Below are 851,649 nucleotides of genomic sequence, written 5' to 3' on the forward strand. Positions count from 1 at the left end.
TCTCGGCTCACAGATATTTCGGATTCTTAGACGCAATCACGAGGACTTGTCGCTTATCCTCACCGAACTTAAATATTTTCCAGGTTTTTACATCGCGTTTTTCATGATATATATTTATTTTAATCGTATATTTACACGATATTTACAAAATATGTGCGGCTTTGACAATCTTATACTGAATACTAAGATTACGCAGAAAACTAGTTTTATTTTGATATAATACAACTTCCATTTGAATAACAATTATATTAATTTACGGGTAATAAATTAATTAAAAGGTTGCAAACAAATGCTGTGTATTTTTTTTATGCGTTTCATTTATTAGATCTTTCCAAGCAAGCGTTTGGCTCATCCGATATACTTTACTCATTTTTATCGGAAGAAATTTATTCGTTTTATTAAAACATAAAAGGAATCACAATAAAATAACATCCATTAGCAAACGAAAGTATGTGAAATAATCACACACACATATTCGTATGATGATGATTTAAGAACCTTGCGAGTCGAGGTGTGATGCCGAAAGGATTATTGTCTGATGCATCTCTATGCAAGCAAGCAGGAAAGAATTCAGGCCGCGCGATGACTAACAATACATACATACCTCATACCTCACGCGAGAGAGAGCACAAGGAGGAACGGAGCACGGTGAATCGGGCATACTTCTAGTTTCTTGGAACGGCAATTATCGGAGATAGTTTCCTAGAGGATTTTTCGGATCGAGAGGGAGATATACAATTCGCACGTGGGTGTCTTTGTCTTCGGCTGGCAACGTCTGGCGCGGCGCCCGGTTCCCAAAGGCGTGGCCATTGATTTGTCTACGCTCGGTCACACACATGCACATAGACACAAGAGAGAAAAAGCCCCGGATTGATCTCACTTAGAAATATTCGAATAGCGACACCCACATATCGCGGACAGCGGCCATTCATCGGCAGATTCTCCGTTCCGCGGATCAAAGATCCTCTCTTCGTTCGATCTTGCGTTTGTAACCGTCCTTATATAAGCCATATCACACACATCACATAAATAGATCTGATTAACATTGAATAACGTGAATCATAATTAATAGATCATCTCTCTCTCTCTTTTCCTCTTTATATTACAGCCGGAAACAGAGACTCGGTTAAATTGCGGCTCAAGTTAATTTTTCCGCTCACCATTGCAGTTATACGCCTTTTTTACAATTATACGATATGAAAACACGTAGCTTTATAGATTATTCGCTTCAATTCTGATGTAGGGAATTATGTTATGTGATTTGAATGAAAAAGAAGGCGTCACGTCATGAACACATAGTCACGCTATTGCATCGTTCAGCTTCTGTAAATCGTTAACGAAAGGGGCTCAGCGATTCAAACAACCAGAACGATTGCAATTGAAAAGTTCAGACTTCCTACAAGTCGATAAATTCGCGATCATTGCGAAAACTTTTATAGAACGGACGTCAGGATAACTAAAGTCGTAAAAGTTTCTCGTAAAGATGCCGCAATGCGTCTAATCCTTGCTGAGCGAATATAGCACTTGCGCTTTTCGTAAGATATTTTGTTAGATAACAGGTCAAAGATATTTAAAGATCGATTTGAATGATCTGTCTCGTTCACGATCGCGTTTATGGTAACAGAATATCGCGAAAAATTTGCGCTTTCTATTTTTCTTGTTTCCTAAAAAAAAAAGTCTAAAATATTTTCAATATTTCTTTGCTATATGCATATTCTTTTATATTACTGACAATAATTTTATTCTCAGAACGGTAATTTCTATTTTGGATGAACGCTATTATTCACTGTATTTTATAGAATTTATTGTATTCGAAACGAGGCATTATGAAAGCTTTCAATAACTTGGTGTAAGATCTGAAAGCTTAAATCGAATTAAATTATGTGAAGCGATAAGTTCAAGAGAAAGTACATCAATAATGATACGAATGACGCGAGAGAAAAGATGCTCTTTCATTTTATTGCTCTAAGGAGAGACAGATGATATTCGATTTACTCATCGATATATATTTCAATGTTCTTTGAAAAATTATATATTTATTCTATATTTTTTCAGCTCCAGTTTTATTCGCGTTTTGCGCTAATCTTTATTCCAAATTTTACTAGATTAATAATAATGACGATTGGTACTTAATACTTTTCTAGCCTTAAATCATACTACGCAATAAATGCTAATTATTATTATTATCGTTGATTACAGATATTCAAATTTAATTGTGTGCATTTATATATACATATATATTATTATTATCGAATTAGTAAAGATATCCGTTATGGATTGTAAGGAGGTTCAAGTTTGAACCTTGACTGGAGTGATATCTTTCGCAATAAATTCTTCATAATGATTGCTTTACAAAGGTTGCTTATTAGCATCAAAAGTTAGATCGATTATCGATTTAAGTAAGTGGATTTACTGTTCTAACAAAAATCTGTGTTTTAAGAGTTGGAAAAAGCATACAAAACACCGAAATATTATTATTAGTTTATTAAGATCTAGACTGACCAAAAATGGCATCTTCTCTAATTAATCGTATTGTATATTATTATTTTACATTATCCAAAAAAATAAAGCTAAAACAAGCTATCAATCTTTGTATATCAGGTAGGAAAGCAAAACGCTAAGTTGACCCAGGTTAGTGCTGATCGAGACGTCAGGTACAACCGGCACCGACGAAAAGATCAAGAGTTGCTCGATCCTTTCCCGTGTTCCCGAAAAGTACCTTGATTCGAATCGATATATCCTAATTGATTGCGTTATCCTTCTCTACCGCGCGCGGTGCCCCATCAAGCACCATCGCCGGGCCATCGCCGTCGTCGCGGCGCACGCGATACGGGCGAGCGGCGACTCCGGTCGCGCGCGATCGAGCGAGCGAGCGAGCGAACGAGCGAGCCAGCCAGCCAGCCAGCCAGCCGGAGCCGGAGTCGAGGATGGAGAGCCAACCGACGACTCGGAAAGGCAGTGCACGCCCGGCTGCCGACACGAGCGGATGGCGTACGTTGTCGCTCGCGCCATCACCACGCTCGCCTCGTGATTTTCCTTCAGCTGTCACGCTCGGCCATCGCTCGCCGTTCAAAGCCGTGTGACGAGTCGGTGCTTAGGTGCTTAGGTCGGTCTACGAAGACACTCTTTCTTTCTTTTCTCTCTCATTTCTCTGTGTCGTTCTCCCTGTTTCTCTCTCTTTCTCTCTCCCCCCCCTTCTCTTTCAGTCTGCTCTCGTGCCTTCTTCCGTCTCGCTCTTTTCTCGCACGTGTCTCCTGCCGCGCGAATCGACGTTTTAAAGGAACAAAGAGAAAAAGAAAGAAATCGAAGCCACGTGAAAGAGAGAGAGAGAGAGAGAGAGAGAGAGAGAGGAGAGAGAGAGAGAGAGAGAGAGAGAGAGAGAGAGAGAGAGAATACCCCCGATATTTGCGCGCGCCGTCATTGACGCGCGCGTGCCCACGTGCGTGCGCACCGCGCGCAAGCAAGCACGCGAGACGGCCGCGCTCGCGCTCGGCGGTGTCGCACGTGCGCGATAATATACACACACACACACACACACACACACATCGGAGGAAGGCGGCGGTGCGTGCGTGCATCGTACGCACATTGCAGAGATAACGCGGCGAGGAAGCGAGCGAATCTCTCCGAGATGAGTCGCCGCGGGTGCAATCCGTGCAACCCCACCGGTGGAGGAGCCAGGGCCAGTCGCTGACGTCGAGTCGCCGAGTCGGCGAGTAGCAGCAGCGCGCGCGTGGCGATCAGCTGATCGTTCAGAGCGCTCAGCGCACCCTGTCCGCCCACCCGGCACCCGCTCGTCCACCAGTCTCATCCGTCCGTCCGTCCGTCCGCTCGTTCATCCGTCGGCGGCAGTCGGCCACCAGCGGCTCCGTTCGCGCGTCATCGTCGCACGTCGTCGCGCATCGTCGCCCGTCGCCCACCAAGTCGCCCGTCCCCCCTTCCCGTTCGCGCCGCGCGGTTTCCGTCGTTACCGGGTTGTACGGCGGCAGTACGGGTGCGCCGACGACGGTCAGAGGACGTTTCCCCGGTGCACGGTGGTGTGGTGCGGTTCTATCGTCGGCTCGGAAACGCACGCGCGCGTTTACCCGCGCCATGCCGTCGTGCCGGCAGCTCGCGACGAGCGACCACGTACTACCACGCGCGAGCGAACGCCGGCGCGCCGAGTCGCCCGCGACGAGATGATCCGGCCAGTGGTGATGCTGCTGCTGCTGCTGCTGCTGCCTCTCCTGCCGACCGCATCGACGTGAACGTTGCCGCCGTTGACGACGCGATCCCCCGCGCGGCGAGGAGACATCGAGCGAGGCTACCGGAGCACCGGAGCACGGAGCGGCCGACACCCTCGACGCGCATCGTGGGCCAAGAAACGAGACGAGGAGGGAAACGGCGCCCGGCGACGTCGTTCGAACGTCGTGCGTTATTGGATTATGCCCGTCGCGGGATCTCGAGTGATCGCACGGCCGCGCGCGATCCGTCGGCTCGCGGATCAGCGGCAACGTCGTCGTCGCACGGGAGTAATGTGACCCGTCGACCGAAAACAGTGCGCCGAACGTGTAGATAGTTTTTTTTGGGGGGGCGGATAAATATCTCCCTCGTCGCGCCGCGTTCAAAACAACGCGCGAGCCGGGGTTCGTCACGCGCCATCTCTCGGCCGTGCAATCGGTGCGAAGTTGGCTGTCAGTTTGAAAATTTTCAAACGGCTCCGACGGCTCGGGAGAGAAGTCGCGCAGGTCGCGCGTGAATCTTCGACAGTCTTCGAGGCGTCCAAGTTTCGTGAGTCTCCCTCGGCAACCCTCCCCTCAACGAGAAGGGGCGAGGAAATTCGGATCGGACGCTAAACACGTGTTCGCCGGCGCGAGCGGAATCACGCACTGTTTTGTGACAATCGTGTTCATTGTGCCTCGCCGCGAATCTTCGGGAAGGAGCGCGAGTGGAGAAGGCCAGAAGGACTCGGACTCGCCGTTGACCGTCGCGTCGGGAGTGCGAGTGCGTGCTGAACGAATCGCGGAAAGGTGGGAAAGTCTGTGATAGGCGCCTGGATTAAGCGAGGAGGCGCGAGGTGCAAAAAAACGGTTTCCGGGAGCGTCCACGGAGCTCAGGAGGATTTGGTGAGTGACACGCGAAACTATTCGCCCGACACCAGTCGCGAAATAGACGCAATTAAGATGGCGGACGCCTCTCGATCGTACCGATTACGCCGTCGCTCGACGCGAATGTGTACGACACATGCTCTGACACGTATACGGTGTGTGTTAAACTGGCGCTAGGCGAGCGCGGTGCTGCTCGCAATTTTCTCTTGACGTTATCTTGTGAAATTCAGTCGAGTTTAGTTTAACCCTTGTGCGCAGCTTTGCATGCATGCAAAGCGAATGCTCGCGATGCTCCGGGGGTATTCTCCCTTGAGAGGTTCGAACTGAAAACGCGCAGCTTCACACTTTTCTCCCTTCTGGGTGGGAAGGGACCAGGAGGTCATTATTTATTTAAAAAAATACTCGGAATGCTACGAAAACTTATACATTTAAGAGCTGCAATAAGCTATAAGTTATATAAAAATAACAAAATGATTTTTTGCGATTTATATATTAGAAGAACATATATAAACAGTGGAGCACGAATTGTTGGTCAATTTGAGGGATTTTAGGGGAATTTTTATTCAAACTGAAATATTCATGATAACATAAAATTCTGACAGAAAGAGCACATAAATCGTGAGACACTATTTGTTGGTTAATTTAAGGATTTTAAATCCTTTAAATTTAGAGGAATTTTAGATCGAACTGAAATATTCGTTCAGGATAACGTCAAGTTCTGACAAAACTCTCCTTTTCTCTGTCGATTCACTTAATGAAGAATCCAAATAAGAAGCACTACGCGTATTTAGGTAGCCGCCAATGTTTCGAGACGCTCCTTCGGAAAAGAAATTAAGCACCGTTTTATCTCACATCTCACATTTCAGATTTATTGACGTCCGACTGTTTACGATTATGCAAATCCCGGTTTCTTGACGCTACCGCGGGTAAGCTGCTTCCGTAACTCTCCAGGAAAGTTATGAACTAAACCCATCGGCATCAAGCCACGGAGTCGTCGGCCAGTCGCGGAGTCGACGAACCTCTATCGATCTTTGCCTTCTATCTACCTTCGTCCTCCCCCGTCCTCGGCCGTCGCGTATGGAATGCAACTTAGGAACGACTCCGTCGTCTTCGTCGCCGTCGTCGCGTCGTCGCAGATTTCGCGCTTCGTATGACCTCCTACGGGGACGAGCGTCCGTTTCTTACGTACTCGTGATTACGTCGTCCTCGTCCGTTACGAGTTATGAATATTAAACGCGAGGCAGGTGAATCCGCTTGCCTCTAACCGGACACGAGCGCTGTAAATCCAAGTGTGTTATTTCTACACGCATAAACGTCTTAAAATGACAAATTTGACTGAAGCTCGTGTTGCATGTTTCGTTGCGTGTTAAATTAACACGTTTAATCGTATTAAATTAAAAGTTAATATGTTCAACCATGTTAAACGTGATTTATTTCCGTTTCTACCGATGCAGATTAACTTTGATCTTGGTTTAACTTACCTTTTATCTTTCTCTAATTTTAAAAACACGAAAAAGATGAAAAGTAAGTTAAACCGCGATTAGAAATTAATCTACATTGGTATATAGAAATGGATATTAAAACGGCAAGAAATGTTGTGTAAGAAGAGATTCAATTAAAATAACACTTGAATTTGCAGTGAGAATTCGTAGCTATCGACACGACAAGGAAACTTACCGCGATGTACAGATTTGATAATGGGTAATTAGCGAGATCTTTAATATGTATGTTACTGTGAATATATTCGGTTACTCGAAGAAAAGAACTCGAGGAAAAGAAAGAGAAAGAGACGAAGCAGTGAGAGAAAACGCGTGGAAGTTACGTTAAACGCGCGCAGTAAAAATCGACGTTTAAAGTGAATATTGATAACTAACGTAGTACGTCGCTAATAGTGTGATCGATACTAAGCGAAATGTTACCCGCATAGCGCAAGCACACTCGCACGCGATAAACGGTTGACGATGAGCGCCGATGCGCGAATGCAGTGCTATCTTTCGCCATGAAGAGCGGGTGTCGTATAACGTGTCATAATCGATCTTTCTTCTCTTTTTGGTCGAAAGCTGCGTGCGCGCTTAAGATTCTGCCGGCAAACTCCGGATATCGCAAATTTCCGCGATTGAAGGTCGGTCCTAATCCTTAAAATGCACAGTTTTTCGTAGCATTCAGATTTTTTAAATAAATAATGACCTTCTGGACCTTCCCATTCAGAAAGGAAAGAAGGGTCAGAGAAGGCCCTTTACAGATGAGCAGTCGCGTTTTCAGTTTAAACCATAGAGGAGAGTACTCGGAGCATCGAAAATTCGCTTTGTACATATGCAAAGCCGCGCACTTGAAGGCTAATCTCGCGTGCATCGGGGTAATGCGAACCTGTTATCTCTTCACTACGATAGAATAGAAATTCTTTCTGAAGTGGGCACTCGATCGCACGTGTCCGTATTTAGTACGCGTATTCATTTGTCGGAACGAGCCACGAGTGATAACAGCACGATGATCATGCAGGCGTAGTTTTCAACGCGAGTTTTATCGCGATAGAAGCGAATGTATTAAAACCTCGTAAAGAATGTATTTAAAAGCTTCAGAATCAGAAGTAGCCATAAAATATTTTACGGGAGGGTGTAACTGCCACTTTTTTATGCTCGTTGCTTTACATTTGCTTGAGCAGACGATACGAAATGAATAATGTTATGATAAAAATAATAATACTGCATTTTTTATCATTTGTTATATCTCTGTATACCAACATGAAACGTTGCATTAAAATATCATTTTGTTTATAGAACAGCTACGGTAAAAAAGTAATGTTTTATAATTGTTGAAAATGAAAATAATAGTAATAGAATTATAGTAAATAATAAATAATAGTAAATAATAGTTATAGAATGATCATTATGCAATTGAAGGGTACAGGAGAAAAACGATCTACTTTTTATCGAAATTGATCTGATCATGCTACCTTAATGCATTTTTAAAGAACTTTCATAATTCTTATCTGTTTTGATCAAGAACAGTTACAATTCATTGGAAATAAGGCCAAAAGATGTACTGTGCTGGGGAAAAAAATGATCATAATCCACGCGCTTGTGGGAAAAAACCGTCAGATTCCATACAATGTAAACACTAAGTAAACACTAAGGCTGCACTCCGCTATTCACTAAATTTTGTATTAATTCAAATACAAATTTTTTCTAACTTCTTAAGATATATCTTATGTCTTGAAACTTAAATTTCTTGAAATTACTCTGGATGGACATTGATCGTTTTTCACCTGTACCTTTCAATTATTACCATGCTTTATCTTTCATCTGTTTGTCATTAACGTTTGGGGAAGCAACGCCAAAATTTACAATGCAATTAAGCAGATACGGTCGAAATGATGGAAACAGCATTTTCACATAAGTACCCAATAATTCTGGCCTTGTCACTGACGAAGATAAATGTTTGGTTGTCACAGGGGTGGTCCGTGCAACGATGCGATACCTCGTATATCCCATGTATATCCTATGTATATGCGTGTGCACGCGTGGAGCGCGTCTTAATTTGCGGTCGCACGTTCTTAATTCAGTTTACTCGCGGCGATGCAATCCGGCGAGTAACATTTCCTCGTAGCCGGCGGGAAACGGGGAGGAGGAGGAGGAGGCGCGGCGTTATTAGTCGCTCGTAGTTATTTCATTTGCGACTCTCGGCGGTTGGGTACGCGCAGGCTTCGGATGTAATTGTCAGGTTTATGAGGGGGTTCGCCACCGGGGCACCGGCGACAAAGCCTCGTGTCGAAGCGTGTCCGGAAAGTTATAGCCTACGTGAAGTACTGTTAATCGCGCCTAACGTGAGAGTCCCGTGGCACCAAAGAATAGTTCAGTCTCTTCCCTCTTTCTCTCTCTCTCTCTCTCTCTCTCTCTCTCTCTCTCTCTCTCTCTCTCTCTCTCTCTCTCTCTCTCTCTCTCTCTCTCTCTCTCTCTCTCTCTCTCTCTCTCTCTCTCTCTCTCTCTCTCTCTCTCTCTCTCTCTCTCTCTCTCTCTCTCTCTCTCTCTCTCTCTCTCTCTCTCTCTTTCTCTCTCCATCTCTCTCTCTCTCTTCCCCTCTCCGTTTTCCTCTCTTTTTCTATCTCATTGGAGATAGGCGCGACGTTGGCACGTATCACTCTCATATCTTATCGAGATAGCGCATCTCCTCGGTTCTCTCTGGTGCATACGATTATCTGTTTTTTATCCTGCCGTCAACTTCGCAAACTGGCCGTCTTAAATTCATTCCTCAAGTTGTGATCTTAATTAAAACAGTGACCGACATCGCCGATCTTAACGCGATCCAAGTTTCTCGTGTGAGAAACTTGACCCGTTAGATGCGAACCTTTATAGACCCTTGCTCTTTTCTAAATTTGGCTAGGTTACGAGACGATAAATTGGATTTTAAGAACACACACACACACACACACACACACACACACACACACATACACACACATACGTTATTTTCGCGTCGCATTGAATAGACACTACCTATATTTTAACTTGAGATTTAAGATTTGACGAAGCTATTATTTTTACATGAATATTACATATTTTACATTTATTATGTTCCGTATCTTTTTTGTAAAACAATGTTATATTGAGATTATTTCCAACACGACTAAACATTGCATTGTCAAGAGAGATTTCGGAATATTCAAAAATTTAATCAACCAGAAATTGGATTCCATAAATATCGAAATAAAAATGGTAAATTTTGTCAGAATTGCGTAAATGTGCTTATCTAGTTAAATCAGCCGCGTTATTTATGTAAGTAAGGAAAAACTGTTTCCTAATTCGTTAACGGTTTTGGCTATCAAGCAGCACGAGCGTAATCTTTGGCCTAATTGCCGCGACTGGCTGGAGTTTTATGTGGATGTACATTTTTTCCTCGGATTAGAAACGCGCGAGAAATTGTTCGTGAGCCGTTTGCGTAGCTCCCAATTAGGCAATGGTCTAACATTTAATAGCGACGTACCACTTTAGAGAAGTCTCTTTATCAATCTCTTTATCATGCCGACTCTTCGACGGTCAACATTTTCACCGCGCATTTAACGCGAAAATATTAAAATGAAAATATTAAATATGCCTAATAGTTATAGTTTAGATCTATATGCAAGCTTCGGAAACAAAGAAATAAAGTTTGGACTCAGATTAACATATTTCGTTTTAAACAAAAGTGAGAATATATCGAGCAGTGTCTTTTAAGACAAGCCTTTAATAATCTTTTTGCATTATCAACAACGTGGAAAATTATTTTTGCCTGTAAATTTTTAGTGCCGAATATTTGAATAGTCATGTCTCGAATTAAAATTTTACGAAGATGAAGTCCCGCTTGTGAAAGTTGAACGACGACGACATTTCGTCATTCATCTGCGGGATTTAATTTACAAGCCGTAAAAGCTGTACATTTTTATTTACCGATAACTCGAAGGATATCGATTCCGCGACGTTCCCGTTGAGAAAACGTTGACTGCAAATAATACAAATAGTCTCTAGACGAAATTAAAAATCACTCTGCGACACCTTGCACACGTAATCCGGGGCCCTCCTCGACGACACTCGAGTCGCGCGCGCCGTGTTTCATATCGCGTACTCCTTATTTACCCGCGCATCGAGTCGGCAATGCCGTGGAGTGGCTTGCGGAACAGCCGAACGGGCAAACAGGTGGCGAGCCGCGCGACGCGTTGCTCTTAACTGTAAACGGACGGTTCTTCAATTCCTAGCGAGAGATCGACCGCGCCGCCACTCGAAATGCCATCGGTCCCCGATCGGATCTCTCTCTCACTCTTTCTCTTTCTCTTTCTCTTTCTCTATATCTCCGTGTACCTCACGTGTGAACTTTACCGCGGCTTTTTACGAGCGAATTAATACGCGCGCGCGCGCCCACCCGAGCGAGCAGAATAATGAACATTGCATAATGCCCCGCGCGCACCCGTCGCGCTCCCGTCGCCGATGAGATCACTTCCGTGACTTCCTGACATTGACTTGTACCGGCCGACCCACGTGTTAAACGCGCGTATCTGCGTGCACATAACCGGCGCGCGTTCCTACGACCGGCAGCAGCACGGCGACCGAGATAGGCTGCCGCCTGTCAGATTGTTGACACAACCAATGACACGTTTAATAGGATTATTTATGCTCTCGGAGGCGCTTAAACGGCCTCCGCGTCCGTATCAGCTTCATCTACCTGACGGCGCGTAGCATAATTATGTCGACGCGCCGCGCCGCGCCGTATCTCGGCCGCCGGCTACGTCGACGACGCCTAGACCCTGATCCCTGATCCCGTCCACGAGATGGGATTTCTCGATGTACATGTTACGATACCGTCACTGCGCGATCTCTCTGTTTCTGTGTCGGACATAATTTAGCTACCGATGCGAGAAATACATTATACTAATAAATTCGGCACACCAGCGCATGGAGTGTTGACACTGTCTCGTTTAATATCCTGTACAAACGTCATTTCAGTAAAGCACGTTCCGTTCGGCTTATATTTATCTGACCTTAAAATTTCTTTAACTTGAGTAGGTATCTCTACAGTCGCCGACAGAATATTATCGCGGAATGATGGATTAAATGAAAATGTAATTGAATGTTATACGTATAAAAATAGCTTATATACGTGTCAAGAATAAGACATTGAATAATGTAATTTAGGAGACCAACTGGGGAAGGGGGGAAAGTAATAATGAGCTTGCAGAACATGTCGAGGATGAAACGGAAAGAGGATACGTCTCGCGTAAACATACACCTTTCATTTTGAGCAATCGTACGAGAGACGCAAACGAGAAATCCCGCGAGCAGGTTTGCATGAAGTTGACATAATGAGATTGTACCTTGAATTACGAGAATGCTGAGCGTTACGGACGGTAATTACTCGCCCTTCCCCGATATGGATTGAACGTTCCAGATATATATCTAATGTTGGTTTACGTTACTGTACTTTCACTCGGTTAATTGTTGATATCTAATTCAGTCTTTGCATAGAGCGTATCGCACGAGCGTCATGGTGCGCGCTTATGTAAGCCGGTGGTGTGTGTGCGTGTGTAAATTGCGCGTGTGTGTACACGCACACACGCGCGCACTCGAGTCGAGTGGCCAGTCGACGGTTCTGAGATGAGCCCCGGCTCACAGTTGGATAACCACCAACAACAGTCATAACGTTAATTACACTCGTTTCAGTCGTCCGCAGAAATATTCATTGCACCAAAGCTTTACTCCGCGTTTCTTAAGAAGCTCTCTCTCTCTCTCTTTCTCTCTCTCTCTCTCGCTCTCTTGCGCCGTCCTCCGTGAAAAACACGCGTGTATGCGTGCGTGTACGTGTGCGGTCATTTTCATGATCATTTTAATGGCGCATAAAAAAATTTACGTGCCCATTAAAGCACAGTTTGCCCTCATCGGTCGTATATAATGTTCTAACTATGCTTTAGGGCTGCTTAAAATTGCACACATCACACATTGTATACGTAACAATAGCGAAAACTAGACTGCCGGATTATTGCAATGGTGGAGAGACCGTCACGTTGCTCCTTGATCGGTGAATAACGATTTCTAAACTCTGTAAATAACTTTTAATTTCTTGCCCTCTCTTGTAAGTTGTGAGGAATCGTTACCCCCTCTTGTCTGTAACGTTCACCATTATAACAGAAAAGTTTTAATATCACGAAAGATAGCGATTATTTACATCGTTACTTTAAACTCAAATCGCGTGCAGCAAAGGGTCGTCGCAAGAGAGATTAGACTAGGCCGTAAATTGTTTATCAACCGATGATGAGAGGGACCCTTTTTCATCGTTTTCTCGCGTCCCTTTGCTCTTCGCGTTTGCCGACTGAACTTTTCAGTAAAGCCGCGAGAGAGAGAAGGAGAGTAATTTTATGTAACCCTTTGAACGCGGGTTTCTCCTACCGGAACTTTTTTTTTTACCCGTCGACGAAACGTATTAGGGCGTTAAATCGGCCGTAATCCGACCGTAATCGCCTAGCAACAGTCTCTCATTCCCCGTCTGCTTTGAGAATAAGTAATTTCGTGCGAAGCGCGACGTAACTGCGCGCTTTAATTGGCTCCGATTAATTGCGTCGTCGTACTAGAACGTCAACAAAGGCGTCGCGCTTGAATTTCGGATCGTCTCGACAATTCGGTGTCGAAGAAATGACGGGCACACGACGAAATCGCGATAAGGCGATAAATTATCGCCGCGCGACGGAAAAGCGCGATTCACTGAGAACCGCTGTCGACGATATAACGCGATATAAGCACGGATCACAGGCGACAAGCGCTCATTAGCATACAATGCGGGCTAATAGGATCGCACGCTGACGGCTACCGTTCAATATCGTGTCCCCGTGTCGTCCTAGTCACCCTCCAAGTATCAGGCCTACGGGTACACCTATGTTAAAAATTGCATTCGCTTTCTTTCGATATTAGCTGCGCGTTCACTTAATGACAATGCATTTCCTCGTATAACTGCTCTAGATAAACGGTCGGCCGATCTTCACTATAATTTCCATGTTTTATGTAACTGTTGTTTTATTTTAATAACGTGAAAGGGTATATTTATTAAACGTATATCCATATATAACAAATAAGTACATTTGTTGTCTTACTAAAAAGTAAATGTCACTATAGTACTGTATATATATTTCAATAAGATACCTATTTTATTAATTTGTTTTGCATACAATTATCTATCAATGAATATAAATTTAAAAATTTGAATTTTATTAAATATTTTGTTTTATTAATATTTGTTGTCCAGAACAGATTAGTCATATTTTTTATGAAATGTATCGCCATTTATCTCGCATCTATATGCAAATATTTTATTACAAATAATCGCTGTAATTTATTTTTGCGAGAATTATCTTTCATTGGTGTGCTTACTCAATACATTATGCATTAATTTTTAGCATGTTTATACAAATATACTTCATTATACCAAAATAATAGAAAGACATCAATTCGCAATATCTTAAGATCGACGAACAAGCTTTTATAAATGCTACGACAATGCTGGGATTAAGACATTTCTCTTATTTGCAAATAATATCGCGATAAAGATTGCATGTATAAGCAGAAGAGCAGAGACTGTCGCCGCTATTTACGCCCGTGCAACGAGACAAAGGACGATGGCAGGCCGTGAAAAAAATGTCGCCACAGGTCGCTATAAGTCCCGATGATTAATTCCACTGACTAATAAGACGTATCAAGCCTTCGTCGGCTGTTATCGCGCGCCGATACCGTCGCGCCCGCTCCTTTGTCCCCACGATTTTTCCCTCGCCGGACGGACGTTGCGCGCTCGCTTACGCCGGATCCTTTGTCAACGCGATTTTTCATCAGCGATTTATATCGCTCGCCGCGATACAATAGCTTGTACGCGTAACTGCGCGTTAGTACGTACAACTCGCCGCGAATTGCGCCTGCCCTTCTACGTAACTGGTCTCGCCGTGCGTCGCCGCTGTTGTCGCGATACTTCGCGATATATACGTGTCCCTCCCTCGACGAAAGGGATAAAACCGACACGAGCCTCTCTCTCCGGCGGGCGTTGTACACCGCCCGCTATTTACACGTCATCGCGTAATAGCTCCGACTGCGTCTCTCATTACCGCGCGCGGTGCAACGAATGTATGCGAATGTTAGTTTTAGTGCGGGCAGTAAAAGACGCGAGAGGTTCGCGTGTGTTACATCTAATATGTGTGTGTTACGATTGCCGTTCTAGGCAGGCAACACCGTGGGCACCGCTTACACCGCCGCTCTTTTCATTATCGTCTTTCTCTCTCTCTCTCTCTCTCGCTCTCTCTCTCTCTCTCGCCGGGCTTTCGAAGGAGAGGATTAGACGGCGCGATAAGCCGGCGCGCGATCCCGGGGCGAACGGTAGCGTATTCGAGAGCGCGGGAATGATCGCCGTGATACACTACCGTCTATAAGTTCCTGAATGCGGGCAAATTAATCCTCGAGTGTAAGCACTTTCCTCGGATTACTTCAAAAGTTTGTTTCTTTAATATTTTGATTTCGAGAATCGATTTTTAACGTCATATCAATAAAATAAAAAATAAGAAAAAAAATTAAAAGACGAATATTACATATTTTTTGCTTTATTATTGAAAACGAGAATGACGTACGATAATATTTCAAATTAGATGTGTATATTATGTAACACGAATTCGAAGAATATTTCAAAAAAGTTTAGAATTTAATAATGTATCATGCACTTAAAAATAAATCTGTAAATATATGCATGATTTTTTAAATAAATTACATATGTAAAGCTTGTTCAATATCTACTTTCGAATTTTTGAAAAAGAATATGAGATATCTATTCTTTTTCAAAAATTTGAATAGAATAGTAGTGTATTCTCGAGGATTAAGATTTAGAAAGTTACATCTTTATTTTTCTTCTAATCTGCTGTACTCGCAAACTTATGCACAATACTTATGACACAGCACGTAACAAAAAATGGAAATGCATTCATCGTTCGTGGCGTCGGGAAACGATATCTAATCGTAACGCTATATGGAAGACGTATTCGTGTAAAACGCCGTATATCTCACTCGTTATTATCCTGTTCTTAAATAAGGAATCTAGAATTATCCCCTACAATTACGTGGTCGATCTTGAACGAGATCGCAAGGCATGCAATGTACTTCGCTGCCTACAATCGTAACAACCGCGCTCGAGTGGAAATTGTATTAAATTTTAGCGAACGAGTTGGAAACGTTAAAATCGTTATAAAGATATTGTTCCTTCTCCAGGCATGGAGATTATTTAGATAGAGTAACGCGCATCGTTATGTGGTAATATTATCAGATAGTTGTGGCGTTTACTCTTCTCGTTTGCGAGGCGCTCTTCAGATTCTGAAGAGATTTACGATATTCAGGAAGAAACTATAGATTCTTTTCAGAACTGCATCTCTCATATTTTAGCTTCAGATAATTTTTCTGAACGTTTATCACAGAACGAGCTATTGGCTTTTTAAGTTTTAACATCTTTTTTTTCTTTTTCTTGTAAAAAAATCTTTCGACAATATTTCTCAGTTCTACGAATACTTTTTCTCACGGAACAAAAAAACGACCACTTAAGAAGGATTAATGGAATCGCAACAGACGTCACGAGCGTGACTGTTGACTTTTGCGTAACGGCCACGTCTGATTTAACAGATTCCCGTTGATTATCGAAAGTTGTGTCTCGCCGTGTAACGGTCGATAAAAGGCTCGATTTATGAGGTGCGGAATCTCGTTATCCCGCGTTTCATTATCTAAGCGCACAAGGGTGTCAATGTACAATTTTACAAGCTCTACAAGGACCCCGGGGATCGGGAGTTGCCGCAGGAATTCGCCTAGTCCGAGAGTCTAGCCCGTAGATCCTGTGCGGCGGTGCGGCGCAGTAAAAACGTCAATGGCTGGGGCGATAAAATTAAACGAACACTCGCTGGCGTTTGCCGCCAGCGACCGCAGTGGCAGCAGGTAGCAGTCGATGATCGAAAACCCGATAAAAACGTTATGAATGTTGCGTCCGTCGCAGTCGCGCGAATTCATCTGCCGTCGTAATAAGTGATGCCGTTTGCCACAAAAAAACTTCTGGATTAGATCTAGTGAGCCGTTTCTTTATACTTAACAGAAGACTGTCGAGAATCTGTATTTTTTTCCATAAGAAATCAAGAAGCTTTCTTTCGATCTAATTCACTCGATAGAGATTAGGCTTGATTTGTCTCGGAAATGTTTGACGAAGACTCCTACTTAGGGAAAGGTATATTTTCTGAGGCAACTAAAATAGTAAACATGTTATTTAGAATTGACTGAAGCAGGTGTCGCTTGATTGCCAATAACCTGTTTCATGGATTCAGCTGGATTTAAATTTTAACACGCATAATGGATACATGAATAGCTTCAATTCTTACCTTATCGAAAGCGAACAAAAATATGAAAATATTCTGTAATTGTGAATAATATTGATCAATCAGTCTGCAAAAGCTACGATTGCACGAAGATAGTTTCTTATTCGCAAAATATAAAATTATCTTAATTTTTCTTAATCAGAATTAGGATACTGCGAAATCGCAGATACGCAGACTAACGCAGATACATCATTTTTTTTTATCTGATCGCGATCTCGAACTGTCATGTTGCGGGACAAATACAAACGCGCGAGGTACGCACGGCGCACGCAGCACGTGTCTCGAGAGAGCAAAGCGTGTTCGTGTTCGCGTTCGCATTCGCGGACGTTTTCTCAGCGCGACGTGTCGCAATCCGGGACCTAAATCGGCTCGTTAATTTTCATTCTTTCACGTGGGACGATAAAATCTGATATCGCGGAGTCCAGGTATGAGGTACACGTACACCCGTCGCGGTCTACATTAACGCAACCTAGAACAAGAGTTTCTTCTGCACCAACGACGTGCATATATGCACGTGCGGTGCGGTGCGCCGCGCTTAATACGCCCGTATTAGCGCGTGTCGTTATGTGACACGCATTTCAGAGATCGCACTCGGCTCGTGTCTCTAGAAACACGCATTTCGGTAACGAGAATCCTCCGCTAGACAACGTTACTTTCTCTCAGTCTTAAAATATTTTTTGTCTTTAATCCTTTTGTCGTCGATATTTGTTCGTAGTTCGTTACGATCGCGTGTGTCTGCAAAATGTCGACGATGTAACGGTGCATTAAATAACACGATATTATTAAAACCTCAATTTGTCAATTTTCAATTAGTATCTTTGATATTATATTTTTGATAATATTAATTATTATTTTATCACAACACAACAGATCTGGAGCGCAAGTAGATGGCGACATCATTTGATCGTTTATATAAACGCTTATATGCATATGCATGTCGACATATGCATACGCCCGCGTTCGTCCATATGCACGGACACGATTCGCTTTCGAAATAGACCGATAAGATCTTGGCCAGACGAGTTTCAAATTAATGTCAATGCCTCCCGCGAGAAGGAGGACTTTATTAAATGCTTAGGCGTACGTCGCGCGTCGGTGTAATATTTGCGCTCGTTCCGGTGTTATCACAGTGTCTCACGCATAACTAGAATTTCACAATTCATGAGGTAATCCGAGAGAAAATTCGAAATAGCCAGTCGTTGCCTCTGTTGATTTTTCACTATTATTGTGACACTGTCTAACGATTATATCTCTCAGAGTAGCCTCTAAGCCACATGGTTTTTGAATGAGCATGTTAATTAATATTAATGAACAAGTTTTTACTGCGGAGGCACATTGTGATATATTTTGAATTGTGTGTCAAAATAAAAGTTGAATTAACTGCAAGGTAATAAAATCAATTTTATTCTTTAATTTATTGGAAAAAGATCGGAGACGGCATTCTTTTCGGGGAGAAAATAATTGGCTTTATGAAAAATTAAGCAAGATTATGCTAATTATGATTGCCAAAATAATTGGCAATCGCGATCGGTTCCGCCGCTTTCTAGACGCAGTGATGAGATGAAAGTTGGGTTAGCTTATAGAGGGTGATTAGATTAATTAATCGAGACGGGGCCCGATAGGTTAGCGAGATAGTTGGTGGTTTCGCAATCATAGGTAAGGTTAATTGCAAAAAGCCGCGGTATGCGCTAATGGTATTTGCGGTGTTGATGGATCCATCGTCACGAACCGAAGAAACTAATAGCGCCATCGCGGATCGGAGATCGATCAATCGGATTAGAGGATCGGCGAACAAAATGAGCGATCGGACTTTACCCGCGAAGAAATGAACGCCGAAGAAAAAGCGGCAGTGATCGATGGTGCAATGAACTCGCAAAGCTCTTACCTCCTCGAGCTTCATTATTCACTCGACTCTCCGAGTTTCGCTTCTAATTTTAAGTGACTTTGATTTAGCAATCGTGGACTTTATAATTCCAACGTTTCGCCAATCTTATCTTCGTTGAGGAGATTAAGAATTTCTCGCAAATTATGATCGCGGTTGTCTATAATGGATTGACTACGATAATTGATGAAAAATTTATTTCGCATCGCTTTCGAGAAACGACGTAATTAAATATGACGCGTCACCGCGAAAGAATAAAACGCTGCGCCAACTTTTTCACTGCGAGTGCATTATCTACTTTTGTACAGAATATAGCGAGAAGGTGCTCCGGAGAAATTGGTTCTGAGAAAAAATAAAAACCGAGTTGTATAACGTTGAGTATCTTCCGATGCACAACTTTATGCTTCGTTTATTAACTTTATCGACATCTGTTCGGGGGAGAATAGAGTTGGAGAAATTTCAGGAGTTTACAAATTGAATGAGATAATCGGCGATATTTCGCAAGATGTATTATCGGATCACGCGCGCAAGTATGCGCGAGTTTATGCCTGGCATTTGGTGCAGGAATCTATGCTGCCAACTGCGGTGATTTTCAAGGCGACCGGCCAGAAGGCTAGATAAGGTAATGCCTCGGCAATGGTAAACCCGTCCGAGTTCACGCGGGATCCGACCCGATACGCGCCGATCATTATCTAACGCGCCGCCGCGCCGTATAATGCAATTATTTGCGCCGGTCGTATAACCGGTCTTCGGTCCACATGCAGATAACTGGGCGACGTGACAGCGGTGCATCGAGCGACACACAAGGAAATGCATCTATGTCTCTCACTCTCTCTATTTCTGGTTAGCATGCCGTGCAACAAAATTCTCTGTTGCCGTGATAATTGCATCGTGTGAGAGCATATATCGCGTATATGTATAACGGAGCATAATATGGAGTATAAATTATTGCGCGCAGAAAAAATGTTCTAAGAATTTTTTCTAGGGGCATATCTATGTTATGAAATTCCTCACTTCATCGTAAAATTTAATATTACAATTGATAGCAGAAATGTGCAGCTCGATAAATTGTTTTAGAATAGTAAGTTTTAGCTCTTTGTTTGAAGAATTTATCTACAATATTGTTTAATGCACAATCCGGTCAATTATTTTAAAATGGACGACGATCGAGAAACTTGATGCTTTTACACTTAACGTCAGATTAAACCCGTGTGAAATATTGTATGTTGCTTTGTGAGGATGGTTATTATCGTGGACTTGCATGAAAGTTTCAAGTTCAACCTGATTACCGTTGCACCTTGGCATATGCGGCCATCTCATTTAACTCGAATGAGCTCATCCTGTTTTATAGTTTAATCTAGGTAGGTAGTCGCGCGGGAAAGTCGCTTATCTGATTCTCGCTGGATATGCCGATGTCTGATTATTTTTACACCTCACAACTTTCTACTGATCGTGACAAATGACGATAATAAAGTGCTACGACTGGCGATGATAACTAATGGTTCAGATACGATACCATCTGCATTTTAATGAACATCATGTTATGTTAAACCTTTATTATTACGCTATTAGGTAGTACTCATGTCCAATATATATAAGAATAATTGAATACTTCTCTCTCTAGTGTTATTTAAACTATCTAACATTTAATTAATATCTCTTAATTAGTTATTTAGCTAATAACTCAATTATATAGACGAAATTATTTATTTTCCGAGAAAGCGCAAGTTGATTCCATTTATTAAACTAAATTGCTAATAAGATCTAGCATATATTTATCTTAATTTTCATTATTTTAAACCTTATTTAAAAGAAAAAGTAAAACTGAACTATTTCTGATTTTCTCACTGTTGTAATTTTATCTTTCGCATATTTTATTTCGCTCGAACGTTCTCACTCTTTAAGTATGTTTTCTTTGACTTCAGCCTTTCCGTATATTCCGTATTTTATATTTCCATCGTATATCGCAGGGGGAAACTCTTCCCACGATACAATAAATGTCTCTCCCTTTCAAATTCTCGTCTCGATGTCGCCGGAGAAAACGTCGAAGCCGCCCTTCGTGGCGCCCAGCAGCGTCGGCGCCGCGCCGCATTTCGCGCCCGCAGCGACACGCGTCCGTCCGTCGCGCCGTGCGGTTTGCCACTCGGTGCAATTATCCAGGGCGGTTCTTTACCTGCCTGCTCTGAGCTGCCGACCTGCCAGCTTGACTGCCCGTCCGTATGCGTATATGTACGGTGTAGGTATACGTGTGCGTGCGTGCACGTGCGCGCGTACGCGCCATGGTGTGCCTTCGAGCAGGTACAAGCTAGAGCAGGTTACTTTCGCCGCCGCTGCCGCCTCTTACACACAGTGATCTAGTCGTCGCTTACGCGTGCTGCTCCATTCATAAACCTATAGAAACGTGCGGCGCGGCACCGGCGCGACTCTGCACGTAGGTGTAGAGGATCGACGGCGAGCTTGCAAAACGATGCGAACGCGTATAGGAGCCACGTCGTCCTGTCTCCTTCGTTGGATCTTTACGTACGAGTTGGATCGGAAAGGTTTCATTTTGACGGAATGTCGATACTTTCAGTCATACCTGGTATATCGCTTGTTACTTGTACATATTTCTATTCTATATCGATTGTTATCTGTTTCTACTAGACATTCTTCGCGCTTTTCTGTTGCCGCAATTTATGCGAAAGGAGTTACATATTGGAATTATGATTATGAGATCGTAATAAGTAAGAGATTATGTTCTTCTATGAAACTTCCAAATTTCCGCCACGATATCGCTTATGTAACCGCACGATATTTATTCCGACTGATATTTGTGTAGAAGAGATATACATATGTAATAGACATATTCTATATACGTATAGAGATATTCTCGTTTAAACTAGGCAGTCGAGCGCGTATATTTATTAAGCGCGACGTTTCGTAATCTTTCAATTATCATCCAAGCATCATACCGCTCTCTCATTGTCAGTGGAAATCGCATTATATAAGGCGATTCAAAATTTGGTTAGTAAACTTTGAGAACATGTAGAGATATTATCGCTTTATGTGGAAAATATTTTACGAAGAGGAATAAAATCGTATTTAATTGCAAGATATACCACAGACTTTTGCAAAATATGACATTATTGTAAATTTCAGTCTAGTCTACATCTCAATAAAGAAATAACATATATACTTTTGTATAGCGTGTTTTATTCGATACGGATTCTCTTACGTTTCCTCGAAGATCGCTTATTCAAGCGTAAATCAGCCTGCATAAAGGGACAGCGTGCAAGTTCGTGGCATCTTTAAACGATCACCGATCGGATCGCCGATGATTTAGGATCACGATCGATAAGGCAATCGCCGTAGACGCCTCTGGCGAGCTTTATTGGTACGTCGTCGGTCGTCGAGGACTCCGTCCCGCGATGAAACGGTCTGACAGCGATAGATCGATCGATCCGTAGATCAATAGCCGCGCTGCTCCGAACCCGACGTCCATCGGCTGTGCTACGTGCAAACGCGCGGCGGCCAATAAGACGAAAAACCGTAAATACACCGGCCATTTGCGCGCGCTGTATCCTATTAATGTCGATCATACGTCCGAGAATATGAGGAAAAACTATTCTCCCGCAATTCGATTCGTAATTTGATACAATTTCTTATTAGCCATATCCTACAAAACAATCATTTTAAATATATTTTAATATACACATATATTTGCAGATTGATAATAGATTTTTATATACAATCGTGTTTATAAATTTATAAACGAGATTAAAAATGTTATGCCCCTATGATTTAGGTTACTTTGACAATACACGTTTCGTTCTTAGTTTTCATTTTACTTAATTAAAGTGCGTTGCCTTTACGGTTCGTTGTACCGATGTATAGTTTGAGGTCGAGTGGTCATAGAACTGTCTCGTTCGATAATTATGTTCAAAGTTTAAAGCATAGTTGAAACCATATATACTATAAAGTTTCAATAAAACTTCGTGACGACTTGTCACGGTACGAAGTATATTTTATTGGTCGCAATCGCTATATACTTTGTTGATGAGACGAATTCGCTGCGAAAGCATGCTAACAAAGATACAAATAGCAACGTGCTCTTTATTTGCGTCGTCTGCAACACGTATGCATATTTATTATCCGAGCCATATAATTATTTTTTAACTTTGGAAAAAACATTTGGTAAACACAATAGTAATCATTTCCTGTTTATCATTGAAGATATTTTAAGAAATCAGTTTCGAATTTCTATTAATATTTACGAAGTAATATGTTGATTCAAAGAAAAATATAGGGAAATTATAATACGTAATTTGGAGAATTTCGTTATATTTTATTATTTCTTAAATGTTAATGATAGCTCAAATTGTTAAGTAACAGATATCGAAAACAAACGTTTTAATAAATCAAATTTCAATGGTGCAACAAGTTTCGCTTCTAAATTAAGTTAGAAATAACTAATTTTTAATGGAAATTAAATTTTTGAAAGTAGGTAAATTTTAAAATAGTTAATATCAAAAGTTTAAATACTATTATTGTTACAGGCTTTCCTTTAAAATTTTTGAGGAAAATGAATGTAACATTTCTTCAGAATTACCCCCTTCAGGCTTTTGTTTCTATTCACCAAGACATCTCGAGATCTAGATGCTGTTATAATCATTTGTCGATCGATCGATCAATCGGGAGATGATCGTGATGGGAATGGTGCGAGTATCTTCGAGAGCCTACGGTGTACTCTATTTCCTCGGCTATTAGCGCTAATCGATTATACCGTGACGGATCGAATGATTTAAATAAAGACCGGGTGCGTCACGGGTCTGGCCTAGTACACTCGACCGCGCCCCACAAAATGATGCCGTTGCATTTGCCCACTCTATTATCCGATCCGCTACGTTTTTCCTGGTGACACGATCACTCATACTAGATCCTCGAAACAAAATAATGGAGGTCGACACTTCCGCCTTGGTAAAGCAGCGCGCTGATTTGAGCACTTTCTCTTGGAGAGGTCTTTTGTTCAGTTGCACGAAGCGTAGCTTACGAATTCTGAAAATAATATCGTATCGTTATCTTTTATAGTTAAGTTTCAACGAGACAAAATTCGTACAGATTGCATATTATAAGAGTAATAACAAGTGAATTTTCAAATGTACTCCAATAGTAATAATTAGTTACATTAGTAACGATATTAGAAATTATTATGATTATATTTGATTAATTTTTAAATGCGAGTATCAATTGCTTGCTAACTGTTGAAACCAATACAGTTAAAGTAGAAATCACTGTATTCATATATCGAGTTTGTTCCTGTAAAGTAGATATTCTTCGGAACGTCAAATGCGTACAATTAGAAGCAGCGACGTTTGTGAAATTCGATGCCGATTCGGAACGAGAGTAATCTCTATTTCGGGTCTCCGCGGGTTCTCGTCCTAAATCTGCGTCGTTCCGCTACAAAGGCGACCAGAATTATGATTTCCGCGACGCGTATAGTTACGTTTTCCAGTTTCGTCAAGCGGCAATTTCTAATGCGGACGACGACGCATTTGTATGTTGCAGGTGACCGGAGCCGAACGGGCCAGTATTCATGCCAGTATGCCAATCGAATGCCGGTAGACCAATATATTCGCCGTCACCGATAGCCAATTAATAAGTTACTTAGATAGATCAATTAGTAGTCAATAATATTGTACCGGCGAAGAGAGGTCACGCCGGTTAATCGCGACTGTATAACGAATTGGAAATGCGAACGCGCATTTTTTCCCGTACGCTCGCGTAAGCAATAAGGATCGCGTTTCGCGGGTAAACACGCACGCTTTATCGCACTTCTATCAACGACAATAATTTCTAACGCGCTGTTCCTCTGTCCGCGTCGTCGTCGAATTCGACAGAGGCTGGTAAAAGAGAGAGAGAGAGAGAGAGAAAAAAAAGGGGAAATCTCCGGTGTGCGTGATCGCGTTAATCGTGAAGTGATATTCGACTGTTTTTCGCGCGACTGTGGAGTGCGACGAAGGACAGTCTGCGACGCAGAAGTGGATGCGGACACCACCCCGGCGATCATCACGGTGGCTGGAAACGCTGACTTACATCGGGAGCGCCAACGTGCAATCAAGGTTCATGGTTTTCATGGTGAGTCACGGCATCTATTTCTAGCCTTTTGCCTTAACGTTCTTTTTTCGTTGTAATCCTCTTCCCTGCTTTGCGCCGCATGGTCCTCTCCCCGCCCGGCTTCTTTCCATTCCGAATACTGAATCGGTCGGAGCCGCGTCCGTCTCCGGTCAATGCCACGTGGAATCAATTGGCCTCGTCTCTCCCTTCGCAATTAAGCTCTCACGTTGGAGGGATAACTCCGTGAACGAGCTATCGCGTTTTCTATTAACCAAGTTGTCAAGTTTTTCGCGAATTTCTGTATTTCTTTTGCGAATTATCATTGTAAGTTGTAACATTGAACATTTGTATGATATCGATTTGGAATTGGTTGTACAATTATATCTATTTATATTCCTTTTTACAAAATTCAATATTTTTTTATTATTTAATATTGAATAATAGTGAAATTTTTTCTCGGGAAAGAAATTCTCAGAAAATAATTTTTAGAAAAAATGTAGTAGGGAAATTGCAATTATAAATTCAATTATCTCTTTTTGATGATTTCTCCGCACGGTAGCACGGTCGATAATCGTTTGACATTCACATGCGAACGGACTTGCCAATCAAGCGGAACGAATGCGAGCCCATGAAACTACCGTGAATTCGTGCCTCGAGCCACAGAGTTTATTTCTGCCCTCATTGAATGCCTACTTTACGCGTTCGTAACGTTCCATTTTGTACGGACGCCACCCAGAATCGATCGCGCGGTTTCATCGCGACAAATGAGCGCGTATACTCGCGCGCATTTTAAATCCCGCCTTTATCGAGTATCGACGACGCGCTTGCAAATACGATGCGCGCCGAGCGCGATTTGCATAATTCTCGCGCCGCGCCGGTCCGCCTCCGCGCGCCGTCTCGTTATCTTTACGCGCGCATCGTATCGTGTCGCATCTCCGGCGACGCGACGAGAAACGGTTGGATATTAAAATTATACGCACCGTCGCGATATCGGTGAGCGGTGAGATCGAACCGTAAATACGTACGTAACAGGACTACCGACGTTACCCTTCGTCCGCCTCTTCCCGTTGTCTCTCTCATCGGTTTTATATTCCTCCGGACTGCCTCGGGGCCCCTCTATTTTAAGCACCGCAACGCACACTCATTGGGTCAGTGCCTCTGTACGGCCGATTCCGTACGTTTCTTCCCGCGCTGTATTTCATCGTAAGACCATTCGATAATGAGCACCGCCGTCGTCGCGCGTAGCACGTGTCACGCGCGATTTGCATAATTGCTCGTCGACTTCTCTTAGTGCTGTGCGCCGCCTCATTATCTTTATACTCGTCATATTGCGCCTGAACGCGGCGAATCGTCGAGACGTCGAACTTAACGCTTCGAGCCGAGGCTCCGGATGTTTTGAAACGACGCGACTCGGAAAGCCAGAAATCGCGTTAACGCGCAAATATTTTCGCGCGGAAAGAGCCTCAGTGTCGTCGCTCACTACCGTCTGCTTTTCGCGGCTCGTTTATTTCCGTTTTATTAATTATCGTAACGTTCGCGTTTCCCTCGAGCCACTCGAACGGCTCTCCTAATGAACGGATATCATGCGAACTCGAACTCGGATCGAGCAATTTTATTAGCGCGTGTACAAAGGTCGCGAGTTTTTGCGGAATGTAATTCACATCGTGCGCGACACCGCGTTATCTTTATGTTTGCGTTATCGTGTTTACATCGAGCTGGCGCGAACGCGCCATCGCATTTCCGCATTCGTCTCCAAGTATTTGGAAGATTTTGCCTCGTGAAATGAGATATACATAACAATTTGCATTCTAATTAGGAATCTTTTTCGGCAATTTATTTTATTTAAAGAATTCCCGCGTAATCTTGCGACGCAAACGCAATGAAATATGGACTAAAAGTGTAAAACGCTGTAAGTACCAAAAATATGTTTAAGCTGACGCTTATTTCCTTCTTGTATTAAAATTGCCCGATTATTTTTTTGCTGCTTATACCTCACTCTTATATTTCACTGTACCTCGCCTTCATTTCCCATCCAGATAATTCATCTCGCTCGCAACAGCCGGATGATTTGCTGGCGCGAAGATTTCGATGCGAGAGTCTGCGGCGTGTTACGCAAATTAGTTAACGTGACCGGACGTAACCCCGATGTTATTTATCCCTTACAGTGAGAGAGAGCCCTGGTGGGCTAATTAAGAAAAAAAGCCGGATAAGGATCGATTCCGTCGAGAGGCGATCCGCGTGCGCGATCTTGCCTGGGTATTTCAGTCGAGATTATTTCGAGGGAGAAAGAAGGAGGGTTCGCGAAAGGGACAGGATTGGGGCGAGAAGGACGAGGAGAGACGTTGCGAGAGAAGACCCACCGCCAGGTTACGGGTCAGCCGCAGTGGAGCATTAATAATCGTTTACAATCTTTAAGGCAGGGTGTGGCGAGTGCGTTCACCCTCGTCTTCCTCTTCTTCATCCTCCTCTTCCGCCTCTTTTTCCTGCGCCTCTTCTCTTCCTTCGCACAGTGCGAACGAAGCGGGAAGAAAAGATCTGATTTACCTTTGTAAATGATTACGTTCTAGAAAAATTTAATATATTTTTTCGTTAATATGAGATATTCTCCCATCGAAAACAGGGTATTATATATATGAATATTATTATTTCCATAAACTTGTATAAATTTAAAATATGAACAAATCTCTCTATAAAAAATTAAATAAAATATTAAAATTTTAATTATAATAAGAATAAAAACACAATAAGTAAGAAAAGGATAGACAAAAAAATGGAAGTTATATCTTGAAATAGAGATGATATCATTGTATCTTCTATAAATTTTTCCTTGCAACCATATCTTAACGATTTAAAACCAAGTTAAAATTGATAAAAATAAAATTGAAATAAATATACATTTTAACGGAATAATCGAAATAACTGCGAACTTCGCACTTGACAAGTTCTTTCGATTTAATGATCCTAGATTGCACGAAGTGGTGATGTTTACTGTTACGAAGCTGCAATTTCGTGCCTTTTGCATTTCATTCGCGTTTCCTCGCTTAGTAGTTTACGTCCGTAATTGCGAGGTGTGTCGATACTTAGGAAACATTGTAAGGTTCGCAGCATCAGCATGCCAGTGGGTATCAATTTACGATCAGCTCGGTGCATTTAGGTGTATCAGCTGTTTAGTTTCGGAACTGCGAAATGCTAGAAACTAGGAATTAACATTATCGTCGGAAAAACTCGATAAACCGATATACATATACCGGGAGTCATGGATTTTGCGAGTCTTGTTTCGATCTCCGTCGAATAAAACACACGTTCTTGCTTATATTTCTACGTTGTGCCAATTATTTTAGGAATATAATTTATGTAGAAATATTAAGTGTGTCGATTATGTTCCTTGGTCCTCTCGATTAACAATTTTTTTTATCCAATTAACTATGTAAAGTAATCATTCGAAGCAATAGAAAAATTTATCGTTTTCCTGTCGACACTTTATAAAAAAGTACCTTTCTTAAAATATTACACCCGATTTGGGCAGGTCGTAAAGTGATTTTACTCGTGATTGCTTTTATGCCCTGTGCAACAAAGTTAATTCTCATCGAATCATTGAACGGGCAACCATCGAAAAATTCGTTGCGGTAGGCGATAAGGTATTTTTTCGTGCGTTATTAACGACGGTGATAAATATGCGCGAGTGGCAACTCCGTTCTTTTCAAGAGTGCGACGAATCGGCGATCGGGTTCTCGATACGCCAGGCACGAAAAAAAGCATCTCCGAGGAACCTGTTTTATTATATCGGCCGCGCGAATCCACGTTATTTCGTGAAAATTGTTGGTTATCTCGAAAATGTATAATATATTGTGTGGTTTCGTGGTCTTTCACCAAAAATACTCTGTATTTAATAACTTATTAAACTTTAACTTATTTTGTGAATATAAAATCTGTACTTTCTATACAGATATTATCGCAGTCAGATAGTGAATAATTTCTTATCGTACCTTGACTTCAAACTCAGATTAGAAATCTCTCATTGTACGATCGAATTTATTTATTATGTCTCAAAGAGATAGAAGTTTAGAGACGAATACAGCTTTATTGCAATATTAGACAAATAATTTCAAACTTTTTTTTACATTAAATAATTAATTTTTAAAGAGGAAGAGAGAGAGAGCACGAGAGTTCAAAAATTTTTCATGAAATCATAACTTCCGATGTTCCGGCTGTGCGGCGCAGCGTTATTAACGGCGGTGATAAATACACGCGTTTTGATTCTTGGGATGTGGATCCCTTTTCTTCCCGGCTTTCTTTTTCCTTCCTCGCGAGAGCGACGAATCGACAAGATGCAGCCCTCCCGGGAACCCGTTCTTCCAAGACACGCGTGCAATTCGGTTGTCCCGGTTGAAAATCGGTCGTCGGCCTTCCTCCCCTCTGAATGACCTACCATCACCGTGGCGGTCATCTCTCGCCATCGTCGCCACCTGCAGCGTGGAATCAGCATATTTAGCATCCGGTCCAATTTAATAGACACGCGGTGCATCGCGCGCTTGTGTTCGCGAGACGCATTAATAACGTCGCGGTGCATAATACACGTGCCATGGCGACGTCTGGAAACGCCGCTATCGAAACTCGATACGAGACACGTCGTTTACATATTATAGTGAGAGCTGTCGAGATGTCGAGACGATGCTGTAACAATTATGATATGTATCACAATGGTGGAGATCGAAATTTAGTCACAGTTAGTTTAGTTAGTCCAGTTACAAATTAAAAGAAATTTATATTATATACATATATAATTAAAATGTTTTTTTCATTATTTCAGTTTAATTATACTTAAAAATAGCTAATTTAATCAATTTTTACAAGCGTACGTTGTTTTACATTGCTTAACAAGATTGTCTTCGTTTTTTGGCCGTAAATTATTGAAATTTGCAATATATTCTGGTTTCTAGTCTTATAGAATTTTCGTCATGATTTATATCGCACGTGGAAAATCTTATTCGATTGATTGCGAACGAGTGAACGGCAGTGAGATCGTAAATATCGAGATTATATGAATAATTGGCGGAGAATATTCTAAAATTGCATGTGAATATTCTACGATTGAATTCTGGTATGAATTGAATTTCGATATCACTGATTTTATAGAACGCTCGTTCAATAGGTGTGCTGCAAATACACGTGATTTTGTACGAATTTCTACTGGCTCGAGAGGAATCTTACCACATTAACGCGCGTTTCATTAATATACCGAAATATTTCATCGAGGCTATGCTGCAGGGAATAAGAAAAATCGCGCGTTTATCGACTCGAATATATTGCCGCGCCTAGGTACATGGCGCGCCGTGAACATATTTTTCACATAAAGCGCATTAAAGGCAATACCCCGGGTATAAGGCTTCTTTCGAGGGAAGTGAAAAATGAAACGATTCCGTGGCACGATTCATCATCCGTGCCGGTTGCAGTCTTCGAGAAAGTGATGCATGTCTGTTGTCGGGGACGATATGCCGAATATCATTTATCCCATAGCATGAATGCGCTCGCGATATATTCAAGCACCATGCATACTTGACACGAAAGGATCGTGTCGATATAACTCGTGTATCTCACGAGGATTACAGAGATAGAGAATAATAGAATTTATACGAGGTAAGAAATCTGTGATACGATTTCAAGCGACAAAAAAGCTTTTGCTCCGTGAAATCTAAGTTGCTCTCTTTTTTTTATGAAAAGTTTCAATGTTAAAAACATTTTGACTTGGTAAACGAGGGAATTGAAACGTGTTTTATGCAACTGTTAAGTCACACGAGACGATTTTACAGAAGTATGATTAAATCGAGATAATATGATGAGGAAACTCGAAGCGTTGCGAAGTTGAAGAAGTTCTATCGCGTACGAAATATCACATTTGCTAGAAAATGTGTTTCCTGTGAGGTGTTCAGTCACATGCGTTTATCGAAGAAATATAAGCTATTTTTTAACGATACATTGCCGATTGGAAGTAACCTCGTCCGTTAACGACCACTAAAATTGGGTAATCTTTCTCGTTAAAAATTAATGCGGACTTTTCGGGGTCCGGTTAATGTTTCAACGTGGGATCGCGGGATTCTCTCAGCGCAGGTGCCATTCCGATTTCAACCGTGGCGGGTTTATATGGAGATCCTTTATCATTCTTTTTATTGGCCATGTAATTCTGTAATGTACAATGTTTAGTGCACGGCCGCGGGCGAGTCAACAAGGCTCCACACTTCATCAGACAAACTATTCTCGTTACGCTGGAAAACTGCCGGGAGTGGAACGGTGGAAGAACGGAAAATTTATAATCGCGCTCGATTACACGGTTCATTTTTAGCTGGCTTAAGATCGAGAATGAACCGATGAAAGAAAAGGAGCATCAGCCATACTTTCTGCGTTTTGAAAAATGTGTTTCTGAGTATATGAACAAATTAATTTTTTTGTGGTTCTAAGGGAATTAATACTTCGAATTTTACATCCTAATGATAATAGTTAAATGTTATAAACATTTATGGTTTATTTTAATATTAATTTATATTACTAATGGTGTTCAACGCAATGCAAATACGATGATGCGACTAAAATATGATCGATTAAAATATAATGAAAATACATCGTGATACGATGTTATTTATGTAATTCCGGATCGCACTCGCCTCGGAAAGTTGACTTACGCATTCTTATCATACCTCGTAACAGGGGAGAGAAAAAAAATGCGTGACACGTTAAAGCCTTTCTCATTGATTACGTCGTAAGATTGTAACATTCGAAGCGCGACGCCCACGCGGCGAGCATATAAGCCGTCGGTTAATTGTTCAAACGGATTTAAAGACTGTGCCCGAAATAAATAAACACCGTCCGCGAAAGTGTGTCCGAGTTATATAGGCGTTGCGGATTGTATTTTTTGATTTTGTTACGTACACGCCGTTAAGCATCACGAAATATGTAGAGGACATTTATTTATATACTCAGCGTTTTCGAGTGTTCCGCGTGGGCTTTAATTATGCGAGCCTTCGTCTCGCATGCGAAACTTTATTTTCTTTCCGCGGATATCAAGCTGTATGAAATGGAAAAAAAGAGTATTACAAAACAATGTCACAGAACTTGTTAATTTAAAAGTTATTCGTCTTTAGAAAAATCTGGGACAAATTGCGATAAGCTGATTCCACGATTGCATCGTGTGTGCGACAGCAAGTTGCCTCGTGTACAATAGTAATTAATAAAGATTAGTCCGTGTAATCAGCGAATAAAGTCTCAGCATGTATCACGACGAATAAAATCGCAAAATCGTCAATGCATTGATAATCGTTCCCTCGCAAGTGACGTAATGAGATCTTATCGTCGGACAATTTGTGGCCGGGGGGGCTGCTCTGCTCGGCACCGATGCATAGTGTGCTTACGCCGGCCGGCGAGACGTTAAAACGAGCTCAATTACGCAGGTGGAGCCGCAACGCTCTCTTTCTTATCGATTGCTAATGATTATGTACCGCGATCATTAAACTAACGTCTTGCTTAAGATACGAGCATGTCAGTTTGTCACGCGAGATATATCTGTCACATCGTCTTCCTAATTTTCTTAATATAGTAATTTCACGATAATTAATCGATAAATATTATTAAATCCGTGTATCTAGATCAAAGATTCATGTAATGAGATTTTCACTTCCATTACTTTATAATTAAAGTCGATAGATCTTATTTGAAAAAGTATCTTTTTAATAATTAGAATCTAAAAGATAAAGGTTGTGTTCCCATATTCACTGCCAGTACTAAAAATTTATATAGTATACGATGTAAACTATACACGGAGTAGATTTTCAGTACATGGCAGTGAATATGGGAACACAACCTTTATCTTTTAGATCCTAATTGTTAAAAAGATACTTTTTCAAATAAGATATATCGACTTTAATTATGAAGTAATGGAAGTGAAAATCTCATTACATGAATCTTTGATCTAGATACACGGATTTAATAATATTTATCGATTAATTATCGTGAAATTACTATATTAAGAAAATTAGGAAGACGATGTGACAGATATCTCGCGTGACAAACTGAACACAGCTAGAGACTAGTGAGCACCTATTTGAAGAAAATGATTACACTTATAGCTTGAATAAGAAGTAATAAAAAATGTATAAAAAATAAATCGTATGTTTAAAGAAAACTATGAAGTTGTGTTACGTTATGTTTTAACGTTACTATATAACAATAACGATCGGAAACAGTTTCACAACAATGACGTCGGCATACTGACGATTCGCATTTTCTATAGCCGAGCGGAACAACTCTCTTTCCGCAAGTGCTATAAAACATTGATCACTGAGAAATATTCCACGTGCTGCAGAAATATTCCACAGGCGGAGAGACCGCGAACTATTGCGTTAACTGTAGCGGAACTTCGCAGAATATCGTAACGCGTTTCCGGCGTCTTCACGATCGCAAAGGAAAACGCGAGAAACTAACTTCCAAATTTCATTTTAAACGCAATTCAATCCGCTTTTAACGCGTACAAATTTCATTCAGATTACTCGAAGATCGCTTTCGCTGAACATCGGTGTTCTTTTTTTATATCCTTTTGCGATATCTCTAACGCAAGTTATTTGGTTCTGTTTCTTTCCTCAGAACGGAATAAAAAGTCTCCTTCTTTTTACATTTCAACTCACGTGTATTACTCTCATGTTTCTAACATATCAGATAAATCAATAAATTATTTGCGCAATATGATGGTTTTAAACTAGAAAGTTTGCTACAACGATGTACACGATTTATAATACATTAATTTACAGCGTGGCATGTGGTACGTCATTCGTTCGATGCATCCCGATATGTCGGTGGTTCAACACGTCGACGGCGAATTCGTGTGCGGCCCAACTCTCACGCTACATATGGCAGACTCGATTATCGATATCGCGTAAGCGCGATCGATTTTTCGATGGTCTCATTTAACGGGCGTGAACACGCGCGCTTTCTGATTTACGACTCTCTCGGATAATAAGCGACCGTGTTCACTGAAATCATTACTTCTCATGTAGTGAAATCGCGCAAAAATGGCTAATTTTGAAATTATTTAATTGAGAAAATTTCTCTTTTTAAGAATGATCGATTTAAAGATGAAGGAATTACTGTATGTAGCATGCTTGATTACGATTTATATATTAACGATTCTCTTTGAGTAATGAATATTAAAATGAAAATACAAACTTATAATTAATTTCTGAATAATATGGCAGCGAAAATAATTAAGTTATAAATTAATGAAAGAAATTAATTATATAGGGACGTAAATTATTGCGCCCTAAGCTCACAAATCTAGAATTTTATTGTAATCTGAAAAAAATTAAAATTTCACTTTTCCGTAGACATAATTGTCTCATTCCCCCATGCCTGGGGGAATAATGTTAAATTTGCATGTGGCTCGTCAACGATTGGTTTCGTCGGTACTGAAACTCAAGCGGAAATAACTCGCGATTAACTCAATAACAACCTTCCGCACGTAAAACGCATCGCATTCGCTAACAGTGTACCAGAGAGCGAAACGACAAAGAATTCGTCCGAATTTTATGGCGCGGTCCAGAACCGCGCGAACAACTTCTTCTCTCCTTCTGCCCACGCTGCCGGAACAAAATGGCGCACTTTTAATTTACGAATCGTTAACGTCATCCGAGCCAGCACTAAAGTCGACGAAAGGCCGCGACCGCGAGCGAGACGGAAGGTTTAAGGCCGATGTAAATTTCGCCGGTGTTAAAGAGGTGCCAAATTTTTTAAATCATCTGGTCGAGCGATCCGCTTTCACGGTAATGCAAGGGGTACCTGTGTGTAGTACGTATCTTTCAGTAGTTTTGCTTCGGCGTCGATTTGCATCGTGCAGAACCCACGGGCAACGTGCACTCGGGCTACGAGAATATGCCTCGGCAATTATTATTACAGCGCCCGGAGAACGGAACCACTTTTTTAAATTATTGCGCAGCACAGATGAGAAAATCGGGCGGATTATACGCGTCTCAGAGAACAGCAGATTCATTATGTAGAGTGTTCTAGATCTTGAGCATTTCTTTTTTTTTTTTGGATTCCTTGATGAATTCGAGATGGATGTTCTCTAACACAGATTAGATTTTTTTAACATTTGTTAATGTTTATAATAAAAATGTCGTATTTTTATAAATTTTTGAATTAAATTTTGTTTCTACAGTTTTTAGATTGTAAAATCCGAATTCTGCAGATGTTAATCTGTAGTATTAAAAATACAAAATGTTGGGATACTAATACGAGAAAGAAACGTAGGATGCAAGAGTTGAAATCGATTCATTAATTTAGAAATTTGTAAATATAAAAACCTCAAAAATTTATTAACGTACATGCCTATTGATTATAATGGCTATTATTGTTAAACGATAAAATACAAACGACTTATGCTAATAAGATTTAAATAAATGTTGAAGTCTATCGACTAAATATACTAATTGCTTTATTATTGTATTGATTTTAAATCTAACAAATTTTAATTATAACAGATTACATTTGTTGCAAAGAGGATTTTAATATTTTTCGTTAGCATGATTCCGTGCTGGTTTTAAGACCGTGAAGACAGGAGTTATTATCGAGCACTCGTGTCCGAGCGGAGAATAAGGTGGAAAACAAATAATAATTATGACACGAATTGTTATGCCGCGCGTTTCACCGCGCTCTCGCAAAGTGGAAGAGCAACGAGAGAGACGTTCGACCAACATTGTTTTCAGTTACTTTACGTGTGAATTTTGAGTGAAGATATTCACGAGCCTTTTACGACTCGCCCGCTGTGCGGACTGAGTCACTTCGGGACGCATGTTCTGGTGGCCGTTTCAGAGGCCGTAAGTACCCACATTACCAACGAATATTGCCGATAAATAATGCGTCCCACTTCCTCGTAAAATTGGACGTATGCACCGTGCGAGCTCTCCTCGGCCGAGCTCCGGACGTCTATTTCCACATTGTAACCTACCCGAGCGGTCCTGCGATAAAATTATCTGTCGCTGTTTCTGAACCGCCTTGATCTGTTTACTACACTCACTATAATTGTCCGCCGCTGATCTCGCATTGCCGCAAAATGCCCGCGATCGTTATTGATTTTATCATAGAGGTGTTGCGAATAAACCTCGACTTGTACTAATCGGATTTTTAGCGTATTATATATGTTTTATATTAAGATTCTTAATGATAATTGTATCGATGCATTCTTAATTTCGTTTAAATTGGGCTACTATTTCGCATCAGTATCTTAAAATAAAAACAATCGGTCAACACAGATATTTTATCTTCAGTACACTCGTAAGGATATCTACAAAATGTATTTGTCTTTAGATAATATTTCCAGAAATCTTCCATTCTCAAAGAAAATCCTATTATCTTACATCATGGTACATTATTCAAATGCACTCTCAAACATTTTGAAGTCACGAAATGACATAGCTTCTCATTCCAAAGTATTGATACGGCAATCGAGTGTGAATCATAACGAATGACCACACCTAGGTAGCAACGTCCATTGGAAACCGCGTAAAATCGAGATGGGAAACTTATTCAGTCGTCTAAATTGCGTTGTTTGAATCCTCGAAGACGTTACCGCCACACGAGGCTGTATCGATTGTGAGTCACAATGCCGTCGAGTTAATAGAAACACTTTTCGCGCCGGCGAGTCAGTATAAGTGGCCATATCGCCAACGAATATTGACGATAAACGACACGCCTACGGATCACTTCCTCGTAAAATCGAACTGTCGGGCCTACATCTATTTTCACAGATTGCCAACGTGCCTCCGTGTCCACCGGGTAAAACCTGTTCGACATCGTGTTTCGTTTCACGCGTCATTCGATTCTGCCAGCTTATCGGCAATATGTCTCGCCTGCTGTTTCTGATAACGGTTTGGTGAAGAAATTGTGAAGAAAAACGCTCTATATATTTGTTTTTTTTTTGTGAAATTTACGCTATTATTATTTATTCGAACATTTTCTCACATTTTTTTTTACCGAAAAGATCTCATCTATTTTCGAAATAGAGAGAGTTTGTGAATCATTTTTCCTATCACATTTCTTTTCATGCACTATGTAGGAAACTTCAATCTTCGGTTTAGTATACAGTTGCAGAAATGGCTCGTCGATTGTATTGAATGGTTGAAATAATTCAACCATTGATACATGACGCTCGTTTGTTGCTCCGCGCACAAAGTATACTTCCCGTTATACATACTTACTCGATCGAGCATTTTAGATTATGCTGGAACTATTAGTTCAACGTTTTATTAGTTCACTCGCCTGTCACATGTACCCTCTTTCGCGCGGTATCTACGGTATTTAAAACGATTCGAGATAGCAAATACGATGGCTTTCTCAACGGCTGCACCCGCATTTATTATACGCTTAATAGCTTCGTTCTTATTATCGTTGCGTTTCTACGCAAATTTATTTCACTATGACATAAAACACTTTGTACATTATTTGAATTTCGACCCTTAGTTTCCTTTAGTTCCTTTAATTGAAAGAAATATATTTTCTGATTCTGTTTACAAATTGTTATAGACATTATTCATTTTTAAAACTACTTCTTCAATAAAATGTAAACGCACAAGAAGTTACGTAAGTAAGCGATTAGCATGGTCAATAATTTATTGCCGTATTATACTTTTTAGCAGCAATCGCAACGGTCGAATACCTCTAGCATTTAATTTGATATATTCCGGTGGAGAAGCCCATTGATCTTCCATCGGCACAAGTTTCGCATCGCGGACCATCGATCCTCGGCACGCTCGAATATATGGTCGCGCAGATCAATCGTGTGTGCGTCTTAAAAATGCAGAATCCCGTCTTAAACACGCGCCGTATGCTTCCGTTACCGTTATAGGAATCTCGATAAGTAACCGTCGTGTCGACGTCAATTTACGCGGTCGGCCGCGATCGGCGCAGCGGCCGGTCGAGCTACAGTATAAGAAACGATTTTATCGGCTCCGTCGTCATTCGTCACTGCACGTCCATCCTGCGGACGACGTATATATCGAGAAACGTTAACTTCAATGTTAACAGAACATCAATCGTATGTCTGATAATTATATTGCGCACCGTTAAGGACGTTATTAATCCCGCGATGCGGGTCGTGTAACGTTTCCGCGCTTACGTTATTGGCAAATGCTAATCGTGGTAGAACGGGGTGGACTAAAGAACTCGAGCAATTCGTGCCATTTACGTTACATGCAATTTGGACGCGTCTAGGTTCTAAAAAATGCGACTTCAAAATATTGCGTTTATGACTTGGCAATTGGATTGTGGCAATTTTCACCGTCAGTCAGTCAGTTTCCCTATTGCTTCGCGTCTTTAACTTTCGTCGAATTCATTTCAGCATTTAAGTGTTACGTGTATTCAATGGAAAAACAAGATGGCTGCAGTGAGAAACATTAAATTACTTTGTGCGGGACAATAATGACTCTCTTTCTCTCTCCTTCTCCGAAGCGCGTAATGTCTCGTCGTCCCTTGTGTTCTTAATTCGCGTTTCTCTCTTTCGTTCGACGTATACGCTAATGATGGGTTGCGAGCATAAGCGCCGATCTATTTAAAGGGGAAATTAACTCGCGCTGAACTCTCCAACGGTGCTAATGAAAAACATCGGTGTTCGTGTCAGTTGCGAAAATTACCGCGCGCTTTTGTGCGTGACATGTTGCGCTCGCCAAGTACCTGCCGATCTGTATAATTAGCGCCGCTGATATCATAATCTAAAAAATTTCCGTACACGAGAACATTAATGCAATCAGTTATTCAGTAAATCACGCATTGCATACATAAAACATTGCCTGCGCATTTTTCCAGTTTTTAACATTATCGAAGTCTCGTTTAGTGATGGATTAGCTATATACGATTTACTTAACTACAGGAAACATGCAACTTAACTGACACGCAATGCTTAGAGCTATAAATTACAATGATTATACACTGATGATTATACCGTATAATCTAGAAAATAAGGAAGATTCTCGCACTCATATGTTTATACACGATTTATCATAAAATTTTTTTTATAGCTTTAATTTTTAAAGCTTTTACTTTTTTCTTTTACCCAATTGTGTCCGTAATGAACAAAATGATAATAAACGCGATTTGAGTATCGATTAATTGAACGGGGTCCCTCTTAACAAATGAAGAGTCAATATTGAAAAGATTAAACGCGCGAATCGTATACGCCCGCATATAAAGGCATGTGGAAAAATAAAAATAAAAAAGCTTCCCGGGAGGCTCCCTGGTGAAACGAAAAAAGAAGGCAAAACCGGTTTTATCGTCAAAACCGGAAAGATTTCTTCCGTACACTGTCGCCCAAAACGGACAAATGGGACGAGGTAGTTCGGCCACTGGTACAGGAATAAAAGAAAAATTTGCGAAAATTGTTGCGCATCTAGGGGCAACAACGTTCACGGGCAATTTGTCCCGAAGCATAATTTTTGTGAAGGTACTGTAACAGCATTCTTTATTTGTATTGTATAATGTTAATAAAAATTGCGTGCGAAAGATTTTTATTAACATTAACAACGAGAATACCAAGAAAATTGAAGAAAACATGTAGATTTTTAATTCACTAATATTCATTATATCTTCGAGAAACATTCTTTTCAATCAAGAAACGTTGCATTGAAGTAGTATCGTATCGCATTCGCGTGAAAGGTCGTCTTGTATGACTTTTAAGCAGCGTCACGCTATCGAATGTGTTACATCGATAACCGAGCAATTAAGTCGCTAATAATATAATTTACAACTTACACGAAGGATGAGTTATCGATCTCACAACGCGTTTTTATTTATTAAGGCTAATTATTGTCCGAATATAATTATCCAGCGCCGATGAGCGAGCTTCTTCCCGTGATTATCGGATAGAGAGAAAGCCCCTATTACTTCTTACGCCGCCCAAATTGTCCAATTTAAATGTGCTTATTAATGATTACGTTTATTCGATATGCATAATTTCTTGCTATAATTGAAGGGCTGAAAACAGCACGCAGTTTTAGCTTCTGTTCAAGAAATTTAAATACGAATGTGTGATACAAAAGAATAATTGTTTTGGTGTCAACTGATGAACTGATTATATTATAATACGTTTTATTTATTCTAATGTAAGGCAAAGCAAAATGAACACATTTTGTCGTATCTGATTAATATTGGATTATATATAGGACTTAAATATCTCATTAGCGGTGCATATATTTTTCATTAATAGTTTTTGCATTATCTGTATGCACGCGTTAATTAATTTAGTGCGAAGAGATGTCGAGTGCGAGATTACAACGGTAATTATAAGAAAGCCGTATCACGCCGACCATTGATGCAGGATCTTTCACTTATATTCATCGTTATTTACGTTTATCGGCTTGTCCGGTTAATTATAATTAATGTGCGTGAATATTTCTGACAAAACGATAATTACGTTACGTCGTCATTACTATTCGGAATATTAATCGATCGAATGCCTTCATATAAGTTATTACTCCTGGTTTGTCGCGTGTAATTTCTTCCCTTTACATGCATTTACATGTGTTTTACATGACACGTCGAATAATCAGGGCAATCAAATTTAAATGATACTTTTAATGCGCTCTCTTAATAATTATTTAATATTTTTTGAATATTAGTATAATTTAATTCTAGAGGAATTAAAATTTTAAATATAAAAATACGTAATGTAAATATATATTAATCTGTTATCTATTGCTACTTAATTTTCACAGCTCAGATAATATCAGTTTTTTACTGCTGAATGATTCTGTCTTTTGGTTTTTTATGCAGATATAATAATATCAGTCGATATCGACAAATTGATTAATAACAGTATATTTTATCTGTCATAGCAAGTTATTTAATCTTTTTCCTTAATGAGAATTGAAATTGACAAATAAAGCTTATCTTCGTGTTAATTAGAAAAATGGAGATTAATTTGTTATTAATAGTTTCTTTCTAAACGTTCATATCTCGTAAGGAGTAAAATCGTATAATTTAAATAAGTCAAAAAAATAATTTGTCAAAAACATTTTTGTAGCGATTTTATTTTACTCTATTGATTTATTAAAATTACATCTAACACATTTATTGATTTACGAAAATCACACAGTTTCGTTTTTGTAAAAAATTACTAAAATACAATATTAATTAGTTATTTAAATTTAAGACATAAATATCTTCGATTAAAACGTGAGTTTTATTCTTCAAATAGTTGCCGGATTTGACATACGATAATAAGATATTAATCTAAAATAATATGAAATACTAGGAACAGGATATTCACTGTTATCTATTTCACAATACTTAAAATATTTTGAATTGACTGGCACGCGATGCCTCGATGTTAGGGTTCTATTGTGCGCAGCGACGCTACTGTGTACGCAAGGTCGTCCGCGCCGCGAGACTCGAGATAGATAAATAGTGAGGCTAACCGCCCCGTACGTCGTCTTATCTTCCGAGACACGGTCGCGTCAAGTGCTGGAACGGCGCGTTAATTTCTCACGAATAATTCTCTATTGTATTAAATATTTCGCGGCGGCAACGAACGATACGGTATACCGCGTATTATCTTCTAATTGTAAGATGCGATTGCGACAGGTGCTGAAAGAGAACGTAATCGTCTCTCACGAAATAACTTCCAATCGTTAGCTCGCACGATAAAAGAAAAAAAAAGAACTCGGCGAGTTTTACATTACATTATGTTAAATATTTCATAACAGCAAACGAATTGTATACACGGCATTCGAGATCTGTTCTTGCCACGTATAGCGTAGTACTTATTGTTTTCAGTCGCCTTGTTTTTATTCGCGCGGTGAGACTCGAGTAATTGGCCACCGGCACGAGCGACGTGCACATCCTCGCGTTATTTTTCTTCGAGACACGGTCGCGACAAGTACTTAGGAGAAAACACGATCGTTCCCTGCAAATAATTAATGATCATTGGCTTGAACAATAATGCACTAATTTCAGCGATGCGATCATGTTGAATATTTCGTAACGAATAGTACGGTATGTGGCGCACGAGAATTGTTGTCTTGCGTACATAGAGCTGTTTACATGCGATCGTTTTGTTTTCACTCGCGCGATGAGACTCACAGACAGACAGTTGCTCCGTGCGTCTTCACGTTATTATCTTTCGAAACGCGATCGCGCAATCATTCTCTTCGAACGTTTAGCCGTTACGCTTATTCACTATGAATGTTATCGATTATTTTATATTAACGTCGGAAGTGCCGAGAAAAGCGCTGCGCGAATCGTATTCCCGGTGATTAATACGAGCGCGATCGTAACTGTCTTTTCGCGAGTGATTGGTGTGTGAGTGCCATGGGAGAACAAGAAGAAATCACGAGAGGAGGAGAAGGAGGAGGAGGCTCGGGGTGGCATCAGGCGACGTCGCCTGCGGCAGCTGCGCGCTGCGCACCGATGCTCGGATAATTGATAATTTAATTCCTCAGGATCGAGATCGCGGATCGTTCAATTGCGGATTTCGTTCTGCATAGAGTGCATAGACCACGGGACCCACACTGCGTCCTGAGGACCGGTCCTCACCGGAACGTAGCGAACCAGCCCAGCGTGATGTCTTGACGAGTGACTTCCCCCTCGCGGACAACTCTCCGTTCCTTTTATGGTACATTTACTTAGAAGCGGCTACTAGAGCTGTATTTGGTATTAAGAATTTAAATTTGTGAGAAACATGGCGAACGCGCGATTAACACTCGAATTGATCTGAGAATTCTTTTGTGGAAAATGCATCCTGCGAAACAACCTTTGTGAACAAACTAATCATTCAATTTTCTTCTTAAAAACAATTATTCATTATTTAAATTAACGATAACTCTAAACTCATTTTTAATGTATTAATTTTATTTTTTCTCTGCGAAATAATTCGTGAGTCATGGCGCGGAAGAAATTTATATTAGGAAAATTTTTAATACAAGTCTTGTAGATTGAAATATTCTTCTTCTCTTCTGGCAACTGTATATCTCGGCTTAGAGTTTTGCTTTGTAAATCAATTGCAAACTCTTTAATGCATACATTCTAAACGTTGATGCAAGCCTTACGAAACAGTTCCGTGGAACCGCTCGAACAGCCAGGCGTGTGTTTGTTTAGAGATTGACACGATGACACTTCACTGCCGTTAAATTTTTCGACTAAGCGCCGTGGTTGACACCTCGATAAAAGCTACGCAAGCATCCTTACGCGCCGCAGGTGTTCCATCCGCGGTTAGGTTTATGAAGTCACTTCGGGTGCCTGAGCGCGCGCGTAGTAACCAAGCATGACAAATGGTTAGTGTACATTGGCTTGCGAGCAGGCTCTGCTCTAACGCTCGGCTGACTTATGCGTCTTGGAAATGTCTAACCTGCCGCTCCATTGTCAGGCCGGTAGCGCGCGCGGCCGCGTGTAATTTTCATTAGTTAATAACGTGTGTACACATCAATTCACGCCGACGATTTCATTCGGCCGCGTGCTGCAGCGACGAGTCCGGGTAGCGATTCAAGTTTGCAAGCCTCTGATTTCTGTCTTGGTATCTTGGTAACACTTATGTAATTTGCATAATTTGCATTTCGCGTCTCTATAACGATTAATGCTCGTATCGATAAAATATTAAATGGAAGGAGTTACGCGGACCACAGAGAAAAAAGTATTGTTTTTATGCTTTGATTTATTCTATACTATATAGGTATATGTATACTAACAATAAGTATTTATCAAGTTTAGATTATTCGCAGGTTAATTGTAAGATAATTTATTAAAGCGAGATTTATGAGAGTCTAAAACTAGATATTTTATCTGTATTAATCAATACTTCTAATAGATCTGCATTGCGATCGTAAATTAGGATCAATCGTTATCCGTTTTATCCTTTTGCCCGATCGCGAGTTTATTATCGGAGCTTCCTCGCCACTGGAGATGGCATCTCGCGTGCCTTCGCGTGAGTTTATTTTGTTTGCGTCATGCGATAACATCGCAAGATGCCGTTTATACCATTGCGGTGATTAATTACGAGACGGACTTAACGCTCCCGCCGGCGTTGCCGTCCGTGCGTCCCAGCTGCATATGGCGTTTTTAATTGCGAGGTCAGCATACGCGGTGCAAAAGATCATTTATTGTTTACCTCGTTCATCGGTCCGCCGATACTTTCTTCGTTGCGTCACGCATCGCGGCTTCTTCGCTTTACGCGTGAACACCCACGTGCTGGACAGGATCGTCGTGTGCGAGCGCGCCGTATCGCGCCTCTCTCGCGTTAATTACGATAACGGGACGCGGCCGTGATGAATATTGAAGTCGATTTGTCTCTACGACAATCGACGCACGACGGATCCTGTTAGCCGTAACACACGGCGCGCGGCGGTGGGTCAGCCTCTTCCAATTTTTTAGTAGGTAGCTCTGACTTAAGCTGTCGCTACCGAAAATTTATGAGCGCCCGTGATTTCTCGCAACATTTTAATTTCACTTAAGATCTTGTCCCTGCATAAATGAGATATCCTATGGTCGTTTATATCAGCTTACACAGATTTTTTTTACCTGCAGTATCTTACTTTTACTTTGCCGCACTTGCGGTTTCTGGCAAAAGCCACATTGATGAACCCTCGTTCAGAACTTGCGCGAAGGAAGTCGTTCCTCGGAGAATCGCGAACCGAGGAGTAAACTCTGAGTTTTTGTGCGCGATATATGCAGCGAGCTACAAGCTGCAGCACATACGCGGCTTTTTTCTCTATTTCACGATGTCGTTGGGTCTTCATCGTGCATCTTGTTATGGACCTGTTTACGATCGCGGATGTAGATTAACGTGGAAATGAGCAAATGGTATGTTTGTCCGTAAAAAAACAAATTCGTATTACTGACATTTTTACGATTTATCATATAAGTGAGCTGTCAACGATAAGAAAACAAATTGTAACTATTCCCAGGAAATAATATTGTAGAGATTGAATCGATTTACGCTTATAGCATTGCATTGTTGTCATACGTTTCTTTTTTATTTTTATCAAACATAGTAGGTATTCTAATATCATTGATGAGAATCTCAAAAGAAATTGTATTATTAGCAAAAAATAAGAATAAGAATAAGTCTCTCTAGAATGAAATCAAATAACTTCAATAAACTTGACAATCAGAGCAAGACGGTAATTCGTGCGCTGTACAATTTATTACAGTTTAGAACAATTAAGACTCGTACGTTTGTGTATTATTAAACCAGACACTATGAGCGTGAATAAATTATTTGACCTACTTTGCCTGCATGAATCTCAATCTAAAGTTTCGGCAAACACTGTTTGGATACAAGGAAAAACATCTTCAAATTTTGATCACGAATGCAAATTTCTTGAAACGAAATTATGGTATGGAAATTTTACTTAATGGGACATCGATACCTGATATTTGTGATTTGATTTAAATATATCATTATTGTTTCATAATTTATTTACTATTATTCTATTCTAATTAGCAATTCTAATACATTGAGGTAAAGTAACATTGAATTGAATATTATCTCAGGCATATAAAGATAACATCGATATATGCGTTTATCGTCGAAAAAAATATATTGCATTAAGCGTAACTTTGATCAACACGAAAATTGAATGGCACGTCGAAGGGTTAGGGCCGTTCACGATTTCGTCCGGTTGGATCGCAATAGAACGATAGATTACGGACACATCAGGGAGTATGCACGGTCTGGCGGACCGAGATATAGGTGGGCGTTCTGCCGGATATGGTTCGCCGGAAGTAGGGGGACCCTCGCCACCGACACGCTCCACGCTCCTCGACTCCGTCGTGGACGTCATTCACGATATGATTCGTAGTTACGTCGAATCGTTTCACGGTCGTATCGAAACCCAGAATCTCCGGAAAATTGCCGTCACCTTGTCGTCCATTACCTGTTCGCGCCGTCGCGATGACTCGCCTGCACGAGCTAGCCTCTGGTTATTTCGCATCGTGTTACGTTATTTCTGAGAATATCGACATATTTTCCATTGAATTCTCTTAACAGAGACGTAAGAGCCGTGTAACACGAGCAGAGTATTTTTTAAAGGCATGGCATGAGTCTATTTTTAAAAATTTTAATTCGTATTTGGTTGCATTTTACAATATTTAAAAATTACATTGGTATTGTTCTCAAAATAAATGCCCCAATCGCTATTCTGTATTAAAAATACATTTACATACAACTTACCGATTAAACATTTTTTGTGTCTTACATATTTTATTGTATTTTATAATAGTTAAAAACTATATTGATATTGTTCTTAACACGAATGTTCCAATCGCTATTTTGTATTAAAAATGCCTTTACATACAGTTTATTAATTAAAATTTTTTATTTTATCCATATTTTTAATCATCGAAAAATTACTAGAAAGCAGAAACAATAACGGATGGGATAATATAGTGTAGAGTGTAATGTCAAGTATAACCCAGTTATGAGCGCGGTGAGCAAGGCCGTGTCTCTTTTCATGTAACCAATGATTAAGATTCATTTATTTGGACCAAGGGGAGAAGCCACTTAGCCGAAATGCCCCGCGAACCGAAATGATTTATTCGCTGCCCGTGTTTCTTAATGTCTTCAAGCCCTGGTGTTAAGGGAATTTCTTAAACAACATTATCCGCGCTCTTAAATCGGAGTCACCCGTCCCGATCGCTTCTTGATGAAGATTTATTGAAACTTTCGTTCCCGTTTCTCCCTTCTCTTTCCTATATACGTAATCTATAAAAATATGAAATCTCACGCGTATTTTTAAAATAATCCCGCACACTCGTGTTCCGTCACGCAATGAAATTTCTTGAAAATTTCATCTATCGCCAAAATCGACGCGGTATTTTGCAATTTGGTTGCATTCCGATTCTGCATGGGTCGTGTATATGCGACGCGCGCGTGTTGCATACGCGGCTCGTGCACGTTGCAAGCTTACAGAACTACAGACGCACACACATGCAGGAAGATCGTAACGCGTGCATAAACTGCGCAGTGTGCAGCGACTGCAGAGGCACGCCCTTCTCCCATCTGGTAGAGGCACGATACGTCGCGTGGTTCGCCTACGTACCGAGCGTCGCCAATTCCGCGGACGGTCCTCGGCGATACGATATCCGATAACGGGTCGTTCGCCGCATGCGATAATTTGATTGGGAGAACTTTGTACGGCGAACGTTAATTTTCGGAGCTGATATAACGAAATTCTTGGCGCTTCTACAAGCGCTAAGCGTTTTTCTATTACGTAAAAATAAAACGTTTCTTACAACGATTTTTAAATCGCATTTAAGCTTGGGAAATTCAATTTTATTTATGACGTTATTGAAGGATCGTGTTTTGATAATCTGTACGATTTCGGAAGCAATAGAACTCTGTGTCATTCATTTCACATTTAAATATCTGAATGTTCTGTTCATAAATACATATGTAAAAGTATACACGAAATTTTCAGATTATTATATGCAAATTATAGATTATACCACTGTTGTTTTCCGTAAAAATAAGTTATCTTGTACACCTTTTAATCGGCAAATACATAACGTCGCTGAGATTTCGATAAGCTAAGTGTTATTCGATAAATCTTATGAGAGATCGTAAATCATGTCGCGCCCCGAAGATATCGTGAATTTTTTTTTGCAACAGGCGACGTCGCAATATCAAAGCTTGGGTCGCGTCGCGACGCGCAACGATCGATTTCGGTGACATGGACAATAGAGCGAGGTGCACGCGCTTACGCGATATCGCGGTGCATGTGGAAGGGGCGTACCTAGCGTTATCGCTTTGAGGTCAACGCAATCGCTGATAGGCAACCGGCGGCGAATTGTCGTTGCGCTAGCTGCTGCATTCGGAGAGACCTTAAAGACGATGCGTTTCTATATAACGTACGTCCGACGAACGTAAATGTGTCGTGCTTGCGTTAGTCTTTTCATATAAATTCGATTTTAAATGGATTAAAAATTAAATAAATCACATGAAATAAATAGATCAAACCATGGTGGAACTGACAAAATAAAAGTAAAAATTAAGAAGACGAATAAAAGAATTATTTGATGCTGATTTTTTATTTTGAAAGGATCTTTACGAATATTATTTTGCAAATTTTACACGGAGAGAATTTTATATTAAATTTTACTATGCTGCCGCACCAATGCTATAGTTATAGCATTGAATGCTATAGTTATAGCATTGAATGCTATAGTTATAGCATTGAATGCTATAGTTATAGCATTGAATGCTATGTTCATAGCATTTAAACTTGTGGCGTCTTGATGGTCCGCAGTTGGTGCGGCAGCATAGTAAAATTTAATATAAAATTCTCTCCGTGTATTATTTAACTCTATCTTTGGTATGCTACGATTTCCAGTTGCCTTGCATTACTTTTGTTAGCACACGGAGAACAAATTTGTGCGAATATTAAGGCAGCGCGTAATCGCGATTGTGCAATTTATTCGTTATTTAATTGTTCACGCCTTGTTAAGCATCGGCGTAATTTATCTAAGAGAACCTAACGCTGACTCTGTCTTCTCGCTTATATGCATGCCGATACAATCTGCTAGATGCGCTACACGTGTGCCTGCATGCGATAGCCTCCACCTCATTTTAACAGGCGATTTCCGCGGCTGTAATTACCAGTTTCGATGAGCTTAAATGCCGATTCAAGTCTTGTCATCTTATAATCGTGAGATTGGATTTTGGAATTCCTTTATCAGGGATAATTATGAAGCACCTATTTAATAGTAGCGCCATTATTGCACAGATCATGTTGCAAATAATTAGTTTTTATTCATGAAACTGACTATAGAATTATATAAGGAAATGTGGTATATTTATGGAAAGAATACTTATTGAGAAAGGAAAGGATTGAACTTTATTCAAATATATACATGGGACTGCCTTTTCATATCGTTCGCATTTCGCATCGAGCAACTTGCCCTGCGCGAACTCTGTGTTTCCTGTGGGATCGTTTTATGTCACTCGCGAATACAGAGTCGAAACTTTGGTTCGAACTTCACGCATTTCGCACGCAGAGAATAACCGAGCCGAAATATCAGGTACAATGTAGATTGCAGCGGTTATATATGATTGCGGTTTCGTTGTATCGCCGCCGAAATTGGAATTATACGCGATCGTTTCGCGACCAGCGAAAATACTCGATATTCCAAAACTATCGATTCTTTATTAATCGCGCATAATTACGACGGTTTTAGTGAAAGTAACCATGAACTATTTTTCTTGCCTTTCTCTTTAAAAATCACACTAAGATGCTATTTAATGAGATTCAAACTTTATGAATTGATGGATATAAATTCTTCTTTCAGCATTTCTTTAGAAATTTTGTATTAACTTTGTAAAAGCTTGTGTTGAAAAGCTTTATAGGAAATCATTATAAATTTCTTTAAATCTTATAAAAATATTTTTTGAATGGTCATCGAAATTGTCAAGTATAGTCTTTCAAGAAGAGTTAAAAGTGAAAAGCGTATGACAGAAATGCCATGATTAAGATAATCGAAAATTACGGTAATTTAAACGTGCCTCTTAAATTACAATAATTTGTAGCCGAAACGAAATTAACAAGACAGCCGCGAATCGTCGCATCTTTTTCAATACATAATATGTTGGAACGCACGATCGTCCAGCCGTTTTTTTTTTTTAGCACACATGTCCGGAAGCTCCACCCTGCTCGCTACATGCGGTTTATAACACGCGCAACCGACCGTCTGGATTCAATCTCGATCGTCGTGCGGTTGCAGGGGCGGTCGAATAATTACGATAATCGCCGGCTTTGCGCTCTTTCCACGGCGCTCTTTCTCACGGAGAGCGAAGGCTCCCGCGAAATGAAGCACGGGAGAACATCGAACGAAAATTGAGGAAGGAAGGAAACGACAATCCCGAGACACTCGGTGTCTCAGAGAGATGCACGGAAAATGTGTCGTTCCTTCCTTCCGTCGATCCTTCCTATCCCTCTTCTTAGCTCGCCTCCTCCTTCTCTCCTATTACCATCGAATCGACGATTACGCGCGGTCGCATAATTACAGCAATTACGAATCGCGGAGTTACGGACTGTCGGAATAAACACAAGCCGGCGCCATTAAGCGGACCCGCGCCGCGGCGGTTCTCCACTCCGTTCGCCGTGCCGGGGCACCGGACACGGTAGTAGTACCGGACCGGTAGCAGCCAGACGATCGAGGTGCGGTGTGTGTAAGTTAGGTGTATCAGTAGACGAGCTCTCTTTGTTCTTCGGCGAGACCGTGGTAACGATTATATCGAGTCGTTTCCATCCAAGGTCGCGAGCACATGTAGGCATGGGCGCCGGCCGCCGCCCGGAATCTCTCATAAGGGATAGTGTTTTCGTTAGCAAGTTCTGATGCTGGAATCATTCAACGCGTTATCGATATCACGTTTACTGTAGGACTGATTTTTATTTGATATTTTTAATACCGCGTTTTCGGCGGGGAATAGTATGAATAAACTACATTATTTCTTGTAATTTAAGCGTTTTTAATAATTGAAAGTTGTGAAGGAAATGATAATGAAAGGATTTAAATATGAGGAAAAATCTTTACGAGCATCTAAAATTTACTTAGGCATTTTTTCACTCTCTTTATTACTTATTTTATATATGACTTATTATATTTAATTATTCATTTCTTTTGAACAATGAATTGGGCATCGATATATTGCATGAAAATTTTTAAGTAACCTATGTGTAACCTGCAGAACGCGCGCGCGCAATAACAGCGACGCACGTTTGTTCTGCTAAAGAAAGGTCTAAGAGAAGGAAAGGGAAAAAGAGCGGGAAAGAGAGAGAGGAACCAAGTTGAAGGTGAATGGCGGGCGTGGCGGGTAGCCAAGGTAGGGTGAGTGCATCCTGCTGCAACGATGCCTTGATCGCCGTCTTCCTTTCTTTCAAGCTATTCCACTTCGAAGGACGTTTCTTCGAGATATCGGGGGTTTCCAGTTGAATATTTCTCCACGTAAAGACGTAAAGTCTCCCTCGTTTTTCAGCCAATTACTTGTATTACGATTATTATTACAGTAATAAAGTTTAACGTAAAGAACTAAATACATATCATAGAAGAGTTCTTAAAAATTCTAATTTATTGTACAGAAATTATGGGATCGAGTTCGTCATAAAAAAAAAACTATTCCATTTGTCACAAAAAATATTGCGTAATTATTATCTGTATGTTGGTTCATTGTATTTGTCACTGTGCAACATATACTGCCGTGTATAAATGTTAAACTTTACATCGTTAAAAACTGTAGACCTCATACGCAGTCGTCTCATGTACGACGCGTGTTTTTCGCAAAGAGATACATTTCGTTCGCATCGGTTCGACGCGCCAGGATTTAATCTCGCTATTTGTCCACGTCCGACGCGCGACACTCTTCTCTTTTCTCTCCACCTCCGAATGGGAGCGTTATTCTACTTTTTGTAAACGGGAGATTTCTCCGCGTCTCTTTCGCCCGCAGCTACACGGAACGCGCCTTCCACTCCTGATTATTTGTCCACGTCTATTTTTCGTGTTCCCCACTGCTCTCGCGTCGCTTTCACGTAATGCCCTTTCCCACCTGCACCGTCGGCTGAGTCATGGGCTCTCGTCGTCTCGCGTCTCTCTCTTTCTCTCTCTCTCTCTCTCTCTCTCTGATCGATTATGCCGCATCATTTCTATTTCTAAAATCGAAAAATCAAGGTCAACGTACCGGCAGCGAGACGCTGTCCACGTGTCGCCGTTCGTGCCCCGCCCTTTTAACGCGACTAACGAGCCGAGACTCGCCATGAGCCATCATCTTTCCTCTATCGCCGGTAACGAGCATGAATATGCATATCATCCGGCCTCTACGATTTTCCAACGCGCCCGTAATGCGAACAATTAACTCCAGCTGTAGTTACAAATTGTACGAATCATGTTTGCCATCGTGTTTGTTGGAATTTTAACTTTCCCGCGGTAACTTCCGCAGTTCTTTGAAATGTAAAGATAAATTCTACGACTGGCAATGAGAGGAATAAAATGAATTATGAATGTTGTATAAAATTCTTTGAGAAACAAGTGATGAGAAAATACTATTTTAACAATTAAAACGTCGCAGGTAATCCATAACAAAAATATATTTTTAGCCAGTTGTCATAAATTAACAGTAAGTAAATTATAGCACTAATCAGGTCTTGTTTATTTTTTTGTGCACTAATATAATTTCCAAATATCTACCACGCAAGAACAATTTTGGAATGTTTTACGATTTGTCACGAAAGTGAGGATCACCTTCGCGCTCGAACATTTCCAAACATTTCGATTATCATTTAATCGGCCGCGTTCCAATCTTTTTGTCTCTTCCACGTATGCGGTCGAGCTCCATTTTTCAGGCTCCGCCGCCTTATAAAGATTCGCGAGGCGAGCGCGAGAGGTGATGCCGCTCTGAACGTTAACGAACCAGCCGGTTGCCCTGCGAGATTCACGGTTCGAAGGTTTCGCCGGTCCCTTCGGAAAAATTGCTCGTGAGAGAGGTACTAATTTAATAATCTTCATTAACCGGCGTTCAGTCAGTGGTTGAAGGAAGGGGAAAAAACGTAGAGGAGAAGAGGGAGGAGAAGGTGGAGGCATCGGAGGTGAAGGTTGGGGCTGGAAGGGGAGACTGGGAGAGGGAAGTACGACCGTGGAAGGTTACCGTAGTGGCCGCGTCAAGTATCCAAGTGATGGGCAGTTCAGCGGCAAAGCACGGAGGAAAGAAGGAAGATCGCGAGAGCGAGGAGAGAGGAAAAATAGGGTGTAGTACGAGAGAGAAAGAGAGAGAGACAGCGAACTGTTTGCTCATTAGACCGGATAATTGCAGATGGGTCTGGGCTCACCTCGTCTCGAATCACCTCGACCTCACCTTACCTCGAACTTTGCTCATCGTCCTGTTCGTCGTTCTTTGCTTCGTTGTCCTGGATTTTTATCTTGTTCTTCGTTTATTGCTGCTTTTTATGCGTTGCGATGTATAGCGAATGATTATGCATAAATATATTACTTTCAATTAAATCAGTCAGACAAAATTCACCAAGCATCTTCTTATATCTTACATTTTTTTTAACACTCCTATTTTATACACGAGTGTAATTATTTAGAAAAAGTCGCATGTACAATTATCTTAAATTGCATTTGGATTTATATCTAATAAATGATAGCAGTCAGATATTTAGTATTTAAATTGAAACTGTATATTTGTGTTATTCAAAAGTATTATATCAACCTTTTCAAAGAAAGAAAAAAATGCTATAGAGATCGAAACATATTCTGCTTCATCATTCTGTTTTTTTTTTTTTAACTTTTACCTCACATTTAGATTACACAAAAAGCATTTTTGTTCTCAAGTGTGCCAGTCAGTGCTGCACGATCAGAAAGACAGCCGTAATGCGCTTCGAGACTTTTTCTCACGGTGTGGTGCGGTTCGCGAAGCGAATTGTAGTTACACGACAATGGCCCACTACACGGGATTGCGAGCGCGACAGTTGCGAGGGAGTAGTTTCCGACTATTGTGGTCGAACATCGACAGTTCTCGATTCGCGATATAACAGCTCTTTCTTAGCAGCTGAGCGGAGAAAGAGAGAAAGAGAGGCGTCTTTGTGCGCTCGTAAATAGGAACGCGACGGGGACGAGCGAGGATAAGAGTTGCTGCCGTTTGCTCATAAGTAATATAGCGTACGGGTGAAAAGTTAATTAATTCTAATAAGTTCCCAATAATATATAGACGAGCTCTCCGGATCGGCCCCACTGCTGAGACATTCATTGCTTGTCGTAAAAGGCTTTCTATAGCTCCTCGACTCTTCTATCCGCGAGAGAATGTAACGAGGATGTAATATTTCGATACGATAATGTACATGTTACCGTTAAAGCTTACTCTGATTAATGATGACGCGCAATGACGTTCGTAAAGGTAAACAGCAGGGTTTTGAGGACGAAGAAACGCAAAAATTTATAAAGAGAGATTTATTATTACATACACAATTACGTAAAATTTATTGTGACTTGTTAATTATATCATAAAATAAATATATGTATATATGTTAGTAACGCTAATTTATTAGGTTATTTATTTATTTAGAGAGAATTTTTTATATAAGTTTTTAGGTTAGTTACTAAACAAAAAGTTAGAATTGTGTTATATACTTTTTACGGAACGATAAACTCGTTTAAGAATCAATTGCATCGATAAACTTCATTATAACTCCGTTTAGCGTAGATAGGATAATTTAGTTCGCAGTAATTATCGCCGTAGATATAATCAGTTTTATATTTTACATTATAAAACATCATAGAGATCAATATACGGAATCGAATAAATAATAAGATATAAAAAGGAAAAATTTGATAAAAGTCAAAGAACACAGTCTCTTTAATATTTTAATAATACAATATATATAATTTTATATACTTAAGAAATATTATAATAGGTATTATACATATTTGCTAAATTTAGAAAAATTTTATAACAAGATATATCACATATTAGGTGCCATGGTCAAAAAATATATCTACGTCTATGTATATGTTTTTTACATATTTTAATATATGTATATAGTTAATAACTTAATAAGCGCGCCTGTAGAGAATATTGCGGAAAAACGAATTTATTTCATTAGTCTACGATGGACAGATGTCCCAGGTAATCGTTATGCGGCTGATACATGGGATATGCATATTCAGATAACACCGAGTACATCGCGATGGACATATGACTCAGTTTTTGACTCGCCAATAATAAGTTATCCTTATCTCGTGGAACTGTGCATTAAACGGTCTCATTGACATTCGCTTCGGCCGCATCGGCGAAACCGTTTAAATTCCGCATCGCGGAGGCCACCGCGCCGTAATCGATTACAGCCGCATTGCGGGGATGCACGCAATTGTTGCGTGCCCGTTTACGCATATACGTTTCGCATACTCAAGCGCATGCTGCATAACCGTTGGAATTTCTTTTTTCGCGTTGGACGTTTACTTGTTTAAAACGCGATGTGATATTTGCATTTCGATTACCTCACTGCCGCGCGTTTTATAACGTCCGTTTGGCGATTCGTGACATTAATATCATGCCCGACGAGCCGCATCTTTAAACGATAATCAAACTTTCGTGCGCGCACAATTAATTTGTTTTTATGACGACAAATTGATTTATAGTTATGTAAGAAAGCTATACTTTTCCTAATAAACTGGAAACGAATTCTCTCCTGTAGTCAATTTGGAAGTCTCTTGACTTCTTTATTTCGAATAACTTGAAAGATTTATTCGTTGCGACTTATCAAAATATTAAAAATTGCCAATTGTTAAGAAAATGTAGATAATTGTGTCAGATTAAAAATGGCAGATAAAAAATAAACTATATAAACCATTTACGGCACAAATATGGATTATCCGTTTCTATGTAATGTTGTTGCCGCGCATTTATATTCGCGCATAAACGCAGGAGAGAGAGAGAGAGAGAGTTCTGCTTTCGGGATGAGGGTTATATCGATTAATAACCGGGGCGCGCACCGAGTACAGATGGTCTTTAATTTACAATGGTTATCGAACTACCTTACATACCCGAGTAAATTATCGCTATGTACTTTCTCGTCGTCTAGAAAACGGAACGGCCGTGAATACGAGCGCAGTAAGGATAAGCGTTCGGGCCGCAAAAGGTTGTAAAAGATACCGCCCGCATTAACTTGCAGAACCATATTCTCGAGAATAATTAATATTAAAGCGAGTACTATCGCACCGACGGCTAAACCTCGAAACCATGTTTCTAACGGGTGCGTTACATTTCGGATTCTTTGTTCCTCCTTGAGTTGGCACGAATACGTACATGAAACGTATTGCAGAATTTAAGATTATCAATTGAAACATCTCTCTCAATGCCGTCAGGAATAAATCTTTTTACTTAAAGCTTATCGTAAAAATAAAACCTCGATCTAATTATATAGTAATTAATTTGAAACTGATGAAATCTTATAATAACCGATTTATGGTTTTATTTTATACGTATCCTATTCTAATTTATAAATTATTATAATATTTCAACTTTATTGAACGCATTCATTCTTTAATGCTTTTGCAGTCAAATTGTTCTTATGCATTATAATAAAAACTAGAGGTGATTATTTATAGTAACTTTTTATTTTTTATAATATATCTTAATGATACTATTTTGATAATTAAATCAAAAATCCATCAAAACAAAAATTTTTTGAAATTATAAGTGACCATGTTTTACAATCTCTTTATAATCTCAAAATTAAACTCACAGAAAATCTTCAGTTTTGTTTATAATCGAAGAACTGTGGATTATTTCAAAATTCATATAACAGTAAATTGCTTCGCTTTGACGTCTATTGTGAACGAAAGTTTGTGTAGCCAGTCCGAGACACCCGGTAGAGATATCCTCGATGCGTACGCCAGTCATGAGATCCGGAAGCGTTCGAAAATTAATGCGGGGTCCGAAAGAGCGAGTTCGCGGAGCCGTGCGTGGCTGCCGTGCTCAGGCTCTCGCCGCAGGTATTAGCATAGGAGATTAATTTATCGGTCTCCGGCGGGAATGTGGGTTTAAACAAACGTACGTACGTACGTACATATGTACGTACGAGGGTTTCGAAATAGGCCCCATGGCCCGGTTTGTCTGAGTCATATACACTGTAAACTAGGCGCGCTCCGGCTCTCCGTCGATTAAATTATATACGGCGAGCGTGCTTAGATCGACGAGCGTCCGTGCATACGTAGCCGCTGCTTGAATTGTTGGCCGTTCTGTAAAGTGACATATGTCAACCCGTGAGTATTCGCGTTACAAACACACGTTGAGCCAAGGTTTACTTATTTTTGATGCAGTAATCGTACAAAAGAGGATTTATATATCTTCGCAATCTCTTATTTATTCTTAGTCACTCTTATTCGTTTAACGAGTAAAATTCTATTAATGGATGGAATAGAATGAATATTACCGTTTTCTAGTAAAACGATACTGATAATAATTTACGCTACAGTTTGCATATATATTTAATGTTTAAGCAATTTAGTAGTTAAAACGGAATGGGAATAAGTTGCTTTTGCACAGAGAAAAGTGCCGCCAAGTGAAAAATAGCATACATTATTAATAGACTATAAGGGAGGTTAGGTAATTATACCAATTATCGATGTTATACGTCCGTATCGCGAATTGATCGTAACTTATAAATATGAAATCGCTTCGTTTAAAAAAAAGAAAAGAAGAGAGAAATAATAGGCGCCGTTCATTACTTGCATAAAAAAATGTACTGCCTCTATAAATGATAAGTAGAAGATCCTTCTTGAAATACAATTTAAAATTCCTTGCAACGACATCGAGGCAGCAACTTTGAAAGACGAATTAACATCAATCGAACATAATTTAGCCTTTTGATTAAATAATTGGAATGACTAATAGTAATTTTTTTCTGCGCGGTATAGAAAAAAATTACTGTTTTCCTTGCGACTTCCTTCGTAATAACGTTAAAGCGTTTGCTTTGCAAACGACTTATTAACATTATTTGAAGGTAATTTAATCACATTTTCATGCATAGGGAAATATGTTATATGATCTGGAATTATTTCTGATGATATCGAAATTTGGACTTATAATTAGTATAGTTAGTGGTAAACTTGTTTTTATACAAAGAAAATTAACGAGCACAATAAAGAGACATCTTAGGGCATATTTAGGGACACATATAGACAGATAATTTGAAACATCTGGAAAATAGAATTGGAAAATAAATTGCAGAGTCGAAGTTTCATTTTCTTTATTTCTTTCAAAATTATTTGAAATTGATAAGTTACGCGTATTGCAATAAAATAAACAGAAAAACAATCTTTGTTATCTCTCTTTCTTTTTTCTTATTTAATTATTTCTACATAATATAAATCACAGACATTATAATATATTTTGTACGCGCGTACAGTACGTTGTCTATAAGACATTTTTTCAAATATGAAATTTATCAAGACTGATTATAGCTCTCTGTGAAATGTTTACATATATAAATCGTGATCTAATCTAATATAATTGATAAATTGACCGTTGCTGTAAAATATTCCAGCGACATTCATCAATTCCGCAAGACGCGTCAATTAGTCTAGCGATAATTAGGGACAACCTTGTGTATAACAATTTCCACGCAAACTACAGTAAAATGGTTTTTGCCACGCGTCGCTCCCTCAAACAATTTTGTACTGTTTATGCTCGTTCATGCTGAACGTCGCACACGCCGCTAACTTTATTGCATCGCGGGTGCATCTACCATGTCTACGCGTGCTTTCCGCTCGATGCGGTTTCTTCTTCCGATTGATTGATCGTCGAGGATGGTCAATCGGTTTTTCTTCGTCCTTCTCTTGATCCGTCCTGGATCATGGCAACCGATGATTGTTTCGCGGAAAAAGTTGCACCGCTTAGTTTCCATAATGATCGTCTCGGCTCGAACACGATCGGTCGATTAATATCGCGTTTCTTACCATGTTGAAAGAGTACGTCGCAAGATGATTTTCCTTGCGGTCTCCTTGGTAACAGATGATTTTGTGTCGCGTGGAAACAAGGAGGGACGTTTCAATCGTAAATAATAAATAATTACGCTTGTTAATTTTATTTAGTAAGTTTCCATTACCATATTCTCAATCCTATTGTCATACTTTCATCTTTTTATTGCTTTAAAAGGAGAACGTTCTAATGATAATATCTAAGAAGTTAAACAAATTTAATGTACATTTAAAGTTGTTACTTTCTTACTCAGAAAAGTATTCGTTTATATACTCTATATATCGTAGTATTAATTTTGGCAATGATAGCCACTGTGAATCCGGGCTTTAGCTCTGAGATTGGCGCCGTATGCACCGTATGCAACCGCACCCATGCACAACGAACCGTCGCAAGTCGCGTACGCGCATAATACAATATCGCATGATGCGTAATCGTGCATGAAACGCATAATACCGTGGCGCGGCACGTGACGGCGTTACGGTTAAGCGACATCGCAGTCATAATTAATCGGATACGCTAAAGTGATCGCAACCGGTGTCTTACTACCCTCTGGTTTAGTTCGTCGCGCGAAAAGTCCCATCACTGTCGATCGCATCTGAGCGTCACTCAGATGCGATACGATATACATTTTCAAACGTCTTATTATAAATTGCTTATTAATCTGACTGTGAGTTTTGATTATCAAGATATTTAATACTAGTAGTTTGAAAAAAATTTACAATGAAAGATAATAGCATTTAAAAAAGCTTTGAGAAAAGAAACCCTCTTTCAAGGCATAATGACTTTTGTTCGTCAAACGGCGTTCGTTATTTTAAATTCACCGGATACAATAGTCGTCGAAATAAAGATGTCTAAAGGTATACAGGATAGTGCATTAGCGATGCGTAATAGCTACATTAAGAGGAATACAATCCTCCGAGCGCGCGGCACATTTGCAGCGCTGCACTTACGAGTTAACGGGCCATCGTATCACACCCGGAGTCAGCTGCAATTTCGACCCGCCAAGAGCGCCGTTGGTCCGTTGGTCAGCCAACGCGTAACGGCCAATAACAATCAATTTGCATGGATATAAGGCCCGGCAGGGACAGTCCTCTCGCGCGACACGCAAATAAAAACCGTCGTCGAGAGAGTCACGTCTCCTGCCCACGTGAAGCTAACGAGCTTCTCGTATTAATTTTCGCGCGCAGTTGACCCACATGCACGACGACGACGATGACGACTATGACAACGATGAATGCGCGCCTCGGTTGACTTTCCGGGTTTTACGGATGACCGTGATGACGATCCCTTCAAGACGGCGACGACGACGACGACGACCTTGAAATATTTGCCGGCTTAAAACGCCTTTAAAACCGGTATCTAAACATCGCCGTTGTAAACGTGTCGGCTTCTATTTGAATAGCTTCAAGTGTTAGCACTGTCAGAATGTGCTCTCGGAGTGCGGTCAGGACTACGAATGTCCTTATGAGAGAGAAATTTTCTTCGCTTGCGCTCGAGGGTTTTAAGCTAGGTTAGCGGTAATTTTATTGATTTGAAAGTTGTTTAGCCACATAGGTTTTAATTTTTTAGAAGTAATTGTAAGCATTTAATTAAATAATATAAATTGTATCGATTATCCGAATTAATAGAATTAATAGAATTAATAACTCTGTAAACTCTTAAGTATTGCACCGTGTAATTTTAAAGATATATTAAAAGATACATCAAAAGTAGTTAATAAACGATAATTGTAACTTTATATTGCTATAGATATAGATAGTTTAAAAGAGAAATAATATCTTTCCATTACTTGGCTTATTCATTATTTGCTTATTTGCTTATTTGCTTATTTACTTATTTCATTATTTGCTCATAAAAATACAGGAAGTTTCAACAAAATTTTATAAAACTTTAAATTTTGCAAATTTTATATGCATCATTTATTGTAAGAAATAACTTGTTATGATAATGTGTGAATGTAAAATATTTAAGTCCACTTTTCCTTGTTATCCATTAAAATATTTATCTTCTGACTAGTTTTGTAGAAACATAATTTTTCTATGTTAATCTTTCTATTTAAAAGAGAGAAACTGCATTTTTCATGTTGCTTATTTATGCTTGGAGTACTTTACTTTGCATATATAACCAAGAAAAGAGGTCATCCTTTTAAAAAGATGCGTTATTCCATTTGTCGTCATATGAGCTGATTTAGAAAAAAAATATTTTCTTACCTTTTTTTGTAGCATTTCACTTATCCTTGAGATAATTACCGCGCAGTCGTTTATCAACTTCGAGTTATTCAGCGTCCTTAGCCATTAAAGAAGTTTCGATCTTCGTAAGTGATATTTTATTTCTCTGGCTATTGATATATATCGTAAATTTTGTGGTCGGCTTGCACCGACTGCGGATGCTGTTGCATCCGGATAATAAATTGACCATTGAGGAGGAGTAAGAAAATTGCACCTGTCATCATTGTAACGTGTGACGATGCGATATCATCTCTCTTCGTATGCAATCAACTCTGAATAAATGAAATGCACACTAATTTTGACATTGATCTTAATTTTCGCATTGTCACGCTTTCGGAAATCTATCAGTCTTCCGCCAAGAAATTGCGAAATTCAGGCTCTACTACCGCGCGATGATTAAAAGATGAATTTGATCAAATTGCAAGGTAGCAAAATCGAGATATGAACGAGAAGCTGCAATGCGATTTATAATCTTTTTATTCAAATTTATTTTTATTCTTTTAAAATCTAGTTTTTTTTTACTGAAAAAGACATCTTTTACGAAGCATTTCTTTACATAAAATCATGAAAAAAATTTGTTTTGCTATTTTTATATCACATTTTAAATATCCATATTTTTACGATATGCATATTTTTCAAAATGTTAATGCAGAGTTGCAAAGAAATGGGCGATTTTTGTGGGACGAGGAAGTGTGTATGGGCCTTGAACTCACTAATCAGTGATCTTTTCGTATTAACGATAAGAGATCCGCGCGTGCAAAATACGCTCTGCATTTATTTCCACCCATATCATTCAATCGTGTACAGCGCTCGTCGTTCGCTTCTTAAATCTTTAATCAATGAAATTACGTTCTTGTTGCATATACGATTTGTTCAAACTGCTTTAAAAAATACTGAATTTTGTTTAGTAGATATTTGTTCGATTTAACTTTTTAACATTAGAATCGCAATTTTATAAATTATGTAAATATGATCTTTAACATAATTAATTAATTGTTATTAAAAGACAAAATGCGATTAAGGAATGTTGCCTAAACTATTATTACTTAACAAAATATTATACTTGCAGTCTTAAAGCTTTATATGTCAAATTCTTTTAATTTTTAACATCAGATAAGTCTGCGAATATTGAGATAGCTAATGAAACTTTTGTCCATTTTTTTTAATAGACTGACTGAAAAAATATCCCTCGTACTATACTTTATTACACTAAAAAAATCGTGCCAATAAAAAAGAAGCAAATCGTCTGTTTCCACCGATTTATCCGGGCGCACTTTTGTAGTCGATTTACATGGCCTCGTTCTGTATTCCTACCGTATCCGTTACGTGTAAACGTAATAAATTCTTCCAAACTTAATTCTCGACCGCCTGAAATACTCATGATAAATATCCAAGAGACATAAAGTTATTATAAAACTTGTTATCATTTCGGTGGTATTTAGGATAAAATAATTCCTCTTCAGTTATTATTATTCTCTTCGATAAAAGTAGATTTCCTAATATAATATAATAGCAAATCAATTTTATACCAAGTTTTATTATAGGCACCTACTTGATATAAAGCACTTTGTTATTTTTTTTAAGCCTGCTTAGACTAGCATTTATATGGCGCAGGTCAAAGAGGACCTGTACATAAAAAATACTAGTACACTGAGAAGAAAAATTGGTTGTACGGACTAAATTTCTATAGTTGTTTGATTCAATGATTGATTCAATAATTATTAAGCTGCAGTAAAAAAGATATAATTCATTCATGTCAACCATCAAATTTTTTAAATCAAGAAGTAACTAAACCAACTAATGTTTAGTTGACCGTATCGGACTAAATATTTTAGTTAGATGAGACACATTTTGCATTTTTCAACAAATTTTTTTTCTCAGGGTAGCAGACGAAGCCTTAAAAAGTTTAATACCGTTTGAACATTCTTGCTTCGACCGTCAAGTCGCTCGTAAAACTATAGCGGATAAACGTTGCAATGTTCAGCGCAGGTTGATCCAGAAATTCGCCTCTCATAATTTCGTCCGAACCTCAAGAGCAATTATTTGATCGGCGAACATGCGCTCTCCGGCTCGCGAAACTCGCTCGTGATAGGCTAATTAAGCGTGTCGAAGAGCGGTTAACGATCGCGCAAATTCATACGAGGTCGATTCGTATGCAAGGCGATATTTATCGTACGGCCGGATAGGAGGCGGCAACTGCGGCTGCCGGGTATTCCGAGTCGCACGTAAATCTCACGACTGGTATCTTTCTTCGTCGAGGAGGACTTAACCCGGCCGTGCCGATACCGAAGCCCGCCCTTCACCGAACAACTGCAAAATTCCTCTCGTGTACAACCTTCGTCACGCTTCAGGGACGAGCATCTCGTCGAAATTATTTTTGCCTGACGCTGTCCCACTTCGTAAAAATCTCGAGCTCATACGCGAGTGCGGCGAGGAAAGTGTATGTGCAATTTACATTCTGACATATTTGCCACAAATATTTAAATTTTTGATGGTATAAAGAGGAGTATTTAAAATTGTTTATCAATTTTTCCTTAATATTAAATTTATTATGAAATGCGTTTTAAATAAAATGACTGGGTTTTTAGAGTCAATAACAATCTGAGAGACAAGCTATTTTTATATACATATATATCTCTGAAGTTTAATTCGCAAAAATGTTGTTATTCTCTGGATACAATATATTTATATATCTGTATGTAATATTTTTTTATAATTAATTTTTGCTAAAAATAGGTTAGCAAAACTGATTCATAATTAGTTGTTTTTAAAATGTTTTGTGCCTGCTGGTATTTATCTTGTTTTCTTCATTGAATTTATTATTTTGTCGTCAACCAAACACGTACTTTATGCGGCGATGTTGAGTAACATTAATGCAACATTGTCTTAATCCTTCTTGCTTTCTTCGGGTGGTCATAAATTAAGGTGCGCAGGCTGCTTTAAAACTTGTACTTGAACGTCCAGCCAGTGGCGACTTTCGTTGTTTGTCCGGTACGAATTCATGTCCGGTATGCGTTGTCGAGGGAAAAATCGTGCAACCCACAGCTCAAAGATTTTATCTTATCTTTATGAATTTAAATTTTGTTGTACTTTATTTTGAAACGCAGCATGTTTTTTATGCAATAAAAGTATTCGAAAGTAGAAAGGGAAGGGAAAGGTGAGAAGTTATCGCTTATTTTCTTACAAAATCTTTAAAAAGCAACATTTCTTACGATATTGTCTTCATTTCTCTTTATTCTCTCTCTTTCTCTTTCATTTATCTTGAATGAGCATAAATTAATGCGTGAGTTGATTAAAAATTCGCAATATACAGTGGCGATTCTCGTTATTTGTCTGGTGCTCGCTAGTGAACGTCCATCGTCTGGCGGAATGACGGATCAAGGCTACGCCACGCCGTTATTACGCCTAAATGCGAGGGATTATTGGTAATCATTATGATCGAGCGGCGTAACGTAATATATGGGAGGGGATTATGCTGTATAGCGTTTTGTCGTTTATGATATTAAGTGCAATGTACATAATACCGTCGTGTCTCTTCTTCTAAATATTTTATATACATTTTGTACTTATTATTTGAGAAATTATTTGATTTCAAAGAAAAATAACGAAATTTAAATATATTAGAATACTTAATTTTAACATTATATTTGCACACTTTCTCTTAGTTACAAAAATAAATGGTTTATTAATTTGTTTCTCTGAATAATACTAAAAATAAATTAAAATAATCTACTTTTTATAACTGAGATATAAATATATGTGTTGTGAAATTTTACTATATATAAAGCAAATTTTAATTGTAAATTTTATTTGATTATCGTAAATCTATAAAGTTAAATCTAAAAGTATTTTTTATTAAATATTTTCTGTTAAAAAGAGAGATAGTGAGTTAAATTTAAAATTTACTGATAAAATTTAGATTTAATTAAAGTTAAATTTGAATTAAAAATGCCACGTTTCGTAATGAATGTAATAATCCTGTTATATTATTTCGCAGAATTATCAGTAATTTACACCATGTTTTTGCGAGACTTCAATTAATTAACATGTTGCACTAATTGCATGAGCGCTTTCGTCGAGTGCCTCGCGTTTTCGGGATACCTGAAATTGTGTGTTGCCCGTACACGCGCGAATTTCGGGGCAGCGCCGTTTAATCGTGCGGCGTTATCGAGTTATGCGGCGATTGCGATCTACATTCCGGGTTTATTTGGTGGTTTAAGAGCGCACGTTGTAATTAACAACGTCCCCCGAGCTTGTCCCCGGGAAATTTTATGGGCACGATCGGTGTAATTGATATAAACCCGACGCGAACCGCGCACGGTAAACCCACCGACGTACGCGGCGAATATCCGCGTTTATTCTGCCCGGCGTTGCATATATGCAGGGGAGGAGGACACGGGAGAGAAAGAAAGAAGAGGGAACGAGAGTCACGCTTTTTATCGCGCCGAACGTCAGGTCGATTAATTTTTGTAATCTTGCGCTTTGAAATCTGGGCGCAGCCTTGATTTATTTCGGTCGAGATCGTATGCCATGCCCGCGTATATCGTGTAAGCGTCCCCTCCGTCTCTTTTCTCCGTTTTCGTTTGCGTCTTCCTTTCTTCTCCCCTCCCTCTCCTCTTCCTCTCCACCATCATCTTCCCTCGCCCCATCCGCCGTCCTCCACCTTGCCGTGCCACACGGGCGCGTATAAATATAAATCGTACATAATTGATTCAAAGACCGATGTGGGCGAATCTCCTCCGATCAGTAGAAAGCCGTTATTCATACGGTGACGGCTCGCAGGCTGCGAGCGACGCGACGACTAGTCGCGCGAGCAATGAAAGCATAAATACAGGGCTATTTGCGGAGCGGCGTGTGTGCGTACGTGTGTCGATACGCGTCGCCCGGTAAGTGGCTTATAAATGTATATCGCCTATCAGTTTTAGAAATCGGCTGTGAATCTGTCAACGCCGTAATTTGTACGTGCCCTTGGCTGCGCGCGGCTGGCTCGAAGATCGAGGATCGTCGCGAGAGAAAGGTCTTCATCGATCAAATCGGTAACATAACGCGAGTCATTTCGAGTAGCGCGAGAATAGCGCTCTCAATTTTATAATTTTACATCACTTCCGAGAGAGAGAGAGTCATATCTCTTACACGTATATTTTATCTATTCCGACAAAGTTTGCTCCGACAGAACAAGCTATAGTTTCTTTTCTTTTAATTTCTTTTTCGTGTAAAATGACAATATTTCGTTGTTCATTACGTAATACGACTGCATTGCTTATAACCATTTGTAATTTTAGATATTTAAATTATTTATCTCTCTGATGGGAATCAGAGGATGGCTCGCGAGTATTAATAAACCGCGCGTCCTTCTTTTTCTTCGTCTCGCTTCTCCACCATCCCTTTCACCCTTCTCTGGGTGGGTACCTGAAGATATCGCGCGGTTCAATCGTGCCGTTTCCTTCGCTTTTATCCAGTGAGAAAGGCGAAGAGTCAACTCGGTAGGCCGAGACTATCGCTCACTTCGGCCACGCTGCGGTAGCTGGCAGTTCTGGCAGTAAGTAATTAAGTGCCAGGTACTTACGCACAGTTCCGCTGCGTATCCGTACATGAATAATGCAAATTATGTATGTATATATACATATAAGTTTACGTTATATATGTGAATAACATAATTAAATAATAATATAAAAATATTATAATGTATAGGTACACACCAGGCGTTAATGGATGTTGATAAGAAAGCGTACAAATAGCCGTTATTCTTACGTTTGTAGCTATGTGTATAAACTGATGTTTATAAAATTCTTTAAACGGGGTAGTCTAGACTAGAGACCCTATAATAAGAGTCTGGCCATAAGGCGATTTTGTCAAAAAACTGCGAGAGAAAAGGATATACATTCATTATCGCTTTCTCTTTCTCTTTATCTGTTTCTTTGTCTCTTGTCTATCTGTTTCTCTTGCTTTTGACAAAACTGGCGGACTGATTAAAACGGGCTGTCTTATGGCCGGACTCTAATTCGAGGGTCTCTAGTCTAGACTAATAGATCTTACGAGCGAATTTATTATATGCTAGCCGAATGTACAGGAGTAGGAGCCCTAAGTTCTGCGATAATTTGCATTCACCTTTGTGGAAAGTGTCCATCCACGAGCTTAAATAAATTTGACTCTTCTCTGTTGTGGTTTGTACTATATGTAATTTATAGAAACTAGTGACTCTCTCTCTCTCTCTCTCTCTCTCTCTCTCTCTCTCTCTCTCTCTCTCTCTCTCTCTCTCTCTCTCTCTCTCTCTCTCTCTCTCTCTCTCTCTCTCTCTCTCTCTCTCTCTGCGTGCGACGTGTTTTGTATTACGCTACAACGATAGTCACTGGCGTAACGAATCGCAACACGTCAAGGAAGAGGAGCGAAAGTTGTGAATTTCCGAAAAGTAATAGTTTATAATAAAAAATCTAAATACATAGATTGTGTTAAGAAAACACAACAGACATTTAAGACAATTATACATCTATTTATAATTTATACATCGAAAAGTCTAAAACATACAATCAGAAAAACTAATCGTTAATTTTTTTAATATCACGATATCGAAATTTAATATTTACTCGAGTAGTAGAGGACGATTGTATGTAATGCTAGTACTTTCTTTCTCTCTCTAATAATACATATTCGAAGCAGTATTAAATTTTATTAATTTCAAGATTAAAATTTTTCAGGACCGGGTAGATTTCTTTATTACTTTAACGAGACGATATTTCGGGTGGTAAAATATTTCACGCCGCGTATCCTTCGAGTCGTCCGATTCAAGATAACAAGGTTCTTTTAATCTCGGATTTTTTGCCGGGCCGTGCGCCAAATTCCTTGGTAGCCGGACTCCGCGAGTGCGAATCTCACCTCGATGCGATCCATCATTTTGCTTTAATGCGGTAAGCGAGCGCCTTGTAATGCCGACGGGCAGATTCAGCGAGTCCGGTGCACGCGTGCAGCAAACTTCGCGAGCGGTTCACACGATTGCGGGTTGTGCGAAAATCGTGTTTATTCATTACGATACATGTTGCTGTTAAATGATAAATGTCATGCGGAACCGAATCTTTTCGAGAAATTCTTAAGAGAAAGATCAACAATCTTTTATACTTTAACGAAACTTGAAATTTAAAGACACTTTAGCATATTTTCGGTGTATCACCCATTGTTTTCTATCTATGAAAAAAAGGAATGAATTAATAGTGAACTATATATTATTTTACAATTAAGTTGAGATTGCCACAAATATATAACCTGTGTAAAATATATTCGTACGATCGTAAGATAGCAAGAAGAATATTTCAAATAAGGAAGATAAGTCTCTTAAGCGCAATCCAACTGCTATTAATCTTTCATACCAATTGTCAAGCTCGAATTTATCTTTCTAACAATACGCGATGCTTTTCATAATATTACGACTTACGAGTCATATCTCATCGCGGAAATTTCACCGCGAAGGCTGGCGCGCAGGCAGGTAGACGCGCACCTGCCCCGACAGTTAGCACCGGCGGCCGTGCACACGCCGTCGCTCCATACAACCGACTCTCTAATTGCGTTCCCGAGTACTCCCGCGGCACGACTTCCCGAAGACGTAGCGTGTTGCTAACGCGTGTTTACCCGAGGCAGGCTGGAGGGATAGGAGGCCGCGCGTTATACCGCGCCGACAATAAGTGTAGCGCGTGCTCTGCTCCCGGCCGCTTCCGCGTCGCGCGCGCGGCCGACTCGTTTCGTTTTTCGATCGTCGCTAGGCAAATATTTGACTCGTCAAACTTTGCGACTCGCTGACGCGACGGAAAAATATGGGAACGCACGCGCGCGTGTTACCGTTACCTCTCACGGTTTGGTTAAGAAAAAAACTTTGGTTAAGAAACTTAACGTTGGTTAAGGAAAAGAAAGAAGTCCGCGATGTGTTAGCTCTTTCGAGAACAGTTTATCTGAATTTTGTTCAGAGTTACAACATGATTTTTCATTTTTTTAGACAAAAGAAATTTCTCTTTAAAAATTTATAATATTATAGGTTAATTAAAGATAGTTAATTGTAACTAGACAAATTAAAAAAAATACATTTTTAGAAAATGTAGAATAATGTATGTTATTTAAGTATTTTTTTCTAGCATTATCTACGTCGACCGCTTTAAAAAAAGACATAAGAAACTTTGTTAATCTAAGACTTATGCCTAGATATTGAAAGAAATGAAATTATTACGCAGATCTCTCTCTCTCTCTCTCTCTCTCTCTCTCTCTTTCTTTTTCTCTTGGAACTTCTTTATGAATAAATTACCGCGTTGCGTTTTCGTCGGCCGCACAATTCTGCTCGTGGGAGACATTGTTACCTGAGTGAGTAACGAGTGACATGTTTCATAACTGTACGTTATGCTAGTCGCCTAACTGCTTGTCCACCCGAGAGACCCTACCCCTACCTAATGTCTGTAGATCTAATGTACCGACAATGTGAATACATTCAGAAGAGATATCCACTTTGCCGCTTCGTCTTCTCTGCGGTCCGCCGAGGAATGAGCTTGGTACTCATGGGATAATAAGACCGTGCGAGTTTCATCTTGGACCACGATTTCCATGGCGGGCTATTACAAAACGTCGTCCTTCGTGCGACAGCGCGATGTCACCAGAACTCTTCGTTCGCTTAATGACTGTTACTTAATGATTGCCGAAACTTACGGATTGTCGAAATAATAATCGAAAAAAATAAAAAATAAAATAATTGATTCTTATCTTCTCTCATGCATTATCTAAATCTATAGCATTACGACTTACATGTCATACATTTTTAAAATGTTGAGAACACCATTATAGAAATTTGACAATTTATCGATGATTATATTAACGTGACAGAAAATTATGTAAAATGGTGAGTTTGCTTTCCTATTAGGTAAAGCCAAGCTTGTAGTTTCTAAACTTATGCATCGTTTGTTCAAATACGTTCTTCAAAATCTGCAAAGTCCTTAAACAAAAAGACCAAATAGAACCAACCGGCACATACTACCTGGATACTTCGCGTTAATGCGCGATCCGGCCTCCGGAGCCGACAGTCACGCTTTAACGTTCCCGATACCAACTGCGGTAGGAAGTCAAGCCTAAAAACTGGTCGATAAAATTCCACGGTGGATCCGCGATTTATAATTAATTTAATTTTGCCGCAAGAGCGCCGGCATTTAACCTTTTTGCCGTGATTTCGTTAGGAACGGACGTATCGACTCCGGGCTCCCAGACTTCGCGGGCCCGACCGGCCAGCCGATTTGCTCGGCTTTCATGACCCTCGCTTTCCGCTCTCGGCAGGGCAGGAGAGGGCGGCGTGGATCCTTATAAAACGATCCGACGGCCACGCCCGCTCATCAAGACTTCTTCTCGTCTTCCGAGCCTTTGTTTCCCCGTACGCCGTTAGTTACTCAAATTAGCCGCAGAAACGAGCTCGTTCCGGATCTGAGCAGCCTTCTCGTGGCGATCGCGTGTCTCGCATCTCGGCTCCCTCGACAACCTAATAACACTCGTAAAACACCGCGCTAGTGTGACGAACGAGTCGATACTTGGCTCTACGGAAATCTTACTTAGTTGCTCTACGAGTCTGGGAAACGTCTTGAATGTATTATGTTATAAAGAAGTGGTGCACGTTCGAGACATTTTATCATAAATAATTTATAAAATAATATATAAATAATTTAGAGAATAACGTAATACTCTTTGACTTTCGATAACTCTATTCGATTCGACTATCAAACTCATGGTAAAAATATTCTACTTAATATCCACTATTAAAATACCGATATTATTAACATCGATATAATGTTATAACTTTATCCGCCTTAATTACTTGAGGTAACATAGTACATGAAGAAAGATCCTTTCTTCTTGTGCTGTACTAGGCAATACGCGAATCTATCTGTATCTGTCGCTGTAATCTCAGTGGCTACGTGCAACAAAGCAGCTCGCTCGTTAAATCGGTCGTTAAGACGTATTAAACGCTCTGTGATAAGATATATACTATCTCGCGCAACGTGTAATTAATCGCGGCGCATTATCTCCCAATAAATATTATTTATAGTCGCCGAAAGAGAGCGTCGATCCGCGCGCGCGCATGATCATATTATAGAACTCGCATTCTCCGGGCGCGTCTCGTCCAGAGCCTGTCGATGTGCGCATTGTGACGAGCGGCTATCCTAACTGTATAGTTAGCCGTCGCCTCTATTCCCGTCGTGGCTGCGGCGGTTTAGCCACGGTCGTTAGCCAGTCGATACAGCGTAATTCACTGCCGGGGTAACGCCCAGCTCGCCGGACATTCGTCAAGAACGGACGTAGCGCGCAATCCGATAATACGTCCCTTAATGATCGGTGAATGAATCGGTAATTATTCCCCCCTCTTTCTCCCCCCTGCCTCCCATCTGTCCCCATCTCGCAAGAGAGAGAGCCTTCTAGACGGACAGTCTGCATAATCACTCCGGGCTCCGGGGCCACGGCCGACACCTGGCGATATTTTTTACGATTATCGCTGCAGCTCATTGTCCACCGTGATTATCGGTCGGCTCGGTCCGGCTCGGCGCGTCCGCCGCTAGCGATTTCTATACTACTAATTAACGGCGCACCGGTGAAAAATTCAATTCTCCCGTGCCCGATCGCGAGAGAGATTGAGAGCCTGTCGATACGTTTACGTGAGGCGCGTGGAAAGCTAATACGCATGCGAACGCGTACCGATCGTTCGTGTTTACGCTCGATATGCACGGTACTATCGTTACTGCTCCTTCCACGTAATATCGTGGTTTTATCAAATGGTTGAATAAGTAACGAAAATGATTGCCGAGGTATACAATTAATTTATTGCCGAGGTCACGAAATAATCGTAATCATTACAATATTTCCCGGAACGCTTCTCAAACATTTATAGAGAAGTCGAAAGGTTTTAATGCCTTTTTTTTATGCTGATGAGATCACGGCGATTACATTGTTGAATTCTGTAGATTAGCGCACAAAAAACCAAATCTCTGTGCCAAGGGGGCAGACTGGTTTTTGTGTGCGCGTATTCGTGGTTGTTAGCCAGCAGGAAATCACTGGAATTATACACGCGGCGGCGTGCCCTTTTCTTTTCTCTCGGCGAGGGAGATCTGCCGCGGCGAGATCTGGTGCTTTCGTCTGGCGCGATCAACGAGGCGCTCCGAAGTCCGCCTTATTAAATTGGTCCATTAAATCGCGAATATCCGACTCTTTCTCTGTCTCTCTCTCTCTTCTCTCTCTCTCTCTCTCTCACACACACACACACACACACACACACAGCATGTAAACCTCGTATTTATTTTCAAAAATATACATATATATTCTCTTCTATTTTGTTAGACTCCATCAACGCATAAATTAATGTTATTATAACATTCATGTAATATCATTGTTAAAAATTATACTAAACTATATTTATATGTATTAATATTGATGTGAAAAGAAATTCTATAAACAGGTAGTTTTATCGTTTAATTGAATTCATTCTCATGCATGAAGAGTTAGTTTTTAAATAAATTCGAAGCTCGGTTCGCATTGTATCGAGCGAAAGTGTACCCAGGCGATGTTTCTCACACAATATATCTCACATTCTTGTACGGCCGATGTTTATGAAGGCGCCTAGAGCGAGGATTGTTAGTGGCTGAAGGGAAATTGGTGAAATTATGTACGCGGGGCCGAAGCTAACTTCTCTATCTCCTCTCGCGCAACGAGAGAGAGAGACTTCCTTGTACCCGGCTCTCTCGGTGCATCCCACGAGAAATACGTGACAGTATGACAAGAGGCACGACACGGTGCTTATTAAACCTTCCCCCGATCTCACACGAAGTGGTTGACCAGCCCGCGGAATTTCCCTCCGTGACCTTCCTTGACCGGCAAACGTTGTCGGGGGGCCGGGTGTTGCGTGTCGGACAGAAATACGGACGGTGCCGCGTCAGACAAAGGTCGTAAAATGCATCGGCGATCGATCGAGGACATCGCTCCCTCGTGCATCACGTATATACGATGTATATATGTGGGCTTCGATCGTAGACGAACGATTTCACCTGTCCGATTATGGATATGTCGTCGCATCGCTGCGCGGCGCGTCCCTTTTTTTCGTTGCATTTAACGTGACGTTGCACTTTACATGTGCCAGTCCAGCTTTATATATGCGTCAGGATAATTGAAAATCCAATTGGACGTAAGCTCAACACCTGCGCTTGAGATGTCTGTGTGTGACGGTCCGCATAAAATATCAAATACACATAGTACGTGAAATTATTAAAATGTCGATACTTTTGAAAAACTCGGAAATCGACGCGCGAACGTAGAAACATATTTGAAAATATTTCGCTGCGGGAGAGAGTTAATTTACGTGTATTTTTCTCTCGAGAGCGCAGAGGGAGAATAATTCCTACCTTGTTAAACTTCAGTATCTCAGGTGGACACCTCCGCACGTAGCTTAGAAGCCTACGGCTCCTCATATATCTCGCGATACTTGCTTCTGGTACTTGTACTCGGCAGCGGTACCAGCGGGAGCTCGGTTTGCAGGTAACGTGTCGTACGTTTCTCGAAGTCGTTTCGCGGAAACTCCAGCTAAACTCCCTTCGTGCCGCTACGTTTCTCGCTCGCGTTGCTCACTTCGAGAGATTGTACGTCGGCATGGATAGTATTCTAATCCACAACCGTAGGAACTCTGTATCCTTGTCCCCGGTACTCAATAGCGCGATGTCCATCCGCATTATATCACGAGAGCCGGCTAACACAGTCGTCTCTCTGATGATCTCGGATTCGGGACGTTCTCTCGCCTTTCACGTGCAATTAGCAATAGCTTGAGATAACAAGACCAAATTGCGTCGTATCCAACCAACGGAGTGTGTCACTGGCTCGTGCAATGCATATGTAACCTAAGCCAAATCCTTTCTAAAAAAAGGCATGTTAAGTCGATACTCGCATATCTCGAAGTTTATTGTTGCCGCTTTCCGCGATGCCAATTGGTTCTCTCGCTGCGCTTACTTCATTTGCAGCTGTCATCGTATATTTTGACAGTTGTGTGTATCAAGAAGTTAATAGTGTAATAGTAATAGCATAATGTTAAAGCTAAATAGCGCGCGCGAAGCGCGCGTCTGTGGTGTCTAGTAATTTAAATTATCTAACACAATAGATTTAATAATTTAATTAATTTATCTCTAGTTACTATTTATCTATTATTATATAATCTAGGACTAATGCGTTTTAGAGATCTTATATATCTCACTTTTATGGAGTTAGAAATGTGTTTGTGTGCATAATTTTAAACTTAAAGTTAAGATAATCGTTTTTGTGTGTTCTCGGTTTCTATCAAGGTTGTACTCCTCTTTGATAATAAGGTAGACATGAAGGAAACTTGACGCGCATTTTTTTTGTAGTTATCTACATATGAGTGTTAATTTTCTTTTAGTAACGCTCGCAATACCCGCATTGCAAACGGCCGGCCACGTGCATCGCCACGTACGCTTATCGGACAGGTGTCGTATATTCTCCGCGGTGGCAGAATCCAGGGTCCCTTATTATCGTGGGACTCGCCGTGCGGAAAGGGCCTGTTCGCTACGGTATTACTCGCCGTAGATCCTCGTACGTCCACTGCACCGCGGCTCGTAGCTGCTTTATTAGTATCTGCCGAGCGATCGCTCGCGTTAATCGTGCTCGCATTATGTTCCTCGTACACATCGAACACGCTGGAACACGTCTTTAAAGTGCGATACGTCGAATTTATGCAATTGTTCTGTCACTTTTACAGATAACGTGCTTATGAAAATATGCGTTTAAGATTCGTCGAGTTCAGCTTTATCTTTATTTCATCTAAATGTGATGTGAATAAATATGCGAGAAATATGAATGCGAATACGAGTCGTGTAATTAAGCTGTAAAAAAGTTGGCTGTACATAAATATCTTAATTTCTATAAATAATTTTTGGAATTTTTGAACTTCTAATTAAATAAGCAGCTTTGCTTATAAATGTTCTCTTTAACTCGTTTTCTATTGAAATATGCATTGAAGTGATTCTTATATCGAGGTTACTCGCATTGCCCGTTAACTTTGATCCGATTTAGTAGACATTACTAAAGCATTTTGAATCAGAAATTAACAATGGGACAAGGACACACACAATTAGCCTTTCATCCAACTAATTGTAAGAGTCGGACTATGGTTACTACATCTTTGATGAATTTGAATTTTAAATCGAATGTCATATAGCATACAATACATATAACTTATCCTCGTAACTAATTTCTTTCGATTCGCCCGTTGTTTGTTAAACAGTATACTCGTTGCGTTATTTATGAGAAAAATGATAAACGTACCTATATTGATTACAGCTTGCGCAGAAATCAACCGTGGCGCGCTGCGTAAACACATTAATTTTAATAAGCGTGAAACTTAAGGGCTGAGAATGTCTAACGCCTGATGCGTTATATTGATCATCACGTAGAATTGCGCGCGTGGCATCGCATACGCAACACACGTTATTCACGGGGCAGACATTCGATGTAACATACACGTTGATTGGGTACCGCGCTACGATAAAAATTGACGAGAAGCATGACGTTGCGAAAAAATAATTTTCGCGACCACACGCGAGGCACGTCCGTCGGTCGGTCGAAATCGATCTCGCCGAGAGAGCTTCGGAATGATTATAATTTCTCTCGCATATTAAAGCCCGTACTTACGCGTACCGTTAGTTAGTAATGCCTCACGCGCGGCGCTAGGGTTTTGAGAATTTTTCCGACGGAACATTGACGCTTAGATTACTGCAATCAGCTGTAACCTATCAGTGGCTTGCGCGCAAGAGAGTGACGCGACTGCGGTATTAAGTCGCGTGAACAATGTCTTTCTTTCGTGCAAAAATGCGGTGATATTTTGAGAAGTCGATGAGTAAGTCATTTAAGAAAAGCTTTTAATGTAATTTTAGTGTTAGTTTTGATAACAAGCATGTTATAAGAAAAATACTTGTAAAATTTATTATTTTTTGAAACAATTGAGAACTTGAAGCTTTATTAGATTTTAATAATCATTAAAGAGATCTGTAAAAATTATTGATTTCCATGCAGATTTATTTTTGGAAAGAATCGCACGCATTCTTCGACGTCATAATCGTGACGTCTATCCGTGACCGTTGAATTATCGGCAAATTGTTGTTTTCAACGCCACCGAGGCTGAGCGCGAGACGCGCTATTCAGATCCGAATAAATGCATAAGCAATCATCGGTCGGGTAAGCATAGGCGCGGTCGAAGCGTAGTATCGAACCAGTTTGCGGCGGTTTGGCTAATTTCCCTGTGACACAGCCACGCGAAAATCAATCTCCGTCCCGATTGACCGTTCCCAAATAGCGTTTCCTTTCCGCATACGATTACGTGACACCGTGCAGTATTCATTCATTGCAACGGTCATGTCTTCGTTCGACTTAGCGTTTAAATCGCGTTCTCTTTCGCTATGCGCGATAACGTACGCCTGGAATTATTCAAAATTGCGAGCACGAAAGTTTTGCGATTTAATTCTGTGTTAAATGATTTAATTTTGCCCGCACGTGTATAAATTATATTTCGTGACGAAATAATGATTATAGATTAGATAAAACAGTGTAGAAATGCAAATAGAAAATTCTTTATATATTCTTTCATATTTGATTATTAAAACAAATACAAAATTATTTATGGCGCGCAAAATATCTGATTTGTACTAACTCGTCGTTTGGCTCAATAATTATTTAGGTCCGAATATAAAATGATCAAGTACGAAATATCGGATAGCGAGTTGCAATTCAATGCAGCGATTTAAGAAATAATAGATATAATCATGGAGAGGGAAAAGAAAATAATTGATTAGACATGTAGATGCGCGCGTAGTATTCTTTTGGTAAAATCGATAAACGTGTTCGGTGACTCGTAGGGTATATGTTATTATAGATAGAAGTGACGACTTGTGCCACTTTCACGCGGCGATAGAAACTATCGATTCTTCGTCGCTAAATTAGTTGACCCGTCTGAGTTTGTAGTATCGGTTTCAAGTAAATCTAGTACCTAATAAATCTAGGCACGATTATTAATTCCAGTACGAAGCTAAAGCCTCGCGATGCAATAATGTGTCTCGCACTATTTCGAAATTGCTCTCGTTATCGATAGCTCCGTTTTATCGAAACTGAATGTATACCTATCTGAAACCGTGTGTACGTATCAAAACGATTCTTTCATAAAATCATATTGATAAACGGAAATATAATGATCAAATATACAAAAGAATATTAAGAATATCTAGAACTAGTGAAATAATTAAAGTGTATAATAAGTTTCAAGGAATAGTGGCTAGCATGAAACTTTTCGTGTCCGTAATACTCGATCTTGAGACGGTATCATATAGAATCGAAATCGCAGCAATTGAATCTGATCGTTTAGAGATCTATTGGTATACATCAATCAGATGCAATTACTGCTCCACCGTTATGCAATCGTTGGATTTGCTCAACGCAGTTTGCGTTAGTTACAGTCACATATTTCATCATAGAGCGCACATTTTGTAGTGTAATTGAAGAAAGGCAAGGTTCACTGTAACAGCAATCTTACCCGCTATTTTAAGAAGTTGAGAGAATCAATTTTAAAATTGGGACAATCAATTCCAGGATTAATTGTTTAGAACGCTCCGTTTTAGATTAATGTTTTTAAATTAAAGTACCGTTGCGCTCGAATAGGTACCTTTAAGTTGATATCGGTGTGTCACGTAAGTCGGCACGTCACGTAAAATCGTGCGCGGGCCATAACATCGTAAACAGGCCCTTGTGCATAATTATTCGAAAACGAAAGTACCGCGAGCGATCCCGTCACCGGACGGAGTGGACCGCAATCGTTACACGTCGGGGCTACACCTTAAAGAAGTCGGAGAAACGACCCGGTCGTGGTTTATGTCGGCGAAACGCGCCCGATCCCCGTCGCCGATTTAAGTAAATTGCATGCAAATGTACGAACTGCCGGTCGCCGCGCGCCCGGGAATAAGGTCGGTCATTAGGTGTGGCCTTTCTCATCGAGATAAATAACAATAATTGAGTTGCTAGTGGATTAACCCGAATAGACACGTATCAGCGCCGGAATGTTTGAAGTACGAGCCGCCGCCGCGTTCGCTACGCGGAAACTCACTTGCGGAAACGTCTGCCCCGCAGTACTTTGATCAACGTTGTACGTTGAAGGTCGCGTGCCTCCTTCGTAAGAGAGGCCGACTGTAGAATCGTGATTGACAACGTTAGAATGTGGGGCGTAGTTATCTTACAGCGAGAGCAAACAAAGTGTTGGAGTTAGGTCCATGAGCGTAAGCGTCTCACGATGGCGTTGCCTTTTTCTCAGCATCCAAACAAATCAGAAACGCGAAATTATGATCTTTAGAGGACGAATTGTTACTATTGGAATTTATTTTTTAAGATTTATTAAAGGATTTTCTTATTTTGTTCTTTCATAAAGAAAAGTAAATGATTATCATTGAGTTATTTTGAGCGCATATTTTTTTTATATGATATGAAATCCTCTTCTAAATATATTGAAATACTCGCTGTAGGGGTTTAATATTTCTTTTTGATAAAGGTCTATATTGCTTATAGCGTTTCTTATTACATATCTAATACTGCTATAAGTGTTTAGTATCGCCTAGAATAGAGGAAATCATAACTAATCATAATGTGTGGCAGCGAATATGCCGATTGATTAAGATTCTTTAGCTATCTTATCGTTTAATTAAGTGAGGAATTTCTCTCATCATTACTAAGAGAATATCCGATATCCAATGATTTTTATGTAGTAATAATTTTATTTGTTATTCTTTAATAGTACAATATATGAATATATTAGTGATATTGAACAAAAATTCCGAAAAAACAAATATTTCAGAGATCTTGATGAGATAGTTATAAATTTCAATTTTATCTAATATAATATGGGAGAATATTTTTAACTTATTAAATGCTAAGTTTACAGCTTTATTCAAGTCGTAATGTATCGAACCGCGATTATGAATTTTTAATAAACCCACCGGTAATAGGATCCTCCACGATCCTTGCGAGCATTCTCGTTGTACGTGGCGGATGAAGCGTAAGATTATCGCGTAGCTCGCACCGTGAGATTAAAAACCGTATATTAATTTGTTAATCTATTTACGATTATATGTAGTGCATAATAAGCAAATTCAATATTAATATTAGCTGAAGCAATAGACGGAGATAATCGCTAATATATGAGCAATATGATATGTGAGTTTTTTTGCACCAACGATTGACAACTAATACGGTACTTCCATCCGACTATCTTTCTTTCTCTTCAATCTTTCCATTTTCCTATCGTACTCTTTGCGATTGTTCTCTATTATTTCCCAAAGTGCGTTGATTTTTTCCATAGAAGATACTTTTCCAGTTAAGACCCATAAAGTGTTTTCATCTTTTCTTTCAAAGAGTTCTCCGATGAATTTGGATTTGCTCGATTCTTTCCAATGAGAGATTTAATAAACAAGATTACTATGAGCATCAGAAAGTAATACCTACTCTAATTATAAGTGGTGCAAACGATGAAATGTCTGATTAAATGTTCAATTAAACTTTAATTTAATTAGGATTATTGCAATCTTGTGAAGATGTGATATCTTGTATAGAGAAGTGAGTCTCTAAAAGATATGAAAAGCGATTAAATTCTAACGATTTATATTAAACGTATCTCTCATTCAAAGGAATTGTACGAATCGTTATTTAGAGAATCTGATTATCGGATTCTTATTAGCCAGAATCGAGTTAGGGTACACGGTATTAACGACACGGGCGTTAATTTAACTTAATCCCTACTTTATCGCGCGTTTCTCCGATGGTTTACGCGCCGCTGCGGAGTTTCGCTATTTCGTATACACGACGTTCCATTCTCTAAGAATCGCGCAACCGGTAGAGAACGGACATACACGCGCTAAGGTATACGAAGGCGACAGGCAGGCGTGTCCTTGAACATCCGCGGAGCCGCGAGTTGCGGCAGTCGCGGTTGTGCCAATTGCAGCCGGGATGCACCACGGATGTGGTGCCGAGAGAGAAAAAATGCGAGATGGAGAGGGAAATTATGATTATGTCCGCGCGCCAATCCTGTTCCGACGAACACTGTCTCGTCGTCGACGACTACGAGTCTCCACATCTCCTCGGCAATCGAGCAATCGTTATTTTTAATTAAGGGAGACGCCGTGTGTCGGCGTGTCGTCGTGATATAGCGCGCGCGGAAACTTGTCCCCGAGGATACCTCGAGAATAGCTCGCCGAATACTCGAGGAGAGGACACCCGAGAGCGATGTGTGTCGGGCGCGCATTAATCGCGAACGGTATTAACAGCGTTGTCCCTGGCAATCGATGATTGCTCTTATATGATCGACTGTGTCGATAAAATGTACTTTGACGCGACGATTTTTCTGTTCGCGACATTCCTTCAAAGCTCATTCCGCGGATTTCATGACCACTTTTGCGCTGCGTTAAATATTGCTTTACGAGAGAAAAGACATTTCGCGCTATCATCGTTTTTCTGTTGCATCTCCAATCGATTTCATTCCATCGATTATCATTGTTTATCGGCATTGATTCGAGAGCGGTTTGCTCATTTATCGTAGTTTCCCGATTCGAGTAAAAAAAGCGTGATTTACGAAGCGGTGAACCAGCTAATTCCATTGCTGCACTTTGGGGATTACTTGTAACATTCGATTGAACATTATTGTACAATAATAGGGTGCTAAAAATAGGATTACGACATTTATTACATTAAAATTGAAATAATATTTTGGTAAATGCTATTTCGTAGTAAAGCTAAATACGTTAACAGTTTGTATCAAATAATTTATTTATTGGTAATGATAAGTGAAAGGCATGAAGTTAAATGCAGTTGATGAAAGTATCAAAATTGAATATAATCCCTAGTGCTTTCAGGCAATCGAGCAAATTAGTATGCAGCGAGCCTCGAATCGATGTAGGATATTTCTAATTTAAAATCCGATTCAATTTCCAATTTCAATCACGCATACGTTGCTGATATTATCATCTCCGTATTCCGATTCTTGATTACCGTTAGCTAATTATTGCGAAATTTTTAATGGCTTTAGTTGATTTACAGCATAGATCTTTGCGACTGTAGCAAAATGGTACTTGGTCACTTCTCGAGAAGTTTGAAGCGGGAGAAGGACGATGACGAAGTAATAAAGCAATCCAGGCAAGGCGATGCCGCTCCTCCTGCCTGATTAGACCTTGTATCATCTCATGAAAACCGGCGTCTACCTTTACGTCCACCTGCCGCCGTGTCTTTTGCCTATAATCCGACTATTGTCAAATAATATCGTGCGGCTGGGTTCTACGAAGCCAATTAAGAAATAAACGACGAAGAAGCTGTCGGATCGTTTTGATTTCTCTTATATTCTATCATCTGCATTTCCTCATTTCTCTTCATGCAGTGTAAAAAAAATAAACATAAGAAGTGTAATATAAGTCGTATTCGGTATTTTTAGAGCAATGCATTGCCGTATCTCCTGCCCATAGAGAGAGAATTGAGGAAGTTGAAGTGTAATTCTTGTACTTTCGCTCGTTATTTGTCTGAATCTCGAATTCCCACTTTCAACTTATTCGTCTCGCAGCATTCTCAATTCGCGTCCTGTGAGTGTTTTTGCAAACATTAGTCGATTTACAAACGATTTCTGTGGACTATAATTATCGGTTTATTAAAGTCCGCGGGGAACGTCGCGTTTTTACCGCACGGTAATTATCGCGACACGCGGTATTCCCCGTAGGTTGCCAGAGTAAGAGTTTCCATAATATAACCATGAGATTCGAAATATATCGAGAGTAGCCGACATATAATAACAGGCATTCAATTTGTTTTCGCATATTGTTTATGAAATAACACAACGGCGATCACAATTATCTTAATTTTTGAACCAGTAGAGGTTGATGAAAGAATTGGGATAATTAAAATGTAGTTTTGTATTTTTATTAATTCTTAATCAAATTTATAGAAATTAGACTTACTGAAACTTAATATTTATAATTATAAATATCTTATAAATATCTTCACAAAAGATAGATAATATATAGGAAAGGTTTATTATACATGCCTATATGTAATGATTTATTCGAAATAGTTTTTCACAGCATGATTATTAGCGCGAAAAGTAGATAAAGTCATTAAGGCAGGTGGTACATAAAGGCATAGTTGAATGAGCCGAAACAACATAATCGCCCGTATGCGTGAAGTGCACGCTTCCTGGATGCGTTTTAATAATTACGCAGCGTGGCGCGCACGGTAGGTGGATGAAAAATATGGAGTTAACTAGGCGAGCGCGCGGCGCGGCATCATTTAAGATCATCGTCGTGATTTACGGTGGGAAGAGGAGATCCTGCCTTAAACGAGAGCGCGTTTTTTTTTTTAAGATGCGCGAGACAATGGCTGTCTAGCGCTCGTGGGCGTACGCGGGTAAGCCGCGACCTCGATCGCGCAGGCCCAGTTTTTTTGCCGGTCTACCGTTCCCATGCCGCAATGTCCAATGTTGTAAAAATACCGTTACTACATCCTATAAATTACTTAAGGTTCCCACAGCTCGCGCCCCGCCGCGGCCGCCCTCGCCTCCTCTGCCTTCGAGATAGCCGGCGAAATTATCGGACCCCCTCGCGCAGAAAATCGATAATCTCGAATCCGTTCGCGATTTCTGCGCCTCTATTACTTATATGAAGAATAATTGGGAAATTCGGTGGAGAAGAAATGCAAATCCGAAATATTACAAACACGTTAAGATCAATTGAGCATTTTATCGTCGTCGAGAAATATTTATATATTATGGAAAGTATTTTCGCACCTATTATGAATTTATAAATTGTAATTTTATCATTAAATCATATTACGATATCATAACCTTTAGAATGCTATAAATTTTTGGAAAAGAAACCCGACTATTATATATGCATTTTTTAGAAAAAATCTTTTATGAATATTTGAAAAAAATAAAATATTCTTTTCATGTTTCTTCGAACAAACAGGAATTGACGGAAACACATTTGCGAATTTCTCAATTATCTTGATTGCAGTAACTGCGTTTATGCTTATCTCGCCGGCGTAAATTTTCCGGTTACCTTGCATGTACAAGTAAAGATACACCTTGTAACATTCGGTAAATACGTCGAAATTTTTACATTCTGTAATAAAAACGTAAGAAAGTATCGCTCGTGTATATCGACATTCTTTAAAGCCGAACTGGCCGTAACATCGTGTACTTACGTGCCGATAAGTATCGCGAATGAAACGAGTGTCTCCGTACGAGAGCTTTTAAGGCGCGTGTGTCGCTTTAAGGCGCAGGAGTAATTTAAGTCTACCTCGCGAGAGAGACCGGCTACCGAGAAGCACGCAGCATTCACGATCGATTCGTTCACGTGATACGCGTCTTATGCAAATACACGCGCAGATTCGGCGCGTTTATCTTACGGTTTATGTTCGATAAAAAAAATAATGAGCGCATACGACTTGTACGTCAAATCGCGATTAATAATTTGCAATTTGAAAACAGACAAATGGAGATTATTCGAGAGTTAATTCTGGTTATACTGCGAACGTGTACGTTGCGGTGCATACATGAAAACTTATATAAGATAAGTTGTTTTTGAAATGGAGACCCCCGGAATACATTCATATTCTGTTTAGTAAATTATGGACGTATTTTATTTGAAAAGAATCTACTCCGAATTGAGTTAAGAATACTTGTATATTTTAATATTATACGTAAAAAAATACATATTAATAAATAATTGCGACATCAAAAGCTGATAAAATCAGTTTCGCGCATTATTTAGCTTATCTTCTAGAATACATCTTGTAATAATTCCTGTTTCAATACGAGTCAGTGTAGTAACTAAATGTCATAATCTCGTAACATTGAAACATAATGGCACAGCCACCGTCTAACATTGATGTGGTATTTAAAATCTCATTAAAGATCCGTTTTTCCGGGATGACTGATTTGCACAATCATTTAGACTTATTGTTAGTGAACCCGCGGACACTTATATATATTTATATCATTCTACATCGATATACACACATTTTTGCGAGTAATAGTGCAATAAACATCTGAAGAAAAGTACAATTAAATTTAAAAATAATTGGAAGATCAGGACTAACTTTAGAAGCAGGATAGCGAAAGCTCATTTCTTATTTATATCTTAATTAAAGAGAACAATTTAGTAAATCTTAAGAATCACATCAACACTCGTCACCATAATATACATCGTACAATGAATCTTGTATTTTATTCTACCAACAACTCTCGCGGCTTGTATCTAATTTAACGAGACGAGAACATTTCATCTTCTTCTGATGGTAATTTCGAGAGCAAGTTGAATTAGAGACGATGTAAAAGATGTTGGAAACGCGACGGTGATGCACGCGTCTCTTTAACCGGCTTATGGATCCGCGGAACATCGCGCGGGACGAAATTGCCGCGGCGGTCGTCGTTGCGGAGAAAAAAAAAGAGCGAAGAAGCGCAGGGGGGAGGGAAGACGGGCTGGCGCATCAGCCGGAGCGAGTAATCTGATCGGGTGGAACATTTGTATGGAATGTCGAGCAAGTGAGCGTCGCGCACGGCGCGTTCCACGACTCGGCTCGTCGGTTAGGTGTACACCGAGCAACGATCCGCTTCATTAACGCTGCGACGATCCGAAGATAAAGCGGAGTACAGGTCGGGGTGGAGTCGGTCGAACATCGTCGACGAGAGACGCACTTCGTGCTTACGGAATTCTGAGGAAAGAATGGGAGAATATTCATGAACAAGCGGAAGATACATTAGCTTGAGATAGCAATCTTTCGGCTCACCAATAATTATTATTATTATCTTAAAAAATCACGAAATTACATTTCTAAATTGAACTTATAAGAAATAATTGTAGTATATTGCGAATATGCTGCAAAATTAAAAATAGTTTGTGATGTGTATAATGTCCAAATCTTATAGTAGCCAATTTTGTAATTAAAATTATCAATTGATAATAACTGTAGTAAAAAAATTTGTGTTGAATGCACTTATAGCACTGATTTCCTTTTTCTATTTTTGAAATATTTTTATACAATAGATAAAAATTTGAAAAAAAGGACATAATTATTGTAGGATTTATAGAATAAGCTTGAAGATAATTTATTACTATATGAAATCTTGTTATCAATGATAACATTTTCCTGCTGCTGTTTGGCATTCTCTTGAGATCTTTTATCTCCTCGCTTGACAGTTTCTCTGAAATAAATCAGTATACTCCTTCGACTATATAGTCAACTAGTCGATGATTATTGATGGGGTATTACGCTCGGCGAGGCGGCGACAGTTTTAAATGCGCGAAAGCTCATGTAACTCCTCCCATCAAGGACGTAAGGAAGGTAGAACAAGCGACAACCTGTGCTTTGCTTATAAGCAAGAGAGCCGAACTTGTCGTCGTAATTTAACCGTCTCGGCCGTCTTCAACGCTCTGAGTACCGCAGAAGGTAGGCACGCCTACGTGTAACGCAGGTTTTATCGCGCTTCTCGCATTCGGCCATCGCCGAACGATCCGCTTTCGTTTCGGAAACGAGCCGAATATCTACGTTGGCGATTATTAATACTCCGTTCGCTCCGATTTTACATATCGTGGCAGGGTTTCACACGTTTTTATGGCTTGCGATCCACGTGGTCCTCGTGGCCCTCGAAAATATCGTGTTTGCAGCGAGCATTTCTTGTTGAGAAACATGTATAAATATTTTATGCCTGTAATAAGATATGTGCGAATAAATATTCTATGTTAGTAACAGCTTTCGCTGATGTAGGGTAACGATATACATTTATTATACAGCTCATTGCATATTTCCGAAAGATCACATGTGAAGGATATTGAAATAACTATGTATATTTCTGAGTAGATTATGCAAACCGAATTTTTCAAAGCTGAAGAAAAATGGGAAGGTCACAAAGACAAATGCAACTTAAAAAGAGGAAATGAACAAAAAAAAAAAATTGAGAAATGACGCAGGGAACTAGTAGGTAATCTACATACGTTGTCACACGATACGATATATATCTTCATGCATGATTCATAACAAATCTGTCTCGAACTTTTTTAGTCATATAATTAAATAGTACATCTCGCTCATTTGCTACAATAATGACATAACTCAAAAATTGTCTTTTTTGAACTGTTTGCAAAAGAAAGGTGGAAATTCAATACACCGAATGAAGAGCTAATATATAGCTAGATATTTTTGTTTCTCTACAATTAATTATTGCACTAAAATCGCATTTAAAAGTATAATATCTATTAAAAATTTTAATGATTCAAAACATTCAAACTTATTTTTTGGAAAATTTTGTTTTCTGAGTTATGTCATTGTTGTAGCAAATGAGCGATGTACTACTGCGTTTTTGTCATCCTTGCGGCTAAATAAAATATCGAAAAGAAAACGCGCGATACGTTAACCCTTCTAGATATTTAATTCACGTATTTTCTGCAGACAGCAGCGGGCGATTATCGAGAGGTATCTCCGCTGTAAGAAACGTCGCGTGGGTATTTCAAGCAAATTTCGCGGGGCGACGAGTGCGCAGGAGTGACGCGTATCCTTAAACGGTCCGCGGCCATATATCCTGCGTTTACGCGACATCGGAATCCCTCGCTTTTATCGAATTACCTACGACACATTACGGCTAATGAGAGCAATCGCGCGCGAGTCGCGCCTTTGCCGTCGTCACCGCCGCCGCTATCATCGCGTATTTACGTACAGGTATAAAGATATATACGTCCGTGTATATAACAGCGCGCCCGTACATGTCGAGCTTGCATCGCGCCGCCCAGCACCTCGTCACAAATTGCTTGGCACGCTTTTTCCCCGCCTGCGAACGAACGTCCCCGAAGGATCGCAGCTCCAGCAGCTCCTAAACACACCGCGCGAATAAGAAGGCGAAACCGCGATTATACAGAAGCAGCCGCCTGGGATTTCGTGTATCGCGGGAGAACGCGGTCTTTCGACAATCCCGCATCCATCGGCGCGTCTGAATTATTTCTCCGCTTCTCTCGTATTTATTTCGTGGAATTTATTTCAGGCGCAACCTGACGTCGTAAAGATGCGATTATAAAACCGTGTGATATATGGGAAAAATTTATTTCCGAGAAACGACGTTTTGAATTTTTAATTCATAGTGTTTAGCATATATAGATTTTTCAATATTCGATCGTACAGCTCCGACACATCTCAATAAATAACGCGGGCGTTTTCAAGGATATCTTGTCCGCTGAAAAAACGTGAAGAGCTATCAGTTAATCGTTTGTGTCAAGACTGTCAAGCCTTTTTATCTGTAGACTTTTTATCGATTCAAAACAAATTTTTCTTTAAAAGAGCATGGCGGAATTTTTCTTTAAAAGTGTAGTAAAGAGGACTAACATGTATGAGTTCGCGATAACACCTTCGTTTTCTGTGTGTTCGTATGGATTCTTTTGTACCTGCATGTCATTCAGTCCGTGTCGGCAACTTCGGCTCTTTTTGCGACGATTGATTTATGACTGTAATGGGATCATTTATTTCCTTGCGTGGCACGGCCTTTGGTAGCCATCGTACGGTGTATCCCTTTAGCATACTTGAGCGTGTTTTATTCTAGTCGTGCGAAAGAACGAGTGGCATTCTAAATTGCAACGAAATCCTACTAATTCTTCACAAGGTGACGTAAATTTTTTGAACGTTCTTCGTTAACGAAAACTGAACTTAATACTAAAATTCGAGCTAATGGTCATCCAGTTCTAAATGTTTCAAACTATATCTTTATCACTGTTATCATGTTATTTATTTAATAATCTTGAATTTATTATAATAATATAAATATTTATAATGAATGAATTGAATAGTAAGTTGTCCGCGATATTTTTCTTTGTGTGTAAAATTTTGTACGAGAAAATTGTCGATAAATCAAGGCCTAAAAAAATTCGTACCTTGGCAAAACTTCTAAAGTATAAACTTCTAGTCGCTTACTGATTGTTGATACGCTTCTTTCTTGGTCTGTAGTTCTTCGTGTGAGAGCAAAAAGATGTGAAAGGGGGTTAATCATCCTATTCGCGATTTCTCCCGCGCTTATAAAATGAATCAGCTGATATCGCCGTCGTTTACAAAATTATATATAATAATCTACATAAAGCATTAATTCGTTTAACTGCATGATTTGTCAGCAGTGTACAATTACATCGTTTGCAAATTAATAATATATGGTTTATGACATCCGGGGCGTATAATAAAGTCTCTTATTATAGCTTTCGAATTTTCTTACATCATGTACATCGTTTTCTCCATTCTATACTCTTCATTTATTGATTGAAAGAGACTCAAAGAAGATTGAAAACCAATTTGATTTAAAGAAATTTAACGAATTTTGGAAAATTTAACTCCTCTGCATTCATGACTTAATAGTCTCAGATTATGCAGGTGACGTACATGCATTTATTTATTTGTTGATCACATAATGCATCGGATATTGATCTATTACTAATCTTACGTAAGCTCAGCTAAATTAAAAGGTATTACATACTCTTCTTGCATACATTTGCGACTAAATTGTATTTACTTTCGATCTATATAATATTGATGTTAACTTTTTGTGTGAATCTTATGTAAGACTCGACGCGAGTGCGAAATGGACTTGTAAGAAATTTATTAAATTAGAAAAGATATGATAGACATTTGTTTATCTTCACCGTCTTACTCGAGCGAGTTTTGTCGCGCACAATTGTGCACGGATTTTTAAGGCATACAAGATTGACGTTAATTGATCGCACTTTACGTAAGGTACATACACGTTCGGCTTTAGCGCAAACATTTGTAAAAGCCTAAAAAACCGAAAAGCTTGCCGCATTAGAGAGTATATTACAGATCATTATTTGCATGTTTTCACAGCTTTATTTGGATAATCGCGCGCAATTACGCATACGAGTACAAAACTATTTTTTCAGCCACGCTTCAGAATCGACGTTAATTTATCGCGCGGCTTATGTAAGATGCACTCGCGTTGCACACAGCGAACGCGGCGCAGAATCGCAATTTGCGTATGAAGAAGGAAAGTATACGAGAGCGTGCCCGCCTTATTATTCCTTATCTCGAGCCGGGCCCTGTCTCTTTTTCTCTTTTCTATAGTCACACACGTTACGCGCTCTGACACGCGTGTATTAAAGCGTGCGCGCAGCACCCGAGGCGGATACCCTTCGCGCCGACAATTACGCAATCCATCGCAATTAACAGCATTAGCCGGCTGCCTTAGATCTAATCGGAGCCGCGTCGCTCCCATTGCGGTAATTACCGTGGCCGGTGCTTAATATTTCACATGGTAATGGCGACCGATGGCAACCCCAAGCCAGTCGGTCGAACCACATTCAACCCTCCAGTCACTATTCCCCGTGTCTTTTTTTTATCGTTTTGCACGTGCGTTACGCTCGTCATTACAGGTACTGTGCTGCTCTAAGGAAAAACCTTACGACGGTACGATGCTTCTACAGTCTGAATAATTTCGCGGACGATGGGAAATTTTCGCTTCGCGGAGGGGCTGTTGTGCGTCGCGTCGCGTATACCGTGCACGCGAACCTGCGATCTGATTCGAAAAGATAGTTCTTATCGATTAGGAATTAATTTTTCTTTATCAGTGAAATACAAATAAAAAACTTGTTCATTTTTTAGATTTTATTTTACATTTTGTGTTGTATCTTCTAGAAAGATATATGCATACATTTATTCATTATGCTTATTACATTTTTGATAATTTATTGAATATATATATCGATTTTTAATATTTACACTCCATTTTGTAATGGTTTATTTTCTAAAAACAGCACGCAACGTGCGCTCCGATAGATGAAGCGCGTGTTTTTGCTCGCTTCACGAACCACCGTCGTTCTACGCTTTTCTGACTTTTCATTTGCTTTCCGAGACGGAGAAAAGAATCCAATATGTAAGACTTGTCACGATGAGGATTCGAACGTCACGGATCATTTCGACAACAGGCGGCTCTCGAAACGATCCGTGACGTCTAATTTTTTCCCCGGCGAGCCGTCACTTCTCTTCCCCTCTCTGGGTCGGCCACGCGTGACGACACTCACCACCGCGACCGGGCGTCATTACCGGCTTAGGCTCTCTCTTCTTACGACATTTATTGCCGAGCTCGGATACGTATACCTCAAGACCTATTCGACCCGTTCGCGTCGCGGCGCGATAGCGACTACGGGGCCGTAACTCCGGCCGCAGTTTCCGCGGTGGCACGTCGTCGGTGCTCAACGAGCCTTCACGAGGCTTCTTCGGAAGACTCGGATGGACCCTCTCAGGACGGTCATTGTCAACAGTCGCGGTGCGGAGGCTCACTTAACGTCTACGGACAAACGTTTTTGCCACCTTCGCTGGCGGGTAGGCCACCACACACGCACCACGGTCACGGTGGGGATTTATGCTAACGCGTTAATAATGATTGGCTTTTTGTGTTCGAGCGGCGCGTTTTCTCGCTCGCGGCTCGTCGCCGCTCACCATCGCGTCGCCGTTCGCGTTCGTTCGTTCGCTTGTCGCTCCGGCCGGCCGGAGCTGTAATTCCGGCCGCTTTATTGGCGCGATCTTCGGGGCCAAACGGCGCTTTATCGCCGATTAATGGTACGCAACGGGCATACCGTGTATGCACGGCGCGCATTATGGCGATAAACGGGACGCCTCGGCGCGGCCGTTAAGACGCCTCGCTCTCTCGCGCGGTGCCGTTAACGTCCGTTATTTATTCCGCCGCCCTGAGTATGTTATCTCACACCGTTGGACCGATTTATTTACTGACACGCGTTTGCTACGGTTCATCCAGTATGCATTTTGTGCACTTTCGCCGGGGCGATACGTTGTCAACGTTGTTTTTGTGTGGAGGTACGTAAAGAGTCTCGTGGCTTCTTTATAACGTTTTACTGCCTGTCGGCGATAAAATATTTCTCTTCAGGCTTTATAACGCGCGCGTTCCTTTATAATCGCGGTACCAGATTTTTCGACGAGTTTATTCGTCTTTCTCGTAAGTATTTTGTATTACGCACGGTATCTCTATCACCGTATATATACGCATTGTTTTTAAATTAAAATAAAGGCAAGATGCGAGCGATGCAAGTGCGAGCACATGTTGTCACCAAATCGATCATGACGATGTCAACGAAACTTGGCGAACTTGGGGAACTCGGTGCAAACGACACGGATGCGCATCCGTTAACTGGTCTTAAGTTGAAGGTGCACGGTGTTACCGTTAACGAGTATCAGCATGAAGTTGTTATGTCCTCGATATCTTGCGCGCTCCTTTTCCACGACTGGTCGCCCGTCTCTGTCTTACCGCCGCGTTTTCTATGCCTTCGGCTCTTCTCTCGCTCTCTCAATATCTGCCTACGCTCGCGCGTTTGAGCGTGTGCTCTTTCCTCCATAGGAAGGACGACCTTCCGTGCGTGTGGACGGACATTGAATCGCCACCTGAAGTCCAACCCCGTCTGTCGACGCATCGAGTGCATTTATATCCGCGTGGTATGTGCGTCGGCGCGCACGACAGACGAGTAACGACGGCTGTGCTGTCTCGTTCGCTCGTCCGGTCCCCGAGAACGAACAGATCTGCATTCCTCATCCTCGCGTATCGGAAATCCCACAGTGTTTGCGATGCTGAAGCGCATGGGATCGTGCAGATTTAACGAGGTCTCTGTATGTTGAAAAATGTCGATGCTCTGGTAGTATAAGTTAGTTGTAAAAAATTGCATCGCAGCCCAGAGCGATTTTAGAAAAGTATTAAGACGATGAATAAATATTAATTTAAACTATACATATTGAAGATGTAAGAGTACACGAAAAATTTCATGTTAATTATTATATGTTTTATTTCTTTATTTTATATTCAAGTTTTCGCAAAAGGTACATTTATTTACATTTATATATGAGTATTAAATAAATAATAAATGAAGATATTTAAAAGATGTAAGAAATGTAAAAACAACGAGTATTCGAAATAGTTCGTCATTCAAGGTGCACACCCGCCTTTACATGAAAATGTCATGCTAATCCCTCTTTTCTTCATCTACGACACTTTTTCCGTCCGTTCATTCATCAAGCGGAAAGACGGTCGAAACTCGGACTTCGACTCCGAATTCAACGGTTGCGGTTGAAAAAGTACTTCGGCCTTAATGCGGAAGCGAGAGCGGCTAGAGAAATTACTCTCCCGTTGGGCTTGGACTGGCATTGAATTTTTTACATTGACGAAAAAGCGAGGGAAATCTATCCTCGAACGATGAACTTCTGTGTAATCTGTGTAATTTACTTCTATATTATATCTTCTACGAACCTTTGAATCCTTTAATTATTGCTTAATGATTATTATCGAGTGTGTCGTAAGTGTTTAGGATAATATTGTATTTGTATAGGGGTATGTAAGTTGCAGGAAAAATAAGAAGCAAGACGGAAATAATATTAACAGTTAACGGTATTATTTAAAATAAATGGACGTGTCATCTCTTATGTAATGCGATAACTACATGTCTTTACTCTTATTTCCTTCGACCATTTATGCATCGTCTCTCAGTTACGAGGTTAGAGATCGCTGTAACAACGAGAGTACCTATCAACCGAAGTATTCCAAATCGTTCTCAAGGGCGATTAGTCGTGACACGGTCCGCGAGAGACACTCAAGATAAGTCAAGCCGCGACAAGTTCCCTGCGACAAGCTCCGGTCGGTACCGGAAGCGGGATGCCGAGCGAGTACAAGCGGTCGGAGTGGTCGGAGGGTGCGTTGTCCACAGCCATGGGACAGGCAACAACGGTGGTTGGCCATTGTGACGCTGCCGTGCCTAGAGCCCGACTTTTACGACGCGTAACAAATGCGACGCGCACGCATACATTAGCCCGTATTAATACCCCCGCTTGGATTTATTAATGCCCATATTATATTCATGCGTCGCTACGAGCCGCTTAGCGGCATGGCGTGCTCTTCGCCCCGAATGATATATCCAGCGCCTCGGTCGCTCTATTGTTCGGAGAAACCGACCAACGGGAATTCGCTCCGCCGCTCTTTCGGCTCAATCTGTTAAAAGCCTCGGTAATAATCGCACGTTCAGTAATCTATATATGGCATAAATATAGAAATGTAACTTTTGACGTGTATATATTTCTGCCTTGTTAATTAATTCGGTATTTATTGATGGAACACGTAATTCACTTGGTTGCATTTTACGTGAAATCAGCCAATTACCGCCAATACCGGTTACTCCAGAGCATTACAGCATTGAAGTATACCTATATGTGAACCTATATGGGCCGATAATGCCTCACGAAAACGCAGCGACACCACCCGGTAATCTCCTCCCGGCGTTCTTCGATAAATCGATTTAGAATCGCCGGCAGTCACGCGGTCGGGTATTATAGATACTACAACGTCGACGTTACCACCGGCTCGTCGCGCTACGTGTGCGGTTGTAATTGCGGCGAGTAACGCTGCAAATGCATACATAATGCGCTACCGAGCTGTCGCGGAGTATCATTACCGCCGCGAATCGGATGATTTATGCCGCCGCGCTACGGGTACTCGCGGCATATACTCGCGCTTCGCATCATCTTCGCTCCCGGCTCGCTCGCTCGCTCACAGGTGACTTAATTGTTTCATCGGGACGTTCACACGGCGCGACGATAAGTTCTTTGGAAGCGATGGAGCGAGAGAAGCGAGGGTCGGATGCGCCGATGTCAGGGTTAACTAACTTTAGATGAGCGATGCGCTGTCTCTTCTTAGATTATACGCTTTTAACTCTCTCAGGAGAATCTGTCTTCGTGAGGAAGATTAAGGAAATTAGGACAATCTATGTCTATTTTTATTATTTATACACGCAAAGTATCAGTTAGGAAATGTTAGATTCTTTCGAATTATCGCACGAATGTCTGTACATCTATTATACGATGCAATTTTTTCTTTAAGGGAAGCAGTCAAGATCGAATCGCAATAGCGAGCAATAGCGATAAAATCGTGAAATAGAAGCATTGATAGCGGATGATATATATCGGGCCGCTGAACATGCGTTGCATTACCATTACAATGGTTTACAATGCTATATCGGTGAAGATCTCAGACGGGGTACGCAGGTATATCGGTGGGTTAATCTTAGAAGCCGCTGTTGGCCTTGTCTCTTCTGAAAATGTTGCTACTTGTTGATAACGTACATTCACTGGCTATACGTAATTGCTCGCTAGCGTTATATTTTAGCATTTGAAATTCTTACTACGACTATTGCTTCCATCTCATTTAATAGGAACCTCCTATTTCGCGTGCATAAACATGTCAGAAAATTGTCATTAAGCGAAAGTCGTGAAAACCTGCACTTCCAATTCATTATGGATGCATTGTCCCATCTCAATTTCCGCACCACGGCTGCTATTTACTTTATCGGTTTTAACATACGTTAAGATCAAATCGGGTCTGACGTTCTCGATAGTCCGCTTGATACCTTCTGTTGGTCCTTACAACCACACGACGACTGCGGTCGCCTCCGCATGCGGCGGGGCGTTGCGGGTTGCAGAGCGTTGTGTCGTGACGACACCTAACACGGCCACCTATCCATGCATTATGCATCTAATGTTAGTTACATGAGGTATACGGAGGCGCTAGACTCATCTTCCCAGGGCCCCGAGAGTTTATAAGGTCGGACGCCGACGTGTCTACCTGTCGTCAAAGCTTAGGTCGTCCTTTTGCCACCTCACCTGCGGGGCGGTTTTAATGCCGAGGCCGAAGGACTGCCGGCGACATAACGCGCGACACTTTGACGCGACCGTTTCCGTTTCGCCGTCGTGGGCAACTTTGAATTTCATTCTCGCTCGTTTAGAACCGACGTTTTAGTACCTTGAAAGTGGCGTTTCTTATTAGCAGTGAAAGCTGGAAGCGAGTATAAGCAGGATTTTTTCCTTTCTTTACTTTTTTCTTTACTTGTAATCTTTATAGCTTGTTAGATTTAAATTTGGTAGATAATTTGGGATTAAATCGTAAAACAGTAATAGTCACGATCGTATTTATGTTTCGTTAATTCTTTCTTTGTATTCATGTTGATGTAATTACAACTCATTAATTATTTTTATAATTTAATGAAGAAAATGAGTTTGTACCTGACTTACATAATTTTATATGAAAGTATATGTAATATTGCAAAGGAGTAAATTTTTGAACGGTTCAACAGCGATGCACACAAAATCTGGTTTTTATGTACTACGAAATCAGAGCGTGGGTATAGTTTTTGTTTGGCGGCGGGTCTTTGAAGTCGATCTGTATTTTTCGCAATAGCGTGATTCTGTCTAGTTACGAATTGACGAGCTTTAATTGGTTTTCATTAGTGATAATTAACCGAGTTAACGCGGCAGCTAATGCAATCGTTACGGCAAGTACACGTGGGATTGGTACATCACGATACATACTTTTCATTTCTAATTTACATAAGGTAACACTTTATCGTGAACTGGTTTATCGTGGAAAAAAAGTCTAATTGGGATCTTTTGTAGAAACGATGTTATACGATTATTTTGTGGATAAATGTTTTACGTCTCTTAAGCGAGAGTATAAAACTATTTTAGCACTGCAAGATACCTCGCAATTATTGCCTAACTCGACATAATATCCTCGCTTTGCAATAAGAGTGAAAGAATTCTGAAGTCATCCGGGTGTGTCTTCGCGGCAATGCAGCGCGGCCTGAATGCGCGCTGAATGTGCGTTGCTATAGGTTCTGTTTTTGTCGAACTCATACGAGTCGAAGTTGTTCAAGTATTACGTGGAATTCCGCTATCACACAGCACGAGCGAATAGACAGGTAATTCTCGCCAAGCGCTGAACGCTCGCTCTGATAGAGTTGCGTTACTCGCAACTCTTTTGCGATCCGCTGACAATAATTACGCGACAAATAAATAAATTCGTTAGTGTCGCTTCTTATGGTGCTCAACCTACCTGCTTTTTGATTTAATCTCTTCAATTTTCGCATACCTTTAAAGTTTTAGTACGATATAATGTCACATTTGTGCAGATATATGGAACAAAATATCTGATCGTTATTTAGCGTAAGCGTACTTTTCTGACTATCGATACCAGCTTTAATTAAAGGGTGTTTGTTTAATGTTCGCTCAAATTTATATTGCACTCGCAGCTCTTTGGCGGACAGCCAATTCAAACTGGATTCTTATCGAAACCGTCATTATCACCAAAGTGATAATGCGTGGCAAAGTGCCGGCACATGCTAAATTTAGTACGCATAGCGGTATCCGAGAATGGAAATCTCTTTAACTGGCGTTCTCGCTTTAATCACCGCTGACGGAGTCCGCGAGATTAATTACCGGTATCTCTTATTCGAACGCAGGTTGATTAGATTCGACCCAAAAGACCACGTGGCGAAACGCGCCGCGCCGCGTCCCGCCGCGACTTCTCGCTCGAAGACCCGCGGAAAAGAGTGGGGAAAAGTCATTTGCATATTAATCCGTATAATTAACTGGCGCTAACTAATCGCGCGCGTTTAATTAGTGTTCTACGCGCTAGCTTGTACGATAAAGTGCAATAATGATGTCTGACGGGAATACCTTCATCGCGCTTTCGAATTTTCTTCTCCCGAGTCGGTCTTTCGACGATATCGCCGTATCTGCATCGGGGAAACTTCAGAAGAAGAGAGCACAAGAATAAATATTGATTAGTTAACGAAAGTTCAACTAAATCTCTTTTTAGATCGCTCATTAAATGAAGTTAACTTTACGTTAATTAATGGGCTTTATGCAGATCGGCCGATAGCCCGATACTTCCGAGAGTAGCTTACATAGCCGCGAATGTTATCGATCGCTTTGTGGAGCTTTCTACACCGGCGTCGTTAGAATTGAAGGCGCATATCGCCTCTTTTGTTGTCTCGCATTTACTTTACTTTCACCGCTATTATGTACCGAATATGAGCCAAACTGCTGGTCGACTCGTGCAAAGTGACGGCGCGGCGTTCCCGCCGTTGCATAAAGGTGCCGTTGATGTTGTACCACGCGCGGATCTCCCGACGTCTGTACCCATCGGCGGGACAGCCGGCTACGCGAAGCCAGAAATATTGTTACTAGCTGGTTACGCAAATCGCGCGAGAGTTTCGCTGCGAGAGAAGAACATACAGCGAGTGGAAAATACATTTATACGACAGGAACGGCGAGGAGCGCGCGAGAGAATGGACTAATAAAGATTGAACGGAGGCGATGTTAATAAAGGCCCCCGTCGGTTCCGGATGTTACCGATGGTATTTCAACGACGCGACGTATCGTATCATTATCGTTGAGGTACCACGGCGCTACCGCCGTCGTATCCAATCGTAGATCAGGCAGTATGCGAATAATATGGTGGGTTTACGAGATACATTCGCGTGCTCTTTATTACACGATCGGTAACAGCATGTTAAAAATTTCTTTTATAGCTGACGATTCATATCGAATGAAATATGAAATGCTTTTCAGAATAAATAGCTTGCAATTAACTGCCAGGTTTAGTTAAGTTGCCAAGCACGAACTAAATTTCCCAGTTTGCTTGAAACTTTACGAATGTTTTGAGAGAAGCTGACTCCGGTGAAAGTAAATTCAAATATATCTTTTTAGGAAAAGCTTAAAATAATTTTGGTAAAATATATTATCGCAAAGCAAAACGATACAAGAGAATATTTAAATATTTTTCTCAATGCGCTTGAAAAATTTTATTACTTCGGGAATGTAAATTTGATTGTTACGGATGAAATCATTTTTAATACGCGCGTAAAACGAGTCTTCGGCGATTTCTTACAATTAGTTGGATCGTAAGATCGACGTTGCGTCGATAGATCGTAGATTGTGCAACGTAACTTAACTGGGGAAATGGGCACGTGTATCGCTGTATCGCGCGAAGGTGCAAGAAAATTTTAAAGGTCGCATCCACGTCTCCTCGACACCTCGCTCGTTCCTCGGCGCCGACCTCTGCGAGGATCATAACTAACCAACCTGTCGGTGCGCTGTCGTTGTATATGAAACTCGAAGTCGCGCCTCGCCGATAGACGCCGATCGGTGCATCGCGACGGTATGCACCGGTGGCGGCAACCTCGTGAATATTTATCGCGCGCGCTGCTCCGACAGGGCACTGTCGGCCCACGTCGAAAGCCCCCGGCGAACCAGCAAAAGTATATTTTCCGACCAGAATTTACGTTACGGGGATTGTTGTGCGTCCCGCATGAAATGCATTGGAATTCAGAGAGAGAGAGAAAGAGAAATACGTTTTATGGCATAAAACGCGGCTCTCGATATAACCTTTAACGCTGAACGAGAACGATGCTGCTGTTGCTCCTCCTTCATGGAACATCACCGGTCGAGACTCGGTAAGGAACTTGGCGTTATCGCGAACGTTCGCGCGAAATTTCGGCACTTCGGCGAGAAAGGATCCACCCGAGCCGCGAGGTCTCTCCTTGTTCGGCACGATGCTGTCCCTGATATCGGCCGGTGGTTCGGAGAAACTGCACGAATACGTGGACAAAAGGCACCGAGAACAGTCGTGGCATCGTAGCGAAGAGACGTTTTACGCTTGAAGTTGCACCCGTGCTCACGTATCAATTATCACGACCAAAGCCAACGCATAATTATTACAATCGAAATATAAATTGTGTTAAAATTCTCGATGAAGAATTGGTCACATTGTATATGCGATATAGGGCCTCGAATAGACGACGGTCTTTCTTCTTCTTCGTCTTATTTTGGCTCGAATAGACGGTTTTTTGCCTTGTTTACGTTCTCGGCTCGCCGCGCGCCGCCCGCGCCCCCCGCCTTTCGCGCGGCGCGCGCCTGAGTCACGTAGTCACATCGCGGCCATTGCCTCGACGGCAAGTCACAAGTTTCGGGAATCGCGCGCGGTCGCGTTCGAGTTTTCCGCACGTTTTTTCCGCCGAGAGTGAGTCCCGCGGGTGAACAAAGCTCGCGAGTGCCGAGCCGAGCGACGGCGAGCATTGTGGAATATCCGGTACTGTGAACAATCGCGATTGACCCTTAATCGGCTTTTGGCCAAGCAAGCCGGAGGGTGCCGCTCCCCCTCTCCGGGTGAGTCTGCTCGATCATTGAACATTCTGTTTAATTACGGCGCGTCATCCCGCGCCACTCGATCGCCCGACTCGTGAAAAAGTGTCTGAAAGCATGAAAGAGATCCTCAGATCGATCGAGGTGTCTGATGGCGACGCTCCGCTTTTCGGAATGCCTTTGGCCTACATCGTGATGACGTCACGCGTCGCGCGAGCCCTGCGAGCCGCGTGAAGTTGGCGGCGCGTGATTGGAACTTGGCGAGATTGAAACTCTCGCGAATTCCGGGAAACGGGCGAGTCGCCATGTTTCGCCGTTACTTATTCGGAAGTGCATTGCGTGCATTACGTCCGGATTTTGGACACTTTGAACAATTCGTCGATCCGTCGATCGCGCGCGCGCGATGAAACGTCGGGAGTGCCGTAGAAAGTGTCGGGCGATTATTCGCGTCGCGTCGCGTCGCGTTGTGCAATGAACTGAGCACGAACGTTTGAGAGCTTCGTTGTGTGAAATATTGCCAACGCGAAGAGCACCGCAGTTGCGGCGGTGTCCGGATCTTCCCTTCGGACCTTGAAAATCCAGGAGAGGGCCACGTGGAGGTGTCGCGCCGGTTCGTTACCCATATCCGCAGCAGGTCTCCAAGGTAAAGAGCCTCTAGTCGATAGACTAATGTAGATAAGGGAAGTCTCGGCAAATTGGATCCGTAACTTCGGAATAAGGAGCATCAATCCTATAATTGATGCGGAAATTTTATACTGTGAAGAAAGCTTTTATTTGTCGAGGATTTTTAATAAGCAGATTTATTAAATCAGCAATGTACAAGCTTATTACTCGTGTAATATGTATGTCGCATATATTATATGTGTGCTTTTATTTCTCTGGATATTTGTAATATAACAACAATTTAATTTTTGATTAACTAATCTCACAATTGTACCTTCAATCAGAAATTATCGGATTAGAATTCGATAGGGAATAACCTGATGAGCCGTTTAAAATCTTAGCAGAGGTATTAAGGGAGAACGTGATGTGAGAACAAATAAACTCGGCGACTCGCGCTGCATATCGATGAAATCGAGAGCATTTTCTCGATATCAGTATCTCAGAGCTTAGAATAACGGAAATAATTACTTGAAACGGTCACAAGATAATTACTCCGTTGCGTGTCGAAATTAGTCGAAATTTTTCTGATTTACTTACTTGATCTATATTTAAATTACGGTCTAAATTTCGACTCGCAATACCCTCGAAATAACCTTATCGGGCATCTCGAGAGTCTTTTTTTGTTTCACGCGTTTCTGAATTTTCTCATCAAATTTCTCGCGTATCTCGCATACCGTTAATGGCGGTCTCGTGAGAAATTCCTTAACGTGCCTAAAGATATCCGGCACGTCTGACGCCCATCAAGTTGCCCGTACGCAGCCGTCATACGATTAAATCGCGCCGTAACTGCATTCTTTGTCGCGCGTTATTGTGCATTATGGTCGCGCCAGACGCGCGCATTAAACCGGGACGTGTATTTAAAAGCGCACGAAATGGCACGGCTATCATTGTACGTAATTACATACGGAGACGTCAGCGTACCGGCGGATTCCGGCGATTCCGGTATCTGGCTTCTTCGCATACCGCGCGAAATGTTAATCATAATGTGTCAAGGTGTGGCCGGTTTCGAACGAACGAAAATTAATATCTCTGTCTACGATGCAGTTATATATATATAATGGTGACCAAAAAGACAATCTTACGCAATGCACATACGATGTGGAGATGCGTCGTGCGAATCGAGAGATCCGTTAGATCGACCGGAACAATGCCGGTCAATTGACTTCTAATAAGCTTGCTTACCATAAGCACCGCTCGCTATCGTGCGTAAGCGTACTCGAGTCTACAGCCTCTTTGAATCTCTAAATTTTCATATATTAAGTGTATGTGGAAATGTAGATATTAATCATAGAGGTATATTTTCTGAATGAATACGAAGTTTTTTATCTTGAATAAAAATTTAAAGAGAAAACCTCGCAATATTATTGAAGGCTTTGCGTCGCGGAGAAGTATTCGCGATGAAAATACTAATTTATTCCCGCGGAGAGTAAGTATTCCGCTACGTTGTTCTCGTACGATCGTAAAAATGGCAGGATCGTCTGCCTATGGGTTTTGTTCGCCGGCTCATTGATAATGTTAATACAACGCATTATCTATGATGAGAGAAATGCCGTCCGCGTAATCGAACGCAAGGATAATGACGTGGAAAATTCGAGATAAATGACTACGAGCTATACGGCCTCTTGTCTGCATTATAGGTCCCGCGCGTCGTAGAAGATTGAAGATTGGCGATCACGCGACGTGCGGCGTGGAAATTTACATGACACGGGAATTTGCATGAGGCGTAAACATTGTCAAGTCATTTTTGCAATCTTATATAGATAATCGCAAAGACACGGCCAGCGCGAAGGTGTAGAGAGGAAAATTCAATATATTCCGTATATGACAAAGTAAATCTTTATTTCACCGGATTGCTATTTGCCCAGTTCAAAAATATGATTGTTTCGTTTTGCGCGAAGACGTTCGAAATAGTTAACAATTATTCCGTTCGATGTTTTTTCGCGCAAAATCGGTTCAATTATGGAACGGATTACGGGTACGATGTTCAATATCAAAGGCTAATCGAGGCTGTGGGAACGGTACGGGCGGGGCGATTACGGACCCCTGCACGTCTGTACGATTTTTCTTCGCGTATCATTGCGCAAGAGCCATAAAGTCATACGGAAGACGGCGCTAGCTCGCACCGATTTCATCGGTCGTCGTATTTCAGTCAGCTTTAAAACAGTCGTAAAACAGCGTCGCACCGCCGCGGAGCGGCCGCGCCGCCGCGCTCGAATACGCCGCACGCCTATGCGGCACGGTGTGATGCGTGCCCTTTCGCAATTAACATACCCGTTTGTCATCTTTCGGCCATCGCGCGATCCCGGCGAGAGTGCACGTCATCAGTCTCCCCGATTGTATCAATTTGTCATGCGTCGGCAAGAATAATTAGAGTCCGCTCTCTTTGATACTTCCCACCGCTTGATCTAATGATCCGTATTAATGGCGCCCGCACGCGCACGACATTTTTCACGGCGTAAATTTGTCCGTCGAGATCGGCGAGATTGCGTAATGCCTCTTCTTGTGTAATGCCTTTTCAGGCATTTACCTTGCCAGATATTTGAAATCATCTGTAACCAATATCGGTAATTTCATGTCTTTTTTTTGACGACTATTACAAACGAGGTAAAAGACGATAAAAATACGAGAAACAACTTCCTTTCAATTATAAAGTATTATGCAAATGAATCTAGTCTATCGGTGCTTTTTTTGCCCATTAAATTGATATATTTCTACTATCAATGATTTACAACTTTAAAACACAGGGGCTCTTTTAATTAAAAGATCATCTTTGTAGTTCGAACAATTAAGATTATCGTTAGAAAAGTGATTATTTTTACATGGATTACATATAAATTATAAAACATTCGGTGCATGCAATTAACGATGCACTTGAATATTTAACAAAATTAGCAAAACAAATCCTTCCAGTCAGATATACAACTGTAGAAATTCACATTAATGTAACGTACGTTACGTAACATTTCGTGCGCGAGATTTATACCGAGGCAGATACAGATCTTTATCTTCGATCTTCCAATCGTCGTCCATTCGAGGGAGATTTAACGTCGCTACGAGAGACAAGTCACTCGAGCAATAGTCTTGTTTCTCGCCGTTGCGTACGCTGCATCTCGACGTACGCGATCCCTCTTTGGCATACGCGGTCCCAGCGAGTAATTAAATTGATTGAACGCTCGCGGGCTCTTCTCTCTCTCTCTCTCTCATTCGCCGCAGAACCACGTAGGACCTCGTGCACCGAGTATATGCGGGCAGGCGACACAAAAGGCCGGTCGGCGTAGCGCCGCCATCGCCGATGCTGATGAGCCCTCTTCGTTATCCGGTGACCCGTAAATCTCCGGAACCGCGTCTCTGACTACGCGGTTTTCCGCCTTTTCAGACTTCACCGCTGTCCCATTCCTGCGCTCTCGATCACTCCGTTCCATCCCCCTTCTCGTCTCCTTTTCCAGCCCGTCGACGCCGGTGGACGCGCGGTCGGGCTAGCTCACAATAGAGAATATCGTTTTATTGCCCGATCCTGGAATTGCGCTCCTCTCTCACCACGCGCTCGTAAAATCAGGGAAGGACGATTGCGCTCGCTCGTAACAGAGAGAACTGATTACGAGCCGAGGTTTAACGTATTGGAGGCGCAGACGCAAAGTCGGCAACTGCCGCCCGTAAGAGACATCACCGGCCGACTTCACCGAGAGTTGTTTCCTCTGACGGCAGAAATCTGAAAGCATTTTCGTAGAATCTATTACTGAATTGATTTCTAAATAAGTGTCACTTTGGTGGAGTTTTATAAAGATGTTTGACACAATTCTCTCTCTATATAATGATATTTAATTTATGATATTCAAAATAAAGACTTACTGATTTAATCTATGTAGTATACTAATTTTAAAAACTAATTTTTATTATTACTCAATAACATGATGTGTAGATAATAGAGTTTCTTGCAATACAATTTATGTAAAACACTTATAAAGTATTTTAAATGTAAATCCTACAATAAATGAAATACAATATACGTAAATGTTTTTAAAATACTTACAAGTTTTCTCTTTATTAAAAGATTTGATTTTTATTAATAAAAAATGTAATGTTGAAATGCAACTTTTTCTGAAAATTTTGTAATGTGTAAAATTTTAATATGTAGAATTTAAAAAAGTATGGCATTTTCTGTGATCTTTGAAAAAGGCGTCACAGTTGAACCAATTTTAATTCATGACTATATTATATGGATTTTCACATAAATATTGAAAGTTCTAATCGTTAGTATCAGTTTTGCACGACTCTTCTAAGTTCTCAATAATTTAACCCGTCAAATTTCTGCAATTCTTTTCGACCTTAATCAGATTCATGATAATTTCATGGGTACACGAAACACGGAAAATTCAATGCGGCCTCTTAATAATGACCCATCATTTTACGGCTAATGAACTATATCGAATCGTGACGCGAGAATGCACATTTTCGGACGCAACTTCGGTGTTAATGTAATACCGAATTTCGGCAATAACGCCCGCGCTTTCTCTTTCGCGCATTTTTGGGAGGTAAGCTTTGTCGGAAGGTTTAAGAAGGTTCAAAGGTCGAGACGGTTAAATTATTGAAAAACGAAAAGAGAAACCATCCCTTTCTTCCTCCTCTTCCTTTTCGGGAAAGCGAGATCTTAGGTCATTCTCGATATTTCCAAACGAGGTAATCACAATTATTTTTACGAAGGCAGCATATGGTGATTTTCAATAAGTTTATGTTGGAAACGCGGAAACTTTAAGTAAATTTTGCTTTCTCTTTTTTTCTTTTTCTTTTTCTTTCTCTTCTGTCTCTTCGTGAACTTCCCCCGGAAGCACGAGAGGACGGGGCCATGCTAATTAACCCCTTCCGGACGAGTCACGAGTCGTAACGCACAGTACTCGTCGTGACGCTTGCAATTACAGCGAGGCTGCATACGATAGAATACGTATTATCAGTCTGATTTATTGAATGATGAAACGAAATTCTAATATATGGATATTAACGCACGAGGTATGCATATATTCGCATAGTCGCATATACGAGACTTACGCCGCTCATAATGTCCAGAGATATATCATTTCACAGAGAGAATTCATGCCCGCAGAATCTGTTATTCATCGAAGCATCTAAAGAATGAATTATGCTTCTGAAAATGTGAAGGCTTCGAATAATATCATTAAATAGCCGTTTTTTTTTACGACAGCTCGAAGGCGTTATAGCTTAAAAATTGCGGTGTCAGAATTCTTAACCTTCATTTTTATTATTATATATTTTATGAATTTCAAGTAAAAAACAAGCACGGATTACCGGATAATCCTAGATTTGTGAAACAGTAATTATTCATCAAAAAGTTATTAATTACAATATAAAAATCTTGTAATTTGATCAGTATATTTAGTAATATAATATACAAACGCAAATAAAGACACAAATATAGACTCTCTGTTAATAGTGATCTCTGTAGGGTTCATAATTCCGATCTTTAAAACTCATTGCCAGAATAAAAAATTATGGATCGCCGCGGAAATGGATCTACGATTTCTTAACAAGATACCGATCTCGGCTTCGTTAGAATTACTTGAAGAAGAACGGGAACGGTGCTGAAAAAGAAGCGGGCCTTATTTTCGCCGGCGCGACATGGTGGACACGGGTGGAAACGCGGCGCGAGCATGCACGCGCGGCAGCGTCGTCGCAATATATTTGCCATGAGTCCCATCGGTCGGCGACGGTTAAGGCCAGGGTAATTGCATTGTCGCGCTTGTCCTTTCAGACGCCAATCACCAGCGACAAAACGTTCGTCGTGCCGTCGCGCCGCGGCGAATCGCGCTCGTAGCCGGACGGCGCCGGTCGTCGCCGGCCGTCGCTTTTAAGCTCTCGATCTCGCCGACGGCGCGCGATTCCTCGCGTTACCTTTTCGATTCATGTCCGTCTTCTTGAGAAAGCCTCTAGTCCCGTTGCCGAGTGCGTTGCCGCCACGTAGCGCAATTATTATTGATCGAAACGCGATGCCAACGTTGAGAATTTAGGGATGTAAACTGTGAGAAAAATATAAGGATTTATAAAATTCAATTTATAAAACGTCCAAGGAATGATATTACCGTTCTTGGTAAATACTAATAGCAGGAAATCCAATTCATTTATTTCATGCAATTCTATTGTCGCAGAAGGCGATCTATTGCACGCGAAAAATCAAGGTGAATCAAGGCAAATTGGAAACACATCATTTTTAAGAATTTATGCTGAAGATTCTAAGAAAAAAAAAAAATTTATGTGAAACGGGTGATATTTTAATTTCTGCTGATTTTTCTATGGAAAACTTTCGCACTCTATAATATTTAAATGAGTAATAGTCGTCGAAAGAAGCGTCGATAAAATTTTCAGCGCGTTTTTTCTCGGATCGTTTATTCGAGTAATAGTTTCCCTCGATGTGTAATCATCTTTGCAATCGATACTCGGCTACGACAGGCAGGGAGAAAGAGACGGCGCATAACGGCCATAAGAAGTTCACGTGGGCGGCGAGTAAGTCGCATGCAGGTTATTTAAGTACTTAGATCGACGCTGTTATTGTCCAAGGTGCTAATAGATCTAATAGATAGACCGGCTTCCTCTTCCTAGCGTTAATAAATCATTCAGAGACTTCCACCTGCCTGCCTGCTGTCTTCTCCGAGATGAGGCACCGACGCATTCAAATTGCATCTCACGCAATTCGCGGAGATGGTTCAAGATCTCGATACTGAATTATATTTTATACAGCTGATTGATAATCTTGAAATAATTTTTAATTGTGATATATATTTCTAAGCAATTATATTTGCATCATCAGCAATAAAACATAGCTCACGTTTGTATTTTTTCTGTAATTATAACGTTATCGAAACTTGTTATATATTATGGAAGTAACAATTCATTTTTTAGTGGCTAAAGCTTGATCTTTACGTTTTTTCAGAGCAAATCTATTGATCAACGTCTCGCAGAAATGTTCGAACTGGTCCGCGGCGCTTTCACCCATTGGTTGATGTGCCACATCGGCCAGTTCCGTGTGAAATAAATAATTCATTTTTCAGAGAGACGCGCCGGGGCATCGCTAGCGATGAATAGTTGTAGGTTCGTTTAACTTCCTCCTTTCGACGCGCGGAGAAAGTCATTGTTGTTTGTGGATTCAAGTCGAAGTCGAAGTAAACGTCTCGCGGTTCGCAGACAGTATATACCGTGGCGCCTTTGTCAGGCTAAGAGACATTGTTGCACCCAAAGCGGTGGGTGTGCATCGCTTTATGCGGCCATATAATGGCGAAAACTCCATCGTGTGCTGCTTGGCACTAAAAGATGTAAGGTACCCGTCCAGGGCCCATAATTACGCCGAGCAAAAATTAAGTTCAAGATCAGTAGAGAATGGTCATAAAGTCTAAATGTGGGCGACGGACTCGCGAATTTTTTAGCAAATATATTGCGAATCTTTCTTTTCAACCTTTGCCATAAATATTCTTAATCATAGAGCTTAACCCTTTATTCAAGGTAGCATGGGTATTATAATAATCAGTCTCTTTAACTTTCGTTCTCGGAAATAATTTTAGTTGAAGTTTTAGGTGGCATATTGCATATTTCTAACTATTTATCGTCAAACTAATAATACAAACTATGTACGAACTATGAAATAATTATATTTCCGTTACTCTTATAATTTATAAAAGCATCGAGCGCATAAAAGCATCGGGTTTACGCGAATAAATACTCGTACACAAATATTTAAAAAAATATACATAGATTTGCCATAAATCGCGGGCGCTGTATACATCGAGTTCACCTTTAGACCGGCTGGGGGTTAACATTTATTACGCGACGCATCGCAAACGTCGTAATTATCGCGCACGCTCGCGATCCCGGCGATATACCATCCCGGTTGTTTGCCATAATCGCGAGAGTGTGCGCCTATTAACGCTTCCAACAGCCGGCTATTTAAATTCTACGCGGACGGAGCGCGCAAATGCGCTTTATACCCCTCGGTGCAATCACGCGCGCGACTCCGAAGCCGTTAAAATAAACGTAACGAGCATTTCGACCTTTACTAGCCGACTAACGCGCGCATCTCGGTACTCGGGTATAAAAGCCGGGCCGCCCAATGATCCGGTATATCATAGCGCTTAAACGTCGCTGGAGCCTCGTCGAACTCATCCGCGTGCATGTCCTCGTAAACGGGGTGTCACAATTCGCCTGTGGCCGCGCGCAGCGCGGCGTCTCTCGCTCGCGCGAGAGTACACGCTCATTCCGCGCATTACGCCGCCGCCGCCGCTCGCCTGAGATCACGTCCGTGCGATCTCGTCCGTCGCTCTCCGACCGCCCGCCCTCCCTTGTAATTATTCGTCTCTCGCGCGGCCGCAACAGGCGGAAAACGCGGCGAGATCGTAAAGATTTTATCCACGTACGCGATTCTCTCCGCCTCCTTCCACCGCGCCGATCGCTCCACACCCCGCAGAGCGGAGAAAATTATCCCGCCAGCTGGGAAATGCCGACGGGCGATTTTACGGCCGATTGAGCGCACACGCGCAGTTAATTTCGGGACTTTTAACGCGCCACTTTTGATTTCCTGCAGATTGGGATGCATCGCAAGTAGACCACCCGCTTGGACGGGGAATGCATTTCCGTATCATAATATTCATAATATACAATTGTCGAGTTTAACCAGAGAAAGTGATCAACGCTCGCGCACAATAAAAGACAGTTATTATCTTCAGAGAATTATAAAAATTGATATTTGATTATTTCATTTTTTTAAACGTTGATATTTAAACATTGTTTTTATTTAAAATTTTAAGGTGAAGTGAATCGTGTTGATATGTGCCATCTTGTTTTAAAGCCTTCTGCTTTCGGCCGTCACGCATTTATCTGATAATCGAGTTTCTTCACGCCTTATCACTACTTATCGTTAATTCGATCGCACCGGGGGGGAATCGATCGATATTTCCGGAGAAATCAAAAGGAGAAAGCCCCATCGTTGACTTGAGCGAAGAGTGCATCACCGATGGCGAGGGCGACGCGACGAGATCGATCTGTTATCCGTTCGTATTTAACGCGTGATCGATCGATTGGCATCGCAATTTGCTCCGACGTTATTTCGAACACGGTTCGTTCAGCGCGATCAAAGGAAATTGGTGCCTAACGACGCTCACATGTACTTACATCGACTCTGACACCATAGATCGTGTTTTACTTGCACGATTCGTTCAACTACATTCTTGAGACATAGCGCGATAAAAATATATTTGTGCTAATCAAAAAATATATTCAATCTTTATTAGCTTCAGCTTATGCCAAGAAGTAAACTTGTTTTACGATAAATAGTTTAATGTCCATTTCTACCAATGTAGATTAACTTTAAATCTCGATTTAACTTATCTTTTATCTTTTTCTAATTCTTAGAACTAGAAAAAGATGAAAAGTAAGTTAAACCGAGATTAAAGTTAATCTACATTGGTAGAAATTGACATAACTCACTCATACCATTTTATACCATCCATGCACCCATACTTAATCCTATTTACTCTTCCTACTCTAGTTTTTTTTCTCTTTCTATAAATGTTTCAACATCTTTCCTTTAACTCTATCTAATTTATATTCCATATATTTCTCTATTATTTCTTTCTTATTTCTTTCTTATTTCTTTCTAATTCTATAAACCAATGTCTCGAGGAAAACTCCGACGTGCGCGAGTTGTTCTAACAATTCCGCGAACACGTGCCGTTGCTCTCGCCTGTTTTGCGCAACTGTACTCTCCTGCCTAATTCTACGTACGTAACAGCATGTGCATTTGCTCGCGCGCGTACGTGCGGCCTAGGCGTCGTTTTCGACGTCTAGTTTCGAACGTGTGTGGCTCTTTCTCCCTCCGCGCCGCGCCGTCTTCGCTGTCCGGAAGACAGCCGGCGTGAAACTTTCACCGTTGCATTGGTAAGAAAAGCGAGGCGCGTCACGGGGAAAATTGCGGTCTCTCTCGTATTCGACAGGTTTATGCGTTCGCCTTTTATAATGCACGGCGATCCACGTTTCCGCGCCTCCTCCCGCGAAAGAACGGACTGTCCCTCTTTGTCTGTCCGCCCGGCCGCGTTTTTTCCCGTCGTTAAACAGAAGCGCATTTTCGCTCTGTAACGAGGAGGACATAATCGTTCGGCGAGGCTCCAATTAGCGTCGCAGTCGGTACGCGGACGGTCCGCGGTCCGCGTGGTTATCTTCGTACGAGAGGAGCCGGGCTATCTCTCAATTTCCTGGTTCCATTCGTGACCCGGGTACCGAGTGCCGCGAATGATACAGCGCCCGTTCGCGCCAGACGAAGACCGTCGCCATCCTACCGACTCTCCCATCGTGAAAATTAACGAGCCCATCAAATGCTCGTCGTTTGATTCTTGGCCGGAATATAAATCGCAGACGGTGGAAAAGAAACCGTTCCCGAAGTGAGAGCTCGTGTGTGTGCTTCGGCATTAACTTCGCGGCATTAACTTCACGGTCACTCTTGTAACTTCACGCGTTCGTAAATTGTTTGAAGAGAAATTGCACGAATTATTCTTTAAATCGATTTCATGAATCATCTTTATTATCTGGATTTCGTTGGCATTTTCGAAACGTACCAGCGTCCTCGATGTCGTCGTTTATTGAATTCGTATCGGGCAGAAAAAGTTGGCGCGTTACGAGAGAGGAGCAAGGAGAGCGCAACGTGAATCCACAGGCCACAGTTATTTTAACGAATGTAATTATCCGATTTCGGGGCCGATCCTCCGGCCGATTATAACTATACGAAACGATCGGCCGCGCCCGCACAGTCGGAGGCAGCGCGCTGGCGGTTTCTCGGCCTCCGCCTCCTCTCCCAGCGTGATCATGTCGCGGGCCTACTATTAGTCCGATGATATATGTCATCATTATGTGCGCCTTATTGCGTTAACCGTATCCTCATGATTTATACGGTAGGTCCTGGGGGCTCACTTCCGTCCCTCTCTCGATTCTTTTTTCCCCTTCACCTGCGAATCGCCTCGCAGTCGTTCCGTTTTGATATAACGCGCCATTGCGATATCACAATATTTGCAACATCGTTTTGGAGAACCCATAATTGGGCTCTTTTTAATCCTCGCGATATGCCGAACGCCTATGGGCGATCGGTATACATAATCAGAAATTAATGGAGTATTATCTTGCGTCATATGGTCTCATCTTCGATGACTATATTTCCAAGCATTATGTGTATATGTTAAAAGCTCATATTTATGATACAAAAAATATTTCTACTATTCATCTATATTAGTTTCTACAATTCTTTTTCTGAAACATAACAATTTATTATTACGAAGATTGGATGGCTTTACATCAAGTTTTTATTAAAATAAAGAATTTATATTTAGTTAAAAAATGTTTAAAAACTTAATAGTGAACTTATAGCAAATTTTTAGAATAAACTGTACCTTTTGATGCTTTTGCAAGGCAATAGGTAGTAACTATATAGAAAGATGTCAACTTTCGACTATTAGTCTTATTTCATCGACACGTGAGACATTTCGAGGATGAAAATTGGGAAACAAGGATCCGCGCGACCAGTCACGCGACTTACCAACATGGAGACCGAACTTGTGCGCCGTGCGGAGAACGTGCAGACGGATAGCGGTAGCGTTCGTTTAGTAACACATCGAAGATATTGGTATAATATGTAGATCTGAAACGTGTACGTGGGTCGCTAGTAATGCCCTCGTAAATCACCGGAGGCTCCATTGTTTCTCTTTATTGAATGACTCGGCGCACGGTAGCCCCCTTCGCATTCCACATTTCTGTTTTGATATTACCCGGATATAAATCTCTTCGTTGCCCCAACCGCCCCGCTGGGAAACTTCTTGTATCGATACTTATAAATCGCGGCCCGACACCGTGCCGCCGTTTGGAAGGTGCAGGTGCGAGGTGCGCCTAACGTTTAGGTGGCTCGCACATACATTTTCACGTTTCGCATAATTTACACGGTGCGGTTTAATTCTTATACATCGCCTCTTTTTCGCTCGCTTTCTTTTTCTCATTGTGCCCCTCTTTGTAACGAATCGTATTTTTACCGCGATTTTATTGTCTCCTTTGTTCGAGCAAATATCGCAGAACCAACGTCATCCTTTATCAATTTATACGGCTAATTTTAGTCACTTTTTTAATTATACATTGAAACGAAAAGGAAATAATTAACTGAAAGCAAGATCAATCGATCAAGTTTGATATTATATTTTACGTAGAAAGTATGAAAGTAAAAATGTCTACAATTTGCTTTTATCATTTAACATTTATTGTCTATGTTTATTTATTAGAGAAGAAATTGTTTTCTCGGGGAAGTTGAATGACGATCATACCGTACATTTATTGTCCATGGCGTAGGAATCTTTAGGAAAAAATATGGGAGGAGGTAACATCGCCGCGTAAAATACCGTCTTATGTACAAGGGGCAATTAAACGAAGACTATTAGCGTCCAGTATCCGACTTTATATACTCGAGCGCGAAGAAACGGTGTCCGCCTTAAGACACGCCGCTTATGAGTCATAACTGTTAATTTTGCAACACCCGAGACGTATTTTAATGTGATTTTAATGTAATTACGTGTTTACACTCGGCGAGGCGAATAGTAATTTGGTGCACAATCGGACCTCGCGACCGACTTTCTAGCCGCGTTGCAATATAATTGCAGTATAGCGCGCGGTAAGCGCGGTTGTACAATTAATGTTGCCACCAAAATGCACCGGTGCAAAAATCATGATTGTCACACCGGACATATGTGTAACTCCATGATTTCCCAAGCCTTTCATACATAAATAGATAAAGTACACCAAAATTATGTACTCTAATCATGTTACAACATCATATTAAAAAGTCGTACAAAACTAATGAAAAAAAAAAGAGATTAAAGAAGTACATTACGCAATCGGACTGTTACGTGAAGTGTTAAATATTTACTAAATTAATATAATTTATCTCCGTAGCGAAGCATGTAATTAACTTTTTGCGACGATGTGAGATTGATTCGGCTAACTTAATCGCATTCGCCTTTTCAATCGTGAGCAAGTTACAATCGCAAATACAGACGCGGCGCCGTAAACGCGATTAATGATACGAACTTATAAATAATCCACCAATATCTGACGTTACGTAAAAGCCCCTTTAGTCGAGCTATACCGAACGTTAATAGAGAAGGGACGCAAATGGACTCGCTCATAGGTTTCGCATAAGTTTCGCACTCCCCTTGATGATTTCATACATTATTTCTGGAGTTCCCTCCCCTTCGTCCAGCTTGCGCGAAAAACCGTAATCGGGCAGATGGGAGAGGTGGAGAGATATCTCTCTCTTCTTACCGCGTTGCAAATCACTTTCATAGTTCCGCTTTTATGACCGAAAGTTATAATTTACGGTGCGCCCGATTGGCGTAATTCACACACTGCGCGCGAAAGGGATTACGCGGCGACGCGTTGGAAACACGCTTGCCAGAATGCTCGAGCTTTCGAAGCTCTAATCTATTAACGATCGGGAGACGGCGTGGGAACGAGCGGGAACGAGCGCGATGTGCGTGTGCCATATGCGTGTGCAATGCGTGATTCTCGACGCTAATCGGGACATAAGTCAGCTGATAATACAACATAAAGGAAGATTGGCACGCAGTAAATTAAATAAAAAATTCCTCTTTTCCGTCTCTCCGATGACTCTTAAGTGGAGTCTAATTTGCATGTAATTGTCGATTCAGTGTTAATTGTACTTGCGTTTGCATAAACACATGTTTTTTTGTCCTATTAATGTGTTTTAATCGTTTTGCGTTTGAAAGAAGTCTTATTGTCTGCTTAACAATCTTCTATCCATCGCGTCATTAGAACGAGACAGTTGTCGCGATTTGCCTCGGATCTTTCCGTGAGTTAATTAGAACTTTTTTGTCGTTACAAAGTGAAGAACTTTACGAAGAGCGTGACGTGAGTGGCGAATATTTCAGAGCTGTTTTTAGGTGTGGGCGACATGGATTCGTGTCACGAATATCATAAATACATGCAGAAAGGACCATATCTTTTAATGTAAATAAAATCATCATTTATTTCAAGGGTTGGTCGTATAAATCAAACTCTTAAGCGCGATAAATTGAATCCTACGCAATGAAGGTTCGCTGTACGCGAGAGAAATCTTTTTAATATCTTATTAATCAGCATAATAACAGATATAAAATAACAAGCTTTAAATAATGGCAACTTAAGTTTTTATATACATGATAAAAAGTGAAAAATTTTCACGTTCTATGAACCTTTCATTTAAATTCAAATGAGAATGTAGGTAAATCTTATTTAAGCTGAAATCTTTCTCCCATTCAGGTTTATATAAGGTACGAGTATAATTTAGAGTAATGTGTCTTTTCTAATAAGATTTTCAAGATTAGGTTTATATCATCAGCAAGATATACGGCTTAAGCGTGACGTTTCCGTCGTTACCTGTCTTAAATAAAGTACATCATAGAAACGTGTGTGCTGCGTCCACGTGCTGAACGCGCAGACCTCTGAGAATGTATTTAGCTCGTATCCCTTTTTGGGTGCAGAACACTGCGGAACTGGCTTCGCGATGTTTCACGTTTCTATCAACGAGTTTATACGGCGGCGCCCACGCAAATCCAAATAACGACATTGTAATACGAGCGACGTGCCGCGTAAGTGGTATGTCGGATCTCGTATTAAACTATATACACCGGGGGTCGTCGTACCAGGGCCGGGATACGTGAACTGCTTTTACGCGTTCTCGTTAACATCGCGGAAGCGCAAATCCGTCGCCGTTTCCGCGAACTTTCGTTCTCAACGAGACTGGACCAGTGCGCGGTTTTTTCGCACGGTGCTCGTTTCAATAAGTTCGGCGTGTCCAAAGGCGCCGCCGATTTCAATTTCCGCGACGCAATCACGCGGCATTACGGAAAATAGGAGAAATCTAGCGAAAGTAATGCCGAACCGCTCGCGCGCTTGTTGTAATAATGCAATATGTAATAATAAGGAGACGATAATGACGCATCATGCGTTTTGCGGGCGTGTTTGCGGTGCGATATAACGTATGCTATACGCAATCCATTTTTGCCCCTTTAGCTACGCCTCTAAATCACATAGACTTTAACTTTATGACGAAGAAACGAGTTAATTTGTCCTGTGCAGGAACGGGTCTCTCGTAAATCTAGCATGGTTGTGTTTGCGGGATAATAATAATAATAAAATTAATAAGAAAGTAATCTGTATAATGCAATAATGATAATAATGCCTTCATGAAATGAAACAAAGAAAATGGGAGGGAGATTGTTCCTTGAAATAAGGGATCTTTTAAAGTGGAAAATAATAAAAAATGTTAAAAAAATCTTTATATTATAAAAAAACAACGGGTATTCCGATCTTAGCTGAGAAAATATTAAGGCTCTCCGTAGATCGCGCTATGAAAAAGCAGCCAATTAACGTGCCAGCCGTTGCGCAAGCCAAAGTCGAAGACGTAAAACTGCGCGAATAACGCGATCGCGGTGTTCCCACCGTCGATCACCTCGCGCTCGAATCTGTATCTCGTGATTGTTTCATTGTCGCATTGAACGCGGGTGGTCTCGCCTTTCGCGAGAGCGAGCGGTGCGGCCGAGGTGCACCATAATGCATCGTCGCCTTCGCTCGTCGCGGGTGTCGTCGCTGTTTGTCGTACATACGGTTGGGATGGCAAGAAACGATGGCGCAATTATTCCTCGCCGTTGCTTTTAACTCACTCTGTCTCTTTCTCTCTCTTTCTTGAGTCTCTCTCTCTCCCTCCCTTCCCTTTCTTGCTCTTTCCTCGGCTCGTGTATGTCACGAGCCGAGCGGTAATTGTTTTAACGTTTTAATAACCGCGCTCGCGTGTGCGCCGACTCGCCGAAAGACACCCGTCGCCTTCACGTAAATACGGCGAAACACCGTTCCGGATTGTATCAACCGCCATTACGCCAGATACTATCGCAACTCGTATGTACTCGGTATGTACACGACAGACTAACATTCTGCAGTTTGAGTTAGTTTCATCGTTTTATTTCAACCGGTTTATCCCATAGCTATATTCTTTCATGTCGCAACAGCTGTTTGATTAACAGCAATAAACATTTATATCAATATATATTTATTGAAGCGTATTTGTAATAGATCATACATAATTTAACACTTTTAAAACTTGTACCAAAGACATTAAGTCTGCAGTATAATATTTATTGAAATTTAATTAATTAAGCAGCGTTCCAGAACAAACATTGTCAAAGCAGTACAATGAGAATTTGCGTTGATACTATACGGAAATGTGATTTTAATTATTCTAGCGCACACTGTGTGGTAGGCCCGAGGGAAGGAGATAGATAGTTCTCTCTCTCAGAATCTCCGTTTTGTTCCGAATGACTATCCGCATAATTGATCCATTAGCGTTGTCCTGCCATTTCGTGCCGCGAGGATTTAATCGTGTCGCAGAGCACTATTCTAAATTGTATATTGCCGCACTGATTTATCTTGCTGTACGTGGGAGAAGAGATATTGTTCCAGGTATTCTAAAACATTATTCGCCATCTCCATTGTTCTTTTAATAGACATAGAAATTATGTATTTTATTAGAAGAATTTTATTTAGAGGTATATTCTCTTTTTTACTTTTATCTTTACACTTTTATAATTTTTAATTTGGCAACTGATTTACGTCAATTGATTATTCGTCATCTTTATTGTTCTTTTAATAGACATAAGAATTATGTATTTTAAGAATGATTTTACTCATAGGTATATTTTTTCCCCTTTATTTTTACACTTTTATAAAATACAACTAACTATATTATCTTATTATCTTGGTATTTTTTAATTTCATATAAAAAATATTACGACATCAGTCACTTTCTTTATATTAGGTAAATGCTAAATGGCTTACTTCTGCAGAAGCAAGAGGTATTTTATCGCGTACTTATCATGAGAAACGATTGTTAATTTGACAATTGATTTACATCCTGCAATATGTTTACCGTTAATAAGTACCGCGTCGTCGCACCTGGTGTGTACGGACTTCCATTCAAGGAAGTCGAAATTAAAGGCTGGACGGACACGAGAGTATTAACGGGTTTTGATCATCGCGATATTCGGTGGATGTAATTGCAATGTGAGTCGATTTGCGGCTAGTCGATTGACGAGAGAAAGCGCGCGTAAATTTGCGGTTGCTATATACTTCATTCATATGAAGTACGTTGAAACGAAACCTGTGCCCACATTCGCTTGTATCATACTTTATTTGTAGTTACGAATACGGTAATCTTCGGCAGATGATTACGTGATCCGTGATGATTATTACTCGTTGCATCTTAAAAGGAGATCAAAAGTGATTAGATCCTTTCAGTTTTATTAAGATCCTCAGCTTGATCCTTGAGATAACGAATTAAATATAAAAATCCTTAATTTTTATACATTTTTGAAAATAATTTTCTTTTTGGCTTATTATTCTGACAATAGAGATCGATCCAACATTACTTTTCGTGGGATATTAAATAAATTGCAACGTGCCTTTTTCATGATTTGTGCGCGTGTTTAAGGCTACCCACGACCTATGCCGCGACTATTCCGCCCTCACCCCCTTTTGGTCCCTTTCTTTCCCTCTCGCTAATTTTCTGCAAAGAGCAATTTTGTTTCCAAGGCGGCCATTACGATTGCTATAATAGCGCTCATCAGACCCCGCCGCCTATCACCTTTACCTTCATCTTGTCTAATTACAGGTCGCGTTTATTGTTTCAGGAGGAGAGCGAGCTCTCGAGCAAGCGGTGGGCCAGCGCGCCCCGCCGCCCGGACAGCCCCTGCGTTCTGGGGGCACCGACGTCTAGGGAGGTAAGTCAAAGCCGATTTTATCCCGAATCCAGTTCCGACGTTCCTGAAACATCGAAATTAGACACATTCGCCGGCTGATGCAAGAATGCATAATTCGTTTTATATTACATCACGATATTTATTTACGATCCTTTTACGTAATATCGTAATATCGTATCGTAATATCGTAAAACTAGTCGTCGTTATCGTAATCGTTATCGATTAAAATTTCATGTATTTCTTAAGGTGTAGGTAATTAAAAAATTTAATAACCAATAACTAATCTAAAGATTAGTTATAAAATAATTTAATGAAAATAATCTAAAGATTATTTTTGGTGGTCCCTTTTTAAGGATGTTAGTCGGGGTTTCGGGTCAGAAACGAAAGCACACGGATGGTAAAATCGAGATCGAGCACGATTCAGGAGCCAGACATGATCGCAGCGACACGATCATGCTCTTCTGAGAAGCGCGATCGTGTCGCTTAACGAAATACGGCTTTCCTCGGTGGAGGCATGCCTGCGGCACGTTTTCGCCAATGGCATTTTAATCGAAGAGCTCGAAACTCGTGTCTACACCTTTACCGTGTCGTTGTCCCCCTATCCGCCTTCCTAACTTCGCGTGCCTCTTCGTGGTCATCCCGACGAGCGATCCGGCTCTCGCGGCTTTACTCTACGAATTTACATGTCGCGCCGCAAATGCGCATCGCATGACGCGCGAGGTGTGGCTGCAGATGCGCGTGGAATTGCTCTCGCATTAATACACATCGGACCGCAGGCGTTCACGTCTTCTTACATAGTACGAGCGCATCAGTTTAACGGGTGTCGATACCTCTACTCAGCATATAGCGAACACTGCATTAACACTAACAATAATGCTCAATTAAATGTTACTTGTTTAGAAATTCTTTTTTTATCTCGGAAAAATTATTTTATCCGTACCCATATGTCGTTGGCCCGCGTTAGCTTTCTGGTGAGATATCTTGGCTTGAAAATACTTTCAATGTGAATTTGCCAGAATGACTTCTCGCTGAAACACATATTTACTGTAAGCACACCCTAACTCACCGCTTGCGGTATTGTAACCTCGGGAGGTTTCACACGGGAGAGCGATGATTTCAGCTCTTCCTCGCTTCCTTCACGCCAACTGTCGTGTTCTTACCTTCTTTTTCCACTGCGCCGGACTTATCTTTTTGTTCTACTGCCGTATATGTACATCTTTTTCCACTGACGTGTTCTTACAGCTTTTTTCTACCGGTAACCGGCGCGAATCGAGAAGAACTTCTGAAGTCGTTAGAACATGGGTTTTCACGACTTGTAAAGTTCTGCAAAATTCAAGGTATTCCTTAATTACTGCCACATGTTCTGACTGTAATTTTTTACACTAGGCCTACCAAAGCAATTAAATATAAAATAACTGATTTATAAATTTTTATCAAATTGCTAAAAATCGGTGAATTTTCTTAAATTTTCCATTGACTTTCGTTGCAATATGTAAATGATTAAATTTATCAATTTACTTCTCCCTTTAACTCTCCCTTTTTCAAAGATATGCTGCAAAACAACAACTGCAAATTAAAAAGCTTGAGGAATGGAGACACCAGAAGTATGAATAGATAAAAAAAGCCTCAATTAATTTTAAATGGACTTTGCGCTGACATAAGTTCAGTATTTGCAGTTCTTTTGCCAAAACGTTTGTGACGTTGACAGATTAAGTACGTCTAAAATAAACGTGACATACGTGAAATTTCCATTAAGAAGAAACAGTCGATACTGAATTAGTCGAAAAGTTCCGCAAGAAGCGATGACAGTTCTGGGACGCGCCATACATCAGCTCGCGTCTCTCAAAGTCTGTCGGATAACTCGAATTTCTCTAAGCATTCGTAATAGAACGTTACCGAGTATGGATCTTTTCTACGCGCGGAATGAGAGACGGAGAAGGATGCCACAGTGAATTGCTATTTCCACACATGCTCCCAAAATGCATATGCAGATGGGCGTGCGGAATCCGATTCGCATCTCTCTCTCTCTCTCTCTCTCTCTCTCTCTCTCTCTCTCTCTCTCTCTCTCTCTCGGGTGAGGATAACTCGATACGAAGCCCGCATCGGAACGAGGTGCGTCATATACAATTCGATTTCCCTGTCGCGAGGGGAATCGCTTTGTCGAGACCTCGCTCGATGGCTGTCGGTGCGCGCTCGGAGGCATATTATTCCTCTCGACGATTCACACGCGGTCCACAGATTCTCTCGTTCGACAGATAATCTCGCGTATACGCGCACGATCGTTCGCCGGTGTGTTGGCGATCCTAAGCTCACAATCAGCTCGCGCCTACTTTCTTCGACAATCGCCGCCGCGACCGTCGCCGCGGATCTCTATGCAGAAGACGCGCGGCGTCCTTCGAGACACCGCATCAGGTGGACGCGAAGTCGGCCTCTACGCTCACCTCACCTCGGCCGCGGTCTCTTCGTCTCTTTTTTTTTCCTCGGGCGTTTCAGTCGCCTTTTTTGTGTTTACCTTCGCGCCGTTTATGGATCGCGATAAATCGTCGCGACAAGCCGCGCCACGGAGAACGCTTAGATTTTTCCAACACGTAATGCTATGCGCGATGTATACATACTCGCGAAGCGTGCAAAAAATTATTAAGTACATCAAGGCTGGGATTACCGAGGAGAGAAGTCTTCCGCGTGAGCGTCGCGCGCTACCGGCGACTAGCGGAAGATTAGTGGTATTTCACAGCGCGCAGCGGCGCGACGCGTCTCACGGTACGATAAAGTGCCGCTTTTAAGGAGCGACAGCGAAGTTGCTAATAACTCGATATAATTGATAGAACGCCTTGAAAGATAATGCGAAATACCAAAGCTATACGGTAATGTAATCTCGCGTACATGACGCCATAGCTTCTGATGACTATACGAGTTTCTGTGAAAAGGAGTAGCGTGATTTAGATCTGGCGCGTGTAAGGTTGATAGAGAACTCGATGTAGCGAATTCATCAGGCCGAGTCGAGTCGCGTCTCGTCAAGCCTATTCGTAGAAATCCACCACCGCGCGCACCGGCACCGTTGTCTTCAGAGGCACCGCGTTGGAAGCGACGGCGCGACGTTGAGAGCGTGTAACATTTCCGGAAGTCCCGACTCATTCCCGAGTCCCGAGTACCCCAGCACGCTCGTTACCTCTAGGAAGAGGAAGGTACCGCATAATACTCGGTACCTTCTTTTTTATGCGGAGATCTGTCGAGTCAGTCGTTCGGAGCCTGGCTTTAACAGTCGTAACATCTGCCGTCGTCGCCGCCGTTGAGTATCTGCGGTACCGGTAGAATACTCGACGAGAGCGTGTGTGTCATCTTCTCGCGTAGCCGCGAAGCTTTTATTGCGCTTCATTACAAAATCGTGCGGCGGGTCCCCGGGAGGCCTTAAGTGAATTCCTCCGGCTAGTAAATCGCGTATTACAAATATGAACCCGCGCTCCTCGAGGTAAACGTTCCCCGGCGCGGCTGCCGCGTAATAAAATTACGTACGTACGGGGATTACCTCGACACCATCGAAAAGTCGTTTCTTCGCGAAATGTTCTCAAGATCGTTGCGATTTAACTCAGTCGTAAGATTCGTTGCACTCCACGAGACGCTGGGAACGACGGCAATCGTAATATTCCGACTCAATGATTTTTTTTTTTCACGGAAACGATGACGATCTTAGATACTTATCACAATTTATCGCAGCAGATTATATAATATGTATCTTATCATAATATTACTCATTAGATCGTGCGTTATAACAACTACTACCGCTAAAGGATATTTTTCACAAAAGAATAGCTAGAGATTCGTGCCTTTCGGGAGCCGGCCGACCTTCGTTTCAGTGACGACGATGATTCGCCTCTCTGCGAAAGTACGTCTCCCTTCCACGCGCGTCGTCCTGCCATTTTTCCGTTTTCGAAAGTAGACCTCGTCCAACACGCCGCAGAATAGAACGCGTTAGCCTGCCGAGGCCGTGATTTATTATCCGTCGTCTGCCGCCGGGCTGCTCGGCCGGGCTGCCCCCCCCCCCCCCGCCCCGTGTCGTAAACACACGTTGCAACCATCGTGCCGTTCAGTTAAACAGCTGGTAGACTAGGAACACCTTATTCCGCGGCGCATTCTCTCGCTGTCCGGAACTTGCATTCGGATACACCGGCCCTCCTTTGTTTACGCTTGAAATGGACCTACACGGAAATCCAATTAATCATACGTTGCAAAAAGCCGTTTTTTCTTTTCTGAGGTAACATCGGACGCAACTCTTGAAAATTTTCGTTTTGGTTTGTCCTTCGGTTCTTTCTTTATACAGTGTGATTAAAAAGATAACGTATATTGAATCTATATTTATTTTCTCGTTTTATTAAATCTGAATGAAATTGATAAATAATTCTACTTAAAATGTTTGTGTCTTTTGAAAGCCTGTTAAACGTGTTCTTTCTTTAATATTTTCACGCTGATTTATTCCCGTTAAAGAATCTTGAAAATTTATTAACTTGAAGTTTTGGAAAGTCACCATCCACCCCTGACTTCGCCGGTCCCGATACGCTTTTCGACCCCTTGCCCGAACATCCTTCGATCGATCGATTAATTACCAGAAAAAAAGCATGCGGCTTGTAATTAAACACAATCGCCCGATTAAGGCTGCACGCAGGAGACGCGGATGGGTTTCTGTGTTTATTCGTGGAGGCCGGCGAGTCCCGGGAAGCCTGCAATTACTTCGGTCGTCACGGCGGGCCCCTATACGGCCGATCCTCAAATTACGTGATTGACAGCCCGAACGTTCGTCAGATCTGGCCAGGATAAGGTCCCCTTCGAAAAGTCCTGGAGAGAAGAGAAGCGCGATAGAGCTCGCTCGTTCTCACGTCGTCTTAACCTGGCGTTTCTGTCCGAAATCAATCGCGCGGACGGCCTGCTAAATATTTGTTCGCTCCTTCGACGTCCGAAATTAACAGCCGTTGGCTGTTTCTTCCCGTGTCAAATGTCAGTTCGATCAGACATCGATACAGAAATTGTATGCTCCCAGCGAATAACGATTCGGCTATTAGTAATTAATGATAGTCGCGAATTTGAAAGTGTTTCTGACCTTCAGACCTGCAAAATTTTTTGATGCTATATATATAAAACTCGCCGCACAATTCTGCTCCATAATTTATATAAAATATTTTCTTATCGCATATAAATATCATACAATTTAAAAAACGACGTATATATTTTTAAAAAATGTCTTTTCTTATTTAAAAAAAAAATGTATTTTGAGCAGTTGAAATAGCTTCGCGAGAGGAGGATTCTTTCGATAAACAATAACCAGGATGAACCGCGGTGCGAAATTTACATGCGAATGGATGGTACTCCCTCCCCCCACCCCCCCTAGAATTTATTGCCGATACGAATGATCGATCGAGCCGTGTAATCTTCCCGTTCTTTCTGCCTGGCTTCCTCCCGCGCTCGTTTTAATCGTGCAGCCGATCGCACGCTATCATTGGGATCTAAGCGATCGTGGCAATGACCCGCTGACCGTAATGATCACGTAACGATCGACCACCGCGGAGCTGAGAGATGAGGTAACAAAGGGAATATATCTGGTATTCCGGCACTTCGTGCGACCATACGTACGTAACGTACCTACTGACTGATTCCACGGGAATCGTGGATACCGGCGAATAACGGGGCGACGGGTATTTCCGTAGATGCTATCTCTCATGTGAAATAGTTGTGCTTGGCGTTGCGCGCGAGCGCGAGGAAATCCCGCATAAAATTATCATCGTCGGATCCAACCGCCGACGCACGTCATCCAAATAAATGTGATTTGATCGGTTTCGAATGGTCCCCTCCGTTCCCCTCACACGCATCTTCTCTAAACTGTCTTCTCTAAACCGGCAGTATATCTTGAAAGATAAATCTCTATTTCTTCCTTTCTCTTACTGCCTGGATTACAGTGAGAAATAAGTATTCAAATTTTAAAAAATTTGCATAAATTATATTTGCATGCTCTTACCATGAGAAAGTTAAAAACGTAGAATGATCTATACTGTAATAAAAAGGGATAGAATAGAATAAATTAAAATAATAAATATATTGTGGATAAAAAAGGAACTATTTATTCTATCGTTATAAAATACATACATCATTTTAAGAGTAGATATATATTTCTCAGTTTTTTTATTAAGCTTAGAATTAAGGTTTTACTTTTACATATCTCGACGCTAATACATTGAAGAGCGTCTGAGCTAAAATATATTCACCGCACAAGAATTCTACACAATGTATACCATTCGTCAATTTAAAACCAGATACATTGTGCATAATAATTAAACACCTGTTGATTACAATTAATAAGATAAGATCATGGATACGACCTCGCATGCGAAGGAAATTAGCACCATTGTACAGCAGTCGGGAATTTTCACAAGGCTTTCTGTGAAATTTAATAAAACTCGTTCGCAAGTAATGCCATAAATTACAGTACAATGGACGACCCTGTCGATTATTGCGAGTTTGAAATGCCTCGCTACGCCTGCTAACGATCCGTGATGATATTATTATTATTTCCATGCACATTGTGCGTTTTCTAGTGGTGTTCCACGCGGGATTTACGATCGTCGTTTCCGGTATGGCAGCACTCCGAAAAGTATCACTCTTTTACCGGTGTATCGGTAGCCTGCGTGCGCGCGGCCGGTGAACGTCGTTGTTGCACGTTGATAATTCAGACGACCGGTTTAACGTTACTTCGTCATGCTTTTCCGTTATACCCTTCCTAATGGAGAGGATTTTTCCGCCTCGCAATCGCGACGACGACTCGCAGTTACTTGTTTTGACACTCCCGCGAGACCAGGATGTACACGTGAGTTATTACGAGGCCTAGTACGAGGCGAGTTATTAAAGCTCGTCAGTGGAATCAATTATTCCGTTAGATATGGATAATTATAGCGTTTCGTATCTGTATATGGCGTTGGAGATAGCACTACGCGTTAAGTGCGCCTCTCATAAGAATAAATACCCGTCAAGTATAGGATATAATCGTAATACTCTACCAAACATAGATCTTCCTTTAAAACGCTTGCGTGGTTTATCGGTAAGCGTAAAGCGTTTCCTTCTGCTGCTAAAATAATGCATTAATAATACGCTCTGAAAAATTCTGGTATGCAACGAGAAACGCTGAAAACCACTCGTAAAAATTCCAGCTTTCACGATTATGCTTCTTACGCGCTGAAACGCTTTTCAGGGTGTATCATTAGCTTATTAAAGCGTATCGTCTAGATAAATCATAAATTACCAATGTATAAATTTTTTTACTTGTTTGCTTGTAACATATTTTCCTGTCATTAATTTGTGCCTCTTTTTTAATCTTCGTGTGAATCAAGAAAAACGCTTCAATATTGATATTAAGAGGCTTTAAAGAAAAAGAGATTTTACTAATCGAATCTAACATTCCTTTCTGCTTGTAACATGCTTCAAGGCGTGTCTTACCATGAAACAAGATACTTTATACACACGGTGGAGTTCAAACGGTTAATATACTCGATTAATGTATTCCAGAGATAAATTGTGCAAGAGAGAAAATTTGGTCGTTACAAAACTGCGGAGGATATATGGCGCATCCTCAAAATACAATCGCGCCTAGCTTTCTCTACGATGCAAAAAAAGAAAGAAATAAATACGGTCAGAGCGGATCTCAACGATGATTGGGATTTCTCGGGCGGATTTTGTTCGCGTCATGCCACGGGGAGGGAGGGCATCATTATTTCTGCCGGCCGGCGCGGCGTCAGCAACGCCGCGCAACAATTTCTAAATCTCTAAATTACCGGCGCGGACGTTTACTATCGGAAGAAAGGCACTTAATTTGTACGAGGAAGTGCTGTGTTACAAAAGAGGGAGAGAGAAAGAACCGTTCGTTCGTTAAAACGTTTCTCAAGTGGCGTTGCGTGCGTCATAAATAAGGGGGAACGGTGGATGAGCGATACAGGGGCGCGCGGTTCCCCGTTCTCTCGTAATGACGAGAGAAGAAGGTCCCCCCCTCTCTCTCTCTCTCTCCTCGCCTCCCCCGCGTCGCTTGATTTAGTTGACGAATGTTTTTTTTCTTCGCGCGATCTCGTGATGTGGACCATAGCCGTTGGGCATAATTAAATAAAGATTTACGCGTTCAGTCGTGACTAACGAATCGTAACCGGGTCGGCGCACGTCGTGTAACGCGTATCAAGGACAATTTCGAGGCGCTTTATCTCGGCGGAGTGTTGACGTGCCGAGTGAATGTTATAATTACAAAAGAGCTCGTTTGCGACGATCGGACTCGGGGCCCGGAATAGGACGCGAGCCAGCCCTATTATTGTAGGTGTCGATTCGCGTGAGACGCTATAATTTTATTATGTTGCTCCGTCTATACTTAAAATTTGAGAAAGCACTAGCATTACTATGCCATAATAACGGCACGCTAACGGTGCGCAAAGTTTCGCGAATCTTTTTATTGATATAAGGTATTATTAGGTATTATATTGTCTTTTAAATTTACTTTGACCATTATATCATATCCTGTTTTTTTCAATATTGCCTATGAAATTTGCCTATAGAGTTAGAAAAGACGTTTAAATTATGTACGACTGACTAATCTTATTTTTAGAAAGACAAAATTTTTTTTGTCATTGATCAACTTGTTCTTGGGGTATTTAAATGTTATAATTTTTAAGGTGTGCAGTAGAACGCTTAATTTCAAGACCTTGCAAAGTGTCATGGACACGTTACAAATGAACTCCGAGCATGGTCGGAAGATTGAACGACCGATAAAAGAGTCGCATCTTGTAATAACGGCGTCGCGTAAAGGTATCCGTTTATGAAAACCAAACGACTCGGCGTACATGCCACGCATATGCGCACGCGCGTTGCACCGACTAAAGACTCGCTTGGCTCGCCCGCAGCAAGTACGCGGCAATACATTATTAGCTCCTTATGCACCCTACATGCGTAGCATGTTGCAACAGTGTCCCGGCTACCGTGTACATGCGCGAGGAATAATATTAGGAATGAGTTGATATATATATATACGCGCGTGCATACGCGGCGGCGTCGCATTATCCGCGACGGTGATTATTGCCCTCACGACAACTTCCGTGGCGAGCATAAACACCAACGTGCCGACGTCGGCCGTGGCTCATTTGAATAAACAGCCGCGATTATTATTACACGATCCGCAACCTTGTATTATGGGCTTTGCATCGCCAATCGTCGCGATCGGACTTGCTAGACCGCGGGAGAACGCGCGAGCGTGATCGCGAGCGTCTCTCTCGCTCATTTCTCCGCGTTCTGGCTCGTTATCGAATTAGCGGTGGCAACCTTCGATTGTAATTACGATATAATTTCAATCGACTCTCGCGCGAAAGAGAAAGACACACCGAAGTAATTATTCGCGAATATAAATTTGGACGTCCAGTGACGTCTTTCTTTTCTCTACATTTTGATCATTGGTATCTATGTGGTCGAAAGCGCGAGGCGGCCGTTTCGAAGGCAAAACGGCATTCCAATGACGGCAGCTTTTACTCGCGATTTGACCGATTGTGAGATCCGCGGAAGTAGTGCAAGTCATGCATCTAGGAAGCCACGCCGACGCTCGGCGGCTCCCTACCGATGTAGCCGAGTTGCACTACGCGAGTGTAATATCATTATCGTTCGCCGGGCGTACCTTCTTATGCCCGTCCAGGTTAATCAATTATTACAGGCTCTCCCGTGAGTTGCTTGCCGGTAGCGATCGACCGTGGCTACCTAGCTTCGGCTATTATTCAGTCTGATCTCGAGAGCAGGAGTTAGCTGAGGGATGAGGGTAAACCGGTGATTCCCGTCTTCCCCATTTCGTCTGATGCGATTTAAACACGCAAAACGCAATCGATACGTAGGTTGAATTATGTGAAAATGGAGTAAATGGACAAAAAAAAAGACTAAAAATTTAATAAATCACAGTAAAAAGCATAGAGAGCCGCAACTGGGTGTTAACATTGAAAACATGTATTTGTTAACACGTCCAGCTCTGTGCTCCTTACTTTCTTCAATTGATTTATTGATTATCTGAGCCTTTGATAACTAAAATTTCAAATTTGGTCACAAAAAATGTTTAAATAACAAGACACACATAAAAATATGATAGTTTTGATTATTGTTACGCAATTTTACAATTTTATTGTTATAAAATTAAACAAAGAAGAAGTAGATAATTATTTTTCTTTTATAACATAATATTTCTCAAATTCCTAAATAGAAATGGTCTTACGAAATTCGCGTTCCAGCGTTTTTTTAAATTCCTACGTTTGATTTATTTGAAACATGAACTGAATCAGTTAGATCACAATCACAGACGGGAAACGGAAATATTTCGAAACACAATGCTCACTCGTCTGTCGAGCCTAAGAAGCTATTCCGTACAAGTAACGTGACGCGGAAATTTGCAGTCTATGGATACGCCTGGAGAGTTGACGGCCCGCCGTATAAGAGTCGCGCGAGTCTTTAAGCGCGTCGCCACTACGACGTAAGGTAGCAATAACGAGCCGATACTTCTTACGCTAGTCGCGCCGGTCGCGTCGTCCCTCGCATCGTCGTTTTCAGCTCTGTCCCACCTGCCACCACGGCTGCGTCCGCTCCTCCTTTACGAGGTGACTATCTCGCTCCTTCGAGCCGCTCAAATGTCATTTCCAGTGCATCGGCACACGCTCATTGTTCGCTCGGTGTAGCGGGACGCGCTTCCTTATAGAGGGACCCCGGGAACTCTCTCTCTCTCCCTCGTCGACACCGACGCCGACGGTGAAAAACGGCGCCGCGCGGCCGTTTTAATCGGCTCTTCTTAGGAGACGGCTTAGCGTCTGTACACCCGCGGCGCCCGTATCTATATTCCGCTATTAGTAACCGATGCCGCGGTGCACGTCCTCGAAAAAAGCGGCGCTTCCACGTTCGTCGCGAGCCACCACCGGGCTGACTCCTCCGCCGTCTTCTTCTTCTCGCGTCTTTTGGTCTCGGGGGAGACTCGCACCCCCCCCCCCCCTGATCATCGTTATCTCCTCGTCGGCATCGGTTTTCTTTATCCATCCTCCCCCACCTGTCCTCGTGCGGTAAGCGACATTTTTGCTTAATCAAACAGGTTCTGGACGGTGCAGCGCGCTTGTGAACCACCGCACCGCCACGCTCACGACTTCCTGCAAGCGCATGGCACCGGCATGGCACCCGCCGGCCGCGGCCGTACGGTACGTTCGAATGTCAACGTAGAGAAGAGCCTCACGAAGTCGTTCCTCCGTGTAGCCGTACCTGTTTTTCGACCTCCCGCTAGACGCTCGCTCTCTGTGCAAGGTGTTCACGCGATTTTTTTCCCTTTTCATCTTGGAGCTTCAAGCTGAGATGGTGCGCGCGATGTTGCAAGTCGTGGTTACTGCAAGTCATACGTTACTTTGTTTAATATCTGATTATTTTTAGAAGATTTAACCTTTGTAGTTTTCGTAAAGGATTTATCCTAAATTTATTATTTGTATTTCTGAAATTTTATGCGAACATTATGTCGCGACTCTGAGTTATAATAATCACGTTTTAAATGAGAAAACGGTGTGAAGGTTCTCGAGTTATTTTTTTACGCGTCGTTACTTTAGAGAAAATCGCATATTTGCCGGAAAGTCCGCGTTCTTGCACGTCAGACGGACATTCCGATTCCGGCATTTATATTAGATTCGAGATAGCCGATGCAACGGTACGGTACATGACGAGTGTATCATCCTAGTTGCTCGCGCAGCTGCCGGTATTGACGATCGAGCGGATAATCAATAATAACGAGTAGCGAGATGGAGGCAGCCGAGCTGGCTACAAATTGCAAATTCCCCATGAAATTAGGCGGCGTGTCGGCTCTGCTTTCTCCTCTCCGAGGAATCGGGCGCACGTCCAGATACATATTGACGTACGAAATCGTCTTTAAGTATGCCAGTTGTGCTTAATTCGCCGAATATACAGTCTCATCGAACCTTAGAGGGAAAAGTCTTCAATAATAATTTTGTAGAAATTTTTCTGAGACCGTGTCATTTAATATATCTTGCGATAAAAGTCGTTAATTAACATCAGATTTTGAAATAAAGATGATATTATAATAACATTATGTCCGAGGATGATCAATGTATATTAATTTAGCAAGATTTCTATATATAGAGGTTTACAAACCTATTAGTTTATTTGAAATATTATTTAAATAATTGCAATTTAGCAATTACTTTTAGAATTGAGGCTCGATTTAGCTATTACAAATAAGTAACAAAAATCTTAAGTTAATTCTTGTGTGTAAAGTTTTAATTTTATTTTTAAATCTGTTGCACACATAATCATGTAGGTATACTTATATAAGAGACCATAAAGGTTATCGGAAATTTCTTACGTCCTAATATATAACTGAGATGATTAACATATATCGCGTTAATAGAAAATGATGGAAAATGTGTGTAATCATGCGTAAAACAAACGCCAATAGTATCAATCTAAATAAATTAAGTTAAATTATACATCAGCTAATATATTACGTGCATGTTCAACAGGTGTGTACGGGCTGAGCCTTAATAAAATAAAACACCTACGGAACCCCGTAAAACACGTATAATCAGCCGGCGTCAATTTACCCGCCTGATGGTGCGCGCGAGTCTAATATCCTCCGTCGTGTGTAATTTATCGTGGAAGCGCGAAAGAAGAGAGTCGCTAGATATTCATGTATGATGATCACGATGGCCCGAGCGACAGCTGAACCATAAGACCACGCCAATAAATTAAGTCGGAATTGGAAATCCATCAGAGGCATTCTCGCCCGACGGCTTTGGGGGAGCAATTGGGGAAGTCGCTGTTCCCTGTCGCATGTATCGTCGTAATAGCGTGACGTATTACGTCTCCCGGGGAACACGATGATGGAACAGTTACCGCGACACTCGCGAGATAGATTTTTTTTTGTCCGTCCCGAAGTAACGCGCGACAAGAAAAGGATTGAACCTCTGCGTAAGGGAGTGAAAAATTGATTGGATATTACCGTGCTGCCATCGTCCGAGGCTTGATCGATAATCCGCTCATTGTTACTTATTTAATAAAAGGCTCTTAATACATTTGCGAGTTGAGAAACGAGGCTCGTTTCGTAATAAATAGTGGTGGATAACAGATTTACGACGCTATCGCGAATACACCGGCGCTGTTGGATGATTTCGCAAAAAAAGAGACGGAGAGTCGAAATGAAAGCAGCACGTTGCCGAGTCGAAATATAATCGAATCTAATCAAACGCATTCCGCTATTTTTTTTCTTTTTTTTTTTCGTTTTGAGTGATACATCAAACCGCGCCTGCGATGGAGGCCTTCCGAATTCCGAAACTTGTCGCGATCGCTAAAAATTAATTTTGCACAGATTGCGATTGAGGAAAAGGAACGGCCGAGTCACGCAGAAATGTAATTTCTTTCCGCGGTGGATGAAATAGCTGCAATTCACCATTTAATTATGCATAATTGCAGAATTCATGTCGTAATCAATATACAACGTTGATAATTTCCTACAACAATGCTCTTACATCTGGCGAGCATAAGCGTAATTATAATTAATGCGTTTCATTACCGGTGCGTCAACATAATCGAAGTTCATTAAAGCAGGCGAATAATCACGAACGCACGAACAGAAACGAAATAAAACGCCTTGTAACTCGAATTACAAATCGCTTCGGGAGAGTTAATCGTCGATACCCGACGGGAACAATGATCTCGTTAAGCGCCGACAACAACGGCGGTTACGTCCGCCGGCTATATTGATGTTACGATTAATAACAGGACGTATAAGTTCCTGATTAATTGCTCGAATAAAACGCACCGCGGTAGTCGCGGATATATGGGTATTAGGCGTTCCTGAGTTACGATATAATTATCGTCAGCGGGAACCTAACCGCTTCGCTTCATTCGTCGGGAATTGCAGTGCAAAACGCGTCGACACACCGTGTAATCGTTAATTGGGAAAAAAAAAACGTGATGGTCTAAATTCAAAACAAAACTGGAATGTCGAGGTATACAATTTGTTTCGCGCGATGGCACTCACTTACTAAATTAATTATATTATTAAGCGTGAGGGAATTAAGGTATTTCTTTAAAAAATAACATAATTTGATTATTCAGCGTTTATTTTACTATATAATTATTACATTATTTTATTTAAGTAACTTAAACTAAGGGCTATCTAATGAATACTTTCGCAATTTTCTTATCGCTACTGACAGTTAAAAAAAAAATATATTAACACATCAGTTAAATAATGTTACACTATCTGCGGTCAACAATATCATCAAAAAAGCTAGACGTTCTAGAATTAAAGAAGATGGATGATTCCACGGAGAAGAATAAATTCTGATGGTGCCACGTCCAAAACGTGATGAAATCTTAATTGCTTCCGATATATCGTTAAAGTAGCATTATGTAAACCGCTGACGGGAGGATCCGAGGATCACTCAGCATTACCTGAAGTAGTAGACGACGTCTGGACAAGCGGAATAATCGTCGAAAATCGACCGTCGGGTATCGTCTATCGACGCGCCGACGGCTGTTTCGCCGTATCGAAACGGACGCGCTAAGTTTCTGAAACGATAATGACGCGGAACCGGTTTTTTTTTTTCGGTTCACTTGCGAACCGGAGGCGAACGAGAAAAGAAGAGGGCACGGGGGCGAGAAGGCACAGAGGGATAATAAAGGACGACACGCGGCGCTTTACTTCTCTCCGCGCTCCCGACTGAACTGGTCGCGATTAAAGGGCGGCAATATTTTCGCGGCGACGCTCGTTAACATCAATAAACCACCGGTGTACCGTTAATGAACCAATAATTAGTCGGCGAGTAATGAAGTCTGCTGTCTGGGAGCAAATTAACTCGGCAGCTTGTGTGCCATCGCACCGCAGGGAGAAATCTCGCGAACTCCGGTAGCCGCGATCGTTTCGCGAGCGTATCGATGGTACTCTCTTGTGCGCGAGGTGCATTATGCTTATGAAGTATCCCTGTGCGTGACTCATTTCCCTAAAAGCCACCACCTCGGGCGCAGGTACGAGAGCCTCGCGACTATCGCCGTACGATCGATCGCGGTGCGTTTTCCGCTCGTCTGCTTTAAGTAAATATCAATTCTTGCGATTCGTTTTTCTACTTACTATATTCTCATTTTACATCTATATAATAATTGTTATATTTACATAAATTTTATGTGATTATAAATTATATTAGATATATTATATTAGCTTCTAAAACGTAGAAGAAATAATGCTTATTACATTTATTATCATTGCTCCTCGTTATACAACATCAGAAAGTTTGTCATTAAGCATTAAGAATTTAATTGATTAATATTGAAAGAGTTCACATTCCATCGTTTCGCTGCCGTGTTCTTTTTGAGTGCGTGTTATACGCTTTCTCGAGACACGATTCTTCTTTTTGTGCCTCTCTCTCTCTTTCCTCATAGACGTATCTGGTATGCCAAGAGGGCTTTTGGCGTATGAAAGAGCTCGTGTGCACGCCCAAGCGCATCTCTCTCGAGAAAGAGAGTCCAAGAGCCATGCCTATTCATACGTCCGCGCGTCGTAATGCGTTGCCCGCGCGTGTGGGTGAGAACTCGCGTAGAAATATTTCGTTCGGCCGCTTCCTGCTCGTTTAATCAATGACATCTTTGAGCGTCAAGATGCGCGTCGAGCGTGTGCCGTAGTGTGCGCGCGAAGAAACGTCGGCGTGACGTGCCCCGGCGCGAAAAACCACGCGGATCTCGAGATCCAGAGCGATGACCTTCGAAAAAATGTGGAACGCCTCGTTCTTTCGATTATTATTTATCGATTTCGAAACTCCGCAATGCTCTTGTGTTCCGTCCCTCGCGATCATTAGCCGCGATAAATTGCAGCGACTACGTTTCGGGGGGATACGCAATTTTCGAATTATAAATCATTTGGAACATGATCCCGGTTAATTCAACCCGTTGCTGCTGAAGTTTGTTACACCAAGTTCAACATAAATCACAATGAGTTTCAATTTATGACATCCAGAGGCTGTAGACACACGCTGTATTAAAAGTATCTTGTTACGTAACAAGTATTGACATACAATATCCGATCTCGACTCATAAATGATTAAGTATAATCCAATATTATTGCCCATCTTGCTAGTAAATTACGAAGTTAATTTGTTATTAATTAAATAGCATTAATAACTAATAATTTCGTATGTTATTACGTATATTAAACTGCTCATTATTTAATTGCCATATATCGCGCGCCAATCCGTAAAATTTATGGCATCCTCTTTATGGAGAATGACGTTTTCTTGTTCCATTCATTTATATCTCTAGCTATCTGCAATAGAAGCTGTGTGGAAATCTTTCGCGAAAGAATTATTTTCTCCGTACGATGGTATGTCGATGAGTAAAATGGTACAATCCTGATACATGACACACACACACATTGGGGCGATATTGTTAAATTTATCTTATCACTTTAGGGACCTCGATAGCGTCCGTTACAGTTTTTATATCTTCACCAAGCGCAGACGCAATTAATCAGGCATCTAGCTGTAATTTTTTTTCCACACGTTACGACTTTCACCAATATACATGGCGCAATTGCATTGCGGTACATCGCGCGTGCACGAACATCCGAAGGCATCTTTATTGCATGCTATATTCACACTACGCGTAATATCTCAGCGTGCGAACGACGCGTATAATCAATGACATCTTTACGAGGAGCGCGATAAGCCCGCGAATTCCATGAGTGGCGACACGAAAGGAGAAAGGGCAGAAGCAGGAAGGGAAATAACGAAGAGCTGTCGAGGATGAAGATTGTAATCAGTGGCGGATTGAAAGGGAAGGCCACAATCCAATCGCAGCTTGCAGTAAATTTATTAATATTTTAATAGATCGTTGTATGCTCCTAATATTCTAAAAATTTTGTACAACATTTTAACTTGGTGCGTGCATGATACAAAAATTAAATTTGTTTTACCGCGAGATTAAAGTTGCCATGTATCTCAAAAAGCGTGTCTCTTTTCCGAGACATTTTTATAAGCAAGGGGTGCAAACAAAAAACTCAAAGTAAACATTTAATAAATAAGCATAATAATTTTTCACCAATTTGTCGTGAGGCTCCTAATATGACGATATTAATCTAAAGTTTCGAAAGATTTAATTAATTATTGGGTCCAACTTTTATGGTAAAACCTAGTTCCTTTATTTTGTCTATTAATACGGCATGAAACTTTTTCCCTGCAAAAGGTTCTTTCTTTTCACTTTGTATAAGTTTCGTATTATGATTACGGATTTTCTGGAGCTTTTGTTTTTACGGCCCCGTTCCCTGGTAAATCCGGTAGATCCGTCCCTGGCAGGCAGAGGCGCAAAGTCGAAGAGACAACAGGGAGTGTCCGCTGCTGCATGATAAATCCGCCGCGGCTTAATTCGCATCAGCTGTAACATCGTCCGGAATTCTTTCCCGCGACTGATGCGCTCGAGCGCTCTCGGGCTCCCCTTCGTCCGTCTTTCTTTCCTCCTCGTCCGGCCCCACGCCTCCTTCTCGCTGCGCTTCTTCTTACCGCTGCACTTCGCCTTTATGGGACTCGGCATCAACGGACCGCGATGATGTCACGGGGCGTGTCTCGCACCGTGAAACGTGCGCGGAATTCTTTTCGTCGGCCGAGTGCATTCGTAGATGCGAGAAACGCGCGAGCGGCAGATGCGCCCTTGCGAAGAGCGCGCTCGTTACGTTTCGCTTTTCGAGTAATTAGCTGGATTAAATGGTGCGATAATTTGCGCTTTAAACCGTTTATTATCGTTCTTGAGATTTTCGTGAGATATAAGGAATCTTACCTCAGTATTTTTTTTTATTCAGACGAAATGACTTTGAATTTACATTTTCATTACAACTAAAGTATGCCTTAACAAATATATATCTTTAGCAATTTGATAAATACGTAGAGATACTATAAATTATTGTAGATTTTGTCAAATTTATTGCTCGGAAAGTGAATATTTTCAAACGTAGATAGGTAAGCTTTCAGATCAGTTTCCTTCTTTATTTCTTCCTGCTATGTGTGGTCTGTAAATATATTACTTGCTCTACATTTCCTACTAAATTATATCTCTAAATATATTCATAAATAGCAAAACCAGGCAGTGTGTAGACCGAGGAGAACTTATGTGTTCTTCACGAGATAACTTTGGCCACGGGAGATAATACAATACATAATCCACTGTGTGGGTCGATTCGATTGTAGCATATGATGTGCATGTATTCTACCTAAGATGGGTCCACGACCACCGACGAAGTTTCATGATCGTGCTAATTAAATCCAATTAAGTCTGATTGGTGGAAGATTCTTGATTTCCATAAATGTCGTTGCAAAGAGACAAAACAAAAGAAAGAGAGAGAGTAAGAGCAAATTAAAAACGAGACGGAAGATAATGTACAGGTGGCCGAAAAGACACAGGAAGCGATCTGAGAAGAAAAATTGTGAATGATCCGATCGTGATGGAAATGTCAAGTCGCGGCGTCTCAAATTAACGCTTCCCCTGGCAGAGAGTCGGGTGATTTTCTCTTTTTCTACCTATTTAGTCCGTTCGTATTCGTCGCTAACGAGGTCTGCCATTGCCAAATAAAGATTCCCGGTCTCTCCGGGCTTGCTGTCATAAACCGTTTCCCCCTGCCGAATCGAATTAAGCTGTCGAAACGGCGGCGCATCATCTTCCACCTGATTGACAGTTTCGTTAATCGCGGCATCCTTCTCGATGACATGTGAACGCGATAATTCGTCGAAATTAAGGAGTTCGCATTGCGGGCCTCTTTAATTGGAACGGTCATTTGGCGAATCCGCACGCACGTCGCGTTACGCGGAATGTTCCTTTTTTTTCTCTCTCTTTTCATTCGCGCAAAATGTTATTCCGCACTACGCGGAAGCGATGAAACGTTGGAGAGCTCGGACGCGAGCAAAAAATATATGGCGCATGAAAGGGGACGTGTATAAAGCGAAAAATATATGGGCACGTGAAAGGGGACGTTCCACCTTTCGGTGGAGAGGTTGCCCTCGGAGTCACGGATGCGCGACGGGTAAACAAGTATAATGTCGCGCGCTCCCAAAGGTAGATGCACCCAGTGCGCGACCGGTTAATTTGGCCAGCCTCGATTAGCCGCGGGCGTAGTACCGAGCGAGTGGATTTATCCGCGTACAATCGCGAGACGATAATGAACTGGCCGAGAAGACTGTATTCGGCAACCGAGAGAGACATGTGCTCGCCGTGATATATGAACGCGAAAAACACACGTGCGCTGTTAAAAAAACAACCGAGAGGTCCAGCCAGCGAATTCCAGATGACGGATTCTGAGCGGAGATGGCAAAGAAGTGACTTTCTCATAAAAATAAAAGAAAAAAACGATGTCTTATTCGAGCGAAGATGGAACTGATGTTACAGTGGATTATCTTCCGAAGCATTATTGTTTACAAAACTTAACGAATCGCTTGGGAGTTGCATTTGCGGGTTTATGGGCGCAAAACCTCGCGGTTTGTTCACGCTTGGCTCGATACGAGCGTAACGATTTAATTGTCGCTCCCTCGGCGAGTTGCGAAATCTCGTGATGCATAGAGCGCGCAAGAAACGGGGAACGAGCAAAAACGGTGTCGGGAGCGTTGTGGAGCGACACGCTCGATATTGCCACGGCGCGGCGCGGACTAATCTACTAATTCAAAAATCGCCCTCTAAACACCCAATCTCCGGATAATGTCTACATCGGCAACTTCACCTAATCTCACGCGCGCGAGGGGCGCGCCGCGCGCTATTCGCGATAAAAAGAAACCGTGTATAATATGTAATGGGCCTATCTCCGTAATAACTCCGCAGTTACCTCAGTCACGGTAGATCTTGCCGATAATTTCAAAGACACAGCCGCATATATGCCCGGGACCGCCTATGTGTACATATTCCCCGATCCCGCGAGGAAGAGCAAGAGATTCGAGGTGCCGCGCCGCGCCGCGCCGTCGCGCTCGCGAACTCAACACCACCTCGGGCAAAGAAAACGTTAACATTTAGAATAATCCTTTCGTAACGTCATACTTTGATGCATAAGCTTCGCCATTACGCGTTACAGAAACGACGTAATTAACGTCGCTGTCCGCCAAGAATTTATTACTCGATGATCTAATGGGGCGCGAGAGTGTGCGGGCACCGGAAAGAGATTAACGTCGTCGTTGATCTGATTCGTTGAAAGACACGTCCGACAAGTTGTGACAAAATAGAGAATGCAGAAAAATTTGCCAAGGGAACAAGAGTAATAAGAAGTGGAAATGTGGAAAAGCTAATGCGGTGGACGTTCGCTAATCGATTACAGTTGAAAATATATAACGTGATCTTAGAAATCCAAAGAGTAGTAATTCAAGAATGTTTTAAACATGCGTATTAATTTTGTCTGATTCGTTAAATGATGCTATTTACTTTTCTCCAAGCTTATATTTAATCAAATGGATTTTACGATTAAAATATTATCATTTTTATGTTATTATCTAACATTTTCTGCCTCTCTCTTTTTTTTTGCTGTACTATTACTGCCTTCGCCGGAAAATTCCACAAAAGCATCGATTTGAAACTATTTACGTAGACGTTGCGTTACGATGTGGCGTCGCCGACGACGCGGCATCGATCGCGGACCATTTTTATCCCGAAACATTTGTAGTAATTAAATTAATTCTGCCGGGACTCGCCTGGGTCGGGGATTGCTCAACGAATGATTGATGAACGTTACACTCATTACGGGCCGCTACTGTGAGAACATACGTAATACATAGGTACGAATATGCCCGTCTATATTACGCTCATGTACGTATTTAGACGTAAACGTACATGCCCGCGCGTAAACGTACGATATATAAAACATATGTACGTCTCTCTCGCGGTGCGCAGACTGGAATCATTAAGAACAGTTTACCCGGTCTTTCATTAGTCATCGACGATTTAATGCGTCGTTTGATTTCATCCATCGAGGGACTGCAGCCGATCGCGATATTTGTTTCGTCCTTTTTCGCGCGCATCGGGCGTATCTCGCGCGTATCTCGGCTTCGACGGGATCCGGCTCTGCCCTTCCGCGCGACGCGACGCGACGGCCAGGCGCGCATTCCCTCTCGTTAAAGTTTATTAGTTTATAATTATTTATTGCCCGACGGATATCGCGGTTTACGACGGATTATTGCCGCGTGCGTATATTAGATTTAATTAGAATCGTCGTGTGTCGTAAAGGCGACCAGGCCGCCGCGCCGTCGCGCCGCTTCGTGCGTCTTCAACCTGCGTGACACGCATATAACCGTCCTCGTGGCTTTTACTGCCCGCCCGAAAAATACGCTTGTCCCGCTGTAGTTACCGACGTCGCTGCTCATCTCGCGGCTCATGAATAACAAGCGCACGTATCGCGGTTTCCAGAAACCAGAACTCCGCGATGGGACGGGGACCGTGTTTTGCGTGCCGAGTGCCTTCGCCTTCGGAATCGACGGAATCGCGATTTCGGTGTGTCACAAGAAGCGACCGGGGCGGCGTGTTTCGTATTTACTGTCGGGCGTACTTTATTTCGTCATTTGCAACGCGATATATTTTGTTCAACGCTTGCCATCGCCATTTCGAAATATTAAACTATTTAATTGTGCAACTGAGGAGACCACGCTCAGTCAGAATCATTGGAATATTTCACACAAGTTTGATTTTTTAACAAATTACAAACTATGCAATACGAAAAACATACGTATACGCAGCTAAATTTTGAATTAAAATTGTTAAATCAAAATGTTTTATTTAATGTTTTAATTTTTTTCTAATTATAGTTGTACATTATTCTCATATAATATTTTATTATTCCATTTAGATGCCCATGAAAATATAGAAAATAAAAAATGATGAATTATGATAACGAGAAAAGGCGGGACTGTTATTTATATTCTAGTTTTACAATACGTTTCTACGAGGACTGTAAAGCCTTTCATTCTCTAATATTTTCTCATTGGTCGCACAGTTTTACAGTGATTTGAATAGCTCTGCTAAATGCGCCGGTAAACTCCGTTATAAATTATTGCGGGTAGCGCAACGGAGAGTCGTTTTGTGTGTGTGCGCGCGCGCGGATGTGTTACGTGTAATTTGTTAATCGCGCCGTGGTGTTACAGTTACACTCACCGCCAGTGTAACCACCGGCCGGTCGAAGTTGCGCTATTAGCGTCGTATCGTGTTTCACGACACGAATCATTTGTTTGATCGTATGACGGGTATACGGCGCGGACAGAAGAGAGACCGAGCTTTTCATTGTCGATGTGTGCACGAGCATTCCCACGTTTCATCGAGAGGTTGTTGTCGGGGAAACAATCGCGCGCGAAACCGGTCGCCGTGTGCTGTAAATCCGATCTTCTGCACGATTGTTTCGGAAATCCGATATCGAACGCGGAACGCAGCGATCGATCACGGCCGCTACAAAACGATCCTCTTTTGATGCAATTAGGCGTCGTGTCGTATCGCGTTGCGGTACGAATATTTAGTTAGCGTTAGTGACAGACGTAGGGGAATGCATTGTGTGCAATAACTGCGTTATTTTTCGCGACAGAGAAGCGGAACAAATATTATGTTTCATACTAACAGTTTTATACAATCATTTCAATTCGCCATTATATTTTTTTCTTTTCTTTTTTTCTTGATACTATGTCTTCATTATTTTTGTCTCTTTCTTCCTTCTTTATTTATATTTTAATAAGACTTCGAGAGATTAATTTGTACGATTGTTCTTGATTTTTTATTAATTTATTTTATGTAAATGTCATAAATATGCATATTAATTCACACTGAATCTTTAATAAATGCTAAATACAAATTAACATAATTCGTATTGGTAACACTTTCTCTCATGACGCTGCATAGCACATCCGCTCTATAGATATTAATGGTCGAAAGTACCGTTTTTGTCAATCGTCTCGTTTTCGATACCAATGACGTTCGCATCCAATTTGATCGCAATCTATGAGAATTGGTTCCTTCGCGTGATTGACTATTAATTCCGTCGATCATTAGACGATCGGAGGTGTGTCACAGGGAAATTAGATAGCGCGGGGTATACAAGCGACCGACAGGCTTAGGCCGAGTCGAATCTCTCGTGGGAACTGGTCGTGATTAGTCCACGTCACTACCGACGCTAGTTATGCTAATTGCGCTTAAGCACTTTGGCCTGCTATCAGCATCGGCTATTGAAACCGCGGCTGAGTAAGTCACGTACACAGGCTAAGACCCTTTGTCCGTTTGTTCGTTTCGCCTATATCGATATCGCGGCTTTCCAAAAATTATTATTTACGGGGCATCGGGGCATTAACTCGACAATCTCGGGTACGACAATCGGCGATGTTGCGTGGGTGACGAAATTTATACTTGCCGCATCTAAGTCTCGTCAAATCGAGTCCCCCACAGCCGCAGCGGTAACATCCGCAAAATTACCACGTTATGTAAACGGCGTATTATACTAATATTCATTTACGTCAGCGCAACAACGGCCTCGAAATACATGTGAATTAACTCGGAACGGTGTAATGTGAAGTCTCGAGATTGCTTCGCACCTTTTCTCAATAACTGGAAGGAAGAGAGGGACACCTACGCGAACGAGTCGTGGTAGAGATCTTTTAAGATCTCCGTTGACCTTACGCAATCGCGATGAACAACACACCTTTATATTAAATATTATAACAATTTCGCTAGGAATTGAGGAGAACTCCTACGATTTTACATTCGAAAATTATCAGAAAATGCCTTATAGAATAATGCTTTGCATTATTCTATAGTTTTACGAATCAAATATTTATGTTATGTTATCATGATTTATAAAGTTTATTATATATTTCTTTATATTGAATATAATTGAGATAAATAATTTAAATGATATACCACATTTTCATTTCAATTAAATATTTATTAACACTGAAACTACCGAATATTAACCTATACATATTTCTACCAAAGGGTTCAAGATGAAAAAAAGAGAAAAAAAAGAAAACAAATTTTATAAAAGTCAGAGAAAGTTTCAGAAATTGTGATGTTTTAAAAATGAATAATAATTATTTCAAAAAATGTCAAACAGGTCATTTTAATCTCCTGTTTTAGTGTTAGTTTAATAATGCTTTTTTTTACATTTCGAGATCAACAAATTCCTCTTTGCGGCTTGCAAACATTCTTGTACAGCCTGAAAGGCACCTGATAGATCTCAAGTACTACGCCCAATGGGTAGGAACGCTTCTGTTAATGGTATATAGTTGCCAAGCCACTGACGAGCGCGTTTCCTTCTGTTGCAGGCGGCGGGACCGCCGGTGCAGCTGGAACCAGTGGACCTGTCCGTGAAAACTCCCGTGGTGTTGCAGGTGCCACGGTACAGTCCGGCGGCGATAATTAACGCCGTCGCAAGAAGAGTACCGTCGCCCTCGACGACGCCCACGCCGCCGCCGCCGCCGCTCTGCGTATCTACCGGTGAGTAGACTAAATTTACGCACGATCGGAATTTTCCGATAGCCACGACCGGGCGGCGAGTTATGACCGCGGACGCGAGCCAGCCGCTTGGAAGTCGAGGAAAGGGCCGGGCAACCGACCGGACGGTTACCGGCGATCTCCAACATCCGTTGTGACGTATACGCAGTCGTGTAAGGGGATCGGGCGGTCAAGCAATTAAATCTCGTCTCACTTTCTATGTAGCATCAGACTCTGGAGTAGAGTTTTTTCGCCAAGGTTTTATATTACAAGCTTGCCATACACAAGCTTGTTATACGGCTTTTGGGTATTTTGGAAACCTTCTACATCGGCCACAAGATATCTATCGTTACGCAGTCGTTTCACAATAGAATACGGTCCCTTAAAACTAGGAATAAGTTTCTTACAAATACCTGGAGTGTTTTCGAAATTCTTAAGCATAACTAAGTCTCCTTATACGTGATCGAATATCGAAAAAAAAATTCCTTGTATTGCATTAAAATTTTGATGAGAAAATGAACATTTTTGGTATTAGAAAAAATGCTGAATTTAAGGTGAAATTACTCAAGATCTTTACCGAGACGACAAGATATCTTTTGAAACCGCAGTTAAAACTGTAATGGATGACGAATTAGCAATGGCACAAAACACATTCCCGATGCAAATTGAAAAGACGTATGGCTGCTACCGTACATTAAAATCCCGTTTGCACTGCGTATTCTTTACAATCAACGTTTCGCTTAAATAGGTATTCATGTATTCTGATACATTCCAGTGCGCCACGTACCACGTATGTACGATCGTAAGCGCAGCGCGTCAAAAGATTTCTACCCGGTCTTCTTTCTCCGCGCACGCATTTATCATTGCAGTCATCCTTAGGCTGCAAATAATGCAGCTGGTTAAGTGCACTCCCCTTTGATCCGCGAACGATCTAACATCGCGCGGCCACGTTGGATCCTCATAACATCTCTTCCGAGAGCTACATACCGCGTGTAGTATCACGTACAAATCCATCCGCTCGAAAAAGTGACGACGTTAAACTACGTGTAATAAAATTTGTTCGAAACGCCAAAGGAACGAGATTGCGATCTCGCATAATAAATTCTACTTCTAGATTCTCTCTCTTTCGGCCTCGCTCTTGACTTCCATTCATTTCACATTTCTGTGCGAATTGGAAGATTAGAAGCATGAGTCATAGATTTCTTATATAATAAGAATTTAATATTATGTTTAAAAAAAACCACGCTAATTTTGTAAGAATATTAATCTGAAATTATCGCATATGCACGCACGCACAGGAAGATAAAGAAAATATGAAGACATTGTTTCCACATCACGGGCAAAGGATTGGCATCGCCAATCCTATTCGATGGATCGCGCCGGCGCGGGGACTTGGCGTTCATCAGAAACTGTCAAGAGCAGAAAGGCGACGAGTTTAAAGAGTTGCCGAGAGCTGTCTGCCTGCTCGCGCAGAATAGGCAATCGGATCGAACGGGTCGATTTGTGAGGCGCATCGCCGCGCGGGGCAAATTGCGCAATGCAGTTTTGCATAACGTTTTCGCACGCACCGCGCCGTCGTTCCCGTTATGACGGCGCGGCGACGGCGAAGCCGCAAGATCGTCCGCCGCACGAGCGTGCATATGCGCGCACGATGCACACGCCTTCCCCCCTCGAGCGTGGATGCGCGCAAACCGACAATAGATATTCCGTAACGCCCACGTTAGCGGGAGACAAAGGCCTGAATGGCCAGCCCGGCAGATGCACGGGTTACACCGACGGTTATGCACCGACGTAATGCACCGACCAAGTCCGTCGATTTAGAACGCGCCGCGCCGCACCGCGCGCGCGCGCTCTGTCCATCCGTTTATTCGTTCTTCGTGACGAAGGCGCGGTACCCCGCCTGTGCGCGCCACGTAAAAGGCGCGCACACGCACACGCGCTTACTCACACACGCGTGTACGCCGCACTCGGAGTTACGTAATTCGGAGAAGAGCACGCGGAGCCGAAGGAGCGTGGAACCGGCGGTGACGACACCTTTCTACGGATAGACGGAGAGACGGAGAGAAAGAGATCCGGGAGTGTCCACTATACGAAACGCCAGGCTCGTGCCCCAGCCTATCTCTCGTGACAAAACGTCTCTCCTTCATAGGAGAGACACGAATTCCCTCGCGAATTCCTGCCTCGTGTCGATTGCATCTCGACTCACCGGCACAGAATTGACGGATCGATCGGAAAATTGTAAATTTGCAATAGGAGCTTTAATAAATGGCAAATAATAAATTTCTATTTGGAGTTTTCTTATTAAAAATGAATAGAATAATCGAATAAGTTTTATTTTCGTTTGCGTTAAACATTTATCACTTCAACTGTTATTAACTGAATGCAAGAGAACAGAGATGCACGGTTCGTCATAGAAAATTCTTGAAAAATTATTTATACGGACAGCTGTATATTGTTCGACAAACTTTTACATTCGCGACATTCCTCGAATGTAATGCACTTTTTTCTCTCGTTAAAAATTTCGTCTCTCACCGGCTTCGCATTCGTTTCACGTAGTCGAGGATTTTCTAGTTCGAAGCAGCCTAGATGGAAAGCTACCTGGTAGTTTCTGTTGCACCAATATTCAAATGCACCGGCGCGCCTTTACGCGCCTCTCTTTGCGGCACGTCGCTCGAAATATCTCTAATGAATTGGAAACGCGTCGCAATACCAGGGGACATGCCCGTAGGAACGTTCGATGACGACATTCTCTTTTGTCAAGAGGAGAAAGACCCTGGCGACGTCTGAAAGCGTCGTCGTCTCGGCGCGATGTCCACCGAGAGAGTCGGACTTCGGACCTGCCCACGTTCGGCCTCAAACGCGGCTCTTTTCCCGCCGTTTCTTCTCGCCCACGGAGGAATCATCGCGGCTAAACGGAGAGCCGCGGATCACTCATTTCAATTCCACGGAGGAATACGTACACGGCGATGGTATACGATAAACTGAAACGGCGAAGTGATGGCCGATAGATAATCGATAAGCGGCGGCGATGCGTCCCGTGTAGGTCGCTATTTGCCTAGTTACCCACATCGCCGCTGCCCGGCCATGTGAAATTGGAAATTAGAAATCGGACAGATAATGTGGGTGCAGGAGATTCCGGGTTTCTAACAATGAGAAATCGCAGCCGGTCGCCAGCCGGCGCGAGGTGTCATAAATCTCGGACCCGGCACGCGAACCGTCGACGACAACGACAACGACAACGACGACGACGATGAGACGATGACTACGGCTAATCCTACTTCCGAGCGTCCCAGTTTCTTCGTTTCAACGGGCCACGAGATTCATCGATGCAACAACGTTGCAAGTGGGTCAAACGCAACGTAAAGTCCGTAACTTCGATTACCTCGTAACGCGCGCGAAGTAACCGTGCATGTGCCGGCGTCGCGAGAAGCACAGGTGGCGGATTCGAATTTCCATAAAATGCGAAAACTATTACCATAGGTAATGACCCTCGAATAAGCTTGATTCACGACAGATAAAATCATAGCGTTGCTAGCGTACCCAGAAAAAAAAAAACTGACCGAATTTTTAAGATGTCTTTTAACTCTTTAGGATGCAGATTATTTATAAATTCTTATCACCGAGTTTCTCTTGTATAATTAAATCGTACAATATTACGGAGGAAAATTAATTTTTTAGCGAATGCTGATTTCAAATTATCAAGAATCGTTATTACGACGCCGATCGTCCGTAAATAAAGCTCTCCGTGAAACGTGATACTGGACAACTTCTGTTACGGAGAAACAGAGACGCGTCGGAGATCGGACTTGGCCGGAACCGCGAGGCCTTCACCATTAGGGTGCCCGCCGATGCCATTAGCGCCGCTCTGAGTGATAGACGCCAACATTAGCCGTCCGACGACTCGTAACTTTCGCGGCTATCCGCGGCTATTATCCCGCGAGAAGACTCCTCCGGATCAGGTCCGATCTCGGCTGCGCCGTCAGCTCCGGAGCTCTTTGCCGAAGGTTCGCCTTTCAGGTTTGCCTTTAACGGGCACCCCCGCGGTCTCTTCTGCATCGCCGCCGCGCCGCCGTCGACGAGGACGACGACGACAACGAGGAGAAGAAGCGAGGAGAGCCGCGGCGAAACGACAGAAGATTCCACGGCTGCCAAAGGCAGGCGACGAGCACGAGGCTCACGAAGGAATCCACGACTATCGGAAGCGATCGCCGAATGCACGGGCAATAATTTACTCCTCCTCCCTCCCGGGGTCTTCCTCCACCCTCGTCGCGGTCGGTTGGCCGGTCGTCGTGTCTTCTCGCGTCTTCCTTCCAAGTTCTCGCGGAACATCGCGCCGCTGCGACTGCTGTGGGAAGAATATCGGGTCCGTTAGGCCCGTTTCACAGGTCGCGGAATTTTCTCCTCCGGTAAGTGCTGGATGGAGAGAAACGAGGCGAGAGTAACGCCGAGATATACGGCGTGTTTAGTCGCCACAAACATCATGCCTACTTAATTTAATTTTCTCTTTAAATAATCGCGGATTTTAGACTATTCCCGTTCTGTTACTTGGCATAATGTAAGCCCTCTTTCGATTTTTCAGATTTTATCTGTTGCTATTTTTCTACACATTAAAAACCATTGAAAATTTCTCAATTTCCGCTGATTTTTAATGTGTAGAAATAGCAAGTGACAGTTCCTTAAATAAAAAACTTTAAATAAATACTTGACGCTCTATAAATAAAAGATTTATATTAATTAAGCGCAGTTATTTAAAAGTGTCCCTATGATTGAGATATAAGTGATTATAGGAAGCGCCTGAGAGATCTCGATTTAATCGCGAGATCTCGAGGATCTTTAAAACTCTATAGACATATAATTCTATATTCTATTCTGCAGCATAATAAACGCTTATTGCATCTATTACTGTTTAGCCTGAATAAATATAAATACTTTTACTTCGCGCGGCGCGGAGATACAACCGCGCGTGTCAAAGTCTGTGACAAACAATTCGCGATTACTGGCGGCCGCATTAATCAGCCGTATATCGCCCGATCGAAAATAATTTAAGATCTATTGTACCCGTTTCGCATTGCGCTATCTGATAAAAATCTGCTTTGCATGAAGCAGGTCTTAATGCTAGCCCGCGCGCAGAGCTGCAGGAGAGAATAGCAGTAAAGGCATTGTTAGTAGTGCGCGTCCCGTTACTTTGTTGCAGTTGACAGCGAATAGCCAAAGCACAAGCGAGAATGCCCTACGGCGATGACTATCGATTTCACGGAAAAACCACGCGCTTTTATTCACCGATTAAATAGACATTTCATTCACCATTGACGGTTAAACAGCTACGGCGTACGCGCGGCTTTTAAACATTCGCCAACCATCGGACTCTTGGTAGTATAATTTATTTACGATTCATACCATTTCATGCTGTTTAATTTTATAGCCGATCACCGGCAAATATTAGATTTTCTCCCTCTTAGATTTAATACTAAGCACTCGACATTCCCATAAAAATCACATTGGTTTCGAAACGCAGACGAACATCGTCAGTCATTGAAAGAATAAGAATGCTAATATAAATAATATAATATTATAATTAAAAAGTGAAATCTCAGAATATAGTCGCTTGAAATGGTTTCGTTTTCCAGCGACATATAAAAATCGCGATCGGCGTAGTTACGTTAATATGTTAAATACGCGCGACTTGCGTTATTCGTTGCGGTACAAGCTACATTCCGGTAAAGAGCGAAGAGCGGGTTAAAATTTAGACGTCAGAGTGGCGATCGCGTTCCGTACGAGTCGGAAGGGATTCGTGGAATGATCGCATGCGAGCTCGCGCCCGCGACTATAAATATTTTGCAGCGGCGCGACACGACGCGACGCGACGTGGCCGCGCTCTTGCGCGGTTACCGGTTTATCCTCGTCGTAATATCGTATCGCGAACAGCAGCCGGTGGAAGAGAAGGACCGGTATCGAGATTAGTTCCGATTGCACCGCCGCGAGACGGAGAGTTATAGGAAGGGCTCTCTCTCCCCGGCTCTGCGCCCGCCGACTCTCTCGGCCAGGCATCGATCCCGGGCTACCGACTGTTCCCCTGCCCGTTAATGAGTCATGTTTAATTGGCGTGGGAAGCCCGCGGCGGCTTACGTCCGCGTAACGGAATTGAACCGTACCCGATGCAACCGGTGCCGCGCGCGAATGCACCCAGGCACTAATGTCCCGTCCGCCCCCCCCCCCTCCGTCACCCCGCGAGAGATGCATCGGCCAGCAGCCGGTCGCGCGATTCTTTCTGGAGACACACACGAGGATCCGGCCAATTCGCCATCCTCCGACGAGAATAATAAGTATAATAAAGGTAACGTAAAATAACCTTTTTTTTTATTGCACGTCGCGCAAAATTATGTGCTACAAGGTGACGTGTTGTTATTATAGTTAACGAGTAATTGTAAGTCGAGTAAATGCTTTCTAAAGTACGGGATTCCGTGACCAATCGCGACCGGACTTGCAAAAACGCGCCATCAAATTGTGATTTCACGTTGCTCGCGCGTGATTTGACGCGTGCCAGCCGCGAGGCGCATCGACACCGGAAATATTGTCGTAACAGATGGTACGCGTCGCGAGATCGGCTCCGGACATTTGCGCAGCCCCAGGCGGGATTAAAATTCCCCCCCCCTTCCCTCGTGTACTCTTTACGTTGATTTTTCTCAATAACTCTTCATTTTTTGTATTAATGAGATCAACAAAGAGATAATTCATCTAATATTCTAATACACATATTCTAATACACATATGACAACAAATTATTGTATAGCTCTAACTTTCACACCACTTTTTTGTTACCTTTAAATTAACCGTATGAAATTACTGTGACCATCTGCACAATTCTGAGACACCCGTAGCTCCCAATTTGAAATCTATATGCATTGAAGGACTTGATGCGACGAACGACGTTCGTCGACCATGTCCTTCAATGACGTGGTATTGCCATCTCTTAGCGACTATGACAGCTGGATCGCGCGAAACCGCGACTGGAGGATCTTGAATACGTTCCCCAGAGCGTGCCAGCGATTCTCTATTTTCGTTTCGTGAAAGGATCCACGATATTTCATGTCACGGACACGAGCGAGAAAGCGTTTTATTACCACGGCTGGCGTATTGCTTCATAGAACGGTGGCGCGTACGTACTACGTTGCCCTAACGACGAGCTATACGCGAACACTTGCGGTAGTTGAGAATAGAATCGAAACCAGATCGCGGCGGTCGCCTAATATCCGTGTAATTGGAATTATACACAAATTTACGAGCACACGCTATGCGGAGTAAAATACTGTGAAAAAACACCGCCGATCGAAAACTTACACTCGTTTTCAAGTCAGATTATTGATAGCGATTACGATTATTTAAGTAAGTTTGTATTATATTTAAGATACGTGTGAGTTATAAGCAATAAAAAACTTTTAGTTAATAGGAAATATTTTTAGAGCTTTAAATGTACAAAATTGCATTAAAACAAAAAGCGTGATCGTCTCATTTTATAATAGGCATCTAATTTTCTAACGCAACAATCTTATTACGCATCATTGCCATAAATTATACAATTTATAGTAAATATTTGTACAGTCTTTTATTCCTCTCAATTACAGATATAGACATTTCAGATAAGACTTTCGATCAGTAGCCTTTCAGAGACAATTCAAATCGCAGAATCCCCTTTTGTCGCCAGGATTCGCGCATTTGCGAGCCGCCGATTGCGTCGTTAGAGCGTAAAGGGAAATGAGTATCTACAAGCGTACTCGCGAGAGGTGGCGGCAATACACGTTCCTGTTCCCTCGTGCGGCGTAATGTACATCGCGAATGCCAACACGAGTCACACCCATCATAGAGAGCCTGTGGGTGGCGCCATGTATTCGCGAATAAGTCGTACGACCGGCATCCTACGACGGTCCACGAGGTGCTTCGCGAAGCGCTCGGAGCGACGAAACACTCGTTATTATACGTGCACCGTCCGACCGAGGCGAGATTTTATCGGCATGAATAATCGCGCGGAAATTTTAACGTCCGTTAAGAGCAACGACACCTGATCGCGCGAGGATGACGTGTACCTCGCGGATAACTGTACGCGAGTCCCTCTGTTCTCGGATATATTTGCCATACGGCGTGATGTATCGAGAAAAAATGCTCAATCAATCGTCATCAGACTGTTTCGAATCTGGGGATCTTGATCGATCGGACTTAACATCGCATACTAAAAAATCTACATATTTACACTGAGAAAAAAATACTGTTGCTTCAATTAAATGTGGAATCCCGGGGTGCCAGAAACATAAATAGTTGATTCAATTGTATAAATAGTTGATTCAACTATAGTGTAGTCGTTTTAATAATTCAAATATTGAATCAACTATTTAAATATTGAATCAACTATTTATACAATTGAATCAACTATTTATGTTTCTGGCACCCCGGGATTCCACATTTAATTGAAGCAACAGTATTTTTTTTTCAGTGTATGTATGTACATAATTAATTCTTTTATGTAATTTTTGTGAACCTGTATTAACTGATAATCTTTTGGTAAATGCAATATACACTTATACCAAAATACGATATTTGATTGCCAAAGACTTTAGAAATAAAGCCAATAATTTTTAAGAATAACAATACTAGAAGAAAAATGAGAATGTTATATAAATGGAGAGCATCACGCGTAAATAAATATCGTGATGTAATTCGTGATTTCGATCCTTCATGATATTCGAACGCTGGTTTACATTTCTTATCACGGTATTCCTTATTATACTTTTGTGTACGCTCAATCTTTATAGAAGCTTTTTCTCTAACCTTATCTAAATTATCGCGATTGGTTTCATCTAACTCGTCTCTATTATCTTGTAAATACTCTTTAAGATCGTCGATTGACTCTCCACGTTGTTCTACGCCAAAAAGTAATTTGCTCGGAGTTTCACCAGTAGATTTGTTCACAGTATTGTTTACAGAATATTCCGCGTTAGCTAAAAATTTGTACCATTTGTCTACTGTATCATGTGACAATTTACCTAGTAGCGGAGTAAGGATTCTGTTGATCCTCTCAACCTGACCATTCGCTTGCGGTGATCCGGTAGCGATCTTTATGTGCTTGACATGACTTTCCTCAATAAACTCTTGGAATTCGCGCGAGGTAAAGCAAGTTCCACGATCAGATACTATAATCTGCGGCCTACTATAGTTTTCGAAATATCGCATTAAACAATTAATAGCCTCCTTGCTAGACGTTGTTTTCGTCGCATAAAGTTTTACAAATGTTGTGAAAGCATCTATCACCACTAAAATATATCGCTTTGTCGATTGTTGCTTATCCATGGGTTCAAGATGATCCACATGTATAACGGAAAATGGAACATTACCCTTAGGAACTAAATGGAGAAAACCTTCACGTTTCCCAGAAATAGGCGAATAGGAAATACACTTTAGACAATTCTTAACATGCATATTTATCTTTTCTTTTAATTTCGGAAACCAATAGTTTTGAATAATTGCTTGATATGTTTTTTGTGTACTAAAATATCCCATCTCATCATGATACTTAAATATCACGTTTTTCTCCATCTGTTCCGGTACATAGAAGAGTAATCTTTCACCACATTTACGATAAATAAGACCGTTTCGCATTTCGAAAAACTTATCTTCGGTTTGTTCTAACATATCTCGGATCTCTACAATCTTTGGATCTCGACTTTGGCAAATAGTGAGATTCCATTCAAATGGATTATCTTCAATGACACCTACGACGCGGCTAAGTGCATCTACATGTCTCATCCGTGCGGAAGGTCTATGCTCTAACGTATAATCATAACCTAATAGTTCTAACGACCAACGAGCAATTCTAGGATTTACATATTTCTTCTTTAAGGTCATCGCCAACGAATTACAATCAGTGAATATCTTGAATTTGATGCCTTGTAAATAAATACGGAAACGCTTTAACGCATATATAATCGCTAATGTCTCTAACTCAAAACTATGCAACTTGTCAGTCGCCCTTGTTTATCGGATAAACCACGATTCTAAAAGAAAGTGTGTCTCGATCGAGAAATCATTTCACAGATTCGCGTGTTATATCGCTTAGGAGTGCCGAACTCCTGTACAATCCCGTTCCCCGCGTCTGTTATTAATGTTCGAGAGAGTATCGAGCCTCCGAGATATATCCCGCGTATACGAATGCTTTCACGCCGGTTACTTTTTTTAATAAGCCGCAATCGAATTTACGTAATCCGCGCGAGCGTATACGCGCGTGAACGCTTTACAAAACGTTTGTCAGTATATTTTCCTTACAGGCCGCGTAACACCCATTAGGTGCGAAAGGATTAACGCGCGGCCGACCGGCTTTCCAACGGCGTAAATCACGGAATCCGGAAAGGCGATTTCGCGCGCGCACGGAGAGAGATTTTCGCCGCTCGCGCGAGGTATCGGTCACGACGTGGACAAAGCGATACGCGCGAGGAGACCAGATGCGTAAACGCGCGATAAAAACATCTCCTACCGAGCTACACACGCCGGTTAACCACGCGATCACGACCACGACCACGGCGACGCGAGGACCGCAGGCGAGGACTACGGGTTGCGACCCCAATCGTATTCGGATTCTACTTTGCGCAGGTGTGCGTGATCATTAATCCAGAAATGGAAGTGAACGTTGAGGAGTTACGAACACTCTAGCCGTTCGCGCGTCTAGGCGCCGCGTTTCTTTCCCGTTCGCCGCGTCGTTTTCGCCAGCGTCCGTCGATCGCTTCTTTCTTCTTTGTTTTTTTATACGCGATAAAAAAGAGGCGTGGCGCGTACGTTACCTGCGTGAACGATCTCGCGGTTAGAACTATTAAGCGCGCTTGGCCATTGCTCGCGAGCTAAAGCGTGAGCGCCGAAGTGAGTTTTTTTTGCTCGCGGTTCGCCTCTTTATCGAGGCGATTACAGCGTTTTAAGACTATTTCAGCGGACTTCTCTTTTTTTTTCTTTTTGCCTTCACTCGCACTGCAGCTCCATCCGTTGGCAGCCGCCAACAAGACTACATACCGCTCCATGTTGCTTTTTAATTGGGGAATCGCCGGTGAACGCATCGACCTTGAGATCTCAAGGCGAATCGAACATCTGTCTACGCACCTTGGATTATTATTTCGTATCGCGTAATTATGCTGGAGCGCGAATCAGGGTAATTCCTCGAAAAGGTTCACGATCGACCGTTCTTTTCACTTCCCGTGTAGAATATCTCATACACGTGTTACATTTTTTTTCTTTCTACAGATACTTTATTAAGATTAAAATTGAGGATAATTTGACGAAAAAAAATTTCCGATACTTAAATTTTAACATAAGAATTTAGGTAAAAAATAAATAACTTATTACATCTGCTTTTGACTTCACTCGTCAAGATTCTCTTTAATTCTTCTTATTTCGCATCTCTTTTTATAAAATTGTCAATATATTCTAACTTTGTGATTAACATTATTTTTTTGTCTGAACTTTAATACTTATGAGTGAAAGTACGATATTTCTCCACATATATATGGCAATTTCTGTATCCTATACAAGAAATTAATCGATGTATAACAAGTACCAGTCTATTTTACAAAATCGACCAATAAATCGTAAATGTATTATATAATATATAAAATATAAAAATATTCACAACGCCAAATTTTAAATCCGAATTTTTATCCAAGAGAAATTTCGTAACACAAATACATTTAACTCTCATTATATGTATATCAATATTTAATGACGCGCAATGGTGTTTCAAGTCTATGAAGCATAATCCAACGTCGAAAGAAAACAAAACAAGCACCTACACCGCAAGCGATTGTGCAGAACGTTCTAACGCTCGGGACAAATTCGTAATTTATTCGCTGGTATTCGCGACTGCTACCTCACGCAAGTGGTAAGAACGAGGAATTACCTATAGGTCGCTCCTTAAACGTACGCATGCCGATACGTGGTATACGAGGCTGCCTATTGCGCGCGTGGATTTTCCATAGAATGGTCGATCGACGGTGGGCTCGTCCGCGCTATGCGGTATGCGGAAAAAAATTCCACATAATTAACCCATAAAGCAGCGCAATCGCCGGGGATCTCTCTATGGTTTATCCATAAGCGAGCGGCGAGGCCACTCCGCGAATCGCGCGTGCTGCACATGCACCTGTGTGCTGGTGCGCCGCACCTGTACGCGGCCACGTAAAGGCGAAATTATACGGTTCGTTTCTGGCTTCGATGCTTTCTGGCTTCGAGGTAAAAAGCGAGGAAACGCTCATCCAGATCTAGTCAGTTTGGATCTCTCGAATAATATTGATATGCACTAAATTGTACTGCATTACATTGAAAATGAATAATAAAAATTAAACGGAAAAATATATATGCTGAGAAATTTATGGGCTCCATGAAATTGCAGTGGATCGAACTGCATGGCCTAGTTTCTAATGATAAAGAAAAACTCGTTTTGTATTCGTGCTGAGTGAGCGTTGAAAGTGAATCGTATAAACACGGCTTAAGCCAGACAACGTGCGTGTGCGTAAGACACACATAGTCGGGCGAAGCGACAAGCTGGAACCTGTGTGAAGTTAGCACCCCATTTTTGAAATTTTGAAATTCTAAAAGTTGTTTCGGGTTGTTCTAGACTTGTTCTAAATTGTTCCAGAAGATCAAATTTTTAAAATAAAAATGTTCGCGGAAAATTAATAAAAACGATTTTCTGACCTGGCACCCCATTTTTCGAAAATCGAACTTTTCAAGGTTGTTCTAGGTTGTTCTAGTTGTTCTAGACATTGTTCCAAAGTATTAGTTCGATTGGTTAAGAACTTTAAGAGATATTAAAAAAAGAAAAAATTTTAAAAATAACAGTTTTTGGCCATTTATTCGTAAACAAAATGACTTACAAAACTGTCGATCTAGAACATATTTCTAACCGCGTAGAATAACTCAGAACAAAATTTTTAAGACCAGAACAAGAAATTTAAATTCCAGCCGTGCGCACGTTAGGCGTGAACGCCATATACGCACTGCGAACACGAATCCCGGCCGCATGTAGGTACTACCGCCGCCAAATCCGATCGGTATTCGACAGCGTATTTCGCGAGTCCGAACAAAGTCGGACAGCTGGCAGAATTGATCGACGTGATTACGGATATTTTGCCGTGCAAATAAAATTATTTGATATTTTTTATCGAGCCCGGGGTAGATAAAGGCCTTCCTCGCTTTGGTGAGTTGTTTAAACAGCTCACACATGAATCTACCTGAATCTATTAACGCTGTTAACAGTTCTTTCCTGTCGATCTCAGCTTTTTTATCGTTGAGAATCATATTGACTGCTTTTCCCAGTGACGACAGACTAGCGCCACAAAGATCTTGGTCAATTGCTAGATATTTGTCTCGTTTCTTCGCTGTGTCATTCACGATTGCCTCCACCTTTGGATTTAACTTTGGTGTGTCAATGGGACAATTGCCTTTACGTGGGTACATTTTGAAGAATTTGATTTTGCTCTCTTTATTGATGCCTTCGGCGAGGACTTTCTTCCAAGTCTCCTCCAATTTTGGATGAAATACGAATTCCTCCTCGTTGTTAGAGAGCCCTTCGCCAAAAATCTCCAAAGTTTCCTCATCTAACTCGACAAAGTCATCGTCCTTTTCGAGTTCTGTCACTTCCAAACTATTAGAGTTTTGATTTCTACTTTCGTTTTTCTTATCTCCCTCATTGAGTGGAGGATTTAAGTCAATGTATAGAGGAATGTCTGGAAGTGCCAAAGATCTAGGTTATACGCTATCAAATTATTGACGCAAAAGAGAACATTACTCTTTATATAACCTAGTCAGTTCGTACGGAATTTGTCTCACCTCTCGTGTGAGCTCACCGCCGATAAGACTGTCTCAATCTTAATAAAGGAGACATACAACTCATAACTTACCTGAATCTTTTGAGACTAACGAAATGGTATCGTGGTCTCGACTACTTGACGGTGGTACATTTTTACCCTTCTTAATCAATTTCTCTTGAATTCTCCTCAGCTTCTTTCGTAGCCTCTCCACTGAGGGAGAACGCTCTCTCTTTTTCGACTTCTTTCCCATTTCTATAACCAAAATAACAATTTATTATTTTACACTTACTGAAACAACGTGGTTTCTCGTTACGCACAAAAAACGTTATGACAGGAAGATGGCGGACAGAGGATCTCCAGGGGGAACCCTCGTCGCTTGCTTCTTATTGGCTGAACATTGTGGTTCCTAGCGGACTGAAGCGGTACTACCTAGTAATCTTTTAGTGATCTCGAGAACGAGACACGATGCATAATGGCCTCTGTCAGAATCAGAAATATTGGCGTATCTATCAATGCTAATTAATACGCTTGTGCTGTCTGTCATCTAATTATCACTTTTATCGAGTCTTTTATAATTCATCAAAAATTACTGTGCTTAATTAATTTAAAGTTATGTAATTCACAACGTTAATTTATTATTGTGCTATTTCGTCATACACATTGCAATTCTTTGTTGTCTGCATTTTTACGAGCGCTAAGGTTTGATAAATTAAGGTGTTTATGCTTACAAGTTCGTTAAGCAAAGAGTGCCCGCGGTTATACAGTTACGCCAGCCGATGAGAGAGTCGAGTTTTACAACGTTTTAATTGTGTTAACACAAAACTGTCATGCGCCGTCGACGTTGGAGGTCTCCATTTGTCCGCGTCGGTGAATAATTAGACAATCTGTGGGCGAACGAGCCTGGAATTAAGCGCCGTATACAATGTCGTGCGACGACGGTCCCCGCGCACGAATTAACAGGTGGGCGTTAATTCCACTCGTTAAAAAGCGCGTGGATCTCGCTTTCCGGAGAAAGTCGTCGCCGCGGAGAGCTTTTCGTGCAATTCACATCCGGGTGGAGCAACGGCAATTGCAACGCGCGCGCACCAGCCATCACCGTTTCTTTCCCGGTTTTAAACGGAGGAGAGATGACGGATAGCGGGGCCCGTCCCGTTGGGAGTCGGTTTAAGCCGACGCTCCCAGAGTTTGATTGTCTTTGATTAATTACTCATGCTGTTTCTTGGCCGGCGGAAGCCGACGGGTAGCAATCTAGATAATACGTAACTGTATTAACGGTCCGACGTAATCTTTTTGTTTCTTAAAGCGAGAAATGTTCGGCGGCGGTGGAAAGGGGGGGGGGAGAACGCGATCGAATGAGAGAGACCGTTCGATCGGTGTGTCATCCTGTTGCCCCAGAATGGTCCTGTTTTTATGCTCGATCTGCCGTGCAATCGAACATCATTAAGTATAATGTCATCCTTGTGATTTATTATGCATTCGTGTTTCACACGTAGGCACTTAAGAATTATTTTAATCCAGTTTTGTAATATTGATTTAAATCAACGAGACATTTCCATTGCATATTAATTTTTTTATAACTCTTGATTGATAAAATCGTTAATTTAAATAATAGATACGTGTGATAATGCGCGTGAATCAATTTGTGATGAATACTCCAAGTAGAATTTTTTTATGACATGCAGATGCGAAACGCGTAATTTTATTCGAGACTATACGATGTGACTATCCGCTCCTGATTACGATCTGGTTGATATTTGCCGAGGGTGTACTTCTGCGATAAACACTGTAATTAACGACACTCTGAGGTTAAGCGTTATTCGATTACGCGGATTAACTGTCTATTGAATAACGGCGTCGTTAAACGCCCACGTGCGAACGACACCCGCTTATTCGGATAATAATGATGCAGTCTTTCGCGACCGATTGGAAGATAAACGAGAAGACGTATTACGGGCAAACAAATCGCACGCATGCCACAGCCCGTGGAGCGACAAACAGGTCGCATACACACACACACACACACCGACGTTATCGTAATAAATTATTCTTATCAGAAACCGGGTGCAAGTTAGAGGCGTGTTTCGCTGTCCGAGATAAATCCTAGTTGAATGATAAAACGATCGAGCCGCTATTACAGGGAATGGGAACAGCCGTATCATGTCGCTGGACATCATGGGTAATTCATGGTGACGTGCGAATGTTATGGTCCAGTGTGTCGCATTATTTGAAACCGATCGAAACGTTTCACAGAAATTGTAACAAGTTAATAACGATATCGATAACGCATTAATCACACGAATGAAAATGTAGCAATAAGCTTTAAAGAGAAAGGGAGATAACTTTTTTCTTTTTAGACGCTTGAAAATTAGAATGATTTACGTAACGACGTATATATATCTATATATATTATTTCTTTTTATATCACAAATTATATAGAAATTAGCGGTAGCATTGCGGATGTAGAGATTATTATTTTAGCCTCGGTAATCACCTGCGATACGAGACAGGTGCGCGGCTTAGCAATCGACGACGATCGAGATAAATCCCCCCGTTGAATGATAAAACGATGATCGAGAATGGTAGTCGGACTGGTAGTAAGACCAGTAGCGATAGGCGGTGGTCATATCGCGCTCGGAGCATTGGGCGATAGGATCTTAGATGTTCTCGCTCTTGTGTGCGCGCGTTCCATATGAATACTTGCACGCGCAGACACTACGAACCGGCGGTGCATACATTGCACGCGTAAACATGTGCGTACGCATGTGTCTGCGCGAAGAAATATACTTTTCGTTAACTCTGTCCATTTAAAACGTGCATAAAATGTATAACATGTCCGTGAAATATGCTGTGCCATAAAGTAATTATTTTACTGTAGTTAACATTTATTATTTTTATTAAACACACATTTTTATTAAGCTGTAAAATTAGATACGCAGAAAAAGCAATTGATTGAATCGTCTGTTTTCTTTATGATTAATATGAAATTTAAAAATAAGATTTAGGATGAGATAAATCAATTTATATAATATATATTGAATTTTGTTAGTAACTTGGAGAGAAATCAAATATTATCCAAGCTGATATTATATTTATTAGAAAACAAAATGGCGACTTTTTTTTATATACGTTATCCATTTTTCAGCGAGGAGACGTATAAACTATTTTAGTAACATCTGTCAGTTTGTCACAATCTAAAAATAACAATTACGTGCTCCGTTCATTTTCGCTTTATCGCCGACGGCAGAAGCGTAACAGTAATTAAACCAATTACGCGCGTCGCCGACCTCTCATTAGTTGGTCTATTTCAATTAATATTCGTTACGGATCGAACAATGCCATCACCCAGTTTGTCAGCTCCGCCTATAATGTGTAATCGATCGATCTTCAGGGGAAAGAGGGATGAGGTCAGCCCCGGTGAGGACGAGAAGGTTCGAATGAGGCGAGGTGAAATGGACTTATCGAACGATGGCAGAGCAGATTCTCGCGGTTCGACTCGGAGAACCGGCGCGGCGCGAGGGAAATCTTTAAACTCGTTTACGCTTTTATGTAACGCCGGCATTACGTTGCGCCATCTTTTCGTCCTCGTCACGGTGTAAACCGTCGCTCGACGCCGTTGCTTCTTCGTGTCCCAAATGCTCCTCCTCTTGATTCTTTACAAATGCTTATGCCCGACAAGTTGTGTAAGGCTGATAGAGGCACATCTGATTGGAGGAAGAATAGTCTCAATGTTTGAACTCGTTGAAGACAATTTTGTACGAAATGAATTATAAAAGTTTGAGCTTATATCAATTACGCGACATCGTAAATGATTTTTTTTTAGAAATGTTTGTTATTTTTCTACTAATGAATTATAAATTAATAATCGTATAAGCCATAAACATTTTACAACGCCAAATATAAATTCATTATCTCTAAAATCGTAGGCTGGAAGATGAGTAAAGAAAACACACGTTTAACATTTTTTGCCGGATAAGAATCTCCGAGATTAGTTCCAGATTCCCAAGAAGCTTACTGTCCATCATACATCGTTTATTGTCACCGTAATATTTACGTTCAACTTGTTCTTTAAATTAAGCGAACAAAAAATTCAAAATTAAATACGATAAATGTTTGGCGAGAATTTTTCGAGTCATCGAATAGCAGATCCCTCGAATAGAGACGTCGTTAATAAAAAATCACAAATTTACCGATCGGTTGACGTCGAAGACTTTGACTCAGAAAGTAAATATGCAAGCGACCGAGAATGTGCTCTTATCGTGAATACGTAATGACATCACTGTCTGAATATTCCGATACCACGAAAGGTATAGCTCAATATCGACTCTGCGCCTCAGGAACCGCCCGCTGTTTTCGTTGCGTTGTGATTATCTTGGAAGGCGCGGATGAGAGTTTTTATTTTTTTTTCTCCTTGAAGAAATATACAGCTCGTACGTTTTTAACTTTTAACGCGCGTAGAAAAGAACTAATAACTCTATCTGTGACGTGTACGCATCCTTTTTTTGCCGTAGCATTAATTCGCCGAGAACGACGCGCCGGATAAAACACTATTCACTGCGGCGGCATACTTTCGAAAAAAATTATGGATGATCGGACGGTCGAATTTCGGTTAAATTGGACCGTCGGATAGAGAGCTTAATGCCGCTGATGGGATAATGTGGCCCGCGAAGTGTCAGTATCCTTGACGTGCCCCCGGATCTAGAAAGTCTCATCATGGTTGATTAGCAAAATTGAAACGTGCTCATTGCCGTTACGCATCGTCCACATGTCCGACCTGAAAGCAAGAAATAAACGATAAATTGATATAAATCGGCAATGCGAAATTTCTCTCCAAAACCACATTTACCACATCCGGCTCTTTTCTCTAAACGATTTAAACATGTATTGTTCAGTTATTCGCTCTTTTACAATTAAGATTTACTTAGATATTTGCCAAGGTAAAAACTGGGACTACTTGTTTAAAAATAGCAGTCTCTTATCTAGTCTAGACTAGTAACATCAAAGAAATGTCTTTTCTATCGATTTAGCGTTGCAAATGCAAGCGCCATTTTAATGTCTGATTACTCCAAATTAGTCATACTACTTTTTTCTTTTTTTGTTTCAGTATTATAACGTTTAATGTATCATTTGTCTAGAGAAGAGTTCTTTTTTTTGCAGCTCGCGTAAATATTGTTTAACTATTTTAGTAACAAGATGTTTTGCATATTTTTCTTGTGCGACAACTGCGTAAACGTCTAAGTTTCAACTTGATCTATGATCGATCGAGGAGACCGCGTGTCGCGATCATCCTTCTTGACGCGGAACAATTCATCATTTATTTTTTTCTCGCTACTGCGTACAATGACGCGGCACGGCGGCGGTTGCCTTGACATTATGTCTCCTAGCATCTCGATCGACACGACCGGCTCCTATCTCGCTCTGTTAGAGAAGCGATAGTCAGCTGACATTTCATGGATCGAAGCCAATCGCCTCGCATCGTTGAACCTTCCAGATTGAATCAGGTGTATGTTGTATTATCGCGCCGTATTATCTCCGCGGAGTACCGACCGTGTCCTCCTCGCGATAGGAATCTCGCGATTTTCATAATTTCGCGAAATCAGCTGTGAGAGGACAAAGAATCGTCGAGCGTCAAGCGCTCTCGCGCAGATTAGCAACACGATAAACAACTCGGAGCAACGTAACTGAATGCTGGTCAATATCTACGTCTCTCATCGACTCCGAGAAAAATCGTAACTAATCGAGGCCAGGCTGCAATAAATATTCACCGTATTCCGTAGCTGTGCATTTATATAATTAACACGGCCATTAAGCACATAATTCCGCGCGGTCCGGACGCGAAAAATCATAATGGACTTCTTAGGCCTTCTGCGCGTAATAAATTTTTGTTTTTGTACGCGTCACCGATCGCATAATTAACGTTGTAATTAGCCGTGGAACGTCACGCGTTGGGAAACATAACGAATCGAATTTATGTTAGTGATAAATTTCGATCGCGGCGGTCACTTGCGTCATCGCATTATTAAACGTCGTAATCGCTGCGTGTCGACGTTTAGTTGTTCCGAAGTGTTCTTCCACGCGCGAAAAAAGAAGCGCGAACCGTGCGAACTTTTTTTGATAAATTTCTGTGGCAAAGTTCCGCGATTGCGCAACCCGGCGGAATTAACCGTAATTGAATCCTTGATCTCCGCGTCGTTAAGGAATATTCATTGTGAATACGCACATAATAGATCGCTCTGCTCGCCCGAAGTAACCGAGCGCCGCGATACGTCGGTCAGCGTGTAATTACGTAATCGGGACTATATAATCAATTCATAATCCCGTTCCTTTGAAAAATCGCGAAACTCCCAGTCGAAAGGCGCCTACTATAAATTATGAATTTCGCAATTCTACGACTTTATACGTCAACGGAGGAGTCAGCTCGCCCCATTAATCATAGCAGCACGGCAACGAGATATTATGGAATTAGTTAGGTAAAAGGAGGCCATATCGGGATTTGTCTGTACGATGTGTATTATTGTAATTCTTCTTTTCGGTACGTTAAAATTTACTTTAATCCATCTTTAGCAAAAAGTTTCATAACATTTGTGGAAAGATATAATAAGAAACAATTTGAAATTCAGTTTTATTATTTATTAAGATGGTAGCAGGTACATTATCTCATGTACATGGTTGAAAATATAAAATATAGGAATACAGTCGTTTTTAGACTATATCTTCCAAGATTAGATAATGCAATGCGAATGTAAAATTGCCGAACGATTGGCGCATCATCGCTCGAATTCTCCGGTGTATTAATTAAACGTACGCGAATCCACGCCAGATCTGGTTTTGACCCGGTTCCCTCTCGATTCTTTCCCGGTGCCCGCCGCGCCGCCCGGCGGATGATCGATACCCGCCGTCACGCACGCACGTTAGCGGCAATTAAGCGCGTATACTAATCGGCCGCGTTAAGGTATGTACGCCTCGTCTAAGTGGGGTGCTCTCCTCCGACATGGCGGGGGCGTGAGAAGTGCCTTCGCCCTGTGACCCCTGCGGCCTCCGGGGTACCCTGGTACTACTACTCCGTAGAGGTACTCACCGTGGCCGCATCATGCGCTCGCCACGATAGAACGAGTGCCGCGCGGTGCGACGCGGACGGTGAGACGGGCGGCGAGGGGAACTCCTCGGACTTGGCTCTATAGCCCGAGCGAGAGCGGCCTTCCCATCCGTCGAGATGTATACTGTATACGGGGCCCGTTCGAATTTTGACACGTTCGACGTTTCGCTCGATCTTCGACCCCTCGCTCTCAAATCCACCGTAGTCCGATAGCTCGGCTTGTGGGAACGCGCGGCCTTCCCTTCTTTATTCGTGCTCTCTCTCTGTCTCACCTATCGCACGCGTGTCGGGACTTCGATGACGAAGGTGTCTCGAAGTCACGAGATGCGAAGTTGATCGGGGTAATTGTGATATCCGAGCAAACACCGCAATAATTCTCGATGATAGAAACTCATGGTTACTTAAGGTAGTTATGTATGACTCTGAATAATTTTGCATCTCCGTTTCCGAGTTTATCGTTGATAAATATTCCTCACCTTCGCAATTATTTGGAGTCTAGTATTAGGGTCGAGTGCCTTCAATATATATTTAGGCGTTCAATTTACGTAATTCTCACATGGCGTTGATACGATGTCGACCAATAATCCTTAGATAAAACGTAAAAGTGGACATCGCGATTTGGACCATATTTAAGAACGACCAAGTCGACTCTTCTCGCGCCTCATGACATTTATCTTCGACCGCGAAATACCGGTGATATCAGCGAGAAGCGATTTCGGAGCAGCGGGATCTATACGACCGACCCGTCCCAGTAACTTGTGATCCATTCCGCGTGTTTCACAGTCAATTAACCTCCGAGTCCTTCCCTCGAACCACGAAACCCGCGGATACCGGACGTATGCCGACTCTCCGTCTCTTCTCCCGGTGCTTACCCCCCTCCCACACCCTCCCTTCTCTCCTCTTCGACGGTTGCTCCGTCGACCCTCTCGCATCCCATCCGTCTCTCCCGGTCGACCGCGGACTTTCCGGACTTTCAGGCTCGACCTCGGGGCCCCGCGAGATGCGGTAGGAGAGTTAACCTTTCAGGAATGACTATTTCATGGCCACTTCCTGGGTTCAATGCTCCCGCGATTTCTATGCAGGTAGGGTAAGTCGTATATACACACGTAAGCACCACGTACACATGTACACTTGTGCGCTCGCGCCCGTACGTAGGTAGGGAGGACACGCGCGCGCGCGAGCGGTGCGAGAGAAGCGTAAACCCACACACGTACGAAGGCTGAATCCTGACGAGCCAGAACCGTTCTCTCGTACCTGGGGTCTTATGTTCTGCGTGTACGCCGTATAGCGCGCCGCGGAACGGCCCCGCGCGGTGGCGACGATAGTGGGGAGGGCACAGGACCCAAGGGATCTAACGCATTCGAGTAGAGAGCCTGTGTGTGCTTGCATAATATTAGACCTTATGCAACCTGCCCTTCCCACACTTATCACTGCCTTCCTCTTCCCTCCTTTCTTCTTCCTCTTCGTCTTCCACCCGTCTTCGATCTTCTTCCTCTTCTTCTTCTTCTCTTTCTCCTTCCTCCTTCGTCTCTTTGTCGAGAGAGAGAGAGAGAAGTGGAAAGGGTTCTCCTTCGTTGTCGATCCCCACCCTCGTCCAGATGCCCGAACGGTGCCTCGCGGTGCCCTTGGCAGCATGCAGGCCTCAGGGTAGGGTGACTCCAGTTCGTTTCGCAGCCCAGGATGCAGACGGAGACGAAAGGAAGAAGAGATTCTCCGTAGAAGAGTGAGAAGTGGACGAAGTGGGCGCCAGAACGTCGGAGAAAAAGAGAAAGAAATAGAGAGAGGGAGGAAAAGAGAGGATTCTCTCGTGGGACCGTCTCTCGTGGGGTGGATAGGGTGGGTGGTTGGGCGAATGGGTGGGTGGGGGGGGGGGCTGCCGCTCGTGGTGAGCCCCTCTCGGGTAAGTCAGCGGGGGTCAGAACGGAGATGCTCCGCGATCGTGTCGGGCGGGGCTGCCCGCTCACGACTTGAACTATCACACGCCCCCACTAGCACCAGCATCCACCTTCCAGCCTTCTCGGCCTCGGACCGTTTTCTCGTCTGGACGATACGTCCCGGCTGTCTACCTCCTCCGTTGCCAGCGCTTAATCCGATAAATAATGCTGTCGGCTCAAGGTTGCGCGTCACCGCGGCATTACCGACGATTCCGCCGGCGCGGCGCGCGGCGCGGCGTCTCGCGGCTTTTCGTGTTTCGCGTTTCGCAGACTGGACCGACAGATTTCGATCAGGTTTTTGCCGGTGACGCACCATTATTAATAGGCAGGCATGATATTTCGACTGATGCGTAAAAATGCAAACTTTTTAGAAAAATGCTATACAGATGGGTTTGTAGGAAATGATATGAATGTTATTATTAAATTTGTTTTTTATTGATAAAAATATATATACTAGAATATATTTTGTGCTATTTGTGTTAACAAGAAATTAGTTCCGCAATCTCTGTCTAAAAAAGCAAGATTAGCACTAATTTTCCGTAATAAGAAAAAAGACAGATTATTTACAGCGAGAAGATAAACGTCAATTTTCTAATTTATTCCGACCGTGATTACCATGTTTTCTGACGTGAAGATTTCTCCATGTTGCAATCCAAGATATCCTGTATGCTGACTCATTCGATTAAATTCCTACACGATGCATATTAATTCGTTATTCAAGCAGCATCTTAATCGTTCCAATCTAACGCCCCGTTGTACCGGATTAACAGCCTCCGCGATCAGCTATTAAATTTGGAACTTGCGTAGAAACTCGCGTCGTAAAGATATATAAAGAGGCTCGCGCGTAATGAAAAGTTACGTCTTTTCTCTACTTTACATTCGACGGTTCAGAATGACGACCGTTAACCGATTTAACCGGTCGTCATTCTAGTCCAGATCGCCGTCGTGCTTAAAAGATCCCCCTTGGATGCAAACGCCGAGAGGTCGGTCGAGAGGTGCGACTAAAGCGCGGGCGTTAAACTGGCGTGTAATGACGTTGCGTATGGAAACACGTCGATTCCCGACGGGACGGGAAGTGAATCGAATAACGTGCCCGTACGTTATTTGATTCGACGAGCGATACGTTACACCGCGCGTCGTAACGTGCGCGTATGCGTGCTGTGCGTGCGTGCACGCGTGTGCATCGTCGTCGACCGAGGGCCGCGTGGCGCGCTGGCCGGCGGAAGAAAAATATACGTACGCTTACACGGTGTATATCATAAATTAGCTATCGTAATAAACGTATTATCGGGCTGCATTACGGACGTGCGTTTTGAGAAACGTGGCGGACAAGACGGAGCGCCCCTGACCGTTTTGTGCGCTAGCACCTGCCTGCACATATGCATTATGTACGTAAGGTGTACAAGACGCGGAAGATTATCCGATTCCGCAAGGAGCCGGTCCTTCACGACAGTAAAACAGGTAAACCGGACGCGGCGACGAACGAAGAAACGATTCTTTTTTTTTTAAATATAGTCTATGATTCATGTGAGAGTTAACATTTAGCAAAAGTAAATCAATTTACTAATTTTGTAAAGGCAAGTTTTTAAGTTAAGAAATGTTATTTAGTATATTATTTTTCAATGGATACATAATTATTATTTTGCATTTCTAACTTGATATCATCTATTTGCCCGATTGTTACATCTCGTCAACTGTAATGAAGCTTAATTGCTACAGCGAAATTCAACAATGATATTATAGTAACTGTATTTGTTTAGTTAATGTGTAGTCAAGTGGTAAACGCAAAGGAGAAGAATGCTAATATTTTTTTATTTGTTCTTCATGCAAGTGATATCCGTCACACCTGTCGATTCCATCGATTGTTTTGTCGATCTGAAAATCGCCCCGCCACCCTCGCACCGACGCGAGTTTTCATGGCCCCGAAGGCAGCGGCGCCTGACCTACTGGCGGTAGCCGGTCATCGCAACCGATTGCAACAGCTCGCAAGTAGATAACTGCCGCGCGGAGGATCGCTCAAACTTCGAAGTCGACGGCCTATGTTCGACCGTGCTCGGTCCACGGCTTGGAACGTCGGGGCCATCTTCCGTTTCGACCTCTTCCACTTCGGTATCATTACAGATCCGATTCGAACTCGTGTAGGAATGCTTCCTTCCACCGCGTGGTAGCCAAGAGACCCCGTCTCTCTTCCCTCGACTCTTCGTCCCCTCGAGCGTAACGATGCACCTGAACAACGCACCTGTAACAGAGAGAATGCCTCGTCGATTCCCTTCGATCTCGAGCGATTTCTCGGGGTCGCGCACTTCATCTGCGATTCCATCAGCAGCGCCGCGAACAGTATTTGGAATACTTTGCTGTTGCACGCGCGTGAGAATAACAGCGGCGACGATAGATACTTCCCGAATGTGCCGGGGTACTTCGCGGGAGGATTAAGGTGATTCGGAGTGTTTTACGGCGTTTCTGAAAGCAACTTTAAATGATATCCTCAAAACGCTTTCTCAAAATGTCGATAGTTTTATGCAGCTCTCTGTCTTTTACTGACGTCATTAATGAGAGAGTATTAAACGCTTCTTCATTATTTCAAGGTTCGTAAATTGCTACTCGAAAATTAATTTATAACGAAATACGAGAAATGGAAAGTACCAATTTGCGGTGAAGATCCAATCAAGCGTCTGTAACTCTATTCGTGCGCACGATTTCAACAGAATAAATATTTGTAGAGATATGCGTAAACGCAGCTTAACTACTCGTCTTTCTCGGTAACGTAAGGCATAAATCAGGATGAAATGGCGATGCGAAGGGAAAAGGTTAATTATATATTTCAACATCGTAGGTGAGCAAAAGGTAATTATAGGAGAATTCATTACACCGTTTCGGTGAATTTGCCAGAGGTATTCGTACAGCACCCTCATCTACCGTAAAATTTCAAGAAAAAACGAATTAAAAATCACGTTGTTTTATTAAATTATATATTTTGTCGAATAATATGAATTTAATATTGAATATATATTTTATGAATGAGCTCTTCTTTAAAATACGCGAAATAATATGAAAAGTTTTAACGTAGAAAAATACTCAAAGACTCATTTACTTCTATAAAGTCTGTCTGGGTCAATATTCCATAACGTCAAATATTGAATCGAATTGAAATATCCGCGGATATGATATCAAGCATTTTAACGAAGAGCATAATCAATTTTGCTTTTACCACAATCATCCTCTGGTTGGTCATTTTTCCACCGACAAATAGATGAATTATTTCTTCATCATAATGAGAAGCGATGAAAGAAAGAAGGAAATAAGAGAAAAGTTCCGGAGACAAAGAAAAAGGGAGAAAGAGAAAGAGAGAGACAGAGAAAAGCAAAAGATCCGATTCGTGATGCGGCTGTTACTAATAGATTTATGTAATTCCGCACAACATATATTTATAGCTCGATCGATGTTATCAACATAAATCTCAATCAGCCCGGCCGATTCCGCGGGCTTTTGATCGACTCCGCCGTGCAGGATCACCGCGTGCTCCCTTAACGACTTGTCAGAATCTATATTTATCGCGCTTAGAGCGTATGATTGGCGCCGCCGTTGCCGCCGCCGCCGCCGAGTTAACAAAACTGCCCGCACGGCATCGGTCATTAGCGTAAATCAGCGACACAACGTTGCGAAACGCCCGCGCGATTTTTCGATTCGCGAGTCATTACGCTCGTGCTCTCGTTGCGCCCTTAACGAAGCCGCGCGACGGAGAATTAAGTTATTAACGTCGTGGCCGGAAAGGCATCCCGCTTTTGCCTCCCGATGGAACTCTTCGAGATGAATTACGAATGAGGAGGAAGTGACGTAATTTCGGGTGGCGTTGAGGAAACGCCGTACGTGCTATTCGTCATGAAGACGAAATAACTTTTCTAATATCCTCGGAAGAATTTCGCGACAATAACTTTTTCACATTAACTATATAAATTCCGTAATGATAAGTTTGTTTTCTTATTACACACATGACGTACATGCATTTTGTAACAGAAATGTGACACAGTTGGATGAATATTGTAAGATACTCGGATCTTTTATTTACTCTTTATTGTACATATTATTCGATTGAATTAGAGCATTTGTGTGGCTCAATTTTCATGAATTTTTAATCGCTGATACACCGTTCACGTACAATGCAGCTAACTTATAGTCCGCGATCGCAACAGTCTGATACATGGACGCACCGTCATGTATCAGGCTTATTTCGTGCCATCATCATTACCCTTACTTCTGTCGTTCTAACTCTCCTATATAAGTACTATGTTTTGCGCGATGCGGTCCGTGAGGAAGACAACGTTCCTCCCTGCGGAGACGGCTATTATGTCTTCGATCGATCGGTGATGTAATCGCTTCCAAATGCGTCGTTTACGTGCACTCGCGACCGTCGCGATCGATCGTTACAAATGTCTCTCCGGGTGCATGTAGAGGCGGTGTTCGCCGAAGGACGGTATTTCTCCGACGACGCGCACACGCGAAATGTCCCGGAAGTAATCCGGTATTCCCTTTAAGAATACCTTATATCGCGGTAATTGCACGCGAATGAAAAACACAATGCGACGATTAATGTATCAGGAAACTGAAGTATCGTAAACATGACTCTACGCGACTTTAATAAGTTTCCTCGAGATTACTTCACGGTCGGTTTTGGCGCATCTAGCTTCCCTTATTCGACGTCCTTCTAAACGGGCGTCTCGAACGAGATCCCTCCGGTCACGCGAGAGAGTAGACGGGTTTTCTTTTCTCAGGTCCGCACGTTAAAAGGGTTAACGAGTCGCGAGACGCAATATACGAAAGTGAACGCGACACAGGGCAGAGCGGAATGTACGAATATATATGCACGTGCATGATTTACGACTTCCTTCTGTATTGACCGTCTCGTTCCTCCGGTGGGACCTACGGGCGGCCGCGACGAGGGGAACCGGACCGGAGGGGAAGGTCTGACCCCGGGCGGGCATATACCTGGTTTGCATATTCGCCACTGCACAACCCGCGGTGGCGGTTATACATCATGCATCCGCAACGCGGTCCCGGCGAGTCGCGGCGACGCGCAAGTGCAACGGTGCACCCACACTGAGCATCCATCCGTGTCGTGCCGACACGCGTGGTGCTGCGCACACGGACCTGGGCGCGATGTAAGAGTGTGTGTTTGTGTGGAGGGTGAAGGGATGCACCATACCTGCAGCCGATTCCTCGTAGAATCTCTCTTTCTCTCTCTCTCTCTCTCTCTCTCTCTCTCCCTATCGTCCTGTCTCGTCCCGTCGCGTTGTCTCTCATCCCCTTTCCCCCTCCCCGCAGTATCGAAGATCCCCGCAGAAGGGATTCACGATCCGACGATAGTTCAGGCGAATTTGCATCTCTGGAATCCGCGACGTGGGTAGCGGCAACCCCCTGCGACCGCGTGTGGCAACCTTCTCCTCCACCTCCTTCGCTTCCCTCCTCGAGACCATTCCACTGGTGCTTTCGCCGCCACAGGTACGAATTCCACGTGGTCCTCCGTACTCTTACGAGGACTACTGTCTACGTACCGAGAGAGAGATGTGCCTGTCGATTCCGGAGACGTATAATAATCGAGAAGGTAATAACCCTCGCGCGAGTTCCGATTGGGAGAATGTAACCTTTGTTGACCAGCGATGGTTACCAAGTAAACACACCGATGTTCTTTATCGAACGTAATAATCAGTGTTGAATGTCTACGCGAGAAGTAACGTACAAAATAATAGTCCTCGTGTAGAGCAGGTAAATCTTTTATCTATAATCAGTATGGGCGATAGACAGTCTGCGCAGACATTGTATTCGACTCGAAAAGATTAAATCTTAGTAAAATCGCGATTATTATTTTCTGACTTATTTACTTTGTCATTATATTTAATTTCTACATCGCACTGTGTCAACGTGATGCATTTATTTTTAAATAATTTGCAGTGTGTTTAAATCCAAATAGTTATTGTCCATTAATTTGTCCTAATATAAATATGAATAATAATGAACACGTTATTATTCATATTTATATTAGAACAAATTAATGACGATAACTATTTGGATTTAAATAATCTGCAAATTATTTAAAAAACGAGTGTGGACAAACAGTTACATTTAATTTACGAAATCTGTTGGTGCTACGATTTTCACGATTATCGCGGAAAAATCTGAAGGCGCGTCACGTCACTCGGTTTTATTTCCGAGAATTCCCTTGATCAGTCGATCTTACGGCTGGTCGCGATCGCAGGACATATTTATCGTCAACATTAGCATTATTCAGACACAAGGAACCCGCCGGCGAAGTGTATCCTTCGATCTTACGCCGCGAAACGGGCAGCTTCCCTTCTTCGAGACGCGCATTGATCTCGCACACGTTGGACAAGGCATCCACGTTAATGCACGTCGAATATGGCGATATGAGATCGTCAATGCGATCCTCTATAAGGCATATTTGTAGCCGGCCTCGCAAATGAAGCAGATTCTTATACTGTGCGTTATCTCTCCAGGGATCTTGTCGTTGTCGGTGATGCGATTTTGCGTTCTAAAAAAAAAGCTGTGAAATGTCTTTCCGCCGTACGAGAAATTAAATTAACAGTATATGCGCCAGACATTTTCGTTTAATTAATACAATAATAAACGTATACCATTATAAGTTATAATATATGAATTATAATATTAAATTCTTTGGATATTGAAGCATTTCTGTTAAATGCGCACCAATTTTGTCATTTATTATATACATGATTTCTATATAGCATTAAAATATATTAAATTATTTTTTTTATTTGTTGAAGATATTATTATATTTAATAGTTATTTTACTAAGTAATCACTAAATTATATTGTTATTTAATTAAGCACTTCATCATTCAATTAGATAATGTAAATTTATAATGTAATTTCAAGATGTGACTCTGATTTTTTGCATTCATAAGAGAGTGGTTTATCATAAACATAACTTCGCCTGTGAGATGCCTAAAACGAAACGCTTGTATTCGGGTGAGAATCGCGCGGGCTCTCGGTTAACGTCTTGCACGTTATCGGCGCCGATCGCAGATATGGTGCCTTCTTCGCTGTTCCAGGAGGTCACAGAACTAATAGACCACCTTCTTCGTGCGCGATCGCCGTACACTACGGGCCTCTTAGCGCCTCTCTCGCGACCATCTACATACGACCACGATCCCGAGTTTCCCATAGATGCATTCTCCCGCACCTCCGCTGCGGGATCACGGGCCCCTCGTTATCCTCCCTTCTTCCGCCTTATCTTCACAACGATTAACACCCATGTGGGTCCTTGGGATAGACAACCTCGATTCATACACATCGCAAAATCGTCTAATTTTTACTTTGATTTCTATCAATAAGTCTTGATATTCTTTGATATTTTCAAGTGTGTCTACCGTTCGACAAAAATTTACTTTCATGACCGTCTACTCGATTTCCGTTAAACAATATTAATTTGATTTTTTTGTAAATATATGTAGCTGAAAATGCGACAGCTCTGTCTAAAAATTCTGTATCTCACCTAATTTCATTTCAACGGTATCGTAGAATGTGCCGGTATAGGAATGTGCGGCTAGTGCCGCATCGGTCGATTATAAGAGCACGCATTTCACCCGCATCACGGTATACGGCGCATAGAAAGTACGCTGCGTCATCGTTCCTCGGTGTTAAAAGGGTTAATCGGTTCCTGTTCCGACTATCGCGCGACCGCGCCACTGCGCGAAAGGACAAAGCCTGAACGCATCGATAATATCCATGTACCTGCGCGGCTAATAGAAAATCGAGGTAGTGACGCGCGAATAACCTTTAGCGAGGGCGTAACGAATCGCTTTAGATGGTTATTATTACGAGGTCTTCGGAATTATCACTCGTGGTGAGGCAAAATTTACGGGAGTATGGACACTTCCCACGAAGCGTGACGTGTTTTGTGTACAGACATAGTGTAAACATGCATGTTTGAAATAGGTAAGTCTATAGCTAATTTAATCAGGGGGTATTGATAGCGTAAAATTATCCGTACATATGTATGTTGCGCGAGTATCTATTTTGTTATTTTTGTCCTGGACGGGACATAATTTCTATAAGCGCAACGAATACCACAATAGAATATTGATAGAATATTAATAATAAGTATAAATATTAATAATAACTACGAGTATTAATATTGACAGTGAAATAATTTTCTATGAATAGATATATGCGTTTCCTGCAATATCGGTTCGATTTTATACAGATTCATGGATCATCAACTAAAATTATATACGTATTATACACGTATTACCATCAATTGCTTTGACCTCGGGGGGGCTTTTAAGCTGCTCGAATTAACATTAATGCACGCTGCATAATCATGTTTTATTACCTCGAGAATTTGTGTAATCTATAAGTTCGCTACCAAAGCAACACTTTCGCTGCCATAGTTATTGAGCAATTGACGCTAATGAATCAATCAGAGTATCTCGGTCAGGTCGTAAAATGCCATGTCATTAGGACAGTTACATAATACATTATTGTGGACATTAAATGCACAATAAATTTGGTTTATTTTTGATAAACGAATAAATATCTTCTGTTTTTCCTGTCAGTGTTAAAAATTCTTTCGCTAACTTTTAAAAATTACGTTTGCCGATATCGCACGAAAGATGATTTCTCGAGATAAAATTGGAATATTCTAAACTGATCGTACAAATGATTGAAAGCCCATAAGTTTAAGCGTCGGGAATACGCGGGCACGAGTGAATCACCTGTTTAAGTTAAGGGAAAACGCATTTGCCCGCGCGCGCAGTTTCCCGAAGTGTCAGGTTTATCCGCAAGAACCCGGCAGATTTACTGGTCACTCCGCAGCGGCGGACTCTAATTTTACGCGTGCAAAAATAATGGCCGCTTGGCTATACGCGGCGCAAAAACGCTCAGGTGCGGTTACGGCACTCGATAAGCACGCGCTGCGTTTCCCTGGCGCGCGATCTGACCGCGGCCGTGCGGGAAAAAGCACGATAAGTGGAGGCAATAAATCGCCGAAGCGAACAGCCCAGCTCGTTGAGCCGGCGTACCGTTTATTACCATGGAAAGTAGCAAAAATGTTGCTATCGGTTTGGAAAACGTTAAACCCGAACGGTCGACACAGGTGTGTGGATTAGAAAATACGTCGTGAAGTAGGCGATGTGAATAATCCAAATTCAACTTTGTGAGAAAGAGAAGCTACATATTATTAGCAATATTGGTACGCACAACGCACCACAAACACTGAATGTTTTAAATGCTCATTGTTCACCATTCCATTTGATGTGAGGTAAATTTAATACCGCTTTTGATCGCTTTGCTACGCGGCGGGCCATGATGCTACACTAACCCGGTGGAACGTTGTAAAATTAATTTACGCTTGTCGTGCTCAGCCAGTAGTAAAACGCAGTATCGTTTCCTTCCTCTCCATTTCTCTCCGCTCGGTTGACCGTGCCGTGTAATAGGGGCCTGAGAATGAAACGATACAAGAGCGAGGTCTCAGATTCGAGCATCGTGTGTGTGTTGCAATGCAATTTCCATACATCTCTTTTAGTTTACTGTCTAATATGTTATTTGTTGTACTAACTATTTTCCAGATAGCATATCCCAAAAATTTGAAAACGAACAAAATTAAATTTTCAATTTTCTTATTATTTTTCTTATTATGTTTTCTATCAGTTGAGTTTAGCATTTCACGCGGATTACTCATTAATAGACTTGTAAAATTAACGAGCAGATTGCTCGTTAATAAGTTTGTAAAATCGGTTACTGCGGTTTCGCTGTATTTGGAATTAATATGATTTTGCGCGAGATAATCTCATTCGCGCTACTTTATACGCGGGATTAGCTTGCGTCTGATGAGAGAAGATAGATCCTAGGTGAGCATCTACGAGGTGCTTACGCCTCGTGGGAGTCATCGCGCGATCGCGTGTGGAAGAACGGCAATGCGGCTGCTCGGTCGCCGCGCCAGTCGCGTGATAATTCGCGACGACCACCGACGAAGTTTCCACGATCGATCGTCGAAAAATTCGCGGCTTCTTCGGCAGTGACCCTCTTCGAAAGGCCATTGCACCTGGCGTTGCGTACGACGGAAAATCAAAATAAAATCAAAATTAGGGAGTTTTAATATTTACGTATCGATTGGGAATATCGCTGAATTATTACAGTATCAATCCTCTCAATTTCAAATAATTTTTAACCTTGTCGGACAGGAAAAGAACAATATTTATTTAAGCAGTTTTTTGAAATTAAAGTACGAGTTTTGCATTTGTTACATGATTAAATATTAGACATTAAAACAATATTGTCAAGATTAAAAGAAACAATTTTGATAGGTGACATAATAATGAGGAATAATACAAAACTTTTTTTTTATTAATATTCTCTAAAATTATTATTTCTTTTATATAACATTATTTTTCCGATATACATTCATAAAACAGACGCACTTCATAAGCTATATGCAGAGTGAAGGATTCAATGTTATCTTCAGCGCGAAAAATTGTTCGCAACGGCGCAGTGGCTCTCGTAGGTAACCGCGACAGGGGCCATTGGCCTTCTGCACTGTAAAAAACGCAGAACGATAGATAGCAAAACGAACGATAGATAGGGATAAGGACACCGAGAGAAGAGGGATAAATTACCGGTGATAGAATAGAACGTACTCGGCGCGAGGTAAGAAGTCAGCAGAGGGGACGTGGGGAAGGGTCGAACCCGAGAGAAGGTGGGAGAAACCGCGACTGTCGGGATGGGGCACGGGGGGGGAGAGAAGTGGAAGGAGACTCCTTTCGACCTCTGCCAGAGACCCCACGGTGAACCCCGCCCGAGGCGAGGGGTCAGTCACCTATTCCTCTCTCTCCACGCGGCCTTTTACCGCGGCACAACAGGCTAATTACGCCTGATTACGTACCCGTTTTCAGACGTGTACGCGTATATGTTCCTGGCCATGCCAGAATCTCTCTTTCCCTCCCTCCCTCTCTCTCTCTTTCTCATTCTCCCCTTTTCTCCCTCTCTTTCTCTCTTTTTATTTTCCGCGGTTTGTCGCGTCTTCGAAGAAACCTGGTGGGACACTTTGGCCTACCCCAGTCGTACCTTTAGCAGCCTGACGCATCTCGTAACAGGGGAATTGACACTTTTACGAAAGCATCGTGCTACGGCTTGGCCTGTCATTACGCGAACATGGCGCGTGCGTCGTACCTCAGGCCAGAAACGACCTGTCCCCTCTGCAGCACGCCGCGCCGGCGACGAGATCGATAACGAGAGGGAGAGGTAAGAGAAGGCGGCGAGGAGAAGACGGCCGGAGTGCTAAATCGTTTCGTCGATGCACGCCCGGTTGAGGAAGGTTACGTTCTTCGCCGCGTCGTCAATGAAATTCTTTGCGTTAGCCGTTTACAGGGCGAAATATTTCGAGTTCAAGGAAAATCGACTATCAATTTTTTTATCTTTAAATCTTCCGTCCGAAATAGATCGTTTATCTTTGGACTATAGTTTTTTTATTATAATGTATTATACTATAATGAACAAAAGAGAAAGAGATAAAAACAGCTCTATTAGAGATGCAATTAATTGATATATTGAAGAAGCTGCTTGTATATAACATCACAAAAAATCCTCGAGTTTACTTTTGAATTACTTACAAATTCTCGAATGGTTTTAATTCAGTTTATGAGGTGATTGCTACTAACAGGCATAATTTTGTTAAGTATACCTTTTAAAGTTGTTCTCTTTACCGCACAACAAACCATACCTAATAAATGCGTTATACGGAAATTGCGGGAGATTCGAAACCGTTGTTAACGTTACGCGGAGTATCCTCTCAACGACGTAATAACTCGAACGCCGAGTGAGCCTGGCTTCGGGCGCTAATAATTTTCACGCTATCTTTCTGGTCGCGGAACGCATCTTATATAGCACGTCCGTTCGCGTATTTCGTAATATTTATGTCAAATGCGTCCACTCGATTACGACACTTGGATCAGAGGCAACAATAAGTCGAGAGACTCTTTTCAGATCACGGTGATGATTTTCTTGTTCCCCCCCGATACGATCTAAGACGATCTCCACTCTCCTTCTCTCTCTTCCCTCCTTTCTCTCTCTTTCTCTTTGCGAATTGCATCGTGAGAAACGGAGGAGCCCGACGCCTGGCCATCGTGAGCTGCCCACCGAGCGCGATTGCACCGCCGTAGATCACCTTTATTTGCATCTGCACGACGTACCGTTGCATCCGGAGCGGCTACCTGAGTCCGCCGCCTGATAATTATTGTCTACACGGAAGGCGCGGAGTGCCCTCCGACGCGGCCGAACGATGAAGACGTCGTTCCCAGCTTATAGCGCACGGTGGCTCGCGTCCCGTTTTCGCGCGTAACGACATAAATTTCCGCGTTAATCCGCCCGATCAAAACGCTTGTCGTTTCAGTGAAGATCCACTTCAAGATTGCGACAGATTGCCGAATCCTCTCGCCACATAACGAAATAGTTTCGTCGCTGTGATCCGCGACGTTCCGAAACGTGTATTCATTCCTATTCTCTATGAGAGATGTTGGAACGCGATTTCTGAATTCGTATGCTGATCATCTGTAAAATCGTTTATTTTCGACAAGATACAGAAAATTATTTCTACTTATGTTATTTATTTTTCAACTGGAAGAGATCTTTCATCAAATACAATTATGATTGATATTTATCTGTTCTTTCTACTGCCTTAAGGAAGTTTGAAACTGGGTACGAAGTTATATAGCATTACACTATAGTCAATGCTTTAAAGAAATGTGTTAGTCCGTCACGGGAATTGGAACGTCGTGACGCGTATAAGGAACATCTTAATTAAATTATAATTGTAAACAGATTTATATCTGAGAAGATCTCCATTTTTAATCCGCTTATCCTGCCGAGCATCGTAGATGTGATTCAAACGCGGTTCCGCGTTTTTATGCCGGTTGTAAAAAACTTATGCAATTACAAGTTCCGTTACATAATTAATATACAGTGACGCGAGCGTATACCTCGTTGTGCCTCACAATCGAATCGTTACGCATTATTTCGCGCGCGCCTGCTGGGAAATTGCGAAATCCTAGGCTTCGTGCCTCGTTCTTTACGTGGCCGATAACGCGCGCGCTGAGACCGCAAGGTAATAAATTTCCGTAAAGCGCAATAAAACGGGAGGATCAGGCGGTACGCGAGAGGGCAGTCCGTCGAAACGTCGAAACGAGGGAAAAATCGTATACGTTTCTCGCCGAGTGCCATATTCGTATTGTAACGGAGATGTAAAACCGCATTTTGGCACGTAACGTAATCATTACGAAGCCGCGCCGTCGATTCACTTGAAGAGAAATAACGTTATTAATGGATATTCCTGGAACATAGATAGACCCTCATTCCCCAATGATTACCTGTCATTTATTCGTAATCGTCGTGGAAAGCTTTGTCAGTGCCCGATAACGTGCGTTTATTTCTAAGGTATTGCCTTCAGCCATATTCCACATACTTGTTGCGGTTAAGCATTGATGAACTGTCGTCATTTTTATTTCAACTTTTTAGTACAAACAATAATTATGCAGCACGCTTGAAATCGGAATTTCTCCCAGATTAATTTTTTTTTCTTATGATAAAAGCCGATTTGTCGTTTTTATACATATTTATACCGTTATGCGCTTATCGATCGTAAGTTTACAATTATATCTGGTGCTCATTCGTGAATCTGCTTACAATTATGTGACAGTGCGTTTGTAATTATATGTACAATCGCGATAACAGCGCGAGGGAACTGTTCCATGACCCCCGAATGAGTCGGTCAATTTCGAATCTCGCTGAGTCAAGTCAAAAGCCGAGCGTGAATCGCGCGCTGCAAACTCCATTCTTCGTTGCGCCAGAGTTCCGTTTTCAGAAGCCAGCAACGGCCGGCAGGATGCGCGTCGTTGCGCCTTATAAAGAGGCGCGCTAAGCTTATCTACGCTCGTCGGTCGGTCGCGTCGCGCTCTTTTACCCCGAACCCGGACAGGCCGGGTCCGGGGGGGGGGGGCTCTCTTGTGCCGGAGGAAAGCCTTGACGCGCCTGGCCGATTAGCATACGCCCGGGTACTCAGCGTGTCGTCCCCCTCGTTCCCTTGCACTTGCGCCGGGAACGCACCGGCGAGCACACGCTCTGGCTGTATAAGGCCGTATAATTCAATGCGCGCCGGCGTCTCCTTTCGCCGGGCGAAACGCAAAACGCGCACGGCTGTCATCGCTAACCAGATCGTTATCCGGCGCTGCGCGCGGACGTTCCCCGCCGATCCCGCGCGCGCGCGCGCGGGACCGGGACGACTTCGGGCTCGGAATCCCGACCGGCTGAAAAACTGATATCGATCTCGCCTTTGTGTGTGCCACGACGTCACGCATTTGCATGCGTGATCGTGCGCCGCGAGAGTCGTCGTCTCGCGACGAATCTCTTCGAATCTGCCATGCTTATAACATCCGCGGTCGTTGCGGAGAATGCAACGTGGACGCAGCATCATAATAACGAGAATCGCGGTTGAGCGGTTTAGAGATCCGCGGGAGATATATATGCTGTTGTTGGTGATCTCATTAACGAGATTGTGAAAACTGATATTACTATTGCCGGTGTCATAATTAATGCCCCTACTGCATTTGTACGCGATGTGGCAGAATGCAACATAATGCAGTCGATTTATGTCAGTACTTTTATACAGATAAATTTAGTAAGCGGTATCTAATAATTGATTGTAGTTATGTGAATTGATTGATTGAATAGATTTTGATAAATGGTAGCAAAGCTATTGGGAAAAAACGTTGCCTCAAAGTACATACTTTCAGGAATCTCAGAAAAATATTCAGGCTGTATTGAAGCTATATTAAATACACAGGATAATTAAGGATTAAAAAAAAAAGGATTTAAAAAATCAATATTTGACTTCTTTATAATTACTATTAACTAAATGTTACTATGAAAATATCTTGGAAAATTATAGGAATTTTTTGAATGCATTAGTTTCGAAATATCAGCAATTATCGTTACTTTACCGTTATTTTCTATTATCTCTTTCAAATGCTTATTGTTGTCAGATTTTTACTTTCTCCCTTATGTCAATTTATTCATAAACGCAACACAATCGACCAACGTTGCGTCATATTATCACGACGCAGCACCTAGGCAAGTAACATCGATGAAAAAAGTGCTAAGGAGCGAAACCATCCGTCTTCGTACGATAGCCATCGTTTCTGCGACCTGATTTCAGATAGATCGATTTATTATCATCGATCGAACGTAATAGCGCTCGATCGATGTAGAAACACACCACCGTCGTCCAAGCGTGGTAACAACGGTATACACGCGAGTTTTCACGATGCGCGTCACGTGCGTCTGATCGACGCGGGGTTTCTCTACTGGCGGCGTTTCGTATCGGGTACCAAAAAGCTGTGACTAATTTTTTTTGCAATGGTACACCCGTTACTTTCCGTAATTACAAATGTGAGAGTAGGTAAAAGGCAAAATTTTACTTGTAATCGAGTATCGTTTTACATTATCGTTATGATACAATGTGAATTTCATTGCCGGACCCCGCAGGAATGCGATGCGAAATTACTAGCTGCAGTACCAATTTTTGACGGGAAAAACGTTGGAGAGTTGATGACCCCCAGTTGGCGCATGACGTACCACGTTTCACGGCGGATTTATCTAGGATCTGGACACGCGGTCGGATCTGCGGGCACCTCGGCTAGCGCATCGCGCAAGCAACAACCAGCGACGATAAATATTGCGGCGTGAATGCATGTTAATGAGCGCCGCGCCGGGCATAAGGCCACGTACGTATGTACGTATGTACGTACGGGAGAGAGTGTAAGCACGCATGTTCGCGCCACGACGATGTGTTCTCTTCCGGCGTCTCTGATTAGATACGAAGACGACGAAGATTCACCTTGCGTGCCGTTCCGATCTCTCCTTTCTGTTTGCCCATCGCTTTTTCGCCAATAGGAAAAATTTGGAAGGAGTGGGGGAGTGGGGGAAGCTATGCCGCGTCAACCGTCTTCCAGGTTCCAGGAATTTAGCCGAGCCTCGAGCGCAAAAAACGTAAACAACCTCGGCGAGCAAGCGGAGCAAGCGGCCAAGCGGCAGTAATGCGACCAAATGCGACGGCTCGCGAGCGACATTTTTAAGCTCCGCGTTCAATCTCTCCCTACGAAATAACGAGTAAATGGGAATTTTTTCGGCGCGGCGACGAGGGCGACGAGAGGTACGCGAAACGTGTGATTCGCGGCTAATATCAGCGTGCCGATATGCCGCTCTCGCGCGATTGTAACGAGAAATTCATACAAGTGTTTTATTAACGTTTTACAAAAGTGAATTGATCCGTCTTTAGTACATTAAAGCGTTATTTCGATTCAGCTGTATACATATATAACTCATTTCTCGAGTTTATTCGTTTTCGCGTACTTAATATGGCTCGTATTCAATGAAGCCAGCAGCGCGGCCGGCGGCGCGGCGCCGCTCGCGGCGTGACGAACGCATCCCCCCTCCCCTCCTTCCAATTTTTAACGGCTAGATTCATTCCGATCGCGTAGCGGCACGGCTCCGACGGCGAATCGCGGCCGCTACGCACTTGTCGCGTCTTTTTATCCGTCGGATGTGAATCTCACGTGCGAACGTGTGTCGGGAGTGTCGAATTGAGCGACGGGCGATCGTCTCGAGTGCCCTGATGGTCCAGACTCCAGGTGATCGCGATTAATGCGTCTTATTGCGACGTTCGGAGGCGGCGGCAACGAAGTCTACTCCTCTTCGGGCATTGCAAATGGCGTACTTCGAGCCGACTTCTGGCGGAGACTTCTGGTTCAACGATACGTGAATCGCAATTACTTCTTTTTATTTGTCGAAAATAAGCTTGGCGTATATAAATGAACGCCAAGGGCTGTACTTTTTGATGGACGGTCGATCTCATTATTCTTGATCATTTCGCCCGGCCGTTCTTCCCAAATTTTTCGCGTACACCGTAGTCGCGTTATATTGGTGCGACTCCGAAATCGTGTCGCGTCCGCTCCGCGTTTCTCATGCCTTTTCGATCGCCCGTCGGTGGCGTCGGTCGATTCGACATACATCCGTCATTAATTTACGCGCGAGACTTCCTTTCGATCGGCGAAAAGCGTGGGAAACGCGGAGCGGACGGCCGGGCGCGACATGGCTGTATGGCACAGTGAGACACCCAAGACTTTTTCGCCGATAAGAAGAGACAAAAAAATCTGCGGTTTCTCTTTGGACTTGTTTTTTTTTACAAGGTTATCCGTTGACGTGCGAAGCGATTTCTCAACAAACTTTCCAACTTCACAAATATTCTATTGTCATTTTTTATTAACTTTTCGACTCCCAAGCGAGGCGAGCCCGAGGGCGAGCCGTTGGATAAATGATTTTTTTTTTAGAATAACTTCGCCAAAAATTTTAACGCATCCACGAGCTTTCTCAACCGCGAGAATTTTTTGTACGTTGCGCGTCAAGATCAATTGACGAACATGATATGCGAGTTTTATACATTCGTTCAGATTAGGACATCGCAATTATTGATAATTATTGAGAATCATTATTGAGTCATACGAGAAATTTATTTTACTTTAAATGAAGATTAATTTCATTAACTTTAATTATTGGATTTCGCCGGATAATTTTCTCCGTCACGTATACATTAGCTACTTTCTGCGGCACGTGATCGCAAACGTATATACATAATTACAATTCCGGCACGCCGAAAAATCACGACGGCAGTAATGCTAGACTCTTCGGGAAGCTGCGGCGCGCGGCTTATGCAAAACTTATAATGACACGTCTTATTCGAGAATATTTGGTAATGTGTCAAACGTGTGAAATGGACCTGCGTTTCCACGGAAGGCAGGGGCGTGCATCTTAATTTGAAAAAGATTCTCAGTACATCAGGAAAGAGCCCCGTAGGGCAGGGACGCTCACGCAAATTGCGGAGCAAAAGGTGCCTCGGAAGTAACGCGCACGAATCGAGAACGACTCGCGGAGCCGTAACTCTCGCGCTTGGTTGAATAATAAGTCTTATCTCGCCGTTGAAAATTACAAAATCAAATCGCACCTCATCAATCCTGTTCTTAACGCAGCCACGAGGTTTCCTCGTTTGCGATAAATGTATTATTTCCTACGTCAGGCAATTTATAATCGCGTGTCCGATTAAAACTTTTCGAACGATATCGCGCGAGTAAAAAGCGGGACTTAATCTTGGCGGGCGTATCGATCTCTCGGTGTAGATTCGTAATTATCGATACATGAAACATTTGCCGTATACCCCGAATGATTTACGTTGCTGCGCTCGGCACGTTTTTATTCCGTCTCGATTTCGCAAAATGTTAAGGCGTCGTTGTCCGCTCGACTTGAAATGCTAATGCGCTTGTTCTCATGTTTTCATATCGACCGACGTAATCTTTATTGCTGTCACGAGCAATATTTAAATATCTCCGGGCAGATATCACGTATCAAATTGTCTAAGCATGAACGGTTACCCGTACGTGTAATTAAGGCTCGATTAAGCAATTACGACAGGATTGCTTAATTGCCGCGGATACTGTTAACAGCAATTGCCATGCTTAATTAAATCCCGCTTTATATTTGGTGCGTATCGCCGTGCCGCACATTGCAAATCTACGATCTCGTTCTATTGAGGTTGAGGTCTGTCCAGGCATTCCCATTCCCGCATTAGACAAATTTATCGAAACAATGCCGCTTTATCTGGCATTCTCCATCGATTGCAAGCTATCAGTTGTAGCTTGCCATAATAGAGTATTAGTAGGCATTGTTAACTCTTTCACATAGGAATATCTCCGTCGAGAGGAATTTCTCCGTAATTAAAAATAACGAAATTACTAATAATGTACTAAATAAATAGTTAAAAGTGCGTATTTAAATACGGCACAGTTTTCGCAAAAATTTTATTATAATTACGCAATCTCCGCGTTTAGATCAGGCAAACGCGGCGTCTAACTGTGTAAACATTTTGACGTTAGCAAACCCTTTCGCGAATGCACGAGTCACGCTAAGAACTCGACCTCTCTCGTTTCGCCGTTCAACGTATCCATTCGTCCTGTAGAGTCGCTTCGCTGAGGATTTCGCAACATTTCGTCCCGCTACCCGTCGCCAGCGAGAGGACGATGCGGCGATACGATCGCGGGCGAGTGTCAGGTGCAGCGCGATGCAATGATGCATCAGATCGACGCGATGAACAAGACGCGGTCGTCGATCACCTCGCGTAATATATATACATATACGTGACGTACCGCACAACGCTATCTATTGTTCCCTATCGATGCCAAATAGAAATCGCTGATAATTGATCAATTTAGAATTGATAATCCTCTCTTCTCGATAAAATAGGGTAACTTCCTTTTTAAATAAAGCGAATGATCACTCTCGTGAAATTCAACGTCACGAAAATATTGTATGATTATTGTTCACAATATATGCGATGATATAATTGTCTCATGTTGTTAAATGCATTTGCTTCAAATAATATAAAATCAAGTTATAAGCAATGATTAATTCTTTTAGATATTAATTATTCTAAAAATTGCTAATTTACGTATTTCTATTTTATAGTTCAATGTAGCTCCAACGTAATCTCGGTCCTTTTTCGAAACAAATGTAATCATTGCTTACACATAAAACAATTATAAATAGCTACTTCTGCAAGTAATAGAATGAAAAAATAGTAATAAAAAATATTCACTTTATGGTTGCTCCGTCGTAGCCTGATATGCCACTCAGCTTTTCTCCTTTCAGATTCGTTCGTTGTACTCGTATAACACAACATTCGCAAGAACACGACAAGATCTTGAGAGTTAATTTGATATTTGTTACATCATATTTGCAACCGAGTAACTTAGATAACTTAGAAGTTTATCTTGAGATATAGCCTGTTTTGTTTCCTATGATTCAATCGATTGATCTGAGAGAAGATTATATACGTACATTAGTTTTTGAATCTTATAACATTTTTTTCCGGAGATGATTTGAGAAGAGAAAAATGATTACTTCGTGAAAAATTTGACTCAAAGTTCAAGAACAGATTTTTAAAACATTAATAATTAGAATTATAAAATACTATTTTTTATTATGATATATTTATATATTCTGAAACATAAGATGATAATTTTATTGTATTTTATACCTATTAATTTAATAAGGTAAGGGTATGTGCTCATATGTGAAATTACTTTGCTTTCCCAAATTCAATAAGGACATGTCAACAATGTGAACATATTATCGATATTATTATAATTTAATGTTTATTTGAGACATAAAGTTTAATTTTGTCTTAATCAAAGAAGTATTTATATAATTTTATTATCATTTTTCTTCTAATTTTTTATCTCTTGAGAATAATAGAATTAATTTTAATGAATTAAGAAAAAGAGATAATTAAATCCCGATATTTTTTACGGCATTTTAATTTGACTTTTTCAATCTTTACTAAAATTATAATGCTTAATTTAATGAATTATACAATTTCAATTCTTTGGAGGTAATTTAAAAGTAATGAATAATAAATTAATTTACACAAATGGTTTTCTTTAAAACGAAAATAAATTTTATTTCTTAGATAACAATTCTTTTTAAATAGAGTAAAATTGATGTTAACCGTTTAATTGTCAAAGAAAAAAATTATTTGTCTGTAACAGTTAAAATTTGCTATTAGTAAAGTATACATTGGATTGAAATAAATTAATTGGGATTCAAGCAATACGAAATCAGAAGACAAATTGTGTAATACAATAATGGTTCGCTTGTCGAAATCAATATAAAATACAAGGAATCGAATATTTTGTATAGATATTTCGTAGCACATTTACACTCGTTTACGCGAGCTTTACTTCTGTAGTAACTTATGAGATAATTCCTTCGCGTAAACAGGATTTTTCTTCGCGTAAACGAGATTTTGTAGTAACTTACGATAATTTACTTCGCGTAAACGAGTGATTTATCGTAAGTTACTACAGAAGTAACGCTCGCGTAAACGTAGTAATTGTATATTATTTCATAGCGCGAAGTATTTTCGTAGAAGCGGAACGTAGAAGCGGGCTGGTGTGTTCGGCCTTGTATTTGGTAGCCTACATCGCGCGCTGACTTCTACACAAGGTCGCCGCGCGTCTTATCATTCGTGCTTCGACAGTCGAGTCGGCAAGTAACGCTCCCGCGTATCGCCGTATTATTCGTCGAAACGCGACCGCATCGAGTACGAAGAGACGATAAACGCAATCATTTTCTACGAACAATTAGTTTGACCATCAGCCCGTTCAGGTTAATTGACTATCACGATTGACGACTGTAAATCTATCGGCTTTATCGGTTTTGTCGAAGCAAATATCTCGTGCAATTTATTCGCTTGAGAATTGTAGTGACAGGGGGTAGTGGGAATAGCAAAGTATATTATTTATATGCGCGCGAGCAGTAATGATTTGTTTATATAAGATTTAAATTCGATCGAATCTTGGATGTACCTAAGTACCTCGATTTTACGCAATATTATTTTTAATTGTACGTCTTCGGGTGATTGTGTTTTAATTAGTCATTAACTCGACTTTATTAAGCACATTTTATTGTACGGTATTGAACGTCAACGTCATTTTTTGATTTTTCCGGCATGAACGGAACGTTGCGTGTATAAAACGGATCGACTTCGTACTTTTTTATCGCGTTATTTTCGCGATCGTGTTTCGATGGGATTCTGTCATGATGTGAAACACTAAAGAGCGCGTCGCGTGCGATTGATATCGGGAGTGTCGTGCAAAGTGCAGGCAATTATTCTACTGCGACAATTATTCATTAAATCGTATCATGTCTCAAGACTGGTCTGCTGAGAGTTTTTCAACGGAGCAGCGACTATAAATACAGGCCTATATATAACATACATTCCCGTTAATTAGTAATTTATTATTCTAGACACATAACTCTTTTATCGAAGTAGATCCAGATACAAGTACGGAGTGTACTGTGTGCATAGCAGTTCCTGCTGAAATCGATTGATTTGCTTGCGTGTGAGCGATCGTGTTTCAGCCGGCCGATTATGCAAGCGTGTCCGCATCTATTTGCAGCTATTTTCGAACCGATCTACCGAGAAGACGTCGATCGAGTCGATTAGGCGGGTACGTATATACGCGACTAACGAGGAAGTCGCAAATTTGGCAACGGCTTTCACGTACAAATTAGAACGAGAACGAGCCGTGGGGAAAAAGACATTCTTGCGCAACTGCACAAGATCGCGTATCCCCTCGACATTATCCCGAAATGCAAAACGCGGAGTCGCGGAGTGAATGTTACATGTGTGCGCAGGTGCGCCTCGCTGGTTACCTTGTCGGTTACCTTTTGTCGGCGCCTCGCACCGACTCAGGCGAACGCTAACGATTATTTTCCTATCCCGATCCAGATTCGATCCTTTGATTTTTCCCGCACGGCCGACCTTCAACGGCCGCCGCCACCGCCGCCGACGCCGCCGCCGTTGAGTATATCCAACGACGATATTGTGCGCAGATATGCACATGTCGAGCTCACGGTGGGCGCGAATGCAATTACCGGCTTAGAACCTTATGGGATAATGCCCTTGGCAGTGCCGAGAAAGGCGCGGCCGCGATAAATCTCCGGTGACATTTGGGGATCGTGCAAGAACCGCGCGATTTTTACCGATTCTTCTTGTTCGGCTGGCCATAATCTACGCACGGAATAGCTAAAATATCACCTCACTATAAATCCATACCGATTGCATGTAATATTTAATAGCAATAATTATTTTCTGTCAGTTGAGAAAAGCAGAAAAAGTGTATGTGTGAAAGTATCTAATTGAGCTTCTTTTTCACGGTTGCACAAGAATACCTATATCGTTATTTCGTCGATTAGCTCGCGTACAGTTTCATTATTTCTCGCGTTTCATATTAGCATGATCTATCGGCATTCGATATTGTAGAAGCGATCTGACAGGAGACTGGAAGTTGAGTTTCGCTCGCTCTATCGATCGCCCCGCCTATCAAACTGCTTCATTTACTTTCCATGCTCCATCTGTTCAAATAATATCACATTTTATCTCTCACATCCTGCTTTTGTATCGCGCGTCGCGTAAGACAATGCGAGAATTGATTTGCGAAGAAGAGGGCAAGTCGTAATAAAGGGAAGGGGTTGGTGTTCCAACACTTCCCAACCTCGTCTCGTCGCTCCGGGTGCTCGCTCACGCGGCGTTAATTGCAAAGGCACCGGATGGCGACTATACAGGCATCAGTCGCATCGCGTCGCCTCGTCTCGCATCTCGCTCTCGGGCGCAACGACGCGACTAGCTCGCACTAGGCGGATACCTTCGCGCCCTCGCCTCCATATGTGCCCGCACATAGTCGCTGATATTATTTAGCGGCGTGAGCACGCGCTAGGTAGCGGGAACAATTGCTCTCCACGACGGTAGTACGTAATGACGCGACTACCGCAAGACGCCGCGCCGTCGGTCGCGCCGTGAACCCCGTAATTACGCTTCCGTCCTATTACATGCCCGGCGATTGCGGCGCGCGAGATTCACTCGCTCGCTTCTCCTGCTCTTCCTCTTTTCGGTTTCGTCTTCGTTTTCTTGCTCGCATTTTTCTCGCGAAAATAACGCACTTTCCCGCACGCGGCCAGATTTTCACAGCGCGCACAAAATTCGGTCGTCGCATTTGCCCGTGAAAAGTTCGACGAAACTCACGATCAGAACTCGATTATGTGCAAGGTCGATTATTGTCGGAGATCGTTAAGTGATAGTGATTCGACGGCTGTTAATCTTTCATAGCGGAGGCGGACAAAATATGATAATAATAATAATGATTATAATGACTTTATTACCACGATAAAAGCAAAGTGCGGCTCGAGGCTGCTTTACGGTACAGCCCGGTCGTGGATTACGTATTTTACCGTCTGGTATGCGATGGAATAAAACCATGATCAAAAATTGAATTCGATATAGTTAGCACAATCTTGAATACTTATTATATAATATTCCGGTAATATATTTCACGATGATATAATTATAATCATCGACCTTCTTTGTCATATTTCTAGTTCTTTAGAACACGTAAAAATATTTGAAAATGCAAATATTTATAGTTGTTACTTTATATTTAATTTTAATTTATAAGTAGAATTAAATTTTAAATTAAATATAATAAATATTATTAATACCGCGATGGCCCGTTTAATCTTTTAAACATCGTAACGTAAACCACGATATGTAAAACGATGATTACATATCACCGCCGTGCGTGTGTACATATTACATGTATTTTTTCCTTCTTCGACGACGGATAGCGGTACTCGCGCTATAATCGGCGAAGGTACGACGGCGAGATCGAAGCGAGACCGGCTCTATTGTCGAGCGTTTTAAAGCGATCATCGAGGCCTTACGTAATGGCGATCGGCATTGTTGACGGCGAATCGCAATAACTTACGACAGACTTTCGAGCGCACGAGACTTCGCGCGCTTTTCAGCGTCGCTCCAGTTTAATTACGATGCCTTTCTCAATGGAGTACAACGTTGCGTTTTCCGGAACAATCATATCGAGGTCGCATCTCTCGATGAGACTCGCGAAATATCAGGATTCTCGTTTGTCATGGAAAATTATGACGTTGACGAGCGCAAGATCTGTGAATTGTTTTCACTGCCTCGCTACTGTCCGTCAATCGCTGGCTGTTGGCAGAGATTAATAAGTTAATCGAGATCTGATATATGTTTTTCTTCAATCTTTAAACATAATAAAATACTAAAGATTATTTAGTATCCTACTGGATTTTAAAAATTTAATTATCTGTTTTTGCAATTTAAAGGATACTATAATAAATAATAAAATTCAGGATCTTTTAGATTAATAATTTAAAACCTAGCTAATTATCTGTTTCTGCAATTTATAAAGCATATTAAATAATAAAATGCAGATGCTTTTATATTAATAATTGTCATTTAAAGCCTAACTAATTATTTGTTTCTGTAATTTATAAAGCATACTTAATAAAATCCAGGATTTTTTCGATTAATAGTTATTATTTAAAGCCTAGCTAATTTTTGTTGATCGACTAATATCTTTCTCGCTTTAGATTTCAGACATTTTATTTTGAAATTGCAATTATTAATTCGTAGAATTCGGTTTTTTTTACACGTGTACAAAATAATATGTATTATCAAGGCATTAATTTCCGTAACTCATGGCTTTTGTTTCTTACACCTTTACAGGCTCGAACAATTTCTCCCTCGCGAACGCACGTATTTCGTGAAACACGATCGCACCTTTTCGTGAGTGGCGGCGTGCCCCTAAAAAGGCAAATGTGTACGCGAAACTACTAATCGACTGGAGGAATAAAACGGGTTAATGAACCTCGAGCTTCGGTTCGGAGGTGCCGGTCAGCGCGCCATTTCTCCTCGCCATCCGTTTCTCGTGTCCGTGAATTTTGCAATTTTTTTCACCATCTCGTGGATCGGTAATTGTTTCTGTTCTGGCCGACCGCTGCACAATAGCGCTCGCTTGCACTTAATTAGGAACGAGGGGGTTGCGCGGGGGCGCGGCGAGAGGGGTCAATAAATCACGGAGCGTAACCTTTTCTGCATGCGCGAGTCGGCGCGCAATTAGCTGTGCTAATTAAGGACTACCTGCCGATACTTTGTCGAGTTAATTCGAATGCCGACGCTGCCGCTTTCGAGTGTGCGCGGGAAATCGCGCGGCGGCGCGGCGGCAATCCCCATTGTTTCGATCAAACTTCTGCCCGAACCTGGAATTATTTAATTACATCCGACCAGAGTGTAACGCTGCAGATTCGCGTTACACTAGAGTTATAATAGACTCTAGAAAATAATTTTCTTTCAATTTAGACGGCTCTATTCTCCGGATTCGCGCTCGCCCGAATAGAAATCCGTTTTATACAATTACATAAGCACTTTCACGTTGATTTTTATTTTTTATTGTAGCTTGATATTTATTTTGTTTATTATTATTTTATAATTGTTCAGATCTCTCAGATTTTTAAATGACTGTTATTTCGAATATTTAACTCGAGTCTTGTGATGAACTTCGATTACAAATGATTTTGTGTATCAGTTTGCGTGTATTTTATCTTAAGGATTTTAAATTCGGATCTGTAGTTTGCTTTATTTATCTATTTTAGATTGATTTTCGATGTGGGTGAACGTTCTAAATTGTATTACGTACGACACTTACGTAAGTCGGCGGATTGGATAGTGCACCGGGGGATCGACGTCGTAACGTTTCTCCGAACGATATTACACGCGGCTTGGTCCGATCACCCTTTATATTTCTTAATTCCGATTAGCTTGCTCCACTATAATCGTAAATCCGGCGACAGCCGCGAGAATCCGAGAGAGCCGGTCGTCGTAAAGTCGGGCTTCCTACGCGCAAGGGAACACGTAGAACATGCACGGCCACCTATGACAAATTTTATTCCCCGGCACGTTCTAATCATTTGGAATTATGCGGTTTATGTGGCGCGGTTTAGTGTACGACAAGACGGCATAATATGCCTTGATGCGCGTGATCGATGACGCGCGTTCCGCGGCGCGTAATTATCGTCCGCCTCAAAATATGCGTTTTGTTGACGCGCATTAGATCGCACTTAAAGGAACATCAACGGAGAGAGAAAGTTCAGCTGATTTAAGGACCGAGGCACCGAACGACTGGCCGTAACGCAAGTCGTTTGCTAATGTCGTTAGCCGCCGCTCTACGAGTAAATTATTGTCTATCGAAGTAATTAATAGACGCGTTTGCACATTTATCGCAATATGCGTTTAATTACTGTTATCTCCAATCTGTATCAACAGATTCAAAGGAATTTTATTCTCGCTATATAAGTGAAAACATATTTCATCTTTTCTCGACGGTTTACTTATCAAGAGACACAGTAGTGTCTCGCGCCAAGTACATAATTAACACGCTAGCATACTAGAGTTATGAGTTTTAATTGAAAATTATAATATAATCTTCTTATACAATAATTGCGCGAGAAATTGTCTGATAAATAATTTTATTTGCATTCTGTCTAATTTTGGAGAGCTAGAGAACTTTATAAGATTTATTTTCCTTATTTTTGTAGTCAGTCTTTCGTAGAACAATTGTCTATATTTATAAATATGAATACCCGTAATAGTTACTGTTTGAATTCATTCTTTAAACGTGTGAATTTTCTTTGCTGTCGGCAGGATATTTTAAGGGCCCCTTCGACTAAACTCTGATTAACTTAATCGTTGATTAGTCCATTGGAAATGACCAATCGCATTTGCTCATTAAACAGATTGATAAATGCGATTAATCATTTCCAATGGACTAATCAACGACTAAGTTAATCGGAGTTTGGTCGAAGTGGCCCTAATAGTCCAGCAGCCGCCGCCTGTTTTTTAAAGTGATTAATAACAGGCTAAATCTTCGTGAGTAGGTTCGGTTCGTCAAGACGCCCAAGTTCTTCCCTGTGAAAATTCTCGATAGAGGTAGCTAATGAAGTGCGCAGGTGTAAAACATGTCAATTTGGTGGGGTGTCGAAATTGTCTGACTAACAGTAAGTTTTTTATTGAAATGTTAAGATAATTGGATAATAAACTCGGAAAAACAATTGTCCTACAAAATGAATGGTTTGGACTGAAGCGTCCTCCGCTCCGAATATGTCAAAATAACGAGAGCATAAAAATTATTAATAACCAGCTGATTTTTTGTATGTAGCTTAGTAAATATTTGTATAATGAAATGGCCACATAGTCCTACAAATTTGGTGGTACGTTTTCCCAGTCCTACGCTTGGAAGTTGTCGATTCCACGGTAACACTTTTTTCATTAATAACCGTAGGACAAAAAAAACACATGTTAAGTTAGTGCATTCTTTGCATAAATCAAACAGTGTCCTACCAAAAAATGGGTATGTATCGCTAGTCCTACAAGAATATTGAAAATAACATAATTTCGTAGTTGTAGTTTTGGTAATTTGGGACACATGTATTCGTAAGCAGAATTAATACTTTTTTTGAAATAATATAACTGTAGTTGTATGAACTGTAGTAGTATATGACCTGCCAAAATAAAACTAAAAAATACAATTATAAAACTAATTAAATATAATTTTAATCTTCGTCGGATTCCGATGTCGACGCTTCATCAGTTTCGCCTTGAACATCGTCTTCATCTTCGTCGCAATCGTCAGAATAAATGTCATCTGATTCTGTAACAAAATAATTAGGAAAATTAACAAATTGCAGCATAATCATCAATACGTAAGAAAAGTAATAATAGAGTACCTTGACCATCAGAAGACAATTCTCCAAGAGATGGACTGTGGGGGCCATCAAACCAATAATAATAGTACTTGCTATCAATTAATGCCCATCCGCAATTTTCTGGATTCTTTTCGGTGGGGCTGCGCATGTGTGCATTACACCATATACTGCAGATGTATGATGTTCGTTTAATCTGCTGCAATAGCTCTTGTTTGGTTGGTGGTAGCACTGAGGGATCGTATCCAACAATTTTTTTTTTTACAATCTTCTCGTCTTGATTGTTGCATTTGTAGCCTTTTTCAAATAACTCGTACCGTCCTTTGTTGATGTCATTTTTTGTTCTTAATGCATACAATCTGCACACGTACTCTTCAAGAACCCGGAATACCTCACTCGATGTTGCTAATTCGGCACGCCCGGTGTGCAGTTGTATGAAAGCCTCTTGAAATTTCGTATTTTTTTTTTAAATATCAAAAGGCCTCTTCTTTCCTTTCCGGTAGAAAGCAGGGTTGTAGTCGTTCCCCGTAAAAATATGGCATATAGCAAGCGACCGCGATAACTGTTCTCCAAGCTTGGCATGAATTTCGTTGATGTTGAGGTACAATTTTTTCTTTCCCGTGCTTAGATCAAATGTTATGTGAGTGTTTTCTTTCAAGTATTTGAAATTTGCCAACATTATCACAGGTATATCCGAATCCGTACAATGTACCTGCACGCGATAATCACTGTTCAACTGACAAATGTGGAAAATAATTTTGGTGTCAGCTTCTTCGTGATAGCAAGTGAGATTGTTGTCAATGACTTTTTTGATTTTCCCTTCACCGGACACCTCATAGACGTAGCACTTGTCATAATTCAGTTTAACAGTTGTTCCTGTGATTAAAACAACCATTTCATCTCTCGTCCAATCTTCAATCAAAAATTCAACAAATTTTTCTTTGAAATTTCTACTTCTCAATAATTTAGTGAACTCAGCGGGACGTTTATTTTCTTTGCGCACGTCATACTGTACGTTCTCTTCACCTCTCAGGTCATGCTCATAATCTTTGATACTGGGTGTTTTGTATTTGTCGAATATAATATGTACTTCTTTTCGATTATATGTAATTATTCTTAATATATGTTTCGAGATTTTACCATAATTTTCTGGAAGGTTCTTCAACGTATGTAAGAAATAGAATCCATCAACTAAGTGAATGTCTGCTTCCGGAGGATTTACGACTTCAGCCTGATGTTTAACTAATTCGTTAATAATAAGAGATTTTGTGGTCTTGCAAATTGTTCCATCGGTATGACAAAACGAAAACGAAATGTGAGCCAGAGGATAACTCAGTGCTTTTTTATGTCAATTTTATTTTTTAATGACGCGTACAGTAGACGACCATACATACCACTTTTTGTGTAGGACAGTGGTAAAATTGTGTTCTACACTTTATTCCCGATAGGAAAAAATTAAAACTAGGTTGTTATTAATGAAAAAAGTGTTACCGTGGAATCGACAACTTCCAAGCGTAGGACTGGGAAAACGTACCACCAAATTTGTAGGACTATGTGGCCATTTCATTATACAAATATTTACTAAGCTGCATACAAAAAATCAGCTGGTTATTAATAATTTTTATGCTCTCGTTATTTTGACATATTCGGAGCGGAGGACGCTTCAGTCCAAACCATCCATTTTGTAGGACAATTGTTTTTCCGAGTTTATTATCCAATTATCTTAACATTTCAATAAAAAACTTACTGTTAGTCAGACAATTTCGACACCCCACCAAATTGACATGTTTTACACCTGCGCACTTCATTAGCTACCTCTATCGAGAATTTTCACAGGGAAGAACTTGGGCGTCTTGACGAACCGAACCTACTCACGAAGATTTAGCCTGTTATTAATCACTTTAAAAAACAGGCGGCGGCTGCTGGACTATAAGTCTATCAGAGAATATTTTAGAAACAGAGTATTAGATGATTATGACTTGAATATATTTTTGAATTCAGATATGCGTTCAGACACGCGTTGTACATAAAACGAATAGTGTAGATACATACAAACTGATTTCACTTTCTCGATTTATTAAAATCATACAGTTTTATTTCATGCGGAACAGAAAAATTTCGAAAGAGTAATGATAAATTAAAATCTACCGTGTATCATCAATTTCGCGTTACAAAAATCGCGCGAGAGCGGCATATCGGCGCGCGCTGAAATTAACCGCGAGTCGCGCGTTTCGCGTTCCTGCTCGTCGCACTCGTCGCCGCGCCGAAAAACAGTTTCCGCTTACATACTTATTATTTCGTAGGGAGAAATCGGACGGGACTTAAGAAACGTCGCTCGCGAGCCGTCGCTCCACTACCGTTTACGTCGCCGAGGTTGTTTACGTTTTTTGAGCTCCGGCTTTCCTGGAAGACTCGCGCCCCCGCGCCCCGCGCCCCGCGAGACGCTCGACGCGGCGTACATTTCCCCCACTCCCCCACCCTTTCCAAATTTTTCCTATTGCCCTAGTCGCGGTCGTCGCGGACAGTATTAGTGCGAATTCGGAGCTGCGTTCAGCCCTCTCTGCGCGTCTCGCGTTCTCTAACATTCTCTAGCCCGTCGGTCGTGAATCTTGTGGCCATACACACTGTACGCCGAAAAGAGGCAGGAGCCATTATAATTAAAGATGAAAGATCGCGAATCTTGGCCGCGAACGAGTGTCGGGAGTGCCGGAATTGAGCGACGGACGCGATCGTCTTGTCGCGTAAGTAAATCCATGTCGCGTCTCTCGATGTTCCGCAAGTGGTTCCGAATTAATTGACTTGTCGCATCGTAGAATACAGCGGATTTAACAAGTTTTAGTCTCATTTAACGCAAGTATCGCGAATCTTGACCGCGAACGAGTGTCGGGAGTGTGTCGAACTTGAGCGACGGTCGATCGTGAATCTTCTGGCCATATTGCGCCCCGAAAGGAGGCAGGCGCCATTTTGATTAAAGAAGAAGGAAGATCGCGAAACTTGTCCCGCGAACGAGTGTCGGGAGTGCCGGGAATTGAGCGGCGGTCGATTATTTTGTCACGTAAGTAAATCCATATCTCTCATATCGCGTCTCTCGTTCGCAGATTGCGTCGAATTAATTGATTTGTCGCGGAATACAACGGATTTAACAAGTTTTAGTCTTATTTAACGCAAGCTAATCGGCGAATCCGCGCGTCTCTCTGCTCGTCGAGAGTGAATCTCGCGTCAGAGTAACGTATCTACCGTCGTTGCGTACAGTGAAAATTTCACAAATTTCCGTTTCACACGCAGATGAGTTCGTGTCGCGGCGAGTGTTTTCTCGGAAGGGGCGCGCTCGAGAGGTTCGGCACGGTGAGTACTCCCTTTTCTTCCTCGATCCCCTGCAATTTTAGACCACGTATCGTTATTCACCACGTAAACGCGCTGTTCCATTCGCAAGCGCAAGGTATAACGCGCTATCATTCGCACGATGCCGAGACTCGAGCCCGTCAAGCAGTCGCCCGAGTCGCTCCGTCGCGCGTCGTCGCACTATCTTTTGAAATGCGGTTGTTTCCCGCTAATTAGTCGGCTCGGGCCGATTAATCAAGTCCCGTGACATTTATGAGTATAAGCGTATCGCGGCGACAATCATCTATTGAAGTGGATAGTATATTTCGCGCGAATTGTTATTCATTTAAAATAAGAAAGAAGAATTATAAATCCATTCTCGAAGTGTTTGATTTATTTACGAATATGTCATTTTATTCAGTTACATGTCAACGCTTTTACGAGTATCATTTATCGCAACATGTGTTTATTGTTAGTTAGTTCAGTTTACTTAGAATACTTAGACCGATCCACTGACTTCGCTCTCAAAGTGTTTGATTTATTTACGAATATGTCACTTTACTCAGCTACATGTCAACGCTTTTACGAGTATCTTCCTCAATCATCTCCATTTAGTTAATTTCGAGAGATAAGATTCGAGAACAAACCTCTCGCGGTGTTTGCGAGATAAACTGGTCCGAGACACGCAGAATCCATTAGGTACTGTTGCGCGCGGCGGAATGCACTTTGTCCCGGTTAACGCTGTCAACCCCCGGTTGAAAGGATCCCGTCATCTGTCGCGCGTCGAGATCGTCGGCGGTATTCTGCCATTAGATAATAACCGTTGTCCCAGAAGAGTCTAGTTAGCCGTATCGCGGTCGCATCGATCACGCCCCTCGTAAGTCCAGCTACGATCACAGCATAATTCAAAGCCCCCGCGAACGTTTAATCATCGGGAATCACGACCCGGCTGGATCTAACCCTCGCAATCTCTTTCTTCTTCTTTTCCCTCCTCCGTCTTCTCTCTCTTTCTTTCTCTCTCTCTCTCTCTCTCTCTCTCTCTCTCTCTCTCTCTCTCTCTCTCTCTCTCTCTCTCTCTCTCTCTCTTTCTCTCTCTCTTTCCCGCCCCGTCCGTCGTGTCCGCATTGGTACGCGCTCTCTAAAGCTTTAGTGAGTCGGTGCAGTCGCATCGACTGCGGGACGGGGAGAGAGAGAGAGAGAGGACGAGGAGTCTTCTCCTCTAATGTATTCTAATGGTATGCCGCCCCGACAATAAGGCACAACTCATCCGGCATCCTCCTACACCTATGGCATCTTCTCTCCCATGGAGGGCCCCGTAGCCACAATGCTATCTCGTCGCATCCTATATTCCACTTCCATTTCTCTCCTACGGCTCTCTTCCACGACCGACGCCGCGAACGTGACGAGGTTCGTCGCGGTGCATCAACGCGCCGCGGCCGCTTTCGAGAGGCGCGTTAACACGGAGTTCGCGGGGCTTAATGGTACGAAGGTCGTCGACGAGGTCGTGCTCCGGAACGGAAATTCTTCGTGCCGCGAGCCAGGTCTAGACTAAAAATCGCACCTGCGAGCGCGGAACGATTATAGCAGTGAACTCTCTCACCATAGCTTTCGATGATAATAATATAATTAAGAATTATTATAGAATAAATGAAAATATAATGGTTATATTAAATTCATTGTTAGAAAATATTACTAATAATTGGACAAATAACAAAAGAAACTCTCGCTAACGAAATTAACAAGAAAATATTATGTTATCGTATCTATCTTTCTGTCAGAATTAGTCTAATTGTACTCTAAACATCGAGCGAATTACGGAATATCAAGATAAGAAGCGACAATATGAATGATTGATGAGATTCGATTGAATCGAGGTGCGAAGGCTCGAAACAAGCTCGCAGTTTTGCTTACGCGAGTATAAGTATATCGTCAAATATCGAACACTTGCGTCACCGTTGATTCTCGGCCACGGAATTACTTAACTCGTAGAGATTTATGACTCGCGATCGACGCGTGCAGCTTCTCGAAAGGGGAAGGGAAGGAGAAGGAGAGAGGAAAGAGCGCAAAAAAGATCGAAGCAGCCTATGCTTCTGCGTTTCGTAAATGGCTCGACGCCCAACCTTTGAAAGTGATTGGGATATGCACGTGCCGCTCTTCTTCCTAGTCCCTACCTACCTACCTACGTGAATTAAATGCAGCCGCGAGAGATAAAACGATACGTGGCAGTCTTGCGAAACGACAAGCTGTCTCGCGGGGAGGAAAGTGGGGAAGTCCGCGCGGAGGACGGGTGGGGTAGAGATGCATCGCGCGCGAGAGTGCATGCATCTCGGGGTTGGCGGTACGAAGGGAGAAGAACGAGGAGGAGAGGAGGAGGAGGAGGAGGAGGAGGAAAACGTCTGAAGCGGGGAGACCGCACACGTAACACAGGGCGACGACGCGAGGGTCGGAGTTCAACGCGGACTGGAACCAGAAACGTAAAACCTGAGGGCGATCGTCGACGAGTTCCTCGCTGCAACGACGCTGCATTCCGAAGGATGCTAAATGTGCATTTTCTGAATAGCGAGTCCTACCTTTTCGTTAATCAGGCAAATGAACGAAAACAAAATCTACGATAATGATTCATTTTCCGCTTGTAATTTAATATCAATTATCTAATTGCGTCAAATTTGAGAGATTCGCCGTTGTTATTACGAAACACTTGACGCGCGGTAATTAATTTCATTGTTCGATCGTTCAGCGCCGTTTGTTCGCTAAAGTATATTCTAAATGTAACACGTTTGGTAACTGCATAACTACTTTCGTTAGGGTCTCATTGTTCCTCGTCGAAATAGTTCGTGGCGAGTCAGCGGCAATATTGTCCGACAAAGCGTCTGTTCTATGTCCACGAACGGACGTTTAATCATCGTGCTTCGTCATCGGCTTCGACAATACGGGCCGCGATCGTAAATGCCGTGAATAGTACCGCGTAACACGGATTCGAGACCGAACGCGACGCGCAGCGGGTGGGAATCGTTCTCCATTCGGTTGTGCGCCGTTTCCTCTCGACCGCGGCGCGGCGACAAGGTTCCCTCGTCGTTACCCAAGTTTTTCCCTTCACGAAGACGAAGGAGATGTGCCTTCGCGCTTCGACCTTGCGAAGCTCACAACAGCGCGCCATTGACGCGTCATTATTTCGAACGGCCGTTCGAACGCGACCCGCGTGCTCTCGGCGAGAGAGGGAAAAGGATAGTTTTTTCATCCGTGCGCCGCTTCGGGGCTACGATAAACCGTTCATTGTGCCGCTGATTGAACTCTGAACTTATGCTCGGTATACGCATCATCGCGTCTTTGTGACCGGCGCGTCCGGTAACCCTTACAAACGCCCGTAAAAATCATCCGTTCGCTCCGAGCTCTCTCCGCCATGCGAGAGTTTCAATGGTATACGTTAGAGGTTTCTGTTCTTTTTTTTTCTATTCGTCGCCTCTCTCTTTCTCTCTCTGTCCCATTCGAGACGGTCGCATGCAGGACCGCAATGCGGGCGCAAAGATTGGATATATCTATGAGGAGTGAGTTGCGCGAAGGGAGGGATACACCTCTTCCCTTGAACGTGTGGAAAGAAAAATTTCACCTGCAGTCCGGTAGTACCCGCATTGCGGTAAATCGTCGCGATAGTCATCCGCTTTAACTAGCCTTAACGCCGTCGGCAGCGTTAACATTGTCGTTTTTTTCGTTATCGAACGTACTAGCGATTCGTTGTATTTTTGCCTCCATCTCTCGAGAATCGCACGTCCAGTCCAGTTCGATTATTCTGATTATAATATTGATTTTTAAATGATTATGGTGTGTGTTTCACATGCAATGAATAATTAGCATTTTTCTGTTTGTAAGAGAAGTTACGAAATTTTAATTCTATTCAGAGCACAATATACTTTAATGAGATAGATCGTTTCTATATTGTCGTCTTATACATTGAAACGTAATATTTTCGATAATTTGGGTCCCATAAAATCCGCATAGCTTCTCGTCACCTCATTCGAATTTTAATGACGTAAAGACACGCTGCAGACGTAACTGTGCATCGTTGTCGAGATTCTCCGCGATTGTTGATCGTCGTGCCGCCACTAAATTCCACACGCCGCGCGCCGCGTCGAATAATTCGATGTCGAAAGAGCGAATACGGTGGATAAGCTCGGGTTTCTCGGGGTCTCTCTTCGAGAGACGTGAGTTAATCTGCGAGCTGCACCGTGTCTCGAAGAGATGCACGACAGTGTCTCGATCCTCCCGACGAACGAGGCGCGAGCCGCAGCCGTGAAGAAATCGAAATGAATTACGCATCTATCGCGCAAAAGCCGCTTTTCCCGCCGTCGTCCGCGCCGCCGCGCCGCGCCGCGCCGTCGCGGTCGCGGCGAGCGCGCCCGTGCATCTTCTCCTCCATGACCTATACTATGGTAATTCGGCCCGTACGACCTCCCGGCTGACCTTTGATAATAACGCCGCCGCGAGTGAAAAGGCGGCATGTCGTGGAGGTGGTGCCGCGACCGCGGGAGTGGCAACGCGGCCAGGTGAGTCTCTTTCTTTCTCTCTCTCTCTCTCTCAGGTGAGGCACACAGGTGAACCAGGAACTCTACCTGCCTGCCTCCTCCGCTCATGCCCGTACCGCGAGATGTGTGGCCTCCTCCCGCGCGCGATCGGAGAAACCCGTCGAGACTCCTTACAACCGTAAGCTGCTAGAAGCTGCGTCGTATCTTGCGGATAATTATTGATGGATAAAAACCCATCGGGTTAAATTTGACATTTTTGTGGTCACGAGAGACAAATATAGATTGCGCGTGTAATATTAAGGAAGCGAGGATAAGTTAAATCTGGTTCTTTTAAATACTTGAATAAAAGAACAATGAGAGAAGAAAAGAGACGCGGTCATTAAAGTTGTGTCATTTATGCATATTTTACATAGATTGTAAACGTGTATATTTCCAGTATTAAAATATATATCTAGAATATTTTTAAATGCGTTGATTAATTTACTGTGATGGAACAAGATTAGACAGAAACTACAAATTGAGGCAACAAAGCTGCATAAACGATTACAAGACCAGCTTATTTAATGTTTTCCTCCTTTACGTATGTTTTCTCTATCGAATTTTCGCTATACGAGACGTTCTCGGGTCATATTGCCGGCTGGCACGCGTTCGATTCGCTTGGTTGCGAAACAACCGAGAAGACTTGTTTCAATCCACCTCGGTGACCCTACGTCGACACGGTCGTTCGACGAATCGATTGCTGCGAGTATCCGGTATACACGGCCTATCCGGTATGGGGAACTTGCACGGGGAATACCGATTTCTGTACCCCGAGGCATATTTTTTGGAACTTGAATGTAATCGTCTGTCGATCTCCAGAGAGATCTCTGTATCCCGCATATCATTCTTCGGATATTTTATTTTATGATATAATGCAGAGTGCATTAACATAGCAATATACAAAACGTGATCTTTTACTATAATACATTATTTTTCAGAAATATCAGCTCAGATATATTTAGAAAATTCCATGGAGCGTTTATTTTATTATATTTTTAATATTTAACTATATTTTATTATAGAAATATATTAGGGAGGGAATATATTTTATTTAAAAAATATATATATTATTATATATGTATTTATTACTTTGTATTTCCTATTGCAATTCTTATTCATATATCGATTTTAGGAGGTAATCTGTTTCGTTTCCCTTATATCTGTCTCGATTTTACCTCGTAAAGCCAGGTCCGTTCGTTAAAAGAGGTGACTAGATATATCACAGCCGGTGAAGCAATCACGTTGTTTAGGCTGCCGTTAGGGAAGTGACACCGACCGATATCTAAACGCGGTTACATGCCCGCTCACATATCGTAGTTGTACACCCGCCTACTCGTGCATATCCACGTGCACTCACGAACGCATTAAATGCCGCGGATCGAGGAACGTTTATGTAAAGAAAGCGTTTAGGTAAAAGTGAATTTCCATAGATCGCTCTTGATGATTATGAATGAGTAAAGCGAAATGAGCATGCAGAAATAGAGAAAGCTCGGCTTCATTGTTTGACGCGAATGATCAGTTTCGGAAAGACACTATTTATTGGGTCCAGTTTTTTCTTTATCACGCATTTAAAAATTATCACAAATAAGTTAGGCAATATGCAATTCATCGAAATTCTACAATTGTAACTTATTAAAAATAATTGCTTGCGAGATTATTTGTGAAGATCAGTCATTAATCGATAACTAAGTGAAAGTTTTGATCTAATTTGTCTAAAAGTGGATTTTAATATTAATTTTTAACATATATCTACACTTTAATTGGTGCATTAAAAGAACCTGGATTTTTCATCGATGTATCGATGAAAGATTAACGGTCTTTTTTTTTAACTCGCACGATTCTTCCGCGATTAACTATTGAAAGTGTGTCATGCAAATTCGCCTTAGCGCACATTTCCGGATTTCCCTCCGACAGAAGCGGCGGGTAGAATCGACGAGCTGCTCCGATGTGCTCGCTGACGAGAAGGCGGCCGCTCGCGGTAAGCACAGGAGAAAAGACCTCTCCGGGGTCCGCGTGCCGCGCGACACGGGGGTCTCTCTCTCTCCTCTCTCTTTCTATCTTTCTCTCTCGCGTTTATACGATCTGGCACACTTCGTGCCACACTCGGGGCACACGTATGCCGTAGCATCGCGCACGAGCTCGAAATTTACGGCACGCGAGCGCGCCGCTGGCACGGATGCACGGCTGAGGCCGTGCCGCGCCGCGCCGCGCCGCGCCGGGCCGCTCCTCTCTTCTGCATCGTCGTCGCTCGCACATCTTCTAGATTGTGCAACCACCCGTCTCCTATACGTGCAGAAAGAGAGATCGAGAAGGGATGGCGACGTCGACGGGCGAACGTGGGGAGGAGCGACGAAGAGGAAATGATGTGTACCAGCTGCACCCAGCTCATTCCAACTGCCGAGCGCAATACGTGTTCGCCGCCCCGCATATATCTCTTTGTTGCCTATTTTTAGATCCGCGTTGCGCCCGTCGAATCTCGTCGATGCGAGATGGATTTTTTTTGGCGGGAAAGTCGAGCAGGGGATTTGACGAGTGTGACGAGTGTAAGCTTCTCGTATCGTATACGGAGTAAACGTTTCTGTTGCTCCTTTCATCGCTCATTTTCTGACAGAAGTTAGGGGATTTTAATTTACATGAGAAAATATTAAGGAAAGAAAATTGAAAATGAAACAAAAGGAAAGTTGATTGATAATATAGATTCTTTGTTACTTATTTATTTTTATTTAACAGAAATTATTTTTATTTTAACAGTTATTTAAAACTCTTTCGAATGTTGGATATACTTTAAAAGATTTTTTAAATTTTAAATATTAGGATTAGGTATTTGTATAAGTTTAGATAATTTACATAAAAATTGAAAAATTATTGTAAGGAATGTATATTTGAGTAAAATATTTTCTCGCTCAAAAAGAAATTCAGAGTAATTCCTGATGTCTTTTATATGTTAATTGGAAGCATTGTCTCGAAATTGTTTCGAAATCGAAACAATCGGCATCTTCAGTCGTTTAACTCTTTATTATAAAGTGAAATGTACCACATCATTTATGCTGTTTAATTCTTCTCATAAAAATCCGAACAAGTTCTTTTGTTAAGGAATTTTATTTTCGCCCATATCAGCTCTCGATTCGACCGGCACGACTGTACATTACAAGACGTTCCCCCTATGAGATGCATCAATTTTTACATTCCGTTGGCTGAGACTTTCACCGGAATACGTGCGCGCCGATGCCGGTGCCGGTGGTGCGCGGTGTGGAGAGCGTTAAAATGCGCGGCAAATTCTCCTCCTACACCTCGTCGTCCCCAGCCCGTGCCCCGTGCCCACCGCACGCGAGCGAGTGGGTGTACCGCTAACGGCGGCCGCGGCGGCGACGGCGACGGCGGCGGCCCCCGAAGATCGCGTAGCTCGTGCGCGAGACGTTATTCCATAATTGGCCCTCATCTCCGAAGAACACAATCCGATCGTTACCTATTCGTTATCCGCGATCTCGCTTGTACTATCCGTAGTTGGCGGCGTGCCCTCTCGACGACGACGACGAGACACGCGCTCGGTGACATCCTCTCGCATAACGAAGTAAATCAGCTTCGGAGCGGCGGGCGAGGAGCCTCGCCGAACCCTGAAGGGGATGTAGAGAGAGAGAGAGAGAGAAAGAGAGAAAGACAGATAGCGAGACGGGGGAATAGAAGAACGTGCGGATCGAAGACGGTGGGAGAGGCCGATTCTCGCGGTGCGGTGCCTTGTATGCAGAATCTTTAGTATTCCTCCTGCGTCGCAAATGTTAAGCTCATGCTACTAACCCGTGCGCACGGGCTCCTCTGCACGTTCCTACGCCTTCCGGAGGATAATCCTTGTTGCTCGATTTTTCTACCCTCTCGCGTGCCGACCAATATTATGGAAAGTACAGGATGGTATAACGATCGACAAGATGCGTATTTGTACCGAGTTGCGCGCCGTGAATTTCAAATAATCATGCCGGTGCTTGACGATGATATATATCGACATTCGATACGCTTGTCGAGGAGACCGTGTACGTCACATCTATCGGATTCAACGTCGCGGGTATAAAATATCGCTTTTCTGTTAGAGAATTAAAAAAAACGATATGAACGCAATGTTGTTTATCGCAATAATCGCGTTGTACGTTTTGTACACGCTCATATTTAATAATAATATTGTAATAATGCAACTGTTCGAAGGTATAATGTGATTAGAATTTCAATTCAAATTCATTAAATGAATTGAAAACAGACGATACATCGTTTAAAAATTTTGGAATTAATCAAATTTAATCATTGATAGTCCACTTGTGTATAGAAATAAAATGAAACCATCGCAATTTTGTGATTCGAGGAGCACGGAAATCCTCGACTTAAATTCATCCCTCATATCAGTGTTTTACGCCAGTTATCCTTTTCTTATGAAAAATGGAGGTAAAGAGAAAAAATTGTTTGGTCCATCGTGGCCGCGCAAGTTTATTTGCGTGCGTTAATAAATATTATTATTGCCAGGTATAATTGTTTGACGGGTAATTACCACGTGGCATCGTTAGCAGACTCCAGACTCGCCGATACGATTTGCGCGATTTATTGTTTGATCTCGGTATCTCGGTCTTCTATCGGAATCGTTGGACTTACGCTTCCTGCGTAAGCCCCAGTGGAGCAGCAGCGAGAGCAGCCAGGGCCCTTAGGATACACGAATACTAGCAGCAGCCGAAGCGCGCGGTCCGCGGGCATTTATCATCGAGACAGGACAGTGGGGAATCGCTGCAATTGCGAACGTAAAAATCGCTACGCCTAGGGGGTTGCGCGTAGCACACGCGCTATTTGTCACCCCGCGCTCTCTTATCTGCGGCTCGTATCTCTCTCTTATCGTCTCGTGGCCGCGCGACATAGTCGACGGCCACTTTTGCCTCGGATGCCGGTCCGCGATCTTATCGCGCCTCCACTCTCCGGTCGCCTCCTTCCGTTTTATATAACCGCGAACTTATCCTTCCCGGAATAAATTCAATGCTTCAATAGTTATCGCGCGCCGACAAAGTAATGCCGCGCCGCGCCTCGCATTTAGCGTCGACACGCCTCCCACCGCGACGCCACGCCGTGAGTTTTTCTCCCTTGCGGGACACGAGAACGAGATTTAGGAACGCTGTTGCTAGCTTCTTTGCCGCGATTCTAATATGTCCTGTGTCTTCTTGCGCGCCGCTGTGTTTCCGAAGAACGCATCGAGAGACAAGTGAAACACCGCGCACCGTAAAGTGGACTGCGGGATGTGCGATATCGAGCTAACGAGAAAAATTAGCGATATAATAGTGTAATATTTCAAATTAGTCACGAGAGGCAGAACTCTTAAACTACAGACTTCACTCCGCTCTTTAAGAAAAGTCAATACTTGAGTATTGCAGCAACAATTTCTTCGTTATCTGATAAAAACTGGTCAATTTCCTTTATTAATATCATATACATGATTGCAACTTATTATGTTAAAAAGAAACAATGAAATTCGAGTATTGCTTAATGTTAAAAAAAGCATAAGATCGAACCCCTTTGCATAAAACATTCCCTAATTTTAAATGCAACACAAAATACGGAATCTAAGACGTTCTTTATAACGAAAATTGTAATAAGTAAAAAACAGTTGTATATAATTTTTTGAGAAACATTTTATTAGGAATTGGATATGGAATTACATCATTTTATACTTAAAAACAATATTTATAAAGCAGATGTCTGAAGAAAGGGGACACGTAATAAAAATTAACGTCTTGAAGAAGACAATTTAGCTCCAACATCTTTTACAATGATTCAAGAATGTTGTAGATTTTCTTCGGGAGGGTTTCTACCTCGTGCGTCCCTTTTCTAGCAACCTTTACAAATGTCGATTAAGCTTCGTCAATTTGAGATAGAAGGCTGGCATTTCCTGTATGGCGATGCTGTTTAGGCTTAACCCAGATGCAGTTCAGATGCTCAGCTCGCGAGCGCGCTTTCATATTCCGCTCTCGATGGGTTCAGAGAGGGAATAATAGGAAAGGGCGGGAAAATGAGCGAGGTGGGCGGTATTTCGCGGGCGCGTTTGCCTCGCGAGTTTCTCTCCTCCGCCTCTGTCCATCTCTCTCTTTGTTTCGCACACACGTGCGCACGCATAACAGCGTTTACCTTTTTTTTTTTACCTCGACTCACCCGCGAGCGATGCACCGCGTGACACGCAAGACGGATGGTCTCGCGTGTGTATTTGCGTTCGACCGGCCGAGGATGCATGTACTACGCGCGCGGATTTCCCCGCTTCCAGTCCTCCGGAAAACGATCTCTGACCTTCGTCGCTGTTTTTCACACGGAAAATCGTAAGCGATGCGCGTGCGCACCCGAGAAAACGAGCCAGACGGAAATTAATTGATATCGCGAATGCCCACCGGCAGACACGAGAGAGATTGATTTGACGCGCTTGAATAGTCGCCGGAGAGAAGAGGTAACTTGCGTGCTCATTGTTAACCGCCTCTTATTTTAAACATAGCTGTGTCATGGACTTGCGGAAGAATATATGTCAAGGTATTGCCGATGAATCATCTCGCGTCTCATTTTCAATTACGGTATCCCGCTAAATTAACGGTAAGATGATATTTACTCAACGGAGAATTAGATTTTTTTTCTAAACATAGATATTTCGAGATATAAGAGAATAGCTTGAATTAAACTGAGAGTCGTTTTTTCGGAAAGCATGAAGGTAATGACAATTGGAACGTCAATTGGAATGTCAATCGGTATATATTAAAAATAGATTTGCAGTTATCGAATACGAAACAGACAGATTACATCTAAGGTATATATAGTCAGAACTTATTTCAAGACCGTCTTAAGTAATATCTTAAGATGCTAATACGACTCTGTGATTGGTTAATGACATCTTAAGATTGTACTTAAGACGGTCTTAAATATAAGAACCGACTATGAATACCGGCCTAAGTTTCTGAAACTCTTTGGAGTCTTTCGAAAATTCGCGAGAAACTCGCGCAGCCGTGGGCGCTTGCCGTAAATGGCAATACGCGTGTATAAAATTTCGTACTGCTATACCCCGCGGGGCGCCAATTATACATGTGACTGCCGTTTCGCAACGGCGGCAATGAAGCTCTAATGACGATCGTTGTCAACCGTCGCGTCGTTCTTGTCCAAGACCGTAAAATCCGCGAAATCTTTCGGATTCCGAGGTGCATCGGGCGTGTACGCTGCCGGCCCGGTTATTTTCGAGGCGCGCACGTATAAGGCGCGCGCGCGCATCGTAACATAGTTCCGTAATCGGCGCCAGAAATTACGCGACGAGGAGGTACTACGCTCGGATGCAAAAGGCGGGTCGCGCTTGAATACATTACGCAAAGCTGGAATAAAAACCGGTCTGACTGGCAAAAAAAAAACGCGCTTGTGAAGTTGCGATACTGCGATCGCAAACGCGAAGCGGCACGCCGGGCCGGCTGACATGCGACGAGGAACGACTACTGACGGATATGTAACTACTTAACGTGTGTGGCACTTGTACTGATTTCGCAACGATGCATTAGCATGCGCCGAAGTATCTTGATTCTTATCTCAATCATTCTTATTCAATCAGTTCTTATTCAAATCTCACTCTTCGCCTAGATCATTGATTTTATTCCGGACATCCAGCGTGAAAAGAATCTAAACTCTGCACATTGTAAACTGTAAAGTAGAAATTAAAGGATTTAAAGCAGCGCACTTTTTATTATCTTCCGTGGTAAAAATAATAGGACTTGAAGATATTTGAATTGATACTTTTTCATACAATTTTTATTAAAATTAATTTTTTTATATGTAATTATAAGTACGCGAATTTTAATACTTTATCGAATATTTTAATTACTTGCCAATTTAAATTAACTTTTACATACTTTATTTGTGTGGTGCGTGCTGTCCATTTAAAATCGAATGAATTTAATTAAAAATCCTTCCGCGTATACTTTCTCGGTCTTCCGCGAAGCTTCATTCCGGGTGTTCGAAGAGTTACTGTTGTAGCCATCGATTTTTATCGATTCTTCATCGTTGCGAGATCGTATCATCGCCGGGACCTTTCTCTTTAAAATTTTTCAGCGCGAGATCGATCGCGAAGAGGCCCGTCTTCTCGTTTCGCGCGTTTCGTATTTTATTCGAGATGATCAACGATTTCTGGAAAAACATCTAGAACCACGGGAACTACGGAAGACGATAACGGTAGATATGGCTTACGGTGAAAGGTCGTCGTAGGGACGCGCCGCGGCTTTACGTCAATTACATTGATATAGTGTTCTCTGCGCTCGCCGTTCTTATCGATACACCTTCGCTACTGCCTTCCCCACCTCTTTGTCAGTATACGAGATTTTCCTATACCGACGTTTACCATTTGCGACGTTAACTGTTCTGTTACATTTGCGAAAGATTAGGCGCTGTCTAAAAACATCAAATAATTACTTTTCAGTGTTCATATTGCAATAACGCAAGAATGTCTTTAGTCAATTATGAAAAAGAAAATAATTGTTCAATATATCTTCTCGCTTGTCGTGTAGGTTCAAGAAACACTTTGCGAATGTGACAAGTTGATAAGTGGTATTTCGAGTCGTCTGTATGTTCTTGCGGTATCTGGCTCCCATAATTTATAAATCAATCGAATCGATGGTGTGTCCGATACGATGCGTATCGCCCAAGGGTTAACCCCTTATTCAAAATACTGACATTCATCCGTTGATGATTAATTCGTTTCATTATCGAACTTGTAACCTGTCTGCATTATCTATCTTGTTATCGATGGAAGCATTCTACAGTAAAATACTTCCCGACATTGCTGATAAAAGAAATTCTTTTGAAGCTCACTTCGATATTCCTATTGCGTCGTGATCCCGAAAATCAGGTCGCAAGTAGATAAACAATTAATAGTAGATAAACAATTAATTGTTCATATAAAATCAGTTTAATCTTAAGAACTCGGAAATACTTTGTTAAATTTTAATATTAATTATAAGAGATGAGCAATTGTAACTATAATCATATAATTCATATCTTTTTAAGATTTCCTTGGTTTTTCGATTCGTTGAAATCTCAAATTAGTTTGCCGCAAATTGTTTCCGTATGTCACTTCTGTCATATGTCCAGAGGAAAAAAATTTCAATCTTGCGCGTGTGCGGGATGAGGCGTGTACGCACGCACGCACGCACGCACGCATGGCACGTATGGCACAGCGCGTAATCGGGCTCGCGAGCATTAGCCACGGTGTGCGCAAGAAGCGAGGTTGACGCTGCATGGCGCCCCATGCATCATATTCTTGCGTCGATAACTCGCCGCGGTGTTTGCTCTGGGTGCCATGCAAGAAGAGAGCATCTCACGCTACCGGCCGACAGGCCGCGACGCAAGAAAACTTGATTAATAACGGAATAATAATATGTTTCTCCACCCCGCGACACAATGTCGTAAATATGCAACGGCCCCGGCTGCCGCTGCTGGCCGTTCTTGCGCCGGGAGGTCTCCTCCTTCTTCCTCTCCGCCATTCGGCTCGATATATTACGTGTACACGTGTAATATTAGTCGATCGACTTCTTATTAACGCGCAAGAAGGTATCGCACTCGCGTGTAACACGGCTACCGCAGACTCGTTAAATTTATGTGGCATTTGCGCAATACTCGATATTTGAGCACTTAATATCGGAACTGATAATATGATAAATGCACTCGAACTGTCTAAAACAGTAAAATAAAATTTAACATTTAATGTGTCTAGGGTGTAAAGGGTTTAACACCATTTTTTTCATACATACTGTTGTGTGTTGGATTTTTTAGAATTTTTTTCGATGAACGTAAAAAAATATAGATGTGTATATTTTTACACATACATTTATTGAAAAAATTTGATATATTCTATAGATATAGATACCTACATAAAAATTCTATTCCGATACGATTGTTGAAATTGTAATTCAATTTTGATCGACCAACATAACGATATTGTATCGATTGAATGATGAATCTGTGCGCTCGCCGAGAGAAGAAATTCCTGTTGTGACGAGCTACCGTTTCATCGAATCCCTACATTTCTCGCGGGTAATTACGGCGAATACAATGGCCAATAGATTCTCGATCGATTCTCCGAAGCGCGATCCTTACTGACTCCCGTGGCATCCGCAACGCTCTCTAAATACGTCGAAACGCGCGTGCCGATGCGCGAATCCGTAAAGGTCGTCGCCAGGTGTGATTTATCGCCGCCCTTTCGTCCCTTCACGCCCGCGAATTCCCCGCAAACGTATACCGATTAAGCATGCTCGTTAAAGGTGGCGGATTCGCGTCACGCATTCGACCGGCGATTACGCCGTGACGCAATTTCACGCGCGGCTCATTAGCGACGTAATTAATTCGAGACGCGAAACGCCCGGAGCTCCGTGCGTCCACGGTATCCTCCGCGGTTAGTATTCCACGTTCGGGTAGCGAAGCGTAAAACGATGCGATGGCAACAGTAACGTAATGTGATATTATGCAAGCACTATCGGTCCATAATTCAACGTGTTACAGAACACATGCGCATTGTGTTCCACATACACATATGTTATATATACATATGTCGAAAGAAAAAATAATTTATCTACGATTTATATACCATCTTATATCGTATCCGAATTATCCTAAGAATACAAGCTAGCGTTTTTATTTAAATTGATAAAAAAAAATAGCAGGACAGATCTTCCCGTTACTTTCTGCGTTTGACATTGTCTTATTTTTTCTTACGCGCTAGCCATCGAATGGATGAGCGGCTATTTTGAGCGGGATTTTTTCCGGGGGCGGGGGGTGCAACTCTTGCGCCGTCGAGGAATTATGCATCGCATGAGCCGAGGCCGCTCCCCGCGCGATTTCTTGCTCGCGTCGTGGTCTCCTCCGGGTCCGGGCTCTCCCATAAGTCATCCTAGGTGTTCCTTCGGTAATGACCTGCTCGTCTCCCTACCCGCCTCCCACCATTTTCTTCCCGGCTAGTCGCGGCTTCTCGTTTTACTCATCACGAGAGGCGGCTCTCGGCATCACCCCGGTAGCCGGGCCGTACCGTCGCGAATCGGCATCTCGTCGGCGCGCGGTGGGCCTCCTGCATCCGTTCGTTCTTGGTCGCCGCGTCCTTCCCTCCGCTTCGACGGTGGCGTAATTATCGCCGCGAGGTAGTGGCTCTACCATTCGCAGTCGTCGTTTTGGTGTAAGAAGAGCTCCCCTTGGGCGGTGCTTTTATGTACACGCGATGACAGAACGACCGCTGTCACACGGAGCCGGATGTTACCTGCGAGCAAGACGTAATTTCGTTGGAAATCCGTGTTGGAAAGAGTTTATATATGTAAGATTGATTTAGTAACACCGTTGTTGAGTTATATCATTTCACTTCGGCAACGTAAAAAAAGTGTATTTGCGGGCTTGGCTTTACCGTGCAGTAATTACGTACTGCGAAGAGACGATAAAAACGATGTTTAATTAGAAGATGATAAGATTGCTATGTATATCTGAGAGACAATATGTTTAGCGCAAATGCGTTGTATTTATCGACTCATTCGCCGTTGATCGATGTCTGAAGAAATTAACGTTACAATTCGCACGAAGGTCGTACGATAATGCGACGTGTACATCTCTAGACAGGCTGGAATGCCGGTTTAACGGGACGCTGCGACAGTCGCGCAAGATGCAACTTTTATTGGCAGGCTTAAGGAAGATCGGGAAACTCCGTGGAATGTTAGCGACTTGTTCCTATACGATTACGGAGACAAGTCTTTATCCCGATGGGAACGGTGATCACATTTAGAAAGAATTCACGTAAACTTCTTACCATCGAAACAAATTCATTTTAAAACTCACAAAAAATAGTTTTAAACAAATAATTAATTAGATGCGATTCTTTTTAATTGACTTGAAGAAATATTACGCGAAAGGTACAGTCGTGCTGCTCTTAAGATATGAGGCTGTCACTGGATTCTGAGATCATCGTCGGATATCGCGAGGAAGATACACCCTGATCATAGTAAATACACTCCGCTCCTTTAGGAAAGCGGTGACATGATAGCGCGTGAACACGCGATCGATATATATGTACATACAATTTCCTACCCGCGGTTATGAGCATCAAGTGGCGCGGTAATGCGCTTTCTCATTAAGATATTAAGAAATATTGAAACTCGTAACATTAGTGACAACGCGGCTGCTCACGCGATGCTTGGCCACCAGGAATGGTTTTCTTTCCGCGACAAATTACCCGTCTGATTTGGCGCTGCGTAAATCACTGCTCGAGATGAAATCTCATTCGAGTAAGTCACGGGACTTAATTTAAAAATACACAGCGATTAAAAATTTCCTCTTCACGAGAGATTATTAATAATATTAGGGAAACGTTATTTCTCGTCGCTTTTCCTTCGTCCCAAGCAAATCGGCGTGGCTCCTTCACCGTCTCCCCTTCGCTTTTTCTATGAAAACGCCGAAGAATCGCGCCGGGAGAGGCCGAGGTAATAACGGAGTCAGCGGAGGAGGCGAGGAGAGGCCCCTCCACGCCACCCCCACCCGGGCAGAGGAGAGAGGCTATTTTACCGCTAGTCCAAGGCAAGATAGGATGACCTACTTCAGCAGGCTCCTCCTAAGTAGAGGGGCATCCACTGCGGTGTTGATTTCTAATCGGAAAAGTTGTGGCGGCCGACCGGCCAATCCGCGTCTGTCCCGGCCCGGCCGCGCTCGTTTTGCATCGGTCGCGTTGTAAAAAACCAGGGAATACCCGGCCAATCGGCGGAGACGATCCGCGGCTGCAACCCGCGGCATTTGCATACGACGAAACGAACGACCGCCCGTGAGATTACCGTTGACGTTATTGTCGATGCATACACGACGACGACGTGGACACACGGTGCCCATTGTTTTTCGGCGCGAGCGACGGACAGATATTGATCCCTTCCGAGTGATAGTCAGAAATAAATACGCGCAATTTGCCTGTACACCGTCACAGGATAATCGTGAATTCGTGATTAGATGCACGGCGTTTTATTCTGATCCACGCGATAAAGTCTTCTTAGATTGACGCTAGAGATTGGTAGGGATAAAGCTTGCGTCTGTGAGAGAGAATATCCCGATCAACAATGATCGAGATGACGGCATAGCGCGGTTTATTGTATTGATCCTAAGCATGATGGCATCTTTAAGAATGCAACTCGAGTTGCCTCTCTTTTTCTAAAAATTGCTTTTTACAGGTATCTTTACAGACGTGTACCTCTCTTTATAATATTAGGTTATACTTGTGAAACAAACCAATATGTCCGAATAAAAAATTTTTATTTTTTAATTAGAAGTAATTGCATCCATATAAAAATATATCAATACAAACAGAATTAATTATTAATTTTACTAAAGTTTCTTGATAATGACAATTATGAAGAATGCACTGGCGTTAAGGACCCAGGTAGAACAGCAAGTTACAATAAAGTCAAAATGATAGGAAAATGATGGCAAAGTGATGAGATTTTTTGTCATTTTACCATCATTTTATCATTATTTTGACATTATTGTGACTTTATTGTGACTTTCTGTTCTATAGCCTGGGAAAAGATTGCTATTCTGAAACTGCGTTACTTATTAGCATTGTTATATAATTTTAATTTTCCGAAGTTTAAGCGGTGAGCTTCTCGCTGACGCATCGTCAGGCAGCAATATGGTTAATCTCGTTTTCGTGCTGGTGCATCGCCTTCGATCCCCGACGCGGGGAGCGTGTACGATGTCCGCCAAAGTAACAATTAAGAGATCGCGGCCCGCCGCGGAGCGATCCCTTAGACAGGTTCGTGGGAAACGGTGCACCCGATGCCCAAGAGCGTAGAACGGCTCCTCCGGCTTCGGCATCGCACAGCTAAACGTTGTACATCGTTAAAGACGCGTCATTAAGGTTAAACGCTCGTGGAGGCAGACTCCGGCGTCTACGTTCTCGCGTCCGGAGCGGAGGGATCCCGGAGTACCTAGGAGTGAATAACGAATTCACGTTGGATGGGAGCTACGAGGGAGAGATTCGCATCTCTCGTCGCGAGATATACCGGTTGGCGGATCCGACGGACCGGTACCGTTCCCGACTTTGACCTCTGCTTTTCTACGCGAGTCATCATTTCCTCGTTATTGGGTCTGTCCTTTTTTTTTTTTTTTTAAAGCGGCACGTTCGTCGCTGAAGCGTAGCTTATGCGATGTTCGCTAATGCCTAACAAATTGCCGCATTAATGGCTAAGCAAGGACTTGGCATATTTTAGCGAGCAATCGGGTAAGCTTACTCCTTCCATGTTGTTTCTTTATTGAATCGAAATGTTCTAATTTTGCCGTGTTACGCAATCTCCGCTATTCGCGCAAAATTTATTTTAGGCTTTATCCAGCTGTCTTCATAATTTCCTCTTGGTTAAAGCCAAGTCCGTTACTCTCGAAATGATACGTTAATCTTCCCTTCGAGTGTATATACTTGAATAGCATACGGAAAGGAACGTCTCTTCACCGTCACATAAATCTCAATTTTTTAGAACCCGTGGGCCGTGGGTTGTCGCAACCTTTGCAATATTTACATCGTTATCTGCTTATAACATTAAATCCCGATCGAGACGCGATATTCAGCAACAACCCATGTGACAGATTCACGAAGTGGAAATGAAAAGCGCGCGTGTGGAAACAGCTTGCAGTTTATTCATAAAGTCACTCGCAAATCATCCTTCTAACGAGCCTGCTGACATAAAGTGAGAGATTATATTCTCGCAATATTCTAAGAATATTTCTAGGGGGAATATTTTCGTTCTCAATACAATATTCCGAAGACCTACATATTCTCTAACAGATATTGTCATTTTGGAGGATTGAAATCGTATCATACATGCGCGCGAATATCGATTTAATCTTACAAATGAATATAATTCCATTGAATTAAATTTGTAATTTAAGAACCAATGAAAATCCGCGTTCTTTTATACTGAAATATATTCACGCGAGTTTGAATCTTTCGTCATCCATTTCGAGATTATGATGAAGAGGAATAAGTTTCTCATTTAAGCAACCTATATGCGATTTATATTCAGAGCTGATTAATTAGCTCGATGACAAGCCCGACATGCTGATATATTTGTCAAGTTTGATCAACGTCTAATTACGCGAAGCGGATCGAGCCAAATTAACGATCTTCTGATCGCGTAGTCTTAGCGATAATAATTTTGCCGGCAAATCTCTTGCGCAAATCGGAGTATCACTCGCCGAACTATCCGCCGTTCTCAGCGATATTCCCCCGCCTCCACCGCCTCCCTTCTCTCCCGTTCTGGAATATCTCGATCAAGGCGTTTCGGAAGGATAAATAGATAGGGTACCTTCATGACGGGAAATGTCGAGGCCCCTCTCGGGGCTGGGAATGAGTTTGCCGGTTTCCTCCCACAAGCTACGGTCAGCGGTCCCGCTCCCTTCCTTTCCGTCCCTTCGATCGGCCCGCTGTCAGGGTGCTCGCGACCATTGTTTTACCTACGGCGGATCCTGTTGTTGCCGCAAATCCGTTGCCTTCTAGCGTCACGAACTCGGCCGCGGGAGTAGATGCCCACCGCCGCCGACACGAGCGAGAAGCTACCCGCCACCCGCTCAGCATTTCAATTCGCACGGCCAATGCACGTCGGCGGTTATTTCTGGAAACGCTCGCGAAGGTGTTGCGCTCAGAGGCGCATAACGATTTTTCGAGGCACGTTTTTCACTGACAATTTCAAACGAAGCGTTATTTAGGAAACACCAGAACCAAACACCAGATTCGATTGTCTTAGATTTATTATATAACATTTTCTAGGCGTTCTTTTAATTCGTAATATCTATAATTCTATTATAGATATATTTGTGAACTTTTGTTATAAACATTTGTGAACATTACACAAAGATCGAAGAAGCTTCGTGCATCCAACCGAATAAATCAATGGAATAATATTTTTATTTTTCTGTGCTTTATATAAAGTTATAAATATAATATGATATCTATAATAGAATTATAATTTTATATAAAGTATGGAGAAATATTTTTCTATTGATTTATTCCACTCGGTTGAACGCTTCTTCGAACTCTGTATAAGTCCGCAAACGTTTGCACGTGCTTCGATTGTACTTGTATAGGAATTTCAGACATAAAGGTTGCCCAACAACGGTACCTTATCGAAAATTTCACAGACTATCTCAAATTGCTTGTTGTATGACGCGCGATTGTTATTATCTCTCGGAGATGGGATCGCGTCACGCATTCGCGAACTCTCCTTTGAAGACACTTACCGAAATTATCTCAAGTCATCGCCAGGGCGTCTCGCCGCGAAACTCGCCTCGTCACTTTCGCTGCACGTTAACGTGCGGCAGCGCGCGATAAGATCTCGCGTCCCGAATCCATCCGTCCGTTATGCCGTTAGCTCTAATTTTTTTCGGGATCGCCGGAAAGCGTCCGCGGCAATTATCTTTTCGGGCTATAATCCTAATCCCCGCGCGTCGGTAGATCCCGTCGAGCGCGTTACCCCACGTAACACGCTAGGTTACCAAATAGCCGAGAAACGCGTAAAGAGAGAGAGAGAGAGAGAGAAAGAGACTAATGAGCAGTCGCTGTCACTAACCGAGCTACGATAGCGTTCTGACATTTGTTGCGAGCGAGGCGTCTTAATGAGACTGGCGCGCGGACTGGAAACGTTTGATGAGACCAACCGACGGTTGCGGGATGGACGGCGCAATGATAAGCGGCCCAGATAAAGTCGCCGTGCCGTACGGAGAGACCGGTCGGAGGCGAGGCGCGAGTCTCTGCACGACGGGCGTGCAAAAGCACGGGTATCATCGTGAATAGGGAGCAATCAGATATCATTAGCGTTTTTATATAAGGCCGCGGTGTGCCTCGCGGTGGTTCCGCAAGGCCGCCAGCTACGGTTCCCACGCTCGCAGGTGAACCGATTTCTACGACGGGATCGCCGCCGCCTAATCGCTGGATACATTTAATTCCCCCTCGTTAGGGCATTAACGAGCGAGAGGTGAAAGATGATTTTCGCCAATGAATTATTGCTTCCCATCGCCGCGTTCGTTTTTCATCGCGTGTTGCGTTCGAGACACGATTGGCGTTGTGGCACCGGTTTCTTATTTCCTTCGTATTATTTTATCGACCGTAAGGAGTAGCGACTAAAAGTGCAACGGACAGAAAAGATCATTTCGCCTCTTAATTCAGATAAGTAATTCCTCGAAACTTTGGTTTCAATGATCACAACACATTTTGTAAGATGAGGTAGAGCCGTATCAGAAAGTGTGATTTTTCACGTAGGGAAAAAATATTTTAAGACCATTTATGAGCGACAAAAAAGAAAGAAAAAATTATAATATTTATTTATTATTGTTGCAGATTTTCTTATATGTACGATTGTATTATCTTTATTCTGTACTTTTGTAGTTTTCGCTGTGACATGATCTTACTTTAGCTTGCAATAAGAATATCATGTCCCATCATCTCTCTTGTAAAATTACGATGATTTTTTACGGCCTCTCCTACCGGTATACTATCAATTTGCAGTCTTATCATGTATTTTATGCGTAGGCATAAATAGTCCGGGTGTCACTTAGTTATTCTCAAAGTCCTCTGACCGTTTCAGCGGCACGTCCTTTTTATACGCAAATTACATTTTTTTTATCTAACGATCGTGGCGAAAATTGACGTGGCGCGCGACATTACGGCGGGAGAGGCATGAATTATCGACGAAAACGCATAATCGTATATTTACGGCTGCTGAGAGGCGTAAAAGCAATTCGCGCGCGCGCGCCTATTATCTCGTCTTAACAGGCATTTTCTGAAATATTGCTGAATGACGGCGCGTCGGTAATCGACGATAGCGAGCGCGGTTATGGAGATTGGCGTCTGACGCGATTATATCTTGCTTGAAATTATCCTGTCGCCTCAAACACACTCGACATGTTGCCGCGCGTATATCCGCAGCGTCGCCGATCGTCGTTTAGCGTTTCGCGAGAGATCGTTCGACACAAAAAAGAACCCGCTACAACGGACACTTTAGGTATATCACACGTGACGTGCAACCGCTTGGTGACAGACTCGGCCGTGTTTCATTAGCGTTAAATTTAAACGTAGGTCGACTCTGCGTGAAAGTTGCAAGGAAAAACACTTTTCCAAAACTTTTATCTACAAAAAAAGAATGAAAAATGTGAAATATTTTACATTTAATTTAATGGAACGTGTCTCTGTGTTTTTGGTTGCTGACATTATTTATTAGTTGAATACTTAATAACTAAAGATTACAATTTAGAAAATGGCCGATAATTTTATTAGCTGGAATTAGCTCGAATCGTACACACAAGTCTCAGCTTTCGAAATCGTTCGTTCAGGATGAAGCGCGATCATAAAAGTGAAACGGCTGTATGACATTTCATCTCGTTAGGAGTCATTGGATCTAATTGTCGATTAACGCGCGTATTCGGGTTAGTTTATCCTACAGATATCCGAGAGAGGATAATATGAATATATCCGGCACGGCGGGAAAAGAATCCGCGTTAAGATTTTATGACATATCGTCGATTTTACTGCCGCGCCGTTTTAAAGTCGTCGATGAGCGTGCCGGCTTTCAAACTATCTGCGGATACTAATAAACCTGGGAGATATTACACTATTATCGTCTCCCGCTCGTATTCTTATTGCGATCCGTATGTATTATCGTGTTACGACGAGCCGGCGCGAATACCGGTTCGCGACTAGTTAACCGATACGCGCGCTCGCCGTTATTTGCCCATTAGGTCCGATCTTATCGATCGGAATCGTCTGGAACTAGATCCCTACGACTCCGGAATCATTTAACTGCAGCAATGAAAACCTAATTACGCGATTACCGCCGCGATCTCTCCGTCTCTTTATCTTTATCTCTATGTGTCTATACTTGACATTGTTACAACATCTTTGACAGTAAACATTACTTTTGGACTTTATATTAAATGTAATTGTTGATTGAAATGATTGAATTAATAAATACCTTTAAAAAGTGTCTCATATCTTTCAGTAATTGAAAAGGAATTTATATTAAGTTTAATTGTTACGATTAAATCGATAGAAACTTCACAAAGCGTCCCATATTTTTTAGTAATTGAAATCTATTTCAGTTATTTGAAATACTCTTTTTTCTCTCTTTTTCTTAGATTAGATAATTTATTTTCTTTTTATTTTACTCGCATTCGCTGCCATATGATATATTTTTTAATGACATTTAAACTTGGTTTTACTTTGCTTTTATCTTGCCTAATTTTAATGTTTTTCTTTCTTCTTACATTATTTTCTCCCGCAAGAGATCTCCAACAAGAGACACAAGAATACAATATATTTTTTTTTTCTCTCTCTTTTCTTCTCGCAGCTGAACGCGATTGTATTTCGCACCTCGGTCAATGTTTCTGATCGGAGCCTCTCGGCACGTACGGTAATCGTACGGCACAGCTATAACGAGTTTCAAATGAGATTCCGATGTTTTGTCCCGGTCGTAGGGTATCGCGTTTAACGGCGATAAGGGGGAAATCCCCGCGGCGGAGCCGGTCACGACGCTATTCGAGAGGCAGAAAACAGACGCTGCGACGAGAAAAATTACGCGCGCGCGTACGAAAGATTGGAAGAATCTAGGAGAGAAGAGGAGAGAGAGAAAGAGAGAAGGGGAGAGACGGAGAAGAGAGATGAGCATATATGCACGCGGTGCGCGTTACCGCGGAGCCGTTTTCTCTAATTCTCCGTGATTGATGGCGATTGGCGGATTTTTGTCCCGCCCGGCTAGGCGGCAGGTGATTACCGCAGGTAGACAGGCCTGCGGCTTGCAGGTATATCTTATACCTGGGCACATATCTGCGGAATACGTCGCGCGCGAGCGACGATGCGAGCGAACCCGGACGCGATCGTTATAACGAGAAGGAGAGAAGACGGGGCAGGAAGATATTCGATAATAGCCACCGATTGTGTAAAATATCCTCCCCGCGCCGTGGCTCGTGGCTCGGGAACCGCGCGCGATTGAGTCGTTGATGTGGAAACGTGCAACGGGCAAGCGAAGAAAAAGGAGTAAACGAGAGAAGGCGAGGGGAGATAGCGGTGGGTATATAGGCGGTACGCGAGCGAGCGTGTAATCGGCGTTTAATTTCACGCACGAGCCGTGACATGTCATTGCGACGCGATGGCGTACGTGACTCTGGATGCATCAACTTCTTCGGGGGTTGGTATGTCGTCCGTTTCTATGCCGATGGATTTTATCGCGGCGCCTTGTATATTCACGATTACGGAGGATATATAGTCTTCAAGCTGCTGCGTGCAATGTATGATCATCTTCCTTAAAACTATTACCCAATATATCATCGTCGCGTTTTTCACTTTCCAGAACAGTTTTGTTCAAAAACGAGTTTTTGAATTTCTGCATTACTATTCGTACAACAAACGAGAATTAGCGATCTTAATTTTGTAGAAAATTACAGAGAATATAAAGAACAAGGTATACATTAGATAGATATTATGTAATATAGAATTATAGAGGACATTTTTCGACCCAATTGACGCTTTTACCAGGTTAGTACAGATGAGTTCTTCTATTGATTCGATTTGTTGCTACTTAGCGATAATTAAACTACGCTTCTAATCCTGTTCGAGGTCACGATTGAGTCTTGGAAATTTGACCTGAAACGGCATCCAATACGCCATCAACGATTGTCTACGGTGATTCGCTTGCGCGCGTCTCGTTTGCGCTCGCAAAAATCTAACGAGATCACCGATGGCTCTTCAATGGTTCGCTTCGTCGGGCCCGTGTGGTCGTAATTCCATCCGCTTCATCCACCTATCCGTATCCGCGTCGGAAAATAAAAGCGGTAACCGCCGCGCCGCGCGACGGCGAACGCGCGGCTCTCGTTCGCGTAGTTGGCCCCTGCGCTCCTTATTATTTCGCCCGCTCGTGCACGAGAAGTTGCTCTTAATTGCGCTGATATACGATTCACCCGTAGACTTCGGGGCGCTATTTCATTCGGCGCCGTTAACGTTACGCAGCGTTGCGATGCGAGACGAGACGAAGCGTATGGTGGGACGGTACAATGCGATGCGATGCGATGCAATGCGCGATGCCGGGCCGTAAATTACCTCTAATCATTCTCTCTCGCGCGTGCAGGGCCTTTAGTTCGTCTCCGATGCGCGGAGAGAACATTGGGGGAATGAAAGTTGAAATTTCACGCTATCGTCAATATTGGAATCGCGCGTCTATAGGTATTTAATCGGTCATTCGACATCTTTAACGACCGACCGATCGATCGATTGATCGTTAATTTCGAACGGACGAGACGAGTTGTTTTCGTCTCGCGATTTCCCCGCGGACGTACTCGCTGTGAGTCGACGACTGCAAATTGTATCAAATTGCACACAAGTTTCGCAACATTCGACGATACAGCGCCAGCGGAGCAACAACCTCCGAAAAATAATTTATTAATTTTTTTACGAGCTATATTGGTTGCAAATATCATGAAACGCCATCAAAGGACGTGAGCAAATTTAGAAACTGATGCTGGATCACTTAACATCTGTCAATCTATCACAGATTATACATCGCTGTATTCGGGCGGTCTACATGATCCGGGTATGGAATATTCACTGCAGCTGTTTGTAATTCATTGAATGAACGTTATACGTTTTAGCCGTGCATATTTATTCAGCGGATCGATGTTTGTTCATTATCTGTGGTGCAGAGAGAAAATAACGACTATCGTTATCGATCACGTTACTGTATTGATGACTTAATCCCGGGTGGCGCACGATATTTATCTTTAGATGATAGGACTCCACTTAGTAATTAAAATAATTAGTCACGTATTATCAGGTATTTAATTGCATCCCCAAATAAATACAGATAATCGATACCTCACAATTGTATCGGCTTATTCTTGTGAATGTAACAAGGAATGAAGTAAAATAAACAGAACAAATAAAGTTAATAATTTGTTATTATATCGCACGTGATAGTGAGAATTATACAAATATAGATATATTTATATAATTATTCGATTTTAAGAAAGGATAAATGTAAAAGATAGTGAAACTGTGCGCGTATATTTATACAATTTAAATAATTTAGTATTAATTAAATATTAATAGATAAATTAATCCAAATATATTTATTAATATCTGTGCAGTTAGTATGTCTATAGGTAGCTGAACGTAAAGTCCTGGACGTGAGAGAGTTTGAGAAATGAATCTCATGTTCAGTATTAGTGAAACATATAAAAATACGAGAGAGTACGCACACTGTTGGCTCGGTAAATTTACAACTGTCTGCGCTTCGACGATATTTTATTGCCTATAAGAATCGTCAAGAATTGATAGAAAATTCACATTGTAACGACCACGAGAATTGCGTGTTACTCGTATCGCACAAATCACATTTTTTCAAAAATGAAGTTGCTCGGTAATTTCGGTCCTGCCAAAGAAAAATTAAATACTCTGATATTACACAATAGTCCGTTGGTTAAAACTCGCTTTAATTAAGGAAGTCTTTTTTGAAGGCGGGTCGTACATTAAATCAGCCGCGCTTGCGAAGAGACTCGGGGAACGACGCTTATGAACTTCTAAAACGGTCGTTTAAAAAAATGTGCAAAAAGCGAGATGAGACGAGAGAGGCGCAAGGGAGGAACCGACACATTATCAAGATGACGCTGCGAAATATAGTTGCGCGATGCTGACGGTGCTAGCGGGACCTTAACGACAGCTGCGGTAGTCATAATCCGTCTATTTCTCGAGCTAGCTTTTGTGAAGCCGCATATCGAGTGATTTCGATTTCCTGATGCGCTCTCGGTATGTCCTTCGGTGTCGAGAACGAAAGCTCAACGGAAAGATGCCTTGACTGAAGTCTGCAACCGGAATATTTCTATAATAAACACTAAATATAAATTTAATTATAAAATAAATTAATTTTCTATTAAGATAAATTTTCTAAAGTTTCTTCTGCCAGAAAAGTTACATAGAATATCTGAAAAATCGAAGCAAAATAAGAACGTTGATCATCTTCGGAAGTTTAGCCTGTGATACAATAACTCTGAACCATTCTGTATGTTTTAAAAGATCGTAAACGATAATAAATGAAATATTAAAGTTGTTGTCGAACTGCCGCGTAAATAAGTTGAAAATATTTGAGCGCATAATAAATATCTGCGAAAAAATCGCGCTCTTCTTGCACGTAGTACAGTGGCGCGGCGTTAATTGGCATTCTTAGGAAAATGCGCCATCGATGCGAAGGACGCACGCTTCTCTTTCGTTCATTACGCATTCAATGCGAAGTCTCTTAAGCTTTAAAGAGTGCCCGACGGTACGAGAGGCGAGACGCGCCGTAAATGACTTTATATTCTATTTAATTGCGGGTGGAACGCGCTACTTTTTCCATCGGTCTTTCCTACGCAGGCCACCATCTTCCCTGTGAGTGCTTTCTCTCTTTCTCTCGCGTGCCTGTGATCCCGTTGATTTTATGCTGTCCATTCGCGTGCATGTAACGATGTACGCCATGAAAAACAAGCCAGTCTTCGCAAACTTTGTTAGCGCGCGACCTGGCGCAAAAAACTGGCCGCGCCGCGCGTTTTCTCCGCATGAAATATTCGCGACGTACGGTGGACGCGATCCACCTTTTAATATTCTGCTCCGCGAGTATTCTGTTAGAAGTGAAACTGAACTACCTGGGTGAAACTAGAGAAACTTAAGTTTGAAAGGAGAATAAATAATGAAGAGCAAAAGAAAAGATAAGAAGACTGCGAAAAATAAGAATAGTTTTTTCTATAGATATATATTGAGCGATTTTTTTTTTAAATTAGGAGAAAGCTCGATTCGAGAAATGACAAATATATTTTTTTAACGTCTTTTTTTTGTGCGTGAGATATGCTTCTAGCAATCCAAAATATTATTTCTCGGCTAGAAAAAACATCATCCGCCGCTATATCCTGTTTGGATTTATTCGCGAATTAGCTAGAAATTTGCACGGAGTAATGAGACACCTGACGCTTCTCGTTTCCCGTCAGACATCTCGGGGAGAAAGCCGCTAATCGTTAATATATCTTGCAGCAAAAATAATTGATGAATTTGTTGGCGCAAATCGGCGACTCACATATGGCGATAAGTTTTCTCCGCATCCGCGCGTCGTTAATATTACCGGATGATGCGTGCCATAAATTGTCCCGGCTTTTGTGGGTAATTTTTTCAATTTCGGCTCTTTAGCATTTAAAAGAAATGTAATTCTACGACTTCTTGCTGTATGGAATGAAATACTATTTTGGCGTTATACGTGACGTGTGCTGTTAGGAAGAGAAGCTATTAGCGAGGTAGAGAAAGGCTATTAGAAACGATTATTAAATATTCAGGCGCTTAATACCGTAAGAGCTCATTTTTCACACATTTCTAGACGTCGTACATTTTTTAATCAACGCCGTCTCACGTAAATTGCCGTAGCGCCGCTCTCGGGTGATGAAGAATCTTATATATACCGATCCCACGCGGAGAGGAGAGACGCTGACGGCTACCTGTCGTCCGCAATGTACCTTGCGGAGCGAATCCGGACGGTCAATACGGGCTGTACAAGCGAAGACCCGAGGGCGAAGTCGCCGCGCGTCGTGCAGCAGCCGTGTACCGGGGCCGGTCGGTCCGATCGCTGATATCTCAAATAGACACGTTAACGTAGGCTCTCTGCTATGAGCCTAAGGGCGTCCATGAGGATCGGCCGACGTTCTCCGGTACTTTGCAGTACCCTGTAAGCCACGTCCGGGGCCCTCTTTCGACTCTCCTTCTCTTTCTCTCTTTCCCTGCGCCGCCTTTGTTGCACTTGGACCGTCGTCGTGGCGCGCCTCGCCGGTGGTTGTGTGCTTGCAGCGCGGCCGTTGCTGCAAGCCGACCTACCGTTATCCGGTTAACGAGCTACCACCGCTATATACACCGGCCGCTCGACCAGGCATTGCGCATGCACGAAATGTATACGTGGGAACCGGAATTGGTGAGCGGTAGAGTAAGTGAGCCTAGGGACCCTGAGGAGAGCCGCGCATCCTCTCGCCGCTGAGAAAGGACGAAGGTCTCTCTCGCCGATCGCGACGGCGGCTCCACTACCTACTCCTGCAGATTGCGAAAGGTAGCTGATTCACCGCGCGGGTCATTAGACCGCCCCGCGGACCACCCTGCCGTGACTGATCATCGATCAGTTCTTTACCTTACTTTAATGTTCACCCTATGGATGTTAATAAATCCACAAGAGCAATGATTTTTTTTATTATTGTGCAAAAATTTTACGATTGGAATTCGTGATGACCTTCTGTGTGTTTTATTGGTGTAGTCCAGTCATTTTAGACGAAAATATGGCTTCTGTGCAAAAAAATTAGAAACTACTTTTTTTTAATCGCTTTATTTTGTTGTTTTAAATAACATATTAAAAATAGAGAACGATATCGGGTGTGCTAAAAAAGTTATTCAAGATCAAAGGTTACGAAAATCAGTTTTTTGCGAAAATCTCGGTTTGTATGGCTCGGAGGTCAATTAAGGTGGTTACAAAAAAGAAAGATCATGAAATTCTCCACAAAAATGATTCTATTCATTTTTCACGTACGATGAACCGTTTGCGAAATACAAAGTGACGAATGTGTACGTCGAGCATTGTATTATCCATTTCCGCACCACCTTTGAGGTAAGATACAAGGCGCGTTTTTTTTTTTTACATAGTGTCCCCAGTAGGCCTAATCCATGTCAAATGTAAAAAAATTACGTTTCATCATCTTCTGATGAAAAAGATCTTGGTCTCATTGCACACATTATAGCATGATTTATAGCCGAGCATTTGAGCTTCAAATTGTCCTTCTTGTTTTTTTTATTTTTTAAAATTATCTCTTTAATCATTAATTCAAGGCTTTCGGGAATTGTTTCATTAACATTAGAGAACATTTTACTCGGAGGAGGATAAAAATCTGTGTTGACAATGGTACTGCAAATATCTTCTCTTATAATTGCTGCAGCAGTTTCAACTATACGTAAACGTTCTTCTGCTGGTTTTAATTTTTTATTTTCGTACCAAGCATTGGTCAGTATAGCCGTTTGAGTATCGCGAAAACATGTTATTGTCATTTTATTTGGCTTCACAGTAATAATAATATTTTTACCATATTTTTCTATTAATTTTGTTTGGATCGTCATATCCGCAGAGGCATCTTCTCCAAGCAAATCTCGCAGCTCTGCTAACGTGAATTGGCAATCATCGTGATTTTCAATGTAATAAAATATTTTTTCCATTTTCTCGGCGATTTGTATGTCGATTGGTCGGCCTATCTTGCTGCTTGTTGGATGTTTTAAAAATTGTACCTAACAATTTTTCTGATATTTAGCTTTTACAGCTCTTTAATCAAACACGAAGTTAACGCGATCTTTCACTATTCTGCCGAATCGGTCACCACGTGCATCCGCTGTTTTAATAATAGTGTCTTGAAATTGATTTGTACTCACATAACTTCGTATAGTTGAAACTGCTGCAGCAATTATAAGAGAAGATATTTGCAGTACCATTGTCAACACAGATTTTTATCCTCCTCCGAGTGAAATGTTCTTTAATGTTAATGAAACAATTCCCGAAAGCCTTCGATTAATGATTGAAGAAATAATTTTAAAAAATAAAAAAGGCAAGAAGGACAATTTGAAGCTCAAATGCTCGGCTATAAATCATGCTATAATGTCTGCAATGAGACCAAGATCTTTTTCATCAGAAGATGATGAAACGTAATTTTTTTACATTTGACATGGATTAAGCCTACTGGGAACACCATGTAAAAAAAAACGCGTTTTGTATTTTACCTCAAAGGTGTCTGTGAAGTTGGCATATCATTTTCCAGCAGATCAAAAATAAAAGGGAGTTCTTGTCGCATGCAGTCGAGTTCTATAGTTCCTGATACTTTTTAGTAATAGTTCTAGTGATTTTACTCAAAAAACAGTAGATCGAAAAAATGATCTGCTAACTTCCCGTAGCAGATCATTTTCTAGCACATAAAAAATAAAAAAGAGTTCTTGTCGCATGCAGTCGAGTTCTATAGTGCCTGATACTTTTTAGTAATAGTTCTATTGATTTTGACAAAAAAAGTCCATTAAAAAAATTATCTACTAGTTTTCCGAAATCTCGGAATTCCGGTTTATCTAAAATATTTTTCGAATAATTTTTAGCATACTGAAGCATTTTCTACAGAGTTCCCGACACTAGCAATGTTGTATAATTTTTTTATAAATTAATACCGCCCGAAAGCCGAGTATTTAGAGAGAATAGGGTGATATGCCGTACGAAATGTCGCGGGTGTGTGAAGTTGGCACCTCTACTTTAAAATTTGATAGTTCTGATTAGAGTTCCAGCTTCTTTTCGAAGAGTATAGGAGTATTTTTATGTTTATAAAAAAGTTCCGGCGATTAACACTATGAAAAAGGTAATTAAAAAATGGGGTGCTAACTTCATACCCAACTTTAAGACCGAATAGTTCTCAATAGCTCATCTGAAGAATTTTGACGACTAGAGTTTCTGATAAAAGTAAAAATTTTTTGATTTTTTTTCAAAAAACAAAGAAAATGAAAATCTGATTTTAAGCCAGAATAGTTCTAAGTAGCTCATTTGATTTCTTTCGAAAAGTTCTAGAGTTCTTGATAAGTAAAAAATTCCAAAACCTTAGAATTGTTTTAAAAAATCATCATCAAAACTTACGTAAATGACGTTTACGGCAGACCTTTGAAGTCGAATATCTTCTTAACTAAGTGACTGGATCGTTTTCGATCATAGAAATTCTTTTCAGAATTCTTAGAGTTCTACTAAAAAACGGAACTCTTATCAGAACGTCTAGAACTTTCAAAATAATTTTTATGCGGACTTAGTCGAATTTTACGCGTTGCATCCTCGAAGTCGAATATCTTCTTAACTAGCCATTAAGAAGTTAATATAATTATGTCTTGCTCAACATTTAGAAATTAAGTTAAAAGTACCAATACCCGGACATGTACCTATATCTGGACACCGTTATTATTTATAAGTATAACGCGAATTAAAATCAAAGATAAAAATATTTTTTTTGTAGTTTGAAACTTTAGTTGTGGTATTCAAACGTTTATTTCTATAAATTTATATTTTTTTAAAGGTATCCAGACCTAGATACGTGTCCAGGCATTGGTACATTTACCTACTCTTAAGTGTCCGGGTATTAGTACTTTTATACCTTAATTGGATCTGAAAATTAAATAATTTCCCTCCACACGAACCGAAATAATTAATAAGGTATTTTCTTTTTACTATTATATGCAAAATAAAGATAAACTTTATATTCTACAAATTTAGATTTTGTATTAGACATAATGATTAAATGTCTAATACAAAATCTAAATTTGTTCGAATTTTTATTAGAGAATTCGATAATTTGTATATGACAATTAAAATTAAATCCATATAATTAATTGCATCTTTAAGCTTATCGGTTAAATGAGTTTTGATAAATGATAGCATTTATTTTGTGTTTTTACTAAATCTAGAATTTATTGGTACCTACAGTATATGATAATGAATAGTTTACAAAAGGGTACTTTTTAAAAGTAAATTACAGCGGATATACTGAATAGTCCGAGCTTGTGAAAATATCGTTTTGTTAATAATACCACGTAAATGTAATTTTCAAAAAAGGCAAAAAAAAGGCGCCAAGTACACATTTATAATATATACATTAATGATACGCGAGATTCACTTATACGTGTACAAGCTAAACGTCTATTGTTTTCTATTTTGTATACATTGAGTATAATTATGTATTTTTATTTTGATATTTAAAGGCGCACATTATGTCATCGGTTGAAGTTCGGCCGAAACAGTCGTTTATTATAAGTTTCAATACGATATTGTAATACGCGATTTGGCGTGAAAACGTGAGTTTTCGTTATCGCAGAGAGAGAAAAAAAGAGAAAAAATCTCGAAATTCCCCGTGTACATGGATTTTTACGTAAATTTAACATTGTAATGACTTAACGCATTTTTATTTTTTGATATCCTCTTTCTATATTTGTAAAGAGTGTACAGAAGAATGGTGCACGGAAAGAACGGTTTTGCTGAAGTATCAAAAAATTTAGCAAGATACAGATCTGAAAATAATTTTGTTGCATCATCAAAATAATTACGTAAAACAATCAAACTGATTACTAAAATATCAAAATTTTTACAGCATTATCATACTTCAGCGACCTACTATAATTATTTTAATGGTGCAACAAAATTATTTTTAGACAGAAAACCGTTCTTTCCGTATGTGTAGATTAAGGGCGTGCATCTCCATGATGCGTGAATAAGAAACTCTGCAAGTCTCTGGCTTTCGTTTGCGCTTCACAAAACTGAATTTTGTACCCGTACTAACATTATCAACAATTTCTGCGTGGTCGACGTTACTTTGTACATGAGCGTGAATAAATTGCATGTTATCTTTTTTAACCCTAGGTATACACAGTCTTATTTTGTCTATACACTTATACACTGTGGGGTCTCGGAGACCTCATCCCATTGTCATTGTAACTTCAGCAAAAATAAATTTCAGTTTATTTATTTATTTATTTTAATCGATCAAGAATCGATCAAGGAATAGGCCCATAATGCATAATAGTCGATTGAATTAAAGAGTTCCGAGATATACGAGTAAAAAGAAAAGAATATATGAGACAAAAGTTTCTACGAGCGCGAAAAAAGGAAGCTAGGCTGGGGTCTTGGAGACTTCACTGTGCATACCTAGGGTTAATAAGCAGCACTGTGCTGCTGCATTCTCGATGCTGCATAGAAGGAAGAAATCGATATAATTCATATTTTTATTTAAAAAACCGTATATATGCAGTACACGGAAAGAACGGTTTTGCTGAAGTATCTAAAAATTTAGCTAGATACAGATCTGAAAATAATTTTGTTGGTCCATCAAAATAATTATGTAGAACTTGAAATAATTATGTAAACTGATTGCTAAAATGTCAAAATTTTTTACAGAATCATATTTCAGCGACTTACTATAATTATTTTAATGGTGTAACAAAATTATTTTCAGATCTATATATCTGGCTAAATTTTTAGATACTTCAGCAAAACCGTTCTTTCCGTGCACATATTTTTATCAGGGTCTAAATATCGCTAATATATATCACTAATGTAAAATGTACATAAAAGAAGCAAGTTGCCATTTGTACACGCATTAATCTAATAATTTCTTCGTCTGAACGTTGTTGGAATATTATCGAATTATTAGAGAATCTTAATATCTTGAGTTCGACTGATCGAGATTCAGCGGAAAGGCAAATATGTATAATATATGAGAAGCTTGAAGAAGTGCAGGATGTCTCTACTGAGATTACCCGGAAAAGGAACAGACAGTATCTGAACATTTTTAACCCTTTAGGGGCCTGTGTACATAATTATGTACATAAAAAAACAAAAAAAAAACAAAAAACAAAAGAAACAAAAGAAACAAAAAAACAAAAAAAAACAAAAAAAAAACAAAAAACTAAAAAACTTTTATCAGGGACGTCTTTTAAGACTATCTTATAAATTATAACATTTTACTCCAACGGGATTGATGTGTGGCCCCCTAAAGGGTTAAATAAAGAGAAAGTTACGACAAATGGATTAACAACGCGTAATGAGTTAATATTTATTTTAACTGGCTCAGTAGATTAGTGTGATTATGGCATTTAAAATTATCACGTGAACGTTATTTGTTACCTTATATATTACCTTTTGTCAATTGTGGCAGAAAGGACAAAAGGTTCATGGACACATAGTTGTCTCATGTGTTGGCGCTGAACGACCGACGACACATATAGTTCGCCTAGTTTCGGCGGATTGCACTGGTCCCGTTTTGTGGTAGGTCACTGGTAGGCGAGAACCAGTCGTCTTAGTTCCATTCTACAACTGCACGTGATTTCGACGTTTGTTTTGAACATTTCCGTGTTTGCCTTATACCTTACACCGACGGAGTCGGAGAAGAAACGTCGATTATCGGAGATGTTTCTTCAGGATCCAAACAACGCACTGATGCCTCTGGAACTGAATATGCAACTGGCATCGCCACTTTTCGCGCAGTCACCGATCGCTCTACAACGCAAATTAGGTGAGAGGATGAATTCAAGCGAATGGGTATTTCAACCCTTATTGCTGCGCGGAGTCAACGTGGAGCTGCTTAATCGAAACCTCTGGCAGCAATTCTACGAGAATAATACAGAAATGATAATTACCAAAAGCGGTCGGCGCATGTTTCCGTCCGTTCAGATAAACGTAAGCGGTTTGGAGAAACGTGAGAATTATTATGTCCTCATGGAGATAGCACCGGCCTCCGATCGCCGTCACAAGTACTGTGGATACCAGAACGGGGGCAAGAACAGCAATACGGGGTGGCTGGAGTTTTACGGGGCCGGCAGAGACGCAACAGCCCTTCGGCTATAGGATTTATAAGCATCCCGAGAGCCCGGCAACGGGGAGCCACTGGATGGACAATCCGATCACCTTCAATAAATTGAAGTTCACGAACAACATCAACGACTCCAATAATAACGTGGTATTAACATCGATGGACAAATACATTCCTAGGATCTGGATAGTCCGTTGCTTCGATGCGAAGAACTACAACGAGCTCTTTACTCATCCAACCGCGTTGTTTGCTTTCAAAGAGACGGAATTTATCGCGGTGACGGCATACCAAAACGAGAACATCACAAAATTGAAGATCAATAACAATCCATTCGCGAAGAGTTTTCGCGAGACCGGTCAGCCACGGTTCAAGCGAAAGCATCATTCATCAGGCCCAATCGGATTCCAGTCCCGACGAAGGGGTCTCATTGACCTACGACCCCGAATCGAATCAGCCGAACGACCCCCCCTTAAGGGTTCCAAGCCCATTAAAGCATGCGATTATCTTTCACTTTAGCCGGGGAGTCGAAGTTGGCCGGCCTTGCAACGTGGGAGAAGCGGACGCGAATCCCGCCACCGTTGCGAGTCGATCCCCGGCGCCGGGCATGCTTGAAACGCAGTGCCCGTGCACTGCATTTGACACAGATGGATATCCATTCACGAAATAACTTATTACTATTTCTTTTTATTTTAATTTGACACGGCTACTGGGGGCAAGTCTCGTCGAGATCGTGGACATGTTCGGACGTGTTTTGTCCTGAATAATTTTTGAAGATTGCTGATGCAATCAGCGCCGAGTTTGGATTGAATCTTTTGAGTCTGTATTTATTATTTTCGACTTGTTCTTGGCCGTTATGTGATCCTGAGGAGGATTAGGTGCCATAAAATTTACAAAGAAGAAGAAAAAGGCTATTGGGGGCCACGGCTACTCGTGGAATGAGTCTCGTGCGTCAAGAGGTGTAATCGTTTCTATACCTGATAACTAGCGCCTACTCTCGAGAAGACAGCTACGCAGTCACTGGGTGTCTCCGCACTAACCGAGTCATCAATCTTGCATCGTGCGTGCAGTGCCCGAACCATCCGAGAACCCGGGCGTGAAGATTTATTTTTGACTTCTTCATATGTACTGCGTGTTGGGGAGCAAACGGATTGACAGTCGAGAGCTTCCCAGATAACCGTGCCCTTCCTTGGCTCCACAATTCACCAGCGGTACTTGGGCCCATATCACTACAGGCTCTTAGAGGCGCAGTCAGTTTGACGCCACTTGGTTACCGCAGAGCGCGCTGGCCAACCGACATCAGATCTTGCGACCGAGACGTACTGAATCGGAACAGCCCCATTGCAGCGGTCCAGCGAGACTACTGGGAGGTGAGCGCATGACTTGACTGGGAGAGGCTATATATTCGCATCACCAGACCAGTAACTGACTCTGATCCCAGGCTTAAAGAGACTCGTGCAAAGAATCAAGGGCCTAAGACAACCTGACTTCTCCGATACAATACGACAGCTCGCACCAGCGTAGTTTTCAGGCCAATTGAATCCTTGGATTCTAACACGCATTCGCCATTTTTTTCGCGTTTCTTTCTGCCACGATTTACAAAAGGTAGTAGTCTTGCCACTGTTCGCAACGCGGACTCAATATGTCGTTAATTTAACTAAAACAATGTTAATTTAATTATTAATTTGACTAATCTATGGAGTTAAAATAACATTCTTTGTGTTAAAATAATAAATTTTGACACACAATTAAAAAGAACAAAATGTTATTTAACTCAAGGTATTGGTTTAAATTTTATGTTTTAATATTTAATAGCGTAGAGACAACTAAAGTAACTATACCATTTTTGATTTATATAGAGTATATAGACTAATGATTATATGTATTGAATACTTTGTAATTAATTGTAATTGCAAGCCGTTTTATCACACTGTAAATCCAAGTGTGTTATTTCTACACGCATAAACGTTTAAAAATGACACATTTGACTGAAGCTCGTTTTTCATGTTTTGTTGCGTGTTAAATCAACACGTTTAACCGTATTAATATGTTCAACCGTGTTAAATGGCATCATTCAAAACGACAAGAAATGTGTAAGAAGAGCTTTAGTTAAAATAACACACTTGGATTTGCAGTGAATTAGCCGTATAGAAAAAAAATTTCTCATTATTTCATAAAATTATACATTCCTTTTTTAAATGAAAAAAGTTGCACGTAACTTTCTTCAACTTTTTAATACGCCACCATGAATATCTGTACTCGATGCAATAAATTATGCGTTTTACTCGTTGATGTTGTTTACGGTAATCTTATCGTTGCATCTTTAATCGATTATACGCGTATATATCGATGCTGCGAGATTTATATCAATATTACTCGTATAACGAACTCCCTCCGTGAATATATCTCCGATTTAAGGTCGATTTAGACATAACCGTGCCGTGTCCGTACCGTTTACGGACAGAAAGATTTAGGCTCGTTTCACACGTAGGTATCCGGCACCGGACTACCGGTAAATGCTCTTATATTAATCCATACACTTCGCGATCGGATACACGGCGTCAGTAGTCCAGTGTCGGATACGTGTGAAACGGGGCTTAGTCGAATTTTATCCGTTGCATCTTCGAATATCTTCTTAACTAGTGGCCGGATCGCCACTAGTTAATGGTAGAGTTGCAGGCGTTTTGATGGGAGTTTTAAGAAGATATTCGACTTCGAAGGTCTGCCGTGAATGTAATTTGCGTTTTGATGATAATGTTTTTAACAATTCTAAGGTTTTGCAGTTTTTTACTTATCAGGAACACTAGAACTTTTCGAAAGGAATCAAATGAGCTACTTAGAACTATTCTGACTTTAAATCAAACTTTTCTTTTTTTGTTTTTTGAAAAAATAAAAAAAAATTTTTTTATCAGGAACTCTAGTACTCGTCAAAATGCTTCAGATGAGCTATTCAGAACTATTTGGTCTCAAAGTTGGGTGTAAAGTTAGCATTTCATTTTTAAATTGTCTTTTTCAAAGTGTTAATCGCCGGAACTCTTTTTATAAACATAAAAATACTCTTATGCTTTTCGAAAAAAAGCTGGAACTCTAATCAGAACTAAAAAATTTTAAAGTAGGGGTGCGAACTTCACACACCCAAATGTCGCAGTTCCGGTTTATCTAAAATACTTTTCGAATAGTTCTGAACATATTAAAGCATTTTCTAAAGAGTTCCCGACACTGGCAATGTTGTATGATTGTTTAAAAAATTTAACCGCTCAGCTTTCGAGCGGTATTAATTTATAAAAAAATCATACAACATTGCTAGTGTCGGGAACTCTTTAGAAAATGCTTTAGTATGTTTAGAACTATTCGAAAAATATTTTAGATAACTGCGACATTTCGTACAGCATATCACTCTATTCTCTCTAAATACTCGGTTTTCGAGCGGTATTAATTTTTTAAACAATTATACAACATTGCTAGTGTCGAAAACTCTTTAGAAAATGCTTTAATATGTTCAGAACTATTCGAAAAATATTTTAGATAAACCGGAACTGTTACATTTCGTACAGCATATCACTCTTTTCTCTCTAAGTACTCGGTTTTTGGGCGGTATTAATTTTTTAAACAATCATACAACATTGCTAGTGTCGGGAACTCTTTAGAAAGTGCTTCAGTATGCTCAGAACTATTCGAAAAATATTTTAAATAAACCGGAACTCCGATATTTCGGAAAACTAGCAGATAATTTTTTCAATGGACTTTTTTTTGGCAAAATCAACAGAACTATTATTAAAAAGTATCAGGAACTATAGAACTCGACTGCATGCGACAAGAACTTTTTTTTATTTTTGATCTGCTAGGAAATGATCTGCTACGAAGTTAGCAGATCATTTTTTCGATCGACTGTTTTTTGGGTAAAATCACCAGAACTATTACTAAAAAGTATCAGGAACTATAGAACTCGACTGCATGCGACAAGAACTCCCTTTTATTTTTGATCTGCTGGAAAATGATATGCCAACTTCACAGACATACCTCAAAGGTGGTGCGGAAATGAATACAACGCTCGACGTACACATTCGTCACTTTGTATTTTGCAAACTGTTCATCGTACGTGAAAAATGAATAGAACCATTTTTGTAGAGAATTTCATGATCTTTCTTTTTTGTAACCACCTTAATTGACCTCCGAGAATCATACAAAACGAGATTTTCGCAAAAAACTGATTTTCGTGACCTTTGATCTTAAATAACTTTTTTAGCACACCCGATATCGATCTCTATTTTTAATATGTTATTTAAAACAACGAAATAAAGCGATAAAAAAAGTAGTTTCTGATTTTTTTGCACAGAAAATCTAAAATGACTGGACTACGACGCCAAGAGCAGAACAGACAGGAATCGCGAAACATATAATGTTACACCGTCGCTGCTCGCCAATCCACGGGAACAAAGCGAGATGCACAGATTGGCGCACATCCCGCGTGTAAAGTCGGGGTGCAGGAAGAAATAAACAGAAGGAAACGAGATTATCTTGATAGAAGAAATCACAGAAAAATCTTTATTTCAGAAATAAGCGTTTGAAATTCATTTTCCTTTTTTACTATTAACGCAAAAGCGAAATTCAGATTGGCATGACCAGAAATTTCCAGTTTTCTATTTTATATTTCTGAGCTTTGTTCTCGTAAAAAAAATCCTACTTTCAATCTTATGTTTCACTTAACAGTCCGAATTTTTGAATGCTGAATTTATGAATTTGCATTCGGAGTTCAACGATTTATATACGACAAGATTGAGCTTAAGACGAGGTTTCTCTTAGTTATTTTTCTATCAATAATCTACGGATTGCAACGTACACGTTGCTGACGCGAGATGCGTTATCGCGATCTGACAGTACGCGATGTTAAATCTTCTAGGAACGTAGCTCGTTTCCCTACACAGGTTCGACCCTGAATGGTCGACAGATTTTTCCGATATGAAGGAGAGCGTGATGGCTTTCTTCGTGGCGAAAGGATTCGACCTTGCTTGTTTCATCGAAAGCAAAGTAAAATACGCGAGATCGTGTGACTTACCGCGCACGTTGAAACGGTCGAGGTAATAACGTTTCATCATCTGGGGTCTTACCTGAAACAGAAAATAATAATAATGAATAACGCGCGTGAGAAGTAAGGGACAATGAATTGTACGAAATCGCTTTAATTCCGATCGAGACGATTCGCGACAGAATGTAAGTCCGCGCATTAATAGTAACGTCATTGAAACTTAATCTACAACACGAGAGAGAGACGATCGAGAGACGTTCTTTCTCAACCGGCGCGGCGGTCTCGGTGATGTACCTCTCTTCGAGGCACCGTCCATTACCAAGTCCAGTTCCCACGTTTATATCTCATTTGCCACGAAGTCCACGTTATAATCGCACAAACGATGTTGCCATCGTTGATAAGCTTATAAACTTTATGATCTTAGGAGTTCTTGTGTTCTCGCGTGAGATAACAAATCTCAATATGATAATTCGCGTAACGAAACGTGCAAAAATTTGGCCGCATGTTACATTCCCAGACAACGCGACGTGTCTTCGATCATCAACGCCAGATAAATAATTATATAAGAAAATATCGATTTCCATTCTTTCTCCCAGCATTCGAAATTATACGCCTTTTATTTAAAAAGAACTTTATATACGTATTAATGATTAAAAACTTAATGCTAAATGTAATTGGTTCTAAGTTTTATCGTCTAACATAAAATATGCCTGAAATATTACATTAAAAATTGAGAATCGTATTTAATATGTTAAGTATTATGAAAAAAAGAAATATAAATTAGAAAATCCGAATTGGCATCTTATCACTAGTCCAGTCATTTTCGGTTTTCTGTGCAAAAAAATTAGAAACTACTTTTTTTTTAATCGCTTTATTTCGTTGTTTTAAATAACATATTAAAAATAGAGAACGATATCGGGTGTGCTAAAAACGTTATTCAAGATCAAAGGTCACGAAAATCAGTTTTTTGCGAAAATCTCGTTTTGTATGGCTCGGAGGTCAATTAAGGTGGTTACAAAAAAGAAAGATCGTGAAATTCTCTACAAAAATGGTTCTATTCATTTTTCACGTACGATGAACCGTTTGCAAAATACAAAGTGACGAATGTGTACGTCGAGCGTTGTATCCATTTCCGCATCACCTTTGAGGTAAGATACAAGGCGCGTTTTTTTTTTTTTACATGGTGTCCCCAGTAGGCCTAATTCATGTCAAATGTAAAAAAATTACGTTTCATTATCTTCTGATGAAAAAGATCTTGGTCTCATTGCAGATATTATAGCATGATTTATAGCCGAGCATTTGAGCTTCAAATTGTCCTTCTTGCCTTTTTTATTTTTTAAAATTATCTCTTCAATCATTAATTGAAGGCTTTCGGGAATTCTTTTATTAACATTAAAGAACATTTCACTCGGAGGAGGATAAAAATCAGTGTTGACAATGGTACTGCAAATATCTTCTCTTATAATTGCTGCAGCAGTTTCAACTATACGTAAACGTTCTTCTGCTGGTTTTAATTTCTTATTTTCGTACCAAGCATTGGTCAGTATAGCCGTTTGAGTATCGCGAAAACATATTATTGTCATTTTATTTGGCTTTACAGTAATAAAAATATTTTTACCATATTTTTCTATTAATTTTTTTTGGATCGTCATATTCGCAGGGGCATCTTCTCCAAGCAAATCTCGCAGCTCTGCTAACGTGAATTGGCAATCATCGTGATTTTCGATGTAATAAAATATTTTTTCAATTTTCTCGGCGATTTGTATGTCGATTGGTCAATAAAAACAGTATTTATCTAACATAGTAACGTCTAACTCGCTGTGCATCTAATAGTGACCGACTCACGCCCGTAGATTGCAGATTCAGAATGCCGATTTAGTTTTCCCATAGACGGATTGAATCGTCACTACCGCCGCTGATAAGTTATCGTTATATAATATATATTGCATAATAACAATGAGAGATATTACTTTTCTTGCGTTTAATTTTCAAAATTAACGTTTCAAGCTTGTTGCAACACTGCAGACGAATTAAAAGAATGCATTTTCACGTTTCCGCTTCGGAGTTTCGCGAAAGCGCAAAGCGGATACGGAGAATTGAGAAATTAAATAAGAAAAACACCTGATTATTGGATTAATGCTCGCCAAATAATTCGACAAACAAACACGCGCGTCGTGTAATTCGTTGATACATCGCTGAACACAAGGTGTAATCATCCCGATGTTGCCCCTCGGTAATTGCAACGTTTCCGCCCGGTTGTTCAACAATGATTTTCCCCGATCGGCCCCGGCGATTCGACCGGGCAATCGGCGTTCGGCATACGGAGAAGGTCGGAACGTAATGAGTGATAATGGAAATTGCGTCTTCTACGCGGCCACATTTTCAGCGAAAAGTCTTGACATTCTCACGTGAAATTCTTCGCAAACTATGACAGTATTTACTTCCTCAATCGTGAATATTTTCATGCTTGTTACGTGCGGGCTGATCGTCGCAATAGCAATAATCAATATATGTCGCGGAATATAATTATATAAGTAAAAGAAAATATAATCAATTCCCTTTGTAACAGAATCGTTCATTGTTGGCACAATACGTTGAAAATTATTCTCAGATTATCGAATATATGTTACTGATATAAATTTTGTTTATGTTTCAAATAATGTTTCTGTCTCAAATACCTAATGCGAATAATTATTTAAGATGTAAGTATATTTTCGCGTCGATCTCTCTATAATGATTCGATAAAATTTATCTTTTTGTCTTTTTGGGTACATTTCTATAATCTCACTACATTCGTTCAGGTCCATAATTTTACTTGAGGCTAAGGTTTCACTCTCCGTTACTATCACCGCTCGCTAAATCAAAATCTTTGGACGAATTTTCTACTCTCAGTGTTTGATAAAAAGCTTTGTATTTTGGATCGATAAATTGGATAAGCTGCATCAAATCGTTGTACTTTTGTTTCGTAATTGGTCTTCCATTGGGATACAAAAGCGAAAGATCCGCTTCTTTAAATTCCTCTTCTGTACATTTCTTCTTGCCAATGTCAACATCGCGCAGTATCTCGTCATCAAATGTCATAAATATATATGAAACGGCTGCTCTCGGTCGAGTTTGATCGTTCTAATTTTCATCCAATTTATTTTGTTGTGATCTACGTCTTGCTTTCGATTTACAATAAGCTTTTGTAAATCCTGTGATGAAAAGAAATCAGTCGATTGCATTTTTTTAACTTCAAAAAATTCAAGTCGTGTTCTTCTTGCATATTTTCGAATTTTACTCTTTCTTCGTTCGGCAGATCTTTGTTGTTTAAATTCACTTTTATCGTATCGCAGGTTTTACATGTGTCCGTGTGTCGTTTTTTAAAACTCAAATTAAATTCATAGTTGAAAATGTCTCGAAACATATGCTCGGATACAAAGTTTGCGTTCGTGACTTTTTACAGTCGTCTTTGTACATTCTGTACATTATTGCCAAATTTAAATTTGAATTTAAGTATTTCTTCTCGGAATCTGATCTACCATAATGTGATTCATACTTTGGAAATCGGTTGATAAAATTCCGAGCACTCTGTTTAAGTGTCTCGCTAGTCCGATTCGCTGAGGGACCTTTTCCTCTTTTTTCTGATGCGCTGGGATTCGACTGTGCCGATTTTACTGTGCAAAATCGAGTTAATTTTTCTGCGCAGGCAAAAACGACTCGAGTTTTGTACGCAGCCAAAAACGAGTCGAGTTTTCTGTGCGGGCAAAAATGACTTATGTATTTGAGTCGTTTTTGCTCGGAGCTATTCTGTGATTCGTTTTTGCCCGGAACCTCAAGCAATTCGTTTTTGCGCGGAAACATTTCTAACTCACTTTTGCTCGGACCTTGCAGATAGGTCATTTTTACTCTCAGTCAAATATAAGTTATTTCACATAATTATTTCAGAATTATAAAATCACGAAGTGCTTTAACGATATTCAATTTTATTTCCAAAGTTACCGTGCATTGCTTGTAGTTCTCCGAATCGATGAATATCCTTTGCGTAAACGTCATCGGGACGATTCCCCGGGTTTTACGTCAGCGATTAACGATAATGCAACACTCGAGTCAGTCGTCGTCACGAAGGAGCGACGCCGCACGTCACACGATCCCGTTAACGTCATAATAATTCACGTCGACAAAGAGTCGTTCGACGTTTTTACGCGACGTGAAAGAAATCCGAGAGATTCCTCGGTTGTCTCCGCGAGACGCGTCTTGTAAGCGATCATCGACTACGCGAGTCTATCTCTCGTCGATCGGGTACGGCGTGATAGATCGCTTCGTGAATCGCCGGGGCTCGTCCGCTCTCTACCGGTGCAACCTGCTTACGTGAGACGACATGTCCGATATTATTTTCCTATTTATAATGCCGGTCGCGCGCTGTGTCGCGATTAGTATCTTCGTTCCCCGATGTTTCTGCCCCGCGGAGAGCGAGATGATAAGCATCGAATATCTGCGACTAAAGATGTTTCACTTAACGATATTCCCGCATCCAAGTTCTTTTCGGTCAAATCCTGGGGAAGGTACATCTTATTAAAATGGAAATAATATAATTTTGTTTCGTATTTTTTAAATTACATGAAGTCCGCATTTTTTTGAAAAAATTGATTTAAAAAAAACAACCTTTGTTAACTCGAGTAAAATTAATAGGTCGAAAGTTACTTAGCGGTATATTTTGGTTTTCCGATTACTTTTTATCTTTCGGATAAAATGTTTTCGCGAAGGTATACAGGTTTAACTAGTGGTAAAAGCGTTATCGCTTAATTCCTTTTTAGCGTTTACTTTCGTTGGCTGAAAATCGCACAGTAAATTTGCAACAACGTATGACGAAGTCTACAACCTTTGACCTCTCTTCCTCGTGCATAAGCGTTAATACATTGTGCATTTCGCGTGGTCGTGTTGCGCGGTAATTGCGGATGTGTCCTGCGAGCCAGTGCCTCGGGGATGACACCCATACTTATGTCTTTCCTTTTATATATTTCAAGTTTATTTCAAGGAAGCCGTTCTATTTGAAAACTTCTTTCGCGTCCAATCAACGATTGGCTTCTCTGTTAAAATTGCGTGAAGAACTCTGTTCTTTCGCTCGTTATTATAATGGGGATAAAATTATCAATTAACTCTTGCAAGATTACTGAACTTCTATATTTTATTTCATTACATGCTTTGAAAATGCAGTGAAATCCAGAAGTAGAAGAAGCTCTCTAATAAAATGAAAAGAAATCTTTCCAAAAATATAAAACTAAAAAAAGATATTTCTTTTAAGATGGCGATAAATAGACGATTCTATTCTTCTCTTTTTTCAATTGGCGCAGCTTTTTAAAAAGAATAATTAAAAGTGTATTATCCAAATAATTTAAATGACACTTTCTTCCATTTATTTCGATCGCTTTATATTGGAATTCTTGTTAGGATGGATTCTATACGATCGTTAACGTAATCTCCGCTCCGCTACATCCTGACGGCAATGTTTCTTGCCGGAAATCTACGATCAACAAATGAATAACAAGCACAGGAGGAACATGAAAAATCGGCGCGGCGCGGCGAGAAAACGAGGCAGATTCTCGCGTACATAGGTATCGATGAAAGAGAGCGATCCCAGGAGCCGGCGATATAATCCCTCGCTGGTATCACCGGCCGGGACCATGCTTCGCGCCGGCGAAATAACGGTCAAGATCAACTTACTCTCCTTCTCCGGACTGGGATTCGAGGGTTCCGATTCCGCGATACTGACAAACCTATTCCGATTGCCTTATAGCGAGTAAAACAAATGGCAATATATTGCGGCGGTTAGGCGGAGGGATCTCTTCGTCAGGTTCCCATAGAAAACCGTGGGTGGGGGAGCGAGGGAACGGGACGGAGTTGTAGGATGCAGAGGAGGAAGAAGGAGCAGAGCGAGAGCAGAAGCGGAATCTCCGGACCAGGTTACAACACGCTCTCCCACGCGGTGGTGGCTTGTACGATCGCGGGCCCGCTACGGCTTCAACAGCGAATCGACATCTCCGGAGATGCCGATATGCCCGTGGTCGAGCACGGTGCTACAATTATCAGTTATCGGCATTCGAGCGATCTAACACGTCGGCGAACTGGCGATGCCGATGCGAAGCGCACTTAACGAGTCGCCCACGTTTGTCAGCTGAACCTTCCGCGGCCCAATCCGACCCTCAAACCGGAAGATTTACCTCTCGACGCGTTATAATTGATTTTTTCGTATTGTGAACGGAAACCGTCACGTCGCAAGTTTGAGTTCTATTAATCAAATCATTTATTTTGAAAGCGACTGTTAAAAATCTAACTATATTTTTAAAACGGGCAGGTCAGTCCGTCTTCTATTGCTGAAGATATTCATAAAAGGGAACAGGATGATCAGTATTAAATGATTCTATACATGGGGGACAAAGAATAAAAATTTTAATTAATTCAATATAATAAGAAAAGCATAGTCATTTATTTGCATGTCTGTTATTATTATTTTTTGTATACTTAAGATGTTATATTGGAAAAGATTTGTCTTCTATACAATTTAAGTCCATTTTCTTAGCCAAAGCTTCTTACAGACTTTTACGAAGACGCCGCGTAAAATCGAGACAGAGCGAGCCGCCGAATTAACTATTCACTCTATTCAATGGAACTCGCTCCAAATGCTATAATTTGAATCCTTGAAAAATAAACAAGTGCCACTGCGTCCATTAAGTCAGTAACAAAGGAAATCGTTTAGAAATTACTTTTGTCTTGTTATAACAAAAGGAGAGAAGCATAAAATAGCATGATAATTATTTGCGCCGAAATACAAAGTACGAATAAGTTATCAAGCTGTTATTCTAAAAATATACAATGCAGCTGGGCAATTTCACGTTTATAATTAAAACGTATCTTTAAATTCTGAAATTTGCACATATATATCGCTTGCAACCTATCATCGTACCATCTCCGTTTCTATAAGTATAGATTTTAGGAAACTGGCATTAAAAGAGCGAAAATTCGTATCGTTATACGTTTAAAAATATGATTACATATTTTTTTTACATTTTTCGGTATAATATAGTTTCGAATTCGTTTTCTGCCTTTTCTCGCCGCGAGCTTATAAATAAAAGAATACGATAATACATATCGTTCGCTGGTTGAAACGCGCGGAATACATTATCGAATCCGAAATGTAATCTCCTCCGTGAAATCTAAAAACCTGTAGTCAGCCGTTCGCCGAAATCAAAAAGCGCGGTTCCAGTTCGATACGAACGTCGGTTCGTGTCTGCGCGTATCGGCGCAGCATAGACGGCTAACGGGGATTTATGGTGCCCAGATGGTGCGGCTACTGAAGTAGCTGCGCTCGTAGGGAAGCCTCCGGGCGATCGGTCGCGAGCTCTGTGAGCGAAGGGTTGAGGAAGGCGCGCAGCGGCGCGGGCGGCGGAGATGCAGAGAAAGAGAGGAGAGAGAGACGGAGCGAGTGTATGCACGAAGATGTTATCTATTCGCTGGGGCGGAACATCGAGGGTGGTGGCTCGCAGCGCGGTAGTTTATACTTACTCGCACTTACTTTACTAGCTGCTAGCCCGTACGAGATACCGCGATAACATCTGACGTATGGGGGTCGGCCGCGTTATAAAGACGTGACGATGCGCGATAACGAGGCATAAGGAACGACGGATTATTAATTTCGCGTCGCCGGCTGTTCTACGCGTTCTTCGCGTTCGCGCTTGCGACGCGACGCGTCTGCTATCCGCTATTTTCCGTCGAGCGTACTTGTTGTCGTCGTGGCACGTTGCGTTTGTATCGTGACTTGTAAAAGCCGTCAGCCGTCGCCAACAGGAAAATCGCTCCTGTAAAAGAATTTTAGTATTGGAAATTGTGTGCGTGTATGATAACGGATAAGATTTAGTTTCTTACTTAAGTGATATAAAAAATTTTAAGTGATACATAATGTAAGAAATAATATGATAGATTTTTCCAACATGGACGGACATTAATTGAAAAATGCATTTATTATTAACGAGTCATTAAGAACTTCTGTGGTTTTTTCGGAATAAGTTAAATCAGTCAAATGTTTCATGTTCCACACGAAGCTGCGCGAATTGTTACGGCAAAATTTTCATCACCTCGCGTCACTTAATGCGACATTGACATTTACTAAACGTCCATAGCAAAAAGTCTCTATTATCCGTCTCTAAGGTAAATTATGAAACTGAGTATAAGAGCGCGCGCTGACGGCGTTAAAAGTGGAGCACGCGAATGAGAACAAGGTGTTGTCCGTGTGTCCGCGACATAGCGAATAAATCTCGCCCGGTTTCTGTCACCGTTGTGGCGCACAATAGCGAGGGAATAAAGTCGCACAAGCGCGGCTTTCCCATACAATCCCGGCTCATCGAGTGCCGTCACCCGCTAGTTACCCAACCATATTGCCACCATCGGTCCGCTCGCCATAAACATCGATTTCGATCGGTTGTCGTAACGCGCGGCACGTCCGACTCTGTGACAAATCGCAAAGTGCATCTAAACTACTTGCTGCAAATCGGTGCATATCCCCGTGTGTCATATGCCATTGCGGACGACGCGGACAGATTCTCGACCGTGCCGTTGACATACCGTTTGAAAAAACAGGTATTTGTGTCGTTTCGAGGTGTTTTGCATGCAAATGCAATTTAGAGCAGCGGACGCAGTAGATATTATTATCAAAAGAAGCGTTCAATGGCCTAACGTTTAGGAATAAATGAATGTTCCAGCCATCGCGCATTTCTAAAACTGTATACATCCAGAATTGTGAGTAAAAAGAATCAAGCAGAATTTATTACTAATAGTAACTGGTATAAATAGCAGTGGTAATAAATAGTAGATGATAAAAAGAGAGAGAGAGAGAAAGAGGAATAAGAGTCACTTCACGCTTTTACGCTAAATACTCTTCCTTCAAGCGCAAGCCTATAAAAAATACGCTGTAAACATTCGCGCTATGATAATATGAGACGGTAAAAATCGCACACGCGCCGTCCTTTCGATTTCCGCAAGCTCGCGGTGCTACGCGATTCCTGAGCACCGCACTAGAACGCAGTTTAGTCTTTCGGAGACAACAGAATACGCGAGGGTTGACAGCGCAAAAATAATGAATTATGCGCCGTTGGTCCCGCGATACGTTCGCCGGTGCCACACGTTGCACGCGCTGCACCTCGAGATTAATCCGTCGTGGCTTCCATTCTCTTTCTGTCGATTCTCAACCCACGGCGCGGACGCTTGATAGATCTACGTCGTGCCGGGTGACGTTTGAGTTATGCACTGATTCGGTCGCGGATGAAATAAGAACCGTCATGCCAGGCATTGGATAATGGCACGGAATTAGGAAGTATAAAGAATCGACGGAGTTTTGTTTGTATGACCGTTATTAACAAACTTAAATTATAAGTTATTAATGCAGTTATTTTAATTGTTACGATAATAATACAGGCTATTATTATTATTATAGTTGTTTCAAGTTACAGTTTCTTTAATAAATCTAAAACTTACTTAATACTAGATGTGATTTTGGCGCAAATTGACGCTCAAAAATGTTGGAAATGTCGTAAACGTCGTTTCATGTAATGCTGCATCAAAGGACGGACGTCGCATCGGACAAGAATTCTCGTCGAGATTGAAACACAAATCATACGTCATGCCCAGTCCGATTTCCGCGAACGTTCCCGACTTTCTCGGCACGCGGTGGGCTTGTGTGCTAGATAGGGGGAAGGAACGACGGAGGGAAAAAGCACGGAAAATGTAGGCGAGTCAATCACGAGATTGCATACCGGTGCGTCGCGCAGGCGGCGTCTACTTTTTCATCTTCTCGAGATCAGAGAGCGCTCCGGAGCACTCCGGCACTCCTGTTTACGAGAAGACGCGCGCGCGCGCGTCGGTCGTGCAGCGCGCGGTGTGTCGCGTTGCGCGTGTATTAGAAAAAAAAAATTAGAGCAAATTGTGCGCGCGGCGTACGTCGTACAATAACACGCCTCGTGACGATGAAACCCGTGGCGCGCTAAATGTTAATACGACCGCAGACTATCGAGCGCCGAGCCCTTACCAAGCATTCATAAATAAATGTCAATGAATCGCTTTCAATATACCCGATGCTTCGCCGTTATGTATCAAGTATTAATGGTGTTTCTTTTACAAATATGATGTCTGCTCCTCCTTCTAGGGGTAATGAAAGATTAACGTTGAAAATGACAGGTCTTTTCGCGAACTAGATTTCGGTCGATTTTTTTAAATGGACAGCACTTTGAATTTTAAATCTTATTTAATTTTTTAATCTTAAGTCTTTAAACTTTCTGTTTTGATATGAATACAAAATGTGTCGTTGGAATATCCTGATAATAATCTCAGACTAAACTTTCGCTGAAAGGAAACTACTTCCAAGTTAATCAAGAGAGACTATTAATACAACACGGTGAAAACACTCTGCTGCTATTGTAGCGGGATTACTTGCAAAAATCATTCGGGAAATCATGGTTAGATTGTTGCAAGTCAGTAGCGTAAAAACTTTCTTATTGTAGACACGGGAATTGTTAAAGATGATATCATAACAAGTGTAAGTTATAGATAACAATCGAATTGTAAGACATACATTCGGGAAGGAGTTGCATATATTTATGCAGAATACAGTGAAATACTTTATTACTCAACATGAAACTGGATCGAGTAATTTTTGTGTTAAATATAAAATAATTTCTTAACTTTTCGTTCAGCTCTACACAATACAAATACAAAACAATATATCGCGCGAAATTACTTAAAAATATTATTTAACATAATAACTGTCAATGTTCCATACTTTGCTATGTTTTTTGCCTTTTCGTGTCGAGCGTCGAGCTTCCAGTGGGCTCGATCCACCGCCTGTTCGATGACGTCATCGGAGATTCTTGAGCCTTGTATTGCGTTTTGCCTTTATTAAAATGGAGCCGATAACATCGGTGCATCGGCGTTTAATTCTCTTTTCTCCGCGGGGCTGCAGCGCGCGCGTGTTCGAGAATTATTTGAAAGGTACCGTTCGGGTAGGCAGGTATGCGCGGCGTACGCGCGCCCTTTCTTTCCCGCACGCGTGCATTCCGGTCGTGCCGCGATCGATTTATTAATTTATTTATTCTCAGCACGAACTCCGCCGCTGCGCTGGTGAGGCGAGCAACTTTTTTTTCTAGGCTTCCCGCGGATAGGCCGCGCGGATACGTAGGTACGACCGGGTAGAACAATTGCGAAAGAAAGGCGAATTCCTGAAAGGCGCCTTACGGAGCTGCATAATGTTGCGTGTCAATAAACAAGCACGAACGCGTCAGAAAAATATCCGAATAACACGAGACAGAAATGTATCATTTTTTATTTCTGCGTTTTGTGTCCTTACACGAGTGATACGATTTAACCAGAAATTAAGTAAATTTAATCAAATTGCTGGAAAGACACAGGAGACGTGGTTTCCAAATTATATATGTTTGTATTATTTCTAAGTTGGAATAGAATCAAACGTGTATTCTGGCAGAACGTGTTAATTCGTCAGAAACCTTGACTTGATCTTTGTATTTTATTCTGTAGAATGTTACTTAATATATTTAACCACGTGAGCAAAACGTAAAGTTGTAAATAAATTCCTGCAACAGGCAGGACCCGCAACGCATACACGACGTACAAACCCAGGGGACGTCAGGAAAGTCCGGCGAGAGGCGCGAGAAGAGAGCCTCTTTCGAAGTCGTCCCGCCGTCAAACGCGAAACGGGAAGATTAGTTTTCTTTCTGGTACCCGATGGCCCGTGGTGGTACTTAATCCACGCACGTGTGTAACCCGTAAACGAGCGTGACGCATTCACCTTGACCCCCGACGTAAGATATTATACCTACCTACCTATGGTCTCGGTCGCGAGGGGGGGAAATCGCGCGAAACGAAGCTTTGATTTATACGAAAGTCCTGGTGGTGGCTGGCGAGAGGATGCTGAGATTGCGAAGGTCCCGGCGAAGGTATACCGGCCGCGTCGCATCTGGCGAAGTTGGTCCCCCGTAAAAAAACGCTACGTCGACGGTGGTGGCGGCGTCGGTTTATATACGAGCGAGCAAGACTGACACGCGCGTGTGCGTGCGTGTACACGCGTGCACACGTAATCAGGCACCCGACGCGGGGTCTACCTGTTCCCTCGTCCTGAACGCCGCGGGCTCGTTGTTGGCGCGTCCGACGCGCGATGACGCGCCTATGTTTGTTCTATCCGAAGGCGCGCCCCGCGCGCATCTCGTTTCACTTCCGAGGAGGGAACGCGGCTGAAATCGTTCCATCCCGAGGGGTTTTTTTCCCCTCCAAGCGCGATTTTTCTTCCCTTTTTTCTTTTTTTCTCTCTCTCTCTCTCTCTTTCTTTTCCTTTCCTTTCTCCTTTTTTCTTTCGTCGTGCAGGACGTCTCGCGGCTGTGCGGCATTCGCGCTGACATGCAAATACGCCGCGGCGCGCAGCACCTGGAGTGGATAATGACGCGTGCATAGACGCTGTCAGTCCGGCTGCCCATCGTTTTCCGTTCGTTTAGTCACGGCTCGTCGGCGCGAAACTATTTTCAACTGTCGTCGCGCCGCGCCGCCGAGGTAGACGAGTCAGGTTGGTCGGTGTTAGAGGCCGGCACGATGAAAAAGAAAGAAAAAATCCGCGGTAATTTTGTCCTGACGCGCGTGAATCTCTCGGATGGACGCGCGTGTACCTCGCGCGAGAAAAGTACCCGGAATCTGCGATGAATTCGCTCGTACCTGCTTGATTATGCATGCGAAAGTGGGTCCCTAACTCCTTCGAGATGGGACAAGAGGGGAAATGAAGGGCGAAATCGAGAAAAAAAAGGCAGGGTGTGTCAGTAGCGATTGCGTTAAAGATTAATATATAATTGCTCGGGCGCGATTTGATCCCCATGCGTTTTCCGAGCGTTGCCATTTAGCGTCGTACATCAGCGCGCGCAATGTTTCTTCTATCCTCTCCTCAAGATTCATGTTTTATGAATCGTGTGTCGATGGGGCATCTCGTTCGTCGAAGCTATTCAATGTTACAGATACGGACAAGTTGTCAGGGCGACAATGTCGATCTGTCGACGTAGTGAATTCATCGAGGTGTCATTGAATGTCCTGTTAGTGGACGTGTTAGGAACGCGAAACATTTGTAGAATTAAATATTATGACCAATCTCATTTGCAAAAAGTTAACTTTATTTCTTAATTTACATTATGCACTTAACTAAATAGATTTTTACTAAACAACTAATATGCTGTTAGTACAAGAATCCGCAGGCACTTGACAAGTAGTGCAGTAAAAACCTAATTTAGTAAGATATATGTATTACCTATATAAGGATCTAGTAGGATATACCTATATAAGGATCTAAAAGTTCCATTTGATCGTATAAATGTTTAGCGATCGGAAACAAACTGCCGGTTTAATCACCGATTGACTACTTGGTATCCTTCGAAGTGCCCGGCGTGTGAGAGAATGTGAGAATTATACTAACTAGGAAGCTCCATGATTTGACGATAGAAAAATCAAACAACATAGTGTTTCGTAGAGAAAGCTTTAACGGTTATTTCCGTCTTTGAAGGAACGGTTTGATTGTAACTTTCAATCTATTTGCTGAACAATTCTTTGATAAATTAATTCGCTCCTTTAAACTTTAATGTCACTTGTTGCTGTATTAATTAATATAACGCGAGTAATGTAAAATAGCTTGCTGTGCTAACTGAAATTATTTACGAAAACTGCTATTGTCCCTCTTTTTGAATATTGAGAAAGAGAGGAAAAAGTTTTAGATTCTGCAGATCCATGTTTTTAGCACGAGCATGCATGTCCTTCATACGATGTCGGTGAAATATCCTTCTCGCAAGATCGTATCGTAAATCGCTTAGGACCGTGAGGCGATCAAGCAGAAAATTTACGCGGCTATAAAACGTCGGTACGAGGGCAAACATCTGGACTCTACCTTGGCTGTCCAAGATTTGATGCCGAAATTTCTCTCGATTCTGCTTCGAATACGCGTTATAAAAAATGCACAAATGTGCTCCGATCATTACACGTTCATTGAAAACGCTCGTGTGTATTTTTTAAATGGAGAAACTCACATATTTTTCTCTACACACTCATAAGCTCGTTATCTTCAAATTTTATTTAATAATAGCTTCAGGCATTTATTTAGTGACATGAGATTATTTTACAAAATTATTCCCCAAAAGATTTACAATCTTATATATATATATATATATATATATATATATATATATAATTTAGTACATTAAATTGATTTAGATTACGGCAGAAAAATTATATGTAATGTATACGTTTGTACAATCCCTTATTGTTTTGCAGCATCCGGCGGACACACAATCGTTATCGGTCGTTCGTAACAAACGGCCGAGTTTTATTTATCGGTGTTTCATAGACGGTATAACAACGCGACTGGTAGTGGCAGGACGAGCCACGATTCCTGCCTTCGTCCCTTTAGACGAGATACGAGCCTTAATGTGTCCCGAGTGTCCAGCGAGGCCCTTAAACGCGTTCGCGTTTTCTCGGTGTCTTGCCTCTGACCGATCGCGACCATGACTTGCTACGAGAATATAAAAGATACTTGGCTACGCGGTGGGTCGAACGATCTCACTCTCAAAGAAAGATCTCTCACGCTTCGTGTTATGCAACTTTTATTGAATTATATGAATAGTATTCTTTGAAATTATTCGTAAATAGTTGAAATTGTTAAACAATTTCAAATTCGAACATCTTCTTTTTATCTTTAATTTTCAATCCTTAACTGGATGTAGAGTCTCTGGGGCTTCTGCTATTTATTTTATAATTTTGGCCAATTACGTTTTTATTTCTAGAAAAGCAAATAAACTTGATTTTGTGCAAAATTAATAAAAATATAAGAAAATATAGCAGCAAGTACGTAAAGTAAAGAAGAATCATTTTTATTTCATGTCTGAAAGCAGAAGTTCTTTCATCTTTATTAATATATAACGTTCTTAAGGATTAAATGTTTAAGTTTATCGAAAACATACGTAATGATTTCAATTATCATTTCGCAATGTAGTAATATCTATTATACACAGACACGATATAATTTGCGGATGCATATGAAGATATTATGCACGGTGGAGCGCGTTCGATAATCGAACTGCAGCAAGATCGTCTTTGTCCCATCGTATCGCTTTATCCTATCGGGTAAGATTTACGGACGGTCGCGGTATCGCGGCTAATATGCCGGAAGAGATGTGGGGACCGTGCGCGATTGCGAGATTGCTTATCAACACGCATCGCGCGTAACCGGTAGCAGGTAGAATCGCCGATCCAGCCGTACCAATGCACACTCTCTTTTGTTGTTCGGCGATTGTCACGCAGGTAGATCTGTATCTTCGCGCCAACGTGCGGCTGTGCGATCGTGATCTCCAGCCTCCAGCGCGTCTAACGAAGCTCGAGACTCCCGATATGTGTTGTCCAGTTAACTCCAGGCGGTTACATGCTGCACATAGCCGAATAAACGTTCCCGGTTATGATGTTCTTATACAAGATCGTAAAACCTTGTAAAAGATATTGACTTGTTGCGCGAATTGCATAAGAAGTTGAACAGTCGGTCCATAAAATGGATTTTATCTATTTTACGGTAAAATATCGAGATCGTACTTGATCTTTTTGTGTCATTTTGCCTGTGAGATCTCCTAATTAATCGTTTATTTCAGTGCCGTTAAATGTAATGTATGTGACATTTGATACATCGCGATCGGACTGGAAAGTACGAATGTAAGCAATCATGCGTTCGCGCTTCGCTGTAATTGCGTATTGTGCGGCGATTGACACGAACATATACGCGACGTTTTAATATCGCGGCCTACGTCATAGCACAGTAAATACGGGCCTGATCTACCATAGCATTTCCTTATCGGCAAATCGGCGGCTAATCATCATCAATCACCCTATCGGCAGTGTGTGCGTGGTCCATATTGACGGACACGTATGTATAGCGTCGAGTTAAATGGGAGCCAACACCGTTTACGATCTTGCCGTTTACGCGAAATCGTTATTGTGCTCATTTCAATAGAATTAATTGGCCATTATCATGCGAATATTTATTTCGAATAGAATTAATTATCACTCGAAGTCCACGCTCACTCGTATTTATCGAGTGTCAGAAAACTAATAAACATTACTTCACCGTCGTATGAAATAACTAAGAATATTTTGTATGATAAAAATACGCACAGTCTTGCTAAAATTATTATTTGATGTTGATTTCGTTCATAAGTCGATTAAATTACTTTCGAAGGGTTTGACTTTAGTATTCCATAATGCAATCAGAGTGCATCAAGTACTCTATTCCATTAGATATTATGATTCGTAATACGGCTTTGTCTTTACGACGATCTCGACGACGTGAGTTTTCTCCGACACAATGCACTAACGATTTCTCGAGGCGTAGATTCGCTCGGCCGTATGAATATTCCTTTCGGCGACAAGTTTCTTTCGAGCGGGCGCGTCCAGCTGCACCGTTCGTCTTCGTCATCGGACCTCGAAGACCTGCTGCCGTAGTAGTGTATCCTGATGACCGTTGCTGCGCGCCCCGTCATTAGCCGTACGTGCTACCGGCATACCGGTTTTTCCGCGCGACCTTCCATGCCTTCGCCCCTGCCTCCTCCATCACCTGGATCCCCTTAGCGTATCCCTTGTCGAGCTGTCACCGGTAAGAAAGGATTTTGTCCCTCTCTATGCATAGGAGACATACCGTCGTCGACTTGTCCAGCTTCGCCAGACAGATGGACGTTGCTTGTAAATTAGAAACACGGACTTCACGACGACTCGACTGCATAGACGTAGGCTGGAGAATTAGAAGGACGACGCGTGACGATCTCGATTGACATTAGGTATTCAGATTCAGAACGATGAAACACAAGTTGATAATGAGTGGAAAGCGCGTGAAATCTTTATACAGGTTTATAGACATTTTACTTCTTAATATCTGAATTATTTACGACGGACAAAAATGCGAACATGTATGTTAGATTTTATAGCCATGTACATATTCGCCGTCTGTCGGGGAAATCGAGGATTCTTGGACATTTCGTATCGCAAACTAGACAACTTGTGATACTATTTATGGTTAGAGAGTTTTCTTATCCCGGTAAATTTTGATTAATACGCAATTGTATGAGTTATCGCGTCGACAGATAGAGCGATATCAGCTGGCATCGCCGTTGAGAATCGATGGAGCTGCGCAGGTGCGATAAGGATCCTCTCGCACGGCAGCTCCCATCGGTGGCCTCTAATTGCTGCGAGACCCGTGAATTAGCATCGGCAATAAACTCAGCCAGTCATGCTGCGTCGACAGTCGGACGTAAAGGTGACTGTAAAGGTTCATTAGTCACTGAGCACTGTGTAACTCAGGTATATATTGCTGCTCCCCGGGTACTACCAGCTAGCCCATTCGTTCCCGTGTCACGTGAAGGATATACACGCCTCCCCGTTCGGGAGGCGCACTACCGATTCGTTCGTTCTCTTCGCGAGCATCGCGATCCTCCGGGGGATAATCAAGAGCAGACTCTCCTTTATGCCCCTTGCCGATTGCTTCACGCCTTAACTTTTTTCTTGAAGAAATTCAATTCAGCGCAGCAATCACCCCCCCCCCCCCCCTATTTCAATTCGCTGGATATGAACGAATTTTAAGGATTGATTCTATTTTGCTAAAATCTTATTGATTATGGCATTTATTCGACGTAATTACGAGAATTCTTGTTATTTCGATTATTTCTAGATTTTTAAATTTATTTTTAATTGCATTGCTATCTCGGCACGCAATTTTTTCACATAATTTCAGTTATTTTCTTTCTTATCCAATGGCTATGGCATTGCCATCAGGTATAATTCACGGTTGTAATACCGCACATTTATTTTAATACATACAGATTTAACTCGATATCTTGATATAGATCTTGCTTTCTGCAATTTTCAACGCGTAGCATAGGGAGTATGCTCGAGCGAGCGCATAGAAGTGGTTCCGCGCAATCGTCGGATTGTCTACTTTGTCAGACCGCTGCCATCGCCGTCGTCTCGTTCGTTACGGTTACTACCGGGAGATCTATCGCGCTCATCACGGCCTGGACATTATTGCGTCCGGCGTTACTCCTCAGATGCACGCATCTTCAGCGCCTTACAGCTCGACGTACACGCCTTCGCGCAAAAAGATGCTCCGCTTGTCGCCGACGCGATTCGTTAGCGAGCGAATCCTCGTTAAGCTGCTAATTCGATTCCGTTTATTTTTCGTAACGAGATTAAGCCGCGGTAATCTGTATCATCCTCTTTATTCTTCGAAGCCGTCATTAAAATGACAATCATATGTCTTATACAATAAAGAAAATGTACAAAAATGAAAAAAATAATTTACACAATTGCACGTAAATGTGTGTCGTAAAACAACCGAAATTTTAAATAAATCCGAATGTCCGGTGTTTTATAAACTGATCGGTGATTCTAAGAATGACATAGCGAAGCGAGCTGCGCCGGTCGGGCAACGATGGGAAATATTCGAATGGCACTCGGCGGTTTCGCCACGTTGGAAAACTCGATCGCGATTTCTCCCGTTTGACCACGCGTGCTCACAGCGCTCATGCACGGGAACGCACGCACGCACGTACGCACGCATGTACGCGCGCACGCATGATTCCGCGAGAGTCGCGAGGTAACGTGCGCAATCGCAATTTGTCACGTTAAGATATATAAAGGGCCTCATTACGGTCATACTTCATGTGTCACCGCGGTCGTGCTAATAAGACGTTATTAGTAGCGAAAGAGACCTTTTTCGTCGTCGTGGTCGATCGTGGGACGGTTATTATCGATGGCGCACAATTCCTCCTCGACATTCCACGACCTGATGCCGAAGACGACGTTGATGGATGCCGAAGCTCGCGTGAGCCCAAAGCGAGGCGAGCTTCACCGCTTTCCGTGTAATTACGAAAGATTCATTTTGCGAAAATCCTCTGGCTTGTCTACAAAACGCCGATTGCGCGCGATAAGTGCAATAACTCTGTCCAATAAAGAACCATTTAGAAAACGGAACGATACTCGAGCCGTCTATCCGCGTCGTGTAACGCACAGTGCAATACTTTCTTGAAGTATGGATGTTCGCCCGATATATCGACACTGACATCTTAAGAAAATCTTGTTTGGCACAGTTAATTTCCAAAGTTGAAACTTAATAAGACAAGAATTTGATATGCGGTTTATTTCTCATGTTAGCATATATTATTATGTGAAATACTTTTGGCATGGAGAGCTATTAAAATAAAATTTAAAGATAAAATTGATTACATTCACTAATATCATATGAAAGGTAATATTATTTTTTTATAGCAACATTGTAAAAGGAGTGGTAATAACAAGACAATAATTCGCTCGAACAGGCTTTAACGCAACGCGCTTCGGCTAGTCTCAGCCGCGGCGATAAATCCAGGCGCGATAAAAGATTAGCGCCACAATGAAGAGCGCGATAATAAATCCCGGCTTTAATTATCGGCGCGGCGAACTTTTCCGCGTGTTTCAGCGCGACGCCGGTGATAAATATCTGTCCGGTGCACTTTGTCGCAATCGCATCTCGCATCCGCGGCTCGTTAAGATCGTTCGCTCGCGCGCGCAAGCGCGGATAAGATTATCGAAAAAGAGACGTCGCAGCGCGCCTTGTATCTTGATAATCTAATAGTCGATTTACCCTAATGACTTACCACCGCATATTAAGTACCAAGGCCATAAGTCTTTGCGCGCACTGCACACATGGCCGAGCCTCGCGCGTTTCAGCCGAGATTCTGTGTGAAATCTCGTCAAGGAAACTCTTGCCGCCTGCCGATCACTTTAAATTTTCACATGCTTTACCTAGTACTTTATCCTTATAAGTATACACGAGACAATGTTGGCAAGGTAAACATACTAGACAAATGACTCTCACTATATACGTATTTCATTCCTTACGTACTGATTACGACGTTTTTCAAGTAGATGGTAGATTTTATCACATAATAAAGTTATATATACACGCGTATAAATTACGATAGATTTTAAATATTTCTAGCCAGATATGTATTTAATTACTTATAAAAATTTTTAAATTTTATTTTTGTTATTTTATTAAAAGACAACTGTTTATGACAGAATTTTGTGTCGTGCAACACAAGGTGAAAATATAATTATCAAGCTTGTGTGATATATAATTAAGCTAACTTTTTACATACTAAAAGTTCCTAAAAATTCTGCCTTCGCCTCCGAGTCTTAATTAAGACAGTTTGTGACCAAAAAGACGATTACGACAGAATTATTATAAAGTTACACGAAGCGCGGAAATACGACGGGTGACGCGCATACTTCGTTGTAATAACCGTCATTATCGGTCATCACGCCGTAGCCGAATGTATTGGGCACGAAAATTGATATTGCGAGGCGCGCAATTTGCGCTCGGGTGCGATGGAAGCAGAATGTGCAGAGACAGTATACGAGGAAGAAAAAGGATAAAAACGTCCGCGAGGGGAACAGGTGAAAAGCTACGCGCGGCTCATAAATTACATTGTATTTGTTATTCTCGTTGTTTTTGAAATTAGCATTTATAGCATGAATATACATGTGTATACATTTACATGTGAGTTGATTTCTTCGAAAATTTTTAAGAGTTTCAAATCGTGTGCGTAAAAGTTTGAAAACTTTTACAATATATCTGTTTATTTACGATATGTACATATTGAAGTAAATTGATGCAGAGAAAATCTTACAAGTTTCTTTAAGTTTTTATTTAATAATGCTACTATGTTTGCAAAATGCAAAGGAAACTTTTGCGATGGTTTGGCGAGCCTCCTTCATTTTACTTCATCGGTCTATTTTTATTTATTTTAAAAGCACGCTAAATTTAATTATAAACGCGATTATAAACGCAATTTTTCGGTTCGCGGTCCACTGTAACGCGCGTAGTTGCTTTCCATTAAATCGACACGTACAGAATGTGTAGCTCGTTCCGACCAACCCGCGCCGTGGTAAATGGGACGCAATTACCGATTTCTCGCTACCGTTAATACATCATAAAATATGTAATATCGAGGCGAGTCGCGATCGAGTCTTCGGAATATTACATTGCCCCATCACCGGGAATTCTGGTGGATGCCGTGTTTGTGCATAATATAACGCGCATCTCGCGGCTTGCGTAATAGTGCAAACTTGCGTATTCGTACAAGTTGGAATACTAACGTATTATTGCATTATAAAACATCACCTGAATATATATCTTATATAATGCTGAAATGTGTATCAATAAAGATTGCACTGAGATACTTGTTGCGCAAGGTTCTTTCGCAAGGATCACAATATATCTCGCTAGTTACAGTTAATAACGATTCTCATAAATCGGCGGTTGTGTGCACGCGAGCTATCGAATTCCAATAAACTACGATTGATAAACGACGGCGCTACCGAAGCCGCGTGGGTCTACTAATTACTAATCCCGGCACGACAAAATGATTCAAATTACTCGCGGCCGGAGTGGCCGCCATTAGCGACTAATTATCCTTCGATCACGGTGGTGCCTCGCGGCAGGATATACGGGAAAATTTACGTTGCGAGTTACCCCTGTTCTCCCGATAATTGCAGAGCGGCCGCGTCCTGCAGCTGCTCTCATTGTACCGGTGTACGAGCTGCACCGCCGCGGCGCCGCTCGTATAAACGCGAAAGAAAAATATATACCTAAAGGTAAATGTACCAATGTCGAGACACTTAAGATCTATGTCTGGACACCTTTATCATTTTACTTTTTAAATAAGTATAACGCGAATTAAAATCAATGATAAAAATATAATACAAGAAAAATATTTTTATCTTTGATTCTTTGATTTTAATTCGCGTTATAACTTATTTAAGGGCTAAAATGATAAAAATGTCCAAACATAGGTACGTGTCCAGGTACATTTACCTTACTGTATCCTCGTGAGTCTGCGATACATTATCGTTGATATCGCAACGAAACTCTTTAGCTTGTAGATCAATATAACGACGCGCCGATTTACTCTTATTTATCACGTTGAGCTATTATTTAGAAATCACCTCTACCTAAGAATTATTTGAATCTATTCAGTTTATTCAGCGATTGCTGGGGACTTAGGAAAATAGATTACATCACACGTGGATGTCGATTTACAAAAGAAGGTGCGAGCACATTGCCGAAGATTCGTAGATGCGATGGGTGGTCTACATTCGGTCCGTAATGTCCTGACGCAATATCGAACTGCCGTGAGCTAAACGCGCGCAAGAAGCTATATACGATTATATTTTAGCCATTTCAATTGAGAAGCGCGCATTATGCAAGGCATCAAGAAGAAGGATGGCCTTCGCCATAACGCGAGTAAGATTGGCTTGAGCAAGATTCATAGAAGATTAATCCTCTACCGCCGTGCTTCTTTTTATCCCGCGCATCCAGTGAGGCTACAGAGAGAGGTAGCAAAAGAAAACAATACACAGAACCGGTTCGCTTTCTTCGGCATGACTAAAGTATGGGTATACTCGTACGCTACTAAACATCATATGCATCACATGCTACTTGGTTACCCATTTTCTCATTTATGCGAGACGCTTCATCACCTGTTATCATTTCTGTGCTGCTAATATATTCTCCGAGTTTATAAGCCTCGCAGTTTTCCCACGACGGAAATTCGATAAAGAATTTAACTGGCAGAGGACACATTGAAAGTAATTAACAAATTATGCATCGCGAGTGTGAACAACCCGTTATTTTATTAATAATTATAAGAATTTACAAGAATTTAATTTGAGACATAATTGCCAATACGTTGAACGTCAGAAATTAAAACTTGCGATGAACGAGTTACAGTTATTTTTGACAAGTTGGAGGAAGGGAAAGAATTGGGTATCACTTTTGTAAAGCGCTGATGAAAAAAAGAGACAGGATTGAGGAAGAAATGTCATCGCGCGAACAAGTGGATGACCAGCGTATAAGGCGGTGGCGTACGCTGTAAATGTAAATGAACGCGATCGCCGCTCTCTGTAAGACCACGCGGCTGTCATCGAGAGAGCGCTCATTTACTGTCTCTGCGCCCTGCACCCTTCTCTCAGTCTTCCTTACCCAAATCTTTCAAGAGAAAGCCCTAACTGTCACTCATCGCGACCGATCTCTTTCTACTTCGAAGCAAAGTGATTATTTTTCATTGACCTTATGTAACGTCAATCAAAAACGACATTTTTATTCGGACAACATTTTCCGAGATTGTGCAAGTTTTGAACAAGTCCGATTCTTTATTCGAAGCGAACCCGATCGTTCCGGATCCCATTTCGAATAGCGCTCTATATTTTCATAGTAATATCTGTTTATCTTCTTTGTTAGGCTTTCAATTCGTAAAATTTGCTATCGGATCGGTGATCATAAAAAATATATTTTTAAAAGTAATATTTTTTTACGTAAAATTTTCATGAGAGGCCCATCTGTTTTTTCTTGCTGTAAGTATATTCGATTTTATATTCCGTAATTAAATGCAGCTTCACATCTGGAAGGAATTCCTTCGAATTGTTAATGTCATCCAAACATATGTATGTCGTAACTACTCGAGGTTCAAAAGACTCTTGTTGATGGGTCAATTAATTAGGCGTTTATGGGAGTGGCTATTTGAATAAGTTGAACGATTAAGCCTTAATACATCGGAGGAGAAAGTCTACCTGTCTAGAGGATTATTACGATCAAGACGTTGCGCATTCTCGATTAAATAAGGTGGAGCAATCCGCAGGAATCGTTAACAATGAGACGCGAGGGGATCTAAGCTGTCGAGCTCGTAATTAATCCGACGTTCAGCGTACGAGTTTGCGCGTCGTAATTGCGGCGTGGAACACACGAGCTATCGTGCCCGCAAAGTTGCAATTTACTTATCATAATTGGAGAGTATTCGCGAGCGTATAATAAAATGTGCAACCGCGTAGCGTGAGAGATCGTTAGCGTAAGTGCGAGGCGCAAGTGTCTAACGCACGGCTTCGTGAACGTTTATAAACCGTATTGCGTTGCAATCAGACTATCGGTGCATTTTGACGAGTCGCCTTTTTGGACGTAAAAATAGTCGCGAGACAATACCTTAAATGCTTTTTGTAACAAATTTTATCTCATAATCCATGGAAAAAACAAAAGTTCTTCATAAATTTATATATATATATAGTTGAATGATCAAAATTATCAAATGTCCTGTCCATATGCTTTAAATTATAATTATAATAATAAAATGCATTTTATTAGAAGATGTTATGACCTTTTTTTAGTCTCGTGCATTTAATAGAATCGATTGATTCTATAAGAATATCTGCACAGTTTTGACACAATGGTACACGGCAGGTTCCAAATTATTGTACGGGGAATGTGACCGATCGATGCGCGAATCTGTGCGCGTATATATAGCGTCCAAATCGCGCGCGTACACGCGCGCGGCCGAAGGTATCGAAAGATTTCAGCCGAGAAGTTATGAGAGAAAACGCGACGTGAAACGAAACCGCCGATACACACGCGTACCACCATGTCTCCGTTGTACACAACGCCGGTAAGAGGTTCTGAAAACGTCCGATCACGATGCACGATAGCCCGATGCGTGCGGAACATTAAAAGCCGGTTTTACGGTTATTGCCCGACGCCGCGGACATTCTTTTTTTTCCTTTTTCTCTCTCTCTTTCTCCCTCTCTCCCCCTCTTCCCTGTCTCTCCGCACAGCGGAGACGCGACCGCGGGGGTCAGAGTGTCACACGGTAGCGGGGGCTGTACCCCCGCGAAACTATTAATTTATTGATTAAAGCTTCACTTAATGCACCGTGACCTCCCTAAGACCGTATCTTTATAGTTATCTCACCTAGGCACGCATAGGTGCGAGATGTATAATATATAATACGCGCGTCAGGAAACCGTGATCATAACAGTCTCGCAACTTTTCAGAATTAAAATTGTGAAACGTCTCGTCGAGCTTTTAAGTATCTCGATTTCACAGCGCCTCGTCCAGGAGAAGGATCATAATTATCTCCAGTTATTATCGCGCGTGCGCGTGTGTGTGTGTTATTATCCGCTTGGTTTTGGCTTATGTCCGATTCGTCGTGCAAGTATGCGCACTTCGGGATAGTGAGAGATGCACTCTTTATCGCATCTGTCTTTGCCGTCGTCGTTGTCCGACTTATTCACCAGCCCAATTGTCCGCGATACTTCCTCGTGCATTTTCCACCGCGGGAAACTGCATATTTTTCACCGTTCGCTCGCGCGTACCGTTAACGAGGCAGGGGAGTACTCGGGGACTTAATTTTACGATCGTTCTTGAAAGCGCGTTCTTGGTCATTGATTTTATCCGCAATTCGATGCGAAACTCGATACTCTCGGACGCGCCTTCTTAGATTACTCCTAGATTACGTCTTTAAGCGGAGACACGATAATACGGGATAACTCAGGACACCTTTCCTGCGCCTTTCTCGCAAAGATTCAAAGATTCCAGAAAAGAGGACATACTCTTAACGTGATTGTGGAAAAGAGAACAAGCTTATTCAATCATCTCCTCTTTATGATTGTTATACAAATCATAATATACTTCTGCATCATATTTTTACATTAGCGACCGAGATTGCCAATTAGAGCACGTGTCGGTAGTAATTTTAGCGCGATTCAGCGTTATGTAGCGGCAGTAAACGTGTGTGCCCGCGCCGAGAGGGAAGGAACGTGTCGAGGTAGAGAAGGCGCGTTTATAAAACGACGTTTTTCCGCGGCACTCACAGCTCCATATGGCGGGATCTAGTTTTTGCCCGATATACTCGCGAGGTGAGCTCGAATATGGCAGAGACCCACATTTTTGCCCGCTGTTCTGGGCAATTTCATTTGTGTACACGCCGGCGAACATTGTAAAAGGGATCGTGCGCACGGCACGGCGTGGCGTGGCGCGCGATGCCGATCCAAATTGGTACAAGGCTGCGTGAGCATTTTACTCACTCTCGGCCATGGTAAAAGTATCGAAGTCAAGTATCGTTCCGTGCTGTACGTACATGCATGTAGCTTATTATTCGATTATTTTTCAAATCGGAGCGAGAACTTCTCGCCATCGGCCATCGTTTTTTCACTGGGATGATTTTAAGCCAAACTAGTTCTGGTATCGCGTTGAGTGACAAGGAATTGTACGAGCGATTTATTCCTATTTGCGAATCAAATTAAAGACTAATTTTAAGATGAATATGTGAATGAGAGTTTCTATGTTCAATTTTAATTTTTCATTCAGATTACTAATTGTATAAGAATAGATACTTCACCGTGAATCACAAACCGGAATTTCGAGCGCATACGCGAGTCTATTGTCCATTTCTAGCAACGCAGGTTAATTTTAATCTTGGTTTAACTTACCTGTCATCTCTTCCTAGTTCTAAAAGTTAGAAAAAGATAGAACGTAAGTTAAACCGAGATTAAAGGTAATCTACATTGATGGAAATGGACATATGTCTGTTTTCCGTGTTTTTCTGTAAAGCGCATCCGTATTACGCTCGATGTCTATGCGGCCGGTACGCGTATCGCGCAACGTATAATCACGCGTGTTACCGGACGCGTTGCCAGCATTAGCATAATTATGTCGCGGTAGTGCAGCATGATTATGCGTGTCATTGTAACGAGCTGGAAACTGGAGTGGCTTTTTCAAAGAGCGCCGTATAGCCGCGAAATGTTGCGAGACACCGTCATTACAAGTGTCTTTTGCGTCGCGCGCGATTATGCCATTACGCATGGTTTTGGTAATGATGATGTCATCTCGAGTATGACACGCGGGCCGTGTTGAAACATTTTAGCCTTAATAGATTTAAATACGTTGATATTCATTGCGATATTGCTGCGGATTGCGTTTCCGATGTCATTTCTACATCGTCCATTACTTATTTTCGAAGAGGTCGAATACTGACGCAACGCGGCTAAATTAGATTTCAATTAGATTTCGTAAATTTCTTCGACATTCTTAAAAAAAAAAAAAATTGCCTATAAAATTGACAGTCAAATTAATATAATGAATAAATGAGTAGAATTCGTTAAATATTATTGTAACAAAATAAATATTTATATAATAGCGTTACTCACATGTAAAATATAAAAACAATTCTAAATGAAAACTTTTCTTAGAAATACGCGTGTAAATTAAGGATTTTTCGATCCTCGTAAAAAGTGTTAAAAAGCACACGAAAAATTAAGACGAGCTGCAATAAATCTCCGAATCCTTTTTAACGCCCTTATAAAGAGCTTTCTCAACATGACGGCCCGTATCTCGATGATACACGGAGCCGCAATCCCGGCGCGGGATACAAGACGACGGGTTAACGTTAATCTAATTAATCTTTACGAGTGTAATTAGCGCGCGACCATCCTGCTTGTGAGATCGACGTGAAACTTGCGTCGGTGAAGTAAATGACGGTCCCTTTATCTTCACGAGTAGCAAGTACACGAGTATCCCATCGCGCGAGGCAATTTGGCGGCAGTCACTGATCGCCCCTGCCTTATTCATCTTCCCGGATTTTCTACCGTTGAACACATTAGCGGTCGCAATTTTGGGTGCTTCATGACCGAGAGTAAGTACTTAAATAAGTCTTCTCTTCTCTGATACGTAAGTTTTATCCCCCCTTTTTGTGTTTTTAATTTGAAAAAGTTATCTTGCTCGAAAAAAGACAGGGATTAAATACTGTTTAATGACCATTTCAAATTACAAATTAATAATTGCTCTCATTAACTGATAAATATTTCTTACTGAAATCGAAACGATAAATCATGCGATGCGTTTTAACTATTTCTCTTTTTTATTCTTATTATATGCAATATGTAATAATATTATATTATATCGGAAAAAGACAAGGATTAAATTATACTGTTTATCGATCACTTCAACTTACAAATTAATAATTGCTCTTATTAACAGATAAATATTTTTTATTGAAATCGAAACGAGATAAATCATGTGATACGTTTTAACTATTTCTCTTTTATATCCTTATTATATGCAATATATAATAACTATCGTTTATAGAAAAAAATAGCTAAATAGCTAGCATTTTAAGGAAAGATGAAAAACTTAGTATCATATATATTAAATCATGCAAATAAAGAGATAAAATTAAATTTCTCGCGTCAGTGCGATTAGTATAATCCGCGAATGCCATGCGACAGAAATAATGCTTTAAATTACTATAAGTCACTAAGTTTAGTCAAGTGAAATTATCGGGAATTGATGAGTTCTGTCGCAACCGCGGGAAGGTAATTTCCAGGAGCGAGCAAAAACGACTTGATGTCACCGCGGGATTTCTGGTTTTATTGGGTCTTCGATCGTTCGATGTGAGAAAAGACGGCGATAAACTCTCGCCGCGCGCGCACTTTCGTCGCCGTTCGGCGTTAATGCGAGTATCCTTGATTTTTTAATGCATTCCGATTATTCTTCCTTCTTTTTTTTCCAAGGTGTCTCCTTCGTTTCGCGCATCAGCGAACGGAATTGTGTAAAGAAAAAGAGTGACACCGGAATTTGCGTCCATTGAATTACCTTTATTGCCATTCAGCACACGCGAGTTCGGAATGATAATTTGAACGAAAGCAGATTTCAAGAAACGTTCGTTTCTCCATCGGGAAAAAAGGGAGAGACGATTTCGAGAAATGTATACATATGTATGAATTTAACACCTGCGTAAAATATCGTGAAACGATATAATTAATATTAATGTAATTTGAATCATTTAATGGTAATTTAATTTTCGCGAACGTTGCTTTAAAAAAGCAACAAGTTGTACTTGTAAGGGAAATAATCCTCTTACTCATAGTTTACAATTTATGTCTGTAAGAGCTACATCAATGTTAATTAACACTATGAAATATTGATGAGTATTGTTTATACGTTATCTGTTTCTGCTGTCGACCGCAGTATTGACATTTTTGAGAAGGCGCTCATCCGAAGTTTCAACATTAGTAACGCTCGGAGGGAAACTACATCGTCCGAGAATACCTCATGGTTATTGCGACGCCATTGTTTGCACGAAAATAAACGAGCAGCAAATCTCAGGAGCGGGAAGGAACACGCGGTGTATCGGCATTCGCGCCTCGGCATCGGCGAGCGGTAGCGCGGCGGCGCGGGCGCAGCGGCGCGACGACGATCGGTTTTCTCACGGTGTCCGGCGCGCCACCGACGAGGACGAGGACGGAGGACGCGGAGAGGACGTCCGTGGTCGGTAGAGGGTGATTTCACCGAGATGGATTGGATGCCTCTCGCGCGACTCGCGAGATCGCCTTCGCCACGGCACGAGGGTTGACTGATTTGTGTGCGCATGGTTCCCCGTCGCCTTGACTTTACTTAAACGGGAATAAACGACACCGCTCCGCGGTTATTCGCTCGTACGACCGTCTCCCTCGCCTTCCATACTTATCTTTCTATTCCTCCTTCTCTCGTGGATACTGAGAAACGGAAGGCCGAGGGAGATAGAGAGAAGAACCGAGATAGCGCGGCGGTGGTGCAGGTGTAGAAAGGCGTCGTCGCGGCTCGCCGATTGCGGAATAATCGGACGGTGTGGGAGCCGATACGTGCGACGATACGATAGAGCCGCGGCAATGGGAAACCCCGTAGTTGGTAAAGAGAGAGACAAAAAGAGATATCGAATTTTTCGTCGGGGCGTAAATCCAGTTTTAAGGTCGCGCGCATGACTGTGATGTTCGCGATCGTGAAAGGGTTGAAAGGGTCCGAGAGAGAACGGTTTCGACGAACCGGGTGAGATATAACTTATATAACCGGGAACGCGCACGAATGCGAAATAGAAAGAAGAAAAGCACGTTACATAAAAGCTTGACGCTACGTTCTGCGTTACGTACGATACGTTTCAGAATGTGGTTTTGAAATGCACCGACGAGGGTAATTCCGCGCCGCAGTAATGAAAATCGCGGGGAAAAGGGTGATATAATGAAACGAGGTGTAAAATGAAAGAATTGTAAATTTCTCATTTAACGTTGCGCATTGGGTGAGAAACCAGCTTGGAACTTTGGGTGAAAACCATTTGTGATAATATTAATATTGAAAGCAAGAAAGCGATTGCGTAAATAATAATGTTAATAATGTACGAAATTCGAGATGGAAATGACTAATTTCAGATTAGATCGTCGCACGACATACAGTAACGGTGAACGGTTGAGTAGTAGCGAGACCAACTTGCGCGTTCTTTAATTATTGTACGAAGGTGTTTGTTCGGTTAGCTTTGTCCGCTGACTTCATCGTTACGGCGTTATACCTTTATCCGTTTCCCCGCGAATGCCACGCTTCGGAATTAATGACTCAACCCACGCGAGTCAAGGAACAATTATTATAAACGTAAAAGGAAACCGTTCTGCGCAGGTGTAACGATGTCGTGTGACTCATCCCAAAGGGACGTTTCTATTTGATTGAGTTTCATTGTTCCAACGATTACCGCACACAGAGACCTCGCAGTTAATCCTATTGTGTGTAAACTATACTATTGATTATTCCACGGAGAAATATTTCCGCCTAATTTTAATCAGAATTCACACTTAAATAATTTTAACTTGTATGAAAGCTTTTATCGCATTTTCACATTAAGCTTATTTAAAGAAAGAAGAATCTTTTCTCGTGCAGCTAAAGGTAATAGAAAACTATCCCTTTCGATCGAGTTTTAATCCTACCGACACAAACTTAACGATCGCTCGCAGCCAATTAATACTACTTGAATAAAGATGGGTGATTCAATGGTGGTGTCCGGTTTCATTCGGATCTTCCTTGACCGTAAACGGCAATTCCACTGTCGGCCCTTTGCTCTTCCGTCCTCCGTGGGACACGCGAGCCACGGGTGGATCGTAAAAATCGCGGAACGTGGGCGCCCCGGCCTCGAGACCGGGGCTGATCATTCCTCGGCTGATTTTTTCCGGATAGCTAAATGGAAGAACGGTGTTGACCGACCGACCGCGCGGCGCGGTGTAGCCTCGCGTGTGTACGCGGCGGTGCAACGTCGGATGCAACATCGCTGCAACGACAAAGGAACGACGGCTTCCGCCGTGGTTCTTATCGCTCTTACGTATTCCAAGCCGATCCGTTAGATCTCTTTCACGGATGTACTGCTCCTTTGGCCTTTGGCTTCTACGTCCGTCTCCTCCTCCTCTTCCTCCTCCTCCTGCTCCTCCTCTTTACCTGTTCTGCCTTCGTTCTTCCTCTACTCGATCGGGACTGAATACCTCCTTAGGTTTGTCCCACCCACGAGACACCCACCTCGGAATATAACTTTTAAGCCCCCCGGCCGATGACCAGTTATTGTTCGTTGTTCGTTAGAAAGCGAGAGATATGTGTAAGGTGAATTAAAATTTCCTCTGTGAACTCGGGGATATTTTTGGCATAGCAGCGCGGTAAGTTCCTGGGAAAGTAGTTTCAATTACGTCACAAAATCGATAGAACGCGATCTTTACATCTAATTCATCGGAACATTACAATGAAGCTATTATCTGAAAGAAACCTGTAAACATTATTCCTTCTTGTATATTTTTGACGAATATTTGTTTTAATATTTTTGTCACCAAAAATGAATTTGGTAGAAATCAATCTTTGGAAACACAGTAAAATTTCTTAAAACTTTTCCTAAATGACGATTACACACTAGAGACTCGAATGTTGCTATATTTTTTTATTGAAATGCCATATCGTAGTACATTACGATGACTGGAAATCCGTAATTTACATTCAGGTACAAGAAATTGCTTCGCGAGTCATCGAATTGGCTATCTATGCTAAACGGCAGCACGCGCACCAAATAGGAAAACATACGCGAGAGTCGCGCGAACGCACTCGTAAGTACGTGCCTCTATCCATCAGTTCGATTATCTCGGAAAGCGAGACGGCCGCGTTGGAGGTATACGCGCGGAAAACTCGTTCCTAATTGCGTCCGTCCGATCGTGGCTAATAGCTCGCGGTGCGGTTCTCGCGCGAAGGAAGGTAATGCGCGAAGGGGTCCTCGACAATAGGCAATAAGTAACGCACGCGGCGGTTCGATCGCATCTCGCTACGCCTTCCACGGCCACGCGCTAACGAGACCATTTCCAACGTCGCGATGTTTTCTGACCGCAACCGCCGTTGTCATGCCGTCCTCCCCCGTGTTGCATCCCCCTGCCCCCGTGAAATTCACGTTACGTCCCGACGCACGTCGCCGTACGTCATCATCGTGCGTACGCTTCGGTGAGGAGCAAGCAGGATATGCCTTTAAACACACCTGCGTTTCTCAGCGATTTCATCTTTTGTTAACGCGAGCTCGCGGCAGAGCGCACGCGATCGGTATCGCGCCTGGGAAAACGAGATGATGGTTTGACGGTGGTGTTGGTGGTGTAAAGGAAAGACAAAAAAGGGAAAAGGAGATGATCGTTTGTTGACAAGGGAGACGACAGTGATTAATGGTTCTTTCTTCCTGTTATGCCTTTAATACACGATGGCGCAAACACTTGAACTCTTAGGGCCATTCTACAGTACGTCATAAACGATGGCGACTGCTAGTTGAAAAGTGTTATTTCCGATTGCGCTTGTCAGTGGCGGTTGTCAAAAGAGAGTTAGTGAACTTTTAACTTTTTTGGTGACAGCAACTGGCAATCGGCAATCAGAAATAACACTTTTCAACTAGCAGTTGCCATCGTTTGCGACGTATTGTAGAATGGCCCTTATACTTACTCTGGGAGACAGTATGTCTTTGCGTTTTTTAAATAATATGATGAGGTAAACTTAACTTATATATGTGTACATGTAATAATAAAATCATAAAACGCATCCTTGTTTGATAAATTCTTTCTATAACGAATTTTATCATAGAATAAAAATAGAATTAGGTTTTTTAAAGTTCTAGGTTTCATTATAAAGAAAAGTATAAACGCAGCATAAACGAGAAAAAATTTTCTAGATTTGATAGGGAGAATGAAAAACTGTTTCTGACGTGGTGGATATTAATTTGATGTAATTGATCCTCTAAGTTTCGCAAGAAGAGTATGAAATATGGTCGCATTGTAAAATATTTTATGCATAGAGAAATCGTCTTAAAACGCAATTACGAGTGAGGAAACCGGACGCCTACGGAGGTACGAAGCGATACTACAAAGAGATCGGAGGATTTCTTCTTCGGGGTAGGAGGTTTCGTAGGAGAGGGGCTTGAAAATCGTAATTTAATATAGCCATTAATTGCTGCGGCTACGTTACGCTTCGCCGCGCGCAGATGCGGTATCATTTTCCCAGTCGATTCGTCGCCGTCGCCGTCGCCGTCGCCGTCGTTGTCCGGGTCCGCTGCAATGCCTGCAATAGCGATAATGCGCCTTTCTACCACCGCGCAGCACCGATACGGATCTTAAGGAGACCGTAATTATGAAAACAGCTGCCTGACGTACACGTCACAATCCGATTGCAAACGCTGACTCTACTCCCTCGATCTCGTGATTTTCCGTCTCCATCTTTTTTGCGTGCTCTCTCTCTCTCTCTCTCTCTCTCTCTCTCTCTCTTTCTCCATCTATCTATTTATCTCTATTTCTCTGTCTTTTCTTTCTCTTCGTCCCAGCTTGCCTCCTCCCTTTTCCCGCTGCACATACCTTGGACCGACGTACATTTATCCCGTTGTTCTCTCTCTCTTTCTCTTCCTCGCTCCTCCCTGGCTTATGATTAACGGCGCTGATGCACCTGCTTCGCGCTGCGCCTACTGGATTCAATCCTCGCGGCGAATTATTTTCGTTTTGCAAAGTTCTTCTGCGGCTCGTTTAAGAAAGGAACAATTAAATCGGCCCGCGAAATTATTATAAGAGGTGATCTTGCAAAAAATATGCAGTTCTCAAATTTGTTTATGTTCCCATCCGCGCTTTATTGTTATTTTTATTTATATATGTGCCGGAACATTCTCTCTGTCTATTAAAATCAATTCTTTCAAAAGGGCCATACGTTTCTGCAGAATAAAATTGATGCACATAATATCACGTATAGAATTGATAATAATAATAATTGATAATAATTCACTGCAATCTTATTGTTATTTATTTCCTGCTTCAGCCGTTTGCTTTTCCCGTTGAAGATTTATTATTTCACCTGTCATTAATCAGAAGTGCATTAATATCTGAATTTTAAAACATCTCGAGACGTGCTTGATTATTATTCGCGACGGAGGATTAGGATGGCCGTTCATTTCGTGTAATTAAATCTTACCGCGCGCGCATTATACACACGCATGTGGTACCAAGGGTGCGCTTCTGGAATTTAAATGGAAATAACGGAATCTTAGGATTCTTCGTTAACAAGATTTTGCCATTGCGCTTAGCCCCGGCTAAATCGCGGACTCACGGAGACGTATGCGTAAGCATGCATGTAATGAAGATGTTTTCCCGGCGACCGGATAAGATTGTGTGGTATATTAATATTAATGGCGTCGGAGTTAACGAACTGTGTAATCGACATTCCGAGCAATATCCACGCTCATAGAATGTTAATATTCCGCGACCTGGTGACCAATGTTACCGAAGATGATCAGCGTTTATCCACGCCTGCATTCATACCTCGTACCTCGGATGCGTCTACGACAATTTGTTTGCACGTCGCAAATTTAAACTACAACAGTAACGCAAACATATCATTATTCTCAATAATATAATATAATCAATAACATAATCTCGGTAATATAATATAATCATATATTCTCTTAAAATACCATTTTTATTTTAAGATATTCTTTTTTCGTAACATAAAAAGCTCGTTTAAACTTTTGATTGAATTAACAATTATATTGATATACGTAACTGATGTACATTTTCTTCGTCATCGATTAATTTTAATTTTGTAGTTTGTGATACCTTTTTAAACTGAATGATAGATATGTGCCAAGGTTTGATTCACGACTTAGCTAATTTATTCACATACTCTATCAATTCGCAAGTAAAGTGAAGATATCTTACTCACAGGTACATGTTCTCAATATATTTTTCCACGTCCGATACAATTTTGCAGTTAAACTCGAGAAATTCGATATGTGTCCGTACGATCGGATTCTAACGTGAGTAAAGTCCTCGGGGTAAACTTATCGGTTTCAATGATATGTAATCCTTGTACGTATCGTTTTCAATTACAGAGAGATATATATTTTTTTCCTTCCGTCTTCCATTTTTCTTCGGGCGTCACTACATCTTTACTAGGACGAACGATTTAAACGAAAGAGAAAGACAATCACGCGATTAGAAATTGATTTGATTTCTTACAATCTCATCACGTTCCTAAAAGTGAGTTTCTCAATTGATTAAAGCGCCAAACAGGCAGGAACCGTCGCGTCGTCCAGCTGTAATTATTGCTTCCTCGTTTTCCTTTTCGTAACGAGACTCGCGGCTGTCCAGGTAGAGTTTGAACGAGTAAGACGAACCCGCGCGCGCGGAGAGAGAAATCCCCGTGAAATCCCACACGGTGTTTTGCATGCGGCCTATCTCCATCAACGGCGTCTTGCATTTCGTGCTTGGCAGTGCTGGCACGCGCGACGTATAGTGCCCAGGGTGTATAAATACGATCTCGCATGCGACCTCCTTCATTATGCCTGGTCTCGCGCTGCAAATCGTTCCGGTTTACATTTCAAAACTCGCGTGGATACATCCAATCGAGTGTTTAACAAGCGTTAAGCCCTCCCACGACGCGGCTGTTATCGTGGACCATTAAACCGCGTTTTCGCTTATTATTCCTATTGCGCCCTACTCATTGTCAGTACGCGTCGTTCCATGGTGCCAGCTCAAGAATATCGACCGTGAGAAGCAGTTACCATAACGTATCTTAATAAATTAACTATTAATATCTTTTCCGAAATTTAGCCAGCTGCGATTTTATTTAATGATCCATTTTTTTCTTAATACGCACACCTGATCGAATAGAAAATCTCTCGATGACGATAAGCGATACTTTTAGCAAGAATCGATACGAGTTTGTTGTCGCCTATTTGTGCTGCCGTTTATAGGTACTTCACGTTGGTTTATGCAGAAATAAATACGGACGATATATGAGGCAAAATACATCGCAAAAACTATTGTCGATCAAGGGCTCGCAAGTGTTCCGTAGACTGATTAAGTAATCTGCAATTGCAACAAATAACACGCGATGCGCTTGGATGGCCGCGCTAACCGCAACAAGAAGGCTTAAGGAGCGAGTCGCGTGATCCTGACATGAGCCGCGGCACGCGGAGAGGAAGCTCATGCAGCGTTCGGATGTGCCCGGGTGTAAATGGCCTTTACGCCAATCGTCCCGTCGAAAATTATTCTAGATCGCGTATTAAGATTACGCGATGCACGGTATAATTTCGATGAGCTTATAAATCAAGCAATTCCGCCTCGTCCTGGAATTATAGGCCGCCGAATCATCGACTTCGTTCGCCGCAATCATCTCGGAAATGTATGATCCTCCGGTCCGGTAATAGCCGCATTTTTCTTCGCCGCGTGGATAAATGCACGTGACGCGGGCGTGCATTATTTTACGGGCGTGAGCACACGGGAAAACGAGGGAGAGAGAAAAAGAGAGAGAGAGAGAGAGAGAGAGAGAGAAGGAGAGAATTACTTGAGGCACAAACAGACTGATGATGATTGGACAATTTCATACGCGGTGGCTGGCGTGGTACCGTCCTTCGTCGGTAATCACTCTATTTATCATTTGCCACGTTTCTCGCCTTATTTAATGGCAGCGGTAGCCCACCTGGCACGGAATGTGGATCCTGGCAAAATATTGCCGCGCCGCTGCCTCGATAGATCAGCAGCCGCCCTCTCCCTGCCCTTCCCCTCTCTCTCTCTCTCTCTCTCTCTCTCTCTCTCTCTCTCTTTCTCTTTCAAATAATCCGCGCAGATATTCGCGCTCCTATCAATCGCACCACGGAGTTTATGCGCGCGATATGCAACGTACAACTGCGGGAATACCCGCGGGTGGAATGCGAGTTACGAAGGCGCCGGTGCTTTTACGATCGGTCTTCGTAAAGTGAAAGCGTTAAACGGCAATCTCCGTCCGGCGAATTCGGCAACTGATCCGACATGAACAAGGACGACGAAGGAATAAATAATTTGTTTACTCGCTTTTACGTCTCTTAATTCGGTTAATTGTTAGTTCGCAATTTTCATCGAAATTTCTCCTTTACCGATCTCCTTCGAAGCGTTCGAAAAAATCATAAGTGCGCCTGGTGCGCTCCTCCCGTCGAACCCGGCAGTTCCTCGCGCGGGCGGAGATCCCAAGCGAGATTCGCATTCGTTGTTTCGCGCGCAGATGGAATTTTTCCATCTGCTTCTCGCGAGGCCACTATAGCTTCGTGGAAACGTTGGCGAGGGGCGAGCCCGAGAGGCACATCCTCCGAGCGGTAAGCAGCTACGCCCCCCAATAATCATAAAGTACACGAGTACGCATCTACACGGGAGTTATGTAAAAATCGCGCCGAAGGTACGCTTCGCCATTCATAACCAGTTGCGCGGCATTCATTATCGGACGGTTACACTGGAATTAAAATTTCTTGCGATTCCTGCCTGTGTGCCCCCCCCCCCCCCCCCCTCGTAAGTGTAATGCGAGTTTCTTGCTACGCGCACGGTACACATCGTGGGCCTCCGGGTAGCCCCTTCGATTTCAAAGCGCTGCTGGCCGCATCACACCAGCTCAACCCTTTGACCTCGACCGCGGCGGCCGGCTTCCCTCCTGCCCTTAGGGTTCCCTCTCCCGAGAGATATACTCGCGTGGGATTCACGAGCCGAGGCCCCGCCACGCGGCTGATGTAAGCGATTTCTGCAATCTCGAATTTCCTGCCGCGCCGGGGAATATATCGACTGTTCGTTAATTAAATTATCGGCAAGCGGAAGTCTTCTTCGGTAAATACGTATAACGTACAGGCCAGGCGGCAAGGCGTTATCGCGCTGCTCGCGATGTTGAGAATGGACTTCGAGGAATTCAGCGTAAATCATTCGTTCGCGTTTATTCAACGTCTTTTACGTTTTCGCTGTTATTTCTGAGATTTTGGACAAGCAAATGAATGACTAATTGAGCTTTTTATCTGCATCTAAATCTTTCTTCTTCGATGTCTTTGAAAACTCGCGAGACGTTTTTCGTGTGATCCAACGCGGGAAAATCTTACGGTTTGTATAATCACGGGAAACCTCGGATACAACGGATGATGTACGTTACAATGATTCGCAATTTGTTCAGCGAGCGGCTTGCCTCGTGTTCGCTATCAAACCGTTTGCGGATCTCGACGTCGTACATCGGCGACGCACGCGGCTTTTCACGGCGCCGCGCCGGCAAAGAAGAAGCGCGCGCGCGCGCACGGACGCCGATCAGCATCGAGATGGCAAACGATAATTTCTCAGTGTCGTCGCATCTTATTTACGACGTGCCGGTAATGGAAGAAACGTGCGACGACTGGCGAATATCGACGCGATCGAATCAAACGGGAGGGGGGGGGGGGAGAGAAAGAAAGTACACGGGGGACACGCGGGACTGCTGACAGAAAGAAGAGAACCGTTTTCACGCACCTCCTCGACCGATCACGCGAATCGGACGCGGCGAACTTTTCGCTCGGTCGGAGCGTTTTTTCGAAACGTTTCTCTCATTCCGCGGTTAACCCGATGACCGTTGGCTGCTGCTTCCTTTCGTGACGTTACGCTTGACGAGACTTTCGCCGAGCTAAATTGCAATCAATTGATGTCGGTGGCCCAGATTAACGTTAAAGACTAGGTTGCACCGACATGGGTTGACTAATTCTTTTGCTTTTATTACAGTAACATACAGCGTCATCTTTATGAAACGATTAATTAACAGATTAATGGATGCAACTTGATTTGAAACATTTCTTAATTTAAACATTCAAATTTATTTTATGTAAATAAAAAATCAGTACCAAAATTACATTTTTATTAAATAATTTTTCGTAGTTTATCTTTTGATATTTATAAGTAAAATGAGAACAGGTAGTCCTACGACACGTTACGTACATTTTCTCTAACATTTTGTTCATTCAGGCTGCGGAGACATAACATTCGTTGCTCCCATGGCGACTTATATCGTAATGCATCTAGCTATACAAAACTCATCGGTGCCGACGCGTTTTCGCTCGTGGGATCGCTTTAAATCTCGCGTCTCGCCGCCGCGCGGATGTGCGAAAGAAGAGCGCGGCGGCTTTTCTGCGCCTTTATCAAGGAAGGCGAGCACAAATTTACAAGCTCGACGCGCTGTTCAACGAGAGATAGTCAAGGGGCGGCGGCGGCGGTGGCGGCGGCGGCGGATCGGGGGCGGGTCGAGAAGCGCAAGACGGTAGCTTAAGTCCAAGCAGGTCTTACAACGCGGAATAAGAACGTGGCGGCGGATCCGCTATCAGATCGGTTCTGCTCTCTCTCTCTCTCTCTCTCTCTCTCCCCCCATCGCGTCGTGGCCGATCTCGCGGACACGGACAACCCTCGTTCGCTCGCTCCCCGGCTTCTCGGCTTGCGCTCGCCTCGCAACCAGTAGCGGCAGCAGTAAGCGGCAGCCAAGGCGCTTGTTATCAGTGACGCTACATCTTATTTTACGCGCGCTTCACCGCGCTCGACATTTCTATGCGGCAGCTATGACGTCGGCTCGGCAGAAGAGAACGAAGGGCACCCCGTGACTGCTGCTGTTAGACGCAAATTGACCGCGGCCGCCGCAACCCCATATGGATGCGGCAGTTGATGCATACGGGCGGCCCCGGCCGGGGCCCGGGGCCCGGGGCGCTTCGCCGCCTGTGGGAATCTCGCAGGCGGCGCGAGCTTTTAACGATCGATCGTAGGAGAGGATCTGGCCGCGGTTGCCGCGCTTCGCACGGCCGCATCTCGCGCATTTCCGACGCGTTGCCGCGCATGTATACATCGCACGTGAAAATCCCTGGGCGAAGGACACGCGATCGTAGGGAATCGATGTTAACGGCGATGTTAACGATGGTGTCGTTGCACCTATTAAAACTCCCACTGTCACTCTATTTTATGACGCTGATTAACGCTCGAGTTCATATTACGTGGGATCCCACTATTTTTACTTGATTTTTGTAATCCTTTTTTAGAAGTATAATAAGCGGTAAAAGAGAGAGGTGAAACAGAATTCTGTTTAATATGCGTTGTATATTATTATTGTATTATTATAAAATATGTAAATTATTAATTGTACCATTTTTAAGATGAGTATAAGTGGTCCCAGTTCTTGAGATATTAGGGAGTTTTTGCAATACCATCTTTCAGATACCGTACCGTACGATTCACTATGTATCTGAACAATGAGATACGATTACCGTATCTGAAAGACGGTATTGCAAAAACTCCCTATTAAACGAAACGAAAACAACTTGAAACAGTATTCTTTTCAATATGCACTGCAGTATATTACTGTATTATTATAAAATATGTAAATTATTGTACTATTTTTAAGATGAGTATAAGTGGTCCAATTTTCGAGATATTAAACAGAATGAAAACAGCTTGATAATTATTGCGAAAGGTGCAAGATATAATGAGAAAGATATTATAAAATTCACATATGCGCTAATAATAATGCAACAATTAACAAATAATGAATATAATTCTAAAACACTAGGTGTATTTTATCGAATTATATTGTTAATTTTATTATATAAAAATTGTTAACGTTGCATAATAATGAATATTTCCGCGCTCTTTCCGCATCGTCTTCGTTTCTCGGAAAAGCGATAAAATCCATCAAGTCCGACAGCTCTTTTATTAGCGATTTGTTAGCGGCCACCTGCGAATTAATAACGGATGAAGATGTGCTGAGTGTCTAAGCGTGTACCCGTTGACAGCCATTACTCGCATCATTTACCACAGATTACGCGCCGCTCGTTGGACCACCTAGAATGGATCGCCGACATTATCGATTATCTCTATGCGATCGATTAACCGGATTACCACTCTACCGTCGACTTGCCATTTCGTTTTATCGCTAAACGGGATCTCGCGCGTCGTGCAGATCGCGCGTCTCTCGTTGGCTTTTACCGTGCTATCTTTCGAAACGCCTGACTTTTGAAAAATGAGAGATGACGTCTATGAGATAACGCGCTTTGCATGGAAGCGCGAGGTATAATTGCTATTGAAGCTAAAACAAACATTGTGTCTTTACAAATATATATTGATTGATAAAATATTTATTATACATTGAATATGTATAATTAATAATCAATCTAATTTTAATTAGTAAGTTTGTAAGGAAAAAATCTTTTAAGTTTGATTTGTTATAACTCGAAGAAGAGGCTAAAATAATACATTAAATTTTCATTTTTTATTTTGGGTATTTTCAAATATTATAGTCAATATTATTATTCCAATTTTGACATAATGAGATACATGCTAATTAATTCTGTACAAATTTATAACTTATTTTGAAAATAATGTCAACAATATAAATACTTCCATGTTTATATGTATCAATAATCTTTTCTAATAACGTCTGTATCATATATCGCCTTTTCCAAAGACAGTTTTATATGCAGTTTGAGTTCTCAATTAATTTTTAAAACATTGTTAGCATTTCCATTTAACCTATGGATAGAGGACAGGAATCTAAAGAGAAACAGTTTGTAAGTATCTGAAACTATCCCGTGTTCTTATGCAAATGACTACACGGAAAAAGACTTGTCAGGTAGAAGCGAGCGAGGCTCTCATAGGATACTCAGCGCGTTTGAAGCTTACAACGCGAGCAATGCGGCGGTAACGTTTGATCGATTAGGATCAGTTATTCATTTATGTAGTTTTACTCTCAATTAGCGCCTTCGCAACAAATCCGAGATTCGAATCGGAACCCAACGCTCATTCTCGGAAAATACATTCCACCGTCGCTCGTTATGATCCGCCACCGACGTTAATTCATTTCTCGGATATGTATAATTGGACCAACAGGCCGCTTTTTGCCGCGCCGGCGCCGATGCGATGCCGCGAAAAGGAATTGAATTTGCATTATTACGAAGATTCTGCACATATCGCGTATAACGTAACATAATATAAGTATAACGACAATTAACTCATACTAACTCATGTGATTTTTTTTCGCGGAGTTTTTTTGCAAGTTTAATGTTTTGCGAAGGAAATATACAATTTGAAAAAATATATTCCTCCTTTCGGTTGCGTCACTCTTCCGGAACACATCTTTAATTAGATCCTCGATGGATGGATACACTCGTTATTATAGAACGTATACTATTTCCAGCTCTCTCACATCATCGTTTGCGTCATAGCTTTCGCACGATCTCTTATCGCGAATTTTACCCCGTTTCTGACGTGCGCGCTATTTGCGACGCTCGTTAATGAGATAGCAATTTTACGACATTACGTTGTGTGTTTACCGACTATCTCGATCGCCGATGAATATTATTAAATGCGCTTAAATTATTAAGGCAGGCTCGCTCCTTAAAGTGACGCTTGGACTTCATTATGACGCGGAGAGAGTGTATAATTTGAACAACAAAATAATTGCGTCATACTTTCACGTACTACCCGACATTTAATGCATTGAATCGCGGAGTTTATACGTTTCGCAAACGTGACTCGCGCTCCGCAACGTGAACGTTTCTTGTAAAAAAAATTCCTTACGACTCTTTTTCGTTAAATTATAATTATCTGTTTATCTTTCGCGGCGAATTCTCGGATTCTCTCTTCCGGCTCCGATTATTATCGCGATCGTTCGCCTCATACGAACGGAACGTTGCGAGCGGAATTTCTGCTTTAATTGATAATTGCGTGATTACCAAAAATACACAATTTATGAATATGCACTAAGAACTCGCCGAATATCGCGTCGTCAACATATTTACATCGAATATTAGCCGGTAGCACGCCTACCTGATCTTCGCGGATCTCGATCAGTTTTCAGGGTCCGGTTTTCTGGACACTTTGAACGCATTTTGCTCATGACACGAAGGCGAATTTATCGCAAACGGCCGTTCGTGAAATTTGTACGTTCCCATTCCGAGAGCGGTTATGGTAAAATAATTTGTTTGCAGCAAAGTAATACACGTTGAATTTTGCGGCCGAACTCCGCGTAAAGCGTATCCGTGCTGACCGCAAATTACGACGATTTCGGGCGTTTACGCCCATTTATAGCACCCGAAGAGGTCGCTCACGAAATGTCTGAGAATGAGGAACGGTAATTCTTTTTTATATTTTATGCGACACTCACAACCGACGAAAATTATTCTCACAATTCTAATAAAATGAAAGCTGGATTTTAACTGAACATTGTAGCTGAAGGTGTTGAACTTTCATTTTTCGATTTTGTTAAGATTTCAACGCTTAGATAAACATAAAAGAGTATATTTTGTAACATCGCTTTATTAAAATACCTATCCACTTGTTTTTTTGTTTATTAAAGATATTTGACAATGAGATAAGATGAGATAAGACGAGACAAATAATTGAAAAATACACAATTGGTATTTCTTCGATAATTTAAGAAGTGCATCTTAAGATTTATCGGCCCTCGCAATAATACGTCCCAGTACGCGGAATGGTGATTCATCGTCGCGACATCGACGATTTATTCGCGGCACGTTATGCGATCGCCGTCGCCGCGACTTCGCAACAACGTTGGATATCCGAAGGTTTCGTCGCGACACGATTGATAGTTAACATTTCAGACGGATTAGGATTAGAAGGGAGGCGTCCGTGTTTGGTGTTCGGTTCGCTGCTCATTATTTAACGCCAACGGCGCGGCGGCGAGGCGCAATTAATAACGGCGATGCGCGCCGCAGCGTCGTCGCCTCGCCTCGCCTCGCCTCGCCTCGCCTCGCCTCGCCTCGCCACGCCTGATTTACGGAATATCCCTTGCGCATTCCTAGCGACGCCTGGCCTAATAATCGCCGCGTGATTAACGGCCGTACGGTCGTTTCTGATAGCGCCCGGGACCGGGACGCGCCGAGATTCGAGGGGATCGCGCGGATGTTCGCGCTCGCGGCATGTGCGCCGGACAAATTTACAGCGCCACGAGTTATCGGATGCGAGCATTCCTGCGGGCGTTACGCGGTAGAAAGGCGAAATCCCGCGAGGAATTCGTCCTCTCCTCTTTCTCTCTTTCTCATCGAAAAAAATGCAGTCGTCGAATTTCGATGTTATCCGTTTCCCGAGAAAGCGTGCCCGGCAGAGTTGAAATTATTCTCGATATAATAATGATCACTTCGCGCAGCCGTAACGAGCAACGGTGCACGCTGAAATATTATTACGCGCATTTTCTGAAAGTCTTTCTCTCTCTCTCTCTCTCTTTCTCGAAGCGAAAAATAAAATGCGACGACGAGTGGAATGGATCGTTACGCTTGTTATGATCGTTATGATCATTGGTAGCCCTCGGGATATCCTTTTTTACGTCAATTCGATGAATTGCGGGGCATTCTGTTCAATTAACTCGATTCAAGCGACTAATGAATGTGGAATATGAAAAATGTAATAAATGCATATTATGACACATTGAAAGAGTTAGAGCGGTAACGAAGGTGAGCCGAACAACAGGATTCTCCGGTTTCTCGGGAGGCGTGCGTTCCTCGCGAGAAAGTAGCGCGTCGCGTCGAGTTCGCGCCGATAAGCGGGCGTTGTTTATCGCGCTCCGGTATCCTCGCCGCGTCCCCGCACTTCCGCCTCGGCGAGAGAAGTATAACACTCGCGGCTCTCGCGTGCCGCCCCGTTATTAGCATGCATCATCATAACATTAATTGAATCAGCGCCGGAAATCGCGCCGCGCGGTCGATACGAGAGATAAACGTCTGTTTAGCTCTTCTCGGCCAAACCGTGCGCGCGCGATCATCTTTCTCGCATATGGCTCGCGCTAATGCATAATTCGGCGCATAGCGTGCGTGAATTGAAACATCCGCGCGGCGATAATCAACAGCGACGCCTTAATGAGGCGCGTATTTCGCTATAAATTGCCCGGCGCAGCAGCGTCGTGAATCATCAGAATGCATTTCGAGAAACACCTCGCGCGTTTGACGTGATTCGGGATAAAATTGATGCACCTCGCGTGCTTCCGCGCGTATTAAAATTCATATCGCCGCGATTCACGCGCGTATCGCGTTATACATCGTGAGAGTGTGAAACCGCCGTAATGTGCTGATTTTTATCGCTGGCGTTACGTGAATGTATTACGATTCACCGATGGATGCGATTTAGATTGAAGAATCGTAAGCGGGTCGCCGAAAAAAAATAGATTGTTTTAATTATATTTTACTTTTAATTTACTCTTAACTCTTAATCAAAGCCACTCTTCTCCTATCATCGATTCTTGCGTGAACGCGACAATTTTTGTTTGTTATTTATGAAATGCGACCGATTTGGAACCTTCTGATAAATGACAATGAAATAAGAACGTCTTCGAAGCAAAATAGCTTGGAAGAGATGCAAATGTATGGCACAATTATGCATTGAAGGTATATTAGGTCGCATAGTGTACCGAACAATTGCAACGGGATTATGCTATCGTGCAAAATCTGCCAATATTATCGTCTCGCGTTAGCTCGCATTTTGCCGGCAAACGATTAACGCCCACGCTATAACGGAGATCTATCAAGCACAAAATTGATTTGCAACGCCGGCCGTAAAAACTCAATGATGAAGATGATGTATGATCGTTTTGAACAAGTTATCGCATCATCATGGTCCATTTACTATCTTTATATTCGAATAATATTTCGACTTAGCGTATGGTTGACTGATTGTCGAAGTCAAAGAGAGATCAAAATTTTTCGATAAGTGCTCCCACGTGAAATTTACGCCGTATGTGTCTGCTGGTTCTGTGCTCTTGCAAAACCGGCTATTGCGATAAAAATAATTTAGTATACGCATCTAGGAAGGATCTTTTAACGTCTAATATTTTAATTAATTATTAATATTTTAATTTATTATTTTATTATCATTAATTTAATTGATTATTAATCCTGCCTGGCTGAGAATGCAAATGGATGGCCATATATGTATGAGATATCGTTATTTAAAGCTAAAAGCGACTTTTGATATGAAATTTGTGACAAAACAAAAGTAACTGTATTCTCAAACTCGAGAAACTGGCTATGGGACGGAATTACGTGTCTGCGGAAATTCCGCAAACGCTTGCGGCTCGCGTCAGAAAACGACTTACGCCCACGCGAGGATGCAGATCCATTAACCTGAGAGGGAGAACGATCGGGTCTCTATACTATTAAGTACCGTTATATCCGCGGTGTCTTCGAACCCGCGAAAAATCTAGTTGAATTAACCACGCGGAGAGCCGCGGTGAATTTTAAAGGCTATGATTACTACGAGCCGGTTCAAACACGAATGGATTTTTCAATTCGCCTTTCTTGATCCGGGCATAAACATGTACAGCTGAGACGCACGCGACGAAACGCGATATAGAGCTTAGAGTATTATAATTATTGTCGAGAGGTTCGATCGCGCGAGTGTTTATTAAAAAGCAAAGGCCAGATATTACCAATTTCGTTAAGATCGCTTCGTACGGTTGGTAATTAGTTAAATATTTTTGTTATTTATATTTTTATACGCCATAGCTCTATGAAAGCTTATATATTTTTTGGCGACGGTTCGAAGATCGAAGTGCCGCGTGCTTAGATCTGTCACGAGATTATCCGATTTAATTTACCGACGTGATGTCGTTTGCTAATTGCGCGCGGTGCTCGTAACCATTGCCGGCGATTTTACATACGAGCCTTGAAAGCAACTGTAAAAGCGACGATATTCATCCAATCTGACCCCAACCTCGTCCAGCTTGCGTAGATGCGTGCATGCCGACTGGGTTAACTCTCTGACCCTTGCAAACCATCTGCGTCCGGCGACGTTACTCGAAACATTTGCTAACCAGCCTCGTGTACCTCCGATTTCCTCTTTCACCTTATCTCGTCCTGTCTCGTGACTGTTTCGGTCAGCAATTTTCTAGTTAATCATAATGAATCATTTTGGTAATGCCACTCAACTGCTTGCTATGAATCTTTTATATATAAATCTAGTTTTTGATAGGTTAAATTTCCTATTTCTTCTTTCTCTTTCTCTATTTCTGTCTTTCATTTTTTTCTTTCCTTATTAAATATTACCATAAATAATACTATTTTATGTATTAGAAATGTTATACTTTAAATTTTGATTGCTTTTTAATTGCCATGTTTGCTTAGTACAATATTATCCTTGTATGTCTAATAAAAAGTTAATGTATATATCTATTAAAATCCATCTAATTAATTGATGTTGATAATAATAGCATCTAAGCAATTAAAGTCAATCTGTTACGCGCACAATGTTCGATTTTTATTTTATAACCTACGCGAATTCTGTAGTGGCATTTCGCTGCTCGTGGTTTTTTCCCCGAGGTCCATCCGTTTCCTAAGTAATTAAGAAATAATCGGTCTTCTCCCGAAGATATCCGGGCGAGCGTGTACACTCACTAATACGCGCGTGCATTTCGTAATTATATTCCGCGACTTTTCAACGCCGCGGCAAATTGCGATTGGCCGTTCATCAACGTTCCCCTGGACGGGGCCTGGCAGCACGACGGAGCTAACTACGGATACTTTTCCACCTTTATCCTCGATAAGCGTGCTCCGTGCTCGCGCCTTGGCCGCGGAGCGATTATGGTTTTCAACGTTCAGCGCCGCGGCCCGTAACGTTTCTCACGTTTGCGTAAGACGATGAATCTTTCAACGCTCGTCGAAGAAGACGTGAAAAAGGCATCCCGCCGTGCCACGGCGAAGCCGCGTGTGTAATGAAACAAGAGGAGATACGGATTAATTCAAGGATATAAAATTATGCATCGAAGACATGGCTTTCGATTTATAATAACGGCGGCAAACAATAGTAGCGGGATAAAATGAAAAAGAAGACACGTAAGGTTAAAATCCTCTTTTAAAATAAATGCATTAAAAGATTGCGTTTTATTTTACGAGAGACTTTCAGATGTCTACTGTCTCATTAATCACACAATGATTACTCCTGCAGTTGTTAAAGTCGCGATTGGTGAGAGACTTTAGAAAGAGCGTTTGTTCTGAAAGAGATGCACTTAAAGTTTTTATTTCATTCTGATATACTTGGAGCGTAATTACGACTTCATTAACGTTAATAGTCTTTAAATAGGTTTACGCGGCCTTTTTCTAGCGACCGCCTCAATTAATATAAGGAATGCAAGCGGAGAACTGACAGGCGGTAGGAAATTATCATGGATACAATTGTGAAGAAACGTTCCGTTGCGTTAAAGAATGCGAAAGGATGGTAGATGGAAAGGAGATAAAACGGCTGGTAGCCGCAACACAGGCTACACGGTATCGACACCCCGATACTTTATGGGACATAACTTGTTTATCAAACATCACATCGAAAAATGGACAATCAGTACTTGAGCTAAAAATGGTCCGTATTCTTTCGGCATGTTAACGTTAAGAATAATCGTCTGATCTCGAGCCTTTGTTTACATTGCAAAATATTTATATCGACTCGATAGAGATTCCACTCCATATAGAATACTATATTTTAGCTAGATTCAGACATCTGTCGAGAAAATCTAGTTACGATTCAACGTGACACTAAATTAAGAAGCGAATTATAAGAGTCGAAGAAACAATGAAGTCGTCCTTATTTTCGAAAGAAGGTGGCGCGATTATTAGAAGCGACGTCTCGTTTTCATTTCGAGTCTCACGTTCAATTCACGAGCGCAGCTGGATTTTCCTCAAAAAGATCCGAGCGTTTGTATAACCACGATATCGATATCGATATCGATATCGATATCGTCGACGCGCGGCCACCGGGAGTCCCGCTGCTCCCCTGTCGTTGCACTTCGCTCCCTCGGCTTGCGTAATCCACCTCGAGAGACCCACGGTGTACCCAACGTACCGGCTATCTTACGGCATTAGTGCTTCACTTATCTTACGTTACGTATCACGGCGAGAGGAGGCCGGGGCACGAGGTCGCGCGCTAAACAACTCGCGCGTACTCGCGACGATTAATATGCAGTACGGTACGTGATATCTTCCACACGTTCGTCCTAACACGTGTCCCGTCCCGTTGAAAAGAAAAAGCTAGCCGCTTTTTACGTTCGGACGAAATTTATCAGCGTCGCGAGCACGTCCGCAATCGATCATCGCGCTTACATGTTCGGCGCGACGGTGGATATCATCGTGATGCAAATACACTTTCTCTAAGTAGATACAGATGTAATCCTGACAATTACGAAAGTTATAACTAAACGCGAGGGAATTGAATTAATCACGTACTTTATTTTATGTATCGTCTCGCGAGGTGAAACACTCTTGAAATTTTATCATTACAGGAAAAAGATTAACACGGTCAAAATAGGAAAATTTCGGACGTATTTATTCTCGTTAAATTATTAAAGGTATTTTGAAATATGCATGAATGTTCAGATTTCATTATTACTTATTGTTAGAGTACTTGTACAGATAAGTATGTAGATACTTGTAATTTGAAGCGATTTTATAATTTTTAAGTTAAACCGAGTCGATTTTCTTCTATTTTTTTGAATAAGCGGAAATAAATTATTTCTCTTTTCTATATTTAGACTTGAAAATATATATTTCGCGTCAAGATACACCAACTGCGGGTGTTATATAGCATTCCTCTCCACGTATCCTTTCGAACATTGGCAAAATACACGACACCATCCGATATCGTTATCCCCGATCGTCGTGCTGCTCATAGCTTTTTTTTCTCGTATTTTTCGAGGCACGCACGCCTCTTGACTTACGAGCCGACCCGGTTTCTCGGACTTTTCCAAAGTTATGCCCCCGCCTTCAGAAGGACACTCCCATGCGATATTCGGCAGGGTTTCCTTGAATTGTACGTCACTTTGGGCGATCATAAATCATAACACGCGCAGTTCGTATAAATACCGTGTATTAATTCAGCATTAAAGCTTAAATTATTGGACCGCATGGCAGCGGCACGACGCCTACGGTGGTGATGGGCTGATTTAAAAGAAGTCCGAGGAACTTCGCGGCGATAGAAAGCGACGACGTAAACCATCTCTGAAGTTTGGGAGATTTACCTTAAGGGGATGGGAAGTATCGTGAAGATTTTAAGCTTTCATTATTCTTCACAAGTAAAATTTATGCTTATACGTTAGCGATTTTTGTTAGACGCAGAATATATTTATCCATTATCCGCTATAAGGCGGCCGTTTGACTTCCTTGTTCCGATTTGGCGATTGAGAATGGTTCGTTAATTGAGCGAATCACGTTCTCTATCACGGAGGAACGTTAGAAGGGAGATAAATCCGTGGAAATGGACTTTTCGACGAAGAAACGGCCTTAATTGACGCGGCTTTCTACGGAATCCGCGGGATAGACGCTGTCTGCGGGACGCGCTAATTGATTGAAACAATTGCCGAGACGTAATTGATGTCTTATCAGTGACACATTGTCGTTACCGCAGCGGAGAATTATCTCGACCAGCGCGTCGGGAAATAAACGCTTGATAAAATATTTTTGCGAAACGTGGCATTTGAACCTAATGGACTGACAGAAGTCATCTCGTCGCATTGTTTTTGCGACTCTCATTTCGCTCGTAGCATTATTGGAAATATTTCACCGAATGTATCTCTCTCAAGTTCTATTTTTCAAATCATTCTGTTAAAAATGATTCTTTCCTTCTCTCTTTCGTAAGGATAACAAGCTAGACAGCTTTAAATAATATTCGCATTATATGCATTTCAATTGTAATCCACTGCAAATGTCAAATTCTTGAAATTGATATCATATCCAAAGCTGAGAATACGATATCTATGTATATTGCCGACACTTCTCGTTTACATTAAAAAAGTCAAGCTAAATCTAAATTTTATCTTGGCGCCGAGGATTATTTAGATTCCATGCAAATGGACATATAGCGGTGTGACTTCATTAGTACATTTCAGTATGGTAAAAAAATATTTCCATCTCACTTGCGTCAGCCAATGATAAATATTATACCGAAATGTACGTCAAAATGTCACGTTTGCCATCTATTACTGCGGATATTGCCCGTTCCGGAGTGCCGCAAACGTCCAAAACCGAGAAGAGAATGTGTACAATGGTCTGTTTTACTGTGGACTTTTTTTTTTACCGACACACTTTTTAAAAACCTATAATCTGATTTTGCCATTAACTGTAATGCCAGTATTGTCAGTATTGATTATCCTTGGACCCGAGAAATACCTCGAGTCCAAAGATAATCGATACTGACAATACTGGTATTACAGTTAACATCCAGGCAGGTAAAGACGCTCTTACGATACTCACAGCTGGCATGCGCGAATGAAATTTCGCGTTCATTTGCATACGCGTGTAATCGCGATTGAATGTCGCGTCTGGCGTGCGATTCTCTCTTTAATTGGGTGTGTGACGTGTGCCCCGCAGTTACGGGAACGACGAGGGGGCAACGTATATCTTTGTCTGGGCGTGGACCGCGATGGGTCTCTCGCGTGTATTTCATTGTCCACTCGGTGTGGGTGTCAACGCCCCCGTCAAACGTTTCGCCCTCGCATGCGCCCCGCGAGAAGAACGGACAGGAGTTTACTTTCAGTTCGAACGTTATAATTAGATGCGATTCGAGGCTCGTAAATATATATAATCTCGCGTTGCGCCTTATTTACGACTGCGGCGGTGAAGAGACCTGCTTTGGGAATGAAGCGAGAGCGTGACTGAAATTCCTCGCTCGCGCGGTAATTTTGCAAAATTTTGCTTTTGTGGATGTTTTTGGTCAATTTCGGGTGTACGAGATAATTGAAGAGTTCACCGTAATCACATCAGCCTTCAAATGTTATTTTTAAGTATTAGCTTAAAACGATTTAATTTTTTTATTATATGTTGTGTATTTTATATATTTTTTTATATTCTTTTTTAGGCACACTACCGTTCAAAAGTTTAAAAGCACTGTTTTTTTTAAGAAAAACAAAACAGCGGTGCTAAGTTTTTGTTTGAGTAAAATATATATATATGAAATAATAAAATAAATGTAAAAATAACAATTATTATATTTTACTCAAACTATGAAAACTTGTTCTTTCTTCATAACAGAACAGTAGCATAGCATGTTCACTTGATAAAATTCTTTAAATGAAATACTTCCTTGGAAAATGATTTGAAACAAATAATACTATTGAATAGTTAAAATAGACAGTAAAGTTTCTCATATGACATTTTTCTTTGGAAATATTAGCACTACTGTTTGTTTTTCTTAAAAAAAGTAGTGCTTCCTTTATAAAATTCTTTACGTTATGGTACACAATTCTTTTACACCCAAGTTTAATATAGCCGCAAACAAGCCTCTGCGCATTCACATTTCTATTCGAGTTTGTCCTCGCGGCTAACAGATGATCGATCGTGAATTTTACAGCCTCACATATTTACATATGCAAATACGTCTATATCTGTTGTTCTCCACCCGCTCTCTCTCTATACATATACATATATCTCTTTCCGCGTACAAATCCCACGCCGTATCTGCAAAGGCCACTCTCGCGCTGATGAATAATAATGGCTAATAACTTAACGTCCGATCGATCAACGCCTTCCCCTGCGGCGTGACACATGCACCTGCGGCAAACGTTTGCAGCCAGCCGAGTCGGCCGCGGTCGGTGCGATTGCGATCGATTCCTTTTGGAATTCCGCGGTAAAGGATGATCTCTCTTTCTCTCTCCTTCTGCGGTGGCATACTTCTTTATGATCGCCGCGACATCACGATCGATCGACGTAAAAAAGGATGACGAGGTACCGCGATCGTTTGTTATTATTATGGGGTATTGTATTGCCTGCAACTTCACCACCGGCAGTTTTGTCCGCAGTTTCGTCAGCGAAATGTAGTGTTCGTCGTTCGTCACGGAGCGTTTCGCATTATCTTGTAAATCTCGTGAAAGCGATATTGAGCAGTATTATATCTGAAAATGTTAATATAAAGTTTAACAATAGTTATATTTAGTTTAAGAAATATTCAAGAAAATCATACTGAATATTTTTTGCAAATAATATTACTTATCATGTAATCATCTAGAGAACTAAATTATATTTTATTTTATACAAAAGCCGTTAAATAAATAAATATTTCTTTTCTTTTGGAATAAACGGATATACTGCTAACGCTAAAAGGATACACGATGTATTAATGCTAATAGTAGGAACAATGACACAATGGTAAAATGATTACATATTTTTTCCCATAATAATCAGAAGGACGATAGTAATAACGTCAGATGTTGACATTAGGATACGATAATGAGTGTCGATAAGTTTTAATTATCGTGTTAACGTCCGTGTATAATGTATCAAATAATTCTCGGAGCCGGGAGAAACGGAGACTCACGTGGAAATAATTTGCATGATGCCTGCGTGTAATATATCCGTAAGATGCCACGTTAAACTTCATGATTTTTCCGTGAGGTATGCGCGTCGCTGTATCGCACGATAATTAAGTTAATTACCTTCGTACTGACTTAGCGCGTCGTACGAGCTAGTCGGTCGAACGAAGCATAAACTGCACGCATCGACGCGATTCATGTACTTCGCGACTTTCTTGGAGAGTACAGGCTGCGAAACGACAGCCGATGATGGATGCCGTCATGTTCCCTAATCGAAGCTCTTAGCCGTTAAAACGTGCTGCAATTAATGAAGAACCGTTCGGGAACCGTTCAGCCAACTTGGACAACGCGCTACCGCCGTCCACCTCTCTTTCACCGTTTTCCTTTCCGCGTAGACGAGAGGATATAAAGCGTATTTTATGGGCCGTGCTCCCTCGGCTGAACATCGGGTATTAATTATTAATTCGCGATCGCGTTAAATAAACATTAACTTCTAATTCTACAGCTCTCGGCCAACGGCGCAGTAAAAGTGCGATTAAACTCTCTGCGTTACGTTACATCGTAACTGGCGCTTTCGTCATTTTCCTTTTTTTTACAGTTTCCTCCGTAACCAATCATCCGGCAGATCTCTCGCAAAATCGGTCACGATTTTAGCGTTAAGCGACGTAATCCCGTCGGGCGTTCGCGGGGCTCAGCCGAGATTCGCCGGGGAGAAAACATTCTCACGGGAACCCGCCGTTTCCGCGAATATCTCCGAGTTTCGTATCCTGACAGGCCTCATAAAACACGGTATGATAAATAGTAGCGGGTTATCAAACCGCGTGCACGCCGGGGGAATTTGCTAAACACATCACCTGAGAGTTTTTCTCCCGCGACGAACTAAACGATGATAAGCTGCGCGAGTTAGGTGTACTTAAATCATCTTAAACGCGTTATGATGAAACCTCGTGCGGCGATTTCAAGCGTGTTTCGAGTTACCCCTCTCGTTACCCGAAACGAAACGAAAATCACCGTTATTCCGAGATCGTTTATCTTATTAAATAGTTTCGGATATTCGTATATATAATTTATTTTCGGGATTCGAGTGCTTCGCGCAAAATAATTTACAGGTAAGTTTCGATTACGAACCGTTTTTTCCCATAAAATAATCACGTTAAAATGTCCACAAACTAGTTCAGTATATCTTCCCGTAGCTGCCACGCACGTTTGAACACCAAACTTCTACAGATATAATGGCGAACGTCTGGTAATTGCGATCAATCGTGTCAGTGGGTTCAGCAATGCGAAAACAGGAACTCTCGTGCCAGCTAATAACGCCTCCACACGAAAGCTCGCTAAATAAGGCGGCTAGTTCATGGGAGATGGTTCTCGTTCGATGCAATGAATTTCATCGGAAATGGAGATAAATGTAAAGAACTATAATTTAAACTCTCTTCTATGTTATGAGGCTATTAGAACTTCTTGTAGAGCTTAATCTCAGAACTATAAATTGCTTAGAACAATTTTTCATTATTATATGTTATTTATGTGTGATTTTGTGTCTATTATTCCTGCGTTACCTGTCATGCTTATTTTAAGCACGCGCATAATTTATAATTAGCGTTATTTACAACTCCGACAAGTTATGTTCACAGAATTAATTTAAATACGATAATTGCTTGAGATAAACACACATCGGAGCCGAACGCAATATATTGACACCGCACTTCTCTGATCATCGATGTTTTATTAAATCATAGGGTGACTCACCGATACGTATCGCATCCTCGCGTGAGTGATATATTCCGCCTGTGTGAATACACTTACCTGCAACATAAAGAACACATATCTCAATCTATATTCTCTTCATAATTCAGTTAAACATACAAATCTCGAATACATCTACATAATTCATAATTGCCCCGCAATCATTATCGGTAAATAAAGGCCAGATAAAGGAGTTTACAATGCTTCATCCAGCGGGGTTCCACGAACTAATGATTTCGACAATTAATGCCCGCTTTCATTAAGGGAACTAACGACGTGAATCATAATCACTTTCGCGATCGTAATCGCTTTTGGCTCGTTCGTATTGCGGGCCTTAATTGACTGTTAAACTCTGTAAAATGCATTGTCGGATTCATCCGCGATTATTGCCCGGTGGTTATATCTATATCGATGATTGCAATCATATCTGCATCACGCTCCCCTCGGCTCGTTAGGCTCGAGCGTATCGTTTCAACCGGCGAGGTGTTTCCTTACTGCCTACCATCGCAGATAGAGAATCTTCTTGTTCGGTCACTTGTTCTTTGGCGATTACATCGCTATGTAAATTTATCGTTGGTACGTGTACGCGCGCACGGACGTGTACCCTTTTTCTTTCCTCCCTTCGAACGTACGTGTGTGGCGTTGCAACGGCGCGTTATGCAATTATGCGTCGGACAGTGCGGTAAAGTACGGGCAATTATTCACCCGATTCACGAAAGAAAAGAGCACAAGGTAATCGAAGTTAATACGCTACCACCTGACTTGCAAATGCCACTGTACTAATGCTCGGCTAAATTACGATGGCTATGACGTCACCACGTTATCGATGTTCGCATATTGCATAAACAGGTTCTATTTAAAAAGAACCCGAGCAACCGCTATTTCATCCCCTCTTCCCACGCTTTCCTTTCATTTCTCATTTATTTTAATACATTTTGCAAAAAAAAATCTCATATGTATCGACTTTATAAATATTAATTTGTTTAATATCACGCTGCCGAAAAACTTTCGGCGCGCGATTAAAAGAAGCGATATTCTCAAAGGGGAAACGATTTCATTAAACGTTCTCAGAGGATAAAAATGTAAATTCATAATTCAATCTTCTTTTTCATCGGAAAGATTGGCTTAAACGTGACGGTACGACCACTTAAGCCTCATTAAGAAGACTTACTCTACAATCTGCAACGATTTAATCCAATCCATCGGCAGGAGAGAGATTATTCTCTCGAAAATCGCCCATGGAATTCTTCATTATCAGTGCCAGGGCAGAGCGCCGGCATAATTGCACTTTACGGCGCGGCGGCGGCTACGGCAACGTACTCGTACCGATTAATACCGGATCGATTAATTAAGCCAGAGCCAATAGTCCGGCGTCCGGAACGATCAATAGAGATTTGTTATTCGCCAGCCGGAGGATGGTGAACGGCCCCGGTTCTTGTAAGAGCCCCGCGACTGCGCGCCAGCTTTATAATCCGGCTATTAATTATGATAATTGATTCGCGCGCCCCGCCGCATAAATTGCCGACTCGACGAAATATTCCGACCTGCAGACGAACGTGGGCAATACGAGTGTATCGGCAGAGAGAGACTTAATCGCGACATCTTTTTTTTTTACTAGGAGATATTTACGACAGGAGACGCAGCTCCCCGTTGATTTATGGAGTTCTCTGATAACTTCATCATCGTCCGCGGTCGAAGGGGAAGCCCCGACGAGAAACTTGGTCGCGCGCCCGCACGATTTTCGCGCAGCTTTTGTTACGTGCGCATGGGGCGCAATTGAATTCAACGTTCGCAGCTGACCACAAAGAAATGTCTTGCGATATATCACAACGAAACGCGACACGTTGGCCGACGAGCGGTAAATTAAAGTCGGACACGACAACGTAAATGTCACGCACTCGTCCCAGGTGCTAGTGATTTATATTGATTTTGCGTATTATTTAGCCCGCGCTTCACACATTATAGGCAAGAACTGCAGGCAAGAATGGCTGTCGCATTCCTGGAAGCGATTTACGTGTCGTAAAAGCGACGACGGCGCTGTCCGGAAGTTTACTTAGTCTGCATCGTGTTTCTTTTTCGTATAGCTTGTATAATTTTGAGGTACTTATATTATGGAGAAATTGGATCGTTTTTATTAATTCTAAAACAGCATCAGCTTGATACGTTTTATCTCTAAAAATACTTTCACGTTTTAATAAAGCCTCGGCCGCAAAGATAAATGTGTTTACGACGTAGGGTACGGTGAAACTGGCACGTTTATCAAAGCGAGCACGTGGATCTCGCGAGGGGGAACACCGCGTTTCGAACGCAGAGTCGTGGATTCGACCACTCATTAGTGCTAACGCTCGACGAATGACCGTTCCACCTGTCCACTTCGCATGCAATTAGCCTTCCATTTAGGTAGACACGGTCCTCGAAACAACGACCACGGCTATTTCAGTACGGCGGCGTATGTCGAGACAGATGGAAAGGCCTCTCGATCAGGCGGCACTCAATTTGGAGCACTCCATGCGCTCCAACGGCGAACCTTTCCGCGGTTCTCTATAAATGATCATTGCGGCATTTGAATGCGGCCCGCGATCGTTATGCATAGAAAGCGCACGCGATTACGGCCCGTTTAATTGCCGAAGGAGCGGATGACGTTGAACCGCGCGATCGGAGAATGGCGTAATTCAAGAGGGGACCCATGACTAATATAGCAATCGTTAACTTCACGTTGTGTGTGACTGGACACGCTCAATATTTACTTTTATCGCTGATAGGCGATTTAATTACAGTTAATCCTTATTTCGCGACGTTCCCTGTTTTCTCGCACGAATCCTCGGCTTTAAACGTGTTATTCGAATTTTTATCTTAGAATCTTCGATTTTTATGCCAAGTCGTAGCGATGAAGGAATCGATGCGATTATCTCCCGGAGGATTATAGATAACGTTTAACGATACGCGCGATGTATATACAAGCACGAACTTGCTGGTCGCTGGTGAAATCACCTTCCAACATTATTTAAGGTCTCAATGATGTAGCAATTAAAATTACACGATTCAAAGTATCTCTGACGATCGGAGTCTACCGTCGTTATCGAGCAGGTGTAACTAAGATCGGCGCGCGGCGCGGCGGCGAGTAGCGCGGGCTCTCCCGAGTCTTATGAAGCCGTTGTAAGCTCGCCGCGGGGGTTCCATCGGCGAGGCGTGTTACTTGCCAGCGTGAATTACGCGCGGTTTTGCATTTACACTGAAAACCGAAGGAGATCGGGGCCGGGAAACTGATATTTATCGCGCGCGCGCGCGCGCGGGCTCCGCACGCGCAACCGCAAACGGAGATTCGTCGGCGATGCATGCCGCAACGTCGTGCATCCCGAACGACGTCTCAATCGAACACACCCCGACGTACACCGCGCCCGGCATTTGCACGCCTAAAGTTTTTCTTTTCGTTGCCTCCGCGCGCACGCCTTACGACGGGATTGTATAATAAATACGACCACGATGGCGCCATCGCCCCGGCTTATGAAATATGCCCGAGCGCGGCCGCGCGGACTCTGTGTCTGTGCGGGTCTTGAGAAAATCCCACCCGGCGAGATCGCTTTTTTCTTTCGTGGCACACGGTGCAAATAAAATTTAAATGGCGAAGGTAGCGAGAGGAGTAATTACATAGAGTTAATGTAAATGACAGATTTACAAGCATCCGCGATATCGTGTTGGCGTACACCGGGAAATTGCGTGTCTGCTCTCGGCTAAATTGATGGCAAATACGTTCGTAATCCATTTAAGCGAATAACAAACATGCGCTTAATTCTCAGTAATTCTATCGCTAATTATCGTTCTTGTGTGTTTTGCATTAAATCGGAACGTGTAATAAGATGTTAAGTGAATCTTAAAGTGAAAGTGGATTAGAAGTTATTTTCTTTCGCAATCTTTTAGCGTATTATTTTTAATGTTTTCATTAAAGACTTTGTCATATCAGCAATTTTCTCGAAGTTCTGGTAAAATGAACTTTACATCCCGGGGCGACCCCGTCTCTCTATCCGCTTGCTCTTTCTAATAATTATACTACCCCGCGCGCGCGCGCCATATATGTGCTACATATTTCATGCAGTCTGTCCGTGCCTTGAAATAGCGCATTTCCTGGTCTGCATATCGACGCTCGTCCATCAGGCCCGAGCGCGATTTGATCAACAAATTGGTACAAATCTCCGTCAGGGCCGCGCTACGGCTGACCCCGACTCGATCATCGATCGATGCCAGTTTGAGATGCCGGGCCGTGTATAGGCCCGGTATCGCGGCGTAATTAATGCCCGCGCATCAATTCACTCTAAGAGGGTCCATGAATCCGTTGCGATCCTGGAGGCTCATCAGGGTGCGATCGCTAGGTTCAAGACTCCGGTGCTGCACGGTGCGGAAAAAGCTGTCTAAATCACGTAGGGGAGGTGGGGGGAGTCTTTTCCAACCGCGCGCGGGCCTGTTTGCTCGGCCGACTCAACGTTTGTCCGAGGTGGTTCTCGCACGTGCGTTCACGCGCGCACCATATCGGCGACGGTGTGTTTGTGCGGGTGTATGCGCGCGAACCACGGCGCGGCGGCGAGATCGGGATCTCCCGTCCGTAAGCGGGGAGAAATTAATAGCTCGGTATTAATTCTCACTGATTCTACCACGAAATGACTGGTTGCTTGATTCCATCAATCTGCGCGAGTAATAACAGGCGTGCCTCCACCTCGCCTCTCTGTGCGTCCGTGATGGTAACGCGCGCGCGGGACGGAGTACCGGTACGTCCGTCTTACGAGCTACGAGTAATACCTAACTCGGTATCCTTGGTAAATATGGACTGGAAGTACGCGAGTGGAAGGTTCTGTTGCGAAGTCTATAGGAATACTGTAAGTCTGGCGAAAAGAATGCCGCAAATTTTCAATAAATTCTATAGAGTGTGGCGCGAAGACACGCGTAAACGTCTAAAAATGACACATTTGACTGAAGCTTGTTTTACATGTTTTGTTGCGTGTTAAATTAACACGTTTAATCGTTTTAAATTAAAAGTTAATACGCTGAACCGTATAAAATGACGTGATTTAAAACGGCAAGAAATGTGTAAGAAGAGCTTCAGTTAAAATAACACACTTGGATTTGGAGTGATCGCAGGTAACTTTATCGCTTCCGTTTGACAATGGCAAAATTAATATATATAATATAGATTTAAACGTCTCAATGCTTAATACAAAAGGACCGAGACGCGAATCCTAGCTTCTCTAAAATGAGAAAGTCGACATCCAACGTTTCAAGTTTAAATCAACGACGCATGATCGCGTTGACATCACGATTGTTGAAGCGACAGCCCTCAACATCTGCGGGTCGACCGACCTGTCGAAGATTTGACTTATCCGCGCTTCCTCTCGTTCGCGAAACGCGGAGAGAATGTCGGGAGTAATGTTCGAGCAAGCGAGCCGGGAAGATCTATGCCCAGGATGCCTCGGTAGGGTTTCAAGCGAAATCTCCGGCTCGCGATTGTCGTTAAGCCGCCTCTGCAGCGTCTGTCGGCGGCAACCGGTACGATGCGCTCTCGTACAGGTAGGCGCGCCGCTAAGCGCACAAAGCAACGTCGTTGCGAGCGGCCGTGTTACTCCCGGAGCATGCTGCTTTTATAATGGAATAGTTCGTGGCGAGAGCGATTTATCGCGACTATTTCCATGTCGCCCGCTCGCCCGGATACCGCCTCGGTCCCCCGCTCGGTTCACCCACCGCGCGCGGTCAGCGTTGCCGGTATTCTTCTCGGCGAGGTCGCCGCCGTTTTCCCTCCACCGCTGACAAAGAGCAGCGTGCAACCCTAGACTACGTTTTAAAGTTCACCGCTAACAGACTTGCGGGTTGAACGGTTATTGAACGAGCTGTTTATTTTGAGAATGAATAGTACGACGAATTTAGAAAACTTTAATCTACGATATCGATCTGCAAAATTATTGAAAATTCTCTCTTTTTTTATTATGTCATTGTTGAATGTTTTCTTTTTGTCAGCACTTGTTTAGTTTCGAATTAAGAGATACGCTCTTCGATAATATTTCGATCTTGAGATGAGTTCGTCGTGCTGTTTAATTTGCGATTTCAATATTCGACAGGCGATCATTCACGAATCCTTGTCGATTCCTCGTAGCAAAGGTCGAGCTGTATCCTCTCTCTGTCGAGAAGATCGAGAGCGCGGCGTGTATATCGGTGAAGGTGTACTTGAGGAGAGTGGGTCGAGGCATGGATGAGGAGTCGTTGAAGGAAAGGTGAGCCTAAGCGAGCTCACCGAGGTCGCGGCCGTGCATATTCCGATCCTAACGACGACGCCTCCTCCGCTCCGCTCGTCCGCGCGGCAGATCTCTCGGGGAGGCTCGCTTATTGCTCGTAAATTGCGCGCGGCTACCGACCCGCTTTCTCGTTTACTCCCGATGCGGCCCCGCGCGCGATGTGTATGTAGATTGCCGGCCGATTTTTCCGGCCGGGGTCGCGCGATCGCGCGCCGTTAAATCGATAAGCGACTCGGCCGCGCGTGTCGTAAGATCGCGGAAAACGTGTCTCGAGATCCCGACGGACGAGCAGCTCGTCGAGACTCCGCGGCGCCGTGGTATTCCGATAATTATTTGTTCGTTCCACATTTGCGGACTTAACTCGCGATCGTTAGCGGCGAAAATTCTAATGCTCCTAATATGAGATTTATCGAATGCCGCATCGCTAATGAACACACACATCCACATTCGCTCCTCTTACATAATTTTTTAAAGAGGAAATAAAAAAGATACTTATATATTTTAGAAGCATAGCATATCTAATTTTCTATTTTAATATGCTACTAATTATTTTTAGAATCATACATTCAATTTATCACATTACATTTATTACAATAATCGAGTGAGAACAATTAACCCTCCCAGGTCACACTTATTTTTTACATACGCGTAAGCCACACACTGAGGTCTGGAGGACTCCAGTCATTTTTTGCTCATAAGTTTTTAAAAAATCATTATATTTTAATTGCCTCTTTTTTCAGATCATAAATTTTCTGAGAATTACGACGGTAATCTCAGAATTTATAAAAAACAATTATTACTAAAAAATATGCATTAAAAAATATAAATAATAGTTCCAAACGTAGTCCCAAAATATCGTTGGGGTCCCTGAGACCCCAGTGCAATGTGACTTTCGAGGGTTAATAACGGTTAGTAACTTTTTTGTAGATGTAAAAACAGGCAATAGAATATTATTAAATTTTAAAAACTTATTTATGCAATAAATTTTGTTATATACGTGGACGAATAATTTATTTCCACAATTTGCACAAGCATAATCAAGTGACCGCATACAGTACTCAGCCATGTGTGAAGGTATTAATAATACCCGGCTTATTTTCCGCAGCGGATATAACAAATGTAACCGCGATAACGCGATGGCACGAGCATCGGTATTCACGCGCGGTATTAAACGGCCCTTAATTAGTCGAAATTGACCGCCGCGATTACCGGCACGCATTTTAATGATAAAATCGTCTTGTTTGCGGTCTTTATCGGGCAGTGGAGACGGTCCGCAGATAAACGAATGTTTCTCCGATAAATTGGCATTTACATGCGTCGTTGATAAGGTAACTCGACCGGTCGGCGGCGACCACTTTGATAATACTCCTTACGCGATCGCTTACGCGACGTCGAAACTGTTCGCAAATTCTCGTTAAAAACAATTTGACATTATTACCGGCATGATCGTGTTATTTTCACAATCAGTATCGGACAATAACTCGTGAAAAAGCCCGCTAGGATTATTAATATATCTAATATATCCATATACAGATTTATGAAATTACTTATTTATTAACAGATAACGATGTGTTATTTGAAGGTAAAAATATCATGAAATCTTGTTATTCAAAATTATACATTTTTATACCATATTATTATATATTTAAAAAATTGAAGAACTTACACAATTTGCGCTAAATAAGACGATTAGTATGAAAAACAAGACCTGTTTGCCGTTTCCTTCTCACTCATTTCACACAATTTCTATCATGTATTTTGTAGAATCGAAAAATCTGGCGAGCCTAACTGCTGTGCCGTAACCGTAGTACGTACACACACTACGCGCGTGTGTTTCTCTGCGGTGAGCACGCGGGGGATGTCTGTTTGATTTTAATTAACATTAATTTGCATAATAGCTGAGGTTAGAGCCCCGCAGCAAGACGCAGCGAACGGGCCTTCTCCTCGACGCGGCGCGGCGCGGCGCGGCGCGGCGTTGCGTCACCGGCTTCTCCTCTCTCGCGAGTCCTTTTGCCGCTAATACGATACGACCAGACTGCTGCTCACAGATCCGTGATCCCAATCGCGAACACGCACTGCCTTGCCTTGCATCGAGACCTACTGACTCGTATTGCTTTGCGTGGCTTATTATATCAGCTCCAGACGTGCGATCACCTGCCGAATATTGTTCGAATACAATTATTCTAATTTAATAGATATAATGATGTGCTATTCGAGAGAAAAATATTATGAAATCTTGTTATTTATCCAACATATTACAATATTTTTATACAATGTTATTATATAAAATTTATATTTATACTCATTAGAGCACATTGTTATGTTATTAATCTGAAGAATATAGAACAATAATTACATCCCAATTACATTCCTGGTGAGGAAATGTGTCTCGAATGCTGTCGAATTGACACGTTCAAGAAACATATCTTCAATGTCATTGAATTAACAGGTTCTTTCCTTCGCGACGTGGAAGAAGCTGGTTCTGAAGTATTTTTGACTAAACCTCAAGGCTTTAGGTATTTGAATATCGATGCGCTAGAATCCCGTCGACCCGCCGTTTATTTTCTAATTTGCAAACTGACTGCACACGACGCGACGGCCACACGTGCGTGTGCTCCGTCGTGCACCTTGCGTCTGCATCCACCGCTGCTCCTCGATAATCACGGGCGACTCGATTTCGCAAGCGCGAAGACTACTTTTACCATCGATCGTCTCGTTACACGCCGGTACTTTACTTTCAAATCGAACGGCTCTCACGTGAGAATTCGCATAATACATCGCGCCGGACACCTCGCGCGATCGTCGTTCGCGTCGGATTCGGTCGATCGACGCCCGTTCGACCTGACAGACACTCTTCTCTCTGAATATGCATGAGAGGCGGACGCACGCGGGTCGTGCGCGAGTTCGTGTCGTCGTTTCGCAATTTCTAATTGGTCCGCCGGGAGATACGCATTAACCGCTTGTCTTAAAAGTCGGCACGGAATAACGTCTCCGCGAGGTGAAGCTTATCGCCTGCCAACGCACGTGCACACGTTTCGCATATTCCGCAACAGCTTGAAAACACTCGACGCTGAAAGATACATTTTACGTATTCTGGAATAAGATAGAGACGCATGTGACAGGCGATTGTAATTCCAATTTTTATGTTTATTTATTCGTGAAAGATGTAGAAAATAATTTATACGAATTAATTTAACTATTTATATGCGAATCACACAATTCCTTATTCCGAAAACTCAATGTATTTCACTCATCGCGCTGTTAAATATTAAGGGTGAAATTTAAGCCGATACCTTGAGTTAAATAACAATTTGTTATTTTTAATGTGTATCAAAATTTATTATTTTAACTTTATTGGTTTAGCAAATTAACATCGTTTTAAATTAATGACAGGATGATATTGAGCAGGAGAGCAGTGGCGACCTATAGAATTGGTTAAATAAGACTCAAATTGAGTATTATTTGACACTATGAATTTAACAGTGTGTAAATCGCGTAACTGTTACGTATATGTACTTGAATACAGTCCATGCCGATTAAACTCAAAGCAATCGAGCAGTTAAGTTCTTGCCACGTCAAAATCTTCACACAGTCGATAGCATCCGCTCCAGTTTTCGTACAACTTATTCTAATTGGCGTGTCACGTCGCGGTCGCGTCGTATCGGGCGCATCACGTGTGTCCGACTGTAATCGTCCGTATATTCACTGGGCAGCGCTCGTTCGCGCGCGTGGGCTCGCGCGGCTGATTAAAACGCAATTAGTAGCGGGGCTCTGTATAAAGTCGGGCTCCGAGCGCGCAGCGCTTCGTGTTACGCGATGGAGATTTTTTCGCGGCCGTTGCAGTTCGCGCGGCTAATTGCGCCTCTCGCGATTCTCGCTATATGGCGTGACGGGACCTATTATCCGTTTCCCTTATCTGCGATCGTCTAACTCTCTTTATGTATTAGGCCCCCCCTTATCCGCGCGACTTTATCGCTCGCATCATCATCGTGTAGTAATGAGGATAAGTAATCGCTCTCCGACGTAGTCGGCAGGATGTAACGTTGTAACGTATTAATAACGGTAATTGCCTGCCCTTAATAACCGTAATTGCATCTCTTATGCTGATGACACCCAGTTGTGTGATCCTATCTTAATCCGGGGCGATACGGAAAACTTAGTCTTTAAGCATAATGTCGTGATACGCTCTCGCCGCTCGTCCTCGTTTATTAAAGGCTAGATGCGCGTTATACAGAAAGATTGCTTAATTGAAAACAGATTATATCGTAAGAGATTGCACCTATAAGTACGCCTTATTTTATTACAAATAGGAATTGTGATTTGTCAAAGATAAATTGAGATTCAATTAGAATATTCCTTCAAATTTAATTGTATAGTCGAGCATTAAAGCTCGCTTTGTTCTTTCTCGACGTTCACCGTAATAAAAGTCAATCGGCAGCGAAAGGTGCTCGTTCTCGACGATCTCGCGCTTTTATCGCGCCTTTACGCGAATGACCACAATGTGCAATTCAGGAAGGTACGTTTCGTATTTCCATATATCATTCTACGACAGCGGGCGATGCACGTTCGCCCGTTTTGAAACGGCTCTCAGGGCCGCGCGGCGACGGCGGCGATGGCGTTACGATGGGCTTTCTGCATATCAACGAGCTATTGGCAAATCGCAACCGAAGGAACGAGAGAGAGATATATATAGATGGAGTGGGAGAGGGAAGTGGACCGATTCGATCCGATCCAGAGCGTTTGCCGATCGCTGCCGTTGTTTCAGATAAAAATGTAGCCGGCGGCGGCGGAGCCTCTCGCGTTCCCTTTCTTGCGAGATTACCTTTCACGAGGTGTCTGCTCGGAACTCGCAAATATTGAAAAGAGACGTATCGAAGGGAACTCCAGCACGGGCTCGTCATTATATTCCTGCGTTTTACGTAACGCATTAGATATTACGTAAAAATATACTACAAGACGATATTGCGTAAGGTAGAGCGAGATATTGTAATCTGTTGCGTTAAAAGGATTTCCTACGGTTACCGAGTATACTCTTGAAGCGAATCTTTCATCAGGACCGTCTTTCATTGAGATGTATGTTTTATCGACTGTTATAAGGTTTTTAATTTAGATTTTCTTAGCATTTCGTAAAATTGATATCAATCGGTTTCAAGATCATCGCGCGTGAGAGTGTTCCGATTGAGAATCACTACTGAGAATACTCCACTTTCCGTCTCTTTTTAGCAGTCTTCAAGTAGACAGGGTTTGAATATAATCACGCACATACGAGTGTAGGGATGGGATAATACCCAACCATTTTTAACTCTTTCGTACGCCGTTGTAAATCCCGGTATAATGATTTTTTTTTGTACTTACGTCGGACAGGCTAATGTAGGATGAAAAAGAGAAACATGAAAGAAAGATCACGGAAAAATGAAAGGAGTGAGGATTAAGTTATCAGCGTATTCACGAACGATGCTTTCGCTTTGCGTAACGATGTAGCGTCTCGATTTAGCCGCGCCGCGCTAGAAACTCTTTCTTGCGATTCTATACGCGGACTTCTTCCAATCATACTTCTTCGATACAATCGCATTTGTCACGATTGTAAACTGTCTTCTTCGGTTGATGGATTGAAAGCGCGCTTGACTAGAAAATGGAAGGCTACTTTGCCGGTGTAAGTACCGGCATATATAATTGTGAAAGGATTACAACCTATTAAATTTTTATAACAGATTACGTAGATTCCATGTGCAACGTGTATTAACGATATCTCATGTCGTTAATGAGCGTTAAAATAGATTCCGATGTTAGTTGTGTGTAGTAAAAAATAAGACTGCTATATTTCTTCTCTCTACTATTTATTTTAATTCGTTACGAATTCTGTTATCGGGCCGTTTCCGTACGAAATCGTTTTCGTTCGTCACGATCGCGCAAATTGTCTTCTCCGGTAGAGATCTAACGGATGCGGGACTGACGAATCCTATTTGAAGAGCCGCTCGTTCTACATCGAGCGTGCTCGAGCCTCGTCGAGAAGTAATAAAACGACGCGAATGCGAGCGCGCGGAGTGAACGCCCATTTCGGCAAAGCGAATTGTAAATTGCATTATACCATCCACAATCGAGCGATTTTGCTCGTAACGAGGGAAGGAGATAACGCCACTGTTTGACGACCGCTATTCGAAGAGATACTTTTATATAATTTTTCGTTACACTGCGACTGGTATACACCGAGGATATAACGTCATATGCACAGTTAAATGCGTAAGCGGGCTTAATTGCGTGTTACACGCTGTAAATAATATCAGCCGCGAATTTCTTCGATCAATCTTCCTGTCCCGGGCTGGCCCACCGCTCGGCGGGCGCGCAAATTTATCGCCGCGAAAAAGAAGCCGGCCGTCCCCGTCCGTCGTATTGCCGCGGCGATTAAACTGCGAGCGTGGATTAATTCGCCACTTTGCGGCGCGCGGGCATAAAAGTGACGATCGCGATAACGGGGATAATAAACGGCGCGCGATATTATATCCGCGGGAGCATCGCGCGCGCAGCATCGCGCATCGCGCGCGTTCGACGCCTGAAACGTGAAATTTAACGAACGGTTCGCGTCATTTACGCCTGAAGAAACGCGCGCGACGTGATTTATTGCATTTCGTGGCGGGCCCCTTATATATCGCGTGGGCCCCGCGTGCGCGCTCTCCTTAGATATGAGAGTTTTGCTTACAATGAAATATCTGCCGGTAATGACGCGCCGCGCGATTTTTTCCTCCGTGATTATTCCCTCCGCGCGACGCGCGGAGGCGATTTAATAAATTCTCATACGTGCGGTAAGTGCAGGAGCTTTGAAATTACCATTAATTATGATAATTTTATAGCCGCTTACGTGAGGTACATTTTTCTTTCGCTTGTCAGGCAGAAGTCAGGGGAAAGTCTTTCTCATTTACAACGGGAACGAAATTTCTCATTCTGGACGTAAGATAATTACCTAAAGATCACCCACGTTCTAAATTGCTCTATTAGTTTAGTAATGTTATATATTTTTTTAGTCACGTACATAGGTATATAAATCCTTGATGAATACTTGAAGTATCTTCTTTATAAACTTTAGAATCCACTTTCTTTCTTAGCAATAGGAAAATATCAGCTTATTAAAGAGATCGTTGCAATTTATGATCAAAATAATATAATAAGTATCGTTATTCGAGATGATAGTATTACTTATTGTAAAATATATTTAATATTGTGACACGGCAGACTTTTGGATAAATTTTTTCACAGTAATGTCTTATCGTTGAATAAATGAGCACTGTTTTAACGGAATCCTTCGGAGTGCAAGATCTCGGCGCCGTCTAATCTAATTAATTAATTTAATGAGATCGCAGTCGTAGCAGACAGGAGGATTCAGTTGTTACGAAACATGTAGACGTTTATGCATGTTTCGTGGAGCTGTGCAATGATGATCGAACGGCGATATATCTAGAGAGACAAGATAAATTATAAGATTTAGAGAATAAAAACTATTATGCATTCTCTCTCTCTCTCCCTCTCTCTCCCTCTCTCTCTCTCTCTCTCTCTCTCTCCCTCTTTCTCTTTCTCTTCTAAAACATTCAGAATTAAATTCATTAGCATGGTATGGGTTTCTCATCGTAATCGATTTAACTCGATCTTAAGTTTGTCCGCAAAATTCGCCATACGGAAAGTTTGTGACTTTTCTTCCTCGCAATTTCTGTTAGTTCCTAACGCGCGATCTCTCAGACTTTCGGCCGGGGCGATGTAAATCAACGAAGCGAATTACGCAACGCGTGCGTGTACGTGTACGTTAGTATGCACCGGTCTCTCTCTCTCTCTCTCTCTCTCTCTCTCGTTCGCCGGATGGAATAAAAGAAACTGGGCTGATTTGTAGATCGTTCGCGTGCGGTGCGTTGTAAAGCGCGCGCAGATTGAAATCAGAGATGCGACCGAGATTACGTGGCGTAAGCACGGCGCGTAACGTGGAGGATGCAATGAAAGGGATACTGTTGTGGAGCAATGCCGTGAGCCTGGAAAGAATCGCCGGATCTTTTTTTTACCCCTTCGCCGTCGGGCTGGTCGCGGATTTATGCGCGGACTCCTTGTGCCGGACCCCCCCTCGATTTAAAGCCGACTTCATTCGCCACCGCGCTCTCGAGACAGATCGGTTAATTTACGGTATTATTTTGCGGTATCTCGCGCGCGCGGACGTCTTATGAGATAATTAATGATTGGTGACTGTAATTCATGGGAACGAGGAAATGAACGGAGAAACGCGGCGTCAAATGATGTAGTAACTGCGAAAGGTTTTATCAAAGCGAACAAATCTTCCTGTTACATTCTATGAATGGCTTTCTGTTACTGGAAGAAAAAAAACTTTTCTCCAAAATGATAGAATTAGAAAAAATATCTAGCCTTTTTGTATATTGTATTATATTCGTCGAATGTGTGTTTTCCTAAACGATATATTATTTTACAATGATCTGTATCGTACTTATTTAGTTATTTTCAATCTATACAAAAAGCAATTTATTAATACTTCTATTTATCTAACAAGGGAACGTTTGGAACTGTTCCTCACAAAATAACACATATATTTTTTCTATCAGCTTTGAAGCATGTTTAGAGATTGAAATAACCACTCGATAGAAATTCCATATATTTGATTACGAGTGAATAGCTCTGAAACCGTGAGGTAGGTAAATGAAAAAATATTTTAGACAAAAAGGTTACGGTATTAATTAAGTGATATCTGTGATCGTGTACTTAGATTTTTTAAAAATATCATATTTTTTAACGTACCGCTACCCTTCAATGTTATTTTTTCAAAAATATAACATTTAACAAAATCTCGGTTTCAGAGATATTCACTCCGTAATCAAATATATGGAATTTCTTTCGAGTGATTGTTTCAACCCCTAAATATTCGAAATCGATAAAAAAATACGTGTCAGTTATTTTTCGCTACGCTGCAACATATCGAAAGCCCATCAAAATCGGTGAGGGGCAGTTTCAAATGTTCCCTTGTAAGTTAACTCTTTTTCCAGTTATATTTAACCTTTTTCGATGTAAATACAGATTGTTTTAGCTACAAATTAAAATCTGGAGAGTTTACAAAAATATTATTAAGATTCAAATTTGTTCTTTTTATGTAAGCAATACCTACATTTAATGACATTAACATCGACTTTTACTTGTAATTAAATGATAGGTACCGTTCACAAAACCTTTAACATATCCTTTATCAGTTTTCGCTTATTAGACATGAAATGCAAATCAGTTGCTATGCGCCACATGGCGACAAACTCGTTTAGTTTATCACGCGGCACTACGTATCCAGCAACTTTGTATGACCATTAAAACTTCCGTCCGTTAACAGGTTTGTGAGCACAATCTGGTATTCTGGTACCCGCAGAAAAAAGCAGTTAGGAGTAAAAAGTCCTGCTGAAGGCTTCACAAACACATGAATTTTACATAATTATTAAAATCTCTCGAGGATGCGGGAAAAAGTATAGCTTGAGCGAGAACTTTGACAATTTATTAACGGAACCTTATGTAACTCGTTTCGTGAATTACGCGACGTGCGCGGCGCCAAGTACGCGCCTTATGAAACACGCGAGCGGGCACAATTGTAATTTAGGGGTTCGCAGAAAGCGATACCCTTCGCGCGACGCCGTTAACTGGAACATTTTCTCAAAGGCGATACGGCCGTAATTTGCATTATGAAAGCCGGAGCAACCGCGAAAGCGGTTGGTTGCTCGGCCAGCGCTGTCGATTTCGCAATCGGCTCGACCCGTGACAAATTAACACAACGTAACGTCGTTCATCCGGTCGTTTTTTCCCATCCCGCGCAGGGTAGTAAAACGAAGCGAGAGAGAGGAAAGAGAGGGAATCCCCCCCCCCAGTCACGATCAGCGGACGAGAAACACCTGCAAATATCTCGCGGGCGGGTAACACACAAAGTTGCGCGATGCTGTGTTTACGGCCCCGGCCGAATAATAATTATTAGCCGCCGAATCGCTCGAATCTCTCTCCGTGCGCTCGCGCGCGAATTATTGACGGCATTAATCAGATACTCAACGCGGGACACTCCGCCGCGGTTTCCGCGGGCGGAGGCGCGTCTCACGAGCGTGTTTCACCGCGCGCAATTATTATTATGAATAACGTGTCATAAAGTCGCCGCCAGAGCCCGGGTACTTACAATTATCATAAAGTCCCTAGGTGTTAAAAGGCACTGAAAACCGACGAGCATACGGTATCCCGCTGATTTTTATTAGCTTCGAGTGTGTCGTAAAGTTGCTCAAATTAAGGGGACTTGTATTTTTATATTTCTCTTTTGCATTTTTATATTTAACGAAGTCCAAGAAAATTATTTATTCCGGCGGAGCTCCTAAAATTTTGTAATAATAGGTACTCGGTTTCAAAAGAAATCGCATAAACCGGCTCGACCCGTGACAAATTAATACAACGTAACGTCGTTCATCCGGTCGTTTCTTCCCATCCCGCGCAGGATAGTAAAACAAAGCGAGAGAGGGAATTTCCCGCCCCCCCCAGTCACGATCAGTGGACGAGGAACACCTGAAAATATCTCACGGGCCCACTTACCACCGGGATTCCCAAATCCCAATTCCCAAATCCCAATTCCCAAATCCCAATTCTCAATTCCCAAATCCCAAATTTCAATTCCCAAATCCCAAATTCCAAATCCCAATTTCCAAATCCCAATTCTCAATTCCCAAATCCCAATTCTCAATTCCCAAATCCCAATTCCCAATTCCCAATTCCCAAATCCCAAATCCCAATTCTCAAATCCCAATTTCCAAATCCCAATTCTCAATTCTAAATTCTAAATTCTAAATTCTAAATCCTAAATTCTAAATTCTAAATCCTAAATTCTAAATTCTAAATCCTAAATTCTAAATTCTCCCTCGGGGCACGCGCTCCTCCTAACCGAGTAAGTAAGGAAACGATGAAAGTAGTGGTATTTCACCGGCGATGTTGCCATCTCCCACTTATGCTACACCTCTCATGTCTCCTTACAGTGCCAGACTAGAGTCAAGCTCAACAGGGTCTTCTTTCCCCTCTAATTTTTCCAAGCCCGTGAAGCATACCCGCCGTTGGACGCCTTTAATTAATTTTTATTAGAATAGAGTTGTTTTCTAAATAATAAAAATTATATCGACACTTTATCCAAATGATTCTGGAGCGATTGGATTAAACAAAAATATTTTTTAGACACTTTCTGCTAATTATACGCTTAATTGATTTTAATTAATTGTGATTATTGTATGGTTTTCCAAACTCTGAAAAGTTTTTTCCAAATATCTCCAAATGATTTCCAAACGATTGGATAAGATAATTTTCAATAATTTTTAATTTGTTTGCTAACTATACGTCGGTCCGGAGAACCGAGTTCAAATCCGACCAAGACGATTTTGTCAGATTTCGATCGCCACCTCTCGGATGTCAGATGGGGATGGCAACCCACCGAGAGTATATTGTTTTGCCTAGCTCTCTATATTTAGAGAGGATCCCCAGGTTGGGGCAATGAAAAACACGTGCGGTTTTTAATTGTGCTATACTATTGTAAAAATTGTTGCCCCGGACACGCGATATTGTAAGCATGAAGTCAGTCCACCTGCGACTCATGGTAAAAAAAAAACGACGCGGGAACATCGCGTTAACAAATCACAATTACTTTGCTCCGAAACGTATTTAAAAATTAAACTATGATTCTTGCCATAGGCTCTAGCCAAGTCGACTCTTGCCCACTTGCCAAATAGCAAGGATCCTAATTTAATTTTTAAGTATGTTTCTTCCGAGCAAAGTAATTGTAATTTGTTAACGCGATGTTTCCGCGTCGTTTCTTTTTACCAGGAGTCGCAGGTGGACTGACTTCTTACAATATCGCGTGTCCGGGGCACGCAACAATTTATACAAGGCTTGAACGCCTTTTTGCGCCGAACGGAGGAGAATGCCGTTCTCAGAAAGCGCCGTCTTCCTCGGATCCGAGTCGCGCGTTTCGGCAAAGTGCAACAGAGTGTCGCGTGCGGCTCTAATTTATCGTGATTGCTATTGATTCGGATAAGTTTTTGCGGACGCGATATTCCCGGAAACCATCTGGCGCTCTCTCTCGCAATCAGCCGCGGGCTTGACGCCGCGGTGGTGCGCCGTTGAACTTGCACGTTCCACCTGCCACACGTGCAATGGAAACGGCACACATATATACGTCAGGGAATAGAAGCAGCGACGTCTACGACCGTCCGTGTTCCTCGGGCGCCCGCCGTCAATCCCCGGCTCGTTATCGACGTTCGCTCGGCCGTGAATTATGCCCGATCGCGAGCACGCGACCTCGCCTACGAGATGAGGTGGCCTCGAGACATCGCTTCCTCGATTATCTCGCGATTAAATCCATTAACTTCTCGACGCGTCGTGAGCGCGCGGATCTTCATGCGGCTCCTCGTTAAAGTGTCGTGACGTCCGTGATGGAGGGATCGAGCGAGCATCCGTGAACCGTGACGCGGTAAGCTCTAAACGCGAGCAAATTGTGCCAATTAAGACTTCCAGTTAATTAGGAGTCTTTCGTCAAAAGCTGGCAGTTATGCGGCTTGAGGCGAATATTCGTGAAAACGTTTTTCCACTTTTCGTCAACGAGAAGAAATCAAATCTACGATTAAAAGAGCTGATTCAAGTTGAATACTGTTGTGCGCATTTTTTCATTTTATTTTTCTGAGATCGAGTAGCTTTAGATTGGATAATGATAACATTTGACAAAGTTGTATTTGCTACGATGACATATGATAATACAAAGAGACTGACTAATTAAAACAATTATTCAGAGTACGTCGACGGGGAGGGAAAGTTCCCGCTACGGGGACAAAAGGAAGACCGCGAGAAGTTTGTTAATGCTGCCGTCGTGAATATATCTTTCCCGTTCGCGCGTCCGCAAATCACCTCCGCGTTTAGAAATGCGTCAGGTGTTCTCGAAAGAGGATCATCCGCATCGGCGATCCGCTTAACGTACGGCATTATTGTACGGCCGCCAGCGAGGATTTACTGGCGGCGCACCGCGGTGAGGAAGCGCCCCGGGCGCCGCATGCGGCCGTCAGTAACGGCGCTTTGTGTTATTTATGAATAGTTGTTTAACTTGCACTCCAGCAACGTTTGCGCCGCGTCGCGAACGTTGTACGTATTATACGTGGGCACGCACAGCGGTCCACTCCCGCTCGTCGTACTTGAATAAAGCGAGAGGCGCGCTGGGCCTGATCGTCGTCCGTGTACGTACCAGCGAGCGAAAGATGCTCGGCGATGCACCTGTACGCGTAAATCCAACGTCGTACTCCCACGCCAACGTTGAGAATGATGTCGTACTAAACTGTACAGCTGTCACGCGGAAGGGAAGGCAGGGAAGGCAGGACGAGGAGAGAATGCCGAAGCACATTACGATTTCATCCCGCTTTTCGTTCTCTTCATTAGTTCGGAAGTGACTCGCATAACCCGGAAGTACCTGAAACTAATTTGAAGTAAAATTGGAAATGAATTCGCGACTTAAAATTAAATTCTTGGAAACTGCGCGCAGAATAGTCACTTTAAACAGTTTGAAATTTATTTAAATTGGGAATGAATTCGCGATTTCAGATTAATTTCGGGGAATAGTATGCAGAATAGTCACTTTCAGTAAATTAAACTAAATTCACCTGGAACGAGTTAATGAGTGTAATTTAGGTAGTGATGCCTTCGGCTACAATCGTCACACGTTGCTCCAAACGGAACTTCGGAGACCTGACTTCAAGGTAAACTCACCGAGTTCCGCGTGGTGCGCATTTCACCGAGAATTAGAAGCACAAATCTGACGCCTACTCGCGCGTAACCTCGTGTTTTTATCGGGCGGATCGCCGCACTCGTGCCGCGCTCACATGGACCTCCGCTCGCGGCTCGCTGTAACATGCCTTTTCTCGTATCGTTCGCACACTAATCTTCGGGATAATGTATTCCGCGGCTCGAAGATACCGGCGGCCTTACCATACGGCTGCCCGCTCGCGCCGCAACATGCAGCGATGCGCAGGTTGCGGATGAAGGTCGGGTCGGATTATCGGTTAGCGTGATTTGTTGATGCATCATGTGTAATGAGATCTCTTATTCGTAAACGGGATTTACAAGACCGATGAATACGCTTTCGTAAATCAAACGGGACCGTCAATTCTTTTAATGCCAATGTCGAGGAGAGAGAAATAATACTAAAAATATACTTTCTCTCTCTCTCTTTCTTTCTCTCTCCGGCTTATATCAGATTTCAAAAAGCTTCTTTAGTTTAGCTTGTATCATTATTCCTCATCGTTTTATTCGCTCGCTCGATGTTTCTCTGATTGCGGTGATGTGTCAGCCAGACTTTTACTTAACTAAACATTACTTCCACGAGAGCGTCCAGAGAAAGGCGTATCGCGATGGTTCTTAAGAAAGTCCTGTCGACGGAGCGCGTCTGAACGTGGTCGACAGTATTGCCGGCTCCACGTCAAGCCACGTCGAACGTTAATTAATTATCCCTCACCCATATCGCACGCCTCGTTAGCTCGCGACGTGACAGAATATCTCGCGGGTACTTTCTGCACCGTTGCGCAATCTTGCTTCTCCTCCGAAGCCATAAATGGCAACAGGCGGGCGGAAAAGCACCGCGAGATGTATGTTTGTTGACATTGCGTTTAATATCGCCGTCGCCGTGGCTGCGATTATGGAGACAGAAAGGTCGAGACTTCGGATCGGTCACGATAGGCCCATTAAGATAGGCCGCGTGAGTCGCGGAAGTTTTCGCCCCCCTTTATTCTAAACTTGTATATTACACGAGCGAAAATAAGGAAGGCTTGGACGGAAAATTGCGCCAAATGTCAATCGCAAAACAATTTTATAGAAATTAATAATTAATATATCTTCTTATATTTTCTTTTTTTTCTTTTTTTGAATTTAAAATTGATTGCGTTAACTGATAACGTTAACCGAACGCTAACTGCGACATCGATCGATATTTCAAAACGTCTAATGAAACACGGAAACAGAACAGAGTACGATTGCGCTATGTGGGGCTTATATTCTATTTTTGGACATTATGACCGCGGTAAAATCCATTGCGGGACTTATTTCCCAGTCGAATTGCTATTTACGTACATCGATAACGCTCGTTTTCTGCTACACGACTGCAGGGAATTGCATTTATTTCGTTGCATCAACCACAGTCCAATTTCTCGCGCGTAAAAGATCGACCTGATAATTTCGCTGAGTGAAGGAGAATGTTACGATCCGGATTTGTATCTTTCTCAGAATATATTATTTTAGCTATGTATGTGTGTATTTAAAACACAATAATTTTTAATAATTGTTACAGAAATATTTCATTCTATATCTTCTTCATTTTCTCGCTTCGTTGTCTTAATAATTGAAAGATCAAGGAGAGTACATTTACTAGTTAATTTATGTATTTACAAGTATCCGCGCTATACGACGATTTTTTTTCTGAAAATTGTTTTTTTTTGCAGTTACTAATCTTTAATTCGGCATTATTAATTACACAGCACCGTTTGTATCTTTTCAAGTTTCGTTTCTATCGACATTATTTCTAAGCACCCGTCTAGTTTGAAGTTAAGACGTCGTTTCTTGATTGATGGGGTATTACGTGTATCTTCGGACACTCGCCGTTCGTGGCACACGGAAAGATAATAGATTAATAGAAGAAAGCGGTATTAACGTCGCGAGTCAGGGGGTTAATATCATTACAGCGTACTCTTTGTGAAAAGTCATTACCTCTGACAGAAGGGTATACTCGCAAGTAGACCGGGGAAATACATCGTTCCTCTAACGATGCGCGTCTTCGGCCTAACGAGCGTTTACCTTGTCCCGGGCTCAGCCTCCTTCCGTGCTCCGAACTTTCACATCGCCCCGGCCGTACCGTATTACAGGTGCAAGGGGTCGGGTGCCATTAGAGTTTTACGCGCTTAATGTGCAAAACCGCCATATCGGGGGCCCCGGCGCCGGCGGGCGCGCGGCGGCGCAAAATACGAGTACGCCGCGCGCGTTGCGAAGTCAGGTCGCGCGCGCACGTAACCCTCGTGATGAATTATACGCCTCGATAAGGTCGTGCGCGTTAATTTATTATCCGTGTAATCGTGGCCCGCCGTCCCTTTTCCCGGGTCGCGCGGCAGTCTCTCGCGCCGTGCATGCATCTCGCCTAGGAGAGAGAGAGAGAGAGAGAGAGAGAGAGAGAGAGAGAGAGAGAGAGATAGAGAGAGAGAGAGAGAGAGAGAGAGAGAGAGAGAGAGAGAGAGAGAGAGAGAGAGAGAGAAAAAAATTTAACATATTCTTAAAGGTGTGTACTTTCATGTAGAAAAAATACCAATACCATAATTCATATAGGTTTCCTTAAAAAAATTCACAAAAATTGCCTTTTTTTCGCGCTTCTAATTGGGTATTCCCCCTTAATCATGGATTTCTTACAAGACACACATCTAAAACGCAGAATCGTGCTCTGCAAAGAGGACAGGTACATTTGGAGGACAACCACGTTTCTGGTGCGTAAAGGATTATTTAATTTAATTTAATTTATCAATACAGTTTAATTATCAATACAGTGATACACATTTTTCATCTATAAGATACGCGGGCTTAACGCACGCGGACTTCGCGATTTAAGCCTGCCTTGCGTCTAATGGAGACACATTTACTAACATTAAAATTTTTGAATTTTTGCCTCCTAAATATGGCATTAGCAAGTGCGTTAGTTTTGATTCCCGATACGGGATATATGCCTGTTTTTTTGAAATTGCTGAAATAACTCTTCCGAGTGTTGTTAAGGATCCGTTGATAGATTTTGTTTCCAACAGTCTTGGGCTCTTAGATCCTTCGGTTTTCAAACGTTCAGTCAGTGTACCAGTGAAGCATATTCTTGTTATTAAATGAGATCTGGATGATCTGAAATGCAAATTATTATTTATTTTAAATTAAATTCTATGTAAATATTTAATCTTATAATACATTTCAAAATAAAATTACTGTTCATTTGACTGAGTAGCTGTAACTTCTCGTTTGCGTTGTGCAGTTCGTAGGTGTTCGGGAGGCGATCTCGACGAGATCGTCCCGATTGAGTTGCCGGGATTCGCTCAGAGATGAGCGCGAAGACAATCGGTGGCGCGAGCTTAGAGTCTCGCTTAAGGATATGGAGCGGGAAGAAACTTAGACTCGCACTTCACACAGAACAAAAAAAAACGTTTATTCCGTCCACGAAATAGAGCGGAATGACGCTCGACGCACCACGCGTACAAATATCCGTCCGTCTGACACGGCTGTGTCGGAGTAAACCGATTATCGGAGATCTTGTCGTCGGAACTCTTGATCGCGGGTAGATCGAAGGCCCGCGACCGCGGACGATAGGGATGCGGGCGTCTGCGTCCAAGTTACAGCCTACCATGGACACGTTAACACAATTCGTTTAATAGCGGTGTACTAAGTTTCTCGGCTACGAGTGGTTTTGATTCTCGTGGGCTTTGGTACGAACGAGCCGACGATTCGACAGATTCTGGTTGCTTCGCACTCGATTCGGCGGTCGCATCGTGCAAACGGGGATAGGCATTCCGCCCCTCGCGGAGAAAGTGACTTTATTTTCTTACTTTCTTTGTCCTTACGTCTAACAAGGGAACCTCGCGAAGTGGAAAATTCTGATTTTAATATAACTTTCCACACGTATAGGGGGAGTAAAAAGATGAATTTAGATATTTTTTATAGCTGCCCAAAAACGGTTTTAAGGGGTGAAACCATTGCTCATAGTAGAGCGGTTTTTTGCTTTTCTCGATATATCTCGAAAAATATTTGAGATATCAAAAAATGTTTCTTATAAAAGTTTTACAGTAAAATCTCTTCTATTCGACAACATTAATAATATTTTTTAAAAATAATTTTTTAAACAAAATTTTGATTAAAAATTAAAAAAAAATTTTTTTAAAACCGTTTTTGGGCAGCTATAAAAAATATCTAAATTCATCTTTTTACTCCCCCTACATGTGTGGAAAGTTATATTAAAATCAGAATTTTCCACTTCGCGAGGTTCCCTTGTAAGGTAAACTCGTGGAACACGCGATCTTGTCGCTAAGCACGGTGCCTCGACGAATAAGCGTGCGAGCCGCTTTTCGAGGCACGTGATTACGGCTCACGACGTTCGTGGCTGGGCTGCGCATTTCGAGCGCTGAATAACGCGGAATTTCGGTTTGACTTTCAAACAGTAGGCATTCGTGAAATTCTTCTGAAAGCCTAGATAAGTTGAATGAAACGTTTGCGAAAGACGCGCTACATCTAAAATCAGAAGAATATCGCATGAAAATTAAATTGAAGAAAGACTTCATCTTACTGAGTGTGCGGGTAAATCTATCTAGATGAGATTGCTGGCGCACGTCGATTATTCAATGACATTTTGACTTTATTGAACGATGTAATGATGTAATTGTGAGATCAAGCCAGATCCCCGTAAAGTCCTAACTATTTTTTTCTCGTAGAAAAAAAAAGGAACGTGCGATAGTCGAAAGGTTAATCAGCGCTGAAATCAGTTCGTTACCGCGGATGATATTTATGATAACCAATGATATATATATATATGTATATACTTTGTATGTAGATTCCCGTGACGTAACAATTGAATCTTCAGCGTACGTTATTCCGATACGTCGTTGTCCGTGCAACCTTTTCGCATGAATGGTACACCATCTGGGTATCGACGGTGAAGCGCGAGCGCGATCATAAACATTATTTGACGTGCAATGAGAGATGCGGACTTCTTTAGCTAAAGATTAACTATCTCGGAGAAATACTTAATGCTTGTGCAATCGTTATATCTTGTGGCTGAAGTGTACAAAGTGCCTTCGAATAATCATCATTTTCCTGATTTACGGATATCTCGGGCTGTTCGATAGCAACCTCTTTTTTTCTAAATGACTTTAAAATCACGCAAGCTAAGAATCAATAACAAAATAAACATATTTTGTGTATGCGATTTTCTTCCTTCTCTCTTTACCAAGATTTTAATTTTAAGGCTTGTTTATGAAAATATTTAATACGCCGAAAATTTTAAAAATTACGAAAAAATTATGATTAAAAATTATAATTCTATTAAGAAAAATTAATTCCAATATACCTAATCTAAAACACGTGAAGTAATAAAAATTCATCTTTCTTATTATTACATTAATTGATTGCATTTGAGTCAACCGCGCGAAGAATTCTCTCAGACCAACATTCTCCCATTCTTTCCTTTCTAATCAGCTGTCACCTGTCTCACCTGTCTCACCTGACTTCCTAGTTCGGGTGATGGCAGGCAAGGGGTTATCGCGATGCAGTGAACTACGACCGAGACAGACCGAGCCAACGAAGCCGTGAATAAACCGCGCCTAATAGTCATCGATACGCGTAATCGAGCCTCGGGATTGACCTACGGGGTTCCCGCAATCGCCAGTGCCGCGTACAAGGATAGTCAACGTGGCGCGGAAGGAGGAGCGAACCGAGGGGATTTCGCTGTCGTCCGGCGTGTCTCACCTGAAGACGACGATTACGACGGTGAAGGTGCAGGCGTGCGCAGCAGAGGGACGATGCAGCATGCGCTGCTGTAACCTATCGCTAGGATGTGCACACGACTCGCTGGTCACAGGCCGACCCGCGCCGCCTCGGCTCGTCTATCACCTGCCGATAGATTTATCAAGTATCGGCACCTCCACGTCCATAATTTATACGCCTTCCCCACGACTCAAGTCGAACGTTACGACAGATCCACGACGTACGTCCGTAATCGCTGACGTCGGCGGTATTCGCAACAGAGCACTGAGCTTCGTCCCAATGCGGATTTAAAGGCTTTCAAACCGCGCTTTTAGTCCGGGAAACTCGACAGATCTCTCAGAGTTCCTCCGTTTTATCCGGATTGCCCGTGAGAAAACGAGACTCAACTATTTTATTGCTTTAGACTACAACAAAACGTGGAAATAACCCATTGTCTTGGGATTTGTTTCATTTTATATGTCAGAAAGTATCTATTTCTACATCTATAACTGCAGTAGGAAGCACGTTTTTGAAATAGTTCGATGCTGAATTTAATCAATGCGAGGTCATGTTACTGCAGGGTGACCTGGGGTTCATGCCAGATAGTCAAACTAGCTATTCAAGCTGAATTATTGGTGAACTTCGATCGAGTTGAGCACGGCTAACCTGTACGAAAATATTTGCCGTGTTAAAGATTTAAGTATGCTTGTCTGTCTGCCAAACGTTCTGCGATCTCTGTGTGATTGTTTCGAAAGCTTCGATTGCGAGTGCATGCACGACACAATGACATATAAGCAAAATTGCTGTATTAGCTAATTGTAAACGCTTAAGGAAATATATCGCTTCATTCGTCTACAATTGTAATATATCTTAGGAGGGAGAAAATGATTAATATAAATTATTATAAATATAATACTTATTTCATTAAACGTACATGATCTGGCAACCGCCCGGTGAGTTTCACTCCCGGTACTCACCGAGCCTGATCACAAGGGAGAATCGGCGCATTGAGTGAGACGTTATCATAACTCTCGAGCTGCGCCATCACTTGCATAATTCATTTTTAGCCCGGAAGGTATCAGAGCGGTAGGCTCGTCCTCGTAAAGCACGTGTGCACTGATTACGAGCGGGCCGGTTCCCGAAATTCGCAGGCCTTAATTACAGAGGATCCGTTGTTACAGATTACAGAGGATTATTAAAATTACAGAGAATCACGTTTTCCTTTTTTTCGCACTCTCTCTTTACGTCACGACCGCGTTTCTTTTATCCCATTATCGACATTATAATTATATATCCCTGTCTTTCGTGACTTGAGATAAAATAAAACTATATATAGAGAAAGAGGAATCGGAAAAACGCTGCCGTAAGTTAATAGCACTGATACAATATATAAACATCAAACTGGAAATATTATATATAAATAATTATTTTTTATTCTAAATTACTGCGATATACAATAATAATTCGATATTTAAAAAAATATCCAAATAAGTATCTAATAATATAGTCAATTCTCAAACTGTAAAGCGCTGATTAACAACCGTTCTACTCGCAATGATAATGGCCTGCGGATTTATAATGAGCATAAGTTATAGCGTCCAAAGTTCACGAAGTTCGACGTTCGGGATTTCGACCTTTCGTGACCATATCCGTTTTGATACCATTATTCGTGACTGGTTCTGGGTCCGAGTCAAGACCCGCGACCACGTGGCCGCGGTAACATTTTACGTGTGCGGCGGTGCATTCCGATGTGGCGGTTTTCTCGGGGGCTCGATTAATCACGGGCGTCGCGTCGGCCCGAACCGTATTTGTTAATGCTCATAATGTACCTTGATCGCCATTCACCTAATCTTTCCGTCTCGCTAGTTCATGCATCAACCGCGGCGATCCCTCTCCGCGTTATACAGCACACCGCGTATGCCAGATATAAGATATCCATCCATCTTAGCGGATTCCCAATTAACTGGTGTTTGTCTTGTCCCGTTTCTTCGATCTTACGAGTCTTACGAATCGAGCCGGCTCATCCATCTGCCGCATCGTTGCTCCGCGCGATGGAAGCATCTCCCGGCTCGCTTCCTACGGTCCATGCGCGACCGGCGTGGGTGGGACAATTCGAACGGTGCCCGCGAGGGACTTAAAAACGGTTAACTCCCGCGCTTTCACCTAGACCATGTACTTCTTGGTCGTTCATTCAGTTGCCCTTTGCCGTTCTGACGCGCGAGTAACAGCATTGTCCCATGAACTATCTTTGTGTGGCCCTAATTGCATGAATCCTTCTGTACCGCCATCACGCGTTTAATACTAAGTGCGTGTCCTGTCCGATTTTATGAGTTTGTGATTCATCGTATATAAAGATACGTGTAAAAAAAATATATGAGTTATATAAATATGAAATTATGCACTTTTTAAAGATTTTTATTTTTAGAGGCGCACGAAAATATATATGACAAAGTGTTTAATATTTATCGTTCTTCATAAAGAAAGTAAAGTTAAATAAAGTTGAAAATTGACCGCGCGATGATAATATATCGCGTTTGCTGTGATTTTTATTAATGTTACGCGATACTTTTACATCCCGCGAGAGTCGCGCGCGGATAAAAAAGTATTACATTAACGATTGCAAAAACTCATTCGCATGCATATGCATTACTTTTGATGGCGCGATATTTACGACACGTATGAAAAAAAAGGAACGGGACGCATTCGAGGGACATGATAACGAAGTTGCAATTTATCGCGGAGCAGTAGCGGGCACTGTCGTAAAAGTTCTGAGATTAATGCAACGCGCATATAAATCGATTATCTTCCGCATATCTTAATCTGAATACCATCGCACTTTCATATTTTACGAGCGGTCGATTCTCACTGCTCTTTCGATACCTTCTGGGTTATTAATGAATTATGTACTTTTCATGACACGTACATACGTCGTTTGTCCCGCATTAATCGAAATCGGCAATACATTGTTGAGGTCCGAATAATTTTTTACGAAGAATTTTTTCTTTTCATTTGAATGTTGAGATTCTAAACATTATTGTGAATGAATAACGAATCACATTGTCGCTTGCCGCGCGTAATATACGTGCATGTTAGTGAGATTCATAAGAACCGTGAAATTCCACGAAATTGGCATATGTAACTACATTTCCACATTTACTTTCGCCATACTGGCGCAATTACGCCTTTGTCAATTAGCGTGCACGCGGCTGCGCTTAATTATGATAAAGACACGTCAACGTGTTGCTCAAAGAGATAATCCTTCATTCTGCGTTTGCGTCACGCGAGTCGCGCGACACGGTCTGAAGCCGTAAATACGACGAAAGATTAATTTTAATTATTTCTGGAATGGTACTATCTCTGTTGTGCAAGCTGAGCGTATTTTGTCGCGCGTGAAATTGGATTCCGTTTTGTAGAAACATTACATCACACACATTGCGTAGCATAATGTGATCTTCCTTCTCTCTGTACAATTTTTAAATTTAACTAGAATTTTTATCTCCCAAATATTTTAGAAGAGTTTACTGTCTCATTAAGATAATCCTCTGAATCTTTCTATTTCTTTATTCTTACTTATTTTAATGGGCCATGCGGAATAAAAAATTGTTATGTATGTCATTAAAACACACAGTATATAAATACGTTATATAAAATGTTATATGTTTGATATATAATATAAAAATACCAGAAGCTGAATGCTTTTTCCTTAATGTGTTCTTTATAAGACAGCTGTGATAGAATATAACTCACTTTGTTATGCACATTGTATTATAAGTTGTGCATTGCAGTGATTATAATGAATGAGAACATTTTGTGGCCCTTAAGAGAAGCGCTACACGAAGACGCTCGTCTGAACGGACCTGTACAGACAAGACACTTTGTACGGGGACACAGAGAAGCGTTACAGACTCATATAAATACGGGCAGACTGCACCATTACAAAGTGACTCTTCTGTGCGGTCTGTACGCGCTTCTCTGTGTCCCTACGAAGTGTCTTGTCTGCGCCCTAAAAGTTATTGCAAATTAACTTGTACTGCGCTTTCAATTTTGTTCATATTGCAGAAAAAGAAATAAAGAAAGAAAGAAAATATCTGTTTATAATGAATAAATATAGTTTCCTTAACCCACTCGGCCGGTGCTTGTTTCGGCGCAAGTCATTGACGACCACGAGCACAGTTTGTTCTGCCGGCCAAATGGATTAAGATTACATCGCTTTCGCATTTACATTTATGCTTATTTTCTAAGTAAAGATATCTTATCAATTAAACGTTTTTATTCTTATAAAATAATATACGGACGTTTATATATATGACTAAGTTTACACGTCACCATTAATCGGGTTTAGTAACATCTGCAGTTATAACTATCGGCGTAAGATATCGTGTAAACGTTAGTTAAATCCGGCTTTATAACACCAGTTGTTGTGTTACTCTACACCCGTCGACGAAGAGATGTAGACTTATAAAGCGGATTGTAAGGAAACGTGTAAACGCTGGATGAGTTAAACCCGATTAATGGTGGACGTGTAAACTTAGTCTATGTCACAGAGCCATCGGTCATAATTACTTTAATATCTAATATATCTCTTATGATTTTTCTGTTTTTATCATAACTATACAATCTAAATGAAATTTGCATCAACTTTGACTACACCTACCATCTCGCAGGTTTCTTTTTTTTTCTATAAAATGGACAGACATCGGTGTGAAGGTTCAGCGATCGTCCGTGGAATCCCTCTCGAGCTGCAAACGCTCTATGGACGGACTTACGGCACTTTGCGTGAATAACGTTTAGGCGTTATCGCGCGCGTTATCTTCACACCTGATGGATAACCGGTGCTTTATACAACGAGCCGCCATCGATAAATTTTCTAAACGTCGTAGTGGCCCCCGTGACACACGAGGGGAGACGAGAGAGATAATACTCGACGATTAATCGACCCGAGCGCAGCCGCCCGCGCTAATCTGCGCGCCCGCCGCGCGTACGCGGGCCCGGAAACTTAATTGAAAACACATAAAGCCTAACGAGTTCCGCGACGCGGGTGGCATGTCCACCCACCTTCCATCCTGTGCACGCGCACGCGAGCACTCGCGCATATTTCCGCGCGGCTAATGCGCCCACCCGCTGGATTATACGCGATAATAGATGTTGCCGCGCACGGAGCGCGGAGTAAACGGAAATCGTCGATCGTTTACTCCGTAAATGTGACACAGACGCGTTTGTAATCATCTTGCTCATACTTCGACAACGAAAAACGAACTAGCGTCTTATGAATCGCTTGAATCGAATACGTTCAATCTCGTATACCTAAACGGTTTTTTTTTATTCTTAAAGTTTTTTTATTGCTGCTGCTAGTTTTAACATTTCCGTTCCTATTATATATCCTTATATCCATTACGTTAGAGTATTTATCTAAATGCGCACACAAGTTATCGTCGCGGATTAGGTATGACGCGATTCAAAAGTCACGGGATAAAGCTTGCATCGCATCGTTGCGAACGCAGGATCCTACAACGAGTGACTACCTCTGGCTCCGGGTCACGAGGCAAGCGCTTTATCTTCAACGCCCGCGCGCCGCGGCTAACGCGAGATCGATTCTCTCAGCCGATTCAGGCACCCCGCCTCCTCTTTTTCTTGGCGGATTAGCGGGGGCCTCTTTTATTCGCCACCGGACACGCGAGGCGCTATAAACCTCCACGAACTCCCACTTATCTCTCTCGATCAAACCCCCCCTGGCTTCGCGATCTTTAAGCAGCGCGAGGCATTAATGTCGGACGATTATCCCTCAATTTGGCAGATTTTAAAAAATCCACGGTGCACACACTCTGCTCATAAATCGCCGGATTAACCCCGGCGTTTAACATTATCAATTACCCCCTGACGTTCTCTCTCTCGCGCGCGCGCGGCGGCCGCGAAAGCCTCGAATACCTGTGCGCGAAGAAAGAAGTAAAAGAAGGATGAAGAAGATCGAGGGTAAAGGACCGCGCGAGTGGGAGCGAGCAGAGGGAAGACGAAGCGGACAGAAAAGGCGAAACATATGTTAAGACCGCGTATTATTACCGATAATGCTTAGGATTAACCCTGCAGCGTGGGCGAGGCGATGATATAGCGAACGCGAGAGGGATGATCTCACCATTGGCATTGGTATGATAATCGAGCAGCAGCGGAAGAAGATGTTTACAAAACGCGCACCGAGATTTATAATAAATAACAATTTTGGAGACAGTAGCGAAAATCCTGCGGGAGGAGAATTCTCCAAGGATAAAATATCGTAATTTGATATAATTTACATAATTTAGAAATTAAGGAAGGACGATTTCTAAATGTACGCGCAAATGTATGTGGCTAATATCTATTTAATTGTAATATTATTAATATTAAATTGATTTAAACTACAACGTCGTTATGTAGACTTCGAGCCAGCTGAGCTCGAATTTATAGTCATATATTTAATGAAAATTAATCAGATATTTTTAATCGATAAATTAAATTATTTCCTCCCTTGCATATGTTATAATGTGGGAAGAGATAACATATTATTAATCTGGAGTTACTCGAACAAGACTGTCTAATACGCGAATTCTATCTTAATCGTCAACTTCTTACCGGAAACAAACCCCTTTTTAGAAGCATAATTAAGCGACCGCGTCATACGTCAATCACACGCATTATTATATTGTAACGTCACAAATTATATATTATGGTTAGACGGGAAAAAGGAATCGAGAAGGAAAAAGAATTAGGGTGAAACGCGAGACATTGACTGGCGAAGCTCTGTCAGATTTGTTCCTATCCTAGTAGTGACGACTGCGTGCTCCATTAGATAGCGAAGATAGGGTCTCAGCTAGAACCATGAGAAGAGTTAATGGCCATAACGAGACGTCCGGAACGAGACCTCGGAGGAGGGAAAAAGTGTCCGAAGCAGCGGCTAATTAAGCGAAGCCGCCCCGTCCGGCGCACGGAAATTGCGGCTAATAATACCGCCGTTACTGCGCTGTTATATGTCGTGGCCTGACCGACTGAATTCATAATGATGATTCCTCGATATGATTCCTCGAAGACGCTTGGCTTCCTCCAGACCGCTCACGAGATTTCTGCTGCAACAAAAATGGATAATTGATGAAATCGGGCATACGCATATCGGGAACGAATTATATTAGTTATCATTATTGATAAATATCATTTCCTCTATTAATTATTAAACAATACAATTATTCCAATTTTGCGTACATTGAACGAATGAAAAGAACTCTTTGATTATAAGAATAATATAAATAAGAACTTGGATTTGTGTAATCAAAATTACGTGATGTTATATATAACCGCATGTTTACACGAACAAATCATCATTCCGTAATAAAATAAGCTTACAAATTACAATTTTACGTCAATTACGAAGGACGACTTTTATGATCGAACGAAAGGCGCGAGTGGTCAAAATATTATCGGCAGGACGATCGATAGCAGTCTCGTAAAGCCGACCGCATCTTTTCGTTCGATCCCGCGAATGTATTGCCTTGCTAATGCAAGTACTAATTAGTAACAGTAATGTCACGGACATTTAATATGCTTGTCATGCAAATCGCAAAACGTGCTGCAAGATGCCCGATTCAGTGCTGACCGGTCGCGTCGTCGCCGGGTCAAAGGTCGTCAAAACTCTCTAAACAGCGAAGTAAATTGCAATGCTACGCCATGTAACACGGCAATAAACTGCTAATGTTTGAAAGGTGTAGAAATTTACGTGGAAACGATTCGCGATATATACTCACGAAATTTCGCGGAAAATAACCCGCGCGACCGTAGCGATAAGTTGAGTTCAAGCTTCGAGTCAGATCGGTCCGATTTCTCGTACGCGGTTCTATAAAAAGAGATTATAAAGCGATTTGTAGCACATCGCGTCGCGGTGGGATTGGGGCCCTCGGGAGGGGGGACTTGAGCGCAAAGGAACGCTCGCGCTTTCTTCACTCCGTTGATTTATTCGCGAGAGGTTGCATGAGCTGCACCGTGCTCGCCTGACATCGACCTTCGATCCTCGATCGCTGATGGATCGAGGGCACGGTACCGTGACGTGCCACGGCACGTTCGCGCAAACACGGCAAACATGCAGATATCGCGTATGAAGAAAAGAAATTGCACGTCGATCGTTGCTCCCATTATTCCGCTTGTATTCAGCATCATCTCGGGGAACGTCGTGATTTTACTTTTGAATAGCAGTTGTAGCTATTACCCGGAACACGGCACGCTCCCTGCAAGGTGCGAGAGATACCGCGTAATTATGTAAAATACCGTAATCAGTTAGGCGGCAGGTGATACCGGTGTTCTCAGAAATAGGTTTCCAATCTGCGAGGACGGCTTCTCCCCCCCTTCAAATCGGAATATCCCTTCGTGTAATCCGGCCCCCTTAGAAAATGAATATTAACATCGCTATCGCGTATGCAGCGAATTATGTTATAGAATCCCGTTTGAATTGATCACACATGAATTTCCGCAGCTGTGAGTTCTCAAATCGATAATCTTATTATTTATAAATATTAAGATGCGATCTCCGTTCAGCGATTTAAACTCAAGTGATTTATGTCGAAGCAAAGTACAATTATTTAAGTTCTATTTACGTTCCACGTATTTCACGTTTTATCCATCTTGCGCTCTGATCATCGTGTTTTATTACAGATAGGCATCATAGGCAGCAATTGCTGGTGCTTCACCTTTTGCGTGTACATTTTTCTCATTCATGCTCCGTGTAATTATCCAATTTATCATAAAGCAATCTTGTGTGTGCGCGCGCGCAATAAAGTTATTATTGTTATTATTACATTTTTTTTAACAGCAAAGAAGCAAGCAGGGATAAATGGAGGAAATGTGTTTCTTTTGCAGCGTCCCCATCTCTGCCACCGTTGGGCGAAACAGCATGGGACAGAGATCACGGTCGTGATCGAAGCCGGGAGAGGAACCGGGAGCGCGAGCGCGAGAGGGTGCGGGAGAGGAGCGGCGAGAACGAGAGGGAACGAGAGTCCGCGATCAGGGAGAGAGAAAGGGAACGCGATCGCGACAGGGACAGGCAGCGGGACCGGGAGAGGGACGTGTCGGTCTGCATGATGGAGTCGCCCGACTCCGTCTTCATCTCCCCTTCCGCGGCCCTTCTCGCGTTGCAGAGGATAAAGGACGCTTCTCTGTAAGTATTATTATTCACCTGTTGCGTCCCCTCCCCTCCCCCCGCCACTTAAGACAGGCGTGTCTGCGTTGCGTAAAGACGACGAGGGAACGCCGAGGAGAATAGGCGTTAAAGGCTTGGATGTAGCGTGATTAAGACGAGCGCGTGATAAAAGTTAATGATTAATTGATAATTGATATTGCCGCCGGCACAACACGATGCATGCTAAACAAGTCTGCATCGTGTGGATGTGGATAATGCGAGAATAATTTAATGTCCCCGCTAGTGTCTCTAGTATAATTCTGATCGAAGAGATTTTCTCCTGCGAATCGTCAATCATCTAACGTGAAAACCCGAACGAGAAATTCGCACGTGGTAGAATGTAGAATCTGTAGGTAGAAGAAATCAAAATTGTATGATTGCCGCCATCCGGTGTGTAACATTTAAATTCTTCGGAATGAAGACGTGAAGAGACGGAATAAGTGCGCGATAACGCAAGAAACGTTGCGCGCGTACGTGTGCGTTCAAACTTATTAACAATATTACTGCGGAATACAAAGACCGACTTTATTATCGCTTTACAATCGGTTGAGAGCGGCAGGATATCGCGAGTGCACTCATTCACGGTGCCGATGCTTACGTACAGCCGTATATTTCATCGAATGCATAAGCATGTCCAGGGTTAATAGGACGAGATCGTGCACCCGCTGTAAATCTCGTTTAATTTGCTCTCGCCGCGCACCCGCGCGCGACTGTCGTTTCCATTGTGCGCCCGGGCCCCTCTCCCGCGATCCATCTGAACGTTATATAGAAACCGTGTCCCGACATACACACTAGGAAACATAGTAATCTCGTGACACCCGGCGCACGCTAACAAACCTCATTTTACACGTCCCGTCACGATTTCTTTCGAGCACGCGCCTAAGTAATTTCGACTCGCTCCTTTCGCCCAATTAGCGTGACGCCGATCCATTATAAGCTCTTTGTAAATCAGTGTATCTATACGGCCGTGCCGCGCACGAGCTCCATTGGCCCCTATCCTTGGATCTTTCAATCGGCGGTTTCAAGTCCGTTGGAGAAATCGATCGTTATCTAAAAAACGCGCACGAGAATCATTTTACTTCTACATTTATAAATTTTCAAGCATTTAGCAACTATCTGGTATAGGCAATAATTATACGGCTCTTCTTAACTGTATGGAATTTTATATGGTCATTTCTGTCTTAATCCACGCATGACGAAGAAATAATTATAAATCATGTCCGATGTAAATTGCAGCTTGTCTTTTATGTGTACATCTTTTTATCCTTTTGTGTATACCTCGAGCATGTCTCAAGTAGACATGAGTATACGTACAAGCAACACGAGTCCTGATACTCGTATGTCAGTATTCTGTGTAGAGAATGCGCGATGAATTCGCCGCATAGAAAAAATATACATATATTAAGTCGTTCGATAAGCAGTGTCGTATTTATTTTATTTATATCAAATGTGTCCTGACATGTTTGTCGAAATGGAATTGATCTCAAGGTGGCAGACGGTAGTGGAACAAAGTGTTAATTACATTTTACATTAGATTAAATTAATAAATGAAATATAAATTTTGTTCTTCAAAATCTATTTCAAAATGCGACATTACTTATCGAATGATCTAATACATTTAAAAACAAATCTCTCTTGCCTGTCAGATCATCGGATTTATGATGCTCAGTTGATTAATGGTTTTTTTCTATTATGTCGTGTTGACTTTTTAAGCTTTAAATACACAATTTATTGGGTCGTCCTATAAATGATACAGTATAAAAGGGAGCTTGGTTTACTCTTTAGCTCAAAACCGAGAGATTTATCACTAGAGAATTGAAAATTTAAGATTAAGATGGGAAGAAACTGTAAATAATAATGGAAAGTATATTTTGGATTAAGATTAAAATGTCAAATTTTTTGTTTTACTTTAAAAATATCTCTATTAAATCGCGTTACTTAAGGGATGATTTAGTAATTTTTAGGTGAGTGATATCACATTTGATAAAACGAGTTTCATTAACTTCTGCTTGCAGCGAAAACTCTACAGATTACAACTGCACATACCCGTTTTTACTTCGTTTCGTTATAGGTTTTCGTTTAAAACGCACATTGCAATGCGCGTTTCCGCCACACATTTCTGGCTCGCGACGTGCGGTCTTCACGCCGCTAACGCGATGGTTAACGGACTGTGACGTGTACAGCAAGATCGTTAGAAAAGTATGTTAGGAGGCAATATACAGTTGTTAGTTCATATTGAAGTACAGCGAATAATTAATTTTCCATGGCGTTTATGTCTCGACAGAGAGAGAAACACGAATGAACAAAGACACACTGGCTGGTACTTTCCGAGGGGCGGATTGAGGTAGACGCGAGCCGGATTATCGCGACTGGAAACGGATTTATGTCAGTTCGCGCAACACGCCGTTCTAGTTTATAGCGCGAATGGTACGGAGGAGAGCCCTCACATAGCTTCGATGAAATACAGCGCGGTTAAGAACGTGTCAGTGGTACCGACGTCATTTTATCGAGCCAGCGAAACTCCTCGAATTCTCCGGGTTGCAGCCCGGATCGCACGTCGCAGATCGGTATCGCTCTGTAATTTATTGTCTCGATGAATTTATATAAAATATCGCCGTCAAATAAAATAACTTCATGTCAACGAGTCATCGTATCGATAACAAAATTATAATGATAACAAAAGGAGCGAATATAAAGGCATATAGAAAATTTTGATATAAATAACGTTCTAAAATAATATAATCCAAGAGTCGAATTTATTGTGATCGTGGAAAAACTTCGAAATTTCGGACACTTGTGTAATTCTTTCAGATTATCTCTCGTCAGCGTGTTTACCTCCTTTCTTACTTCATAAATAATTTGAGGGTGATATTTTGCGCTGCGCCAAATTGACCGGTACTAATACGGCACGCCGTAAAAAAAGGCAAGCCTATCTATATTGTTGCCACGTACGAGTTTCGTGGAAAAACAAGTCTTACCAGAATTCACTGCGTCAAGTTGAGATTGATCGAGCCGGTCCGATACGCCTTTCTTGTTTTCATCGATCGGTCCAGTGCCGTTCGGCCGATTGCGCGCTTTCGACGAATCGACTCACTTTTTCGAATATTTATTGAGAAAGGTACTCCGCATTACAAATGACCCGTCGGAAATTGGTACACTCATCTGAATGTAAAAGCAGTTATCTGGGAAAGTAATTCACACCGACTTGGATTAAGCAAAGAGAAACGCAAAATTATGTTGATTTAGACCTCCACTGTTGGAGCAAATAATTTTATGTCTTGTGAAATTATCATTTTTAAACAAGTCAATTTTAAGTGTTTCTTCTTTTTTGAGTGTTTCTTAATAAATGTTTATTTTTAATCATTCGGTATGGATACCTAAATCTTTGATATTTCTTTTAAAATCGTTCTTTTATGAATTTATTTTGACGGGGATATCAGACAAGTAAAACTACAAAAAAAGTATCAGATTTTAATATAAAAATTGAATATTAAATTAGAATAAACTTGCAACTGGGAAAATATTAAAAATTAACTACTATAGCCGCCGGCTGTATATACGTATGTACATGATTAGAAAAAGCAGGAGTGAGAGATCATCTGTCGCGCAATCGAGTTTACTCGCGGCGCAAAACGACCGACGATGAAGACGTCTCGTCCATATAGGAATTGATATTGGTAGCGACTGGTGGCTGGAACGGCGAATTTTTTGTCGCTCGTTTCCTCATCGTAATCAACGTCTGGGATGTATGGTGTATAGTTACGAGCGTGCGTCGGGCGGCAATCAGGCGCAAAAAGGCACGCGATCCCAGGATTGATCCTTTCATAATTCGTAGTGCGTTGCGTTACGCCGTTTTATGAATCGCGTTTGATTTCTTCTTGACGGAATATCACTTCTCCTCGGGTCATTTCATTTCGAACGACTTTACCTGCCTTTGATACAGTCAAAAACTAGTCACTGAGTGAGTTCTTCGCTCATGTGAAGAGAAAGGCTAATACAAGATTTACATAAATGTCGTTAAATATTGATAAATTCCCAGGAAGTATATTAAAAATTGTAATTAAAATTTCGCCATGAAGAAATCGCTTAATTTGTTGAAGTTTATTATTCATTATTACACACACAATTTATCTTGTATCTTCTCTCTTCCTCTCTTCAGATCCCATTTTCTAAATTTGTGAATACTGAATTATGCTTTACTTACATCGATTTTACAAGATCCATCTCAATTAATATAAATTTAAAAAATATATATATCGTGTCGAATGTAGTTTTATTATTAGGGCAACTTTTTAACGGCATGAGATATTTTCGTTTGTATTTATTCACGTCATGTTTAATCTTTTGTGGGTTTAACTCTCTGATTACAGCGTATTTCACAAACGTCCAGCGCTAGCGGCGGGTATCGGTTTGGGCGGTAGAGGAAACGCCGGCGTTGGCGGAAACGGCGGCAGTTTAGGTGTCGACGGCGAATGCGGCGACGCGCTGAAGAGACGCAAAGTTCACAGATGCGACGTCGCCGGTTGCGACAAAGTTTACACGAAGAGCTCGCACCTAAAGGCGCACAAGAGGACTCATACCGGTAAGTTGGTGTTAATTGCCCGGGTATACAGCGCTTTCTCGATCTGGAACCGACTGTGTTAAAATGATGACTCGTGTCGGCAGTTTTGCCTATAAATAAATTATATCTATATTTTTTATATTGTATTATCGCGTCAATTTTAATATTCTTCGATAAAGTAATACGGCATCTTTCTCATATTATTTTGCCTTTATTTTTGTTTTTATCGTCTCCGGTGTTAATTACTGAAATATATTTCGGATGATACAATAACAGGAACTCTCTTTTGATCAGGGACTCACAGACGAAAGATGCCACTGAAGTTGCAAGTAAAATAAGCTAGTTAAATTACGTAGCATCGTTGTGTCATAAATCTCTCCGTCCCAGTACACAGTTAAAAAAACTATAGACAACTATTGGAACTACAGTTGGGAAAGCTAATCAAGATGAAATAAATCAATCGATTCGAAGAAACAAACGCGTTACGTTCTCGATGATCGCTATGTGCGATCGTGACTCACGTGTGTGCGTCAGCGATCGTTGGAACGATCGCGTGCCTCGTCACTTTAACATCGGTCCCCTCTCTCCCTTCACATACGCGGCTTACGCTGGTTTGCGCTATTGTTTCTAGTTATTGACACACAAATAACGCGATAGTCTACGCAGAATACTTGAACTCTACGAGTGTAGTATTTGAAAAAAAAAGCGGACAAGAAAGAGTTTAATTACGGGGGACAGGGCCTCGTCATTACCGCGTGCAATTACGTATATAAGCTAGGATCTCGGCGAAGCAGCATGATGCTTTCGAAGTGAGCGGACGTGGAAATCTCTTCTTCTGCTCGCGCACTAGAAGAAACTTCGCTTATGTGTAGATTGGGAATCATTATCCTCCACCTTCCCACGTTAAATCGGCGCGAAGTTCGCAGCTTCACCATCAAATCGTCGTTCTGTGCCGATAATAATGATGTTCGAGTTGAGCGTACGGTAGCTGACGACTTGTCGTCCAGCTGTGTCAAGTACTCGATGGCGAATCATTAGTCATCGGGACATTCCTTTAGTGTCTACGAGAACCGGGAGTGCGCTTCTCTCGAACGAGCTGTGCTCGAATTGGACGCGGTAAACGCCCGGTAGCCGCTCGCCGCGAGATTTACGAGCTCCGAGAAATTGCTGACCGATTACGATAAAAGGGCAATTCTGAAAATCAATTCTTCGCGCGAATTCAACTCGACTGTACAGGAAATTCCCGATTCTTTTATCGAAATCGATTAATGGACGGTCGTCGGTTCGATCGCGCGTTAGTTCGTCGTGTTTCGCGAATTTATACATCAGCAGCACTACGACTCTCTTGCATATTGCACACAGTGCAACAGGATAAGATGCACACATCGGCACGGCCGCGGCGTGGCGCCGTGCTATCCTCCGCCAGGACTTTTCGCGCGCGTGATCCGTGGCCCGGCGGGGTCAGGGGTCGCCGGCATTCGCACGCTAGGATTCACGACCGTGGAGCCTCGCGGAAATTCGATACCGTTCCGCGACGTCGCGTCGCCGAGGAGGTGCCTCTGTCCAGCGCGCGGAAGAAGGGGGAGGGGGGGGGGAGAAGAAAAAGATTCGCACTTTTACCCGCTCTCGTGTACGGGCACCCTCGCGTATACATACAACCCCGGCCATTTATTACCGCGTCACGTGAGAGAACTTTGGAGGAGGTCGCGCCGTTCCGCGCCTTCTGTTCCGTTCCGTTCCTGACCGCGTGTGCATATACACGACATGGCGCGGCGCGGCGCGGCGGTGGTGGTTGGCTTCAGGAATTTCCGGTGGATAGGTACCTTCGTGAAGGCATCGCCGCCGTCTGGCGAGGGGCACAGGCGGCGAGGAGAGAGGGCGTGGTCGTGAGAACCAGGATCTTTTGTCTGGTCCATGGTTCAAGCGAGACGCGGCGCGATCGCGGTGCTCAACCCGGAGACGCTCGCTCATGGAAAGCCCCGGGGCTCTCGTTTCCTATTATCGGGTCGGTCTCCAACTTTGTACACATCTTTGAGAAATTCGGAAACAAATGAAAATGAAATGTTCATTATTTTAAGTCGGAAATATCGTTCGATCCTATTTTATAAGATATATTTTACTTTCACAATTGATCTTTTGACTAAAAATGTTTGTAGAAATGTAGTTTTAAAATTCCATTATTTTTTTAATTAATTTTTATATTATCCATCCCGTTTCATTTTAGTATAAAGTAAAGATTGGTCACGTTTAGCGCTAACTCGCTAAGCGTGCCAGAGGATATACGAATTAAGGACTGCTTTTCACCCTTCCGCACGAAAATTCCGCGTGCCATCTTCCCGCTTCAGTTTCTCGCCGTTGCTCCGATTCCGCGGAGAGAAACTCGCTTCGCAAAGACATCGGAACATGCTTCGCGCATTAGGACGCCATTATGGTGGACGGTTTTACGAAATCCCCGGTGCGCGGTAATCGGCTGGTAAACGAAAGGCCATTACTTGACATACAACCCGGACCCCGTTGTGTATGTCGTATTCACCTAAGCTTCGACTAATAATTGTTTCAACGACTGGCGTGCAACGTACTGACGCCCGTTTGTAGTGGCGAATCGCGCCGTCTATCCGTCATTCTAACACCGCGGCATCGTACGGCACCGTCTCGAGATATCCTTACTTACCGAGGTGGATATAACGCCGGGGTACCGCCTGGATGTGGGAAATGCCAATTCATTGATTACCGTCATTTCTACCATTCCGCGGCATAACTCGTTCGCAAATCGCGCGATCATGATCGTCGTTGCGAAGCCGGCGGGAGTGACCGTAAAATTGTCCCGGCTCGAGGAATATAATGGGCCTAGTTCTCAAAGGCTCGTGATTTCAGAAGACTTTGCGCACCAAATATCGCGGTTTGCGCGATTTCGCGATATTTCACGGGTCTTACGTTATACTATCACGATATAGTTTTTATCGCTACTTTTGTCAATGTGAAATGTTCATTTGACATGATAGTTTAATATAGTCGCACGTGCCATGACATATTATATATTCAGTTAAATTACGAGTTTTAATTATGATGTAGAACCTTTATAATGGCGGATCGAAGGGCAAAGAGTGCTATCAGCCATATTAATTGCTTCAGCGAGAGTCGTAACTGAACGTTGTTCATATTACGCGCCTCATTGACGACATAACGGAATAATAAAGAGCCTAATATTACTTTTAATATCGACGAATAGCAGCGTATATAGGTACCTGACGCACGCTGTTGCGTGTAACGAGAGTTGCATTGCGGGTAGAGAATCATAGTTCATTATGAGCGCACGGTAAATCGCCCTTGCACGATTATATGGTGAGAGATGTTTCCTACGCCCATTAGCGTATACATAAAATTCCTTATCTACTTGTGAGAAATCGCGTAGCAACATATGTATCTACCGGGTATCTCTAATTATCGCATTTCCCTCGGCTGAGGATGACTCCGCCGTGAGTTAAGAAATGCCTCTGCCGCCGCTTCTTTTAAATGCATCGTTATTTTCTACGCCGCGGAGTTTTCCGCGAGCCACGATTTTGATTGACTCGAAGGAATTTTTAACGAGGCGTAATTAAATGGGAGCGACATAAATTTAAGTTTATTTACAATTTACTTTATATATAAGCTGTTACCGCCAAGCGTGGGAAATGCTCGAGCAACACGCTCAAATTTTGCATTCAGGCGGATACTGATAACGCATTCTGTCTAGTTATTTCTAAACCTCAATTAAAAAAAATAAATTATAATAAAAGCATTTTTATTCGGTTCCTTACGATTATTATGTAGGATATATTATTTATCAATTACATATCGACTATCACAGTTAGTCCTACCTAACCAAAATTTAATCAAAATGCCGTTTCGAGGTATATTATTATTATTTATTCCATTGTATTTTACACTATCGAGTTTATTGTTATGTCATAATCGAATTAAGCTTATTCATAACAACGAAAAGGATTTAATTGATCGAAGAGGATAAAGGATCGGAGCTGAGAATCACTGTGCGTAACTATCGGAATATAGGCTCGGTGTCAGCCGACTGGCGTGACCCTTGATAGACAGGAGGAGGTTTGGTGAGACCTCGTGTATTAATTAAGGCGAATTAGCCTTGGCATAAGCCGGACAACGTCGGCCGATCAGTTCCGTGTATATCGAAAGATACGCCGATGATCGCAGGCAGTCCGCTCTGTGGATTTCTCTACAAAGTGGTAGTGCCTCGAGTACCCTGTTATTAACAATGCACGTATGCACTAATGCCGAAGGCTGCGATTACCTTCGCTAGGTTAACGATTTCCTGACGAGCATGCTCCTCCGCGCATTGTTCTCGTTGGTCGTTGCAAATCGTCTCGTTGCTCTCTTTTCTGCAAATAATTTCCCGTAAGCTTAGCCGCGGTATGTTTAACCGGGCCCACTTTCATGCCCGATACTTCGGGTTGATTCGGTGGTGTACGAATTTAGAAGGGATGATTTCACGAATTATGTTGATTATGAAATATCGTATCAATTAACGTGGTTGATTTTAGACTTTCCATTATGATTTAATAATCGAAAAGTTCGAGATATATACAAAGTAAATCTACAATGTAAATACTTCAGAATTTAATACTAATTAGAAAGAAAAAGAGAAAATAAGATTTTATTTAAGATAAATCTAAAAAATCTACTAAATAAACAAACTTATATGCAATATGTAATTGTATCTTCTTTCTTTTGTATTTTCGATTATTCATTATCTACTTTGAAAAAAATATCAATTTTTATGGCATTAAACTTTAAAGAAAAGGATTCGCGTTACATGTCGATGAGACAAATTCAATTGTGTGCCTAAAAGCGGGACGAATTATTCGAGGCGTGTGTAATTTCAAGATGCATAGGAGACGCTCGGCGTCTCATTACAACCTCGAACTGACATCACGTGAACGTTGCATCCATGAACGACACGCTTCACCTTTTTTCTCCTAGCGTCCTAGTCGAGAGAGCTGTTAGTTCGCTCCTCATTACCAGCACGCATCGTGTCGCTCAACCATGCGCCCTAGCACCAACTTTCTCACACGCTGCGATGTGATAATTATTATATGCCTCGTGCTGTGAATGTCTCGAAGTCGTAAAGCTTCGTTAACCGATGGTTAACGGCGAATCTGCAAAACGCATTGTATGTACAAGCTGCTCCTAATTTATGTGTTCAACGATGTCGTAACACGGCAAATATTATACGCAATACGACATAAATAGCTCAGTTTTCTACACGAACAAGATTAACGCGATTCATATAAAACATTGGGCTATGTTCGCATTATTGTGTATGCCGATGTTAATAACATCTTGTTTGTACATCACGTTACAGTATAATACTGATGTGTTAGAAGTTATGCTCTGCGTGACTCTGATAGACTTGTCTCAAGATGAATGAACTCGTCTCTCTATCTATGAAGTATAACAAAGGACGCGGCATGCTGCAAAAATTAAACAATGTCTTTGCTCGTTTTCCTGTAGGCGTGACAAATGAATTGTAATGCATTTGCCGATTTGCATTAAAAAATATATATATTACGACGAGATTGATGGATATATCATATTTCATTAGATACGCTACAAGATGTAAGAATATAATGCAAATAAGTTTGAGGACATAACATGTATCTGAAAGAAATAAGATGAGAAATAAATTATAAGGCAATTTTAGTGCAATCTTAATACAAGTTCGTGTGATTTTCGAGTACGAGAGCCTATTTGTTCCTCATTTCTTAAATTATTCCTTTTTTCGTTTTTTGTTTTATTCGATCTACCCTCCCCTGATCTTCGCCGTGCACGAATGTAGGGGAGATTCTATAGAAACGATTGTAACAAACGCGATTATTAAACATTTATCATTCCTGTACGAATTTGTACATAGCTTATATAACGTTTTAAGACGTCTTAAGCGGACGAATTAGCATTTAATAATCGCGTTTGTTACATTCATCCCGTGTTACTTTTGTCCCTGGTCTCTGGTCTCCCTTACACGCGCCGCCGCGCCCGTGAGAGTGATGCCGCGAACCGTCGCCGGCCAATCTCGCGATTGAGTAACCGCACTGAGAAGAAAGGGAGAACGAACGCGGGGGTAGGTAACGCGACGTTAATCTACGGCGCAATAAACGCGCGGGGCCGCGCGGAAAAATGCGATCGAAATGCATTAATAACGGGAGAACTAATGCGACCCTCGTCCATTGCCCATCGGCCGATATTACGTGCGCGCGGCTCGTAAATGGACTAATTACTCACGATTACGTAACGACCGTGAGTGCGCGGGCACCTTCCTTCACAACGTCATTAGTTGTTTCCCCGCGTATATATCCCCGACGCGTTGCGCAATAATATTCGCCCGATGGGCGTCGAGACGTTTAAGACGGCCGATTTAGATCTACCGCTCAGAAATATATATAGAGAGAGAGAGACCACCTTTCGATCATCCCGCACGGCCCACTAAAGCTCGATCCTTTCCAATCGCGGATCGAGAGATCGGGGAAAACAGCCTGCCGTTCCGCCTGAGTCGCGCGTCTCTAATTACCCTGACTTTCAGGCCTGCCTCGTTAATTACAGTTCGGTAATTAGACTCGCGGTCCCGTCGAAAAGGTGACGTTAATATTCCGGAATGACTGGTTTTCTTTCTGCATCTTAGCCGCGGTACCACGGTTGTCACGGACAATGGGCGAACGCCAGCTGTAAGACGATGACAATCCATTTTCCGCGAGATACGCGAGAGCGCGCGGTTATTCTATTATTCTATAGGGTGTTAGCACAATGGGATAAATCGCGGCGAAAGATAGAACGCGTTTTTTCGTAGAAAAGAAATGGCTCTTCGCCTCGGCGTATCGGGCCGCTTCATCTACGCGCGAAGTCGCCGCCTCGTCGAGGATACCGAAAGCGCGATTCCTCGTTAAAATGATCTCACGGGTGTTCTTCCTCTCTCTTCCCCCCCCCCCCTTCGTGCACCACGGTAATTAAAACGTCCGATTTATAAAGATTAATCGTCCGTAATGCGTAATAATAAATGTGCGTTAACTCGAGCCTCGTCTTGCGGTCCGGTCGGAGCGGAGGGCCGCGACTCGGCGCGGCGGTGGCTCACGCCCCACGACGCGATAATTGTTCCGGCCGTGCCTTAACACCGGCCATTTGCAAGGGCAAATACCAAATTAAGGGTTAAGCATCGATCTCGCTTCCCTCCTCGCCCGGCCGATCCACGCGGTAATAACACTCCTCGTCTTGACCCGCTTGTGACTTACGACCTGCAGCTAGCCGAGGCTCGAATCCGCGCGGCGATTCGCGGACGGACGCGCAGATATATCGATCAAACCGCGACGGTTTCCACGAGATCGGACCTAGAGAGACGGGCACGTCGTCGCCTCCGTCGCTCGGCCGAGCTATTACCCCGAGTCGAACCGGGCCGTAGATTTAATGGGATCGCGAACCGGCGGCCACCTGATCGTAACGTTCGATTCCGCCAGTCCGTCTTCGTCTCGCGCTGCACGAAGCAAGGATGAACTTGATGGCGATTACGTCATCGACTTACGACCGAGCCGTATCCATGATACATCTGGAGCAATTCCTCACTCCGGCTTTCGACCTCGTTCCTTCCTGTTCCGTGGGATCGCGCTGCGTAAAATCGTTGTTTTTTCACAGCACGATATGGTGTAGACGCGATTGAAGTGATTTTAATGGTTAACAAATAATTTTTAAAAATTGACTGTCAAAACTAAGAAAAATTACTCTGTTAAGAGAATGTACATTAAATCGATTCCTGCCTGATAATTGGGTTTTGTCGAAATTCAATTAAGTTACTGTTCGATAAACGTTTATTTACTATGTTTTATTTTCTATCATTCAAATATTTTTTTCATAGCTATAAATTTATGTTAAATTTTCACATTTATATTACATTATACGATCTAATTATTTATAATAAATAAGTGACTGCTAGCAATAAATAAATATTTTAAGATTAATGTTAAATTTATTACGATATCTAGAGTAAAAACTCTAATATTAATATCTAATACATCGGTCTTTCTATCATTGAAACATCGCAATAAACTTAAAGTTCGCACAAATCAATTTTCATGTTTTGTGCGCAAAGAATATTAACATTCTTAGAATATACTTGCATTTTATTCATAGTTAAATGGGGCGAAATCTTTATGTTGTGTTGAAAAATAATACAAATACAATAAATATTTTGCCAAACTTATTTTATCAATTTTGTATTTCAAAAAGTACATACGATCAAACCCCGACGATGCTGACCATTACAAATATCACAAATACTTTAGATGTCATGGCACTCCGTACGACTCGAGCACTTTGTTGCTTTGGGCGTCGACTTCTTTTTGACAAGGCCATGCACGAGGCCTTTATATAGAGTCCCTCATACGTGACCTTGATATTGAACTGTGCTTTCTTTTTCTGGCTCCACCTGTCTTCGTTCTCACATGTATTAAAGATTGGACCTATCGCGCCGAGCGACGAAGGCACGCTTGAACGATTGATGCACGTTTAAACAGTTTAGAAAATAACGACCCAATGCATTCTGTCGTCTTCTTTATCTTTCAAAGAAATGTGTCGGTCATATGGGATTCAAACTCAAGAAGGGTAAAAAAGGGAAGAGTATATTGGTGAGGGGAAAGGGACTTAGAAAGTTGACCGACAATGAGATCGGAACTTTAACAGTTTTTTTTATTCTGATTGTTTGACGAAACGTAGATTGGTTTGAAAAAATGAGCTAATATGTATACTGTAAGAATTCTGTAGCTGCCCATAGAGTTAAAGTTAGTGTAATATTATCCTAATACGTAACGAGGTATATTAAAGAATGATCATTTATATTTTCTTTATTATTTGTATTTACATATTACACTACATCGATGGAGAAATTAAAGCGTAAACTTTTGATGTGCATATAATGCGTTAGTGTGACAATTACATCGCTGCAGAGAAGCAGAAATCCCTTCAAAGTTCCATGTATTATCTTAGGGACACGCCATCTTTGTGCACGCCCATGAGCCCTGGATGCAAATACAAATATTGCATTCGTCGAATTTTCGATCACCGTTTTCACACAATGCAACTGCAGAAAATGTTTTTTATGATTATATGCACTGTATGTACGCATCATTCAGAAACTTTGCAATCGCGATATTGGCACTCGTAATATATAAACAGATAAAGACTTACATGTTTCTTGAATTAAAACGGCTGACGCGATGATGGCGATTGTCAATATCAGAAGAGTGAGTTTGTACGACATTTTAACAATTATTTCTGCACTTCGTTATGCAATGCAAAATTAATCAAGTTTTTTGACCGATGCTGGCAAACGGACAGCTTTTATATCAAACAAGTATTGCGTAATATGATATGATCATTACGATGATTAACGATATGATAATGCTAGATATCATTTTATATCAAGCTATTAAAAAATACTGAAATCAATATATCGATCGGATCAAAGTTTTTGGTATAAACACCTCTGCTTATCGATCCTAAATTAGTTTAAATAAAAATACGTAATATCTCAGGGTCCGAAACAAATATTTTTAGAAATGTATAATACATGTAAATACCATACACGCACATATATGTAAAATTTACAGGATTTCTATGATAGGAAATAAAAAGATATTTATATGTCTCTTTTATTATTATTATTATTATTATTATTATATTAAAAAATTATGTTGCATTGAAACTTATCGGTAGAAGGATTGAAACGTTAGCATATCCTTTAGCGTGACAATTACTTGTAGCGAAAATATCTTCATTTACATAGACATGGTGGTGGTTTAATGCTTATGCCAACACACGCCATTTCTGTGCATGCCCATCCAGGATAAGCTGTATAGCATGAACATGTATTACATCCGTCAAAATAAGTAAAACCGTCTTTACATCTTGGCAGGGCAGCTGTAAAAAACAGATATTTTAACAATATAAATGTATATATATATATATATATATATATATATAATATATATTCGCGCATAGTAATCGGCACATTGGCGAATTCTTAAGGCTTTATTAGTTGCTTAGTTGATTAGTTGACTATCGCTCGAGATTTCTCGCCAAATCCATACTTATTTGTATGGTTAAATGCACCGTAATGTATGCATCATTCAGAAACATACAATCTCGCGATATTGGCATTCGTAATATTTAAACAGATAAAGACTTACATGTTTCTTGAATTAAAACGACTGATGCGATGATGGCGATCGTCAATATCAGAAGAGTGAATTTGCACGACATTTTAATAATTCTTCATGCACTTTGTTATGCAATGCAAAGTTTAATAGAAGGTTTTTGACCGATGCTGGCAAACGGACGGCAGCTTTTATATCAAACTTGTATTACGTAATAATGATAAGTGCATTATGATCATTACGATGATTAACGATATGATAATGCTAGATATCATTTTATATCAAGCTATTAAAAATGCCGAAATCAATAATATCGATCAGATCAAGGTTTTTTTTGTAAACAACTTTACTTACCGATCCAAAATTAGTTTAAATAAAAATAGGTACGTGATATCTCAGGGCGAGAAACAAATATTTTCAAGAGTATATAATACATATAAATGTCATATATACACGCACATGTATGTAAGATTTTACAGGATTTCTATGGTAGGAAATAAAAACAAATTTATATATATTTCTTTTTTTATTATTTTTGTTTGAAATTTTATGTTGCATTGAAGTTTATCTGTGGAAGGATTGAAACGGAAGCATATCCGTTAGCATATCCTTTAGTCTGACAACTACTTGAAGCGAAAATATCTTCATTCACAAAGACACGGAGGTGGTTTAAGGGATATGCCACCACACCATCTTGCTGAGCACATCCATGTAGCTGATACATAGCAAGAACATATATTACATCCGTCAAAATAAGTAAAACCAGGTTCACATCTTAACTGGGCAGCTGTAAAAAAAGATATTTTGACAATATATACATATATGTATGTATATTCGCGCGTAGTAATCGGCACATTGGCGAATTTCTGACGGCTTTATTAGTTAATTAGTTGACTATCGCTTGAGATTTCTCGCGAAATCCATACTTATTTGTATGATTATTTGCATCGTATGTATGCATCATTCAGAAACATACAATCGCGCTATTGGCATTCGTATAAATAGATAAAGACTTACATGTTTCTTGAATTAAAATGACTGACACGATGATAGCGATCGTCAGTATCAGAAGAGTGAATTTGCACGACATTTTAATAATTCTTCATGCACTTTGTTATGCAATGCAAAGTTTAATAGAAGGTTTTTTGACCGATGTGCTGGAAAACGGACGGCAGCTTTTATATCAAACAGGCATTGCATAATATGATATGTGCATTATGATCATTATGATGATTATGATGATTAACGATATGATAATGCTAGATATCATTTTATATCAAGCTATTAAAAATGCCGAAATCAATATATCGATCGGTTCAAGGTTTTTTTGTAAACAACTTTACTTATCGATAAAAAATTAGTTTAAATAAAAACGTGATATCTCAAGGCGAGAAATAAATATTTTCAAGAAAATGTCATATATATTATACACGCACATGTATGTAAAATTTTATAGGATTTCTAAGGAAATAAAAACAAATTTATATATATTTCTTTTTTTTTATTATTTTTGTTTCAAAATTTATGTTGCATTGAAGTTTATCTGTGGAAGGATTGAATAAACGGAAGCATATATCCGTTAGCATATCCTTTAGTCTGACAACTACTTTTGTCAACGGAAGCGAAAATATCTTTATTCACAAAGACACGGAGGTGGTTTAAGGGTTATGCCACCACACCATAATGTTGTGCAGATCCATGTAGCTTCAGTTACATGGCAAGAACACGTGTTACATCCGTCAAAATAACCAAAACCATGTTCACATTTTAACTGGGCAACTGTAAAAAACAGATATTTTGATAATATATATATGCTTTGTTGGATCAAAGACCTATTAGAAACAGAATTTGTAAAAAGGAAATAAAGATTTACTTGATGCTCCTTGAATTAAAACGATCGACGTCATCATGACGATCATCAACATTAAGACGGTGTATTTACGTGACATTTCACTGATTGTCTAATACTCTATGCACTTTGTTACGTAACGAAAAATTCGAATCGGGTGTAATTCTTCTACTGAGGCAAGTCAAATACGACGAGAGATTTTATACTATGTGTTACACACGATGTATGATCTGTGATAAATTGTGATACAAGCGTATTTATTGATAAGAAGATTAAGATTGATATTTAATCAAATTAAAAATTGTATTTTCCATGAATTAAAATGGATCGTAAAATGTTATACACATTTCTATACTTAAAGCAAGTGTAACAATTCAAAGAATAGAATGTTTTAAGATAAGAAAGCAATAAAGTAATAAGTACTATATTACGTATATTTTTTTCATGTGTGATAGCTGAACCGTGTACCTTCGGTAGTACATGACATTTCGATGATTATTTAACATATTTTATAGTTTGATATAAAACTCGACGCTGTTTTTACACGTTAGAAATGTATAAGTTCTAACTTTAATGTCAGATTTTCTTCGCGCGATATGATTAGGATGTAAGTCTTGCAATGCTGTTTGTCTTGTTAACAGTATGCAGCACATAGAAAACTCATATACATGGATGTAAAATTTATGGTATATGTATTTCTGAAATAGGAAACATAAATATGAAATTTACGTCGTCGTAAAGCGTTTAAAGATATGGATTTTCGTTATGCCCCGAGTTTATATGCGGGCAACAAATGTCTTCCTTAATATGCAGGCGTGATTGGGAAATTTTTTTAACGACCTCGGCTTCGAGAAACGTAATTTCTTTTTTCTTCAAGCAACAAGGATATTAACACGTTCTTTAATATTCATCCATATATATCCTATCATCAAGATATTCTCATAGTTTTGTTTATCTGTTGCAGGCGAGAAGCCGTACCAGTGCACGTGGGAAGGCTGTACGTGGAAATTCGCACGATCGGACGAGCTGACGCGGCACTATCGCAAACACACGGGCCAAAAGCCGTTCAAGTGCCATCTCTGTCAGCGATCGTTTTCGCGGAGCGACCACCTGTCGCTCCACATGAAGAGGCACTGATGCTGAGGACCGTCTAGAGAACCGCGCGACGCGAAGGAGAGAAAGCTGCCCGTCGCCGATCGCGACGGGAGGAAATGGAGGAAAGCTTGGAGAACGGTCCTCGGTAATCGGCTGGGTGATCGCCGAGCCGATCCTAGACGAGAAACGACGATGATATTTCTTACATTTGGGACCTGAAGAGCCGCGCCGCGCGCCGGCCCGTTCTGAACCTTACCGGTCAGGAACCGGTCGGCCGGGCGAGGCAGCAACCTAGGAAAAAGAGAAAATTAATCGACGAAGCAAACAAATTGCGTTCATTAGATTTAGCGCTTAAATCGCGAGCTATGTAAGTAATCGCAACACCGATCGGCTTCGATCGGCTGATTTTTTCGGTGCTGTCTCTCGCAAGCCTTTCGACGGGATCTCCCCGGAAAAGAGTGATCGTATAGCTGCGGTAATTGGGCCGCCGGTGTCGGAATTACGAGCGTTGAATAATCGCAAGAGGAGATGATCATGATGTTTTATCAATTGCGTCGGGCTTTAACGAAGGCGTGTGTTTGCCGCTTCACGATGACATTTTGGAGGAAGGAATGATCCGCTCGCGCGATCGAGATCGCCTACAGATTCGGCACGACGAGACGTATCGTTATAATATATCCGTTCTCTTCTGTGTTTCTAGCCAATTTTTACTCGTTCGATTTTCCAGTTTGTTTTCTTTTTTTTTTATATAAATATATACATTTAATTAAGGCCAGCTCAACTAGTCTAGAGCACCATATATCGTATATGTATCGCGAAGAAGAGAGCCAGTAATAATTAATTAATTAATTAATTGATTAAGGTAAGTAAAATGGTTAGCATGTAAGTTAAAGAATATATCGAACTCCGGTGACGGAGCTTGGGACTTAGCATGCTCAGTTAAATAAACTACAATCGTGATTGTTAGACACTACGTAAAGCATTGATAGAGCAATTTTTCGATTATGCACAAAGAATTTCGCGTTTAGAGACGGACAATCATTAACGTTCTATTAACGTAGTAATGAAGCGGGATATACAAACGTCGGCAGTACCAGAAGCCAGTATTACGCAACAAGCAATATCACCGATGGCTTTATATGCTTTCCAAAAATCTCTCTTTTTAGTCAACAAAAAGGAGGAGCCTTCTTCGATCGTAATTCGCAAGTCGTCAAATTTGGAATTCGCGCGTAAAGGTGCCAAAGTAGAAGGTGCAATCACGAAATAATCGTTAATACCGCGTGCTTTACGAACAAAAAGAAGCATAATCGAGTAAATTATTCTTTTCTATCGCGCCTTGAGATTTTCGATCCCGATCGCATTTGGCGTGAATGCATGTACGTTTCACGCAAACGATAGTGACGATGCGTTACTTCGCATCTTACACGTAGGCATCCTGAAAACAGCTCAACAGCTCAATAATATCCGCGGGGCGCCGGAATACTATGCTCAAACACCCTGTGTTGACTGTCGAAAGAACGATTCACATTTCGTATATATTTATATCGTTCTTTATCGACTTTCTGATTATAAATAATGATTATATCAGCATGCCTTGACACATTGAATTGGCGACTTCGGGATCACTAGTTCAAAAGTGCAATTTAGGCCGTATATTTTAAAATTTATTTACTATTGGATTAATTAGTAAATAGAAATTAGATTATATAATCTTTGCAGTTTTGATTTAATGGAGCATAAAAATGCTGATAGAATTAATTGTACATTGTGATGATAGACAGCGTGTATTTATTTAGTCAAGAGGAAAAATTGGCTGTTGGAAATTATAGATACCGGAGTCGCTTATTCAGCGTGTCAAACGATCGGACTCGTAAACGGGCACGAAAATTTCAATGCGCTCGCTTGATATCGTAAATACATCGTGTACATAATCTCTCTAGAAATCTTTGCGGAACGCGAACATACACTGCGTAGGTGGCAGATGTAGCATTAGCCTGTTTCTTTAAACCGGCGTTTTACGCCGCTGCATGAGCGCGGCTGAAGTTAGTTGGGACACCTATCATGAAGCCAGTTTTGAGACAACGGAAACAAGATGCCAGTATATGCTAGAGCCAGTTTATATCATTAAAGTGAAAACCTCTGCGTGTAAGATTAATGCGAGGGTCGATAAATTAACATTTGTTACGTGTTGTACTCTGATAGGGGATAGTGCCTTCTAATGTTAAGGAAGGGGGACGCTGCGTTAGGCCTTAAGTATTACTGTTAGTGCCTTAAGTCACGCGAATCTTCGTGCTTGTACACCTTTCATAATCCGATCCTATACGAATCCTCGCCCGGAGGACCAGTTCGGCGCGCTTTATGGTATCTTCCCCGCAGAAGTTACAAATCGGACGTCACGTCTCGGCACACACGAAGCTCTATTTAACGTGTACGCGAGCTACTGGAGATTGAATCCGGGAATGAAAACTATGTCGGGCGATTGAGGAATGAGAATATCATACTCGTATCGGAGTATAGGATTTTTAACGAAATTTTTAATTGTCTATAGAATATCGAGAAACATGAGAGATTCGGTATATTGGCACGTATCGACATATCTTATATTCCTGGCGGAAAGCGTCGACCTTTCTCTTTTCTTTTTTTTTTTAATTTCGATCGAAATGTTACGATTGGTCCTGATTGCTCGAATAATTTAACATATTACTTTTTCTCGTAAAACTTTTACATTTAGGATGTAATTACTCAGCTTTCAATATGCATCCTCACACGTTTCTGTGTAGATCACATTGCATGCTAAAATTTTGGAATTCTCATTATTTCACGCAATCCTCAACATAATCAATAAGATTGATTATCAGATCGGATAGATAATAGTTCAACGTTCTATTGCTTTTTTGCATAATTTACTATGCTGCAGTAGGGTCTTTATAGGCAGAACTGACAATAGTCACGTTTTCAATATATACAAATTATTTTCATACATTATTATCATCATAAAATTCGCTAATGAGGGAAGTATCCAAGCTACTAGGAACTATCTTGAAAACCGCCGTTTAAGAAAAGCGCTGAGCGCCATATGAACGGTGAAAATGTGTATTGACTTTATAACGTCTTTTATTCATTTTCGCTCATCCGTATATTTGTGCTGGCGTATGTCATCACACTTTGCCCTTTTTTTTTCGTCACCTTTCATCCAAATTTCAAATTGCTGTATGTCTGAATATTCATATTAACGGAATATCTAAATCCCTTTTGCGATATTCAGGAAAATTAATTAAAAATATTGGACGTCTTAATATAAACTATCTAGGACTTGAATAATTGAGGCTCCAATCTTCGTAATCTTTCGTTGAGATTGTCGTTCAATGTTGAAGTTATCTAATTCGATTATTAGTTTTTTGTGATCGATATTGTTGGTTATATGATATGATATTCAATTTAATTCCCTTAGATAAGCTAATTTATGCAATTTCAATCGCTTCTTTATTTTGATTATTAAGTTTTTCTTTTTTAGATTCTTTATATGCATAATAATAAATGTTTTTCAAAATTTAGAGAACGTAGTTAATAATAATTAGTTAGAGATATAGTTACAGATAATAAAAAAATGCCTATATGTTCAACATGAAAAAAAAAGTTTATTCGTTAGGTACGTGTAATGTTTTCGTAGAATATTTGCTCACGCGCTTTCATTCGGCCAGAAAAGCGTTTTTATATTTGCATGCGGCACGTGGCATCGTTCGTTATTGCTATAGGTTTAAGAAATGCTCGAAACGCACGAAATAGGTAGCTATTGCGTGCGTTAAATGCCGTCCTTTTTACGGAAAGATAGAAACGAGTCATTGAACATTCCTGCTGCAATTAGCACGAGGATTCACTGAAGTTTATCGCGCGCGGAATTTTCTAGTGTCGTTAGGGATTTTGATATTCCGGAAAAAAGAAGGGAAGGACTACGGATTTACATTCCCCGAGCACACACGTTCCTATGTCGAAAAGTGCGTGTAAGAAATTTCTTCAAGAAAATTCAATGCTTTACGCGTATTCGAGTGTCCCTCCTTTTCTATTTCTCTCTCTATCTCTATCTCTATCTCTCTCTTTCTCTCTCTATACATATATGTATATCAGCGCTTATTTTTCATGTTAATGCACGACTATTCAATTCTCCGTAGAAGGCGAACCGTGAATGGATAAGGAAGTAGGTAAACGAGCTTCATATCTGAATTTTCTTTGAGGGGGCCCCGTCCAGGAAAATTAGCATTTCAAGTGCCTTAACAGACGTCAACTGACAGCTAACTAATCGGGATTACGCAGTCGTGGGCTCTAAGTCACCGCGAGTCATCGCCAAGTCTCGGACGCGGGTCATTTATATTTGGCACACCTCGGCGAGTCTCTGGCTCGAAAAATGAATAAAACAAATGTGCAGCCGATTTGCATACACGACACGCGCAGAGTAGAATCCCGTCGATTACGATCTTAATGGTAACTCCGGAAGAAGCGCTGCTATACTACGTTTCGATGATATTCCTCACGTTTCTGTAGTTGAGTGATATCTCCGAGCTCGGCCACTCAACCGATAAATCTCAACCGAAATTCAGATTTATTTCGAGGAAGCCGATAGTACGAAGGACTGAGGAATGAAATCGGTATTTCATGAAGAAACTTCGTATTATCTCCACGAGATATTGCATTCCAAGCAGCTTCTCGGAAAGATATGACCGGTCCATGAGAAAGATAAGTATTGCTTTAAGAGTCTAGACGGCATGTTATTTTAGAAGGGAATTACTGTTTGTCAGTTTTGAGGTTTCACGTTTTCCAGTATTATTTTCCCGACATCACGCGTCGTTTGTATTCAACGAGGAACGACTGTGTCGAGTGCTAAACGCGCTAAAAGCATAATGCTTCAGATCACTTTACGGATATTTATGTATATCTTTCCAGTATCATTTTTATCTCTCGAACTTGCGCGTATGGATAAGTCATTGAAAATCACGATTTTCTTTTATATATATATTTTTTGAACGGATATTAACTGCATGTATTTCTTTCCAATTATCATATGATGTGCATAGTTTGGTGCTTTCATATCCACACACACACGCACGAGCATAATAGAATGCGATATATGCATGAAATAAATAGTACAGGACAGATGTTTGATAAATTAAAATAATTCGCGATTCGAAAATATGAGTCGAAAGGAATCGTAAAATGATTAATCGCAACTATTCCTGGCACTTATGTCCGGCATTAATTTACATCAACGAGATCGCATAATTCCCTTAACTAGCGAGCACACTTCATCATATAGGCTATCAGTTTATCTATCCATTTTCCAAGCGGTAACTCTTGCTTTCGCCTTTCTCTCGGCGACTTTCTTTCTCTCGTCCAGATACCAGAATGCCGCGGTACGTGTCTCGATGGGCGCGCGACCAAGAAATATTCTTTATTTTTATAATTACCGAAAGTACTAAGAGCGAAATACGAACGTCATATGACGATAATCTCTACGACAGGTTACAACGCGAAACACGTCGCTGTGTTTGTAGGTTTCGACACGGACTTTCACGCGGAATTTGACGAACGGAACTACTAGGTTTTAAGGTAGCACTTAAAGGAAAAATAATTACTGTGTACATAGTATGTAAAGTTCTTTGCTTGATCGCCAGATCGATGGATCGGCGGATTAGAAATAGCGTGATTCTATCTAAATAATATAATCAATGGGGGCCAGTAATTCTCTCTCGGATCTCGCACGGATTTATTATTGCGATGCGCGCAGCGTAGCCCGAATTGCAAATTTCAGCACGGCTTCGTGTAATAATAAATATATAATATATGCCGATAAACATATATGTATACTGCAATAATTCCTATGATAATCTGCTATAGAATTTTTTTTCTTAATGTAAGAGTAAGCCATGGCAATATGTAAAATTTTCAATATTTTTTTTTTCAAATTTATGGATATATTTGTTCTTCGACAGATAAGATTGCGTTCAGTAAATATTATTTTTTTCGATTTTTTTTCTTATATGGCAAAAAATGCGAGTCGCTAAAATTTGGAAGAAGGGCGAAATACTTGCGCGCCACTAACTATTACCTTTTAAGCATAATTGTATATGTTGCGTAGAAACGTAGAGATATCAATAATAATATATTATGAATCATTGTATAAACGAAGGCATTATATATATGCAAAAACTTGGTATTTTCTATTATACCACGCGGCGCTTGAAGATGGTCTCTATCGTAATTGCGCACAGAAGAGTTCGTTAGTTAAATGAAAAAAGAAGAAATTTATATATACAATATATAAATATATATATAGAGAGAGATAAATATATAGATATATTGTAAATGTGGTTGTAATCATATTACTGTTATCGATATCGATATATGTCCTTGATTTGGATAATTTATTTATTGCAGCGAAAGGAAATGGAGAATGTATAATTATTGTACTCCGCGGAAAGATGAATAGTGAAATATATATTACGCACGAAAAATTATATATATATATATATATATATTATATATTTATATACGACATTATCGTAAATGCCGGTGACGTTTTTGTACGAGAAAGTCCTAAAAGTATATATTCGGCCGAGTACGGCCGTGAGCGCGCATATTGATTATAATTAACTTGCGATTCCTACTATGGGAGTGAATCTTATATCGTAAGATCCGGGTGGTACGGTCGTGGCTGACGTGATTTATTGAAATAAATATATCGCCGTTCGATCGAGTTGCAGCGACGTGCGATGTACATACACACACGGCAGACACACCGTGGTTGGTCCTGTGTGTGGTACAGCCACGCATCTGTCTCGGTATAATCACACTATCGAAACGCGTTGGTTACATATTTTAGATAATACTTATTATCATTATCATTATTACGATTCTTATTATAATTACTACTCTATTGCTATTATTATTATTGTATTTGGCAGGGTTACGACATTAAAACCGAAAAAAAAAACAGGTGTCATACACGTTTATTTATGTTTCCTCTAATCAGATCCCATCCAAACACTATACTTATATTAATACTATTGAATTTCTATATTTATTAATATTATAATTGTATGTTATATTTTGTATATTTTTCTGAGAAATTTTAATTTAATTTATATTAGTTGATTCTTTCGATCTAATATTTTTGGAACCAACATGCCATCACGCGGAAATTGTTTCGCGAGATGTCGTAAATCAGTATAAACGCATCACACATTCACTTCTTTTTTTAAAGCAAATGAATTCTAACGGGCGAAAGACGACAGGTAAATTCACGGACGACTAAGCGCTGGAGATGCTTTGTGACAAGCTGGCAGCCACAATACGATCATTAGGCTATTTTCTTGGGAGTGTGTTGGGCCTCAAGGCGTAATATCTCTGCGGTAACCGCGTATTTGTCCCGCACGGCAACGAGGCCTTTCTGCACGCTGGCATTCTGCTAAGTTGTAGGTAGTTTCCGTACTAGGTAAGTACAAATCCTACTGTATATATATATGTATATATTTCCGTATATGTATATACATATATACGTATATACATCGCTGCGGGAGAATTTGTAGTTCGAACGGCGGCTATAACTGAAGCCATAACTTAAACGGAATACCGCCGCCGTGCTGATCCCGGTCTACGGTGGAATTCTCTTGAGTCGAGGCACACAATCCTGGATATCAGCCATGACGACATGACAAGTCTCCTCGCATAGACTTTTCCCCCCTGAGAAAGAATTGCGAGTGGTTTAGACGCGCCGCGCCGATAATATCGCCGGATGATTTAATTCAATCCACTCCACTGTCCACGCAGATGTTTCTTACAATCTTATCTTCGATGTTTGAAGTTTCAGTCAGATACGTCAACGGGATATCAACGCGAAGCGAGTTATGTAAAGTGAGATAAACGATACTGCGACGAGCCTCTTGAGCAAATCGAACAACATTATCGCAGAAAAGCGATACTTGTTATTCTTATTTTCTTACAATAATGTTTAGATGTGTAAATTTTGAAACGGGATTGCTAGAGATATTATATTGTACAAATGGGAAATAAAGTTAGAAACGATGGCTTCTTCAGCGTTTAAATGTTCCTTGAAATAGAAAGCGATCTCCATTGAAGATCAATCTGAAATCAATTTATAATATTTATCCAGATACAACGTTTCATAAGCGATTTAGAAATGTTTTCTGCGATATCGTTTTCTTCAGCCCATAATTGTAAATTTCAATATGTAGTTATTATATATACGGTTTACTATATGTTCAATATGTAATTATTAAATATAAATTTTTCTGCGCGGTTCAGCCGACGTGTAAAATAAAATATACTGCAGAAATAGAAACACGCGATTAACGTCAAACGCGTTGTTTTATGAATTCCATCTGTTGTTGGACAAACATTACCACTCTCATTCCAAGTTCTCGGACAATGTTAACAAAACAGAAAACAACAGGTACACTTATGGTAGTGACCGCAAGAAACTCGTATACTCGTGGCCATACCGTTGGTATCGCGTCCATGCGTCTTCCGCGTCACTACGCGATTGATGATGGCCATTACTATTAGAAAACGGTGTATCCGCCATAAAGTAGACATTAAATACTTTGCACGTGTACTTTACGCAGGTCTCACAATCCGAAGGATACTTTAGTCTTAAATTGCACGCAATTGCATTTAAACGCAACGCGTAAACAAGGTTTTACGTAAACGTCAACCCTTATTAATTACGCGTTTTTTAAACATTAATCTTAAAAATTGTATAAGCAATATGCGCGCGATTTCTACCTTTTAATCAGTAAAATATAAATGTATCAGATGTTTCTGTTGTTCAGTTTTCTGATAAAATACAGGCAAATTGATTTTGAATAATAATATACAATATCTTTATGATTTATATAAATAAATCAACTGATTAATAAGTGGTGTATCTGAAGAGAACTTAGAATGTTCCTTTATTATATTTTTTACGAATTCGAGCAATTTTTTAGCAAACGTGTGAGAGATGTCCACTATTTTCTTCAACATTATCACATTTCGGTATTTTCTGTTAAACATTTTTTTTTAGCAAGTGTAAAATTTAAAATAAAATACATCTTATATTAAAATTACGTGAGATACTTTATGAGCCATCTGTTTCATTTTCTATAATTATCGTCATGGGTATTATACTAATGTGTGGCACATGCACTAAATCGCGACAGGTTTAAATGAGGCACGGATGTACCCCGCGCGATCGATTCGCGTCGATCTTCGGGGCGCTAATGAGACATCTTCCTGACAGTAATCGCGCAGTGATTTCTTGATGATTATAAATTGACACGTCGCGTTGCATCCTCGCGTAAGAGCGTCAAACAGGAGAAAAGCGTCGTACGCGGGGCCTCGAGACTAGTTTGCCTGCAAATAAGGGTACGCTGCGTAAAGCCGTGCGATTACCACCACGATAAAATATACGTTTGCGTACAACCCAGTGCGCAACATCCACTTGAACGTAACGAATGGCTAATGTTGTCCGCGAACGTTATTAATTGCGAGTAGTACTTCGCGCGGGTATATATTTGTCATCATTAGTGGGTGCGAGGTGTATATATATTTGTATGTGCGGCATATAATCCGAATCGTATACGAAACCACTGCATTAAAGGTGTCAAGTCTACTTATCGTTCCTTAATGTAACCCAGCCATATCGTGCAAGATAAATTTTGATTCGTCGGGGTGAACGTAGTGCATACGGTGTCGCTGTATCTGATTTAATAATTAGTTAAGTTAATTTCCTTACATCTCTCTCTCCGACAAGATTGTTAAAGTCATAGTTATAATTAACAACGAAAGCATCAATGCTTTGTTGTTCAAAAGAAGCAAAACAGTAATTCATCCTCTTCAATTTGATATAATGTAATTTTTTAAAAGATGAATATATCAGATTGAATACATCAGAATATATCAGATGAATATATCTCTTTGTTTTCTGATAAAATATAAGTAAATTATGATCGTTTCATAATATATCTTCTTAATTATATAAATAGGTCAACTAATCAATAAAAGAAGTGTGTTGCACATAAATAAAATAATATTTAATTTCTTTATAAATAAATTCTTTTATATTTATGCTTTGTTCTTTAATTCCAGTTACCAGTCAAATTGAAATAAAGTGGATAAAATAATAAGATAATTATAACGTTTATAATAAGCTGGCCGTACACTTGAGAACATAATTTGTAATTAGCGAGAGGAAGTGTGTACGTAAAATTAGAGGGAGCGATTTTAGGGAAAGATAATAAATCACATAAAGTATCTTACACTTTATAAAATGTCAGGGTCATATTTGAGTATGTCGCGGTTACCGAGGATTAATGTGAGGATTTCGTGCTTTCCGCGGAGAAAAGAACAATGGGTCGCGCGGCGATGCGCGAACAAGAACGAGAATCAAATCATCTTTTTGCGAGCGTCTCTCGCGCGTTGCATTATAAATCATAGCTCGCGGGCGCATACGCGGCGTGCCCGCGCGATCGCACGCGTTGAAAAGGGAACGGGATAGCGGCGCGGTTATACCCGCGGTAAAAGTGACGATATAATTTTAACCGAGCATTAGAAAGTGAATTACGAAAACGTTCGCGAGGCTCGTAAAAGGGTCCGGCGCTTATTACGTTTAGCGGGTTAATTTTACGCGCCTTAACGCCTTAGCATCGAAAAAAAAGAGACGCGTAACGAAAGAGCGACGCGGCGATTGCGATTGCGGCACAAACGGGTTTTCAAACACTGCTCGCGCAGTGGAAAGTCCGATTTTTACAGACGTGAGAACGTAATGAGGCACTAATTTAATTATCGGCGATTGATGACACTAAAGTATCTTTTATTGGTCTCGTAACGTTAAATATCTCGCGCTAACCGTTACGAGTGGCAATTAAAGCAATTACGCCAATTATAGTAATTACGACGAATATCACATATAGTTTCCGGATGGTTGGAAAGCCTTTTAAAAATCAAACTCGCAATTTTTCAAATACTTACGTTATTTCCCATAGGTTCGCGAACTGCCGTTTCGCGATCCTTAACGAATCATAAAGCGATTTGTTTTAAAATATAATTATTTACTCAATATATAATGTCAAGAATTGACTATTTATGTTATCTATATTACATAATTCCGATCATTCAAACGATCGTTCATAACAGCGTTATCTTTAATCGAAGACATTTCGTCGAAAGAACAATCAATATTCTGCTACATCTTTCAGCGTCTTTATAATTTAACTATATATTCCTGCCGCTACCCTGCCATTATCATTTAGTTCAAGCTGCTAGACTCCAGTGAGACAACGGGTCTATTTGCAGAAGGCAGACCACGCATAATAGTATTTGCGTGACGCAGCATTGCGGAAATTGTACATGCCGTTGCTGCAGCAGCTGTCGTATCTCGCGATCTTTACGATACGATTCGATGCAGATTAACAATCTTATAAAATGTTGCAAAGTGGAATTACAAGTGCACATGAATGCGCGCGTAATGAATCGCTGAGCTGCTTGATTAAAGACAGGCGGCGATTTAACCGTAGATAACGTATTGGCTGTAAAGCCTCGCACATTCGTACCCGTACTAATCATGTGGTATTAGAGGGATATAATTATATATATTCCCGGAGAGAAATGTGTGATTTGCAACATGTAGATACTCATTTGATCCTTTAGTAATTTCACGCGGACATCGATATAACTTAAGTTCGTTGCATTTGGGATTAATTGCTTTCTCTAATAGTACGCGTATACAATATTCAATATGACAATTGATTCTTGCACACACCAAGAGATCCTGATGACGTTGATAATGGGGAGGTTGCGACAAAATTATTTGGTTTGATTTTGCTTCTTATCACGCTTAGCTTTCACTTCAGAAGAGACGAGACGAGGACGTGATGAAACTTCTAATCGCATTTTTACTTCTTTTAACGTTTTTTGTATTTTTTTGTTCTTCCCTAGATTTTTTAAGAGCAAAATTTCCAGCAAAACTGATTTTTTTATTTGGAAAGGAGAGGATTTTAACCCCAAACTCCCCTAAAATCCGCTAGTGCTTACACATTATTATCGTTACGTTAATACAACTATTAGGTATAATTTGATAAGCTCGTTTTGTGGCCAAAGGAAACTTATAGATATTTATTTGAGGAAAATTAAGGATTTTGTTTTTGATTTCAAATCCTCATCCTTACGCTCTTTAGCTTTTTAATTAATAATTAGAAATAAATAAGAAGTTTTTTAATTCATAATCCGTTGCACACGATGTGATACTGATTAATGATACAATCAGCGTTAATGGTTTTCGTCTCAACATCGTGGAAAAACATCGTGGAAAGAGTCACTCGACTTCGCCGTTTAATATCTCAGCGCAGCATCGTACGGTTCGATGACGGAAAACGTTGCTTCGACATGCCTCGTGACAAGCAAATAAGTAATTTATTGCGCACAGCTACCGCGACTGTACCTGCGAGTGGATGGTGAATTCCTACCGGCTACCGACCGGCGACCCCTATCTACGGTCTCGAAACGGCTTTTCAGGTTTAGGAGCTAGCTCGTGTCACGTTTCCCACGGCGGCTGGTGATGCAGTGCCAGTTGCAATATATATACATACGCATACGCAAGAAACTCCGCCGTAAAATGCGCCTTACGCATTTCGCGGCTCTCGAACGCTCTGGGGAGTCGGGAATACATCGATATTTTTTACGTCGCGCAGGATCATTATTGCTCGTCCACGATATTAAGTTTGCATAACGCCCCGGCCATTAACGGCTACCGTTCGCAATTAGTGCCGACATATGTTAGACATAACGCACACTTTCATATTTAAAAGTTTGCGAAATATCACACATCTAGAATAATAGAGCTAAAATAGTTGAAGCCAATATTGCGTCAATATTTAAAAAAAAAAACATAATAAAAAATATATATATGTACACATTATACATATATTGTGTAAGAAATTTTTGCATAAAATAAAATTAAAGCTAACTGACTGGCAGTAATTTATTTGACACACGATTTTGTATTAGAGCGTAAAATAAAAGTTAGAAACATGCCGTAATGTATTATTACTTTATAATATGTAGACTAGTTTTTAATTGTTTGATTTTTAATACCTTAATGTTATTAAGTTGATATATTTAATACCTAAATAATTAATAAATTATAAAATCGTTAATTGCGATTGCGCATTTCTTAGCAGAAAGTCATCAAAGCGCGTGACTGGGAGACAAAGTCGAGTTTTTGCGAAGCGAGCCACACGTGTCTTTGGGATCAATCAGAACTATTATTAAGCCATCGTATCGTATCCCATGTGGAAATTTAAGCAGGGATCTGATCATATACGGCATAAGGTATGTTCAGTAAGGTACGGTAAGGTTCGCGGTGAATCGAAAACGGCGATAAATGATAATTAAATCGGCGATGATATCATCGGCGTTGCGGTAGCCAAGGTCGTTCGACAAATTCAATTGCACAATTATCTGGGAAATCAGTTCACCGGCGCGACTACGGTATAGAAAGGCGCCTGTATGCCACCGTGCCCGCGATTATTACCTTTACCTTATCCAATTACTTCGAAGGCCTCAAGGTTACGAGAACGTTGCACCTATTCGACGATTTCCCAGGCGAGTGCGCTCGCGCTCTAAGCGCGGCAGAAAATTCAAGATATAGGTACACGCGCAAGATGATAAATATTGCAAGGCGAAGAAAGCATCGGGCGTGCAACGATCGTCTCGAGAACCATATTTAGAGAGGAGCTAGAGGGAAATCGTAAAAGCGAGCTACTAATTTCTAAGATCACCCAGGAAGCGATCGCGCGCGAAACACTCGGGGTGTTTCGCGAGATATAAATCCAGCGAGTCTCTTCGTTCGATTGCGTAAACGCGTTGCGCATATATGTTCACGTGTGCACTCATAAAAGAGACACTCCTGGAATCGCGTTCCTCGCAATCGCTGGCGCGCTATATTGGAGCGAAATCCGCGCGACGATCGCACGCGCGATTATTGCCTCCGCGTGTCCATCGTCTCTCACGACCGACGTCGCGTCGGGGCACATATTATATTTTATCGGTCGATTACGGCGGGACCACGCCGACCGCGCGCATATACGCATACGCGTTGCAGCAGGAAACGGGATACGCGCGGGCTCTCCTCATCAAGCTCAATAATCAGGCCGCGACGCGAACGTCGCCGATTTACGACGCTTTTTCCCCGGGTATATCCCACGCTCGGGCGACTCCGCGCTCCAACCAACCGGGCCGTGCCCGGCAATTACGCGATATTAATTGTCATTCGCGCGGCTATTAATGAATTAGAGGCGCTTAACGCTGGTCTCACGTTCGTCGCGCATGAATCTTCGAGGAGCTTAGACGTCGGGCGTCAGTATCTATCCGCGAGCGAGCCATATATCCCGCGGATTTTATCACCCTGTCCCGACGACGATCGATGAAAAATGCCCGCCTTTTCCAGGCTTCGCTTTAATAAACATCGCCCGCGGTGGGCACGCTCGCCGCCGCCGCGCCGAGAAATTGTTAATGTTACCGCGCCATCGTGCACGGCAATAATATAATTACCACGTTGTGATATACGAATTTGGAATCGCCTCCACGAGCTTGATTCGAAGCGATCGATACTGCGACGTACGAGATTTTATGCAAACGCGTGAACTTCTATAAAGGATATCTACCAAATTGTTGGAAATGTTTAAAGTTTAAAGAGACAAGAATCTTGATCGATAAAAACAAGAAAAAAATAAGAGTTTGACAAATAATCGTATTTTTTCACGTTTTATGTAACATGTAATTTCTCGGAAGAGATGGGACACGTACTTTATGACAATATGTATATGTAATTGTCGGTTGTAATATCACTGGGTATATGTTTATTAGTACAAAGAACAATTTTATTTTTCCCGACGTCTATGAACGAAGGACATTTCGCAATCAGAGACAGTCGGGAGTTCGGTCGCTCTCGCGTTTCTTCTTGCAGAGCGGAGCTCGTATCCGCGCGGTGCAATATCATTTTATTGTGGCAGTAAACGCTAATCGCGGTACTTATTTACCTATTTGATGATTCTATCCGGCGAAAGTATAATACATTCGCCACCATTATGGGGGACACCGCACTAAACTTATCCGCCGTTAAATGTGGGCGCGCTCTCGCGGCTTTATCTTACCGATCGCCCCCTTAGCGATAATTAGCTCCTTAATGCGCCTCTCACAAAACCAACATGCCCTATCAAATTCCGTACATAACTGCATAATAAACTTATATGTTTCATTGCCGGAAACGTGCTGTGCTCCGAACAGAAAATTTGGACCGCCCAAATTGTCTGTTAAATTCAAGATATTTATAACATTCTTAAAACAACAGTTCTTCTAAAAATTATTTTTTATTTGAAACGACGCGTCATCCCTCAACTCTTCAGAACATCGAAAATGTTTTCTTTGGATACAGAGAATTGGATGACTAATTAATTAGAAAAATAAAATTGCATTGTTTTTGCACAACGGAAGATCGATCGAATCTTCTTTCTGGACGTGAATATTTTCGTTGCTCGATCTTCGATGTTTAAAGTTATCTCGATTTGATTAGCGCCTAATTGAAACGAACGTTTCTTTGCCGCGGTGCAGTTGTTCAATTCGTGCAATGGACGCATTCATGCACGCGCACAATCAAATCGCTTAATCTAGCCTACCCAACCCGTTTTTAACAAGATATTTCCGTATTGTCGCGCGCGCGTGCACACACACACACACGCGCGCGCGCGCGCGAAAGCGCGCCTCGGTATGCTCCCGTCCAGCGCTAAATGGACCATCAGGGTCGCCATAAATCTCGGGGCTATCAGATCAGCGGCTGCAGCAGACTTGACTGTCCCAGATATAACGACGGACCACCGCCCAGCGTAATGGAAGAGCTCTCTGTCGACGCGCGAGAGATACGTTCCAGATGGGATCTGCACGCGCGAACCTGTCCGCGAGGACACGCGGACTTCACCTGACTTCGTCATTAACCTTTTCGCTTTGTTCCCGATGAAATGATATTAAACATCATATATGTAAAAATTACGTTTCATGCTTAGGTTCTGAAATATTGCTATATAAATTTCCAATAGCTATTTCAATTTCAATATTGAGATATTTTCAAACAAATAAGCAATTTAACAATATTTAATTAACCTGTGGTAAGCTTTTTCTTCGCCAGTATTAATTAACAAAGAAGGTGGCTTAATTCGAGTCAACTGGCCATTTATTAATATAGTATTCAAATACGCTGTGTATTTGAATATTATATTAATAAATAGCCAGTTGGGTCAAATTAAACTATCTCCTTTGTTAATATTTAATTAATTTTATACATTATCCTAATTTTATTAATTCTACAAGTAATGAAATATCTGAAGATATATTCTACAAGTAATGTGTGTCTAGAGAAGCATAATATTAATTATTTTTCAAAGCGTATCTTGTTTGCAAAAGACAGATTTTAATTCGCAATTTTTTTTAAACTGATATATTTTTAAGATGAAATTAAATGTATTTTTAAAAATGGGATATATATAATATTAATTTGATTGTTTATGGCATTCTAATTACAGAAATATAGAACTAAGCGATTTTTTTCTAAATGAGACAATTTGGAGATGTGAAAATTAGAACAACAATGCGATGACATATCTACTTGTTAATAGTGCTTAACTTCTCGATACGCATTCATTATCACTATGTAACGGTGGTGTCGAACCGATAAATCACGCATTTTCGTCGCAAAATCTGTCGAGAAGCGTGGCGCGTCTCGCTGGAGCAGGTAAAGAGCCGAGGAACATTGTTAATTACACAGTCGTGCTGATATCGATGCCAGCTACCGGAGGCGAAGTAACTGGGCCGCGCACGGCCGCCAAAGATGGCATCGTGCACACTAACGAGTAACAAGTGGCGTGACGTTTCAGTTAGGCTTTATTTCGCCCGGGGACTGGCAAGGAGGCAGATATCAGTATGCCACGACGAACTACCTATCGCCTCGCCTGGCCGAAGGCTAATTAACGCGGAGATTCATTATCGACACCTAGCCGCTCGTCCGACTACTGTCTTAATTTAAACAAGATCCCTTGGTGCTTTCGTAATTTGTTGCTGCAATTGCAGCGTAAACTAATAATTATAATTAGTATGGAAACTGTTATTCTGTGACTTTCCAGAAGAATGACACGTTCTATTTCTAGCATAAGTGGCAAACGTAGAAAATAATAAATTTTTTTATATTAGAATCTATGACAAACAAATTATTGGTCTAACATTAGTTCGAAACATAGTTCCGAGTTTTAAACAATTCTAAATTAAAAGAATTTTTGATTGTTGAATTAAATATCAGGTTGAATTAACTATCACATAATATGTACAAATGCAATAGGTAATTAAATTTTAAATAGAATTTATTAGAGTTTAAAAATCTAAATTCTGAACCGTATTGCAAATATATATAACATTAAAACTTGAAAGGTTTTCAATCAAAGAACATCTGATTTTGGCGTTGCAAACAATCCATATAGGATTCCTTGGGAAATACTCTACACGTGCGAGATGTTTTTGCTTTCAAGTTGTACTTCTCGTACTTCCCGACTCGGAAGTACGAATTAGAATCATCGCGTGCGTCGAATCAATACACGAATATACGTATCTCCCTTTCACGGTAACTTTCAAGTGCTAATATCACTGGCATCATTACTCCAATGTACACAATGACGCTTTCGCTATGCAAAGTAGAAATTTGTACGAGGCGCAAGTAGCAATTGACTACCTGCGATCGGCTGCGCGTGCTTTGCATACAGCACATACATGAGTGCCCCGCGCGCGTCGAGTTAGTTACGCTTAAATGCAAATTGATGTTTTAATCGATCGTTTGGTGCCTTGCGACTATACGTACAATAGGCTTATCCACTTCTATTTATCGGCGCCGAATATCTTAAGAAATGACGTTTCTTTTTGTAAATCTTCCCACGAGTCATATCTGTAAAATTTGCTCTTTTTATAATCTTTGCTCTCGAGCAGAAAAAAGTATTTTTGATAATCGAAAATGTAAGTTGATGTTAAGCTATATATTGCGCTCTGTGCAAAAATTAAATTTTTTCTATACATATTGTTTTCTATAGCATATATGACGTAAGATATTGTACTAATTGTAAGTTAGCGGAAAGATTAAATTAAGTTTATTTAAAAATGAATAATCTATATCTATATGATTAGATCATGTTATATAATGTTAAAAAATTATTTTTCTATTATTGGAAAGAACTATTTTCGCAATAAATTTTGAAAAATACAAAACGTAAGTTTTATTTCGAAACTCCTCTCAATTGTGCATACATACATAATAATTTTAATATAATTCTCGAGATGATCTTGACAATATCGATGTAGAATGCGTTCGTCATCGTTTTTTGTCCAAATCGAACATAGTTCTTCGTATAACAATGAGGTCATTATGCCACCTATAAAATTATGGGAATTATTCTCAGCGTAGATCTTGAATTGAAGTACAACAGTACTTCAGACGTCCATCTGACATCGGAATTAAACTTATAGCCCGGAGCTGATCATCGAACTCGTCACAGTACATTTGACTCGATCGTGACTGCCATTCAAGCGGTAGTAGCTTTCAACTCTCGTAGTTCTGTTAGCTTAAGACCCGACTGTGTGAACAGCATCAATCCATTTTTGAAGTAGAAAAGAATTTAAATATGATTTGATTTACAACTTAAAATAAAACTTAATATATCAGAAAGTATAATATCACATACATGAATTATATATTTAATACTTTACAATATTAATATTACATAATTTGTTAAAGAGATCTAATAATTTTTTAATATTTTGTTGTATTCTTTTTGCTATCATTTAATAATTATTTTGCGGTGATATTCCCTGCTCTCATTTTCTTGTTATATTCTTTCATTGCTATATATATATTCTTTATAATTAACAATTATCTATTTATTATATATATAACATAACAAAATTATTTGAAAAAGATATTGTTGTAATAATTTATCATACATACATAAATGAATAAATTCTAGATATTTTGACATTTACTTTGATCAGAATATTTTATGACTAATTCTTATTGAAATTATACTCATTTTAGCTTATTATTTTAGCTACTTAATTATAATATTAACGACAGACGGTTAGCGTGGCAAATTTTTCAAATTTTTTCAATTTATAAAACTGATAAATTAGCAATCTTTAGTAATACTTTATATATCTAGCATTGCAAATGATATAAAATAGATTACTCCTCAAAGCATAAGGCCCATCGTGCAAAGATGCATCAATTGTTGCCTACTCAGAGGCTCCGTCCTTAACATATCTTACAAAACCGACGTTTGTTTGTTTTATACGAAGATATCTTGCGAGATAATGGTGTAATGCAATAAATTAAAGTAATTAAACGGATCGTTGATAAATATTTTTGTTTAATGAACGAATGCAGTCTGTCGTTCTGTATCTTTGGGACAACGGTGACCTAGAATTCAAGTGCCTCCGTGGCGCAATCGGCTAGCGCGTTCGGCTGTTAACCGAAAGGTTGGTGGTTCGAGCCCACCCGGGGGCGTTTTTTTGCATTAAGTTTCGTCGTCGTGAGATGCACACGTGATTAAAAAAGGTCAATAAACTTATTCGTAGCGTTAGTTGCCACGTAAGTGGTTAGTTGCCACGTATACACCTTATACGGTTGCAATAATTAACAATTAGCTTGAAGAGCCAACGATAATTCCCCAGATAACACAATGGCCAAAATTGGGACATAAGACGTTTTAAAGACGTCTCAATGACGTCTTTGTCTCAATGACGACATGTCTCAATGACAAGTTTGGATTTAAGACGTCTTCTGTCCCGATTTTGGACATTGTGTTATTTAGGTCAGTCATAAAACATTCTGATAAAAATAACCGTCAAGATTAATGTCAAAAATTCGTTTATTTACGCTGCACAATAAACTGCAAGGCAACGAGATTTATTTCAGTTTTCAGATAATTCCGTTACGCTGTTCCATATAATTTAATTAATTATATTTTTCACATATAGAATTTATATATAAAAAATATTTATTATGTTTTAATATTGTATCTTTGTTTCCTCAAATGCGTCTAATTCATTATATTTATTTCTCTGTCGCCAAAATTATACATATAATACGTATAATACGTATATAATACGCGTATATATAATATTCCCTTTTGTACGCAAGTGAATTTTCCCGCCAGTAAGTATCCGGAGTCGCCATTACGACTCGCCGTATATCGATAATCGATACATCGCTGCGCATATCGTAATCGTCGTAGTCGTCGTACTTCGTGCCCCGTATGTTCCATTCACCATTCCCTGGTGCTTGTTTCCCTCGTTTCGTTCGGTCGGGTGATTTTTCGTCTCTTTCGCGAGCGAATATCCCACGGATATCCTACGCGTCTTGCACGCCGGCCACGGCTGGAAAATAAAATGACGGAAAACAAAACGGAATTCGTAAGTATACCCACGTATCACGGTCACCTGACCCGCCTGAGTCGATCCTAACCTCTATTCTCTGTTTGCAACGACCGCGCGGCGTAAAGTCCACTATTTTATTCGCATTAATCGTTTCAAATCTTATCTAATTAAGTCCTTCTAATTCGGGAGATAATGGACGTAAGATTCTCTCGACTCTGAACTTGTGAGATTGAAAAGAATAAATGTGTATTTATACTACACGTGATTGTGTGTGCTTACATGGCTGCGATTATCGTTATAAACATATTTTATTTAATATTATAAGTATATAATATTATGATATATATAAGTGTATCTTTTTTATATCAAGATGCTGTTAATATACTAATATTTGTAGCTTAAAACGATCAATAGACTGTAGAAAGTCAATAGAATCTATGTCTTCTCTGTGTAGATATTTTATTGTCTTAAGTATCTATTGAAAAGTACCTAGATAGAAGAAGTACTTAATATGAATTAATATTCGAATTGCTGAAGTTGTATCCGTTGAAATTCTTTTCGCAGGACTGGGGGAATGAAAAATTACAACGTGCTCAGAAGACCGTCGACGAATCGCCATATGACTTGGAAGCATGGAGCATACTTATAAGAGAAGCACAGAACAGACCTATCATAGAAGTGAGACCAGTATTTGAGAAACTCGTTTCAGTATTCCCGTCGGCTGGACGTTATTGGAAAATTTACATAGAACAAGAGGTAACTGGTTATATCAATGTTTTTGTAAATCATATAACTATAGAAATTGTTTCAATAAATTATTTAACTTCGTAATATAACAAAAGATCTTTTATGCTCTATTTCAGAAACGCACTTGTAATAAAATTTTAATCTGTACATTCCTGTTTGTTTCTCTAGATAAAAATGCGGAACTTTGAGAAGGTGGAAAAGGTATGTTAATGTTAATTCTATGAATTTGTATGTTTAGTGTAAAGTTTACACACATATATTTATGTATTATTAATTAAATTAGCTCTATTCCCAAAAATATTTAAAATGACACATAGAAAACTCCGTTTATGCAGGTAAATAAATTAAACATTGATATGAAACACAAACTGATTAATAAATTAAAGTATCTTCAAAACGAAATTAGTTTCTTTTGTTATAATTAAAGTCGCTGAAATTTGTGTCCATTTAATATAAAAAAATGATTTTATATAATTTTTTCTCTTGTTATATTAATTGACTTAACTCATTAATCAACTTAATCACAATATAGGCGCGTCTTTTCGTTGTAAAGTTAACTCTTATCATGAACGCTATTTTTACAGAATGGATGTTTCTATTTTGTTTTGCTGTATAACGGGCTAGAATTTTAGGATATTACTAACATGCAACGTCCGAATATTATCATATAATGTGATTCTAAGCACTTTGCATATTATGTGAGGTGAATAAAAAGACTATTTCACCACAAACCAATTATTTCATTGATTAATAATCGATCTTTTTATATATTTGGGAGGTTGTTTTCTTTGGCCATTATATCATTTGTTGTAAAGTTTATTTGAAAGTAGTAATTGCTATTGTAATATCCAGAGAAGACAACTTTCTGAATGTAATAGCCTTATATTCCTTCCTGCAATATATTTTATTTGTGCTTAAGACGTGTTAAATCGATACTAAGTCGATTGTATATGAATATTATTGCAAACTGAATGGCATAATAAATAAGATTCGAGCTATATTTATATAATATCAGATCCTCAATCAAATCACGGTACATTGAGGAATATATTTTATAACATTGTTTTATTCAACCATGAATATGGAAAGTTCCACTCTATACCTTCCCTTTCAGCAATATCTGAGAAAATCTGATGAAAGCTCAAATATTGCGATAACCTTTAGAAGTAGCATAAGGTGATGATATATTTAATCAAGTAATTTTAGATATTTAATTATTTTTCTTCATTTGTTATGCTCTAGTATATTTTTAATATTAGTGCATTCTCTATAATCACTTTATGCTGCTTCACGTTGTCTTAATTTTTTTATAATGTCTTGGGATCACTCATTTCTGGATCCCACATAGGTTCGTTCTTATATAATTGGCCCCACTTGCAGAAAATAAATAAATTTTTCATTTTGTGGGGCTTTTTTATGTTATATAAAACAACATATATATATTTTATATACGAAACATTAATATTTCTCTCATTATTGCTAATATAAATCACATATTTATATAATAAACTATTCTCGATTGATGCATTGGTGCATTATTATTTATCCCAAACTATTGTTATTAGTGACTGTATCATTAAAAATTTTCTCAATAAATTCTGCCTGTTATTTTCTGCGATATATAAATGTACAATTTATCCCGTGGTTTACATTAGAATTGTTTAACTATGTGTATAAATAAAACTTGCCTTTATGGGTAAGTAACTTGGTGGATATATATACGTATATATCTTCCTTTGGGACAGAGCTTGTGTATGAAGTCTTATATTTACGGCGTCTAGTTGCTACGATACATTTCTAAAATGTCTCTTTTGTCTGACAGCTTTTCCAAAGGTGCCTCATGAAAATATTAAATATTGAATTGTGGAAACTATATCTTTCTTATGTCAAAGAAACGAAAGCGAGTCTAGCTACGTATAAGTAAGTACATGGAAATGTTTTATCTTAAAATACATAATCCCGGTGCAAGTGTAAGCATCGTTTATTTTTTTGTACCAATTGATATTACGTTAATTATTTTTTGTACCAATCAATATTACGTTAATTTACGTTGTATGCAGTTTGAGCAAAATGTTTATCTGTTTTTTACTTGTTTTTAAGATAAGAGAAAATAATTGTGATATTTTTTAGGGAGAAAATGGCACAAGCGTACGATTTCGCATTGGATAAAATTGGCATGGACATACATTCCTACAGCATTTGGAATGATTATGTCATGTTTTTGAAGAGCGTTGAAGCGGTCGGTTCATACGCGGAAAATCAGAAAATCAGTGCTGTACGAAAGGTAATACGCTAAAGTACTTTCGACTATTTTATTATAAAAAAAAACAAGTAAATTTAATATTTCATGAATTATTTAAAAATTATTTTCAACGAATATTATATTATAGGTTTATCAACGAGGCGTTATTAATCCCATGATAAACATGGAGCAATTATGGAAGGATTACATGTCGTTCGAGCAGAATATTAATCCAATAATCGCGGAAAAAATGGCTATCGAAAGATCTAGGGACTATATGAATGCAAGACGTGTCGCTAAAGAATTGGAAGCGGTCACGAGAGGTTTGAATCGGAGCGCACCCAGCGTCCCTCCAACTGGTCATCCCGAAGAAGTTAAACAGGTACTCTATGATCTCTCTTGTCATATTATTTTTTTATTATTAAAACCAATTTTCAATATCAATTGCAAATTGCAATATATTCAATATGCATATACATATATATTAATTTAATGCATTGTTATCGAGGTCGAACTATGGAAGAAATATATCGCGTGGGAACGTAGTAATCCTCTAAGAACAGAAGATACATCGCTGGTCGCTCGGAGAGTCATGTTCGCAATCGAACAGTGTCTCTTATGTCTGGGTCATCATCCTGCGGTATGGCACCAAGCGGCGCATTTCTTAGAGTTGAGTTCGAAGATATTGACAGAGAAAGGTGACGTGAATGCGGCTAAGAATCTCAGCGACGAGGCTGCTACCATGTTCGAGAGAGCGACAAACACACTCTTGTCGAAGAATATGTTGCTATATTTTGCGCACGCAGACTTCGAAGAGGGTAGAGTGAAATACGAGAAAGTGCATCAAATATATCAAAAATTTCTCGATATACCTGACATAGATCCTACTTTGGTTGGTATTTATGTATGTACTTGCGTATTGAGTAATTATGTTGATGACATACTAAATTTTTTTCATCATGCAGGCATATGTGCAATATATGAAATTTGCGAGAAGAGCTGAAGGTATAAAATCTGCGAGGACAGTATTCAAACGAGCACGGGAAGATATGAGATGTAAGCATCATGTTTACGTTGCCGCTGCGTTAATGGAATACTATTGCACTAAAGATAAAAACATAGCATTCCGTATATTTGAATTAGGATTAAAGAAATTCGGAGATAATCCGGATTATATTCTATGTTACATAGATTACTTGTCACATTTAAACGGTAAGAAAATTATAGACTTTCTTTCATAAGTGCTGTTCTAAATTGTTTATTATATGTGTTATTATTGCATATTATTGCAGAGGATAATAATACAAGAGTCCTATTTGAGAGAGTATTATCTTCTGGCTCTAGCTTAGAGCCAGAAAAATCAGTGTACGTATATATATCATACTAAAAATTTTACTACGTTATCGTAAACTAAAATTTTTGATCGTTTTGCAAACAATGATTAATTATTTCTTACAGAGATATATGGAATCGTTTCTTGGAGTTTGAATCTAATATTGGCGATCTAGCTAGTATCGTCAAAGTCGAGAAGAGACGAAGTGCAGTATTGGAAAAGGTTATTATTTTTGTCTCAGATATAACTTATTACAATACGAGAAATAATGTGCAACTATCATTTAAATTATTGTTTGTCTATTCTGTTAGATTAAGGAATTCGAAGGGAAAGAGACTGCCCAGTTAGTAGACAGATATAAATTTTTGGACTTATATCCATGTACTGCCATGGAATTGAAATCGATTGGATATATGGATGTTTCTAGCGTTGCTAGAAACTCCATTGGTGTTATACCCCGCGTACCTGATCCAGAAGAAGCGATCGCCGCTTTGCCCAGACCCGATTTGTCGCAAATGATACCATATAAACCAAAAGTCAGTCCTCTACCTGGTGAACATCCGGTACCAGGTAAGTCGTCGAATATATCTCAACTTATATTATATTAAATGTAGCTAGTAAACCATATGTGATCATGTCTGTTGTTATTATGTCATAGGTGGTTCGTTTCCGTTACCACCAGCCGCGGCTCAATTGTGCACCATGTTGCCGCCACCTGGCTGCTTCAGAGGCCCGTTTGTTGCTGTTGATTTATTGATGGATGTCTTCAGTAGAATTCAATTACCCGATCATGGTACTTATTATCGTATTTATAAATTCTTATCTTTGAACATGGTTAACGTGTTGTAAATAAAAATGAAAATTTACAGCCCCATTGCCAGTGGCGGATAACGGATGCGACACCAAGTTGTTCGATCTCGCGAAATCTGTGCATTGGATCGTCGACGAAAGTAACGACGGCGTGAGCATCGGATCGAAACGCAGACGAACGCGTTTGGGTGGCGACGATAGCGAGGAAGAAGATTTACCGCCTCCACCTATAAACGATATTTATCGCCAAAGACAACAGAAACGAGTTAAATGAATGAGAGAAACGAATGACACATAAACGACACAAGACACATAATGACACATAGAAATATGTATGAATGGCCATGTATGATATGTATGGCGATTCATAATATCACAAATGTATTTTTATGATTTCACTTCTTACCACCCACTCGTTGGTGGAAGAAACAGATCTATCATTATCGTGTAACATATATCTATTTGTAAAGTTATTATAAATTCCTTATGTGACACCGTGCACGATATTTTGAGTACTATGTACTCAGAAGCTCTATCTATGCGTCCTTTGGTTCTATCCTCCTTCATTGTATACATTTGTTTATGGTTGAATATATTATTTTTTAAATAGATCGATGTATCGATTTATACACAATATAAAAAGAAGGAAAATGGATACTGCCCGCAACTCATAGATAGGCAAATTTCTGTGATTTGTGTAAGATCAATCAAGACTATTTCAATTCTATCAGATCGAAATCGACATTGTTGAAAAAACTATAATGAGATTACACTAAAATTATCATTGTACAAGACGATGGACGCAGTTTCCGTATCAATTTCGTTGCAAGTATTATCAAGAGATTGCATTTAATATTTTTACTTCGTGGAGAAACTTCTATGCCAATATTCATTTAGGATGTATGTAATTTGTCGTACAGGACCAATAAACGATTAATGTGATACTACATTATCTCGTCGCAATATGATTGTTGTGCATTTATACTCACATCCCATTTAAATTCTGCGTGCAATAAGAATTCTAAAATAACTTTGAAATTGTGGGTATAGAATCTGCGAAATCTATAAATATAGAAATATACATTTATACTATCTTGTTCGCCATTTAGAAATGGAAAATTAAAAAAAAATTTGAAATGTAAACAGAAAATCATAATTGGTTCGGTTAGCAGATTGGGGATATTAACGCCTCAATGAAGTAAATAGTTCGTCATCAGCGCTTCTCGCGGGGATAAGGTAGACTTTGTTAGCAGGTACAACTTTACGATAAGGGTGCAATTAAACTTTGATCACTATTCCTAGTTCGAGTGGCTGGTAATGGCCCCCTTGGGTTAACGGTAAATTGGGCTGCGGGCTTCGAAAATAGTTAGCGTCCGCAGTTAGACCTGCACCGAAAACTTGATAAACGACCGAAATCTGTACGAAACCGCAGCAGTTTGTCAACCGTTTCTACAAATTTTAGATACCATTTTTTAGAGAAAAAAAAATTTATTTGCCAAAGGATAAAAAAATGACACTAATGTTTAACAGGAAGTTAACGTACGAAGTATATATTCGTACGTATATTCGTTTTTTATTTATTTTGTTTTTAAGATGGCATTCCACGATATTTTAATGATTCAGAAACATTTAATGCACACATCTGCGTAACCAAAATGCAAGCGTGAATAAATAGATGTTTTTAAATATATTTATATTTAATTCATAATAATGTAATAATTAATCATTCATAATACTGTATATAATTTTTAAAATAAACATTTATATTAAAAGGGCGCGATAGCTGTTATATATTTTTTTTCGGACAAATATCAATAGGAACTAATTAGCTAGGGACTAATTAGGTAATACTTTAGTTTCGTCATCAACCGCTTAATTGATTATTTGAAGTATTATTAAAGAATTATTTTTTGTTTCATTTCAATCGTAAAATTTGTTGTAAGATGAAAATAATTAGGGTCTACCTTCCTACATCGTTTAACGCTTATTGAGGACAGACTGGGCAAACTTTTGAACGACACGGTAAACTCGCGGTTAACTATGGGGTATATTGGCCACTTTATCGTCTTAATTACTACTGAATGAAGTGCATGCGACGAGCGCGGAGCGGCGAGGGGGTATCCAAACTCTATTACGCGCACATAAATCCTCGAGCGTTTGACGCGTAACTACGGCATACTTGCACGTCCATCTATCTTGGGTTGGGATACCTCGCACTTGTACTCTTCTGGAACCGCTTGCGCCATCGAGATTCGCCCTGATGAGCGTAACGTGTCCGGTGTCCCCTCCTGGGAAATCGATGTTGCAGTCTCGGTATGACTAATTACGCAGGCTCGTTTATCATATTTCGATAAGCGCGATGTGATAACGTGCAAAAGGGAAATTTCGTCCTTCCTTTTTAATACATCGATATAAAAACGCAAGCATTGTCAATTTTGAAGTCAAACTGTTCTGATATTGATTGACTTTAACGTATAAAGGGCAAAATTAATTCTGGATTTATCAAAATAATATGTCATTAACATGAAGATAATTATTCTATGTATCGTTAATAAATTGCTAAATTGTAACACATCCACAACCTACTACGTCGACAGCTATTTTGAGTATTTTTACACACGCTTGAATGTTTCACGTAAATTTCTTACATAGTAATGCTGTATTTTCAAGCGAATAGCAAACACGGAAATTCTGGCAAGCACCTGGAAACAGTGGAAACCGCAAGAGGTTCAGGTGTTTCAATGCGGATTCAATAACGCGCTGGCACAGTAGTTAAATATATATCCTTTCAGTGTATGCATCAGAAAGCTTTTAGTGTAGCTACAGGGAGAGATTATTTCCTGCGCGATAAACGAATTATTAAAGATTAACATACTAAACATGTTAGATTGAATCATTGAAGAATTCTAGAGTGACTATTGTAATACAGAGATTTTTGTGGTAGCTTCAATAATTGCTTCGATGTTATTCCAATAATTTTATTCTAAAATGATAATTACTTATTTAATTTAATTCTGATAATAATTATTTTATTATTACTTCAGTAATTACCAATGTAATTAATCCAATAATAATTACATTACAATATTATAATGCGCAAAAATACTATCATGGTTAAGAATTTTCTAAATTTTTATTTTTAATTAACCCCTTAATGCGTAGTCTTTTGGCAAAATGGGGAAAAAATTATTTTTTTACCCATTAAAATTAATAATTTAATATAATTATGCATAATAAACTTCACTTTTAGGAACAAAAAAGTACAAATATTAGGTAAAAAACAATATTTTGAAAATTAATTTTATAATAATGCACTCATCAAATATTGTACGTCTTTTTACTAAACATTTCTGACGAGCCGTCCGTCTGGCACCTATACTCATCAGATATATGCACAAATAACTTTAGTGTATTTTTCATGCTCTAGTTAACACGGATGCGTGCATCATGGTAACATAAAATAAAGTGCTGCCCGAGTTAACTCGAGCTTGCACAATTCTGCCAGTACCACTTGTCCGAGTTAACTCGGACTTGCGCGTTAAGGGGTTAAGGGATATAAATAAAAAGTGAGTTTTAGCTATCCTGTTTCATCTTCACAAAGCGTATACATATGTGGAGCTTGTTCTTACTGTTATCTATCTCATTTCTAATTAAATTAAATTATATGTACCTTTAACTTTTTCAGAGTTTTTTTTTCAAATGTTTATTGCATTATCGCCCATAAAAATGTATACACATGGATGTATATGATGTGTAAATGTATGTAAATGTCCGCAGTAATAGAGCTCGGGTCCGTGGGCTCGCTAAGCCCAAATGACTGTGCGGATCAGTCATCCCTGCGGGAGTCGATTCGGAAAAAATAAAGGATTCAATTCCTCTCCTTAAATACCAACTGGCTTAGTATCTCTTTTATGAGTTTTATGTTAAGATGCGTGATTCGTTTCAATCTAAATAATTATTTTTACAGGATCTCAAAGCCTATAATAGGAAACAAAATTATTTAGCGTTATATACAGTACATTGATCTAGCGTTTGCAAGTTACTTCAACTTTACTCATTGGCCATACTTATCAGAAAAGTTTCAAAAAGCAATAAATATATCAGAAAATATCGAGAAGAATATTCCCAAAAATTATCCCAAGATTAAATCCAAAAGATATTTTTAATCATGTCTAGAGATTTTGTCCGGAAAATTAGAAAAATGTATCATACGATATCACTGAAATATAATAAGACATGTCCTCCAATTTATGTTCACGGCTGTGTTTGCATGTCAGTTTTCATTAATATTGAAGAATTCTATAAATTACATTACTTTTAATGTCTTTTAATAATGTCATCGCGATGTTTCTCACAATGAAATCGAAGAAGAATGCTTCTTCAGATTTAAAGAAGTGTAATTGTCGCGATGTAAAATCTTCTAGCGTCTAAAATCTTATCAATAAAAATTAGAAAATTGGTTGTCAGTAGGTTGCTTTCTCTCACAACTTTCTCTCAATAATTACGAAGTCGTATGCTGCAATCGAAATTTAATCGGAAGCTATCAGCGATTATATGTGTATGCAAAGTAATTCCTGGTTAATAATATTTATATGATCGCATATTGAATTGATGTCTTACGATATGTAGCATGCAAATCGACGGTCTGTGTTTATTGCGGAAACACGTTATATAATTTGCACAATGTGCGAATATTCGACATGATAATTTACGATTGCTTTACGATTACTTTTTGCGGTATATCTCAACTATGGTTTCCGCGAGCTGGAAACAGCTTCGGGATTACGTGTAATTTAATAATGCAAGCTGAAGCGCAGCGGTAGAGATGGATAAAAGCGCCGAATGGATATTTCGTATTCATATTTCATCCTGAAAGACGAATCAACGTGGACAGAAAGGTTTTAATCATTAAATTTACAGAGATGGAAGGGATTAAAGGTGATTATGAACAAAGGACGATTGTGAAATCACTATTTAATTATTTGGCGGAAAGTTTTTGTCATTTTTGATTCACGTCGGCTACAAAGCCGATCCCCTTCCCCGGGGAAAGTTCGGAAATAAAACCAGTATGGTACCGCTGATTTTTCTCCGTTTTCGCGACAGGGACACGAGAGAATTAGGATCTATCTCGCCATTACGTACGACCGGCTCGATTTACTCGATTCCAACTATCGGAACGTATATCGTCCCTCCGCGACGTTAACGAAGATTTTACAAACTGACGCCGCCATTAATTCTGCAAGCGCGAAAATTTAGGGAGACACGTCGGGCCCCGCTACTCGCCCGGGACGCGACTCGGGGCGGTCTTTGAAACTTTGGTTCTATCTCGGAGGAAGACAAATGACAAGAGCCGAAAGCAGCACCAGCTCCTAGCTGCTGCTCGCGGACCTTTCATAGGACGCTAACGCATAACTCTCGTACTTGGTGGTGTGTGCGCGGGACCACTCCGAGATAGAGCTCGTAAGAGTAATTTCTTCCTCGCATCGGTAACGACAAGACTAACAACGACCGCGATCATCCTCCCTTCGAACTTCTGTTTGAGGTAGACACTCTGCACGTCGATCTTGATTTCAGAATTGCGCGGAAATTTGTCCCATTGGATGAATGAGAAATGCATTTCTTCAGGATAATTTGATCGACGATGAAATTTCTTAATAACAATTGTATATTTTTCATTCCAATGCAATACAATTGTAATTCAGTTTGTATTTTATAACACATTTTCTGCAAATTTATAATCCACGTGCAATCATAAATTATCAACGAAAATTCGTGTTTTCCTACTCACCGCGATTACTACAAGAACGTTAGCTGATTTTAATTTGAATCGGTAATAACTGCTGCAACAATGTGTAACTTTGTGAATTCCGGAGCATTTCTTCGCGCGTCTAACACATCCGAGTGACACACATATCGCGCACAAACTGCACCGGGCGGTGAAATTCTAAGTGCTGCCTAAAATGAATTTTACCTCGGTAAATGGACCGCTTTGGGGGTTTTAATTGAACACGCCGCCGGTTTATCGTCATCCCCCAGGTCGTATCGACGGCAATTTATTGTATTACTCGTATTACCCGCGCATCGCGCGCAGGCGGACAGATCTATGAGTACGATAGCGCGCGCGGCTGTATTGCGCGGAGTGATTCAATAGCACTCGTCATCCGGAGGCGGCATCGTTATCCTCACAATGGCTATCTGAACCCACCTCGCGCGGCCCCGACCCACGATAATGGCATTTTGTAAAATGAACGGATTGTGGCTGTCGCCGTTGGAGGCCGAGCGCATCCCTCTCCGGTTCATCGAACCCCCCATGCCCCATGCGATCGCGCCGTCGCCGAGTGCGAGGTCTAGTTAGAAAAATGCTCGGGCTTGGGGGAAGAATACCGAGATATACATCCGATAGCTCGGGCTCTCGGCAAAGCGAGAAAACTCTCGGGGCTCTCTCTTTCTCCACCCTTCGTACCTTCGCAGTTCCACTTTATTCCCTCTCGGTATGCATTATCGACGTAATAAACTTCCAGCGGATATTTATGCGAGATTGCTACGTTATCCTACGTGAGGGATGCTCATTCGCGCGGGAAAATTGCACCCCGGGACGACGGCTAATGTATTAACATGCGAAAGGCACGAAGGAAATGACCGGCGCGACGGCGGCGGCGGCAGTAGCTCGGCGACTTACTTTATGGAATAATAACGGCGCATTGAAGAGATGATAATATTAGTCGCGGTCGAAGATTTACGGGCGAGCGCAATTGGACGATGTAATGTAATGTAGCTCTGTGCAACGAAGGGATTAATGAAGAAAAACCGTGACTTTTCTCTCTTATTCTCCGCCATCTCTTTTTCCCCGCCGATTCATAATATTAACGCTATATCTCTTTGTTATGCTCGCTGCGTCAGATGAATCGGATAACGGATAATGCTGTACTTGTCTTAATAAACTTTCACTTATTCGCTTTACCACTTAATCCTTTGCGATTTAGCGTTTCAGTTTTATAAGACGCGATCCCCTTCACCAACTTAATTCATATTTCTGCAGTGGAATTTAAATTACTACCGCTAGCGTGAACTTTTTTTTCACCGTCTCATTCGTTGTAAAAGTGAATGTATAATTTAATTTGGTTGCAGTTCATTAGGGACGCACAAACGAGAGATATGGTGAAACTCGTATCCCACACTAACGTACACGGTACAGATATGTTTTTGTCAACTCCACTTGCGTGAAGAGAGAGAGAGAGAGAAAGAGAGACGTCAAGCGATATGCATCGCTGGACACTAACTAGACATTCAGCTCTCAGCGAGGAAGATGTGGAAAAATCCTTTAAAAATACATATTTTTTGCAAGTAGCAAGCTTGATGCGTTTCTAATATACATACGATTCAAATCTTTATCAGGACGAGCGAGAAAATCCTGATAAATGCTCGCGCCTGTACTTATTCGTTTCCTGCATCGACATGATAAATGATAACGCGAAAGCCGCAAGCAGTTAAGCGTATATACCTGGCAAATCGCGTGTGTTTACCACGCGCACGCACACACACACACGCGCGCGCGCGCGCGCGCGGCGCATACGATGATTCGTACAATGCGTCGCGAAACAATAGTGTTAATTACACGGACCTCGTCTAATTCAAATTAGGCCGATATCCGTGCCGTTAATATTAATTACCCCATCCTAATTGCGCATATTCCGTTAAATTACCGACGCAGCCCTGCGAGCGATGACGCGCGTCTCCGCCAGCGGATTCATTTGTAGTAGCGTTGCGCGATATTTATGCACCGAAGTCGCGCAGCGGGTTAATACACAACTTCACATATCCCCGCGCGCGCGCCGACGATGTCGTTGAAATTACGATCGAGGACGCGTGCGTTGCGCAGAGATGCGCGCGTTCTAGGCTTAATTTGTTCAAGGTACCGAAGCGCAGCAGCTCGTTACGAATAGAGACAGATACGAAATGGGAGCGCAATGTGATGTGGCTGCTGGACCAGAGTATACTGCCTGGAGCAAGTTATACTATACGGAATGATAATGGCATGTTCAAGCCGAGTTTCATTACGCGGTTATGTATTGATACGTCTGTGCAGTCAATGCTCAAGAAATTAGACGAAATTAGACGAATTTAGCGCCGCAAAAATTTCCGAGACTTTTTCACAAAAAAATTAAAAGTAAATTGCTATTTTTTAATTTTTTGTTAGCAATACATTTAAGTCAAACGCGAATTTTCTATTTTATATAGGAAAAATCAAGTATCGTCGATTTTGTCGCACCTTCTCGTAGTTGAAGTACCTAGTTGAAGCAAGGTTCTTCGAGCAAAATGAAAAGTTCGGGTAAATTATAAAAAATATTTATATATAAAACAATAAAATACAATAAAAACCAATTAAAAATTAATAATAAACAAATAAAAGATAAATAGAAGTCACAGAATAAAATTTTCATAAAAACTACAATACTTTACGTTTTGTGCCAAAATGTACAAATACGAGGACAATTTCTATAACAAGTAAATCTACCTAAGTGATTTTAAATTTGGCACAAATGTGAAACTATGAAAAGTTTTGAATGACACCAAAGTATCTTTCTCCCCCTTTTTGAGACTCTTGAGACTATGTTATTATTATTTCTACATTTTCTACTAACCTCTTCTACTAACCTCTTTTACAAATGCATAGAAGTCTAGTATGTACGCTCATGAACTCATAAAATGAGCGAAGTTCTTTAGATAAAACAAGATTCGTGAAAACGAACTTTTGTGATTGCAATAAGATTGACAAAAGTTCACTTAACACCACTTTCAAATTTACACGATGATAAAGATAATCTTTGTTCTATTTTGTATCGATTGCAATTAAATCTCTGCTATGGAAATATCGATTTTACATTGGCCAAACAATCTATATGCAAAATGGTCAAGTTTTAATACCCCGTATAACGTGACTGAGAAAATTCGAGCTGTCAATTGTTTCTCGACTGAAGTATCCCCGTTTTTTCAACGAATTTTCAATCCCTTCCGGAGTCGAACGTCTTTCGCTTCAGCGATACAAACTGTGCAACGAAAAATAAGGTCAAGAGCTCCATCTCCGTTGTTTAGGCGTACGATCACGACTGGGAACGTCGAATTGCTATTGAAGACCGAATCAGCAGCGCTGCAATTCCAACCGATGCATCCACTTGACCGGCGTTCGACGTCGACGATCATTGATATCTCGAGTAGCGCCGCGCGCTCTGGCATACGTGCACATTTATGTATATAGATAATCCATATGTAATGCACATATACGTATATTATACGTGCGGCGCGTATATCTGAATGCGCGTTCGACATTATTTCATTGTAGGCTCATATCGACATTTTTCCCTCGCGTTTTTTCCTTGCGATCCGAGTTTTGCAAAGATGTCGATCGCGCCGCATAAAAGAGTCCTTGAGTGAATTTCAATTCGTGCCGCGGCTGTCTTGCACGAACGTTTTCCTCGCGATATGTCAGCTACGTGTGTGTGTGTGTGTGTGTGTGTGTCCGCGGAAATTCTGAATTGTCGGCGATATACAGTGAGCTTGAAATTCGATACGCCACATATAAATTGCAGCTGGACCGTCTCATCGTGGCTTGAGTCTCGTTGATCGATCTCTCGGGCACGCGTTTTATTTCATTTGAATAAAATCAAAAATTCTCTGGCGTCTTTGTTAACTTCTCATTATTCTACGTAGCTGGTAGGTATCTGGAGAGACATTGGAATGTCTCTTGTCACATTAGCCCGAGCGTGGATAATGAAAATGGCACGCCGCATTGTTAATTTAAAGTGGAAATGGCATTGCGCGCACGCGATTGACTTGTTCCGTGCTTGGATTCGAATTTATCGATTTCTTCGTGGCGTCTGTGCGTTACTCGATTGGACGTTTCTCGATTGAAAAGACGTCACGACAAGTTAGTGTGCATATGACAGCTGCATCGACGTAATCTTCGCGATAGAGCCGCGCGCGACCTGACGAATTCCGAAATACGAATTCCCGCATTCGTTCTTGTCCCGGGAGAGAGTTATTCACAGGCTGTTTGAGATATACACGTCAGATTGTATAACAATGTAGCGAATTGCGTGTTGATAGAACAAATAGCAAAAAAAAAAAAGAAAAATAAAGGGATACGTTTCTGCTGCGGGTGCATTAAAATTTAATGGGCGGCTTGATGCATTCGGTTTCTACATTTTAATCTCAAATGAGGCAACATGTCGAATATATATTTTCAAAATCAGAGCGTGACAAAATAATCTTGAATAAATGCGTATATCGAAACGTATAAAAATTATTCTTAACAGATAATATATTTTATAATTTAAACTAATAAAGAAATGAAGGAAATTTAGAAAAATTAGAATACCTACTTTTCTAGATGCTCGTGTTGTCTAAAATGAGATTCATCGTTTCGAAGCACTGGATTAATAGTGCAACTTTAAGATTCGGCGCAACTGTGCTGTATATATCGAACTAAGCTCGGCTGTTGTTATCCACACGGACGGAATCGCGAGAAATTAAGAGAGTCTCGAAATACACAGTAGTTACAGTCGCGGTCAGTGGAATTGATATCATAGCGGAAGTGCGCTATGATAAATAGCTTCGCTAGTCCGATAGCGCGGCGAAGGAAACGAAGTCGCGGAAAGGGGGAAGCGAGCGAGACGGCGCTATTAATCAGCGACGGATGTTTTGTTGTATCTTCCGTAGAAGAAGATACCTCGTTGTAACGCCACCCTCTTCTCGCGAAAGTTCGCAAAAGCGCCCTATTGCCTATCTTCGCCGGGAAGAATTAAAGGCGCCTCGCCTGCAGAATTGGATGAATCTTTAATTAGTCCTGACAGGCACGCTCTTCGTTCCTTCCTGTTACGTGACAGACCGCGTGAATCACGCGAAAACACAACGCTTGCGCTCTTCCGGGCCGCGTTCTCCTTCCGCGAACGAGTGCGGACGAGTGCGGCCCGAAACGGGGGCAAATAAAATTTACAAGGTACACAGGGAGCTCGCTTAACCCCTCCTCGTTATCGCGCGCATTGGTTAGTCAAACATTGATCGAGAAGGGGGGTGCGTTTTAATTTCGCAATATGGAAACGCTATAGTTACGTTCAATGAGAAATTTGCTCCGAGCTCTACTACGTCCCCATCGAGCAACAATACTCGGGTGTATTAACTCAAGAACAGCACGCTCGAGGGTGTAATGGAGTCCTGCAAACATATCTGTATCTGAATATAGAAGGGCATATGTGTGTCCGAAAATTTACATTCTCAGGCAAAGACTATTTTCAATGTTTACTCCTCATGTTTCTGGTATTTTTCCTGTATCTTTCCCTGTTTTCAAAATATGGACAGTTAAGTATGTCTGTATGTACAAGCTGAGCTATTTAAATGAGGTCATCTATGCATTTCAAAATACACTTTGGACTACGAAAAATGGAGAGAGATATATATATATGTATGTGTGTGTGTATATATATAAGTTCTATCTATTTAGAAGTAGGAATGGGATATATTTCTCGAATATGTGCAGTTTACAATTCTGCTAGGAGAGATGCTTCATTTTTAATATGTTGACCACGTTCAGCTTACGTGTGTGTGCGCTATTCTTAAATCACATGATATCCATAAATTACATCGTATGCATATTTTAATATGCGCAAAAGAATATAAACGAGCGCAGCCTGTGAGCGAGCGAATGAACGTAATTACAGAAGGATTATTGCAAACTGGGATGATAAAAAAATATCATCCCAGGGCTTCACTTTCTCTCATCTATGGACACTTTGAGCAATTTACAATCGATTTCTTTTTAGCGGAAACTTCATTATGCATTATCATTTTAACTAACTTTAGCGGTATGTGTGTAATTATATAACAGAGTTTCGTTCATTTATATTCAAATGACTTGAGTTTTTTAGAATTTTAATCCGAGGTTTAATCAGATTTAATGCCCATTATTCGGAACATTCAATAATGAATAGTTAAAACTTGTAAGTTGTAAAAGTAATAGTCTTCGCGTTGCGAGAGAAAGAGATCTTCTTCATAAGAAGAAGAATCTTCAAATTTAGAATCTATCAGTAAAATTAAAGTGTTAAAAATTGTAGAATATTCTGTACATACGACAGCGATATTTCATGACCTTTGCTATGAATAAATATCTATACGGTTTAAAATAAACAATACTTTTGATTTCGAGAGAGAGCCTCGGGACATTTGAAATATTGGATTTGCACGAAAAATGTTTTCCCCACGCATCATGCATATAAATACGTACACACACGTGCGCGCGCGCGCGCGCGCAAAGTCTCGGGAAGATCCTTTGTACATCATGTGAATGCGAGCGAGGCGTAATCACAAGTTAGAAGAGATCGTAACGATCATCTGCGGATCAAAGAGACGCGCTTTCACGTCGTAGCTCGCGAGCTCGCCAAACGAAACCCGCGTTGCCGCGAAGCTGTAAAGGTTCACGGAGCGAATACGTGACACGCGAGGCTCCGTCGCGTCGGTGCCGTTCGGTGGGCGATGCGTCGGCGGTTCTCCATTACGGCCGCACGGCAGACGCGCACTTTGCCACGGGCTCTCCGGCACCGCGCGGGGAGAAGGATGCATTTTCTGGCGCGTTTAAACCTCAAAGGACCTCCGGCCCGTGGATTCCGGCCAAAATGTTTTAATTACTCACGGTACAAAAGCGTAGGAAACGTAAAAAGTGCCGGGCACCGGTTGAAAAATGAAAAGCGACGCGGCTATACGCGTCCCAGCGCCGCGCCGTCGCCGCCTTCGCCGCCTTCGCGCGCGCGTAAAACATAGAATTAAATTAGAAGAAAAACAGAGAAGGGGAGGGACAACGCCGGGACAACGACGTTGCTGCGACGGGCCTTTATCTCGTTTGAACACGTAAAAGATCTATTATTTTAATTTTCCGCTTATACTCCGATTCGCGAGCGCGACAAAAAGAATTGAAGAATTCGCGATAGTCGGATAAATCCAAAAGTTAAATAAATGGCCTTTCTCCTCTTTCTACAGAGAGAAAAATTAAAAATAGTTGTTACCGATAATGGCGATAATATAATAATCTGTGAAAGTGTTTAAAAACGTTTCAATTTTTTTAAGCAGTCCATTTTCTTCTTTGAAAAATTTAACAGTGTATCGCATTGTTATATCATTTTCATTTAAAGTAAAACCATAAAACCATAGAAGAACATTTGAGAAGACAAAAGTTCAAATAAGCAAAGGATCAAAGAGCATGTGAAGACTTGTAGCACATTAGCTTTAACAGGATTCTGCAAATTCGAAGTTGCTTTAATCAGAGATTGGTGAAATCTATATATATTCGTACTTCTCGTGAATGTCTTTTATATCAAATACATGTGAGTCCTTTGTGTCTTCATTCACGATTACGTGGCTCCTTTATGATTTTGTAAAGGACATGATTATTAACATAATTCACATGCAGTCTCGGATCTGTATTATATACATATAACACGATTTAGGATTTCTCAATTAATGTTTCTGATTAATATCTGTTTTATCATGGCTATTTAACAACTGACGTCCGACTGGCCATCCTAATTAATTACAACAAATTGATGCAAGTGTTCATAAAAGCGTTTGCCGGGATGGAAAAGGGGATGGCGCGTTTTCACTTCGGGGCATTCAAACCACATAGAGAAGATAGATGGAGTTTCCGCTTGTGGGAGATGTATTAAATAAACTAAGCGGACTATGTGCGCGGTCTTGAATGAATACCTTCCGGCAAATAGAACGCTAATTAGCGGTAACGAGCAATATAAGTTGTCGAATTATGCAATCGCGGGATTAACATAATTCGTGTTCGCTCAAAATAGTCATAATACCGCGCATATTGTGGCGATACAAACTTCTATGGCCAATTTCGAAATAGGTATATTAACAGGATAAAGTGCACAATGAGAGATGTTTATGAAAACATGTGTATTACTCGATGCTGATGGTATAGTTCAGTCATATTTACCGCTGATCCCGTGTTATTAGCAAATTTATGTAATTGCGATAAAGTACAAACAATATTGATAGTAACACGATATAATGATTCACCAGATTTATAACAATTCATTATTTTATATCGAGCGCACTCAGATCAAGTATAAAAAAAAACGCAAAGAAAGTCGAGGGCGTATGATCAGTAGTTAATATATAAAATCTCTTTTTCTCTTAACCTATGTGGTTATACAATTTAAAATTATAAATGTTTAAAATTATAAATACATATTATGTACTCCCTTTCTCTCTCAGTGCTTACAATCTGTTACTGATTTAAGAAAATAATATCGAGAGAAGACTTTGCTGGGAGACTTTTGCTCATCGATAAAAATCTCTAGGAAAGAAAATTAAAACAGACACGAGAGGAAGAGAAGCATCGTTTCCACCATCCACCACGGGTTTGAGAAATGTCGAAAGGGCTGCTCTTTAGATAGAATTTCCTCTGCTTTTTGTCTATAAAAAAAAAAGTATATGCAACCGCAACATAAAACGCGGGAATTTTACGAGGAAGTCGACAACGGAATAGCTAATTTTCCGCAAAACAGTCGTCGTAGATTTAGAAGTGATTTACACCTGTGTGTGCATATATATATATACTTTCTCGTGCCTTCATGCATCGCTCGATGCACCGCTACTCGACTTATTCCATTACAGCGCCTCTTCGCGCGCGAAGAATTCTCCGAGGACGTCTAATTCCGCGTCCCTTATTTCCCGGACAAACAAACATGAAACATGCGAAAGAAATCCTGCGACTAGTAAACGAGAAACTCGGGTGAGGTTCCCGACTAAATTGGTTGAGCACGACGGACGCGTGACGTTATACACAACCGACGAGAACTTCAATTTGAAGATCGTTCGTTTTAGCACGCGAGTATACAGGTCGCTTCCGATGTCGAGTTTTATAATTTATAAAATAATGCTGCAGAACTTTGATATGCTCTATTTTAAGAGATCTCGGATGTAGGAATAATTGATTTCTTCTATTAAACCGTACGTGGAAATGTCACGATGCTAAGTATTTATTCGAGACAACCTACATTTAATTAATTATTTTTATTTCTATCAAAAATTTTATATTACACCAGAGATTATTTTAATTCATTTACAATTGGTATTTTATATTATGTAAATTTCGCATAATCTTCTTGTAATTAAATGTTCGCACGTTTCTATTATCGATGATGTTATCGGGATTGTTTAACTAGCGTTCAATTAACTCTCGGGAAGTTATTTGTCAAATCGATCCTGCTCACACTCTTTTCTGTCATGGTTCTCACTCAACGTCCGTCATCCCTACGTCTCGGGACTGGATATACGGTATGGCGGAAGATAAAATAGAAACGTGCCGCTTTTCGCGATCGCTATTTCCTCAAACGAGCGCGCGGCGTTGTTACAGACTGAGAAATAGAAACGTCAGAAATTTCCGAAATATAACATCGAGACGAGCATCGAGAAATTTATTAGCTTTTATATTTTCCGCGTATATAGGGAATTTAGTTTATTATAAAGTGAATTAAATTGATCTTTTTTCAAATCAATAGAAAACTTTCCTTATCTCGATGTTTCGATTTACAGTACGTTATCGATACTTTGCTCTCCGATTTCCAATTTTATTTTATATGTTATTATATAAACTGTACTCTCGACCAAGTCCTGTATTTCATGCGAAAACTAAATTTTATTATATATATTATAAAATATCTTAGCAATAAAAAATATTTCCAACTTCATGCGAAACTCAAATCATTAGTAATAAACTCTAAAACAAGTGTTATTTATTCTGTGTTTTTTTTTTGCAGAAGTATCTAATATGAGATGCTTACACTTATATTTGTAGTTATATTTTTTTCATGCAATTTCGTAAGAAATGTAGGAACTTATTGAGAAGGGGAGCTCAGTTTACGAAACAAAACAAAAATTGTTGGAAACGTGTTTCTGAATATTATTTACTTCTCTTAATTAATATGGAAAGCGCACCCGACCGAGGAGGGATGCTGAATCCCCTGAGGTCATCCGCCGTATTTATACGGAGTGAATCTTTTTTCCGGCTATACGGAGTGGCACAATACCGCCCGATGTATACCCTGTAGCTAGGTTCGTAATTAAGCCGATCGCTAGATGTATTATGCAAGCATAAATCGACAGCGGAAAGTTATAATTGAGTATGAATAATTAAAATACACGTCCAGATCGGAGGGAACTCCGTACTTTTCACAACAACATAAAAAGTCTCGTCGGATATTTATGTCGGTTAATTATTCCATACACGCGCACAAAACAGTCTTGAAACAATGGCATTTCCATCATAATACGTGTATAAATGCCAATAATCATATTCTTTAAACAATATTTCGATATCGCATTGCGATCAACGTTTACGTTACGCGAATACGTGAATATAATGCTTGTAACGCGTCTCTTCAGTAATTAACATGTTGTAATCTGCAATTCAATTTTGCAAACGTTAAATTTATATATGGAGGTGGAAAAGTCATAGTGGTGTAAGTCAAATTTTGTATGATATTGTCTCGTGTGCATAGATGCAATTTATATTGTATAGATTACATCTATGCACACGAGTCAATATTTTAAAAAAATTGACTTACATCACTATGGTTTTTACCTCTCCATATATTAGAGGTAAAATGCTCGTGAAGTGGAACAACAAAGATAAAACGACAGTACGTGCTCTTTGTGTTAATTTACATTTTGTCGACAAGAAACGGATATGTCGCGATTTAATCTCGCAGGTAACCGAGACAACAACTGGAAGCAAAGTAACGCGTTTACTAAAACGATATGTTTTTCATACTAATATTTACATTTCGTCGCTCCGACAAGAAGTATGTCGCAATATAAAATGAAGTGTCACGAATATGAATGTTTCTTTAATGTTTCATGTACGCGGGGAAATTTAAAGAAAGCGGTCTGCTTATATTGTGTGTTATTCTTTGGCAGAACTGGTGCGCACTCAGTGCACATTAAAGCCGTCGTACACAAATCAACGTAAAGTGTATGTTTAATATAAACGGGTTAAGTCACGAAATCCTCAATATTCTTTATTGTACTATTTGGTAAAATATGTATTGGGTATTTTATCAGTCGAAATATTTGCATTTTACTTTAAATATTAGAGATTAAATCAGTGTACAATGGCTTTAATGTGCACTGAGTGCGCACTAGTTCTGCCAATGAAAAACGCTATTAGTGAGTAAGATTTTTGGGAAAATTAAATGAACAGCGCATCTTGTAGAAAAAAGTTGGAATCTTGGTAAGAATTTTGAAGGATTTACCAGTAAAAGTATTCATTAATTGATTGCGTTTATCAAAGTAAGAAGACATGCTTGGCTCTTTTGAAAATCCCGAAGATTTAAAAGGAGAAAATGGCAAAAAGAACGATTCCTGCTAGACGCGTCGTTTATCAGACGACATGTAATTATATATTAACATGTTGTCTGCCCAGCAATTTTTGAATGGTTTACCGTCATAATAGAATTTTCATTATCATAAATATATAATAATGATGGAATATTGTGTAGAATAATTAAATAGATCTTATTTTCGTGGATGATATGAATTGTGCACTTTTTACTTTACGTTGTTATCTAGCTAGTCAAAATTTTATATTAAATTTATATTATATTCTTTACAAGCGTTTTAAAAGATTTCGATAACATCGGTCACCAGTGACCACTAGGATATCACTGAAAAGTCAGCCGCTGGTCACGGATGACCATGGCAGTCAACGTGTTAATTGATATTCTGGATAATATGAATTCGATAATATAAATTATATCGGCTTTCAGCAACACGATATCGATTTTCAATATTTCACAAACGAATTCGGATAAGAATAAAACGTATCCTGAAATCGTGTGCGAATGTGCAGGCAAAACTTAGAACTAGATAAACGCTCACGATTCCGCGTCAGTTTTACGTGGTGGAAACATTACAATGATATCCACCATTCGTTTTCGGCGGCGGATAAAGAACGAATCGGAGCGTCCGCGACCGGCAGACGCGTTTCAATTTCATACGTGAACGCGCCCGTCATTTCCTCGTATGTAGAAAGTGTCAGAGAGTAATGAAAAATTTACTATGTATCGAGAAAACCGAAATATGACGGGTCCTGGGTAAATATAAATTACGCTAAGTATATCGAAATATATGACAGAATATATTACAGCACATCGAAATATGTTATAGTATCCTATATACAATAAACTAAGTTAGATATAAATACTCCATATCTTATTCAAATTGTCTGCAATAAGAAACATGAATATAACATATTAATAAAAAGAATTTTGTTAAAAGCGTTAGTTAATAACTGTTAAAACGTATACTTAGAATAAAAATTATACATGCTACAAAATGTTGTAATTTCTATTTTATAATTCTCATAATCGTATAATCACACAATCTATCTTATAATCATATAGGTAATTTACTATGATCTTTTCTGGAAGTTACGTTCTTTAAATAAATGGCTTTCGATGCATGGCAAATACTTTCTGTTTTTTATTATAATCGTCTTTTTTTATTAAGACATTTGCTATATAAGTACGCGCGGAATATAGATATGCATTATTACGTTTGTACAGACGCGTACAAGTCGATGCAAACTTATACATCTCTCAAGTGGCTTGACGAGGACGCAGGACTCGCGAATAGACTAGAAAAACACGAGTTGATGAGCATAGAACGGACTTTTAAACCGGTGAGAATGGGAAGTTGGATGTGATCCAATGCGAAGGTAATCGGCAGTCTCGGATTTCGTGTAAACAGTAAAAAACTCCTCGAGTTGGAACCCGACCAATAGCTTCGGTATTGTGCCGTAACTTCCTCTTACGGCCAAATAACAAGTAGCCTGTAAAATTGAAGCATTCAATTTTACAAGCCGCGAGGCATCGAAGCCGCCGAGTCCAATAGCGAACGGTTTGCGGAAAAACCGGTGCATACCGGTTGCCTTTCGAGCCTGCTTAGAAATTTAGTAACTTCCGCGCGTAAAAGAAGCAGACGTGTATATCTAGAAGTGAAGGAACAATTTACGTTTGTACTTGTTGTTCGTATATCGCAGCGACCAAAAGATATCTCTTGTTTATTTAATTATATACTTTTATTACATTATATACTTATACTTAATGTAATAGATTGAAAAAGTTATGATAAATGATAGTTTCCTCGAATTTCTTCGAAAAATTTATCTACTTTAAATAGTATAAAATACGTTTGTTACATTTCACTTCTTTGAAGTTAAACTTTAAAATTAAAATTTTAAACTCGTTTTATATAAGAGATTTCTTTTTCTTTATTTATAAGAACTTGCACAATCATGTTTAAAAAGGTGTCTCCTTACGGATAATTTTCAATTTTCCAACTAGAATCGATGACATAATGCAAAGGAACAATCCTCTCGACGAGGAGGCGAAGAACCGAGATTAATTTTCAATATTCTCATCCAGAACGTGAAGTACGACGAGAAAATAAATCTCCGAGACGCCGCCGTCGCGGGCGTTACGAAGGGAAGAGTGGTTTGATCTGATTCCATGGCCAGGGGGTAAGATGAGGGAACTGGAGATGGTTTTACTTAAGAAGCTTCCGGCCCACCTTCACTTCACTTAGCCGCTGGATGCGGTTGGAGTTTCAAGTAAACATCCGGCTGGGCCACTTCCTCCGGGAGCGAAACTACAGCATATCTGATTTTCTAACTGATCATGCTCCAATAACTCTCATCTCTCCCCTGCAAGTTGCGGGTCTTTGTGTTCCTGCACGAATCATAATCTAAGTTTGAATGATAGCGATAAACTGCGGCGAATGTGTGTGTTACAAATTTGATTGCTCGTCTCGAAGTTCCATTTCTTGAAATAAAATCTTGAACATTTAGACAGTTAAACATATCAATCTAAATAATCTGTGTTAGCAAAGAAAAATGTCTATAAAGAAAATTAAGAATTGATGTAGATATAAAAATACTTCTTATGTTGATCGTTCATCAACATAGGGAAGATTATATTGATTAATACTGATACATACAGTTTTATCTTTAAAATAACCACTTAAATGTTGAAAAATATTTATTTTGATTTACCAGATTATTTTTTTTTCTAAAAATTATGGTTTTTATTTGCAATAGAAAAGCTTGGAAGAAAGAGAGAGAAAGAGATCACAAAAAAACATTTCAAACATATTGTAACATATCCAGATACGTATACTCTTTAAACATTTATGCTTCTCTTGTTTGACGCGTCTCAAGATATAATTACACACAATTATTACAGAGGCAAATGTTATCAATATTTTAACGTAACCATTGAATCGATTTGAAATTCAGTGGACCATCCCACGAGATTCTAGAGGCGCGTATAAACGCGTGTGTTTCGCGCACAATACCCTCTTCCTCTCTCGTGCCCTCTTTCTCTCTCACGGCAATTTTAATGCGCGCATTCATCACGCGGACCAACAACATGGCACCGCGGAGGCACAGCGTGAGTGCGAGAGTATATAGGAGCAACGGAATAAATTCGGCAAACTCTGATGCGGCATAAACGGCGTTTCGCCCCCGATGACCGGACGCCCACTATTTAAACGGGAGCATTATTCACCCGCAGCGTGACCCTTTCTCCTCCTCCCCCCGTCCTGAGTTAGCCCCAGTGTGCCATTTTTGCGGCATCCAACAAATTTACGCGAATTTACATCGGTAGATGTCCGGTGCTCTCTAACATGAGCTCTCTCTCTCTCTCTCTCTCTCTCTCTCTCTCTCTCTCTCTCTCTCTCTCTCTCTCTCTCTCTCTCTCTCTCTCTCTCTCTCTCTCTCTCTCTCTCTCTCTCGGATGGCGACGTCTATTACGCTTTCCGGATCGGACTGCCACCGTTGTGATAGGCAGACACCGCCGCGCCGTCCAAGAGGATTCGAATCTGTTATTTGAAAAAATGCGCGCAACGGTACGCGCCCGGAATACTGATTTTTCGGCGGGAGCATGCTTTTCCGCGCGACAGTGCCAAGTTTTACTCGCCGCGATACTCGTGGACGGATTCCAAGTGCGTCGCATTTTCCGCGGGGAAGTAAGGAAAAAAAAGAATTTATGGGATATATCCGATGTGGATCAAGTTGGAAGAAAAAAGAATGACGTAACCGCGTCAGTAGTAGCCCGCTTCGCGGAATTATGAGAGGGTTTGAAATATGTTTCCATGCGGCGGGGAATACGCTTGACTTAATACACGCGTACCTACCTACCTATATCGCAAAAGAGTGTCGGAATTAAGTGAAGATAACTGCATCGCGACGCGTTCTGCTTGCGTCATTCGGTCGTACGATTTTTCATGCGGCTGTGATTTTTATGACATTCCCAAACGCTATAATCTTTTAACCATTTGTATTAGAATCAACGCGTATAGGCTGGTGCAATTTCCGCCGCGCGAACAGATCGGCTTGCCTTTCGATTATTGATATCTGAACGGATGAGATTTAACGCCGTGAAACACATTTGGGTCTTGACGTATGCATAGGGAACGAAACCATTAAATCTTCCATCCGGTGCTGAAACGCACCGGAAATCGGACTCGAATTTAGCATTGTAAAGAAGGCGGTCGATAATAATTTAAAGAAAAACGTATGGCCAACATTATTTCTATACATTTTGCATGACCGTCGATATAATGATTAAACTAGAATAATTTTATTAATCATTTGTTACTTCGTTATATTGAATATAATGTATACTGTGTATAAAATAAATTATCTCATAATAGTATAATAGTATTTCATATAATATCTATCGCATAACATGGAATTAATATTAAATACATATAAAATTATGTAAAAATAAAAACGGCCAGTAAATAGCGATTTAGTAGTTGCAAATCCAATTACAGTTAAATTTCTAATCTGCTAGGATTGAAATTCCATTTTCTATTCTGATGCCGCTATTCATTATAGGAAATCAATAAATGATGTAATTGGTTTCAGGATCTCCAAAATGGATGCTCGGCATCTAGCGCCCAGTGATAATTAATATCTAAAATTTCTAATGAAAACAGGAATAAAAATAGTAACGTATTTTAACGAAAATAGTAACGTATTTTAAACCTGCACTGTTTAATAGTAACGTCATTTATCACGCGATACAAGAAGGGCTCGGCATCATATTCATGCATTCGCAAGTTTCACATTTACCTAATTATTTCTAATTAATCATTCTATGTGTGCCCCTCTTTGTGTAACAAAATTTCATTAACGAATATCGACGGAACGAGATTTATACCGTGTGCTGCAACGTACGATTGGATTCGTGGATGCGTCTATCGCGCATCAACGAACGGTGAATTCCATGTAATGAAATGTCAGTGAAACTCGATTTCAAACGCTCGATGCAGTTGTAACGGTATGGTTCCGCGGAACGAGAGACGCTGCGCTGCGCTTCTAATGAACCACGTTTCATACGGTAATCGCGTGTAGCGCATGTAGCGCGCGATTCGATCGAACGACCTGTGCGCGCGATACGATAAACGCCATTTGGCGTTTCGTTTCACGCTACCGGCACAATTTTTCGTTACAACGCGACACCCCGCGTCGGCGCGCATCGCCGCGCCGCCGCGCCGCCGCGCCGCGCCGTTGCAACGCGTTAACGGGCCGTTGCGCGTTTCCGGCGCGCGTTCGCCGGGGCAACGCGTTAACCATTAGCGCGGCCGTCCCGAAACGTTAATCGAATTCCGACAGGTATAGCGTGCCCGGCAACGCGGTCTGACGAAGCTGGCGCACGTAATACATTGATCAGGTTAATCGACGCTTCAGTTGGTCGGAACCGCGCTATTCGGATTTTGATACTCGGTCGTCAACTAGGTACGGAATAGCTATATCACGGTATCTTCAACCGTACGATTTCCGTTCTTCTTCTGTTTAGTCTTTCGTCAGTAGTTTTAAAAATTGATTTATCACACGTAATATATACTATACATGCATTTAAATTTGTATAGCAGAAAGTACTGTAGAGATGAAAAGAATATAAATTTCATATACATGTGCGCTATTATTAGGGATATGTACATACAATCTCTTATTCTTTCTTTAGAATAAAATAGAAAGTAATAAAATTCTCAAATTTGCGAATATGTATTTTTCGAAATATTTTAAGTTAAGTGTGATTTTCTTTAGAAATTTAATAAGTAAAAATTAAGAATGTGCTATTTGAGACTATGTGATGTAGGTATCAGTTGCTTCTCCCTGATGAAGTGAACTGAAATGTTCACGAAACGTTTGAATCAAATAAAAACTTTACGCGGCTGGCTCCAACCCGGAAGCCAAACTCAATTCAGAAATTAAAGATGTTAATTTAATAAACAAATAAGAATGTCTCTCTTTTCGCCTGTAATTTGGAGAACCTGACCCTAAAAGTGATGACATTATTTCATAGTTTTCGAGATATGCAAATTCACTCGTTATTTGGTCAAGCCCTGCGCATATTGATCTTTGTCGTTACTGTGTATAATTGGTCGGTACATACATATATATGTATATATATGCATATACGCATATATAACAATCTCATTGCGTGTGCGATTTCATCGGATGAACGAATGAACGATGACTAGGCGGCAGAGTGTATAACACCATTATGGGAAATCGAAACGTGTTTATGGAATGTGGTTGTCCGTAAATACTAAATAATATGCGTCCACGTAACCTTGCGGAAGGTGCTTTTCAGAGATTAATAATAGCTTTCGCCGGTGCGATATACCGCGATACATGATTGCAACCGAAATATTGATCTCGTCGAAAACATTTATCCGCAAGTAACAGCATCTACGTCCCACGAATGTAATTACAGTATTCCAGTCTAGATAAAAATTTCTTCCAATCATATAATATATTATGAAAAAAAAAAACATTACTTGTCTCCAAGATGCTCAAGATTTCATGAAGACTGACATGAATTTGATTCCTCAAAAAATTTGAAGGCGCATTCTTCTTGAGCACAATTAGTGCGTCAATAATTGAAAAACGATAACTTTTTAAATAATCTCTACGACTTCTGCGATCTTAAAATAAATATTTAATTAAATAAATATTTTTCATCTGCATTCATTTAAAATTGTAAATAACAAAGTTTGTGGCCTATCTCTCTATTCTCTATACCCATCCAGTCGAGTCGATTTCAAGAAATTGTCGACAAGCAAACGCAATCTGTGTTGGAAATGCCAGTAAAGTCTACAGTTACCGCCTCAAATAATACATCCCGTAACAGCTCCACCCGCACAGCTTCTACTAATGGAGGGATAAAACCGCGTGTTTCTCCCTCGAATTAAACCGGGCGAGGAGAAGGGAGAGGAAGGAGAATCCTTTCTTCGTTTCCCGAGGAGTGCGCTATTTCCCGATAGAGAGCCCGGCATTACCGTTACAATGAGATTCCGTTACGGCGCGGCGGAAGTACGTCGGAAGAGAGAGAGAGAGAGAGAGAGTTCCGCGACACGCAAACGGCCGCGGAAACAAAGCGCGCGGCGCGATCTTGGTTATTTCATATCTAAACCTAAATGCTGGCCGCACGGAGGAGACGTCTCAATGCCGGACGGCATTATGGTCGCTTCTGCCTGCCTGCCTGCTTGCCTGCCTGCCTATGCAGCGCTATCGCCGGGCCAGAAACCAGCAATAATTCATTGTCCATTGCGCCGCACGGTGGTGGCGAGTCGGGTGTACTGATGATTTCCTTCCGGCGTTATGGGCCTTGCTTCTGCCCCGGCACCGCTCTGTCGACTCCCGTCGACGTAGGAACGGACGGTTCTTGATGGATATTGTAGGGTGCCTGCCATTGCGATGATGCATCATCGTGGATGATTTAGCGCGGGCTAACGCGTCCGCCCCCGCCATTTGGCACCCCCCGCACGTGCTAATCACCGCGCAATTCTACCGGGATGTCAAGGAATCCGTAATTTCTGAAAGGTTAATGCCTCCCTTCGGAAACGGGAACACTCTCGTCGCTATACGAGGAAGATTCGAAAGAGTCAATCCGAACGCGAGCACAATTGGGGAAATCTCAAAACCCTATCCGGAATAGTAAAACGAAGATTCCTGCGTTTGTTAAAGTTGTTAAAGTTTTTGAATGTTCTTATTTTTCTCTATTTCAAATAGAGAAACTTCTTCCCCTATTTTTTCGTATACAATTATTCTTGTAAATGTGCATATATATATTATGTATCAAATACTTTAACGTCACTTATATATCATTAATGTAACTTATTAAAGATTAATAAGCGACATGGTTAGATCCGAAATGGTCGAAGAGATTATCGTATGGTATCAGGCATGTGCCGACATTACGTCAATGTCTAGACGTTTGTCTAGGTAACTGCAGACGTCAATGGCGAATGCAGTCGCGATAAATTTTCGCTGATCGGACTGGCTTTCTCCTCGACGGATAATCCATCAAAACTCGCCGGACGATTCGCGTCGAGCTATTCGGTCGGCAGTTGCCGGCACGAGAAGTTTTCCCCGTGCTTTCGTCACTTTCGTCATTCTCGTCTCCGTCTTTCTCCGGCGACGCGGCATCGTCCTCTTCAGGATTTCTCGAGTGTCGGGTGATGGAACGCCGTTTTAAAACCTCGAATCACTCGAACGAGCAAGCTAAAAGGATTTCGATAGAGGCATCGAGCATTGACAAAAAAAAAAGGTAAAAAAAGGACGAGGAGAAGATGGGACGCGCGAGAAGAAAATGGAGCCCGGAGAGGCGCGAAACACGAGCGCGATTTCTATCGGCGTTCAACCCGCGATTCTAAAGATGCGGATGATGATTATGTAAGCTCACGTGAAATCCCTCTCGAAAGGTTTCGGTGTTGCTTGATAAAAATATACGAAGAGTTTACATAAATTGAGTGACATAAATCGATATGAACTCTTGGAGTTATTGTGTCATATAAACGGAACATAAAAAGAGACGGTATGCGATAGCAAATTTATAACTGTTATTTATGGAAATAATAGAATAGAAGGATAAAGGAAGATGAGAAAAGGAAAACGATAAGCAAGAGTAAACCTTTTCCTATTTCGATGTAAATGTATTCGAGGTACTCCGCTAGGTTTATCAATTCTTTCCCGTTCTCGAAACCAACGATTCTTGGTCGTCCGTGGTAAAATACACGATGATATACGTTTGTACGTTGAATGGACATGATTAATAAATGTGATTTAATGCGAGCAGGAGTCGAGCAAAATGAAGAAGATCAAATGCAAATAGAACGTCCGAGGGATAGCGAGAGGCATTCGACCGAAACGTAAAATACAATAAATCGAAAGAATCTCAATAAAGTGAAACGCGCAGAAATAATGTCCGCAACACGAGGGATATTTCTTTTACCATAAATCTTGGAAAATAAAGAATCCAGACATTTGTTTCCACATCTCTCAGGCCGGTATTCATAGTCAGATCTTATATTTAAGATCGTCTTAAGTCCGGTCAAAAGCAGTCTTAAAAGACTCCGTTCAGCCAATGAAATGACCGTATTAGCATCTTAAGACATTACTTAAGACGGTCTTGAAATAAGATCCGACTATGAATACCGCCCATAGGGCCAGTTTCACAAATGTCGGTTAACTTTTAACCGTTAACTCACTCTTCATCTCTTTCTAAGGAAGAGGGTTAGAAAGAGACAAAAAGTAAGTTAATCTAAAAGTTAACCGGCATTTGTGGAATTGGGCCTTAATACGGTATCGCGTTTAAATATAACTGAAAGTAACACACGTCGCGTTACGTATACAGAAACAGATGTCAATCCTGATTTTGATACATCATTGTTGCGATATCAATTATTAAGTTGCCACGAAGAAAGGCGGTCAGGGAGCGAAAAAGGGGGGCATGCAGATGAACGGTTCAATGATGCGGCTCGAGCGAGCGGCTACGGAGTGAAATTTGTTTGCCATTCACTCGTGCGAGAGCGACGCACAGATGTTACGTCGTTAACCTGCCGGCAGCCTACCCGGCCAACTTTCGACGGTGCAATCGGTGCGGCGCGGCTCGACAGGGATACGCGCAATAATCTCTGCCAGGCGGTATAACGATGGTGATGGCGCGCCTGTTGAGCATTTATCATACCTGTCGATTTCTACGGCGCATCTATCTAGACACCTTCGCTTCCCGCTCTAAATTATCACGTCTGCTACCGCGTTTCGCGGTACACACAGATGTACGTACGCGCGTATACAGTAGTATACACGTGCGGCAACGGCGGCGGCGGTGGCGGCGGTGGCGGCGGCGACGGGAGGGTGCGGGACGACGGCGATTCAGCCGGGTTGCATCCGTGAGTGCAACCACCGCACCGGTGAAAATATACTACACTGCTCTCTGCCGTATGCCCGATGTATCGGTACGGGGGAGAAACACGGCCGGCGTGCGGCGGCTTTTGTTTCCATTTGCCCGAGAATATTTTACCGCCCCGCGTGCGCCGGTGTATCATCCCCCGTGAGAACGTGCGTACGTCTTTAGGGTCGGTTTCACCCTTATGCCCGTGGGGGCCGCCGGACCGCACATTTATATCCGCTGCTGCCGAGATGATAAAGGAAGATGTACATCGAGCGTTAGGGAACACGAGAGAAACAGCGCGGGAGAGAGAGAAGTAGAGAAAAATCTCTGACTATACTGTTACACGATATTATAACGTGGACGCACGGATTCTCGTTTCTTGATTTTTAAGTGTAAAAAATACGACTCCGAGATATTTATTTATATTATTAAAGTCTTAATTATATTAATATTTCGATTTAAATTAATAAAATTCAAATTTTTTGACATCTCTAGAAATAATGCGGTATTATTATTATTCTTTTATAAAATTCTCTTTAATAAAATTAAGCAGTTTTTTATTTTACTTTTAAAAATTTGTCTAATTCTCGAGTTCGGGTATTAAATTTTGAACAACTATTAGAATATTGTTCCGTTTCGAGACCTGGCAAAGTGCGTGGGCAACGTTTCCGTGACTATCGCCCATTCCTTTCATCTCGATGAATTTCCGAGTTAAATCATAATCCACAACAGCACGATACTTGCAAAAAGGACGATGTAATGTTAATTCCTTCTAATAGCAATTTATCAAGATAGCACCTACTTAAACATTCTACTAAAGCTACAATACTATAAGCGTTATTATGAAATATATCATGTGGTATATAAAAAAAATAACATGCACACAATTGAAGAACGTATCATATCGATATTAAAATTATTAATAAAGATATTAAAGGTAAAAAAATGTCAAATAACGTAAATCCAATAATACTATTTTTGAAATAAAGGCTTCGTCGACAAAAGAAAATTCCCGTATTTTTATTTCTAATGAAATGCTTGAAAGTTATCGAAAATAGATATTTTATATTTTTCATACGCAAATGTATCATTGGAGTTCTCTAGAAAAATATCTTCCAATTATTAGATATTTTTATTCATTTCAGGATGTATCTTTTAAAACCGTCTCATTGAATTAGGAAAAGAATCGAGAAAAAGCAAACGAGAAGTGCGGCCCGTTTTGTCGCGCTTTTCTCAATTACCTAGTTTTATTCTAGAACCATAAAAAATAATTGAATTTTAATTCCAGGTAGAAGGGTACATTTTACGCCAATATTCTTATAATCTGTACGCTCCGTCTAATATTTGACCGTATAATGTTTCACTTTATTAATTTAAATTACTTGGACTACTTTGAGCAATTTGTAGCATTTCAAAAACACAAAATTATTAAATAAACAAGGTTTTATTACTTATTTACAGTTTAATCGTTAAGAACCACTTACTGCTAGTTTAAGAATCAATTTATTATATAATTATTTGTCTATGATTTATTCGTAGATTTATGATATCAAAATAATCACTATCTTTTCTAATGTGCTCCAGTATTTTGAAAACTGAAAAAGTTATGAAACTGAACGTATTATACTTATCTTTCTCGGTTATCTTTTTATAAGTTTCCAGCCTCGTTATAAAAGGTCAATTTAGCTAATAAACACGTCGAGCGGTGGAAAATAAATGCTTGCTGCGCGGAGGGAGTTACAACCGCGTAAATTCATTAGATATCGTTTCTCGGCGTCGCAGTGTGACATATAATATGTATGTTTTATTACTCAATTAAACTCTTTACGCGGCCGTATCTCGGTGCTTGCGTGGCTCGACGACGAGCGGCACGCATGAGTCGCGTGTTGTACAACAGCCCCCCCCCCCCGTCCCCGATAAAGTAGGAACACGGAAACTGCTCCCCGGGCTATTTGTCAATGCTTTTTTTTTTAAACCGCGAATATGATCGAGCTGCCGCCACCGCACGGCTAGCCCGGACGATCGCATTTTTCAACACGCCGCGGTGTAAGATAGAGCCTATCACACGATAGTCGCTGCATGATTATTACTCGTGCGCCTAATTAGCGTTTCACAGCGCGATCGGCGAGCGAAGCCGCTATTTCACCTCGTAATAACGTCTTGGGAATACCAGCGAACGAACTCGTGACACCGATTACCTCCTACGGTTTCACCTGCGACTTTTTATGCGACTCCCGTACGCTCTCGTATGGAAAAAAAGCCCTTCGCGTGCGTTTCTCGCGGTCTTAATCTACGATCGTAAACTATTATCGTCAACGTACACGGAGGAATAGGCTCAACAGCTCGGGGAAAAAACGCGCGCAACGTGGATTAATTACTACTTCCCGATTAGTACGCGTCGCGTCTCTGACGACGATATCTCGACGTGAGCGATACGCGATACAAATTGCTACAAACACCCGTTTATGCCACAACGCTTGGAACGCAGCTCTGCGAGCTTTCCAAGTTTGTACGAGAACTTTGGAAAAAGTTTATTCTGATTTTAAACAGAAGAAAACATTAAAACTAGAATTAATAATTAAGCGTTTGTGAAGCGCACTGTTATGTTAACTAACTGATCAACCGCATCTCATCTCGGCTTTTATGGAATTATAAATATATACAAGCTTGCTTATTTATCACACGAACGTTATCCCAACAAAGAAGAGGGAAAAGTTTGCTAATTTATGTTTCTCAGCGCTACACCTCTAAGTAGTTCGTATCGATCGCCTCAGTAGGGACTTGTTTATCGGTATCGCATAAATCGTCGTACCGCGGATGGTGAATGGTACACTGTTCGGAAACGCGGAATAGCGCGGCCGGAAACGGTGCAGTTCGTATATATAAGACACGTCGGAAGTTCGTCATGCTGCAGGAAGCGTGCGTGTGTGTATTCCTCCCAAGTTGGATTGCTTCTGAGTTGATCTGAAACGTTATTTCCAAGACGGGGAAGGCACACCGAATAAACAGACTCCTCATTGCGGAGATATTCAGTCGGCACATTGCAAGTGCGCGCGTTAAATTCGATGCAGGTGCATCAAATTTCATTAGCCTACTCTGTTATTATTATCGCTCTATTATTAAAGTTACCCTACTATCTCGTGAATTTCAATTGTGCAGCTTTATTGCGAATCTCTTCAAATTCCGCGGATTCCAAATGATTATTCTCTCGAAAACGACTTTCGTGCATTTTATAACATGTCTCGGTCCTGGCGTGTTCCATTTATGAAATTGCGTATCGTACCATTTCGGAATATCACACGGTCTTTAGCGATTTAACGAGCAATATGTTGCTTGTGACAGGCAATTGTAATCAGTCATGGCTGGCTAATTAAGCAATCACTGTATTTGCAATAAAATAATTGCAACAAGAAGCCAGCTCATCATCAATGATTAGAGCTAATACACACACGTATTTCTCTCGTAAAATACTGTAGAATAATATTGCAACGATAGTAGTCGATGTTGGAAAATGTCCACGTTGTATGACCAAAAGCTTAATAACCTCGTATCGCAAATTGCATCGTTTTCTTGATGCACGGTTATCGTTTTCGAAACGGTCGATCGTTAATCTGTTTTCTGCAAAGCTTTTATACCTTATATAGGATGTTCCAAAACCAGTTAATATCTTAACGATATAGGTACTAAAGAGCGAATTAAAAAAAGACGATAATTTATCTTTAATCTGAAATATTACTAGGACAATCTTGTCCCAATAAAAGTTTGATTTAGGACTTAATTGCCTATGTAATTAAGTACTTAATGCACTACTACGAAAGTTCTCAAGTAGAATAGGCAAATTCCGTTGCTGATAATATATTTGAAATAATAAAAAACTGAAAGAAAATTATGACTTCGTATGAAATGTTCATCAAGACAAAATTGGCCCCAAATAGTCTAAAAAAGTGATTATTAAAATATCACTGATAATGATAATCAATAATTTCGTGATTAATTAATTTTCGTCAGAAAATATCTCGATAAGCTTCATCAGATATGTCCAAAATTGAAAGAATTATGACTTCGCATGCTCATTAAGGCAACATTGGTTTCAAATAATTTAAAGAAGCGATTATTAAACTCTCACTGATAATATTAAATTATTTCGTGATCGATTAATTTTCGTCAGATAATATCTTGATAAGCTTCATCAAGCTTCATCAGACACGTCCGCAAAAAGCGACGAATTGCGATCGTTATGCATGAGTGCGACAATAGCGGTACGTTCGATAATATAATGCGCATTTTCCATTCTACATCCCGAGAGCTCGTTTCTATACCCGCCGCGAGATATCTCGTGTGTGGCGAACAATCAAAATATGTAAAACGCTCGAGTGGCGGACTACAATGCGGCGAGTTTCCCCAGCACTGGGGCGCGATTATGTGGAATCGACCGCGTTGATCTTTTCGTTTGACTATACGGCGATTTACTGGCAACAGCCAACGTCGGGACGAGCGGCCGTCCGACCGGCCCAATACAAATTTAACAGCCTAATTTACAGCGGCTTAGCGGAACGAGTCGATCGGTAGTGCGCGATAGATTGTTATTAGCGCAGATTGGCGATGATATACGACTTCATTGACATTCCACGTCGGAATCCTGTACGCGCATTCCTCCACAATGAAATAAATCGGCGCCGATTGATATGTTTTGATATCGGGCTCGACGCGCAACCGCGAAATCATTCATTTTTAGGAGCGGTATTGCAAGCGGACTTGCAATATCGGTCATTAATATTGAAATATATCTGAAAGCGCTTTCGAATTATATGCGTCACGCCGCGGCCGCGCACGCTATAGTAATCGCCGGAAGCACGACGTCACTAATATTCTGTAAATTCACGGGAACATGATACGCAAATGGACGGATATTATTGCGGGTCCATTGACAAAGGTATTGAAATCTGCAAATCTATTATTGCTAAAATTTTCATTAACTCTAAAATGACGTCAAAACAATTCTAAATCAAGTCTGTAATTTTGCGTTAATATAATCATTAAAGTAATATCTATACTTTATATGTGTAAAAGTCAAGTCAGTGACAGTCAATATGTCATTTTTACGACATGGTGGCTGTCATATCGTCATGCTTTACGTGATGTTCAGCATATTTTATATATGTATATGTCCCAAAATCCGACTTAAATCTTCTTTATCAAATACCAGGGATTACGTCGTCAACTACGACAGTCGTACAAATCGTTGCTACATGCGAAGTAATCGCCGGAAACATGCCGTTATTAGAATCCCCCGGATCTACGACGGGAACGATATTGAAATTTAGCGTATTGGAACGCGATATCGCGACGCCACGCGAAGAAAGCGCGAAGTGGTGTAAGATTTTAGGGTGGCAGACACATTGTGTAAAGTTCACGCCACCAGCGACACGCGCGTGCATTCGCGCGCGCGCGGCTAGGAGAGAAAAGGCGACGGGTCGAAAGCCCGAGTGGGACGGGGAAAAGAGGTCGAAAAGGAAAAGGCGGAAGACAGGAAGGCAGAGGGTTAAGGGGGGAAAAACGCGCGAGACTCTGCACCGGCAATAACAGGGTACACGTCATATTAAATCCGGTTGCAGCGCTTTCTTATTGCGTCGGTTGATATGCGGTTTTATGCATCGGGGGTGCCTGACACCAGAGTGTATTACTTGGAACAGGGCGGGCAGGAGAAAGAGAGCGCGGAATAATCTCGACACCCATACACAGGTCTGTGGAGAGACTCGCGCGTCCCCGACTCGCACGTCCCCGACTCGCACCACTATCACTACCGCCCACGATCGTCACCGTAGCCGACTTAAACGTATCCCTCGGTCCCTCGGTCGAGCCCAACGGCGTCGTCTTCGCGCGGCAATTTTCTTGAGGCGGTTACGCCGGGTTAACTACGGTGAAACGCGTAACGAGAGCAGCAAGTCTGAAAGGGTTGCTCGATGCATGCACGGTGATCGATGGCGCCGATAAAACAACGTCCCCCTCCATACAGAGAGCGATCCATTCAAAGCGCACGGGATTGTTTCCCGGCGAAATCAATTTTCCGGGCGATCCCAAACAATCTAGCTAAATGTAATTTCTCGCAGTTAGCGCGATAACATCTTAATACTTTCTGGCAATCTTGATACGAATGTAGGTAAAAATCGATCGAAAAGCGATGAAATAAAACTTGGCAGGAGAAGAGAAACACTGAGTTTACTTAAAAATGTCGTTTAGTCATGCACGCGCGTTATTAAATAATGATGCAGCAATTATTATTAGGAGTAAGATTTTTCACATACTTTAACATTTAATGTTCATGTTTTCAAGAAACTCCTCAGAAAGCAATTTGTGTTTATCTTTTTCTGAAGAAAAATAACTCTTTTATTCAATTTGCTTCAAATAGTCTGCAAATATATGAATCACATAATAAATAAATTTAAAAATTTAATAAAATAAATAATTCTGAAACAAAACAATGCTTCTTAACTTTTTTGAACAAGATAAAACTTTTTCATCCCGACTGTGATGAAAATATTTCATATCCTCTTGAAACATAACCCAGAGTTCGTATTAAATTTGTAGATAATCTTTGTTATTATTGGGTATACGCATTATATATACCATGCTTTGATACTTCTTAGCAAAGCCGTAAACTTTTGCCTGAGCCGTTTTTTGCGGTTTTCGCGAAGGGAATACGGCAGAGAAGAAGAGAACCAAGTATGTATATGATATCGGTGGCAATCGGAGCTATCAAGAACTCGATTTGCTCGTGGCGATCGCTCAAGCAGGCCAATATTGAAGGATTTACCGTGGCAGACGCGTAAATTCTCGCCGTACACCCCCGCAGGTGTATAAATACGACCAAAGTCGATTAATCCGAGAAGATTATAGTGTTTGACGTCGAATAACGGGAAGATAGATCGACCGGCTGCTCGTTACCCCTAAAGTCCCGGGCGATTCATTAGTCCCAGCGTAACGTATATCTATATCATCGCGAGGATGCATACTAGCCAATAGTGATCCTTCTATGATAATAACTACTATGTATGCAACCGTCGAGAGGTAGACGATGATATTGTCCCCGATTGCATAATCTCAACTCGAGTCATCCGATTAAAGACGAGTTTAACACTCGACGACGCGATAGTAAATTTTACCTGCAGGGGGTTTGCAAGAAGGTAATGATTAGAGTTCGTAAATTATGACTGCGTATGTGTCTTTAACTCAGGAATAACATAATTACCTATCTTATTCGATAGTTATATACGGAGGAGAAAAAAATGTTATAATATATAAGCAAAAAATCTAAAGTTTTAAGTATAAATTTACCAAGCTTAAATAAATATTTAATTTTTTCGTATTAATTCGTATGATTTCTAAAGCGAAGTTTACAATAAGAATTTAAGACGTAACATTTAAGAAATTGACCAATCACAGTATTCTTCTCACATTCGACTGATTTGTATCCCCTTTTCTTAAATTTTATGTCTTAAATTCTCATTGTAGACTCCGCTTTACGTACGTTAAACATATTTTCTTACTGATTGTTTTCAATTAATAGCACATTTCTTGACTAATCCGAATACTTAGCAGAAGATCCATATTTCTCGTTTACGCGTAGTACAGAATATACAGGTCAAAAGAGAAAAGAATAACGATCTCGCTATATATTGAGATTCCAATGCGTGAGCTTGCTCACGTGTCAACGAATGACGAGGGTCGTACGCGAGCACCATGTATGTCATATCGCTGGTTATTATCCCTGGTCGCATAATAATACGAAATCGTGATACCACTTTATACAGAGTAGAATGTCGTTACCTTTTAACGACAGATTATTATCTGAGCAATGACGCTATGCTTGTACGAGCGATACGGGCGCGAGGGTATTATTTCATGCGCGATAAATCAATCGCTATTTATTTTCATGGCAAATTGGCGAGCGTAAATGTACGAATTAAAATCGTTTACCCGGAAATGACGGAAGGGTGTATCGCCCGATTTTGCCCGAAAAAGAATTTTGCCGATACAAAAGTGAGGCTGCGGTCGATACGACACGTTTTCACGCGAATAGAACAGAATGATGCGAAAATTATCGAAAAATGAATATGCGCTGCAATTCGGCATGCGAAATCAAAATTAATGCTCGCCCTCGGCCAGGGACAATCGTTAATCACAATGGTGTATTTCGATGTACGTTCGTGAAACTCGACTTGTTCTGCAAGATCACGGCGCTTCGTAGTTTTATATAAATGAAACTAATTTTTATGAACGATTTTCATGAATACCAGGGAACAAATAGAAATATAATCTGGCATGGTCACTCAAAATAATCCATTTCGATGCTATGCCATTTCTGCATAATAAAAATATCAAAAACATTGTTTCCTCTGCACGTAGCTATTATTTTAATTTCGATTACGTGCGCCGCTTGGAAATATTTTTCAGCAAAATCGGTTTATTCAATAAATCTCATGTCATAAAATATGGCATAATAATATTATTCTATTATCTGCTTTTGTTAAAAAAAGCTTTTGTAACAGTTTGCATAATTAAATTTATCACGCATTTTATTTTACCGTATCAATGACTGTTTTAACTATTTGACTAACATTGTTTTAAAAATTCATTCTAAAGTAATAATTATTTAAAGCACCTACATAGTGTTCAATAAATATGGGTTTCTTATGCATTACTTACGCATCTTGCCGCATTGATGTCCTCGGCTATCTGAAACAATAAACAAAATCATTATTATTAGATATTTTTGCAAAATTATTTTTCTTTTATCTTTTAAATTGCTACACGGACTAAACAATAAACTTACATTAATCAAAAGTTCACACAGAGGTATATTTTAATTAACAAACTGTGTAATTTTCTAACGTGACGGAGATACCAACATTCGATGAATTCTAAAGATTATGGTTACTATTACGGAGTGTATAAATGCAACGGGTGGAATTACAAGATTTTCCAATTAAGAACTTTCGTGTCCTGTGTCTCTCGCGTGCTTATTACCTCTTAAGCTGTTTCGAAAGTGCCCGCGTTGCTATGCCTCGCACGAATCTTCCTCGAGATACGCATAAACCATCCATCCCATTAAATACATCCTTACATCAATACATTTATGTTCCAAATTACGTATTTGCAATTAGTTATCCATGCCAAAAAACGAAGTAATATTTTAAGTAAGTATATTTACATTAAATTATACAGCGAGATAGAACACAATAAACACGAAACTATACAGTATATATTTTGCAATATCAAATATGCAACAAAATGTGGTTCAGGTAATAAATTCAGTTAAACTGATTTCGCATTTTCCTATTTGTTCCTGTACTGCCAATATTTATTTTTCTCCAATATATTTATAGTCATTCATAAATGCAATTTTCTACGAAACAATTTACCACCGAAGAAGAAGCCGAACAATTATAATTTACACTCGCCTATATAAAAAAAAAAGCGGTAGTACTAAACGCGGATTCTCCTCGCTAGATACGCGGGAGAATGCCGCGAATGAAAAGGGATTTTTATCGCTCACTGAACTACCGCGACGTTATTACGATCTCGTTTTTCCAGTTTCTTGAAGCACTCTCTCTCCTCGACCTATCTTTCCGCCGCGTCCCGTCGTCGTAAAGCGACTCGCTCTAACGCGAGATCAAAAGCAAATAGCTTTTCCATCTCCCGCGTGTAACATCGACGGGGGCTATCGCTTCTCTCGGTGAGTTCATCGCATTCGAATTTCCATGCCGACAATCGGCCGTCGGTTCGATGCTCCGCTTGGCCGCTTGATAAAGTCGAGTTTCTCGGCGACGTTGCGAAGTAGCCCCATGCATCAAACCCAAGCTCCCTCCTCGAGCGCGCACGTCCGCGGGAAGGTGAGGGATGGGTAGGTGAGAAAGAAATCGAGTCAGGAGGCCGCCGATGGGAAAAGAGGTCGCCGTGAACAGAAGTATTTTGATACGAAGACGTATTGCCGCTACCGAAAAGTTAGATCGATTTATCGTGAGTAATAAGATTTAGCTTGACACGAAGAAGGAAGAGAGTGCAGCATCAAAGTTGAGAAGACATTTTTTACTAACTGTGCATACGGCGAAAAATATCTATATGTATTTAAATGACAGCGGGAAATTATAATTCATCGAAAAAGGAGTGATGCAAATACTTATTGTTGAAGGCTATAATAAGCTTGTGTGTTACACGAAGATAGACGGCACATCGATTTATCTCTAATCACGTGGATCAATCCTCTTGAAAAATATGTGAATTAATTACGCGATATTGTGATTTACTTGATTTCTCACATGCGTTCTCTTTTAAGCAGCATTGTTTTAAAACTCCCCAAAGCTTTAATAATTTGCATTATGAATTGTGTAGTGAATTGCGTACGCACGTCATTCCTCGGAAGACTACGCAGTCTTCTATATATTATCCGTGTTATGCACATGGAACTTCAGGTCGACACGGCTGGCGCAATGAAGTTACAAGCACGAAGTTTGCCTTGCGACGTCGTCTTGCGCATATCCGACAGGAACAGGGAAACAAGGATTCGCGTGTAGCGTGCATGTGTGTGTGTATGTATGCACACAATACTAGCAAGAGATCAAGAAACCACGTAATAGCGTAATACTTCATCAAGACATTCATAGCAAGGATGACAATATAGTTTTGTGGTATGCACCTTTGTGCTTTGATGTGAAAATAAATATGGTGAAGTAATAAATCATTTAGATATAGTTTTTAACTCAATTCCTATGCATTATTTTTAAATAAATTAAATATGGATATGTTCTTTCAAAGGACATTAGTATATAAAATTAATGGAGCTTCAGCATCATAATGAGATAAATTATATTAATATTTCATACAGAAAATAAAAGATTTAAAAACTAATGTCCTAAAAATAATCAGCGAAAAACATCAACGTTGAAGCTGAAGCTTTCGTACGTATTACGTGATCCCTTTTTAAAAAGGTTTTTTTTTATCATGACGCAAAATTAGTTAAAAGAATCTTATACCAACAAACAAGATATTTGGTTTACTTTATGCTATTTGTAGTGGATTGATACCTTCCCTAAAATGATCGATACCTCGCGCCGGGCCATTGGTTCAGACAGCAGTGACTTACCGAAGATTGATATATGTGCTTCAAGTGCGAGAACATCAGTGTTGCCGCAAGGGACCACCGACGTTGCTTAACACATTCGAATCATTATATTTCCATTTGGAGAAATACTTCTATCGACAAGAATCATTTATTTCACAGTCGATAATGTGAAATATTTTCAGATTAGGATATACTGATAAATGTTGCGATATTTTATAGAGGAGGATTATAATTTTTTCTTATACCATAATATAGAGATCAAATTTATCCTATGTAATACTCATTGTCAGTACAATATTATTACGTATTTATGTCATATATTGAAAAATAATATATTTATAATTTATATTGTTATGTGTAAGGTATAAATTGTGTATAAATTTATCATAATATATTATAACATATACACGAATAATCTTTCTGAGCTCATGCAGCGTCAATATTAAATTTTACGAAAATCATTTTCTACTTTCGTTTCGCAGCGTTTCATTGTCAAAGCACGTATTCTAAGATTAATCGTCCGAATCCGCAGCTTAGATTTGAGAATCACTGCGTGTCGGAAGGAACGCGACTCGGAAGGAACAAAGTCAGTGCTGGCACGGGGTTCTGCTCCAGTCGGCGGCGCGCTCGGTTGCCTGACAGTTGTAATTAATACAAGCTTTGACCATCAACCCTACGTTGCGGCTCACCACCCCTAAGACCTGCCGTTTCTCCGGAACTTCTCGCCGCGCTATAAATTCGTATTCACCTGGCATGCCTAGGCTACGAATTAGGGCGCCAAGGTCGTTCTCTCGCGTAACAAACCCTCGGACGAATTTCGCTTACGGTTCAATTAGCTAATTGAGTGTCGGAATTCGACGACAGTGTCACGAAAATTAGCTTAGCATACGAATAATTTATTGAAAGAATTGGATTAAGTATCGGATTAAGAAATACTTTGTTTTATAAGATACTTTTAATTATTCAATGTAACTAATATCTAAAATGCATTTCAGAAATATTTTCAGTTTTATTTATTAACTATTCCTAATTATTTAAAAATCTTGGTTATCTAAGAAACTATAACTTCCTGCACTATTATATACTTCTTCTATAAGTAATTCTGTAAAAATTTGTGTTTATAATTATTTTCTTTTGGAAAAATCTCATAACAGCTACGAGAAGATTTCAAGAATAGATCTCAGTTCAGTATTTTGTAGAAAAATATGGGGGGAGGGTTTCCTGGATATAATATTTATTTAACATTTAAATCCGTATCATTCGCATGCAAATTCGATTCATTATTCACTACAACTTGATTTATGATATTTTTAAGCAGACGTATTATATCTCAATTTATTTGGGACTGCGATAACATATAATATTTAACTCTCGCGCTAACTTCATCGCTCTGATATTTGACTTTTCATATATTTTAATAAAATGAATTCTCCAATTATTTTGAACATATCTTTACGTGACGTGAGATATCTCTACAAACGTAAAAAATATATATGGATCCTAAATGTCGCTCTACGTTATCTATCACATCGATCGATCTGATTACGCTCGTGAAAATTAAAAGGACGAAGATTCCGCGCATCCAATAGACGAAAGCTTTTTGCAGATAGGTACGACATTCGTGGCGCGGTTTTCGAGGTCGTAGATCAGGCGGATCCATTCAGTGGCTATCTGCTCTAGATAGCCGGTCTATTCGTCTTGTTTTTGTACGCGCAATGGCGACGGTCAGTCGAGCGTCACTATTACAATCGCGAGCGGACTGCGGGCCGCAGCATTGTTGCCGAAGTAGCCTGTGTCACCTGCAGGTCATTGAAATTAATTGAGCCATAAGCACGGCATTCACGGAACGTTCTACCGGATGTTGCGAATTTGAAATCGCGGCCTGCTCCCCGGACGAGAAAGGCATTGTCGGCCTACGAACGCAACGTTGTTTCTAATTTCGGCCCCGGGCGTGAGATTTATCGTTTAAACACGCCCGCGGTAGTTTGTCTTTTGAACGATTCGCAAATGCCCCGCGTTGTATTCCATATATTGCCATCCAAGATCGTAAATTGCAGATAAAGATGCGTAATTTATAACAATTATACAGCTGCGAGGCTTACGAACTTGGGACACACGCGGAGTGACCTGCCACTAGCATCGTTCCTGTGTGAATGACAGGTATCGTGACGAATTCGCGATTCTTTCCCTCAAAAAAATATAATGGAACGTCAAACATTATGACAATCTAATATGAAAGAATAGAAATTATAACTTGAAGAATTGAAACTGACATCTTAATAAATAATAATAATTTAGTTAACTTCAGCTTTTTGCCAAGAAGTAGACTTGGTTTACAATTTTACCTTACCACACTCACACTTTCCACACTCTCATTCATCCCCCTAAGACTAAACTTATTCCTATCCCTGTCTTACTCTCCTTCCTTTATTATCTCTTTCTCCTTCAAGAGCTTCCTCAGTATCCTGCTTTTTGTACTATCTGTCTCATCATTCCATGTCTCCTTCTCGTTTAACCAATTATTATTCCTATCCTTCATATTTCTACATTTTATTCTTGAGAAATTTATGATTTAATTGTCGACGATATTTATAATGTTATAAATTTATAAGTTAAGTCATGTGAACTGTAATTTTATAAAGCAATACTTACAGAAAATTTATTCTAAATTCGTCAAAAAATCTGTAGTTGTCAGCAAGTGAGCGACTTTTAATGCGTTCCGTATATGACGTATTGTTATTTTTCATTTTTCTGGCTTTTCTCATCAAAGTCTCATAAAGAAAGCCCAGACGTAACCACATTGCGTTAATAAAATTCGTATTTTCTCCAAGAACTGGCAACAGAAACGTGGAAACATGATTGTCTGGACTTTCTTCATATTTCGCGCATTAGCGTTGTCATAAATCAAACCGCGCGGAATTCGTATACTAGTTTCAACTGCGGCGGAAGAACATTCGTCTCTCCCTAAGATATTTACACCGGTTTTTCTTCGTCTCGCGGGGCCATGCCGTACGAAGCCAATGACAAATCTGCGAACGGAAAAATATGAAGCGGCGCGGCGCTTCCCTTCGCGGCTGTTTCGCTATATTTCCATTCCGACTATCTTCTCTCAAGAAAGGAACGTAGGAATAACATTTATAGTGATCCTTCGACACGGAAAAAAGAAACAGAGTGTTTTACGAGCGACAGGGTGCCCTAAATCCTTCGGACTTTATACAACGCCTTGCAAATTCGGAATAACTATATGCCGGGAATAAAGCAAACGTCCTGTCCTCAAGTCAATCGTGTAATTTAGTCAAGCTGGACATCAGTTAAGTTACACGAGAAAATTCTTCGATAAAATTTGGATATGGTTCGCTTATTCACTCTTCATCTTTCTAGTAGTAAAAAAGTTATTACGCGCGCATGTAAAGTTCCGACGAGAAAATTCGTTGGTATCTACTCAATAACTAATTTCCACAGTTCTCATAACTTTATCCCTTATTTTCTTCCTTCAAAAAAATAGATGTACTCGGATAAGAAAAAGATTATAATGAATTTTTCAAAATCATGGAAAACATTTCTTAACGAGTTTATGCATTAAGAATTAAGAAATTTATTTTATAAATTGTTATGTAATCAATTAATTTTATTTTTCCAGTCTCTATTTTTCCAATATTTATTTTTCCAGTCTTACCAGAAAAATTTTAACATATTTTTGTAAAAAACAAAGTTCTTAATTTTTTCTTTATTTGCATTTTTTAATACGTTCATATTTACCTATCGAATAAATAAGGAAATATCGTCATTGTTAATTTGAAATGTCATAGTGAGAAAAGAGAGAAAAAGAAATAGAGAAAGAAAGAGGAAAGAATAAGATAAAAATACATTAGTTCTTATTATTGCTCAAGTTACATTAAGCAGAGTCAGCATTTCTTTCTCATAGAAAAATAATTTTGTTCGTATATAGGGGGTTAATAAATTTACTTCACCAACTCATCGGCAAATCCGCCAGTGTAATTGACGATAACGATGTAGCTTGTTTGCAACCGAGTTGGCAGCGCTCTTTCCACGCGGCCGCTTGCCAACCGTAAACGCGGGGGCGAATATTTCTCTCTCCACTCGCGCATTCCTGGGCCCCCGACCTTTTTCTTTAACGAGTTTTTATGAAATTGAGGCTGGCTGAAATCTAACGAACTTCCGCCCGGCGAAAAGCGGGTAGCGGGAAAAGCGATCTGGGGGCAAGTTTTATTAAAAAATAACGGACGCCGCTTTATTTTTCTCGTCTCGCTCGATTTCCTTTCTATGATCCTTCTTAACTCCTCCGCCTTTACGATGATGTTCCCGTTATATCGAGAGTAATAAAAACTTTCGCGTTGGTCGATGATAAATGAGATGTATCGGGACCGACGAACGAGATGCTGTTACCGCTCATTCGCGAAAGCAGACAGACGTCGCCACGAATATAAATGTCTATGCGTTGTTAACTATTGAAAATTTGTTTCTTTCACGCATCATTATGCTGATATTTGTTCATCTGATTTCCCAAAGCTGAATATTAATTTGCTCGTTTTAGACATGGCGAATATAATGACAAAAGTTACTAACATGCGATGAGAGCAAATATACGTTCCCTTGTTATCAAGAATTTATTATCGCCTTGCTTCGGGGCAAATCCTTTTAACCAAGCTAGGTCAAAAATTAATCATAATAAACATGCCTGCGTAGAGTGTAGAAAAGAGGGTGTAGATTTGTAACATCACAAGAATTCACAAGGTTCAAATGTGTTAACTACCAGACGATATACACGAGCTGTTATTCATGAGCTGTTATACGCGAGCTAATATACGCGAACTGTTCCTCTCTTTTCGTTCGCTTGTTTCTCCCGCAGTGCTTCGGTCTAACGCATATTAATATAATTAAAAATATAAATAAGACAAATATAAGTTAACTTATATCCTACACAGAAAAAAGTGTCAAATCAACACTGATATAATTGTTAAATAGTATATACGCAAGAAAATATAATCTTTTTATAAGAATTTCAACTTTTTATTTCGCAAGATTTCAACTTCTTTTTCTTGATTGAACTATATAAATCTTCGTTTGACTATATGTATAAATGACTTCATTCAAGCAAGTTTTTTTTGTTTAACGCAATATAATCTCATTTCAAGATTATATAGTCTTGCGTATGTACAAGTATATTGGTTGATTTGACACTTCTTTTTTTTCTATCTACAGTAGCAAATAAGAATAAAACAGGGTGAATCAGTTAAGTTAGTTAAACTAAGATTGCAATTAATTGAGTTTGGTGAAAACGGCCGCAACAATGTTCGCAGTGGCCGCAGTACTGTCGCAACTCGTGGATCATTGCTCCAGAATGCGGCGCCTTGTTAATCGGTTGCATCGATGGCGGTGATATCGGAATCGAGCGGGCTTTAATTCATTGTGAATTCGATGGTGAGAGCAGTCTTGAAGTTGGTCGTGGGGTCGACGAGCCCATGTTTATCCCGGGGTACATGGTTAATCACGGGTTAACCGTGCGACCGCAACCCCTACGTCTAATGGCACCCGAGCGGCGAGCGGCGCATTGTTACTACGTTGCACATCGGAGTGTTTGATTAATCATTGGTTCAGCCCATGTAATCTAGCTGTTAAGGCTGTGCCTGCGGCTACTCGGCTAAACCTGTACAATCGTACAAAGCGTGCCATGCCCTAAACGGTACGAAAGGGAACATAATGAAGTAGGCGAATAATATATAAGGACTAACGGAGAGACAAATGCAATTTTTTAATTTTCTTCGAAAAACAATTTTATTTACGCGTTTTGATATGCCACACGCTTCCAGACTAAGACAATAGAAATTGTACAAAAGAACTAAATCGTAATTAGCAATTTGCATGCATTATACGTATCAATATGTTTCCTGCAGATTATATTATATTTATTTGTTTTATTTTTATTATATTTTATTGTGCCTCGACTCGCTATCCAGAGAAGATATTGCAAAACAGTTGGAAGACGACACAAAGAATTCCGGAATTTAATAAGATCGCGACGTCGCCTTCACGCGCAGCCACTTCGGCCATAGCCGGAGTCGAGAGTTTACGAAAATTCCGACAGCCTCCTCGCTTTTCCAGCTTTTTTCTCCCACTGGGATCGTAAATCCGTCCAACCAATTTGTCACGCGCTACGAGAAAGAACCCGCGACTGCCGTATCGTGATTGTTATTCTACTGTCTCCCCCTCTGGATAATTTGTCGTAATTTGATCTTATTTAATGATCTTATTTAATCTAACGTAGAATAAAAAATTATATTCATGTTACCGTATTTACAAATTTACACCATACTCTTCTTATTTTATATGATCGTAAAAATTGTGATTTTCTATTTCGATTTTTAAATTATACAACGTACGTTTAACATTCATATAAAAACATGAATGTAAAATATTTATGCAAAAATTTATCTGAACCGTGAAATTCAATGGGCTATAATAACGAAAGCTATTCATATTTTTCAAATTTATATAAAATAAATGACCAATTAATGACTCTCGATATTACAATTAACGAATAAAAAAAAGTGGGTTAAATTCCTATTTTTATCACCGAGATATATCGCTGAAGATGATTCAAAGTACATAGAGTGCTCGAAACGAGCGGTTTGTGTTGAATTGTTAATTGAATGTTACACGACATAAGCTCTCGCATTAATAACCGCGTTTGACTCTCATAGCCTACTTTTACTTTTTACTCGTAATTATATAAAATATAATATTTTGGAGATATAATTTTCTGATAACGATGAACAGAAGAAAACGTTCGGCTGATACGATTCTTTCCCCCGTCACTGTCATTATTATCCCCGAATTTCGAGCTGCCCTTGTCCCGAGAGACAAAACTTTCGGTACCTGCCCCTTTAACTGGTCGCATCGTTAGTAAGTGCTGCTGCCGAGCTTACAGTCTAACGGTCTTCTGTCGTCAAGTTGCTATCGTGGCTATTTTTAAACGTCTCCTTCGAAAGACTGACGTTGCACTATATTATGATATCTTAAATATTAAGTCATGAACGATCAATCGAGAAGATGTCTATAATGTCAAACATTCGTGAAGCGAATTCAAATATATGTCCACGTAATGATTTTCTAATTATATTTAGAAAATCATATTAAAAATACATATGTAAATGTTACTATGTATCGCGAGATATAGTTTGTGGAACGTAAAAATTATCTTCATGGTAAAATGCCGCAAAGATATTTTTGTAAAATTTATAGCTTTATTATCAGCAGAAGGAAAATTGCCAATTAAAATCATTGTCATTTTATAGTAAAATATTCCAATATAACCGTATAATTTCATTAAATCAAATTGTCCAATTAGAACGCTTCGTATTCGTAAAATGCAGAATAGCGTGCTTGGTTTCGTTACGCGCAAGGCTGAAAATTGTGTTGCGCGGCCGTATCTCGCATTCTTCAAAGTAATAATGCAATTATATCAAAAGATATGTCACATTGTAACGTATATATTTCTCCTGTCGCTCGAATTTTAGTAGGTTTCCGAAATTTCGCAGAAATGATAAGTCTAACTTTTAAAAATTTCCGACTGAATAATACTTCCCTAATTCTTGTGGAGCTGCTCGAGGCAAATCTTCGCGGCTAGTGTCTTAAGTTTAAAGCAGAAATTGGAACAGAAGTCCGTCACTGGGTACAAACATTTGCAGTTTACTAGTGATAGTATCTAGACGCGTATCTAGTCCTTGACGTTTAATTTACCGTACACGAGCAAACAATTCGACCGGCAACGTAAAGGGTCTTTTTTCCTATCTCCTCCAATATGGAGCAATGGAGCGTGGCGCCGGGAAGTCTTCCACTATAAAACTTTTAAAGAAGGACGTTCGCGCATTGAAGCGATCCCCTCGACGATACGTAAACATCTCCCATATGCCAAAACTTACGTCATCCATGGACCAAATAAGACATCTATTGTGTTGGGGAGCTGAATGAGATAATTTTTCCCGCCAATTAACTACACATAGGTAATAAATATATCGCAGAGGGGAAACGTGCAATACTTATACTGCATTGCTAACTGCATACAAGAATTATATAATATGCAATTTCCATTTATTATTATTCATATTCTTCTTTATAAATCTCTTACAGAAGCAAATATTTTAAGCATATTTTAAGCATAAGCAAAAATGCTATAATTATTTTCTTATTTTTAGCATTTCAGTATCTATTTATATTCGATTTAGGCTGCGTTTCGATATTCACTATCAATACTGAAAATAATGTATGTGACGTAAACTATAGATTTTCAGTACTGGCAGTAAATATCAAAATGCCGCTATAATAAGGATGGTCTCTGTTCTACTCATATAATATGGTATATAGACTACTAAAATGTTTAATATAATCTGTTTAAATAATATATTCTTACGTTTATATTGACATTTATATAAGACAGAGACGATCTAAATATTCTAATATTACATATATGAGATTCAATATTATTAAATAAATAAATTTGTTTAATCATATTATTAGATAATGTTATCTTACTTTTCATAAAATTTACAGTTATCTTTTTATGCTTTTATATTTAACAAAAAAATATAAGCATTTATAAAAGTTATCAATGTGTAATTCTATTAAAATTCGTCTATTAAAATTTAAAAACACATCAGATATGTGTAATTGCATTCAGTCCGCAAAAGTAATCACAAGAACAATAGAAAATGGTTTAAAAGCGTGCTTGAAAAGAAGATCTGCTTGTTTCCCATTTTCCCACCATAAAACTTTTAAGTGACATTCTTGCGAAATTACACGCTACTAGTATTGCGAACGTAAAGCTCGTACGAAATTGACTCATGCAATATAAATGGTGTATCATCTGTTACAATAGCTAGCCTGTCCTCTTGATTTGACATGAGCAGAGTCAGTAGTCAGTTACATTTTGATAAACTTGAAATTGATCTTTTCTTGATACAAAAAAACTAAACAGTTAAAAAGATCATATCTTTTCATATATATATATTTTCATTCAATTTTAAAATTAAGGAGATCCTGTGTAAAGAAAGCCGTCTGTAATACCGATATTTTAAAAATACGCGCATATCTTTTTATTGGCTTTATAGATTTAAAAATCCTTCTTCAAAGTTAAAGTATATGCACTAATGCTTTCCATGCTAGTCGATTTTATACCGAGAACGAAAATAATTTCAGGAATGTAGATAATAAAACGTCAACTCGTGACATTTGCTTCCTATAAAAATTTTACAATTTGTTGTTACAAAATGAGACCAACGTGAAAGGTGGATTACATCAAGAAATACCATACCGTTCTCAGAATTAGGCTTAGACTTAACAAAAAAGTTATGCGTAGAAAGTTATTATCGTGCAATATAACCTTGTCTATCCTTGTCTCTATCCTTGTTTATACAAGAACAGATATAGGTATACATAGAAAACGATTGAAATTATTGACATTTTCGGAGTTCAGCCTTTGGTTTAGGATCCTTTTAAGTTTAAATTAAAAAATGCTATCTAAAAAATTAGATAAATTATAAAACTCTTATTAAATCTTTAAAATATATCTTTATCTTGAGATTGAGGAAATATATAAATATATGACCAAAATAAAAAGTATATATCTTTATAAATAGAAGGCATACTAATTTAACAAGTTTAAAAAAATATGACAACTTACATTTATATTGTTCAAATATATTGTCACGATTATATATTCTTGTTAAGCTATCACATACATAAACGTGCGAGGATTGCATCTCTTGAAAAAAATAAAGTTAATTCACTCGGACAACAATAAATATAAAATCATGCAGTTCTTTCATTTTTAATTATACTTTACATACAGTGCTGTTCTTTATAGCTCGTCTTCGTGTACACGAAATGTAACGACAAAAAGTTTTAACGACTTCTATTTTCTGCTAACAGAATTTTCTATTTTCAATTTTAATTTTAATTTTAAAGGGATCTAAGAATATGAAAGTGATATCACATACAACTTTATAATAAAAGATCTGAATAATTATAACGTTATATATGCAGTTAACAAGTATATCCAACTACAGTCTAAACACAGAAAATAGTTGTTACTTATATTTAGAGCACACATACGTATTTATTTATTATATATTTATTACTTCCTCTATCTCTCTGCAAATTTAAATAAAACTATTTGAGATAAAATTATTATTCATGTTCCAGACGAACATATTATTATATTCGTATATATACAATAAATCTTATACTACAAAATACAAAGATATATCAAGCAAACAATTCATAATTAAAAATATCCGTTTATCTAGATCTGGTTCTAAAGTTTACTCCATAAACGTTCTCAGCTTGAAGAGAAATAGCTGACGGTTAATTTTCGTGGATTTCTTGTGCACGGTCGAGGTCTTCAAGAAAATTAAAATTTCTTATAAAAGCCCGTTATGTCGCGCGAGGTTATTGTTTCGTCGAGATAAGGCCGTAAGTTCAAAGCGATGTAATGAGTTATGCTGTAAGTCGCATTCCTCCATTACCCGACCCGTCGTGTCGCCGATTGGCCGACGGTAAAGACGCATAATTGCGCGACGTGAAATTTTATCGAAATAACGAAATTGTGCGAAACAGTCATTACGCCGGTGCACACGCCAGTTAAACGCTTTTTTAATGCCTATATAATCTCCACGGCTGAAACGTAACGCACGGCTGCCGCGCGCAACCGTAGACACATACTTAGTAATGCTTGTGTAACCTGCCGCATTAGTTCTTGCGCGTCGTGATCGGAATTAATTAAAGGGTTTTTGCAGGAGCGCCGCTTCAACGAGTGAGTGCGACCAACATCGTACCGCTGCCCTAATTGATGTTGTTTTGCATCGGCGCTGCATTTCGAAGACGGTCACACAACTTCGTCACGCAAGTAACCGTGGATCAAACAAATGTACTTTGAACTCGATACATCCGATGAAATTTTCGTAGTGAAATACAATCGGAAAAAAGTCTCATCAAAAATTCGTTATTAGAAATTCGTTATTTATTCGATTAATTTTCGCTATGCTTTACGACACATTGTTAATAATTTGCAACGTTTTTTCGCGGAAATCAATTGTCAATTAGCTAAAAAAGAACGCAATCTTAATATAATAACTTTAAAACTAATTCTGCCTTCTCGGAAAAGGTTTTGGTAAGGTGCCAGCTTATCCAAGCAGCCAACTAGTTCACTGAGCCACTGCACTCTTTAGCCCACTCAACAACAAACTTGTTCAAGCAATTATATCAATAATATAGCACGGACTTTTCTCTTATCATTGTTTTGAACGAGTTTATTAGGTCGTTACAGCTCGTAAAAATCGCGAGATATGAACGCGCTATGGCTGCACGAATGAATAGCCATGCATTGACGCTGGCAACAGCTAACGGCGCGATTAATGTGCGCAAAGTACGAAATGTTTGTACGCGAGTCTTTATATTCACTAAAGTAGCGTTTATCATTTCCTCTCATACTCGTCCCGTGCTTGTCCCGCGGTTACCGAGCGGCAAGGCTGCAGGGTTGAGAATTTCCTCGAGGCGCTATACCGGCGAGCGGCGCGGAAGCCCCGAGAGCGTTTAGTGGCAGATAAAATGTATACACATCGGAGAAACGACTTGCATGCGCGCTTTCACGGTGTACGCGGCGGGCGCGACGTTGGTTGCAGTCTGGCAGATACCATATTTCTGGATTTATGCTGACGTCCTGGGAAATGAATCGCGTAATAAAGGAGGACGTGGCATATCCTTTGGTGGAGTGGAAAACAAGGGCGCCGAGACGGTACTTGCCGATAGCGGCCTCGCGATTTACAGTCCCTTCTTGACGTTTTTACGCGATTTCCTTAAGCTATTTTAATTTCGCGGTTAGTGGAGAACTTTAAACTTTTCTGTTGTAGAAAGGTTATCGAGGCTGAAAATACGTAGCATTGACTTCTCCTATTTCTGTATCAACTACTATAAATTACTAGATGGTGAGAGAATATCCAATTTGTATTCCATAATCAAGAATCGTCTAACGGTACGACAATTTGACAGTACGAGGGATAAATTTAAAATTCATGAGACATTTATTGTTTAATAGCATTTACCAAATTGGCTGATACTTAAATGCATTTAAAATGCGACCGTGGAAATATATATAAGTAAGAGTACATATATATATACTCTTAGTTATTTTAGAATATTAGTTCTCCGATCTGTTCTCCGAGCACATTCTTTCTTTTTATTATTGCCGTGCAAGACATGGCAAGTATTTCTTCTTTCAGGCGTGAAAGCTTAATGACGTTGTCGGTTCGATCCTTTGCCTGTATCACTGAAACTCGCGGCTCGTGCGTCGCGCGCCATGCAACAAACGTCTCAAGAATTCTCTTTCGACGCTTATCGTGGCACACGGCGCACGGCTTGCAATTCGTCCGTATGTTCGGGCATTCTCGAATACTGAGCCGACTACCGGCTATGCCCGCGTTTGTTCCGTATTCCGCAGTTGCTTATATACATTATAGAACCGAGAACACGAGAATTCTCTTTCGGAACATCAGCAATCCGGGTCACTGGGCGGAGAACGTCGCATTTAAATCGCGTGCTTCTAGTTTCGCGTCTACTTACACTTAGCAAGAGCTTTGAGCTGTTATACGGACAAAAAGTAGATCAATTATTACAGAAATTAATTAGAAATAAATTTTTAATTATGTGGCAGAGCCTGTAGAAACATTGAATGATAAAGTAGATAAATTAAATATAATTTTTGTTTGCTTGTTTGTTGATAACTACATTGGATGAAAATAGAAAAATCAATGTCTATTGTTGAAAAAGATTAATAATTCTTCAGTTATTAGGCAAGTAAATTCAGTTATTAGATAAATAAGCAAAATTTCATTAAATAAATAAAGTATTTACGAAATCGAACAGATATTCTAACTTGTTTTTTTAAGATTTTAAAAAGTTTTTGTTTAAAAAGCATTTGCTGAACCTACCTTAAAATACTTAACAAATAGACAATTCTTTGTTCTTTTTATATCAATTTAATTTGAAATTGAATGGCGCTTTGTACACACTTTAGCACACTAAGAATATACTTCTCGAACTTATAAAGTGTATTGAGAACAAATTTGTAACAATGTTAAACAAGAGATCTAACAACGGTTCGAACGAAAATAGGAAGTCTCCTACTTGCTAGGATTAAGGAAATAGAAGCGAAATCGATAAACTACGGTGATGCTGCAGATACTCGTATCTGCGAGAGGCAAATAAATGCGTGCATGTGTGCGCGCGTTCGCGTACGTACATCTGCATATGTGTAAATGTCGGGAAAGTTTGAGGAAGTCCGGAGAGAGCAACGACTCGTGACTACTTTTTGCATAGGAAATGCTCAAAGAGAAGAAACACTACGTGCGTAGAACAAAGTTAAAACTAAAAGACTTACGAAAGATCCGCGTGTCGAAAAATATATAAAAATTCTTCGATTTTCCTCGTTGATTCAACACATTGGAATTTATCTTTAAATCATTAATAATTAATTGGAAGACCGTTACATGCAATTCTTCACATTATTTAATTACCAGTTCAATCATAAATTTAAAGCCTGCTAAAGCAAACTTAATTACGTATTACGCTATCGGTTTATTTCATCCTATAATAAAGAGAGAGAGAGAGAGAGAGAGAGAGAGAGGAGAGAGAGAGAGAGGAGAGAGAGAGAGATAGAGAGAGAGAGAGAGAGAGAGAGAGAGAGAGAGAGTAGATAGAGAGAGGAGAGAGAAGAGAGATAGAGAGAGAGAGAGAGAGAGAAGAGAGAGAAGAGAGAGAGAGAAGAGAGAGAGAGATAGTAGAGAGAGAGAGAGAGAGAGAGAGAGAGAGAGAAGAGAGAGAGATAGAGAGCATTCCCGCGACATATGAGGCAAATGCGAAATAACACGTAGAGAAACGTTCGGCAAGAAATATAGATGGTGGAACCTGCCGCATAATGCAAACGTGTAGGGTGCCGGAAGTTCTTAATCCGGCATCGCGAGCTTCCCTCCTGTGAAACCCTGTCTCCCACGCGCTGGATGTTACTTTACTCCTCCTTCCGCCGGTATCTCCTCCTCTGGAGATTCCTGAAAGGACGACGTCCGGAGCTTGCAGGATTATTAATGGTACCCTGCGACGTTCCGTTAATTGACTCGGATTTTATTACACGCGCGCCGCTTCGACTTCGACTTCGCGAGTGGAAGGTACCGCCGCGAGCAAGCCGAGAGAGAAGCAAGCCGAGGATAGATAGCCTCCGTCCTACCGAGAGTTTCCTCCGCGGCTTTAAGAAGCATTTTTGGAAGCCAGTCACCCGTGCCAGTAGCCATTAAGCGCGGATAATGGAGAAAAAAAATCATAACGCGAAACCATTTATCTGACAACGGAAACTATGAATAGGACATTTGCTGCGGTTAGCTGCGACATAATTAATCGTTGGCCGGAAAGTGGGTCGTCATCGCCGACAGTTTGATGTACATGATGGCAAAAAGGATGAAAATTCGAAGTGAAGCAAATACCTTATTGGAGAACTAATATTATGCCCGCGATGGTTTCTTAAAAAAGAACTTTACTTGTCACAAGTTTCCAATATTCGATATTAAATTATTAAGTTTCGAATTAATTGAAACAGCAGTTAGAGATCATTATTTCAATTATTAACATTGTTAAAATTAAATTTATCAAAGACAGTAGGATCTATAATTTAGATTCTTTGATTTTGCAATCAATTAAAATCGTTGATTGCAATTCAATATTTCCTATTCGAAGAATATTACAAGTAAATATTAGAAAATAGTTCGTGCTATTATAATTCCATTATGGAAATGTATCTTATACATATACATATTTGTTTACTGCGCGCACGTGACAAAAGTTTGATTGCTTCTGTTCAAATGTCTAAAGAACAATTGTATAAATGTATAATTGTAAATGTATACGTATTATACGTATTACATTTACAATATATATATTAAATCTAATATGCTTTCTCTGATGAATTAACTTGATAAAGGTATACCTGTTGCATATAGTCAATTTAATCGAATGTCAAATGTACGTTATCTTCAATAATGCTAATGCTATTTAATTTTCGGTTAATTAATGAAATAATCATTAATATATATAATTTTCCAACAATCTCTATTATTTGCGAATTAAGAGCGATATTTGGAAATGTTCATTGTTCTAATCTCATATACGTTCCAATCCTTTATAAACGTTCACTCTTTAGTGCTTTAATCAATTTAAATTTAAATTTGCGATAATAAATGTACAGAACGCATAAATGAAACACAAATGGACAGGTATTTTCTATTAAAACCATCAAAATGATTAATTATGTGTGAAACTAATGAGTTTTTGTTAACTAATATATATATATATGTATATGTATTTGAATTCTCGCTGTTTATGTGAATCGCAATACAATAAACATTATAAACTCTTTTGATGAAAAAAGAGCTTTTCATACCGCAAATGACTAGATAATGTCGAGTAAAACAATTTTTGCTCGGCAATAAAATTTCAGCGCACGTTAATGCACATTAACCGCAGTCTGTGGTATGTACCGCGCATTTTTTTCTGCATACTAAAGTAAGTAATTTGCTCAAAATAATATAAAATAAACATCAAAAACATATTGTTACAGTTATTATGCAAGGCGTCACGCATTATGTTTTATCTCGATGTGTTTATGATGCTCGAGCATACACATTCACATGCGTACGTGCTTCTGTAATTACACATTTTATATTAAAATGTTACAGACTACTATCTATAATTTGTTAGAATTAACTTGCTAATTATTCAGAAAAATTAATTTTTTTTAAATTTGGGGAATTATCTAAATTATCTGAATAATGGATACAAATATGTGTGTGAATTATTGCTGAGCACATCCAAAATGTTGCGACGATCGAAAATGTCACTTATTTCGTCTTGAACATCATAATTACAGAAGATCGATAATAGTCCATTAAGTGATTATATAACTTTTGGTATTATTAATAATATTTTAAGAACAGACTATTTTAATTATTAATGTGATTATTACAATTAATTAAAATGTGCATTTTCGCTCAATGTATGCAGTAACACAGTAAATTTCTACAATACCAAATATATTTCAAGAAACGTGTTTATGTAATCGTTATTTTCACTTAGAATGCTTATTGAGTAAAGCTGCTTATTGCAACGTTTAAAAGGACTAAAATAATATCTTCCGGGTATAATAATTCGAAAATTTATCCAGATTACGTTATATAATAAAGATTTAACTTATATATGTATTAAGTTTTCACATTTTAGAGATAGTATTAAGTAATATCTCTTTAATAATATCGTTCTCAGTAGAGCCGTCTAATTATACATAACATTGTGTTAATTCAAATTTATGGCACAACCTGCGAGTTAATTAGGAAACGCGAGTGGTACCGGGAACATGCAGTAACCTGCATCATCTATTTCGTGCGTAGAATATCTCATCCCCTCAGAGCGCACTTAATCCTCGTACTCCGGGCTACGCCATAGACGAGCCTACAAAGGGAGGTTGTGCGGAAAAGAATTATCATCGAGACGATGCTCTTACCGCGAGATTAAAAAAGCTCGACTAATATTCGTCAGTGGAATTACAACGGCGGTTCGAACAACACGGACCTCGAAGAGGGAGCTCAGATACTTTTCGTCGGATACTTTTCAGACGGACAAAGTGAAAACTATGATGTGGGAGTGGAAAGAACAACAACGGACTACCACTACCAGCGGGCGCAACGACACCGGCGTGGTATCGTATTGAGAACTTTTCGCAAAGGCACGTCTCATTTTCAAATTACTCTGAGCGTTCGCGCTCGCGATGGAAGGAGGAAGGGGGGAGGCAGCGGAGGGCACATTTTAATCAAGCGCTTATTGAGTTGAAAACTCGAATATTATTGCGAAAGCCGCAGACCAAAGTTTTATGCCGCGGCACCGCCTACGGACGTTATCTTACAAGTGATTCGCGCCTAGATCGCGCTTAAGCGAGATTGGAATTCGCCACGATATGAGAATTGCACCAAATTAATGTAAAATCAGTGTCACTGTGTTTGGGATCTCAACCAGGCAAGCTCGACTTGTTCGATCAATTTTTATTTATTACATTTAGTCACAATTTTTATTTTGTTACTTTTATTCATAATATAATGCACATTGTAATTTCGGTTTCAAATAAACTCAAATTCTCTTTTAATTTAATTTTAGTCATATATATATTTTTATTTTTAATATCTTTTATGGAGAACTGATGGCCAAGTTATAAAAGTTAAAAATGTTAGAATTATAATAAAGAATGTATATTTCAAGAATAAAAATGAATTAAATTGTATACGAACAAAGCACACACTGCAGAGGTAAATTTACAATTTGTAAGAGTTTTTATTGTTAAAAAATTTCCCTTTATAATAATGAAGAAATTTAGCAAGAGGTGTAGCTAGGTTTTGATATGTCGAGCGTTTGATGTGATGTAGGGTAGTGTCCTTTATAACGTGACTACTTAGGCTTTATAGAGGGCTTAAAAGGGCTTTCTGTTTGGCACGTTAAGCCTTTCGTGTTGAATAACAGCTTCGAGCTGAATGGGATATTTCTTGCACCCTAACTATAAATTAAGTGTATACACCGCGACATAATAAACATGTCATAATGAATAAACAAAAGAACATTTTAAATACTCGACAACAGTAAGTAATATTAACCTCAATAATATTATAGCAATAGTATAATGTGAATTTATTTGAGTATTATCGAAAGATCGCGAAATATAGGGTTAATCAATCGGAACTTGTTCCCCTCGTCAAGATTCACGGAGCCTCCGAAAGTCCGAGATTAGATGAATGCGGCTGTCGTTCGAATTGTATTAAGCACCGGGGGCTGACTGCAGCCAGCGGAACAATTTTCATTCCGTCCATCCGTCCATCCGACTGCCGCATCCTCCTTTTTTTTAAACGAAACTCGAGAATGGGGGAAATGGGCAAATCCTGCACTGGGCGTGCACGGAGATATCTCGTCCGTTCATTCGTCCGAGGTCCGACGCGGCGCGGCGCGACGCGACGCGACGCGCGATGTTGATTTTTTACTCGTGTGACTTTTATCTGTTTGAAAAATCGTCGCCCCTTTTGTACAGGTGCGCTTCCCGGCGCGCTACACGTAACGCTGATCCATCCCTGTCCCTCGCCTTTCTCTCCTAGTCGGCCGTATACCCTCTCGCGCTCTCTCCCGCACCGTCTCCTCGATGGTCGTCCCCGTTTTCTTGCACGCTGGCGAATGCAAACTGCCCGGCGATCGATACAAGTTTCATAAATTAGCCGACCGCTACGTCGATGTACTACGTATACGTACGTATACGTCGTCCGGTACACGGCGCCGGTATACGAGCGCAATTACGCTCGCTGCAAGCGTACCGCGCGTCGTTTTTCACAAATGCTTACAACAAAATCTAATGACGCAGTACGACATCCGCGAAAAATACGAGCGCGACGAAAATCATTTTTATTGGCTTGTATGTCTCGTTGCGACATTCTTCATATGCGTCATATCTTTTTGATAATGAATTTTTCGTGCGTTTATTCGCGTTACGAGCAGAGTTGTTTGGGTTTAAACTATATATTTTGCACACGTACATATACAAGCGTCGTGTATCAATCAATGAATGATTTCCCCAAAGATTCGAAACGTAAGCGAATTCCGTAATTGGAAAGTGCAAATGATGGAAACGTCGAGGGAACGTAATCTGCTCTACTTTATCATAAAAGCCGCACAAAGCGAGCGCGGCTTCCATCTGTCTCTCACGATCTTTTTATCTGTTCTCGAGAACGATATTCACCGGGAATTTTCCACAACGCGTTCGTATACTGCATTGTATCTCCCTGATATCGCGATCGTAAAGGACTGCGATGGTTTTATCTATGAGAAAACAAGGTATATTGAACGATAAATGTTCCTCTCCCGAGGGTTGATGTAGAATATAGCATGCGTAATAAATCTGATCGCAATTTGAATCCTATTATGTTTTATTTACGAAAATATATTCCCATAGCTATACTCGATCCAAAAAATTTAGACGTATAGGTGGAAGCTGCAGCTCGTGTGTTTAATATAACTTTTTTATAGACTTCGCTTCAATTTCTGTGCATATAGATTTCTCTATATGCATATAATATTTTAAAATGTGCGAGAATTTTTCACTGCAGGGCACCATTTTTTTTCAATAACTGTAATATTAAATTAAAAACTGGTAATGGCTCTAAATTTTTAATATCTTCAGGATTAATCTTTAAATGAAAATTCTGTGAAGTTAGCCTTAAATTAAATAAAAAATAAGTTTTATTATATTCTTGAGAGAAGGTTAATTAATAGATATCGTAAGAATTTTAATAGCGCCTTTAAAAAATGCTCGAGATAAATGGTAAACGATATTTTTACTATCTGTGATTCAGGAAAGATACATATGACTTTTTATACCTCGACCTTGCTTATCTGTTTCCAGTAATCAACGTCATTTAAAACAATACAGCAAAGTTGAGCAAAGTGTTTCTCATATCTCAAGGCTCACTCATGAAGATTAATTCCCTGACCTTTACCCCCTTTCTCCGTCTTTCTTCTCGTCTAGCCACCGTATCCTTTGCCAATATTTCATTGCTCCCCCATAAGGGTCTGCCAACTCTCATTGATTGAGCGGATACCAGAGCTTCAGCGCGGTAACGAAATAAGCTCTGCGTCAAATCGACACGAGTAAAAACGTTTGCGTAAATGTACGTGCACGCGGGTATGTCAGTATACGGCTCGCGCACACTGACACGTATATGCGACTTGTAACGCATATATCTGGGATGGCGCGGCGTCGTCAGCGGAATTTTAAATTCCCTTAAAACTCGGCGGTGTGTATCGGCGATACTGAAATTTCGTCAAGTCTCGGATAGATGTACGTATATACGCATCTGCTCGTGTGTGCGAGCGATTGCGTATACGTGGACACGCACACACCTGCGAAGACGAGTACGGATGTACGAGCACGACACCACGACATGTTTCTCTCAGACAGAAACGATTGGCAATCGATTCTACGGAATTTTGTGCACGTCTCGCGACATACACCGCGACTGGGGTGGATAAACGTGGATAACATCGATATCCGAATTTCAGTTAAGTTCCGCTCCGGCTTCGCTCCAGCACGGATGGACGTTAGAATGGGAATAAAATTTGTCAGTAATACGAACAATGTCGCAGGGACTTCTCTCAAGGGCTTACTAAAACTTTGTTTTTTTTTCTCTTTCGCTTATTTCGAATAAGCACTGGAAATAATCCGCAGTGACAAAAGCTTTTATGCTAACAAGTACTGTCGTTACGTGAAAAAAAGTCTCGAGATTTCATGTATCTATACGGTTTAACTCTTCTCTTACAAAAAAAAAGATTAGACTTCAACTTCAAACTTTTGTGTATATTGTTTAGTATTTTTTACGTTTATAGTCGGTAAATTGCTTTAGAAAATATTAAACGAAATGTGACAAAACGTTCAGTTATACATATGTGACTGGATATTTTATGGCTTTACTCCAAATAGCGCGATACAGACAACACTTGTTAATAATTATTATAATTATATTATTACTATCGTTTTGATGATATATGAAATGCATTTCCTTCCTAGAATTAAAAGGGTTACACATTTATATTTGGTATTTATCTGCATGATTCATTGTTTCGGTTATTTATTGTATAATTTGTGTGTGTTGTATCTATGATTGTCGAATGTAGAAGCAATAAACGGCTGAATATTTGGAAATAGTCGTTATTATTGATGGAGGAAAGAACATCGTCTACCTTCGTTTCTCATTTCCGGTTCGAGGGGCAGGGCACAAATCACGCCGTAATTGTTAAATGTAGCGTGACCTATCGTCGAACGAGAAAGGGACGGCATGTATGTAAAATTGATAAAAGTTTCTGGCACGTACTCCTACGTACTTCTATATAATCAATTTGTGATGATAGGTACATTTGCATTGTGGTTAGGAACAGCAGAACAACATAACATGCTCTATACTTTTGCTATGTATTTCGTCCGTTGCAATTTAAGATACTTTAAAAGAGAGAGAAAAGAAAAAAAATTTCAACAGCTATATCAGTTATTTATCGTGCTAGTTCATAAGTTTGTGCAAACGTTTTAGAAATTAATTAATTAATAAATATTAAAATAAAATATATAACTATTATTCATATTCAGCGGCATTGACGAGTTTCTATTTCGACTTTATAAACCTATATGTTCATGTTTTCGTTAGCATCTCCTAACTTACTAATCATGCACACGAGAGTTCCTTATTAGAAAGTTTCCCGTGCACAACACCGTCGTGCGAATTAATTCATCGGAATCTCGCGACAACGTAACGCTCGAAAATCCTACAGGCGTCGCGCGACACTCGGTACGATGTCGCGCACATACAGAGAGAGAGAGAGAGAGACGTGTAAGTACAGGAACACGGATACATACCCGATATTTGTACTCTTATCTTACCCGGAGTAAATTCAATGTTTGTACGCAGTGTCAACGCCCGTACATGCAGGGCGGTATCACAGCAGATTTGAAGATGCAAATGCAACGCCGGTGGGCGCGTGCCCGCGACGCTGATGTCGGCGACGACGAATTTGTGTATCTGATGCCGTTTCATAGGTACTTCGTGTAGGTAGGAGCGACGACCACATATTGCAATTTCAGTTTCCTCTACACAATTGTACTGGTTCGCGATAATAAATTTTCATCTAAATGCTCTAACTTTAATCGAGTTCCTTCTGATGAAACATCGAGGAATCGATCACTATTCGCATAATTAACTGCAATTAACAACTTTGAAATTATTCACAAAGTTCGATAGTTAATAAAATTTTCATTAAATATATTAATTTAGGTTAATTTAGAGTAATTTAATATGCGGAACTTAGACAGACAATGAATTACATGAATTTATTAGATCCAAAAATTATGTTTTCAAAATTATTAAATTAAAATTATTTGATTTATGATATGAGCAGATATAGATCATATAGATAATTCAAAAATATCAAATGCTAATACGTGCTTTTATATTTTGTGTATTATAATTTACACAGTGAATTACGTTCGACTCTCGATTTGATCAATTCGGTTTTATTTAATTTACGTAATCCTCATGTATATAAATTAATTTCGACGACCTCTCTATAAAATCCAATTAATCCGTTGTTTAGTAAATACGGACTGCACTCATTTCTTTTTATTTACAATGAATTTGATCAAGCTGTTAATTGCGTTCGAGAGACGTGGCCTGTTGTATTAAGGGTGAAACGATACTTCCCCTTTAAAAGCGCGCGATGCGCAATGCTTGACGTGACGCTAAAGCATACACGAAATAGAGGACAGGGGAATATACTCGACAAAAGTCCCGGGTTAAGTATGTCATTCACACTGTCCGTATATCTAGCAGCTATATTTTTTATTAAGCGCTTTATGCATCGCTCAAGCGCTAATTATGTCACTTGTATAATACGTGAAATATTTCAAAGAAAATACAGCGTCGAAAAATCGCACTCTAATTTGTGATACACATGTCATTCAATTAAGCAAATTTTAATGTAAAGAAAATAAAGTACCTATTTGCCTTGCGCTGTGCATTTACAAATTACTACATTTTAACACACGATACATTGACAACTTTAATCTTCCATTAGCATAAAAGTGTAAAATTACAACGATTGAAATGACTTTCGTCTTTAGATTGAAATTTTTTTCACGTAGCAACATGCAGCATAAAGGGTTATCGCGTCGCGACAGCGGACAAAATGACCATTTTGTGTTAAATAGGTCGGAGGGAAAAACAGACTTTTAAAAAGCGCAATTATATTTTTCGTATCGGTCGCATCCTCGTTGCTTAGTTCATTTTTGACGATTTTTTTGTAAAGGAATATACGAGAACAAAAACTTATATAAAAGTTCATTCAGTTATGAGCGTGGAAACGTTGTATGAAAAGTAAGAAGATAACAGAGTAAAACACTCAGCGTGCGGCATTCAGTGGTGTATATCCGGTAGCGCGGAAGTCGAAAAGCGTAAGCTGCTCAGAGAAATAGGGAGAATGCAGGATTTATTGTTGCGCGCCCAGTTTTTCCCGAGTTTTAAACCGAATTGGCATATTACCTTGAAGTTTTCTATAAGCTTAAGGAACTTTTGTATTAAAGTATCGCGATCGTCTGTCAATCTGCTAAGTCATTCGTGAGACGTTCGTTCGAATGCCGATGTTAGTTATTTGCAAAGTTCTTTCAATGATACACGGAAAAAAATTTGCTTAAATTTAGTCGTAAAATATGGATAACTAATATTTGTTGCAGCAAGAGCTATATATTTTGCAGCGAGAGCTATGATTTAGCAATAGTAGCAAAACCTTTTGTTCTCGCTGCAAAAAATGTTACTCTCGTTGCAAAAAATGTTAGTTATCCATATATTACGACTATTTTAGCTATAGTAGCTAATCTTTTTTTTCCGTGTACGTCAAAATTTATTTAAACATGATATTATTCTAGAATTAATTAAAAAGCATTTATGAATTATGTATCTTGTTTCCTTCTTGGCTTTGGTGTTATGATTTAACAGCGTAATCCTGTTTCGTTGTTATTTAATTCGGTTAATAATTCAGTTTTCGAGTGCAGTGAATACATCGCGTTTCGCAGCAGAGTTTGTGACTGATATGATTGGAATCCAAGATAATAATAAATATATGAACAATATTTGTATAATTAAGTACGCTTCAACAATTCGTAAATAAACTACATATCTTATTTACGGAACACCCTGATTCGATTTTCTCCAACGAAATAATGTAACATCATTGCCTGTCCTATTTGTTAACATTCGGAATATATGTTTTACTGAAACACGTAATAAAATGTGACAAAACTGCGCTTCTCGAAATAAGTTTGTAAAATAGATATTTGCAGCTATAAGATGATCAGTCACAGGAAATGCAAAAAAAGTAAAGATATAATAAAGGATATAGTAGATGGGGTATATTCCAGCGTGACACTATCAAGGCGATGCGTTTGAGGAAACGACGATGAATGTAGCAGCTTGACCGCACACGAAGGCAGTTAAGTTTCGTGAAATAATGTTATATCGCCGGCGGTAGACTGTTATTTCTAATCCGTGAGTAAAGATCGTACGTTTTCATTTGATCCCGTCCACGTCCATTACCGCAATGTTATTCCACGCGCTATTAAACTGTAAACCGTAAGTTTCACGTTCTGTCAAAATGACGTTTACGTCGCTCCCGCGACGATAAGGCCACTCGTGAAATTATCTTTCGTAAGCCAAACAGACCATCTACATGTCAGAAACATATTTTCGAGAAAAAAAAAGAAGATAATGCGATCAATAGTACGAACGCGAGTATACGTATACCTAGTTCGAAACAGATAAGGGATAATACCGACTGCGGCTATCAACGCGTCGCTGAAATATACGTGGAAAAATGAGATGGATTTATTAAAATGAAAGCCCGTTACCTAAAATCCACTGCTTCCGAGCTCTCAGAAAAATTGACATTGGAATTCGTCGCGCCGCATGTGCCGCGCGCACGCGTTCTCTCTTTCTAGCAACGATGCGAGGTAAGTGTGTCCCGGTACTGGTTGCGACGTAAAATGCAAAAATATGTTATCCGTTCTCATACTATCAGCACTTCCCACGTCGACTCTCAGATCGAGTGCACGTCCACGGAAATATGTTTCTCCGTGAAAAATATCGGGGCCGTCTTAACGGCTACGATTTCGGGGCGGGTAACATATTTTGGCCGATCGAATTATTTGTAACTGTACCCACCAGACGTGCGCATATATCTTCCACATGATCTCGTAACACTTTCTTATTCGTTGCTTCCGGCATAAGTTACTTGAATTATGAGAGATATACATCGAAATGTAATCATAAGAATTACACTTTATCGAATAGAATTGATGAAAAAAACAATCATTCGATCTGACAGAAAAATTATATTGTAATTACATTATCAATTTAAAATACATTGTGTGCACAATTTTAATTCAGCCTATTTTGAAATTAGTCAAAATGTTAAAGAACATAATTATCAAATTACCTGCATCTATTTATGCTATCAGTGCTATCTGTTTAAAAACTCGATATTTTTCTAATATAAATTAAAGAAAAGCATCTTTATTTTTCCTCAATATATTTTTTTGATATTGATATATCGGAAAATCGATATTTTCCATTTTAGTCGTGACAAGTTTAATTTTGGTATTATTTATTTATTTAAAATATTGTATATTTAACAGAATTGAAAAATGTGGTTTTATATCCAATTAAAAATATTCAATAGAATATTGAAAATAAAATTAAGTTTTGAATTATTCAAACAATGTCAAACTAGGATTTAGTGCACGAAGATAAATGCATTGTATGTCACAGACTTTTAGAAGAAAACACTAAATTGCTTGAACACATGGACGCAACCATGATATTAGTCTGCCAAAAATTCGAAACTATTGGCCATGCAGTAATAGTACAACTAATATTATGAGCGTCGAGATTACGTCCAGCATCGGATATTCGTAGGAAATATTTGCATGACGAACATCGGGTAGATTGAGACGAGTGCACTTCGATCTACGAAAAATTTTCATCCATTCCCCTCGAGGAAAAGTATTCTGCGTATATGTACAAGAAAAGTTTGTAAATCCGTCACGGAGATTCACGACATCAGTGATTTTCGTCACTCACAAGATTCTTGTGTCTGAGAGAGAATCTTTCTACACAATTCTATTCACGTATTTATTTCCGTAAATTTCTCCACAATTGTTCTCCTCTATTTAATTCAGAAGTACTCGTATATTTGTCAAATAACTATATATATATTTATACGTATAAATGTGTGTAAATGGCTTAGAGTAATAATAAAATAAAATAAAATAATAAATTATTTTAAGAGATAAGAAATTAATAAACTGTTTCATATTTTTTACCGCTTCAAAGCAAGTTTGAAAATTATTACCACTAAGTGCAATATTTTGGATAAACAGTGATTGAATTCAAATAAATATGGATCACGATGACGTTTGGCTTTGCTTTACGTGGCATAACGTATTAACGCTCCGGGGTCCCCCATATAGATTTGAGGTTTACCGTATTACGTAAACTAACATTTCCCTGTGTACGTAACAATTTCCATGATTTCCTTGCAGATTAAGCGTGTGATCAAATCCTCTCACCGCATCAAATATACATTCCCATCGGCGTTCGATTGAAACTTCGATTGAGACCGGCAATGAGCGTGCTTTGATAATTATAACATAATTTGCCGTACCGCGGCGTCGAGTAGCGCTCGAAAATAGTACATGATACGTAATCGTCACAGTTTCCAATGGGGCATTAAGCATATCGGTCAATTTTCGAACAATTTTAATTAAACCACGTAGCACAATGTACGGACGGTTTCCTATTTAGGTTAATGGAGATCGGTTCGGCGTATGTAATAAACCTTGCGTCGCCGTACTGGGAATATTTGGGACAAGGGTCGGAAGAGCGAACGAAGCCGCGTAAAGGGGTTGGGAGCGAGTCAAGCACTCATTTTGCGGAATATAAAAGTTTTACGAGGCGCGCGGGAACTGATGAGGCCGATACGTAATGCTGCTTGATCCATCAATGCCTTTCGGGAGTTCCGCGGATACTCCGCGTTAGAAAATTTATCATTGCCTATAAATCAGTCGCGGCGCGGCGTGGGAATTTTCAGGATACCGGAGAACGTGTCCCAATTAAGAAAGGTGCGTGTAGAATCGAATGTCGACAATTCGAAAAGTTACAAAGTCGACAAAATCGATTTCGATCAATTTTTGCCATCAATATATGTTTATCGAGAGATATCTGATGATATTTTTTAAATAAACATAAATTGTTTAAACAAAGGGAAAAACGCCGAAATCGGTCAGGACTGGATCTTGCTTGTCCGAATAATGTATTAATTCTTGAGTGACTTTTTACGTACAATTCTTTGCCCTGGCAGACCACGCGCCGTTACTTTCGGACATAACGCAGCCTCAAACCTAAGCCAGAACGATACAATCACACAATATCCCGTAATTATCGCATATTATTCCGAATTTCTTGTGTGTATTTTAATATAATTAAATTGATATCAATTTAATTGTGTGATTGTATCGTTCTGGCTTTGGTTGAGGCTGCGTTATGTCCGAAAGTAACGGCGTGTGATCTGCCAGGGCAAAGCGAATTGTACGTAAAAAGTCACTCAAAAATTAATATATTATTCGGACAAGCAAGATCCAGTCCTGACCGATTTCGGCGTTTTTCCCTTTGTTTGATTGTATACCTATCTTACACGGTCGTATAATCTTATACTTATTATAAATTGTTTATTTGTCGTTTATTATTGCATCAATAAGAGAATGCACTTTTATCAAGTTCGCTTTAAATGTTCTATCTCTCTCTTTCTTTCTCTAGTTAAAAATATAAATATATATTGCACATTATACGTAAAGTTGCAAATATTTCTTGTAATAAATAGGATAAAATATCATCTACAATAGCTGGTTTAAAAAATTTACATTTTGATTAACTTTAGAGTGACAGATTTAATTATTTTTTTGGAGTGTAATTTTATGTAAATACAAAGTAAATAATATTCTCTAGGAAAATAATATAGTTAATTTAAATTATGTTATAAATGACAAAGCACATAAAAGTATAAAAATCTAAATTTTCATATTTTTATTCTTTGCTGTTTTATAATTTTAATCATACGCTTCCTAGCTTTTAATGTAAATTTTAAAGAGACAAAATAATTATTAACTCAGAGAATCTTTAAATATGCTATAAAATATTTTATATAAGAAGAAAATATACGTAGTACAGCATTCAAAATTAATAACTTAAAGAAAATCATTGGTAATAGGTATATCTGAAAAAAAAAATTAGTAATTAAGATGATCAGTTGCGTAAAAGAAATTCTTATAAATATAAAATAAACCGAAAAAAGATCCATTATTGTATAACTTTAAAGATTACTATCACAATAGTCCAGATTTGATAAAATTATAACTTTAAATATTTTCAAACAATATCACATTAGTACATTAAAAATAGATTTCTAGATTAAATAACGATTAATATCGCGTTTAATTTAAATCATTAATCATTATTTTCTTACTTTTGTTAAACCGGAACTTGCTTACTGAATATTTCCTTAAAAAGCGATTTGCGTCATATTAAAAAGATCTGACATTTCAACAATTTAATTTCACCATTAATAAAATTTCAACGTTTTTTTTTTAATTTCACTTAATTAATGCAATTTAGATTTTATAATTCGCCGCACGTCGTCAATAAGTGCATTCTCGGAAATTGTTTCTTGGGGGAATTTTTTCCTATCGCGCGCGTTTCAAGAAATCTTCTGCTTCGCGTCCTACTGACGACCGCGACGGCGATGGCGATGGCGACGACTACAGCGGTGACGTCGTCGACGTCGACGACCTCGGACACCTTTTCTACCGCAGGAACTCGTTAAAAATACGTTTGCAAATGGGATTCCGCCTGGCGACGAGCCCTTTTTTTGTTGCACACTCCACCTTCCTAGCCACCCTCTTTAAAGTTTCATGCCTCGTGGGAATGGATCGCAGCTGCGCAACTACAGTTAAGCACCGCAGATCGCACTAAAGCAAAGCTAGAAGCCGCAATCTTCACTCAAAAGGATCTTCCGTCTGCTGTGGATCCTCCAGTTATAAAAGTTTCGACGAATATTGTTCTCACACATCATATTAATACCGCTCTCGTTAGCATCTAAATAGTACCGAGTTTGTTCGCGATTTCAAATATTTTGCCGTCTAAAGCAACGTTGAAATTTCTTGTAAGAATGATAAAACAGAGAAATATACATATGTCACGTATATAATTTTATATGAAGAATATAATTTCCATATAATCATAATTTACACGGTACACAAGAAACGAAGAAAAAAGCAATTTATGCAAATTGGAGTCTAACTGTTTTTATTAACAACAAGGAAATAAATGTTTGCAATGCAAATTATAGTTAATAAATCATTCCCGTTCAAATCAAAAAGCATATTAATTTTATAATTGTAATAAAAAGTTTTTGTATAAAAAATGATAATTACTTTAAAAATTACGTATCATAGATTAATTGGCCAAAAATAAATTGCTTTTGTTAACACTAAATAAATTGCTTTTGTTTCTGATTTTTTAAATATATGTATGAGTAAACTCTATATTTAAAACTTCCATTCATAAAAAAGAAAATGATCCTTGTCATAAAAAGAAAAAAAAAATTGATCTCAAATAAATTTATATGAATGAATAACATTTTTTCTCCCTTTTTTTCATCAAGCGTTGAATCATAGTGCAAACGTGTAACAAGGAAACTAATCGAAAGTTCCGTTTTTGGAATCGCATTTTAGTACGCGCGTGGCAGAGCGATCGCGAGATTGCCTATCGATCGTTGAAGCACCGATTTCGATATACGGGCAATTGGTTGTGCTTGGAATTGTTTTAAAAGCCGCTTGAATTCGAACACATCTATTATTTCGACGTCGGCCTTTCACCGTGCGTAAACACGGTAAGTGTTCATTGTCGTCGCTCCGCTTTTTCCTCCGCGCTTGTTTGCCGTCACGGCGAAAACTGCTTTACCATTATTTATCGGAATCCATTATTCCCACGAGTGGTAATTAAAAAGTTCGTATTTGGAGTTCGAGCAGTCGATCGCTTCGTCGCCGTCGCCGCCGCCGCCGCGCCGCCGCCGCCCGCGCCGCCGCCGACAACGATGATTCGAGTTCGTCGAAGTTGTAAAATTCGAATGGAACAGGCACCCCCAATTAAAAAATTATGACCACGTTGTAAGGCCCTACTCTGTTGATTAACGTTCCCGCCACTAGCAAAAAATAAATTTTTATTATCACTTCTCTTGTAAGTAACGATATCCGGTTTATTAGGCTTTTCGTTGCGTTGATTACTGTCTCGTTTCGCTTTAAAAATGCACTTGCGAGAATGAAATTAATGTTTCGTCCGTTGATTAATATCTTGATTTGTAATCCTATTCTACGTGGTGCTATTTTGTACTAGAATTGCTCGGGATACGCTTGGACTGGACGCGGATGAAAAATGGATCGATCGATCATATCGCTGGACGGACACGTTTCAATTGCTCGTGACAAATGTTTATAAAACTATCTGGCTAAAGATAGGAAACGTGATATATCTGCAAATAAATATTTGCTCATCGGTCGATTCAAATGAAATTTGAATAGTTATACCCTGTTATATAACCGGCTTAATCATCCGGTGCTTGTGATCATGAATTAAAGTGATATGAATAAATGATACTACCCGACTTACATATATCCCAAAGAAATGAGCTTCGCTTAAGTCTGATCTTATAATCATAATAAACGATTTTTAATTATTTTAATAATTTTATTTCTTTTAATAATTCTGCATTATTATAGAACTATAAATAAGATTAATGATATACATATTAAAAATTATGACATCTCAATTTATTTTGGAAACAATAATCAAAAACATGCGTAACTATCAAGTCAGTAATTAGTCGTGTTAATCGTCGATTTATTAAAGTATTAATAATATTTTAATTTTCAGTTATACATTTTTTAACATTATTGTTATTATCGGATAACGTATTGCTTAAGCAAAAAAGGATAAATCTTCTGCTTTATGCTCGTAACGCTTTGTTTTAGTGTATGGCTTCGCGTTGCCATTCCCACAATTAATTATGTTATCTGCTCAGACGGGCTACATAAATTCCTGGTTAACGTCCACTTCAACGTTGGTACGCGTCAGAACTTGACGTGCGCTACGGTATAGCCACGTGGCGCCACGAGTATTTCAATTTGCAGTTGTATTCTGTGCTCAGTGTTTGAAATCCTGCTTCTGCGCCGCGGAATCGTGCGAATACATTTACATTACTTACTACGAAATCCTGATATTTAGCTACCGCCTATTCGGTATATGTTCTCGACTCTCCCTCACGATGGTACCGTTTACACGGCGTGCAGGTTGTACGTTTCGCTTAAATGGTAGAAAGCGCGTTATCCGGCACAGTGCTTAAATATAGATATAACGTACAATGGGATAGGAACATATTTGCGCTGTCGCGCAAGTTTCCGGTACGGTGCATTTATGCATGTAAAAAAAAATGGAAGCTTTTCGCGGATTGCTCCGAGACATTTTATCTCGTACAATCGCAACAGATTGACGTTTTCTACTTTTAATTTCTTATTTTCAATGTATATCAATTTGATCGGTTGACATATAAAGTAAACGATCTTTATGCTTATATTATTATAGTACTAAGAATATCTTGTTTTTAATTTTTACACGATTTAAAAGAGAAAAAAATATAGATTAAATATTCTTTTTCTCAATTATATGCTTGCATCATTAAAAAATCATTTTTTTTCCAAAAAAAAGAATCTCTCTACTATATATAAATGTCGAAACAGATATCCCGAGTACTTTTTAATAATGCAGTAGTTCGGTTGCTAATTGTATCGAGATCGTGCTCGAAGTGGTGTAGCAAGCAGTTACTTAAAATGTAGAAAAGATACAAGATTTCATGGACGGTCACAGCCACGTCTGAAGAAAGTAATAATCATTATGCAAAGCTGTAGTCTGTGCGAGATAACTGGCAAGGGTTACCTGGAGAGGAATTCTCCAGACTGTAGTACGCTGCTGCGCGGCGATTTTCCTCGGTATGCTCTACATTTCATAATTTGAAAAAAGAAAGGGGCAGTAGCAGTGGGGCACGATAAGCCTCTGCATAGAATTAAGCAACATGGTTAGGCGCTATCAAAAGAGATAGTTACTTCATTTCTCCCAAGTACTACAATGAAACAAGCGTTATCGGATGCGAAATTTATAATACTTCTGGCACTATATATGTACGAGTTATATTTGCGACACTATATTTATAATTTAAAAAGACGAATGAGATGGAAATCTTTTCTCAATCATAGAACAAAATTTAAGAACATGTAAAAGCAATTAGTACGCTATATATAATTAGATTCTTATGTATAGAATAAATTATAAATCACGTAAAGTTTATCTTCTATTTTTACTTTTTTACAAGAAAGATAAAATACGCGTAAACTTAAAATTGTATTTTATTCGAAAGCATTAATCTCAAATTTCTGCGATTAAACATTTTTTGATCAGTATTTATAAAATCCACCTCGTTTATATATTTTTTAATATGTACATTTTACTATATTAAATTTTTTACATAACATTTATATAAAACAATGTCAAGTTCTCATTGCAAAATGTAAAATTATTAAGCGTCCTGTTTTAATATTTTTAATTGACATGTAGAGTATGCAACAAATCATAAAATAAAATACAATTTTAAAATGAATTCTATCAATTCAAACGAATTATATATTGAACGATATTTTATCTCAACGTTCTTCCTGCGTGACATACTTTTTTTAACATACACCAACCTTCGTTAGATAATCGGTGTCTCTGCCAGACATTCATCAATCATTACCGTATCAGTTGGATCAGCCGATCGTTTCGTGAGAGACAAATGGATGATCGAACTAAAAAGTATGTCAAATCGGAAATATGCTATTCACGTTATATAATAATCCTTTTGACTTCACGTAATAAGTACTCACGAAAAAATAATATCATAATACATAAAATAATATAAACGCATCTGATTGAAAAATTTAATATTGTTTTACATGCGTTATAAAAAAAATATATAAATGACAAGTTTCATAAGTAAGTGACAAATATTTAATTATAGAAACTTGAGATTAATGCTGAGAATAAAATGCAATTTGATCTTTACGTATATTTTAATTTTTATTATAAAATAATTATCGCATTATATACTCTGTTAAAAATAATACATATGTGTGCAATTGTAATAATCTCTTTTATCATTTGTTTTATGTAAAAAATGTAACATATAATTTGAATTATCCTGCAAGTGGCTAATTAAGTCTATCATAATGATAAGAATCGAAGCATTTAGGTTTCCGTTGTTCCACGAAGTGTTTCTTAGACTGCGTCTTGCAGTTCTTAAATGAGGCTGGTGACTATAACGTACAATTACGACTATACCTTTAACTAGAGACTAACATGTATCGGGCGAAGGTAACGGCAATGCGGTGTGTGAGATAGAAAGGACGTCGACGTCGTCGGTGGCAGGAGCGCAGTAATAGGTGCTGGTTCCGCAGTGAAGCAGAAGGGGTGAGTACTTAAAAGCCTACCTAGCACTCCGCTAATGTTCTCGTTACGTTTTAGCCCCCGTGCTTCCGCTTCGGATTTAATGCATCCGCCAATGCCATCGTCACGGACCGGAATCGAGGCGGATGCTGCACAGTGCGGCCAGCTAACCGGTTGTTGCAGCTGGGCGCATATCGGGGAACAGCGCGTGGAAACGCGTGAAATTTCGTCAGGTACAATTAATGTAATTTTTCGCACGACTCAACGCGTTAGCCGCTGACGACGAGTAAACGTCCGACATAAATGATAATTTGTTGAATTTCTCTCAAGCAGAGAAGCTTGAGAGAAGTTTTCACTATAATCATCATAATTCCTTATTTCGTTATAGAATAAACTTTTCTGTTATTTGAGTGTTAAATAAAAGCTAGAAGAAATTTATATTTCGACACTGATGTATAGATACTAATCGCCCTCGTAAAAAGAATAACGTTTTTATTTTACTATCACGCTCATAGCGTGACTATCCACTTGTTAGAAACCGGAAAAAAGTCTCTGACAGATCGGACTCCTCGATACAAAGAATTCCTAGCTATCCAGGTTGGATACGTCACTTTTCAGGTAGACATCGCACATGCGAGCCAATGCAATGGTGTGCAATCGATGGCGCGGAGGCGGTCAGTAGGATTTATGTATGAAACGCCGGTGGGGTTTGGAGAGATAAATTAGTCGTCTCGGCAATAAAAAGCCGACTTGCGGATAGCCTGGATTACACGGATGCACTGTGCGCCGAATCGATGGTACTTCTTGCCGCCTCCTGCCTGATCATCCACCTTCAGCGACATTATCCATTTTCGTACCCACATACGTACTCATGCTCGGAATCTATTACATGCCTTTATTCAAAGGCATATATGTATATGTATGTTCACATAAAAAACTCTAATTTTCAGATGCGTGCAATTTACGCGTCATAAACATTACTAATGCAATGTAAAAATCGCTATTTTCTATACTTGCATGTGTATAAATAGATACAAAGAAATTACATTTTTCTACCATTATTATGTCACCAATAACCAGTGATAACCAAAGTAACGGTCAAATCAAGTCGCTACCGTAATTTTAAAAAATAAAATAATCAAGAAAGCGATAATGTATCTTTTTCGTATCTAACATGTTTTGAAAAATGATATCAATGTTTAAAAGAACGATGAAATCAAATATAAATAATCGTTTTCACAAATATAAATAATAATGTTTCAATCTAAAGTATAATATGTATTTGCGTGAAAAGTTTTTCTTTCTGACAATGAGTAAATAATTAACATACTTCAAGTTTAGCTTCGTTATAAAGATATTTTCTTTAGCTTCAATTGCGTTGACGCAGAATCACGAAAAAGATATTTTAAACAAGTTTTTTCCGAGTACCTACGATCTAACATCGGCGTAAAAGCACATTGAATTTTAAACGCGTCCACGTCTCATAATCTCGTCTATGTTGCACGCTCGGACGTTTTCGCGTGTTTTAATATAAACAGGGCACCAGTACCAGGGCTTAAGTTCCATCTCGCATGCGCTACGTCGCCTCAACTTTTCAGCATGTAAAATGTAAATGAATGGAGGCGGAAGGGGGGGGGGGGATGTTTCGAACGCTAACCGCATGAGAAATCGCTGTGGCGGTCCTCGTCGACGTGTGAAACGTGGGAACAATGCGGGCGAGCACCGCGATGTCCAGGGACGCGTAGAAAAAACGGTCTGCTATGTCAAAAGTTTCATTTCGCGAAATGAAAATAATATTAAATCAGGCCGCGTATGTGCGCACGCGTTGTCTACCGCGCTTCCAAATTACTGTCCCGACTGCCCAAACATTATTTCACACTTTTATTTTATTCGTTTCCGTATTGTACCTTCTTGGTTGTAAGCCAAATCTTCGAAATTCAGAAGATAATAATTCCCGATTAGTCGTATTTTTCTATAAAATTTTCTAAAAAATAATAATTTAATCAAGTTTTCAGACTCAAATAACCTCTATTCCGTCACGATTAGTTCGAGATTCAGATAAAATTCTTTTTACGTTGTTTACATGTACCGTATGCGCAATCGATACTAATTCTACCAGTAAAATAATGGAATTTTTATACGGTAAATTTTTATAAACGCAAGAGCGAAACAGCGAACTTAATTTAAATTAACAACGAAAAATCTCCATCGCAATCTCGGAGTTTCTTGTGGCGAGATGAATTCTTTCAAGGTACACGGTGGACAGAACAACCACCGGAAGACATCTTGCGTTTTACGTTCGTAAGCCGCTGCCGTTAATAACACCACGCTCGTCTGCATCTTTTTCCGGAATTTTCCGCCACCGTGTCTCTATATTGCCGTTCCGTCACCATTTTCCCTTCTTGCTAGTCTACGCAATTTATCCACGTTCTAGCTATTTAATTAACCGCGATGTGAATGTTTTTTTCTATACAGAGTATCCTACGTAAAACTCCTACTATAGAAATCGTTCATGTTAGAATTTGATGATTTTTTTTATAGTCGATATTATTCTGGCAAGAATTCAATAGTATAATAGTTCAGATACGTTTACTTAAATTTTTAATTAAAAATTCGCACATTTATAATTAAAGAGTTTAGAGAACTAAGTTTTAAAGCAGTAAATTTTTTAAACCGTAAATAATCGCAAAGCGAATTATGTTATTAAAAATTAATTTTATTACTTAAATACATCAGGGTGTTTAAAACAAAAAATTTTAACACTTATATAAAAGTAACTTTTTTAGAAAAACAGAACTGATAACACAAGATATTATAATAACAAACGTATTTTGTCTTCAAAGAGTCTCCACTTGTTCACCATCATGGTCAACATATTCTTGGAATCTTCTCCAGGTGGTCTCCAGAGCCATGAGGCACATTTCTGGATATTGTTGTAATTATATTCGCAATTTTCTGTCGGAGATCTTGCACATTACAATGATGGTCTGTTCTGTTTTTCTAAAAAAGTTACTTCTATGTCTATCAGTTCTGTTTCTCGAAAAAAGTTACTCCCATTTAAGCATTAACATTTTTTTAAGCACTCTGAATTAAATGTCTTTGTATTAAAATTAAGAGACTGCTAATATTTTTATATTTTTTAAGGAATCTGTCATTAATCTGTCAGTTTATGTGGAATAGATACAAACGAGGAATATAGCGAGAGGGAGAAAGAGGAGAGATATATATATCTGTAAATGTTGCAGGTGCTTGTCATTTCACGTTTCAAGAGTAACAAACGGTTCGATGCGAGCAAATTAAAACGTTTAATTCGTCATCCAAAAGTTAACTCGTTACCAGCGCTGATTGCATCGCGAATGAAAATCGAAACACGCCCGGCGCGTAACGGGTCAATAATACTTGATTTTTTAATTTGTTATAGACGCGCGGCATCGATAAATCTCTCACAATCAACGCGGTGCATTCCGAGCCGGAGTAAGTGATGTATGAACAAATTTCAATCAGTGGCCCCGGCAAATTATTGATCCACGAGCACCTAGTATTATCGCCTATATCCTACATAGTTGTCGATTTGCTGATTTCTAAACGGTCCGCTGCGTGGGTCGGATAATAAAACCAAACCGAGAAGAATTTATTCAATGGTACTCTTCGGAAAGTAATAATGCACCTGCGGTTGTACCATCGATAGGACGTCGCATTCGATTTAAAGCCGTTATTAGTACTTTTTTCAACACTGAATAAAATCGAAGGAAGCGTCCCACAATATCGAACCCGCGACTAATAATCACGTCAGCATATCGATCAGCCGTCTGCCGGAAAAAAACATTTTCATTTACCCGAGAACAGTTATTTATTAAATTATATATATACGTCAGTTGCGAAATGGATAAAACATATTTTCTCATTTACGCCAGATAAAGTAAATCACGCAATAAAGTAAAATCGATTATGCGTTATTCACGCAAATAAAATTATCGCAATTTCGTATGTTAATGCGCGCGGCTTAATGAAATTGAGTTTATGTAATTTAATAATATTAAAACACCGGATGAAATACGTATTAGCAATATATAAGTATACGCAAATATGCAGAATATCTCTTCGGATATCATCACGTTTATCCTCGCGTTTTACTCCGCGTACATTAGCAGCACATTATTCAATCTATGCAGAAAGACTCGGACACCTCCATGTACGGAATTTAGGTGGAATCTCGATTCCATCGCGGTTGGTTGAATTACGATTTCGTATAATTAGGCCGCGAGAGAGAAAAAAGTCCCCACCTTTTGCCTGGAATCTCGTTTTGTTCGATTTTCGCAGTGTATTCGATTTTCCTCAGCGAATTCTTGCGCTTATTAACACCTCATTCCGAGAGTTCAGAAAGAATCACCGCGGGTATAATTTCGTGATCGCGTTTTACGCGTTATCCCGTCGATAGCGTGATTTCGACTCGTTTCTGGAGGGATCGCACTTTATCGATTCGCAATTATATTTTAACGAATGTGCGGGATAACGAGGTGCAACGCGCGTAGTTAATATACGCGCATATCCGCTTGCCAATTATGATCGACTATTATAACAACTTTCTCCCGCCCGCGGATCAAACTGACTTTGTTATTGTATATACACGCTATTAAATGTATAATAACTAACGCTACATTGTCAACGTGATAAAATTGCCGCTACATGAATTTTATTGAGTCGGTGGGCGTTTTTGTGCATTACTTACATATCATACTGTTATTACTGTTGCATATCATAACTTATTATCACGTATGGATAGCTTGCAAACTTTGCAAGAAATCCGTATCTTTTGCATTGGTTTTTTTTATATAAATAAAATTCTTTATCATTTTTAATTGTTGATTACCTAGAAGCATACTATATAGTGTTCTGGAGAAGTTTGAATACTATTTGTGAGATACAATGCAGAAATCAGATCGTATAGTAATGCTATATTTACCGTATCGTACGTCTATGAAATATTGTATAGAGAGAGGCAAGTGCTTGTCAAAACCAACTATTGAAAATCGAAGCCAGACGTATTGTTAACGGGACTCTCAATCGCGTCTTCGTATATCCAATTATCGGGTTCTTGTAAGAATGCATTGTATGAATTATATATTGTATCTCTCCCGATTCAAGCATCGTTTTGATACCTTTAGAAGAGAGTCTTTAGACATCCATATTTCTATAACTATTTCCATCTATTGATAAATAGAATTGGTATTTATCAACTTACAATGTGCTATCAAAACGATGATTAATTTGTCTAATAGCATTTTATTAAAAGTATAACAAAAATAAGGTAAAAGATTCTTTTTTTTACTTAAGTTATTACAAAACAATTATTTCAGAACATATATTTAGTTATCTATTGTTATAACAAAAACATTAGAGAAACAACTGTTGCGAGATGGATGCGCAGAAGAAATATGGGCCGCAGTGAAAAAGCGGTGTGAATGTGTTGAAATCAAAATTGCAAGATAGATTGTCGATATTGACATGGTTTATGAGTCATTTCTCTTATCCGTTTCACCGGTGAAATTGCTGTTCAAATATCAATTTTGAAAGAAGCGTTGACGCGCTCGGCAAAAAACTAAAGTACAAGTTTTTGAAAAAAAAAACCAGTAATCATATAAAATGTTTAAAATGATGTTCGTATAATGACATACTCTCTAAATCTGAATAAGTGAATAGTCACTGATATCAGTGCCTATTCACTGTGATTCAACAGTACTATTCACTGATTCAGATTTAGGGAGTATCAAATCTTTGAGAACAATTACTTTGGTCGACATAGAATTCGAGAAACAAATCGCTGCATCCATTGCAATCCAACCAGAGGGTAACCAGAGCAGAAACATAGGAAAAGCATGCTTTAAAGCAGATAATCTGATTATTAGCTCTTCGCTAATCTTTTCTGCGAAATTAGACCAACTCTCCCTAGTTGCGAAACGAAGTTCTCCGGTCGTTCTCTGTGTACGGCAAAGTAGATTTCCTGCCGTCCCGTGGAATTGAATCCTTGCGCAACTTCGGTTTTCAACGAGAGAAATAGCTACTATAACCTTTTGCCATTCACTGTATTGTAATTCCGCCGATAGAGGATTCGGATTTAGTAACGTTCCACTGTGCGCATTATTTCGTATTCGATGGCGCATTCTGAATTCCGTTGCGTACACAAACGGATTAACGCGAAATATAAGCAAAGAGAAACAATTTATTTTCTCTATAGATATTTTCGATAAAAATTATCATAGAGTTTTTGTTCGTAAACGAGATTTTGTATACTAACCATTTATTCGCAAGTTTTATACCATACATAAAGAACAATCAATACGTCCTGGATAGTATTTACATCAAAACTAGAACTTCAGAAAAAGTAATAAATTATACTTATTCTTTCATTTTTTTATGCAACAATTCTTTCATTATTTATGCACATTTGGTGAATTTGTTTGGAAATAAAGCGAAAACCACTTGCCTTTCAAGAAACTCTTCAATTCGAAGAGAAGAGAGTCAAAGGGCTAAATTCACCAGGAATTCACCAGATTTGCTTCTCTGCACATTTCCTTTTGAAAGGCAAACATGCTTTTCACGAGATAAAACTTAATGCGACGAAATAGCTGTATAAATTAAACGTGCGTGGATTACTGGAGTCATTGCGAGCCGAAAAATTTTCGACTCAGATTAACTTCAACAATTTAAAAATGTACCAATTTTTGTAAAATTCCGGTTTTAAGTATTATTCATCATACCTCATATATTTAAAGCAAAATTAATTCATTATACAATTCAGCTGTTGTTAGCCATTCCCATTAAAACTCGAGAGAAATAATAAACGCTTTGTAAAAAAGAAGTGATATAAAATTTGAAAGAATACTTCTGTAATGGACGTCACAGTAAAGCACATTTTTAACAGTAAATTTTATATCAAGTTGCCCCACGCGTTACTGAGAAATAAAGACTCGCCGTCTATAATAAAACATATCCGTTCATAGATAGTGTAAGAATTTAGGTGCGGATTTGCAGCGACAAATTCGAAAATCTTGATGGCACAAAGCATATTTCAGGAATGAGCTCGCGAAGCCGGCCGTAATAGCTTCATTCATCGGACATTCGAAAGAGGATTTTATGGACTCTCTGTACAAAGTACAGCATGCAAATGCGATTATGCCACAACGATATACGAGCGAATCGATCGCCGCGCTTCTATACTCGGATACCCTTTCAAACTGAGAGCAGTTAATTTTCTGCAGATCTAACTCTCCGCGCTTCTACATCTCTCTTTCGACAATTTTGTGATTATCATGCGTACCGTTATTGAGCGTGTAACTTTCTTATTCTTAAATCCTAGTTAAATCAAATTGCACGTACAGTGATTACGGATACGGAAGATACGTAAATATATTTGATAATCTTATAACATCTTGTCATTTTTTAACTTTTTTTATCTAAAAATGCTTTGCACTAAAGTTTTTAAGAATTATTACGAGAAAACGTAATTAAAACTATTAACTTGTCTAAGAGCAAATATAAAATATTTAATGCTAGTCATATATTTATTATTAGAAAAATGGATATAAAAAATGTACATACACATCTAACAAAGAATCAATAAATTAAATTATATCTATCATATATATTTTATATTTTTCACTTATACCGTAAAAATAACTTGAAAGTTTTCATACATTCCAATTTTCAATATGCATATAAATTGGGACGAAACAAGCTTTATTTATTTGTTTTCAAATAAATTGATGTCTGCAAAAAAGTAATAATTTACTATTTATTTTTCTTTCAAGCGCTGTACATATTTTAAGAATAATTTGAAAATATCATGCTTAAATGAAATCGAGTGATATTTGAAATAGATCAATGTTACGAGCTGCTCATTTTTCGCGATTACGACTTCACGTAATCGTTCAAACAAATATTGCGTGTATATATAAGGGTAATGCTGACACTTGCAATTCTCTTCGCGGCAAACGGCTCTCGCGCTTTAACGCGTAAACGTGCACACCGGTTCAATGAATCGGTAATATTTTCGCAGGGCCATTATGCGCAATTATTCCACAATTGCGCCCAATTTCTACTATTGCGCGAAGGCCGGAATGGATATTATGTAACGGTAGAGTAACGGCGCATCGGCCATTAATATTTCGCGCTTGTCATCGAAATTCAATTTCCGCACGGTGGTCGACGCCCGCCAGGAACTCTAATTTAGTGTCTGTGGTCGCGTCAATCAACTATAGGATCGGCCAACTAGCTGGAAATAATTAACGCCTCGCGCACATTGTAGCTCGTAAACATCTCCATCAATACTATTGATTAGACGATTACGATTCCTTTCCCGATCATGGTTCTCCGCGGATTTTCGCGCAATCTTATTCAATCGAAACTTTCTAGTTAAATTCAAATCTGGTGAGTGTAAATAATTCCCACATATTGCATGGTATTTAGTACAATGACATCTTTCTCATTTTAAACGACTGTCGAGACACAATCACATATAAATATATAATGGAAAATATGTTACAAGAAAGACTGTAAATACTATATTTAGAATAATTTAGTATAAACAATATCTTACTATAACAAATTTCTCATTTTGTGAAAACAATTAAAAATAGATTAGGTGGAATTTGGTGGAAATTGCTAATCAATGGATTTTTCTAATTAAAAAAACATTTCTCATACATTTTATGCACGACAGTCATGAATATCTGTCTTGTCTTCTTTCATAAAATAAATAACACATTTAAATTGTATGCAATTAACACATGGTTATCCGATGATAATTACGTACGCGACGTTTTTAATCATTCAGTATAATGCGAGACCGGGGAAATCGATCGTCGCATAGCGAACGGCTTTAATTCAGTGGTTGCACATAATGTCTTTAATTCATGATGATAAAAAAGAGATACGGAAACATTCCGATAATTTTAAATGCTATAACAATTACTCTAACTTTTCGAGAGAAACGAGCGATCGCGGCGTATGCTCTGTCGTAAGAAATACTTTAATACACAAGAACTTCTTTGCAATATACGATACGATTCTAAAAATATAAAACCCGATATGAGAGGCCATTCTTTTGTTCCTGCATCGAGTACCGTGTCTCCTGTACATTTACGTACAAAAACCTCTCGATACCGATATTCGTCGAGGGAAAAGTACCATCGCATTAAAGCGCGATACTTCCCTCCTGTTTATTCGAATTTTATTTGTCGAAAATATTCGATAAAATATTTGCAGAAAAGGAAATAAATATCGTAACGCGAACCGCGTTACTCGTAAATTATGTTGTTTTCTTTCCCACCCGTAGGTATCCAATTTCCCAGCAAATGCCGGAACGTTCAATCCGTAAGAAACTGAATTCGACGTAATATACGTACCAGCGAGATAGGTATGCGGAAAATTTTAATACTACATTCGGTCTTACTAACTCAGAGGCGGCAAAGATCCACGATCTATGCCTACGCCGGAGAAATAGTATAGTGGCTATATTAAATGCCGTATATGCATGATTGCATTCGGCATTCGCAATCGCAAACTGTGTATTCGTTCCATCATTCGATAGAAATATTAATAATATAATTTATATAAAATATTCATCTATATAAAATGTAAAATATTCCTCAGATTTGTTCCTTTGCAGACCTCAGGTCGTTTTATCTAATTGATATAAAAGCAAGTTATCAAAAATTAAATTGATGGGCTAATGATAAGATTAAGATAAAATCGCGTTAAAAGAATTAATAAAATAAATTAATAAAATAAATATTTCTATTAGTAAATAAACTGAATTTGAACACATTATATGACTGACGTGTTTTATTTATCACAAATATGTTACTGTCTTTTTTTCATCTATATTTATGATACATGCATATTTAAAGAGACTCTGAATATTTCTTTTTTTTACGCCACTTACATATAATATTTAATACTGGAAACGGAGAAAAATATATATAGATCATGAATGCAATTAAACTTCCCAGAGATGTACCTATATATAAAATATTTCCTTTTTTTATAAATATCAATTTGTATAAATTAATTAAATTAATAAGAATAAATTAATATAAATATCAATTTATTTTGATTTTACTAATTTATTTTAATAGATTCCGTACATAAATATCTACTTCCGTAATTATCGGCCATGAGATAGAAAAAACATGAGAAAATTGAAATAAAAATTTCGTCATGTAATAAGGCATCATAATGTGTGCCAATAAATAATATAAAACAGTGTAACGAGTTCTGTTTGGATGAATATATATATATAAGCGACGGATAATTGCACGCACTTCGGAATTAAATACTGATCCTAATCTGTCCTCTATTTAGTAGCCCATCTATTTAAAATCAACGGACTTATGAAATATCGTAGTTGTAAATCATATTTTTATATTGTTGCTAAATTAATGTATGTATGTATGCATATACGTATGTCTAATACAATTTTCACGGATCCGTGTTTTTCCTAAATTTAAAATAAAATATAATTTATGACTCACTGGTGCGAAGCACACAGCAGCGGAGTCGTATAATATATTTATACAACTCAACATAGTTACAAGCTATGTTGAGTTGTAAAATAAAAATATATCTAAGTTATTACCATACCCAAAATAATTATTATTATAAATAAAATACTATTTTTTCTCGCACATTAAATTAATTTTCCTTTTTAAGCAAATATCTATTAAAATAATTATATAATTTCCGAAAAAGATCTTTCATCTTAATTATAGAATTGTCTCAAATTCCACAAATAAAAACTTAATTGTTTTATTTAATAATAATTAAAATTTTTAATATGCCATGTTAGTAATATTGTATGTTTCATCGTTACATATATATTTGCAGATTTAATTATAGATATACATATATGTGTATTATATTACACATCAAAAATATTTTTAAATACCTCTTATAAAATACATAATATCAGATGTTTTATGCGCATAATAATACAAAACGAACTATAACATGCATTATTGCAGGGATAATTAATTCCACAAGAAATCGTAAAAATAAATAAAATAAAATATTACTTACCCTATGGTTATTCCGCCCGATGCTCCCCGAGCCTCCTCCTCCTCCTCTCTTGTTCCATTGTTACTGCTTCTTCACGTACACAGTACTAGTAAAAAAAAAATACCGTACTTTACTTCGCACTGTTAAGCAGGATACAATTAATAACGTTAATGGCTCGAGTAATTGACTAATTAAAACGTGATGGATTGTTCCAAAATATGCAATCAAAATACAAAATTTTTGCAATACATCTCGGGTGCATAAATCTCGCGAACAAACATAGTATTAATAAACGGTGGTATGTCACAACTCACAATTGAGTTTATTTGATTAAACGATTTGTGTATTGTTTTCACGTTCTGAACGATTCCAAAATATATAATAGACGAATAAATATGAACAGGTGGAAAATCTAAAGTTCGACGTGACATATATTCAATTTCATGTGATTAAATTAAAAAGAAACGGCAAGCGCCTGAAAAATATAACGAAACAATTATTCTCATCTGTCTTAATTTTTATTTGCTTCGAGTGAATTGGTGAATAGACCGCACGAAACATCTATCTCGGTAACTATTTGTCGTTTCGATATACGCCTGCGAATAGTTAATAGTTAATTAATCACGATTAAGTGATCCGATAATCAATAATTGTTCGTAGGTAGGTATTGATCGCGAGTCTCGAGAGACAATAGCACGAGGAGCGATTTTCGCCGCTGCTATATCTACTCGAATTTCACGGTGCGAATGATAGCTCGGTGACCTCGTGTAAGCTCAACGCGCACCCGTACGGCAATAACCGTTCTCCGTGCGCCACACCAAACGCCAAGGCCGCGCATCACACACAAACACCAAGGTCGAAACAACGCGTCAAACATTCTTTGATAATTCCGAAATATTCAAAGCGTTATAAACTCACGTTAAATATTCTATTCCTTTCTTATTATGTATTTTTGATGAATAAACTACTGTCGCATATCCTGTTTCGTTTTGTGAACTAATTAGCATTACTTTGGCATAATTAATTTCATTTGAGTGTCTCGAAAACTTAATAATAATATTATTACTTAAATTATAATTCAACAAATGTACTGCAGTCTGATTGATACGCGTATATCTTATATTACATACATACTGCTAATAACAACCTTTAATCATTGTACCTATATTATTTAATTCCTTTTTAAATAAAAACATGAATAATAGATTTATCTATTATATTATTTTCAAGGGATTATTAAATTTGATACTTGTTTGAAGAATAAAATCTGTTTTTGTTTTGATTAAAAGTCTTTATGTAAATTAATAAATATTTCTTATAATTACCTTTTTTTAAATTATTACGTCTCGCGAAAAATAAGATTATGTAATAAATTAATAATTATGATTTTAATAAACATAAAAGTGAGATTAACTCGGAAATAGTCACTTAGATTTTTTTGCATAAACAATTATTTTTGTATACCTCTTTTGTATTATAGTTTTATAGATTTACTCAAAAATTACTCCAGATGACTATTCCCGGATTAAAACTTAAATTATTGTATGAAAAAATGTAAGAAAAAATATAATAAAATAATGTAATAATAACCATTTTCTAGATTTATTAAAATCGCACAGTTTTGTTTCTCTTGAAATATAAATTGGAAAAAATAATATAATGATAAATAAATATCCATAAATACTTTTTCAATCAAAACAATAATAAATTTTATTTCTCAAATAATTATATGTTAGATTCATCCTTCTTGCAGTAATGTAGTAATTAATCAATCATTTAAATTTTCATTAAAAGAGAAGATTGTACGACTTGTATGCAATAATTGCAATCTGCTATTATTATTGGTACTGACAAGCTTTAGCAGACACAATAAATGCGAGAAAGAAAAAGAAAAACGGGATTACGATGTCTACGGAATTACGCGAACAATTTCAACAAGTGTCAGTTTTAATAAAAATACGTTTACAAAAGGCTGTAACTTCAATATTTGATTTTACTTAAAGAGTGCGATAGAAGCAGACATTACAAAAGTTTCACGTGGAGTTTGATCTTTGTCCATTCTATTCTTACCATTGTTTAAACATTATCGGAATTACGAGGCGACTTTAAAGTTTATGCTCTCTTGCAATAATATGTTCTTTCTGTACTTCTATTTAATATTTGTCTTGGTTGTGGTACACTTTGGTACCGGTATTACATTATCGCAGAATTTTTATCCTCTCGCGAAGAAAGAGAATTATCGCACAATTTTATCTCGAAAAACTCGTTTGCATACTTTTGCCGATGGCGAAATCCGTTTAGCAACCCTCAGAACCCTCAAACAATACACCCTCGTCTAGGACAAGCAAGTATAAACAGGCAATCAGGTTCGGTCCCAAATTCGAAATAGCAAGATAAATAAGTTGATAGGATGATGCTAATTGCGATACCAAGAGCACCTACTGCGTTAAAGAGATAACAAGGAGCCCATTAGCGTAACGAAGCCGAGTAGCCAAATCCATTTTTGCCCGAAGTTTCGTCGCGCGCAATAATGAATGCTAATACTGTTACGCGATGCACATGTTCCTGTCAATTATGAGACTTTAAATTGTTTCGAGGCGTACTAAGGACTCAAGGTACAGCTGCACTCGTGCTGATGTAATGTGATTCGTACGCTTAGTGTTGCGTAAAAATTGTGAAAAATCCTTGGGTAATTACGAGATTAAAATGCCAATTGAGAAATTAAGAATTATTTTTCTTCTTCAACTGAGAAAAAAATGAGAATTAGAAATGTTACTCGTGAAACAGTGAATTATATCAATAATACAATAGGAGTAAAACAATTAAAATATATTGAAATTATATGCATTGCATGTATTAAATTTATTTGGGTATACCACTAGTCACTTTTTTATGGCTTAATATTCGATGTGACTAACTTAATAATGTGTTCTAAAGATAGAGAGAGAGAATAAAGAGACTATTAGATCTTTATATATTTTTGCACGTACATAAAACGTAAATCAAATTATTCATACAAATATAATTTTAAGATAATAAAACTAGAAATTGTAATTCAGTTCTTAAACGTGACGAAATAAATAAATTTTCATACGGAAATTATATATGTACATGGCATATTTTGATACGTAAACTGATAGCAGCGTGAAAGAACTTCATGATCAAAGTAATAGGTAATAGATAAGTATTACTGCAGCATGAATCTACATTGATTGGACTGCATTCGTTTGATTACGGTAATAACTTGCCCAGGATACGACGTTTGAATCGCGTAAATTGAAGGGTTTTTCGCAAACAAGTCGTGATTTGAAGGTCTTTATTACATTTTGTCGTAAGCCGCAGCGCGTATTTCATGTTATATACATATAAAACGTTTCAGACATTTGTAAGTATAAATTCTCTCGGTGATAAATACATAAAAATTAAAGAATTTTGGCCACAGTTAATTCTATAAATGTGTAAATCGTATAAGTCATTATTTATTTAAATTTAAATCAATCTTCTTTTAATAAAAAAAGATTAATTTAATTAAAAAGTAGAAAGTTATAAGTAAGAAAGGAATAAAAGTCCTATTCTTGTTACAGGTTAATTGATTCTAATCTTGTTAAATATCTCTTGTCAAAGTTAAAGTATAAAACTTTTAATATATTCTATTTTTAGAGAAATAAAAAACTATTATAATTATCAATAACTAATTAATCGATAAAATGTGACTTTCTGACATACGTCGAGTAGTACTAAACTGAAACATGTTAATACCAACGTGTAACTCGACTTGCCGCTAGTTAGGGGATCAACATTTGCCAGCACTAGCTACTGTCGTTGCAGCTCGTTACGCTAGAGTGTGTTGTCGGTATTTAGAATGTTATTCTCGCATCCTCCAAGAGAAAACTTACAATTACTAACAATAACGTCTTTTATATAAAAAAAAAACTGATTGTACGAATATAAAGACTGAAAAATCTTTGATAAAGAAATAAATTCCTGATGTAGAAATATGTAAATTCTTTGTATATAAAGAGAGAGAGAGGGGTCATTTTTGTATATATGTCAATATATAAATGGTTTAATAAAGACATGAAATAGCAAGATAACCGTCAATGAGTAAGCTAAAATCAAACAGCGACGGAACTTCCTGACGTACTGCATCAACGAATGCTACGGTATTTAGGAATAAACCATATTCATACAAGCGTGTAATTCAAATGGCCGCCAGTTAAAGGATCATTATTCACTAGCGTCAGTTGAAAGTTGAAACTTGTTATAATATCCCTACGGTATGCACATAACATTACTCTTATACTATCGAAAGTTTCGTCAATTGCAAGCAATAATAATTTATCGTAAAAAATACAAAGTACGAAAAAAGAGAATTTATATTTTATAAGAGTTATATTTAGGAGAACGAATCACATGATTCCTCTTCGTGTCGAAAAGAAAATTGAAATCTGAAATATTTAATTATCTTACAGATGTCACGTTATTTTTTGCAGACTAAAAGGATTAATTTTATAAATGTGTCGTGGAATGTACCTAAATAAATGGTCGACACAAATGGATGACTTAGAGAAATGATTGTAACTTAGCGAACTTACGAGGGGCAACCGGTAGCCACCGACGACGAATTCGGCTGTCTCGGTCACTAATACGATTACACATACGCGTGCGCGTCCACAACTATCGTCAACTCGATTACTCCGTTCCATAGGCAGCATACCTCCACAATGGAGAAACGGTAGCGCGCTACCGAGACCGTTTGATCACGTACCGAAACTTCACCCCTAGAAGATCCTGAACGCGAGCAACTGCTTTAACGATGCCGGGGGCTCGTAGCGATTCCACGTCACGGCGTAAATGACAAAAGCGATTTTGCAAAAGCTACGGCAATACAGATTTAGAGTGACTGAGCATCTATTTCGGCTTTCGAGAATACATCTTCCTTTTTATTGTATTAGAACTGACTCGGAAAAATAATTTTCTACCTTTTCAAAAAACAAAGACTTGATTCATAAACAATAAAAATTATTAATATCTACTTTTCTTACAGAAAGCAGAAATTTTGTGAACGTTGTGTTATATAGCCTCAAGGAGAGGTTGAAGGCACATATTTTCCCTCATCCGAGGGATAACACCAAAAAAAAAAAAAAGAAAGCAGAAATTTATAAATAGATTCCTATATATAATCTTGCTAGATTCATAACTGGTTAAAGTATACTTGACAGAAAATGATCATATTGGTTTTAGTATCAACGTATGCTTGATTTTTTTCGTAACTATTGTGAAAAATTTTTTTACATTTTATATTCTTTACTGATATTTTAGAAAGAATTTAGGATATTTTATTGTCACTCGATCGTCTCATGTTACTAAAATTTTAGAATTTCGATGTCGAATAACGCTATTAACCAGTGTATGCAATTTCATTGTAATCCAAACAAAGTATTTTTTTCCAAACATTTTATTTTTTTGTTTTTATTTATTGTTATATTTATATATTTTTAATAATAAAAAAATAAAAGAATTTTGTGTACAGAGTTTTTTTTCACTGTTATCCTAGCCATATTCCATTGGTTTCAGGGAATTTTTGCAATTCTGGTTCGCCGCCTTTCATTAAAACATTCTCGTCAAAACGCTTAGTCATATCGACGCGAAATTGCGGAAAGAGTACGAACGAAATCGCACATCTGCAGCTTCGCCCAGGAGATTCTTCATTCCGTTTTGTTGCGTATTTAGAGAGTTTCGGTTTATCGCGATTGAGGTTTATTTTAATCGAGTTGCTTGGAACTCGGAAGATATTTGCGCGACGCTTAAATACCCTCTTTCCTTATTCTACATTATGATTTTATCATGATTGCATCAAAGCAGTTACAATACAGTTGAATGTGTGACTAAATATAATCTTGTTCACGAAAACAATGTATAATATGCAAAAATCCAATCAATCGCGCAATTTCCGTTTTAGATAATAATCAATCTTTATACATATACGAATAATTAAAACATTTACTATTACACACGTATGTGTAAAAGATAACTGTTATCTTCGTTATTAATTGGCCAGAATGTTAATTATTATAATACGCATGGTTGTAAAAAAATGAGACATAGAGAAAGATTTATTCGGTGACGAATTAATTCAACCTATTTATGATATACGAATCACACAATTGCAATCAAAGCTTTCCCTTATTTCCTTATTCCGAAAACAGCAACCCAATGCGTCCCGGCCATCATAAATCGGGATATGGACAGCCCCTAAGCCGACGCAATTTCGGTGGATGTGCTCAAACGACGCACGTGCGTCCGCCCCGTGATCGTATTCACATGCAAATGACACGCGGCGATGCGGTGCAACGACGGTAGTTCCGCGACGACCGACATCAAGAGATCGTGATCAACATTCCTCTTACCTGTTACGCGCGCAGGGGTAAACCTTCCCCGGGGCTTCGCACTGTTGCTGTTGCAGTATCGGTTGCAGCAGCAGCCGCCCGCCGCCGCCGCCGGTGCCTGCCTCGTATCGGTCACGTGCGCCACCGTACCGTAACCGTGGAATCGCTTTCGTGGCGAACCTGCAACGATATCGCGTACATAAACGGGCAAACATCGATCCCGGCTTATTGTTACGTCCCGCGCGGAATACAATCGCGTAACCGCCCCGCGCGTGCCTGCGAAAGCACGCGCGTCCGTTATCGCTCGTTCCTCGTCGCGCCGATATACCTGCGTCCCCTTTTCATCCTCCCCCCACGCCGCGGCGCCGTGCTCCTTGACGTATCTTTGACCTCCTTTCCCGCGATTTTACGCGACGCGATAACAGCGATCGTGTGGTACAGTAGTGGCCAATTCGGCGGGCTCGATTCGCGTTCACGTATAACTTACGCGTCTGGCTCGATAGCGAGATCACGATCGGCGACTATCCCATTTTCGATTACTCTTATCGCGGGGTGCCTCGAATGTCCTCGTTCCCTCTGCCCGAGTTGGTCAGGGGAATAAAGATAGTCTCTTTACGCGGGCATTGCCGGGACACTCAAACGGCGCGGTCGTTTGCGCATAATGTTGGTTTATACACAGGACTCTGCTTAGATTACGAGTTAACTTTCTACAAAGTGCTTTAAAGTAACGCGACTACTTCGCCGCTTTTTACTGCATTTACACAGTTTTACAAAATTTCAAGAAGTTAAAGATAAATTCTGCGATTAAGGTCCCGAGCGAGGCATCTCTCCACTCTTATAAATTATTTAATCCGACGATGCTTCCTCTAATGACGACGCGTGCGGAAAAATACAAAGAAAGAAAAAAAAACAGGACCTTTATTTATTCTCGATTCAATTACGTCAGATTTTTAATCTATGGTAAGCAAACGCCGTTAAATATTATTTACGCTATGGAGAGCTAATAAATTTAATTCTTTGTTCCGTGGCGCTATTGCCGCGAGTTAACAATAGGCATTCTGAACTAACTTTCTTTCCTGTTCTCTCGTTCATAGAATATATAAAAAATAATGATAATAAGCCGTAGGATTACTTGCGCATAATAAAACGGAGCAGAAAGAGATTTATTTAAACTTTTAACGTTACGCCTCATAGAAATTCGATATCGATTTGAGTTAACTCTCGAGTGGGCGCATGGAATGTATTTTACATCCTACAACAGCTTGGAAAAAATGAGTATTCTGGACTAATTTCAATACAGAATCGATTATTATAAAAAAACATTAAAATTAAAGTTTCAACCTATTGATATACTTTAAGATATGAGCAACGGTGAACAATATTAAGGCTGCTGTCTACTCGCTGCTTCTATTCTTATGTGATGACGTCAGAGGCGAGAAATTGCACGCCAAAAATTCTTGCTGTATACTTTGAAATAAAAAGATATATCCATAAAACGCGATTGTAATTGATTGAGCACATTTGTAAAATATACCGAATTGACGTGCGATTTCTCGCTTCTGACGTCATCAAATAAGAATAGAAGCGGCGAGTAGGCAGGATACGATTGAGCACATAACCACCTTAAACAGAAAACAAAAAAATATTAACTGGTTTAATATTTGTAGCATAAAGGTATAATTTATACCCCACGCGCCCTTTTACACTGTTAAATATTAAATAATGAAATTTAAATCACTTGAGTTAAATATATATAGCATTTTCTTATTTTTAACTACCATGTGTGTGTGTGTGTGCGTCGAAACTTATTATTTTAACTTCACTGTTTTAGTTAAATTAATGACATATATTGAGTAAGAGCAATGGCGATTTATAAGAATGGTTAAAAATGATTCAAATTGAGTATAATTTGACATTACAAATTTAACAGTGTATACATACGTTTCAAATTTTTACGCGTTCATGCACTGGAGAGTTAATCATGCCGTCGAATCGATCGCGTCGTCGCTCGGATCAATCACGCCGTGTTTCGTTCGACAACGGTTCCGGTTCGGAACAACGCTGATAACAATTGAGTCGGACTATTTCATACGTCATCGCGATTATCTTTAAGCCTTACGACAGATATAACGCGCGTCACACGGTCATACTCGAACGCGAGACATAACCTGCCGGAGTTACCTACCCGTCCAAGGGGCTGCAGCAGATAAGCGGGCGGATAACGTCGCGTTCACGTGGGCCGACGATTAGAATCAGGCTTCCAAAGTAAGCGACGAGGTTGCCGGCCCGTCCGGGCGATTGCGAGTATCAAGCTGACGCTTTAGCTCCCGCTCGCGATTATGCGCCCGATCCCCCGAGCCGACGCCGACGGCGGCGAAAACGTATAATACCTTGAGATACGCATGAGATGCAGCCAGCGGAATTCACTGATTGTGAGGAACGCGAGACGCGATTGGATTAAGAATCTCGCTTGCGCGCGCGTTCGGAATCTTCTCACGTATACGCATAACTCCGTAATTCCGGTGTCTTTCCTCTCGCGTCGCAAAGACGCGGACGTTGCGGGCCACCGCGCGACACCGTCTTCCTTTTAACTGACAGACAATCAGTTGGCGCTAAGTTCACGGTGCTTCGCGATCGATTCGATCGACGTAATACCGCGATCGCGACGTATTTTTTTCCCATTAATGGCAACAAAGCCCGCGCGGAAATGAACGTCGAGAACGAATTGAACGACGGTCGCCGGGGAGCGTTAATTAACGTTCGCGATCGCGATTAATACCTTTCGCCGTTGTACTCGTGATCGTCCCGCGGTGGAAGTTGCGTCACGCGCTGACTCGAATATCGGATTTCCTAAGACGTCTCGTTTCGCATCGATCGAATCGCCTTTCCGTATTTCCATTTGCGAGCGAGATGTAATCAACGAGAATCACCAAGTAATACGAAACACAACTGAATTAAAGACGTTAAACGCACGCACAATAAGGGCTATGGGCACACAAAATTGCACAGGCTGCAATGCTGCATAAGCATATAGCATTAAGGCCGCTGGACCAATGAACATATATATCTTATCACTTATGTAAATCAATATGGCTGGATGGACTTTATGCTGGATGCTCATTGGTTTAGCGGTCTTATGCTATACGCTTATGCTAAGCTATGCATTTTGTGTGCGATGGCCTTAATTTTGAATTTTCTCTGAACGAAAACCACCTTCGTTTCGATTGGCGTAGTCACCTTGCGCTTGCTTCGTGGTGCTTCCCGTGCTCGACTCGTCATTCGAAGTCTCGCGAAGTAGCCCTGCTCCGTATTTCACTCCGTGTTTTTCCGTTCGAAGCAGAGCCCGCGCAAAAATGACGGTCGGGAGTGTTAAATCAATTAACGGATAATCGGCGGAGAGTGTTAATTAACCCGTATGACAGCGATACCTTTCGTCGTAATCGCCGCCCGCCGCGCCGGCTCGATGGAATTGGTTAGGAACTGCGTCACGACGTCGGTCGGTCGGTTGGCGCATCGAATATTTCGAAGTAGGTTATTTCGATAGTTCGAGTCTCTTCCGAGTCGGGAGTACCATAAAGCGACGATCAAACTATAGAAGCAAGTAAAGCACTCAATGTAGCAATTATTTCGCGGGAGTCGCCGCGATAATTCCACAAGTGTGCCGCGTGAAATTGCCGTCGGGTCGTACATACGAGTTCTTCTCGTAGAGTTTTAACAGCCGACGCCGCGACGCGTAGACAGTCGTCCGTTATCTCTCTCTCTCCCTCTCTCTCGCCGTGTTGTGTGTTTTCGTGTGCGTAACGTAAGATTATGAACGAAAGTAGGTACGCACGTCGCACGGCGCGGCGGCGCGGCACGCAGCGGCACGGCTGTACGGTGTAACGGCAGGTTAGCTTGGAGCAGCGGAGTCGCGGAGCGGAGTGGGGGGTGGGATCGCCGCGCCGCTCGGGCGCGCTCGGCTCGCCGCCGATGTCTCACGAAGCGCTCCGAAAGTAAAGCGCGCGGCAGACGGTCTTCGCGCGTCGAGCTCACCGGTCGCTCTCTCACGGTCACGCTTCTGTCACGTCACTGCTGCGCGAGTCCCGACGATTTCGCGAGACGAGGAAACGAGGACGGCGGAGTAATATTCGCGTCGACGTACGATCGCGTATCGCGCGTTCCCGCGACGTAACCGGCTCTCGCGCGGTGGCCCGCGATTCGAATCGGCCTTTCACGGCGGTATACATCCGCGAGATTCTCTGAGTTTTTATTGTGTTCCACCCAACCGCGGAAACGGTTGCGAGCGACAACGTGAAGTTCACGACTGGAGAATTTGGTTTTGCGACAGTGCTTCTATTTCTTCTGTATGTGCGCCGGAGCTGCGAGCGGCCGCATCAGGATGACGACGATCACCGCCTGGGCCTGTGTCATCGCCGTGCTGTGTTCATCGATTATTGAAGGTGCGCGTGACAAAATAAGTTACATAACCCCGCACGGCACGGTGAAATCCCGTTATGACGAGCGCGTCGTAATTTTCGAAGGCGTCGGCCGTTACCGGCGGCCGGGTATCTATCGGACGGCGCGTGTCCGATACCCCGTGAAATACCTACCGCGATACGATGAACTCGGATTCCAGGACGGGAGTCGTTGTAATGAGATTTTACCGTGGTTTCATGTCCGTCGTCACGGACGTTGCGCGCTTTTCCGGCGCACGTTCGAGGTTCGACGGATTCGTTTCGAATCCGGCGCGCCAATAAAACGCGCAACCTCGACGATCGCGGTAATACGTACGTATCGCGTGAAATACAGTACCGGAGCGAGTACAATATCCGTCAATATTTAGGGAGAGGAGAAGGAAGACCGGAAGGTCGCGACTTTTACCTCGGAGAAAACGCGTTTAGGCAAATGACGGGCGGCTCGCTCGTAACTTTTCCTCTCTCGCGTTTTCGCGTCGCACGCGGGAAAGGGAAATCGTGGGAAAACTCCTGTATATGTGTGTGGGTGTGTGTGCGCGCGCGTGCTTTGAAGTCGGAAGAGGCGAGAAAAGGCTGCTCGGTGCGCGCGGCGCGGGCGGCGGCGATGGCGATGATTCTCCACGCTACGTGCGCTCGGCGCGGAACGGAACGCGTAACGACGTTCGCCGTCGCACGAAACGAACGTAAACGCCGGCGGGAAATGCCCGCTATCTCTCTCTCTCCTCTCTCTCCTCTCTCTCTCTCTCTCTTTCTCTCTCTCTCGACGTCGCCAGGGATTGTCCGGTGTCCGGCAGCGATGCCGGGATTAGATTTGGCGTTCTCCGGGGCTGCGGCGATCTCGCCTCGGGCGCGAGACGAATTCGAAGCTAATGGCGCGATGGTGAACGCGACACCGCACCGGTCAAATATTTCGTGGATAATTAATGAATCGGTTCGCGAGTGCGATACGTCCCGGTGTATGACTCGGTCGATTAATAGGGCGATATTGATATTAAATACATAGAAAATTCTCGGCCGGGGGAGACAATTTGTAGCGCGGTGTTGGAGATGACGAGCGAAATTCGCCGAAAATTACGCGACGTGATTATAATGAATATGAAATTCGGCATAGGTGTGAATATAGCTATTATATATATATATATATATATATATATATATATATATATATATGTATGTATGTACGAGATTCGGCACGGATAATTTATTGCGAGATATAAATATAATGCGTGCGGAATTCGATTAAAATGTGCAGGTAGGGTAAATATAATACGTGCAAATACCGGAAGGATTTTAATAGCGCAAAAAATATAGTACAATAAATATGAAATAAATTGGGAGGTACAGCAGGTATAACTTGCAAAATTTAAAAAGCGATCAACAGCGCGTGTGATCGTAATGTAAAATTAATGTGAAATTCGAAGGCTGATTAATATTTCGTTGTAAATATGGCGTATTTTTGAAAAATATTTGTGAGCGCGATACGGAGATATCGCTGCTATGCACGATATTTGTTCGCTTTCGAAACGAAACGCGTTCCTTGTGACACCATAGTAGGTAGATTAGAGCTAATCGATCATTGAACCAGATAACGAAACATAGTAGGGATGGTGATTGTGTGGGTGTATATGCGGTGGCTTAAAAGTTATATATAGCGCAGACGTGTGCATTTCACATGCTGCATTCGCGTTCAGTGTAACGCGATGATAATAATACGCGTCATAAATAATTAGGACAGTTTTGTATAAAGCAAATTGAAAAGACGCAAATTTTTGGACGTAAGGAAATTAAGGTAAATTTTTCATCGTCTATGCTGATTCAATATGACATATCGGCCTGACGTCTACTGCAATATTTCCAACGCGCTGGGGTATAACTCGATTTTAAAATCCAGCGGAATTATATCGAGAAGTTACTCTATTTCGTTTGTAAATATAATTTTTCTTGGTTGCCGTCCGTAGAATCAATTTTTCCGTGGAAACTTTGTTACGAAACTCGCTCCGGAAAGGGTCGTTGACTTTTTCATCATCATATCAAATAACTTTAACAACCGATAGGTTATCACAAGATTATATTCCTGAGCATATATTATATTTCTAATCGTAAACGGAAATAGGAAATAGGAAACGGAAATAGGAAGATTATTGTTCTTCGAACTTGGTTACAAGTCGGAGATAGATATTGCCGCGTAACCCTTTCACCTTCAAGAAATTTGAAATGCTGATTGTTCGCCCTAATATCATAATAATATGTATTCTACGTCAAAGGCATATTTAATAATTAATGAACATTAAAATATAACTTGGATAATTGTATTATTATTATTAATGCCTTGTTTCTCATTATTGTTACATTTAGAAAAATATATGCCTTTTATATAATTCTTAGTTACAAAGACAAAAATTAAACAAAAGTTTTTAAAACTAGCATTGAAAGAATTAGAAAAAAAAAGATTTATCCGGAATACAGAATTTGATAAGATACGTTTTTTATTCGTTTTAATCCACAAGTCCAACAATCTATAGTTATCAAATCTATGATATAAAAAAATTTGAAGTGATGAAAATGGATGGGTTAATTGATTTGCTTGCTGTATCCGTAAGATTAATATTGGTACGGAAACATAAATGATTATTTTTATTTAATTATGACTCGTGAATCTCCATAAAATACGCGTGCTTCTGATAATTCTACATTTTATGGCCTACGATGTTCAAATTTATGATTTTTTAAAGTTATTACGCATGAAACCGTATAACACGCTAAGTAAATTTGATATACATCATTTATTTATATCAAATATTTAAAATAATAGGCTGAATTTGGAGCAATTATGATATTTGATTTTCTTGCTTATCAATAATAAATTAAATTCTTTCCTAAAAGTTTTACTAAGCTAAATTTATTTAACTATATTAATTTGTCTCTTATTAATTGATGCGGAATTGATGAGCATTAATGAATTTTAAATGTAAATGATAGAAAATTATATTACTTTCTAACAATATAAAGTTTCAGGAAAGAATAATAATAAAATTTAAAGATTTATTTAAATTTAAGAAATAAATTTTGGTAAGATTAGTTTGATTCAAGCAATAATTACGTTTTTGATACAAAAATTTGAAAATTTACCAATAATAGCTTTTCAAATTTGTGTGTTAAAGAGAGGTCAATTTTATACTCGTTAAAGAATTCTATCATTAATTCTTGTCAGACTTATGCTTTTTCTGTATATCGTGATGTTGTACGTGATTTTAGTCGCCCTGCGTTATTTAAATATTTTAATGTTAAATTACTTCCAATTAATTGTCATGAAATTTTAGCGAACGAGGTGACAGTCGATCGCCCGCAGGGAAGCGTCGCTCGGACGAACAATTAATATCGTGATATAATTGAAGAAAATTTCTTGTTACCCCCGCGAGTAACTTGTCGCAACCTATTAAGGCTGTAGACCGGAACGTTGATTATTTTGCAATTATCGTAGTAGTCTTATTTAAGAGCACGCCGGAACTGGTTACATTATTTCTTGCGATACAAGATTAATTCCTAACAGGACAATTATTTTCTTGTTATTTCTTATAAAAGTGAAATAATTTTATAAAAATGCAATAAGTTTTGCTCGGTTTGATCATCATTATCTTCTTTTATCGAACATTTTTTATTGTAAAAATATATGATTTTTCTCTTGAAAAATTAAATCTATTGGTTAAGTATATTAGAAATTCGAAGCTTCATATAAATTAAAAATTAATCAAGATGTTTTGTCGATAAATTAGAGTTAATTAATAACACTGTTTGGGATTATTTGCTTCTCGATTACCATACAGCTTAGAAGCTTTCTTTTAGACCTCCCTCTTTACCTACTTATATTATTTCTCGTTCACAGTGCTATATAAAGCGACAAAACAAGTCCAAAGCAGGTATAAAGCAAATCCAGTACTGGGCGTTTATCGATTTAAGTTGCGCGACCAACGACCGATATTAACATTATTCTATTTGCTACTGCTCGACATGATCCGCGAAGAACACCGCTTTTATACTGCGGAATAAAGTTTTTGCATAGATTACGATATTTACCGTTAATGCAAGAATTTTATTGTTCTCAACTCTCAACACATCCTTAAATATTATGAGCTTTTCATATGTATTATATTAATGTTGCATTAAATTAATCTGCTTTACGATATTTACTTTCGTCGATTTTTAGGAATTAAAAAATAATATTAAATAAAAACTTTTGAAATAGGAAATTAAAAGGTAAATCTTTTAATATAATTCTCTCTGAACGCGTAACACATATTCGGAACATTATCCTCGACTGTTCGTCCTCGAGAAAATGTGTCGCGGCAATCGATACACTTGCGACGTATATATTTCGGTGAAAATGATGTGGTGTAAAAATATCACGTGTATATATCAACATCGCGTGTGCGCCATCATAAAATAATCTGAAATACGTTTTGGGGAGGGCGTATTTGTGATAAAACTTACCTCTCTCGCTTAATGCCGTTCCAATTGAACTCGTGCTCACCTTGAGCTGTAAAGAAAGGCCGATGTAAATCTGACGTAATTGCGAATACTGGGCGTGGGACGTCAACTGTATTTGCAATAAGACGCAAGGTGCATTCCAAGTAAATTCCTTCGTGCAACTCGCATTTCTGGGATAACGCGCCCGCGCCGGGCGAGACTTATTTCGCGCGGAGACGGATTCGTCATGCGGGAGGAGATGTAATTTCATAAGGTCACTTGTTGCAAATGACGTCATGCACTCACCGACGAATTATTATGATACGGTCATGCATGTCGTAACCTAATTCCGAAGACGGAGTGAGTCAGTCAATCGATGAATGTCGAGTTGTTAGTATGCTTTGACTTTGATCGTAAATGCAACGTGCATTCACGTAGGATGCGGACGATAATGTCGTAGTGACCTAGCGAAAATGAGAACTCAATTAGGAATATTCTTTACTTTATAGAATATTTTTAACGAGTTATTTTTTTAGGGTAATATAAAAAAATACGATTATTTTACAATAAATAATAAATTTCAAATCGAGCTAATCATAATGCATATTTCACCTGAAATATGATTATTACTTAAGCTTTGAAAATTAAAATACTACTAAGAATAAAAGAATTTTGTCAGAGTCCTAAATAGATAAATTAAGATATAATTAATTATATTCGTGGTTTACATTTATTGTCATCGATTTTTTTACTTTCTTTAGCCGAAAGAAATATGTCTTTTAGATCACTGCAGTACCGTAATACTCCACATAATAGCCTCTGTAAATATAGCCTGCTCATATCGATTCTGAGTTGAGTAATTATGTGGATGATATGAATTAATCATGTGTGTGTGGTACCTATGCATTTGTCATTTCCGTTCAAAATAGAACTAGTAAATAATATTCTTCGATAAATGATATCAGAAGCATTTTTTAAATAGCTGATGTGTATATTTGAGAACACAAATATGCATGTAAAAAAAAAACGGATACGATAACATGCAACATCCATTAAACATTGATTGAATATCTACGTTGAAATATAATAAACAACATTTCTTATTTTAGAAATCATAAATCTGTTACTCTGTTTTTCCAAAATTTCCTTGTTTTTTTTTAGCATCTGTTAAGAGTTTCATCTTTTGCTACGTAAAATAATATAAAGCGTTAATGGCTGAAAAAGCTCACGGTAAAAATTTGTTTTCGTTGTTTCCTGGATACTCTTTGCAAATCATTACGTCGAGACGCGTGTTTTGTATATTTGCGCGCGCGCGAGACTGTCGGCCACCGCTAGTGGCTGCAAAAATATAGCAGAAGGTGAAGAGAGATTTTTGATAGTCGGTAAAAAATACTCGTTTGGTCGAGGGAGAATATTTATATAAACAGTATAAGAGTGGGAAGGGATTGCGAAGGCGAGCGGACGAGAAGGAGCGGAAGAGAGAAGGAAAGAGCGGGAGGGAGAGTGATATAGGAATGATATTGTTCGAAACGAAGAGGAAATGGGTGACTGGGGGCTTAAATTCGATACCTGATACGCGCGTGGTTGTTGGCAAAACCGTACCTTCGGGTGGATAAATACGGAAAGAACCTGCGGTGATTCGGCTCTACCGAGTGAAAATTTTCTGTCTCCGTTTGGACACATACGATTGCAGCCGAATGCGGTCGAGCTCCAAGTTTGCTTTGTAAACTGAACCGCCACGAAGTTACAAGGTGGGAGTCGGTTCCAGATTTTACGAAAAATACATCATTTCTCCGCTTTGAGGATTTTCCTCCGGATGAAATATCTAGCGAGTCTTTCATGAACTTCAAACGCGATATGCACTCTGTTAAGTAATCTTATCAGATATTATTCAAGACAGAGAGAGGCGAGGCAGAGTGCGTTATCGCACTACTCTCGTTCGGAACACTTGTTACAACAAAACCAACTACATTGCTAGCCATATATTTAGCTTTTGTAATAAGATTAAAATTGTTTCATGCGAGATAGATCAGCTGAGAATAAATTTGAAACTTTACGGCAAGATAATTTCTATCACTTGTTTATGTTTCGATCGACTGTCTTTCGATGTTATAGCAGATTAAATTCCTGTCGTTTCTACTATTATCACTTTTACATGATGTTGATTACGTAACCTCAATTTACATGATTCGCGTTTGTATGCAAAATAGGAGGACGATGACGTGTCTTACATTGACATTTACCGATTAAATCTACAGTGTGAAATTAAATCTACGGTGTGAAATATGCATCGTGAGAAAATAAAAAAATAATATGTAGAATAGATACACAAACATGAAATAGAAAACAAATATAAACCAACTGTGCAAACCAAAAACCACACAAAATACGGTTTTAGTTTGATCGTTTAAATGTTTAAACGATCGACGCGTGGCGAGTGTATCACAAAGAAAGAAAAAAGATCGAAGTCGCTGATGTCAGCGATCGTTAAATAAGCGTAATGTCGTTGCACGCTCAGTTATCTTATATGCACGGTGGCTTAAGTGTAGAAGAATGTAGGTCGCGTTATGAAACAGGTCGGCATGCTAATTAGCCGAAATACCCTTCATAATCCGAGCATCCGAGAGAAACAGGAATTGTATACAGTTTAAGTGAGTGCATATTTCCTAATATTTAAATATTACTTGAAATTAACTTCTAAAAAAATATATATTTCTCATTGTAAGTGATTATACAGAGTATTACCTAAGTAAGTACACAAACTTGAAGGGAATATTCTTTGGCTTATTTTAAGAAGAAAAAGTCCTATAAACAAATGTCCTAAACTGCTTCGTTTTCAAAATACAAGGTGTCAAAATTGTGAAAAAAATGAAAATTTCGAAAATCTGGAAAACGTTTAAAGATATTTTATTCCAATTTAGTATGCGTATATGTGATATTAAGAACCATTTTCTACTACCGATAAAATATTTTTAGATCCACCAGGAGTGTGCATCTTTGACACTCTGTATTTTGAAAACGAAGCAGTTTAGGACACATGTTTATAAAACCTTTTCTTCTTAAAATAAGCCAAGGAATATCCCCTTCAAGTTTGTGTGCTTACTTAGGTAACACCCTGTATATACATTCTTTCTATGTGCAATTCTATTATTCCTCTTTTTAGATCTTATCATGCGTGAATATGATTTATCAACTAGTACAGCGAAATTCTATTTTATGATATCGTAATTTGAAAAAAAAAGTAGACATAGAACATATCGTGTTTAAAATCAAGATTATTCAAAGCACGAGTTTCTGTAGATTCCTAGTATTCTTCTGTGCATAAAACGATTCCAAGAACCGTATAATTGTGGCCAATGAATAACACTTTGACGCATAGTTTTGTAATGTATGCTATTAATGACGAATCCGGAAATCGTTAATAATTACTGCCACGAAATCGTGATATATAAGTCACCTAGCATTTCTATAACAACTAGGTATATTTTGAAATATGTGTCATGTTTTTATCTTTATTTACTAAAAAAGTTGAATACAATAGAGTCCAGAGACAAGTGAACTTTACGCAGTAATCCATCGTCTTTAATTACCATAAGACAAAATATTATAAACTTGATTTTTTGCAAAATGTATAGAGTGCATTTATGATATGGTACATTATATACGTATTAGATATTTGATAGTTATGTAAAGAATGAAAAAGATAACGAGAAAGAGTACATAGTTACATAATTATAAATTTTTATAGAAAATTAAAAAATTATTGGTACAGATGGGCGTGTTAATGGTGTTCGTACGGTTGCACTCAGCGCATAAGCAATACATGGATGAGGACGCTGAGTGCATGCTAAGTGCAAGCGTACGAAGAGACCATCCATTTATACCGGTTTTCATGTTATGTTCTTGAAGTCAATTTGCACTCGATCTTTTTATATGGAAGTATAACGGCGATTAATTACTTGTCGTAAACTTTCCCCATTTTAACAACTCAATTGCAATAAATTAAAATATTATGGCTCTCTTGTACATTATACATATTCTCAAAGTTTAAAAAATCTTTAAGTTAAAATCTTTAGATTTCTTTTTTATCGGTATGTGTCAATCGTTTTCAAATATTTTTATTATATGTTTTTTGTTTAAATCTCGCTGAAGCGGGTCAAATAACCTGCGTGACCGCAATCGATGAGGCGTAAACCTAAGCAGGTCGGATGCGTCGATTCAGAAGCCGAAACGTCCCGTCACGAGAAAAGGTACGCGGCAGGTGCTTTCTAAGTGCTACACACGTGTAGATTCGCATACGTATACGTCCGCATACACACGTTCGCAGGACCAACCTCTTGGAACAGGTTCAGTGACTATTTTAGGCGGCACTATCGTCATTTAAACTCCTCAAATTACCAAGAGTCGGACGCTCTCTTATTCCATTCGAAACTTCCTTTGTTTATTCTCGACTGGCTCGTTTCGATATTTTCAACGACGGAATGTAAACAATCAAAATGAAACAATCGTGACGTAACTCGAACATATGTATATCCCAGATTTTTTTGTGGGGCCCATCAAAACTTCTCATTCTTTTGCTTATTTCGAGACAAACTAAAAGTACGACACGAGATCTCTAATTCTAATAGATATTATAATTTTGTGAGCTATCCAAAGAATTCTTTTGAAATTATTATTTTATTACTTTATTATATTATATTTTTGATGCGTTCCACTTAATTTAATCTTTCATACTTGTTGAAAGATTGAAAATCTCAAAATTACGGATGCTGCACTTTATTGAATTATTTTAGATATTCGTATGCTAAACGGAAATGAAATTTATTATCGATCTCGATAGTCTATATACTTGGAAATCTCACATAAGTAGGGTGTGACCGTGATTTACAATTGTATTAATATACAGTAGCAAAGTGAAAAGTATTGGCGAATGTATCGCAACCTGCGCCGGCTGGCTGCGCTTTAAAAGCGTTTACAGTTCCTGCAAATATACTGTTTAACGTACACGTGTGTAGGTTACTATATAGACATACATTATACAGTCACATAAATTTGTGTGCGCACAATCGATGCTTGAAATATCTAGGTACATCTGTATGCTGCATGCGCAGCGGATTACGCATCGATATCGCATATTTATACCTTCACATCCGCGCAGCAGCATTTTCTAATGCATCGCGAGAGCTTCGAGAATCGATGCGAAAACACGCACTATCGCTGATCGTGCTGTGTTCGACCACGCATAATTAATGGATTCAGATTCGCGGCAATGTAGACTGCGCGCGCTTTTGTCTTATTGGGGAAACGGTTCGAGCTCTTAATTCCTCGATCTCTCTGTGCTAGAAAACACGATCGAACATAAAATACGACTTATTTTAGATACACTGAGAAAAAAATACTGTTACTTCAATTAAATGTGGAATCCCGGGGTGCCAGAAACATAAATAGTTGATTCAATTGTATAAACAGTTGATTCAATATTTAAATAGTTGATTCAATATTTGAATTATTAAAACGACTACACTATAGTTGAATCAACTATTTATACAATTAAATCAACTATTTATGTTTCTGGCACCCCGGGATTCCACATTTAATTGAAGCAACAGTATTTTTTTCTCAGTGTACATTTCACTCATTAACATGATCTATTTACATAGTTAAAAAAGTAGAAATTTCACGGATTACAATAGAATTCCTTTTAATATAAAAAGAATAAAGCGACTTTATATCAAATAGAGAATAGATATGATTTTTTTTTAAGTTTATTCTGAAGAAAACGTGATTATTATTATGTTACATTATGATAGTAATAGAATTCTTTGTTTTAATCTATATCTACGAAACTTTTTCAAACACGGATATTTTCTTAATTATTTATCCTGGTTTTATTCTCGACGAAATAAAGAATCGCCAACATGAGATACGCCGTATATTGATTTACAGTTTGTAATTTGTACGTCGAAACGCGAGGAAAATTAGTACGAAAGCACAAAACTCGATCGACAAGAAACTCGCCGCGGCCGCTGCTCATAGCCATTGAAGATAAGTTCAGCAACTCGGTTATGCGATACTGCGAGTCTTCACTGATCAACGAGCACTTGCGTAGAGCTTAATTGTACGTGGTCGAGCAGATGAAAGGATATTGACCCGGTCTAAAGAGCACATGGTCACGGAAAGGGACCTCGTAAAGAGCAGCACGCAAGTTAGCCGAACGTTCGCCCGCACGACTTTCGCTCCACCATGATTACGCAACGGCATTCGTTGCACGCGCGTCAGCGCGTTGCCAGCGTATTTTTCCGCCGTGATGACGAACACTCCATGTTCTCTCTTCTTTTATTCCTCTTTCGGCCAATTTACTTTTGTAACAGGAAATTGTAATCGTGGGATACACCAAAATTTGTGACAGCATTATCATTATACTTTCAACACTTAAAATTCGAATTATTATATTATTTAATTCGATAATTATTGTTATTCACATTTGGCATGATTACTGCACTATTATTTGATTTATACGAAGGCAATTTTTTATTTCTTTTTATACCTTGTTAAATCTCAATAGCATTGAGTACACGAATTGTAAATTCTTTACGATGTCTGAGCAATATGTATGTATCTTTTTTTTTGTTTTAAGAAAGGTCAGGTGCATGAAGTAATGATTCCGTACGTCTTGTTTTCTCCTTAACATTTACTCGAAGCTAATGTTGTTTAGCCGGTTTCTAGATGCGAGTTAATTAAGTCGCATTTCGCATGATTGGTCGCTGGCTGTGCAGTCAACAGCTCGTTCGATATAATAATCGCGGATAAAGTAATTGCACATCTCATTAAAATGGAATTTGAGCTTGTCGGAACTTTTGCAATTAGGTGTCGATGCGATGTTTTCGATATCGCCCGGACATCATCGGGAGCGGGCAAACTGCTAAGATCTTCCTCGCGGTTGGAAATTTAAATGATTTGATTATTTTTATTTCACGAGAGTGTTAACGACGCCTTTTGCGTTTCTCTAACACTTTGATTCATAGGCGTAATATTACTTCTGTAGGCCAATAGGTATAAATTTCCCAACATGATTGATCTTTCTTTTTGATCTTGCGATAAGTAAAAGATAAACGTAAAAATAAAATCTTTATGTTTTTTATTTACAGAATTTAATAATAATATTTTTACACTGAAAAAAATTTATTATTTGCAAGAAAATAGATTTCTTTGAATTTAGTTTCTTTAATTCAAATAAATATTGAGTAGATTCGAGAAAATATTTTAAACTCAGAAAGATGTTTTCTTAAATCTACCCAATACTTCTTTGAATTAAGGAAACTAAATTCAAAGAAATCTATTTTCTTGCAAGTAATACATTTTTTTAAATGTAGATAAAAATATATTTTTAGAGTCCGAAATTACATAAGTTATACCTCTTTTTCTTTCTCTTTCTCTCTCTCGTTATTTGGATATATTTCTTTTCGCACTGCTTAATTATAAATCAATATGCTAATTTTTAGTTCTGTCACGCACGTAATTACGTTAAAAAAACGTACTCGAGTTATTACAGGATTAGTATAATAACTCGTTGTTTCCAAGTAGAAATGTCGCGTGTAACGTCCGTCTTTTTCGCCGGTTTCTGTTTTTACCTTTCCGTGTCAACGTATAATGCCTTTTTAATAGAGGAGTGTACATTGAATAACATAATATGTGTACATATATTTACAATAATAGCTGATATATGTTTCCGTTTTTTCGGTAAATATTTTGTTGACCATCTGACCTTAATGACGTTGGATTATATCATCGCGTAGTCATATATCGAGCGAATTATAAAAGGAACGAGTCACACACAAAACGTGCGTGATATAGAGCACCTGCTCCGAATTTGAGGATATCCGGGTTTCATCCGGTCGATATTGAAAATATATCGCGAGATAAACATCACCGTTATGTCATCTGAATTGCAAATGCAATTTGGAAGAGGCATCGCCTTTTTACCGCCGTATAGGTGCACGCCGATCGAACGCGTGAACATTTCGAGCATCTCACCAACTTACTACGCTACACTCTTCGTATTTCAATATCGAAAGTCTGCTAGATTCTAAAATATCGACCACATTCCGGTGAATTATTTTTCGGTCATGAAACGTTTCTCGTGCAACTTGCAAAGACGCGAGATAAATAATTCAATACCATAAAAATGAAATTATGTGTACCTTGGAGAATAATGCAATGTTAGTAAATGTTTGATTTTCATGAAAGAATTAAAGTTACAATTATTGTATTAAAATTTTATTATTGTTAATTAAATTATATTAAAGTATATTAAATTATTGTTATAGTTAAAGTTAATTGTACTTATTGTATAGAGTGGTTTGAGATTTTAATTGCTTTATCTTTTATTTTAATCATTTTTCTTGATTTGCACAAATATTATATATACCGTTGCACAAATATTATATATACCGTTGAAAAATATCCTGATATTACAATTTCTGACAAAATTTACATGCCTTTCATAAATATTGCGATATTTGTGATAATTGTCATGTACCGTCTACGTACACGGATATCAAATCTGATTTACAAGGTGGTTTCGAAATATCTTGAATCAATTTCAGCTTTATTTGTTTGCCCAAATATATCCTTATCTTTATACGTCGATTTCGTTTTATACGTGTATCGTTTATTACGGTTTATAACGGGATGCTGTTGCGTGTCGTCATAAAGTATCTGACTACTATAGGTCATAATGGGCTCGTTCCAAATTCACGGATATGTGTATCTCGATGTGTGTGTACTGTGTGGTGTGTGTACGCTGGCCTGAGGGAAAACGAGCCTCGCCCATCTTCTCCTAATACTAGAAAATATGATTCTGGGCCGTACGGCCACTGTAAATCTCTATGATGAATCTATGCGCTTTTAGCATTTATCGTCGTGGAATTTACCCTCCACGGGAATGCAGCCAGAGCGCATTGCTCCCGTAAGCGTCGCCGAGCTTCGTTAAGCGGGCAATATGGGTTAACGGGCCGCGCTGCACTTGGACTAATAATAAGTTAATTGAAATTTAATCTCCGCCAGCAGCCGTACGAAAAGTTTAATACTTCCTGCTAATTCGAGCGCGTTCACTTAAAAAAAGAACGAGCGGGAGAGAGGTTGAAAATAAGTTATATAGAATTTCCTTGGCAACATGAAAATTGTACAAATATAGAGCGATATAACCAGATTAAAGTAAATAACAAACGTTTAAGTAGTGATTATGTTTCGATTGTAATATTAGATATCCACGTTTATATATACAAAATTGATATCATGAAATGCGCACACATTAACGAGAAAATAACTTCAATATCTGTCTTAATAAAAATCAATATTTTCTTTTTATCATTCGACATTTAGTCGATCGATCATCAAGTGACTTTTGTCGCTTATAACCGCGGATTATAACTGCGCCATCGCGACAAACAGTAATATCGACTTACACTTACGGGACGAATACAAACGTATGAAAGAAATGACTGAGGATCCTCAGATTCCCCGACCAATAAGGATTTGAAAGAAGATATTTCCGGAAATTCGTCGCTGAGAGATTCTGGCCGTGTCTAATCGGACGAAGTCACGACTCGCTAATTAGGATCCCTAACGACCGTTAATCACATTGAATTCTACGCTTTGTAGTCGCGTGATTCGTCGGCGTACTCTCCACTTCGACGTTCTATGACGGTGCGGTCGCCCGGTGAACATGAACCGAGCCCCTCGCAACATAGTTACATTACATACATCGTCTCACGTTATAGCACGTCGTGATGATGACAAACGTGTGCGAGCATACAGGGTGATTCTAAAATGATTGCACTTTCTTTCAACTATATACCGATCAACTATATATAAGTTCAACGATAAAGATTTGTGGATTGAATTGAATATTTGAACAAGATCAATGCTTGGGGTTTCCAGGTATAATTTAACTGTTTTCTGAATGTCGGGACCATCACGCATTCTAAATGCGGCTTATAGCTAATTTAAATCTCAATCAATATCATCATTTTCCGAGGAGATGGATTAACATTCGGCAATTTAACTGGAATCTATTCTCTTGACTTTCAACGTTAAATCTGATTTTAATGAAAACAAAGTCCGTTGAAAATAGTTGAAGACTAAAGTGTTACTTATTCAAACATTTTGAATTTATCAAAACCCCCAATATGGTACTTGAGTTTTCAATTTCGCTTCTGCTTCGACCCCACAACGATCGTTTTTCATTACGGTGACCTTATCTGTAGACGGGAGGAAGCGCGATAACTCCGGGACACCCTGCATATGTACACGTGCGCGTTATATATAGGCACGGGGAAGATGCACAACGACGTGCTGCGGACGTACGGATCATCGTTGGCGTTGTACGCCTCGCCGCCGATCCCTCCCGGGAGGATTGGAATCGACTGGCTCTCTCGTATATCAATATCATTTTTCGGACAGAAAATCGATCGGACTGACGGCATGGCAGCGGGGCTTCGCCAGTAAATCGTAGAATACGGTCTGCATAATACGAAACCGTACGTACGTGTGTGCCGACAAATTGCTTTTACATACCGGCGTTAACCGCAAGTTTGTTCCGCGATATATCCGTTTCCTCTCTTATCTCGCAAAAAGAGTCAGTTTCGCTGTGATTTCAGATAATACATTATATCGCGTTATATTTTGGCAGACAGCATTCGCGCGTAAACTGAAATGGTGATTGACAGCCAATTTGTGTCAAAATCAAACCAACAACTTCAATCTAGTGCAAAAACATCGTGTTTCCAATAAAAATCGGATGCGGGTTTACAAATATTCGCTATTTGAAGATACACGATTGCTCGACATGCGTGGACAGTTACTTTAATCAGCTGCTATCTGAATTGGCAATTTCAGTTAGATTGGCAGTGTAAAACTTACAAATAGTGAATAGGATGAGATAAACAGGATGCTCCATGATAGGTTCAATTGATAAAGTTGCATTTAGAACTTTTTTTTTTAGAAAATTGAAATTATTTTTCCAATCAATCAGTATTTACCTATCAATTTTAATAATACATTTTTTATAGTTTCTAACATTAATCTTTTTACATGAAGCATAGTTTGCTGAAATCCCTTTTTTTTAATTTAGTCACAGCTTAAAAATGACTCTTATTATATATTTTTCCAGAGAAAACTTATTTAAATTTTTTTTATTTTTTTCTTTCTTATATAAAAGAATTTGTGGGCAGACACATATATGCACATACACATACATCCGTCGCCATGTACGTTCCTCGTCCCGAAATGCAGGTTGCGATGATCAAATCCACTCGAAGTACACGTAGCGTGTGCAAACGCGGGGCAGATGCAGCGCAATTAAAGTTTGTAGAGTAGCTAACCGGCTCGTTCGTTGTCGAATTGAAAGCTTTTTCGTTTGGCGATTCGAGCGTCGATTCCCTCGCGCCAGTTCCATTCGATAAATTAGCGGCGGCCAGCAGCGCCGTTACGTCGTTAAACTGCGCCGCGTTTACTTTGGATAAGTTCTAGTAGAGGAAAAAAATGTGCAAGCAGAGAGAGAGAGAGAGAGTGTGTGTGTATGTGTGTAGTGCGCAAGTAGGAAATATAACGAATGAGAGAGGTAAAAACAACGCGATACATTGTCGTTGCAACGTTCGTTGTAGCGTGCAAGGTGCATCTCGTCGTACACCAGATGCCGCGAAGAAAGTCGTGACTTGGCTGTTTCTGATACTTCCTCGTTTGTCGTCGTCGATACGAGAGCAGACGAAGCCGAGGTAAAATCTGTCGTCTACCTTTTCATCGGATATAATTGCCTTTTATCCTCCGGTTGATCGATCGTTCCCTCGTTCGACGACTTCTGAAAAGACTCGAAATGAAATGCTGCTCTCTGCCCATGTCCGAATGTTCCGACCGAACATCGATAACACTGACATCGTTACTCCAATGATGTTTAATCCGTTGGAATCCAGCGTTCAAGGCCGCCGCTTGTATAAAGTTCAGCAGCACTGAACCAGTCGAATGCATTGTATTCATTTGATCGGCTTATAGTACTTTACATAAAGTAAAGTAAAGTAAAGTATTAAAATACATTATATAACGTTAAAAAAGACGGAAGATGTTATATATAAGAAAAATATAATTTTACATTTAAATGCTTCCTCTGATAATATTGTTAAACTTTAGGTTTATAATAATATCTTACATTTTTATACACGTACGTGAAAGAGAATGGAGACAGAAAGAAAATATGAATGATATTTGAATATATCTTTCTACTTTTATTTCATTAAATGTTACAATAAACGTTACTTATCTAAACGAGAATTTATTCCAGAATATTTATTTCTTTTCTGATGATATATGAGAAAATTATAGTATCTCAAGTAACAAATAATTGAAGTATTTTATATATTATATACGAGTTTTTATAAAATATATTCTATAAATAGTCTCCAAGTATGCACAGTATGATGTAATTCTTTCGACAAAGGAGTCGACGTGTAGTTATCAGATGTATGTTCCAGGAATGAAACTTGGAATGCACAATGCGCATTTTGTCTCATGTGAGGCAATTTCCCATTACAATTTATCTGACAATGAGTGTGGAGAGCGATGATGAAGTCGAATTACCAATCAAGAGAATCGAACGTAGATTTGAAATACGATAATAGCATTAATCGCGATAGACTATAGACGTAATATTGAGGCTTAAATACATATAAACTATTCCCGATTGGAAATATTGCTTTATGACATTTAACTATAGGATTTATACATAAGATAATTATAAAATTAGTTCTGAGTCAATTTTAATTGAGCGGCTTTTGCTGTAGGAAGAGCATTAAAAATTTAAGCTCTGTCACCATCAAGAATTGAAGATATTTTTAAAGCACACACATACACTCTCTCTCTTTCTCTCTCTCTCTCTCTCTCTCTCTCTCTCTCTCTCTCTCTCTCTCTCTCTCTCTCTCTCGTGGATGGACGCAACTTTCACATCTTGCATAAAAAGACGCTTTAGCTTCGTTCTCTCGTCTTGGGACTGGAGCCAACAGAGTCGCCTTGGAATCGAGGAGGGGACGAATCCGTTATACGAAAAGGGATGGTGGAGTACATGGCGTAGGCGTCGATTCACTCCGCTGTGTGTATCCTTCGTCTTCCAATCGGAGGTCCTTTCTTCCTCGGACATTAATAAAGTCTTCTGTCCTCCACCTCTCTCTCTCGTGCTGGAGAATTTCCATCCTTCGTGCTATTCTTCTTTGATTCGCCAGGACTCCTCCGATTGACGCGCTCTCTCTCTCTCTCTCTCTCTCTCTCTCTCTCTCTCTCTCTCTCTCTCTCTCTCTCTCTCTCTCTCTCTCTCTCTCTCTCTCTCTCTCTCTCTCTCTCTCTCTCTCTCTCTCTCTCTCTCTCTCTCTCTCTCTCTCTCTCTCTCTCTCTCTCTCTCTCTCTCTTCTCTTGTTTTCTATCTTTCTTCCCTCCCCTCCCCCGTTTACTCACTTGCTGCATCATGTTTTTCTCTCTCGCTCTCATGGCCATCCATTGCGATCATAGATCTACACTGGCGGCGGAGACGTAATGCTCCGATCGTAATTACCCCGTCGCTAGTGCACTCCCGGGACCACTTCCTCGCCAGAGCCGATCCGACACTTTCACACCGAATTTCAGTCCCGTGCATCGCAACGCGAACGAATTAAGAATGATACCGACTTGGATAACGTTAATAATCAGAATGTTTCTTAAAGGAACTCATAGACGATAGATATTTATTGTCAATATAACTATCGGCAATTCTTTAATATAGATACACGATGTTGCATCAAACCGTAGATTTTGTAAACTATATTTTAAAAAAATAGTAAGACTGACTTTTAAGTTACAAGCGATTGAAAGTCAGAGATCTGTATCAAATTTCATGAAGATATAAATAGATAATGGAAATCTAGTTTTTATTTTTCAGTTTTTAATTTTAAATAGGTTTTATTTATAGAAGAATTGAAAGCAATTTGTCTATTACAATCTATCTTGCCATGCGGATTTGCAATGTTGGCTGACGTAAACTAGGTTACTCTGGTGCAATCTGACGTAATCTAGGTTACTTCGCTTCATTCTGGCTTATTCAGTCTCAAAACTTGAGACCCGGTAAATAATTCCAAATGGAATCTAATCTTCTTGGCTTACTTAATGGCATTCAGTACGGTTGCTATGTAATATCACTAATTGTAAGATATAATTCGATTGTATTGAGTTTGCACGGGGAAATAGAGCGTATCAAGAAATAAACTTCCATATATTATTTAAAATTATCGTGGGGTTGCAAATTGAAAGCTAACCGCGTGGGTGTTGCGATCCGATCGTCGATTGTTTCGTTCGCATTCATAATTCAGGGAGAGAGAATTTTTCCCTCGTTTCTTTAGAAGTAATTGCAGAATAGCGTCTCTAGATCCACGTTTGCTATTTGCCCTGGGCTGACCCTAACGAGAAACGGACCCTCGCCCAAGAACCTAAGAAAAAAAGAGAGAAAAAAAGAACAAAGCGCGAGAGTGAGGCGGTGGGGGCTCTTTTACTTGCGGTCGTTATACTTCCTAGAACGTTCGCGCCAAGGTACGAGCAAGGAAAGCCGGTCGAAGGGTTCAAGGCTGCCCGTGGGGTTCAACGATCCACGTTGAGGGAGGTGTTTCATCTGAGAGTGAGAGCCCGAAAGAGCATCAGCTATTTACGAGGGTCTGTTATGGTCGCTTATGAAGTAACGTGTTATTATCGCCGATTTGCTACGTCACTTTGAGTCGTGGGCATACACGAACACTAAGTCATTGATATATAAAAATTTGTCGCATCCGTGAATCGATATCAATGATTCTCAATACAAAATCCTTCTTCAGTGAAATTTTAGTTATAATTCGTAAATTTGCAGAATGAAATGGATGATATATGTTCATTTCTACCAGTGTAGATTAACTTTAATCTCAGTTTAACTCACTTTTTATCTTCTTCTAGTTCTAAGAACTAGAAAGGGATAAGAAGTTAAGCCGAGATTAAAGTTAATCTGCATTGATAGAAACGGACATTAGAAATTCATATTTACAATTCGGCAAGTAATTAAAAACTGAAAATATTTTTACAATATATTTTTATGATATTTAAGTAGCTATTAATCAAACAAAGGTGTTTCACAATCAATAAGAATTTTGCAATATCCACAGTTCTTTATTGTGGTCGCAGCTATCTTATTGTATGCGATATGTTTCTCAACATGTAGAACGAACATAATAAAATACCGCTCGTAGCTCGGCAATCGGCACAGCGGCGAGTGCGGATCTTGAGAGTGCCGATTTGCGATACGAGAAAATTCCAAAGGACGGACGTACTCTCGTCCTGAACACCGCGTACGTTCTCGGCACCAAGTCCTTTCGTTTACGTGCCGCGGCGTTCGTGTGCGTTTACGTGAATCGGACTGAAGTTGAAGGAGGACGACGCGGGAGACAAAGTGAGAGAGAGAGAGAGAGCGACGGAAAGAAGGAACGAGAGAGGGTTAAAAGCGGTCGGCCAAGCAAGACCGGTCGAACAGGTTTCTCGGGTCGAGTAGGCGAAAGCCTCTACTCCGTTAGCCTCTTTCTTTACGCGCGGTTTTGCACTGCCTGTACTCTCGAGAGTGCCCCGGACACCTCCGCCGCTTTGTAGTCGCGTACTCGCGTACTGGGAATTTGCGCTAAGGCGCAACGCAAAACGGTGCTTGCATATTAGCAGCGACAATAGTACCCAGTATTTTTTCCTATTTTTAAACCTCGGTTATAAGACGATTAACGAGCACTCGAGAGATTCCTTAAACATCGATCAAAACGATTTAATATTTAAAAGGCCCCTTGTACATCGCTTAGAATGATTTAACGCCTTCTTAAAGCCGATAATGACAACTATTTGATCAAACTAGAACTTTATATATAAATTGAAAAAATCGCGATAATTCGTAATTTAACAAATTAATAATTTGAAAATCTTAACATTTTTAATTTTCGAGATTTAAATTAGGTTTGATAGCTAAGCATATTTTTCTTATGTATATATCCCTTTTTTAAAACAAGTCTCTAAATATCGGTACGAATGACTGTATATTAACTTGCATAATGTATACCATAAAAAAATACTTACTTTGCTAATGCACGTTGCTTAAGATTGCATCGAAAATGCAGCAGCTTTTTTTAACTTAATATTTTCTTGTCTAATGACTATCTCGGCGTGAAGAATTTCAAATAATGGTTACGTAATGCAATTTCAGTCGTTACTATTTTCATGTGACGAAATGTGAACTTTATTCGTTATTAAGACTGTCACACTGACACGATTATTAATAATTATTAATCGAAAAAGCGTTTAAAGTGAACGTTTAAAAAGTGACTACAAAAAAGTGTAAAATAAAACACTTAGATTTGCAGTGTAAGTATAAAATATGCATGGTTCAATAAAAATGTGTCAGTCTTAATATAACGAATAAAGTTCACATTTTGTCACATGAAAGTAGTAACGACTGAAATTGCATTACGTAAGCATCATTTGAAATTCTTCATGCCGAGACAGTCATTAGACGAGAAAATATTGAGTTAAAAAAAACTGCTGCATTTTCGATGCAATATATAATTTGAAGATATAAACCGCTTCAAGATATAGTTTTCATATAGATTTCCGATGACTATGAACATCTTTTCGGTATATTTTCCCGAAGAACGATTTCAGCGACGATAGCAGCATTTCGAGTACAATGCGCGTCTTATAACCCCTCTTCCGGATCGCCGCGAGAGACGGAGATCCATCTTTTTCGGAAGATGTGCCAAAGTCGCTGTATATAAACGTTTCTTCTGGATGACGGCGTTGCCGACAGAAAAGGGGGATATCTTCCTTTTTTGACGGACGTTGGCGAGTTGTCGGCTGAGAAGTCCGAGCATCTCCGTGCACCCGTCCGGCACTGTACTATACCCATGTCCGCCAATCAGACACACACCGATGAACGCGTTCCTTGCCCGGCGGCAAAAGCGAGCCCAGAACACGCTACTAGACTCCCGGTGAACCCGGCATCGTTCTTACAAGGTGCTTTGAGCACGACGTGCACGAGAGCCAAGAGGCTTTTTTTCCCCTCTTTAACGCAGATACTTATGGTTTACCGGCCTGTGAGAGAGCCCGGCCAAAAGCAATAGAGACATTGATTTTCGGCTCGGTCTCTGCTGCAGGGCAAGAAACGATCGTTATGCGAACTGCTAAAAAATAATAATTACAATGTAATTTTGAGTGAGAGAGAGAGAGAGAGAGAGCTGCACGAGTGCAACTTAAATTGAATAAATATTTCTTCAATCGGACTCGCGCGTAGAGCGGAAAGTTTCATCTGCAATTTTATCATTTTATTCTGTGAAAAAATCGTGCAAATATTTGTCCCGGCTAAGAAGTGCAAGTATTAATTAAGGTTTGTAATATTACAGTCATGAGAGGAAATTTTTCTGGTAAAAAACACGAAGCAGATTTCTGACGCGAATTGAGAAGCTGCATGCTCTTACCGTAGTTACTGAAAATAGCAACATTTTGTAAAAGCATGTTTCGGGTCGCAACGGACGCTAATGTGGCATGAAGTCATACGCAGCGAGTAGTAACATAAGACTGTAAGTGAAAATTGTGTGCTACCGCGGTAAAATGGGATTTTCGCGTTTACTATATTCAAAAAAGTATAACATTGTGAAAAAACTTTCTAATGGAAAGAGATAGCATGTGTGTGTGAGACTAGAACACGATACATACATATGTTTGATTATTTTTTATTCAAAAATCGAAAACGGAAATGATACTAAAAAGATATTCTTTTCGTATAGAAGAATATACTTCTTAGTATAATTCTTCGTTAATCGGTGACGATAAATATTCCGACGATATCTGATCGTATATATGTATATACCGATTAATTGGTACAGAAATGTTAAATTTACTTGCGTTTGATATGTGAATTCTTTCTTTTCCGTTTAAGTTTTAAACTTGACCACAGTATCGGTTTAGTTTAACGAGCTTCGACGAGTTTTTCTCTACCTCGCCTTATTTTTGGCAGGATCGATCTTTCGTTCTACAATTCTTTTATTCTCTTTTTTCCCTGAGCGATTTCTTCCCTCCGATAATGCGCGTCCAGATCTTATTGGCGCGCATGGTGTTCGCGATAAAGGTCGATCGTTAGAGAAATACAGCATCGACTCTATAGGAGCGTTGCTTACAGCGTGTGCACGGAGTATATATTGAAACGAAAGGATATACGCGTGTGTGTAATAATAGTGATTTATCTCAGAGGTATTTTATCGACGCGAAAAGTGGTATATATTAAAATTCTCTTCGACTGAGGTACTTTCGTTTATGTAAACCGGTATAATTGGCCGCGACGACGCGCAGTTCTCATTAACGCAGAAATCCGCTTAAATAAATATCCGCGCTTTTCTTCGTCGCTTTTCTTCTCTTTATGAAGTCGCTCGTTGTGCGGTTTACTTAGCATCTACGAATTTCGACTGACTCGAGATGTACAACGCCAGTAAATCGACTAAGGAAAAAGAAGTATGTTACGAGGTATCGATTTCGTCGAGATTTATATTTTACGAGTAACGCAAAGGTAAATGTGAAACGGTGAAATAAATTGAACATCCGTTGACTCTTTAGAAATATACTGAAAGCTCGATTTAACTGCAATCGAGTATATTATAAACGGATGAAGTTGTGTCTGGTTCATAATAATTATCATCGCTCCAATAATCTTCATATTCTGCCACACTAGAAAGTTTTGGGTGCGTACCGTTGTTGTCGTAGCGAAGTTATAGCCATTTCGACTACGTTAAATTGCAACGGGCGTGATAATAGTCTTAGTAATTACTTCAACGCTGCAGGCGTGTTTTCAAGATTATCGCGAATGCTAATGCGAACAGAATAATACTGCTCGACGCGGCTGGATATGGATATTAGATTTCATCGTGGGAAGACTGCACCGTGCGTACTATAATTGCTCGTCGAGAAGTATTTTGCAACTTTTCGCGGTCAAAGGATAATATAATATTTGCACTATTCGCGTTTTGCAATCTCGGAAAGATAACTTCGAGCGTAATGTCTCCTCGTTTTATCTGCTCCGCGCTCGAAACGAGCCCAACGGTGTAGTTCGCGTCTTAAGCGAACTTAAATCACGGCGATGCGAGGCATCCACTCGCGAACTTTAAATTACTTTTATACATTCATTTTTCCGTTGGCGAGCGGGGGGGAAATGTCTGACTACGGCGCGCAGTCGGGAAATATGGAAATATTGCTCGCAGCAAGATAGTGTCGAAGCGATAACGCTATAGTGCCAACTGAAATTTCCTTTCCCGCGGTTCACGTATACTCGTACGATGAGATATGAATCTGTCATTTGAGGAACAATGTAAAATATTTAACTTTCAGAAAATTGCGAAAATTTTTCTATTAGTCAACTTACGTTAGAGAAATGAAAAAATAATACGTGAGAAATATCTTTTTTTATTGACTTGAAACCTTATCTGACAAAATATGATTTCATGGCACAGCTATAACTTCACAAATTTTAAATGCATCTGAAAACGTATTGCTTATTGCTTCTTAAATTGCAGCGACCGTGTCAGTCGTTAATATCTCTTTATCAATTTCACATATACATATATATGTATATATATGTATGTATATCTGAGAGATATTTTAATAATTCTTAAATGACAACAGCTATTTTCATAGTGAGAAAATACTGACGTCACGATTTAATGGGTTTTGAAATCACATTATTTCTAAATAGACTCTCACGTAGAATATAAACGTATGCCAATTTTAACACATTTGTCATAAAACCATAAAATTCCGGGATGTACCTGTGCATTATTTTGGATGTACGTACTCCCTTTCGTGACGCAGACTTTAATACGACAGACAGACGGCGTTCGTGGCCGCATGGCGCCGCAGAGGCACCCACATTTGACAGCAATCGTCATTTGTATTACTCGCACGTTCTCACGATTTCTGACTGACAAATTCTGCAGTCGGGCTTGAGATCGCCAGTTTCCGAATTGACGTTAGTAGTCGATAGACAGGCGAGGCGGCGGAAACCCGTTCACGAGCGACCGATCACTTCGACGTCCACCATCATCGTGACGCTTATGTCGTCTGATCTTTCACGCGGCCTTCTTGCATGCAAATGAATTATGCATTACGTCGATGCCTCGTCAAGGTCGGATGTCGTAGGAATTGCGGGAAACTCGATGAACACACCTCAAGTTGAATCCGCGTGAAAGGAATATTTCCCTTTGACAAATTCAACAAATTTGCTTTATTCATGCACCTTTCTTTGATAGTTAGGTACTAAATATATTACAATATTAATGTTATTTATTCATGCTATTAAGTTGAACACAATTTAGGTTTTCAAGTAATTAACACGTAAAAAAGTAATATTCATATGTCGCTTTTTCTCCTTTTTCTTTCTCTCTTTCTTGGAAAATCATGTATTTACAGAGATATTGCAATATTTGAAGCAAATATAGTTATATTAACATTTGAACAATGAAATCTGAAAGCTCGAGAATTTTTTCATTTATATTTTTTTTGGGAACGATAGATAATATTTATTATGTTTACTATCATATGAAACTATATATGTACAGAATAAATGATACATTCAGTAAATAAATGTACGGGAAATGAAAAAAATCGGGAATTTGGGAGAAATTCTATTGCGTTACCGGAATTTCCCGAGCCTCGAATATTCGCAGATTAATAGCGATTGTGTATTTATCGTAAAATGACCATTTACATTTTTTTCGAAAACAATTATTGGATACCGTGGACTAAATTATATTGCATGTTGGTCGATAACTATTAACTGTTCGTTAACTGCCGCTACAAATTATTACAATAGTATATATATTTAATCTTAGTATAATATTCAATATATTTGTCACATATATAAATATTAAATATAAAACAAAAAATAAATGTAAAATATAAGTACAAAACGTTCTATGATGTGTCGATTAAATTTCACTTTCGAACTTTTCGAGCGATTTGACTTTTTTTTTTAGAAATACGCAAAAAATTTGTAAATAAATTTGTTCGGTATACATCACGGGGCACGTGCTCTATATAATTTCGGTTTAGCGAAGATAAACAGTTTTTCTGTCAGTTCGGAATTGACGATAGACTGACGATCGATATGTCGGAATACGCGTTCTCCTTGAAATCCAATATGTATTCAGTCAGTTATTCGCATGTGGGTTAACTCGACACACCTAAGGCGCTACAACATACCGTGAAAGAAGTTTCATTCGGTCGCATTTTACTACGAATAGCGGAAGCCGAGGGAGGTGGAAAGATCCGTTATAGTTTCTCCACCTGCCAGAGCGCCGCCGTGGTGACTGTAAGAGTAGACGAGCGTCACGCTCCACCATTTCTGCGAAGAGGTTCTCACGGCCGACAGACCGTGTTCTGTCCATTATCGATTACTTTTCACCAGCATCGGGGTTACACAGCGAGAGACAAAGCCTAATAACCGGATCAGCCGAGTTATAGAAACTTCCCGCGATATTATTATACCTCGCCGCGCGCGATTATCTCGCTTCGTTTAAAGCGATCGTTAGTGTTAGTTTACCATGAAATCCAGCATTTGAAATGCACTCAATACTAGCCGATTTTAATACTAGAACGGCCGAGATTTCGCGCTTATTATAATATGGAACTATAAAATCTCCCGTATCTTGGAAATAGAAAGTTGTTTCTTTAAGAAAAGAGAAAATAATTTCCATTATTTTATTTGTTATACTTTGCTATTATTTGTTGTTAATAATGTTGATTGAAAAATTATAGAAAAATATACGCGATTAATTAAGAAGTACTGTGTTAATTAACTCCATTACAGTGCTAATTTAACTTTTTCATTAATATAAAATAGCTTCATATTTTTTCATTTAATATAACTGCATAAAATATAAAATTAAATTGTATTATTATTTTTATAAAGAATTTGTTGCGACATTTTAGTTAATTTAATACAGTAACATTTTTTTATAATATACAAAAAATATATTACCCCCCCCCCCATTATTACTCAACATTAATATTAATATTTTAAATTGCATTTTGATATATTTATGTTGGCAAAATAGATATCAATAATCAATATATGAGTAAAGATGTAATAAAAATACATTTATTACATTCATTCTAACATTCAAAAATACATTTATTATATTCATTAACTTGTGATAAACATGATAAAACTAGCAATTTGTCTTTAGGACATTTAAATACTGAGTTAAAACTTGATTAAAATAGACGTCTACAACGTAGTTAATTTTGCTTTAAAAACATTTTTATCAATAAATAAGTGTGTGTTTTATATTATTTATGATTTAAAGTTGTTTACTGTTTGTAAGTCGTCCAATTTTCTTACTCGACTGTACTACTTGCTAATAATATTGTATACATCATGATTATTATAGTGGAAGCAGTGAGAAAGTGCTTCCTTTCGTTAAGTCGTTGTTTTCCACGCTTCGAGTATGATCTGATGTTCCATTATTCCACATACACCGCCTCATGAGGCGAAACAAAAGAAAAGAGAGGAAAAGAGTGTAACATTAAGAATTTAAGATATTAAGAATTTACTGTGACATTATGAGGCTGATTTTTTATTCTTACAAAAAATAATATTTATTAACTACAAAAAGTAGGGAAATGTTATCTAAATTTAAAGTGAAATTGATACATAATTTCTGTTTACGTAGGTCGTCGTAGGTGTTTCTCATAGACTTTGAAAAGATAGCATACATATTTTAATGTAAATACCTATATTTGTCGAAACAAGAATTTCTTACATATAGTCTTCTTTTCTTCCAATGCATCGTAGGAAATAATCTCACTATGTATGTGATAAGAAAAATGGTTTTTAAATGATAACAATGGGCATGTACTTTAGCGTACATGCCCATTACATGTATGAACTTTTTGTTATTATAACTTTCCTATGTTTTTCTTAACCTTTAGAGGACGGAAAGCCTCTTTTTAGACTTGAAACTATTTATGCGCTAAAATATCATATGTAAGGGTTTTTTTGGATCGCTGAGTTGGATTTCATAGTTCCGGTAATTTAAGGGAAATAAGTGGCCTGCAATTCCGAGAATTGATGCGATTACTCTTATCTTCTTAGAACTCTTTTGTGAAACCGTTAGATATTATGTGTCCTCTATTTTTATATTCCAGCTAAGGCTTTAATCAACATTTACCCCAACAGCATAACCTCTATATTCAATATTTTTAGTATTGACGAACATAATAAAATTTAGCGTTATTTAGAAATATTATGAATGATCATTTTTCTTCTATATTATTTTCCGGAAAAGACGGGGTCTACGCGTTTGTGCAGTTCTAACGGAAGTGGAATCTGCTCGCGCAGCAAAATTTGATCGGATATAAGTTAGGTCTATCGTTTAGACGGTGATACACCGAAACATTGTACTGTGTGAAACTACCGTGTCGCTGTAGTGTCTGTTACGAAAGTTACGATAACGAGTTTCCAAATTGAAACCAGCCTGTTCGTGCATCCACTACTCGGTTTTACATAGGTACAGTTCTACCGCAATAATTCTATCTTCACGCGTAATATCTGATGTTACTTAAGATATAACACATTAAAATGCATATCTCCAGAGCATATTACAGTCGTTGACAAAATAAAGTAATGGCATGTTGTATTTTGAAGATTTTGAGCATTTTGAGTAAATTTAAGAAATTTTATAATTATAAAATGCTATTTAATTATTAAATGCTATGTAATTTTTTGTTTAAATTACGCTCCAATTTTTACGAATTTTTAAGTCATAGTTTGTGGAAGTGATAAAAGGAAGACTGGAGAAACTGAATATAACATATAACATTACCGTATGATTTAAATATGACATTATTAAAAATCAATCTTTAATATCAGTCTCATATTTAGGGTTGGTCATATTATATATAATTTCCGAAAAACAGATATCTCGCTATAAAAAGTAACATTTGGTACATGACGTTGAAATATGCTTTTTATTTTTTATCTTATTTGATTTTACATTTCGTATGTTTGATTGAAGCGAGAAAAAGAAAAAGAGAAAGAAAAATATCATAAAAGTAGCATTACTAATATTGAAAAATTTGGAAAATAATATAAAAATGGACATTTTGCTTGCAACTGTACGCTATTAATAGCAATGTTAATTATCAGTTGCTTTCTATTACATTGTGACGAAGCTCTAACAAGTTATAAAAACAGCTGACTGTTGATTCGACGTGGACAAGGAAGAATTTATCTCGCTCTTTGAGAAAAAAAGGAAACTGGTTTACCTTCGTCGCCGTGCTTGTGACTCATTGTACAAGCATCACGATACGCGATAGCGCACATCTCCGGTGATAATCACGATGCGATTAAAATCCACATTCAGTCTCTTATCATCGCTGACTTGCGTGCAGTCAGCGAAAGCTTGAAAGTCCAATATATATTATATGATACTTTTGACGTTTATATCGCTGTTAATATCGATCATCAGTGAATAAAGGATATGAATAGCCGATATCGGAACATATATTATATCGTTTATTACGAGAGTATATAATAACAGCGACGACAGCAATGAAAGCATTATAGCATTAGAAAGTTGTCAAATAAACGATTTATACGCGTGCGATAGATACATGGATGCATCATGTTAACGATGGATGCATCATTTTTCGCGGTTATTTTTCCGTGAGTAAACGAACGGTTCGCATCATATCTCATATATTTCACTTTTCGATTTTCTATGTTAGATTATACTGCAGCTAATGATATATTGAAGAGAGATCACGAAAGAGAGAGATATATATACGTGTATATACAGTGCGTTATATGTAGCTATGTGGAGCACGAAAGTAGATTCTGCTGAACTGGAGGTCCAAGTATAAATCGGCTTTTTTTTTACTTTCGCCGATATTTTCTAAATGTCACCTGAATTACTCTACTTTCCGCCTATTCCGTGGGTTTTTTCATCACGTTGGCGTATGAGGGCGCGGCAAGGGTTAGCGCTGATTAGCCATACATTGTAATCGGAGATTCACATCGTATAATCTTCCAGCCATTTTCTGTCTCTCGGACTAGGGATTAACGACGCCGCGCGGGTAATTCGACGCTGAATAAAAGCGGACTTTTTTTCCGTCGCTATATTTTCCACCGAGGGAAATGAATTTTTAAAACACTTTTGACGTTCATCCGCAGGCAACGGCGGACATATGTCTCCAAACCTTCAACGAGAGTTGCGCGATGAATTTTTTTTTCAACCGTACACATACGCGCGCCGTTTTTATTCACGCATCCCGATTCACAGACGAGCAAACGTGTAATAAAAAAGTAATAAAAACAGTTTTAGGCAAAGCTGTATCGAACGAGCCTCAGCCTCGCGCGCACACACACATTTCATATACCGATATTTTGAATCACCGCCATTGTTTCAGAGATTTTTTTGTTTGAAGCTCGCGCTGTGTTTCCCGGCGAAAGAATTACTGCATTACGAAAAATACCTATGCGCTATTTATCATAGATGTTAATGCAAGATCTGGGATGTGGAGTGTTCGTAACGTTGCGCGCACGACGGTAAAACGCGCGTATATATTTCCTGTGTTGAATATTCGACCGACAGGCATAACAATACATTTTTTGCATATGTATCATAAAACATTTGTGTATTATTATATATTGAATTCATATACTTCTGTTTGGTTTCTATTGACAATTTTTAGTATTTAATAATTACGCATTTCGTGGGGGAGGGTGGTACGTTTAAAACTTTATATACATGATATTATTTACAACAATTGTACAAATTTACTGTAGGCATGCATTATTCTGATTTCGAGCTAACATTTGGTTGGCAACATAATCTAAAATCTTAATTTTGCATACACATCTAGAAAAATTCCCAATTATTTGCCTGTATTACCACTTTGATCTAAATTTCCTCACTATCCGACATTTCTATTAAATATATTTATTTCTTCGAATCATAGGGGATCAATATATACGCATGACAATATAATCTAATGCCATCGGCCGGCTTATGGTGTCGAGGATGTGGTTCTGATCGAGGGATTGGAAAACCCGATCAAGCTCATCGTGGACACGAGAATGGCAGCTCGCAAGGCCTTACGCGTGTGCAATGTCGTTCTACTGAAATTACAGCATTTCTAACGGGAACAATACGGGTTTCTTGTTTCGCGGGTGTCGCTCAGTAGTGCCAGAAAGAATAAGTGTCGTTTCAGAAAACCGGTGGCGCACTGGGTCCCGGACAAAAGAGCATGCAACAGGTCAGCGAGCCGTTGCACACACCCGTCGACTATGCACGCGGGAGAAGGAAAAAAAGAGAGGCAAAGAGGAGGCAGAGAGAGAGAGAGAGAGAGAGAGAGAGAGAGAGAGAGAGAGAGAGAGAGAGAAAAGCAGAGAAAGAGTATGCGGAAAACACGAGCAGCCTGATGTCGACTTAAGAAATCAACGTATTGCTTCGTCTTTTACGTCGAAGTCTGTTTTTATCGTACACTTAAGTTCCCTATCGACTCTCATTATATATCTTTTACGTCTTTAGAAATAAGGATTCTTAGAAATAAGGTTTCTTCTTCTGTAAAGTTTTCGTAAAGACCGATTTTTTATATATTTTTTGTTTAATATAACGTTGCACAGCTACAGTAGTATAATTATCCAAGAGAATTCATATCTATCATAAAATTATGAAAATTTAATAGTAAAAGAAAATTTATTTCACTATTGAAGCAATATTGGTGTCACCGACCCTTATATTATTTATCGCATATCTACGACAAAAATACGGGAAATGTATTTACGTCAATGTAATTATGTCATTTTTACTATACACAGTCTCGGTTTTTGTCGTTAAACAGTGATGTAATCGTTTTATCAGTAATCTACGGTATGCTCTACACCGCGTATAAACTTGGGAAACTATCATGGGAGAGAAGTTCGTACTATGATCATTGAAACACTTGTCGGCAACGCTTGCATTCTCGTACGCATACTTATGCATTAATCACTCCATTATTATTTTCGCGGAATACTGCAGGAAACGGCGTCCGCTTTTGAGAAAAAAACGGCTCTTCTAGAAATAAGAATCCTGCAAAGCAGTTACGTCATCAGAAAGCCGTGTGTCATTTTGTCGTAACTGCATAAGCCGAAGGAAGTTATTTGTTGGGAAGAAATAGAGGCGTTACAATACAATTCACAGAAAATTGTTTCTTTCGCTTTGTGAGAGTAGGTATGCGATATTTTACGAGTCAAAGTAAATATTTTTATTTTACAATAATCGTGGTGTGTTGCAATAAAAACAGATACGAAAGTGTCATTATTATTGTTATATGTATTGCGCCATTATTTTTATTCGACATAATGATACTGACAATAACTATTATTTAAAAATTAGCTGAACATAGATTTTAATCGAATCTAAAATAACATAAAAGGCTCTATTGTTATAACATCTAGGGTAAGGAAGGGCTATTTGAATTAGTTAACGAAAAAATCGGATAAAAAGTTTTCAAGACAAGTAGGGGCTTTTCAATTTCAGGGAGGGAGGGTCTTTTCGAGTCTTGGGGCCTTTTAGCTTTTTGCCTTGATCATTTTTTATCCGATAAATTTTTATATGTACAATAAATCATTCGAACTATTTCAGAATTATTTAAAATATAAATACATTTTTTCAAACACGTTTATATGTAAGAGATTAAACGAATCGATTAGACAATGAAAAAAGTCAATTAACGTCTGATCACGCAATTTCAAGGTAGAAGAATGAAGCTGTCATAGAGAATATCGGGCGATTTCAGTATCTGCTGACCTTTGCAGTAGATCATCTTTCCCCTGCTGCTGTTACACCTGCCAACCGGGATGCAGCACCCGTGACGGCACCAAGGTTACGCTGCGGTTCAACGCACTTCCTGCCGACGGATCTTTCTCCGTTGTGCAGCGTGCGTCTCATTGCCAAGACGCAAGACTACACCTTGTAGTCCTTGTAAATTCACGGAATAGGATTTCGTAATGCTCTCTTTCTCTCTCTCTCTATTAGCTTTCTATATATTCTTCAGATTCTATTCTTCGAAAGAAATCTTAGCGAAATAACAACAAATTATTTCTAATATTCGAATTTCAATCAAATGCTCTTGACATTGCTATTATACATTAAATAATCATGCTAATATTAAGATTTGACAACATAAATTCTGATATAACATATAAAATGGTGTGCGTACTGACTTCAACGAAAAGGTAGATGTGGATAAACGGGAAGTGTTGTGAATTAGAAAGGATGTTGCACGGTGGTTATCTGCGATCAGTCACGCGTCGAAAAACCGGCAAGCAGTGTGCTTACCTGTGTACTAGTAATTATGTGGCTTTGACCTGTTACGCTATTTAAAAATACTTGTCATATTATCATATAGCTCACAAATGCATAATTTTAAATGTGAAAAAGCTATACATAGAGAATGATATATTCCGCGAAAAACAGGCGTTTGAAATTTTTTATGTAATATGGAAATTGTAGCGTTATAACGTTTCATCGCTTTGCATTTATTCGTTTCCATCAATGAGCAATCGTGGCGCTCCATTTTCATTGTCTAGCAATGTCGAGGAAAATGGATATTACACGACAAAGATATTTCTGAGAGGTTACACAACTGGTTGGAATGCCTTACATTTTAAGATGTTATTATCGTGAAATGCGAATTCTTTCTATAGTTAATTATAGATGCATTTGTCAAAGAGAAATTCTTCAGAAAGGAAAGGTCGCCTTGCAAAGACGGTTTCAAACTAATGCTGTGCGTTGAAAGCAATCAGCTATTTCACTTAACCAGCCTTGTCTATTTGCGCGAATTCATGCTGCGAACGGACGACATCGTCTGAAAGGAAGAGACGGACAATGCTGGAAATCGCTCGCGAATTGATAGAACCGTTATATGCCATTCGTGCGTGAACATGAGGACAGGAGACCGTTTACTCGCAATTCATCGTTAACTTACATCACGATTTATGTTGGCTAAAGCATAAGCCGTTCGAGAGCGTTATCGGGGCAGAAGGAACGTAAAAGTTCAACTTCGCTTGGCCATCGCCACGATGACCATCCTAAATTCTCTTTACTACACAATGTCGAGACACCCGCACAGAGAGGGTACGAAAACGCCGCGGCGCGCGGGATAGAAAATGGTCGGTTCACAGGTCGTGATGATTCTGTCGAAATGACTGTTGTTTTGGAACGTACCTACAAGCGCCAGGTATAAATCAGCAAAGAATTTTAGAATTTTGAGAAGAAACTTCTTTGTAAGGGAAATCAACAAAAACTATTCTTATGAAGATCTTTTGAGGAATTTTGTGGCATAAGCATAATGCCTGTAGAAGCCCGCCTGTCGTGAACAAAGCATTCCAATACGTCCATTTTCTCTAAATAACAAGATTTTTTTTCAAAAAATACAGGATTTTTCTTTTCACGTCAGTCAAACTCTGAGACTGCAGACCTGTGGAGATCGATGGCTTAATTGACGATATTGCCGTGCAGTTATTAGACCGTAGGTTATACTGGCAAAGAAAAATACGCCACGGTTGTAATACTGATTTTAAGTACACTTTTATGATTTTTATTACCTGTTGCGGCGTTGCGTGAAAAATGCGGCTCGTGTAAATCGCTCCGCGATTGGAAAGCAAGGAATAAGAACAAAGATTGTCAAAAATTCGTAACGCAAGATTTTGCGACGCTTGATTTCACTTTATGAAATTAGGTAAAATTCGATATTGTATCGCATATAAATTATTTTTAATTAGCAGCAAACTTTTTGTCTCTTACACTCATAAATTTTTTGATAAATTTATTTTTGAACGAGCAAAAATTTTATGTCTACAAAAATAATTAACTATTTTTTTTAATGGAAGTTGATCTAAAATTCACATTGAATCGTAATGTGTCACAAATAACTTTATGAGAAACACCTTATGGTTTGAACGGGTTTCTTGTAGCTCAACATATCGTATCTACTAATCGCGAAATTGTGAACTGTACGAGAAATCATGTTGAAACGATGTCAAGGAGATCTACGATAGGCCGTCTCGTTATAGTTGTGCATAAAGACGTGCTTGAGTGCGCATGCACTCGCGTGCACTTTAAGCACCGCACTAGGCATTAGGAAAATTCACATATCGCAATTTCGATATAATTGACCGTTAATGCGCACGATATAGCCGCGGACCGGTAATTCCGCCGGTAACGCTACGAGAGTTACATGGTGAAGATAAAATAAATACTGCCGAAAAATCGCTGCGGAGAATGTAGATTGTATTGGCGCAGTTGCGGCAGAGAATGCAACACGTAACAATAACGTTCGAACAACGCATCGAATGTGTACGATGTATTTCTTCCCTCTCTCCTTCCCACCCCTCTCTCTCTCTCTTTCTCTCTCTCTCTCGCTCGCAGTTGGTGCATGCCGAGCATAAATATTTATAACGTGAGGTAACTTTGCCATTCCGTGTGTCAACGCCGAATCCTGTCGTCCCTCGCGAACAGCGTTTCATCTGTCTGTTCCTTTTTGCATTTTTAATAACCCATCATGCGTGCTCTCGACTCTGGATCTCTTTCTGCCAGAGAGCGCTCTCCGCTCCTCCGCTCTCGTCGTACTCGTCGCGATACGTGGATAACGGGGAATAATTTAGTGGCGAAAGCAATATTTCGCAATGCGGCAACGCGGTCGATGCGATGGCGAGTGAACGGCCGCCGGCCGTTAGACCTTAGCGATATTTCCACAGCATCCAGAGAATCTCGGGCGCGATCTCTAGTCAATTCGCGAGCGGCGGCGGCGCGTTTTCGTCCCGAGAGATAACTGTTTTCACTGGAAATAACTGTTCCGGATAAATTACGACTCGTTACAGGAAAGTGGTTATGCACGGGGAGCACTGCAATTAAGGCAACTGTACGTTAATGCGCCGCCTCACCCGTGCGCGCGTGCTTGCTCTGCGCTATTTGCTACCGCAAATCTTCGCTGTATATACTAACGGTTTATATATCAGTTAACCTAGTCAAGTGGATATATAGTGGACGGTATCCACTGAAAGTAATAATTGTATCTCATTTAACATGTACAATATGACCCAGGAAATCGTTATACTTGTTGATAACAAGCATTGAAGCACATTAACACTTTTCAACTGTCTGGCAAAATCTAAATTTAAAACCGTAATTTTTAAACATATGAAGAAACTTTTCTGTTATTTATTTTCTTGCAGGATCTATGTCGCATCATGTAAATACCGTATATGCGGTCTATATAGTGGACTGCAACGTGAGCGGAATTTTTACCGTCTATTAACGGCTATGTCGCTGAATGTAACATAAATATAAATGTACTACCGAGGCAAATAAAACCTCAGAATTTATGCGCGTGTACACGCGCGTGCGAACGTTGCTCATTTTAGTCATGGCTGTTTATATACCGGAAGCAGTGAGTCACTTGCGGAACGAGTGAAAATGCAATAAAAACGCGATTGTCTACATGCAGTGACGCTACACGTTTTTTTTACATTAGGTTAGCATTGGATCACCGTGTGTGACTTCTAGAAAGTGTATTATCGAAACGGAAAGTGGCATAATGATCATATTAAACATGTGAAAGAGGAAATGCAGGTACGACTGCTATAAAATTGCTATAAAACGAATATTTTTTAGTTTATTTTTGATGTTGTAACACATAATCTAAAATAATTTCATAGAGGCTATGTTTAAGCATTTATTATAACAATTAGAATTAAACAAGAAGATGATTATATTTTCAGCACCTTTCCAAACTTTAATGATTTATTATTTATCGGCCATGGCGTGATACAATATGCATTATATTTACTGGGAATCGCTTTTGCTAATGCTATAATGGTTTCAAACAGGTCAGATATCGAAAATTGTATTCATTACAAGCAATCGATATGATATTAGGTATGCGCAATGAAACCATTTAATTGAAAACAATTGTGGTCTGATAGCAAACGATTTAATTATTTCGAATGACGAAATATTATCTAAGGTCAAGAGGACAATTATAGGTGCAAATAAGCAGGCGTTGAAATATTGAATTATATTCCCATAATGGCTGAGCGGAATGATAAGATGCTGGCAGGTGGCAGGTACGCCACCTGTTACTCAGCTTATCCGATTTGTCTTCGAACATCGTTGTCGTAAGATGGCAACGTTATTATCGACTTATCTCTATTTTTAAACCGATCCTTTGATTAATTTAATATCTCTTTTCTAACGAATATGTCGTTATATAGATCTAGAATTAAAAGCATTTGAAAATTGATTTTTACACATAAATATAAACAAAATATTATTCTTGATTTGATTGACACTTTAATACTTCAATAGTTTATAACTAGAGCTTCCTCTGATATTTTATATTACAAACTAATTGTAAGATATTAAGTGGTGTACGTATAACAGTTTTCGTAATTGTTCTAAATTGTATAATGCAATCGATTTCACATTATTTACACTTTACAGGATCCGTAGCTATATAAATGCAAGTGTGACAATGCGATATTATATTATCCAATTTGGCTATCAACGATATAATCAAATTATAAGAATAATCGATATCCAAGTTGTTTACCGAAGCAGGCATTCACAATTATTCTGCAAAGAATTCGATATTCTGCATGTATTTCATATCTTCCATTAATCCACTTAGGATTAACCTAAAGCCAGTATCCGGCTCCGGTTACACGATTTGTCAATAATTACTTCGCGGTATTATACATATATCTCCCATATCTATATATGCTATGTAACATCTGATGCCGATCTGCAATTCCCGTAATGGCGTTTAAACGATAAAGCTTCTGAGTACAGATGGAAGCTCTCGATAATCCTCGCAATGCTCAGCATTGACAACTAATCCAACCGGTATGGTACAAAGCCGCTAATTAAAAGGTATTTGATCTAATTAGACCGAGGTTACCGGAGGTTACCTATCTGAACGTTTGCGTTTCTCTCGCGCTTGACTCGCTTGCTCGCGTGATGTTACAGGTTAGACAGCTCTGAATTATATCTACGGACAAAAGAAATTTGTACTTAAAATTATTTTGAAAATTTTATGCAGTTTTCAATACATTGATATCCAAAGAAAGCTTCAATAGAATAGCTATTTTAAATCCAGTTCTTAATAAGCGAATCGTGGATGATGACAGCGTCTTTCGTTGCGCATCCAGGAAATTCATATTGCAACGAGCAGAATGGTTGATTCACTGAAATGCCGTTAAGAGGAGACTTATATTCGTGTAGTCTTCGTACTTATCTTCTTCCGTAACTGCATGGTTCTTCTTACATTTTGCAAGAGGATTTAACGGAATCAAGTCTCTGTGGAATTTGTGTCGTTACCGCGAAGCCATGTCAAATAGCGATCTCCGATATAAGAAAGTTTCTTCTTACTTTCTTCCTCTAGAGAGTAATTATTTAATTTGCCGCCGTCAACTCGAATCGTCCTTTATTAGCAGTGGCGTGCGATTAGATTCGCGAAGACAAGGAAGACGAACAAAAGGAGCCTTCCTCTTTACTGAGCGGCTTCCGCGGTTTTTACTCTCTCTCTCTCGCCGGTTTTTCTCGAGATCCGGCACACGTTTGAGATCTCCTCCTTGTGCAGCTCTCGGCGAAGTTTCGAGCTGTACGCCGTTCTTTTCGAGTACGTTTGTCGATGTTATCCATGCGGAAAGGCCGCTGAAAGTGTAGCAGCGGCGCTTTAAGACGCACACACGACGACTCTCGATGGAGACACAGTGAATATTAATACTCACCCGTAGCCTTTCAGTCGACAGATCTTATCAGCTCGTCTCGCCTTTCTACCGTTTCCGCCTTTTCCACCGCCGCTTATTAAAGTCGGCTGCTCATTTGCGCGTCCCGAGGGTCTTCTTCTTATTCAGCCTCTACTTCTTTTCTATTCCGCCGTTGTTGGCCCCGTTCGGTCCGACCGCGAAGGAAGTGTATCTATACTTGGCTCGATTTTCTTACCTTGTTCTCCGCTCTTTATTCCATCTTTCTCTCCAGATCTCTGCGATCTTTAGTGATTCATCGTGCTACACAACGCGGCAGAATGAGTAATTGTAGAGATCCGGTTTTTCCTTCCCTTTCTAAGAATAAAATGATGTAACGTCGTTGACAAAGTAAGATACGATATTTTACGCATAAATATGTCGGAATACTCGGAAGATAATGTGGCAGTGATAGAAGTTTTAGATTGAAATAAAAAATGATAACTTTAAAAAATATAACTCTTGTAAATATACAAAAATACTGGTATTATTTATGGACGATATTTCTTTACACATATATATCTGTATCAAGATATTGGAGAATATTATAGCGTTTTGAAAATATTAGAGAGATTTAAGTGTATAATATTTTTTATTTTATGTAAGAATTTATATTAGAAAAAGCCACTATTTTGCAGAGAGAAATTCGCATTTCTTATATCTTGTAAATACATTATTTTAAAAAATGTACATAAACATTATTTTGTCAGAAAACTCAGTATTTGTATAAAATATATATTATCCCGTCGTAAATATAAAAAAAAAATCGTGAGAACCGCGCGATACACAATTTACATGATACGTAAGGATGAATAAAATAGCTCTGAAAAGTTAGAAAAAAAAATAAAAAAAAAATAGACGCGCGCTGACAGGGATGAAATCTTCATCGAAAAACCGACGAGGGCGTCTGTCGACAGGTAGTGGCAGTCTTCTTTCACGAAACGGGTATAGGCATTCTCGTCGTCGAATCGTAGTGCAATTAATCATCCTCGCGGAAACGCGGGCGGTGTTGGTCGAAGTTTTTCGATATCCTGAAAGCTTCTTCCCTCCGAGTTGAATTTGCGCGGAAAAGTTTTTGCACGGAGGTTGCCCTGTCCTTCCTTTGCTCCTCGCGAGCTACCACGGCGGCCTTTCACGGCGGCGGCGAGTCGTTCGCAGATTTCTTCTTTCGGTCAAGTTATCGGGTGAAAAGTCGCTTTTAATAGAGATGGTAATTATGAGGGTATCCTGATAAAATATTTATGCCGATACTGCGAACACGCGATAACGGGAACCAGATACTTTGGATCAACTTCGCTGGGTACTTAGTCAGAGAGCAGCTTAATGAGATGTTATGTATACGGTGCGAAATTGACTTAAGCTATCAAAATTACTATATTAAAAATATGGACTATGTTGGTACATAGTTTATTAAGCTAAGAACTATGTTTGTATAAATAAATGCTTAATCGTACATAAATTTATACTTTTTACGATAAAAAAATTATATTACAAGATTGATTAAAAAAGTAATTTGTTTTATCAAGATTATGAGTAAAATATAAATTTTACAGTTTGTGGAAATACAGTCCTTGAGACTGTCATGTTATTTTTTGCATCCTTATAGACATTCTGTGCTAAAAATACATTGTTCTAAAGTGATACTTAGTAGGTACTTACTATACTTACCTATGGATAAGAATAGTGGATCGATCGGGCTACTAAAACTCGTCCGCAAAAAGAACGAGTTGGGCAAATGTTATTAAAGCAGTACGTGGTACAACTCGTTAAGCAAACGACCCTCTAACGCCAAATAAATTAGAGTCGTTGCGTTCGCGTTGCAGCGGGCCGTTAAAACGACCCGTTCTGTCGTACGTAAATCAAGCAATAAAAGCGTCACGACAATAGGATTAGCGGCAAATTATAAATATCCCGGCGATTTCCAGTAGGACTATAACTTTGCCCTGGTCCTTGAAGTTACACGCTCGATAATGAGCGTCACGCGCGCTCACGCGACGCGTTCGCCGACTAACTTGCGTGCCGTTAAAAATTCGATGAATTCTGCTTCATCCCTGTCCATCATAATTAACCGGTTTCTCTTTTTGTTTTCAGGTAAGTCTCCTCGAAAATACAACAAGCCCGTATCAAGCCGCGTGTCGCTCATACCAAACCAACGAACTACACGCTCAACTAGAACTGCACCGGCCAAGCGAGATCTCGACAAGACGGTAAAGTATATACGATCTTCCATCTGTGATATACGCGAAAAAAAAGGGTCCGTATATATTCGCGAGCAGAGGCGCAGGCTATGCAGCCTGAACTCCTAAAATGGTTTCCGGCCGTTTAAAGTTTAAACACTTCGTAAGTCCTTTCCGCTCCTCTGTCCCCGCTTCATAATTCATAGGACGCTTCAAAACTCGCAATGTACGGCGCAAGTCTAGCTACGTCCCGGTGGTAGTTTTTGTCGCGGAATGTTCTGTTTCTTTCACTTTTCTCGCTACGTGACGCCGAGCAGCTTGCGTCCGTGAACGCCGTTAAATCTTCCTAGACATCTACCGAAATTTCCCAGGTAGTTTTACATCTTCCTAAAACATCCTATATGTTTGTTATATATTGGATCTTTCGCTGACAGGTGCAATAAATCGTGGTATTTTATTTTCTGAACGTGATTTTAATTTGCTAAAAACGTATATGATAAATTACTGCAACTTTCGAGAAATCTTGTACCTATAATTTGATGATAATAATACTTATTTGTAATATGCAAATAAGTTACTGATAACTGAAAGACTGCTAAGGTCTGAAACAGTATTAATAATATTGAGAGAATAATTTTATATGACCGAACTTATACAATATATGTAATATCAGTAATTATTAAAATATTTGGAACTTGCTATTAAAAATTGCTACACGAAACGGACGTCAATGTACGGTGTGCTATCTTGACAAGAAATATTTCTCGTTCCTCGCCATTCGCTCAAGAGGAGACGACTGCTTTTCTTGCGGCGTTCCTCGCTGTGCCAGCGACTCGCGCGAGCGCAGCGACTAACTAAAACGAAATACTTTAAGTCATCTCGGTGCCTGGTACCGGCCGATCGCGATAAATTACCGATTGCTTTTTGCGAAGAATTTGCTACGTCCGAGTACCTTGACTCATTGAGACCGGCGCTGGATGGCGATAAATTAGCAATTTTTTGCATCTCTACGAGAACAGCTCTTGACACAATGGATCACGTTGTACCGCGGTAAACGCGCCTGGTATTCGTCGTATGATGCAAACAAATTTTTCTGTCGTGATAAAAATCTCGTTTCCTTTGGTTTCGCGTACTTTACGGCGTCTCTCTGTACTACGGATTATGAAATTACATTTATTCTTCAGATACCGTATACCGTATAAGAGGAATAGACTGTTTCTTATATTGAGCGCATAAACAAATGAGTAAAATGAAGAAAATAGGCGAATTTTTTTTTATTTTGTATTTTATCATAAAATTATTTTAGGTACGCAAAAAATATGTAGTTCTGAGATTAAGCTTTAATTTTTCCCGAAGAAAAGATTTTGAAGATAAACAGAAAATAGAAAGCATAATTGAGCTCGATTATGAATGAACTTTTATTACAAGAGAGTGACTTTATTGCATAGTAATGTAGTACTTTAATGTAAAGAAAATATAAATGAATCTCAGCTTCTTTGAGGGTAATGGTTTTAAAGTGGTTGTAAAAAGAAAAGAAAGCAGAAGATAGCACACTCGTTGTAAGTATTATTTGCACAGGTTACGCATTTGCTCGAATTATATGTTACAAAAACTGATATATATGTAAAAATACATAACTATCGTTTTCTTATCAATAAAAGCGATTTCATATTCCAAAACAACGCAGAATTAACCAATCGCATGCATTGGGATAATTATATATCTAGTTTTGATTAAACAAAATTAATAAAGCTATGTACATATCTGACATTTACTTGATACTTGATACGTACGTTCCTAATTTCACGCGTTCCGTTTATGAATTTTTTGCGCTAATTACTAATGAATCGATCGAATCTTACGTTTACGGAAATATCTGCAGAGTTAATTTCTCGCGTTTGCTGAAACGCGATAGCACAAACACCGTTCAATCCCGGGTAAGACACTATAGAGCAGCGTTCTGTACCGAGCTCTCGTGAAACTTTTAATCCGGCAAAACTCAGTCTGAATCGAATTCGTCGCGCGATTTTAGCGGGAAGGGGGGGGGGGGAGGGGAAAAGCGGAGACTCCACTCGGTGGAAATCATTAATCACCGGTCGTCGGTTCGAAAGTTCGTGCAACTGCGCGAGCAGGTGCACGGGGCGCCGCAGGTGCGCCTTACCCTCGCGATGCACCGGATTTCTTCCCGTCCGGGACAGCAGCGAGAGTGCATTAATCGTACCCGCGCCCGTCACTCTGCTCTCATAATCTACTGGAAACCGGCGTGTCGCCGTAGGTAGGAGCTTCCCCCCCACGACGAGGAAACAAGTTTAAAGCTCGATATTAATAGCGGATTACGTGCAGGTACTCAATTTCCGGCCGGACACCCGCGTCGCGCCCGAAAAGTTTCGGGAACACGAACCGAATATTAATGAACACGAATGCCGTCGGGGTGCTTCTTAACCGACCGATCCTCTCACCTTTCTAATGCAATGGAATTCAATTATCTCTTGCTTTATCTGGGACTTAGGATCGCCACAAGTTTTGTCCAAAGTATGCGTAAGAGCGTTACGCAAAGACAGCCACCGAATATAAATTAAGAAAACGACAAATGTGAAAATCGACATATATCTGAAACAACATTTTATTGAAGTTAGGTTTTTTTATTAAATTAAGTTTTTATTATATACGTTTATTATATACGTTTATGTACCTTTTATTGCAATCCATTAGTTTAACATTTGAATTTCAAAAATGATTATTATTAAAATTTTTGCTTTATACATATAGCGATTCTAATAACACATCACGTTATTATCACACAATTCATGTGCTTTTTATAACATTGCAACAAGTAATTTATTCAGTTATCAATAAGCTCCTATATTTATTTTGTGCTTTTTATTTTATTTCGTTGACATTTATTAAAATTTTAACGAATTTTTTAGCGATATTTTTGTATATATGGAGAGGTAAAAACCAGAGTGGTGTAAGTCCAATTTTTTTAAATATTTTCTCGTGTGCATAGATGCAATCTGTACAATATATAAATTGCATCTATGCACACGAGAAAATATTTAAAAAAATTTGACTTACACCACTCTGGTTTTTACCCCTCCATATATTGAATATTATATAAACTTTTACGAACATAACTTTTACGAACATTTTGTCTATAAAATTTATCTAATAATTTATAGACAGTTAATAACATATCAATGGGATATAACATTTTCAGAATGTTTAGATTGTCGAGAAAAAAAACAGAGCTCTTAATATCAAATCACTGAATATCGTGCTTTTCGAGCTTTTCATTAAATACGTACAATAGGATTTTTGTTACACTGCATATGTTTATACATCTAAAATAAATGATTATTGTTTTTAATATCTAGTTTTATTTCTTTTTATTGCTTTTAATACTGCTATAAGTTTGTCACACTTTAAACATTTGCATTAATATTCGGGAACCCGATAGAACAAAGTACAAAATGAAATAATATTACATCATCCGCTAGAAATGAGATATAGAAGCACGCGCAAAAATGCAAAATTATTCATTATCTTCACTATTGTCCGCAATTGTTACATCGCATGTATCGACGCCATTCAATCGACTGAGCAATCGTTCAAATCGATTGTTTCACGCCAAAGCGTACACGCGATCAAACGAGTCCGATTGACAGCGGACAGAAATTGTTTGACGAACGGTCGATTACATCTGAATCAGAGTGGTACATTCGATGTTGACGCACTCATGCGTGTTGACCATCATTAACGCGCTCGACAGGCGATGTACACAGTTAAGTGCTCTGCTCTCGTATTTCTTAACGTATCGCGCTCCTGTTATTCAATTTTCTTTAAATCTGAAATACGAAACAAAAAATAATCTGATTTTCTTTTGGGCCACCCGCGATGTAGGCATCGTTTATCTTTATTAAAATTTTGACGCTGTTGGATTCCATCCAGTTAGATAAGCGAAATCGGTGCAACGCATCGCTTAAATCTCAACTCGCGCCGAATATCGATATCACGTCGAGGATTAAACGTGGATCGTCAGTCGCGTCATACGTATACTGGAGAAGTTAGCGTCCGATTACCGCACATATTACGCCCTGATTGCTCCTGACCCAATAATGCACGACCTTCGTGCATTCCGAATGCGCTGCTCTTACGACTGCGAATTGCATTTACAGACAGCCGAAGTCAGCACGATTATCGTTGCGCGTTGATATGCGAAATCGAAATCTGCGTCTATCGTTAATCGTGTCACGGTCGTATGCATGCAATGACCAAAAGTTTCCAACCGATTTGCTTGATGACGAAAGACGGCATCGTGCACACGATCTGGAACAAAGTGGTTGTTGTTACTCCACAATCATTGTACAATTATTACACCACAGTTGTATATAATTTCTTTTTATTAAATATCTTCTGATATCTCCGCTCATGAAAAGAAAGACATTTAATAGAAAATAACGTTATAAATCTTACAAATTGTTATAACGTTGTTGAATATTGGTAACATATATAGTTATGTTCTACATATAGTATAGAAAACGGGAGCGATCATTAGCGTATATCGTTAGTGTATTGTTATCTAGTACGTTTCTCGTTTCTAAGCGCGATCAGTTGGCGGACGATCGCGATTTCGCACTACTGTGCCTACATCGTCGTACTTTGAATTGTCCCGTGACGCTATACGTTAGAATGACTCGGGCGTTAGTTGTCTATAGCGTTTAGAGATTTTACGTTACGGCATCGTTACGGGGTTATAATGATGTCGACTGCGTTTCCCGCGTAGTCAACGTGAGTTGGCGCGATCGCGGAGTAATGAAGTACCGTATTATGCCGCTAGACTGAACTTCAGCCCGTCATCCCGTAACCTCGTTTCTAATAAGCGGCGAGTATTTATCAAATTAGCGTCACAGGTAACTTCGATAACTGCTTCAATACAAAGCGCGATATTGCTGCGACAATGAGTCCCCCCGAACTCCTATCAAAGAGCTATTATATCTGATACAAACTTATGCAATGCAAGTAACCACTTTGTCTACTTTATCAGTAATATTGACATTGTTTAAAATAGAATCTATCGAGTTTACATTATGACTAATATAAAAATATCAGTCACAAAGAAGTATTGGAAATTCATTTAATTCTATAATGCACACTGTACAGATAAGATACTTATTAATCGATAGTACCATGATTATCATTCTTTCTGTAAACGAAAAAAATATGAAACAACAAAAGAAGTTGGCAGTAACATTGCGAGTTAATAGTTGATTATGAATATTAATATTAATAGTAATATTAATATAATATAATTTAATGTAATGTAATATAATATAATATATATCAATATAATCTATTTAAATGAAAATAATTGCAAATATTGAAAATATTACAAATTTGAAGTTTTAATGAAAACATGTGTTTATTATAAAGATGTGACATTTATAAATTCTTTTTCCTTATTTCCTTATTTTCTTTATAAAGCCTGATATACATGTAATATATGTATCATGTCTCATGGGGCTTATACATATGTAAATTCGTCCTGATTGCCATATTAAGTTAAAGGGTATTGTGTTTTCTCTTGAATTATAATATTATATAGCATCGGTCTATGTGCACAATCTTGATTCCCGGTCTTGCCATTGTTCGTAGTTGAGTCACGTAATAATATAACGGATCGCCCGGTCTTGAAAAATGCAACACGCATTTGGCGGTGCCTTTTACGAAAGAATTTGCGGATATAGCGAGTGCATCAGCGTATCAAATATACAAGGTGCTCCTGAACTATGCCGCGGTACCCCGTATAACGAGACGGCGGTATCCTTTATAAAATTCTGAGAGAAGCATTTGTAACCGCGCGATTCCGGCGTCTCGAGATTTCCTCGTTGGAACGCTCGAGTACTTCAGCAAACGTCAAGAAGAAAATTGCTCACGCAGACTTTTACTTTGGCGTGCGCTATTAAAGCGTAATAAACTGCAAAAGCAGATCTATGCGTCGTTACAAAAATTTTCTGCAGATAGTAATATGTCGTTTTTTTGCAATTTGTTTGGAGTTTTGATAGTTTAACGGCTGTAACTTCCAGATACATTTTTTTATTTTAATTAATTTAATAATAAAAGACATAGTGAATGGTTATTTACAATTTTTTGACGGAAAAAAAATTTATTATTACTTTTGCAAGATCTCATGATAAGTTTTTATTAAATTAAGATTATTATTTTCTTTGATCTGTGGATTCTTTTAGTATATATGAACCTTATTAATATTTTTAGCAAAAATTTGATTACGGCATTCTTTTTAAAAATTTATTTTTAATATTACATCTGTTGGAGTAATTAAAATTTTAAATTAAAATTCTGCTAAAATATATCAAGTCTACTGAAAATAGAACACGGAACAGTATTTTGCAGCCTTATATTTTAAGTACTTATACTGCATTAAAATTCTTCTGTTCAAATATTTTACAATTTAAAAATTTTGATATTTTTTGTTAAAGGATTTATATTTTGTTAAAGGATTTTAAATTAATAAAAAAAACATTGAGAAAAAAGTGAAAGTCCTGCAATATTAATATACTACTCGTCGCAAATACTGATTAAATTAAATAAACTCATTCTAAATAATCGTAACGATTATTTTACCATAAAAACAATAGATATTTGTATAATAATAGAATACATTTTGCTGGCTTATCCACTAGAATACATAATTCTAGATTTTATAGATATAGACATGACAAAACTTACAAAGAGGTTTGACAAAAGATCAGATCCATAAAAATGTTAATCATAACGATACATGAAAATATTGTCAAAAGCAATTTTTGCAGTTGTCTCATTGTGCTTTAAGCCTATCGGGCTATAAAGAGTTACGAATGGCGAGTTTAAATTACGCGGAAGGGCAGTTAGTAAGTACTACGGTTACTACGTACGTAGCAGGGTCATCGATCACCACGTCCAGGGTCCTGCGTTCTTTATTCGCAGAATAAATGAGATTCATTATGACTCCACGTGTGCGTCAGTCCATAAAAAAGGGCACTGGCATTTTATTTATTAATACAGCGGTCAGTACGTCGCGAACAGAGAATACGTGATTTTTATCCGACCCTCATTCTCGATGCTTCCAAGTCACCGTTTGTCCCATAATGAACTCACTATCGTTCTCTGAGATCTATAATAGCCTACAAAACATCTAGATTGCATCATTTTTCGCTGTCTTTTTATGCATGAAAGAACGGTTTTGCTGAAGTATCTAAAAATGTAGCTAGACACAGATCTGAAAATAATTTTGTTGCACCATTAAAATAATTATGTAGAACACTCAAACTGATTGCTATATAAAATGTCAAAATTTTTTACAGCATTATCATACTTCAGCGACCTACTATAATTATTTTGATGGTGCAACAAAATTATTTTTAGATCTGTATCTATAGCTAAATTTTTAGGTATAATACTTCAGTAAAACCGTTCTTTTTGTATTTTTATAAGGATTTATTATTGCATTGTTATTAATGCGACAGATTATTATAGACAAAGAGAATGAATTCTTTCCTTTTTGCTGATTTATTTTGATGAAATTTGAGATTATTATAAAGCTTGCTATGCATTTAGTTATAGTAATATTAGTTAAGTTAAATCTATATCTAAGGATATCTAATTTACTCCTATATTATTCGAATTTTCTCGGATCTATCTATATTAAATTTCGATGAAACGCCGAGCCGAAATTTCTGCGTAACGAAGTATGTTAAATCGAGAGAAATATGTAGCGTGAAACTTGCCCCCTCCTCTTTTTTTTTAGTTATTTTACATAATAGACAGGAGGACAGGGACGGCGTGATGGCGCTTTTGCACATTCTTATTTTACATTATCGGCACGTCGATCGTTAAGTATGCTCGGGATAAAATTTAATCAATTACGTGAAAGTAAAGCGAGAAGAGAAACATTAAAACACAGATGGTAATTCCACCTACACTGCGCCCCTTTAATTTAACGAACATTCCTCGAGACAATTAGGAACTTTCGTTCTAAAACTTAGTTTTGACGCATGATGAATTAATCGGATTTTACTCATTACCACGTTCTTAGGAATAATCACCGTGTCTACCATTTCTCAAAGTTTTTAATTATCTTTACGAAGGAAGGGTAATGTGGGAGAAGGACATGCGCGCACGTGCCTATGTATTCTGCAGCGTAAATACAGGACGAATTATTTTCCAAAATACGTGGTTCAAAGTGCATTAACTTCTTATCGGTTTGCACTTTTCATAGATATTTAAAAAAAATTAATTTATGAAAGATCAATGTAGATTTCTTTTAAGTTTATCATAATATTTTTTCACTCTTGTGCCAGAATGGCGTGCTTTCGTTGTCTTATTTAATTCATCGATATCACATCGAGCTAGAAAGAAAAAAAGTGTTCATATGCTGCACAAGCCATGTGTATTAAAATTATAATTTTTAAAAAATTAAGTTTTAATACTTTTCTTCAAACGCTTTTTCTAACATCAGTTGTTTAATACCAGATTGCGTTTTTGCGCACTATAAGTATATAAAATCATTTCATTAATTTCTTGATAACTCACTTAAATGTCATTCGAACAGGAAATAGAAATTTTCTTCAGGCGTTTATTTCGCTCCATTGTACACTCGAAAAGTATATTTTACTTCTGCAAATCGCAATGGTTGCCGAGATTAAATGACTTTTCTATTATCCGCTCGTTTATTCTTCTCTGAAGAAATATACAGAAATCTTGAAGCGGCAGAATCAATTCGAAAGAAAATCTGGTCTGTCGTTTCAAAACTGCTCTTCCTTTCTTTCCTTATAGCAATCATGTCTGGTGCATCGGTAATGGAAGCGTCGTTTTTCGGGTCCTTTCGCGAGAGAGCCGACATTGTCATCGAAAATCAAGCGTCGAATTCTTTCTACGTAGAGAAGCATACCGAAGCGAGAAAAGGAGAGAAAGAGAGAGAGAGAGAGAGACAGCGAGAGAGAACGAGGAAGAGAGAACGAAGGGTAGAATCGTTTTACGCGCTACGCCGAAAGAAATAAGAATTTTTGCACGGTGAAGAAACGAAATTGAAATGCGACGCGGACGCGAACGGCTCGACAGCGACGCTCACCCGACGGAAACCCCACGGAATCTCGAAACGGCTAAAATATCGACACATCCGATACAGGCCGCGGATATATTTACCTGGTGCCCGGGTTACCGTTGCGCGCACTTTTTTTTACGATCGGTCGGTCCCCTGAATTTTTTACGGCTCTGGCATTTACATATCGGAATATCCCGCGAGCACTAGGCCGGATTGGACCGAAATAACTCTCGCTCGCGTCTAAATTCCGAGTCCGGCGCAAGCTGTTACGATCACAAATACGTTACGCGGATCTGTAATTGCTTCTTTTTAATGCAGTCGCGTTTTTTATTCCGTTCAAGTTGACTCTTTAGTTTAATATACATTTGAAAAACAATAGAGTCTTTTTTTAAATTTTTCTAACGGATATATATTGACCATCTCTATAGAAAGTTTTAGCTCAGTTTGGACTATATATATATTTTTTTATTCTCTTTAGTCTTAGAACTTTTATTATCTTTGGATCTTTACTCGTATAACTTTTTCAAAATGTCAGCAAAACGTGCGATGTTTCAAAGACGGCGCGATTACGTGCCGTTTTTTCACGATAGAAGAATAACTGATTTCCATGTTTAGCATAGAAGAAAGATCACTGTAGACTTAGGGCGCATCTTCTTTTGTACTTTTGACCAAAGAAGAAGTTTTGCTGAAGGAAAAGCGCAAGGGACGGCTATTTTCCATTGAAAATTGTAGCCACTAACCTTGTACATGCATATTTCATTCGAAACGGCGTAAGCCGCAGGCCAAGGGAGACATTTCTTCACTTCTTCTCAGCTTCAGAGCTAAGTCGCTCAAACTCGCCCGAACTTTGTCCGATTTAACCCTTCGCGGATTCAATTCTTTTACACGCTTTTGCTTCTCTTTATAGTTAAACTATCATAGTTTAACTCTTAAATTCGTCTGTACGAGATATCTTATAGCTATCGCATTATTTGTAAGTGACAAATTTTTATTATCATGTGATTGGAAAAATATTTTATTATTGAACAGTAATTAATTAATAATACATGTAGGCTATTTGAATTTTATTTGTTTAATGATTGTATTTGGTTACAAAAGCTATCTTAATTCCATTATGTCACAAAGATATATTCACGAAAAATATTCGCCAAGTACGCCTTTCTTGAAACAGCTTGAGACGCTTCAACTTATTCTCATTTTACAGTATTACGTAGAAACTCACATTTATTTTCAAACTTCCAAGACACTGCACTCGCGTTTAATGGCCACTGCTCCACATGGGTAGTGGCTCCGCGCTTTAACTATTTTTATCTCTTTTAAAATCCATTTATTTATTAGCTCACTTACGGAGCTTTAACTTTTGCTCTCATGCATATATTCTATATGTGCTTGAAGTAATGTACCGTTGGGTGTCGCGCGCATGATTCATACCAGCGGCGTAGGAAGTTGCCGGTCGTAAGTGTGTCTGCTTTTACGGAACTCTATGGGGATCCACCCACTTCGGGTAGAGAATTTGTGAGAAATTGCCAGAATTCATTACCTCTGTGATTGCGTTCCCTCGCGACCGATCTCTTGCAGGCCCGTACCGCCGCGTTGAAGCACGGGGAACGGCCAATCAAAATTCGCACGTGCCGGTTGAGAATCGCGAGTTGATGCTCGCTCTTTCGCGTATGTTTTTTCCCCGCAGGAATAAAGTTTCTAGTCACGAGTGTCCCTTTTTTGCGACAGCACGTTTAGAAAGCTGCGTTATTGCGCGTGGTGGATTTGAAAAAAAAAAGGGTTTTATACCTCGGACGCACGTGCTTGCAGTAGTTCATCAAAATACATGAAGCGCACGCTGAGCCGTTCTCTTCTCAACTAATATTCTCTTTTGTATTTCGCCTCGCTATAATTAAGCGAAATTCTTAAATCGCAGAAATCACGCGAAACAAAAATAACGGTTAATAAGTAGTAAAAAATAAAACGATAAATTATATCATTAACTACTATATAATTCTCTCTCTTTCTCTCTCAATTGTGCCGTTGTAAAGTCGTTAGTTTTAAAAGATATATGTACGTCCAAGTTGACCAATTTACAGAAGGCTTGTACTCTCGAATGTTCGGCCGCGACATTGTCGGTCAGCTTTGTTCTCCGCTCCGGAATTATCCCGTAATGCGAACTTGCGTTTAATTGCCTCGTCCACTGACGTTTGTCTCCGCCGACCTTAGAAACGTTACCGAACAAGCGATTAGCAGGCTCGTCGTGGTTCATGGACACGAACGTCCCGTTATAGTTTGCTCGCGATGGGTCACTCAGTAGTTGGTTTCCACGATGATTCGTAAGCTACACGACTAGCATATATCATTTGTAAAATTCATTGAAGGAATACAAAAAATATTTTCACTCATAATTAATGGTGGTTTGATGCAGTGATTTATGTGAATGAATTTGAACACAAGCAAAAATTTGCCCGGACGTTATTTTCCCTTGCATTATTATTTTTAATTTTTAATTAGATGTCTCGGAAATTAATTGTGAAATTGAAACGACGATAGAATAAAGTTCACGTGATATTAAATGCAAAAGAGAGAATTCATGTAACTTATTTACCTCTCTTATTTACACATATCTATCTTTTCTATTTACACATATCTATCTGATCACGCTCAATCTTTTGAAATCCGTAAATAATTGTCCTGTGTATCGATATCTGTTTGTCGATTGTAATTGTTGCGTTATACGTTTACGTAAACAATATCTATTAACGGACGTTACATAAGGTTCACTGAAATACCTAAAATTCAGAGGTGCTCACCGCGGAGAATATCGTGCCGCCTGGGAACCTTTTATAACGGTGAAAATTGATTTAAAAAAACTACGGCATTTTTACTGACGGCGGGAAGGAAAATGTGTATTTTAAGAGTCTTTTTCTTTTGCCTTTGAGCTACGTCGCAAAGGGTAACCGCATCGATCGAGAGGAAGTGCGAGCGCAGTTACAGAAATTTCAGCACGCAAAGGTTGATCGACCTGCGGTTCCGCCTTACGTGACGCGTTTCGCCGCAAGCGCGACCTCGAAACAAAAAGAGGAAACGGGGGGAGAGAAAAAAAAAGAAATACGCGTAACGTTTTCTTTCTGTGCGGAGACAAAAGCTCCGTTTCCCCTCTAGACTCCGACGAACCGCCCGAAGGCTTCCAGCGAACCGCGTCAAGGGAAGCTACCGCTCTTCTCAACGCAATGTTGAAATTGTCGTCAAAGCTTCCTTATGCGACTAGGAGAGAATAAAATTGCTAACGACGCGCGTCTAGAACGTCTGGGCAATTCGTTATCACAGAACGTTTTAGGTTACGAGTCGCGTGTAATTCATAAATTTGTGAGAGCTAAATAACAAAACTGATAAAAAGATTTTACACATATGTTTGCCGAATGCGATAAGCGCAACGTAACGCATAGTATAAATCAACGTTGGGTTATAGATCACCGTAAATATAATTCCCATAAATATAAAGAAATATACGCAATTTAAATCGAAATAATCACGTCGAACGCAATTATGCTGGGTATAATTGTGCCGCATAGCGGTATAATTATGCCGCGTGGGTGTGCATAATTGAATTCTGATTTCCGTTCGCTGTACATTTTGTAACGAGCGAATTATCTCCCGGCCGGTAATCCATTTTGGAAAATGCCCCGCAATTAGAGTGCGATGCCAAGTGGCGAAAAGTAAATCACGTCACGGGACTCGAAGTCCGAAGTTTCATCGCACGCGACGAAACGCGGGCTCGACCGCGATCTTCGATAGCGAGAGAGAGAGAGAGAGTAACTCTTTGTTTTTGCGCGCTCCTGGAGTACATCGTTACGGTAGCGGTGGGCAGAGGCTAACGGAAAAACGTTTTAATTTACCTGCGGCCGACGGCGCGGGGTGACGACGAAAAAACATCGGTGCGGTTTAATCAACGTAAATACCATCGACGGCGAGCGGGGGTGAGGGGGGTAGTTTGCCGAGGCACTAAAAAAAAAGCGCCAACGGGGCCGCTTTCGTGGGACACCCTCGCGGAAAATCGAAGGAACGACACCCCGTACAATTTTTATCGTTTCGAATAGATTAGCCCGCCGTCTCGATTTTCCGGCTATTATGTCTCACGGTTCTTTTAATTACTGTTACGGTAGCGCGGCCAGCTATTATCGTGCGGACAATATCGTGGTTTTTTTCGCGCAAGACCGTCGGAAGATACTTTGCGTCGTGATTTAGTCTCGTGTGTTATGCTAGAGAAAATAAACAAGCGGTTAAAGCGGTCTCTTAATCCTTTACATTTTTTCTTCTTTTGTCTAGTGCGAGTTTTATAAAATGTATTTTATTTTGTTACTTGCATTCAGGACATTTAGGTGATTCAAGTATATTGTTCCCCAATTCCTCCGAAGTAGCTCATGTTAAGTTACGAATGTGGTTGTTCGCGACATAGGTACGTGTACATACTGTATCATTAATTGTGAGATATTCTCCGCGTAGGCGAGGTCTGTGAAGTTGACATCCCGAAGTGCGAATTTTTACAAAATTGATTGTTCATTGAATCATTTGTAGTATTAGACTAATTTTTCCGTAAGATTACTATTTGGACACAATTATTGCTCGATAAATTTTAATTCTGCTATAATTGCTTAGCGAATAAGAAATGCAACTTTGTCGCGGACTTTTTTGAGTGTGCTGGGTGTCGACGCAAGTCAACGTGATGATTACAGTATACGCGACTTCCGGAAGCAGGGGAGAACAAGCAATGACCTTAGCAATCGACGTGGTCGAGCTCGCTTCCTCGATAACCGTCGCCGGACTGATAAACCTCGGAATCGCAGAAAAGATTCCCCTCGATTCCTCGAAAAGATAAAGAATTCTTATCGATTTGTCAATATCGGAGATATTCGATACCGAGTAATTGATAAGGCCGCATCTGAAATTGATCGTACGCTTATGTTCAGATACAGAAGCGGTCAGTTATATTAACGAGGAGGAAGGTCGTCGACCGCGCGCGGTCATATCAAGATACGAATAACGCGCACGCAGTTAAATTATAGTTATTCCAGATCGCGTAGAAGAAAATTGAAGAAAGAATATCTCTCCTGGCTTATCCCACTAATTACGGGAACGCAGTCGGGGATGATGTAATAAGAAAGTTGGAAATGGAGTGTACAGCTGGTCTTGATGAGAGAAAGCTTCTGCCGACCGGTAGTCGCGCAAACACGCTAGAACATCTTAATGAGTAAATAAATTATTCGCAATGTGATACAAACAGTAGTTTGCCGTACGAAATTTTAGAAAAAGGCAGATAAGCAACGGACACGAACCGTTACTTGAAAAAGAATGCAACGATCAATATCTTCGTTTTGCCGAGAACGGCTGCAACTGCAACCGCATTTAGCCGTTCGTGTTAACGGTGATTATGGAAGTAATATCCAGTATGGAATTATTAATAATTGATTCTAATTGTAAGATTAATCCTTAACTTTCCGAGACAGAAAAAAATAAAAAATTCATAAAAATTGTTCAATTTAGCATTTAATTAAATTTGCATTGCATTTTCGAATATCTTTCTTGCTATCTCTAAAAGTAGTATATTTTTGCAACAATATACTACTTTTAGAGATAGCAAGAAAGATATTCGAAAATGCAATGCAAATTTAATTTAATGCTAAATTGAACAATTTTCATGAATTTTTTATTTTTACAACACGTTAATAGAAAAATAGAAAAATATTAAAATAGCGTATAACTTTAAAATTAGTGTTATTATATTCATATGTTACTCACATGTCATGTTATTTTATTCACATGTAAATAAATTTCTGTAGGTACTCGTTTACAGCGTTCTCGAAATTATCAATTTAAGAATAAAGGACGGATTGTCGTATTTTCGATATTTTCGCAATCAAAATGTTACGCCGATCGAAATAGTTTTTATCGTGAATGTTTGAAAAGAAACGAAAAAGGGACGGGCTAATGGGAAATTCTGGGCGCACAACTGGCTTTTGCGGCGTCGCGCAACCATACAATGCCGGCGGGCGATTAGCCGGTCTTATCTTGCACTCGAGAGTGCTCCAAACTACCGACGCGAAAATGCGGTCGGCTCGCTACGACGGTCCGGTTCTCCGGGGACGTATTTTCCGTTCGCGAAAAGCCTCGGGAGGAGCGCGGAAAATGAGAAGCGGTGGCAGAGGCGACGAAGGCACGGCAGAGGAACTGTAACTGGTGGAACGGGACACTCGCGGAAAGTAAGACGAATAGAGTCGTGTTTCACGACAGAAAGGATCGGAGCGAGAGAAGGGGAACGAGGAGAGGGATACACGAGGAAAGGGATCGACGAAGCGGACGGGAGGTGGGAGAAAACGACGTGCATTAACGATATGATGGACGGCGGACGCGGACTCTGTCTACCATATACCTTCATCGTAATGCGCGAAAAAGAGAACGAGCAGGAGGGGAACGCGCGTATCCATTTGACACCCACGCGACGAGCTGCTTTCTCAGGAACGATACCACTCCGGAATAAGATGTATATAAAGTAGATAAAGTATCCGTGAAAACTAGCGATCGATCCATCGCGGTGGTCGATCCGCGAAGCGGAGGAGCAAATTAATCTGCGATCTAGGTTTATTCCGTTATAGCGTATTAAAGAGAACATTATTTACAGGTTTCGAAATTTAATCCGTCGCCGTTAAAATTCGTCACGCGATCGTTCACGTATTCGATTTCCGCTCGGTCGATTGATTGGAGATTAATAATTCGCGCGGAATGAACTCTCGCCTCTCCTTTTTCCTCATGATCAACGAATACGTGCGTTTTCCATGCAGAGCGGGACGGAAAACAGGGAGGGGTTCGAATAAGGGGTCACAAACGTGCAGCTTTATTACATAACCGTAACAGGTTGCCGGTTATTGTAAGGCAGAGCAGAGATCGACAGTGGTGGGGGGAGCAGAGAGGGGTTATACAGAGAGTACCGTGCCACTCAGCGTTATTGCGGAATTACCGTGTATATGTACGTACGTTGGAACGCAAATAGTGCCTGCACTCAATCCCAAGTGCACGACCCGGCATGGTTTTGAAGCCACCGATGCGGCTTCGATGTCGCCGATGATTACTATTCGCTGATACCGTATCCGTGTCTCGCTGTTACGTCACGATCGGCTCATATCGTCGGAGAATACGCCGTTGTTCTGCCGACGTTTTGCCAGTGCAAAGGGATTGTCGCCGTGTTTGCAGATTGGTATACAGTTCGCATCCGAGAGATCAATAATGTACATTGTAGCCTATTTTTTTTACCCGCTGAATACGCAAATATCAGTTGCCGTTGTCAATCGCCAATTCAACTCTCTTGCGCTAAACTACTCACTATATTTTATATATTTTTTATGTAATACATACGCATGTTTTAATATTATTTGGATAATAGGTTAGGTCAATTCTCTCGTTCTCTTAATTTATCATATTTTTATTATTATTGAAATAATAATAATAATATTTTATTTTAATTGCTATTTTTTTATCACCGATGTAAAAAAATAATGTGCTTGTTGCATCTAACGGCACGGGATATATTCGTATATTATTTGAAACTGCAACAGTGCCGAAGATTGTACAGTATATACATATACAAGTTGGTGCGTGACTCGTTAAATATAAGAGCGATTATAGGACATTGCTCGAGGTAGTTTAATATAGCGTGACAGCCGTACCGAACACGCCGGTATCTCGAATAATTCATCGTCTCTTTCGTTGAAATTATTTTCTCAGACTGTGACTTAATTCCGTATGCAGAACACGGCAGCGATGCAATAGAGGACAACGTCGCGTTTTATTATCCGCGACAATAACACGAGCGTGGTGGTAACTTTCGCAATTACGATCCGTAACAGGTAGACATATGGTCCCACTTAAGAATATGGTACTCCGTTCAACAGTACTGCAGCGTTTTAGAAACTTCTCTTAACGGATTTCCGGTAGTAATCCTAGCGGTAGCGTTATATTCATCGTCCACGCGAGGGTTTCGTTGAAACGTGAAACGGGTGAAGCACGTATACAGATGAATGTTATTACAGATTTAAAAAAGCGACGAATATAATAATTGTCGCATTGGCGATTAATATCGAAAACAAAATTTATGATGCCGCATTTTGTGAAGAAAAATATTATAATTTAAAAGAATCTCAGACTTCAGTTGATCAAGTCAATGAGCGAAGTGTACATTTTAAAATATTAGGCAATTAAATTGTCGTGTTTTATAAATTTTTAAGTTCTTCTAATTGTGATATATTTTTTTCACAAGTTACGGTGTTTTATGGATACTGGAAAGTTTCAAATTAAACTGGAAAATTCGGTATTTAATTATATCGTTTATCGTGGGAGCGCTATTTTTAAAGAACAACGAAAATTGCTTGAGAATTTACGTTTTTCATACACTCAGAAAAAAGTGGAGAAATATGATAAAACACAACCATAGAAGTACTACTAACAATTCTTTTTATCGAATACACTCTTGCTCGTATTTCATTGTTGGACATATATATATGCGTGCGCGATTTTAATCAAATTTCATTCACAAAGTGTTTCCGATAAAATCACCGGACATTCCCCGGGCAATAACGCCGCGGGCTCACCGCGCGGCCAATGTCTGTTATCGATTATGCGGGCAAACTTATTAGACAGCGATTAGCCCGTTATTCGCACGCAACACGCTGACCCTGTTTCCCCTGGTGACGAATCCGCATGGTACACATGATCAGCCGCAAACCGGCGGTGGTATATCCCTTGTCGCAAACGTCGCCTCCCCTCAAATCCGGATCTCCACCCTTTCGCCAGGGTACATATGTTGAATACATACGCACGCGTGCGTGACCGTCAGTGCGTGTACTTTGGATTTGGATTATCCATGGGATTGCGAACGCGAAATGCGTACGGAGCAGCCTGACATATATTTGGCGTACGCGAGAGTAATTCATACTACACTATATATAAAATGAACGAGATAAAAGGTGAAGTGAAAGAATGAAAATATCAACGGCGAAAAAGAGTTCTCTATTTCTATATTTCATATGTTTCATATACATCTTGATATCTCAGTTATATTTCTCTAAACAAACATGCACGCTACCTCTTTTATCAGCAACAATCAAATTTAAAGAGATACAATGAAAGAAACACGCACGCATACAGAGATCTATTTCACAATTTAATATAATTACAAAATAATTACCAAGTTTATGATTGCACAACTTTATACATACAAATATTTAATACTTAGACATTTAAGGAAGCAATGTTACTACCAAGTGACGCTCACAGACACAATTCACACGTCATTATCTTTAAATAACAGTCGATCTAAGGTGACATTCTCCAACGCATCTCCGAGTGTCTACGTGTCTCGAACGTCTGACACGTAACACGTAACTGCAGTAGCGGTGTATGCAGCGTGACTCGCAAGGCGAAACGTGCGTAACACATAGCCGGAGTTGCGCGGAGCGTAAACGTCCCTGTGTGACGCATGTCGGATCGGCATCTGTCTTTCTCTATCTAGCAATCTCTCTCAAATCTTCAAATCTCTCGAATGGATCGATGAACATATTTTAGATTTTTGCATTGGGAAGTAAGTCGAACTTCGGTGCTTTACTCGCCTCTCGTAATTTTCGCTTGGTTGCATTTCGGCGGACATACTAACGTCAAATTCGCAATGATTTATGTACAGTCGTGAGAAAGTTCGCGCGACCTCAAGTTCGTCACGGTAATTAATGGCCCCGTTAATGGCTAACTAATCGATCGAGGTTACATCAAGGCAGACCAATCACCGCGCAATGCGACAGATTGCCCGCATAAGCAGGACATCTCGGGTCATCTGCATGCAGGACGTATCTAGTGGCATTACACCTATTAATGTACATTAATATTTGCGATAAACGTTGCCTTTTATAAATTATCTTTATGGCATATATACATATAACAGTCAATTAAAATTACAAGAAAAATTTTCAGGAATTACAGTTCTGAGGCTCCATCTTCCTCGATTTAACTTGGAAAATATGAAATCGCGTATCTATTGCAGTACCGTAACCGAACGGGATGCAGATTTTTAAGGAACACGAAATTATCGTTCCTACGTCTTGTCGGTCCTTTGGATTCACGATCTTCCTTTCAGTCGCGAATTTCCGCCGTATTTCGTTCAATAGTCCTTTCCAGAAACGGGATTGGATGACTTGACGATGACAGCGCGCCCCCGAGATAGGTACCTGAAGAAGGATGGTCCGCAATGTTCTGGTCGAGGAGAACGGAAGGAGAGGGTGGTTATAGATACGTACAGAGAGGCAAAGCGAGGACGGTTGGCGGTTGATTTGCTCGGTTTGGTCCAGACAATACCGAGACGGTGGCTTTGTCCCGTATAACGCCGTTCAAGCGCTCTGCCTCCTTCGCCGACTCCTTATGGTTTGCAAACACACACACACACACGAATGCATGCGTGATTTCACATATATGTCGCATACAAGCGTATACACCAAACTCGCGCATCAGATCTCATCGTAAATTGTACGGTAACGCGTCCGTTACCGTCTTCCTTTGCCTACAAGTTTGTCCACCGTCGCTGGCGAGCAGAATCGGAGTTGGTTGTTTACGTGAATCGTCTCTGATATAGTACACAGGATATTCCATCGATATCAATACGTTTGTGAATACATATTGATAAAAAAAAAAAATAGAAAAGAAAATTCGAAGAGAAATCGTACTTCAACAAATAATCTTATAATAAAAAGGAAGATAAAAATTAACGTTTGAATAAGTACGCCATTAGGTAACATCAAGAAAATTAAGTAGCGAGAATAACACGCGAGATAAGAGCGAGAAGAATGTAGAAACTGTTGCATTATTATTTCATATCTAGTTCTCCGCGAAAAAAGAAATAGAAAAGAAAATTAAAAAAAAAATAGGCGTGATCTATACAATGTACTCTAAGACAAGAAGATTTGCAACGCATTTGCAAAGTCTGTCTTGACGGCGTATCATCTTGCGGCGTGTAATCTGCACTCTGATGCAGCCTTGGTCCACATTGCAGCTTCTTTGACAGGCCGCTACGTCTATCGCACTGTCGCTGTACCGTAAACTGTATATTGTATACCGAACAGCGCACATAAACAGAAGTTTGGTCTTTTCTTTCTTGGTTCTCTCCGTTACGCTACTTCCGAACAAACGCAAGTATCGTAAAATAGGTATCTTTATATTGCAATACGTACGTTACACGCACTGTTCTTCTCTCAAAGATTTCTTTAGGATTTATTTCCTTCCATATGAAGAAAGAGAAAAATAATGAGAAAAGTATGAAGTTACAGCATCCGAATGTTAAGAATGAAATTGTTACGCATGTATGTGAATGATGTGTGGCAGACAACTGAATTAGAAATCTGAACGGATAATCTTAATTAATCAGTTAACGCAGCGATACTGCAAATGGCTTTTCCCGATGGGCTCGTAGGTCATTGTTAAAGGGCGTCGCCGGGATCGAAGATCGCCATCCGAAACTGCCGACAGAGGTTCTCGTCTCCCCCTATATTACCTCGTTTCACGCTCGATCGTGCTCATTGAATTCGCGCGCCCCAATTTCGCGTCTCTCCGATATTTCGCGTCTTTGTCGCGTCGCGACTGCGAGGATGCATCGGTGACATATGTTACGCCTTCCATTCTCGCACCCTTCTCTCATCCCGTCTTCCCCAACTACTCGCGCAATTTGTACGATAAGTACACAGTGGACGATTCGCGCATCTGCTGCGTCTTCGACGATTCGCGGCGCTCCGTCCGATGAGGGGCGGAGGGAGAGGGCGTGAAATTGAACGGAAGTCAATGGCGCATTAACGCAACTCGATTACGACTGTCGCGCGAAGAGGGACGCCCGTCTCGCTGAAATGTTTAAAGAAATGATTATTACGTTTGCTACTATGGATACCAGCTAGCTGCGAGGCGAGGAAAAATGTTTAGGCAGAGATGCCGGCCATTACGTAGAGAAATATTGGCTCGTTCGATGAATAACGTCGGGTTTTTACAACGCAAACCCACGAAGTTTTACGCTATCGTGATAAAAAGTGCCAGTTAATTCGGTGCATCTTTATTCGCTTTGAAAATTACAGCGAACACCAATTAGAGTATCATATTATATCGTATTATAGCTACTTTATTTTAAATTAATTTATCAGTTAATAGTTTTTTATTGCAAATATTTTTTAAATATTTTCTTTTAAACGACTCTATGAACGATTATTCGAACAATTTGTGCAACGGTGCCGACACGAATATAATACTGCAGCGCCCGAGACATTACTCATCAGAGGAGATTTGCTTAATGCGATATACAAATAAACATACAGGTACGCTACAACGTTTTCAGCGATAAGCTTCTGCAGTACGCAAAAAAGACGGTGAAAAGCTCGGTCGAAAATAACACGCGAGTCGCAGTCGCGGGTCAAGCCATGTAAAGCTGAAAAGCGAGATAAAGGGAGAGCAGCAGCAGTGCTGCGGTCGTTTTCCCGATTCGAGGGCCACGTATTCACGTCGGCACGCCGCGCGTCGCGCCGGTGATTTTATTTTACGACGGTACCTACCCCGCGCTAATTTGTCGCGTCGTACGACGGTGTTGTTTCGCGAAATTCCTTGCCGCGGAACGCGCGACGGCTATTCGTCATCGAGCGAGCCTTAATAATTCTTCCGCAGCTATCCCCGCGGCGAGCACGCGCTCGCTCGCTCGCTCGCTCGCTCGCTCGCTCGCATTCGGAGCGAACAACAGTTGGACAACTTCGGCGGCCACGTTTTAGGCGGGGTGTTGGGCATATCCGCGTTAAATCACCGCGCCGGCCGGCTATGCGCGAAAACGGGGCAACGCACCGTTCTCTCGACCGTCGCGAAAGATTCCGGATGGGCGGGCGAACGAGCCCTTTAACCTCCGCCATCTATATCGAGCTTAAAACTGTTTAACGGCGGTGCCGTTCCGTAAATTGCAATTCCTCCGACCCGGCCGGCACTGCGGGCTGCGCGAGAAAGGCGGCGCGACGGAGGCGTCTCGGTTGCGAGATGAGATTTTTTTTTTCCTCCGAGAGCTTGCTCCCGGAGTATATATATGACGCGATCTCAACGATGGGAGATCTAGAGGCCGCGCTCGCAATTGAGAGGAGAGTGTTGAGCGGAACGTAATTTTTATAAAATTGTAGCGTGAAACGCGAATGCGCGGTGGAGTTTTATCGCGGTAATATCCCGTGAAATTGCGTATGTACATTTGGCACGTTAGTGCGGCGGGTGCAGATTTTATGGATTCACCGTGGCAGAGCGGTTTAACTCAGCTTTTTAGAAACTTGAGAATCGCAATCTTAAAATTGAGAAAATAATATTTATATTAATATTGTTCTAAAAATTTGAAAACTATTAATTTTGACATTTTTAGAATTTTTTATTCGAGCTAATCTTTAAAATATGTTATCAAAATATTGTACCGAGTACTTATAAAGTGCAGTATATATATTTCTATTACAAAGGAATCGCTATATACAATGGGGAAGCCAAGCCGCGAATTCGGACGTTCAATCTTTTAAATGGACTGATTCCAGCGAATCACTTTAATCTCTTAAAGGTTCGCCTTCGCGCTTGTTCGCACCATGAAATCGCTGCGAGTAAGTTGGTGGATTTGGGAAGTTCGCGAGCGTGACTGAAATCGAAGTGGAAACGGTTTACGATCGGCTACTGCCATTATATCGAATCTTTATATTCGAGTTTCATCCAAGTTCGCCGCTGTAATATCGATCTACCTTCACAGGGCTCGCTCGTCACTTTCTGCTCCCCTGTAAACTATCACCGGCATAGCTCGATCTGTTTACATAGCCATCAGTCGACTGTCTTTTTAGTTTCATATTTGAAAGGCGGAAGGATGTATGAAACTTATCTTCTTAACGGAAGCCCGCAAAAATCCGAAATAATGTAAATGCGTATTTTAAGATAATTAATTGCTTTAAAATATATATAATAATGTAGAATAACGTAGATTTTTAACATTTTTGTTGAAATATTTTAAATATTTTTATTTTTAAAGATATATTTAAATTTTAGTATAATATTACATATAATTTGGATTGTGAATGTAATATTATTTAAGCGTGTTTTTGTTGTAACAGATTTATTATGTTACTACATAGTTTTTAAATCAGAATATTTATATATATAGGAATCTTTAGTTTGACTCACTTTTTTAATAACTTGCGGAGTTTGTTTTCCCAATTAAAACGTTAGAAGCTGAATGAAACCGATAGTTTTGAACTTACTCCTTTCTGGTTTCGAGGGTCAAAGTTGTAGACTCATCAACGGAAAAGAATTAGTTTTAAATTAACTCTTCACATTTAATTTATTCTTTTAAATATCTTGGCTACCGCAGAGATCCACTAAATGTAACTCGGACTGTCAGAAAACTTCTGACGTAACATTTTACGTTATCTTAGCCACTGATTATAAATTGGAGCGTTATAATTCGTCCAGTTCTCATTCTTGAAGTAAAAAAAAGGAGCGATGCCTCAAAGTTCCATAAGTATCAGATGAGATAGTCGACTTGCATTTCTCTCTTCATTATTATTCCGAAATTAAGTTTTAATATTCAAATTCTCGAAAAAATAACGTTGATTTTTAGAATTTAGATTTGAAATACAAAATACAATGTAGATATAAATAACATTTTTCATGGTTTTTTATCTTTTATATTTTCTTTTTAATATTTAAATACAGTAATTTACAACGCACCGACTTATCTTTCAATTTTTATCAATAATTTTTATTTTAATTATTATTTATATTATATTACATTATTATACGTATTTCTTATTTATCAAGTTTTCTTTTAGTTTTTTTAAAATTGTTTTTTAGTACTTATTTTTTATGTCTCGCATTTCTAGTTTATAAATAATCTCTCGAGTATTAAATATGCTAAATTAACACTAATTTTTTAGTCTATATGTAACATTTTCTTTTAATTTATTATTTGATGATCAAGAAATTAGCTTGTTTTTTATATGATATATCTATTTGAAAGTTAAATATCGCAATTTTTTGTTATCGGATGTAGGTTAACGGTCCGTTTAAGTTTCGAAATATTTCTTACACTACTTCGATTAGTGATTATTACACGGTCGAAGCGCCATAATTCTGTTTGCGTAACTGAAGTGGAACGAAGACGGCTGGTCCGGCGTTTTACAAGAAAACCCGGCAAAATTGCCGGCACTTAAGCGGAGAATGCTGATGTACTCGTGTACGTTCCGGAAAATCGTAAAAGGGAAAATTCGTAGGAATAAAACCCCGCGAATGTGCGGTGGAAGCGGTAAAGCTTAATTACCGTTAGTAGCACTGGAGAAATCCTAGTTCTAGATTAACATTTAATTCTTCGGCGAAAGTGCGCCGCTTTAACCCTCCTCGGGCTTGGAAGCGGATAACATGTCGTACGTGCCGTGTCGTAAATTCGGATAACAACGAGCAACGTGGCAGTTCGTATATTTAACTCATTGTTCTTTTTAGCGCGCAATACCTCGGTATTATTCCGCAGTCGAACATCGTAACGAACGAGAATATTAACGAGGGGAAAATTTTCTGATAGCTCGACAGTTAACGCTTACTAAGTTCGTCAGTATGTTCCATACTGTTTATTTCCATATGCGAATGTTCGGTTTAATTACTGAGGATTATTATTTTGAATAATCTATAGGATATTGTGAAAATAAACGTTGTGGATTATTGAAATAGCGCCGCGATGCAATGCAAACTTTGTTAAAACATCCGAGAGATAATTTAGTTATTGTCTTTCCATTGTTCCCCCGGCCAATTATCTGACATCTTGTTTTCCGCGAAAGTCTGAACTAATGAATATCGTAATTAATCTTACTGTGCCATCCTGTAATTTTAGGCAAGCACCGAATTGCAATGGCTCATGAAATTCCGAAATAAAAATATTCCTAATTATACCCAGTACGTTTGTGCTAATCGGATCTTTAATACTTTATCCGCCGGGTAGAAAGAGCTGGAGACACGCCAAGGCTGCATTCCGTGGTCGCGGTTATTAGACCTTCAACATAACGCGCCTAATTGTGTGGCGCGTGACCCCCTGAACCGCGCGCCTTACTCCCACGCGGCCCATTATGTATTCGCCGTTCTGCTTCGCGCACGGAAATCGTCAGAAGCAATAGAGCCCAACGTGTTTGAACGAAGGATCGGTCGGTCGACGGAGGCTTGAGCCACACACATAGACACACCCGGGGGCATTAATATAAATTTCAACGGCGCGCTCCGCCGCATGCGGAATCGCGCAATGTGTCCCCCGCGTAGGTGTGTAATCCTCCACACGAACGACGGGCATTAGTTACTAATTCACACGTCGTCCGCAACCAGTCTTCCAGTTTCGTCTAGGAACCGTGGCTTTTGCGGCTGTCACACGTGGAAATGTAACCGTCGCGTGCGGTTCGATATTCCTTTGCATACATCGTAAATGACATGGTCGACGTCCTGTGCAAATTTACTATAGAGATTTGTCGCGACAAAGTTCCACGGGAATGCTTTATACGTTTGAAACACGTTACGAATTGCAGGAAATTTCAAGAGTTTTTCCATTCAATAATTTTCATATCTTCCATAAATCAGCAATCAAATTTCTGACAAAGCGGCGGTTGTAATTTCTGCACATTTATATATATATATATATAGAATATAAGAAAAAAAATATTTTCTAAAATGTACTAAACTAGCGAAACTACCGTAAACTAAAAACAATAAACGCTAAAAAAAACTGAGGGAAAAAAAATTTAATAGCTTTTTGTTTTGGAAGCGCTCCAAAACTGATTGAATTCAAAACACGCTGAGAGCGGTGAAAAATACGGAATTTTAGAGCGAATGCACTTCACTGAGTTTACAGTGTACACCTCCCTCACTGTAACCCAATCTAAAACTTGCCCGACCTTGATATAAACCGATCTCCGCCGCCAAAAACGGCGTGCCTCTAATTTAAACTGCAAATGCGGAGTCAACGAGTCGCGCGTGTTTTCAGACGTGTTTCAACGTTTCGTGAATTTTTTAATTGAGAAGTATGTTCTTTTATGCTTTTTTGTATGTTTGTAAAACCTCGCGGTTACCGCTTCTGTAAAGGTATCGCGGTGTCTCATTCATATATGACCAACGACGTGATTTTGCGTGGCCTGACCACTCAGAAGTTAACTGCCTGAATACACCTGAATACACGCGGCGGTATTTTCAACGCTGGCTGACGTGAGTGAACCGACGAATCCTCGTCGTAGTTTTCTTAGCTTCCTCGCTCTCGCCGGTGCCGTAATAAGCAAAAATAATCTCCGTGAGCAGCATTTCATCGGAGTCCTCGTTGTACACGGTTGGATATAAAAGCACGGAGGCATAGGAGCGAGCGCCGCGCGGAGCTTTTTCAATCTGTCGGTAGGAAAGCAGCTCGCCGCGCGCGATAAGAATCGCAATTCTGTTCCTTGTCGATATAACGTTGAGAGCTGATTAAATTCGCTTCGTAGGGATGTAACCAAGTAATATCCAACTACAGACAAGAGTTTTTAGCATATCGCGTATATATTCGTACTGATTAAAAGCCGGCGAATTCGAATATCATAAATAAGCCCATCAAAATTCTCGTTGAAAAACTCGCGAGGGAATAATGAACACTCTGAATTAATTAATTTTAATTAATTTCTGCGATACTTTATTTATCTGTGCTTTAACAATAAAAACTTTCCATTACTAAATACTACATGCATAAATTTTATTGGAAATATAAGATAATTTATGATGCAGCATATTTTATCTTTTATTGTTAATTAAAATATGTCTTGAATATTACATTAATAATTTTTATATCTTTGATATAAATTGTAATTGCTCGTAAAGTTTATATAAAATATAATTTTTATTGTCTCATTTTCATTAAAAAGTTGCCATAAATTATTACATTAATTCTCAGTTGTTTATAATTTTAAAATTGCTAATGCTCTCTGATATGAAAATAAGTATTTACAGCGTATATAGCGTGCGTGGCCGAAATCTGGCGCGATAACTTCTGGTACAGCTACAGCTGTGCAGCGTGTCAGCGATTGTGTTTCTTACTTAACCAAACTGCCGTATTTTGCATAGCGTAACATGCGAGTTCGGTCTAATTGAGTTACAATCTGCGAACGCTTCGATGGTTTCGTTCGCGCGGTAGCTTATCGCGCTGTCGATGATAAAAAAAACGAACTGTTCCTTTTAGAAGGCTTTGTCACGCAGAGGCGTATGGTCCTCGGAGCGCGAGTGACAGGAATTTGATTCCTATCGAAAATTGAAAAAGCTCTGTGCTACGCCGCGCAATCTTTATGGAGATGAAAACTACGGAGCGAACAACACACAATGACAAACAAAAATCTGATTTCGTCCGCGTCGCTCGGCCGAGTAACGCTTTTCAAATCGTCGTGCCGCATGTCATTCATATTCTGACGTATATCTATGTACTTGCACGCTCGCGTGTAAGCTTAGCACGTTTTACTTTTGTTCTTGTTTGCGTTTCTACATGAATCTTTTCACTTTATTGAACTTTAATCTTCGATTTGCTGTCGTTGCATACTTACATTACTTGTTCATCGCCATCGATCGTTTAAAATTAGATATTAGATAGAAATTAGATAATCATACCATCGATTTTTACGAACTGAAAAAATAATGAGATAATATGCAATCTTAATTGACTTTCTGTAATTATATGCATGTATGAATAATAAAAAATTTTAAATTTACTCTTTCAAATTAGGTTTACAAATTAGGTGGAATGATACTATATCTAACAGTATCTAACATGTTAAATCTGTCACTAATCTTTAATAGAATAGATTACATTTATTATTTATTAGCAGAATCTTATTTTACTTTTAATTTAATTATAATATTGATCTGACATATATATTCTTCTAAGATATTAATAATGTAAATAAAACGTCTTGCAATTGTGTGTGACACTTTATAGCATGAGATATTAACTAATTAACATATATCTTTCTTAGAAGATTATCTTGGAAAGCTTTTGTGCTAAACAAATCACATAGGTCTGATTATGAACTGATAAATTTCAAAGTATTTAAAGTACTCAAAATAAATTCGTGCCAATTAATCCGCAGTAAAATAGCACGCGTCGTGAAAATCACGTAAATGCGAATTATCATCTCTTTTATTTCGAGGTAGCGCGTGCGCTTTCGAAATTTAATTAATCGCGCTTACGCGACGAGAAATATCGGCCAGGTGCCGAAAATTAAATCGTCAATAAAGCCGATGCGGTGGAACGCGCCGACAACATTTGAAATTAACTATTGTGTCGGTTGCGTCAGAGCGTGAAGCGGATTTCTGTCCCTATGTAATGTGTGTGTACGTGCGTATAGATATTCGTACATATAGACCGCCGGACCTTTTATCCCCGTGACAGTTTCGGATAAAACGTCCCGGTAGCCGAATAATTTCCATTCCGTTAAATCCATTTACGCCGAAAGATCCGAGTATTTTGAAAACGAGCTTAAATCGAATCGTAGATGCTTCCCCATCCACGCCAGAGCGGGATCTCTCTCGTATTACCGGCCACCGGAATACGAGCTCGCGCCAGTATCGAAGTCTGCATAGTCGACGTAATCCGCACGGTCACAAAATATCGGATGTACGAAGAAAGCTCCGGCGGAACCGCCGCAGTATCATTGCTCATCGATGATCGCGGTGCGCTATTACAGATTTGTGCGCGATGTGCGCAGGAATATCCCCCTATTCCGAAATAGTGGGCACTTTTGCTCGGCGGAATGTTCGAAGATTTGCATGAGATCAGGGTTCGTCGTGGAGTTTCGCTTTTGTGGGCTATGTAAATTGTTAAATCCTGAATATCAATCGCTAACGCTCGACGTTTATGAATATTGCATTATGAATATTACATGGGTTTAAAAAGTCCAAAATCTCACATATAATATCATGAGTATTATATAATTTTATAATCAAAGTGTTAGGAAGACTTTAATCTTGCATTTAAACCAGAGATAAGTAAGTGCAAACATTCAATAAGAGAGATTAATTATTTTTTACACTTTATTAAAGATAATTCGGATTTAAAGGAAATAGCTTACGGATTTATCTGCCGTGTTCTGACTTCTAACGAAGATAAAAATCTTTTCTTGACACGTACGTTTTTTTAGCTCGATGTACGACTCTCTACTCAGAAACGGCGGAACAAACAAGAATGGCGCGAAAGTAAGACGGTAATGCATTCATGAATGGCCCGAATTCTGCAAGAAACGGCATTACTTTGGTGGCGGCAGTGGTGGTGGTGGTGTAGAGAAAAGGTGTCGCGTCGGTATTCGCGAGGGTGTTAGCTGCTGGCAGTGTTAGTGGTAGTACCTCAGTGGTGGCTTTTCCACGGCCGTTACCCGGCACAATTCCCGGAAATATTTCCAGCTCCGTGTGTAAAATCAGCGAATTCCACGTTGCGCTTTTCCGATACGTAACTCACGCTCCTCCGCCTCCACTGCCATCGGAGCCCTTCACTGCCGTTCTCATTGCGTCTGTTTCGCAGCGGTATAGTCCACTAACGTCGCATTCTTCTACTCCTTTATCGGCCCTCGGCCTTAGCTTAACATGAAGCAAATACATACGATGTAATTAGACAAACGGGTCTTGATTCGAATAGAAAATTCAATACATAAAGAAATTCTAGTGAACTTTGTGTTACCTTCAACTTTCTTAATAAGCTCGTGACACACGATATCTTGAAGATTTTCAAACATAAAAAAAAAAGAAGATTGTTGATTCTCAAATTTTTAAAATTAATTTTTCCGGAAAATCTCGAAGAAAATAAGTTTTTTCTACAAGAAACCATCTTATCGTGACTGTATCACGACTTTTCGGGGTACTTCGTGCACATGTATATATACCGCATTCTTTCGGAAGAAACTCGCTTTGTTCTTTACCTTCTGTTCCATAACCGCCGACCCTCAAGATGTCGTCGTCGTGAGCGCGAGAAATATTAGACAGATGCCAGGGTGCGAAGAGCCAAGATCGTCCGCTTTTGCGCGAAATGTTACCTTTTATTCTTTCATTTCGAGGCGAGCAGGAGCGAGCAATCGACTTTGATCACCGACGCGGGAAATGAGAGATCGGTCGCAAAGAGAATTCCAGAAATCAAGCAAAATTCAACGGGAGGAAAAATAGCGAAGTTATGAGGGAACTTGGTTTCAAGAATTAAGAAAATAACAATGCAGCAGATATAGATTATACACAATTTATTACGTAAAACAGGAACGAAGTAACCAAATATCTTCCTAACAATAAAACATGATAAATTTTATCCTTGATCACATTACGTCTCTTTAATCGTAGTTAAGAGGTTTAAGCATCGTTCAAATATCATGTTTACATGCCATTATCTATCAATATTTATTATTGGTTGCTATAATCAAACGAATGAAATTATCGTGTATTATTATACAATCTTTTTATACTTTTGAATTGTGTGCGCCGCGGAACAAGTTTTCCAAATAACAAAAATTACATTTGTAATTACGAAGCGAATTGCCAATGGTCAAGGTGAGCATTTAATCCGTCTCGAATTTGTTATCGATTTGTCTAGTTAATTATAGTATCCCAAATCATTTCCGCCAACATTGATTAATAGTGAATTAACTGATAGTTTTTCTTTTTCTGCTACTATCTCTGGAAGAACGTGGAAGATTATAGTTAAGTCGTAATTATATCTTTACTTAATGTTTGTTGTAATGCATTTCAGCAGGTAATGCTGAGACGTTATCATCTTATTCGGTATCGCGAAATCGATAGTCGCGATGTGCTTCTTAAAGCAGAAATATTGCAACTTCGATTTTAATAAAGGTTCGCTCCGTGTATCGATCCGTGCTAAATTGATGCGATTTATCACGTCCACGACCTAGTTTGGCATTTTTCCGAGCGCATATATAAGTAAAATCTACATCAATATCTGTGGCATTTGCTATGTTTAACTTTTGTTACCTTCACTGTTGCACCATAATGTTTTTTCTTTCATATTTTATTATATTAATTTTATTATTATTTTGCATGTTTCTTTGTTAAATTGATTCTAAACTTCCTTAATCTATTTTACTTCACGAATATATTTAAATTATTCCGAGATTAGATATTATATCAAACGACAGATATTGTAGTAAAATAGTTGGATTCCTTTATAATATTATTATACCGCAAGTATAATAGTAGCCGAGTAATTTATAGCCAGCTCAACATTAATACGGCTGTAAATATCACGAACTGTTGCGTGTTCGCTTAAATTACAGTCGTCCATCTTTGTAACGGCTGGAATACATTATTGCCGTCGGAAGATTTCTCGATGACCGGTTAAATCGTCGCACATTTAGATGCAACTTAGGTGAATAGACCTAGTATATGAAGTCATTTGAACTGTGGCATCTATTTAAGCCACGTCGCTATAGAAATAAACTATAAGATTTATTGCATTATTATACGGTATAAGTGAATTTTCAACAATTATATTTTAGAAATACGTTTTCGCAATTATCGAAACCGTTTTTCTTCCAAGACTTCCTAAATTTTCTACTTATCGGGTCAATTTCAGGGGAAATATTCCTAGCCCGATCCTTTTCGTCGCGTCTGTCTTTGATTTTCGTCAGTGCGAATGCGCGGCTTATTCGTGCGCGTCGTGGGGTCAATCTTCATTCCGTTCATTCCTTCTCAATCCATCGAGGCGTACAAACGGTCTCAAGGGCAATCAGAAAGACGAGACACCCTTATTTGCCGATGCTGACTGTGTTGCGCGCCTTTATCGCTCGTGTATCCGAGGGTGCCGGTTCTTCGCGCCCGTCTCTTTTCGACGACGTTCCGCTTTTTCTGCTCAACCACTCGATGTGGAAAAATACACTGGGGTTGAAGAAAGAGGGAAAGGAACAGAGACAGAGTGAGAAGGGAGGGGGAGAAAGAAACAAACAAAGAGCTCCCTCCGATTTAGGTTCGAGGTTTTGCAACATGTCGCGTGGGATGTCACGACACTTATCCCCCAGTTTTTCGTCCCCTGCGCGATATTACAATTTTATGGTCTCTTCTGCATTTGATGGCAATAATTGTTTCAAATGCGCGTTTTTCTGAAAGAAACATTATGTGTTGCGTGTAAACGTGAAATTAGATTTAAGCAAATGGAAATAAAATGCCATGGAAAATTAACTAATAGCAAATTAAATGTAATAGCAAATTCTTTTAGGAAAGACAGTGAAGGATTACGACGGTCGCATATACTCTAGGCGATATTTAATGAAGATTGAATTATTATTCACGTCTTTTAAGGATGATGAAAGGGATTTTTTAAAAACTTTAAATGAGCACGCAAATTGAGTTAAAATGAAAAATGCGGGTAAAAAATTTGGGATATTTGTAACTTCTTAGATAGGTTGTCTCAAGTTTTCTTATCTAATATCGATTACATCCGGTCTCTTTGATATTTTGCACAGCTTTAACCCGATAATTCTTATTATATTATTTGTAGCTGATGTCATAAACTTTTGACTTCCGCTGCATGTAGGTACGACCGACGGAGAATGGAATGTAGGCCACAGGAATTTTTGAATGGAGTACGGAATTATTTCCTAGTCGGATATTTTTTGCGAGAACAGTTAGACAGTAATGCAAGTTTTATGCTCGTCAACTCGCCGCTACGCTCTTGCTCTCCGCATATACGGTCCTCTTTGTAATTTACTTAGAATTCTTTTTCTCGTGGCTGTTAGACTTTTCGTTGTTTTCTGTTTCGCTCCACATTCCCATTTTTTCCCTTCGTTACCTCGGGACAGGGAGAGCGTACAATGGATGCAAAGGAACGAAAAGAAATAGCGGGTTCGCTATTTCTGTTGTTTCGGGATCACGTCGTGTCGTAAATGCCGTGACAAACCTTTGCGAATCTGCAGTGTTTCTTCGCTCTACCTTAGTTGTAAGGAATTACAGACGTTGGTCGTGCGGTGAATTTTATGATTTTCAAGTTCTTCAAGCCGAACGTGCTTCGCTCGCTATGACAATATAATCCTTCTTTGAGTTATAGAAATATTTTATCTTGCTATATTCATATAAGGAAGAAAAATAATTCCCCGATCTGCTAAAACGTTTTTACAATCTCTTAAACGTTTATTGATATAATTGTCCGAAAAATTGCAACTCTTTTCTCATTTTTATCATTCGCTTTCAAGTGTCAATAAACAATTTCTCCTTTCGCAAGATCTAATGAAAACTCTCGGGACGCGCGCGCGCGCGCTCCGCCAATTTATTTTCACTTCAACGTTCGGTATGATAACCCGTATGTTATGAAGGCGCGGAATGAAATGCGATGCAGTAGGGAGGAAGGAGAAAGAAATGACGTGCATGCCACGTTCGCGCCGTTGATTCTCGGGCGATATGTTCCGCCCCGCTTTCAATTTTGCGCAAAAGTTGAAATGATATCGCTCCGTCTCGGGGAGAAAGGAGTTTACGACGCGTGGAGATTGAAAGAAGAAACTTGGTAGGCGACGCCGACCGGCCGGCGCGCGTCAGAATTTAAATCCTTTTAAGCAACTTCCTCATTTCCCCGACGTTTATAATTCATGGGAGGCGGCGCCGGCGGCGGCGGCAAGCTTGGAAAACTGTGCCGTGAAAAACATCTCGACCCTAGTAAACCGGCACGTGCGCGTGTGTGCGCGCGCGCGCGCGCGCACGTGAATTTCCATGGAAAAAGGATAGCCCGTAACGATTTACTCGCTTTTGTACTCGCACCTCGGGGAATGTATTCATGAATTATGCCTGCCGCTATTCCGCATCTCGTGGACGAGAGTATGCAGATGCGACGTGGGCCCGCGCGCGCGGGAACGCATATGACACTGTGTTACAAATAATTATACGTTAATTAACGCGAAAACGTATACGAAGACGAGGTAGTCCATCCGTCGTTTTGCAACGCTCGCTCGTTCGCCGCTTGTATATAAACGTCGCGTGGAATTAAACGCCAAAGCGCGCGTATTATAATGTAATCCATCGGGAAACAACATGCGGGAATGGTAGCTTTTGCCACGCGATGCGCTATCAAGTTTTCATTACGTGGATTAGTATATCCCTTTTTTTAATTGGGTTAATTACTGTAATTTCTTGCCGCTGACTCTTATGGAATAATGATAATGTGCTTAAAATAACGTGGAACACGAACCGTATAACGCGTCCAGTGAGGCCTGAACGGAATTTCCATTTTCCGACGAGTTTCCCTAAATTAACTCTTTGCTCTTGATAATATTCCAGATCCATCATTGTTCTACGTACGTCTAGTCCTTTCTTGATGCATTAACTGGCATGTCGTTAAATGCAAATTAAATAATACCGCTATATTTTATGATGTGAGCGAATTTCCTCGACCAAATATGATAAAACACATCTATTTGCCAATCTCAGTAAATGAGTAGTAAAAATTGACAGAGTTTGAGAAAAAAGAGAGAGTAGAGGAAGAGTGTGTGTGGTGTGTGTGTTGTTTATAAAAAAATATTCATTAAAATATTAATTAGCTGCACCTTTTTACCTTTGCCAATTGCCGTTGGTATCTGATATAAATTCTTGATTATTACTTAATTAAGCTTTAATAAATCAGCAATATTTTGCAATTTGTGAATCGCGTACTACGACATGATTGATTAATTCATGTATCTTCTTATTCTTTTCGTGAGATAACTACTTACAATTAATTTTTCTTTCCTCAACTTCAAATATTCTTATAGTTCTTTAACCGTTACAAACTATACTTACGTTTAGAGAAGACATTTCTCACAATTAATTTTATTACAATTTCTCGTACGGAAAAGATCTTACATTAAATAAGAATACTCATCAACCAAAATTGCCGTGGAACATTTTTTTTCGCGGATCTGTTACATGTCGATTTACTGCAGTTCACCCCGCGATAAACAAAGCAAACAACTTTAATCAACACCGGTTAATCGATAAATGCTGTTTACCGTGTTGAGTTCTCGACCGAGTAGGTAAAGTGTTTGCCGATCGTGAACGTAATTCAAGAATCGAGGCGGGCTTCAATCTCACGCGATCCATCGCGCCCGAGCGGAAGCGACGACTACAAAACCGACGACGCGTCGTACCCGCGTGATAGCGCCGATAACGCACGCCCTTGCAAAGCAGGGGGTGTGTGTGCGTATGGGAGATAAGAGAATATGGTATGCGTGCGTCGTTTGCATTAATCAGGGGCGCTTTTTCACGACGTCGACGTTATGTCGCCGATCTCGAGGGATCTACCTAGGAATCTAACTAGGGGACCTAGAAACGCTCGTCATTCGATAGAAAAAAAACCGACTGCTGACACAATTGGCGATAAAGCGGAAAATTATCCAAATAATAACGATTAAAATAAATCCGAAAATATTAACAGACAAACTCTTGATAATTTTTAAAAGAAATAGAAGGAAATCTTTACGTAAATATATTTTACGTCTTTTATACGAAATAAAATAAAAATATATCTTTGATATTAATATCAAGGTGTTATTCATTTATTTTAATATGAATTATTTTATATTAGTAATTATTTTCATTTCGATACTTATCTGTAATTATAGGGAAAGAACACTGTGGCAAAAAAATTACAGGATAATTAAATACTCTTGATAATTTAAGAAATAGTTATATTCACACTAGAAATTACAATTAAAAAGATAATTAGAATTCTACTTTATAATTGCATGTCTTTTTTGATATGAGACACTCCACTTATGTCTGTAGATTGCATGTACTATTCTATCTCTGAATCAAGAGATCAAAGAATATACTATATACGTTGCTTAAGTGCAATGATATAAATGCAGCAGCAGTTTGAAGTACCGTTTATAATAAATCTGTGTTTCAGTGTAATAAGTAATCTTCTTATTCCTGCGGGCACTCTGTCTCATTTTGTTCATCACTTGTACGCGATGGTATTACAACGATATTGTAGCAAAATACTTTTTCCTCTCAAATTTTTAAGAATATTTTTCTATCGTATAATATTATTAAAATTATATTCAAATCTATGTGTATTACTAATGTATTATTAAAAATATTTATGTCATATTTTTATGATATTTTAACTATAAAAAGTGCATACGATTTTATAGGATAAAATCACATAGTAAAGAGGGGAAGGTCTTAGTTTCTCTATTGTAGTTTTTCTGTTATATTCTTTAGAGTTAAAAAATCATTTTATAGAATCTATATTTATAGGCTTTTAAGAAGTAATTCCCTTTTACAAAATTATGGTCGATAGCGAAATGTTAAAGTAGCGCAAGATCGCCGTTAAATGTTAAAATAGCAAGTTCTTGTTATTGGAATAACGGAGATATCGGTGTCTCAACGATATCCGTACTCGATCGTTACAACTTACTTTTACCCGCAAGCGTTTGTCAGAAAATCGTCACCTCGTTTGATTCGGTCGATGACAATCCGTGGCTCCGGGCACTGATCAATCGAGCGTTAATACCTAGTACGTATAGACCGTACGTAGTCGATGCGGATCATGTAACAACGAGCCGTGTCGGAAATCAACGATTTCCCGCCAGTTCGCCCGTAGCGTTCTCACATCGGAGCCCTTCATTCCGCCTGTAATCGCAAAACTTTGGCGATATTCGTTAAGGAGGCACGAGCGCGAGAACATATTTACATAACACGTGGAGCCATCCGCACGTGAGAGACTTCGCCGTGCCCTCCGGCTGTTCGGGCCTGAGAGCCAGTAGCTTCCATCCGGCTCCCATCGCGCTACCCTTCCGCCTCGATCCCACGCTCGTTCTTCAGAAGTTTGCGTGTGGAACCCCTCGCGGCTACTTCGTGTACGCGCGCAAGACCCTTCGTATCAGAAGACACGTTCGACCCGCGAACGAATTGCACATCCACCTCGCTGGATCCACATCAAAAGCGGTTAATTTGATCCTTCGGTGACCGCTCGTGCGAATATAATGAAAGAGGGCTGACGGATGATGCACGGTTCTTAATACGAGGAGACGAAGATGGTTTCCGTTTGTCTAACGCAATATGTGAATTAGATGGATATTTAGGGAGAAAGCGAATCTAATCTGCGCGAATGTATGTTATATATTGGCTGCGAAGATAAGATAGCTGTAATTCGAGTAGAACGTGACGAATATATAATTCATGAAATATATTATTAATGCAATATGACTATTTGAAAGAACTTTAGGAAAGATCGATTTAGGAAATTATTTTCGATCATTGTCGTTTCGATTTTTTGAAATCATGGATAATTATTAGCATACGCTCTATTTTATTCAATTTATGCAATTTATGCAATTAAATAATCTATTTTAAAAGTAAAATTTAGATGAATCAAACATATATTATAATTGATTGTACACATATTAAATTTTCATTATTAGTCATGTCAATTTTACACATAATTTTCATGTTTCTTGAATTATTTTGATTGAATCGTGTTGGTTTTGATTTGATAATGTTAATTAATCAAAAATATTTTTATATACATATTAATGTCATAAATACTGTTGTTTGTATTATCCTCTATATTTGCATTATTCTTCTCTACATCAAGATAAATCTTTCTTAGAAGGGAGCTACACGCAAACGAAGTCGGAAGTGTATTTGCAAAAGTTTACTTGCGGTCGCTATTTAAAGTCTGTCGTGAACTCTTGATTCGATGCAGTAGTAGTATACATGACGCACAAAGTTTTCAATAACTTTATGAATCACAAACATTTAGTTCGTCGACGGACGGGCGGGCGCAACGCCCGTGGGGTCGAAAATATATATATTTGCGGGAAAGTCGCGCGCACAAACTCGCGCACGGCGGAAGTAATTTGATTTCTTCGTGATCGCTGAAGCGTGCGCAATAAAGGAGAAGTCATAGCTGCGCGCGAAGATTCGACGGGGCTGAAGCTGCTTGTAGACCAAAAAACCCGGTCCGTGTCCCCCTTTGGGAACTTTATGCTCATCGATGCGCGTCGCCGGAACAACATAAAACACGGATAGTTCTACAGCCGTGTACGCGATCGTACGAGATGATGAATTGGAGGGTCTTTCCTGGACACTCGTACAATTCCCTTCGTCTTTCGCGCGCATCGCGACTGTCAGAGCGAGTTGATCTATCGCTATAAACGGTTACAGGTCTCTTCGATACTCTTCGATATCCGTCGATAAGCTTTTACGACCTGCCCTCTCGCGTCTAGCTGTCCCCGACCGATTCTCCGATAAGCATTGGGGAGTCCTATATCTCGGAAGCAGACGATAAGGCGAATATCCCGCTGCATCGGACGCTGCGTGACTCGCGAACGGATGGGCTCAAGAGTCTCGTAAATACGCAAATTAGATTTGTTCGCCATATTACAAAGCGTTCCTCAGCGTGGATAAGAAGCGGCGGATCGCAGAAGCGAAGGGAAGGCAAAGGGCGGGTTGCATCGGAAAACGCAAAGAGAGTGTAAGAGAGACAGACAGTGTGAAAAGCGGGAAGAAAGGGCCGGAGGGATTAGAAGAGAAGGGGAGAGAAGAGGGAAGCGCGCGAAAAGGGAACAGATCCGCCGGGTTCCAGCCACTTAGCTTGTCCTACCCTTCTCTTCGCAGCAAAAGGTGGTACCCGAGAAGCACGCGGTTATTGTCTCCGCGAGAAGTTATGAAAATTACGTGCTCCGATGCTCACCTCCGCTTGTTCTCGTTGCACAAAGGCCGAAGCGGGGCGGTTTTCCCCGGGATACGAGCATTCCGCGAATGAATAGCCGATTAAAATCAACGATCCGCCCCGTGTGCTCGCCGCCGGCTGCTCTTCCGCCTCTATCTCTAATTGCTCGCGCCGGCCGATTAGCGATAAATCGATGGAAACTCGTTCTGTCCGCCCTACTACCGCGAATTATACTCCTCGTCGCGATATGACGTTTACGGAACGGAACGTTCAACGCTGACGTTACCATTATAAGCGACCCGTGAGCACATGCGAGCGGTTACAATCTAGCTGGTTCGATAACGTTGCATCTTGATAGAATGTCATGGTGGATCGGCGATATTATTCATCCGGCTCAGTGACGGTTTGACAGTTCAAATGTTGCGCGATAATTCAAGTGTAATGGACAGCGTAACGATGTTTTTCTTTTCAATTCAACCTACTGAATTTTTGATTAATGCGACTTTCGACTTTCGTCAGGGAAATACATTTTGGTGGCCTTAATGCGCGATCCGCCATTACTAGTCACGTTTACTACAGTCTGCAGTTATTAATCTCCATCGAGGTCGTCTGCATCTCGTCGCCAGCGGCGAATTTTCTCGTTATCTTTCGCCGTGAAATTAACATCCCCGACCTCGCTGCTCGATGAACGAGTTTAATGCCGCCGCGCTCCAGCTTCTACGACGGGAATTCCGCGAGTTCGTTCGCTTCGGTACACCTGGGTGATGCATCCAGGCGTGCAGCCGAAAGAGCGTACGCCAAGCGTATAGACGGCCAAACGGGGCGCGTCACTTAAAATCAGTGGAATCTTTCCCTAGGGCGGTAAATCCGTTATTTCCGATTTCTGCGCGTTCGGTTATGCCCCGCGCTCCGTTATGCGCAACGGCAATAACGCGAAATTAATCATGGTCTGGGTTTAGAGATACGAGCCGCAGAATTACACGTCGGGCCGATATTGCATACCTTTTTGCGCGCGCGTCTGCCAGTAAATATCGTGTTAGATCTCTGTAAAATTTTATTCATAAGCTACCAGCAAGAGTTTAATTAAATTTTCAGTATAAAGGAAACCATTAGCCGAGTAGATACATTGGGCAATCTGCAAACATGCGAATAAATTTCTGCGGAAAGGTTTGCGGATCGAATTAGCACGAGCGACAACGTTTTGAAACGTGTTTTATACGAAAGTTATAATGTTTGCCGCATTGCAATTGCTCAGTTACGGCAAGCGCTATTATTTATTCTAGATGAAATTAATTAATTAATAAATTTCAGTTTTGCTTATTTTATTTGAAATCCGATAAAACTTTAGATTGTTTGCGGAAGTTACGTAAGAGCCATTTAATGCTTTCAAATTAGTATAGAAACGTTAAAATGTATAATGTGCGTATGTACGAATGTAGTAACCGTTATTATTACACGATTAAACATTAATTAGGTATGAAAGCTAATTGAAAACAATCGAGTAAATAGCATTTTCATAATACAGTCAATAATCCAACATTAAATTTGTAATGTTAAAATAATAATAGTATTATCCTCTTCTAAAAAGGGCATGTCATCGATACTCGAATCTATCAAAATATTATTGTCGCTTTTCCGCAATGCCGATTGGTTCTCTCTCTGCGCTTACTTCATGAGCGGCTGTCATGGCATATTTTGACAGTTGTGTGGTTAATAGTGTAATAGTAACAGTGAAATATTAAAGTTAATAGCTCGCGCGTAGCGCGCGCCTGTGATGTCTAATCTATTTCTAATTTCATATATTTTCACGTGTATTCGTTACAGCATTCAATCTGTTCATTCAATCCTATGGGACGCGCTGTAAAAATATCGCAAAGCTTGAATCGTATAAATCAGCTCGCCATGAGCCGTCCATTTATTTTATCCGCGAAATCTAGGATGGATACGTAACGACATCAATCCGAATATTTCGTTATTACTTGGATAGCGTGGACGAGAGTGGACGGGACAACTTTTGCATTTCGATCGACGGCGCGGCGCCGTGTATAGTCCACATATAGTAACGTGTAACGCGCTCTCGACGCCAAAGGCTCGGTACATCGAGTTCAACGCGAGGTTTGTCGCGTAAGAGAATAGCAAATGAGGCGTGGAGGAGATAGGGAAAAAGAGAGAGAAAAAAATGGCAACCTGACCCAAACTCCCATGCGTTGATAATCAGCACGAGTGCCGGCCCTAGCGTGCGACGAGAACCCGAAGAAAGCACGGCGCGACCGCTAATGGAAAATGTAATCGGGCTCTCTGTTTCCCTCCTTTCGCCTTCACTGCCTTGCTTTGGCGGTGTGAATTTTCCAGCGTGACGCGGAAATGCGTGAAATGGCTCGTACGCACATTCATACGCGCGCGTACGCGATGGTTGTGTATCTCTATACACGTGCCCATGATACCCCCGGTCTCTTTCAGGTGTTACACCGTATTACGGTGTGAGCGTACAGTTAGATTTGTGCGCAAGCGTGTAACTAAAGCAAAAGCGTTACGCGTTCGGAATTGGATCAGGTGATACCAGGAGGGAACACAATTATCTACCGACCGGAACGGCATCGGAACGACCGATATCATTGAAAACGCGCGCTAATGGAAAGTGGTTGAAAGGAAGCGAATAGAAGAGGAGGGTGGAAAGTCGCACTAGAGCGTAGGTCGAACGTTAATGTCGCGCGTACTTTGTTTTCTGGTGCATTTAGCAATGAAACGTAGAATCCTTTGACTTTCATTCGGTGATACGCGTGCGATCGTCACGTAGTCCCGTAATTATCATCGCGCGAGAGAAGGGAGCACGATAGACGAGATTGGTATTATGTCCATCGACGAAAAATTAGATTGCGTTGCATTAAGCGGATCTAAAGCTGAACAACGCGTAGCAAAGAACTTGTTGACGATAACGCGCGTACGGTTATACGATAATACAGTCGCCCCCATGGCGATTTTCCGCTTAAACGGACCGCCAGATCCGTCAAGGGAAACTGCTAGTATATCCCGATTAGAGCCGGGCTAAACTACTAGTCTCTTACGAATTAATGCATTCACGATGCATCGCCGCTGCGGCAGAAGATGCCAAACTGGTTGACCCATATCGGTTACACCTGAACCGTCTAATAGCGTATATAGTCCGCCGGATTCTCGCTTCATAGGAGCCCGGATTATTGGAATTGCCCGCTGTATTATAGCCGATACAGCGGAAGAAAGCGATATCGCGCGTTTCGCAATCGGTTTTCGTTATTACACCGACAATTGGGGAGGATCGTCGTTTAATTTGCCCTGTACAGCGCTACACGGTTTACGTTACGGCCATAAACGAAACCGTAAATATGTGGTACTGAATTCTTCAATTGGTACACTCTCTTGGATGTTGCGACCGTAATTGTAACAATAAAATAAAATATTTGATTATTAAATTTTAAAGCCGGGTAAATCAATACGATAATTTATTTTTGAGAACTGATTTTATTCACACACTTTTTATTTGTGATTTGCTATAATTTAAATGCAACATGATGCATATAGGATAAAGTTATTTACAATCAATTATCCAACATTTTTGGTCATTTGACTTAAGGCATATTTTGAAAATTTTGTATATATATATATATATATATATATAAATGTGCGCGTGGTAGTTGATATTTAATTTAATGAATCTTTTGAAAATAATATTCGTTTTTTCTACTATCACTCTATTTATACATATTCCTTTTTCGATGTGGTACTCAGCATCTATTGTATTACAAATTTTTATTACTTTAGACTTTCCTTCTTCCTGATATAGATAAAACACGTCGTGATATAGATAGACACGTCGTGTCATAACAAAGATTGTTATCTTCTCTTTAGCGTCTTTGTTCTTGTTGCGAACAAAAGTCGCGTTAGCCATTTGCGGATCGACTCGACGACTACCGGAAATTTACCGACGAGACAACACTTCATGTATCCGCTTTGTTCTGAAACTCTTAGACTCGGGTCTCTCGTCATCCTGCACAAGTTATAAATATTCAAACTTTGAACGTTGAGTTAATCAACGAAGACGCGCTTCGGTTTAAGGGGATTTCGTCCCGCAGTGAATTTACAAGAACATTGTAGATACTGGAGGGCTTTGAACGACATTCGCCTTTCGTCGTCGGCTTTTATCCTCGTCCCTTGCGGCTCGGTCTATCGACGTATAACACGATGTGTAACGTGAAATTCATTTTCCGAAAACCCTTCGTCGGAAGGTTATATAACTTCGAAGAGCCGACGACGTTAAAAAACTGATGTACCTGAAATATAAATTTCACGCGCCCGGAAATCGAACGCGACGGCAGTCTTTTACTTTTCTTTGTTTAAGGTAAATGCACCAATGCCTGGACACGTACCTATGTCTGGACATTTTCATCATTTTAGTCCTTAAATAAGTTATAACGCGAATTAAAATCAAAGAATCAAAGATAAAACTATTTTTCTTGTATTATATTTTTATCTTGAATTTTAATTCGCGTTATACTTATTTAAAAACTAAAGTGATAAGGTGTCCAGACAATAGGTCTTAAGTGTCCCGCCATTGGTACATTTACCTTATGTATTTTCTGACGAAAGGCGATTTAGCAGTCAACGGAATTAATTTAAGGACGTTCGCTTTGTCCGCGCGACAGAGCACCTGCGACACGAGCTTCTCGTGTCTCGGACCACTGATATAAAGGAAGCTCGTTAATAGGGATTTATGATCATCGCAGGAAATCTGAAGACGAAGGCTGTCGGAGGTTCTTGGTTAACCGTTACGGCCGTTCCCTTATGAGTTTGTCTCGGAGCGACGTCGAGGAAATGGCGAGATTGTAGCGTAAGGGGAAAGCTTTGAAAATTGTTCCTAGACGCTTCATCGTCGTTTCCGGGACTTTATTACTCGGTCGAGTGACAGAGCGAACTGTTTATGCCGGAGAGCGTTTAAAATCTGCGAGACACGCGGCGCGATATTAACGCGAAGCATTTTCTTCATCGCGCCGAATGTAATTCGATTCCGCCGACTATTACGGGCCGCGTTCGCGCAATTATGTCGCCAGGAGACAGTTGCGCCGACAGCCTTCGCAAATTAACTTTAGCTCGACGATCCCTTACACTTTTCTGGCTCTGACTGTAACCCGGGTGGAGGAACAACAGTTAACGACGGACTAGTTCACGATTAAATCGATGCTTCTAAATTTACTTGACTTGTTCTCTTTTGTTGATTCTCTTCCTATCTTTTTTTATAAATTATATAAATCTATAATAATATTAATACGACTATAATGCACAAGCTATATTTTAAGCGAAAAAGATTATGTATAATTTTTGTAAACTTAAATCTCTAAATCATAACAGCGATAATAGAAGTAGAGAGAGAGAGAGAGAAATGCTCGACAACTCCAGCGCGCGACCAATCGATCTGTTCAACATCGGTGCAGCCGGTGCGTTCTAATATATGTAACAACAGTGGACCGTCATGTCATTACTGCATTCCTCGGTCGCTGACTGCGACTAATGGCAGCGACGTACTGACGTCCATAAATCGTGGCTGATTAACGAAAAAGGGACGTCCCGTTTAATTCGTCTTTTACTTTCTCTCCCCCTAATGGTCAACATGAGCGCCCACCACTACAAACGTACGTTTCCTTCTCGCGACACATCACTTCTATACATAGCGAATATGGGCACGCTCGTTCGTACGGCCGTAACCGAGTGTCACGCTCGGCCGGCGCCCGCCATTATCTCGCGATAGAATGCGCTCACGGTGGCCTAATAAAATCCCATGAGTCAGGCTATTTGTCGCCGGGAGGGTATTTAAGTGATACATAATGTCGTAAAGAGCCTGTCCCCTAAAGACATCCCTGTCTGCCCTTCGTGAACCGACCGCAATCGCTCGTGCGAGGGTTCGCGCCGGCATAGAAACATTATTGTATAATGTACAAGGTGACGATATTTTAGGTAACATGAGTTAATCGCTTCATTCTTTTATTACAAAACTTGCCCAAATTATCCGGTCTCTGACAGAATAATTGTTCTAACATGTATAATAAGAATTATTTTATTCTTTACCCTTTTTTTACACATACATTATGAAACATCTACGAGTTATTCGTGATTACAACATTCTTCATTAATGAAATGTAGTAAATATATTTATAGTCGTATCACGCTATTATAATCGATTTTAATTGCTTGTAACGTTGTAATGTAAATTAGCAGATTAAATAACAGCTTGTGGTATTTTTTTGCAATGAAGTGAAATTATCATTTGATTGTGCGCGTGACTATTAACTTTCTCGGGCGGGCAAAGCGCCAAGGAAGGGCTTTCCAGCTTTTCTTCGGGTCTTTTTTTAGATATTGATACAGTTTTGCCTAACACGGAGTATTTGAGTAACACGGAGCACGCAGCACGGTATCGTGACTGCGCGAGTTTCGTAGCGGCACGCGCTTTCGCTGCCACGAATTGAAATCTGTTGCTGCTGCGATGGGGCTGATCGAGCGCCTATTTTCCCGGAATGTAACGCGTCGCTCTCTTGTTTATACGCGCCATATGTTGCGAAAACGTATCTTAATAACTGTGCCTGACGTTTACTAAGCTGCCCACCTATTTCGGCACACCCTGTATACAGGAGCGCGACCTGACTCTTTCCATTACCGTACCGAGGGACGTCCTGATGTCGTATTTCAACGCGGCGGGGTTTCTATTTGACTTTCACCCGTAGTACCAGCTCCCTAAATCGCTTCTGACGTCCGTATGCCACGGGGCGTGAACGCGTTTTCCCACTACTGACGATATTTTTCATCGCGTGGCGTTGACGAGAAACACAATTGCCATTAAGCATTAAATAATCATGCTTTTCAAATAGCAGCAAGTCAAATTAAAAATTAATTTCTAATTATCCTGAAAAAGACAGAGGAAGAAAGCCGATTTTATTTTTAATAGCGTATTCCAACATAAAATTGGTATTTATTAAAGATGGGTCTTAATCAAATATACGTAAATTATTCTCTTTATCTTTTTTACCATAATTATCAATTATATTTTTTTTGTCCGTTGTTAACAATCTTATTTTCTTGTTACAGGTAAGGACACACAGACTTTTTAAGGATTCGACATACTGAACGTAGAGAGATGCGTGAGTAAATTTTTAAGATAAAAATATGCATAAGAGAGTACATTAATATTTATGTTCAAATTTTTAACGAATTGAATGTCGATATATGAAATTATTGTATCAAACTTTTGTCCCTTTTATTTTTCTCTCTCATATGGTGATTAACAGACCAGACGCATTTACTGTTTATTCTTGATTCTCTTAACGTTGTTTATTCTATGATAATGTGGCTTGATTTGTCGATCTGTCGCCGTTATAATATCGATGTTAATGGCAAACATTCGAGATTAAAACAGCGGCGACGAGAAAGTTTACATTGCTCGTTACATATACATTGTCGGCGCGACTGCTTGACATTCATTATGCATAATAATTTATGCTATATATAGGAATGCGTAATCAATACCCATGTGTTAACGTTGCCAGCTGGAAATCACGCGATCCCACTGTAACTGCTCTCTCCGATTCTTCCAACGGCCGTTTTCACGAAACCGTTGCGCGTATAATTATTTACCTACCGGAACTCCCGATGGTATGGAATCGCGTAGCGAGCGCGTTGTACATTCTGGTTTACATTCGTTCTGCATGGCTCGTGTAGCGGTATTTTTCGCTCGGCGAGGTTTGGTTTTTTTTTCTCGAATTTAGATGCAAACGCGTCGGGCAGTACTCTGTTTGCACACCTGACGCGAACGCGTCCCGAAATGTGACGAATGTATCTCGTCGACGACGTCATTAGCACATTTTTATAGTCGTAACATGTATATTTGTCGATTGGAGATCTTATCAAAGGGAAACAAACAAAAAAGAAAAATTCGTACACAATTAAAGATATTTACTTCGTGTTTGATTTTACAATGTGACAATAGCATCTAGTTGTAATAAAATTTAATAGAGAACTTGACGAAAGGAGGGAAACGAGTTTTGTAGAATTAAAGACTGTTTAACAATAGTTATCTTTCCGCGAAGAGAAAACAATTCAATTTGCCAGAATAGAGAAACGTTCAATTTGCTCCTCTTGCTGAACATCCCTTATCGCCATTACATTTCTCGTAGCCTCCATCCAGCGTGACCGAAGCCATTCTCTCGACAAAGAGAAACGATCCGGATGCGGTTGTCGAAAGTTCAAAATAACAGATCGTTTAAAGGGGGGGGGGGGAGGGAGCAGACGTTACAAAGGGTCGGCGGTGCAGCTCCTGCTCGTAGTATTATTGTCGAAGTTAGAGCTACGGAGAGTCGATCTATTAGGGTAGCCAGGGCGTCCAAGTATCACGATTATTATGACCTTTCCCCTAATTACCATCCCAAATATTAATGCAAATTAGCCTCCGGCAACCCCCCAGTGGAATACGTGCGTATGTATGTATATAGATATGTCACAGTTGTCGCTCGACGTCTCTTTGGGGTTGCTTATTAGCTCAGTTAGGGGATGAACCTGACGGAGGGCGCGGTCTCTCCGTACGGTCGCGGGGGGTTGCGCAGACGATCCTCGCGGGAGGCTCTGATCGCCCCTCGAAAAAACGTCGCAAATATAGTCCGTCAAGCTGGAGCAGCCGGGATTTGATCGTAGATATTCCATGGCCCTTTGTCGACCGAATTGCACCCTTCTCTCGTTCCGAAGCTGCTCGTTATGCGACAGCAGGGCCGGTTTGGCGGAATCCCGTTCGTCCACAAAGACATCTCGCACCCCTGCGGGGTGAAAGTTTTTCAAAGCTAATTTCTCTTGAATTAGCGTAATTTCGTAAGAGCACGTCCATATAATAGCCGAGGAAATTATGGATATAGCAAATATAGAATACAAACTGTATTCTATTGTTACGAAATATTTCAACAAATATTAGGAATAACAAAAAATGAAATGTCAATTTTTAGGATTTTGATTTATTAGGTGAAAATAATTGAAAAATGTATTGTAAAATATGAATGGAATCTACAATGTTATATGAATTTATATTATATAAAATTTAAATCTGTTTTAGTCGATAATATTTTGTATCTTTTCTCATATAGCACAAAATCTATATTAAGATTATCAGAAAAAAACAATAATTGAGACCATCATAATTCGATTATCACGGATTTAAACCAGCCAAGATGCAGAAATTGCGCCATGCTTTCAGCGATAAGGATTTGCCATGTCTGTTTCCCTTACCGGATACTATAATGTACATCCGTTGCCCCATGGGTCTCAATTCGACCCTTCGATACTGTTCCAACAAAATGAACGAATCGCGGCGAACGGTGCCGCCGACATATAATACAGAACGCGATATCGGTCCGCGACGTTAGCATAAAAATCCGAGCCATCCGGAAATGGTCTGAAAACTTCCCACGAGCATGTCGTGATTTATCGTTCGCCGAAGCCGTTGTTCCTACGGCAAAGAAAGGGCATCGACAGGGGCCAGCGGAAAAGTGCGACGGAGGGAGGAAAGGTCGGCGAGCCACCCTACGAACCGTAAATAGCCCCTTCGAATCGTAGATCCTCGATAAGTACCGCCGCCGGAAGGCGCATCCTTCGTAATTTGGGGAGCGGTGGAGAAAATGTCCCTGTTATGTATGATTTTTTTATTATCTCTGGTGCATCGTACATCGAGGGCTGAATAACGATCTAGCTAACGACGAACAGTATCAAATTTCGCAATCGATTATTTGTCAGTATAGGATTAACTGTTGCAAAAATTGTGCGATGCAATAAATTTTGCAAAAAAATTTGCATGATGGTAATATAATACAGTGTACGAAAGGTTGAGCTCATTGTATCGCTTCATATTTCATGTAGCGTGAACAGCAATCTTGAAAGAGATAAAAAATAAAACCGCATTATTATAAACATTATTAGTAATTGTGTAAATGCAATGATTACGTTATACATATACACAATAGAGTGCACTTTAATAAGCGTGAAATTCATTTGTAACAATCTTATGCTTATTTTTACATCTAATATTTTCCGCGACCGTAACATGTACCGAGAAAATTAGTTTATACAAATCATAATTTTATTTATAAAAATACAGAGAATATAATTGTTTAATGAAAAATTTTATACAATTCACAATTATACATGTCCCGGCAATATTTTTGCTGAGTACGCTTTTTGCAACACGTCGCAATTTAGCTGCGTTATATCGATCACGCATACCGTGCGCGTTTATCACGTTGTTATTCTTTCTTGAATCCATTCCAGCGAATTATTCGCGTTGCGGATAACGAACCGGACGAATTCAGGCGCATTTGTAAACAAATTTCGAGGGGAACGAACTGAAAGTGGAACGGTGAGATACAAACGTGTCGAATAACCAAATGCCGAAACCTTTTAACTGGATGAAACGGACGGCACACGAGATACACGGATGGCGATTCGGTGTATCGCGACACCGGCCGCAATTACGGATGTAGTCCGGATCGTCCCTAGCTAGGTGAATCACAAAATAACGAAAATGGTAGGAAGGGTATTTTGTCGGGGCCATTCTGTCGACACAATAATTTCCTGTCTTCTCCCATTTCAACATTCGTATATGCGCGTTGTTGATGCCAATTAGGTGTAATTGTCTACAATCAAAACGTTTTAGCAAAAACAGTTGCAACAGTATCTACGAGAGTTTTATCGTTGGAGAAAATTAACCAACGGATTGTTTATTCGAGTTTCAAAGTTACGTTGTTATCGGTTAATTGTTATTCAAAATTTCAATTTCTTTAATTATGAGGCAACAAAACTTCTTCTTAAATAGCATTAATTGCTGAATCTCCCAAGAAAATTACCATTCTTATCACATATGAACATCAATTAAATGATTATTAACTTATTATATATATAATTAACTTTTCTAATATTTTTGATGATAATTTTAATGAGGCTTTAATATCTCGGGTTTAATTATTCAGATATTTAAGCAGAGACATAAAAACTCAAAAAGTATGACATTTGACTGATGAAGAAAACTTAGTTTAATTTATGGTAAAAATGCATATATATTGAAAATACGTGTTATTATCTTATATCGATCATGTAACTAAAGAGAGAGATTACAGGTGTGGAAATTGGTAGTTTATATGCGCCGAAAAGGAATGACACATTATTAATATCGACGGAATTGCTGATAATTACTATATTACCGTGACGGTTTATGGCAAGTGAAGTATATGCATAAGGCGCACCGATTTGGATCTCGTATTCTGTGCAGCTCGGTACGACATAAACCTCATGATTAGTTGAATGAGGTTAACCAGACTGTAATTAAATCAATGACGGCCATAAATCCACTAGAGACGTGCGCTCGCGCGCGCGGGGGCGCGCATGCCATATGCCGCTAGATATATCAGTGCAGTTTGGCGAATTTCAAAATTGTTAATCACGTATTACTAGATTTGCGGCGCACGAGACACGCGCACGCACATTCGCGTACAAAGTAATCGTAATGAATATTTATGTTACGCCGCGAACGATTCCGGTGTCTCGCTTAATGAACGCGATTTCATGAATTTTATGACGCGCTCGTTAATTAAACTCAAACCACGCACTTGTTAGATATATTCTGAACTTAAGTATTGCAAAGCGCGATAATTAAGTGATAGGTGAAAACTCTTCCTCATTTCACTTTTCTGCGAAATAATCCTGCCTTTCAACTTTTACTCGTCATTTCGGAATGCGATTTATTTAATTGATTTGTAAACAATTCAACAAATTAAAATAGCTTTAATAAATTACGATTCAAGAGCCACACACTGCCGAAGGATAAAATGATATCCAGGCAATCGAAACTTTCCACGAGCATTAATGAAAATAAATTCGTTACGCTACAAAACTATGTATGGCTCTTCTTTTTATCTCGTTGTAACTGGAAGCCCGTCCTGTCACGCCTGCTTAAACGACACAACGATTCCCAAGTCTCCCCTTCATCTACGTAAATCAATCTTATCTTCGAGCATGATGCTCAGCTACACACAAGCGGAGCTTAACGCGAAACGCGCGCGGTCCCTACGGATCGCGAGAGCCGTAGCGAATCGCCCCTTGGCGCGGGGTGCGATTTTTAGCGACGCACACGACGCGTGTCCGATCCGTCGAATGAATAAATAAAGTTGTCTCGCTACGAGAGACACGCCCGGCGCGGAAAAAGCCCGCGGGAGAATTAATGCCGTTACCGAGGTGCGCGGAGAATGAAGGTTCCTTTCCAAAGGGGAGTACACGCAGTTACCGCGCGGTGGAGGACACCCGGAAAACGAGAGAGAAACGAGAGAGAAACGAGAAGAGCCGGACGCAGACGCGTAATCGGATTTGATTTGCCAAAGATCAAAGAACTCTCGCGCTCGAGTACCAAATGGCGGGATACTGCCACCGCACGTAGCCGATAGAGCCAATCAGAATATGGACCGATAAGCGCGTATGTCATGCCAGACACGCACGCGTGCACGCACTGTCGATGTCGGTAGATACTGTCGGATAAAGGTAATATATATTGCACCTATATGACCGATCTAGGTTGCCGGATGCGACACGGGCGAGCGCCCGACACGTCCAATCACCTGGACACGAGCACGGCATCGTCTTTCTCCCTTTTTGCCCCGTTTCCCTTATTCAATTTTCGTCCGTCGCCGATAACGATAAGGCGAAACGAGTGCCGCTTTATGGTTTCGTGACTCGATTTGTGCGAGAAGCGGCAACGCCCACCGCGTTATGTTCGCGTCGCTCGCTCCTTTTCTATATTTGCCGCGGGAATATTTGTGGCGATAAGCAGTTAGTTCCTGTCCCTTGTTAACAGTTCATGGTGCTTTGGAATACAAACAGCATGATGTACATGCACTGCGTTGATTTATCGTGTTTCTTGTTTGACACATCTCTTTCATCTTTTGTTAGAAGAAATTCAAAACAAACTTGAAATTCTTTTCCTTTATTTAGAAAAGCAATAATTAATTTTTTAAATATTCATTTATATTTTTATGTTATGCAAGTTATAATTTAGAGTTGTAAAATTTAGAATTAATCGAAATAATGCAATAGTTTCTTGTTTTACTGAAACGTTAAAGCCAGATGTTGAATACCGCACGTTTATGAAAGAGCAGCTCTTCATTAACATAATGAATTAATTAATGTTATTGCGGACTTCTTAAACAACTTATCCTTGGTCTACAAAGGAAGCAGGGAATCCATTAGAGTGCGAATACATTACGCTTCGTTGCACCCTAAGAAATTAGGGTTGCAACAGCAGCTTGTGCATTGCTACGCTACGTACGCGGCCACTCGACGCGTCTTTTCGACGGCGACCTCGGGGGGAGTGTAGGAACTGCTTTCGGGGGTAGCTTTCGAAAGCGGCGGCCAAGAGGTCGACGATCGCGATAAGAGGCGCAGAGGCACAAAGGGCGAGGCCGCACACGAGGCACAAAGATCCCCAGGATAAGCGTCCCATGGCGCCGTTATTGCATCTCCGGCGAATCTTTCTCTCTCCCTCCCTCCTTCTCTCTCTCTCTCTCTCCTTCTCTCTTTCTCCCTCCCTTTTTCCACCGTCCCCATCCCTGCTAGACCCCGTTCTGTTTCCCTCGTTCTCCCTTCGCCGAGAGATCGCGCGCGGACATATGCAAGGGGACGTTGTCTATTGAATTTTCATGACATACACGCGGCATCTAAGTGACTCAATCTCAGCGAGCATGCAGGAAGTCGTTGTCGCTGCGTCGTCGGCTATATTATTCCGCGCGCGCGGGCGTGCGCGAACGTTAGAATAACGCAAGAGGCGAATGTCAGGGTTTCGCGTAGCATAGTTACGATACGGTAACAAAGTGACGCAGCCGTTGGGAGTTGCGCGTCAGGGTTGTGTACGTGCATGTGTGTATGTTCGCGCGTGTATTTCATGCAATATCTCGCGATAAAGGCGCGAATTTGCAAGCGGATGAGCTCGCGCGAATTTGTTTTTCAAAGTGGCTTCTTCTTGTCGCGGAACGTGCGCGTCACGTCGTCCCGGAAAACGGCCGCGATTCGAAAGTTGCGGCGCCCTTTAAATCACAATAGGGGAATTGTCTAGATCGTCTGAATTCAAACGGGAGAAAGCGCTACGCGGCGATGTATCGATGCTGCATTCACGTTTCTTATCGCACGCGATTCTCGAGAGCGATAAAGATAGTAGTAATATTCTTTCGGATGAGTACATTTATCTCTTTATTCTTGAATGCATTATTGTTAATACACGTTAATATAAAAATGTTTCCCGGCAGTTTTTAATGCGATTTAATTTATTGTTCATTGACACATTAATGTTTTCTGCTTCAAGGCGTTATTCAGAAAAATTCTTATTTATATTAAAACATTTTTCTCATCCTTGGAGCAGTCAATTATTTTTTTATTAGCATACAATGCGCGATCGCATTAATGATGATACGATATATTCTCGCATCAGCAAAGATTATCACAAGGTAACATTGCGCACATAATAATTCACAAACTGGTTTGGATAAACCTTCGAAAACAATTTTTAATTTAATCCGTTGACTGATGGATAGTTTCTTCAATCGTTGTCGCTTGCTAAATCGTTTTTTCACCCTGCTGTATTTATAATGCAGATTTACTTTATATTTCCGGTTTACAATCATATTATAGAAACGTCCAAAATGCAATGCATAGGCTTGTCGCGCTCAATAAATCACAGAACATTGCGGGACGGATGTATGCGTCCTACCTAGTCAACAGTTCATTTTTCATATTACTTTCGCGTTTAATATGTAGATAAGATGCATATGCAGTTGAGAGTCTGACGAAAATGGATCGCGGCAAGATGCGTTAAGAAGTCTTTCATGACGCTTGGAAACGCTTATGGAAAATCCAGGGACCCCGAGACTGCTCGTCACTGACTGTTGCACTAAATGTATCAATCATGCTTGCATAAACACGCCGCTTGTGAAGCTTACGTTTACGTAACGCAAGAAAACGATAAGAAGATAATAGGAATCAATCCCGGTGTTGCGCAACGCCCCACGCTTTTAAAAAGCGGAGCCGTAATACCGAGGCGTTTTCCGGAAAAATGAAAGCCCTCGAGAAAGCATCGCACGGTCGCCTCGCGTATAAACTTTCGCTTTACGGATTGCGCGCGGCTTTATTGTCGCGCGCGCACACGAATATGCAACGGTTACTTCGAGAGAGTGTGCCTCTAACGAAGCGGAAATAACGCGATTACTTTCGTCGTTGTGAGTCGTTAAACTCAGGACGTCTCGGTCGTCATCGATCCGCGTAGCTTACATCGCTCGTAGTCGTCACCGTCGTCGCTGCAACGTCAAAGACGAGTTTTCAATGGCTTCGATCGGAATACGGAAAGAAGACCCCGCGAAACGTTGAGTCGACAACAAATGACGAATTTTTCTTACTCACGGTCGTTAATCAGCCTTGCGAGTTTTTCACTTTTATTCTTATCGACAATTGTGATTATCTTTTCCTTAACAATTGCAACGTATATAAAAATATTATGTAATTTATTAGTTTTACTTTAACAGCTGTTTATGAACAGCAAACAATGAAGTAAAAGTATATTATGTTGAGATCAAGTTTCTATAAAAATGTAAGTGCAGTTCAAGAACATCTTATAATTATACGAGCTAAATTAAACTTTCAATCATTCTTCCATGAAGATATGAGTGTACTGTTAAAAATTTTGCAGTTTATTTGGCATAATCTATATTACGAAAAAAGTATAAAATCCCTTATAATCCTCATATTATAATTAAAGCACGTTCCTGGCACATTCCGTCCCTGAAGATAATATGTGCGTATAGTTCTCACAATTAGTATCGACTAGGTAACCGTTCGTACGAACGTACGTGAACACATGCGTGCGTGTCACGGTGCAATATCGCGCAGGAGACGCGCCTCACATCTTCGAAAGCGCGAACTGCAATTTCGTCCGCGAGCAAAATCGTCCGGACACGAATGCGGCGTGGTGTAACACGCGGCGAAAAGAAATACAACGAGAGAAAGAAGAAAGAATAAGTCTACGGGCGAAGATGTTCAAAGGATCTATAGTTCCATCTCGTCCACCGTACACTTGCAAGATGAGAGATAAGGGATTGGTTTCGGCTTAACTGCGTTTTCCGCCTTAATCCATTAGCGCTCACGAAACGGTGCTGGCGCTATGGCACGATCACGCGAGCGGCCCGTCCCCGTCGCGTCGCCATGAAATTGCCAAGTTGCGGAAGGGCTGCTGAAGTTTTTCGAGGAGTTTCGTACGGAGAGGGCCACGCTTTTTGAAGAAAAGAATTCCACACTCCACGCCGACAAATTGAAAGTTTCGAGAACTTCTGAGATATTCGCAGTATTTGCTACCACGTTTACACAAAATGCTGCTCTCCAAATACAAGCCAATCGATAATATATCACAACTATTTTTTGTGCAAAAATATTGTAATTTTTATCGAAATATCTTGTGAGATCCTTTTTTAATCATGCTTAATTATGGTCTACTTTTTAAATAGAGAGAAATGAGTCCGACGATAAAATCAATCTTGCTTATTTCTGGTATAATTACCACAACTTTTAAATTTAATATTTTTATTGCATTCCGTTTTATTAATCATACTCTTTAAGTGGATTGATGAAGTTTAAGCGGATTTTATTTTGCTGATTAATATTATATTTTATCGCAATATCTGATATCAGCCACCGTCAAATAAATCCATGTGAGATTTTTTTTCTATCGTGCCAGCTGTTGTATGCTGAAACAAATGACGTTACATCTCAATATACTGGAAAGGGTTCGATCACGCTGAAAACTCTCCGTAAAAGCTGCAATTACGGGGTTTCTCGCAATTCCGTGATGCAGCGCGTATCGGATGATCGTCGGGCGAGTAAAGGCCGCGAACAGGTTTCCATCAGCGTCGGGCGCGATTATCCACACTTTCGTGTTGCAAGGTGATAACTCGCCGCCGCGCCGACCGTCACAATAAATCTTTCGCTTACAATGAAAATGGGCGCTATCGTCCACTATTAGCTAACGCCGTTCTATGATATTACATCTGTACTCTCGTATATCGATAAAAATGTCAAGATACGAACCTCTCATTTATTTGCTTATGTTTCAAGCTGTGAATTTTTCAGGCCCGCCTAAAAACGCACTTCTTCTTCTCGAGTATGTAATTTTCGAAGATTATACAGAACTTTCAAATTTCGCCGCGTTTGGACATCAAATTACGGCGTGATAAAAATCAGCGACGCGCTGAAAGAATGGAGGAGAGGCGCGAGAATCTGAAGAAAAATGTATGAACATGAACGGTAATGAAGAAAGGGGAGCATAGCGTAGTATTTTAATTAGTCGCGTGTGCAAACCGGTGATTACCAATAACGATTGTCGCTGCGCCAAATGGATGTTTATGAATGCTATCCTAATGAAGCGCCATCGAGGGCCAGCGCGGGAGGGAGGAAGAGAGGACGGAAGGGTCCGCCAACGTGGTGATACGTAGGGGGTGGTTGAGGATGGATGTGACATAGACCCTCAACGCCGAATAACTTCCTGGGTGATTAACTGCTGAATCACCAGGAACGTGAGCGAGGTTTCGAGTTAATTGCAACCCTCGTACTTCCTCTCTCTCTCTCCTTCTCTTTCCCCGCTCTCTTTCCATTGTCATGTTTAATTATTTCGACAGAGTTAATCGTGATAAATCCATCGAACCTATATTTATCTTACCGAGGACTTTCTGGATAAATGTTCTTTTACTTTCCCTCTAATCTTGTTTTAAATATTGATTTAATTTTCTCAATTTCAGTACAGAATTTGACGCAAATGACTTTTTCTGGACAAACTTTTTATTTTCTTAGCATTCGTTGAAACACTCTCTTCTTATTTTTTATATTTGTATTCATTTAATTACTTTTTATTTTGTCTTATTGGCTTCTTAACTTTATTACTTAGTTTTTTATTGTCTTTTTCTTTGCCGTGTATAATCATGTACTATACGCAATGCTCTCAAGAGAACTTGGTTGGAATGTGCAGTAAATTTTGCTTCGTTCTAACTGTACCTTACCCTATTTCTCTTGCGCACTCCGTTTTCCTCGTATTGCGTAATTATGTAGACATTTTCGTTGCGTGCCATCGTTGCGGAGATCGGCGAAGAAAAAATATACTCGTAAACCGGCGACCGTAGCAACGGTACGAAATGGTAGCCGCCGCCGCTACCACGGAGAAATATGGACGACGGCTGTACAAGTATTCGCCGAAGGTTCTTAGTATAATTAAAGGGATACTGAGAAGCATTACGTAAGCGGGTACTTTTGAACCAGCAAACTAGCGCTTCTCGTGTTCGGTATGGTATGTAATCGTCGGGGAATATATTCGTTATAATTGCAGCTATAAAAGAAAATCATGTGTATGCTAAATTATAACATTTATTGAATTAGTATTGTACCAGCATTCGACAAACCATTTCTGACAAGTTTGTAGAATTTATATGTAAATTTATTCTATATAAATAATATGTAATTTTAGAATTTTAAGTCTGCCAAAAATTTGAATTTATATTGAATATTGAAGGGATTTTTCTTATATGCGTATTATATAAATGTTACTCTATCATATAACTGACATATAAATGATATATAGTATATATATGGCAATAAGATATTTATAATCTATTTTACAATCTATTTCAGTATTTCCTGCAAAGGCTGAAAAATTAATTAGGTATACGATATTTTCTCAGTGAAGCATTAACTATTTTTCCTATTTCCTGTTTTTAATATTTCTATTTAATATTAAATAAAATAGCTCTACGGAAATAGATAGGGAAAATCCTAAAAATTTCACATTTATGAATTTTTGATTAATTAAAATTTACAGTATCTACTTAATTTTTCTAAATTCGATTTTATAACTTTAACTTTCTTTTTAGTTAAAATAATAACCTCATATCATTTTGTCCAATATATTTTAATTGTTATACATTTTTGATTTGATTATATTTTAGTTATACATCGGCATTCTTTCAATGTATAAGTGATGTGCACAAATATATGAGAGAGGAACGTAAAACATTTTAGCAGATTGCAGCTTTTAGCAGAAATTCCATTTTTTATTATCTACCCTGTAATTCTATTTTTTCTTGTTCATGACATAACTTTTTTTATTTTTCTTGTTGCAGGTAAGCGGACAAAACGCAAGTTTTGCGACGGAGAGACTCGCGGATGCGGATCCGTTCATCGTATGAGGCCACGTAAGTGAATTCCAAAGATTCGTACCGCGGGACGCGGAAAGCTCAGCAGCCGGTCCGAGAAATCGTAAATCGTATCACAATAAAATGGCCGTACTCCCGGGTACCCTTTTGAGCACACTTCTGGCCAACGGCATCGCCGAACTATTGTGTTGCGCCAGCGAAATGAGCTCCCGCCGAGATTTACGGTCGCATCCTTTATGCCCCGCGAAACTGCGTCGAAGATAGCGTTGCTCACGTTGCTTTCGTGACGAATAGCAATATCGCCGCCGAATCCCGTGATCCGCGATTAAAGTTTCCGCACCGGCGCCTGTGCTAGCGACAAATTTCATTTATTTGGCCGGAGCTTTCTTATCTCCTTAAGTCACAATCTTTCAGAGAATTTTATGTATTCCTTTGTGGCGGTACGACCAAGTGAGATTAAACTCATTTCATAATCTCCATAATAAATCAAAGTAATCACATTGCTGAATACATGTACAGATATTCAATTTAATTTTGGAAAGGCAACATAGCGATTACAAATTAATATTAATATTAATATGACCGTACGACGTAATATCTGAATGATCTCGTCGACATGTGTGGAATAAAGCATAATTATTTGACAGAAATTATAATGAATATAGTATTCATTGTAATTTATAAAAATTCAAAAGTATTTTTTTAGATTTTTTTTTAGATAGTACATTTTTGAAAATTTAAACGCAACGTTATTAGCGTTCGTCGATGTCGATTTATTAATCCTATGATGTAATAATGCATTATTAAATATGATGCCTTGCAAATTATCATAAACAATTACCGGACAATAATTACGCCAGTGGTGTTATAATAGGAAAACTATCATCAGGCATTGACTTTCCAAAATTCCTATCCAGCTCGGTTTGAATTACACAGAATTATTCATTATCTAGCAACAAACAACGCGTGAAGCACTAATAATAAATTTTAAGATAAATTAATCAATTATCCCCGTTTTTGTGCCTCTCATCGCAACAATTATTTACTGATATTTGACAATAATTATACTTTTTACTCAACTATGCATATAATGATGTGCATTATATATATAAAATAATGACACTATATAAATTACGAACGTGTTGAACGGACGATAAATGCAATTGCATTAAGTACATTCAAAAAATAATATACCTATATATTTTCTCGATTTTGTAAATGCAATTACTAACAATTAGTTGTTAGTAATTGCAATTACAAATCGTAAATTGCAAACAAATTGCAAAAACAAATGTACCTAACTAACAATTACTATAAATCTTTTTCTTTTATTTTCCCTTAACATGGAGTTTCGGCGTTCTGTTTTCCGAATGATTCAATTAAACCGTGACCCAGGTCCAAGCGGAGATTCTTGGAAGGTGCCACTGCGAGAAACGCAGACAAATCTCACGGAAATCCCGGGGCGTCTGTGAAACTAATCGGTCGCTCCGATCGGTCGTTGATGTTCTCGTTGGTCGGTGGTTTTTTTTTGCGGGCAGCTGGCTATTTGTGCTAGCTAAATGGCTCCGCGATCGTCAGACGAAAGTGCGGTAGCAACGAAGCGTATTAATTTTTCACCGTCGCGGCCCTCGATTTATTTCCCGTTTCCGATCATCGTATCTGCCGATCCCCTTCTCTTTCTTTCGTCGCCCTTCGTTCGCCTCTCGTTTCGGGACCGAAACCACTCAATTGCATTCATCGACTTCTCGACGCGCAACGTACGCGGATAATACGCGCGGATATGCGCGTGGCGCGCGCGTTTATACGCGTCCGGCAGGAAATAATTGATGATACCGCGCTCGGCGCGGCGTGTCTTGCATCGCGCAACACGTCGTGGGACGGAAAAGCACCCGGCAGCGATTTATTATCGTCGGTTGTCGATAATCGACGCCGGCTGCATCGCGGTTCGCCGTTGCCGGGTACAACAGTGCGCTAGAATCCCGATTTTTTTACGGCCTATTGGCTCGTCGAACGCTTCATCTCGCGATATTCGGCGTTCCCGCCGCGTTATTAAATAATGATTCACGCCGGCACATGCCCGCCTTTTGTATCACCAGTTGGGATCGTTATCGACATTGGAAGGCACTCCGTGCTCGTCGAAAATCACATTTGCGTATTTCCATGTTTTTTTGAAAATCATTTTCAATTCTTTGTTTGCAATGTAATGCGGTATATGCCAATGAAAATTTTTTTATAACCATTACCATAGAGAAAATGTATTGTATTATTATCCAACGTTTCATCTATATACTATAGCATCACAGTTTAAACTGTATTTAATAAAAATAATGAGCAACTTTCCTTAGAATTTCTGAAACATTTTACATAACATATGATATAATATTAATAAGATATTACACGAATGATTAGACGAATTGATTTAAAGAGAAAATCTTAATATTAAGTAAAAAATAAAAGTCTAACTAACGAGGAAGAGAGGTTTTAAAATTATTACACTCTTGGAAATCGACAAAGTCGGGAATACGTGGAGAATATCCGTTTAATTAATATTTATTATAACATTTTTTGTACGTTGATAATTCGTATAATCACGGCGGCATTACTTTTACTGCAATTTAACAAAGGAGAGAATTTCTCTATAGAACCGCTCGAATCCGAGGATTAATTAATTTTTATATCGCGTATATGGACAATTATTACGCGAACTTGACATGAATTACTTCCGATAGTTCGATAAAGTTTCAATCGAGAGCAATCGACCGTAACGATCGCTCGTGCCGCCAGGATGTAACCCTCGGACGACGAGAGCTGAAGTCCGAATCACCGATGGATCGAGAGGACCAAGCAAGCGTTTCAATGCCACTCGAAGATGTTCTTTAATAGGTGTCCTCTCGAAGTGTCGTAAAATCTTTATCGCGAATTTTGCTCTTTCTTACGCCCCGGTAGTTTCCCCCTTTCTCTCTTTCTCGGCGATCTTCGCCCGGTTGTCGGCTACCCGGTGAAGACAGCCCGTCGATATGAAGATGACGGACGCGACGGAGAGAAAATGAATTCAGCCGCACGAATCTATCGGGATCAGCTCCATATTTAATCACACATCACTCGGTCGACCGCCATTCCTGCCAAACTTTTAATATTCCGGATATTGGAATCCAGATAAGGTTAATTAAAGATTAGGTCGGAAATCTCTGTCAGTCGCCTATCGGTTAATTCCCCGAGATTGCTTTTTTATCACCGCGTTTTTTTTCTATGAGATTCGACCAAGTTACAGAAATGTTTGATCTTAGTTTAATTATTCCCATTTCTTGACGTCATAATAGTTAGTCCAATGAACTTTACCCAAGTACATCCGCAGAGAATTTATGCAATTTTAAATACGGATTCTTACGAGTATTTCAACGATGAGAAATCGCTTTTTTATTACCGCGCCAAAAGATCTCTCCAACTTTTAAAAATCTTTAATCTTGGTTTAATTATTACCATGTTTTAATATCGTTGTTACTGTACAGTGAATTTTCATCTTTATTTTTGTCCTATTTTTCCCTTTATCCAAATTCTATTTCATTACATAAGCGAATTTTATAGGAAAAATATAAAAATATTATTTTACATTGCATATATTATTTGAAGATTTATATCCATATACAACTTTATTCACGAACGATTGTTATGCTACAAACTTGTGCAATATCTACGATTAATACAGTTATAGATAACTACTATTCTATATATTACCATTACTTGATCAGAGGTTGATTTATGTGCATAAGATAGAATCTCAATAAGTATTTTCGAGCTGCTGGTAGGAAAGGATATCGCGAAAGAAGAGAAAGGAGGGAACGTTGAAGAGGGAATTAAATCTAGTTCGACTGAATCTATTACGACTGCTACATGACTGAACGCAATTTTTGCGCGGCTTCTGAAAATCGTTCGTCAGACGACGTAACATGACTTTCGCCAATGGATTACCACGGAATTCCTTTGTGCAATCGCAATCACCGCTTTCAGCTTTCTCTCGTCCCTTTTTATTATCTCGCTCCCCCTTTTCGATAGTCACTCGTTATATCTTTTCTTCCACGGAGTTCCTTCCGCGGAAGCAGACCTTATTTCCTCAACGTTCAACGTCGCGTATAATTTTCCACGCGTCGGCGAGGAATCGATACTCGCTGGAATCCCTCCTTTATAGCTTTTAATCCGAAGATTAACATAGACCCGCATAAATGACGAGGTTATCGACTGCGGGGCTTACGCAAACAAAACGAGCAGTGAAAATGAGTATTGACAGGCTTGCGCGCTGCGAAAGATTATTAAATTCACCCGGGTTAACAAAACTGCGGCAATTTGTTAGTTAACTTTACAAACGATAATCGTTTACGTAACGCTACGTCCGACGATGTTAAGTTATGAGTGCACGAGTTCTATTAAACGCATTACAATAACGAGCATACTGTAATTATCATGTGCGTCGAAATAAAGAATTTACGTTTCTTCCGTACTACTTTACGAATATTAAATCAAATTCACAATCTTCGTCGTGATGGAACGAGTTCCAGCACCCGGCGACGCTGACTCTCAGCCAAAATTATGTCCAACGGGATTTCAGTGTCCGGATTGAAACAGAGAGATGGACATGTGCCATCTACGTGGATGGTGGTGCTCGACGCTATTCTATCGGTTCGCCTCGGTCTGCAGGAATCAATGAAAAATCCGCGCTTGAATGGCGACAATCGAGCGATGCCCGATGGGTCGCTTCGTCGTCGAAGGACGGGGCATTTTCCCTTTTTTCCTTTCTGAATGCAGTGCGGTCAGTCAGGATGATACTCTCCTCTCTCGAATAATGCGAAAAAGCGAACGGAAAGAACGGACAGGCTCGCGCGCGTTTTTCAGTCGGTTTATGAAATCCGGGGGAGGTATCCAATTTGGCGGGGAATTCGCTCTAGATGGCTCCGGCACTCGCTCGGCCACCACGATTCGCGTCCACGCGCTCTGCTGGAATGTGAAATGAGCCGGCGCACGACGGGGAATTAATTTGAATCCACGTACGCGTGAACTTCCGGCTTTGACGCGTGTGTCTGCCACGCCGCGCCGCGCCGCGCCGCGCCACGCATATCCTTTCAATTGCGTTTGCTCTACTGGAAATCTTGTGTAAAAAATAGCAGAGGATTCAACGTAAATCGGGATTTATCAAGTCGCCTTGTAATTCGCTGATTAATTATGCGATGATGAAGTGGTTTCGCGATATAATATAGATTGCAACGCGAATATAAATGCAATTAAGCGAGTAATTATACATATTAATATTAAATTAAATATTAAATATTAATATAGATACACAAATATAAGCCGATATTATACAGACGCGTGAAATACAATATTAAATTATGGTCTAAGCATCTAATGCATTAAATTCTTACACAATTAAATATTATCGTATCATATATTACATTAAAAAATATAATATTAAATATTATATAATATATAGACAAAAGAGAACTACGTATATATCCTTATTTTTAATATTCTTAAAAATTATGTTTTTAGTATAAACTTTAGGTATAACAATATTGCAATATTGCACGGTTTTGTATGTTAACAAGGAAGAGTTGCCGAATCTTATTTATCTGTCATGAAACATTGTTACTTAATTATGTTGTTTAATTATGAGGCCTTGCAGCCTTGAATAAAGTTGCACAATTGAATAAAGTTTGTCGTGTCGCCTTGCTACACAACAAACATATATGTGTATATCGTTTGTCGGCAAAATTTCGCGATAAGCTATAATCTGCAGTTTGAATAACTGCGATTTCGCACGAGTGCAAATAAACGGACGATGATGGAATATAAACGACTGTCCGCCACTGTTATCGGCTACGATATTTTATAAATAACGTTCGATCAATTTTACAAAAAAAAAGGGAAAAAATGTATTGTGCTAAGCGAACGCGCATTTCATGACAATGATTTATCACTGGAGATTTTGCGTGAAACACACTCTCTGAAAACTACATGTATGCAAGCGAATCTTTTCGATTAAACGCGTTCTATTCTGTGACCAAATAATACATGGAAAATACTCGGTGTAAGACTAAATACAGATTATTTTACGGTAAAGAATGGTCAATTGTGTTAATTTTTTAAGCGGTTTAAATCGTTTCAATATTTACGGGTCCGAGATACCGGCTACTTAAACTTTAAATGTATGACGCTGTGGACGATAGGGTCGAGTCGTTCGCGAGTATCGAACTTTCGGAGTACGCAAAATATCCAGTTTTCGCACTTCATATTGCATGATGCAACTTATAGTTACACGAAGACTCTGTCTCACCTGTCACGTTACGCGAGAAACAAATATGACTTTTGATATAATTTTGTAACACTCAAGATTCTTAAAGATTCGCAGAAAAAACGATAATAGTGTAACGAATATTTGCCTATTAATAATAATTTACTTAATAATTGAAAAAAAAATGTTTGTTGCAATGTTTTTATCAATAAAGAGAATTGTTTGAAACCCTTTAAACTTTAAAGTTATAGAAGTACCTACTTAATCTTAATAAGAAAATATGAAAAGTGCAAAATCTGGAGATTTTAACAGGAAATTATACAGGAAAATATTGACTCCAAATACTTCAATAAATCTAGATGACAATGGCGGGATAGTAACGACAGAAAACACTCCGTATATATGAACGTTCCGGAAGTAATAATGGTGAAGTCGCGTCTCGTGCACGGAGGATAGTCATTATACAGCGACATAAAGAAGCCGTGGGTACAATTCCGTTTGGCGCTTCTGCCCGAGCTTTTATCCGTAAATAATATTTCCGCACTTTCCGCGAGTTTTAAGTTATTTCGTCGGCATATAACGCGCGCGTGTTCTCTTGTGTGTTATCTTCATAATTTTAAAAATTTCCGAGGCATGGAAATTATTCGGAAATTATTATAATTATTCTTTAATTAATCTGAGGAAACAGAGAGACAAATACCTGCAAATAAAAATCATTATAATAAAGGAACATTACTTACTCTATATCCACTAGTAATTAATATTAATATTTTATTACTGTTAAAATTTAACATCCACAAATGCAGTCATATTAAATACAATACAATAATTTTTCTGTAAAAACGCTTCACAGAGAATTTTTTTAGGGCTTGCTTGTCCTATTAACTCTTGATTTATTTTTCTTAGAACATGGATATTTTCTCTTCGCAAAATTTTCGTAGCTCTTTCTAAGAGTTTCTAATTTGTTAAAACAGTTTCGCACATCTCGGTAACCATCGAGCGCAACAACTTACATCGAGTCGCTCTTGCGTCTCCGCTCTCTTGTCCCGCGCGCTGTGTCGTAATCCCGCGGAGAACCCTCGACGGATAAATGACTGCGTAGCATCCATTCGGGAGCGTCGTAAAAATGTAAACCGACGTTATTTATGCGACACACGTGGCACGCGGTGTGCGCAGCCAGCAGGACCGGCGCCGGCGTTGACCTCGTTTTAACGGGAGGCTACTTCCGCTTGCTGCGCGGCAGGCGCATTGTCTCGGTGCAGTGTTTTTTTAAATTTTACAAATGAAACCGCGACGAGGAAGATCGACAATCCTTCCCGTTTCTCGTCCCTCTAACTTGGATGGAGCGCAAGAAACGGACGGCACAGCGAAATTACGATACTGCTTGCCCCCGCTACATGGAAAGGCGATTCGAAAGCAGAAAGGTATATAACATAAATGTCACGTCAAAGTAAGAAGTATCGTTGAATGCTGATAATACGTTTAGATAAACGGAAAATCAGAATACAGAAATCTGGACTTTACGCTCCCTTTTCGCTCACTTATTGAGTCATATGCGTACCTAACAACTACAGATTTCGAAGATTGAAGAAATGAAATTTTATGTTATGCTAAAATACACCTATTTCTTTCGGCATTTTTCACATTTCTCGCATTCGCGAAATAAATAGGGCACATAGGTTGTAAATAATCGTAATAGTCGCGCGCGAGACGACATTATCTCCGCGGATTCGTCGACGTGGAGAATCGATGTGACGGTATATCGTCTTACGATAACACGCAAATATTCGCGATACACATGACGCACTTTCGCGTCAATGTCCATCGTAAAATCAGCATATAACTTGCGCGTGCGTGCGCTTCCGACGCATATGCCACGTTGCGGATTTCACGTGAAATTTTATTACGCGACGCAGTTCGGCATTACGTGTTTATCGAGGGAACAGGGTGGGGTTTATGGGTCCGCTGTACCGGGGAAAGATGTCCGATTTCGGGACGATACTGTCGTCGCACTCGTCGTCTTTGCGCGGCGTCGTAAAGACAAAACGACCGTGGGCTTATTTGTATCGAGCATCGACGACCAAACGGCGACGACGAAAGTTTACCCTGCGCCCGAACTTTCGTTGGGAAAATAGCATTCTCAACGGCGAGCCGGGGCTTTGATGAAATTGAGCGCCGAGGAGGATCCCCGTTTATTCGGCCAATTGCGCGCCGAGTGACGCGACATAGAGGAACGGCGCCCGAAATGAACGCGATCGCTTTTTGGTGCGACCCGCCGTTCGCTGTGCCGTTCGTTACAAAATTCGACCGAGGGAAGGTCGAATTTTCCAGCGGGAAATCTAATTCGTGAATTCGTTTAGTTGATGGATAAAATTATTCGAACGGATCGCAAATTTTGGGTATGTAGAAACTTGTACAAAATTTTTGAATGATAGAAAATTTTGAACTTCGCGGATTTTGAACATAGAGAATGAAATAAAAATATCTTACGATTTTGTTTACAAGTATCTTATAATTTCGGTGTAATTGCGTTTCACTGGACAGAAACTGCAGACGTAAAAACGTTCGAAATCTTTAGTGACGATTCCCTACTCGACGAGTTAACTGCGCGCTTTCGGAAAAGTTCTCTGCCGAGGGGGGAGAGAGAGACCAGTCAGATAAGTGGCCCCTAAACTGAGTATACGGCGAAATCCCGCAAGTACTGGCAGAGAAGTAAACATCAGTGAGTATATACGAATCCGGTTCGCCCGCTCTTTACTCCGCTGTTGGCTTTTCGGTGGATTTCTTCAGGGTCGATTCGGGCCATTTTGTTGACACTCGTCGGAACTCTAAACAGCTTCCGGCGGAAGTTTTTCGCAACCCCCCGGGGCGAGCATGGATCCTGAAACACCCTTTTGATGGATATTTAAGCCGTCGCGCGGAACAAGCGCGAAAGAATCGCGCGCGGGCGCGCACCCTTCGCTGCGAATGCCCGCGCGGGATTTCCCCTTAATCTTGCTCGACCATGCATTCGGAATTACCCCACACCGTCAGTGTGTGTACGTCCGCGATAAATCTATCGCCCGGGACAAATCTTCCGCTCTCGTAATTCCGCAAGACGCGAATACGCACGACGGGATATGTCCCTGCAAACCGGAAGAACGGTGTTAATGCAAATTACTATGCGTCTGGATACATGAGGGATATAATAAACTAGGTAAGCTTTAAAAATTTGATGAGTTTGTCCTAGAGAACAGGGTTTAAAAAAAAATACTTATGATGTACGTATTGTGATAAAAATGAGTAATATATATAAAAGGCGAAATTACTTTCTGGCTGTTTTTGCTAAAGTTAATAAACTATATATATAAAAGGCAAAATTATTAATGATAATTTAATAATATGTAACGATAACTGCAATTTAAATTCATGTAGATTTTACTTATTCTGTTATTATATGTGAATACAATTTCTGAATACAACTTTCATGATCATGAAAATGTTTTCACACATTTTATGTTTTTTTCGTAAAATATTGAAAAGTATGCTAGTAGGTATTCATGTAGATTAAATATTTGATAATTTAATGGAAAATTAGATAAATATCTCATATCATAATACGTACACGTCGTAGTTTTCAACAAAAACTGTTCGGTAGAAAAGATAAAAATATTTTTTATCAGGAGATATCTAATAAAATATGTACGCTGAAATATGTCCTAAGGATTAATGAACCTTCAATTTGCCATGATGAAAAAATGCATATAGATCGTAGAGATTATTGTTTATTAATTAATTATAAATTTACCAAATTAATACATCGTTATGTGTTACGTATATGTATGTCAAAATTAGATTGTTTTGATGGGTAAAACATATGATAGCGTTGCAACTTTTTATTATTATTAATTTTTGTATCAACCACACATTATAATTATATTTAAAAAATGTCAAGTTAATGTAATTTTTACTACGAGGAAGACATCACGAAAAATTTAATTCATTATATTCATGTACATACATGTGTGTTTGGTATGAGAAATAGAGATGTGCTGCAGCATCTCTTAATTCAGCTGCTAGTGCATTTCCTTTCGAAAATATTGAATCAAAGCGGTATAAAATATATCCATGTCGCGTAAGATTTATATTATGTTAAGCAGGACGTCGGTGTATTCGCGTTTACCTGCGCCTTATTGCGTCTACGCGCGTGATAAATCTGTCAACTCGCGCGAAAGTTAGGTCGTAACTTAGGAGCAACTTTGCGGTCCACAAAGGTAGAATCGCCGGGTCGAGACGGTGTGGACGAAAGTTCAGGGATCTCATGCAAATTTCATCTTCTTCGGCTAATAAAATACAACCCTTGTCTTGGGCTAAAGAGCACACATACATCCTATATTATACGTCGCTACGCCCGACAGTTTACGAAATTAATTTTCTGACGTTAATGACAACGTTATTCGTTCTAAGCCATATTTAGTGGAATGTAAACGTTCCATCTCGCATTTAACATATCATTCTGACAGTTTTATGACTTATGGGAGAATCGTAGTCAACGTAAATGTAAGTTTTATTGCCTTTCTGAGTGAGCCGGCCGGTAATAAAGCAAAGATAAAGAACACAATCCAGAGTTCGATTAACTTCTTCGCAATCGTAAATCCACGCGGTAAATTATTCTGACTTAACAATTCCGGGGAAGCCCGTAAATTCTTGCCGGGCCAAATCGCGAGGTGCTCGCGAGATCGGAAGCTAAACTTTCTCATGCTAATATTCTTTCACTTCCATCCCAATAAAACTCGAAAGTATACGATGCCGCGTATCCGTCGTAACTTTTGTACGAATGCATTTTACAACACGCTACACAAAAGGATCCACGAGAGAATAATTACACGCATCGATAATTATGTAAATATTGAATCTTGATTTCCATTATGTGAGATTTAAAAAGTGTTACAATATAATTTTATAACATAAATTCTAAGTAAATTCGACCAATTTTGCTAATAAAATTTCAGTTTTATAATGACTCGATTTCAGTAGTGCATTAAAATTTTTTTAGGGAAGACGGCTGATTATAATAAAAGCGAGCATCTTTCGAAATTGATGCATCTGCTGTTACTTGGGCGAATGTTCTCTGTGCGCTGTATATCCAAGAGGCGTATCTATAAAACACAGAGGGGCAATCCCGGGTAAACCCGGAAGGAAGATGAATCTTCGAGCTCTCTGCCTCTCTTCTTCCGGCTAATAAAATTCCGAGGATGTTGGTCGATCGCCGCGCCGGTGTCGCGGCGCCCACGAAGTGCCCCTCGCGGCACTTGGACCGAGCGCAGAGGGTGTGTTTCCCAGCTGTGTAAACAGATTTTATGCGGAGTGTAACCGCGAGTCGCGCGAGGGAAATTGTGCCCCTCATTGTCTATTCCAAAAGCCACTTGCGTCTGATGATACTCCCCGCTTTTATCCGATTTCGAGACCGCTTGTATTTTTGTGCGAAGAGACGGATGCAATTTATTCGATTTTTGTCAAAAATATGTCTAGCCTCGCCGATTTTATTGCAGCGGCGACAGAATAAACGCATTACAAAAATGCGATTACGGATTTTACGGTTGAGACAGATTTCCATCGGTATTAATACTCAAACGATTTAATCGCGCGTCTAAATATTTGAACGGGAGAAGTTGTTCGACCATCTATCATCCTTACCGTCTATGCAAATGGTCTATTAATTCCCTTGAACAAACAAATAACAAATGGAAAGTGCTTTAATGCATATTAAATCCGGAAACGTAATAGCTAACCCATCAGGCAACAATATTTGCTCTAATAATATAACTAATAATCTAATTTTTCGACAAAACAAGCAGTTATGTAATTTAGAAAACGAAAAATCGGAGCTTAAATAACGAATCGTACAATTTAATATAATAATTTTCATGATAGTTATAGCGTGAACAGATTCTCAGTTACGACATAAAAAGCACGCAAATTAATGTCGCAATATTTAAAGTCGCGCGAATCACGCGCAAATATGCACTTTTTAATGAATATAAAAGTACGAGGTATCCGTTACGCCTTGTTTTATACAGATACCTATGTACCTCTGTGTATATTAGCACAATTGTCGGCTCGCGAGAGCGTGAGGATAGCGCGCGTAAAATGAGCGCCGTCTCCTCTCTGATATTGTCCTTCTGCTGAATTCCCAGCGCGATTTTCACAATCAGCCCGTGGGATGGAAATACAGCGGCCGCGTGAGTAATTACAGGCGGTATAGGGGGGAGGGGAGGGGAGCGGATGATGGCGGCGGAGTCAGGAGGTGCGTCACAGGCTGGTTCACAGAGTGTGTGCCACGCAACGCTTACCGCGGTAATCATACATGCGTAACGCGAGACCGCGGGGCTCGTATATCGTCCAGTTATTACCAGTGCGTACGATTGCATTGTTGCACGTGGCGCGGATGCAACTGTGTCGCCATTGCATAGCACAGCTATCGTTACAGCGGGGGGAGCGTACCGTGAATAGAGGGCTGACCGACCCCCATCTTCCCTTTATCTGTCCACGGAAACGAAGAGCGTGCCGCGGGTCGAATGTCGTAATTTTAACCCTTGTCGGGTTACGCGCGAAGACGCGATTTTCAATTCAGTTGTTAATTTACGTCTGCGAAAGCTCTGCAGCGTACGTCTGTGTATATTGTATCCGTAATACATTTTGTACGAACGTGAAACCTTGTAGAACAAAACGGTTCTTTCGATCGTACGATTTCGTGCACGCGAGTGTGCAAAGTCGCGCGGCATCACATCGCGGGTTATAGGATTTACGAGAAAACGCGCGGAAAGTAGCGCGCGAGAAAGAGAAAGAAAAGCTGTCGTGATAAACAAACTGATGAAGAACGGAAAACATAACTGGATCACCTCTTCCATATAGGCATCTCCGTTACGTTGCAAATAAAAATCGCTCAATCATGATCAACCTAGTTATCGGCTCGTTTAACATCGTTATACCTTCAACTTTTACCCCTTTTGCAGGTTATTTTCCATATTGTCGCGTTGTAATTATCACTGTCATCAGCCTTGATCACCGAACGAATATGTTTTTATTGTAGATACGAAATTGCGCAGAAGACCATTAATCAGGATACTGAATCATTAACGAATTAATGAATTTGCTGGGTAACGAGCATGTGCGCGTTATAAATAGATCTTACGGTAACACGGAAATAAATCCTCTCATCTTTATGCGAAATATCACGATATGTGTATGCACATCATGGATTCATGTTATTCGTGGAAAGGTGAAACGATAAAAATTCACACGTGCGCAGTTAGCGCCCTCCGTTGTAAAGCCGTGTTTCCACGTGTACTCTAATTTCGCTTTATTCATATTTACGAGTGTTTTTATGATTTAAAAAATCAAGATCTCTCTCTCTCTCTCTCTCTCCAACAGTGACACATGTCCACTCAAAACGAAGAAATGTATAACATGCACCATTCCGATATGTTATTTATATATTCTCGAATGTATGCGAATGTGCAAGGGAAGTGAAAACAACGCTGGTTGATGCACGAAATTCACATTTCTTACAAATATTTATCCTCCGTCTAATTTTAACATTCGTTACCATGCGTCACATATGTGACGCACCGATCTCTCGTCGGAGACTAATGTTACACATGTGCGACTCGTTATTTAGGACATTAAAAGCTGGCCTCTTCAATGTTATGCGTACATAATTAAACATGGACTATATTAGATAAAACTATTAAAAATGTAGCTGAGGCTTTTTCAATTTTACCGTAGTAGCGAACGTATTAAATGAATTTTTTTTTATCTTAACAGAAATATAATTTAACAAATTAGGTATAATAATATTTAATTCTTTAGCTCAATTTTTTTGCGTGACAAAATCAACGTTATTTTTTAAGATTTCACATATCTATTCTGAGAAGAATGTTTTTTTTTTTTAATGATGTAGCTCTTTCTCTTCACAAGTTTGCAACTTTTTATTCTGAAGAACTTTTATATAAAAATCTGTCTTTTTTTCTGTGACGCGCTCGTGAGAAGTTATTGATAATATGCGCGACGAAATTTGCTTTGACATATTTCTATCGTGACACTATTATTTGAAAACAGAAAAAATAAAGTGCAGTATGTCAAACAACTATCGTAGACGGTGGCTTTCGAAGAGCTTTTTTAGAGAGTAGCGGGAGCTACGTGTGTTATTTCAATAAAGACGTATAGATTCGTGTACCGTATACTTGACTAGGTGATTTCGCATACACCCACGTCCCGAAGGGCTTGGTACAGCGAATTCCGAAACAGTTGATGCTGAAAATAAACGCGGGCGAGCTTTCACTCAAAACAAAGAACGTTCACAACCGAGTTTGGCGTGCAGCTTTGCGTATCGTTGTCGATAAACGATAATAAGCATATCGAAATCGATATTCTTATTGCAGTGACATTTTCTCGCATATTTCGTATTACGTGCCCTGAGGTTGAAACGTTCAGATATGAAAAAAGATTGAAAATTTTTGAAATATATTTTTTAATTGATAAGAAAGCTGATAAACTGTTTTTCTAAATTAATTTTTTATTTTGAAACTTTTAATTTTTATCACTAGAAAATATAAAAATTATAAATAAAGGAGAAGCGTTTCATGAACTTCCAAGGGCTTTAAAAACAAAAAACAGTCTTGTTATATATAATTATTTTTTATTTATATAACTAATAAGAAAGGGAATTATGTAGGATAATGATTATTTGTTACTTCGATGTTACTTGGGTTTGAATAACACCAACCAGCTTTAAGATTGGGCATTGGAAATCCCAGAAACGTTCAACTCCTTTTTTTCATTCTTTACTGCGAGCCTTAGTGTGTGCTTGGAAATTCACCGCCAAATTCAAGTGGACTTCACATTCGACGATTTACGGCAGTTTTCGGGCATACCTTTTCTCTCTGCCTAACCTCGCGTGCGCTATCCCTTCGTTCTTCCCTTCTTCCTTTATCGGATAAAAGGCATTAGAGAGCCGCTTAGGTGCAACCCATAAAAGATAATATATTTTGCGCGATTCTGGGTATGCCCTGGGTCAATTCTCTCGAGAGGAAATCTGGGAGAGAAGTCAGGTTGATGCAGATCGCTTCGGAAATTTATATAAGGTTCGACAAATTATAGCGAACTCGGCATTCGCAGATGTGCGAAGAGAAATGATTTAGACAATGTTTTAATCTAAAAATTGTGATTTATTCAGCACCATAAAGCTCACTTAAGATATATTTTGTATGATATATTTTTAGAAAATTGATGTCAAATATCTTCTGAACATATTCCTTCTATTGAATCAAGAAATTGTAATAAATATATTTTCAAAGACGCTTTTTTCTCTTTGAGGTATAAATAGCTGCATTATACTTAATAAGAGCAGGACTATATTAACAATATAATGATGTCCATTAAATTAATTTTTATTACATTTCTATATTTGCAATTGTCTGAATGGTGAAATTCAGTATTTTTTGTACAGACTTTGTATTTTCCGTTTCTCTCAAACCGGACTCGCACACTCATATTCGAAGGATGGACGAGTACGTGCGCTTCCCCTTTTGATTAAATCGCGATAGACGGAGTATTGGATAAGTGGATACCTCCACCGTGAGCGCGCGGTATCTGACAGAGCCGCGCAACCATCGCCGAACTTGCTGCAAAACCGCGCCATCGCGCTTGAGATCTATTCCGATGAACCGACGATTCTCGAGATAGCGGGCGAAGGGTAGTGAATCCTCTTACTATGCGGCTCGTATCGTAGGTGAACGCGCCGCGCCGGTCCGAGATGCTTTCGTTGAAATTCAAATCTCTGGCAGCCAGCGTGTTGCGCTCGCTGATCCGTTTTCGCGACTCATTTAGAATGCTTGTACACAATCGAACATGGAAACTCGATTGCGAAGTCACATAGCTTTCGTACATAAAGTATAATAAAAGGAATCAATAGACTATTTTTTAAACTGGCAGACTACAAAAATTTCTTTAGAAAACTGGGGAGTAAATAAAAATTTAAACGAATATGCTATATAGGTACTGAAGATAGCATAGTAACGTTTAGTATCAATGTATTATTAATACAAACCAATCAAGAGAAGAGAAGATGTGAAAATCTAATTCTTAGTAAATTAATTATATTTAAGCTTGCTCGAAAAACAACATATATTTTTTTGAACGGTTAAATTTTAAATAGAGAACATTAACAATAGAACTACCGGAGATTGATCTATATTTATTTCTACCGAAGAAATCTTAGAAAAGAAAAGAGAAAACAAATTAATAAAGTTGATTATCTACGTAATTTCAATAAAAGTCAGGGAACATTTCACCAATTAAGATGTTTTAAAAATGAGTAATAAATTATTTAAAAATGTCAAACAGATTATTTTCACTCCCTTGGTAGTTCTAGTGTTAAACTTCTTTGATTGCCTTATAAAAATGTAACATGGAAAAACGCATTTAAGACGTTTGCATTCTTTGTTCATTACCATTAATGTATTTCCAATAAAACCGCATGTGGAGAAACCTACAGCTCGTCTTCGAATTCAAACTAGCGTTTAGTCGGGATCTCGCATTATCGGCGAAGTCGGCTTTAAATCACGGCTAATGCTCGAGATAACGAGCGAATAAGATAAACTCACCCTACGTGATTTCCTGATAAGCGCGTTCGATTACTGACGGCCCGCCTAGGCGAGAGCGCGGCGCGAGAATTCCGTTTGGGAGGAAGGGAGGGAGGAGAGAAGCACACCACTCAAAGGACGCGAGAAGAACGGTGGCGCGCGTTCGCGAGGAAAGTGCAAACTTTGGTGCCAAGGATTCAAAGAGCGGAGGGCAGGCCCTCCGAAAGAGGGATAAATCTAGAAAGGGGCGGAGCCGAACCGGGCTGAATCCTAATTACGACGACCCAGAGGCGTGTTAGACGTGACCCAGGACTAAACTCTGTTCTAAGGACTGAGCTAAGAACCGAGCGACGACGACTAGAGGTACTTCCGGGAGCGGGGTGGATTAAATGTTGCTGCTAGCAAAGGAATCGTCGGGATCTGCCGGGGCAGGATTTGGGGGGTATGCGTCCATTTCGTCCTCGAAAGCATCCCCCGGGTGGCGTTCCACTTCGTGGTAGAATTAACGCCTTAGCCTGATGGCCCTACTCTCAACCGGTCGACTTCTAATGCGATCCGGAAACTTTTTGGCTTGCTTATTTCGCCGCAGTGTGAAAAGCACCCGACACAGTCGCTACCGTAACGCGAAACGCCGCGAGAACTTTTGTAGAACCGTATCTTATCTTTTAACGCGCTCGCATTTCCGCTTTACTTTTAAGGGCGACGAATTTCATCCCGCCACGAAAATTAATAAGCAGCCGAACATTGTCGTGTGTTACATTATTTCCGCCACTATCTCATTAGATACATTTGGATCATCGTCAAAGTGGGATGCGCAGCCCGCGCCTAATATCCGTGCCGGAAGATCTCCCGGAGGAGACCTTGAAACTTCGGGAAGCAAGTAGATTCTGCCGGAAGGCTTCCGTCTGAAATTAGCACCCTCGTTTAATGCTACGGCAGATATAGCCGCTGGGTCGTTCACGACCTTTGCACTCAAGTGAGGCACGAAGTGAATTGCCGGAGTGCATCCATTCCGTACACCAAGGACCTCTTCGTACATAATCCTAAGTTAAGTACGCTTTCCAGCTAAGGAGTAGCGCGGGCATGCTCGCCAGTGGATGAACCTTGACCGAACATCACATAGCCAATGAGCAATGTGTCTCGGACGTATCGTTCGCAAAGTGATTTTCAAAGATCTTTGATCTCGGTCGTAAACTTTATGTTATCTACCCATAGTTATATGGAAACAGTAGTTTGCCTTCCGGGGCAATTATTCCTTTGTGAATTATTCGAAATATGAAATAATTTCTGTTTAGGAAAGATATCACAAAATATATTAGCACATTTTGAGGTATAAACTATTAAAAATCGAAGCTTAAACTTTAAAAATTACAACTAAAAGTCAGTTAAATTTTTACAAGGAAATAACATTTTACTATTAAATATGTTTATCGAAGATCCCACATTTTTTTCAGCGCTGCTATTTTTAAAAGTTTCTGTTTGCATCAATCACAAGATTTGTCATTCAAGATAATACAATTTTTAATTTGTAATTTATCTCATTATATTATATATTTCTGCCATCCAATTTAGAAAAATGAACAATAAAGTTTCTCCGTATATTGTACATTCTCTCATAATTATACTCGAGGATCGTGCATGCGCAAATAAGCGGTATAATTGCGGATCAGCTCGTTGCAGCAAATCTTGACGCACCCGCGCATCTTTATCATTATGACATCGTAATTAACACAGCACCGAGTACTTGAAAGTATCGCGCGCAATTTGTTCTCATTAGCGAGAAAGTCTTTTTTTGTTACCCAAGCTCGTTGCGGCCGCGAAGGTTTGCGCTCGACAAATACCGTTTCGCGCGTTCAGTCGCATAAAATAATAGAGTCGCTAATACCGGCATTCTCGAAGCTTTGCGAAGGCCCGGTCGGCGGTTAGCAATGCACACACGCACGCATACGTACGCGTGATAATTGAAAGTGGGCGCCGTTTGCGCGTCTCCCGTGCATATACCTCGCGCGTAGTACGTGCCTTCAAAAACGATAATGCCCGTCGCGCTGCTCGAAGACTCCGTCGGTGCTCCGCGGTGAATTTCACTTGGCGGTAATAGGATCACGCGAAGATAAACTCCGGGATTAGGGGATTATCGAGTAACCTGCGTGCGTGCGGGCAGCCTTAATGGTATGCTAATTTGGTGCTAATTCTGAAGGGAAACAGCTAATAACTCAACGGCGCTCTAACCGCGGAAGATTCCCCCGTCGCGCCGCCGCGTCGCGCGTCGGTGCGGTCCCGATATAATTCCGCTAACTCGCGCTTGTCTCTTAGCGAATATGAACGGTAACACGTGTTATCCCTCCCACGTATCTCCCAAAGTGAGCTCATCGCTTCTCGGTCGTTTGCCGAAAATGTTTCCGGTAGTTGCATCGAGCGGGGCAAAGTTTTAGAGCTGCTAATTGAATTACAATTCGCGCGCGTATCGCGCCGTCGTCGTTGTCGTCTTAGTCGTCGCGCGAACTTGCGATTATAATCACATCGCAAAATTGAGGTGCGGTACATGGATACGCCGTGAATTCTGTGCAGTAACTTCGCCTAATGTCGTTTAGGTGGTGTAATGCTTTAACCAAAACGGATGCACCGTACGACGAGTAAAGTTACGATATTGTATAATCGACATGTTAAGACACGTCACGACATCATACTTGTATGTTTATGTCTACCCCTTTAGCATTAAATACCAGAACTTAATTATAAAATATTTACTTATATTTACCAGTATATTACTAGAAACAGATCTCTTTGCTTATAAAAACATCCACCATTTATTATTATCAAAATAGCATTTCTCCATTATTAAAGTTAGTTAAATCGTATTTACTTTCTTTCGTTTGTTATAACTTTGAGTCGAAAATTATGTAACAACGATATTCACCATCGATTGAAGCGTGCGATGTGACTCACGAATGCGCGGTATAACGATCGACGTGCATGCCGGCGCAAAATAACGGAACAAAATAGTCTGGCTTGAGTGTCGCTTATCATTTACGGCAGTATAAGAAAGGAAGGCGGCGTGTTCAGAACCGCGCGCGAACATCCGTTTAATCTGCAATCTGCGGATCGGCTTTACCGGCAATAGTTTCACACTTTAGAGGTTTCGGTATGCAAATGCTGGCGAAGAAACACGCGCGGTATATCGGAGGCTGGCCATTCGCCAGCTACTATCCCTTGCAGCCGCCAGCTATTGCGACCCGCGCCGGCGACGTGTTACCCAAGTGCATTGCATATTGCAACGCGGGTTAAGCTGTAGAATCACGTCGAAAAGCAAAAGGAAAATGCTCTCGTGGAAAAACACGTATTTTTTCGTGAACGCGGTTAAATTGCTCGTCAGATTTATATTGAGTTTTGTCGTGCTTCGTAAAAATATTATTCTAGTTATTTCTATATACATATACAGGTCTTTTATTAAAAACATTGTGATAAGTCAAATTATTTTAACAAAATATAATTACAAAGAAACTGTAGCTATATTAAGCGATTATTTAAAAAAATGACTTCACTCAAATTGGAAGAATCTTATTAAAACATATATATTTTCTTTTTTTAACAAGATTCCTTCAATTTTAATAAAGTCACCTTTAAAATAATTACTATTAATATATTATATACGACATTTTTTTATTACTTTTCTATTACGTCGCATTTATCGTCAAAAACTTATTAAATTTATTTATCTTTAGACTTTAGACATATCCATCTTATCTAGATTATCTTGAGCTATAGCTGTCGTATTAAACCGTACGACCAATGCATTTCGGAAGACGTTATGTTTATCTTTTATTATAGATAAGACGAAAATTGAATGATGAGAGAGTGAAGAGAGTCAAGAGAGAGTGAAGACTTTCCCGTCGGGAATTAGACGGAACTTCTTGGAGATTGCATCGATCGCGTGAAGGACGTTAAACGCATCGTGCAAGCGCGAAATATCTAACAGTTCATGCTTTTAGCTTAACGCTGTGTAATTATTATAGTTTCGCAATACGTTACAAGGGGGCGATAAGAATCGGGGGGTTGCTACGTGCCGGCAACGCGCCGCGCACGATAATACGCTCGACGCGAGTTGAAATTCAAGAACGGTCTGTGGTTTTCCGGGTAGAATACGCGCGGCTGCATGTGAGGGGTTAAATGTCCACACCAAAACGTTATTTAACCTTAGGAAAACGACAGCCTTTTAAGAAAAAAAAAAGGTTGATGGATCACGTGATATTCGCGTGTTGTGACGTTGAATTTTCTTCTTCAAACACAAATACCTCTTGATTACACTCGACAATTTAAAAAAATATATATATACCTTCGATGTATCTGTGTCTAACTGTGTGATATTTATTCTGTTGCAGGTGAGTTAAAAAAAACCGCACGCAAAGCAAGAGAAGCTGTGAAAGTGGTACGTTAATCGAATAATAAAGAAAAATGATGACAGTGAAAGTTGGCAAATTTCACGATTCTAGATAAATTAATTATAATTAAATATTCCTATTTCTTTTAACTTTAATGAAGAGCAGTTCTACTTAAGAATCGTATGTTTATTTCAAGTTACTTACTTATTTATGGTAAACACACTGTAAAATTCATACAAAATGGATCTTTTTTTTCGGATCTGAATTGATTTTGTTGCCCAGTCACTACTGCGGAATATTTTAGCGCCAACGAACTGTCGCCGTCGGTGGTCTTAGGATCGATACAGGAAAGGTCGCAGAACTCATATAATTTCCTCAAGTCGACACGGTATTATGAATTATCTACTTTAATGTTTTGCGCAGTTGCTTCCATAATGCCTCGTGCGACCGATAATTCTGAGCGGCTATAGTCAGCTAGCGATGACTCACGACTATCGCCGGATCGCGCGATGAATCGAGGAAATGTAGCGAGCGAAATTAAATTAACCGTGGACAGCGGGATATCCCCATCGTGACTTTATAATATTAGATTTTTATAACCGGTTTTTCATTTAGTTGGCAAAAAAGAAAGGTTGACCTCGTGTCAATTATCGAGCCATCTTAATCAAGGTCTGTCTGGCTGCAAGCACTTTATTCACTGGACAATGCCTCGCCGATATAATGGAACTATATTATTCATTTTTGCGGTAATGGAAGAGATAATTATCAGTGACACAAGACGAGTTTATCGGTTCTGGAACGTAGAAGCAGGCTCGATCGTGCGGTGCAGGAAGCGAGAGAAGATTGTTAGAGTAATATAAGAAGGAACTTCACGACTGTGAAGTTTAGGTTGCAAAAAGAGTCCATTTTCGCGCGGCGGCGCCTCGCGCGGATTTTTAATCATTACGCGCGCATTAGACTCATTCAGGAGCCATTCGTGTATATAGACCTACCGCAAGCTCGCGCATTCCATTAACGGATAATACCGAATGGTAAGGCGAGTGACCATGTGCCCGGGGTAATTTCGTAATGGCGTCGTTTAATCGAAATTTATCGGAATAATATGAAAAGAAATCGATTTTCTTTCCTTTCTTTTATTTTTATTTCTTCATTTATGCATTCGAAGCTCGGTGTGCGCTCGGTGTAAATTCTCTCCATTGACCGTGCACTTCGCGACACTAACAATAAGCGCGATTTGGTAACGGCGAATAACGTGATTGATTTGTAGTTTAACTCAATTTATCGCGACGTGTTTTACAGATACAGAAAATGACGGAACGCGCACGGTAGATTTAACATACAGCAATGAGAACGTATACCAGTTTATTTTTCATCATATCGCTCTCAAGCTAGAAATAATATCCACTTCAGCCATTTTGATCTCAACCGCAGAGTCCAACTCCTCTTTTAGTCCATAAACGTGATTTGCAGCGGACGATGAAAATATTTCTATTTGATCGGGTGCAATCTGCTGAATTTTTATAGAATAAAACTTGCGAGACAATTTCGGTAATATTATTTCAACTAAAAAGATCGTGATATATTTTTTATCGTGTGCTAGATGAGTTTCGAATGGCCGCCGAAAATGTCGCGAGTTTCAAGCAATTTTCGTAGTTTTGCTTCTTTCATTGTTGGATATGTTGAATGCCCGACAAACTAAATTCGTCATGGAAACTAGTTGTTACGTATTAACTCGCTAAACCGGAATATCTTCGCGCGGATCGTTGCGAGAGCAAATCTCAGAGAATCAAGTCTCGAGAAGACCAAGTCGACGTTAATTCCGCACGGTGCCGCATTAACGTCAAACTTTGGGTGACGCGCAGACGTCTTGCACAAACTTATAATAATAATTATCATTATTATGACGTCGTTCAACAGTGCTCCCGCGAAGCGCAAAGTCTGCTTTACAGCCTCCGAGGATTTGACGTTCGCGAAACAGTCAGGCCGGTTGAAATCGGCGAACGACGACGACGACGACGACGACGACGACGGTCGCTTCGTAACGAGTTGTCTTAAAGTTTCTCGACGAGAGGGCAAATCGTTTGCGCGCGCGCGCCGTTTGGATGAATCCATCCAGGCAGGACGAACCGAAAGAGAGATCCTTCCCTTGTTAAATTTAACCCCCGGCGCGCCTATTTCAAAGTAAAATAAATTCGAGTTGCGATTTTGCGCATGGCATTAATGCACTCTGCGAAATATGCAAAATGTGTCTATACGTCTTGCCTCTGTCTATCTTATTGTCAAGAACTATGAGATTATTTTATTTATCAAACATTGATCGTTTTACTATTATATATGATACATCAGTATGGTGAAATTAAAAGTTACGCAATTATATTTAATCTAAAATTAATGAAAGTAAAACGCGACAAAATGTCGATCTTATTATTCAGTTTGAGCATGGGGTGATATTATTAATCGCAATAATGCGTGGTCTTCCCTTATGTGCTATCGATCGATCGTGCTATTCTAATAGCATTAGATAAATGGATTCTCTGATGAATGATGAATGATCGTAGGGGAAAAGCTAGAATAACAAAATATATTAGATATAGGGTATAGCGTCCACACGACAAATCCGGGAGAATTCAGACAATCAGAATCTGTCGATGTTAGAGAACGAAGTAAAGTGCGCGGCGCTTTCGAATGCGAGAGTAATCGACTTCGAAATGATGCCGACGCGACGTACGGAAAACTTTCTTGCTGCGCTCAACATAAAATTGGATTGTATTTCAAGTATGTCAACGCTCTGGGAAGCCCTACGAGCCGCTGTAATAGAATCCCTATTTATAATCGAGTTCGTTTGCTATGCTAGTATCTCCGTATAGCATTACTCGTTTTTACTCGTTTTCCGACGACCGACGGATTTGCATGTTTTATTTTATTTCATGAGTTTTTTTTATTAAATAATTGTATAAATAATTCTAAGAGCTATATATATAACTGCAAAATTCAATTTAATAGATTAAATTTTTCTGTGTTTCAATCTCTTTAATACGTTATTATGCAGTAAGATTGTATAATTACAAAATGCATACAGATAAATATTAATAATATCAATGCAAATAAATATATTAAGCTTTTTTCTTTTTCTTTTTTATTAAAATTGCAATGTTAAAATGTATTTGCAGAACAAGTCTATTTTATAGTCATATTTCTGCTAAAAACGCAGTCTAAACCAGTCTTGAGACATGGTACAGTTTAACAAATCTTGAGATCAATTTGATATTTGTTTTATTATATTTGTAATTGCGATTTGATTGAGGACTAAATTAATTTTTATAAATTGCTTTTCGATCAAAACAAAAATAAATTTTATCTTTAATGTTTAAATGGAATAATGAATAAATAAGTATTTAAATTATTATTAAAAACAAAATAAATTATTCTCACGTAACGGTTAAAATTTTCTAACAATAATATACATTTATACCTGTATCAAACAGATTGAAATAAATTCTCAATTTATTGAAAATTTAATACTCGATACTATAAAATGTTTCCATTCTGAACGTTCTTTCGATCGAATGAAATTAATCATCATCCACGACAATATTAATGAGTCCATAGAACGAAGCATACGATGTCTCAAAATAGCACATTTATCGAGCTTAATTAAAAATACAAGCGGCGAACAGGATAATTGGCGATTTTATAAAGCATTAAATATTTCGAGACGATAACAGTTCCGCTGGTACGCAGCCTTGGCTTTTGTTATTATAACATAACGTACAAGCGTTGTATACAAAGTCTCCGCGCTCCCGCGCTTCCGCGCCCCCGCGCCAAGGCCATCGCGCTTAGCGCGCTGCCGCTATCATTTGTGCGTCGAGACTCGAACTGATAAGTAGTGGCGCGTGCTGCTCCGCGTATTACATTATCTCTCGAGACGTGTTCACGGCAGGTACAAGGCGTAAACGCGATCACTTCCTATACGAGCATCTCTTCCCTACAATCGATTAATTTCCATGATTTCCGTAGATTCGATTATTGAAACGACGAGTTTCTAACAGATAAATATCTCACGAACCTCATTTGCTTGCGATAAAAACCGAAGGACAGTGGAATTGTAAATTATTTATTCTCGATACTTATACATGTTTTTTGATAATTATTTTCTCGCAATATTCGGATTTGAATACATTTTTCGTTGATTTTCTAATTTTCGCGTTTTAAATGTAATTTTCTCCCGCCGTTATAAGATTGAAAACGCGAAGTAACTCATGATTTGCAAATCAAGTCACTCGAGAAACAGCATATATGTGTTTTACGTTTTATCTCGTGTGTTAAACATTTCCTGATAATGAATCGACGGCTCTTTTGCAACATACAACCTTCGCTTTATGTTCGCGAGACTTGAAGTAGTCAGCCCCGCTCCGTCGTGGCATTAATAAAGGCCGATCTACATAAGACGCTGGAGGTAGGACGCAGTTGCGAACGCGAGATGACGTTTTATCGCACGCAGCGTGCACGCATTTGCAAATTGTTCGCAACGACGCAACGCAGAAAGTTGAGGTTGGTTCAACTCGTCGCGTATGGCCGATTTGCGAATACGTGTACGCTGCGTCTGACAAAACGTCATCTCGCGTTCATGTATGCGACCTGCATCCTGCCTCCAGCGTCTTTACGTAGATCGGCCTTTACCGTTCAAAACGCGATCGCGACAAGATGTCCGAGCACGACGACTCTCCGTGGTCATTAACATTAATAATTTTATCGTACCGTGAATTTAGCTAATGCCACAATTGACGACTCGTTAACATATATCCAGATAACGATTATTCATTAAAGTAAATATTTTACGTTACAATACTCCGTCGTAGCGGAGTAAAATTCGTGTCGTGTATGATCAACGACGGGAGTGCCGAAAGTATCATGCAATTAACGTAATATCGGTAAAGGCCTTCACACATAAAATGCCGTAAGGACGTAAAATGTAAGCGTAAGAAAATTGATCAATCCCAATCGAGTATTTTCCCCTACTGTGGTTACGGACAGCACAATACTTGATTGGGATTGGTCGATTTTCTTACGCTTACGTTTCACGTCCTTACGCGATTTTATGTGTGAAGGCCTTAATTAGTGCGTAGCTAATCGTGTTTGCGAATGAGTGTCGTATGAGTGCGATTAACATCTGTGAGGAGCACGGGAAAAACATCGGTTGATGGTGGAGCAACTTACGGATTTGTGAGTAAACCTCTGTTTTTCATTTTATTTCTTACTTACAGAATTGATCATTTGTTTTAAATATAACTTGACTCGTTTCAAGATACGAAATTTCATTCTCACTTATACGGTTTTTGATGTACGTAACGGCTACGAATGGGGAATTAATGGGATTTAAAATTAATAATATGAACGCCTATAGCTCAGAGATTTCTGGATTTATACTTTTACGATGATGTAATTTTAGTATAGCCGACACGTATGTCAAATTCGATAAACCTAGAGGAATTTATACGCGCCGAGAAGCAGCAATATTCCGAATGTTCATCAGTTTCAACCGACCAGAAACGGTGCTTGGTAACGTGCCTTGTTAACGGCCCCTCCGAAATTGCAGTATCTTAGAGCATCAGCCGTTCTCTGTCGCTGCGTCTCTCTCTCTCTCTCTCTCTCTCTCTCTCTCTCTCTCTCTCTCTCTCTCTCTCTCTCTCTCTCTCTCTCTCTCTCTCTCTCTCTCTCTCTCTCTCTCTCTCTCTCTCTCTCTCTCATCCCCTTTCTCTCCTCTGTCCCTCCCTCTCCCTCCTGTCCTGTTCTTCTTGCACCAAGAGCACGTAGACGCGTGTATACCATTTCTGTCGAGTTCGTCGTTATAACGGCCCTGTCTCGAAACTACCTGTCTCGCGGTGTAAACGAGTTTCGCTAATTTTGGGAGAAACTGCGAAGTTCCTCGACTGAGGATACTCATAGACGGCGCGATCCAGTTTCCGAGCGCTTTTCGTGCGCCGCATTTTCGGAAATCTCAGTTTAATGAATCATCTTGAGACGATCATCGACGTTTGTATCGCAGTTATAATTTCCGAAGAGATAAAAATATATATATAGTAACGTAATTATTAATCTTCTTTTAATACGAATAAACATTATGTATCGCAAAAACGAATTTTATTGTGGCACATTATATTGCAGTATAATATAAGAAAAAATTTTTGAAAAATAGAGTTAGATTCGAGAAAAAGAAAGATTATGGAGATGATATTTAATAAAATTCAATCTCGTGGAGAAACTTTAGTCCCCTTCTTAGATTTGTGTGTGTAATATCTTAATCTCTGTTTCAATTATCGCAATTGCTTAATATTTAACCAATAAACTTTTGTTACTTATGTAGTTCAACGTTTGTGGTTTAAAATTATATTTATTATTTAGTGTCGTTACAATTAGCTTTCATGTCTTGTGTTTAATATTTGGAATAGATGCGATACGCGCGTTATTGTAGCAAGCAACCAGTCGCGCATATACATATGCACGCGCATCGGTTAACGCTAATTATGCACGTAAGCGAAGGTAACGAGATATGCGAGTTTCAATATTCAAATGCGTATAGTAGCTGCGATGAAGGGGTTTATTAAACTTGAGACATTGCGAAAACGAAACAGAATCGTGACGTTGCAATTAAAGTAGATGATATCCATAAATTCTCCATTTAATCACGCGCGTAAGACAATACTCCGGTTATTTAATTCTGTGATTCACCATACAACGCTTTTAATAGCGTCCAAAGATATCGATTTTATTAAATAAGATAATTTTAGAGAATTCTGGGCTTTACATAATATAGGACTAGCGAGAAAATTTTAGACTGCGCTCTCTTTATTAATTTGTTATCACAATCTCTAAAATTGAATTTTGGAAGTTCTTATATTATATAAAATAATTAGATTTAGATTTTATATATGAGATTGATTTTTTAATGATGAGATTTATATTTTATATATGAGATGAGTATATTTGTCTTTAATACTTCGTGCAATCCATAAAATCTATTTGATGGTTATCCGAGAAATATCTTTCAAATTTGCTAAATATTTGCAATTTTACGTGATACCGTGGTGAGTATGGCCGAAGAGATCTAATTTTACTCATATACAGGCGTAGATGGAATGAAACGCGCGGCGCTGACGTTAACGCCTCAGCGGGATCGACGGCTGCCCGCGAGATGAATTATGCGATCGGGATTCATGGAATCTGCCGGGTTAGGCGGGCTCCCGTGGCTGTAACGCCGGTATACGTCCGTGTAATTTCGCGGCCGTATCGCGGCCGATTTACGACCGCGCCCGGACCGCGAAGCGTGCTAGGCACGAGTCGATCGCACCATCGTAAAGCCCAGAAGAGCGCGTGATTTTACCGCTCTACGATCATCGATCTCGCATCCAGGAGATTGTTTTCCCGGCAATCGCACTGCGGCGTCGATCCCCCGATGTGCCGCGAGTTCTTTAGCCCCTTTCCCGGTTATACAAAATTCCGATTGTAATAGAAAAGGCTGACGTAATTGAATCGAAATTTTTCTCATTTTTTTCTACTTTATATAAAAAGTTCAATTATATTACAATATAATATTTAATTTATATATTCAATTAGTTATATGTATAACATTATATTGTAGTATATAATTAGTTACTATATATTTTATACAATTTAGACGGAAGGTGTTTAATACACACATTAACATTACAAGAATTAACATTCTTAATTTTATATCTATTTCTCAAACCGTTATTATATATCCTTTGATAATCGATGATACAATTAAATTTATTTCAAACGTTTAAAAATATTTTTGTACCACCGCGTGTAATGTATTTGTGCTGCAATTTATTAAGAGATAAAATAACTTTTCTGAGCAAAAAGTAACTATTAAATTTTCTACGAGGTGTAGCAACGCCCATTGTTGTTACATTATCGATTTACGCAACGAAATCGGCGGAGAGACGAAGCACTTTTATGCCGAGATTAATACGGTATATAAAATGTCTCCGCGGATTTTTCTTTTTGTCTCAGCTTCATTTTTCTACGTAGTATAATCACGCGGTTTATTGGCGACACGTACTGAGTTACCGCGCGAAAAACGTCGCTGTGAAACGCGATGGTTTTATGACGCTGCCGTAACTGAGAATGTATTTCTCGTGGGAACATATTCGCGAACAGTCCGCGCGAGGAACGCTTTATTCCCGATAACCGAGATCGTCCGTAAATGCGTATGAAACATTGAAGATATTAATCGGTCGGTTACATTTGCGCGCATTTAACGTTACAACGGAGGTTTTATTCAAAGCTATATAGCTTTTTTGTACGGTTTGATGCATGGCATCGATGCGCCGTAAACCCGCTTTTTAACCGTGCGTTTTGAAAGCCGCGCGTTTACTACTCACTAATCTTCGGGAATTACGCGTTCCTTTCGCTCAATACCCCGTGAACTCTCGCGGATCGAAGCGGAGCGGGATAGCAGAAAACGATACAAAAGTAGCGGGATCACAGAAGACCAACAGCATCGCAATGGAAACGGCATAAATGTTGCTGCGGTTGCTTTGCGCAAACGCGGTCGATCGGATAGAAGAATTCGTTTCATATCGCCCCTTCATGCTCGAACGAAGCTCTATGATGCATGTAACTAATTACGCCAGCCAGTTTCCCTCTTATAGCCGAGCAACCGTGAATTTTACCTTTCACGAATTTACGTGAATCACAGCCGTTGGTCACGACTCTCTATACTAAATTTAACAATATTAAATGCATTTGCTTTTACGATGTGACGTGGTATAATCTAGTTCTAGTATCAAGAAGATATTGCGTTGGAACAGTGAATTATATTGTGCTCTTGATGCTTCATAACGTTTGCGTTAGGATTTAGCAGATATTTTATTATCCAGCGAGAATTTAATTAGGAACCTATTTTGCAATGATGGAACTTTAATATTAAATTTTGTTGAAGTCAAGATTAACAAGTGAAAAGGAGCCCTGAGAGTTCAATCGGTTGACGGTGCGTAAGTAGGGTACATTATAAATCGGACATTTCGGCTGTGCTTCGAGCCATCTTCAGCGATGCGGTAACAATTAATTAAATCAAAATGATCTCACGTTCTCCGGTGAGAAATGAGTTAGTAGAATTCTCGAGTAGCTCATTTCTCGCTGGAGAACGTGAGATCATTTTGATTTAATTAATTGTTACCGCATCGCTGAAGATGGCTCAAAGAGGAGCCGAAACATCCGATTTATAATTATCCATCCTAGCAGTTATTAAAGATCGATATAACTTACGCACCGTCAACCGCGTTGAACTTTCAAAGCCTGTTTTTACTTGTTAATTTCATTATCGATAGTCCCTTGTTTATCCAATTATTTAAAGTTAAAAATTGCTTTAAAAAATATTAAAATATTGAATTTGAGATTCCGTTATTTGCTTGTTTCTTTGTAGCGTAATTACCAAATAATCAATTTATATTTTATGTTAAATTGCACTCTGTGAGTTGAAATTTTGCAAAGAAGATGCCTGCTTCAGGTTTGTCATAGAATAGTTTAGAGAATATCTTATGAAGTGCTGATAACATTTTTCTAATGCGTATACGACAATGACATTTAGAACATTCCTCTTTTTTTTACTGTTATTATAAAGCGCAATGTATCTGCCTATTACGCTTTTAGAGCATTTCAAACGCCTTAACACGTAAGGAGAACGTTTTATTTAAATTATCCTCTTGAGTCGCCCGATGTCGGGTAATTGTTTTTTTCATAAAATTTTGCATAATGCATATTCGATAATGCGTATGCACGTGCCGCCCGTATACGTAATGCAAACTGTATAATTTTACAATGCCATAACCAACTCCGATGTAAAGGTTGCAGCTACATACATAAGAAGAACCAGGCGGTTAATGATTGTCGTAAAACTATACGGTCTTTTATATGGCTTTAAAGAAAATCTCTTTAGTTTTATACGTCACAAAAGCACGTATCCAGTCATCACTACACGACGATTCGAATGCATAATATGGTATCCCAATAAATCACAGAGAAAATTATGTCGCGCGATCTACATTAGATTTGAAATTTTCTTACAGGGTGAGATATAATTTTAGCAGTGGAATCAAAGCGCATATTTTTTTCATAATTGTTTAAATATTTATTTGCATGTATCATACATAAAAAAGAACCACGGCACCAAAATATCCTAGGTGAAATAAACATTTTGACACCAAAAATAAGACTATAGAAATGGCTCTTGAAGCACTTTGACGAGCTTTAAGATAGGTTTATTTTTAGTGACTTGGTAAGAATTAGCGAAAATAGATAGGATGGGATTGCTAAAACACTTCGGGCTCTCTTATTATTTATATAAATAAAATATAATTTCCATGTATTATAGTACGATGTAACTTTTTTAACATAGAAGTCGTCACTATTTTTAAATTGTTAATTCAGTAATACTATTATTTTCGTCTATGGCAAACTTTTATTTTTATTTTTAGATTTTGCATAAATGTCAAATTGTAAAATTATTACGAACATCAATTTCTCGATATATTTTTAGTTACTAATATATTATTATACAATAACATGAAATTTAGCGCTTAGAACGTTCTATTGGATATTATTAATACACGAATTTGGGTATTACGAGTCTCGTCCAATTATAACCAACTCGCGTTTCGATTCCACTGAAATACCGAAAGGGTTAATGGAAGCTATTGCCCGATGAATATTACGGTGAATAACGTTTCCGATCCCGTATAATCCGCTTCGTTATACTTAATAATAGAAAGCATAGAAAACACCGAAAATAGGGTGAAACTAATCTATCGGAATTCGACTCGGCGCAACGTAGTGGAAATTGAATTTTTGCGCAAACTTCATCAAAAGGCGCGCGAATGTGATGCGAGATTTTCGCTGGTATTTAGCACCAGGGAAAGAGCGTTATTAAAATCATGTAACGGATTTGGGGAGGCGGCCGCCGTGGTTCTCGGACGATCGTATTCCTCTCGCAGCCAGCGCCACATCGCGAAATCCATTTTCTCGGAATAATTGCTGGCGAAAGAAGTCTCGGGGCCTTTTCCCCCTCCTCTCGTCGTCACGGGGATAATCCGCGCGGCGAACGAAAGAAGGGAGCCGGTAAAAAGGTGCGGGCAGAAACGAGACGGCGCGATCTGCTTTTGTGGAATCTCTAGCTTGGCTGTAATTAATTGGCGGAGGGAGAACTGAAAATGATAGACGCAAGAGATCCAGACGGATATTTTTGATTCCGCGAATGTGCATAAAGTGCACGAGCCAATTAGCTTTCTGTCTCTCTCTCTTCCTCTCTCCTCCTTTTCTCTTTCTGTTCCTCTTGGAGAACTCTGAAAACGTTCATTTTAATTCTCATGTCCATGATCATCATTTCGAGATATCGAATAATGTTCAAAACGAAAATTGCGCTTTGACTTCGCTGTACGTTGTCCGGTTATCGATTCGGAATTATCAGTTTTCTCCGATTTCTCCCACGTTATTCGCATGTAAATGTAGAAACGGTTATGATAATTATTATCGAATTATGTAACAGCGTTGGTTATCCTATAATGATTAGCTTTTTATCAGAAGCAATTTTTATCGCGGCAAGAAATTGCTAGAGAAAAATAATATAGATATTTCATTTCCATACTTTATTTTATCATTCAACAATAATACGATTTACATCTTTTTTTTTACCATATCGTGTCCAAGTTTTCTGCCCACTTTCTCTCTAATTATGTAATTAATATTACAGTGTACATACTTTCTTATTTTATAACACTATGATTAATTGCTATATATTATACAGGATCAAAATTGCTTTCTAAAAGCAATCTTGTACCAGCGATCTCCCCGAAAGCGCAGTTCCCTGTGTGTGCTATCGATAGGGGATTACTGCTCAGCATCGCATATGGAGATTTATATTCATGAACGTTGTCCCTAAACGAGAACGCCATACACACGCGGCGGTTTCCTAAATATTATTTTCTCCCGGAATCTCGGGCGTACCTAATCCTTCGCCGACGAGGGTGCATAGATGCATACACAGTCGCGTAATGGGTTTAGGCTCAGAAGAAGGGGTGACGTCTCGTCGAGTTTCGCAGAGCGCCGCGTATAAGTGGATTAACGAGAGCGACGATCTTAATCCCATTACACGTTATGCTTAGTCAGGTACTAGCGATCTAGCTAAGTTCCCCGATAGCCCGATTTATTTCAAATCGAGAAAACGAGCGCGGTTCTTGGAAACGCCGCGCCGTGCGCGAGCGGAGAGCTGCAACTAACTCCCAGCTCCGTAAATTGGCTGCCATTTACGGGACGATAATAGATTTTAATCATCGTCTCGCTGTTTCGCCAGCTGTTCGTACAATAAGAAACACGCGCCCGCCGATTCATCTTTCACGCGCGTCCATTAAAGCACCGGAAACGATATTTCGTTTTTTCCATTAAGTCGCGCTTCCGCGTGCCAGTGATATTTCGTTTAAATCCCGTTTGTCCGAAATGAAAGTTGGCTTTTTTCGGCTACCGTTCCATACCTCCCGTTCAAACATTTTCGTCGTGCAAATGTCTGATGAAAAATTCAATCACTGCTAATGGGAAAATCTGTTAAATCGGATTATTCGCGCGAGTTATATCGGACACGTAACCGAAACTCAATAAGTCCGCCCGCAAATTTTATGACTTGACGCGTACCTACGTTTTTTTTTTTTTTTTTTTATAAGACATATAGTAACGAATAATGCATATGTGTGAAACTTTAAAAAGTTTTTTGTGATGTTCGATATTTCTTTCAAACTTTGGTATTATTTAAGTATTATTGAAGTCTGAAGAGTCATTAATTCTTAAACAATTTTAAGTTGCTCGCACATATTTATTAGTATTTTTTGTGACAAAGATACTTTTATTTATACTAAAATTAGAAAATTTTTGCACTGTCGGGTGTATCGAATTTCACGGTCACGCTATAGCACGTTTTTAAATCTCCCTCGCATACGGGGCTGTCAAGAGAAGAAGAAAAACGGTGGGAAATAGAAAAGCTTATGGTAGCTTACGGTAGCTCGACCCGGGGAAACTCATTTCCTCGGTGCAGAATCGGCCAGTAGTCCGTACCAAAAGGCGATCAACGATGGATTTTCCGAGCGCTTTGCCGGCGGTAACCGATTCCGCTTCATCCACTCGCGCGAAGGCGAAAATGCGCGCCGGAGTATCTCGGCATTTCGCCGCGATCGCGAATACAAGGCGAGCAAGCGAGCATGAGCATCGCACTGTTTCTTTGAATTGTTACGGCTTTCTTTCTCTTTCGTTTTATTCATAGTGCAGCGCCGTATCAGGGGATTGATGCCCGTCCAGTTCATGGATCAAACGCGGAAGATTTTTTTGTGGATAACAGAAAATAAATTTTTCCAAATAAATTATAATAAACAGTTGTTACGTTTAACACCGTTAATATTTGACGCCATTTTTTTAGAATGGAATGCATACTTACACGTAGAGAGAGTTGCAGGATTTTTGCGACATAAATTAGGCGCACATTGCTTTTCCCGTCATTCCAAGATAAACCGTTCCCCACCTTTGTAAACCATAACGGTGTTGAAGTGCACGAGGGATTTACGAGTTTGAAGAGATTACGCTTTCCTCTTTTAAGAATAACATGTTAGGTTGTCCGACAGCTTTTCGTCCCGTAATAGAATCACAAATTCATCCACGGAGGGTGAGAAATTGAGTCGCGAGTAATATCGATGTCTCGTCGTTACATCACACACGGGAAAATTAATGAGAATTCTTATTCCGACTTATAGCGTTCCTGTTAATATACGTCACTCCGCGCACGACCGTCTCTTCACGTCGCGTCGGGAGCGCGACGGGGAGGATGGGGCGGTCGGTCTCGATCCGCGCGCTCGAGAAAATTGCATTGTCGGGCGGGATTTACAGGTTTGAGGAAACTATGCGACGCGCCGCGACACGACATGGAGAAACAATTAAACGCTTCCCACGCCGCGCGGAAAACTTCGAATGCAATTTTCGTTTATCGGTCCTGGTTCCGGCGTCGGTTAGATTACCGAGACTCCCCTCTCTCTCTTTCCCTCGAAACAGCCGATAGCGACATCTCGCCTGTCATTCGCCTGCTTCCTCCCCCCGGCGGCCGGCGGGGGAGGAAAAGCGCGTCTTTATTTTCCTTCGGGTAGCAGGCCAAATTCCATTACGATCCAGGCGCGCGTTTCCTCCGCGCTCTTCCTCGTTATCCTGCCCTCGTTCGTCGCAGAAATGTTGCTCCTTGTTTAGAAGTAACGTTGACGTATCCGGCAACCTCCCTCCGGCAATCGGTGATCCCGCCGGGATTTAATCCGCATCCGAGGTAGATGGGGAATCGAAAGGATACTTGAAACTCGATTTTCGGTCTGTACCGTGAGCAGAGACGGAATAAAGACCCCGCACGCAGAGAGAGACGCTCTTCAATGGCGACCCTTTCGCGAGATATCGGGGTATAAGGAATACCGCGCTATCTGAAAGATAGCGATCTCGAGATTCTTTCAAACGAATGATACGACGACTTTAGCCCGCTCAGAGAAACTGTGAGTCGCAATAATTCATTCGTGCTAATACTTGAAGTAATCCGCGCGAAGTGACGTATCTCCACTGAATATTTATCAGATGACATAACTGAGAAAATATTAACATTTATTTTTATTCTGTTCTAGATTTTTATTTGACCAATGTGTCCCGATAACTTGTTAATACAATAAACGAGTTGTTATTTAGTTATTAAAATAAAAATGCAAATATTTTATCGCGGTATAATTATTTTGCCGAGTTTTACTATAAATGAATTTATGATTCTATTACGAGAATAACGAGCAATTTTTGCTTTCTTCTCTAACTCCACATTGATTTATAAGGTTTGCGAATGGATTAACAAATAATGTCGGAATAACTTTTTAATGCTAAATAGGAAGATAGTTTAAACAGGGATGAAGTAATTGCCCGCATTTCTATTGCGTCAGATAAGCTAACCCGTAATCTGCGAGCGAAAATTTCAAAGCCGACACTGACGTTCCCGTTATCGTCGTCGTTACTCGCACGGGAGCTGCGTGTCGTTCCCTGGGAAAATACGACAACTTTGCTCTCTGTGTAACAGCACCCGCACTTGCTTTTATCCCTATCAGGCGCTGGGCGAGGGAGAAATCCGCATATAACTTCCTCGGTGTTATCGACTCCACGAAACCGAAGAGTGTATCGCGAAATAGAGATAGTCTCAACCACGGCGCCAACTCGAAGGAAAATATCTATCGCTCCCTTTACAAACTCCACGTACGATCAAGATAAATGTAATTTGTGTGTAAAGCAACGATTGGAGATCTCTAAGTCAACCAATTTTCTTAATTTCGACGTTGCAAGAAGTTTCTTTTAAAAAGATCAATTTTGAGTCGAATGCAATGCAACTTTTGACATTATTAGAAATATGTGTCATTAAAATATGTATTAAACTTTAGAAGATAGTCCAGTAATATTATATCTGCACACACGTGCAGACGTAACAATCACACACACGCATATACACAAACTATTATTTCTCCTATTACATTTAATTGCAACAAGCGGATTAATTGAGTTTCCATCGAGATGTGTATTGGTCTCTCAATCGGCAAACCTCTCCATCGATCATCGAGGCATCGATAACCATTGTGCTGGTGGGACAGCCTTATTTACAGAATCCTGTCAGCGCGAACCCGGGAATCCTCCACGTCCTCTCCGTACGCCTCGTCGTCCTTCCTCTCAGAGAGACATCAGACATACTCTGTTGACGGCGGCAGGTAATGACGTGCATCGCCTCTGTCTGCTAGCTGCAGTTATAGGACTGAGACAGATAGATGAGCGGATGGAGGAGTACCTCGTTATCGCGACAATGTAGGCGCGTTCCGTTGTTACATTTCAGTTACGTATCTGTTGGATTCCAGAATTATATATATTTGAACGTTATTTTCGTCAATCTACAGGGAATCTACGCGAAAATAAATCTCTAGCGTTTGGATAAGTTTAAGTTTTAGTTTCCTCGGATAAGTTTTAATAAGTTTAACAAGTTTTAATTAAAAAAAATACATCGATAATTGAGCTTAACTGATGCTTTACGAAGATCCACAGAAGAAAATCAGGATATTTGATGATTATAATACCTGTCGATGCAATATGTATTACTTTTTTCAGATCTAAATACATTAATTTATACATTAATAATGCAAGTAACTCGACTTAATATACGAGCGAATCAGAATAATCTTCGTGTTATGAAAGAAGCAAATGCAACATATTGTTTTGCCGCATCAATTTTCATATTCCATAATAATATATTTTGTGTACGACGATTTATAATATATGACTTGGGCGCAATATTTTAACAGTGACCTACTACTGGCCAGTGCTTGCAAGGTACATATTGATATAAACGTATTTACGTAGCAACTACTCTAAAGTACAACATGAAATAGTAACACGAGGTCCAGCAATTACTTTAAAGTATAATATAATAATAAGATATACCTATACTCTCTCTGTCTGTCTGTCTCTCTCTCTCTCACACACACTCTCATACCTCTTCAAATATAATCAAACCTGCACATTTGCACGATCCTTTTGTACGATCGGTTCTTTTTATCTTGTATTTATTCATAGCTGTATTTTTAGTTTCGAAATGTCTCCTCGTATTTCTGTCTGAGACCAGGCGACGACAAGAATTCGTCGTTCCGTTAGACATTGGCGTAAGATGAAGGCAGATTTAAGTTTGAGATCCACTTGATACATGCGACACGGTACCGCGCGGCGCGGCGGTATCATGCATATACGATCCCTTGTTTTACATCCATTTTAATGGGCTATAAGTACGTTGTTTCCACGCCGCGCGACATGCTCTGACGTGACACGTGTCTAAAGATTTTCGCATTTGCAAACATCGCCGCGCGACGTGTGACAATGAATGGTGCCACGATGACGTTCTATTTACTTCGTCTTCCGTTCGGCCCGATATTGTAAACATTTACGGATTGATATAAAAACCCCGGTGACGCGCAGGATCGATTAAAAGATGCGTTGTGTAGGTAAATTAATTCTATCGAATTTTGCTAGCATAAGGAAGAGAAATGCTATTTATTGTATTAGTAGCAGCTTCGATTAATGCATGCGTACGTTGAAACAAGTAAAACCCTGTTAAAATGACATCCACTCGAAATATAGACTTCAAGACAAACACGAAATATTTTATCAAGATAAATACGAAATATTTTATCACTTTTATTTTTGCTTCCAAGCTGAATTTTCGAAAAATCTTTTGCTTATATCTATAGATTATTCATGCTTGAAATTTTTACTAAACAGAAATAGATTCTGAATTAAAAAATATCCCTTGGAAGCTTACTTAAACATTTTAACGACGCTATGTATAGAAGCCGTTATTACGTAAACCGCAACGGTACCATTGACCCTTCGTGAACAACCACTGCTCCATTACCCGCAAGTTACCTACTCTCACTTGGAGACATCGTCAGACGTATTTTCGTCTTCGCTGGCAGATAATGACGAGCATTGACGGCCCTACTAGTAGCAACGAAGATAGACGTATACGATGGGACGGATAAGGGACGGCAGGATAAGGGCGACCCTCGTTATACCGGAACAACGGACATAACCGCGATCCATCGTAGCGCAGAGCTATGCTTCGTATCCCCCGGTCGATAAGTCAATGCGCCGACAATGCTCGTCGACAGAAAGCAGCCATCCAGCTGCAGAACGACCGCCCTCCAACGTGTCCCCCTTTCCCTTTCACCGCGCTGTCAACCTGCCTACCTGATCTCAAAAGCCACCCCAGCGCGGGCGGCGCCGATCCCTCTCTCACGGGCTCCCTCACGCTCACGGGTCGCCCCCCCGCGATTCGCAGTCGACTGCACCGGCCACGATGTCCATGCACCTGTATCGGCCCGTATATGCACCGCTATATGCCTCGTGGCTCCTACCTAGCTCCGCTTATGCGGACGCGGACGGAGAAGCGAGTCGGGTCCCCCGGGGTGATCGAACCCCAACAATAGGCATAGTGAACGTGGACCAGGATGTCGTTGGCTCGAGACGGCGCGGCGTCTCGACGTTTCCTTCCCAACTCGGCATTTTTCCGCATCTCCTGGGAACTTAATTATTCATGTCGAAAGCAAGGGTCAAGCAAGCGAACGCGCTTTAATCTGAAAAAAAAAACTCCGATGATATGAACGAGCGGTAAATAAGAAGAAATTGATATGTTGGTATTCAGCTATTTATTCCATGGTTCTTTCATAAATCATGTTTTTCGTTATAAATATTTTTTCCCTCACGCCACGACCAGCAGAAATCACCAAATGAGAAGTGATGGTGCCAATGCATTTTTAATTGCAAAATGGATAAGATATCGTTTGGGGTTTCTAAAAGAATAGAGGAAAAAATATATTTTTACGTATATCTCGAATGTGACTAATGATTATGAAGATTTTGTTGTATAATTTTGTAAGTAATGAGTTAATGAATGCGAGAAAGACATCCCGATGAGGTTAACCCTAATAAAAAATTAATATTATTATATTTCTATATTATTATTTATAATTGTCTCTCATTTTAATAATATAATATTGCAATAAATTAGAAAAAGTAATAATTAATGTTGTTAATATCAGGGTAGCGAATACGAACTAATAACACTATATAACAGAGAACATTCTATGCAGCTATTAGTTTTCATTAATAATGCTAATTATAATGATGATAATTTTAATAGTTTTATTTTGTATAGTTATATCACTCCATGGTTGCTCGGAGTCGCCTTAATGTTTCTTTAAAACCGAGCATTTTGCAAATTTTATCAAGTACGTTGTCGAAAAGATTAAGCAGGTATTACCAAAATAGGAATTACTGCGCTTATTACATCATAACCTTCTTTTCAAGTAATACTCACTAATTCCTACTTGACCTACATCAAAATTCCCTAGCGGTTTACCCTTCTTATATAAATGAGAATATACGATATATGAGAGATATAGTAGCGAAGTTCGCATCTTCTATACTTCCCAGGATTTGTGGTAAAAACTGGAAAATTTTTCTAGTCTTTCGCAGATTTCTAACATAACGTTAACCACGCAGATCTTTATTTTAAAATTAGACGCCCAGACGTTAATTGCGCGTATCGCAGTGTCTGACATTTTAACAGTATTTTATATAAGGATAGAAAATACGTTTCTGCACTCTTTCTCTTTTTCTCATAAAATTTTACAAACTATTCGCGGAACTGATAAATAAATTAGAAATTTTTTTCTCGCTCGCGCAATATTACGGGAAACCCAATTTTCGCGTTTGATGCCGCTCTCCGAAATCGTTCAGCGAAATGTAAGTACATCGTTTCACGAACTTGTAAACGTTTCGAAGCGGAGCGGAACGCGAGAAAATTACACGGCGATCGCTACAAATGGACATTTTTAGCGCGGTATACTGTCGGTACCGTTCGAGCGCCGCGAGAGTCGAGAAACGAAGGAGTAAACATCTACTCGCGGCACCCGCGTTTCCCAGCTTCTCCAGTGAAGTGCTCCTTCCATTCGCGATCTGTTCATTCCCACTTCGAGGCGGATAGACAGTCGGTGAATAGTTTGTCCGGGTTTTAAAGTTTTTCGCCCGCACGCTGGGCTATGCCGCCGCAGTCAAATTCTGTTTGCTTGGACAAGTGCACGGATCGACATTCGCGTCGGTGCGCTCGCACAAAAGCAAATTCCCGAATAGAAGCGAACATGTTTATTTTAAATTCACGCTTGCCTGTGCTCTCTCGAACCGATTCGATGTACCGGTGATTTCGCGAACTTTTCCGCGTAAGCCAATCTTTCGACTCGCAATTCTGCGTAATGTTAAATAAGACACAGAGATTTTTAATTGTATACTTACACAATCGATCTAAAAATGAACAAAGTTGTCTATAAAATGTGTGATATTTCTGGCGCAATAAAATTTAATTCTTTCTCAGCTATGAAACAACTTTTTCTTTTTAAATATTTTCAGTAGGCATTTTTAATTAAGAAGGAACTGTTTCGTTCATACTGATCGAAAACTTTGATCTGTAGTTATAAATATATCTTTTTCTTCTCGATATTCCTTATATTATGAAACAGTTGTCATTGAATATTGACATGTCTTTTGTCTTTATATGTATGCAGAATATTATGGCTCAACTTATTGTATACAATTGAAATCTCTTATAAGAAATATATGTTGTAAAATGTATATTTTACCATTTTAAAAATTGTTTTAAGTTGCCGAATCTTATATGTGAAAATGTCAAGACGAAAATAATATGAATATATTTCGTCGAAACTACGCTGATATATTATAGCTCGTTTTAATCTTCGATAGTTTTTAGCAACTTTTTCCTTAATCGAATCTTTCTGTTATTATCTTACACATTCTTCGTATGTCCGAAACACAGGATATACAGAATGCGCTCTACATAAGAGAATTAAATCCAAATTTAATTTTAATTTAAACGTCGTATTTGATAAACGGATTTGCCGTTTGATAACAATGGTCGACCATTCGGCGATTTCAGCAGCAAGACGCCCGTGTAGATCTCTAACTATTCGTGCCCAAGACAGTTCAAATTTACAGCCGGCGCTGTAGTTATGGAGTTATGTAACGACGGTAGAAGGACAACGGGCGTCATCGCTATTATGCGCGTAATTTCGAGACCAGAGGTCAGGGGCAGAATCATCGTATCGTATAGGTTAACGGTACAAATCCAATAATCATTGCGAAAATCATTCTGCCTACTTTTTGGCCTCGGTCGTGAACCTGTTGACACACGAGTGGGCGCAATACATGGAGGAATCCAATCGAGATGTCCTGCAAAAATTCGTTTCTGAATTTATAGTGCACGGATGCAGAAAGGTCAACAACGATATATACATGCTGCTGTAGATTCCAATGAAATGGATATATCGCTTATAGGGATACACAGGGTATACATTGAAATCTCTGCAGTGCCCGCCAAACTATTCCGCTTTATAGTTAAAACAATTTATTCGGGCCGGATGATCAATATTCAGAATAGGAAAATATTTTCTCTATTAATTTTCCATTATTCCTCAACACGTTATACGATTGCAATTTAAACCAAATCTGGAAATAATAGTCCGACAATGCTAAAAATGTTTTATCATGTAAAATCATTTTTTTAAGTCCATATTTTAGAATGCTTTTGGTAGTTTTTCTGATTTTATATTGGAATTATACTTTCGCTCATGTCCCTTCTGTCCCTTAAATATTCGCGATATGCCTGGAACACCCGTTATAAGAACGTAAAGTTTCTCCAGAAATTCTATGTGGGCGTAGCTCGATTCCTTCTTGGTATATACGACCGAGCAGAACGGAGGTACTGCATTACGATATTCAATATCCGACGTCGTAATGGCGGTCAAAGTTCCGTTTCGTAGACCTTGCTACGGAAAATTTGCATGTATATCACAATTTAGGGGCTGAAAGACGTCGCGGTGAGTAGTTATCAGATCGAAATAAACGGATAGAGAGAAAGATAGAGTAACGCCGCGCCGTTCTGTTCGACGATACCTCAATGCAAGTTTCGATTATGTTGAGTGATCTTGCCTGAATTAGTTATTGCACGTATCGTGAATAAGAAGCTGATCTAATATAAATGGATGTATTGATTATAATATTTCTTATAGTCTTTATTTTGTTTGATTATAATAAATATATAGAAACTGCAGGGAACGATTTATAGTACTTGACGTTTTGTTCGCCAAAAATTAAAGCCATGGATCTTCTTGTTTTATTTTAATCGCGATTACACCTTTACATTGACATGAACAATTGAACTGCATTTTCTGCAAATTTTTGCAAACTATTCGCGCTAAGAACTGTATTCCCAATTCAGCTCACTCGATGTAGCAACATGTGGAAATCGTATGCGCCCGGTGATGTCTTTTATCGCGGGATAAGCTCGATTTCGTTTTCCTAGCGAAACTACTGGCTCGTTCGCGATCTCGAGCGCAAAAACTGGGAAGAGCTAGCCGAGCGTGTCGAAATAGCGATGCGTTGCCATGGTGCCGGCCTAAGATGCTCTTGTGGATTCCATTCTTTACATGTCATTCGGGCGCAAAGCGAAGGGATCAGGCGAACCGGAAATGAGACGGTTCCCCGACCGAGCGCGAAAAAGACTCCCGATTCAGGTTGCACGGAAGGTGGTACGTTAAAGAGCGTGTCCGTGATGTCATCGCGATGGGTTTCTTTTCTGGCGAGGCAGAACGATTCCAAAGTGCAGAAAGAGCTCGACTCGAAGCAGCCCTTATTACAATCGGCGCAAAAAATCTCTGCAAATATTCAAGATATAGTCACCGCTGCGCGTCAAATTATTTCAAACAATTAAAATTAGAATCTTCTTCCAAATGTATTTGAATGCGGTAAAGCTGCGCGATATTAGAGAATGAAAATTGCTTAGTACGTGTGTAACAAAACACATTATATAACAAGGGAAGCACAGTTACATGCGCAAATTACAACAAGCACAACACGACCTCACTTGTGATCGTAACAACTTCAACGGCGCGTCTCGATAATTCGCGAAAGTTTTTCCGCGGAATAAAGACAGCAGTTTTCTGGCACACTACAAATGGAGCAATAATAGAACGGCAGTTTCATCGAAACGAGTTGGAAGCACCTTTGCGTGAGGGTGCCGCGTAAAACGCGGGCCTATAGGGAAGCCTCTCGCTTCGTTGAAACTTTCGTCGAGTTTTGTCTTCGCAGAAATTGAACTTGGAGTGTACCGTGGAGCATTCTAAAATCATTTTCGACCATCTCCGCTGAGTTCGCGCTGCGTGAAAATAACACGCGCGTCTATTTTGGAATATTCAAGAATCTCGGGAAGAAGTTGCAAAGTTATGTCTCCTTCTAAAACGAGACCTTCAGCTGTACGAAATTGCTCAATTGTCTAACACATTTTTACTGTCTTCAGTGAAAGCAAGGAAACGAAAAAAATGTCATTTTAATCAAAATATAATTCCAATTTGCGTGATATCTAGTATATCTGCTAATCTTCTGTACAATAATTTGCTGGCCTTTCAAAATCCGATTTTACGAGAAAATTGCTTAAAATAATTCGCACAATTGAATATATATTACAATGGAATTACTGCGAGCATTATTAATAATTTGATAGCATATACCATTAACAGAGATTATCCATCCTTTTAATCTTGCGCAATTAATTTTTGGTTAGCTGTTTATCTCCTCGCCTTAATCGAATCGTACATCAATCAAGCGCTATCTCTATTTCGAGCATATCTATTCCGACGATGATCTAAGCGGGAAATGAGAATCTCCAACGACAACTTTATCGTTAAGTACTCACAAGCGCGTTATACGCGACGGACATGCCTTATCACTTCTCCGATTCTCTTACGGTCCAATTTACCCCCGAGTTTCTCCCCTCGATTTTCGTAATAGCGTTTCTTCCCGAACTGATGGCGGAGAAATCGCTCGATACGCCTATATCTCGCGCGAAATTATTCGCCGTTATCGCTGTCTCTCGCGCGAGAAAGAGAGACGGGCTCGTCTTAATGCCCCCCCCCCTCCCCCTTCTATCCACCGGTCTTTCGAACGCTCGGACGGAAACGAAACATTTCTCTTGGCGTTATATCGCGCGCGTAGCACGCAATCGGCGGGATGAGTTTCAGGCTCCGCATTTATCAACACACACCCGAGGTGTATGTATAGCGGCCCTCCTCTCTCGCTAACCTTCAGTTCGAGAGACGGCGCGGCAGACATAAATTCATTTTTCTTCGAACGCTCCCCGAAGTGCGTGGGCGCGCGCTCTCTGTTAAACGATGCATTCGTCGATACGCGCGCGAGACACGGTCGTAACGCGAGGCGGACGAAATCTACCCTGAAATCGTTCCCTCGTGAGCGATGCCTACATCCCTCCCTCCCAACCCGAGCCGTTCTACAGTTTCCTCTCCATTTCCCATCCAATTTAAATAGAAAGTTGTCGCGACGCGAACATTCTTCCCGTCGCTTCTCAAGTTTCCACTGCACCGATGGCAACCGTACGCTGATGCGGCGATGCGCCATCCAGCCTAGACGCGAATATCTCTTATCATTGCGCGACTACTGATAAGCGCGAGGATTCAGCGTCGCTCGATAATCGAGTATACTTTTACATCGGACTGTTATATAATGTCTACGCGATCGAAAATTGTGAAGATACTTGACATAAGAAAACTCAATTATGCTATGTTTCTTGGCGATGCAATTATACGATTTTTCTTTTCATTAATCTTCTATTCAATAAAATGTAACGCGAAGATCTGTATATATTAAACGAGCCATTCCCTCAGTTATTTTAAATTATGCATTTAAGATTTAATTTGTCTCGCTCTGTTTCGCGATATTTTTTCCTAATGTAATACCTAGTGGGATAAATGCATTTGGTAAGTAAATCGAAATTGAACGGATGATATTAATTCTAACGACTGTCCAGCCCTGGCTTTGTTATCGGACACTAGCGCAGATAGTTAGATACGTCGGGCGCTAATAGTTAAGGCAAACTACTTCCCTCAATTATTGGTTTCTACGTGTTGGTTGGACTGTGGAATTGAATCGGTGGTTCTCTATACGAGGATGCGATAATCACTTGTACCACTTGAGTACCGTGAAGGATATAATCGTAAATAATAGTAGATATCTTTGCCTATTATTCGCGCGTTCAACAAGATAAATTTTCCTTTAAAAAATAAGGGGAATATCTTTAATTTATTATTATTTATTAGAGAAGAAATAATCTTGTTTATATTTGGCTTAGACTTGTAACATTTAAATTAACTTTTTAGCTTAATTACGATGAAATTATAATAAATGAAATGAGAGAGAAAAAATGGAATAAACAAGTTTTGTGCTCATCTCTATCGTATTTCGCCGAGTTTGAAGCTAAAAACAGCGGAAATGCGATGATAAATTTTTTATTTTTGAATTTAAAATAATAACTTAATGTCAAATCAGCCAGGCTAGCTGTCGAGCATCGCGACGAGCGTTTTATACGTTCCCACCTCGCGATTCCATTATCCGATGAAAAATTACTTCGCCGTCAGATACATTCGGAGATGTTTTATTTTCATTCGTAACAATTGCAATTTCGTATCGAGAGAATATCGAATAGTGAAAGCTGGCATTAAGCTGGAAATGTAATGTCGATTTTCTACGTCTCTGCGCAGATACATTTCGACGGCATGGAATTTGTCCACAGCAAAATCCGTAAATTAAAAAGTTTAGAAAAATATATATATATGTATGCCTTTATATTTTTGTATCTACATAAAAGTATTTTGACTGTTGCGGGATATTTAGATTTTTCAATATGATGTTCAAATGAATATTTTTACTTCATCCGGCTTTCGCTGAAATACGATGTTACTTTCCGAGTTAAAAAAAGAAGAAAAATCGAGTACAATAATTTTAATTATTTCTCTCATGAATACTTCTCTTTGATATTTGATGTCGACTTTTATTAGTGAAAATGTCACAATGTTAATAATTATTATTCCTCGCTTAATAATTAGGGATCCAAATTAAGGAAGAATTGTTTTTAAACTTTACGTCAGAAATAAGATATTATTCACTTTTTGCAAGAAAAAACAATTCTGCAGTGGGCATGTAAATGACAGCAATTAGTTTTATTTTTATCAATAATCAATACTCTTTTCTTCAATCATAACCAATTTACGAGACAACTATTTTCATCTCGTTCAAAATCGCATCTTGACGAAAGTTTCACTTCTGTTTCTTTCTAGAATATGAACTTTATAATATACATAACGAAACCAGTCGCGTCTGTACGATTCGTACGTGTCTACATAGAACAAAGAATGTCGTTTCTCGCTATAATACTTGCCAACACGCTTCACACTTTGGGATGGAGGGAGTTTGGGTCCGCGCTGGATACGTGGCAGGATACACGAGAACGTCGGGGTTACGAAAATCTGAGGATATTAAATATTTGAGATTTAATACTTCCAGCAGCGTCGCATACGTAAACGGGTAGACAGCGAGGGGGATAGAAAACTCGTTTTCCGGTTTCGCGAAAATGCGGTCGTCTGTTTCTCGACCGGCGCGCGGCGCAGCATCTGAATCGCATTCGCGTGGCTAGATCCTTGGCAATACCGATCGATATATATATTTACTATATTTACGAAAATATCCAACCGAGAGGTTACCCACTAAAGATACCGTATTACCGTATAAAAGAATTGTTTCCGATAAAATATTGCGCTGCATGTTTACGTTTTGTTCCTCGTGACAGATTCTCTCTCGCATCTGTGTATTTGCTTCGTGTAATATCTTCCCTACGAAATATGCAGTATTCTGTCGTGTCTGCAGGTAATATTTTACTCACTGAAATTATTCCGGGATACGCTAAAAAATATACTCATTGTTTTACAGAAGAAGAATGGAATTTAATAAAATATTGCAAAGTTATACATTTTCATTTCATTACTTTCATTAGAATCTTTTTTTTTTAACTAACCTCTCTCTTTTTCTCTCCTTTGTAGCACAAATTTTATTTTCCGTGCGAGCAATTTGCGATAATTATTTGTTCTTGCATGAAAATAAGTATCACAAATAAAGGAAAATATTAATAAATTATTCTCCCATTTCTATAAATTAGATAATAGCAAGGAATGGATTTTTATTTGCGATCTACCTTGATTATTATAAAAGCTATCCGATTACGGGCTGGTTTAAAGTATTATAGAAACCGCAAAAACTTCCTCTGTCGCGGAACAGCTTTTATTAATACAATTTATTTGATTTGCATTTTTGAAAGTAAAAAGGAATAACGAATAATAAACCATATAACGATATTTTTATTTACTAGTCTATAGTTATGATAGTAAAACGTTGTAAAACCTGAGAGAAAGTGTGACTAACGTTTTTTATTGCGTTCTTGTATTTCGTTCAACGTTACGTAGACATTTTCATAAAACGTTTTATCCGCCCTCGCATAGCTGAGTCGAGTACCAACACCCGTTGCATCGCAAATGATAAGAATGCAACTTATAAATACAACATTTTAGAAGATAATACGAGACAGAAGCTGTCTGCCATGGGACCATTATCTTAAAGTGCAACGGCATGCATACAACAGTTTCTGTATTATCGTATATCCTGCAGTTCAATAAAATCGATGTCCCTCAATTCCCAGTTTGGGATTCCGGCGATATCGTCCGGTGTATGTAAACGATCTTGTATCCGTAGACACACGTGAAATAAAAGCAAATAAAGATAATCTCTCCCGGTTATTTTTGAAGATTTATATTCGCTCAAGTTTAATTAAGAAAAAAACTGGTTTAATGTCCATTTCTATCAATGCAGGTTAATTTTAATCTCCGTTTAACTTACCTGTCATCTTTTCCTAGTTCTAAGAGTTAGAAAAAGATAGAAAGCAAGTTAAACCGAGATTAAAGTTAATCTACATTGTTAGAAATGAACATAAGCGAGATATCGAGATTAATGATTATTGATTGAATTAAAAAGACCGTTTCTCATCGAACTCCCAATAGATATTAATTCAAGCTTCGAGGAACGAATTTGATTTTAAGGAAAGACGATACAAAAATATCTCAAGCATGATTGACTTTACTCTGAATTCTTAAACGAATATTATAAATTCGAAATCTCTCAAAGTGCTTTAAGAAACATGAATAATGAATAACGTAAAATTATTATATAGGGATTAAGGAGGCAGAGAAGTTACCGAAGTCAATAATCTTGTAAGATAAGAGTACCTTTACACGACATGGTATACTCCATTATGTTTGCTATATAAACGAGCAATATCGCCGCCATTTCCGGCACACCTGTGTACCACTCTGCCGAGAATAGCCGACCGACGCGACGTGACAAGCCTCGCGAACTTACGCCATAAGATCCGGAGCTGCTTCAGAGAAAAAAAAAAGGATACTACGTTCTATGCACGGTGGACGACTTGATGAACATTAGAACGCGTTTTTCGCGTTTCTGCATTGGAGACTCCGCGATGGCGAGGACTGATAATATAAACGATCCTCTTCCCTGGAAACGCGGAATATGGGCGACACGGTAGGTGGGTTCTCCCGGCATCAGCTCGAATTACGATGTCACGATTTCTCGTCGGCGAACGTCATCGCGCTGCATGAGCCGGGTGAATTATTCACCGGCATGTCATCTGACAAAAGCACCCCGGGGTACCGCGCGGAATGCGACTTAAGGCTCGTGTCCGTGGAGAGCACGCGCCCGGAATAATATCCCCGCTTCATTCGCGTGACCGGCCGACGACGGGATCCTTACGGGATCTTGGAGGACGCTTTTGAGGTGCTCGAAGGAGACGCGATGCATTTTCCGACGAATAATTTTCAGCGCCGTTTGCCGATCCTGTAATGGCATTCATAACGAGACGATCTAAATTCCGCTGTCGCATCGCTTCTCCAAAGCCATTCTTTTATAATCACGATGTTTACTCGAGTGCGCAGACGTCGCGACACCGATATGTCGCTTTATAAATGACTCATCGAGACAGATATAAATGAGGAAGACGGTAATTGGAGCGGATAAGTGACATGTGAGAGCGCATTGCTGCTCCGAACTGAAAAATGCGCCGTTAACATTCGCTCGTAAAAATGACAAGAACGTCGTGCACGTTATTGCGTAATGACGGATATTACCCGCATCCGCGACGTCCCGAATAGCGGCCTACGGGCTACTAGAGACGCTCATAAATCCACTGTGCGTGGCCTAATCGAGCGAAATATACCGAAACCCATGGTATCCCGAGCGCTCGTTAACCTTTGCTGCGCGACAGCGATGCATCTAAAGTTCATGTCCCCAGGTTGGATCGCGCCGCTCCGGCGAGCGCGTCAAACGGGAACAAGCTGGACTTTATTACGTGTCACCGGCATGCTGCCGTAGTAAAGGATATTGCGGGGGCTTGCTAGGGTATTGTGTGTAGAGGATAAACAGTCCAATAACGCGCCCCTTAAGGCGTGCTGGACTACATTATTGTGAACCAACATTTATGAAATACCAGTTTTAATATTCCTCTTGTGACTTTTCATCAAGATCAGAGAACGTTACATTAATTCAAAATGTAAAACTCGCAAAGGCGCAAAAATAAAGGAATAGAAATATTTTTTAAATTATATGTTTTCTAAGAGAGCAGTATACACGTCCTAATTTATTTAAAATGTTTATGAATTTTTATAAACAATGATATAATCGTGTATCTGTATTTAGAATACGTGGGTTTTAATTTAAACTTGAGACGAATCGTTTGTTCCTTTATTGGGAAAGAACTCGACAAAACAATGCCGTCGGAAGATATCTGTCAAGACTTTTAGAATCCCTTTCAAAGAAATCCGAGCATTCTTGATTCCGTGGCGAGACAGCTCAGAGAGGCGAGCAGAGATTAACCGAAAGTTTCACCACGATGTCCCCGTAAACATTCAACATTGTTCTCGCGAAATAGCGAGCGCGAAGTTATGCCGTAGACGCGTCTCCGCGGATGAACTGTGTATGTCGACGACGTCCCAGAAATTTCTCGGGCTCGCATTCAACGAGCGATCTCATCTCGTCACGTTTCTCCGTGGCGGCCGTGGCGACGTTTACATACCCTCCCACAGCTTTCTTCCCGCAAGCTCTCGAAAAGTGAGCTTGTCTCTCTCTCTCTCTCTCTCTCTCTCGCTCTCTCTTTCTCGCTCTCTCTTTCCCTCTCGAGCCTGCCACGATCGCGTCAACGGATTTTTATTGCTCCTTCGCGGTGATGGTCGAATATACCCCGCGCTTTCCTTCTACCGGCGCCTCATATTTCATCGCCTATCAACTCCCTGGTCGGACTCGATTTCTCGGCACGAAATCACGAAATCCCACCGCGCGCTTTCTACCGGCGGGGAATAAAATGCGTCCCGTTCTCGCGGGGACACGAAGGCCACGAAATCCAGTTGTCACGCGCCGCTCGATCCGCATTTGATCCATGGCTCGGCTGCGCCGAATCGTTTCGGCTTCTCGTGCCAACGTTTCGGCCGTGTCGAGCATCCCCTGCGACATTTGCCGTGCCAAGGATTTCGAGCTGCAGCGAGAATATTGCGAGCGCATTGGATAAATAACAATTTCTATTTTCAAGCGATTCCAAATTGAATACCTATATGTCGTCTATAATGGTTTATCTCATATCGTAAATTGTGGAACGATGTTAATTTTAGAAAAGTAAAAATTAATCAAGCGTGATATATCGGTTTTTTCTAATTGAATAATGTAATAAATCAAGTGATACTGATTTGATAATAATAATTTGATAAATGAGTGACGTTATAATGTAACAAGCGCTATTTTCAAAAACGTATAATCTTATAATATATTTTTAGTTTTAGTTTCGACTATTATACATTCTCGATATTTTGGTATCGAGATTTTCATCTAAAAAATGTTTCAGAAATCTGAACTTAAGCGTTATTATGGTCTTTACGAGACATATCCTGTATTGTATGTACATCGATACATTTTATAGGGCTGTTTAAATTAGCCGACTCGGCATTTAGCTACAAATATGGACATTTGGGATACTTGTGAGAGCATAGAAATAAATATTTTCCCTACAGAAAATATCTAGGTATAGATTTTCAAAGACTCTCGTGTAAAATAATATTCCGGTTACTCCCCGTAATATAATTGAAAAGATAGGGAAATGGATGAGAGAGACACTCTCGTGGTCTTCATTTTCGCCGCGTGCAGCCACGTGCGCAGTCATGCGGAGGACGTTTGCGCACGCACGTGCTTTACGCGTGCCGCGTGGTTTCGTACGCACGCGTGCATGCTACAATTACGCAATACCGGCAAGTTATGCGAAGCACGCGACTGACTCTAATCCCGTTTATTGCTCTCCTTTTGGCGTCGCATTCCCCACGTATTTCCATTTTCTCACCTTCCCGACGCGACGGGGCGCTCCGGGACGGCCGGGATGCGAGCCCGGACGGAGAGACGACACCCGCGCCAGAAAACGGCAAAATCGAAAAGCGCGCGAGAAGACGAGAAGACGAAAGCTGAGAGATCACGAAAAGTCTCGCAATATCGCGACACGCCGTTTATCTCGAGTCGGGAAAGCGGTAGAGGCGGAGAATCTTCGGTTTCTCGAAAATGTTCCACCACAAGTCTCACTGTTTCCGTCATAAAAATGCAAGGATGGCATTGCTCTCGTAACAATGACGTATCTAATTTTGCACTTTATATTCTGACTGACGTAACTTTACTTTCGTAATTTCAGTTTTCGTACGAGACGCCTCGCGCCCCCGACGTCTGTATTTTATATTCTATCCGAGAGAAACACGTAACATAACTCTCGGCCTTCTTCCTGGAATATTTTACGAAGTAAGACTTTATTTTTCAACTTCGGGAAAGTATTTCTAGATTTTTACACCCGCTATCGCTTCGCGACGAATGATTTCGCCAATTCGATTACGTTAACCAATCTGTTTCTGCGGGCGATTTCGAGCGGGTATACGTTTGAGGTATGTCGATAAGACCGTCAAAGGTGCATCGCTAATCAGATGAGGGACGCGCATTTAATTGAGCAAGTTGTCGAAATGCTCGCTTGCATGTGTATGAATATGTATCCTAGAAACGCGGCTAGAGTGTTCGACCGTCATGTCCGTCCGGTGTGACCCCCGTGTATATCTTGATTCTAATTTCAATTCCCTTCCGAATCCTATCACTCTTCCCTCGCTTATCGTCTCTGAATTCTGAACATAACGGGCGTGTTGTATTTTATATTTTATTATTTAATATATTACAGAACAAACAAATTAATATGAACTAGTTAATTGATCACAGGAATTTTCTAATTTTTTCTTACTTTGTAGTTTTATTATTTATATCAAATCAGGATATTATTTATATCAAATCCTCGCTGAAATGACGTTATTGTTTCAATAATGAGCACATTATTATGACAAAACGAAATGCAATAGCAAGCGGATTTATATAACAAATAATTTCCGTGGATTCATGATTTGTAAGCATCATGAACGTAATAATAGCCACGATATTAATTGCTCTCTCTCTCTCTTTCTTTTTTTCTCTCTCATAGATAGTAATTCAGGTATTTTCGTTTCAGTTTTCATCTTGCAATTAATATATTATCATCCATTAATCTTCTTACCTAATGTTTACGTGAGTGATATATCTAAATGATATCAGCGTTTGCTGCTAAATACAAATGAATGCATGAATATATATATTCATATCAGATGTCGATTTTATCAACCATACGTCTATATAATGAATATTGTGTAATACTGTGCATATTCCTCGGCGTTTCCTCTTCGTGTGCTTGATGATTTAAGTATTATAGACAAATTTATCGAATAATCGGGCTCGTGTTGATATAGAGAAAACTTGGATATAACTCGGTTCGCATTTTACGAGTATTCGCGCGAGCCTAGTATTCGCGATATTAGTTGCCTGAACGATATTTATATCAAGGTTTCCCCGTAACGCCATTGACTTTTATAACCAATCGAGAAAAAGACGCGAAACTGAGCTAAGTAACGGACGGCGGAAGAAAAGAGTCATTCTGGTTAAATACAAACCCTCGAAGACCAATAATTGGAGCCGACTACGCGACTCGCGCGGATATTATGGCAACGAGATCGAAGTGACGACGAAACCGCGTCGCTGGACCTCGAAGATAGGAGAGCTCACTGAACCAATAAATTATCTTCCTCGCGAAGCCACGACGAGGAGCGCTTTTTTGCAGGCCGCAAAGAGTCCTTTTCGCGTCACTGCGCTCCTTATTCCTTTCCGCTTTCGTTACCTCTTAGCTCGCCCGATTCCTTCCGGTGCACCGGCTATAGATTGTTCGCATGAACACATTGCTCTATAACAGTATGACTGACAACCCTTTCATGCCTCACGAGTCTATTATGCAGGAACTGCGATAAACGCAATACAATCGTGAATAATATATAAATGCAATAGTCTGTATTAACGATTTAAACATTAATATTCTCATGTTTCAATATTCCAAGTGGCAACATTGTTTTTCATGTTGATTCTTGATGTAATCTTGATATTTTATTTTTCCTAATATATTTTTGTAAAGAAATTATTGTTATTTAAAAAATTATTAAAGTATATTTCTATATTTATATTGTTACATGCATATTAACATCAGTAATTAATATATTGAAAATATCAAGGCATATTTTTACAGAAAAAGAGAGAGAGAAAAGAATGAATTTTTTAATAGATTTATTATTATTATTTAATCGTTTAAATCTAATTTTAACTAAAATATTAATTTCAAAACTATTGTTAATATAAAACCTAATGTGATCAATGACCTAGAAAAAAATAAGTTGCTAGCCATCATAGGTTGAATTATATTACTTCAAAATAAAAACTGTATAGCGAAAATAATATTGTGGCATAGAAACGAAACCAGCTATTGTGATCCAGAATACCACGAAGCGAGAGTTAAAGAATAATAGGTACCTACACCTTTCTTCCATTAATATTTTAAAATAAGAGTTAAAAATATTATTTGAAACATTTGAAAGGAGAAGGAAGTTGAGCAAAAATAAAACAAGATTTTTATATTAATGTATTTAAGAGTTATATATACATATATGTATGTATGTATATGTGTATATATATATATATATATATATATATATATATATGTAGTATACATCTATATAATTATATACATATATGTATTACGTAGATTATTTTCGAAATTTAGAGTGTCCCGATCATTCAGGCGCCAATTATAAATATCTAAGACACTTATCTTTCACCTTCGAGTGATATCCGTGATATTTTCGTGTCGAGATAAAGATGGAGAACGGATATTTCAACGAAACATCATTCGAACATCATTTCCTCTGGTATTTCTCTAACGTATGATTTTCTCTTTTCTTTGTTCCAGGTGAGTATCACCGGCGCACCGTCCAATCGCATATGTGATTCGCCGGTATGGATCAGCGGTTCGAGAAAAGAACACGTACACCGCGACGTATAATTTCGCCGGCCGTGTCTCTTGCACGAACTATCCGAGGTCGATTGCCGCAATCGATGTCGCATAGTTTCTAACAGCTGCGCCGTCGTCGTCCAAGTTCCGACGACGGGAAACTTTCCGTCATGGGTTCAGCTAATCGTCACAATCAAGTATGTACCTTGCAATGTGTATACGATACATAGAACGTACTTTTTCCGTTAATATCAAGCATCGGTACGTGTGGAAAGATATTGACGCATTATTGACATTCCATACATTAAGAGACACGAACGCATCAAATTCATGAAGTAAATTTTGAACTTAAATAGAAATTCAACATAGAAGTATCTTATACAAATATTACATTGATACATGCATGATTGCTTGTAATATTAACGGAAATGAAGAAGTGAATAATTTTAATCGCTTACAGAGGATATATTTAGAACTGAAAATTAAATGTAATAGCGATAAGGTACGAATTCGCTACTTTGCGCATAGAGATTTTATAACTTTCGCGAGCTTTCGAGAGCACCCCGAGTGGATATCGACGGATCTATTATTGCGCCAGTTGGAATTTTATGCTTCGACAAAGATCAAAGAATTCGTGCGAGACAATGAAGCGAGACTATGAAATTCCGAATCGACGCCCCATTCTCAATTGACAAACGTATTTGATCCGGCGGACTTGCTCGTCGAACTGACGACGGCGAACGTGCCCCAGCTACTTGACGTGTTACGATGATGCTCCGATAAAAGCATTCCGCAAGCTATCGATCGACCCCACGAAGTCAGTTAGTTAAGATTAATTCGACAAAGCCCGTGTGAGACTGCTTAGCTGCTACTTAACTTTGTGTTTGCAGTTCTAGAAGTTCTCTTAATGTGTATTACGCGTGACTCGCTCTTGTTGTGCGTAATTAAATTCAAGATGCTCCTATCTAAAGCTGACGCGGAAATGTTCCGTTAACATGTATGAATTTAAGCGAGGAGTAGAACGATCCTATCCTAATTCGTGCATACTGCTGGAGGAGTTTGTAAGATACAAGTTGGAAACTAATAACGTTAGTAAATTGATTATATTTTAGGTATGATACATCTAAATTAGAATTTAATTTATTTACATACAAAAAGATTTTTAATTAACTTTTTAAAAGCAATTATGAGTTGCAATTATTTAAAGTATAAATATGTGTGTAAAGTTAAAAAGAAAGGTAATTATTTAAATGTAAACATTAATAATTTTTGAACTAGGCAAAAGTGAATTAAAACATTTTGTTTGATAGAATAAATTTTAATCTTTTCTGTTTGTAATAGTCGAATTTTTTAAACAATTCGTGGGATTAACTGGGAACGATGAGGGTTTACTGTCGGGGCGGCTTACGTTTTTACATGAATTATTACGCAGCGATAAAATAGATAAGCGCGACTGCTAGCGAGCAGATATCGGATCCCGAACGACGCGTCGCAGCAATCTATCTTCATCGCTTGGCGATCGTGGTACATAAGCTGTTCCACGATCGCAGTGACTATCAGTCATTGATTTCTGTTTCGTGGGGATATATTATACGTCCTTTATATACTGTAGTTATATGGAACTTGTTCTTTCTTTCTGACACCATAAATTAACACAATGATAGAGTTAATTAGAATAATTATAACACGCCGAGATTTAACATTACAATGGATACTTTCTAATGATAATTTTTATTAATGTTTATCTTTATAAAATAGACATTTGTTTCTTGCATTACCATTGCATGTTTTCCTGACAGCAACGAGAAACTTATTCTTAACGTAAGAACAGATTATCGTATCGTACATTTTATTTTAAAACTCGTTCTGAATTCTGAAAAATTTATTAGACTTTCGGCTTTCAGAATTTTAAGTTAGAATTAAAAAACACATTGTGATACACTTTATTATACAAAAAGTATAATCCACTCTAATAAATATTTAATAGATAAAATGCATTAATTCCACGCGGACCATTCCATTACTAATATTTATTATATTAAATCTTATATCTCAATAATGCAATTGCGGAAACCAATGCTACCATTAGCGGACTAAAAAATCGAAAATCTGTGTATCCATTAACGTTTACGTCACACAAAAAGTAAATCCGATCGTACGCACGAGTGAAACGATAGAATTCGTTTTCTGATACAACGCCGGTCGATTGGAAATCCTCGAACCGATTGGTCGGAAAAGCATGCGAATAAAACTCAGAGAGAGTTGGTTACTACCAATAACGCGGAAACGTTATTTGTGTCAGATGTAAAGTTCGAACACTCAATAAATTACTCTTTTAGTTTCTTTGAAGAGCGCAGTTTCTAATATTCTAATAACATCTTCCATATACCTTTCTTCGATATTTATTAATATTTTTATTACATTTTTTTCTCGAGAACAGAATTTATTAGTGCAAATATTTTATTTTTCAAAAGAATTTTGAGCAATCTGGTAAATTTTTAGAGCTCTTAGGCAAAATAATAAGAATTTAATTCAAAAATTAATTTTGAGCTTTATTAAAAAAATAAAAAGAATTTATGTCAGTTATTAGAAATTTTGAAATATTCGAAAATTCGATAAAAAATATATTTTGAAGACCTAAGAGTTGAACAATTTAGAATAAGCTCAATGACAGTAACAGAGTGAATGCTTCGCTCATTAACTAGTCAGAATAAATTCTAGGTCGTTGCATCGCGAATTTAATTAAACAGCTTGAAATATAAATTGGAGTTTAATTTAATCTAATGAGACAGGGCAGTCAAAAGAGGAAAACATTACGGTATATTTTACTCGATAGAAAGATATATTCGAGCTTTTGTTCGAAATAATAGATGAGCGCGCTTAGATATTTCCTCTTACACATTTCTCTTTTGTCTCGTTTCTGCTTTTGATAAATACGTAATCAGAGCTTCTTAAAAATCGACCACGCGGATTCAGTTATTCCGTATGCGAGATATTAGCTTTATTGAATGCATTTGCGTCAGACTGTTAGACGACAATCGGCTGTTTTCGAAGAGACACGTCAAGAGTAGACAGACCGCGCCCTGTAATCCGATTCTTCGCATTTAATTTCACGGTAGCGCGGAAATACCTTCCGCGTGCTTTGCGGGAATGCTTGTCGAAAGGTTGAAAATGAAGGAGCTTGCTTTGTTTCGCTGTGAATTCACCATTTCGCTCATCTTTTTGGAATGCTATTCGTTGATGCGGTAATGAGCAAGATTTTAATACCAAGCCTTCCTCGAATAACACGCGACAAAATTCTGTTGGAATATTTCGCTAATTACCACAATATATATGAAAAATTAAAATAGACATGTATAATATTAATAAATAAATTGCGACAAATTGGACAATGAAGTGAATACAATGATCTCTAATAATAAATGTATTAGGTACACATTAATTTCGACAATTTTTTTATAAGGAAAAATATAAATATTTAGTAAAAATATTTTTAAAAAGCTAAAATATCTATTACATCTCTTAGATATTATATTACATAATTCTGCCTGTTATCCGAAATGGCTTAATTGACTCAGCAATGTGGCCAAAATGCTTCCGCATAAAATAATCCGCGCTGAAACAGTGCGGCGTAGGATTTCGTGAACAAATTAACTGTAAAGTCTTGATTAAAGCTACTATATAAGCCAGCCAGAATGGCAACGATAGTCAGAGAAAGTTGCAAGGTAATTGGCGTTAACTTCGAATTAGCCATAAGATTAGCCGCGGACGTGCCATCGCGGCGTCTCATTCGACTGCTTCCCCTCGGCTAATCCTGAGAAATCGTAACGATTAAACGTAATTAGAAACCGATAAATGGCCTGTGCTCGTGCGAGCAACCGGTGTCGGTACAGCGCAAGAAATTGGTTTAATCTCGCGATACCGTGCGAGTGTCATTTTGCGAAAATTAGCATATCGTGCCTGCGTTAGATAATTATGGCTTTCAATCGGCAACAATTGCACACGCGCAAACGATATTAAACTCTCTGGAATTAATACGAGCATTGAAGTCGGCGAGAATTCAAAAGACTTAAAGCGGCGCTGAAAATTATACAGCGCGTATCGCGATATACTACAAATAAAAAAATATACATATTAAAAAAATTTAGAGTAAAAATTTTTCAGCGAATTTTATTATAGGACTGCAATTTTTATTCTTCAATATTGCAGCACATTCGATAATTGCGAATATTGCGGTAACAATGCAGTTTTCGTTAAAATAAAAGTTTGGTTGAACGGAAAAATAAGTTCTTGTTATTTATTTATACTAATATAGCCTAATTTGCTTGAAGTCGTTTTAGTTGGAATTACTTTATAATCGTAATTTCTACATTAAATTTTCACTAATTAAATTCCAAACTCATCAAACTATCTATATCCGTGAGGTAAAGTGCTCGATTAATAACAACGCGCAACGTATTACGTGGCATATTATAATAACGCATTATCTACGTTGCGTCATATTATATATCGCGTTATATTATAATTCCAATGAAAATTCTATCAATCCTGCGCGGATACCATTAATAATGGAGAAACGGTAAACGGCGCGGTACATTTTTGTTACAATATCGTTACTATTGTTACAATATCGTGTAGAGAAACGGTACATACCAGTTGGGCACTCGGCAGCACGATGTAATGATATTGCGTCAAAAATAGTCAGAAAATGAGCCGTTCCGTTATCATTCGCGTTCAATATCTACGAGCAGGATGACGGTGTTAAACCGTAGACGGATGGAAGATATCCGAAATCCTCGGGGCAAATAAGCGGCGCCAATGGAACTTTGCTACTTCCGGGTCAGCCGTGTTCCTAAAATTGCCCCCGTCAAGCGATAAACTTTGCGAGAACGAGGAAAGTCAAGTCTCGGCAAAGAAATAAAGGGACGTCGATGGTAGAACTCGGAGGAAAACAGAGGAGCGCGGGTAAACTTCTCTCTTCTTTTATTGCAGCCTTTCGATTTTCATATCTTTAAATTGTTACGACGAGGTGCGATGGTATCATCCCAATGAGCATCGGAGATATCTCATATCTATCCGAGAAAGCCGAAAGCAGAGAATATCTAGACGTTAAAACGAATTAACATTTTCAGCAAAAATTCCACATTAATTGCTTTTGTCACTTTTTATTTTGTCTTCATTAAATTCAGATTTTAATCTACGTCAAGCATAAAATTCTTTTGCTTGACGTTTAATCTTTTTTCAAATATTAATTTTGATAATTGATAAAGCAATAAAGGCAATAAATTTAAAAATTCGACTGCGCGCTTTTTGTTTAGCCTAAAAATAGAGAAAAAATTAAACCATGCGCACACAGAGGTATATATTTCGTTGCTGAAATTTCCAGCTTAATTAAATTCGAATTCCTCTCGTGAGTCTACGTACGCGTTTAAGAGGCACGTATAAAAACGACAGGTTTCCCCTCTCCCTCCGTGTGTCTTGTCCCTGCCCGATTGAACGTATAATAATCAGGATACGTAAAGTGCTTACAATTTGTAAAGGTTGAAAGGTAAGTGGATGGGGATAAGAGGATTTCATGGAGCGCGGGCGAAATATTCAGAGCGCGAGAGATTTATCACGAATACACAACGATCTTGTGCCAGTCGTAGACGTATGCCGGCGACTTCGCACCACTGTTATCCCGTCGGTTTAAATCTCCGTGCACCTATCTTGCTCTCCCGTCGTGTTCGAGCCAAATCCACGGATCGTACGTCATTCCGGTGGACGTGCGATGCGAATCTATATCGTCGCGAAGTGCTTTCCGACTTGTCAATGCGGCGAGAGGTTTGATATGAAAGCCATCACGGGCAAGTCGAAGAATAATAATCGAATAAGTAATGAAAGCTTCACGTTTTCGTGGGAAAGGTGAAACGTTCGCGGAAACGTTTGTATCGTGAAAATTGACATATTTAATCTAATTTGATCTGAAAATGAAATTTTGTGTTAAAGCCGAATATGAGAAGATAATCGAGATTCTTATCGATTTAATTTTATCAGGATATGAGATAATATTCGTTTTCATGTTAACTAGTTTTTAGAATTATATCGAGAAAATATAGTGGATTTTTTAATTATTTTATAACCAGTTTATCCTGGATACATCGAGAAATATTCTAGTCGTAGAAAAGAGATTAAAATAGCTAACTGACACCTTGATATTACCTTTCCTTCTTAAAATACATCTTGCGAGCTCGTTCGTTTTCTTCTCGGATTGATGTTCGATCGTCGCGAAAACGGAATAACAAGTATTTAATAAGCGTATATGCCCCATTTCTGTTCAACATTCTATTTTACACTCTCTTTTTGCTATCTTATTAACTTGGTATTATTCAAGGATGAAAACAGATAGCAATTATACAGTAATTAAATATCGTTAACAATCTCTCAATAATACACACTATTTTACAGAACAAATAAAAGAAGATATAATTTAAATTGTTTCGCTAATTACGACAACATAATTTTGCAGAATTACTCCATTCTTGTATTGACATTTTTCCTGTTGAGATCATAAAATTTTATCCAGCAAAGCTTTCATAATTTATATTAGCTTCGGTTAATTTCAATAATTATATGAAATATAATTATATTATATTTTTACACATTATTAACGATCTCAATTGCGGTTATTATTACTATTATTTAATACATTTAATATGATACCGTGTTATACCGTTTTTAGCAGAGTGTTCATTAGCATTATTCGCATATATCAATATCATTACGGTTTTATTATTATTCTATGGAGCCGTGTCAAAGCATTTTTATTGCCTACAATATCGCGGTTGCATTAATATCTGTTACTGCCATCGTGAACCGCTTCAGCATCCAATAATCCAGATGTTTGCGACACTTGGGCGCATTCGATAGACGCTCGAGTACAATATAGAAACAAAGGCGAAAGGAAACAGAAATGGAACAAGTTTGGTTATTAAATACTTGTTACTCCGCTTTAGGAGAGAAAGCAATCCGTAACGGATAACGGATAAGATGCGGCGTTACCAATTGTAATAAAGAAAACTGTAATATCGCGCGTCGCCCTCCGTTGGAAATTTCTGTTCCTTTTCTCTCTTTTTCTCTCTCTTTCTCTCTTTGCGCTCTACGTTCTTTGCAAAATCCACAAATCAGAAAGCATCCCATTCGCAGACTCGTGTCGAAAAGTAATTTATACAATCTATTCCGGATAAACTATCAAAGATGAGCATACAGGTTCCTTTTTAAAGTAACATCAGCAAAGAAATACTTTGCGAACGATGAGTAAAACGAAAAATATGATTTTATCGTCTGTTTGCTCACAAAATTTTCCAGGCTTTCATAACTTATACAATTTAAAAATGGTTGATTTCTTGATATTTTTATCAAGGAATGACCTTTTTCGTAACGATGAAAAAATTTAGAGAGATGAAAGGAAGTAGAAAAAACTAGGGCATCCTGTATAAACCTAACCCGCGAAACGTGAGCTAATGCCTTTAGGAGCCTAGCCACTTAGGATAAAGCGTATGTCACTTGAAATATTTCATTTTAGACGGTCGTGCCCAAAAACACACAAGTATATTATTCTAAGAGTTTTTTTTTGTCGTTCAAGGCGCGAGTTATTTTTGTGGAGACATCGTTTACGTGAATCACCGTTCTTTGTCTTCGACGGAAACGCGATTCACGCGAAACGCTCGTCAGGAGAAAACCGCGTAAATTGGCCTTAACCCGCGGGGCACGGATCCTTCTTGATGCCGCACAAGTCTAGCGAGATACTTTTTATTAGTTTCTCGAGGAGGCAATTAAACGACCGTAATTCTAGCGCGCGGAACACTTTCTCCGTTCTTCCGCCATTTCACCCGTCTTTCACCCCGTATCTCAAACTCTCTCGATCCGCCAGCCGCCAACCGAGAGGTGAGACTTCGATCCTTCTTGGCGATAATAGCGAGATTGTTCCCGATAGAAGTTCGCGACGCGACGCGCGCAAAGCCGCTCTGGGAAGGAACGCTCTGGGAGAGAGCTGCCTTCCTTCCTTCCTTCCGTTTGACGTTTCACGGTACCGTTCTCGCGTGCGGAAAGGTTCACAGTCGTACCGACGTGTTTGATTCTCCCCGTGGGAGTGTTCGGTAAGGGGATATGGGTCACGACGGCATCCCCGTGGGCCGTACAATGGGAACAACAACGGCATTGTCTAGGCAAGCGGTGATAAACGGCGCCGTGATAAAACCGGGCAAGCACCGAGCTGATGGGTTTCGGGGGTTGAAGCGGGTGGCCGGGAGCTTGAGGGATGGCCGGTCCGTTGTTTCGACAAAGCCGCCTCCTGGCTGCATTTTTCCACTTTATCAAGCCGCGCCTGATCTGCGCGCTCGCGCTCGCCCGCGCGCGCGTCCCCGTAAATAACTTTTATTTCCATTTTGATTTATACGTCGGGCGTCGGGCCTCGCGTTATCGATATCGCAGCAGAAGCCCCCGATGACTTTTGTTTCGCCTTGACGAGAGCGGGATATTTTATAACCGGCGAATATTGACAGGCGATCACGGTGCCACTTGACAAAATGTTTAACGATCGCGCTCGACGTGAAGCAGCAATTTTATGACATCTCGTTGATATCTTTTTTATTAATTTTAATCGTTTGCAAAACGTTTATTCGACGTTCTAGTTTATTTCTTAAGGATTTCTTTTTTATTTTTTTATAACTAAAAGAATCCTTCTTCTTCTTCTTTTCTAATATTATATTATGTTTGAAGTAACCGACATGCAATGGTGATATCTCGAAATCAAAACGATTAATGGCTATAACTTACAATTTACATTAATGCACGCGACAAATGTCATTTATATACGCATACATTTTCTTCTTTCTGCTTTTAAATCGTAAAACAACATCGATTATTCTCATTTCAACCATTTACTCTCCATTTAATCGCGCTGCGATTTCAGTCGCGCGTATATATGTTAACTATCTCATCGCTCATCATTACGCAGCCCGTCGTGATGTAATAGCGCTTCCACACGCGTAACATATATAAACCGTGCATTCGCGGGAAACGCGCGCCGATTCGAGCGTTTCGGGACGATTCTTCATCACCGGTACCCTCCAAGCAATTCGCTGTGTGTAAAGAGTTAACGCCAATGGACAGGGTATTATCCGTAGTAACTTGAACAGCTCCGTCGGGATTGGTTACCGTGGCGCCGAAGAGATGCAACAATGTGGCCGCAGCGGTGGTACACGAACGGGCGGAGCGGTTACACGAGGAAATTAGACCGCAAAGTTCAACAGGGTTTATGACGTTGACGCGATCGTTTTGTTTGCACAGGCACGAACGAGAGGACAACGGGGGCGTATACTCGTTCGTCAAACGAATCCCCGATTAAGCCGCCGCAACGTTGTGTCCTGCGCCTCGATCGACCCTACTCTAGTTGGGAGGATATTAATTAACTCGCTTCCGTAGATCGACTATAGGTCCGCTTTAAAGATGCATCATTCCGCGCGCCTTTGATCTTCACGCTTGGTCGAATTAATTATCGCTGTTTCCGGGAAATCCGGCACTAATAATTGCTTCAAAGTGATATATATTACTAATGTAATGCTTGCGCAGAGGATATCTGAACGCTACGCTCGTCCATGCAACGAGATACCGAATCCGAGGTACAGTTAGAATAATTGGAGGGCCGGCGAATGGACTCGAGGAGGATTTTCATGGATATATAGTACTTGATTATCTGGAGATCCTCTTCTTAAAGATAATGTCGTTGCACAGCATTTCTTCCGAGTAGAATTAAACAAACGTTGCCAAACTTTTGATATTATGCACAATATTACATAAAATTGGAAAAATTAATGACAACGACAACGAACAAATTCTGCAATTTCTTTGTAGAATAAAGATTATGTACGAAAATTTCAAATTTTAAAAATACTCTCCTAAAACATACAAATTTAATTTATTTAAATATACAGCAAGATAATAATATACGTACATTCTGAATAAAATCTATTAATATTACTTAAAAATTTGATTAAAAGTGTAAAGTGTTAAGTTTATCATAAAACTTTTATTTTGAGAGTTAAGTTAGGAATGAAACATGGAATTTAATCATCACTACAAAAATGCACCGTTAATTAATTTTCCATTTGCATTTACATAAATTATTGATGTTTGTCCTTTATGAGTCTAATTTATACTCTAGGGAGGAAGGTGTGGTCAATGACATCACGGCGATGCACGCGTTGTGTATAAGGTGGGCGTTCGCGTTTTACAAGGTGGAACCGATGGCGTTAAGTAAGCTGTACGCTCGCGGTCACGCCATATAGGTGTGTCACTATTCGAATGAGGAAGTAAAATACTACGTGAAGGGTCACGGGCTAAGTAAGCTGGCATACTTTTCCCTGGATAGTGGACGCGCGATTAATCTTGTAGACAGAGCAACGACTTCGTTCCACTTAAGCTCGTTGCTATTAGAACGCGCGATTCCTTAATTATAGCAATGAACAAGTCAATTTTTTACCGAATGTTATTACACATAAGTAATGACACGTAATTATTATTTGTTTAATTAAAATCCTCAGAGGGACTCTCATGTGAATATTTCTTTCATTTACTTCATGATCCTAAATCAATAATCAATTCGTGTAAGATTTATAATAATAATCATACATTTCACACAGATATTATTATCATTATGCCAAACATGACTTTTTTATATAATTTCAACTCTTCATAACTTTAATCTATCATATATATTATCCCGATAATTAAATTATTAAACACATAAAGAATTTCCTATATAAAATATTGATTTTTCTGCTACAGAGTTCTCCGACGAATATTACATAATTACGAGCTTATTGCTAATGTACCTTATTGCACTAATACCTATATATATCCCTAATATGCTTAAGGAGAAGCGCAATTTACACCACTCGCTATAAAAGTGCGCTCATTGAACTAACAAAGGTGGATTGGCGTTGCCGCTGGATATAATTTAATTGTCGATGAAGCGTGCCAGTCACAGTCGGCAGGTGCGAATGTGCTTGCACCCGGTTGTGATCTATCTTGATCACACTTGTGACTACCCTCGTCCCACTCGCAGGAAACGCGCACGGTCCGCGGGTAATTCGACGCGGGGTACGCGTCGCGCCGCATGCCACCCATATAACGGATGCGTGCACGCATCGGCATGTAACGGGTGTGTGATGATGACGCAAAAGCGCGGCTGTTGTCAAAATGCCATCACGAACCGCACGCGCCGCTTCGAGCACCTCCGCAAGTGGCGATACCTTTCTCGTTTATCAGATTCCAACTGCGATCCTCGCGCATTTCGAATGCGTGGCTTGCGTGGGAAATCGGTTAATTAGTCTTTTAATTAGTGCGCTCTGTGTAATGCTCGCGATAGCGTTGTTACGGATTTTATTGTTTATTATTATGACACTCCTCCGTCTAATTATTTCCTGCATTTTGTTATTCCGATAAACAAGAGGAAAATTATTTGAGAAGAATTTCAGAAGAAGCCCGAAATAATGTGCTCAAGCAAAAGTATATATGATATAGAGAGAAGAGTAAAATAAAATGTAAAATAGAAGAAAAAAGATACAAAAATAGCATATAAATATTTAAAACATGAAATATATAATATATATCTATAAATAATAATTGATTAGATTTCCGTTGCACAAATTAATACTGACTTTTCCGCCTGTCTCACAGAACTAATAATTTGAAATACTATATATAATTCGAATTAATTGAAGTAAACTATCGATACAGTTAATTTATTATTAAACTCCGTCCAATATACCTATAAGTATTGTCTTGGGAATTTCGAGAGAAGGTTAAAAATGGGAAAAGCAACGCGTAATAATTCGTCACGCTTCAAATCATCGTCGTCTGCACCTGGTAGTCCCCTTTGTCTCGTTATCTGCTCCCATTCTTCACTCTACTTCCGGTATGTCTGCTAATAGTTTAAATTAACCCAGATCCGACCCCCTAGTCTAGCGCTCTAACACGGTGCTACCCGGTTCGAAATGACGTCGAAATGAACGACAATAATTTGGTTAAACGTCGCGACGGTGTTTGCGAGAAAGGGAAATATAATAAAGAATCGAATGTTATTGTTGCGACTTTATTGCGACGCGATAATTAGCGGATTGTACCTCTTTGTATGTTTAATCGTGATATTCACTCGGGATCGTTCTCTACCATCAGTCAATTACTCTTTTTTTTTTAAATATTGTTACGTTCGAGATTCGCAAAAAATTGTCCTCTGTCATCTCGCATCTTCGTCCGTTTGTGGCAAAAACGGCTTTCACAGCAGAATTACCCATTCGTTTAAACAATAATTTTCCATTAACAGTTTTTACACATGATCCCATGCTCGTTGCTTGTATAGGAGTCTATAAAATTTCTCAACCGACTGGGAATATACTCGTTGTGATAATTACGTACTTACGTGCGCGGAAATGATCGAAAAGCATGAAAATGTATTTAGTTCGAAACGCTTTTTAGATACATTTTTTGTAACCATTCAGCGCTGAAATTCCATAGGTAATATTGCGATCTCGATGCATTGACACATAATTTTAATTAAAACGTGGTATATAATGTTGTACTTTTTGTATCCAAGGAGATATCAATCAAATCAGTCAATAAAATGGCTCTGCTTTTCGAAGTATTTGCTTCGATAATTGAGAGTGAAAGCCTTCTCTTTGTACGACTTAAGGAGGTTCTACAGGTACTCTCTAGTCAGTCGAGAGATGAAGAGAAAATCTTCAAATTCATCAATTCTAAGTATTCATAAAATATTTTCATGAATTTTGATGATGTTAGAGCTTATATCATACCCGTATTAGTCGAAGCGAGGAATAATTAAAAATATCGTGTAAGTGCTCCTTTGACTCCAGCTTCTTATACATGCGAGAAAATGTGATAACGTCACGAACTTGAGTCTCGCTGTTCTGCTCATATAAGCGTGGTCCTTTTCTAGTCAGTGACTGCGTTTACTTTTATAAATTTACAATGACTCCTCCAAGCCCGACCAATTCATGGAGAAATAAGGATAGAGTCTTACGTGGTGTCAAAAGAGGAAAATTCGCTAAAAAGAAAGTTGTTCTTTGAATGGAAAATGCCCAAAAATCATTGACAGATAAAAGGTTATGTGAGGTGCAGTCGCTGCGACGTTGTTAAATCTCCCTTGTTATTCGAAGCACGCTACGTGAACTGTGATATGGCCTGTTTCAATAGCCAATATCACAAAATTTTACACGATAACCCTTGTTTTTCTCGATATTTCTGAAAAGCTTAGATTAAGATCTATAAGAGCTCCGTTTTTTGAATCTCTGGTAGGCCGCCTTCATATAATTAATATCTCGTTTCCTGTCTCCGGGAACCCTTTTGCCATAAGAGCTCATGTTAAAACTGTGATTTCAAAATTCATTTTTGCAAATTTTTACACGATAACCGATGCTAAAATTTTTTGAGCACTTTTCTCGCATCTCACTTTATACGTCCATAAAGTTTTTTTCCAATCTTTAGATACATCCATTATCTGTAGAACCTCCTTAATACTTGGAAATTTAATATAGAACCGAAAATATGTACACATATATACACGCTATGAATATTGAATGAAGACAATAATAACTTCTAGAAGATTTATAATTTTATATAATCTATTTGTATTGAAATTCATTCACTTGTTGCTTCAAAAACTCTTTTTTTGTACTTAAATCGATAATTACATTTAAATCTTAAGTTGTGATAGTAAAGTTATGATAGTAACCCTTCTAGTAATAAAGCGTTGATATTAACTCAGGAAACAAATTGAAGAACGAGAAATTAGTATGTAAGAGGATGTAGAATGAAAATAAAAATAAGGTGCAAATTTAACGACTATGGTGCCAGAATAAGGAACGTAATTTTTGCAAGTGACATGATCGTGTTATGATTTTCTAACGATGTAGGTAGAAAAAGAATGGATTGAAATAAAAGAAAAAAAATAGTGCAATTCTACATTATGTTGCGTTAATTTATTTATATTACGGTCTTTTCATTATAATGCACCATTAACTACGCGACAGCAAGAAATATTTATTTTCTTCCTAAATGCCTTATAAGATCATCTTTCGATTACATATCGATTTGTGTATATTACGGAGTACATCAATGGAGTTCGTATGATATAAATTCATTATATCTTTGAGTCTGATTGCGAGAACGCATTACGAGTCCATTATGCATCCGCAACGCGTCTGTACCGAATGAAGTGCGTTAAATATTCAGCGAAGTTAATGGCAAAATTTAAATCGCCCGGAGCTTTTTGCAGAAGGAGCAAATGGGAAATAAAAGATACGCGAATTTCGCCCCGTGACAGCGTACGTCGGACGTAATGGCATAATTATTTTGTACGAAGCGTGGACGAAATTGTTCGTGAAAAATTTCACGAGGAGGCGCGACAAGCGATAAATTTCGTAACATGATGGATCGCAACAATTTGTGCTGAGAGAATATCGTGTCGCGCAATTTTTAGTTGCCCGATAAAGCTGATCGCGTGATGATAAAGTCCAATACAATTATCAAATGAAATTATGCGATGTGACGAATTGGATTAATGACCGACAATTCATTTGAAAGATTTATAATTTGTGGAATATATTCGATATAATTTAATATTCGATATATATTGTAGTCAGAATCAATATAGTAAATTATTTATAAAAGAAAAAATCGATAACTATTTATGGAATACTCGTAATACCTCAATAAAACCAGAAGCTTTCGATATTGATTTAAAGTTGAAATTAATAGATATGACGCAAGATTAGATTTAGTGAAGTGTGACAAAACTAGGTTAATAATTGAGGAAATAATAAACGGACAAAAAAACCGAATGAATTGTTTTTAAAATTTATCTATGCGTATAACGTAAATTATAAATATTAATAATTAATTGCAATAATTTTGAAAAGATATTAATCAATTTAATGTCATTCTATAACCCTGCAGAGACAGACACGGAAGGTATTTAAAAAATGACGTAAAGTGTACTTCAGTATCGAATGAAAAAACGAAGACGGTATTGACGCAGTCTGCCATTCGCGTCTCGTTAAAATTCTAAGACCGGATCCTTGCGGATAATGTGGATCTGGATCCAGGGGGGAAAGACAGAGAGGGAGAAACGCTCATCGTGATGTATCGCGAGACGCGATTCTGAAATCGCTCCATTCGTGAAGCCGCCCCAGTCGGTGGCTAATCCACATTCCGTGGACGTTCAGCCGCCATCTCTCGATTTTTCGCCGGGCTGTGCGTCCCCCCGCTCGCTGCGACGGCGACGGTTTCATGACTCGTACTCGGGGATCTTAACTTGCCAAACTGGTCTCTCGCTCGATCCCGGGGCTTGATCCACGAACTCGACGCCGTTTCGAACGGCTCCCGCGGGACCGGGATCGTTGCCACCTCATACGCGAACCGGGAGGAGACGCTCGTATTTACATACGAGGTCATCTTATCTGGCTAGCTGTCTCTATATTCTCGTTGCGCGAAACACGATCGTGACGATTGAACCATCCCTCGTGTTCCGATAACGACGACGATGTCCTCCGGAGAAGCGTTTACCTTGCAAGCTTCGTTAATTTATTCATGTCACGTCTTGTTAATTTCCTGGTATAGGTTGATTTATTTATTTTCCTTTTTAACGATCCACTTAATTTATAATACTTGTGTAAGTTAAAAATGATATTACATTTCATCACACAGCGTAAATAACATTTTATACGCGCGAAAATAGCTTCCAGCACGAGAACGGAGATATAATTTTCCATTAAGATTGTTTTACATGCACCGTCGTGACGCGCTTTTAAGTGATGAATATTTTTGTAACTGCGAGTAAAAGCACTCGAGAATTCACAATAAGAATTTCATAAAGAAGGGATCAAACGCGACATTGGTTCTAAGGGGTCATAAAGTTACCTTTCACAGTACAACACGTGTCTCATGAATTAATAAGGATGTAACGTACCGCTCGACTAGGCTAGCCTCACATCAAAGGTAAGCGTTCTCTTTGGGGGGTCCCCAAGTCGTTTCGATACTATGTTTAATTGCCACGATTATACCTTTGTCATTGAACCTAACACGAAGGTAATATATATTAATTAATAGAAGGGAACTGAAGAACAGGAGAGAGAAGTACCACTCGCCCGCTTTTGATCTAATATCAATACGTATGTGAATCATTGTGATTAAGAAAAAAATTTAGCCGAAAGTTCTACTCGCATTTAATCGCTCTTTAAATCTCATATTAAATATCGAGGCTAGCTTGACTTCAAACGAGGCTTAAAATTGCAAGTTTGCTCGCAATTTAAGCGCGGAATGGCCGAGCGAAAATGTTTCAAAGCGCTAAGAATTATGCGCGAGCGAGCAAGTGGACAGAACTTTTTGAACTTTTGTATCGGGAAGTTTCTCGCCGTTCCTTTTTGTCCTTGCCTTTTTTCCCGCTCATCGCGTCATCCCGCTCGAGGACGTAACAATTTATATTCATGAGGATTATTTCTAAAAGGGACGGGCACGGATCTACCTTTCGCGATTTCTGCCTCCCTTTTATATGCTGATTTGATCGTGATTTGATCGTGGGTGGTTATGAAGCCTTAAGGAAAAAAAGAAGAGTAGAATTTAATGGGGCGTCAACGGAGAATTCGGACGTCGTCGTTCTACATTTATGAAAATTTTTCCCAGCCTAGCTCATCAGCTTAATCCTTCTCCATTTTCCGACGAGATCTCTCGATTAATTTAAGGTTTCGAGTTTTAACGTTATTAAAAAACTCATTATTTTTTTAATTCCATTATTCTCGCTTAAATACCGTAATTTGTGGATGATATCTTGATTTATTGCAATCAAATATATTAGAAGATAAAAAAAACAAAAAAATGTAATTAAAATGTTTTATAATTTATTTTGTGGTAATCTTAGTAACGTAAAACGAAAGAGAAGCGGACATCCGCAACAAAAATAATTAAGTTTCAAGATCGTGTCTCTGCTTCTATCTTCGACGCCATTTTTATTTTTACTTTTCTTCGACGATCCAATTTTGTTTATCGACGACCGCGTTATTTATCGGGAATCTACGACGGAGGCAAATATGATTGTAGAAAACAAGAAAGTTATACGACGAAGCGAAGACTCGGGGAGGTCGAAGGCGCCGTAAATGAAAAAAAAAAAAAAAACTGGGTAAGAAACTTCGTTATCGGGCGAATTCGATTCTGTAATAAATTGTTAACTTTTACAAAAAGTTTAAATGTTCTCGTGACCGAGTATATTACAAAATCGACTACAATCGATTAGTCTGTCGATAGATATCGGGGCAGCGATATTTAGAACCCTCTTAGAGCTTTCTTTTAAAGTTACATGACGTATCTCACATGTTCCTGAACATGATCTACCGACAAATTTCTCAATGAACACAATTACAAATTTACACGTTACACCGCGACGTAATATATTCTCCTTGTCCATGCCTCGTGTGTTCCACGGGGGACACATTTGTAACTTTATCGATAAAGATAATTTTGTTACGATATTTCGCGGGGAAAAAATGCACTAGAGGAATTTTCTCTTGGAGGAGAGAATATTTTGCCAGCCATATTTCAGTACTCTCGCATGATTTTTATTGCCGTTTCCCCACTTCTCCTCCATGGCGTATTTATTACTTGACCCGAGTTGAAATTTATGGTATTTTTTTTAAATAAATGGGCGATGTAATTCGATTATTTCGAATACTCGGCATCGGCCGAGTGTTTATCGCCGCGACAATAATGCCCCCCTAGTATGATCGAAATCTTTTAAACGCGGATCACTAAGTGTGGAATTTGTGCTCGGATATTAACGTCATAGAGAAAATTCGTTTAATAGTGAAATACCGGAGGGAAGTAGTAAAAGCGCGCGTTTTACTTCGAAGACATAATCCCCGTAAAAGGCCGGAAATTAGGAAGGAAATGAGGTGGAGCTAGTAAAACTAAGGCCATTTGAATTCTTCCATTTTTTTTCCATCTTATCTCCGCGAAGAGTGCTTATATCTGAACGCATACTTCGTAATGCATTAAGAAGTTATTTCAATTTTATATTTGCCCATCTGATGACGTAGTTAGCATGCTATTTTCGTTCATCATTCTATTTTTTTAAATTTTCATATAAGAGAAAAATAATTTAACATGTTGTACTCGATGTTGTATAATTCAAACACTTTTTTCTAGTTTTTTTTAGGTCTTTTTAATCTTTTAATACTAATTTAATGTTGTATCACATTATTAGCATTTTGATTACTTCCATAACCAATAACGATTCGATACCAATTAGAACGGAATTACAAAGCGTGACACGCAAATCAATATTTCAGAAAATCTCGTTAATGGACTTAATTCTTTTGAAAGCTCAGCGCAATTTGAGGTAAATCTGTTTCCAATATTTTTGGATGTACTACTTTGTTTCTTCATATCCCTGGCGTGACGTGGATTAAAATGAAAATTGGAAATCATGACGTAGGACGCGGCCGCGCAGAAAATAGGAGTGATATGGCCGCGTACGTGAAGTGAATATAATGCCGGATTGAAAATTCGATTGTTTCGCAATATGTGAAGTTTTCGCGTACTGCGCCGTGCTGCGTGTTCAGGTGAAAAATCTCTCAAGAATCCCGGGCAATTTTTTAGCTTTCCAATGTCGACCCGCCTAATGTGAATTTATGGAATTATTTCATAAGAGAGAAAGAGAGGCAGAGAAGGAACTGCATCATCGAGCGATATGTTATGTCTATATAAGTGCGTCTATGTTAGCGATGTATACATCGAGTGTATGCATCGTCGCTTCGAAATTGTCCGATATTACGAAATTCTATAACTCGATTATCGGATACAACATTGTCAATATCGAAACACGTTAATAAAGATTTAAATTGCGCAGTGCCTATAATTTTTTTCATTGCCAATTCAACTTTCTGGCATTATTACGTTCGTAGGGAAAGTAAATTTAAATAAACCATAAAACATAAAAATGATAAATCGAATTTTAACATTGTTTTTATTGATTTTTCGCTTTAATGTTCCTCAATATATTCTCGTACAAAGATCTATGCATGCAAATATGCAGCTCTTTCAGATTGTCCGATATTACGGAATTTTATGACTCGATTCGTTACATTATTGACATCGCCGATACATAGGATGATTTGAGTTACAACGATGCTTTTATCGGGCATTGCTAAATTGCCGGGAAGCAGAAGCGTCGTCGCTCGGAGCGAAAGCACAGCCTTGTGTGAATACTGTAGACCGTATTCATGTCAGTTAAATGTAATAATCTCAGATACTATTAGCGCATAATGCTATCCTCATATTATACAAATGAACCTTGGATGATGGTATTTATAGCATTGAATATAGAATAATCAATGAAATGTCCATGTAGGCAAACAATTTGATTAGTTAATTATATTCCTGCATAATAAACTTTTGAAATTGACATATGAAATGTATTGACAACGTTGTATTATGTATGCATATATTGTATATATCGAGGTACATATGTACATGCATATTATATTCTGTTCTTGTATATGTATCTTTATACTGCCTCTTTTTTTTTACCGTCAATTAGATTATCAATTTTATCTTCAAGTTCAAGTAATGCATTTCTTGTCTCTTTAATGGATGAAATGCTGGATAATTAATATTCATTATGTTAAATCGATTCTAATCTCCAATTAATTCTGTATATTTTCTTTCGAAAATCGACTATTCAGAATATCGTTAGACAATTTGTCGAGTGCCATGATTATTATTTGCCGAGTGTAAATTAGACGGGACACTGGATTTCCGCGCTTGCTAATGTAAGCTGTCGTAATTCGTGAGTTAGAGTAAACTCCAATGTAGGAGCGATTCTCGCTTTCGCCAGCCGCTATATCGATCACGAACCCCCGGACTGCGGATTATCCATCCCAAGCATGCTTCGTGGGGATGAAAAGGAAGGATACGCGGGGTGAAAGCACGCAAATAACACAACTTGGCAGAATAATAAATGAGGTACGGAAGAAAGCGGAAAATGCTCGAAGATCCGTCCAGACAACGGAGACGAGTGAAAGACACGCGGGAGAAATAAAAGCAACCAAGGTAGAATGTTAGGGAATGTATGAAAGAATCTAGAGCGATAGGAAAACTGTATAGAAAGCCGCGCAATAATGATATGTGAGATATGTTTTAATATGTTGTAATTAATTTGTGTCAAATGAACTTCAAGACTAAACATAACAATTAAACATCAGAAACGAGAGTAGCGAGAATTTTTCTCATCATTTCATTCGCCAAAAAACGTGATTTCCAAATATTTCATGATTGGTGATATCTTTTATTTATGATTTTATGTACGATTAACTTTTATTTACGTTGCTAAATTGACTAAGTTAATAATGTGGGTCAATTTAGCGCAAAATAGCTTCAGCGATGATATTTGATGACAGATTTATGGCATTTAACTAATAAATTGTTTCTTTTTTGTTTCAGGTGAGATTTTATTTCGCAGATCGCTTTTACCAGACAGGTGGATGAATATTTCATTTTATTCAATCTTCGGTGAGATAATAAAATACTGTCAAGATTTTTCTATCGAATTTCGGATAGCTTTATACTATATAAAGCCCACTTTATTAATCTTACATTTTTAATGCTGAAGAGCATATTACACTTTAATCTCTCTTTTTCTCTCTCTCTCTCTCTCTCTCTCTCTCTCTCTCTCTCTCTCTCTCTCTCTCTCTCTCTCTTTGTATATAATTAGTCTCCTCTATTTCTATAATTGCTATGAATATATATTGTCTTGATACTTGATACGTTTCTTAATATAAGATTCTCCTAATTATAATTACTAAAATTCTTTTTATCTTCTCTTTTTTACATAAGAATTTTTGAAACAACTCGGACATAAACTTGAAATATGTCATGTCAGCAATAATGATCTAGAGATTACGATTAATATTTATAAAGTCGTTGCTATATTTAAAGTCGTTACTTCTTCATTGCGCATAATAATGCTAACGACAGAAGATTGTGATAAATTTTTAAGTAATTTTTATATCTCTCTGGTTATTTACATTTTTCTTATGAAAGAATGACATTCTCAGTAGTCGCCTACGAAACATGAAGTATTTATAGGTCATATCCGATTGAATCATCCGATAAGTATTCCCCTCGCGAGCATTTCTTTCGTCCAGTTAGCAGCCCGTAAAACTCACATCGTTCTATCGACAGAGCGGAATCGTGAAACTGGAAAAACGGGCTGCTCATCGTCGTAAAAGTCCACTTCGCGGCCGTGCATGGATTTTACAACCCGGCATAATTGGCTGTAACCGCAGCTATTAAGGATGCTTGATGAGATCGTTAATCCCACAGCCATTTGCAGCCATTTCTCACCGTCTACTTAATACTTGCTTAAAGCCTTTACGAGTATTGCCGAATATCGATGTGTCTCTAACGCAGCGCGCGATGACGTTCACGTCGATCGTAAAGCTCGCTCGAAGGATCACGAAAACGCTTTCGTTCTTCCGCAGACGCGCTGCCGACGAGCGTGTTTTACATTTTACTGCGATGTTCCGAACGAGTTACGGCACGATCCGATTTGTACTTTATTGCGGTACCCTCAATTGATTAGCGTGCATGCTATTTAGTTTCAACTTCAACCGCACTTCAGCGAAATGAAAATCGGATCAAAACCGCCGATGCGTGTTAATGATTTTGCGTGTAAGTGAAAATTTAGCTGTTCGAATATACGTAATAATTTATAAATTTATTTTTAAGTTTAATGAAATATATTTCGACAAATAGCAGCATAAAGAAAATTATCGAAAAACTTAAAAAAATCGAGATATTCTGTTTAAAAACAATCATAATTACTCACAAATGACTGTAGAAAGTTAGATAAATTTTTAGATCCGCATATGATTCGCAGTAATTCCAGGCTGCAGGCTTGTTCTTAAATAAAAACGCGTATTTTATCTGACAATAAGCTAGTCGCAAAATATAGTGTAAACATCAGAGAGATGCGTAGCTTCGAGCTTTCGTGCTTTTAACAGACAACTACGTGGCGACTTGAGTCCTGCACGTCATACGCCGAAGTTTCGAGCTCTGACTTCTGCGCGTTGCCGCGTTGCTCCGCTTATTTAGCTAACTCTCGCCCGAGATCTGCTTGCAGATTTAATTTAATCCGGTGACTATATCAGCGTGCACGTCTAAGAGGAGAATAGGATGGGTCATCAGGAATCTCGTAATTACATTGTTTAATGACAGAACTATGTTCATATCAATTCGATTGACTATCGTCGATGCATCAATTGAAGTTTCATCGTGCTTTCGCGCGTAGCCGAAATAGATTTCCGATTTGCATACAATATGGGATCTATTGAAATTCACAAGTTCCTTGATTGGATAATAATGGGATTGAAATGAACGAATGTAGATTGCAATTCCGTATTTCATAAATTAGAAAACTATTCTAATTTTATTATAATATAAAAATTATATTAAAATATATAAAACTATTCTATTTTATTATATTATAAAAATTATATTATATACTTTCATTTCACATTTATAGATCTTTTATTAACTTAAAATCTTTGAATAGAAATGCTCAAATATGAATAACTTTTCAGCTATAGAAATACGAAAAAGATAAAGTGCTTTTTGCGAAATAAAATGTAATTAAACAACAAAATAAGGTTTAAGAGAGAGAGAGAGAGAGAGAGAGAGAGAGAGAGAGAGAGAGAGAGAGAGAGAGAGAGAGAGAGAGAGAGAGAGAGAGAGAGAGAGAGAGAGAGAGAGAGTTTTACTTTATACAGTCATAATTTGAAAAGGGGGTTTAAAAATATTTAATACAAAAAATTAGAAAGCTTTGATACACGTCCTGCCACTTTGAAAAGTTAATTTCGAGATCGTTAAAAACTCTTTAGCTGAAGCTTTAGTCTGTAGGAAGTGAACTATGTGTATTGTTGGAAATATTTCTCCGGCGCAATGCATACCAAGTAACATATTTTCGTGTAAGCTTAAAACGTAACGATCCAAGCGACGCGGCGAAAAACGACAATTTCGTAACGCGCGTCAGAAAATATCCGCGCGCTGTGAAAACGTTGCTCCGCGAAACCTTCTGCCAGCTCTGATATCCATGCAGGCAAGAAATATACGCCGCGCAATTTAAATCACAACGATGCACGAGGGAAAACTTTCAGCCGCCAAAACAACCTAGGACGGTGGCTAGGCAGGGAAACACTACGCGAAACACAACCGGTTGCATGCATTAGCATTGTCAGAACAAGCTGCCACTTCGGTGGCGAAAGGGTTCGCTTCGCATTTGCATGAATAAGCAACGTCCGCGAAGCTGTTTGTTCAACCCTAGCGAATGTAAAATTTCAGCGTTAACTCACGTTAGCACGGGAGGTCGATTAATTAAGCTAAGATTGATATTAGTAATTAAGAAAGCTGGTCGCGAAGTCTTTTCCGATGTATGAGGAAATTATAGTAAAATATTTGATAGTCGGTTGAACAGACTGATATTAATTTTGAGGGGAAATTGAGAGTTAATATTTACCTTTCCGCTAGAACACGTTCGAATCAGAAGTTTACTAATTAAGCAAAGATCAATAGTGATAATTAGAAGCCGCCGAATGTTAAGCCGCCGAATATTTTTCGGTATTAAGGAAGTAGAGAGAGAGAGAGAGAGAGAGAGAGAGAGAGAGAGAGAGAGAGAGAGAGAGAGAGAGAGAGAGAGAGAGAGAGATTTCTCTTGCAGTATCTTGCAGAGACTTCTCTTGCTAACTATACGCGGAACAAACGACATTAATTCGTAGGGGAAAATTGAGTTAATATTTACCGTGCTATTTCACTAGCGGAAGACGCAAATGTGTCCTTAATATGATTAAACGGCACTGAAATGCACATCTCGCAGCAAGGGAGTATAAATTAGCGTTTTGTGGCCAAGGGGAATCACTTATTCATTCGACAAAATATTTAGCCCGTAGAACTGGGGCGTAACAGAGACGCATTCTCGGAGAGATACATTTAATTGCGAAGACACATTATGCATGCGATTACACGTCGCGCGCGCAATTGTGGGACGTACACGGTACGTTCATGAATATAATCGGGGAATTCGGTAAAAGTTACAGTGTCATTATTCTCTTCTGAGAATGGTGGAACCTTCTCATTTTTAGTTGCAATATTTTGTACCGCGTTTTTGATGGCGGAACAACAGCTATTCAGCGTGTTATTTAGACTGGAGTGGGAAGCTGCAACCCATCCTTCGTCTATAACGTAGCCCTCTCAAACATATCCCTCTTTTCGCAAAAATGCGCCGCAAATGCATTCCCGCCGTAATTTCGTTTCTACCGACGCGACGTTCATAGAAAGCTTCCTCGCGTAAACCAAAACTGGTTTTAAGCATCTTTCGAGGGGCATCCACTATCCATTCAAAGTAACGTCACAATTTTCTGCATTTTTTACGCGTGAATGCACATCACCTCATTAAATTTTAACGAGAACGAATTTTACGATACAAAAATATTCTTCCATTAAAGTGATATTTGCATCGCTTATTTAATCTTTTTCTCGTGGTGCATAATGAAGATTTACATCTGTAATTCAAACCTGTTAATATGTCAAATCGAAAAATATGTGCACGGAAAAATATATCTTTTAAATTAGGTATAAAAATAATGTTTCAAATATCTTGCGATTTTATTGCATTGAAAATTATAAAATTTTCCATATGACGTGCATATATATTTTCAGTCATGTTATTTTGATAGTAATGGAGTTTTTTAAATATTTTAAAGAGAACATTCTTATCATGAGTATTCCTAGAATTTATTTATTTATTTATTTATTTCTTTAAGTCTTATTATTAATGGTAACATTTATATTAAGATGGTAAGGGTATATAAAGCTTAGCGATTAAATTGCCCCACGTTATCCTAAAGGTTAATCGTCGGCTCACTATAGAGATACGTCGAGTACAAAAGGGCTAAAGGTTGCCAAGCTATCACCACGGGAGAATCGATTGAGGCGGTCACTTAGCGCGCATGTTTCATGAAACGAAGCCGTAAAGCCATTTGCATGTGACTTTAAATTTCGCGATACTTGTGATCACGACAATGGAACACTATTAGTTTTCGATGTCACGATAGCACGCCGTTCAATTTATACGATGACTTGCGGAACCGCTTTATCCGTTATGGATTGAGTTAAGTAAGTGTGCATAAACTGTAAAATTGCGTCCTAGTTGAAAAAAAACACATCTCAATTCTTGTACAAATATTCAAAAACGGCATCTCTACTAGTTTATTAACATCTTTATCTTTCCGGATTTAAAAACTTTCTATTAAATTTGTTTATAGATAAAGGTTAATATAAATCATAAAGGAATACATAAATGTATCGACACATATAAGGCGATATATAGAGTAACAATATAACAACAACCGGTAAAAATATTAATATTAGCATTTAATTGCACGTCCAATTATCTCAAACGTATTTTAATTAAAATTATGTTTTTATAATTACTAATGCAATTTATTACTGATGAATATTATATTATCTCAGCATCACTTTCATGATTAGTCTATTGAGCTACATGCTACTGCAAATTTTCTATCAGAAACGCGAGTACGATAGACCCTTAATCCATTTGATGTAAGCTATCGCAGCAGCATATATTCTACTCGGATATTCTATACATTTGATTCCTATTCATCGAAATATCAAATTTATATAAAGGATAAGTCCATGTATATTTTATCGAATGCAATTACATAAAAGGGAAAATAAAGCGGAATCAGGTTCACCCAAAAGTTTACGAACTTATCAAATACAGCAAACAATATTTGGAGTAATAATTGAAGCGTTGCTGATAAATGTGACTAATGTATTCAAGTTTAAACAAACGAAGAGAGATCTGAGCGCGTTGCACAGCGTATAATGGCACGTCCGCTGATCAGAAATCATTCGACGATGACAGCGAGCCCCGTCGCTTTCTTTCCTCGGTATTATTCTCCCACGATTCACGGCCGACACCGTCACCGTCGTAACCCATCGTCGTCGTTGGCATTCGACGGAGCGCGTCGGGTATTAATGATCGTGCCGCTCCTTCCGTTCGTTGCGCGTTTGGCACCAGCGCGAGCGACACGCTACACGGAGGCTCTCGTATAATGGATGTTTACGCACGACGTCACGCATGATCCTTGCTCCCTTCTCGACCGTTTCTACATGTATGTGAGAATTTGAGGGTGGTTTGCGCGCGCGCGCTCGCGTCAGAGCGGACTCGCGACGAGAAGACCTTTACTTCGCTCGTTGCGGTAACACGCGCGCCGTTGACGTAACTCGGCTTCGTCTCGCTTAGTAATTATGCTGACTCAATAACCACCATTGTGCTCACGTTGCGGCGAACATTTTGACGTATGTCCGGCGTTGATTACCTGCTTACAACCCGCGGTGAAACTTCGGGAATCACGTTTCATATAGAAATATATACCCTCCTTTGTTCTGTATCGAACGGAGAATTCTCTTTCTTCAGAAATGCGCTTTTTCATTTTTTTCAATACATGTGTTTATAAAAAGGGAGAGCGTGTATGATTTGAATCGAAGATGAAAAGTAATCTTTTGCCGCGGTGCAGGAAGGAACGAACTGAACGGAATCGTGTAATGTAGTAGAATTAAATTAATTTTTCAGCTACGATATTTTCTCTGATAGCAAATGATTCAACTGTAAATATTGTACGATACAGAATCAAAATGTTCAAAAATAATAGTCGATTTCTTCAATTGGATAATTATATCCGATGATTTTGCGCTTTTTCTGAATAGATATTACGGAACAATATTGCAAAAATCGTCCGCGTGTCTGTACGCGACAACTCGTTCGACGCATCGGAAAATGACTGATACAACGGGTACCTGCACGAGCGGCCGCGTAACAGTATTGCAACCTATCGGGTGCTGCTTTGTAGATCGAGTCGTTAGAATGCAGGACGAGCCGACTTCTAAATGTTCTCTTTGTTCCGAACGAATTAGATTTATCGACGAAACACCTGCGGACTGCGTGAGCCCGGGCTGCATAGTGCAACAAATGCGCTACTACTTTCCGCGAGCGGTGCCGGCAACACGTAGGCAGCCCGTGAGCTGTTTGTTTCCTCTTTTACAATATTACAGAAGCGTACAGTAGCTTGCGTAAGGTCTCGGGGGAATTGTCTATTCGACACAACGAACCGGGGGAAAGTAGGATCTTATTGGAGTGAAATTTTCGTGGAAAATTTATTGGCGCGTTAGGCAGAGCGTTTTAACGAATTAGCTGGAAATGTCATTAATCCTTTCGGCGAACAGGAAAATAGAGTGGGCGTATTTATTAACAATCCAAACATAGAAGAAATATTTTTCAAGCGTTCTCCCTGATCGAATGTGTATTGCTGTCGTTTAAGTAATCTTGAAATCTTGATTTTCAAATCTGACAGCAGACATTACATTACAATGTCGCTGCAAAGCAGCATTAACATCAAAGTTGCAGTGTTAAAAAATATAACGTGTCGCAGAAATTACGTCGATAACAGAGCGAACTTTCTCATAAAGAAATCACGAAGTTCACAGTTCTGTGTGCTTGGTAATGATGCCATTGCCAGCTCCTTAAGCGTTTAAACGCTTTGATGTCAGTACCATTCTGCACTTAAAGCGTTAAAAGTATGCCTTTTATTACTACTTAAATGCAAATGAAAAGAGCTTTCTTCTTTGTCACGCTTTTTTATGTATCCGCATTTTTTCTATTTTGCTCGCAGAAGCGTTTTTATTTTTTAATTCTACGGGGATGTAAAGTTTAAAACGTTCTATATTCGTACTTGCTTTTAATTTTATTTGTGGAACGATTATATTTGATTTATTATTGATTATAAATGCGATGTTATGGAATTTTATATAGAACGATTGCACGTTTCTCTGCGACGAAAAGAAATAAATATGGAAACCGGATGCGACCCCGTTGATGTTTTTGAAACAAACGTTCGGCGCGCCAATGGCGCTCCTCGCCTGGGGCCTCTTTAGGCATGCATGGAAAACCGAAAATATCCAAACTGTCGGCGCGCAACCTTATTTGAGATGTCTTGCCCGCGCCATTTCATTACCGCACTCGAACCCGGCAGTCGTGTAATATGAATATGCAATTTTATGACCACTCCGGGGAAACTCACGTACATATACGGGCGAGTTATGCGTTTCGTCCCCGGAGAACCTCTCCGGGCTTATTCGGCAGGAAAGTTACGAACGTACGGAGACGCGGGTGGCGAGAGCGCAAAGTACGCCGGTATGTCTGTATGTCGTGTACACTGTGCAAGCCAGTTCCATACGACCGCGCGTGGAAAATTTCGAAATTCCTTTCTCGTAGAGTGGTAGCGCGAGCCGTTCGTTCGTTCATTCGCTTTTGCCTTGCCGCTGAATACGAACTCGAGACGTACGTCAATTATGAAAGTAGCAAACATCCGAGTTCAGATATCCTGAGGGGGTTACAGCGACCCCCCGCGCGCGCGCGCAAATCCGGCATTCGCGGCAAATTATCCGCGAAATTCCCGCGCGTTTGGTCCACTTTGGTGGTGAAATCTCCCTTGAATCTCTCTTGAATAACGCGCGCGAGTTTTCCGTCCCGTTCTCCGGATGACATAGAGGCCCGGCTTTTCGGGCACGTCGTTCCGGTTTCGGGCTCGGCGATCGTATTTAAGATTATTATCTTTAACGACGCTTGATTCCGTATAGAAAGCCATGGCGACCGTTAACAGCTGCAAGTGCATTACTTACGGCGCGAGAAGTCCACCGTGACGACGCCGGTAACAAAGGTAAAAGGGTGATTCCACTGCGATGGGCGTAACCTTCGATTTCTCACGACCCAGTGCGTGACGAATTGTGAGCGATATACTAGTCAAGCTACTTTGATCGTTCCTATCTGCTGTTTCCTGTGTACCGCGCATGTCACGAGAATAAGTACAAAATTTTTCTATTTTAAAGAAACTTTAAGTTTATTTGAGTGAAAGCTACATTTAAGCGACCTATGTCCATTTCTACCAATGTAGATTAATTTTAATCTCGATTTAACTTTATACTATCTTTCTCTAATTCTTTAAATTCTTAGAAAAAAAATAAAAAGTAAGTTAAATCGAGATTAATGTTAATCTGCATTGACAGAAATTCACATTAAATATATTTGCCACATTTAAACGACTTAAATATATGCATCTCCAACATAACAAAATATGTTGGAGATAATAAAATATGTATTACATATAATAATTGCGTTAATTAAAATAATATTTCCGTGCTGTATAACAGTTAAATTAATATCGACTATGTTTATCAATTTCTTTAAATTAATTCTTGATAATAATCTAAGCAAATATCGCGTAAAATTTTTCACATAAATTATAACAGAGAATTCTTACTCTCACAGTACTTTTTCCGGGGCATAGCATTGCTATAAATCATTTTTTAATTGACCTTTGCGATGCGTTCGTTAGGTAATTAGCTTATATGAACTCTAATAAAAGCGTAACCGATACTGCCCCTTTGCGTCAGTGAGCGAGCAAGCGAGCGAAGCAACTCGATCGCCATTAAATTCAGAGCAATAATTGAGTTTGCCGCTCGTGTACTGCTTCATAGGAAATCTATACCCAGAACGCGGCAAGAAGTACGTCGTCATGGCGCATAAGTAGATATAATTAAAATGTCGATGGCGACATGACTGGGGAAAGCGAAAGAGACATATACATATATTAGTCTGTAAAAATTTAAGATAATAGAATTGCTTAAATGTAATGACCGTCGAGGCTTTGGACATAGCACTTCGCAGTGAATCGCATCCAAGTTGAAAACCGAAATCGATGGTCGAACGATCCCCCTCGCCCCCTTCCCCATCTGATTTTGTTGCTCGAGACGAAATAACGATTCCGGAAAAGAGGCGAGGACGAAGGTGGCGCGAGGAATCGACTAGGACTCGGGGGGGTGGAGGTGGAAGAGAAAAGAGAGAAGGAACCTTCCGGTCGCGCAAACGACGCCAGCCTCGCGCGCGGTCTTAACGCCGCTACTTTCCCGCCGAAACGTAATTTAAAAGTTGGCAAGCATCGCGCACTGGCTGCGATACCCTCTGCGGTTAATGAAACTTCCTCCGCGGGTCTCACACTTTCAATTTTCCACCGCGTGGCCGTGCACACCCCCTTCGCGCGCGCGTATAGCGTTCCCGTCTCGCAAGCTGGTCCTCCCATCCTTCCACACACAATCGGCGACAGACCACACCGCCTACTTTTCCGCCGTTCTGCTTTCCTCCCCTGGTGTCCTCCGGAAAGTACGTGCCTGCCCTCCTTTTTCTCGTTACCAGCGATACCAATGCAGGTTCCCCGGTAAACAAGCGTCAGGCTTCGTATTTTTCTTTTTTTTTTTTTATATCGTTGCCACGCGCGTTATCAACGCCCATTCCGCCGATGCCGTCCTCCGCTCTCTATCCCCTTTGTTGTCCTTACGTTACCGTCGACGTTGTTGATTCGATGTTCGATATGGTATCAGCGTCAAGCGGGTCGATTGGCTGCGTTACTGCGAGCTCGGAGAGCTCGTCTTCCTTCTTCCTTAACTCGCAAATCGATGGTAATGCCAGCTTTAGCGTTAAAGAGGACCGTTCGAGCCGCGCGCGCGAACGTTGGTTTTATCAAATTAATTCACGAACAGAGAATGCTAATTATACATATTATACATATGAATCCCTGAATTTATGGAGTATGCCCTCTCGGCGGTTGCAGTTCTACGCGATAAAAGAAATCCCGTAAATCAGTATTCAAATTGGGGATTCGGATTTTCGAATTCTCTTTAATCTTATATCTATTTGAAAAGGTCCCTCCCTATAAATCGGCGGAATAGGTATCTCATTTTCTGGCTATTCCTGTCGCTATACATTTTCAATTTCGGTCTAATACTTCTCCGGGGAAAAAAAGTAAACTATTTTTAACGGTTAACCAGTTATATCTTTTCGAGAGAAACGCTACGTTCGCGGGAATCGTGCAATGTTGGTTTAAATCCGAAATTCCGTACGCGCTTGCGATCAGAGAGCGACGAATTAACAGCAGTCTCGAAATATATCGCAATCACGGGAGATCGCTCTGCCGGAGGCGGACGGGCGCGAAAATCGAGCGCAACGACCGGGAATACCTCGCGGTCGCTTTTTGCACCTCAGCACCGACTTCTATCGCGATATTCCGTCAGGCGACTTGACGGTGGGCATATGTATGTTACCTAACGTATAACGCCGCGACGCGACGGGGTGCAAATAAGCGCAAAATGACTGGCGGCACCTGGCCATATTGGCGTAAAGTTGGAAAACGTCTGCCAATATAGCAAAGGCTCGATCCTCGCAAAGCATCCTATCCTCGTCGCCTCTCGGAATTCATAGCTGACGTTATTCGTTGCTCCTCTCCTCGCCGCGAAACTTCGTCACCGCGCGAGAAGAAGCCGGCGGTCCCGGCGACGGATGCGGAAAGACAGGAAATGGGGGAGAAAAGTTCGGGCGGGACACGACCGCGATATAGTTTTTTTTTCTTTTGCAATACCCTGGGAATACACTGAGGCGCGTGAAAAACGACGTATCCGTTCGAGCTAGATAGGGGAACGAGCATGTCGAATTCGAGATAGGTAATAAAAAGCGATGAAAAGTGGGGTAACTTTTAGGAAAGGATGTTGGAGACGATGTGCACACACATATACTCATATTGCATAGATTCGAGTAATATACCGAATAATATACTTGATAAAATTATATAATATTATATTGGAGGGCGTAATACAAAGTGTCTGTCTTTTCTTTTAACAGCTATTTGTGAACGTGTCATTAAAGACTTATATAAATAAAATAACGTGGACTGTTCTTGCTTCTATTTGTTGCAAGAAAAATTTCGAAGAATCTCATGAAAACAACTACATATATGGATAAAACGGCGCAAAGAATGTTTATGTTCTTATTTATTGATATAAATGCGTCAAGAAATATATTAGAAAGATAAGATATTAGAAAGATAAGACATCGTTTTTAAAGTTAAAATTTCCATAATGAGAGGTTATAAAAACTGCTGAAAAAAAATATATATATGAAATAAAAATATATAAAATGTGACGATATTATGGCGCAAAAAGATCTGCGCTCTAACATAACGAGCTGAAGATCCAAGTTTAAATCCGACCAAAAATCATTAGTTTTTTTTATCACCACCTCTCGGAAGGTAATGGCAACCCACCGAAAGTATTTCTCGCCACAAGTATCCCTTTATATTTGAGGACTGATCTTCCAGGTTGAGAGTTGGGCGCTAAACTAACAACATGCCCCATTAAAAAGAAATTATTGTTAAAAAGCCAAAAGAGCGAGACCTCGGATTTGATGAAGGCTAAACTTCAAAAGGTCATGGTTCGATCTTGAGCTGTAGTGCCATTGAAGAAGAAGAAGAAAAATTTAAATAAAATAAAGATTATAAGATTACATTATGATATTAATATTGTATGTATGTTCGTGAATGAAATATGTATATTCGTATAATTTATTATTACGTATTATATCTATTTTGATTATGGTATAAGATGTATAGGCATGTGCATTAGTATTTAATGCAAATTCTTCATAGAAACAAAGTTTATTTGTACAGAACGTTTCGTATATTTATAATTATCTTAAAATAATGTTTTTATTTATTTTTTTTTTTTAATAATGCCATAGTATTAATTATTAGTATTTGCTTTATTTTTATTTGTATCATCCATGTCATTGCGCTGCGATCTGTAATAGCAACAATATAATTAGATACCTACATAAATCGCGCTAAGAAATTTCGATACATTTCAATCATGATCATCATAACTGTTTCTGAATTCTATAACGTGAGCAATATAAACGTGAATCGGGAGAAGTTCAGATTGAAACGAGCAACAAGTGCAACCGAGTACAGTCGAGATATCTAGATGTCAATCATGCAAAATGAGGTAAAACGTGAAAAATGTTTGCGGCAATGTAGAGAGATTAAGCGAGAATTAAAAATTGCACAGAGGCAAAATGAAGAAAAAGAAGATAAGCTTGTGTATGTGCGTCTATCACTTCCATTTATTTAAGTTAACGGGGATATGCCGAAATTTAATAAATCTCTCACACATGTGCATTTCAAATCTCTTAGAACAAATCTCTTTTCTCATTTTAATGATGCTTTAAATAATCGAATAGCGAAACGTATGCCGACATATTTTATTTTTAATTTTAATTATATATTTTCTAATCAATTGAAATATTCCAACAATTTTCTTTTTCCAAAGAAACGGAAATTCTTATGAAATTTCTTAGACTATTAGATTTTATTACTATGCAAATTTAAACCACACCATCACTAGAATGAGATTTTTCTATCTTTCTCTTTAAATCGCTCGAAAGAAGTTTCAGCGATAGTCCACGATTTTCGAATAAATCCGCTAGCTGACGAAGGAACTCTCGCAGAAATATCCCATTTCGATGGACTGCTCCGGAAGCAATTCGCCCGAATCTGCATTGAATTGCTCCTCGTCTATGGTATTGTTGAAGACAGAGCGAGAAATCCAGTGCAGTGGACAAACGAAAGAATTGATATTCTTTCATTGTGCGCACGCGAGTCTTGAATAATACGTTCATTGAATTTTTTTGCTCATTCCAACGCGCATGAAGCGAATATAACTGGTAGTTAAAGTAAATATTAATTGGATCATAGAAAAGAAGTCGGAGCGCGCACATCGAAGCGGCCATTATGGCGCGAAAAAATTCATTCTTTTGTGTCAGAGACTGTAGATGCATATAATGGATCATTACATATCTGGTGCAACAAAAGGAAATCATTATCGCCATAACGTTCTTAAATTTATAGACAAAGTTAGACGATATTTATTGAAATATCCGAAGCGAATTATATTTCTCCATATAATGGGATTTCTGAAATAGCAAATTAGTTTTTATTTATTAATTTGTGGAATCAATTTTTCCTTGATAAAAGTATTGAAATAATGATTTGAACATTTCATTATTTAAAGTAGCTTTAAAATATTGACAAATATTGCTACATTAATAGTTTTCAAGATTTTTTGCTTTAATTTTTATTTCGGTATTATTCTAGAGAGATTTGTGGTAATAAATAAATTACATTATAAAATATTAAGTACATTATAATTATCCCCATTTATATAGTAACATTAGTGAATTGACCACGCAATAAAGTTGCATGAAGATGATATATGAATGAAAGGCATAGATATATTCTCATTGTCAGTCGAATTTTATTAAAGGTTCATAATAATCGCCACGAACGACCGAAAATGCCAGTTCAACTTCGCGGCGAGCGAACCTCCGCTCGTTCTTTTAAGTGTTATAACTCGCGCTGGTTGATTAAAATGGCAATATTTCTTCACGGTAGCGTTACAAACGCCTCGTTAAAAAGCAGACCGCCACCGAAAGTTTTGCGAGCACATAAACGGTGGTCCCCTTTGACATCGCGCGTTCAACCACGAAATAAAGCACTAAACAACAACGTGGCGGAATTATTGACCGTGCCGAGTGGCCGATCATCGGCCGCGGGTGCGCAGTTAACGCGGCCAATAATTATCCGCCCGGTATTGCACGTAAGACGGCCGTCTATTGTACGGCGGCTGCCTCCACTGTTTTCAATACGATTGTCCTCCGGGCCGCCTTATTGTTGAAAGTTTCCATTGTCATTATTATTTCGTCGCATTATGCGCCGAGATTTATGGGCTCGTGTAATTTCGTTCGAGCCGCCTTGATCCTCGGATTACTAGGAACGTGAATCTCCCTCTCGGACTCTTTGATGTACGACGCAATTTCGCGTCGTACATCCCGATGGAAATACGAGATACAGAGGTCAAAACTATATGGATATTACCGCAGATTTTTCAGGTTTTTCTTTTTCTTAGTTCTTTCGTTGGAACGACGAAAAAAAACTTTTATATAAATATGTGTCCGCAAAAATCTTGTCGAGGCAGAAGACTTCTTTTTCTTTTTTGACATTTTCAGTAGAAAAACCAGCATGTAGTCAGACGTGTAGCAGCAGATGGAAATTCCAAGAAGGATACTCGTTACAGAATTATTAATGAATGATAATATTAATAATGATTAAGAGTAATGAATATAAATAATTAACATAAATTAATAAATAATAATGATAGTAATAATTAAAATTATTAGATTATGATATCCAGCAGAACATATCAATATTTTAATTTGACTCGAAATTGAGGAGAAAAAGCTTGGTTTCGGTTTGACTTAAATCTATATTTTATCCGTACATCATTATTAATGTCATAAAGCAGAAACTCTCGAAATTATGAAGTCGCTATCTTCATCAGTCGTGCGTCTCGTCGCCCTCGTTCCCGCACACCTTTTCCCCTTTGCCTGCGCTCCCGTTTTCCGACTTTTCTCGTTCTTTCGCAACTGGCATTCTGCCTGGCAGCGAAGTAGAGCCACCCGACCGACGTGGAAATGGTTCAAGTGGATCTCGGCACTACATCCCCTCTCGTCTACGTCTCTCCGATCCGCGACCCCACGAGCCACAACCCCGATGACGGTACACCACCACTACCACCACCACCACTACCACCGCCGGTCGCCACCCGTTCGCCTCTACCTTTCAAGAGTCGAAAATGCCCGGTGCTCGCTCGTTCGGCTCTTGAAACGGCGCGGGCGGCGAGAGTGGAAACCCAAGAGGGCTTTTCACCGCTCTGAAAAACTAAAGGCGTGCTGCGTTAATAACGAGGCGGAAAGTATTGGTACGAGTGCGCCGGGTCCTTTTCCGTGTTTGCTCACCGTAACATAGTACTTTCTCTTAGTTGGCAAATCTAAAGAATGTCTCGCCTCTACCGGATCGATCCGGATTTAATGGCAGATTTTTTGACGTACCTGAAGTCATACCTTTTTCCACAGCGAGAATATTGAAAGAGCTTATTACTTCGCATAATAATTTTTTTTTTAATTTTAGAGGTAGAGTATTTTTTACGATTAATGCTTGAATTAAAGTTCTGTGGAAGTTTACGTGAAAGCACTTGAAGAATAATATAATATTCTATTATTTCTTTACATACAGCGACGAAATGCTTCTTTTCTAATTGCACGATTGCATATATTTTTGCCAAAGACTGGCGCGCCAGAAGCTGACAAATTATATTTGCCCTGCGAGATTTTATTCCGACGCGTCGACCTCAGCCGAAATCTTTCAAAATATCCAGCAGCCGTCGACGACGGGCCCAACGAATTCCTTCTCGCGCGAACGCGAATTTGCAATTCTCGTAGACGATACGGCGCGGCGGAGAGATCGCCGGAGGGTCGCTTCAATTTCGCGAAGTTGGCTGGCTCTTCGCGTAAGATTTGCATCGCAACTCTCGGGGCTGCCAGCGTCGCTTTCCTGACCCTCGTTCCTAATTCTCGAATGCTATTCGGACGTCCCGATTCCGACCGTGCTGATGAAGAGACATATTCGCGTAATTTAAGCTACCCCATGTTAATGATCCGCGTGTTATTTGCAAACGCAATCGTCAATTATTAGCAATCGCTTATTGAATTACTTGATAAAAATAGATAGGTTTGATCTATTTTATTAAATTGAAAATTGAAAGAAGAGGGGCCAATAAATCGAGCAACGGTAGACTATTTCATTAATTTTTTCGTTAATTTGTCTCGCAGTCTGGCGTAATCAGAAGAACGCATGTTTTAAAAATGAGATATTAGCCGATGATTACAGCTAAAACGTAACGTTAGCCGTTATTTGCTGTTTTTGCCATTATGAACACTGAAATTACCTAGTTGCAATGTTTGGTTTTGATTTCCAGGGTATCGATGGAACGCGCATCCATTATTTATTGCATTTCACGTTAATTATCTGTACCAATTACACATTGCAAATACCTTTGATATACGAAGCGGAAAATTACTAAAGCGTAGGCTTTTCACGCAAAACCAATATCATTGGTTGATGTCAACATATACCAACGAATGAAGATAACAATTTGTTGTCGGTACAGCATCGCAATGGAGTCGTCAGTTGTTGTTTAATTGCGTAATTATTTAATTGCTACTTTAACTAGTATTACACTTCATAAATTGTTTCGAATTATCAGAGTGCTCTATTCGAGTGACGCGATCTCAGGACTGTTATCAAGTTACTGCAATTATTAAGCCGAATAGCATGACGCGGACTGGAAATAGCGAATGAGGATTCGCGCAATATTTCTTCTCTCACGATAAATCATATAAGATGTAATATTATTTTAATATCGACGAAAAGAAAAATTTATTGCGTTGGATTTATTACTAAGATAATTTTAATCCTAAACACTATCTGCCTTTCTCTTGATCGTACGATGTAAGATCTCAGGTAGAACAACAAATCACAATAAAATCAAATTGATATCAAAATGACGATTTTTTTTATTTTACCATCATTTTACTATCATTGTAACGTCTTTTGACTTTATTGTGACTTACTGTTCTACCCGGGATTCTATCGGCAAACATATCTTCGTATGTCGGAGGGCTCAAGTATATCAAGCATATGTGTGTAGGTATTATATACGGTAAGGAATAATCGCCAAAATTGCGACGACGCCACCGCGACGTTCCATTTTAATATTTCACCGGGTGGCAAGTTGCGTCAACGTTAACTCTTGTATTGTGTGTGCCTCAAGGAGCGGAAGATTTATAAGGTCAAGTGGCACGACACGATACCGCCAGTAACCTTTACGAGCGTCATTAATATTTCGTCATCCTCTCTGTTTCAGGTAAGCCGTTCTCCGTTCCCCATTCGCGGGGGAGAAAGATGGCCCTTGGGATCACGCAGATCGACGCAGCTGGCCACGTCCCCTAGACGCTCGTTCGTCCACCGTATATTCCCTTTTCGAATTTCCGAAAGATTCGCGTGAGTTAATAAATAAGTAATCTATATAATTGCGTTGTAACTGCGTAGAGGTAATTTTGTAATTATTCATTGGACTACACCTGCCATTTCGAGAGAGAAATGATAGCCTCTCTTAATTTAATTCTATTCTCATTTAACTTTCTTAATCAACATCCGCCACTTTTATTTAATATTGCATAATAATTATTAGTAGAAGGAATTAGTGTTTGCAATCAACGCTAGATTGCAATACATTTATCAGGGAGACATACAGAGAATTTCATTGCGACGATTAAAGATTATCCTCATGCTCGTGTCGGAAAAAACGCACTTCCGGAGTTACGGAGTTTCTCCATATATTCGCCAGCTGGGCGCTTTAGTGTCGTTTCTTTTTTTTTAATCAAACGAATTATCCGTAAGAGAAAGCGTTTGCGGGAAAGAGTTGACAATGGATTGGGGCGTGGACGACGTAATAAATAAAGCGTGGAAAGAGACACGGGGCTGACAATGAGACGGTCGCGAGCATAAACAGCGTGAGCATAAACAACGTGAGCATAAGCATCGAGGTATAGCGGCGTGGAGCGAGAGACGCGTCGAGATAGCGAAGAGTCGGGCTTGTGTAAGAGGACGGAAGAGAAATGGTAGGTGCGGCGACAAAAACGGCGATTAGTGGGGATGCTGACAGTGCTCAGGGCGAGTAATGCTGACCACACACCGCAGCGTACACCTGCAATCCAACCCTTCCTCCGGCACTTGGCCGGTTTCGACCGGTCCCCGCTCAACCCCCGCCCCCACCCCCCCCCGGCTCACGGAATCAGAGATATCCGTACCGCCGCGCCGATAAAATAATGATCTTCGACAAGCGCCAGTGAAATAAAGGAATCGTAGCCCCTTTTTGTCCCGGGCCCTTTCCGCCGCGCGCCGCGGCGATTCGATCTCCCAATCTCATCAGCGAAATTACAGAACTTCAACGTTGAATTGATGGGAAATAATCGATCGACCGTAGCGAGGAAGATTAATCGCCAACTTAAAATGGTAGGGATCTCGTTTCTTATTCTCACACATCTGCGTGAGATAGCACTCGATAAACATTCGTTATGATTCTGAAAAAAAAAATGTTTTATATCGCTATTATTTTTTTTTATTGTAAGACTGATATTAAAAAGTGTTAGTGCATCTTAAATTACATATTTAGTTAACCGTCTTCTACTTATGTTAAAGTAACGTCTTGATCAGTCTTTATAGAATTTCTTTCGGGGTCGTCAATTCAATTACACGTTTTAACGTAACAAGAGAAGGATTAAATTCGAAGGTATATCATTTTCGTGCGCGGCGAGATATTAATTGCATCAACTCGAAGTTCGAACGCCGGCGCTGTCTGGTTATTAAGTTTTCCTGCTCGAATGCCGCCGCGAGGACTTAATGAAATAAGGAGCGCGCGAATAAAATAACTCGACGGAGAGCTGGGTAGGTTACAAGGAGTCGGGCAGACGGGATAAGAAACTTTCGAAACGGATGAATAACTCTGTAGATGGTCTTAATATTAATTACTACGTTTTCTTAATTAATCACCACGTAATCTAAAAGAAAAAAAATAAATAAACGACGAAGTGGCTGACTCCGCCGAGTATCTTCCGTTTTCGGGGTTAGTGAAACGAGTAGCGGGAATAACATGATTTTTGGTCTTTCGCCAACGAACCCCACGGACGCAAAACACGGGCGATCGTTACGTCGTGGGATTTCGGAGATCGCAAGACCGTTTTATTAACTACCTCTGCCGCAGGGCGCCATCCTCGTGATGGTTCCGTTTATCCTTGAGATTTACATGTTGATCTAACTAATTAGATCATCCGCATACAGTGGCTAAGGAACGACGGTTGTTGAGTTTAGCTGGGATCCAATAGAGCCTTGGATATCTTCTTGTTGCTAATTTTTTATTTTGCTTGGCTAACATTTACCTTCGGTAATTAAATGTGTCAGTCACAAAATGTGTTCTCAATTATATTGAAAAGAGTGATCGCGAAATACTGCACGGGTTTTAGAACTACTCTTAAATTGTTTTCTTATCGTTTTACTGCAGACTTTTTATATCATTTTAAAGTTGATTAATTAACAAGTTAACAATTCTACAGTTTATTACTAATTTTTTCACTCAGCGTTTATTACTATTTAACACACGAAACAATGAAAGTTAAAATAACAGCAATTTGCTAAACGTTTATTAATTTGCACAACATAGTTTAAACAATATAATATTAAACTGCCTAATGGCTATTTAATGTTAGCATTTAATTGTAAATTTTCTAATTTTCTAAAGTTAAATTATAAATGCATACATTTACTATTTATATCTTTATTATTAGCGTTTCTCTCTCTCTCTCTCTCTCTCTCTCTCTCTCTCTCTCTCTCTCTCTCTCTCTCTCTCTCTCTCTCTCTCTCTCTCTCTCTCTCTCTCTCTCTCTCTCTCTCTCTCTCTCTCTCTCTCTCTCTCTTTCTCTCTCATACTTGTTATTTGAAATGACAAGAAATGATTTAATCTAATAATCCTTTTTAAACTTTCCGATTATTTAACTTGGTTTCTGCATATTTTTCCACAAACTCGAATATAATTGAAAATCAATTATAAGTAAACGGACGTTGTGTCAACGTGTCTAAATGCCACGAAGATATAAACGTGCGCGGAGAACGGAACTTAATTGCTAGGCAAACGTAGAAGAGGATACGCGGAAGGCGATGGTTATTGTTTCAGAAAACGATTAAACGCGGGGAACGACAGACGTGGAAGCGGAATCGGAAGAACGACAGCAAACATTGCGTATGCAGTAACAATGTTAATTTAATCTCACGTTTGTCATTTTTATTATAAATAGAGAACAATCGAAGCACGACCGCAGCTTCGATCGTTCTCTATTTCGATTTTAATATATATATATATATATATATATATATATATATCTCTCTCTCTCTCTCTCAAATCTCGTTTCAATTATATCTAACTTAAGACACGAAAGCGCGATAATCATCTAACATTTCCATATGAGAAAAAGGCGAATAAAATGAAACTAATTGTTCAGTAGTATAGCCAATTTCTTCTACCTTTTGTTTCCCGATTGTTAAATTACTATTGTTACATAACGATTATATGATGTGTGTGTTTCTAAATAAATAATTAAAACTTTTCAAAATTTAAACATTAATAATAAAATATTAGAAATTATGAATTAGACAGCCTCTAGGCGCTCGTAGAAAGATATTTACTTCTGATATACGATATTTTTGATATTACATTTATCTAAATGGAAGATGCAATCGCTGCAATTATTACTGGAGTACGAAACGCTGCAAGTCAGCCGTGCTGAATTATAGGTTTCGCTCGCGGATAAACGCGATGGTGCGCATACTGTATCGCGTTTAATAATCTCAATTAAAATCTATAATTACTTTCCGATTTGACTGATCCGCCGCGGGCCCGTGCTCATCGAGTTTACCGTCCCATCAGGCATCCGGCGGATCATTATCAACCACAGCTAGCCGGATCTCACCTCGATTCACCGATTTATGAAGCGATAACTTGAAGCTATTCCGATCTCCAGATGAGATATCTTCGTATTATCGAACGAGGCGGCTTCGCCTCACTTTCACGAAGACGATTTAATTTCTCTCCATTATGGGAGAAACTCTCTCTCTCTCTCTTCCGTTTAAACCCGCCGGGGAAAAGAATGTACCGGAGAGAAGAATGAAAACTCCCTCGTTCTTGTCCCGGTGACCTTTGATATAATAAATTGCCCTCATTACGGGACTATTGGTCAAAGCTGTTCTAGTTGGAGAAAAGAGAGTCTATAGAGACAGAAGGAAAGGGGAAAGAAAATGAAAGAAAACAATGAGACGAAACAACGAAAAAACGGAAAATGAAAGACTTCCGATCGTCAGCGGAAAAAAGTGACGCGTTTCTCAACGAATTAAAGCGAAATGGTCAAAGCCGACCAACTGCGCATGTTTTCTCTCGTAAAGCAAGTACTCCCCGTGGCAAATTGCTCAATTAAGTGACCTAATTATGGAACCGTTTGCTAGAAGACAAACGGTGTCGTTGACACAGGCAGTCACCGAAAGTTAATTTCACGCTTAATTATTGCTGATGTTTACTTGTTTTTGAGACGAATTGATCATGAACAAATCTCGATACGATTGGCAACGCCAAGCGATATGATCTGATTTCTTTTTGTACGTTTCAACAGTGGTAGACGCCCTTCAGTATCGTCGACTTCGAGCGGAGAGATCCGGCTTGATCCGCGGACAGACCGATGCAATTAAAACACGCGAAGTAATTGAAACGTAGAGTCGAAAGTTCTCTTAATAGTCGCTATCAGCACGTAACGGTTGTTTTAATGAGTATCGCCTGCAAATATGGTTTCCGCCTCGACCACCCCACGAGCGCATTCTAATTATCTTTTGCCCTCCGCGAACACTTTCTGCTTTTAACGACATATCCACCCTTCTTTCAGAACCTATCTTTAGCCATCGTTTCGTTTTCCGTAAGCGTGCCGATCGAGACACGCGTTTTGCGTCTTCGTCGCCGCCTGCGTCTCCGGGTTCAAATAACTATACGTACGATGGGGGGCCAATTCCTGGAGGTAACGGTAATTGGCGCGAACTTAATTACCTCGTAGCCTCACTTGTGGCGCTAGACATTTATTTTCCCACTTCTTAAAGAGGTATTTTTATCAGCTATTTGTGAAATAGTCCGACATTATTTTACCACGGATGGTTTTCGCACCGCGGGCGGTAATACGGAAACGCAATTGCGAATCGCGTTCTCATTCGCGGAGCGATTAAATTGCTTTATTAGACTCGGTGGTAATCTCGATGTTATGCCGCATGGACGTACGGTAATCATCGTGTCGAAACGATCCGGCGAAACAGTTCGAGACTTTAAATCCCGAACAGACTCGGCAATTACGCTATCGGTCTAGACGACGCGGCACGTGACGTCTAATTATCGCGCGAGATATGTAATTATCGCGTAATCATACCGAGGCGCGTCTGTATATGTATAATACGAATCGATCGCAGTTTGTTACGCTCTCGCGTTAAGCGTGTTTGCGTGCCCGATAATGGGATTATTTTAAAACGTCGCACGCCCCATTGCGGAATATTTAATTTGTCCCTTATTTTATGGCGCCTGTTACTGTGCGCATTAAGCGCGCACATTTCTCGACTCGCTCTCTCTCCTTCAGTATCGTTGAACTTGCTACTTGGATTAATATTTTCTCGTTTAAAAAAACCTAGCAATATTCCAAGATTAAATAATCGACTCGATGATTAAATAGACCGAAGTTATCAGAAAACAATTCAAAATTTCTATCTCTGATTTAAAAAAAAAGAATTAACTTATTCTTACTAAATCAATCATATGGTTTCTTTTTTTCTTTATCTATATCTTACATTCTACGTTTACAGCGTTTTAGATTATTCATAAAATATGTACATAACTTTCTAAAGATTTTTTCTCTCAACAAACGAGAAAGTATCAACGATAGGCGCACTATCGGTTCTTTTAAAGCAGCAGTTCCGTCTCTCGCGACGTGGCGTTTGCGAGCAAAGCGGATGAAATAAGACACGGTGGAAACTTTGAATTCCGGGGTATAACACAGCCAGTATAAAACTCAAATTCCTCGGTCAACTTTGGTCGACGGACGACGTCTCATATATAGTCCGGAAACAGCCGCCGCCGCCGCCGCCGCCCGAAACTTTCCCGCTACATCCACTGATTTGGAAGTTCGTGGCTGTCAGTCTGTCAGGGTAACATCTGTACGTCGAAGTGACTCAGCAATTTACGTAAACGATAATAAAGATCAATTCGATGTACGAGCTCATGATTCCGCTTGCCTTCCTTCGAAAATCATGCTTTTCGCCAAACTCTCGTCTCTATCGGCGAGTCTACAGTGCTGCAGAATAGACATTAATATAACAGGCACTAACTGTATAATAGGCGCGAACGTTAGTTTCACCTTAGGCACAAAGCCTTCACGCGTAAATTAATTGCGCTCCGAGTACCTTCTCGGTTCTGTATTGATCTTTGCCGGGACGCCCGCGCCGCGCCGGTACATCTACGTTAATTCTCTCGATATTAACGCTCGACTCCAATACCGCCATATGTAATGGAAATAATCAAGGGCCTTCATCCACTCGTCTCCTCAATTACAATGGACAATACTGCGCTGCAACTTGCAAGTTAAACACCAGGCCGCCTATCTGCCGTGGCAGCTGTGCAAACCTTGATATTCCTTATTACCCGCGATGAAGAAGAAGATCGGTCAAAGAGCCGCGTATAGGGCGTTGACATGGCCGATCCGGCTTTGGAAAGTAGGACAGGCGTCATTGTCAGATGTGTCGCGGTTTCTGATCAGAGGTTTACGACTTGGACCAGAATACGGGCCCGATGATAATGGACGCCCGCTATATAATCCGGGATAATCTGCGACTTAATGGCTATTTGACTATCCATGGCGAATTGTAGAAATCGCTATACTCGCTGCTGGCTGCGTAATTTATTTACGCTCGGGGGAGAGAGGGGGGAGGAGAGAAGGAGAGAATTGATCAAGAACTTCTCAAATTGTTCATACTAGATTGCTCGGCTGAATTCTGCCGAGTTGCGTGGGCTGCGAATCGGCCGTCGATGCCTTCAGATAGTTTACACTTTATCGGATTCCATCAGCGGCACGTGAATTACCTGCTGGATACCGTCGAAAAGCGCTATTGTGAAAAGCGCGACCTCTCATTAAAGTTTGCTCAAATTAAGTTCGAGCTTTCAGACACCGGCTATCAGATTAGCACACGAATTCACTCTTATTTATAATTACTAATATCGCTTGGAATACAAAAGCTAACAAATTATGTAGCGGGTTAATTATAATAAAAGAGTATTGTGGTTGAAATACAATTTATTAATTACATTTTATTCGCTACGTTTCAGAATTTCTCAAAAATGCAGATAAATTCGTGAATTTGCTTTATTATATATATATTTTTTTACGCGTTACATATTACATATAGGACGGTATTCATAGTCGGTTCTTATATTTAAGACCGTCTTAAGTTCGATCTTAAAATGTTATGAACCTATCACAGAGCCGTATTAGCATCTTAAGACATTACTTAAGACAGTCTTGAAATAAGATCCGACTATGAATACCGGCTATAGATACATTTCTCGTGTTGAATTATTTCTGTGTTGTGAGATAAATTTTTAAAACAATTTTTAACGAAGTTTGAGATTTGCATTGTTGCCAAGTCTCTATATAGAGAGGATTGATTTTCGTATTTATTGTCCTATGTTAAAATTGTGAGGCATTTTCCTTCAGATATATCTCCACCGAAGTCGGTAAGATATTAATGCGGTAGAAAAATTTATGCAAATGCTCTTCGAAAATGCTGACATTTTTAGCCCGTTTGACTAAATAAGTTCGGGAAACGGACGGCGGTTATATTCGAATCGAGGAGCACGAAGGCGCGCGATAAAGAGATTAAAATGTTCATCGAAGTAGCGAGAGGAGAAGGCGAAGGAGCATGAGATATGGAGCCTGGGAGGGCGCCGCCGTCCACCCGCATAATCAAGTTATCTTGGCGACGCATCGCACATTAATCACAACTATCAATGACAGCCTCGTCCCTTTCCCCCGCGAGAAGCGAATCCTCCTCTATCCCGCTTCTTCCTTTCGGCTGGCCGACAGCTCGGTCGGGACACGTCCTACGTTCCGCCAATCCACCGTCATCGGAATTAATGATTCTGCGAGAGAAGTCTCGTTGCTTGTCTCCGGCCGTCCGGCGAGCAAAAAGTCCCGTTTCAGCCCGGAGGGATTTCAGGACATAACGGAAACGGTGACTACGATGCCTTCAAATTACCAAGTAGACAGGTTGATAAACCGCGCAGCGATTGTTTGTCACTTAGCCAATGCGTACTGAGTGAATCGCGAACGTATACCTGCGGGGCCTATTCTGTAACTCTTGACGACAGTTTCGTTATCGTTATCGTTATATTGTCGTTGCGCAGCTTTTTTTATTATATATATAGCACTAAATTTAGAATTTAATATTAAATTGTTATAATATCTGCGCAACGCATAGGCCTACTAAAAATATTAAGTTGTTCAACTATCTTATGATCAAATGATGCTGAATCGTGAAAAGTCGGAACCTCGCGTCCTCTAAGTCAATCGTCTAAAAAGTCATTAGTTCCGTCACGCATATCTATCTTCGGTTGCTTCGTGTGCCAATTCTTTGTTCGCGGAACGCTAAATTGTATAAAGTCTATTTCAAAAGTTAACATTTAATTATAAACATGTGCATTTTATGCGAACTCTAAACTTGATGAATCCGTCTGCCGCTCTCATTATCCATTTCTGCGCCTCACGCAAGCTCGCGAACATCCATATTATCATCGCAAACATATGTATATTTTTTGAACAGTGCAATTTATCACGTGCATTAGTTGCTGGTGAAATTAATTTTATTCCTTGCTCACTAAAACCAAATTCATTCGCATTTTCGCTTTATGCTTCTCCATTGTTCCAAGTTTATCAATCGACTTACCTAATTAATGAACAAATAAGCGGGGTATTCAGGAGGTGAGCACGTTGATTGCACTCTGACTGAATTTGACTGGCGTGTGAAACGTGAATGCGGTGGCAGCGTTGAGGTGGCAACTTTGCAACGTGCGATGATTTTTTTTTTTTTTTACATCGATCTGCTCTGGACACGCGTTCACTGCAGTTCTTTGGCGTTTTGAGCAAACAGTACATCTTTCTCTCTCTTTTTTTTGAAAAATAAAAGAGAAAAAGGATGACGTCGGTCAAGCGAACAATTAGCATTCTTGTGTTTTCCCATCGATGCTCATCTCCCTCGTTTCTCTTCTCTCTCTCGTCTCTCTTTTTCTCGCCCTCGTTTACTTCGTGTTCTCTCGTCGAGCAGGTAAACGCGTACGCGATGAATTACTCAGCGAAGTCTCTCGCGAGCCGCAGCTGCTGATTCCCTGACGAGATGCACCATCAATCATATCAACGCTTCATTCTTTTGTTTAGTAGCTTAGCTCTCGAGTACCTCGCGATGGAACAAATTCCGGGGAGTTGAAGTATTTTGTAACACGAATACCGCCGTAACCCGTGCGCTGTTTTACGCCCCGCGAGTTATGCTTTATGTAATATTTCTAATTTCAGCGCAATAATTCGTTCGCAAATCCTCGCGGTGGTAGCAAGATGTGATTTGTCGGTGTCGTAACAAGTGTCCATATAAATAACGATAACATAAATAAAGCAGCGTAAGTTAAAACATAGATTAATATTATTAATATTATTAAATAATATTGAATAATATTGAATTAACTACATTATCTCTCTTTATGCATAATTTTAATGATATTAATATTATTAAAATTATGCATAAAGAGAAACAATATATAGTTACTTCAAGTGGCGGAATTTACACCAGTAAATGACAAAGATCAAATTTGGTTGAATTGTAATTTTAATTACAAATAAATAACGAATAAATATTAAATTTAATTTCAAGTTATATTGCTGCAATTTGTAAAATAGGAGAGAAAAGCAAGACACTCATACATCACTTCAAAACTGTGTAAACTATAAACTGTGTAAAAAATTCTGTTGATATAATGAGACAGAGAGATAAAACTTTATTATTTTTATGTAATTCTAAAGTTACCGCAATTCAAATAAATATTATGCTACTATTGTACACAATCGAGATTACTCCGTGTGCCACAGCCGATAAAAGTCCGTGGACTTTCCGTGAATTGTATTTTTCCATTAATGTCTATCGGTAGCCGATAATCGATGTCGCAGTTTCAGAAGTGGTGCGGGAAGGGAGAGAGAGAGAGAGTGTGTCACAAGCTCTTCTCCATCGATTTCGCGAGCTCAGTGAAGCGCTTAAATACCGCGGGACGTTTTCGCCCTTCGAAACTTCGAATTTTGTCTCGCCAGGATAAAATTCAGTCGCGACCGACCGGGTAGCCGGTCCAATTCGCCGGATAATCCCTTAGAATGGCAACGGAACGTTCTTATGTTCTAGAACCATGATTCTTCGACTTTCGAAGCGACATCGCTACTCTCAACCGCGCTTATCGAAAGCTTATCTCCGCTCCTTCCTGTAAATTGTTTCGTGCTGACGTCTTTAAGTTATATATCCGTATCAGATACAGATATCGATGGGATATATATATGAAAACTTTCGAAAATTATGTTTATCTCTTAAAAAGGAAATCATGTGTTTAAAGACATTGTCAATTAATCTGTTGCTAATCACTCTAATAATTATCTAAAATATAACTATAATTAAATTGGCAAAATAATATATCATATTGAAAAAATATGTGACCAATATCTTTGCATTTTTGTTAAGAAAAAGATTGTTCCCACGCAAACACTACGCACGTAGGGTACTCATAATTGAAGAGGTAGAATTTCGTATAAGGATATGTACAAGGAAAAATATCGAGGGACCGAAATATTTTATAAAATAACATCTCAACCGCTTTCTGAATTCAAGAAGATATTTATACGTGTTCAGCGGTTTTTAAGCAACAGAGGTGAAATTTATTACAGGCCCATACCGACCCTTCGCGACTCCTAAGCAACATTTTCGCAAACCCGATGTTACGTCCAGGACGAGAATCGATTCTTACGCCCGGCACGCGGTGAAGAAGGTGTCCGCGAGGCTTTACGCGCCCCGTGCAATTTCCTCGGAGGAATTCATTGGCCGTTCTTACGGAAGTCCACCTGAGACCGTGCGTTTATGCAGGCTTGACTCTTAAATGCAGCCATAAACTAGACCCCGTTTCGCAACGAAAAGCTGAAAGAATCTGTCCGTGCATATGTCTCCCGTGTACATTATTATCGTTCTTGCCAAGACAGTGAGAATAAAACGAAAAAATCGAGCGAGTTTTCTTCTTGCCTGCTGCGACATCGCCAACAAATCATTTTTCTTGTTACCCGACTCAAGCGCTAGAAATCGCATCTATTTTAATGCTGCGTTCAGCTTCGCGAAAAATTGGAAATAATACATTACCGTAAATATTATTCAATGCTTATTCAATTTTATTATTATCAGTTCAATATCATATTTATTTTATATGAAAAAAAAACATCTTAAAAAATATTTGTATACAGGGTCAATTACTTTAATATTTAAAAACTTTTAATTGTTATTCTTTTGACAATTCTCTCACGTATACCTAGCTATGAAAACTAATGCACGCTTATTTAAATAATGCGTTGGTTTTTATTCAGTTACGATTTTTATTCCGGACACAACAGCTGCATAGGAAGCAATAAATACAAGGGCATGGATATTCGGATGTGAATATTAATTTTTATAGCTACCGAGATATAATTTCGCACAACACCAAATTCGCAACACGGCCCCACCGTGATTGGACGCGACGATACCGCGCGCGCGGATTTTGGTACAAATTGGCGGGCCCCTCGTCCCGGCTGAATCGCGTATTGTGTTTCGATAATGCCGCCTGCGCGTCATATTTGATTCCGTTTTGCGGTCGGCACGGTGGTCGGCAGGCGCTGGACCGTAAGGCGGGGGTGGTGAGCAAATTTATTGCGCATCGGTACATACGCGCGTACACGCGTCTGCCACGTGCATACATTTTTCATTCCGCGCCATTTGCGTTCGGCCGAATTTCGTGGCAATTGTAAATTTTTGCATGCAATCCCGCCGACAACCGGCGATCTCGGCTGGTGCTGCACTTAATCATTTATGCACGGTGATAAATTCCATTTAATAAAGGCACCAGATTTCTTACAATATAGAAATAATGCAATACTTTGTTGAATTAAAATATTTTTAGAATTACACAAATATAATCACCTGCGAAGTTATTCCTGCCATGTTTCTTATCCATCAAGTTCAAGATATGTCACAAACTTGAATGAATTTACAATCATTTATGTAGTTATGTATTTGTAATTTTTAAACATTTTGTTATAGTACATTACAAAACTATTCCGCATTGAAAGACGTCATTAGTCTATAAATTTGTAATATCTAAGAAAATAAGTTTTTAGTAGATTAATTACAACGAGCCTCACTTTTTTATGATCACATCGAGGTTATAAAAGTTTCCTCTGTCTAAAGGGTTTTCTTTTCGGAAGAATCGGAAGTTTGAGACAATAGTATGTTGAAAGAGCCTTGTGAGATTCATGACTTATACTTATCAGCTCAATTACGATACTAGTCATGCTTTGACTTGAGATTTCTTTTCTTAGATATTGGAAACCGATTCCTGAAGTTTTAATTTATATAATATATACATACATATGTACGTATATATATACACGTATATGATTAATATATAACGCAATAATTACGCGATGCCAGTGATCCACTTATCAATCGAGGAAATTTTTTTCCGCACGTCCAGCGTACATGTATAAAGTAAAAAGTTCGGCGCGGTCCTTTGATCGAACTGATTTCTTCGCTGCGGGAAGCAGAATTTCGACATTGGCCGAACTTTCTGTCCGAAAGGAGTGTCGTGCCAGAAAATAAGTGGACCGTTTCTACGAGAGAATTCTGATGAACCTGGTACGCCCTTTGATGTGTACGTGGCATACCGTAGCGAGAGTATCGAGCAGTATCCTGATACTGTTCAATGAATCTCGCCTAACTTGTCGGATCAAAGAACCGGGAGCCGAGTTACTTGTTTAGGTCAAAAGAGAAACGGGTCAGGAGTCGCACATACTTCGTTGACTTTATAAGCATCAGGATGAGACGGAGTTTGAGAAATTCCCTTGAGAATAGTAAACTATAGAACATATATTGTCTACTTCAACTTGCAATGAGACGAAATTTTGGCGATGTAGGTAACTATCGGCATTAAATTTTAAATCAAGATATTTGCACATTTATTGCGTCTGCATTTTTGTAAAGTTTAACAGTAAAACTAAATAACTAATTAAAATTTAAAATTAAATAAATTACAAAATATACTTTGTGTATGTCTTAAAGCTAGAGTATAAAATTAGGCCAAAAAATCTGAGACATAGAACTGAGATACAAACTGTCAATTAAGATTACAAAATTGCAAAGAATTACAAAAAAAATGTCGATATCATATAAACGCGTGTGCGCCGCAGGAGAATTTGCAAACATTTTTATTTTAGGACGAAATTAGCATTATTAATTATTTTGCTTTTTTTTGTGAAATATTGTATATTTGCGAACGCGTCCTGGAGATTCATACAAAATTTAGAAAATAATGCGAAATCTGCGAGGAGCGTCTCGTTACTTGCCCGCATACAGGCATGTCTTGCACGTGTCATATTATAGGTGGCTTTGTATTATACGCGAACGTCGTATAAATACACGGCCAACTTTGCGAGTTTGCGTACACACACGGGCACAAACACCGTATATATAGCTTCATGTCTGAAGCAAGTTGCCAGCAACGTCTGGGGAAGCGGGAGCCACGGGAAATAATGGAGGAAAGTGATTTCCGGAAAGTTAAAAGCCACGGATCAAGGATACCTTTTGCCCCTTCTCTTCGCGCGAAGTCTCTCTCTCTCTCTTTCTCTCCCTCATTCCCCTTTTCCGATCTTCCGTGTTGCGCGCTGAGTAAAGGAAAAATGGATAGGAGAAGCGCGCGCGAAGAAATCGCATTTCGCGTAGCATGATCCTTCTCGAAGCCCTTTTTACGATGAAACGAAGAATGGCGTCAATATACTTTTATGCTAAGATCCATTCTATTCTCTTTGCCACATGTAACATTTCTTCGTTGAGACGGTTTCCGTCGACGACTTCCACAATCCTAATCCTAGAGTGTATTTTGCATTACTCAGTTTTCGCTATATAATATATAAAAGAATAAACCTTCAATAATACAAGATTACAAACCAATCCTTATTTATAAAGCGGCATTGATAACATTGCGTTGAGGCAATTCCGTTTTTCCGATTATATTAAATCCTTGGTATAAAATACAAAATTTCAACGAACAAAATATGATTGCTATCCTGCTGCTATCGTATGCGTTACGTGCGTTTATTTTCCTAAAAGCGCAACTGCAAGCGAAATTATTTTGATATAGCTGAAACTCTTTTTTCTAGTTCAAAGGATAATCTCATTGACTGCATTCGCAACGGTTCACGTTTCAACGGTGCATGTGCGAATTATCGCGGATATGTCAATTGCTTATGATTGGCGGGACATTCGTTATAGTAAAAAAAAAGTGGCGTTGCAAATTCGTTGGTGAAAACGTTAATGAACGTTTGCGAGAGCATCGACAGCCTGCGATTGCTATCACGTATAGCCTATAACTATATAAAATTGCTATCATATTTTTGCGTACGCTCGTCGGCGCATACGCGTTGGAAATATAAAATGTATATATATTATAAAAACGAAATAAGTTTATATGAAAATGCAAACGATAACGTCGCATACGTAAAAATGCGCCGGCGAAATTATCCAATTAAAACAAATTTATCAAAGGGAAATCGTGCAATTGAAAGAGAGAAGTTTAATTAATAAACATTCTTTTTTAACATCAGAATATCATAATATTATCAAAAGAAATTAATTATAACTATTTTAAATATGCGGAAATGATACGCGCGCGAAGATATCGAATAACAACATTGTGCGAATATTTGAACGATGATGTTACACGGCGCAGTCCGATATGAAGTTATAAATCTGATAATGTTGCGATAACTTTTGAAAATCATCCGTTCTACCTAGCATCTAAGTCGCAACGAGATTGCTGTAAGATAATTAACTTGGGACTGCGGTGAAGAAAGTTTTCAGAGCTTGCCAGCGTTCGAGAAACTAATCAACAGGCAAGGAAATTTCGAAGGCATTAAAACTAAAACTCATGGATTACACACCAGACGGTCATAAATGTTTTGCTTTCTTCCTTCGGTAAAAATTAATCTCGTTGGGGAAATTCATTGTGAATTACTACATTCTCTTAACACAGGGAGTGCGCCAAATGACGTCGAATGCGTTGACTAACGCAATATTAATAATATAACGTAATATTTTCTGAAGTCTCGCGCAAGGGGAAAATTGCCTCGGGCTAATTTTGCGCGCGAATGTCGTAAGGTGCACGACAGCAATTTTCCGCGGCGTATACCTACTTACTTTGTCAGAACTCGAAACAACTGGTCGTCGCGCTGCGACCAAACGGAAAAAGCAAGACGGTCTCTTTTTTTTTTAAACATGCAATCTCAGCGTATCAGTCGCGCGACTCTGCCTTTGCTGCCGGCAGGAGCTTTATGGAAATTTTAATGGAGATCCCGGAGTGTACAGGTGAGACATTCAGAGCGTCTACTCGATTCTCTGAATTAGCCACTCAATTTTCAAATTGCCGTCGTGCCTTGTACGTTCCGGCGCCCGTAGCATATTGTACGCCATTATGCGACCGTTAATGCGCTTTATTACAAATTTATGCGCCGTGTTCTTTGATGTTAGTGGCTCCGGCGCTCTTTCCTGCTCTCTCCTCTCCGACCTTCTCTCGTCCCTCGTCGCAGCAAAATTGACGGTGCGATAACGTGTAATTGTTTTACGGCGCTGAATATTGAATTTTAAAAATCACGTCGGACTTGCAGAGAGAGATTTACATTTTCGAGCACGTATGAAATATTAATGACGAATATATACAAATAAGACAACAGCTGAACCATTCTGCTGAATGAACGAAGATTTGAAATCGATTTGATAAGCAAACGTGTACAGATTATCGATATGATTTATTCATGTAATATATCGCAAATGTAAATGGAAATTATTAACATGATTTATCAGTGTCCTTACATTTCAAGTTAAATATGTACATACATGTGATTTAAATAATTTTATTTTTAAGCTGGAAAAGAGTCATGTGTCGCATATCTTCACTTGTGATTGATTTATTTACTCGCTCGCCAAATTTGTCCTATATCTATAACTTAACGTGTTTGTTGCCCGGATCTTTTAACTTTCTTCTTTCCATATACCCAGAATTGAATGGACATCTGGACAATATATTATAGATTAAATGTCGAAAAGTTTTCGCAAATCTCTATTGATCTCTACGGCTTTGTGTAACTATAAGGTGCAATATAATACTGCAGCGAGGTACCGCTATGTATCGGTGAGCGCATTTTGCAGCCAGTTGTAAAACTTCTATGTTGCAAGCTGTCGCGTTTACAGATCGATATCTGAACTGACTGGCGAAGCAAAAGATAACATTACGCGAGAGACGCAATGCAAACACAGAGAGAGTTACATAAGAAAATTACGGTGATATATTACTTAAAAATGAACATTTTTTTGTCGAGTATGAAAGCATTGTCTCCTTCTTACAAATTGAGATCGATGTTTAAAGAATTGACTAAAAGTACCTGTGGCCTTTGAACACGCCGTTGAATAATATCGTGGAGAAGCTTTTTTCAAATTTATGACTGTCATTGTTATAATGAAATATTCCAGAGTACATATGTGTAAGAAGTGAAAAGCTGTTTAAAAAATTTGATTTAATTCAATGTTCGTTCCATTTTCGACGTCATATCAACCTGCGAAAGAAGCATTCTCGGCTGTTGTAAAATGAATGATTTATAAATGTTAACGCCGGTATTATCTCTTTATGATACCTTTCGGATCTCTACCGCGTCACTTTTACAAATTGCCTTTTCCACCACATTCGCTGCTCATCTTTCCCCCGACTGGGGAATAATTCAAACCGCGCGATTCTGCCACGAAGGTATTTTTTTTATGAGAAATTATGACGCAACCACGTTGCGTTATTCATAACAACGTAATGCAACGTGCATCGTTCGTCGAGTGATCGCGTTGAAATAAAATTATTATACATTTTTCGTACAAAACGCAATAATAAACTTTGCTATGAATAATACTATGCGTAAACGAGATGAAAGGCGAAATTCGAGTGGTCGGTGATAATGTCACTTTTCTCAGTATAAGCTTCACGCTGCTTCTCTTGGAGAAATTATTTACTCCCTCATAAATAATCCACGCGCGTGTCGCGCTAATATCGATGCACCTGACCGTCGCGTCGGGAAAAGTGACAGATGCAATGCGACGCTGTATTTTGCTGGCATTAGAAATACATGCGCAAAAGAGCGAGAGCAAATTATGCGGCGGAGGGTATACGGAGGAAGATTAACGGCGAGAGGGAAGGAGACGCGACAGAGAGAAAAGCCGTCTGTTAGATTTCCCTTTTATATGAGGCGGTTAAAAAAAATAGGCGGATATATCGCCGGCGGCTCACACGTGTCGTCTTGACGTAAAAGCGCCGGGGCGGCGGGTGTACACGCGTGGGGGGGGAAAAAAAGCGGGCCAAACGCCGCGCTATTAATTATTCACGTCCTGTTCAAATACGAGCGCGGCCCCGAGAAGCCGCAGGTATGATTCCGCAATACCGCCGCGCCGGGCTGCTCTCGTCCGGAATCGTGACGGGATTATCGCGATTATGCGCTCAACGCCATATCGGTCATTTTAAATCCGACGGGATGAAAAGACCGGTTTCGTCAGTGGGAACACGTAGCTACCACCTTGCTTATAAAGCATTACGGGCGTATATTCTCGCGTGATCAAATAAGTCGGCTAACCGTGGCCGATGATAACGATTGCCTTTGTATATATGCACACCGATTTCCACGTATTTCGTACTTCAACGTGCGCGCCTTAATCGCGCCGAACCCTATAATCGACGTAATCTCGCTGAAAATATAATGCTCTTTAAAAGCTTTTCCTCTCGAGGCCGCTCTTCAAAACCCGACGTGTCTAATTTGAAAAAAGAGAGAAACGGGATTACTTGCATTCGTGTAAATGTCGAAAATTATCGTGAATTATGATTCGCCGGCGGGTTCGCGTGACGTGGAACTTTTAATACCTCGTGCCGAAGCGTTAAACTCGAAAGCAAAGCAAACTTCGGCGGCCGCTGCAACCCCCCCGTAATTGTAGCACTCACCAGTTTGATAGCTGCTGAAATAGAATGATGAGAACGGCGAGCGGTGCGGTCACCTTTCTTTCACTGTCGCTGATCAAAGAATAGGCCGCTAACTTTATCGAGCTTCGAGAAAAATGCGAGCTCCGAGTAGCGTACCGATTGTCGAAATATTTGTCAAATTACAATAAACTTTCGTTTAATATTAAAATAAATAAATGATGTAACAGACCTTTTGACGAAATAAATTCACTCGGACATTCGATCGATATTTGTAATAAAATTATACACGAATGGTATAAAACAAAACGTAATGTCAGTAGAACGAATTTTAGTCTCAAAGAGCGACTTCAATAACGAAAGCTTAATCCCCTAAATTAACTTAGCGCCAACTTAATTTAGTGTCTGTTGCCACGGGTTCCCTCGCTCACTCGAAATATATAATTGTTCGAAATTGTCGTATTAAATTGTTACCTCAAATGCTGTTTTAACTGCTTCAACATTTGTCGAAATCCAGCAAGTTCGCGTAGCCGATGAGTTCTCGTAGATAAGTACTCGGTGTACTGCCGCGCGTGTTATAAGACTGAAATATCAGATACATCGTCTTACTTAACGTTTAACGAAGCTCGTTGGAAGAGCAATTAAAACTTGCGCGGAATTGAACAGTCTATGGAAATCTTGAATTACTCCCAAAATATTAAACGCATCCTGTTTCCACGAGTCCTGCATCTTTTTGTCCGTTCTCATTATACCTATGTCGTATATTATAAACTAAAATTTTATGAATTATATATTTTTTTATAATAAAAATTTTACAATACAATTTTATGGTAAAAATAATCTTTTGAAATATTCTACATTCTATAATTTTATATGTTATAAATGTCAAAATATACATGCGGTGTATTTTGATCCGAAAAATACGCGAATAACCAAAATAACTTCTGGCAGATGATGGACTGAAATAGCCCGCATCAATTTCACTCGTAAACTCGCGAAATCATAAATATTCGCGTATTTTTTTCAATCCGACCGCGAAGATTGCCCGGCCGCGTGCGCGCGCGGAAGAGCGATAAGAGGGAAAAGGGATTTATAATCGACGAAAAATCCGGATATGCGCGTCGCGTATGGCTTACGATAACGCGCGAGGAGGCCGAAACAGGCGCGAGCCAGCGCGCTTTTAAAATGCAAATAGTGATATAAATATTTTATTGCGATCCAGTGCGCGAGCCTCACCTCATAGTATGCCTTGCTCCCATCCCTTTGGTCCCCTTCTGTTTCGCGCGGCCGCGTTTTTTCCAGCTGGCGTTTCGGCGAGCCACGAGTGTCGAAATGCGAATTGAATTGCGCCACTTCCCTTTTTGTTTTTACGCTGAGTGCTGCCGACAAAAAAAAAGCCCTTTCCCGTTTCCGCAATCGCCACTTTCCGCCGTACGCGTGCCTGGCGCAAAACGTGCTGTATTTGGAAGAATCGCGCGTACGGCTGCGCGTTCGCCGAAAGCTGCATCGACTGGATATCGATACCTTCATTAGCTAAGTTTGAAATGTATCTGTTGCTTTTGTGCGATAATCATCTCGTGTTTCGTTGGATAATTCAGAAACATCTTATTTTCTCAAGTATGCTATGATTGGCATTTTGCGAGGCACAATAAACACGGTACAATGAATATGATAAGTCATGCCGTACAAATATATAGTATATGTATATACATATGAAAGTATATCATTATATTTACGACATAAATATTGTACTTTTTACGACTCTATCTATACTCTATCTATACTCGTGTTATGTATATATATACTACATTGATAATTGTTTGAATTAATACAGAGAGATACGTCGGGCCAACGGTAGGTATTGTGTGCAATTTTGTCAGCAATTTCGTAACGTGGTACGATTAGCAATGTACATTTATTTAAATTAAATTTACTACAATAACACTATTCGGTAGATATAAACGATTGGGAAGTACGCTGATTTAATCGCGAGCCAAATTCGTTCCGAACCAGGCACATTTTAGTGTCAGCAACACCTGATTAGCAATTACACAATTTTTTTATTCCTGCAAAATTCGCGGAATCGGAAACTTCGACAAATGCATCTGTGTCGGCCGTGCATGTGAAACGCGTGCGCATGGCATTATTAATTAACTGCTTGTTTCGATAGCCGATGGCCTTCACTACTCACGTACTAATTAACTCCCGTATGTCCCGCGCAAAGTTTAATTAGTCACCGCGGTCAGCTCGATGCCTAAAGCTATTGTTACTCATGAATCTTCACGTGAATTATGCGATACATTCGCTTGATCCAGAAATCTCCCGTGACGCAAATGTAGCGTGCTCTGCGACAAAATCATAACCCTTAGCGTTGTAATCCGTTTATTAATGCAGTAATTCCATTTACATCGAAAGAGCATGTCGTCATCGGAATATTATTACATGTACATATCCTGTATATATGTAATATGATATAATAATAATAATTTTTCTTAGCAAAAACATCAAGACATTCGTGAAGCGATGGGGGTAGGATCATTTGTGTGTGTGTGTGTGTGTGTGTGTGTGTGTGTGTGTGATAGGCTTTTAGGAATATTAAATAACAATACCTCTTATATTTTTCAGTCAATCTTAGATTAGACTTTATTTTTTAACAGACTTGACATGTCAATAATTATTCAGGCGCAGATAATTAACAGGTATATTATTTTAAGCAAGGAGTGCACTTCGTCCCATATCAATTTTCTTAATGCAGTGACACACTTCGTTTGCCTTTCATCAGGCACATCTCGACGTATACCTCCGGTACATATTACGCCTTGGGCACGGCCAACACTTCCGGCGTTGGCCGTAAATTACAGACGAAGTTCGCTAGTAACGGCAAGAGCTACCTGGTCCAAATTAAAGTGTCCCCACTCGAACCCAAATTAGACGAGACGACGGCGTGTCGGAAATACGCCCGTGGCGTATGCCGCGTATTTCGCACGTAAAAAGACATCGGCGTCCGTTGTTTTGCGAAGAAAATCGATCGCAAGACGGCTACCGGTAGATTAAACGTCACGCTCGATTGAAACGAACTTATTGCGACTCGCGTCGAATCGGTTTATATCACGTGTATTTTGATCAATTTCGTGAGATTACAGCTCTGTGTAACTCTAATACGTGAGAAAAGAAAGAAGTGTCAAATCAACACTAATATACTTGTATATTTGTGTACTTGTATACACAAGAATATATCTTGAAATGAGATTATATTGCGTTAAACGAAGAAAACTTGCTTGAATGAAGTCATTTATGTAGTTAAATGAAGTTTTATATGGTTCAATCAAGAAAAAAAGTTGAAATTCTTATAAGAAGATTATATATTCTTGCGTATATACAAGTATATCAGTGTTGATTTGATACTTCTTTTTTTTCTGTGTAGAAACATCGTCGAAAAGTCGCTTGACTTTAGAAATTAACACTTTCTCGCGATAACATCTGTGTGACTCAAATATATTCGTTTCAAATATATTAACCATACATACATTTGCGGCTGATTTTTTGCCTCGTCGCCTAGCCAATCTCAACGGAGATAGCAAGGGACAATACAAGCGGGTCTACCAAGTTTTTACGTTGCACTGGCGCGTTGCCAGGTTTGATGGCAAACTGCGAGATGCGCTTCGGAATTGACTTTATCCCTCTTCGTTCTCTCCGGTAGAGCACACACCTCCTGGTTTCCCGTTGTCTCTCCACACTGTCCCTTCGCTTTTTCCCTCTTGCTTTGTAAACTGTTGACCTCGCAAACTTGCCATTTCGATGTCCGCATCCGGGGGACTTCGCGAAAGAAATACGATCAACGATTCGCTATCCAGCATTTCGTTCGACGGCACCACCTGACCCATTGTCGCGTTTCTTAAGTAACAATAGAATTTATTTTATAAAAAAATATCGTAATCGCAAAACACTTTCTATACGAGTAAAGAAAGCTTTAAAATTTTAAATTATGCAAGAAATAAAATAATTGTAATTAACTTTATTAAAATTGTAATAGATAATTCCCGTCACAAATACAAATACCGTTTTCTATAATAATTTTACAGTTTTTATTAAATTTTATTATTGAAAAAGTTGTGTATTATCGCGTTTACATTTTATTTTAGGCGATAAGTAATAATGGTCGTTTATTCGAACAACGATTTTTACTCTCTGCCCGAATTTTTTCTATCTTTTCTTGCTGTTACAACGTCAATTGCATTTGTTGTTATCTATCTGGCTTCTCAGAGTTCAGAACTTGTCTATTGAAACTCGACGGTCTCGCCTCAACCGATGTGACTCCGCGGATTCCGTGAGATATCCATTTCAGGTTCTGGCTGCCGGGTCTGGTTGGAATCACAACTATTGACCGCCGTACGGTCTACGGTTCGAAAGTAGTGGAGCTTAGAGCGTGGAGGATTTCCGAAGTTCTCGATCCGCGATCGGGATGGCGCGGGCGCGCAGTTGCGACGGTCGCCGACCGTCGGGTCTAATAAATTCGTGTCTTTAGACGGCCATTGATAGAGTCGCTTCTTCCCACGGGGGAAAAGAAGAGAAGCGCGGAATTTCTGGTGCTTCCCTTTCTCGGCTGCCGGAGCCGGCAGGACACACGGGAAGTAGCCAAGTTAATCCCGAAGTTCCATCATTGAAACTCGCCTTCGCGAAGCCCACGGTGTGTTCCCTCTTTCCACTTTTTCGTCGTCTCACCGTCCCGTCCCCTCGCTGTCCCCCGTTCTATACTTGTCCGACTTCGTTCCGCTCTTAGTTCCCTTTGTTGCTTTCCTTTATCGGTATCTGTATTTATACGGCGACACCCCCAAACGCGCTGAAAGGAAAGTGGAAGTTGAAAATTGGTTATTTACGGCGGCACGGCGGCACGGTAAACCGACAATGCTCCGCAATAAATAAATAACGGGCAACTTTGAACATTCCGACGGTAGATCGTTGTCAGACGCTTATTATTCTATTTATCGGAACATTATTTCATCTTTTGCACGTTCCATGCATCCGAGAAGGCTGCACAAAAGAAACTATTGTACGTTTGTGAGGAGAATAAAATTATTTTCCAATGGAATCAATAACTCAATACACATTTTAAAATATATCTTGGATAGAAAATTATTATTTTATTGTAGATTGCCATATTTTATTCAGAAATAAAAGTATTCTTTACTTGGAATATATGTCGAAGTAATCTCAATCTGACTCGTATATTGGAAAAATCGTTTCGCGGGGAAAGGTAAAGACAGTTGAGGGCAAGAGATAAGACCGAGGGCTCACATTGCCGTGTTGAAATCGACGAGGTTGAGCCTAACTCCGTCGCTAAAATTATCGAGGAGAAACCCTCTGTCTCCTCTCGTCACCTTCTCACGGGGTGACAATCCCTTCAGCCGTTTCAATCGTTACTTACTGTCATTTCTCGCCGTTTCCCGGCAAAATTGCGTTTTTATCCGCGTATATAGATATATGGATGGCGTCGCACTAGCACGGTCGACGTACACTTGGGAAATTAGGATGGCTCGCGATTATTGATTTTTTTTTCCTCGGGCATCGTGCGGGCTCTTCCGAGATGATCGCACGACCAAAGAAGAGAAGATTTCAAGTGGAAATTGGCAATTCCCAGAGACGAACGTGTTTGCTCCTCTCAAAGTCGTTAACGAGCGCTCATCGACTTAAACGTAAATTGCGGAGTACGTGTTTTTCACCGCGAAGCACTTGCGGGAGGATACAAATTCCTCTTTATCTCTCATTGATTAGCGATTGATTAGCGAAATTAATTTTAAACCAATCCCGCGTCTCTCGCCAACGGGAATAAAATAAATATCACGGTTTTTTAAATGGAATAAATCAATTTTCGTAAATTCGATGGATTATTTAAAAAATCTTCTGTAAAAAATATATCTTATAATGCAAATGATTTGAAATTGTGTAGGTTATAACTTGCTTGCAAGAAGCTCTTGAACTTTAAAATTCTACAGAGATGCACCTAGAGTATTCATGAGACAGGTATATTTGTGGAGCACGACGGTTTGCGTAGCTTTACGAGCAATTCTACGTGACGGAGCACCAAGATATCAGTTCGTTATTTTCTGTTTTTTTCTTCTTTACTCCAGCAAAATCTCATTGTGCGAAATACCTCACGCTCCGCCATAAACTCGAGAACTCGAAATGCCATTGACTTTTGTAGACCGGCGCTTCTGTCAGCTTTTAAAGTTCGCAAGATCGAGAATGGAATTCTACGGAACAAGTGTGAGGAAAGCCCGGCATTTTCTCGTCCTAGTTACAATTTTTGCGCGATTTTATCAAACTTTTTTTGTTCCATTTTTGTGATGTTACTTACTTTTCAATATATTTTTGTATCGGCAAAATCATCTTCCATTAGCATAATATTATCAGATTAATGCTAATTTTTCCGTAACTTCTTTTGTATAAAAATCCAATTTAGATTAAAAGTAAAATTTTAGAATTTATTGCATGAAATTTATTAATATATGTCACGTCAGCAATGTCAATCAAATGATATCTATTATTTCCGCACGATTTGTTATTTGACGTATAAAATATTATGAAATAAAAAGAAATTGAAAAATTCACAGAGAGAAATCGAGATTCTAATATTTCGCAAAATTAACTTTGTAATTACGAAAGTTGAATTTAGATTTAGTTAATTTAATTTAGATAAGGAACTCTTTCTCAAAAAGTTTTAAGAAGTGGATTATTAGATTAGATTACTGCTCTGTGTGTGCACGGAATTTTTCAATCACATATGCGAATTTTCCAATTATTTGTCTCACAGTTGGTGTACCATTTTTAAGCATATTTTAATCTATTGCTTTTTTTAGGGAAAAATATTTTCGCAGCAAGGACTTACGCGTCATACTTCGGCACAGACATCATAGGTAGCGGCGGTATAGCATTCTTGTTTACTGGAAATAGGCGCGGTGCTACGCGCGCGAGCGTTACGCGTGACAGTGCGGTTGCTTTCAATATGTGGCGCTTAGTAGCTGGCAAAGTTGTAGGATTTTGCAAAGCGGGCCATTATATTCCGTGCAACGTCGCATCGTAATTCAATAGTCGCTCCGCACGCTAGAACTTGATTATCGTCCATTATCACAAACGATATTATTCGCATAATTTATGGCGGAGCGCTTAGAATCGAATCTCGTGTAACTGCATGAGCGATTTCTATGGAGACATCACGGCCTCTGCCAACGATAAACCTCCGCCGGCAGCGCGGAGTTTGTCGCCGGTAAACGGAAATAGGATAAAAATTGCATGCGGATCAAATCCAAATTTAACGCGAATCCTATCGATTGTGTTACACATATAACAAATCTGAGTGCTTCGCGAAAAAATAATGAGAGAAATTTTATTCCGTTTATTTTTACTCGTAGAAAAGAATAATTGCTGGATAACGGATATTTTTTGATTTATTAAAAAAGATTTACTAACAACGCTTGTATGTACTGAATTTAAGATACTGGAATTAAGATAAGTTAAAGAAATAATGAAGATTCACCACAGTTTACACGGGTTTTTGCCGCATGGATCCTGGGATTAATGTACGTACCGCGTTAATGCAATTCCACGTTTCAGCGTTTTATTTAGTAATCATAAAATATGCGCAAGTTTAAAATGAACGTACGCTATAGCTGTGAAAATGACAAAGACGGTACATTATATTACAATGCTTTAAAATATTGCGGATTCTTAAATTCACAATTGTAATATGACACTTGATATCGCAAATAGATTATTTATGTACAGGTTACAATTATTTATACACGAAGCAGACATCTGATATTAAATTATTAATGCAGTTATACCACGGGCAATTATTCATCGATGAATTAATTTAGAGCTTTCATAGGAATCTGATAATAACACGAATAGCCGTGAAATAAAATTCTGTTAGTCACACTTGACTTTATCGTGAAGTGCCCTTAAGAATACCGAATAGAATTTAAGAACGCTTTTAAAAAGAGTTCAAGTCGTTCGCGGTCTCCGTCTTCCAAAGTAAGCTTTTTGAGAGAACAGAAGTTGAAGTTTAACGGATAAAGAATATAGTGACGCGCACACGCACGCTGTAACCGACTTTAACCTTGTGTACGCAAATTTAAAGATTCCAAGGTGTTCCAGGTAGGCAAGAATAGTCAACAGGATAAATTAAAACGAGCCGAGATAGTTTCGGATTGGCCGGGATAAGCATGATTCGCTCGTATCCGAAATCCGAACGCCTCACGAGGTGGTGACTCTTGCCTCTCGGTTGCGCCTCTCTTCCCCTTTGAAACGTATTTCGTTCCGTGAAGAAAAGGAGTAAAGACGGAAGGAGCGTCTCTTGCTTCTCCACGTCGCCGGCGAACTCCACCCTCCCGTGCGATAAGATCGCTTTGGTGACGGTAATAAAGGGAAGTAGAGTTCAACGGGGGTAAATCGAGTTACCTTCGCCGGTATCTCCGTTCCTTTTTCCCCACCGGCAGCGTTCCTTACTCCACCTCGTCGACGTGCTCGCTTGCATTCTTTTATGCCGGGGCGAGGAGATGGAGGGCGGCTTTTAGGGAGGAAAGGTTGAGATAGGTCAACCAGAAGAGAACAGAAGCCTTAGTTAAAGACCGTTTCTCCTCGGCGCGTTCTACTCTTCGTCTTAGAGCGACTAGGCAAACGATCGTGAAATGCGGAAGCGGAGGTCGCGGTGATGAAGTTACGACGCTGGGGGGTTTTTTTTTTATTCTTTTAAGCTGATAACGATCGATCGTGAGCAAACACACGACGGAGATGCAAAGGCGCGCGAGAGGAAGATCTCTTCTCTGACGCTTCTTAGTAAGAATAACGACGTGTACTCGAACGTCGCATTGAACCAAAAGTAATCAACAGCGTTTTAGCTTATGAGTAGGTCTTGGACCACTAGAGTCTAATAGAATGTAGACGAGGAATTGATTATGTAATGACGGATATAAAAGTAAACATTTTTGTTAAATTAAAATTCGTCGTTTAGTGAATTCACCTGAAAGAATAAGAAAAGGTAGAACATTTTTAAGGACAAAATAGAAATTGTAGTTTCTTAATCCTAGGCTTAAAAATCCTTTATTAAAAAGCCAATAAAATAATTTTGAAAAAGAGAGAGAGAGGAGAGAGAGAAAAAGAATTTTATTAAAAGTATAATATGTAACAATAAGAAAATGAAGAAATGAGATAAAAATACAAAAGACCGACTTGCATCTTAAATCTAAATTTAATTAAAATTAAGCAAAAATTATATGTTTTTCACCGATATTTCTATTTGTTCGCGGATCACAAAAGATGTCGCCCACGTGTTCTTCGAGGTTTAAATTTATCGAATTCGTGTAACGAATCGTACGAGAAAGTCGTGTTCGCGTAGCCACACAGCAATCTACCCAGGTTGGTTTCGCGATCGAAACGATGGCGGAATAAGTGAGAACTTTAGCGTAACAGCGAGCGCGCGGAGAAAGAGAAAAAGAGTGTATATCCTTGCCAGTACCTTAACGACCTTAAGAGAACGTTTTCGAAGGCGATAGATAGAGGCGAAGGTTCGACTGGCTGGTAACGTTACCGCTCATAAAATTTTAGAGCGATTTGTTCCTACTCTCCGCGAACCGGCCGCTATGAAGTTTTACGTCGCAGTTGGCGAACTTCTATCGCTCGTTCGCATTTCTCGGGCACTTTGCGCAAATCCCGACGACTCGATCAACTATTTCAGTTAGCCTTTCACGTTATTCACGTCGCGACCACGAGGATTGGTCGTAAAAAACGACCGTATAATTAAATCACGTATGAACTATATCACGCATGATACGTAAAGTGATGATCTTCGCCTTGCAACAGAAATTATAATAATCTGAATTTGCAGATGCAAATGTGATGCTTTGTGTTATTGCGAAGGGAGTATTGAAAACTTCAATTTGTAAAGATTTATTGAGTAAATATTTTGTTTCACTCTCGTTTAATTTCTACACGAAATCACGAAGTAGTTTGTTAAGTAAGCGCGGCGTTAAAATTTTTAAGTAAGTTCAGTTAAGTGAAGTTATTAAGTAACTTTCCAGTTTCGAATTATTATATAAATGAATAATAAATTATTCTTCACTTAGTTTGCCTGAACTTGTTCCGAAGCTTATGTTGCGAAAAAAACCTTTATCTTCGATCAATTAATTAACATATATAAAATATTGCATTGTCTAAAAAGAGTCGAATTCTTTCTGGAAGAAACTTTTACCTTCAGTTAGTTATTGAAAAAAATCGAGATTTTTATTGAAACAAAATTGCTTCTTAAAAAACTCGTAAAGGAGCTCATGAAGTTTGTTAATGTAATATTGTAATCGGTCTACGTGAAGATCTACGCGTCGCGCAAACGACCGATATCGGCACCATTCGACGTATGGGGCAATTAAAATTCAGGTCGTCGACACGCGGCTGACATCGGTACTTTAGCCGCGCAATTTGGAAACTAGTTTCTCGAGAGATAGGAACTAGCTACCGAGACGCAGCCCAATAATCCGCGCCCTGTTACTATTTCCGGCCTGTTTGTACGATTTCGACGGGGGTTCTATTTAACGCATAGATGCCAGCGTAGCCAGGAAGTATGTTTCTGCTATAAATTCTTAATCGGCGGCGAGGGAGTAACGCCGACGAATAGAATGGTACGAAGAAGAGGAGCTCTGCGAGCCGTTTAATTAACGGGATCAACGTAAACGTGCAATTTCGCAGACCCGGAGCCGTTTAGCGAGCGGCCCTCGTTATGTCGTTAATTAGTCGTTGATCCTCGTGCGTTTTACAAAGCTCGGGGGACGTTTTTAATTTTGTTTTGAAGGTTGGGGGGACGTAACACTTTTACTATTGGATTTACATGAAGAATTAATTATGATATAGATTAAAAAGAGCTTGTGAAACCGCGTTGCTTGAAAATTTACATTGTTTTTATGTAATAACTAAATTCTTATAATAAAAATATATAAATTGGAGTGTCTACATATTATATATTAAATAGTATTACAATCATATTTTACCTAAGTACTTTCTACTTTACATACATACACTGTTTCGCGAAACATACACATTAAGTATTTTAAAAATATTCTTCGATAAATTCAAGTTTTACAAGTCTACCGTTCCTCGTAATTATTTGAACCGAAACATAATTAAGGATCTTTACATCGCAAATTAAACCTTTTGCTAAGGGTAAGCTCCGCACATAGATAAGGAAATTTTGCTTCTTAGTTCATTTCAAGAGATCTTTATTTAGGAAATCTTAACAAATTTTAGACTTGGTCACAAGATGTTCAAGATCGAAAATCTAAAAATTGATGACATTATTATTACAGATAGAAATATAATAAAGGCTAAATTTTTTTTTTATTTTTTAACGAGAATTATGCGAGTTACTTATGCGTAACATAATATATTATAATAATATTGGTAACGTATTCATATGCAAATGTACAGGCTTAAATTTTAATAAGGCAGCGCTTAATGAGGACGACCCGACTAAATGAACGATGATGACCAAGCCCTCTCGTCGAAATGGTCTTGTTATCCCATTGATTAATTCTCCATCACGCATTGATTAAATTCTGCCGATTGTACCCGTTTACGGCCATTATTCTGCTATTCACGTCGATTGTCAGTGCGTCTACAACAGACACTAATTACCGACAATAATTAGAAAATTAATATAAGAATTTAACAGATCGCCATAGTTAATTGAAACGTTCAAATGCCGCATTTAATGCAGTACCTGCGCGATAGAATAAGTCATTTATTTCCCATAATTAGCATCGCACTAGAATAACATTTAAATGCATTATATATATGTATATAATGAATACGTTTACATCAAGCTTTTCAGAACAATATAACGTAACACTACCATTGTTGTTCTGTTTAAACGATTATGATAGTCTATTCGCGCCCGTAAATATAATTTTCGCGAATGAGAGAGAAGTATAAATAATAGTAATATTATTACAAAAGATTTTGAGATCAAGTTTACTTCAAATTAACTAAGAAACAAAAGCATTCTATATGATGTCTAATTTGCCACTCCTTTCTTAAAAGTTCGATATTGTACGACTTGAGGAACTATTATAGATGTCATCTTTGTGATTATGATTGAAACAATCACCATTGATCTCTTCGCGCTCAATGATGAAGAAAACGCTCAATTTTCGAGGACATAAGCAATGTTATTAATGTACAAAACGAGTTCCGTAGATTTATGTTGTTACCGTATAATCGGAGAAACAAATTCTGTCAGGAAATCGCGCTTCGGAGCACACATTGCGCTGACACGTGTTTCACGCGCACGCCGCATCCTTCTGTTTGCGTACTCGTGCCAGTGCACGTGTACGTAACGACACGCTGAACTCAAAGGGCAAAACGTTACCCGGATGCAAACGGTGCTCATTAGTACCTACGAGAATACATTAGGAGACAGCTTAGCTTAGACGCGCCTCCCGGCCGTCCATTAGCGGTATCGCACGTCTTGCGAATTACGCGAACGCTTATTAAGCCACCGAATTTCCGGATGACCGACGTAAACCTAAACGCGAGACGGAAAGTCCGACGTGGAAACGCAATTTATTTCATTATCGCTCGTTAGAGTTTGCGGCGCGTTTGTGTCAGCGTGTTGCTTCGACGGGAGTCGGCCGCCGCCGCGCCGGCGGCCGCCGCGCCGCCCGCCGCCGACGAGAATGGCGGTTTGTTCGCGAAACTTTCCGAGACTCGGAATAAACGTAACTTCAGAATCGGATAAGGTTACTTCGAACCAATTAACCGTGTACTAATATCAAGAGAAATTTTGTTTAATAATCATTAAATGTGAGAAGAGGAAAGCATATATACATATCGACATATCCATGTAAATAAGATCGAAGCAAAAATGCTTTCAGCAAATAAAGCTTTCCTTTTTGCTGAAAGGTTTTTCAAAGCTCTTTCCTTCGTAAACACAAAAGCAGTGCGCTTTATTTCATTACACTAAGGTCTAATCTAGTTTGTTTAAAACTGTTTTTATGTCTCTCTCTCTCTCTCTCTCTCTCTCTCTCTCTCTCTCTCTCTCTCTCTCTCTCTCTCTCTCTCTCTCTCTCTCTCTCTCTCTCTCTCTCCTTAATTTTATATAAATACTCTCTCTCCTTAATTTTATATAAATACTCTCTCTCCTTAATTTTATATAAATACTCTCTCTCCTTAATTATATATAAATACAAGGAAAGCGCTTGTTTTATCATAACGAACGCTATTGTGCATCTTGTTTATGAACGGCGATGATTAATATAATTTATCATTGTCAGTGTTCTTATTTATAAAGAAATTCTCTGTAAAAAAATCTCGGGGAGACTCTCTCATAAATTGAAGCCTTAATAATTACTCGTCTCCGACGTGCGATAGTAATTAAGGAAGGTATTACACGAAATTTAATTACGGCGGATCGTTCAATAAAGAATCGTTGTACAAGGAAAACCGCATGCAAACGAGATGCAGCCCTACAAAGCGGCGGATGATTATTAATTATTTCTGTACATCCTTGTAATAACGGCAGCGACGTTGCTCCAACAAAGTACTCTCTTACTCGCTGCAAGCTAATCGAGACTTCATACCGTCGTGACGAGTACGATTTTATAATTATGTCTTTCTTCGCATGTAGGGCTTTATTTATAATCCGTTATTACGAAAGTCCATTTGGTTCATTTTGATTATCATAATTTACAATCTTTATTTGACGTTTTTATTATTTAATTATTATTTAATCCGTGCTGATTGATTTAATCAAGAAGATTTAGGTATATCGAGAAAATGTATCACGTCAGTGTAAAAGAACGGAATATTATTTACAGTAAAAATTTATATCCGTTGAATTTTGAGATTAAACACATCTTCCATAGAAAGAGAAAGAAAGAGAAAATAATTTAGTTGTCTCATTTTTGCGCTCTCTTTAATTTTAGTTAAATATAACTGCTATTGAAGATTTGACGAGGATATATTAATCGGTAAAGTTTCTTTTTTCCGGTTAGTCTTATTTGATCTTTATTTTTTGAGAAACATTATATATTTAAGATATATTTTCTATATCGTATTTACAAGATATAATTGTTTTTATGTCTCTAACATTTCGTCTATTACACTTTTATTCCAAAACCTCGTTTTACAAGTTTTATAAACGGTGGTGAGAAAGTCCATTTCCTATATACAGTACATCTTTATACGTCATGATAATAACGAGCGGAAGTTTAATTACACGCGGCTCTGTATAAACGTCTGCCGTTTTTCTCTTTTTTTTTTTTATTTTGTTGGATCCTCCGCGATGATCGCGCGGTAACTACATCGCATCGTCGCTTCCCTTTGAAAGATATCTCGCGCGTGGAAAAGATTGAGTCGAGAGAGCTGCATAGAGACCGATTTCTTTGACATTCCGGTCGGGGGGGATGCATTTGATCAAGAAAACTCTTCGAGCCTCGTACCGTATTTAAAGATACATTTTTACTTCCTCCGCGCGCGCGCCTGAACGCGCGGAAACACGAAGCGGAAACTCAAATCGCAGCTCAAAAAGTTCGTCGAGAGCTAACTTTATACCGGTGAGGAAACAAGAAGCGCGTTTTTTCCGCCATTAAAATGCTTTCGTACGCGGTACTATACAGCTTTTGGCGCGCGAACCATCGCGAGAAAAGTCAAATAAATTCTTTTTTCCCTACTAAACGGGGAGAGAGCATTTGGTAAGCAATTTAAAATAATCTCTTAATTCCTCGCGCTCGAAAACCCATGATGTTTTCGTGCTAAATCGTGCCCAATCCGAAATTATTCTTTTAGCACGGTATTACAGCTCGAATTGCGAAACGCGCGTACGCATAATCTGACGTATGTAGAACACGCGAGGGAAATATTTGCGCGTCCCATAATGGACGTTATTTAAAAAAATACGTTCTGAAAGCTTGTTTTTTCCATTGTCCATAAAAGAGTTATATCCGCGAGCGAAATTGTCGAGGAAATATGGTTAACACATGTGCTGTCTCGTGAATCTTTTAGGGATGACAATGTTTTCTTTATACAAAAGCTCTAACAAAATATTACGAAAATAAATCATACACTCCCATCAGAGAGGGAAAGCCCTTGGCGACTTAATAATCATGACCTACAATCTCTCAGTTATCTACGATTCATCCTGCAGATATATTGCTGCCCGTATAAAAACGGTATTTTCTTGCCCATACTTGAAACTAGTATCTCTTTTCTAGAAGCACCGCTGAATACAATAATAGGGAGAAGTGGCTTCGTTTGAACGCGCATGGTGATAACATTCATTTCCAGACTCAGCATTTATATTCCATGCACCGGAATATCAGATAAAAGTTGAAAGAAAGAATAATGGCGATCGTTATGAGGAAATAAAAAAGGCCATAGAACATGTATATGTGCATTTCTCAACTCAACACTGTCAGTGAGATTACATTTATATGAATAAATTAGTAACAAATAAATTTTAAAAAATATATAAATTGTCATGTCGCGAATAATACATTGTACTTCTACTGTTTTCTATTTCAAATTAAATACGAAGGTCTTCGTACGTCTCTCAGCATAAACTCCTTCATCCGTTCGCGAATCCGCGCCGTTCTCACATATATACGAATATCGTGACGTATCTTGTACCTACAGTCACGCACACGCTCGCTCGACTCGTAATTAATTCGAGGTGTCGAGTCAAGACGATGAATTTCCCCCTCCCCCCTGCGCTTCTGTTTTTCTCCCGACGACAGGTGTGATACAGACGTACGTAACACGGTGCTTTCTCTAGTCGCCGAGTCGTTCGAGGTCTCGAGAGCGCCAGCGCGCGCTACGTCTCGTGTAAGTTCGCACGAGAACCCCGGATTCTGCTTCTTGTCTGCACGAGAGCGTGCCCTGCCCTCGGTAGACAAGAGATCGCAAATTGGTAAGCGCGCAATCTCCACCCGAAATCCGGCGGAATGTCGCGAAATAATTTCAACGTTGCGTTACTCTCTCTCTCTCTCTCTCTCTCTCTCTTTCTCCTGCTCCCCACTCCTCTCCCTTCCTTTTCTCTCTATTTAATACCCCTCGTGTTGTCGAGCAATCTCTTTCTCATTACTGGCGTTAAATGTAACCCCATTAATATAGCAGATTGCCGCTACATCGTTTTAATTAAATTTCGAAATTGCGGCGATTATAAAGATAGAATTAAAACCGAAAATCGTATGTCAAATGTACGCATGAAAATTTCCAAAGTTCCAATTAATCTCTAATAACAATATCGTAATTTTTGTATGTTTTTCAGTACTGGCAGAGAATATCGAAACACAGTCTTTATCTCGCCTGCGGCGCTAGCGGTGATTAACATTATAACTAAAATTATTTAAAATTATATTACACATAAAATTTATTATAAAGAGGATTTAGAATTTTTTTGTAATACTGCATTTTTTTGGTATCACATGCACGCGCCATTGATAAATCTAATATTCTATATTACTATTGTTAATAAAGCGATCTATATCAATTATATCGCCTGGAGGCGATATAATTTCTTATTTTAATAAAATAAACTTAAAGTTCATATAATTATAAAATAAACTTGATGCGCCTTTATTGGTAATAAGTAACATCGTCGAAAGAAATGTAATAAACCAGAAAACAATCGTTCAATTTTGATAATGCTATATAAAACGCTGAAATTTAATGCATTATCTATTTTATATGTAAAAAACGTGACTATATTTTTTTATAAGCGCCGATATTTTATGCACAATAAAATTTAATGAAAAAGTGAAAAACATTGTTTGATTATTATTATTTAAATCATTTGATCTCATAAAATCGAGTCAATTAAGTTAATAAATTTTGGTTTAGTATTTTTCAATAAAAAACATGTGTTTGCTTTTATATAATAATAAATATGAGATAAAAATGAGTGAAATAACAGCAAATTTAATGAAGCAAAAAGAACTCGCATCAGATATATGACATAAATCGCTCGTGATAAGAAGGCTTTTTTATTGGCACAAACGAATGTTACGAATGTCTGCGCGTACAAATAATTGTTCGTGGCGATCGCAGGGAATGGATGATTAACGTAACGTCGTAAACGACAGATACGTCATTCTTTCTCGATAATTGTCTAGAATGAATTGGCAATATCGCTGGTTAGCCAGGCGCCCGTTTCCATCGATCGCGCACAATAAATACCAGCGTAGGATATTACCCGTTCGCACGTTTTACGCCACTAATTCACGACGTGACGCTATTAGCTCATTACTGAATACCGCCGCGACATGTAACGGACAAAAAAAACACTGACCTCGACTTTCTCTCGCGACTTGAAAATTACTGCGATAATCGAGCGGCCCTTTCGCGCAGCGCAATGGAATGGGAGATTCGTCTATGCGACGATTTCCAACGTTTGCCTTTTCCAATCTTTCATGAATGGGAAATGAGTAAATTAATATTATAATTAAATCCATTAATTTGCTCGCCGAGCACTCATGATTTATAAGCTCGTAGATTAATAGACGTCAAAGGGGGCTTTCTTCATCACTGCAACAAAAATATAACAGTCGTCCTCCGCGCTCTCTCTTTGAGATAATTAACGTTACAATCGTGAAGCAAAATGTTAAACTGCTCATTCTAAAACTTTCCTTGTGTTAGACGAAGTCATATAAAATCTTAAAAGTCTTGTGACAAAATATTAAGTTGCTTATTCTGTCGTAATTAAAATCTTAGTATTAATTCCGCACTTCGCTTGAAATTGTTCCACGAGCCACGTCAATTTTTAAATAAATAGCTCGTATTACTCGGCGCATGAAATCTCCGCGAAATTAGAGTCGCTTTCGGGAACATTCGGAATAAGAAAGATGAAAGGTGAGACAGCGATCATTAAAGGGACGAAGCATTAATGATACTTCGCCCTTCGGTTCGCGTCCGCTCGCTTTGCTAAGAAAAGCGAGGGGACGTCCTGAAGAAAAAAAAGGAGGCCGGGAGGAAAATAGAAGAAATGGAAGAGAAGGAGGAGAAGCGGAAACATGGCGGAGCCGCGGATGGAATTTACTGCTCGCGTCGGAAGTATTCTAAGGGGGTTGCTTCCACGCTGTTGGGTAGCAGAAAGTGGAAGCCGGAGCCTAGGCGGGTTTATTTCAATGTCTACTTCGGGCTCTTATAACGGCACGATTTCTTACGGCGCGACCGTACTGCCTGTCCTGAAAATTGCCTTCCGCCGATAGCGCGATATACGCGCATCCGACTTGTGGACCGGTTCCTCTTTATCGCGCAGCTATATATAGTAGCCATTAATACTTTATAATATCTATTATTTATTATTAATTATAATCTATTTCATAACTTCATCGCTTATCGTAATATGTTATTTATTATTCATGGTATGATTTATTAATTGAAGGTACTTATGGAGATAAACTAATTTAATCTTTCGATAGTTATCTGATACATTAAACTGATGGATTGTGCAAAATTTCGCGGGCATTACCGCTGTTTCATTAATCTCTTCTTTCCGTACACAAATGTTTTGAAATGTTTTATCGCAGAGAGACAGGATACAAATTAAATGTTAATTACCATTGGAATCAATTTCAGAGAATAAATATACAAATTTATTACGAAGTGCTATAGAAGTCCTAAAAGGACGAATAAAAGTACTCGAACTTCGGAATAAATTGCGATATCTGAAATGGCATCTTTAGTTGTGTTTATTTTTCAAGTAGTGACGAAGAAAGTATTCTTATTTTAATGAGAAAAATAAATTGGAGTAGACTTCTGATGTCAGTGGATGTTCGTTAGACGATCGAATGCAATTAAATGGTATCGGGTGACGACGAAACGAAGTAACGGGAAAATGAAAAGGAAATAGTGCCGATCGATGACCTCAAGGAAGCTTCAAAGGAAACTCTTAGCGAGACGTAAAATTAGAATAGATATTTCCAGATATTTTGCTCTTTTACCGAGATATTTTTATCAAAACTGAGATATCGAAGTCGTGTTTACTTGTTCCAAATATTACTCTTTACATTTCATCTTCATCTGTGTGAGCAAAAAATTCAACAAAGAAGGAAGAACGCAATTGTGCATGTAACATACCTATAAAAAAGAATAAATATACATGTATTAATACATGTCACATGTCACATGTCTCTTCACAACAATATGTGATTTTAATATAGGTATAAATTTATACCTATATTAAAATCACATATTGTTGTGAAGAGACATGTGACATCATATGATTAACATGTAATTCTTTTTAGCAATTAATGCTAAGTTAATATTTATTTAGTTGTCATAAATATGCATCAAGAATTGAAAATGTAAAAGATCGGAAAACTACATGAATCTGAGTGATGAAGAAGACTAGTTAGTTTAATATTAATACGGATCAATATATTCTTCTTCTTCGCAACTTTTTCGAAAGAATGTTATACTTTCAATTATTTAACAATCTATTGTAGCGATACAATTGCAGAGCAATAGTCGTTAAAATTAGAACAATGCAAAGTGCAAGGGGACGAGCTAAAATAACCTTCTGCGTGAATAAAACGTCTCGCTAAAGACCATTACGAGCTTAACGAGACATTTTCGTGGGACAAAAGAATTTTTTATTTAATCTGACGCCCATATCGAGACTATTGTCGGAGGACAATTGCGTTCCTTCTTTCTTGTGAATTTTCATAGGACGCGACATTAAGCATCGACATACCAAGCATTATTCTTTCAATATTCTCCCTCGATTTTTTTGCATTATTTCTTAACGCGATTTTATTGACAATAAAGACACCCGCTTGCATTAAATTTACAGAGATAACAGAAATTAATATTGCGAATAAATTGTAAGGCCAGTTTGAAGCTTTTTATAAATGATATTAATTGAGAGGATGCGCAAAAATGATTTTCTTTTGTAGGAACAAAAAATAATAATCTTTTGCTAAGAAGTCTTTTTATATTCGAGTATTGTGTACCTATATTGTGTAACTATAACAGATACAATTGTCTGTGATATAATTTATGTAACGCATCGTTTTCTATTCTAAAAAATTTTATTCTACTTCTCCGTCGAGATAATTGTTTAATGATCATTCAACAATTATAATTCAGTGGACATCCAAATGTCGAGCCTTTTTTTAATGAGACAACGGAAAAACGGTTCCTTTGCATCTCTCGCGAAAAAAATCGCCTTCTTACGTGGCCGATTTAGTCGGAACGTCTAATAAGAGGAGGAAGGTCGGAACAAATCCTAGTTAATGCCGTTCTTGAGGTATATTAGTTGCTTTCCATTTACACTCAAGTGATCTGAGTCACTCAGTTATGTGAGTATTTTATACTCAGGTAAGATATGTCATTTTGTATTTACCTGCTTATTTTGGTGACAAAGCTATCGCATAATAATACAGATCCATAGCCTCACTTTTAATGTGAGTTTATTAGATTCATTAAAGCACATGGTCTCGATTGTGGATAAAAACTCAGTTGAATCTCACTTGCCAGCATGCAAAAAGAACGTGTATTTAACTGAGTTATGACGTCACAAGTGAGAATTATCTGAGTTTTGATGTAAATGGAAAGCAACTGTTATCTTCGCGAGGACGACACCGACCGCTGGGCGGGACCCTTTTCTCAAGCACACCAATTTCGGGAAGTAAATATTTCTTTCTTCCAATTATCTCTCCTAAGTTGCGCCGCGCGTCGCGTCCCGTCCTCAGTCTCCCGCGGCGGAAGACGCGCCGTGGAATACCAGCCGCAGGCAGTAGGTTTCACCTTCAGCTTTGTATTCATTACGGAATCTCGTCAAGTCTTAACTTGGACAAATTGCCGAGCCAGGCTACTTCATGGCTCGCCATTTGCGCGCCTACGTTTCGTCCGTGTTACTCGCGTGCAGATGTATACGGGATACTAGTGAATGTAACCGAGCGAGAGATCGCTACCGTCGTTAAAGCCCGAAAATTGGCAACAGGAATGCTGTCGCTGTCATTGGACAGCGCGGTTCCTCCGTCCATCTCGGCTTCCGCGATAGTTCAGTTGAAAAGTCCTCGTCAATGCATACAGAGCCGTCTGTAAATAATTTAATGCATAATATAATTTGATAATGTAATTGATAATGCGAATACAATTTATAATTATCCGGATGTTCATCATCCCAGATAGATAATTCTGCATTTCTCTCAGTAACATATCAAACATTCTAAATCTGCACAAAAATATCAAGACTGAAAAATGTATCTTTTAAATGTTTATTTTATCTAATATATTATCGTAAGAGATAATTTTAAAAACCAATATTGACAAGGCTTCTTTATTTTGCAGTATTTGTAGTATTTGAGAAGTATGTGTGATCTTTTATTTTCAATCTCAAACACGAATAGTTCGTTATCGCAGCTTATTTCGCAAATAAAGCGCGCGGGACGAGCCTGCAAAATGGATCTAACAATAAGTCGCGACTAACAGCACCCGTGAAATTAGGAAAATCACGTTACAAAGACGACAATCCCGATTGTGCATCTTCTCGTGCATATTTCGCGACACGCTTTATGGAGAGATTCGCTTTATGACTACGTAGATCGCGTGCGTACGTGTCTCGAGCTTCACGCACTATTAATTTTGCGGGAACGACACTTAGCAACCCGCACCTAGGAAGCGTCGCCTATCCTTATTGCTGCTGTTAAGCGGTTTATATCATCCATCGTGCGATGTGTGTAGTTCATAAACATAAAATTACGCCACAGTCGCATCAAGAAGATGTAACAATGCTTCGGAAATCACTTTAAAACGGAATTCCTCGTAAAAGCGACATCATGGCAAACATAATGTTCGCCAAAGAGGTTCTTAGATGAATTTTATAACAACCGATATCAATATGGAGTACGTCGCTTTTACGACAATTAAATTGCATCTGGCACAGATAAATTTTATTACGGTAGATAAATTTGATCGCGGTTTCACTTACTACGACAGAAAAATCATAACAAAGAGCACAAAGTGTTTCTTGATTGACCTTCGAGAAAACAGAGCGGAGGCAATCGCGCGTATCTCGTATCGGCTTTTTCAAGGAGCTTCCTTCGGAAAAGCGCGACGAATTACTGCTGAGGAATCGCGAACGTATGTGCCGGCCATTACTGCGCTCCGATTTATGGCTATCCCAGGAAGAATACGAACGGCGCCGGCCGCGTCCCGTCTGCGGAATAAGGAAAGGCGGAATGAGGAAAGGCCGGAAAATCCACAATACGCTCGTAACAAACTACATCCTGCCGCGCTTGCGAAGTCTCTGGGTTGCGGCTGCGTGGCCGGCATGAAAACGCTCCGCGGATCCGGCCATATGTGTTCTCTCCCGAGCCTACTTCTCATTCGGGTCGTGAAGGAGATTGGAGCAGGAAGAAGGGGGATGGAGGGGGCAACGCATCCATATTTCTGCACAGCCTCCAGGTGAGACGAGTGGCGCGCGGGGCGGGGCTGGAAAAAATGAAGAAGTGCGCCAGGAGAAACGAGCCATTGCGACGCTCGCGGCTTTTACTCGCGGATTTAGGGCGTACACCTGGAATTACCGAGCGCAAATACGCCGTGGTTATAGCTGATGAGATGAGAGCTTGGAAGACGGTGCGTGGAGTTAATATTTTTTTAACAATTTTTTAAAGAGTTTCCTTTACGACGCTATTACCAGGTACAGTATATTTCAATTAGGTATATTAATAACGTGCAGATGTATAGAGGGAAATAGGTATACGCGATTCATTCCGACATTACGAAATAAATTGCGATACCGATAATTGATATTTTGAAATATGAAGAAATTATTTTGTTAGCGCATGAGATTAATATTAATTTGTGTCAGAGTTTGCGTTGCTTGCTTTCAGACTTTATCTATTTGCGAATTGATTATAAATGTATGTTACATTCGATACGTTTAAATTTGTTCGACTGCTCTCGCGAATGGCCATGTATTTTATTTAAACATTCTTCATCGGTTTAGTCATGAATGGAGTACGTATAAAGCAAAATAAATGTTCATATCCATGTGCATAAATGTAATATCTTTAATTTACCATTTAATAATTTGTATTTAATCAAGGCATATTAGTGTTAACACATATCGTGATATTCCGGACTTTTAATTCAAATGTTCGTATTTTTCATAAAATTCTCACCTGACGTGTCGCAATATCGTAACAAATCCTCCGGAGAATAAAAATTAACGTCCGAGTTTTTATGTTCCGGCGAAACTCGATCACTAGTAATCGTTGTAATATCAATTTTTAATTCGCCGTTGCTACAATGAGATTAATTCACCGACGAGGTGAAATTAGAGTTCATAAGCCGTGCGCCGCATAGTTAATGGCTAAAATCGTTTGGCGTGTAAAAAGGAGGGAGAGAAAAAAAGGAGGTTTTATCGCTCCCGGAGGATTTAACCCCAACGCTATTTCGACGTAACTCCATTATCCGAACGAGTTTCCCCCCGAATCGTTAATTTTCTCTGCCATCGACCAAAAATTCGCTCACGTGCCAACTCTTTCGTGTACTTAAAAATATATACACTCTTGCGGCAGTCGATCCAAATCGTGTCACGTCAGATTGAATAAATGAAGTGACAACATGATGCACATGTAAATTATCTGAGAATTGTGTGTGTATCCACGTTTACAGATATCCAAATACTACTAACGAGGAAATGTACATATGATTATATCAGAAAGAATTATATGTGCTAAAATTTTTCTTTAAATATTTACTATTGTTTATTATGTTTTAAAGTTAACAGAATTGTTTGCGTAGGCAACACGATTTACGAGAAATCTAATAGACAACGTGGTACACACATACTATGTTCGGTCTTAGAGAAATTAACTAAACATTAAATCACGCGCCTAGATCATTATAGCGGTGACATCTGCGAAATGTTTACTGTCATAATAGACAACGGCCTTTCGAAAGTTAGTCGGCATCGAACCATCGAATGTGGCACACGTAATAAAGGAGACTATATATATATTAAGAACGTTCGGAATATTATCGTAGTATGTTCCGTCCGCTTCGATTTCCAGACCAAATTCCGTCTTTCTTCTATTCCGTTTTGAAGTATCGGCAGATGGAAAATACGACCGTTCCCTTAAGGAAGTGCCATCAGATTTAATTATAATTAACTCACTCTAAATTCTATTCGTCTCTAAATATATTGTTTATCGTCAGTATCGTTGAAAGCATATTGAATATACTCGTTATCATGTTATAGAAACGAGTGGAACGCATTCGCGTTATCTGTCAGCCCAATATCCGCGATTTTCACGCAATTTACGTAACGAGAGTTGACGGATTTACATCTATGGAGCGTGGAATGCCGCCCGCAGTTTTCCCAATTTCGACCCGCGATGTTATCACACGACCCTCATAATTTTTCAAGGCTCACTCCGCGAAATAGCAAGTATATATATTAATCTCACGCTACATATACAAACATATGCAATTGTCTATTACGCTGTAGCAGATACTGTTACAGCGTATAATAGACACTCGCATATATGTAGCGTGAAATTAATATGTATTCCAGCATTTCCTGCTACGATGATTAGATTTGCGTGAATCGTACAGCTTTAAACCATCTTGATAATTTTGCATAATCCCGTTTTCCGTTTCCCTCCATTTTAGCAATTTATTTAAATTTTTTGACGTTTTATTAAGTAAAATTTTACAAAATATTAATTATATTAATATTATTAAATTACTATCAAGATAACATTGATAAATGTACGTTAATTAAAAACGTCCTTCTCATGTAGTCATTATAACGTTTCCTTTTTGTCATATACGCCAATTTTACAAATTTATTCCTCATAAATGTGAATAATCTGGAAAAAAGCCTCATTTATCTCGATATAAGCCGCAAGAGGAAATTATCCATGATTTCTCGCTTTGGACGTCATAGCGCGATCTAGCAATTACAATTTAACGGACGGGGAAACCTTACGGCGAATACGCGTCGAGTGTTCAGAGAGCAATATTGTAATTCGTGGGTGTTCCCTCTCCGATTGCGCGTTTCTGTAATACGCGCGGTGTTCCGGGATCGTTAATTAAACCCATCGCGCGATTGCGTTTCCCGCGTATACGCCGCGAAATGATTGCGGCGTACGAGTGCGCTGCGTCCCGGTCGTTCGTGGCCCGGTTGTAATTCAGATCGAGCCGTTTTTCTCTTGACACTTCGTGTATCGATGGCCCCGCGCCGCGCCGTTACGAGAACGCGTCGCCGAGCCGATGGATCTGCGCCGCACCCGGCACGTATCAGCCCCTATCGGCGGCGCGGCGGCTCTCCCAATTTTCCAAGCGCACTCGCGCGACGACGAGCCCCGACGATAGCCCCGGATAACCGTCGATGGTTTTTCAAGAGACCCCCATCCGCGTCGTCGGGCTCTGCGGTCACCGGTTGGTGAAAATGCCGAAAATGTACGCGAGAGCCTCGTTTCCGCGCAATAAATCTGCGTCGCTCCGATAACCCTTTGGGAACATGTGTCATGGGCTTCTATCTCCCGGAGGCTTTTTACTCGTTCAGAGATAGCCTTGATATAATATTTTCGCATATTCTTAAAAGATTCTTATTGCTAATGAAAATGTAATAAGTCTATATATAAAATTTATTTTAAATTCTCACTCAAAATTGTAATTTGGCAGTTTATTTCATTCTTCCTCTGAATTGAGGACTTTGCGAGATAATTCTAAATTCTTGATCTTTTCAGGCGCAATTTTTTGCGGACACTTGATAAAAAAAATAGTCCATTATAATTCAGAAAAGTTTAGGAAATGAGCTACAAATATGTATTATCTGCATATTAATAATGACAAGAAGTTGGTACGTTTGTCATATTCGAACGAGCAATTGTACATTTTGTTTGTCATTAATAATTAACAGATTCGATAATTTCCAACAATAACTCTGCCATTTAATCTTCCGCGCCTTGTGACAAACGTCACGGCATTAAGGAGATAAATTTGTTATGGCCATTATCACGATAATCGTACCGATAACATTTAATTTCCTCGGTTTTCACGTTTATCTCCATTCGTTAACAAACAGCCACCTCAATTCGCGATCGGATATATGTATGCAAGCCGCGGTGCGCGGTTTTACAACGTTACCACGTAAAATTCGGACGAAGGGAGGATAATGCAAATCACTCTATTTAGGTATAATAATATTGTTTGTTCCCGACAAATGAATTTTCCATGGATGTGCGCGCGTCCGTATAAATCACTTGTTCGATCGCGTAGCATGCCAAAATGCGCATCCCATAATCGCGGTTCACTGGCACTTATGCAGCGACAGCTGATGAGCCTGCCTGCAGGCTGCAACGCGCCGCATTCGTCGTGGGCTACCGGATATTGATCTCCTATTCAGCTGGTTAAGCCACTTTTGTGAGATATCGGAAATTAAAGACTTAGAACGTTCAGCAGAAACTCGATAGTTAGTAATAACAATAATAATATTTCGCTATAATAGAATTATCGATAATATTAATATCAGTAATGTTATTAAACACTTATTTAAAATAATTAACAAGATAATAATATATAATACCATTAACGGTAATATTAATTTCCGTAGTTATGTCTACTAAATTTTAATGACTAATTAACGAGTAATATATTTTTTTGCGAATTATACGTCCATCGGACCTAATAAGAAAATGGAGTTCACATAAGATACGCGTAAAACACAATCCCATTTAATTATCTCTCAAATAATAGTCCCCGGTCACGGGAGTAGATAGAGAAATCCAATTTGCGAATCGGCCGTAATAGACATCGGTGCTCTCACAAAATGAATGGTCCTCATATTGAATTTCTCGTTGCGTGCCGGACGCGCATTTTTACGCGGGGCGAGCAGCTCTTCAGCTCACGCACTGGCAGAATGCAATATTGCGCGACTGTAAAGAGACCGTTTGTTTGCTTTCCGAGAGGATGCGCCGAGAGCCGTTATCGTTGTCGCCACAGGAAACGGCCACTTTCGGGCTCTCGGGGGGCGGTATTTTGGCAAAAATTCCGGAAGTTCCGGGCGCCAACGCGCGACAAAGATAAACCTCGCTTCTCCCCCGTTGTCCGTCGCGATTATTTTGGTTCGGTTACGGTAGAGCCGACGCGAAAAGATATGTTGTTTTTTTTATCATCATTGTCTTTCATCATCCTCTCTCCACTACAATTTACTCGCGCGGTTTGCGTACTCCTGCCTCCCCTCCGTAGCATCAGAGCATCACCTCACCGTAAAACGGATCACGTTTTCCCGCGGGACGGAGATTTGTTTCCAGAAACAACGGCTGTGCAGCCGCATATAGGCACACAAATTCACGTTTGAGAAAATAAAAGCGACGCGATACCGGGCGGGCGATCAAAGATTTAACCTCGCCGCCGGAAGCCATTTGAGTCACCTCGCGCGAAACGTATCGATGTTAAGCTGATATATTTGCGACTGGCGGCGTAGGTACCTGAAAAATTCACGCGAGAGAATTCGCGAGCCGGTGGTGGCATTTTCGCGTTGCGAGAAGTGAAATTTTTGAAGGGAATGAAACGCGAATTGGAAATTGATAAGAATTATTAGCACGATGTATTTATCTCTCCGCGGCCGGATACCCGAAATCGCATTATATTTTCGTGCGGCGCGCGCGCGAAATTCATTTTCCAGCAATTTCCGGGCAACATTTATTCGCCGCACGTGTTCGTGGGGCACCACGTTCTCCGCGAAACCTCAATCACGCGTTAGTGCCATTTGTTCGATAGCCGATCGTGAATTGACTAGTACTAATTTCGTACATGCCACAATCCGTACTTTGATTTCCCGTAATCAGTGAACGCATTTGCATAATCGAAAATATTTATTTAACTATCTTCGCTTTATCAATTATCTTATATTTTCTACACATCAATAATCAAGAGTTTAAATTAACATTTTAGAATTAAAATACTTTTAATTCTGATTTATTGTTTGATTAAATGTTTCATTAAATACAGTCGAGCAATATTTTGTTAATGTATTAAATAATCAAAGGTATTGTTTTAATATAATCAAGTGCAATTTCTTTTTACCGATTAAAACTTATTTATGTAAAAGAGCAACGATACAAAAATCTGTAAAAGTCACGCATTAAATTTCCATTTATTTCATATTGCCTGTTAAATCTGCGTATTTACGTTTTCCGATTTTATTCCTGACTTTTGAATTTTGCAATTGCGCATTGCGAAACAAAAGAAGCATTATATCACTAATAAAATACACTGAGAACATTATAGTATAATACAAATATACAGCGTACTATATTCGCAACAGTAGCGTATAATTATTTCATTACGGACATCGTATATATACAATAAAATATAACATCATTATTCTAACCGCATCATTATTACCTTACTTATATAAACCTCGTTTATTCATACATTTAACGGAAGTACAATATATTTCTGAAACGAACGAATTATTCTAATACTTAGAACGATATCTTCCATGTGTAATAGCACTGTTTATTTTAGCGACTCCCAGTCTCAATGTAAAACTACACGGACGTTATTTTATTATCTTGCGTGCATTGAGAGGAGTGCCCGTTCTCTATTTGAAAATTTCGGACGTATAGTATATCACACACGGCTAGAAAGGATCGTGGATGGATCGCGAACGACGATAGACGAGCGCACGGCTTATACAGATGGTACGGCAGGGGCTCGGCTACGTGAGCCGAAGTTTATGGCAGAAGAAGCTCTTCGGGTTGACGTCCTTACCCATTCAGGAGTAAAGGGTGGCCCGAATAAAGCCAGGAAGCATCTGACGTATCCTCCTTAGAGTTGATAGGCTATCACGGCGAGGTTCTCCTGTTGATAGACGGGCTATGGATTATTCAATCCGTACAATAATATGGCACGGCTGACGATAAAAGTAATCGATATAGCTTTCGCTGAAATAGCGCTGTGATAAGACTTTTAATAATTCCACTGCTGGGGATTATTGAAAAGATTATTTATAGTAATGTTACAAATTTTACGCGTTGGAAGTTAAACTTTCTCGTTTTATATTAATGATAATTTTATTTATTTGTCTCTTAATTTATTTATTACGTATCTCGTTGATTATTTTTGGGTATAATGCAATAAAGATGCCAAGAAATCAAAAATTTGTAGCACCGCGATGAGTTCTTATAAGAGGAAAGAAATATTATTTTGGAAATCTATCAGATTCTTTATGAACACGAAAAATCTGCTAAATCGTTACATGTACGGACATTTAATCTTACTTACTACGATATTTCTTTTCCGATATTTTACGTCGCTGGTATTATGTGTCGAACCGAAGCGAAACTATACGCCAAATTTACGAACAATTTGTCGATCGATATAGAAACGCTGCAAGTCCTGCTATCGGCGATGATCGTTTCACGGCGATTCAAAGAAGGCGCGCGATAAAGGAACAGTCGTCTTTATATCGGTTCACGAATCGAACGTTTGGACCGTCTCGTGCAATTTTTCGCATTCTTGTCGAAGTTTAACCACAAAAAGAGGGAAAAAAGAGAGGTAGAGAGAAAGAGAAAGAGAACGTAGCAACCTTTGGATATAAATTCGTGCGCGACGCGTTGAAAGAACGGACGCTTTTCAGGATTCGTAGAACCGTGAGGACGGCGTTTTTGGTCGACGCGACGGTTCGGAATAAACGCGTTGTCGCATCGAAGCGAATACGCCAATAATGTTCAAGTTTGAGCGGCACCGACGACGGTAAAAATCAGATTACACGTGGAAATCTAGTTGGCGAACTTGCGAGTCGGCGACGCTCGTCGGCGGACAATATCTTTGCCCGTTCTCGTTCCGCGTACGTTCCTACCCGGGCAAATATCATAAAACGCTCGATGTGTTTTTCAACACGCGGCTTACTCCGCTGCCCCCCGAGGGAAGAGGCCTGCTAGATGCCAGATAGCGGCGTATAACGTCACGGATAATTGACGCTGAGCGACGGAAGATCTATAGGGATCGATAGCGAAATTGCCGAAAAACATCTCTTAAAGACGCGGAGGGAATAAGATCTCGAGCATCATTTATTATCAGCCGTGACACTCTGCTCGAAGCCGAAGAGCGAGCTTGTGTAACAGGAAGAGCGTAGTTCACGTTGAGCAGTTTATTAATTGCAAATTAATTTTTTAAACAGCCTTCGAGCTACAAGCTATTAAAAATAAACGTTCTATCGTACATTAATAATCTTATTATTTGTATGATATCAAGATTTTATTTCCAGAATAATTGCAAATTTAATTACTAACATTTACTGTTAAAAATCAATTGGTGTTAATAAATGATGGTTTTCATGTATTTTTTTCTTCGTCTCTTCGATTTAAATAAAAGATCTATGCTTAATAGTGTATTTCGTAGTCACAGACTGTATATTTGATACAGCAGCATTTGTTATGATTTTTGTAATGAATAATTCTTGAATTTTATTCAAGAGCTCAAGGAAATTTTATAAAGGGAACGACAATGTGAAACATACGTTCCTCTTTAACATTGCAATAGCGAATTACAGTTTCATGGATCTACAGGAAATTATTTTTAATTGAAATTCTTCGACATAAACGGAAAGTTGGAAGAAATTATGAGTGCTTGTATTTATATATAATATTTAAGTAAGAAAAAAATAACTTTGCCACAGATATCCACGAAAGAAACGAATGTATGATTATTTATATTGTTATAAGTCGTACGAATAGGGGGATCAAATATCAGTTTTAGATCCACCTTAAATAATCTGACACTTCGTGACAGTAATTTCAGTTGCTTCGTTTACGACGGTTCGCCGAAAAACGCGCGAGGAAAAGGAAGACGATGAGTAGAGTCGACGATAAGAATTGCGCGAGAAAATGTTGTCGCGAGCTTGTGCTATCGTACAGGACGTCACAACGAAAGTTCGTCTCTTATCGGGGGACTTGTGCGGTTGTTCGTCGCGAAAGGAACCGACGCGTTAAGCGCGAAAATTTCCGCGGTGGTAATGACGCCGAAAGTTATGTCTGGAAAAGAAAGAAAGGGAAGCGATGATAGTAGTGACGCTAAAAGACACATGAGAGTATAAAACATAAAAGAAGGAGAAAAACGTAAGAAAGGAGATATGTATATCCTTTCTTACGTTTTTTCTTCTTTCCTTACGATTTACTGTTTCATGTGTCGTATATTGCACATGTAATATATTGATATTGCCTGACATGTTGGAACCAAAACAATGTGAGTGACAGATATTAATATATAATCGTTTACTATCTCTAAATTTATCTCGCTGAACAAATTAACGATTAACCATATTTTGTTGCATAATTATCCTTAAAATACGCGCAATGGCATGAAAACGTTAGAGAGAAGCTTTACATGTCAATCAGATTTTATTCGGTTGTAACGAGAAGTTAAAATAAAGGATATTGCATTAAAACTTTCGCAACTTTGCGCCTGCATTATTTAATTTTTTTTTTTTTGAAGTCTCCTTTTTTCTCGAAAGGAAAATGCTTTTAACGCTTTAATGCGATAAGTAGTAAAAATATCGCGATGAAAGAGATCTACGATCTCTACGAAGGGCTGAAAAATAATAGATGTGGATAAGAGATACGATAAAATATTGGCGCTATCTTTATATTATACAGAGAAATAAGCAAGATTTCTCTGATTCAATGTATTAATGAAATGTACGTTGTAACTTATTATTACTTTTTTATTAAACATTATAACTTTACGGCTCTGTAAAAAACATGTGTTTTAAAATTTTTCATACTCGTGGAAAGTCTGTTCTCCACCTTAGCATGTTAAAAATCTAATTAACTTTGCTCATAGTTTTTTACTTTTACATATTAAATGCAATATACTTATATATTTACATATAATTTAATTAATTTATAATTGAATCCTGCAAAAATTAAATTTGCACTCTGAAATAATTAAAAATTAGCCAAATAACATTTTAGATCAATTTGCAAGATTTTGTGTAAATTTTAATTCACCATTTTAATTCCATGGTACGAAATTAAATTATTTTGTTGAAATAACTGTTTTTTTTTTCGTGTGCATTTTAACAACATAATTAAGGTAAAATACGAAAGTTTTAGCTTGCATTTCCGAACAGGCTGATTACAAAAATGTGTACACAAATGTGTGAATGTTTCTTGATGAACACAGGTAAAGAGGTTGCATCGGGAACGTTAACATTTGTTGACGTATCATTTCCCGAGTTTATCGTTGAATGTAACATAAAGCTAGGCGTACTATTAAACGAGGCGGCGCCGTGGAAGTATTACGGAAATATTAAGGTCGCGCAAACAGAGAACGAGAGGTGAGCAAATAGAAGGAGCCAAGGGGCTGGGGAAATGGAGAGCGGTGTTTGAAGGATGGAGGGACCCGTGGGTTGAAGGATGCGTTGTGCCCAAGAGGTTGAAGACCGGAACAAAGACCAGAGAGAGAGAGAAAGAGAGAGAGAGAGAGTGAGGAAAGAAAATCGGATTAGGGATCCTATCTCCGCGTGCGGCGTCGAGTCAGCGCACTTACCGCCAAGACGTCGAATGTTAAGGCATTCATTATTATTCTTAGAACACCGAAGCGTGGCTTTCGAACGCAAATGCTAATCGTATTATGCAGGAAATTGACACGAAAGTATTTATCTTTTCTAAACTTTTAAATTACTCCCAGTTGCATTTCACGTTTCGAATATCTGGATGTTGCACGGATTACGGTTTTGCGAAAGAGAAAAGTAATTGTGATCTGATATGACGACTTAATGTCTCCTCGCGGAAATAAACAACTATATCTATCTAAACGGAGTTCTTCGGATATCGTAACTTTCATAATAACGGTCGAACGCCTATATATTATCAGTTTAGGAGATCGAAACGTCCCCTTTATAACCCACTTCGTTTAACGCGCAGCTTGACGAGAAAGAGAGAAAGAGAAAGAGAGAGAAAAGGAAGAAGTGAGAGACAAGGCAGATAGAGAGCGGGAGTCGAAGGGAAAACTGAGCGACCGAGAGTCGAGAGTTGCCAAGTCGGATAATGGCAAAGTTATGGCAGTAGCGACAGTCGGGGACTCTCCGGTACATCGCGAACAACGATGCTAACGATCCTTTAAGCCGCAGACGATCGCTATCCGGGATTTTCCTTGCGCGCGCGTATCGGCGGCGCGAATTTCGTTGCCGGGAACAGTTACGATAGGAAAAAGATTGCCGGCGCGATCGAGTAGATCTTCCGGAGAATTTTCCCGTTCCGGGAGAACGCGCGCGAGCTGCACCCCGATAAGTGAGTGGAGCTCGTTTGTCGTCGCAATCACGCGGAAGTTGTAAACATCGTCGGCGACGAGGTTGATAAAGAAATTTTCGCGCAAAATGATCATAGAATAGGGACAAAATGCGCGGAGATCAATAGCGGCAACGTGCTTTTTTCAGAACTTTCGGAGAACGATCAATGTTTAATTAGAAAGTTATTTAACACCAGTGTTGGGACGCGACGGGTTTCAAGAGATTTAAACTTCAAAAGCCTGTTGATAAAATTCTAGTTTTCAGTTAGCTTCGAGGAGGTTCTTTGTATCCAGTTTTAAAGAAATTCCAATTAGAGGCGTGTCTGTCAAAAGAATGTTTAACATTGATGTTTAAAGTCTTTGGATAAATAATGCACTAATATTTGCATTAATATCGCAAAATAAAGGAAAATGGTTATTAAAGAAGAATAATAATAAATTATGAGCAATATTTGATTTTATCTACGGTTCTGTTATTGCGTATAAAAAGTTCAAAATATTTTCTTTTCAAGGTACGGACAATCGCGAACGCGAATAAACGCTTTCGCGTATATGTAGATCGATCTTTCGTCGTGCCCGGCAAAATATCTCCGCGAGATTATATCGCAAAGCTTCAAATAACGGGGAACAAAGGTCCTATTTGGCGGAAACGCTCGCGCGAGGCAATCTCACCCGTCCGAATTTTCTTCCTTTGCTAAACGTTGTATATGGCGGCCATTTCTGCTTACTTTTCACATTTTCTTTCTATTTTACGCCGCGGCAAAGCGAAATTCCGAGTTCTGTGGCGTAAGTACTTCAACGAACATGACTGCAAACAGAGACTGTATTATAATAAAATCTCTATCCATCTTCTTTATGTATGTGTGTACCAAACTGTTTCAAAGATATATCAAGATGTCCTCTGCACCACAGGCGCAATTCGCAGGACTCCATTATTCTTTTAAGGATTTTCAGTTTTCGAAATTGGACATCTGAATAATTAATCTGCGAATTAATTTGCGAATCCCAGTCAAAACTAATTAAAAAATAAAATTGTTTTGCTCGTTTACGGTATTACGTAAATAATTTTGACAAAGTTATTAACAGTGGCAATCTCTATTTTGCTCTTGCTGTCGCACTTTCCTTTCCCAGCGGATTTTCCATCCGATAATATCACGAGCGTATGAAAGAAGTTACTCTGTAAACTTCTCTCAAAAATGCTAAAGTTTTATTCGCGCGCGAATACTCCAGGATGAGCACGGTGCGAGCTAGTTATTTTTCAGGTGGAAATTGATTTAAGGTACGTCGAGATTCCTCATAATTTATGGACTTTAAATGCGCAACCCGTGGTATTGATCGATTTCGATCAGGCCATAGAAAACCGGTGACTTGTTCCCCGCCCCAATTTATTATGACTGAATAGATATAGGTCAACGGTCTTTCGTACTGGTATGTCGGGGCATGAAGGGAGATGAAGAGAGTGGCCCGGAAGTGTTGGTCTATCGGATTATCTGACTGTCGCGCAAACCCGTAGGAACCCGATTAGAGATAACTCGCGTTCGCCTGATGGAAAATTGAGAAATGTGCGGATCTGCGAAAAATAATGGAACCATTTGACAATAGAACGTCTACATTCTTTTAGATTTTTACAGAATTTATGACAATTAATCTTGGAATATTAGAGAAGCATTCTACAGTATTTATCCTTATATTAGCTCAGTAAGTTTTCTAAAATAAATCTCTAATTCTTTTAATAATCTTTAATCCTTTAATATTTTATCTCTCTCTCTCTCTCTCTCTGTTAATTATTTTTCCTTTTTATTCCAATTTACACCTACGTATTTTTATTAAAATATCGCAAATCCTAGGATTAAACAGGGAACCCAGATCTACCGAATAACCAATTACCATCGCATGTTTCCCGAACGCGCGCATGCAGATTATGCGCCAGCAGGAATAATATAAGTAATCGCGGGCAATTCGATGGAATTAGTTTGACGTTCGACGCCAGCGATGAAAATTGCTGACGAATGCGACGTACAAATATCAAAACCGATATCAACGAGAGAGAGGTATCCCCGATGACCGAGAGTAGTCTCTCTCGTGGAGTATATAGTTTACACTGACCGCCATGAAAATTTCCCTCGGGATACGAAGTGCAAAGTACGCAACGTGGCCGTTGCTGCATGCGCGGCCGATATACGGCACTCGGCTTCTCTCGCACCGCTCCCAATTTATGCCGCGGAATATATACATGCGCCTCCACGTGCAATCTGCCGGGATTTCGTTACTCGACGAAACGATCTATCGGCGTGTATATATCGCGCGGCCGGTAATCATCGATTATACGCGGGCTACTTACGCGGAACCGCGCGCGCGAATAAAAGGATGATGAAAGGCGATGATAAATTTAATATCGCGAGGAGAAACGATTCGTTAGCTCGCGGCAAAAATATTCGTGTTATCCGCGAAAATCGAACGCCGCAGAGAAACCCCGTTTCATCGAAATACTCCGCTGAGGTATCAAGAGACACGGTGGTGTCTCGCGCCAAGTACATCTAATTATTCTAATTAACATCAGCACGCTGATCTGTTAACGATTCGCGAACATGAAATCAGAACGTGGCGGAAACGATATCTGCTATCGACAATAATTAATCCTGATTAATTATTTCCTTTTCTCCTCGATTCCTTCTCTATTTCTCCTTCTCCTTGCAGCGGTAACGTAAATAGAAAGTGAAGATTATTGATCCGCGAATCCAGGAAATCCAATTAATAACAGATATCAGAGAACGTGAACAGATAGCGGAAAAAATGTATGCTTCCTTTCTATGAAAATATCTCGATCGGACAAAAAATACCTCGAGTTTATGAATGGTAAGCTTAATATTTGGACTTAGGTAAAAGATAGCTTCGGGAATTGACCGCATAATCCTGTCGAGCGAAATCCCATATTAGATCGAATTAAATGTGCGCGTGTGTGCACGTGGAATGCAGTCATCGCCGATCGGCGAGTGCGCGACGGTCGGAAGGGCCGCCGTACGGTCCACATTTTACGGTTAAAGCAGCGGAGCAGACTCCGCGGGGTTATCCAACGTGTTAAACTACGTAATTCCGCACGGAGCATAAACTTAATGCCCATCCCCCCTCCTGCTCACTCTCCCTCGCCCTGGCCCGGCGAGCGCCTGCCATATCCCGCATGTGACAAACTACAATATGCACGATTTGCATGCAAATGTCGCGCTCGCGCGCCAGTAAACATTTTTTTTAACCGCGCCGTCCTATCCGCCGCGCCGGCGCCGTTACGACTGAAATACGCGCTGCGCGAAATCCGGCGCGACGTTAAAAATCTTCGGGGACACGCTAATTCTTTCGCGAACTTAATATTAATGCCGTCCCCGCGGGGGGGGGGGGGTTGAAACGACCCAAGACTCAAATTGACCCTCTTAGAGAGCCACACACTCGCGTAATCGTCGGTTATCAGCGGTCCCACTATTCCCGAGCGCGCGCCGGCTATAACCGCGCGCTCCTTCTTTTTCCCCGTACAAAAGTACGTAAAATGTCTCCGGGTGACGTTTAAGGAACGTTTATAAAGTTAACTTTGAAGTGGAAATATATTTTAAGGGTTCCACGCGTCTCTCTAACTTTCGAGTGGAAAGATTTAAGTGTTCGGCGGGGCTGGGATTCTTCATTCCGCGTTTCTTCATTCCCCGCCGCGTAGATATCGTCGCGTCAAAGTTCGTCCGCGGCGTATTCCACGCGGATAGCCCGCGCGGTTATCAAACGCGCTAAACTACGTAATCCGAGCTTAATGTCTACCACTCTTCCGCGTCCCCCTCGCTGCGCGTCGCGTACCACTCACCCCTCTACCAGATACCTATAACTTAGTTTATAGGTGCATGACGGGACATGCTCGTACATTCATGTCTCCGTATGGTTGCCACAATCGGAGGGAACAGCTCGGATAATCGCTCGTGCTTTAGCGAAACTTCTCCGTGGGAAATTGCCGAAACTCGAGGGGAAGGGCGAGGGGGGGCGAGAGGGGTTATCGCGAGGAAGGAAAGCGCTGTATCGTCGCGGCATATATAGCGTATCTCTCTGCTTACCTATACGTCCGTGCGTTGGCAACCGTCCCTATTTGGCGATATGAATCTTATCGGTTTTACGTTGTCTATTACACCGCGACAACACAAGTTACACAAGTTTACGCGACTCAAATCTTTCCCCCCCCCCCCCCCGACATACTATCGCGAAACGGACAAATAAACTTTATCACTTTCCGGGATATGTGTGCCGGGGTCGCGACGGACGCGATCGCGTAAACTTGGCCGGAACACGTAATTGGCTCAGTTGACGCCAGCTGGACGCCGGTATATATGGTAAAAGTTTCAGGTAATCAACGGCATATCGCGGATTTGCGACTAATATTAAATGCAAATCGGATTCGCCAAACTGCGTCTCTCCGAAATATCAACTTAATCACGTGACTTCCAGTGCTCGTGCAATGGACACGATATGCGATTTTGATAATTATAAAAGTTTGAAGTAAAGCCAGCGCGTATCGTACGCGTATCGTTGCGGATCGAATTATTTATGCGAGATCTGTGAAGAGAGCGGTGCAAAAATGAACTGTATACGCTCCACAATTTGTAGGAACTATTTTAACCCTTTGAGTGCCAATGACGAGAATTCTAGTTATTTCGAACTTTGCGTTTAGTATCGCGAAAATGCATTTTCTCGTCATGAAATATTTTGTTATATTAGAGCCGCTAAGTAATTTTTTTTAAAGCAAAATGTAACTAGGGGTTTTTAGGTGTGCTGAACACGATTTTTGAGTCCGATTTACAAAATGTTACCTCAGAAAAAAGATATGGCTGTCAGAAAGATAAAAATTTTCAAATATTCTCGTCATGAGATATTTTGTTAAGTTTTATAATGAATTAATGATTGAAATAAGGTACATTTTAGAAGTTTTTGAGTGTGCTGAACAAGATTTTGAAGTATTCGAAAAAAATGTTTAAACAGTTTTATGACAAAAAAATTTTTTTAGCTTCGTTATCAGCGCCATCAAAAATCTTTCTGTGGGTACATTCCATTTCACGCATGATGCGCATAATGCAATGAAACGAAATGCACTCTATATGTCAACTTTCATTAATTTTCTGGAATCTTTTGTTTTTGGCATTTTAGGATCACTCGAGAAAAATTATGTGGTACTCAAGTGGTTAAATATAAAGTTGCATCTAAAGTAGATTTTACGCATCGTGAGTTTATTTAATTTTTTTGTGTTCTGACTACATACGTCTTTGACGTATACACATCTATCAATTCCGTCGATTCCAAATTCCACAAAGAATTTCGCTGCATATGTTCCGTCAGTTCCGGGACGATCCGCTGCAGATGCGCGATCGCACGATGTCAAACGCGCTGTATGCGAATGAAATAAACGAGCGGATTATGAGAGAGCTCGGAAAAATTGGCGAGCCGTGGCAGATATGTACGCCGAGGCTCGTCCTAAATCGCAGCATCGATTCCGGTGCCGTCATCCTCGCGCTCGCGAGACGCGGCTTCGCGTGCTCGCGCGCGATTGATCGGAGCCTGATGTTATTTTTCCGTCGGCGAACTTCCTGAGAAAGAGAGCGCGCGCGCGCGCGCGCTGGGTTCGGATCACGCTCGCGCGGGGAATTTATTCCCGCGGGCAATTTCTTCGGCTGGAAAACATCGGCACAAGGTAACGCCCGGAACAGCGGAAAAATGATTCGCCCGCGAACGACGCCGACGTACGCCGGGCGAAAATGGCATGCGCGACGACGCGGGTGAATCGAGTTGTAACGCGGCTGTGACGCCAGACTCGGGCGCGTTGTAACGCGTAATATTTAATCGGACGAAACTTCGTCATCATTGTTATTCCGTATCCTGGGACGCCTCGGCGCGCCACGGGCGCAATATTCACCGGTCGGTCTGTGCGCCGTTTTGCGGTAACGTTATTGGGACGCATTACTGAGACGACGTATGGAAATATTCCGCGTAAAAGCGTTACGCGGTTCCGCGTTCGCGCAATTAGTCGAAAATTGGAGCCATTCAATCTGCCAGTCTAGCATGAAAGCTTAAACCGACGGGCGGTTGAGGGCCCTCTGATAAGATGAGGTATATCAATCGATGATGGTTGTCGAGGGTAAAACCGTTTAAAAACGAATCGGAACTGAACAATTTCCCCATATCCGGCACGCCAGGGTGCTCGCTAATTTTAACAGTCAGCAAAAAGGAATTAAATTCTACTCGTTTCATGATAATTAAGCTACTTTTATTTTTATTTACACAGATAAATGGAAAAGTGAAAATTTTATTTCGGGCACTCTCTCTCTCTAGATGAATTTCACTAAAATAAAATTTAAATACGGGATAACATGTGCGTGGAAATTTGGACGAATTGCGCGAGGTGTCCGTGGAGATTTACGAATTTATAAATTTTCTGAAACTCCATCATTATGAAGTATTGTATGGCTGTCCAAATGATTTACCGCTCGCTTTCACCGGCGCGCGGGCGGCGCTGCACTGTGGCGGCGCAAAAATTGTGATACACATCCGAGGGAATACCGATACTCGATGTTTAAGTCGCGATACGCGACCGTGCGCCAGCAGTTTATTCGAAAGCGAAACACTACCTCGGCTCAACTTTCCTACGGGGCTCGAACACCCGTTAGCAAGATGATAGGTTTCGCCATTAATTCCCCCCCGACAAAGAATCTCATTTACTGTTCTCCATCCTCGGGTCGCGGATAATTGTATTCAGCTGAGATCGGTCTTAAGCGGTGAATCCGCTTTACTTTATGCCGGCCGCGAGACGAAAACTTTCCGAGCTAATACGATATTCCTTTTGGCTTTACGATATTTGCACTTTAGCGAACTTATCTAAGTACCCGCGAGAGCTTAGAGCGAGAAGAGAGAGGCGGCGCAGCTTAGCAATCGAAGTAATTCCTCCCTTACGTCTTTCTATACATGATAATAAATTTATTTAGAATATTGTATTGAGACTGAATTAATTTCTAATATTAATAATTATGTATAGTATAATTCTCATAATAATAATAATAATAATAATAATAATAATAATTCTTTACGTCTCTCTACATAGTAAAATTTGTTTACAGAATATTGTTGTTCAAATAAATTTCTAATAAGAAATAAGGATTATGATTTAAGGCCACGTTTCATTATCGTAATAGCGCACCGCAAAATGGAGCGCAACGTGTCAATAGTTAACGCATTAATTAACGTTGATAATATACATGATGTACGCGATGACATGATATACATGATAATATATACGATATATAGGTATATAATAAGGGAATATATTACAACAAAGTTGCGTTTACTAAATGCGCATACATTAATAGCTTACTGAATTGTAAAATGCGGAATTATTTAAATGCGACCCGATGTTCGTAATAACGCATCACACAAACTGTTACAGAGCGAGTGAGTTGCACGTGATGTCCGTATCAACGTGCTCGCGATTCGATAATTAAACTTGTAACGGAGCAAATAATAAGGAGCGATTAGAAGTGACGCGATAGGACCGTCTCGTTCGGCGGCGTGATTTATAACTTGAATTATTAACTCGACGCTTAAGCTCCTTGAGTACGCGCATAATCCATCCGGCAGGACATAGTCAATTTACAAGGCGCAATATCTCTCCACCGATTTTAGTACTCCCGGTCCTTGGAGTCCGGGAATAACAATCCGAGAATAGATAGGCGGCGGATATATGGATTATACGAGAGAATTATACGACTTCTCTCTCTCCGTAACGTCGACCGACTTTAATGCAGAAAAGCGAAGTTACGCGACAGGATATCCTGAGAATCGTGGATCGATACTTACTCTTTCCTCCCTCATACCTCCCTCTCTTTTTCTCTTTTACGTAAATAAATCTCGTATCGTTCTCGAGATGGATTAAAGCGTCCTGTGTAAAATGTAATGTAAATTGACATTTAATTTGGTTAATGAATTTTATAGTGATGAATGAAACATTATTAGGAAAGAGAACCAGATGGAGAAGTTTTATGTAAAATTTTATTATTTGTAAAATTTGTACTGTTTAATTATGAAATGGCAATAATATTAAATCTAAATAGAATTAATTAAAATCTTTATAATATAGAATCAAATATGCGTAGTATGCACGTCACAGTGAGTGAAATTGTTGCAAGAATACAAGAGATAAAAGAGTAGAGAAGGAGAGATAGCGATAAAAAAAAGCGGAAGGCTAAAAAAATACTTTTTACAGGTACATATATCCAATTTAATTTATTAAACGTATAATTGAGTAAAGCTGGCATAGGAATCGTGGTAGCTCGGTAATTACCTGATTTCTCAAAACCATATAAATGTAATAATGCAACGCTACATACCCAGAGCACGCAGCATGGTGTGTCATAGTGCGATGCTCAAAGTGTATACGTTGCACGCACATTTCCCGTTAGTCGCAAACAAGTCTGGCGCAAGCATATCCTACATTTGGAAATTGCTTCGCGATATGTTCCGAAGCTAATTACCGGGGCTTTGCGCCGAACCAAATTTTGAATTCGCGAAAGTATTAACGCCCAAAATTAGCGCAGATTAAAGTAAAATATCCCGAGATCTCAAATTAGTCATTTGTGCCTTTTAATACTCAAAATAACTGCTACATTTCTCAATTTTTTTTTTGTTAATAACTTTTCAATAAACAACGAGCGCGGAGTGAAACCTTCTGAAGGTCTCTCAGGAGAGTGACCTTGACAACATATTTAAAAATCAAGGTCATCCAAGGTGACCTCCTCCATCTACACAATTATCGAATTTTGTTCGTAGTAGGTTTGTTAATCGTTTAATTATCATAAGTGTTTATTCATGATACGATTATTGCAGATCTAATCTATAATTATTTTATTCATAAATAAGCTATTAATTATACAATTAATTAATTGCTCCTAATCCTCAATTTTTTTAATTATTGATTGATTCTAATGAAGGATCGGTCACTGTTGATAAATTATATCTAATGCTATCTGATCGCTGAAACTAAAGTTGATTTTACCCCTTCATTAAACACATTCGCTTTGACGTAGTCGAAGCATTCTGCTACAAAGTACACGTCAATCTATCAGCTTTACGTCAAAGCGTACGCACAGTACCTTTGATGAATTACTGGGCTATGGATCGAGTGACGTCTAAAGACCGACCGGGTCATCAAACACCTGGGGCAATAGTCCACAATAGTCTAACATCACGATGCGCAAACACAATAAGGACTTGCCAATGAGGGTCCGCGTGCCAGATTATCTCGGAGTTTGACGTATCTCGAACCCGAAACGTGATTGTTCACACGGAGCGCAATAATTTCAACGCCACGATCGCTCGTGCACAAGTTAAACGTATATATATTTTTCGGTAAGGGATCCATAATTCACTTGCAAGAGTTTCTTCAGAAAAAAGGGAAAGCCTATTATATTTGCGCAAGTTTCTTAAATGGAGCAAAAAGATTCTGAAACCCCTTTTGAAGCAAAGTCGAAGATGAGAAATTTTCCTAATATGCTACTTACAAAAGGGGATAAGAGACAGCAGATTCTTGTCCCGACAAATGGACTTGGGACATATTGACGTAGGATATGCAGAGTCCGAAAAACGCGATGGCGGTAAGAAAGGCACTAACGATTCGCATTAACGATAATTTAGCGCCGAGAGAATCGCTACGGTCGCGCCGTAAAAAGCTGTCCCGCGCGACCTGGAGGAGAAGACCGGAGCTCCCGTTCCTTTTTAACGATCAATCGCGAAATCCTCCCGCGGACTCGATCGGGCCGGCCGGAAACGATTGGCTCGGGCGCTTTGTTGGCAAGTGACCCTATTACCGCGACTCCCTGATAAATTACGGGATGCGAGCCCACGACGTCCGAAGATCCAATTCTGAACACGTGGCGCGTGTAATGGCATCGTTCGAAGGACCGTGACGGCTCGCGCGGAAGCCGATATATCTGCCGCACGTCGATACATACATCGCCACGGGACAATCCGGAGGTCGCGTTCCGCCGTTGACTATCCTACCGAGCCGATAGTCGATAGCCTCCACGCTGACCTATGCATCGATACACGAAACACGATAGGTACCGCCCGTGGATTAATTTACGTTAAAAATGTATATAAATATAGATATAAATATTCTGTACTGTCTGAACATCTTTATAGATTGGATTTTAATTGGATGCTAATTTTAGCCTTAATTGATATTAGTCTGTAAAATTGTGTCATATATTTTCTTCCTTTTTTTCATTTCTGCTATTACGTTAAATTTCGTGTTGAACAGTATTTATTATATATTATACAATGGTATTACATATTTCAAATAACGATGCTGGTAGCTTAAAAAATCGATTTTAAAATATCAAAGATTGTGCTGATAAGAATTGCGAATACCTTTTTACTTTTCTACTTGTTTATAGGAATATAGATCAAGGAGAAGAGTCAATAACAATCTAGCATAAATATATTAATACTACAAAATAACATGCATTTGTTTTTAATCATCGCATCTAATTGTGTATGTATTTTCTTTGTTACAGGTGAGTCGAGAACATTACTCTAGGAGACGAAATATCGAGAAGGCGTAAATAATTGCGTGAGTTATAATTATAATGGAAAGTATTAAACAAAATATATATATAGATGTTCTATTTAAAGTGTCGTAGTAAACATGAAAATACACAATTAATTATTGCTCATTCGATCGCTTGTTAATCTTTCAATATAAATTATTAAACATAAGCCAGCAGATAATTCGCGTGTCATTATTATCGTGAATTATCGTCGTAAATTGTTGTTATCAAAATCGAAGCTTGAAAATGAACGATCCTTCCGATAATTTTCATGATATTTAATGCGAAGCGCAACCGTCGCCTTTTCGCCTTTTCCTGTCTGACATCACGCCACCGATCGGTATGCGAGTCCGCGTCAGCCGTAGAACGCGTCGTCGCGCATATGAACCGAGATAGGAGATAGGTTCCCGACATTATCCTTCTTCATGTCGAGCACTTGCTCACGCACATCCTTCGACGGAGTTACGTCTCGCGATAACGCGATTGTCACGACGTCGCTTCCTTGAAACAAATTTACTTAGGTCGATTTTTCCCCGGCGATTATCACGAATGGATCAAAGACGAATTTCGTTCGTAACGAAATATTTCTTTTCGGGGATATCTATCGGAATGTCAACGTGACATTATCGCCGCGTTTCGATTTAATTATATCTTCGTACGTGAGACGCGAACGATATCGCGCGCGGCAAATGTGCAAATTTAGATTCTCGCTACAGACGCGAACGAGTTTAGTACACGACGCAGCTGCGTACGACATTATGTCGGCAGCTCGCTCTGAAGCGGTTGTGCCTCGTTCAGTTCGTTATCGCGGCGGAAGATCGGTGTTGCAGCTGCGGAGGTGTGAGCGGTTTGTTTCTACTCCATTCACGCGCGGGACACCGCCTGCCCGCACCGCGATATTACACGCGCCAGAGTCGCTTCAAATAGCGTTACGTCTGTCTTCGTGACAAACTGAATTCGAAATGTTGTCTTATGTGAAATAGTAGACACTTTGCTACACACGAAGGTACGATAACGTGGCTAATGCCAGACATAGCGAGATGAAAACTTTAATGAGAACTATAAAACTATAATAAAAATCAAAAGAAAGGTTCAAGTTAATCTTGATGCTGGTTTGATAAGTTTAAAATATTTTCGAACGCTTCGATTTTTTACATTAATTTTTAATATGAAAGGTTTAAATTTGAACGCAGCTTGTCAGGATTTCGATATTGTATTTTCTTTAAATAACATTAAAATGCTTTATCGAAAATGATTTTACGACTATTTTTCACAAAACTGTAATAAGAAGTACGAAACTGTAATAAAAATCAAAATAAATGTCAGGTTAATCTTGATGCTGGTTTGATAAGTTTAAAATATTTTCGAACACTTCGATTTTATATTCATTTTTAATATAGAAGATTTAAATTTAAACACGGTTTATCGGGATTCCGATATCGCAATTCCTCTAAATAAAATTGAAATGTTTAATACTGAAGATGATTTTACGACTATTTTCCGCAAAATTGTAAGAAAATTGTAATAAGAACTACGAAACTGTAATAAAAGTAAGAAGAAACGTCAGGTTAATCTTGATGCTGATTTTGTAAGTTTGAAATATTTTGAAACGCTCCGATTTTATATTTATTTTTAATATAAAAAGTCAAAACGATTTATCAGGATTTTGATATCGTAATTCCTCTAAATAAAATTGAAATGCTTAACATTGAAAATAATTTGACGACAACTTTTCGCAAAGTTACGTAAATTTTATATTTCGTCGTTTTTACCACTGATTCAAAGTAGCTCTTTAATCTCGTCGAGTTATATACAATTTATCCCAACGTCATATTTTTGCGAAGAGTTTGCGCCCTGATTATAAGCGCGCGCTTTATCGAACTCGGGCTCTGGAAATCCAAAGTCCTCGAACCGTACTCGAATTCCACGGTTACACGTGCTGCGACTCGATGAACCGACCGAAAAATCAAACCTCTCCGCTCTTCCCTTTTTCTCGTCCGGATGTTCGTTCTGCAACAGGTCCCGGGTTTATCTCACGCCCGAGCGAGCTTCGGAGCTTGCAATTGTTTCGGCGCATAGGCGTGAAGAACCGGCTTTGAATGGCGACGGCGACGGCGACGGCGACGGCGGCGCATCGATGCCAGCCCAGCGTCGCTGAAGCCGCACAACGTCAGCAAAAACCGCTCGGCGAAGGGGACGTCGATTTAATACCCACCCGCGTTAGCTGGAATCCATGACGAGCGGTTTCACGAGCGGTGAAAAGCTCCCTCCCCCGGTCTTTGGCCGATTATCGACGTACCTTCTGCGAGGTTGACCCTTTTCTGGACTGGCATATCTCGCGGTAGCCTTCGCGCGTCAGGTTTACTTTTTTCATCGGCGAGCCAAGTCCGAAAACATTGACACTGCTCGAGCGTGGAGCTTTTCAAGGCTAAAAGGCTTTTCGGCTTTTGTTCGCAGTCGAGCGTACGCATGGTCTCGGTTACACGTGTCGCGGTCATCGAACTGTACAGGGTGTCGTAGGCCTTTTTTTCGCGTGGAACCGATTTTTTCCTCGGCCGTGGATACTTTGATAAAATTAGCAATTTCGGAGCGAAACTTTGGAGAAAATTTGTGTATCATAAATACTATAATTTGTAAAAAAAAAAATGACAATAAAAACTTTTTGTATTCTGTTTATCATAATCATTACGTTAGTGTAATGTATTTCTCGCGACTATTAGATAAATTATTAATATTAAACGATATTTTATGAATAGAACGTCTAGACAACTAGTATATTATAGCAATTATGTAGTGATAAGCACGTCTAAAAAGCATACGAAAATTATATATTCTTTTAGAATTAATATTTTTTTATAGGAGTAATAAGATTACGAAACGCTCAGGATTGTGAAGAATTTTCTAAAGGGAAGGCTATATAGATATTTGAATAGTGGTGTATTATTCAAATAATTTAATTAAATAAGTTTATATATCATATGTGAAATTTCTGGTTCAACGTAATTGAGCATTTCATCAATTTAATTATTCGTTTCATTTGGATACGATTCATTGAAATTATTCCAATCCTCAAATTGCAGTTATATTCAAACATTCGACCGCGATCCGAATTGGGAATTGGTGAATTACTTTATGGCCCCAAGTCACATCCAGCATCGCGGATCGAAACTCGCGCGTTTGATACCAAAGTACACAGTATAATTTATCGTCGCGATCGCGCGTTTTCGTGGAGAACGCGGGGGTGGGCCCGGGGTAAGTAGGGAAGCGACACGATGAAAAATTGAGGGACGCCCGAATGAGAAATTGGCAGGTGATTTTCTACGTTCGACGCGATAATTCATTTGACTTCCCCGGGCTGGGAGCGACCGTCGCGGTCCTCCTCGTCTGCGAGAGCAGCGCGGCACCGCCAACGACGCTTTATTATGGTAATTTCATTCGGGAACGCCCGACGTCGATATCCTCAATCCGTGTTCGATTCGCATCGAAATAAGCTTCAATCCGATCTCGAGCGAACGAACGAACGAGCGAGAAAGGGAGAGAGAGAGAGAGAGAGAAATACAAGAAAGGAGGCAAGGACACACGTCAACATCGCGAGACGCAGATTTTCCGGGATCAGCAGGACGAGCGTGCAAATCGACGTCCTTGCGAAACGCAACTGACTACGAAATTCCGTTGAATTCCACTGGAAAAATTACGGCTTGTCGTAATGATTTATGTTGGAATGCTGTATATTTTTAGATAGCGCGGATAGAGTCATTATATTGTACTCTTCAAATCGAGAAACCGAAATCATTCGCTTGAAATAGCACAGTTACACGCGGATTTGTACGAAATTACTTAATTGGATAAACGGACTAAATATGTAATTTTAATAGCTGTATGTATAATAGACAAGTTTTAATCTCATTAGTAAACTGAATTTGACCGGATCGGAGCAAAACAACCTAATTTAGACTGCAGAGTATATTTTAATATCACACATTATTATCACATCTGAGAACTTCAATTATAATAATCGTGTCGGAGTAATAGGAGACTGCTGGCGGTTAATAAAAGACCATTACTACTTATACGTTCTAAATATAAGTAATACAAGTCAATGACTGTATAGTATTACTACAATTATATCTTTATGCCACTAATATTATATCTTTAATTAAAAGATGCTAAAATTATATTCAAATTCAAGGCGTAAACCGTAATGCTCACATAGTATGTCCAAATATGCAACCTACATTTAAGTGACCTGCCGAAATTGGTCCCAAAACGCCAAAGCGAGTGCCAAGCGAGAGAAACGATTTATTATGCTGATAGTATATCTTTTGCCCCATATTCTGAGCATGTCTCCTCTACCGCAAACACATTTATCAGCGCGCGTACGTCGACACTCATATCTCGAATTTACCCCTCGCTGGGCGTGCCACGCGGAAAATGAGCGCGCGTTCCTACGGTCGCCCCCGGACCGGTACAAAAATGCAATTAAATTAAACTGCACGTTCCGTGTCGCATTCATGGCGTACACGACGTGTTTTCAATATATCATGCATGCGGTGATAGATAACGATCCCGCAGTAATGCGTCATCGCTTCCGTTCGATCAGCATTTCCGTCGTTGTGAAACTATATGTTAATTATCCTTTTGTAATTTACACAAATGATAGTTTTCGTAATTCTTATTGCTGACATAGACGAGAAATATTCAAATTTATTAACGTAAAACGACTTTTCTCATCAAGTCAATTCGAAATTCACCGTATAATGAGATGGGATTAAAATGCGGATCTGATCGATTAATTACTTATTCGGAAGACGAGCGCGAAAAATATCTTGGCACTGTTCAGCAGCCGAGCGTTCGCCAGATGTAAGATATCAGAAAGCATTCCTTCCCCTTTCCAAGCCAAGCAGATGCTAATGACGTTTCGCGGAACAAACAAGGGGGCGAGAGAGGCGGATTATGCGAGGGGATCATTAGTAAAAGTGCGCGATAACGTCAACCACAGTAGCAGAGAAACACGTCGACGCGGGGAAAACTCCGCGGCGAGCCGAATATTTTCTAGCCTTATTTGTGCCGTTTAATGGCGAGTGAAGAAGAGATAGTGCCTGACGCGAAAACGAGTTAACTCGCCCGCATCATCGCCCGAAAGTTTGCCGCGATTCGAAAGCGTTTTCCGTACCGTAGCGTTTATCGCGTGGCGTATATTTTATATGTACTCTACATCATTGTTATACGTGTACGTATGTACTGCGGAAAAATTTGTTCCTCGCAATTTTATCTCTCGTCGTTCGTCAAGTTCAAAGAAAACACAGAAGAAAGAGAGAGAGGGGGGGGGGCAGAAAGAAAGCGGCGCGGTTTTAATTCCCGGGTGTACAATTTGGCGAGCTTTCCGAGGATTCCGGCTGCAAATAATCAGTCGACTGCGAATCGCCGTATTTACGCGCGCGCGCGGTGCCCGACCGTACTTTAACGTGTCTTAACCGCTGAAGAATTGAAATGAACGGCAACTCCGGCGTGCTTTATTGAGATTGCGCTGGAGGGTATGCCGTCGCCCCGTTTGGCGTTGCTTTCGCCGAGGCGTCTCCTGGGATATGATTTGTTCTTTAACGCACCGCGCCGTTCCTCTTTCCATTATCTCAGAGTAAAAGCAATTAACTTACTAATTTTCTTTTAGATAAAACTGAAGTCTTGAATTAAATAAATATATACATTTGTATCATGATTTACGTATAAGACGTCGTGAAATTTATTCGACCATTGTACTTTTTGTATTTCTCGAAATGATGCGAGTAATAGAAAATAATTTTACAAACTAAAAGTATCAACATTTTCAACGGTAATACGATATTCCTGATATAAATCAGGTATTTATGAGATTGTGAATAGCTCATCAAATATTTCCTCAAGGGATTAAGAGCGCGAAATTGTATTGCCATAGTAATTCCCTTACTCCATTTGAGGGGACGTAAGTAATTCTCCGAAGTTAATTAAAAATTATAACAGAGACGTGGCGCGGCTTACTCTCGCGGCTCGATGGGCTTTATCGCGATTGAAACGTCGAAATTGCCGCTTTGCACGCAATTAATCGAGTTTTCCCTCGAACCCCGCCCATGCGATAAACGCGTTAATTACTTGAAACATACGGCCGCGATTCGATAAAACTATTACCAAGTCGGGTTCCGTTTCAATTGGGGCGTTACGTGCCGCCGGGATCGAAATGCATCCGCTTTAAGTGAATATTTTGCGATACACTGGACCGCACTTTTCATTTGTTGCGTCGACTTCGTAGCTAATGTAGCTCTGGCGATATTGATTTAATTCGGTTTACTCATGCAGATCTATCAAAGCAAACACGTCCATTATTCATACTTTGGCGAAATATTTTTGTAGACTCTTCAATATTAAAATTAATTTTAAATTTTAAATTTTCTTCCCGGATGTATGTGCTCTTTACCAGAGTGACCGGCGCCATGTTATCATTTGCGCTCCCAGCTATTCTTTGATAAATTCCGCGAACATCTGTGGTTACCAGAGAGGGCTTTTTACATTTTACGATACAATTTACTTATGGACTTTCCAAACATTTGACATTTTTTTACTCAGTGAGCTCACGTAACGTTATATATACCTTACTAGATGTGAAATGGTAATTAAAGAATTAAATTTTATGTGGAAATACATTATAGAATAAAAATCTAACGGGAGAATTCTTTTTAATAATTCAAATAATAATAATTAATTTAATATTCTCTTGTATAGGTATTGTATATCTAAATATATATCTATAATTTTCAAAAATATACGCCAGAGCAATACAAGTTTTAATTATGCCGGATAATCTGCCTAGTCCTTTTGTTGCCATTTTACATTGCATCTGGTGGTGCAATGATAACATTCACTTTGTGCTATATTCTTAGTACCACCGTCTTGTTTAAAGAACGCAGTTGAAATAGGGCGATGCAGGGCGAAAGAAGCAGTAAGGAACAAAGGAGAGACAGAGAGAAAGGAAGGGAGGGAAAGAGAAAAAGAAATGATAGGCCCGAGAAGGGCGAACTAGGGTAGGGCATGAAAGGTGGAGGGATGAACAACGGGAAGAAGAAAAAGCCGCCTTCATTAGGAGAGACTAGACTACGAGGGCCCTGCGCCGTGTTCAAATGAGATCCGCAGTCGGCAGTAATGGCATACGTCGTGATTTTTTAGGTCTCGTCCTTTTCGCAGCGACGACGACCAATGTCGCGGCAGCGCTGATCCGTTTTTTGTTCGTTCGTTCTTTTATATCCTATTCTTTCCTCGCGCTGCCCCCGATGGCCTCGCGACATCCGCCCGCTATCGGCAATTGTCGTGAATTCGCGAGTAAACGAAGGGATGCGATTGGATCAATCGTGAGGTAATTTCTATCAATTTCTCCGACATGATGACTCGATAAAAGATAAAGGTAGATAAAAAGAGCTTTTATTTCTATTTTAGAACATATTCCTAATTAAAGGTAAAGAAAGATGTTACGTCGATTCTGGAAATATTAAGAAATCAAATAGTTACGCGAATTTTCGCGTGGTGAAAGATAAATAGATAGAGATTGACTTGTACCTACTGTTTTTGCTATCAGTTATGTATGAGTTAAGCATAGAATGTACAAAGGCATGAAATGAAATTTTTACAAAACGAATTATGAGTACGAAGAAGGTAATACATGTGTGTGTGTGTAGCATAAAAACCGCTGTAAATTTTTTTCTTTCTGTGAACGAATACATATTATTTTCTTCGCGTTTCGCCCGCTGCTTTCGATGATTTCCACTTATGACTCGGCGCAAATTTACGTTATGTGCTTCCGTGACGAACGAATGAACCGACGTGAACGAAATCCCCCGCAAAACCTAAGACGCGACCAACCATACACTAATACCTTTTGATCCCTTTGACACCGTCCAAACGAAATGAAACGCCTCCGTTTTATTAAATTCGGGAAGAAATTCTCCCATAGGAGAGAACCACAATAATGGATCGATCTCTGAAATTCACTTAATTTTCTATTATTGGTATTACGTTTATTTAGTCAGAAACAAATATGTTAATAAATTAACGTAGCATATATATTATATCGCATAATTTTACGAAATCGAAATAAATAATATTGAAGATTATAAACAAGGGCGTAATACGATGATTATAGAAATTACTAATAAAAATTATTAGTAATTACTTTTTACCTGTTTAATATTACATTTTATTTTTATTATAACTTTTTACTTTACTTTTATGTTTAAGTTACAGCATTTTTGAAACTACATTAGCGCGAAAATTATTCATTCTTCATTTGATTCATATTCTCCTCTACAATGTCCTTCGGTGAAAAAGAGAAGTGTTAAAAATCGGCATTATCACCATTTTCATTGTGACAGAATTCCAGTGATCTGTCGAAAATAAAAGGGAAAGAAAAGATAAAAAGGTAGGGAAATAGTCTCTCCGTTAATTTCATGAACGTTACTCGGCACAAACGTGCAATCGTCGGTGCGCAACGCGATGCGGATTTTCGTGGATATTTTCGAGGGTACTCGACGATTCGTTTTATGTGTCCTACGTTTCACGGAGCAGAGTCACTAATTAGTGTTACATTCCCGTGCGGAAGATCAGCCTGTTAGCAATTTGTGTCCTCGCCCCGTCGCAAACTGTACGAAACATACATGTACCTACGAATGCGTCATTACATATACATTATGCAGATTTCGCGTTCGCCTATTTGTGCAGTTACAGACTTTTTATTTAAAAAAGATTTACGAAATAAGGAAGCATTACCAAGAATTCATTCCGCGAGATTGAGTTTTAAAATCGAAGCTTTGCTTCAAAATCTTATAATACCTTCTTATATACCCACCCAACTTTTTTTTTACGCGGTGGATACGTTCCACATAAGAAGAAATCGCGTTATATTTGGAAAAATCTCATTATTTCGAGACACCGTGTAAAAAAATAATGTTATTTGATTCTCTTTTTATATAGCTTTTTCACTCGGTATGCATCTACCGTGTAAAAAGTGCTTATATTTAGGTCAACTATATGAAAGAAAAACCTTGTAATAATATGTATATGAAAAAATGGATTATGTTTTACTTCTTCAGAATCTGTGCTGACAACATATGGGAACTTCAAATGAAAAGATACATAGATACATGTAATTTGTAATTAACCAAATAAAACTTTATTATCACATTATGACTTATTCGTCTATATAGTCTATCTAGAATATTACTCGCTTTTTTTAACAGGATAATATGGGGGGACATGAATGGGTTGATTGAAAAATTTTCATTAATTTATTATTAGGAATTAAAATTAAGATCTGCATATATACACAGAGAGGTTACAAGAATTTTTCGAAAATTTCTTTCTCGTAAGATTAAGCGTGGAGAGGTTGAAAGATTCTGAAACTAATTACTTCAGCGAAAACAATTCCTTTGACTGAAACTTTGAAAAGATTCGAAAAAAAATCTTGCCTTGATAAAATTCGGAATTTAATTCTACAGAGAATATATATTCCTACCAATCTCTTTTAATTCGCCTATTTTCCATTCATGCCAGGTACTCGAACAGCTTGAAATTCAAATCGTGCCCAAGTATATTCTCATCGACAATGTAAAATCCCTCCTTTACTAATCCGATCGTCAATTCTGCCTGTTTGCATCGCAAAGAATACTGATTTACTCTCGTTAATCCGTAAAATATATTTAATATATGCCCTGCTTTTCAACTTTAAAAAGAAAACTGTTAATATTTCGATGCTTTCAATAAAAAATATTACTTTTAATGCATCTGTTTAATGCATTAAAAAAATAAAAATCTAAAAAAGTAGAAAACATTTTATATATTAAAAATATTTTAAAATAATTTTTTTATTCCTACAAATGATATTTATTCCCTTCGTAAAACTTAAAAAAATATCATTTCCGTATTCCGTTACATTATTCGTTTTAAAATTAAGGACACATTGAAAGCAAGAGAAAGTTGCAGGACAAATAATAAAAATTCATTTTAAGTATATATAATCTTTATAGACACATAAAAATAGAAAGGTAATAATAGAATTCAACTTTCACCCGTTTTAATTTCTCGAGAAAGTAGACACGCCTATTTGTTCTCGTTGTATCTCGAGACAATATACCGAGAACATTAATAACGGAATCGTGTCTTCGGGAGATCGCGGGAAGCACTCCGTCGCTAACGAGAGGAGAGGAAGATAGGAAACAAAACGGGTAGGAAACATCAGTAATCCGCGGTAACACCTTGGATTACCCAGTTGAATGTGGAAACGGCATTGTTTCTTGCCTAGCTAATAAGTTGGTTCCCACCGGTCTTACCTCGATCCCGACGAAACTTTAGCCGCGGGATATATTTCTTTCCGAGTTCGTAGAATATGCGGCGCAAATTGATCCGCGCGCGAACAAAAATTCCTGCAATCGCGTTGCGGCGCAAACCTCACCGAGTATTTCTGAAAATCTTTCAAGCGATTTGTCGCGGGCATTTTTTAAAGTTATTTACGATTATCTTTGGCTCAACGTAAATAAAATTTTATTAAATTGAAAGATTTAATTATACATCCCTGATAATATTTCCCTGGTAAAAAAGTGTAAGCGGCTTTGCGCGACGAATCCGACTTAAAGCTGAAATGTTGAACTAAAGTTTGCCACTAAGTCGACCAACTTGGGATATCGGTTGACCATAATAGCGCCGGAATAATCAGCGAGACGCCGCATTAGATTCTGTACACTTCAGACAAGCTGCGTCCTAAACCAACATCTTGACAATACCGTTGCCATTACCAAAAGCCCTTTGACTAGCATAGCTAAGACGTCGATTGATTTTGCTCACGTCGCACAACTTGTTGAATATTATACTGATCTGATATTATTTCTATCGAATACTTTATCGAGTTTTATATTACAGTATTTATATTATAGCTAAAGTCGCATTTTTTTTTCAATTAATAGTACGCTCAGCTCAATTGAATTTTTAAAGGATGATCTAATTTTATAGGTCATCATTCAATTTATATAACTCGGATCACGGTATTTCAGTTTATTGATACGCTCCCGATATTTGTATCGAATTAAAATACCGTTTTCACGCCAGCATATTTCGTTCTTGTTTAATATAATCCGATTTGTTTATCTTAGCTAAAGTTTTGAACACAATGTGATTTATTGAAAATAATTCGTTTTATTTGATTGAAATTTCGACACAATATTTTCTGGTACGATCCGATTATTTAGTTCACCCCGAACGCGTCTTCTATATTTTATTTAGTCGGTTTCACATTGTAACAAGTTCAATAAGCGACGACTATTTTTAATTTAATGTGACTTATAATTTTAAATGAAGAATTTTTAGTCGTGTTTATTTCACTTGTATCACATTTGTATCTTCTGTCTCGAAAATTTGGGAGGAAAAGTAGATCAGGATAATTCGATTACATATTCTCACACACACACGCGACTTGGAATTTCAACACACAGCTATGCCTCGCGTCAAAGTGGATAACCGTGGATAATTCGATGCGAAATGCCGAGTCATAATCATCATTTTCCAGCGCGTCCACTTTCGACCGCCGCATTGCGTGGGTTTAACGATAACCTGCGGTTTCGTGTTTACACCTTCACTCCAGTATTAAGGGCTCTAACGTTACAACATAATTTCGCACTCACGACGAGAGATCGTATCCAACGAGATAAATATCCCTCTACATCTCACTCCAATTTCTCAACATTGCACTCCTTTTTATTTATGTCACAGTTTTCTTAGACAAATTTATTTCAGATGCTAATTTGTACGTTTTTTTTTAAATACTACGCAATTGTTACACATTTAACTGTTACTCGAATTGTACAAAATAAACCTCTGTGACATAGGCGTCCATTGCAGGACCGTTCTGAGGAAGTTATCGGACGTACGTAATTGGCAGACAGCGGCGCTTAACGAATGCTATTTATGAAATATCATCCTTATCATTGTGATGTCATTGCGATGAAACGATAGTAGACGATGTGATAACATTTCATAAGAAGAGACACGTTCTATGCGGTCGCTTCGAACTTCTATGACAATGAAGATCATATCGTCGCGCACGACAACGATACTTGAGAGTGTGAAATGTACAATATCGTCGAGACACATATTGAACGTCCATTATCTGGTGTATCACAAAGATGATATTGAAAATTTTATCAGAAATCTAAAAACGGCCAACTTCGTTTTTGGCTAAAATTAAAAATTATATAAAGTGCAATTAGTATAAAAGTATATTACTAAGGACTATTATTAATCTGAAGAATTAACATTAATATTATTAAGGATTATTCTATAAAATATAACCGATCATTTTTGGAAACATTCAATAAATATCTTACAATGTTCTAATATGCGACGATTCTTCTTAAATATATAAATAATATAGTGGCTATTTAATTATCTACCTATTTAATGATACGCGTATTTTGATTCTGCTCTCTTGATATATATTAATCGATATCTCATTGATATTTTACTTAATTTAGTCTATATTAATAGATATTACGATTGTTATTACATGGTGCTTCTTCGAGACATCTTGCTCTCATTACTCATCGAGCACTTTTCGACGCCGCGTTAACTAGAAATTGCCGAAGCAGCCCCGAAGTCCTGCAGCGGATATCGAGCGGCAGTTATTCAATACGAAATTAAGTTTGCGTAACTGGATTCCAACGTCATCATCAACCGACTGAAAGTCGATTTACTCGTCGATGGCAGGAAGAGGCGGAGAGACGCTTGACCAGTATCGATGTGGCGAAAACGCATCCTTCCGGTGGCTCCTCGTTTTGAAAGTTCCTCGCCGCGCCGCGCCGTGAGAGAGGCAGAGCCGAGAGTAAGAAAAAGAGGACGGAAGGAAGAAGCGGAGCGGCGCGATGAGTTGATTTACTGCCGTGTAAACCGTCCTTAATCTCGGCGAGGATTTACGGCTGTCGGACCAAAATTGGCGTCCGACTGAGACTCACAGAAAGCGTTTTCTCTCGAAGAGCGAAAGTTCGCTGCGACGCACCGGAAACCCCATCGTGGATGCATGTCAGGTCCTTCGACCTCAATCAATTTTTTTTTCACCTTGAGAAGGAACTCCCGCGTGATCTACTTTGAAAGCGCGGATTCTCATTCAGCTTGGAACATAGGACAATAAAGGAAACGGATTCAATACTATGCGCTACGACACGAATAAAATTTCAATTTAGAGTTTCGCTTGTAATCTGCTTATTGAATTTCTCCATACAAGTCCATTAAGGCTGCCGTTCTTGAAAATATGTCAGTATGACTGGAAATAGTTCCCCTTTTTTCAGTAACTAATTACCTTTTTCATTCACTTGGCAATCTATCATTTAAATTGTTCAAACATGAAGTAAAAACATGTTAAAGTATGACTTCTTAATACAATGTATAGTTTTCCTTTACCGTGTCGTCAAAACTTGTAGGGAAACTTATTTTAAATTATTCTCGCTTCAAGAAATATACAAGTCTACGAAGAGAAAAAAGAAATAATTTGGGAAAGTTTTACATTTGTGACTTCATCGCTCGCGTTTTATAATTTCTGCGATCTGTCTTCGTAACAGGATCTAAACTGCTCCACGGTAGAAATAATCTGCGAGCCACATCTGCGAGAAATATTTTTCGTTCATCATAAAAGCTATGGTGAAATTACACGCGACCGCCCCCTCGGACTCTTTCAAGGTATATACCGGCCGACACAGAAATTTTTCATTCCTTTATTGTGCATTTCGGATTCTTATCCGACTTTCTGATCGTCACGCATACGAACGATAAATCAAATTGAAAGTGCGCACGATGTTGCGAACGAGCGTGTTTGTTCACGCGAACTTTTTCACTGGACGCTTCACGCCAGCGCGCGGCGCGGCGGCGCGGCGGCGCCATAACCCGGGCCTAACTATATCCCATTTTGTGTGAATTACAACTTTTGTCTGATCGATAAACCGCCTAATCGAATTTACCGTATAATTGCAAATATTTGCTACCGCCGGTCAAAATTGTGCCTACTGTGTAATTGCACACTCGCGGGTGCATCGTTATATTGATTTCCACGACTAATGGTGATACACGTTGCTGCTCATTAATGACTAATTAGTGAGTGTACAACGCGGTGCAGCAGAACTCGTAGAACATAATTAACTTTGCTCTTAGAATACAGCGAAATTTATGTAAAATCAGGCGTATTTGAATTTACTCTGACCCTAAAGTCACGGCACGAACGCGACTACGTCATCGAACACTAAACAAGTTTGGAATAATTAACCCTCCGTCTGTATACGTTTTTTTTTGCACCCTCGGAGCGTATACGTGGGTCTGTCACATTTGACGCTATTCTTCCTTACGTTAAAGTATTTTAAAAAATCTGAAAATATTCACAAAACGTCTGTCTACATTGTATATAATTGACGATTTATAGTCATTTTGATAAACGTCGTTCATTCAATATTTTCTGGCAGGGGCTTGCAAGTTTTACAGTTACGAGCAGATATCATTTTGGCGTCGTAGACCCACGTATACAGACGGAAGGTCAAGGGAAAAAAATGAATCATACTTTATCGCTCGTTGTACGATATCACTACCAATCAGATTCAAAACGTTATTCGATCGTTTTTGAGCTATGGGATTCTGATGAACGTATCCAATAACGCGGAAACAAGCTTGCAAGCAATATAGTGCTTTTGTCCGACCGGTAGCGGCCACAACGAATATCAAGTTAACTCGGTCGAACTCGGTGGCTTCCGAAAAATGCTATCGACAAGAGATGTGGAACATCATAAAATTGACGTACTATGCGCCCCAAATACGATATGCACTGCAACAGGCTTCGCTTCTTCAAAAAGTCAATCGATCAGTTAAACGTTTAACGACCGCTCTTGTAATGCCATACGCGAAAGAAAATTTCCGATGTTTCATTTTACACAAATTAATCGCGTAACACACTGTGTCCGCGTTTTTATTTTTTATTTACAATTTTACATGCACCACGCGAAAAATATTGCAAAACAGATTTCGAGTATTTTTAGGGTGTTTTCGTCGATCATTAACCGGTCAATGATCCAACATTGCCCAGCGTTATCGCGTTATCAATCTGCGATTGATAATAGTCGATCAGACGTCAACTTATCGTATTATATTATCAATCGCAGCCTAATCGGATAAATTCTTGTATTTTAATTTTCCAATATTTCAACCTGATTGCGACGAAAATCGAGTTTTGCTCCCTCCGATCCGCGCGAGCGACTCCGAGTATAACGTATCACGGCCGAGCATGTTTCGCGACGCCCGTCGAGCAAAATTAGCAGCGTTAGGGAATCGCGGTATCCTAATACGAGAAGTGCCGGCCGGGATTACTTCCTCTCGCTGCATCGTGAAACCGCCACCGCAATCTAACCGCAGTGGACCGCATCGTTCTAAGGGTGCACCAGCGAGACACTATAAAGATCACTAATCTTACTAGAGAGCAGCGTGAAAAATGCGCCACGCGCCAACAACTTCAAAGCAGGTAAAATAAAAAAGATACTAAATAGGGTACCGAATATTAGCTGATTATATTTTAGTAGATGTAGATTGAAGCGAAGACGCAATGACAATATTAGTAACCAATATTCGAAGTTTACAAAATATGTAGTAAGATCCAAAAATTCGTGACCCAAGAATGTAAGACAGCTCTTTATTGGAGCAGTAAATCCACGTACTAAAATCGATAATCGATTTAAATTGTTTATGCTAATAAACATCCTTATTAAATCATTGAGTTTGAAAAAAGTATACAAAATTCACGCAATATTATTATTAAACTATCAAAATCCAGTCCGGATCATGGCATTGTCTCTCTAATTAATCATTTTATTTTACTACGTATAACGAATACTGAATCTATCCGAACGCGAACGTTGTGCGTCAACATAGAATAACAAACGAACAATAAAGACGAGTCCGTAGACTCATTCGTTGGCACAGTACACGTAGTTTAGCACGCGCGTTCTCTTCTTTTCCGGCGATTCCCTTCCTTCTCACTACCCTTCTTCTGTTCCGAGCCCACATCTCCTTCGCACTTTCCTTCCGCGAGCGGAAGAGGACGCGCGGGGGTGGCGGGGAAGGAGGGATGCAAGCGAGTCAAGAAAATTGGAAATCGCTGCGAAATTGCGCTGGCAGGTTGCATGCCGGGTAGTCAAGATTATCTTCGCCGCGTTATCACTGCACGGTGCGAGAGAGAGAAGACGTCGGAAGAGACCGGGAGAGTCAATAACGGCGAGCGGACATAAAATACCGAGGTGCAGAATGTGCGCGAAACGGATACACGCGCCGTTACGTGTTGTATCATACCATTCCGCGATGTGGCACGTATGAGGAATGTACGTACACAGAGGAATGGAAAGCTGCTTGTAGGCAAGCCGAGAACCCCCGGCGCGTATCTTCTTCGAACAAATATCGAATTCACCGAACGGATCGTAAATATAAAAACAACGTTGGCGCACGGGGTGGATCGGTATTTTTATGTATAACTGTGATTATATTATAACTAGAAATTTATATAGTCTATACGTGAATCTCGTAGTTATCGGAATCGCGAGAAGAGAGAGAAGAGCCGAGATAAAACGGTGCTTTTAACACCCGTCCGCACATCAATTTCATAGTGCGCAGCGATGCGTAGGGCGACGTCCACAAATCACCGCATCTGTTGCTGCGGCTTTCGGGGGGGGATGCGTGTTCCTCGATGCAGGAGTGCAGGGGGACTGTGTGGCGGTGGCGAGCGGTCGTATTCTCCGAGCAAATCCGGGTATACGGGCAAATTAGATCGTGACGTCGGCTATGTAACAAATTGATGAGCGGAAAATCAAATGGGATTTATGGTCTTGCGATCGCCTGGCAGGTCGACATGGCGCGCCACATTTGCAATCGCACGGGACCGGCGCAGAAAGCATGTAGGAATTTTCATGTAATTTCAGCATCAACGCGAATTTCAGCGGGTCAGGGAGAACAAAAAAGTATAACGAATGGGATAAGTACGTCAGTGAATTAGCAACTAATTGAGTTTAATAATATTTCCTCTTGATAAAAAACTATCGGAATTATTCAATAATTAGTTGTTTATCGAGAGAAAATATCACCACCACAAACCATAAAAGGAAAATGAGTAAATAATATAAAATATTATTCGATCGTGCATTTATATTTTTACACGTGAAAGATTTTAATTCCAAGGCTGTAAATTTTGTATTAAAATTAGATAGAAAATGTGTTATTTACAGTTAATAAGATAAAACACAGTTTTATAAAATTTAAATTATATCGCACAATAAATAAGTATTTCGCGGATAACGGAAATGAAAGCAGTGCCTGTATATCGGAATAAAAAAAAAAACACCGCCAATGCCAGGTAACACCGCTTTTTTGAAAGTGCTTTTAACACATTTAAAGTTCATATCGTGGCTATATATAAACTCGTGCAACAATTCTAACGAACCCATTGAATCCATGACCATATGAATCGAAATATCGGCGCGCGTACACCGAAAATGCATCTGAATGCACCTGCGGAAAAATATATCTCTGTATACGAATAAAAAAATCCGCATTTGTGTCGCATAATGATAATAAACACCCGAGAAATCAGGAGGAATCGGTTCAACAGTTTCATTACTTGAATAACAGAACGCAAGAAGATCGCTTTCTCCAGAAGTTCAAGTTCACACAAAATAAATTTAATCAGTCTGATATTTTGTATATATAAAATAGACAATATATTCCCGTTTGATTTTTATCGGAAAACAGATGCGGATTATTTGTATAAAATTATAATCACTGTTACTCCGCTTATCTTCAAACAGTTGCATCTAGAAGCTGCAGTTGGACTTGCTTCATCTCATAGCTTCCGCAATTCGTTCATCCGATCGCATTTGACACGAATCTGTCAAAATCGCTAGATTTCGAGTTACTTGTCTCTCGAAGCTGCTCCGGCGATCGACCAGCCAGCCTGGTCGACGGGTTGAAATATGATAGTCGTTGCCCGCGCCACGCCCAGTTTATCATATTTCTTGAAGTGCATTATCATAATAGCATCGTGCATGGGATCGGTCGGTCGCCTCGTCGTTTCGCCAATGACATGCCACGTCCCAAACTGGCGCGCGCGGAGATCGATGCGACCAGCGCGTTGCGTCGCTTTGCCATCGCGGCCGCGACGCCTCGCCTCTCCGGCAGGAAACTTGAAAGCAAACGTCTATATTTAACCCTTATGACGAGAGCTCTTTAAGAGCGGGAGAGCGCGGACTTTTTGTCGGGGCGAGTTCTTACGTGCGAATTTATGAGATATACACTTAGGTATAAAATAAAAATGCACATTATCTCAATAACGCGCATCATCAGGCTCAAATGGCAGCGATAATGATCGTGACATTTGAATGGCGATTGTGCTCTGTCATGTGTAGCAGACAGAAGTAGTTATTAAAAATTTGTTTTTCTTCCATTCGAACGGTGAAGTGTATAAAATGAAATAAATCTACATAGCGGGAATTTAATTTACTTGGGAAAATGATAAAAATAGGTATAATATTTTCTATGCGAAAAGATATCAAGAGATATGAAAGAGAGAGATTTTCGATACGCAGAGAAAAATAACTTGGTTTTTTATTTGCCTATTGTCTGCTGAGTTAACGTCAAACTGGTCAAAACGATTATAAATTTAAATATAATCTTTTCGTATAATTACAGAATATCGTTTGCCCTCTTTTTGTAAAGTACAGGGAGTTATCTGAAACAGTTATCTTGCATATTATGTAAAGTATATATGGTATGAATACTAAGATCATGCTATACAGCTTCGACTACAATATTATGTCACATAAAACTTCAACAATACTGCAACAAATATGCGCATACTAATAGTATCAATATTTAATCTCGCATAATTAGAGCGTGCTGAATGTTGTGTAAAACTTATTTATCGTTTCCGTTACATTAGCCGGTATTCATAGTCAGATTGTATATTTAAGATCGTCTTAAGTCTGGGCAAAGGCAGTCTTAAGACTCCATCCAGTCAAGAAATGATCGAATTAGCATTTTTAATATTATAAAATATTAAAAATTAAGAAATACACATGCATAAAGTCGTATGAATTATTATTATTATTAAAATATATTTAATTGTGTTTTATGTATTTGTATCATACTTTTTTCTCTCTCCGTTTTTTGAATTTAATATAATTTATTTTATATGTATTATTGGATATTATTTGAATACAAATTAAACCCTCCTGGAAAAATTCTTTTTCATTTTATTTTATAATGAATCAATTAACAAAACAAGAAGCATGTAATTATATCGAAGTCATCGTGCAATATAAGGATTAAATATGCCTGTCGGGTAAGTTTACAGTGACGAAAGAGTGGATAGGGAAAGGAAAAAGGCTACATCCCTTTCCGATGCAGAGCGCGTTAGTATAAGAAAGATACACAAGGGCGATAGAGGTATTGCAGGTGGGGATTTAATCAACTTTTCTTTTTATCTCCGTAAATCTTCGTAGACGCGGCATCTTCGCTCACGCGAATCACCTTCTCGATTTTTTATAAAGACACTGGCAAACGCGTGTTTCTTAAAAATTTACTGCTTAAAATATTTTCTTTTCTCCTTCTTTTTGTTATTTCGATTTTTCTGGGAACTTATATAACATACGATTATTGTGCAGGAAATTCGATTCTAATTAAATATCTTACAATAATATTGATATTAAATGCAGGAATATACACGCGTGTAGTGATATTGAACATAAATATCAAAACTCATTGAATAATATTGAGCAATGTCAAAATTAATTATGTAGTTTTCTTCGACTAAGTTTAATTTTAAGTAAAGCGTAAAAAAGTTTAATTTAAATGTTAATATTTAGTACATTTAATAAAAATAATTTTTATTATTCTGTAATAAGGAAAACTCGATAATCACAATTTTTTAGATTTACGTTAAAAATAATTATATAAACATATTACAGTTATAAATCTAAAATAATTTTTAAAAATTTTTGTATTATATATATATTTATATTTTGACACAACTTTGAATATAGACTCACGTAATTGATTCGTGATTTATCAAGCCCATTATTAAACTCAAATATTTTTCTGTTTTCAGCGAAATCGAGTACATTCGTAGACATCGATCCGAAAAAAGAGACGGCCGTGCGAGTAGGCGAGAGTTTGCAGATTCTCTGCAGCGCCCAACAACCACTTCGCGTTTGTCGCGTAGAAATTCCCGGCGAGGGTAGCATTGTGCTAAATGCGAACGATGCGTCGGAAGACGGCATCGAGTATTACGGCAATGGACTAAATAGTGGCCAGTGCGGCGTCCGTATCGCTAAGGTGAAGGAAAATCACGATGGCATCTTCAAATGCTCTTTGACGGTCGTCAAAGCCCGGCAAGAGTCGACTGCTTCTCTCAAGATCATTGTTGCGAGTAAGTTCACTTTCTTTCTTAATTCGACGAGATTCTAGCTCGACGAAATCGTCAAATATAGACCTGACATATCAAAATTGTAGAGAAAATGTACTTTTAAATTATATTTTTACTAAGAAGATATTTATTACGTTCCGAAACTAAGTGCACTTTAAAAAACTATAAACGTCATTTACAGAGATAATATATTTGTGTTTTTTCTATATATTAAAATATCTATTATTTAAGAAAATTGTTACTCTTCTGTTTTTTTTTCTCCAAATTACAAGAACAGCAACGTGTAATCATTTTTAATATTTAATCTATAAATTTTGTGATATGTTGTGTAATTTTTACTTTAATTTCATTTTCACTTAATGACATTTTAGTTTCCGATCGCATAAATGCTTTTATATATTACATATAAAATCATAACAATTAAAAACAAGTGTAATGTAAACGGAATTATATACGAAATAATAAATAAATAGGAGCTAGAATATTTTTGACAAAGAAGTTACGATGAAAAGAGAAACATTAATTAGAGCAAGAGGCAAAAAAAATGCTAACGCTTGTTCCAGTCGCTCTATAGCTGTATTCGAAAAGTAATTAATCTTCCTTAAGGAAATTGCTTACGGAGACTGAAATAAGCGCCCGGAGCAAAATTACCGTTTAAGATGAACTCGATAAAGATAAATGGCGTGATTCATGAATATCTTAGGAGAATCTGTTGTTATTTTAGCGCAGAGAAACATCATGCTGAAAAAAAGTTAAAATTAAGTTACCGCCTCAGATTCCTTCGAATAACAAAATGATAAAATATATGAATAAAATATAAAAAATGCCGTCTATGTGTATGTTGTCTTCTAATTCAATCTGATCTGATCGATATGTACAATAATGGCGCGGCGATCCAAAGAAATTCTCACTTTAATTTCTCAGGACCGCCCAACAATCCCGATCTTCGTATAAATCGCGGAAGTCTTGGCGGGAACCGATTCAGGAAGGGCGAAAAATTGGAAATCAGCTGCAGCGCCACGTCTGGACGACCAGCAGCGAATGTGTCCCTGTTTCTCGGTTAGTATATTTATTATTTAATACTCTAGAGACGCGTGTACTTCTTCCCAACTTCCGGATTTTATAACGACGATTTGCAGAAACCAAGAAAATGGTTTCGAAGAATTTAATTTAACAGTCGTTTTAGTTCGACCCAACTGGCCAAATTAATATATTAATCATAAATTGCACAACGTTTCGACCGAATTCCACATACATTGGTCAAACAAAAAGGCACCTAGAAACGCGTATTAAAGAACATTGATTTCTGTATGCGGATTTGCGGATGGATTACGTGAAACTCACTTGAGAAGGACCGGAATTTTCGGTCGAAACGTTGTGCAATTTATGATTAATATATTAATTTGGCCAGTTGGATCGAACTAAAACGACTGTTGTTTTGAATTATTTACTGGCGACGGAAGTTACTTGTTTTGAATTTTATTTAGATAATATAACCAGCTAAGATATTGAACCATTGAATAATAGATTAAAGATTGGTCTTTCAAGATTAAACAATGAGAAAATTTAAAAATTTGATAAGCAATATTGCAAATATAAGCAAATATCGTAAGGTCTTTTACGCATCTTTGGGTTAATAATGTATTTATTAATTTTTCCTATAAAACATAAGATTGATAAATAATAAATTAACATTCTCTCTATCCATAAGATACAATTAATTATATTAAATAGATTATGAAATATAGATAAATGTGCAGACTACAGTATAAATAATAGAGATATAAGATTGTTCTTGTTCTGAATATATTTAGACGACGAACCGATTGGCGAGGAGAGGAACACCTTCTATGACACGAACATAGACGACAACTCGTTGGCAGTGCAGAACGCTTCGCGCAGTTTAGAATGGACAGATAACGGTAAAACATTAAAATGCGTAGCCAATCACATCGCCCTCGACAAGCCCAAGGTCTCGACTATGCAACTCCAAGTATTCTGTAAGTCTTTATAATACAAAGCAGCAGTCTCTTACTTATAGATATTTGCCCTCTTCGAAGATTCTATTTTATTTTAATCCTTTTATTTCATACTACAATTATTTTCTCATTCTGCTTTGCATTTTAGAATTTGTAATTTTCTTCAACGTTAATTTTTAATAGAATCCGTGTGTCTTTCTATATTTAATAATGGAATAACAATTTACTCGAATTAATTTATATATTAAGAAATTAGTTATTTGAATTAAGCGTTGGACGTTTTTCGTAAAAAAAAAAAACTATCTTTCTTCTTAGATCCACCTCAGCCACATGCGACCTTTGAACGCTTCGGATACGTGGTTGGCAGACAGGGAATCATCAATATTACCATTAATGCGCATCCTAGGCCGCGATTCACATGGCGAGTGAACGATGAAAAAATTGATGAAGGTCGTCCCGACGAGAGTAATCGATTGGAAACTTCAACCGCCGTCGATTTGGTAAGTTTTTTCGTCTTTAAATAAAATGTCATTGATCAAATTATTTCACATTTTCCTTTATATATAATATATAGGTCTACAGAATTAATTTTTCAAATATTTATAGTTACATAGACTGGCCGATAAAATCTCACAATCCAGGGATAAAAATATCCTTCTTTTGCATTATTTTCTGCTCTTTAATATTAAACATCTTTTATCTGATTTACAAAAACCAATTTCAGACAAAGAAGAAAAAAGACTTTATTACGTTTATTCGTAGTCCCGAATTAGAAACATCAAGAAAAGTTGTTTATTATTTTAAATCATTTTCTCCAACTAATTATATTAGACGATTGATTCTTTGTTAAGAAGAAATAATCTGTAAAATTCTCTCCAAAAAATACCACTGCCCTCGATCCACATGTTTCATCGGTTCACTCTATTAATTAAAGTGATCGTCGTCGCGCGCCGCGATGTCTCGTAACGAGGCAGATAGGTGCATTTGGCGACTCAATTCAGCGAAACGTTGAGCGGAACGCATCCGGGGACGTCGGTCGGTGATTCGTTTAGATAGAGATTCGAGCCATTCCCTTCGGTGACAGAGATAAAACGTATAGGGAAAAGAAACGCGCGAGCCCAAGAAATAATTGGCGATGAAAGGGAAGAGCAACCGGATTGGCGGAGGCAAATGAAACAGAAATCCAATATTGCGCTGTGCGACTCCGGCGGTAGCGGCGGCGGCGGCGGCGGCGGCGGCGGGCCTCGATTTACCGTTCGCCCAGATGCATTCTCCATGCACCTGTGTGACAAGCGCGCGCGGAGTGCAGCGCCGTAATGAAATTCCATTGAATTCAGACACGGCGGAATCGATCGGACGCCGCGCGATCGCACGGAGGCCCCTCGAGCGTTCGTCGAGGGAGGCGTTTGTTCCTGATCCATTGTTTCGTTAGCAAAAGGCGGTTTGTTCATCCCGTAGTTAAGGTTTAAATGGATTTGCCGATCTTGCAACTTGCGCTTTTCAATTAGTTCGGGCCGGGCCGAACGGGCGAATGGAAGTAGAACGACCGACGTTCGTCGCTCCTGAACACACCGGCCCCGTTCTTGTCGTTCTGAATCCATTTATTAGGAGAAGAAAAAAGAATAGGGGCCCGAAAAAAGCTTCGTGAAATGTTGCCGAACTTAAACTTCGAACGTTCCTTGGATACCATTTTTAGAATCAGATCTGTTCTTGAGGAAAGAAATCTCTTACGTTACAAAGATGCAAATGGTCGAAATGTTTCAACTTCCTCTCCCCCCCTCTTTATTTAATTTTTTTCCCTCGGTCCAACACTTATGTAAAATCGGGAAAATTTTATCGTCGGACGCCAGCTGCTCCCTTCACGGCGCGGCGCGGAAGGTTGCGAAAAGCTGGTTTGCGAAATTTCGGACAAATAGGCGATCGCGCGATTTGGAGCGCGCGAGAGGAGGATCGAAGCGTTAATCGAGCGGCACGCGCGCGCGGCAAAAGCCGGCCGAGTGCATTCAATGACGCGGGCTATTCCGAGGGAGAGAGGGGGGGGGAGAGAGAGAGAGGGAGAGAGAGATCTCAATGGCGTCCGATGATTTCGTCGGGAACTCGCGATTCGGGCTCAAACTTTCGGTGCGAACGGAAGCACACTTGCGCGAATGTAACGCTCTAGACAACGGCAGCGTGTGCCAGAACCAATAAAAGCCGCCGCCACCGCTGCCGCCAGCAACCGGCTCCGCGCTATTCGGCAACCCGGCTCCGGATCGCGTATGAATGGCTTTCAAATAGGTTTGTGCGGGGCCCTCGCAAGTCTGCAAGCAACTTGCTGCGGATTACTGAACGGCACAAGCCGACCGAGCGAGCGCCGCGACGTGCCGCACCATCGACGAATACGAATCAGCTTCCACTCTGAAAACGCAATTACTAACGGCGAGCCGGACGAGAGGCGAGAGCTCGGAAAGGCTCGGTATACCGCTCTTTCGTTTCTATAATAGCGCCCCGAGAACAACGCTCGACGCGATATCGAGATCCGCGCCAAATGGATTTTTCCTCGATTAGAAAACTGCCGGGACAAAGCGAAAAAGTTTAATAAAAATTGATAGAAATTCCAAAAAACAAATGCGGAATATTTCTATTGTCGCGGAAAGTAACTGAAATAAAAAATGCGACAGAAATTAAAAAGAACGAAGCTTACAGCTTATGACGTTAAATTCATTTTAACTTGAGAAGAATGAAGCTTATAGCTTATAGCGTTCGACTACAAAATTGTAGTAATAAGAGCCTTTTTGAAATTAGATAACCTTGATTAAAAGTGGCGAATTTATTTATTCATCTTTCTTTGTTTCTCCTCGCAACGAGCGCTATAATTATCAATATACCCCTTTTTTAATATATGGATTAGAGAGATTGCGCAAAAACTCGTAGATTAATGGCGAAAGCTCCCGAATAATTTATAGTGGACGACGTGCCTTCGCGCGCGAGCGCGGCGACACTTTAAAGGGCTTAATTAAAGGATGTAATTAATGAGCGATGGAGGGCTCAAAATTAAGAGCACAGCGGAACCGGATCGGATTGATGTACGTCCGTTAACACAAAGCAACGTTTTACAGGGGAAAGGAGCATGGAGCGTAATTCTGACGATCGACAGCGTTCAGAAATCCGATACGGAAAAGGAGTACGCGTTGGAGGCGACCAACAGCGAGGGATCGTATGAATATCGTATCGTTTTGTCGACATCCTCAGAACCGGCGGGTAAGTTATTCGACAAATCCGATTTACGTAAGTTCTCTTCTATTGAAGGCGTCACACACCGTGCACCTAGTAAATACAGATCTTGTACATATCGAAAATAATTGGAGCACCACGAATGTGTGGCGTTCCTAACAATTTGATTAATCAATTCAAGGAAATACAATTTTAGCTTTTATAATATATCTTGACTCAACCAGAGATTTCGTGAATACGGATACAATCTTTTCTATAAAAAATTTAGTAGAAATTTTTATCTGTCCTTATCTTAACAATTAAATTATTAACTGAATTTGTTTAAAGTGAAATTTATTTAATTTATTAATTAAATTGAAAGATCTAACTCTGTTATTTATTTACATAGTCACACATATTTTAAATAGAACTCGTTAAGTACCTCTTAATTGATTTTATCTGGATTATTTTGAAATTCGATTTTATTTGAAATAATAATTACGGGATATTTTTCGAATGTATGCCTTGCTCAAATTGAATTATATTCTCAAGTTTCGATATATGGTAGCAAGCGGACGATAGGTAACACGCGAGCAATCAATGGACCACCACACGCTTTGTTCACACATTTTTTTCTTTCATTGCCTGAATCAACCGGCGTTCACACTTGGCTGTCCACTGATCACCCACTACATCACGATCATAATCATGTCACCGCGATCTCGCACGTAAAATCGTGGCTATCGATCGTCGTAATCGCCACAAGATGATCGCCCACCGATCATATCACACACACATATACATACACACGCGCGTCTTTGAAAATACGTTCCCATTTATGTTTATGTGCGTGTCTAACCATATCGATCCTTCACCGCATGCTCACGCAGGACCGCTCAGTAGCCTCTATGGTAAGCTCTCCGAACACATGCACGCACTAGGTAATGTCATTTTTTCAAATTACTATACGTAAGTAGTCTGTGTAGTCACGTAAACGCGCGGCGTTCCGTGCACGGGCGGTTCGACTCCGTAAAGAATATAGGGGGGATGATCACGCCGGGAAATTAATAACCGCTATTTGGCTAAGGGCGTAATGTACGTCGATCACGAGAGAGAACACGTTGACATTGATCGAGCGACGAGTAATTTACCAATTTCCAACGGCGCACGACCGCGAAACAGTCTTGATTTCGTCAACGTGGGTCGGATCGGATCGCACGAAACGCTGTGTAATGAAATATGCGTCCATGTCGCACTATAATTGTTATTTACTTCGGCACAAGTTGTACAACAAGATGTTTTACAACTTGCAATCTTTAATAATAGATTGTCTGTCGAGTTTAATTTAAAGTATTTTTCTTAGCAAAACTATCGAAGATGATTCACTGTTTTTATAACATTCTAATTTGTAACATAAAAATTACGCGAAAAAATAAAATTTACTTGAAATCAATTAGAAAATACGATTTTGTTGGGATTCTTTGAAAATTATTGATTCTGATATTTTGGATAATAAAATATTAATAAAAAGATATATGAGTAATTAAAACTGCGGAAAGATTTACCAATCTTTATCAATATTTACCAATATTTAATAAATATTCATTTTATAAGTATCGTCAATATATATATATATATATCAGTACCTTGGAACTAGAATATTGAAAACTTTAAAAATATAAAATAAAAAGGTCATTTTTCATTTATGTTAAATCGCAGAAAGATATTTTTTAGCAATTGCAAATAAAGTAAGTAAGATTAAAAATTACACCAAAAAATATTCTAAAAGAATCCTATAAATAATTTATAAAATGTTTTTTAGCACTTACGTATAGCTCGCTTTATTGCTGACAACATTCCGTCATTGCGGCCAAAAATTATTCGTTGCTGATGTCTTTACGCTTTAAGATGTCGATCTTAAATGTTTCATACGCGACATTCTCATCTTTTTTTACTTTTTTACTTATATCAGAATTATTCTATTAATTGTTTTCCGATCCAAGGCATTGATATGACATCAGAGATACACAAAGAACTACGAGATAACGTGGCATCTTTTCTCTACGATTTGCAGGCGTTGATTTGGACGCTGGATCCATCATCGGTATCGTCGTGGGCGTTCTGGTGCTCGTACTCATTATTTTCCTCGTAATCTTTGCACGCGCGACCGGCCGCTGGTGCTTTGCAGGTGAGTCGATTTAGAGATGTAGATACTCGGTAAAAGAGACTCTCTCTCTCTCTCTCTCTTTAAATTATATATGCTACGTATTATATATATATATATGTCAGCCTCACTATTTTTCTTTCGTGCTCCCTAACGATTTGGTTGCGCGGGTACGGTCGAGAGCGCAAACACAGTAGAGCCGAAAGTACCGTAAAATTTGAATAAGAGACGTTGTTTGCGCAGAACGAGTAACTTCTTGGAATAAACGCGAGCTCATTAAAGTTATTGGGATTGTATACAGCCAATTATACGAAAGATGAGTTGGGAAAGACGAGTAGCAAAGCTGAAAAGAGGTGAATCTTTTTGATAGTAAATAGCTTGCTCCGTTTCCACTTTTTTTTACATATCTTCCACTTTCTGACTCCTGAATAAATTTATAAAGATAATAATAGAAATAGGTCAAATATATTTAATAAAAAATAATACTAAACGAAAAATTCATACGTTGCACCGAATAAGTATGTCAAAATTTAATTGTAATAAAATCACCAGATGCGATAGGTAGAAATAAAAAGTTACCGTAGTTTACTGTTTTTATTCACGACTGCAGCTTTAATGTTAGCCTTAGTCTTAATTTATTTGACAAATGTGACAAACATACAATAAAAGCTCTTCGTTTGTCTCACGGACGTAATTCACGAGGAAAATGTCTGAAACTTCATACGTATGATATCCATTAGTAGGTATAGTACAAATAACAAGGATAAAATTCATCTATTCGAAGATGTTTGGGGAAGATATAATATATTAGAAACAGAAGGAAATAATAATGCTCGACATAAAGTTTGAAATGCGATGCAACGACTTATAGATATGTCACTTTCTTGTTGTGATTGTTGTTGTCGCTGTTGCTGTTACTTTATTACCACATAGTTCATTACTATTGTTTCCGTTAACGTTGGCGTTACGATCGCGTGGATCGCAAATGTCTGCAGTATGCGATTAGCCTAAACGCGAGGTAATTATCACAGCGGTAGCACAGTATGCGCGTGCAGTAGAAACGTACATATACTGGGTTTAATTAGTACGCTCCGAAGCAACTGTAATGCTCTGTTTACCCCCTCCCCCCCACCTCCCGTGTACCTTAATATATATTATATATAAGTAACATATATATATTATACATATGTATAAGTATTACTTTTATATCTGAACGTGTACAAATGTCTTATGTGTTGTGCCGCTACGCCGATATAGGACAGCATGCGAGTCGGGCCAAGTAAAGAATACGGAGATACGCCAACGATTACCTTGCGATTCCGTACTCTAGGCATGACACTGTCCAGGGGTAAGTCACCTCAGGCAGGGCGAAACAACCTTCTCTCCACCCCCCCCCCTCTCCACCCCCCCCCCCCACTCTCAATTCTCTGAAACAATGCTCGTTCTCGTTCATCATCGACCCGTCCGCTCGCTCTCGTCACCTCTTTTTCGCCGCGATCATTTTTATCAGCCTCACGACACCCTCTCTCACGTTCTCTCGCGCCATCACCCTTCAGCGCCCGGCTTATCGACGACCACGACCCGTCTACTCGTTTGAGTGGTGGAGACCCGCCCCCCTTCAAATTTAATACACTTTTCGCTCTCTCCTGCTCTCCTCGCGCGCTCTCACTCTCTCTCTCTTTCTCTCGTCTCGCAAGACCCCCTGACGTGTTCTCAAATTTTTACGCCGCACCATCATTTTTATTTGGCACCGTGTGTCGATACCGAAACGTTTTATCGATTTATGGCTTGCGTTTTATATCGCCCGATAAATATCCCGTTTCCATCCGATTAATCGATCGCGCCTCCGGGAGCTGCATTCTCGCTTTCGTTGGCCGAGTTCGAGGCTGCGACGCGCATGAGATTTTTGCCCGTTTCTTCTCCCCCGCATTGTTTTACGGCTATTTTGGCATGGAATATCGCAAACTGCTATCTTGCCTATGTTTAAAAAGTGGAGACTTAAAAAGACATGTGCGATAAATATGATACCCCAGTGAGCCAGAGAAAGGAATATTTTTCACGGGGATATATTTTCATGAAAGACGCTTTCGTATGAAGAATGATCGAAGCCAATTTAGAGCGCTTGGCAGTTTTAAGAATTCACTTTCTTCAACGAGAAATATTTAGAGTTCTATATTATATTCTCCCTTACTATTTTAGTAAGGCCCAATTTACGGCTCAATTTACGGCCTGGTGAGCGAAATAATATCATATTGCGCGTATTCGCAGTATCGAGGATTCCGGCGGAAACCGCGAAGACCGCAGAGTTTAAGGGCAGGACTTTTTACGGCCAGCACCATTTCAGGCAATTAAAAATGTTCGGACGTTAAAATCGTTCTCCCGATATTTCATCGCCACGTTATTATTTCATAGGAATGCATTTAAATATTCCGATAAGCCCTGAACTGCTGAATAAATTCGCGACATTCGGATATTTCCATACGTATCTTCATGAATTGACCCTCCGTTTCGCGTATTGATAAACGAAGCGATAGAAACACAAAGCGTAGACTCAATCGAAACGCGATGACGATCAAAGTCTGGAATAATAGTCATTTTGCGATTATACAATTTATTTAATTCTTTTACGAAATATGAAGAAAGTATTTAAAAAAATTTAGTATAAAAGTCCACATATGTACCATATTTTCATTTCCTTTTTACAGCGCAACTAAACTATTTTCGGCTATGACTTTTGTCATCGATATCGAATCGATGGCTGTTATTCCCTACCCGAATCGTATTTGATACACAGTCACGTCATCGACCTTCATCTGCATGTCAATAGTATCTGTTCCATAGCTAATTAACGATAATTTAAGCATATTTATTGCAACGTGTTTACAATTATCTTGTACGTCTCTCATGCGAGCCTTATAGCCTGTTTACACTACGTGATTTTGTTAGCATGTTATCGGTTTATAATCGCTTACATTAATTGCTTACATTACAAGACTGTATTACGAAATTGTTAATAACAATCGACACGTATTATTATTTATTTTTGCACTTTGCGGACAGTAAACCGCTGCAAAATCTGTGAGGTTCACAATATAAAGCTGTATATAGAGTATGATTTTTTTTATCGAGTCGATACCGTTCGAAAATCGAGTGGTGCGAACACGCTGCAAGAGCCGCTGAACGAGGACACATATAATAGCGTTTCTTCCTTTCCTCTTTTCTTTCTCGCAACAAGCAACGACGAGCAATCGGCAAAGGCAAGTGTGGTGAAATTGTCCTGAGCAGAAACGACCGGCCCGCCCGGTATATCAATTATATTTTCGCGTGCTTTCTGACACCGCTCTCTCGTCGCCGTTTTAGCGTCTTTTTGGTTACAACAGAGACTACGATTTTTCCCTCTTTCTGGATTCTGATCGTACAAAGCATGTTTGTCACCTGAGAAACCCCTCGCTGTTTATCTATATTCCCCCTCAAGCGCAGACTGAGTGATCCTTTGCTATATACTTGCATATAATTAGCGTTGAGAGGCGACGATACAGTCTACTCGAAATTTATCTTGCTTGGATCGAGATTTGTGTTAGTGCGATTGACCATGCCTGTGGATGTTATGACAATATACATTTTTGTTTTGCAAACAGTCGTTAACTCGTACTTTCCATGTATGTAACGCACGAGCGATGCAAATTGAATGTCCCATATCTCAGTAGCAAATAGATAATTAGATACAGTAATGCCTTTTTACGTGTCGGGCACATGACATTTACACCGTACACACTCGATACGCATTTCGATGTACCTTACGGGTACGCGCTGTCGCATTGATGAATAACGCAACGGACGCAAACGCGGCGTGATAACTGTGCCTCGTGCAGTTGCGTCACGAGTTGTTACGTTAATCGCGCGATGAATATTAGAGGCTTTCGCGTTGAGCGCGCATTAAGTGCTTTACTCTGTAGAAAAGTACGGACGGACACGTGATAATCTTTGATAACCGAAAATTTTCAATTTTCTCGTTCAATTAGGATAACGGACATCGAGCGATCAAGTTAAAAATTTTTTGATACGCGAATTGAACGTTAAAGATTAATGCCTCGAGCTTTCCATCTTGCAGCCTCGCGTAGTAGCTGCATCGATCGAGATATTTTACGGCGAGATATAAATTACGATTTGCAGGAACAAAATATTCGCTTAGCTACGAGATACATGCGAGAAAGACGTCGCGCGACAGATAGACACCGCGGACAATATCGATTCGTTGACAAGATAAACGGCGCTCGATCGTCGACGCGAAAGGGCGATCTCGCAAAAGCGTTCACGGGAGAAAAGAAAAAAAAATAGGGAAAAAAGAGGAGAAAAAGATAGAGTAACCCACACACGCACATTTGCCTTGACCGATCGTGGCGTTGCTTGTTGCAGCGAGGCGTCGCGGCGACGAGGAGGCTGCGGGTGACGTCGGCGCCGGAAGCGAGGCGCACATCACGCCCGGCGACGAGGACGACGAGGAACAGGAGGACCCGCGTATCATCGACGAGAAGGTGCCGCAGGGTGGCCAAGAGAATCCGATACACACGAGCACCGAGTACGTGAACGGCCGTACGGACGTCAAAGACACCAAGAAGGACGAGAAGACGGACACGCCCGTTTAAGAGAGAAAAAAAACAGAAAAGAAAAAAGACAAGAGAAGGGACGCATTCCTCTTGCCTCGTTTCCTCCCTCTCTCTCTCTCTCTCTCTCTATCTCTCTATCTCTCTTTACCTTTCCTTCGTACGGGAAAACCGAGCTGTCGCACCTTACCACACGCCACGCCGGACTTTAGCAGTAACGACCCAAGTTTCTCCCTCCGGTGATTTCCGTTTTTACATCGCAAAACGCGCGGACACTTCTGTTAAGCGTCCGCGATCGGAAAGTGATCGTCGTGGAGCGAGTATAGCCGGCGCGAGTATACTAGCCACTTGCTTACTTATTCCCATTCTCACGCGAGCAAGACAGAATCATTTTTAACCCTCTCGTTCTCCGTCTGTAGAGCCGGAAGAGCGTATTAAGAGATTACGACGTAAGAGTACATAAACTAGAGACTTATTATATAAAAATTTCCCGTAAAACGACGGCTTCGTCGTGTAATTGACTTGTTTGAATGTGATTCTCTGAAATGCCTAGGGTAAATTGTATAACGGTGGATTTAGAAGGAGATTAAGAGATTATATAAGAGAAAGAAAAGAAGAGAATATATTATATGAAATTAAAAGAAATATATATATAAGACAAGGTGTATTCTATTGTATTACTGTATTAATAATCGATATATACATATAAGTATAAAAGTGGTTTTCAAATGTAAAGGTAATTTGGAGATGAGAGGGTTAAAAAGCAGTATGCATTGCCTATCTTGACAATGCTCTATACAAGTTGTTAATATTTAATATACTTATTTTAACGATTGAGAAAAAGTATTTAAAGCTATAGGAGACCTTTTATAACAAACGACGATGATGAAGACGATAAACTTTAAACATTATTTTCCCATAAATTTTTTCAGTTTCTTCTTTTACCACGTTAACTTTTCCTTCTTAGAAGCTGCAGCGAAGAAAACTGAACTCTTTCTCAATTCTCACTTGTAATCCCGGTGGTAAATTTTCTATTGTCGATACACTTGCCTTTCAACCTGCGAACGCCTTTGCAACGTACGAGATAGTCATTTGATTAAATATAAAACGATCGCGAAAACTATAGCCATTGTAAATCTGTGCGCGCGTCAAATCGATCGACAGCGAGAGAATGGTTTTCTAAATTTCCAATTGGGAAACGAATTCTGTTTTTAATCGTGCGTCGTCTTCTCATTTTCTCTGACGACAGCTGGTTAGGCCTTCGAGTACGACCGTAAGTGTTCGCGTTCGAGGAAGCTTGGGTTCTCGATCCGTCGATATATTCGGCTTTGATGTTCCGAATCTCCTTTATTCAACCGTCAGTAACAACAAAATTGTCTGGCGAATCCGATTTTTGTGTCCTTCTTTTTATGATCTATGCGTATTAACAAAATCTCCAAATGATGCGATACGTGATTTTGCTGATACGCGTACACGCGCGCATAATTTTTGATTCCTTATTTTGCTGGTATCTGTTAAGATTTCAAGAACTGAAGTCGACTATTACTCTGATCGATTGTATCGATTATATAATTTCGATTATAAATTATTCGTTTTATATGAAATATTTTATATAAATTTTATACTAATTTTAAAAAACTAGAGTCTTTTGTAAGGAAAGCGTGGATCTGATGTGAATCTTGAATTTTTCCTTTTTTTTTACGGATCTGTAAGTGTCGAGATATACGGAATGGCGATCGAAAGATTTTCGCCGCGATTTAGTCGCCACTGGACGCATGTGATTTTTCATGCTGGACATTAGCGATAATTATGACGTAGCTATAACAAATTTCGCGGGGACGCGCCGTCCTCGGGCCACGATAGGCACTTACGATAACCGGAACAAATCAAATTGCGCAGCCGAGCGAACTTTTTATAAACAACAACAAATAAAGACACAACACGCGTACACACATACACATTTGTTACAGACGACGAGACATTACGCATACGCACGTACGCATCCAATTCCGCAAATACTTGCACGTGTATACCGAATGATTTGACAGACGCTGTAATCTTGTCTGTAAAGAAAGCGAGGTGTTCTATTTCTGTCCGTAATTAATCGTCAATTGCAGAATCTTTGAATTTTGAAATTAATTTTTAACGAAAACGAGGAATTATTACTTGTTACATTGTTTAAATTAAATGGAGTTAATAATCAAAGTAAAATTTTTTTACAGTAAAATAAAAAAGGTTTTAATTAAAAAAAATAAAATTAAAAACTAAAGTCTAAAGTCTCTCTCTAAAATATAATCTTAAATACAAAAATTTTGTTTGGCCAGATAATCCTATATCAAAATGTTTGTCTAAAGACACTTTTAAAGCTTGACATATTCGTGCAAGAAATAACACGTACGTGCGTATTACTGTCGCTAAGGTAAAAGAACCACATTCCTTAAGATATTCCGAATTCACTAGACATGTTTTCATAAACGTGAATTTTTGTAGGAAACGTGTATAATACTGTGATCACACATCTTTCCGTTCTTTGCGACATGCAATAACATGTTTTCGATGATGATTTTCGAGAACGGTCGAATTTCGATGAAATGATTTCTTTTATCTCAACGCACTCTGATCTTAGAGCTACGAAATTTTTACCACGAGATATTACGAATCAAAGATCTTCAAATTTTAACATACATTCGTAGATACGACGAAAGCAAATCGAACAATAGGAACAATCGCGAGACACGTGAGAAAATTAGATTGCGAAATTCGAGATCGAATGTGTGATCGTGTCTTTATATTAATCCTACAGAACTGTTATTATCCAGTGTCTTTTGTACTGTAACATTTTTATGAATATTGTAACATTCCTGGCGTTTTACTGTTGTGCTTTACTTTTTGGGATTACACGTGTACACGTTGTGGTGGTGTGACGTGATCCCCAAATGTATCACCCGCGACTCGAATGGTGATTCCATCCGAGTATGTGCCCTCGACGAGTATTTTTCCGGAATTTGTTTATAAACTTACAATTAGTCGGCACGGCGCTCGCTAGAAAGCGCGTTTACTAATTAGTGTAGTGCCGGGTTGCCATCTCGATAGAGGCACACGCGGCCACCACAACTTAAATGCATTTTATCAGCGAGAGATCTTTTTACAAGTTATATACACATATACATAGAGAGCAATAAGATCATTGCGCGAGTATACAGAATGTTGCGTGAATTCTTAAACAGGAATGCATCTAATGTTACATCTAATTCCAACGAGTTTGTTCAGGCAGAAGTCTATCGATTTGTCCAAAAAAAAACGTAAATCTCAAATGAATCTCAAAAATACACATTTGAACTTTTAATTTATGCTCTATTAGAAAATTGGAATTTTCTTGCTATTTAGTTTTCTTTCCTGTTTTCCTGAAATTTACGAAACATTCTGTACATAATTACAGTGAAACGTTTAACAACGTTTCGATTATTGCGACTTTATAAGATGCGAATTCCACTTAGAGAGAATCTCATTTGCGAAACGAATTATATGTAATAATTATTGCGTTTTATATATAAAAAGTGCGATTTTATATGCGGCATTTAAATACGAAAGATGCATTCGAATCCGACCGTGGATCATACGATTGACGGATATAATCGAGCCAATAAGATTTATATGATATTCTTACGATATATACGATAAAACAAATTATATCCCTCCATGCGTCACTAGACAGTATTATATGTATATCAACACCGACAGTCTCCGTTTGACGTAATTTTTCATTCTACAATATTTTCTACAATACATGTACATGGCTATTTGTAAGAGCGGCATTTGTGGTTACGTAGATAACTGCAGAATTTTTATACAAAAAAAGACGTATTTTTTAGTTACTCAGTAAATTAAACTTTTTTTTTTCAACAACACACACAACCTATTTCACTTGTTGGATGGCAAGTATAATTAATGCGCTGTGTATACAAGTTGAATCATATATATATATCTAGGGGAATGATATGAGTTTTATAAGTACAATTGTGATAATCAAATTTTCGAAGCTTGTCATATTAAAAAATTTGTGCGATAGATGTTTCACGGTGCGATTCACCTTCATGTTAAATATATCAGCGGTACGTTAAATATATTTTCCATCCAACGATATTTACGTCCTGCGGAATTATTGAGAGGTTTGCATCGAGCTTTTGAAGCGGTAGATTTCGACGAGAATTAAAATTGTGATAGAATTACGTTCTGAATAATTTCGAAAAATTCCTGGCAGATTGAGCTCTCAATACTTGTAAACAAACAAAAATATTTTACTTTTCTAACATTAAATCGATTTTAATTTAATACAGTTTTATTTTTAGTTATCGAGATATTTAACGTTAAGAAATACGAACTTTTATCAAGTATGATAATTCTCCGCCGCTTTTATTCTCATTCGAACAAGAGAATACGCTCTTATTTCGATGCAAACCTCACGGAGACATTCTATATGCATTTACCGGAAATACTTTCTGCGGCGCATCAATAACGTTACGAAAGGAAGGTAAATTCTTATTGTTTCCTTCGACAATAAGTGTCGTTTGTACTTTTGTACAGGTGACTTTTCCTCAGCTAATCACCAAACGCAATCGTGCAATTTTAAATGAAGTACTCGTACATATTTACACACACACACACACACACACACACACACACACACAATACATAACGTAGGTCTCGTCGGCATCGCGTAAAAAAGAAAATCGAATAAGAACCAAAGGGCGGATTCTCTCATGTTCCATTCATCGATTCATACATTTCCGAATTCTGCACGTACGCTCCTCCGCTGTTTCTTTTTTTTCGCCCGGATGCGCGTTCGTGTGTTTTCACTTATACAAGAAAAGAGCCGTGCTGAGACCGACGGGATCATCGAGATTCTCGTCAGAGATATGATACGATTATTAAGCAGAATATTGATAAAGAATTGATCGAATTTCGTTTGGAAGGAGAAACGCCGGTGCAGCTTGTCGGTCGACGGTCGAATCTCTACTGCGTGTTGTACATACTCTAAATACATATAAATATAGATATAAATATAAATATAAATAAAGATATATAAATATAAATATATATTATAAATATAACGGTACGAGAGTCGCGAATAAAGACGGTATTATATATTCTGCGTCGGGGGCACTTGGCTTGCAACTCGTGAAACGCCGATCGAGTTTAAGTGACACACTTATATCCGCGCTTGCACTCCAATTGCCGGGTCGACCTGTCGTTATTATCCGTGAAACTTTTTCAGGGTGAAAGATATTATCGGGGAAAGGGGGGGGGCAGAAAATGTGTGAGATTTACTTAATGGGAGTTGATAGAACTTTTTTTCCGAAAAGGACGACGCGCGCGCGCGCGGGGGGATAGGCGCGATAATAATAAGACAGTATTTTGTAACTGGGACGACCGACGTCATTTTTACGCGTCGCGTTCTATATATACGAGGGTACGAGCCTTTCCCTTAATACGGCTCGCGTAGTAAAACGAGGGAAATGTTACGCGTTCAGTTATAGGACATTTATCCTTTCGCCTCTCTCTCGCGTGCCCTACTCAGCCGTAAGCTCGTCCCTTTATTTCCCTTTCCCGTCTATATTTCTCCGTAATATATATATGGCAAAAGTTTCTTCCGCTATTTCCGCTCTCTCCGCTTTCCAGCGATATTGGAAGCGAAGGGAGGAAAGTGTCGTAAGATACCGTAGGAGAATGACGTCGGTTGTTGCACTTGCGAGTTACTGGACATACCGCGGCTACATTGCCAACGGGGTCGGGCCCCGTTCGCGAGGGTACGTTGTTCGCGCCGTCACACAGAGGCTGTCTCGCATCAGTTTTCAACCCGAGTATATCGATTTGTTAGTATATATAATATATAATATATAGTATAAATATATATGTGTATAATTTATGCATTATATATGTATAATCACGGTAATATATATTATGTATACTAATGTCAGTATGTTAATATATGTAATAGAGCCTAAAAGAAAAACGGGGAAAGGGGAAAATCGTGCGTTTACCTAAAAAAAAGACATGGACGGAGGAAGATATCTGCATATCTTCACGCATCGCGACGATCTTGTTTTAGCGAGTGCGAACGCAAGAGCGAGCACTAGGGCGACCCGAATTTTTTATATACATAATAAGTAATGTATGTGGTCACACATCCGATTTTTAAATGTTTTACAATATTCCGATAAAAGCGAGAGGTCACGTGTCGTTTCCCGAAAAAGGAACGACGCGAGGAGAGAACTGATCGAAAACTGATGAATGTTCAATTTTTCCGTCTTAGGCTAGGCTATATACACGAAATCCTCACTATCGGAAAATAATACGCGCGTGAATAAACGACTATCGATACTCTTACTCGAGTCTATCGGAAACTTTTACTAATTGAAAGTCGCTCTCAGCACATTAAACTCTTAAGCAAATAGTAACAGTCTAATTGGAGACTAATTAAACGATTATATTAGGAGAATAATTTTTTTAACGTGCGAAACAGAGATTGTCGTAAAGATCTTGCCAGATTTGTTCTAAAATAAACTTCGAATTTAGTGAACTCGAGTGTTGAAAGCCTTTCATTGCAGCTTAATCTCTATCAAGACAAGAATAACTTATTTTCTTTTACCTAATTTTAGTTTTGTCTGTGAGTTGTTTTGATTTTATCAGCTGTTCTACATTTCAATCAGTCGCTGTTACTAAACTTACATAAGGCCACCATGATAAGTGTTTCGATAAAACTCACGAGATTAGATAAAAGCTCGAACAAATCCGGAAGTATGTACAGCGAGAACAACGTCGAAGAACACTGCCAAAAATACCGATACATAGAATTTTTTGTCATACTTACGAAATGCCATAAGAGAAAAATGTCACGTACAACCTTCACTCTTAATCTATAAGTTACGAGCTAAAAATGATAAGAACGATTACTTGTGAACCGCAATACACCCGCTTACATAAAATTATCGGTGTTTACAAAATGCGTAACATGCAAGTATCGTCGTAGACTGCGACTCGTTCCGATTTATGGCGCTGTTTATCTCATTTATTCCGATCGAGAGATCGTTAAATATAATCTTGTCGTCGGTATAATGTGAAGAAGAGAAAGGAGACGCGAAATTATTTATACACACGTGAATCCACTTGCGTACAAATCTCCCGATAAATTTTAATACGTTTCATTGATATTAATACATTTATTGCGTAATTCTCACTCTTATAATAAATTAATTGTAATGTAACAATACTTTTAATGTGTACAACTTAAATCTCGATGATCATGCTTTCAAGACATGTTTATACAGTCGTGCATGTGTGTATATATATCTATATATATATTTATATACATACAGACATGCAGATGTATGCGTAATATACACACATTTGCGTTCGATCGCGTTTTTCGTTGCCCTGCGACAACTAGAGATTGAATGAACATTTGTAAAATTCGTAATATTAATCGAAAAGATGACATACGTTATTAAGGAGCATGATCGTTGGCCATACAATGGGGTATATATATACTATATATATTATATTATATAGATATATTTATGTTAAAACGTAAGTCTAGAGTAAGATGAGATGAACGCGATGGCGGCGCCGATTCGCGCCGGATCGCGAGATTATATTATAAATACCTGCAATTGGTGTTCTCTTCTCTTTGAAGCATTTTTTAGGATCTAATTAAATGCCGCGCGAAATCGCGGTTATACCGGGAGAAATTGCGTTTGCGCGACATCGTTATCTCGTCATTTTCCGATTAAGGGCCCAATCGAAACGGCGCCGTGTTGGCGATCGGTTTCAGGAATAGTCCAGAGAGATCGCTGACTCTTTAATTAAACAGGCAAAACGGTTTAAAATGATGTTACACAGATCGCAATTAAGATGAGCTAGCCACGCCGCGTCCGCGCGAGAAACGATAACACATTTTGTATCTCTACCTGTAGATACAATGCGATAGGCGAAGAAAAGTATATCTAAGGATTCAAATGAAATTAATATATAGAGAGCTGTATGTATAATTAATTATAAGTTCATTCGTCGCTATGATATTATACTTAGATATCGTATGATTTTTGAAATAAAACATTTGTTTTAAATATATAAATGTTGAGAGATCGTATCGTCCTATCATTTCGTTAAGCTTATTTATTTAGGATATTGTAACTTCAGGATTTCATTTCTAGAGCGCAAAATACACACCTTTTAACTCAAAAGCTAAATTAGCACGACGATAATTAATCTTTAATTTGTGATTGTGATATTAATGATGCTTTTTTTTAATGATTTACATATCTTTTACTTAATGAGTGCGAAGAGATTAATTTATTAATACTTATAATATTATTAATAGAGAAATTATAAATTGTGAATGCTGATTTGAGATTACGTGAGTAGTCACCAGCTGCAGTCAGTTGCGATAGAAGTAAAAGAAAAGAGATATGGATAATACTGACTGATAATGATTGACATCATGTGTCAAAAGTTAGTGATTCATGTCACACCACTGACGATGCTGTCTTGTAGCTAGATAAAGGAATTAGACAATTGAAGATAAATTTTTTAATATAACAACATCTTTAATCGCTTCAAGCAAATTTTATAATTTTAAAGCATAAATTATTTGAATTACTTACGAAACTTCCTTCCACTTTTAACAACATCTTTAATCGCTTCAAGCGAATTTTATAATCTTAAAGCATAAATTCTTGGAATTACTTACAAAACTTCCTTCCATTTTTAACAACATTTTTAGTCAGTGAATTCTTTAATTATATAAAAAATTGTATAGGAAAATATATCAATATTGTCATATGAAATAAACAATATAATTTTGAGTAGATTGAATTTAATGAATAATAATACCTAATACAATTTAAAATACTATTGACAGTATTAATCTTAAGAAACGTATCTCAATTAAAAATAAAAATTTCTAAAACTTTATTTAAGTTTTAATAAATCCTAAAAGCTCTCTCAGGGTTTTGCATTTATTACGAAAGCACTTTATATTTAATTGTCCGATTAAAGCAAAACTTGTCCTTACTTTCAGGTCACTCGTCCACCAGGAATCTCGGGGAGTCGTGAGTATACCGAAATTACGATATACGTCTTATACGTTATTATTTCAATCCACATTATCGCACTCTCGCTTACCAATATCTATCACACTCGCACCCGGCGTCATGACTAATACTTTCATTCTTTCGTAGTGCTTTAGTTTAATTTAGCCGTGTGACGCGATTCAGGGACGAACGAGCGAGAGATCCCTCTTCGTCGCTTTTCCGTCACTCGACTCGATTTGTCGTTCCGTAGAACTTTTGCCAAGCATGCACATTTTCAGAGACTTCGCGGACCCAGCGACGGGCGTTAGCCTTCTTCACCTCGGCAAATCGAAAACTACGGCCGATGTCGTTAGAAAAAGGCAAGCAGCAGCTTTTTTTATTTTATACGTTTCTCGCAATGTCGCGCGGATATGTGTCCGTCGACGCGCTCGCTTTTCTTACTCGTCGGACCTAATTGGATTAAATTGTCCGGAAAGGCAGCGCGGCCAACAAAGTATTTGTTCGCCGCCCGTTTTCTGCGCAATTTGATCAAACTGGGAACTGTTCCTCGTCTCGTTGTGTTACCGGCAAAAATAAATCCTACGTGACAATAGATTAAAACCTCTTGTTACCTCACGAACTGAAAGAAAAAAAAGTAACGAAAGGATTAATCAACTTTTTTACGATCATCAATATACGTTGCGGGAATAAATCCGGCAATTATCTCTTGCCCAGACAACACGCATGTCTAAAAGACTTTAATTAAAGACGTCTTAAGAACGCCTTTAAAACTTTCCGAATGTTTTTATAAGACATTTCGTGGAACAAACACAGGTATTTATTTTTGTTTTACTATAACATTTATCAATTAAAATCAAGACTATAAAAATATAATTTACCGCCAGGTCAATTTGGTATTTAGATATTTTGCATTATTTAGTGTTACAACAACATAATTAAAACGGAGAGCTGTTTGGAAACGCAAAACAAGAGGAAAAATACAAGACAGAGACTGGAATTAACTGATACATCGGTATGTTAAAAATTCAATACTTACATAACTTTGCTAATGACAAAACCGCGATCTCCGTTGTTACATATAGATTGTTCTAAGTTATGTAAATATTAAATTGTTTATACACCGATTTAGCAAGCAACGCTAGATCTTCTTTCGTATTTTTCTTCTCGTTGACGCATCTGCGTATTATTATTTTTTACTTTGCAATATGTCTAAAAATAGTTAAATTAATCGAATAAATTAATTGAAATAAGGCGTCTATAAGACATCTAAAAGACGTCATAAGTCGGATCATAAGACCTTTTAAAAACGTCATAATATTATGATCTTTCTGACAGTTTTATATAAGACGTCTTTCAGACGTCTTTAGGAAGTCATGATGTTCTCTGGGTGGTTTTTTTTTCAACATAATAATTAAAAAATCACTACATATCGGTACAAGTTAAAATAATTAAGAATATAAAAAGAAATAATCGAAAATCTATTGTGGGGTAGATTCCTGATAACGTTTAATGCCGTCTACAGCCATAACATAAATGATATGGGTATAAGCGACCTCATTCTCGTATCACATTTATCAATGAGATAAACAAATAAAAAAATGAGGTCAAAGTTAGAATACGGCTGGGTAGACTTTGCGTGTCGTATATTTACGTAATCGCGTTACATAGATTAATTATTGCGAAATATGTATAATCAAGCAATTAAAACTCGTAATCGAGCAGTCTCAGCGATTCCTCCATTCTACGTAGCGATATCGGATTTTTTATCCTATATTCTACTTTTGCTTCTATAATTCTGTCTTATTACAATTAGTGAAGGTCGTACGAGAAGCGTGTAAAATATAAGGCGGAAACGATGCAACGATATCCGTGACGGAATCGAGGATTTCGCTTGCAAATATCTCGAAGCAATTAGTTCGAGACTTAAGATTTTACGACGTTAACGATCCATAAAAATACGATCCGAAAAACGCATTAAGATGCTTGTAACTCATGATTAATTACTATCGCTGCACATTTTTTTCGATGACGAAAGTTCACGGTTCGCGGGTTTCCGAGTAAGAAAATAATAATAATTTTGTTGCTTATATATACAAGATTTATTCCGGGTAGTTATAAAAAACGTAAAAAAAAACCGTACAAAAGATGAGGCATCAACAACAAGATGGCTGCTGCTACGCGATATCCCACCTGTAGCCCAAAAAGACGATAATTTGGTCGTGAGGAAACAGAACGTGGAACAAAAAAAAAGGAAGAGAAAATACGCCGCTTAATTAGTGGCAGCGCGTGGCATGTAATATGTAATACGCTGCTTATCATGCGAATCTCCTCGCATTTTTGTAGAAGATTGCGCATTCATAATCGACCGATCTCAAGGCCGCTTATATGATATCCCGCCCCAGTAATCTTAACCGTGAAAAACTTGACGCTTCATACTTATTATGCGTGCGCTTTCTGTCCATTGGCTGTTTTGTTGTAATTCACGTATAGCAATCTGTGTTAACCGCGGCGCTTATGTTGTAACTCTCGGAAGTAAAAACTCCCTAAGCATTCAAACGACTAACGCTACGCTAAGTCAATTAATTTTTTAACGCGCCGTTAAGTTCCATTGGATAATCAATTGCATCATGCGCGCGACATGGAGAAATAGTGTCTATTATCACATCATTCGCCACGTTACGTGTGAAACTTTCTAAAAACTTCACTTCAATATTTACAATTCTCGCTGCATGTGACTATGTGTGAAATATGATCTAAAATATCTAACACGAATTTAAAAAAAAAAACAATTTTGCAGAGTATCACGCATTTTTTTATTTATGTATTTTCAAATATTTCATAACGGATTCTTTATATTATTATCATTCTAATTTAGTTTTAATCGTCATTTTTGTCTAATCACGGATTCACATTTGTATGCTACGCATAAGAAGAGACAAAGAGCAAATTGACAAAAAAATAAAGAAAACCTAATAGCTTAATCAATGTCGTACTTGACACGAAGATACAGGTTAATTACATACAATTTATGCATGTAACTATAAACGTTCTGAATAGTACATTCATTAATCTTCCGCTAAATTAAATCATCCGCTAAACTAAAAAAACAAATATGATACATATACGTTCGTACAAACACGTGCAGTAATTTTGTACATCTTCATTGGGATTAGTAACTATTCAATGCAAAACGAACTTGTTAAATATTTGTTCTTCTCTAATATCGAAAAGTTAACATTATAAGCGCTGCATAGTTTTTAACGTTTTGTTTTCTTCGTGAAACTATTGTTGCGTGATCATGTCGAAACGTGTCTTATCGCGAAAAAAAGACAACTTAATTCTCTTTGCATTATACATACATTATATGTACATAGAAGTGACACAGAGAGCGCCGGCAGATATTCCCGATCAGAAGTGGACGGAGCGTCGTCCCGGGGACAACGGAAGCCCCGGATCAATCTGTCCCGATTCTTTGGAAAGAACAAAGATAAAGTATCCGGCGCTGATACGGACACCATGAAGACTGTCGTTACCGTCGACGACGAGAAGGTAATCGCTGCTGTTTTTTTTTTCTACGCGGTTGACGTATTTATAACTCATTATCCTTGGTATGTTTTATTATTTCTTTTCTTACGCCAATTCAATGTCTTCGGTGTTTACAATAATATACATGTCGGAAATTTTTTTTTTAAATTATGTATTAATGATTAATTAATGCTGCAACAAAGCAAAATCTGAACTTCTGCAAATCTTCGTTATCAACTCATAAAAAAGCCGATATAAAAAATTAAATTATGAGTAATATCAAACTTTTCTCTTGTAAAATTTTGGATTGTTCGAGTCGAACGAAATTAAATATTAAGTTAGGAAGGAAATAACACGTGCCTGGTACGTGTTCCTCCTTATAATATTTCCTTATAAATTATAAATCTAAATACCACAACCTTAGAGTTTGCCTCTGTAATGGTGGATAACGAATGCGGTAGATTATTAACGAGTTTTTTAAATCATAATCTCTTTGTTTTTATCTAAAATATAAAATTAATTTTATGTGATATATAACATTCAGACGTCACGTTAGTTTTTCTGCTTGAGTATAAAAAGAACTACTTATTACAGGATTCATTTATTCATTTTTTTTACAAACTACTTATTGTAATATAAATGTACGTCATCACGATAATATGCGCAATCAAGGTTCTTTATCGGTTTCTGTACATCTGAGAAAAACATGACATGTAGCTGCAGACCGCTGAGCCGGCCGGGCAAGAAGGCAGAACGAATCCTCCGGCAAGCGAGGGTGGAATAGTGTACGCGGAATTGGATCTCACGCAGCAGCAACAAGGCGCCGCGCCTCGCCGAATTAATGAGGACAAAACGGAGTACGCCGAAATCTTGTACACGAAACCAGAAACCGAGGAAACGGCAGACAAATAACCGCATTTCCGCAATTGCAATTAAGACGATCGTGTGTTTCCCCTTTCAGGACGACGCGACGTCCCATCTTTTTGCAAAATCAATTTTTTCTACAGAGGAAGTAAAACGAATACACAATTTAAAACGCGAAAAATATTCCAAGGCATCGCTTGTTATTGACTTTTCCGTTGCAATTATCATGCGATCGCACATATATAAATGGACACGGTTGGCGTTCCTCGTTAATTAAAACCCCGTGATTACATGTCTCCGTACGTGTGATACTTTGTTGTACGGTAGGCGTTGTAATGTTTTTTCATGACATCAGTGTTCCCGATTTGTTCTTCGATATTACGTCTAATCACAACCGATCGTTATCGAAATCGGGAGCAAGGAAAAAACCTTTACTGACTGGAATCGAAAACCGTAATACATTGTGGCGCGTGATTGCTATAAGTTCATAACATGTTTCAGAAAGGTGTATGTGCAAATTTTAGCCGTAAGTAATGTTCTTTCGTAATTTGTATTTGCTGTTTTATTGAGAATTTTATGGAAGGTATGATCTTAACCGTCCAATTTATTTTAGTTGCGAGTTCTTAGCTAAACAATTTTATTTGAAATTTTTCTATCGTTGGAACCTTGTATTAATTTGTTTTTGAGAAAATTCTCTGTGAGAAAATATATATCTCTTCCGTTTCTTCCTAAATATTTTTTTAAGCGTATATGACTATCGTAACGCTATTCGTCGCGCTACGTACTTAAATGCAATATTATCTTTAATGTTGTTATTGTCCACTTAAATAATGCATAAGCCTAACAATAATAATCTTATCGCGTACAAGCTGTACGCTTAAAAGTCGTTTAAACAATTTAATCACTTAAAATATGGAGAATTCTAAGAATATTAGTTATATTAAAAAAGAAAAAAAAAGATTAACACCAAACGAACGATTTTTACAGAAACGATTTTTAAGCGAAGTCATTTTTATATATTGTAAAGTTTAATGTGCTTAAAAATTATATATTTAGGCCGTATCGTGTCTTTTTTTTTATTGAATACGCGACAAGCATTTACTAATAATTGTATTATGGCAGATTTACGTATTACAATCGCGTTTTGCATTATTTTTAAGTGATTTATAAGTATGTACCACTTTTTGCAAGAATCTAAGCTGAACGTGTTGTTATATTAAACTAATCACTTAATTAAACTAATCACTAATGAATTATAAATTCCGTTTGATTAGTTCGATTATATTTTAGGTACAAAACCTACGATTATGTCGATTCAAGCGTTTTTCACCGTCCATTACTAACAACTTTAGTTACTTTTTTACGCATTTATTTTAATAATTAGATGTAAGCGTAAAATATATGTGAATAAATTATATAAAATTTAAGCCTTTATTTACTTCTTCTCCCTTATATCACAAATAAATCTTTGATAAATCTAAACTTTCTTTCATAATTTCTTCAATTATATGTAATATTCTTCTCGTTGAGAATGTTCAGAAAGGATAAGAAAAGATAGTTGCATGCAATAAAATTGCATATGCAACAAAAAAATATAAATTAATAAAGATAATTGTGACAAACTTATCGTTTTTAGTCAAATTTGTAACTTGATTACAAATAGATATTTAATATTGTTAATAATTGTTTAATAACTGATTATTCTTTCATTACTTATCAATTTTACATATACACGTGTAAAAAATTGCGTGTTTTATATATATATATATATATATTATATATAATTCCTACAAATATGCTGACATAAAGGTGTAAGGTGCTAATTTATGTTATTTACGAGATGTCGTGTTAATTTGTATATAAGAAGATAATAGTCTTATAATTAATGGAAATGTTCTAGACCTATTCTCTGTTTATTGAATCATTAAGTTTTTCCCCAGCGTTGTTTTCCAAGAGATAAAATAAGAACCTTGGTAGATTTCCAAATGAATCGATCTTGCATAATGCTGATATGTAATCGCACAAGATCGCAGTCAGTCGCATTTTACTCTCCATCATCATGCCACCGTTACGTCAGAATCTTGAAGAAAAACGTTTAATGTCTATTTATGCTCTTAATCAACTCCTAGAATCATCTTTCTTCATTTACCGTAAAATTCCGACGTCGGCCTCAATCATCCTTGTTCTACTACGTCGGTCATTACGTTGCTTGTTTCGCTACAGGTGTACTGTCAGCTTTGTCTCCTTCAGCAGCGATTAAGATACGTACCAATGCGCCGGGACACTTAAGACATATGTCTTAGACCTTTATCATTTTAGTTTTTAAATAACGCGAATTAAAATCAAAGATAAAAATATAATACAAGAAAAATATTTTTATCTTTGATTTTTGATTTTTAATTCTTATTTAAGGACTAAAATGATAAAAATGTCCAGACATAGGTACGCGTCCAGGCATTTTTAGATAAACGATGCCGATAGCTACTGGATCTTTTGAGACATTTCCGCGACTCGAAATCTATGCAAAATCTTCGTCCTCCGATGAAGCTACGTTCGCATAATCGAGCGACTCTATCCCGGGTGGAGAATCGTCGCTGGCGAAGTCTATCAGTCTCGGATAACGATCCGCGGTAATCAAACCAGTGACGGAAATTCGCGTCTCGTACAGATCGGTCAAAGAATCGGCCAACACATCATCTTTCGTCTCGACAGGGTCGAATGGTAGCCTAGGCCTTTTCCGAGGACGCGCTTGACCGAGATTCAAACGACACTTGGTGCTCACGAGCGCATTGTTCGCATTTTCGGGATTCAACGCGGGTTCCGTACGACGAAGCTGCAAACTCTCCAGTTGAAAATCTCTGGTGGCACCCTCGGCGAGACGGCGTCGATACCGCGGATAAGAATCCTCGTCGGGTACCGCGACCGCTCCGGGAATAGGCGCGCCGGGGTCTTCGATTTTTCCCGGCGCTTTCAGCAGAGATCTCGGCAGGATCTTTCTTCGCGCGATGCGGAGATCGGCATCGAAGTCCTCTCGATCGAACGAGAGGCTCAACGGCGTGACGCGTACGCCGAGTCTCTGATTGGTATTGAACATCTTCGTGATCGCGTATATCAGAGCGTTCACATTTTTGCAACGTAGAGCGTAGATCGCGCCGCGATTCCTCGCGAACAACGGCGGGCCGATCCAGCAGGGATCGGCGACGTAATAAGCGTCCTTAGCCGCCAGTGCCGCCAAGGCGATCCTGTTGCACTCGACGATGACGTTGCGAGATTCCTCAAAGGCCAATGCTAGCGCGTCGGTTAACGTTAATCTATTTCGATCGCCGTACAGAATCCCGTGTACACTCGTGCCAAAATCTACGGTCCACGAGTGTGGGAATATCCTGAAGGAGGTCTGCAGGCCGAACCTGTTCTCGGGCTGCTTCGAGCACTTCTGCATCGTACTCCTCAGGCTCTCCGTGTAGTAGGAATCTCCGCAGATCACGGCCGAGTCCAGGACGGCCGGACTCCACCGCGAAGGATGACAGAGATTCTGCATGGCTAGAACGGCGACGCATATGGCGGCGCGGTTTTTCCCGGCTCGTACGCCGAATCGACGATCGTACGCGCCGATCGTGCCCCAGATAGAGTAAATCAGGTCGAACACTTCGATCGCATAGTTGTTCCAAAATCGCCGATCGAACTTGGATGGATCCGACCTGTCGCCGCCCTTCGCTCTCTTACGCGATCTCATAATCGAATGCGTGAAGTTCCACTGATAGTCGAGGTAGACCCACATGGGATCTTCCTGGAACTTGTCGTACGCCGGCGCGTCGATGGAATTCACGTGAATTCTATGGAGGAAGAATCCGGTCGTGCCGTCGTATTGATTGAGACACATGTGCTTCACCATTTGACGCACGCAGGAGAAGATGCACAGACAGGCGTTGCCGTTGGCGAGGGTCTTTCTGCCTCTCGCATCGCATTGGTAAGGATCCAGGTAATAGTAGCAGTTGGTCGCTCTCGAGTACCAAAAGCCGTAGCAGCAGTTAGTAAAGTGCAGTATACCGCTCGTGTACGTCTTAAAGTAATTTTTCAGATGCTGTTTCACCTAAACCAACGATTATAAATATAATGACGTTTAAAAATTAAAATTATAATATTAAGAGTTATAATATTAACTTCAATAAATTCTAAATGTGACGTATGCTATTTATTAGACAAATTATAATAAATAAATATAAATAAATAAAAATGAATAGAATAATTAGAAAAAAATCTACTTTTCTCATATATTAAAATGGTAAAAGATAGAATAAAAAGCACAGAAAAGATATAAAGAAAATAAAAACGAAAATAGATTTTTAAAAATCCTTTTAGTAAATAGAGCTATATGACAGGATACATTAAAATATAATAATTAGTAGAAATGACATAAAATTTTATAAATACATTTAAAAAATTAATAACTGTGTCAGATAAAATTTTAGAAAGTAAAATCGGAGAATTAATTCCATTTAAAAAAAAAAAATCAAAAGATTTAGAAAGAGTAATTTTCTTCCTTATCTCCTCGGCACTCACTTGCGCGTAAAAATCCTTTCTGCCAGTCCGAGAATTCGTTGTTAGCACGACCAAGGGTGACGCGCAGTCACGAAAATCGAAAAGCCTGTTCATCAGTGGGACATTTCGTAAAATATGTTCCGTATGAAATTTCGGCTCGAAGAATTTTCTATACAAATTCTCCGCGACTTCGAGGACCCTGTCGATCATGCCAGGATGCGGAGACTGAACGATGTCCCTCTTTACCACGACAGCGAGTAACGCGACGAAGTAGCAACGTTTCACCAGCGGTTCCAGCAGGCTGTCGCGATCGCGAAGAGCCACCGTTCCGAGTACGAAGATCGGTTTCGACGCGAGGCCGATCGATTTGAAAATCGCTTGAACGTCATAAGACTCCGGAAGCTCCTTTCGGTGAATCTCCGGTAGAGACGACGTCGTCGTCGGCTCGTGAAGACCTTTAACATCGCTGTAATCGGGCGCCATTTTACGCGCATAGGATATAGTGATCGCTCTCACGGCGAATTCAGTCTCCCGCGGCTCGTCGATCACCTTAACGATCAGCTTGAGAAACTCGCCCAGGCTGCTGGACGCGATCATTCGCAGGCTCTTCGTCCCCGTGACCGTCCACCAGGCGAAGTAATTCTTGCCGCACTTCGTAATGCCCACGTGAGCGTAACGGCAAACGATGATCGCGCCGGTGTAGATCGCCGTCTCGAATATCTTCTTCAGGGTTGACGCGAGATTCCATCCCTCCGTGGCGTACAGGATTCCGCGGTGCATCGGCGCGAATACCGCTCGAAACGCGTAATTCGCTATTTCGAATTCCGGCAGTGCCCCATCGATCATGTCGCTCACGGAAGTGTCCTCGCTCGCCAACACGTTGTCAAAGGCGTAATCGACGGCAGCCTCGAATAAGCGGTTAACAGTACGTTCCGACCAGGACGCAGGATCGTGGATCAACGACCACGCCAGGATGCAGAGATCGATGGGGATTGCAATGGCCGTATGGTTACGAAATATCCTCTCGGGCGGTATTCTTCGCTCCTTCGCCGTTTCCTCGCGACCCTGATCGCGCTCGATCTCTGACGGCTCTTTGAACGGCGTCAATACAGGCATGGTAATGTCGTTCTCCAAAACAATCGCCTCGAGCATCGAGGCCTCGTGATACCGCATCGGCGTAAAACCGACGGCCGTGATGTCACGATCGGGATCCAATTCCGGATCCGGTGCGACCCACTCGGCTAACTCGATCAGAGACATTTCGGACTCGATCGTTGGCGTTGGCACGTCCAACTTTACCTCGCCGCGAACCGACTCTTCCGATTCCTTTAGCTTCGCGCGACGCTTGACGTTCCTCCGTTTCCGTTTACGTTTCGTCATTTCCATGTGAGTGACTAATACGGTGTAGAGGCGAAAAGGCTCTCTCACAGTTTCGCCGGCGTTTTCTTTAACTCTATCGAGCATGGACTTGAGATCGCGGAACCTCATAAGGCAGCAGTAGCCCTCCTCGTTCGCCTTACCTTTCTCGTCGCAAGGATAAGGATCGAAAACGTAATATCTATCGTCCGCCTGCCAGATTGCGTAGGCGCAATTTGTCAACACCAATATACCGGTCTGATGTTTTTCTAGAAATTTTTTCACGATAATATCAAGCTCGTCGGTTGGGGAACTCTCGAGGTCGGAGCAGGTAATTTCTTTCAAAACAATGTTGAAACTTCTGCCAAACATGTTTATCCTGTCAAACGTTCTATACCCATTGTGTCGCAATCTGCCGACATGTTGGTCGAGCATATCGGCGAAGCGAATCCATTGATCCAGAGCGTTAGCGGGAAAGCGATCTACATCCAGCACGATTTTCGTCAAAATGCAGTATATAGCCGCGTAGTAGCAAGGTTTGAAGTAAGCAGAATCAATTCTTGCGCGATCCAGCAGACTGATATTGCCTCGTATTATCTCCACGTTTTCATCCACAACCTTGAAGTAATATTTAGATCAATAGCGCGCTAAATAGATCACTTATCAAGTATCCAATTACATGCAAAAATGCTGATAGAAAACAGATACTAATTAGTTTATGAAACTTTCGTGATATGAGATATCGAATGCTTACACGTGACATGTTTTGAATGTATTAAAATTACTTGGAAACCGACAACTTTCGATGATGGAAGTTCTACTTTTCTTTCGAAATCTTCTGCACTAATTATCATTTTCTGCATCTCTACCGTTTTGACATCATCTTTCTTGTCCGGTGGCTGAATGCAAAGAAAACTTAATTAGAATAAAAAAAGTTTTTGTAAAAATTAAAAATATAATAAGTAATAATATCTATACGAATAAAAAAAATGTGATAATTTTGCAATTTTTTCATATTTTTGGACTATATTGTATAATAATGTGCGTTCTTTTATTATATTTTTGTAATTATTGGAAAATTAATGAAAATTAACCTGCAGCTTAGGGCGGAATTTCGGGAATATTAATTTGAATAGTAGCTTTTCCGCATCGCGGAGATTCTCTTTGACAGCAGGCACTTCTTTCGTCTTCGGCACGATCTTTCGCTTTCGCCCATCGAGACTTATCAGGTGCTTTATCGTTAAAACGGGGGTTTTAATTATCGGTCCAAGTGGTATCAGTTCTGGTCTCGCGGCGTAAAACACTCTCGATAACTTCCCTAACGTTTCGTCTTCTTTCTTTTCCAGCTCCCCTCGTCCGGGATATCTTTCGTCAATCGCTTTATCGATTTCTTCGTCCTGGATGTAACCCTCGTCAATAGCTCTTAGAGGCACCATACGGATCGGAGGCAATCTCGAGTACAAGTACCTCCCGAAAGATAGCTTGATCATCTTCGAAGGTTTCGTGTCTCGCAGCAACGGCACGATCGCAGTTGTTATAGGTTCCACGGGGACATCGCCCTTCTTGATTTTCAGCCTTGAATCGATCGAAAATCTAGATACGAGCGACGGGATCGATCTGTTCGCCAATTTTGCCTCCAGCAAAATGCGGAGCGTTCTCTTCGGCGGCATCACGTACGGCGGTGGATGATCGTACTTCATCTTTTCCAGTATCACTTCCTCAGGCAAGCCATTCAACTCTTCTTCGGTCGGATCTTGGATTTTTACTGTGGAGGTCAAGAGAGCCAAGTTTAAGCGGTAAGGTGCGTCGGGCTGTACGGATTCCCCGATTGTCCCAACAGGATCTTCTAGCGGTTCTAAATCGATATCTTCAAATTCTTCAAATTCTTTTTCTTTCTCTTTCTCCTCCTCCTCTTTCTCCTCCTCTTCTTCCTCTTCCTCTTCCTCTTCTTCCTCTTCTTCTTCTTCCTCTTCTTCTTCTTCCTCTTCTTCTATCACATCCTCTTTATCAACAAGATCTTTCGCTTCTACGTCGACAACCTCCGGCTTCTTCTCCTCGAGCTTTACTAAATCGTCATCAGTAATTGGTAAGAACTTTGTTTGGAACGTTTTTCTCATTTTCTCATCTGGAATTACAATTTCCGTGGGTGACTTGTACTTTCCCGGTTCTATCGCGTCGAGAGCTACGAAATGAAGTGAGAAACGCGGATCGTTGTATTCTAAGACACCGTAAAGAAGGTCAACCAGTTCGTTGAGACTGTCCGTTACGATAAAAGCAGATGAATAATTCCAAATACGCCATCCCTCTGAATCACTACCGTAAGGATTGAACAGGAAAAATTTGTCATCCTCCTTCCAAATGGCGTACATCAGTCTCCTGTTTTCCAATATCACTTCGGGATATCGTTCGAAGTAATACTCGAGAGCCTCCGCGAGATTAGCCAAAGGATTCGCGTCGCCGTCGACAACGTTCATACTCGTCTTGAAAAACGCGTAGTTCTCAGCTAGTTTCAATCTGGGAGGTAAGAGAGAGACATCTAAATGACTCGGAGCGCGTGTAACTTTCCGAGTGACAGTTTCTTTTTCTTCTTCCTCCTCCTCCTCTTCCTCTTCTTCTTCTTCAGCCTCTTCTTCTTCTTCTTCTTCTTCCTCCTCCTCCTCCTCCTCCTCCTCCTCCTCTTCCTCCTCTCCCTCTTTTTCTCTCACTTTCACTTCTTTTATTTCTGGTCGGCCTCGTTCAATCCACATTATAACTTGTTTATAAGCCTCGTTGCCGATGTCAAGAATTTGATCCACGTCTATATTTCGCCAGCGGGCCGGTTCCTTTAATTTCCTATATACCAACGCAGTTAAGCCGATTATTAATCCTTGTTTACCTTGTGATCGCGGATATGTAATCATCATGCAAGTCTTGGTACCGCGAACAAAAAAACGATGCGCATTTATCATTTCATATCCCATGATATAACCTATTTGCGTCTTTTCTTCTACATCTTCTTCCCCTTCTTCTTCTTCTACATCTTCTTCTATATCTACTTCCTTTCTTTTCTCTTGCGCATATATAAAAGTCGTCGGCTCGTCAGCCGTCATCATGTATTGATCTACGTTCCGCATAATCTCTGGATATTGAATAGACACTTCTGCGAATTTACGCGAGTCTGGTCGTAAACGTGGCGTCGTGTCGATTAGATCGGTCTTCGTCACATCCAGCGGTGCCGGTGGCGATGGGGCCCGCGGTCTGCGGTTCGTACCGCTCTCCCGATAAATCACTTTTTCGAGCGGACCACCTGGCGTCACTCCAGTCTTGACATAAAGCACCTTGACTCCGTGTATCGAGAAAGGATCGCTCTCTTTATTGCCGGTATTTTCCAGCACCGTCTCCACCACCTCGTTTAAAGTGCTGTTCATGGTCACGCAAGCGGCTTCTCTGATGGTATCGCCCGTCGTGCGTTCCTTGTAATCGACCCTGAAACCCTCGTCGTCACAAACAAACGGGTCGAGAAAGTAGTATGCATTACCGTCCTTCCAGATCGCGTAAAAGATCTTCTTGATCTCGAGTATTCCGCATTCCTGCGTCTCAAAGAATTGCTCCATGCCACTGTCAATGGTAACCTTACCCTTCTGCGCCTGACTCGGCATTACATTCGCGTCCACCTTTATCTTGGCGGAATACACTCCGAGGACAACGTCGCCCATCAAGTCGTCCAACCGAAGCTCGAACTCGTCGTCGAGCTTCCTCTCCAGAACTCTAGCTAGATCGATCAGATAGATGTTGGACTGGTTGAAGATCAGGTCGAGCAAAGCGCTCGTCCATTTGTTCGCGCTGATCAGTCGGGAATATATCAAGGCCGCCACGGCTACGATCAGGTGTCCTTTACCTCGCAGAGCTTCCTGTACGGCAGGATGCGTCAGATGATAAGAGCCCTGTATCACGGCTCGGTGTTGCTGATGAATTTTATAACCGCTCGGTCTTCTTCGCGGCTTCTCGAGTGCCATCGCGGCCTCCTCGGGCTCTTCGGGAGAAACGGTCTCGACTTCGCTGATAGATATCGGGTAAATCACGAAAGGTTCGTTTCGCACGTTACTCTTCTCAAGGATGATGAACAGCAGCCCTATCAGGTCCTTCACGAGAAACAGTTTGGCCGACCCGCCGACCCCGTCGGCCGCCGGCTCGCCGCTCTCTCGACGCGCCTGACCGTTAAATATGTTGTAGTACTTCGAGTCTCGCCAGATCGCTATATTGAGCACCGGCGACGTCAAGATCCCGGCGTCGTGTCGCTCGAAAAACAGCTTTAACGCCTTCGCCAAATGAAGCTCCGTCGGATCGCGCGAACGAAACTTGCCGGCGTACGCCGGATCCTCGAGCTTAACTTTCACATTAAACTTTTTCTGCAGGAGAAGAGTCCTTTTCAAGTCGAGGATGGTCATCGTCCGGCGATCGTTCGTGTTCACGTCTTTGTAGGACTCGCAGTAAAAAGTGTCGCCGTCCTCGACGATTTGATCGATCACCGCCTCGTTCCAGCAGCGAGATTTGTGAATCGCGGTCGTGGCGAAAGCTGCGATCGCTATAGCGCCACCCTGTTATTAGAGCTGCGAAATGAGAAACTGCAAAGCAACGTTTAACAATATTTAAAAAATAAGGTAAATATTGAGTATAAATAACGTCGCCCCTCCTCCCTCGATTCCTTTGAAATTGTCAAATTCCGTGTATTTTGGATCGTAAAAAAGATTCTAAGAAGGATAAATCGTCGCTCATGTTCCATTTGTTTATAATTAGATAAAGCAGAGAATACTCTGTATTTATGCTTTTTACTATTCTCTGCTTTAACAAAAATTATAATTTTAAAAAATATGTAATTGAATGAAGTTGTAAATAACATATGATCTAATAGTAAGAAGCGAAATATATATCTATAAATATAAATTATTATTTCTTTACTTATCGACATTGTGATATTTTAAGTATTAATTATAATGGGCGATAATTTTCCTTCTCTGAATTTCTTTTACTACCCAAAATATATAGAATTTGAAAATTTCAAAGGAGGGAGAGCCGTTATACTCAATATTTAACAAAAATAATTGTTTTAATATGTAACATTAAACTGTTAATGTAATCATTGCTTTGGTATGAAAAGACGTTAAGAAAAGTATTCCTTAACTAAAGTTCATTATTGACTCGTGGGTCAGTTGTGATTACCTGATAACCTCTGGATAACGGTGAGAAATGTGGCATGTTCAAGTGAATCAGACCGGAACGAACTCCGTATTTAACGCATGAGGGTAACTCCGCTGTAATTTTAGTAAGAGAATAAGTATCGTTCGGTAAATCGAGCATACTGTTCAAATTCCGATATTCTTCCTCCAGATCCTCATCAAACTCGTCGCTGCTCGGTGTGTCATCTTTGTCAATTTCCATATCTCTCGTAACATCTCCGACAGTAGCGATAGTCTCGACCGAGACTATCTCATTGCATTTAGCAAGCTGCCTTATTTTCATCTTTAATGATCTTGCTTTCTCTTTCTTCAAATCTGATGCTGTCCCCTTGTTACGTTCCATGTTTCTGTCTTATATATTTCTGAATGAACTTTTAATAAAAGTATTATTAGTCAAACGTTATAATATGTTTGCATTATGATTTAGTAAAGTTTTAAATATTTATTTAAGTGAGTTAACCTAATTATAGTAAATGACATAAGCAACATACAAGATTACGCTTAATTAACAGCTTATTGTGTTTACGTTTTCTTATACCTGACATGTAAATTTCGACTATTAATGAGTGACTGCAGGCTGGGCAAAGTACACGATTAGATTTAAATTTCAAGTTATTAATTGCATGTTGAATTAAACTAAATGAAATTATCAACGGATTAAGTCGATATAGAAAAATACTGCGATCAGAATGTTAATATACATTGTTACGTTTTTAACATTTGACATTTGACACGATAAATTATTTGTACATAGACAGTACTTTAAACTAGAAAATCATAAAAATGTCTTGGACTTTAATCAATCATTAAAATTAAACAGTAATAGAGGTATGCAACAATAGATTCTATTACGAAATGCCTGGAATTTATCAGAAAGATAACTTGTCGAAGGTTCGACGAACCTTTGTTACGATAAAACTTTATTTAAGTACTACATATCGAAATTAAATTATGTCCAATATTATTTAAAGAGCATGATGATAGCACTATTGTAATTGTAATTAATGTAGGATTAATTTGCTTTGTCATAATGTGTCTATAGTTATGCTTATATTTTACTTTCGGTTAGGCCTTGACTTTGTGATTATCGTGCTTTCGAGAAGGACTCAAATACTTACTGTTTCACACGTGACAGCTGATCACGCGTCTCCTTGCAATAACTTCTAGGCGTGTTGTCATGTGATTGGGTCACGTAATATTTAGCAAGGGAGAGATCGGCTGTCGAAGGCCTGCTAGTGATCAGAGTTCAAAAAACAGCGAAAAGAAAGAGGTCAACCGCGCTAGCTTTCCAAAACATCGTTTTTAGCAGAAATATTTCGCGTATATTTGATCTCGAATAAAATTAAGGTCAAAGTTACAAAGGAAAAAGACGTTTTTTAAAAACTAAACTCGTTATTCTACATTAATTACGTAAGTAATTTGCCAGATAGCTTTTGGTATTAATAAATGCTATCAATTTATCTATTAATATCATTTGATAATAAATAAGTTTCTTAAGAAATAAGTTTAAAATTCTATGAGTTATTTTCTTTTAATTATTTTGATTAACAGTTTTAATTAAATATTATTGATTAAAAAATAAATGCTGTTACATATTTAATTTTGGCATTTTGTACAGAGATAAGCACATCGATTTACTTTATAAATATTTAAAACAAAAGTTCTCGAAATCCGAATTTATATGTATACAATCTAATAGATTAAATGTCACGTTACAATTTTGTAATATTTTACAAATTTATACAAATTTGTTTCGTAATATAATTAAATTATGGAAGAAAGAAAAAAATCATGAAGGCAAAAGGAAAAAGACGTAAAGAAAAAACTACTATTAATTTTAGAAAAATTGAAATGGGGAACACCAGCAACGATAATAAAAGCAAGAAACGCGACCTAATAAATAAGAGCTTTTTAGAAAACAGTGCCCGCGATTATAAAAAGCAAAAGAGCTGTAAAACTCAACGCTTACAATCATTAAGAAAGACTTCACCAGTCGATATATTATTAAAGAAAATTCAACCTTCATTATCTGAGAGAGAATGGATTATTAATCAACGTCGACGTAACGTCTCCTCCATCACGTCTACCAAAGGTGAGCTTTGTCTGTACTAATTCTTTTGGCTTTCTAATTTAATACCTTTATATAGGAGCAACTTCTTTTATGCATGATAACATTAGATAAGGGAAAAGAAAGAAGAGATATTTCGAAGAGCAAAATAAAGAAATCAATTGAAGTGAATGGTTTTAATAAGAGCGAAGATAAACAAAAAATGACGAAAGAAGTTGATAGAAATATCGGAAAAGAAAGGAAAACGTAAACAGGATAAAATTTTGTGCGAGAAAAGGATGAAAGGAAACATTCGTCACTCAAGATATAAAGAAAAGAATTGATAAAATATATTTACAATTAATGGGTAGATTTTGAAATCTTATTCTATTGATACTAATTTAATATAAAATAAATGTTACTCTATTGCATTGGAGGAAATAATTTTATAATCACCAAAAGAAATAGAACAATTTATAAATTAAATAAGTGTATAATAAATATATTAATAAAATAAAATAGTTTTTATAAATAATGTTAACAAATAGTTTTTATAAATATTTAATTATTTTGACACTGAAAATAAAATTGCTATAATATATATAAGCCTTGAAATTAATAAACTGTAGCAACTATTTGATATCCTTTTTATCTTAACATTGGTAAAGGAAACTTACGTGATTTTTTTTCTTAATTAATTTTAAGAAATGTGTTGTGTACGAATTAATTTATCATGGAAAGTTATGTTAAAATGTTTCGTTTGAAACCAGTATATACCTATTTTCTGCGAAATACATTCTCGTTGTTAAACCTGATTACGAGAATGTTTCGCGTTTCTCTCGTGGACACAGGATGAGCACATTGATTGCGAGAGTGTATCCTGCGTTTGATATTTCATATATGATGAAATCGCAATATCGTAAAGCAATTATAATTAAGTAATATTTCCCTCGACGGACTTATTCACTGATTTTATAAGACAATTACACAGCATTTTAGTTGCGAGTCTTTTCCTTTATGCGACTTTTGTGCATTCTTCGATATTCGTTTCTTACCTCGGAATTAAGTTTACGAAATACACAAATTAATAGACTCTTAATTTATGTTAATAAACTGAATAACATTACAATAAGCATTAAATTTGCACATATTTCTTCACAGCTAGCTATACACGTGGCATTAATTTAAAACTGCTCACGTTCCAATATAATAAATAACTGTAATTAATGTGCAATAAAAGATTTTTTAAAATAATATCAACTAATTTTAAAACATAATAACAAGAGGAAAATTAATTATCTTAATACAGGATTATTAGGATTACAGAATTGTAACTGTATCTCTTTCTGGTTCTATACGGATTTTAAAAATATATAATTTTATTAATAAATTTAATTAATAATAAACATAAAAATACTTTAACATCTTATTAATTTATTTTATATTAATAAATGTATATAACAAAAATAATATATTTAAAAAGAGAAGAAAAAAAAAGAAAGGAGAAGGAAAGAAAAAAAATATAATAAAATTATCGTTGTCATTACTACATATATATTTTTTAATTCTTAAGATGTTTTTGTCAGCTGTTGATTAATTACGATGCAGAAATGTACAAAAATAAATTTTTATCAAAATGACTGAGAGGCATGTACTAATTAGTCGAATCTGCACCCTCCCGAGTTAACACGCTCTCGAGTTAACACGTTCTATATGTATCGCTTGTAATGTGCATGGTATTAAACTTGATAAAACTGTAACACTCAATAATCAGACGCGTGACCTATGTTCTCGTCTGATAAGAGGGTTAACATGATATTAGGAAGAATTGCAGAACATCCTCATAAATTTCAAAGCAGCGCGATAGAATTTGTAGTTAGATTAATTATACCAATGCTAATTAATTAATTTATGTATTGCTTGTAAGAGGATTTTATGTATCTTTTAGACGATATAGCGGCTTGGTATAAAATATATCGTCCACCTATTTGTCCACTAATAATTCTATCCGTGAAAAATAATTAGTACAGTATTATATTAAGAACAGATTGTTAATTTATCATTAATAACATATTTTATAAAGTATTAATAAAAATGAATAGTTTAAAAATTTATTTATAAAAAATATTCCGGATTTAAACATATTTTTCAGATTCTGCTGCCAAGAAAACTAGAAAATAGAATGCTGAAAAGATAATAAAAATGGGAATTTTTGGTTTTAGAGCGTACTGACTTTCATACATCTTCTACAAAGAGCTATACTTGAAATAGTGACTAATGTCATAGAAATAAAATGTATAATTCTTTGCAAGCACGTTGAAAAATTGTAGACCAGGTTGAACTTTATAAGGATATGGAAGAAATGTACCGGAACGTTTCCGTTATACATTTTTAACCCCCGTCCGGTACATCGGCGATCATCGATAAACAGCAGGATAGCAATTTCTCCCACGGATCCATAACAAATAATAGGTCACTTGAGTCGATCTTGGTCTTTATCTAGCGGCTTGAGTGGTGTTATCACCCGAAGATTTTGTTGGAACGGCTGTGAATAAGGATCGGGAGCTGCGGCCTGCACTCAGTGGACGAACAGACGTTGTTGGAGACGTTGGCCGTCAAGAATTGCGTTCTACGTTCACTTGTCGCAAATATTCTGCGATTCAATTGTGTATAGTGTGTGTGCATCCGCGAATTCTCAGAATGCTGATGTATATTAGAATAATTATCCGTGAGTAAAATGCGACTTGTATGATAATAGTAATAAAATTGAATGAAATTAAAACTTTTTCCTGCTCACAATTAACCCCTTCTTTAATTCAATAAATAACGCCTGTGTAAATATCAAATGCAACATCTAATAGCTTATTCTTCCAATTGAGGAGTTTCATAATTATTTTTAATAATTTTATATAAGTCTTTTTATTTCAATACACTAACTAAGTGGAATATATGATATACAATCAAATTAAGGAAAACCGCCGTTAAGCGATAAGATTGGAGCTTGGTTGCCTAATAATATTATTAGAGTAAATTTTACGTGCAATTCTTTGCCTTAGCAAACCGTGAAGAATTGTACATAAAATTCACTCTAATATTATAACATTAATCCAATCCTGACCGTTTAATGGCGTTTTTTTATTATTATTTTTATTATTATTTTGATTTCTGTCCAAAAACAGAATCTAAGAAAAGATAGACTGCATTTCATAAATTCTACTGTGCAATATATCCCACTTAGAAAACTTTGTGTGTAAAATTAATATTTTGTATAAGATTTATTTAGCAATTTAAGAATTAACATAGATTTATTAAATGCAAATAGACTGTTAAGTACCTAGCCCGTTAGAAGGCAAAAAGGAATAAGAAAAATTTAGATTGCTAATACCTACATTTTATTGTACAATTTATGTACGTTATCAATTATACGACACTTTAATAACTCTCCTAGCTTACTTACCTAGAATATTTGAATATTATCTGCTTTCCCGCTACAATTAGACCGTAACCAACTGGAAACAAATTTTGTTTCTATTTATTTTAAACCATTGCTTATGCATGATCGTTCTTGCTTAACATGTATGATTCGAACAAGTTCGTTTAGGCGATGATTAAGTAGCAATATTTGCCGCTCACTGATATTTTGATTTCAATGTAGAAAATAACGGAATCGTATTTAATAAAATATATCATGCAATATAGCTTGATATAATTGGTCAGATTTTTATTATTACTGTTGTTTATAATCTATCATTTCTATTTATTAAGAGAACATTCTGTTAGCGTAACGTTTGTATGAAAAAGAAAATAGTAGATATAATATATTACCTATAATTTTAAAATTTTATTTTATTTTATTTTATTTATAATTTTTTATTTTATACAAAATTTGATATAAGTATTATAACATTTAACTTAAATAGATACAAATAATCTATTTTTTTAAGTATTTTACAAGAAAAATTAAATAATAAATTATTTTTATAGCGGATACTGTGATCAACTGCAAATAATGAAAGGAAATAAGTACAAAACAATAAAATCAACAAAAATTAATTTATTCAGTTAATCAAAACGTATTAAGAAATAGATATGATAGACTCAGTAAACTCGACAAAGTCAAAATGTTACTATAAAATTATAAACAATCTATGTATCTAAATTTATGCAAGATTAAAATTTTTCCTTGAACGTGTCTTTAGATACTTTTGTGGCTTTTTATATTGTTTGAGCCAGATGCGCTTAAAAACCCATCAAAGGAACAAGTTTCGAAATCTGCGAAATCATCTTTCAGGTATAATCTCAATGGAGATGAGGAGGGTTGTAGAAGTAGTCAGACAATGGTGCCAAGAAGAAGCCTGGTATGTAAGAAAAAGAATAGAGAAGATCACGGAGGACACGGCGGATCTGCCACCGGTTTTATTACCGACACGGCCAAAACGTAATTTTACTATAAGATCAATACTTGTAAAATGTATTGTGGGTTGTTCCTGGTTGCTCACTGGTGATGGCTTTAACTCATACATTTTACTTAAAAATATTGGCTGCGTTTCGCAGAAAATGGCTGCTTTGCAAATTTGCAACGCAGCCATTATTGACGCGCAGCGCTCGCTTGAACTTAGGTACGTAATTCATCATTGTTATTTTTCGAACCGATAAATCGTTTGTGATTAAAAAAATCGCGAGAACTTCTCTCGCGAAATTGCTTGTATTTCTTCTCGTTATTGATGAACCACGTATATCTTCAAAAACAATTATTATCCATATTGCACAAACTTATAAATTACTATAAGTCATTATATATTATATTATTATTATCTATATATATTTTATAATTTATATCATAATATAATAAATATATTATAATATTATAATTTATATTATAATATTATATATTAATATGAAAGACTATACAAAGCTGATTTTATAATACAAGAAGCGAATGCTTCTCACAGCTTCTGAAAGAGAATTGACGTAATTAATATATATATTTTACATAATAATTCTATGTATTATTGATATATGACATTCTAAAATGTGATGTTTAAGTTAATTTTTTACTAATTTTCAAGTAACTTATCTTCATTAGAAACTAGCTGTCCAATTTCTCAAATAATACCTAGATTTTTTATTATTTTTTTTTGTTTTATATATGTATATCGCAATTAGGTATTTTACAAATTACATACTTAATGAATTGCTCGTTTTTGTTTCCGTATAAAATCAATGATAAAAACATTTTTTTTTAAATTAATGCTGTCAAATTATGACAAATGTACTATAATTATCGTATCTTAATCACATACAAACAACAGTCGAGCTAAACAGATTTTCTACAGACCAAAGCCAGATAACGCGCATGTTCCGTATAATTATAGCATAATTATTATAGAAAAATGATACTTCTCGCGTTCCTCGATTATAAAGGAAGCAGAAATTATGAGTGGAAAAATTGCACAATCCTAACAATATCGTGGAAATTCTTTTGTGATATTTACGTCAAAGGAAATATTTGATTCGAGTAGTATGTTTATAGTTCATATAGTACAAATTTAAACAAACGAAAAACATTCATATATTGTTAATAATATTACTTTTCTCTGTAGTTTTTGTAATGCTTAATCTTTAAAGAATATTTTTTTGGAAATATGAAAGTGGCAATAAGAAAATTAAACTATCTTCGAAAATTCTCGCATAAACTTGATTTTATTTTTAATAGTTGCCCAAGAAATTTTTATGTAGCATATAGGTAACATTTACATAAATTGTCTGAAAAAATTTACTGGGTCCTAATTATTCTTGAGAAATCTTCGCAGTAAATTTAAATTTATTTATTTTTTTTTTTACAAATTAAATTATATTATATTGTCACACTTTAGCGTGTGCCGCATACGAATAATAATGTGAATCTCGTGACTTTGTGGAATCGTATCTTTTGATCGTTTCACAGATGATTACACGAAAAATGAATCAAACGTGGATACGAAGAGTCATAACGTGGAAAAGTATCTCACACTTCCTACGTCATAGCAATTAATCACGCGTTTGTGGTTTCCTTCACTATCCGGTATTTGAATATAAGATCAACACGCGGATTATTGGAAGAGAATTAATAAGCGGTTATTATGTAGAATTTCATATTAATTGCACGAAGTGTTTCATAAAACAAGATCGTTTTTTCCTTCATTTGCGTCAAAAGTGCGCCATTATTATATGATGCATAAGATGAATCTTAACGATGCGCCGCGATCCCCGCGATGCGATAACTTTGTGTTTGCGAGCACACTGAAATTTAAAATCTCATTAAAACCTGTTGAAACGAATGACAACATATGCTGCATTTTTTGCAGCGTGTTGCAATTACAGAAAAATAGATGGTTAATTATGTATCTTAAAATATATACGAATGTACTTTCCATATCGCTCTGACATAAACATGTCGATTCCGACATAAACACATAGCAAAAATTCGAAATCTGGTTTTGAAAGAATTCTCATTAATTATAATGGCCCACGCGTGTGATTCAAAATGAATCACGTGAGAACCATAAATTAACAAGAGACTCTCAACTGCTTAAAAAATTATTTTCTTAACGAATGACTTTCTCATTTGTTGTTCATACGTTATGATAAGGACTATCAAATATTGCAACACGATTTATCCGCATACATTTTTCTCCGTAAAAATGATTGAATCCGACTGACGCAAAGTCGATTGACAGAATGTCAAAATATTTATTGATAAATATTATCCAATAATATTTACAATTTATTTATAGATAATGCATCCTTTATTAACACTAAAATGTATAAATTAATACACATTCTTTGTTCTAAATATTCTGCATTATAAATTCTAAGTAGCTCCACTAAAAAATGTATTACAAGTTCTGAATAGCTTTTCTAAAGAACGACATAAAATTATCCTGTGTGCACCTACAAAAAAGCAGTAAAGACCTCTGTTTTCACAATACTAAAAGCAACATCTGCAACATGTCACTTATTGCGAGCTGATAATGGCTAATCTTAATTGTAAAATCTTTCAAAACCAATTCTTTTTCTAATCAAGCATTGATGCCACAGAGGCATTTACCCTTTTTCAGCTCGTTCTTTTTCGCATAATAAATGAGAATACGAAATCATGCATTCTTCAACCTTCTCTTCTTATGTTGTTTTGCTCGATTTCGAACATCGTGACCCCTCTGCGATATATCTGTGTGCGTCAGATATATGGCTACAATTTAACACTGATGACCGAGCAGCTATAGAAGGGTTCTCACGGCAAAATACTCTCGGTGGGTTGCCATTATCTTCTTAGAAATAATTCTCCAACTTTAGAACTATGCATATAGAAATTTATTTCTAAAGATCTGACAGTTTTAGAATATAAAAAAAGATAGGAAAAAAAGGAAGATATAAAAACAACGATTTTTTTTATCTAATCAAGGTATATTGTAAGGAAATGGAAAAGTATAGCACAGACGAATGAATCAATATCAATTTAGTTATTCTATTATTTCCCACAATTTTAATGATCGCTCGATAATTGCTAGAGAATTGCTGAAGTAATTATACATATACCTTTCAACTATTATTTTGCTAAAAAAAAATCCTAATTAGACTGGTAAACATTGCTGAATACACGTTATCAAATGATTATTTTCAAGTTACGCGCGATAAATAGTACAGTATAAGATAACGGAAAGAGGTCTATCTGCCGAAAAAACTATTGACAACTGTAAATTTTTTTTATCCTTGAGACAAAGTTAAATGGATTAGCATTGCCGATGCATAATTCAAGCCGAACAGGAATGCCACAATGGTCGTTAAACTTCCGCAAGCTATCGTCTTCAATCGCGTCATACTTGCGCGTCATAATTATTCATACACATAGGCGTTTTCTTTTTTTGGCCCGCCCCGCGCCGTCACGATCGTTCGCCTGTTTCGCGTCGAAATCGGAGATAAAATGCAAAAATTCCAATCCGACACTACATACGAAATATTAATGTCTGCGAATAGACTTCGTGGGCTATATTACCGATGCTAATTTAAAATCGCAAGATCGGAAAGTCCCAATAACCGCAGAATATATCAATATCAAATTATATGTTAACCTTTAATAATATCGAAATCTTTCATGAAATATTTATAAATTGTCTATACATAGAACTTTGCGAAACGCCATTCCATTTAATTGCTCGATAAATTAAAAACAAATTAACAAAGACGAAGAATTAGATAATTTAGAAAAATAAAGATTTCTGAATGTCAAGAAGTGCAAAAAGATGCCTCGAGACTTTGTATTTTACTCAATTTTACATGGATCTTATTTCAATAGATTTTATATTTATTTAATATATCACAGAAAATAAGCTTTTAAATTTTAATGATAAATTAAAATTAATTGAGTTCAAATCAATAGAATATATATTCCGTTTTCCATTTTAAAAAATCTTCAAATTCTTAGCTTAGAACTATTACCTTCATACGTATTACTTAATGTGTATTCAATTTGTTCACTTGATATGTACTAAACTTGACAATCGCTTTTATTATCAAGGAAAAGAAAAAACATAGGTCACATAGAGCATTTATGACATTGCATGTGATAGATATCTTTTGCCATTAATTACGTTTTATCGTATTCGTGACACTAGGTCATATAGACATATCATAAGATATCTCGTACAATTAAGATACTTGTTCGAGTGTGAGATCGTAACACGCAATTTTTATGCATCATATATTCTTCAATTAGCTATCACAGTTACGGTTTTTTTTATGATTGTTTAAAGCACTTTGATACAAAAGAATATGCAGTAACTTATCAAAATGTGTAACCTGTTTCTTTAATGTTGTAACAATTCACTTCCTCGTTCACTTCTTATCTAAAAAAAAATAGATTTTACCGGAAGATATATTTAGAAGAGTCACATTAAAATGCTATAAAATCAATGAATAATTACCTATGAATGATATATACTTATAAATAACCATACTTATAAATAATTCCAATAAAATTTAATTTTAATTTTTTGCCAAATTTTTTGAAACAAAAAAAATATATATATATGGATATAGCTATTGCGATATAAATTGCTTCGACAATTGGCTTTTATCACGGGCAATCTTTCGTATTGTGAGAGAAAATTGGTCTTGACAAACGCAGACTGCGTAATAAATACATGAATATCTGAACCAACTTAATGCGTAATAATGTGACGTAAGAGCGAAATAGCGTGATCTTGCAATGTCTCCGCGTCCTTTTAAAATCGCCTGCCAGCGTCGTGAATGCGAATTAACGCGTGCGCGTCAACGCGGACGGAAACGTGATCGAAACACGTGCGTATATGATAGACCACCCGTATGATAGCAACAGTTATCACTAGTCAACCATGATAGCGCATAAATAAATGGTGAACGGGGGCAGATTGATAAATCCTCTTCTAAAAAGGAGATGTAAAGTTTATTGTTGTCGCTTTTCCGCGATGCCGATTGGTTCTCTTGCTGCGCTTATTTCATTTGCAGCTGTCATTGTATATTTTGACAGTTGTGTGTATCAAGGAGTTAATAGTGTAATAGTAATAGCATAATGTTAAAGCTAAATAGCGCGCGCGAAGCGCGCGTCTGTAGTGTCTAGTTTATATAAATTGCAGATACCGGAGAAATTAGAAAAAACAACTGACGTTATCGACGACTTATTAAGTTGCTGTAAAAAATGTTTGAGGAAGTCGATCCGATTTTTGTGCCGATTATCGCGAACTTGACTTTTCAGACGCGCGAGATTCGAAGCAAATATCTCTTTTCGCTCTCTCAGTCTACCTACTTTATTCGAGAGATATACTCTTCACTTCACACTTGTTTGCGTCAAAGCGCATTTTAAATCCTTCGAACTTTTATGACGTTTGGTGATACGTCAATCAAAATAGTGCCGAACCAGAACTATCGATATAAAGTTTTATAAGAATCTTACGCCTAATTTAATTAAGAACAATGATAGTGCAATAAGACGGATGCGCAAAACGATACGGTAATAAGCGCAGCGTTTACTTAATTACGATAAGTCGATTTACGAGTCTGACCTTAACACTGATTACAACCATAAATCTTGATTTTTATGTATTGATTTATGCGTTCATTCCTCGCGACTCAAATAGAAATACATTTCCCTGAAAATTTTATACAAACTTCTTTCTCCCCACATTTTAAGCATTTCACAAAAGTGATTTTTTTTACTGTTAAAATATAATAAGATCTTTGTTCAGACAATATAAAAAAGAGATCAGAAAATTTTTAATAAATAATGTAGATTTCACAAGCAAATATCTTTTTTAATCTCTCTGCACTTTTTAAAACTATACATCATATCATTTCTTCCTTATCGGATAATGTTCGCGTATTATCTATTGCTTATTATTTATAGAAATATAAAAAGACGCTAAATATTTCCAACTTTGAAATTCATTACGCGTTATTTGCATACGAGACAACGAGACATATATATTTCCGAGAAGAAGAAAAAGTTACTTTGAAATGCAAACATTACTATACGGTACATTGACTTTAGAGTTATTGTTACACCGCCTCAAGTCACGATTTTCTTATTTTTACCTCCGAGAGATCCAGTGTCTTTCCTCTCTACGACGCGACGCGGACGGGGGAATGGAAACGACGACGATAGCTCCGGGCCAAATTAGTGACGCCGGATTATGTCGCTATAATCGATATCCGTGATGCCGCAGGAATACAACGGGCGGATAATCGGGAAACCCGCTATCATGATAATGCAGATGGCCGTGTGTTCAAGCTTCGTTGACTGCGAATACGTTTCGATACGGGGTTAACGGGACGTCGAAAGTCAAAATTACACGTGTGCACTGCAGTCGGCAATGTGCTCATAGTCCGTGACAACGTGTATGAAACGATTACACGCCGAAAGAGAAGATATTAATCAGTGCGAATTCTGAGAAGAATGTGAGAATCAATTAAGACACGATGGTCCGTGCTGCTATATGAAAATGTAATTACTCTTACAATTACTCGAGCGACGTCAGAATTTCATTGTCGATTTAAATCTCTGAGAACTAATTAACTCGATCGAGTTTTGCAAGATTTAATTATTTATAATTCAATAGCTTCTATGTGTCGGAAGTCGGAACGCAATAACTATTCGATATATTTAACGTGGAATGTATCGTTTTTCGTTAAGCAATAAGGATGATACTATTATAAAATTCTGTCATTTAAGTGGCTTGTCACCACGTGTTATAAAATATTTATCGACATATTCCAGCAGTTTGTATCTTAATCGATCTTAATTCCTGAATAGTAAATTAGATTTATATAATTTGACAAGAGAAAAAAATACATACCGTTCTTTTTTCCGTTCAAGGTAGGAAAGCAAGCGGGGCGACAAAAAACCGGAAATACTTTGCGTATCGCAAAATAATTTGTATGGAGTTTTCAACCTTGAGCACGGAACAAGGCCGTTGACTGTGAGAACCGGTGAAATTCACTCAAGTCTCGAACTTATACACACTCGTCCCTCTCGCGAATGTATAGGTTTTATAGGCAACGTATCTGGTTGTATCAGATATGCTAAATCTAATTTTATCCATTCGCCGTGCGAGCTTCTGATGTTCCTACGAGACGCTGCGACTCGCATGAATATAAATACGACGCAAAATTAGATACAAAACACGACAAATAAAATAGTAATTACTTATACAGGGTGTGCCATTTTAAATGCCCCATGCAAATATCTCGAAAAATATGGAAGATGTGGAAAAACGTTTTAGACAAAAGTTATAGGATATCAAAGGAGGAAAAAATCGAAAATTGATTTTACCATTATTTGTCTCCCTTGATATCCTACAACTTTTGTCCAAAACGGTTTTCCACATCTTCAATTAAAATGGGACACCCTGTATATTTTGTAATTTTTACTTACATAAGAATATCAATATTTTACAATCTAGATAACTATTATTATTCTCGCTCTACATGTATTGTCACAATTGTGTAAATCTAACGAAGATTTATTGATTGCTTAAAAAAAAAAGAGCAGAAAAAAGATTCATCATAAGCTGCAGAAAATTTTCCTCTACTTTTTGCGTTATCGAATGTTTCAATGTTATAATAAAAAATACTGATAAATGTTCTTACATCGTCAAGTATTTAAAGCACGTTCGAATTAATCACGAGTGTTCTAAGACAACGATGATCAGATGGAATATTAATGAGTGGAAAAATATAGCATGCGCTAAATTTCCGGACAAATGTCTCATAAAACGGTAAATACCGGTGAGTAAGTGGGGAACGAGGTGGGGAATTAAGTATAATGTTGGAGAATCCCCTCCCCCCCTCTCCCTTCCAGCGCAGCGCGATGTCGGGGGATTCGCGCGAGACCGGTCGCGGAATCCCCCGACGTGAACGATACCGGTTTGCCGCTAACGACTGACACTACCGGATCGTAAAAAATCGTGACACATCGTATTTAGCATAGGCGTTCAATGACTATACGAACTTGCGAGAACAGGATCGGCAAGGACGTGGATCTTGCACGCGTTGTTCGCGGACGAATTATACTTTACCAGCGGCAAAACACGCGATGTCGTTTAAAGAGCCTTTGCAACCATGATAAAGCAATCGTCGCCGCAGCAAGGCAGTCGAACTATACTTCAGTTGCTATTTCAATTTTCTTAAGTAGTCACCTACGTCGGGTCTGTTTCACTCGTAAAAGAAAATGCGGAAGCGCGGATGTTTATTTATAATAATGCACTCGCTGCGCCTGGTGGCGTGTAATCGATCCCAATTGCATAATAAGTGCTATCGAACAGTTACGACTGCATCTTGAGAGATTGCAGTGTTGATTTTCTTGCCTTCAGCATCGCGAAACTTCGATCGGTAGAGACGTTACGTATAACACCAGGTTGAACGATCTGAAGAAGAAACGCATTATAATATACAAATAGTAGTTGGATCGTCACTGGCGGATCCTTCCGAATAAAAAAAATCAACTTAACTTGATCTGGTTCAATATAATCTAGGAAATAAAGTCAAAGTGCATTAAACGTTAAAGCAGGCCTATCAACGCGGACGCTCGTGGACCAAGTCCTGAGAGGCCTGTTCTCTTACACTGGGGGCTCGTTTCCTCCGACCCTGTACACGCCTCCCATCCCTGCCGTTTAGTATTCTAGTACATATTCTAGTACATGCGCGTCAGAAACAAAAATATATAAAAAAAAATTTTTTAATCACGTAAAAAACCAAAAATATGTAAAAAAATTTTAAAACTGAAAATGGGATAAGAAGTATCACCACGTCCCTGTCGTTGATCCTGGAGTAAAAGCTAAGTGTGATACCAAGATAAATATCAAACTAGATAATTTTGCTGAAACATCACCTCTCCCTCTCCAACATTATCGACGTCAGGATTCGCTAGTGATCTTATTATTGGATCTTATTATGTATATTTAGCAACACATATTTCACAAATAACTCGTTTTAATGACGTTTAATCTTGTTATGCATATTATATGAAAAACACTCTAAGAAATGCGAACATTAACAACATTTGTAACGTGGAAGATAAGATTTGATTTATCTCTTTTGATTTAAAAGTATTAACAGATTTTGCCTTATTATTCAAATTTGATTAAAAATAATCTTTTTTATGTTCTATAAAGCAAAGCAGTGCGGCTTTACAATATCATATAAATATGTGATAATATGTTTATATAAATATGTGATAATATGTTTATAAACTTGGTTCTGTACATATGACGTTGAACGGTGGTATATTGTATTATTTAAGGACTTAGAGAGGGGGCAATACAACTCATATAAGTGATATTATGGGCAACCAAGTGAATAGAATTGAAGATAAATCAAATTTGAAATTAAATTCTCGGCCGCTCACTTCAATTTCCCTTTGTAATACCTTCAATCCGTCGGGAAGTAGTTATGCTCAATCGGCTCATACTTTCTCCGGAGTATGCGAGCGTTTTCAAGATTACCGCGCGCAACATCGTTTCGTCTGATGTTGCGGTCGTAATTGCTTCATGTACGTCTTCTAGTCTCTAATTTATAACGTTCATAAAGGCGCTTTCTTTGTTATATTTTTTTTTCATTCATAAAAGAGTGTGCAGCTGCATTATACTCTCGAATCACAAACAAATCCGAATGCAGCGCGCTCGGCCCTGTCGCAATGCGACGCATACGGGCGATCCCGGTGAATTCATCCGTTCCGAGAAGGCGAGCGCGCGGCCACAAAGGGCAGGGCAGGCGGTATATCCTGAAACGCGTGCGTCTGTTGACCGTTGAACGAATAACCTTGGGATATCGCCTCCTCTCCCCTGGATCGAAGATTCGAGAAGCTACGGCCTAACAGGTACCACGAGCTCCTAGAGGTGGGACTGCGATCTCGTGACTCGATTGGATGGTGTTCCACGTGCTTGCCGGTCACCACCACCGCCGCCGCCGCGACGGCTACTAAGCGACAAGAGCGCGACCACACATATGTAGTGGGAGCACGATATTTTTCAAATCTGTACCGATCCGCGCCGCCACTCTTGCACCGAGACGTATGCCGCACGTACATATCGCACCGGCATCGGGGATCGGACATACGACAGACGGTGGAAGAGGTTTACAGAAGTCAAACGATTCCGAGCGATCAGCGAGGTACCACGAGAGCTCCTCGTGCAACACTCTCTGAAACATCCGTCGGAATTAAGACGAAAACAATATTACTTGCCGAGCAATATTAACTTCGAAGCGCGCGTTGTTGACTCTGGAAATCGTATAACCGAATTCCACGCGGATTTCTTTTGGTCCCGGAAACGTCGGTCGAAGGCTGCGATCGAGATCAGTCGTGATCGGAGAGGGTCGTACGTAAGGACGCGAGGAAGTCTACGTCGGAGTCGGAACCCGCATGGGAAAAAGTGAAGGGCCTTTAAAGTAAAGGCCGAAAATCGAGAGTGTTGAAATATCCGCGCGTATAATCGGCGGGCGGATTTTCTCGTCGTGAAATTACACGGCATTGTAAATCGCGACGTGCACAAGCCGTAATCAAGCCGTGTGCCACCGAAGTGGAGAGCTGCCTATATCGTCAGCCGCCGGGGCCTGCCGTTACTACTGGAATCGCCGACGATAGGTCTCGTCGCGGAATAGATAAAGCCACCCCTTTAATATCGCGCCGAGGCTGAACTTGCCGAAGATGAAGGATCTCATGGTGATCTGGAACACCTTGTCGCGCCGTCAAATATACTCGTCAGTGAACAACCCCAATGGCGATAAACAGGTCGAGCAGGACGAGACGCGAACGCTGGCGCACCTTCAAAGAAAGTCCTCGGTGGTGGTGAATAAATTCTTCAATGCCGCTCTACCGGTGCGTGCCGATGGCAGACAAAGATGGTCGAAACGTAAGTAGAAGGAAGTCTCGTTTCGGTGTCGAGTAACAGAGAGCCATTATTTTATTCCTCCGATCGCGAAGACAATAAACCCGGCAACATCGAGTATAGGCTCGAGGCTGCGCTATGTAAATGCGAAGATAACAGGATGGTCTTTAAGTATAATATACGGAGGCAGAATATCGAGAACAAGAGTCAGACTTGGAATTTTAATGTAGCTATTTAATGCAGTTGCTGTTTCCATAAATACGAAATTCACTTTAGTTGCGTACCCGGATGTTGATCCGTGAAGAAAGACATCTTATAATTATTGCAAACTCCTTGTTTCTTACTGCGATTTTATGTAAATGTTATAGATTTTAAATCGAGCGTTGCATTCGCGATGATAGTTAAATGACAGCATTAAAGAAAATTTATATTCCGAAGAAATTAATAGAGCAGATTTAATCAATCATTATTTTACATATTTTTTGATCCAGATTCTCAAGTTATATTTTACATTCCAAAATTGCATATATAATATTATAGGCTATTAATATTATAGGCAATTTTTTTATTTCAAGTCAGTTGTAAGTGGAAATATCTTTTATAAAAAGATAGTGACATTAGAATTATTCTCATCTTTTAAGAAGAGAGAGCTGTATAAATGTGTCCCGAATGAATTTGCGAAGAAATTGACCGTTATATGTTAACTTTTACCGTTCAAGACGGATTCTAAATCGAAACGGCTTTAAAAAAAATTAGCTCGTGATTGAATCCCAAATTGAGGGGAATAAAATAAATAAAAAACGACCTTTAGAAAGAGCAAGAGATTAATGCCATCTAAAAGCAGTAATAAATGCATAATAACTTATCGTAACTAAGTATTACTGAAAGCATAAAAAATGATATGGATAGGCGGAAAGCATGCAACGCGTTTCGATCTATTTCCTCTTCTATGATTTAGATGCAGTTATGAGCGCAGAAATCAGCGCGGTGCACGCAATCTTTCCGAGCTAATTGAGCTATTGGAGTTCAAAGATATTTATTGAACTATTAATTATATTTATGTAGTTAATGAACTAGTGATTTCAAACAAATGTAAGAGATTTTAAATCAAATATTGCATTTGCGATAATAAATAAATGATTAGCATTAAAGAAAGAAGATACATTCCGAGGTAATTAATTGATTAGATTTAATCATTATTTTGCATATTTTACGATCCAGATTCTCCAATTACATTCTGCATTTTAAAATTAAACGTATAAAAAATTCGATTATCTGTTCAATCGTCTTCCGCTCTTTCTTTGAAATGGAGCTATTATATAGCCACAAATTATATACTGTGGATTGAACCAGCGCGCAGCGGTACAAGTGCACTCTGCGATTCGAACAATTACGCTGGCACGTATAGTCGCGTGAAAATTTTTGTCTGTTTAAAAAACGCAACATATGTATATTTGTATATAAAAAAGGAAAGATTGTTACATTAAAATGCGTATATTATTTATCTCGGAGATAAATCGAAAGATCCTGGAGAAGGAAAACATGCGTTTCGTTTTTTATGATATATATATATATATATATATATACATATTCTCGCGTGTATCGAGAATAGATCTATTTTTCAATGTAAAAAACGCGGATTTTTGCAATGCTCTCAGAAACTTGAGTCTAAAATCGAGCAATTTGAGATGTGCGTGATAAAGTCGAGCAAACCGGTTCTAATAGTGTACGATATAATACGCGAATACGAAGAAAAGACGAGGGACCGCTGGACCGAAAATTGCAATTACGGCCGTTGTCGATCAAATCGCTCCATTTTAGCCTTGCGCAAGATAATTGACTTTCCTCCACATTGCAACATTGAAAATTTTACGGCAAAAATTTTCACACGGATATACGTGCCAGCGTAATTGTTTAAATCACAAAGTGCACTTGTACCGCTGCGCGCTGGTTCAATCCACAGTATATAATTTGTGGCTATAATAGCTCCATTTAAAAAAAAAGAGCGGAAAACGGATTGAATAGGTAGTCGAATTCTTTCACGGTTTGAACATACCGAAAAGAAATTTTTTCTACGTCTAATCTAACTAATCTACATTTTATCTTTTGTATCAGGATACGCAATAAAAATACTTGAAAAAGAGCGTATCCATGTATTCAAACTTTTGTTTGAATATTGGAACATTAAAGGAAAGATTGTAATTGTATTTAAAACGATCTAAAAATAGGTAGTTAAATAGTTAAAGAGTATTCTAAAAATAGCATTCTATAAGAAATTAATTCCGAATTTAATAAAAAGCTGGTATGAGATCACAAGAATCGATAAGAAAAAAAGAAGCACGTAAAAAGCAAGTATGAATTAACAAGCCATGAACGCAGTCGATATTGTTCACCTTGATTACTGATAATTATACTGATTGACCAACGTTTCACGCTTAAATTCGTATTGTATTACACATTCTTTGAAAAACGGGTTTATACTCCGACTTGCTGGCACTTGATTACCTCGTGCGGCAGGAGACGACAACAATAATATACAGAATCCGCAGGCAAGATTGACAAAATATATGTAGAGAGATCATGTTTATTTCATTAATTACCGCGACTCTGTGTCGCGATTCTTGAAAATCATTAGAAGTAATTTTATTTTGACGTCAATGCAATTAATCTTTGTGTATATATTTTTTTATTATTAACTTTTACGAGGTATGATTGAAGTCTATTTATCTTCCTGCCACTTTGCAACTCCGCTAATAGTTTTATCTTTTTTTTTTCTTCTTCAGCAACATGTAAATTATTGAAATTTGCTGTGCAATAATTCAAAATTAACGCAATATACGTAAAACACTACAAATAATAATTTACATTAAGTTGTCGTATGCTTTCAAAATTAACATTCTTGCGTAATAGATATTTGATGTATAAAAATTTTAAAAATTAAATCATATATTAATTATAAAATATATTGAGTTTATTTAACAGCATTAATTTGCAATTACGCTATTTAAAAAATAATATATTTTCTCTTAAACAATATTATATAATATTTAATTACTGCTCTACTTGTAAGTGCAAAATTTTACGAATCTATACATGAATTAATCTGTACGAAAAGACGGTCTTTGCGACGACAAAAATATTTTATCCTTTATATCTTGATATTGAAAACTTACAATTAGCGACGCTGATAATTCCGACGAGCGTATTGATAGCGCGGCAATACGTGCCGCTGCTTGATTCGCGCGAAAACAATCTTTGTTATATACAGTTCGGCCCAGAACACACCGATACGCATACAATTCGGCATATCTTCAATTATTGATTCACGCAATGTCGCTTTTTTTCACGGAAGAGATTGCAATCGACAGATGTACCTAATTATCGAAACAAAAGAATGCGGTCCGTTGTTTATAAGCCCTCATCTGATGAGCCATTTGGCAGCAAATCACGTTTCATGCTTGGTTACCCGAGACACACGTCTCATCGAGAGTCGCGGCGACCAAATCTTATAAACAATTCTGTAGTTGAGAAACTATAAATTCAGAGACTTATTTTTTCTAAAGGCCGCCGGCTGGCTAAAATGTAAAATTATAACAGCTTCAAGATGAATTGTGTAAATAAATTCAGTCGGATTTTATTTTTTAAACAAACAAATAAATTCAGTCACAGTTTTTTATTGCAATCATATATAATTGTCTAAAAATTGATAGTGTTGGAATTATTTCCAATTGCTTCTCAGTTCACAGAATCTTCGAATCATCGTAATTATGACAATGACTTCGTGTTTTTCTCCAATAATATTATATAATACTTCGCACGTCTCGAAATATCAAACAATATATACACAAATTTATGCCCATCTCGAAATATCAGACGATAATCGATATAAATATCCGGCATTTCGAGACGTGCGTAAATATAATAATTCTGGTAGATTTATTTGTGCATATTTCACATTTCACGTCTATTTTGCTATTTAATGCAAATATGTATCTGCGTCAGGAATTATTTAGAGTTCTGGTTCCCGACCAGTTTTAGTACTGGACCAGAAAGTTATCTCGATTAAACCAATAAGTTTCTTGTCAATACTTATACATGTAGTAAAATTTTATCTATACGTATGTAAATTTTACATTAAAATTCCTCCGCGCCCAAATTCTGATTATTAATGCGTCTTCGACGCAGCAATAAAATTATGAACGAATTTATGTTTTTTAGGCCGCTTGGCGAAAATGACGAAATCTTTAGAATACATTGTCTCTGAAATAGCGCTGATGGGACGATTATCTCATTGATTTATTGTATCGGCCAGCAGTAATTGCCTCGTGTCGTTATTAACGTGATTAAGAATGAACTAACGACAAGATAGAGATATCGCACGAAAAATTAAAATGTGTTTTTATTTAATTAATAAACAGGTTGGTCATTTTTAGCTTCGACCGTACTTAATCTCGTGCACACGACATACCGCACGAAAGGGAAATCAGCTGAATATTACCGCACACACGTGAACGATTTACTTACGTACTCGTGCGTGAAAGTGGAAGTCGGTCAAAAGCGTGCCGGGCACACGTGACACACTCTTTTACTCTCGTTCGACTAAGAAGTCGTCGGCCGACTTAAAATCCGTTGGACTACATGATAACTGTGTCAAGCGAAAGAGCGGTAAACGCAATGCCTTGAGTCAACGACCGATGGGCTGTGAAAAAAGATAAAGAAAGTGCGTTAAGGTAGGTAATGGTAGACATTGGATTCTCGATAGTTAGCGCGACTTTACGAACCGTGTACCATCTCGCCGCGGTACCACAAAGCCCGTCAAAATATCATAAAACACTTCCGCGCGAGTACGGATTCACTTTACATTAACGACGCGCGTTTATTGTCCGAGTGAGATGTGAATGTTCGGCGAAGGCTCCTGCGAATAAAATATGTATGTAATGTACAATACGAGCATTTTAACGATTGTTTTATTCCGAAACTTGACAAGCAAGGGCTCTACGAGACTTATCGGAAAATTATTTACAAGATATTACGGGAAAAGAAAAGTTACTCGTACGAAAATCTTTATTAAACGAATAACGAAAATAATTAACCGATTAATTTTCGTTAAACGAAACTGATCATCAAACCGAAAAGACGGTGTCGCTGAAAAATACATGATCACCGCAAAAAATCCGTTCGGCATATTCTCTCGCCTATTAAGTTGTAATAAAATTTGCATCCTATACAAATTAAGAAGAAGATTGTCTAGTATACCTGAATTCTGACTTAATAATTGCGTCGTCGAAATTTTTTTATAGGACCAGGAACCAGATTTCAGATTATGTTCATCATGTTTTGATTTAACCTGTTTGCCTTTATAGAAGCGGATTAATTATATCTCCGCGGTAAATACGTCGGATTGTTTAGTTTCAAAACTGCAAAACGGGGGAACGGCCATGCGTTTAAATATTCGTGAGACGTAGATTGCGTGATTGACGTGATTCACGACGGTAGGACGCGCCGAAATAAAACCGCCCAAATGCGGCCTATATCATCTTCGCACTCAGATCACGAGTACGTTGTTCGTAACAGGCAGCCGCGCATGGATCGTTATTGGTCGTGCGCGCGCGCGCGCGCGCGAGGAATGTATCATCCGTCGCACCTGAGGAAGTTTCGCTTTGTACGATCCGCGTTAACGGAATACGACGAGTCATGAATGGACCGGACAGTTATCTGTCAAGTTACAGACGCGATGTATATATCTTCCACGGTTAATGCTTTCTCATCCCGTGCACAATACGCGACTCCACCATTGACCTAAAACGAGACACAGCCGTCCGTCCCAGACGGTAGCTCGCACTTATCCTCCTAATTATCATTTTTATGGGCTTATATATACATACAAAATGCTTATACGAAAGTGCGCGATCGCCTCTATCAGATAGCGTGGCTGTCTCGGATACGAACGTAGAAATTCTCTATGAATACCAATGTACTGAAATCGACTCTTCCTCCAACAAACCAGTAATGAAATGCCATTTCTTCTCGTGATACTTTAATTTTTGACGTTTGGCAGATTTGTAATCTAGTTTTAAATTACTGAATTCTTTTGTGATGAATTAAAAGCTGGAGATTTTTTTAATGAAGTATAACCCAAATTTTCAGATTTTCGCGAAGAAAGAATCAATCTCCAATCGATCGAACGGAAAACGCATCTTTAAAATTTATTTTAAAATTAGTTTACACAAGAATTTAGAAGCGCACAAAAGAACATTTCAATGATACGTTGCACTCGTACCTCGTCAAACGAAAGGGATGTAATGATCGCACAAAGTCCTGTTCGGATCGAACATTGATGTATGACACATATGCGTCCGTATTTAATTATAATTAGTTTCGCACAATTGCGACGGGAAACCGACGGTAAACCGGATGACGCACAAATGCGCATTAAATATATATAATGGAATATTTTACACAGCGATGGCATTGGAAACTTGTACCTAAGAGAAAAAAAAAGAGGATCGATCAGAGAACCGGTTTGCTATAAAGTGACGGCAAAATCCTGCAGAAATTTCCAGATTATTACTCCGCTTGTTAGGTATACATGCGTGCGAACGTGTACTTCTTAATTACCATGCATATATAAAAACTATTTTGTTGACTACCTTATCTGATCCTGGGATTATTCCACTTGGATAATAGTACGTTTTGAAAGCCAAGCACACATTAGTGATACAGAAGCCCGTATACGATACCGTCTTATGATTGTGTTAATTAATTTAAAAAAACAAAGTCAACAAGTTGCGTCGACAAAATTTCGGAAATAATGAAACAAACAGACAAATGCCTCAAGATATTTTACTACAATTTGCATTATATCACGTCGAAGACATATCAGCTTTCTTGCTTTGTTTAAATGCAAAGAGCACGGCGAATTCTTGTTGTTACGGAAGTAAGATAAAAACGACATTCCGAAAAAGCGCCTACACATACATGTAGGTCGGTAAACGTACGAACAAAAATCATTACCGGCCACTAACGCCTACATGCGCCTACACGAATCGCATGTATCGAATTTAACGAACAAGATAGAAATTGACACTCTTAAAACGGTCAGCAGGTGCCAGTTATGTAAACGGCCCTCTCGCACATACCACCATTGCGGTACCGTCATTTGAGGATTTATCGGCGTATTACGTAAGGACCCGTCGCGAAATAAAGAACGCCGAGAAAAATACGATCGAAACGAAACAGTGCCCGATGACGAGGATTGTAGGTCCGATGAAGGAATGCGAGATATAAACGAGAACGCGGTCGGAACCAGTTCGCGAACAGTTAAACAGCGCTTTGCCGCAAACCGCGCGCAGATAAAATCAACCGCAGTAAAATCCGGCGGGCAAACTAACTCCGTAGAATTATCAAATTGATTTTCATTGCAAATAGCACGACGTGAGGCAACAGCCGGCGAAAATGCGCGCGAGAGAAACTCGCACCGCTTTCTTAGATTATATTTCGTCGCAGTGAAAACCGCGAGGGCTAAACTACCGACGACTACTTATCTACGTTGCGCAAAGTCGAAACGTCATCGCGAACCGGCGGGAAATCGCTCGAACGAGCTCCCTGATTTACGTACTTTTTATCTACTCTTAATTAACACCTGCTAGATGATTGACAGTCGGTGTTAATTAATTGATAGTTAGATGATTACAGGCAGAAGCTGACATTTATGAACTGCCGGCTTGTCCATATTTTTATCGAGTCAATCTTCGCCAATAATTACGTGTCAAGTTTGCCCTGTAACGTCATCGAAAGGTTGACAAAGTTTCCACGTGCTGACACACGCCGCGTGTCTGCTGACACACACGGACGCAACTACCGTACGCGGTACATGCTAAGTGTAAAACAATGTAGAATAGAGGAATACGCGGCGTAACTATGCACTTTCTATTTGATCATGCATTTACAGTCTCGTCTCGATTACCACCGGAAAATCATTACGACACAGTCGTACGTTGCCAGCAATCTTGCAACAGGCGGCGAGCAGAACGCCTTTTCTACGGCCTGGACGACTATGACAACATGACACGCGCGAACACGTGGACGTTTATAGCTTAATTGTACTCCAGTAAATTTAACTTTCGCTTTTTAATCGCAATTTTTAATCACGACACAATGTTATTATACACAATATCAATAATTACACAAATATATCTTTACGCAACCTAACACCTCGCGGAAGGAACTCTTCGATTTCTCAAAGAGTTCTTTCGTTTAATTAATGAAGAATTAATATATAAATCTAACAATTAAAATTAACGATTATTTAATGACATTAAATAATTTTTATATTATTTAAGTAAAACAATTTTTTTCTAAAGTATGTATCACATATTTTTCATCGAGAAGAACTTGCTCGATACATGTATATTTATATGTATATATCAATAATATATTTTAGCGTGATTCGCATCGATGTAACAATTTAAAAGAGCTTACATAACTCTATTGCGAATTATACGACATTTAAAATATGTCCTGTTTGCAATTGTGTATCTATTAGAAAATCTAAGGATCGTTTGTAGGGAAATAGCGATGCGTGGGCGCAACGAGATAATCTTTGATCGATAAATATCGAGCAGTGCCCGATGTCCTTCGTACACAGAGAAGCGTGCGAATAAATCTCTCCCATTATACTTCCGCAATACACATCGGCATATCTTGAGCGTGATCTTGTAGGATTACTTAACTGTTACGGTAGCACGGTCGCGCGTCGCGCGCTGTGCGTCATCGAGTGTGCATCGAGGAAAAAGAGATTGGCGCCGCGATACGCGTTCGATAGTCATTCAGAGTCGTCCGCGCTGGAACAAAAAAATGTCGTTCAAGTCGATAGAATACCAGTACGAGGACACTCGGATTCGACATACAACGCACGGCTATATCAACTGCGAATTTTGCAATAACAAACGTTGGCGTTGATAATAATTAATAATAATTAATAATTGCTAATAATTCACATCCTTATCTTTGGTTTTAGAATACTTCCTACATTTACGTTCTAAATTGCTGTCTCGCGATCATGTTACGCATTGATTTATTTTTTATCGACGACGAGGTTTTTGACACAAATCTAATTAGTTATTTCTCTTAGCTGTTTAATTAATATTAATGAGTATATACGTTTAAAATGATACGTTTAATATGATACGTATTAAAATGACGATCGAGAGCTACATAAAAAATGAAAAAGCTATAATGCTAAATCACTTTTTCATGTACTAATATTTCTGGTAATAAGTAACAAAATAAAGCTCTTAAATAAAATTTTAAACAAATAAATAATAAAACATTCTTCAGTAAATGGAGAATCACGGAATATAACAAGCTTTTTTTGACTACGCCGCTAAAGAACAATCAATTTGTCAAAGAGATCCTAGTCTTTAGTAGCTAAAACAGGATATATAACGCTATAACATTATACGTAATGCGGTATAAGCGAGCAAGCGCTATAATCGTAAACTTCAAAAAAACAAGAAATAAAATAGCCACATAGACATCAAAGGAAATCATATTAAGAGTTAACTGCGTACTTTAAACTTGATGATGACAGAGTGGTTTTGCGTTAAAGAACAAATTATTCATGCGAAAAATCAGGAGTAACAATTTGTCCTGTCTAAGATATCGGAAGCAAAATCAGGAGACGTTTGCATCTAATCTTAAAGATCCAAGGTTTTTTCCTCGTATCGCTTGTCTGAACCGGATGAATTATACGATAACAATGCGTAGATATTCGCACTGCTAACATTGTTTTGCTTGATGACTGCGTAATAAATTGTAATAATCCAAGGATTTGCATAATATATACGCCTCTCTTGGTATAAACGACAGTTGCATACAATAAGCAACACACCCATAAATACCAGACAAGAATTTAAGTATAATTAATAGTATCAATTGCTAAAAAGTATTTATTGAGATTTAATGAATTTAACTATTTCTCCAAAAATATCTTTAAAAATACGTCAGTATAAGCATAAAAACAGAAATTGCAGAAAGAAATTAGTTGAAAATTAATGTAATTATTTCGCACAATTTTAATTTTTCTATTAACTTTTAATATTCTCTTATTCGCATTCTAATTATTAAATTACAGAAAATTGTACATAAGGGAATATTAGATTATTAGATTAAAAAAGTGATTTATTTCTCTATATGTTTTTATATTAGTAGCTTATTATTCGGAATGGTATCCGTAATAAAAATGTGTTAGACATATTAAAATAAGAAAAACAATACAAAGCTTCCAAGTTTTACTGATAAGAAAGATAAAAAAGCAAACGAAAACAAAGCTTCTTCTATGAGAAAGCAAAACACAGAATTTGCTAGCCTAATTAGAATTTATATTTAATTATATTTTATATTTAAAATTTACTCATAAGTGTTCTTGTACAGTGCGTTTATATATATATATATATATATATATAATATATATATATATATATTATATATAAAGTATTAATGACTTTATACATTTACATTATACTGACATTGATTGTTACATAAGTGACCAAATTAACATCAATCTTCGTTTATGTTGAAGATAAAATAGCTAAACGAAAAGTCGATCTCTCAGTTTCAAAGTGGTTGCCTGATTGCACTCATCGCTAACCACCGTAAACGGTCGAGTACCATTTCTCATCCTCGCGGCGAAAAGTTATAGAGGAGATCTCTTGATCGCGCAATACACGACGCGCTATCAAGAGATTATTTGTTCACTCGATTAACCCTCCATTGTAATTCCAATATCGCAATAATGCCCGCTGCAAAAGTTACGATGCCACGAGTCATTGGTCAAAGAAAAGCAGGGTATTTCCCTCGGCGGGCGCATAAATTACGAAACCATAGAAAATATCTATGAAAGTTGCTGCAATATTCGTGTAAGTCATGTTTATCTGGCGATCAAAATCGCTAAGATTAGCACTGGGATTCGTAAATGCAGCCAAGATAGAAAAGTACAGGAAACAGTAATATTACTGCCCCAATAAATCACTTCGCAGAAAACAATTAATTATATTTCACAACTGCGCTCTGTGTTGCGCTAGCTATAACATATTTAATACCTTCTATTTGGGCGAGGGAAATATTATGGTTATATTTGTCAGAAATCGGTTAGAATTTATATTATAACATTTCATAATAAAACTTCTCTGATCTTCAAGATTATATGCAACGGTCTTCTTATTTTCGATATCTTTAAATGAATGTTGTATAACGTATATTATTCAGAACAATTAAAAATATTTGTAAAATGCAAAAATAAAGACATCTTCTCGAACTATTTCTAAGATGCAGAAGTGCAAATATCGAGCATCTTCTCTGTTATGTATAAGGAAGTAATTTTATCCTATAGAAGATCGCTCGACGAGAAGATCAGAGTACGTATAGACAGGTATGAGAAATAATAGGGTAAAAGCAGCCTTGTTAGAAAAGATATCTGATTACAGCTGCTTTATGGCTTCGCTATAATTTCAGCAGATTCCACAATCGTTGGTTAACGGCTCGTTTGGATAACGCCTTTACCGTTTTTTGCCCACAGATACCTTCATACTGATGACTCTCGGCCTACTTAGCCTGGTATGCGGCTGTCTTACCCTGCTGTATCACCCCTATGAATTAATCTTCAAGTGGAAATTGCCCTTCGGCGATGGCGGCGAGACCTTCGAGTTATGGCGAAAACCCGAGGTCGACCTCTACCTCAAGGTTTACCTGTTTAACGTAACAAATCGCGACCAATACCTGAGCGGCGAGGAAAGCAAGCTACGATTCCAAGAAGTTGGGCCCTACGTGTACAAGTAATGAGCATAATAATTTTATGGAATCCTGTTCATAAGAACACCCATAATCGCTGTTTTATATAGCTCGAGTTAAGAACAGATCATGAACCGCGATTCATTCAACCTATGGCCGGTATTCATAGTCGGTTCTTATATTTAAGACCGTCTTAAGTACAATCTTAAGATGTCATTAACCAATCACTGCAGAGCCGTATTAGCATCTTGAGATGCGGTCTTGAAATAAGAATCGACTATGAATACCGGCCTATGTCTCGTTGTTATCATTATAATTTTGTGTTCTGTCATTTATCGAGCATCTGAATCGAACTACGTCACGAATTTGTTTCAAAAACATTCTTGCTCTTTTTAGATATCTAAGCCTTAAATGAAGAATCTAATAGAATAAAAAAAAGGAAATACCTTTGAGTTAAATGGCATTTAAATGACTTATATGACTATTTAAAGAAGTACATTCGATTGCATGTTAAAGAAAGGTAGCTCGAGCCAGAATGGAAAACTCCAACGCAGAGTGGAAATTATATACTCCTGTAGTAAAAGAGAATTTTTTTCGATATCGCAGGAAAGTGAAGGCCGTCAAGAGCGCAGAAGAAATAATTAGTCATCTCGTAAATAATAATTATTAAATTCACACGATCTAGTTTGCGCGGCTATTCCGCGTACACTTATCCTTTCGACGAGACAATCACCGTCGTTCAATTGCACTCGTGTTTTTCATCCCCGGCATTGAAACGAGGTGAATTTGCATAATGTATTGCACTCGCCCGATCGAATGTGATTGTCCTTGGCTGAAATGACTCAAGCTCACACCAATTCATTATCAATCGACAACCTTTCAACTAATTATTCCTTAAACGCACGCTTGTAAAATTAATAGCAGAGTAACAGAAAGAAAAAAGGCATATACATAAAAATAGCAGAATAAAATTGAAAGGAATATAGATAACTAGGAAGAAGTACAAATCTGTAATCTCTTTCGAAAACTTGAATTTTAAAAAATTGACAAAAAAAGCTTTATCCAATATTATATGCCTGAATTAAAAATAATTCGTTAAATAAATTTTGCAGAGAATTATACTCTAATTGTAATTGTAATATAGTTACTATCTAAAAGTAATTTTTATATCTTCCAATAATATCTTTATTCCGATAATATTTAAATAACTCTTTTTTGTATAAATCACAGTAATGTTTTTCTATTATACATAATCACATCGTGTTTAAATATAATCTTATATAATCCCTATCTATATAATTCTATAAATATATCATCTCTATCTATAAATATTATTTTTATCAATGATATTTTCATATAATAAAAATTCAATTGCACAACGACACATTTGGCCTGTGCCGAAAAGTGTATTTTCAAAAATTGTACGCGAGATGCAAAAGAATGTATTTTAATATAATTGCACGGATATGATGACAAATTAATGGCTAACATCATATCATAATTCTCGTTGCAGAGAAACCATCGAGCACGCAAAGGTAGTTTTCAATGACAATGGTACGCTATCGACGGTACCAATGCATCCACTGACATACATTCCGGAAATGAGCAACGGCACGGAAGAGGACCTCGTAATAATGCCGAATATCGCGCTATTCGTAAGTAGTAAAATATTGCTCTTGTAAATCGTAAATAATATGGTGAGAGACCTTACCTTATCGGACGCGTAAACGAGACACGATTAATGTGCACGTTCGTTCTGATAAACGAGCCCGTTCGTGCAAAAATGACTAGTCGCTCACTCTGTGAAACGTGCCGGTCCTGTTAAAAGTGAAAAAATTTTAGAAATATAATACGATAAGATTTTGATTAACGATTACTTTCCATTTCCCTTTCTGTACATTGAATTCAGTTAATTGAAAATTAATTTGTTTATTAATTAAAATTAATGAGGCGTTTGTTAATTAAGATAAATTAATTAAGATATATAAGGCGAGATCTCCAATTTTATAAATATATCAATCGTGTACTAATTCGAGATCTTTTAAATCTTACTTATTCCGTCTAATTACGGCTAATTACAGAACAGACTTTAGAATTAATTTGTACTAATCATAAAGAAAATCGTAGATTGTATCGATTATACTAATCATAAAGAACTGTATCGATCTCAGACAGTGATTGATACACGCTAATTAAAGAATAATTAACTTGCGGACAGAATAACTGATTAAAAGTTAAGCTTTTAAGGCGTGCTCTTAACGTATAAATCGATGAGAAATCGAACGAAATTTTTTTATTACGCGGTTCGAAGAAACATTTAATTATCGAGAATGATACAATTAATCGAGGGACATGCTTTATTATCGTCATTTGCGACACGTTCGACACGTCTGACTTGATATCTAGGATTACCGAAAACTTATCGAGTATTATTCAACATCGCGCATATCGAGACGTGACAATAGCGATAATATGTAACAGAGCTGTAAACTTTGTTCAGATAAATAATATGAATTGTATAAATTCCGTAATGGAAGAAACCCAAACATCTCTGAGACGTATGACTATTAACCAATGACGTATAGCTCGAGTAAAAATAGTATATAATTAAGGAGTAAATGCGTAATAATAAATGCAGAGACTAACAAAAACTATTATATTTTTATCGCACCTACGTACGTTTACATTAACATACTAGTAATATATCAGATTACAATTAATTAATTCCGTTTTTCTTACGGGCATGAAGGATATCGGAATGTGCCTGGTGCACATATATATCTTTTAGATAATCATCAAACAACTTACTATATTCAGACTTTTAATTAATACTGATGATAGAAATTTTTTGTTACTAATGGTATTAGATATCTAATGGATGTCCGTGATATATGTAAATTATAACGTTTAATTATTAATTAATTTAATAGGTTAATGGATATGTATGTTACAAAATCCTTTCTTTTTATATTGCTCACGATTTCAACGATTACTGATCCTTGAACATTTTTTTGATGATAAAGTATTAAATTTTTTAATTAATTAAATATTCTAATATCGCGTGCAATGCAACGTATCGTAATCGTAAGAATCAGTTGACAAACAAAAATATGATGCGTATACGGAAAACAATAACATAAAAAATATTTCGATTGCAACATGAGACGACTTAGTCACCGACTCACTTGCACTAAACGTCTGCAATCTAATCCTAATTGTGAGTTAGTGCTGATCTACGCTGATGCAAGCGAAGTTTATTGGAAACTCGGACTTCTCCGACATTTCTATGGCATTTCATTTATTCGATATGGCACGATCTGGCACGTCGTAAATTTTAACAACAAACCATTAATTACGATCGATTTCGCAAAGACCCTCCGTTTCCCGGCGAGATTCAAGAATCTTTATTATGTGCGTCAGTTTATGAACGACACACATTCCATATCCTTATATAATACTAACGACACCGCCGCGTTTTCTCGGATATGCATATGTTTTTGCGACGATTAATTTATTAATTGGAAAACCAGGTGCTCCCGGCAAACGCGTCCCGCGTTATACCTCATTGTGTCACCAGTAAAACTAAATATAAAACGCGCAATATTAAGCGATCGAGTTTTTACTCATGAATATTTACGCGCGCTCGCAGCTGACTGCTTATTCTCGAGATTATCTTACTGGAGTGCGAGAAAATCCAGTGGACTGTATTATTTTCGTGATATATGTCATATGGTCGTATAATTAATAGAATTGTAACTTGTGACTTAGACACAAGTTAACCCAGATATTACGCAAGTGATAAGAACTCGCGCTGACTCCGATTGCCGACTACTTTACGTAATATTATACCGCGAAACGGCAATTAAATATTCCATATTCTGACGTATTCTTTCAACGCGATGCAAATTTCTCTAGAATATGTTGCCGCGTTACGCCGAAGTTTCCACTCGCGAGATGCAGAAATGCATCTCCTCGAGAAACCGGTCGCGTTTGCCTGGCGCGGTCAAGCAGCCCCGAGAGAATCCAGGAAGACGCATTCGGATGCTACTTAAGAGGTGCACAAGCTAAACGCTCTTTCCATCGTCACCTCGGAGAAATTCGATTACTATTAATGTTTGCACAATGTTTGCGCAAGACTCCCTCCCAATCATGACTTTCAAATTCGACATTAACTTAATTATTTTTTGATTGGTGTCAAATACTGCTATCTGTTTTTTTTTCTTTTTTTATTACATTACATATTTTTATATAATTTCTCGTACAAATCTTCAATTGATTCTTTCAATAATTTAAATGCTTATAATGAGAACAATGGGTGCATTCTTACTGTCAAGTATCGTAGTTTCGACAGTTCTTTCAATAAAAAACTCATTGTTCTCATTGTTAACATTATCGAAAATAATCGCACAATGTGGCGTTCCACATTTCATCGTGTAAATGAATGATACGGCGAATCATGACACCGTTTAATTACATGCAGATATTTAAAGAGAATAAGACGTACGCGGCGGAGCGTCTCATTGTAAAACAATTTCGTATAAAAACTTAAAACTTTCGAGAACCATGTCAACATTTAAAGTATCGAATGGTAAAAAGCAATCTTGAGGGGCACTTATACTTATGCTATAAACAGAAGTTAATCTAAAACAATTAATAGTTGCGTTGTTAACGCAAGTAAATATACTTCCATTCGTACTGGTTTGAACATGCAAATGATGATGCGTAAAACGCAAAATTGACGATGTAACGCGCTTATTAACCTAGTCATACAACTTGTCATATTAATACTATACTTAACGAACAATGAAGAAACGTGCATTATGTCTCAAAATCACATTTATATCCATTAGCTGACTCTATCATGACAAATAATCGCTGTTACTGCCCAATTATGTAAATTCATGCAAAACGATGAGCTTTTCATTACAGGAGTAATGACAATATTTTTAAGATAAAAAACCATACATATGTCATTTTTTCATATCTACCTTTTAAAGCTTGATTGATTAATCTTTTCTTATAAAACCATTATATACCAATATTTAAGAAATTAATTAATTAAACATGTCATATTTTTACAAGCGTAAAATTAATTGATGTTAGAATATAAATAAATTGACAAAATAAATTAATTTTAAATTAAATTATAGAATTATTTATGTGAAATTTCTTTATAGCAATTCACGCAATCACAAATCACGCGCGGCTATTATAAAATAGTTTTCAAGTCAATGCTACAAACGTGACTCGACGATTTGATTAAGAGCTAAATTATTAAATCATAACTATTTACAAAAATCCTAATGCAAAATAGATTGGTACATTACAATGTCCTGTTTGCGTCTTACGTGCTACATAAATCCACCTGTTGTGCCGACACGGTGATTGTTTTAAAAGTTATTGCGTTTACGAAGAAATAGAATCTCAACATTTAATTAAATTCGCTGTTTAATGTGCAAGAGGTGCAGTGAACCGTGTTTCGCGAAGAATCCACTTAAGCAATACATTCCTCGTGGGCACGCAAATTGTAAAGCCGTCAGTTAAGAGTAATAGATACGCCGTAAACACTCTTATCTATTTAAAAGGTCGCACGAGAGAAAGCGTTTCGTTTATATTCAGCTTTTCTATTGCACGCAGTAGCCATTATTTATTGACGTTAATTACTAGTATTACTACCGAGTTATATGGAGTCTCTTGAAAATTCAATGGCATTAAAATTAAGAGAGATGTAATAAAAATGATTTTCTAATTATTACATTTTACATCTCTATTAAAATTTATATTTATCAAACAAATAAATTAAAACATAAAAAAATTCTTCCTCTAAAAATCTGTTCTTAAAAAATCAATTTTTTTTATTTTTTATTTTTTATCTTATTGGACTCATCTTATAGTAAGTTTTCAAAAATTTAATTTTTAACGACAGTACTATAATTTATAATAATGTAGTTTGTTATATTGCCATTGAAACATATATTATCGGAAACATACTGAAAAATTTTACAAGGCACACAAATCAGTATTATTTTTTATTTTTATTTAAACTCTTGCTTATTTTCTACATATAATACAATTTCGAACAGAACAAATTTTCTAGAATTTTGTAAGATGCTAGATAGAAACCGGTTAATTAGATAGAACGAACATTCTAGAATTGTGTAGGATACTCTAGATAGAAACCACGTGTGTCATTGTTTATTACTATCGTAGAGTCTTGTTATCAGTAAAGTCAATGACCCTGACAATCGCGTGGATGAAGAATGTCTGAAGATTGCGAATGCATTTTTCTTTCTTCTGTTGAGAGATATTGATATGTCATACTTAATTTGATAAAGAGCGACATATTATAACGACACACAATAAATGTCAACGGACAACAAATGTCAATAACACGTCGGTGATCCAGCAATTTAATGGATCACATAATTTACACTTCAATAATTAGCTATGAATATATACATCTATTCGTACTTATTTTCATTTTTTTTAAATAATAGTAGTTTTTTAGTAACTTAAGGACGTTCTCCGGTCCTTATACTAGAGAAAATCGATTTTCTTAGGATTTTCTTAAAACTGTGAATATACGTTAATTTAGGTGTGCTTTATGCGTGGTATAAATTTCAGTACCTCTTCCGGTATAAAAAATAAAGATACTGAGCCTCAAAGTTTCAAAAAAAAATTTAAATTTAATTTTTTTTAGTTTTGGCATTTTTTCCTTATAGAACTCGACGAAAGGAGCAACTTTGGTCCTCTTGGCCAACCTCGTATCTCTTACCGTTTGGCCTGGAAAACCTTTTCATTAGTAAAAGTTGAAACTTTGAGGCTCAGTATCTTTATTTTTTATACCGGAAGAGGTACTGAAATTTATACCACGCATAAAGCACACCTAAATTAACGTATATTCACAGTTTCAAGAAAATCCTAAGAAAATCGATTTTCTCTAGTATAAGGACTGGAGAACGTCTTTAAATTTAAAATATAGAATTTTATATTAGTTATTTGAATATATAAATAAACACCCCGTTCTATTGTGTATTAACCGATAATATTGCTTCTAATTATTGCATGAAAATCACTTTTCACTTTGTTAACGGGATGATGAAAATAAGAATCAAATGATGAATGGAGTTAACAACTTGATCTTCTTACGTCAGTGCGTAACACGCGAGCGATAAGTACGCAAAGTTTAATGCAATTATATAATCTCAATGTCGGCTTATAATGAAATCAATTATTTTAATTAAGCAAATAATAGCGTGTTTTTGCCAGGTCCATTATACGTGCTATTATCTCTTATTTTTCTGTCTATTGTTACAGAGCATCACGAATGTGATGAAAGACGCCTCATACATATCCAGATGGGGCCTCAACACGCTGATCCGTCGGACGGATACTCAACCCCTGGTTCAAATGACCGCACATGAATTTATGTTCGGCTACCAATCGACTCTCGTTACCCTTGGCAATAGTGTAATGCCCACCTGGATCAAGTTCGATAAATTGGGATTAATCGATAGGGTAAGGAATAAGCATCAGCGACTTCTAAAGTACATTAGATATAGTAATGATCGCAATTATATATAAGCGATTTTATTTGTAATAATATATTTTTTTTTCTAAGCTAACCAACGTAGCTTTTTTTAAGATAGCCATAAAGATTTTTAATTATTTGCATTCTTTACCGTAAATGTATAAAACTCGATTAAATTTAGAGCTCATCCATTTGCAACTATCGAATAAAAACATTTCAAATTCTATATATTAATATGTATTTAACGCAGACATTTTTCTAATGTTCTGATAATGTACATTTTGTCTAGGATGCAGAAGCCTCACGATATAATACAAATCTTGCATTCGCTACGCTTCACAGATGTACGATTTCGAAGGTGATTACGAGACGATTTACACGGGAGAGACCGATGTCCGAATGACAGGCTTGATCGATACGTATAATGGGAACGTGAACCTGCCGCAGTGGACTGGTAAATGCGCGAATGTGCAAGGTGCGAGCGACGGTGTTAAGTTCCCGAGCTACATCGAGCCTAACGACACGATCCTCTTCTTTCGCAAGAGCCTCTGCCGAAGCGAACGAATGGTAAGTTTGATCATTTGCAATCATCACGACGAAATGGTTAAACAGTTCGGTCAAGAACCTTCTGCCGACTCATGCGATTTGTATGTAACGTTCTTTCTTCTATTATTAACTTTCTTCCCTTATACAGAATGCTCGTAAATTATTCTTATGCAATTCTTATTGACAGATCTACCTGTCGAGTAACTCGGCAAGCTTTCCTGGGAAGAATTCTCCTTTTGTACCTTTTCTTCTTTTTACATCTTAACATTGAGAAGTCAACTTCAGAGCTGATCGTTAAATTAAAAATCTGTAAAGTAAACTTGAACGCAATTGAAATAAAATCTTTTATTATCAAACGTTTATGTAGAAGCTATTAAAATATCTATCTCAATATCTTCGTTATTCAAAAACTGGATTTATTTGTATTATTATATAAATTTTGCATTAACAATTTTTAAATATGCGTAATTAATAAACAAAATATTGGAAATACGTGTTATTACAATAATGAAATATTAATAATGTTAGTGCTAGTATATAATTTGGAAAAATGTAGAAATTAAAAAATTCTTCTCTAATAAGAGAGAATATCCCTTTATAATAATATTTCTTCCAAAGGTACGAGTCGGAGAAAAGGTGATTCAGGGCCTGGACACGTACCAATTCACGTTCATGGAGAACGAATTGGATAACGGCGCAGTGAACCCAGAAAACAAATGCTTCTGTCGTGAAGGAGTCTGTCTGAAGCCTGGCTTAATCGATGTGACCGATTGCTATTACGGTAAGATATCTAGACATCAGTATGCAAATTTAATTTCAGTCAAATTTAAGTCAAACACTTTCGATGAATAAATCATTACATTTAATGCGTATTTAATTGTTCAGTACATATTGTTATCAATATTCATATATTCGGCTCTTACGTAACTTGCTGAGTGTCTTAAGTCATCTTGCCGAGTGTTTTTTATAAGAGATAAACTTGGAAGAAAAAGGAATTTCGATATGCATCACAAAATCGATGATTATCGCGTCGCATGCTATTTATGGTCACGGCCATCCGACTTGTCTCCGAAGTGGTATTGCAAGATTCCGATTGCTTTGGTCATGTTGCAATAAAAATCAACGGTTCCAATTCGAGACGCGAATGAAGGACAAAAAGGAAAAAAAAGCAGTCGTATACCTAAACGATACGTTTGGCAATTAGAGATAATTTACGTTTGGAATCATTTCTTCGACAAACATCAGATCCAGCAGACTCGTCTTTGAAATTAATGCGACGCGATAATTTCCACCTTAATCATGTACCTGTGTCGATAAAACACAACAAGAATCTCACAGCGTGATATAATAATAAACTTATGTCATGTTGATTACGTCATAAAAAAAAGAAGCTAATTTCCACTGAGTAATGCGAGCGACGCAACATCTTAAGGGAATTCGCATCTCGTGTTGTGATCCGATAATTTCAATCGGATACCTAGATTTTCGTGTTCAAACTAGACCTGTCAAATGAAACAAAATCGCGTTGACGTATATTATAAGATTTCCTCGACTTTTATACAGGATTTCCGATCGCCCTGTCGTACCCGCACTTTTACAAGAGCGACCCGTCGCTGCTGGAAGCGGTCGACGGATTAAACCCCACGAAGGAGTTGCACGAATCCTACTTCTTCATCCAGCCGAAGTCCGGGATACCCATGGATCTGGCATCCCGATTCCAAATTAACATGGCTCTACAGAATATCGAACACATGGCTCGAGTGGAGAAGTTCTCCGAGTTGACGCTTCCGTTGCTATGGTTCGAAATTGTAAGTGCAAATATCGAAGTAATCAAGACAGAATTTAGTTAGTAATGTTCCTTTAAAATTGTCTTCTAAAGAATCAGTCGAAAAGGAGTGATTTTTCGTTACTTCCACATAATTACGTATATTGATTCGCAATATTAGCGATATATTCTTCTTCATTTTATACTCGATCGTATAAAATTGCATCGAACGATGTGAGACAATAAAAGATATTCTTTGTTTCTCAGGGAATGTACAAGCTGCCGAAAAGCATGAACATCCGTTTTTGGTTTTACCTGAATGTCATGCCAGTCATGGAGGAAATAATAATGTATGTGCTGTTCCTTTCCGGATCAATGTTGCTCGTCTGGAGCGTCATGAGGATACTGTTTTACCAAACGAAGAAATCGTCGTCGGAATGGCTAGAAATGGAAAGGCAGCGACGAAAGGCGCAGACCAACAAGCAAACCGACCATCAGAAGGCGAAAGATATGGAGGTGTACAGCTCGCTTTTGACTTCCGCCGATCCGAATCTGACGTTAATAATGGCGTAATTATACATCAATACATCGATCGAGCTTTAATGAGAACGGGCAGGACATTATTTCTTCAATAGCTTTCTGGCCACTATTCTTATTAGTTTGCGAAACAGTGCAAATACAGTAAAGTAAATTATTTTGCTATCTATATATACTGTCATTCTTACTGTATACCGGATATCCGAATTACACTATCGTTAAAGTGTTAATGTTACGATATCCGGAATCACATCATTCGATTTAATCAATTTCGATTAGATCAATTCACGAACGCTTCCATTTTTATACTTTTGATATAACTGGTGTTGTTAATAATTAATGAAAATAACACCCGATATTTTCCCCCGATAACTTTTCAGTACTTCATATTTTCCATAATCATCGTTAACAATTTTTATTGCACAAAGTTGTTTCTTAATTTATAGGATAAACTTAATACAGAGATATGCAAGTTTTAATAGCAATGTTTATCTACGTTCTAGTATTGAGCAAAGCTATTTTTTTCCTCATAACGTAGCTCGTTATATATAATGAGATTTCTCATATGCCAAATTATATAAATATCAACTGCTCGCATCACTGTAATGTTTTACTAGAAATTTAAAAAAAATTAAATTTCTCTTTAAAAAAGGTTTTTAAACTTTTTATAAAAAATTCTTACAAAATTGTGTCTTGCACTGAATTTATACTTTTAATGAGGGAAGGATTGATATATATTGTTTTTTTTTTTATCAAAAGACATTTAGCTTCATCGATTTGATATCCTAAGATTCATGTATTACATATTTCTTAAAGAAACAATTTAATACCGAAGCAATTTGAACAGTTATTACGTTAGAATTATGCACAAAGACAACTGAGAATAGTAAAAGACATTATTTACGCGCAATAAATGCATAAAAAGTCACAAAAAAGTAGAATCAAAAAAGAAAAAATAAGAAGAGATATATAACGTTGCTATTACAGTGAAGCTATTTCATCACTATCTATTCCAATCTCATAGTCGGAATCATTTTAACCACACAATCGAAATGACGCATCTGTTCTTTTTCATTCCACTTCTATCCTTTTTCTCTCTCAGAAATTACATCAATTAAAATGCATTAAGTTTTCTAAATAAAATTAATGAGATTTCATTAAAAAATTAGAAAAAGAAGCTGTAATCTGCATAAACTTCATCTGAAGAAATTTTTGTAACTCTTTGATGAGGATTATGTAATGAAGATATTTCATATATTCATGTTAAATATACCAATAGTGCTTCATTACTGCTAAGTAAACTTCAATTGCTGTACATCAAATAACATGGCATGCTAATAATCATGTCTGTAATTTCGTTTTGCTCTCTTATTTTGGAACAGTATTTTTAAAAAATATAACATAGCGGACTTCTATAATATAGATATAACACAGAATACTGCATCAACATATACATAAGAATACATTCGTCGCCAAGCTCAAATCTGAACAGTTAACGGATATTAAATCGACGATTGCTCAATTTTTATATAACGTATAATATTTAGAAATAGAAATAATTTAATAACAACACAACAAAACAAAGAAAATCGCATTTAAAAAGTCATCGTAAATTTAACTATTCTAATATTCCTCAGATGGAAATGAATAAGATTAATCATCGATCATTTTTTAAACGCGTATACGTATTGTACTTGAACATCCATAAAGTAAATATCTATAAATTAGTCTATATTTAATATTACCACTTGGAATCATTTAACTTCTTTAATTTATTTAATTTTGATATTTTGCATTTTCTTTTCTTTTATTTTAGAAAGAAAGTCGCATTTGCTGGAAACTTGCCATTTATTAAATAATAGTCGGTAAAATTCCGAAATTCCATAGAGAGATATTCCAAGTAGTAGTATTAAGCGAATTACTCTGTATAATCCAGAGATCTCAGATACGTGTCACATGGGTCACTTGTTACTTTCCTCTTCACATAGACAGCGATCCAATTGTTATAACACGAACTCGTGACAAAAATGTGGAGAGAACCCCAAGCCGACTTGGATATCATTCAGCAAATTATTCAATTTTTAATTTTCATTATTCCTTTTCAAATCAATTATCTTATTAGAGCTAATAGTTTTGACCGGCCAACATGCTGTACAAAATTTTTAATTCATCACCTAAAATTAAAATAGCTTTTATTTATTTCCGTAATATGACATAATGAGTTAGTGACCCTATATACGTGGTACTATATGTAGCAATATACTTATAATCCGCATTGCAGATTTCTTTACCTCATTGTAAATATGTAAATAATTAGTGAATCATTAAATGTGTAATGTGCACTGAAATGTTATACTTACTGAGAACTTCATACGTGTCTTTAATACTAAAAACAAATTGTAAAAAAAAATTAATAGAGATAAGATCATTTATCTTTATCGCTTGTAAAAAGAAACCGAACTTTTTATACGTTTCTTATACGAATTAAGGAAATTAAGCACAATAGGGGAGTAGCAAAAGTTTAGTATATATAGATCATAAATAAATATATAAGTACACGAACGATAGTTCTCTGCGAGAAATATTTTTCTCTGACATATCTTGCCTTATTTATTACAAATATTGAAGATATAAATTTAATATTAAGTGTGTTAAGTATATGCTCGCAATTACATGTTTAATATAATACTTAGAAATAAGAATAGGTTTCGTAATAACTTGCGGGTAGGATATTACGTAAATTTTAGAAAGCGTATTTTTTACATTTATAACGTGTGATGATGTTATGAATTTCCTAAAAAAAATATCCATCAAATGTGTGATAACCAAGCTAATGAAATATACATATTGATATTATACAAAATTTATTTCTGTTTTGATATCTTTTACATTTTATGAGAAAAAGTTTTAATTACAACAAATCATATATGGTTCAACAAAAAATCTCAAGGAAATTATTTCTGTGTAACTCTATGGACAGGTAGTATATTAGCCATATGTAATAAAAAAATATTTAATAAATACAATACCAGAATTTGCAGATACATATGAGAAATTTATTCATAATTAAATGCATTGATTATAAACAGCATCATTCTCCTGTCACTTCCACAAAAGGCAGAAGCATGTTAAACATGAAATAAACACTCTTTTAAGATTGACTCATGAAACTTACAACAAAGTCGTGTATTCCTTCTTTATCTGAAATCAAATATCATTTATCAATTGCGACAAAAGTTCTAAAACTTAAATACATTCTATAAAATCATATTATAAATTTTTAAGCTATCGTACCAAATATTTTCTTTTGCAGCATATCATAATGCATTTCTCTGCAAGTTTTTGAAAACGTCGCCCTATCCGGAAGACGTTTTGATGGGTAGTATTTCATTAGATACGACTTTAAAATTTCTGCTGTTTTAAATTGTGTAGCTTTATCTGCAAGTACTTTTGCTCTGTTACTATTGCTATTCGTGTGATGTTTTGAACGAGATGTGTGTGCGATTTCTTCCTTTTTCTTTAATTCTACATTAGCTTTTATTTTAAGATACTTTTCTGTGTTATTTTTTGTCGTTCTCGATGAATCATTATTTACAGCATTAATATTAATGTTTGTATCTGTGCTCTTTCTAGTCGTTTTCGTGTCAATTTTGTCACCTAAAATTTTTTTATCAATATTTTTATCGGTTACATTATCATTAGTTTTATCGATGTATTCGTTATGTACAATTCTTTTTTTCTTAGCAGATTTTATGTCATCCTCGTGACATTCAATAGATTCATAGCCTCTTTTATTTTTACTTCCATCTTTACTTTTATTTTCAGTTTTAATAGAATCAACAATATTGTCCACTTTTAATTCTGTTTCAAAAGAAATATCTCTCCTTTCATCAATAGTCTTCTTCGATGATGATGACGCTGATGCTAAAATCTGCTCATAAACTGTTTTACCTGCTCTCTTTACATTCTTATCTGCTTTACTTCTGCGAACTTTTGATTTAGAGAAACTTGTATTGGATTTAATCACATTGCTCTCGTGAATTTCTCGCGCACAAACAAAACCACTTGATATTTCCATCTGTGGTTTATCATTTTCGTGTGTATATTTTTGTGCAGTATTACTAACAGATAATTCTTTAAATTGAGCATTTTTATCCTTGTCTAACGTAGATACTCGTAATCTTTCTTCATTTATAATCTCTGATGCAGTTTTGAAAGCGAAAGGGAAAGTATCTTTACGACTGTTTGACAGACAAGCATTTCCGGTAAATCCTGTTTCGACTGTATCTATTATTTGTTCATTATTGGACATATCGATACTGTCAGAATTAAATTCGGTATTATGAAATTCAGTCTCATTATAGTCACGTATCGCTTCGTACATAGTATTACTATTAGTACATTTTCGTATTGACGAAATCTGTATGAATGAAGCAAATAAAATAAAGAATATTCATATTTAAAATAATAATAATAATAATAAATGTATCATCAGTTTCATAGTTCCATATACAAGAAAATTTGATTCTAAAATAATTGATATGTTTATTCAAGTCGTTTAATTCTTTTAGTATGAAGAGTTTATAAAAGATATAGCATTTATATAAAGATATCTATAGAAAATATTACATACCAATTTAGATATATCAAATTTGTATTTATTTGGTACTTTCGAATTAGAAAATATTTTGTATTCTATACTATTAGCTACATCGTGCATATTTTCCTCTTGCAATTGTTTGTCAATTTCCGTATGCAAATTTTCATAATTTTCAAGTAACGCTGTTTTTAATTCATTGTAAAAGTGTTCGCGTATCTTAAAATAATGAAAAAATAATGAGAATTGTGTAAAGATATTGGTAATATTTTATACAAAAAGCTAATGCGTAATGTCTTACTTGAACAGTTAAACCCTTAATTTTTTTATCTGTACTATTGGCTGCACGAACATGCGCTACTTTCGCATCCTTCATATTCTGTCGCCTTACCTATAAGAAATGAATAAAAAGATAGAAACAACGGTGTACAAAAAAAAATTTGCTCACAAACTCACTTCATTCTCCTTAGATTTACCACGTCGGAGTGCAAACTGCTCCATAATAAGTTCTCTTCTCTCTCGCTTTTCAGCCACTATTATTTTCTCCCTTGATTCTTCTGACTCATTGAATGCATCCCTATTATTATTATACAATTACGAACACTTGTGAGCACCATTGCATAATGCAAAAATATATTTGTTGCAAATATAAAATTGTTTGAGTAATTATTTACATACATTTCATCATCATCACTGTAGCCCATTTGCATCACACTGCCCATATTATTTCGGGGTTTTTTAGATCTAGTCTGACACATTTCAAATTGAGCAATCCTCGCTTGTACTTCGTCCTTATTTTTACAAACATCGCATCTATTTTTGCAAGGCGGTGGAGAATCCCCGAAATATTTAGAGAATACCGCATGTCGACATCTATATAATAGCATACAATATATCTATTCAGTATATCAGTATATATAAAATGCCAAGTGATTCTTGAAGTATCTCAAGTCCTACTGTTTCACTTCTAATATATTCATCTTTTTTACTTAAAAAATGTAGAAACGCAATATTAAAAGTTTCTAAATGAGTATATTTTCCCATTCTTATTTATTATAATTTAATTCTTGAGAAAGAATAAAGATCGTACTTTGCCTCTAAACAATACGCAACGCTTTTCTCAAAATTTTGCCATTTAAGTTTTACAAGTTCCGTGTTCTTATGGGAGATTTCCTCTTTGATAAGGAACGAAATAGGCCCATATTCTTCGTTACTAAAATAAATGCGGCAGAATGCAGGATTGCCATCTCTGCCAGCCCTTCCTGATTCTTGATAATACGCTGCAATATTCTGAGGTACCGTCCAATGAACCACAAACCTATACATATTCATATAATAAGCATATTTTTTTTCTTAGCATGCAATATTGCTTTTCGGAAATGTCGAAGCTACCTAACAGATCCCTTGTCAACACCCATCCCGAAACTACACGTTGCCGCGATGACAGGTACTTCACCTCTCGTCCACTTATTTTGTACCTCATTACGTTCCTGAGCTTTTAAGCCTATTCAAATGTTAAAATAAAATAGTATCATCTTTTTGCAAGTTTGTTTAAATTAAAGCGTGCTATACAAATCACATACTTCCATGATACGCAAGCGTAGTAATACCCGCAAGAGTCAATTTATGCGCAACAGTTTCAGTTGCTTCCTTCTTTCTACAATAAATGATACCACAATTTCTTTTGTGCTAAAAATACGAAGGATCCATTATTCTGTACAATTCATAGAATACCACGGGTGAAGAATTTAACTCACCATAGGAATAGAAATATCTGAGGGGCCAAGGGCGTCCAAGATAAAATTTCTTAGATGTACAAATGGTTTGTCTAACATTTCTTGAAACCACACGTCGTAATATAAATTAGGACGAAATACCGGTTGAGAAAATATCGCTGCATCTTTCATGTGCAAGCTTTGGATAATATCGTCCTTTACCTACAACAATATTCAACATGTTAGAATAATATAGTAATAATCAAAATTGTAAATATTCATATTTTCTTAGAGTTTTACCTGTTTCGCAGCAGTCGCTGTTAATGCAACGATAGGTATCTTGGGACACAATTTTTTAAACGTTCCCAACTGTCTATAAGTTGGTCTAAAATCATGACCCCATTCACTCAAACAATGAGCTTCGTCGATAACAAAATAAGAAAGCGTTTTTTTCTTCTGCATTTGAGTTATGGTTTCCTGTAAATTAAATAGAAATTATATCGTGATGAAAAATATTAAAGTATCCAAATCAAAATCTTAATATATCTTTTGAAATAATTTATGATTATTCCTTAATTACCATGCGTACAGACACAATAGATATAAAGCAATAAAAAGTAAATAAAGTTATTTCTTTCAATTAACAAAAGAATACCTGAAAATGATGTTGCGCTCCCATTTCAGGAGTGACGTACAATAATCTTATCTTCGGTGCATCCGACAGTATATCTTTCATAATGGAATTCCTCTCTTTGCTGGAAGTAGTGGAGTTCAAGGAGCAGGCATTTATTTTCTTGCTCACCAAAAAGTCTACTTGATTCTGCAGAAATTAAATCAATATTCAAGTATTGAATCAGTGTTAAAATTTCTCTTTCCCTACTTCCAGGTTTTTTTATACAAAAGAAATATATGCTGAAAAGATACGGACTAATCTTATATGGACAATGTACGAAGAGTACCTTCATCAGAGCCAGGAGCGGCGAGAAGACAATTGCAACTTTCTGTTCCTTCATTATCGCTGGTAATTGAAAACAGAGAGACTTCCCAGAACCCGTGGGCATGCACACAAATATATCTTGCTTTCCTAGAATCGTCAACGTTTCGTGGTTTATCATTCAGCTTTTATGAAATACTCGCTCATGAATAAAAAAAAAGATAGGGAAAAAATTGCTTATATTTTCTCAGAAATTTTGTAAGAGACTTATGAAATAATAAATATGAAAATATATAAAATTTCTCAGATACTTTTAGAAACAATTGGATAAGGATTTTCAGAATATTTCAGTATTAATACGTATGGAAATTTCTACGTATGATAAATTGCACAGATTTTCTCATATTTATTCAGATTTCTATAAAGATGTGTAGGCAGGAAAAATCTGAAATATTTTATTAATATTTTGTCTGAGTTCTTCTGAAAACATTCCAATTTGCATTTAAAAAAACCTGAAGAATTCTGAGCATTCTGAGAAAGTCTAACAATTTTTATAAAAATGTTAAGTCCATTTTCTATTGCTAAAATGGCTGCACTAATTCAGAGTTTATCCTCTTCCTTCCAATGTGGGGTAAAGAAGATAAACTCTGAACTAGTGTGCAGCCAGTTCAACATTAGAAAACAAACCCTTTTTACTCCACATTGGAAGGAAAAAGACCAACTTTAAACTAGTGCAGCCAGTTCAGCAATAGAAAACAGACCATTGGATTAATGATATGAAAAATTCTAAGACATTTGTCTATCAGGAAAAGGAAAAGCTGCACGGGGGGGGGGGGGAGGTATTGCGGCTACTGAGAGCGATAATCCGAAAAAGGATGAACATTTAACTAAAAAAAAAAAAAAAACCTTTGTAAACGGCAGTAGTGGCCTGCTTCTGAATGTCATTTTTGAATTCGTCGTAGCCGAACTTGGACTTCAAGACGCTCCGCAGCATTTTCACTCGTCGCTGGTCGCTGGCGATTCGGCCGGTTTTAAAAACGCGAACGGCAAGCAGACCTTGCGATATCGTACACCTGCTGTTTTCGCGTCTTCTCCGGCCGGTTTGCGTATTCGACAAGCACGAATATGTTCGTCGAGAACACGCGCCACATGACACACATCGAGTGGCACTCGAGATCAGATTAGGTTAGCCTGAGTTATGTTAGGTTAGATTACGTTGAGTTGAGCCAGAGAGAAGCCATCTTGGTCTTTTTCGTGGGACCGTCGCGTCGGAAGCCCCTGTAAACTACCGCCAGTACAGCCATTTTCGGAATTGGTACATACTACGTAGCCACATTCATTTTCCGACACTGCCGATAAAACATCATTTTGGTGCGTGTCCGTGCTTAAATTTTAACTAAAATTTTATCCGATAGAAACAGCTGGTCAAGCTATAGAGGCCCTCCACCACCCCCGCCGATTCCGATCGGCGGTCCTCTTTTCTTTAGAATCCGTTTTTTACATTTTTATGATTTATTTTATTTTATTTATAATTTATTTTACAATATGTACAACATTATAAAAGAGTTACATTACAAAGTTGAAAATATAATATACAACATACCCGTATCCCTACCTACCTACCCCTGTCTCTATACTGAAAAAAAGTTGTTAACTTATTAACTAAATGCGTTCAACTGATTACTATTTTTTTAATTGAAATATTTAAGTATTTAAATTAAATATATTAAATCTAACATGACGTAATTTGATTTAAATACTTGAATATTTCAATTTAAAAATGGTAATTAGTTGAACGCATTTAGTCAAGTTAACAACTTTTTTTCTCAGTGTACCTACCCGTATTCCGATCTATAGTCCTACCTATCCATTTTCCTACCCCTACCTACCCGTATTACAATCTAATATAAATCTAATACCGCGACACGATTTATAAGGGACCTGATTGGGAATTCGTTGCCTTAATACAAAAAAAAAATTCTGACTCACCAACCCGATGCGCAACAGGCGGAGTTATTCAGCCTCGTAGCTACGATGATACTGTAACATACAAACATAATTTAAATTAAAGAAGCGCTCAAAATGATCAACATTTCAAAAGATAATTCTTACACATACTTTAATTCGTCTTTCAATAAAATATTTAGCAATACAATATTATCTTTACCGAAAAAGATCTTTACAAGAATATAGATAATTTCTCGATTTTTAATTACTTTTAAATTATCAAGATAAACCAATTTAAATAAATGAAAACGAATTATTAATTTTATGTAGCTAAGAGATGTGATACTTACCCCAAGGTTGCTCCGCCGGTGCCCGATGTCTCTCTCGGACCTCCTCCTCCTCTCAGGACGTCAGGTCTCTCCTCCTCCTCCTCCTCCTCTCACCGCACAGGACACCCGCGAGAAACACTCGCGGATAATAAATTACAATCGCGCGCGGACTAATTTATCAGTAAAAGTCTTTCTCGCGCGATACTGTATACGGCACTCCCGTTTATAAAAAGCCCATGAGAAGAATATTCCGTCAAGTACGCCGTAATATTCTTCAAATAGGCTTTGAAAAAGTCTTTTTAGTCCGAATACTTGTACGGCACTCCCGAAACAAACGCGACGAACCGGCTGCGGTTCGTTTGTTCAATTAAATCGGCGGACGGAGGGTACAACGCTGTTTTAACGTTCAACGGTCGCGCCTAGTATGCCGGTATGCCGCTGCCGGCTGCCTGACTGCCTGCGCCGCCGCGCCGTGCCGCTGCGCCGCGCCGCCGAGTCGGCGACTCGGAGCGGCGGAACGTGATTGGCCGGATCCGGGGGCTCGACTCGCGAGCCAATCGCGTTCGACATCTCGCCCGACTGTACGGCGCGGGCAGGGGCGCGCGCCGCGCGCAAGTCAAATTTATTTGTATGTGCTTTTTTATTCCTCCTAAAACCTCTACTTTATAGAAAATTAACATTGTATCGTTTGTAAAAATTTCGTCGCGATCGTTCGTGCAGCGCGGTGACCGCGCATACCATAAAAGACGATAAACCGTCGTTGTCAAGATATTTAAAAATTAAAAAACATGCTCTGTTGCTTGTTCCCCAAATATTATTCGTTTTGCTTACAAAATTTTCCATAAAGGCCTATTGTCTCGTATTCGGATTTTTAAATTGATAGAAAATATATTTCTTTTATTTGAAATAACCCAGACAGCACACATATGTCTAAAAGCGAGACATAAGACATCTTTTAGACATCTTTTAGATGTCTTACGAAAAGATGGCTAAAAGACGTCTAAAGACATCTTTTATGTCTCGATTTTGGACATTGTGCTGTCTGGGAAGTGTAAAAGTAAAAAAAGAAAAAGTGAGAGAGGGAGAGAGGGCTATTAGATATTTAACATATAATATAAATATATAAAATAAGTTAATATTTATCGATACATGTAAGATATAAATATTCTTGATTGTAATTGGTTGAGGATCAGTTTAATATTTATATGTATGTATATACATTTGCAGATGTAGCACGGACGCGCACCAAAATGATGTTTTATCGGCAGTGTCGGAAAATGAACGTGGCTACGTAGTATCAATTTCGAAAATGGACGTATGTACTACCTAGCGGTAGTGTACATACCTTGATACAGAAATTGAAGCAGAACACGGAGATGTCGGAGATTATAGTGGAACAAAGCGACAGAGAGAGGGAGAGAGCAGTGCGGAGAAGATGGCGGCGCTTATAAAGGCCGTGCAGGCCGGCACGAGCATGAACGTCATAACAAAACTGTTCACGAATCTGTCTTTGGCCCCGGGTGTCATTGCTCCTGTTAAACATGCCTTTCTCCGCAGGTTCGTATCGCATTCATCTCGAGCTGCGACACTTGTATCTTGTGTTACTTCGTCCGGTCCGCCGGTCTCCCTGCGTCCGCAGTGCAATTTCCCTTCTTTGTAAGAATGTTTGAAATATTTTCGCCGTGTAATGTAATTGTCCAGTCCTCGTATGACATACGAATTATTTGCCGAGCGATCCTTTATCGTTTGACACTCGAGATTTGCGGAATTGTTACCGCACACTTGGCGATAAAACGTGACATCTTTGTTGACAGTAAATAGGATTTGTGAGACAAGTGAAACTGGAGCACGTGTTCGGCACCAAGAGTTGCTTTAAATAGCGATAAGAATGAAGATTGAAGTCTCGAACGATTTTTTCATGTGTTTTCTTTTACAGCGCACCAGCTTTGCACTGCGCGTTTATACATCTTACATCGGGACGCCGTGACTTGATGGAATTCTTTGACGATCCCAAAAATTGGGGAAAGAACGAGGTGCGTGTGGGTCGGTCTTGGAAGAAGGATGAATTAAGGTTGAAGAGCAATTCCGACCTGCATAAATTATGGTGAGATTTGTTTGTCCTGAGTTGCTTGTTTATCAACTTTCTTTAGATGTCTTATGGAATAATCTGTTTAAATGTAGGTACGTGTTATTGAAGGAACGTAACATGCTTATGACCATGGAAGATGCGTGCAATAGAGCATACGAGATCTTCCCGAATCCCGAACGTTTGGACAAAATTCAGGACAGCATGAGTAACTTGGAGTCAGTCGTTCGCGAAAGAAACAGAGCGTATCACTTGCTCGAGACTGGAGAGACGGGAGAGCGTCCTGGAAAACCGGTCTACAATATTTTAGGTATAAAATTCCTGCAATTTATGTAATAATAGCTTGCCATATATATTTAAGAGTTAAAAAAGAAGTTTACTCCTAGAAAAAAGTTATAATGGATGTAAAAGTAAAATAATATTGACTTTTTTAAACCTATTTTCAGGTTTAAGGTTTTATTACCGAATGGGTCAGCATAGCATCCCAAAGTTCGTAAACACGAAATGGCATAAGTTGCACATGTTTGGCTATGGCGGATACGCGACTCGAAAGTTTTTACGCTTGTACAGGGAGCAACTTTGGAATAAGAAACGCAGAGCAAGAACGTTCGTAACAATTGTCTTTACTATTCGCTTAACGCATATGCACGCACCGTGATATGTCTCTCAATCTATTCATCTTTGTTAAAAAAAAAATAATTCTTTTTTTCAGACGTGACAATAATCGTGTCGCAATGTTAATGAGAAAATTCCCGAATCTGGATCTTGAAGCTGTGAAAGAACAGTTTCCGAATGTTAATGTAGAAAAGATAAAAGAGAGCAGAAGAGCAAGAGGCCATACTGTACCTGTGTAATTCGCAATTCCTGTTAATAGGGTAGCAAATTATTGAACATCTGTTACATTTGTGAATGTAAGATATCCGATCGTTAATACAGTACATAAATTTATATGTTTAGTATTTGTTTTCATCGTGTCTATTAAAATTTACACTTATTCAAATTATTTCATTAATTACCTTTGCAAAACTATATTATACTACTTACTATATAATTAGGAAAAAAGTATCATATTATTAAGAACTTCCAAACCTCTTAAATAATGCATGAAATGTATAGATATAGAAATGAAGATATAGAGTTAAAAATATGGTACAAAATAAAAATATATAAAGTAAAAGATTTTAAATATCTGCTACTACTGAAACGTATATAAATTATGAATTCGATTAGGGTGCTTTATTCTCTTTTTTCTCTTTTCAAAATGTATCGTACCTCCACGTAATGTAAAAAGGTGAACAAAATAAAAATTGTTTATTCAAACAAATTTTCTTTATATACTTTTATTAATTTTCTATTTATCATAACTTGCAAGTTGTGTATGGTGATACAGAATTTTTTGTGTATGTGAAAGGTATACGGATATAATATTTAAAACATGCTGGCTGTAACTTGTAGAAAATTTAATTCCGCATACTTTTCACACAGCACTAACATATAAAACCGATTTTATCTCCGCGCGGTACTTGTTCATTTAATTTACATAAATCTCACATAGGAATCTCATGAACTTAACAACAGCTGACATTTATTACTTAACAGCATATCACAATCACGTACAGAGCTACATGAAATAATGCAGAAGTTAAATATTTATTCACAAGAATATTCGGAATGCATCCGTTCATGTAGCTTTGGTAACACAAGATTATAACTTAAAAAGATCATAACAAATATCTTATTCCCGATAACGATATCGATATATGTATATGTGTTATTATTATATCACAAATAAAATTCATTTTCATGTACAGCTTTTCTTATATATCGCAGTTTTATATCATTAGTATAAGGATATTTAAAATAAGCAATTTTCGAAGCGTAAATTATTTATAATCATTTTGGTATAATCTTTGTGTAACTTTAATTCGCTATTATTACATAAAATAACAATTATTAAAAAATTTTAATACAACGTATGACGCAACATAAGTTGACACAACCTATATTTGAGAACTAATTTAATATTAAATTATATTAAACTAAATTAATACGTAATGCATATAATACAATTATTATGCTCATATTTCACTTGTACATTTAAAAAATTGAAAGACTAAAATTTTACGACTTTAGGACATACCACAAGGTGATATGTAGAAAGTCCTGACACTAAAAGTAAAATCGATTTATAATTTATAAATAGCAGCAGGAATGTTAAATCATATACCTAATTTAAAAAGTGATTTATAAAGTACTATTATTTTTTGTCAAAGCTGCTTTAAGTGATTCTGAATTTTATAATATTATCTCGGACGATAAATATCTACTTTAATATCAATCGTGCGTATTCAAATGCATACTGGTTCATCTCTTCAATATATGTGAATATATAGACATTCATATAGTAATCAATAATGCCTCACAGTTATCAATTATCATTATATTACACTCTGCGTCATTATAAATTAATAGTAGCTTATTATGGTGGTTTACGCTACTAGAAAGATAATGCACCGTTTTGCGATTTCCCTAAATAGTTATCTATACGTTTGAGGCAACTTATATCTTATATGCAAGATAATGCTCAATCTCTCATCAACACCGCAACATAACAAGATTATATTGCGCATATATTTGTATCTTGAAATTAGAAATTTATCATATTATGCCATAAATCGGCCCAAATAAGGATATCTATGATTCTACTTATAAGCCACAAAATAACATCAATTGTTCTAGTTCCAAGATAGATACATGGCATTTAAATTTGTAACAGAAGCAAATAAGATTTATATTATGTTTTAAGCAGTTTATATCTTTGGCATACGTATATTAGTGTTCAAAATTCTCAGATATAGTTACCTGGATATTCGCATGCGTTGTTACGAGAGTTTTGCTTTATGTTATATTTTATGAATCTCTTTTATGGCAATATGATAAAATAATTTCTCAAATGACGGTGTATATATTGTCTACCGGTACAGTTTCCATTTATTCTAAAGCTGGTGGCAGCAAGTACCGCCAGGCGTGTTCCAAGTCCCTGCTGGCATCCGAGCAACGTCGCTGTAATTTATCCTCCGGTGGAAGTGTTGCCATAGGAAACTCACCCTGTAAAAATTGAGAGACTATGTTAGCACTTGCATATAACATTACGCGATGCACCGCTTGCGAGATATATCCTACCAAGTTTGCGTCTGTCCACAATGTCTCCAAGACCTCTTTAAAAGCACAGAGCTCAATATAATTCGTGAAGTATATGACCCAATCGCCGCTACTTTCGTGCACCTCCCGACATGCGAATTCCTGCAGACATATCATAAGTTTTATTGGCAAACTCCATTCAGTGAAAAGACATGGAATTAACAGTCTATGCATGTTTTACGCTTGATTAGTATATATTTACCAGTATACACCACGATTGTTGTACCAACGGCACTCTAAATGCCGCTAGATCCTTGATGGAAGCGCACGAGAGTGTTTGGCCTCTCTGCGTGCCGGGATGGACCTCTTTCATCGCCACTAAGTGTTTCGTAGTCGTGACAAGGGTGCAAGGTAATGGCTCTCTCTTTTCCGTACTATCGAATAGACCCGATGCGCTCTGAACGAAGCTCTGTAACCATTCAGAAGCAACGTATTCATCCGGGGCAGCAAATTGGTACGACTTGTTGGGCTTCAGCAGTATTTCGAAAGTGTGCGGTCGATGAGAATTGGGAATCCTTCTGCAACCTTGGCATAAGCCGCCTTTTAACGGTATAGCACGCTTGGGAAGCCGTTGATTCGAATCCGTGAACATATAAACCACTCCGCCTTTCAGAACGAAATAGCCGGCCTCCCAGGGATTCGTGGGTGCGTTCGGATGCAAGTGCTGGTAAGTATGTGGCCGGAACATGAGATCGCCCTCTTTCATTGGCCCACACGGCGTACTAGGCGGCGAAATATGTTCGTCTTCCATATAAATAAGACTGTAATGTTCTATTTTCTCATCCTATGAAAACAATAGAAAACATTAAAAGTAGATTCTATAATAATGCACAAATAACAACATATAAAACAACAATATAGAAAAAAGAATATTCTGTATTAATATTTCAAAAGTTGTGTGATGAAGGATGACTCTTCCTTAGAATTTTTTTTCTAATCTATTTTGAGAAATTTTTCAAAGAACGAAACTACGCTTTCACAATTTCTAAAAATAGATTTACGTACGGGATGCACGGCTGTATCAGTAAGAATTGAATTCCTCAGAATGTGCATATCTTCGTAATTCAGTTCTTTCACAGCAGGAAGCTTTGGTTTTGTCGGCGATCGTCTCATGGCCATCTCTAAGTGGCCGATTAATTCTGAGGTAGTTTGCGAGCTGCCAGTGGAAAATAGATATTGCATTTCGCAATCGGCGTTGGAAATTAAAATACTTTGTGCATTCGGGCCGATCTGTATATGTATAAAACAAATATATATCGATTAGCAAAGTGCATGCATACGTCAAGGGAAATAAGAAATAAGTACAATTATTTAAACATTTCTTACCATAATAACATCTAGTTCATTATAAGGAATAACGAACTGATTACTATACGAATGGTCCATTTTCGAACCAGTTAGATATAACGTTTTGTCCGTCAATAACGCGATCATCGGCTTGCTCTCGCCATTTGTCATGTACGAACTTCGCACTTTGTATACTTTATATAGCTCCTCCGTTTTGTCACGATAGATATGTCTCTTGAAAAGCTCACGTAGCTTTAGGCTTACTTTCTCGCCGCTGAATTCCTGCTTCTCGGCAGCCACGTTCTCTTGGATCTCTTTATCGAGATTATCGTTAAAATCTTTGAAAGAATCGTAGCTCATCTTGATTCCTTTGATGTATAAAGTATTCGTCTTCGGTGATTTTTTGTTCTTCTTCACCTCGAACTTTCTCTCGGTGATCGATTTTAGAAATCTGCTCAGTAACGACGTCTTCGACGGTGCCTGACGCAAAGGCGGCGCCAAAAGCTTACTGCTACTCTCACCCGTTAGTATCGCCGTCATATTGCGTTTCTTCGACGGTGAGACCAAGTGTCGATTACTCTTGCGTTCATCCAACTCGGATGTCACGCTGTCCGCGTCCGACCAATCGTTCGAACTGGCATATTTCTTCGGATTCACCGACTGCGGCATCTCCAGCTTAGATGGTGGATCCTCGACGATGTTACCGTACGCCTTTTCGACGATGTAGGCTTCCTGGGCCTCATTATCTCCCAATTCTATTTCCATCTTAGGCCTCAGACTTTTGCCCGGATCCTCTTGACCCTCCGGCGCTCCGCGCTCCGACAACGATAAATTGCAATTGCACCTGCAATTGCGCTGACACGGCATGTCGATACACAGTTTCGACAAGTCCTTATCGGTTCCATCGCCGTCGAAGGCGCTCGACGATGACGACGAGAACGAGTAGCAGTCCGAGTGCACGTTCCTGCCGGCATTCATGTTCTTCTGCATATACGGCGAATCTCCGTGCGCGCACCAACTGTATCTGCCTTTCTGAGCGTCCCTCTTTAGAACGGAACTAGGCAGCAAGAAACTCATGGAGAAATCGGCAAAATTCTCGTCATCTTCCAGCTTCATTGTTTTCAGAATATCTTCGTGAAAGCTGACTCGCTTCTTGCTTTCGCCCCGCTTCTTTTTACGCTGCCTACGTTGTACAATGCCTTCTGAACTGGAGGAAGATAGAATGCTGGTGTCGGTCATATTGATCGTGTTCAGAATGCCATAAGACGCATCCATGTTGTCACAGTCAGAGATTGTCATGCTCAGCTCTAATAGATTCGTATCGTTATTTATTAGATAAGAATTACGAGGATCTACGTTCTTCTTAAAGCTATAAGCAGGACTGTCGCTGTAGTAGGAGCTTCTCTTACTGAAATCTTTTACGCCATTATCAATTTTGTTCGTTTTATCCAATTTTGTCTCACCCAGACTCTTGTTGTAGAATTCGTAGTCTTTAAGAGTTTCTAAACTAGAGCAATTTATTTCATTGTCATCCAGCTTTCGCGTTACATTCTGATTAACTATATCATTTTTTGTCATCATAGCAGCTTGAAATTTAGTAATCGCCGGTGATTGTGTCGGCGTTTTACCGTCCTCGCTTGAATCACTAGATCCAAAATTCTTATTGTCCTCCATGCGATTGTTGATAATCGTCTTGTACCTATTATTCCGATATTTAGGAATATCATCCATTGGATAATCCTCCTGTTGAAATTCATATATTGTTGTGTATTATTCGACGTTTATGAAGTTTCTTTCTGTACAATTTTGACTCAATCTACATCTTACCTCTTTGTAACTGCTTCCATCAGTTTCGTTTGCAATATCCATGTCACTATCGAACGCAACGCCACTGTCGCCCGGAGAAGCTAGGCTCGATGAAACGCTAGAAGATCTTAGATGCAACGATAAGACTGTTCCAGACGGATTTACGCTCATAGGCCTCTGTGGCATGTAGTTGCAAATGTCCAGATATGTCACATCCTATACAATTTTATATAACACAGTATTAGTTTTATTACACAGTATATCATGCAGTTATCAACTTCATATTAATCTAACAACTTCAGATAATTCTGTGTAAATATCTTTTTTTTCTAGCGATATTATGCTGAAATTTTCCATGAATAAGCAAACTAAGCGATATGTAGTGCCGTACAAAATAAAGTGTGTACTCGCTAATAAAAAATGATATGATAAACTCTTGCCCTTTACAACTTTAAATACAACAATTTATCAAACTGGATATACGTGTGTGACTCTTGTTATGTGATTGATGTTATTCATTAGCGCGATAAGTGTAACCAGGGGGTGATATTAGTATCTGCACAGGGATAATGGAATAAAAATAATGCGACATGCTAAACGTTAAACAGAGAAAGAGAGAGAAACTTGATTCGGTTCTGCGTGAAAGTGCTAAATATTTTGTAGACTATTTATAAGTTGTTATTCATCACATCGATATAACGTACCAATTGCAATGTGAAGGACACGTTTTCCAGACCGGCAAGAAGATTAACCAATTGATTGGTCTTATCAGCATCTCTCACGAGTGCGTGTGGAAAATACTGTTTCTTTAATGTTTTCGTGTCTCGCAGTAAACAGGCCAGATAGCTCTCAAAACTGCCTTCGCTTAGAGTGTGGTAGAGCCATGCTCGACCTGCATATAAAATTCAAGAATATTAATTTTAAAAAAATAATAATAAAGTATACTTATGTTTAGATGCATTTTTATAAATAGACAAATGTATACTCCCAAATATAAAGATGCTTAAAATTCTGTGATAAATTCCAAAATTTATCACAAAAATTTTTCTAAGTCAAATAATTTTAAATAATAAAGCCATATAATTATATATTTACTTCTATAACGTAAAAACACATGATTTAATTATAGTAAGGCATAAATCGCTGCTTTTAATCTGTTGAATATAGCTTTACGATAAGATAAAGTCATGATTATACTTCTATATTGCAGTGCATTTTAATCAAAGAGATTAAACAGCAAAAAGTGCAGACGTGAAGCCATTGTTCAATACATTGTTCCTGCGACGAGATATCAAAGCATACCTTTTCCTATAGAAGTTAATACACTCTGCAACGCGTGTATGACCACAACTGTGTCCTGATGACTAAGCTCTCTAGCTGTGCCCCAATATCCATGTCTCTCTACACGAAGTCCGTGGCGCAGCGCACGATCCAGCCAGTAAACCAGCCAGGAATCACCGTCCAAGACCACGGTACCATAGAGACTTTGGGCGTAGACCTGCTCAAGACATGTACGTGTTACTGTCATCGATACAGAAATGTATGTATAACACAAAATAAAAATGTATTAAGCCGAAGCACCAAGAATATAGTTGAAACATTAATGAATCTCGAAGCTCTTAATATTTTCAATACACATATAAAGTTTACAGAGACATAGATTCTCTTCTCGCAAACACAAAATTCTTTGTGGTGAAAACAAAGGGTTATTGTATACGCGAAACATAAAATATGCTTTTACTTCATGCTTTTACTTTCAAACGAGCACACCCACTTTTAGCTAACACCATTCGCCTCACTTTTACCGTCGCAACCCAGAAGTGATCCAAAACTGTATAGGAGTCAATTTTAGATCTGTCCTTTTTTAGCGACACGAGGTTTTTAGCACGAGCAAGAATAAAATGAGCGCGCGATCAATAATCTCGCGGAGTGAAAAGGACACACGACAAAAGGGAGCTCGGGCAAAAAGGACGGAGCCTTTATCAGCTGTCCCGTACAACGCACATCCGCGCGGCTGTCAATGAGAGATGTCAGCGCGGCCAGTCGATTTCAGCGAAAGTGACTCACACTCCTGGACACTCCTCGGCACACGTCGCGACCCGCGGCCTCGTCGCTACCGAGCGGAAAAGCGAAACGAACGAGGCCTCTCGTCGCGTGCCTCTTCGCCAGGCGAAGAAATTTCGCGTTCAAAGGTACACGCGACGGGGCGACATCGAGATACCGCGTTCACACGTTGCGAACGAGCGCTCGTCCGCGTTTGTGTGTGCGAGCGTTCGATTTGGAGCCGCGCTGCGTCGCGATTAACTCACGAGCAGGTCACAACGTCACGAATATATATATGTTATATCTCCTCTGAACATGTACTTCGATTTCTCCCTCTTCTTTTGTGTACAACGTGCGAAGAAACGTCACTGAAACGAAATTGAAACTTCGCGTCCGCTTGGTCACTTGTATCCTAAACTTTTTACTCGCAAACTCTTCTTTTTTAGCTCTCGACGGATTCTTTGACGGGCTCTTTTTCTTGTTCTTGTTTTTGTCGCACTTTCCAAAATGAAATAACGAAAATCCACGTGAACCATGCGTTTCTAAATCTAATCAAACCGGGACAGCAGGCGGATTTAACGAATCCTGAAACGTTCCGAGTCAGAGGTGCTGTTAAACGTTACGGAAATAATAATAATTGTAGCAAGCGTGCGCACTTTATTTCGGGCTGTTCGTCGCACGACCAAACGACTCGTGAGAAAGCCTGCGTAAAAAAAAAACATGCGACACATGCAACAAGCAGCTGCAGCGGCGATACGTGCCAAAGTAGACCGCGCGAGGCTGAAACTGCAATTGTTGCTCCTATTTCGACGAAATCTCGGCTCCTGATTCCAGATTCAGAGATTCGAAGACAAAAACCAACATGATTATATCGACAGCTCCGATCTCAAGCGTGGTAAAATAATCTCTCCACGTTTATCTTCCTGATAGGAAGAATTTAAGCGACTGGCAGTAGGTCAGGAATGACAGGCTTGCACGGACCGGTGCAAAGTCGATGAGTTCAAACTCCGGTGCCCCGGTGCCTCGCCGTAGTCACGCGAAAGTACTCTCTATAGCCGTTCGCACGAGACCGCGATTGACAACTGACGTAAGAGTCGTAAAGACACACTTCCACGCGTCTATAAGCATCCGAGGTCGAACTCACCGAGATTACAACTGTCCCGTTCCCCACTGTTTTCTTTTCTGCATGCATAAGCGTCCAAGACACACGACTGATCGTAACTCATATCGGTTTCTCGTGCTTTCGAGAATCGAGAGAAGGGAAAGGTGCGCAAGGAGGTGCCGTTGCACAATTCGACAGTACAGAGCAACGAGAGCGTGTAATGCGTGTACACACAGGAACCAGGAAGGCGGCGCGCGGCGTCGGAGGGGAGGCCGGGGAGGCCGGGTGTCCGGTCGCTCACCAGTTTGACGGCCTTCGTGAGCTCCTGCAGGATCCTGCCCTTGGAGAGGACCTTGTCGGTGCAGAGATCCATGTTCTCGCAGCCGGACGGCATCTCGCCGCCACGTGCACTTACATGATACTCCGCGCGGTGCCGACGTGCGAGCGGCTCGTACACGCCGCGGAGAACGGTGCCGAGGGTACGACGTAGCAAGCCGGACGGGCCGGACCAAGCGGCGGCGGCGGCGGCGGCAGCGGCACCCACGACGCGCTCGCTGGTGTCGTCGCACGGTGGAGGAGTCGCGCTGCCGTCAGCGGCGTCAGCACTCCCGTCAGTCCCGTCGCCGAACGCTCTCATTGATTTTACCCGGGCGCAGGTCACCCGCGATTTTCAAGCGACGACTGCGACCGACCGCGTCGACGAGACGTGGTCTTGACTGCTCTCGACGTCTTAATTTATGCCATTTATGCCGGCGTTTTTTCCTCCACTTCCTCCGCGAGGGTCCGGCCTTTATCTCGCGAGAGAGACGGTGGGAGCGGGTTTTCTCCATTCACTTTTCTCTGCTCTTATCTGCTGTGGCTCTTATCGTTTTCCACTCTATTTTTCGAACGCAGATTTTAAAAAAGCGCCGTGCCAAGTGACATAAGTCGTGCTGAAGAAATTGATAAAAAAAAATTTAACACGGTTTATTTCTACAAGTTCTGCAATTCCTTATGTTTTACTTATATAATGTGTTCTGTTTACACAGACGACGATTATCTTTTGAGCTCAAGGATGAACTTGAGTTCGGAGTTTATATATGTTTAACAAATTTTGCAATATTTTCGTTAGTATTATCGAATACTGTAATATGAATCCTGCATATAAAAGAATTTAAGTTAACAAACAGCGAGCTAAATGTGCGATATTGCTCCGCACTTTTTACTGGAGAACCGATTTCGTTAATTAATGCGATAATTAATCTGTCTCGGTCATATAGAGTGTCTGGATTTTTAATAATCATTCGTATTGTTTTTCGAACGCAGCTTTCAAAAAATCGCCTTGCCAAAGCGACATAAATCGTGTTAAAAAATCGAAAAAAAAAAAAATTAACACAGCTCTTTCTGTGCAAGATAAAAGTTATTGGGATCTGCAACTCCTTATGTTTTACTTATGCAATATTTTTTATTTACATAGGCGATTATTTTTGGAGTTTAAAGATGCACTTGAGTTCGGAATTCATATATTTCACAAATGCAATATTTTTGTTAGTATTGTCGAATACTAATATAATATGAATCCTGCGTTGATTCGATTTGAGAATTAATATCCGCATCGTGGCGAGCCGAACACCGGCCGGCATAATTCACAAATAAAGTTAACAAACAACGAGTTAAACGTGCGATATATTGCTACGCATTTTTTTACTGGAGAACCGATTAATTAATGCGATAATTAATCTGTCTCGGTCACATCGAGTGCCTGGATTTTTAATAATCATTCTTACTGTTTTTCGAGCAGTCTTCAAAAAATTGCCATATCAAAGCGACATAAGCCCCGTCGTGCTAAAAAATCAAGAAAAAAATTAACACGGTTCTTTCTACAATATATACGCAGAATGAATTATTTGAATCTGTGATTCCTTATGTTTTACTTACACAATATTTTTTTATTTACACAGACGATTATTTTTGGAGTTTAAAGATGCATTTGAGTTCGGAATTGTGTTTAACAAATTTTGCAATATTTTTATTGACATTATATCAATAAATCATAATTAAAATATGAAAAAATATCAAATATTAATTATGGATCCTGCATCGATTCGATTTGAGGATTAACCGCATTATTGGCGACCTGATGATATAATAAATAAACTACCTCGTAATTTATAAAGAAAATTAACAAACAACGCGTTTCTCTCTCGCGAGAGAAACAGTTTCGTTGATTAACGTGATAATTAATCCATCAACATCCGGTCACGTCAAACGACCAGATTCTTAATCTCTGGCGTTGTTTATCGGCAGCTATAAGCTAACTATATAGTCATTAGGACTTATTTGCTGGCGACGCTCTCCAAACATAGAGATAAAAGATGTTCGTTTATTTATTCGCGTCTATGTTGCCGAGAATCTGCATGGACAAATTCTGCAACTTCCACGGAATTTCGATTAAATTCCACAAGTTTAATTTTGAGCGCGTCACTCCGGCTCGAATGCCAAGGCAAGTCCCTCCGTAAAACACTGTGGAGATGCACGACATTTTTCTATGCTCACAAAAGAAAGAAATAATCGTGAAAATACAGTAAATTTTTCTTTGAGAAAAATCGCGGGAAAAATAAAAGAAAATCGAGGATGAGGAATATTTTATTTTCATCTCACGCCTCAACTGTTATTATAAATGCCCAGGAACCGACGAACGTCAAGATTTTTAGATCTTCGTTCAGTTCTCGCGTCACAGATGACGCCACTATTCGCAATAATGACTGGGATGAAGTATTGATCGGGAAAAATTCCAAAAGAAAAGACACTTTTATATTTTCCTTTTTTTCTCCCGACTGCTGCCAACCTTCGGTTGGCGAAGACGAGGGACATGCGTTTCACCGGGGCCGAACCTTTGTTAACTTAACATTCTTGTTTTCTTATATATATTTTTTGTATGTTTATGAAAAATTTATTCTCAAGGGAACGATTGTAGAAAGTGGGAGAGGACGATATCGAGTAAATGTTCATAGGCAGTCAAAAAAAATGGATATTCGTCACAAAGTTGCTCTTGGCGATTTATCAAAATGCAGCAGATCGGATTCAAAATATTTACATACCGCATGCATATGTTTACGATTCAAAAATATTTCGACTCAGCGATGCAAAACGTCGATTTATTCACCGTGAATTATTCGCCACTATATTATCTGGTACACATACAGTCAATTTTCCGTTTCTATACTAATACGGATCAACTTTAATCTCGGTTTAACTTACTTTTTATCTTATTCTAATTCTTAAAACTAGAAAAGGATAAAAAGTAAGTCAACTCGAGAGAGTTTTCATTGAGTAGGTATTATTTTCAATTTTAATTTTAATTTCGACCGGCGGAAACGTCCCTCTCATCGTAAACATGGATACGTCAGCGCCCGCCTTTAGAAAATTATTTATTTAAACATTTTCATGTGCATTTCAAGTTTTCTGAATATTGATATAGTCTTTGCGAAATTTTCGTGAGACGTCTCGTACATATTTTTCAACAGCCGGAGCAAATTACAAGGATCACATCTTCACGGATATCATGTGTCATGCGTGTAAACGAAACGATTTAGCTTATTAATTGTCGACGATTTATCGATGGATGTCGGCGATATCGCAGTTCCCGGCTGCGGTTTGAAATGTAAAAGGTATCTCATTTGGAAGGTGCGCTGGGCGAGAGTCGTTGCAATCCGAAAAGCTTATAAACTACATGGATCAGTCGCACAACGTGTCGACTGGAACGTACAATGTCAATAACGTGCGCATCGACAAGTTATCGATCGTCGAGAAGCCGGTAGCCGATCGTCAAGAGATGCAAAAGTTAAATCTACAATTACTTTTGGAGCCTCCGCGTCGCGATTCGAACATGATTGACGAGATATACGAGATAATACGAGATGTGCATTGGTAATCCGGAATGGATGCGCCGCGGAATGCGATCAACGTTCTGCAAGAAGTCGACGAGAGGATGGTCAACGAGGAGAACCTAGGACACACCGCGGTTTTGGTCGTGATAAACAATCTTCTGGTCGCCATGAAAAAATTACGTTTCATACATTTGTAAAAATACATGCAATATTTTATAACCTTTTATATATTATAAGACATTACGTATGTCCTTTTTTATTTTACAGATTTTAAAACAAACATAAAATACAAAACTATTTTATATAAAATGTATAAATTTTTAAAATCTTTAAAGTTTATCGCACTCAATCATTTTTAAATTATACATTTTATTTTTCGACTGAATTGCAACGATTGAAAGTAAAAGAAACGAAAATCATGATCTGTTAAGATAATATAATATAATATAATATATTTATTATAAATTATATATGAAATATCAGAAATCTTAAGCGCTGCAATTGTAACTTGCATTAAATAAAAAGAGATGCGAATAACGGTGTTACTTTTAAACGTAATTCAAGAAATTTTTATATTACTATAATTTATATTTTCTCTCAAATACTTATGAGACACCACAATGTGCGTCTAATATTTAAGATACGAGACAATGCGTATGTATATATACATATACAAAATATTTTAGCATGGATTTGTGCTTAATTTTTTTCATTTTGTAACCTCTCTTGTACAATATTATTTAAAATATATTTGTAACCAATTCCTTCTTACATATAAAATAGCGTTTAAATATTAATAAGCAAAAATTATATACAGTTATTAAAATATTCTATATTATAATATTGTTTATACAAGATAATTTATAATTACTAAGATTCTTCAGGTTTTTAATATTCTCGATAACGATATATAATTTATATGCACATAAAATCACGATAGAATAGTAAAACAGTAGTAAAATTACAAATATCAATTTTCATAAAAGGAACCTTCGCATAAAAATACTTCTTTGACAGCTATCAATAGCAATTAAGACACATAATTTGCTCGTCGCAGTTATATCTGAAACAGAACAACACATACAGTTATAAATAGTATAGATGAAGCTTTTATACAAAGGTACATATGGCTAACAACTTACACAGGTACAGAGCAGTTCTGACAGAACAATTCTGTGCATTTGGCGCACACAGCCTGACAGGTGAGACACAGCGCCTGATCACAATAATAACACGCGCTCACCGTAGATTGATCTATCAATCGGCCACATCCGCAAAGGTCTACCTGGACATCCTGGAAGGAAAAACAAATAGTCACAAAGCCGTCCAAGACGGTTCAAGTGCCAACGGCAGTCCCACAACCTACATTGACAAGTTTTTCGCTAGTTTTCAGCTGCAATTAACGGTCAACAGCATCTGCTTCAGTTCAGATTGGACGTAGATCTGAATTTACAAGGTGACGGACGTTGAGGGGAAGGTAGATCTGTAGAATCCATTTGTGCGGACGTGTTCACCTTCGCGCCTGCCTTAAGCAAACTCAGGGTCCTATCTGGAAACGTATGCGGAGTCAGGTGTTAAGATTCAAAAGAGAGCGTACGAATTATTTTGCAAAAAGCGAGCTAAATAGGTACTCACCGTAGACATCCCTCATCCGCTGGTCGCTGGATACGCCGTTATTCATCTGTTTCTCTCCCACGTGCACTTTCAACTGCGGCAACAGGTCGCTTTCGAAGGGACAGGCACGTTTTGGCATTTTCCAAACTTGGCGTTAAATGATTAAAATAACAACATGACACTGTCACCTGTCACACACGTAAAGAGACAGGTTAATGCAGGTTGATGCAGAGATTGCAGAGTCGCTGAGAGTCGCTGCCGTCGCTGGTCGCTGTCAATCGATTGATAAATATCCATCAATAATGTTCGAGTCTCCGCTAAATCGGGTTCGAGTCTCCACTAAATCGAATTCAAGTCTCCGCTATAAATTGTAAGCAGAGAGAAACCTGAAAGCGGAATATAGATATAAGAATACAATCGTCTATTTGAATGTCGCAAATGTCGCGGATATCTATTCCAGAATATTAATACGCCTAATCGTTAGAATGCGAGAAATTTCAAATTATCCGCGCGGAAGATCAAGCACCTCCGCCATATTGATGACGTCACCTTCCATTTTTCCGGAATGCGCAAACGCGACGCGACGGCGCGGCGGGCGGACACGGAGCGGATCGGTCCCCGAACGAGTGGCGCGTCGCGAGTTGTTTAATTGGTAAGAGTAAGCTTTATTTTGTCTTGCATGCATTATTTAACGCAGCACCTATCGTGTAGGATAGATTCAGCGCTCGGGTATTAACAATTTGCAAATATACGCATTTCAGTACGGTACTTATTCGGTCGAAAGCGCGTCGCGCTGGCAATCGCGAAAGTGACGAAATCGCGTCGTATTTTCCAATGTCGCGAATATCGCGGATATTTGTCAAAACTATTGGTACGCCTATTCGCTAAAATGCCAAAAAACGATCGTGATCATAAGCGAGCGTATAGTATTCGGTTTTCGAAATTCGGAAAATTCGTGATCGCGAAGTTGTGAGAGCGGGGTGAGTAGCGACGCCATGGCATCCTTGGGCCTTGGCTCGGTTTGGCGCGAGAAGTTTCGCGCGCGGGGGATGACGGGTCTCCGCCATATTGATGACGTGTCAGACGTCATGACGTTCTCCTTCATTTCCAGATCGCAACGGACGCGGGACGCGGAAAGGACCAGCTCCGGAACGAGTGGCGTCGCGGGAGTTGTTTGATTGGTAAGAGTAAGCATTATTAATCCTGCATGAATTATTTAACGCAGCATATCTATCGCGTATAGTATCGATTCAACGCTCGGGTGTAATGTGTAACGATATTTCTCAAAAATAAGTAATAAGTTCGCGGTACTTGATGTTTGGTCCGGCAGGCGCGTCGCGCGGACAATCGCGGGCGATCGTATTTTCCATCTGTCGCGAATATCGCGGATATTTACCAAGAGCATTAATACGCTTATTCGTTAGAACGTAAATAGTGGCAATCACTAAAAGGCGAGCATGCAGCATTTGCTCAAAGTACAGAAATTCTATAATCGCGAAGTTAAGAGCGGGATGCGTAGTAACGCCGCGGCGAGATTTTCGGTGCGAAAAGTTGATCGCGCGGGAGACGAAGCGTCTCCGTGTTGCTCATGTTGCTCATGTTAATTACGCTACCCTTTCATTTCCAGATTGCGACGGGCACGAGACGGATCGGCTGCGGAACGAGTAGCGTCGCGAGAGTTGTTTAATTGGTAAGTGTAACCTTTATTAATCTATGCATGCATTATTTACTGCAGTATTTATCGAGTAATATCGATTCAGCGCTCGGGTGTAGATATTTCTAAAAAATATGTATTTCGCGATACTTGTACGGCCGAAGGCGCGTCGCGCGGATAATCGCGAAAGTGACATCGCGGCGTTTTATTAACAGGAAAATTAATATAAACAATGATAATTATTTTTAAAAAATTCCTCTGTTCTGCAACGAATAATTTATATGATCTCACATCACATTATTTTATTTTATTTGTTATAAAGCCAGTTTGTGTCCATATTGATTACATGGATAGACTATAAAATATTGTGTATAAATTGGCGTTTTATAGAAGTAAAAATTAGTTCAATTATATATAATATTGTATCTTATATATATAATAAATCAGATGCAATATTATATATCAGATGAATATACAGCATTATTAAAATATGTATTCCTTGTTTTTATAAGAGAGATAATGCTTCTATTTATACACACATTCAAAAAGTATTTATAAATATAAAGGAAACACACGCCTAACTCATTTAATACCTATCCTTTTCTCTATAAGAGAATAGTCTTTATTTTTATTTTACATATATAAATATATTGTACTAATTCTTTTGTAAAAAATAAATCTGTAGAAAAGCTTCATATTTTTAAAATGTCAATATTTTATTTTCAATGCAACTTTCTTTCTTATTCTTTTTTCATTTATTTCAGCAACTTTAATGTAACCAAGAATCAATTATTTCCATAATCCTTTTTTTATATCTATATAATTATTTATCTTTATTAATTGTAAGATATAACTCTAAATATAAATATTTTTTTCTATTGTCTGAGATTTATTGTCTATGAAAGAAAAACTTTACTCTTTGACATACTTTTAAGTTAAAAGATTCAATATGTTATTTTTATTAATTATTTTGAGCTCCGTTTAATTTGTGAATCTTATATTTGTACGTTAATTACAAATAACCTAATTAAACCTTATATTTATGTTACAGAACCATCATAGCTGATAATACGTAGCTGACATTTTTACACTCCACTATCAATCGGTGAGTAACAAAAAACCTTAATTATCACCAAAATAAAACGACCAATTTTATGCAAGTAAGCAATAATGCTCACCACAAAGTTATTACAACAGCACTCGATATTTTTCCTAGGCCTCCTTAGCCTCCTCACGGGTTCTCCCATCTGAACCCTTTTTTACTCGTATCTCACAACAGAAAAGATATGTACAAGATTAATCTGTAACATAAAAAAATATTTAAATAAAAATAATTATGTCTAAAATAAATATAAATTCCTTGTTTTTATAAGAAAGGTAATGCTTCTATTTTATATACATATATTCAAAAGATGTTTATAGACACATATTGCTTGCTTGCATCAAATTATGAATATTTAATTTTGAGCGCATATTTGGAGAACAGATTAAAAGAAACACATACCTAAAATAACAATGGAAGAATAACTTTTGCATGCAAGTATCATTTATTCATAATTTCAACTAATGTACGAACTACGAATAATATCTTAATAAAAATGCTTCTTTATTTAGATATCAACTTGCATAAAATTTGATAAGAAATAAAATCTAATTCAATTCTTATATAATTTTAAATTATTATAAATTTTAATTATTTAGAAATATTTTATATAAAGGGTGTCCATTTTAATCGATCACCCTCAAAAACTTTTTTATTTGTAATTTAAGAAAGAAATGCTTCGGACGGAAGTTGTTTGGTTTGAAGGGAACATGATTCTTACGTAAGTTATGTTGTAGATGTCATTGTTTTCAAGAAATTTTAGAGGCGACTAATTTCTTAAATAAAACTTGATTTTTTCCTTGAGATAAAAGTTATAGATCTCGTCGAGACGTTTTCAAAACACTATAATAAAGCTGTCTTTCGTTAAAGATTTTCTGAGATATTTTAAATTTTGTCATAATGTTTTTTAATATAAAATATGAAATATCTCTTAAAGTATTCACTTTTTGATTACTTTACCTGGATACTTTTGTACATAAAATAATGAAAGCAAGCGAACAATAAATTAATTTTTACATTTGCAATTTTACACAATTGAATGCTTTTACACAACGAAACAAATTTTTTAAAATTATTTTTTCTGTTTTTTTACAACAATTGGTTTTTTTTTATTATTCTACGTATAAAAGTATCAAGGTAAAGTCATCGAAAAGTGAATTATTACTTACGAGATATTTCATATATATATTAAAAATATGACAAAATTCAAAATATCTCAGGAAATCCTTAACGAAGAAGAACTTTATTATAGTGTTTTAAAAACGTCTCGACGAGATCTATAACTATTATTTTAAGGAAAAAATTAAGTTCCATTTAAAAAATTAATCTCCTTTAAAATTTCTTGAAGATGTATGGCACGACATTGGAATCATATAACCCCCTTCAAACAACTTTCGTCTAAAGCATTTCTTTCTAGAATCACAAATAAAAAGTTTTTGGGAGCAATCGATTAAAATAGGACACCCTGTATATTTGTTAATATTAATCATGTCATAAATAATTTATTAAATATTTAAAAAATCTCAAATATAATCTAACAAATATTTTATTTATTAGACAACGTATTAAACCTTCAATACACTATTATATTATACACTATACAGTGATCTGAAAACGATATACTACGCAAATAAATAATTATTTCATCAGATAACAATTAATAAAATAGATTATGAAATACTCACCTCGCGATCTGTTACATCTGGCCGCTTCTTCGGCTTCGACTCTTCTCTTCTTTCCGCATTGCTATTTCTTTATGGCACTCACATCTGTTTCTTAAAAAAAAAGAAACTTTGATTACAATTAAACGTGATTACAAGTAATCACAAGAATATAATAATCGTGCGGCTTTGCCATACCTTGCACGATATATACTCTCGAAATTAATCACACGCGACGCGTACTTCATCCGCTTTCAACTGTAGCATTATTCTCGCATATTTTTATTCTCGCGTATACTTACTACGCGTATCTCTATTTATCTCAAAGTAGAGTACCGACCTAAACGTACGCGTAATCTTATCTTTTACAGGCAATTCCGCTTTTACCGAACAACAGGGCAACTAAACACAATCGCCGCCGATTGTATAAACGGTTCGTTGCGTCGCATTTTCGGGAGTGCCAGCGAAACAACATTGTGGTAATATTACTTTTTATTTTGTGTAAAAGTAATTTTAATTTTTGCTTATCTTGAGTCGTTTTATTTCATCATGATTTTGAAATAATAATTAGAAAAAAATAAGTAATTTGAAATTTTATAAGAATTTATTTTTGTAAAGATATTTTTCTGAAAATGTATAATTATTTAAATAAAAGTGTAATTAAATGATGAATAAGAAGTTTGATGCGTAAGAATTATTTAATATCAAATCACTTACTTATATGTTACAGAAGATAACGACGCGGAAAGTGTCGCATCGAGGGAGCTGACAACCCGAGAGGACAGCCTGAGAGGAGGAGGAGGCCTGAGAGAGGCATCGGGCGCCAGCGGAACAACTTTGCGGTAAATATTATTTATTTGTGTAAAAGCAACTTTTTTCCTGTTTATTCTTGAATCGCTTTATTTCACAATAATTTAGAAATAATAATTAGAAAGAAAGTGGTAATTTGAAGTTTTATAAAAGCTTATTATTGTAAAGATCATTTTAGGAAAATAATTATTTAAATAAATATCTAATTGAATGATAAATAAAAGGTTTGATACCATAGGAATTATGTTTTAAAACATTGAGTTTTTTAAACACCATTTTAATATAAATTTTATATTTATATGTTACAGAATCAACGTAGCTACGTGGCAGATATAATTCCGCTATTGCGCATCGGTGTCGGTGAGTGATGAATTAATATATTTATTGAGGTAACGGATGTATGGTAACTTATTAAATATACATACTATATATCTGGATAAACGTATGAAATTTGTCAACAATATAAAGATTTACATATAAGTACACAGCATTCTATACATCCGTTCCCTTAAAATGGGTCAGTTTACAACAGATTAGGATAAGTTTAATTCTGGACGCTTCTGTATTATTATATTATTGTGCATTATTAATTAATTAGTTTGCATACGAGAATGTACTCGTATAAAATTATACAACTAATATATTATTACCAAACCAAATATATTTTCCTTCGACAACAAAAAAGTAATATTTTTCATTGTTTATGTTAATCCAAAAAAGACAATTTTTCGGTGGACTTATATATAGTTACGTAAACACATCACTGGAAAATTATTTCAAGGAATAATCTTCTATGTATCATAGAATTGCAAAAAAATTATCACATATGACAATTGTCTAATCGTACACTCTTATAGTATTATTGTAAGATCATGTCTCATTAACTTCTTTTATAATCGTAGTTACGTACGTTTGCAATATGCGGATGATATTACAAGAAGCTCTAAACTGAGGCTGTTTTAGCTGAAAATAAAACATAAAACAATAACTGAGAGAAAAAACCGATAATTTTGAAAGAGAACAAAATAAATGTATTAAAATTAATAAACAAAATATAGTTCCTGTGATCATCCTCTAAATAAAGTAATTTCTAAGTGTTACAATTTTAATAAGCAGCACCATCGAATGTGTTTAATTATGCCATGTTATATGAATAGAGTCACATGTTTGATAGGAATATATATATGCAATTAATATTGCAATAACGCGTACATATGCGTAAATTATCGATTACAAAACTAGTTATAAATGCATCAGTGGTACAGCAATATTATTTGAATATATGCAATATATTGGATAGTAGAAAAATCGAAATAGATTGCTGAAATAACTTTTCAAATAATCATAAATTTCATATTAGAGATATAAATATGTAACTTTTCTATCATATCTTTTTATACCGTAATTTTACACATCTAATTATACGTGTGGTATTAATAGAACTGATTTATACACTAGCACCACAGACGCGCGCTTCGCGCGCGCTATTTAGCTTTAACATTATGCTATTACTATTACACTATTAATTCTTGATACACACAACTGTCAAATATACGATGACAGCTGCAAATGAAGTAAGCGCAGCGAGAAAACCAATCAGCATCGCGGAAAAGAGAAAGCAAACAATAAATTCGACTATCGATTAACATGCCTTTTTTTAGAAAGGATATAAAGCACATATGATATCAATATAACTGTTAGTCTTCGGAATAGCATATCATTAATGGATAGTTAAATGTCTTGCATATAATCTAAAAATTAGTCAATAGAAGTTTAGTAACTAAAACTATATTAATATTAAAAATATATATTATTATATATCTATATATTATATATATAAAAGGTTTAACAATTAAATCTTTTTAATTTACTGCTTTATTTAAGTTAAATGGTATTTATATCTCATGTGATCAACAAATAGAAAGTATAAAATATTTGTATAGTTTTATATGTGCAAAATGGAAAATAAAAGAATATATTAATAATAAAAAGTAATTGAAGTAAACAATATTGTAATATAATATCAAAAAATGTTTATAGAAAAATGTAACAAATACTCAATATTTTAATAATTTGGCAGTATCTGTAACAAATACTGTATTACTCCTATTATCCTTTTTTCATCTATTCCTTTCCTAAATATTGTCCAGAGTTAAACTTTATATAAGTTAGTGCAAAAGAGCGATATATTGTGTGTGTGTATATATATATATATATATATATATAATATATATATATATATATATATCATGGTTCGGTTATCGGTAGATGTCAGTACCATTTCGGAGACGTAGTGATACATATCGGGACATTGTCACATATTAGGTCCGACCGGTTAGTAAAAATATAGCATAATATGGAAGCATGAACTTAATTTAGAAATATCAACAACGTAACGACACTTATGGGGTCCAATTTTCGCTGTAATGACAAAAATCGAGATCAGCCAATTGAACTATTATATTATTAAATATTACCAAGATTTATGCGTTTCATGAGCATATCTTTCTCATTATATAAATTGAAGAGTTCATTACCTATTCGTAGACTACTTAAAAATTGAAGATAACATTTTAAAATGTTGTCTTCGCAAATTTTTATCTAACCTATGAATAGATAATGAATAGTTTAATTATATAATGACAACGATATGCTCATGAAACGCATAAATCATGGCAACATTTAATAATAGTAATAATTAATGGCCGTTCCTGATTTTTGTCATTATATCGAAGAAATGGACCCCATATGTCACGTCGTTAATGGAAATTTCTGAATTAATTTCTTACTTCGTATTTATGACGTAATTCTGATATATTACTTAAGAAATAGTATTCGTATTACACAAATATCGAGATTAAAAAACACACAGTTTTATATGTTTATTATTTCGTTATTATGTGAATCTTAGCATGCTCTTTCAAGCATAGATTATCGTCTTTTAAAATGTTGTTTTCGACAATATTTTCGACAATATTAGCCTATGCGAGAAGCTAATGAACGCTTTTATTTATATAATAAAATGGTATACCCAGAAAAAGCATGAATTTGTGAAAATTATCTAAAAGTAATAGTTAAACTGGCCGGTCCTGCTTTTTGTCATTACGTCGAAGGAGTCGGACTCTGTATATAACGTTACGCCATAAAAATTTTTTGCTTTTTTATTTATGCTGTACGTTTGCATATACTTTTAGATATTGTATTGTATTATACACAGATTAAATTTAAAGTAACACAATGTACTTACTTTATTATATTTATAAATCCTAGCTTCCAAGCGTAGACAATCTTTTAAAACGCTTTCTTTGTTAAATTTATAAACAAATGTTATAATATTTATAAATATTAGCAAAAGAAAACGTTTTAAAAGATTGTCTTACACGATTGATGATGATAATCGTAAATTGGAAGCTAGGACTATTAATAAAATAAATTGTGTACACAAACAATGTGTTACTTTAACTTCAATCTGTGAATAATACAAATATTAATACATAAAAGTATATGCAAACGTAGAGGATATATAAAGAAGAAAAAAGTTTTCATCAACAAAGTAAAGTCACATTTGTGTTTGACTCCTTCAATGTAACGACAAAAAGCTGGACCTGCCAGGTAAACTATTATACATTTCAATTTATTTTAACAAAATTTTTGCTTTTTCTGGGCATACCAATTGTATTATAAATTAATGCGTTTAACAGTTCCTCATAGACTAATTAAATATTACTGAAGACATAACGTTATACACAATCATCTATGCTTAGGAGCTAGGATTCATATATATAATGAAATAGTGAACATATAAAATTGTATTTTTTAATCTCAATATTTGCGTAATACGAATACTATTTCTAAAATAATATGTCAGAAATACATCAGAAATACATCATAAATACGAAACAAGAAATTAATCAGAAATTTCCATCAATAACGTAACGTCACATACGGGGTCCAATTTCTTCGCTGTAATGACAAAAATCGAGATCAGCCAATTGAACTATTACTATTATTAAATATTACCAAGATTTATGCGTTTCATGAGCATATATTCTCATTATATAAATGAAGAGGCATTACCTATTCGTAGACTATTTAAAATTTGAAGATAACATTTTAAAAGTTCGTACGAAAAATGTTGTCTTCGCAAATTTTTATCAACCTATGAACCAGATAATGAATAGTTAATTTATATAACGACAACGATATGCTCATGAAACGCATAATCATGGCAACATTTAATAATAGTAAAATTTAATTGGACGTTCTGATTTTTCATTATATATATCGAAGAAATTGGACCCCACATGTGACGTCGTTGATGGAAATTTCTGAATAATTTCTTGCTTCGTATTAGGATGTAATTTTGATATATACTTAGAAATAGTATTCGTATTACACAAATATCGAGATTAAAATAACAAACAGTTTTATATGTTTATTATTTTGTTATATTTTGAATCTTAGCTTTCAAGCATAGATTAATCGTCTTTTAAAATGTTGTTTCGACAATATTTAATTAGCCTACGAGAAGCTAATGAACGCTTTAATTTATATAATGAAAATGGTATACAAAGAAAAAGCATGAATTTGTTGAAAATTATCTAAAAGTAATAGTTAAACTGGCGGTCCTGCTTTTTGTCATTACGTCGAAGGAGTCGGACTCTATAGTAACGTTACGTCATGAAAATTTTTTTGCTTTTTATTATTGCTGTACGTTTGCATATACTTTTAGATATTGTATTTGTATTATACACAGATTGAATTTAAAGTAACACAATGTACTTACTTTATTATATTTATAAATCCTAGCTTCCAAGCGTAGACAATCTTTTAAAACGGTTTCTTTGTTAATATTTATAAACAAATGTTATAAAATTTATAAATATTAACAAAGAAAACGTTTTAAAAGATTGTCTTATACGATTGATGATGATAATCGTAAATTGGGAAGCTAGGACTATTAATAAAATAAATGTTGTACACCAAACAATGTGTTCCCAGGTAGCAAGACTCGTCATTTTGACGACAATGACGTCAAAAGTCTGTCATTTTGACGTCTTTGACGTCATTTGACGTC

At 39.4% G+C, this 851,649-nt stretch overlaps 8 protein-coding genes, 6 long non-coding RNA genes, 1 other non-coding gene and 1 pseudogene across 25 annotated transcripts; 10 read left to right on the plus strand and 6 right to left on the minus strand.

Moving 5' to 3' along the window:
• The first annotated feature begins 2,952 nt into the window (after nucleotides 1-2,952).
• LOC139774316 (uncharacterized) lies at nucleotides 2,953-351,982 on the plus strand. Of its 2 annotated transcripts, XM_071709516.1 has the most exons (8): nucleotides 2,953-5,102; nucleotides 24,407-24,440; nucleotides 24,739-24,976; nucleotides 117,181-117,270; nucleotides 141,582-141,753; nucleotides 326,970-327,267; nucleotides 331,659-331,870; nucleotides 344,865-351,982. In XM_071709516.1, the coding sequence occupies exons 3-8, from the start codon at nucleotides 24,884-24,886 to the stop codon at nucleotides 345,035-345,037; spliced, it is 1,038 nt and encodes a 345-aa protein (XP_071565617.1). In that variant the 5' UTR covers nucleotides 2,953-5,102; nucleotides 24,407-24,440; nucleotides 24,739-24,883; the 3' UTR covers nucleotides 345,038-351,982. The 2 variants fall into 2 exon arrangements, with proteins under 2 accessions (XP_071565617.1, XP_071565616.1); XM_071709515.1 differs by having other exon boundaries at nucleotides 24,407-24,976.
• Nucleotides 229,215-234,646, plus strand: LOC139774317 (T-box transcription factor mls-1-like; annotated as a pseudogene).
• Nucleotides 324,357-462,230, minus strand: LOC139774318 (uncharacterized). The gene is made up of 5 exons (XR_011718552.1): nucleotides 462,024-462,230; nucleotides 459,860-460,018; nucleotides 453,471-453,555; nucleotides 406,656-406,685; nucleotides 324,357-325,192 (listed from the first exon to the last, which is right to left on the minus strand). It is a non-coding gene; the product is annotated as an uncharacterized lncRNA (long non-coding RNA).
• Nucleotides 340,725-342,307, minus strand: LOC139774327 (uncharacterized). Its single transcript, XR_011718555.1, has 3 exons — nucleotides 342,085-342,307; nucleotides 341,084-341,815; nucleotides 340,725-340,976 (listed from the first exon to the last, which is right to left on the minus strand). It is a non-coding gene; the product is annotated as an uncharacterized lncRNA (long non-coding RNA).
• LOC139774313 (uncharacterized) lies at nucleotides 342,567-343,231 on the minus strand. The gene is made up of 2 exons (XR_011718550.1): nucleotides 343,069-343,231; nucleotides 342,567-342,838 (listed from the first exon to the last, which is right to left on the minus strand). It is a non-coding gene; the product is annotated as an uncharacterized lncRNA (long non-coding RNA).
• On the plus strand, nucleotides 364,561-364,634 carry Trnan-guu (transfer RNA asparagine (anticodon GUU)). The gene has a single exon. It is a non-coding gene; the product is annotated as a tRNA-Asn (tRNA).
• Nucleotides 365,341-371,601, plus strand: Su(f) (cleavage stimulation factor subunit su(f)). 3 transcript variants are annotated; one of them, XM_071709511.1, is made up of 13 exons: nucleotides 365,341-365,542; nucleotides 366,071-366,262; nucleotides 366,422-366,454; nucleotides 368,076-368,173; nucleotides 368,384-368,537; nucleotides 368,644-368,877; nucleotides 369,004-369,399; nucleotides 369,461-369,707; nucleotides 369,788-369,860; nucleotides 369,954-370,050; nucleotides 370,140-370,398; nucleotides 370,487-370,621; nucleotides 370,698-371,601. In XM_071709511.1, the coding sequence occupies exons 1-13, from the start codon at nucleotides 365,519-365,521 to the stop codon at nucleotides 370,910-370,912; spliced, it is 2,157 nt and encodes a 718-aa protein (XP_071565612.1). In that variant the 5' UTR covers nucleotides 365,341-365,518; the 3' UTR covers nucleotides 370,913-371,601. The 3 variants fall into 3 exon arrangements, with proteins under 3 accessions (XP_071565612.1, XP_071565613.1, XP_071565614.1); XM_071709512.1 differs by having other exon boundaries at nucleotides 365,342-365,542; nucleotides 369,004-369,387; XM_071709513.1 differs by lacking the exon at nucleotides 365,341-365,542 and adding an exon at nucleotides 365,578-365,704.
• Nucleotides 462,231-463,833: 1,603 nt separating the features above from the next.
• Nucleotides 463,834-765,517, plus strand: Fas3 (fasciclin 3). Of its 5 annotated transcripts, XM_071709517.1 has the most exons (12): nucleotides 463,834-464,277; nucleotides 738,353-738,673; nucleotides 739,595-739,729; nucleotides 740,485-740,670; nucleotides 740,965-741,149; nucleotides 743,748-743,889; nucleotides 744,732-744,782; nucleotides 745,916-746,029; nucleotides 759,689-759,719; nucleotides 759,980-760,060; nucleotides 763,076-763,250; nucleotides 763,944-765,517. In XM_071709517.1, exons 1-12 carry the CDS (start codon nucleotides 464,184-464,186, stop codon nucleotides 764,136-764,138), a joined length of 1,710 nt encoding a protein of 569 aa, XP_071565618.1. In that variant the 5' UTR covers nucleotides 463,834-464,183; the 3' UTR covers nucleotides 764,139-765,517. The 5 variants fall into 5 exon arrangements, with proteins under 5 accessions (XP_071565618.1, XP_071565620.1, XP_071565619.1 ...); XM_071709519.1 differs by lacking the exon at nucleotides 759,980-760,060; XM_071709518.1 differs by lacking the exon at nucleotides 744,732-744,782.
• Nucleotides 588,704-661,026, plus strand: LOC139774320 (uncharacterized). Its single transcript, XR_011718553.1, has 4 exons — nucleotides 588,704-589,446; nucleotides 618,245-618,483; nucleotides 638,837-638,905; nucleotides 656,174-661,026. It is a non-coding gene; the product is annotated as an uncharacterized lncRNA (long non-coding RNA).
• A 10,797-nt stretch (nucleotides 765,518-776,314) lies between the features above and the next one.
• LOC139774314 (uncharacterized) lies at nucleotides 776,315-777,610 on the plus strand. Its single transcript, XR_011718551.1, has 3 exons — nucleotides 776,315-776,611; nucleotides 777,043-777,293; nucleotides 777,380-777,610. It is a non-coding gene; the product is annotated as an uncharacterized lncRNA (long non-coding RNA).
• A 2,211-nt stretch (nucleotides 777,611-779,821) lies between these two features.
• On the plus strand, nucleotides 779,822-817,859 carry LOC139774322 (scavenger receptor class B member 1). Of its 2 annotated transcripts, XM_071709526.1 has the most exons (9): nucleotides 779,822-779,976; nucleotides 781,540-781,686; nucleotides 804,225-804,480; nucleotides 805,950-806,091; nucleotides 811,754-811,954; nucleotides 812,310-812,534; nucleotides 813,132-813,294; nucleotides 814,077-814,321; nucleotides 814,546-817,859. In XM_071709526.1, the coding sequence occupies exons 1-9, from the start codon at nucleotides 779,949-779,951 to the stop codon at nucleotides 814,849-814,851; spliced, it is 1,713 nt and encodes a 570-aa protein (XP_071565627.1). In that variant the 5' UTR covers nucleotides 779,822-779,948; the 3' UTR covers nucleotides 814,852-817,859. The 2 variants fall into 2 exon arrangements, with proteins under 2 accessions (XP_071565627.1, XP_071565626.1); XM_071709525.1 differs by lacking the exons at nucleotides 779,822-779,976; nucleotides 781,540-781,686 and adding an exon at nucleotides 791,760-792,670.
• On the minus strand, nucleotides 817,663-823,382 carry LOC139774321 (ATP-dependent DNA helicase Q5). 2 transcript variants are annotated; one of them, XM_071709523.1, is made up of 14 exons: nucleotides 822,968-823,382; nucleotides 822,087-822,211; nucleotides 821,783-821,947; nucleotides 821,428-821,604; nucleotides 821,170-821,349; nucleotides 820,996-821,101; nucleotides 820,805-820,916; nucleotides 820,503-820,730; nucleotides 820,091-820,285; nucleotides 819,869-819,989; nucleotides 819,714-819,803; nucleotides 819,449-819,631; nucleotides 818,110-819,235; nucleotides 817,663-818,016 (listed from the first exon to the last, which is right to left on the minus strand). In XM_071709523.1, exons 1-14 carry the CDS (start codon nucleotides 823,053-823,055, stop codon nucleotides 817,967-817,969), a joined length of 2,946 nt encoding a protein of 981 aa, XP_071565624.1. In that variant the 5' UTR covers nucleotides 823,056-823,382; the 3' UTR covers nucleotides 817,663-817,966. The 2 variants fall into 2 exon arrangements, with proteins under 2 accessions (XP_071565624.1, XP_071565625.1); XM_071709524.1 differs by lacking the exon at nucleotides 819,449-819,631 and having other exon boundaries at nucleotides 822,968-823,381.
• A 2,329-nt stretch (nucleotides 823,383-825,711) lies between these two features.
• Nucleotides 825,712-827,371, plus strand: Mrpl47 (mitochondrial ribosomal protein L47). Its single transcript, XM_071709529.1, has 5 exons — nucleotides 825,712-825,894; nucleotides 826,274-826,441; nucleotides 826,519-826,733; nucleotides 826,870-827,029; nucleotides 827,136-827,371. Exons 1-5 carry the CDS (start codon nucleotides 825,773-825,775, stop codon nucleotides 827,275-827,277), a joined length of 807 nt encoding a protein of 268 aa, XP_071565630.1. The 5' UTR covers nucleotides 825,712-825,772; the 3' UTR covers nucleotides 827,278-827,371.
• A 376-nt stretch (nucleotides 827,372-827,747) lies between these two features.
• On the minus strand, nucleotides 827,748-836,576 carry Prd1 (pruning defect 1). Of its 2 annotated transcripts, none has more exons than XM_071709527.1 (9): nucleotides 836,164-836,576; nucleotides 834,020-834,215; nucleotides 833,422-833,609; nucleotides 832,739-832,933; nucleotides 830,951-832,654; nucleotides 830,630-830,854; nucleotides 829,827-830,408; nucleotides 829,607-829,726; nucleotides 827,748-829,531 (listed from the first exon to the last, which is right to left on the minus strand). In XM_071709527.1, the coding sequence occupies exons 1-9, from the start codon at nucleotides 836,497-836,499 to the stop codon at nucleotides 829,415-829,417; spliced, it is 3,663 nt and encodes a 1,220-aa protein (XP_071565628.1). In that variant the 5' UTR covers nucleotides 836,500-836,576; the 3' UTR covers nucleotides 827,748-829,414. The 2 variants fall into 2 exon arrangements, with proteins under 2 accessions (XP_071565628.1, XP_071565629.1); XM_071709528.1 differs by lacking the exon at nucleotides 836,164-836,576 and adding an exon at nucleotides 834,785-834,942.
• Nucleotides 834,117-835,406, plus strand: LOC139774325 (uncharacterized). The gene is made up of 2 exons (XR_011718554.1): nucleotides 834,117-834,257; nucleotides 834,586-835,406. It is a non-coding gene; the product is annotated as an uncharacterized lncRNA (long non-coding RNA).
• Nucleotides 836,577-840,538: 3,962 nt separating the features above from the next.
• On the minus strand, nucleotides 840,539-845,942 carry LOC139774326 (apoptosis regulatory protein Siva-like). The gene is given in 8 exon segments (XM_071709531.1): nucleotides 840,539-840,794; nucleotides 840,874-841,025; nucleotides 841,098-841,129; nucleotides 841,132-841,156; nucleotides 841,159-841,280; nucleotides 841,367-841,706; nucleotides 844,178-844,300; nucleotides 845,787-845,942. Coding segments are annotated over 6 exon segments (492 nt in total). The 5' UTR covers nucleotides 841,485-841,706; nucleotides 844,178-844,300; nucleotides 845,787-845,942; the 3' UTR covers nucleotides 840,539-840,751.
• Nucleotides 845,943-851,649: the final 5,707 nt, after the last annotated feature.

Source organism: Temnothorax nylanderi, unplaced genomic scaffold (genome assembly GCF_030848795.1).
Source record: "Temnothorax nylanderi isolate EJ_2023f unplaced genomic scaffold, tnyl_v1.0 TNYL_tig0078_pilon, whole genome shotgun sequence".
Classification (NCBI taxonomy): Eukaryota; Metazoa; Arthropoda; class Insecta; order Hymenoptera; family Formicidae; genus Temnothorax; species Temnothorax nylanderi.

Bases quoted from the DNA above. Each gene is read 5' to 3' on its own strand.
- Mrpl47 (XM_071709529.1), top strand. From the start codon at position 825,773: ATGGCGGCGCTTATAAAGGCCGTGCAGGCCGGCACGAGCATGAACGTC. The intron at 826,442-826,518 runs GTGAGATTTGTT...GTTTAAATGTAG, and splicing joins TCCGACCTGCATAAATTATG to GTACGTGTTATTGAAGGAAC. The intron at 826,734-826,869 runs GTATAAAATTCC...ACCTATTTTCAG, and splicing joins ACCGGTCTACAATATTTTAG to GTTTAAGGTTTTATTACCGA.
- Fas3 (XM_071709517.1), top strand. From the start codon at position 464,184: ATGTGCGCCGGAGCTGCGAGCGGCCGCATCAGGATGACGACGATCACC. The intron at 464,278-738,352 runs GTGCGCGTGACA...TTCTGTTTTCAG, and splicing joins GTGTTCATCGATTATTGAAG to CGAAATCGAGTACATTCGTA. The intron at 746,030-759,688 runs GTGAGTCGATTT...CCTTACTTTCAG, and splicing joins CGGCCGCTGGTGCTTTGCAG to GTCACTCGTCCACCAGGAAT.
- LOC139774316 (XM_071709515.1), top strand. From the start codon at position 24,884: ATGCGGACACCACCCCGGCGATCATCACGGTGGCTGGAAACGCTGACT. The intron at 24,977-117,180 runs GTGAGTCACGGC...TTATTGTTTCAG, and splicing joins CAAGGTTCATGGTTTTCATG to GAGGAGAGCGAGCTCTCGAG. The intron at 117,271-141,581 runs GTAAGTCAAAGC...CTTCTGTTGCAG, and splicing joins GGGCACCGACGTCTAGGGAG to GCGGCGGGACCGCCGGTGCA.
- LOC139774322 (XM_071709525.1), top strand. From the start codon at position 792,466: ATGAAGGATCTCATGGTGATCTGGAACACCTTGTCGCGCCGTCAAATA. The intron at 812,535-813,131 runs GTAAGTTTGATC...TTTCTTCCAAAG, and splicing joins TCTGCCGAAGCGAACGAATG to GTACGAGTCGGAGAAAAGGT. The intron at 814,322-814,545 runs GTAAGTGCAAAT...TTTGTTTCTCAG, and splicing joins CGTTGCTATGGTTCGAAATT to GGAATGTACAAGCTGCCGAA.
- LOC139774321 (XM_071709523.1), bottom strand. From the start codon at position 823,055: ATGCTGCGGAGCGTCTTGAAGTCCAAGTTCGGCTACGACGAATTCAAA. The intron at 821,102-821,169 runs GTGAGTTAAATT...TCGTATTTTTAG, and splicing joins CAGATATTTCTATTCCTATG to CACAAAAGAAATTGTGGTAT. The intron at 818,017-818,109 runs GTACGATAGCTT...ATTTGATTTCAG, and splicing joins GCTGCAAAAGAAAATATTTG to ATAAAGAAGGAATACACGAC.
- Prd1 (XM_071709527.1), bottom strand. From the start codon at position 836,499: ATGAGAGCGTTCGGCGACGGGACTGACGGGAGTGCTGACGCCGCTGAC. The intron at 832,655-832,738 runs GTAAGATGTAGA...GAATTTCAACAG, and splicing joins ATGGAAGCAGTTACAAAGAG to GAGGATTATCCAATGGATGA. The intron at 829,532-829,606 runs GTAGGATATATC...CAATTTTTACAG, and splicing joins TGTGGACAGACGCAAACTTG to GGTGAGTTTCCTATGGCAAC.